This window comes from Pan troglodytes, chromosome 6 (genome assembly GCF_028858775.2).
Source record: "Pan troglodytes isolate AG18354 chromosome 6, NHGRI_mPanTro3-v2.0_pri, whole genome shotgun sequence".
Lineage (NCBI taxonomy): Eukaryota > Metazoa > Chordata > Mammalia > Primates > Hominidae > Pan > Pan troglodytes.
Window position 1 is genome coordinate 122,109,623 of NC_072404.2, and position 1,145,552 is coordinate 123,255,174.

The 1,145,552-nt window shown below is 39.1% G+C and overlaps 10 protein-coding genes, 3 long non-coding RNA genes, 1 other non-coding gene and 4 pseudogenes across 34 annotated transcripts; 14 read left to right on the forward strand and 4 right to left on the reverse strand.

The window, feature by feature from the left end:
• The first annotated feature begins 40,073 nt into the window (after positions 1-40,073).
• Positions 40,074-103,729, forward strand: LOC129135586 (uncharacterized). 3 transcript variants are annotated; one of them, XR_008536555.1, is made up of 5 exons: positions 40,074-40,256; positions 88,338-88,455; positions 95,320-95,468; positions 97,250-97,446; positions 103,326-103,729. It is a non-coding gene; the product is annotated as an uncharacterized LOC129135586 (long non-coding RNA). The 3 variants fall into 3 exon arrangements; XR_008536554.1 differs by having other exon boundaries at positions 103,396-103,729; XR_008536556.1 differs by having other exon boundaries at positions 97,345-97,446; positions 103,323-103,729.
• A 27,490-nt stretch (positions 103,730-131,219) lies between these two features.
• On the forward strand, positions 131,220-174,560 carry PIK3CG (phosphatidylinositol-4,5-bisphosphate 3-kinase catalytic subunit gamma). 4 transcript variants are annotated; one of them, XM_519303.9, is made up of 11 exons: positions 131,220-131,358; positions 133,558-135,564; positions 138,549-138,614; positions 138,725-138,950; positions 140,713-140,816; positions 145,211-145,357; positions 147,801-147,891; positions 148,716-148,846; positions 149,838-149,949; positions 151,818-151,975; positions 170,786-174,560. In XM_519303.9, exons 2-11 carry the CDS (start codon positions 133,570-133,572, stop codon positions 171,062-171,064), a joined length of 3,309 nt encoding a protein of 1,102 aa, XP_519303.2. In that variant the 5' UTR covers positions 131,220-131,358; positions 133,558-133,569; the 3' UTR covers positions 171,065-174,560. The 4 variants fall into 4 exon arrangements, with proteins under 4 accessions (XP_519303.2, XP_001162956.1, XP_001162884.1 ...); XM_001162956.8 differs by having other exon boundaries at positions 131,265-131,434; XM_001162884.8 differs by lacking the exon at positions 131,220-131,358 and adding an exon at positions 131,437-131,784.
• Positions 174,561-310,253: 135,693 nt separating this feature from the next.
• On the forward strand, positions 310,254-430,024 carry PRKAR2B (protein kinase cAMP-dependent type II regulatory subunit beta). Its single transcript, XM_001148361.6, has 11 exons — positions 310,254-310,763; positions 335,753-335,788; positions 387,772-387,824; positions 394,022-394,105; positions 407,879-407,985; positions 413,347-413,500; positions 418,012-418,113; positions 420,266-420,340; positions 424,099-424,164; positions 424,301-424,439; positions 427,968-430,024. Exons 1-11 carry the CDS (start codon positions 310,457-310,459, stop codon positions 428,099-428,101), a joined length of 1,257 nt encoding a protein of 418 aa, XP_001148361.5. The 5' UTR covers positions 310,254-310,456; the 3' UTR covers positions 428,102-430,024.
• A 6,546-nt stretch (positions 430,025-436,570) lies between these two features.
• HBP1 (HMG-box transcription factor 1) lies at positions 436,571-471,023 on the forward strand. Of its 9 annotated transcripts, XM_063813819.1 has the most exons (13): positions 438,268-438,657; positions 441,931-442,065; positions 442,920-443,217; positions 448,381-448,564; positions 450,885-451,113; positions 454,318-454,459; positions 454,866-454,977; positions 455,081-455,193; positions 457,788-457,944; positions 458,669-458,813; positions 464,332-464,649; positions 468,657-468,798; positions 469,910-471,023. In XM_063813819.1, exons 4-13 carry the CDS (start codon positions 448,396-448,398, stop codon positions 469,925-469,927), a joined length of 1,545 nt encoding a protein of 514 aa, XP_063669889.1. In that variant the 5' UTR covers positions 438,268-438,657; positions 441,931-442,065; positions 442,920-443,217; positions 448,381-448,395; the 3' UTR covers positions 469,928-471,023.
• A 14-nt stretch (positions 471,024-471,037) lies between these two features.
• COG5 (component of oligomeric golgi complex 5) lies at positions 471,038-831,787 on the reverse strand. Of its 2 annotated transcripts, XM_519305.8 has the most exons (22): positions 831,601-831,787; positions 825,783-825,922; positions 822,099-822,156; positions 816,091-816,145; positions 815,924-815,993; positions 795,016-795,136; positions 680,801-680,931; positions 640,551-640,716; positions 630,223-630,335; positions 629,948-630,025; positions 592,661-592,742; positions 566,641-566,845; positions 552,114-552,275; positions 549,842-549,941; positions 527,039-527,149; positions 525,501-525,563; positions 517,189-517,292; positions 504,942-505,179; positions 499,099-499,175; positions 479,587-479,713; positions 479,014-479,093; positions 471,038-472,120 (listed from the first exon to the last, which is right to left on the reverse strand). In XM_519305.8, the coding sequence occupies exons 1-22, from the start codon at positions 831,785-831,787 to the stop codon at positions 472,006-472,008; spliced, it is 2,583 nt and encodes an 860-aa protein (XP_519305.4). In that variant the 3' UTR covers positions 471,038-472,005. The 2 variants fall into 2 exon arrangements, with proteins under 2 accessions (XP_519305.4, XP_054543630.2); XM_054687655.2 differs by lacking the exon at positions 525,501-525,563.
• On the forward strand, positions 708,013-717,941 carry LOC112209825 (large ribosomal subunit protein eL43-like; annotated as a pseudogene).
• On the forward strand, positions 737,608-743,881 carry GPR22 (G protein-coupled receptor 22). 2 transcript variants are annotated; one of them, XM_009453960.5, is made up of 3 exons: positions 737,608-737,997; positions 738,927-739,857; positions 741,595-743,881. In XM_009453960.5, the coding sequence occupies exon 3, from the start codon at positions 741,621-741,623 to the stop codon at positions 742,920-742,922; it is 1,302 nt and encodes a 433-aa protein (XP_009452235.1). In that variant the 5' UTR covers positions 737,608-737,997; positions 738,927-739,857; positions 741,595-741,620; the 3' UTR covers positions 742,923-743,881. The 2 variants fall into 2 exon arrangements, with proteins under 2 accessions (XP_009452235.1, XP_009452236.1); XM_009453961.5 differs by having other exon boundaries at positions 737,611-737,997; positions 738,927-739,954.
• Positions 831,788-832,354: 567 nt separating the features above from the next.
• On the forward strand, positions 832,355-888,129 carry BCAP29 (B cell receptor associated protein 29). The gene is given in 13 exon segments (XM_054687659.2): positions 832,355-832,472; positions 834,849-834,985; positions 838,953-839,074; positions 841,505-841,622; positions 842,987-843,109; positions 844,163-844,400; positions 848,569-848,675; positions 851,697-851,797; positions 861,801-861,951; positions 863,714-863,849; positions 868,087-868,195; positions 880,975-881,075; positions 885,978-888,129. Coding segments are annotated over 12 exon segments (1,458 nt in total). The 5' UTR covers positions 832,355-832,472; positions 834,849-834,869; the 3' UTR covers positions 886,014-888,129.
• Positions 871,051-871,194, forward strand: LOC112209957 (small nucleolar RNA U109). Its single transcript, XR_002944933.2, has one exon. It is a non-coding gene; the product is annotated as a small nucleolar RNA U109 (small nucleolar RNA).
• Positions 888,130-896,037: 7,908 nt separating the features above from the next.
• LOC100615780 (WW domain binding protein 1-like) lies at positions 896,038-897,289 on the forward strand. The gene is given in 6 exon segments (XM_063815526.1): positions 896,038-896,494; positions 896,496-896,532; positions 896,535-896,563; positions 896,566-896,630; positions 896,632-896,937; positions 896,939-897,289. Coding segments are annotated over 6 exon segments (1,077 nt in total). The 5' UTR covers positions 896,038-896,119; the 3' UTR covers positions 897,204-897,289.
• A 13,628-nt stretch (positions 897,290-910,917) lies between these two features.
• LOC129144601 (barrier-to-autointegration factor-like) lies at positions 910,918-911,179 on the reverse strand (annotated as a pseudogene).
• Positions 911,180-927,743: 16,564 nt separating this feature from the next.
• Positions 927,744-986,228, forward strand: SLC26A4 (solute carrier family 26 member 4). Its single transcript, XM_009453969.5, has 21 exons — positions 927,744-927,943; positions 929,632-929,798; positions 931,287-931,426; positions 940,120-940,230; positions 942,148-942,332; positions 942,930-943,094; positions 951,727-951,879; positions 951,980-952,062; positions 957,506-957,653; positions 958,577-958,690; positions 962,833-962,910; positions 963,051-963,146; positions 964,366-964,472; positions 966,471-966,540; positions 968,510-968,602; positions 969,556-969,651; positions 970,281-970,511; positions 972,787-972,841; positions 978,516-978,661; positions 981,001-981,084; positions 983,877-986,228. Exons 1-21 carry the CDS (start codon positions 927,926-927,928, stop codon positions 983,898-983,900), a joined length of 2,364 nt encoding a protein of 787 aa, XP_009452244.2. The 5' UTR covers positions 927,744-927,925; the 3' UTR covers positions 983,901-986,228.
• A 17,646-nt stretch (positions 986,229-1,003,874) lies between these two features.
• On the forward strand, positions 1,003,875-1,009,235 carry LOC134810631 (uncharacterized; annotated as a pseudogene).
• Positions 1,009,236-1,013,277: 4,042 nt separating this feature from the next.
• Positions 1,013,278-1,014,593, reverse strand: LOC104007362 (uncharacterized). The gene is made up of 2 exons (XR_681568.5): positions 1,014,464-1,014,593; positions 1,013,278-1,013,930 (listed from the first exon to the last, which is right to left on the reverse strand). It is a non-coding gene; the product is annotated as an uncharacterized LOC104007362 (long non-coding RNA).
• CBLL1 (Cbl proto-oncogene like 1) lies at positions 1,013,933-1,032,204 on the forward strand. 6 transcript variants are annotated; one of them, XM_001148913.7, is made up of 6 exons: positions 1,013,933-1,014,707; positions 1,019,417-1,019,584; positions 1,023,946-1,024,046; positions 1,024,433-1,024,516; positions 1,025,955-1,026,028; positions 1,028,675-1,032,204. In XM_001148913.7, exons 1-6 carry the CDS (start codon positions 1,014,695-1,014,697, stop codon positions 1,029,708-1,029,710), a joined length of 1,476 nt encoding a protein of 491 aa, XP_001148913.4. In that variant the 5' UTR covers positions 1,013,933-1,014,694; the 3' UTR covers positions 1,029,711-1,032,204. The 6 variants fall into 6 exon arrangements, with proteins under 6 accessions (XP_001148913.4, XP_009452249.3, XP_009452250.1 ...); XM_009453974.5 differs by having other exon boundaries at positions 1,014,006-1,014,707; positions 1,023,949-1,024,046; XM_009453975.5 differs by having other exon boundaries at positions 1,014,695-1,015,368.
• Positions 1,032,205-1,036,977: 4,773 nt separating this feature from the next.
• On the reverse strand, positions 1,036,978-1,074,688 carry SLC26A3 (solute carrier family 26 member 3). The gene is made up of 21 exons (XM_016958023.4): positions 1,074,576-1,074,688; positions 1,065,802-1,066,020; positions 1,065,165-1,065,304; positions 1,063,253-1,063,363; positions 1,062,469-1,062,650; positions 1,060,943-1,061,107; positions 1,058,764-1,058,916; positions 1,058,234-1,058,316; positions 1,054,625-1,054,772; positions 1,054,400-1,054,513; positions 1,054,217-1,054,294; positions 1,051,082-1,051,177; positions 1,049,575-1,049,681; positions 1,048,032-1,048,101; positions 1,047,847-1,047,939; positions 1,046,143-1,046,238; positions 1,045,286-1,045,519; positions 1,043,419-1,043,473; positions 1,039,270-1,039,412; positions 1,039,083-1,039,148; positions 1,036,978-1,037,387 (listed from the first exon to the last, which is right to left on the reverse strand). The coding sequence occupies exons 2-21, from the start codon at positions 1,065,930-1,065,932 to the stop codon at positions 1,037,364-1,037,366; spliced, it is 2,289 nt and encodes a 762-aa protein (XP_016813512.2). The 5' UTR covers positions 1,065,933-1,066,020; positions 1,074,576-1,074,688; the 3' UTR covers positions 1,036,978-1,037,363.
• LOC134810555 (uncharacterized) lies at positions 1,066,010-1,092,494 on the forward strand. The gene is made up of 4 exons (XR_010158933.1): positions 1,066,010-1,066,203; positions 1,069,785-1,070,291; positions 1,072,617-1,072,875; positions 1,092,147-1,092,494. It is a non-coding gene; the product is annotated as an uncharacterized LOC134810555 (long non-coding RNA).
• On the forward strand, positions 1,079,393-1,081,109 carry LOC100615872 (phosphatidylinositol N-acetylglucosaminyltransferase subunit C-like; annotated as a pseudogene).
• Positions 1,092,495-1,145,552: the final 53,058 nt, after the last annotated feature.

Genomic DNA, 1,145,552 nt, shown 5'->3' on the forward strand with positions numbered 1-1,145,552 from the left:
GTATTGCTATGTCTCCTTTCAAACCTGTCAATGTTTGCTTTATATATTTAGGTGCACTTATGTTAAGTGCATATACATTTATAATTGTTATATCTTCCTGATGAATTGTCCCTTTTATCATTATATAATGACCTTTTTTGTCACTTGTGATAGTTCTTAAGGTCTATTTTGTGTGATATAAGTATAGCCAGCCTGCTATCTTTTGGTTACATTTGCATGGAATGTCTTTTTCCATCTCTTCACCTTCAGCTTATGTGTGCCTTTGATTCTAAAGTGAGTCCCTTGTAGACAGCACATTGTTAGATCTTGTTGTTTCATCTACTCAGCCACTCTATGTCTTTTGATTAGGAGTTTAATTCATTTATATTTAAAGTAGTTATTTATAAGTAAGGATTTACTACTGTCATTGCTTTCTGTTTTGTATTTCTTTTGTTTCTCTTTCCCTTTTTTCTGTTTACCTTTGTGATTTATTGACTTTTTATAGTGATTTGCATTGATTCCTTTCTCTTTCTTGTGTGTGTATGTCTACTATGGGAATTTTCCTTGTGGTTACCTTGATTGCATGAAACACACTAGTCTATTTTAAACTGATAACTTGTCTTCCATTGTATACAGAAACTCTATATCTCTCACACACACACTTTATATTATTGATGTCACACTTTAAATCTTTTTTTTTTTTTTTTTTGATACATGATCTTGCTCTGTCACCTAGGTTGAACATGGCTCACTGCAGCCTCAACCTCCTGGGCTTAAGTGATCATCTTGCTTCAGCCTCCCAAGTAGCTGGGACTACAGGCCTGTGCCACCACACCCAGCTAATTTTTTTGTTTCTTTTGTAGAGACAAAGTCTTGCCATGTTTCCCAGGCTGGTCTCCAGCTCCTGGGCTCAAGCAATCTTCAGCCTCCCAAAGTGTTAGAATTATAGGTGTGAGCCACTATACCCAGCTTCTATCTTCTTTTAATGTTGTATATCTATCCATAAATTTTCATATTTATAGTTATTTTTTAAACTTTTTTCATTTAACTTTTATACTAGAGCTAAATGTATCCACCAATATTACATTACCACAGTTTTCTGTGTTGGTCAATGTATTTACTTTTACTACTAAGTTTTATACTTTCGTGTGCTTTCATATTGCTGTTTAGTGTCCTTTCATTTCAACTTGAAGAACTCCACTTGGTATTTCTTGTAAGACAGGTCTAGTGGTAATGGAATTTCTCCATTTTTTGTTTGTCTGGAACATTTTTTATTTCTCCTTCATTTCTGAAGGACAGTTTTGACAGGTAATGTATTTTTGGCTAGCAGGGTTTTTTTCCCCCACTCCCCCCACTCAGCCCTTTGAATAGATTATCTCACTCCCTTCTGACCCACAAGGTTTCTGCTGAGAAATCCACTGACATGGGGGCTTCTCGTAAATGATGAGTCACTTTTCTCTTGTTTTTAAATTTTTCTTTGTTCTCAGCTTTTGATAATTTGATTATAATATATCTCTGTATATAGGGTTCATCCAGTTTGGGATTTTTTTAAGCTTCATGAATCTGGCTATTTATCTCCCCAGATCTTGGGAGTTTTCAGCCATTATTTCTTTAAATAGGCTTTCTTTTTTTTTTCACTCTGCTCCTTCTGGAATTCCTGTAATGCATAAACTGTTTCACTTTATAGTGTCCCATAATTCCCTTAGGCTTTATTCACTGTTTTCATTCTTTTTCATTTTGCTCTCCTGGCTGGATAATTTTAAATGACCTGTCTTCTAGTTTCCTGATTATTTTTTTCTGCTTGATCAAGTCCACTATTGAAGCCCCTTAGTGAATTTTTAAGATCAGTTATTATATTCAGCTTCAGAATTTCTGTTTGGTTCTTCATAATTTCTGTTTCTGTTGATATTCTTAGTTTGTTCATGTATCATTTTCCTGATTTCTTTTAGTTGTCTATCTGTGTTCTCTTGCAACTTGCTGTGCTTCTTTAAGACGACTATTTGAATCCTTTGTCAGGCAGTTCATAAATTTACATTTCTTTATGATCAGTTACTGGAGATTACTTTCATTCTATTAATTGTGTTACATTTTCCTGATTCTTCATGTCCTTGTAGCTTTGCACTGGTGTCTGTACACCTGAAGAAACAGTCCCTTTTCACAGTCTTTACAGACTGGCTTTGATTAGGAAAGGCCTTCATCAATCAACTTAGCTAGAGATTCCTAGCTGCTCTAGGCATTCAGCCTTTTTCTTTCAGGAGCCCATATCTCTTGCTCCCTCTGGTGTTTGACTGTGTCTGTTCCATCAGTGATCTGTGTGAGGCAAGATGGAAACTGGCCTCTCAATCAGCACTGTGAAAGGCTTTTTTCACAGTTTCCCTTCTTTCCCTTCTTTCCTAAGGGAGAAGCCTCAGTTATGCACATTATCCCAATCTCTCAGAGCCATGCCAGCAACAGCTGCCCCAGGAATCTGGACTATTTCATTTTCTTCAGTGCTCTTTGTGACGCAGAGCATAAACCAGCCCTTTGGCAACAGCTGCCAAATTATCATTTTTAGGGAAGCAGTGTGGTAACTGCCGAACCATCACCTGAGGGACACCTGACATTCCTGGTGGGTTGGGGGAGAGCCTTCTCCTGCCCTGCTCATGCCTGTCTAGCTACTGTAACGATACCAATCTTTTCAACACTCTGTGTGTGCTAAACTAGCCCCTTGGGGAGCATCTTGAAAGGCTGGGAACCATTGGACATTTTCCCCACTCTCCCCCACTCCCCACAAAGGAGGAGTCACTGAACTGTGCTGATTTGGGCAAGGGGCTGATGTAGATAAAGTGAAATTCATTTTGTTATCTGTTTCAGCACAGCTGCTCTTGGTTTTGTGCCTATCCAAGGGTAGTGCAAGCTGTTAATTAGAATTAGTCTTCTCATAAAGGTATTTTGTTACTTACATCATTATTAAATCTGTGTTTCTGTAGAAGAATGAGGGCTGGGACTTTCTATTCTGCCATCTTGTGGACATCATTCTTCTATGCTGTTATTCTCCAACATTATCATTTTTCATGGCTACATGGTAGCTGTATTTAACTGTTCCCATATTATTCGACATTTGGTTGTTTCCTAGTGTGTTATTATGAATATTCTCATAGACAAATAATTCATAATTGTTTATTAGGAGTACATTTCTATGTGTTCAAAGGACATGAATTTTTAAAGACATTTGATACACATTATCACATTGTCCTCCAAAAAAGCTATACTAATATCTACCCCTATTGGTCCAGTGAGAAAGTTTTATTTCTCTGAATATTTATCAAAACTGGGTATTATCTGGATGACGCTGGAAACCATCATTCTCAGCAAACTATCGCAAGGACGAAAAACCAAACACCACATGTTCTCACTCATAGGTGGGAATTGAACAATGAGAACATATGGACACAGGAAGGGGAACATCACACACCAGGGCCTCTTGTGGGGTGGGGGGAAGGGGGAGGGATAGCATTAGGAGATATACCTAATGCTAAGTGACGAGTTAATGGGTGCAGCACACCAACATGGCACATGTATACACAGGTAACAAACCTGCACATTGTGCACATGTACCCTAAAACTTAAAGTATAATTTAAAAAACTGGGTATTATCATTTAAACGATACTTGCTATAAGCAAAAATTCATACCTTCTAATTGTTTTAATTTGTATTTTTCTGTCATTTAAGGTTGAATTCAATTTGTGAGTGTTTACTGGATATTTGTGTTTATTTGTATGGGTGAATTCCCTCAGGCTCCCCTCAAGTTTTTTTACATTGTTGATTTGTAAGGGCTTTAAAAAATATATTGAATATACTAGGTGTGGTGGCTCATGTCCAACACTTTGGGAGACCAAGGTGGATCACTTGAGCCCAAGAGGTCAAGGCTGCAGGGAGCCAAGATTGTGCCACCGCACTTCAGCCTGGGTGACAGAGTGAGACCCTGTCTCAAAAAAAAAAAAAAAATATATATATATATATATATATAATGTGTGTGTGTGTGTAGAACATATTAATCCTTCTTCTGTATTATGTATTCCAAATGTATGATTCCAGTTTTTCATTTGACTTGATTTTGTTTGTGCAGATTATCTGCTGATCAGAACTGTTTTCATTTTAAATAATCAAATCTCTCAATTTTTAAAAAAATTTTGCCATTAAGCATAGAAATAACTTCTTTACACAGATGATATCTTTTCTGTATTTTTATTGTTCACATTTATATTCTTAATACATGTGGAGTTGTGTGTTCTAAAGCAGAAAACTTTTCTAAATGATAAGCCAATTGTTACAGCATCATTTATTGAAAGTCCGTTCCTGTCTTCATTGATTTAAAATGCTACTTTGTCACAATTGTAAAAATATGGAACCAGCCCAAATGCCCATCAATTAATGAGCAGATAAAGAAAATATGGTGTATAATACATGGAATACTGAAAATATTATATACTCAGCCATAAAAAGGAACAAAATAATGGCATTCGCAGCAACCTGGATGGAATTGGAGACCATTATTCTAAGTGAAGTAACTCAGGAATGGAAAACCAAACATCATACGTTCTCACTCATAAGTGGGAGCTAAGCTGTGAGGATGCAGAGGCATAAGAATGACACAGTGGACTTTCGGGACTTGGGGCAAAGCGGGGAAAGAGGGTGAGGGATAAAAGACTACACACTGGGTGCAGTGTACACTGCTTGGGTGACGGTTGTACCAAAATCTCAGAAATCACTGCTAAAGAACTTATTTGTGTAAAAACATTTTAAAATAAAATAAATGCTATTTCATCATATACTAATTTTTTATGTAGAGTTCAGTGTTTCTACATTTTCTCCATTATGCTATTAATTTATTTACTCTTGTACCAACAGTGTACCATTTTCATTATTTTTGCTCTATAGTATTTACCTGGAGTCAGCCAAACTGTAAAGTTTAATGGCACAGTCTCCAAGACTACCCTCACCTCTGACACTGACTGCAAGTTTGAGGGGTTTGCAAAATGACCCTCAGATTTAATAATTCTGTAGAGTGATTTACAGAACTCACTGGAAGCTATTATATTCACAGTTATAGTTTATTACACAGAAAGAATACAGATTAAAATTAGACAATGGAAGAGAGACACAGGGTAGAGTCTGTGAGTGTTCCAAATGCAAAATTTCCATTGTCCTCACCGTGGAGTCAGGACACATTACCCTCCTGGCATCAATGTGTGACAATATGCATGGAGTATTGCCAACTGGGAAAGATATCCAAACTCAGTGTCTAGAGTTTTTACTGGGTCTTTGTTATGTAGGCATGATTGATTGATTCCCCATGTGGCTGAACTCAGTCTCAAGGTGGACTGATACCAGATGACCAAGGCCTCCACCGTAAATCACATGGTTGATCTTTCCGGCACGGCCAGCCCCACCCTAAAATTAAGAGTGGTCAGTTCGCACCCTAAAAACAAAGACACTTTTGTCATTGACTACCTCCTAGAAGCCAAGGGCGAAGGCCAGACCTCACTTAAGTAGAACCAAATCCTTTACTACATAGTATTATGTAAAATTATGTAAAGCAAGTCCCTTCTATCATTACTCTTCCTTCCTAAAAATGGTGAGCTAGTTTCAGACCCTGCTTCATGGGCGTGTGACCTATGCAGTCTAACAGGGCCCAGGGCTCAAAAGGGCCCCATATGTGGTTTTTAATGCTCTGCTGTCACTGTCTTAAAATTCTTTTATCTATTTATTTTTATTAAATTTTTTCTTTAATTTTTAGAGATAGGGTCTCTCTCTGCCACCTACGCTATAGTGCAATGGCACAATCATAGCTCACTGCAGTCTCAAACTCACAGCTTCAAGCGATCCTCTAGCCTTGGCACCCTAAAATGCTGAGGTTATACATATGAGCCGCTGCACACAGCCTTGAAATTCTTAATACATTTATTTTTCAACTTTGTTTTGTAAGTGAAGTCCAATGGGACAAAGGCGCATGCATGTGAGCTGAAAAGATATTCATATGCGTGTGCCTATCATTCCTTGCTGTCCCATTTGTATTTAACATTCACAATTCCCTATAAGCATAGAATTCTGGTGGGACCATGATGCATAGGAGTTCAGTGAGACTCAAAGCAAGTACAAAGTAGGTGTGTTACAAGAGGTAACCCTTTTCATTCTTCAAATGCAGAAAGAAGGCATTCTAATAATGCAAATAACCAAGTAAGTCTATCGTATCCTTTCTTACTTATGTTATTTCCCTGCATTAGCTAATCACTTATGCTAAAAATGATGACATCGAAGGAAACAGAAAGATAGGGCAACCCATGTACTATGTCCTTTCAGTCCTTCTTTACTCATCAATAAGCTGAGGGTAGAGTGTGTTGGTAGAATGTGCATGAAGCGATATAGAGAGGTGAAATAAAAAGAGTTAAATATGTTTTATATAGCATTTCCACTGCTGTGTAACAGTAAAAAACATGCATGTGCAAGCTACAAAATATAAATTGTGTATTTTCAGTGATGACACATATGAGTAAAGGGCTACTATATTTGCATTTAAAATTGGCATTGCATAATATAAAGATGAACAAGGCTGGGCATAGTGTCTCACGCCTGTAATTCCAACACTGTGGGAAGCTGAGGTGGGTGGATCACTTGAGGTCAGGAGTTTGAGACCAGCCTGGCCAACATGGCAACACCCTGTCTCTACTAAAAATACAAAAGAAAAAAAAAAGCCAGGCAAGGTGGCGGGCACCTGTAATTCCAGTTACTCGGGAGGCTGAGGCACTAGAATCACTTGAACCCAGGAGGCAGAGGTTGCAGTGAGCCGAGATTGTGCCACTGCACTCCAGCCTGGGCTACAGAGTCAGACTCTGTCTCAAATAAAATAAAATAAAATAAAATAAAAATAAAATAGATGAACAGAAAATTTCATACTAGTAATTGAAAATTCCAATTTTCTTTACCTAGAACAACATTAAATAGCAAATTTAAAACATCATGACTAGTTGAGAAAGAGAACATTGAAGAAAAGAAAGGAATGGGTTTTGTATTTTAATAACTGTAACAGCACTTTTTCTCTTCTTTTTGTACCAGGGGCTCCACAATTTCATTTTGCACTGGGCCCTGAAAATTGTGTAGCCAGCCCTGACGAGTCTGTATTGTTTATCCTTTCAGAAAAAGTGAAGCATCATATTGTTATTATCTAGAAAATACCATGCTTGGATTTGAGTAGGGATGGCATTAAATCAGCAGTCACATAGGTATTATCCTAAATGTGTGGAGCCACGGGGTTTAAAACAAAAGGGAATGCCAGAATAATATAGTGCATGCTCCATCTAAAAATATTTAATGTAAAAGTTTTAAGCAGTGATGGTAAAAGCAAACAGACAAAAAAATGAATTGCAGCTCCGTTTGCTTGGATATCACGTCCTCTGCTAATGTCTGTGTCCTTTATCCTTCTGCTAAAACTGATAGATTACTTTGAGGGAGAAGTTGCATCTTTACCACATCATTTTCTGATTCAGGAACATGAATATGTCTCCATGTATTAATTTTATTTATTTATTTATTTATTTATTTATTATTATTATTTTTTATTTATTAAGACAGGGTCTCTCTCTGTAACCCAGGCTAGAGGGCAGTGGCACAAATACAGCTCACTGAAGTCTCGACCTGCTGGGCTCAAGTGATCCTCCTGCCTCAGCCTCCCATGTAGCTGGGACTGCAGGCATGCACAATCATGCCCGGCTAATTTTTTAATTGTGCCTGATGACTGTCTTTTTAAAACCTTCGTAATGTTTTGCAGTGTTCTTCATTTGGGGACATATATATTTCTTGCTACATTTGTTCCCATGTATTGTATTATTTTTTGCTATCGGGGATGACATTTTTTTCTATTACATTTTCTGAGATAAATGATATAGAGGAAAACAACTGAAACTTTTTTCTTAGTTCTAGATGGTTCTTGGTTGATTCTCTTGTATTTTTTCAAGGAGATAAACATAATAATTTTATATTTTTCTCAAGGTTGCACAGTTTATTTCTTTTTCTTGCTTTATAATTGCTAGCCCTCCAAGGAAAATGTTAAATAATAGTGGTGATCATAGGCTCAGAGTAGTATGGTATCGACTTTTAAGATTGAAATTTGTTATTATGTTTTCATGCCTAGTCTGCCAAATTTGTTTTTAATGAGAAATGAATGTTCAATTCTATTAAATTCTATTAAATGCCATTTTAGCATCTATTTTGATGTTCTTGTGGTTTTTCTCCTTTAATCTATTGATGTGTTAAATTACTTAATAAATTTTCCTAATACTTAATACTGAATCATCTCTAAATCATTAGGATAAAACTTATTTGCTTATAGTGCATGGTTCTTTTAACATTTTGCTGCTATTCTCTTTTCCAAATATATAAATATATATAAATATATAAATATATATAAATACATATAAATATATATATAAATATATATAAATATATATATATATTCCAAATATATATATATATATTTATAAGATAATGGTTTGTAGTTTTCATCTTTATGCTGTTCTTCTCAAACTTTTGAATCATTTTCTGGGTAATCTTGTAAAATGAATTGGGAAGATTTCTATATTCTCTCCATGCTCTTAAAGATCTTAAAAATAAAAACAAATTATTTGCTCCTTGAATATTTGAAAGAACTTACCTATAAAACCTCTAGGTATGGGGACTTTTTTTTGATAATTCTTTAAATTTTTTTCCAATGCCTTTTTGGGATCTATTTATTATTTCCACCTGTTTGTAAGTAAATTTTGGAACTTTTTATTTTCTTAGAAAATCCCTCATTTTCCTAAAGTACTTAAATTTATCATCATAGAATTATATCTAATCTTTTTTCTCTCTCTCTCTCTCCTTTTTTTTTTTCTTTAATAGAGACGAGGTCTCACTGTGTCACACAGGCTGGTCTCAAACTCCTGGGCTCAAGCAATCCTCCCATCTCAGCTTCCCAAAGTGCTGGGATTACAGGCATGAGTCCCCACGCCCAGCTCTCCTTTTAAAAATTATCTTTTTTATGAGGATACAATCTGTCAAATTGAGAATTAGAAAATTCAGTGTACATATGACTATGTGTCTTTAACAAAAAATGACCTATGGGAAAAATGAGCAGGATAGTTATTCTAGACTTGAAGACTGAACAGCAAATTAACTAACTGCAGTGTGTAGACCTTGTTTGCACGTGGATTTGAAGAAAACAGTTGTTAAAAGAGTTTGAGAACTTAAGGTAAAGTTGAACACAGACTATTAGATGATACAAAGAAATTACTATTACTTTTGTTCAGTGTAATGGTATTTATTATGGTTAAGGTTCAAATTTTTAAAGTCCTAATTTGTTTGTGATATATACTGAAGTATTTATAAGTAAAATACTATATTGTATGAATTTCTTTAAAATACTCCAAGGGAAAAATAAGTTGGGGAGAGTCAGGAAAAGAGGGAGGGAGAAAGGAGAGAAGATAAATAACAAGAATGGCAATGTGTTGATAATTGTTGAAGTTGACTGATGGGTACATAGGAGTTCATTGTCCTATTTTAAATACTGAAATGTCTAAAACTTTTCCCTCTGTATATATGGGTTGTCCCTTTTACCATTCTGAATGTTATGTGTGTTTTCTTCTAGAGACTTTTGTATTTTATTGTGTTTGTAGCAAGCTTTTAATTTACTAGTCATTCTGCTTTAAAAGTAGTTTAAGATTTTATCTAAAAATAATTTATCTGTATTTTTTAGGTTAAGCTTGTTGTTCTGTTTCCTGCTCCTTGAGTTAAATGTTTAGTTCATTTATTTTCTCTTTCTGGTTACTAATTAGAGCATATAAGGGTATGAGTTTTCCTTTGAGTTCAGTCTCGGTGTATCTCAGTTCTGGTAGGCACCATTCCTATGAGGGGATACTGTGTATATATGGTAGATTGGTACTGAACATTCATTGTACTGTGTTTCTAGTGTGCCTTATTGAACTGCAGAGCCTAGAAAGCTGAAAACTACATTTCCCAGATTCCCTAGCAGACAGGATTTTAAAGGAGATTTAGATTTAGCCAATCAGATGCATTCATGCAAGTTTTTGGAAGGCAAAAAGAAGGCAGAGGCAGAGCTTCTGCGGCTTCTGCTAGCAGGCACAGTTGGAAGTAACTAATTTCTCTCCAGCTAAATTAGCAGAGGTCCTAGTGCACTCTTTAGTTTTGTGGATGTCACGCACAGGCACAAGGTACCAGGTTACTGGAGCAGATCATAGCATAGACTGAGGTTCCAGAGCCCTCAGCAGTAATGACAGTTTCCTGTTTGTTGTGGCATCCTTGCCAGTCCTGCATTTTTCTGTAGCAGTGGCTTTCTGACGTGGAAGACATAGCAGCTGCCATGGTGACACCATTTTGCTGTGTGGTTTTCAGAGTCATTTCCAAAAGCTCACTCTAGCATCTGCTCTTCACAACATTCCTACAAACCATTTAATTCCTTGTCATAATCTTTCTAAATCTGTTCTCTGTAACTGAACCTTAACTAATATAATAAATGAAATTAGCCGTGTGGTTATATTCTACTTATGGTATAGAATTGGTTGCATTTGCTAGACCCAAAATAGCAGTAGCTTAAAAAAGTTAGAACTTTATTTCTCTCTAAAATAAATGCCTGCACGGGTATGGCTAGTCCGCACTACAAAGTTGAGGCCATTTCTATTTTTTTGCCCTGACATCCCTAGGCTATTACTCTTGTCTGCATTGTCCAAAATATCCCACCACTGTGTCTGGTGCGCCAAAGAGAAGGGAAAGAAAGAGAGAGAACGTTCTTCCTTTGAAAGGCATAACTCGAAAGTTGCATGTTACTAAGGATCGCATCCTACTGGCCACACTTGGCTGCTGGGAACAGTGACCCTTTTGGTTCCTCCCTCTTGATATCTTGAAATATTTTATTATATTTGTAAAACTCAAAGAATGGCCTGGCCTAGAAAGGGAAAACATCCCTAATTGTGCCGTATCCCTCCCCTCCCCATTATTTTGTTTTAGGAATTACAACTAGTTACTGAAGGCTGGGTTCACCTGCAGACATGTTTTGATTGGCTGTCGGAGTATTTTTAAAAAGTTTAAATTTCAATGGCTTTAGATAAGCATGTGTCCCCAGACCACCACATTGCACACCACTCCCTATTGTCTTGTGGTCAAGACTGATCCATTAATTTACATTACTTTCCTGACCCCATGGGCATTTGAGTTTGTGAATCAACCTAAATTCTTTTCTCTTTTTCTTTCTTTTTTTTTTTTTTTTTTTTTTTTTAAGAGACAGGATCTCACTTTGTCCAGGCTAGAGTGCAGTGGTGCGATCTCAGCTCACTGCAGCCTCAACTTCCTGGGCTCAAGTGATCCTCCCACCTCAGCCCCTCAAGCGGCTGGGGCTACAGGTTAAATTTTTGTATTTTTTTTGTAGAGATGGGGTTTCTCCATATTGCACAGGCTGGTCTCGAACTCCTGAGCTCAATCGATCCACCCACCTCAGCCTCCCAAAGTGCTAGGATTATAGGCATGAACCACCACACCTGGCCCCTCTAAATTATTGTTTCTTCTGACTATGTAAAACCTTCAGGATTGGAGAGTTTACAATCATTGACTTTAAAGGAAATCAAAGGACTGCCACTGACCAATTCCTTTTCACTTATTTCCCTTATTTTTATCATGGGATATACCACATCAGTTTTTTCCTTTCTTACTGAACTTCTCCTATTTTATCAACTCTAGCTTAGCCTCTTTGTTGATACTATGTCCAAGGAATGTGAACCTGATAAACTAATACTTCTGGATGTGAATTTTAAAATAGTTTATGAACTAATAATTTCTGGCTCTACTTAATTTCAGTCATTTTTGACCTTCTGATACCCAAATTTTTCTTTCTTCTTCACCAGATTATTATTCCGTCTCCTGGAAACCAGTTCTCCTCTCATATTCAAAATCCACATAAGAAGCATAGTTCCTATATGACCCAGCAATTTCACTGTATACCCCAAGAATCATGAGAATATTTGTCCACACAAAAACTTACACACTATACAGATATTTATAGCAATGTTATTCACAATAGCCAAAAGGTGAAAGCAAACCAAATGTCCATCAGCAGATGAATGGATAAACAAAATGTGATATATCCATATTATAGAATATTATCCAGCCACAAAAGGGAATGAAGTAATAATACATGCTCCAATGTGGGTGAATCTTGAAAACATTACGGTAAATGAAAGAAGCCAGTCACAAAGGGCCACATATTGTATGATTCCATTTCTACGAAATGTCCAGGATAGATAAATCTATAGAAACAGAAAGTTTATTTATGCTTGCCTAAGGCTGGTAGAGGGTGTTGTAGGCAGTGGAAAGTTTACAGTTAAAGGATATGGGGTTTCTTTTTGGGGTGACAAAAATATTTTAAAACTGATTGTGGCAATGAATGCATAAGTCTGTGAATATGCTAAAAACTCATTGAATTGTACACTTCAAATGGGTAAATTATATGTGTTAAATAAAATTTGGCTGGATGCAGTGTCTCAGGCCTGTAACCCCAACAACTCAGGAACATGAGGCAGGAGGATCACTTGAGCCTAGGAGTTCAAGATGTTAAATATAAAACTTTAGCCGAATTCAATTTAAAAGCGTTAACTGAACAAAGAACAATTCAATTTGTGAATCAGGCAGCCTCCCGAGTGAGAGTAGGCTCAGAGACTCCAGTGCAGCCACATGGTGGAAGAAGATTTATGGACAGAAAAAGGAAAATGACTTACAGAAAATGAAAGTGAGGAATAGAAACAGCTTGATTGGCTACAGGTTGGCATCTGCCTTATTTGAACACAGTTTGAACAGTTGGCCACCTTTGGCCAAAACTCAGTGATTGGCACAAGAGTAGACTACAGTCTGTTTACAGTTCCATTTAGGTTATAGTTCACAATGACAGAGAAACCTTTAGAGTGAACTTAAAATATGTAAGGAGGCAGCTTTAGGCTAACCTTGATTTAACAATTGTTACAGTGAGCTACGACAGCACCACTGCACTACTGCAATCCAACCTGGGTGATAGAGCAGGATCTCCTCTCAAAAGAAAAAAAAATTATAGGAGGCCATTAGTTTGAACTGAGCCAAAACTAAGTTGTTTCAAGAAATCAAGAGAGGGAGAGAAATAATAGCCAAATCCCCAAACAGACTATTTTTAGCTGGCATGAGAAGGAAGTCCCCTCTGCTTTAACATTTACAAGGAAAGTAGCTTTGAAACAACCAACACACTTTTTGTTCCTGCTTTTGCTTTCCTCCACCCTTTTCTGTCTATAAAGCCAAACTCCTGTACTCAGCTCACTGGAACACTTAATCTATTTCATGGAATAAGCTCTTGCCCAATTCTAGAGTCACAAATAAAAGCCAATGAAGATCTTTAAACTAACTTTGTTGTGATTTTGTCTTTCGACATATGGCACATGAATTACATCTCAATAAAGCTGTTTTTAAAATCCATATATGAACCCTCATATATATAGTTAACTGATATTTGACAAAGATGTCAAGATGATTCAATGGGGAAAGGACAGTCTTTTCAACAAATGGTGCGGGGAAAATTGTATATTCATATCCAAAAGAAAGAAATTGGACCCTTACCTTATATCATATACAAAAAATTAACTCAAAAATGGATCAGAGACCTAAACATAATATCTTAAACTCTAAAATTCTTAGAAGAAAACATAGGAGAAAAGCTCTCTGTCATTGGATTTGGCAATGATTTCTTAGATATGACACCAAAAGCATAGGCAATATAAGTGGAAATAGATGAATTGGACTATATTAAAATGTACAACTTCTGTGCATCAAAGGACACAATCAACGGAGTGAAAAAGCAATCTACAGAATAAGAGAAAATATTTACAAATCATATGTCTGATAAGGGATTAATATCCAGAATATATTTTTAAAACTCTCATAACTCAACAACAACAACAAAACCTTGATTTTAAAATGGGCAAAGGTCTCGAATAGATATTTCTCCAAAGAAGATATGCAAATGGCCAAACATATGAAAATGTACTCAATATCACTAATCATTAGGGAAATGCAAATTAAAGCTACAATGTGATATCATCTCTTACCCATTAGGATGGCTGGTTTTAAAAAACGGAAAATAACAAGTGTTGGTGAGAATGTGGGGAAATTGCAACCCTGTGAATTGTTGGTGGAAATGTAAATTAGTATAGTCATTATGGAAAACAGTACAAAAGTTTCTCAAAAACTTACAAATAGAACTACCATAAGACTCAGCAACCCCTCTGTTGGGTGTATACCCAAGAAAAATGAAATCAGCACCCTGTAGATGTAACTGTGCTGCCATGTTCATTGCAGTACTATTCATAATAGCCAAGAGATGGGAAAAACCTAAATGCCCATTGACAGATGAATGGATAAAAAGAACTGTGGCATAGCTCTATTTACACCACAATTTTTATAATCTATTTACAAAGAAATATGCTCAGTCTTTAAAAAGAAGGCAATAATGTCATTTGCAACAATATAGATGAACCTAGAGGACATTATGCTAAGTGAAATAAGGCAGACATAAAAAGAAAAATACTGCATGATCTCATATGTGGAATCTTAAAAAAAAAATTGAATATGTAGAAACAGAGAGTTACACGGGTTGTTACCAGGGATGGTGAAAGGGAGAAGTGGGTCAAAGGGCACAAACTTGCAGTTATGTAGAATGAATAAGTCTAGAGATCTAATGGACAGCATGAGGACTACAGTTAATAATATTGTATTTGAAATGAAAATGTGCTTAGTCAGTAGAGTTTAGGTGGTCTTACACACACACACACACACATACACACACAAACTTGCACACAAAGTAACTATGGAAGGTGACGGATAGGTTAGTTTGCTTGGCTGCAGTAATCATTTCACCATGTATATGTATATCAAAACATCGTGTTGTACACCTTAAATATATACAATAAAAAAGTGAAAAAAGTCATCTATCAGCACTAATGACATCTCTATACATGTCTGGGCTTCAGATAGAAATAAACCTTGGGATCCCTGAGTAAGTTGTTCTCTGTGTCACTAAAAGACAGCCTTCTGAAAACTTACATAAACTTGCAGCAGCTCTTACCTTCCTTTGGGACTTAGACTTGCCCAGAGGACCTCTGTCAGCACATTTACCACGGCATCTCCAAAGGGTCCATCATAGTGTGGTGTATACAATTAAGAATCATCTCATCATTAATGAGTGTATGAAATTTGCTGTTACTTTTAGATTCTGGTGTATCAACTAATGATTGCATTTTGGCAATCTCAGGCCCATAACTCCCACCGACCCCTCAATTAATAAACTTAATCTTATCTCAAGCCCCCATTTCTGCTGATGGCAAAAATGCGATCTCATCATTTCCAAACAGATTCAATTACTTTAGACATTTCTCAGTTAGTCCAGGGAACTGTGTTTCGTCTTCCCCCTGGAGTTCTGCCCATATAAGGAGGTGAGTGAAGAGAGAAGCGTAAGCACCTGTGGGAAGGGGGCCATCACATCCTATGGTTCTCTGTCCACTCCAGTCTCTGCTGAGATGTGACTTGTCTTCCTGGTCTTCAACTTTTATTTATTTATTTTTTTTTTGAGGCAGAGTCTCACTCTGGTGCCCAGGCTGGAGTACAGTGGTGTGATCTCAACTCACTGCAACCTCTACCTCCCAGGTTCAAGCAATTCTCCAGCATCGGCCTCCCAAGTAGCTGGGATTATAGGCATGTGCCACCGTGCCCAGCTAATTTTTGTATTTTTAGTAGAGACAGGGATTCTCCATGTTGGCCAGGCTGGTCTTGAACTCTTGACATCAAGTGATCTGCCCACCTCAGCCTCCCAAAGTGCTGGGATTACAGGCATGAGCCACAGTGCCTGGCCTTGCCTGGTCTTTAGTCAGTAGCATCTGTTGTGCTGCAGAGGCCAGGTGTCCAACTGTGAACTCCAGTCTGTATCATTCAGGCCACTCCCTGTGATGGCATCCTCTCCTTGTGGCCTCAGAGTCCCTTCTCCATCATCCCTCTTTCTGCTGCTTCTGCAACCCTCCTGGAGGAATGGGGGAAATGTAGGAAGTCTTCCGCCCTTTGGGTCTAAGGGAGACTCAGACTGGCGTGTGTCCTCTTTGTTGACACACGTCGCTCACAGGCTGCTGCACATTGTTGAAGCAGAGGGCTTCTCTGGGAAGCCTGGCCCCATTGGGATATTGACTTAAACCTATCTCAAGTTTCTCTTTGGTCCCCTCCCGTGGCTATGCTGAGTCAGGGATGCAGCACAAGATCCCTTCTTGAAGATGCAGTGACTACTTCTTCCCCTTCCCTTATTGCTGGACTAATGTTAGCTCCTTTTAGGTGGAAACACTGGTTCTTCCTTCATCAAGGAATTTTCCCAGCTTTTTTGTTTATGGCATAAACTTCATGAACTGAGTCCTTACGTTTTTGGATCTGAATAGACTCCCAAAAGGGCAGACCCTTGCTATTGAATTCTTTGACTTTCCAGTCTACTGTCACTGGCATAAATTTCAAGCATCTATTTTAGAAATCAAGAGCCACAAATCTAACTTTTGTTCTCTGTGACTCACCTGTCCAAGAGTCACTAATGCTCAGCTCCAGAGACTAGTTATAATGGTGGAAGGGTCACGTGATGAAAATATATTATCCCTAATTTAAACTAAATATTATCTTCTTCTACCTGCCCCTGTATAAGGGAAGTCTGTAATCACAGGAGCTCTAAGAGGGTGAGAGTCAATGGAGCAGAGTAGCTCTGATGGCCAAGTCAGGGAAGGACAAATGTTGGATTGTCCTTTCAACAACTGATTCCTTTCAAAGAAGTTATTCCCAACTCTAAACATGACATCAGAATCCCCTGAGGGTTTTTCATTAATTTCTTATTTAGACTCAGGGGCGCATGCACAGGTTTGTTACATGGGTATATTGCATGATGCTAAGGCTTGGGCTTCTATTGACCCTGTCACCCAAAGAGAGAACACAGTACCCAAAATGTAATTTTTCAACCCTGACCCCCTCCCTCCCTTCCTGCTTTTGGAGACCTCAGAGTTTATTGTGCCCATCTTTATGGCCATGTGTACCCAATCTTTAGCTCCAACTTATAAGTGAGAATATGTGATATTTGGATTTCTGTTTATGTGTTCATTCACTTAGGATAATGGCCTCTGGCTGCATCCATGTTGCTGCAAAAGACATGATTTTGTTCTTTCTTTTGGCTGTGTTGTATTCCATGGTATATACATACCATATTTTCTTTATCCAATCCACTGCTGATGGACTCATAGGTTGATTCTGTGACTTTGCTACTGTGAATAGTGCTGCAATGAACATATGAGTGCATGTGTCGTTTTGGAAAAACGATTTATTTTCCTTTGGGTGCATACTCAGTAATGAGATCACTGGGTCAAATGGTAATTCAATTTTTAATTCATTGAGAAATCTCCAAACTGTTTTCCCTGTAGGTTTTTGGTTTTTGTTTTGTCGTTGTTGTTTTTTAGAAAGACACACTCCCAAGCCCCACTCTGGACCTGTTCACAGAAGGCATCTAATTTTTTAAAAATTTTCAAATATTCACAGTGATGATTTTGATGTATACCTGCTATTAGAAGCCATGAGCTGAAAACAGCTGTGGCCTGAAGACCCTTCATAAAGAGGTTGTCTAGGGGAGGATCTAGAAGTGTCTAGAATCAGGTATGTAATCCGAAGTTGGGATTCACCTATCTCCACTGCTTGTAGCAGAATGCAGAGCTAACCCCAAGCAGAGGATCAGCAGGCCAAGGGGACACTTAGCAGGAACTGTCAGAGCAAGGGAACAGGTGCCAGCAAAGTCACAAGACCTGAGAGGGTGTAGAGAACTTGGCAGGCAAAAGAACAAAAAGAGCAGAGATAAGGAATCCAGATAAAGGAGCTGATGATTCTATGTTGACCTTCTGTCCCCCAGTGAAGAAAATTCTAATTTTTTTTCCTGCTAAATCAGGAAGCAGTTCCAGCAGATTTTAGTCAACAATTTGCCACCTCTGACAGACGTTGGCATAGGCTGCTGGTGTGCATACCTGGTGTGCTGCTGGAAATAAAAGGGGAATAGAGTTAGGACAAGGAAATGGGAAGATGTGCAGCTAAGCTAGATTTGAGTAGATTGACTGGTGGAAGGAGCCATTTCAGACTACAGGAATTCTGGAGTCAAAAAAACAAAGCAAAAAACGATGCCTTGCTGACAGAACCAAGAACTACACTTCCCACCGTTTAGCTGTCCACCAGAGTCAAAACACTCATTCTGAGTACATGCCTTGATGTCTCCTGGATATGAGTGGTATTGCAAATATTTTTAATTTAAAAAGAAGCCTTCCTACAAAAACATTAAGGTTAGCAGATAGTACATGCTGCACACCGTTCTGATTTTTTAAAAATAAACAAACACAAAGCTACCTTGAACTGTTAGAAGGGCCTGCTCTATGTAAGGCAACTAACTTCCTTCTTTTTTTAAGTAACAGGCCAGTGAGTGAGGGATCTCTCACCCCAACTCTGGCCAACACATATCGATTTATCTTTTATTTTATAAAATGAAATAAACATAACAAAATTTACCATCTTAATTTCTTTAACTGTACAGTTCAGTAGTGTTAAGTGTACACATTGTTATGCAACCAATCTCTAGAACTTTTTCATCATGCAAAACTAAAATTCTATACCCATTTGACAACTCCCTAATCCTTCCTCCCCCAGCCCTCAGCAATTACCTACTTTCTGTCTCTATGAATTTGACTACTTGAGGCTAGGCGCCGTGGCTCATGCCTGTAATCCCAACACTTTGGGAAGCCAAGGCAGGAGGATCACTTGAGGTCAGGAGTTCGAGACCAGCCTGGCCAACATGGCGAAACCATGTCTCTACTAAAAAAAAAAAAAAAAAAAAAAAAATTAGCTGGGTGTGGTGGCACATGCCTATATTCCCAGCTACTTGGGAGGCTGAGGCAAGAAAATTTCTTGAACCCGGGAGGTGGAGGTTGCAGTGAGCCAAGATCATGCCACTGCACTACAGCCTGGGTGACACAGTGAGACTCCGTGTCAAAAAAAATAAAATAAATAAATAAACAAATAAAATGAATTTGACTACTTTAGATACCTCATATAAATGAAATCATACAGTATTTTGGGACTGGTTTATTGCACTTAGCATCATGTCCTCAAGGTTTATCTGTAGTGTAGCATATGTCAGAATTTTCTGCCCTTTTAAGGCTGAATAGTATATAATCCATTGTGTTTTTTTATCCATTCATCTGTGGATGGACATTTGGGTTGCTTCTGCCTTTTGGCTACTTTGAATGGTGCTGCTACGAACATGGGCGTACAAATATCTTGTACCTTCAATTTTTTTGGATAAATATCCAGAAGAGGTATTGCTAGACCAGATGGTTATTGATGAAAAGAGTCAAATTCTGTAAAATATTTGAAGAGATTTATTCTGAGCCAAACATGAGTGACCCTGGCCTATGACGCAGCTCCAGGAGATCTGAGCATGTGTATCCAAGGTGATTGGGCTACAGCTTGGTTTTACACATTTTAAGGAGATATAAGACACCAAGCAATACATGTAAGATGTACATTGGTCTTGTCTGGAAAAGCAGGACAACTCTAAGCAGGTGAGGGGGCTTCCAGGTCATACGTGGATTCAGAGATTTTCTGACTGGCAATTGGTTGAAAGATTTTAGTTATTACCTAAAGACCTGGAATCAATAGAAGGAAGTGTCTGGGTTATTATAAGAGATTGTGGAGAGCAAGGTTCTTATTATGCAGATGAATCCTCCACGTAGCAGGCTTCAGAGAGAATAGATTTAAAATGTTTCTTATAAGACTTAAAAAGGCAAGGTTTCAGAGAAAAGGGAACACTTATACACTGTTGGTGGGAGTGTAAAATAGTTCAGCCATTGTGGAAACCAGCATGGCAATTCCTCAAAGAGCTAAGAGCAGAATTACCACTTTGTGGACCCAGCAATCCCATTACTAGGTATATAACCACAGGAATATAAATCATTGTAGGCCAGGTGTGGTGGCTCATGCCTGTAATCCTAGCACTTTGGGAGGCTGCAGTGGGCAGATCATGAGGTCAGGAGTTCAAGACCAGCCTGGCCGACATAGTAAAACCCCGTCTCTACTAAAATTACAAAAATTAGCCGGGCATGGTGGCATGCACCTGTAGTTCTAGCTACTTGGGAGGCTGAGGCAGGAGACTCACTTGAACCCAGGAGGCAGAGGTGGCAGTGAGCCGAGATTGCACCACTGCACTCCAGCCTAGGCAACAGAGTGAGACTCCATCTCAAAATAAATAAATAAATAAATAAATAACTCTACCATAAAAACACATGCACACGAATGTTCATTGCAGCACTCACTATTCACAATACCAAAGACATGAAATCAACCCAAATGCCCATCAATGATAGACTGGATAAAGAAAATGTGGTACATATACACCATGGAATACTACGCAGCCATAAAAAAGAACACAGTCATGTATTTTGCGGGAACATGGATGGAGCTGGAGGCTATTACCCATAGCAAACTAATGCAGGAATGGAAAACCAAATACCACAAGTTCTCACTTATAAGTTGGAGCTAAATGATGAGAACTTATGAAGACAAAGAAGGAAACAACAGACACTGGGGTCTACTTGATAGGGGAGGGTGGGAGGAGGGAGAGGAGCAGAAAAGATAACTATTGGATATGGGGCTTAATACCTGCGTGATGAAATAATATGTAAAACAAACCCCTGTGACATGTGTTTACCTACGTAACAAACCTTCACATGTGCCCCCAGACCTAATATAAAAGTTAAAAATAAGAAACAAGCAAACAAACAAACAAGACTTTAAAAGGTGCCAGACTCTTAGTTAATTCTCTGCTGGATCAGGGAAAAGACCTGGAAGGGAAGAAGAGAAGGGGATTCTCTAGAGAATGTATATTTTCCACATAAGAGACAGCTTTACAGGGCCATTTCAAAACATGTCAAAGAAACATATCTGGGAGTAAAATACTTCCATTTCTTTCAGGTCCTGCTATCCGTCATGTGATGCTATACCAGAGTAAGGTTGGAATTTGGTGTCTTGTTGCTACAGAGTCTGTTTTGTCAGCCTTAAGCTCTCTGTTTTAATGTTAATGTTGGTCAGTTGTGCCTGAATTCCAAAGGGAGGAGAGCATAATGAGGCATATCTAACCCCCTCTTCCCATTACAGCCTGAGCTAGTTTTTCAGGTTAACTTTGGAATGCCCCTGGCTGAGAGGAGGGGTCCATTCAGTTGGTTGGGGGGGCTTAGAATTTTATTTTTGATTTACATGGTAATTCTATTTTTAATTTTTTGAAGAACCACCATATTGTTTTCCACAGTGGCTGCATCATTTTAAATTCCAACCAACAGTTCACTTGTCCTAATATGTGTGAGGTGATATCTCATTGTGGCTTTGAATTGCATTTCTTTGATAATTTGGGATGTTGAGCATTTTTCATATACCTGTTGTCCATTTTTGTGTCTTCTCTAGGAAAATGTCTATTCAGGTTCTTTGCCCATTTTTTAATCAGGTTGTTTTTTTACTTTTGAGTTGTGTGAGCTCTTGATATTTTTGGATATTAATCCCTTATTATTTGCAATATTTTCTCCCATTCCATAGGTTGCATTTTCATTTTGTTGATTAGTTCCTTTGCTGTGCAGAAGCTTTTTAATTTGATGTAGTTCTTCTTGTTTATTTTTGCTTTTGTTGCCCATGCTTTTGGTGTAATATCTAAAGTATCTTTGCCAAGGACAATATCAAGGAGCTTGTCTCCAATTTCTTTATAGAATTTTTATGATTTCGGGTCTTACATTTAAGTTTTTGATTCATTTTGAGTTGATTTTTGTGCATGGTATAAGATAAATGTCCAGTTTCATTCTTTTGCATGTGGATATCCAGTTTTCTCAACCCCATTTATTAATGAAACTATGTTTTTTCCATGTGTCTTCTTCATGGCCTTGTTGAAAATTCACTGAGCATATATGCTTTTGTTTATGTCTGCTCTGTATTCTGTTCCACTGGTCTTTGTGTCTGTTTTTAAGCCAGTACCATGTTGTTTTGATGACAATTCTGTAATATAATTTGAAATCAGGAAGTGTGATACCTCCCATTTTGTTTTTCTCTCTCCAGCTTTTTCTGGCTATTTGGGGTCTTCTCTGTTTTTATATTGTAAGGCTCTTGTATTGGTTTGAACCCTGAGAGCATGACAATGAACAACACAAGGCGGTGTGGAGCAACACACTGTTTTAATGAGCTCCTGGTTGCAGACGGGCTGAGGCCTAAAATGGCGTCAGCACCAAATGAGGACAGAGCAGGGGTTTTATAGTCTCCTGTAAACAGGAAGTGTCTCAGTCTGATGTAACTGCTATGCGGTACCCCGATGGCCTCTCTCTCAGTCTTCAGGGAGTACCTGTCTTCCAGCCAGCTCTCTTCCTGCTTCTGCTATCTTGCTGATGGACGCTGCTGGAGCAAGTGATCTTGAGCTTTGGGACTGGGCCTGAGAAGGTAGGAGTTATTCGCCACCCACCCCCTCAAGCTTCTAGGTCCTGGGGAAAGTCTTTCATCTATATATTTTGGAGTTGGTTTTTCTATTTCTGTGAAAAATGTCCATAAGACTTTGTTGAATCATGTTGAAGCTGTATATTGCTTTGGGTAGTACGCCCATTGTAACAATATCAATTCTTCCAGTCCACAAACACAGTATACTGGGTTTAACCTCTTTCATCAGTGTTACAGTTTTCAATGTACTGAACTTTTACTTCCTTGGCTAAATTTATTCCTAAGTATTTTATAATTTTTGATGCTATTGTAAATAGGATTGTGTTCTTGATTTCTTTTTTAAACTAATCATTTTCAAATGGTTATTTTCAGACATGATTTATTTAGACATAGAGTAACAGCTATTGTTGAAATTTTTTAAAGCAGATTTTCAAGCATGGATTGTAAAGCCAATTTGGCAGATCTTATATGATCTAGAGCTATGGTTTCCATGCCTCCCCATGGGTAAAATAAAGAAATGGGTAAATAATTCTGAGCATACAGCTCCAGTGCCAGCGCTGCAACTGCTACTTCAAGGAGCCCCTAGTAACACCTGAAAAACCCTGCTACGTATACTTGGTTCATTCATTTTCGCCCTCCTACATGATTATTTCACCCTTCTTCATTCATTGCAAAACTCCATCTCTCTGAAAGCTCACCCAGCTGATGACCCTGCTTTTTAATTCACTGAAAAACTAGAGTAATCAAAAGAAGCTCCACTTCCTCCCATGCACACATCTGCCAAGCCACTGGCTCCATGCCCAAATATTCTGCCCTCCCTCCAGTTACTACAGATGAAGTAATTGTCTGTGTTCTAATAAGCCAACTGCTGCACTAAGTCTTGTCCCCTCTTACCTACTCAATGATATGTTGCCAGGTGAGTTTCTTCTTAAATTTTCCACCCAAGGTGTCTCACTTGCCTCCCAGAGTCCCAGCCCTGCAGTATTGGAACCGCCTTACAAATAGAAGCCGCATCTGACCACTTCTCACCATCTCTACTGCTGCTGACCTGGTTTAAGCCAGGACAACTGCTCCTGGGGCTAGTGAACTACCAGCTGGTCTTGCACATCACTGCCCTCACTGTTGAGTCTTAACACAGTAGAGTTAGTCCGTTTCAATATAAGTCAGATGAGAACAGCTCTTTGCTCCAAATTCTCCCATGACTTCCCCATCATTCAAAGCAAAAGCCAAAGTCCTGGCAACGGCCTCAGGGCCCGACAGATCTGTAGGCCAGCTACTTCTCAGACCAACCCCCACAGTGACACTGGCCACTTTGCTCTTCCTAGAATGTATTAAGTACACCCACAGCAAGACCTTTGCTTTTGCTGCTTCCTCCACCTAAAATGCTCTTCCTCCAGATATCTGTGTGGTTTGGTCCCTTTCTTTACATCTCTGCTCAAATTCAGTCTGTTGTCAGAGAGGCACTCCCTGACCCTTCCTCATAAAAGAACAGTCCCCCTCATCCTGACCTATTCTTCTCCCTGATGTTATCACCACCAGATAAACTTTATTCTCTGTCTCTTTCTGCCCATGGTCCACTAATGTATCCATCCCACCTGCTACACAGTAGTCTACTGCACCTGGTCCTACCTGCCCAATAAATGTTTTAAATTAAGTGCAAATTATTTTCATGCATGCCTATCAATTCATATATACAATATTAATAAATCTTATTTCTTTATTTTTGGATAAAACTGAGTTTTAACATTCCCTTTTCTCCTCACCTCCCCACCACCACCTTATTCTGTTCAGCTTTCTTAAGCCCTGTAACCACCCCTTACACCACCCCCTTTGTCACAGTGGCCCGTGAAGAGCCCATATCACAATTTTCCTGCATGTGCAGAAGTAAAATAAGATGAGAACTGTGGGTTCATGACATAACTCTGTTATTTTCACCATCACATCTCAGAAATGGCTTACTGCCTCTATCAAGAAAATACAGATGTTCTCTAGAACCTATTTTTAAACAGCAAAAACATCTCAACTCCCCCCTCACTGATGACCAATATATTCAAATCTAAATTAAACATTAATGGGAAAATTTTAGTTTTAGGTAAACATATTAATATTTGGTATATGATGTGTGTGCAGATAAAATGTTTCTATTTATGTAAGTGCATACAAATGTTTATCAACCTATCAACCTTACATATATGCTTCCCTTTAAAAAACAATAAAGCTATACAAATGAATACTAACAGTTGTTGACCCAAATACTTTTTAATGTAATCTAGGTGTTGAAAAATGCAAAGCTTTCTTTTAAGGGTGATTCTCATCCTAGGCTAGTGCAACAACTCCCCGGAAGTCAACCAGACACTCTTTTTCCCCTGTGGTTTCTTTATGTAGAAATAATGACGGTCGTAGCTACCCATCTCCTACCTCTGCTTTTCAACTAGATCATTTTATCTCCCACCATTAGGCCCCACTGAAGAAAACTCAGGAGCAATGAGGATACTGACTATGTAGGACAAAGGCACTATGTTCCATGGTGGGGAGGGAATAGTGGTACATGGCCCAGTGGAAGAACAGGCTTTCTCTATTCAGAAAAAAAGAGATGATGCTTATGGTCTTACATGGAAGGGACATCATGTGAGATGTAAAGTCAATGGAAATCAAGAGGTTTCCACAGGGGCGGGAGAAGGGGAGATGCTGGCAATAAATAGACAAGAGGGCAGGGAGAGGAATGTGGCTAATTTCTTTTTCCTGCTTTTATAGTTTTGAAGGGTACAGCCAGCCAGATTTTCCAGCTTAGTCCATTTTCCTTCTAAATAAAAGGCAGCACTGTGGGATAAGCATGACCAGAGCATAGCCAGAGAGCATGGGATGCTTATAGTGATAATAAAAGAGGGGGTGACTGAGTTGTTTACACTGAGCAGACAAACTTTACTGGAATTGAATACAGGTGGGCCTCCTGCATTCGATGCACCTGTTGACTTTAATTTGCTTCATCTGTCTGCTGCTTGCCTCCATACCTCTACTTCCTAAGTGCCTTTACCCCGCCTGTGTTTGCAACAGTGGTGGGAAGAGGTGTCAGCCGTTCTAATTGTTCTGTTAATAAAAACAAAATGAAGGCCCCTCTCTGCAATAGACCCATGACTAACCAGGACGCCAGAGAGTGCAGCTGCCTCTTCAACTCCACTCTCAGCAAGCAGCTACCTCTCCCAAATTCACCTTTTCGGGCCTGCTCTCCATGTGACCAAGGAGAGTGGGCTAGAGAAGAAAATCAAGCCAGGGGATCTGAGTCAGTAAATCCCAACTCACCAAACTCTCGCTCCACAGGATGTGTGTTGGAGCCGGCTCACACAAGCTGGAGAGAAGGCCATTGTGCACATCTCTTCCCCGTTCCACTTGGTGACCCCACGTTGGTCATGTGGCATCTGTTGTGGTGGGAGTATTTAGAAGTCAGCAAATCTCACAAATCAGCATGCTCATTCTTTTCAGGTAGCCCCTTGTTAAACACCAGCACGTCATTGCTTTCAACTCTAATATTTAACTGATGCCTTCAAATGTCTAGCTGCTCTAATGGCTATTTCTGACAGCAGGATCCCAAATATTAGATAATGCAGAAAAGCATAAAGGATGTAAATCTCTACTATAAGTGTACTGCTTAGAGAGAAACACTGCTGATATTTGTGATGTATATCTTTCCAGACATAAATATGTGTGTGTTTCTAACCACATCTTCCTAGTGCAATTATTATTTTAATATTTTTATTTATAAAACAAATAACAGATTTGTTCATGGACACAACTTTCAAACAATATATGTCTGAAGTAAAAAGTGAAAAACCCACCCTCATCCCCTCTCACCTTCCCTCTAAACTCCTACTTCCTGGGGGTAGCTTCTGTCCATAGTTTGTGGCATATTCTTCTAGATCTTCAGATAGCTAGACTCCTTTTTTTTTTTTTTAACTAAAACTAGCATTATATATGCATACTGCCCCACAACTGCTTTCCCACAGAAGGACTGATTGCAAGCTCCATGTTCCCGTACTTCATTAGGCTGACTCCCCTGCAGCTTCATGGTCAGAAAATAGCCAAAGCTGGGAGCTTTGGGCAAAACACACTTTTATTCTAATTGTTCTTTCTTTGATCTCTGTTGTGGACACCAGTATTAACTCAGTTCCGTATATTCATCAGGCCCCAACATCCATCTGAGAAGCCCTCTCCTCTCCAGGCAAACCCGTCATTTTCTTTAGACGAGAATGAAACTGCCTTTGCAAAATTATGTCAGCAAGAGAAATCTGACATAGTTGACTCTGTCTTGCTTCTGAGCCCCAAGCTGTCCCTGGTCATTCCTGGGCATAGGCCATTCTTCCTAACTTCAGGAGGAATTTAGCTTATGGTTTAACTTTGAAACAAAAGTAATACTAGGCTGGATGTGGTGGCTCATGCTTGTAATCCCAGCAATTTGGGAGGTGGAGGTGGGCGGATCACTTGAGCCCAGGAGTTCAAGGCCAGCCTGGGTGATATGGCGAAACCCCGCCTCTATAAAAAATGCAAAAATTGGCCAGGTGTGGTTGCACTCGCCTATAGTCCCAGCTACTCAGGAGGCTGAGGTAGGAGGACAGATTGAGCCCAAGAGGTCAATATATGAATAATATATGAATATGCTGTATATATTATGTATGAAATATATTACATGCAGAATATTATATATTAAACATTACACTCCTATGTCCCCATTAGGTATGGTCATTTTTGCCCAGAAGACTTCTAATATACATTTAATATTCAAAATAATGATAAAATTTATAACAGTTGTATCATTGCTTTCATGAGAATTTATTAATTGAACCTAAATGTACTCAGTACCAAATGATAGCTCATGGGCATAGTTCTCAAACATAATGTTTCTATGGAACAGTACAATCTGCATTTTGACCATTCATTTTATTTTTGTCTCAAAGAACATATTCCAGCAAAAGGTAAGGAATACATATACAAAGTTAGCTTTAGATAGTAAAAGCCTTTTATAAAATGTTGAATCTCATGATGCCATTTTGGGTGTATTGATGTTAGAATACAGTGAACTAGGGGCCAAGAAGGTGGATTCTAAAAGCAGGAGAGCCACAGACATTTCAGACCACGAAGACCAAATACAATAATAGCAAAGAAAATTTCCCAATACCTATAATGACTATTGCATATTTTAAATATAAATACAGAAGAGAGTTTTTCAAATAGCCATTAGAGGCAGTTGCTGTGAATTGCTTAGTCAAGATAATACAAAGTAAAAGACATTTGGTATTTCCTGATTTTTTATTTTGTGAGGGGGATTCTTTAGGCCCAAACTCCCAGAAAGTATTTTAATAATTTAGAAATATATTTTAGAATAAAACTAGATACTATCTCATGCCAGTTAGAATGATGATCATTAAAAAGTCAGGCAACAACAGATGCTGGAGAGGATGTGGAGAAATAGGAATGCTTTTACACTGTTGGTGGGAGTGTAAATTAGTTCAACCATTGTGGAAGTCAGTGTGGTGATTCCTCAAGGATATAGAACTAGAAATACCATTTGACCCAGCAATCCCATTACTGGGTATATACTCAAAGGATTATAATTCATTCTACTATTAAGACACATACACACATATGTTTATTGCGGCACTGTTCACAATAGCAAAGGCTTGGAACCAACCCAAATGCCCATCAGTGATAGACTGGATAAAGAAAATGTGGCACATATACACCATGGAATACTATGCAGCCATAAAAAAGGATGAGTTCATGTCCTTTGCAGGGACATGGATGAAGCTGGAAACCATTATTCTCAGCAAACTATCACAAGGACAGAAAACCAGACACCACATGTTCTCACTCATAAGAGGGAGCTGAACAATGAGAACACATGGACACAGGGTTGGGAATATCACACACCGGGGCCTGTCAGGGGGTGGGGGCTAGGGGTGGGATAGCATTAGGAGAAATAACTAATGTAGATGACGGGTTGATGGGTGCAGCAAACCACCATGGCACGTGTATACCTATGTAACAAACCTGCATGCACTGCACATGTATCCCAGAACTTAAAGTATAATAATAATAATAACAACTGAATTACTATAGATTATCAGGAAATAACTTATAAATGCAAAAATCAAACAAACATTTTTCAGTTGCCATACAACATGGTGGGCCCACTATTTGAATTATTACTAAAAGGAGAATCTACTGACCACAACTCAAGTTACGAAAAGCACGAAAGTTTCATGACTATGTGCCATTAATTATTTAGAACTGGAGTTCTCATTTTTTAAAATTGTCATGTGATCTCCCACATAGCTGCTATAAAATGAATACTCATCTTTACTGAGCTTATAGACAATTGATTAAAGAGAACAAACAAGTAGGTGATACACTGACAAGTATTTTAAACTCTATGTATTTTTATTCTTTACTGCTAAAGTCACTGTCAGGTAAGTATGGGAGTGGAGCAACAATCTGATTCTAATAAAGGTGGCTTTAATTTAACTCACTGCTCTCTGCCCGAAGCAATCAGAGGCCCATGTAACCTTCTCAACCCAACCCCATATCCCTCCCCTCTCCTCCTTGTCGTCTTTGCTCCCCTATCCTCTCTCTCCTTTTTGTGATCTTTGCTCCCAGATGCCAGCTGATTTGTCACAGGAAGGCAAACAGCTCCTGATGTAGGAGGTGGGGTTGAGAGCTAGATTGGAGGGCAATGTTCTGTGTCAGCTGGAGTTGGCAGTCCTCTGCCCAGGCAGGGGAAGGTTTGTGATTGATCCCAATGGACCACTGCGCCACAGGCCTCATCATCTCACTGAAGCTCTGATGGACACACAGTCTTTGGTTGCCCTCAGCCCTGCCAAGGCACAAAATAGCAAACAGGATTTAGGGCCAGGTATTATCTCCTAAGAAGATAGAGAAGATGGCTACCTACAGTCATGATGTTAGAGACAAAAGAAAAGCCCCTATAAATGCCAAGACTGGCCACTCTCCATGTTAATCTGCTTCCAGTCATTAGTCATGACATCCCCAAATAGCAGGGGTTTAAAAACACTTTAATAATAAATGCTGGCCTATGGTCAAAGGGATCAAAGTTCCTTACTTTATTTTTCTGGAAAACAAGAACATATTTTCTTCTGTGATCATAAACCAATCATCGTGGGAAGTATGATTCCTCAGTAGTAAAGAACTATAAAGAGTCTGAGATTATATTCTACTTGGCAAATTAACATATTAGCCTATTACTGTTGCATGAATGCTGACAGAAGGCACCAGACTTCTGGCTCAGAGACAAAGGACTTTATCACCCAGAGCACGGAAAGGAGCATGAGCTACACGTTCATATTTGTTCCCCTTCCCCCGACACACCCACCAAATTCCACAAAGCAACTGCATGGATGCTCCACACACATGGACTTACATCACAGCTAAAGAAAACCCAAGTTTAAGGAACCTCAATCATTTATAATGGGCTGCAAGAAAACCTTCCCAAACTTTGCTCCCAAACAGACATTATCTTTATCATATTGGACAGTAAATAATCTGTCCTCTGCTCCATAGGAAGATGCCATCTTCCAAGGCAGTTCGTAATGCAAAGGTTCTTAAAAAGATAATCAATACAAAAGCAGTTTGTGCCTCTGTTCACAAAATGTGCAGAAATGTAAGGGACCCTTGAAGAATTGTCTCCCAACACAACTCCATCAAGCTGCTATGGTTTGTATGTTGTCCCCTTCAAAACTCATATTGAAAATTCATTGCCATTGCAACACTATTAAGATGTGAGGCCTTTAAGAAGTGATTAGGCCATGAGGGTTCCATCCTCATGAATAGATTAACACCATTATCACAAGAGTAGGTTAGTTATAGTTATTGCAAGAGTTCAGCCCCCTTTGCACACTCACTTGCTCTTCCGCCTTCCACCAGGGGATGATGCAGCATGAAGACCCTCACTAGATGCCAGTGCCATGCTCTTGACTTCTCAATCTCCAGAACTATGAGCCAAATAAATTTACTTTCTTTATAAATTACCCAGCAGAAAACAGACTAAGACACAAGCCCTCAACAAGACCAAAATCTATATTCTCAACATTGGTATCACTATCTCACATTGAATGGTATAAAGAAAGGCAATGTGGGCCGGGTGTGGTAGCTCACACCTTTAATCCCAGCATTTTGGGAGGCTGAGGTGGGAGGATTACTTGAGCACCGGAGTTCAAGATCAGCTTGGGTAACATAGGGAGACATTATCCCTACAAAAAAAATGAAAAAAAAAAAAAATTGCTGGTCATGGTGGTGTGCCTATGGTCCTAGTTACTCAGGAGGCTGAGGTGGGAGGATCACTTGAGCCTGAGAGATCAAGTCTGCACTGAGCTATGATTGCACCACTGCACTCCAGTCTGGGTGACAGAGGAAGACCCTATCTTTAAAAAAAAAAAAAAAAAAGTAAAGCTTCTGCATAATTGTTCCTCTTTGCAGTAGGTGTTATTGGGGTCCTACTCAGGTCCTGTTTATCTGGTAAATGCCTGCATTCCCCAGCTGTGTGAATGTTGGCTGTTGGCAACTCACAGCTGTACCCCTAACCTAAGAATAGCCTTCAGCAGAGCTGTCTTGCCTAGAAATGCCTGTAAGGCGTATGCCTCCCTACCCAACACACACACCCTCCATGGGCAGCACACAGGCAATGACTGACTGATGAAGAAACACAAAAGACCCAAGGAAGGACAATTCTGTGATACCATTCATGCCCCAGAACTCCCGCAGGATCAGGTTGGGGTCAGACTTTAGCGTACACGCATCTTTGCCCAGCTTCCTCCCCTCCCATCCCCTGCTCAGCTTACTCCTCTACTGGCTTCTCCTGAACCCACTCCCTTAATGAGTCACTCCATTTCAGGCTCTCCTACTAGAGAACCTGACCTAAGGCACTTCCCTTGAACATTTCCAGAAATAGAGCTGTCTGCCTCACAAGGCATGCCATTCTGTTTTTGGACAGCTCTGATCATTAGAAAAGTTTTATTATTTTATTAGGATCACACTGCCTCTGTAATCTCCACACATGAGTCTATGTAGAGTAAGTCTAATCCCTTTTCCACATGACAGCCTCTCAGATATTGGGGCAGGGGGGATTCCTTCTTAAATCTACTTTATTTTTAGGCTATGAGAAAAAAGGGGGAGCTTTTTTAAAAAGTTTTTTAAAAACTATACAATAATATTCTAACTCAGAGTAATGTCTGCCTGACGACAAAATTGCATGAAGCAAATAATGAAAAGTCAGCCAGAAGAAAATCTGAAGAAGCTTATTTCAAATCCACTGGGTGCCAGGGGCAGAGAGAGGGGGTGGGGCAAAAAGACGTACCCAGCACAAGAGTGAAGAAGAGATCAAATCTCAGAAAAAGATAAATCAGACATAAACTACTCAAAACTAGACACAATGAAAGACTGCAAGGATCCCACAGAAGAGAAACCTTATAATTCTCCAGAGATGATGTCATAGAAGTAGACCTAAAAAAACTCTAGGACTCAAATGTGTATGTGTCACATGCACACCATATCCATACTTGGAAGATTTTTAGATAAGGATTGGTAAACACTGTCTCAGGATCATTGAGACTTACTGATGAGATGCACACCTGGAATACAACATTAAAAGAGCATGTACACTTTGTTCAAAAGGAAAACGTTTCCTTGAAAGGATAGGATAGGAAAATTGTATGTCAAGAATGTATATATTCCAATGGAAATTTAAAATCTGAGGGTAGAAGTATTTAAAAGGGGATAAACCCAGAAAGAGATGGAAGTAGTATCTTTGAAGGACTGTGATACAGATACCCAGCACATGAAGGAAATTGGGTAAAACAACCCTAGATAGCTCTCATGAGCAGGGCAAAGTCAGAGATAACCAGGTCCATGCATGTTTGTGTCTTTCCACAATGTCAGATTTTTACTGATGCTATTTTAACCACAAAAGCCACAAGCTACATGGAGTTCTCAAGAAGGCAACTCTCTCCTTAGTACTTCTCGTTCACTCCGTAGTCAGAGCACACAGGCTCAAGCCACTCCACAAGTCAGTCAACATTGCAAACCATATATAGTAGTATATTTCATCAACATATAAATGTTAAGATTAAACATTCCACACCAAAGTAATATTTAACATCAAGAGAAAGGGAATAGGAAAAAGGGTTAATGAGGTAGTCCGAGGAAAGTGACGATGAAGACAGAAAGAATCTCCTGGTCTGTGCTCGGCGGTCCAGGAAAGGTCTTGAAAGGAAAAGTCTTTGATGTGGGCAGAGCCTTCAGCAGCAGATGCCAGGTGTTGATCACTAGTGACAGTAAGAGCATGTCAGTTAAGATGGCTGCTTTGAGCTGCTGAAGCCCTGCTCTTTTTACGACCACCAGAGGACTGATAGTGGAAGTGTGTGCTTGTTTATGCCCTTATCTGGTTGGATGCAGTCTTTATTTATTACAAATTTATTAAGCAAACATCGTATCCCTGTTGGCAAAGTGTCCCGTGAAATGTAAGATGGAGTCTTTTTTTTAAGATGGAGTTACTTATGTCAAGGGTGCTCAATACAATAGCCTTTGTTGGGGCTTTATAACTTAAAATGTGCTTTCTCACATTTTCTTCAATCTCAGAGAAGACTTATCAGATGAATAATACATTATCATTATTTTATGGAAGTTATAAGTGATTAATTGACCATGCCCTGTTAAATTAAGTTTAGCCTAAAGCTGCCTCCTTACATATTTTTAAGTTGAGGCTAAAGGTTTCTCTGCACATAGTGAACTGTAACCTAACTGGATGTATCAACAGACTGTAACTTGCTCTTGTACCCATCACTGAGTTTCAGCCAATTGCAGATGGCCAACTGTTTAAACCATGTTCAAATAAGACAAACATCAAGCTGTAACAATCCAGCTGTTCCTATTCCTCACTTCTGTTTCACTTTCGTTTTTCTGTTCATAAATCCTTTTCACGTGAGTCTGTCTGAATCTATTCTGGTTTGGGGATTGCCCAGTTCATGAAACATTCTTTGCTCAATTAAACTCTGTTAAATTTAGTTTGTCCAAAATTTTTCTTTTAGCAGCTGCAGATCGCCCAACTCATCGGTGGTAGGTCTAAGACTCGAGCATGGGTCTTTAAGCCTAAAGTCTATATTCTTGCCACATAGCCATGCTATCTTCTGATACATGTAGCAAAACTGCTACAGAATTGGCCACCTGGAACCAGTTAGTGGTATCCTGCTATTAACCACATGTATTGGTTACCTGATGCTGCCATAACAAATCACCACAAACTAGGTGGCTTAAAACAACAAAAAATTATTATCTCAGTGTTGGCAGCTAGTAGTCTGCAACTAAGGTGCTGGCAGGGTGATGTTTTCCTCTGACGCCTCTAGGGAACCTTCCTTGCCTCTTCCTAGCCTCTGGCAGTTGCTTGCCACCCTTGGTGCTCCCTGGCTTCTAGATGCACCACTCCAGTCTCCACCTACGATCTTCTCCCTGTCTGTGTCCCTGTGTCCCAATGCTCCTCTTTTGATAAGGATCCAGTTATATTGAATTTAGGGCCCATTCTAATCCAGTATGACCTCGTCTTAACTTGATTCCATCTGCAAAGACTGTATTTTCAAATAAGGTCATATTCACAGGCTCCAGGTGGACATAAGCTGGGGAAAGGCACACATACAACCCAGCGCACAGCAGACGGAGAGTTTGTTCTTGGTTTCGGTTACTGACAATTTTCCCTCAGCAGGTAAAGGAATACATTTGGGAAACTTTTATCCTGGATTCCAACAAGAAAGAAGGAGGTGTCAAATGCAGAAACAAGCAAACCTTGGGATAAAATGGCCTTGATGTTTATAATAGTGAAAAAGGTAATGGTCAGACCTTCAGAAAGGAGGCTTCATAAAAAGTAAGGAAAATAATAGTGCCCAAGGGAATACGTTTAGAAGAGGAATGTAGACTCTGAAAACAGGATTACTTGAGCATTACAAAAATGATCCTGTTTAGGAGGAAAGATATGCTGTCTGGAAAGAAAATATAATAGAAATAATCTCAGATAATTGACCATAAACAAGCTTGTGCTGAAAACATAAACAGCAAGAATAGAAAAATAGTCTAGGAGCACACAGTTCTCAGAGAGGAGGTAAAAGGAGGGTTAGATCTGGAGTAGGAAGACTCGAGGTTCCTATGGCTCAGAGGACGGATGGGGTGGACAGACCCAAGCGTGCGATAAAAGAAATGGAAAATTTGTTTAGAGTATTATGAGAATAAAGTCTTAAAATAAAGTAGGGGCGGAGATAAACACTAAAGACAGCAAGAAAGCTGTTTTTCTTTTTAATCTATGTAACCAAGAAAAGATCTGGGAAGAAAAACCTATGCTGTATCTCAGACAATATCACCTTAGGCCAAGCATGGTGGCTGACACCTGTAATCCTAATGCTTTGGGAGGCCAAGGCAGGAGGATCACTTGAGCCCAGGAGGATCTCTTGCCCACCAGCCTGGGCAACAAAGTGAGACTCCATCTCTACAAAACTTTGTAAAAAATTAGCCAGGTGTGGTAGCACACGCCTGTGTTCCCAGCTACTCGGGGCTGAGGTGGGAGGATCACTTGAGCCCAGGAAGTAAGCCCTCACTAGCCATGTTCACTCCACTGCACTCCAGCCTGGGCCACAGAGCAAGACCTTGTCTCAAAAAAAAAAAAAAAATTACAATATAACCTTAACAAATGATAACATAATCAAAGAACCATTCAATTTTCTGCTTCCTTCCATATTCTAAGAGAGATGAACATCAATTTTGAAGCAAACATTATGAAGAGAGAATTAAAACCTACAATAGAAAAAGAGATAGTAAGAGAAATCTTCACTTACTCTGAATGACTTCAAAACTTCTGTTAATACAAATTCTATCCCAAAGCATCAAAACAGTTTGCAGATGAGATCAGAGAACTGCTCCTGAGAATCAAGGAGAATGGAAAAGGTGACTAATGGCTGGAAAATGTTTCTACTTCTAAAAATAGTGAAAGAATGAGATCTGTATGTAAACTGATGAGCCTCATGCAGACGCCAAACAAAATTCTAAAATGGATGATTTGTAGGCAAGATACAGTAAACAAATACTAACCAGTGTGAATTCACTAAGAACAAGTCATGCCAACCAGTCTCACTTCTTTTCTTAGATTTGGTTGCCTGTGTGTCAGGAGGAAGGCATGCACATGGTATGCCTTGGTTTTAGCATAGCATTTGCCAAATATCATGATGCACACCTTTTGTTGTTAAGATGGAGGAATGAGGGCCCAGGTAACAGCAAGATGACTGGTGGTTTGCTTCACAGTTAGGCATTCAATGTCACCCAAAGAATATTGGCCAAAGACTTGACTTCAACCTTAAAAGGCAAACTCCAAGAATTTATGATTTGCTCATTTCTGTTCAATATTTTTGTCAAAAACATGAAAACCACAGAATGCATGTTTATGAATATTTCAATTTAAAAATTAGGGAGACAGAGCTAATACACCAGGAGACAATTCAAAACTATTTCTTCATATAGAAATCAGGCCCAAAACAAAGAAAATATAAATTATTTGGGATAAACATAAGGCCAAAAAAAAAGACAGAGAGAGACTAATAATACCAATAGCTTACATTTATTGAACAGTTACTATGCATTATATAGTCACATGCTATATATACATATGTTTTGAGACTGGATCTTGCTCTGTTGCCCAGGCTGGAGTGCAATGGCACAATCTTAGCTCACTGCAACCTCCCCGTCCCAGGCTCAAGCAGTCCTCCCACCTCAGCCTCCCGATAGCTAAGACTACAGGCACGTCACCATGTTTGGCTAATTTATGTATTTTTTACAAAGATGGGGCTTCATCATGTTGCCCAGGCCTTATATTTTTTAACCTCATAACCACCACATTATCATTAGAATTATTGCTTTTAAAATTTATCAACGAGGAAGCTAAGCCTGAGGGGCTAAGTAATTTCTGCAATTTATAGTTAGTAAGTGGCCAAGACTTAAATCCAGGTGTGCCTAAATTCAGGGCTTATGGTTTTAGCAACTTTACTAGTCTCATCAATGCAGGAATGGAGGTTACTTGGCGTTAACTTATTTTGAGTTTTAATTGCAACACCCAGATAAAAGTGTTAATATTGCACAGTAGCCACTTAATAATGCTATCTTCTTTCTTACTACAACATTGAAAATTTAGGAGAAACTTGATGGTTGAATTCAAATAATTTAAGAATTGATAAAATCTGTGTAACTCAAAACAAAAAAAACCAAGATTACAGTTAAAAATTACACTGTGATTATATATATCATATATATATGATGGAATATAGGCAATGACTTATGTTAAAAGATGGAAGAAACATAGATCAGTGTAGTTAAAGCCCAGTGTAGTTCAACCATATATATATGATATATATATGATGGAATATATATATCATATATACATAATGGAATTATATACATGATATATATCACATATATATGATGGAATATATATATATATATATATATATATCACAGTTTCTTTATCCACTAATTGGTTGATTGGCATTTGGGTTGGTTCCATGATACGTATATCATATATACATGACAGAATATATATATCATATAATATATATATTATATATATATAATATATATGATGGAACACTACTCAGCCATAAAAAGGAATGAATTAATGACATTCACAGCGACCTGGATGAGATTGGAAACAATTATTCTAAGTGATTTAACTCAGGAATGGAAAACCAAACATGGTATGTTCTCACTTATATGCGGGAGCTAAGCTATGAGGACACAAAGACATAAGAATGATACAGTGGACTTTTGGGACTTGGAGGGAAGGGTGGGAGCTGGGTGAGGGATAAAAGACTACAAATAGGGTGTAGTATATAGTGCTCAGGTGATGGGCACACCAAAATCTCACAAATCACCACTGAAGAACTTACTCATGTAACCAAATACCACCTGTACCCCAATAACCTATAGAAAAATAAAATAACAATGAATGACAAAAAAATTACACTGAGATAAATTTTTGTTCAATAACATGAACATTTTTCTATATTGTGGCTTTCCAACCACGGAATAAACTACCTTGCACAGGAATAAGTTCTGTATCAGCATTTCTATGAGTGGGTAGTTGAACTGAGAGGAGAAATCTCTAGGTGATTTCTCAGTCTTCTAAATCTAAGGTTCAATAAAGAAAACAGTTTAAAGGTTAAGTAGTGCAAAAAGGAATTCCTGAGAATCACTGACTCATAACTGCAAGGAAACTTGTAGTCATCAGCAACATAAGTTAAACAAGTTGTGGTCTAAAGCCTAATTCTCCTATTTTAATTCTTTTAGGAAGGTAAGAAACCCTCAGAACACTCCACTTATTCTATTTTATTTATCCTCAGAGTGTTTATTGAAGGTACAGCAGTCATCAACATCCCCATTTTGTTGACTGGAAAATGAAGCAATTCCACAGCCAATGAATGGCAGGGCAAGATGGGAGGTCAGTTCCTGTAGACATCTGGTAATCTTTCCATGACATTACTGTTTTCATCTCAATAGATGATCCCAAGGCTTTTTTTTAAATTAAGTATATTTTTAAAGTAATTTTAATTCTCTCATTCATATATATATACACATATATGTATATATGTACACATATATGTAATTTACCACTTGTGAAACACTTAATCACATGATTTTGATCTACATCCATATGGTTCTATGCAAATTCCTTACCAGCTAGTAATTAAGAACCCTGGTTAAATGTAACACTTGTAAAAGCAGTCCTGGAATTTTGGTGCTGGCCTGGCATGGTATAATAAAGGTGCTTATTCCTGGAATGCAGGGTCAAATTCCAGCCTGGCTCTGCCACTGACAAGTCATGGGACCTTGGGCAAGTCAAGCAACCACTGTGCACGTCAATTTCTTGGTTTCTAACATTTGTGAAGGGCTTGAACTACACTGATCTATGTTTCTTCCATCTTTTAACATAAGTAAGTCATTGCCTATCGAGAACTCATGCCTATCAGTTTACTTGTGATGGTCATTTCGTCTTTCACAGCTCAAGGCATGATTTAGTTTATAATTCCATTGATTTTTAATGTTTTTCAGCCAGTTCATATCAGAAGGAACTTTGCATGCATATTTAGCCTGATTTTAGCAATATTTTTAATCTAATAAACTTAACCAAGCAGTCTTGTTGTTGTTGTTGTCAAAATTTGGGGTAAAATTTCAAAAACAGGAATATAACTTTTTAACTTTTCAACTGTACTCATGCATTTTGGTTTAGCAGTATGCTTTTTTCCCCCATGAATTCAGCAATCTTAAAATATGCTATCGCACAAGATACTCATGGGGGATTTAACACCAAATTTTGTTTTGGAACCTATAGTCACTCACTGTTCCAATCTGAAAAATACATAGATGTATCTCAAGTGTATATATTGGTTACCAGCTGGTAGTTTCTCAAATATCTCCATTTCTTTCAGCTGCTTCACACTCACTACCAAGCAAAAAGGTAGGCTTCCTATGAGCAATGATATGAAATAATGTCATAGGTAAATCAAAATAATCTAGATGAAAATAAAATCAGAGTCACAATCCAATTAGTATTTAATATCTCTGTAATTGAGTGTATGCTAATAATCTTTGAACATTTAGTTTCTTAAAACAGAAAAACCAAATACAGGTACATTCATCTCATTCATTACATTTAATTTTCTACTAACAAGAATGTTCAAGTTTTACAGGGTGAGTATCCCTTATCTGAAATGCTTGGGATGAGAAGTGTTTCCAATTTTGATTTTTTCCCAGTTTTGGAATATTTGCATTATACTTACTGGTTGAGCATCCCTAATTCAAAAATCCAAAATCTGAAATGCTCCAATGAGCATTTCCTTTGAGTACGATGTTGGCACTCAAAAATTTCAAATTTTGGAGCATTTCAGGTTTCAGATTTTTTTATTAAGGATACTCAACTTGTACTATCAAACTGGGAGCTCAAACTAGGACATCATTCCAAAGAAACCTTCCAGAATGTCATGACGTCGTAATTAAGTTAAATGTTTTTGTTACAGAAAGGGGTCTCAATTCAGAACCCAAGAGAGGGTTCTTGGACCTCATGCAAGAAAGAATTCAGGGCAAGTCCATACAGTAAAGTGAAAGCAAGTTTATCAGGAAAGTAAAGGAATAAAGAATGGCTACTCCACAGGCAGAACAGCGGCATGGGCTGCTCGACTGATGATGCTTTTTGTTACTTCCTGATTATATGCTAAACAAGGGGTTGACTATTCATGAGTTTCCAGGAAAGGGGTGGGCAATTCTCGGAACTGAGGGTTCCCGCCTCTGCCCCTGCCGACTTCTTAGACCATATAGGGTAACTTCCTGATGTTGCCATGGCATTTGTAAACTGTATGGCACTGGCGGGAGTGTCTTTAGCATGTTAGCGCATTATATAATTAGCGTATAATGAGCAGTGAGACAACTGGAGGTCACTTTCATCGCCATCTTGGTTTTGGTGGGTTTTGGACAGCTTCTTTACGCATGCTGTTTTATCAGCAAGGTCTTTGTGACTTGTATCTTGTGCCGACCTCCTATCTCATCCTGTGTCTAGGAATGCCTTAACCTCCTGGAATGCAGCTCAGTAAGTCTCAGCCTTATTTTACCCACCCCCTATTCAAGATGGAATTGCTCTGGTTCAAAAGCCTCTGACAGGTAGAAATTCAGATGTTAGAAAATTTTACCTCCTTAAAATAATTTAAAGGACCAATTACTGTATAGCTTATTTATTTGGATATTTTATATGATGTTTTCTAAACATATAGTATTTATCAGTGTTTCCAGTGACAAGGTTTTTTGTGAAGGGATTTAGACCAGTGGGGAGCCCAAGGATATTTATTTTGCTGTCGTTCTTGAGCCACTATAAATATTTCAGTTAAGAGTAGTCATAGGAGAGCAAGCAATTGGAGCTATCTGGATTTGAAAGTACTTCAGCTTTCTTCAGCATCCATGCTATCAGTAGCTGCCTAACCTTGCCTTCTGATATTATGCAAGAATTGGACGCTTCTAGCTAACAAACCTTCACTCATGCTGGCTTTTCCCATCCTTTGATCCCTAACCTTGATGCTGCTTTATGATGCCAAAACACCTCAAAGCTTGAACTTGGATAGCGTCAAAACATAAAGACAGTACTGAATCAGCTCATGAATCCTCAAAATCAAAAGTCCTTCTCCCCTGTCCGCATGTCCAGCATTTGTGACTTAGTGAATCACAGGGTGGGGAAGTGACTCACAGTCAGCACAACAGCACTTTTTTTTTCATTAGTTGTTTCCAAAGAATTGCAAAGTTCTGAATTCAAAGCGTGCTTATAAGTTATCGAGATGGACTTTTTCTCCCCTGCAGCATGCCAGAAACTATACAATCCACCCCCTCTGAAGGAGTTTGTTCATTTAAAAAAAAAAAGGGTAAGCATGTTTTTAAAATTTAGTTGCAGCAGACAGTACAGAAAACAGTTTTTATGGCCACAGCACATGTTGCCTGGGTCTGCTGCTTTTTCTTCTTTCCTATTTTCTCTCATCCCTTTGTTCCACTAAATCCTCCTGCTTCTACCCCCTTTTACCACCACCCCCTCCTCTTCCTCCCTCCTCCACCCTGGATCCCTAGAGAAGGTTGACCTGGGGGCTAGGTAATAATCCCAGAAAGGGCTTGGGATTCCAAATTGCCAGACATCAAGAAGGCCATCCAGGGAAAACCTGGAAGGACACAGAGTGGTCAGTGTAAATGCATCCACGTGCTCCAAGTGGGCAAAGTAATTGGTTAAAATGTGTAAATGTAAATGCTAAAAATCGAATCTCTATAGAGTGGCCAATGCTATAAAAGGATTACCTTCTTCTCAACAATTTTTTCATTCTGTATTTTTCCTGCCAATCTATATATTGTTCATTATTTCACCTTCTCCTTGTTGTTTTCCTGAGCTTTGGGTAAACCTCATCACTTAATGCATGCAATAAATGGGAGTAAGTTCAATTTTTCATCGAGGATAACCATGATTAAAAAAAAAAAGAAGAAATTCACTAATACTACAAACTGTGTTAACCTTGACATGAGAACTTTCAGAGGAGTAGTAGAGGCAAAAGCTTGATTGGAAGGGACTGAAGGGAATGGGAGGAGAAGAATTGAAGGCAGTAAGTATAGACCACCCCAGAAGAATCACTCAGTGAAGAGCAGCAGAGATAGTAGAGCCAGAGGGAGAGTTACAGGTGGATGTGAGGTCAAGAAAGTTTTTAATATAATTAATGTGAGAGAAATAAGAGCATCTTTATATGGTGATAGTAATGATGAGGCCAAGAGGGGAAAAACTGATGACATAGGGGAGGGAGTGTATTAGTCCATTCTCATACTGCTATGAAGAAATACCTGAGACTGGGTAATTTATAAAGAAAAAGAGACTTAATGGACTCACAGTTCCACGTGGCTGGGGAGGCCTCACAATTATGGCAGAAGACAAAGGAGGAACAAACGCACATCTTACATGGCGGCAGGCAAGAGAGCGTGTGCAGGGGAACTGCCCTATATAAAACCGTCAGATCTCGTGAGACTTGTTCACTATCACAAGAACAGCACAGGAAAAACCTGTCTTCATGATTCAGTTACCTCCCACCAGATCCGTCCCACAACACATGGGGATTATGGTAGCTACAATTCAAGATGAGATTTGGGTGGGGACAGGGCCAAACCATATCAGGGAGTATGTTTGCCTTTGCCAAGCAGCATTAAGGGTTTATGTTCATGAATTTAAGATGGGAGTGGAAGGACTGCTGGAGATGGAGCATGTTAGGGGTTAAATTGTATGCCCCCCTCAAAAAAAAATTTAAGTGTTGAAGTCCTAACCTCTGGTACCTCAGAATGTTACCTTACTTATCCTGACTAGTTAAGATGAGGGGGTGTCCTAATCCAGTGTGACTGGTGTCCTTATAAAAATAGGAAATTTGGGTGCAGACAGGCACACAAGGAGAACACCATGTCAACACGAAGGCAGAAGTTGGAGTGATGAGTCTACAAGCCAAGGATTGCCAGCAATTCATCAGACGCCAGGACAGCAGCCTGGGGCAGCCCCCTACATGGTACCAACTCCATCAACACCTTGATCTCAGACTTCCAACCTCCAGAACTGTGTGAGAATTCATTTCTATTCTTTAAGCCACCTAATTTGTGGCACTTTGCTTTGACAGTTCTAGCACACAGGGTGATTGAGGAAGCGTGCTAGGAAGAGAGGAAGCAGGGGTCCTAGAGTGGGCGGCATGCCTTGCAGCCGTGGAGGCCACACAGCTGTGGGAAATGACAGGGTCTGCAATCACGGTGATGAAAGGGGAAGGACCAGATTGTGAGAGGAAAGGTCGGTAGGGAACTGAGAGACCAGGATAATGGAGGGACAACCCATGTGTAAGTTGAACTTGCCCAGAGTTAAGACAGGAAGAGGAATGCAATGGTGAGGCAGGAATACTGAGGAACCAGGGGGAATGACTTCAGGATGACAGATGTCACAAAATGAGAAGTCAGGTGACATAACCTGATGACCTGAGATTCGATGCAGGACACTTTTAGGAAAGACAAAGAGGTAATGATGCAGAAGTGGCAATGAGGAGTGTAAAAGAAACGCACCCCACCTCCAGGCCCCATGGCACAACTGGAGGGAGCAAACCACAGCCACCACGGGACAAGGAGAATAACGACAGAATCAGAAGGCAGTGTTCCCAGAGGACAGCCATGTTTTCATCAGAGTGAGAATGGTGCTGGAAGAGTCAGAGCCAAGGTTGACACTATTGGGTTTTGCTAATAATGGACTGTGAGTTCCAGCAGGGCCCAAAAGGGGCTTCAGGATTGGGCAAGGGTAGATGTCCTCCTCTAGTCCATGACCAATGCTGATCCACACTGGACTAATTACTTCCCTGATTCCAAGCTAGTAGATGGGTAGCAGTAAATGTTCCATCTCCAGCTGTACTCACCTTGTTGAGTTTATTTTCTAACTGTAGCTAATTCTGTCCCAGGACCTGGCTATTACACAGGCTGAAGCAGCAGTTAGCTCCTCTTTTCTTTGGGACCCACAGAAATCACAGCAGCTGTGTTGTTGTGGGGTTTCTTGGCGTTTGTTTTGGTTTGGTTTGTTTTTTTTTGCCAGTAATTTTTTTCCCAGAAAGGCATTCTTTCTCTTCACTGCAGTGGAAGTGAGAGAGGGAGAGAGGGTGCAGAGAGGGCGAGGGCAAGTAATCAGATTCCAAGATGACCATCTCCCCAGAAGGCTTTCACTATTCCTCAACATATGGCATCATTTTAGCATCCTCAGCTCTATTATTTTGAGGGTAACCTCAGCAAACGTGCCCCTCTCATGAGCAAGGTATGTGGTTTGACAAGCAGACTGTGACTTTTGTGATTAGAAAAAAGCATCCTTCCTCCTGGTGAATGCAGGCCATGTCAGGGCACTCAGCTTGACAAGGAGACAGTAGGCTGGATTTTAGATCCTATTCATTTCTTGGGCTAAGTATTCTTACACAGTCAACAACTTGGACAACTGTACATAGCAGATCTAATGGGAGAAAAGTAATTGGGTGTTTTAAGGAATATTTTCATTAAAGTATGTGGAATATGGTATCAAGTAGTGACTGCCATGTAACACTGCCTTTTACACATTCCAATGTGTGTGAAATACAAAAAAAAAGTTTCCGTGTTAATCCCCTTATAAAATAATTGAACAAGTCTTTTTTATGTGCAATTGTTTTTGAAAATATGTTAAAGTTAGCCAGAAAAGTGTTCACATTTTCAGACTATTATCTCATTCTAGGAAAAATTAGGACAACTTGACTCATGCTGGGGAGGCTAGAATCCTGGAGAGAATGAAATTAGAAAAACCCAGATTTTGGGTCCCCCAAGATAGCTCAAGTCTGTCAGTTCTGCAAAACAGAATTATGCCCCACTCCCATTCTCTTACTCCTTACCTGAGATGCAGACAGGGCTTGGAAAGGACATGCCAAGATTTGCTGCCTTGCCACACAAGCTGGGTTTTCCCTCCCTGGGCCCTGCCAGCCTGGAGGTCATATTTCCTTTACCTTTTGTCCATTTTTCCCTCCCTGGGGCCTGGCTTGAAGGACAATTCTTGTTTAGAAGAAATCAAGTCTAAGATGTTACTAATCTGGAAATGTTGATCTGTTCTGCCTCTAACATTTGTGGGGCCCAAAGCAAGAGTACAGACTAAGGTCCCCAAACCATGTGTCTAGTTATTTAGAAGTTATAAATCAAAGCTAACAAACTGCTGAATAAAAGATCCTATCCTCCTATCTGATAAATATACCCTCCAAACAACCCAGAAACCCAAGGTAGGAATGCGGTGGCACAGGGAGTGCCAACTCCTGGCTCACAGCCCATGCTCCCTCTTTTCCCACAGCCAGCCCTCCATGAATGAGGAACTTCCTGGGGCCACTAGTGCATGCTGCAGCTCACACAGTCAACTCCATCCACACCTCCACAAACAGCTGCCCTTTGGCCACTACTCAGGCATAAGGACACACCCAGCAGGGTATGCCCTCTGGAGGTCAGACCAGGGAAGAAGCCCTTGCACAGTCAGGAGCCAGCTCAGCACCTGTGATGCTGAATTTTATGTGGCAACTTGACTGGACGCAGGTGCTCGGATTAAACCTGATTTCTGGGTATGTCTGTGAGGGTATTTCCAGAGGAGATTAGAATTTGAATCCGTGGATTGGCAAAGTTGGTGTCTGCCCCAGTGTGGGTGGTCACCATCTACTCTCCTGAGGGCCTGAAGAGAACAAAAGGCAAAGGAAGGAGGAATTCGCCCTTAACTTGCTTGCCGCCTGCCTGCTTGAGCAGAGACATTTCATCACATCTTCTCTGGCCCTCGACTGAGATTCACACCATTGGCTTCCCTGGTTCTCAGGCATTTTGACTTGGACTGAACTACACCATTGGCTTTCCTGGGCTCCAGCTTGCACATAGCAGATTGTGGGATTTCTCAGCCTCTATTATTACAGGCGCCAGTTCTTCAAAATCAACCTCTCTCTCTCTGTCTCTCTCTCTCTCCCCAGATCACAGTCTGGAAGTCTGCTCACAGTCTCAAGGTTGGCATATCCCCTAGAGCCCCCAGACTCCTCATCCCATGGAGACCAACATGGCCAGGGGAGGGCCAGAGCAGGGCCTTCTAAATCACAGACCCCAGGGCAGGAGCCCCTCCGGTCTGGATCTCAGGATGGTATTTTCAACAATTCCTAAATTTTTATCCTAGGCTCTCCAAATGGGAGTCTAAAGGTCTCAAAACATGGTCCAGAAGAAGTATGTAAAAATGTAAATTCCTAGGCCCCAACCCAGACCTATGAATCAGATGATCTGTATGGGGGTTCCAGGAATCTATATTATTAAACAATCTTCCTAAATGACTTGTATTCATACTAAAGCTTGAGAATTGCTATCAAACAGCTAGAAGTTGGAGTGAAGGGTCCTGCCTTTCCCATGAAATTCATCAACTCTATGCCCTCAAAAGCTGGGCTCTTGGATGAGCTGCTCTCCATTCTAGAGACATTACCAGCTAGGTAGCCTGCTGGTCCTCAGGAAGTTAAGCCCAGACTCTTCAGCACAGAATCAGATAAACACTGATTACATTGTACTCTCCAATTCTGAGAACACCATTACTTAATTCCCGGCAAGTTGCAATGTAATTGAGTAGGTTGTAGTTTTTTGGGTTTGGGGTTTTTTTGTTTTTTAAATATATCAGGCATAGTTAGCCAGCTTCCTAGAAACACCATGATCTCTTGGTGAAAATTCCAGAAACATGCATCACTTCCTAATTAAAGTAGGGAATTTTTAAAAATTATTAAACCACATGCTTTCTAATTCCTGTTGCCCTTTCTTTTCACCCACCATTCAGCAGTCAGCAGACACTTTCTGGGTACAACAGGGTAGGACCATCCAGGCAGAACAAAAGCCATTGATCATGAACTACAGAGGAGAGTTTGGTAAGTGGACACCAGAAACCATGGCCTACAGGGGCCTGGTTTTCTCCCATCTAAATACTAACTAGGCCCAACCCTAGTTGGGCTTAGCTTCCTAGATCAGATGAAATTGGGCACATTTAGGGTTGGGGGTATGGCTCTCTATTGTAAGTAGCAAGAGTTTGAGAGAAGAAAAAAGGGATTTTCTTTTTTTTTTTCTTTTAAATTTTAGAGCATTAACTTTAAACATCAAAATCCAAACCCCAAGGATTCGGAGAATCTTGTACTATAAACCATTTGTATTAGTCAGGGTTCTCCAGAGAAACAGAACCCATAGGAGGTATAGAGATAGAGAAATATGGAATTGGCTCCCATGATTATCGAGGCTGAGAAGTCCCTCAATCTGCTGTCTGTGAGCTGGAGACCTAGGAAAGCTGGTGGTACAAATCAGCCCAAGTGCAAAGGCCCAAGAACTAAGAGCACCATTGTCAGAGAGCAGGAAAAGACAGATGTCCCAGCTCAAAAAGAGAGAGCAAATTCACCTTCCTTCCACCATTTTGTTCCATCCTGTTCCATTCCTCAACGGGTTGGATGATGAGGGAGATCTTTACCCAATCTCAAGTTTTTTGTGCAAATACGGAATACAAATGAAAAATACCTAAAGCACATCATCATTGATTTCCAACTTAGACTAGTTTAACTTCCCTTTTTCTTCTATCCTGTCAGTTCCTTGAGGGATCCTCTCTCCTTGTTCATCTCTGCATCTCTAGTAATTAGCACAGTGCCAGGCACATGGTAATATGGCTAAAACAGTGGATTATTGGTCTCCAACATAATTAAGCCCATCCAAAAGAAAAACCAACCTCATAAATCTGCTTTGCAAAGTTCATAAACAATGGATATGCTATGTCTCAAAGGTGCTGGCCAAGAAAATTTAAGAACTTGGGAATTATGTGTTATTTTGTTTTTTTTTTTTCACCAAGTCTAGTTTTCTGTCACAAGAGCCCATATCAACAACACACCCACGCATGTCCTTCTTTTTATCTACTTTTCTCCATGAAGTTTGTCACCATCAACTGTTAAAACTGTAAAGATTTGATCAGCTAAATAAGCGGTTTTCGAACTAATTCCTCTCGTACTTCCTAAAGGAACTTTGAAAAACTATGTATCCCCTTGCACATTTTCAAGCAGACACCTAAGATTTTTCATCATAAATTTGAATAACTTCAAAATATGTACTTTTTAGCATATTGTAAATATTGATTTTTAAATAAAATATATCACACTTTGTATCTAATGAACTCTAAACACCATAGCAATTTGACACTTACTCTCCCACCCTCAGTCTTAAAAATTCACCAACAACCTCTTTTTTAACAACCGAAAAATTTGTATTATTCCTTTTAAAAATTTTGAAGTTTTCTGGATTGAATTATTTTTACAATGATTTTTAGTATACAACTGACCAAAGCAACATAAATATATAGCATATTTTGATAAATAATTATAAAACATAGCAAGTTATGTGTTATTGGAAAATTAAACTAAATGAATGGATCTTTTTAAATTAGTTTGTGTATCTGTGGCTGTTCCTAACTGTTAAAATGAGACAGAGTCAGCGTCAATTCGACTCTTATTTTTTATTTTTTTAGACGTAAGCCCTGAGAAAACTTGTTCAATTAAATAAGTAATGAGAATGTTAGGCATTTTCTGATAAAAATGTCACTCTGTTATTTGAATGCCTTCTTGATTATAAGTCAAAAAGTACATAGTGATCTATTATCAAAAACTATTGGCCTATCTGTTGACAACTTGGTTAGGTCCTCCTTTAATTTTATTGAAAGCAAAGAATTGGAAACTACCTAATTTACAAAAAGAAGAAGAAGAAGAAGAAATGTGTTACCTAATTATTAGAGCTCACTTTCTAAGTTTCCAGGAAGTATGACCCAAAAAAGCTTGGCCAAGACTTATCACATGGCTGTTGATTATACCATCACCCTTTTACTTACAGGCATCTTGCTTATGGACCTAAAAAAGATGAAACTGGAGTTAGAAACAAAAACAGAAAATTGTAAATTGTGCATTTGGGGACTTTTCTCCTTGACTGTGAACAGAGACCTATATACAATGCCAAATTTCATTTTTTAAGAATGTCTCAAAATGCAGAGTAAAGAAATGACAGAAGGACAGACACTTGGGGATATTCATGTATATACTAATAACTTCTACCCAAATATGACTGAAGACAATACACTTAGCAGAACTGAAATCAATATATTAACATCTGAAAGGGAGAAATTAATCCTAATTCAATCAAGCCAGTTTTCTAAAGTTCAGGTCATTGCATATTAGATTTACATTTTGGAAAAATTTTTTTTTGCTTTTGAACCAATAGATTTCTGCTTTTGACAGTATAGTTTAAATACTTTATGTAAGTTGACAGCAAGAGAAAGAACTTAGTCACGAATAAGTATAGTACAAGATTATGGAAAGCACATTAAGGACCTCTAAGCACATTAGTTAGAGTATAATCTGCAATATATTCCTGTTAAATTACTTAATGCTAATTCTGTGGACTGAATTTCATTCCCCCAAAATTTATATTTTGAAGGCTTAACCCTTAATGTGACTATATTTGGAAATAGTGCCTGTGAAGAGGTGATAAAGGTTAAATGAGGTCACAGGCTGGGGTCCTACTTCAATAGGACTGGTGTCCTTTAAAGAGGACAAGATGCCAGATGCTCTCGTTCATGTGCCCTCTCTCTCTCTCTCGCTGGTTCACTCTCTGTCTCTCTCCTCCTGCCCCCCATGTGAGGATATAAGGAGAAGGCAGCCATCTGCCAGCCAGGAAGAGAGCCCACACCAGAACTTGACCATGCTGACACCCTAATCTTGGATTTCTAGCCTCCAGAGTTATGAGAAAATAAATTTCTGTTATTTAAACCACCTGGTGCATGGTATTTTGTTATGGCAATACAAGCTGACTTATATACCTAATAACTACATGGCAGGAATTAATACATGAATGGGAAAGTTGTTCATGAGTGACAGTGAGCAGGAGACCTGTACCTTCATCAGAAATGAATATAGATTTCATATTTTGCTAACTTTTAGCAAAAATTAATGAAAGTGTTTCTCCTATAAATCTGAGTAAATATTTAAGAAAATACAAAATACTAACTTACCTCTAATATGTGTTTCTTTTGTTAGAAAATGTAGCCTTGATATGTTGGAAGAAACTGTAGTCTTTTCACCTTGAAGTTATGCAAATTACACTCCTGAGACATAGAGTAAAATGCAGCTAAATGAGAGTATTCACAGAGCTTGCTCTCATTACTGAGATGGTGAAATTGCAGAGAAAATGTGGTTCATAGCTCACTGGCATTTCCCAGTACACTTCTTACAAATCTTGAATATTTCAAGATAGACAGAGACCTCCCATGAGTTTGCCACCTGGATGAATAACTTACTGCCATCTTCAATATTTCTTTTTTCTTTTTTCTTTTTTTTTTTTTGAGATGGAGTCTCGCTCTGTCACCCAGGCTGGAGTGCAGTGGCGCGGTCTCAGCTCACTGCAACCTCCATCTCCCAGGTTCACGCCATTCTCCTGCCTCAGCCTCCTGAGCAGCTGGGACTACAGGCACTCGCCACCACACCCAGCTAATTTTTTGTATTTTTAGTAGAGATGGGGTTTCACCGTGTTAGCCAGGATGGTCTCGATCTCCTGACCTCGTGATCCGCCCATCTCGGCCTCCCAAAGTGCTGGGATTACAGGCGTGAGCCACCGCGCCCGGCCAATATTTCTAAGAGATCTTCTCTTTGTTTTTTTCTTTTTTTTTTTTTTTTTTGAGATGGAGTCTTACTCTGTCACCCAGGTTGAAGTACAGTGGTGTGATCTCGGCTCACTGCAACCTCCACCTCCTGGGTTCAAGCGATTCTCCTGCTTCAGCCTCCTGAGTAGCTGGGATTATGGGGTGCCACCACTATGCCCGGCTAATTTTTGTATTTTTAGTAGAGACGGGGTTTCGCCATGTTGGCCAGGCTGATCTCAAGCTCCTGACCTCAAGTGATCTGCCCGCCTTGGCCTGCCAAAGTGCTGGGATTACAGGCGTGAGCCACTGTGCCCAGCCTGCTTTATTCTCAAGTCTCTTTCCTCAGGAACAATGCCTTCTTTGCCAGTAGTGAAGACAGGAGGAAAATGCCATCACTTTTCCTGCCTAATTCCATGATACTCCTGAAGTCCAAACACCCCGACATGGGTGAGCATACCTGCTTAAGGTATGCTTTGCCCCTAAAAGAGATAAGCATAAGACAGAGAAAGATAATATGCCCTGCACCTTTGGTTTATGCTGGTTTGATTAAAGGAAAATACCCATAGTATTTCCTTCAACAGAGTATTTCCTTTGAGAGTCTCTCTCTCTCTCAAATACCCATAGTTTGACTTTCCTCAGCTTGGTGTCCCAGAGGTTTGTATACCCAGGGCAATTAAGGTACCACAGTATAATTTGAGTTGGATGAAAAATATGTCACTTTTTTGTAGGGCAGAAGAAAAGGAGCTAAAAGAAAAGGTGGATAAGGAGAAGCAGCTTGATTCAGGGGCACTTTTGAGCAAATATAGAAATATATAGAGAGAGAGAGAGGGAGAGAGAAAGAATTTGGAAATTGATTCTGAGTCTGCATAGCTCTTGGGATGTCTTCATGTACCCCTAAAGCTATGCAAATCTCAATTTGAATTAAATATTTCTACTATTGCTAATAATTATCATTGCAATGTACTGGGAACCTATTTTAAACCAGGTAGTATATTAAGTTTCTCATATATATATATATATATATATATATATATGGAGAGACAACTTGTGCTCATTTAAATTGTACTTCTCATATGATAGTCATTATTAACCCCATTTTAAAGATGAATAAATTGGGACTCAGAGAAAAGTAATTTGCCCAGGATCCCACGGCTAGTAAATGCCACAGCCAAATTCAACCCTAGCTCCCTTTGATTGGAGAGCCTGTGCTCTGCAGTTCACCCTACGTGGCCTTGTTTCTGTGTTCTCAACTGGCAGCAGCTGAATATCTCTGCCTTCTAGAGAACTAGTACTTAAAACGTAATAAGTCTCTAATGGTGGATTTCAGGATTATGTGGCAGACTTTTGAAAGGTATTTTCATCAAGACACTCTTCCTAGTGCCTCCTGAAATCATGAAAATACATTTTTTCTCTCTTCTTCTGATACACACATCACTCTGTTTCTTAATGAGGTTACAGAGGTGGGGAGAATCAAGTATGAATAGCAAATAAGCATTCAAATTAAGAAAACTTGAAATTATTCCAGGGTCTCTATTTAGTTCACTGTTAGAAATCCTAACTGTGTTTTCATACTTAATTTAAAGACGTTGTGGTCACTAGTTCTTTTTTTTCCTTAAAATATCCCCCAAAGGATTCTTTAATTCTCAATTTTTGACCTAAGCCCATGAACCCAATCCCTTTAGTGATTAACCACACAGTTAAAAATTAAAGGTAATGATGATCATAAATGACCATTAATTCTTTAATTCTCAATTTTTGACCTAAGTCCATGAACCCAATCCCTTTAGTGAATAACCACATAGTTAAAAATTAAAGGTAATGATGACCATAATAGCAAACCATAAAGAATATCCTACTATTCTCTGCAAAAATATAGACAAATTATGGTAATTAAAAAATAGCCCCCTTTCAACCTATTTCACACATATGTACACACACAATTTTCAGTGGAACTGTGAGTAAAGTGAATCTACACTTATATTTCATTATGGAGCTTAAACTAATATTTATCTATTCTTTAAGACAAATTAAAGCTTGTATTTTTGGGTGGATTCAGCTAAATAGTAGTTTGGACAGTAGTCCTTGGTCTGGGGCTCATGTATTTTTCAGACGTAAAGACACCTAAGAAGTTACAAGAGCACAGGGTGAATAAACAAGATCAGTTTCCTAGAGTGCAGATTTAGGAGAGGAGAGAAAGCTTAATGATCTAGACTAGAAAAGCAGTTCCCAAGACAAAAGAGCACCTCTGTTGGAGCCAGCCACGCTGCATTTTGAGACGCAGCTCAAAAAGGTGGAGAGGGGAACGGGAAAATCTAAGGAATTTTGTAAGGTGAGGGAGTCGGACAGAGAAATTAATTATGCTAGTTTTTAAGGGTATATTTGGTCCTCAATGAAATACTAATGTCATATGTTTATGTTTTGCTTAAAGAACTTCTACATAAATGTATTATTCATAACTGCCTGTGGGGTTTGTGGGGAAGGCACTATTTTTGTTAAGTGGCAGAAAAGAAAATGCAGGCACAGAGAGGCTGGGCGAATTGTCCATTGTCCCATAGCTGGTTCCTTGGCAGAGTAATGATCAGACAGACCCCAATCCAAGGGAGTCCCACCTCTTGCTAGCAGTCAGAGGCACTCTTTTTTAATTTGCCAAATTGTTCTAAAACTAAATATACAAGTGCCATATAATCCAATAATTGCACTCTCGAGTACTTATCTCAAAGCTTTGAAAACTTAACGTTCACCAAAGACCTGTATGTGAATGTTCATGATGTCTTTATTCGTAATAAACAAAAGCAACCGAAATATTCTTCGGCAGGTGAATGGTTAAACACGCTGTAGTCTATCCATACACCATACACTGGAATACTTTTCAGCAGTAAAAAGGAACAAACTATTGATAAATGCAGCAACTTGGATAGCTCTTAAGGGAATTATGCTGAGTGAAAAGAGCCAAACTGTTTTTATTTTATTTTATTTTTCTGGAGAAAGGGTCTTGCTCTGGTGCCCAGGCTGGAGTGCAGTGACATGATCAGCCTCAAACTCCTGAGCTCAGGTGATCCTCCCACCTCAGCCTCCCAAAGTGCTAGGATTATAGGAATAAGCCACCACACCTAGCCTAAAAGAGCCAATATTAAAAAGTTATATACTATATGATTTCATTTATATAACATTCTTGAAATGAAAAATTCTAAAGATGGAGAACAGATTACTGATTGTTCATCAGGGTAGGAGTGGATGTAGGATAGCGACACAGCCTTGGTGATGGAACAGTTCTATATTTTGATTATAGTGGTGGTTACATGAACCTATACCTTACAAAAGCTGCACGGAACTATACATACACACATATGCAAGAACACATCAAACAGGTGAAATGTGAATAAGCTCTGTGGATTGGCCTAATGCCAGTTTCCTGGTTTTGGTGTTGTGCTATAGTTAGGCAGGATGTTATCACTGGGGGAAACAGAGTGAACCTATATATATATATATATATATATATATATATACACACACACACACATATATATACACATATATATACACACATATATATATACATATATATATATACATTTTTTTTTTTGAGACGGAGTCTTGCTCTTTTGATCTGTAGTGCAGTGGCACGATCTCGGTTCACGCGAACTCTGCCTCCCAGGTTCAAGCAGTTCTCCTGCCTCAGCCTCCCAAGTAGCTGGGATTACAGGCACCCAGCTAATTTTTGTATTTTTAGTAGAGGCAGGGTTTCACCATGTTAGCCAGGCTGTTCTAGAACTCCTGACCTCGTGATCTAGACATTTTTTATAACTTCCTATGGGTCTATAATTTTTTTCAAAATAAATCATGAAAAAATCGTTTTCTAAGTAATCATAAACCACATTTAATAGTCCATTCTTGAAATTTGTCTGGGATTAACGCAAAGCTAAGGCCAGTTTTCCTGTACCTCCCCATTTCTTCTTACCTGTTGGTTTGTGATACAATTTGGATCTGTATCTGATGTTGCAAAACCAAATCTGATGTTGCATTGTAATTGCCCATGTTGGAGGTGGGGCCTGGTGGCAGGAGACTGGATCATCAGGGTGGATCCCTCATGGCTTAGTGCTGCCCCTGCAATAGTGAGTAGTAGTTTAAAAGTGCGTAGCACCCAGGTCGGGCACAGTGGCTCGCACAAGCAATCCCAGCACTTTGGGAGGCTGAGGCAGGTGGATCATTTGAGCCCAGGAGTTTGAGACCAGCCTGGGCAACACGGCAAACCCCAGCTATATAAAAAATTAGCCTGCCATGGTGGTGCATGCCTGTAGTCCCAGCTACCTGGCAAGCTAAGGTTGGGGGATCACCTGAGCCCAGGGCGGGGAGGAGGAGGGGGTTGTCAAGGCTGCAATGAGCCGTGATCAAGCCACTGCACTGCAGTCTGGGCAACAGTGAGACCCCATCTCAAAAATAATAAATAAATAACTGAAAGTGTTGTTAAGTATGTAGCACCTCTCTTCTTCCTGCTTTGCCATGTGACATGCCTCCTCCCACTTTGCCTTTGGCCATGAGTAAAAGCTCCCTGAGGCTTCCACAGGAGCCAAGCAGATACTGGCGTCATGCTTCCTGTACAGCCTGCAGAACTCGGAGTCAGTTAAATCGCTTTTCTTTATAAATTACCCAGTCTCATGTATTCCCTTATAGCAAGGCCTAATACAGTTTGTCTGATTGTCTTTCATTCTTTATTTGTTAATTCATTGCACACTTATTAAATGTTCATCATACACGCACTGCTGCTCCTGCAGATCACTGGCCTTTATCCTATCCCTTGGCTCCATCTTTCTTCCCACCTTTCTGTGGAAACTGACAGGAGCAACTAATTCAGCCCTGAGGGTCATGAATATCCACAAAGGGAGCATTTAAGTTGATTTTACCAGGATTTTCTTCTCCCTTTCCCAGAAAAGTTGAGTGGAAAATCCCTCTTGATCAAGTCAGCAAATCTCCTGCTAAACAAATTCTTCCCAGTCTTTGAAAGATCCAATCCCCCTATTCTGGTAGGTTTGGCTATTATCCAGGAAACCTAATCTCACTCCTCTAAACCAGCAACAGAAGCCAAGTCTTCCTTTCCTGCATCCTTTTCTTCCAAAGCCAACTGGAAAGAAAAAATAAACCAAAAATTCTATCTAGACCCTAAAATTCTCTATTTTCTGTTCAAAACTCCAACAATGGAGATACAATTGAAACTTCTTAACATCACAGAATTTGTTTTTAGCAGAAATCGATATAAGAGGCCAGCCTCCTCCTCCTCCTAGAGATGAAGGAGAAATAGAGACTCAGAAGGGTATGCAATGTGCCAAGAGCCGGGCAGGACAATGCACTTGTCAGGGCCTGAGTCTTAAGAAGTCAACATTTACCAAGTCCCCACAGCCTGTCTTGTCATCAGGAACTGAAGGAAGCAAATGAGAGAGGAGCCCACCAACTCTCTGTGGTCCAGGTGTAATCAGGAGGCCCCTCCCCATGTTCTCCTCCAGGATGCCTTTGGCAGGAATGAAGAGGGGACTCTGTATGCTCCTGACTGGAGCCCAACCTACCAATCCCCAGCCTTCACACTCCACACCACTATCCTCCTTGAGACCACCAGGATCAACCTCAGCATGCTCCCTAACCTTGTTTATGTCAACACAAGAAGCCCAGGACTCCCAGGTCAGCCCTCAGACCCCACACGGCTCTATGAGAGCAAACAACCACCTCCTCAAACACACACACACGATCCTAATCACCCCTCCTGCACTGCATTTTGTTTTGTTTTTTTTACTTAGCATTTATGATTATTTGATAATTCATAAGCTCTATTTACTTGTTTTTCCATCCTCTCCCAGAATGAAAGGTCTTTGAGAGCAGGAATTTTAGTTTGTTTTGTTCACTGTTCTATCTTCAGTGTTAGCACTTTGTAAGAGCTTAATAAACATTTGTTAAATCAATAAATCTCTAAGACCGTTTTTTGAAGTCTGAAAATGCCAGGATGAAAGGATGTCGGAGAAGTTTAAGAGAAGAGCGATCATTTGTGGCAGCCAGAACACTTGAAAAGGGGAAGGCTTGAATTCTAAAGATTTTCAGAACCGGCATGGATCAAGTGAAAGAACAATTAGCAGTGGGGTGTTCAGAGCAGATACAGGGCCAGACATAAGCAAAATAGCGTTCCTTCTGAAACAGGGAATAGAAATAACTTCATACCTACTATGTGCCAAGCACCGTGTCAACAAGCACTATTCAAGATGGAATTGTTATCCCCATATACAGATGAAGAAACTGAGGCAAAGAGGAGATAAGTAACTGCCCAAGATCCACAGTTAGTAAGGAGGAGAGCCACTTTTCAAACCTAAAGTTTACCCAGATCCAAAATCCACCTCCCTTCCTCTCACTGAGTCTGCCTGGCCCATCCATCCCAGGCATCAGGCCCCCTCCTCTGTGCACCCCATCTGAATTCTTCAGTGCCTCCTTCTCCAAGTTCCAGATGACCCAGAGGATCAATTAGTTCCCATGCAGTGCTAACAAATGCCACAGGCTCAGACCCTGGGTCCTGTCTTCCTCTCTAAATCAACACTTGCCGGAAAAAAGTATGGACCCAACTAGAAAGTACTTTTAATGATTAAGTTATTAAATAAACCCCAAAAAAGTACAGTGAAAGGGATTGGTAAGGGGGATAATTAGAATATAGCCTACTGGTATATCTGGTAAAGTTTTTATGATAATAAATTAAAATATCATAAAGTTTTTATAATAGGATATTGATTAGTCTTTTCTAAACCTCAGCATACTTTTTTTTTTTGGTTTTGAAACAGAGTCTCTGTCACCCAGGCTGGAAAGTAATAGCACGATCTTGGCTCACTGCAACCTCCACCTCCTGGGCTCAAGTGATCCTCCTGCCTCAGCCTCGGCATACTTTCTAACCTTGTTTATGTCACCACAAGAAACCCAAGGCTCCTGGGTCAGCCTTCATCCCCCACACGGCTCTATAAGCAGTAAGCAACCACCTCCCCAAACACACACACGCAATCCTTATCTTCCTTCCTGCCCTTTTGTAAAACTTAGCATTTATGATCATTTGACAAATCATATACTTTATTTACTTGTTTGTCCATCCTTTCCTGGAATAAAAGGACTATTAGAGCTGGAATTTGTTTGGACAGAAAAAAAAAGTGTTTAAATAAAAGCAGAGAGAGAGAGACATGGTTTATAACAAAGTCTCATTAGGATGATGAAACACTTGAATAAATTTTTACTGGGGTCGTGATCCCTGGAAAAACTTTCAAAATAAGAACTCTGACATTCACACTGAATGACTCTTCCTTCCATCACCGAGACACTCTGATCCAGATCAGATGGCCTCACAGTTCCGGCCAACTGGGTGAATCCAGGGTTAAAAATGGCCACCTACTTTTCATGGGGCCCACTCGACAGCTCAGTTGTTTGGAGGTATAGTGCTTGCAGAACCAAGGTCACAGGTAATGAGCGGGATTATTGTTCATCATTAAGCATTAAGTGTTGTCTATGAAATGATGTTGTTTAATGGTGCTATAGGCTTTTAGCAATAGAGTCATCAAGAAATATAAAATCCAGACTTTAGGTTTAGTGGGAGAAGAGGGAAAGGAAAGCTTAAAATTAGGATAGTTGTAAGAAAGATGCTTATTAAAGAAAGATGAATGGAGTTTCTCTGCTTCTAGTCCTAAAAGACACTAGTGTTACAGGTACCTGTTATTTTTCCACCTGCCCAGCAGGTGTCAGTGTAAGACAATGTTCCTAGAACTGACCAAGCTTTTTTAAAAATTGAGAGTTATCAAATTATAAAATACAGAAGATATAATAAAGATGGGTTTGCAAAAATTTTCACATGAGCCTTTAAATGAGGGAAGGAGATGACCAAAAATAAGTTTCCAGAAAGGTAAGATGATCAGAGTTGGACTAGGTGGCCTCAGAAGGCCCCATCTGGCTCTCAGATTTCTTGTCAATTCAGCTGGAATTCCTGGAGCATCTCGGGGCTGCAGCAGGACTCAGCACTGTTGGAAGAGTTCGTTGCTGGTAACTAGCACAGTAACAAATGAACACTCCCAGGGAAAATGGCAGTATTCCACCAGGCATACTCTCTTAAAAAACAGACACCGTCTCTGCTTCTCAGAGGCTTACAATAAGAACATAGAAATCCTGTAATTCATGAAACTATATTATTATAAGGACTAAAAAAGTGAATCAAGGAAAAAGAGATGGTCATCAATGGTTGTATGAATAATTTGCAGAATGCACTGAGTTAGTCAGGGTGAGCTTCCCGGAGGAGCTGGCCATTGAGCTGTGATGAAAGAGAACAGAGCCACAAATCCAGGGTTCCACCCTAGCTCCTGCCTTTCTGTTCTGCATTCAGTTTTTATCCTCCAAATACAAATGTCCTATACACTGATGAAGGGCAAGCAATACAGAAAAAGAAAATAAACACAACTTATTTTTTCAATTCACTATATAAAGTTTCCGTGGGTATTTTAAAGGGAAAATGGTGGCGGGCGGGGGCTCTTATCCATTGTGCATATAACAAGACATACATTATGTCATACAAGTTTAACCAAAATCCTGAGATGTAAGTAGTATTGTTCTCATTTTTGCATAAAGGATCCAAGGCTCCCAGAAGCCATAAACTTGCCCAAGATTATGATATCTAATATTTATGAGGGATTACTCCGCATACACAATAATCCTATGAAGTTACTATTATTCCCATTTATTGGATGAAGACATTAAGGCTTACAAAAAATAAGTGATTGTCTCCCCAAAGCCACAGGCCTCAGGAGCCATTGAGATGAAATTCAAACTCATGTTTGGCAAGGTGGGTTCTCTGGGAACTCAGGTTGTAGGTGTTTGCTAGGAAGTGCCCTTAGGATTAGTATCTATGGAGAGAAGGGGAGGGTGGAAGGATCGGCCAGCACTGGGCCAAAGAGCCAGGCTTTTCTACACCTGTCTCCATCAGTCACTGGATATGGGCCTCACAGGAGGGACTGGCCTTGGGGAAGGCAGCTCTCTGCAACTGAGGTGGACCTGAAGGGTTGGTACCTGACAACTGTCTGCTGACAGCACTCCCAGAGCTAGAAGAAGTCCTTCCTAGGAGGGGCATCTGGCATCACCACGTTCATTATGCCATGCCTGTGTCTTACTTTGTTCCAGTTAATCATGATCTCTGCTACACCATGCTGGGAGAAGGCCAGAAGGGAGGCAGTGGTAGTCTTTGATAGAGTTGGAGGGTGGGGCAGGGCTGGGGGTTGTGGAGTGGTGAGCCCAGACCCCAGACTTCCTGGGGAAATGAATACCAGGCTCTCATCCAAAGAGACATTTCATCAAATAACATCAAGTGGAAATAAACAAAGGGGTTGAGGCTGATTGCACTGGCTCCAAGTACTGTCAGCCATTAGATGCTTGTTGTTCAGTTGATTGACAGCTTCCAGGTGGCCAAGTAAGGAAGGATGCAACAGTTGGCCCAGACCTCGTGCTGCTTAGTAACATCTGATCTCCTCCTGCTGTGTGCCGCTTACTCACCCGGAGGCACCTGAGCTGCTCCATATGCCTGGTGTGCTAAGCGCTGGCCTTTCTGTGCTGTGCAGTCCTGCTCTAAGGTGAGGGTAGCCTTGAGAGGGCTGTTTGCCATTTGGAAATAGAGTCAGCTTGTGGCTCTCTCAAGAAGTGAGAACAGCAAAATTCAAGCCTGAGTGGTAACCAGTTTCTCATACTTCTGCTTGAATTCAGAGAGCAGCTGACTTGACAGAAGGCAAAAAGCCGGCCAGCTTAGCTCACTCAGTGACAAGTGAGCACAGAGCAAAACTAACTTTCCATGGTTCAATTCCTCTCCAATGTCACCCTGCTTACACATGGAAGGGAGGCCTGAGAGGCTGCAGAATGGCCCTGGAGAAGGCAAGAGACACTGTCTGGTTGGCCTGGAGTGCACATCTGTGAGAGACTTTGGGGCAGTTCTCTCTTCTCTATGCTAGAGCCATTGATGCCCTGTGCACTTCATTGCCTTTGACCATCATTCCTTGCTCCTGGAATGCCACCTCCTCTTTGCCACAGTTAATAAAACCAGCTGAAGCCTCCATTCAAACTCTCTTCCATGAAACTCTCCATCCCCATCACCACTCCGGTCAAAAGTACAGCAGTTTTTCTTCATTTGATACCTATCACTTAGCAACAGGGGTTCCAGCATTTTAAATTGTGCGTAAGAATCACCTGAAGTGTTTGATTAAAGGCAGATCTCATGGCTGTGGGCTCTAGCCATTCTGAGTCAGCAGGAATGGAGAGGGCTGGGAGTCTGCGTTTTCATTATGAGTCTTGGCCCTCCTGGTGAACTTGGTTTGAAAAAGGATACTTAGAGAAGTACGGGCATTATGACTGTAAAACATTTCTTCTCTCCAAAAGAAGGGATGATACACTTGCTGTAGAGTCTGTTTCCTCCTCTGAAGTGCATGCAATAGTGTTACAGGACCCCAACACTTACCCAAAGGTAGCCTTTGGGAAGGGGGTTTCCACACTATAGTCCCTTCTGTGGTCAACAGAAAGATGTTAGAGGACTCCAACACCTACCGGGGGTTTCCTCACTAGAGTCCCTTCTGTGGTCACCAAAAAGATGTTACAGGAAAGGCATCCCCATCCAGACCCCAAGTGAGGGTTCTTGGATCTCAGGCAAGAAAGAATTCAGGATGAGCTTGTAGAGTAAAGTGAAAGCAAGTATATTAAGAAAGTAGAGAAGCCAGGAATGGTGGCTCACGTCTGTAATCCCAGCACCTTGGGAGGCTGAGGCGGGCAGATCACGAGATCAGGAGATTGAGACCATCTTGGCTAACACAGTGAAACCCCATCTCTGCTAAAAATACAAAAAATTAGCCGGGTGTGGTGGCATGTGCCTGTAGTTCCAGCTACTCCAGAGGCTGAGGCAGGAGAATCACTTGAACCCAGGAGGCAGAGGTTGCAGTGAGCCGAGATTGCACCACTGCATTCCAGCCTGGGCAACAGAGCAAGACTTTGTCTCAAAAAAATGAAAGTAAAGAAATAAAAGATTGGCTACTCCATAGACAAAGCAGCCCCGAGAGCTGCTGGTTGCCCATTTTTATGGTTATTTCTTGATATGCTAAACAAAGAATGGATTACTCATGCCTCCCCTTTTTAAGCCATATAAAGTAACTTCCTGACATTGCCATGGCATTTGTAAACTGTCACGGCACTGGAGGGAGTGTAGCAGTGAGGACGACCAGAGGTCACTCTTGTCGCCATCTTGGTTTTCGTGGGTTTTGGCCAGCTTCTTTACTGCAACCTGTTTTATCAGCAAGGTCGTTATGACCGGTATCTTGTGCTGACCTTTTATCTCATTCTGTGACTTAGAATGCTTTAGCAGTCTGGGAATGCAGTCCCATAGGTTTCAGCCTCATTTTACCCAGCTCCTATTCAAGATGGAGTTGCTCCAGTTCACATGCCTGACATTTCCCCCCTCCCTTTTATAAGAGCACCCTTAATCTTAAGGGTTGCCGAGGAATGAAGATCCACCTTCTGTAAGTTCTTCAGGCTGAACAGGGGTGACAATATTCCTGCCTAACTATTAGGGTCTCTTGTATTCAGGGTAGAGAGGAGCTCAGTCAGAAAGCATTGGTATATGTGCCATTCATAACTCCAAGTTCTGACAAAAGGTGATATCTGGAAGATTAATAAGTGTTCAGTTTAAGAAAACATTTAGTAAGCTTGTTCTGCATTTTTACATGCAACAGCAATATATTTCACAACAGTAAAGCAAAATAAGTAAAATTGTTCCGAGTAAACTAAATTAGAGGGTTTTCCATGAACTGAGCAGCTGTTGGAACCAAGCTGATACGGAGTTGCTAGATGATTTCAGTACACACCCAGAATTAGAATATTGATTCAGATTTTTACGTTACCCATTCCTCTTGTTTCTTCTGAGCAGCAGTTAGAGATCACTGGTGGTTCACAGGGTTAGCCTAAATTATAGAAACAAACTTAAAAACAACTGATAAGACTAGAATCTAATAAGTGTACCATATTTCTTGAAATGTAATATTTCTGTCTCTAGTTTCCCATTTTTATAAAAGACAAATCATGGTAAGACTGATTTGCTTTATTATAGTTGGCCTGATTATTTGTATAAAGTACAGCAAGAGTAACTATTTTTCACATAAGCTCTTTTTAAATTGGCTTTGATGGGACTGTGTTCCATAGAAGGAATCTTAGATAAGACTTGTTTTAAAGCTGAGCCCTGCCATGGCTTTGCACCCTCAAATACCTATGAGTTGAGTAAATTCCCTTCCTCTTGGGGTCCCAAGATAACTTGGTGCTTCTAGGCCTGTTAGAAAGTGACATTCTTTACTTACCACACGTCTGAAACCTTATACCGGGACTGTTGTAGGCAAGGTGTGAGGCTTTTCCCTAAGGGGCTTTTATTGACTTTACAAGTCAAGTTTGATTCCTTAAAGGAAAGCACACCATTCCAGTCAAAGCCTTGGTAAAATAACCAATTTCTCCAATTGTGTTCTGTTGCAAAAGAAAACAGATTCTTATTGCATTTATGTAAATAACTTATTATCATAAATTAAGAATACTCAGAAATAGTTTCCAAATTCTGGAGAAATCAGGTAACGAGAAACAAATATGCTCCAAATTTTGTTCATAGGAATATACTTTACTCAATTGTTAAACACTGTAAATAGCTTAAAAGAAAAGTATTTCTTGACTCTGAAAAACAAAACAAAGGATCGGCAACATTTTAAGAAAAAAGTTAAAAAGATTACTTCAGTTTTTATTGGTTCAGTTAATTTAGTTAACTCCTGTTTTGCTTGATATTCATAAACATTTCAGCTCTCCATGAAAATCCTGAAAGTTTTTTTCCTCTATTCTAATGTCACAATCACCAAAGTTATTAGAAACGTGCATTCAAGAGCACCTGTCAGAGTTCTATGGTTGATTATAAACCACCTTCTAAAGAGGATTAAAACAAGACAATTGTCTGCAGATGACAAAAAGTCTTAGGACAGCCACTATTTAAGCCACAATTGACTAGGAAATGTCGGTTACCTTTGTGTCACACAATGATTTTATTTAGCAATTGTAATTATTAATAACCTACACTAAGCCATATTACAATTACAGGAGGGTTTTTTTTTTTTTTTTTTTTGAGACGGAGTCTCACTCTGTCGCCCAGGCTGGAGTGCAGTGGTGCAATCTCAGCTCACTGCAAGCTCCGTCTCCTGGGTTCACGCCACTCTCCTGCCTCAGCCTCCCGAGTAGCTGGGACTACAGGCACCTGCCACCACGCCCGGCTTATTTTTGTATTTTTAGTAGAGATGGGGTTTCACCATGGTCTCAACCTCTTGACCTCGTGATCCTCCTGCCTCAGCCTCCCAAAATGCTGGAATTACAGGCATGAGCCACCACGCCCAGCCGGGAGTTTTTAAAAATAATTTTGGAACACATACCAATAGCATATTTATACAAATACAGCCCAAAGAAAGCCAAATGCTATTTTACATTTGATAATGCTTTCTGTATGATTTTAATATACCAAAAAGCCCAATTTCACCTTTGCATTAGTATACTATTAACGTTAAACTCAATTCTTAATAAAACCTTATAGCCGTATCTACCCAATTTTAATGTTTCACTATAAGGTAAGATTTTCATAAACCTTTTATAACCCTTTACAAATTTTTGTTAAAGAGCAGATTATAAGCAGGTTTTTTGCTCTTAAGAAAAACCTGTTGTGCTTTAATTCCAATGCTTGATTTACAGAAAAACTGTATAATACCCCTTTTACTTTAGCCAGTAAGTTTACACACAGAATTTCTTTTATAATTAATTTTTCATAAACATTTCACAACTTGCTTAAACCTTCAGCTTTATCTAACTTAAAACAATCCTTTAATCCTTTAATCTAGGCAAGAAAAATACACATTCCCATGTGTTTTTATAATATTTTACCAAAAACACATTCTACTTTCCTTACATGCCTTGCATGTAGAACTTTTTTTCAGTAGTCTAAGACACATGTTACTCTGTTAACTCTTAGTGACTTTTACTTTTGGTGAAAACCCTGGTTAGTAAGTGATTTTAATTATCTACTAGATGTGAAGGCTAGGACCCAGACAGAAATGTAGATAAGGTCTGACTCTTCCCAGCATTTAACTTCACGTGTCCTAGGACTTACTTAGAATCTAATGCTCCAAAATAAACTGAACAATTTTTCAAAGTCAAAGAAGCAGATTATGACCGTTAAGTATTTAACAAACTTAATATCTGACCTGCATAATTTAGAACAAATGTCTTTTTTACCAATAATCTTTAAAACTATCTTTATTTCCCAAACATTACTAAAGTCACATGAACTAAAATGCATTATACTTTTTTACTTTTCTGACCAAATATTTAACTGAAGCTCTTCTTTTTAAGCCAATCAGTTAAAGCTCTTTCATATGCAGACATCACACAACACATATAAATAGACAGAAGAAGACAAAGAACTCATCTTCTAAGACAGGAATTGAATCCTGAACCCGGACCACCGTTGTGATGGCAGAGACCAAGAGAAAATACTGCCACATGCTTACAAGGTCAAGCTTCCAAGGACATGACTGACCACAGGGAAACCTCATCCACTTTACACACAAACACACACACACACACACATACACACACACACATAGAGGCCAGAAGTCTGACTGGTAAGAAATTCTTACCCTCTTGCCAGCATGCCAGGCTTCTGGGTTCCCTTTCCCTGAGTGGCCCTAGTGATCCAGCTGGCTGCACCACAGCCCTGGGGGCCAAGATGCAACACAAAGGACAAATTATCTCCTTCCATTCTGGCCAGAGTAAAATATATGTGACAAAATGTAGACATTAGCCACTCTGCTAGGCACCCAGTATCAAACTGGCAAGCCTCAAACTTGCCCCCATCATCGTTAATCCAACTTCCAACCAGGAGTTTCAACATGTGGTCTCTGGGCAAGATGGTCACCCTGAGTAATAGAAAAGATAAGAAAGGGAAAGGAGTGAGAGAAAAGGATTGCCTGTGGCAGGGTGGGGAAGGCAAGCTGCTCAGGGAGGCCAGAGAAAGACGTGCCCATTGCAGCAACACTGAATCAAAAGTTCAAGTGGCCACTTTTTGGTCGCAAAGGAATCTTTTCCAGCAGTGCCATCAGCTCTCAAGTTTCCCCTTTTAGGGAGGAAAAATCTCCCCATGTTTCACGATCCTGTACATGCCTAACCTTGTCACCCACAGCCATCAGCAAAGAGTACAAAGCAGATTAATCCAAAGAATAGCAGTTAACATCCCATAGTGCCAAACCCATTCTTAGCCGAGAGGGACTTTACCAAGAGGGACTTTACTGAAAGGGGTCTCTAACTCCCTAAATCTTAGAAGGGACTCTAATTCTCCTAGGTCCGACCTTTAAACCAAGGTTGGTCAAGTGTCCTTGCCTTTTATTGAGAGGAGCCTTTAACCCTCTCTTAGAAGAGACTCTAACTCCCCTAAGTTGGGCCTCTAACCCAATCCCATTCTTTACCTGGGTACCCCGCAACTTACCCAAAGTCATCCAATCAGTGCTGCAGTCTGTTTCCTTTGGGTTGGGGTGGGGGTCTCCTAGGTATTATCCCTTCAGGGTTTGTCAGAAAGATATTACAAGACCACACCACTTACCCAGAGGTAGCCGTTGGGTTAGGGTTTCTGCACTATAGTCCCTTCTGTGGTCACCAGAAAGATGTTACAGGACCCCAACACTTACCAGGGGTTTCCTCACTATAGTCCCTCTGTGGTCGCCAGAAAGATGTTACCAGAAAGGGGTCCTGATCCAGACCCCACGTGAGGTCTCTTGGATCTCACTCAAGAAAGAATTCAGGGCAAGTCCATCGAGTAAAGGGAAAGCAAGTTTATTAGGAATAAAAGAATGGCTACTCCATAGACAGAGCACCCCCGAAGGCTGCTGGTTGCCCATTTTTATGGTTATTTCTTGATGATATGCTAAACAAGGGGTGGATTATTCATGCCTTCTCTTTTTAGACCATATAGGGTAACTTCCTGACATTGCCATCACATTTGTAAACTGTCATGATGCTGGTAGGAGTGTAGCAGTGAAGACAACCGAGGTCACTCTTGTCGTCATCTTGGTTTTGGTGGGTTTTGGCCGGCTTCTTGACTGCAATCTGTTTTATCAGCAAGGTCTTTATGACCTGTATCTTGTGCCGACCTTTTATCTCATTCTGTGACTTAGAATGCCTTAAGAGTCTGGGAACGCAGCCCAGAAGGCTTCAGCCTGATTTTACCCAGCTCCTATTCAAGACGGAGTTGCTCTGGTTCACACGTCTCTGACAATAGGATAGGGACCCTGTGCTACTCATGGCTATACTCCTCACTGTATCTAGCACAGTAATTTGCATACAGTAGGTGTTCAAGTGTTGTTTATTGGTCAGCTGAGAGTCTTTCTGACCTTCTGATTTTTCTTTCCCTCTTCTAGATGATTTGAAGTATGTAGGAAAGCCCACCTCTCACTCCTACTGCACACATCTTCTGGCTATGCACCATCATGTTCCAAAATCTATACTTGCTGCTGTCGTCCTCCCCACCCCATTCTATCTGCTGTCTATGACCCTCTGTAGCACAGCTGTTTAACTAGGAATTTGTGCATGATTTTTAATTCTCTATCTTATATTGTATTTTATTCTAATTTTTAAAATATACATGTTTATTAGGCATATTTTAGGGGAAAAAAACATTAAAAAGAAAACTTACCTGTAGTCTTCATTTCCTCTTTAAAGCACATTTTCACACATCCTGAAGGTGTCCCTCTTTCTGTGGGCTGTGTCAACGACTTTTTCTTTCCAGTGGATCTCTCTTTTCTGAAAAGCCTGGGCTATTACTACAGATTGAGAAGGGGATTTGAGGGAAACAGAAAATCCAAAGGCTGTTTTTTAAGAACAAAACTTGTTCTGCTACTTACCCCAACCTATCAAAAATTAAACAAATATGAAACTAATAGTATAACTTTGACCAAGCACAGTCATAGGGAACAGACATTTGGGCAACAGCATTCTAAGGAACTCAATGTCTTTTTCCTGGCTCTCAGAATCCACTTAGTACAACAAGTGGATAATTAAGAAAATGTAGGGATAATAAACATAATAATGATAATAAAGCAGACACATATTACTTCCTCTATGCTGGGCACTGCTATAAACGGTTACATTCATTGACTTTTTTAGCCTCACAACAGCCCTATGAGGTAGGTATTGCTATTGCTGCCATTTTACAAATGAGGAAAATGAATCACAGAGAAGTTAAGTAACTGGCCCCAGGTCACACAGCTATTATAATAAGTGGTGGAGTTGGGATTTGAACCTAATCAGGCTCCAGAGCCCATCTTCTCAACCACTAACTGCAAATTAACTAGCGTTGTGTGAACAATTATAACATTTTAGTCATGTAAAGACCTTAAGTATCACTGCACTTACGCCTTTGATCAAGGTCTCAAATATTCTGGAGTGTTTTCTTGGAAAATAAACCCACAGCTAAGCCTCAATCAGACATTTGTTTCACTCATAATTACCATGGTCCAGAGCTTTATCTGTCAAAGTGTATATGCAGCCAGACTGAAAAGTGAGGATTTACTTTGAGAAAATACTTCTTTTACTCCTGGAGTTGGTTGTTCTCTCAAATTCATTTAGGCAACAAATTTGTTGAGCAACTACTATGTGCCAGGTACTATTCTGGGTTCTTGGTCCAAAAGATCAGTGAACTGTGTTGTTTAGCCACCATGGGAGAACCCAGCCTCTACTGGATCCATGGTTATGAATGGACAAGAAAGGTAGTGATGAGTTGCATATTGATAGTCAAGAAAAATGCTATGTGACATATGAGCATGGCTCTAAAACTAGCACCCTATATAACTAACTATGGGATATCTAAAGAACAAGAAACCCAAAGGCTATGAGGGTGGAGCAAGCCTTTTTTGTCTTACTGCCAATGAGAGGAGCCACAGATATTACCACTGCTACAGCTCATCATCCATCCAGAGCCTCTGTCTCCTGGCACTCTGAGTTGTGTGAGGTTGGGCCCTGATCCCACCTGCTGATTTGCTTAACCATCTCTTCCTTCTAGCACCACCACTTTCTAGCTTCAATACTCCTACAATAAATATGTTCTGAAATTCACCTAGGTATTAAATCCTGTCACTGAAATAGCTAAATAGTACAATCAGTGAACAAAACGGCAAAGATCTCCGCTCTTGTGGGACTTACGTTCAAACGGGGGAGGTAGGCAATAAATAACACTAAACATGATGTAAAAAGTAAATGATACAGTATGCTGAAAGGTGATTAAGGGCTATTGAGAATAAAGGTAGAGCAGGTAATGGAGATTAAGAGTGCTAAGGTGGAGAAGGGGAAGCGTGCAATTATAAATAGAGTGTCAGGGTAGGGCTCACTGAAAGGGTAGTATTTGAGCAAAAACTTGAAGGAGGCAAGGAACTTACATGTGAGGTATCTGGAGCAGAGCATTCTAGGCAAAGAGAAAAGCTCAGAGGAAAGCCCAAAGGTGAGAACACACCTGCTGAGTGAAGGAAGGAGGCCGAGGCCAGTGGGATTGCAAGAAGGAGAGTGGTGAGACATAAGGAGAGAGACATAATGAGATCATGGTGGGACTCCTCGATCTTGTAAGGACTGGCTCTGGCTCTAAATGAAATGGGAACCATTACAGACTTTTGGACAGAGAAATGAGACCCAATGTTAACAGGATCACTCAGGCTGCTGCATTGAGAATGGATAGCAGGGGATGAAGAAAGAACCAAGGAGCCCAGTAAGATGATGATGTCTTCAACCAGGGCAGTAGTAGAAGTGATCAGATTCTGGCTACATTTTGAAAAGAGTGTGTTTCAGTCACCACAGGTAGTTAAGCTGCAGTAGCAAGAGGCTCCCAGATCTCAACAGCTTACAACACTTCATGTCCAGGGAGGGCTGACTATGACTCTGCTCCTTGTTGATATGGCTCGGGGTCCAGGCTGGTAGAGCAGCCTCCATCTGGAACATCTTAAGCTATTGTGACAGAGGGAGAAAGGAGACATGGAAACTACATGCTAGCTCTTAAAGCACCCACCAGAAATGATGTCTATCAATTCTGCTCACATCTCTTCAGCTACAGCAAGTTGTATGGCCACTCCTATTTTCAACAGAGTGGGGATATTTAATACTCCTGCAGGGAGAGGCACAGCAGGAGGAAAAATTAGATTATTTGGGGAAAAGTAATACTATCTATTATCAGCCATTCAGAGCCAACAGAATTTCCTGATAGATTGAATGTGAGGTATAAGTGAAAAAAAGCATCAAGAAAGACTTGAAAATCTTGGCCTGAGCAACCACAAAAATGGAGCAACCATCAACCCAAATGGTAAAGCTGTCAGTGAAAAAGTTTATAGTGGTAGATCAGGAGTTCACTTTTCGACATGTTCAGGTCAAACTGCCTATCAGACATTCAAGTGGAGACGTCAAGTGGGAAGCTGGATAATATAGGGTGGATTTCAGGTCAGATATCTAGACTGGAGGCATAAATTTGGAAAACATCATCACATGGTTGGCCTTTAGAGCCCTAAGCCAGGTGCGATCACTGAGAGTAAGTGTAGACAGAGAAAGTAGAAGACCAAAGGCTGAGCTGAGCCAAGCCAACAGGAGGAGTTAAGGAAAAAGACAAGGAATTCACCGGGGGAAACTGAGACTGAGAAGGATTCAGCAGTGAAGAAACCCAAGACAGTGTTACGAAGACCAAGTGAAGAAGTCTCATCAAAGGAGCAGCAAGGGAACCAATTATGTCATATCTGCTGGAGACTGAGAACTTTACCATTGGATTTAGCAATGTAGAAGTCATTTGGTGACCTCGAGAAGAGTAGTTTCCATGGGGTGGCACGAGTGAAAGCCTAGATAATACGAGTTTAACAGAGAATAGGGAAGAATTAAAGTCAGAAAGTATAAGCCACATTTTGAGTTTTGCTACAAAAAGAGGCATAGAAATGGGGCTAGCAGAGGAAGTGGGGTCAAAGAATGTTATATTCTTTTTTAAGATTGGATGCAAATAGCATAGAAATAAATGTTAATTAGAATAGGCCCAGTAATGTGTGAAAATTTATACAAGAAAAAGAGGAAAGACTTGCTGGTGTGCTACCCTTAACGAACAGAAGTTGATGGGAGGACCTAATTTTAGACAGGAGCACAGTTAGATAGACCACCCAGGTACAGACAGGAAGGATGCAAATGCCAAGTCATTTGTAGAAGTTGGGAGCAGGTGGGGACCATGTGGAGGCTCTCTTCTTATTGCTTTCCTTTGTTTAGTAAAGTGGGAAACAAGATCATCAGCTGACAGTGAGGATGGGGAAGAGGAGTTGGAGATTTGAGGCAAGGAAAAGGTGTGAGTGAAATGGTCACCAAGGATAAAAATCAGTGGTGGCCTCTGGGGGTGGTGGTGCAGGAATTGGCTGGGAAGTGATTTAAAGGAACTTTCCGGGGTGATGGTAGTGTCCTATATCTTGCTGGGGTATGGGTTACATGATGAATGCATTTGTCAAGTCACCAAACTACACACTTACAATCTGTGCATTTCACTGAGAACAAATTACACCTCAATTCAAATGGAAGGAGAAAGAGGAGGGAGGGGTAAAGGAGGAGGAGGAGTAAAGTCACCCAGGAAAGTGGAAGAGTGAATAGAGAAGTGTGGCATTAAAGGCCCACTTGAGGTTTATGGCCATTAATTCAATTGACATCAGGGTGGTGGTGTGTTAACTCACCTGCCACAATCAACTGCACAGGTGTCAGGCAGAGTTGAATTTATCCAGGGTTTTGCTAGATAGTTACTGTGAATCAAAAGCAGTAGGTAAAGGAGTGTTTGTAATGACTGACTACAGTGACTGTAGTTTTAAAAATAGGGCTTTATTGTGCGTGACTGTGTGTCAGATCCACTAACAGGTAGAAATAGATGTCAAGGCTATCACAGTAGCAACACTTATGCATTTAAAGGAAACATACTTCCTTGTTGACCTGACTTGTAATCAGCATCACTGATGCTTTTAATCACCTCTGATTGCATCTCATTCTGTTAAATGTATTCACGTGCTCTTTGGAGCATTCTTACTCTAAGGAAAAGGAACTCCTTTGGGAGGACAGGCAGAAATACATGATTTATACATGAAATACAGCCACGTTTTTCTGCTACTAACCATGGAGGCCAATGACCCACTTAGCCTTTCTTGGTTTCAGGTAGTAAAACCTGCTATTGCCATCAAAGGACTGCCTCATGGGTGAAGTGATTAATGTCCCAGGAGATACGATTCCTGAAGCACAATCAAGTTCCTCCCTCCTGAATACATCCTTTCTTACCTAAAGTCTTGGCTAATGTCCGAATGACACCAGAATGACAGTCTTAAGGCTTAAGGTTTTAATCATAAATTAAAGTTCAAGTGATCTTGTTATCAATCAATTATACTTTCTACTTGAATTTATCCCATCCTACCTTCTGCACTCCCACCCTCTCCCCACACAATGTTTTGACAGAAGTGTGAGGATTTGAGAAGTTCCCCAGACAAAGAGCTCTGTCTCAGGACCTCATGGTGCTCTTCTGTCTTCCAAGAGTCCCACTCACGGCCCCACTGCTCCTCAACTGAAATCCCAGTAAGTGAGACGCCCACAAGTTACTGATGCTTCTCTGCAGACACAATCATTGACCTTCCCTTTTGCTACCTTGACTCTGCAATCCAGCTTCCCCAAACCACCTACACCAGCCTGTTTGGGACAACTTCTTTACCGAAGGGTCAAGGTAATTTTAAAAGAAAACAAGGAAAAGTTAAGCTAAGTGCTAGATTTGGCTTTCTTCAGAATCCTAAGACAACAAGCACTGGAGATGTTAACTCTTCACAACAGGGTTCCTGCTTGGACTCAGAAGCAACCTGTTTGTAACCTGACTCCAATCTCCTCACACCCACAGCTCACCCTCAAAGAGACCCTTGCTTCTAGTTTTCAGGAGGAAAACCTCCACCACCTTCTGGAAATTTGTGCCTCTCACCCAGGAGGATCCATCCTCAACCTAGAATGCATCTACCCTCCCCCATTAGATCATGTCCCCTTACCTGGGCCTTTCATCAGGGACTTCAGTAAGACCATCAACCACATCTGTTGATGCCGCCGTGCACTTCTGAACAATCAGAGATTGGGAGAGGAGGGGCTGTCCAGGGCAAGCATCTAGCCCTCCAGCCAACCTCCTGCTGAGAACTCACCTGAAAGCTGAGAGCACTCTCCAATTTAGTTAACACCTGTTGATCTAAAGCGGGACCCATTACACCAAGTCCTTCCACACGTTCTTCAGGGGCTAACGTTAATTTTCACAGACAGTTGAAACCCATAATGAGGAAGAAAATATTTACTCAAGTTGTTGAAATTTTTCCTTCCATAGAGTCAGGAAGTCACATTCATGCACAGATGCTGTTTCTTTCTTGTCCTTTCTTTCACATTCTTTTTTTTTCTTTTTTCTTTTTTTTTTGAGACTGAGTCTTGCTCTATCACTCAGGCTCGAGTGCAGTGGGTCGATCTTGGCTCACCACAACCTCCATCCCCTAGGTTCAAGCCATTCTCCTGCCTCAGCCCCTCAAGTATCTGGGATTACAGGCACGTGCCATCACACCCGGCTAGTTTTTGTATTTTTTTTTTTAGTAGAGATGGGGTTTCACCATGTTGGCCAGCTGGTCTTGAACTCCTGACCTCAAGTGATCCACCTGCCTTGGCCTCCCAAGGTGCTGGGATGACAGGCACAAGCCACCATGCCCAGCCTTTTCTTTCACATTCTTGATGGTATCTCCTTTGTGAAAATGAAAAGCTTTGAGACAAGTGAGTGTTGAGGGTTTGTTGTTAGTCTTGTAAACCCAAGAGCATCTTAGACAAGTCTCAATCAATTTAGAAAGTTTATTTTGCTAAGGTTAAGGACATGCCTATGACACAGCCTCAGGAGGTCCTGACAACATATGCCCAAGGTAGTTGGGATACAGCTTGCTTCTTTCTATACATTTTAGGGAGACATAATAATACATCAGTCAATACATGTAAGGTTTACATTGGTTGCAGCTGGAAAGGGTGGGGGTCGTCCAGGTCAGAGGTATTCTGAGTGACAGTTGGTTGAAGGAGTTATCATTAGTAGAAAGGAAGGTCTGGGTTATAATAAGGGATTGTGGAGACCTAGGTTTTATCATGCAAATGAAGCCTCCTAAAGCCAAGTAGCAGGCTTTAGAGAGAATAGACTACACATGTGTCTTATCAGACTTAAGGTCTGTGTTGATGATAATGCTGGAGGGGTATAATGAAGCATGTTCGACCCCCACTTCCTGTCATGGCCTGAACCAGTCTTTCAGGTTAAATGTTAGAGTGCCCTGGCTGGGAGGCAGTCCATTCAGATGGTTGCAGGAGGCCTCGGAATTTTATTTTTGATTTACAGTCTGCTCAGCTCTCATCTCGGGTAAAGCAAGGCATGGTCTAGCTGGGTATTTTCCACACTGATGATGTTTAAGTGCAGGGTGATGTTATTTCCCAGGTATTCTTTCCCTCCCTCCTTATGTGAATCGCCCCTCACACTTAAAGGATAAAGAGAGAGACAAGTGGCCAGGGGAGGGTTCATGGCCTAGCAACATGGAGGAGGCATGAACTCAGGCTGATAACTGTGATGGCACGAAGCATGCGGTAGGGGCGCAGGTAGATGAGGAAACCAGTGGCAAATAGAGCCAAGTCATGAATGAACCAACAACCATGCTACTCCTAGGCCTTTGGCAATATAATTGCCTTCATTGTTCTGAGGCCTAGCTGTCTTAGTCCACTTGGGCCACTACAATAAAATATCATGTACTAGGTGGCTTACAAACAACAGAAATTTATTTCTCACAGTTCTGGAGTCTGGAAGTCCAAGATCAGGGCACCAGCAGATTCAGTGTCTGGTGAGGGCCTGCTTCCTGGTTCATAGATGGCAACTTCTCCCTATGTCCTCATGTGGTAGAAGTCTCAGCTCACTGAGATTTCTTTGATGAGGGCACTTATGCTTCCCAAATGTCCCACCTCCTGATGCCATCACCTTGGGGCTTAGGATTTCAACACATGAATTCCAGGGGAGCAGGGGGACACATTCTGACCATGGTACCAGCTTTGTCAGATTCCTGGCCATGAGCTGCCAGAAGGCTTTCACAGAAATAAAACACTGAAATCTGAGTCTTGCAATAATGTTCTGCTTCTGAATAACATAAAAAATTTAGGGCCAGGCACGGTGGCTCATGCCTATAATCCCAGCACTTTGGGAGGCCAAGGCAGGTGGATCACCAGAGGTCAGGAGTTCAAGACGAGCCTGGCCAACATGGCAAAACCCCGTCTCTACTAAAAATACAAAAATTAGCCAGGCATGGTGGCGGGTGCCTATAATCCCAGCTACTCGGGAGGCTGAAGCAGGAGAATCACTTGAACCCGGGAGGTGGAGGTTGCAGTGAGCTAAGATCGTGCCATTGCACTCCAGCCTGGACAACAAGAGCGAAACTCCATCTCAAAAAAAATAAAAATTTAATAACTATTTGTCAAACATATGTAGAAAAAAGTGACAAATTTCCATAAATATTGATAAGACTGATGAATACAATTGAGAAGCAATCAGCAAGGAACAAATTGGTGACTAAGTATTAGTATTATATACAGTATAGTAAGTTATAGATGAAATAGCATACCCAGTAGTAAAAATATAGTTACCATAAAGCGCAAGTACTTGATACCTAAAATCTATTTCTATGAAAGTTTGTTCACAACTACATTCTATTTTTCTAAATACTAGTTATTAATAATATATTTGCCCACAAAAAATGCTTTTACATATAATTACTTCATTTAAGCTTCACAAAAAGCCCATAAGCAGAGTGTTATTCTCTTCATTTTGATTTATTAGAAAAGGGCTCAAAAAATCCAGTGGCTTTCCTAAGGCTATACAGAAAAACTGAGACAGCCACCTACATCTTCCCTCTTAGGTCAAGTTTCCTAGAAGCAGAGCCTGACATGAGGATTCTCATGCTAGTAATTTATTGAGGGAGCAAACACCTGTATGTGCATAAGGGAAGTAGAATAGGACAGGGGAAGGGGCTGGGCTAAGATATGGGTCAGCTAGAGTTTATCACTAGCCTGATGCCGTGGGGAGCTCTGGAGCATAAGTGCTCCACAAATTTTTCCTGCCTTGAGACAAGAGAGCAAGGCTTTTATATCCCTTTATCAATCATTCATTGCCTCTTGCCCTCCAACCCCACCCCACCCCTGGTGGATGGAAGCTGCATCTCTGGGCAAGGAGCTTACACTCATTGAGTCTACAGCACCTGGAAGATGGGTACCATGGCCAGGTAATGGACTTCTGGGCCAAGCACCACCACTATCTACCACATCTTCTGAATCCAAGTCTACAATTGTTTTCATTATGTAACTTTTAATATTTTAAAAATTACATTTTATAATAATGATGAGCCTGCAATGTTTTCAAAGTCAAAAGATTTATTAAGCACTTACTCTGTAAGGATATAGGAGGATGAAAAAATTATGAAGAAAAAATACAAAATCATGATTCAAGTAATTTTTTCATTCTTTTTGAGACAATCTTTGCATGCAAGTTTCCATTTCAAGAAGTTTTCCTCACTTCCCAGTGAAATGACATTACGTATATATAGATATACGCTATATATACATACACATATATATGTATGTATGCATATATATATATATACACATTGTATGTGTGCGTGTGTGTATGTGTGTAATTCTGAATAGGTTCTTAAAAAACAAAAAGGGAACTGTATCAGTTAGAATTAGATTTGGCTATAGAACCAGCACAAAATGACAGTAGCTTAAACAAGACAGTTTCTTTTTCTCTCACATAAGAGAAATCTAGAAATAAGCATTTCAGAGCAGTTATGGTGATTATCACAGACCCTGGCTCCTTCTAGTTTTTACCTCCACCATTCTTCTTTGTGGTTCAATGTGATTGCTAGAGCTCCAGCTATTGCATTCATGTCTCAGGCAGAAAGATGAAGAAAAAAGAAAGGAGGCCATGTTCTCTCTCTTTAAAGATATTAGTGTGTATTCCCACACATGATTTCTGTTTATGTTTTATTGGTCAGAACTTAGTTACAGGGTCATATCTGACTGCAAATAATTTGGGGAATGTAGGGTTGTTGTTCTTTTGTGGGTTTTTTGTTTGTTTGTTTGTTTGTTTTTGTTTAGCTTGGCAGTCATGTGCCCAGCTGGAATTTGGGGTTCTCTTATTTTTTTTTTTTTTTTTTTTTTTTTGAGACAGAGTCTCGCTCTGTCGCCCAGGCTGGAGTGCAGTGGCGCGATCTCGGCTCACTGCAAGCTCCGCCTCCCGGGTTCACGCCATTCTCCTGCCTCAGCCTCCCGAGTAGCTGGGACTACAGGCGCCCGCTACCACGCCCGGCTAATTTTTTGTATTTTTAGTAGAGACGGGGTTTCACCGTGTTAGCCAGGATGGTCTCGATCTCCTGACCTCGTGATCCGCCGGCCTCGGCCTCCCAAAGTGCTGGGATTACAGGCGTGAGCCACCGCGCCCGGCCGGGGTTCTCTTATTAAAGGAGAGATATTTGGGAGTAGACAACCAGCAGTCTCTGCCACAGACACCATTTTACTCCAGAAACTTTGAGGCTTTTTGGAAAATATGAAAAATCTAGGATCAGATTAAAGGAAAGCCAAGCAGAGCCTTCATTCTATTAAGTTGCCTTCCCCAACAGAGCTCCAGAAAAACCTCTTGCTCAAAAGCTGCAAGATCTGGAAACAAGGTGGGCCATGAGGTAAATACCAATGAAAAAAAGAAAAAAAAAAAAAGGATGATGTACAGTTAAGCAGAGCAGCCAGCCCCATCCTTCCTCCTCCCCAGCCTCAGTGAGGTCTGCCGCTAAATAAAGCAGTTGAGGGTTTGCCACGAGCTCCTCACATGGGTTGCACTTCTGACTAAATTCTGGCTGCCACACCCAGCAGGGAGGGCAGAGAGGCTGAGCAACAGAGTGAAAATCACACACAAGCTCAGCCTCCATGCTCTGTAACTCATTCCTTCCTTCCCAGGGTATGACAGCTCCAACTGGGGTTGGATCTTTGCATCCTTGGATCCTACTGGCAGAGGCTGTTGGGAAAGCAGTTGACAAGGAGCACCAAAAAGACTTCAGAGACTTCAATGCCCTCAGATACCTCACCATCACATTGGTCCCTAAGCTTCGCTACTTAAAGAAGGACTTGTACGTGGAGACCTGAGTTTAGGGGTGCCACATTCCAAATGTTTTCCAGTGATGCTTTAACACCTCTTATAAAATGGTGCCCATCTTTCTATGTCTGGTTGGCCTGTCCCCTTAATATGGCTCTCACTGGGTGGCACCTCACTGTGCTGTCTATATACTAACTACAGACGTGATATAATAATTTAAAGATGATTTTAAAAGCTAATAGTGATATAAATGTACATTTTTCCCATCATGGAATACTGAACACATCAAGCCTGTTCCTGCTATAGGGACCTTTGATCAAGCTATTTCTTCTGCTTGGAAAGCTCTTCCCTCAAGCTTCACAAGGCTGGGTTCCCATCATTCTCCTTTTATCTCAAATGTTGCCTCCTTAGAGGAGTCTTCTTTAACCACCCCAATCTAAATTCATCATCCCCCACTCCAAGTGCCTCTCTGGTGTGCAGCCCTCACCAGACAACTGAACCTGCAGATTCCTTGGTCATGGACTTTCCAGCCTCTAGAACTGTAAGAAAATACATTTCTAGTTTTTACAAATCACCCAGTCTCAAGTATTCTGTTTCAGCAGCACAAAATAAAGTAAGACACTGTTACATATTTCATTGTCCATTAACAGTTGTGGGGTTTTTTTTGTGTGTGTGCATGTGTGTGTGTGTGTGTGTATGTGTGTGTGTGGGTGTTTTCATAGTATGGGCCTGGTGCCGTGGCTCATGCCTATAGTCCCAGCACTTTGGGAGGCCGAGGCAGGTGGATCACTTGAGGCCAGGAGTTTGAGACCGGCCTGGCCAACATGCTGAAACCCTGTCTCTACTAAAAATACAAAAATTAGCCAGGCGTGGTGGTGCACACCTGTAATTCCAGCTATTCAGGAAGCAGAGGCATGAGAATCGCTTGAACTCAGGAGGCAGAGTTTGCAGTGAACCAAGATCACGCCACTGCACTCCAGCCTGAGTGACAGAGTGGGATTGTCTCAAAAAAAATTAAAATAAATAAAATAAAATAGTATGCACTGAAGAGCATTGCCCCACAATTCATCTCAACATTACTAGATTAAATTATTTAAATTATTTGATGAGCTCATGTTTAATTTTAAAATTATAATGAATTATTAGCCTTTTGATAATATTTAATGTTCATTAATGAAATTTCAAACTCCACAACCCATTTTATTAACATAGCATGCATATTTCCTAATAAAACAAAGCTGTGAAGCATTCATTACCTACTAAAAATTACACAGTGGGACCATTATAACTTATGTCTCATCTTCTCTCCTTTCAACTGGAAAAGTCCTGGAACATTTATCACGGGGAATAAGTAAGAAAGGAAGGGAGAAAATGAGTCACCTTCTATTCCTGCTAGCAAATTCTATTTGGCTTCTTCCACCACCACCTCCTGTCCATCCTTCTGGTGCAAAAGACCAGAGAAATTGGGGGACAGTAACAAGATAGTTGAAGGAGGTTACCAGAAGTTGCATCAGATGAAATAATCGGGAGAAAGAATTTGTAAAACGACACTTCCCAGTAAGATTCCCCACAAACGTAAACCCAGTCATTTGGGTCATTTGTGACTTTGATTGGTATATTCAAATTGTGCCAATCATTTGGCACAATTGTGATTGGCAGTCATTTGTGAGTTTCAGCATGAAACAGTGACAAGAATCTCGTCACCTCTGCAACAGAACATCCAATAACTGACCTTGACTGTCATCTCGGCAACACTATGACCTCATTACATACCTTTCTTTAGAAAGTTTACTGTCTCTTTTTAGATTCTCTTGGATTTTCAGTTAAAAACATCAAAGATAGTTTTATGTAATAAGCCAGATGACTGTGTTTTCCTCCTTCTTTTCTATCCATTTTCCCCTAAACAACTTAGATTTTCTCAATATTCTTAATCAGAGTTGAGATGCTTACCAATACACATTACCAGAATTCTTAACATACAAAGCCAATTTTCTTCTTTCTTTGCTTCCCCAAATATTTGACTTCAGAGCATTTAGAAATAAATGCAGAGGGTAGAAAAATGCCTTTTACTTCATGTTTGTTATTCCTATGTCAAGAATACCTATTGTGATAGTTTTATTCAAATAGGAGGCACACTTCCCTTCTATGAGTTCCATGTGAAAGAAGTTCCCAGGGTTAGGAAGAAACAATACACAATGCCAGTACTTCCCAAAGGATAAGAGCCCCATGGAAACCCAAATATATTTTTCATAGAATTTGTTTTTTTAACTTATCCTGACTACCCTATCTAATATAGCACCCCTTCATTCTCTGTTCCCTTGTACTGCTTCCTATTCTTCATAGCATGGATCATCATGCTATTATTATGTTATTCATATATTAGCTTACTTATTATATTAACCATCTCTCCCACTAGCATGAAAGCCCTACTGGCTTATACTCCACCGAATCCCCAGGGCTTTGAACACTGTTCAACATACGGTAGGTGCTCAATATATTGTTTGAATACAGCGGACACCATCAATGCTTCTTCCCGATCCCATCACCTCTTTGTTACCCTTGTATTGTTTCTGCGTATCCCTTTCTGTGCTTTTGGTTCCAATGGCCCCACACATCCAATTCATCTTTGGAGCACTGCTCTGGGGCTCCTGGAGCTGTTTTGCCACCTCGTGCAGGAGATGGAAGTGACAGCATTTATATCTCCCTTGGGCAGCCTGCAGCCAATGACTGCATCGTGGGAGTACAATTTCCTGCTCAGTTTCCTATGAGTCCTCAGCCCAGGTTCTGCTCTGAGGAGCCTGACCCAAAAAAGACATTGAGTGTTTGAATGAGTGCACTATACAATTTCAGACAAACTCAAATTATTCCTTGAAGATGTCACAATAACAAAAAATTTTAACTACATTTCTCTTGATTATATTCAAAACAGTAATGGATAGAGATTTGCCACCTGAATCTATGGTAAAACTAATCACCCAGAGAGCACTGTGGGAAGAGCTTAGCTTCAAAAGTAATTTCAAAAACAATAATTATAAACCACTGGAAAAAAGTAATAACTGAGTCAGTTCCCATTAGCCATCCAGAATTAAACTTCTTTGAATTAAGGCTATGATTTGAAAAAGCCTTGCTCTTTTAACAACCATGGAACTATAACAAAGAAAAATTTAAAATGCATTTGCTTTTAATGCCACCTGCTTCTCATCACTCTCTGCTAATATCTTCATTTCTCAGTCAAAATGCAGGTAAAATAAATTTACTTTGCATTCCTCAGAATATCATTAGCAAAAATGCATGCATACTTGCACATCTAATTTTGATTAAATTGTGCTTCATCTAACAGCCAGGTCTACTTCTTCAAGTGCCCTTTATTTAGCTTGCACTGTCTCCCACAGTCCATTTTCCTCTACTCAAGTGGCAAGATAGGACACAAGGTCAAAGGTCAAATCCCAATCATAACTGTGATGGCTAATTTTAGGTGTAAACTTGACTGAATTGAAGAATACCTAGAGAACTGGTAAAGCATTATCTCTGAGTGTGTCTGTGAGGGTGTTTCCAAAGGAGATTGGCATGTGAGTTGGTAGAGTGAGTGGGAAAGATCCACCCTTAATGTGGCTGGGCACCATCCAATCAGCTGGGTGCCTGGATAGAACACAAAGGCAGAAAAAATTCTCTCTCTCTCTCTCTCTCTCTCTCTTTCTCTCATTCTCACTCCCTGCAAATGGGACACTCTTGTTCTCCTGCCCTTGGACTGCTCTATGTTCTCTGGCTCTTGTTCTGCTGCCCTTGGACTGTTCTATGTTCTCTGGCATTTGAACTCTGGGACTTACACCAGAGCCTTCTGCCTCAGGCTGAGAATTACATCATCAGCTTCCTTGGTTCTGAGGCTTTTGGACTTGGACTGAGCAATGATTTTGTTATCCCAGGGTCTCTAGCTTGTGGGTAGCCCTTGGTAGGACTTCTTAGCCTCCATAATAGCATGAGCTAATTCCCCAAATAAGTCCCTTCTTATATATCTCTATCTCTATATTTACCTCTATCTATCTATCTACCTACCTATCTATGTACGTACATCCTACTTGTTCTCTCTCTCTGGACAATCCTGACTAATACAGATATTGGTACCATGGGAGGTTTTGGAGGAAGAGAATTTTAAGGGTGAGTTTCCTTTATTGGTTTGGGGTTTTCTGGAATTGGCTTTCTGATTTGATTCAACCTAAAAATCCTACAAACTCCACTTCTAGTAGTACAGAGAGCATTGGATAGTCCATGGCACGAACTGTTTATAGAGATACACAAAATATCTACATTTGATACTTTTAATCAACCACTTATAAGACACATGGAACTTGGTAACTCTCTATATCATACTTTCAAACATTTGTGAAAAACCAAGGAATATAATGAGGATGGTTGGCTGCTTCTAATGTCACTGGACACAGTAATGTAAGAAAAACATGAGCTCAGGGATTCAAATTTCTAGCTCCAGCTCCACATAAATAGCCTAAGAGCTTCTAAGTGTGCCCTAAGGTAACATCTTCTTTCCTGTAGCCACAGGCCTGAAATTGCTGAAAATCAAACACAAGCCATTGTCAGGTGACTGGCTGAATTACAACAAAAGTTGAACTCTCAGTCTCATAGTGAGGGCATTGGTTGCACAAGAATGGGATCCTGTAAGTAGAAATTTGTGGGAAGACCCTGATAAAGCTGGGACATTGAGCTCCTAAATTCTGATGAGTCTTGTTTGCCAGCAAAAGTGGCCTCCCTACCCCCACCCCCAGTGGCACCAGCATCTGGTGCCAGTTCACAGTGACATGGCCTTTCCACCTGTGTCTTCAGGGTTTGACTCTGCATAGCCTGAGAAAATGGTAATGGCCTCTGCTGAGGCAATTGCTAAGCAAGACAATGTTGATTCACCCCCCTTCCCCACCCCTCTTTGCTTCTAGACCTATATCTGGACTCAAGTCCCAGCAGGCCCTAAGAGGGACAAAGTGTGACCCATGAGGAGGTGCACCACACTCCAAAAGAACTACTTGAGTTTTCTAATTTATGAGAGCAGATATCCAGGGAATATGTATAGAAATGGATATTAAGGATGTGGGATAATTGTGGAAGGAACATAAAGTTGGATCAGGCCAAAGTTATTAATATAGGCCCACTAAGCAGAGATTGTGCATTGCATGCTGCAGTTAGAGGAGTTAGGAAAGGTGCTAGCAGTTTGGTTGATTGGTTGGCTGTGAAGGAAACCAGAATATTTCACCCCAAAATATACCTTCTTGACAAAAATATCTTTAAGCCAGAGGCAATTGGAAAGCAACAGTTGCAGAAAGAGCTATCTGAGCTGCTCTTTCTTACCTTTGGCAGGCCATAAAATTCCAGGGAAAAGGATACAGGGGGTCTTCTGCCTCCCCTTTCTACCTAAAGACAGAGATATTAATTCTCTCTTGCTTATCAGCTCAGACACTGGTACCGGCAGGGCCAGAGGATTCTGGGAACAAACTTGACTATTGTCTCATAGTTTTCTCACCTTTTGGGAAAAGTTGCTTATTCCTTTGTCTTGTTGTTTCTAAATTTATTGTTCTTTATTAGATATGCTATCTAAGCTGGGACCCTAAGCCACCATCTGAGAGGCACTTTTGAACTGATATTTCCCCTGCATAATGCGCACTGCATGCTTAAATTAAAATGCTTGGTTTCGCCAGGCGCGGTGGCTCACACCTGTAATCCCACCACCTTGGGAGGCCGAGGCGGGTGCATCATTTGAGGTCAGGAGTTCAAGACCAGCCTCCCCAACATGGTAAGACCCCCGTCTCTACCAAAAACAAACAAACAAACAAAAAATAAATAAATATACATATATATATATAAATTAGCCAGGCGTAGTGGCACATACCTGTAATCCCAGCTACTTGAGAGGCTGAGGCAAGAGAATCACTTGAACCCAGGAGACGGACGCTGCAGTGAACTGAGATATCACCACTGCAGTCCAGCCTGGGTGACAGAGGAAGACTCCATCTCAAAAAAAAAACAAAAAAAAACGAAGCCTGAGCGTGGTGACTCACGCCTGTAATCCCAGCACTTTGGAAGGCCGAGGCAGGTGGATCACCTGAGGTCAGGAGTTCAAGACCAGCCTGACCAATATGGTTAAACCCCGTCTCTACTAAAAATACAAAAAGCCAGGTGTGGTGGGAGGGCGCCAGCTACTTGGGAGGCCGAGGCAGGAGAACTGCTTGAACCCGGGAGGTGGAGGTTGCAGTGAGCCGAGATTGCACCACTGCACTCCAGCCTGGGAAACAGAGTGAGACTCCATCTCAAAAAATAAATAAATAAATAAAAATGCTTGTTTTTCTCTTATCCATCTTTTGTGACAAAAGTGTCCCATCTACAAACGTATGAAGGTTGAGAAAAGAAATTATATTTTCTCCTCTTCACCTGAAACTTGGATCAAAAGATGACTCATGAGGCCAAGCTGGAGATCCCCCATCTCCCTTGGGTTAATGTAGAGGAAAGGGTTAAAAGGAGATTGGAATGCTAGAATGGATTTGTCACTTAAAACCTACTAACCCACACTGGGAGGGTCCAGAAGTCATAACTTTCACCAAATACTTTGAGAAATAGATGTGTGGGGGAGCCCCAGCATCCCTGAACAGTGCTATGATTGTGCTTTTCTGTAGGTTGGACCCTACAGTGGGGACCTGGATAGAGCACCCTTGACATAGCTAATTCTATCTTAGAAAAAGGCTTCATTTTATATTTCACAGGGCACTTTGCATACAAGGATAAGATGTTTTGTTTAATAAACAAATAAAAAATAAAGACCACATCCAGTGAGATAAAGACACAAACAAGCACACCCTTCCACTGTCAGTTCTCATCATCAGAAGACTCTATGACTGTAAAAGATCAGGCCTTCAGCAGCTCCAAATGGCTGCCTTAATGACACTGTCTTGCAGTCACTTACAATAAGAACTTGGTGTCTGCAGCCAAAAGCTCTGCCACCTCAAGGACTTGCAAGGCTGACAGACCATCTGGCTCAAACCAGGATTCCTTTTGTCTTCTTAGCCCTCCCTGGACTGGCTTATTAACACTTTCTCCTATACTTTTTCCTCTTGATTTTAAATGTGACTTTGTTATGGAATGTTTAACCTGTAACATTTATATATTGATTAAGTATACTATTATGTATGGTTTGCAATATTGACTGGCTTGTGGAATGTCTTGAGCCTGTGTGCCTGAAGCTCTGACCACTGAGTGAGCAGGAAGTACTAAAGGGGATTGTTTCCTTGGGAACTCCATGCAGCTTCTGGCTTTTGTGATTGGAACAGTATCAACAAAAGCCTGACAGTGTGGAAAGACACAACCACACATGGACCTGGTTATTTCTAACCTTGCACCAATCATGACAGAATTGCAGTCACTCAATTGGAAAACTTAAATGCAATGGGTATAATTGAAACCTGGTGTGGCAGGGGCTAAATGGTGGCACTCATCTATCAAAGGCAAGGTGTGTATAGTTACCATCTTAGACAGCTAAGGCACAGCAACAATCAGAATAGTGTGACTTGTGTAAATCCAGGGTGTTGGCTAGCTAACCATGGTGTTCCTAAAAGTAAAATAGATAGGAAGCCTACTAAGTTCTTACTTGATCTGTATAAACAGAAAACTATCAGGTCAAGTGAACAAAGGTTTAATTTGAAACATAAAAACAGAGAATCATTCCCTCTCAATCAATTCCTAGACTTGAGCCAGTTCACAGACCCCGAAATACTTGAATGAAGGGGAGGCCAGGTTCTGTCCAGGAAGTTCCCTGGCACACTATTGAAAATTTACACTATTAAACTTTCTCCCATCCTTCCCCAAAGGGACCTACAGCCTTTTACCAGCATAACTGTGCACTGGGGAAAAGGAAGTACAGATCTTTCAGGACTACTGAACACTGCCTCTGAATTGACATTGATTCCAGGAGACCCAAAAAGTCACTGCGGCCCACAAGTCACAGCAAGGGCTTATAGAGGTTAGGTTAGCAATGGAGCTTTGGCTCAGGTCTGACTCACAATAGGTCTGGTGGGTCTGTGAACCCATCATGTGGTTATTTCCTCAGTTCCAGAATGTATGATTAGAACAGACGTTCTTGCCAGCTGGCAGAATCCCCATATTCCTTAACCTGTGGAATGAGGGCTATTATGGTGAGAAAGGCCAAATCAAAGCCATTAGAGCTGCCCCTACCTAGGAAAATAGTAAATCAAAATCCACTGATTGCGTCCCTGAAGGGATTGCAGAGATTAGTGCCACCATCAAGGACATGAAAGATGCAGGGGTGGAGATTCCGACTACATCCCCATTCAACTTTTCTATCTGGTCTGTGCAGAAGACAGAAGACAAATGGATCCTGGAGAATGACAGTGAATTATTGTAGTTTTAACCCAGTGATGACTCCAATTGCAGCTGCTATACCAGATGTGGTTTCATTGTTTAAGCAAATTAACACAACTCCTGGTACCTGGTATATAGCTGCTGATGTGGAGAATGGCTTTTTCTCCAACCCTGTCCATAAGGCCCACCAGAAGCAGTTTGCTTTCATCTGGCAAGGTCAGCAATACACCTTTACTGTCCTACCTCAGAATTATATCAACTATCCATCTCTATGTCACAATTTAGTTCACTGGGATCTTGATCACCTTTCCCATCCACAAGATATCATTCTGGCCCATTATATTATGCTGATTGGACCTAGTGAGCATGAAGTAGCAAGCACTCTGGACTTACTGGTGAGGCATTTTGTGTGTCAGAGGGTGGAAAATAAATCCAACCAAACTTCAGGGCCTTCTAGCTCCGTGAAATTTCTATGGGTCCAGCAGTGTGCGGCATGTTGAGATATCCCTTCCAAGGTGATGAATAAGGTGTTCCATCTGGCCCCTCCTACAACCAAGAAAGAGGCACCATACCTAGTAGGCCTCTTTGGATTTTGAAGGCAATGTGTTCCTCCTTTTGGTGTGTTACTCTAGCCCATCTACCAAGTGACCTGGAAAGCTGCTAGTTTTGAATGGGGCCCAGAACAGGATAAGGCAGAGGCAACAGGTCCAGGCTGCTGTGCAAGCTACTCTGTCATTTGGGCCATATGACCCAGCAGATCCAATGGTGCTGGAGGGGTCAGTGGCAGATAAGGATGTTGTTTGAAGCCTTTCATTGGTCCCCATAGATAAATTGCAGCAGAGGCCCTTAGGATTTTGGGAGCAAGGCCTTGCCATCATCCACAAATAATGACCCTTCTTTTGAGAGGCAGTCTTGGCCTGCTACTAGGCCTTAGTAGAAACTGAACATTTGACCATGGGCCACCAAGTAACTATGCAACCTGAGCTGACCATCATTAACTAGGTGTTAACTGACCCACCAAGCCATAACGTTGGGCATACACAGCAGACCTCTATCATCAAATGGAAGTGATATACACATAACTGGGCCCAAGCAGGTTCTGAAGCACAAGTAAGTTACACAAAGTGACCCAAATGCCCCTGGTTCCAACTACACTGCCTCAGCCTGCACCGATGGCCTCATGGGGAGTATCCTATGATCAATTGATAGAGGTCCCAGTTTACAGGTATTTCTGCATAATATGCAGGCACCATCCAAAAGTGGACAGTTTCAGCAATACCATCACTTTGTGGGACATCTTTAGAGGACAGCAGTGAAGAGAAATCTCAGTGTGTAGAACTTTGGACAGTGTACCACGTTGTACACTTTGCTTGGACGGAGAAATGGCCAGATGTGGAATTATATACCAATTCATGAACTGTAACCAATGGTTTGGCCAGATGGTCAGAGAATTGAAAGGAACATAATTGGAAAATTGGTGACAAAGAAATTTGGGGAAGAGATATGTGGATGGACCTGAGTGGGAAAAAGATGTGAAGATGATTATGTCCTTTGTCAATGCTCACCAAAGGGTGATCTCAGCAGAGGAGGACTAATAATCAAGGAGATGGGATGACCCATTCTGTGGATACTAGTCACCCTCTTTCCCCAGCTACCCCTACCATCATCCAATGGACTCAAGAATAAATTGCCAAGGGTGGCAGAGATGGAAGTCATGTATGAGTTCAGCAACATAGACTTCCACTTAGCAAAGCTGACCTGGCTACAGTCACCTCTGAGGGCTCAATCTGCCAGCAGCCAAGACCCACGCTGAGCCCTTGATACAGTATCATTGGCTTCGGTGGATCAGCCAGCTACCTTGTGGCAGGTTGATTACTCCAATCTCTGGAAACACCCTGACATACCCAGAAATAATGCTTTACCACTTCTCCAGGTATTCCTCAATCCAGTCAACATGACACCTAAAATTAATGATGACAAGTCCACCTCTTGTCTGTACTTAATCTACACACCTACACACCTCTCTGTAAACTGAACTTAATCTCCAAGTAAAGACAATAACAAGGTAATAGACCCACCTAACCTGATACAATTATCCTGCATACAATAAAAAACTAATCCCTTACCCAGAAGAGGGGGTAAAGTCCTTGAATGATGTTTACTTGTCTCCTGATACTTCATAACTTAAATACTATGATGTAAAATTAACAATACTTAAATACTGATATAAAGTGAATATATCTTTTTTTTTTCTGAGACAGAGCCTCGCTGTGTTGCCCAGGCCAGAGTGCAATGGCATGATCTCAGCTAACTGCAACCTCCACTTCCTGAGTTCAAGTGATTCTCGTGCCTCAGCCTCCTGAGAAGCTGAGATTACAGGTACGTGCTACCACGCTAATTTTTTGTATTTTTAGTAGAGATGGGGTTCCTTCACTTTGGCCAGGCTGGTCTCCAACTCCTGGCCTCAAGTGATCTGCCCACCTCAGCCTCCCGAAGTGCTGGAATAACAGGCGTGAGCCACTGTGCCGGGTCTCTAAAGTCAATATATCTTATGTTAAATGATTAAGAGAGGAATGAAAACAAAGATATTTGTTTAATACATGTGTGTATACACACACACACACACACACACACAAATGTATTCTGAACAAAATACGGAGAAAATACTGATGACAATTACAGTCCTCATTTCTGTAACTGGTCACACAGTCATAACTGGTATTTATAACTACTTTCTTCCAATATCCATTCTGTATTCTCTTTGCCCTCAGCAAGCACCTCAGCTAGTCACGGTTCTTTACCTGGTGGGGTGAACCTTCATTTCTGAAGGTCCTGGGTCAATTGTAGTCCTGCTTGGATTAGGCTGTTGTAATTTTCCATTGACTTTAATCACAGAGTTTGGTAATACTAAGAGATGCCCTAAGGGATCTTCTGTATTCCAGACATACTCTCCCTTAACCCCAATGTGGAGTACTCATCCAGTTTCCCCTTGGTAGTCTGGATCAATTTCCCCAGCCAACACAGTAACTCCTTTGTTTGCCTGTTGACTCACAGGCATGAGGAGCCCAAAGTGACTGGGTGGCAGTCTTAACTTCCAGTTGAATGGAATCATTGTTGTGTCTCCTGGTGGCGGCACTCTTCTCTGATGCTAAGACTTGTAGGCCAGCAGAGCATAAAGCAGAAACAGGAAACAACATTTTTCTAGTGGGTCAATAGGGATAATGGCAAATGGTGCCACTCCCACTTCCATCATAGAATGGGCAACATTTCGTTCTTACTGGCACTTACTCTGGATATAGATTTGCCTTCCTTGTATGCAATGCTTCTGCCAAAACGACCATCTGTGGACTTACAGAATGTTTATCCATTATCTTGGCATTCCACACAGCATTGCTTCTGACCAAGGAACTCACTTCCCAACCAAAAATGTGCAGCAATGGGCTCATGCTCACGGAGTTCACTGACCTTACCAAGGTCCCCATTGTCCTGAAGCAACTGGCTTGATGAATGGCATTTTGAGTCACAGTTACAGCATCAACTAGGTGATAATACTTTACAGGGCTGGGATGAGGTTCTCCAGAAAGCTATATATCCTTTGAACCAGTGTCCAATATATGGTACTGTTTCTCCCATAGCCAAGATTCACAGTTCCAGGAATCAAGGGGTATAAATGGGAGTGGCACCACTCACACTTATCCTTAGTGACCCAGTAGCAAAATGTTGTTTCCTGTTTCTGTGACTTTATGCTCTGCTGGCCTACAAGTCTTAGCATCAGAGAAGAGCGCTGCCATAGGAGACATAACAATGACTCCATTCAACTGGAAGTTAAGACTGCCACCCACTTTGGGCTTCTCGTGCCTATGAGTCAACGGGCAAACAAGGGAGTTACTGTGGTGGCTGGGGAAATTGATCCAGACTACTAAGGGGAAACTGGATGAGTACTCCACATTGGGGTTTAGGGAGAATATGTCTGGAATATGGAAGATCCCTTAGGGCATCTCTTAGTACTACCAAACCCTGTGATTAAAATCAATGAGAAATTACAGCAACCCAATCCAAGCAGGACTACAATTGACCCAGACCCTTCAGGAATGAAGGTTCACCCCACCAGGTAAAGAACCATGACCAGATGAGGTGTGTGTTGAAGGCAAAGAGAATACAGAATGGATATTGGAAGAAAGTAGTTATAAATACCAGTTATGATCATGTGACCAGTTACAGAAATGAGGACTGTAATTGTCATATTTCTCCCTATTTTGTTAAGAATACATTTGTATTTATATATACATATATTAAACAAGTATCTTTGTTTTCATTCCTCTGAATCATTTAACATAAGATATGTTGACTTTATATCAGTATTTAAGTATTGTTAATAATACATCATAATATTTAAGTTATGGGATATCAGGAGACAAGTAAACATCATTCAAGGACTTTACCTCCTCTTCTGGGTAAGGGTTTAGTGGTGTTTTGTTTTGTTTTGTTTTGTTTTTTGAGACGGAGTTTCACTCTTGCTGCCCAGGCTGGCGTGCAACGGCATGATCTCTGCTCACTGCAACCTCCGCCTCCTGGGTTCAAGCAATTCTACTGTCTCAGCCTCCTGAGTAGCTGGGATTACAGGCATGCGCCACCACATCCGGCTAATTTTGTATTTTTGGTAGAAACAGGGTTTCTCCATGTTGGTCAGGCTGGTCTCCAACTCCCCACCTCAGGTGATCCGCCTGCCTCACCTTCCCAAGGTGCTGGGATTACAAGCATGAGCCACAGGATAATTGTATGAGGTTAGGTAGGACTATTACCTTGTTATTGTCTTTATTTGGAGACTAAGTACAGTTTACAGAGACGTGTGTGGGTGCCAAGTTGACAAGCAGTGGACTTGTGATAGTTAATTTTAGGTGTCAACTTGACTGGATTCAGGAATACCTGGAGAACTGGTAAAGCTTTATTTCTGGGTGTGTCTATGAGGTGTTTCCAGAGGAGATTGGTGTGTAAGTCAGTGGAGTGAGTGGGAAAGATCCACCTTTGATGTGGCCAGGCACCATCCAATCAGCTGGGGACCTGGATAGAACAACAACACAAAAACACCAAAGGAAAGATGATTTTCAATCTCTTTCTCTCCTGGAGCTAGGATATTCTCCTTCTGCCCATAGACTTTAGAACTCCATGTTCTTCAGCCTGTGGATTCCAGGACTTACACCAGTGGCCTCCTGGGTTCTTAGGCCTTTGGGCTTGGGCTGGGAATTACACCACTGGTTTCTGGACTTTTGGACTTGGACTGAGCCATGCTATCACCATTCCATGGTCTCCACCAGCTTGCAGGTGGCCTGCAGTGGGACTTCTCAGCCTCTATAATAGCATGAGCCAATTCCCCCAGTAACTCCCTGTCTTATATCTATAGCTATAGCTATACCATATTGGTTCTGTTGCTCTGGACAACCCTGACTAATAAATACACTGGCAGATATAGAAACAGATAATGACAGCATTTTTGAATACAGGTTAAAATAATTTTCTGAAATCAACTCTAATAAAAAGGACAACCACTTATGAAACATTTCCTGCCATATGGACATATATAGGAAGAAGGCATTTTCCAGTAATGCCTTTATGATTATAATTAACATTTAAAGAAATGAAGAATGACAGCTTTTATAAGCAGTAGCTGGAATTAGCTGTAGTGAGAAACAGTGAAGTCCTCCATTTTTACACTTTCTAGTCTCAAGTGTGTTGTTTCCACAACTTCATCCCTCTCTTATTATTTTAGTAAAATCCTTCCCTGTGTCACCCTCAACACCAAAAAATATATTAATTAAAAGCATTCTCATTAAAAATCTGTCGTGTCTTTTTATCTGCATGCATTTCTCGTTAAGTCCTGTGTGGTCTTATCTATAACAATAAAACTTCATCATCACAGGATGGCTGTCTCTGGTATTAGTTCTGATGAACTGGTTTTAGAGTCTAAGTCTCAAGAGACTTTGTTCACAGAGCAGGTTTTGCTTATGTGGACTTAGGTGGACACTCATGGCCACCATAGTCACTTTTGCTGCCAACGCCCAAGACAATAAAATCTTACTATTCTACTAAATCCCTCAGCTCATCTGTAACTCCACCCTGGCTGTTCCTTTACACTTGAGAGGCCTCAGTTGGACTTCCAGGGTATCATGGATTTGGTCCACAGCTAAACATATATTCTCAACCACTTAGTCCTAAATTTTGTGGCAAAATATCTACGGTGATAAACAAACATTGGGAACTTAATATAGTCACAGAGAGTACATACTCTATTTTATGCAGACAACCATGGACATGTGCAATAAATGATGTTAGTTGTGTGTATGTGAACAGAGTTTAGTGTTATCAAAACTGCAGAAAAGCTAATTCGGCACCTTCAGCGATGTGTCTATTTAACATTCTGCTGCATAGTAATTATGCATAAATGGGAAGCAGTTTTCATAAGTTGTGGTGATTACTTTTACCATGCCAAGTTTTATAGTGTTTTTAGTGTGTGTGGCCGGGGGGAGATTTAATAATGTCTGTAAATAATGTCGATGTCAACAGAGTCCTCTAACATCATATAAATCCAAACAAAGGCACCAGTCCAAAGACTGATCCACCAATTTCTGGGACCCCCTGGGCAGTAGTATTCACCTGCTGGCACTGGAATCAGATTGTGTGTTTTCTTCAGTGTGCCTCTATCCTCTGGATTGATTATCCCCCATGCTACACATACCAATGCTTCCTCATGCTTATATAAAAGAACATTGTACATCAATTAACTTTTTATTGTTCTCCTTTCAAAAAGCTGGGCCCCATGCTTTAAAGGCCCCTAATGTTACCAAAACTAGAAAAGAAATGTGTCAGAGAACACATGGTCACCTTTGTTCCTGGGAACCAGGTGTTCAGAACTGACAGAATATAACAATATAACCCGTGATCCTAAACATCTGTTCTCATGACTAACACCATTCAGGACCCAGCAAAATACTTCTTTGCATGTCTTGCACTATGTATGCCCTATGATCTCAAAATGAAAGTTGACTCCCGCTGAATGACTTGAAGGTTTCTGGGATGTATCTGCTGACTTCTGAGCTGTTGCTTTGACACTTGGGAGATGTGAGAGATGGAAACGTCTAAGTAAAATACAAATGAATTAATTTTTCAAATCTTTCTTCTCAGCTTGAATGCACCCAGATTCTTATGCTAACTAAGTAGCATTTCCCAATAATGTCAAAGCTTCTCTTAGCACTCCAATTCCAGAGGGATTAGTTTGGTTCTAGGGTACTCACAAATTAATATGATATTCACAATAGTTCCATATGACCCCTTAGGAATATATATTTAGCAATATTAACCAATTCATATTACTACAAAATTATATATTTGTAGGTTTGGATATAACATTCATGAAACTGATACCAATTTTCACATTGCTACTTGATTCTGGATGTTGCTTTAAGAGATGGAAGAATCACAACATATGCAATAGTAATTTGTATAATATTGGTATATAATAGTGTGTGGATTTTTGACCCTAAATCCAAAAATGTTTCAAAGGAGTCACTGACTGCAAAGAAATTTTTATAATATGTTAAATAATTTATTTCACTTTTGTTTTTATTCTACATGAGTAATAGAACAGCAGCTCTCAAAGTGTGGTCTAAAAGTTCCTGGGAGTGCCAAAACCCTTTCAGGGGGCCCACAACAACAAATTCTGTTTTCATAATAATACCAAGGTGTTATTTGTATTTTTCACTGTGTTAACATTTGTATAGATGGTAAAAAGTACTGATGGATATAATTGATGGTGCCTTAGCACACATCAAGCCAGTGGCACCAAATTTACTAGTAATCACTGTATTCTTACTACTGCACACCACAATTTTTTAAAAGCTGAATTCTCATAAGAATATTCTTAATGAAGCAAAAAGTACTTCTGCTGCATAACAAAGTATTATCGTTATCTTGAAAAGAAGCATTTTTGTAATTAATATCATACTTCCAAGCAAAAATCAAATCTTAAAAAACCTTGTGTCACTGTGAACTTGATATCTTCCCAATACTTCAAGATTCTTCTGATGAGGTCGATGGTGATAGTAAGAAATGTGATTTTTTTGGGATATTGTATAATAAAATGTGTCAACATTTGGAAAATTGGCATAACTCAGTGGACCCATATTTTCTAAATGACCATTGCATGATGTTACAAAATCATGCATGAATAAAAAAATCCATTCAAAGTGCAAGACAGACCGATCAACTTTAATATAACAGATTATGAAAGTTCATTGATGTAGTTTCAGATTTGATATTGTTACAGTAGGTAGTCAGACATAAACAGCACCAGGGAAAGGCAATCCCCCAATAGATAAAAACACCTGAAACTGGTGATCCGCAGCTTCCCAATAAGATCTCAGGATTTGGGTATATGGGCTCAAGCATGCACATTAATGGGCAAAAGGACAGAGTTCAACTGGTATATAACCTCCCTCTAGGAGCATTTGAATGGTAAGGGGAAAACACCACAAGTGAGCATGTGCACAATTTCAGTAAACACACTGGGCCTGCAGCCCCTCCCAAGTGCTAGCAGAACACTGCACATGCGGACAGCCCACCCCAAGGGAAGAATCAGGGAAAGAAGGGATGCAACACCCACTCACCCCCAACCAAAGCATGCCAAGGTATAAAACCCCAAGTCAAAGGTCGAACTGTGCACTTGAATCTCTCAAGTCACCCGCATGGCCCTCTTCCAATTGTACTTTACTTTCGTTCCTGCTCTAAAACTTTTTACTAAACTTTTTCTCCTACTCTAAAACTGTCAGGCTTCTGAGCCCAAGCTAAGCCATCATAACCCCTGTGACCTGCATGTATACATCCAGATGGTCTGGAGCAACTGGAGAACCACAAAAGAAGTGAAACAGTCAGTTCCTGCCTTAACTGATGACATTCCACCATTGTGATTTTTTCCTGCCCCACCCTAACTAATCAATCGACTTCGTGACATTCCTCCCCTGGACAATGAGTCTCATGATCTCCCCACCCTGCCCCTTGTGACCCCCGCCCCTGCCCATAAGAGATAACCACCTTTAACTGTAATTTTCCACTACCTACCCAAATCCTATAGAACTGCCCCACCCCTATCTCCCTTTGCTGACTCCTTTTTCGGACTCAGCCCGCCTGCACCCAAGTGAATAAAGAGCCTCGCTGCTCACACAAAGCCTGTTTGGTGGTCTCTTCACACAGACGCATGTAACATTTGGTGCCGAAACCCAAGACGGGGGACTCCTTCAGGAGACCAGCCCCCTGTCCTCACCCACAGTCCGGGAGGAGATCCACCTATGACCTCGGGTCCTCAGACCAGCCCAAGGAACATCTCACCAATTTCAAATTGGGTAAGTGGTCTCTTCACTCTCTTCTCCAGCCTCTCTCGCTACCCTTCAATCTCCCTATCCTTCCAATTCCAGTTCTTTTTCCTCTCTAGTAGAGACAAAGGAGACACATTTTATCCATGAACTCAAAAACTCCGATGTCGGTCATGGATTTGGGAAGACAGTCTTCCCTTGGTGTCTGATCATAGCGGGGACGCCTGCCTTGATCATTCACCCACACTCCATTGGTGGCAGGTCAATTGCAGGGACACCTGCTTTGGCTGCTCACCCACATTACAGCCCAGGACTCAGTCAGGGATGCCTACTAGAAGCCTGGCAGCTGCCTACCTCCATTTCTCCATGTCTCTACCTTTCTCTTTAAACTTACCTTCCCCACTATGGGCAAGCTTGTGCCATCCATTCCTCCCTCTTCCCCCTTAGACTGTGTTCTTAAAAACCTAAAACCCCTTCGACTAACACCTGACCTAAAACCTAAACATCTTATATTCTTCTGTAATACCGCTGGGCCCCAATACAAACTTGACAATAGTTCCAAGTGGTCAGAGGATGGCAATTTTTATTTGTCTATCCTACAAGACCTAGATAATTTTTGTCAAAAATTAGGCAAATGGTCTGAGGTGCCTTACGTCCAGGCCTTTTTTACACTTTGCTCTCTCCCTAGTCTCTGCTCCCAATGTGACTTGTCCCAGATTTTCCTTCTTTCTCTCCCTCCACTCCTTCGGTCTCCACCCCAAGCTCAGAGTCCTCTGAATCCTCCTTTTCCACTGACCCTTCTGACCTCTCTCCTCCTCCCCCGGCCGCTCCTCGCCAGGCTGAATCATGTCCCAATTCTTCCACAGCCTCCACTCCCCCACACTATAACCCTTCTATTACCTCCTCTCCTCACACCTGGTCTGGCTTACAGTTTCGTTCCGTGACTAGCTCTCTCCCACCTGCCCAACAATTTCCTCTTAGAGAGGTGGCTGGAGCTGAAGGCATAGTCAGGGTACATGTGCCTTTTTCGGACCTCTTCCAGATCAGTCAGCATTTAGGCTCTTTCACATCAGACCCCACTAAATATATACAGGAATTCCAATATTTAACTCAGTCCTACAATTTAACCTGGAGTGACTTAGATGTCATCCTGACTTCTACCCTCTCCCCAGATGAGTGAGAAAGAGTTTACAACCTAGCCCAATCTCACACTGATGACCGCCGGCATCATAAGCCAGGCCTCCAAGAAGGCACCAGGGCAGTTCCCCAGGAGGGTCCCCAGTGGGGATACCAAACAGGCTCCCAAGATATAGCTAGGCGAGATTACATGGTCTCTTGCCTAGTTGAGGGGCTCAAAAAGGCAGCATACAAAGCTGTTAATTATGAAAAACTTAAAGAAACCACCCAAGGTAAGGACGAGAACCCAGCTCAGTTCATGGCCCGCTTGGCGGCTACCCTTAGACGCGTTACAGTCCTGGACCCAGACATTAGGAAAAAACTCCAAAAACTAGATTCCGGCCTTCAAACCCCACAACAAGATTTAATTAACCTCACCTTCAAGGTGTTTAACAACAGAGAAGAGGCAGCCAAGCGACAACATATTTCAAAGCTGCAACTGCTTGCCTCCACCATAAGAAAAATCCCAGCCGCACCCATGGCACACAAAAACCTCAGAACAACAAAACCGCAACCTCCAGGCACTCCTTCAAAACCTCCTCGTGGACCTTGCTTCAAATGCCAGAAGCCTGGCCACTGGGCCTCGGAATGCCCACAGCCCGGGATTCCTCCTAAGCCTTGTCCTGTCTGTGCAGGACCCCACTGGAAGTCGGACTGTCCAACTTGGATTACAGCTGCTCCTAGACCTACTGGAGCAAAAAGCCAAGGCTCCTGGCTGACTTCTTCCCAGATCTCCTCGGCTTAGTGGCTAAAGACTGACGCTGCCCAATCATCTCGGAAGCCCCCTGGACCATCACGGATGCCGAGCTTCAGATAACTCTTACAGTGGAGGGTAAGTCCATCCCCTGTTTAATAGATACGGGGTCTACCCACTCCACATTACCTTCTTTTCAAGGGCCTGTTTCTCTTGCCCTCATAACTGTTGTGGGTATTGACGGCCAAGCTTCAAAACCCCTTAAAACTCCCCCACTCTGGTGCCAACTTGGACAACATTCTTTTATGCACTCTTTTTTAGTTATCCCCACCTGCCCAATTCCCTTATTAGGCAGAGACATTTTCACCAAATTATCTGCTTCCCTGACTATTCCTGGGCTACAGTCACATCTCATTGCTGCACTTTTACCCAACTCTTTCACATCCTCCCCTGGTATCTCCCCGCCTTAATCCACAAGTATGGGATACCTCTACTCCTACCTTGGTGACCAATCATGCACCCCTTATCATCTCATTAAAACCTAATCACCCTTACCCCACTCAATGCCAATATCTCATTCCACAATAGGCTTTAAAAGGGTTAAAGCCTGTTATCACCCACCTGTTACAACATGGCCTCTTAAAGCCTACAAATTCTCCTTACAACTCCCCTATGCTACCCATCCAGAAACTGGACAAGTCTTACAGGTTGGTTCAGGATCTTCACCTTATTAATCAAATCATCCTTCCTATCCATCCTATAGTGCCAAACCCGTACACCCTCCTATCTTCAATATCCCCTTCCACAACTCACTATTCTGTTATCGACCTCAAAGATGGCTTCTTTACTCTCCCCTTGCATCCCTCCTCTCAGCCTCTTTTTTGCCTTTACTTGGACTGACCCTGACACCCACCAATCCCAACAACTCACCTGGACTGTTCTGCCCCAAGGCTTCAGGGACAGCCCACACTACTTTGGCCAGGGCCTTTCTCATGATCTGCTTTGTTTTCGCCCACCTGCCTCCCACCTTATTCAATATTTTGATGATCTTCTTTGCAGCCCCTCTTACCAATCTTCCCAGTAGGACACTATCCTGCTTCTTCAACATCTCTACTCAAAGGGGTACCGAGTGTACCCCTCCAACGCACAAATTTCTTCCCCTAGCGTTACCTATCTCAGTATAATCCTCCACCAACATACATGTGCACTTCCTGCAGACCGTGTTTAGTTAATCTCCCAGACCCCAATCCCCACCACCAAACAACTCCTTTCCTTCTGAGGCATTGTTGGATATTTCCGACTCCAGATACCAGGCTTTGCTATCCTAACCAAACCACTTTACAAGCTCACAAAAGGTAACTTAACTGATCCCATAGACCCTAAGTCTTTTCCCCACTCTACCTTTCACTCTCTCAAAAAGGCCCTGGAGACAGCTCCCACACAAGAACTCCCGACTCGTCCCATCCTTTTTCCTTACACACAGCTGAAATAAAAGGCTGTGCTGCTGGAGTCCTCACACAGGAGCCAGGCCCACGACCTGTTGCCTTTCTATCAAAACAACTTGACCTCACAGTTCTGGGCTGGCCCTCGTGTCTGTGTGTGGCAGCAGCCGCCACTTTAATACTTCCAGAGCCCTTCAAAATCACAGGCTATGCTCCAATTACCTTTACAGTTCTTACAACCTTCAAGCATTAATATCCTCTTCACACCTTTCACATTTATTGTCTGCCGCTCAACTCCTCCAGCTCTATTAGCTCTATTCACTCTTTGTTGAAACTCCAACAGTAACTATTACCCATGGGCCCAATTTCAACCCAGCTTCTCACATAGCACCCAACACAAGTCCTGAACCACATGACTGTATTTCCCTAACATACATGGCATCTTCCCCCTTTCCTCATATTTCTATTCTTCCAATTCCAAACCCAGACCACACTTGGTTTATCGATGGCAGTTCTTCTAAACCCAATCAATTTTCACCAGCTAAAGCTGGATATGCTGTCATGTCCCACACTTCTATTATCGAAGCTGCTGCACTTCCTCCCTCCACCACTTTCCAACAAGCCGAACTGATTGCTTTAACTCGTAGGCTCTCTCTCGCTAAAGGAATGCACATTAACATTTATACTGACTCCAAATACTCCAAATATGCTTTCCATATCCTCCATAACCATGCTGCCATCTGGGCTGAAAGAGGCTTCCTTACCACACAAGGCTCTTCCATTATCAATGCCTCTCTAATAAAAGCCCTCCTTAAGGCTGCTCTCCTGCCGGCCAAGGCTGGAGTCATTCATTGTAAAGGACACCAGAAACCTACAGATTTTATTGCAAAAGGAAATGCCTATGCTGACAGGACAGCAAAAGAATAGCCAATGCCTCCACACCTGCTAATATTCCAGCCCCCACTCCAGAGGGCCAGTATTTTTCTTTCTCCTCTATCACTCCCACCTACTCTGAAAATCTGCTCTACCAGCCTTTTCCAACTCAGGGCTAGTGGTTCTTAGATCATGGAAAATTCATTCTTCCTGCCTCACAAGCTCAGTCCATTCTTTCTTCCCTTCATGACCACTTCCATGTGGGATACAAGCCTCTGTCTCGCCTCCTGGAGCTCCTCGTCTCCTTCACTTCATGGAAATCCATCCTTAAGACCATCACCTCTCAATGCTATGTCTATCATACCACCAGCCCCCAAGGCTTTCTCAGGCCTCCTCCTTTTCCTACGCATCAGGCTCATGGATTTACTTCAACACAAGATTGGCAGATTGACTCTACTCATATGCTCCATGTCCATAAATTTAAATATCTCCTGGTTTGGATCAACACCTTCACCAGATGGGTCGAGGCCTTTCCCACTAGCTCCAAAAAGTCTACTGCAGTCATCTCTTCCCTTCTAACAGATATAATTCCCCAATTTGGCCTCCCTACTTCTATTCAATTTGACAATGGTCCGGCTTTTATTAGTCATATCACCCAAGCTGTTTCTCAGGCTCTTGGTATTCAGTGGAATCTTCATACCCCTTACCATCCTCAATCTTCAGGAAAGGTAGAATGGACTAATTGTCTTTTAAAAACACACGTCACCAAGCTCAGCCTCCAACTTAAAAAGGACTCGACAGTACTTCTACCAGTTGCCCTTAGAATTAGAGCTTGCCCTCTAGATGCTACAGGGTACAGCCCATTTGAACTTTTTTTTTTTTTTTTTTTTTTTTTAAGAGACGGAGTCTTGCTCTGTCGCCCAGGCTGGAGTGCAGTGGCATGATCTCGGCTCACTGCAAGCTCCGCCTCCCAGGTTCATGCCATTCTCCTGCCTCAGCCTCCCAAGTAGCTGGGACTACAGGTGCCCACCACCATGCCCAGCTAATTTTTTGTATTTTTAGTAGAGACGGGGTTTCACTGTGTTAGCCCATTTGAACTTTTATATGGACACACTTTCTTGCTCGGCCCCAATCTTGTTACAGACACCAGCCCTCTGGGTGACTATCTTCCAGTCCTCCAGGAGGCTAGACAGGAAATTCGCCAGGCTGCTAATCTTCTCTTGCCTACTCCAGATTCCCAGCTATATGAAGACACCCTAGCTGGATGATCGGTTCTTTTAAGAGTCTGTTCCCTTAAACTCTACAGCCTCAATGGACCGGACCCTACCTAGTCATCTATAGCACGCCAACAGCTGTCTGTCTACAGGACCCTCCCTATTGGGTTCACCATTCCAGAATAAAGCTGTGTCCATCGGACAGCCAGCCTGGTCTCTCCTCTTCCTCCTGGAAGTCGCAAGTACTCTCCCCTACTTCCCTTAAACTCACTCGCATTCCTGAAGAACAGTAATAACCCTTATGACCCTAATACATCCCTTCATTCTATTAGGTCTATTCATCCTTACCCTACTTTTTGCAACAGGGCTTTACGCAGTCACCCCCACTACTTGGACTGTGCCCCAAAAACTTGCCATCCCTGCTCTCTTCTGTCTAGTCATACTCCTATTCACCATTCTCAACTACTCATAAATGCCCTGACCCTGTTTACACTGCTGGTTTACACTTTTCCTCCAAACTATCATAGCAGATATCTCCTGGTACTATCCCCAAAATGCCACTCTTAACTCCCTCTTGGAGTGGGTAGATGATCTTTGCTGGCAGGGCACCCTCCAAAACTTCCACCCGGATGAAGTCCTAGTCTTTACTTTTATATTCACTCTTATTCTCGTTCTCATTCTTAAGTCACTCTCTACCTCTCCCCAGCTATCTCCACCACACTATCAATCTCACTCACTCTCTCCTAGCTGTTTCTAATCCCTCATTAGCGAACAATTGCTGGCTTTGCATTTCCCTTTCTTCCTGCGTTTACACGACTCTCCCCACCTTACATACCAACTAGGCAACATCTCCTGTCTCCCTACATCTCCGAACCTCCTTTAACAGCCCTCATCTTTACTCTTCTAAAGAACTTCTTTACTTTCTAGACAGGTCTAGAAAAACCTCCTCAGACATTTCATATCAGCAAGCTGATGCTCTTCTCTGCATCTACTTAAAAACCTTTCTCCTTATGTCAATTCTACTCCTCCCATATTTGGACCCCTCACAACACAAACTGCTACCCCTGTTGCCGCTCCTTTGTGCATCTCCCAGCAAAGACCCACCAGAATTCCCTTAGGTAACCTTTCACCTTCTCTATGCTCCTTCACTCTTCATCTCCAAAGCCCAGCTACACACATTACCAAAACCACTGGGGCTTTTCAGCTCCGCATTACAGATAAGCCCTCTATCAATACTGACAAACTTAAAAACATTAGCAGTTACCATTGCTTAGGAAGACATTTGCCCTGTATTTCATTCCATCCTTGGCTACCTTCCCCTCATTCTTCAGATTCTCCTCCCAGCCCTTCTTGTTTGCTCATACCCAGCCCCACAAATACCAGTGAGAGATTGCTCATAGACACTCAACGTTTCCTCATACACCATGAAAATCAAACCTCCCCCTCTGTGCAGTTACCCCATCAGTCTCCATTACAACCTCTGACGGCTGCTGCCTTAGCTGGATCCCTAGGAGTCTGGGTGCAAGACACCTCTTTTAGTACACCCTCTCACCTTTTCACTTTGCACTTCCAGTTTTGCCTTACACAAGGTCTCTTTTTCCTCTGTGGCTCATCCACCAACATGTGCCTCCTGCTAATTGGACAGGCACATGCACACTAGTTTTCCTTTCCCCCAAAATTCAATTTGCAAATGGGACCGAACAGCTTCCTGTTCCCCTCATGACACCGACACAACAAAAAAGGATTATTCCACTAATTCCCTTGCTTGTTGGTTTAGGACTTTCTGCCTCCACTATTGCTCTCAGAACTGGAATAGCAGGCATTTCAACCTCTGTCACGACCTTCCGTAGCCTCTCTAATGACTTCTCTGCTAGCACTGCAGACATATCACAAACTCTATCAGTCTTTCAGGCCCAGGTTGACTCTTTAGCTGCAGTTGTCCCCCAAAACCACTGGGGCCTCGACTTACTCACTGCTGAAAGAGGACTCTGTATATTTTTAAATGAAGAGTGTTGTTTTTAACCTAAATCAATCTGGCCTGGTATATGACAACATAAAAAAACTCAAGGATAGAGCCCAAAAACTCACCAACCAAGCAAATAATTACATTGAACCCCCTTGGACACTCTCTAATTGGATGTCCTGGGTCCTCCCAATTCTTAGTCCTTTGATAATTGTTTTTCTCCCTCTCTTATTCGGACCTTGTGTCTTCCCTTTAGTTTCTCAATTCATACAAAACCACATCCAAGCCATCACCAATCATTCTATACAACAAATGCTCCTTCTAACAATCCCACAATATCATCCCTTACCCCAAAATCTCTTTCTAGTTTAATCTCTCCCACTCTAGATTCCCATGCCACCCCTAATCCCACTTGAAGCAGCCCTGAGAAACATTGCCCATTATCTCTCCATACCACCCCAAAAATTTTTGCCACCCCAACACTTCACCACTATTTTGTTTTGTTTTTCTTATTAATATAAGAAGACAGGAATGTCAGGCCTGTGAGCCCAAAGTAAGCCATCATAACCCCTGTGACCTGCAGGTATACATCCAGATGACCTGGAGCAACTGAAGAACCACAAAAGAAGTGAAACAGCCAGTTCCTGCCTTAACTGATGACATTCCACCATTGTGATTTTTTCCTGCCCCACCCTAACTAATCAATCGACCTTGTGACATTCCTCCCCTGGACAATGAGTCTCATGATCTCCCCACCCTGCACCTTGTGTCCCCCATCCCTGCCTGTAAGAGATAACAACCTTTAACTGTAATTTTCCACTACCTACCCAAATCCTATAAAACTGCCCCACCCCTATTTCCCTTTGCTGACTCCTTTTTCAGACTCAGCCCGCCTGCACCCAAGTGAATAAACAGCCTCGTTGCTCACATAAAGCCTGTTTGGTGGTCTCTTCACACAGACGCATGTAACTAAAACTTGCCTAGGTCTCTCTTTCACTCTGCCTTATGACCCTTGGTCAAATTCTTTCTTCTGAAGAGGCAAGAATTGAGGTTGCTGCCAACCCATGTGGATTTGCCACTGCTAACAATACTGCAACTAATGTTTAAGGAACTACCATTTGTCAAGTTTTGAATATTCACAATTCTTGAAAAGGCTATTATTGAATTATTGAATGCAGAAATATATATGAAAATCCAGCTAAATTTTATTCCGCCAAATATTAAAGGAATATGAAAAAATGTAAAGCAACACTACTCTTCACATTCATATTTTAACGACATATTTGTACAAAATATTTTAATGTATAATGAATTTATTATTTTAAAAGCAATTCATAAAAGTTTTGAAAATTTCTCAATTTTAATTTCCAATACTGCAAAGATCAATGGATAAAATCCACATAAACCAAAGCTTTTGGGGCTCCTAAACAATATCTCAGAATCCTTTTAAGAGTATAAAGTGATTCTGAGATTTTTTTTAATGAGAACTGCTGCATTAGATTGATATAAAGTAAAAATCTATGTCCAAATTTGTCTAGGAGGTCTTTCAACACATATAAAAATAAGCAACAAAGCATTATATCAGAGTTCATTTGTCACAGTATTTTATTTCTTGGTGGAACATAAACTAATGGTTCATCTTACAATCTATAGATTCTTAGATTCATTCAAAAATGAAACCTATGTCAAGAAAACCTGCGAATAATTGCACCAAAGATGACACATAATCCTGCATGTGCAATTAAGTATTCAATTTAGAAAAGGCTACACTTCATGATTCTTTGTATCATTAGCTTTTCCGACACATTTAAAGTGTGATCTACATTACGAAAACTCTGTTCACCCTCACTTTGGCAAGGAAGCACATTTAAGGAGCAATTATATTCGTAATGTTAGAGGTAGAATGCTGGCTTTCATTTTGGTCATGATTTTTCCCAGTAATGCATGGCTTCACACTTCCATATCTAATTCAAATTGTTTAGTTCAAAATTATCTGAAGATCTTTACTTGGCTGCTTTTTTTTTGATGGCTTTTTTTTTCCATCTTAGTGAGACCACACTTCTGGAAAGAACTACACTCTATTTGATGTTCCACCAAGACATTTAACCAGCGACGTGTTGCACAGTTGACTTCACTGAGGCTCTGAGCCTTTCTTGTCATTAGGACAACCCTGAGGGGACACCCTGCTACTTACTTGTGTTGCAGTCACAGGAACTTACTCAAATGAGAATTTAAATAAGATGGATTTGCAGCTTCATAGTGATTTGTGTCAACTAAAAAAAGGAAGTAGTTTTATAATGAAATGTTTACAATAACACACGTGAAGTTTACAGTTTTATGTACATACTTAGTTTTATCATTAATGCAGAAGTTAAATATATCTAGAAATAATTGGTGAATATTACATATGTACACACACACATATATTATGTATGCGTGTGTATCTATCTATCTAAATGATTGGTAGGCAAGAAGCAGTTAGTAATTAATTTTTTCACACCTGTGGGCAATCTTACCTACTAAGTTACCCTTAATATTTTCACAATTTAGTAGTATATAAACAAGATGCATATATTTAAGAGTTGTCAGGCGTATGGTCAGAAAATTAGCTACTCAGGTCACAAATCACTCAGAATGACTCTGAGATTTCTTGTTATTCGCGATTCCCATGATTTGACATATACTAACTGAAAATACTCAGTTCATCTCACAGCCAGATATACCTCAGTTGTATTAAAGAATGTAAAGAACTACGTTGATTCTGAAACAGTAGTGAAAACTTTCAGCCCTGGTGCCATTGAAAAAAATGTTTTACTCAGATTATTCTCAGTTCTTTACAAACATAATAGTTACAGTTGCTAACTTTTTTTCTGACACACAAGAGAAATATACTCCATCCCATCAGCAATAGTGACTCATTTTTCAGTAATTTTTAACTGAGTCTCTACCTCCCTAGGGAATGCAAATCAGAAGGAAAGGCCCCACGCTGTGCATTTAACCCAAACCTCCCCTGCCTGTGCTGACAGCATAGAAGGCTGATCTTAGGGACTGGAAGAGCCAGGAAAGCCCTTTTAGCCACCTTTTCTCTCCTACCTCATCTCCAGGCCTACAGCTACAAGACAACAGACTGATTTGCTTCACATTAAAATAAAGATCTCTAATGGGTTCAGTGTATGTTATTCAAGTGATAGATATCCTAAAAGGCTTGACTTGACTGCTACACAATCTGCATGTGACAAACTTACACCATAATTTTACACAAATTTGATAAAACAAAATAAAGATTTCTCTGAGAAAGGTAACACATTTGAGGTTTTCTATTATTTATAACCAGTGGAATTGCATTTATCAGCTTCTTTTCCAAGATCGCATGGGGCCTAGGTGTGTGTAAGTGGGTACTCTTGCCCCCTCCGCCTGGATGTATGTGCAGCATTTCATTCTGGGGTCCTGTTGCCTCCCTGGGTACTTCCAGAAGCCTGAACCTAAGCCTTTCTACTTTATTTGCATACCTCCCTCACATTTCTCTCTTTCCACCAGGAGTTGGAATTAGGGAGGGGCAGGAGATTGTATTTTTATCTGGGGTAAAGTCTTTTCTCCCATTACCTTGACCTAGACAGGTTGTTTTTTCCATAGTCAACATCACAATCTATTGATAAAGTTTTGGGAGCAAAATCAAGAATTTCTTACCTTCTATATACCTACCCTAAAGCAGTGAGCACAAAACAAAAATTCATGAAAACGTACCTGTGATATCAAAATTTTGTTATAGCATGACTACCATGAACTCTAGGTCTCCATCTAGCCCCCATTCTCTAGCAGAGACAGGATAATTTTGACACATTCTGGGAGGAATTGGTGAATGACATGGAAGGAAGAGCAGATGAATGGATAGATGGCAGGCAACCCCAGATCAGAGAGCAGGGAGGCAGAGGGGAGAGTTCTACCAACAAACCTGGAAAATGTCTGCCATCACCATTATAGTCCTGGAAGTCCCAGTCAGACACAGAGCTCAGAATGGGCCCTTTTGACATTTGAGCTGTTGTGAACCACTACCACCAGGATAGTCAGACCCATGGAACAGCTGGCCAGCTACTACACAGACTCACCCCACACATTTCATGAACCATGAAATAACCCACCCCACAGTTAAAGTATTATTTTTTTCTAAACTTACTTCTCCCATTTTTTATGGTAGATATTTACTGTAGACATTACTGTGCATGGTTGAATGGAGGGGATGTAAAAAGGAAAATACAGAAATAAAATAAATATGTGTTTTTATCTCAAATGATATCCTACTGGAAGGAAAAGAAAGGAAGGAAATTGGGTAGTACTGGGTCATCTAAGTATAATAGTGACAACCTGGACTGGGGCTTTGGCTATGGGGCACAGTGAAGTGGATCTATTCCAAGAGTTATTTCGGAGTTAGCATCAACAGAACCTGAGGCTGGTTAGATGCAGTTTGTGAGAGGCAGGATGGGCCAAAGGGAATCCCCAGGTTTCTGGCATGGGCATCTGGGCAGATGATGATGTCATTGACTGAAACAGGACATGCATGAAGAAGAGAGGGTTTGAATGAGAAGAATGCTGCATTCAGCTTTGGACCATTGGTTTGAGATGCCTGGGGGGCCTCTCAGTAGACTGCAGGACACTGCTGCAAACCAGAAGAGGAAGCAGCCAGCTATGAGAAGAGTGACAAGCTGTGCAGCCCTTTGTTCTCAGCAGCCAGGGAGGTCTCCTAAAGATGGGCTGAGTGATTGGTGATTAAGTCCATTAGAGGGAAGGCAAACATCTCCTGTAGAGTAGCTGTAGGCCATTAACACACTCTGCTTCACTTTTCACTTGCATTGTCCTGAGACAAATAGCACATCTGGAAAGTGAAATGCCAATTCCACATCCATTATAGTCTGAAAATCAAAATTAGTCTTTTAATAACATGGAGAGCAAAACAAAATGGCATTCAAGGGTATGTAAGTGATTATTCCACACTAAGTGAAGCCAGAAGTCATGGATTTAGTTTTATATTCACAAATCTCACAAGGTGTCTCTTTGTCATTGTTCATTAACCAACTTGGCTCACTCAGTCTGTAATTCTAAACCCCAGGCTAAGTTATGCTTGCATTATCTTATAGGGGAAATCAGAGCAGCGATGCAGATTATTGTTGATTAATAAACTCTTTGGGATATATCTTCTATCACATCATCAACAGCAACTGCCCCTGTGTAGACACATTGTCTGAGAAAAATAATCCCCTTTTTCCTGAAATTGAAACCCAAAGTAACCTGAACAATATTTGATCATGCTTTTATAGGACAGGGGTATCAATATTTCAGTGTTGCATACCAACCTAAGCTAATTTGGTCAATCAACAACTGTCAGATTAGAAGAAAGGTGGTCACCTCTACAAACTTACTACCAGGTGGATGTTACAATAGAAGTTTCAGATCAAATTCTTGCCATGGCTGGGCACAGTGGCTCACACCTGTAATCCCAGCATTTTGGGAGGCATAGATGGGTGGATCCCTTGAGGTCAGAAGTTTGAGACCAGCCTAGCCAAAACGGTGAAACCCCATCTCTACAAAAAATACAAAAAAATTAGCTGGACATGGCTGCATATGCCTGTAGTCCCAGCTACTTGGGAGGCTGAGACAGTAGGATCACTTCGGCCCAGGAGACGGAGGTTGCAGTGAGCCGAGATTATACCACTGCACTCTAGCCTGGGTGACAGAGTGAGATTCTGTTTGAAAAAAAAAAAAAATTGTTGCCATATATATACAAATTGATTAGTACTCAGGAACAAAACCTGGCCACTCTAGGAGAAGTGTCTACTCTCTGTCCTTAGATTTGAGGAAAAAAATATAAGGCAGTTTACAAGAATATGGAAAGGCCAAAGGTTCTTCCAGCACAGGTGTTAACGAAGGGGCATTCCAGGCAAAAGGTACAACACTCACACACACACACACACACACACACACACACAAAAGTCTAAGGAAATAAACAATGGTAGGACGTTCAGAGAACTGTTAATGACTTCAGTGTACTGGACCACACAGTGGATGTTCCAGAGCAGGAAAGAGAGGTCATATGCGACCAAGAAATATGAAGTTTGAAGCATGGAGCCTGAAAGCCAGTTAGGGAACTCAGGAGGCTGGGCGTGGTGGCTCACGCCTGTAATCCCAACACTTTGGGAGGCCAAGGCAGGTGGATCACCTGAGGCCAGGAGTTTGAGACCAGCATGGCCAACATGGTGAAACCCTGTCTGTACTAAAAATACAAAAATTACCTGGATGTGGTGGCGCATGCCTGTAATCCCAGTTGCTCGGAGGGCTGAGGCATGAGAACCGCTCGAACCTGGGAGGCGGAGGTTGCAGTGAGCTGAGATTGTGCCACTGCACTCCAGCCTGGGCGACAGAGTGAGACTCTGCCTCAAAAAAAAAAAAAAAAAAAAAAAAGGAAACTGTCGGGGGAGTGGTGGTGAAGGCTAGAGACAGGGAGAATACAGGAGCATGATTATGTCTAGAAAGTCACAGCATCATTCCCTGCTCGCTTCAGATGTGTTTTCATTTGTTACCTCATCAGAGAGGTCTTCTTAAATCAATTTGTAATTGCCCAAAGGGTTAGCCTTGCCCACTGCCTAGACAGAAATGATTTATCAAGACAAGGAAATTGCAATAGAGAAAGAGTAATTCACGCACAGCTGGCTGTGCAGGAGATTAGAGTTTTTTTATTACTCAAATCAGTGTACCCAAAAACTCAGAGATCCGAGTTTTTAAGGATAATCTGGCAGGTAGGAGCTCGGGAAGTGGGGAGTGCTGATAGGTCGGGTTGGAGATGAAATCACAGGGGGTCGAAGTGAGTTTTTATTGCTGTCTTCTGTTCCTGGATGGGATGCAGACCTGGTTGAGCCAGATTACTGGTCTGGGCAATGTCAGCTGGTGCATCAGAATGAGGATCTTCAAAATATCTCAAGCCCTGATCTTAGGTTTTACAACAGTGATGTTATTCCCAGGAGCAATCTGGGGAGGTTGAGACTCTTGCAGCCAGAGCTTGCATGGCCCCTAAACCGTAATTTCTACTCTTGTAGCTAATTTGTTAGACCTGCAAAGGCAGACCGGTCCTCAGGCAAGAAGGGTTTTGGTTTGGTTTGGTTTGGTGTTTTCGGGGAAAGGGCTATTATCATTTTTGTTTCAAAGTTAAACTACAAACTATATTCCTTCCCAAGGTTAGTTCAGCCTATGCCCAGGAATGAACAAGGACAGCATAGAGGTTAGAACCAAGATGGAGTTGGTTATGTCTGATTTCTTTCACTGTCATAATTTCCTCAGTTATAATTTTTGCTAAGGTGGTTTCAAATTTAACTAAAATGGCAATCCCCTTCCACCACTTTTTGTCCCCTTACTCTGCTTCTTTTCCCTAGCGCTTAATACCAGCTACGATTACAGTGTGTATTTTTTGTTTTGTTTGTTTACTGCCTACCTTCCCCTACTAGATATATATTCCAAGAGCATGGACTTTGTTTTGTTAATTGCCACCACTCAGGTGCCTGGCACACAATAGACTCATTTGTTGAATGAATATAGTTAAATAAGTAGGTAGATTAAAATGTCAAAGAGCAGAGCGGCCACAATTCAGAGACCAACTGGATGTGCGCGGTGGGAAGGGGCAAGCACTGACGATGGTTCTGAGGTCTCTAGCTCAGTTGGCCATGTAGATGTTGATGCCATCAACCAACAGAAGTGGAGCAGGTCTGGTGGGGAATGAATGAAGCACTGGATAGGGCAGAGTGTGAGCTTGGTTTTGGACATACTGGGTTCAGGTTGCCTGTAAAACCTCCCAGAGTTGCTGCTCAGTAGGCAGCTGGGAATGTGGAAATGAAGCTAAGGAGAAAGGAATTGGGCATGTGGAGACCACCTGAGTCTGAGTGACAGGAAAAGCCCTGGGATTTTCCAGGAAGAGGCACAAAGTAAGAAGAGAGCTGTGACTGTACCCGGGGGGAGAAAGCGCCCTTTAAGGGGCTGGCAGAGGAAAAGGAATCAAGGAGACGTTGGGGGAGAGTCAGAGATGTGGGGGGACAGTCAGAGAAGAAGAAACCAGAGAAGAGCTGGTAACTAACGAACCAAGGGAGTATATTTTCAATTGAGAAAATGGCCAGCAATTTCAGATGCAGCAGAAGGCTGTAATGGAAGGACTAGTGAGAAGACTCCAAAGATAATTTCTGGAATATTCCCATGGTGACCCTTACTGTTTAGCATGGGGTACAATTTAGAGAATTGCTATAACTTCTATAAATTGTTTCGTTTTTAAAATTTTTCTGCCAGCCTTAGAGTAAAAAGATTCCTAGATATAGAGACAAAAAAATTCTATTTCTGTAATTGACAGCCACTGTCCCATCTCTGAACAGATAAATCCATGGTAAAGGAGATATTAATCCAAGCATTTTAATAACACCACAATTACAGCTACTTGGGCAAATCATTAGTGTGCTCTCACTAGCTAATGAACTCCTGTCTTGGGTAATTAATGGAAACAATATGAAGTCACTGTTTTGAGTATAATTTACAGATACCAATAGTTTGCTTCAGTCATTAATTGAAGTAAATGAGGCATTTCAAGAGAGTCAACAGTGAGCTCTTGGCTAAAGGTGGTAAAATTTTCTTTGAATTGCAGCCTGTGTCTTTATTCCCTCTTCTTTGTTCTCTCAAATCCACTTGCATCTCAAGAAGATAGTTAATCCACCCAAAATTGCTCTCTCCACATCAGTACCAAACATTTGCCGACTGAGTTCAATGATCTGTTCAACATTTTCATCTGCTGTTTCTGACCTGGTTGATCACCACCCATTTTGACCTTCTCTTGGAAAGCTCTTCTCTTTTGGATTCTCTGACACCAGTGCTATGGTCTGAATGTTTGTGACTGCCTCCCATTCCCCCACACCACCACCAAATTCTTATGTTGAAATCTGAACCCCGAAGGTGATGGTATTAGGAGATGAGGCCTTTGAGAAGTTATTAAGTCATGGGGGCAGAGTCCTCATGAATGGAATTAGGGTCCTTATAAAAGAGACTCCAGGCCAGGCACAGTGGCTCACGCCTGCAATCCCAGCACTTTGGGAAGCCGAGGCTGATGGATCACTTGAGGTCAGGAGTTCGAGACCAGCCTGGCCAACATGGCGAAACCCTATCTCTACTTAAAATACAAAAATTAGCCGGACATGGTGGCACATGCCTATAATCCTAGCTACTCGGGAGGCCAAGGCAGGAGAAGTGCTTGAACCCGGGAGGTGGGGTTGCAGTAAGCTGAGATCGAGCCACTGCACTCCAGCCTAGGCAACAGAGTGAGATTCCATCTCAAAAAAAAAAGAGAGACTCCAGAGAATGTTCTTGTTCCTTCTGCCAGGTGAGGTGAGGAAATAGCAAGAAGACTGCCATCACCAACCTCACCAGACACCAAAGCTGCTGGTGCTTTGATCTTTGTCTTCCTAGCCTCTATAACCATGGGAAATAAATTTCTGTTGTTTAAAGTTACCCAGTTGGCTGGATTCAGTGGCTCAGGCCTGTAATCCCAATAATTTGGGAGGCCAAGGCACGCAGATCCCAGAGTTCAGGAGTTCGAGATCACGCAGAGCCCAGGAGTTCCAGATCAGCTTGGGAAACATGGCAAAATCCCATCTCTACTAAAAAATACAAAAAATTAGCTGGGCTGGTGGCCCATGCCTGTAGTCCCAGCTATTCGGGAGGCTGAGGTGGGAGGATCACCTGAGTCCAGGAGGTCAAGGTTACAGTGAGCTATGATCACTCCACTGCACTATAGCCTGGGTGACAAAGCAAGACCTTGTCTCTAAAAAAAATTACATAAGGCTGGGCACGGTGGCTCATGCTTGTAATCCCAGCACTTTGGGAGGCCGAGGTGGGCAGATCATGAGGTCAGGAGTTCGAGACCAGCCTGGCCAACATAGTGAAACCCCATCTCTACTAAAAATACAAAAAAAATTAGCCGGACATAGTGGCGGGTGCCTGTAATCCCAGCTACTTGGGAGGCTGAGGCAGGATAATCTCTTGAATCCAGGGAGGCGGAGATTGCAATGAGCCAAGATTGCACCACTGCACTCCAGCCTGGGCAACAATGCAAGACTCCATCTCAAAATAAATAAATAAATAAAGATACCCAGTTTATGGTATTTTGTTGTAGTCCTAATGGACTAAGACAGCAAGGTTCTCTTGGTTCCTCTGACTGACTCTCTGTAGTTCTTCTTTATCTCTGTATGGCTAGATTTCCCTTCTTCAACTCCCCATTGTAGCTATCTCCTAAAATTCAGTCTCCGTTTTTCAGTCTTTCTACTACACTCATCCTTGTCTTGTCTACTTCTCTGCTCTCCTAAAGTCTTTTAATTGGTCGCATAGTTATACCTTCTTTAAATGTTGTTGTTGTATAGAACACTAACACATATAGCTATAGACAAGATATTATATACAATGTATTGGTGAGGATGCAGCCCATTCAAGTCAGTGATCGGTTCAGAGGATGCTTTCATATTGGAGTTAAAGAGGGTATTCTTACTTAGGGTATATATAAACAAAGCATTCTGAGAGAGGATAACTGAGGATTATCTAAGGATGAGATTGTGCAGAGTTTAATTCTGATTGAGGACATTTCTAAACTAGTTCAATTAAGAGAGCACTAACTTAAAGGGAAAATTATATTAAAATTGAATAGCTAACCTTCGGGCACACTATGCAAGGTGCTAATTTACATATATTAAAAAGGCAGTTGTATTGGAGCCAATTAAAGCTATTTCTAGAGAATTCATCACAGAGGTTAAAAGTGTATTATTTATTTCACACATTTTCTTTAATAAGAAATTAATTCATTTAATATTACCTATGCTTATTTTGCTACATTTTTTAAATGTATATTTTTATCTACAAGCTTTAAGATTCTAAATTCTTTATATAAATCTTTTAGAATCTAAAATACAGGTAAAAATTATACATTTATAAGATTACCAAATTTTCAGTCATTCCTATCAGACACTAGGTTTATCCTGGCACTTGCTGTCAGCAAATTCTCACAGCCAAAGTAAAACATTGATTTGTTTTAAGGAATGGAGGATGGATAAAAGTGAAGTATAGCTTTTAAAAAAGTGAATTATTTAAAAAAATTATTTTATCCAGTTTCAGGTAATTTTACTATTAAGAAAAGGAAGCCCCCAATGCAATAAGTGATTTTAAAGATGTTGGCCCTTCAAATGGACTCCCTTTCCAGTTTCCCCATTTCTGCCAAAAGTGTCATTGTTTTCCTAGTCCACAGGCTCGACACCTTAGAGATTTCTTTGCCTTGCCCACTCCTTACTTACTGATATTCAGCTTGTGTACAGTTATTACTCATTTTCTTTCTCTATTTTCAGAGCCATTATCTGGTCTAGGACATGGATGCTGCACATGGATAATGGCATGGCTTCTGCACTGATCCTCTGGCTCCCTGTCTCTCACTACTTCAGTTATTTCTCACCAGATAAGAATTTTCTGGGAATGCATGACTACTCCGTTGGAGAGTGCGCAAAGGCTTTCTGTTGACAGTGCTGTGGTTTGAATGCTCCCTCAAAAACTCATGTTAAAATTTAATTGTGACAATAAGAGGTAGGATCTTTAACAAGTGATTAGGTTATGAGGGCTCTGCCTTCATGAATGAATTAATGAATTATTGTGGGATTAGTTATCTCAGGAGTGAGTTCCTTATGAAAGGATGTTTATCCCCCATCCTCTCACTGTCTTTCACACTCACTTGCACTTCTGCCATGGAATGACACAGCACAAAGGTGCTCACACCCTTGGACTTTCCAGCCTCCAGAACCATGAGCCAAATAAACTATCCTGTATAAGTTACCCAGTCTGTAGCATTCTATTACAGCAGCAGAAAATGGACTAAGACAGCTGGTCATACAAAACCAAGCTGAGAAGCTGGGCTTTGGTTTCTTCCATTGTAAAATGGCCATGCTAGTCTTTTTTTTTTTTTTTTTTTTTTTTCTCTTTTTTTTTTTTTTTTTCTTTTTTATTGATCATTCTTGGGTGTTTCTCGCAGAGGGGGATTTGGCAGGGTCACAGGACAGTAGTGGAGGGAAGGTCAGCAGATAAACAAGTGAACAAAGTTCTCTGGTTTTCCTAGGCAGAGGACCCTGCGGCCTTCCGCAGTGTTTGTGTCCCTGGGTACTTGAGATTAGGGAGTGGTGATGACTCTTAAGGAACATGCTGCCTTCAAGCATCTGTTTAACAAAGCACATCTTGCACCGCCCTTAATCCATTCAACCCTGAGTGGATACAGCACATGTTTCAGAGAGCACAGGGTTGGGGGTAAGGTCACAGATCAACAGGATCCCAAGGCAGAAGAATTTTTCTTAGTACAGAACAAAATGAAAAGTCTCCCATGTCTACCTCTTTCTACACAGACACGGCAACCATCCGATTTCTCAATCTTTTCCCCACCTTTCCCCCCTTTCTATTCCACAAAACCGCCATTGTCTTCATGGCCCGTTCTCAATGAGCTGTTGAGTACACCTCCCAGATGGGGTGGTGGCCGGGCAGAGGAGCTCCTCACTTCCCAGTAGGGGCGGCCGGGCAGAAGCGCCCCTCACCTCCCGGACGGGGCGGCTGGCCGGGCGGGGGGCTGACCCCCCACCTCCCTCCCGGACAGGGCGGCTGGCTGGGCAGAGGGGCTCCTCACTTCCCAGTAGGGGCATGCTAGTCTTAAGGGGTAGTTTCAAACACTTGAGCAGCACAAAACATAAAACAGATGAAAAATAGAGCCACTCATATTAAAGTACACAAAGGAACCAACCTACCCACTCCCACCATTGCCCCTTCCTCATCTAAAGGACTTGCAGTTTCAGGGTTGCCAGATCTTCCATTTTTCAAAAGAAGCTAGAATTCTGACTCTTCCTTTTAAAATCTAGAGATTTTTTTAAATGTTGGTAACCGTGATGGTGAATTGCATGTGTCACCTAGACAATGGTGGCAAGTTGTTTAGTCAAACACTGATCTAGATGTTGCTGTGAAGGTATTCTGTAGATGTGGTTAACATCTAAAATTGGCTGACTTTAAGCAAAGGAGATTATCCTCAATAATGTGCAGAGGCCTCATCCAATCAGTTAAAGGCCTTGAGAGCAGAACACTGAGGTTTCCAGAGAAGAGGGAATAAAGAATTTGGACTTAAGGCTGTAACACAAAAATCCTATCTGAATTTCTAGCTGGTTGATTTGCCCCACAGATTTCAAACTTGCCAGCTTTCACAATCACATGAACCAATTCCTTAAAAATAATTCTTTCTCTCTCTCTCTCTAAATACACACACGTGTATGTATGTATTCTCTATGTGTATATATGCATGCTTTCTGTACATATATAAACATACACACACACGTATATACATACATATATAGACACATACATATTCTACTGGTTTTGTTCCTCTGAAGAACCTTCACTGATAAAATAGCCAACTCAAATTTTTGTGAAACTCTGTGTAGGCCAAACAAAACACATACATGGGCCTAGATCCTACCTCAAGCCACCAGTTTATAACCTCAGCACCCCCACAATCCAGCCCATCTCCTCAGGCATTAATGTTTTATCCACATTCCTTTCCCATGTTACCTTCCCAGTCAAATCCATTGCTTGCTAAAAGCATGAGCCAAGAGCCAAACAAACTTCAAGGCTCTTCTCTTTCAGGAAGATTCTATAATAATTTGACACCATGATGATTTCCACACATTACTTTTAGTTTCTTCTACATTTAGCATTCATAGATTCTACGTGATACTTTATACTATGTTTATTTTTTATTTATTTTTATTTGAGACAGGGTCTCACTCTGTTGCCCAGGCTGGAGTACAGTGGCATAACTTTGGCTCACTGCAGCCTCAACCAGCTGGGCTCAAGCAATCCTCCCACCTCACCCTCCTGAATAGCCGGGACCACAGTCACATGCCACCATGCCAGGCTAATTTTTGTGTTCTTTGTAGAGACAGGATTTTGCCATGTTGCCCAGGCTGGTCTCATACTCCTTAGCTCAAGCAATCCACCTGCCTCAGCCTCCCAAAGTGCTGCGATTACAGGTATGAGTCACCACACTCAGCCTTATCCTACATTTATAATCTTTTTAAATTGCTCTCAAAATATTATTGACTTTGTCTCTCAAATAATAACAAACATCTAAACTGTAGAGATCGTCTGCCATCATTCAGCAACTTGTAATGAAAACAAATTGCTCTAGAAATTAGAAGACATGAGTTCCAATCTAAACTCTGCTATGAGTTTAAGGCAGAGTAACCTTGAGGAGGTCACTAAGCATCTCTTGGCTGGAGTTCCCTCATCTATAAACCAAGATGGAGCTACTTAATGGCTAAAATGTACTTATTGGTTACCCTGTGTGAGATTCTGTTCTACAAGCTTTACGTATATCCATTCACTTAATCCTTAGAATTTGATAAGGAGGTACTATTGTATAGAATAAACAAAGGGGCAGAAATGTGAAGTTACTTGTCCAAGGCAGGCTTGCAAGCAATGGAACCAGGATTTGGACCCAGACAGTCTGGTTCCTGAGTCCATGTTCCTAACCATTACATTAAACAGGCTCATAATGCATGCTGCATAATTCCAAGCAGCTCCAAAGTTCAGTAATACCACTTTTAAAATCACCTTCAGTATGCTCTTTATTATAAACATAAGGACCCAATAAATGTTTGCTAAAATAAGTCAACTACTTCATTTCAGGTTTGTTACCATGATGACCTGTCAGGTTGCCTAAGCATAGTGGACTAGATTTGACCGAGACCATTTTCACAGGTCACTAGTTGTATTAGTCCACTTTCATGCTGCTGATAAAGACATACCCAAGACTGGGCAATTTATAAAGAAAAAGAGGTTTCATGGACTCACCGTTCCATGTGGCTGGGAAGACCTCGCAATCATGGTGGCAAGCGAAAGGCGCGTCTTACTTGGCAGAAGACAAAAGGCATGTCTCACACAGTGGCAGACAAGAGAGGATGAAGTGAAAGGGGTTTCCCCTTACAAAACCATCAGATCTCATAAGACTTATTCACTACCACATGAACAGTATGAGGGAAACTGCCCCCATGATTTAATTATCTCCTACGAGGTCCCTCCTACAACATGTGGGAATTATGGGAGCTACAATTCTAGATGAGATTTGGGTGGGGACACAGCCAAACGATATCACCAGTGATGGATTCTAATCTGACGGACTTTCAAGCACTAACTTGGCCATGAAATGCCTGTCTACATTTCATCCTATATTCAGAATTTAAGTTACTGATGGGTCAGCTTTTATCAAACACCATTTGTTTCTTGTAACGTAAGATGAAAAGATGTCCCCAGAATTTGTTTCTATGGCAAGTCCTTTGAAAATGTATTACATGCTACTACTGATCATATAGTTGGTGCCAAAATAGGCAGTTCCAGCTGATGACACAACCCCAGAATATAAGAGGTAGCTTTTGCCAATAGGAGCAGAAGCAGTGACCTTAAAACATGAGAGTTAACCTGGGTATGGCAGATGCTGTCAATAAACCTCTCATATCCCCCTCTCCCCATGTAGAAGTCTTCAGAAAACAGTACCCACAAATACCAAAAGATTCTAACCTTAAGCACCTGTATCTCGCTACCCAGTGGCATGTTCAGCCCAAGCTTAGGAGAGACCAGAAATGCCAAAGAATTAATGTGCACAGGAGCAACCCCCAACCAATGAAGAATAAATAATCAACTTCCTTCTCCATCAACAGGCCAGTTCTGAGGCATGTTTCACCTATTTTCTTAGAGGATACCAGAGGAATTGAGTCCTCATGCCCAGAGTGGTCATCAATATATCTGTTGTTGACTTCCCCCTTCTCTGTCTCACCATCTCATTCTTTCACCAGGCTTCCTCGGATTATTTCCCAAATAAATGACTTGCATTCAAATAATTATCTCAATTTTGGAATCCATCATTTTTAAGAAATTTAAGCTAAGACACTGAACCTTCCATTCCATGTTTGTTCATTCTTATATCTCAGTTTTGGAGCTGAGATCTTCAAATCAATGTGGCATCATACCCCCCATATCAGCCATCTAATAGTGCTTTGAGTTTGCCACTTGGGGGAGCCACCAATTATGCATGACAATGCTTTGCAAGATTGTATAAATATACATTGAACACACAGACACACACACACACACACACACACACACGAAGCAAAATAATTTGGAGCAACATTTCCCAAAATACATTCCAAGGAACAGTAGTTTCCACAGAATTTTCAATAAATTTTACTTGAAAAACCATCCTAATGTCAAATAAATTTTAGAAATGATAAGTTACAGAATAGAGGGATGTTATATACACCATGATTCTGTTGTGCAAAGAAAAAACCACATCTATTTTCTATACCTGATCTCATCTTCTTTCAGGGCCTTCATTCCCACCAACAGGAAAAAATTAAACTTTCCATTTAAAAGTACCTCAGTGTTAGCAATTTTGAAATGGTCTCTTTGGAGGTAAATATTTAGCTAAGTCAAAGTTCAAACTCCTGGCCGGGTGTGGCGGCTCACGCCTGTAATCCCAACACTTTGGGAGCCCCAGGCGGGCAGATCACTTAAGGCCAGAAGTTCAAGACCAGCCTGGCCAACATGGCGAAATCCTGTGTCTACTAAAAATACACACACACACCAAAAAGAGCCAGGCATGGTGGCACACACCTGTAATCCCAGCTACTTGGGAGGCTACGGCACAAGAATCACTTGAACCTGGGAGGCAGAGGTTGCAGTGAGTCGAGATCACACCACTGCACTCCAACCTGGGTGACAGAGTGAGACTCTGTCTCAAAACAAAAACAAAAAGTTGAAACTCCCTATCAGAACTTTTTCTCCCTTCTCAAACAGTGTCACCACCACCATCTCAAGGTGGCTTCTGTGCACAGAGTGAAGTACACACATATCCTCATGGCAGATGGAAGACAAGGAGGGCACTCTGCTCCATGTGCTGTCCTCTGAATGGCCCTCTATGCCCTTTGCTGAGGCAGACCCTCTGCCCAGCAGAATTACGGAGAGAGACTGTTAAGAATACAGATCCCCAACTCCTTTCTCTGGATGTTTTGATTCAGGGAAATTGGAGGGAAACCTAGGAATCTGTGTTTTTAACAAGTTTCCCAGAGGGTTTTGATGTAGCCAGGACATAAACTGGCATTTGTGAACCATTAGTATACCCCACCCTGTTTCCTACCAAGCTTTGAACTTCATTCTGTACTGTGAAATAGACTCATAACCCATTATCTCACATTAAGGTGTATATACACAGTTTAGTATTGTCATCATCTTTATTCATTTTGAGGCATACAGGGGGCAAAGAATATAAGGTATCCACGGTGAATCTTGGCACTGTTAGCAATTTAGCACTGATACTGCAATTTAAATACAGTAATCACAGAATTTTCAAAACAGAACTGAGGAGACAAAAGGAGAAATAGGATCATCTGGTATTAATTGTGGTTATTTCAATACCATGAAGAAGGAGGAGGTTCTAAGAAAAGCCACACAAAATCCCTGTGGGAAAGGAGGAGCAGTTTCATAAAGAAAGATAAAAAGATTTAAATATAATTTACTTTTACTAAAAAACACATCTAAAACCCTGAAAATTATATCTCATTTAAAAGCTGCTGATAAAAGAAATTTGCTAATATTTTTCTATAATTTTGTACCTTAAACATTACATAAATTATTAGTTGTCTCTCTGGTATTTGTATAATAAAGGAGTTTATAATATCACACTTTTGAAGCATTTTTAAATTAAGTATCACATTTAATGAATAAATAGAATTTTTTATATCACTTAAAGTTGATTTCAACTAAATTTCCACCCCCAAGAAATCCTTACATTTCAAATCCTATCAAGTGAAATTTAACCTTATAAAAATCTGATCCAAAATATTATGTCAGCCTATTTTTTCAAGAATAATCTTTTGTATCAATCAGAACATATTAAATTGGACTATGGTTACAAACAATCCCAAGATTTCAACAGCTTGACCCACCAAAGTTGTATTTCTTGCCCACATAAATGTCCAACATGGGTCAGCTGGGGTTTCTACTGACCCCAGTCTCCCAGGAGTCAGGAAGACATGGTTCCATCACAAGTGCTCCCAAGGTCTCCACAGCAGAGGGAAGGAAACATGGCAAATTGTGACAAATTTCTTCTCACATTTCATTGGTCAAAGTAAATCACATCATTACCCCTAATTTCAAAGGGTGGGAGAATATAGTTGTACCTCCTGCCTTCTTGCAGGAGGAGAATTGGAGTACGCATGACCGGCCCTATTGACTACCACACTTACCTTTGGTTTTCATCTCCTTTGGACCTTGGCACCATGTAATAATCCACACTGTTCCCCTGTCTGGGACTCACATTATCAGTCCAACAAATTTATATTATCATATCACCAACAACAAACATTGAATTATTTTAGAACTATCATATTAAAGCAAAGTTTCCTTTCTTTTTCGTAAAAGCAGTATGTCTAGTACATCTAATTTAGGCAGAGTCAGGGTACTACATGTAAGTTTTTTTAGGAAGAGAAGTTGGGTTCAGGCGCAGTGGCTCACGCCTGTAATCCCAACACTTTGGGAGGCCAAGGAGGGTGGATCACCTGAGGTCAGGAGTTCAAGACCAGCCTGGCCAACACGGTGAAACCCTGTCTCTACTAAAAATACAAAAATTAGCCGGGCATGGGGAGGGGTGCCTATAATCCCAGCTACTCAGGAGGTTGAGGCAGGAGAATCTCTTGAACCTGGGAGGAGGTTGCAGTGAGCCGAGATCATGCCATTGCACTCCAGCCTGGATGACAAGAGCTAAACTCCATCTCAAAAAAAAAAAAAAGAGAAGTTGGTAGCCTGGCTGTGGCAGAGATGACTAGTTATTCACCAAAGACCGGCCCTCTGTCTCCACCCCATCCCCACCCCCACCATAGGTAGAGTCACTGCTGAACTGAAACAGGAGCTGTATTTCTCCGACCCCCATTCTCACAATAGTCAATGAAATGTTGATGGAAGCGGCATTTCCCATTGTTAGACCCAGCCCTAAACCTCCTGCACCATCCTCCACTCTCATCTTCTGGCCTGGTATTGATGCCTGAGGCTTTCTTGAAAGCCACGTGTTGAAGAAAGCAGAGCCCCTGTCATCCCAGTCTCCAAATGACTACATCACACAGACCTTCCACCAGTCTCCCTCCCTGCTGACAGTACATATAAACCTATTACAAAAAATAGTTTCATTTTTAAAGTTCACAAAAATAAACTTTTATTATGGTAAACTTTCATAGTGATGGGGTAGAAGAATAAATTGACAAAACACTTCAAAAGTGTGAATTTAAAGTTTCTGGGGGCTGGGCGCGGTGGCTCATGGCTATAATCCCAGCTCTTTGGGAGGCTGAAGCGGGCAGATCACTTGAGGTAAGGAGTTCGAGACCAGCTTGGCTAACATGGTGAAACCTTGTCTCTACTAAAAATACAAAAATTAGCCAGGCGTGGTGGCAGGCACCTGTAGTCCCAGCTACTTGGGAGTCTAAGATCTGAGAATCACTTGAACCTGGGAGGAGGAGGTTGCAGTGAGCCAAGATGGCACCACTGCACTCCAACCTGGGCGACAAAACAAGACTCTGTCTCAAAAAAAAAAAAAAAAAATTTCTGGGGTTAGCCCTGACAATGACAAGTTCTAACAATGTAATCCCGTAGCTACCTATTAATCTTTCTTCATGTTATGTGCACCGTCTGATTAGAACAGAATTTCCTGGCGAGTGAAGGAAGAACTGCATCGTTATAGAACAGTTTGGAAAAGGCAACAGGGTAGGACTGCCAGTTTCTAGTTTTGTAAAACCCTTTACTTGTCACTTCCACTCAACATAGAGACAAGATATAATCATGACATCAATGATTGTCTAATGGTGGAAGGCTATAATTCTAAGTGTCTCATGATAGAATTCATAACACGTGAAATTAGATGTAGGATAGTACTTAAATTTTATCATATTCATAAAGTTCTATTATGTATAGTATTTTCTTGGCAAACATAATGCTATGGGTTTGCCAAACCTATTTTCTTTTCCCTCTAGTCACATAGATAGGCTGTATTTCCCAGCCAATCCCATGGTTAGATGGGTCATGGTGACAGAGTTCTGGCCAATGGAAAATGGGCACAAAAATGTGAGCCATTCTCAGACTGAATGGAGGACTCAAGGCCCAAGGGAAAATCAGAACCACCAACTAGAAGGAGGCAGGTCCAGAATGAATGATTAGAACAGCTCCTCTCCATCCAACCTGCATGGGACTATAGGGTGAAAAAGAAATATGCCACTGAGATTTTGTTACAGCGATCAGCACAGTTAGCATAACATAATGAATATGTTAAGACTATTTCATTTCTCAGAGAACTATGTCAAAGATTAAAACTGGCAGGGGTGGGGGTGGAATGTTAAGTATACTTGAATAAAGCCAGGATTTTAAAAAGAAAGCAGGGGGTCTTTAGAGATGTACTGCATCCCCTCACCTACTCCCACTTCCACCCTGTTCAATTTAGTTCTTCATAATTATTTACCAATGTCTACAAATGAAGGCCATGTTTCTTGCCATGGCCTTCTCAGGAACACCATGGCTTGACCAGAGCCCACCCTCCTTGGGCCTCCTCTCCCATTCAAGGCTACTTAAGTGAATGAATTTCACTCTTCTGAACTTTGGCTGCCTTACACTATTCCCTCTCTGGAATGCTCTTTCCCCTCACCCCTGCCTAGCTGAATTGCGCTGTTCTCCCTGCCACTTCTACTGTGGCCTTTCTGCTGGAAGGCTCAGTTGGAAAGGGCAGCATCCTGCTGTGACTCCTGCAGCCCTTTCCCTGTACAGCCCGGAGGACACTTCTTACATGCCATGCTTTGTGATGATGACAGGTGCCCATCTTCTCTGCCCTGCTAGGTTTCAAGTTCCATGCACACAGAAACTCCATGTGCCATTACATAAGATATTCAATAACAAATGCTTAATGAATGCATGAACACAATGCACTCATGGCACTCATTTATTGCATAAGTCAATGAATAATTGAATGGAATGCCACAACATCAGCTTGAATGGAAGACCCCTTTCCCTCCAAATGAGTCTGAATTACCTGTGGCCCCCAGCTAATATAAAGATGGAGCCACTACGCCAAGGACAGAGCTTGTGAGAGGCAAACCCAACAATTCCAAACTAGGCTCCACTTGAAACTTCAAGGTTCACATGGAAAGGAGTCTGCAAGAATGTAGCAGGAAAAGGAGGGTGGGGTGGGCGAGGAACACTCTTAATTGTTTAAGAAAGTATGGACAGGTACAGTGGCTTATGCCTGTAATCCCAGCACTTTGGGAGGCCAAGGCTGGAGGATTGCTTGAGGCCAGCAGTTCGAGACCAGCCTGGGCAACATAGCGAGACCCATTTCTATGACAAATTTAAAAATTAGCCAGGCATGGTGGTGCACCACCTCTAGTCCCAGCTACTTGGGAGGCTGAGGTGGGAGAACTGCTTGAGCCAGGGAGATGGAGGCTTCAATAAGCCCTGTTTGCATCACTGCACTCTAGCCTGGGAGATACAGTGAGAACCTGTCTCCAAAAAAAAAAAAAAAAAAAGTATGGAAAGTAGCTTAAATCTTTAGGTAAAATTAATTTTTGACATTCACATACAGAAAAGTGATCATTGAGTGCACAAGCTTTGTATGTGCCAAGCTTCATGAACTTCCACAAACTGATCATAAGCTAGGCCGGCACCCCATCAAGAAACTACCAGCAACCCAGAAGCTCCTCCCCTTCAGGTTGTACATACTATTTTAAAAGAAAAGGAGGCAAGAGGGGAGGAGGAGAGAATGAAAAAGGCTGGAGGAATGGAGACTGCCCAGGCATCTATTTGAAAAGAAAATGAGAACCGCTATGGCAGCAGAGGGGCACACCCGGGGGAACTCGAGCCCTCACTGAGACACACCCTGCAAGGCATTTCCCAATCTGCAGAAAATTCTCACTTGAATCAACAGACACACATGATGGGTAATTCCAGAAAATGCAGGCCAAGCTTTGAAGGCAAAAAGATTCCTCCTAGGTATAGAGCAAGGCAGGTAGAGATCCCTTCCTGTCCCGCCCTAGGTCCCTGCAGGAGCTAGTGCCCGTGGCCCGCAAGGTCCTTGTCTACCCATCAGAGAACAAAGCAGTACAGAGGCCACTGGAATAAAGTTGATTTTTGCTTGAAAAGAAGAAGAAGGAGGTGCAGGGCCGTGGCCTCACAGTGACCCGGCTCACCCTCCTGGGGGCCAGAAAAGCACTTGGCTCCCGGCCAGCCCCAACACCCACTTCCCAGCCCAAGCCTGCTTTGCTCCTGTGACCTTTTTCTGAACCTGGAGAGGTGGGGCACCCTCTTGGCTTCCTTCCAGCTGGATGTGACTCCTGCCAGACTCAAAGCTGAGAACCCAGGGCTTTGGAAGGAACAATGTTCCCTAAGAAGGCCTGAGAAGCAGCTCCTATTATAATCTCCCTTCCAGCCTCAGGGCCAGGGATTTGAGAGCAGACTCCAACCAAGCTGGTCTACTCATTCTTCCTCTCTCCTAGGACCCTCTGCTATGCTTTTGAACAGGGAAAAGCCTATGAAGGAAGGAAACAGATTTGGTTCAGAAACTACTCCCTTATTGCAATCAGCTTTGTCTCTGTCAGGATCATGGTGTGTGTGTGAGAGGTGGATGAGACAGTTAGGTAGGTGATTAGATAGGTGCATAGGTAGGTAGATAAAATTCCTTAGCAGCAAGCAGGTAATTCTGAAGGCAGGGACTCAGGGATGGGTCTGGATATCCATTCCATGGGAGGATTTCTTGCTCACAGGACACGGTAACAACGGTCTTTGGTCTTATACTTCAGTCAATATTAGGAATGGAACAACAAAGAAAACTACTAAATTGGACCAAATAAGAGCTATAAAGGAGATGTTTCTAAAGCATTGTGGTTTCTTATAATGTCAAACTAGGTTCCCTCCTAAGTTCCACACCCTACAGACCATTTTCCTCCCAAGTTTCACATTGCAAGGTTTGAAGAGGAGGCAGATTGGAGAGTTTTACGTTACGTGGTTACATGGAAGGGAGGGGCTGTCTGGGTTTTGGTTAGTCTGGGAGGCTTTGCGAATATCACTCAGTACTCCCATTGCTTCCTGTAAATACAAAGGAATCCAATGGCTTCCAAAAAGGGAGACTCTATACAAACTAACCATTCCACCAACATTTATCAAGGCCTGGCTTTGTATGTGGCAAGCACTATATTAAGCTCTGGGGAATACAGCGAGTCAATACAGAGCAGTCACTCAAAGAACCCAGTCTGGTAGAGGAGGCAGCCCAGTCACCAGCTGTCCTCACCCAGGAGAAGTGCTATGATGACTGCCACTTACCACCTGTGGCACCAAGGGCAAGCCACTCAACTTCTTTGTGCCTTGCTTTTAGCACCTGTAAGTGGAGACAATAGTAGTGCCTCTCTCCTTGGAAGGATGTGAGGATTAAATGAATGAATGTACTAAAGTTCTTAGATCAACGTAAGACTCAAAGAAAGTGCCATAAAAGAGTTTGTGAGCCAGGCACAGTGGTTCACGCCTGTAATCTCAACACTTTGGGAGGCCAAGGCAGGCAGATCACTTGAACCCAGGTGTTCCAGATCAGCCAGGGCAACATGGCAATATCTCATCTCTAGTAAATATACAAAAAATTAGCCGGGTATGGAGGCTCACACCTGTAGTTCCAGCTACTTGAGAGGCTGAGATGGGAGGATCACTTGAGCCCGGGAGGTCAAGCCTGCAGTGAGCTGAGATTGCACTACTGTACTCCAGCCTGAGCAACAGAGTGAGACCCTTCCCTAAAAAAGAGCTTCCACTTATTGGTGGTGATATTGTTATTGTGGTGGTTACTATTGGGAGAAAGCTTCCCTAACCCTATGCTTTCCTGACCAGAAAGCCCTCTCAGTGGAGGTTACTCACTGTGAATACCAATGAAGCAGGAGCTGGTCAAATGGCTGAGGGGATGAGAGAAGTGGGAGGGAGAGGAGAGAGAATGAGGGGAGGGGATAGGACATAGGGAGTGGCACACAGAGGCACAGAGGTGTGGTGGAACACAGAAGGTATGACAGCAGAAATTGGTGGAATTCAATCATGGAAGGGAATTGGAAGAGGAGAATCTGGAATAGAGAGTTAAGGATAGTTCATAAGGGATAAATCATAAAAGGTCTAAAGTATTATGCAGGCCAGGTGTGGTGGCTCACACCTGTAATCTCAGCACTTTTGGAGGCTGTGGCAGGTGGATAACTTGAGGTCAGAAATTCAAGACCAGGCTGGCCACTGTGGTGAAACCCAGTCTATACTAAAAATACAAAAATTAGTTGGGCATGGTGGCGCATGCCTATAATCCCAGCTACTCGGGAGGCTGAGGCAGGAGAATCACTTGAACCTGGCAAGTGGAGGTTGCAGTGAGTTGAGATCACACCACCGCACTCCAGCCTGGGAGACAGAGCTAGACTCTGTCTCAAAAATAAAAAACAAAATAAAAATAAAGTATCACACAAAGGATTTTGGATTTTTCAAAACCAATTTATAGAAAAATCTTTTCCAGAAATTTGTGAAGTGCTTACTACTATGTATTGTCAAAGTTTAACTAAACAAGGAAACATAAAAAATGTGCTCAATGGTCAGTTTCTGATACTAAGAATGGAGAACGAAGTGGAAGGTCCCATAGGGACCTAGATCTGGCTGTACGTCCATGGAGTTGTGTTGACTGTGACTGATTTCCCATAGCTTCTTTTCTCAGAACCTGAAGTGGCTCCCCTCCACCCACACGGCATAATAATAGCCTACATTCCTAATGGCATCAAGACTGTGGTACAGTCTCCTACAATCCTCCCTAATCCCATTTGTCTTTACAGTCAGAGCCCTGACATTTGGTTCTGGTGTCCACCACTCTCTAGCCAGCCAGAACTCAGGGGACAAATTCTGATTAGCTTAAACCATTCACATAATTCTATCCCCTTTCCTATTGATTGGCTGAGGTATCAATGCGCCCTTGCCACAATTCTGGCCAGAGACATAAGGGGACCCAGAAGACCTTTGGGAAAGTCTTCCTCTCTCTGAAAAAGAAACACACAAGATGGCATGGACTCTTCTTCCTCTGTGTGTCGTGTTGGTGTTTGATACCTGGAATTCTGTACCTTCTAGAGTCATCTAACATAATATCTTACATAGTACGGTGAGATAAGTTTTTGTTCCATTGAAAACTGAAGATTTATAACAACTTCCTGTGAAATATGTAGGGTGGTTGTTATCATTTGGTAGATTAGGAAGCCAAAAGAAATGAAGGGGCATATATGAGGCCTAAAGAATGTGCAGGAATAAACCTAGGTCTCATGAATGTGTGTGTTTCTACAATACCAGGATGCTTCTCTTAAATCTTACCAAATACAGACCAAAAAATATCAGGCACAGCTTCATAAAGGTTTGCCTTTGTGCTCGGACAACAAAGCAAGGTATGAAGGTGAACTAAACTGTCAGATTAGATTAAAATGCCTTTTTGCATTTTTATCACAATGTATAAACAATCTGAAGCTGAGCTAAAAAAAATATGACAAGACGATCATGTTTTTTCAAGATGAAAGATTCCCTCCAGTCTGAGTGACATAGCTACTCCAATAGTAAATAACCAATAACAGAGTTCCCAGCCAGTATGCCCAAAGCGGTGAGGTCCTTGGGGATGCACCCGTTGTCTCATGCTTTGAGGAGCTTCCTCAGTTCACCCCAGTGTGCCATACACATGTCACCACTATTTACATGTGGCAACACATGAAATACGTATGGGAAGCACACACTTGTCTGGCCATGTCTCTCCCTGTCTCTCACACTGCTATCTTTCTCAGACTCTCCATTTCAGCGAACTGATCTGTTCACTGTCCCACAGATGCCTTCTGGCTTGAGGACTTGCCCCTGTGATTCCTCTTGCCTTGAATCCTGGACCTTCCCCTGCACATTTAAAACAAAAATTTTCAAATCTCACCCAAAGTGAACTCCTCCAGTAAACTGTTGGCTTGCATAATGAAAGTTACATCACACAGTTAAACCGCTTGGACTGCATATGCTAACGCATTGCACATGTTATTCTTTCCTCTGCATGTTCTGTCTCTCCAAGTAGACCATAAATAATCTCTCTGAAGGCTGTTGCAAAGAGCCTTCCTCAAAACAAATAATTTTTAATGTCTATTGATCACTGATACTTCCTACTGTGTTCTTATTTTCTAAACTGTTCTATCTTGTCATTGCTGTGACCACTGATATGATATAGAAGGTCAGAGTCTTTGATTGTGTTTTTTTTTCCCAACCAAAATGATTTCTGTGTCCACAGATTCACAGAAGGGAAAAATATTATTAAAATGGGATATTAATGAGGACTGAAGGTCTTCTAAATATTCTGGGGATATAAAATATTCTTACTTGTAAAGGATGCCTCTACAGGGAGGAAGTATCCACAGAGGAAGGAAATCTTTGCCATTACTTCTTACTGGGAACATTTACTACAGATAGTCAAATTTTAGTGGCTATATTAAGATTTGGGGAAGAGCAGGGTACTTTTAATCTCAAGCCACCAATAAACCTGACGTATTTTCCAGTTTAGTCATACAACAGAAAATCCTTTGCCTAATCAAACTTAGCTGAATAGTTCCTTCAGAAGCAGGCAGGGCCAAGAGGCTGAGTCTCGTGTTTCTGGAATAATGTGGCATGTGTGTGTATGTGCAGTGCCAGATTGGGACTTGGCCCCCTGGAAGTGACTGAGCCAGGAGAGGGAAGGGATCTATTGAATGGTCTGGGGAACAGGGCTGGCCAAGCTCATGGTCCCTCTGAGGTCAGCCCTCCCACCCTCAAACCTCCTCCCACTCCACCCACCCCCAGGAACCCTCCCACACACTCTGGGTAAAACACAGCTTGGCAAGCTCTCACATCATGGTTTGGTGGCTACAGTGTGTTGATCTTCCCTCAGGACCAACCAAGAAAGCCAGCCTTGGCGCTTCTAAAGCTGCCAGCCTCCTAAGGGAGTATTCCTATATAGGAATATACTTTGAGAAGCTGATAAGACCCCTCTAAATATTTGGGAGGCAGCCTTTGAATTAAATTATTTGCCTGCTGATGCCAACTATTAGAGTGCTATTTAAAAGTTAAAACCCAAGAGGCATATGTAAAAGGAAATAAGTCAAATCAATCATTTATCTCAATATCAGAGTAATTCAGAGGAACTCTTAATTACATACCTCCAAGAGACTTGTGAGGTCAACTCCATTCTATCTGCTGCCCTTGAAGCTCAGCTGGAGTCCCTCAACACCCCGACTGGAGGATGAACTCTAGCACAGGGAATTCTGAGATGGAGGGAGGGGGCGCTGGTTCAGGATGCTTGGAGGTTCTAGAAAGAACTGAGGTCACCTGGAAGATACAATGCTACTCTAAAAATGATTCAGGATGGCTTTTCTATGCATTCTCTACTCCCATAGGAATCAGGGGCCACCTCCCAGGATGGAATCTGCCTGATGCTGTAACAGTGTTCAGCTCCCCAATTTCCCCATGATAACAGGCAACCTCCTTCTGTTTTGTCTACAGTCAATTAATCAGTCATTGCTGACAGTAAGGCTCCATCCTCAACACAGAATATTTTCTGAAGCATTAATTTTTGTTTCAATAGTTGATCCTTGTTTGGAATATAATGTGTTACAATGTAGTGGTACTTAGTATTAAAATCAAAATACCTTTTTATTCATCTTTCAATTTTAATACTTTTAGCATTTCAACCATTATTTGAAGGGTTACTTACTGCAGTATGTCACATTTATATACACACATGCACATGCTGCAGTGCTTTCAGTTTGAGCCAGTGATATTTTAGGCCCCAAATGCTCTGAAAAAATAGAGAAAGCTCTCACCAAGCTAAGGAAGTGAGCTCGCAGACCATGGCTTTAAAAATTTTCAGCTTGATAACTTAGTCCTCAAGATGACTAGGTTTCTCTTCCCCCACCCCTCAGTTAGCGTGTGCGAACAAGGATTCTTTTGAATTCCCAGGAGGGGAATGAGTTTAATTTGACTGGTAAAAGTCTTCCTAATAAGATACCTAATACTGTGGCTCTTAGAACTAGCTACAAAGATATTTCATATGTTTATGTCTCATAATGGGTAATTTTGGTTTGGATTTATGTCATTTTGTCTCGGTATCACAATTTTTGAAAAATTAGTTCAAAGAGAAAAAAAAGAAAAGAAAAACCATGGTAAACATTGCTCAGTCTCATACTCCTACCCTCTCTATGCTAAAACAGGAAATGCATTTCTGACACTTTTAAAATGAGCAATCACACGTATAATCAACTTGGTTAAAACTTCCTTCCTGGTAACTGCAACACTTCCTCTGCATCTGGATATGAAGGGAGCCCCAGAAAAGCGGAAGAATTTAGACGCACACTGGGTAGGTTTGAATTTGTTTTGTTTTCAAAAATTAAACAAATGATCCTTCAGCATCATCGCCTCCGCTGCTTTATCAGGTATTGCTTCCTTCTATTTTTTGCTCTTTGTGGGGTCTGACTCGGAATAGTGGCACTTCCTTCTCGGCTAGATTATCTGAAACTGTTGTCGGTTCTTGAGATGATACTACCACCAAATGTCTGTGTTTCATTGTCTAGTCCAACCTGTATTGTGGATATCTACAAGGTTCCGGCAATAGTTTTGCAGGTGCATCACATTTTTGTTTTTGTTTTGGGAGGAAAAGGGAGGGCACGGCAGCCAGGCTTCATATTCCTACAAGTGCATGCTTCAAGATTACTGTACTTACAGTGTTTCCAACATCTTCTCATAAAAGGGGAAAGCTTCATAGCCTCAACCATGAAGGAAACCAGTGAGTATTAGTCAGCCTGTTTTCCTCTGCATCTTATAAGATCGTTTGGTATCACTGAGGCAGAAGTTATTGCTGTGTATTTATATGCTGCCTAAATTTGGACACGTTTTATTTCAAGTTAGTGTCAATATCAATGTATCTTACAGTTCTCTTCTTTGTTAGTTATTCTATAATGTAGCAAAAGACCAAAATGAATGTTTTAAGCCACAAGAGACAGTTCTTTGGGACAGTTGGTTTCACTTACTAAGTATAACTTCATATTTTAAGAGAGGGAATATTGGTTTTAAAAGTTAAGCCAAGATTTGAACATAAGTTTGGATCAAATGAAATTTGTCTTTCTTATCTTTTTATCAAGCTCTCCTTTTTGGTATACATCAAATGCTCCACTATTTCTTAAGGAAATAATGTAGTTTTAAGTCTAACATTAGTTATTTAAGAGAGTAAACGATATTTTCTGAAACATTAATTTTTTGTTTCAATAATTGATTCGTTTAGAATATAATGTATTACAATGTAGTGATACTAAACATTGAAAGCAAAATACCTAATCTTTCAGTGTCAATACCTTTCAAATTTCAATTATTATTTGAAGGATTTCCTATTGCAGTATATCCCATTTATACTTAGGTGCTTTGTGAAGGGTAGGTACTTACTGAATTTTGTGGAAAGAGTGAGTAGGTTAATGAGAATAAATTTGTGAATTTGTGTTACAAAAATGAAAATATTAGAGCAAAAAAGAAGTTAAATGATTGGGGGTCTTAACAGAAGGTCACTGGAGTCCAGAAATCCTGCCTTCCATCCTGTAGCTCCTCCATTATTAAGTAGAGACAGATCAAATGAATTTAAATTAATTAATTAAACAATGTTAAAATTACCTAAATGTTCCTATTGGGAGAGTACAGCCTTGGGTGACTCTTCTAAGATACTGCCCTAATATAGCAGTGACAGCCAGAATGCTGACAAATTCCATGATTCAAAATTTTACATATCTGCAAATGGTTTTGACTGTAACTTTACTAATTCCGATATGTTTTAGCTTTACAAATGAAATGACTTGCTTTCCTAATTAGAAAGAAAAAATGAAACCAAGAGGCAGGAAATTTATTAGGGAGTAGATCCTAGGTCCAGGCAGTTTGAAAACAGGCAACGTGAAGCAAGGCTGGGTGAGATGTCTGGGTTCCAAGAAGTGTGAGACTTAACAAAGAGGAAGTAAGTTAAAGGCCTGTTTTCAGAGTGAGGTTTTTTGGCATCTCGTGTTGCACCTTGTAAATTGGGACTTGATCCTTAACTGTACTATTTTAGTAATCTATATGTTTCAGTATGTTTAAGAACAATGTCCATTCTGAGCCATTATAATGTGTCATGCACTGTGCTGGATGAGTGTTTTACCTACCTCTTTAAAATTTTCAAAGTATACAAAAGTAGAACGACCAATAAGCCCCCATATACCTGTCACCCATATTGAACAAGTATTACTTTATTTAACTCTCCCTCTGGGGCATTCATTACTAACCAGTTTGAGAGATGAGAAACAGGCTCAGAGATTAAACAGCCCAAATCACCCAGAAAGTAAGTGGCTGGGCCAGGACTCTCCGGCCCGACTCCAAAGCCCACGCTCTGAAGGGCTGTAGTGCTTCCAGTTTAAAATACTTGGTCCCTCTGGGTCCCTGTGCACATGTACGCCGCCTATACCTCCTCTTCCCTCATCTCACCAGAAAATATAAGGGGAAAGTGCCTTTCTTGTGACAAATCCCTGTGTCCCTCCGCTCCCAGGTCGCATAGGGCATGGAGCTGGAGAACTATAAACAGCCCGTGGTGCTGAGAGAGGACAACTGCCGAAGGCGCCGGAGGATGAAGCCGCGCAGTGCTGCGGCCAGCCTGTCCTCCATGGAGCTCATCCCCATCGAGTTCGTGCTGCCCACCAGCCAGCGCAAATGCAAGAGCCCCGAAACGGCGCTGCTGCACGTGGCCGGCCACGGCAACGTGGAGCAGATGAAGGCCCAGGTGTGGCTGCGAGCGCTGGAGACCAGCGTGGCGGCGGACTTCTACCACCGGCTGGGGCCGGATCACTTCCTCCTGCTCTATCAGAAGAAGGGGCAGTGGTACGAGATCTACGACAAGTACCAGGTGGTGCAGACTCTGGACTGCCTGCGCTACTGGAAGGCCACGCACCGGAGCCCGGGCCAGATCCACCTGGTGCAGCGGCACCCGCCCTCCGAGGAGTCCCAAGCCTTCCAGCGGCAGCTCACGGCGCTGATTGGCTATGACGTCACTGACGTCAGCAACGTGCACGACGATGAGCTGGAGTTCACGCGCCGTGGCTTGGTGACCCCGCGCATGGCGGAGGTGGCCAGCCGCGACCCCAAGCTCTATGCCATGCACCCGTGGGTGACGTCCAAGCCCCTCCCGGAGTACCTGTGGAAGAAGATTGCCAACAACTGCATCTTCATCGTCATTCACCGCAGCACCACCAGCCAGACCATTAAGGTCTCACCCGACGACACCCCCGGCGCCATCCTGCAGAGCTTCTTCACCAAGATGGCCAAGAAGAAATCTCTGATGGATATTCCCGAAAGCCAAAGCGAACAGGATTTTGTGCTGCGCGTCTGTGGCCGGGATGAGTACCTGGTGGGCGAAACGCCCATCAAAAACTTCCAGTGGGTGAGGCACTGCCTCAAGAACGGAGAAGAGATTCACGTGGTACTGGACACGCCTCCAGACCCGGCCCTAGACGAGGTGAGGAAGGAAGAGTGGCCGCTGGTGGACGACTGCACGGGAGTCACCGGCTACCATGAGCAGCTTACCATCCACGGCAAGGACCACGAGAGTGTGTTCACCGTGTCCCTGTGGGACTGCGACCGCAAGTTCAGGGTTAAGATCAGAGGCATTGATATCCCCGTCCTGCCTCGGAACACCGACCTCACAGTTTTTGTAGAGGCAAACATCCAGCATGGGCAACAAGTCCTTTGCCAAAGGAGAACCAGCCCCAAACCCTTCACAGAGGAGGTGCTGTGGAATGTGTGGCTTGAGTTCAGTATCAAAATCAAAGACTTGCCCAAAGGGGCTCTACTGAACCTCCAGATCTACTGCGGTAAAGCTCCAGCATTGTCCAGCAAGGCCTCTGCAGAGTCCCCCAGTTCTGAGTCCAAGGGCAAAGTTCAGCTTCTCTATTATGTGAACCTGCTGCTGATAGACCACCGTTTCCTCCTGCGCCGTGGAGAATACGTCCTCCACATGTGGCAGATATCTGGGAAGGGAGAAGACCAAGGAAGCTTCAATGCTGACAAACTCACGTCTGCCACTAACCCAGACAAGGAGAACTCAATGTCCATCTCCATTCTTCTGGACAATTACTGCCACCCGATAGCCCTGCCTAAGCATCAGCCCACCCCTGACCCGGAAGGGGACCGGGTTCGAGCAGAAATGCCCAACCAGCTTCGCAAGCAATTGGAGGCGATCATAGCCACTGATCCACTTAACCCTCTCACAGCAGAGGACAAAGAATTGCTCTGGCATTTTAGATACGAAAGCCTTAAGCACCCAAAAGCATATCCTAAGCTATTTAGTTCAGTGAAATGGGGACAGCAAGAAATTGTGGCCAAAACATACAAATTGTTGGCCAGAAGGGAAGTCTGGGATCAAAGTGCTTTGGATGTTGGGTTAACAATGCAACTCCTGGACTGCAACTTCTCAGATGAAAATGTAAGAGCCATTGCAGTTCAGAAACTGGAGAGCTTGGAGGACGATGATGTTCTGCATTACCTTCTACAATTGGTCCAGGTAGGGGATGTTGGTGTTATCAATGGAAGCCTTCTCAAAAGGAATTGATTTGCATATGCACAGGCACTCCATTCAGTTGTCATCAAATGCCCTTTGTTCAGAGCTTCATCATCGGCAAAAGTAGATATGATGAAGCTGCCTCAAAAAGTAGTAAACTGTTCCATGTACATTTTTACTGTCTTGGAGGGTTTGCTGACAAGGGTTTTGCAGACATTAGTACTTCACGTTTTTAGGAGAATTGGCCCTGTGGGAATACTTTGTTCTCATTTATTATTTTAATGATAGATTGCACTTACTGAATGCTTTCTTGTGCCAAGGCTCCAAGTGACTGACATGCTTTCAGTGTATTATCTCATTTAACTCTTCCAATAACTGTGATGGAGGTCAAATTGACATTTGCACTTTTTACATGAGGAAACTGAGGTACAAAGAGGCTAAGTAATGTGCCCAAGGTCACATACTTTGAAAGAGGTAGACCAGAATTCAAACCCAGGAGGTCTGCCTCCAGATCCTGCTCTTTTCACTACCCCAAATCCTTCACAAATCCACCACCATATCCTTCATCAGTCTGGTGTCAGGATTCTGGGGCTAGAGATAAAAGGTCTTATTCTCTGTGTATGTCTGTTACAGTTCACATAATAATATCTCATATCTGGGTAGAGTCTTGAAGGCTCCTCTCTGCAGATAGGTACAGGACTGTATGTATTTCTACTCCGTTTCTCATGATGTTCCCTGGGGTCCTGAGAGGACAAGTGATTTTTCTAAGGTTTAGTTAAGAAGTTAAAGAAAGAAGGGGGAACAGTTCCCCTGCTCACTTTAGCAGTTCTCAACTTATATTGTACTGCTTGACAAGGGAAAGGAAGTAAAGGAACTTGAATAGAAATGCTATTTTAGAGCACAGCCTTCATTCATTAATTCAACAACATGTACTGAGAAGACTGGCATTAAATGAGTACACACACAAATAGATGTTTAATACCAAATTGTGACAAATACTTTAGGGAAAACTATACCGTATTATGAGAAAATAGTCCAGGGGTCCAAGGGACACTTAATTTTGATTAAGAGACCCAGGGACAGTTCTGAGTAAGTGACATTTGACCTGAGATCTTTAGGATTAGCCAGACTAAATTTTACACACTAAACTGTCTAATCACTATCCGTATTTATAGGAAGTTCTGGAGTTTTCTGATAAGCATTTTGGATAGCCTCAACTTAAACTCTCAATCTTCACCTTCCTGTTAGATACTTGAAACATTACATTTGGCTTTGTTTTCATCCATTAAATATATTCAGTAGTTTTTTCACTAGTTGAGATATTTGTATAACACTAAAGAATTTTAGAATAATTAAAGAATCTTCAGTTTTCTAGCTCTCCATAACAGAAACAACATGAAAAAAACTTGGATGAGCTCTGTTGCAAACCCCAAGGCTAACAGGAATTATTTTTCATTGTCATGTTCACAAGTAAACTTCAAAGAGCTGGAAAATGAATAATGTTCTTTTTAGAAATGTGTTAAATGAAAGAGGTCAATACATAATATTAACATTGAATTTGTGGTCTTAAATCTGAAGAAGAATAGTCATTTGTAAAACTACTTGAGACATTTTCAGCTATGGCTAAATGACTCATTCCTGATCAAAATGGTCTCCTAGTTGAGATCTGCACTGTCTTTACAGAAGTGAAACCTGAAGAAGGTCAGAAAGACTCACATCTGGCTTAGAAACTTAAAACATTGCGAAAATGAGTACTGGTGGCTAAAAGACCACATTCTCAGAATTAAGGCCTTTGATGCAGCTACAGTGGCACCTATTTGACCATACTTTTGAAAAGCATTTTCGTAAACACTTGTATAATTGAAACATGATGAAGCCACTAGTGATCATGTCCAAACTGGAAAACCAGAGGAAGAATTATAAATCCTTCCAAGAAGCCTCCAGTTCCTAAAATATAAACTAGAATGTGAATTTCTTCCATTCCTTAGGAAAAAAGGGTACACCATTTCTATTCATAAAGTGTATACTCTGAGATATTTAATATTAAGTCTCTCTTCATGTTTACATATGACATCTATCCTCTAACTTTATATATGCTTTTATAATAATCTGAACAATGTTTGTTAGTGTTGCTGCTTTTAAAATTATGAACTATTTCAAACTTACAGAAAAGCACAGAGAACAATGAAACACCTATGCACTCACAAGATTTAATTGTGTTTTTTACATTTTATCAGTTCTTCCTCGTCAGTAATGGAGCTGTACTAAGTCAATATTCTCTAACATCAGCCAAGTGATATGAAAATTACTAAACACTGAAAACGAAGATCAAATTATACTTAAGAAAACATAAAATCAGGGACTTTTGGACAGAAAGCTCTGTACACACCACAGTGTGGCAGAGGGTAGGGATTGCTCTGTGTGGATTGATCTAGAGCCACTGTTTACTTGTAGTTAAGGACCTGTGAGACAGTTCAGTGACTTGCCAGTGAGATGCCGAAAAGGGAAGCTATAGGGCTTTTAGGATCTTTCCATCTAACAAATATTTTTCTCCTTACGTGTATTATACTATATCTCCACTGTCCATTTTCTTTCTCACATTCCCTCTTACCTTCCACTTTATAGATTGGTTACAGTGTCTCCATCTTCCCCCTCTACCCCTCCAACAAAACCAGTAAGACCTAATTAGAGCAAATTCCCTCACCTCTTCACCTTTGAATTTATCAGTAGCACATGACTGTGAGTCAAAAGTTTCAGCCTCTAATCCCAGTTATGTCATCGGCTGCTCTATGATCTTAAGCAAGTGGTTCAGTCTGGTCCTAAGTGTCCTCTAACAGACAGGATTAAACTTAAGTGACTGTTAAGATTTTCATCTTTCTAGCCGTGAAGACCCAGTAAAGCAGAGCACCAGTTCTTCTCCATTTCCTTTTCCCTGATTCAACGACATAGAGTACAGTCCTACAAATGCCAATGTGTTCTTCCTTTAGGCTGTGAAATTTGAACCATACCATGATAGCGCCCTTGCCAGATTTCTGCTGAAGCGTGGTTTAAGAGTAAGTACTTCCATTTTGATAATAGCGTGAAATTTTAAGTTGCCAAGAATTAACTGGTAGACCTAAAGCATTAGTCATAATAATTTCAACTTTCTTGTACCTGCCCTCAGAACAAAAGAATTGGTCACTTTTTGTTTTGGTTCTTGAGAAGTGAGATAGCCCAGTCCAGACACTATCAGCAGAGGTTCGCTGTGATTCTGGAAGCCTATCTGAGGGGCTGTGGCACAGCCATGCTGCACGACTTTACCCAACAAGTCCAAGTAATCGAGATGTTACAAAAAGTCACCCTTGATATTAAATCGCTCTCTGCTGAAAAGTATGACGTCAGTTCCCAAGGTACGGTGGCTATATTTTCTGTGTTCTCTTTCCAAATGCCTTCATCTCCAAATGCCATTGTTCCTATAATTCTTTTTCTTCCTGGAATCCAAGTTGCATCCTCCTGAAGGCACCAAGAACACATTTTTGAGTTTTCTGTCTGCATGGAGTAAACAAATTTAAAGTTCTCCTTTTACAAGTTCATAATTTTTAACTATAGATTTACATATTCTTAACTGAAAAATTAAGCAGCATTATGCAGATGTAAGATGTAGTTTTTAAGAACAGTTGCATACACAAAGATTAGATATTTCCAAATCTTTACCTTTTTCTTCACATCTCTGAATATGCACATACAGTTTTCAAGTTTACAGTCTTATAAAATGATGAATTTTTGAGAGGCTATTTTAATTTTTTGGCATTTCTTCATCTATATATCTCAGAGTGATATATAGAGATACATTCATTCTTCCCTATCTGGGGTCCTACATCTGTAAATTCAACCAAGCATGGATAGAAAACATTTGGGAAAAAAATTGCATCTGCATTGAACATGTACAGACTTTTTTTCCTGTCATTATTCCCTAAACAGTACAGTGTAACAACTATTTGCACAGCATTTACATTGTATCAGATATTATAGGTATCTAGAGATGATTTACAGTATATGGGAGGAAGTGCATAGGTTATATGCAAATACTATACCATTTTATATCAGGGGCTTGAGCATTCATGGATTATGATATCTGCAGGAGGTCCTGGAACCAATCCTTACAGACAGCAAGAGACGACTCTGTATCTGTGTGTGTGTGTGTGTGCATAAAGATAATAAACACACACACACACACACCACCTTCTCTCTCAAGCCGTTTCCAATATCTTATTCCTACCCTAAGAAAACCTGCCCCTGCCCTAGGAAAATTAATCACTCCTTCTCTGTATTTCTGTAGATTTTGATTGATACTACATTAAATTAAAGTCTTTAACATATCTTCCTGGTCTGGTAAACTGTATCAACCTTGAATCTAGAGAATATCTCTTTTTCATTTTTATATACCTAGACCTAGCACTATGGCTCATTACATAGACACTTCATGTACTCAACCAGTATTTTAAACTCCTGAATATTTAAAATTTCTTTCTCCCTTTGATTCTTACAATGCTTCCTCCTAAAAATGATGATGGTAATAATAATATTTTATTTGCATTTTAAGAAAGGAAAACATTTGTACTGACCCTCATTCTGTCAGTTATCCAGTAATTTTTAATTCACATATTTTGCCTTTAGAATTTTAAGGCTGTCACATCCATCTTCTCTACTTCTCTACAGAACCTAACTTCCTCTTCTGAAAAGAAATTACAGAACCCTAACCAAATTCCATGTATTATTTTCTTAAAATGTCTGTTCCTCAAATCAGATGGTAGTTTAAAGTTTAATGTGCTGGAAAGAAAACTACAGTATTAATTCCTTAGCATCACCCTCAGAGCATACTTCTCTACTTGGATTGTGTTGGTGTCTATGTGTTATCCCACATATATTCACATATTTCTGTCCCCTGTTGTAGTATGTGTACATGGTTATGTTGCTCACCTTAAGCCCAATGTATCTTGCCGCCTCATATGGTTAGTTCCTCAAAGGCAGGGCCCACCCACATTTCTCCTGCTCTACACCAGAACAAATATATAGAATGCTATGAATAAATGTGTTCTCAGGAAATGTAATAGATAATATTGATGATTTCTGGAACTCACATAACTCTTGTGTACTTTTTGACAATTACAGTTATTTCACAACTTAAACAAAAGCTTGAAAACCTGCAGAATTCTCAACTCCCCGAAAGCTTTAGAGTTCCATATGATCCTGGACTGAAAGCAGGAGCGCTGGCAGTAGGTATCACTTGGATGTCTCCATGTGGTCTTTATGTCTTGAAGATGTCTAACGTGCTTGCTGGGGCCCAGTACTTAAAAGCTAATGTTTATGCAGAGACAGGGAAGCTGGAGAGTCTCTGGATGGGTTTCTCATAAGCCCTTGTCTAATCACTGGTTATGAAAGCCTCAATACCAGATAATTTCCCTTCCATATTTTTTAAAATCAGCTTGAGATATTCTTTGTATACAATAAAAATTGCCCATTTAAAATGTAGAATTCAGGGAACAGGCGCGGTAGCTCACGCCTGTAATCCCAGCACTTTGGGAGGCCGAGGCAGGCAGATCACGAGGTCAGGAGTTCAAGACCAGCCTGGCCAACATGGTGAAACCCCATCTCTACTAAAAAATACAAAAGAAAATTAGCCAGGCATGGTGGTGCATTCCTGTAATCCCAGCAACTCGGGAGGCTGAGGCAGGAGAATTGCTTGAACTAGGACCTAGGAGGTGGAGGTTGCAGTCAGCCAAGATCACGCCACTACACTCCAGCCTGGGTGACAGAGCAAGACTCCGTCTCAAAAAAAAAAAAAAAAAAAAGTAGAATTCAGTGAGTTTTGAGAAATGTATACAATTATATAACCACCACCACAATCAAGATCTAGAACATTTCCATAGACATGTTACAGAAAAAGTTCTGTCATGTCCCATTGCAGTTAGTCCTTTTTCTCCTCCCATTCTCTCTGATAATGCAACAGATCTACTTTCTATCATAAAATGCCTTTTCTAGACTTTTATTAAGAGGAATCATATAGTATATAGTTTTATATCTGAATTATTTTACTTTCCATAATGCTTTTAAGATTCATTCATGTTATTGTATGTATCAGTAATTTGTTTCTTTTTATGACTTAGTAGTAGTCCCTTGTATGGATATACCACAGTTTGTTTTCCATTCATTTTTTGAGTAAATGTTTAACAGTGGGGTAGTTGGGTCAGATGGTGTGTGTGTGTAATTTTACAAGATACCATTTTTCCAAAGTGGTTATACCATTTAAATTCCAGCAATGTATACGTTGAGTTCTAGTTGTTTCACATCCTAGCAAGCACTTGTTATCATCAGTCTTTTTAAACTTAGCCATTCAAATGAGTATGAAGTGGTATCTCACTATTGTTTTTATTTGCATTTCCATAATAAGGTTGAGTGTCTTTCTATGTGCTCATTTTCCATTAGAGTACATTCTTCTGAAAATTTTCTATTCAAATATTTCACCAGTTTTTTAGGTGGGTTGCCTTCTTTTTTTTTTTTTGAGTCAGAGTCTCGCTCTGTCGCCCAGGGTGGAGTGCAGAGGCACGATCTCAGCTCACTGCAAGCTCCGCCTCCCAGGTTCATGCCATTCTCCTGCCTCAGCCTCCCAAGTAGCTGGGACTACAGGTGCCCGCCACCACACCCAGCTAATTTTTTTTTTTTTTTGTATTTTTAGTTGAGACGGGGTTTCACCGTGTTAGCCACGATGGTCTCAATCTCCTGACCTCGTGATCCACCTGCCTCGGCCTCCCAAAGTGCTGGGATTACAGGTGTGAGCCACCGCACCTGGACCTTAGTTTTAGTTATGAGAGTTACTTATATAAACTGGATACAAATTCCTTATCAGATATACATTTTACAGATATTTTCTGTTAGTCTGTGGCTTGCCTTTTTATTTTCTTAGAGGTGTCTTTCAAAGCAGAAGCTTTAAATTTTGATTAAGTCAAATTTGCAACTTTTTCTTAAATGGTTTGTGCTTTTAGTGTCTTATCTAAGAAATCTGTCTAGGACTAGCACAGTGTCTCACACCTGTAATTCCAGCACTGTGGGAAGCCAAGGCGGGAGGATCACTTGAGGCAAGGAGTACGAGACCAGACTGGGCAACATGGCGAGACTCCATCTCTACAAAAAATAAAAAAAAATAGCCGGGCATGGTGGCACGTGCCATAGTCCCCACTACTTGGAAGGCTGTGGTGGGAGGATCACTTGAGCTCAGGAGTTTGATACTGCAGTGAGCTGTGTTTGTGCCACTGCATTCCAACCTGGGCTACAGAGTGAGACCCTGTTTCAAAAGAAATGAAAAAGAAATCTATCTAATCCAGTGCCTCAGCCTGGGGTAATCCCTCTGTCTGCCAAGGGACATTTGGCAATGTCTGAAGACATTCTTGATGGTTATAACTGGGAGAATGCTATTGGCATCTAGTGGGTAGAGGCCAGGGATGCTGCTAAATACCCTGCAGGGTACAGGATAGTCCCCCAGAGCAAACACTATCCACCCCAAAATGGCAACAGTGCCAAGGTTAAGAAATTCTGGTTTAACTCAATGTGGCAGATATTTTTTCTTAGAAGGGTTATGGTTTTAATTCTTACATTGAAGTCTGCAATCCAATTTGAGTTAATTTTTGTATACAGTGTGAGGTGAAGGTCAGAGTTCATTTTTTAATATGAATATCCAGATTTTTCAGCACCACGTGTTGAAAAGACTGTTTTGTTTTGTTTTGTTTTGTTTTGTTTTTTCTGGAGAACTACCTTGGCACCTTTGTCAAGTATCGACTGACCGTATATGTGTGGGTCTACACCTAGATTCTCTGTTCTGTTCCACTGATCTAAATGTCTGTCCTTACATCAATACCACACATTCTTGATTATGTTTAAATAACAAAGCACTTCATATACGTGTGCTTATACAGGCAACAGTATACTTCCATTAACCCCCGCATCCTTTGCATTATTTTTATTATGATTTTAACTTCTATATATGTTATAAATGGCACAATAAGTTACTATTTTTGCCCTAAACAGTTAAAAAATAGACTTAACAGACTTAATAGATGAAATAATTTTTAACTATTTACCTACATATTTACCATTTTTGGTACTCTTTATTGCCTTATATTGGTCCACATTTCCTTGAGCTTCTAACATCTTTTCTACTGCAAGTTTGCTGACAATAAATTCTTTCAGCTTTTGTTTATCTGAAACACTTTTTATTCTGCTTTCATTTTTGAAAAATATTTTCCCTGAATATGGAATTCTAGATTGACTGGTTTTTTTCTTGCAGTAACATTTTTTTCTGGCTTGCATATTTTCTGATGATGAGTCTTATCTTTGATTGTGTCTGCATAATACGTCTTTTTCCCCAGGCTGTTTTTAAGATTCTTTTTTATTTCTGGTTTTCAGCAATTTGATTATGATGTACCCTGGTATGGGTTTCCTTTGTGTTTAGGCTGCTGGAGTCTATGGAGCTCCTTGAATTTGTGAGTTTATAGTCTATCAAATTTGGAAATTTTTCAACCAATTTTTTATGTTGCCTCTTTTCTCTCCTCTCTGAGACTTCAGTTACAGTAATTTAGACTGCTGGACTCTGGGCTCAGTCTGGATTTCCTTCCTCTGTGCTGTAGCCTAGAAACAGCCCCCAGGCAGTAATCTGGGGCAATTACAGGGCTCACTTCATTTGTCTTCCTTTTCTTGGGGATCACGGACCTACACTGCCTGTTCAATGTCTGAAAAGAGTTTTATATATTTTGCATAGTTTTCTAGTTGTTTATGGCAGGACGGCAACTCCCGTAGCAGCGAAGCCACATGAAAAGATGAGGAAGTTCTTCCCCTGAATGTTTAATTTTATATACAATTACCAGCAAACTGGCCCTATAGTAAAAGCACACACTATCCACTGTCCATTATTTAAAGATTGGTAGGAATTATGACATATTAATACAGTTTCAAATTGTGTTTGCTTCTTTAAATGACTACATCACAATTTTGATCTGTGGTGAACTCACCTTTGCCTGAAACACCTACCTTTTTTATGTTTAAGTGAGTAACTGCCAAGCCACATTTCCCCTGCCTTGAATTTATTTAGATGTATGAGGTTTAGGGGGAGGGCGTGTTGTACCTAAATGCCAGATTTTCCATTTATTTCTGTTAAATTTCATCTTCTTAGATGTAGCCTATTGCATCTGATTCTGCAATAATAGTTTTTTTGACATTGTGGTAGCATTAGAATTCTTTTTTCAAATTAAATCTCAGAAGGCGGACAAATATAATAGCCAGGTTGCTGTCTATTAAAGAGGATGTGGGAGTGTCAGAGCTCTGTGTGCGTGGGGAGGGTGAGATCTGCCATACCTCTTAGGCACTTCCAAAGACTCTTGTGGTTCTTTGGAGCACAGTTTGAGAGGCACTGGTTTAAGAGTTGTGAATTCGCTCTCACATGGCATTTCCAGATTTGCTCAAAACAACTTCTGTATTTTTACCCAAATATTGAAAATCATTTTCCAACTAGGACTTTGTCCTTGTTGTTTATAGTGATGTTTTGCAAGAGAATTTGTGTCTCCACCATGTATATTCGTTATTCATTGTGTGTGGGGAACATGTGACTGCTTCCTTACAGATTGAAAAATGTAAAGTAATGGCCTCCAAGAAAAAACCACTGTGGCTTGAGTTTAAATGTGCTGATCCTACAGCCCTATCAAATGAAACAATTGGAATTATCTTTAAACATGGTGATGATCTGCGCCAAGACATGCTTATTTTACAGGTATGCTAATTTTAAGATTGTTTTCAATTCTCTGAAAACAATTCTATATTACATCAAAAACATGCTTTCTCCTACTGGCTCTATTCCCACTCTCTTCTTTCAAGTGATGAATTGTGATCAAATATTACATCATAGAGAGTTTTCACTTGGGGAATTTGGCTGCAGACTATTAGATATGCAATCTAATGAGCATTATGGTTCTGTCCAAGTTGCATATCTAACACTCCCAAGTAGCCAGATATACCTCCCTCACCTAATGTCTTTTTTATACACCCCATTCTAAGCCTGATAACATAGAAAATAGCCATATTTATCGCCAGCACTCACTTCATTCCTGCCCATAGACATGTCTGCACATCTCTAGGCACTCTTTTAGATACATCTCCTCTGATGCACATAAACAAATCAGGCAAATGATTTGATGGGAAGGAGAAAGATGAACAAGTAGGTCACCACAGAAATCCTGCAGGTAAGTGACAAGAGTGAAGTACTGTTAGGGCAGAAGGTGAATGGTCAATATATCAGTGCTAATTATTTTCATATTTTCTAACATTTCTAGATAAACTTTAGCTTCACAAGTCTGTAAAGTAATATTCTCCAGATTCTAGTTGGTCAGTGTTGTAGAGGTAATAATTTCTAATACTTAATATGGTTTATTTGAAGTAGACAAATTACATTGATTTCAAGGTAGCCTATTTAAAACTGGTCATGTTTCCAATTATAAGTTTCTGTTTTTACTTATTTCTAATATAGAAACAGGAATACCTTTGCTTTGCCTTTGCTTTGCTTTCAAGAATGATCTATGTTTTGTCCAGGAGGTATTTTAGAAAAGAAAAAGAGAAATCCTTCAAACTTTTTGCAAGTTTATTAAATTTCAAATAAATCTGTAGAATATTTTGAATTGTTTGAAGATGGACACTTTAAAAACACAAAAATTACCCTGTTGGTCCTCTCATTTTGAGTGAAAGTTTGCCTTTGCCCTTTATGTACTTTGTGGTTTTGTTTTTTTAAAATTTTTTAAGATGAGGCCTTGCTTTATCGCCCAGGTTGGAATACAGTGGCACGATCACAGCCCACTGCAGCCTCAAACTCCTAGGCTCAAGCAATCCTCCTGCCTTAGCCTCTGAAGTAACTAGGACTATAGGTGCGCACCACCATACCTGGCAAATTATATTTTTTGTAGAGATGGGGTCTTGCCATGTTACCCACGCTGGCCTCAAACTCCTTGGCTCAATGAATCCTCCCACCTCAGCCTCCCACACAACTTTCACAGTCTTCTCCTTTTCTTTCCCTTCCTCATAAGAAAACCAACAGTGTGGACCTGGAAAATAGCTCTCTGGTCAAAAAAAACCTCTCTGCCCTTCACTCAACAAAAACATAGCCTTTCCTTCTCTGGGCCAGGCACTAGCCCACAATCTCCATTAGACTCTTCATCCTTCTATAGGAATGATCAAGATTGTGAAAGACACCATGACAGTTGCCAAAATTGCTGGGATTCTAGGCATGAGCCAGTTAATCGCCAAAATTGCTGGGATTCTAGGTGTGAGCCATCATGCCCAGCCTACTTTGTTTATTTGTTGGGGCACATAGTTTGGCAGCTAAGGGCAAGTTATTTAAGCTCTTTAAGGCTTTGTTCCTTCACCTGTAGAATGGGAATAATAATCCTATCCACATTATAGGGCAATGCAAGGATCACACATAAAGCAGCAATCAGTATATATTCGCTATCATTATCATCATTGTAGTTACTGCTGCTTTGGTTGTTGCCTTAGAGTGATAAATATGTGTAAGGATGTTAGAGTTTTGTGGTAAAATAGGCACAAGTAAAGCAGAACATTTGAACAGAGAGGTGATGAACCACAGCTAAAACCCACTCCAAAAGAAATGTATTGGCCAAGCATGGTGGCTCACGCCTGTAATCCCAGCACTTTGAGAGGCCAAGGTGGGCGGATCACTTGAGGTCAGGAGTTTGAGACCAGCCTGGCCAACATGGTGAAACCCCATCTCTACTAAAAATACCAAAAAAATTAGCCGGGCATCATGATGCGCGCCTGTAATCCCAGCTACTCAGGAGGCTGAGGCAGGAGAATCACTTGAACCTGGGAGGTGGAGGTGGCAGTGAGCTAAGATCACACCACTGCACTCCAGGCTGGGCGACAGAGCAAGATTCCATCTACAAAACAAAAACAAAAACAAAACAAAACAAGAAATGTATTTATCCTCTTCCCCAAGATACATTTCGGAAAACAAAATTAACAAGCTCACAAAGAAGAGAAACTTTAGAGTACCAGATTGACCAATAAACGTACAGTTGTTACTTATATGTTTTACATTTACTCTTATATTTTGTGTTACTAGATATGATTGCTATTTTTAAGGGAGAAGAAAAATATATTAAGTTAATATATATATAATATAAACATTTCTGTGTTTCGATGCCCAGATTCTACGAATCATGGAGTCTATTTGGGAGACTGAATCTTTGGATCTGTGCCTCCTGCCATATGGCTGCATTTCAACTGGTGACAAAATAGGTATGTAGTTACCTCAGGAGATGAATAGACCACTCAGCTCGTTTGAAAAGATTATAATTCCTTCAGTGTAGACATTTAATAACTGAAAAATCATAATCTTAATCTGTATAAAAAGGAAGAAAACATTTCTATGCTGGTGAATGTGACTCTCAATTTAATGTGGATATATTGAAAATACATGAATGCATGATTCAAATCCCTGTGACTATACATGGAAATGATTTTAGTAAGAACTTGTTCCCTCCTCTTTCCTTCTCCGTCTCTAAACTTTAACTCATTTCATTACACATTAAACTTTTCTCTCACAAAAAACATTTAAAAATAGATGGAAAGATCTGTCACTTATTTTAGTATTCCAGAATTCACATTATCAAAGCTATTACACACTCTACTATCAGGTATTTTTATAGACATTCAGCATTAGTTTCAGTCAAACATATGTTTATTCAAGTTTCTGATCTGAGAACTCTACAAAACCATTTACATTTAACCCTGTAATTTAAAAAAGGAAAAGGCACAGATTGCCATCTGAGGAAGGATATGCTCAGCATATAAATGCTTTTATTTATTACTATTCAAAACCAGCCCTTTCCTCTTGTCATTCTGGGATATTGAAAACATATCCCACACAACTTCCATATCCTCCTTCTTTCCTTTCTATTCCTCATAAGAAAACCAATAGCATAGACCTGGAAAATAGCTCTCTGGTCAAAAAAAAAAAAAAAAAAACCCTCTGCCCTTCACTCAACAAAGACATAGCCTTTCCTCCTCTGGGCCAGGCACTGGCCCCCAATCTCCATCAGACTCTGTGCATCCTTCTGTAGGAATGATCGAGATTGTGAAAGACGCCACGACAATTGCCAAAATTCAGCAAAGCACAGTGGGCAACACGGGAGCATTTAAAGATGAAGTCCTGAATCACTGGCTCAAAGAAAAATCCCCTACTGAAGAAAAGGTGAGCTCATGCTTTTTCCCAGTCTAATGGCTCCTTGCAAGTTGTCATTTATATAGCAGTAGTGGCTTCAAGTTTTCAGAGAATCTGCCAGTGTCTTGCCTCCTGACATATTAGTGAAGTTTTTTACTTGTGAAATAATGGAGGTTTTAAGTACCCTCCCGTGGTGACAGCATATCTGTGTGAAACAGAGGCACTCAGTTCAGGACTCCATGAGCATTTGCTTCTCTTTTGATTATCAGGCATACTTTGCTTAAAATTTGGTTCTGTAAAATAATCTGTTAGCACTTTTTATGGCTATCTATTTTTGTTGTTCAGCCAAGATATTTAGTTACCATGTATAAATTCTTACGTACCTGGGAAATACAACATACACAACAAAGTAATTTATAATTTACTGCTGAACTCTAATCTAAATGGTAAATCATGGATGCTGAAAATGTCACTTCCACCATTCCTTGGAAGTGCATATGCTCAATCCTTCACAAGCTGTGTTTTAGCTGTTTGGCTGTCGTTTAAAGTTCTGCTGCACAGGATTAGCACTTCTCATTTGCATGGTTAGCAGCCTTTTGGGGAGGAAATATAATGAGTAGCACTTATTAATCTGTTATACATGGGGATCTGTGAACCCAAGCATACTCTTAGTGGTCACAAGCAAAACATGTTCACAAATGAAGGAGAAATTACCATGGGTTCTATATAGTTGTTGGCAAGTGATGCATGGAGAGGAAGTGAACCCTTTGATTAAATTACTGTTGCCCTTTGACTCTTGTTTCTTCCTCATGCCATTGTGATTCACTGAATCTTCACCTAAAATATAAGCAGAGCAATGAGAAAGTTGGCAATTCATAGATATAATGCTGATGAAATCAGGCACAACTAACTTGCTCTCTGAAAATGGTTTCCAGAATATTCTCTTTTTAGAAGTCATTTGTAGATTCATGATGCTTTTTGTAGTTAGAAGACAACTAATATTCAAATGCATTTTAATTAGTTTCAGGCAGCAGTGGAGAGATTTGTTTATTCCTGTGCAGGCTACTGTGTGGCAACCTTTGTTCTTGGAATAGGCGACAGACACAATGACAATATTATGATCACCGAGACAGGTGAGTTTATTTAGTGCAGAATAAACTTTTATTGTGGTAAAATATATATAACATAACATTTACTATTTTAACTCTAATTAACTGTAAGTGTTCAGTTCAGTGGCATTACAAATGTTCACCTTGTTGTACAACCATCATCACCATTCATCCCCAGAATTTTTCCATCTTCCCCAGCTGAAACTCTGTACCCATTAAACACTAACTCCCCATGCCCCCCTCCTTTCAGAACGGAGTAGTCTTTAAATGGAGTTTAAGACTGGAGCACATATTTAGAAGTCATTGTGTAGGGACACTGGTGCTTCAGTTACTCTAGAGCAGTGGCCCCCAACCTCTTTGGCACCAAGGACCGGCTTCTTGGAAGACACCTTTTCCACGGAAAGGGGTGGGGGAGCAAGGATGGTTTCAGGATCATTCAAGAGCATTACGTTTATTGCACACTTCTTTTTCAACTCACTTGCCACTATAAAGCCTGCCACCAGATGCAGCTCAATTTTCACTTGCCACTCACTGAGAGGGTTTTGATATGTAAGGAATTGATTTATTATGGTCTCTGTGCAGTGAAACCTCTCTGCTAATGTTAATCTGTATTTACAGCCACTGCCCAGTGCTAGCATCACCACCTCAGCTCCACCTCAGATCATCAGGCATTAGATTCTCATAAGGGGTGCACAGTCTAGATCTTTCTTGTGCACAGTTCACAATAGGGTTTGTGTTCCTATGAGAATCTAATGCCGCAACTGATCTGACAGGAGGTGGAGCTCAGGCAGTAATTCAGGCAATGGGGAGCAGCTGTAAATACAGATGAAGTTGCTCACTTGCCCATCGCTCACCTTCTGCTGTGTGGCCCAGTTCCTAACAGGCCATGGACCTGTCCATAGCCCAGGGGTTGGGGACCTCTGCTCTAGAGAGACCACCTCACTTGAGGACTAAGGTGTGAGTGAAGGAGGAAGAGGCAGGAAATGAGTCTTAAGAAGGCAAAGTTAGAGGGACCGCTGGGAAACTAGGAGAGGGTCATATCCCAGAAGCTGGCGAAGGTGGGAGTGATCACCAGTGACAGATGTTGCAGAGAAAGAACAGAAAGAACTCATAGATATCCTTAAATCTCCCTAACCCACTCCACTTTAGTGGTTCACTGTCCACTCTGACGGTAATCAGTAGTGGCCACCAAAGCATGAGATTTTTCTCTATGAATTTGGGCCATTTTAAGAGTAGAATCTGGAAAAGGCATCAGATGGGGACAGATTGCTTACTTCCTATGAGAATTAAAAGAGATAATATATTTATGGACAATAGAAATGATAAAGGGCTAAACAAATAAGATGATGATTATTGTGGTGGTGATAGTAGTAGTGGTAGAAATTGACCCAAAGGAGACTCAAAATGATTTGCTTCTATCATGCTGCCCAAGTTTCTGAGATCAGATGAGCTTAGATACATTCAGGATGGTATGGCCGTAGATGGCTACTCAAAAGGAAAAGGTGAATAACCCCTGCCCCCAAGCAGAGTGAAACATCAGTCTATCCTGAGTTGCGTAAAGAGCATAAGAGAGTCTTAGGGATAATGATGACATAGTGGCCAGAGAGTTTGATTTATGTTTCTAAGAATAATTTTGAGATGAGAATTTTATAGTGGCATCTGGCTGTCATCTAAAGAACACCAGAAGGATATCAAAAACATACTTGGTTCAAAGAATGTTTTGTGGCTACGACTTTCACACACCTGCTAAGACGAAAAATATCACAAACTGACAAACATTGTAAAAAATGCTTTCAACACAAGATAGCTCATTTTTAGGCAACTCAAAGAAATATTTTAAGGAACAAAGTGCTGTGCCACTGTAATGATGTCAGATACTTTCTTCTCTTAAGGAAACCTATTTCATATTGACTTCGGGCACATTCTTGGGAATTACAAAAGTTTCCTGGGCATTAATAAAGAGAGAGTGCCATTTGTGCTAACCCCTGACTTCCTCTTTGTGATGGGAACTTCTGGAAAGAAGACAAGCCCACACTTCCAGAAATTTCAGGTAAGTCACCTCCTTCATCGCCTGCTGAGAATAGCACCCAAGCAGATGGTTCCTGCAGCACGCTGCAGTCTTCACCTCTCACTCAGCTTGGAGGCCAGTCCAGCCTCTACCCCTACCCTCTTCTGGCATGGCCAACCCTACCTCCTCCCTTTCACTTCCATTCATTCCTTTCCCAGGTGCAAAATGACACTTCTCAGTAATCCTCCCACCTAAAACCAAACAGAAGTAGAAATATTTCATAAGCAGTGGGATGAGCAAATGTGGAACACCAGGATGATGCTGGCACTAAAGAGGGCTTTCAGGAAGGGTGTCTGCTGAGCAGGTTAGCCACTAGATATTTGTCTGTTCAAGACCTTAGCTAGAAGACTCAAATTTTACACATATTTTTCAGAACTCACAAAAGGTTGTGAGCTTCTCTTGGTTTTTGCTACAGGTGAATTCTCGATGTGCCAACTGGGCTTATCTCATTTTTATAAGGCAGAATACCCAATATTTCATTTGAAATCTTGTTGGTTTGACCACAAGTTCTACTAAGACCTCTAGCTTTTCCTGTTTACCTGTAAACAAGTTCCTACATGAGTCTGTCCATCTCCCTGAGAGTGTGTAGATCAGGGGAGTCCAATCTTTTGGCTTCCCTGGGCCACATTGAAAGAATTGTCTTGGGCAACACATAAAATACACTAGATAGCTGATGATCTAAAAAAAAAATCACAAAAAAAGCCTCACAGTGTTTTAAGAAAGTTTACGAATTTGTGTTGGGCCACATTAAAAGCCATCCTGGGCTACATTCGGGTTGGATGAGCTTGGCGTAGATTCTACTGGCTTTCCATTCCTTCCTGGTCTGTATCCAGTTTTGACTATCAAATACTTCAAATACCAAAGAGAATTAAATACTGGCAAAATTAATAACTTAATGAACATAATTCATAACAGTTGTAACTACTACTGTAATATACCTATGTTATAGCAATACAAACACAAAACAAAGACAAAGAATAATTACTTTTATGTACATTTGCCTTGGGTGCCCTTTAAATAGCCACCTCCCTTAGTACATCTTACACATGATTTGCTTTGCATTTCACATCTCAGACTTGCTCTCTTTTCCCTGAGTCTCTTCTTGAGTCCAAGGTTACCCTTGGGAGACGACATGACCCTTGAAGTTCAGTAGAACAGGAAGTAGGATACATTGTTTTGAAACCTGTCTGTTCTTGTTTGTTCTCCTGACTGATTTTCAATTTGGTGATTACAAGACTTACCCTCCCACAGTTCCAGTGGTGTTGTCAGAGAAACTGAGATCTCTGTGGCCAGATGGTCTTGTGATTTTTAGTGTGTGTTTTTCTGCATAAACTCAATTGAGTTTCAGGCTATTTCCAGGGACTTGACACATTTCAGTCCTGTTTTTCTTTAAAGTTAAAAATCACATGTTTTGATAACTTCCTGGAACAGAGAAATGGTTCCAAAAAAAAAGAAAACCCTGGAAGAATTTCACCATTTAAAGGGGGGAAAACACTCATGTCTTCTCTCCTGTCAGCGGGGTTCATCTGTTTGTCTGTTTGCTTCAGACAAACAGAGCAGCAATAAACTGCAACTTAAAGAATCAGACATACGCAAGGAATTTGGCCTCATTGACGACTCTCCTTTTTTTTTTTTTTTTTTTTGAGACGGAGTCTTCCCTGTCACCCAGGCTAGAGTACAGTGGCATGATCTCAGCTCACTGCAGCCTCCACCTCCCAGGTTCAAGCAATTCTCCTGCCTCAGCCTCCAGAGTAGCTGGGACTACATGTCCGCGCCACCATGCCTGGCTAATTTTTGTATTTTTAGTAGAGACAGGGTTTCACCATGTTGGCCAGGATGGTCTCTATCTCGACCTTGTGATCCGCCTGCCTCGGCCTCCCAAAGTGCTAGGATTACAGGCGTGAGCCACTGTGCCCAGCCGACTCTCCTTCTTTTTGTATATATGTTATCTTCCTTTTTGCCAGTAATTTTTCCTAGAATGACTGCACATCTGTCCCGTTGCTGACAACATTCCCATAGACCCCCTGGTGCCCATATCACCCTGTCAGATCCCAGCAGTACTTCTCTTTTTTTGCTGTTGTTGCTATTTTTAAGTTTCAAAATATGCTTTCACAAAAAGGTTTGCAGTATAGGGAGGCGAAGGAGAGGTTTCTTCCCGCTATCGGCATCTTCCACCCAAAGCAACAAACCTTTGCAGTGAGGCTTTGTGCAGTCTGTCCTCTCAGTCTGGAGTATTTCTCCATCCTTAGTGACCAAAGTTTGTTTCTCAAGCCATTAAAACCTTTTTTACTAAAGCAACGTTTAGGCAGTGTGCTCCACTAAAAACACACTTTTGTACATTTGTTGTACTTGTGTGTGTCCGTGTTTTGGAGTACTGTTAAACATACGTGTTAAGCATACATGTTAAGTGCCTGTGAATCTGTGCACGTTGAGCCTTAAGCACACATACAGCATAACATGGTGGTTGAAAGGATGGGCTTTGTAGCGGAGAAACTTGAGTTTGAATGCTGGACCTGCGACTTAATAACCACATATATGATTATTATTCATCCTTTCATAACATCAGTTCCTTCATCTGTAAAGTGGGAATAATAAGACCTACTTCCTGTGCTTTTTCTAGGGATTACTTAAATGAAATATTCAGAATGCTTAGCCCAGTGCCTAGATCATAGCAGAAAATCAATAAATGGTAGCCGCCATTGTTGTAGTCATCACAGTGTGTCTTCAAACTTTGAAAACTTTTAAGTTGAGAAACCATTTTTGAAATGAGATCTCAGGTAATATATAAAACAAAGTAGCATGCTCTGCTTAAAGAGTAAGTGGAGTTCCAACTCCACTTACACCTGTTCTGCTTCCCCTTCCCCAACCCCTCTCTGCTTACCCTCTCCCTGTGTTCCCTCATCCTTCACAACAGGAAAAAAACCTGAACACCACAGCTTTAACATACATATATGCAGAATTTCCAAAGTTTACAGCATGACAAAGATGGACAGCAGAGTTTTTCATCATTTGACTATGACCTTGTGGTAATTTTTTTTTCTTTTACATACTGCTAAGCCTTCCAAAAAGATTTTCTGTTTCTTGGTTTTATGTTTTCTTTTAGAATTGAAGTTCTTCAAGATCAGGGACCACATCTCTAAATTCTCCAAATAGTGTCTCAGAATCTTGTATAATAAAGGCTGCCATTTTTAGGGAAGCTGGGAAATGTTGTATACATTTGCATTTTGAATTAAAGGTGTCCTCATTTCCAGTGAATCGCTTAGTTTGAATTGATAAGGTTAACTAATACATGCTGCGTATTTGAATAACCTGTTAGGAACAATGGAGAAAAATTGACCCACTTTTTTGTTAAGGGTGGGGTGAGCCTGGTCCACAAAGAAAAACATACCTAACTAGTGGCTTGAGCATGGAAGTAAGAGGAACTGAAATAAGCTCTACTGCATCCCACCTCTCTGCTTCCCAAGGGAGCTACTTTAGCCTAGGACCATAGTCACACTTACTTCTAGAATAGGGGAGAGTTCAGGAACAAGCTATAATTAGATAGAGAAACACAAAACCAAGGCCCAGCATTTGAACCCAGGAGTATCTGTTAGCCATTGGAGCAGCATCCTACAAACAGGTGCTAAACAAACACATTTCAATGGTGACGATTTTGATAAATTCTCCACAGAAAAATCTCCCTTATGGGAGGAATAAAAAAGAAAACAGTGTTTTTACTCATTGGTAATTTATTCTAGACCATGTTATTTTAAATTTCACTGAACAGTTATAGAATATATATAATAAACAAATGTATTTATATCATTGGCAAATGAAATTTGGCTTCTAAGTTTTTTAAATGTCAGAATGTGTTTTTTATTGTTCTCGTTGTTTTGTTTTGTTTGAGACGGAGTCTCACTCTGTTGCCCAGGCTGGAATGCAGTGGTGTGATCTCGGCTCACTGCAACCTCCGCCTCCTGGGTTCACACCACTCTCCTGCCTCAGCCTTCCAAGTAGCTGGGACTACAGGCACCTGCCACCACGTCCAGCTAATTTTTCATATTTTTAGTAGAGACGGGGTTTCACCGTGTTAACCAGGATGGTCTCAATCTCCTGACCTCGTGATCCGGCTGCCTCAGCCTCCCAAAGTGCTGGGACTACAGGTGTGAGCCAGCGTGCCCAGCCCCGAATGTGTTGTTTTTTAAAATTTTAAAACTAGTAAATGTTGTTTATTAAAATCAAGAGCCAGCAAAATATTGAAAATACCAAAAGACATAAAAATTCATTATCCTGCTTTCCAAAGATAATACTGTCAACATGTTAAAGTTTCTAGAAGATTGTAAATTAATCAGCATTTGCTTAAAAACTGAACTTAAGAAATAGATATGTTCGTCTCTTCAAATTGAGTAAGGCTGATTAACATCCATGAGATGGTAGTTTGTCATTCTGAATAAAATCTAAATATCCAGGCTTGGCCTGCTAGGCCCTGTGTGAGGCTGTCCCTCCAGCCTCATGCCACACTGTTCCCCTCATCTGCTCCCTCATCACTGTGGCCTTCCTCCACATCTTCCCCCACTACCCACTGCTTTCTTCCCAGAATGCTCTGTGCTGCCCTGTGGTCTCAGCATAAATGTCATTCTGCAGAGCAGTTTTCTAAATCAGGTTCCCTCCTGTTACCCTTTGCCACAGTCCCCTGCCAGGTCCTTCATTGCATGTATCACAAAATACATTTATTTGTACTGGTTTTCTGTTTGTCTTTCCCTATCCCAACTGTGAGCTCTGTGCAGCAGGGCCACATGTGTCCTGTGTCCCTCACAAGGGGCTGAGCCACGGTAAGCACTCAGTAGGTGTTTGCTGAGTGGAGTAGTGGAGGAACAGCACCTTGTAGGGGAGGAGCTGGATCAAACTGGATAACCTCTGGGGTGTCTTCCTTCCATATCATACATTGTATTCTGTGAGTTTCACAATAACTCAGGCCCAGATTGACAGACCATCATCACATGGAAGGTAATAAGCCTTCAGGAGGCAGGTTAACATGCGTACATTGGATGAGGAACTAAATCCAACTGTGAAATCTAATGTTTCATTAAATAATACAAATATGTGAGTGTAATATGGTACATATTCACATTCTTGTAGAGATTTCCTTATTGACATAAATCTTACATATTTCTTTCCAGTCAGAGCTGTACCTTTTGCCAAGCGAACAGGGCATGGAGTATATACACATAGTGTACATTCAATACAGGACAGTGGATAAAGGGCAGGAACAACTCGTTCTTTTATAAACAAGCATTTTGGAGATGCTCTGTGCACACAGTAGGCACCAGGCAAATCTGAAGTCATCAGGGGAGCCAAATAACACATCTACAGACAAATCTATGCAAAGCAGGTCGTTTGAGGACTGTCTTTAAAAGGCACTTGCCCCTAGATGTCACTCTTAAGAAGCATTTTATAGGAGAAAAGTCTGGAGCCCATTCGTTGTGTTATTTTAATCTAGGATGACTGTGGAAATTTTCTTGCCAGTTTTATCAGGCCCACCCTGTTTCCAGTTCCGCAGTCTTATCCCCATGCCAGCGTATACCCAAGCCTCCAACCTGGAGGCTCAGCCACATGCCCAGTCTCTATGCAGGGTCCTGACTCAGGAGGTTTTTAAGAACCTTTATTCAACCAGAGTCCATCTCTTCTGTGGTCTAGCTCTACTCTTGGGTCCCACATTGTTTTAACTGCTTCTGTTTCAGTTTCTCCACCAGAGGTCCCTCTGTTTCTTACCCAGCTGCTAGAACTAGGGCCCTAATCCCTCCTGTCATTTTTCTTGCTGGAGACTCGAGTATTCTCCCAAGCCCAGCCACAGGGACCACAGAGACCTTGTGATCTGACATTCTTCCAAGGGCTGCAGCCATCTCAGCATCATTTCCGGTCACTATTCTCTACCTCCCCTTCCTTTGTGTGATAACCCTCATCCTTGTCTATACTTATAACCTGCTAGGCTGGATTTTCTCAGCCTCCTGCTCTAGCCTGTTGTAGTTACCAGGCCTTATTCACCATATCCAAAATAGGACACTAATTCAACGCACACCGACTAAATACATACTACAGTTTAGGCACCGTGCCAGGCATAAAGAAGGATCAGGTACTGCCTTTGGCAAGGCAAGATATTTTCCCAGTTTGGTCCCTTTCAAATACAGTTGTTCCCTAATTCATCCTGATTTTAAAGTAGTGAATCTTGTCCAATATTGAACTTGGCTTCTGAACATTAAGCATTCATCCATCTTATGTATGCAGATTATCTGTAGTGTATCAGACACTGCATTGGGCATAGGTGAGACAACAGAACATGGCCCCAGAACATGGCAAGAAAGCTACTTACACAACTTTGTGCCAAGAAATACCTTGTGCTAAGAGTGTCCACAGTGGTTTGCAGAGGGAGCAATTAATCCTGCCCTAGAGGATAGAAAAGGGCTATTCAGAGAAGCATGTGTTTTTCTCAGGCCTTAAGGGATGAATTCAGTTTCATTTTTCCAGGCAGATACAGGGAAGGGAGGGAACATCCAGACAGAAAGAACAGCACGAGCAAGTGCATGAAGTTAGAAAAGTACATACAATCAGTATTTGGGAACAAGAAGTATATTTACCTGGTATGGATAGAAAGTGGGTATTTCTGGAAGTGTGTAGTAGAATTTGAGTCAAGAAAGGAAATTTGGGTCCAACTTGAAGCAGTACATAGGCTGGATTAGAGGGGTGGAGGGTAGAGCAAAGCAAAGAAGTCATTTGGAGCTCATTCGATTAATCACAAATAACCATAATTAAGGTCTATTATAGGTCAAGTGGGAGATGACCAGTTCATCTGTCACCCATAATGTACTGAGCTGATAAAGGATTCCGTCTTGGGATCTGCACCCCGACCCACTGACTAGGCCAGGCTCAGCCTCCTCTGTCTCAGTGTGAAGACTTTCAGTACTCACTATCTCTCCATGTTATGCATTGGAAGATATCCTCAAAGAAGGGTCTGATTTCAGCCATTTGTAGGAGTTTGAATATGTTGGTGTGATATCTCCCCCATATGCAGACTTGTGGGGCTTGTCAAACTGTTAGGACTTTATTAAGCTTGTCAAATTTAAATTACTATTCTGGAAAAGATACGAATCCAAAACTGGAAAGATAATAACCTTTTAATTGACATCATTCTCTCAATATTTAGTTTCTTTCAGAACATTTTGTCTAACATAGAATATTGTCAAGGACATTGTTTACCATATTACAAAACATACTCTCTCTATTAAGATCTTCTTGTGAAAATTCTACTGGTCTCAGTTTCTAGAAAAGCTGTGCTTCTCCTAAATAGAGATGTTTTCTTTTAAATTTTCTGAACATTGACTACAGTTAACAGATTATGTCCTTTTAGCTAGAGATATATTTGAAGACTTCCTATAGCAAGTACTGTCATGCATTGCTTAACAGTGGGGATACATACAGAGAAATGCATCATTAGGCAATTTCGTCATTGTGTAAACATCAGAGTGAACTTACACAAACCTAGGTGGTAGTCTTCCACACACGTAGGCTATATGATATAGCCTATTGCTCCCAGGCTCCAAACCTGTACAGCATGTTACTTACTGAATACTGTAGGCAGTTGTGACACAATGTTATGCACTTACACAAGTGCATAACACATCTAAACACATCTGAACGGAAAAGGTACAGTAAAAATATGGAATTATAATCTTATGGAACAACTATGATAGATGCAGTCCATGGTTGACCAAAACATTGTTATGCAGTACATGACTGTATATAGGACTTGTGATGTACAGTTTTAAATTAGCCTCCTTCCCCAACCCATTGTGGATTGTTTCCTTTCCTTTTTTCAGCCAATTCTAACTAATGCTATTTTGACTTTTGTATCGCCAAATAGTCCACCTTAAATCCTTTTTGGAACAAGGCTGAAGGATAAATCACACACACACACACAGACACTCACACACCCCTACATGCATGCTATCAGAATATTGACTACAGTAGAATAGCTTATTGTAGCATTTAGGTTTCTAATGTGCTTCTAGCTAAATATTCGAGAAGATGACAGTACAGCCCTTCCCCTGGTAAACAGAGCTAGTCTGAGAATCACTTTTCAAGTACTTACAGATAAAAATCCTAATTCAAACTCATCAAATGCATGGCCAAGTACCAGACACACTCCTTTTTGGGATTTACCAGAAAGTGTGCTCTCATGCACTGTTAGGTCTAATAATCAGTGACCTTCTCTGTTTTGCCAAAATAATTCCTAAAGACTGGCTAGCCAATGCATTGATTTTTATTAAAAAAACAAAAAACAAAATTCTCTGCCTTTGACTGGAATGATTTTTATCCATTGTCTCCTTCCTCTAGCAGACAGAGGCAACATTACTATTTAGGAAAAGTAAGTGGAGGTTCCACTTCATTTCTAGATGAAAATGGAGGATTTTGATCTTAAGTATTTCATGTGACCTCAGACAGTCTGTAGCAGCCACAGCTCATCAGTGGTTAATAAATTAGCAGATTGTATATAAAAGTAGTTTGTTTTCAGTTTAGTGAACTGATAGTTGGGGCAGTTAGCAAATCAAGTAAAAGTTTGGGCCCTGAAATGATAATGAATTCCTTTGTTCCCAAGACTTCTGAGGGCGGTAGCTTTGTAAAAACAATTCTTTCTGTTAGTACTAGATGCTATAATTAAGGCATTTGAATCAACAATGAAATTGAGAGCAGATGTACTACGTAGGCTCAATCTATTTATTAGCTACTAATGGAGAATGTTCTAGCTAATGGCATTAATAATAATGTAATGTTCCCCACATTTGTAGTCATTAACAAGTGCATTAAACCAAGTCCTCGAAGTCAGATTTTTCCCTTACTCTTCTTCTCTCAATAATACAAATCCTTCAACAGTCAGTTGAGAAGGAGAGAATGAGGATGTTTGAGGTCAAGGAGAGGCAGCCCTGGCAGAAGGGAAAATTACAGCCAGTAACTTCTGTGTTCTGTGTTTTCCCCTGAGCTCCCCAGGCCACATCCTCATAGTCCCTGAAACCATAGGCCACTAGGCCAAGGTAGTGTCAGAACACTCCCACAGACCCTGTGGCTGAGTCCAAAAGGCAGAAATGAAACTTCTGGGACTGAGCGGGCAGGGCAGGTGCTCGGCTGTGCCCCCCAGGGTGAGAGAACCACCTGCAGGAAGCCAGTGTTGCTGTATGCTTCCATCCTGCCCACCTCAGTGGGCCAGCACCATGACAGCCTCCCTTTGACACTGGTTGGAGTGAGGCTTATCCCCGACTCCAACCTACCTCACCCCCTAGGCCTTTACTAAGAGACCTTGTGGGCAGATGGTCTAGAGGGACAGTGAGCCCCTTAGCATTGAACAGTATGTGTATTCAATAATGCAGCTCCTCGTGGTATTGATTAGTAATCATAGCCAACTACTTATGTAGCACTTAAATCTCACCACAACAACATGAAATGGGTATAATTCTTATTATTCTTAATCTGTATTTAAAAGAGGTTAAGTGACTTCTCCAGTGATATATAGTTTACCAGTAATAAAGCCAAAATTAGAATTCATTCAGCTTGATGTGAGTCTGTGTTGTTAACCACCACAGCACACTGCCTTTCAGCAAAGGCTGATTAAAGCTGCACCAAGTCTCTAAGTGTGTACAGCCCGTCAGAATCTCGACACTGTGTTTGACAAGCATGGGACGTGCAGTTAAACTGGGGAAGAAATTTCTTTCTCATAGAAGAGATCCTTGTGTGTGAAAATTAGAACTATCTGAATAAATTAGAATCAACAGAAATTCTTTATGTGAGTGAAATAGCCCTCGAGAAAAGCAGGGCAGTTATTTCCTTTAACGCCTCTCCTTGGGTACAGCAGGGATAGGTGAATTCCTGCATCACTGCTTAACAAGTATTTACTGAGCACCAGTGGATTGGTGTTATAATAACTTGGCCTCAGGTTAATTTCCCTCCTCGAAAATTTTCTATTAAAAAGAGTTTGACCACACAGTGGGCTCACACAGCAGGGGATTTATGTGGACCCCCCAGTGTATGGAAGGACAGAAAATAATTAAAAATCAGAATGTACTCTAATTCAAAACCAAAAGGCATCCCCATCTATGTCCTTGTGAAAATTGTGCAAGTTGGCAAATTAATGAGGCTGTTGCCTGGGGTGAAGTCTGCACTTAGCCTGTATAATTACTAAGAAATGAGAGAGACCTCAGTGGGTCCTACGGATGAGCAAAAGAAAATAATTTCCGGACATAAGTGGAGTCATTAAGAATGCAAGAGCACTAATGCACTGGGGCCACTTCCAGGGGACAAGTGATGGCTGGGCAGCAGCAGCAACAGCCCACACAAGTCTCCCGCTTCTTGGTGAACAGGGAGGAAATGCAGAGGGGATGGTAGGCAAGGGAGAGGACTGACGTTTATTGAGCCTTCACTATGTACCGGCCTCCATGCTGGGCGCTTTATGTATATTGTCTCACTTAGAAAATGCCAGAATATTCCATGGGTTTTGTATTGCTTAGGATGATGTGTACCCTGCCCAGCCTTGACATACAGAATGACACAAGCCTGACCTCAATTATCATTGCAGTTACCCTACCACACACAAATGTCACAGACAATATCAGCTAAAAGCAAAAGAAAACTCACTATTAATATTTTGTCCTATAAATTTATATTCTTTTTTCTATATAAATATTTTGTGTTAATTTACCAAAATGGGATGCATTGTTTTATACCTACCTCTTAAACACTTTTACATGTTTATTAAATATCCTTCTACAGTATCTTTCTAGTAGTTCCAGGACATGCAATTTTAAGTACTTTTTGTGAATCTTTTTTTATCAGTCCCCTATTGTAGGACATTATTAATAGATTGCTTTCAAGTTTCCACAATTTTAAACCATGTTCTAATGAACATCCTTATAGATAAATCACTGCAAAATTATTCAGTATTTTTAAAGATAGATTCCTAGCATGGAAGTTGCTGGGTAAAAGGATATAGATGTTTTTAAAGCCAGGTTTATTGAGGTATGTTTTACATAGAGTAAAAATCACCCTTTCTTTTATTTTTGGCTGGGGGTACATGTGAAGGTTTGTTACATAGGTAAACATATGTCACAGGGGTTTGTTGTACACATCATTTCGTCACCCAGGCATTAAGCCCAGTACCCAATAGTTATCTTTTTTGCTCCTCTCCCTCCTCTCATTCTCTCCCCTCAAGTAGATCCCAGTGTCTGTTGTTTCCTTCCTTGTGTTCATAAGTTCTTATCATTTAGCTCCCACTTATAAGAGAGAACATGCGGTATTTGGATTTCTGTCTCTGCACTAGTTTGCTAAAGATAATAGCCCCCAGCTCCATCCATGTTCCCGCAAAGGACATGATCTCATTCTTTTTTATGGCTGCATAGTATTCCATGGTGTATATGTACCACATTTTCTTTAATCAGCCTATCATTGATGGGCGTTTAGGTTGATTCTGTGTCTTTGCTATTGTGAATAGTGCTGCAGTGAATATTTCTGTACATGCATTTTTATGGTAGAATGATTTCTATTCCTCTGGGTATATACCCAGTAATGGGATTGCTGGATCAAAATGGTAGTCATGCTTTTAGCTCTTTGAAGAATTGCCACATTGCTTTCCACAATGGTTGAACTAATTTACACTACCACCAACAATGTGTAAGTGTTCCTTTTTCTCCACAACCTCACCAGCATCTGTTACTTTTTGACTTTTTAATAATAGCCATTCTGAGTGGTGGGAGATGGTATCTCATTGTGCTTTTGATTTGCATTTCTCTAATGATCAATGATGTTAAGCTTTTTTCATATGCTTATTGGCTGCATGTATGTCTTCTTTTGAGAAGTATCTGTTTGAGTCCTTTGCCCACTTCTTAATGGGATTGTTTTTCTCTTGTAAATTTGTTTAAGTTCTTTATAGATGCTGGATATTAGACCTTTGTCAGATGCATAGTTTGTAAATATTTTCTCCCATTCTGTAGGTTGTCTGTTCACTCTCTTGATAATTTATTTTGCTCTGCAGAAGCTCTTAAGTTTAATTAGATCCCACTTGTCAATTTTTCCTTTTGTTGCAGTTGCTTTTGGTGTCTTTGTCATGAAATCTTTGCCCATTCCTACAACCAGGATGGTATTGCCTAGGTTGTCTTCCAGGGTTTTTATAGTTTTGGATTTTACATGTAAGTCTTTAATCCAGCTTGAGTTGATGTTTGTATATGGTATAAAGAAGGGGTCCAGCTTCAATCTTCTGCATATGGCTAGCCAGTTATCCCAGCACCATTTGTTAAATAGGGAGTCTTTTCCTTGTTGCTTGTTTTTGTCAGCTTTGCCAAAGATTAGACAGTCATAGATGTGTGGCCTTATTTCTGGGCTCTCTGTTCTGCTCCTTTGGTCTCTGTGCCTGTTTTTGTACCATTACCATGCTGTTTTTGTAGCCTTGTAATATAGTTTAAAGTCAGGTAATATGATGCCTCCAGATTTGTTCTTTTTGCTTAGGATTGCCTTGGCTATTTGGGCTCTTTTTTGGTTCTATATGAATTTTAAAATAGTTTTTTCTAGTTCTGTGAAGAATGTCATTTGTAATTTGATAGAAATAGCATTGAATTCCTTTGGGCAGTATAGCCATTTTAATGATATTGACTCTTCCTATCCATGAGCATGGTATGTTTTTCCATTTGTTGGTGTCTTGTCTGATTTCTTAGAGCAGTGTTTTATAATTCTCATTGTAGAGATCTTTCACCTCCCTGGTTGGCTATATTCCTAGGTATTTCATTCTTTTTGTGGCAGTTGTGAATGGGATTGCCTTTCTGATTTGACTCTTGGTTTGGCTGTTGTTGGTGTATAGGAATGCGTGATTTTTTACACTGATTTTGGATCCTACAACTTTGCTGAAGTTGTTTATCAGCTGGAGGAGCTTTTAGGCAGAGACTATGGGGTTTTCTAGATATAAAATCATGTCATCTGCGAACAAAGATAGTTTGACTTCCTTTCTTCCTATTTAGATGTTCTTTATTTCTTCCTCTTGCCTGATTGCTCTGGCCAGGACTTCCAATACTATGTTGAATAGAAGTGGTGAGAGAGGGGTTCCTTGTCTTGCGCCAGTTTTCAAGGGGAATGCTTCCAGCTTTTGCCCATTCAGTATAATGTTGGCTGTGGGTTTGTCATAAATGGCTGTCATTATTTTGAGATATGTTCCTTCAATACCTAGTTTATTGAGAGTTTTTAACATGAAAGGGTGTTGAATTTTATCGAAAGGCTTTTCTGTGTCTATGGAGATAATCATGTGGTTTTTGTCTTTAGTTCTTTGTATGTGAGAATCACATTTATTGATTTGCGTATGTTGAACCAACCTTACATCCTGGGGATGAAACCTACTTGATCATGGTGGATTAGCTTTTTGATGTGCTGCTGGATTTGGTTTGCAAGTATTTGAAGATTTTTGTATTGATGTTCACCAAGGATATTGGCCTGAAGTTTTCTTTTTTGTGTGTCTCTGCCAGGTTTTGGTATCAAGATGATGCTGCTCTCATAGAACGAGTTGGGGAGGAGTCCCTCCTCAATTTCTTAGAATAGCTTATATAGGAAGGGTACCAGCTCTTCTTTGTACATCTGGTAGAATTCAGCTGTGAATTGATCAGGTCCTGGGCTTTTTTTTGGTTGGTAGGCTATTTATTACTGATTCAATTTTGGAGCTCATTATTGGTCTGTTCAGGGAATCAGTTTCTTCCTGGCTCAGTCTTGGGAGGGTGTATGTGTCCAGGAATGTATCCATCTCTTCTAGGTTTTCTAGTTTGTGTGCATATTTGTAGTAGTTTCTGACGGTTGTTTTTATTTCTGTGGGGTCAGTAATAACATTCCCTTCTTCATTTTTAATTGTGTTTATTTGGATTATATATATATTTAGGCTACTTTATATATATATATTAAGGATAGTTAAGTCTTCTTGTTGAATTGAACCCATTACCATTATGTAATGCCATTCTTTGTCTTTTTTGATCTTTGTTAGTTTGAAATCTGTTTTGTCTGAAATTAGGACAAACCCCTGCTTTTTTTCTGTTTTCTATTTGCTTGGTATATTTTCCTCCATCCCTTTATTTTGAGCCTATGAGTGTCATTACGCATGAGATGGGTCTCTTAAAGACAGCATTACCATTGGGTCTTGCTTTTTTATTCAACTTGCCACTTTGTCTTTTAAGTGGGGCATTTGGCCCATTTACATTCAAGGTCAGTATTGATATGTATGGATTTGATCCTGTCATTGTGCTATTAGCCGGTTACTATGTTAGCTTGTTTGTGTGGTTGCTTTACAGTGACACTGGTCTGTGTGTTTAAGTGTGGTTTTGTATTAGCTGATAGCAGTCTTGCCTTTCTATATTTAGTGCTCCTTTCAAGGTCTCTTGTAAGTCAGGTCTGGTGGGAATGAATTCCCTCAACATTTGCTTATCTGAAAAGGATCTTAAGTCTCCTTCACTTAGGAAGCTTAGTTTGGCTGGATATGAAATTCTTGGTTGAAGATTTTTTCTTTAAGAATGTTGAATATAGGCCCCAAATCTCTTCTGGCTTGTAGGGTTTCAGTGGAGAGGTCTGCTGTTAGCCTGATGGGGTTCCCTTGTAGGTTACCTGCCCTTTCTCTCTAGCTACCTTTAACATTCTTTCCTTCATTTTGACCTTGGAAAATCTGATGATTATGTATCTTGGGGATGATCTTCTTGTGTAGAATCTTGCAGTTCTCTGTATTTCCTGAATTTGACTGTCAGCTTCTTTAGCAAGCTTGGGAAAGTTTTCATGGATGATGTCCTGAAATGTGTTTCCAAGTTGTTTGCTTTATCCTCCTCCCTTTCAGGGATGCCAGTGATTCGTAGATTTGGCCTTTTTACATAATCCCATACTTCTCAGTGGTTTTTTTTTTCATTTCTTTTTTTTCTTTTTTCTTTATTTTTGTCTGACTGTCTTATTTCAGAGAACCAGTCTTCAAGTTCTGAGATTCTTTTCTCAGCTTGGCTTATTCTGCTATTAATACTTGTGATTAAATTGTGAAATTCTTATATTGTGTTATTCAGCTCTGTCAGACCCATTAGGTTCATTTTTATACCAGCTATTTCATTCTTCAGTTCCTGCATCACTTTATTGTGATTCTTATTTTCCTTGGATTGGGTTTTGCCATCCTCCTGAATCTGAATGATCTTTGTTCCTGTCCATATTCTGAATTCTGTGTCTGTCATTCCAGCCAGTTCAGCCTGGTTAAGAACTCTTGTTGGAGAACTGGTGTGGTTGTTTGGAGGACATATGACAATTTGGCCATTTGAGTCACGAGAGTTCTTGTGTTGGTCCTTTCTCATCTCTGCATGTGGGTGCTCCTTTAACCAGTTGTAGATTGAGAACAGTCAACAGAATTCTTTTCTGGATGTTTTCACCAGGCCAAGGCTTTGTGCAGGGTCTTTATTTGAAGCTGACTTCTTGTCCCTGGTTTCAGAGGGAGGTATGTTAGTGAGGTATTTTTGGTGTTGAAGCTTTGGGGTATGATCCAGCAGGTGGCACTTAGGCTTATTGGTCGGTTGGTAGACTCTTGCTTGGTTGTGTGGCTCCCCCATGTTAACTCACAGTTGCAGCCATGTTCTCTCTCAATGCTCTGAAAGTGTGGGTTTCTCTCCCCCTTGAGTGCTGTCTGTAGATCATGACTTGGCACTCCTCGGATGCCCACTGCAGCTCTTGTGTAATCTCAGTGTTTATGTTCCTTCCCCAACTTGGAGGCAGCAGAGGAAGGGACTTTGGTATTGGTTGTGGCCAAGGGTCATTTGCTTGTCACCTGGGGACTCCACCCCAGAGAGATGCAGGTCAGCAGTGGCTCAGTGCAAGCAGCCCAGGATGGAGAGTCTGTGCTGTGGGCCCAAGCCAGGGGTTTCCTGTCTTGTGTCAAGCAGTGCGGGGGGTGTGTGGGATGCACGGGAGACACACTGGCCTCCTCTCCTTGGGTCAGCTGCAGCTTGCTGGAGGTGTAAAATCACCCTTTCTAGGTGTACAGTTCTGTGAATTTTGACAAATGCATCAGTCATGTAACCACCATCACAATTAAGTTATATAACATTTATAAGCACTTTAAAGCTTTTGATGCATGTTAATCAAATTACCTGCTGGTAACATTATATGTATTCCTATCTACCATCAGCTTATAAAATGTGAACATTGGGTATTGTCCTTAAAAGACTAAAAAAAAAAGTCCAGTTTTTAGGTAAATTTTCCATCTCATTTTAAGTTACTTTTTTTAATATTAATGAAGTTGCATTTTTTTTGTAGGTTTATCTGTTTTTATGTCTTACAGTGTGATTTTTGTTATGTTTTTGGCCTGTATTTCTGGCCAATTATCTCTTTCTTATTGATTTTTAAGAACTATTAGGGGGCTGGGGTTGAAAGAGTGATCTGTCATGTCGCAAATACATTTTCTTTTGTCATTAAGCCACTTTTAATATTATGTATAGCTTTTTTTCTCTCAAAAGTTTTAAGTTCCTGTAGTCTCACCATCTTTTCCTCATAGAGTCCACCATGGAAGTCATCTTCATAAAGTCCTTTCCCACTCCATGATTATTTAACTGTTTTCCCTTTTTAAATTTAATTCATCTGGAATTTATTTTTGGTATATCACATGGAGTAGAATTTTATTTTCTCCCCCAAATGATGAGCCACTTGTCCTGGTCCCATTTATCAAATAATAGATCTTTTCCCCACCAATTTGAAAAGCCACCTGTATTATATATCATATTTATATACTTAAGTATGTCTCTGAACTTTCCCTTCTGTTCCACAAAATTCCTTGTCTTTTTGGGAGAAGACTACATACTGGTTTGCACTGTTTTTAATAATGTAGTTTTATAAAATGGTTTAATATCTGGTTTGGCAAGCACTACTTTTCATTATTATACTTTTTCAAAATGTTCTCTCAGGCCCTAATTATTTCAGATGAACTTTAAACCATATCTGAGTTTAAACACCCAATAAGAATTTGTATTGAAATTTTATGTTTATAGATTAATCTAAGAATAATTTATATCATTATAAGCAGTCTCGTCACTGAGGGATGTTCAAAAACTGACTCATTGCTCTTCAGAGATTAAAGTTTTATAATTTTTTAAGAGTATAAAAATTATAAATTATAAAAATTATAAAAGCATAGGTTCTACATGTTTTATGTGTTCATCCTAGGAATCATGTTATTGTTGTTACCATTGATTTTAGCATCTGTTTTTGCATTTTACTTTCCAACTTGTGGATCCTATTTACAGCATTCTATTTATTAATTTTTATAAAAACCTAGTTTATTAAAAACAAGTTACAGTAATATTTGATTTTTTAAAGACAATTAGGTCATTTGTAAATAATAAGTTTTCCTTCACTTTTCTGATTTTATTTTATTTATTTATTTATTTATTTATTTATTTAGAGACAGAGTCTCACTCTGTTGCCTACTTTGGAGTGCAGTGGAGTGATCTCAGCTCACTGCAACCTCTACCTCCCAGGTTCAAGCAATTCTCTTGCCTCAGCCTCCTGAGTAACTGGGATTACAGACACATGCCACCACACCCAGCTAATTTTTTTGTATTTTTAGTAGAGACGGGGTTTCATCATGTTGGCCAGGCTGGTCTTGAACTCTTAACCTCAAGTGATCCACCCACCTTGGCCTCCCAAAGTGCTAGGATTACAGGTGTGAGCCACCGCACCAGGCCCACTTTTCTGATTTCATACTTCACTTCTTTTTCTGGTATTTCATTATTTAGAATTATTTTTATAATTTCAAATAATTCTTCACATTGTCATATTTTAATGACATATGAAGTCATCTATTTTTTAAATCAAAAATAGATGTTAATACAGTACCTTATGGTGAATTAATCCCTCAGCTTTAGAATAAATCTTATTTGGCTATGGTGTATTAATCTTTTAACATTATGCTCAATATTTATTATTTGAAATATATATATAATCACTAACTTTAGTTTTCTTTAATATACTATCTTTGTCAAGTTATGGTATTAAGGTTGGATTATTCTCATGTTGTAAAATTGAGACTCTTGCATTTTTCTATGCTTTGGAACAATTTAAATGGCATAACCATACCTATTGCTTAATAAGCAGACTTAGCTCACCTGTATCACCTGCTCCAAAGCTTTTTGGGGGACCATGAGCCATAGCATTTTTTAAAGCCCTCTCTCTCACTCAGTGTTCAGAATTTGTATTAAAATTTCAAAGTTCATTTAACAATTTTGATTATCAGAGTGAAAAGCTAATTCATCTGTTTTCTTAGACTTGAACAGAGTATAAAATAAAGATGAAAACTTAATCTCAAACACATTTCCATCAGTGCTTTGGATTTCATTAGTTCTTGGCAAACATTATTTACACTTACATAAAGTTTATTGATTCCAGTATGATGTTCAAAAGCTGACTCATTGCTCTTCAGAAATTACAGAAATGTCTACCCTCAATCTCTTGGGAAAGAAACTGAATTAAAAAGGTAGAGTAAGAAATAAGCTGAAACTTGTCTGTATTAATTAGTTTTCCTTGAGCACTCCCTGGATATATGCAACTACACGGAAGTATTTAAGAGATTATAAAAACAGTTTCTCATCAAGTTTTTCATCTGAGGCAGGGACCTTGATGGTTTCTCCTCATGGACAGGTAACTCTATGTACATTTCAGTACATCCCTGTAATCTTCAGCCTACTTGTTAGTTACCATAACAACAGTAACAGCATTTTCTTCTTCTTTATCCAGGACATCTGTGTTAAGGCTTATCTAGCCCTTCGTCATCACACAAACCTACTGATCATCCTGTTCTCCATGATGCTGATGACAGGAATGCCCCAGTTAACAAGCAAAGAAGACATTGAATACATCCGGGATGCCCTCACAGTGGGGAAAAATGAGGAGGATGCTAAAAAGTATTTTCTTGATCAGATCGAAGTTTGCAGAGACAAAGGATGGACTGTGCAGTTTAATTGGTTTCTACATCTTGTTCTTGGCATCAAACAAGGAGAGAAACATTCAGCCTAATACTTTAGGCTAGAATCAAAAACAAGTTAGTGTTCTATGGTTTAAATTAGCATAGCAATCATCGAACTTGGATTTCAAATGCAATAGACATTGTGAAAGCTGGCATTTCAGAAGTATAGCTCTTTTCCTACCTGAACTCTTCCCTGGAGAAAAGATGTTGGCATTGCTGATTGTTTGGTTAAGCAATGTCCAGTGCTAGGATTATTTGCAGGTTTGGTTTTTTCTCATTTGTCTGTGGCATTGGAGAATATTCTCGGTTTAAACAGACTGATGACTTCCTTATTGTCCCTGATATTTTGACTATCTTACTATTGAGTGCTTCTGGAAATTCTTTGGAATAATTGATGACATCTATTTTCATCTGGGTTTAGTCTCAGTTTTGGTTATCTTTGTGTTCCTCAAGCTCTTTAAAGAAAAAGATGTAATCATTGTAACCTTTGTCTCATTCCTTAAATGATGCTTCCAAACATCTCCTTAGTGTCTGCAGGTGTTAGTGGTGTGCTAAAAGCAAGGAAAGCGAGTTAGTCTTTTCAGTGTCTTTTGCAATTCAATTCTTTTGTCATGTATAACTGAGACACACAGACACAGCAGGAGAAATCTAAACCGTTGTGCTTTGACCTTCCTCTGCTGGTCTTGTTCCAGGGTTATGAATACGAAAAAATAGAGATGAGACTTTTTGTGTCAACTCTGTCCACAAGAGTGAGTTATCTAGTATGATTAGTATAGCTTTCTCCAGCATGGCAGCAGGAAGTAACTACAGGGCCTCTTTTATGCCTGACATTTCTTCCCTTCCTTTTTCCCTGCCTCCCTTTTTCATCAATTGCGATGCTCCCACAACTCTTTACAGACTTGTGAAATCTTCAAGAACGCCTTTACTCTATAACTCAAAAATTAGTTGAAAAATAATTACTTCTCAAGGATTATTAGAATCTTAGGTACTTATTTGTAAAGATGTTTAGTGACTTTTTTTTCAAGTATCTTATTAAAGGAGGCATTCTAGAAAATATGAATTAGTTTCCAAATGCCTTAATTTTAAACTTTGGCCTGAACAGTTTTTTCTTTTTCTTAATGGAAGAAGATATTTAATATCTTAAAAATATTCCAAGTTAGGAAGAACACTACTTGCCTTATCCATTTCCCATTTAAAGGACTTTTAAACTTTGACACATCCTTCAGATTTCCTGAAAATAATTGAAATATCTTACTTTAAAAATATTTTCATCTCTTAAATATCTCGTTATTTATTGGAGGTATTGTTTAACCTTAGAGAGACCATTAAATTATTTATAAAATATTTTGTAATTACCTGTAGTTAATACATTACATAGAAAAAAACTATGTTAACAGTGTCTCTGTTTAAGTATAATCAGATATAAATATATACTTAATTTTTTAATTTTAAAAATAGATACCTGTTTGACTTTGAGGTAGTCCAGACCTTTTCTTTTTTTTTTTTTTTTTTTTTTTAAATGTGTGCAAAAGCCCAAAGGTTCCTAAGCCTGGCTGCAAAGAAGAATCAACAGGGACACTTTTTAAAAACACTCTTATCAGCCTGGGCAACACAGTGAGACTCCATCTCTTAAAAAAAAAAAATTAGCTGGGTATAGTGGTATGTGCCTGTAGTCCCAGGTACTCAGGAGGCTGAGGCAGGAGGATTGCCTGAGCCCAGGAGGTGGAAACTGCAGAGAGTCATGATCATGTCCTTACACTCCAGCCTGGATAACAGAGCGAGACCCTGTCTCAAAAAAATAAAATAAAAAATAAAAACACCCTTGCCTGCGCTCCATTCCCAGGTTATAATTTAATTACTGTGGGATGAGACCCAGACATCAATATTTTTCTAGATTCTTCAGGTGATTCTAATTCACAGCCAGAGTTGGAAGCCCTGCGTGGCCTTTGAAGGTCTAGATGATTCTTCTTCCTTGCCCTTTGAGCTTTTCCCCATCTCACAGGTATCTAGAAAAAAACTCCTCTTCTTTGGCAACCTGTCCTTTTAAAATCACACTCTACCCACCTGTACAGAGGACCATGCCCTATAATGAAATGTTTATTCCTATCTATAAATGGAGGATAAACATTTTGTGGCACTTCTGGACCAACTATTCCCTACTATTCTTTTGAAGAAAGGCAGGAAGAGTACTTTCTAATTCAGAAGAGGATGTTTTCACTATTCTGATAAACAATAGCCAAGTTCAGACCTTGTACAGATTCTTTTTATTTGAATTGCTGAAATAATTTCTTGATGATGAAAAAAAGATTAGAGAGGAATACATTTATATTTAGCTTATTGGCACATGTGCATACATATTTCCTCTTCAAATGAACCAGTTCTTTCATTTCATTATGCTAATATATATATATCACATATATATGCTAATATATATATATCACACATATATATCACAGTTTTATATATATATATGTGTGTGTGTGTGTATATATATATATATATCACAGTTGGGCTTGATTCTTCCGTATTCCAAAGAGCATAATTTCAGTTCTATAGACTTATAGATAAATAAAAATCATCTTTGTGGGCTTCCTTCCTTTACTGTTCGCAGTGAATTACATGACCAACAACTTCTATACCTTTGAAAATGTTCTAGAACTAGAATCATCCTGCTACTGGGAACTACCCACAGCTCTATCTTCAATGCCAGGTGAAAACACAGATCACAAGTCAGATGAATCAGGCCAAAGCAACTTTTATGTATATCTAGGACTGGCGACATAATTTGCACAGCCCAGTGAAAAGTGAAAATGCAGTCCCATCATTCAAAAATTATTAAGAAATTCGAGATGGCAACAGCAGTTGTCACACCAAGCACAGTGCCCTTCTGAGCATGAGGCTCTGTGTGACTGCATGGGTCCATGAGACCAGCACTGTGTGGGTCTGAATGATGGATTTGGTGTTCAGTTTAGCACACACGGTCTACCACGTCTGCATGAGTGGTAAATATAGTGCCTGGGTCAAAATGTTCCTTCTGTTCAAATCGAAATACCTCATCTCTATGGCTCTATGGCTGTACATTAGGACCTAGAACAGTGGCCCATTGCTCTTAGACTGGAACCATGTCCACTAAAATAAACCTAAGCAGATGTTGTAGACCTAGCCCCACAGGACTGCATTTAGCTGCTTCAGTGACACTTTGATGAAAGTATGGAGAAGTGGAGACATTATAGATAAAATATATCAATTCCCAGAGAAAACTCTTGACTTAAAAACTTAACTGTAGTAAATATATCTTTTTCAGGTGATGAATTATTTTTTTAAAAAAGGTTACATATAGGAATTCTGCAGTATAATTTGGAGGCTATTAGTGCTATATTAATGGAAATTAATTATTTTTTAAGTAAGTCCAAAAAATAATCTAGAAAGTAAGTTTCCAGAGCAAATCTGACCTAGCATTTGGTATGCTAGGCTCTGCTTTTCATGATTTTGAAATAAATCATAATTAGACTTAACAATATGGAGAAAATAAACTTGTATTTTTAAGTGTTCTGTTGGCTGATTTTCTGTTTCATCCAGCTCAATAATTCTGATAAATAAATTTGGTTCTAGTTTGGTGCTTATCTGCATATTCTCAAAGATTCATTTCAGGACAGGTATCTGGGGAACAAAAAACACACACCTTGGCCAGGCATGGTGGCTCATGCCTGTAATCCCAGCACTTTGGGAGGCCAAGATGGGCGGATCACTTGAGCCCAGGAGTTGTAGACCAGCCTAGGAAACAACATGGTGAAATACTGTACAAAAAATCTCTAAAAAAATACAAAAATTAGCCAGGTGTAGTGGCACATGCCTGTAGTCCCGGGTACTCAGGAGGCTGAAGTGGGAGGATTGCTTGAGCCCAGAGGGTCGAGGCTGGAGTGAGGCATGATTACGCCACTACACTCCAGCCTGGGCAACAGAGCAAGAACCTGTCTCAAAAGAAAAAAAATCACTATTGAGGGCCCACCACCTACCAGACACTGCACTAAGTACTGGGGATTCAAATACGGAGCAAGATTGACCTAGTCCCAGTCCTTACCATGTTTGTAATATGTTAGTGATAGCTGATACTTCATAATGGGTGCATGTTTGTTGTGGGTTGAACTTTGTCCCCCAAAAAGATATGTTGAAGTCTCAACCCTGGTGCCTGTGAATGTAACCTTATTTGGAAATAGTTTCCAAATAAGGTTATAACAGATATAATCAAGTTAAGGCAAAGTTATGAGAGTGGCCCCAACCCAAGTAACATCCAAGGTGAGTGCCATGTGATGGAGGCAGAGATGCATCTACAAGCCAGGGAAAAACCTGGGGCTACTAGCAGCTGGAAAAGGCAAGGAAGGATCCGCCCCTAGAAGCCTCCAAGGGCTCATGCCCTGCCAGTGCTTTGATTTTGGACTTCTAGCTTCTGGAAGTAAAAGAATATGTTTCTATTGTTTTAAGCCACCAGTTTGTGGCACTTTGTTATGGATCTCTAGGGAACTAAAATAGTGTCAGTACCCAAAAATTTTGTGGAGGCTTTTATTTTTTAGTAGGGGGATCACAGAGTTTATGTAAGTACATCTCTTTTCTGCTGTTAACAAAAAGATTTAATTGCATGCAAAATATGTTAAGGGCTAATATTCTTAATATATAAAAAGGTCTAATAATTCAATAAGTAAAAGATAAATACCTTATCAGAAAATAATTCACAAGAAAAGAAATATGTGTGGCCAATAAACATATGACAGCAGACCCCAAGTCATGATTGATTAAACAAATGCAAATTAAAGTAAGTTTATTTTCCCTATCAGCTTAGTAAAGACTGGTAAAGTCCAGAGTGAGTACTAATTTTAGAGAAAGGGCACTCTATCAAACTGTCGAAAGCAGTGCAAGTTGGGAAATTCATGCATGGCATTCTGACAAAACATCAAAATCAAGGTATCTATTCTCTGACCCAGCAAGTCCACATTTAAGAATTTATCCTTTAGAAATTATTGCACAAGTATGGGAAGACTTATGGTCAAAAATAAGTTGTCAACATTCTTTATAATAACCAAATTTCAAAATAGCCTAAAAGTCCTTCAGTAGGAGACTGACATTACATTGAAATTACATCCATACAGTGGACTCACAATGAAGCCTTTGAAAAGATAAATTAGATCAAAATGTATTGAGATCTATGTAGATATCTGTGACATACTGAGGAGTGAAAAAGGTGGTTACAGGACTGTATTATGCTCCGATTATATTTGAGTTAAAATGTAGGCTTATATATGCATGAAAAGGCTGGGAGGATGTATTTACACCACACTGTTAATAGTAATTTTTTTTTTTTGAGATGGAGTCTCACTCTGTTGCCAAGGCTGGAGTACAGTGGCACTGTGTAGGCTCACTGGAATCTCCATTTGGGTTCAAGCAATTATCCTGCCTCAGCCTCCCGAGTAGCTGGAATTACAGGTACCCACCACCACGCCTGGTTAGTTTCTATATTTTTAGTAGAGATGGAGTTTCACCACATTGGCCAGGCTAGTCTTGAACCCCTGACCTTGGGTGATCCACCCGCCTCAGCCTCCCAAAGTGCTGGGATTACAGGCGTGAGCCACCATGCCCGGCAAATAGTGATTTTTTCTTTTTTTTACCTCACATTTATTTTTTTCCATTGAGTTTTAGGAAATGACTTTATATTATTTGAATTTCTTTATAAGGGGAAAAAGTTATATCTTTTCATTTTGAAAAACAACACAGTCTGCATAATAATTATATCCTTTAGCTTACATCATGACTCATTTAAAGCTCAGAAAATTTGGTTTCTCAAAGGAAAAAAAATTATGTGAAGTCAATAATTATTAAGTAGTGGCATCAAAGCTATTGTCAGAACTTCTTGGTGTAAAAATGTCCATGTAAAAGTTTCCTGCTTTACCAGCCACACCTGGTTTTGATCTGTTGTACTGCTAAGGCTGGCCTTGATTTCTCCCCTAAAATAGCATTGCTTTTGGAGAAGGGCCTCTAAGGATGTTGTCTATTAATCAGTGAGGGATGCCTTGGCTGGTGCAGCTCTTCTCAGATCTGCAGACCTCATGCAGCCAGTTGGCCATGCGGAGCTCTCTAGCTCACATCTGAGGTCCCCCTTGGAGGTGCAGACAGCCTCATTTTCACTTCTCATGAATGTCAGATTCTTTTCTAAGCATTTGCTCATTAGTATGAGTAAAGCTCATTGCCTGCTGCTTGGGTAAGAATTTTCTCTCTGGGGCTGGACTCTGAGTCTGCATCCATAATGCACTTGGCATCTGTCTTGGGGACCGTAATGGGGCACAGGGATATACCAAGGAACACAGAGTCCATTTGCAGCACCTCAGTGGCGATTCTCTACCTCTCACAGCAGATGGACAGCCATCTGAGAAGTTTTATACTTGGAGAATCAAACTCAGAATCTTTTGATTACACGTAAAAGTTAAAATGGGTCCTTACTACCTGGCAGAGATCCACCCATCATTATCACCACTGTGTGCAAGGTCTGTAGCTACACAGCACCTCCCATCACCAGATGTGTATGGTGGCCAAAGCTATGCTGGTCCCCAGCACCCTCCACTCTGCACCTCTCCTTTGCATCACTAAGCACCCTGTTCTACAAAAACAACAACAACAACAATAACAAAAACAGAAAAAAAAACAGCCCTGTTACTACTGAGGGCTTCCTCCGGTCAAATCCCATGGCCACACATCACTGCCAAATCCCTGACCTCTCCCAGGATCTGCTCTCCCCAATCTATGGTTCAGAGAAGACAGTTCCTCATTTTTGAAGCAACTCCTTGCTCAGGCACTACCTGCTTAAAGTGGCAGGGCACATTCTACAGGCTTTCAGCAGGTAGATGGATTTGATTACTTTAATCTGTGCAGATTTAAAGGAGTATGAGACTCGTGAGATCCTGGAGAAAACTCAGAGTGAGCATGTGTGGCTGTGGACACAAGGTGACCTTAAGCCAGCAATTCGGGGATAATCTATTTTAGAGCCTGAGCAAGACACTGCAAGGGCAGTTAATAGGTAAGATAGAAGTAAAGAGTGGTTTAGGTGGTTTTGGCATTAGATCATTTCAAATTCAAGTACCAATTGTCACTTGAACAAGTTGCCAAGTTTCAGCCCTCTCCTCTGTAAACTAGGGAGGACAGTATAGTACCTGCTTTACAGAATTACTGTGCTGATTAATTGAAATAATGAAAGTGAAGCATTAAGTAGAGTTCTGGCCAAGAGTTACTGCTCAATAAGTGATCACTATCATTTCTATATTCTTTTTAAAGAAGGCTAAAAAATCTCAAGAAATTAAAGCCAAAAGTTCAATGACATCACCCTTGGAGTGTGACTTTTAGGAGTACTTTAAATGATGAAAATCTTAACAATTTTCTAAGTACAGTAACTTCTCAGTAGGACTTCAAAGGGAAAATAATTTCCATTCTCTGTCAACATCAGATACCAAGGAATCTTCTAAATAGCAACCTTCTCTGATGAGTTATTCTAATCAATGCAAATTAGTTCCTGGGTCTGGGCTTAAAGAAAATTAGAGAAGCTAGAATCAATTGACAATGCTACCAACTCCCATTTGCTTTTTGAATCAGCTTTATGGAACATTGCATGAATAACTTTCACCAATTTTAAATGTAGAATTTGATGAGTTTTAATAAATACATAAACCCATGCACCTACCACTATGTTCAAGATAAAGAACAATTCCATCACGCCAGAAAGTTCTCTCATACCTCTTTGCAGCCAATTCTAACCCCTAAGAACCACTGAATTGCTTTCTATCACTATAGTTTTGCATTTTCTAGGATTTTATATAAATGGAATCCTACAATATGTGGTCTTTTGTGCCCGGCTTCTTTCACATAGCATAATGCTTTTGAGATTCATCTATGTTGTCTAAATAAGACATAATTTAGGAAGGCTCAGTTTCTGGACAGATTTGCTGCAGTTCATTCTAGAGCCAAATGCCAAGTTTCATTTTTAATTGTCTGCTGTGTATGATTATCCGTACCAGTGGCTCCTGCTCCATTTTAGGGTATTAAGAGACCTCATTATTATTATATTACCTTGTTCCTATTTATACAAGATATTAATAGTAGGTGATAAGAAGCTTTCATTTCAGAGGCTTTATTTTCTCGGATTTGGTTTGGTTTGGTTTGGTTTGGTTTGAGATAGGGTCTTGCTCCAACCCAGGCTGGAGTGCAATAGTGTGATCATGGCTCACTGCAGTCTTGACTGCCTGGGCTCAAGCAGTCCTCCCACCTCAGCCTCCCAAGTAGTTGGGACAGAAGCATGCACCACCACACTCGGCTAATTTTTTTATGTTTTGTAGAGATGAGGTCTCACTGTGTTGTGCAGGCTGGTCTCAAACTCCTGGGCTCAAGCGATCCTTTCACCTTGGCCTCTCAAAGTGCTGGGATTACAGGCATGAGCCACGATGCCTGGCTCTGCTCTGGTTTAAAATAGTGTAGGAATAGAACACATTCTTCACTACTGCTAAAAAAAAAAAATCCCCTCACGGGGCCAGCAGACAGAAGAGCACAGGAACACTTGAAGTCAGCAGAGAACCTTAAAGAGACCTTGTGGAGCAGTTTCTCAAACTTCACCATGCACATGTATCACCTGGGGTTGCAGACTCTGATTCCACAGGTCTAGGGTGGGCTCTGAGGTTCTGCATTTCCAACAAGCTCCCAGGTGAAGCCAATGCTGGCAGTCCCCAGGCCACACTTTGCATAGCAAGGCTCTGTAGGACATAGAGGCAGATTCAGTGAATGAGGAAAGTCAAATCAACAAGAGGGCTGAAAATATGTACCAATCTGTGCTGCGCAATATACTCAGAGACATGAATTGTCATCGTACATGATGAACTACACACATACATGCATCATCCTCTTTTTTCAAATGGTGCCTCAATTTTCTCAGCCGTAAAAGAGGCCGGATAATACCTAGCTCTGTGGGAGGTAGACCCCTAATATGGTCCTCATGATCTTAGCCTCCTGGTTCTCATGCCTTTGTGTGATTCCCTTCCTTCGAGTATGAACTGGACCTGTCAACTTGCTTCTAACAAATAAAACATGACAAAGGCGGTACAATTTCACTTCCAAGATTAGGTTATAAAAAGCCTGTGACTTTCACCTTGCAGGCATTCTCTAGCTCTCTTTTGAACCTGCTCAGCTTGATGGAGGCCCTTGCCATGTAGTGAGATGCTCTGTGGAAAGGTCTATGTGGCAAGGAACCCAGGGAGGTCTCCAGCCAACAGCTCGTGAGGAATAGAATTCTGCCAGCACCCGCACTGGTGAGTCAGGGTGGGTATCCTTTCAAGTCAAGCCTTGGGAGAGACCCAGAGCTATATCATTCTGCTAAGCCATCCCTGGATTCCTGATCTATGGAAACTATGAGATAATAAATACTGTGGTTTTAGGCCACCAAGTTTGGGGATAATTTATTATGTGGCAATAGATAACTAATACATTTCAGAGTTGTCATGAAGATTAAAGAAGACAAACACATTAATGTGTGGGTAAGAACTTAGCATAGCGCCTAGCACACGGGAGTTACTTGATGGTGTCAGTTAAATCTAAAAACAGCCAAGTCACAAACATCACCAGGACTTGTAAACAGCACCTGCAGCCAGTAAACTAGGGATAATCCATGTGTATAAAGTTTGCTAGTTTCCCCTTGTCAAGAAACTTTCAGACCCAAAAGTCTGACTAATACAAATAAGTAAAAAGAAACAACTAAATGTCCACAGGTGTGTTACATATATGTAGACAAACCCACTTTTAAAATGTAAGATTGGGCCGGGCGTGGTGGCTCACGCCTGTAATCCCAGCACTTTGGGAGGCCAAGGTGGGTGGATCACCTGAGGTCAGGATTTCGAGACCAGCCTAGCCAACATAGTGAAACCCCATCTCTACTAAAAAAAAAAAAAAAAAACACAAAAAATTAGCTGGGCTGGTGGCAGATGCCTGTAATCCCAGCTATTTGGGAGGCTGAGGCAGGAGAATCAATTGAACCTGGAGGCGGAGGTTGCAGTGAGCCAAGATCATGCCATTGCACTCCAGCCTGGGGGACAAGAGTGAGAGTTTATCTCAAAAATAAAAATAAAATAAATAAAATGTAAGATTTTTTTCCCCCTAGATCTTGGAGCAAGATCAAGTACCCCAGCAGGTACTCAGGCAATGATGATGATGATGATGATGATGATGATGATGATGATGATGGTGGTGGTGGAAGGGGAGCTCCCACTCAGCTGTGTTTTGTAAAATGATGATCCCACTTTTTCTTCTCATTTCCCCTCTCCTAACTTCTAGTTTATTCGAAGAAGCAAGTTCAATCGCAAGCATCAAGCCAAATGGAAACTATCAAGAAACATTTAAGGGAAGTCAGTCCCAGGCTTAAAGCTGCTACTCTCTTAACAGCAATAACAGCCATTCGTCCTCAGCTAGAAAGAAAAGGATCAGCATTCAGACAGTTCTTGCAGAAGCCCTCAAAAGGCCTGAATGATTGTTAGCCATGCTTTTGCTTCTGCCTTCATTTATATTTTAGCAAACACTGCCACAGATCACTCAGAGGTAGCTAAAACTGGCTAGAGTGGCTAATAAGATGGTGCTGAGAGCTGGAGTGAAGTCACAGATGAGAGCATTGAAACCAGTGGTTGAAACTGGCTCAGTACCACCAAAACCTCTATGAAAATCACTGTGAAAGCCTCTAAAACCAAATCCACATTCAGCAGACATTTATTCAGCGTCGATTATGCATGTGGCCCTCACCCATACTAGATCATCCTGTGGAAACAAAAATAAGTCAGGCACTGTCTGGTGGAGGGAACAGGCTCATGCACACTTGACTATAATAGAAGAAAATCTGTGATAAATCATGATCTACTGATGCCCACTCTGTTCTAGGCTTGAGCATGGGGGCGGGAATATAAACAAGACCTCTTGACTAGGAACACAAGACGGATTGTGATGTGTTATATTCAAGGTATAAATAAAGAGCTCTTACAAAGGTGGTAAGAGCTTTTCCAACTAAGGGACCAGGAAAGGCTTTCTAGAGAAAGTGACATTTGAGGTAGGTCTTGAGGTATGAGTAGGATCTCAACGTGTGGGTCAGAGCATTCCAAATGGGGTGAGAGTGAGAGCAGCAAGACAAAGACAGCAAGGGGTGAACATGCAAGGTGAGTCAAGAAATACCAGTAGAGCACTATGGCAGGAATGCCAGCTTAATGTTGAAAAGTAGAAGCAAAGGTTACAAGGGCCTTCAAACTGAGGAGAGGAGGCTGGATTTATTCTGCATATAATAGAAAGGCATTAATAACTGTTAAGAACAATAGTGATATGGCCATTCATTAGTAAGAACACTGTAGGTGGCTAGTAACTGAAACCTAATTCAAATTGGCTTAAGCAACAAAGAATGTATTGGTTCATTTAACTGGGAAGTTCAAAGATGCATCTGGCTTCAGGCTCAACTGATGCCAAGGAATAAAATGATGTCATCTCTTGGCTCTACTTTCCTCTTCTTGATTTCTTTCTCAAGGGAGTTCTTGCCAAAGATGTGGCAAAGATGGCAAATCAAATCAGCTTGAGGCTTAATCCTAATAGCTTAGACTCTCTTGGGAGAAGAGATTGCTTCTTCCCCAATAGTTCCATCAAGATCCTGGACTGAGTCTCATGTGATAACTTTGGTCACCCAGTACAAATATGAACACCATGGCCAGGGAAATACATTGCCCATCCTTGGAGACAGAGAGTAGGGTTGGCACCATCCAAGCCTCATTAACTCATTTACAGCGGGAGGGGGGTGGTACTTAAAGGAAAATCTAAGTGCTGTTTTCAAAAGAAGAAATGGTTGCGAATCTGGCAAAAGAAACTGTTCATTAAAAAATAGAAAAAAATTATTCCAGCCGCAATCTGTTGAAGCAAATTGAGAGAGAGGCCGGGCGTGGTGGCTCATGCCTGCAATCCCAGCACTTTGGGAGGCTGAAGTAGGTGGATCACCTGAGGTCAGGAGTTCGAGACCAGCCTGGCCAACATGGTGAAACCCTGTCTCTACTAAAAATACAGAAAATTAGCAGGGCATAGTGGCACGTGCCTATAATCCCAGGTACTGGGGAGGCTGCGGCAGGAGAATCACTTGAACCTGGGAGGTGGAGGTTGCAGTGAGCCAAGATCGCGCCACTGCACTCCAGCCTGGGTGACAGAGCAAGAGTTTGTCTCAAAAAAAAAAAAAAAATTTGAGAGAGAAAGAGTATCCCAGAGGCAGGGAAAACTGCAATAGAGTAGACAAGAGACAAAATGGTGTGAATCAGGACAGGATCGTGGGCATGGCATGGACCAAATAGTTGTTCAGGACTTCACATAGAGTGTCTAGCGATCAAAAGAGAAGTAGATTTCAGAATCGTCTTTGTAATAAATATGATCTGGGGGGGCATATGGTACAAAGTCAAAACTTGATTTCTTCTATATAGCATGCTTCTACCCATGTTAACTAAGTTCAGGTGACCTTAATGGGTTATCATGGTTTACCGGATATCAGAACAAGCACAACCTAAGACAACTTGGGTTGAAGTCAGACAAACACTATATACACAGGTCTACTGAAAGAAAAAAAAAATTATTCTTTCATATTACCTGTGGATTCACTTTTCTCTTCAATTTGCTTTAAAAAGAAATGACTTAAATTTCAACACTAGGATTATAAAATCCATAGCCATATATGTGACATAAGAACTCTATTCTATGTATTACTACCATAGCCCAAAATGGAAGAATGTAGGATTCTCTTTTCATCAAGAAAGTACTAGAAGCAGATGGGATGGGGAGAGAATCTGGGACATGGGGAGTCCTGGGTCCACCCTGGGGCAAGACATGCCAGCCTCCTGGGCTTCCTGATTCTTATCTGGACAAAGAAGAAGTAGAGCTGGACTTTGCCAAAGGTCCCTTTCTTGTCTACCATTTTATGATCCTAAACCCAAAAGTTCCCCAAACCTGGGAGTTTCCTTCACAGGGAAAACTTTGAATCTCCCTGACTCTGTTTCCCTAGCCAACCTGCTCTGTGTCAGTTCTACAAAAAGCCCCATGGTCACTGTCATCAAAAAAATATAATACCACATGGTTGGGAAGCAGCATTCCTGGATAGGTCACCAGCCACCTCCAGTGTGAAGAGCATGGCCACAGTCACACCACCCACCCCTCAGATAGCCAGGGCAGGAGGATGCTGCCCTTGCAGTCCTATAATATAGAACATGGAGCACAGCACAGCTTAGTTCAGAAATGGCAGGCCCAACAACCAGCAAGCCCTGCCCATTTGGAAAGAAATGGGGTAAAGGATGGTTCTAGCAAAGCTCAGTGTTTTTATGAGGGGCCTTTTGGTTGGAAATAATGGAAAATCACTCTCATGAAGAACAAAGATGGGGCACTGGCTCCAAGATGGCCAAATAGGAAGAGCTCCAGTCTGCAGCTCCCAGCGAGATCGACGCAGAAGACAGATGATTTCTGCATTTCCAACTGAGGTACCTGGTTCATCACATTAGGACTGGTTGGACAGTGGGTGCAGCCCATGGACGATGAGCTGAAGCAGGGCAGGGCGTCGCCTCACCTGGGAAGTGCAAGGTGTCAGGGGATTTCCCTTTCCTACCCAAGGGAAGCCGTGACAGACTGTACCTGGAGAAAGGGTACACTCCTGACCAAATACTGCACTTTTCCCACAGTCTTAGCAACCAGCAGACCAGGAGATACCCTCCCATGCCTGGCTCAGCGGGTCCCACACACACTGAGCCTTGCTCACTGATAGTGCAACAGTCTGAGATCAACCTGCAACACTGCAGATTGGCAGAGGGAGGGGCATCCACCATTGCTGAGGCTTGAGTAGCTCACAGTGTAAACAAAGAGGCCAGGAAGCACAAACTGGGCAGAGCCCACCACAGCTCAGTAAGGCCTACTGCCTCTATAGAGTCCACCTCTGAGGGCAGGGCATAGTAGGACAAAAGGCAGCAGACAGCTTCTGCAGACTTAAACGTCCCTGTCTGACAGCTCTGAAGAGAGCAGTGTTCTCTCAGTGTGGCATTCGAGCTCAGAGAATGGACAGACTGCCTCCTCAAGTGGGTCCCAGACCCCCATGTAGCCTGACTGGGAAACACCTCCCAGTAGGGGCCGACAGACACCTCAAACAGATGGGTACCCCTCTGGGACAAAACTTCAAGAGGAAGGATCAGGCAGCAATATTTGCTGTTCTGCAGCCTCCGCTGGTGATATCCAGGCAAACAGGGCCTGGAGTGGACCTCTAGCAAACTCCAACAGACCTGCAGGTGAGGGGTCTGACTGTTAGAAGGACAACTAACAAACAGTAAAGGAATAACATCAACATCAACAAAAAGGACATCCACACCAAAACCCCATCTGTAGGTCACCAATATCAAAGACCAAAGGTAGATAAAACCACAAAGATGGGGAGAAACCAGAGCAGGAAAGCTGAAAATTCCAAAAAACAGAGCACCTCTTCTCCAAAGGATCACAGCTACTTGCCAGCAAGGGAACAAAACTGGACAGAGAATGAGTTTGATGAGTTGACAGAAGTAGGCTTCAGAAGGTGGGTAATAACAAACTTCTCCGAGCTAAAGGAGTGTGTTCTAACCCATCGCAAAGAAGATAAAAATCTTGAAAAAAGGAAAGATGAATGGCTAACTGGAATAAACAGTGTAGAGAAGATCTTAAATGACCTGAAGGAGCTGAAAACCATGGCTAGAGAACTTCGTAATGCACGCACAAGCTTCAATAGCCGATTGAATCAAGTAGAAGAAAAGATATCAGTGACTGAAGATCAAATTAATGAAATAAAGAGAGAAGACAAGATTAGAGAAAAAAGAGTGAAAAGAAACGAACAAAGCCTCCAAGAAATATGGAACTATGTGAAAAGACCAAATATACATTTGATTGGTGTACTGGAAAATGACGGGCAGAATGGAACCAAGTTAGAAAACACTCCTCAGGATATTACCCAGGAGAACTTCCCTAACCTAGCAAGGCAGGCCAACATTCAACTTCAGGAACTACAGAGAACACCACAGATACTCCTTGAGAAGAGCAACCCCAAGACACGTAATTGTCAGATTCACCAAGGTTGAAATGAAGGCAAAAATATTAAGGGCAGCCAGAGAGAAAGGTCGGGTTACCCACAAAGGGAAGCCCATCAGACTAACAGCTGATCTCTCGGCAGAAACCCTACAAGCCAGAAGAGAGTGGAGGCCAACATTCAACATTCTTAAAGAAAAGAACTTTCAACCCATAATCTCATATCCAGCCAAACTAAGCTTCATAAGTGAAGGAGAAATAAAATCCTTTACAGACAAGCAAATGCTGAGAGATTTTGTCACCACCAGGCCTGCCATACAAGAGCTCCTGAAGGAAGCACTAAACATGGAAAGGAACAACCAGTACCAACCACTGCAAAAACATACCAAATGGTAAAGACCATTGATGCTATGAAGAAACTGCATCAATTAATGGGCAAAATCACCAGCTAACATCATAATGACAGGATCAAATTCGCAAATAACAATATAACCCTTAAATGCAAGTGGGCTAAATGCCCCAATTAAAAGACACAGACTGGCAAATTGGATAAAGAGTCAAGACCCATTGATGTGCTGTATTCAGGAGACCCATCTCACATGCAAAAATGCACATAGGCTCAAAATAAAGGGATGGTGGAAGATCTACCAAGCAAATGGAAAGCAAAAAAAAAAAAAAAAAAAAAAAAAAAAGCAGGGGTTGCAATCCTAGTTTCTGATAAAACAGACTTTAAACTAAAAAAGATCAACAGAGACAAAGAAGGCCACTACATAATGGTAAAGGGATCAATTCAACAAGAAGAGCTAACTATCCTAAATATATATGCACCCAATACAGGAGCACCCAGATTCATAAAGCAAGCCCTTGGAGACCTACAAAGAGATTTAGACTCCTACACATTAATAATGGGAGACTTTAACACCCCACTGTCAATGTTAGACAGATCAACGAGACAGAAAGTTACAAGGATATCCAGGAATTGAACTCAGCTCTGCACCAAGTGGACCTAATAGACATCTACAGAACTCTCCACCCCAAATCAACAGAACATACATTCTTCTCAGCACCACATCACACTTATTCGAAAACTGATCACATAATTGGTAGTAAAACACTCCACAGCAAATGTAAAAGAACAGAAATCAAAACAAACTGTCTCTCAGACCACAGTGCAATCAAATTAGAACTCGAGATTAAGAAACTCACTCAAAACTTCACAACTGCATGGAAACTGAACAACCTGCTCCTGAATGACTACTGGGTAAATAACGAAATTAAGGCAGAAATAAAGATGTTCTTTGAAACCAATGAGAACAAAGAAACAACATACCAGAATCTCTGGGACACATTTAAAGCACTGTGTAGAGGGAAATTTATATACTAAATGCCCACAAGAGAAAGCAGGAAAGATCTAAAATTGACACCCTAACATCACAATTAAAAGAACTAGAGAAGCAAGAGCAAACAAGTTCAAAAGCTAGCAGAAGGCAAGAAATAACTAGGATCAGAGCAGAACTGAAGGAGATAGAGATAAAAAATACCCTTCAAAAAATCAATGAATCCAGAAGCTGATTTTTTGAAAAGATCAACAAAATAGACCACTAGCAAGACTAATAAAGAAGAAAAAGAGAAGACGCAATCAAACAGATGCAATAAAAAATGATAAAGGGGATATCGCCACCGATCCCACAGAAATATAAACTACCATCAGAGAATACTATAAACATGTCTACTCAAATAAATTAGAAAATCTAGAGGAAATGGATAAATTCCTGGACACATACACCTGCCCAAGACTAAACCAGGAAGAAGTTTAACCTCTGAATAGACCAATAACAGGTTCTGAAATTGAGGCAATAATTAATAGCCTACCAACCAAAAAAAGTCCAGGACTAGACAGATTCACAGCCCGAATTTTAGCAGAGGCGCAAAGAGGAGCGGGTACCATTCCATCTGAAACTATTTCAATCAATAGAAAAAGAGGGAATCCTCCCTAACTCATTTTATGAGGCTAGCATCATCCTGATACCAAAGCCAGGCAGAGACACAACAAAAAAAGAGAATTTTAGGCCAATATCTCTGGTGAACAGCAATGCGAAAATCCTCAATAAAATACTGGCAAACCGAATCCAGCAGCATCTCAAAAAGCATATCCACCACGATCAAGTCGGCCTCATACCTGGGATGCAAGGCTGGCTCAACATATGCAAATCAATAAGTGTAATCCATCACACAAACATAGCCAACGACAAAAACCACATGATTATCTCAATAAATGCAGAAAAGGCCTTTGACAAAATTCAGTAGCCCTTCATGCTAAAAACTCTCAATAAACTAGATATTGATGGAATGTATCTCAAAACAAGAAGAGCTATTTATGACAAACTCACAGCCAATATCATACTGAATGGGCAAAAATTGGAAGCATTCCCTTTGAAAACTGGCACAAGACAATGATGCCATCTCTCACCACTCCAATTCAACATAGTGTTGGAAGTTCTGGCTACGGCAATCAGGCAAGAGAAATAAATAAACTGTATTCAATTAGGAAAAGAGGAAGTCAAATTGTCTCTGTTTGCAGATGGCATAATTGTATATTTAGAAAACCCCGCTGTCTCAGCCCAAAAATTCCTTAAGCTGATAAGCAACTTCAGCAAAGTCTCAGGATACAAAATCAATGTGCAAAAATCACAAGCATTCCTATACACCAATAATAGACAATCAGAGAGCCAAATCATGAGGGAGCTCCCATTCACAATTGCTTCAAAGATAATAAAATACCTAGGAATCCAACTTACAAGGGATGTGAAGGACCTCTTCAAGGAGAACTACAAACCACTGCTCAAGGAAATAAAAGAGGACACAAACAAATGGAAGAACATTCCATGCTCATGGATAGGAAGAATCGATATCATGAAAATGGCCATACTGCCCAAGATAATTTATAGATTCAATGGTATCCCCATCAAGCTACAACTGACTTTCTTCACAGAACTGGAAAAAACTACTTTAAAGTTCATATAGAACCAAAAAAGAGCCCACATAGCCAAGACAATCCTAAGCAAAGAGAACAAAGCTAGAGGCATCATGCTACCTGATTTCAAACTATACTACAAGGCTACAGTAATGAAAACAGCATGGTACTGGCACCAAAACAGATATATAGACCAATGGAACAGAACAGAGGCCTCAGAAATAACACCACATATCTACAACCATCTGATCTTTGACAAACCTGACAAAAACAAGCAATGGGGAAAGGATTCCCTATTTAATAAATGGTGCTGGGATAACTGGCTAGCCATATGTAGAAAGCTGAAACTGGATCCCTTCTTTACACTGTATACAAAAATTAACTCAAGATGGATTAAAGACTTAAATGTAAGACCTAACACCATAAAAACCCTAGAAGAAAACCTAGGCAGTATCATTCAGGACATAGGCATGGGCAAAGGCTTCATGTCTAAAACACCAAAAGCAATGGCAACAAAAGCCAAAATAGACAAATGCAATCTAAGTAAACTAAAGAGCTTCTGCATAGCAAAAGAAACTATCATCTGAGTGAACATGCAACCTATAGAATGGGAGAGAATCTTTGCAACCTACCCATCTGGCAAAGTGCTAATATCCAGAATCTACAAAGAACTTAAACAAATTTACAAGAAAAAAACAAACAACCCCATCAAAAAGTGGGCAAAGGATATGAACAGACACTTCTCAAAAGAAGACATTTATGCAACCAACAGACATATGAAAAAATGCTCATCATCACTGGTCATCAGAGAAATGCAAATCAAAACCACAATGAAATACCATCTAATGCCAGTTAGAATGGCAATCATTAAAAAGTCAGGAAACAACAGATGGTAGAAAGGATGTGGAGAAATAGGAACGCTTTTACACTGTTGGTGGAAGTGTAAACTAGTTCAACCATTGTGGAAGACAGTGTGGCAATTCCTCAAGGATCTGGAACTAGAAATACCATTTGATCCAGCCATCCCATTACTGGGTATATACCTAAAGGATTATAAATCATGCTACTATAAAGACACATGCACACGTATGTTTATTGTGGCACTGTTCACAATAGCAAAGACTTAGAACCAACCCAAATGTCCATCAATGATAGACTGGATTAAGAAAATGTGGCACATATACACCATGGAATACTATGCAGCCATAAAAAAGGATGAGTTCATGTCCTTTGTAGGGACATGGATGAAGCTGGAAACCATCATTCTAAGCAAACTATCACAAGGACAGAAAACCAAACACCACATGTTCTCACTCATAGGTGGGAGTTGAACAATGAGAACACATGGACATAGGGTGGGGAACATCACACACCAGCAACTGTCACGGGGTGTGGGGCTTGGGGAGGGATAGCATTAGGAGAAATACCTAATGTAAATGACAAGTTGATGGGTGCAGCAAACCAACATGGCACATGTATACCTATGTAACAAACCTGCACGTTGTGCACATGTACCCTAGAACTTAAAGTATAATAAAAAAAAAATAACAGTTGCAAAAAATACCTAGAAAAATCATCAAAAAAAAAAAAGAACAAAGTTGAATTTATTTTGAGGATATCAATCTGTCTCACAAAATCTTGCAACAGAGAGTACACCCAGGCTTCCCAGGCAAAGAAACAGGAACTAGAGAGCCAACTCAAGTTCTTCCAATCTCTCTTTTCTCTCTCTCCCTCCCTCTGCTGTATCTTTCTCTGTGTGGACTCTAATCTCTTTCTCTCTCCCTGCATATCAGCTTTCCTTCTTTGAGTGAGTAGGTGGTTAAGCATGGATGCCTCTCAGCTCTCCTCTGATTTGATTACCTAGTTTAAACTTCCAGAATCTTTTGTTCGACTTCAAATGGCATTGGCTGAGCTTTGGTCAAGAGTCCACATTAGGGCCCATCAGTTATGATCAGGGATGTGGGATCGCATGGTGGAGACATGGCTGCTGGGATCTACCCCTATGACACTGGAAATATGGCAGACCAAGTATAGTTGACCCTTGAATAACATGGGTTTGAATTGCATGGGGCCACTTATATGCAGCTTTTTTTCAACAAAACAGTATTCACAAATGCAAAACCCCATATGCAGAAGGCTGACTCCTCATGTATCCAGGTTCTACAAGGCTGATTTTAGAACTTGAATATGTGCAAATTTTGTTTTATGCAGGGGGTCCTGGAACCAAACTCCTGCAGGTACCAAGGGATGGCTATATCTCAAACTCTTTGGCCATTAATGCAGATATGTAGATATAGAAATATTTTAGCCTAATTTTCTGTAATTTTCTTATTCAAATATTTATTTGCATATTAAAAAATGTACATCAGATGGCTCATGTCAGTAATCCCAATACTTTGGTAGGCAGAGGCAGGTGGATTGCTTGAGCCCAAGAGTTTGAGATCTAACTGGGCAACATAGTAAGACCCTGTCTCTACAAAATATTTCTAATAATTAGCTGATTATGGTGGTGCACAACTGTGGTCCCAGCTACTCAGGAGGCCAAGGTAGGAGGATCACTTACGCCCAGGAGGCTGAGGGTGTAGTGAGCTGTGATCACCACTGTACTCTAGTTTGTGTGACAGAGTGAGGCCTTGTCTAAAACAAAAAATGTACATCAAGATATTCTCTGGGGCTAGGGGCAGTGGCTCATGCCCATTCCTAGCACTTTGGGAGGCCAAGGCAATTGCAACAGAAACAAAAATTGACAAGTAGGACCTATTAAACTAAAGAGCTTCTGCACAGCAAAAGAAACTATCGAGGTGGGCGGATCACCTGAGGTCAGGACCAGCCTGACCAGTCTTGAACGACCAGCCTGGCCAACATGGTGAAACCCCGTCTGTACTAAAAATACAAAAATTAGTCAGGTGTGGTGGTGGGTGCCCGTAATCCCAGCTACTCTGGAGGCTGAGGCAAGAGAATCACTGGAGCCCAGGAGGCAGAGGTTGTAGTGAGCTGAGATCATGCCATTGCACTCCAGCTTGGGTGACAGAGTGAGGCTCCATCTCAAAAAAAAAAAAAAAAAGAAACTATCAACAGAGTAAATACGCAACCTACAGAATGGGAGAAGATATTCACAAACTAGGCATCAGACAAAGATCTAATATCCAGAATCTAGAAGGAATTTAAACACTTTAACAAGCATAAAAAAATAATGTCATTAAAAGTTGGGCAAAAGACATGAACAGACACTCTCCAAAGAAGACATAAGCGACCAACAAACCTGTTCATCATCATCAGAAAAAAAACTGTTCATCATCACTAATCATCAGAGAAATGCAAATCAAAACCACAATGACAATACCATCTCACACCAGTCAGAATGGCTGTTACTAAAGACTCAAAAAACAACAGATGCTGGTGAGGCAGAGAAAAGGAAACACTTATACAGTGTTGGTAAGAATATAAATTAGTTCAGCCACTATGGAAAGCTGTTTGGAGATTTCTCAAAGAACTTAAGCTAGAACTACCATTTGACCCAGCAATCCCATGACTGGGTATATATCCAAAAGAAAACAAATTGTTCTACCAAAAAGACTCATGCACTCGCGTGGTCATCACAGCACTGTTCACAATTGCAAAGATATGGAATCAACCTAGGTACTCAATAACAGTGGATTGGATGAAAAAATATGGTACATATACGCCATGCAGCCATGGAAAAGAATGAAATTGTGTCTTTTGCAGCAACGTGGATACAGGTGGAGGCTATTCTCCTAAGTGAATTACACACAGGTACAGAAAACCGAATACTGCATGTTCTTACTTATAAGTGAGAGCTAAAAATCGGGTGCTTATGGACATAAAGATGGCAACAGTAGAGACTACTAGAGAAGGGAGTTGAGGGAGGGTTGAAAAACTAATTGTTGGGTAGCATGCTCAGTGCCTGGGTGATGGAATAATTTATACCCCAAACCTTTGCAACATGCAATATATTCAGGTAACAAACCTGCACATGTACCCTCTGAATCTAAAATAAACATTGAAAAAAACACATTCTCTGGTATTCACGTTTTCTGCATAGCCTAGGTACATAGGGTCTCCCTGGGAAGACACCACTGCTCAAACTGAACATCACTATCATTCATTAATAGCCATCACAACGACACGAAAGAAAAGCAATTCAACTAACAGAAGTTAAACCTCCTTTCTTTCACCCCTTAAGTGAACTCAGGTCATTAGTTCTCCCCAGTGGAGTATGCAGCTGACATTTAGTGAAGGAAGCATAAAAATGATTTCTGGGTATGTGGGTGTGTTTCATGCAAACGCTTTTCTTCAGCAGCTTCTGACTTCAAATGAGAACTCCAGGCACTAGCAGGCATGTTTAGTGCTTAATAAATTTCAGAAAAGAAGAATAGAAGTTATATGGTTTCCCTGGAAACCTTTTCTAAAGAGCTTGCACGTGCACCTTCTCAAGAAGCAGGTGCTGCAGCTTGAGGACTCTTCCCTGTCCTAGGCTATCCACTAAAGGGTCAAGGCCAGGGTTCCTCAGTTGCAGCTCCAGGAACAGTGGTTGGGCTTATTTCGCTTAAGGTTATTTAATGTCAAGTCTCTCTTTAGCAGCTTGTTCAGTGAGAAAAACATGCTCAGGTAGCTTTTGACATCTTTTGAAGGATTTGCAAGTTCTGGCTTATCAAAGAGAAGCAGAGCAAGTCCTATAGTGTATATCAGAATGGGTGATGAGGATTTCTCCGGGAACAAGAGGAGATTGCTTACTGATTATTAAAAATTATTTGAATCTGAATTCTCAATGCAGTCATGTTCAGACTTCATTGCAGATTAGAATAAAAGTAACCTGGAAAAGGGCAGGTCTCTCAGGGCCTTTTCCAATAGCTGTGACCTTACAGAGTCTTGGGTAAGGTAAGAAAGAGAGAGAGACAGGAGGGAGTGAGGGAGGGAGGAAGAGAGACAAAGAAAAGAGAAGAAAAGAAAGAGGGCTGAGTGTGGCGGCTCACAGCTGTAATCCCAGCACGTTGGGAGGTCGAGGCAGGCAGATCACTTGAGGTCAGGAGTTCGAGACCAGCCCGGCCAACATAGTGAAACCCTGTCTCTACCAAAAAGCACAAAAATTAGCCGGGCTTGGTGGTACATACCTGTAGTCCCAGCTACTCAGGAGACTGAGGTAGGAGAATTGCTTGAACCTGGGAGGGAGGTTGCAGTGAGCCAAGCTTGCACCACTCCACTCCAGCTTGGATGACAGAGCGAGACCCTGTCTGAAACAAAGAAAGAAAAGAAAAGAAAAGAAAAGAAAGAAGAAAAAAAGAGAAGAGAAGAGGAAAGACAAAGAGAGGGAGGGAGGGGCAAAGAACTATCAGGTTTGCAGAATTTCAGAGATTATTGATTCCTTAATTCCCAAAGTGCCAAGGGAGCTAGGTTGAGAATGATTCTTATCTGGCATAAGGGGATATATTATAGACAACCAGGCTTACATAAGCATCTAAGTCCATTTGGGCTGATATAACAAAATACCATAGAGTGTAGCTTATAAACAACAGAAATTTATTTCTTACTGTTGAAAGGCTGGGAAGTCCAAGAACAAGGCACCAGCAGATTCAGTGTCAGGTGAGGGCCTATTTCATAAATGGTAACTTCTTGCTGTGTCCTCACATGGCAGAAGGGACAAGGGGTCTCTCTTGGGCCTCTTTTATAAAGGCATTAATTCCATTCATGCGGGCTGCACTCTCATGGCCTAATTATGTCCCAAGGGCTCCTCCAAAATCATCACATGGGGATTAGGGTTTCAAAATATGAATTTTGGAAAGACAGAAACATATAGATCATAGCATTAAGGACCCCTCCTTCCACTGCAATATTTCAGTCATCTTCCTGTTTCCTCCTCTCTTCCATCTCCTTAACACCCAGGGTTTTTATCAGGAAGAAATCAGCCTGCCTCTGTGATCTTAGCCTCTAATATAAAGATGCTTATCTTGGAAGCTCCATGTTATTTCTTCCTTGGAAACTCTTGATTTTTTTTTTAATTATTATACTTTAAGTTTTAGGGTACATGTGCACAACGTGCAGGTTAGTTACATATGTATACATGTGCCATGTTTGTGTGCTGCACCCATTAACTTGTTATTTAACATTAGGTATATCTCCTAATGCCATCCCTCCCCCCTCCCCCCACCCCACAACAGGCCCCGGGGTGTGATGTTCCCCTTCCTGTGTCCATGTGTTCTCATTGTTCAATTCCCACCTATGAGTGAGAACATGCGGTGTTTGGTTTTTTGTCCTTGCAATAGTTTGCTGAGAAGGATGGTTTCCAGCTTCATCCATGTCCCTACAAAGGACATGAACTCATCCTTTTTTATGGCTGCATAGTACTCCATGGTGTATGTGTGCCACATTTTCTTAATCCAGGGGACTATTCACAATAGCAAAAACTTGGAACCAAGCCAAATGTCCAACAAGGAAACTCTGGATATTTTAAGGCATGAGTCCTATATCTTGGTATCAAGATCTTCTCCCATGCCCAACATCAATATAGCAGATGAAAATCACATGGGACAAGGGAGTATCATTCTAAGATATGGAAGAGACTGCATGTCTCCATTTAATAGATCAGAACAGGCAGTACAACTATAACACTGACAAGTCTTGAATAGGCAACGGAAAGAAATAATAGCCCAAGCAGTGCTTACTCCAGTCTCCCTTACTAATCAAAGCCTCCAAAACAGCATCCCTCTTTCTACTTGAAACCATCCTCAATACTTAGGATGCCAGGAGGTCAAAGCTGAAAGTACCCAATCTACTTTCAGGATAATGTCCCTTCTCTTTCAATATGATTTTCAAACATTTCTATGCCAGACACCATGGAATATTTGGAATTCAAAATAACACACAATTTCTTCAGAGATAGGGTAATTTTATGTCTTCTACCTGTATCTTTTCCTGGCTCACTTTTAGGAAAAATTTAATCATGTTCCCTAATTAGTCTGGATGAACTGTTATTTAGGAAAAACTTTCTCATATAAACTTGGCTTTCTAAATTTTTCTAATACACAAGAGCTCAAGTTCTTCCAATGTTTATCACTGATGAATGATTCTTATCCTTCCTGGCCTTTGCTCTTCTTAGCCCTAAAGTGAAGCCAGCAATCCAAATGAACACAGGATTTGTGTGAGCAAGAACTGCCATCAACTCTCCTGCAAAGATCAGTGAGGGCTTATCATTCTGTTAGTGGCTCTGCCCTCTAAATTCACTGCTCTGTGTCTGCAAATCACAAATTAAAAATGTGTTGGTTCATAACTAAAAGCTGCATTCCCTTTTTCTCGAAATTTCCAGAATGCGCCTAAAATGTTATATTTATGGTAAGGCAATTTTGAATACTTGGAATATTTTGTCTTTACTAAGTACTTTTTTAAAGGTTTTTTGTTCTGTTTTGCTTTTTGTTTGTTTTTGAGACGGAGTCTTGCTCTGTTGCCCAGGCTGGTGTACACTGGTGTTATCTCGGCTCACTGCAAGCTCCGCCTGCCGGGTTCACGCCATTCTCCTGCCTCAGTAGCTGGGACTACGGGCGCCCGGCTAATTTTGTTTTTGTATTTTTAGTAGAGACGGGGTTTCACCTTGTTAGCCAGGGTGGTCTCGATCTTCTGACCTCATGATCCGCCTGCCTCGGCCTCCAAAACTGCTGGGATTACAGGCGTGAGCCACTGTGCCTGGCCAGGTTTTTTTATCTATTTATTTATTTTTGAGACAACTTTTGGCTCTGTCACCCAGGCTGGAGTGCAGTGGCACGACCTTGGCTCACTGCAACCTCTGCCTCTAGGGCTCAAACTATCCTCCCATCTCAGCCTCCTGAGTAGCTGGAACACAGGTGTGTGCTGCCAGACCTGGCTAATTTTTTTGTATTGTTTTGCAGAGATGAGGGTCTCACTCTGTTGCCCAGGGTGGTCTCGAACTCCTGAGCCTGAGGATTACAGGTGTGAGCCACCGTACCCGGCTTACTAAGTATTTGAATTGACTTGAGAATATTTTGAAGTTACACAGGTCTAGATACAGAAACTATGAAATAGAATGAAAGATTTCTGGGTGTGTAATTAATTGGACTAAATAATCAAATGATTAATATTATTATGACAATTAGAATTACTAGAATCTAAATGTATGTAGATTTTTTAAAACCTTTCATTAACAACCCTGAGACAACCACAAAGTAGAGCATAGACACTTGCAGATCTAACAACCAAGAACCCAACTAGTGAAGAGCAAATCTGAAGGTTTATGTTTAGTACTAATAGTACTAATTGATCATTTTTTGTAGGAAATTAACTTTGAATCCAGGCTTTGAGGCTGATGTGAGGGTTGAAGTATTTAGCTAATGGGTGAGTTGACCCATCATATTCATATCTCTACAATTCCTTTTTTTTTTTTTTTGAGACACAGTCTTGCTCTGTCGCCCAGGCTGGAGTGCAGTGGTGTGATCTGGGCTCACTGCAAGCTCCGCCTCCCGGGTTCACGCCATTCTCCTGCCTCAGCCTCCCGAGTAGCTGGGACTATAGGCGCCGGCCACCACGCCTGGCTAATTTTTTGTATTTTTAGTAGAGACGGGGTTTCACCGTGTTAGCCAGGATGGTCTCGATCTCCTGACCTCATGATCCACCCGCTTCAGCCTCCCAAAGTGCTGGGATTACAGGCATGAGCCACCGGACCGGGCCCTCATATCTGTACAGTTCTTTAGAGTGTACATCAGTCCTCATGAAGTAATGTCTTCTAATTGGGTTTTGTAAAGTTAAAAATTACCACCTAAAGAATATCAAACACTAGTGCTTGAGGTGGGGAGTAAAAAGTAAAGAGGACTTAGGTAGTGATGGTTCTCATCCAAAATTATAGACACAGATATAAAATTAAATTTAGCATTGGATCAGATATGCGATATGAACAAGTCCATGGCTATATGCGATATTCCACTATTTAAACCTGAATGTGCCAAGGACCTAGCTCTCCCTTGTATTATAGAGGCAAGGTTTCTTTTAGAGGCTTCTAGTTGTAACTCTCAAATGTTTTCAGATTACTTAATGTGATGATGAATGAGTCAAGTAATATGTAAACTTAGGCTGTGATAAATTGATAGGCTTATTTACACTCTGTGGAAGAGAGACAATAAACAAACCAGATAATTATGGTTGTAATAAGTGTCATTAAAGAAATAGATGATGTGTTACCAAGTAAATACAAGAAGGCAACCATACATAGGTGAGTCAGGAAAGACTTTCTGGGGAATTGATATCTGAGTTGAGACGTGAAAGGAGAGCATTAGAGTGCCAGTAGTTAAATTATTAACTGCTGCTGGTGAAAATTATGTAAATACAGAAACAGATGATGCTATTCACATATTCTGGGGTACTTGAGCATTAAAACCTATCTATGGGATTGCTATGATATATTTAAATGCCTTTGCATTATGTATCTGCTTTTTAATTAGATATTTTCATCCTTAGGACACAACGAAGCTACTGTTTGTGCTATAATATTCTATTTCATTAGCATAATCTATTTAGAACAAGCAGTATTTCTTGCAGCTAGATTTTCTGTTACGAGCTTAATTATTACCTTAGAGCAAAAGTAAATCAAATAACAAAAATCAATTGTATTTCTATAGACTTTGCAATGCATAATCTGAAAATGAAATTTTTTAAAAATGAAATTTAAAAAAATTTTTACTTACAATAACAAAAATAATAAAATACTTAATAATAAATTTAACAAAAAAAGTGCAAAACTTATACTCTGCAAAATACCAAACATTATTGAAATACATTAAAGACCTAAATAAATGAAAAGACATTCATTTACATGGATCAGAGACTCAATAAGATTCTACATAATTTACATTTTAAAAATCCCAGCTGAAGCGGAGCTTGCAGTGAGCCGAGATCGCGCCACTGCACTCCAGTCTGGGTGACAGAGCGAGACTCTGTCTCAAAAAGAAAAAAAAAAAAAATATCCCAGCTGGTTTCATTGCAGAAATTGACACGCTGATCCTAATAAGGAAATGCAAGGGACCCAGAATAACTAAAACATATTCAAAAACAAAAAACAAAGTTGGAGGATTCAAACTTCCCAATTACAAAACTTATTTTAAAAGGTATGGTAATCAAGACCACGTGGTCCTGGCATAAGGACAGACACATAGATGAATGGACTAGAATTGAGAGTCCAGAAATAAATGATCACATTTATTTTATTTTTATTTTATTTTTTTGAGACTGAGTCTTGTTCTGTCTCCCAGGCTGGAGTGCAGTGGCTGCAACTACAGGTGTGCGCCACCACGCCCAGCTAAGTTTTGTACTTTTAGTAGAGACAGGGCTTCACCATGTTGCCAGGCTGGTCGTGAACTCCTGGCCTCAGGTGATCCACCCACCTCAGCCTCCCAAAGTGCTGGGATTACAGGCATGAGCCACCGCACCTGGCCAATGCTCACATTTATGTTTGAGTGATTTTCAACAAGGGTGCAAAGACAATTCCATGAGGAAAGAACAGTCTTTTCAACTAATTGTGCTGGGACAACTGGATATCAACAAGCAAAAAAGTAAAGTTGGACTCTACCTCATACCATATGCAAAAATTAACTCAAAATGAATCCAAGATCTAAATCTAAGCGCTAAAATCATAAAACTTTTAGAAGGAATCTTCGATATAATCTTCATGACATTGGATTAGGCAATGGGTTTTTTGGATATGATACCAAAAGAACAAGCAACAGAAGAAAAAAATAAATTGAATTTCATCAAAATTAAGAACTTTTGTGCTTCTGAGGATACCATCAAGAACATTAAAAAAACAACACACAGGGCCGGGCGTGGTGGCTCACACCTGTAATCCCACCACTTTGGGAGGCCGAGGCGGGCAGATCACGAGGTCAGGAGATCGAGACCATCCTGGCTAACACAGTGAAACCCCATCTCTACTAAAAATAAAAAAATTAGCCGGGTGTGGTGGCAGTTGTCTGTAGTCCCAGCTACTTGGGGGGCTGAGGCAGGAGAATGGCATGAACCCAGGAGACAGAGCTTGCAGTGAGCCAAGATCGCACCTCTGCACTCCAACCTGGGTGACAGAGTGAGACTCTGTCTCAAAATAAATAAATAAATAAAATAAAATAAAACCCACACAGAATGGAAAAAAATATTTTCAAATTATAAATCTGATAAGACACTTACATCTAGGATAAATAAAAAACTCTTATAACTCAATAATAAAAACAGAAATAAAGCCAGGTGCAGCGACTCACACCTGTAATCCCAGCACTTTGGGAGACCAAGGCAGGAGGATTGCTTGAGGCCAGGAGTTCAAGACCAGCCTGGGCAACATAGTGAGACCTCCCCCCCTACTGCTACAAACAATAATTTTTTTTTTAATTAGCCAGGCATGGTGGCACACACCTGTAGTCCCAGCTACTCAGGAGGCTGAGGCGGAGGATTACTTCAGCCCAGGAAGTCAAGGCTGCAGTAAGCCATGATCATGCCACTGCACTCCAGCCTGGGCGACAGAGCAAGACACTGTCTCTAAAATTAAAAAGGAAAGAAAGAAAAATAATTCAATTTTGATGAGGGCAAAGGATTTAAACAGACATTTCTCCATAGAAAGTATTAAATAAGCACATGAAAGTTTGCTCAACAACATTAGCCATAAGGGAAATATAAATCAACCCCACAATGACATACCACTTCATACCTACTGAGATGGCTATAATCAAACAGAGAACAATGAGTGTCGGCAAAGATATAGAGAAATTGGGATCCTCATACACTGCTGGTAGGAATGCAAAATGACACAGCTGCTTTGGGAAACAGTCTGGCAGTTCCTCAAGAGATTAAACATCAAGTTATTATGTGACCCAATTATTCCACTCTTAAATACATACCAAGAGAAATGAAAACCTATCTCCACACAAAAACTGTACAGTAATAGCAGCATTATTCATAATAGACATAAGCTGGAAGCAACCCAAATGTCCAATTGATGAATGGGTAAATAAAATATAATGTAGTCATACAATGAAATATTAATTAATAAAAAGAACTAGGTACTAATACATGCTACACCATGGATGAACCTTGAAAATATATGCTAAGTAAAAGAAGCCAGTCACAGAAGACCATATGTTGTATGACTCAACTTACATTAAATGTCCAGAATTGGTAAATCTATAGAGATAGAAAATATATTAGAGCTTGCCTAGGCCTGGCAGTGGGGATGATTGAAAAGAAATGCGGAGTGACTGTTAATGGTTATGGGGTTTGTTTTAGGGGTGATACAAATGTTCTCAAATTGATTGTGATGGTTACACAACTGTGTGAATATACTAAAACTCTTCACTTTAAATGAAGAGTGGTATATGAATTATATCTTAATAAAACTTTTCTACTGAAAGTAAATCAGAGACAATACCAGGAAATACCAATTCTTGTATCATTGAACCCTAAGATCAGAAGACTCACCAAGAATTTAAGCTGACTTATCTATGTTGCTTTTAGCTACAACCTCTGTGTAATAACACTAAATGAAAATCTGCTCTGTTTGCAGGCCCTTAAGAAAAAGTGAATCCATCAGGTCTTCATTCCAATTCTAACAACTCCCTTAATCAACCCAGTCTTCCCTAAGACCAACCTCCTGTTAGATTTTAACCTAAGATTAATTGCCCCTGAGGAGAAAACATTAATATAGTAATTACTGTTGCCTATTTTTCTGGGTATTTTTCTTTCTATTCTAAAACTAAGACTCTGGTATTAATATGCCTCTTTTTCCCCTGGTCTTATCCTACTGCAAGTATTGATTCAGTCTCACATCTTAATTTAGGACAAAAGTGATGCTATACAAATGAATTAATTTCTCCCTGCTTTCATCTCTCCCTACTGTGATTTCTAAAATGAAATCACCTGATCCTATCAATTGCACGGGCTACTGTGTGGTAACTATGTTCATATAGAAAGAGAAAGGTATTGCTCAATATCAACAGCATCTTTTTCAAAAATGGTATGATAGGCCGGATGGGATGCGGTGGCTCACACCTGTAATCCCAGCACTTTGAGAGGCCAAGGCGGGTGGATGAACTGACGTCAGGAGTTCGAGACCAGCTTGGCCAACATGGTGAAACTCTGTCTCTACTAAAAATACAAACACTAACCAGGTATGGTGATGCACACCTGTAGCCCTAGCTATTCAGGAGGCTGAGACAGGAGAACTGCTTGAACCTGGGAGGTGGAGGTTGCAGTGAGCCAAGATCATGGCACTGCACTCCAGCCTGGATGACAGAGCAGGACTCTATCTCAAAAAAAAAAAAGTATGATATTGATTACTATTTTACAATATTGCCAAACCCAAAAGGTCCTTTTCTTCTGTCCACGGGTGCTTTTATGTGCCTTAAATTGAAGGCATTCACTTCTTTTTGACTGATGCCTTTAGCACTTTGGTACCAGCAGATTTTTAAATAATACAGACTTTTTTTTTTTTTTTTGAGACAGAGTCTCACTCTGTCGCCAGGCTGGAGTGCAGTGGCGTGATCTCGGCTCACTGCAACCTCCGCCTCCTGAGTTCAAGGATTCTCCTGCCCCAGCCTCCCGAGTAGCTGGGACTACAGGAGCCCACCACCACGCCCAACTAATTTTTGTATTTTTAGTAGAGATGGGGTTTCACCATGTTGGCCAGGATGGTCTCAATCTCTTGACCTCATGATCCGCCCACCTTGGCCTCCCAGAGTGCTGGGATTACAGGCATGAGTCACCGCAGCCAGCCTTTAAATACCACAGCTTTCCTACAGTAACCAAAACAGCATGGTACTGGTACCAAAACAGAGATATAGACCAATGGAACAGAACAGAGCCCTCAGAAAGAATACCACACATCTACAACCATCTGATCTTTGACAAACCTGACAAAAACAAGCAATGGGGAAAGGATTCCCTATTTAATAAATGATGCTGGGATAACTGGCTAGCCATATGTAGAAAACTGAAACTAGACCCCTTCCTTACCCCTTATACAAAAATTAATTCAAGATGGATTTAAGACTTAAATGTTAGTCCTAAAACCATAAAAACTCTAGAAGAAAACCTAGCTATTACCATTCAGGACATAGGCGTGGGTAAGGACTTCATGTCTAAAACACCAAAAGCAATGGCAACAAAAGCCAAAATTGACAAATGGAATTTAATTAAGCTAAAGAGCTTCTGCACAGCAAAAGAAACTACCAGGAGAGTGAACAGGCAACCTACAGAATGGGAGAAAATTTTTGCAATCTTTCCATCTGACAAAGGGCTAATACCCAGAATCTACAAAGAACTTAAACAAATTTACAAGAAAAAAATCAAACAACCCCATCAAAAACTGGGCGAAGGATATGAACAGACACTTCTCAAAAGAAGACATTTATGCAGCCAACAGACACATGAAGAAATGCTCATCATCACTGGTCATCAGAGAAATGCAAATCAAAACCACAATGAGATACCATCTCACACCAGTTAGAATGGCGATCATTAAAAAGTCAGGAAACAACAGGTGCTGGAGAGGATGTGGAGAAATAGGAACACTTTTACACTGTTGGTGGGACTGTAAGCTAGTTCAACCATTGTGGAAGACAGTGTGGCGATTCTCAACGATCTGGAACTAGAAATACCATTTGACCCAGCCATCCCATTACTGGGTATATACCCAAAGGATTATAAATCATACTGCTATAAAGACACATGACCACGTATGTTTATTGTGGCACTATTCACAATAGCAAAGACTTGGAACCAACCCAAATGTTCATCAATGATAGACTGGATTAAGAATATGTGCACATATACACCATGAAATACTATGCAGCCATAAAAAAGGATGAGTTCATCATGTCCTTTGTAGGGACACGGATGAAGCTGGAAACCATCATTCTCAGTAAACTATTGCAAGGACAAAAAACCAAACACTGCATGTTCTCACTCATAGGTGAGAATTGAACAATGAGAACACTTGGACACAGGAAGGGGAACATCACACACCGGGGTCTGTCATGGGGTCGGGGGAGTGGGGAGGGATAGCATTAGGATATACACCTAACGTAAATGACGAGTTAATGGGTGCAGCACACCAACATGGCATGTGTGTACATATGTAACAAACCTGCATGTTGTACACATGTACCCTAGAACTTAAAGTATAGTAAATAAATAAATACCACAGCCTTCTAAAAATCTGAAACCAGTCACTGGAGGGTGTGAAGAAAAGGGCTACAAAGATAGCTTTCCCTGGGTAAGAGAAGCTCTCTAGGAAGATAGAAAGAAGAGCAGACTGGAGGAGAAACACTAATATGTGATTTTAAATTTTAGAATTTAAATTTAGATTGGGGTTCTATCAGTTTTTCTCTCTTCTACCCAGCATATTTAGATGGTAGCCTGCTCTCAGGCCGAACTTTTGATTAGATTGTCTCGAAAGCTCTTCTAGGATGTTCTGGCTGAGATATCCCTCTATCTAGAAAAGTTCAATAATGGAAAATGGAATAATTGAATTATTTTAATGCAATAAGAGCTCAGCACACTAAGATAGGCTTTTCCCCACTTATATTTAATTTGCGCTTTTTTCATATTTCCATGCTGACGGGATTCTAGTTTCCTTAAGATGGTGAAATTTGTGTTTTTAAATGAAATTTCATTTGGGCACAATGATTACTGAATATTATATGCAGTACTGTGGGGATTAAGAAGTGATTCAGATACAGCTCCCAAAGATCTTAGTCTAATGAGCGGATAAAGGGCACAAATGACTTTGTTTTTTGGTTTTTTTGTTTGTTTGGTTGATTGGTTGGTTGATTGGGTTGTTTATTTGTTTGTTTGTTTTAGAGTCTCACTCTGTCACCCAGGCTGGAGTGCCATGGTGCAGTGATGCGATCGTGGCTCACTGCAGCCTTGACTTCCTGGGCTCAAGCAATCCTTCCACCTCAGCCTCCCAAGTAGCTGGGACTACAGGCGCACGTCACCAGGCCCAGCTAATTTTTGGTACTTTTGTAGAAATAGGGTTTTGCCATGTTGTCCAGGTTGGTCTTAAACTACTGGGCTCAAGCAACCTGCCCACCTCGGTCTCCCAGAGTGCCGGGATTACAGGTGTGAGCTACCACGCCCAGCTACAAAAAACTTTGCTATATCACAGTCTGTGACAAATATCATCCATTAGCACTGGTATTTAGTTGATGATTTCCCAAAGCTTTTTTTCATTTTTAATATTCCCAGTAGCTCCTAAGAATTTGAACAAAATGCAATTATCAAGCAATCATCCCTATACGAGGTCTTCCACTCACAGTTACAGATCATTTCCTCCTGTTCACTGACCCAGTTAAAACAATATTGAAGCCCTAAATATCTTTTCAATGGAGATTTGTGTCCTCCAAAAGAAAGAACGATGAAAAGCCAGAAAAGCAGAGGAAGCTTGGAAAATAAACCAGAGAGTCTCTTGGAAAATTCTTTAATTCTTTATGATCTTAAAACATCTGGGTGTTTTGGCCGGGCACGGTGGCTCACGCCTGTAATCCCAGACACTTTGGGAGGCCGAGGCAGGTAGATCACGAGGTCAAGAGATCAAGACCATCCTGGCTAACACAGTGAAACCCCGTCTCTACTAAAATTACAAAAAATTAGCTGGGTGTGGTGGTGGGCGCCTGTAGTCCCAGCTACTTGGGAGGCTGAGGCAAGAGAATGGCGTGAACCCGGGAAGTGGAGCTTGCAGTGAGCCTAGATCGCGCCACTACACTCCAGCCTAGACAACAGACTGAGACTCCGTCTCAAAAATAAATAAATAAATAAATAAATCTAGGTGTTTTTAGATTCCCTCAACAGTTGGATTTTTCTTTAAATACCTCTCCCAAAAACACACGTAATACCAACACCTTAAAATCCACCAATGTTATACATAAAGAGTTGAGACACTCACAGATAAATGCAAGATTCCAACTTCCTTTCTGCACCACAGGATTAATGAAGTGTTCTCTTAAGGCAAACAATGAGGTTTCTCTGTGTCAATTACAGAAAAACATTTTCTTGTAGAACACAATTGTATATTATTTTAAATAAATGCCTTAATCCTCTAGCTGTGAATGCCATCTATTTTCAACAACGTCAGATCCATTATATTTTCCCACTTTCCTCTAAAGCTTCAGCTACTTACCCTAACATCATACTCATTTTACTTTTTTTTTTTTTTTTGAGACAGGGTCTCACTGTATTGCCCAGACTGGAGTGCAGTGGCACAATCACAGTTCACTGCAGCCTCAACCTCCTGGGCTCAGGAGATCCTCTCACCTTGGCCTCCCAAGTAGCTAGAACTACAGGTACAAGCCACTACACCCAGCTAATTTTTTTTATTTTTTGTAGAGATAGGTTTCATCATGTTGCCCAGGCTGGTCTCAAACTCCGGAACTCAAGTGATTTGCCCACCTCAGCCTCCCAAAGTGCTGGCATTACAGGCATTGAGCTACTGCATCTGGCCCCCACTTTTTATTAACCCTGAAAGTTTAGTCTTTGATAGGCCAACTAGATATAGCTGACTGATCAGTTTGACTGTGCAGAAAATCTAATGACCCTTTTAAATATTTTTTAGTTAGCAAATAGGGGGAAATATTTGCAACACAAATTAAAGTCTAGGGACTAATTTACATAAAATACAAACAGCAATTAAAAATAGTAAGTGGAAGGTCAGGCGCAGTGGCTCACGCCTGTAATCCCAGCACTTTGGGAGGCTGAGGCAGGTGGATCACAAGGTCAGGAGCTCGAGACCAGCCTAGCCAAGATGGTGAAACCCCTTATCTACTAAAAATACAAAAAATTAGCCAGGCGTGGTGGCAGGTGTCTGTAATCCCAGCTACTCAGGAGGCTGAGGCATGAGAAGCGCTTGAATCTAGGAGGCGGAGGTTGCAGTGAGCCGAGATCATACCACTGCACTCCAGCCTGGGCAACAGAGTGAGCCTCTGTCTAAAAAAAAAAAAAAAAAAGTAAGTGGCCGGGCGTGGTGGCTCACGCCGGTAATCCCAGCAGTTTGGGAGGCTGAGATGGGTGGATCACCTGAGGTCAGGGGTTTGAGACCAGCCTGGCCAACATGGTAAAATGCTGTCTCTACTAAAAATACAAAAAATTAGCTGGGCACGGTGGTGCGTGCACGCCTGTAATCCCAGCTGCTCAGGAGGCTGAGGCAGGAGAATCACGTGAACCCAGGAGGCAGAGGTTACAGTGAGCCGAAATTGCACCACTGCACTCCAGCCTGGGCAACAAAACAAGACTCCGTCTCAAAAAAAAAAATCAGTAAGAAAAGACTTGACCCTTCAATGAGAAAAATGGAAAAAAGACATATAAATGACTAACAAATATGAGAAATATTCTATTTCTTTACTATGAAATAAATGTAAATTTTAAAGAACAATTAAATATCACTTTTCAACTACCAGATTAACTAACACTTAAATCACAATCATCAATGTTGCTGAGGATATGGGATAAACAGTTTGATTTACTGTAGGTGGGAACATAGATTGGTGCAGTGGCAATTTGGTTATATATATATATATATATACAAATCCATATATATGTGTATGTGTGTACACATTTATGTGTGTGTGCATATACTTTTTTTTTTTTTTTAAGATAGAGTCTTGCTCTGTTGCCAGGCTGGAGTGCAGTGGTATGATCTCGGCTCACTGCAACCTCCGCCTCCTGGGTTCAAGCGATTCTCATGCCTCAGCCTCCAGAGTAGCTGGGACTACAAGTGCCCACCACCACACCCAGCTAATTTTTGTATTTTTAGTAGAGATGGGGTTTCACCACGTCGATCAGGATGGTCTCCATCTCCTGACCTCGTGATCCACCTGCCTCGGCCTCCCAAAGTGCTGGGATTACAGGCGTGAGCCACCATGCCTGGCCCACATTTTTTTTTTTTTGAGATAGAGTCTTGCTCTATTGCCCAGGCTGGAGTGCAGTGGCACAATCTCAGCTCACTGCAAGCTCCGCCTCCCGGGTTCACACCATTCTCCTGGCTCAGCCTCCCCAGTAGCCCAGTAGCTGGGACTACAGGCGCCCGCCACCTTGCCCGGCTAATTTTTTGTATTTTTAGTAGAGACGGGGTTTCACCATGTTAGCCAGGATGGTCTCGATCTCCTGACTTCGTGATCCACCTGCCTTGGACTCCCAAAGTGCTGGGATTATAGGCGTGAGCCACCGCACCCGGCCCCTGTCCCACATTTTTTTTTAAGAGACAGGGTAGTATTCTGTCACCCAAGCTACAATGCAGTGATGCAATCATAGCTCATGGCTGCCTCAGACTCATGGGCTCAAGTGATATTCCACCTCACCCAACCAAGTAGCTAGGACTACAGGCATGCACCACCATTCCCAACTAATTTTTTAAAAATTTTCCTGTAGAGATGGGATCTTGCAGTGTTGTTCAGGCTCAGGCTGGTCTAATTTCCTGGCCTCAAGCAATCCTCCTGCCTTGGCCTCCCAAAGTGCTGGGATTACAGGTGTGAGCCATCATCATCGGTCTGATCATGTATTTTCAATTAGGAAGGTACATTCCCTTTTACCTAACAATTTTATTTGTAGATACTTAGTCAAAAATGCATGACTATGTACAAAGTTGTTTTTTGTTGTTGTTTTGTTTTTCTTTTTGGAGATGGAGTCTCGCTCTGTTGCCCAGGCTGGAGTGCAGTGGCACGATCTTGGCTCATTGCAGCCTCCATCTCCCAGGTTCAAGCAATTCTCCTGTCTCAGCCTCTGAGTAGCTGGGATTACAGGCATCTGCCACCACGCCCGGCTAATTTTTGTATTTTTTGTAGAGGCAGGGTTTCATCACGTTGACCAGGCTGGCCTCAAACTGCTGACCTCAGGTGATCCACCCACCTCAGCCTCCCACAGTGCTGGGATTACAGGCGTGAGCCACCACACCCAGCCTGTATAAAGTTGTTAACTGAAACATTGCTCATCAGAACAAAATACTGGAAACAGTCAAAATGCCCCTTAATAAGGCACTAGTTAAATAAAATCCACACCCTAGAATACTATATAGCCATTAATAAGATTAAGATAGATGCATATATTTACATGTATTGACATGGAAAATGTCCAAGATGTATTGTTAGTGGAAAAAAGAAAGTTACAGAAGGGAATGTTTAATATGAACCCATTTATGTATTTATGTATATAAATATGCATACTATGACCCTGTTTGTGTATCTATATGTACTTTATATATATATAAATACATAAATGGGGTCATAGTATGCATATATAGATAACAAATGAGTCTTATTATACACAGCAGAGCATGTGCATATGTGTTGTTTGTATACACTTGAGTAATGTCGGTGGGGGTACCAAACTGCTAACCTGTGGAGAGTGGGATGGGAGGAGAGGTAGTTAGTCTAGAAGGAGGTTGAGAACCTTGATTTTACTGTTGTCTTTAAATTTATGTACTGTTAGAATGTTTTTATGATGAATGTATATTATTTTTATAATTTAAAAAACTCATAAAAATTAATATCTTCTTAAAAATCCTACTATGGCTCCCTGTGGCCAAAAAATAAAGCCCAATCTCCTTAGCTACCAAAGGCTGCCATGATTTGTTTCTGATCTACCCCTCCCTTGCAGCCTCATTTCCTGAATCTCAACTGCCCTGCCCTCCTTCTTTTGCTCCCCTCATCCACTTGGTGGTAATTTGCTTGTTTGCTCTCACATCCACTCCCTGCCCTTCTCCCTTTGCTCTGTACCCTAGAAACTACACTTCCCAAGCTCCCTTTCCCTCTCTCTAGCTTTGGAGTAGCGTTGGCCAGTGGGTGCCGCGGCAGGAGACTGGAAGGCAGGAGTTGGGGAAAGGCCGGAATCCTGCCCCTCTGTCTGCTTCAGGTCAGCATCTTTAACGCTGACCTCCTCCCCTGGCTTGTTCCCAGTTCCCACGGAACATTCTCTTCCTTCATAGACCCCATTCCCTTAAGGAAGGTCTACTGTGATTCCCACTTCCACAAGATGGCCCCAGATCCTGGGCTGTGGTAGCACCACCTTCTTTCCCTCCAGTCCTAGAGGAAGCAGCAGCTCCCTGGTACAGCTGAACTCTGAGCTGCCTCACCGCCTCTGTTTGACTTCTTATCCCTTCCATCACTTACATACCCTATTCTCTGCATTACATTTCCTCTTCTTGAAATACCTGAAGTGCTGTGTGTTTTCGGGTTAAACTGACAAAGATGCACCACTCCCTCTTCCCACAGTGACAAAAAACTTACACAATAAAAGCATACTTTAATACCTCGAGGCTTCTGTTCAAGTCGTTCTCTCAGCTGGGAATATTATTTTTTCCTTTGTCTTTCTGTCAAAACCTTATTTGTTTCTATCTTCTCCAGGAATCTTTCTCTAATTCCCATACATATTCACCCCTAGTCTGCATTCCAACCACTTCTAGGGAGCAAATGGACTACCCCAATGCACTTTGTGTCAAGTGTTGAATAAAATACTCCAAGGACAAGCAACATCTTAAGCCAATCAACTAACATCCCGTTGGCCATACGGGATATCATTTTTTTTCTATTTTGAAAAGCTGACAATAGTCACCTTATCATAAAGCCTTCCCAGACCACCCTGTATCAAGTTTCCCTCCTTCCCCCAACTCCCACTTCACCTCTATCTCTTTCCATCCACATATCCAGCTTTCACATCAAGCATTATAGAAGACAGTAATCAAATCAACGTCCTGGGGTTTACTACAATGTAAGAGCCATATGAGCAGGAATTTGGTCTGTTTGGTTCTCTCTCCTATTCTGAGCAGCTGGAATATTGCCTACATATTGACAGAATAAATGAATGATTGACAACACACTGTGCTTTGGGTCACGGAAGGTGGAGAGCGAGACTGAAATGATAGGTAAGAAGATACCAGTTCCAGCCTCATCATACTTTCTCTCCTCTATCTTACCAAACTCCAACTAGCCTTTCTCAGATTCTTGGACCCACTAAGATCTTGCCCAACCCAAGCTCCTTTTCATCTTTAAAGCCCAGTTTAAATATTTCCCATTTTTTTCTTTCCCCTGTCTGTTTCCCAAATAATGTCCATCAAAATTTGTAGTCATTATTTTATTCTCTCATTAGAATATTCATTTCACTAGGTTTAGGACCAGGTATCCCTATACCTATACCTGACACATAATAAGTGTTTTATTTATTGATTTATTTATTGAGACAGGGCCCTACTCTGTCACCCAGGCTGGAGTGCAGTGGCACAATCCAGGCTCACTGCACCCTCCATCTCCTGGGCTCAAGCAATCTTCCCACCTCAGCCTCCTGGGTGTCTGGGACTACAGGCATGCACTACCCCACCAGACTAATTTTTGTATTTTTTCTAGAGTCAGGGTTTTACCCTGTTGTCCAGGCTGGTCTTGAACTCCTAAGCTCAAGTGATCCACCCGCCTCAGCCTCCCAAAGTGCTGGGATTACAGACGTGAGCCATCATGCCTGGCCTACGTGCTCAAAAAAAAAAAAAAAAAGCTTGAAGGAGTGTTGATGAATGGACCAAGGACAAATTTTGCCTCACAGTTTTGATTAAGATCTACTGGGTTGCCCACCATTTAATTTCTGGAGTCAAACCAGGAAACAACATTTTCTAGTAGAAATACTCAAAGCCTTCCACTTGGCCACAGTTGTATTAGGACTAGAAAGTTTCCCTACCTCTACCCTATTTGCACAAATGAGACCCTACTCATCAAATGCCACTGCATAGAAATAGTTCTATGCTACAGCCAGTTCTATCAATCAATGGCTGAATAGTTGAAATAATGGGGAAAGCATTCTTTGAGGATTTTTAGAAGACGCTCTTGAGCAAAATCTTTCACATGATCTGTATTTTGTGGTGATATTAAAGACCTTCAGGAATTTCAGCTAACTAGTTTCTTATTTTATTTTGGGGACTTGGCATTAGCAGCAATTCAACTCTCAGTCTTTCACAAACCTAAAGATTTAGCTCCCCGAGGGCCTATTCTCCACCATGAGGTATTAGGACAAATGAGAAAAATACTGAATTCCTTGCAGCCTTAGTCTCATATGCTGAATCTTTTTTCATTCTCATACTTATTGTGCCTTTTTAAAATAAAATTATAAGTTAAGATTCCTACCTTTACTAATTCCATCTATTACCAATATAAGCTTCCCCAGAGCTAAATGGCACCATCCTACTCTCTCCTGTTACATGGGCCATGTAACAGTACATTTGCACATACCTGGCACATATTTGATGCTTTAATGAAAGAGGTACTGTAGGGCCGGGTGCAGTGGCTCACGCCTGTAATCCCAGCACTTTGGGAGGCCAAGGCAGGTGGATCACCTGAGGTCAGGAGTTCCAGACCAGCCTGGCCAACCTGGTGAAACCACATCTCTACTAAGAATACAAAAATTAGCTGGGCATGGTGGCAAGGGCCTGTAATCCCAGCTACTCCAGAGGCTGACGCAGGAGAATCACTTGAACCTGGGAGGCAGAAGTTGCAGTGAGCTAAGATCACACCATTGCACTCCAGCTTCGACAACAGAGTGAGAATCCGTCTCAAAAAAAAAAAAAAAAAAGAAAGATAGAAAGAAAGAAAAAAACAGAAAGAGGTACTGTGATTTACCGGTTTTTGTCTTTATGAAGAAAATTGACAAACAATGACATTTTATGATTTTGTAAATAATGCATCCTTTTCTGGGTAATTATTATTGCCAGTACATTATGAAGTCCTTTGTTTTGTTTTATTTTTTAAATGAGTTCACTTTTGCATTTAAGTGCCTCTTAATACCACTTTTTCTCTTCAATTTGGTAATGAATGGCTCCACATTCTTGCTTCAGTTCAGTGAAGGTTCTTTTTTAAAAGCAGGGCCAGCCAGTTTATAGTCATGCATGTCCTGCCTTAGTGTTGAAGTAGATGCGTTTACAGAAACCAACCCCCAGGGGTCAGAATTAACCAACTAGAAGTGGCCTTAGGGGTTTTAGTCATTAGCTCAAGAACCCTCAGCTCTCTTTTTCTGGAGAGTATCCTCTTATCTGTTGTGAGAGAATTGAGATTTTCTCCAAAGAACTTTCTTACATCTCTTTACCTGAAGATATCAGAGTAGGTCTGGATGACAAAAAGAAAAGGCAATGTCAAAAATCATTGTGAGTAGGCTAATGAACCCTTTGTATATTGCACAAAAATGTTCCTGAATTGACAATTTAGATAACTATTTTAAGTCTTTCCTAATCCTTTAGCAAGAAATAATGTTCTTTGCTGGTTTTCCAACTTAGACCAAATAGCTTCTATTTTCACACTGATATAATTCTTCCTCCTTGTCTTGAACCCACTGTATGTATCTTTTTAGAAAAAAGTACATTATGTATATATATATAAATTATAATTCACAAAAACTTTTCAGAAAACTATTTCACAGAAGCACATTTGTATCTGACCTCAGATGTAGAGTATGGCAAAGGCAAAAACTAAGAACTAATGTTTAAAATGTTTACGGTGTTAAAATGTCAGGTTAACACTTAATTCAATACTTTTGGAGGATATTCCTATCAGAGTGGCTTCTTATGTTACAGTCAAAATTACTTTCTTGAGAGAAAACAAATATCCCAAAGTTTCTTGCAGCCCAGTTGTTTTCACTTTTGTCCTGTGGAAAGCCAAAGAAAAGCAAAGGCCACCACTCACGGGTAATGACCAAGCTTGAGCACCAGCATAAACTTAACTGTCATCAGAATTCCAGTAACACCTCCATCATCCTTGAACACAGTTATCATCTATCCCCTTCCCTATTCTGCTCCCAAAATCCAATTTTCCTCCTTCATTCTTATTATCATCTGGATTCCCCATTTGGTGGTAAACAAACTTCTTTATTATTCTCAACCTGTTCAAATAAATTCCCTGCTCTCTACTCTCCTTGCATAGAGGGAAGCTCTGCAGTCCCTGTGACACCACTTTTCTGTAGTCCTCTGGGACTAGGGTAAGAGCTGTTCTGTATTTTCAAGCTCTGTTTGTGTGTATTGCAAGGAAGGTTGCAGAATTCTCCTGTTTCCGCTTCCAAACTATTAATACTTCCTTTAGTCGCTCATTGTCATTCTCATCTCTGACCTCACTACACATTCAACATAAACTCGGCCAATTGGGTCACTTCTTCCACCTGGAGGACTTTAAATCTCCATGCATAAGCCACCTTAGGCTCACAGTACCTTGAGTCTCATGACCACACCTTGAGTTTAATTACTCCCCAGAATTGCTCCATCTTGGAAATCTTAGACTCCATACCACTTCCGCCTCCACCACCACATTCTATTCTTCTAGATCATCACAATACAGCCACCATTCAACCAGACTGCTACCGCCAGTTCTGAATCCCACCCAGGACTGGAGGCAGCAGTTTCCTTTACTCTTTTCCACCCTAGATTCCATGCTTACTTCAATCCCTTGTACTCTACCATCTCCAATTTCTCACTAGGTGGACTCCTTTTCTCCTCCCAGCTCTTCTCTCTCCTGTTTTCGTATTACATACTCTCCCTGAGTGACTTCATCTACTCCCACAGCTTCAGCTGCTACTAATAAGCCGATGCTTTCCAAATTTCCATCTCCAGCCAGATCTTTTTCCTAAATTCTGGAGCCACATAACCGAGTATCTATTGGACATTTCCATAAGCACTTCAAACTCAGCTTGTCAAAACTGAGTTACTCATCCCTCCCCCACAGTGGGAGTGGGAAATGTGATCCTCCTCCAATATCCTTCATCTTAGTGAATGGTGCATCATCTACCAAGTCTCAAATCTAAAAACCAAGAGTCATTCTTGACTCCTGTCTCCCTTGGCCACTTGGCCACATGCATTCTTTCTATCACCAAGTTCAGTCAGTTGTACTTATTCCTAAGTATCTGTGGAATGGACCTATCCCATATGGACTCTATTCATTTCTTCCTTGAATCTTTTATCAGGATTTTTTGTTGCAAACAAAAGAAACTAGTTCTGGAAAATTGGTTATAAGAAAAAAAAATACACAAACACACACATACATATCAGAAAGATACTGGGTAGCTCTCCGAAACTGAAGAAAAACTGACTAACTAGACCTCTCCCTGAGTGACTTCATCCTCAGGGAGGATAGAGGAATCAATGGCTTACAGAGGTAAGAAACCTTCTAAGGTTTACCATTAGCTGATTCAGCTCCAATCATCTTATGTGCTTATGTACCTCCTAGCTAATCTCGTCTTAACCACTCACATACCACCTTGACAATCCAGTCTACACACAGTAGCCAATAAGCTTTCTTTCTTTTTTTTTTTTTTTTTTTGAGACTGAGTCTCGCTCTGTCCCCCAGGCTGGAGTGCAGTGGTGTGATCTCGGCTCACTGCAAGCTCCACCTCCCGGGTTCATGCCATTCTCCTGCCTCAGCTTCCCAAGTAGCTGGGACTACAGGCACCCGCCACCACACCTGGCTAATTTTTTGTATTTTTAGTGGAGACAGAGTTTCACCATGTTAGCCAGGATGGTCTCGATCTCCTGACCTCATGATCTGCCCGCCTGGGCCTCCCAAAGTGTTGGGATTACAAGCGTGAGCCACCGTGCCTAGCCAGCTTTCCTTCTAAAGTAGAAATCTAACGATGTCTCTCTCTTGCTTAAAATCCTTCAATGGCTAATCAGAGTTTTCAGAAGAAAAATCTCCAGCATTCGTGAGTTGGCGTCTTTCAGCCCCATCCCTAACCATTCATCTATCCTCCCTCCACCTCACACCCTATATTTGGGTCCTACTTACTACATTTAGCTCCCTGCATATGCAGAAATCCCTCTTGTTCTGGTGCCTGTATCAATAACAGCAGTCCTGGCAGAAACAGAACTCACCTAAGGTGGTTCAAATGAAGACCCTTGAATGAAAGAACCACTTTCAGAGGTGTGGGAAGAGTTAAGTGAATCAACAAAGGAAGATGGTGTGCCCATAGATTAGCAATGGTAGGAAACCATCACCATGTCAGGAATGAAGAGACAAGGGGAGGAAATAATATCAGAGCCCAGGGAGAGCTGGAGCCATGGGGAGAAAGAGGGTGTCAAGCATTTGAAAGTGTAATTGTTGGGAGATGCAGCTGCTGCCAGAGGATTAGAATGTCCACACATAAACCCAAGGATTCCCATACTATCTCGTATAATCCTCCGTCGTATAATTTTTTGCACATTTTCTGGTTTCCACATAAGCCTGCAAGCTTCCAGAGAACAAAGACTCCTTGCCTTAGCGTACCCGAAGCATACATAATACAGTGTCTGGCATGGAGAGAGTGCTCAACAAATATTTGCTGAATTAATGGACAAATAATTGATCCAATTGTTTTCACATTTTTTCAAAGTGAAATCTGAAATGAATAGGTTTACAGGCAGTCTAACAACAGTGAAGTGAACATTTCAGGCAGGGTTTAGAGAAGCGTTTATTGAGGTAAGAATGTTATCACTGTGTTAGATTCCTTCTGTCTCCAAGATTAGTCTCCCAAAAGAAAGTGTTATTAAATTAAAATGGAAATAACAGTTTCCTGAGTCTGACTTTTCGTGGAAACAATGAGTAAGGACCCTATATTAACACAATGCAGAAGGTGAGATATAGCATCTGTCTTCCCTGCCGCAAGAAATGAAGAATCTGTGAATATCAATGAAATTACCAAAATAGGATAATTGGAGCAAAAAGAGGAAAAGTCAGCTTAACTGAGAGTAAACAGACCTCTCTTGGCCCTATAAGTGGTACGTGGAAGTGACAGTGAGATGTTCCGTAAGAAACAGAAGTAAGATGGCTCTCTGAGAGTAAATATAAATCAGCACTTAATAGATGAGATTGGAGGTATAGAAAGTTACTAGCTCTTAGAACTGGAACATTTGACCGTAATATGTTTAACTTATCTTAAAAAATGTGCAACCTTGGAGCTTGGATAGGATGTGTCAGCAACCAATATCTGATCACCTCTGGAACACAGACAGGGCTGAACTGAGCTTGTGAGACTTCAGGTCTTGAGGACCGGCCAGCCCTTGGGCCAGAGTTAATTCACTAAGATGTATAATATGTTAGAAGTCAAGCTGATATCTCCTAAGCACCCCCAATATCAACTTAGACTCTGTATTTGAACTTGTATACTCTACTCCAAAACAGTAAGTTTTCTTATGCAAAATTCAGAATCATAATTGAAGGGCAATATTGAAGTTAGATGACCCTTGATGAGCCAGCCAACCCCTATGATCCTCCGTTTCCTCCACTGTAAAATGGGGATGATAATTCCCACACTGCCAGCCTCACATCGTTGTCGTCGTTGTTATTGTGACAATCAAATGCCTGAGAACACACTCGGCAAATGTGCAACCATCCCATGATCGGGCCCCTGCCTGTCACTTTAACCCACAAGAGAACTGCACATTAAAATATTGGTCCCTAATTTTTTGTTTATTTTCTTTTTAACAAGAACAAAAAGTTAGTATGATTTTTAGTTGGAATAATTAAATGGGGAAGGGCTCAGAGCAGCAGGAAAATGTCAGGCTGACTTTGCAGGGGAAGTCTCAAGTCAGTTCAGGAAAGAAACTTGGAAAATAACTGAGACAGGGAAAGGAAGAGTAAAACAAATGTGCAGCTTAAAGAAGAAGAGCCAAAAAGCCAAAAAAACTTTGGCTTCTCTTCCAAAGGCAAGAGTCTATCCCAAAAGTAAATGCCCCTTCCAAGAGCAAGAGCGAGAGGTTCTTAAAGGATAGCATCTTCTGTGGCAGTGTGGGTGGTGAGAGGGAACCGTCTATTTGAAGTCCAAGGGAAGACAAATCACTTGCATGGAGTGTGGGTAAAAATGAAACAGACAATGAGAGGAAAAAGGCTAACAGGCTGAACTTGGGCTAAAGTAAATTCCGTCAAATATGATTAAATATACACAATGCATAGAGCAAAAGCAGGAGCTCAAGTTCGCACATTAGCCAAAAACCTGGTCTCTGGCCAGTGGAGCCAAGACACAAACATGCTCACATTGTGAGCTTGCTCAGAGAGCTGGAGGAAGGGATGTCAGATCGGAGGGCCCGGCGACCTGATCTGCCCACCTGCAGAATTGGTAGGACCAAATTCAAGGCACTGGAGAGAGAAACAAAAATGAAAAGTGAGCAAATACCAAACAACTTAAAGTCAGCATGTGTCCAACTCACAGCACTACCACCTACAAGTCCAGACTCTTAGATGATTCATTTCACCTTTGCAAACCCCAGGTTGCTTCCCTATAAAATGGAATTGCTCATGTTGGCTCAACTTCCCTTCCAGATTTCTTGTGAGAATCCAAACAGTTAAAAGGTAAAGTATTTCTTAAAATGGGAAAGAGGCACACGAATAATTGGGAATTTATCTAGGTATTTTCACAAAGCCCATATCCCCTCCTCCTGGAGCAGTTTTGTGGGGTTTGATAAGAGCTTGTCTGGAGACCTCAGCTCTGGTCACATGAGCAACACACCACTTTCTTCCTGCTGAGCTTGAGCCATGGCCCAGCTGTGGCCGTGGTGACAGTGACCAGAATGATGACCAGGGCTGTGCTTTTCTCTCCTTTCTTCCCTTTTCTCAGAGCCCTGCCCAGCAACAGCAAAATACAAATCCTCTAGACTCCTGCACTCTCCACCCACTTCCTCCTGCTCAGATTCCTCATCTCCCTGCTTCCCCATAAATGGCATTTCTCGTGAAAAACGGGCCTGCTGCAGGATCTGCTGCACACTCCACCCGCCTCTACCTTTGAGTACAAGGAGAAGATGCCCCTCCTTCCTCCTGCCAGTATGGGAGAAATGTGCTGGCCTCAGCAAGGATGGTAAGGATGGGAGTAGGGGGAGTGGGGATTTTTCTGTGATGGTGTAGACAAGCACATCAGGTCCTTAGAGAACTTTTGGGGGCCCTCAGGGAGCTCCCTTAGGGGAGCAAAAGCAGCTAGGTTGTTGTGTCCTGTCTGCATTCTCTCTCCACCCACTCAAGTTGCAGCCCCTTGGCATCCCCATTTCACCTAGCCCCATCCTGGGAAGGCTCTCCCTTGTCCCTGGCCTCCCATGGGCTCCAGTGCACTGACCTGTCCTTGCATTGGCCTCAGCTTTCTCTCAGAAAGAGAGTTTCCAGGCTGGGTGCGGTGGCTCACACCTTTAATCCCAGCACTTCGGGAGGACAAGGCAGGCAGATCACTTGAGGTCAGAAGTTCGAGACCAGCCTGGCCAACATGGTGAAACCCTGTCTCTACTCAAAAAAAAAAGACAGCCAGACGCAGTGGCTCATGCCTATAATCCCAGTACTTTGGGAGGCCAAGGCGGGTGAATCACCTGAGGTGGGGAGTTCAAGACCAGCCTGATCAACATGGAGAAACCCTGTCTCCATTAAAAATACAAAAAATTAGCCAAGCGTGGTGGCGCATGCCTGTAATCCCAGCTACCCAGGAGGCTGAGGCAGGAGTATCACTTGAATCTGAGAGGTGGAGGTTGCGGTGAGCTGAGATCACACCATTGCACTCCAGCCTGGACAACAAGAGCGAAACTCCGTCTCAAAAAAAAAAAAAAAAAAAAACAAGACAAAAATTAGCCGGGCATAGTGGCGGGTGCCTGTAATCCCAGCTACTCAGGAGGATGAGGCAGGAAAATTGCTTGAACCTGGGAGGCAGAGGTTGCAGTGAGCAGAGATCACATCACTGCACTCCAGCCAGGGTGACAAAGCGAGACTGTCTAAAAAAAAAGTAAGAGAGTTTCAAGCCCTCACAGGAGCTCAGGATTCCAATGAATTCAGCCATGCAGGGCTCACTTTGTTTTCTATCCTTTTATCCCTTTTGTTGGAAAAAAACATTTCACTCTGTCCTCACCATCCAGTTTGGCAGCATCATATTTTGTAAATATGTTTACAAAGAGATTTACTAATCTACAGGTTTGCTCCTGACCCTTTGTTGTTTGAGACCCCAAACTCCTGGGACAGAGATGGGTTCCAATCTACTGGGGAGATGTCTAAGCACTCAAAAGAAAAGAGGGACTTGAGGCCACTCCATAATAATATAATGAATATTTCTGTTGAACTTCACAATTTACAATGCCCTTTCATGAATACATTGTTTTATTGGAACCTCATAACAATCATTTAGGAAAGTTGTTGAGATTAGAAATATGGAACTCACAGTCCAGGCGCGGTGGCTCATACCTGTAATTCCAGCATTTTGGGAGGCCAAGACAGGTGGATCACTTGAGGTCAGGAGTTCGAGACCAGCTTAGCCAACAAGTGAAACCCTGTCTCTACTAAAAATACAAAAATTAGCCAGGCGTGGTGGCACGCGCCTGTAGTCCCATCTACTTGGGAGGCTGAGAATTGCTTGAACCTAAGAGGTGGAGATTGCAGTGAGCTGAGATCTCACCACTGAACTCCAGTTTGGGTGACAGAGTGAGATTCTGTCTCCAAAAAAAGAAGAAGAAATATGGACCTCACAAATAATCAAATACTAGAGCTGATAGGAGATAGTCCTGAAGCCTTAGCCCACTTTCTATGACTAGTTACCCTGCCCACATTGCCTTGCTGTGGTTTCTGCTGGCTTCCCTCTCATGCCTTCCAACCTAGACAAGTATTAGTACAGACTACTGCTCTGGAGGAACAGACTCAGCCTGCTCTAGAAGTGGCTGCCCATGGCCACAAAGCCAAACAGGCGGTACTGGCAGTGATCAGATCAGTGTAAAGGCAGGGGAATGCCTCTGATGAACTCCTGCTAGATCAGGGATTCCCTCAACTCTGAAAGCAGGCTACTATGGTCCAAAATTCAGATGTGGAGACCCAACCCCCAAGGTAATGGTATTAGGAGTTAGGGCCTTTGGCAAGTGATTAGGTCATGGGATTAATGCCCTTACCAAAAAAAAAAAAAAAGGTTGAAGAGAGCTCCCTTGCCCCGTCTGTCATATGAGGACACAGCAAGAAAGTGCCATCTTGGAAGCAGAATGCAAGCCCTCACCAGACACCGAATCTGCTGGCACCTTGATTTTGGACTTCCTAGCCTCCAGAACTGTAAACAATAAATTTCTGCTGTTTATAGATTGCCCAGTCTAAGATTTTTTGCAACAGCAACATGAATGGACTAAGACACAGGCTTTCTCCAAGATGTGCAGAAGACTGCATCTTGCTGGCTCTTGTACGACAGCCTACAGAACGTTTCCTTGGAGGTGAGTGAGAGGTGACTCCAACTCAGTGCTCCTTAACCTTGTACACATTAGAATCACCTGGACACCTTTCTTTAACTTTTATTTTAAGCTCAGGGGTACACATGCAGGTTTGTTACATAGGTAAACTTGTGTCATGGGGATTTATTGTATAGATTATTTCATCACCCAGATATTAAGCCTAGTACTCATTAGTTATTTTTCCTGATCCTCTCCCTCTTCCCATCTTCCACCCTCCAATATGTCCCATTGTGGGTTGTTCCCCTTTGTGTCCATGTGTTCTCATCATTTAGCTTCCACTTATAAGTGAGAATATACAATATTTGGTTTTCTGTTCCTATATTAGTTCGTTAAGGCTAATGGCCTCCAACTCCATCCAAATCCCTGCAAAGTACATGATCTCATTCTTTTTTATGGCTGCATAGTATTCCATGGTGTATATGCACCACATTTTCTTTATCCAGTCTATTATTGATGGGCTAAATTTAGGTTGATTCCATGTCTTTGCTATTGTGAATAATGCTGCAATGAACATATGTGTTCATGTGTCTTTATAATAGAAAACCTTATATTCTTTTGGGTATATACCCAGTAATGGGATTGCTGGGTTGAATGGTATTTCTGTTTTTAGGTGTTTGAGGAATCACCACACTGTCTTCCACAATGGTTGAACTAATTTACCCTCCCACTAACAGTGTATAAGTGCTCCTTTTTCTCTACAACCTCACCAGCATCTGCTATTTTTCGTCTTTTTATTAATAGTCATTCTGACTGGTGTGAGATGGTATCTCATTGTGGTTTTGATTTGCATTTCTTCAATGATCAGTGATTCTCCAATGATCATTTCTCCAATGATCTCATTGTGGTTTTGATTTGCATTTCTCCAATGATCAGATTATTTTATGATTATCATAAAATAATCTTTTATATGATTGTTGGCCACATGTATGTCTTCTTTTGAAAGTATCTGTTCATGTCCCTTGCCCACTTTTGCAATCACAACTCACTGCAACCTCAACCTCCCAGGCCCAAGTGATCCCCCAACCTCAGCCTCCCAAGTAGCTGAGACCACAGGCAGGTACCTCTATGCCAGCTATTTTTTTTTTTTGTAGAGATAGGGTCTCCCTGTGTTGGCCAGGTATGGTGGCTCATGCCTGTAATCCCAGCTCTTTGAGAGGCCTAGATGAGTGGATCACTTGAACCTAAGAATTCAAGACCATCCTGGGCAACATAGGGAGACCCTGTCTCCACAAAGATTTAAAAAAAAAAAAAAAAAAAAAGCTGGCATAGTGGCACCTGGGAGGCTACTTGGGAGGCTAAGATTGGGGGATCACTGGGGCTCACAAGGTTGAGGCAGCAGTGAGCTGTGTGACAGCACTGCCCTCCAGCCTGGGCAACAGGCGAGACCCTGGGAAGAAAGAAAGAAAGAGAGAAAGACAGAGAGAGAGAGAAAGGGAGGAAGGGAGGGAGGGAGAAAGAGAGAAAGAAGAGAGAGAGAGAGAGGATGAGGAAGGGAAGGAATACTTACTGCCAGGACCCCACCCCAGGGGAATCAGAATCACTGAGAGAAGGGCCTAGGAATCTGCATATTTAAAGGTTCCCCAGGTGATTCTGCTACACAGGGATGACTTAGAACTACTGCTCCAAGGCTGGGAGCGGTGGCTCATGCCTGTAATCCCAGCACTTTGGGAGGCCGAGGTGGGCGGATCACGAGGTCATGAGTTCAAGACCAGCCTGACCAACATGGTGAAACCCCGTCTCTACTAAAAATACAAAAATTAGCCAGGCGTGGTGGCATGTGCCTGTAATCCCAGCTATTCAGGAGGCTGAGGCAGGAGAATCACTTGAACCTGGGAGGCAGAGGTTGCAGTGGGCCAAGAACACGCCACTGCACTCCAGCCTGGGTGACAGAGTGACACTCCATATAAAAAACAAAAGAACTACTGCTCCAGGTGCTCAAACAAGAGAGGCAGACCTGTGATGATAAGAGGGGTGGATCACAGTACAGAGGTACCCCCAAAATCAAACCAGTGTGCTGTTACTTCTTTTCTCCAGTCTTTCCCAAACCATTCCCTTTTTGCCTGAATTTCTGGATCTTTCCAGGGTTCTTCCTAAATGTCCTAAGAAAGGCGTTTTCCTTCTGGTGTTTTCAAGGCCTCACCTTTCTACCCTACCCCACCACCCAGCCAGGATTTTCAGTGCCAAGAAGTCTCCCTCTCTGCAGCTCAGATTAGAGCTACAGAGCCTGCAAGTTGCCTGAGGCTATGTGAAAAACACTCCTCCTATTCTGGAGCATCACTCACTGATGGTGAGTAGTGGCAAGGAGAAGTGGTGACTGGCTAGGCCAGAGAAGTAAGGCAATAAGATGAGGAACTGGCTGTGCTGGGACACAAGCTAAGACTTAACACTTTTGGCTGGAGACCAAGGGGTCTCATCATGTCAGTTATAGTCACTTATCAGCTTTCCTTTCAGGCCTTTATCTAAAAACACTATCCAAGCTTCCCCCAGACACCCACTGCATATTGTTCACCCTGGGGCTCAGCAGGTGAAGCAAGTAGGCACCTTACACAGCATCCCAGCCACAGGCACCCCCAGGAACTCAATCAAAACTCCTGCCACCCCAGAAAGCCCTGCTCCCAGCCGTATCAGAGGAACAAGGAGACTAGAAACATTCTTCCTGAGTGGCTGGAGAGCAAGGTATTTCATGAACTAATGGAGTCCTCTATGAAGCACATACAGTGCAAAGGGGGAGGGTAGATGCTTTTATAAGCTGTTTCATTTGCCCTTACCACAACACGTAAGATAGCAATTAGTATGTCTCCTTTACAGCTCGACAACGGCCCAACAGGGATACATACCCAGGATCTAGAAGGCAATAAAAGTAAAAGCATTTGTATACAGGCATCAAGCTTAGGGGATGGAGGTATAGACTGCTAATGGATGGCAAATCTGTGTGGAAAGTAGGTTGAAGCCTCATCACAGAGGTCTTACAGGAATCCACTGATCCCTGCTGCTAACTAAATCCAGAGGGACCACCCAGTGTGGTGGCTCACATCTGTAATCCCAGCACTTTGGGAGGCCAAGGTGGGAGGATCACTTGAGCCCAGGAGTTTAAGACCAGCCTGGGCAACATAGCGAGAGCTTGTCTGTACAAAAAATAAATAAAATTAGCCAGGCATGGTGGTGTGTGGCTGGAGTCTCAACTACTTGGGAGGCTGGGGCAGGAGGATTGCTTGGGCCTGGGAGGTCGAGGTTGCAATAAGCCATGATCATACCACTGCACTCCATCCTGGGTGACAGAGAGAGACTCTGTCTCAAAAAATAAAAATAAAATAAAATAAGATAAATCCAAGGGGAATGTTATTCAGCCATAACAAAGGAAGGAAGTACTAATACATGCTACAATGTGAATGAACCTTGAAAACATTATGCAAAATGAAAGAAACCAGTCACAAAAGGACACATATTCTATGATTCCATTTATATGAAATGTCCAGAATAGGCAAATTCACAAAAAGTAGATTCATAATTGCTGGGGCTGGGGGCAGGAGCAAATGTGGAGTGATTGCCAATGTATATGAGTTTTTTGGGGGGGTAAATGAAAATGTTCTGGAATTAGATATTAGTGATGGTTGTACAACCTTATGAATATAAAAACCACTGAATTGTATACTTTAAAATGTTGAATTTTATGGTATGTGAATTATATCTTCAAATTTATATATTTGTATATATATGTCCAAAGGTAGGGGTTTCAAAATCCAAAAGCTGCCCAGGGTTCCCCGAGGCTTCTAGGAGAGCCTGAGAATAACAGAATAACTTTTCCAAGGTCTCTCAGTTAAAAAGTGGCAAAGGTGAAATGTAAACCAAAATTTGTCTGACCTTGAATATTCTGGTTTTCTACCATCTAAATGCCCAGTTCTCAGCCCCATAACTCATCAGCTTACACAGCACTCCAGCCACAGGCACTCCCAGGAATTCAGTCAAAACTCCTGCCACCCCGGAAAGCCCTGGGTTGTTAGCTCAGGTTGGTTGCTTCCCTCCTAACCTCTCATTGAAGTCCTCTGCCTTGAGGAGTTGGGGTTGGGATTGAACAAGATAGGACTAGAAGAGGATACCGGCAATTTGGGTCCATGAAGCCTCTTAGGAGGTTGAGGAAGCCAGAGTGGTGCTACAGAGAAGGGTTTCAGAAATCTTGGAGGCAGAGAGAGAAGCAGGTCAGCATCTTTGTATGACTCCAGTACCCGGCAGTGTCCCACCCACAGCCTCCTGAGTCTCAGCTCATAAACCTGCAACACCAGCTCCAGCCTCTAGAGTGGCAGCTGCTGTGAGCACCAGTGCGGTGTGCCTTAGGAGCTGCAGCCCCACTTCATCTCAGAGACCCTCAGGACTGGCTCACGGTGCCTCACATCCCTGGTTAGTCACCCCAGAGATCCAGGTCCCCCAGATACTCATTACCAGAGTCTCATGTCCTACTTTCCGGCCTTTGTACTGGCTGTTCAGTCTGCTTGGACCCCTTTCCCCAGTTACCTGTAAGGCTAAACCCCTCACCTTTAATCTCACTGCTATTATTTGAACATCCCCTCCAAAACTCACGTTGAAATTTAATTGCCATTGTGACGGTATTAAGAGGTAAAACTATTAAAATGTTATTAAGCCATGAGGGCTCCATCCTCATGAGTGGATTAATGGCATTATCATAAGAGTGGGTTCATCATCTCAAGACTGTGCTGTTATAAAGACAAGTTTAGTGCTCCCTGTCTCTCACTGTCACCCTCACTTACCCTTCTGCCTTCCACCATGGGACAACACGGCACAAATATCCTTACCAGATGCCAAGACCATGCTCTTAAACTTCCCAGCTTCCTGAACTGTGAGCCAAATAAATTTTTGTTCATTATATATCATCCAGTCTGTGGTATTCTGCAATAGCAACATAAGATGGACTAAGACACTCCCTTCTGACATGGCCTATGCTGACCACTCTATTTTAAATTACATACACACAAACATATGCACACGTGTGTGCAGATACCTTTACCCCTGGCACTTCCGATTCCTCCTTACCTTAATTTACCTTGTCTTATTTTTTTTGATAGCACTTAACACCTTCCAATATTGGACATAATTTTCTTGCATGTTACTTTTGTTAGTTGTTTTCTATTTTCTCCAGCTAGAACACAATCTCCAGAGTGGAAATCTTTGTTTTGTTTGTTAATGTAGTCCAAGCACCCAGAATAGTACATGACCTATTATAATACTCCATAAACTTGTGGAGTGAAAGAATGAATTAATGAATTAGAATTGTGTTCTGTATACACCTGATCTGCCAGGAACTCAAGGACCCACCCTATATACATATTTCCCTGAGTCCTCTGGGGTGTATGCTCTGAGCCCAGCACCAGCATCATAATCTCAGCCTTTTTCAAAGAACTTTTACCTCCTCATCTCAACCCAAGCCTGGCTCATTGTTAAAAACATCACCTTGCCCACAATCACCTCGCAAAGAGGCAGTCTTTTCTCAGCTTAGGGTCCCACCCATAGCAGCCCCTTCCCTGACCACCCTATCTATTGTAGCACCCCAACTCTCTGATCCACTGTTCTCTTCTTTCAGCCCCTTCCTTCTTTCTTTTTATTAAAACACTTATTACAACATAAAATTGTTTCTTTGTCCATTTTCTTGTTTATGATCATTCTCTCTCTAGAATATGAGTGTCTTGAGGACAGGACCATGTTTATCTGCTTCACTGTGTGTCATTAGCACTTAGCACACAGGATAGGTACTCAATGGACATATGAAGAAGGGATGAAGAGATTAAGAGGTGAGGGGTTGGAGGCATCAAGGAGAGCTGGATTTTTCCTTGTTTATTCCAAACCCTTCTGCTTTATTCAACTGCACAGGAAGAAATGATTCCATTGAGACAAAGAGTCCCCTGATTTCTTTTTAGACAGTAAAAAGAGCTTGACAATAAATGGCTAAATGGTAGATCTGTTTTGTTTTTTTTTTTGTTTTTTTTTTGAGATGGAGTCTCGCTCTGTTGCCCATGATGGAGTGCAGTGGCGCCATCTCGGCTCACTACAACCTCCACCTCCCAGGTTCAAGTGATTCTCCAGCCTCAGCCTTCTGAGTAGCTGGGATTACAGGCACGCACCACCATGCCCGGCTAATTGTGTGTGTGTGTGTGTGTGTGTGTGTGTGTGTGTGTGTGTGTGTGTGTGTGTTTAGTAGAGATGGGTTCTTACCATGTTGGCCAGGCTGGTCTGGAACTCCTGGCCTCAAGTGATCCACCCGCCTCAGCCTCCCAAAGTGCTGGGATTTCAGGCCTGAGTCACTGTACCTGGCCCTAAATGGCAGTTCTTAATATTGAAGAGGCAAGCCATAAGATCTGATAAAGAGATCTGATCATGGAACCTGGGTGTGTAGGAAAGGGGATCTTGGTCGACAGGAAACAGAAATGACTAGCACCAAATTCAACTCTATTGGCATGCTTGCTCCCACTTGCTTGTTTAAGGGATTCACAGGGGCTGATTTGAGCATCCATCCCATGAATACAAGATGGCAACCAGAGAGCTAACTCTTCTAGTCCAAATAAGTGATAGCATTGTCTCCCTGATCTTCCAAATAAATCTAGGAGTATCCCCTGAGCTATCACTCCATCGAATAGCACATCCAGAATAACAAATGTGTACTGGGCCCTGGCTAAGTGCTGGCCCTCCACTAAAGGCACTTTGTATAATTCTCCCCAGCTCTCATTATTCCCATTTTACAGATAAGGAGCCTATTGAGAATGCAGTACCGCATGGATTAGTACTCAGGCAGCCTGGTTCCCAAACTTGCAGGTTTCACCATTACATTTTACTGCTTCTTTTCTCTGTCACTTTCAAGGTAGAGCAACTCCATGTTGTAGTTCATTTGACATAGATAATAACTCAGCACCTCTGCACTCACCCCTAAACTGTGACTTGTTTACAAAGCTGCCCCTGTAGTTATTGATGCAAGGGAGGTTCTAGTTCACAACAATGAGTAGAGGTTAAAAAATAAAATAAAATAAAAATAAAAGCGGTTGCCAACAATTGCCTACATATTGCAATGGAAACCAGTCATTTTGTTCTCATTTTGTGAAAATAGGAAAAGCTACCAAGTTACCAGCAATATAAGCAGTCATGGTCAACAGGTACTTGCTGTGATTTGGAGCTCTTCCTGAGTCACCTGCTGTAAAGAAAGTGAAGTAATTGAGGATGCTTTCCTATAGAAAGTTTTTACATTGCAAATATCTATCAGGGCATCACTTCTCTTTTCCAAAAATAGGACTTTTATTCCAATCTACTTTGTTGTCCTTCAAAGAGAAACTGCATTTGAATAAAAGCTCAAGTACCACCTGCAGCACTTTGGCACACGCACGCTGAAGTTATTTCTGAAATGGGGGACTGTGGGGTTGGGGCAGGAGCAAAGTGTACTTAGGATGCTCTGAATTTAAACTTAAGCCACCAAGTGTGATTCCTGTGTACCTTAAATGCCAACTCTGTGGGAAGGTTTCCTAGATGTACCATAGTCTTTTCCAAGGCCATCCCCAGAGGCAAATGCCTGCAGTAGTCTGTATCTAACAAACACAGTATGTTTAAAAGAGGCATCAGCACAACCTAGACACTAAAAGAGTGGGGAGAGACTTTATCTTAGAACATCTAAAGCCTAGGAGGCTGAAAAATTGAAAGATGAAGGAAGAGAGATTACTACAGTAGGTCTTCTTCAAGGTGTGGGGCTCATAGCTTTTTTAAGCATCAGCAAGAAAAGGAATCAAAGAGATGCCTTCTTCTCCCTCCTACAGCTTTGAAGCTCCAGCCTTCCTAAAGCTGAAGCCCACACTGACCTTTATGAGAAAGGTAGAGCATGGTTTAGTACTTGATCTTTGTTTTGCCCTTGGAAGTAACAGCCCCACCTGCCTGTTTTCTGAAGCTGGCCTTGTCCTGCCATGGGAGTAGTTCCTTGTCTTTTCTATAGATGAGAAAGCAGATGTTAGATACTGCTCTGAGGGAGCCCTGAAAACAAGTTATAATGATCTGAGCCTCAAAAGCAAATCTAACACTCAGGCCGATCCTAAAATGACTTTGCCACCTAACTAAAGCCATATGGCCTGAGTATATTCAAACTAGATTCTTTGCCAGAGAAATTCGTTGAGAGTCAACTGTTCTCTTTAAAATCATAAGCTTCTTTAAAATTATGAAGGGGACAGTGTCCAATTCTCTCCTCTTCCGGATTATTTGGAGAGTATCCAAAATAAGGTGTCCCTGACATATTGTCTTGGGACCATCTGTAACTGAATAAACTATGGTACCTGTTAAAAATTCAGTCCTCCGCCGGGCACGGTGGCTCGTGCGTGTAATCCCAGCACTTTGGGAGGCCAAGGCGGGCGGATCATGAGGTCAGGGGATCGAGACCATCCTGCCTAACACGGTGAAACCCCTTCTCTCCTAAAAATACAAAAAATTAGTCGGGCGTGGTGGCAGGCGCCTATAGTCCTAGCTACTCAGGAGGCTGAGGCAGGAGAATGGCGTGAACCCGGGAGGCAGAGCTTGCAGTGAGCCGAGACCGCGCCACTGAACTCCAGCCTGGGCGACACAGCGAGACTGTCTCAAAAACAAACAAACAAAAAAATCAGTCCTCAGCCCCACCTCAAACCTCTCCCCCATCTCAGACCTACTAAGTCAGATTCTCTGGAGGTGGGGCCTGGGAATTTTTGCAAATTTAGAGGATTCTGAGACATACTAGTGTTTGGGAATTACCGGATATGAGAATTAAACACTACAACTTTCTCAGAAAAATTTGGCCCAGGTGAGATCACAAACATTTTTTTCTAGCACCCTCATGCTATTATGTCAACAAGACACTAGGGAGTTGCAGATCCATTACAGAACAAAAGATCTGAACACAGAATGGTGGGAACCAGTTTCCTTAAATGCTTCTGCCTTGCTGATAGTACTGGCTGCTGCTTAATGATAGTTTGCTATGAACAAAAGGAGCAGAGACTGGATGTGCAGGTGAATCTGCAATTGCCATGGAAACAGCAGCCATTATCACCGGAGAGGATCCCCTCTTAGGCAATCCTGCCATTCCGTTCAAAAACCCCAGCTTCTGCTTACTTTAGATTAGAAATCATGCTTTCTTGAGGCATGCTTCTGAGGGCTTATAAATGTGTATCCAAAAAAGAAGTAAATAGAGAATCATACTGTTTTCTTCTCTTACGTATCTTCCAAAAGCATTCCAGCATAATCCAAACAAGATGGAAATTCTCATCTCTTGGCACAAATCTCATATCATCCCTTGCATGTAGGGGAATAGGAGGGGTTGAGTTTGGGGTTGAAATAATTCATTTGCCTTCTTCCTTCCCCTACTTAATTAGTAGACCTAGTAATAAATGCATCTGCACTAGGATTTTAATTAAGTTAAAATTTTAATACATTGTTTATTTTATACTGAGTTTAGAGGAATTTTTAAAAGTGTGACTGTGATGAAAACAATGCCACACTTATGTTCTAGAAACCTAGATGTTAATATGGAGCATATCATGCACAGTAAACACTGGATCTTACATTATGCATTGAACATTTTATCTTTGCCTAAAATGGAAAAATAACAGCAACTTGAAGCATATGTGCTTATCACATAGGAAATAAAGCTCAGTAGGCTGTGTCCTCACCAAGAGAACTTTCCACGTTCCTGAGCCAGGTTTTCTTCCTTCCAGGCTCAGAAACCCAAGTGCTCTCAAAGTATATGAACCCTCCTCAGGGACAGACTCATATTCACTAAGCCCCCAAAACGGAATACCAGATTATTCATTTATAATGAGAAGTACCTCTCCCAGGAACAGGAACACTCATGGATTGTATAACCAGCCCTTCCTCCTCAGGTTGGTGGACATACAGGGCAGGCCAAATAATATAGTGGTCAAAATGCCATTTTGTTCTTTTACAGTCAGAAAAAGAAAACTATTGTAAGAAATGGAATACTAAAAGCCCTTGTAACAGATCCATTTCCGTAGGCAAAATGACAGAGGAAGTCAGATAATAATCAAAGATTGCCTGGAGAGCAGGAAATCAGAACAAAAAGAGTTCTCCAGATAAATCCAATGCTAATGGCATCAGGCTGAGATGGCCTGAGGCTTCACCTACATGATGGAATTGGTCCCACCAATAGAAGGGGGATTATTTCATCTCCTCTGGACAATGGTTTGGAGGGTCCTGCCAACTGTTCCTTATATTTTCTATTTCTTATGACTCTAATCCCCAAGCTGACCACCATGCTCCTGATTTTCACATTATTTCTTTAGCTTTGCTTAATATTAGTCAGTTCACTGTCTTGCAAGCTGAAGAACATTGTCTTTGTAATGGCTTTGCATATTCCACATTCCGTATTCTATTCTGTACCATTGTGTGGAGTTCATAGTTTAATTCTGTGCCACCTCCTTCATTTTAATTTTTTGAGAGCATCCTTTCTAAAGCTCCAGATAGGTGGGCAACATAGCTGCATACGATGTGGTATTTCTTCTGATTTGCAAGTGACTCCAGCAAGTATTTGAAAAGATAATAATAAATTCCCACTCTGTCTCTTTCTTAGCATGGATTTGGTTCAGACTGAGCTATGCTGAGCCACCTCCGAATGCCATTGCAAGGATGTCAGTAGTTCCTTGGGAGCTGCTCTCCTCCTTATTGCTTGCCTTCTCCAGTTACTGTTCATTCATCACCAGTTACTCATTAGGTGAATGCTTGTATCTTAAACTGAGAGGGCTGGGGTGAAAGAGGAGAGTTCCCTTATGCCCCTCTCAGGATGTGCAACAAGGGTGTGGCTCACTCCTTCAGTAGCCCCGCTGCTCAGACTCCCAGGGGGGCAGGTACAGAGGCAGTAGGGAGCACTTTTGGGCTCCAGCCCCTCAGCAGTGTCTATGGGTGGGGGTCTGCGACTTCCGAAGCCCCAGCGGGTGTGTGTTACAGTGTGCTCTTTCAGCTTAGCCATCTACAGATGGCTTGTGCTAATCAGTTCAATAAACCCTCTGCCTTATCACAAGGGCAGGGGGCCAGTGTGACAGCCTTCTGTATCCCGAGTTCTTACCCAGTGTATCAGAAGAATTAGATCACATGTGGGCTGGAAGGATGAGTGCAAGGTTTTATGGAGTGGTAGAGGTGGCTCTCAGCAAGATGGACAGGGAGCGAGAAGCAGGGGATGGAGTGGGGAGAGTGGTCTTCCCCTGTAGCTGGGCTGCCCAGTGGCTCACTCTTCTCTGACTGCTCCAGGCTGAACTCCCCTAGGCCTCCAGGCTGAACTCCCCTAGGCCTCCAGGCGTCCTTCCTCTTCTCTCTTTCTCTGCCACATTGTTCCGTTGTCACTGGTCTGCTGGTTCCGACATTCAGCCACTTGTGTCTGTGCCCACTAAGGTCTCAGGTTTATATGGGCACAGGATGGGGGGGCATGGTGGGCCAAAGTGGTCTTGGAAAATGCAACATTTGGGCGTGAAAACAGGAGTGCCTGTTCTCACTTAGGTCTGCATGCACAGGCCTGAGGGTGGAGCCCTTCCAGGGATCCCGCCCTTCTCTACCCAGCACTTCCCTGCCTCCCTCCTGTATCAGGGGTGGACCGGAACGGGGCAAAGCAGAGCCTGAGCAAGGGAGTGCGGATGGGGACAGAGATCTCCAGGACCACAGAAAAGAGGCCGTTAGAGAGTTTTTATTTCAATTTGTTTTATTAAAATTTTGTATTTGTTGGACTGAACATCTATTGCATGAATATACCTAATTTTGCACATAATTTATTCATTGTCAGATACATTCTAGCTGTAAAAAGTAAAGTAGAGGTTCCTCTTCAAAGACTTTCCTCCCCATTTCATTGGGAATAAATAGTAACTTCTCTTAGAAGCAAAATGTATTTGAAGACCTGTGCTAACATTCTTAAATATCTGCTAGCCGTGGTAAAGAAATCAATGTACTTTATATTCTTAGCTCCCACAATTTAGCCTAAATATTTGCCCTGGCGCACTTAGACTGGTCCAAGCAAGCATTGGGTCACAGCCTGTTCTTCTTCCTTATTTGAAGGTGTTTTTACCTTTCCCAGCATTCCACAAGTTACTTCCTCCTTCCTTTGTTCTCCTCTGCCTTTGCCTCTTTTAAAAGGTTCTAAGTTGCTAGCCAATCGGGACAAATACAGAATGTGAGGTCCCGTTCCAACCAACGGAAACTGGACACAGCAGTAGGGTGGATGTGTCAGGTTATAAATGACCCTGTCTCCTTTGTTTGGTGTACTCTCGTGGCAAAACTGCTGGTGAGTGTACCCTTTCTGCAGGAAGTAAAAATGGCCTTGCTGAGGAAATTAAATTTATGTTCAAGTGCTATTTCTTTACGGCACTGGGGAACAGGCATTTCAAACATAGCAAAACAGAAGGAAGAACACTTCATATAATCCCTGGAGACTGAATGCCTTCTTTATGTTACTGAGGGAAAGGAGCTTGGGAGTTAAGTTCTTCTGAAAGCTTCATCTTGGAATGAAGCTACCTCCCAGGAATGAAGCTACCTCCCAGAAATGAAGACCAAAAAATAGAAATAAAATAGTAAACAAACAGGGTCACTCATTCTCTAGATTCCAAAAGATATGTGGGAAATGAGGGGCATGAAGGAGTAGGAACCTATTTGAGACGTCCAGACCCAACTCCCCGCTGCCCTTTGACCCCTTCTCTACTTTTAGCATACGAATGAACTTCACTTTGTGAAGCAGAGCTGGCTAGTTCTTGGCTGCCGGGCCTTCCTTAGGGTTTCTGCAAGGAAAATGTGAGCACAGCATTCAGCATTCACCCTGGGAGACAGCAGACTTCTGGAGTGGCCATAGGTTTCTCTGTGGAGTATTTGTGGGCCTTGCAGCAATCTAAATGCACAGGAGAATTCCAGCCTGGGCTTCTGCTAACTCCAGAAAATTGGAGGTCCGACTTGAATGAGGATGACAAAGGAGTCTTAGGGTTTTGCTGAAAAAGTCTAGGGTTGTTCAACATTACTCACTGTCTGTACTGACAGCTGTTTTGGTCCAGTCTGTACAGGAAGGAAACAACCCCAGAGACTACTCATCAGGTTCCACAGTGACAAGGGAAGGAAAATATATCATGTGCCTCAGGATCTAGCCAGAGTTAAAGCCTACGAATTAAGTAGAGGCAACTCAGATGGACAAAAAGACAGTCTACCAATTTTAGGTCAAAATATGAAGATCCTGCAGTCTTCACAATCTAGAAACAAAATGATGCTGAATAGGCTTCAGGATTCGCATAATGGATGATAAAAAAAGTTGAATTGAGGGTCGGGTGCATGGCTCACACCTGTAATCTCAGCACTTTGGGAGGCTGAGGTGGGTGAATCACGAGATCAGGAGATTGAGACCATCCTGGCCAACATGGTAAAACCCCATCTCTACTAAGATACAAAAAATTAGCCGGGCGTGGTGGTGCGCACCTGTAGTCCCAGCCACTCGGGAGGCTGAGGGAGGGGAATCTCTTGAACCCAGGAGGTGGAGGTTGCAGTGAGCCGAGATTGTGCCACTGCACTCCAGCCTGGCGACAGAGCAAGACTCCATCTCAAAAAAAAAAAGTTGAATTGAATACATATTTTCTGAACGATTATTAAACTTCTATGTAGGAGGGAAGGAGAAAGTAGAAAAAGTGGAAAGACTGGGGAATATTTTATCATTTGGATGTACCAGAGTACTTTTAATTCTTTTTTAACAGGACTATAGAACCATTGGAGCTACCAAATCTACATTGACTGATTAATGGAGATACACACACACACACACACACACACACACACACACACATCTCCTGCAAATTTAGAAAATTGACATATAAATATATGCATTCATATTGATAATGTAAATAAAAAATAAACTTATATATATATTTAAGTTGAAGCATATAACAAGGCTAGCCTACTGGCATATACCATAAAACAACATCCAAATAAAGATGGAAGGTGGGCCGGGCGCAGTGGCTCATGCCTGTAATCCTAGCACTTTGGGAGGCTGAGGCAGGTGGATCACCTTAGGTCAGAAGTTTGAGACCAGCCTGGCCAACACGGCAAAACCCTGACTCTACTAAAGATACAAAAATTAGCTGGGCATTGTGGTGCATGCCTGTAATCCCAGCTACTTGGGACGCTGAGGCAGGAAAATCGCTTGAATCTGGGAGGCGGAGGTTGCAGTGAGCCAAGATTGCACCATTGCACTCCAGTCTGGATGACAGAGCAAGACTCCCTCTCAAAAAAAAAAAAAAAAAAAATTGGCAGGTGGAAGTAACTCCGTAATTTGAGTTCAATTGCTTGTAAAATGTCTATCTCAATAGCAGTAGAAGCCCAATATGTAGATAAATCCTTCTTTCTTTAAATAAATCAGTTATAGTGTTGAATTCATCCCTACATCTACATACTCTACTTGTGAAATAGTTCCTATTGCAAGTAAATTCATATTCAAAATTTAGAGAATGGGCCAGGCATGGTGGCTCACACCTGTAATCCTAGCCCTTTGGGAGGCTGAGGAGGGCAGATCACTTGAGGTCAGGAGTTTGAGACCAGTCTGGGCAACATGATGAAACCCTGTCTCTACTAAAAATACAAAAATTAGCCAGGTGTGGTGGTGGGAGCCTGTAATCCCAGCTACTTGGCAGGCTGAGGCAGGAGAATCACTTGAACTCGGAAAGCAGAGGTTGCGGTGAGCTGAGATTTCACCACTGCACTCCAGTCTGGATGACAGAGTGAGACTGTCACAAAAACAAAACAAAACAAAATGTAGAGAATGTTTTCAATTCCATTAAAAGAATACAAATAGTTTGTGGCTCACTAACTTAAAACAAAGCATCAACACTGGAAAAATTCCAAAGGTATCTATTGTATTTTCAAACTTGATCTGTTTGAATCATCCATCCAACTCCACATGAACTAATTGGCAAAACTAAGGTTTCTAGGGTGGACAATGGTGTCCCTGAATAAAGTCCTTTTCATTCATTTGCTTGGAAGGATACCTAGCCTGATAGCCAACCCTTACCTTGCTCACCTGAGAGCAAAGCCTATCATCCCACAGCCCTGCCTGCTTACCCCTTGCAGAATCTCAATCTGAAGAGTTTACAACAAAAGGAAGACAAAAGAAAGCCACATTAGCTACTCAGGCTCTCCTTCTTACATGTGAATAGATAAATTAGGACTGTTCTCTTCCAATGAAGAGAACCAGCAACAAGAGAGAACCAGCAACAAGAGAGACCAAGCTAAATCATCAGAAACACTGAAATAATTTAGGAAACAAAGCAATTGTAATTAAAATACTCAAATGATATTCATAACCAAGGATACGTTTCTATTAAAAAGGAGCAATCAGAAAACAGAAGAAACCATTAGAAATTATTAGTTATTGACATAAAAAAACACACTAGAAGAATGGAAAAGTCAAGGAAATTTCTCAGATGTTAGAACAAAAAGACAAAGAGATATGAAGGCAGGGGGTGAGATATAAGTGAAGGGACAATTTAATGTTTTGTATATTTTGCCACAATATTTAAAAACTAAGAGACAAACCAATTCGGCATTAGTCTAACATTAGACAAATAAAATTTCAAGAAAGGACAGAGATAATGAAGAAGACAAAATTGTCAAAGAAATAATGAAAATATATAAAGCCTCTTGTTCATAAATGTTCAGATTGAAAGGATCTACTAAATGCCCAGTTCACAAATTTAAAAATACCTACTGCTAGACACATTACTATGAAATTTCAGAGCACTAAACATATAGAGACTACCTCAAAATCTTTCAGAAAGTAAAACCAAGTCAGACACAAAAGAACAAGCCATACCGGCATCTGATTTCTCATTGGTTAACAGTGGGTGCTAAAAAAAGTGGACTTCTACTTTCAAAAGTCTAAGGAAAAATAATATTCCACCAGTTGTGGTGGGATTATATCTTGAAACATTAATCATATGTTTCCTGTGTGTTTCTCTCCCTCTTTACACCCCTAGGTGTAAAATAGATTTATAGATTTAAAGCTAAATAGAGGTGGAAAGACTATTTTTTTTCCCACTTGCACCCCTAGGGTCTTTTTATTCTTCTATTCAGTTCTACTCAGATAGGAATAAGTCACCCACTTCGGAAGCAGTAACAGAGACTATAAAATTAAAAGAGTGAGATATTTAGCCAAAGGATATGTCTGCATGCTTGCAGAGTTAGTTTTTCCACTCTAAGGACTACATAGGCTGGGCCAGGTGCCGTGGCTCAGACCTGTAATCCCAGCGCTTTGGGAGGCTGAGGTGGGTGGACCATGAGATCAGAAGATTGAGACCATCCTGGCTAACACAGTGAAACCCCGTCTCTACTAAAAATACAAAAAAATTAGCCAGGCATGGTGGCAGCCGCCTGTAGTCCCAGCTTCTTGGCAGACTGAGGCAGGAGAATGGCATGAACCTGGGAGGCAGAGCTTACGGTGAGCCGAGATGGTGCCACTGTACTCCAGCCTGGGCGACAGAGCAAGCCTCTGTCTCAAAAAAAAAAAAAAAAACTACATAGGCTGGTAGCAGTGGCTCACACCTGTAATCTCAGCACTTTGGGAGGCCGAGGGAGCAGATCACTTGAGGTCAGGAGTTTGAGACCAACTGGGCCAACATAGTGAAACCTCATCTCTACCAAAAATACAAAAATTAGCCAGGTGTGTTGGCATATGCCTGTAATCCCAGCTTCTCGGGAGGCTGAGGTGGGAAAATCACTTGAACCTGGGAGGCAGTTCAAGCCATGATGTTTTCTTTATTCCTGTCTCCAAGTGGTCTTGTTACCGGGGGTCTTTGTTCTTGGAGCTCCCAAGATGGTGGCGAGTGGCTCCCAAGATGGCGGCAAGCCTTTTGTTCTCTGACCTGGGTTTCTTGGCCTCACGGATTCTAAGGAATGGAACCTTGGGCCATGCAGTGAGTGTTATAGCTCTATTAGAAGCCATGGGTCACGGAAGAGAATGGTGGAACCCAGCGACTAGTGTTCAGCTCGATTAGGTCGAACCCCACCACTTAGCTGTGCAGGAACAATGGCAAGCCTTTAGCCCGATCTGGAGCGGCAAAGGGCGCCTGGCTGGATCAGGAGCGCAGCGGACACCTGGCCGGATCCAGAGGGGTGAAAGTCAGCGGCGGGTCTGCAACCGCGGCGATCAGCAGTGGTAGATGGCAAGCAAAAGCTCAGCTTGAACTGGAACAAACATGGACCAGAAGAGTGTGCAGTTGCAAGATTTAATAGAGAGAAAACAGAGCTCCCATGCAACGGGAGGGGACCCAAAGGGGGCTGCCCACTCCCCGCTCGAATGCCTGGGGTTTATATCTCAATCATTGTCCTTCCCCCTATGTTCGCAGGCAATATATAATTTGACTATTTCTTTACCTCCTGCTTTTAGCCTAATTTGTAATTTAGTGAGCTCTCTTTACTACCTGATTGGTCAGGTGTGAGCTGAGTTACAAGCCGCTTGTTTAAAGGTGGGTGTGGTCACCTTCCCCAGCTAGGCTTAGGAATTCTTAGTCGGCCTAGGAAATCCAGCTAGTCCTGTCTCTGTCTCTCTGCCTTTTTCTTCCCTCTGCAATCCAAATTTTATCTAGTGTTTTTTTGTTTTTGTTTTTTGTTTTAGAGAAAGTCTTGCTGTGTCGCCCGGGCTGGAATGCAGTGGCATAATCTTGGCTCACTGCAGTCTGCCTCCTGGGTTCAAGCAGTTCTCATGCCTCAGCTTCCTGAGGAGCTGGGATTACAGGTGTACACCACCACGCCTGGCTAATTTTTTGTACTTTTAGTAGAAACAGGGTTTCACCATGTTGGCCGGGCTGGTCTCAAACTCCTGGCCTCAAGTGATCTGCCTGCCATGGCCTCCCAAAGGGTTGAGATTACAGGCATGAGCCACCCCGCCTGGCCTGAAAAGGTGATATTGATGGAAAAGATGAAATAATCTAACAGATGATATGATGGAAAGGATTTGTTGAAGCCAGGGCTTTAAGAAGAAAACAGAGAGGAGTACATTTAGAAATTTTAAAATAAAACTCGACAAGAAAAAGAAATCTAAATATGTAGCAAGCTCAAATGCATAATTGTTTTAAGACATTTTTTAATTGTAAGAAGAGAAAATTCATTTGACCTTGAGGAAAAGAAATTGTCCTACTGATCCTGAGTGTATCATTTGGACCAGTAAAGAAGTAAAGTGTTTCTAGCATGTAACTTGAGCCAGCATTTGCACAGGCCTAATAACACAAAAGCTGCTTTTTTGGCTTGCAAGGAAGACTAGACTGTGGTAGCACAGCAGAATACAAATAGGTAATCTTGTTCATGCAAAAAGGTAATTGACAAAAAAAAAAGGGGGGGGGCCATGGAAGAAGGAGGAAAGCTAGAAAAAAGAATGGGGGCACCAACATCTTTTTATTAAGCTAAGACTCAATAGAAAGTGCTTAGAGTTGATGGCACAAGAAATAGAGGCATAAATTATTCATACTCACAAAGGTAATCAAGGGAAAAGCTGAAAGAAAAATATGGCACAAGATAGACATCCAGCATTGAAAGGAGTAAAGGAGAATATCAAATATGAGAACAGTTACAACAGAAATCTTTTTTGAATGTTGATTTAGGCAGTTCAGGCTGCTATAACCAGCTACCATAGACTGGGTGCCTTAAACAACAAACATTTATCTCTCAACAGTTTTGGAGGCTGGGAAGTACAAGATCAAGGTGCTCGTAGATCCCATATCTGGTGACATCCTTCTTCTGGATTTGAAGAGGGCCATCTTATCATGGCGAAGGGAAAGAGAGGGGAAGCAAGCTGTCTCATGTCTCTTCTTGTAAGAGCATGAATCCCATCATGAGAGCTCCACCCCCACAACTTAATCACCTCCCAAAGGCCCCATCTCCAAACAGCATCCCACTGGGGATTAGGGTTTCAACATAGGAATTTTGGAAGAATACAAATATTTGGTCCATACCATTGACTGTGGAAAATAGATCTGAGGCTAGACAGAGGTGGGAAGAATTTTTTTTTTTTTTTTTTTGAGACAGAGTCTCACTCTGTTGCCCAGGCTGGAGTGCAGTGGCACGATCTCGGTTCACTGCAAACTCCGCCTGCTGAGTTCAAGCAATTCTCGTGCCTCAAGTAGCTGGGATTACAGGCACGTGCTACCACGTCCAGATAATTTTTTTGTATTTTTAGTAAAGATGGGGTTTCACCATGTTGGCCAGGCTGGTCTCAAACTCCTGACCTCAGGTGATCCGCCCACCTTGGACTCCCAAAGTGCTGGGATTACAGGCATGAGCCATTGCACCCTGCCTATTATTTTTAATTAAAAACTCCTCTATGTTCTTTGATTTGTTTTCTTGAATATATACTTTTTTGACTAAAAAATTGTAAGATGTATTTCAGAAATCATCTCTTCTGTGAAACCTTCTCTGATGTCCCCTCCCCTGCTCCCACCAGCAGCACAGGGCACTTGCTTTTTTTAATTAATTAATTTATTTATTTATTTATTTTGGAGACAGAGTCTCACTCTGTTGCCCAGGCTGGAGTGCAGTGGCACCATCTCTCAACCTCCGCCTCACGGGCTCAAGTGATTCTCCTGCCTCAGCCTCCCGAGTAGCTGGGACTACAGACGCCCACCATGGCGCCCGGCTAATTTTTGTATTTTTAGTATAGACGGGTTTCCACCATGTTGGCCAGGCTGGTCATGAACTCCTGACCTCAGGTGATCCGCCCACCTCGGCCTCCCAAAGTGCTGGGATTACAGGCGTGAGTCACCGTGCCTGGCTGAGCAGGGCACTTTCATTTGTGCCCTAGTTGTACTTATATCAGATGCTATGGACTGAATTTTGTCCCGCTCACCCCATCCCCAGATTCATATGTTGAAGCTCTAATACTCACTTCCATGTGACTGTATTGGAGATAGCCTTCAGGGAGTTGGGGGTGGATTAAGGTTAAATGAGGGCATAAGGGTAGAGCCCTGATCTGTTAGAACTGGTGCCCTTATAAGAAGAGGAAGAGACACCAGAACTGTCTCTCTACCATGTGAGGACACAGTGAGATGGTGGGTGTCTGCCAGCCAGAAAGAGAGCCCTCACCAGAACCTGACAATGTTGGCACCATGATCTCAGACTTCTCAAAACTCTGAGAAAATTAATTTCTACTGTTTAAGAAATACCCAGTCTATGATATTTTCTTATGGTGGCCTGAGCCAACTAATGCACCAGGTTCTACTGCCATGATTTAATGTATCTATCTCCCCTTCTAGATTCTAGACTCCTTGAGAGCAAAGGCCCATATTAATATTAATAGAACTGCCATATAGTGAGGGCCAACTATGTATCAGACACTGCACTAGGCTCTCACAACTATCTTGGGTGACAGAGCGAGACTCCGTCTCAAAAAAAAAAAAATCCTTAAAACTTCTTAATGTCAGAACTATTATCCTCACTTTACAGGTAAGAAACTAAGGCCATAGAAGGAGGCCTTTTTTTCTTACAGGTAAGGAAAAAAAAAGGGCCATGGAAGGAGGAGGAAAGCTTAAAAAAATGGGGGCACCAACATCTTTTTATTAAGCTGAGACTTAATAGGTAATGCTGAAAATTGATGGCACAAGAAACAGAGGCATACATAAGAGGAGAAATTATGTGATTTGTCTAAGTTCATTAAAATCCATTCATACCTGGCTCCACACCACCATACTGCCCTCCTTATCATCTGTATTTTCTTGCCTCCTAGCAATTCACACACAGCGGTTTTCAGAATTTGTTTGTTAATTTTCTGAATAAGTGGAATCCCTATCTCAGCAAGGGAAAAGGATGCTGTTTCTCTTTACAGTAATGAAATTCCTGAACTAACATTTTTGAACACTCTTCACCTCCCACAATAATAAAGTTTTAAATCCCTCTTTTAGACAGGCCCAACCACATAATTTGTGGATCTCAGTGCAAAATGAAATTGCAGGACTTACTGTTCAAAAATTCTTAAGAATTTCAAGATGGCAGCAACAGAGCGTTAAACCAAGCCCAGGACCTTCACAGGCATAGCCTGCATGCCCAAGAAGCCAGCCCTCCCCACCATGACATTTCCTCCATGCAACTCTCAGTCTCTAATCATTACATATGACATTGTTATTTCAGGTGGGATGAGAGACAGTGTGGCTGGGAGTGCATCACACACCTATTTTTCCTTTGTTTCTCTGTTTCCTAGAAATGATCCATTAGCCAGATCAAGAACTAACACTTGAGAGAGAATTCTCAACAGACACACCGAGTTGTGTTCCTAAACAACAAAAGCATTCGTGGAATGTGCAAAGGAGGCTGAGTGCCTATGATCCAAGTTTTGCTCCAGAAAGGGAAAACACATAAAACTCCACATAAATGTATCATAAAATGAGAAGATATCGTGATCATAGGAGATTAAAACACTTGGCCCATTGCCTTGCAATCAAAGTAATCTTTGAATACATTCAAGAGTTAGCACCAACATTGCCAACCCTAGTAGAATTGTTCCATAAGGAATGCTGCATTCTCAGCTAGTGGCTATGAAACTTTAAACCAAGAATTGTAAATCCAGTGCCCTTAGGAGCCAGACAGGTACTGTACATGAGTGAGGTCGGACACGTGGGGACTTGGGCAACTGGAGAGCACATCTGGCTCTCTAGGTGCAGCTCTTCCCCTAGTCCAGTCCGTCTGATTCTTTTTTTTTTTTTTTTTTTTTTTGAGACAGCTTCTCACGCTGTTGCCCAGGCCAGAACACAATGGGATGATCAAGCCATCCCCCCACCCCAGCCTCCGAAGTAGCTGCAACTACAGGCATGAGCCACCATGCCCGACTAAATTTTATTTTTTGTAGAGATAAGCTTTCACTATGTTGCCCAGGCTGGTCTTGAACTCCTGGACTCAAGTGATCCACCCACCTTGGCCTCCCAAAGTGCTGGGGTTACATGCATGAGCCACCACGCCCAGAACCTATTCATAGGAGTGTGGGCCCGTGTGATCGGATCTCCTGAATTTTCAAGAAAATTTTAAAAATGGATATATCTCAAGTTGCAAATGTTAGTAACTCATTTTAATAATGAACCAAATCTGTTCTGGTCAAATAAAAGTTGTCTGGGGGGTTGGTAATGGTCATGTGCCCTTAGTTTAAGCTCTAAGTGACTAAGAAAACCCTCATTTTATCATACAGCTTCCTAAGAAAACTAAGTTTGGAGGCTGGGTGTGGTGGCTCACGCCTGTAATCCCAGCACTTTGAGAGGCTGAGGTGGGTGGATCACAAGGTCAGGAGTTCGAGACCAGCCTGGCCAACATAGTGAAACCCCATCTCTACTACAAATACAAAAATTAGCCAGGTGCAGTGGTACGCACCTGTAGTCCCAGCTACTTGGGAGACTGAGGCAGAAGAATCGCTTGAACCCAGGAGGTGGAGGTTGTGGTAAGCCGAGATCGCACCACTGCCCTCCAGTCTGGGCAACAGAGCAAGACTTTGTCTCAAAAAAAAAAAAAAAAGAAAGAAAGAAAGAAAAGAAAAATATGTTTGGGACAAGAGCCCCATACACAAATTCGTCACAAGAATGCTCGGGTGGCCAGGACATTTGAGTTGGGAAGGACAAAGATTCTAAGGCATTGGTTCTCAAATCCACCACTCCAGGAGACATTTTTGGTTGTCACAAGTGGGAGGAGGATGAAAATGTTAGTGGCATCTCGTGGGGAGAGGCTACGGGTGCTGTTAAACATCCTCAATGCAGACAACAGCCCTCACAACAAATATCATCCAACCATAATGGCAATAGTGCTGAGGTTGAGAAACTCTGCCCTAAGGTAATGATTTGTCTTCAGAATGCAGTCCTCAGGCCACAGATTAATGCAGATCCTTGATACCCAACCCAGCCTACTGAATCATATACTCTGTAGGTAACACTAGATGTGTGCATTTTAGAAGTCTTCCCAGGTGATGTAAATGCATGCTGAAATTTGAGAGCCATTGAACTGAAACATCAGAATCGAAGGAACTCATTTATATCTACAGAACATCCATTGTGTGTTTAGCAAGGATGCATGTTCAATGATAACAGAGAGAACTTTTACTTTTAAGCTGCAAAATACTGCACAGCCAAAGCAATGGTATCAGAATAGTCCGCCCACAGTCACAGCCTGTTCCAAAAAGATAGGGGGAGTTAGAAAGCAGAAAAACTGTCACGTCTTTAGCCTCCGAGTACAGAAAGTCATGTCTTAGACTGCTGATGGCATTTTAAAAAGTTTATCAACATGAAAACCAAAACAGCTACGAAAAATCACAATTTTAAAGGCAACCTATATTCCTCAATGTTGGAAATCCAGGCATTTGTAATTAACATACATAAAATTAAAGAGAATACATTATAGATATCCTTACTACGACCTTTAGTACACCTCGCAGCAATTGGAAATTAGTTTAAGCTATATAAAGTCACCTGTTGTGCCAGTTTATTTTGTTATTTTTCATTAGCACCAAAAATATGTATTTTAAAGGGACCACGGCCTGGAGCCCTCCCTCTTTTGTGGAGTGTATTAGAAGCTTCTTTTCTCCAGAATTGCTGTTACTTTTGTCTTTCCCTTTGCTGTGTGAAGTCACCACCAGAATGGGCAGCCATTACTGACGGAAGTGTGTCCGACCCCTGGAAAGATCTGAATGCATAGTGGGCCATTGTCCCTAGTGGACGTGAATGGAAAACTCACCCCAGAAGCATAAGCTTAGATAAGTGAGATTTTTTTCCCAGAGCCGATGCAATAAGAATTTCCAGGCTGTAAACCCAGACAGGTCTGAGAGATGTAGCTTTCTGGGTAGTAAAATCATAGCCTTGTATGCTAGTGTATGTTTTTTTCTGACTTGGAGCATAAAAGGCATCTTTGCACGGCTAGCAAGGTCATGGAACTCCAGAAAGCCCTCCCTAAAATAAAAGGGAGGCAACGGGGAGCCTTGCCATGCTTCCGTGAACTTATCTTGTTTATATCCTTTTTACTGGTTTTTTTTTTTTTTTTCCACTGCTTTAGGAGAAAGCCAAAGTAAAACCAGTTACGTCTAGGACACATTGTCATGATTGCCTGTGGCCTGGCTCAGAGTGGGGAAAAGTTTGAGAAATATCGCTTAACCTGGCTGCCGGGGTCATAGGGACCTCTCAGAAGCAGCTTTATTCCCACATGTCCACAGGGGAGCTAAAGCAATCAAAGGCCCCAGGACAGAAGCGACAACCCTCAGGGCCTCTCCCTCCCCTCCCCTCCCAGCATCACCCTTACCGTGTCCTTGGTAATCACAAAGGGTCAGCCAGCCCTGTGTTAGTCCTTGGGACTAGCGTATCCCTCATATCTTCCAAGGCTCTCTACCTCCCTCCCTAAAGATAGAGATTTAGAGCTCGTTCTGCCCAGCTATTTCAAATAGAGGAGGCTGATGTGATAAAACTCACTAATGTGTAAAAAACGTTATGTGTTCCTTCCTTCCAGAAAGTATTTACATTTTAGAAGATGTTAAGAGAGGCAATACTCAATCCAAAGCAATTAATCTCTAAAGGTTAATAGGGATTTTTTTTCTTCCAAATGAAGCAGATCTCAAACCCCTCCAATCATCTTGTGTAGTCAGGATGCAAACCATTGAGAGAGGGGAGGGGAGGCTTATCAGACCTTGTAAATGCAGGTCAGCTGCTGAGTGGCCAGTTCATCTTTCAGATCCATCAAGAAATGGAGATGCCCTTGCCCTAATTTCTGTTAGAAAACAGAAAAGTTGGATAGCATTCTACCTGGATCCTGTGGCATAAATTCCATTATCTTCAAAAACAACAATGGCAAATTCCCAAAGAGAGTACACACTGAACTGAAAAAGCACTCCGTCATTTCCCATTGCCTTTGCAGGGGATGAGGGGAAGTAGGAGACATTGTATCTCACACAGCCTCTAGCTGAATCAACTGGCTCTTCAGTAAAGCTGAACTGCTCCTACACAGATATCACAGATATCAGTGGTCTCATTAACTAATTGTACCTCTACTAATAATAACGATGGTTTTAAAGCAGGCTGTTACATAAGGAAGAGGTTTTTTGTTACAATAAATGTCAAGTCACAGGTCTGAGAAATGTGGCAAAGTCTTTTCAAAATCACAAAGAAAAGGGACATCAGTGGGAAAAAGCTGATGTCCCTTCAGAGTGGAACCGTGGCTGAAATGGTTCAGCCTCTCCTGCTCTACCTGGCATTTCCTGCCCTTCAGCTTGCATAGTTCGAGCCAAGATAGGGAAAGGTAAGCTGAACATCCTTAACAGTTGTAGAGGCTCAACAGAGAAGAATCTGGGGTTGCTGGGAGTAGCGTGTCAATGACAAATTTTAGTCTTGAGCCTGATGACTCATAAGAAAATTTAGCCATGTGACATTGTTTGGATCTGTGTCCCCATCCAAATCTCAGGTTGAATTGTAATCCCCAATGTTGGAAGTGGGGCCTGGTGGGAGATGATTGGATAATGGGGGCAGATTTCTCATGAATGGTTTAGCACCATCCCCCTTGGTACTGTCCTCTCTATAGTGAGTGAGTTCTCCTGAGATCTGGTCATTTAAAACTGGGTAGCACCTCCCCCCTAGCACTCTCTCTTGCTCCTGCTTTTGCTGTGTGACACACCTGCTCCCCCTGCGCCTTCTGCCATGATTGTAAGCTTCCTGAGGCCTCCCCAAAAGACAACCAAAGGTTGGCACCATGCTTCCTATAAAGCCTGCAGAACCATGAACCAATTAAATCTCTTTTCTTCCTCAATTACCCAGCCTCAAGTATTTCTTTTGTGGGTGTTGTTGTTGTTGTTGTTGTTGTTTGAGACAGAGTATCGCTCTGTCGCCCAGGCTGGAGTGCAGTGGCGCGACCTTGGCCCACTGCAATCTCTGCCTCCCAGGTTCAAGCGATTCTCCTGCCTGAGCCTCCCGAGTAGCTGGAAATATAGGCGCATGCCACCATGCCTGGCTAATTTTTTGTATTTTTAGTAGAGACAGGGTTTCACCATGTTAGCCAGGATGGTCTCAATCTGCTGACCTCCTGATCTGCCCACCTCGGCCTCCCAAAGTGAGGTATTTCTTTTTTTTTTTTTTTTTTTTGAGACGGAGTCTCGTTCTATTGCCCAGGCTGGAGTGCAGTGGCACGATCTCGGCTCACTGCAAGCTCTGCCTCCCAGGTTCACGCCATTCTCCTGCCTCAGCCTCCTGAGTAGCAGGGACTACAGGTGCCCACCACTACGTCCGGCTAATTTTTTTGTATTTTTAGTAGAGATGGGGTTTCACCGTGTTAGCCAGGATGGTCTCGATCTCCTAACCTCGTGATCCGCCCATCTCGGCCTTCCAAAGTGCTGGGATTACAGGCGTGAGCCACCGCGCCCAAAGTGAGGTATTTCTTTATGCGATGCAAGAACGGACTAGTACACCATGAGATATAGAATGAGTGCCATGTCTGCCATTAGGGAAACAGGTATAGAAAAAGGACTATTTTAGAAATAAAGAGATGTAGAGTTGTGTCCCAGCTCTATCACTAATTTGCCACTCTATGAAAGGTAAGCTGTATGTGAGCAGGGATTTTTTTTTTTTTTTTTTGTCTCTTTTATCACTGCTGTACACCTCGCACCGGAACAATGTGCGGCACATATGAGACACTCAATACATGTTTGCCAAATGAATACGTGAATGATTGTAGTCTTGGACAAGTCAAAAGGCCCGTAGGGACTATTTGTTCATTGATTATTTTCCCACCTGCGTCACAGGATGGCTGCTGTCTTGGAAAGCGTAAACTGCTCATGAGTGGCAGGTGTGAAGAAGAGAGGCTGACGGAGTGAACGGTGATGAGGCACAGGAGGAAAGTTGCAAGGTGTGAGGCGTGGACGGGGAAGTTGGGTAGCAGGTGGGCTGGGCAGAAGGTGAACGATGGTGGAAGCTAACTATCAGCAGAGATATTCAGAAGCTGGAAGAAAAAGGAGGGTTGTAAGCACAACAGCAGCAGCGGCTGGCCAGTGGGAGTTTGTTTAAACAGAGTAGAAAAATTATTTAAGCCTCATTATTTTCTTCTGACTTCGGCCAAGGGGGTAATGAGGGTTAGCTGTCAGCTGCAAATGAAACCACTGAAGAAGAGAGAGTGCAAAGGGAATTTGAAGAATGAAAGCAGACTGGTCAAAAAAAAAAGCAAGCTGATACTGGACTAGCCATTTTGCCTTCCATTTGAAAGAAGAAAAGAGGGACAGATAGCTCAAATAACAGAAGACAATCTTATCCCCAAATTAGACGTCCTGGATTTTCCATGATTATCCTAATTTTGTGTGATTTTATTGTTTTCACTGAAGACATCTTAGCCTGGGTTCTCTCAGAAATAGAGCCTTTGGGCCAGGTGCGATGGTTCACACCTGTAATCCCAGCACTTTCCGAGGCTGAGGCAGGCGGATCACCTGAGGTCAGGAGTTCGAGACCAGCCTGGCCAACATGGTGACACCCCCGTCTCTATTAAAAATACAAAACTTAGTTTGGTGGTGCATGCCTGTAATCCCAGCTACTCGAGAGGCTGAGGCAGGAGAATCGCTTGAACCCAGGAGGCAGAGGTTGCAGTGAGCTGAGATTGTGCCACTGCACTTCAGCCTGTGTGATAGAGTGAGACTCTGTCTCAAAAAAAACAAAAACAAAACCAGGAGCCTTTGGAACTTGTGAGCAAGTCATTATTCAGAAATGTGATTCCAGGAGCAGTAGTACAGGATAGTGGGAGGAAAACAAAGGAGGGCAAAGCGACACAAGGATGTGTAAATGAGCTGGCCTTTGCCAAGGGTGTCTCATGCTCCATCCTGCCTGGACCTCTCGAAGAGCTGATGAAAAACATCTCTGAACTTTTTGTTTGTTTGTTTGTTTTGAGACGGTCTCGCTCTGTTGCTCATACTGTTTAACACCATACTGTTTAATGACTACATCTTTATAGTATATTTTGAAATCAGAAAGTGTGATGCCTCCAGCTTTGTTCTTGCTCAAGATTGCTTTAGCTATTCATGATCTTCTGTGGTTCCATACAAATTTTAGGGTTGTTTTTTCTATTTCTGTGAAAAATTATAAAGGAATTTCGATACAGATATCATTGAATCTGTAGATTGCTTTGAGTAACAAATCACACACACAAAAAAATACAAAAGTTGTTCAGGAATTCTTACTTGTTCACAAGAAAAACATTGGTTATTCACTGGTTACATTGTTGACCTATCAGGTAAGAGTTCTATTTGGGACTCTATTTGAGTAGTGTGGACATTTTAACGATATTGATTCTTTGAATCCATGATCACAGGATATATTTTCATTTATTTGTGTCTTCTATAATTTTATAAATCAACGTTTCATAGTTGTCTGTGTATGATCTTACCCTCTTTCATTAAATTTATGCATAAGTATGTATGTAAGCATATGTATATACCCAGGCTGGAGTGCAATAGCAGGATCTTGGCTGACTGCAACCTCTGCCTCCTGGGTACAAGTGATTCTCATGCCTCAGCCTCCTGAGTAGCTAGAGCATGGAGCACCATTCAGACCTGGCTCCTGTCTGATCTGCCATGTCTTCCCTCTAGGAAATCCAATCTATCACAGAGTTCCCTCAAGGCAATGACTAGTTGCAATCTTTGCAAGGATTTAGTACAAAAGAGTAGTGGGACAAACCAAAGCTAGTGTCTAGACTGTTATTGATATGTAATACTTCCTCCTTTTGCACATTAAAACCACCCATGCAGCTTTTAAAAATCCTGATGCCAGCTGGGTGCGGTGGCTCACGCCTGTAATCCCAGCGCTTTGGGAGGCGGAGGCAGGCGGATCACGAAATCAAGAGATAGAGACCATCCTGGCCAACATGGTGAAACCCCGTCTCTACTAAAAATACAAAAATTAGCCGGGCGTGGTGGCGGGCACCTGTAATCCCAGCTACTTGGGAGGCTGAGGCAGGAGAATCACTTGAACCCGGGAGGCAGAGGTTGCAGTGAGCCGAGATTGCACCGCTGCACTCCAGCCTGGTGACAGAGAGAGACTCCATCCCAAAAAAAAAAATCCTGATGCCTAGGCTATTAACTCAGACAATAAATCAGGGCAGTGATCTAAATTAGAAAATTAACTTTGATAGAATAATACTACCTAATTTACAGGCCTTACTCAAATTTCACCACTTGTCCTCTGTCCCTTTCCTGTCTGGGATCCCATCCTGGGTTATGTGTATTTAGTTGTCCTGTCTCCCTCGTCTCCTTCAGTCTGTAATTGTTGCTCAGTCTTTCTTCATCTTTCATGACCCTGACATTTCTGAAGAGTACTGGTCAGTTATTTTGCAGACTGTTCCTCAATTTGGGTTTATCTGATGATTTCTCATGACTAGATTGAGGTTGTACATTTTTGTCAAGAACATCACAGAAGGGATGTTGTTCACTTCTCAGTGCATCACAGCATGGTTATGTGATACTGATGGGTCTTCGTGGTGATGTTGACCTTGATCACTTCTAGGATTCACCAGTGTAGAGTTACAATTTTCCCTCTTCATAATGAATAAATATCTTGTGGGGAGATTCTTTGAAATTATGCAAATATCCTGTTTCTCACTGGACTTTGTCCACTAATTCTAGCATTCATTAGTGGTTCTTTCTTGCAACAGTTGTTACTATGGTGTTTGCCTAATGTTGAATTTTTATATTATTTATTCCTTCTGCATTTATTAATTGGAAGAGTAATCTAAGGAAGAGCTGTGTGACTTGCCTTTAAACAACAGTGAAAATTTAACAGCCCTCCATAAAGGGCCTGGTTTGAGGCTTGAACTGGAGAATAAGTGAGAAATAGAACTGTTGGCATGAAAATTAACAAAATTAAATAATTGCTGTGGTTTTCATTAGGGATTGATAATTTTACTTGAGATAGGGAGCAGCTGGAGATGAGGCAGCTCTAAACCACCAGAGTGAAATGTGTAGTCAGGGCCAGGTGTGGTGGCTCATGCCTGTAATCCCAGCACTTTAGGAGGCTGAGGCGGGCGGATCACTTGTGGTCAGGAGTTCGAGACCAGCCTGGCCAACATGGAGAAACCCTGTCTCTATTAAAACTACGAAAATTAGCTGGGTGTGGTGGCAGGCACCTGTAATCCCAGCTACTCAGGAGGCTGAGACCAGAGAATCACTTGAGCCCAGGAGGTGGAGACTGCAGCGAACTGAGATCACACCACTGTACTCCAGCCTGGGCGACAGAGCGAGACTCCATCTCAAAGAAAAAAAAGTGTAGTCAGGAAGTGTTTTGGATATGAAACATAGCAGAGAAGTGTCTTCTGTATTAAAAAAAAAAAAAGTTGGCAGGATATAAGGGGGCTGGTATGTAACATTCCTGTCAAAAAGAAACACATTTATGCAAATGACTCAAGATTAAGATCTGAAGAAAATAAAGACATAAGGGAACCAGCTGCAGAACAAAGAGCAAAAACTGAGCTGGCTACATCTGCTCAAAGGAAAACATGGAAGTTGATTCAGGTGATTATAAGGGAGACGGACATTGGAGGGCTGTTGAGGAGAGACTTTGGAAGAAATGAGGAAATAAAGATTGTGGGTCACAGTTGGTCAATACAGCCAAGGAAACCAGGAATATTAGCTAGAGATGGAAAACTCCTGAACCAAGACAAGAAGAGAGACAGGTCCTGCAGAAGAGTCTGGCAGTCCCAATTCAGACCAAGGGCCTCGTCACACAGGGGCCTGGAAAGAAAGGAGTCCAAGGGCAGGAAGGAAAGGGAAAAGAACAAATTTAGTATATAGGGCATATTAGCCATGATTCTTTCAGTTACAATGACAGTAACTCAACTCAAACTACCTTAAGCACAAAAAGAGACACTTCCAACTTCCAAACTGGGAAGTTCTTTGTAAGAACTGGCTGAGGGTTGCCAGCCCCCAAAACTCAGAGTCATAAGGCCTCTGTCTCTCCCTCTCCTCCCCACCCTATCCCACAACCTCTCCATTCTTTCTTTTGTGTATTGGCCTTACTGCTTCCCATCTCAGATGGGCTTCCTCTTTGCAGGCAGGGAAGATGGCTGCCTCTATCACAAAACTTTCATTATCTCAGCTTAGCAGCCCTGGCAGAAAGATTGACTATTTTAAGCCACATCTGCCTGTCACTGCCAAAGAAGAATTCTGATTGGCCCTCCTTGGATTCCAGGCCCACACTTTGAAACAGTCACTGCTGCTAAAGGAAGGAAGAACCACAGGATTGTCCCTGCTTGGGTCAAATGCCCATCTCTATGCCCTGGCAACTGAGTGGGACCAGGAATAATGAAACCATGTAGAATGGTAGTTCCCCAGAGTAAGGAAATGTGTTATTACCAGAACAAGGGAGGGAAGGCATGCTATGCACACCAACAGATGCTCACTATTGAAGACTCCTATGAATAATTTCTGGAAATAATAATAGTCCATTTTTCTTTCTTTCTTTCTTTCTTTTTTTGAGATGGAGTCTCACTCTGTCACCCAGGCTGGAGTGCAGTGGCACGATCTCGGCTCACTGCAAGTTCTACCTCCTGGGTTCAGTGGTCCAGAATAGGGAAGAGTGTACAAGATGTTATTGCACTAGAAATAAGAATAGATAGACCTTCAGCCATGTTTTTCCTTGGATTTACCTCACCTTAAATTAATTGCAATAGGCCAGAAATGGAAGGAAACAAAAACACTAACACTAAACCAGAGCACATAGGTGGCTTGGGTGACATGTGTATCTTTATAATCAACCTGAGAGCATGAGAAGAGGGAATATCTATCCAAAGCTTTTGCAGACATTTACAGTGGTGAAGACAGGCCAAGTATTACCACTCTTCTAGGAAATCAGGTGCTTGAAGACTGCTTCAGAAAGTGCAATTCAGGGCCGGGTGCAGTGGCTCATGCCTGTAATCCCAGCACTTTGGGAGGCCGAGGCAGGCAGATCACCTGAGGTCAGAAGTTCGAGACCAGCCTGGCCAACATGGTGAAACCCTGTCTCTACTAAAAATACAAAAAAATTAGCCAGGCGTGGTGGGGGGTGACTGTAGTCCCAGCTACTGGGGAGGCTGAGGCAGGAGAATTGCTTGAACCCAGGAGGCAGAGGCTGCAGTGAGCTGAGATTGCGCCACTGAACTCTGGCCTGGGTGACAGAGCGAGACTCCATTTCAAAAGAAAAAAAAAAGTACAATTCGGAAGAGTCAGCCCAGGAGACTGTCAGCTGGGCAGCAGTGGCCCCAGGAGGTTCTTCCTCAGCTGTCATTCTCTGGAAACTGCCCTCTGCCTTTACCACCAGTGGCTTAGAACCCCATTACTCTTTGCCCCTAGTAGTATGTTGCAAGATAACTCAGATGTACACGTGCCCTCTATCTCTCCATGCTGTTTCCACAGTTTTGAACTTGCACCCAATTTGCCCTTGCGTGTGTCATCTGTAAATTTCCCTTGGTATTTTCTCTGTCTCCTCTAGCCCCAAGGCCTCTTTGACCTCCTTATGGGCCATTACATTTTCTACAAAGGCCCAGAGGAATGTTTGGGTAGTCACACTACATTCTGCCAAGCATACAGCTCTTCACATTAGCAATTTGCCCTGAGAAAGACCTTTAAACTTTCATTCAGTCCAGTCTTTTACCCTTTTCTTTTCTGAATATAGACATTAGGGCTGAGACTGAGCATAACCTGTCCCTTTTCTCAACCTATTTCATTATAAATGAAGAATGTCCCATTTAATGACATCTAGAGGCATTTCTCACATTCAGCTATGTTCAGCAACCCTCAGAGAAAATTCCATTATATTCTGTTCTAATTCCATATGTTAAAGTGTGTCTGCTATTTATTGAATCAGAGATTTCTGGCAGCATTCCAATATCTTTTCTCCCCCTTTTATAATGATAGAACCTTTTTTTGGTAGACATTTGCATGGAGGTTGGGTATAAAGACTGCATTGTTAGCCAGGTGCAGTGGTGTACACTTGTAGTCCCAGCTACTCAGGAGGCTGAGAAGGGAGGATTGCTTAAGCCCAGGAGTTCAAGCCCAGTCTGAGTAACATAGCAAGATCCCATGTCGAAAAAAAAAAATAATAAAGATTGCATTGTTCAGCCTCCCTTACAGTTAAGTGTGGCCATGTCACTAAGAGCTGGTCAATTGCATGTGATGGGAAGTAAAATGTTTAACTTTTGGGATGTGTCATAATGAAAGGGGCATTCCCATCATGCCTCCATTTTCTTTTTTCCTTTTTTTTTCTTTTTTCTTTTTTTTTTTTTTTTTTGAGACAGAGTCTCACTCTGTCACCAGGCTGGAGTGCAGTGGCATGATCTCGGCTCACTACAACCTCCACCTCCTGGATTCAAGTGATTCTCCTGCCTCAGCCTCCTGAATAGCCGGGATTACAGGCATGTGCCACCATGCCTGACTAATTTTTGTATTTTTAGTAGATATGGGGTTTCACTATGTTGGTCAGGCCGTTCTCAAGCTCCTGACCTCATGATCCGCCCACCTTGGCCTCCCAAAGTGCTGGGATTACAGGCATGAGCCACCGTGCCCGGCCCCATGCCTCCATTTTCTATCCTGCTGCTTGGAACATGGAGATGGATATGATGGTGCACCATATTGGACCATGGAGGTAAGGGCAATATGCTAAGTATTATAGAATAATAAGAAGACACTTGGATTCCTGAGTGATCTCATGAAATAAAACCTCCACACCATCTCTCTTACCATCTACTTCTTACTGTAACATAAGAAAGAATTAAATTTTCATCTTATTTAAAACAGTTATTTGGAGTATCTATTACATGTAGCAGAACCTATATAATAATATATACATTTTTATTTCTGCACCTGAGTTTTATATTTTTTATTAATTATATTATTATTATCCTTGAGACAGAGTCTCACTCTGTTGCCTAAGCTGAAGTGCAGTGGCGATGCTGCGGGATAATGAAGGAATCAGAGAGACCGAGGGGTTGAGGAGCAATTATTTAATTATTTAGGTGCACCGACCTAGTTGGATTAACATCCAAAGGACTGAGCTCTGAACAAAGAGTCAAGCTACCTTTTAAGCATTTCGTGGGGCGGGGGGAGATCTGTGCAGGGGGAAGCATATTACAGAAGCGAGAAACAAAGACAGTTATTCAGTTGAGACATGCATTACATTATTTCTTACTTTTTAAGGCACAACATGTTTTACGACTTCAGATTATCTGTCTAGTGACCTTGCAGCTGCACAGCTAGAGAAACAGTCTTCACAATGCCTGGGAAAGGGAGAGATAAGTCTCATTAGCCACAGAAAAACAGGCAGTTAATTTTAAAGGACTCCAACTCTCTCTTCCTCAGGGGGAATTGGGTTTTCTTACATACAACTGAGTTTTTGCTTACGCATTCTTTAATTTCTTTTAATTTCTGTTTCAGCACCATCTCGGCTCACTGCAACTTCTGCCTCCCGGGTTCAAATGATTCTCGTGCCTCAACCTCCCGAGCAGCTGGGATTACAGGCATGCACCATCATGCTTGGCTAATTTTTGTATTTTTAGTAGAGTCGGGGTTTCACCATGTTGGCCAGGCTGGTCTTGAACTCTTAACCTCAAGTGATCTGCCCACCTTGGCCTCCCAAAGTGTTGGGATTACAGGCGTGAGCCACTACGCCTGACCCTGCATTTTCTCGTAAGGCCAAATCACATCTATTCTTTTGACTCTCTCAAAATAAATCTCCAATCTTTGTTGTCCTTGTGACTTTGCAGTAAACTATCCAGGTACCCTCTATTTTTCTTTTTGGGTGAACCCAACCCCTCAAAATTACAAATTGTGATAAAACAATTAGCTTCCAAACTACATGCTCTACCCCTTTTTCTTTCTTTCCTTCCTTCCTTTTCTTTCCTTCTTTTCTTCCTGTCTGCAACAAATAGTTACCATGCTCCTACTGGATATCAGGCCCTACGCCGGATATTTTCAGAGGATACTAAGGTGCCAATATGTATCAAAATGTATCAATCAGAGTTTTAGTTCCCAGAGGCCTACTCTGGTTTATTTAAAAGAAATAGATCATTGGCCAGGCACAGTGGCTCACCTTGTAATTCCAGCACTTTGGGAGGCCGAGGTGGGCGGATCACGAGGTCAGGAGATGGAGACCATCCTGGCTAACACTGTGAAACCCCGTCTCTACTAAAAATACAAAATATTAGCCAGGCGTGGTGGCGGGCGCCCGTAGTCAGTCCCAGGTACTCGAGAGGCTGAGGCAGGAGAATGGCGTGAACCTGGGAGGCAGAGCTTGCAGTGAGCTGAGATCGCGCCACTGCACTCCAGCCTGGACGACAGAGTGAGACTCCGTTTCAAAAAAAAAAAAAAGAAAAAGAAAAGAAACAGATCATTAAAAGAGCACTGGGTATCAGAATCACCAGAATGATTGGACAATTAAGATCATGGTTATGCAGCCAGGAAAACCATTTAAAATCATACTGCACAACTGGCTTACAGAGGACAACTCTTGACCAGTACCAAACATTGGACACCTGTACCACTAACACCACTGGCCTTCAGCACTTGGGGCAGCCACCAGTATTACCACCTCTACTGCCCCACTGCCAGAGAGCCTTCCTCACCATCTCCATCATTGTCCCCAGCTCCCAGTCCAAGGTCTAGGCAGGCACATCTGGTTGTGGTGTCTACATCATGTGCCCAAGACACAGCTGTAATGGAAGCTAAGAAGGGATGTATCTTGAATTTTCAGCTTGTCAAATATTAGCAACCTGTGCACCACAGTAAAGCACACAGTAAAGATTTCTGTACAAAATAAACAATTCTTGTTTGCAGATATAAGAAGGAAGTTCAGAAGCTGGGCTACAAAAACTGAAACAAACATTCACTATTTCTATCCAGACAGACTTAATGTACTCTCTGCATATCTAATGGACTATTAAATTTTAATGCATCAAGAAGCATGTGTTTTTCAGTTCTGTGCCTTTTTAGGAGGTGAAACTCTAAATAAATAGAGATGTTTGCTTCTTCACTTGTAGAATAATATAATGACTTTTAGGAAAAGCTATTTCTTCTCTTCCCGTCTCTGGACTGGCAAAGATGATCCTCAGTAGGCCAGATGTGGTAGAAATTCGTAGGGAATTTGAAGGGGCGCTTTCTTATGTTTAGGGGAGTTCCGTATTGTGTAGGTCTTCGCGGAAGAGTCTGATCCTTAATTTCAATATCCCTGGAAATTTGGGCCCAGGTGCAAAATCAGCTACTCCTTCCCAAAACTTTAAATCTAGAAAAAAAATGAAGCAAAGAAGCTGCGATGCTCAAGAATTCATCTGTGCCTTGTGAAGCCAACGGGGACATCCAGCATTTACTGACAATAACAGGTGTGTTCCATCTTCTGTTCTGTGGCATAATTTGGGCTCTTATTCTCACCTGAGTCTTGAGCCTGGCTTTCCTGGAAATTCTGTGACTTGTCCAAGTTCCTTTCAATAAATTGCTTTTTTGCTTAAATTATAATTTTTATTGTTTGCAACTAAGAATGCTAACCCACAGATAAGAGCTACCACTGAATTAAACTGTAGATGGTTTTTCATTTACAATCGTTTCACCTTATAATAACATATTCACATACAAACCACTAAAAACTACTGAATGTTTTTCAGCACTGACTATCTATTTATATGGTTTTTCTTCATCGTCATACTCTTAAAGACGAAGACTAGAAGGAAATCTGGGCTCTGTCTAGGCCACTTCCCTCAATGTGGGGAAATTGACACTCAAAGAGGTGATTTCTCATTCCAGCAAATTAATCTCATTTCTAAGGATGATTTCTGGTAACTTCTCCTACTAAATCTAAACCATCCCAAATTGAAGGCCTATCTCTTCTCATGCTGAAAATTTATTTTGGAAATGTTATAAGTTACCTTTCTATTCCACTATGCAAACCACCAAAGGAAATAAGAATACTGAGCCTAAAACCAATTCTATGCAAACATCACTAGTTTTGCTTGTTATTCCGCCCAGGTTTGCCATCTGTTTATCCATTTACTTAATCAAAACCATATTTTCTGAATTTGTTAATGAGCATGTTGATGGGAAGGAAGAAATCAAAAGACTTAAGGAGGCATCTGGTATGAGAGAAGGAAGTAGCTCACACTTCCTTCACAAGCTGGTGCTAAAAATGTTTAAAAATCTCATGAACCAACATTCCTTACAGCCCCTCCCCACGTCCCCAATATCACTAATGCACATGAATGGAGAATACCCATCTGAATCCAAACGCATGCCCTGGTGTGTGGATTCAAACAAAAAATTCCTCCCCCCACCCTCAGCCCCCCACATAGCCTGTGGTTTCACTTATATGACAGTGACTGCTGGGGAGGGATTGCATGCCAAGTGTACTGGAGATTTGTAGGGTATCTGAAGGGCCTCTTTCCTATGTTTATGATATTCCCCATCATATAGGTCTTAGTGGAAGAACCTGATCCTTGATTCACCATCCCTGGAAATTTTGGCTCATGTGTGTAACTCAATCTTGGCCAATCAGATGCTCCTGCCCAAGATTTTAAATCTGGAATGAGCAAAGCAAAAAAGCTGGAATGGTCAAGCAGCATGGGAGAGCACAGCTTATAAGTGCCCCTCAGGACATTCCTATTCATATGTGTTAAAAACACACATGATTTTTGAGTTCACCTAAAATCTCCAGTTCCTTGGCAAATATGTTAGCCACCCTGAATTTTTTTTTGTTCTTTTTTTTTTTTTTTTTTTTTTTGAGTTGGAGTCTCACTCTGTCGCCCAGGCTAGAGTGCAGTGGCACCATCTCAGCTCACTGCAAGCTCTGCCTCCCAGGTTCACACCATTCTCCTGCCTCAGCCTCCCAAGTAGCTGGGACTACAGGCGCCTGCCACCACACCCGGCTAATTTTTTTGTGTGTGTGTGTGTTTTTAATAGAGACAGGGTTTCACCATGTTAGCCAGGGTGGTCTCGATCTCCTGACCTCATGATCTGCCGCCTTGGCCTCCCAAAATGCTGGGATTACAGGCATGAGCCACCATGCCTGGCCAACCTGAAATATTTTTAAGTGGATAAATACATTGAGTTTTCCTCTTTTCCTTCCCTCCTTCCTTCCCTCCTTCCTTCCTTCCCTTCTTCTTCTTTTCTCTTTCTTTCCTTCTAGCTTCCTTCCTTTCTTTCTTTTTTTCTCTCTCTCTCTCTTTCTTTCTTGAGACAGGGTGTTACTCTGCCACCTAGGCTGGAGTGCAGTGGCGTGATCACAGCTCATTGCAGCCTCAACCTCCTGGCCTCAAACGATCCTCTCACCTCAGCCTCCAAGGTAGCTGGGACCACAGACATGCACCACTGTGCTCAGCTAATTTTTTAATTTTTTTTTTTTTTTGGAGATGGGGGTCTCAGTATGTTGCCCAGGATTCCTCTCTTTCTTGAGCTGCTCTAGGATACGTCTTCTCCATAGTTATTTCAGTTTGTTAATGATTTCCTGCTTCCTTCTACTTCCATATCACTGAGATGAAGCTGTCATGACAAAGTTGATACTCATATCCCCAAATGTATACAGCTCTTCTATGTTATTTAGGATTACGTTCAATTGTAAGAAACAGAAAATCCCCAAATAACCGTGGCTTAGACCAAAAGGTAAATTTGTTTCCTTCTCACATTTTTAAATGGAGTCCAGAGGCAGCTGCCCAAGGCGGGTATGGCACCTCCGTGATCGTCAAGACTGGGGCTCCATCTGTATTACTACTCCTCCACCTTAGCATGCTCCCTCATGTTTCAGAATGACTGCTTGAGTGCCAGTGATCACATCTGCATGGCATTCAGCAGAAGAGATAAAGAACTCTTTCTTTAAGGACACTTAAATTTTTTGACATCCTTGAGTCATAGGGACATCTTTAAAAGTTACACAGTACTCCTCCTTACACCTCATTGGACAAGGCATGGTCAAACCTCATCAGTAAAATGGAGACTGTAACACCTACTTCATAGTGTTATTATACAGATTAAATGAGATTTTAAAAAATATATGGCAGATTAAAGTCAGCTACAAGTTCTTGGATGTCCCTCCCATTGAGAGGTGAGGACTGTGTCCGTTCCTCCTTGACTCTGGATGAACTCTGCAACTGCTTTGACTAGTAGACTATGGCAGAAGTGATGCTGTGGTCCCCGCTCAGCACTGCTTCATGCTGGAGGACAACCCAGTCACCCTTTGTTGAGTGACTTTCTGAGGCTTAGTATTACAACACAAGTTTGAATTATTCTTCCTTTCTTGTAATTTCTTAGACTGAGTTAGAAAAATATCCATATTTATACTCGATTTCCACTCTTGGAACACTTGCTTTTGGAAGCCAGCTGCCATCTAAGTATGACTACCCTGAAACCGCCGTGCTGTGAGGAACCCGAGCCATGTAGACACTGCGGCCAAGAAGCACCGAGGTGCCAAACGTGTGAGTGAAGAAACCATCTTGGAACTCCATCATCTAGCAGCTGTCTTAGTGGATACCATGTAGATCCTAGACAAATTGCCCAGCTAAGATCTTTCCAAATTCCTGACCCACCAAATCATGAGCAAAATAAAACAGTTGTTTGAAGTCACTGAGTTTGGGGGCCAGTTTGTTCTGCAGCAATAGGTGACGGAACATTATACGAAGCGTGTGGTGGGCACCCAGCTATGGCGCTGGCCCTGACTCGGGGTTAGCAGGAGCACTCCCATGAATCCTGGGGAGCTCTGCAGCAGGCACATGCCTCCTGTGAAAAACAATGGACATTAATAAGGAAACACATCTATTACACTATCAAAATTTTACATTGTAATTATTTTCATAAGAGTAATTTGATTTAATCGGCTTTTTTATAACACCGTGTATTGGCCGGGCGCGGTGGCTCACACCTGTAATCCCAGCACTTTGGGAGGCCGAGGCGGGCGGATCGCGAGGTCAGGAGATCAAGACCATCCTGGCTAACACGGTGAAACCCCGTCTCTACTAAAAATACAAAAAATTTAGCCGGGTGTGGTGGCGGGCACCTGTAGTCCCAGCTACTCGGGAGGCTGAGGCAGGAGAATGGCGTGAACCCGGGAGGCAGAGCTTGCAGTGAGCCGAGATTGCACCACTGCACTCCAGCCTGGGCGACAGAGCAAGACTCCGTCTCAAAAAAAAAAAAAAAAAACCCCGTGTATTTTACTTTATCCAGTTGAAAACCTCATGCTGAGATTGGGTCTATAGACTTCACTAAACTTCCAAGAAAATTCATAACAAAAGAAAGGAATCAGAAAAAAAAAAAAAGAAATTAGGAATCCCTGCTGGGGATGTCAGAGCCACCAGATGAAAGGAACTTAGATCCCTGGATAATTGCATAAAACAGGGTCCCCTCCCTACAATACTCCCCACCTACTTATAGTGGACTGTGATATGAGTTTATAATATGCTTTTATGCTGTTAAGTCACTGAGATTTTGGAGTTATATTATTTAGCCTACTCTTCCTAGTGCAGTGTGTCTAATTATAGAAGAATACATTTATACCCACCCAAAAAAGCCTACCAAAAAGCCGAATATGAGAACAGAAGTTTAGCTATGTTCATATAAAAAGACAAGAGTGGCTCTGGAAGACAGACTGTAACCTGTCTCATAGACGACCTCAGCCTGGGGCCGTGCTGCTCCAGAGTCCCTCCTGGCCCCAGCTGCACTCTCTCCCCTGATGTAGTCCCTTGGGCTCCTGATCTGTTCCTTACAGCTGACCCTTTGCCTCTTCTAGGCGTCTTCCAGGTTCTCTGAGGGCCACTACTGCTCGGTGTTGAGCCCTCACTGCCTTCAAGCACTGGCATCTGCCCCTCTTTGGCTCTGTTTGGTCTCCTTGGCTTCACCCTGAGCCTCATTCTTGGCCATGGCCAAGCTTTCCTGGTCTGGCTCCCATCCAGCACCCAGTGCCCCCTGCCCAATATCGCCTGATGCTCGAGCATAACCCAGTCACCTTTGGTTGAATGCCCTTCTGAGGGTTAGTACAACGCTAGTTTGAATTATTTTTCCTTTCCCCTAATTTCTTAGAGCAGACTAAGTTAGAAAAATATCCATATGTAGGCTGGGCGCGGTGGCTCACGCCTGTAATCCCAGCACTTTTGGAGGCTGAGGCGGGCGGATCACAAGGTCAGGAGATCGAGACCATCCTGGCTAACACAGTGAAACCCCATCTCTACTAAAAATACAAAAAAAAAAAATTAGCCGGGCGTGGTGGTGGGTGCCTGTAGTTCCAGCTATTCAGGAGGCTGAGGCAGGAGAATGGTGTGAACCCGGGAGGCGGAGCTTGCAATGAGCTGAGATCTCGCGACAGCGCGAGACTACGTCTTAAAAAAAAAAGAAAAGAAAGAAAAATATCCATATGTATACTCTCACCTATGCATGTTATCTATCATATATTACATGAAAGGAAAAAAGACTAATATTTATAGACACTTTAATATGTAAATATTATAAATGTAGTATCATATATAATTGATACTATAAATACAGTAAGTCAGTGTGTTAAACACTTTTTCATTTCATGAAATACCCTTTTGAGGGAGGATTTGTAGTTGCACATTTCCAAAGGAGAGAAAACATGAGACTCTGTAAGATTAAGTTATTGCCTAAGGTCACCTACCTACTGAGAAACAGAGCTGGGACTCTGAAATAGGTTTATCTTACCCAAAGCCCATTCTCTTTTTGCTCTGAAACATTGACTCTGACCACCCTAAACTGTGCTGTGATTATTCAAATAGGCATATAGAGTTCTAGGTGAGCCTGGGAGAAATACAAAATTTGAATGTACAGGATCTGTTCTGAGTTCAGAATGTTTACAATTTCTCTTGACAACTTGAATCATGGAACATACATGTGTTCATCATTTGCCAATGACATTAACTTGAGCAGTGGTCAAAAATAATGATGATGACATTTAATAATGACAAAACTTCTAAACAAAAAATGCAAATACAAACTTTAGAGGGCTAATTCTAGTAAGCTTGGCTGAAAATATTTTCACCTTCATGGTAGGCAACAGGTTAATTGTGACTCAGCAAAACAGCCCTAATATTACATTCTGATGTTGGTGAGTGTTGAATATTGTGTTCTTGTTTTTTAAAAGTATGAATCCAGGAGTTATTTAGCAAAAGCATGACATGACGAAACCATGACATCATCTTTTCATCTTTCCATTCTTTTCAGCCCTGGTCAGGACTTCATCGGATTATGTGGCCAGTTTGGAGCCACTCATTGTAAGTAATATGTGAAGATCTTGGGCATAGTCCAGGGCAAAGCAATAAAAATGATTAGCTTGGGGTGAAGAGCCACAAGAACAAAGCCCAGGGGAGAAGATTTATGGAGAAGCAGAAAAGGTAAGTGATGAGGATGAAAAATCAGGAACTTCAGTCCGGTAGCAGTAGTCACATGCTGTCCAGAGATCATCTGCATCAGCATCACCTGAGATGCATGTGTGAATGTAGATCTGTGAGAAAATCCCACACCTACGAAACCAAATTTCTCTGGGGTGGTGGACAGGTGGAGGCAAGCCACCCAAGGATAATGCACACTGAAGTTGAGAAACTTTGTGCCTCAGCTGCACTTTGAAATCACCTGAAGACCCACCTCAGTGACTCTGATTAATTGGTCTGGGATGACCCCAGGGAATCAGACTTTTAAAAGATCCCCCAAGTGATTCTAATCTTCAGCCGTCGTTGAGATGCTCTGCTCTATGCTATCAGCAAGCAGCTATCCAACTTCCATTGAATATTCGAGAAATGGTTTTATTCTATTTGTGAAACACTTTAATTAGATAATTCCCTAGCATTCATAGTGAGTCACCTTTCCAAGATAAATGTATTTTATTTTTATAACAGTGATTTGTCTGCTCTGGCAATCAGTACCCTGAGTCTCAGAGTCATTGTGAACAAAAGTGTTATTATTTTCTCTAGATTCTGGAGACCACACTGTCCCTTTCAGTCTGGCTTTTCTCACAAGGTGGCTGTGAGGGATGACAAAAATAATTATAGAGTGCTTGTAAACCATGGTGTATGTCAGACCTGACATATGAATGAATGACCTGAGCCCCTTGGTCATAACTAGGTTTTCATCTTCAGCATCTTCATTCCAGGTGCTAAACCTGGTCATTGGGATTGAAGGCTATGACTGCAAGTTTATGTGAGAAACGTTTGGTTAGGCTCAAGAGAACGGATACTTTCCCTGATGGGGAAATGCCCTGGTAGGGCAACTATTCCACAGCACAAGAGGGGAGATTACTGCTGCAGATATTAGTCATTTGTGCTTTAGATTAAATTTAAATCCATTACTGGGGATCCTTGCATTCTGAGCCCTTTCTGATGGTGTAACAATATTAACTGGCCCCTGAAAGTATTCAACTGAGTTTCTGGTAGAAGTTCTTCCATTAAACTCTTGAAACTATACTTAAATAGTTGTCTTCTTTCTCTAGGGATGCATGATCTCGTACATTAGTTTTTTTTTTAATTGTGGTAAAATACACACAGAATTTACTATCTTTACCATTTTTAAGTGTGAAATTCAGTGGTGTTTTGTACATTCACATTGTTTCGCAACCAATCTCCAGGGCTGTTTTCATCTTGCAAAACTGAAACTCTATACCCATTAAACAACTCCCCATTTCTCCTCTCAGCTGCACATTAGCTTTTGAACACCAGAGTTATCAGTTTAATTTACTCTTTAGAAAGTTTCCTAAAACTTATTGGCCTACAAAGTTTTACTCTGGTGTTAGCCACCTTTGCCAATCCAATCTTAAAGTATTTTTTTTTCCCCACAGGTCCACATACCACTGAGTTAAGGCAACATGTATTTCAAAAACAAGTGTACTCTGGTTTACTTTAGTTAAAATGTCCATCCATTGGCCGGGCGTGATGGCTCATGCTTGTAATCTCAGTACTTTGGGAGGCCGAGGCGGGCGGATGACGAAGTCAGAAGATGGAGACCATCCTGGCTAACACGGTGAAACCTGGTCTCTACTAAAAATACAAAAAATTTGCCGGGCGTGGTGGCGGGCGCCTGTAGTCCCAGCTACTCGGGAGCCTGAGGCAGGAGAATGGCGCGAACCCGGGAGGCGGAGCTTGCAGTGAGCCGAGACCGCGCCACTGTACTCCAGCCTGGGTGACAGAGCCAGACTCTGTCCCAAAAAAAAAAAAAAAAAAAAGTCCATCCATTTAAAAAAAAAGAATTAAATGAGAGTACTCTAAACTCAAGAGAATTTCTCTTGGGTAAAAATTTAAAATTTGATAATACCTCATCTAGAGAAATAGTAACTCTCAAATACTGTTAGTGGGAGAGAAAGCTCACTCAACAAATTAGATAATATCTATAAAATTTTAAAATGTTGACGTTTCTTCACAGCTATTCAACGGCTAAGTCTTCACAGATATACTCACAAAAGTTAGAAACAACTTAAATGTTAGTCAATAGAGAACTGATTATATATTTATGGCACACTGTGTAATGAACTATTTTACAGCTGTTAAAAATAATCTGCTATAAAAATCAAGTCTTTAAAAATGATGTAATAGCTTTTTGTATGCTGATATGGGAAGATCTGTAAATATATTATTAAATATATAATATTAAATGAAAAAAATCAATATACAATGGAATAGCATACCCTTTGTGAAAAAAAAAATCTTACACACACACACACACACAAACACACACACACACAGACACACACACACACACACCCCAGCATATATCTTAGGGTATATGCTGGTATCCTGAGACATATTCCCTTTTATGCAAGGATAAACAGCAATTGTTAACAATTTCTCGTTTGGAGAAATAGGTTGGTCGTTAAGCAGAGGCAAGGAGAGGGGAAGGGAGGAACACATCTTTTTTCATTTACACCTCTCAGAACTTACTAATATTTGAATTTTTAAAAATATGTGTTTGTATTACTTTTAATTTTTAAAATGTTGACTGGGCACAGTGGCTCACGCTTGTAATCCCAGCACTTTGGGAGGCCGAAGCAGGCAGATCATGAGGTCAGGAGCTTGAGACCATCCTGGCTAACACGGTGAAATCCCATCTCTACTAAAAATACAAAAATTAGCCAGGCGTGGTGGCGGGTGCCTGTAGTCCCAGCTACTCGGGAGGCTGAGGCAGGAGAATGGCGTGAACCTGGGAGGTGGAGCTTGCAGTGAGCCGAGATGGTGCCACTGCACTCTAGCCTGGGTGACAGGGCGAGACTCTGTCTCAAAAATAAATAAATAAATAAATAAATATAATAAAAATATCAACAGAGTTATCTAGCCAATGGAATTGTGGACCATTTACATTTTACTCTTTATCATTTTCTCTGTATAAAAGGTACATTTTAAAAGAAAATCTCTGTCCATCTGAAAGGCTAAACGAAACATAAAATTTTATTTCATGCCTCACATGTTTGGGCAAATAACTATTCTCATGGCTAGTTTAGGTCACACAGTCTTCTGTGGTCTATGTCTTTACAATGGAAAACCAAGCCAACCAAAGAAACCCGCTTTGTTTTCTTTTTTGACGAGAGAATAAATGACATTTACTAAAAATCCCCTCCGTTTTCTCCCTGGTGTTCTTTTCTACAGTCTTTGTAGGAGCTTTGTAATTTTATTTCCATGTTTGTTTTAAGCTTTAACGAAGGATTCATCATTTTCTATAGATTTTGCTTCGACAGTTTTGCTCAAAGATTTTGTTGTTCCACTGAATAAAATATAACATCTATGAATCCCTCAGGGTCTGAGACACATGAAGGTTCTGTCTTGTAATAAGATTGCCTCTTTTTTTCTTCCAGTCCTGGGAGTTAAGCTTTGCTGCAAGTGAAAATATTCTGCTTTTCTTGGGTTAAAGAGACACAGTCTTAATATTCCATATTCTGACACCCCATGCAGTAGAGCAAGAGGTCTTCCCACCTCTGGGAACAAGCTCAAGCTTTCCATATAAATCATGCTCCAAAAGTTAGGTAAGAAAATATTTCCTTTTTTGTGTTGAATAGAAGGACAAGTGATATTAATTTTCTGGTTATTGTTGTTAACATTATGTTATCTGCTGGTTAGCTCTGTGAATGAACAGATATTAAACGGTTATACAATTCAAAGCTGTGGTATAGTCAACAGATAAGATACACTGCTGTAACAAACCAGTTCTTAATGACTTTTTTAAAACTTGTTTTTGTCTGAGCATGGTGGCTCACACCTATAACCCTAGCATTTTGGGAGGCCGAGGCAGGCAGATTATTTGAGGTCAGGAGTTTGAGACCAGCCTGACCAGCATGGTGAAACCCCGTCTCTACTAAAAATACAAAAAAACCTAGCCAGGCATGGTGGCACATGCCTCTAGTCCCAGCTACTCTGGAAGCTGAGGCAGGAGAATTGCTTGAACCCGGGAGGTGGAGATTGCAGTGAGATGAGATTTGCTGCTGCACTCCAGCCTGGGGGACAGAGAAAGACTCTGTCTAAAAATAAATAAATAAATAAAAGGTTGTCTTTGTTTAAAATGTATTACTTTGAAAAACAATAAGCAAAACCCTAACTTACTTTTAGTTAGCAGCAGGTTAGACTTAGAAAAAAGTTCAGGCTACATCATATAATTTAAAAATGGATGTTCCTAATTGAACTCACCCCTACTATGTCCCAGTATGAAAATGCAGAATGTACTTACTTAGAATTGAGTAATATTCATTGGAAAATAAATTTCTGGCAAATGTACAAACTATGTGTGGTTCCCATAGAATTAAGCAAAAATAGATCTGATTCAAAATAACAATAAAAATCCTCTGGGTCTGACTAATAAAAGATGGCTGGCACAATTTAAATTCCATTGCAAAGGCTAAAGTAAAATTTTGAAACCTGATAGAGGCTGAGCCAGGAGGTTCGCTTGAGGCAAGAAGTTCGAGACCAGCCTGGGCAACTTGGTGAGAACCCCATTTCTAAAAAAACTTTTTACAAAATTAGCTGGGCATGGTGGTGGTCACCTGCAGTCCTAGTTACTCGAGAGGCTGAGGCAGGAGGATTGCTGGACCCCAGGAGTTTGAGGCTGCAGTGAGTTATGATTGCACTACGGTGCTCCAGCCCTGGCAACAAAGCAAGATCTTGTCTCTCAAAGAAAAAAACAAAAAAAAAGAAACCAAAAAATTATGGTAGCAAAGTAGAATCATTTCTCATTCTTTGTAGCTATAGCAGCCTTCTTGGAACTGCCCTGGTGACTATGGCTTTGAATAAGAATTTAGGCTACTGACCACAGTGGAGAAAACAAAGGTTACTTCTTCTTATTCTATATTTTGGGGTTTTAAAAAACAGCAGTGGGCTGGCCAGATAACACAGTTATTAGGCATTGTGCTGATCACAGCAGAATCATACTTTATATACAACTTTTTATTTAATTTGTGCTAATGTTTCTAAAATGCCATCACATTGATCAGAAGTTTTTTTCTTGCTATCAGATCCTAAAATAAGAATAATATAAGAATATATTTTTCTTTAAATTTGTTCACACAGGGATGAAGATGATCCCATTTTAAGGTTTTTAATTTATTTTGTATCCTAAAATACAGCATAGTCCCAAAGTACTTCCACTTTTCTGTAATTTTTACTCTTTTTAATATAAGAATTTGATTTAAAAACCATAGCTAAATGGTTATACAATTTTCATATCTTTATAAGAATTTTTATATAATAAACTCAGTAATCAGGAAAAAAATTATTTATTCAGAATGTGTGTCTTAGAAAATGTAGTCATTTTAGGCCAGGTGCGGTGGCTTACACCTGTAATCCCAGCACTTTGGGAGGCTGAGGCAGGAGGGTGGCTTGAGGTTAGGAGTTCAAGACCAGCCTGGGCAAAATGGTGAAACCCCATCTCTACTGAAAATACAAAAAATTAGCCGGGTGTGGTGTTACATGCGTGTAGTCCCAGCTACTCGAGAGGCTGAGGCACAAGAATCGCTTGAACTCGGGAGGTGGAGGTTGCAGTTAGCCAAGATCACACCACTGCACTCAAGCTTGGGTGACAGAGCTAGACTCTGTCTAAAAAATATATATATATTTATTTAAATATTTATATATATAAATATATTTTATATATATTTTTAATATAAAATATATATATATACACACACATATATATAGTCATTTTAAATATAGTAAAGATTCCAACGTGCCTATTTGTTCTCAGGGAAGAGTCTCCTAAGAGACATTCAAAGAAAATGGTTCTAGTAAAGAAGGCATGAAATGTTAGTAGCTGGTGTGCTCATAAGAATGGTTGGTTGGAGTTATTCTCCACTCCCCAACCCTTTCTAAAAGAGACAGAGAGAGAGCGAGAGAGAGAGAGAAAGCCCTGCTAGCTGCTGGTTCTAGGTCAAGATCCTCGCCTCAGTGGACTTTGAATGGCCACAGAGGTATCACAGAGTCATGGCTGGTGTCAGGGAAATTGTCTCATTAAAAGTATCACAATTCTTTTGACATCACTATAATATGTTTTCAGAATGGCATTGTTGGCTGGGCACGGTGGCTCACGCCTGTAATCCCAGCACTTTGGGAGGCCAAGGGGGGCGGATCACGAGGTCAGGAGATCAAGACCAGCCTGGCTAACACGGTGAAACCCTGTCTCTACTAAAAATACAAAAAATTAGCTGGGCGTGGTGGCACGCGCCTGTAGTCCCAGCTACTTGGGAGGCTGAGGGAAGAGAATGGCTTGAACCCAGGAGGTGGAGGTTGCAGCAAGCCAAGATCATGCCACTGCACTCCAGCCTGGGTAACAGAACGAGACTCTGTCTAAAAAACAAACACACACACACACAAACAAAAAAACAGCATTGTTGGTGAGATGCGATGTGACGGTAGAAAGAACATGGATTTTGATATTAGACAGATCCAAACTCATACTTTGGGTCCACTTTTTTTCCAGCAATATCACCTTGTGCAAGTCATTTTCTCTGTTTAACCCTCTATTTCTGCATCTGTTAAAAAAAAAGTGTATTTGAACCTTTTCAATTCTAAGTTACTAAAAATGTGCCAGTATTTCAAAAAGCCAAAATTCACCTCCAAAAAAGCTTATGTAACGTATTTCAACACCCATAACCAATGCCAAGACATATTGGCAATGTCAACACACAGAGCAATACCTTTACTGATGCTCACTACTATTTATCAGGAAACAGATTAGTGCTTCTATGCATTTGTTTTTATTTGAAGTTTTCCTATGAAACTTGTGATACACTAATATCACCCGCATTATACAGGTGAAGCAGGTGAGACAAAAAGGTTAATAAATGCCTTCCTGAAAGTTCATTATTCAATCAACAGCAACATTGGCAGAGAATTGTCTCCTACTCTCCTCCCCCATTTGAAACAGAACATTTCTGTCTCAAAATGAAGGACTAGTGTACATTTGAGGCCTAACTGAATAGCTGAATAAATAGTAGCTACCATTATTATTGTTACTGTCAATATAATTTCCTTCCCCTTAGAGTTGATTATTTCCTTCTTTCCGTTCCAAAAACATTTTATTCAAATGTCTGTAATGGCATTTATTGTAAATCATATTCCCTCAAAAACAATGTGACTTCTAATTTTTCAACCTGAAGCATCCACAGTGTCAGTTACGGGGTAGGATTATAACATTAGAAAGAACAGGTGTCCTTGATTGTTAGGTTTGTCAGGGAAATAGAGAAACGGTGTGCAGAGATTTTGATACAACGACTCCATGCAATCTGCACACTCCTTTTGGGGGGCTCCCTCTGATGTTAGTTGACAAGCTTCACAAGGATGCAAAGTAAGACAAATTAGTCCATGATATACAATTAGGGGGGACATTACTATGAAGAAAGTCTTGCATTTTCTGAATAAATAATGGAAGGAGGGCAGTTTCATATTTAATGTTGCATTGGTATTCCTTACTGTAATTTATGTAATACAATTTTTCTATTTGCTTTCCTTTTTCTTTGAGATAGAGTCTCGCTCTGTCCCCTAGGTTGGAGTAGAGTGGTGCTATCTCGGGTCACTGCAACCTCTGCCTCCCGGGTTCAAGCGATTATCATGCCTCAGCCTCCCAAGTAGCTGGGACTACAGGCATGCACCACCACACCTGGCTAATTTTTGCATTTTTAGTAGAGACGGGGTTTCGCCATGTTGACCAGGCTGGTCTCGAACTCCTGACCTCAAGTGATCCACCCACCTCCGCCTCACAAAGTGCTGGGATTACAGGCATAAGCCACCGCACCCAGCCCATTTGCTTTCTTTATAGCAATCATCCTGAGGAAAGGCAGAGACCCTCTTTGGCAAGGACCTCTCTCCCAGGTATGATGCCTCCACCCCGTCCAAAGGTAGGCTTCAGCTTGGAAACTGTTGTATAATTGCTGTAAAGTTACATTGGCCCCAAATCTTTTTTTTTTTTTTTTTTTTTTGAGACGGAGTCTCGCTCTGTCGCCCAGGCTGGAGTGCAGTGGCACTATCTCAGCTCACTGCAAGCTCCACCTCCCGGGTTCACGCCATTCTCCTGCCTCAGCCTCCCGAGTAGCTGGGACTGCAGGCGTCTGCCACCACGCCCAGCTAATTTTTTGTATTTTTAGTGGAGATGGGGTTTCACCATCTTGGCCAGGCTGGTCTTGAACTCCTGACCTCGCGGTCCACCCACCTCGACCTCCCAAAGTGCTGGGATTACAGGTGTTAGCCACTGCACCCGCCCCCAGCTGTGATTTCTGAAGTGGCTGTAAGAGAGATGTCTACCGTGTTAGCAGGAACCCTTCAGGTCTACCATGTTATGAGGGAGAGGGACAGCCGGGCGCGGTGGCTCACGCCTGTAATCCCAGCACTTTGGGAGGCTGAGGTGGGTGGATCACGAGGTCAGTAGATCGAGACCATCCTGGCTAACGCGGTGAAACCCCATCTCTACTAAAAATATTTTTTTTAAAAATTAGCTGGGCATGGTGGCGGGCGCCTGCAGTCCCAGCTACTCGGGAGGCTGAGGCAGGAGAATGGCGTGAACCTGGGAGGCGGAGCTTGCAGTGAGCCAAGCCTGGGCGATAGAGTGAGACTCTGCCTCAAAAAATAAATAAATAAAAATAAAAAATAAAAAGGAGAGGGACAATTATGTAGAATGGGCGACGTTTGGCTTGCTGCCCAAATACCTCCCCACTGGGCTAGCTGATGCTTGCAATTCTGTATGCAGTGTTTCATTCCTTAGTTCCCTAATGAAAATACCCCTGAGAAATAAAACACATGGAACCTTTTTCGTTATTTGCTTTTTCTGCTTCTTTGGAGAAACGAGTTGATTAAATTATTTCTTGACAACAGTTTAAAAAAGAGAATAAGGACTATTGAGTAAGGAGAAAACATAAGAGGGAAAAATCAATAGCTAGCTTCTCTTGAGCCATGTGTTGTAGCTAGGTCCCTCAGCCCTGAAAATGTCCTCACCGTGAACAGAAAAGCATTCTATAATGAGTCCTTCAACGGAATTAGTGTGTTAGCTAGATGTGGAGCTAAAAGGTCATTTTCTGCAAGTCCCCCATAACTGAAGGTTAGTAAATGCCTTCCTGAAAGTTCATTACTCAGTCAACTGTCTTTTCCTAAAAATTCTGACAATGAGTCACATCGTAGAGGCTTTGGACAGATATCCCTATGAGATGTCTTAAATTCTTAGTGTGGTCATTCTACCTGAGTAAGAGTGGAAGCTGTTTTTGCCAGAAACGCTGGAGATATGAGACCAGTTCATCTTCCATAATATTGTTCTTAAAAAAGTTTTCTGATAAATCCTTCAGAGCTGCTATTTTTCTCTCCTGCTGGTAGAGCCAGGGCTTTAAGGCCCAGAATCTCAGGCTGGCCTGCTTCCCCTTGTCTTTATCAGCGTGACTGCAGCAGCAGTTACAACAGTGGCAGCTTCGATAGCCTTCCCTATCTCGGTCCCTCTTCCCCTACTTCTAAACTTGGATGTGATCACAGCTTTTACTTTCAGAGACAACTATGGGAACATGACAGCTCAGGGTGTTATTTTACTGTAATGCAAAACTCATTCAGTGATACTTCCAGCAGTAAGGAAAAACAGTATTGCAATAGTTCCATCATAGTTGAAATTTCCATGCAGCCATGTGAGAAAGGCCACAAAAATGAAGGTGATACTTGCTTTAAAAAAAAAATACCTGGCTACTTATACATTGTTGGGAGCCAAAAAAATAAAAATAAAAAGGGAATTCAGTTTGTGTTTGAATCATGGTCCATATGAGATGTTCTGGGTTATAATCTTTGGCTAAAATATTTTTCTCATTTTGCTCAATATCTGTATGTAAACTAAGCTGACATGGTTCACAGAACATCTGGAATCTTTTATCTAGTTCTCAGGCATAATCTAGAACTGGCCTCCATTTTCCATGGGAACCAAGGAATGCTATGAATACTATGCAGCCTGACAGCTTCATACTGTCACGGGAAGCATGGCAGCTCAGGAAGCCCATGCAACTCCAGCTCACATTTCTCAGGGCTCCTTTCAAGTTCCCCTGCCTTGACTCCTATTGAGCTCTCTCCTTGAGTCACCCATCTTATTCTACCTTGGCTCTCTAGAAACACACACTTTCATGTATGACCCAGCTATCTCTAGATACTCTAAAAACTTTTTTTTTTTTTAATTTTAGACAGAGTTTCCCTTTTGTCACCCAGGCTGGAGTGCAATAGTGTAATCTCGGCTCACTGCAAGCTCCGCCTCCCCGGTTCAAGTGATTCTCCTGCCTCAGCCTCCCAAGTAGCTGGGATTACAGGTGTGCACCACTACGCCCGGCTAATTTTTTTGTATTTTTAGTAGCAACGGGGTTTCACCATGTTGGCCAGTCTGGTCTCGAACTCCTGACCTCAGGTAATCCGCCTGGCTTGGCCTCCCAAAGTGCTGGTATTACAGGCCTGAGCCACAGTGCCTGGCCACTCTAAGAGCTTTATAGACATTTTCTTTCTTTTTTTTTTTTTTTTCTGAGATGGAGTTTTGCTTTCCTACCCAGGCTGGAGTGCAGAGGTGGGATCTCAGCTCACTGCAACCTCTGCCTCCTGAGTTCAAGTGATTCTTCTGCCTCAGCCTCCCTAGTAGCTGGGACCACAGGTGTGTGCCACCATGCCTGGCTAATTTTTGTATTTTTAGTAGAGATTGGGTTTCACCATGTTGGTCAGGCTGGTCTCGAACTCCTGACCTCAGGTGATCCACCCACCTCGGCCTCCCAAAGTGCTGGGATTACAAGCGTGAGCCACTGCGCCTGGCCATTTATAGACATTTTCTTATTCAATCTACAGCACCTCTAATAGACCCGTGGGAAACACAGTTCTATTATTACCACAAAGAAAACTAGGTGCACATAGTCTAAAATATTTGCACACAGCAAGCTGATAAAGCCGCTGAGACAAGGAATCAAAGCCTAATCCATTAAAATATAATTACCTTTTTTTTGAGGACTCAAGATTTTTTTTGGTGTGCTGTGGTGAAAGTATGGGTAAATGCGGCTGGGCACGGTGGCTCATGCCGGTAATCTCAACACTTTGGGAGGCCGAGGAGGGTGGATCATGAGGTCAGGAGATCAAGACCATCCTGGCTAACATGGGGAAACCCCGGCTCTACTAAAAATACAAAAAATTAGCCGAGCGTGGTGGCGGGCGTCTGTAGTCCCAGCTACTTGGGAGGCTGAGGCAGGAGAACGGCATGAACCCAGGAGGCGGAGCTTGCAGTGAGCCAAGACTGCGCCACTGCACTCCAGCCTGGGCGACAGAGCGAGACTCCATCTCAAAAAAAAAAAAAAAAAAAAAGTACTGGATAAATGCTACCAAGTGAATGGAAAAAAGGACTTTAACCTTTCTAAGAAAATTCAGCAAGCATTAGATTGTCACAATTAGAATTGGTTGTCTTTTCCAAATTTGGGTGACCTTTTTTAAGTGGAGCAACTGAAATCTAATTAAACACAAAGAAGTTGAGGTTTTACTCAAGAACCAATTTCTAAGTTCAGACATCATTTCAATGCCAAGCTCCTGATTACTATAAACTGAAAAAATAATTAACAGAGGATTTTTAAAATGTTGGATGTGCATGCTAAAGTGTTTGATATATTCTCATCAATTGTATCTTCGGTGATTTTATTAGCTACTTTTAGATATCAAAGAAGTATAAAAACTTGAAAAATAAAGTCATTGATAATGAATGCTGCAATCAATTTTTCCTGGCAGAACAAGTCGTCAGATTATACAGGGAGATAAAAATGTTCAGTACCAGATTGTACTTTTCATTTATGACAAAAGAAGGGGTGCAGATCAACAACTGGCTTTATAGCCAATGTCAACACCAAGAACTCCACAGAGAGGATTAGCATAAGAAGATCTGTGAAGGATCCAGCATGTTCTTTTTCCCTAGACTGATAGAAGCAAATGAAAAACAAAACAAAACAAAAAACCTCCAGGCCTGGTGCATCCCTGTTTGCCACAATACCTCACAATAAGGAGGGTTTAGGCATAAAAATAAAAACAATTCTTTAACTTACATGAAGCATAAAGTGTTTTCAAAGCACTTTCATATCCATTTTCATTTTGTCCTCATCCATTCCTATTGACCATTATCTCCCTTTTCCAAATGCAAACACAACTCAGTCTCTCTGAAATTCAGACTGCAGCTACTCTTCAACACCACGGGATGCATGTTGAGATACAATCCGGATCTGGGGCAGATGGAAGAAAAATACCGTTGGCCCTAAAAAGACAAGAGTCATCAGCATGACGCTTTTTTTTTTTTTTTTTTTTTTTTTGAGACAGAGTCTCACTCTGTCGCCCAGGCTGGAGTGCAGTGGCATGATATTGGCTTACTGCAACCTCCACCTCCCAGGTTGAAGCAATTCTCCTGCCTCAACCTCCCAAGTAGCTGGGATTACAGGCATGCGCCATGATGCCCAGTTAATTTTTGTACTTTTAGTAGAGACAAAGTTGCACCGTGTTGGTCAGGCTGGCCTCAAGTGATCCGCCCACCTCGGCCTCCCAAAGTGCTGGGATTACAGGCGTGAGCACCACACCCAGTCCACCATGAGGCTTTTATAAGGATGGACAGGCTACTGACTTCTGGCTGGGGATTAAAGACAGGATTCTGTGCCATCCTGCCCCCAAATCCCTCCTCTACAGATTGAGTCACTGTATCCGATTAAGCAGAATGTGCACTGTTGTGAAATAGGTCCCATGAAGGATGCAAACATTCCAGTTTTACACCTCAACTCCAAGTGCACACAATCAAAACCACTGTAGAGAATGTTATATGACAATCATCATATCTTATAGTGGATCATTTGCGGTACACAGACTTCATTATGAGGTCTACCATGAGAAAGTTTATATTCTGACTTAAAAATGTCCCATAGTGGGCCGGGCGCGGTGGCTCACGCCTGTAATCTCAGCTCTTTGGGAGGCTGAGGCGGGCGGATCACAAGGTCAGGAGATTGAGACCATCCTGGCTAACACGGTGAAACCCCGTCTCTACTAAAAATACAAAAAATTATCCGGGCGTGGTGGTAGGCACCTGTAGTCCCAGCTACTCGGGAGGCTGAGGCAGGAGAATGGCTTGAACCTGGGAGGCAGAGATTGCAGTGAGCCGAGATCATGCCACTGCACTCCAGCCTGGGCGACAGAGCGAGACTCCATCTCAAACAAACAAACAAACAAACAAAAAGTCCCTTAGTGATTAGTTCCTCCCTGACCTCATTAAGTTAAAACGAGACACATTCAGCATTTTCCAAGAAATGAAGCATGAGTCCATTTTACACAGCAAAGAATGCCAAGATAACTAGGCAGCGGGTTTCAGAGAAATATGCCTCCATTTTGAAATCGAGCCAGAATTCATACCTTATGCTCCTGAAAAAAATTATTTTTACCAAAACTACATGAAGAACTGTCTTGATTTTATTTGGAAAATTCCCAATTTTGTGTTGCAGTGGTTATGTGTGAAACCTAAATGTCTATTGCAAAGAGTAACTTGCTTTATAAACTATGTTGGTAAACCAATATGGTTTGTTGTTTGTTTTTTTGTTTTTTTGTTTTTTGTTTTTGAGACGGATTCTCACTCTGTCACCCAGGCTAGAGTGCACTGGCATTATCTCAGCTCATTGCAACCTCCGCCTCCCAGGTTCAAGTGATTCTCCTGCCTCAGCCTCCCAAGTAGCTGGGACTACAGGTGCCCGCCACCACACCCGGCTAATTTTTGTATTTTTATAGAGACGGGGTTTCACCCTATTGGCCAGACTGGTCTCAAACTCCTGACCTTGAGATCCTCCTGCCTTGGCCTCCCAAAGTGCTGGGATTACAGGTGTGAGCCGCTGTGTTTTTTGTTTTTTGTTTTGAGGCAGGATCTTGCTCTCTTGCCCAGGCTGGAGTGCAGTGGTGCTGTCACAGTTCACTGCAGCCTTAACCTCCTGGGCTCAAGTGATTCTCCTGCCTCAGCCTCTTGAGTAGCTGGGTCCACAATATGCCCGGCTAATTTTATTTTTTAGTTTTTAAAGAGACAACATCTTACCATGTTGCCCAGGCTGGTCTTGTACTCCTGAGCTCCGGTGATCCTCCCTCCTCAGCCTCCCAGAATGTTGGGATTACAGGCATGAGCCACGGTGCCTGGCCACCAATTTGTTTAGTAATCATGTTGGGGGCAGCATCATGTCTCCAACATGCCCCAAAGGAAGTGTTTTCCTATTTTATGTACAGGTGTAGATTTCTGCCTATCACTGTAGCATTTTTCATGTTAAAGTTTCAGAACACTTTGATGTACTATTGTTTGCCCATTTTTTACAAAAAGAGAAACTGAAGCATAAAAAGATCATACAGTAATTAGAGACAGTTTAGAGCAGCAGTTCTCAAAGTGTGGGCAAGTTATCCTTATGAGTTCCTGAGAACTTTCATGGGGTCTGCAGGTCAGTCCTTCTTTTTCCAACCACATATCTATGTGAGGCAAGATTTTCTTCATATGCTTCAACCAAAACAACATGTGGAAACAGTGTTGATGCCGAGCAGATAGGAGAATCCTTAAGGCAGGCATTAAGGAGATTTCAAAAGTGTAAAACAATGCCAGCGTTCTCACTAAATTTATGTTCCCATTGCAAAATATAGTTATCTTTCATAAAATGTTTATTTATGTTAAATGTAGTAAGTTTCTTACTGTTACGTTTTTTTGAGATGGGGTCTCACTGTGTTGACCAGGCTCAAGTACAGTGGTGCGATCATGGCTCACTGCAGACTCAACCTCCTAACCTCAGCAATCTTCCCACCTTGGCCTCCCAAAGTGCTGGGACTACAAGCATCAGTCGCCATGCCTGGCTTGGTTACTTTAAATATTAAACATTTTTAAAATTTCTCACTTTTAATTTCTAATATGGTAAACAGCGATAGATACAACTCACATAAACAAAAGCTCTTTGGGATCCTCAATAAATTTTTAAAGGGATCTTGATACTAAAAAAGTTTGAGATCTGCTGGGTTAGTTAGGGAACAAAATCCCTGTTAAAAGAGAAAGTCAAAAATAACATCAAAAGAGAATGAATTTGGAGTTAAAGAGATCAATATTGTAGTTAAAGGAGGTAAGAATTCAGGAACAACAACAAAAAAATTTTAATAAGATCAAGAAAGAAAACAAAAGGCTGGTCATGGCGGCTCACACCTGTAATTCCAGCACTTTGGGAGGACGAGGCAGGTGGATCACTTGAGCCCGGGAGTTCAAGACCCGCCTGGCCAACATAGCGAAACCCCGTCTCTACTGAAAATACAAAAAATTAGCTGGGCGTGGTGGCACTTGCCTGTAATCCCAGGTACTTGGGAGGCCGAGGCAGGAGAATCGCTTGAACTTGGGAGGTGGAGGTTGCAGTGAGCCAAGATCACGCCACTGCCCTCCAGCCTGGGCAACAAAGCAAGACTCTGTCTCAAATAAAAATAAATAAATAAATAAATAAAAGAAAACAATGTTTTAGGCACAAGATACAAATACAAGGACCAAAGACAATGGAAAAACAAAATTCAATTAAGAGCCCTTTCCTTTTGGGAATTTGTTTTTGAAGAAAACTTTGGGTGTATCTGGCTGATAACAAGAGCCCGGGAAGGAAGAAAGAGAGTGCTGTAAGTAATTGAAGTATTATGGATGGATCATGGGTAGGTCTAAAATATGTCAGCTAAATTAGTATGAGGTCTCACACTGATACATGAATTGATTTTAATTAAAAGCCAATTCAGGACACAAGCTAATGTTTAATAATTGCGAATTGCTTCAATAAATTGTGACATCCTCATGATGCTATATTCAGCCAATTATGTTCTGGAAAAATTTTAATGACCTGGAAAACTGCTCACAAATCAAAAAGCAGGTTATAAAACAATATTTGAAAAAATATAAGTATAGAAAAAGATGAGAAGGCTATAAACCAAAATGTGAATATTGATCATTTCTGGATGATGATAATTATTATATTTTTGTTTTTTTGTATATTTAAAGTTTCTCCAAATAATAGTAACAATAATATTACAACAAATTTGTTTTTGGTAGCACTGCCTAACATTTCCTGTTTTCTTCAGATGGTTGAAAGTTGGAGCCATCTCTTCCTAGGCAAGCCATACCCATTGACTCCTCCCTGGTTTTAATACATAGTCCCAGGAAGCCATTCTCTTCCTTCCCCTTACACAGGTTATGGAAGCATTCTGTATTGCTTTTGAACTCAGCAGCTCCAGGGTGTGCTAACTGATTTTATTCTGTGAATTTAGAATTAGGTGGTTTGGAGCAGAATGATGAACTCTCCTTGAAATAATGAATGTAAATTAATGTGAAAGTATATCCCCAGGATTTCCTGTAAGAATTTTTTATTACCGTGTCAGTTAAGAATTGTTACACATACTTATAATTTATTGCCTCCAGTGGCATGCTAGATACTTTACATGACTGTTACCATGGGAACATCAATGTTCCTATACGGTGTAATTCTATTCCCAGAAGCTGAAATGAAAGTTGGCATTATCTTAATGTTACAGACGTGAACATTTAGGCATTCAGAAGCTAAGTAGCTGGCCCAAATGCAACAACAAATCAGAGGAAGAGGCGCTGGAATTAGTCTGCTGATACCCAAGCCAGGATACTCGTGGCTAGAGCTGCAAGACTCATCAAATCATGTGCAATGTGAGCTTAGTTTGGCACAGACTCCTCTATAATAGGGTGATACCAGGACAGCCTATCACAAGCTCAGGGTGGGCACTGAGAGTCGTGTTACCTGGAAGCAGTTTATAGGAGAAAGAAGAGGGTGCAACTCCTGGGCTCAGAATTACCCTTAGGAGCGAATGTCAACGAGCCAAGCCATTGAGTAAGTTCCTGCTAGCCAGTGATCCTTACTGAAAGGAAAGTCAGGAAATTATATGGGTGCATGAATGAGGGAAAGTCCTGAGAACCATTTAGACAAATAAAAGGAGGACTATTGGCCGGGTGCGGTGGCTTGCGCCTGTAATCCCAGCACTTTGGGAGGCCAAGACGGGTGGATCACCTGAGGTCAGGAGTTCGAGACCCCCTGACCAACATGGAGAAACCTCATCTCTACTAAAAATACAAAAAATTAATCGGGTGTGGTGGCACATGCCTGTAATCCCAGCTACTCAGGAGGCTGAGGCAGGAGAATCACTTGAACCTGGGAGGCACAGGTTGCAGTGAGCTGAGATCGCGCCATTGCCCCCCAGCCTGGGCAACAAGAGGGAAACTCCGTCTCAAAAAAAATAAAAATAAAAAATAAAAGGAGGACTGTTTTATTTTAATAAATATGGCAGAAAGAAGAAACGTAGAGTACATTTAGGAATTTTTAAGTAGTAAAGGCCAAAGGGCACGAGTAATGGCAAATTAACTTCTCTTCTTCTTCCCCCTTAGCATAGCTTTTCTGGGTCATCTTCTAATCCTCCATAGTAGGTACAGGAAAAAAGAAATAGAAAAACCCCAGAAAAGTTATATAGAGGAGGTCCATATTGTTTTCTTTTCCTTTTCTTTATCTTTTTGTGAGTCGGAGTCTCACTCCGTCACCTAGCCTGGAGTGCAGTGGCGTGATCTCGGTTCTCTGCAACCTCTGCCTCCCGGGTTCAAGCGATTCTCGTGCCTCAGCCTCCTGAGTAGCTGGGACTACAGGCGCGCACTGCCACGCCTGGCTAATTTTTTGTATTTTAGTAGAGACAGGGTTTTGCCGTATTTCCCAGGCTGGTCTCAAACGCCTAAGCTTAGGCAATCCACCCACTCAACTTCCCAAAGTGCCAGGATTACTGGCATGAGCCACTGTGCCGGGCCTGGAAGGTCCATATTTTATGTGGCGGTTGTAGTCAAGGAAAACAAGTTATAGTCAAGTGACTTACAAAAGAAATTATTTTCTTACAAAATTGATATAAAAAGTCTACCCTCCCACTATCAGTCACTTTTTATTCTTCAATACTGTTTAACAATCATAGTCAATAATAATAATGTTTTACATAAATAACAAATTATTAATAAAAAATATTCTAATAGGCATAAGATTAAACCATTTACTCCAGTCTTGATGAATGACACAGGTCACTCTAAACCAGGAGTCCGCAAGTATTTTCTGTAAAGGGCCAATAGTAAATATTTTAGACTTTGCAGGCTACATAGGACCTCCTTAAAATGTAAAATCATCCTTAGCTCAGCTGTACAACAACATAAGTTTCTACTCCCCACCCTAAACTACGGCACCAAGGATAAGGGCCAAAAAGGGCAGGAGGGTAGCAGGGTAGCATGCAGGAATCGTTCGTATTCTTCTGGTTCTTCCCACACACTTGGATTGTCTTGTTCACACTGTATCTCCAGCCCCGAGAACACTGTATGGCATAGATTAGGCTTGAATATACAATTGCAGATTTAGTGAATGATAGCTGGATTCACATGGCTGAAAAGAGGTCACAATTTACTGAAAGTCTGTGGGTCCTCCCCTCTTCATCATTGTCAGGTAAAAGTGCAAAATAATTTGGTGTTGATTCTTTTCTACGATGAGTCCTTGTGTTGAGAATCCAGAGTCACTGGCCTTTGCTGTCTCCTGGCCAAAGAGAGTCATATCAATAAAGAAATGACTAAGTATTAACGACTTATAGCATAATGTGTTCTGCGTGTATGAGCATCTAAATGTAAAACAGTATTTAAAGGGAGTTAACATCTTAGTAGAGTCCTTTTTAATGTGCAAATCATTATGGATAGAGGAACCTATGTATTTCCTGGTGGAGTAGAAGGAAACTAACAGCTGCTGAGGAAGCTTTGTGCTAATGCATTCAGTACATTATTTAATATAATCCACATATGTCATTATGAAGTAGAGGATATTCATTTTATGGATAGAAAACTGACGCTCAAGGAGGCTGAATCATTTGCTCAAGTTCCAAAAATTAGTAAGTAACAAATCAGGATTTAAATCCAAGGCTATCTGTTTGGGCTCTTCATATATACCTGACTGTGGTCCAGGTTGTATTTCTAGCTCTGTCAACAATTTGCCTTGTGACCTTTGAGATGATCACTTCACCACATTCATCAAACTTAAATATCAATAGCTACCTACCTCTCAGGGAGTTGAAAGATTTAATGAATGTTACAAAATATAGCACATCGTACTACCTTGTACAGCAAATAAGTATTTGCTGAATTTGAATTTTATTGTATATCTGAATTGGCTGACACCTATGAGAAAGGAGAGAGGAGTATGTGGAGGAGACGCCTGATTTATCACCCCCAAGTGACTACAAGAGAGAGAAAAAAAAAGTATGAAAGGCAATTAAATGATTGTGTAGTTGGGGATGTAAATATGGCCAAAATAGGATGCAAAGCAGGATTTAGAAAGTAGAAGTTGGGTTTCTGGGAGAACTAACATGAGTGTTGTGTCAATGATTTCCAAAAATTTTTGTTTTTGCTTTTGTTAGCAACAGAGAGATCCTTTCTTCAGAAGCCTTGTTTTGAAGCCCAGTATGGAAAATAAATTCAGAACTATTCTTAGCCCAGCTTTCTTATTTCCATCGTGGCTCCAAAGGAACTTTTATGGAGCCCCTCAGGCCAGCTCAGGGCATGGCTTAAAACTTCTTACTCTTATATCTGCCTCGTCCCATAACGCCCAATCAAATATAGTGTTTACATTTTATGAAGGTGGATGTTGTGTTTCTCTTCATAACAGGGATCTACTTTGTAGAATTCTTTCCTGTTGATGGCTTTCACGTTCAGAGGTTGAGGTGACTTTAGGCATGGTTTGATCCGTGCTTTAATTTACAGGGTCAGGAGTATTTATTTTTCCATTTCTTAATACTGCATCCTCTGTGAGAGCTCCATTCATTGTCAAGCAGGCTCTTTCCACATGTGGCAGAGATGGCCACCAGCAGCTTCAGGTTTACATCATCCTTGGTACCTGCAATTTCAAGAGTGACTTGCTTGATAGCACAAGTTCCTTAAAGGATTTGGTTGGTTCATCATCAGTCATGTGGCCATCCTGATGCAATCACTATGGCTGAAGTAATTACCATTGGCTAGGCCTGGTTATGTGTCCACCTCCAGAGCAGGGGTTAAGGCCAGTTCCACCAGAACGCATGGATTGAGAATGATAAGTGTGAAGGGTAATGCCCCAAAGTGATACTGATCACACAAAAATGTATGTCTACTCTAGCAGTCAGAGACATGAAGTAGTAAGTAAGCCCAAGATAGGAAGATTTGAAGACCAGGTTGACTGAAGTGATGGAACAAGTAAAGGTAGAAGAATTCAGCAACAAAAGAAAAAAGTGTGGACTTGTGTTTCTACAAGGAGAAGGAAAAGACTTACTCAGTCCCTGAAGGAAAGAATAGATTATGAAGCCTTCTGAAGGACTATTTGTCATCAAGATAAGATGAAAAGCAGTCAACAAGTGCTTGCATGAGGATATTGTGTGGGAACCCAGATTATAAAGTCACTGGGGAAGACTTCAAGAGACATATTTGCAGTGATTCCATTGCCAAGGGTGAAAGAGCAAAAAGAGCATGGCTTAAGCATTAGGAATAGAGTGATTGCTTATTTATTTTGGACAAAGTTTCTAGAGAGAAAATTTAGAGCTATTGGCTGGACACAAATAGCACTAAGCCAACCAAAAATAAAGACCACTTCCATGGTAGTAAGCATAGTGGTTAGATGCTCTAAGTCAGGAATCAAATAGATCTAGGTTTAAATACTGACTCCTTTACTCATTGGTGATATGATCTTGACAAGTTATTTATTTCCCTGTATCTTGACTTTCTTTCTTTCTTTCTTTCTTTCTTTCTTTTTTTTTTTTTTTTTTTTTTGATAGAGTCTTGCTCTGTCACCCAGGCTGGAGTGCAGTGGCACAATTTCGGCTCACTGCAACCTCCACCTCCCAGGTTCAAGGGATTCTCCTGCCTCAGCCCCCTGAGTAGCTGGGATTACAGGGGTGCACCACCACGCCCGGCTAATTTTTGTATTTTTAGTAGAAACGGGGTTTCACTATGTTGGTCAGGCTGGTCTTGAACTCCTGACCTCATGATCCGCCCACCTTGGGCTCCCAAAGTTGACTTTCTTATCTGGAAAATGGAGATAATCTAGTTTCCAGCTCATGGGGTTTTGCGATTTAGGATTGATAGAGATAACATCTGCAAAGGACTTTGTACAGTGCCTGGCACATAATAAGTGCTACATTGTTGGTGATTATATTATTTAGAGACCAAATGATTGCTATATAGAATGCAGATATTGTATCAATGATGATATCAAAACACATAACCTATATCAACTGAGTGAGAAACCGCATTTTTTTTCTCTTCTTTTCTTTTCTTTTTTTGTTTTTTGAGACGAAGTCTCACTCTGTCACCAGGCTGGAGTGCAGTGGCGCGGTCTTGGCTCACTGCAACCTCTACCTCCCGGGTTCAAGTGATTCTCCTGCCTCAGCCTCCCAAGTAGCTGGGACTACAGGCGCCCGCCACTACACCCGGCTAATTTTTGTATTTTTAGTAGAGACGGGGTTTCGCCATGTTGGCCAGGATGGTCTTGATCTCTTAACCTTGTGATCCGCCTGCCTCGGCCTCCCAAAGTGCCGGGATTACAGTCATGAGCTACCGTGCCCAGCCAAGAAACTGCATTTCTTCAGAGAAAAAAGTTGGAAATTAGATAAGGGAGAGTAGACCATTGCAGAGAGGTGACCAGAATAGCTGAATTTTTAAACTTGAAGTAGAGATAAGTCATTGCAGCACAGTTTTTTATTCATTCATTCATTCAACAATGTCTTTGTGAAGGGCCATTAAGTGTCATGCACTGTGTGCAAGGTGCTAGAGATGAAGAAGATAAAACTGCTACCATTAAAGAGTTCATAGTCAAGAAGAGGAGAGAGAAGAAAATTCGTAGCAGAACAGCGCGCTGAGAACTCTCCAGAGATTTGTTCAGAGTGTGTGAAGGGAGCAGGCAGTCAAGTCTACCTGGATATTCCATGGTTCAGGAGGGCATCTGATTATGATCTGCTTCCTACTTGTGGGTTGAAGGCATAGAGAGTAGTAGCTTAGTAAGGCAAAAATCTTAGAAGGTCACACCTAGAAACTGGCAAATGTTAATCATGGCTGAAGCTGACAGGAAAGAACTCCTGTCTTTCTATTATTCTCCCCACTTTTATTTATCTTTGAAAATTTGCACTATAAAACCTTTCTTTAGTAGTATATCAAATTAATTTATCAGATCCAGGAAAGAGCAGTGAGGCATAAAACCACTGGCAGCAGCCGTAACCAGGAACATACAGGCTCTTCGACAAAAGGGAAGAATCAGGCCTCACTTGAAATGGATGGAGGAGCAAGTCGAAGCAAAGAAGGGGGAAGGGCCTGGGAAACACAATTCAAGGCAGTGAGAGCAAGGGGGAAAGGAATAGAAATGGAAAGAAAATCCAGAGCAAAAAAAGGGGAAAGGAATAGAAATGGAAAGAAAATCAAGAGCAAAAAAAGGGGAAACGAATAAAACCCAGAAATTCTGAGCACCTAGTTACTAAAAAAAAAGGCAGAAAGAATGGAATAAAAAGAGAAAATGTGATCAAAGCAGGCCTAGCTAAGAGCATTATGGGGAAGCGAAATGAAAAAGGCTAAGGCACAAGCGAAGACTATTGTCAGAGATGAAAACGGATTAGGACTTAGCTCCAAATGAGGAATGGTGAAAGATAAAGCAGAAGGATGCTCTATGAGGGAGCCAAGTTCAAGGGAAAATAAAAGCTCCAAATAAGCCATGTAGCAGGATGTTAATTTAAGGTGCTGGAGTTTAAATAAAATTTGCAGAATGATTGTTTCCTATCGGGGGGTAAAAAAATGCAGAATGAAGTTGGGTAACTTTTGGGAAGATCTGCAAACATACCTTGACAAGTTCATTTGTTCTTTTATTCATCCACTTCAACAAATAGTTATTAACATGGTCTTTGTCCTCACAGAGCTTAGGGCCTAGCAATGGAAACAGACAACAAGCAATTATAATAAACCGTGACAGGCCGGGTGTGGTGGCGCATGCCTGTAGTCCCAGCTACTCAGGAGGCTGAGGCAGGAGAATCGCTTGAACCTGCGGGGGCAGAGGTTGCAGTGAGCTGAGATTGCACCACTGCACTCCAGCCTGGCAGACAGAGCGAGACTCTGTCTAAACAAACAAACAAACAAACAAACAAACAAACAAAAACCGTGACAGGTGCCAAGACAGGGTAAGTGCAGGGGCTGGGAAGCACATGGCGGGCACTAACAGGCTGACTTGGATTCCATGCTGGTTGTTCCCTCAATCCAGAGGCTGCCTCTGGGGCTTTGCAGGAGCAGAAATCTGATCTGTTCCCCCATCCATGTATACCTCTTAGGGATGGACACACCTTAGCCAAGCTCACAATGGCACAACCACCAGAAGACCAATCTGTTGATTTATACTGAAAAAAACAATTCTGAAAGACTTGGCTATTTGGATTCTCTGATCAGCATATTCTTACATAACAGACAAATCTAAGCGGGAGCCAGGTTGCCATCAATGGCTTGTTCAAAGAGAACGGATCATAAGAACGGGGGTGAGCTACATGATCTTAATGCAGTGTCACCAAGCAGTGATAGCCCAGTGCACTAATCTGCACTGTACAACCATTATCTGCCTCACAGAAGATATCTGTGTTCATGGCTCAAGGCACTGTCCCTCTGGGCACTGAGAGAGGGACTATCACAGTCCCTCTTTCTCAATATCCATTTTATAGACCCCCCCTACTTACATTTACATATTCATTTTCCAGACAGAGTACAATATAATTAACTAAATATAATTTCTCTTAGGTATAATTACAATTCGTCAATCTTGTCCCCCTAAGGTGGCACATAGATAGATCCTCCAGATTACCTTTGAGTACTCACAACCTATTGGGCCCTCCCTATGTAAGTCTGATTTTATTTATCATGTTTTAATTATTTCCATGTTTATATTCAGAGTGTAATTTTAACCTTGTTTTGGAGGTGTGCTGCCTATTTTCCATGTACTAGATCTATTCCCTAGGCAGCCAAAGTTGAGTTTGGCCAATGAATGGGATGTCAGAGGTGAAAGGAAAGGAGGAAAATGTCAAGATATTTAATCCCTCAGTTCCCTCCTTATGTGATCACTACAAACAGGTTACATATCCAGACCAAAGATTACAGCTTTTGTCATTAGGGCCCTCTTTGTTTCTGAGCTTCAGTAATAGTTGTCTTCCTTTTCCAGTTTGGGCCTCAGAGTGGTAATATTTCCTTGGTGTTACAGCCTGAAGATATTGCAGTGTCCCTTGTTGGTCTCCCTGAACCCTGTCCATATCATTGTAAATAATGTCTTTATTAAACTCTTCTCAGTATCTACTTCGCTTTTGCCATCTCTTTCCTGTTGGGACCTTGATATAGGTAGAATATTGATTTTAGACTCATATATCACCAATGGGAGGTAAAGCCAAATAAGACTGGAGCAGAGTATGTGACTAATTGGATTATATAGTGATTGAGACCCAAAGAACTAGAAATTTCATTTCGGGGGCTCTGAAACAGCAAATTTTAAGTAACACTTCCCTGCAAAATAAATATAGGAAGTAAAATAGTATTTTGGATTTAAAAGGAATCTTAAAAGAGTGTCTAGATCTTAACAATGAATACAATTGAGGCAGATAAGGTGAAGTGGTTCACCCAAAATCACAAAGTTCCTTAACTACAGGACTGAGGGTAAATTTGGCCTTCTGGTTCCTAATTCTCTGCTACTGTGTTTCCTCTGGGGACATTATCTTTATTTCTAGAAGAAGAAAGCAATATTGGTGTTGTCTTACCCCAGTTTTTTTTTCATCAAACAAGAATTCCCATAAAGGGAGGGAAAAGAAGGTAGGTGTGGTGATTTTTTAATGTGTAAACCATTTCTTTAATAATTATTTCTCCAGGTGGGGCGTGGTGGCTCATGCCAGTAATCCCAGCACTTTGGGAGGCTGAGGTGGGCAGATCATGAGGTCAGGAGATCGAGACCATCCTGGCTAACACAGTGAAACCCCGTCTCTACTAAAAAATACAAATAATTAGCCAGGCATGGTGGCAGGCGCCTGTAGTCCCAGTTACTGGGGAGGCTGAGGCTGGAGTCCCAGCTACTGGGGAGACTTGAACCCGGGAGGTGGAGCTTGCAGTGAGCTGACATTGCGCCACCGCACTCCAGCCTGGGTGACAGTGCGAGACTCCATCTCAAAAAAAAAAATTTTTTTTATTTCTCCAGAGGTGGAGCTGGATTCCTCTCCTTTTGAATATAGGCTGGATTTAATAACTTGCTTCTAATGAACAGTATATGATAGAAAAGATGTTGTGTCACTTCCTAAATTAGGGGATAAAAGGAAATAAGATTTTCTCCTTGCTCTCTCTCTTTCTCTCAAACACTTGCTCTGGGGAAAGCCAGCAGTCATGTTGTGAGAACACAAAAGTAAAACTTCAAGCAATGCTGTGGAGAGGAACTACAGACTGCTACCCACAGCCTTTTGAGTGAGCCATCTTGGAAGCAGATCTTCCAGCCCCAGTCCAGCTTTCAGATGAACACAGCCAAGGAAAACAGTTTGACTTTGATTCAGAGCCAGAACAACCTCTCTTATATGCTCCTGAATTCCTAACCCACAGAGACTGTGAGATAATAAATGTTTGTTGTTTTAAATAGCTAAGTTTGAGGGTAATCTGTTATGGAGCAAAAGTTCATTAAGATGGCAAGGAAGGGAAAGAAAGACAGAAAAAAAAAACAAAGAGAAAAAGTCATCAGAAAAAAAAATACTGCTTGTAGAACATTCTTGCACACCACTGCCAAAAACTGTTAAGAGAATAACTAGATAACACAAAAGGCTGATGAGTTGAGGAACTGCCAAACCAACACATTTGGAGCACAGAATGTCAAGGTTTTTGTAAGAATCCAAGAAAAAATGTTTTACAATTTAAACACTTGCAAAATGTCACTCTGGTCAGATTATGGTCTATAGAAGCCCAATACTCTATTTATGAAGATGGAAAAAATTTTGTGAGAGAACATGGTTACTCTTTATGCCACTGAGCTTTGAAATCAAGAGCCTTCACCATTCCTAATTTCAACACACACACACACACGCACACACACACACACACACACACACAATTTATAGACTTCAGAAAAAAAAAATGCTGAGTCCTCTATCATCTTTTTTTATACTAAAACTGCCTCAAGCTCCAAGAGTTGATTCTTCCATCTAGAATTCTTGTGACAGTCTTTGCAGGACGTTCAGGGAGCCTAGAGGCTAAAGGAAGCTCTTCTGGTTCAGTGTTAATATTTGGGGTGGAGATGGCTATCAGAGACCAGTAAATCTCCATAAAATAACCAAAGTTACAGTCACCAACCACCATAACAAAAGTTTTCATTTCAATGAAGAGTAGCTGTTCACTTTGTCAAACAATTATTCCTATGGTTTGAGCCTTCATGAAACACACACACACACACACACACACACACACACACACACGCATACACATAGTCCTGCTTGCCAAGTATAGATGTCTCCCTATGAACCCCTCTTTTTGTGGCCTCATATTATATTTAATACAGGATGAGGGGGTCCTCTGAAGTTTCTGCTGAAAGGCCCCTGGTTGTTCATGCTGATATTTGGTAGCTATCATTCATTCTAAATGTAGACTTTAAAAAAAAAATGCTCTTTGATTCCTTTTCCATTCAGCTTTCATCTTCTCACTCTCAATGAACAAACATTAAAAGAGAAAAGTAAAACTAAAGAAGTGTGAATATCATACAAAGTAAGGAATTTTGTGAAAAATGTAGTGTGAAAGATAATAGTGAGAGTAGCTGTTCCTTGTGCTTGCAATCAGAAGAGTCGTTGAGGAAAATGCCTTAGAGTATGCGAAATTGGTGAGGCATGTCAGATCATGAGACAGAGATGGCAATGTGGGGGAAGGCAGGCTGGGGAGGGGGCCGTCTCTGTGTAACACCAAGGGGGCAGCCAAAAGAAGGGGAATGTATCAGAGAGGAAAAAAATCGCTGAAATTAAAGAAGAAATGGGCAAACACATTCATGAAAGGTGAAAAATGGCACTGACTCAAGTAAAAGCTTTATTCAGAGATATACTAAAAGATGTAAATCAGATAAAGGAGAAAATGTTTATTTATTTACATAAATAAATATCAGTTAAAAAAAAAAAAGATGAGGCTAGTGTGGTAACTCACACCTGTAATCCCAGCACTTTGGGAGGCCAAAGCAGGAGGATCACTTGAGCTCAGGAGCTTGAGACCAGCCTGGGCAACAAAGTTAAACTCCAAATCTACAAAAAATAAAAAAATTAGCTGAGTGTGGTGGCGCATGCCTGTAGTCCTACCTACTCAGGAGGCTAAGGTGGGAGAATCGCTTGAGCCCAGGAGTTGGAGGTTGCAGCGAGCTATGATCGTGCCATTGCACTCCAGTCTGGGCTAGAGAGAGACACTGTCTCTAAAACAAACAAAAAAAACAAAAGATGAGTCAGCAATTTCTGTGAGTGACCCCAAGACTTCTACAGAATGATGAATGTCCACACCATCCAGCTCTGCAAGACAGCCTCTTATGATTATGCAAGTAATCTTAAAGCAGGATGAAATAAGATTCCTTCTAATGCTCTGGGATTGTACTGTTTTTATTTTCCTAATGGGAGACTGGATTTTAAGTGGCAGAGGCAAACAGCTGAGAGTTAGAAAGCATAATAAAGTTCATGAGGAAAAAGAGAGTTCCTGGAACAGATTGGCTTACCACTGCATTTGCAAATAATTCCCCTACTGTTAAAATAAGCCTTTGGCAGATACATTCAGTTTGATTTTGGGAAAAGGGAAATAATAAAATCCATGACACTGGTGCTTTTTGCTATCTCATTTAAGGAAACTAACAAAAGAATAGTAGAAATTAGAGGCACTCAACATTTTACAATTCAGACTAAAATTTTTTTCATCATTTAACTGCAAAGACTAATGGTAGCCAGCAACAGGATAATACCTCGGGCCTAAATAATGTTACAAGAAGATGACAGACTAGAATTTCCAGTATTTTGAAGCCAATAACAGAATAACTTAAAAGAGCTTGAACTAGTGCTTTTGTCTCAGGAGACAGTAGTCAATACAATCAGGCATAAATCATTTAAAAACAGAGCCAGCATATGGGTTGCCTTCTAACTGTGTGAAATATACAAAAATGCTAGGCAAAATGTGATTAGCATTCCGATACATTACGGATAGAGCTTGAAATAAGGCACGAATATTCATGCAATCCTCAGCGATATGAATAATAATAGAAACTGAAAATACACTGCATGAGAAAAATGCTAATGAAACATTAATAAGCAAAAATTTCTGTGCATAATCAGTGAAACTGAAGGGTTATTACAGCTTAGGAATCTATTGTTTATGGAAAAGTGAAGGTATATAAATAAAAAGGGGACATAATTAAAAATGGTAGAGGCAGTCTATTTTGTTATCTAAGCATCAGGAGAAAAATATAAAGTATGATTCCAAATTTATTTTTAAAAAATAACAGTTGTTGTCTCTGAATATTGGGACTATGCAAAATTTCTTGTTTTTCAAATAATTCTATGATCAACCTTATTATTATTTTAAATATTATTTTTAAAAATTGGACTTTGGGTTTAAGGCCAGTACTGTATATAACTAGAGGAAAGAGCACATGTAAGTTGTAGCCTACAAAAATAATATTATTATAAGGATGACAGGAACAGATGGATTCTGTTTTCATTTTGGTGACAAATACGTAGGTCTAGATTCAGTATAAACAACTCTAGAGTGATGGAGGCAGGAAAGAGGAAAAAAATTTTTAAAGAATAAGAAAAGAAAAATTAATTTCATTAAAATCTTCATTATCCGATTTTCTGAAAAGATAAAAATGGTACAAAACAAAAACTGTAAGGGATATTAAAGAGAATATTGAACAAAGTTGACTTCCTGCAGAGTTTAAAATTATGGGTATGTACATTGTATTGAATGTGAGGTATTTCTATTGAGACATAAATAGACTCATAGATCTCTAGACCTAAAAGGAGTTTTAGAGATTATCTGGTATCCAATTCCTTCATTTTACAGAAAAAAACTGAGACCCAGAGAGTCCCAAACCTTGTAAGAGAGAGTTTGAGATTTGAACACAAGACTTCAGTGCTCCTTCTCTCTGATTTCATTGTAATTTACGCTGTATGTGAGCATCACAGTCAACTACATACCACAACTTCCCCAAAGGAGAAGGAACATTCATTAGGGCTGGAACAAGACATAATAAATGCAATATTTTAGGCCAGGCTCAGTGGCTCACACCTATAATCCCAGCACTTTTGGAGGCCAAGGCGGGTAGATCACCTGAGGTCAGGAGTTTGACATAAGCCTGGCCAACATGGTGAAACCCCGTCCCTACTAAAAATACAAAAATTAGCCGGGCATGGTTGTGGGCACCTGTAGTCCCAGCTACTTGGGAGGCTGAGGCACGAGAATTGTTTGAACCCAGGAGGTTGAGGTTACAGTGAGTGGAGATCACGCCACTCCACTACAGCCTGGGCAACAGAGCAAGACTTCGTCTCAAAAAAAAAAAGCAGTATTTTAAAATGTTATGTTCAATCTGTCTAAAAACTGAAAAGTGTTGGGTAACTAAAGGGGAAGGAAGGAAAGAGGTCAGTTAATTTTCAGGTTGAATGGAGGAAATGGGAGGGGTAGGGTGGTTATAGGGGCTGTCAATGAACCCAAACACAACTTGGAAGGCATGAGTAAAAGAGATTAGCCAATTGAGACTGATCTTGACTCAAGGGAGGGAAAAGATAGAATGGGATAGCTCTCTGTAGAAAATTTCCTATAGTGATAGTGAATGAAAATAATGAAACTTTAGGTATTTAGGTCTAAGTTTGTAGAAAGACTACAGACTCAGAAGTGATTTTTTTTTTTTTTTTTAAGGAAAGCCAAATAACAAAGATTTCTGGAAGTTATGAATAGAGAACAGAGGATTAATAGAGTTCCGTTCAGGAACTGTTACTCAAAGAGATAGCAAGAAGTAAGCTGGGTGTGGTGGTACACGCCTATAACCCCAGCTACTCAGGAGGCCAATGAGGGAGGATCGCTGGAGCTCAGGAGTTTGAGACCAGCCTGAGCAACACAGCAAGAGTCTGTCTCTGAAAAAAAAAAAAAGAAGTAGAAAGTGGAAAGAGGGTAGATGCGGCAGGGCACAGTGGCTCACGCCTGTAATCCCAGCACTTTCGGAAGCCGAAGTGGGAAGATCATGAGGTCAGGAGATCGAGACCATCCTGGCTAACATGGTGAAACCCCATCTCTACTAAAAATACAAAAAATTAGCCAGGCGTGGTGGCGGACGCCTGTAGTCCTAGCTACTCTGGAGGCTGAGGCAGGAGAATGGCATGAACCCAGGAGGCGGAGCTTGCAGTGAGCCGAGATCGCACCACTGCACTCCAACCTGGGTGACAGAGCGAGACTCCGTCTCAAAGAAAAAGAAAAGAGGGTAGGAGACAGGAGTGACAGAGAATGTAACACAAGAACACAGAAATAATTGGATTTTTAAGGAATTATTTGACACAAAATAGTGCAACCAGATTTTAGGAAGAAACTCTCTCTAAGGAGTAAAAATAAAAGCTCACAACAAAAAATACATAAAGAGTAGGTTGAAGATATTCATATTTAGATTCCTGTTATATTAACAATAAGTGCAAGCTATAAAAATGAGTAGAAGAAGCCTATCAATAAATAATGAAAAGAGAAGAGATTGGCTTTTGATAAATACATTGTTAATGTTTCAAGTTTTTTCTTTTATCACCCAGAAAAATTTGTTTTAAACATATTTATGAAGTTTTATGAACACAGCATTGGCAGCTTAAAAGTAAAACAAAAAAAAAAAAAAAAAAGAAGATTGTCAAGTATATTTTTCATGACTAATGCTGACCTGTCTGTCCCACTTCTGCTAGAATCAGAGGCTCCTGCAATTATGCAATAAAGCCAGCTGGGAGGATCAGACAGGGCCCTGCACACTGTGGGGAGATAGATGTGTTTTAGGGGAGGCAACCCTATGGAAAATGGCCACATCTTGCCAACTGCTGTCTCGGGGGCTTTGGCTCTAAACCAAGGATCTGCATAATGGTATCAGCTGCTCTCCCTGTCGCAGCCCTGCTGATAACATTCTCAGGCTCTATTTAATAGCAAACGATGATGCGTTTCTGCCCAATACAAGCAAATCGGTAAAAAGGACGCATGTCCACTCACCTCTGAATTAAGTATCCCAGTTTATAGTCTCTCAGACCATCTTATATTTCTCATAATTATGTAATTTGTTTTCTATTTTTGTTCAATGTCAGTTTCTCCAACCAGGATATAAGGACAGGAACAGTTTGCCTCTATCTTAATTGTCCTTTGGTGTAACCATAACTTCTAGCATGGTGCCTTGCACAGAGTAAGTGCTATAAATAATGTCGAGTTCATGGATGAACTCTCTTTCAGAGAGTCACTGCAGCTATTAAAGGATATGTTCCTTAATCTATGTCAAACAGGTAACTTTCTACAGTTTTAAATCCTGGAGAATGGTTGCATTTCAAATATCTTCCAAGGCTTGTTCTTATTCATTTGCTTACTGCAAGTCTCAGCGTTAATGTTTTTGATTCATTGGGATGTGCTCCAAAAATAGAACATCTAATCTAAATACATAAATTGGCCCAGGACTGCATCCTGGACATATTATTATTATTGTTGATGATAAACTCAGGTTTCAACTCTCTTCCCAATAGCTTTCCATCCTCCCTGGATTATTTCGTGCCAAAAAAGGCATGCTTTATAGAGCTCTTAGTTCGTTAAGTGGCAGGTTCTATTTAAATACATAGATAAGCGTTGTCAGGCTGGGCTGCTAAGAGTGAATTACTACTGGAAAGTAACATTGCAGTAAAAACAATACTGTTGGAAGCTTTCTATATTTCTTCCATCCTTCCTCGTTTCTTGGAAAACTTGAGAAGGGCCTCGTTTAAAGAAATTCCAAAGAAGAATAATTTAAAAACTAGCAATAGCTAGAAATGTCATTATAACATTAACTTTATCATATATGCAAGCATATGCAAGCAGTAGGTATATTTGGTATTATAACTATTGCATGATCTTACTTTAACATAGCCCCTGAGAAATTCTGGGGAATTGCTCAAATCTTCCCTCAGTGCTTGTTTATATTTTAAAGAGTTTATGTGACTTTTTTCTTTTTCTTTTTTTTTTTCTGAGACAGAGTCTCTCTCTGTCACCCAGGCTGGAGTGCAGTGGCGCAATCTTGGCTCACTGCAACCTCTGCCTCCTGGGTTCAAGTGATTCTCCTGCCTCAGCCTCCCGAGTAGCTGGGACTACAGGTGTGTGCCACCACACCTGGCTAACTTTTGTATTTTTAGTTGAGACGGGGTTTTGCCATGTTGGCCAGGCTTGTCTTGAACTCCTGGCCTCAAGCCGTCTATCCACCCTCAGCCTCCCAAAGTGTTGGGATTACAGGAATGAGCCACAGTGAAGGCCTGTGAGGTGTTTTATTTATTTATTTATTTTTATTTTTTAGCTTATGTCCAATCTTTTAAGACAACACCCTTATTCTATTAGGATCCATGAGGAGTAACACATTTCTTGGGAAAATGAAATTTTTCATAGTTTTGAAGTACCAGTGGTGCCTACAAGAAATGATTTAACAAAATTTAACCTTAGGTGTCCTCACTGAGTTAGGATGATTTCTTTCTTAATTTTCCCTGTGGCAGGGTAATGTCTTAGAAAAGAATGAGGTCTCTAAGCTGCTCTACAAACAGATCATTCTAGTTGATATGGTTTATATATATTCTGCTGACTCTGTTTCTGCTAGTAAATGGTTGGAAAACCTTGGTTTTGTCATTTTTAACCTCCATCTGGCCTCGCTTCTCTCAACTACAAATTGAAGGAAATGAACAAGATCAATGGTTTAGAATATTTAGCAACAAAACTCTTTCTTCAAATGAAATATTTTGTCAAAGCCTGAAGTATGGAATAGAATATGGCTCCAATTAATGTAGCTTGAAAATCACTAATCTAAATACTATGTTATGTCATTTGATTATGAAACATTATCATTTCCATTAATTGATTCATATCATATCCACTGAGTATTAATAAACACTGAAATGAATTCATATAATATTCAGTGAGTATTTATTAATACTCACTGAATGCCTGCTAGGTACGCCTAAGGACCGCTAAGGATCCTGCTCTATCATGTGTGCAAGCCAGGTATCTTCCAATACATTATTTCCAAAGGGAGACCAAATGCCCAAAGAAACAAAAAGTTACAAGTACAAAAGAATGTACAACATAGACAGCAATTACTTCTGGCCAAGGGGTGAAATAAGTCTTCATGAGGGGGTGGCACTTGAGCAGGAGGTAGGATTTTTGACTGGGGAGGATGGGTATGGATTTCCAAGTGGGGCAAACATAGTAAGTGAAGGTACGGAGACAGGAAATTGAAAGGTATGTTCAGAGAAAGGCAAGTGTTCCCGTTTGGTTATAGTATAAATGGTAAGATGGAGACTTTGAGCTAAAGCTGGGAAATTAGGTTGGAATCAGATTATGGAAGTCCTCAGATTTCATGATAATGAGGTTTGCTTTTATTCTCCAGGAAATACAAAGCCACTGGAAATTTTTTGTTTTATTTTTAGCAGAAAATGACATAAACAGAAATGTACCCAGAAAAGATTTCTTAAGTAATAACGTGTAACTAGAAATGGGAAAGACTGGAGACAGGATGGTTAATTGAGAGACAACAGTCCTGATGAGAAGTGATGAAGACCCAGCCTAGGATGGTGCTATGGACTGAATTGTGTCCCTTGCTCCAAATTCATATGTTGAAGTCCTAACCCCCAATGTGACCGCATTTGGAAACAGAGCTTTTAGGAGATAATTAAGGTTAGATTAGGTCATAAGGGTGGACCTTGTAGGACTGGGGGCCTGATAAGAAGAGGAAGAGACAACAGAGCCCTCTCTCCATGCACACACACCAAGAAAAGGCCATGTGAACACACAGTGAGAAGGTGGCCATCTACAAGCCAGGAAGAGAGCCATTACCAGACCTCAGCCTGATCTTGGACCTCCATTCAAATAAATTTCTGTTGTTTAAGCCACTCAGTCTATGGTGCTTTGTTATGGCAGCCAGAGCAAACTAAGACAGACAGTGACATTAGAAATGGCAGGAAGAAGACAAATGTCAGCAAGGTACCACAGAAGTAGAATTGACAGGACTTGACAACCAATCTGCTTTGGGACATGAGAGATGTTGGGGCTCAGAAAACAATGCCGTAAAATGAAGGCTTCCGAAGCAAAAGTGTTCTCTGGCATCTCCTGTCCTGTCTCTCAGTCCCATTGTCTCCCAAGGCCAGCCATAGAAATTAGAATCCCTCTTCTCCAAGGTAGGTCATAGAAACCAGAACCCCTTTTCCCCCAAGATAGGCATAAAATCTAAAAATATTACTCTAACTTTCACTCTGCCTTTCTGTGTAAAAGCTTGCTATAAAGAAAATTATCTGACCTTATTTGACTGTAGGTCATAAGACCCCCATTCCACAGAGGGTCCTGCCCTCTACCCAGAAGGAAAGAATGCACACTCAGGGACCAGGAAGAATCTAGACAGACAGGCCTTGCTGAGGTTCCCCGTTCTGTCTATTCGCATCAGATCCTAATCTTTTTGTCCAGTCATATTTCTATATGGCTGTCCATACTTTGTTGAATTGAACCTAAGCATAAAAATGGGCAATTTCTCCTGTATCTGTGGGTCTTCCTTCTGAAAGCTTCCATGTATACATGTTAAGTAAATTTGTATGCCATTTCTGCTATTAATCTGCCTTTTGTGAGCTGAGTTGTTTTCAGTGAACTTTCAGAGGGCCAAGGGGAACTTTCTCCTTTGGCCCTTGCAGAGGCAAAAGTCAACTGTGGCTCTGAGAGTCTAAGCCGGAGACTAGAAGGTGTTATGACACCACTTACAGAGATAGAGAATGATAACGGGGAAGAACAATTCTGAGAGCACAGAGCTAGATTTTGTTTGTTTGTTTGTTTTGTGTTTTTTTTTTTTTTTTTTTGAGATGGTGTCTCACTCTGTCGCCCAGGCTGGAGCGCAGTAGTGCGATCTTGGCTCACTGCAAGAGAGCTAGGTTTTTTTTCCTGACAAGTTTGGTTATTGAATTTGAGGTGTTGGCAATGTACCCATATGCAGAGTCTTCCAGGAGGTAAATGAAATTGTGACTTGGTGGTTAAGAGGGAAGATTGAATGAAAAATTTCATTTATTTTGGAGTCATCTGTAGAGGGATAACACCAAAGACTTCTCATTGATGAATAAAAACATTAATTAATGCACAATATGCTGCAGATAGAAAAAGATCTATACATCCACTACAAATCATACCCCTCTCTATGTCTGCTAGGTAGGCCTAGCTTGTGTGTGATTTTACAAGTTCTAGAACTCGTACAGTAAAAGAATTGGAAAATGTAGAATGTCTACCTTTAAAATGGTAAATAAAATGTACTTTAAACACCTGAAAGTATTCCCTTGTGCTTTGATACATGTGCAATCTGTTTCTGTTGGCAAGAGAAAGACTAAACAGAATTTAGCAGACCATACAGTTCAACAAACAAAAGATACTATGACCCTGAAGCAGGGTAAATGGTAAACTGTTCTTCAAATAAAGCACACATTTGCTCTAGGAGGACTGAAAGCAAAAATAGAACAGTCTATGCCATAGGGATGCTGATTAGCAAAAGAATTCTACACCTGGGAATCTTGCTTCTTCAATTTCACAAGTGACAATGGAGTAACTAAGTTGGAGAGAGAAAATGAGGATCAAGGGAAAAAAAATCACAGAAATAGAACAAAACAATATAAAACAAAGACAATAAATAGAGTATTTAGAGAACATCCTGAAGACTTTTCCCTGTAAAAAGTGGCTCTTTGTCTTAAGAGCCTCTGATTTCTAAAACTCACAAAACTTGAAGATGCAGGTTTGGAATTTCCCACTAAATGTTTAACCCACTAAATAGCAACTGGAAAATCTCAGCTATGTGGACCCTTATGCCCAGAAATAAAGGAAAGAGTTGTAAGAAATGCTGAGGCACCTGTAACCTAGTACCTGCTGTAGAAATCCATACTCCTCAACTTAATCAAAGTGATGTGTGTATATCATTCCCATTTCTCAAAGGCACCTTCACTTATGTAAGTGATTTCTCTTGCTATTTAATGACATATTTCTAAATAATACCTATGTTTTTATTTCTTGATTCATTTAGAATTTCCATTGACTTCCTGTTATGAAATATCAGAATTAGTGCCCCCACAGCATATACACAGATACACACACACAGAAAAGTACACACAGTCACACAGACATATGCAATCTTCCCCTTCTCTTTTCTGCTCCTAAATCATACCACACTTCTTTGGTTGTATTGATACTTGTTTTCATTGTTGTGACTACATAAATATTGCTTATTGCTAAGGCACATAGTGTTCTATGACTGTATTTCCATTTTTTTCAACTTCTGTTTTCCCTGAAGTAGACTGCACTGTTTTCAATTGCCTTGTTTTCTTTTTTTGTTTTTTTTTTTTGAGACGGAGTCTCACTCTGTCATCCAGGCTGGAGTGCAGTGGCGCCATCTCCAACTTAGTTACTCCATTGTCACTTGTGAAACTGAAGAAGCAAGATTCCCAGGTGTAGAATTCTTTTGCTAATCAGCATCCCGATGGCATAGACTGTTCTAATTAGACAGAGTATCGTTCTGTTACCCAGGTTAGAGTGCAGTGGCGTGATCTTGGCTCACTGCAACCTCCGCCTCCCGGGTCCAAGCCATTCTCCCGCCTCAGCCTCCAGAGTAGCTGGGATTACAGGCACCTGCCACCATGCCCAGCTAATTTTTTGTATTTTTAGTAGAGACGGGGTTTCACCATGTTAGCCAGGATGGTCTCGATCTCCGGACCTCGTGATTCCCACCCTCGGCCTCCTAAAGTGCTGGAATTACAGGCGTGAGCCACCATGCCCAGCCCTCAATCGCCTAGTTTTCTCTGAACTATAATTTATTTATTCCTCAAAGTCTCTGCCAGAGGTGTAGTTTTTCTCAATATAATCAAACACATGAGATAATTTATGAGTTTCTTTCCTTTTTCTTGGGGACTTCCTTCTCTATGTCTTTGATTTCATCTTCTAGTTGGACCTGGATGATCTCTAGACCTGCTGAACCACAGCTATCCCAGGTCCTTCATCACTATCCTGAGAATTATCAGTATATAAATAGAATTTAAAGCCACTGGACTTGATGAGATCACCCAGGGAGTGAGTGCAGAGAAAGATGTCTGGAGTGCTTCAACACTGAGAGGTCAGGAAGATGAGTCATATTCAGTAAAGAAGATGACAAGATGTGGCCAGGAGACAAGAGGAGAGCTAAGAAAAGGTGGAATCATGAAAGCTAAGTGAAGAAAGTATTTCACATGGGCTTTTTCAACATGGCTGCTTACTTCATCAAACCAGCAAGGAGAATCTCTCCCTTCTTAAAAGGGCTTTCCCCTGATTAAGTCAGGACCTGGATAATCTGTCTTTTAATTAACTAAAAGAAAAAAAAAAACTGCTTTGGTACTGCAATTCATTTAATTCATCTGCAAAATCCCTTCAACTTTGTTGTTTTTTTTATTGGCTAGAACAAAGTTACAGTATCACTCATGCTCAAGAGAGGAGATTGTGGCCAGGCACAGTGCCTCACACCTGTAATCCCAGCACTTTGGGAGGCCAAGGTGGGTGCATCGCTTGAGGCCAGGAGTTTGAGAACAGCCTGGCCAACATGGTGAAACCCCATCTCTAATAAAATACAAAAATTAACTGGGTGTGTTGGTGGGCACACGTAATCCCAACTACTAGGGAGGCTGAGGTAGGAGAATTGCTTGAACCCAGGAGGCGGAGGTTGCAGTGAACTGAAATCGCGCCACTGCACTCCAGCCTGGGCAACGAAGCAAGACTCAGTCTCAAAAAAAAAAAAGAAAGAAAGGGGATTGCACAGGACCTGAATAGCAGGGAGAAAGCAGTCACCCAAGAGTTTGTTTGCCACAGAATGGCTCAATTGAAGAGAAACACTGATGACACAGAAGAGAGAGGTGACAACTGCAGGAGCAATTTCCTTGAGTAGGTCAGAGGGAATGAATGGAGTACAGGTAGACAGAACATTAACAGACAGGAAGTGAAGTATGTGGGAACAGGTTTGGGTAGGCTACTTGATGTCATGGTGGGAGCATGTCTCAGTTCCCTTCTGCTTACTGGAGCCTGTATATTCTTGTTTCTCAGTTTATCTCCTCGTTTTGGTAAAACTTAGATTCTTGACAAAGGGAAATGGGAATTTATATTATGTAAAACTGACATGTCTGACAGTATCTTCAGTCTACCGTTATTTTGCTGAATATAGAATTTTGGGTTGAAAATAGTTTTCCCTCAGCATTTTGAGGATATTAGTTCTATTGTCTTCCAGCTACCAGTGCCATGTTGAGGAGTCTGATGATGTTCTGATTCCTGAGCTTTCAGATGTGATTTGTTCTAGTTTTGTCTCTTTTTGTCTTGTTTTGTTTTTCCTCTCTCTGAAAGCTTCTATACCCTTCTATTTATGTTAGTGTTCCGAAATTTCAGCATTCTGGACTTAGTGAGGATATTTTTATTTATTGTCCCATAAGCCTGTCCATGGGCCCCTCCAATCTGGAAATTCATATCATTCAATTCTAGGAAAAGTTACTGTATGATTTCTTTAATAATTTTCTCCATTTCTCATTGTCTTCTTTCTTGAACTATTTTTTCAATGTTAAAAATTAAATCCTTTAATTTTCTTATTTTTCTCTGCTATTTTCTAGATTTTTTATTTTGTTCTACTTTCTGGTAATTTCTTCAGCTTTATCTTGGACCCTTTTATAGATTATATATCTACTGTCATAGTTTTAATTTCTAAAAGTTCTTTCTTATTTCTTTAAAATATAGCACAGTGGCTCTAGAGCCAGACTGGGTTCCATCCCAGTACCATTTGCTAGCTATGGGATCTTGGGCAAATTACTTAACCTCTCTGTGCCTTGATTTATCCATCTGTAGTGTAATAATATATCTCTTAGAGTTCTTGTAAAAATTAAATGAGTCAATAGATATAAAGTATCTAGAACAGTATCTAATAAATGTTAGGAATTATTGTTATCATTATTGTATGTTAGAGAAAAATGCCTTTTTGACTTTTTGACTTTTTCTTCCGTTCACACTTCAGTTTTTACTTCTTTGATTTTATGTATTTAATTCATTTATCTTGATTCTAGTCTTTCATATGAATAAGTTTTCTTGGAAGTCAGGATTCTTGCACAATTTCATACTTGTAAAGTATGTGGAGGGGTGGTGGTTACTGACCAGTGGACTTCACAATGGAGTGAAAACACGGAGACCTGAGTTTTTCAATGGGGACCCTCCAATGTCAGCAACTGTAGGTCTTGTCTCTTGGGCTGGTCAGTTCCTTAAAAAGGAATTCTCTAATTTCCTGCCTAAGAGGGTATACATCTGTCTGTCCAAAATTTGGGGAGTCCAGAAGGGAAGGAGGCCACCGATAAGTAGCTCACTAATCAGGATCAATCTTCCTCTTTTTAGTATAGAATCTCATCCCCATAGTAAGCTGTGTAAACTTCTCTAGAAAATAAATTCCTCCACTTCCCCCTGGGAATGAAGAAGAGCAATTACTTGCCTACATAAGATAGAGAAGGGGCTGGAGGGTGGACAGTGTTATCAGCTCTTTCTACAGTCATTTAACCAATCCTCACCCCTTACCAGCCCTCCAGAGACACCCAGTGTCTTCAGACTCTGTGCTCTGTAATACAGATGTGATCTTGCTTCTTGTTGGCTTGCTCTCACCGACCCTTCACCCAGGCTTAGGTTCCAGCATTCTTCAGTTTGCTGTTAGTTCCAAAATTCTAGTAGACAACTCTCATCTGTTCTTGTCTCTTTTCCTATTCTTTTTTTTAATTAAAGAATTAATTTTTTAAAAATTTGTGATAAAGTACACATAACATGAAGTTTACTATCTTTATCATTTTAAGTGTACAGTTTAGCAGTGTTATATATATTCACATTGTTGTGCAACCAGTTCCAGAACTTTTTCATCTTGCAAAACCAAAGCTCTTTACCCATTAAACAGCTTCCCATTCTCCCCTCCCCAGTCAGCCACTGGCAACCACCATTCTACTTTCTCTTTCTATAAATTTTGACTTTTCTAGATACTTCATATAAGTGGAATCATGCAGTATTTGTCTTTTTGTGACTGACATTTCACTTAGCATAATGTCTTCTAGCATGTGTCAGAAATTCCTTCCTTTTAAGGCTGAATAATAAAAAAAAATTAAAATTATTTTAAATTTGTATTGTGGTTCTCCTGTTCTTTTTGTTGTTTGAGTTTTCCTGTGTTCCTTTAGCCATTATTTTAGTGGAGTAGAGATAAACTTCTGTGTCCAACGTGGTCCTTAATAGAAAACCCATATTCTATTTATGAAATATGTTTAAGGACATATTCTCTGTTGCTTTTTAAGAATCTCTTTAACTTTGCAAGATTCCTTAAAGGAGAATAATGAGGATACATTTCGTCCTGATTTAGCCAAAGAAAAACTTATGTGTTGATATTAAGCAAAAAAAGTTGCTTCAAGCAGCTTCCTATTCAGCATGAACATAAGCTCTTCCTTAGTGAATCTAGCATAGTGGATCTCAAAGTGTGGTCCTGAGACCTACAGCCTAAGTATCACCTGAGTATTTGATAGACGTGCAAATTCTCGGGCCCTACCTCAGACTTACTGAATCTGAAACTCTGGGGGTGGGGCCCAGCAACTGTGTTTTAAGTAGCCCTCCAGGTGATTCAGATGCTTGGTAAAATTTGAGAATCACTAGTTTTCTAGCGGCAACCCTTTTGCAAAGTTGCACATAGAGATTAAACATTTTACTTACTTTTAGTCCAAATGTCTGTAAGATTTTCAGGCTATGAGGTGACCATCTTTTAGCAGGCATGTTGTGAAGTATCTGTACCACCTCTATAACATTGGGACTGTTCCCAGTATTCGGGACTTTCCTCTGCTGAAGAGGCAGGCCTTATCATGTATTTATACTACCTGACCACTTCCTTATCTGGCACCCTACTGGCCACACTTACTAGACCAGTCAAGGCCAGGCAATCTACTAGATGGTCAAGACCAACTAACCTGATTCTCTCTTGAGAATATGAATCAGAGACACCAAAACTGTAGTCAGTGTTGAAATGCTAAAGGTACGTAAAACTGAGGCTGATGATCACAGTCAGCCTTGGGCAAGAACAGGCCCTGTATCCTCTCAATTGCCTCCTTTTTTTTCCTTGAGTGGGTATATACTTCTTGCACTCCAGAGACTTGATCAGGAAACACCTTAACTATTGACAGGAAATGCTGCATGAATGATTGGTCATAGTTATTATTCTGTACTGCTTGCCCAAGCCATTGACTTTGTTTTTTTGGCAGTTACATATAAGCAAGTTGATGGGTCTGTTTAATTTCCTGGTGTGAAAACAAATTTGATAGCACTCTTTTCATTTCAATGCTGAGCTCTCAGAGTTCATTTGCCATTGCTTCCAGTCTGATTCTCTGAGAAACTGGTGCAAATTGCTTTGCAAATCCACAACCAAAGAATCAGTATCAGTGATGCTCTTTTAAGGAACATGAGATACATAGTTCCCATAAGCCACTGTTCAAAAGGCTCAAAATGAAATATTCTGAAAATGAAAGCAAAAGAAATCATAAAATATTACCAAAAAGGTTATGTGGTAGTGAATAAAAGCCAGAATATGATTTGAGAAGTGCACATTTGTTCTGAGAACAATGCTAATGTAATGGGAATATCAGGACCAAGCTTTACTTTTTCAGGTCATGGTTATTGATTTAAGAACTGATGCAAATGAAAAATTACCAAAGAGCTGTTTGCAAAGATGTTTCAAGTCCAATAAATCTTGTTTTAGTATTATACTATTGTAAATCTCTCAGGATGAAAGAGACTATATAGGTCATCTAATCCAATTACGCATTTCATGCTTGAAATCATTTCTATATTCTTAAAGAAATGAGAACCACACAACATTGGCATTGTGGTTGATGACAGAGAGCTGTCTACCATGCTTCATATAATAAATCTACAAGAAGAAATAAATGAATTTGGAAACACAAAATGGCATTAACAAGATATGGCTCTTAATAATGTTTGGAAAAGTAGTGCTTTTTTTAATTTTGTCATTCCTAGGGAAAAGGTATTAGACATTGTGGCAGAGATTGATAATTATCTCCAGACTTTTTTTTTTTTTTTTTTTTTGAGACAAGGTCTTACTCTATCACCCAGGCCGGAGTACAGTGGCACAACCACAGCTCACTGCAGCCTTGACCTCCCTGGGCTCAGGCGCTTATCCCACCTCAGCCTCCCGAACAGTTAGGACCACATGTATACCACCAAGCCTGGCCAATTTTTGTATTTTTTTATAGAGATGGAGTCTCCCTATGTTGCCCAGGCTGGTCTCGAACCCCTGGGCTCAAGCGATCCACCCTCTTTGGCCCTCCAAAGTGTTGGGATTACAGGAGTGAGCCACTGTGCCCGTCCAGACTTGGTTCTTTTTAATTCCCAAATGTTTACTTGGCACGTGACTGCTCAAAATAAATATTACATTTCCAAACTTTCCTAATAGCCATTGGTTTCAGTTGCTATTGCTGTGTAACAGATTATCTCAAAACCTAGAGGCCTACAACAACCTTTTTATTATGCTCACAGATTCTGTGGAACAAGGCTTCAGCCAGGGCATCCAGTACAGGGCTGGCTTCTTCTATCATGCTGACTTGACTTTTACAATGCTCTATTGGTCAAAGAAATCACAAGCACATTCAGATTCAAGGGGAGGGGAAATAAGACTTCAATTCATTAGTGAGTAGTGGCCACGCCACACTGTAGGAGATGTTGTTGTAGCCGTCTTTGGAAAATGCAATTTGCCACACCAAAGGTGTGGCCATGTTGACTAAGTTCTAGCCAAGAGGATAGAAGAGGAATTGCGTTTAACTTCCTAGAAGGAAGGGAGGGGAGGGGAGCTTCCCTTCTCTTTTTCACTTTCCTCTTAGCTAAAATATGACTGGCCCTGGAGCAGCCATTTTGGACCACAGACAGGATCATAGAGCAATGAGCTGGAGGGAGCCTGGGTCCCTGATGATCATGGAGTACCACACTGTGTCCGGAATTGGTGGGTTCTTGGTCTCACTGACTTCAAGAATGAAGCCGCAGACCCTCGCGGTGAGTGTTACGGTTCTTAAAAGTGGCGTGTCCAGAGTTTGTTCCTTCTGATGTTCAGTTGTGTTAGGAGTTTCTTCCTTCTGGTGGGTTCGTGGTCTCACTGGCTCAGGAGTGAAGCTGCGGACCTTCGCGGTGAGTGTTACAGCTCTTAAGGCGGCGCATCTGGAGTTCCTCCCAGTGGGCTCGTGGTCTCGCTGGCTTCAGGAGTGAAGCTGCAGACCTTCATGGTGAGTGTTACAGCTCATAAAGGCAGTGTGGACGCAAAGAGTGAGCAGTAGCAAGATTTATTGCAAAGAGCAAAAGAACAAAGCTTCCACACTGTGGAAGGGGACCCGAGCTGGTTGCCACCACTGGCTCAGGCAGCCTCCTTTTATTCTCTTATCTGGCCCCACACACATCCTGCTGATTGGTAGAGCCCAGTGGTCTGTTTTGACAGGGCACTGATTGGTGTGTTTACAATCCCTGAGCTAGACACAAAGGTTCTCCACGTCCCACCAGATTAGCTAGATACAGAGGGTCCACACAAAGGATCTCCACGTCCCCACCAGAATAGCTAGATACAGAGTGGCGATTAGTGCATTCACAAACCCTGAGCTAGACACAGGGTGCTGATTGGTGTGTTTACAAACCTTGAGCTAGATACAGAGTGCCGATTGGTGTATTTACAATCCCTTAGCTAGACACAAAGGTTCTCCACGTCCCCACCAGACTCAGGAGCCCAGCTGGCTTCACCCAGTGGATCCCCCACTGGGGCTGCAGGTGGAGCTGCCTGCCAGTCCCGCGCTGTGTGCCTGCGCTCCTCAGCCCTTGCGTGGTCGATGGGACTGGGCGCCGTGAAGCAGGGGGCGGCGGTCGTCGGGGAGGCTCGGGCCGCACAGGAGCCCACGGAGTTGGGGGCAGGCTCAGGCATGGCGGGCTGCAGGTCCCGAGCCCTGCCCCGCGGGAAGGCAGCTAAGGCCCGCGAGAAATTGAGCACAGCAGCTGCTAGCCCAGGTGCTAAGCCCCTGACTGCCCGGGGCCGGTGGGTCCGGCCGGCCGCTCCGAGTGCGGGCTCCGCCGAGCCCACGCCCACCCGGAACTCGCGCTGGCCCGCAAGCACCACGCGCAGCCCCAGTTCCCGTCCGCGCCTCTCCCTCCACACCTCCCCGCAAGCTGAGGGAGCTGGCTCAGGCCTTGGCCAGCCCAGAAAGGGGCTCCCACAGTGCAGCGGCGGGCTGAAGGGCTCCTCAAGCGCTGCCAAAGTGGGAGCCCAGGTAGAGGAGGCACCAAGAGCGGGTGAGGGCTGTGAGGACTGCCAGCACGCTATCACCTCTCAATACCAACTCTGAACTGCCCACATTTAGATTCCAGAGAAATAAATCTTAAGCTATTGTATTTCGCATTTTCTGCCACATGTGAGCAGTGTTTATCATAATTAATACAAATATTATCACAAATTCAGGTGATACACATGCATCTTAGATTACCAGATCCGTAAAAATAATAATGCTTACACGGTAGAGAGTAGTACTAACATTGTGCTCCAACCGGTGACATGTGAGGCTCACCATATTTTATAAAAGTTTAATTCTTTTTTTTTTTTTTTTTTTTTTTTTTGAGACGAAGTCTCACTCTTGTCCCCCAGCCTGGAGTGCAATGGCACTGCACGATCTCGGTTGACTGCAACCTCCGCCTCCTGGATTCAAGCGATTCTTCTGCCTAAGCCTCCTGAGTAGCTGGGATTACAGGTGCCTGCCACCATGCCCGCTAATTTTTGTATTTTTAGTAGAGATGGGGTTTCACCATGTTGGCCAGGCTGGTCTTGAACTCCTGACCTCAGGTGATCCGCCCACCTCGGCCTCCCAAAGTGTTGGGATTACAGGCATGAGCCACTGCGCCCGGCCAAAAGTTTAATTCTTAAAATGCTCGACACAATTAGAAGCACTTAACTACTGTATATTTAAAGCAATGTAACATTATTACTATAAAGTTGTTAAGAAATGAAAATAGAGAAATACATTGGCTCATGGAGTCAATACAGGATGCATCATTAACAAAGGGTTAACATCAAGATCCATTTTTACAAGAGGGACTAGTTCGTTACATCTCTGATTTCTAGACTTGGAGTTTCCCCAGTCATGTGTTTACTCTTCCGTGGGTGGGAAGATAAATCAGAATAACCAAGTGAGCTTGCTCTTGAAATATTTTATTTACAATGATATGATAATTGTAGAAAATGAAGTATGCGTACTTAAATAGCATTTAATTGACAAAAGACAATTTTCTCTACTTCAAAATTGTAAACATTTGCAAAGTAAGCCTCATTTCAAAGTCAAAGCCTTCTACTTTAAAAGCACACATTAGTAATTCTATTTTTCTTTATACTGAAGTATTTCAATTTTTGGAGATACAAGTCAAAAATCATTCAAAGCATAAAGGCAAGTTTCAAAATAATAAGCGCCTCATCCTGCACTATTCTATTTAAAAGAGATCAACTAACTTTGATAGGTGCCTCTCAATAAATGGTGCCTTTGTCTCAATAAATAGTAAATGCGTGGAGTGCACAACGGAATAGCATCAGTAAGACGAAACATAATAAACAGGATGGATCGGGAAAGGCTGGATAAAATGTGGGGAAGAAAAAGAAAGACGTCACAAAGATGGGGTAGCATTTCTTTGTCCAAAAGAGAACCAGTACCACCATAAGACTTTAAACAAAGGACATTAGCAACACTTATCATGCAACTAGATTCTAGAAGGAAAATAAAATGCCACTACTAAGGTGGAGGCTGAAGTTTCAAGACAAATCTCCTGGCACCACCTCTGCGGGGGTTCACCATGGCGAATGACGCCTGGGAAGCGGGGCGAGTGGCCAGCCCACTCCTGGACGCGCGGACAGGTGGACACGAAGGCGGCCTCGCTGGGCCTCCCTCCGCCTCACCCGGCCCGGGCGCGCAGCCCTGCGGTGGTCTGACAGGCGGGTGCGCGGCGCCAGCCAACGGAGGTTGCCATGGTTTCCGGGGGTCACGTGGGCGCGCTCTCCTGCGCCCCCTCCCGCGCACCGCGGCGGGGCGGGGGCGGGGCGCCCGGGCGGGGGAGAGGCGCGGCCGCGGCTGGAGCGGGAGGAGCAGGAGATGCTGCCAGCCCTCCCGGGGTCGCGCTCGCTCAGCCGCCGCCACCACACGGAGCAGACGCGCGCCGGGAGCCGCGGGCCGGGCCAGCCGGGCCGCCGGGGCCCAGTGCGCCGCGCTCGCAGCCGGTAGCGCGCCAGCGCCGTAGGCGCTCGCTCGGCAGCCGCGGGGCCCTAGGCCGTGCCGGGGAGGGGGCGAGGGCGGCGCCCAGGCGCCTGCCGCCCCGGAGGCAGGATGAGCATCGAGATCCCGGCGGGACTGACGGAGCTGCTGCAGGGCTTCACGGTGGAGGTGCTGAGGCACCAGCCCGCGGACCTGCTGGAGTTCGCGCTGCAGCACTTCACCCGCCTGCAGCAGGAGAACGAGCGCAAAGGCACCGCGCGCTTCGGCCATGAGGGCAGGACCTGGGGGGACCTGGGCGCCGCTGCCGGGGGCGGCACCCCCAGCAAGGGGGTCAACTTCGCCGAGGAGCCCATGCACTCCGACTCCGAGGACGGGGAGGAGGAGGAGGCGGCGCCCGCGGACGCAGGGGCGTTCAATGGTGAGGACCAGACCCCCCCCTTCGCGACCCCGGATCCCCTCGCTGCCCCCCACCGCTCCCCGCTGTGCTCTCGGATCTTGCCGCTTTGCGCACCCACCTCTCCCCGCATTCTCCACCTTTCCCTACCTTCCCATCTCGCCCACCCCCTCAGCATCCATTTCTGTCTCTCCCACTCGCCCACCTTCCTACTCCGCTCTCTGTCATACCCTCTTCCCTTCCTCTAGAGGTGGGAGAGCTGGGATGTTACGCTTCCCTCTTACCCTTTGCCCCCTCTGCCTGGGCCGGTTGGGGTGGGCATCTGCTAGAAAGACAACTTTCGCTGTGGTTGGAGGTATTTCGCTTAGAGGATACCATTGTGCATAAAGAAACTGGCCCGCTTGGCGTCTTCTTTCAGCCCTGGTATTTATTAATGGAATGTCGAAAGAGAAAAGGAGAACCGTGTTTAATATGATTGGCTTTACTGTTGTTAGGACGGTAGATTCACTAAAAGAAGCATGAAATTGGACTCACTGGGGCAGAAAATTTATGGCCAGTAGCTCTGACATTCTTGGAAATAAGAGTTATCTATTATTTTCCAATTTACCAATACCGTGTTGTGTTATTTTTGGACACGTAACAAAGGATTCTATTTAGTCTGAAACCCACGGGGGTCTTTGGAACGAGGAAATGGGTTAATGGTTTGCTTTTTATATAAAAGACATATTGAATGATTTGGTGCTTTATTTTTTTAAAAGTGTATGAGAAAAACACCTTAGGAAGTTCTGAAAGCTTGTTGGTTGTCTTTAGAATGAAAAGCCAGTGAGTAATTGTAAGGATTGTGCCAGACAGTAGAGCTAGAAAGAATGAATGGGAAAGAAAAAGGAATTTTCTCAAATAGCTGCTCCTGGCAAGTCCCACCCCTTCTGCTTACAACCCTCTTTCCCTAACACACCCAGACACACACCCTCATTTACAGCCCCCTGTATTACACAACATGCCCAAATCTCATTTTTATGGCAACCCAAGCTAAAATACCATGGAGTGCAGTGTGCAAGTGTTTTCTCTTTGTGGTGTAAGGCAAACATGCATGCAGCATTGCACCAGCTTTTATTTATTTACACTGCTTGTGGTTTGTGTGTCCGCAGTGTATTTCATAAAATGAAAACATTTAAAAGTGTCATTTCATTTCCTTGTGTATGCTCCTAGGAAGATGTTTCTTTTCTTTGCAGGATTACATGTTGAAATGGATTATAAAATTAGTGTAGTTTTAGTTTGTCCAAAACAATCCCAGAAACCCTGGAAATTAGTGCTCTGTGAAGATAAAAGTGAAGCTTGTTACTTACAATTTTAATTTTGGACTTCTAAATGTTTCCCCAAGAGGATAAACATAGTCTTAATAATTCTTTTTGCACAAGAATCGAATCAAAAGCTTTTCCTACCAGAAACGAGAAAGAGAAAAGAATGCATGTTTTAAATAGGTAAGAAGCAGCAGCCAGTAACGGATGACAGAAAGGGCAGAGATATCTAATACTTCTTTTATGCTCCTGACATGTTCGTGCACACACACAAAGGGGAAAAAAAGGACTCTTTTCCCAGGTTGGAGAAAACTAGGAACTAAGGGGCTTGGTAAAGACCATATATATATATATTCTGTATGATATGTTGTTAATACAATCAGAATATTTTGTTTGTATAATGCATTTGTTGAAGTACTTTGCATTGATGATTGCATTTTCTCCTTATAACAATATATTGCGCACAGAAAAGATTCCATTTTCATTTTGTAGTGAAGAAATAAGCCGTTAACTTCTGAACAGCAGGGGTCATTTTATATGGCTTTATATTCTCCAAGGCACCTTTGCTGTAAAAATTGCTCAGTGTGACTTAAACAAGTTAAACTTGTTAAACAATTGCACTATTTACTCCCTAGCCTCACCCCCAAGGACTTTAAAACTTTTTGACTGCAACCAAATACAATTTGATCATTATCCAGGAGGCACATACATCTGTATAACAGAAACTTTGGCAATAGTACAGGTACTTCCTTCTGTCAGATGCAGTGCTTTTTGATGTTTCCTATTTGAATCAGTTATTTCTCCCTATTTTAAATTGTATTGAGACCTCCAGTTGAAAAACATTTAATTATAGGCTACAAAGTGATTGGCAAGGTTTCTTGTAAAGGGCCGGATAGTAAATGTTTTAGACTTAGGGCAACATGTGGTCTTGATCACTTCTTCTTCATTTTTTCTTTTAAAACACATACACCTTCTGAGGGTTGGGGTTGTACAAAATTAGCTGCAGATCAAGGCCATAGCTTGCTGACCCCTGGTTAGAAGAAAAAAAAAAAGTCAAAATAGTACCATTGGGGGAAAAAACAGGAGTGATCCTAAAAAGTATGAGCCTATCAGTTTGACATCTATGTCCAGAAATGTGTCTCATTAGAAAAGAACCCCAGATACTGGGCAATTCTGGCATAGTAAAGAATAAGGATTGGAAAACAAGTCTTAATTTACTATGACACAGCACAAGACCTGCTGGGTCAGTAATTCTGAAATTTTCATAGCTATCTCAAGGAAGTTTGATTCAGAAATGACCATTACCCTGTACCATTTTTGGAGAGCTTTTTTAAATAGGTTGAGATGGGACATGATATCCTTTTCTTCCCCCTCAGTAGACATCCCACCCAGGTCATTCTGATATCAATAGTTCCATGACTGTACTTTGGAAAACATTAACAGATAGTGATAATACTATATTCTTCTTAACATTTAAAACATAATTGCCATTAGTTGACAATTGCTGTGTGCTGTCTAAATGCTTTAATTTTTTTGTCTCAGCTTTATGAGAACGATAAGGCCATCACTTGCCCAGTGTTTCACGTGAGCTGCAAAATCAAGATTGGGATACAGGTGGACCTGGCTTCATCCCTGTGCTCTTGACTGCCCGATTCTATCTCCAGATGGGGCTGGGGCTAGCATAACCTGAGTATCCCTTATATGTCAAGCTCTATTTGGGACCCTTAATGTGTTTTATTGTTAAAGTTCTGAAAAATTAACTTGTCCAAGGTCACACATAAAACGAGTAAGTAGGGAAGCCTGATTTCTTACTCTTATGTATCTAACCTTGAAGCCCAGGATGATCAGGGAGTTCTTAAATGGAATTTGTTCTGTGGGCTGACTCACAAGTCAGGTTTTCCTGTTTTTTTTTTTTTTTAGTAATGCTGATGGATTTGCATTGTTGGTTCATATCCTCTCTTGTGAATGTCTTTAACGTAAGTGATGGTATTTATGAGAGGTTGGAGTTAAAAGGCAAGTTTTTGACCATGCAACTTGTGCCCATTGACAAACGTAGGACAAACGTAGGGATCAAGCATGTGACCTTGACCTTATAATGTGGTTTAATCAAATAAGCCAGGCACCTGCAGTTAGCTGGAAAAAATGTTGTCTGGCCAGGGGTCGGTGATTTTTGAGGGTCAGGTGGTGTGGCTGTAGGTGGCGCTAGAGCAAACAGTCAGATGGGTGAAGGTCATCTTCTTTCCTACCTTTCCAAAGGATCCCTTCCTCTTCTAATAGCTTTCTTTTCCCTCTCCTATTCTCTTCCAGTCTTATAAATTCTAATTGTTACTTTCCATTTGCTATCAATTCTGGTTGAAAGAGCAAGCTTTAGATGTTAGAATGATAGTGGCTTATGGTGACCCTTTCTAGGGAAACTCTCAAAGGCCAGAAAGAAGCCATAATGGAAACCTCTTGGCATCTACTGTGTCTCCCTCTTCCCCGTCCTAGAGAAAGCAAATACAGTCTGACGTGTCATGTCTGAAAGGGTAGCGTCCCTAGGCCTTGAATTTCTTAGAAGGTTTACGGTAGGCTATAGCATTGCATCAGTACTAGTTTGGAGTAAAATCTGTGGTAATTCATGATTTTATATAGGCATCATCAAGAGATCTTGTGTTGCCCAATAATTTCTTCAGTGGAATTGCTGAAACAAAAAATGAAGTAAATACCATTCAGATTATTCTGATAAATGGACAAGTGGTCAGAAACAAAATTAACTACACATGGGCACATGCAGAGCAGTCAACCTGGGAGAAAAAATAACTACCGTGATAGAAAATAAAGAGCTGATTTTCTGAGTTATAGAAGAAAAAGATCTAGAGTTCAAAGTAGATACACATACCAAAAATATAGACTCATACCCCATAAGACAAGCATATCAAAAGTAATAAATAGAAATTTACCATGTAATAACTGTGGCTTAATCCTCTTAACTCTGTCCCATGTCCAGTCTTGTTGGAATCTTACCTACCTTTTGGTTTTTACAGTTCAAAGGGAATTTGGAGAATTTACAAAACATCCTTAAGGTCAAGCAAAATATTGTAAAGTTTATATCATTGATATAAAATCTTACAGAGTTATATACTTTTTTTTTGCAGAATAGCAATTTCATTGTGTTTTATGGAAATGAATCCAGTATTGCACTTCTTGGCGAGATGAAGCAGGGAATGAGCTTATGTGGCAGTTTTACTTAGGATTTAATGTTATACAGTAATAAAATCCATATCTTTTCAGCTCATAATTTGTAGCTAAGAGCTCCAGGATTTTGTAATTAATGAGACTTTATAGTTTTTGGCTATTAGAGATTTACATGGTGGTTTTAAATCCTCCTGAAATGGATTAAATCATTCATGACAATGGCTAAAATATTGAAGCCATTATTTTAGTTATGAGCATAAAACAATAGTGTCAGAAAAGATAATAAAACTTATTTTGAGTTAGAGATAGTGATTGTGATTTTCAAAGCAGAAGTTAAGAATATTATTCATTTTACTAGTAATAGTAAGTGGATTGCTTTAGGGGTTGAAATTGGGAAACCAAAAAACTTCTTCTCTTACCATCTATTACTTTGGGCTTTGGAAGAAGGGTGGTAGAGGGAGAAAGATAATGAAGTCAGAAGGGAAAGGGGGAGGGAGAGAGCAAGAGAGAAGTAAAACCAGTTGTGAAGGCTTGCTTGAGTAACTTATACTTTGAAGACATACAATGGAAACACCTAAACAGAAATTGAAGCATTAGTACTTTAATTTTTCTATCAAAAACCAAACCATTTAGCTATTATTTTAGATAAGACAGTTACCAGCTTTTTTTTTTTTTTTTTTTTTGTGGATGCACATAAATTGATGTGCTGTGTCTGGGTAGAACAGGAGTGAATATTGAATGGTTATTTTATTGTTGCAAATCTCATTCCATGGATTCCAGTAAATTTCCAGCCGTCAAGATTTTGTTAACAGCTATGTTGAAAAACAATTGTGTTTCTTTTTCAGTTGTGCAAATACAAACAGGGGACCTATGAATCCATCAATTTGGGGTTTATTTTTGACCCATTAAGAAAATCGTTTGTCAGTAGTAGTAGTAATAAAGTCCTACAGTGGAGGTTGGGGAATGATGGAATATTTTAAGGTGAGAGATTCAGTGAAGAAGACTGAAGTGACTAACTGCAGGGTCTACTTTAGAAGTGTGGAGAATCACAGAAAGTGCTGCGATCTGGGATGGCCTATTAGAAACAATGTGTGAAACTTGGAAGGTAGGATAGTTCTTATTTTAAGAAAAAAGAAATGATTCGTCTTACATTTACTCTCTTTAGACTTCATTTTTTTCTGTTTTTGTTTGTTTTTTGATAGAGATGGGTCTTCCTTTCTTGCCCAGGCTGGTCTTGAACTCCTGGCTTCAAGCAGTCCTTTTGCCTCAGCTTCCGAAAGTGTTGGAATTAGAGGCGTGAGCCACTGCTCCCTGCCTAGACTTAAGACACCATCCTTTTGTCAGAGATGGCCTCATAGATAGTATGTATGATCGATTTTGTTAATAGATGGGGCAGGTGAGAGACAGAGAAGTTCCTTATCCAAATTTGGTAGGTTTTGGCCTTATAAATTTGAGTTTGTTCATACAACTGTTGCCAACATTTTGTGCGCTATTTATATTAACTTACATCATATGAATTTTTTCTGTCTTCCATCAAGTTGATTGATAAGGTTTAAAAGGATGGGCTAAAGGAAAGTACTTTTGTCTTCAGAATTTCCAGGTTTTTTTGTTCTTTGATTCTTTTTCAATGAAGTGAAATCTAATATTAGACTATATTTTCCTATCACTTGCTTAAGAAGAGACAATGGAAAAGAAACAACAATGCAGTGATTTTTCTGAATTGGATGAATTCTTACTGTGTTCTTGATCCTGTTCTTGTCCTTCCTGTCTTATCTATATCATCTAGTTGTGGTTGGGACAGTCACAAAATCCTACTCTAAAAACCTCAGTATGATGCTTATCATTATTTTATGAGAGCGAATTTTGTGCTTCACAAATTCAAAATGACTCAGACGGTTTCATTATGTAATTTTATGGAAAGAATTTGAGCTAAAATTTTCAGGTCATGGCTTACATGACAACAAAACAATCAAATAAGAAAATCAGAACTATAAACAGTTGGTGTAACATTTATAAATGTTTCAGCAATAGGCTCTGCCATGTGTAGCTTAATATGTTTGGAAACTAAAAAAAAAGGCCTTTCCAGTTGCTGCTGTTTAAAAATGTTTCTTAATTAAAAAAAAGACAAAAGGTCAAAATGTAAACACATGTTCCACATAAAAGTGAAGCCAAGAAGATATACTGTATACAGTTATTCCTGTATCTGTTTGACTAAGGATGACATTGTTTAATTTACATTAGCTGTTCCAAGACAAAATAGTCCATGGGAGTGATGTTGAGGGGAATTTGGGGGGTAAAAAGAGAAGGAAAAAAGCCGTTTGTTCCATTTGTTCTAGTATATTTCAGTTACACCCAAAAAGCATCTTTTTCAAAGGTCATGTTGAATTAAAACATGATTCCGCTGTTTCGTTCTCATTATTATAGAAAACTAATGTCTTTTAAATGGTGTCCTTTTAGGCCGGGCACGGTGGCTCATGTCTATAATTCCCAGCACTCTGGGAGGCCGACGCAGGCGGATCACCTGAGGTCAGGAATAGGACACCAGCCTGGCCAACATGGTGAAACCCCATCTCTACTAAAAATACAAAAATTAGCTGGGCGTGGTGGCGGGCGCCTTAATCCCAGCTGCTTGGGAGGCTGAAGCAGGAGAATCGCTTGAACCCTGGAGACGGAGGTTGCAGTGAGCCGAGATTGCGCCACTGCACTCCAGCTTGGGCGACAGAGGTATACTCTGTCTCAAAAAAATAAATAAATGGTGTCCTTTTTATTTAATACTAGTTATTATTAACATTTTTGACTACTGATGTATCAGATGTGGAACAGTGCTTTACACATTGTCATCTGAACAGATGCTTTACACATATGTGATTTAGTCTTCCCCAGAGTAATTGGTGGAATCAAGGTTTGAACCTGGTGATCTGACTTCAGGGTCTTCCTCTTCAACCACGGTTTATACACTTCATTTCAGTAATTCTTTTAGCAGTAACGTGGTTGAAAATAAGCACATATCAAAAAATAAGCTACCTACTTTTCCCTCTAAAAGTTTGCAGGCTAGCCCTGCATTGATCTCTCCCTTTTACAATTTGCATTCTCTGTCTATTCAACCCAAATTAGCATTTCATGTACCTTAGAAACTCAGTACATTTGTTTATTTTATTTTATTTTGTTTTTGACAGAGTCTTGCTCTGTTACCCAGGCTGGAGTGCAGTGGTGCCATCTTGGCTCACTGCAGCCTCTGCCTCTGGGTTCAAGTGATTCTCCTGCCTCAGCTTCCTGAGTAGCTGGGATTACAGGTGTGTGCCACCATGTCTGCCTAATTTTTGTATTTTTGGTAGAGACAAGGTTTTTCCATGTTGGCAAGGCTGGTCTGGAACTCCTGGCCTCAAGTGATCCCACCTGCCTCAGCCTCCCAAAGTACTGGGATTATAGGCAAGAGCCACCACACCCAGCCTACATTTATTTATTTTAGAAATAATCACCTCATGTACTGAGCTGCTTAATTCTCTAAATTTATTTTATTATATACCTTTATTAGCAAAATATATTTGAGTGTACACCCCAATATATGTTGATAAATTTTATACATGTGACAATATATTGACTTATATGTATGATAAAGCTTCCTACAATATAAATTTTGAAAGGAGGAAGTAAAAAGCAATTCTAAGCAAGTTGTAATTTTCTCCTACATCCCAACATATAGCCTTATACACTGTTTTGGCATACATGAACCCCATTTTGGAGACTACAGCTCTAAACAATACCACTTAAATTGATACTCTAGTAATATATAACGTAGCCATGATCAATTTTGGTTCCCTGATTCAAGCTTCTAGATTATAAAGAGAGTGTGTGTGTGTATGTGTGTGTGTGTGTGTGTGTGTGTGTGTCTTTTTTAAAAGACAGTCACTCGGTAAGTTAATTGACTCAACAGAAGTTGGCAGAATACAGAGGAAAATTCTATCTTATAAAAAGGAAGTAAAACTACGTTACCTGAAGGGGAAAATCCAGGCTTTTTCTTTTAAAACCTGTTTTCCTGTATATACCTTGAATTCCAATTGTATAGTGGTAATGTTTTTGGTGCAACATTTGTGGATGGGACAAAGAGAATCATATTATAGTCTTCTGGTTAGGAATCAGTAAATTATGGAAATACCGGTCAGAATTAGAAGAAAGTCTAAAGTTTAAAATAGTTGAAAAGAAATGCAATTTCGTAGAGTATTTCAGGTTATTTTGTTAGGAGAGAGATCGTTCACTATTTGCTTTCTTGTAACTTTTGAAAAATGTTTAGCATGTGCTTGGATTACCTATTAAATAAGTGTAAAAATACATGAAAGAAAGGCAATTCTTTTGTAAATATCCATTAAGTAGTAAATAAAACACAGTAGGCCGTGTGTGGTGGCTCACAGCCTGTAATCCCAGCACTTTGGGAGGCCGAGGCGGGCGGATCATGAGGTCAGGAAATCGAGACCATCCTGACTAACTTGGTGAAACCCCGTCTCTACTAAAAATACACACAAAAAAATTAGCCTGGCGTGGTGGCAATTGCCTGTAGTCCCAGCTACTCGGGAGGCTGAGGCAGGAGAATGGCGTGAACCCGAGAGGCAGAGCTTGCAGTGAGCTGAGATCGCAGCACTGCTTGACAGAGTGAGACTCCATCTCAAAACAAAACAAAACAACACAAAACAACAAAACAAACAAAAACCACAGTATATAGCGGCACATGACATGATTCTAAATTGATATAGCCAAATATTCTTGTGTTAAGTCATTCTCTTGGTCCTGAATTCTCACTCCCCTCTCCCTGTCTTTCTGCTAAATCTCACTCTTTTCCCAAAGGTTTAGTTTATATTTTACCCTACCAAATATTTTTGCAAGTTTCCCTCCTTGACGTTAATACTATCAATATGGTAGGATGAATATGGCCTCCATCAGTCAACTTTGCAGATGTCAAGGGTCCTCAGTCTAGGTAGGCAAGAATGTGCAGGAATATACCCTCTCTTTCTAAGTCTTTCCTGTATGTGTTGTGCTTTGCTCACAGTAGGTGTGCAAATGTTTTTTAAAATATTGAACACTGTCTAATGGTAAATGTGTATGAATGTAAAATGATTGAAAACTTCTTAGGCATGTAAATATTTTAAATAGACTTTTTTTATTATACTTTAAGTTTTAGGGTACATGTACACAACGTGCAGGTTTGTTACATATGTATACATGTGCCATGTTGGTGTGCTACACCCATTAACTCTTCATTTAACATTAGGTATATCTCCTAATGCCATCCCTCCTCCCTCCCCCAACCCCACAACAGGCCCCAGTGTGTGATGTTCCCCTTCCTGTGTCCATGTGTTCTCATTGTTCATTTCCCACCTATGAGTGAGAACATGCGGTGTTTGGTTTTTTGTTCTTGTGATAGTTTGCTGAGAATGATGGTTTCCAGCTTCATCCATGTCCCTGCAAAGGACATGAACTCATCCTTTTTTATGGCTGCATAGTATTCCATGGTGTATATGTGCCACATTTTCTTAATCCAGTCTATCATTGTTGGACATTTGGGTTGGTTCCAAGTCTTTGCTATTGTGAATAATGCCGCAATAAATACATGTGTGCATGTGTCTTTATAGCAGTGTGTTTTATAATCCTTTAGGTATATACCCAGTAATGGGATGGCTGGGTCAAATGGTATTTCTAGTTCTAGATCCCTGAGGAATCTCCACACTGACTTCCACAATGGTTGAACTAGCTTACAGTCCCACCAACAGTGTAAAAGTGTTCCTATTTCTCCACATCCTCTCCAGCACCTGTTGTTTCCTGACTTTTTAATGATCGCCATTCTAACTGGTGTGAGATAGTATCTCATTGTGGTTTTGATTTGCATTTCTCTGATGGCCAGTGATGATGAGCATTTTTTCATGTGTCTTTTGGCTGCATAAATGTCTTCTTTCGAGAAGTGTCTGTTTATATCCTTTGCCCACTTTTTGATGGGGTTGGTTGATTTTTTCTTGTAAATTTGTTTGAGTTCATTGTAGATTCTGGATATTAGCCCTTTGTCAGATGAGTAGATTGCAAAAATTTTCTCCCATTCTGTAGGTTGCCTGTTCACTCTGATGGTAGTTTCTTTTGCTGTGCAGAAGCTCTTTAGTTTAATTACATCTCATTTGTCAATTTTGGCTTTTGTTGCCACTGCTTTTGGTGTTTTAGACATGAAGTCCTTGCCCATGCGTATGTCCTGAATGGTATTGCCTAGGTTTTCTTCTAGGGTTTTTATGGTTTTAGGTCTAACATTTAAGTCTTTAATCCATCTTGAATTAATTTTTGTATAAGGTGTAAGGAAGGGATCCAGTTTCAGCTTCCTACATATGGCTAGCCAGTTTTTCCAGCACCATTTATTAAATAGGGAATCCTTTCCCCATTGCTTGTTTTTGTCAGGTTTGTCAAAGATCAGATAGTTGTAGATATGCGGCATTGTTTCTGAGGGCTCTGTTCTGTTCCATTGGTCTTTATCTCTGTTTTGGTACCAGTACCATGCTGTTTTGGTTACCGTAGCCTTGTAGTATAGTTTGAAGTCAGGTAGCATGATGCCTCCAGCTTTGTTCTTTTGGCTTAGGATTGACTTGGCAATTTGGGCACTTTTTTGGTTCCATATGAACTTTAAAGTAGTTTTTTCCAATTCTGTGAAGAAGGTCATTGGTAGCTTGATGGGGATGGCATTGAATCTATAAATTACCTTGGGCAGTATGACCATTTTCACGATATTGATTCTTCCTATCCATGAGCATGGAATGTTCTTCCATTTGTTTGTATCCTCTTTTATTTCATTGAGCAGTGGTTTGTAGTTCTCCTTGAAGAGGTCCTTCACATCCCTTGTAAGTTGATTCCTAGGTATTTTATTCTCTTTGAAGCAATTATGAATGGGAGTTCACTCATGATTTGGCTCTGTGTTTGTCTGTTATTGGTGTAAGAATGCTTGTGATTTTTGCACACTGATTTTGTATCCTGAGACTTTGCTGAAGTTGCCTGTCAGCTTAAGGACATTTTGGGCTGAGACGATGTTAAATAGACTTTTAATAATAGTCTCCTAGTAATGTTTTACATTACTGTATTTTAAGATGTTTCATAAAATATAAAAGCTTTAGCCTATCTTCAGTTCGGTCTCATAGATTTGGACTTCGTTGTATTAAAAATACAACGTGAGGCTTGGGCCTGACATTTGAACACTACAAAATGCACAGAACGCACGTGCACAGGCTTCTTTTGCCTGTAGGATTTCATATTGTAATTGAGGTGACATTCTGGCCCCCCACAAACCACTAATGCTGTATGTCATTGCATCTGCTTATGTGAACTCTGTGCTTAATCTAAAACTGATCTATTGCCCTGAACCTGCTTTGTCCATTTCCATCTTTTTGCGTTTCCTCGTCATTCCTGCCACTCTGCAAGGCAAGCTGCCTTCCTCCCTCTGTTGCTTGAATTCTGCTGACCCCTCAAGACCCACTTGCTGTTTGGACTCCTCCAGTTTTTCCTCTAGCTCCAGCACAGACCTGTCTCTTTAAGAATGAAATGGACATATCCACCCGCTTACCAAATACCTTTGCTTGCATGTTCTTCAGCCACCTCCATACAATTTTATCCTAAACTGAATGTGTTCTCTCGTTCCTCAGTTCTTCTCTCCTGTACTGTGATGTCATTCTTTTTTTTTTCCCACTCCACTAATTTTCATAAACGTGGTCACTAGAGCTCCTTTTCCTTTGCCTCATACTTTTTAAACCTGGCAATTTGCTTTTATGGAAAAAAGCAAAAATAAACCAGATTGCTTTTAGTTGCCAAAAACTTAAGAGTAATTATGTGAAACATCTGAAATAGTGGAAGCTTTTTTAAGAGTGTGATTTCATTTTGGTATAGACTCTAGATTTGAAGCCTGACTCTGCCATTTATAACTTTTGGGACCTTGAATAAGTTACGTATTTTATGATGAGTGCCTCATTTTCCTCATCTATGAAATGGGAATAAAGATAGTACCTATCTCAGAGGGATGTTTTGAGAATTAAATGAATTAACAGTACCTGGCATACACTAAGCATTAATGTGTGTTAAAAAAACACACAACAAAACCAAAAGGAAACAAACAAATACAAGTTTTAGAATTCAGTGAGAACACGACAGTTTTAAAAAAATGAAATTTGATTAGAAATATAAGCTAGAGATTGCTCTCAAGCCAGTATAGTAATAGTACTTTAAAAAAGTTATTAATGAAAAATATGAAAGTAAAGTCTTTAAATCTTTTAGTTAAGTGTTTCAAATTTTTTAAAACTTGCAGTTCTTTAAATCTTGTGTCCTCCTTTAATTCCATTTGAAATTTGAGGTAAATAGTCCGACTTGGAAAAAAAAGTAAAAAAAAAAAAAGATGGGATAAAGCTTTGCTTTGTTTTCATACCATCCTTTCCCCTGAGAAACAGTGTTTAACTGATAGAGTAAATAGATGTGTGTGTACACAGTCTCCAAGTTTATGGTCTTAAATTTAAGGTTTAGCAGGTAATTTTTGAACAACTTAGGAACCTGTAGGTAGAAGTATTGAAAATTGTTACTTTATTTAAATGAGGCAGATGCTTGTAGAAAAACATAACTGTGTGCCTGAAATACAAATTAATTGGCAAACAATTAGTTGGCATTAAATTGACAGCTTGTTGCCCTTTCCTCATGTCATAATATTTATAAAAGTAAGCTCATGGTGGGACAAATTAATACATCTCCAAGTCTTACATTAGTATGTGTTTTTATTCTGAAAACTTATAATTCTGTACTTATTCAACTACAAATTGCTAATAATTTATTTTTAGAAGAAAATAAAGACAATCTTTTGAGATCTTTGTTTTTACATGAAGTTTGTTCATACGTCTTTGATTTTTTTATTTGACTGTTAACAGCAGTTTACCAGCCAAGCAATATTAGGACTTTTGATGCATAATAATTCCTCGAAATACCTTTCTTGTAATTCCTTAAATGGAATCCAAAAGGTATTTTAGTGTTTGAATTTTAACAAAAACCCGTTTGTAAAAAGAATATTTTATGAAAAATATTTTAGGAGCACATTTTACATTAAAGTACATTTGGAACTAATTTGGTTGGGCTGATAGTATCGGAGCATAGTGAGAGATTTTTATCTGCCAAAACTGAGTAGAGCAGAATTTTTTTTCTCTTTTACTTGTTGTGACGTATTTTCAATATACAGAAAGACACAGATAAATGAGGAACACTCATATAAGCAGTCCTCTAGCTCTGACAGATTTTAACATTTTGGCATCCTTCAAGGTTTTTTATTTTTTTTTCTGGCCACGCACAGTGGCTTACGCCTGTAATCCCAGCCCTTGGGGGAGACCAAGACGGGCAGATCACCTGAGGTCAGGAGTTTGAGACCACCCTGGCCAACATCATGAAACCCCATCTCTACTAAAAATACAAAAATTAGCCGGATGTAATGGCACATGCCTGTAATCCCAGCTTCTTGGGAGGCTGAGGCAGGAGAATCGCTTGAACCCAGGAGGCCAAGGTTGCGGTGAACTCCAGCGTGGGTGACAGAGTAAGACTCTGTCTCAAAAAAAGAAAAAAAGTTGTTATTTTTTTTTTCTTTTAAAATATACCACATGTGCAGTAGGAGGAGGCCCCTCGTGTACTCTCTCCTGTCCCATTCCATCAACTTCTCTCTCCAGAGATAACCACCACCATGATGCATTTAGTGTTTGTGTTTCTGTTATGTGGTTTTGTAGTATTACTACATAGGCATTAGGTTAGAAATTTGTATAAATTTTGCACTTATAAAAGTTTCTTTTATGTAAATTATTATCCATCAACTTGTTTTTGAGAAGGGCATTTGAGATGTTACATTGATTCATGTAGTTCTAGTTCTCTAGTTCATTTATTTTAACCTTCTATGTAGTATACCCTTGTATAAATATACACTTTATCCATTCTTTGGTAAATATTTTGGTTGTTCCCAATTTGTTGTTATAGTGCTGTAGTGAATGTGTGTGTGTGTGTGTGTGTGTGTATGTATGTGTGTTAGGCAAATGTAGTTTTTAAAGATAGTTTTCAGTGTGTGGTCTGGATACCTCTGGGGGACCATTTCCCTCTCTTCCCAGACCTTGCAAGAGTCCATAGGATGAAAATTATAATAATACTTCTAAGATTTTCTTTGCCTTTTTTTCTCTCATGCTCTCAGCATGATAGCTTACGGTGGAGTTTTCCAGAGGGTACATGATGTATGATATTGCGACAGATTGAATGCAGGAGCAAATACGAGAACCCAGCCATCTTCTATCATACCAGATTTGCAAAAATGTAAAACAAAGTCATTCTAAATTTTACTAAGCTTTGTTTGTTTTGGAAAATATAGTTTTTTTTAATCAAAATATGTTATTAGTAACGTGTAAGTTCTTTTAAATTCATATTTTAAATATTTATCAGTTTTAATTTATAATACAATAAATATCAATGGATATAACCATATACGCAAATAATTTTTGAGAGTATATAGAGATTTTGAGATCGAAAAGTTTGTGGACTGCTGCTATAGGGTATGTACCTAAGTGTGGAAAGGTTGATTGTAGGGGTGCAAGCTTTGACTTCACCTCACATTGTCATATCTGCTTTATAAAGGCGTTGCACCAGTTTGTACTCTCATCAGCAGTATGAGTCCCTGATTTTCACATTGAAGCGAACATTCAATATTGTCAGATTTCAACAAGCTTTGACAGTAGGATGGATGTCAGATAGCATCTTACTGTGAATTGAATTTGTTTTCCTCTTATTGCTAGTGACATTGAACATCTTTTCCTGTTCATTGACTGTATTTGTAGTTTATTTTCTTTGAAAATTTTTTGCCATTTTTCCCATCTGGCTGATTGTGTTTTTCTTACTGATTTGTAGAAGGATTTCTCTCCTTCCCTCCCGCCCTCCCTTCCTCTCTTCCTTCCTTCCTTTAATGTTCTGGCTACCAACCCTATGTTGGCAATAGTCATTGAAAAAAATCTCCCAATCTTAGGTTTGTCTTTTCATTTTGTTTACAATAACTTTGAACATAATTTTTAATTTTAATGTAGGCTAATGTTAATCATTCCTTTTGCTTGTGATTTTTTTTGCCTTGTTTAAGGATTTCATCACTAACCCAAATTAAAAAGGTAATCTCTTTATTTTCCTGTAAAAATTTGTAAGTCTTCAGTTTCATCTTTAAGGCTTTAATCTATAATTTATTCTTATATATGGTATGAATTAGGGAATCTCATTTCATTATTTTAGTATGCATCATGTATTGACTCATTTTTTCCCCCACTGATTTTTAAATGTTAAGTTTCCATTTATTTGTGAATGTACAAATTTCCACATACATGTGAATGTACTTCAAGCTTCTGTTCTGTTCTATTGGGTTTGCTGTCCTTTCCTCAATGCCTCTTTCCCTTAATTAATGTGACTTTAAAATGGTCTTGATATATGGTATGGTAACTCTCACTTTTTTTTTTGCTTTAAAATGATTTAATCATTTGTAGGCTTTTATTAGTCCATAAAACTTTTAGGATATGCTTCTTCAGTTTTGTAGAAAATCTTTATTGGTAGTTTTATTGGAATTGCTTGAATTTATAAACAAAGTTGGAGATGACAGATATTTTAATGATACTGAGTCTTCCTATCCATGAACATGATATATCTCCCTTTATTCAGTCTTCCTTTCATATTCTTCAATAATGTTTTATAATTTTCTCCATAAGGATTTTGCTATCTTTTCTTAGGTTTATTCCTATGTAACTTATCACAACTGGGATTTTAAAAATTATACATTTTAATTTGCTGTTGCTGAGAATATATAACAGGAACTGGTAAAGTTCAATAATAAGAAGACCCTAATCAAACTGAGCAAAGACTTGAACACGTCAATAAAGAAGACCTAAGAATGGCTGGGTGCGGTGGCTCATGCCTGTAATCCCAGCACTTTGGGAGGCCTAGGCAGGCAGATCACTTGAGGTCAGCAGTTTGAGACCAGCCTGGCCAACATGATGAAACCCTGTCTCCACTAAAAATACAGAAATTAGTGGTGGCACATGCCTTTAATCCCAGCTACTTGGGAGGCTGAGGTAGGAGAATCGGTTGAACCGGGATGGCGAAGGTTGCAGTGAACCAAGACTGTGCCACTGCACTCCAACCTGGGCGACAGAGTGAGACTCTGTCTCGGAAAAAAAAGAAGACATAAGAATGGCCAATAAGCACGTGGAATAGTGCTCAATATTTTTAGTTATCAGGATAGTGAAAATTAAAACCACTGTAAGACACCATTAAACACACACATCATTAAACACACACAAGAATGGGTAAAATAAGACATACCTTATGTTGGCTGGAACTCGTATATGGTCCTGGAGGGCATAAAGTGATATAAACACTTAGGAAAACTGTGGGTATATTATAAAGTTAAGCATTCACCCACCTATGACCAAGCAATCCCACTCCTAGGTATTTAAGAGAAATAAAAGTAACATTTACAAAATGGTTGTAAACATATGCTTTTATTCAACCAAAGTTATTGTAAACAAAATGAAAAGACAAGCACAAGACTGGAAGTTTTTTCAATGAATATTACCAACAAAGGGTTGAATATTTAGAAGAATATTAAACAATATTTATAAAAGCTTTATTCAAAATAGCTCAAACTGGAAACTGAAATGTCCATCAACAGGAGAATGGAGATATATATAAGGGAATACTACTCATCAATAAAAAAGAACAGTAGGAATTAATCTTATGTTTGCATGAAGTTCAAAGACAGGCAAAGCTAAACTACAGTGGTAGAAATCCTAACAAGTAATTGCCTATGAGATAGTGGGAATTGACTGTAAGGGGGTTCAAGGAAACTTTCCAAGGTGTTGAAAATGTTTTATATCTTGATTGGAGTGTTGGTTGTGGATGTATATGTTTATCAAAACTCATTGAATTGTACATTTTATTGTATGTCAGTTTCACATCTTTTTTTAAAAAAAAAAATTGGAAATGTGGACACTCTTGAAATCTTTTTTTCCCACATTTTATTGAGAAATGCCATTGCCTTCTGCTCTGATTATCTTGTGAAATCTTTCATTATTCTTGTTAGAGACTAAAACCAGGTTACATTTTCATAATTGTGGGGCATAAATGGTACTGCTTTTAATAATACTACTTGAAAAAAAGCCAAAGACTAGTCAAGCTCTAGTGTTAAAAGTCTATTTTATGTTTTTAGCCAGTACTATATATTTTAATTTATGGGTTTCAGAAACTTAATACTTGTATACATAACATTTGCTGTTTTTTTTTGAAACCATGTCTCACTCTGTCACCAAGACTGGAGTGCGGTGGTACGATCTGAGCTCACTGCAACTTCTGCCTCCCAGGTTTGAGCGATTCTCATGCCTCACCCTCGCAAGTATCTGGGACTACAGGTGTGCACCACCATGCCTGGCTAATTTTTGTATTTTTAATAGAGACAGGTTTTACCATGTTGGCCAGGCTGAACTCCTGGCCTCATGTGATCTGCCCACCTGGGCCTCCCAAAGTGCCAGGATTACAGGCATGAGCCTCCATGCCTGGCCAAATGATCTTTAGGTGCCACCCCTATTATATTATTTTTCATTAGCACTATTGCTTTAGCATTTTTGAACCTAATGTATATTGTAGCCAGCAGTGTTCTAAGCCTTGGGGATACAGTAATGAAGCAGACAGACAAGGAAAGACCCTGCCCTCATGGAGCTTATAATGTAGCGAAGGAGGAGACAGACAATAAACATAAAACAGGTCTCTTTTGCCAGCTCTGGAGAAAAGGAAACAGGATGATACCATGGAAAGGAACAAGAGGGGCAACTTTAAACTGGGTGTTCAGGGAAAAGCTTCCTGAGAGGGAGTTATTTGAGCTGAGACTGGAATGGCAGGAATATCTTCATTCTGGGAGTTGTATGAGGAAGGCTTTGAATATGGGTATTTTCTATAACCGTACTCTTATTAGTAGGCCAACCTTAATCACATCCCTGATTATTCTCTCAGTTGCTCTTCATTTCAAAGTCTCCCTCCTGTCTTTTCCCGTTTGTTTCTCCCCAATTACCCTTCTCTGGAGCTGTTTTGTTGTGACTTTATAGACATGTAGCAATTTGAACTCTTTGCAGCTTCCAGCTTTTCCGGTGTTCTTAGCCTAGTTTGGATTGTTTACTCTTACAAGCAGAACATTGGTCTCCATAAATCTGCTCTTTACATGAATCTGACCATACAGACTTAAAAGAGACAGTTTTGTGTATGGAGAAGCAGAAAGTGAATTTACATCGTCTTGACAGTGGCGTTTCCCACTCCTTTCTACTTAACTCTGAGCCCACATTTAAAATCCTGAAAGTATTTGGGAATGTTTTTCTTGACATTGTTACTGCCTCAACTCTGTGTAGTTTTATAAAAACTTAGTCATTTTAGGATTCTTCTAGCTGAAACTGTATTTTTCTCTCTTTTTCTAAGAGGGCATTGTTGGTAAAATCCTCATGAATTAAGAAGTGGAGACTCATGTTCATTCACAAGCAAAAATATGTTTTTTTCTAATTTAATCATTCTATTACTTTCATATTCTAAAATGTCAGTTATATTTTGAGGAATTCGGTTAGTAAATATAAAGAAAGTCTTTGAAGTTGGCACTTTGTAAAAGCAGAAGGAGCATCGATATTTCGTCTTACTCTGCCCCACCTCCAGCCGTAATCCACGTGTCTGAGTGGGTTGGACACCTGATCTCTGTGCTTCTTTGCTGTATAATCAAAAAGGAAGAAGAAAAGTGGTCTCCCAAGTGCTGGCTTCTCAAACAGCTCCCGTTATGTCTCATAAGAAGTGCCTTGAGGTACATGGTTCATAATCTGTGTCTCCTTGAGACCAAGACCATGAAGCCTTGGAGGGTACCCGCCAACTATTATTCTGTCCTTGTACCTTTGAGCCCCTTCACAGGCTGAATCTCAACAAATTCCTAGGCACTGTGTATCTAGAAATACATAGTATTTAAAGGGCTTACAAGACAGTGATGAGTAAAGTATCTCTGAGTATTAATAATTGTGGTCAAGGTTCAGTACCTTTTAACAAAAATATAGAAAATAAGTGGTCCTTTTCAATACCAGAAATTATGTATGTATTAAAAGTTTGCAAGTTGTGTGTGTTAGGTTAATCAGAAAAATTTTCAAGTTTTGTTGTTTATTTGCCTGTTTGCTGTTGACCTTTTAAAAAAGTTAATTATTCCTTGGTTCAAGGGTGAGCCTTACTTCACTTTAATTTTTGAAGCACAGGCATAAGAGAAATTCATTTATTCTGCACTAAATATTTACTCTGTCAAAAATAATTATGTTACATGGTTTCAATTTACACAGTTTCTAGAATATTTTATTTAGACAGTTAACAGATTCAGAAAGTGTTTGTTGCTAGAAAAGGTGATTAATGGGAGGATAAGGATGCTAAAATTATTCAGCTGAATCCAAGATTATTGTGTATATTTCACTTAGGGTATATGAACACTTTTCTGCAAAAGGCTAATTTAACACAGCTCCAGTGTAGATAGGGTAGTTTGTTTTTTATTTTTGTTTGCTCGGGGTGTGTGTGTGTGTGTGTGTGTGTGTGTGTGTGTGTGTGTTTATGACTGCAGATCACAGCTCAGGGCTCTTGTTTCTTTAACTTGGAGTTTCCCTCCCAGGAGTATGCTCAGAGATGCAAACTGTGTGTACTGCTATCAACCTTTTAGTTTCATAGATTATCTTAGGTTTTTTAGTCTTCTACTGGATTTTTCTTTCACCTGCAGTATTTCTAAATTAGGTAGCTACTTGCAGGGTGTAAGTCTTTGAAGCCATTGTATTTGAAAATACAACTAGACTTAATAAGCTCTTCAAGGGCAGGGACTCTCTTACAATTCCAGTGCCCAGCATCCACACTCAATACAGCAACAAAATTAATGGGGAGAGGGAGACTTGCTCTGTTTCCTTGCAGAGTTTATTGATGCATTCTGCAGGTATTTACTCAGCACCTTTATCTGCCAGGCACTGTGATAGGCATTGGGCATGAAGAGGTGAGCAGATAAGCAGTTCCTGCTGGCCTGGTGCAGAACTCCGTCCAGCAGGTATGGGAGGCTGTTTTCACTGCTGAGATAGAGAGACTTCTTCGGTTTATCCAGAGTAATGGAGGATTTTTCTTGTAAGGACACGGAAGGATTAAAGAAGACTTGAATCAGTTACACTTCTGGGTCTCTTGGGAGCGTAGGAACTAAACTAATCTAGTGGAATATAGTTTGGCAACAGAAGACATCTCTGGTTATACAAGCACGAAGATATTCATAGGAACATAGGACTCAGTGTTCCACTGCAGTAGTGTTGGGGAGAAAGTCAAACCTTATATAAATATTTTTGTCTTTTTTCCTTGGGGATTCACTGAGATCTTAGGTTATATTCTCTTAAAAATGCTAGGATTTTACTCTGTTCTTAAATCATATTGTTTGTTTCTCCAGGCATACAATATGTTTCCTATTTTTTCGTTCTATCCTAGTCTCTAGTTTTCTCTCTATGTGGGGTGTGTGTGTGTGTGTGTATTCACCAAATATCCACAGAATAAGAAAATCTAAAGGTAAAAACAAAAAGTCTGAGAAAATTTAATTTGACTTGTCACATTTTAAGATGCCTTCATCTGTTAACATTTTTTGGGAATTTGTATTGCTGTGTATTTTTTATATTTAAAAAGTGGTAATATTAGTTTACAGTAAATAAGCGTCAGTCTCTTACATTTGAATAGGAATTTATAGTTGACAGGTACATCCAAAGATGTTTAGGTTTTTTCTGTTTTTGAGATGGAGTACCGCTCTTTGCCCAGGCTGGAGTGCAGTGGCAGGATCTCCACTCACTGCAACCTCTGACTTCTGGGTTCAAGCAATTCTCTTGCCTCAGCCTTCCGAGTAGCTGGGATTACAGGTGCTCACCACCATGCCCGGCTAATTTTTTTTTTTAATTTTTAGTATAGAGATGGGGTTTCTCTATGTTGGCCCGGCTGGTCTTGAACTCCTGACTTCAGGTGATCTGCCTACCTCGGCCTCCCTAAGTGCTGGGATTACAGGCGTGGGCCACCATGCCTGGCCAGGTTTTTTCTTCAGAAAAACCCCCTGAAAGAAGCAGGGCAGATTTTACTCTCCATATATCACAAGTTGAAAATTTAAGTCAAGGTTACATGGTTCATCTATGCCATCAGAAGGCAATGTGGCCAGTATTAGAGCCCAAGGCTCCTGTCTGCCACTTGGGTGGTCTGTCCATGCCCCATGCTTCACCCCCTCCCTGCCAGTGATGTGGAAGGTCGGGATGTTGGCAGTGCCCATCGTCACCTTCCTGCTCCCCTTCCCTGACTTAATTCCTGAGAGAGAGGACCAGGCATAGCTTGGCCAGATGCACATTTCTTTATTTCCAGCAAGGCCTCCACCCTGAATCCCAGCCTTCTTCTCTATTTTGGTAATTAGACTAAAAAGCTTAGAAAAATGATGAAGGTGACCGTTAACTTGCTGAAAGTTTGTACAGGAAACATTTGTGTTTCATCCCTGCAAGTGGAAATGGAGGGATATGGGTATGAGAGATTGGATTTTTGGTGATTGTTCTCAAAACCCAGTATTTACCTTAATTACTGCATACCACTTGCTTGGTGCACCCATCTTCTTAACTGTCCAATCCTATGCCCCATTTACTGTCGGAAAATGAAAATCATAGACTTATAACCTGTCTACTCACGATTTAGAAATTGATAGAATGTCTAGCAAAAATATCAAGGAGAAATAAAATAATTTATAGCAAGTAAAATGTATTTCAGTAGGTATGTGTTTCAGCATGTACTCAAGAAGACAGTGTAGTTAGATTGTCCCACCTAGATGTAGAGGCTCTATGAATATAAAAGCTGCAAACGGAGTCTGATCAAAAAGCATTGTACTAGGAATCCAAATACCATAAGGAGCATTGTAGTAGTCGCATGGTTTTCTGAAATGATGAACATCTATTAGTAAAATTCCAAACAAAGCAAGAAACAAAACCCAAATTTGATGTTGTCACTGTGTTGTAGAAAATTTGATGTATATTAAAACTGCATAAATGAATCAAGTGTATATAAAGAGCTGTATTAGGATTTAGGCCCAGATGGTTATAAATGGACTTTTTTTTGCCATTGTGAATGCCCAGTGGGATGTTTTAAAAGTTATGCAGGACAAAAGTTGAAGGTTGCAGGACAGTTCTTTGTTGTGCAGGATTGTTGTGGAGTTTGCCTGACAAAAGCCAAGGAAGGGTGTCCTCTGAATTACTGTGACAATCAAAATTGCCCCCACAAAGTTAGAAAACATCTTCTAGATAGCGATGCCACCTTTGTGGAAAACCTTTACCTTAAACACTTCAGAAAGACACAGAAACCTAAGGATCCCAGGAAAACAAAGACTTCCCGACCTTTTAAACCAGGAGCTCATAGTCCTGTGGCTTCATCATCTAAAGAGGCTGGAGGGGGCAGGGGGGCAGAGAATGTCTACTATATTTTTGCCCCAAGGCTGAGAGAAGTTTTTAACCTTCATCTTGCCTATATCTGCTTGCACTCTCCGTTCTGCATTCCTGTGGTTGCATTTTTTTGCATTTTGTTTCCATTCACTGTCCTTGTAGCTTGCTGGGGTGGCACTCTTTAGACTAACTTTAATAGTTGCAAAAAAGGGGTTTGAAAACTGATGGGCCTTTGTGTGTATGTGTAGTAAAATATATATAACACAATTTATCTGATGCAAGTTTTTAATAAGTAATTTGTGACTGTGCAAGTATATGACTAAAGTATTGTGGTATATAAATAGTAAATATTGTATGTCATTCAGTCACTTTGGAGGATATAATTTTGTTATAAATGATAATATCTTGATAATTGGGTTTATGAATTATTTCACAAAGTTAATCTTTAATCATAATGAAGACCATGAAGGAAGATAATATTCACCTCTTATTGTATGATTTCAGGAATCTGTATTTTCACTTTCTGTTCTCTCTGAGGCAGCGTTTTGATGCAAGATACTCGTAAATTCAGATTCTCCAGCTGTGATGAAGAGTGACTGTGTGATCTAAAACAAATTAATAAATTTCTCTGAGACTTACTGTAAAATGTACTCATCAGTTGTTTGAAGATGCTGATTTTTTTTTTGTTTGAGACTGAGTTTTATTGTGTCACCCAGGCTGGAGTGCAGTGGCGTGATCTTGGCTCACTGCAACCTCTGCCTCCTGGGTTCAAGCGATTCTCCTGCCCCAGCCTCCCAAGTAGCTGGGATTAGAGGCACCTGTCACCATGCCCAGCTAATTTTTGTAGTTTTTAGTAAAAATGGGGTTTCCTCATGTTGGCCAGGCTGGTCTCAAACTCCTCACCTCAGGTGATCTGCCCACCTTGGCCTCCCAAAGTGTTGGGATTACAGGCGTGAGCCACCGTGCCTGGCCGAAGGTGCTGATATTTGATAGCATGATTGTAAGGATTAATGCACTACACATCTGACATAGTTTTATTATAGTACTTGTTCCTGTGCATACATATTTTTCATGCAGTGCAATCATACTGCTGATAAAAATTTTGTCTTCTCTTTTTACTTGACCTAGTGTTTCCATAGTGTAAACAAATTTCATAATTACTCTTCTAAAAGTATTGAAGTAGACTCATGACATTCTGTTACCAAAATACTGCATAGTACATTGTGTCCTTTCTTTATATAACATGAGCCAGAAATGTACCTGCTTCTCTTGAGAAAGACATGTTTTTAAAAACCTCAGTTCTTGAGATAACGATGTCATCAAAACCAAGAAGATACAGAGCTGAGTTGAGTCGGAGGAGTGGGCAGATGGTAGGCTTGCCAGCTGAGTGGTGCGCACACCAGGATGAGATTGCAGCTTTCAGTGGACAGATTTGCGTGTTATGGACATTTGGATTGCACAAAAACTGTCAGAACTATAAATCTGAGACTTTCAAGGATATACTATCCTTCAGCTAAAGATGATTTCAACATACATGAGCAATTTCTGTTCTGTTTTCTAATTTTATCATTTAAGAAATGATGCTGCTGAATAGATTTATTCATACATTGCTCTTTCCTTCACTAGTAGTACTTCTTTAGGTTAAATCTCTAGTAGATTTACCCTATTAAGTGACACAAGTCTTTTATAGTACTTGATGTAATTGCCAAATTGTTGTTTAAAGGTATTGTATTGCTTTATATGGTTCCCAGTTAAGCAGTTTTAGCTGTCTGTAACTAGGGATTTTTCTTTTAATTTAAAGTGCTAATTTAATAGGTAAAATATTGATTTCAATTTATATTTATTTGATTATTAATGAATTTCAGCATTTAATTTTCGTATATTCATGGTATTTCCTCTTATTTATTCATCTTTTTCTTTAGTTAAATTATAAGATGGTTTACCAATTTGAGCCTTTTCAGGGTTTTGGGAAAATTAGACTTTTAATCTAATCATATTATTCTGCTTTTTCTTTTAGCTCCAGTAATAAACCGATTCACAAGGCGTGCCTCAGGTAAGTCTGATTATATTATGGATTTTGTTTATTAATGGTGACATTTAAAAAATGATAATATTGGACAAGAAGGTACAAAGAATAATTGCTGTATAGTAAACCTTTATTTGTCAGTTATTTCTCCCAGAAAACACAACTATCTGATATAATCACTATCTAGGAAGCAATTGAAAATGCCCTACCTTGGAAGCAATTTCAAATGCAATTGAAAATGTGAGTGGCTACACTGAAAGTCACACTGTGTACTAAACTGGTGGGCCTTTTTAAATGGAGACTCTCAGCCCAGGGTGTTATTCTTGCTCTTGATAGAATTACTATCTGTATGGTTGTCTGATTTACCAGCCATAATCTAGAAACAGTGATTTAGCAGATGGGTAAAGGACACCTTAGAAACAGTGATAAGTGAGTGAGTGTTTTTTTGTTTGTTTGTTTGTTTTCATAAGAGGGTTTTTAATAAGGGACAGGAGAACTCTTAAAATGCAGGTATAAGAACTTGTCATTATGGGACCATTTCGAATAGGAGCAAATTGCTTTATATTTGTTTGTGCCCCTGAGGCTATTGCTGGTTTAAATATACTACAGTACCCTAATGTAGTCAGCATGATAGGCCTTAGCCATTAACAAGGGCATACATTAACTTCAATATACTGTGTACTATTTAAACTGCTGGGGAAGTATGAGACAGAATTAAGAGCATTTCTGTCCAAAATGGCTTAAGTTAAATGAGTTTGGGCATTGAGATAAACTATTATTTAGAAAATTCACCATATGGCTTATCTTCTCTGTGTAAGAGGACAAATGAAGTGAGGGTAATATTTGATTTGAGAAAATTACTCTTTAAGTATACCTGGAAATTTTTTGTTAAACCCAAGATAAACATTTCACACAGATCATCTTTGGAGTTGATATAATACAAATGGGTCATTTATTTCACAAAATTACCTTATTTCCACCTGTGCTGTAATATTAAAGACATTTTAATGTTGAATTTTATTTTTGATTTGTCAGCAGTTACTGGTATAATTTACTCTTGTTATGTAGTGACCAGGTCTATAAGGATAATATGCTATATTGGAATAACATCTACTTTATCATTCTGAGCTTTTTGTAATCTCAAGGCGTGTTTATTTTAAATGGTGAAAACAAGTGTAGATTGTAATGCCTTTTGTGGAATGAGACATTATGTTTATGTCAGTAAGGCGTCAAATTTTATCCCAAAGAACTATCAAGTGTGATCATATTCTAGTGTAGTAGTCCTTTATGAGCAGTGGTGGGAATAGGGGAGGAAGAAGAGAGCATCAGTATTGTGATGCCTTGTCTTCATGAGGTGAAATTCTTTCAATAGAAACACAGTTAAGAGTCATAGAATAAATAATCACCATTTCTACCTCAAACCGTATGACATGTGACATTTATTTCTGGGCACGTTCTATTAGTATTTGTTGTACATTATACGTATCATTGGCTGGGCGAGGTGGCTCACGCCTGTAATCCCAGCACTTTGGGAGGCTGAGGCGGGCAGATCACGAGGTCAGGAGATCAAGGCCATCCTGGCTAACATGGTGAAACCCCGTCTCTACTAAAAATACAAAAACAAAATTAGCTGGATGTGGTGGCGGGCACCTGTAGTCCCAGCTACTCGGGAGGCTGAGGCAGGAGAATGGCGTGAACCCGGGAGGCGGAGCTTGCAGTGGGCCAAGATCGCACCACTGCACTCCAGCCTGGGTGACAGGGCGAGACCGCATCTCAAAAAAAAATAAAAAATAAAAAATAAATATATATATATATATTTTAATTGATAGATCAGGGGCTCCAGGGTATAGGTTAGTTTTGAAATGCCATTATTTTATACCCCACCCCCATGTGTGTCCAGTACATTTTAGCAAGACTTGGCCAGAATTGTAGAGATGATGTAATGCCACAAAGAAATACACATTAAAATCAAATGTTGCATTTATTCCCAGAATGACAGGTAATAAGAAATGTCAGTGAAAACAACAGGAAACAGTTTGGTATAAATAAGATGATACCAAGTTCAGGAGTCACGCTGTATACAGCAGTAAGCCTTAAAAGGAGTAAAATTGTTATCCCAATAATATAATATGCTGGAAACCATCAGGAGAATGAATCTTGACATTAATTATAAGAAAGAAAAGAGAACTAGTTTATGGAGTACCACTGATGGATCAGGCACTGTGCTAAGCATTTTATATACATTTTTAGTCTTTCAGGCAAGGCAAATACAATTATTTAATACTTTGAATAAAAAATGGTATAAGAAAAAAGGGAAGAGGATTTATTTAATCATCTACTTCTCTGTATTTTATTTGGGACTTTCTTAATTCTTATAAAAGTTTGTCTAAAATGTTTTTGGCAAAGAATATAGAAACAGTCTTAAGACATCCTGAGGAGGAAATGCTACAGTTTTTTTGTTAATTTAATTTAGTGCTAACATGAAGTTTAGTAGTAGAGATGTACTTTAACTTTTTTAAAAAGTAACATTTCCTGAAAATAAAAAAGAAATGATAATTTTCTCAAAATGCAGTCAATTGTATTTGATAATTAAAAAGATTTCTTATGATACCTTTTCTGATTGAGTTTTCAGAGATACTTTTTCTTTTCATAACCCATAAAACTTTAATGTAAGAATGGTAATTTAGGGGAAGAAAGTAAGTCAGGTAAAATCAACTGGAAGTCTGTACAACGTAAGAGTTTGTTTTTTATTCATCTGTTTTTAAATTAAAGTTACAACAGTAAATGCTATATGTATATATTACAACAATAAATACAAAATGTGTAGTGCTAGGTGTTCTATCATTGTTGATTGAAAAGAAGAAATTACTATGAATTATAATTAATAACTCATTAACTGACTTTCCTAAATCTTTTGAGTTTTTGGCTTTTGATATTCATACTGCATCTATCAAACATAAATATTTCAAACCTGAATAATTTAAACAAAACATTTCCCCTTTGGATACCTTTTTCTTTTGTCATGAAGGTGAGAGGAATATTTATGCTTAACAAATACATTCTTTAGGATTATTTTTACACTTTTAAGAACACTATTTGTGCTATAGTCTCGTCTTCTTCATGTGTTCAGTGCTGCCCCACAAACGTGTCAGTTTTTATTTTTGTAAGGGAAAGGAATCAGTTTCACTCAGTATTTTCAAACAGAATTCCTAGCATCTTAAGAGTTTATAGAGGCTTCAGGGTTGTATAAGCCAGCATCCTACTTGGTACAGGAGTGGAAGGCATGTAGAAAGCATGACTAACGAAGAGAAGCGTATATGGGCACCAGAAGAATAGGACCCAACTTTACTGATTAGATTGGATGAGTTCCACAAAACATGATGAAAAACTGTCAGATGTCTTCTGAAATCCAGATATATCTCTGATAGCATCCTGACAGCACCCCATAACCTTATTTTTAAACAGTACCTCATGGTCCCATTTTTAAACAAAAGAAAAAGAAATACTGCTTTTGGTCTCTTAAAATGCTCTTCAGCTCTTAATAATCCCTTCTTATCAGTACATCCTTAAGACAGAGAGGCCTGGTGTGGTGGCTCACACCTGTAATCCCAGCACTTTGGGAGGCCGTGGTGGGCGGATCACTAGAGGTCAGGAGTTCGAGACCAGCCTGGCCAACTTGGTGAAATCCCTTCTCTACCAAAAAATACAAAAATTAGTCAGGCATGGTGGCGCGTGCCTATAGTCCCAGTTACTCGGGAGGCTGAGGCAGGAGATTCACTTGAACCCTGGAGGTGGAGGTTACAGTGGGCTGAGATTGTGCCACTCACTCCAACCTGGGCAACAGAGTGAGACCCTGTCTCAAAAAATAAAATAAAATAAAATAAAGTAACAGAGAAATCATTATCCATAATCCATTTTATTTTATTTGTATTTGAGATGGAGCCTTGCTCTGTTGCCCAGGCTGGAGTGCAGTGGCACGATCTTGGCTCACTGCAACCTCCGCCCTCCCAAGTTCAAGCAATTCTCTCAAGTAGCTGGGACTACAGGTGTACGCCACCATGCCCGGCTAATTTTTGTATTTTTAGTAGAGACGAGGTTTCACCATGTTGGCCAGGCTGGTCTCCAACTCCTGACCTCAGGTGATCTGCCCGCCTTGGCCTCCCAAAGTGCTGGGATTATAGGTGTGAGCCACTGCGCCCGGCCACATAATCCATTTTACAATATGGGCTTTTTGTTTTTTGGAAGATTATTCTTTTTGGTGGAAAATGGAAATAATATATCATTTGTTGTTGTGAGTATTAAAAATTAGTGGTGGTGGCTGGGCGCTGTGGTACACACTTGTAATTTTGCCACTTTGGGAGGCTGAGGTGAGCAGATCACCTGAGATTGGGAGTTCCACACCAGCCTGGCCAACATGGTGAAACGCTGTCTCTACTAAAAATACAAAAATTAGCTGGGTTTGGTGGCGGGCGCCTGTAATCCAGCTACTTGGGAAGCTGAGGCAGGAGAATCGCTTGAACCTGGGAGACGGAGGTTGCAGTGAGCTGAGATTGCGCCACTGTACTCCAGCCTGAGCGACAGAGGGGGAGACTGCGTTTAAAATAAATAAATAAATAAATAAATAAATATTTAGTGGTGGTAGTAGTAGTAGCAGCTCAGTAAATATTTTAAGAGTAAAGCTTTAATCAAGAAATAATCCCGTTGCTTCACTGTTCACCTAATAAGTAGAAAAGATCCTAGGATTTGAAGTTGTACTGACTAGAGTTTTCCCATTTTCTCTGTGAATTTGCATGTAAGTTGTTTACTTCTTTGAGTTTAATTTTATTTATTTTCTTTCAGCTTGGGATCTTAATAGCTATATTCAAGCTTGTGAGGGTTAAATTGGATGATTTTTATTATTTTTAATTTTTTTTTTTTTTTTGAGATGGAGTCTCGCTCTGTCACCAGGCCGGAGTGCAATGACATGATCTTGGCTCACTGCAACCTCTGCCTCTTGGGTTCAAGTGATTCTTCTGCCTCAGCCTCCTGAGTAGCTGGGACTACAGCTGCACACCACCATGCCTGGCTAATTTTTTGTATTTTAATAGAGACAGGGTTTCACCATGTTGGCCAGGATGGTCTCGATCTCCTGACCTCGTGATCCGCCCACCTTGGCCTCCCAAAATGCTGGGATTATAGGTGTAAGCCACCACACCTGGCAATTTTTTTTTTTTTTTTAAGACAGGATTTCACTCTGTCACCCAGGCTGTAGTGCAGTGGCAGGATCTTGGCTCACTGCAGCCTCCACTTTCCAGGTTGAAGTGATCCTTCCACCTCATCCTCCCTAGTAACTGGGAGAACAGGTGTGCACCACAATGTCTAGCTAATTTTTGTATGTTTTATAGAGACAGGGTTTCACCATGTTGCCCAGGCTCATCTTGAACTCTCAAGCTCTAGGGATCCACCTGCCTCAGCCTCCCAAAGTGCTGTGATTATAGGTGTTGGATGAGTTTAATGAAGCCCCCAGCAGAGAGTCTAGGCCTTTCAAAACGTTCACTCTCAGCCTTCTTCTTATGAACGTGGTTTAAAACAAAGCCATAAACCCCTCAGCTTTTTGCCTTAGCCTGTCAGAATAAAGCCTTAGAGAGTCATAATACTGTTTGATAGTAATCCTTTAATATGGGCATCTTTTTATTGTTTATACATTATAGGTTTTCTAAAAAATTGTAATGGTTTTCCTCTGTGGTTTTGTCTCTGAGTTGGGGAGGGGCTAGAAATGTCCAGTTAATCTTGAGACAGTGCCTTGCATCATGAAGTTGGAACTCTGAATTTTTTTTTTAATCCTAAGATACTGTTTTGAAAAAGTTACCCTTCTAGAACAGTTTAAAGAGTTCAGTGAGCGCCTTTATCTAGGCTCCCCAGATGTTGATATTTTGCCACATTTGCATGCTCTCTCCTCTCCATCTTTACACAGACACACACTCTTTTTTATTGAAACTTTTAGGAATCTTAAATACTTCAGCCTGTATCTCCTAAGAAAAAGGGCATTCTTCTAGGTAATATAACACTGAAGGAATTTAACATCGATACGATACTATTATCTCATACAGAGTTTAGAGTCAGATTTCCTCCATTGTCCTATCATGTTTTTTTTCTCTCTCTCTTTTAAATTCAAGCTAATTCAAGGATTTTTTATTGCATTTAATTGTCATGACTCAGTTTTTCTTGCCTTTCATAAATTGACTCCCTGAAGTTTTTGAAATTTGCTTTTTCAGAGTTTTGAAGGTTATTCCTAACCGTAAGACAGTTCCCTATACCGCCTGTTATGCATTCATAGATGGCATTAGCACAGCTGCTGTTTGTTCAGTATGCCCCACCGACGTCCATGAAATCTTTGCATTGACATTTACTATTGCTTTCAAGGACTACTTGAAAGCAATTACTTGTTCTAATAAGTAATTATTTCTTATAATAGAAGGATTTTCTTTTCTCATGTAGTTAACCACTCTTTAATTTTTTGCCATAGTATGAACATAGAATTTTGTGGTATATTTTTAACAGAACTAAAATTTTATAATTTTCTATAAACTATGATGTAGAATAATTCACAGGTGAAATTAATCTTTAAATTTCAATCTCACACACCTTCTGTGTAAAATGTGATATTACAAATCTCAGTGAAATCACCCTGAACAGAAATGATTATTCCCCAAGAAATTAGTGAAATAGCAGAAGTTCAGATCTTGTCTTGAATCTGATTCAAGGAACATATGCTTCCTTGATTCACGGAACATATGCTTCCTTTTGTTTTGTTTGGGAAATATCTTGTAGCCTTGGTGTTCATTGTTTCTACTTTAAGGTTATTTGACGATAACAGCTTTTAACCCCCAAATTATTTTTTTCCAGAGGTCATTTCTATATTGTCAAACCAATTTGCTGGTATAATTATAGTTACATTCATATTTTGTTTTTTGAAATTAGCTTCATTTTTGATAAGCCTGTTAATCACCAATACTTGGGAATGCATATTGGGAGAATACTACTTTAATTAATATACTAGTTTATTCAGCAAACATTTACCGAGTCCCTCTTGTGTGTCAGGTACAGTGCTGGGGATGCCATGAATAATAAGATACAGTTCTTACGAAGTGCGCAGTCTAGCAGGGAAGCTGATGATGACTCATAGTGTAGTAAATGCCGTAATATCCTCAAAGTGAAAAGGAGAAAACATACAGTTTTTCCAGGGCCTGCCTCACAGGAAGGGTACTATTTGTGCTGTCTTTAAGGTTTATAACATAGGTTTTACAAGGACTATAAGGAGAGAGACTATTCTAGGTATTTCTATTCAGTATTACTGTAAAAAGTCCATTTTCACCATATGTTGCTATGCAGTTTGCCTCTGCCATCAAGCACCTATGGCATGGAGTGAGCAGATGCCCACTGGCTATGGATAGCAGGGACTTAAGGCCAGGAGTTATTTCATCCTTTAATTTACCATTACTTCAAAATGTTAACATCTGCCTTACCAGGAGAGGCTGTATAGGCTCTGGAATCAGACCAGGGTTAGAGTACTAGCTCTGTTACTCACCTATCTACGTATTAAAAGTGTCTCTGTGTGTGTGTATCCTTAGTTACCTTTCTAAGGCTTAGTTTCTCTGGGTATAAAATGGGGATAATACCTAACTCACCAGATGATTGTTGTAATGAAACAGTAGATAACCCATGAAGAACAGATTCTTGAGGCCGGGCATGGTGGCTCACGCCTGTGTTCCCAGCACTTTGGGAGGCCAAGGCAGGTGGATCACCTGAGGTCAGGAGTTCAAGACCAGCCTGGCCAACATGACAAAACCCTGTCTCTGCTAAAAATATAAAAATTAGCTGGGCGTTGTGGCATGTGCCTGTAGTCTCAGCTACTTGGGAGGCCGAGGCGGAGGAATCGCTTGAACCAGGGACGCAAAGTTGCGGTGAGCCAAGATTGCGCCACTGTACACTCCAAGCCTGGATGACAGAGTGATACTCCATCAAAAAAAAAAAAAAAGAAAAAAGAAAAGAAAAGAAATGGCTTCAGGACTGCAAAGCTTGACATGAAGAGTTAGTCAGAAGGATGACACCCAGGGTGAGGCTGAAATCAAGGGTCAGAAAGAGAATTTGAGGCAACAGGATGAAACGAGAGGTGTCAGTCTTGAGCAAGGGAGGTGGGAAGACAGGATGGAAGGTGGGACTGGGACCTAAGGAGGTTCTCTGAGATGCCAGGGCACAGGCCTGGGGGCTTTTGTCCAGGCTTGTTCCTTGGGTGGGATGGAAGCCATTCAGGGGGCCTCCAAGTCACTTCATGCACCTGTTATCTCTCAGTGCCCACACTAGTATTATAATAAAATGGGTTCTTCCCTGTGATTCATTATGAATAATCCAAGTGAACAGAGCAAGTACTGCCCCTGGCTCATTTCCAGCCACTTGCCCCTCCTGCTCTACACTCTAGCAGTGCTTGTTTACTGATACTTAAGCAACCTTGGGAATTGGAACCCAGTGGAATCTGTGGCATTGTTGAGTCTCTGGTTCTTTTTTGTTAGGCCCTGGAATGCTGATAAGCTACCTCAAGGCTAATGAGAAATTAGATTATCTCTTGAACTTAATTGCATTTTCCCAGAGTTCTCTTAGAGCCCCCCAGGGAAAGGAGAAAGGAAGATAGTGAAAGCAGCTGTTCAGGTTGGGGCATGATGGGAAGGGAGGATCTTTCTGCGCCTATAGTGTCCTCAGACTCTTCACACTGGTGGTTTTGCCAGTAGATGTGGAAGGGCTTGGAAGATAACATGGGAATTATGTAACCCACCAAACCCCGTGTGCCTTAATTACAGGAACACTGCCACTGTTGGGGAGAGGGGTCGGGGAGTTAGATCTATAAAATAGTATAAAATAGGTATGAGTAGATAGAATAGACATTTAGATGTAGTGCAACCATTCTTTAATTACAAGCGGAGTTTAGGTCACTACTTCACCAACTCTGTGTGAAGGATCAGTTTTTCGTTTTTGTTTTCCCAGTGCACTGCAGACCAGCACTTTTGAGAAATACAAATTTGCCACAGCAATATCAAATTGCTATAATTGTATCTAAACACTGTTTTACTCTCTGTACTTATCTTGTTGCAGATTGCCGTGGCTTAGGTGATACAACCATGGTGTGTGCTACATGAGATAAGAAAGTTCTCACAAAAAGCTTTTATAAAGGAAGATTGCACATTTATCTAAAAGAAGCGATTATTAAAAAAAACAAACAAACATACCTTATTTTGCTAACTTGGCATTTTGTCAGGACAGCCTGCATGAATGAATGGTGCCCTTGAGTTGTCGAATGGTGGTGTGTGGCAGCCCTGCTTCAGGGCCGTGGCGTGCCTGCGTTCTGCCTCCATGTATGCCTGCTCATATTCAGAGCATGCCATGGGCTCTCTTATCTAGGCCTTGCTATAGCTCACCACATTCCCTGCCATCAGCTTCCTTCCTCTCTCCCTCCCTCCCTTCCTTCCTTCCGATACCGTTACTATTACACGTCGTTTGATGTTGTAGTTGCTTGTTCACATGTCTTTTTCCCTATGCTTAACAGTGAGGTTCATAATTAATGGACTGAGAAACAAGGACACTCTGGATGAGGTCAAAGAAAAAATAGAATGTGAAGTAAAGAAATGAGAATGCAAGGAGGATGGGAAGATTTCGCCAGGCATGTGTGTAGAGCGGTGTGAGATTCCTGAGGTAGTGTGTGCTGGGGTAAGGACCAGTGTGAATATAGTTACAGGGTGAGCCTGCTAAAGGGCAGGCTGAGTGACATTTTATTGGAATTAAGGAAGCCAAAATAAGTTGAGGATGGACTCTCAAATGGGTTTTCAACTTGGACATTGACTGCCTACGATGGTGGCACATTGGAGTGAAATGAAAACTGTGAGCCAGGTACCAGTCAGGAAGGGGCATCTGTATGCTGTGGCTCTCAGAGGAGCACAGAGGTTTCAGTGGGAGCACCATAGAGTGGTCCAGATGCCAGTGTGGGGAGCCACAGCGTGCCCTCACTATCTTTCAGATCCCACTGTGTGCAGGAAGTGGTACCGTCTAAGAGAAGGAGTGTTCTTGGAGAAGAATCAAGTTTCAACCAAGGCAGAGAAAAGTCAGTAATGTTTTATAAAAGAATGTGAGGGTGTGGGGAATGTGTTGGGAAGGAGGGTAGTAATGGACAGAAGGAAGCCACAGAGCAGCAATTCATTTGAGGAAATATTTGCAAGCAATTACCATTGCCAGGGACTACACTAGGCACAGCAGTAAACACATTATGCCCTTGAAGTACTTGCAGTCTAGGGAAGCTTAAGGCATGGGGAGATGAAATTAGGGAAAAGATGATGGTCTGGAGGGTCTTACATCTTGTGGATGACCAAGGGTGACAGAGCAAAGAGGACATAGTTGGATTGATAGTTTTTAGATTATAATTTATTCACTGTAAATACTTGTTTAACTAAACTTTCCTTAAGGCTAACTCTGTTAGCTTCCCAATGAGAGCACTGTAACCTTCTGATACTTATCTTAGGTACAGAAGGCAATATGATGTAGAAGTAAAGAGGCTGGATTTGGAGCTGTTTTTAAATTTAACAGTCGAATATTCAATGAGGGCCTACAATGTGTTGGGCACTGGGCTGGACCCAGGGCAGGCAGATACAGTTTAGGATCTTAGGTACATCATTTGTTAGTTGTGTGACCTTGGGCAACTTACTTAAATGACCTTCTGTAAAACCAGATTGTGGTTATTCTGGAAGAGAATGCAGGCAAAGCTTTTAGCATAGTGTCTGACACATTTTGAGTGCAAAGTAAACTTTTATATATTATTAGACTGGATTTTTCAAATTTTAACCTGATAAAAACACCACAATTTTAGTGTCTCTTCTTTCCTCTTGTAACTTATCCCACCTAATATTAATTGGCCAAAGTGCATAATTTTGTGTATGTATTACAACTAACTCCCCTACCCCAAATTTGGGTTAACTTAACATTGTATTGTTATTTGTGGGGGAGAGCAAAGATTGCTCTGAAATGTAACATCCTTTAGCTTTTTAGATGAAAACAGAAAAGCAACCTCAGTCTCTCATCATAAACTGTATTTGTAGACTGTAGTTTTGAAAGCAAATCGATCCACCTTTTAAAAATCTAAACTGGTATTTTGAACAGGTGTGTGCAAATGCAGTCCCTCCCACCCCCACCCCATCAGCATCTTGAACCAGCTACTTCTTTGGAGCTGACTACTAGAGAATGTTACAATCATTGGGTTGTAAGTCTCATCTCTGAGAGCCCAGCAATATATTATATACTAGGTAATCATTGGATAATGTTTTCTGATATTTTAAAAGTTAATATTGCAACTAAAAACCAAAATACGTATTCAGGTCTTGTCTTCCCTTTACCAGTAAGAATCAGGGTCTTCCCCTTCCCTGCCCCTCCCCGAATTAGTTTTTCTACTTTTTCATGAGTTACTAAAACCAGAGAACACTGATTTTAATGTTGTTTTACAGAAGACAGTACCATAAAATTGACAACAAATTAAAATATACATTAATGGTACAGTATATTGTTTTCAGAATAGTGGAAAGAAGGGGCCTTTCACTTGAAAGACGGAACAGCTTAAATGATAGTGTTGTTAGACGTGTTTCAAGGAATTACAAAATGTTGTGTTTATTGACCATCAGAAAAGGTACAGCTGACCTTTTCCTTAGATATTTTAAAACAGAATTCCAAGTTATAGCTCCCCTTTAAAAACAGGTATGGATACTTTAATATATGCATTGCCTAACAGAGTATATAGGCTACAAATACAGCAAATACACATAGCTTTTATTCAATTTTTGAACAGCAGCTTACCAGATGTGCTGAGTTTTAGCAGGTTGCTGAGTGGTAATCTGCAGTAGAAATGGAAAACAGGTTTGCCTTAACTACTCTTGTGGCTTTCTAAAAATAAATTGCTACTTTCAAGTTACCTATTTGGTATTTTCACTTTATTTAGATTTTGTGGATCTCAAAATTTTCTTTTTATAATGTTGATACATTACCACTTACAATTTACCTCTGAATTCTGTACCATAAAAATAATGTATTTTATTTTCATGTTACTTCAAAAATGATATTGCTTCTTACTTGCTTATATTTATCGTTCCCCCCATTTGTGTCCTTAGAAACATTTGTTTTAATTGCTCTGCTTTTCTTAAGTACATTTATATGAAGAGAGCTATTTAATGTATTTTAAATACATTTCTTAGAATTGAAAGCTCTTCTTAGAATAATGAAAAAATTTGTAATTCAGAATTATATTTTATTGACTAAAAAATAAGCATTCATGTTATATTACATAGACAATTAATTATAAGTTAAGTGAAGTTAAAATTTTCCTTTAGTTAAATTATTTTTATTTTTATTTTTATTTTTTTGAGATGGAGTCTCGCTCTGTCGCCCAGGCTGGAGTGCAGCGGTGCAGTTGGCTCACTGCAACCTCTGCCTCCCAGGCTCGAGTGATCCTCCCTCTGCAGCCTCTTGAGTAGTTGGGACCACAGATGCGTGCCACCAAGCTCAGCTAATTTTTTTTATATTTTTGGTAGAGACAGAGTTTGACCATGTTGTCGAAGTTGGTCTTGAACTCTTGAGCTCAAAGAATCCAGTGCCCACCTTGGTCTCCCAAAGTGTTGGGATTACAGCTGTGAGCCACCGTGCCTGGCATAATGATTGCTTTAGAAGGGATCTTGGTGTTAGACTGTATAGTTGGTGAGACTGAAGTGTCTTAGATGGAGGTTGTATCTGCAGGAGAGTCACAATGTGTGTCTCATCTATAACAGAGATTCTGAGGCAGAGGTCATTATAAGTTTTGAAGGTAACCTGTGAGTCTCAAAATGTTTTTTATGAATTTATAATTCCGAGGCTGGGTATGGTGGCTCACGCTTGTAATCCCAGCAATTTGGGAGGCTGAGGTGAGACGATCCCTTGAGGGGATTGTGCTACTACACTCCAGCCTGGGCAACAGAGCGAGACTGTCTCAAAAAAAAAAAAAAAAATAGAGTTTATAATTCCCAAAGCCTTCCCTCCCCTCTGAGGGAATTTTATCAAGGAATACATTTCTCTAATAAGGGAAGTAGCTCAAATTTTTGAATAAAGATTATTTTGATTATGAGTCTTAGTAGTCTAATTTGCAAAAGTAGATGATCGTGATGATGACAACAATACTAATTAAAATTTATGCACGGTCGACTGTGTGTCGAGTGCTGTTTCTCAACTTTGCTTTCCCTGAGATGACCTATGAGAATCACTAGTGCAATATTTGAAGGGAGTTTTCTTATTATCTCCATTTTACAGGTACGGAAACTGAGGCACAGTTTACTTTTTATTTTTAATATTATTAATTTATTCCTTAGTACTGAGTCAAGCCTAGTTTTTTCTTGTTGTTGTTGTTGTTTTGAGACAGAATCTTGCTCTGTCACCCAGGCTGGAGTGCAGTGGCATGATCTCGGCTCACTGCAACCTCTGCCTCCTGGGTTCAAGCGACTGTCCTGCCTCAGCGTCCCAAGTAGCTGGGATTACAGGCACCCACAACCATGCCTGGTTAATTTTTGTATATTTAGTGGAAATGGAGTTTCACCATATTGGCCAGGCTGGTCTCAAACTCCTGACCTTGTGATCCACCTTCCTCAGCCTCCCAAAGTGCTGGGATTACAGGCGTGAGCCACTGCGTCTGGCCAAACCTAGTTTTTAGCTATTTTATTAACTGGAATTATAGACTAGTAGGACCGTCACAGTCTTGATTACTTTAAGACCAGATCATGCATGTGTTTTTGACTATTCTGCAGGAAGTGAAATCAAACCACTTCTACCTATTTTCTCCTGTTACAGTTTTTATCCTGAGTCTGGAAGTTATGTTAAATATTTTTTTGCACTAAATTCCAATAAAGCAGAGAAAAGACAATTGTTAGGTAATTTGTAGTACCAGCATTGTTTTTCTATGCATACTGTTATAGGTGAAGCATTTAAATTATTGTGCTTTTTTGGTAACAAGTTTTTTACATTTTAAAGTTGTTCTTTATATTTTAATCAATTCATCATTCAAAGTTCTGTGCCCCAAATTATAAAATAGTTCACATTTTAATGCTTCTAGCAGTCAATCTGAGTGATTCAGATTAGTTTTGATCTAAATTTAAATGTTATGTTATTATCTTTTCAGCTAGAAATCTGAAAATATCTTGTTGCCAACCGTATTAGTGGATATATATCTAGAAATATGTAAAGCATAGTATTCATTTATACAAATAGGAAACTTATACATTTTTAGGAGTGATTTGCTTACAGTTTAGTTTGGTTTATTATTGCTCTTTGTTTCTCCCTGGATCAGGGAGAAAACCCTTAATACTGGGAAAATCAATTTAATTCCTATTATAATGACTACCATCTATATACTTTTTTTTTTTTTGAGATGGAGTCTCGCTCTGTCACCCACACTGGAGTGCAGTGGCACGATCACGGCTCACTGCAAGCTCCACCTCCCGGGTTCACGCCATTCTCCTGCCTCAACCTCCCCAGTAGCTGGGACTACAGGTGCCTGCCACCATGCCTGGCTAATTTTTTTTTTGTATTTTGTTAGTAGAGACAGGGTTTCACCGTGTTAGGCAGGACGGTCTCGATCTCCTGACCTGGTGATCCACCCGCCTCGGCCTCCCAAAGTGCTGGGATTACAGGTGTGAGCCACCACACCCGGCCTATATACTTTTGAAGTATCTGCAAATCAAACAGAAGATTAATAGTACAGGTATATACGTAAGGGAGATGCTAACAACTGAGGAAGTCATGTTTGCTTGGTTTGTAGAATTGTGATTATTAAATATCATATTCCTTTGTAATTATGGATCCTATGAAAAATAAAAGATCTACTTGTCTCTGTTTGTATAACTTGGAATGGATGAGACCTGCCCTCTCAGCCATCTATAAGCAATAATGTTAGACGCTCTATGATGATTTGGAAGAAGATGAGGAGAGGGAGGAATATACAAGGGAGGTGGGCATGGATGAAGAGTGGAAGGTGATGATTGTACCAATTTTCTGTGTTTTAATTTGAAATCATCTCCAACTTCCATATATTCAGCAAGAGTAAGTCAAAATACTTTTTTGGCCTTTTTAATGATGAGGTCATGTTTCTCACTGTAAGGTTCAATTATCAAAATTTTTCCAAAATGTAATATTTATGAATCAATCTTTTTTTATAGTTGTGATTAGTATATGCATATATGTTACATCATTAAAAAACTTTTATTATAAAATTGATAAATGCTATGGTAAAAAAGTGAAGTAGTACAGAAGAGTATAAAATGAAAACAAAGGGTTGTATCTCTACAGTGTTCCCAGTCCCAGTCCTAAAAAATAGCCATACCTAATAGTTTGTTGTGTATTTCCTTGGGTGTTTTTATGCACATACATATTTAGTTGAAATTAAACTTATATCCAATTTTTTGAACATTGTCTTTTTCACTTAATAGTGTATTGTGTTCTGTTTTCCATGACCTTACCTCTAAAGCTACCTCTTGCTTTTTAATGACTTAAAGCCACCTCTTGCTTCTTAATACTTCTTAATGGTGTCCCATTATATGTGTGTATTGAAATGTATATAACAAGGGTATTTAGTTTTTAGGTACAAATACCTGCATAGTTTTGCAGGTACATCTACAGGATATATTTTTTAGAAGTGGAATTGCTTAATCAAAGCAGCATGAAATTTGAGCATGTGAAATTTGTATAGGCATTGTCAAATTGCCCTCTAAAACAGTATGCTGATTCATATTCCAATCTTAGGTTCAACACAGTGTAAAACACTTGATATTACAGAATTTTGAAATGTCTGTTAATTTGCTAGCTCAGTTATATTTCAGTTGGCATTTCCTTATTTATGAGTGAAGCATAGCTCCTTTTAATTATTGTTGACCGTTTATATTTTCTTGTGTGAATTTCCTGTTAAATTTTTTTTTCTCTGATTTGTAAGTGTACAGATCTGAGGTTCAATGGCTTTGAGTTCAGATTTGGGCTTTACTACTAACTAGTTGTTTGACCTTGAGAGGGTTATTTAGTCTGAACTTCAGTTCATTATCCATAAAATGTGGTAGTAAGACTGCCCAGCTCATAAGGTATGGTTAATTAATGAGATAATGAATAGAAAATACTTAACCGATTTCTTAAAGTATAGTGAGAATATATGCTTGCTAGTAGCATTACTAATATTAGTGGGGTTTTTTTAAAATTAAAAGTAGAAATTTTCAGAAATGTCTTTTTTTTTTGAGACAAACTCTCTGTTGCCGAGGCTGGAGTGCAGTGGCATGATCTCAGCTCACCCCTAGGCTCAAGTGATGCTCCCACCTCAGCCTCCCACAAGCTGGGACTACAGGTGTGCGCCACCATGCCTGGGTCATTTTTGCATTTTTTTGTAGATATGGGGCTTTGCCACATTGGCCAGGCTGGTCTTGAACTCCTGGGGCTCAAGTGATCTGCCAAGCTTGGCCTCCCAGAGTGCTGGGATTAGGCATGCGCCCCCTCACCGGACGAAAATGTCTTTATAGTATCCATATGATAATTTGGTTTACTTTGTAAACATAATAATGATATGGTAAGTTTCAATAGATTATCTAATATCGAACTATCCTTATATTCCTGGAATGAACTCTGCTTGGTCATAGCATATTGATTATTAATTATGTTCTTAAAATATAACTAACGTATAACAACTATTGTTTAACACAAATTAAAACACTTTTAAGATTATGTATACTTCATGGCTTTAAAATAATTACAGAATAGTTTTATAAAATTGCAGTGAAACTTTTTCACACATAGGAAAATGTTATATGTTCTATTATGTGCCTTTTAAGAACGTATGCCCCTCTGAAATAGTATATTATTTTGACAGTCTAAGTCCTCTTACTTAAGATTGATTTTAGATTGAGAATGTAGCAGAAAAGTGAAATAAATACATAGAGAACATTTATGTAATTCACATTTAATGTTTTTTTTTCCTAAAAGCATTTTCATCTATCAAATATGGACTTTTTTCTTATTTCCTCCTTTTAAACTTGAAAAGTACTATATTAAGGGCATTAGAAACGTGGTGCTGCATAACATAAAGATATTTCATTTTGAAAAAGAACTTGGGTTCCATTTTGCATACAAACTTTAATATAAATAGAACCTGGAATTCCAGTAAGAACCACTTTAAATAATCATAATAGCTACCATTTATTTAGAGCTTACTGTGAGCCAGTAGCTTTTCTAAGTGCTGTACATGTATTAAATCATTTTATTATTTAAGTGCAGCTCTATATGACGGGCACTGTTACTGTTCTAATGTTACCAGTAAGGAAACTGATCCAGAGAGGTTAAGTCCTTTCCCAAGCTTACACAGTGACTGATGGGCAGAGACTGGATTCAAATTCAGGCATTCTCTCTGTAATCCCAGTACTTTGGGAGGCTGAGGCAGGCAGATTGCATGAGCTCAGGAGTTCGAGAGCAGCCTGGGCAACCTGGTGAAACCCTGTCTCTTTTCCTTACTTTCTATTTCTATTGCCACCACTCCAGTTATCATACACTTAGATTACTTATCTCTCTTGAATTAGTCTTCCTCTTCTTTTCTCACTCACCTAGTACATCTCTGCCCTAACATCCCACATATGATAAAGTTTATACATTTTAATTTAATTTATACATTTTAACTCAGGGTCCTCAGGAACCTACAGTCTCAGTTACTCTGTTAACCCCATTTTGTATTACACCAGCCACAAATGCTCTCATATAACCAAGCTGTGGCTGCCTACTGTATACTAAACATTCATTGATTTACAGTATGTCATGTAATTCTCTCATCAGCTTTTAGATACTACTATTATTTCTGTTTTAAAGAAACGAAAACTGAGGCACAGAGAAATTAACTGGTAGAAGGAACCCACAGCTTATCAGGAGAGCAGTCAGAGTTTGAATCCAGTGAGCCACTCGTTGGAGGTGGGTTCTTCAGCATGGTCTTTCATAGGGGCGGAAACCTCGTTCAGGTATCCTATGCAGTTATCTTGAATCAGAATCTGTGGGGTGATTTATTTATCTAGTGAGTGATGCCTAGCACCTATTTACATGGTCAGAGAATGCCTCTCTCAGGAGCTGACATTTCAGCCAAGGCCTGGGAAGTACAGGGTGGAGGGTGAGGGGAAAGGAGAGCATTCCAGGGAAAGGAGATGTTGTGTGCAAAGGTCTGGAGCTTATTCCCTCATTTGTCAGCAGTGTGAATGTTTATCTTTTTGACATCATTCTTACGTCTTTTGGCAGCTTAAGCCAAATATATCAATCTATTTTTTGAGATTTACTCCTCATGTGATTCTCATACAGTTGGCTTTTATTTTATTTTATATTTTATTTTATTTTATTTCGAGACACTCTTGCTCTGTTTCCCAGGCTGGAGTGCAGTGGTGTGATCTTGGCTCATTGCAGTCTCCTCTTCTCGGGTTCAGATGATCCTCCTGCCTCAGCCTCTTGAGGAGTTGGGGCTACAGGCGTGTGTTACCACGCCCAGCTAATTTTTGTAATTTTGGTAGACCCGTGGTTTTGCCATGTTGGCCAGGCTGGTCTTGAACTCCTGGCCTCAAGTGATCCACCTGAGTTGGACTCCCAAAGTGCTGGGATTACAGGCATGAGCCACTGCACCCAGCCGGAGGTAGGTTTTAATAATCATATTTTGGGAGGCCGAGGTGGGTAGATCGCCTAAGGTCAGGAGTGCGAGACTAGCCTGGGCAACATGGTAAAACCCCGTCTCTACTAAAAATAGAAAAATTACCTGGGCACGGTGGCCTGTGCCTGTAATCTCTGCTACTCAGTAGGCTGAGGCAGGAGAATTGCTTGAACCTGGGAGGTGGAGGTTTCAGTGAGCCAAGATTTGCCACTGCACTCCAGCCTGGGAAATAGAGCGAGACTCCATCTCAAAAACAAACAAAAAAATAGTCACATTTTACACATGAGAAAAATTGAGATTCATAATACTTAGCAATGTGTAAAGGTCATATAATAAGCGGCCGGAAAAAAATGGCCGAGATGGGATTATGCTTCAGGCTCTCTGAATTCTGCGCTCTTTCCTCATACTGTTGATCAGTCATTCTACATGTAACCATGGATAATAATTTATACTCCTCCCATAACAGATGGATTTATCTTCCTAACCAGGTTCTACATTAGTAGAGTTTAGGGACCCTGTTTAGTACTTGTCTCCCTCATAAACACCAACTACTGCGTTATATATAAATGGTCAGTAAATAAAAGTTGTTTCCATGTATCAGTTTTGCTAAAGCCAGAGGCATTTCAGACCATTTTTCCTATGGTAAAATAAAATTTTGATAGTTAAAAAGTTATTTGCAGGGTACATGCATCATTTTTCTAAAAACAATAAAGCTATTTATAAAGAAATACCAGGCAGTGGTTCTGAAATACATGGAACATAAAAACTAAATTAAAGATCTAAGGCCAACCTTACTTGTTTTGCAGATTTATTCATTTGCTCAGCACAATTTGTTGGAAGAGAATAACTTCAGTTTTGCAGACTATCATTTACATTCTCTACTAGCACAGATAAGCAGATAAAACAGTCATGGACACTCCTTTCAGAACCACACATGATCCCTGAGTTATGTATCACCCATTTTGTGGTTATGATTCTATTGACTAGTCACTAACATTTGAATCTGTCATCTTGCAAATACTACTTTCTTATCAATGACTACCCTATGGTTTTATTCTTAGTTACTTTTGGTAACTGGTTGGATTGTCTTGTTTTCCTTGTCATGATCTTTTTAAACACGTATTCTTAACATCTGAATTCTCTTTGGTTGCAAGTGACTGCAATGTGCAAACACCTTGAATTCAATCAAGTGAAAAGGGGGTTTATTGAGATGGCAGGGGTGTGGTTCACAGAATCACCAAGTCACAGCAAGGGTAGGGGTGCAGTTGGATTTCAGAAGCAACTGGAACCTGGTTTTGAGCCCTGTTAGGAATCTCTCCATCTCTTGCCTCTGATTCTCTCTTGCGGCCAGCTACTTGCTCCATATGGTGAGGACCATCGCCACTGCAGTTCCACATTTTACAGCTGCAGCAAGAAAGAGGTGGACCTGACATCCCCTCTCATTCAAGGCTTCCCCAAAATCCCAGGAAAGCATTCTAATTAGCCCAGCTATCCTGGATTGACCTGGAAATTGTCTCATTTGCCCATATGGGGTCTGCTATGGCACAGGGCTCAGAAACCCTGACCTCACCTGGAGCTAATTTTGACTGACCCATGTCAGCTTATGAGAACTGTATCTGCCAGCTGATTTTTAGTTTAGACTGGCTGCCCTGAAGAAGCCCTCTGTCTTTCTTTGCCAAAGGCAGTGTCTCTGTTGGCTCGCTGAGCTTCCTTTCCAGCCTAAGGGGACATCTGCAGTTTACTCAGCATGTTTGCAAATCTGAGAAAACTGACAATCCCTGAGCTTCTTGTGTGAGGGAAGCTCAAGTCACCTGTTTCACCACCTGCTGTGCAACTGCAGGTGACCCGTTTGGATGTGTCTTTTTCTGTTGAGAAACATTACTGTTTATAACAGAATAATACTTAACATAGAATGACAGGAAATAACAATACTAAACAAATGTTTCTCTTTAAAAGAATGGGACCATTATCTTGCATATCAGTTCTTCTAGCTACTAAAGGAAAAGGTCCCAAAAAAGAAATAATACTTTACATTTACACCACAGGTTTTTCAAAGAGATAAAGTGGGAGGCTAAAGGTCACTGTCATCTTTCATCTTATGAACTGTTTTTTGATGTTATTTTCTTCAGAACATTAAGAGCAGCCAACCACCTGGTTCCCTCATTATGCAAAATTATTGCATTTTAAGATCAGATTGGATATTATTTCCAGAACTGTAAGCATTTCTAATTTGTAAGAGCACTGGTTTTTTTTGGTGCAAAAAGGATCGTTTTTGGAATGATTATACTGTAATAACTGTAGAAGAGATAGTTTTATATGTGGTTCGTTGTGCTGTCACTTTAGTTAAATTCAAAGGCATTTATAATTATTCACCCTTTGCAAGACATTCATATGTGCATTCTATGAGACTGCTGAAGGTAAGTAAGGTATAGCTTGTGCCCGAGTCCTAGAGGAGCTAAATGGGTATGATGACTCTCCTCCCAGAGGAGGGTGCATCATGACAAATGTCACCTACCCTGATTCTACTAAACCTATGCCACAGAGAGCACAAGCACAAAGGAGCTGCATGCACATTCCACTCAGTGAGTCTGTGCCCTGCAGTAGGTGGACAGTGAGAGCCTGTGAATGTCAATCTGCCATTCCTGCAGGCTCACTTGGTTCCTGCATGCCTCCCAGAGCATGAACATTTCTAGGGCTTAAAGATATCCATTTTGCATATAACATGGCGTCTAAATACAAGTCAGCAGTAACTTCTAGTGCTTACAAGGAAAAGGCAATCAGTTTTAATGGTGGAAATGCCACTATTTTGGACTTCTTGTAGGGCTATGTGACAGTCTCCAGCAGTGGCTTCCTATGGGATTTTCAAGAATAACCTGGACGATAGAAGATTTTTGCCTCATATGTTGTTTAGAATTTATCCCCCATGTAAGATGCGAATCTACTGAAACAGAAACATAAATAAGGTGCATTCTGTGTTTCTATGTAGAAGAGAGTATTTAATCCTAACTCATGTATTTATTTTGGGGAAAAGTGTGAGGGAGGATGTGGCATTTGAGCAGAGATTTGAGGGAAGAGAAGGATTTTTATAGGTGGGAATGGGTAGTGGAAGGAATAAATTTCCAATTCAGCAAACCATGTAAGTTAATATGATGTTCAGGGAATAGTGAATAGTCTAATAAGGTTTGGAATATGTGGGCTTTATTATAGGAAGAAGAGGCCCTAAATATAGGTTTGGATCAGATTGTGGGGGAGGGTAGCCTTGAAAGCCACTGTCACTGTAAGAATTTGGATTTTATTCTGTATGTGATGGGGAACCATTAAGAGTGTGTGTGTGTGTCTGTGTGTGTGTGTGTGTGTGTGTGTGTGTGTGTGTGTGTGTGTCACAGAATGAAATTAGCAGATGTATCATTACCAGAAATGGTCAGGATAGAATCCTGAAGTTTCAAAATAGATCTTTATAGTCCTACCTCTTCCTTTCATGGTGGTCATTATCCAGGAAGCAGCTGAAAGGAGATGATGTCTTTCAGGGGATAGTGGTGTTTAAGGATTAAACACTCTTATTGAAGTGTGTGTGGACTAAGAGGAAATGAGGGACATAGACTATCAGCCCATTGTGCTGCTATTGCCTATATATTATATATGTTATAAACCTAACAATTCAGTGTTAGAGTTGTTGCTTTATGAAATGTGATGTCTTAAGGAAATTAAGAGAAGAGCAAAAATTTATGTTTAGTCTTTTCTGTTTACTCACATACTTATTTAAAATTAAAAAAAATTTGTCTATGTATTTTTATTACAATTTTAAACATAACATAAAATTCACGATTTTTACCATTCTTAGGTGTATGGTTCTGTGGTATTAAGTACATTCACATTGCTGTGCACCCATTATCACCATCCGTCCACAGAACTGTTTAATCTTCACAAACTGAAACTCCGTACCTGTTAAATACTTAACTCCTCATTCCCTTCTGTTCCCAGCCCTGGCAGCCAACATTCTTTCTGTCTCTTTGAATTTCAGTACTCTAGGTACCTCATAGACGAGGACTCATGCAATATTTATCCTTTGGTGACTGGCTTCTTTCACTTTGTGTAATGTTTTCAAGGTTCATTCATGTTGTAGCGTGGGTCAGAATTTCCTTCCTTTTTAAGATGATATAATTTTCTATTATATGTAAATATCACATTTGTTTATTCATTCATCTGTTGATGGACACTTGGGTTGCTTCTACCTTTGGCTATTGTGAATAATGCTGATGTGAATATGGATGTACAGATATCTGTTTGTGTCTCTGCTTTCAGTTCTTTTAGGTATATACCCAGAAGTGAACTCGTTGAATCATGTGATGATTCTGTTTATTTTTTTGAGGAACTGCTGTGCTGTTTTCCATGGTGCTGCACCATTTTACATTCCCACTAACAGTGCATAAGGGTTCCAGTTTCTCCACATCTTTACCAATACTTGTTATTTTGGTTTTTTGATAATAGCCAACCTAATGGGTATGAAGTATCTTACTGTGATTTTTACTTGTCTTTTTCTAATGACTTTGTGATATTGGAGAAATGTCTACTTAAGTCCAGTGCCCACTTTCGTTTCTTTTTTTTTTTATTATACTTTAAGTTCTAGGGTACATGTGCACAACGTGCAGATTTGTTACATATGTATACATGTGCCATGTTGGTGTGCTGCACCCGTTAACTCATCATTTACATTAGGTATATCTCCTAATGCTATCTCTCCCCCCTCCCCCCACCCCATGACAGGCCCCAGTGTGTGATGTTTCGCACTCTGTGTCCAAGTGTTCTCATTGTTCAATTCCCACCTATGAGTGAGAACATGCGGTGTTTGGTTTTCTGTCCTTGCGATAGTTTGCTCAGAATGATGGATTCCAGCTTCATCCATGTCCCTACAAAGGGCATGAACTCATCCTTTTTTATGGCTGCATAGTATTCCATGGTATATATGTGCCACATTTCCTTAATCCAGTCTATTACTGATGGACATTTGGGTTGGTTCCAAGTCTTTGCTATTGTGAATAGTGCCGCAGTAAACATACGTGTGCATGTGTCTTTATAGCAGCATGATTTATAATCCTTTGGGTATATACCCAGTAATGGGATGGCTGGGTCAAATGGTATTTCTGGTTATAGATCCTTGAGGAATCGCCACACTGTCTTCCACAACGGTTGAACTAGTTTACAGTCCCACCAACAGTGTAAAAGTGTTCCTATTTCTCCACATTCTCTCCAGCACCTGTTGTTTCCTGACTTTTTAATGATCGCCATTCTAACTGGTGTGAGATGGTATCTCATTGTGGTTTTGATTTGCATTTCTCTGATGGCCAGTGATGATGAGCATTTTTTCATGTGTCTTTTGGCTGCATAAATGTCTTCTTTTGAGAAGTGTCTGTTCATATCCTTTGCCTTTTTGATGGGGTTTTTTGATTTTTTTCTTGTAAATGTGTTTAAATTCTTTGTAGATTCTGGATATTAGCCCTTTGTCAGATGGGTAAGTTGTAAAAATTTTCTCCCATTCTGTAGGTTGCCTGTTCACTCTGATGGTAGTTTCTTTTGCTGTGCAGAAGCTCTTTAGTTTACTTAGGTCGCACTTGTTTGTTTTGGCTTTTGTTGCCATTGCTTTTGGTGTTTTAGTCATGAAATCTTTGCCCATGCCTATGTCCTGAATGGTATTGGCTAGGTTTTCTTCTAGGTTTTTTATGGTTTTAGGTCTAACATGTAAGTCTTTAATCCATCTTGAATTAAGTTTTGTATAAGGTGTAACGAAGGGATCCACTTTCAGCTTTCTGCATATGGCTAACCAGTTTCCCCAGCACCCTTTATTAAATAGGGAATCCTTTCCCCATTTCTTGTTTTTCTCAGGTTTGTCAAAGATCAGATGGTTGTAGATGTGTGGTATTATTTCTGAGGGCTCTGTTCTGTTCCATTGATCTATATCTGTTTTGGTACCAGTACCATGCTGTTTTGGTTACTGTGGCCTTGTAGGATAGTTTGAAGTCAGGTAGCATGATGCCTCCAGCTTTGTTCTTTTGACTTAGGATTGTCTTGGCAATATGGGCTCTTTTTTGGCTCCACATGAACTTTAAAGTAGTTTTTTCCAATTCTGTGAAGGAAGTCATTGGTAGCTTGATTGGGATGGCGTTGAGTCTGTGAATTACCTTGGGCAGTATGGCCATTTTCATGATATTGATTCTTCCTATCCATGAGCATGGAATGTTCTTCCATTTGTTTGTGTCCTCTTTTATTTCGTTGAGCAGTGGTTTGTAGTTCTCCTTGAAGAAGTCCTTCACATCCCTTGTAAGTTGGATTCCTAGGTATTTTATTCTCCTTGAAGCAATTGTGAATGGGAGTTCACTCATGATTTGGCTCTCTGTATGTTATTGGTGTATAAGAATGCTTGTGATTTTTGCACATTGATTTTGTATCCTGAGACTTTGCTGAAGTTGCTTATCAGCTTAAGGAGATTTTGGCCTGAGACGATGTGGTTTTCTAAATATACAATCATGTCATCTGCAAACAGGGACAATTTGACTTCCTCTTTTCCTAATTGAATACCCTTTATTTCTTTCTCCTGCCTGATTGCCCTGGCCAGAACTTCCAACACTGTATTGAACAGGAGTGGTGAGAGAGGGGGCATCCCTGTCTTGTGCCAGTTTTCAAAGGGAATGCTTCCAGTTTTTGCCCATTCAGTATGATATTGACTGTGGGTTTGTCCTAGATAGCTCTTATTATTTTGAGATATGTCCCATCAGTACCTAGTTTATTGAGAGTTTTTAGCACGAAGGGCTGTTAAATTTTGTTGAAGGCTTTTTCTGCATCTATTGAGATAATCATGTGGTTTTTGTATTTGGTTCTGTTTATATGATGGATTACGTTTATTGATTTGCGTATGTTGAACCAGCCTTGCATCCCAGGGATGAAGCCCACTTGATCATGGTGGATAAGCTTTTTGATGTGCTGCTGGATTCAGTTTGCCAGTATTTAATTGAGGATTTTTGCATCGATGTTCATCAGAGATATTGGTCTAAAATTCCCTTTTTTTGTTGTGTCTCTGCCAGGCTTTGGTATGAGGATGATGCTGGCCTCATAAAATGAGTTAGGGAGGATTCCCTCTTTTTCTATTGATTGGAATAGTTTCAGAAAAAATGGTACCAGCTCCTCTTTGTACCTCTGGTAGAATCTGGCTGTGAATCCGTCTGGTCCTGGACTCTTTTTGGTTAGTAGGCTATTAATTATTGCCTCAATTTCAGAGCCTGTTATTGGTCTATTCAGGGATTCGACTTTTTCCTCGTTTAGTCTTGGGAGGGTGTATGTGTCCAGGAATTTATCCATTTCTTCTAGGTTTTTTAGTTGATTTGCATAGAGGTGTTTATAGTATTCTCTGATGGTAGTTTGTATTTCTGTGGGATCGGTGGTGATATCCCCTTTATCATTTTTTATTGCATCTATTTGATTCTTCTCTCTTTTATTCTTTGTTAGTCGTGCTAGCGGTCTATCAATTTTGTTGATCTTTTCAAAAAACTAGCTCCTGGATTCATTGATTTTTTTTTTGAAGGGTTTTTTTGTGTCTTTATCTCCTTCAGTTCTGCTCTGATCTTCGTTATTTCTTGCATTCTGCTAGCTTTTGAATGTGTTTGGTCTTGCTTCTCTAGTTCTTTTAATTGTGATGTTAGGGTGTCAATTTTAGATCTTTCCTGCTTTCTCTTGTGGGCATGTAGTGCTATAAATTTTCCTCTACACACTGCTTTAAATGTGTCCCAGAGATTCTGGTATGTTGTTTCTTTGTTCTCATTGGTTTCAAAGAACATCTTTATTTCTGCCTCCATTTCATTATGTGTACCCAGTAGTCATTCAGGAGCAGGTTGTTCGGTTTCCATGTAGTTGAGTGGTTTTGAGTGAGTTTCTTAATCCTGAATTCTAGTTTGATTGCACTGTGGTCTGAGAGACAGTTTGTTAGAATTTCAGTTCTTTTACACTTGCTGAGGGGTGCTTTACTTCCAGCTATGGTCAGTTTTGCATTAAGTGTGATGTGGTGCTGAGAAGAATGTATATTCTGTTGATTTGGGGTGGAGAGTTCTGTAGATGTCTACTAGGTCTGCTTGGTGCAGAGCTGAGTTCAATTCCTGGATATCTTTGTTAACTTTCTGTCTCATTGATCTGTCTAATGTTGACAGTGGGGTGTTAAAGTCTCCCATTATTATTGTGTGGGAGTCTAAGTCTCTTTGTAGGTCACTAAGGACTTGCTTTATGAATCTGGGTGCTCCTGTATTGGGTGCATATACATTTAGGATAGTTAGCTCTTGTTGAATTGATCCCTTTACCATTATGTAATGGCCTTCTTTGTCTCTTTTGATCTTTGTTGGTTTAAAGTCTGTTTTATCAGACACTAGGCTTGCAACCCCGGCTTCTTTTTGTTTTCCATTTGCTTGGTAGATCTTCCTCCATCCCTTTATTATGAAGCTATGTGTATCTCTGCATGTGAGATGGGTCTCCTGAATACAGCACACTGATGAATCTTGACTCTTTATCCACTTTGCCAGTCTGTGTCTTTTAATTGGAGCATTTAGCCCATTTACATTTAAGGTTAATATTGTTATGTGTAAATTTGATCCTGTCATTATGATGTTAGCTGGTTATTTTGCTCATTAGTTGATGTTAGTTCCTTCCTAGTGTGGATGGTCTTTACAATTTGGCATATTTTTGCAGTGGCTGGTACCATTTGTTCCTTTCCATGTTTAGTGCTTCCTTCAGGAGCTCTTGTGAGGCAGACCTGGTGGTGACAAAATCTCTCAGCATTTGTTTGTCTGTAAAGGATTTTATTTCTCCTCCACTTATGAAGCTTATTTTGGCTGGATATGAAATTCTGGGTTGAAAATTCTTTTCTTTAAGAATGTTGAATATTGGCCCCCATTCTCTTCTGGCTTGTAGAGTTTCTGCCGAGAGATCCGCTGTTAGTCTGATGGGCTTCCCTTTGTGGGTAACCCGACCTTTCTCTCTGGCTGCCCTTAACATTTTTTCCTTCATTTCAACTTTGGTGAATCTGACAATTATGTGTCTTGGAGTTGCTTTTCTCGAGGAGTATCTTTGTGGCATTCTCTGTATTTCCTGAATTTGAGTGTTAGCCTGCCTTGCTAGGTTGAGGAAGTTCTCCTGGATAATATCCTGAAGAGTGTTTTGCAACTTGGTTCCATTCTCCCTGTCACTTTCAGGTACAACAATCAGTCGCAGATTTGGTCTTTCACATAGTCCCATATTTCTTGGGGGCTTTGTTCATTTCTTTTTACTCTTTTTTCTCTAAACTTGTCTTCTCGCTTCATTTCATTCATTTGATCTTCAATCACTGATACCCTTTCTTCCACTTGATCAAATTGGCTACTGAATCTTGTGCATGCATCACGTAGTTCTCGTGCCATGGTTTTCAGCTCCATCAGGTCATTTAAGGTCTTCTCTGCACTCTTTATTCTAGTTAGCCATTTGTCTAATCTTTTTTCAAGGTTTTTAGCTTCTTTGCATTGGGTTCGAACATCCTCCTTTAGCTTGGAGAAGTTTGTTATTACTGATCGTCTGAAGCCGCCTTTTCTCAACTCGTCAAAGTCATTCTCTTTCCTGCTTTGTTCTGTTGCTGGCAAGGAGCTGTGTTCTTTTGGAGGAGAAGAGGCACTCTGATTTTTAGAATCGTTAGCTTTTCTGCTCTGGTTTCTCCCCATCTTTGTGGTTTATCTACCTTTGGTCTTTGATGATGGTGACGTACAGATGGGGTTTTGGTGTGGATGTCCTTTCTGTTTGTTAGTTTTCCTTCTAACAGTCAGGACCCTCAGCTGCATGTCTGTTGTAGTTTGCTGGAGGTCCACTCCAGACCCTGTTTTCCTGGGTATCACCAGTGGAGGCTGCAGAACAGCAAATATTGCAGAACGGCAAATGTTGCTGCCTGATCCTTTCTCTGGAAGCTTCGTCTCATAGGGGCACCCAGCTGTATGAGGTGTCAGTTGGCCCCTACTGGGAGGTGTCTCCCAGTTAGGCTACTCGGGGTTCAGGGACCCACTTGAGGAGGCAGTCTGTCCATTCTCAGATCTCAAACTCTGTGCCCAGAGAACCACTACTCTCTTCAAAGCTGTCAGACAGGGACATTTAAGTCTGCAGAAGTTTTTGCTGCCTTTTGTTCTGCTAAGCCCTGCTGCCAGAGGTGGAGTCTACAGAGGCAGGCAGGCCTCCTTGAGCTGCGGTGGGCTCCACCCACTTTGAGCTTCCAGGCTGCTTTGTTTACCTACTCAAGCCTCAGTAATGATGGATGCCCCTTCCCCAGCCTCACTGCCGCCTTGCAGTTTGATCTCAGACTGCTGTGCTAGCAGTGATTGAGGCTCTGTGGGTGTTGGACCCTCCGAACCATGTGCGGGATATAATCTCCTGGTGTGCCGTTTGCTAAGACTGTTGGAAAAGCGCAGTATTAGGGTGGGAGTGTCCCGATTTTCCAATACTGTCTGTCATGGCTTCCCTTGGCTAGGAATGGGAATTCCCTGACCCCTTGTGCTTCACAGTTGAGGCGATGCCCCACCCTGTGCCGTGGGCCACACCCACTGTCCGACAAGCCCAAGTGAGATGAACCCAGTACCTCAGTTGGAAATGCAGAAATCACCTGTCTTCTGCGTTGCTCACCCTGGGAGCTGTAGACTGGAGCTGTTCCTATTCGGCCATCTTGCATGAGAAATCTTTTTTTTTTTTTTTTTTTGAGACAGAGTCTCACTCTGTTGCCCAGGCTGGAGTGCAGTGGCGCGATCTCAGCTCACTCCAACCTCCACCTCCTGGGTTCATGCCATTCTCAGCCTCCTGAGTAGCTGGGACTACAGGCGCCCGCCACCATGCCTGGCTAATTTTTTGTATTTTTAGTAGAGATGGGGTTTCACCATGTTAGCCAGGATGGTCTTGATCTCCTGACCTTGTGATCCGCCCGCCTTGGCCTCCGTAAATGTTGGGATTACAGGCGTGAGCCACCGTGCCCGGCCAGTCCTGTGCCCACTTTTAAATTGGGTTGCTTGTTTTTGTTGTTGTTGTTGTTGAGTTGTAGGAGTTCTTTATATAGTCTAGATATTAATCCCTTGTCAGATACATGGTTTATAAATATTTTATATCATTCTGTGGGTCACATATTTACCTTTTCTGGTGCTCTTTATTTCTTCCTGTAGATTTGAGTTACTATCTAGTATCATTTCCTTTTAGCCTGAAAGAGTTCCTTTAATTCCTTGTTAGGTGCATTTGCTAGCTGCAAATACTCCTAGTCAGTGTTATCTATCTGGACATGAGTTCATTTCACTGTCCTCTTTAAAAAATAGTTTTGCTAGTTAGAGAATTCTTGGGCAATAGTTTTTTCTGTTGGCACTTTGAATTTTCTATCGGGGCATGAGTTTATTTATTTCACTGTCCTTGTTAAAAGATAGTTTGGCTAGATAGAGAATTCTTGGGCAATAGTTTTTTCTATTAGCACTTGGAATATACCATCTCACTACCTTCTGACTTCCATTGTTTCTGATGAGCAGTTAGTAATTGTTTTATTGTTCCCCTGTATGAAATAAATCATTTTTCTCTTACTGCTTTGACAATTTTCTCTGGTTTTGAGTTTAACAGTTTGATTAAAATGTGTGTGGTATGGATTTCATTGTGTTTATTCTATGCTGAGGTTCATTGAACTTCTAGAATCTACATAAATGTTTTTGTAAAATTTGGAAAGTTGGCCATTTTATTGTAACATTTTTCTTTGCTTCTCTCTCTGTTTCCATTTTTTATGGAACTTCTATTATACTTAAGCTAGTATACTTGATGTCTCACAGATATCTACGACTGTCCATTTTTATTCATTCTTTTTTTCCGTTTTTCAAATTGAATAATTTACCTTAATCTGTCATCAGGTTCCTGATTCTTTCTTTTGCCACTTCAAGTCTCTTGAGCCCACCTAATGAGTTTTTCATCTCAGTTATTGTGGTTTTTAACTCCAGAACTTGCTTTTTTTTTTTTTTTTAGAATTTCTCTCTTTATTGAGATTCTTTATTGAGTCATTGTTGTTACTCTTTGATTGATTAAACCTGATTTCCTTTAGCTCTGTGAACATATTTATAATAGCTGCCTTGAAATTGAAATCTTTGCTAAGTCTAACAACTGGCCCAATTGTAGATCATATCTGTTGACTGCTTTTTTCTGGAATATATATCACACTTCCTGTTTCTCTGCATATCTTACAAGTTTGCTGAGGACTGGACATTTTAGATTATATATTGTAGCAGTTCTGGATTCTGATTTCCTCTCTCTCCAGGTTGTTGCTTTTTTTTTTTTTTTTTTTTTTGTAGCTTGTCTACTAAATCTGTATGCTCTGTCTTTGCCATGGTATGTGGCTGCTAATGTTTCTGCTTTTTGTTTGTTTGTTTTTATTTTTAACCCTGGCCTCTCAAGATTAGCCCCTGTGTCTTCGTGATGCAGTGACCAGTGGTTGGTCAGATTGTAAGGGCAATGGGACTTGTGTGAGTTTTGGGGCACATCCAAATTTTAGGCAGTTTTCAAGTATACTAGCTTTTACTTTCTGCCAAGCTAACTCATACCTCCTCTAAGTGCGCTGTAGCCACCTCGACAGCCTAGAGATATGTAGAGGCCTAGGGCACTGCCCAGTTTCTCCTACCCACACTGCCTTCCAGGCAGCCATGGATGCTTGGAGAATTTATCAAGTGCCTCCATGTCTGCCTCATTTTCTGTTAAATTTCTGGTTAGTTCACTGCATCCAGGACCAAGCGTCAGGCTATCTAAGCTTCTACCCTTCCTGCTTGTTTGTTGGTTTTTTGGTTTTGTTTTGTTTTTGCTTTTCTTGTATTCTCTCAATCAAGTTAGCCTCTTCCTGCAAAGCTGGTAGAACCACCATGCTGACCAACCTGGTGGGTGAGGGATTGCAGCCCTAGGCAGGAATGCCATGGGCTACCACTGTCCTAACTCAAAATCAGTAGCTATTTTTATGAATAAATTCTTAATTTGTTGTATGCCTTTGGTTGATTTCCAGAGCCCTGATCTTTTTTTTTTTTTTTTTTTTTTTACAGTTTTGTTTAGTTTCCTTATTGCCTTTTGAGATGAGGACTGACCATGCTCCTCATTCTGCTGTATTGTGCTTCTAAAGATAGTTTTCAAGTAACCAAGGTGAGACAGGAGATCAACAAGACTCACCAGTCTGCTGATCAGAACACGATATAGTAAAAAAAAAAAAACAAAAAAAAAACACAAAAAAACAAAACAAAACAGGTCGACGCAGTGGCTCACGCCTGTTATCCCCGCACTTTGGGAGGCTGAGGCAGGTGGATCACAAGGTCAGGAGTTCAAGACCAGTCTGGCCAAGATGTTGAAACCCTGTCTCTACTAAAAATACAAAAAATTAGCCGGGCATGGTGGCACGCGCCTGTAATCCCAGCTACTCTGGAGGCTGAGGCAGAGAATTGCTTAAACCTGGAGGGGCAGAGGTTGCAGTGAGCCGAGATTGCACCACTGCACTCCAGCCTGGGTGACAGAGCGAGACTCCGTCTCAAAAAGAAAAAAAAAAACAGCTAGAACTAGGAATTATAATATATTTGCATAAGACACTCCAACCAGCACCAAGACAGTTTACAAATGATGCCATGGCAATGATCTGGAAGTTACCTTATATGGTTCTGGGAACTCCCCACCCCTTTTCTAGAAAGTTTGTGAATAATTTAGCATATAATTAAGAGTGGGTATAAATACAGCTATCCTTGCAGGTTGCTTTGGGCCACTCTGCCTATGGGATGGCCCTGCTCTGTCTATGGAGCAGCCATTTGGCTATACGCTGTTGCTCTAATAAATTTGGTTTCTTTCACTGTCAGCTTGCTCTTGAATTGTTTCTTGAGCAAAGCCAAGAGCCCTTCCAGAGTTTCTTGAGCAAAGCCAAGAACCCCCCAATTTTGGGGTTCACCAGCATTATTAGGTTTTCCTCATTTTCATCAAGAATATATTTATAATCAGGAAGAAAAGATTTGTTTGTTTGTTTGTTTGAGACAGAGCCTCGCTCTGTCACCCAGGCTGGAATGCAGTGGCACCATCTCAGCTCATTGCAACCTCTGCCTCCGGGGTTCAGGTGATTCTCCGGCCTCAGCCTCCTGAGTAGCTGGGATTACAGGCGCCTGCCACCATGCCTAGCTAATTTTTGTATTTTTAGTGGAGATGGGGTTTCACCATGTTGCCCAGGTGGGTCTTGAACTTCTGACCTCAGGTGATCTGCCCGCCTCAGCCTCCCAAAGTGTTGGGATTACAGGTGTGAGCCACCATGCTCAGCTGAAAGAAATATTTTTTCAAAATATATTACTGCACAGCTCCCTTAAACATTCATATCTCCAAAAAAGAGATAATTATAAAATTCTCTGAAATGTTCATATCTCAAACATAAGAAGGGATTAAAACAAAAATGTTTTCTTGCTAATAATCAGTCTTTTAAATGTATCTAATCGCTTTTCAAAATTACTTTTAAATTTTAGTACTTTCTAAAAATATGCAACTTCTGTAATTATCAGAATCAAGGCACTAAAATTTCTTGGGAAATAGGAAAAAATTTCATTAACAATGTTATAGTAAAACTGAGAACTTTATTTCTAATAAAAATTAAAACATTCACTTAAAAAGGAATATTGAGCCAATGTCTACCTCACTCTTGTAATAATATAGTTTCCTCTATACCTTTGATGTAGGCAAACCCCAGGGTTCTACCAGTTTTGCTGCAAGAGGAAACTGATTTGATTGAGAGAACACAAGAAAAGCACACACATACACACAAATACAGCCCCTGCCCAGCAGCACCATTGGTTACAGTGACCTGGGTGACGGACATGCAGGAAGTCTAGAAGCTCAGATAGCCTGAGGCTGGGTCCTGGCTGCCGCAAACAGACCAGGAAACTAACCAGAAATTTAACAGGAAATGAGACAGTCACAGAGGCACTTGATAAACTCTACAAGCCTCCATGACGTGTAATTGTTATGACATGTAATTGTCCCAAGGTAGACTTACTGGCTTTTTCTATCGGTAGAGTGGTGGTGGCCATAGGTTGCAAGCATCCTGGCCTCCCAGCTGCCACCTGGTCTAGCTGTTTAAAGAAGTAAGCCAGTGGTCTAGGATTCTTCCTGAATCTTTCAGTTAGAACACCCAAAGCTATTCCTTGTTTTTCAGCCACATAAAGATTGCTGGATCAATCCATTAGGAATGCCTGTTAGCAGGTTCTGTCTCAATTTAAAGGCTCCTGATTATTCCCTTTTAGAGCTTCATAGAGTGGTTTTGCTATGAGCCCAAACCTGGGAATCCAAATCTGGCAGAATCCAGCCATTCTCCCCACAATGTTTTTTTCTTTTTTTTTTTTTTTTCTTCTCTTTTTTTGAGACGTAGTCTCGCACTGTCGGTCCAGGCTGGAGTGCAGTGGCACGATCTCGGCTCACTGCAACCTCCGCCTCCCGGGCTCAAGCAGTTCTCCTGCTTCAGCCTCCCAAGTAGCTAGGACTACAGGTGCATGCCACCACGCCCAGCAAATTTTTTTTTTGTATTTTAGTAGAGATGGGGTTTCACTGTGTTGTCCAGGCTGGCCCCGAACTCCTGAGCTCAGGCAGTTCACCTGCCTCTGCCTCCCGAAGTGCTGGGATTACAGGCATGAGCCACTATGCCTGCCCTCCCCACCTCAAAAAAATTCCTAATTGTTTCTTAGTTTCACGGGTCTGGAGTGCCACAATGAATTCTTTTCATTCCTGGGCTAAGTCCTTGTCCCAAGGGTGAGAATGTATCCCATGTATTTAACTTTTTGAACAGAAATTTGGGCCTCGTTGGGGGGGTATACTCAATACCCTCATTTCCCCACAAAATTAAGGACCTGTATTGTATTTTTTTCAGAGTCCTCCCTAGTAAGGCTGAAAATTAATATGGTCATTCACATGTTGTAGGAGGGATCCATTTATTAAGCTGTAGTTACCTTATTTCTTTTGCCAATGCATTTTCAAAGAAATGAGGATTATCCCTAAAACCTTGAGGGAGGACAGTCCAGGTAAACTGAAATGTAGCAAGAGTGTCTGCATTAGTCCATTCAAAAGCAAAAGTATACTGGAAATATAGTGGGAGTCTGGGTGCAAATGTGTGCTAAAGAAAGTACCCCTTAAGTCTAATACCATGAATCAGTTAGCATTTTCAGGGGTCAATATTGTGTAAGAATTAGGAGCTATTGGAGCTATTAGGAGCTAGTAGGAGTTGTATAAGGACTGGGAGTACTGCTTCATTAACTGCCCTCAGATCCTAAATTAATCTCTGTTCCCCATTTGATTTACTTATGGGCAAAATAGGGATGTTACATGGGTACTGACAGGGCCAGTTAGTATTTTAAAGTCTATACTTTAAAAGCTTTACTGTCATGGGTTGTGTGCCCCATTGTGTTTCTGGTCTCAAAAATTATTGTTTTTTTCCGTGGTAACCAACATTGAGTTTTAAACAAAACTGAACTGGGGTTACATTAGCAGCTCTACCGGGAACTTCCATGTCTGAAACAGAGGACTACTTGAGAAGTGATATGCAGTGGAAGAGAGGTCTTTTCTTTACCTGTATGAAGGCAAGCATTTAGAGCTAGAAGTAGTATTCCTGCCTGGCCTATTGCATTTTTATGAGGCTCTCCTAATTGAACTGTGGCCTGTAAGTGGGAACATAAGTCTCTTCCCAGTAAAGGAATAGGACACTTAGGCATAAGCAAGAACCTGTGGAAAAATGTGTGGTCCCGCATGGTACAACCAAAGGAGTATGTGAATCTCCTAATTTTTGGCTGGTTGTCAATCCCAGTTATGGTACAAGACTGGAAAGACAGTATCCCTGAGAAATGGGTCAGCACTGAGAAGGCTGCTCCCTTGTCTAGTAAGAACTCAGTATCCTTGCCTGCTACATCAAGGGCTATCTGAGGCTCCTCTGTGGAGATGGTAAGGTGTCATTGGGAGCTGTGGGGAACCTTGGGGCCTATCAGTCCTCTATTCTCTTGGCCATTATGGGTTTGGGTGGCCTTTGGAGCCTGGGGTAGTCCCTTTTCCAGTGGCCCTCTTAGTGACAGTAGGCACACTGATTCTGGTTACAGGACCAGCAAGTCAGGGGCTCTTGTCTGGGCATTCCAGACACTGATCTTGCAACACTTCCTCGAGATGGATAACCCTGAGGCAGAAGAGTGCTTAAGGCAGTTGTGAACGATTGTACTTTTTGGCTATTTCTTTTGTTTTTTTTTCTGCCTGCTTTGCCTGTCCCTATTTTTGTAAACTCCAAAGGCCATGTTTAAGAGTTAGCTCATGGCGGGTTGAGGTCCTATTTCTGCCTATTGTAGCTTCCTCCCAATGTCAGGAGCAGATTGAGTGATAAAATGCATACCAGGGATAGCCACCCTTTCGGGGAATCTGGGTCTACATTAGTGTATTTCCTGAGTGCCTCAACCAAACAGCCCTGGAACAGAGAGGGATTTTATTCTTCTCCTGAGTTACTTCTCTAACCTTGTCATAATTTACTAGCCTAACCACACACTTTTCCATACCTTTTGTTAAACAAGTTGCCACGTGATTTCTGCATTTAAGGTCTTGGGAACCCCTCTGGTAATCCCACTGAAGGTCTGGATCTGGAACTGCATCGCACCCCACAAGAAAAATGGCATGGTCTTGGTTATGAGTGGCCACTCCATCTACATATTCATGGACAGTACCCAGAATCATTTGTTTATCCTCTACCATACATCAGATGGACAATAATATTTGCAACTCATGTCAAGTTAAGTCGAAAGACTTGGCCAACTTAATGAACTCCTCTATAAACTTCTTTGGATCCTCCAAAAACTGACCAAATTTCTCCTTTGCATAAGGCCAAATCGCACATAGAAAAAGGTACATGTTTGTGGACTCTCCCTCCATCTCCATCAGCTACCTCCTGCAAGGGATGCAGGTTTGATTTTGGGGGGTGATGTGAGGTCCCACTCCTGGCACTGGTTGGATTCACTTCCTTGGGCAGTCGGGGGTATAGGCTGAGGCTAGCTGTAAAAGTCAGAGGGGTGTTTGGTGACTTTGGGGGTAGAATCTTACACTGGAGAACTGGCAGGACCCCCCTCAGAATCAAGGGACCGAGGGGGCTCCCAGGGGAGAGAGTGTGGCCCTTCTAGGTGGAGTGGCTAGAAGGAGATAATCTAGGATATCTGGTGTGGCTTCTTGGTGCCTGGAAGTAACATGAGCTAGACACATCCTACAGTTGTCCCTTAAGTCAAGATCCTGATAAAATGCCATAAAAGCCTGCACATAAGGGGCCTCTCCTCATTTTTCCTCCTTTTTACAGAATAAGTCCAATTGTAAAATAGTATCATAATGTAAAGAACCATTTTTAGGTTGGGTGTGGTGGCTCATGCCTGTAATCCCATCATTTTGGGAGGCTGAGGTGGGTGGATCACCTGAGGTCAGGAGTTCGAGACCAGCCTGGCCAACATGGTGAAACCCCGTCTCTACTAAACATACAAAAATTAGCCAGGCATGGTGGTGGGCACCTGTAATCCCAGCTACTCGGGAGGCTGAGGCAGGAGAATCACTTGAACCTGGGAGGCGGAGGTTGTAGTGAGCCGACATGGCGCCATTGTGCTCCAGCCTGGGCGACAGAGTGAGACTCTATCTGAAAAAAAAAAAAAGCCATTTTTAGGCCAAATTTCTTGGTTTCCCAATTTGTATTGGACCCAAGTGGTGTTGCTAAACTAAAGAAAATTAGTTTCTTTTTAAGCGATTTAATTTGACTTTGCTTCAGTTGCCTAAAAAGCACCCTAGCAATGAGTCCTCTGGGATGCTTGCCGTTGTCCCCCTAACAGGGATCTCTGCTAGACAGTAGTACAAATGCCATCAATTCCTGAGAGCCTAAGTACAGTTAGGGTGTGAAGAAAGTGAATTATGAGGTATGAATGGGTAGTGAAGTGATCACTGCATCCACCAGCAAGCAGAATATGACAAAAGAGGTGTTTTTTTTAAGACAGAGTCTTGCTCTGTCACCAGGCTGGAGTGCAGTGGTGCGATCTTGGCTCACTGTAGCCTCTGCCTCCTGGGTTCAAGCAATTCTCCGGCCTCAGCCTCCTGAGTAGCTGGGACTATAGGTGCGCGCCACCATGCCCAGCTAATTTTTGTATTCTTAGTAGAGACGGGGTTTTACCACGTTGGCCAGGATGGTCTCCATCTCTTGACCTCGGGATCTGCCTGCCTTGGCCTCCCAAAGTGTTGGGATTACAGGCGTGAGATGCTGTGCCTGGCCAAGAGATGTTTTAATAAGCAAAGTATAGAAGGATAGGTAAAATAGGGTGACAGGATTCTCATAGTCTGAATTCCAAAAAAAGCACAGAAAGAGGAGGCTGAAAATGATCAGTATGACAAAAGACCAATAACCCTAACAGGGTGCCAAATGCTGAAAAACCTGGAACATGAAATGCCAAAAAACCCAGAGCATCCAGGAGTTGGCCCATCATGAACCCCAAAGGCACGAGACCTAACACAGTTGGGGCCACTGGACAACGTGACTCTGGCATCCCAAAGTTAGCACAACAGAGGACTTCTGAAAATTACCAAAAGAGGATTCAAAACAGACTAGGAAAGTGTCCCGACTTACATAGAATAGAAACAGTTGCTCAGATAGCCAAAGCAAAGACAACAGATGTGAAAGAAAACAAAATAAGCATTAGAGTAAAACAGCCATTTATTAGAGACTAAAGAGACAAAAAGATTTGAGAGAAAGCGTGACAAGGACATGGCAGGCGTGCTCCTGTCTGGGATACCCAAATGATAGGGGATAATGAACTACCAAGCCAGAGGCCTTGTTCCCTCTTCTTGGTTCACCCAAAAAGATCAATGTCAAGGGGGAACAGAGGGGAGACTCACCTGTCCTTCGAAGCCATATGGTGTTGGTTGGTCTTAAATTGGCATCTGGGTGAAGGTTTCCCTCAGCTTCGCTTAGATTATTAGTCACCAGGAATGATGATTGGCTCTAAAAAGAGCCTTTGGCTCCTGTACAGCTCTACAGCCTTATAGAGTTAGAGCTCCATAGTGTTATAGCTCCAGAGCCCCAATTTTTACTGAGCCCCTTTGTCATGTTCATCTTGTTCAGTGTTGTTTATTCCTTCATGGTTGCCAGGCTGATACAGGTGAACCCCAGAATTGGGGCTCACCCTGGGAGAGTTCTTGGCTTTGCTCAGGAAACAATTCAAGAAAAGCAAGTTCTTACAGCAACAGTGTCCAGCCAAATGACTGCTCCATAGACAGAGCAGAGCTATCCCAGAGCAGAGTGGGCAGAGTGGCTCATAGCAGCCCTTGTGGATTGCTGGCTAGCTATATTTATACCCACTTTTAATTACATGCTAAATAAGGGGTGAGTTATTCATGAACTTTCTAGAAAAGGGGTGAGGAGTTCCCAGAACCATGTAAGGTAACCTCCAGGTCATTGCTGTGGCATCATTTGTAAACTGTTGTGGTGCTGGTGGGAATGTCTTATGCAAATGAACTATAATTCCTAGTCCTAGCTGGTTTGGGCTGGTCTCTTTACTACATCCTAGTTTTTGTTTTTGTTTTCATTTTGTTTTTTTAAGAGACAGGTTTTCACTTTGTTGCCCAGGCTGGTGTGCAGTGACATGATCTTGGCTCACTGCAGCCTTGACCTCCTGGGCTCAAGCAGTCTTCCCACCTCAGGCTCCCAAGTAGCTGGGACTGCAGGCAGGCACCACCACACTCAGCTAATTTTTTTTTTTTTTTTAAGAGATGAGGTCTCACTATGTTGCCTAGACTGGTCTCAAACACCTGGACTCAAACAATCCTTCCACCTCAGCCTCCTAAATTGTGGAACTACAGACATGAGCTACTGTGCTTGGCCTACATTCTGTTTTGATCAGCAGTGTCATGAAAACAAGCCCTGTTAATCTCCTATCTTACTAGCAAGGTGAAGAAATAGAAAAATAAGAATATCATAATCATACTACCGAGGAATAGCTACCATACAAACTTTGGTGTCTATCCTACCAGAATTTTTTCATGGATATTTTCTGTAGGTTCAAACTATGCATCTATATTGAAACTCTCTTAAAAAAATAGTAAAAGTTGGTGAACAATTTCCAATGTCATTAGATACTCCTGTAAAACATAATTTTTAGGAGGGGCAGAGCAGGATGACTGAATAGAAGCCTCAACCAGTTGTTCCTCCCCCACCCCACGGAAGGACATTAATTGAACAACTATCCAAAAGAAACACCTTCATAAGAACCAAAATCAGGTGAGCACTCACAGTACCTGTTTTAACTCCATAGAACTGAAATGGCCACTGAGGAGGGTAGGAGACAGTCTTGGGTTACCAGCACCACCCCTCCACCATCCTCCAGCAGTGGCCGCATGGTGCAGAGAGATAATCCATGTACTTGGGAGACAGAGAGAGTGTAGCAGTTGTGAGACATTATATCGCACTCAGTAATGCCCTGTCACAGCAAGAAGCAAAAGCAAACTAACTCAGCTGATGCCTGCCCACAGAAGGAATATTTAAACCAGCCCTAGCTAGAGGAGAATTGCCCATCCCAACAGTTGGAAAGTTCCGGCAAGCCTCACCACCTTGGGCTAAAGTGCTCTGGGGCCGTAAATAAACTTGAAAAACAGTCTAGGCCACAAAGACTTGAACTCCTAGGCAAATCCTAGTGCTGATGTGGGCTCAGAGCCATTGGACTGGAGAGGCACGCGAGTTACTGAGACACTGGGATGGCTAAGGGAATGCCGGCATCACCCTTTCCACAACCCCAGGCTTCATAGCTTGCAGCTCCAATTGAGACCCTTTTCTTCTGCTTGAAGAGAGGAGAGGGAAAAGTAAAGAGGACTTTGTCTTGCATCTTTGATACCAGCTCAGCCACAGTAGGATAGGGTGGTACCCGTTAGAGCCACGAGGCCCTCTTCCCAGGCCCTCATTCCTGGACGATACTTCTAGACATACCCAGGGCCAGAAGGGAACCTACTGCCTTGAAGGGAAGGACCCAGTACTGGCAGGCCCCATCACCTGCAGACTAAAGAGCTTTGGGCCCTGAATAACCAGCAGCAATACTCAGGTAGTACACTGTGGACCTTGGGTGAGTCTTTGAGACTTGCTGGCTTCAGGTGAGACTTTACACATTACCAGCTGTGGTGGCTACAGGGAGAGACTTCCTTTTGCTTGCGAAAAGCAGAGGGAAAAATAAAGGGGACTGGATCTTGCACCTTAGGTACTAGCTCAGCCACAGAGGGGTAGAGGACTAAGTGGGCTTTTGGGGTCCCCAATTCTAGGACTTGACTCATTGATGACGTTTCTGGACTTGCCCTAGGCCAGAGGGGAGCCCACTGCCCAAAGGGAGCGTCCCAGGCTAGGCACCCTTCATCATAAGCGACTGAAGAGTCCTCCCTAAGGGAACATCAGCAGTAGCCTGGCAGTACACCCCATAGGTCTATAGTGGTGGTGGCCACAGGGTGAGGTTCCTCTGCTTAAGGAAAGGGGAGAGAAGAGTGGGAAGGACTGTCTCAGTGCCAGCTCAGCCACAGTACAGTAGAACACCAAGTAGACTTCTAAGATTTTTGACTGTAGTCCCTGGCTTGCTGATGGCACCTCTGGATCTGCCTGGGGCTTGGGAGCTCGCCACCATGAAGGGAAGGACACAAGCCTGGCTGACTTCACTTCCTGCTGATTGTAGAGCCCCAGGGCCTTGAGTGAACATAGGCCATAGCCAGGTGGTAGTCACAGCAGGCCTTGGGTGAGATCCCAGTGCCAGCTTCTGGTCTGACCAAGTGCAGTCCCAGTGGTGGTGGTCACATCTCCAGGCAGCTCAAAACACAGAGAGAGTCTCTGTGTTTGTTTGGGAGAAAATAGGGGAAGAGAACAAGAGGCTCTGCCTGGTAATCCAGATAGTTCTTCCAGATCTTATCTAAAACATAATTTTTAAATGACTGCATAGATATCAGTAGTATATATGAATATTTATTTTAATTTCTTTTTGTTGGGAATTTAGGTATCTCTTTTTAAACTGTCATTTATTCAGATCAAATTACTTGATGAGCACTTACAGAATTGGGCATGAAGAATTTCAAGACTTTTAATAATATTTCTAAACTGACCCTTCTGTTCCCACTTCCACCCCCAATTTAGAATTTCACCAGTAGTATGTAAAAAAGTCTATTCTAAACTCTGCATCCTGGCCAGGTGAGGTGGCTCATGCCAGTAATCGTAGCATGTTCGGAGGTCAAGGCAGGAGGATTGCTTGAGCCGAGGAATTCATGACCAGCCTAAGCAATATAGCAAGAGCTTCCTCTACCAAAAAAAAAAAAAAAAAGCCAGGAACAGTGGTGTGCTCCTGTAGTCCTAGCTACTTGGGAGGCTAAGGCAGGAGGACAGCCTGAGCCCAGTCTGTTTGAGGCTGCAGTGAGCTATGATTGCACCATTGCACTCCACCCTGGGTGACAGAGCAAGACTGTGTCTCTAAAAAAAAAAAAAAAAAAAAAAAAAAGAACCAAAAACCAAACTAGGCATCCTCTCTAATTAATACTGACTTTTATCAAGAAACAAGTAAGTTTGCTAATTTAATAGACTTAAAATGCTTAATTATTAGTTTATATTTCTTGTCTGTTATTGTCTTTATATGACATCATTTTTCTTTTTAATTTAAAGGTTCATTTAAATTTATCATTTATCATCTCACAAATCTTGATTTAAGTCTTGATCTGAAGAAATGAAAGTTAAAAAAGAAGAAATCTAAATTTCCAACAAAAAAACACAAATTAAAATAAATATCCATATATTATTACTGATTCCTATGCAGCCACTTAAAAATTGTTTTACAGGAGTACCTAATAATATAGGAAAATGTTTACCAAATCTTATTTTTATTTTTTTAAAGCAGACTTTATAAGACAAATGTGTAGTTTGAACTCACAGAAAATAACGCGTGAAAAAAAGGCTGATGCGTTCCCCTTTACAAAATGGAAATGGAACTTTTCAAGAAGAAATGCTTATTACATTTTTTACATGGATTTATTTCTTTTGCCTTTAATTAATGAAAAAACCAGTCTGAATTGTATTGTTTTGTAAATATGTGTTCTATATTTTGAATCTTTGGATATTGATTTGCATTGCTGTATCACAATTTGCTTATATTTCATAGCATCAATAATTTTTTTAGACTTCTGATAATCAGTAGAGAGGCTTGATTGAAATATGTTCCCCTAAAGCCCATATTTGATAGTTTTATTACTAAATTTAGAAGCCAGTAATTAAACTATTTTCTTATAATTATGGCTATATTTTAGTTCAAATTGCTCATCCTAAAGCCATCAGGTCAAATGATACTTGTTCTGAAAATATATTAATAAATTGGGAAGGATTCTGTAATATTTCTGTTCCTATAATTCTCTGATACGTGTATGCTAGACAGCATTCATCTCAAAAACAGTAAATAAAACTACTCAGAAGCTTTAAGTAACTTTAGCTTTACTATATCTGAAAGACAAAATTGTATTCTGGTAAATGTAGCTATATCATTCATTATCAGTTAGTATTTATATTTAGATGAATGTGATTCAAGGTCTCAGGCCAAAATAAATGCCAAGAGATGATCATATTATCTAAACAATTAGAGCATTGGCACAAATTCTTGGGAAGCTGTTGACTTTTTAACCAAAGTGTTAGGATTCTGTTTTTATGTCACCTTGGCATTTTAATTTCTTAAAATTCATAATATTCATCAACTGCAATGCTTAGAAATCCTTACCAGACCATTTTCAGCAAAGTACAAATATAGTTTCTATTACAGTTCTGTCCTCTAGTACAAGTTGATCCACTTACTCTCTGCTGCTTGATAGTTCTAGAGAACAGCATTGAGGAATTCTGATGATTAGTCGCAAACAACATTGACTTCAAAAAATGGATAGTTTCCCAAACATATTATCCTCCGAATTATTCTTCTCGCTCTTTTTATTATATCTGTTTATCTTATTCTTAGTCATTTGTGAGGTTTTATTTTTTGTCTTAAAGAAAATTTACTTTAAATAGAGAATTTGTAAAATGCCATGGATTACATGCACCTGTCTTTTCTTGGGTTAGTCTTGTATCTTTATCTAAGGAACACTGGGAGCTAGAGGGGACCACTGTTCCATTGTGAAAGAGTGAAGGTTTGTGTGGTGTTTCCTCTATTCTCAGAATCCCACGGGCTACTCATGATGTGTGAACAGTAGAATTAAGTAGAATATTTGAGCCTATCCTGTTCTGGACTCATCCTCTTAGAAACGTTCTTTGTTGATAGGATTCCTTTTATAAACCGATTGAATGCCGTGTCCTCTTAATTGTGCCATGCTATAAATAAGTCAGTTATTAAAAGAAATGGTTGATGTTTTATAGACCGAATGCATACTTGTAGAGCATGTTGTAGAAAGATACTTTATTGAGGTTAGTTCCAGTGATTGAGTACACATACTTAAGTTTTTAACTCTTTGGAACCCAAGAGTAGAATAAAAAATTATTTACAAAACGTATGTGGGTTCTGACATAGGGTATTGTTTTTCCTTTGGAGGCATTTTTGAAGAAAAAAAAATTACACATTACAAAAACCAGATTAAAGAGTTTGGCATGTACAGTTGTGTGTGTGTGTGTGTGTGTGTGTGTGTGTGTGTGTGTGTGTGTGTTTTGAGACTAAGTCTTGCTCTGTTGCCCAAGCTGGAGTGCAGTGGCACCATCTCGGCTCACTGCAACCTCCGCTTCCTGGGTTCAAGTGATTCTCGTGCCTTAGCCTCCTAAGTAGCTGGGATTACAGGCACGCACCACCATGCCCGGTTAATTTTTTTTTTTTTTTTTTTTTTCTTGGAGAGGGCATTTCGCCATATTGGCCGGGCTGGTCTTGAACTCCTGACTTTAGGTGATACACCTGCCTTGGCCTCCTAAAGTGCTGGGATTACAGATGTGAGCCACCATGCCTGGCCAGCATGTACAGTTTTAATAAGAGGAAAATACCAAATGAAGAGCAAATTTTAATTTGTTTGAAGCTCTCAATTGCTGCTTATTTATGTATTTCAGCAATACCCTTCCCAGTAGTGTCCTGAACTTGACGTTTACTTGTGGGGTGTGAATGTTAATTAATTATACAGTCCCTTAAAGAGTAGTGGTATACATGTAAAGGAAAATCTTTTTAGAAACATAAAAACATAAAAAGGAATTAGTAAATTTGGAGTTTTATTCTAAATACTGCTGTTAAAGGGCTACAAAAAATAATGGGCTTATAATGAATCATGGCAATTTAGTCAAATATTTAAAATATCTAAAATGTTTATGAGACAGCAGAATATTTTATAGTAGAAGTAATAGGAAAAAAATTTTACAGAAATTTTTTAGGAATAGTAATTACATGTCTGGGATGGTTTAGAACCTACCTAAATAAAGGTAAAAAATACAGTTTTATAGAGAACTAGAAAGTGGTTTGTGAATGGCTAGTTCCTAAAGCTCCATTGATAACCTTGGGGAGAGGCAGAACATCCTAGATTAAATAGAAATTGTGTTTCTGTTATTTCATCAAGACAGGGTTATACAGTTAAGTATCTTGGCTAAAATCTTTATAGTAAAATTTTGCTGACATGAACATCGCTGGTCTGGGAATTAAATATTCACTTAAGTACTATTTCATGAACAGTGCCAAAATTTCTGCCAGAAAGGTAAAAGATATATTTATATTGCGTTTTTTATAGCTGAAATGTAGCCTGTAACCGAGTGGATTATAGTAACTTTTAATATTTTGATGCAGGAAGTAGGAAAATATTAAAAATTGAAAGGTGGTTTTAAGGAAATTGTAATGGTTCTGTTCAGAGTTTATGAGACAGCCTTATTCTGTAGACTTTTAAATTATGAACTTCCCACCTATTTTTATGTAAATGGTGATGTCAATTTCAGCCTTTCCTCCATTTGCCTTAAGCCAGAGAAAGAGAGAGGGAGAGAGAGAATAAGAGAGAGAGAAACACCTTGTGTTGGGGCCATCAAATGGTTTTTTTGATAGTCATCAGTGGTATTCACAAAATTCTGGTTTTCTTGCCTTCTGAGGTTGTAGTAACACTTGCACTTCCCCATCTTGCTGAAGTTAGGACTGACCATATAACTTGTCTAATGCAATGTGATATATATTCCTTATTGGCAGAAGAGACATCTGTCACTTCTAGGCAGAAGCTTTAGGGACTGGTGGCCTTCCAAATTGCAGAGGCTCCATTAGCCTGCAGCCTTCAGTAAGGAAGTGGAACCAAGTACTCACTCTCCTGAGGTGGACATATTATGTGACCAAGAAATACACTCATGTTATTTTGAGTCACTGAGGTTATGGCAGTGTTTGTAACTGTTGTGTAAGCCAGTCTAATCTGACATATGCAGTATGCAGTTTCTTTATGCCTAAGGTTAAGGAAGAAGATAATAACGTTTCTCACCGACTAAAGTGACCATTTATTTCTTCGGTCATTTTTGTTAACATTTACTGTGTGCCAGTCACTGTTCTAGGTGCTAGGAAAATAGAGGGAACAAAACAAAGCAATCTCTTCTTCCCACTCTTTGTTAATTCTTTAGGGAACCTCCTTTGCTGTGAAGCCTTTCCCTGCCCTCTGAGCTACTGGTTGCTCCTTTCTCGTCTGTGTTCCTCCAGCACTTTGTAGATATCGTCATTGTGGCACTGATGTTATCATGATCATTCTATTTCTGTCTTGATTTCTAGACTGTTTCTATAAATGTTTTAAATATAGTACATATATAATATTGAAAGTAATATAAAATGTGTAGGCAAAACAAGTTACACATTATATAAAATGTATAACAAAAGAATATGTATACATACACATAGATGCTTTGCATTATCCCTTTATCCCCTTTATGTCATCCCCCACATTTCAAAAAAATATTTTTTGAATGAATAAATAAGGCTTCCTGTGGGTCTTTTAGGCAAATGTGATTTGGGAACAAAATGTGAACTTCTATATTTTGGGCATGTTCTTCCAATGCCTTTGCTCTGTGAATTCAAATTTAAGAGCATTACTAATGGATGAGAACAGGTCTATACCAAATTACCTGGGCAGAAATGTGAATGAACAGGGGCGGGGGAAGCCTATTAACTTGTCATTGTGCCTCTTCCCTTTACTTAGCTATATATATACATACATATATATATATATGTATGTGTGTGTGTATATATATGTGTGTATATATATGTGTATATGTATGTGTATATATATATGTGTGTGTATATATATGTGTGTATATATATAATTGTTATACCCTTTTACCAGTGTTTCTCAATCTTTTTTCCATTATCATCCCCTACCCCCAGTCTTTTTGGACTGTTTCCCCCTAAATGCCCCCAATGAGATTTTACTGCCACAGAAATACCATCTGTTTATGTATTGAACGTATATCTGTGCTTTATAAAAAAATACAGTAAGTCTTTTTGCCCCCTAAGAACGAGTTTTCTTGGTTGATGCATGCCTTCAACTAATATTTGAAAAAGCTAATTTTTTTTCCTTTGTAGGAGGGCGTTTCCCCTTCAATAAGCTAAGTTTAACTCTACTGAGTCACAACTCTGTTATTTAATACACCTGTGCTTTTGTAACAGCTTTATTTTAAGCTAATTATTATTTAAATAAGTATGCTAAAATCTTAGTTTATTGAGAACATTGGCAAATTAACTTTTATATATTTTATGGAAGTCAGTTTTTCTAGATTGAAGGCCTCTAAACCACGCATTCTGTGCAAACTATATTTGCCTTTTATTCCTTCAGCATATACTTACTGAGCGTCTAGAGTGTGCAAGACTCTGCCAGAGCTGAGGACCCAGTGAATCGTGGAGTTCAGTCTGCTTCCTTTAACTCCTTGCTAGCCAGGATGCGAATATGGGTCATGTATACTTGTCTAGTGCAGAGTCGTTTTGACCATACTGATTTTTAAAACATCAACAACAAAATGTTGTGGGCTTTTAGTGAAAAATCCTGGAAGTTGAATAATCCCTCATCTATCATTCTTTATGTATAGCACATGAAAAGGTTGAGGGCCAAGTCCCACAATATGCGAAGTCAGTATAGTTGGTATTTTCCTGTTCTGTCCTGCAAGTTGTGACCATTGTCTGGCTACACCAGTGCACATTACTCTATCTGCAATGTGGGAATCTGCTTAAATTCTTGGGCCATTCTGTATAACCAGTGTAGTATATACATATATGCACAACAAAACAGGGAAACCTCAATATAAGATTCACTTAAAGAATAAGATTCTGGTTCTCACCACTGTTTAATTGCCAAACAAAAAGGATGAAGTATATAGTTTCAAGCTAAATTTCAGATTGCGTAGGAGGCATGGGGCAAATATGTTTCAGAAAGAACACAAGGGAGTACAGGTTATCTGGAGGCTTTGGTTTGAGTGCCCATCCAGAGATAGAGCCATTCATTCATTTATTTGTTACAGAAATATTTACTGACCTCCTAATCTTTGTGCCAGGAATTTTGGTGAGTAAGACAAAAGACTCTCATTTTCACTCATCCTCTCTGTCCCCATTTCTTGGACAAATTGTGTAGGACATTTTAACATTGAGCAAGTTTTCATTCATTCATTCATTCATTCATTCAATGTGTGTTTGAGTGTGTATAATACAAGTACATTATTGTGAGATATTTAAAAAAGACATCTCTGCCCTCAAGGACCTTGCAAGCTTGTTTGTTCATCAACCAGTCATGTATTTAAAAAAAAAAAAAAAAGCATTGAGCTAGTAGGCAATGTGCCAAGTCAGTGCTAGGGAAATACAGAGATGAACAAGAGCACACAGTCGGTCCCTGGAGGGCTGCGTCTCAGCCTGGAGAGGCAAACAGCTTGTAACATCTTTGGAAGCATGCAGTGTGGTAAATGACAATAATGAGCTCGTCCCACTGTATTGCGAGAGTGCAAAGGATGAGCACAGAAGTGGAGTTTCCAGAATTAGTTCTGTGTGGGTGAAAGGTCAAGATGTGACTCTCCATCTGACTTTTTAGTTGAGGCTGGAGAGAAGGGTTGACTTGGAAAGGAGATTGGAGGGAGTTCAATCAGAAGAAACAGTTTAAGTGTTGATAGGGAGCTTTATAAGGCACGATGACAGCTTTACAGAACTGCAAATACTTTATTTTGATTTGGCTGCAGAAGGTGGGGGTAGATGAATTCTAATGTAGTGAAACAATTGCAACAGGAATGCCAAGAACTAAGTCCTTGTAGTATTGGCACAATGTATAGTTCAGTGAAACAGCCCAGAAACAGACAAACACACTATGTGATAAAGTGGGTATCACAAATCAACAGGGTGTTAAGTAATAATATTGAGACAATTGATAAACTCTTTGGAAAAATAGTAGATTCTTACTCCAGATGATTTTTAATTAGGACTTAGGGGCTAGGCACTTAGAAATTTGAGAATTAGGATTGCTTTCTGTGAATTAAAATTTAAGATCAACAGTAATGGATCAGAGGGTGGGGGTGTGTGTATGTGTAAAACAAGTTAATCTTAACCAAATATCTTGCCTACTGCCTACTGCCTACTGCACCACCTCGTTGAATGTGTCAATCCTGTGAACATGGCCAGCTTCATGGGCCCTGCACTCACGAGGGCCGTGCATTTGGTTTAATGCTCTGCTCTTGTTGTCCTTTGGAAAGTCTTAATTTTTGAAGATGGGGCCCATATATGGTGGTTTTTGTTTTGTTTTGTTTTGTTTTTGCACTGGGCCATACAAATTATGTAGCATTCCTGCCTATGAAGTTGGCCATCTCTGGGGACAGAAAGTTAGAGAGCCAAGCTTTAGAAGTAGATATCCTTGTGTTCTCTGGAGAGTTGCAGCCAACCCAGTTAAAGTGTCCCAGACACATTGGCAGGGCCATCCCTATTGAGTGCCTCAGGCTGTCCAGCCTGATTCCCTGAAACATTCAATTTATTTAACAAAGTTTCCTACTTCCCATTTCCTGCTCACCAAGCAATCTTTCAATAGTGACTTGGCTGCTGCTTTGGTTTTCCAGCAGAGAGAGATCTAGCTAGTTGTGCTGGTCCCATCCTTCATTCAGGAAGGTAGTTACTAAATTGGCAATCTGGTTTCATATGTCAGTGAGGTTCTTTAATGTGAGCCTGCTTCTGCATGACTGGTCCATTTCTGTTACGTTTCTGAGACTGAAGGCTGAAGTCCAGGAATTACGCGGGTAAATTCACCAAAGCAGTCATGTGTAGAATAGTGGTTAAGAGCAAGAGCTTTGGAGTCAAGACACACAATCCTGGATAAAATGTGGGTCCTGTCACTTACTGGGATGTATGATCTTGGCTTTCCTGTGCCCTAGTCTTTCATCTGTCAAGTGATGACATTAACACCTACCTTAAGGTTGTTGTGAGGTTGAATGAGATGATGTACTTTAGATCAGGGTTTCTCAGCCTTGGTACTGTTGACATTTTGGGCCAGGTAATTCTTTCTGTTCAGGGCGGGGTGTTCGGTGCATCATAGAATGCTTCCAGCATCCCTGGCCTGTACCCAGTAGATGCTAGTGGCATCCCTCTAACCCCCTGTAGTTGTGACAATTAAAATGTCACAGAGGTGGAATCACCTCTGGTTAGTACTTGGTTAAGAGTCACTGGTTAAGAGTCTCTTGGTTAAGAGTCACTGGTTCAGGTGTTTAGAGTGGTGCCTGGGGGAAAGAAAATGTTTTATGATATAATAATAATAATGGGAATAGTGGTACCAAAGATGATACTACTTTTGATGCCACCCTGAGGGACCTAGGAAGACATTCGTCAGCCTTTCATTTATTCTTTGTCCTTAAATTTTTATATCTATGCCAGAATAAACTCCATGTAGATTAAATAGTACATGTAAAAAGCTCTACCTTTAAACAACTGAATGAAAAAGAAGTAAATCTTCAGATTTGCAAATAAGGAAAGGGTTTTCAAGGTCAAAAGCAGTGATACTTCTGTGATGTTTAATGTTGGGTTTAAAACACATTGGGGAATTTTCTTTCCTCATAGATATCATGCCATTAAAAATAAATATGCATAATCTATAAAAACTTTGTAGTTACAATTGAAAAGCAAATTGGATAAAATGATTGTGAGTAATATGACAGATAAAGTGGTATGAAAAAACTAATTTAAGTCAAAAAGAAAACCAAATATTTCCTATAGATAAGGACAAAGGAGGAAATACAACCATCCTATAAACATTTGCTATGGCTTAAAATCTTTGTCAATTTAAATAAATAATTTAAAAAATTTTTAAATATTATTAAATTCGAACTATTTAATAATTTTTTAAAAAATTTTTAAATTATTTATTTAAATTGACAAAGATTTTAAGCAATAGCATCCAATTCTGTTGTACAGTTAGGGGAGTCTTATTACATATTTTTTGTCGGACAATCGATAGGTACAATCCTTCTAGAAAGAAACATGGTGATAAATGTGCCCTAAAAATGGTCATACAATTTAGCCCCCGCAAATAACTTTGGGAATAATGCTTACAGCATAATCTGAAATGTAGACATGAAGGTGTTTACTGCCAAGTTGTTTTAATATAAGCCAGCTAAATGTTCAGTATTAGAGAAGTAGTTATTTACGGCATATGATAATCTGCAATCCTTAAATGATAATCTTTACCCAGTGTTTCTAATGACATGCAAAATTCTTATAGTGTTAAATGAAAAAAGTAGGTTTTTAAGTTGCATATGCAATGTAAACTCAACCCAGAAAAAAGACTGGAAGGAAATACCCAAAATGTTAATATTTGTCCCTGAAGTACGCAAAATGTTAATATTTGTTCCATAATATTTAGATTATGGATAATTTATGAAAGTTAGTCTCAACTATATGATTAAATTCATCATTTCATGGCAGACAGCCTTTTCTTTTGTTTCTGTTCCTTTAGGTAATGTTTAGATATCATGCCTTGGAAATGAAAATGAAAAGGTTTAAGCTATGTTTCTCTAAATAGGAGAAATAAAAAAGAAAGTGTCAATGCCCTAAAATACAGCTTTATTTTTAAGTAGATTATAAATTGCAATATGAAACCAATTTTGGGGGGTAGACTGCTTCTCCTGGTTGAGGTGAATTAATGGTTTTTTATACCGTGGTCCTCTTTTTGTTCATTAAGTGTTAACGATGTACTCATTGTAGTATGGTTTTTGATGAAACAATCTTTAAGATGTTCATTTTTGTTTTTATAGTATGTGCAGAAGCTTATAATCCTGATGAAGAAGAAGATGATGCAGAGTCCAGGGTATGTAATTTACTGATTGAATGAATTTTAAATTGATGCCCTTGTCATATATAAGGAAAATAATCATAGAAAAGATTTAACAGGCATGTAGGTTAACAGGAGACATAATGGAATTATTTTGACTGTTTCTTTTCCTAGTCTCATCTCCAATAGCCTACTCCTGCTGTGAGTCTTGCAGAATTATTTTTATCCAGAGAGTATTTCTCTTTACAAAATATATCCTGGTGATGAAAAGTGTTTTCAGCTGTCTTTCTCATAGTGCTAATATTATTTTTCTTAGACAGTGTTTCTAGTAAACAAAAATACTGGGAAAGACCTTCTACGCCTATTAATTTATAACAACGGAAAGTTACTCTGAAACAAACAAATCACGGTAAAATCACATCCAGTGTGTCAGTACAGCAGTTAGGATTATTTTTTAAATCTGTGAGTCTTCATAGTTTGCTCAGCAGCTGACTTCTTGCAGGCCCTAATGTTTTTGTAAGAATTTGTCCACTGTGATTTCAGCAGTTTTTAAGCTATGTCTTTCAGCTCAGTTCTACTATTTATTTAGTAAAAAGTAAACTAAAAGATGACTATGCCTGGAAATGGAAAGTAGTAATTTCTGCGTCACCCTCCCCCCCTTTTTTTGAGTACATGTGTTGCAAAAGTGCCTCTTGTTTCTTTGGCCTTAAACAGTATAAACAAAAACTTATTTTTGTAGCTCTGAAAAGTACATAAGTAAGATTGAGGTTTCATGTGGAGAAGCAACTGCTACGTCCCTAAGTCATTACATCATTAAGCTCCTTGAAACTTATGTAAAATCCAGTGGTATCAGGAGGCTTACAACGTGGAAGATCTTGAAATCCCATTTTATTCCTGGACCCATGGGGATTCCCACTACCAGGGTTGTGGAAGCTCATTTCTCACTATTAGAACTTCAGTTCTTTTCATGAAGTTTATAAATCCTAGCCTGGAAATGATGTTGTTTTAGGATTAAGGTATTTTTACTAATCTGTGATGTGCTGTTACCCCTCTGTATAGTCTGAAAAACTGGACCTTGCCTACCGTATACTTTATGTATCTAGCAGAAACAATACCGGGTGGCAATGAAGACAACATGCTTCTTTATATTTGTGTATAAATGAGTATGATAAAATTTAGTAATTGAGATCAGAGCAATCGAGATGAGCTGGTTTAAATTAATAAAAACCTAAATTAATGAACATTTGCAATACAGTTTAAAAACAATATGCAGTATCTCATTGATTCAAAAGCTGTTAGGCCTTGAATTTTAGCTGCCATTTAATTGATGAGGTAAATAAAGTGTTTTGGCAGGTTCACTCCAGCTAATTTCTAATAGTTTTGTTGGGGAGGCTATACCAGTTAAGATTCATTTGACTGTGTAAAACCTCACCCTATGGAGACAAATGTGAAAAAGAAAACACTGGGGAGAGATTATCAGACAAATGCTTGGAGATCATATTGAACTGCAGAAAGCGTTCAAAGGCCAAGCTGTAGGCCTGGCAGGCAGGAGCCAGCCCGCCTCTGGTGTCCATCAAGAGCAAGAGTGTAAGACTTAGCGTAGTGTCTTTGAAACGGGTTCAGCTACCCATCTCTATTACTATGTCTCTCAGTTCAAAATTCCAATTTCCCAAGAGTTTCTGATGGACCCAGCTTTGGCCCAGGGTAGGGCCAGGGTCAAAAAGTCCAACCTACTTGGGAACCACTTCTGTAAATAAGGGCAGTTACTAGAGGAGGAGGAATCTTTGTGGGGTGTGTATTTACCCTAAGATCTGTCCCCTGTAACACCTTTTAAAGTTATATTTAATAGTTTTTTTGTTAATGTATTATATGTTTGATTATAGCAAAGTACTTTTAGGTTATCAATTAGGTTGAGTATTCTCTCCTCTAAATGTGTTACTAAAAACTATACTTATTTTAGTCTCAACAACTATGAAGCAAACCACACCACATGCTTGGGAATGATTATTACAGATTTCAAAATTATTTAGATCTAGAAGGATATTGGGAAATATCTATGAGGAAAATGTATACTATATTGTGATAAAATTACATTTCATTTGGACATTTTGTATTACTTCTGAGACTCACCAAATCATTAAGTCTGTAGTATAAACAGAAATTTATCGTCTGATATGAATTCAAAGAAAATGTAAATACTTAAGACTCATTTTGGAAAATAACAGATTTTAGTTGGAATGCCTTTAATAAATGAAAATGTAAGGGTTATCTAGATCTAGCATGTAGAAACTGGTAGAGAAGAGCTAATAAGGGTAGAGTATTTCTTATGTTTCTCCACAAAAATTTTTTGGAGTTCCACCTGTATATCTGGCCTGGTGCTAGGTGTAAAGTGGTGAGCAAATGGACAAGTCTCTGCCCTCTTGGAGCTTACAGTCTAGTGGCAGAAGCAGACAAGTGAATAAATTAATGAAAAGTTAAAAAACATGAAGTGCTAAAGAAACAGTGAAACAGTGTAGGAATCAAAACACAGCCCCCAAGCCTCTGGGTCAAGTGATTCTCATGCCTCAGCCTCCCGAGTAGCTGGGACTACAGGCATGCACCACCACATACTTGGCTAATTTCTGTATTTTTAGTAGAGATGGGGTTTCGCCCTGTTGGCCAGGCTGGTCTTGAACTCCTGGCCTCAAGTGATCCACTCACCTTGGCCTCCCAAACTGTTAGGATTACTGGCGTGAGCCACTGTGCCCGACCGATATACAGTGTTCTTTAAAGAAAATGTCTAAGTTAAAACCTTACTTGTTAACTGGTTTTCTAATTTTTTTTTTTTTTTTAATGGAAAGGCAGCAGAAATTTAGAGCAGAAGTTGGCAAACTTTTTTTGGTAAAGTTTTTTTTTTTTAACTGAAAAATGCACTATTTTCAGAGAGTAAATATTTTAGGCTTTGGGGAGTCATGGGGTCTCCTTTGCAACTACTCAGTTCTGCTATAGTAGCTTGAAAGCAGCTGTAGGTAATACATCAATGAAAGGCATGTCTGTTGGGTTACATTAAAACTTTATGACGCTTGAATTTGAATTTAATATAGATTTTATGTGTCAGGAAATATTATCATTTGTTTGATTTTTTTCCCCCAGTCATTAAAAAATGTAAAATTATTCTTAGCCTAGAAGCCATACATACAAAAACAGCTTTGCCTGCAGGTGTAGTTTGCTGATCCCTGGTTTAGAATATAGACTCTGTAGCTGGCCTGGCTGGCATGAATTCTGGCTCTGCACCTTGTGGACTGGATGACATTGGACAAGTGATTTGGGCAAGTTGATTTCCTTAACTCTAAATTTCTTAACCTGCTTCATGGGATCTGTCACTAGGATAAAATGAGTTAATATTAGTAAAGCCCTTAGAATAGTACCTGGCATGTATTTATGCTATGTTTGTTTAACAAATAAAATTTTTATCTGAAATCAGGAATGAATTTTAATGAAAACCAAAGTGGCCTCTAGTACACTAAAATCACACTTTGGGTGTATTGCTGAGGCCTCAGTGATCCAGAGAGAGATCCCTTAGGTGGGATCATGCTAAGCCCCAGAGGAAAAATGTAGGAGAGCATCTTCAGAGCAGGTGGCTGCAGTACAGAGGAGCTGGAGTGTCAGAGACCACACCCGCTTTCTGGCTGTTTACTTTCCCCATTGAAGAGGGATTTTACCGACGAGGTTAATTACAGAGAGTGGACTCTGAGTGCTGAGGAGTAATGGCAGGGTGAGGGAAATGGGAAACAGGAGGAGAGCAGTAGACCATAGTGATGGAGGTGGGGCTGAGAAAAAAATACTACTTAGAAATGGTGATTGGGCTGGGTGCAGCGGCTCATGCCTGTAATCTTAGCAGTTTGGGAGGCCAAGGCGGGTGGATCATGAGGTCAGGAGTTTGAGACCAGCCTGGCCAAGATGGTGAAACCCTGTCTCTAATAAAAATACAAAAATTAGCTGGGCACAGTGGCAGGCACTTGTAATTCCAGCTACTCAGGAGGCTGAGGCAGGAGAGTCGCTTGAACCCAGGAGGCAAAGGTTGTAGGGAACTGAGTGCACCACCACTGCACTTTAGCCTGGGTGACAGAGCAAGACTGTGTCTTAAAAAAAAAAAAAAAAGAGGCCAGGCGCGCTGGCTCACGCCTGTAATCCCAGTACTTTGGGAGGCTGAACTGGGCAAATCACGAGGTCAGGACATCAAGACCATCCTGGCTAACACGGTGAAAACCCGTCTCTACTAAAAATACAAAATACAAAAAAAAAACAACAACAACAAAAAAACAAAGCCAGGCGTGGTGGCAGGCACCTGTAGTCCCAGCTACTCAGGAGGCTGAGGCAGGAGAATGGCGTGAACCCGGGAGGCGGAGATTGCAGTGAGCTGAGATCGCACCACTACACTCCAGCCTGGGCAACAGAGTGAGAATCTGTCTCAAAAAAAAAAAAAAAAAGTCGTCATTGGTAAGAGAGGTAGCAGGAAGAAGAGAGAAGAGGAAAAAAGCTGGATTTCTGTGTGAAGGCTTATAGGAATTGAATGGGTTGGAGAGAAAGACATAAAGTTGACCAGAGCGAAGCAGGTGCACGATACTGATGCCTGATGCACTCTCCCGCCTTTCCTTTCTGAGAACAGCTTCTCCGCAGGCAGACATCTCGGTTGCTTTGGTTTGAAGTTCTAGATGGATTTTGTGAAGTGAGAAATGACTTTCTGTTTTGTTTTAGTGTGTTAGCCTTCCTTATTTGAAGTAGGAGGAAGTGAAGTTTGGTTGGTGTGGTTTGGTTAATACCTGAATTTTAAAGGTTTCTTGTGCAGCAGTGAATGAGAAGTCCCCGGGATCTACTTTGTCTGTGTTTGTGTGTCGTCTTAGAATCTAGTTTGAGATGAATATTGGGCAGATAGTAAACAAAGGTTTACATCTACCTTACCCTTAGAGGGGAAAGTGCAGTGACCTTTTCTCTTACTAGCTAGTAGTTCTTTCATGTAGTCTTTACATAATGCAAATAAATGGTATACATGTCAATAGTTTACATATAAATAGTTTATCAATACTATAAGTTTCCCCAGTTCTTTTCAGGCTTATAATTTTCATTAATTTTTAGCCATCTGATGTGGTTTGAAATGCTGATTTAAATTTCCCATTGTGAGTTTTGATGTTTGTGGCTATAAACTCCACTGCTGCCTGATTCTGTGAGCTCTGATGCTCTGATGGTAGGGCAGGCTGCCTGAAGAGGCAAGGTACCTGCCCATCAGCTCTCGTGGTCACTCTTTGAGTGAGCATTGGAATAGGAAAGGGTGGTGTGTAGGTCTTCAGGAAAACCAACTCCGTGTCTGCTGCTTTTAGGACTACCCCTTGCCCCTCTAACTCATTTTATAGTTACAAACTGTTCATGTTCACAAAAGAGTGGACCTTTTGATCCAAGTCAGTTGAGCCTCCTGCTAGTGAAAAGGGACTCGAGAGATAGCAAGCCACACTTACACACACGGCATTCTGCCACTCTTCACACTCTAGAATACAAGTTTAGTGAGAATATAGCACAGTAGTTTCCTTGAGTTCCTTCTGAAATCAGTGCACCAGCCAGCCTCCTTGGACTCTTTTTCCCTGGAACACATATTCTCTTGGAGTGGCAGTGCATGATTGCTTGCTCCCTTCTAAAAATCACTTGCTCGCTGTGGGGCAGGTACATACCACATGTGTAAAAATATATTCGGCATCTAATGCCATATACATTTAAACATTTTACTTCTTTCCAGGGACCTTATCAAGACTGAAAAGAAAGAACTACATCCTGAAGGAGTATTAAACTCAGTAGAAACAGAATGACAGCAGTCCAAATTTTCAGTGTAGCTGCTGGCACCTGTTGTCCTTTTGTACGGGTCCCCACTGGCTGGGAGCTTTGGAATCTTCCTAGCCAGTCACAGTTGTGTGCATAATGAACTTGCTAACCTAGGGGAAAATATGCTTTTGAAAAACATTTCAGTGCTATATTGATGAATGGATACCAACCTCCCCACAACAAGGTGAATTATGTTCCCCTACTTGGTAGGCTTATAAGTTACCAGTCACCAAAAGTGAATCTCAGCACCAACCTGAAGCAGACTTGAGCGCTAACAGTTCTTCTTTCTAATGTTGGTTCTGATTTTTGTTAGTTTTTAAAATCTCTTTGAGTGAGATGGTATTGGCTAATGTCTTTGTTTTTTAAATCTGATGTCCTTTTAGATTATACATCCAAAAACTGATGATCAAAGAAATAGGTTGCAAGAGGCTTGCAAAGACATCCTGCTGTTTAAGAATCTGGATCCGGTAAGATAAATCTTAATAATAGAAATGGCTTTGTTTTTTCCCCCAGTGACAGTGTCAAGAACTGTACAGGGTCTTGAGTTTTGCCCTCTTTGTAAGCTGACATCACCCTGGGGTAATGGTAAAGGCCCCCTTGCAGATGCTTGAATGCACAGTAGGTTGAACTGCAGGAGAGGAATATTGAGTTTGGGGGAATATACTGCTGTTGGAGCAAGAAGTAAAGAAGCCTGAGGTGTTTGTCCTGTGGAAGATATTCTCTCATCTCTCAAGATGTTATCTCAGGGCTACAAAAACAGCCCTGAGAAATGGCACAGGTAAAAAGATGGTAGGAACTTGCCCTCTTCGTACCCATCAGGAATATGCAGGGATGCTCAGGGCCCATGGAGGATTGTTTCTCTTTACAGCCAGTGGTAGTAATTATATTTGAATGTGTATAAACTCATTATCTGTGTATTATACAGATTAAAAGTAATATTTCACTCGGCTTTAAGGTGAGGTTTTTTTTTTTTTTTTTTTTTTTGGTCCTTTATAAGGATTTGGAAATCTCTAATTTTTGGGTTCGGTATTTCTAGAATACCCACTCTTGGTATGAGTGCACGTACTGTTCAGACTTTGTCTTGCACTGTGATGTACATATTCTGCTTCCTTCATCTCAGATTATGCTTAGTCATTGCTGTATAGTTATTTAGGAGTGAACCTCTGCTGCCATATTCCAAATGTGAAAATAGAGTCAACTTTTGTAACTTACCTCGACTTTTTTATTTGGTCAAACTCAACATCTTCAAGTTTTTGGTGATGCCCTAGAGGAGAAGCATTAAATCAATACCTGCTCTTTTTAAAATGAGGTCTTCTTAAAAAGGACGTTTTTATAAAGATTCACGTACTGCATCATACCAGTTATATACTGCGTCATATTTACAGTCTGAAATATTTTAAAAATCTCTTTTGTTTCTAGTGTAATTTATGTTTATATTACGTCTTCCAGAACACAGTACATTGTGTGACTTTGGAGATTTATGTTAAGCCCACACATTACGAGTTTGTATGTCCATCTCTGAGTCTCCATTACTGGCTTTGATAGGCCTAAATTTGACCAGACCCAGGATCCGTCAGTCACTTCATCTGTCCATTGTCTGAGGGCAGGAACTGTGTCTTTTGTATCTTTGCATCACTCTGTAAGTAGCAGATGGCTCACGGCTCTGTACACGCACTAGGCTCTCAAAAGAAAACAAGGGACTGAGACAAGAATGCTTTAAGTTATCCTTTTGTTACAGGAAAGAGGTTCCTCATCCAGACCTCAAGAGAGGGTTCTTGGATCTCGCACAAAAATGAATTCAGGGTGAGTCTGTAAAGTGAAAACAAGTTTATTAAGAAAGTGAAGGAGGCATTACCATTCAGGACATAGGCGTGGGCAAGGACTTCATGTCCAAAACACCAAAAGCAATGGCAACAAAAGCCAAAATTGACAAATGGGATCTAATTAAACTAAAGAGCTTCTGCACAGCAAAAGAAACTACCATCAGAGTGAACAGGCAACCTACAACATGGGAGAAAATTTTCGCAACCTACTCATCTGACAAAGGGCTAATATCCAGAATCTACAATGAACTCAAACAAATTTACAAGAAAAAAACAAACAACCCCATCAAAAAGTGGGCGAAGGACATGAACAGACACTTCTCAAAAGAAGACATTTATACAGCCAAAAAATACATGAAAAAATGCTCATCATCACTGGCCATCAGAGAAATGCAAATCAAAACCACTATGAGATATCATCTCACACCAGTTAGAATGGCAATCATTAAAAAGTCAGGAAACAACAGGTGCTGGAGAGGATGTGGAGAAATAGGAACACTCTTACACTGTTGGTGGGACTGTAAACTAGTTCAACCATTGTGGAAGTCAGTGTGGCGATTCCTCAGGGATCTAGAACTAGAAATACCATTTGACCCAGCCATCCCATTACTGGGTATATACCCAAATGACTATAAATCATGCTGCTATAAAGACACATGCACACGTATGTTTATTGCGGCATTATTCACAATAGCAAAGACTTGGAACCAACCCAAATGTCCAACAATGATAGACTGGATTAAGAAAATGTGGCACATATACACTATGGAATACTATGCAGCCATAAAAAATGATGAGTTCATGTCCTTTTTAGGGACATGGATGAAATTGGAAACCATCATTCTCAGTAAACTATCGCAAGAACAAAAAACCAAACACCGCATATTCTCACTCATAGGTGGGAATTGAACAATGAGATCACATGGACACAGGAAGGGGAATATCACACTCTGGGGACTGTGGTGGGGTGGGGGGAGCGGGGAGGGATAGCATTGGGAGATATACCTAATGCTAGATGACGAGTTAGTGGGTGCAGCGCACCAGCATGGCACATGTATACATATGTAACTAACCTGCACAATGTGCACATGTACCCTAAAACTTAAAGTATAATAAAAAATAAATAAATAAAAATAAAAAAAATAAAAATAAAAAAAAGTTCCCCACAAAAAAAAAAAGAAAAAAAGAGTAGTTCTACCATAGCTGGAAAACCAAAAAAAAAAAAAAAAAAAAAAGAAAGTGAAGGAATAAAACAATGGCTACTCCATAGACAGAGCAGCCCCGAGAGCTGCTGGTTGCCCATTTTTATGGTTATTTTTTGATGATATGCTAAACAAGGGGTGGATTATTCATGCCTCCCCTTTTTAGATCATATAGGGTAACTTCCTGACATTGCCATGGCATTTGTAAACTGTCATGGTTCTGGTGGGAGTGTGGCAGTGAGGATGACCAGAGGTCACTCTTGTTACCATCTCGGCTTTGGTGGGTTTTGGCCGGCTTCTTGACTGCAACCTGTTTTATCAGCAAGATCTTTATGACCTGTATCTTGTGCTGACCTTCAGTCTCATCCTGTGACTTAGAATGCCTTAACCATCTGGGAATGCAGCCCAGTAGGTTTCAGCCTCATTTTACCCAGCTCCTATTCAAGATGGAGTTGCTCTGGTTGATGCACCTCTGACACTTTTATAGTTATCTAAGTATACATATTTAATCCTAAATAATAGTTTTGGATAGATTTGTAATAAAATGATGGTGTTTAAGTAATATCTAATTCAAGTCTTGTTAAAAGTTATGCCAGGCCGGGCGTGGTGGCTCATGCCTGTAATCCCAGCACTTTGGGAGGCCGAGGTGGGTGGATCACGAGGTTAGGAGATCGAGCCCATCCCGGCTAACATGGTGAAACACTGTCTCTACTAAAAAAATACAAAAAAATTAGCCGGGCGTGGTGGCGGGCGCCTGTAGTCCCAGCTACTAGGGAGGCTGAGGCAGGAGAATGGCATGAACCCCGGAGGTGGAGGAGTTTGCAGTGACCTGAGATCACACCACTGTACTCCAGCCTGGGCAACAGAGCGAGACTCTGTCTCAAAAAAAATAAAAATAAAAAAAAGTTATGCCAAACCCTTGAACATAGTTACAGTCTCATGGTATGAATTCAGTAGTTCAGAGTGGCCCTGATATATCCTTGTCCATTCCAGTTTGTTTGCTCAGTTCATTCAATCCACGTTTGCCGAGTACCACCACTTACCAGCAGTGGGAGTTAGTGCTGAGGAAGCAAAGACCTGGTTCAGTACCCTGAGTTGATATCAAAGCTAGCCTATGGATCCCATGTTCTCTAAGGCAAGGACCAATGTAGTATTTAACTCTTTTGCTCCGGAGGCACACAGAAGGCAGTGGTAAAATTAATCCTTAGTTTTACACTTAGAGGTAGGCTTTATTCAAGAATTCTGTATTTTTTGACTAGAACTTTACATGGGAGAATTTCAGAGGTCACCAAAAACAGTGCTCTCAAGCTTTAATATGCTGATGTATCATCAGGGGATCTTGTTAAAATGCAGATTTGGATTCTCATGGTCTGGAATGGAGCCTGAAAAGTCTGCATTTCTCACAAGCTCCCAGGTAATGTTGATGTTCTTGGCCCACAACATACTTTGAATACCAAAGACTAGAGCTAGATGTGAAAATGTTCAAGTTCAGTATTTGGTTACTGTTACATGTGTTATGTTTGCATGCTTTCCTATTCAATGAACCAGTATTTTAATGCTTCAGCAGGGACTAAGTCGTGAAATTCTGGTGTCTGTAGGGTTAAGTGACACACAGGCATAAATCATTGCTAATTATGCTTTCCTGGGATGTTGTCTGTTCTGTTCTGTCTTCTAAATTAATTGATCTTCCTTGCCATTTCAACTTTAGCTCTTTAAAAGCATTGTGAAAATTTTGGTTGCATTTAAAATTATTAATATTTAAGAAAGCTTTTGCTAATACAGTCTGGCAAGGAGCATCTTTGCTTAGTGTGATTATTTTGTAAACATAAGAGTTCTTTTAGACTTTTTTCCACTGCTTTGCTGAAGGTCAATATGTATTTTAAAAACCAACACATAGAGGGAAGAAACATCCAGTTTCTGAATTGTCATGATCGAATGTTTTATAGAGAAGAAGCAAATGTATATACATAGTAGTTTTCAGAAGACCTTTTTTTTGAATTTGAGCTCAGACCACCTTGAATGACTCCCTTACTATTTAAATCCTTCCAGAGATGATATAGGATATAAGTAAGTAAAATTTATTTTTCTCAGCAAATTACCACCTGGAATAAGACATTTAGCCCAAAACATGGCAGATCAGAGGTTTTAGTTTAAGCTCATATTGTAAAGTAGCTTTCTAGTTTTTTATGATACACATTATTTACAATAACCCAAATGTGTTTTAATTGAATTACATATTCAGCTCATATAATCTGCTTATCATGCAGCTCCTTTCATTTTAATTTCTTGACTACTATGTTTCAAGACCTGTTTAAAGTGTTGGAGGCCACAAAGATATTTAGAGATGGTTGTTGTCCTTTTGGAATTTATAATTTAATGAGAGTACAAACACATCTGCAAAGCATGTTGGGAAAACATGATATATTGCTGTAATATGGGCAGGGCATGGTGAGAAGATGTCTGTCTCTTAGCTTACCCTAACAATTCAGAAAGCTGGAAAGGTCACTGAGCTGTGCCCTCTGAAAATGAGGAGGGAATCACCAGGTGAGGAAAAGTACTGAATGTTATCACTAGAGCCTAAAGTGGCAACCGTCCAGTGATGGATGGCCTCCATCTAGTGATGGGAGTGATGGAGCTAAGATGTGGATGCTGTATCAGGAAGGCCCATTCTTTCTCGAATGCTATGCTGTGGCACTGGACTGCCTTGTAGGCAGTGGGCACAGCTGAAGAGTTTTAGTCAGAGAATGTAACTATCAGATTTATCTAAGGTCACTTTGGTGGTAATGTCGAAGATGGAGTTAAAGAGGGGAGAAAAACAGGGGAAGCAGACAAGAACAAAAGAGTGAAGCCCAGTAAGAAAACGAGGTCATGATCTAGGGAAGAGAAATGGGCCTGAACTCCAGGGAAGGGGGAAAGGGACAGACAGAAAAGAATGGTTTCACAAAAAAGGGTTAACAGAACTTGGTACTTGGTGATTGATTTAGTTGGGGACTGAAGGAAAGAATCTAGGATGGCTCCCAGTGTCTAGCTGGAGTGACTGCGAAGTTGCCACCTTTTCCTGAAATGGGAAAACTTGAAGGAGGAAGGGGAAACTAATTAGTGATTAGCAAGAAGAATGATCTTGGCTTTGTGTCTACTATTTCATTTGAATTTCCCGAAGTCATTATTTAGCTTGAAAATCTTACACTTCCTAGACTTCAGAAAATTTTTCCTTAGAGAGCTGTATATTCATATGTTGAGCACAGCATTTATAATTATTAATCTCTTTGAAGATATTCTTTTCATGAATATTTTAATGCTCCACTCAGTAGGCCATTTTCCTCCTGAAATATTTCTAATTTGAGGCTAACTGAAATAATTTTCTTAGGCTATATGATAGGCTCTTTCATTAATGAAGAGTAAATTGTTATTTCTTAAGTGAGTCAGAGCCCTTTACTGAGCTCAGTCTTGAATTGGCATTCTGTAGGAGAATTAGATGTGGATTTCCTACGGTAGTTGTCAGTTATCATGATAAGCCTCTGCATATTAAATATTTCCTAAGTTCTTTTCACTCTGTGCATAATTATGGGGAAATTACATTTTGATTGACTAGAACAGACACCTGTCTGTATTTTATCAGGAATTGCCTTTTCATATATCCGTGTATGAATTCTTCAGTTTTATAATGTTTTCAAATGCAGCTAATTCCAACATCACAAAATAGTTACTATAGCAATTTATTTCATCTTTTTTCCCCATTTGACATTTAGAGTCAGAACTAATCAATAAAGCTGATGTTCACCCTCTACCTGCCTTAAAAAAGTCAATATATAAATAGCAAGCAAAACAATATATTAGTAAATCATTTAATCAACCTTTAGAATTTTGATAGGTGACCATATGTTGCCTGAGTTGATGAACTCATTTGGGTAGAATGGTCCCTGTGGGGCCAATTAGCACTACATCACGAAAGGGCTGTTTCACTGCTACCTTGGCTTCATCTTCAACCTTGGCTGCTGTTCCAAAAAAAGATGCCAGAGCTCACACAGGGACCCAAGGAGGGGACGAAAACTGCTTCCTGCAAACCCATCACCATCATTCTTCCAAAAGTTTTTCTTAGCCTATATGAAGATGTAAAATTATGTTCTCAGTTTAATTAGAGTTTTTTTAGTTAATTAAAAAATATAAATCAGTATACATGTAAAATTGACAAACATTCAAAAAGAACAAAAGAGTAGTCAGTGAAAGGAAATCTCCTTTTCACCTTTGCCTCTCAGAAACCCAGTTTCTCAGGAACTATGTTCTTTTAGTACTATCTTGTATATTTTTCCAGGGTCATGCAATGCACATACAAATATATTCTTTTTCAAATTTTGGTGGCAGCAGAATAGACACACTGTTATGCCCTGTTTTTTGTTTTGTTTTGTTTTGTTTATTTGAGAGTCTCGCTCTGTTGCCCAGGTTGGAGTGTAGTGGCACGATCATGGCTCACTGCAACCTCCGCCTCCTGGGTTCAAGTGATTCTTGTACCTCAGCCTTCCGAGTAGCTGGGACTACAGGTGTGCACCACCATGGCCAGCTAATTTTTGTATTTTTAGTAGACATGGAGTTTGACTGTGTTGGCCAGGCTGGTCTGGAATTCTTGGCCTCAAGTGATCTGCCTGCCTCAGCCTCCCAAAGTGCTGGGATTATAGGTGTGAGCTACTGTGCCTGGCCTGCCTTGTTCTTTTCAAATTTAACAATATATTAGTATTTATAGAGGTTCCATATTCTTTTTAAAAAATATTTTCATCAGTATTGTTTATACAAGTTTAAACTATTAGCTTTTATGTATTATAAAGCTAAATCATGATAACACATTAATGTTTTGCTGTTGCCACTATGTTATAATTGTACATATAACAGCAGATTCCAAGTAATCAAAACAATATTTAAAAAGAAGAACAAAGTTGCAGGATTCACATTTCCTAATTTTACAACTTACTGAAAAGCTATGGTAATCAAAACAATATACTGGGCTCGGGTAGACATATAGAACAATTGAATAGAATTGAGAATCTAGAAATAAACCTATGTACTTATGGCCAATTGATTTTCCCACAAGAGTGTTAAGACCATTCAATAGAAAAAGAATAGTTTCTTCAACAAATAGTGCTGAATCACTGGATATCCACACACAAAACAACAAAGCTAGACTCCTTTGCATATACAAGAATTAATTCAGAAGGGATCAAAAGCCAAAGATATAAGAGCTTAAACCATAAAACTCTTGGAAGAAAACATAGGAGTAAGTCTTTATGGTCTTAGATTTAGCATTGGACTCTTAGACACCAAAAACATAAGCAGAAAAGAAAAAAGATAAATAGGACTTCACACAGATGTAACATTTTTGTACATCAAAGGACATTATTTTAAAAAGTGAAGACAGTCTGCAGAAGATAAAATTATTTGCCAATCATATATCTGATAAAGATCTAGTATCCAAAATATATAAATAACACAACTCAACAATAAAAAGACAAAAATTCCAATTTAGAAATGGGCAAAGTGCTTGAATATACAAATGACTGGCAATCAAAAAATTTTCAACGTGGTTAGTCGTTAGAGAAATACAAATCAAAACTACAATGAAATACCACTTCATCCCCACCGGGGTAGTTACAATTTTAAAAAAGGAAAATAAAGTGATTAATTTTATGTTATGTGAATTTCACCTCAACAAATTTGTAGTTCCGTCTCACCACTCCTTTTCAACATAGTGCTGAAAGTCCTGGCTAATGCAATAAGACAAGAAAGTGTAGTAAAATGTATTGAGAAGGAAGAAATATACCTGTCTTTGTTCACAGATGACATGATTATCTAAGTAGAAAATGGGAAGGGCTTCCAGAGCTAGTAAGTGATTATAACAAGGTTGCAGGATACAAGGTTAATATACAAAAGTTAATCACTTTCCTTTATATCAGCAGTGAACAAGTGGAATTTGAAATTAAAAATACAATACCATTTATATTAACATCCCCCCAAAATGAAATATTTAGATGTAAATCTAACAAAAATATGTATAAGATCAATGTGAGGAAAACTATCAAATTATGAAGGAAATCGGGGAAGAATTTAATAAATGAAGAGATTTCCATGTTCATGGATAGGAAGACCCACTATTGTCAAGATGTCAGTTTTTCCCAAGTTGATCTGTAGATTCAATGCAGTCCCAACAAACTGATCCTAAAGTTTGGAGAGGCAAAAGACCTAGGAGAGCTAACACAATATTGAAGGAAAAGAACAAAGTTAAAGTACTAATACTAACTGACTTCAAGACTTAGTATAAAGTGACAGTAATCAAGACAGTATAGTATTGGCAAAAGAATGTACAAATTAATCAGTGGAACAGAACAGAGAACCCAGTAACAGCCCCACTTAAATGCAGTTAACTGATCTTTGACAGAAGAGAAAAGGCAACACAATGAAGTAAAGATGGTCTTTTCAACAAATGGTGCTGGAAAAACTAGATATCTGAAAAATGAATCTAGAAATGGACATTTTATTTTTCACAAAAATTAACTCAAAATAGATCACAGATATAAATGTAAAACACAAAACTGTAAAATTCCTAGGCGATAACATGGGAGAAAATCTAGATGACCTTGGATTTGGTGATGATAACTTTTTAGATGTAACACCAAAGGCACATCCATGAAAGAATTGATAAGCTGGACTTCATTAAAATTAAAAATTTCTTTGCTGCAAAAGACACTGTGAGCAGAATGAAAAGACAGGCTCAGACTGGGAGGAAATATTTGCAAAAGACACAGCTGATAAAGGACTGTTATCCAAAATATACAAAGAACCCAACAGTAGTAAACCATCAGATTAAAAAATTGGACCAAAGATGTTAACAGACACCTCACTGAAGAAGATATACAAATGGCACACAAGCATATGAAAAGATGCTCCACATCACATGTCATCAGGGAAATGCAACTTAAAACAACGAGATAGTACTACACATCTATTAGAATGGCCAAAATTTGGAACACTGACAACACCAAATGCTGGTGAACATAGGTGGTTCAACAACTCATTGCTGATGAGAATGCAAAATGCAAAATGGTACAGCCACTTTAGAAGATTGTTTAGTGGTGTCTCTTACAACTAAACATACTCTTACCATCCTCTCCAGTAGTCATGCTCCTTGGTATTTACCCAAAGGAGTTGAAAACTTAGGTCCACACAGAAACCTGTACACAGATATTTGTAGCAGCTTTATTCAAAATTGCCAAAACTTGGAAGCAACCAAGATGTTGTTCAGTATGTGAATGGATAAATAAACTGTGGTACATCTAGACAGTGGACAAAATGAGTGATCTAGTTATGAAAAGACATGGAAGACATGGAAGAACCTTAAATGCATAATACTAAGTGAAAGAAGCCAATGTGGAAAGGCTATGTGCTGCATGATTCCAACTATTTAACGTTCTGGAAAAGGCAAAATTATTTGCAAGGCAGCCCTTGTCACCGCTAGACAGCTCTCATTCCTAGGCAGGTCTTTATATTCTGCCAAAACCTCCATGAAACTTCCACCCAACAGTCCCAGTTATGGCCTCTAGAACTACTGATGTCATGGTTTGAACAGAAGATAACTGGTGTATTCTCATATAGGTCTTTTCTGTCACCTAAATGCCTTGTTTCCTGAAATTCCCTCATTGCAGGTTTTCACATTTCTTGATTACCCTTCTTTGAGTGTTCTCTCGCTGCCAGTGACTCCTTTGAAAGACAGATGTCTGAAAATCCCTACATGCCTACAACAGCAGAGCTTTTTGGTGAATGGATATATGACAGCTTATTTATCCAGTGCCCTGTTGATAAACTATTAGTTTGTTTCCAGTCTTCTGCTATTGTGATGCAAAGAAAAATGGTGATGCATTTTATAAATATCTATATAATAACTTCCTAGAAAAGGAACAGTGAGGTGGAAGATTATGCATATCTGAAATTTTATTAAATTTTGACAAATGGCTTTTTTAGAGTTTGTTCCATTTTACCTTCTCACCGGAAGTCTGTGTGAGAATGCCTCTTTTCCCACACGGTTTCCAACACAGTGTGATATTCTAACATTTGTATCTTTTTGAATCTGGCGAGTGAAAAGTGGCATCTCATTTCGATTTTAATTTGGATTTCTCTTCATTTTCAGAGAAGTTGAGTAACTTTTCATGTTTTTAAGAATCCCCCTTTCTCTTTTCTGGAAGCTTTGCAGATCTTTTATCTTTAGTGTTCTAAAAATACATTATTTCATCCTAGTGTGGGGATTTATGGTCATTGATTGTGCTGGGCACTTGAGTGTGCTCTTTTGGTCTGAAAACCTGTGTTTTCAGACCAAAATTTTCTTTGGGTCTAGAAAATTCATCCTGTATTGTTTATATTTCCTCCTTTTTGTTTTCTCTTTTACTGTCTGTGGCACTCCTTTCTTTTCATCTCTTTATTGACTTTTTTGGAGGTGTTTGGTTTTAATTTTTTTAACTCTTTTATTTACCTTTAAAAAAATTGTAATGGTGGATACATGTCTTTATACATTTGTCAAACCCATAGAATGTACAACACCAATAGCAAACCCTAATATAAACTATGGACTTTGAATGATAATGATGTCAGTATAGATTCAGCAGTTGTAACAAATGTGCCACTCCGGTGGAGGATGTTTATCTTGGGGGAGTCTGTGTCATGTGTTGGGGTAGAGGATATGTGGAGTATGTCTGTACTTTCTGATTAATGTTCTATGAGCTTAAAACTGCTCTAAAAAATTCTATTTTATTTTTTATTTTTGAGACAGAGTCTCATTCTGTTGCCCAGGCTGGAGTGCAGTGTAACAGTCATGGCTCACTGCAGCCTCAACCTCCCAGGCTCAAGCAATCCTCCAATCTTGGCCTCTCCTGAGTAGCTGAGACTACTCATTTTTTTGAGACAGAGTCTCACTCTGTTGCCAGGCTGGAGTGCAGTGGTGTGATCATGGCTCACTGCAGCCTCAACCTCCCAGGCTCAAGCAATCCTCCAATCTCAGCCTTTCCTGAGTAGCTGAGACTACTCATTTTTTTTGAGACAGAGTCTCACTCTGTTGCCCAGGCTGGAGCGCAGTGGTGCGATCATGGCTCACTGAAGCCTCAACCTCCCAGGCTCAAGCAGTCCTCCGACCTCGGCCCCCTCAGTAGCTGAGACGACAAGTGTGCACCACCATGCCCAGCTTATTTTTTTTGGTAGAGACGGGGTTTTGCCATGTTGCCCAGGCTGGTCTCAAACTCCTGGGCTGAAGCAATCTGCCTGCCTTGGCCTCCCAAAGTGCTGGGATTACAGCCATGAGCCACTGAACCCTGCCAAAAAAAATCTATTTTAAAGAAAAAAAAAATGACAATCACATTTTTAATTTCCAAGCTACCCATTTTTCTCTGATTTGCTCTTTTCCTAACATCCTATTTTTTTTTGGTCTCATGGATATAATATCATCTTAAATGTCTCTGCAAAAGCTCTCTACAGTTCCTGAAATATCTATCTCATGTGTTGTCATTTTGCTGTTTATCTTAGTCTTGTAGGCTACCAGGGGAGCAACATAAAGCTGATTTAGAGCTCTGAGTAAGTAGGGCAGGCCTGTCAACCAGTGCACTGTTTAGCTTGAGCTGACAGGGAGCCAGCTGTTACATTGGGGAACCCCTAAGTCCTACCAAATGAAGGTTTTTGTTCTAGGGCACCAGTGTTCACAGTATCTGTTCTAGTTCTAATTTGTTTAGTTTCTCTCTAATCTTTTGTCTGGGAGGAGTTGAGGGTCCACATTTGGCTGCTAGGCATTCTGTATTAGGGTAGAGGGATTTTGAAGGAAGGTGTCAACTAATCTCTGCAGGACTTTAAATCAGTCCGCTTGTCTTTAGCTTTGTGTCTCAGTCCCATGCTGGCAGAACCAGATGTTACCCACTTTGGACCCTCTTGGTGCTCTGCAAGGCATGTTGGCCCCTCCACACTGCAGTCTCACCTGTGCGACTTGGGGCAGCTCTCTCTGCCACTTGTTACTTACCTTCGCCCTGAAACTCTCTCATCCATCAGTTGTCCCTTCCTGTACTCTATACTATTGTAGATTCATATCTTCATATGCCTTGTAACATTTTCATGCGGTCTCAAAAGGGAGAGAATCACATGTGATCTGTTATCCTCTTTATTCAGAATATCTTGTTTCTTCAACCTGTGTTTTCCACTTGCATCTTTTTTCCCCTTTGAATCTATCTTCAACTCTTTAGTTTATGTATAATAGTAATTGATTTTGGCATGGGCAGTTAGCATTATACCTTTTGTATGCCCATAAGGAGTGACCTGACCAAGGGCTCAGAGCTAATAAGTAGCAGAACAAATAACCCTCTAAATCTTTAGACTTTTCCATTGGATTGTATTATTTCCTCATATCCATTTATTCTGTCTTTTCAGAGTTCTTTGAATTATTCCTGTATTTGTTCTGATTAAAGATTTCTTTCACCTCCTAGTTTATTCTCATCAGTTTGAAGTTTATCCTTGAGCCTTGTCAATCACACTTTGACAGAATAAAAATTTTACGTAGTTTAATTAGTTGTTGAATAGTATTTTTGATGTTTCTGACAGATCTGCCCTAGTGAGCTCAGTGGATGCAGCTTGAAGCCAACCTTAATGACAGTGAATAGTGACAGAATATTTGCCACAGTCATTTTTGTTTTACTTTGTTGTTTTTCTTTTTTGTTCTGTTTTGATTTTGGTGCTAAACCAAAAAGAAGATTGGAATCAGGATCTAAATTCACCAAGTATTTAGGTTATCTGTACACAAATTTTAGTGATGACTAATATAAGGAAGTTTTTAAAAAAGGGGATCTTTAAAAGAAATTTGAAATAATTTCTTACTAACCTGATCCTTTTTAGTTGCTAAGATTATATTTCACAAGGTATATGGTGGTTTGGTGGTTAAATTTTCATTTTAAAGTGGTGATAGTTGCAAATATTCTAAAATAGACTAATTATAATTACTTTCATTCAAATACTGAATGTGAGAGTATATAATCATCTTATTTGTATGTGGTAAGAAAGACTACTATGTATTTTTCTGACAACATTTAGTGGTAGTTATGATTATTTCCATTTCTTTGGACTTGTTCACAGAAATATAACTGTGGTTACTTAAGAAAACATGTTCTAGATAAACATAAAGATTATATCCCATCTTTTTTAAAAATAGGAGCAGATGTCTCAAGTATTAGATGCCATGTTTGAAAAATTGGTCAAAGATGGGGAGCATGTAATTGATCAAGGTGACGATGGTGACAACTTTTATGTAATTGATAGGTAAGTTTTGCCCAACCTTACTATTGAAATTTAAAGAACCTTTTGTGTAAAATCTCAACCATTATTACGGCAACTGACAGGTTAATATAGGATAGTTGTTATTGCCACTACTCTTATTACTACATAATAGGCACTGTAAACCTGTTGTGAGTACATGCAGTGAAACCACAGTGGATCATGAAAAGAGACATAGTTTATAGAGGAACTAATGACTTTTGATTAGTCTAATCTGTAAATGTCAGTCATTTAACGTGAGCATCTTCATTTGCTGAATTCTAATTGAGAGATATTGTGTAGTAGTATTAGTATGTACTAGATGCCTATTACAGTGAGAACAGCAGTATAATATAGCATCTGAGATATTAATTCACAGTAGACCTCAATTGGTATTTCTTAAAAGGTTCTTTTTTTATAAACTGTGTAAAACATGCTCATGGTTTAAAAAATTCAAAATTGGCGGAGTGTGGTGGCTCAGGCCTGCAATCTCAGCACTGTGGGAAGCCGAGGCCAGTGGATCACTTGAGGTCAGGAGTTCAAGACCAGCCTGACCAACATGGTGAAACCCCGTCTCTACTAAATACAAAAAAAATTAGCCAGGTGTGGTGGTGCACACCTGTAATCCCAGCTACTTGGGAGGCTGAGACAGGAGAATTGCTTGAACCCGGCAGGTGGAGGTTGCAGTGAGCCGATACTGCACCATTTGCACTACAACCTGGGCAACAAGAGTGAAACTCTGTCTCAAATAATAATAACAATAAATAAATAAAAATAGGAAATGCAAATATTTCACAGGGGCATAAGGTGAAAAGTCTTTCTTCCTACTGCTTTAACATCATCCAGTCCACATAAGTAAGTAGTTTGTGCATCCTTCCAAGAATTGTATATTATTATATTTGTCTTTAAAAAACTCTATAATTATTTAAAGAAGTCTTGCATTTATGTTGAAAATCTGTTTTCAGGAAATTTAAGTTGTGCTTTACCTCATCATAGAACAATATGCCTTATGCAACAGATGAATCCTGAAATCTAACAGCAGAGCAGCCTGAGCTGAGTCCTTATTTCTTCACTTTTGTAAAACAATGATAAGTGTTCATGAGACAGTTGGCATCCCTGACCCCTCCCCTTGTGTGTGGAACGCAGGTCCTCTCCCAGCCTGACTTACTGGGTTACGTTTGCTCTCTGGGCTGGGTTGTGTTCACCTCAGAGGTCTTGGTGAAAATGACCTCTTTGGTCTCCTGAAGCCTCATTTCGTTATTTTGGCTCTGTGGGTGGTATCTTTCATGCGTCAGTCGCGCATGCTGTTTAAATCAAGAGTTGTCACTGATTCTCCCATTCCCTCATCCCTAATTCCTGGTGACCTGTGGCTGAAGCACTAGCCAGGATTTTAGAATAGAATAAACCAGTTATCTATATGTGAATCAAAGTAATGATTTTTGTATCATTAATAGCTATCATCAGTGAAACACCTCAGAAATGCACCTAAGTGTGTTTAATTGTAGAGGTGTATGAGAAGCCCTAACCCTCTATGATCTTAATCATTTAGTGGGGATTTTTGACTTTCAAAACTGCCTTACATTTGTATATAGTCTATTCCCTTTTCAGTTAGATCCTAGTCACCCATTTGGTAGATGAAAACATGCAGGCCCACAGAAGTGACAGCACTTGGTTCAGATCACCCAAATGACTGGCGTAGAGCCAACTCCACAGCCAGGTCTCCTGCCCTGTTCATGTTCTTTCTGGAGGTTCTTGCCTGCCGGAGGCCTTGCATTATCAGAGAAGAAGTCTGTGTGAAAAAAACAGCCCAAGGCTTTTTGTTTGTTTTTTTTTTTAAACAGTCTTGCTCTGTTGCCCAGGCTGGAGTGCAGTGGTGCGATCTCGACCCACTGCAACCTCTGCCTCCCAGTTTCAAGCGATTCTCCTGCCTCAGCCTGTGGAGTAGCTGGGACTACAGGTACCCGCCACCACACCCAGCTAATTTTTGTATTTTCAGTAGAGACAAGGTATCACCATGTTGGTCGGGCTGGTCTCGAACTCCTGCCTTCAGGTAATCCGCCTGCCTTGGCTTCCCAAAGTGGTGGGATTACAGGTGTAAGTCAGTGTGCCTGGCCTAGCCTGCGGTATTTTAACAGACTTTAGACTGATGTGATTTCAACTGGACTGATAGCTCATTTTACTTCTCCTCAGCACATTTGGCTTTGTTTTACCCTATTCAAAGTAACCGAGTATAAAGAACAGTTTCAGCGCAAAAGTATAAATAGTGTAAATCGAAGAGTTTAATCTGTACAGCATTGCTAGTCTGAAAATCTGAAATTCTCCAAACTCCAAAGCATTTTGAGCATCAACATGATGGCACAAGTGGAAATTCCACACCTGACCTCATGTGATGGTTTACAGTCAAACTGCAGGCACACAACAGCTTATTCAGCATCCCCGAAGGGGTTAGTGTATGAGGTACAGTAACTTTAATCAGAATATAGCATTGTAGGTGGAGACTGCAAGCCTGCCATTGTTTGTGGTTGCTCTTGTTTGGCAGCTGGTGCAGGTATTCTGGGGATGCTACTATGCTGCTTAGTTGCCCCAAACACATTAGTTTTTACTGTGTTAATGGTATGTCTTATTTTTTACTGTTAAGTACTTATGTGTGAATACAAGTAAAAAATGATGGCTTATTGGTAGCATATAAATTCAGAGTCAGGAATGATGGTAATGCTGAACAACCACAGATTGTCCACATGGGTGGTTGAGATAATGACACATTTGCTTTCCGGTGGTTCAATGTACACAAATTTGGTTTCATGTACAAAATTACTTAAAATATTAAATAAAATTATATTCAGGCTGTGTGTATAAGGTATATATGAAACATAAACTAATTTTGTATTTAGACTTGGGTCTCATTCCCAAGATACCTCATTCTATATGTGCAAATATTCTAAAATCTGAAAATATCTAAAATCTTTAACACTTCTGGTCCCAAGAATTTTGGATGAGGGAAACTCAACCTGTACTTGAAAAATGATTATCCATGGGACAAATTCTAGTAGTTTCCCTTGAAACAGTCATTCTATCCGTGAATTACATTGAAAACCAATTCTTTTCTTATTTATTTATTTATTTATTTTTGAGGTGGAGTCTTGCTCTTGTTGCCCAGGCTGGAGTGCAGTGGCGCGATCTCAGCTCACTGCACCCTCTGTCCTCCTGGGTTCAGGTGATTCTTCTGCCTCAACCTCCCGAGTAGCTGGGATTACAGGTGACTGCCACCATGCCCGGCTAATTTTTTTGTATTTTTAGTAGAGACGGGGTTTCACCATGTTGGCCAGGCTGGTCTCAAACTCCTGACCTTGTGATCTGCCCACCTCGGCCTCCTAAAGTTCTGGGATTACAGGCGTGAGCCACTGTGCCTGGCCATGAAAGCCAATTATTTTCTTCCTTATTAGTAATATCTACTGTCTATCATGTTTCTGCTGTTATTGCTTCTTTATTATTAATAATCCTTTTCTTTCTTTTTTGGAGGGGCAGGGAGAGTGTCTCACTTTCTTGCCTAGGCTCGAGTGCAGTGGTGCAGTCACAGCTCACTGCAGCCTTGAACTCCTGGGCCCAAGCGATCCTCTTGCCTCAGCCTTCCAAGTAGCTAGGAGTACAGGCATGTGCCACCATACTTGACTAATTTTTTGGTTTTTTGTAGAGACAGAGTCTTGCTATGTTGCCCAGGCTGGTCTTGAACTCCTGGATTCAAATCCTCCCACCTTGGCCTCCCAAAGCATTGGAATTACAGGCATGAGGTACCAGGCCTGGCCCATAATGATTTTCTAATGTTAAAAGCCACTTTTTTTTTTTTTTTTTTTTTTTTTTTTTTTTTTTTTTTTTTTAGCAGCACATCCCCACTCCTTGTCTGTGTTAGGGTTTAGTCAACAGAATAAAGCCAAAGAATTTTTTCTATCTGCCCTCACAGGTGCAAGCCTTGAAAGCATGTTCTCTGATAAAATACAGTATGTGGAAAGTCAGTCATCCACACAAAGAATGCAGTTTACGTGAATATAGGGTCTGGGTAATATGAAGTGCAGTGACATGCAAACTGAACCTTATTTGCCTAGAAAAAGAACCCCAGTTAAAAGATAAGCACCAAAAAACTATAAAAAGACCAGAGTTAGATATCTAGTCTGAATTTCTACTTTTTAACTTTAGAGTGGGGGTTGATCTAAAGTAAAGGGCCAGAGAGTAAATATTTTTGGCTTTGCAGGCCAATATGTTCTCTGTTGTAACTACTCAACTCTGCAGTTGTAGCATAAAACCAGCCATAGATAACACATAAACAAACAAGAGTGTTTATATTGCAGTGAAACTTTATTTACAAAAGCAGATAGCCAGTTTGTGGGCTATAGTTTGCCAATGTCTGCTATAGATTATAAAGGACCCTAGTAAGTTTTGTAGAGTAGTGGCTAACCAAATTGCTATAGCTAGATTCTTTTTAAAAAGTTATTTTCTTCTGATCACAAAAGTAATAATATGTTCATGTTACAAACAGAAACTCTTAAATTAGATAGCGAATATGCCTAGAATCCCTCACTATTCTTATGCTCTTAGATAACTACAGTCAGTGATTTGATAAATGTTTCTTCAGATGATTTTCTTTCTTTTTTTAAGGTTAATTTTTTATAGAGATGGGATCTTGCTATGTTGCCCAGGCTGGTCTTGAACTCCTAGGCTCAAGTGATCCTCTTACCTTGGACTTCCAAATTGCTGGAATTACAGGTGTAAGTAAGCCACCACACCCAGCCTCTTCAGATGATTTTTTTTTTTTTTTTTTTTTGAGTTGGAGTTTTGCTCTTGTCACCCAGGCTGGAGTGCAGTGGCACAATCTCGGCTCACTGCAACCTCCATCTCCCAGGTTCAAGTGATTCTCCTGCCTCAGCCTCCCGAGTAGCTGAGATTATGGGATCCCGCCATCACACCTGGCTAATATTTTGTATTTTTAATAGAGACAGGGTTTCACCATGTTGGCCAGGCTGGTCTCAAACTCCTAACCTCAGGTGATCCACCCGCCTCAGCCTCCCAAAGTGCTGTGATTACAGGTGTGAGACCCGGCCTCTCCAGATGGTTTTTTATGCATATACTATTTGGTTGTAGTCTTTAGTTATAGTTTTATCATTCCTTATTCCAAATTTTTATTGTTTAGTCCCATTTTTCCCAGCAGGCACATGGTCTGGAACAGATGGCACAGATTGATTCCCCTTTATTGTCATCGGAGGGGATAACAGGCTGGAAATAAGATTTTTATTTCACAGGGCTCTTTTCTGAAATAATGTTTTATTTTAATGAGATTTTATTTGAATTAACCTCCAATCTACATATGTCCAACAGAGGCACATTTGATATTTATGTGAAATGTGATGGTGTTGGAAGATGTGTTGGTAACTATGATAATCGTGGGAGTTTCGGCGAACTGGCCTTAATGTACAATACACCCAGAGCAGCTACAATCACTGCTACCTCTCCTGGTGCTCTGTGGGGTTTGGTGAGTAAAATACTTATTTGACCTGAATGTTATGATTTGTAGCAATTGCTATGACAGTGTTACAAATTGCCGCATGTAGTATTTTAATTTAAAGATCATCAGTCATCAGGTAATTTATTAAGCAGCCACTGAATGCTGAACTGTAGGGCACTAAGACTGCACTAAGTCAGATCCTGATGTCATTGCCCCCACTCCTCCAGTCCAGTCAGGAGCTTGGGACCTGGTGGCCCAGGAAAGACACTCAGATTCAGAATGCTCCTGTCTTACCCACTCTTAGAAAATAACCAGCCATACAAACACAGCCTTAAGTACTTTTTCTCAGATAGCTTTCTGAGGTAAGTATTATAATCTGATAAAGTGGTGGCTCCCAGAGTGTGGTCCCCTGAACACTGGCAGCTGTATCACTTGGGAACTTTTTAGAAATGCCCATTCTGGGGCCCCACCCACTGATTCTGACCTACTGCATCAGAAATTCGGAGTTTGAGAAACCAGTATAAAAGGATGCTCTTGGTGCTATAAATTGATTGGTAACTACTCTGCATTTAAAAGCAGTTGTGTAGGGAAAAAATGCTTGGTGGCTGTGCTCATGTGCCCCACATCAGAATTACCTGGAGTATTTTTTTAAAATCCTCTTACCTAGCCAGGCGCGGTGGCTCAAGCCTGTAATCCCAGCACTTTGGGAGGGCGAGGCGGGCGGATCACGAGGTCAGGAGATCGAGACCACGGTGAAACCCCGTCTCTACTAAAAATACAAAAAATTAGCTGGGCACGGTCGTGGGTGCCTGTAGTCCCAGCTACTCAGGAGGCTGAGGCAGGAGAATGGCATGAACCCGGGAGGCGGAGCTTGCAGTGAAGCTGAGATTGCGCCACTGCACTCCAGCCTGGGCGACAGAGCGAGACTCTGTCTCAAAAAAAATCCTCTTACCTAGACCTCACCACGGGCAAATTGATCAGAATCTTCAGCACTGGGACCTGAGCATTAGTACTTTTAAATACATTTCTTAATGTGGTATTCCCGCAAGACTTAAAAGCTGGTTTAAAGATATATTCGGGCAATATTTTCACATATGATGGGATGCAAATTATTAGGCCCTACTAAAGCTCCTTCTGGAGGATTGTATTTAAGGTAGTGATTCTCAAACTTTAATATGCTTACAAATCACCTGGGAATCCAGTTAAAATGCAGATTCTGATTCAGTGGTTCTGGGGTGAGGCCCATGATTTTTGCATTTCTCATCAGCTCCCAGGAGATGGCAGTACTGCCTGATGTCAGGCCAAACTTTAAACAGCATCGATTTAGGGAAATGTTTACAGTATATGTATTTTCTTTTAAAATTGTTGAAAATAGCCCACCCACTAGTTTTGACATGCATTTATTGGGTTATTTCTCTCAAATCCTTTTGTGGAAAGAGAAGAGGTTGAAGTAAATATGAAGTCTGTTAACAGTCTCATTTCCAAGGACTACTGTATATAGCATTATGGAAGTCACACATTATTTAGTCACAGTTCAGCATTTGACTCTGAAGTCAATTCAGCTGATAAAAAATATCTCTTGATCAAAGAGACAAGACATTTTACATTTCTTTTAATTGGAACCAGTTATTATATACTTATTTAAAAATGTGATGAGTCACTTTTTTAAGGTTTAGAGGAAAAGCTGAATTGTCTCAGGGAAAAGGAAAGAACTGTCAGTGATTTGAATACCCAAAGCCAGCAAAGAAAAAACTTCAAACCAGGACAGTCCTTCACCCACAGAAGTCTTTGTCTGCCTGTCATTAAAGTGGTGGGATAAATCTAGCATCTGCCATGACCTGTTTTATTCAGGAAGGTTTACTTTTCAAATGTAGTCATTCCAATGGGGTTGCCATTCAGATTCAGATTGTCAGATTGTCACACAGTGAGGAAACTGCCTCCTTGCACATCTTCAGAATAAGATCAACTGTTTTATAGGTTGGCCTCTTTGAATACTGATAGTTTTTAGCTCTTGTAGAAACTTTAATGGGGTATAAAAGACCCAGAATTTCCTAGTGCACGTACTACTTAAGTTCCTAAGATAGGATTAAGCATTTTCAGAGCTTTTTAGTAGTCTATACATGTTATTAAATTTTATAAAAATGGGCAGTTTGTGATAATCCTCCTGACATATAATAGCTTTCTAAAAAAGTTAGAATAATTAACATAATTACTTAGTATTTCAAGCCTACTTTTTAAGGGTGACTTGACTAATTATAATAACTCCTTCTCAGGGAGAGTCGAGTAGAAAATAAATTTTTCTTTTAAGGTCAACAGACTGGAGGTCTGCCTTATAAATACAGGTGTGTAAAGATAAGCAAAAAAAGCCCAAGAGAAAAGTCCATTGCAGAATAGTCTCACTCTGTAAATAATATTTGGTCACTATTAGCCTTAGGGCTAACATGATCTACGTGACTATACTGATGATTTGGAAAGGTGATTTTTGAAATGGCTTCAGGATGAAAGTATTTGAAATTCTGGACTTTATATGTCACAGTGGGTGTGAAGAAGTAGGTTACTAATGGAAAATTCTTTCTGAGAGATATAACTGATTATGATTAGTTTCTAAATCATTAAGCTATTTTGAGTCTTCTCTGTTTTGCAATAAACGCTGTCCATACAATGGTGTTATACCTGATTTCCAAACCTGATTACATATCAGAATCACTTTGGGAGCATTTATGAATTATTGAGCCCTACATGCAGAGATCTTGAGTCATTAAGGTCTGGTGTCTCAGAAATCTTTTTTAATACTATAGCTTATTCTGATGCAGAGCCAGGCTTGGAAATAATTTCAATATTTGTGCTAATTATCTTGTAAAATTTTCTTTTAAAAAAAGTATTAGGAGTAAAACAAGTCCAAATTACAGCCAATACCAAATTGGGAAACAAGATGTTTAATTTCCTAGTGTCTTAGTCCTTTTGGGCTGCTATGACAGACGGTTATAGAATGGGTGACTTAAGCAACATACATTTATTTCTCATGGTCTGGACACTGAGAAGTCCAAGATCAAGGCACCAGAAGATTCGGTGTCTGGTGAGGGCTTGTTTTCCTGTTTAACAGACAGCGTCTTCTACTTGTGTTCTCACATGGTGGAAGGGGCAAGGGAGCTCATTGTGATCTCTTTTATAAGGACATTAATCCCATTCATGAGGGCTCCAGCCTCATGACCTAACCATCTTCCAAAGGTTCCACCACCTAATACTATCCTGGGTGATTAGGATTTCAACAGAGGGATTTTAGAGTGATAGAAACATTCAGTTGCAGTCCATCACACCTAGAGACTTTCATCTATACTGGCATTTTTCTCCATTGCACTAGTTCATTTAAATTCAGCCTTATTATGTTGGCATAAGAAAGAATGAATAAGACCTAGTATTTGGTAGCACAATAGGGTGACCATAGTCAATAATAAAATTGTATATTTTAAAATAAATGTAATTGGATTTTTTGTAACTCAAAGGATAGATGCTTGAGGGGGCAGATACCCCATTCTCTATGATGTGCATATTTCATGTTGCATGCCTGTATCAGAACATCTCATGTACCCCATAAATATACACCTACTATGTACCCACAAAAATTAAAAATAAAAGTAAAAAAAATTAAAATATTGGCATAGTAATTTATTAAATAATATATCCCAATTTTTACTTTATTAAAATGGTATAATTGTTTATTAATGAATGCCAAGCTAACATAATTATTGAGGCTTTTATTAAAGAATTAAAATATTTTATGAGAAATTATTTAAAATAAAATTTTTAGGAAAATTATGTTTTGAGCTGTATCCTTAAAATTTTTACTAGTTCTTCAACCGAGTTCTGTATCTTTGAGGGCATGATAGTATAAACAGGAACATTTTAGACTGTGAACATGGTAAACACTGGAATTAGATCTTACTCAAAAACATAGTTGTAGTTTCTCTGTGCCTTCACATTAAATAAAAAATTTTTTTATGAGTACATATTATGTGTATATATTTACAGGGTACATAAGCTATTTCGATAACAGCATACAATATATAATGATCACATCAGGGTAAATGGAGTAGCCATCACTTTAAGCATTTATAATTTCTTTGGGCATCCCTGCACATTTTTGACAAGAAAATTTTGACATAATGTGGATATGAAAAAGAACGTAGAGTACATAACAGAGTAAAAGAACAGAGTGCTAGTATACATTTTTAAAAATGCTGTGACAGCGCCTCCTTGTGGGCAGAGCCCAACATATTGGTCAGATTTCTGTTATGTATAAAAAGTCAACAGATGCTTCTTTTAAAAAAAAAAAAAAAATGAAAACAGTATTTTATGTGGTTCTGTATTATATTTTGTGCTTGACGAAATAAAAATATGAAATGAGTTGCATTAAAAGTATAATGATGTTAATCTTTTATTTCAGAATCTTCAATCATTGTTTCTTGTAGGGAATAAAATAAAACTATTTGTATAGCTTTACCCCCATAAAATTTACCCTTTAACTGTTCTGCCTGTAGGACAGGGTAACCTTCAGGAGAATAATTGTGAAAAACAATGCCAAAAAGAGAAAAATGTATGAAAGCTTTATTGAGTCACTGCCATTCCTTAAATCTTTGGAGGTAAGTATATGTTTATGCTTTTATTTTATTTTGCTTTAAAAGTTTCTGTTTTGCTAGGAATATTTAGTTCTATAGAAAAATTTCTTTGAATAAAAAAAATCTATCCATGTTTTTATTTGAAAAGATTAAATGGTAGTGCTAATTTTTAGAACTCACTGTTTCTTCTGCTATCTATAATTTCATTTGTTTTGTTATTTGAAAGTAATACATTCCTACCCAGCATCTATAGCAAATTTATATGTGGTCTTTATCTGATAGCAGACTTAATATAATCACATAGATGTAGACAAGAGCCACTAGTTGTAACTTTACAGTGAGGCGTTCTCTAGATATAGAATGTCCTCTCTGGCCTCTTCCTCTCAGTCGTCTTTGCTGTTTATTCCTCTTTTCTTCTCCTCTTAAAACTGGCATTCCAGGCCTCTGTCCTTGGCCTCTTCTCTTTTCAGGATACACTTATTCACTTGGTGAACATGTCGAATCCCATGGCCTTAAATACAGATGTCCCTTGACTTACTATGGGGTTACCTTACGAATAAACCCATTGTGAGTTGAAAATATCATAAATAGAAAATGTATTTAATACACCTAAACTATGGAACATTCGAGCTCAGCCTAGCCTACCTGAAACATGCTTAGGACACTCACATCAGCCTACAGCTGGGAACAGTCACCTGGCAGCACAGTGCACTGGAGAGCATGGGTTGTTCACCTCATTGTGGTGAGGCTGGCTGGGCGTTGTGGCTCTCTGCCTGGCGTTGTACTGCATATCGCTAGCCTGGGAGAAGATCGAAACTCAAAATTAGAAGTATAGTTTCTATCGCTTTCAAACAACTGTAAGGTTGAAAAATCATTAATCAAGCCATTGTAAGTCAGGGACCACCTGTACTGTCCATATATTGATGCTTCTTAAAATTGATATTACTGGGCAAGGCCCCTCCCTTGAAGGTCAGACTTACTTATCCAACTGCAAATGTAAGATTTCCTCTCAGATGTCTAATAGACATCTCAAACCTAGTATGTCCCAAATCTACTCCTTTTCTCTTTCCCCGCAGATGGCAACATATCCTTCCAGTGTCTCAGGCCAGAAACCTTCGAGTTAGCACTGACTCATATGAACCACCATCACCTCTTGCCTGGCTAATTGCAGAGTAATCTTTTAAAATCCCTGGTTGTGGCACTGCTCTATTTAAGCTCCTCCTCACATGGCCTCTAAGGCTCTGCACAGTCTGTCCCATTCCCCCACCCATTTTCCCCAACCTCATTTCCTACTGCTCCACACTCATCATCTCTCTGTTGACACATCAGCTTCTTGCCACTCCTCAAACACACCTGTCCCACACCCACTTTGGGGTCTTCGTACTTGCCGTCTGTCTGGAATGTCTTCCTACACAGCTGCAGGGCTCCTTCATTTCTCAGCCCAGAGGTCTTCTCAATGAGACCAGCTCTTAGGTTTTTATCTTTGAAGGTAGAGACTTATGAGAGAGAGTAGGTTGTTGTTACCCTAAAAATTCAGCTTCATTTTCCATACTTCATCATTAAATTAAATGCTTTTCTATTTCACTGTCGTATTTGAAGTATTTTGAGAGTAATTAAAGACAGGCATATATATGTACCCACAACATCTTATAAAATGGCAAGTGTCAAAACAGCAGTGCTTCTCCTTTTGAATGTCTCTGTTGGATTATCAGCTTACACCTGGTAAAAATTTTGTCCACATCACACAGTGCGTGGTAGACAGCTGATCTTTTCCAGCAGCATATTTCTTTAAATAAAAGTAGGTCAGGGATTGGAAATCTGGTGCCTTCAGAGCTAGGCAGGTAACACAGAGAAGAAAACCAAGCCAGGAAGGGACTTTGGCAGATTGGAGAACATGTATTTCATTAAAGAAACAGCTGCTATCCCACCATAGTTTTATTGTTGCCATGTGGAAATATGGGCTATGTGATGCTGATTTTTCAAGAGAAGCTGGAGATTCAATTTTTATGAAAAATTATTCTAAAATGCTGGCTGGTAATTAATACAACAAACACATATACAACCTACACACTGCTCGATTTATTTGGCCTATAGGCTACCAGTTTTTTACTCCCGAACTAGATAAGCTTACCCAGTTAATTTGTTTCTATTTAATTTTGTTTTTCTTTCTTTGTAGTTTTCTGAACGCCTGAAAGTAGTAGATGTGATAGGCACCAAAGTATACAACGATGGAGAACAAATCATTGCTCAGGTATGATATTTTGAAATGTAATTCAGTTTAGGGTTATATTCCAAAAGGTTCATGTAGTGGTAGATCTTGATAAACTTTTCATGTTTCTAAAATTAGTATGCAGTGATGGGTTAAATAAATATTACTTCTACCAAATGACCTGTTAAAAATGGTTTCATTTATAGTCATTACTCTATTGAATATTTTTGTTTATGTAATTAACTCCTAATGAATGTGTATTAAACCATCAAATGGTTTTCTGCATCATTGTAGTCATTTATAAGAGGAAAAAACAGGTGAATGTTCCATGGCATTAATGAGGACCCAGAAAGTACACTGGAAAATTCTATAGAGTTTTGCATGATCAGTTCATGATGAAAATTCCTGAGGCTGCTCCTTGATAAAATTCACCAAGAAAGGAACACACTGCAACATATACTGTTTTGGCTTCCAAGACTACATGTGGGTCAACATGTTATTTAATCCCTAATACTTTTCTAAGATCCCAACTGGAACCAATAATATTAGATACCTGGGTTGGAGTAGGGCTACCAAAAGTAGAATTTGTGAAGACTGTTGAAGTTCACAGGTAAAGCATGCAGATGATAGTACCTTGTTTCCTAGTTATATTTTTGAAGCACTAAGCAAATGATTAAAATGGATTTTTAATAGATTCTGTAATTTTTGTATCACAGCCTTATACTGTTTTGTGCTCTTTATCTGAAATGCAGTCTTTTCCTTTATATGGGAAACAAGATTCAAGGTCTTTGAGACTGAGAAAAAGAATTGTTTTAGAAGACAAATACATAAGTAAATCTTTCGATCAACACCCCTCTCCCATTGCTGAGTGTGTGTGTGTGTGTGTGTGTGTGTGTGTGTGTGTGTGTGTGTATGTGTGTGTTAGAGCAGTCAGGGATTGGGAAGAAATGGAGTCAAGCAAGATTAAAGTTCTACTATATAAACTAGTAAATAACAAAGCAAAGAGCATGTTTTAAATGATTTTTTAAGGTTTTATTTTGAAATAATTATAGATTCACAGGAAGTTGCAAAAATAGTTTTGAGAGGTCCCGTGTACTCTTCACCCAGTTTCTCCTAATGCGTTTTGCATCACTGTTAATAACAATATCAAAACTAGGAAAATGACATTGGCATAATTCACAGACCATATTCAGTTTTCACCAGTTTTACATACACTTAGAGCGTGCTTTAAAAATAGTTAAAAATTACTCAGCAGTTAATAGACCTATTACGATTCAGAACACTCGAAAACTTAATATGAAGCTTTTATGAAAACCTGATACAAGAATAAGGGAAAGGAGATATGCTATACTTAGGGTTTATTGAGGATATTCTTACATATTTGTTGTCTTTTAAGCATTTATAAATATACATATACGCCCTATATTCTAAAAATCTAAATTCAACATTTATTTTTGTGATAGAATCAGATGCTAAACTTCTTGAATTTGTATTAAGGAGTTTTGAAATATTTTAAGTTTCTCCAGAATCACTTTGAGAGGCTTAGAGAAGTCAGTGTCTGTATTATTATCTTCCATATTGTATTGTTTAATTCAGACTGCATCATTGGAGATCAAGGCAGAGTTCATTAAGAAACAAAAGCAAGAAAGAACAGGTATATGGGTAGAGCAACACTTTTCTTTTAGAAGTCCTTCCAAAGCCTTGAAATGGAATGTCAGTAGGCTAGCATGTCAGAGTTTGGTCCTCAGTTGACTGTAGTGAAAATGTCAAGGCCCACATCTGCTGCTTCCGGCTCCATCTGGATGCTTTCTGCTCTTTGCAAGTTGATGGCTTATCTTGGGTCACCACACCAATGCTTGCGATGTTAGGATGACGCAGGGTGCACGTCTCGGCACTTCCTCAGGAGCACAGGATCCGCAGACATGTTTCTGCCAACTAAGGGGACGCTGCTGGCATACACAGCAGTGTTGCCATTTCCAACTATGTATGCTGTTATCTAGGCTGAAATTTGGGTGAAATTCTTACCCCAGTGTTGCCACATTTTCTTGGTTTTTTAGCAGAAATACAGTGGTAGAGAATATATTATTTCAAGGCCAGGCACAGTGGCTCACGCCTGTAATCCCAGCACTTTGGGAGGCTGAGGCAGGTAGATCACTTCAAGGTCAGGAGTTCGAGACCAGCCTGGCCAACATGGTGAAACCCCATCTCTAATAAAAATACAAAAAAATAAATAAATACGGGTTCTAGATCCCTGAGGAATTGCTACACTGTCCTCCAAAATGGTTGAACCAATCTACATTCCCACCAACAGTGCAAAAGCATTCCTATTTCTCCACAGCCTTACCAGCATCTATCGTTGCTTGACTTTTTAATAATTGCCATTCTGACTGGCGTGAGATGGTTTCTCATTATGGTTTTGATTTGCATTTCTCTAATGATCAGTAATGATCTTTTTTTCTTTTTTTTTTTTTTGGCTGCATAAATATCTTCTTTTGAGAAGTGTCCGTTCATATCCTTTGCCCACTTTTTGATGGCAGAAATACCATTTGACCCAGAAAACCCATTACTGGGTATATACCCAAAGGAATATAAATCATTCTGCTATAAAGACACATGCACACATATGTTTATTGCAGCACTATTTACAATAACAAAGACATGGAACCAACCCAAATGCCCATCAGTGATAGACTGGATAAAGAAAACGTGGTACATATATACCATGGAGTACTATGCAGCCATAAAAAAGAATGAGATAATGTCCTTTGCAGGACATGGATGAAGCTGGAAGCCATCATTCTCAGCAGACTAACACAGGAGTAGAAAACTAAACACCGAATGTTCTCACTCATAAGTGGGAGTTGAACAGTAAGAACACATGGACACAGGGAGGGGAACATCACACACCGGGGCCTGTCAGGGGGTGGGGAGTGAAGGTAGGGAGAGTATTAGGACAGATACCTAATGCATGCGGGGCTTAAAACCAGACAGGTTGATAGGTATAGCAAACCTCCATGGCACATGTATACCTGTGTAACAAACCTGCATGTTCTCCACATGTATCCCTGATTTAAAGTAAAATTTTAAAAAAAGGAAAAAAAAATTAGCTGGGTGTGGTAGCACATGCCTGTAATCCCAGCTACTTGGGAGGGTGAGGTGGGAGAGTCGCCTGAATCCAGGAGGTGGAGGCTGCAGTGAGCTGAGATTGCACCACTGCACTCCAGCCTGGGTGACAGAGCGAGACTCCATCTTGGGGGGGAAAAAGAAAGTATTATTTCAAATAATTTTACAAATGAAATCATTACTACATAATTGTCCATCAAAACCTCCTGATTTAGGGCCGGGCGTGGTGGCTCACGCCTGTAATCCCAGCACTTTGGGAGGCCGAAGCAGGCAGATCTCGAGGTCAGGAGATCAAGACCATCCTGGCTAACACGTTGAAACCCCGTCTCTACTAAAAATACAAATAAATTAGCCGGGTGTGGTGGCAGACGCCTGTAGTCCCAGCCACCCAGGAGGCTGAGGCAGGAGAATGGTGTGAACCCGGGAGGTGGAGCTTGCAGTGAGCCGAGATCGCGCCACTGCATTCCAGTCTGGGCAACAGAGTGAGACTCCGTCTCAAAAAAAAAAAAAAAACCTCTTGATTTAGAAACCGAGACAGCTTGTTCCCTTAGGACTTCACTTTTCAGGTGAATATGTGTACTTTGGGGTTGGATCAATTTTAGGGATATGAAAGGTAACAAGATTGTTGTCAATTAATTTGCATTTTCACCGTCTGTTTTTGTTATTGATTCCAATAGGGAGATTCGGCTGATTCTTTTTTCATTGTAGAATCTGGAGAAGTGAAAATTACTATGAAAAGAAAGGTAAGCATTCTAAGTCCTCAGAACCCACATACTGTTAGCAAGGAACACAACAGATCTACTTTTTGATGTTTAGACTGAGGTTAATTTTATTTTTCATAAGCTGAGGAAAAGCTCATCTTTTTAATTGCCTTGTCAGGGTAAATCAGAAGTGGAAGAGAATGGTGCAGTAGAAATCGCTCGATGCTCGCGGGGACAGTACTTTGGAGAGCTTGCCCTGGTAACTAACAAACCTCGAGCAGCTTCTGCCCACGCCATTGGGACTGTCAAATGTTTAGGTAGGGATTGCAACAGTGGGCGTGCTTCTGCTGGTTGAACTTATGTCTGCATTTTATGTATTCATGTTGAGTGAATCATTTTATTGGGTTCACAGGTTTTGTGGTCCCCACAAAAGGTAACAAGATTAGGACTCACTGCCTTATAAAATCAATTTGTGGAAGCCATTTTTTCTTCGAAATTTTTACATCCAGATACATTTTGCTCTTTTGTGTATATATGAAATAACATCCCATATTAGTCATTAAAATAAGAGTTCCAAGTACCACGTTTTATATGGAATCTCTCAAATAAGCAACATGTGCTATGTTCCTCAAAAGAGAAGGCTAAAGTACTATTTTTATAAAGTCCGTTATTAAGATCTGCGGGGAATGCTGAGATGTTGTGAGAATCCTTACTCATTACAGTATTGGGACACAAAGGTTCAGGTTTGTCAAAGCACAGTCAAATGTTCTTTGCTGTTCAGTTGTTATTACTATTTTACCAGAGTAGCTTGGCAGAAATGTCATCTTCAGGTGCAGACATCTGTATATATCTGAGATTATATATCTGAGAAATCACTTACTTTGATAAGAAAATACAGTTTAGAAGGTGGCAATATGGAGGGTATTTTAAGAAAATTGATCTCACAGTTATTACCCTCTCTGTGCTTTTCATCCATAATTCAATAGCATAAACTTAATGTTTTTAAGATTTGCAAGGATCCTTAGAATTAACTTCTTAGAGAAGTCATTCTTTAAAAGGGTTTAAATAAGTATAATATTAATCAAGTGTTAAATTTGGATGGAAGAGAAGACGATTAGAAACTGGCAGGTAATTTCCCTAAGTAGGGCTATTAGAAAGAGTAAAGGTGAGTGAGTGAAAGTCTATTAGAGTAAAGGTGAGTGAGTGAAAGTCTATTAGAAAGAGTAAAGGTGAGTGAGTGAAAGTCTATTAGAGTAAAGGTGAGTGAGTGAAAGTCTATTAGAGTAAAGGTGAGTGAGTGAAAGTCTATTAGAAAGAGTAAAGGTGAGTGAGTGAAAGTCTATTAGAAAGAGTAAAGGTGAGTGAGTGAAAGTCTATTAGAAAGAGTAAAGGTGAGTGAGTGAAAGTCTATTAGAAAGAGTAAAGGTGAGTGAGTGAAAGTCTATTAGAAAGAGTAAAGGTGAGTGAGTGAAAGTCTATTAGAGTAAAGGTGAGTGAGTGAAAGTCTATTAGAGTAAAGGTGAGTGAGTGAAAGTCTATTAGAGTAAAGGTGAGTGAGTGAAAGTCTATTAGAGTAAAGGTGAGTGAGTGAAAGTCTATTAGAAAGAGTAAAGGTGAGTGAGTGGAAGTCTATTAGAAAGAGTAAAGGTGAGTGAGTGAAAGTCTATTAGAAAGAGTAAAGGTGAGTGAGTGAAAGTCTATTAGAGTAAAGGTGAGTGAGTGAAAGTCTATTAGAAAGAGTAAAGGTGAGTGAGTGAAAGTCTATTAGAGTAAAGGTGAGTGAGTGAAAGTCTATTAGAAAGAGTAAAGGTGAGTGAGTGAAAGTCTATTAGAAAGAGTAAAGGTGAGTGAGTGAAAGTCTATTAGAAAGAGTAAAGGTGAGTGAGTGAAAGTCTATTAGAGTAAAGGTGAGTGAGTGAAAGTCTATTAGAGTAAAGGTGAGTGAGTGAAAGTCTATTAGAAAGAGTAAAGGTGAGTGAGTGAAAGTCTATTAGGAAGAGTAAAGGTGAGTGAGTGAAAGTCTATTAGAAAGAGTAAAGGTGAGTCAGTGAAAGTCTATTAGAAAGAGTAAAGGTGAGTGAGTGAAAGTCTATTAGAGTAAAGGTGAGTGAGTGAAAGTCTATTAGAGTAAAGGTGAGTGAGTGAAAGTCTATTAGAGTAAAGGTGAGTGAGTGAAAGTCTATTAGAAAGAGTAAAGGTGAGTGAGTGAAAGTCTATTAGAAAGAGTAAAGGTGAGTGAGTGAAAGTCTATTAGAGTAAAGGTGAGTGAGTGAAAGTCTATTAGAGTAAAGGTGAGTGAGTGAAAGTCTATTAGAAAGAGTAAAGGTGAGTGAGTGAAAGTCTATTAGAGTAAAGGTGAGTGAGTGAAAGTCTATTAGAAAGAGTAAAGGTGAGTGAGTGAAAGTCTATTAGAAAGAGTAAAGGTGAGTGAGTGAAAGTCTATTAGAAAGAGTAAAGGTGAGTGAGTGAAAGTCTATTAGAGTAAAGGTGAGTGAGTGAAAGTCTATTAGAGTAAAGGTGAGTGAGTGAAAGTCTATTAGAGTAAAGGTGAGTGAGTGAAAGTCTATTAGAGTAAAGGTGAGTGAGTGAAAGTCTATTAGAGTAAAGGTGAGTGAGTCAAAGTATTAGAGTAAAGGTGAGTGAGTGAAAGTCTATTAGAAAGAGTAAAGGTGAGTGAGTGAAAGTCTGTTAATTTTTTTTCAATAATAGATTATTATACTCACATGAAAGAAAACCTGAGAAATACAGAAAATGTAGAAAAAACATACCACCGCCACTCAGTGATTTCTGCTATTATAATTCCTTCTTGTCCTTTTTATTTGTGTGGGCTTCCAGTTGTTAAACAGTTTTCCAAACAACTTTTAAAGTTCATTATAGCTTAGGAATGTTCTTATTTTATTACACCAAATTTTAAAATTCTTTTAGGTAAATATATACACGATAAATTAATCATTCCTTAGTGGTAAATACTTTGAAGGTTTTGGCTCCAACTTTTTTGTGGGGAGCAATTTTTTGTGCACAGAAGACTTTTCTGTATTATAGGAGTTTTCCTTAGAAATGGTTTTCAGGAGTGGGTTTTTAAAAAATTAACTTTTGACACATATTGCCAGATTACTTGTATTTATACGCTACTAGCAGTGCCATAATGCCCATTCACCCTATTCTTGTAAACATTGCCTTTTTTATCTTTTTATCTTTAATTTAAAAGGCAAAGAAGATCTATTTTAATTTGTACTTTTATGTATAGAGTATGATCATATTTTCTATTTATATATTATAAATCCAGTTTTAAAATCCAGGAGACAGGCAAGCAAAGTGATTTCTAGCATGTACTTATAGAAGTAAACAAAAGCATTATGTCAGCTGCCATTTTTGGATTGCATAGACATAGTATGGCAGCAAAACTTACAAAAGGTTAGCACTTGGCCTTCACAACATGGCATTTTAAACCCTGAGAAGGGAACACAGGATAGAAAACACTCTTGTGCCACCCTTGAGGAGTTCACATTGCTAAGGTGGAGACAGCACATTTATTTTTTAAAATTCTAAGGTCTTTCCATGATAGTCCCTCATTCTTTTCTCAGCTTGGACCAGGAACCTCCCACCAACTTAGCATTGCTCATCATATTGCCGAGGGACTGCAGAGTGTGGTCCAAGAGTGTGGCCCTGGCTGCTTCCTTTTTCAAGTGGAACATTTTTATCATTATGCTTTTTCTTGTATTTTATAGTATTTACCTAAAATATCATTGCATTATTGATATATATGGAGTCGGTATCGTAAATGACTTAGAAATTCTGCAGATTTGCAAAGAATGTTATTTTAAAAAAATCTTCTCTTTTCTCAGCAATGGATGTGCAAGCATTTGAAAGGCTTCTGGGACCTTGCATGGAAATTATGAAAAGGAACATCGCTACCTATGAAGAACAGTTAGTTGCCCTGTTTGGAACAAACATGGATATTGTTGAACCCACTGCATGAAGCAAAAGTATGGAGCAAGACCTGTAGTGACAAAATTACACAGTAGTGGTTAGTCCACTGAGAATGTGTTTGTGTAGATGCCAAGCATTTTCTGTGATTTCAGGTTTTTTCCTTTTTTTACATTTACAACGTATCAATAAACAGTAGTGATTTAATAGTCAATAGGCTTTAACATCACTTTCTAAAGAGTAGTTCATAAAAAAATCAACATACTGATAAAATGACTTTGTACTCCACAAAATTATGACTGAAAGGTTTATTAAAATGATTGTAATATATAGAAAGTATCTGTGTTTAAGAAGATAATTAAAGGATGTTATCATAGGCTATATGTGTTTTACTTATTCAGACTGATAATCATATTAGTGACTATCCCCATGTAAGAGGGCACTTGGCAGTTAAACATGCTACACAGCATGGCATCACTTTTTTTTATAACTCATTAAACACAGTAAAATTTTAATCATTTTTGTTTTAAAGTTTTCTAGCTTGATAAGTTATGTGCTGGCCTTGGCCTATTGGTGAAATGGTATAAAATATCATATGCAGTTTTAAAACTTTTTATATTTTTGCAATAAAGTACATTTTGACTTTGTTGGCATAATGTCAGTAACATACATATTCCAGTGGTTTTATGGACAGGCAATTTAGTCATTACGATAATAAGGAAAACAGTGTTTTAGATGAGAGATCATTAATGCATTTTTCCCTCATCAAGCATATCTCTGCTTTTTTTTATTTTGCAATTCTCTGTATTCTATGTCTTTAAAAATTTGATCTTGACATTTAATGTCACAAAGTTTTGTTTTTTTAAAAAGTGATTTAAACTTAAGATCCGACATGTTTTGTATTCTTTAAGATTTTACACCTAAAAAATCTCTCCTATCCCAAAAATAATGTGGGATCCTTATCAGCATGCCCACAGTTTATTTCTTTGTTCTTCACTAGGCCTGCGTAATACAGTCCTATGTAGACATCTGTTCCCTTGGGTTTCCGTTCTTCCTTAGGATGGTTGCCAACCCACAATCTCATTGATCAGCAGCCAATATGGGTTTGTTTGGTTTTTTTAATTCTTAAAAACATCCTCTAGAGGAATAGAAACAAATTTTTATGAGTATAACCCTATATAAAGACAAAATGAATTTCTGACCTTACCATATATACCGTTAGGCCTTGCCATTGCTTTAATGTAGACTCATAGTTGAAATTAGTGCAGAAAGAACTCAGATGTACTAGATTTTCATTGTTCATTGATATGCTCAGTATGCTGCCACATAAGATGAATTTAATTATATTCAACCAAAGCAATATACTCTTACATGATTTCTAGGCCCCATGACCCAGTGTCTAGAGACATTAATTCTAACCAGTTGTTTGCTTTTAAATGAGTGATTTCATTTTGGGAAACAGGTTTCAAATGAATATATATATACATGGGTAAAATTACTCTGTGCTAGTGTAGTCTTACTAGAGAATGTTTATGGTCCCACTTGTATATGAAAATGTGGTTAGAATGTTAATTGGATAATGTATATATAAGAAGTTAAAGTATGTAAAGTATAACTTCAGCCACATTTTTAGAACACTGTTTAACATTTTTGCAAAACCTTCTTGTAGGAAAAGAGAGCTCTCTACATGAAGATGACTTGTTTTATATTTCAGATTTTATTTTAAAAGCCATGTCTGTTAAACAAGAAAAAACACAAAAGAACTCCAGATTCCTGGTTCATCATTCTGTATTCTTACTCACTTTTTCAAGTTATCTATTTTGTTGCATAAACTAATTGTTAACTATTCATGGAACAGCAAACGCCTGTTTAATAAAGAACTTTGACCAAGGCTATAAATGCCACGTACATTATTTTCAGTATTGTTGGTTATATTTAAATTTTCCTTACAATAAAGCACACTTTTATAATAAAATACATGAATTATTGTTTTTCATACTTTTTTTGCTTGTTTCTTTAAGGTTTTCTGACGTGCATAATGCATAATTCATTGAAAAGCATGATAGCAATGTGGCATGTGGAAGCTAACCCCCAGGGCATAACATAGTAAGAAAGTATGGTTCTGTATGGCAATAGGTTTTTAAAATTATTAGCTATTCATCATGTGTGGGAGAAATAATTGTGGTGTGTTGCAGATTTATTTGGCCATTTAGAATAACCAAATAAATCTGGCTAACTAGGAATTTATGTGTAAAATTATCTGATTAAAACAGCTCAAGTTTGACTTGTGGATGTCATTATTTAATTATTAATCAACACTCCTTACTATGTGAGAATTCTCTGTTGACCATTCATTCAAGGACAGAGCCTCTCGTGTATCATGTGTGGCTAAGGAAAGGGGTGAGGACTTTTTCCCCAAGAGTGACGGTGCTTTCCCTTATTTTAAATAAAGGTGTGTGTGTGTGTGTGTGTGTGTGTGTGTGTGTGTGTATGTGTGTGTGTGTTGTTTTCTACATATCCATATGTACTAGGGCTTAGTGCAGATATTTTAACATACACGTTACCTGTGACACAACTTAGGTGAATGTATATGTGTTACCATTAGGATTAGTATTATAAACTCTGGCTAAATGCCATTTAAAATGCTTTAAAAGGCCGGCACCATGGCTCATGCCTGTAATCCCAGGACTTTGGGAGGCTGAGGCAGGAGGATCACGAGGTCAAGAGATCGAGACCATCCTGGCCAATATAGTGAAACCCCGTCTCTATTAAAAATACAAAAATTAGCTGGGCGTGGTGGCATGTGCCTGTAGTCCCAGCTACTCAGGAGGCTGACGCAGGAGAATCGCTTGAACCCAGGAGGCAGAAGTTGGAGTGAGCCGAGATTGCGCCACTGCACTCCAGCCTGGTGACAGAGCGAGACTCCGTCTATAAAACCCAACAAGCTTAAAAAGTCTTCAAGTGAAACGGCATGAAGCAAGAGACTTCGGATTTTATTGAAACGTAAAATTTAAAAACGCTGTGTTCTTTCCCTTTCCAAAGCATCTTTACAGATACTGATAGAATTTTTCCTTTCTCAAAAAACGTTATAAAGGATGAGATGACCTTTGCCATTCTTAAGGAAAATTAATACTGTGTAGGCCTAGAGAGGTGAGTCATACATCTGGATTAAGGCAGAGCTTTGTTAAATTGCTGGACGGGATTCTTAAAAAAAAAAAAATTACTACCTAAGAGAAATATAGTTTTTAAGGAATGCTGGCTTCTAAAATTTAGTGTTTGGTATAGCCTGATGCCAAGTATCAGAAAGAATTTTGACAAAAAAGGAAGAATTGGAATGAGTTGAGACAACCTTACCTGTTCTAGAATACTTTTAAAGGCAGCAAAACTGGTTGAATAGACTACAGAGTTGTTCATCTTCACAGGTATAAAAACCCTTTAAAAGTGTAATGAATTATGGAAATATAAGCAGTAAAGTATACCAGTTATTTGCAGAAGACTCGTGTCAATAACTATGAGACCTTAAATCAGTTCAATTTGTATACCTAAGGACAATCAGTGACTTCACTAAAGTCATTTACTTTGTGAGTCAATGGCAGAACTTATGGAAAATTGAGATCTATTGATTCCTCATCCAATTCATGGCCTCATATATTTTCCCAAATAATGAGCCTGGCATATAAATTGGTATATAGTTTCCAATGCAGAGAATAAGATTATTTTGAGAGGAAAACTTTTGATGTGACCAACAGATCTGGGTCTTTCTTTACCTTTTTATGCTTCAAATTTATAAATCTAAAATTGCCTAGAAAATCCTGAAGAAGTATGTATCACATATATAGGAAAATGTGGTGATACATGATAGGGAAGTAATGTCTACACCACAAAAATGAATGCTACCTACCAAGGAGGTGGTTTTCACAGATTTTGATGTAACCATAGCCTGAGTCTCATCATTTTTCCAAATATAAAAAATGCTGCTACAAAATGTATATACATTAAATCATGTTTTATCAGCACCAATTATAACTGATTCATTATAGCATATACATTTTTTACTGTCACTGGAAAACAGAAAATGACCTTTTTTTCAGGCACAAGGGAAAGTTTTCTGTAGCTTTTGACTGTAACAACCCAGACATGAAACCTTAAATATTTTCTATTTAACTTGAAAAGAAAGGTTACAAAGTAGACCTTCGAATGAGTTTATGAACAGGAAATATGACCAGTTAAAATCTCAGATAAAGTTGCTATTGATGACTGGTTTTCCATCTTGGTCCTAATCAGAAACCTTCCTAGATCTTGCTGAGGAACAAGAGAATAAACTCTGCATCCCTGAAACTTCATCACCTCTCTTAGGCCAAGGGCTGACATTTAATACAAGTGTACTTCCTTTACATAATGACTATATTCTTGAAGTATATACAAATGACATTTTTTAAAAGCCAAGCAATATTTTAAGAAAGGTGCACATTATAAAGACATCTTTGGTAAATCTATTTTCTCATAATTGCACTTTAAAGCTGAACTTAATTAAATATCCTCAACATCTTTATTACTTATATTCTGTATAACTTGAAGGAGTTGAAGTGTTAATTAGGTTGGTGCAAGAGTAATTGTGGTTTTTGCCATTTTTTAAATGGTAAAAATGGTAAAAATCACAATTACTTTTGCAGCAACCCAATACTTGGTTTGCCTTTGAGTGACTCACACTGTGAGGGAAACAAAAATGAATAATAGTGCTTATCATACAAACATAGCTGAAAGATGAGACATGTTCTCAAATAATAACAATGACTGCATAGAGGAAGTGACAGTTAAAGTGCATGCAAGTTATTTAACAAAGTCAAATATTCAGACCAGCATCCTATATATAGTGCTACACTACGCTGTATATGAGAAAATTCATGCTGCTTGTCTCCCCTTTTTATTCATTTGTTCCACAGGTAGGTATTTTTTTAATAGCTTATTATGGACCAGACAAAAAAAAGCGCATGAGATGGTGACTGATAAGGAGAGAATGTAAATGTGGAGGGGGGACAAATGTAAGCAACAATATTCAGTTTAGCACAGTGTGATAAAAGCGATGTGTGTACTATTCCTACTTTTTTTTTTTTTTTTTTAAGACAGAGTCTGGCTCTGTCACCCAGGCTGGAGTGCAATGGTGTGATCTCGGCTCACTGAAACCTCTGCCTCCTGGGTTCAAACGTTTCTCCTGCCTCAGCCTCCCGAGTAGCTGGGAATACAGGTGTGCGCCACCGCACCCAGCTAATTTTTGTATTTTTAGTAGAGATGGGGTTTCACCATTTCGGCCAGGATGGTTTTGATCTCTTGACCTTGTGATCTGCCCACCTCAGCCTCCCAAAGTTCTGGGATTACAGGCGTGAGCCACCGTGCCCCGCCCTATTCCTACAATTTTAATTGCTCTTTATCCGACTTAATTGCACTTAAAATGAGGTACTTTTTGCTAGCAACTAAACATAGAGAAGGTCCTAGGATACCAAATAGACGGGAGTAGAAAATACTATGTGAGAGTTTGTGTTAAATAGTTCAGATAACAGTAATGATCTCTAGAAAACTTGCAGGACATGAGAATAGTCATTTGAGCTTGATTTTAAACATCGAGAGTGAGATGAAATAGAATTGTTGCCTTCTCTAAATACATTTTCATTTATACCAAATTAGACTTGACAAAAACTTTTTGGGAAAAATTGGGATAAAAAAATGAGTACTCCTCTCTATGTCCTGAGGATACCCAGGTTTATTTCTCCAGACTTGGACTTCCTAAATGCCAGATGAATATATTCAGCTGCCCAAGGACCTCTGGACTCAAATTTCTTGCCTGCACAGCATGCTCATCACCCGAGGTTGAACCTATCCTTTCCCTTCCTCCCAGTCCCCAAATCTGCTATCCTCTCCAGCATTCCCTCAGTCAATAACATCAACATAATCACCCTTCCCCAACATACTGCAATTACCCAAGCCGGAGACACAATCATTTTGATTCTTCCGTTTTACGTTGATTTTTCTTCCTAATGTGGTTATAGTGTTAAGACATTAGCTTATCAGCCACTGAAGAAAGGTCTTGCTTTCTGGTCATCGGAGCAAAATCTAAACTTCAGTTGCATCAAGAACTACAGGAACAGGAGACAGATGACTCAGTTCTAAAATGGCCATCATTAGCTCCTATGGATTTCATTACAACTTGACTGAATTACCTGAGTACTTTGAACTAATTAGAAAATTAACTCATTTGAAAGGATAGTAAGGTATATGGAAGGATATTTGTTGGAGTTTAAACATGCAAGATGCTGTCTGAAAACTTTGAGAAGTACTTAGACCATACATGTGTTCAATTTCTCCATTTAGTACTTGTTCATGTGATTTCATTTGTTTACCTTTTGACAATTCAAAGTGATTATTTTCAATATCAGGCAATGCATGTACTTGAACTTCTCTTTAGTTCAGCAAAGCAGTCATTGGTGTGTCAAATATGGTGGAATCAGGGAAACACATTATTTCACTCCTAAATAGGATTTATCGGTTTTTTGTTTTTCTTCTGTTCGTTTTTTACTATCTCTAACAAATTAGAACTTGATATTTAAGATAACAGAGGTAACTTTACAAACCGCTGGAAAGACATTTTGATTTGACAATTTCTTGACATTTTTTTGCATACATTTTATGTGTGTATATGTGTGTATAGATATGGTGACTGTACCAATCAAGAAGAGGTGTTATTTAAAGTAACTGATTTTTTAACTTCAATTTTATCATGGAAACATCTGAAGGATAGTTAAAAACTGTAGTTATATCTGTTTTAGTCTGAGAGTATAATTAGCACATGTAAAAATTTCGAAGGAGATCTTACTAGTTTTGTACTTTGATCTTTGTTCTGGCTTATAAGTTGGCTAGTTTTATTGGTCACTCAATTAATGATGATGTCTCTGTTAAATACACATAAGCTACTAATGTGGTCATTTAGCCCCCCACGGAAGTCAGAAGATTGGACTAATTGTCCACTTAAAGGTGTAGCGAATTCTGATACTAGTATTTAATCAGTTGTGACTAAACTATCTAAATTTAACTCATATTAAAGACTTGGATAAAAATGAGAAAAAGTGTGCAAAAAATGTTTTCTATCTTTATTCTCAATAATTGGCACAGTGGTCAAAAAATGGAACTAAACGTTTCTGAATGAATGGAAAAGGCTTTACGGAGCTATTAAAGGATACATTATTATTTGTAACATATTGTACAATATCTGGATCTAAAGTTGAATTTTTTTTCCCATTTCCGGTGTCCCCCGATAAAAAAAATCACCACTAAGGCATTTGGTAAAAACTTTAAAATAGTTTAACTTTTAAAAACAAGGTTTAGCTGAAAGCAGATCTCACAGTTTGTGTACTGGAGAGGGGTAAAGCAGTATGTCAATCTCTTGCCAGGTCTTTTTTTTTTTTTTTTTAAGAGAAAAGTTTTTTAGTTTTCTAGGAGGAGTTAGTTAGACATAAATATCTCAAAACAATTTTAAATAATTAGGTGAACTTCACAGATTTTTCTTTTTTGTCAAGAAATTACATGTTGGAGTAGAGTTTATATTTTCTATTCTAGTACACGATGACCCTCCATTGTAAAAAAAAAGAAAGAAAGAAAAGCATACACAAAGTAGCAGAGACATTCATTTCTTTGAGTCACTAATAATTTCTGAAAGATGATAAATTCAAATCCTGTCCTTTTTCCTCAGGGAAAAAATTAAGCATTCTGTTGGCTCTCCTCTGAATTATTTTAATAAAAAATAGAATGCTTTATTACTATTTGTGAACATAGAAAGTAAGTATTTGATTACACGGGAGGACTACTTTATAATTTCACTTCACGGATTCAAATGGGGAATTCTCAAGAATTTTAAACTCGATTTCAACATATGGGGGCTTATTTTGGATTTCTCGATTTGTTACGCGGCTTTCAGGTATATTTAAAAATCCAAGAAATGCAGGAGGTTTTAAAGAAATAACTAGCTGTGTGATTTCTGGCTCTGTCCAAAGGTTTGCTTTTACAGATTTCTTACTAATGTAGGTTTTCCTCATCTTAATTCTAAGCATATATTTGGTGATCTAAAGTTATAAAATCTAAAGCACAATTTAAATGATTAAACACTAAAGGTTCAAAGGGGGGGAAAAGCTTAATCATGCCTTTGTAATGTGAATGGTAAAGACACCAATTATTGACTAGATGCAGCCGACTGTGAATGGACAGCCATGTTTAAAGAGAAGTTAACTATAAAGCAGGGAAGCGTCTCTGGTGAGTCAGAGAATTCGTAACTTGAGGAACTCCTAGTGGAAATGAAATGGAAAGACAGTTTCTTTCATCAGTGAGAAAACGTCTAGAAGGAAAAGAGGGTTAATAAAACTCACCAGAGAAACTTACTGATGATTCACAAATTAAATCAGTTTACGTCATACATTACACCCTTTGTATTACGTTAACCAACGAGCATACTAATCAGTATGGAAAATGCCGCTTTAACTTGCCTCAATTTCGTAATCGCCCGCCCCCGCCCCGCTTTGTAAATTCTCTAGACTCCAGCTTCTCGCTTGCTCACAGTCCATCCCCCAGCCTCACTCTTCCTGGCACTTAGGTGGCGGCTCAACAAACTTAGGTGAACTGAACAGAGCTGACAAGGCAATCTCAAGTTGCTGTCCTGGGAGTGGTGAGGCAAGGCACAAGAGAAAGGACTTCTAGTTCTTCCCACTGCCAGTGCAGCCCCCAGCATCACTTTCGGCCCCTTCGTGCCGGGGGCCGTGATTTGTGGGTGACCAAGTCCCTCGCTAGCCTGCAGTACTTCCGCTGGTGCAGTCATCTCCTTCCCCTCGCACTAAAACAATACCCTGGCCTCCTGCCAAACTCTTGAGCAGAGAGCAACTCTGGCTGTTTATGGCCCGGATTGGGTGCTGCAAGAGGCTTGGGCCGCTCTAAGTGTTAGCAGAGGCCCGGAGGAAAAGAAGAGGCCCAAGCTTTAAAACACTCCCTTCCTCCGCCCCCTCCCTTTTGTCCCAGACACCAAAACAAACGAGCTGATACACGTGTCCCTATGACTCTTGTTTACTATCAAGACTGCGCTGTGCGAGCGCCTCTGGGATATGTAGTCCAGCTCTTCCCCGGCCAGCAGTCTCCCACAGCCAAGGACCAAGGCTTGAGACTACGAACCCACAATCCATTTCGGGGACAAAGTTTGGCTCGGGTCCCCGGACTCTCGGCAATAGTCCAATCCGAAGCACTTACTCTTGTGATTGACATGCCATCTTCTCCAGTAAACACAACACAAAAGTCAATACATGCCCGCCCCCCGAGACGGACCACGGTACCACCCAATGGGAAAGGGGAAGAACCGAATGGCAGTTCTGCAGTCCAATAAGAGGGCGAAAGAGCTGGGCGGGGCTCAACCCCAATGGGGTTGAGGGGAGGGGGAAGACGAAGCTTGAAAGACTTGGTAATGGCGACGGGTTTGGTAAGTAGGAAAGTTTCGGTTGAGGACTAAGAGCTGCCGCGGGAGCAGTAACCCGCGCGGGGGAGGCCGACGTCGGTCGGAGAGGGGGTACGAGAGCTGCTGGTGGTGTTGTCGTGGCCGGAGCGGCCCGCGCCTGGGCTGCCGGCACTTCGCGGCAGGTTTGTTGTCTTTCAGTTCGGGAAGAGGTGGGGGTGGGGAAGGGAGGGGCAGGAGCGCGGGGGATTGGGCAGACGGGAGGGCTCGGGTCCTCGTTCCTTCTCCTCGGAGGGTTGCCCTTGGGGTGGGGGCAGTTAACCGTTCGATTGGTGCCCGCGGCGAGCCCACCGGAGCAGCGTCTCCCGCGAGCTCACCTGGGCTTCGCGGCGGCGGCGCTAGGGGGTCTCGGGCGGGGGCCGGGAGGAGGCAGGGGGAGGGCGAAGTTCCGGGCCAGGTCGCGCGGTGGGTGGCCGGGCCGGGTGTGGAGATGGGGCGGGCCAGGGCGGGGGAAGGGGCCGACGCGGCGCCGGGGCTGCCCAGGAAAGTTTGACTTCAACTCCCCGTTTGTGGGCGGAGGGTCGGAGCTTGGCCAGGGGTGGGGGGCTGGCCGGAGGTGGGGGACCCCAGTGAGGCGCCGCCTCCTTCTGGACTGAGGGGGCTTCTGGCTGAGCTGAGGAGCTCGCGGAGCCGCTGGGCCCCGGGGCTCATTGTTACGCAGTTCGAATGAATGGGCTCCCAGGCGCCTGCGCGCTGGGGCTGAGCCGAGGGGAAAAACAAGCCCGGAGTCCGGGCTGCGGTCACATGATGGGGGGAAGGGAGGGGAACGCGATGAATGGCGAAAGAGGGTGGGGGATGGACTTGGCGTGAACCGGGAGGCACCGCTCTGTGTGACCCAAGGAGGAGGCTTGGCAGGCGATTCCAGTCTCCGCCTTTCAACCTATGCTGCCACCGCAGGCCGATTGAAACAAAACAAAACAAGCCAGGCGAAGTGGACAGCAAGGTTTTTGTAGCTTTAAATGCTGCGTGCTGTCTAGGGTGTTTCACTCTCCGCTGTGCACTCTACACTCGAGTTCATTCTTAGGGAGTTTTCAGCTACAGTCGTTTTTAGAAGGAGCACTGACAGCCAGGTAATACTCAAGTTTTCTGTTTGTTTTGTTTTTGGCTCATGGTGCCACTGGTGCCAGGACGAGAGGAGGCTTAGAAAAGGAGTTATACATACTGGGAAGCGATGGAGTCCTACTAACAGCTCGGATGGAGGCTTTAGCTTTATTAATACTTCCCCCTGAATAGCCGTAACCACTCCTAATAGTGGTTTTGATTTAAAGGTACTTTTTGAGAATTAGAATAATTTTAACATTGGAAATACTTTTCTGGTCATTTAACAGTGATCTAAATCTGCAATGTATGTCTTGTACTTTTGGGTTTTTTTGCTATTTTCCTTTATCTTGCAAATGAGTGTGGTAGAGTCGGTCATCTGTTCAGTTGCCTTGGTTAAACTCAGTTCTTGCAAGGTAGACAGTAGTTGACAAAATTTCAAGGAAATTTGAATTATATTGAGAATTAAATCCACTCCCTAAAGTTTTTGGGTTATGTTATACTTTTGAGGAGCCGTTTAACCACTTTAAAGCAAAATATTGTTTGTGCTTACTCGACTGATAAATTATAGAATGAAGTTTTGATTTCACTTTCTAGTTTCGTCTTAGTTTTGTAAACCTACTTATCTTTTCTGTCTCGAAAACCCTTCCTCTTTCTTAACTTCTCAAACTCCTAACTACATACCCTAGTTAAAAGGGTACCTTCTCCCAGGATTGCCCACCTACATGTCTCCGCTATCCTGTGTGCTTCACAGGGCATACCTCTCAGACTTCAAACATGATACTGTCACTGTAAGAGTTGTTTTCTTCACTATATACATATGTAATATATAAAATATATAACATATACATGTATATATAAAATATATAAATATACATGTATATATATAATATATAAATATACATGTGTATATATATATATATTTTTTTTTTTTTTTTTTTTTTGAGAGGGAGTCTCGCTCTGTCGCCAGGCTGGAGTGCAGGGGTGCGATCTCGGCTCACTGCAACCTCCACCTTCTGGGTTCAAGCGATTCTCTTGCCTCAGCCTCCCGAGTAGCTGGGACTACAGGTGCGCGCCACCACTCTCAACTAATTTTTTTGTATTTTAATAGAAACGGGGTTTCACCATTTTGAGCAGGATGGTCTCAATCTCCTGACCTCGTGATCTGCCCGCCTCGGCCTCCCAAAATGCTGGGATTACAGGTGTGAGCCACCGTGCCCGGCCTACTATATTTTAACTTCTTTGGATTCTTTCCTCACTAATCGAAGTGGCCAGTGAAGAAGGCATATGGCACGATGGCATGGACTTACTAAACTGCTCTGTGCTGAGGTTCTTCAGGGTGAATTGCAAGCTGGTGTTTTGTATATGTGTTTGAAATAAAAATACTGGTACTCCCCTCTCCACCCCACGCATACATTATCCATTAGAAGTTACTACTGTCCCGGCACGGTGTCTCACGCCTGTCCCAGCGCTTTGAGAGGCTGAGGCGGGTGGATCACCTGAGGTCAGGGGTTCAAGACCAGCCTCGCCAACGTGGTGAAATTGTCTATTAAAAGTACAACAGTTAGCTGGGCATGGTGGCGCACACCTGTAGTCCCAGCTGCTTGGGAGGCTGAGGCAAGGGAATCGCTTGAACCCGGGAGGCAGAGATTGCAGTGAGACAAGATCAGGCCACTGTACTCCAGCCTGGGCATCAGAACGAGACTTCCTCTCAAAAAAAAAAAAAAAAAGTCAATGCCAGGAATTTTATGTCTGTTAAGTATGAAAATGAGTATTTACTTAGAATGGAAAAATAAATCACAATGAATTAAAAAAAATTAAAGCTGCCAGATACCTGCTTATCACAAAATTCAGGGAAAAATGGCATACTCTAATATTCTTATTAATTGCCTGTATCAGTAACATTCACATTTTTCATATACTTATCAGCATTTACTTTGGTGCTTCATAATTTCTACTATCATTTTCTATAGAGAAACTAGAAACATAATTTTCTCCATAATTGTGGTTGAGTTTTTAAAAGTTATTGATCATAGCTTTAAAAAAAAGCTTTTCCCACAAGTTTTTATAGATAATGTAAAAATGTTTAGGAGTTTATCTTATACTTTTGAGGAGCCATTTAACCACTTTAAAGCAAAATATTGTTTGTGCTTACTCGACTGATAAATTATAGAATGAAGTTTTGATTTCACTTTCTAGTTTCATCTTAGTTTTGTAAACTCAATGAACCACATTATGGAGAAAATTATGTTTCTAGTTTCTCCATAGAAAATGATAATAGAAATTATGAAGCACCAAAGTTTAGGAAAACAAGTTTCATAAGAATTTTTAGATGATGTCGTTTTAATATGTGACTTATCTTATATGACTCATCTTAAATACTTATTTGAATTGACAGTACTCCTAAAACAGTTTGTGGATGACTGCTTCTGCTATTAATGGGTTTTCTATTGTCTTGATCAATATAGTATTTCATGTTGAATGAGCATGAAATTACTAAGAACTTGTATAGATGTGGATTGGGCAGTGTCTGTGGGATGTAATATCTTTTATACCTACAACAATTCTGATAGGTAGATAGGTACTAGTCCCATTTTTTTTTTACTTATTTTTAAAAATTTTTTAGAGATGGGATCTTGCTATGTTGCCCTGGTTGGTCTTGAACTCCTGGCTCAAGCGATCTTCCTGTCTTGGCCTCCCAAAGTGCTGGCATTGCAGGCCTGAGTGACTGGGCCTGGCCACTAGTCTTATTTGCAAATTAAAAAAACAGGTCCAAATAAGAAAACAGGCCTAGAGATTTAATTGTTCAGGGCCATGAAAGTGGTAAGTGACCAAAATGAATCCACTAAGGGTTTTTGTTGTTGTTTTGTCTTTTCTTGTAGCCCTGTGGCAAACTAGAGTTGTAGACAAATACCTGTGAAATCTTTTGAAGTTTTGTTGAAAATACTCTAAAAGAACAGCATTACGGCCTCAGAGATGCTTTTGGTATAGGAAGTTGCATTTAATATACTTTGTTATGGAGGCTTGTTTTAGCGTGTAATTATGTAATCCATTTAAAATACCTCAGTTTCAGAGATAGAAATTAATTGCAAATTACCTTTTCTTCACCTACTCTTTGAAAACAATTTGAGCCTGTAGTCTGGACTGGTTATGGAAATCCTTCAGGATTAGGGGAGAGCATATAGAAGACCCTGCTGTGGATTCCATAATGATGATGGAAAAGTAAGGATTCAGGGAATAATAGGCACTTGAAAGCAGGAAGTAACCCATGCTGGCTTATACCTTTTGTCTTTTTTCCCTCTCAGCTCTCGCCTTCAAAAAGAAAATGATCCCATTTAGTCATCATAGTCCTGTTTTCCTCATCCATAATAATACTTTACTCACAGAGTTGTTCTGAGTTTAAAATAAAATTAGATGAAGTACATGGAAGTGCTGTGTAGGTAAGCATTTTGTAAAACTCAGTTTCCTTCTTCATTCATTGAGACTTAGGTTTTTCTAGTTCTCTCTTTCTCTCCTGTCTTAAGATTTTCTGGATATTTGCTTCTGGAAGTTTGCATACCAAAAGCAATGGGGCCTTCTAAGAAAGTAAAATTTGTGACACTGAACATGACATTTCAGAGTACAACTTCTGGAAAATAGTTACTGAGAATCACTGATCTAGTGAAGAGATGACATGTGCAGAGTTAACTAAAATACAAGGCAAGCTGTGTTGAATCTGATACCAAAGCAGTATACAAAAGCATGAATGAACAATAGGGTTAGCTCTACCAGGAGATATTTGAAAGAGGAGCTTGTTTATCAAAATGAGTATGTAATTGGTATAATATATGTAGGGGAGTAAGAAATGTAAGGGCTTCCCTGGTATTCCTTTATTGTATTGGAGACCTTGCTTTCTTTCTTCAGAATAGTTGAGAATAGAAGAGACAGAAAACTTCCATTTGTATATAGTTTTGAATTTTGTTTTCATGTATTGAACTCTCAGAATAGCCCTGTGAGGTAAGTAGAGGGACCGACCGTGAGTCTGAGATTGAGTGAGTGACCTGTCCCCGGTTACACAGCTAGTCAGAGTGAAACTGAAGTCTGTTGTCTTGAAGTGTAGCTTCTCTTACTGTATGGTAGCTTTACAGTAGCGGAACTTCAGTTTTCTCAGGACCAAACTTCTGATAGCCTTGAGCAATGAGAGGTGTGAACATATAGAACTTATATTCAGTAAATATTTATTTGGTTCTTTTGGTTATTTATAGGTAGCTCTGTTTTGAAATTAAAATAATGTCTTTTTCCAACTTCATTTAAGGAGTTTTGGGATGGTGGTTGATAACTAAGACAAAGTGCTGAAGAAATGATAGAAGTTGCAAAGAGACGTTAGTGTACTATACTTGGTGAATGTTGGAAACTGCAGGACCTGCTGTAGGGAAGAAAAAAGTTCTAGCTGGAAAGAATGAGGAAACCAAAGAGCTCTGCAGAGGGAGGGGGAAGACAAGACAGACTGCAGCTGTGCTTCTGTGGACCCCAAGAACAGCACTGTTCATACACAGAGGATAGCTCTGAAGAGAGATACCTGTGTAGTGCAGCTTCTAAATTTCATAATAAAGGTAAAAATGGGAAATGTTTTCAGTTCAGATAAGGTTGACTGTGCAGCTCACATCTGTATGTGAAGCATAGTACGGATATTCATAAGGATTTTTAGTTATCAAAATAGGTTAAATTATATTCTGTATACTTAAGATGCCAGAAATACTTCTATGGAAAGAGTTAAAATCTCCTATCTAAACTGTTAATATTAGCTGTTTAAAGAACTCACATAGTATGACTAGTTTCTCTCTTAAGAGTTACTAAATAAGGAATCTGCACTGAGAACCATTGCAAAGGAAGCTGGAGACGGGTGGCTTTCATAGAGACTGGGAATGTGAGTGCTCTCTTTAAAAAAAAAAATACCCTCCTTAAAATATTATAGGTGTTCCTGCATACTCATACAGTATTTCAGTATGATTTTGTCCATAGACTCAAAGAGACTGTTTTAAAGTATAGTTCTGATCATGTCAGACCTCTTTAAAAAAAAAAAATCATCAGTGGTTCTTCATTGTCTGATAATTGCTAATCATAACACTAGCCACTGTACATTGAAAGTTTGCTTTGTGTTAGGCGCTATTCTGAGCATTTTACATGATCTCACTGAGTTTTTGTAGCAGCCTGTGAGGTAGGTACTTTTATTTCCATTTTATAAACAAGGCATGAAGATTTTAAGTAAATTATTTAGGGTACATAGCTAGCAAGTGGCAAATCTGGTATTTAAACTCAGGCAGCCTGATTTCAGAGCCCCTATTCTTGTTTCTAAATAAATAAATAGTTTTCCTAAACTACAATTGAAGACTCTGATCCTAGACTATAGTAGTAGTAGTATAGACATATAGTAGTAGTAGTAGTATAGCCTCAGTGTTCATGATCACATCACACACAAGGCCATCCTACTTTGTGGTAAAACTAGATTCTATAATCTGATCTCACTAGGACTTTGCCAGCTATATGAGTTTACTCATGTGAGTTTCTCTCATTGGGAGACCTCCCTCTCTTCTTTTTTTTTTTTTTTTTTTTTTTTTTTGAGACGGAGTCTTGCTCTGTCGCCCAGGCTGGAATGCAGTGGCGCAATCCCAGCTCACTGTAAGCTCTGCCTCCCAGGTTCACGCCATTCTCCTGCCTCAGCCTCCCGAGTAGCTGGGACTACAGGCGCCCGCCACCATGCCCGGCTAATTTTTTGTGTTTTTAGTAGAGACAGAGTTTCACCATGTTAGCCAGGATGGTCTCTATCCCCAGACCTCGTGATCTGCCCGCTTCAGCCTCCCAAAGTGCTGGGATTACAGGCGTGAGCCACCGCACCCGGCTTTTTTTCTTTTTTCATTTTTTTTTTTTCGGAAATGGAGTCTCGCTCTGTTGCCCAAGCTGTAGTGCAGTGGTGCGATCTCGGCTCACTGCAACCTCTGTCTCCCGGGTTCAAGCGATTCTCCTGCCTCAGGTTGCTGAGTAGGTTGGATTACAGGCACGTGCCACCATACCTGGCTAATTCTTGTATTTTTAGTAGAGACTGGGTTTCACCATGTTGGTCAGGCTGGTCTGGAACTCCTGACCTCGTGATCCGCCCTCCTCGGCTTCCCAAAGTGCTGGGATTACAGGCGTGAACCACTGATCTAGCCCCTTGTTTTCTTTTAACCCATTCATAGCCAAGTCCTGCTCTGTAGAACTATGGTCATTTGCTTATATCTTTCCACTAAAGTCAGACTCATGATGAATTGTTCATTAGTGAGATCCAGCATTGCAACTAATACAATGCCCTGTACATAGTATTTATTAAATAAATGATTTTTTTAATAAGTAGGAATTTAGCAACCATTTTTAGCCCAGTGTATCTCAGTATTCTGCACCTGGAAACAAAAACTAGTGCACAAAGCCATACCCCACACCAAACAGATCAGATCCTCTGGGGATGGGGCCTGGACAACATTTTTTTAAGCATATGTATGATTTCGTGTGCCACAGAGTAGAGTTGAGAATCACTGATGAAATTAAATTTGCTCCATTTTTTTTTTTTTTTTTTTTCAGGGAGAGAGTGGAGGCTCAAAATCGTGATTTCATACTTGAGAAATAGATTTGTGTTACACATTTTCTCTAGTCGCTAGTTCTGTGGGGGAAATTGTTATATCCCAGCATATTTGCTGTAACTATATGCTAAGACTGATTGTGATCAGTACATTGTACTAAACTGGAGAAGCGTTAATTTCTTCCAAATTTCATCTTTTAGGGGCCTGAAGTAATGGCATGATACATGATTTTTATGGAGATGTGCTGGATGACTTGTCATAATATCTCCTAGGGAGGAGACTGTTGAAACTGAATAGCTATCTGGTTTCCACCTGTTAACTATGTATTTTCAGTAACTGTTCTATTTAGGACATTACAGACCCAAAGTATGTTTAATATTGTCCTATGTCTGGGGATAAAAAAATTTCAAAAGACGTCATTTTACACTTTTTTCACTATTTCATTTCATCTTCACAACTACTATCAGAGGAGAGTAGGGGCAGGTATCATTAGCTCTATTTTACAGATGAAGAGAAACTCAGTCACTTAGGTCATATATTTGGTAAGTGATCAAGCTGGAATCAAAACCCGTTTCCTTACATCTAACCCAGTGCCCTTTTTGCTACACCATAATAGTAGCAAATTGTATAGTCAGTATTGAGCAAGGCTCTAAAGCAGTGCCCAGGCTAAGGGTTATTTTTGAGGGATATAGGCAGATAGCATCCAAAACAGAATATTAGACATACAGTAAGGCAATATGCATGCAGTTGGGCTATGTGTCAAGAACCCTGTATCTAGCAATCTAAAATAATCAGATGTAAGCAAATACTTTAAAAAAATAAGAATATAAATTCAGTGTTTAGAAGAGTGAAGAAACTGGGAATAGCATATTCAGTAGTAGAGGGGATAAGTGAATTTCGGTACATCCTTCTGATGTATATTTAACCATTTAGAGCTTTGAAAAAATAACATAGGAAAATGCTTATGAACTTATATTAGGCCAAAAGGTATCAAACTATAATATGAAATATGAAGAAAAACATGATTGAGTATATGTGTACATGAAGAAGAAATTGGATTGTAATACATCAAAATGTTAAAAGTATCTAAGTCTGGTTGGTGGGGTTAGAAGTAATCATATTCCTTTTTTTCCAAAAAATTTTTTTTTCCCATTTTTTTTGCACAGTGATTATATTTTCTAGTCAGGAATACATTTCAAAACCAAAAAGATCATGAAAAAGTCTTCGTAGAAAGAAATTTATCAGTGTCATCGGTGTTTATTGGTAATTAACATCATGACTTAGAAAGCTTATAAATACTAAGTGATTAACATTTTTTCAGTGCAGTTTTGATCAGCCTGCACTGGGGTGCTTGACTTTCAGTGACTTTTAACAGCAATATATTTTATTGCTTTATTTTGAGGAAAAATATGTTGTTGCAAAAGTCAGGATTTTTTTGTGTATTTCATATTCACTCATTAGAACTTTTTCTTTAAGAGGGGGGGTCTTGCTACATTGCCCAGGCTGGATTCCAACGCATAGGCTGAAGTTGTCGTCCCCCTTCAGTCTACCCTAAGTAGCTGGAACTATAGGCATGAGCTACTGCATCAGGCTAGAACTTTTTTAAAAAATGGAATTTAGACTAGAGCCTGAGAAATCAGAAAAATCTTACCATTGTTGCTTATGTTAAATAAAGAACAAATTCGATCATTGTCCAAAGGGTGAAATAAAAGAGACAACCACATTTTCCTTTCATAATAATATTTAGTTGTTGGATTTTGCTGAGAAATTATTTAAATATATTAACCCATATTCTCTTCCTTGTGATAATTTTGTAGGCTTGCAGGTAGATGTACTAGTTGTTTAAATTTCCCATGATGATTATTCATCTTTCTATACATAATATCCTATTCAGAATGACAGGTATCTTTTATTATGGCTAGGTCCCAAATTTTCATTAAGAAAACCTAAGAACATTTTTATTTTTATGAGAATTGTAATATATGACCATTTTAAGAAACTCTTAAATGTTATTTAGAAAATGTACTTTTTTTGGCCAGGTGCGGTGGCTCATGCCTGTAATCCCAGCACTTTGGGAGGCCGAGGCGGGTGGATCACCTGAGATCAGGAGTTTGAGACCAGCCTGGCCAACATGGTGAAACCCTGTCTTTACTAAAAATACAAAAAATTAGCTGGGTGTGGTGGCACGCGCCTGTAATCCCAGCTACTAGGGAGGGTTAGGCAGGAGAATCGCTTGAACCCAGGAGGCAGAGGTTGCAGTGAGCCGAGATTGTGCCACTGCACTCCAGCCTGGGTGACAGAGCGAGACTCCGTCTCAAAAAAAAGAAAATGTATTTTTTTTAAGTGTGCTGAAGTAGTTCACTTTCAGAATGAAGAAACAAAATAAAAAACACAGTAAACAGAGACATTAAAATAGAATCTTTAAAAAAGGACAAAATAGAATATTCTTCCAGTTTTTTTTAACTTTTATTAAGGAAAGTTTTTAAATTTCCTTTTGAATTTGAAGGTACAAGTGAAAAAAAGAGTCCTATTAGTCTCAGTTTTTGCATCTGAAAGGACGGTTACTAGGTTAAATAAAAGTATATACAATGCCATTTTTCCTCAGCAGAAAAGACTTTTTTTTATAATTCAAGATATTAATCTTTTGGGATTGAGATGTGATTTAGTGCTGAGTATTCAGTTGTAGGCCAAGATGTTAAGGAGTCATCCGGGTCTAAAGGATTTGAGGGAGCTATAAATGGCAGTGTATGATTAAGTTAAAATCTAACACTGTGGCCGGGCGTGGTGGCTCACGCCTGTAATCCCAGCACTCTGGGAGGCCCAGGTGGGCGGATATCTTGAGGTCAGGAGTTCAAGACCAGCCTGGCCAACCTGACCAAACCCCATCTCTACTAAAAATACAAAAATTAGCTGGGCGTGGTGGCATGTGCCTGTAATCCCCCCTACTTAGGTGGCTGAGGCGGGAGAATCGCTTGAACCCAGGAGGTGGAGTTTGTAGTGAGCCGAGATCACGCCACTGCACTGCAGTCTGGGTGACAGAGTGTGACTATGTCTCAAAAAAAAAACAAAACAACATTGTCATGTCTCTGATTTATTTTAGGTTTGTGTACTGCCCAAATTGCATGGCTTGACATCATTTCTTAATGTCGTTTTTATTTTAAGTCAGAGCACCATAACATGGTGTGGGAAGTGAAGACAAATCAGATGCCTAATGCAGTACAGAAACTCCTGTTGGTGATGGACAAGAGAGCCTCAGGAATGAATGACTCATTGGAGTTGCTGCAGTGTAATGAGAATTTGCCATCTTCACCTGGATATAACTCCTGTGATGAACACATGGAGCTTGGTAAGCAAAATTAAAAGTTATATAGAAATCTCACTAAGATTCAGATAAATTTTTCTACTTAGCCCGCTTCTCCACCAACCTTGACTGGCTAGAAAGGGATATGAAGTATTTGTATATTAGGAATTTTCAGCATTCTTTTATTGCTTTTAAAATACTACTTAAAACCAACATGAGTTGGGCTATTTATGGTTATCGTAGACACTCATTTACAGATTGTTAAATTAAACTACTTTACTTTGTGTGTAAAGATTGGACCCCACTCGTGGCTTTTCGAAAGATGCTACTTTTGAAATATACTTGAGAGAGCTCAGTAAAATATGCTTAGCCACTCTTCGTGGCAGATTTGCTGGTATGATGTGGAAATTACAGTGGACCCTTGAAACTTGAGGATCTGACATTTATGGTTGTTACTATTGCTAAACTACTCCTGGAGATATGTGACCTTTAGAAATGTGTAAGTTTGTTGAGGTGTGTTTTTGAATTGTATTGCTTCGAGGCTGGTGTTCAGGAGTATGGAGCTAATGAGTCACCTTGGCTTGCTGCCCAGCTTTTCAGCTTGGCTTTGCCCCCATTTAATATATGGGGGTTTCCTTCATGTTTATAAAAACCTGGGGAGAAGATACAGCTGTCTTAATTTTACAAATGATGAAATGGAGGAGATTATGTACTATGGTAATGTTTGGAAATTTAGAGATCTTAAGCTCTTGGGACACATAACCTGCTTGAATGCCAAGGATTTTCTGGACCCTAGTATTTATTGAGTACTGGTTACTTTTGAGCAAGGAGTGCCATTTTAATCAGGTAGTTGATCTTCCTCAGTTTTTGGTTTAAGGAGGAACTCAGAAACTTAGGGCCGAGGGGAGTATAAATAACATGCCCCTTCCACCTATGACTTCGTTTAAAAAGTAATTTCCTGAACTTCAGAAACAGAAATGAACCCTTTGCAGTAAATAAATGTTGGTCAAAGGCAGTGAGGGAAAGGAAATAGCTATATCAGCATGAAAATTGTAGGGTACAATTATTTTAAATTAGTGTGATGTTCTAGAACTCCTGGCTCCTTCATGACTCCATGAAAGAAGTCAGTTTTTACGAATGGATATCCCGAGTCAGTACTTCTAATTAAAACATTTCAGTTTGGCTTGGCATGATGGTTCACGCTAGTAATCGCAGCATTTTGGGAGGACAAGGTGGGAGGAGTTCAAGACCAGCCTGGTCAACGTAGTGAGATATCATCTCTACAAAAATTTTCTTTAAAAATTAGCTGGGCATGGTGGGTACATGCCTGTAGTCCTAGCTACTTGAGAGGCAGAGGCGTGAGGATCATTTGAGCCCAGGGGTCCAAGGCTGCAGTGAGCTATAATTGTACCACTGCACTCCAGCCTGGGCAACAGAGTAAGACCCTATCTCAAAAAAAACAATTTTTTTTTTTTTTTTTTAAGATAGGACATTTCGGTTTTAGTAGACTATTCTGGAATATTTGCCTGAATAGGAGTTATACATACTTTTATAGTGACATTTAGGAGACTAGAAATTTTCTTGACTTGTATATTTAAGGGACCCAATAGGTTTGTGGAGTTTGTAGGTATGTGTTTCATGGAGAGTTTTTTTTTTTAAGCCTTCAAGATGCTTTTTCTTCCCTACTACATACACACATACATACAGACATATATATGATTTTTTAAAAGAATATATATATAATTTTTTTTAAGAATTCAGTATTTTGGAATTCATGTTCCTTATAGTGCTTGGTGTGTGCATGAGTGGTACTTGGGTAATATTTCCAGTCATCTTATGGGGAGCTGAAAGGGTATCATGAATTGCCTTTTAGGAATGCACTTATAGGAAAAAATAACCGATAAATAACCAGTAAATATTAACAAGTTCAGAATTTATTAGTAAAAAGAAATACTTTAACACAGAGTTGTGTAAGTAGTAGCTAAATATTTATGTGATCTATATTATCATTATGGAAATTATTGTTTTCATTATAGTCTGTATAACAGGTTATTAAAGTATGTGAGTAATAAGTCCATATTGCACACATAAAATGCCTTTTTCTTCATTAACTTGTTAATGTAAAAATATCTCAGTGGCATATGGATCACTCCTAGGTGAGGTACAAAACACTAGGGGGAATAAGAAGCAGAAAACACAAACCAAACCATGTTTTTCCAGTCTGTGAACAGAATGTTAAATTTATGATTTTCCTCTCTCAAAATTAATTAGCTAAAATTGAGGACTTCTCTTTTAACTGCAGTTATAATATTGTTCCTTGTATTAGTAATTTCCTTTTTATGATTTTGAGTGTGCTTATTTGCAGATGACCTTCCTGAACTTCAGGCAGTTCAAAGTGATCCTACCCAATCTGGCATGTACCAGCTGAGTTCAGATGTTTCACATCAAGAATACCCAAGATCATCTTGGAACCAAAATACCTCAGACATACCAGAAACTACTTACCGTGAAAATGAGGTGGACTGGCTAACAGAATTGGCAAATATCGCGACCAGTCCACAAAGTCCACTGATGCAGTGCTCATTTTACAATAGGTAGGAGCATTTATTATATTTTTATTGAAACATTCTATCATTACACAAAGGTTTTATTTAAAAATTTTTCTAGTTTAAAAGTAGTAATACTTTAAATTATTAGAATTTAAGTCATTAGAATTAAGCTCCTTATCTAATGATCAAAGACTTATTTCACTCACTACCATGATTTCATATTTTGAGAATTAGAAAAAGGTGATAAAGAGAACCATAGATTAAAAAAATTTGTAAATGTTTAAAATAAATTAGACCATGAAATACTTTTACTATACATTTCTACATGTAGAAATGAAAATTGTATTTCTCTAAGGAAGCAGAGTTGTAATCAAGATTATATTTTAAACTTTTATCAACCTTTAGTTGGGTTCCTTTTGGTCTAGGTTTATTTCTTCCATAGTTTATGTGGCCTTACATTATTTGCCTGTTTGCTAATTCTAAAATTTGCTAATATTAAAATCTTAAACTTACAAAAGTGGGTTCCCATTGGTAAAAATCACTGTTTCATATATCCAGACAGAGTTTAAGAAAATGAGTGGTTGTGCTATGAAATTATGGAAGCTTCCAGCTAATATGCCTAGGGAGACCTAAGTGGAAAACACTTCATTATTTATCCCTAAAAAGAAATGGATAAATATGACAGTTTATAAGGGAGAGAAATGCCCATATTTGCCCACCTGTGAGTGGAAAATGATAGACCAGAGTTTTATACTAGGTAATGTAGGAATAACTGTAAATTTTGTTAGTGCTCTTGAGTGTAATGCATTGCTAAAGAATAAACTTATTAGGTGTGAAATCTCACTTTTCTTGTAACCCATTAAGTTGTGTTGCTTTTCTTACATTTAGCAGGATATTGATCTTGACTAGAGCAAATTGAATTTAATTAACTTCAGTTTAATTCCGTGTTCGTTTCCACAGGAAAGAAAACTTCCTTTCAGGGTTGTTATTTCCTTTATAGTCCTAGTTTTCATTGTAATCTTAATAGTCAAAAAGCTAAAAATTCTTTTATTTATTTTTTTAAACAAACCTGATTTAACTATTGGATTTTTTTTTCTTTCTCTAGAGATAATACTTTTTTTTCACTTTTTACAGCAGAGTCATAGGATTAATAATAACAGTTTATGGAAAGTGAGTAAACCCTTCAGAAGAAAATCAGTGTAAATAAAAACATAAGACATAAGGAAAGGAGTATCTCCCTGAGGACGTATTATTCTGTCCAGCATTTTGAGTAATGCTCTGCTGTCTGGCCTACCTCCTAACACTGTCTGCTCATGCAGCTTATTGTTGGGTGTTAAACTGTGTTACTGAGCTTTGATATCTGAAGTCTTTATAGTTAAGGAGTTGAGGACAGGTAAAAATTTATATTACCCCTGAATAGAGAGAGAGATGAAGAAATCAATGCTGTTAGTGTTTGGACGTGTTTAGCATGTTAATTTTCACAGAGTATTTAGGCCATATACATTTTAGAATATCACATTGTTCCCTTCATTTTTATTTATTTTTACTTTTTGTTACTTCTGTTTTAAATGGTTAAACAGAAGAACTGATAAAACTCACTTTTTAAAATTAGGGAGTCAGGAATGAACAAAAGGAATATTTAGCAGTTTGGCCATTCTCTGATACTTCATATATATCTAAATGTGTAATAACAGGATGGGCAGTTTTTGGGCAAAAGATGAAACATGCAGCATATAATTTGAAATCAGAAATTGGAGAGTATGCTACAATGCATGGAAATCTGAGGGCCTTTTGATTTAAGGAGTGGTGTGTACATGAAAGTATAGATCCTTATGTAAAAGTAATTTCTGGAAAGGTAAAATGAAAAATGTTAATGAGGATAAGGTAGAAATTGAAGGGCTAATACAAATTCTCAGGGAATAAGGGAAAAATTGGAAAGATGTCCTTTCTCTCTTTTTTGTTTTTGTTTTTTTGAGACGGAGTCTTGCTCTGTCGCCCAGGCTGGAGTGCAGTGGTGCAATCTCGGCTCACTGCAAGCTCCGCCTTCCGGGTTCACGCCATTCTCCTGCCTCAGCCTCCCGAGTAGCTGGGACTGCAGGCACCCACCACCATGCCTGGCTGGTTTTTTGTATTTTAAGTAGAGATGGGGTTTCACTGTGTTAGCCAGGATGGTCTCCATCTCCTGACCTCGTGATCCACTTGCCTTGGCTTCCCAAAGTGCTGGGTGGGATTACAGGCATGAGCCACCGCACCCGGCCCTTCCTCTCCTTTTTAAAAAGAGTGTTAGTACAGACATGCATAAACTTTTTCTGTTAAGGACCAGATCTGTATTTGGCATCTCAGACAAATTATCCTGATTTGGGACCTTACCTTCAGATGGTTTTCCCTCCTCCACCTGGCTGTCTTCCTCTCTGCTTCCTTTCCAGACTGCTGAGTCCATACACATCATTCATCATCCTCTATAGGCTTGTTTCTTTCTGTTATCCCACCCATGAATTTCTGGTCTGTTTGTGAGGGAAAGATCTGGGTATGCTCCTGGGAGCTCCATATACTCTAAAGGGAGCATTGTCTGGTAAAAGAGACTTTTGAGGGGAAGAAAAGAGGGCAAGGGATAAAGTTGTTTTTTTAAGGTGATCTTTGAGGAGAAAAAATAACTAGACCTTATATGTAGTTGCTTTTCAGCAAGTTTGTATTAGAAAACAAGAAATAGTGTCCAGTTACAAGGAGGGCGGATAGGCTGCTCTCTGCTATAAAAAGTGTAAGCATTTTTGCTTAAGGTAGTTCTTGTATCTGCCCAGTGATATGTGGTTGGTAGATAAAAGAGTTCAGAGTTGGTTACACTAAGCTTAAATGCTGTCTTCATACTGAGACTTACTGAGTACATCAAAGTAGAAGAAAGAAATGGATAGGACGTCCTGCATTAGAGGGGGTATTATCATTCACAAACGAAATATACACATGTATATGTATTGATAGAAAAATGAATGGGATAAATAAATGAAACCATAGTCGTAGTTTAAAATATATTGTCAAATCTGAAAAAACCGATGTCTAAAATGTGTGAGGAGGGTTTGGATAAGGAGTTAAGGAATATAATTATAAAATGAAATCTTGCTGTCTTTACTAGTGTTTACCATAAATGTGTTCAATGTAATAACATTGGCGTTTTAAATATGAAGTTCTTTCATTAATAGGAAAGATCTACTTTAAGGACCTATGCTTATGGTTGAAACTGTTGCTTTATTTTAGATCATCTCCTGTACACATCATAGCCACTAGCAAAAGTTTACATTCCTATGCACGCCCTCCACCAGTGTCCTCTTCTTCGAAGAGTGAACCAGCCTTCCCTCATCACCATTGGAAGGAGGAAACACCAGTAAGACATGAAAGGGTAAGTTTATTTATGAGGTTAAACTTTTACAAAGTTTGTACAACAGTTGAAATACATTAACATTCCTCATAGGAAGTAGTCTCACTGTTCTGTTAGTGATCTGGATTTGATTTTATATACAGCTCTGCTATGTGTTAGGAAAGCTTATTATTAATGGGAATGTGCATATAACTAAAGCTTCCAAAAACTTTGTTTTGTGTGTGTCTTTTTTTTTTTTTTTTTTTTTTTAGCAAATTCTCCCACAGCCTGACAACCTTCAGTTTTTGAAGGCATTATATTTTCCCTAAGGTTAGAATTACTAAGTTATCCACCTATAAGCATGGGCCTAAAGACGTGGGATGAAAACAGATATTAAAAGGTATATTTTAAAAACAAATAAAAAAGTTGATAATATTTTTCTCCATAGGCAAATAGTGAGTCAGAATCTGGCATTTTCTGCATGTCCTCCCTGTCAGATGATGATGATTTGGGATGGTGCAATTCCTGGCCTTCAACTGTCTGGCACTGTTTTTTGAAAGGTAAAACAAACAAACAAACAAACAAAAAAAACCTTGAATTTTCCACAGCTTACTTGTCTAGTACAGTCACGTGTCTAATACTTGCTTTCTACCTAAACCTTAGGCACACGACTGTGCTTTCATAAGGGAAGCAATAAGGAATGGCAAGATGTTGAAGATTTTGCTAGAGCTGAAGGCTGTGATAATGAGGAAGATCTTCAAATGGGCATTCACAAGGTTGATTTAAAATTCTTAAAAATTTTTTCAAAATCTTTCCAAATGAAACAAGATTTATTGTTAATCTACAGAAATATCCTCCATTCACTTTCATATTTAAATGACATCGTACATTTTAGGTAGAGCATTTTTATGACCACTCATTGCTTAGTGTGATGGGGAGGAGCAATGATTTTAGGTTTGCCTTTCTAACATGCTTTCTTGGATGGGAAATAGTATATTTCTTGGTGCTTCTTCGTGTTTTATACACTTTACAATGGGGAAAACTGGTATTAAAAATACGTAATGAGGTCGGGCGCAGTGGCTCATGCCTGTAATCCCAGCACTTTGGGAGGCTGAGACGGGTGGATCACGAGGTCAGGAGATTGCGACCATCCTGGCTAACATGGTGAAACCCCACCTCTACTAAAAATACAAAAAAATTAGCTGGGCGTGGTGGTGGGCGCCTGTAGTCCCAACTACTTGGGAGGCTGAGGCAGGAGAATGGTGTGAACCCAGGAGGCAGAGCTTGCAGTGAGCCAAGATTGCGCCACTGCACTCTAGCCTGGCAACACAGTGAGACTCTGTCTCAAAAAAAAAATATATATGTAATGAATAAACTAACCAAAGCCTTGCCTTAGTCTACAAAGTGATTAATTCCCCTGTAGATTATTGACAGCCAATTATATTAAGTTACTTTATATAAGTTGTTTCATATTAAGTTACTAAAACTAGCATTTTCTAAGTTGATGAGCAAAAGCAGTAGCGAGCAATATTAGGATAAAGTTGACACCTTTCATTTTGAAATTTTTAATTTCTCCATCTCTCCTGTAGGCAAGAAAATGGGCATGTGAAGTGTGCTTGTACAAATTCTTGTTTTGATCCTGCTATGTCTCACTATTAAGTCTTTTGAGAAAAATTGTCCTGTCTTGGCTGCCTTCAGTTTCCTCCCCTTGCTTTACTCTTCACTTTAGTGAAGTTCACAATAGTCTAACTTTGGCCTCTACTACTCTACAAAAATTGTCTCAAAGGTTACTATCTTTATTCTGATTTCTAGGAAGAGAGACGTCGTTTGTTCTGTTTGACATCTGTACAACATTTGACACATTGGGTTAGTTCCTGACATTGTCTTCCCTTGATTTGTGTAGCATGGCAGCATCCTGATTCTCAGTCTTTTAGGCCTGGTACTTGACTGCCCGCAGTGCTGAATATTAGACAAGATTCTGCCCCCTTCACTTTCTTCACCAGTTCCTCTCTCCTGATAATGTCAGCAGCACCTCCATCATGTCCTGTGGAATGCACTCTGGACTTGGAGTCAGGAAACCTGGGCTCTCTTTATAGCTTCTCCAGCAATTATCTGTGTTACTGATCTTAGGCAGATTGTTAACCCCTCTGAGTATTGGCTTCCTGATCTGAAAAATGGGATTGGATTAGTTTTAAGGCCTCCTGCAGCCCTGAGAATGGGAAGATTTTGTAATTTCGTTATTTGCCAATCTATGTCTATAGCCTTCACCTGCACATTTCCAGCTGCATGTTAGACATCTCTGCATGAATATCAGTCAGTTCTTTGAACTAAGCTTAGTGTGACCAAAACTGCCCTTACCTTTTTCTTCCTCTTCTTGGCTTACTTTCCTCCTATTCTTTTAAAGTTGTTATTATCATCCTTCTTGATTACCAGATTCAAAACCATGAAGTTGTCTTTTACTGTTCTATTTCTTCCCTTTATTTATATTCATTTGATTCTAATTCTGTAAAGATTTTTAAGTCATCCTCTCTTATTCATTACCTTGTTCATGCGTTAGCGTAATTATGATTGGATACTATAGCAAGCTTTTGGCGTGTTTGTCTCCTTTGTTTTTCTGTGAATGTAAGGGTAAGGATCATGTTTGTTAGTGTTTGTATTTTCAGATCCTACCATGTGGCATGTGTTAAATGCTCAATATTCATTGAATTTAAATTTTTCTGGTTCTATTACTATCGCACTTGTCAATTCAGGTCTATAATAGGTGTCTCTCATTATATCCTCAGGTAATTGAATATGAGATCTTTTCTTCTGTAGAGTCTTTTCTTATTTACCATCATCTTAAAAATTGACAGTCATGCTGATAAAAACACTTTGATTGATTTCCCAATACCTTCTAAGCAAAAATTGTCAGTACTTTGCCTGTCTTTAAGAGGCCTTTACTAACTGGCCTCTCCTTATTAGCTTTATTTGCCCCAAATCTGAACTCACCTTGTATTTTTAGCAAATACTCAGCACTCCCCAAAGTTATTGTTAATTACAAATTTCTTGGTGCAAGGCATCTTTCTAAATTGCATTCTTCTTTTAAATCTCAGTTCCAGTTGGAATTGAAAATCCTCCTTAATCTCTTTTGGTATTAATAACTCTTTATTAAACTGCATCACCATTATTTATACTTGAGTGTAAGTGCTTATTCCAGTCTAGTTATTTATATATGTGTCTTTCTTCACTACCGGGTTTGAAAGCTCTTTAATGGCAGGGATCCTGTCTTGGTTATTTTTACCTTTTCCACAAAGTCTTACATGTAATGGGAACTTCACAGTGTTTTGAATTGAACATTTCCAATTCATTCACGCTATGCATATATTTTCAGGGCTATGGTTCTGATGGTCTAAAGTTGTTATCACATGAAGAAAGTGTATCATTTGGCGAGTCTGTACTGAAGTTGACTTTTGATCCTGGTACAGTAGAAGATGGTTTACTTACCGTAGAGTGTAAGCTGGACCACCCTTTCTATGTTAAAAATAAAGGTAGGGCTTGAATTGCATTTGTAGTAACTTTTTTTAAACAAAGCTTCTTAAATCTGTAATTATGTCTGTAGCTTTGATGATTAAGAAAAAATTTGAGGGGAAAACGTCTTTCAAACTAAATAAAAAACTACCACAGGGAATGCTTATAATAATACCTAATGGTGCGTAAGTATCTTAGCAGTCAGGTGGAACTTTATTTCCTGTATGAGAAATTTTTAGATTCATGTAGCATAGTATAATAAGCTTTCTATTATCTTGGTATAGTTTGGGGAATGTAGTGATCTAGTAATCACATTTTCATTAAGAGTTACCAAATATGATATAAACCTGAGTCACTCTTCAGAGCCTTATTACAGTAACACCATGTTAAAGATGATTTTATAATTCAGAGACTATTTTATGGTCTCAGTCATTTATCACTTATTGTCATTGTAGACTGTTGGAAGTGCTCATTGTCATTGTAGACGGATGGAAGTGCTGATTGATAGAGGAGCTCTATATATAATAAAATGCTGAACAATAAGCTAGTTTTGGAGGGCTTTTACATTGCTGAAAGGAAATACTTACGTAGTACTTTATTGTAAAGATACATGACTTGTGTTAGAGAATCTCTTGAGACTTAGCAATAACTTTTTATTTTTAAGATATAGAAATGATATGTCTGTTCTAAAGTAGGGTGCTTTCTGTGAGTCCTCATCCTTTATGCAACATTGTTTAACTTTAGGTTGGTCATCATTTTATCCAAGCTTGACTGTGGTACAGCATGGCATTCCATGTTGTGAAGTTCATATTGGCGATGTATGTCTACCTCCTGGACACCCCGATGCCATTAATTTTGATGATTCAGGTGTTTTTGATACATTTAAAAGGTAATATTGGATTAATTCTTTGTTTTATTTTCCTCTTAAAGTTTGCCCTTCATTTCCCTAATGATGGTAACGTCAGATATTTAGGAAGTTCAGTCTTTAAAGATTTGAGAATTATAAAAGAATTATTAAGAGGAAAGTATGAAATGAAAACATATTAGGTAATTAAAGTATAATAGTTACCAGAGAGTTTTGCGTGTAGTTGTCATATAGGAAAATTGAGTTTATAAAACATTTAGGATTAGATTAGGAAGAATATCACATGTTACATGACCAAGAGTTTAATGGTTCAGCTTTGATAGTTACATTTAAAAAGTTGTGATATCTGGCCAGTTGTTCTTAAACAGCTTATAAATCTCTTGTGTTTTTTGTAGTTAACTGTATTTTTCTTGATATAATAGTTAACTGTATCTTTGTTTCATACTCATTTTGACCAAGGGCATTAGTTGCATGGTTTAACAAATAGTAGAAAATAGCCCAAACTTGACATCTAGAAAGGCTTAGAGAGGGAAGTGGTTATTCCTGAGATCACGTTGCTAGTAAGTGGCAGAATAGGACAAGAACCCATGTGTCCTGACTCCAGAAGGTTGGCCAGCTATCTTCATTTATATGGGACTTTCCTGGTTTTTGCACTGAAAGTCCAGCTTTCAGGAAACCCCTCAGTCCTAGACAAACTGGAACAATTGGTCACCTTGCTCCTAGAAGGAACCCAGAGAAAGTCTGTGTGTAGGTATCTGGGATTTAAAGACCCATTCTTTCTTTAAGATAATTATCAAATCCATAGGCATGTACTGGCACTAAGTAGAGAATTCTCAAGAGTCCCTGCTGGCCTGTAGATTTTATTTCATTCAGTTTAATTAGTATGTTTTATATATCATGAGGATGAGTGAAACTATTATTAAAAAAGCAAATTGCATAGGGCCTGACACAAGCCACATGCTCGATAAATGTCTACAAGCTTATGCTCTTAATGCTGTTTGATTACATCCCTCATATACACTCTTTTTTGAAAAACTAGAAAAATGAGTCAAAATTTTAAGGACTGATGCTTAGGATATATAGATTAATGATAACTCCTATGTTTTGGTGAGACTGTAACCTGATAGAAAAATTTTGGAAGATAATTTGGCTTTATCTTGTAAAGGTGAGTATTAGCAGTTTCATTCCTCTTTTATATATATCCTAGAGAAGTAAATTCTTGTAGTCATGCTCAAGGAGATGGTGCAAGTAAGTTTGTAGCTGTATTACTCATGATAGCAAAAATGTGGAAACAATATCAATACTTATTAACTGGAGAGTGAATCCATGAAGTGTGATATAATCATATAGTGGAATTAGTGGAAAATGAATGAACCTTAGCTACAAACTTTAAAACATGGATCAATTTTTAAAACAATGTTAAGTAAAAATAAGTCTTGGAAATATACAGTATGAGTCTATTTTATGGAATCATGTTCCTTAGAAATAAATAAAATAACCCTTATATATGGTTTGTAATACACATTATATAATTATGTCAGGGGTCCCTAAAGACTAGCCCCCAGGTTTGATGATTTGCTCAGAGAATTCACAAGACCCTGCACATAGTTGTGCTCATGGCTATGACTTATTATGGCAAAAAAATACTAATACAAAGCAAAATTGGGAAAGGGAAAAGATGTGGGGTGAAGTCTGAGGGAAGCCAGGCTTCCAGGGATCCTCTCCCAGTGGAATTAAGGGCATGTTTTATTCCCCAGCAGTGGGCTGTGACAACATATATGAAATGTCGTCTCCCAGGGAAGCTTGTTAGGCGCACTTGGCACCTAGGGTTTTTATTGAGAGCAGTCATGTAGGTTTCTTCTGCTTGGCACATAACAAAATCCAAACTTCCAAAAGGAAAGCAGGCATTCAGAGTAAACTGTGTTGTTTGTATATCCAGTCTAGGCACAGTAAACTACTCTTCTCAGTTGTGGGAATGATGGGACCCCTCAAAATCCAAGTTCTAGAAATTAGTCAAGGGTCAACCTTGTAAGTAGACTTTTGAAAGGATAGCAGTCATTTCTGCATAATGAAACACTGTATCTTATATATTAAGAAAGATATTAATAAAACTAATGCTACTGTAGTATTTATATGTTGTATTTATGAGTAATATTTTCATAATAAAATTATTGAAAAAGAATGATTAACATTCAGGAGAGTGGTTATTTCTGGGGTGGCAAATATGGAACTTAGTGATACTGGAAATATTATTCTTAATTTGGATTGCGGGTTCACTCATTTATTTGTATGCTTCATAACTTACAAATATATGTAAAGTTTACATATTATTACATAGCACCAAGCTTTTTTAAAGTAAAAGGGAAAACTTGCCTGCCTAATTCCTGTTTTTCTGAGATAGCAAATTCTTACCATTTGATCTCACTGAATAATAATCACTCCCAAGATGATGTTAGTCATTGGTCTCATTTTACTGTTGAGTGACTTCAATATAACAGCAGGAGCACCCACCCTGCAAAGGAGTGGAAATGGGTGGTATCATCATGGAGAAACCAGGAAAAAATTGAGAAGCTGAAAGTGACTTTATTTTCATTGTGGATTAGACTGGTTAAGGGAGATGATGCCTGGCCTAGGGGGAGGGCAAGAAGAGAAACAGGTAAGAAGAGGAAAAAGTCCAAGTTGGACTGCTCCAAGCAAATTCTCGGGTCATGGTTTACAGAGGACATGTGAGTAGTTTCTAGCTCGGGAAGAATCAGAAGTCAGCAATCAGTTGATGAGCTCTCATACATAATTCAAGGTTCTGTTGTAAGTAGCCCATTCTGAAACATTGAGAATTGAGGCCAACCTTCTAGGCCTCAGGCGGGTTTAAAACAGTCAGTTTTGACTTTTTGAAGTTGACATTTCTGTTCAGGTAATATGATTTAACAAACTTATTGAGTGCCTACTATATATATAATGTTAATTTATTTAATATTAATTACCCTATTTGTAGATTATATCCTCATTTTACAGAGAGAAGTAAAGTTGAGAGAGGTTAAGGAACATGCCCAAAACAAAGGCAGTTAGTATCAGAATTAGGATTCAAGCCCATATCTTGTAAAGATTCCAAATTTTGAGTTCTCTAGCTACTCACCTAAGATACTTCTACAATAATAGATACTCCTAATGGCAAAATACACTGTGCCAGCCTCTGCCCTGTGTCTTATGTTTATTGTTCTTTTTGGCACCACTGCATAGCATAGATTTATTTTACAGATAAGTAAACTGAGGCTACAGGGTTTATTTAACTTGCCCAAGGTCGTATTACTAGCTGGAATTTGAACTCAGTTAAAATTTTCCATTATTATGTTATTCAGAATTGATTAAAAAATGAGTTAAGAACGGCCATACCTCTTTGCTTCCAATCTAGAGAAGGAAATGGATTAGTAAATGTATACAGTAGATGTACATGCTGATTGAGAGGCAATGTAGCCTGATAGGAACATGAGCTCGATCTGGACTGCCTGGATTCAAATCCTGGCTCTGCAATTGATTTGCTGTGGAAGCTTGAGTAAATTAATATTTCTGTGGCTCCATTAAAAAAATCTGTAGAATGGGGATAATATTGGAAGGATTAAATAAGTTAATATATGTGACATGGTTAATAGGCACTACATTATTGTGGAGTTTGCCATTAAGACTAATGATTAGACAGTGAAGTGGGAATGGGCATTCTAAGCTTAAGGAATGGCAGGTACACAAAGTAGAGCTGTGAAAGGCACATTTGGGTACAGGTGCTTTAGTGAAGAGAATGAATGCTTACCTAAGGTAGTATAGCAAAAGATGAAGCTGTTTTTAAAGATACTCTATGTCATTACTGCTGCAGTAATGTTAGTCATTGAATTTTGTGACTGAATATTTAAAACTGATTTAAGTTGTATCCATAATGGAAGTAGATGATAAGTTATATTTGTGCCACTAGATGGTGGAGTTTTCAAATTTTAGTAATTAGCTTACCCAGTATCTTTTAGTATTTTAAATTGTAATCATTTTCCATCAGTAGAGATGGGTAATTTTGTGTCAGTGCTGAAGTTTGCTATTTTTCTAAATTATGTATGGGAGGGGCTGAAGATATCTTACAAAAACTGCAAACCTAGAAAGCAGACATTGTTTTCCTGACATAATACTGATTGCTAAGCATTCATGAGGTAATTTTGGAGTCATAGTTTAAGTACATTTATTTCATGCAATACTTTCAGAAAAAAGACATTGTGTGCTTGATAAGTGGTAGAAGTCATTTACTGTGTGTAGTCAGTGGCATGGACCGCCCTCATTCCTTTGGCTGTTTCCATCTATCTTTAGAATTTTGTAATCTCATGTTTTACCTTTAGGTAGATGGTATTCCTGTAGCTAATATTAACCTATTTTGATGTATTACCGGAATTTCTGTTTCAGGGAAGGAAGTAGGAGCTAGGTTCAGATTAGAAGCTGAATAAAAGGTTTCCTGCCAAGAAGATAGAAAAGTACTATAGGCAGAAAGAGAGTTAATGCTGGAACAAAAGAGAATTCTTTAGCCTATTTCCATGTCTATGTAAACTGAACATACAGAACAAAATGTGGCCTTTCCTGACAAAGGCAGGTTTTTACAATGAACTTTATGTTATTAGGCTATGTTATAGGTCATGGATGGCCTTTCGGGAGACTGATGTATGTATGGCTCTCTCTACCTAAACAAATGACCCAGATCACTGGGCATTTTAAGTTCCTTTATTTGTTTTTTATTTTTTTTGAGACGGAGTCTCACTCTGTTGCCCAGTTGGAGTGCAGTGCTGTGATCTGCCTCCCGGGTTCAAGCGATTCTCCTGCCTCAGTCACCCGAATAGCTGGGATTACAGGCATGTGCTGCCACGCCTAGCTGATTTTTGTATTTTTGGTAGAGATGGGGTTTCACCATGTTGCCCAGGCTGGTCTTAAACTCCTGACCTCAGGTGATCCACCCACCTCGGCCTCCCAAACTGTTGGGATTATAGGCGTGAGCCACCAGGCCTGTCCTTAAGTTCCTTTAGCCACATTTAACAGCTTTTCACTGCCTTTCCCAACCATTTGTTTTCTGTAGTAGTCCTTAGGCCTGGTATGTTGCCTGCCACTCCATTTTAATTTTCTAGGTCTGGGTGCCTATAGGCCAAGAAACCATATTGTCACATTTGTCCAGAAATGAATTTAAAGTAAGAATAAGTGGGTTGTGTAGGATTTGGAGGAGTTACTTGGTATGAATAAAGTATGCTGATTATAACATTCCTTTGGGGGGTTCAAAGTCTTTTTTAAGCTTTTGTATTATCTGCAGAGGTTTTTTAAAAAAATTAATTTCAGTTAGCACATATACAGATTTCATTTTATAAGCAATTATCAGTGGCAAAAGTTGTTAGTGTTGGTAACATGATATAGGGGGAAATGCACTGAAATTTCCAATCAGATGTTAAGTTTTCTTTTTTTTTTAACCTGCTTTTTAGAAATCAGAGAATTCAAAATTGAATTAAAATCTTATTTTTTTTTAATTTTATAGCTATGACTTCACACCTATGGATTCTTCTGCAGTTTATGTGTTAAGTAGTATGGCTCGCCAGCGTCGTGCATCTTTGTCTTGTGGAGGACCTGGTGGTCAAGACTTTGCAAGATCTGGATTCAGTAAAAACTGTGGCTCACCTGGATCATCACAGCTCTCTTCCAATTCTTTGTATGCTAAAGCTGTCAAAAACCACAGCTCAGGGACTGTGAGTGCCACTTCTCCTAATAAGTGCAAAAGACCAATGAATGCCTTCATGCTTTTTGCCAAAAAATACAGAGTTGAATATACTCAGATGTATCCAGGGAAAGATAACAGGTAAAAATAGTGATAATTCTGATTACAATAAATGAGTAACACTTCAATACGGTTCATGGTAACTGGAATAGTTAAGTAAACTTATTCTTTAATAGCTTTTATTCAACTCTTAGGTTGACTTTTTTGTTTGTTTTTGAGATGGAGTCTCGCTGTGTCAGCCAAGCTGGAGTCCAGTGGTACGATCTCAGCTCACTGCAACCTCCGCCTTCCAGGTTCAAGTGATTATCCTGCCTCAGCCTCCCAAGTAGCTGAGACTACAGGCACCCACCACCATACCTGGCTAATTTTTTGTATTTTTAGTAGAGACAGGGTTTCACCATGTTGGCCAGGCTGATCTCGAACTCCTGACCTCGTGATCCACCCACCTTGGCCTCCTAAAGTGCCGTGATTACAGGCGTGAGCCACTGTGCCCGGCCAGGTTGACTTTAAAGTAAAAAGTTTAAGTGGAATTTTTAGGGTTATATGTAATTATTTTATAATACATAGACAATTAGGTTACCTACCTTAGTAGTAAGGATCTACCTTTTATTATTTGTGCCATAGCCCAGGCTGCAGTACAGCGGCGCAACTCACTGTAGCCTGTGTCTCCCAGGCTCAATCCTCCCACCTCAGCTTCCTGAATGGCTGGGATTACAGGCACACGCCACCATACCCAGTTAATTTTTGTATTTTTTGTAGAGATAGGGTTGTGCCATGTTGCCCAGGCTGGTCTCAAACTCCTGGGTTCAAGCCATCTGCCTGCCTCCCAAAGTGCAAGATCTACCTTTTAAAATCATGTTATTTATCTGTTGGAGGACACAGTTCTAACAATTAACAATTCTATCTTTATGGAACAGCTTTTCACCTGAGTCAACTATGGATTGTACGGGGAACTGGCAATTTGTAGCAAGTTGCCAGAGTTGTCAAAACGGTGAACTTAAGAGCTGTCCTCAGTAGAAGCTGGGAATAAAAATCAACTCAAGTCCTTCCTACTCTGTTGCCTGTACCCTTACTCATCTCCGAGTCCTCTACTACTGAATCCCTCTCAAATCAGTCAAGTTCTCCATATATTAATAACGCTGTCTTCTTCCAGTCTTTGTACCCTGAGGATCAAAACTACCTTATCTTGATATCATGAGAAAAGTCATTACTGTGTTACCACAGTAATGAATAGCTTTGTCCTAGTTCCTTTAGACACATAAGTGTGTAATTAGTGAGTCAAGAATTCTAAGAGTCTTTTTTTGTTTGTTTGTTTTGAGGCGGAGTCTCACTGTCATCCAGGCTGGAGTGTAGTGGCAGGATCTTGGCTCACTGCAACTTCTGCCTTGTGGGTTCAAGCGATTCTCCTGCCTCAGCCACCCGAGTAGCTGGGATTACGGGCATGCGCCACTACACCCAGCTAATTTTTTGCATATTTAGTAGACATGGGGTTTCACTATGTTGGCCAGGCTGGTCTCAAACTCCTGAGCTCAAGTGATCCGCTCACCTTGGCCTCCCAAAATGCTGGGATTACAGGCATGAGCCACGGGCCCAGCGCTAAGAGGCTTTTTAATACTATTGAAATGTTTTAACTCTTGGATCTGTCAGTCATTTGTGTGACTTTTGGCAATTAATCTTTAAGTTGTAATCCATTTCTTCAGTAAAAAGAGTGGGTTTAAGTGTGTTTTTTTAAAAAAGTTAGTTTGGAAGTCTACTTCTTTGTGACTGACTTTTAGGCTTTAAAGACATTTTAAGAGTAATTTGTACCTTTCCCCTTGCTCAATTTGTTTTTCCTGAGAAAATGACTGGCCTTAGATTTAGTGACAGGTACATGCTGCATTTCTCTTTTTGTACATTTCTGGTATTTAATTATTAAACATATCCTTTGACATCTAGAAACAGGATTCACGTCCCTGTAAGTCTCTTCCCCGCCAGTAGTTGAGAATGTCAGCTGGGATGCATTCTGTATTTATTTCCAATTCTGGGGAACTGGACTATCCTGATTATAAGGGGTGTAAATCTCATTTTATCTTTAGATGTTTTGTTTTCTGATCTTTTTATAGGATCTCTAAATCAGGTTATACCCTTTATTGCTCAAAAATCTTTTTTTTTTTTTATGAGATGGAATCTTGCTCTGTCACGCAGGCTGTAGTGCCAGTGGTGTGATCTCGGCTCATTGCAACTGCTGCCTCCCAGGTTCAAGTGATTCTCCTGCCTCAGCCTCCTGAGCAGCTTGAACTATAGGCATGCACCACCACACCTGGCTAATTTTTTGTAGTTTTAGTAGAGATGGGGTTTCACCTTGTTGGCTAGGCTGGTCTCGAACTCCTGACCTCAGGTGATCTGCCCACCTCTGCCTCCCAAAGTGCTGGGATTACATATGTGAGCCACCGTGCCCAGCCAAATCTGGTATTTTCTTTGCATTTTAGCATTGCTCCCATGTGATATACTGGTAATCATCTAACATTGAGGGCCATCAGTTATCACCTATCTCTAAACTGAATGGGATAAATCATAATTTTGAAATTGGATTCTTCACTGTCTCTAATAAAGCTGCCTTAATTCAGTGAATAAAGAAATTCTCATTTGGAGGCAAATTCTGAGGGAATGGAGACTAGAATAGGTCAGAGACATGTAGCTCATTTTAAGTTGCTATAAATGTCCATCTGGATGTAACATTCACTGCAGAAATAATCTTTAGATGTGTATATTTTACGTTTGTTAGGGAACACAGAGTATAGTCTACAGCATTGTGTACATTTCATTACCTGTCATCTTTTAGCTTAAAATAATGTTTCGCAAGTGCCACCCCCTTCAAAAACATCTCATGTTCTTTCCTACTGTGGATGACTGAGATGGTGTGAATATTTATTGATTTGTTTAAATGTGTCAACCATTATATGGTACCTTTAACCCAAGACTAAAAGTTTTTTTTTTAATGGGTTCTGCAAATGGAATATAAAAATTGGTTATCATTTTATTATTTATTTTTGAGACAGAGTCTCATTCTGTTCCCCAGGCTGGAGTGCAGTGGCGGGATATCGGCTCACTGCAACCTCTGCCTCCCGGGTTCAAGCGATTCTAGTGCCTCAGCCTCCCCAGTAGCTGTGATTACAGGCGTGTGCCATCACACCTGGCAAATAGTAGAGATGGGGTGACGGGGTTTCATCATGTCGGCCAGGCTGGTCTTGAACTCGTGGCCTCAAGTGATCTGCCCGCCTTGGCCTCCAAAAGTGCTGGGATTACAGGCATGAGTCACAACGTCCAGCCCAAAAATTGGTTTATAATTAAGGAAAATGCAGCACAATGTTTAACTGCATTAAGTTATTGGATAAAAAGACAAATACACTTGTAGGAGAGCTTCTGTGGTTTACTGTTCGAAGGCACAAATGCCTGTTGCTTTGGCTTCCATATCAGTCAGTATAAAAATCACTTGATGTGCTTTGTGCAAAATTTCCAGGACCTTATGTTTTATATGGGTGTCATGAAGTGAATGGCTGAAAGCTCTTCATAGAAGGAAGGTGGTTTACATCTGTGTGCCCTAGGTGAGACTGTTTTAGTAGGTTTCATAGCAGAGTAACAAACAGGAGAAAACAGCTTCTAATATTTGTCATGATGTAGTCTTATCAGTTTAACTTCTTAGCATTTTGAGTTTATCCAGTTTTCTCAAGTAATAAAAAATACTGTCTAAAGGTTTATTTGGTTTTCTCTTAAGAGAGAAATAGTAAGATATGCATAGTTAATTCTACACTTTCACTATGATTGAATGAAAAAAGACCTTTATCAAAACTATTTGATAGGTTACGGGCACAAATAGATTAGCTTTTAGTACAAGTTGAATACTTCATGCTGCTGATACGGAACAATGGATTATTTGATTCGGGATTTTACTGGAAATGAGCATTATGGCCTTGACCTTTTCCCATCTCTATGATAGACAAGATTTTCATCTTTTTTAACTTCACATTTTTCTCCTGAAGTAGCAGCACTTGACATGAGATTTATGAAAAATGTGTGCTTTCAGCATTGTGTAAATATTTATTTTACAGAGCCATAAGTGTGATCCTTGGTGACAGGTGGAAGAAAATGAAGAATGAAGAGAGAAGAATGTACACATTAGAAGCAAAGGCTTTGGCTGAAGAACAGAAACGTTTAAATCCTGACTGTTGGAAGAGGAAAAGAACCAATTCAGTATGTTTCAATAAATAGTGTTTAAAATTATCTTGCCTTATCCGTGCAGGTGTACTGGCATGTTGGAGCAGTTGTTACAACCTTTAAGAGGTTGTGTTGATGCTGTCTCTAGCATTTTTATACTTCAAAACCTAATAATGTTATCACATCATCATATAAAGACTGCCTTTCCTCAAGTGTCATTTACTCTCTTAGCATGGCAAGTCGAAATCTCAGGCAAACTTCAAAAGAATGTTTGTTCTAAACATTGAGTTGGAAAAATAATTTTGGAATGCAGTGTTTCTAGTTGGGTTGAAAGATAAGCATTATTAATCCATTAATATCACAGTAGAAAATTTCTCTAATAATTTTTGGATTGTCTCAACAGCTTTTTTTCCTTAATTGGTGAGGGACCAATAAGGCTGGAGGTGTGGGGGTATGTTAGCTGTCATTCATGGGGACTTGTGCCATTGGCACAGAATTTCTAGATTGAAAAATTTCAAGGAGGAGAAGAAATAGGCCCAGGAATGGTGGCAAACAAGTCTGTATGATAAGCTATCTTGGATAGACTTGTTTCTTATAACTTTTCCATTACTAAACTAGCATCTTTTAGGTTCAGCGTTTTTAGATTAATTGCAAAAAAATTACATGTGATATAGTGGGGTCAATTTGAAGTATCATTAAAAATGAAGGGAAGATATCAATATTTTTATAGTAGGAGGGCTGGCCAAAGATGTTTTAAATTCATTGTGTACATGTGCCTGTTTCTTAGTAAAATGCAGGTCACATCTGTTTAAATTTTTCACAATTTCTTTAAAAATAGTGGTCAGTCAGTAGTCAGATGAGAGGGTGGCTGAACTGAGTTTTGGCAGTTCTTGGTTAATTTAGAATTTCATGTGTTCGGACTTTTCCTGTATCCCTTTTCTGTTCATCCTAGTCAATGTCTTATCATTGCATACATTTTCTGGATGCTTGAGCCATCAGATATCAGCTAGCTTTTTAAAATCACCTTTAAGAAAGCAGTATTTTCTAATAGTAAATTTATAAACATCTTATACATCTTAGCTTTCATATATAGGATTACTATGCATTGATTTGTAAACATTCACTGAGTTTAATTTTATTTCCACAGGGCTCACAACAACATTAAACCAGGATGCTTATGTTCTTAAGTCTATATTTGCATATACATTGACTCTTGATGGAAAGACTTAAGAAGATCAAGGTCTCACCATTTGTCCTCAATTCGTGTGACCATAAGATACTGATAGCATTGAGTCTTGAAATGATTTAATAATATGAGTGAGGATTTGCTTTCTCCATTAGAGCATTAAGCTAAAACTATCAACATTTTAAACCAAATTGCCTTATTTTTCTTCCAAACTTCATATATGTCTATCAGGTAATAATAGGCTTGAAAATTGATATCCTGTGGTGCTAAAGTACAGTAGAAAGAGAGGAGAAGTGTATACATGTTTTATTTTAAATTGTACGAAAGGGGAATTTAAAAAATATGTAACTGCTGTTTATACATTGGCTCCTTACTGCTTATTAATCTGTATTGTACACATGATGGAATGAAGCAGAAGCTGGGAGTCGGCCTTTCCTCGAGTAACCACCACATGGCTCAGCATCTGTGCCAAACATAGGCGCTCCTAGTCTGGTCAGTGCCAAGAGGCTACCAGAACATGTGGCAGGTGGCTGGTGTTGGTGTCCCAGCCTAAGAGCCACCTGCTGCAGTTACCATGGCATGCTGAGTTGATGCACCAGGTGGCAGCAGCCATCCGTTATTATTTCCAATGGAGACCTAGCCCAGGCCAAGGTAAAGTTAAGTTAGTTAATAGCATTGGGATATAGTCACTGTAATGGTGCTATTAACAAACAGTCAACACCATTGTATTTTTTAACTTCGTGTTCTGTATCTCCTCAGCCATGTATCTTAAATATATTTTGTCATCATAATCTTTATGGTGGGGGCAGACTTTGCACTTATTGCAGTGCAACACTTGCACTTTAATTTTCCTCCAACTGTCTAAAATTAGAGCAAATACATTGGCAATACAGCTGCTTTTGCTCTGAGCTACAATCATGGCTTTTCATGTTACTTACCAAGTGGTGTTTCTGGTTAGGAATCACAGCTGTAAAATTGATTTCAGTTCATCACACTTCTTCATGATGTTGCCCCTAAATTTTGCACACTATATTCTTGTATATTATTTCAAATAAATGGAAAAAAGAGTTGCTTATCTCTGACGTCTACTGATTGATTAATCTTGGCTGAATTTTATTTATGAGTTCTCAGAATAACAGGTTCAGGAGATGGAAAACATAAGGCAAATTCCTAACACTGCTAATTAGGAGGCTGCTGATGATGGGATTTTAAAAATTAAAAACAAAAATGTTAATAGTGAAACAAGAGCCATCAGAAAATAAGGACTTAGATTATCTACTATTTATAGAGAATTGCTATACAATAAAAATTTTTATTTTTCACGTGGCATTTTTGTTACACGGTTAAACAGCCCAAAGGTCTGCTTTTAATAACATGACAAAGTGTAACAAAAGCCTTGCTTTATTTAAAAATCCAGTATGACATACTTAAACAAGGCCATTTAACCTTGTATCTTAGCTTGGGATGTGCCAGTGGTTCCTCAACTTTGTTGTCTATTGGAATCATTTTTGGGGATTTTTTTTTTTTTTTAATACTGGTGTCAGGCTCCCACTCCTAGACATGTTAATTAATATGGAGTGCAAGTTGGGCATCAGGATTTTTAAAAAATCCCCTGGTGATACGAATGTGCAGCCAAATTTGGAAACCACTGAGCTACATGCTTATTTAGTGAAGAAGGCAGGGTTGGGGGAAGCAGGGTACATGTTATATTATAACTTGATCATATCCCTTTAAAAGAAGTGGGGACTTTGGGTTTATGTACCCATAGGAGGACTTGGTTATGGATGGGAAAGACATTTTAGCCTTGTACAAAAATCTGAAAGAGGAAAACATCTTTCTGGAAAAATCAGGTCCATGGAATTGAAAGGTGGTGATAACTCAACATTTTTTATGCTAAAGTATAAGTGCTAAAGAGGTGAATAAACGTCGATAGGAAATACCGAACAATCAATTACATTCTTAAAATAGTAGATAGTAGCAGTCTTTTGGAGTATGTGTTTAACTGCCAACTATGAATGGGTTAGCACAAAGTGGAGATGAACAAAGATTTCATGTCATTACTGAAGAGCAGACATAGCCTTTTGAAGCAGCTGAACCATTATGGGATAAACTGGTGCAAATTCTTTGCCTTCTCTACTTCTCACTGATTGAACGTAAGCTTCCAGGGCTCCCCTGAAAACCAAAATGAAAACAATGTCAAAATATTAGATAAATCACATAAAACAGTTAAGGGGATACCAATATATAAAAATTATTAATAAGCTCATTTCTGGAACTGTTAATGCTCGGTTTCACAAGCCAAGTGACCAACAGCCTTCACTCATTTACTGGTAGTGTTACTATGGTTACTACGTTTAGTGTGAAAAACTATAACCATGTTTTCAGTCTGCATTGTTCTTAGTGGTCTAGTCATATACTCGGAGTCCTCTGGCTGTGTAAATATGTTCTAATTTCCCTTTTCCCTGCTTCCCTACTGAAGACACCGGCAACGGAATGGGCATTTGTGCCTACTCCCAGAGCTCACGAGGGGCATCCTGCGCCTCTGAAAGGCACGCTCAAGAGTACAAGGGGATGGGGCCCTTTGGCACATTCGGTAACACCAGTAGATGCATTATATTCCTGTTATTTGATGAACTATGAACAACCAACAACTAGAATAAGTGCTCTTGGGCTGTAATGGCAAAATACATGATCGGGAAGCTGTCTGAATTTAATCAAGGGGATGTACCATTCCATTGTTTATGATTATGATCTCATGGATTAGGCTGGGGGTTAGCAAACTGCCTGCAGGCTGAATCTAGCCTGATGCTTGTTCATTTATATATTGTCTGTGGCTGCTTTCACACAATGGCAGAGTTGAATAGTTGAGGCAGAGACCATGTGGCCTGCAAAGTCTGAAATATATCTGGCCCTTCTTTTACAGAAAAAGTTCATCAGTCCCTGAACCAGATCGTCTGTTTAAGTGGAGCTAAAAAGAATGGCTACGAGATTAATTTTTAATTATTGGTCTATTTAAGTACCAGGTACACAAATACATTTTTGTCATATTTTCTTCAAAATTTCAGTTTGAGATTGGAGCATTTGTATAAAGATGTAAGTTAATACCATTACTCAGCTCCCATACGATAGCACTTAAGTGGTTTTTTTGCTCTCAAATACTGAAAATACTAATCTAATTGGGTTCGTTCAAGATTTTTCATTGAATTGTGGGGAAAACACTTCCCCAGAGTCTGGCTATCACTGATCAGTTTGTAGTGCCCTTCATCCCACAAGCCACTGTCATACGTGAAGGGATTTCAAATCTCTTAAGTTCCAGCCCTCGACCTCCCCCTCCTGATCTCTGCTGCTTCCTGTCCTCTGGACAGTTTTATCTGACTTGCTTCCAGGTAGCCTCAAACTCATTTGTCAAAAAATTGGGGCAGCGTTCTGCCCGCCTTCCCTTATTTCAACAAAGGGCACCATCAACTTAAGGTCTCTTAGTTCTTTTCCCCTCCTACACCGAAACAATTACCAAATCCTATTAATTTGCTACACACATTTCCACATCCAGTCCCTCCTCTCCCCTTCGCTTCACTTTGAACCCTTGCTATCTTGTGCCCTAATGATTGCTGTAGCCTCTTAAGGTGGTGAGCATCCTACTGCTGTTTCTCCCCTGTTCTGGTCAGTCTTCCACATTATAGCAAGAGATTTCCCCTGAAGTATTACAGCACTTGCCGTGCCCTGTTCTTTATAGGAAATCTGGAAAGGTCTGACTTCTGTATCAACAGCCTTGACTTAGCAGGATCCAGCATTGTGGAATCCCTGAAGGCTGGTTCCATGCTCTGGTCAGTGCCTAGACTCAACCCAACTGAATACCAGCTTCATCATCAAGCTGCTCCCAGCCCTTTCTGTGCTACTGCTGGGTTTTAGATAGCGTGATGTGGCCTAAAAAGACCCTCAAATCATTAGTTTCCATTTTTGTGTTACCAAGTAATGTGCACAGCATATTTGCCCCATTTGTATGGCCCAACCTGGCTGCCCACCTAGGGAAAGATCAAGGGTGTTTGTTCATACATTACTATGAAATTAAGCTGTCTCTGCCTAACAAAGTAGGGGGTGCCAAAGGGCCTGTTTATCTTTGGCCATACTGAATGTTTCAGTTAAAAGAGCCACATTCTCTTAGCCCTTTGCACATTATCTTCCTTATCCTTAGAATACCCTTCCTTGCTTACTTTCTTGCGCAGCTCTTTATCTCTTAGGACTCGGCTTCAATGCTCCCTTTTAAGGAAAGCCTTTCTTAACTCCAGGCAGCAGGAAAGAATGGAAACCATCTTGGAGTCACACAGGTTTGTGAAACGATCTCACCTCTGTATCAACAGCCTTGACTTAGTAGGATCCGGCATTTTGGAATCCCTGAAGGCTGGCTCCATGCTCTGGTCAGGGCAGGAGTACTTTAAATCAGGTATGCAGGGGGATGGGCAAGCCCTTACTGAAGAAGTGTAGCTGTTTATTTATTTATTTATTTTTTTGAGACGGAGTCTTGCTCTGTCGCCCAGGGGGGAGTGCAGTGCCGCAATCTTGGCTCACTGCAAGCTCCGCCTCCTGGGTTCACGCCATTCTCCTGCCTCAGCCTCCCGAGTAGCTGGGACTACAGGCGCCCGCCATTGCACCCGGCTAATTTTTTTGTATTTTTAGTAGAGACGGGGTTTCACCGTGTTGGCCAGGATGGTCTCGATCTCTTGACCTCGTGATCCGCCCACCTCGGCTTCCCAAAGTGCTGGGATTACAGGCGTGAGCCAGAAGAAGTGTAGCTGTTTTAAATAACATGTAAGTTCATACCATTACTCAGCTCACATACCCAGTTTCAAGTCCCAGCTAACATACCACTCTCAACTGGCATGCAAGATGGAATTTGGTGCTCTTAGAGAACAATGTTTTGTGAGATGCCTTAGTTAAACCAGAGCTGACCCTGAATGGAGATATTTTTCTATGAAAAAAACTTGCTTCTTTTGGTAATATGCTTCTAGTTGGTATGCCATCCTGGGAAATTGTCTCCACTCCCCAAATGTAGTCCCTACAGAATCATATACAGTAAAGAAATCCCCAAGGGCTCATCTGTCTTTAAGACACCAAGGTGTATGTATCAGCGTATAAGAAGTGTTTAAATTCACAGGAACTACAATCATTTCATAGTGAATGGATTAGATATATTTGATGGACAAAAATCAACTTAGTTTCGTTGGCATTTAAAAGGATAAGACATCACGTAAGTTACACAACATGTAGAAGAAAGATCAGAAATGAGTTTGGTTAGATTTTTGGGTAGTCATCAAAAACACCATCAGAAGTATGGGGCAAAAAAGATTAAGCTGCCCTCCCACATGAAATTAGAGCAAGATTTTCGAGTACTTATTAAATTACTTCATTTGCTTAAGCAAAACATTAGCTTTCTTGGAAGTCAGGCCAAGTGTTATGTAACAGTCTTAACTCTGGTTTGTAACCAAAATAAGTAGATTATTGAGGTTATCCTTATTGAGAAAAAAACAAAACACGATTAGTAGAGGAATGGTTTGTGGTAACATGGCAACACTGCTCAACATGACAAAAACTAGCCAAGTGGAAGTTTTCATGGAAAACAACATTGATTTCTGTCAGGCATTTAAATATTCAATGTGATTAGTAAGTACTGAAATGCATAAATGACTTAAAGATACACTACATGCCTCAATAAGCAGTTAAGCCCAGGCTTTTCCCTGGTTCCATCCTCCCTCTTCGTCCTATTTCAGACACTCCGTTCACAGAACTGATAGGTAGCTAGTGACATGGTACCAGGAGGAGAAACATTTCCCTCCATCAATGGAGATCTTGGGAGTTCTGCAGAAATACAGAGGAGCTGAGGGAATGGCTTCCAGATTGTGGACCCTGGACCATGGCAAGAGGGCAAGGGATCCAAGGATGCACATGGCACCAAGCATTCTCTGATGGTGTAGATAAAAGTACCACTAGGCTAATAAGGTCTGTGAACATTTTTGACATCATAAAAGTGTACTCCTACTCAAAGAGGGCCATAAGAAGAAGAGTTGCTCTCCACGGCAAATATCCAGAGTAAATGGATTTGAGGCCAACCCCACCGCTGTTACAGAGCTTGAGAAATCTTTCCATCAAAGACTCTATTGAAAACACATTCAACACTTACCCACAGGCACGAGCCAGGCGGCTGCCTCTGCATCTGAGGGAGCACACGTGTCTGGAGAACCTGCCTGATGCAGGCTGAACACATACAACTGCCCCCATTTACACCACTTGGTCCCATGAGTAAGTTATTACTCTGATTTTCAAATGAACTTGACTAGTATTCATTTAAGCTCCAGAAAGCATCTGGTGTCAGAAGAAAACAGGAAGGCAGGATGGTTCACTATTTCCCATTTATTCAGCAGCAGTAGTTACACTATCCTCAATTTGCCCTATTTTATGACAACCTAACATATTATGCTGGGAGGAACAGAATGAGTATACAACAAGGTTTGCCCCAGAAGCTAAAACAAATTTACTGACATTTAAAGAGCAATACTCACCCTCGGTTTGTCTACAGGGGAAAGAAATTCATCCAGTGATGCTTCAGTATGCAAGAACAAAATTGTTTTGCAATAATACATAAGAAAGAACATTCTCTAGGACAAAAGTCCCCTCCTTGCCAAGAGCCTGGGGTGCAGCAGGAGTACAGTATTTTTTTGAATCCCTGAAGGACAGCTCAATTTTTTGCTAAGGGCATGAAGGTTCTGGAATCAGCCATGTGTGGAGGGATGGATATGCCTTTTTAAAAAAGCATGACAGTATTTCTGAGCATGATTTTCAGTTGCTAAATATAGCCTTAGCAACAGCACTGCTGATGAAATCACTCAGGAGACATTTTTAAAGAGAAGCAAAAGAAAACAGATTTGTGATGTACACACAGCAGGACAACTGTTTTGGATGAACTCATTCCAACTTGTTAAGACGACAAAAATGACCAACTTGTTAAGATGAGAAAAATGAACGTGTTCAATTAACTGAATCCTCTTTTTAAGATTACTGAGTGTGTTGCAGCTGAGTGAATCTTTGGGACTCGGGAAAAATAATCCACACAGACACTGCAAATCCCTGTGTTAGCCCAGGCCCAAACTCCTCACCCAAATCCAAAGCCTTTCCCGAAGGCAGATTTTACCAGGAACATTCACCGGGGCTGGTAACCTCTCCCATTTCTGTGTCAGATGTTCATAGCTGAGTAACAGATAAGCAAGGAAAAAGAGCAGGGTCCGAGCTAATCTTTATCCACACATATGCCCAGAGGGCCAGTGGCTCATGTGGGATGTGGGTACCAAGCTTGAGGGCTCAGGGTCACTTCTGGAAACAAAGCTGACAGGCTGATGTTTCTTACTGACCTGTCATAGCTTCCTCAGCAGTCTTTCATCCTAACTGAAATATGACCCACTATGGCAGGGGTTCACGCCCTTGGCTGCACCCTGGACCTTCTTGGGGAGCTATAGAGAAATCCTGATAGCAGGCCTACCCCAGAGATTCTGAGGTAGGCAAGGGTGAGAGACCTGGGCACTAGGAATTTTCCAAGCTATGTAAATGATTCTTGTGTGCACATGTGGTTTAGAACCACCTCATCATGTCAGCCCCACTCTGGCTTTAGGGAACTCAACTCATCACCTGACACGGAGGCTAACAAAGGATCACTGGGTGCAGTGGGCCCAGACCAACAGAATTGGGATCCCCTGGGAGAGTTGAGAATGACTTCAAGAGCTATTTTAGAGACACAACAGAGTGGGTTTGAGGAATAAGGATGACAGAGGAGTTGAATGATGATGTAAAGGTTTTCCGGCTTGGCTAGTTAGGTGATTGTGACCTCCCAACCAAGACAGGGAGTATAAGAGAATGAGAAGGTTTGAGAGAAAAGATTAGAATTATTTTGACCATTCTGGGGTTGAGATTTCTGTGGGTGGTGACATATGATAGCAAGTTTACTGGGCCAAGGCCCCATCCAGAGGCAGTCACAGACCTGAGGGCTCTTAAGTATAGAAGGGGCACTAGAGGCATGGGTCTGGACAAGCTCACCTGGGAACCAAGGCAGAGGCAGGATGAGAAGAAGAAAATATGGGAAATGATAGCATTTAAGGAATGGCTAGAAGAAGATAATTCAGCAAATGACACACAAAAAAAATGGCCAGAGAAGTTAGAACAGAAACAGATGGCTGTGGTGTAATGCAAGCTCTGAGAGGACAGGGCCATATCTCGGCTTACTTCGTATCCTCGGTTCCTGGCCCAGGGCCTACCATGCTGATAAAATGTGAGCTCAGCATCAATAAAAATGTGCTGAGTCCCAGTTTATGAGTTTACAGAAGGAAATAGCGGTCAACTGTAGCTAAAGCTACAGAGTGGTAAGGTAAGAATGGGAATGTTTGGTGGCTGAGAGGTCTCTGGTGATGGTGAGAGCAGTTGCAGGGAAGAGTGTTGCTTAGTAAGCCATGTATGACAGTTAAAGCACCCCACCCTGGGCATGGTTGGGGTACATGGGGGTGTGTGCACGTGTGGGCAAGAGCACATGCATATGTATGTGAATGCATTCATGGGGCACTACTGGAGGGCCATGGTATCCAAGTGGCTGCTGGGTTGTTCTTGTTTCCTCCTCAGAACTGTTTCGCACTTGGGTATTTTTAAAAATTCACTCACATCTGTGTTCCACCAATTCAGTAACTGCAGCACATAAAAATGAAGTAAAAGATGGGGAGCTAGGGCAAAACTTTTCATAGCAAATGATGATTTTCAAAGGTACAAATGCATGGTCCTTAGGGTTGCATGGGACACAGGATTGCACATCAGGGATATGAAGGTTTGGAATGAAAGAAAGCAAAAGATGTTGTGGCCAACATTTCCAACTGCTGGTTGCTCCAGCACCCGTGCCTAGGCAGTGAGGTGGCCCGCCACTGGAAGGTGCAGTCACATGTCCATGCCCCCAGGCACTGCTCCTTCATCCTCTCTTGCATCCCCACCCTCCTTGGGCTTCCAGACCAGATGGGTGCCCCCAGAGCACCTGGCTTTACCTGATGAGGAGGAGCCTGTCCTTTTCAGATGGATGGTCATCCAGCCACTGAGAGAAGCGTGTGTGGGACCACTCTGCCCTCTGCAGGGTTGAAACACAATTAGAGAGAGTGCATACGCATTCTTTAGTAAATGGCAGCAAGTGCTGGTTCGAAAAGCACTCTCAAGTATTCCCAAGGTGAAACTGCCCCAAAACCTGTCCAAGGGAAGTGTGAAGGGGGCATAGGCCTTGGTGCACCTTCCTGACTACCAAGGAGCCTTCTAGATTTGCCAATTGATGGTGGGTCAGCAAAGAAAATGGGGCTGCCATCAAAAATTCTTTATGAACACAAATTACTTGTGTCATTATTAAAGGTAAATTCTGGATGCATCAGGTAATTTTTTGCACTGCTGAGAAAGAAGACACTGAGCAGTGGGAGTTTTCCTTTTCTAATATCTATTCACTGTCAAAGATAGACATCAGCAACTAAACAAAGCAGCAGAGGGCCAGGAATCATTCAGTGAGTAGGGGCTCAGGATTCACACAGGTAATGGGAAGAGTCACAAAAGGGTTCTGGCTTGACTTTATTTATTACCTGGAAAGGAGATTTCAGTTCAGCGGGTGCTCTCGTGAACAAAAACTGAATAATGATGCTGAACGGAATCACATCCCCCAATGCAGGACTATTGGCTACATGTTCACTTGCCTGGAAGAGCAGAGGCCTAGACGGGAAAAACAGAAGTTATTTCACACTGTTCAATACTGAAATAGGTGATTTGGTGGGAGAATCATTCTCCTTGTAGAATAGCATTTTTCCTAGACTGGCTACTGAAGGAACCCTCCACTGCTTAACCACTCTATTCAGCCTTGAGACGCCCGCAAGCCTCCACCCCCACCTGCCCACGTGCTCACAGGCTGATCTACCCTTCAGCTCCCATTTGACCCCCGGTTCATTGGTCTATGAGTCTGACATCCACCGGACTCAGCAAATGCTCCTTATAAAGTTCATCTAATTACAAGGCTAAAAGCAAATAAAGAACAAAAGTAAAGCCTTCAAGTAGTTGTTATTAACAGATTCTTATCTTCATCAATCCTTTCAGCTTTTATTTAAAATAGAATCCTTCTTTGGACCATAATCAAATGTGGTATACTCAAACATTTTCTACACAACTTTTCAAAAAGGCAAATATGTCTTTGTATATACAAAGTTATTACTTTGCTGAACACTCCATCAAAAATTTATGCTAGCTCCCTTATACTATATTACATGTATGGGTTTCATTGTCCACATTTTACAGAAGGAGCATGCAGGCAAATCCATTCCACTACAAATTATATACCACCTGGTGCAAAAGGCTGGCAAGAATTATTTGAACTGTTATTGGCTTTGAGCTCTTATGGATGAGAGCTGATTAGAAGCGGAGCTGTGGACATTGAATCCCAAGTAGTAAGATGGCAGCAACATCTCTTGACAGATCAGATAATGATTCTGAACCATGTAAAACAGCACTGTATCCTGGGGTCTTTCTTCACCCCAACTTAATTACTCTAATTATGAATGAAGGCCTGTACAAAATAGAGAAGTGAACTTCTTCCCTACACTAATGATAAGGTCAAGAGTCAAGAATGTTCTCAATAGATAGCTGGTTCTCATTAGATACAGAATTATTATTAGTAAAGATGGCTTTATATTAACTATTCTACAAGTAAAAATCTATCTCTATCAAATAACATTATGTTGTAATTTATTTTCCTTAGCTACTGGGGAAGCATTTCAGTCATTTATGTTGTCTATCACCAGAAAGCCATAAAGCTCCAAACCAGACATTCCATGAGAAGACAACTAAGGTCTTATGGCCACACTGAAAATGTGATGCACCTGCCTTGAAAATCTGCAAGGTCCAAATAATTTCACAGTGTTCAATGCTGCAGAGCTTTAGGTGATAATTCAAGTATCTAAACAAATATGAAAACTTTGCTGAGAATATTTCAGATTTGTTTGTAGGCATCTCTGTAAAGTCCTCTGTGTGGATGACATTGTCTTCATCTAGGTAAAAGCTCCTAGTTTTAACATAATTCTCATTATCAACAGTATAGCACCTACAGTGTGTCAGGCACCGTTTAAAGCTTTATAGAGGGTGAAGTCAGCAAGATGGTAGAAGAAGAACTTCCCGGCTTCACTGCCTACCCACAGAAAATCCAACTAACAATTATCCACAGACAAGAACATCTTTGTGAAGACACTAAAACTTGGGAATGAGAACGAAAACACCTACATGGAACACAGAACCATATAAAAACTGCATTAGAAGAGTAAGAGGCATGGTTTCACCTTGACCATATCACTCCTCCCACTCCTCCAAGTCAGCACAGAGCCACAGGGGGGATTCTCCTAAGCCCCCATTTTCTACAGAGGAAAAGAGAACTGAAAGTAGAGATCTAGCTTCCCTAGCATTCTGAGTTGCTTTGAAGGAAGCCCATGACTGTCTTGCCTCAAAGGGAATAATGGAGTAACTGCAGGGCAAGATCCCCTGGTGTCAAACAAATCAAGAAGGTGGAGTTTGCAGTGACTGGTGTGCAGATCTGGGTGGTAGCTCTGTGTTGCTGCCAGCAGCGGCACCTGATCAGAGAGATCAGCTAATGATCTACCCTACCTACAAAGCTGAGTCGGCTGCTCCCAGAAGCTGAACAAGAAGTTCAACCTGGCTTGAGTCCCTAGAAAACTAGCCTCTATGCCCAGCCTCAGAGCCCACCCCAAGGCCCTACCCAGGAAAAGAGATGCCCACCACAGTGCATTTTTTGAAGAGAACAGTGGCTAGACTTGCCCAAACCCTGAAATCCAAACAGCAGCGCCAAACAGTGGCTCCACCCAGTGTCAGAGCCCATCCCATGGTCCAGCCCAGGCAAGGACTATGGAGCATAACCTCTGGACTTGTCTAGAACAGTGATCCATCTAAACCTAGAGCCCAGCCTGCCGACCTGCCCAACTGCGTAACCCAAATAGCAATACTCCCCAACAGGGAAATACACTTTGTGACCCTGCCAGATATTAGAAGCAATCACAGTTCCCAGCCAGCAGCTCCGCCTGATTGCAGAGGCCAGCCAGTAGTCTTGCTGGAAGGTGAAGCTCAGCCAGCAGCCGCATCCAAACTCAGAGCAAAGGCAGAGACCCAGCCAACTAGAGAAACTGACAGCAAGCTCTGCCTCCCTGGGGTTGATATCAGCTGGCTCATCCAGAATCACAGGCTAAAGTAAATAATGAAGTTAAATCTATGCTAAAGAACACCTCTAAAGGATGGAAGAGGTGGCTGTCTCCTCAAATGCACAGACATCAATACAAGGACATGAAGATTATGAAGAATTAGCGGAATAGTGACACCACCAAAAGAAATTAATAAAGCTCTAATAATGGACCCTAAAGAGATGGTCATCAATGGAATGACCAACAAAAATTACACAACAATCCTCTTAAGGAAGTTCAGGAAACTACAAGAATATAAAAATAAAAAGTTAAATGAAATCTGGAACACAATATATGAACAAAATGAGAAATCTGACAGAAAAACAGAAACTATAACAAAAACCAAATAGAAATCCTGGAAATGGAGACAACAACAACTGAACTGAAAAATTAAATAGCAAGTTTTAACTGTAGACTTGTACTAAAAATTCAACCCAAAGAGGAGTTCACCAAGACACATAATAAACTGTCAAAAATAAAAGACAAAAAAATTGAGAACAGCAAGAAATAAGAAACTTGTTACATACAAAGAACTTGCAATATGGCTACTAGAGGATTCTCAGCAAAAACCCTGCAGGGCAGCATAAAATGAGATGATATATTTAAAGTGCTGCCAACCAAAAAAGCTATCCTTCAGAAATGAGAAAGAAATAAAAACTTTCCCAAGCAAAAGCTAATGGAGTTCATCAGCAGTAGGCCTGCCTATTGAAATTGCTAAATGGAGTTCTCTAAGCTGATATAAAAGGCTGCTAATTAATAAAATATACAAAAACACAAAAATCAATGCTATAAATAATATAGAGTCATACTCAGAAAAACCTAGAAGTGTAATAGTGGTCTGTAAAATAATTTTATCTCTAATACAAGGTTAAAAACTATTAAAATTATAGCTCAAGGCCAGGCACAGTGACTCATGCCTATAATCCCAGTACTTTCGAAGGCTGAGGTGGGTGGATCACTTGGGGCCAGAAGTTCCAGACCAGCCTGGTCAACATGGCAAAACCCTGTCTTTACCAAAAGTACAAAAATTAGCCAGGCATGGTGGTGTCCACCTGTGGTCCCAGCTACTTAGGAGGCTGAATCACGAGAATCGCTTGAACTGGGAGGTGGTGGTTGTAGTGAGCCAAGATGGCACCAATGCACCCCAGCCTGGGTGATAGAGCGAGACTCTGTCTCAAAAAAAAAAAAAAAGAAAAAAGAAAACAAAAGTATAGCCCAAATTAGGGATACAAATTACAAAATGATGTATATTTTGACATCAAAATATTAAAATGTGTAGGGAAGGGGAATAAAAATGTAGAGTTGTTGTATGTTATCAAAATTCAGTGTTATCAGCTTGAAATACCCTGTTATGAGTATATGGTTTTTGGAAGCCTCATGGTAAGTACAAAACAACAATCTAGAGTAGAGGCACAAAACATACATAGAAAGAATTCAAAGCATACCACTACAGAAAACAATCAGACCACAAAGGAGGACAGCAAGAGAGGAACAAGGAAACAAAGCATCCACACAACAATCAGAGAACAAACTACAAACTAGTATTATTGAGTCCTTACCTATCAATAATTATTTTAAGAGCAATAAAATCTCCATTTGTAAAAGAAAAAATGGCTGAATGTATAAAAAATAAGACCCAGCTGGCTGGGTGTGGTGGCTCACGCCTGTAATCCCAGCACTTTGGGAGGCCGTGGTGGGTGGATCACAAGGTCAGGAGATCGAGACCATCCTGTGAATGGTGAAACCCCATCTCTATTAAAAATACAAAAAATTAGCTGGGTGTGGTGGCGGGCACCTGTAGTCCCAGCTACTCGGGAGGCTGAGGCAGGAGGATGGCGTGAACCAGGAGGCAGAGTTTGCAGTGAGCCAAGATTGTACCACAGAGCACTTACAGCCTGGGCGACAGAGTGAGACTCCGTCTCAAAAAAACAAACAAACAAACAAACAAACAAACCCAGCTATGTGCTGCCTACAGAAGAGTCAACTCACTTCTTTTTTTTTTTTTTTTTTTTTTTTTTGAGACGGAGTCTCACTTTGTAGCCCAGGCTGGAATGCCTCGGCTCACTGCAAGCTCTGTCTCCTGGGTTCACGCCATTCCCCTGCCTCAGCCTACGGAGTAGCTGGGACTAGAGGCGCCTGCCACCACGCCTGGCTAATTTTTTATATTTTTAGTAGAGATGGGGTTTCACCGTGTTAGCCAGGATGGTCTCGATCTCCTGACCTTGTGATCCACCCACCTCGGCCTCCCAAAGTGCTGGGATTACAGGCATGAGCCACTGCGCCTGGCCCGAGACTCAACTCATTTCTAAGGACACAAAGAATAAAAGTGAAAGTATGAAGAAAGATATTCCACGCAAATGGAAACTGAGAGAGGCAGGACTAGCTATCCCTTTATCAGACAAAATAGACTTAAGCTCAAAACAATAAAAAAAGGCAAAGAAAGTCATCATGATAAAGGTGTCAATTCATCAAGAGGATATAACAACTGTAAATATATCTGTACCCAACATCAGAGCACCTAAATATGTAAAGCAAATATTAAATAATTTAGACAGAAATAACTTACAATGCAGTAATTGTAGGGGACTTCAATAACTCACTTTCAACAACGGCAGATCATCCAGATAGAAAGTTAATAAGGAAACAATGAACTTGAACTACATTTTAGACCAAATGGACCCAACAGACATATACAGCATATTCTATCCAACAGCAAGGGAATAGACGTCTTCTCAAGTGCACACGTATCTTGCTTCAGGATATGTCATATGTTAGGTCGCAAACCAAGTTTGAACAAATTTAGGAGAAATGAAATCATATCAAGTATCTTTTCTAATCAGAATGGTATGAAACTAGACATCAATAATAGGAAAAATCTTTGAAATGCCACAAATATGTGGAAATTAAACAACATGCCCCTCAACAACCAATGGGTCAAAGGAGAAAACAAAAGAGAAATCAAAAAACATCTTGGAACAAATGAAAATGGAAATGCAATATACCAAAACGTATGGGATACAGCAAAAGCAGTTCTAAGAAGGAAATTTATAGCAACAAATACTTAAATAAAAATAAACATCTCAAATAAAGAACCTAATGGTACACCTCAAGAAACTACAAGAGAAGAACAAATTTAAGCCCAAAGTTAGCAGAAGGAAAACAATTCAAAGATCAGAGCAGAAATAAATACAGACTACAAAACCAGGGGGAAAAAATCAACAAAACAAAGAGTTTTTTGAAAAGTTAAACAAGACTGACAAACCCTTAACTAGACTAAAAAAGAAAAAGAGAAGACTTAAATCAAATTGGAAATGAAAGAGAAGATATTACAACTGGTACCACTGAAATACAAAGGATAATGAGCGATTACTATGACAAATTATATGGCCACAAATCCAGTAAACTAGAAAAAAATGGATAAAATTCCTAGACACATATAATCTACTAACACTGAATCAAGAAGAAATAGAAAACAGAAGAAACAGAGAATCTGAGCAGACCAATAATGAGTAAAGAGATTGGATCCATAATAAAAAGTCTCCAATCAAAGAAAAGCCCAGGACCTGATGGCTCCACAGGTGAATTCTATAAAAGGTTTAAAGAAGAGCTAATACCAATCCTTCTCAAACTTGTCCAAAAAAATCAAAAAGGAAGGAATACTTCCAAGCTAGTTTTAGGAGGCCCTGATACTAAAGCCACAAAATGACATAGAAGAAACTTACAGGGCAATATCCTTGATGAACATAGATATGAAGATACAAAATCCTCAACAAAATACTAACAAATCCAATTCTACGGCACATTAAGAGGATTATTCACAATGATCAAATGAGATTTCTCCCTGGGAGAAATGCAAGGATGTGTCAACATATATACATCAATAAATGTGATGCATCGTATCAGCAGAACAAAAGACAAAAACCATAGGATCATTTTATTAGATGCGGAAAAAGCATTTGACAAAATTCAACACCCTTTTATAATAAAAACTCTCAACAAATTAACGGCCACATACGATAAGCCTACAGCTAACATTATACTCAATGGTGAAAAGTTGAAAGCTTTTCCTCTAAGATCAGGAACAAGACAAAGATGTCCACTGTCAGCAAGCACTTTTATTCATAATCCTACTGGAGGTCTTTGTCAGAGCAATTAGGCAAGAGAAAGAAAGAAAAGGCACTCAAATAGAAAAGAAAGACATGAAATATTACCTGCTTGCATATGACATTATCTTACATATCCAAAACCAAAAAGATACCACCAAAAGACAGAACTAATAAAGGAATAAGGTCCCAGGATACAAAATTAAGACAAATGTAATCAATAACAATGAACGATCTGAAAAGGAAATCAAGAAAATACCTACATATAATAGCTACAAGAATGTAAAATACTTAGGAATAAATGTACTTAGGAATAAATTTAACCATGGAAGTGAAAGATTTGTACACTAAAAACCGTAAAACATTGATGAAATAAATTGACAAAAAAATAAATGGAAAGCTATTCTGTGTTCACGGACTTGAAGAATTAATATTGTTAAAATGTCCATACTATCCAAACCAATCTTCAGATTCAATGCAATCCCTACGAAAATTCCAATGTCTTTTTCCCCAGAAATAGAAAACATAATCCTAAAATTCATATGGAACCATAAAAATCCCTGATTAGCTAAGGCAATCATAAGTAAAAATAACAAAGCTGGAGGTATCACTACCTAATTTTAAACTATATTACAGAGCTATATAGTAATTAGAATAGCATGGTACTGGCATATAAATAGAAACACTAAGAAACAGAACAGAACATAGAGCCCATAAATGAACCCACACATTTACAGTCAATTGATTTTCAACAAAGGTGCCAAGAAAACACAATGGGAAAAGGACAGCCTCTCCAATAAAGGGTGTTGGGACAACTGGATATCCATCTAAAGAAGAATAATTTGGACCCTTAGGTCATACCATATAAAAAATCAATTCAAAAACGGATAAAAGTCAAGGTGTGGTCTTGAAAGGACTTGAAACTGTAAAAAAACTAGAAGAAAGAAAACATAGGGGGAAACTTCCATGACACTGGTCTGGGAGGTAACTTTTTGGATTTGATCCCAAAAGCTGAGACAATAAAAGAAAAAATAGACAAATGGGATTACATTAAAGTAAAAAGCTTCTGCACAGCAAAAGAAATAATGAGAATAAAAAGACAACTAATAGATTAGAAGAAAGCCATACATCTGATAAGAAGCTAACATTCAAAATCTATAAGGAACACAAAAATGGCAAGAAAACTACCCAATTTAAAAATGTGCAAAAAACCTGAATAGATGTTTCTCAAAAAAAGTCATATAAATGACCAACAGATATATGAAAAAATGCTCAACATCACTAATCATAAGGAAAATGCAAATTAAAACCACAATGAGATATCACCTCATGCCTGTCAGAATGACTATTATTTTAAAAAATGGAAGATTGTGATGAGAGTGTGGGGGAAAAGGGAACCCTTGTACACTGTTGGTGGGAATGTAAATTAATACAACCATTTTAGAAAACTGTATGGCAGTTCCTCAAAAAACTAAAAATAGAATTACAATATGACTTAGCAATCCCACTTGAGTACATATCCTAAAGACTTGAAATTGGCATGTTGAACAGATAGCGCACTTCCATGCTCACTGCAGCATTATTTACGATAGCCAAGTTATGGAATCAATCTAAGTGTCTATCAATGGATGAGTAGATAAAGAAAATATGACATATATACAAAATAGAGTACTATTCAGCCTTCAAAAAGAAGCAAATCCTGTCATTCGACAACACGGATGAGCCTGGAGGACATTACGTTAAGTTAAATAAACCAGACACAGAAACACAAATACCACATGGTCTCACTTATTTGTGGGATCTTAAACAATAGAACTCATAGAGGCAGAGAACAGAATGGTAGTTACCAGAGGCTAAGGGGGGAGGAAATGGGGAGGTTTTAGTTAAAGGGTACAAAGTTACAGTTAGGAGGAAGATGGTTTTTGAAATCTATTGCACAACATGATGACTATAGTTGGTAGGAATGCATAGTACATTTCAAAATTGCTAATAGAATAAATTTCAAATGTTCTTATCATTAAAAATGCTAAGTGTTTGAGGTGATGTTTTAGTTTGAATTAATCATCCCACACGGTACACATATAATATCACTTTGTACCCCATAAGTGTATACAATAAACAAATATATGTTAACTCATTTATTCTTCTAAAAATCCTATGAGTTAGGTACTATTACATCCCCATTTTACAGATGGGTAAACAGAGGCATAGAGAAATCCAGTAAAAGCTAGAAGTGGCAAAGCAAGGATTCAAACCCAGACAGCCTGGCTCTTAATTCTGCAATGCAGCCTCTTTTAGAATATCAACTGTAGCAACTACTCATCCTATTTCTAGAACAGCTATGCTGATTCACAGAATCAGTATATACAGAAACAAAGACCTCTAGAGAAAGTACAATTTTGAACTGTCAACAACTTGTACAGAAAAACCTATCTGAGAAAACTAATGTGTACAGGATCATCATTTGAAGGTCACACAATCATCACTTCTCTGGGTACTCCAAATTCTATCTTTGGGTCAAAATGGACCTCTAGTCACTTAGCTACTTGAAGCATATAATCACAGTCTCTTTCGGAATTATTTTCACATGGTGTGACCTTAAGTTCCTCTGGGGTAATGGGTGGTGTTGTCTTAAAGGCCTCTGGAAACTGACTCTGGGTTGGAATGATGACGAGGCTATGCCTCAGCTCTGCTCTCCATAGACTGGTCACTATTTGTCCCCAACAGAAAAAGCTAAAATATCTTGCAGCCCTATGGTCCCTGGATGCTGAGCAGCTGACATTCCCAGACAGCTCCCTAAACTCCAAATCCAGCCCATGATTCTAACCTGCTCATTGTGACGAGGCTGCTCTCATGTTTGAGCTATTGCAGGGAAAAAGTGTAATAAGAAGTCCCTCCACTGGGTCACAAGTTCATATTGTAGGTCCGGTGTGCCCAGGCCCTGAAAGGGGACTTTGAGGGATGCAAAGGATAGCGGGACTCATGCCTTCACTTCTTTTTTTTTTTTTTTTGAGGCAGAGTCTAGCTTTGTCGCCCAGGCTGGAATGCAGTGGTGCAATCTTGGCTCACTGCAACCTCTGCCTCCCAGGTTCAAGCGATTCTCCTGCCTCAGCTTCCCAAGTAGCTGATGACAGGCGCCTGCCATCACACCCAGCTAATTTTTGTATTTTTAGTAGAGACGGGGTTTCACGATGTTGGTCAGGCTGGTTCAAATTCCTGACCTCAAGTGATCTGTGTGCCTTGGCCTCCCAAAGTGCTGGGATTACAGGCATGAGCCACTGCACCTGGCTTCATGCCCTCACTTCTGTCCTGCTGTCCCTGGTTGTCGTGTTCAGCAGTACATTGGTCCTGTGAGTTTTCCCTTTCTCCATTAGAGCCCATTCTTTGCTCATGCCATGTGATAGAGTAGGGTTCATCTTGAACCCTAGTTTACGATGTGAGAAGACCCCAGGGGTGGGGGTGGGGTTCAGTCCTATATGACAGTCCTTGATTGTTAACGAACAGCAGCCATATGGAATCCTATACTACCTCTACAACAGGAAGGTGATCAAGAATTTTGGTCCTCCCATCTCTTAGTACTTCCTGTATGAAGCTCTCTGTATAAAAGTCCTTATAAGTACTTTAGAATTAAGTGCCAAGAAATGCTTAACTTTCTTGGCCAGGTGTGGTGGCTCACACCTGTAATCCCAGCACTTTGGGAGGCCGAGGCAGGCAGATCATGAGGTCAGGAGATTGAGACCATCCTGGCTAACATGGTGAAACCCCATCTTTACTAAAAATACAAAAAATTAGCCGGGCATGGTGGTGGGCGCCTGTAGTCCCAGCCACTCGGGAGGCTGAGGCAAGAGAATGGCGTGAACCTGGGAGGCAGAGCTTGCAGTGAGCCGGGATCGTGCCACTGCATTCCAGCCTGGGTGACAGAGTGAGAATCCGTCTCAAAAAAAAAAAAAAAAAAAAAGAGATGCTTAACTTTCTCTTAGGAATTGATACATTTTCTTCCTTCTGATAATGAGAATCAGATAGCTGATTCTGTTTCTCTCTTATCTTTGGCTTCATGAAGTTTAAAGCCAAGTTTGAAACTTATCTATAGCAATTTAAGTTAGTTTTATGGTTTGAATATTGACATTTTTCTTTTTTTCTTCCAATATATTCTTGACGCAAACTGTAAATGATACAAGGAAGGAAAGAAGGGCAGGAGGGGAAGGACAAGGACGGAGACAGACAAGGAGAGGGAAACAACCTGAACAGTACATGCGCATAACAGCATGTCTAGCAGCCCAGCCCACACAGAGGTTTCTGGCTGAGATGCCTGTCTAAGCCAGGCCTGGTAAGAACCAGCTCATTTTAAAATGGAATCTTCTGGGTAATCACCTGTCCCCCCCCCTTTTTTTTTTTGAGATGGAGTCTCGCTCTGTCGCCCAGGCTGGAGTGCAATGGCATTATCTCGGCTCACTGCAACCTCTGCCTCCTGGGTTCAAGTGATTCTCCTGCCTCAGCCTTCTGAGGTGGCTTACAGGATTACAGGGGTGCATGGCACTGTGCCCAGCTAATTTTTGTATTTTTAGTAGAGACAGGATTTCACTATGCTGGCCAGGCTGGTCTCAAACTCCTAACCTCGTGATCCGCCCACCTCAGCCTTCCAAAGTGCTGGGATTACAGGCGTGAGCCACCACGCCCAGCCTCACCTGTCCCTTTTAACAGGACTGTCAAAAAATCTATGAAAAGCAAAACTAGATTTGACTCTGTATTGTGCATCACTGTCATAATTACCTGTAAACATCAAACACAGACATTTTGTTTTGGGTGCTTGTTTTAAGAGGCTGAAAGAACATAGCTTGAGCACTCCCTTCTCCCTGATTCCAGGTGGAATTTTAAACACTAGCAAGTTAAAAAATAAATAACCATCTAAAGTGCTTTATGAAACAAAAAGAAATAAGGTGTTATAAAATGCAGATACACCAAATGCCACAATATCATTCTTAGAGCATAATATTCTAAATATAGCAGCACTTTCAAGGGTGAACTTTACAGGCAGAAGGTAGTGTCAATTTGTCAACTATTAGGTCTCATTAAAAAAAAACTGCATTTCTACTCAGCAAGATTCACATTTAAACGATTCATAGCTATGCAGCTGTCAGTCTTCTGACAGCTTGTTAAGGCCAATCATGAAGTAAGGCAAAAATCCTGCTGCTCCTGTGTCCACACCTAACATCAGTGGTATCCTGAGACAGATATAGGCATCATTCTCTTCCATGCCACTTGCCATCACCCCATCTTGACCTCCTCTTGCTGAAGGGCCTGGGAAGGCAGTAAGACCACTAAGTATGCGTACTGAGGTCTGGAAGCAGCACAGAAATGAAAGAGTGGGAGAAGGAACATGATTCCCTTTGGGGGGCAGGGCACAGGTGGCCATGCTCTCTGCACAGGACACAATGAGGGCCTCTGAGAGAGAAGAGAAAGTGTTGGAGGCCTGCAGAAGGTGAGCATTTCTATGGAGATTCTTTAGGGAGGCCTAGTTTGTGGCACGAGGGGCCATGTGGGTCCCAGGAGAGAATGAAGCAGGAGGCTGATTTGGGTTCAAAGTAGAGAGGTTAGAAATGTCCCTGTCTCAGTCTAGATTGTCTATACCAGCAGACCAGGTAGGAAAGGAGGCAGGGATTTGGGCAGACATTCTCTAAGAATAAAAGCATACATTTGGCTGAGTGTTCCTTGTGTACTGTCTGGGAGCCTGAATGCAACAGAAGTCAGTGAGATGAGGCATTTCAGCAGCAGGAGGTGGCCACTAAAGTGGGGAGTTTAGATTCTCTTTAAAATTTTCTGATTTTCCTGGATGATACACGTAAGCATTCAAATCCTGTTCCAGGACCATTCAGATAGAAAACAAACAGAAACTTCTGGAATAAGATGTGGGGTATGGTGGTTACAAGCACAGGCTTTGGAATCAGGCAGCCTGGGTCTAAAATGTGGCTCCCAGATTCTCCCACTTTGCTGCTGTGGGTTTTAATTGCCTCATGGGGATCATACCTAACTTTTAACTGCTGTGAGGGCTAAATGAGAAAGTATCAGTAAAACACTCAGCACAGGCTTGGTATAAAATAAATAACCAAATAATAGTTGTCAGAAATTATAAAAATGATGATAAACTAAATATTCAACTCTTCATGTTTACCTGGGTGTGCTTAGCACTGCCAAAGTTGTAGCAAAGAGCAACAAAACAACTAAGTCCAAGATGGTGGTTGCCTTCTGGCTGTAACACTGAAATCTGAAACTTAGAATTAAGAATCCAGAAACCTCAGAGAAACCGTTATTTCAAGGGATGGGTTAAGGGCTCCAGATCCACAAGCGGAAAGAAAAGACAGAATGCATCTGGAGGGTCTTAGTGTTAAAGGTGCTAAAAATGGAAGCTGCAGAGACGGCCTTCTTTCAGTTCTATAAACATTCAGGCACAGAGGTTTGGAATTTCAATCAACAGAGGATCATAAATACAAACTGTAGACCTAGAAAACCCTCATCACTCCTATAATTAAAAACAATTGACAGGAACACTACATTCTAGTTATTGACAGTTTTCTTCTTCCACTGCTCCTCATGCTAAAAGATCCATCAGAACACAGCCCCTATCTCCTGACAGCTTTCACTGCCCTTTCATTAAGCCTAGCTGGAAATGAGCTTCCAGCCGAGAAGACTGTGGACATCATCAGGGACAAGCTGTCCCTTCAGGAGCAAAGGTGGTGAGGCCTGCCTGAAGGCAGGGTCTGTGCCCCTGAGCTGGTGAAGAGCATTTGCTCCCTTTTCTGCCCTTTGCCTCACAAAGATCTATACTGACAATGTCAAGGGTCACAGCTTTGTGGCCTCTGGCCAGGAGGAGCTGAGGTAACAACCTCACAAACACTACTTAGGGAATAATGCCATGCTGCAGAGAGGTGGACAAAGACGGGGTCTCTATAGCTCTGACACGTGTGTCTTGTGTAGAAATACAAATCACCCAGGGGCAAATCACTAATGTCAAAAGCTTTCAGAGGCAGCATTCTCTACTGAGTATGAAAAGATTCCCGCTGCCTGAGAAACTATAATGTAGACAGTAAAATGTAAATATATGCAAGAAGCTTGCTGGCTTACATAAATAGTCCACTAATATCACCATCAAGAAGAAAGTGCCCCGTGGCAGATGGCTGCATGATGGGGGAAGGGAGCACCTACTAAGGCCTGTGTGTGTGTATGTATGAGGGCATGTGCATGTGTGTACATGCTGGGTGTGGTCTGGACTCAAACTCCAGCTGGCACTGTCATCTTCCATTATGAAGGGACCCCTGAACTGAGCCCGTTGCCCTCCCCTGCAGCCACTGCCCCTAATTGGAACTGAGGCCCTCTGTGGCTATTGCAACCTACTGGCTTTTGGCTGTTTGGCTGCCTGTTTTTCTTGTCAACTCACGCCTGCTCTTTATTGGGTAATGTTTTAGTAGATTTTTTTTATTACTTTTTAGCTCCATGGTTATTTTTAAATGGGAAAAACAATGCAAGAGAGATTTAAAAATAGTATTTGACTTTTCTGACTATAAAAATAAAATAAGGCAGAAAATTAAAAAAAAAAATAAAAACCCTAAAAAAAAACCCCAAGTGACAATCTTAGTCAAAGATATTTTCATGTTTTTCCTTTTTGTCTTTTATTCTCCATTCAAACAAATACTTTTATTCATTTATTTTATATTTTGGGACAGGGTCTCACTCTGTCACCCAGGCTGGAGTGCAGTGACCCAATCACAGCTCACTGCAGCCTTGACCTCCCTGAGCTCAGGTCCTCCCACCTTAGCCTACTGAGTGGCTGGGACCACAGATGTGCACCACCATGCCTGGCTAATTTTTCTGTCTTTTGTAAAGACAGAGTTTTGCCATGTTGCTGAGGCTAGTAGATGCTATTATTTTAAAAATAGTAGAGGTCAGCTGGGCATGGTGGCTCTTGCCTGTAATCCCAACACTTTGGGAGGCCGAGGCAGGCAGATCACCTGAGGTCAGGAGTTTGAGACCAGCCTGGCCAACGTGGTGAAACCCCGTCTCTACTAAAAATACAAAAATTTGCCGGGCATGGTGGCAGGGGCCTGTAATCCCAGCTATTCAGGAGGCTGATGCAGGAGAATCGCTTGAATCTGGGAAGCGGAGGTTGCAGTGAACCAAGATCATGCCATTGCACTCCAACCTGGGGGACAAAAGCGAGACATCATCACACACACACACACACACACACACAAATAGTAGAGGTCATACCATATACTGCTTAGTCACCTGTTTTACCTAGTGATGCACTAGGGAGTATTTTTCATTTTACCAGATATTAACTAATAATATTACTGTTAATGTCTGCATATATTTGATCCTATGAATTTAGCATATTTTATTCAGGCAATCTCCTACTGACTACCATTCAACTGGTTTTGGTTTGATTGAGAGTCTTTGGTGAGGAGACCCATGAACAAGTGCCAAGGTCTAACTTGGATGATGCCTATTCTTTGTCACAGCCCACAGCACAGATGGAAGAAGTGCACATATTAATAAGAGTAAGCTTTTCACTGCAACTGCTCAGGACTCATTTTGAAGAAGAGACAGATCTCTAACAAGATTTTGCAGGTAGGTAAAACAGAGGGCCTATAATTAGGTTATTAGAATAAAGATGGCTCTGTACTGATTTACTCCTCTCTAGGAAGGAATTTGGTAGGACCCGCCACATGGGTAAGCTTTCTCAAGTCAATTCTCTTCACATGACAACTGCAAAGAAGCTGGCAGGGCCAGGGCTTTCCCAACAATGGTGCAGGGCAGAGGCCGCAGCACCTGCTCACATCTCTCTTCTTCTCATCCGATAGGACTGAAAACATTCTTTGTAGACCAGGGCTGGATTTGAACCCCTTAATATATTATACTTCTGTTTTATTTCTTGATCCAGTTAATCCTAACCCTACGCTTTTTATAAAATAGTTGTATCAGTCCCATCAAACAACTGAGAAAGCACTAGGATTAATTCAGTAGATTTTTGTAGATTCAATATAAATATAGAAATATACTGGTATTATAGAAAAATACCTCTGTTGGAATTTTTCAATTAACTCAAGCTATGAAGGATACTCCATAGGCAAGAGACAATTATTCTTATGTGCCTGAGGCCTTGGGAGCTAAGATGTCATCTGCAGGAGGAACCTCAGAGATACCAGAATCCCAAGAGAAAAGGGTATAAATCTTCACAGTTTGTGGAAAGGAAAAAACTTGGCTCCCCGTCACTAGAGCAACTAAAGTTCAAGAGTTAAGGGCCTCGTGAGAAATCTGAGAAATGGCTGGATGCAGGCCATGAGTGGGTCATTAAACTAATTTAGTGGGTTAAAATAATCAAATGAAATAGAAATGTTAGAGGTTATCACATGAAGTAAGGGTAATTACTATTTCATGAACCATACATATGGGTGTCCATGTATATGTATATAGATTTGAGTGTGTTCATGTGTTTGCATACAAGTATATGCCAAATATCAATAGAAAGTATCTTTTACTGTGGGTCATGGTCAAAAGTTTGAAAACTGTTACGCCATAAGAAGCTAGATATAAAAAAAAAGTAGAACTATTAAAATTATACATTGATCAAGCGATTCTTGATTCTATAAATAGGTATTAGAAGGTGTCACCCAAACTTTAAATGTTCCTTTAGAGATTCTTTCTCTCATGTGAGAATTGGAAAGGGTTGGCAGAAAATTCCCATCTTAAATGGCTTAAAATAGATGTCTTAAGTGAAACTTATCCTCAGACCTTGTATCTCCATACTGTGACACAACTTTAAGAGTGCTTACATGAAGGTCATCCTGCCTCAGCAAACAGGAAACTTAGCACTATTTTTTTGGGGGCGGGGTGTGGGTGGTGGGTGGTAAAGGGTCTCAGTCTGTCACCAAGGCTGCAGTGCAGTGGCACAATCTCGACTCACTGTAACCTCCAGCTCCCGGGTTAAAGCGATTCTCCCACCTCAGCCTTCCGAGTAGCTGGGACTACAGATGTGTGCTGCCATGCCTGGCTAATTTTTGTACTTTTTGGTAGAGATGGGGTTTCACCATGTTGGCCAGGCTGAATTAGCATTATTTTATACATGCACGTGCAATAATGCAATAAACAACTAAACATGGGACTGGGGCTATAAAAAATAATAGCCTAGGCCAGGTGTGGTGGCTTATACCTGCCATACTTGTAATCCCAGCAGTCTGGGGGGCTGAGGCGGGCAGATAGCTTGAGCTAAGAAATTCAAGACCAGGCTGGGCAACATGGTGAAACTCCGTTTCTACAAAAAAATATAAAAATTAGCTGGGCATGGTGGCGCACACCTGTAGTCCCAGTTACTCAGGAGGCTGAGGTGGGAGGATCACTTGGGCATGGAAGGTGGAGGTTGCAGTAAGCTGAGATAGAGATCGCACCACTGCACTCTAACCTGGGTGACAGAGTGACACCCGGTCTCAAAAAAAAAAAAAAAAGCCAAATCTTCCTATAGCAATGCTAAATCACAGCTTTTCTCATACCTTTTTCAATAACTAGATGGTTAATATCCTCCAGTATGTTAACTGACTCAGCCAGCCAGGGCAACATTTTATTACCCAGCTAGGATTGCTGTGTTACCATCTTACTCAAGAGTAAATGACTGTACAGGGGTTTTAGTAAAGTGACTTTTATGGTACAAACAGATGACCAATGGATTGGCAACCTCAGGACCTCATCATCCTTCAACTCGCCCACGTTTGGTAGTGCAGAACTCTATAGCTTCAACAAAATACTTAAACAGTTTTAAAAAGATTTGAGCTGATCCAAAGAAGGTATCTGAAAGCATTTGTGATCTCACTTTAAGTTTTCCTAAAACTCATCTCTGTACAGATGGGCAGTGATCTTTCATTTGAGAAAAAATAAAATCCAGACTCTTGTGTTGCCATTAAAAAAAAAAAAAAAAAAGGCCTGTGCTAATTACAAACAGGCGAGGTAAAATATACGGATTCCCTCTCAATCAACAATATTGGATTCTTATATTTCTTATATTCCACCAGAAGTTTCTACTACCAAAGCTTGATGACAGAAGAGAGCAAAGCGATCATTTAAAGGACATACTGCTTATTGATCCTCTAGTTTTCAGTACTGAGTTGGTTTTTAGAAAGCTGCATACCTGTACTCTGTTATCTTATCCTTATTGAGAAATCTTCAACCATTATGCACTTGGATATTATGGACAGTTTATATAAAGGCCTCCCATCTGGTATGCTGTGGTCACAAAATATTATGTTGATCCCCTCAGCCCTTAGGGTTGGCCACCTTTTTAAATGAAAATATCTTCTTCGGCTAGGCGCAGTGGCTCATGCCTGTAATCTCAGCACTTTGGGAGGCCGAGGCAGGCAGATCACGAGGAGAGGAGATCGAGACCATCCTGGCCAACATGGTGAAACACCGTCTATACTAAAAATACAAAAATTAGCTGAGTGTGGTGGCGTGTTCCTGTAATCCCAGCTACTCAGGAGGCAGAGACAGGAGAATCGCTTGAACCCGGGAGGTGGAGGTTGCAGTGAGCCAAGATCGTGCCACTGCACTCCAGCCTGGTGACAGAGCAAGACTCCATCTCAAAAAACAAAAGAAAATATCTTCTTCTGTTTGTGCTATGATGTAAAAAACTTATAAAGTTCTGGTTTACTAAATAAACAGCCATATGAATAACATCTCCTTATCTTCTAAAAATCGGCTAGTAAAGACCCCAGTCATCACTCAATGTTATTCAACGTTCCTTAAAATCTGAGCTGAAAAAAATCTAAGTGTTCAGCACTGACAAGGACTTTTCTCTCTATTATACTGGTATTCTGTTAGATCATGAATATGAATCAACTCTTGTGTTTCTTTGTAAAGTGATTTCTCCGCTCAGTACTAAATTTTTTGCTCAACTGCATTAGGCTAAGTTACCTATTACATTTATAGTCATTCTCTGCACTTCATCATTGAACTAGATTCTTCTGTTTTTTTTTTTTTTTTGAGACAGAGTCTCACTCTGTCGCCAGGCTGGGGTGCACTGGCGTGATCTCGGCTCACTGCAACCTCTGACTCCCTGGTTCAAGCGATTCTCCTGCCTCAGCCTCCCCAGTAGCTGGAACTACAGGTGTGCACCACCATGCCCAGCTAATTTTTGTATTTTTAGTGGAGACAGAGTTTCACCATGTTGGCCAGGATGGTCTTGATCTCCTGACCTCAGATGATCCACCTGCCTCGGCCTCCCAAAGTGCTGGGATTATAGGCATGAGCCACCGTGCTCAGCCATGAACTTGATTCTTTTAATACTTCATTCAATAGTTTTATCATATCCATATCTTGGAATGTAACTTATGACCTGTTAGAAGCAGACTGGGTTAAAAATGATAAATTAACAAATCAACATTTCAGAAAAACTTGTCTATATAATTATGAATTGCCTAGTATTACATTTCTATAAGAATCGGAAGCTAAAAATAAAAATTCTCCCCAAGAAAAGCATAATTTACCAGCTTAATCTTGTGAACTGTGACTAAGAAAATACACATACCCTCTAATTTATTAGTCATTACATAAATATCTATATGGGTTTCTGATTTGAATACTTTCTAAGATGAATCATGAAATTGCCATTGTTGTAGATCAAAAATGGTTGAATATTGGCAATTTTATGAAGTTCAACCTGCACAGAAAGGATTTATTTGCCTGGAGGATATGAATGTATGAACAAAGAATTCAGTCTTACCTGAACGATCTCAGCATCCGATAGGACTTTCCTAAATCAGATACTCGTCTACAGAATGGACCCACAGCCAACTCCATCTGAAATATTAAAATATACTCCATTGTTGTAATGTCAGAATCATTAGGGGAATTTGGGAAAGACCCGGATCACAGAAAGTTGTAGCTTGCAGTAAACTTAATTTTATCTGGACTGTAAGGCAAGTTGTGATGGCCAACTAAATTTATTAAAAGGTAAGCACTTACATAATTTTTGCATTTATTTACTAAGAGGGCCCAAGATGAGACAATTCCTTCATGAAAATAAAAAAAAAACATTTTTTGTTATATAAAAGGAAAAAGTTTATATCATTTATCCATTGAAAAATAAGGAAAAGGAAAATTTTCAAGACTGCATGCCTATACTTCAGGCATTACAAGTCTTTTTACATTCAATATAAATGATGACAATTTTTATCAGTCAGTGTGGCTCAAGTAATTAAAAGGACTAACTCTGGAGCTTTTAGTAGCACATCTATATCAGCATTCCAAATGCTGATACTAGTTACTAGTTTGTGACCCTGGATAAGTTACTTCACCTCTTTAAGTCTCAGGTCTCTCATCTGTAAAATGGAGATAACAATACCTACTTAATAGAATAATGCAAATTAAAAGATAATCCCACAAAGCTTTATGTGCATAGCATATAAGTGCTGTTAATTGTCAGCAATTATTATCAGTGTTTAAAAATTTTTCTCTTTTCAATTATTAATAAATTAATATGCTACCTAACTCAAGAATTTAGCAAATCTTGGTTTCACTTCTCTTTATTTTCCTCCTTTGACTGGAAATTCTACTTGTCATTAATTAGGTTACCTGTTCTTTTCTACCAAGTGCATATGCAAACTTTTTGCATATGTGCTACTCAGGTGATAGACTGCTTCTCCACTCTTGCTATAAATAGCGCCCTGGTAAAGAATGGTTTAGAAAATGGTTGAGAATAGGCTGCTCCCTGATAGTACAGCACCTTTCTTCAAGAAGCACATATGATTTAAGGCTTCTGTCCTGCTGGCCACCCTTACAAAAAATTGCTTAAAATCTCCTTGCCATGGGTACACTATAGAGACCCAATCGATCACTCATTTGAGAAACATTTTGACCGCCTTAGTGCTAGGTACCAAGCTAGATATGAGGATAAGATGATTAGATGATTAGACTATCTTGCCTTCACTAAATTCTCAAATTTAATGAAGAAGGGGATATTTATTTATTAAAACAATATGATTATCAACAAAATCAAAAGTATTTGTGTATATGTCCACATAAAAACATATATAAACATACATACATACACACATAATGATTCTTATTAAGCAAAATGATAAGTGCTATGTCAAACTTATGACCTCAGTGTCGAGAGAGTTGGAGAAGCTTCCTTGGGATGGTCTTGAGGATGAACAGTAACCAGGTTAATTTCTCTCTTAACATATTAAAGACATGGATTGCATACTGCATGTCCTAGAAGGAAACCTTATATGGCTGGGAAACTATAAATGAAGAATCATAAAGAAATATAAAGATAAAAATGTAAGGAAGAAAAAGGATTCTTGCCAACAATGCAAAACAGAACAGCTGTGAGCCAGTGTGCCCAACTCAAAAGATAGTAGGTGATAGGCTGTTCTTTGGAACCTGTTTCATTTATTCACTGGGTAGGAATTTCTGTTTTCTTTCCATATGTGTCACTTACTTTACACTGAGCACAAAGGAAAAATGTGATTATCATTGTATCTTTGATATAATTCCATTCAAATACCTCTCTCTATATAATGGTTTTTTACATACTGAAATTATATATTTTTCACGAAGTGTTTTTGTCAATTTCTCAACTACTCTAGTGGAATCACTGTCTTCAAAGACAACCTTTGCCTTAGCACTTGAGCAGGACCAAATGTTAAAACAAATAAATGGCTAGGAAAAAGTTACGATATGAGAAAATATGACCTCGAATGGCTGGAAAATGTATGATTATGCAAAAGATTTCTATGCCGCAGGACAATTTCAAAATGTTTAATGTTTAAAATAAAATTTTTTTATCCATAAAGGACCTCTAGGATATTGTAAATCATTTTCTTCTTCCAGAATTCCATTAAACAATAAAGGCCATGTTTTAAAGGGCAAGAGTGTTGTGGTAAGAGGAGGTGACTCTGCCATTAGCAGTGGATACAAAAGTGGCATGTGCAACTGCTTCTCTCCAGCCCCCGTTTGGAGAGAATGAGCGGTCAGCTGCAGGCACGGTGAACTAATTACATAGCTGTTCCTTCCCTACCACAGACATTTGGTTAACCACAGGACTTCTTTGGATACTCCTAGGGTACTCCTGCCCTGACATTGTTCAGGAGAAGAAAAGGCAATAGGAATTAGAACAAAAATTAGAATTTTGATTGTCTTGTTTTCTTTTCTAAATTAATATTTTTAGGCACAAAGTGAAATAGATATAAATGTATGCTTAAAGGGCACCAGAAGACCTATAAATAGAAATTGCTAGAAGTACCACTAAATAATTTAATACCAACTTCAATAGCCACTCTTTCCTTCAGCTAAGAAAATAAACTGAGGGGTGGAGGGGGAGTATGTGCTTCAGAGGACACTGTGGGCAAGATCCCAAAGAGATTCAGAATCAGCAGAACCCCAGTGTCGTGGACAGGCTTAGTGATTTCAGAACTGCTGTGTGATCAGTGTAGGCACTGAGACCATGTGGTCACAGTGGGGAATTAATTACCTGTAGGAAACCACCTCGTGCCCATGACCTGGATTCCTAAGGGGGCTGGATGTCAGGTACTTCCCTCACCATGATCCCTCCAGATGGCACCCTGCAACTACTTTCTCTTTCCTGCACTGGTGCCAGTGAGGAGAAGTTAGGATTCTTAAAGAAATCCTGAAAATACGTCATTATCTGTCTTTGCAATTGGACTTTACGGCAAATAACTAGTATTCCCAAACCTGGTCTATAGGTCCCTTCTTGAGCTCTTTTTGTTCTTTATGCTAGAATGGCAGGCACTTTTATCACAAGAACAGTTTTTAAACCCATGGAGTATTTGTGTATTTTTGATTTCAGTGACCTCAATGGCTTTGTTTAATTTTGAATATGAATTGATAGAACTTTCAATAATAAGGCAGTTGAAAAGCCCTCTAGTCCCCAGTTGATGCCTGTCATGAATATAAATGTTAGAGTAATGCTATTTAAATGTTTTGACTGACCCCCGAAAAACACTTTCAACCAAATGTGATGCTAAAAGCTGAGGTACAACACATAATTGCAATTGTGGCAAGAAACCAAACCAAATGAAATAAAACCTTGAAATTTTAATTTTAATTTAAAAAGTGGGTGGGGGAGACCATGACATAACAGTAGAACAATATTTGCCAAAGATAATGATCACAGATATGATTAATTATGATAGTGCCTCTGCCTGTCTTTTCTGTACCCATGATCCACAGGACTGGAGCCATCCCCAAGGTGAGTGTCAGGATGTTTTGAAACTGGGACACACTGTACAGGGGTGAACAAAGGAATCTGCTTTTCGATACCACACTGCCTGCTGCAACCAAATGTCACTGCAGGGCTTAACAGTGAGTAAATGCTGTGTGTGTAAATGCTTCTTCTATGTTTAAAAAACAGGAAACAAGAGGCTTTTGAGCATAAGTTAGTAATAATGACTGATGAGTTTAATTTACCTTAAGGGAAGGGACCCAGAAAAGTTTGGCTTATTAGACAACATGTCTTAAGAAAAAAGGATGCCAAATAACATTTTGAATAATGCAGTTTTTTGAAAGGTGGAAGCTCACCCCTGCCTCTGGATGCTATGCATTTTGAGCAGGTGTTAGCGGCAGTAGCAAGGGTTAAAGGACAGTACTTTCCATCTTTCAGGACCCATAAGGGAACATATTAAAATAAAAAACAAAAACAAGCCTCTCTCCTACAGCACTCTCGTTTTGGCCATCTCCTGCTCGGCTGCCACTCTAATTGGACTTGAAGTGCTGCCTCCAGGAAAGTGACTCAAGAACCAGCTGGAGCAGAATGCAAATAAGCTGGTAGGGGAGAGAGCCCAGGGAAAGAAGATGAAACAAAAAGAAAAACAAAATTAAGGAGGAAAGGGGAAGAGGAGAACAGAGACCATCTGAGTATAGTTCACACTTTTTTTTTTTTAAACAAATAAGAGGAGGTTCTAGTACATCATCAGGTTTTTAATAAGCAATCTGGAACCCCAGTAAGGGACAAATAAGACACTATTTACAAATAACTTTCTTTAAGCCAAGTGTACCTGTAAAACAAAGTTAAATGTACGGGTGCCTAAGAATGAAGTTCATAAAATGTAAAAGGTAAAAAGAGCCATATTAATGGTAACATTTAATCTCTGTTTTTATGCTGTGGCTACTACAAGCATATTTTCCAAATGAAGGCTCATTTCTATGGTCTAATGGTCCCAGGAATATTATTTGGAGATGAAAATGACTAACTGCTGCATCAGTCAATTTGCAATGAAACAGGCTCTTGAAAGTTTAGGTTTGTGTTACCTGTTCCTTTTTTGAAAGTGTATCAAGTCTGAGGGAGCACCTGACAACCACTGACTTGATACAAGCAGTCTGTCCAGGTCCTTTCCTCCATGTAGAAATAATGAAGCAAGACACACTCCCGGATACACACAAGAATAAATATTGACATTAACATTTATCTTTATAAGTGGGGAGGATCTGGCAAATTGCTATGAAGAATTCATTTCAGTAACTATTTGGACTAGTAAAGCTAACAGCTTTGAAAGGCTTAAAAATGATTTTACCCAGCCAGGTGTGGTGGCTCACGCCTGTAATCCCAACACTTTGGGAGGCCAAGGCGGGTGGATCACAAGGTCAGGAGTTTGAGACCAGCTTGGCCAATATGGTTAAACCCTGTCTGTACTAAAAATACAAAAATTATCCGGGCGTGGTGGTACGTGCCTGTAGTTCCAGCTACTCGGGAGGCTGAGGCAGAGGAATCACTTGAACTCAGGAGGCGGAGGTTGCAGTGAGCTGAGACTGTGCCACTGCACTCCAACCTGGGCGACAGAGCAAGACTCTGTCTCAAAAAAAAAAAAGATTTTACCCTTGGTATGCTATACAAAAATAACAATCATCTTTGTTTCTGAATCTTTTAATGAAAACATGTTTGGGGTTTTTCTTCATTGCCTACTGAAAGGCTTTAAAAAATCTGTCTAAAGGACAAAGAAAACACTTTCTATAAGAGCTGATAATGTTTTGCTATTTTAATGTCATTCTATCTCTCACACACATCAGATAGCCTGAAATGATTTCAAGGCTAGCCACAGAGAAGAACTGTACTCTACCTGATAGAGAGAGAACAAATAATCAGACTCTATGTCTACCTGGCCCACTGTGCATTTAAAGGAATAGGAACACTGCCTTGGAATGGTGACATGGCAACAAGTGGTCTCTTTTCACTGTTTGAAATATGATTTCATTGCCTACATTATTGGTCAGCAAGGTTTGACCTATTGGGACAGTAAAATAGTGAGAAAATCCCATGTGAAATAAAAATGGGAAGTGCTGCTTTCCTGTGGAATGAGCTATTTCACCTTAACCTTGAAATACCAAAGAGAGGGATAATTATTTTGTTAAATACAAAGAAAAATATATCTGGTATAAAAGTATCTTTAAACTCTCCCTTTTTTTTTTTAACTATTTATGCTTAAGTGGGCTTACTTTTCTTTGTGCTGCAACTCTTTAAAAACACTGATGAAAACACATTCTTTCATTTAATAGATGATATTGAGGCCAAAACATTTTTTCTTTTGTAGTAATTCATCAATGTACCTGTGCAAAATCAGCAGCAAGTCGCATTTTCCCACCTTCACCAAGAGGTCTTATGAGACTGGCATGGCGGATAAAAAGTTCAACAGCTCTTTGGGCAATAGCCTCAGTGTTGTCAAAGACAAAATCCAAGCATTCAAAGTGTTTAAAATAGTCACTCATAACTCTGGCAATGAAACCTTGTAGCTCCTTCATGTACAGAGAACAAGGAACATCAGGTTTTCCTGAGCTGGATAATGACCTGTAAAAGAAAAAGCAGCCCTTTTCAGCACCGCTGCACTAAATCACACTCTTTGATTTTGTACCCCTCTCCCCACCAATGCTGCTATTTCAATCCTTTGTAATGTTTTCCCTTAATGGTATAAAAGACATTAATTACTTTTTGATAAGCGTTAGCAGAAAACAATGTTTAAAAATTACATTTCAAAAAGTGGTTTAGATGCCAGGAGGATTACTGAAGGAATTTTAGAATCCATTTACCTAAAGATTATTAAGAATGAAATAGACAACCATCTGTCTTGGATGAATCATACAAGTGCTACTCTCTGGCCTCTCGAGGTCCCTCCCAGCCTCTCAACTCTCCATCCACTCACATGTTTTGCCTGCTAACTGAATGCATCAATAATGGATCCTGAAATAGCATTTTATACTTTGCAATGGCAGAAAATGCTGCTTTCCCTATACAAATTCTTGGCAAAGATCTCTCTGCTCTTGTGCTATTTAATCAGATCAGTCCAACAGAATTCTGACTGTGGAAATGGTTATGTAACAGTACACATGGCATGCAATTTTTTCCTCTAGATGATGAGGTTTGGAAAGGCTTTAATTTGGATCAACAAATGATACCAGCTGATGCTCCATGAAATACTATTTATAATTTATAAATGTTTATAATTGCTCTTTAAAGAATATATTAAAAGAATGTGAAATATTTATAGGAAAGAGATATACCAAAACTAGCTAACACCTGATATTTTCTAATAAATGAGATCACTGGCTACATCATGCTGAATCTTTTTCAAAAAGCAAGTTAAGTGTTTCCATATTCTGAGAATGACGTAGAGAAATTGGTGATGGTCTATAGAAGAACAACAGATATGACTAAAATGCTTAGAGCAAGAGAATGAGTTGAACTTAATTATCTTCAAATACAGCAGTGGTTACTATAAATAGGATGCTAACCAGAGGTCCGTCACTTTCAGAAGCAGACAGAGATAGAAGAAGTAGGCCTATGTTCCAGCAGGAAGGGATTTCATACAGGTATAAGACTGTGCCAACAACAGCAAGGCTGCTGAAGGGTGTATGGTGGAACATTTTTGTTTGCAGTATCATCACATGATGGAGTGGCGCTTGGGTACAGGGGAGCCTTAGTAAATGACGGCCATCTTCATGTGGGGTTTGGTTTTCCCGGATTCAGACAACTGCATAGCCTAGCTTTACTCTAGGTTTGTCACTCCACAAGGCCAGGCTGCAAAAACAAACAAATAAAAGAAGCCTCCCTATCCAAAAATGGTGCCAATCTATTTCTTTTTTTTAATGTTTATTTTTGATGAATTATAATAATATATAATAAGGGGATACACAGTAATGTTATATGTATACAGTGTGGAATGACTGAATCAAGGTAATCATACTCACCACCTTAAATACTTATCATTTATTCCTCCTAACTGCAACTTTGTACCCTTTGACCAACATCTCTCTATTCCCTCCACCCCATAGCTGCTAACTGCCATTCTACTCTCTGTTTCTATGCATTCGGTTGTTTTAGACAACAGATATGTGAGGTCATGTGATATATGTCTTTCGGTGTCTGGCTTACTTCACTTAGCATAATGTTCTGTAGGTTCATCTATTTGTTGCAATTAACAGAATTCCTGTCTTTCTGAAGGCTGGATGGTATTCCATTGTGTATGTATACCACATTTTCTTTATCCACTTATCAATCTAAATGTTGGTGGACATTTAGATTGATTCCATAACTTGGCCATTGTAAGTAATGCTGCAATGAACATGGAAGTGCGTATATCTTTTTTACATACTGATTTCAAGTTCTTAGGTTATGTATCCAGAAGTGGGACTGCTGGATCATGTGGTAGTTCTGTTTTTAGTTTTTTGAGAAACGTCCTTACAGTTTTCCATAATGGCTGCCTAATTTACATTCCAACCACAGTATACAAGGGTTCCCTTTTCTGTACATCGTCTTTCACACTCGGTATCTTTCATCTTTTTGATAAGTCAATTCTGACAGGTGTGAGGTGCAATCTCATTGTGGTTTTAATTTGCATTCCCCTGATGATTAGTGATGTTGAATGTTTTTTCACATATCTGTTGGCCATTTGTATGTCTTCTTTTGAGAAATGTCTGTTCAGGTCCTTTGCCTATGTTTAAATCAGGTTGTTTTCTTGTTATTGATTTGAGTTCCTTATATATTTTGGACGTTAATCCCCGTATCAGATGTATGGCTTGTAAGTATTTTCCCCAATCCATAGGTTGTCACTCCACTTGTTTTCTTTGCTGTTCAGAAGCTTTTTAGATAAATGTAATCACATTTGTCTATTTTTGCTTTGTAGTCTGAGCTCTTGGGATCAAATCCAAAAAATTATTGCTCAGATTTTCCTGTTTTCTTAAATTTGTTTTAGTTTCAGGTGTTACATTTAAGTTCTTAATCTATTTTCATTTGATTTTCACATATGGTATGAGATAAGGGTCCAATTTCATTCTTCTGCATCTGGATATCCATTTTTACTAATACATATTTATTATTGAAGGAACTGTCCTTATTCCATTGAGTGTTCCTGGCACCTCTGTCGAAAATCAATTGACTGTAAATGTGTGAGCTCATTTCTGGGCTCTCTGTTCTGTTTCATTGGTCAATGCCAGCGCACCATGCCATTTTAATCATCATGTAGCTCTGTAATATAGTTTAAAATTAGGTAGTGTGATACCTCTAGCTTTATTTTTGCTCAAGATTGCCTTGGCTATTCAGAGATTTTGGTAGTTCCATATGAATTTTAGGATTATTTTTTTCTATTTCTGTGAAAAATGACATTGGAATTTTGGTAGAGATTGCATTAAATCTGAAGGCTGGTTTGGGTAGTATGGACCTTTTAACAATATTCTTTCAATTCATGAACACAGAATATGTTCCCATTTATTTGTGTTTTTGTTGATTTCTTTCATTGATGTTTTATAGTTTTCAGTGTATAGATATTTTACTTGTTTAAACAAAATGCATTTTGTTTCCATTTTCATTTGTCCCAAGATATTTTTGATTTCTCCTTTGATCCACTGGTTGTTCAGGAGCATGTTGTTTAAGTTCCACATATTTGTGAAATTTCGAAGATTTCTCCTATTATTGATGTCTAGTTTCATACCATTGTCATTAGAAAAGATACTTGATTTCAGCTCTCTTTAATTTGTCCAGACTTGGTTTGTGGCCAAATATATATAAATAGAAGAATTAAACATACGCATAACCAAGAAGTGAATGTTAATCTTCATGCCACTAACCTTTTGTGTGAGTGCTCTCCCTTCCACAAAGGGGCTCATCTATCACTTTAATAATGTAGAGTTCTGCTTTCACTGCCTTCCCTTCCCTACTCAAAACTGTAATCAGATATGAGTCACTTTACATTGACTGCAACAATTTTAATCAATGTTCTATGTCAATCAGATATTTACATTTTAATTTTTGTCTAATTTGGAAAGAAACACGTCAGTCTTTTAAAATAAATTTCAAATACCAAGAAACCATGTTGATGATTACTCTTTACTTATTTATTTATTTATTTGAGACAGGATCTCACTCTGTCACTCAGGCTGGATGGAGTGCAGTGGCTCGATCTTGGCTCACTGCAACCTCTGCCTCCAGGGTTCAAGCGATTCTCCTGACTCAGCCTCCCCAGTAGCTTGGATTATAGCTGCCTGCCACCACCCCGGGCTAATTTTTGTATTTTTAGTAGAGACAGGGTTTCACCATGTTGGCCAGGCTGGTCTCAAACTCCTGACCTCAAGTGATCTGCCTGCCTCGGCCTCCGAAAGTGCTGGGATTACAGGCGTGAGCCACCATGCCCAGCCCATGATTACTCTTTAAATAGCAGGGGAGTCTGTAACCCTACCACATGTAAGTTAGACTTGAAGGTAAACTTTATTCCTTTTACTTAGGAATAGGTGTGGAGGGCTTGAAGGGTCAGGTTTTCACTATTGTTTTTCTAATTGTTATCCCTGGGGGCTGGCCCTAAAATAAAGGCAATTTCTGTTTCTTGACTAATCCAACTCCACCTCATATTTCACATAAGCCATATATATATGAAATGACATGCCATTACAGAATTACTAATCACAAGATTCTACAAAGTAGGAAAATTACTGCCATGGGGGCAATACTTTAAATAAAAGCAGCAGTGCTCCATATGCCTGTACTGCTATACATGAATAACTTTCACTGGAATCTCAACTGACTGCTGTATACATGAATCTCAAATGACTGTTGTATACACTGAGCTGAAATGGAGTCACCAAAGCAACTGGGAAAAAAAATAAGGACAATGTTAGGCACCTTAAAATAATGCTTCATACTCATGGCAACCTATCAGTTGAAGAAACAGTTTGGCTCACTAGTATTTAAGCAAATTAGTAAAAACACATCTATTTGGGAACTAACTTTCAGCTGTTAATGTCTAATGTGTTATCTATAGGCACTAGTTGCAGCTCACTAATTAAATTAAAAGTATGTGACCACTGTTATTATAGAATAAGCCTTCAAAAATCAGCTTGTTTTGGCTCCCTTCTGAGAGGCATTCATGATTGATCTAACTGGGACACTTCAGATCACTTTTGAACAAAAACCATTTCCTCTCAAATATTGGTAATCAGCAGTTATATAATCCTATGTTATATTGAGTTCCAAATATAGTTTTTTTTTTGGGTAGAATTCGCTTTACCCTTCTGTGCTTCATATATATATCTATATCCATCTATCTATCTATCTATATTTATTTTTTATTTATTATTATTTTTTTTGATACAGAGTCTCACTCTATCGCCCAGGCTGGAGTGCAAGTGGCACGATCTGGGCTCACTGCAAGCTCTGCCTCCGGGGTTCACGCCTTCTCCCGCCTCAGCCTCCCGAGTAGCTGGGACTACAGGCGCCCGCCACCACGCCTGGCTAATTTTTTTATATTTTTAGTAGAGACGGGGTTTCACCGTGTTAGCCAGGATGGTCTCGATCTCCTGACCTCGTGATCTGCCAACCTCGGCCTCCCAAAGTGCTGGGATTACAGGCGTGAGCCACCGCGCCTGGCCTTTTTTTTGTTGTTGTTGAGACAGAGTCTCACTCTGTCGCCCAGGCTGGAGTGCAGTGGCGTGATCTGGGCTCACTGCAAGCTTCGCCTCCTGGGTTCATGCCTTCTCCCGCCTCAGCCTCCCGAGTAGCTGGGACTACAGGCGCCCGCCACCACGCCCGGCTAATTTTTTTTTTTTTTGTATTTTTGGTAGAGACGGGGTTTCACCGTGTTAGCCAGGATGGTCTCGATCTCCTGACCTCGTGATCCGCCCGTCTCGGCCTCCCAAAGTGCTGGGATTACAGGCGTGAGCCACCGTGCCCAGCCTGTGCTTCATATATTTTTTAAAATAGAGACTGATCTTTCCTTTTTTTGAAACAGGGTCTTACTTTGTCATCTATCCTGGAGTGCAATGGCATGATTACGGCTCACTGCAGCCTCAATTCCTTCAGGCTGAAACCATCCCCTTGCCTTAGCTCCCCAAATAGCTGGAACTACCGATGCACACCACCACACCCAGCTAATTTTTGTATTTTTTATAGAGACAGGGTTTCACCATGTTGCCTAGGCTGGTCCCGAATTCCTGAGCTCAAGCAGTCTGCCCGCCTCAGCCTCTCAAAGTGCTGGAATTACAGGCATAAGCCACTGTGCCCAGCCTAGATTGATCTTTTGACATTTCCCACATTTCCCATGTGGGAGAGGTCAATATGGCCAATTAGAAGCAGCTAGTGTGCAGGGCTCTCATGGAGAGGAACAGACCCCTTCAGCTGAAACATCCAGGTACTCAGGGACTAATCAAGGAAACAACCTGACCGACAGAGAATGAAGAAAAGCAAAACAGGACAACGCCTCACCCGGGAGCAACACAGAGCCAGGGGAACCCCCACTGCCCAGAAAAGTGCTTTCACTGGTGGTAACTCCAAGCACTGGAAAATCCGAGTCTACTAGGGACTGGAATGGGCCCCAAGCATACTGCAGCAGCCCTATGGCAAAGTGGCCAGACTGTTACATGGGTACCTGTTCCCATATCTCTTCACCGGGCAGGCCTGGGCCTCCAGCCATCCCCAGCCAGAGCTATCAAGCCAGTAGCAACTCAGCAACTCCAAGAGCAGAGCCTCCAGTGGCAGCTGAGAGCCTCTTTGCCACTGCCCCTGCAATGGAACTGCCCTTGTCACCCTTGGATTAATGAAGGAGCAAAGACCCTAAGTACCTTATCCACACCTCCAACAAGCTGCAGTCAACCCAAGGAGAGGAAACCAGTCTGTCTCCCACAGGTCCCCCTGCCTCTTACCCCACTGCTTGTCACCAGGAGAACCCCTGGCTTGGGCCCACAGCATAGACACTCCTTGCTAGGCCCACAGCTTAGACCCTCCCCCACTGGGCTGACTCTAGTGAGTGAGTGCTAACATGCATCTGTCTGGGGTGGAGCCCCCAGGAGACAAGCAAACGACCCTTGGCCACAGCCACTACTAAGATCCCTTCCTCTGCTGCCTCCGATTTGGGGAAGGAACAGTGAGATCACCCTAGAAACCCATCTCATATGTAATGACACTCACAGGCTCAAAATAAAGGGATGGAGGAAAATATACCAAGCAAATGAAAAACAGAAAAAAGCAGAGGTTGCAGTCCTAATTTCAGACAAAACAAATTTCAAACCAGCAAACATCAAAAAAGACAAATAAGGACACTACATAATGGTAAGGGTTCAATTCAACAAGAAGATTTAACAATCTTATATATATATGGACCCAACACAGGAACACCCAGATTCCTAAAGCAAATTCTTAGAGACCTTCAAAGAAGTCTCGGCCTGGGGCGGTGGCTCACGCCTGTAGTCCCAGCACCTTGGGAGGCCGAGACGGGTGGATCACAAGGTCAGGAGATCGAGACCCTCCTGGCTAACACGGTGAAACCCCATCTCTACTAAACATACAAAAAATTAGCCGGGTGCGGTGGCGGGTGCCTGTAGTCCCAGCTACTCAGGAGGCTGAGGCAGGAGAATGGTGTGAACCCAGGAGGTAGACTTGCAGTGAGCCGAGATCACGCCACTGCACTCCAGCCTAGGGGACAGAGCGAGACTCCGTCTCAAAAAAAAAAAAAAAAAATCTCAAAGACCTTCAAAGACTCCCACACAATAACGGTGGGAGACTTCAGCACTCCACTGACAGTATTAGATAGATCATCAAGGCAGAAAATTAACAAAGACATTCAGGACCTAAATGCAACATTGGACCAAATGCAACTGATAGACCTTTACAGAACTCTCCATCCCAAAACAACAGAATACACATTCTTCTCATCACCACATGTCACATACACTAATATTGACCTCATAATTGGACATAAAACAATCCTCAACAAATGTAAAAGAACATCAATCATACCAAACACACTCTCAGACCACAATACAATAAAAACAGAAGTCAAGACTATGAAAATTGCTCAAAACCATGCAATTACATGGAAATTAAACAACTTGCTCCTGAATGACTTTTGGGTAAATACATGAAATTAAGGCAGAAGTCAAGAAGTTCTTTGGGCTGGACGTGGTGGCTCATGCCTGTAATCCCAGCACTTAGGGAGGCTGAGGCAGCTGGATCCCTTGAGGTTAGGAGTTGGAGACCAGCCTGGCCAACATAGCAAAACCCTGTCTCTACTAAAAAAAATACAAAGATTAGCTGGGGTAGGGGTGGTGCGGGCCTGTAATCCCAGCTACTCAGGAGGCTGAGGCAGGAGAATCGCTTGAACCGAGGAGGTGGAGGCAGCAGTGAGCCAAGATCACGCCACTGCACTCCAGCCTGGGCAACACAGCAAGACTCCATCTCAAAAAAACAAAAAGTTCTTTGAAAATAACAAGAACAATGATACAACATATCACAATCTCTGGGACACAGCTAAGGCAGTGTTAAGAGGAAAATTCATAGCACTAAATGCTGACATCAAAAAGCCAAAAAATCTCAAATTAACAACCTAACTTTACAACTTAAAGCATTAGAAAAGCATGAACAAATCAACAAAGTTAGCAGAAGATGAGATGTAACAGAAATCAGAGCTGAACTGAGGAAAACAGAGACATGAAAACCATTCAGAAGATCAATGAATCCAGGAGTAGGCTTTTTGAAAAAAATTAATAAAATAGGCCATTAGCTAGACTAATAAAGAAGAGAGAATATCAAATAAACACAATTAGACATGAGGAAGAAAATGTTACTACTGACCCCATAGGAAAAAAAAAATCAGAAACCTCTAAACCCAAAAAGTAGAAAACCTAGAAGAGATGGGCACATTCCTGGACACATACACCCTCCCAAGACCCAGCCAGGAGGAAACTGATTCCCTGAACAGACTAATAATGAGTTCCGAGATTGAATCAGTAATGAATTGCTGACTAACTAAAAAAAGTCTGAGGCCTGATGGATTCACAGCCGAATTTTACCATATGTAAAAAGAAGAGCTAGTACCATTCCTACAGAAACTATTCCAAAAAATGGAGGAAGAGGGGCTCCTCCCCAACCCTCATTCTATGAGGCCAGCATCATCTTGATACCAAAACTTGGCAGAGACACAGCAAAAAAAGAAAACTTCAGGCCAATCGAGTAGGCTTCATCCCCGGGACACGAGATTGGTTCAACATATGCAAATCAGTAAATGTGATTAATCACATCAACAGAGCTAAAGGCAAAAACCACATGATTATCTCAATAGACCCAGAAAAGGCTTCTGATAAAATTTAACACTTCTTCATGTTAAAAATTCTCAATAAATTAGGTATCAAAGGAACATACCTCAAAATAATAAGCGCCATCCATGACAAATCCACAGCCAACATTACACTGAATGGGCCAAAGCTGGAAGCAATCCCCTTGAAAACCAGCACAAGACAAGGATGCTCTCTCTCACCACTTCTATTCAACACAGTATTGGAGGTCCTAGCCAGAGCAACCAGGGAAGAGGAAGAAATAAAGAGCATCTAAATAGGAAGAGAAGAAGTTAAGGTACCTCTGTTTGCAGACGACATGATTCTATATCTAGAAAACCCCATAGTCTTGGCCCAAAAGCTCCTTCAGCTGATAAACAACTTCAGCAAAGTTGCAGGATACAAAATCAATGCACAAAAATCACTAGCATTCCTATACATCACCAACAGCCAAACTGAAAGCCAAATCAGAAAGGCAATCCCATTCATAATTGTCAAAAAAGAATAAAACATCTAGGAATACAGGTAACCAGGGAGGTAAAAGATCTCTACAATGAGAACTACAAAACACTGCTCAAAGAAATCAGAGAAGACACAAACAAATGGAAGAACATCCCATGCTCATGGATAGGAAGAATCAGTATGATTACAATGGCTATACTGCCCAAAGCAATCTTCAGATTCAATGCTATTCCTATCAAACTACCAATGATATTCTTCACAGAATGAAAAACAAACTATTTTAAAATTCAGATGGGACCAAAAAAGAGCCTGAATAGCCAAGGCAATCCTAAGCTAAAAGAACAAAGCTGGAGACATCACGTTACCTGACTTCAAACTAAACTACAAGGCTACCATAACCAAAACAGAATGGTACTGGTACAAAAACAGGCACATAGACCAATGGAACAGAATAGAAAGCCCAGAAATAAGGTCGCACATCTGATCTTCAACAATGCTGACAAAAGCAAGCAGTGGGGAAAAGATTTCCTATTCAAGAAATGGTGCTGGGCTAACTGGCTAGTCATACACAGAAGATTGAAACTGGACCCCTTCCTTACACCATACACAAAAATCAACTCAAGATGGATTAAATACTTACATGCAAAACCCAAAACTATAAAAACCCTGGAAGACAACCTAGGCAATACTATCCTGAACAAAGGAATAGGCAAAGATTTCATGACAAAGACACCAGAAGCAATCACAATAAAAGGCAAAATTGCCAAGCGGGATCTAATTAAACCTAAGAGCTTCTGCACAGCAAAAGAAATTATCAACAGAGTAAACAGACAATCTACAAAAAGGGAGAAAATATTTGCAAACTATGCATCTGACAAAGGTCTAAGATCCAGAATCCATAAGGAACTTAAACAAATTCACAAGGGAAAAACAAACAACCCCATTAAAAGGTGGGCAAAAGACATGAACAGACACTTCTCAAAAGAAGACGAAGACATACATGCAGCCAGCAATCACATGAAAAAATGCTCAACACCACTGATCATTAGAGAAATGCAAATCAAAACCGCAATGAGATACCATCTCACACCAGTCAGAATGGCTATCATTAAAAAGACAAAAAAATAAGATGCTGGTGAGGTTGCAGAGAAAAGGGAACACTTATACGCTGTGGTGGGACTGTAAATTAGTTCAACCATTGTGGAAGGCAGTATGGTGATTCCTCAAAGGGCTAAAAGCAGAACTACCATTTGACCCAGCAATCCCATTACTGGCTATATATCCAGAGGAATATAAATCATTCTACCATAAAAACATATGCATGTGCATGTTCATCGCACATGCACAATAGCAAAGACATGCAATCAACCTAAATGCCCATCAATGACATAGTGGATAAAGAAATTGTGGTACATATACACCATGGAATACTATGCAGCCATAAAAATAACAAGATCATGTCTTTTGTGGGAACATGGATGGAGCTGGACGCTATTATCCTCAGCAACCTATTGCAGGAACAGAAAACCAAATACTATGTGTTCTCACTTATAAGTGGGATCTAAATAATGAGAACTTATGAACACAAACAAGGAAACAACAGACACTGGGGTCTACTTGACAGGGGAGGGTGGGAAGAGGGAGAGGAGCAGAAATGATAACTACAGGGTACTGGGCCTAATACCTGGGTGATGAAATAATATGTACAACGAATCTCCATGACACGTGTTTACCTATGTAACAACCCTTCACATGTGCCCCCAAACCTAATATAAAAGTTACGAAAAAATTTAAAAACTTTGTAAATGAAATAATAAGTTGAAAAAGTAGAGGACAGTGAAATAATCAATATTTTCCTATAAATAGCTAAATTCATAGATGGAAATTTCATAAAACAGATATTCTTTAAAACAACAAGAATGTAAAGAGAAACAGGACTGCTCAAAAATAATAACTATGAACTTGGGAATATAAAATACATATCTACATATTAATATTTGAGTATTTAGCTTTAATGTGGTTAAGTTTTTTAAAAATCACAGCAAGCATTTGCAAATAACTATTCTAAATGCTCCAAAGTTTTCTAATACACTGAATCAAAACCATTTTACTCTATTTTAAAAGATTTCTGTAAATATTGGATTAGGAACTATGATTATTATTCTCAGGATACCTATGACATGGATGAGCAAGACACATATGAAACAGGTTTGGAATAACACCATAGTGTTTGTGGCTAGGTGTGATGTGATCAGATTAGATTGTCACATAACCTCCGAGGAAGAAAAATCAATCTTGGAGGAGGTTGGGCTGCAGCTTGCCCAGAGCCAAAGCAGGATTTGGACTAGCACAGTGGCAGAGGCAGGGCATTTTACACAAGGAATACCATGCCTATGCCAAGGGGTAACAAAGGGGCTGAAGTAGAGGGTATTTGTGAGAAGTAAGGAAAAAGACAAGCTTGGGAAGGGGAGACGGTACAAACTACCAAAAGTCCTGAAGTACCAGGCTAAGTCCCACAGACTCATTTTATGTTTCAATAAGAGAGAAATGTATGTACATGTAATGTGATACTGTTCCTAAAGAAAAAGTTTTTAAAAAGAGGAGAGAAGTGATGAAAATGAGAACTGAAAAATTTTAATCTGTGAATGGCGCTCACAATGGGTAATGAAGAGGGCTGAAAACTAATGCCATCACAAAAGGAACAAGGCCCTGGATGGCAGGTGGGCAGCTTAGGGAGTAAGCATAGAGGTGGGAATACAAAATAAAGGCAGTAAAAGTTAGTAAAAATTTGGTTAGAAGTAATTACCCAGAAAAGTCTTCTTGATGCATGGTGATGATTATGGCCTCTATAGCATCTCCCACAGAAGTGAGTAAGGGTTGCACAGCATTTTCCATAAGAGCATGAATAGCCTAAAAAAAAAAAAGAAAGAAAGAAAAAGAAGAGGCAAGATTAAAGAAAAACAACCCAAAGAAATTTGAGATGTGAGAAACACCGTGACTAACAGTTTTCATATTATATCAAATGCAGACTAAGTTAACAGAAGTCTGCTCCTCTCCCTAACCACTGTCGGTAATGATTTTTAAAGCTTAAAATATGTGGAACATGGCACTAACAAATTTCAACACCCCCACTCTTATTTTTTCCAAAAGGTTCAGTGGTTAAATAAGCCCATGAAAAAGGGAAGGCATATGCAAGAAGACAGTAGTTCCACTAATGAGGTAAAGGTCAAATGAACACATTTAAGTTTCACAAAAGAGTTAGGCAGGACCAAAAGTAATTATTTAAGAATTGGAACAACATCATATGCTTTTAACCAGAGTGAATATAATAAACAGACATTGATTCTTTTTTTTTAACTATTAGGTTCAAGGGTACATGTGCAGATTTATTATATAGGAGTTTGTCATGGGGATTTGTAGTATAGATTATTTCATCACCCAGGCACTAAGCCTAGTACCCAATAGTTATTTTTTTCTGCTCTTTCCCCTGCTCCCACCTTCTACCCGCAAGTAGGCTCCAGAACAATGTTTCTAATAGGGCACAACAGTTGGGCATTTCATGAATTAGGTTTCAGTTGAGAGTTCTACAGCAGTGATTCTCAACTGTGGGCAGTTTTGTTCCCCAGGAAACATTTGGTATTGCTTAAAGACATTTTTCATTGTCACAGTTGGGGATGGGGGTACAAGTGTGTTACTAGCATCTAGTAGGTAGAGGACAAAGATGCTGCTAAACATCTTACGGAATACAGAACAGCCCCTATAACAAAGAATTACCCAGCTCAAAATGTTGATAGTGCCATGGTTGGGAAACTGTTCAACAGGGAGGTATAAATCATCATTTACTTGATGTAAAACCTAGGTCTTAGTTATGGGCTTTTAGTGTGAAAATAATGACTGAGGCTCAAAACACGTAAAATCAAAAATGTAAATATATTATACACACTTCAAAGATAATATAATGAAGATAGATAGTTTTGGCTCATACAAATGATCAAAATCAATGAGCAAAGGTAAAATATAGGACCTTTAATCATTAAATTCCTAATCTATAACCCTTAATCTCTGGTAAAAATAAATATACAACGTACAGGATTGTGTGTGTGTGTGTGTGTGTGTGTATACATATAGTTTGCCCTCCATACAGGAGCTCAGAGTCTAGTGAGAATAGTTAAAACGTTATGCATGTTGAGTAACCCAAAATCCAAAATCTGAAAATGTCCAGTGAGCACCTTCCTTTGAGCGTCATGTTGACACTCAAAAAGTTTCGGATTCCCAAGCATAGGAGTTTGGGAAAGCTGAGGCACTTGGGAAACCACAAGACATTCAGCATATATGGAGTATAAGTGCCTGGAAGAGACAGAGGCAGCAAGAGGTGTACTTTGTATAGGTTACTAAGAAGTTAGGAATTTATCCTAAAGGTACCAGGAAACCAATGATGGGTTTTAAGCAATAGACAAAATGTGGTTAATGATTTGGATTTAGGAAAAACCATGTTGGAGAGTAAACTGGATAAATTAGACTACAAAAAGGAGTACAACTATAAGGCCACAGCAGTGGTACAGAGCTGCTGGAGAGTGAGAGAGGGAGCTTGAAAAGGAGAGAGCCAGAGAAGACCGCCTAATTTTATGTTTAAACTCGGCACGAGTCTTCAGCTAACTATCAATAATGCATGTGCAGAGCAAACTAAATGTGGCTTGCAACTGAGGCTCAAAGAAGTGAACTGATTGAGGTGTGGCCAACTGAAGGTATGACAGTACACAGTTTGAGTATAACCAAGCTAATTGCCTGTAAAGCAAAATCACCAACATGCTTATAAAAAAAGGTAAAAAAAAAAAAAAAATCCTGTTTCTACACAACATAACATTCACAGTGTTCAGGATTTATTCAAAATTACTACACATATAAAATGCTAGGAAATTTTATCAATTCTCAAGGGAAAAGACAATCAAGAGATGCTTAACCCTGAGATGAACCAGACTCTAGAATTATCAGGCAAGAACCTCAATGAGGCAAGGAAAAATATGCACACAATAAATAAAATAATAGGAAATCTCAGTAGAGTGAATGAAAATGTAAAAAAAAAGTTATATTTAAACTTAAAAATTATAGTAGCTGAAATTGTAAAATTGACGGGATAGGCTTAGTAGAAGAATTATAGGTAGAGATGATCGAGGAAAGAGTCAATGAACCTGAAGACAGAATTAACAGAAATCTCTCTGGAGAAGAGAAAAAATACTAAAAAATAATTAAACCTAAGAAAAAACTGCAAAATGTCTAATATACTGGTAACTGGAGTCCTGTAAGAAAAGAAAATAATGGGGCAGAGAGAGAATGAGGCAGCAAAACTACTCGGGGGGGAAAAAGGCCTCACGCTTCTCAAAATAATGAAAAGCATGAATTTACAGATTCAGGAAAATCAGCAGATCCCAAACAGGATAATTTTGATGAGAACTATGCCTAGGCACATCATAAACTGTTGAAAACCAAAGATAAACAGAAAATCTTGAAACTAGCCAAAAAAAAAAAAAAAAAAAAAAAGATTACATACAAGGGAACTAATTTTAATAAGTAATGTCTTCTTATCAGAAAGCATGGAGGCCAGAAAACAGTGGAACATATTTTAAGTGCTAAGAGAAAAACATCTTTCAAACCCATATTTCTATTTTCTGTATAAATATCCTTCAAAGATGAAAGTGAAATACATTTCTGGCAAAAGAAAATTAGGAGTGTTCTTTGCCATCACACTCACATGATAAAATTTAATTTAAGCTCATCAGATTTTAAATGATGATTTAAAATAATCATTAAAAATCATCATTTGGCTGCTCTGCCTATGAAGTATCCATTCTTTAGTTTCTTTTCTTAATAAACTTGCTTTTACTTAAAAAAAGGTAAAACCATCAACATTTAATTCTGTTATCAGAATTAAATTAGAAATCAGTAACAAGATATATGCAGAACCCAAAAGTAATTAGAAATTTTAAAAACACATTTCTAAATAATCCATGACTCAGATAAGAAATCACAAAGGAAATTAGAAAAATATTTCAAACTGAATGAAGATACAAGTATAACACAGAAAAATTGCAGTGCTTAGTGGGAAATTTACAACGTTAAATGTTTATTTGTGGGGAAAATGGTCTAAAATCAATGATGTAAAGTCTCAAATAAATCTTAAAAAATAGCAAAGAAAACTCACAAATCCAAAGATAAACAGAAAGTATTGAAACTAGCAAAAAGTAGAAAATAAAGAAAGATAAAAGCAGAAATAATTGAAACACAAAACAGAGAAAACTAGTAAAGTTAAAAGTTGTTTCACTGAAAAAATTAACACAGTTGCTAAACTCCTAGCTAGATTGATCGAGAAAAAAACAGGAAGAGAACACAAATCAACAACATCAAAAATGAAAAAGAGGTTATTCTTATAGGTCCTAAAGACATCAAAAAGATAGTTAAGTGAGCTCAGCACAGTGGTTTATCCCTGTAGTCCCAGCCACTTCAAAGGCTCAAGCAGAAGGATCCCTTGAGCCCAGGAGTTCAAGGCTGTAGCACGCCATAATCGTGCCAGTGAATAGCCACTGCACTCCAGCCTGGGCAGCACAGTGGAACCCTGTCTTTAAACAAACCAACCACAAAAGGATAGTAAGTATTACACAGATTATTCTGACAAATTAGATAACTAAGATGAGTAGACAAATACCTTCAACGTCACAAAGTATCAAAGCTCATTCAAGAAGAATAGATAACACAAATAGCCCTTTCTCTATTAAATGAATTAATGTGTAGTTATAAGCCTTTCTACAGAGAAAACTACAGACCCAGATGGCTTCACTGGTGAATTCTACTACACACTTGAGGAAAAAAAACAAAAACAAAAACAAATTCTACACAAACTCTTCTAGGAAACAGAAGAGGAGGAAACACTTTCAAACTCATTTAGTGAAGCCAGTATTAACTTGCTACCAAAACCAAATAAAGACATAGAAAATTTTATGACAATATTCCTTATGAATATAGATGTAAGTAAGCATCCTTAACAAAAATTAAGTAAATCAGTATCCAGGAATACATAAAAGGATACATTAAGTATCCAGGAATACATAAAAAGGGTAATACATCATGACTAAGGTTGGTTTGATATTTGAAAACAAATTACTATAATACACTTCATTAGCAGAATAAAAGAGTAGAGCCATATGATTATTTCAATAGACGCAGAAAAAGCTATTTAATGAAACTCAACACCATTTATAATAAAAAATAGAAAACTAAGAATAGAAGGGAACTTGTTTAGTCTGACAAAGGCCTTCTATCAAAAACCTACAGCTAACATTATTATATCATTAACCTATAGCTAATACTATACTTACAATAGTAAAATACTGAATGCTTTACCCCCAGGTCAGAAACAAGTAAATGAGGTCCATTCTTACCAGTTCTATTCAACACTGTACTGCAGATCCTGGACAGTGAAACAAGGCATGGAAAAATAGGCATAAAGATCAGAAAGTAAGAAATAAAAATCCCTATTTGCATAAGATATGGTGGTTTACATAGAAAACTTTATTGCTGGGTGAGGTTTCCCACTTAGGAAAAATATGAAATAGGAAGAGAAGAGAGCATCTTGGGGAATGCCTTCATTTCAAGGATGGGTAGAAACTAACAACTAACAAGGAAACTGAGAAAGGAGATTAGATTATATTTCCTATGCTCTTTACAAAGCAGGGAAATATGTTATACATTTTAAAAAGATTTACCTAAAATAGTTAAAATTACAAAAATATTGGAGCCTCAGCAATCTGGAATATTCCTTTATATAGAACATCAAACCCACACAAAAAGGGAGAAAGAAGCATTGCCATATATAAATTTGGCAATGTAATCACTATCTGCACAAGACAAATCTCAGTAAAAAATGGATCAGAATTACTGGACCAAGGGGTTTAAATGGTACTTATATAGCTATGGTGGTTATAATGAAATAACTCTAAATGTATACTCAATATTAATTATGTCATTCATAACATATTAGACAATGTTTAGAATATGTGATGATGGAGACTCTGCATCTGCTCTCCACCCAACCCCTGCTCTGCTCGCTCTCCAACTTCACTCCTGCTCCTTTACTCTCACTCACTCTGCTCCAGCCACTCTGGCCTCCTGGCTGTTCTGTGACTATTACAAGCCTGTCCAATTCAGGTCTCTATTCCTGGAACACTTGCCCCAGATGGCTGCTTGGCTCACTCCTTCACTTCCTTCAGATTTTTGCCAAAATGTCTCTTGATTGGAGAGGCCTATATAAAATAGCACTTTCCTTCCATCCCCATTCTCTATCCTTTACTGTGCTCTATTTTTCATCATAGCGCTTATCACCACTGGGCTCCTCACTACAATAAAAGCTCTACATGGGAAAGGACTTTATTTGTGACTTTCACTGTGTATCACTAATACCTGGCATATGACAGACAATAAATATTTTTGAATAAATGAAAAAAAAGAATAGGTAATGATGAACCTCAAGCCTAAAATAACATTTAATTTTGGATAAAATCTCAAGGTAGAGAAGAAAGGACTGTTATATGTCTATATCTATATTTTTCAGTAAGTTAAAAAGTATGTTTAATATCTTCTCTATGAAATAAAATCAAGCAGATTTCTGGGTTGGGCTGCAGGCATTTATACATCGTAACTCTCTACCTTGAATTCAAAGTGACTTATTAAATTTCCAACAATTTTATGAAATTCAACATTCCTTTTTATTCTAAGTCAGGTTTTTTTTTTTACTTTTTACTTAATAAGTCATAACAGTTTTTTATAAGACTTAAATAGCAAAGTTAAAACTTTCACTGAGTGTATTAACATGAGCAATGAAGTCTCTAACTGATGAGGCCACTGCAGGAGGGCCTTGTACTTATTGCTAGTCTTCTGTTATCGAGTTCGAAAAGGCAAAATTGGTATGCCTTAGCAAAGTACAGACCCAGCTACACACAGCACTGCTCCTGGCAAGCAAACCTCAGAGTCACGGCTGCAGCCCAAGATTAGGGCAATTTTCCCTGCACTGACTCCAGCTAATATATTAAAAGAATAATCTTTGTTGTCTGTTAAAAATAAAGATTCAGAGAAACTACCCTATACTGAAATACAGTCTATGAGTAATTTCTATTTTTAACTCTCCAAGTGATTTTTATCATCAAAGTGAAGGCACTCTGTCTTAATCCAGAGAATGGACCTTCTGAAACTGTGGGTTGTGTCTGACCATTAGAGGTCAAAAAAATCAATTCAGTGGGTCAGTATCGTAATGTTTTAAAAAGTAATAGACTAGCATAGAAAACATTAGAATGCGTACACAAAATAAGGATAAGTATTACTTTGTGAAACTTCTGTATCAACTATGTGTATAGAAGTACACTTTATGCAATTACATATGTATGTATATATTTATAAATGCTTATTACGTATGAGGGCACAAAGTAAAATGTACTTATTTTGGGTAGTTATCAAAAAAATGTTTGATAGTTACTGCTAGAAGAAAAAAATGTGGAATTATAGAAGAGTATCCATTCCCTGTCTGGAACCAAGAATGTTAAGACTTTAAGATTTGTCATATTGACCTGATTTTATGATCATTGATACATATGCCAACCTTACTAAAAACAATTATTTTATTATGGAAAAATATTTTAAAGCACATTAGGGGAAAAAGGGATATAGAGAAAACATACAAGTATACTTCTAATACACTGGGGGAAAATAGACTGTCTCCTTCTCTTACCCTCAATGAATCAAATCCATTCATATATGAATTTAGTGTCCTTATATTTTGGTGCCTGTTAAATCCTCATTCCCTGTAAATTCTAAAGCATTTGACTTTAGAAGCTCCCTTCCCCTTTAGGATTTGTGACACTGTATTCTCCTAATTTTCTTCCTTCTTCTGATTGTTCTTTCCTTGTTTCCTCTTTTCTCTAAATATGTGTTTCTCCATAGGATTTACTTGTAGGCTTTCATCTCAATTTTAAAACTCTCCCTTAGAGATGTAAATCCAATCTAATAGTTGAAATTTATTACTCTTGTGTAGGTTTATTGTACCATTTTATAGATGCAGAAACTAAGGCAAGAGAGAGCTTATTTACTTGTTTGAGGTCATATAGCTGGTTAAATAGCTGAGATAGGATTCATATACAGGTAGTTTGGCTCCAAAGTCTACGCTTTATGGCCTTAGTTACTTACTCGCCAAGTACTAAATAAATATTTAGCAAATAAAGGAAAGATGGTGGCAAGGTGTAGTAGACATAACTCTTTAGAGTTAATGAGGTCTGCATTTACCAGCGATATGACCTTGAGCAAGATATTATTTCTAAGATACATAAAGTGGGAATACAAATACGTAACTTGAAGGGTTGTAGTAATATTTCAAAATGTGCCTCTCTAGTACTCTTGATAATATGCTTGTTTTTAAAAGAGATACTGTCAACTACATATGGCTCTGAATCTCATACCATTATTGTTTATGCAATTTCCTAAATAATAGAAAGGGGGTATAGTTATGTTTGTATAGAAAAAATGAGAATATGTTCTGGTTTTATGCCTCAGTTTAAAGTAGGGTTTCTCAACCTTGGCATTACTGACATTTTGGACTGGGAAATTCTGTTATGAGAGAGGGGTGGGCATTGTCCTATGCATTGCAAGATGTTCAGCAAAATCCTTGGCCTCTACTCACTAGATGCCAGTAGCATCTCTACCATGTCATGACAATCCAGAATGTCTCCAGATGCTGTCAAATGTCACCTGGGGACAAAATGATTCTGCTGGAGAACCACTGCTCTACTGGAATAATACTGGGTTGTACTGCCATTAGATAAATACATGTAAGACTTTTGCTTCTATGTACACAACTGTCATAAGTAGAACACAATCTGTAGACACCAAAAGGGTCTATTTTTAAATTCTAGAAAACATAAACACACTTGTTATCTATTCTCTTTAGGATAATTATCAACATGCTACTTTTGTATATATAGAGGATTCTGAATTATTATAAAATGTGACACTGCCCACTCAGCAAAACAAATAATCCTAAAACCACTTTGATCTATAGAGTCAAAGATTAAATTCTTTTACCTTTAGAGCTGAAATTATAGTTTGCTCAGCTGCCAGTGGGAATGAGCTCTGACTGGAAACAACCTAGAACAAGGTTTTGATCCAGTTATAGTTTTGCTTAAGTCTATTTCTGTAAATACTAATTTTGATCATAGCATAATAAAGCTGTTTCCACAAAGTATATATACAATATTATCATTGCTTTACAGTAATATCTTATACATGATTTTAAAAATCAGTATTTATTAAGATAGGTTGAAAAATAATTTTGTGTATAAAGCAAACACATACTTCAAATAACATTAATAAATACTAAGAGCTAGGTTTCCTTTATTCATGTTACATAGGTTTTAATTATAAAGTTTTAACTTGAAAAGGTCAGAATAAAGCCATATTTACTCATTTCTTTCACTCATGTCTTTAGGCTGACTCTGATTTCCAACAAGTCTTTAAAATAAAAATGTCAGCATTTCAATTTTTACAAATCAATACAAACATCATGAAAATTTTGAAAATATCAATAAAGACATTTAAAGCAGGCTAGATAGAACACAATCTTTCCTTGCTTGTGGTGCTTTGGAATAATGATTAAAGAAAATGGAAAATACATCATTTAGTGTTTTTTAATAATTTTTACCCTTCTGAGATTTACCTGTTAATAACTCTTTAACATGTATTTTGTTTAGTGTGTAAAATACATGTTTTTAGAAACCGCTAATTGATAAAAGGACTTGTTAAAATCTTTAAATAAGTGAGTAATAGTCACTTAGAATTATTCTAAAACACAATCTAGTATATTAAAGCTCATACTATAAGTCAAGTTTTCAAGAACATCATTTAACCATTAGCTTTCTTCAGGTCTCCTAAATTATTATCTTCCTATTTATAAAATATTTCAAAAATGACCTATAGAGAATAATTAAGCACAAGCTACTCCAGAGTCACAGATGGACTTGAAAGTGTTGCTTTTTTAGTAATTAACAATACAGTTCACCTTAGACATAATATATGAAGACAAACAAGGTTCAGCCATTTCTTTCAAATTTCTAGTAGAAAAATAGCAAAATGAGTACATGTTATCTATGTGTAAGCAGTCATCAGTGATTATATCATAAAAATTCAGTTTTGAATACAGCTCCTCCCTGACTTTTTAATGCAAAGATATTAATAGAACATTTTTGACATGTTGGAGGGCTTCAGCATTCTTATTCTGTCATTAGCTTTGCTATAATTTACTACCATCCACAGTGTATCAAATTACGTTTCAATAAGTATGAAATATGTATGATTTGTCCTCCAGTAATTTGCTCAATAAACTTAATTAACTTGAGGAGCTATAGTTCATGTGTTTTAAACTGAATGTACAAACAAAAAGTCATACAAACAATGAAGGCCAGAATCAAAGACTGTTTAAAAGAGTTAACTCCTTAGTTTATTTTATAATCATCACATTTTCATTGTATTCTTTTCCAAAGTACTAAATAACAATTTGTAAACTGTCCAAATTTGAGGCAAGAAGAATTTAAAATTAAGTAAAAAAAACTTAATAAAATAGTTACCTTTGTTACTGATTGGTGCAACTTATACAGTGAATTCACTACTGCCACATTTCTTCTCTGTCCTTCAGTAAGAGGCCCAATCACCTGACTTGCATCTCCTTGTGTGGAGAGCTGTAAGAATTCAATATCAAAAGAATGTGTCAGAATGATAATTCTCTCTCTCTCTCTCTGTCACACACACACACACACACACACACACACACACATATTCTTTAACCGGGGAGAAGTTCATGCCCCTCTGACAAAGAGAATGTTAACTGGAAATATTCAGGTCAAGTTAAAGCTTTGGACTTGAGGTAAAACCGGCAATCTGTGTAGAGAAAACACCATGGATATGGAAGCACAATTGGTCTTGCACGGGAAGAACAGCTCCATTTATACTTCACAGCTGATGGACTCTTGAGGCAGGTGTGACCCAAATGCCCCATGTGTGCTATTATTTTGATATAATAACATAGTAATCCTAAGGAATACCTTCCGGCAACTGCCAATTGGGCTCTTTCTATTCAAATGCTCAGAAATAAGCCCACAAAAAAAGGGAGGAGGAAAGGAGAGAAGAGAGAGACGGGAGGGAGGGGGAAAGGGGATGGCTAGACAGAGAAATAAATAAAAATAAACCTAAATCCCATGTATATTTGACAGGCATCCTAATACACTAATGAAATGAATTGTGCAAAGAGGGTATTACTATGATTTTTTATAGATTAAAAAAAAGCCCAAAATTATACTGTGTATAGATGATCAGTAGAAGTGGTATTAAAAACTTTCTACACTTGACCTTTAATTTACTTCTAAATTCATGAGTTTTAGGGAAATGGACATGGAATGCTTTATTGAGTTAATCTCTTAACTGTCATGGTTCAAATTTAAGAAAAAAAATATCAACCATTCTCATATTGATCAGATTTTAATCCAATCCTTTATAATAATTATTATTTAAAGATAAATTAAACTTGATCAGGACATAGAAAGTATAACCAGGTTAAACAACTCCAATTTATTTTGACTTTCCTCATGGACATAGATAATCACAATTGCAATCAAGCTGTGTTCTAAGGTGGTGGCCTGAAAATATATTTATTTTCCTGTAGAACTACCTTAAAAAGATAATGCTTAAGCACTTAGAAGAGCCCATAAAATCCAACTTAATCAATAATGTGGTGAACTAATACTAACAGAAGCTCTGACCTCCCAAGAGAAAGCAAATGATGGGCTCTGTGCCAAGGTGAGGAGGTGGAGAGGCTCCTGCATAAGGCACTCTGGAAGTGTAAGTGGCCATGGTGAGTGGCATCAGTGGGTATGGCAGACTCGGGGCAGGGGGGGTCAAATGCTAAACATACATCTGACTATAATGGGCATTTAAAAGTTACAAGCTCTAGCTGTACAATTTTAAAAATCCAATCTCTCTTACTTCTCTTGAGATTCTCTCCAATCAATTTTGAAGAACAAAGAAATGGGAAAGGGGAAGAATTTCTATGTTATTTTATTTCAATTTGTTTTGTGTGTTCAGTATTTAATGAGGAGATATGCTTGCTGCTAGAAAAGGGTGGAGATCCTTTATTATTGAGGACTGATCATATTTTGGGGGTTTCAAAGTATAGACAGGTCCAAGTCACACCCACTAGGATGCTATAATGAGGAAGACAGGTAATAACAAATGCTGGCTAGGATGTAGAAAAACTGAACCCTCATACATTGCTGGTGGGAATGTAAAATTGGAGGAGCTGCTTGGAAACAATCTGGTCTTTCCTCAAAGGTAGATACAGAGTGACCATGTGACACAGCAGTTCAACTCCTAGTGATATATATATATATATATATATATATATATATATATATATATGAGAAATAAAAACATATGTTTACACAAAAATCTGTACACAAATATTCATAGCAGCATTTGTTCATAATAATAAGAAAATAGACACAATGCAAATGTCAACCAACTGACAAATAAAATGTAGAATATCCATGCAATGGAACATTACTTAGCAACACAAAGAAAGAAAGTTCTGATACATACTACAACATAGGTGAATTCTGAAAACATTATTCTATGTGAAAAAACCAACCACAAAAGCCACATATTAAATGGTTACATTTATATGAAATATCCAGATCAGGCAAATCTACATGGGCAAAAGTCGATTGGAAATTGCAGTGGGGCAGTGGGGTATATGAGGAGTGAGTGCTAACTGGTATGAAGTTGCTTATTAGGGTGATGAAATGTTTTAAAATTGACTGTGAATATACTAAAAACCACTGACTTGTACACTTTAATGGGTGAGTTATATGACATGTGAATTATATCTTAATAAAACTGTTTTTTAAGAAAGTATAGAAAAAATCCCAGGATTCCAAGGTTATCAACTGATGCTCTGTGAACCTTGTGAAAATGAAGGTTAAGAGAAGATGACTTAAGTTCAAAAGACCTACAAAGCTACATAAAAAAATTTATAGTTTTGGGTACAAAATATTATTGATATAAAAGAACTAAAAATGAAACATCATCATGCCAAAAACAAAGAACAAAATAAAAATATCAAAGTGAAAAAATGTAAGTCTCCAAAAGACTGGAGATGTAATCTGCTGCTTATCCTGATTTTACCGCCCAGAATATAATCAGTCCAAGTCCAATACTTAGCTAAGTGGATGACCTTGTGTTTCTCTCCAACACCACTCTTGTCATAGTTTTTGTTTGTTTGTTTGTTTGTTTTTTTTAGGAAATATAGTCTCCCCTCAGTATACAAGGAGGATTGGTTCCAGGACCGTAACACCCACCCGTCACCTAAATCCACGCATATTCAAGTCCCACGGTGGGCCCTGAGGAACCCGCGTACAGGAAAAGTTGGCTCTCTATATATGCAGGTTTTATATCCTGTGAATAGGGCATTTTTGATCTGCCTTTGGTTGAAAAATATCTGTGTATAAGTGGACCTATGCAACTGTAATCTCAAATTTACAGAAAGTTACAAAAATAAAAACAGTACAAGGAATACTGTATGTTCTCTATCTGGATTTACTGATGTTACATTTTATCCTGTTTGCTTTATCATTTGTATTCTCTCTCTCTCTCTCACATACAGGAACGTGCATAATTTGTTTTCTGAATTATACATACATTATGGCCCTTTACCCCTAAATATTTCAATGTGTGTATTTCCTAATAAGGATATTTTCTTACAAAACCACAGTTGTTATCAACTTCACAGATTTACATTGATGAAATATTTTTATCTGGAATCAGCCATGTTTCCAAAGAGTTCTGTTTCCTTTTAGTGGAAAATGGAATTAGAGACAAAGATCTGGGCACTAGGTTTGCTCATTGCTGTTGACCCTGCAATACTTCTTGATTAAATCAATATTCAAATAGATGATCCTTCAGATACAACGGGCTCTCGATTCCTTGTCCTCTTCTCCTTCAACAATCTTACTGTTCACTCCAACTCATTTATCTTCTTCCATGGTCACACTCTATAATCTTGCCATTATAATGACTGAACTCTCTCTCAAATCTGAGTTCAAGTATGCTACTCTCAGGCTGCCATTTCAAATCTTTCCCTTTGATTTTACTTATTTTTAATTTTAATTTCTGTAAGTACACAGTAGGTAGATATATTTATGCTTCTCTTTGATTTTTTTTTTTTTTTTAAAGATAGGCTCTCTGTCACCCAAACTGGAGGACAGTGGCATGTTCTTGGCTCACTGCAACCTTCACCTACTGGGTTCAAGTGATTCTTGTGCCTCAGCCTCCTGGGTAGCTGGGATTACAGTCATGCGTCACCATGCCTGGCTAATTTTTGTATTTTTAGTAGAGATGGGGTTTTGCCATGTTAGCTAGGCTGGTCTTGAACTCCTGGCCTCAAGTGATCCACCTACCTCAGACTCCCAACATGCTGGGATTACAGGCATGAGCCACCGCACTGGCCGTCCCTTTGATTCTAATTCCAATAATTCAGTAACCCCTTGAGACCTCCCAAATGTACCACCTTCTCATGCTATCTCACAGGAGTCCCTGATACCCATTTCTTTATTTCCTTCCTTTCTGGATTAGATTACGTGATTCATTAAAATCAATTTCAGCAGTGAGTGATATCTTTTCAGCAGTGAGTGGTATCTTGAGAGGAAATGGGATCCAGTGCAACTGTGGAGATACTGGCTTTAAACTGGGGCCTGGAGAGTTCATTAGTTTTCAGAGAGCAAGCGGGGCAGGGTATTAAGAATACATATATTCATGGTCACTTAGGAAAATTCTAGTCCTGGGTGAAACCAAGTCAATGCCTGAGTGTGAGAAGCTGAATGTGCTTCTCACTGGTTGGACTTTAAATCTGTGATCACTAAACCAAGGTGGGTTCTTGGCGTTGCCTGTCAATACTGTTAAATATCCCATTCATGCTCCTAAGCCCCTAGGAGATTGTTCCTCACCTTCTCCTCATTTCTCTAATCTCCGACACCTCCTTCCCTCCTCCTTTTTCTCAGTTGATGACTTTGCTGTATATTTCCCTGAAAAAATAGAAGCAATCAGAAAACTCCTGTTCCCAGAATGTCTGCCGTCCCTACTACTTGCTAGCTGAGTGACTTGTAGCTTCAATTTCTTAATCTGTAACACGGAACTAATAATACAGTTTATACCAAAGTATGCTATGTAAACTGTAAAATGCCTTAAAAATGGTAATACCACATATTTCTATCTCCAGACAATTCTATGTCTTATTCATATTTTCTTTTCACTTTTCCTTTGCTTGGTTCCTTCCCCCAACCTCTAGTCTATCTCAGTACTGGCTAGGGGCCAAAGGAACAGATTAGCATTTAGGAATGAGAACAAAATGCTAGTGAAGCTGCCTGGAGTTACAGAGTAGGTTTTGCTCCATTTGGGTTGTGGTAACAAAGTATCTTGTATAAAGTAGGCACCTCAACTACTTCATAATCCTCCACCCATCTTCAGCCACTTTAACCTTTACTATCTCAAGCCATTTCCTGTAAGCTCCTTAAAATTGGCATCACTAATTCATGTACATGTTCAGCAAGGCGTCTCAAAGTAGAAGATGCTTATTACATATGGTTGTTTTTTCAAAGCCTATCTTATTTGAGATGAATAAAATTGTACCAAGGTGCAAAAATACAGCTTTGGCTGTAAAGCACTGAGAATGAGGGAACTAGAAAAGTGGGAGCAATAAGAGATTCAACATTGTAAAATAGGAGAAATGTACATACTGGTTAATCATGTTACACTATTCCAGTACAATCTGGAAAGATGTTAGAAACAAGAAGAGTTGCATTTGAGTTTATTTTTAAAACACACACACAAATACACACACACACGTGCACACACACACAAGGAATGAGAGGGAATCCAAATGCTAAACAAATCCTTAAATAAAAATTAAAATAATTCTTATGTGCAAATGACAAGATACACTATTTTTTAAAATTTAATTATCTGAACAAAATATTCTTCAGAAATTCTAATTCTGTACATCTGCTCATTAGGAACAGCATGTGAATTCAATGTGTGAGAAACAACTGATGAGACTAGATAATTGAAACAATAAACTACATAGTTATAATAACATGAAGAATGTTTTTATATAACTGTTAATCTGCAGATGAAATGACCAAAATCTCCCTAATCATCATGCCTGAGGACTAAAAGTAAAAGAAATAAAACTGACAATTCAAGGGATGAGTTGGATGACAACTTTAAGTTTCTATTAAGAAAATCTAAGAATTATTTGTGGGGAGTTATAAAGTTGATGGCTCCGAAAAATGTCTAAAAAGAACAAAATAATATACTATAGATTACTTATAAATTACAAAAGGGTAAGTAAGTTACTTTCCAGATACTATGGAAACACTTCTAGTGGTCTATTTATGCCCACTCCCATGCATATAGAAGACATCAATAATCAATTGTGGCCCTGTTATGGTCTCTCAACATTGCACTCCAGGCAGTGACTACAAATCTCTAAGACTTGACCCAGGGCATAAAATCTATTAGCAATTCCTGATCTACATCACATCAGTTTTTTAGATATACAGTTCAATGATCCTCTAGTCACGAGATACTAAGGAGCAATATATTCCAAGAGCCTCAAAATTGCCATACCCTTATATATGTAAGAAAATATCCTAAGAAATATATTGTAAAAAAATTCCAGACAATGGAGCGGGCCACGGTGGCTCATACCTGTAATCCTAGCCCTTTGGAGACTGAGGCAGGAGGATCGCTTGAGCCCAGGAGTTTGAGACCAGCCTGGGTAACATGGCAAAACCCCATCTCTACAAAAAATACAAAAATTAGCCAGGTGTGGTGGTACGCGCCTGTAGGTCCCAGCTACTTGCGAGGCTAAGGTGTGAGGATGGTGTGAGCCCAGGAGGTGGAGATTGCAGTGAGTAAAGATCACACCACTGCACTCCAGCCCGAGTGACAGATCCAGATCCTGTCTCAAAACAACAACAAAAACCAAAAACGAACCCCAGAAAATGTATCATAAGAAAATAATACAGAAAAGTTTATACACAAAGATTATATTTATAAAACTGAGAAATCATAAAACCCTACATGTCTAAGAATAAGGGAATGGTTGGGTCTATTAGGCAATTCACATGATGGAACAAACAATGAAAGTAGCTAAAGTTATACTGTTAACTGTAAAAAAAGAAAGCAGATATGTCTATGTAGCAGTTTGCTTTCACAAAAAGACTGGAAAAAAAAAAGCAAAAATGTAAAGAAATAGTATGAAACATTACATAAAGAGGAAGATCAGTAAAATACTAGTAAAAGGCACTGTGGAATTCCATGAAGTATCTAAAAGGTTTACTTGTAGAATATACTTAGAAATTGTTATACAATATAATTTCATAAATTATAAACATTAAAAGGATACAATCTCTATCTCTGAAAGATTTAAGATAATACGACAAGATAAACTGCTTTGGTTATTGTTTACTTGACCAAAGGAAGGATTTGGGGAAAGATAATCTCATCAAGGTACTTTTTAATCTACTGATCTGTGACACACACAAAAATAATTAATTTTTATTTTATTCTTTGAGACAGGGTCTCCCTCTGTCACGCAGGCTGAAGTGCAGTGGCATGATCATGATTCACTGCAGCCTCGACCTCCTGATCAAGTGATCCTCCCATCTCAGCTTCCCGAGTAGCTGGGACCACAGGCATATACCACCATGGCCAGCTAATTTTTTAATTTTCTGTAGAGACAGGGTCCACTTTTTGCCCTCACTGGTCTCAAACTCTTGGGCTCAAGAAGTCACCTTTGGGATCTTCCAAAGATTACAGGTGTGAGCCACTGCACTCAGCCTTAATTTTTATTCATGTTTATTTTTCAAATGCTTTTATCATAGATTACCTGGTTCAGATTAAGGAATGTAAGAGTTATGATTAAATATCACTTAGTTTATTATAACATGTCAATTATCCTATAAAAATGTAAAATTATATGTTTAAATATGTATATGCTCACAATTAAATTATCAAAGATCCTTCAGGCTAAATATAGTTTGTATAGGCTGGGCATGGTGGCTCACGCCTGTAATCCCAGCACTTTAGGAGGCCGAAGTGGGAGGATCGCTTGAGCTCAGGAGTTTGAGACCAACCTGAGCAACATAGTGAGACCCTGTCTCTACAAAAAATGAAAAAATTAGCTGGGCATAGTGGTTCTTGCCTATGGTCCCAGGTCCTCAGGAGGCTGAGGCAGGATTTTTTGACCCCAGGAGGTCAAGGCTGCAGTGAGCTGTGACTGTATCACTGCACTCCAGCCTGGGTGACAGACTCTGTCTCCAAATAATAATAATAACAACAATAATAATAATACACACACACGTGTGTGTGACAGAGTTTGTAATACATTAGAAATTATACTTTATGTGGAATCCAGGGTTAGGGTATGTTTTTGAAAATGTATAATAAAGGACAAATCTGTAGGTTTACACAGCAATTTGTCACTTTCCCAGCACATCAATCTAACTAAATTTTGATAATAAATGAAACTAATTTTCTTGAGTGCTAAAACTATCAGAAAATATTTTCAAGAAAATATTCTCACAGCGTATGCCATACTTTTCTGGTTTCATAAATAAGATACACAGAACATGTACCTGAAGAAGGCAAATTCTACTTAGGTTAACCATTGTAAATGTTCACAAGTGTTTGAGCAGTGTTTTTATGCTATTACATCTCTTCTCTGCTTTTAGTGACTTCATCCAAGCTTAGCAGGGTATATATAGCTGCATTCCCCTTCATTCATTAAACAAACTTAGATTACTACCTCTTTTGATATTTGGTGTTTCCTATGCTTCTTTAAATTTTGGTGATTTTACGAGTCCTTCCTAGGTTGTAAACTTTCTTGTTTAATAACTCGTAGGAATACGAGTTATTCCTAGGGTGTAAACTTTCTCTTTTTTGATCTTTTTTTGATACTCTTCTCTCATCTTGGTCTAACTTGCTTTGAAGTGGGAAACCAGAGGACTAACCATGTTAAAGCCGGGAGACTTTCCTATGAGTTATGTGTGTGTGCTTTAGTATATGGACAGTGGAACATCAATTCTAGCAGTTCAGAGAATGATTTCATTGCCTTCTTGCTTCTTAGTTATCTCCCGGACTGTTAAATTTATCAAATATTTGGCAACTTAATTTTAAAAAGAGGTTTTTTACTAGCTATTTACAAAATAAAGACAGGTATAATTGAACCACAGAACAGACTCAATGGTAATGTTGTATCTTAACATCAGGCTAAATCTTCACACAAATCTGTTATTAAAGAGATGACAGCTTGAGATGGGATCCAATTTGAACAGTTAATATATAACCAAAAAGTAAGAAACAAAATCATGTCTTGTTTATGCATGAGAGATGAGCACGAACACCACACAGGAATAAAATACAGCTTTGTAACTCAAAACTCTGTTGCTCAAATACCACCAATTCCTACCACACAAAGCCCCTTTCTCAACCTAACTTTCTCATTAACCTTCTCTAGATTACCCAAGCTCCTGTCAAAATCTCCACCTGGCAATACAGGGGATAAGAAACGCAAACACAATTTGCTAAGAATGAATCATCTAATCAAATCTATTATCCTCTCTAAGAGCTTTTATTTTTCCTGAAAGGGTCTTAAGCTTTTGAACAGCAGACAGAATTTCTACCTACCCATGACCTAAACACTGGCCTTGTTAATTAAATTTAGAGTCATAAGTCTGCATATTTTTAATTATTTGAAAAAGAAAGAACTGTTCACTTTCAGGTATGCTGAGCTTTTCCCACTTTCCAATAATGAATACTGTAAGTAATTTATTAACAACTTAAACAATCCTTCATATCTACATGAAATGTACAGAATAAGGCTTCTTTGATTTATAGTAATTTGATTATAGTACAAACTAAACTTCAAACTACAGAATTTCAAAAAAGAAAGACAGTTTATTACTTTGAGGGATACAGAATAACTAAAATCCCAGCTTCCTAGTATTAAGGCCTAATTAATCAATACAATTTTAAAAAAATAACTGGGGTAAGGGCCGGGCATGGTGGCTTACACCTGTAATCCCAGCACTTTGGGAGGTTGAGGTGGGAGGATCGCTTGAGGCCAGGAGTTCGAGACCAGCCTGAACAACATAGTGAGATCCCCACCTCTATTTTTAAAAAATAATTTAAAAAATGTAATTAAATCTATAATCTTACATGCATTATTACTTTTCGTAGTAAGAAATTCTTTTTGTTGTTTTTTTGAGACGGAGTTTCGCTCTTGTTGCCCAGGCTGAAGTGCAATGGCACAATCTCGGCTCGCCGCAACCTCTGCCTCCCAGGTTCAAGCGATTCTCCTGCCTCAGCCTCCTTAGTAGCTGAGATTACAGGCATGCACCACCACGCCTGGCTAATTTTGTAGTTTTAGCACAGACGGGGTTTCTCCATCTTGGTCAGGCTGGTCTCAAACTCCCGAACTCAGGTGATCCGCCTGCCTCGGCCTCCCAAAGTGCAGGGATTACAGGCGTGAGCCACTGCACTTGGCCTAAGAAATTCTTTATATACAGTCCAACAATAATATTCAGTTCAGCTAAAGTCCTAATAATAAAAAAGTGTATTACTGAACTCCAAGTTAATTAGGTTCTTTCTGTATATTGGTTTTAATATTAATGTTTATAATGTAAAACCAGGAAAAAAGGTTCATTACCTGATCGAAAGCAGGAATTCAGTTTGCAAAACATGGCACTATATTCGTCATTCTATGATTGTGTTTGCCATAAATGGCTATAAGTGTTTGAGAAAGCATCTCAAGAGAAGTAGTTTTAAAGGATATAATTCCAATGTGGCTTGACTGACCCTCTTCCCCACCACAGTCTCTCATTTTGATAGTGGATTTGTCCATTTCTCTCTATAATTCTATCCACTTGTGCTTTATTAGTCTGAGGCTGTCTTGTAAGGTATATCATAATTCTTTACCTTCCTGTAAATTGTTCCTTTTCTCAATATGTGACCTTCACAATCCCTAATAATGCTTTTTGACTTAAAGTCTATTCTGTCTAATGTTAATATCATTGTGTCAGCATTCTTCTGATTAGTATTTGCCTGAAATATTTTTTCTCCATTCCTTTACTTTCATCCTTTATCTGTCCTTATATTTTAGGTATGTCACACGAAGCTGAATTCAGCCATTGATTCTATGCAAACTGAAAAATGTCAGTGGCCAGTTTAGTATATTTATATTTATTGTGATCAGTGATGTATATGTTGGAATTATTTTACTACCTTATTATAAACTTTCCCTTATTTGTCATGATTCAATTTTTGCTTCTTTTGTTTCTGTATATTTTTCAGCCTTTTACTCAACTGATAGTTTCCTTTTTTACCCTTTTCCATTAACTTAATTCTAAGTTATATATTCTATTTCTATTCTTTCAGTAGTCATAATTAAATTGTTAATATTATATTCAATTTAGGCCTGGCGCGGTGGCTCACGCCTGTAATCCCAGAACTTTGGGAGGCCGAGGTGGGGGGATCACGAGGTCACAAGATTGAGACCATCCTGGCTAACTCGGTGATACCCCGTCTCTACTAAAAATACAAAAAATTAGCCGGGTGTGGTGGCGGACGCCTGTAGTCCCAGCTACTCGGGAGGCTGAGGCAGGAGAATGGCATGAACCTGGGAGGTGGAGCTTGCAGTGAGCCGAGATCGTGCCACTGCACTCCAGCCTGGGCGACAGAGCAAGACTCTGTCTCAAAAAAAAATATATATATATATTCAATTTAAGTGAATATATCTATGGCTTTACAATCCTTCTGAACAATGACATGCATTTTAAAACGCTTTAAAATCCATCACTCTTTCCTCATTTTATACCTTAATGTGGACTTGTATTTTAGTTCCATCTTACTTCTATGTTCCATATTAGTCACTATTATTTCTTATTTTATGCAATTAAAGATTAGATTTACCTATATGTTTATCAATGTTTTGTGCTTATTATTACTTATTATTACTTCCTGCATTCTAATCCTTCCTTTTTGCATTAGATTTCCTCCTTCTGCATTCAACCATTAAATAGCTTCCCTCTCATTCTGAGTGAAGGCCACAGCCCTTACTATGGCCTGCTAGAGCTGGCAGGATCTAGGATTAAGGTTACATAGTTTCAAGGATGTCAGACTGGGTCACGAGGAATTCTGGAAAAGCAAGAGCATTTAATCAGTTTTAAGTCTGTCAGTATTCAAGAGTCCACGCTTATAAGCAAGAGGATCTCGGGTTGAAGGTATCACTTTATGGCAGTATAACCAAAGTCCAGAACACACAATGCTTCAGTAATTGCCAGGCTGCTACTGCCTTTTTAGGCACTTGGACTTGCCTCTTCAGTCCCATTCATTGTGATCACTCCCTCTGAATACTAATCAAATTATTCCTTCTTGTAAAATCTTGCATATGGTAAAAATTGAAACAGAACTGAAAGGCATAAAATTTTTCAAAAAGTTCTCTCTCCGGTTCTTAGCAAAGATAGTACTCACACGTGCTTTTTTTTTTTTTCTGAGACAGGACATCCTTCTATTACTCTGGCTGGAGTGCAGTGGCCATGATCTTGGTTTGCTACAGCCTCCACCTTCTGGGATCAAGTGATCCTTCCTGCCTCAGCTTCCCAAGTATCTGGGACATCAGATATGTGCCACCCACCACATCCTGCTAATTTTGGTATTTTCAGTAGAGATGGGGTTTCGCATGTTGCCCAAGCTGGTCTTGAACTCCATGGCTCAAGCGATCCACCTGCCTTGGCCTCTCACAGTGCTGGGATTACAGGTGTGAGCCATGTCACCCAGCCTCACATATGTTTTGAATTACCAAAAGTGAACATAAAAAATCTAGACCCAAGAAAAGAAAGATGTTATACACACACACACACACACACACACACACACACACACACCCCTTTACTCCTTCATTTTCTCCAAACTTCCAAAATATATACTACATTTAGTTTCGGTAATGTTATTTTAGGCAGTTGATGTTTAAACTGGAGAAAAGTGGCTGTTTGGTAAAATTAATTGTTTACTGTGAATTTGAATATACTGTGACTGTATATGTGTGGGACTGTTTCTCTTTCAATGTTCCATTTTTCTATACTTGTGCTAATATTTTATACTTCATTATCCTAACTAGAACTTTTTTTTTTTTTTTTTTTTTTGTAGAGATGGGATCTCACTCAATTACCCAGGCTGGTCTCTAACTCCTGATCTCAAGTGATTCTCCCTCCTTAGCCTCCCAAAGTTTGCTGGGATTTACAGGCGTGAGACACCACACCTGGCCTTTACTATAACTTTATAAGTCTTCTTATGTAGTAGAGCAAATCGCTCTGCATTGTTCCTCTTCTTAAAAAAGTGTCTTGATTGCCAGGTGTGGTAACTCATGCCTGAAATCTCAGCTACTGGGGAGGCTGAGGCAGAAGGATCCCTTGAGCTCACGAGTTCCAGGCTGCAGTGAGCAAGGATCACGACATTGCATCTAGCCTGGGCAACACAGCAAGACTCCAAATTCTGGAATTTGATATTTTCTGCTGCCACTGTAAATAGCCTTTTATAAAGTAAATTCTATTTTCTGTTTGTAGCTGGTAGATAGAAATAGTTGGTTTTCAGTGATACCTTGTATACAATGATTTTACTAAAAATCATAATTCTAGAATATGCTTTTGGCTTTAATCATGTTCATTGGTTTTTTGTGTTTAATTTGATTGTTTTCTGCCTCATCTTTATTATTTCCTTCTTACTATTTATTATGGGTTTAATTTGCCCTTTTTTTCCCTCTTTTTAGTTTCTTAAGGTAAAAGATTAGATCCTTGATTGAGATCTTTTTTCCTCCCCAATAAAAGTATTCAATGATTTGAATTTTGCTGAGTTAAGCTGCATCCTACAAATGCCAATAGATTTGTTCTATTTTCATTTTTATTTAGTTTGAAATTTTTTAAAAAATATCCCTCTTTGGCCTATAGATCATTTAAATGTTTGCTGTTTAACTTTGAAATACCTGGGGGATTTTCCAGGTATCTATCAGTTATTTGGGGAGGAAGAATCACAGGCCTCTTTAAAATCTATTAGAGCATTTTCCCAGAAAAATTCTGTGAAAGGAAAATAAATGTTGGGGCCCCCAAATCACTAAGCTAAAGGGAAGAGTCAAGCTGGGAACTGCTTATGACAAACCTGCCTCCCATTCTATTCAGAGTCACCCCTCTGCTCACTGAGATAAATGTATATCTGATTGTCTCCTTTGGAGAGGCTATTCAGAAACTCAAAAGAATGCAACGATTTATTTCTTATCTACCTGTGATCTGGAAGCCCCCTCCCTGCTTTGAGTTGTCCCACCTTTCCGGATGGAACCACTGTTCATCTTACATATGTTGATTGATGTCTCATGACTCCCTAAAATGTATAAAATCAAACTGTGCTCTGACCACCTTGGGCACGTGTCATCAGGACCTCCTGAGGCTTTGTCTCTCCAAGTCCTCAACCTTGGCAAAATAAACTTTCTAAATTAACTGAGACCTGTCTCAGATATACGGGGTTCACAATTTCAAAAATATTTTGAGAAATATTTTTGTTTTCATAAAACTTGCAAATGGAACTAAGTTTTATATGTTTTATAATTTCCTAGGATCTACAGATCCCCTAAACCCATTCCCATTGCTAGATTATCAATTCCTGCCCTAAGGTATTGAATATGCTAAGACTTTCTAAGAGATAGAGAAAGAGAAAGAGGATTTTTCTTAATTCCCATTACAGCGAGAATCTTTCCATGTCACCATTTTTGCTTTTAGATATGTCTCAGAAAGTACTCTAAACTGGCACAACCTAATACTAGTGAGTTGAGTAAAAGCTGCTCAAAAGTGTGCTACATGTCTGATACAGCAAAGGATAATCAAAGACAATCCATAGCTTCTAAGATTCAAACAAGCTTGCTTATACTCAAATGCAGAGTTTTAGTTTGCGTCCTAATTTTTAAAAGGAAGTCTTCTCCCTCATTCTGGGTTTGTGCCTAATACGTGTGTTGGGGGAGGGGTAGTTACAGTTGCCCCATTAATCATGCCTCCCTTCATACCATTACTACATGTCTCCAATTCAGAACCCTATCTACTGCTGGTAGCTGGTGTCACACTGGGATACTGCAGATGTAGTTCCTGAGCATGTTTTGGCCTTAGTTCCATTTGCAAGGCAATCTTGCTGTTTGTCACACTAGGATGATACCTATAGCGGCCCTGGGCAGTAAATGCAGGTTTTCTTTCGATCTTATTATGAGTACAGGTATACCTTTAATGTGATATGTATTTGTATGTGGGTGTACGCTAGGAAGGAGGGTGCTCTGAGTAAACCACAGCCTAACCTTGATTAAATGTTGACAATTTTATCTCCCAGAAATATAATTTCAAATAGTGTAATTTTTAAGCACACATGAAGGAATTAAATTATAGTCCATACCTTGGAACAGGGTAAGATTAAAAGCTGTACTTGATCACTAATATGCTTCAACAGATATACAAGCTCTATAGTGTTAGGACTTCCAATCCCAGTAAAAAACTGACTATGTAATTGACCAATCCTCTCAATGAGAACATCTGGAAAAACTAAATAACAAATTTCAAAAATCTTCCTGATGGTACTGAAGTGATAACATGGTAAGTAAAAAGTTATTCAATTGCTCAATTGAATTCAAGATTCGATTGCTCAATTTCTTTTCAAACTTCTAATACTAATATTTTCTAGGGTGGGTGTGGAGGATTCCATTTACTCAGAGACTAAAAAAACTTCATACTCTGGAATGAAGAAAAAAAATTTTTAAATGAGAAAGATAAAAAAATAGAAAAGGGAAAATGTTTGAATATTATATGCCTGTGGTAATGAAAAGAGGTTTAGGACAATAAAGATTAGAAAATGTGATAAGAGGTCAACATATATAATTTAAAAGCCATATAGGAAAAAGTCTTTTGATTTTTATAGTAATATTAGCATTAACCGAAATCATTAAGTAAATTACCATAGCAATGAATTTCTCTCTTCTTTGGCAATGAAGGTGGTGTCAAATGACATAAAATTTAACACAAACACACCATTAGGATTCAAGTAGGGAGCGTACATCTTTGGGAATAAAAATAAAAGCTCAGCCAGGTGTGGTGGAGTTGCCTGTAGTCCCAGCTACTTGAGAGGCTGAGGCAGGAGGATTGCTTGAGCCTAGGAGTTTGGTGCTTTAGAGAACATTGGTCACACCTGTGAATACGCCCTGCATAACAGTCTGGCAACATAGCGATACCCTGTCTCTAAATATTAAAAATTAAAATTAAAAAAGTTCATGAGCTCTCTTTTTTCATTGTTGCATACTCTCAATTTGGCTTTATGATAGATGACATAATTCATCCCACTCTTCACCTCCTTTGTATCTACATTCTTTGCTATTTAATTTTGCACTGTGGAGGGGTTGTTTTGGTGAGACTTACGGGAATATTTTCTCTCCTGCGCCCCGTCTTCACCATGAGATCAGGCCCAGGATAGGCTGCTGCAGGATTAGAACTATGTATAATAGAGCAGAGTTTTAATATGGTTAAGGCCAGCCTAGAACAGCAGCCAGCCAGTCTTGTGAGTAAACCCAGCCAACCTCAGAAAAGACACCTAGCTAGCACTCCATATGACCCGAGAAGCATGAGCAATAAATGCTTACTGCGTGTCACCCACGCCAACAGCGGTTGTTGGTTACACAGCATTCTTATGACAACATATAACTAATACAGACTTTGACCTGCTTTAACTAACAATTTCAAATTTTTTACCTTCTCTTGAAAATATTGTCATTGCTCTCTGTTTTCAATATGATCTACTGACTCTTAGTCCTGACAGTTCATCTAGTATTGACTTGCCACAGCCCCCAGAAAATCAAGCTCTTACAAGTCTGAGAAGCAAGTCAGAAAGCTATCTTTTTTTCTTCTGTTTCTGTAGACACAAGGTCTCACTATGTTGCCCCAGCTAGTCTTGGACTACTGGGCTCAAAGCAATCCTCCTGTCTCGAACTCTCAAAGTGCTAGGATTATAGGTATAGCCAGTGTGTCAAGCCAGAAAGCTGTCTTGAAGAAAGGATGAAGTAATCCTAAAATAGTCCAACGTAAGAAGAGAGGTAACAAAAAGTGCCAGGCTATCTAAAGGATCAAGAGGGCCAGGTGCAGTGGCTCACTTTGGGAGGCCGAGGTGGGAGATTGCTTGAGGCCAAGAGTTCAAGACCAACCTGGCCAACATAGTGAGACCCCCATCTCTTAAAAAAAAAAAAAGGATCAAGAGGCTAGCTAGGTAACCTAAAGGGATTGGTGTGTTTGTATCACAGAGAAAGTGCATTTGGTCAAAAAGACACTACTGATTTGTTTCATCTGTTTGCACATAATATAAAAACTCTTCCAAGTGATTTCATATTGCCTTTGATCTTTTATTCTTTTGCATATTAACAACATAAGCTATTACCATATAATAATATATGGGGTGATAATCCATGTAGATGGCATTAAAATCTCCATTAAATAATACTTTTATTTATTTAATTATTTTGAGATGGAGTCTTGGTCTGTCGCCCAGGCTTGAGTGCAGTGGTGCAAGCTAAGCTCACTGCAACCTCCGCCTCCTGGGTTCATGCGATTCTCCTGGCGCGCCACCACGCCTGACTAATTTTTGTACTTTTAGTAGAGATGAGGTTTCACCATTTTGGTCAGGCTGGTCTTGAACTTCTGACCTGAGGTGATCTGCCCACCTCAGCCTCCCAAAGTGCTGGGATTATAGGCATGAGCCACCATACCTGGCCAATACTTTTAAAACTTAAAAAAAAAAAAATTGAACTAATATTTGAGCTCATATGTCTCTATACCATTTAAATATCACACATGTATGTTTTTTTCCATCATAGGAATGTCAAATCTCCAACTTATAAAATTATATAAAGAATAAAGTGTGTATTTACAAAGCCTTAAAATAAAACCTTATTGTCTAGAACTATTGACCTCATACATAGCTACTGATATGCATTGAAGTTGAGACCTCCCCTTAAATGTCATTCCTATTATTGTTTCAAATGGTCTGCAACCTGATTAAATGCCAATCTCCTTTCTCACAGTTCATAACATTTGCCATTTACACTAAGATTCTAGATGCCATTCCCTGGAACCATCAAATAATGGTTACTGTTGGAAAATACCCTTCAGTTTTTAAAAGGGATACTTATTAATATATTTGCCTCCAAAGTTGATATCAAAAAAGTTTACAAGCCTGTAAATTTTAAAGGTGCCACAACAGTTCCCTTATGTACTAATATTTTAGTTTCCTTTTAACACACAGAGGATAAGAAAAACACTAATTCAAACTTTCCACTGTGGCTAGGTACAGTGGCTCACACCTGTAATCCCAGTACTTCAGAAGGCCAAGGCTATGGATCATTTGAGCCCAGGAGTTCGAGACCAGCCTGAGTAATGTGGCGAGACCCTCCATCGCTACAAAAAATAAGAAAATTAGCTAGGCATGCTGGCATGCCCAGAGGCTGAAGCGGGAGGATACCTTGAGCCTGGGAGGCAGAGGTTGCAATGAGCCATGATCATGCCACTGTACTTCAGGCTGGGCAACAGAGTGAGACCATCTCAAAAACAAACAAAAAACCCCAAACTTTCCACTGTAAGGTCTAGTGACCTTTTCTTCTAAAGGTCACATTTCAGACTATACAAACAAATCCCCAATATATCACCATTAAATAATTTGTTCAGTTTAATCATAAAATATTATGATATTACACCTATAGGTATGTGTGTATTTGAAACATAAAATTCTTAGTAAATTAATTATAACCTCACAATTGCTGTCAAGACAAATAAGAATTTTTAAATGAAAATCTAAAAAACCTTGATCTCATTTTTACAAAAGAGCATCTAGAAAGCTGATATTCACATGACCCATACTAAGTTAAACACATATTGCAGGAACTAAATCCTATTGCTTAGAACTCAGATGTGAAGCCTCAATGCTAAATCCCTATTATTTCAAAATTAAACTATGAAATAATCTAACTATACATTAAGAGCACAGAAGTAAAATAAACTATTCTACACATAAATAAAATATATTATGCACGTATTAACATAGTAAATGTAGATCTTGATATATTGTAAAATGAATGAGCAATTCACAAAACAATATGTATAACACAATGCAACTTTTCTTCAATAAAAAAGATGTTATGTTTATATACAAGCTACAGATCAGAAATAAAGTATTAAAGGTTGGTGCAGAGGTGAACATGGGAGAGAATACAGCCGTGGGTTCTTAGTTTCTGTTTCTGGTTAGGCCAGTAAAGCCCCTTACTCATTATACGTTTCTGCTTAGCACTAGAGATAGAAACTAAAAACCATGGCTTCAGGCTGCTAAAAGCCTAAAAAACACAAGAGAACAACAACAGTGAAAAATAAGGCGAGTTGGACAAGCTTGTTTTACAGTCTGGTCTGGATTTGAATGCTAGTGCCAACACCTGCTCCCAGGCATTCTAATTTTAGTAGTCTATATTACTCATGCTATTAACTGTTCTCAGCTTCAATTTCTACATTTTGTAGTGGTGGACAGTAATACTTTCATTTCATAGGATTGTTGTGAAATAAATGAAATAATATATATAAATGGCTTGGCACAATTCCTGATTCACTATAAAGGTTAATGATGGTAGTTATTTTTGTGGCCCAACCTCACTCTTAAAAATAAATTCTCTGGTATCGCTTTGGATTCAGAAGGACTGAAGGATTTATCCTTACAGAGATTTAGGTTTGTATAACACACACCTTTGGTGATTAGTAACAGAAAAGCCTTAGGGAAAAAAATACGTAATCATAAAAATAATTTCAGATGTATTGTTATAAGTATATAACGCACTCTACATGTAATTTAATGTTAATAATCTACTATACCCCAGAATATTAAAAATCAGCTTGAAAAAACCTTTTATAAGCCTTTCTCCTGATATGAATAAAATCTATAACTAAGTATACTAAAACGTTTCAGTAGCCAAGAAACTTCTATAACCAATCTTTAGGGAAATACATTTCAGATTATGAAAAGCTGTTCAATGTACATTTCAGGTTGTATTTGCAAGTCACTCTTTCTGAAAACATGCTTATCTTTAAAATTCTAGCTTTCCTTTATCTCACTGCTCGAGCATTCTATTAATGATCTGATTTCCCTTCCTTCCTTCCCTTCCTTCCCTTCTTCCTTCGTTTCTGTTCTTTTCTTTTTTATTATACTTTAAGTTCTGAGATACATGTGCAGAACGTGCAGATTTGTTACATAGGTATACACGTGCCATGGTGGTTTGCTGCACCCATCAACCTCTCATCTACATTAGGTATTTCTCCTAATGCTGTCCCTCCCCTACCTCCCACCTGCCAACAGGCCCCGGTATGTGATGTTCCCCTCTCTGTGTCCACGTGTTCTCATTGGTCAACTCCCACTTATGGGTGAGAATATGCAGTGTTTGGTTTTCTGTTCCTGTGTTTGTTTGCTGAGAATGATGGTTTTCAGCTTCATCCATGTCCCTGCAAAGGACATGAACTCATCTTTTTTTATGGCTGCAGAAATAACATCACACATCTACAACCATCTGATCTTTCACAAACCTGACAAAAACAAGCAATGGGGAAAGGATTCCCTATTTAATAAATGGTGTTGGGAAAACTGGCTAACCATATGCAGAAAACTGAAACTAGACCCCTTCCTTACCCCTTATACAAAAATTAACTCAAGATGGATTAAAGACTTAAATGTAAGACCTAAAACCATAAAAACCCTAGAAGAAAACCTAGGCAATACCATTCAGGACACAGGCATGGGCAAAGACTTCATGACTAAAACACCAAAAGCAATGGCAACAAAAGCCAAAATTGACAAATGGGATCTAATTAAACTAAAGAGCTTCTGCATAGCCAAAGAAACTATCATCGGAGTGCACAGGCAACCTACAGAATGGGAGAAATGTTTTGCAATCTATCCATCTGACAAAGGGATAATATCCAGAACCTACAAAGAACTTAAACAAACTTACAAGAGAAAAACAAACAACCCCATCAAAAAGTGGGCAAAGGGTCTGAACAGACACTTCTCAAAAGAAGACATATATGTGGCCAACAAACATATGAAAAAAAGCTAATCATCACTGGTCATTAGAGAAATGCAGATCAAAACCACAATGAGATACCATCACATGCCAGTCAGAATGGCGATCATTAAAAAGTCAGGAAACAACAGATTCTGTCATTTCTTAATCTTGTGGACTGGAAGCTTAAATTTTTCATCTTTGAAAAGAATCTCCTACTCATTGATTTAGTTTTCATACCAAATCTCAAGTCAATACTTCCATTTATAGGCAGAGTAGTTATCCAATTCAAAAATCTGTTTCAAGTCTTTCTTCCACTAAAGACTTACAATTTGGCTATCTTCCTCTAAATGTTTTCAGTCAAATTATTCTAAAAAAAATAGGAATATTTGTAAAGATTAAAGAACAAAACAGGTATAATTTTAGCACATTGAGGGGTAGAAGAGTGTTATTAAATGCCAAGAAACAAACATTAACAGCAAGTTGTTACTTAAGACATTAGTCAATAATATATTTTTAAAAATAAGGCATATGATGCTTTTTATAATCTTATTTAATGCTTAAGCTTCCCTTATACACTAAAATGAAAGGTGAAAAATAAAACTATTTTTAATAAAAAAAGATATAATCCAATTAAAAACCAAAAAATGTCAATGATTTTCTGTTAGCCTTCAACACTGCAGGTACATTAGATAGGCCTAAGTAATTTACAGCCACTGACAATTTGATCAACAGTATCAACTCAGTGAAATGTTTGCAGATATTTTGATTTCGTCTAAGCCTTTTGCCATTACTATGTTAACTGAAGTACATATTACCATTACCACTGTCCCTCCCTACTCTCAATGCAAGGTATTTTCTATATACATGCTGGATCTTTCTTACGGTGTTATCTTCAGATCTTAGCATTGTCAGTAATTACACTATACTCTACTAGATATAACACTGAATTTTATTTATAGCAATAACCATGTTTTTGAAGCAGTGAACATTATAATAAAGATTTAAACAAAGATTGAGAGAAAAATTAGTAATCTAAATTCATAGTAATTTCCTACAAAGAGCTTCCATATCTCTGTATGGTTAGTTTTCAATAAAGTTCTTAAAAAGATGCTTCTAAGATGATTTTGTCAAGACTACAAGATCGATTGAATGAAAATAGTACCATATTTGCAAACAAAATCTGGCCATCCATGGGAACTAAAAGAAGGAAGCCTCGTAACATGACTGTTACCTCCAAGGATCATTTTATGTAAATCCTTCAGTATGTCATCAACTTACCCTAAAAATTATCACAGAACAAACTGAAACAACTTGGATATAGATAAAAGTAGATTATTTTGTTTATTATGGTATTTCAACCGGGAATGGTTAGAGAGGATAAACTGAAAATGTAGTTAGCTAACATTCTAAAGATAGTGGAGACAATCAGATTTTGACACACTGTCTAAAATTAGTATATCAATAATGGTAAAAAAAAATATATTGAAGTCTCATTTTGTTTGGATTTCAATTAGCATACATATATACTAGTGAAATATGTGTGCTTAACTTTCAAACATTAATGTATAGAATTAAGATTATGATTCAATTATGTACTTATTATTTTAAACGCATGCATATAGCTATTTCAAATAGAATAATTTTAGGGTTAAATTCCCAGGTTCTAGGGTTGGAATCTTTAAAAAGTAAATAAACATTTTTCTACTAAAATTTTACGTACTTTACTTCCTCCAACAGTTTTCTAACAGTTCAAGTCAATTTCATACTAGGTGACCATGCATGAATGATATATGGAGTTAGTGGTCACACAAAAGGGAAAATTTGATTGATCATGCATAATTATAATTTATGTAAATTACTAAAATATTTAAATATTTAAAAATATATAATTAGCCCATTAATTGGCACATGCGTTAAAAAAGGAAACCTTATAAAACTTGCTTGTCTTCTGAAAGTGTATTGACAATGTGTAGGAGGGCCATTTTTTTGTTAACAGAAATTTTTTTTCTGGTTTAAATTCATCAGGAAGTTACAAACTTTCACTACAGTAAAAATGGAAGTAAGTAAATAGTCAATTCAATATTTATGATTAGTCAAGTATTATATAGCTAGTAATTTTAAATAAAATCATTAAAGTTTACAGATAAAGGAAACCACTTACAAGCTGCTCTGATTTTACACTGTACAACTGGATGGTCTTTGCCACATTTTTTGACACAGCTAATGTGAGGTTTGTATCAACAGCAGCAACATTTAGTTCACTGGAGAAAATAAAAACAGTTTTTAAATATTAGCAACATCATTCATCAACAAAGTAAAGAGCAAGATAAAAACTCAAACCCAATAAGCAATGTGGTTATTCTTTTTATAGATTTCACTGCTTCCAAGAACTGGTTGCATTGTTTCATTTTACCCCCTAAATTCAGCACTTGGAAAAAGTACCTGGAGATGGCTTCCTTAATGACCAGTTTCTCATTAACAAAAGCATGTCATATGTGGGTTCAGCCTGTGATTAAAGGAGTAAATTGTGTACAGATTTTTAAAGTAGCACTCTCGCTAATACTGATAAAGTGCAAGCAGAGGCATTGCATATCACAGACATCTGCAAGGAAATGACAGCTCTTGAATGGAAATGATGACCTTAAAGGGACACAGGCTAAAAATATAAATTACACATGATATATAAAGATACTCAGCTTCTGTAGAAATTATGCCAATTCATGCTAGTTTCAATAGAGTAGCTTTTTAAATAATATAAAAGCATAACAGGACTATAATTACAAATTTTTAAAATTCGGATTCTTAAAGTATATTTTTGTCATGCTTCAACTTTAACATTGGATTAATTGGGGTATTTGATCTGACTGCCAAAAAAAAAAAAAAAAGTATTTTACGAAGACCATGGAAAGAACACTAGAAATTAAAAATAATATAGAAAACCATATACAGATAGACAGCAAGAAAATTATTGTCCCTAAAGTAGTAGAGTAAATCTTACCAGATTCTCTTTTTAAAGAAGTTGAAAGTTTGAAACAATACTAGAGCATACTATGTGTAACAAAAATGCACTTTCATATAGTATTGAGACATAATTTTGTTAATGTTCACTTTTAAATTTTATTAAACACTAGCATAAGCATGATTCTTCCAGCTGTAGATTATATTTGATTATAGCATTGCCAAGTTGCACAGAGGAATGGGAGAGATTCCTCTTTAACATTTACATAAACAGGTCAAAGAGATCAAGTTACTAAGACCTATAGTCAGAAGGAAAGTCAAGGCAATTGTGGAGAGATTTAGGACCAAGATGCTGGGCAATCTAGACAATTTGTAGGTACGTTTGCAGCAAAAGATATGCTTATGTATATTATTATACATGTGGCTTTTTATTTTTATTTTTTGAGACAGGGTTTCGCTCTGTCAGCCAGGCTGGAGTGCAGTGGCGTGATCTCGGCTCACTGCAGCCTTCGCCTCCCGGATTCAAGCGATTCTGATGCCTCAGCCTCCCGAGTAGCTGGGGTTACAAGCGTGCACCACCAGGCCCAGCTAATTTTTGTATTTTTAGTAGAGATGGGGTTTCACCAGGATGGTCTGGAACTCCTGATCTCAGGTGATCCACCCACCTCCGCCTCCCAAAGTGCTGGGATTACAGGTGTGAGCCACCATGCCTGGCCACCTGTGGCTTTTTAGTCTTACTCTTCCACGCCTCAGAATCACCATCTTCAAATCTTTAAAAGAATTTAGACCTCAGTCTCATACTATTTTTTATTCCTTAAAACGTCCATCTCAAATGTACAGATCTACTATTATGACAACTTGTTAGTCATGACAGAAACTGAGATAATTTCAACTGCAAATTGGTCTGGATAACTTTTAAATAAGTGTCTAAAGCCAACAGTATATAATTACATTGTCTGCAGGCATTCAGGTGGCACCTCTGCTAGGATATCTTCCCTTTTTAGTCTTAAAAGCTGTCACATTCACTTAAAAAGCTTAAAATAGCGAACACAAGCTAATCAAAGTTATATTCCTATTTCTGCCATGAAGCACTTTCTGGAGTTTAGGATAAAAAAAGGTTAACCTGTATGTTTTAGTTTCTCAATTTATAAAATCGTTTATTATATTTGATTTCTTGTGTAACATAAGAAATTTACTATGATACAAAGAGCTAGGTTTACTTTGCATCCTTGGCAAGATATAGAATAATTATAATAGACTGTTTTTAGACTATATTTAAGGTATTTAAATTATTTTATTAATTTGAATCTCAAGTACTTACTATGTGTGCACTCATTTACTATAAAATTCTTAATTTAATTGTGGGCCTAATTACTTGAATAATTTGAAAATAAATTAAAAAGGTACTGCTATCATATATCACTAACAAATATGGCAGTCATCTTATGGCAAGCCACTATATAAAAAATACATACCTTGCTATAGTTTTAATAATACCATCAAGTTCATCAGAGGAAGGAGGATTACGACCACCCGGGGGAAAAACCAAGTTGATAGGATCGAAGAGTCGAGACAAGGATTTTGATAGATAAGCAGCCTCATAGGGTTGTAGTGAGTCTTTCAAAGCCTTTTCTGGACTGTGGAAACAAAATTTTTTAAAAACTAACTTAAATTGCACAGAGCTAAATGCTATTGTATCAGGCTGTAAATACCTTTTTAAAAAATGCACCTCCCATAAAAATGTAACTCTATATTAAGAAAAAGAAAATAATTTGTTTCACAATGTACATATTTACCAATATATTTCATAATTAAACATTCAGGACCATAGTAACCTTTTTTTTTTTTTTTTTTGAGACGCAGTCTCACTCTGTTGTCCCGGCTGGAGTGCAATGGCGCAATCTTGGCCCACTGCAACCTCTACCTCCTGGGTTCAAGCGATTCTCCTGCCTCAGCCTCCCAAGTAGCTGGGATTACAGCTGCCCGCCACCATGCCCAGCTAATTGTTGTATTTTTAGTAGAGACAGGGTTTTGCCATGTTGGCCAGGATGGTCTCAAACTCCTGACTCCAGTGATCCACCCGCTTCGGCCTCACAAAGTGCTGGGATTACACGTGTGAGCAACCGTGCCCGGCCTATATTAACATTTTAATCTCTACGTAAGTCCCCACTATAAATGCACAATAATATGCACCAATACCTACTGTATTATCTGTTTCCTTAAACTAAAAGAATAACAGTAAAATCCTATTAATGCTAATGGGGGCTATGCCTTTACTTGCAAATCATACCTATAGAGTTATCGAAGCACATGAAGAAAGACCAGCCTGCAGAGACCTGCTCCATTAGCTTGGCCCTTTCCATCCATAGCTGCCTCCCCAGTAAAGCTCACTGACTGAGAGGGAAGTGTACAGACTTAGGTTTTTATGTTTTCCATTTTTGTGTTACTAACAAGAGTGAGACAAAATAAAAAGTATTTATGGAAGTCCTAAAATCACGTAAATACTCCCAAGTGGAGTTCTATGCTACTTTGTTTTATAATATTCTTCACAACATCAAATGTAACCTGAGAAACATTTCTTTCCTGCTTGCACTTCCCATATCTTTAATAATTCATGCTGATTTTCATTTAGCAGTCAAACTATTTGATCTTACACTTTTCTTTCGACAATTACTATCAAATGTCTATAACCATTATTTTCATGTTTCCTTACTCCTATAATTAATTGTCTTCTCACATCATCCCTGTTTACAATCCTTCCACCAGCTTTTGCATTGTCTTTTTTCTTTTATAAACAACAAATTTTCCTTCATCTAAAAAGTTAACCTTTAAAACATCTAACCTGCTCCTTCATGTATATGAAACTTGGCTTTCTCTTTTTTCACCCTTCTGGTCCACTGATATGACCTAGAGGTCAGAATGCTCTTGGCTCCAACATCATAATTCCATAGTTATCTCTTAATGTTTTCTCATTCAGTAAGTATTTCACTCAACACATATTTACTGAGAATACTATGCACCAGGCACTTTGTAAAGTGCTGGGAAGATAGAGATTAAGAGTGCTTTACAGTCTTGTGAAGAAATTGGCAGGTAAAATGCTAATTATAATAATTTCTGTAATAGATGAAGATACCAAGACCATGATGGAAGCATGAAAGAACTTAGTATCTAAATGTGTCTGAAGCAATCCTCTGTTGAAGTCCGAGCCATCTATTTAAATGTCACTATTTTTACTCATGACATCTACTGACCTCAGAAGCCTCTTCCCACTTCTGCAGAAATTTTGGCACTGAATTATAAGAACTAACACTTTCCCGTTCTCCAAATCTACCGTTAAAGATCCTTGGTAACTACAATGTCAAACATCTTTTCTAAAATATGTCCTATATTAAAAGTCTACATTTATAATAACCTTTTTTGGCTTTACTAGGGGGCTTCCAAATTTGAGTCATCACTTTGAACTGCTCCACCTCTAAGATCTTCAAGCTTAAAGGAAACTGTCTACATGCCCCACCTTCTATCTCTACTTTTCCTTCCACAAATATTAAGTCACTACAATATTTGCCAAGTATTTCCTAGGTGCAGAAATATAGTAGAGAACTTGCTTTAAAAAAAAAATTCCCGGCCGGACCTGGTGGCATGGTGGCATGTGCCTATAATCCCAGCTACTCAGGAGACTGAGAGAGGAGAATTGCTTGAACCCAGGAGGAAAGGGTGCAGTGAGCCAAGATCATGCCACTGCACTCCAGCCTGGGCGACACAGCAAGACTCTGTCAAGAAAAAAAAAAAAAAAATTCCCTGTCTTCTTAAAGCTTACACAGTAACAGGAGAGATACACACAAAAATAAAAATTTAAAATAAGTTAAATATGGAATATGATAATGATAAGTGCTAAGAGAAAAATAAAGCAAGGAAGATAGAGAATAATGTTTAAGTCTTTTTTCCTTTTTCATCCGATTTTAGATAGGATGAGGCAAAGGAAGGCTTACTGAGGGGCCCTGAAGGAAAAGAGTGAGCTAATTGTGTAGATTTTCAGGGAAATTGCTTTCCATGAGGAAAGAACATCAAGTACAAAGGCCCTGAGGAGAGACCATACCTGACTGTGTTGGCCAGAGGTGCAGATCAAGTAACAGGAGGGTAGTACAAGATAATATCAGAGAAAACAGATGGACGTCATGTTGGGCTTTGCATATCTATAAGGGTGGTATATTTTACTCTAAAGAACTTGTTCTTTGACCTTATTGTAATTTATGCTACATGACCCCTTCTTGCTTCCAGCCTCCATCAGCCCACCATGTCTATAGTCAACCTTTTTCCATAGCCATCATTTCAAGGTGCTCTCATTAGCACCCTGATTTTTCCAATTCACCTTCCTTTCAAAGTTCTAAGAAAATGTTATTGAGATGTTCTCTGTATCTGCTGCTAAGCTGGCCAAGTACTTCAGAGAAAAAATGATTTCTACTGGACATTTATACAAACTTCTTTAAAATCAAGAGACCTGAAGGTCAAAGTAATAACCTAAAATTCTACTTGTGCAACTCTTCAATCTTTATAGATGACTTTTGTCTTGGTTTTACCCTAAGAGAAAACCACTGGCTGTGACCTTTCTCAACGTGGCACTTCTCTTGTTTTTCCCCCTCTTACAACTTCATCTATTCTCTGTGACTTTCTTATTATTTCAATGAAAGAGGTAACCTCACTCCTTTTTTTAAAATAAAAAATTCCCAAAATAATTTAATCTATCTCTTCTTATCCCATTCTCTTCTTACACAGATCTGATCGCTATACATGTATCACAGCATCACTCTGTACTCCATAAATATGTATAAATATTATGTGTCAGTTAAAAAAATAAAGGAAAAAGATATGTCAGCATAAAAAATATAAAGACATATCTCTAAGTAAAAAGGTTTTATTGGGGAATAACATACGAGAAGCAGGATTGCTATCTTGGACCTACAGACAGAACAGGGTGGCCTCTGGTATGCTTGGAAAACAAAAGAAAGGCTGGAGTTTATTGGGGGAAAAGGAGGTTATGCAAGTTGTTTTCAAAGACAGTTTACTGGCACTGGCAGCATCTTATATAAGAGCTGGTGAGTTCTGATTGGTGAGTGTCAGTAAATTGCAAAGTAGGACTTGCAATTTTAGTGTTATGGTTAGGCCCTTGCAGTTTGGATTGGGCTTGTGAGATAGTGTGTCAGGCAAATGTTCTTGTTTAAGTGGCTAGCTGTCCCTGTGTGACTTGTGTAGTAAGCTGCAGTTGAGAAAAATTTCTTGTGATAGTTCTTGTTATCAGGCAAATCATGTGTGACAGCTCTCCCTTCATAACCGTCCCCCAGCTCTATTTTGCCAGGCTTTGACACAAGTGACTCCATGTCGAATCTGACAACTTTCATATATATAATTTACATAGCATACCACCACTTGAATTCAATCACTGAAAGTATACAATTTGATGAATTTTGTATATTCAGAGATCTGTGCTATCATCACCATAGTCAATTTTAGAACATTTTATCACCTCAAAAAGAAATCTTGTATCTTTAACTACAACACTCCACCTTCCTCACTCCATCCCCAGGCCCAATCGATCACTAATCTACTTTGTGTTTCTATAGATTTTGCTATTCTGGATTTGCATATGAATGGGATAATATACTGTGTGTATCTGTGTATGTGTGTGTTTTACTGTCTTCTTTCACTTAGTATAATGTTTTCAAGGTTCATCCATGTTGCAGCGTGTACAGTACTTCATTTCTTTTTATGGCTAATATTGTATATATTTTAATTGTAATATTTCATTGTATGAATATAGCACATTTTGTTTACCCATTTGTCTGTTGACAGACATTTGGTTGTTTCCATCTTTTGGCTATCAGGAATAATGCTGCTACAAACATTTGCATACAAATGTCTACGTGAACATATGTTTTTATTTCCCTTGGGTATACATCTGGAGCGAAACTGCTGGGTCATATGGTAACTATGTTTAATAGTTTGAAGAGGCCGCACATAGTGGCTCATGCCTGTAATCCCAACACTTTGGGAGGCTGAGGCAGGAGGATCCCTTGAGCCCAGGAGTTCAAGACCAGCCTGTGCAACAAAGTAAAACCTCGCCGCTACAAAAAATAAAATAATTAGTCAGGCATGGTGGTGCACGCCTGTAAATCCCAGCTACTCAAAGGCTGAGGTGGAGGACTGCTTGAGCCGGAGAGTTAGAGCATGCAGTGAGCTGTGATTGCACCACTGCACTCTAGCCTGGGCTACAGAACGAGACCCAGTTTCAAGAAAAAAAGTTTGAAGAACTGCCAAACCCTTTTCCAAGGCCCTGTACCAGTTTAGATTTCCACCAGCAACATATGAGGATAGTAATTTCTCAACATCCTTGCCAACACTTGCTACTATTTGTCTTTTTGTTTATAGACATCCTAGGGGGCGTGACATAGTAGCTCATTGTGGTTCTGATTTGTATTTTCCTGATCATCTTTTTCATGTGCTTATTGGTCATCTATGTTTTCTGGAGATGTCTGCTCAGATCCCTTGTCCACTTTTTAGTTGAGTAATTTGTCTTTTTATTGTTGAATTGAAAAGAGTTCTTTATATATTCTGAAACAAGTCAATTGCCAGATCTATGAGTCAGAAATATTTTCACCCATTCCTACTGGTAATCCTTTGAAGCAGCAAAGTTTCTAATTTTCAGAAAGTCCAAAATATCATTTAAATATAATTTTGTCTTTTGTTGATTGTGATTTTGGTGTCATGTCTAAGAATTATTTACCAAATCCTAATGCATGAAGATTTGCCCCTATGTTTTCTAACAGAGATATATATATATATATATATATTTTAAAATTTATCTATATTTTTAATTTTTACATTGATTGATTGATTGAGATGGGGTTTCCCTATCTTGTCCAGGCTGGACTCAAACTCCTGGACTCAAGTGATTTTCTCACCTCAGCTTCCCAAAGTGCTGGGAATTACAGGCATGAGACATGAGACACTGTGCCCAGCCTTGTTTTATATTTTTAATCTAATATTTAAATCTTTGATCCATTTTGAGTTAATTTTTGTATATGATGTGAAGGGCACCACTTCATTATTTTGCATGTCACTATCAGCTGTCCCAACACCATTTGTCTAAAAGATAATTCTTTCTCGATCGAAAGAATGGTCTTTACACTTTTTGAAGACAACTCACCATAGATTTACAGGTTTCCTTCTATACTCTCAGTTTTATGTCTATCCTTGTGCCAGGCAGTACTATACCATAGGGATTAAAATTGATTTGTAGTGACTTGTGAGCCCTCCTACACTCTTTTTCTTCTTCTTCTTCAATATTGTTTTAACTATTCTGGGTCCCTTGAAATTCCTTATGAATTTTAGAAGCACTTGTTACTTTCTACAAAGAACTCAGCTGAGATTCTGATAGTGATAGCTACTGTACTGAATCGATATATATCAATTTGGGGGGCATTACCATCTTAACAAGGTCAAGTCTTGCAATTCATGAAGATGAGATGCTTTTCTACTTATTTAGATATTTCTTTGAACAATATTTTACAGTTTTATGAGTATAAATTTACACTCCTTTTGTTAAAGTTATTCCTAAATATTTTATCTTTGTGGTGTTGTTATACATATTACATCTGTTTATGTTAATAAACCCAACAATGAATTGTTATAATTACTATTTTACTATCTGTCATCATTTCCTAGAAAATTTCAGCTTTGTTCCTACCTACCTCCTGTGCCAAACTTGCTATGCCAAAGATAAAAGTTAAGCTTGGAAATTGAGTTATGCAAAAAAAATGCCTTTCCTTTGTTCCCAAACAGCTGCAAGATGGAAGGCCACATCTCTCTCCAGGTGGCCTCCCTCACCCTGATCCTGTAAATTAACAGCTTATCTTCACATATAGGTACAATGACAATATTAGAAATAATTCTACTGCCCACTATGAGACAAATGCAGATTTGATGAACATGAAACAAATGCATAACTGACTGTTCCTGTACCCTCTTCTTTCACATGTAACATGTGGATTCAGTGAGTGCTAATCAAAGCCTCACAAGAATGTGACCACTTATCTCACTACCTACCCTCCCCACTTTTTTTCTTTTCCCCTTCCCTTCCTGCCCACTCTTTCCCCTTTAAATCTTGAAGTCCTCAAAACCCTCTTTGGAAAAAATCCAGGTCTCAGATCCTTCAGTGACTAGAGTCTCTTCTTCCCAGGCACATCCTTAACCTGTGCAAAATAAACCTCTAAATTAATAGAGACCTGTCTCAGACACTTTTTGTTTTATACAGTCGATACATATTACTTTATATAATTGCTTTTTAGGTCAGTTAAGAGAAGAAGAAAATGTGTGTTTATATTGTCTTTTATAATTTCATAATTACCTTTACTTTGTGGGGATTCGAATTATCTGGGGTCACTCGCTTTCAGCCTGAAGAACTTTCTTTAGTATTTCTTGTAAGCTGGAATGCTAGCAACAAATTCTCTTTTTTAAATCAAGGAAAGTATTTTGCCTTCATTTCTGAAAGGACAGCTTTACTGGACATGGGATTCTTGGCTCATTTTTTTCCTTTGAGCAATCTGAGCCCACCATCTTTTGGCATCCTTTGTTTCTGCTGAGAAGTCAGCTGTTAATGTTATTGGGACTCCCTTGTAAGTGAAGTATAGTTGTATTTGGGAAGGGGGCATGGGGAGTGGGTAAAGACAGGGTCTCACTATGTTGCCCAGGCTAGTCTTGAACTCCTGGCCTCAAGCGATCCTCCTGCCTTGGCCTCCTAAAGTGCTATGATTACAGGCGTCAGCCACCGCACCCAGCCGATTGTATAGTTTTTCCCTTGCTGTTTTCAGGGTTTTGTCCCTGACTTTTGACATTTTTACCATGATGTATCTGTTTGTGGGTCTTTTTGCATCAATCTTACTTGGAGTTTGTTGAGCTTCCTGGATGGATAGGCTATTGTATTTCAAAAAATTGGGAAGGTTTCATTCACTATTTCTTCAAGTTTTTTTCTCCATTACATCTCTCCTCTCCTTGTGGTATTCCTATAACATAGATGTTGGTATTCTTAATGGTATCCCCACATTTATTTGAGGCTCTGTTTATTTTCTTCATTCTTTTCTTTCTGTTTTTTGACTTGTGTAATCTCTATCACCCTAGCTTCAAGTTGGTGAATTCTTTTCTCTGCCAGGTCAAAGCTATTCACAGAACTAAAGGAAGGCATGAGCCACCACAACCAGCCAAAACTGGGCATTTTAGATACATTGTTGCAACTCTGGGTACTGGTCCCCGCAGCTCTAAGGCTTGTTATTGTTGTTTGCTTTTTATCTGTTTAGTGATTGGCTGGATTATTTTAATGAAGTCTATCTCTCTCCCACAGTCTTAAATCTCTGATGTTCCTCAGCTAGACACAGCTTTGGGTATGCTAATAGTCACCTTGAGATGGCAGTGCTAATGGCAGGATTATCTTCCTCATTTTTTTTCTGACCACACCCAGATACTAAACTCCATTAACTGACTGCTCTACATTTTCAACAATGCCTTGAGGCAAAAACTCCTCTACAAAGGAATCTACAAATGAGCTAACTGTAGCTCCTTTGATAGAACCTTTCTGAGGTCATGTTTGATATCTGTTCTGATTCCAGGAGGGGCTCCTCCCAGCTGTCTTATTCTCCGGATCTCTCCTTGGAGCTAGCTTACCTTCAGCTATCTTCACTAGAACTACAAGTCTCCTCCCATTGCCTTTCACCACACTGCCAGGGTTTTTTTGAGAATACCCTTAGGTTTAAACTTCTCCAGGTTCAGTTGCAAATGAAGTCACTTACTTGGGGAAGAGAATAGAGGCTGTTTTTCTCTTTTTTCCTTTTCCTTTCCCCTTTCCTCCTCTCCTTTCTTTGCCTTTCTTTTTCTATTTCCTTCTTTTAGAAAGGGTGTTGCTCTGTCACCTAAGCTGGAGTATAGTGGTGTGATCCCCACTCACTGCTGCCTTGACTTCCCAGGCCCAAGTGATCCTCCCACCTCAGCCTCCCAAGTAGCTGGGACTACAGGTGTGGACTACCAAGCCCAGTTAACTTTTTTATTTTTTGTAGAGACGGGGTCTGTTTTGCTCAGGCTGGTCTCAAACTCCTGGGCTCAAGCCATCTGCCTGCCTTGGTCTCCCAAACTGCTGACCGACTGCCATGTCTGACCCAGGACCTGTTTTATTGCCTGCCTCTACCCAAGTAAAAATCTTTATGCCAGGGCTCTGGACCTGAGGGTGGAGAAAATGGCAAGCTTCTTTCTGACTGACACCTTGTAGAAGACCAGGTCTCACTAATGTAGGCCTCCATAACAACTTTTAGAACTGACTGAGTGGTTAAGCTAAATATTAAAAGCTGAAAGAGCCCATGTCCTTATACAAAGGTTGAGATATAACAAAAGCCTACCAAGAGTTTTGCTTAGGCCTTTCCTGGGCCTTAAAGCATGACAAGATAACAAAGGAATTCTTAACAGGATCCGTTTAGGATTTAAAAAGTTTTACTGAGGATCTGAAGAAACTCTCCAGGCCTCCACAAACAAGTTTATAGGTAGTCTAAAGAACTCCCCAAACCTCCATGATTTAGTAGGAGAGAAGATAAGAGTAATCACCCCAGCACCTGGGGCCCATTTAGATGAAGTAATTTACTGAGGCTCCAGAGGAAGGTCTTCAAGACTCAGAACTTATAGATTAAAATAAGTTAATCACTTATGTCTTCAGATAAATGCACACTTACATGTAGACATACAGCTTAGAAGGTATATAAGCTCTGGAAAACTTTGTAATTTTGAGTTGGTGTGGCAATATTTTCTGGGCCTTATCCCTGCAACTGGTTACAGAAATAAAAAACTCTTCTTCTCTCCAGTTCTGCATCTTGTTATTGGGCAGCGAGAAATAGCAGCCCAACCCTCAGTTTGGTCTGGGAACAACCTCATTCTAGGAAGTGAGCACTTGGTGGAAGGCAATTGCATGAGGTCCTTTCAGTTTATATTTCCCAGCAAAGAATCACTATTTCAAAAGCCCAGGCAAAGGTAATTAGGGCCCCAGTACTTTGAGCCTGCCATACTCAAGGACCCATTCATTGCGTGGGAATTGGGCACAATATGGGAGCTCCCTACTCCTGACCTCGCTTACCTGAAAGTTAGCCTCAGCAGTTTTCTGCTGAGGTCATTATTAGAAATGTGGAGGCCCTGCTCTTCCCAGGAAGAGAGCCTTCCAGCTGAGAGCTAGGAGGGAGCCCTGTGTTCTTGGCTACTGCAGTCTAGAGAACGATCTCCACTTCACTAAGCTGAGGCGGGTAAGATGGGAACAATCTTGACTCAAATACCACAGGCTCCAGTTTTTCTGACCACATTTTCCTAGACTTTCTTGAATAGATGTTTCTTCATTTTGCTGTTTGCTCTTAGGACCATTTCTGGACTCCAACTTAAATGAACTCATTCTTTGGGGCTCCACACTGCTTTTAGTTGTCCTCCTATCTCACCACTTTTTCTGTCTTTGTTTCCTTTGTAGGCTGCCATTCCACTGTCTAATCTATAAATGCTGGTACCTTTCTTGGGCCAAGGCTCTCTTTTCTCTCCATATATACCCCTTCCCTATGTAATCTCTTCCAATTCCACGATTTAAAAAAATGTACATGATGATGGCAGGGTGCGGTGACTCAGGCCTGTAATCCCACACTTTGGGAGGCTGAGGTGGATGGATCACCTGAGGTCAGGAGTTCGAGACTAGCCTGGCCAAAATGGCGAAACTCTGTCTCTACTAAAAATACAAAAATTATCTGGGCATGGTGGTGTGTGCCCATAATCCCAGCTGCTCAGGAGGCTGAGGTGGGAGAATCGCTTGAACCCAGGAGACAAAAGTTGCAGTGAGCAGATATCACACCACTGCACTCCAGCCTGGGTGACAGAGCAAAGACTCCATCTAAAAAAATAAAAATAAAAATAAGTGCATGATGACTTCCAAATACATATTTCTAGCCCTGACTCATATTTAATTACCTTTTCAACAACTCTATTTGCATTTTCAATTCACCAGTTTCAAAAGAAAAATATTAATTAAATACAATGCTTTGAAAAAATTTTTCCTATCTTAACCAGTCAGTCTTCCATTAACTAGTCATATCCTTGATTCCCCTGTCCTCTCAAATCCATGGCTTGCCCTCTACATATCCTGTTTCAAAAATACATCTTGAATCAATCTAACCAAATTACCACCTCATCTGCTCATCCTAGTTCAAGTCATTATCATCTCTTATCTGGATAAACAAAATAGCTTCCATCTTCCACTTCTCCAACTCTGTGCTGGCCCCCTCTAAGTTGTCTACATAGCAGTCAGAGTGCTAATTTTAAAATGTTTATCAGTTCACATCATTCCTCTGAATCAATGGTTTCTCACTTTATTAAGATAAACTCCAAGCCCTTTACCATTGCCTGTAAAGCTCTACCTGATCTCACATTTCCTTTCCTCTCTGATCCAATCTTAAACACTTCCCTTCTTCATTCACTATGTTCCAGCTGCACTGGCTTCTTTCTGTTCTTCAAACCTCCTCATCTTAATTTTCTTTCTTTCTTTCTTTTTTTTTTTTTTCGAGACAGAATCTTGCTCTGTTGCCTGGACTGGAGTGCAGTGGCGCGATCTCAGCTCACTGCAATCTCCACCTCCTGGGTTCATGCAGTTTTCCTGCCTCAGCCTTCTGAGTAGCTGGGATTATAGGCATGTGCCACCATGCCTGGCTAATTTGTGTGTGTGTATGTGTGTGTGTGTGTATATATATATATACACACACACACACATATATATATACACACATACACATATATATACACATATATACACACACATATATACACATCTATATATACACATATATATACACATATATATATACACACATATACACACACACACACACACACACATATATATATATATATATTTTTTTTTTGTAGAGTCAGGATTTCACCATGTTGGCCAGGCTAGTCTCGAACTCCTGACCTCAAGTGATCCACCCTCCTCAGCCTCCCAAAGTGCTTGGATTATAGGCGTGAGCCACCGCACCGCACCCAGTCTTAATTTTCCTAAGGTCTCTAAATTTGTTCTTCTGCCTGCAAAAACCTTACTCTAAATTTCTCATGGTTGATTCTTCCACACTATTTAGATCTCAGGTCAAATGTTACCTCCTCATAGAAGCTTTCTCTGACATCCTATATAGTAAGCAACTCTACAGCATTGTTTTATTTGCTTCATAGCAATTATCAATACTGAAAATTTGACAAAAGTAATGAATCATGAAAAATGATATCCTGGCTATTCATGTTTTGATTCTGTTCTGATTCCTCTAGGGCCTGATTCCATTCATTTTCTCTTTTCTTTCTTACATCTCCCATCTCTTTTTCTCTCCACTGGCTACTTCCATCTATGAAAACTCAACTCTTCCTTGTTTGTGTCCTTGAACCCTCAAGATGTTTTGACATCTTCGAATATGGCCTCCTATATCTCGTTTTCCTCACCAACCACATTACTGAATTCATCTCCAAAAAGTGACAATAATATCCTATTAGTGAAAACACAGTAGCTTTTTTTGCTCTAATTTGTTTTACCTCCATTGAATTTACTGTTTTATTTTATTTATTTTTTGAGACTGAGTCTTGCTTTGTCACCCAGACTGGAGTGCAGTGGCACGATCTCGGCTCATTGCAACATCCGCCTCCCAGGTTCAAGCCATTCTCTTGCTCAGCCTCCCAAGTAGCTGGGATTACAGGCATGTACCACCACGCCTACCTAATTTTTTGTTTTTTCTGTAGAGATGGTGTTTCACTGTTTTGGCCAGACTGGTCTCGAACTCCTGACCTCAGGTGATCTGCCCACGTTGGCCTTCCAAAGTTCACGGTCTTTCTTCTTTCTTTTCCTTCCCTTCCCTTCCCCTTCCTTCCCTTCCTTCCTTCCTCACACAGTGACCTACCTTCCTTCCTTCCTTCCTTCTTTCCCTCCCTCCCTCCCCTCTCTCTCCCTCTTTTCTTTTCTTTTCTTTCTCTTTCTTTTTCTTTCTTTCACACAAGGAACATATATTCATTTTACATAAAAGCAGAAAATACAAAATTAGGATTCCACCTCCTGGAAATAACTGTTACTGTTTGCTTTGTATATTTCTAGACCTTTTTTAGTACATGCACATAGATTTAAAATAAAACTAAGGCAGAAATAGAATACTATATTTGCTATTTTATATATACTTTTTAAAAATATGATATATCATTAAATCTTTGCAGATCAACAGACATAGGTTCTGTTCTCTTTTGCCCTCTCTATTAGGACTTACTGAATCTGCCTATTATAAAAGAGTTATTGAGAAGATAATCTGGTCTCATTCTATGATTCTAACCTATCATGGCCATTTATTTTGCCAGTCAAAACTACTCTTTTTTTTTTTTTTTTTTTTTTAAAGAGAGACAGGATCTCACTATGCTGCCCAGGCTGGCCTCTAACTCCTAGGCTCCAGAGACCTTCCCCAGTAGCTGGGATTACAAGCATGTGTCACACTGCCCAGCATGAGTCAGAACTTCCATATACTGTATTCTGCTAGTCAGAGCTTCTAACTATACTGGACACAAATTCAACTATATGTATTTAGGAATAAAATTAAAAGAGAAACAAACAACTGTTTAAACAGCACCCATGAGTCTATCCAACATTTTTCTTACAAGATAGGTGATAAGAAACTGCTACTGCTTTAGCCAGCCTTGACACAATAAATATGATTCTAGTGTTTAAAGAAAGGTGTGAAAGCCAATCACTTGATCTGATGCTCAAATTGAAAGTTTAAAATACTCTTTCAATTTTGGAGGAAAAGCTGGGCGGGCTAAACTTGCTGAGATGGTATACTGGTTTCCAATATGGCTCCTAAATATGGCTATACTACTATACTTCATGGGTGACCTAAGAGATTTTCAGGGGTAATTTTAACTATACAGTTGGACCTCCATTTCTGCAAATTCTACATCCAAGGATTAAACCAACCATGGATTGAAAACCTATTTAGGCCTACAATGGTCGTGGCTGTAATGAAACATTTATTCACATTTTTTCTTATCATTCTCTAAGCAATATAGTATAATAACTCTATGCATAGCATTTACATTGTATTAGGTATTATAGGTAACCTAGAGATGATGTGCATAGGTTATATGCAAATATTATGTCATTTTACCTAAAAAACTTGAGCTTCCCAATGGGTCCTGGAACCAATCCCCTACAAATACCCAAGGGATGAGTACATTCTGCCTTTTTTTTTTTTTTTTTGAGACGGAGTCTCATTTTGTCACCCAGGCTGGAGTGCAGTGACGTGATCTCAGCTCACTGCTGCCTCCGTCTCCTGGGTTCAAGCGATTCTCCTGCCTCAGTCTCCCGAGTAGATGGGATTACAGGCGAGCGCCACCATGCCCAGCTAATTTTTGTATTTTTAGTAGAGACGGGGTTTTACCATGTTGATCAGGCTGGTCTCGAACTCCTGACCTAGTGATCCACCTGCTTTTTCTTAACACATTGACTGAGAACCTATCCCAGCATAAGATTTATCTCCCCTGTAGTTTCTGAACACCCAAGTTCCTTTTATGTCACATGTATGCAAGTGGTCCATCAATAAATGATACTGTCTGAGGTAATTACAGGTATATTATAACATCGATTAAAATACAATGACCACAGCATGATCATCTTCTAGCTTCTCATCATCCTACTTAGTGTTACACTTTAAAATTGACTCCAGCAGGAGCCAGAAGTGTTCAACTAAGGGTGAAAAATTGACTTCTTCAGTTAAAAGTCTTGCAAAGTCTTTTAAGGTATACAAATAAACTACAAATATTTAGAGACTTGGTATATACTTAATTTATAATTTAAAATAAAAATAAAAGATAAAATTTAAAATAAAAATAAAATTAAGATGCCAACTAACAGGTCAAATTAAACAAACATACTCATAATCTGGCTTTTTTGGTATGAATATATCTTGTGCATCATCTTCCATGTGTTGTAGGTCAACATAGAGGTCTGTAGTTCCACTTGCATTAAAATTCCCTTGGATATGCTGACTGTATTGTTGAAGACGCTTCCATAAGTCATTATAAAGACGTAATAATTTAGGGTATTCTCCTTCAAATGCCTGCTTCAAAAACATAGAAGCTGCCAAGCAAAACAAGAATATGAATTAGAAAAATAATAAAATGTAGTAAATGTTTCTTTTGCATATGAAGATATGTTCCAAATAACCCATACTATAGGGCAAACCAAAGATGTGTTCTAATGAGGCCTTTTATAATAATGCTAATAATAATAATTTTCCACTCTGACTATTCACTGCATTTGATGTGCAGGTCATATTTTGAAACCTAATCTATATTAAAAAAAAAAAAAATAGAAAAGCCCACAATTGTAGTTGAAGATTTCAATTCCCTTTTTCAAGAATCAAGAAAATAAGTACACAGAAAATCGGGACAGAAAACTGGACAGCGCTAACACCCAACTGACTTAATAATTTACATTCACACAATACTTCATGCAAAACAGCAAACACACATTCTTTTCAAGTGCACATGGAGTATTTACCAAGATCAACAATATTTGGTTCCATTACACCGGTCTCAATACATTGAAAAGGCTTCAAGCCATACAAAGCTTGTTCTCTAACCAAAATAGTTTTAGATTAGAAATCAGTAACAAAAAGATACCTGAAAAGAATCCTCAAATATTTGGAACTACAAAATGCTTCTAAATAACCCATGGATCAAAAAAGAAATCAAAAGGGAAATGAGAAGTATTCTGAACTGAACGAAAATTATAACGCAACATATCAAAATTTGTGGGATGTCACCAAAGGAGTACTTGGGGGAAATTTATGCAAATATTTACATTTGAAAAGAAGAAAAGTTTCAAATCAATGACCTAAACTTCCATTTTAAGAATATGGAAAAAGAAGGGCAAATAAAAACCAAAGTAAACAGAAGAAATAAAATAATAAAGCTCTGAGAACAGATATCAATGAACCAGAAAATGAAAACAAGAAATATTGAAACCAAAAACTGGTTCTTTGAAAAGATAAGTAAAATTGCCAAACTTCTAGCCAGATGGATTAGGAAAAAACAGTAGAAACAAATTACCCATATTAAGAATAACAGAGATGATCTCATTACATATTACAAAATATTCTGCAGATACTGAAAGGGTAATAAAGGAATTATGAACAACTTTATCTGAATAAATTTGAAAACTTTCATGAAATACACAATTTCCTTGAAAGAAACAAACTAACAAAGCTCACTCAAGAAGCAATAGATAGACTGAATAGCACTATACCTGTTGATTCTTTTAGTTAAAAATCTTTCCACAAAGAAAAACTTCAGGCTTAGATGACTTTAGTGGTGAATTTTATCAAGCAATTTAAGAAAGAAATAAAAGCAATTCTATACCAATTCCCAATTCATTCTGAGGCCAGCACTGCCCTGATATAAAAACCAGATACTAAAGAAAAATAAAAACTACAAAACAATATTCCTTATCAAGATAGGTGCAAGAATTATAACCAAAATGTCATCAAATCTAGTCAAACAATATATAAAAAGTATAATACATCATGACCAAGGAGATCTATGTCAGAAATTCATAGTTGGCATATATATATATATATCTGGAATTATCTGGAATATATATATATATATATGGAATTACATATATATATGGAATTACATATATATATATATATATATATATATATATGTAATTCCATATATATATATAGTCCCACTATATTGCCCAGGCTGTTCTTTAACTCCTAGGCTCAAGCAATCTTCCTGTCTTGGCCTCCCAAAGTGTTGGGATTACAGACATGAGCCAACATACCTGGTCAGCTTAATGTTTGAAAATCAATCAATGTGATTCATATTTTAACAAACTTAAAAGAAAAAGCGTATGCTCCTTTCAATAGAGGAAGAAAAAGCATTTGAAAAAAATCTAACATTCACTCCTACTAAGAACTCTCAGTCAACTAGGAACAGAAAGGAACACACCCTTAATCTAATAAAAGGCATCTATGAAAAACTACAGCTAATATAATACTTAAGAGAATAAGTAATACTTTTGCTCAAAAATCAGCAACAAGACAACAATGTTAGCTTTCCCCACTTCTAATATCCTAGAGGTTCTGGCCAGTGTAATGAGGCCTAAGTAAATAAGTAAATAAATAAGACATTCAGACTGGAAAGGCACACAGTCTTTTTAGAAAGATAATATACAAGCATCTATATGGAAAATCTGATGGAATATGAGAAAAGCTACTAGAGTTAACATAATAACTGAATTTAGCAAAGTTGCAGGATATGATTAATGTGCAAAACTCAGTCATATGTCTGTATACTAGCAATGAACAATCAGAAGTTGAAATTTTAAAAGAATACAATTTAGAATAGCACTAAAAATATGAAATACATAGATATATCTGACAAAATGGGAAATAGCTGCACACTGAAAACTACAAAAACAATGCTGAGATGAAGAAGACCTATATAAATGGAAAGAGAGAATATTCATAGTTCCAAGATATTGTTAAATGTAAATTATCCCTAAATTAATCTATATATTAAATGTAATCTAATTTAAAATCAATGCAGGATTTCTTTTAGTAGAAATTGAAAAAATGATCCAAAAATCATATGAAAATGTAAAGAACCCAGAATAGTCAGGGCAACAAAAACAACAATGTTGGAATACTAATACAACCTGATTTCAAGACATATAAAACTATAATAATTAATACACTAGTACTGGGGTAAAGACAGGCACATAGATTAATGGTGCAGAATAGAGAGTACAAAAATAGACCCACACATATCTGAGAGACTGAATTTTGACAAAGGTGCAAACACAATTTAGTAGACACAGGGTAGAGTTCAACAAATGATACTGTACAATTGAATAGCTATATGCAAAAATATCCTCTTTAACCCACACTCTGTACCTTATACAAAAATTAACTCAAAAAAGATTAAATTTTCTAAAAGAAAACATCTGAGGGAACTTTTCCGTCCTTGAGTTAGACATGATATGAAACCAAGAGTATGGTCTGCAAAAGAAATTGATAAACTGGACAACATCTAAATTAAAAGTGTCTGCTCTTCAAAAAAATACGGCTAAGAAAATGAAAATACACGCCCCAGAAAGGGAAAATCAATTTCACATATATCTGATGAAGCACTTTTATCTAAAACACATAAAGAACTCTCAAGTCTCCATAACAAGAAAATAGCCTAACTTCAAAAATGGGAACTTTATCAAAGAAGGTATATGAATGGCAAACAAACACATGAAAAAAATACTCAACCTCTTTAGTCAATAGGGAAATGCAAATTAAAACCACAATGAGATACAACTACATAACTGTTCAAATGACTAAAATTAAAAAGAGTGACCACACCACAGCCGAACACAGTGGCTTGTGTAGTGAATAGTACTTTGGGAGGCTGAGGTGGGTGGATCACCTGAGGTCGGGAGTTTGAGACTAGCCTGGCCAACATGGTGAAACTCCATCTCTACTAAAAATACAAAAATTAGCCAGGTGTGGTGGTGCACACCTGTAATTCCAGCTATTTGGGAAGCTGAGGCATGAAAATTGCTTGAATCCAGGAGGTGGAGGTTGCAGTAAGCCAAGATCGTGCCACTGCACTCCAGCCTGGGCAACATAGTGAGACTCTGCCTCAAAAAAAAAAATGACCATATCAAATATTGGCAGGGATAAACAAACTAGAACTCTTGTATAGCTTGTGGAGATAAAAAATTGTATACTCATTTTACAAAAGAATTTAGCATTTCATTAAAATGTTAACTATATACCTAACATATTGTTAAATAATTCTGCTTTTAGATATTTATCCAATAAAAATAACAGTATATATCTATATAAGGAATTGTACCTGAACATTCACAGTATCTTTATTTGTAGTAGCAAAAACTGGAAACAATCCAATGTCCATCAACAGGCCAATGCATAAGCAAACTAATATATCCATGCAATGGAATACTATGCAACAACAAAAACATACTACAATATAGCTGAATCTCAATAAAATCATGCTGCATGAAAGAAGCCAAACAAATAAGAGTATATAATATATGCTAAATCATTCAATTTGTACAAAATTCTGGGAGCTACAAACTACCACATAGTAACAAAAAGCAGATCAGTGTTTGCCTGGGAATGGGGGAGGGAGATAGTGGAGACAGTAATTACAAAGCTGTACAAGGAAACTTTTGGCAGTGATGAATATGTTCACTGATTGATTATTGTGATGACTTCAGGGGTGTACTCATATGTCAAAACATATCAAATTGTATAGTTTCAAGATGTGTTGTTTATTGTATGCCAGCTATACCTCAGTAAAGCTATTTAAGAGAAATTATCTCAGAGAAAACTTCTTTGGCCTCCCTCTTCCCTGATAAAGCAGCAATGCACCATGGGCCTCAAGTAACACTATATGTTCTTTCACGGCATGCCAATAATGCAAGGCCCTGGGTTTGCTCTTGTATTTGGCAAGAAATCTTGAGAGATATGGTAACATCATCCTGCAGACAGACAGCAGACTCATTTACTATTCACTACAAAAGTAGTAGTTTCTTCAAGCTCAAAGTTCCTTACCTGCCATGGAATCTCTGTACATGCACCATCCACATGGGCCCATGTCATATCACCCTATAATATTTGGAGGCATGTGAAACTAAAAAACAATATGCTAATGCTCATGATTCTTGCTGTGTTGTAATAAAGTTCTAAACATATTTGATTGAAGTATGTTTCTCCTACTTGGCTGTTAACTCCATGAAGGCAAGGACAATGCTTTTTTTCTTCAAAGCACGTTTGGTACCTAGCACAGTGCCTGTAATAGCAGAAGTAAATATTTCTTAAATAACAGAATGAAGTTTTTGGTTTTTTTTCTTTTTTTTCTTAGAGACGAGGACTCACTTTGTTGCCCAGGCTGGTCTCAAATGATCCTCCCACCTCGGCCACCAAAGTGTTGAGATTACAGGTGTGAGCTATCATGCCCAGTTGAATATGTTTTTTTTTTTTTTAGGGGACAGTATCATTTTCACAAAAATCTTATCTATACAGAACAAATTACTACTGAGGGTTTAAGCCAAACTTTGTCTATATTATCTCAGCAAATGTGATTGATTAATTAACTGTAAGTTACTTAAGTCAATTATATTTAAAGCTTACAAACAAGTATTATATATTTAAATCTTGATGCTAAGTTTGTTTGTTTGTTTGTTTTTTGTTTTTAGAGACAAGGTCTCAGTCTGTCACCCACGCTGGAGTACAGTGGCACAGTCACGGCTCACTGTAGCCTTGACCTCATGGGCTTAAGCAATCCTACCTCAGCCTCCCAAGTAGCTGGGACCATAGATATGCACCACTACACCCAGGTAATTTTATTTACTTTTTAATTTTTGTAGAGATGGGGTCTCCCTATGTTGCTCAAACTCCTAGGCTGGTCTCAAACTCCTAGGCTCAAGGAATCCTCCCACCTCAGTCTCCCAAAGCACTGGGATTACAGGAATGAGCCACCACACCCAGCCAAAGGTAAATTCTACTGTAATTTATTTGATATGTAGTTATAAAGTGTTCATATTACCTATACAATTTTAATTATTTGATGAAAATTTATAGTACACCTACTGTACATTCTGATAATCAAATAATTTATACAAGGAATATTACAGGTTAATTCCCAGTTACCTGGGAATGTATTATTCAGATTATTGCCTTGTGCAAACTTGTTTTTTTTTAATTAATCACTAGTGATTACAACACAGGCACAAATGTGGAAATTAAACTCACATTAAACAACCTAATTACTATTAAAACAATATTTTATAATTTAGAAGATAATTCTATGTATTGTACTCCTACCAGGTAATAATAGGTCTGGGGAAAAACCTCTGATTAAGAAAGTCTGCCTTTGATTTTATTCCCCTATCTTTGTCTTCTTGAATTCACTGCAAAAAAAACCCCCACAGCTTCCAAAATGTGTAGGGACAGACCCATCCGAAACCTTGAGCTAATTCACATGAAGATTAAAGGACATAAATAGTCTATGTGCTCAATTTCTCTCTTCCCATCTTCTCTATTCCAGTACCTTCTTTTACTTTCTTCCCTAGCCCTGAACACTGTAAGAAGTTACTAATTTGTATTGACTGTCCTTCCCCTTTAAAATGTGAGTTAAATGAAAGCAGGGTTATTATTTGACTTATTTTCCTCTGTGTTTCTTTTACCTAGATTTAACACTTAGCATTCAATTACTGAATGAACAAATGAATTGAAAGTAGAATGAAAAGGGGGTCTAGGTTTGGAGTTATGTCATTTCCCCCTTGGAGTTATATCAGCCTTATCTTAATCTTCTTACTACCCCTACATCCCTGGTTTAAGGCTTCACAGGACAGCTCTAATGTATTCTTTATCCCAGAGTTGGAGCAATCTTAGGTCTTGTCTTAGTCTTGACTAGCTGTGCCTAAACCTCAGCCTGTATGACGCTGCTTCTCCTGCATCTCCCTATAAAAGGACCAAAGACCTCCTGTCTAGGAAACTGGCTGCGGTCTGGCCAAGAAAAGGCAGTACTCCTTAAAACTCTGCCAACCTTCAGATGCCCAAATACTGGGCAGTGCCAAATATACCTGGAAGGATTTAAGCATTCATCCATTCAACAAATATCTGCTGACCACTTACTACATGCCAAATACTGTTGTAAAAGCTGGATATGCAAGGGTAAACAAAATAAGCAAGTTCCTTTCCATATAGAGATTATACTCGAGTGAAGAAGGACAATAAACAAGTCATTATGTAACATAATGTCAGGAAGTGCTAAATGTCTTGAAGAAAAATAAAGCAAGGTTAGAGAAGAGACAGATAGGATGTGCTATTTTATGTACTTACCTGGGAGGACCTCTCTGAATGAAGCAAGGATATGCTCCATCTGGATATTCAGGGAAAGAGCAATTCAGATAGAAGAAACAGCAAATGCAAAGGACATGGAATAGATTATCCTAGTAGAGGCTGCTGGTCATATTTTAAGAGAACTGCCTGTTGTTTGGAGGATTTGGCCTGAAACAGTCAGCCTTCATAGCTTAATTAAGTGCCGCCTTTGTGAGCAGGTTGCTACCCATTTCTTGCTCATTCCTTTTCCTAACTGGCCCAGTTCTCAATCAACTGCCAGGCCTTCACCTATATCACCCAGATTATGAAAGCAAAGGAAGCCAGTAATCTATTGCCTTTAGGATGTCTTGAATATTTTGTTTCATAAATGTACTAGTTATCTATTGTCATGTAACAACTTGCCATAAACATTAACTGCTTATTTTAAAAACATACATATATTATATCATAATTTCTTTGGGTTGGGAATCCTGGCATGGCTTAGTTTGGTCCTCTGCTTCAGGACCTCTCACAAGGCTGTCATCAAGGTATCAACCATGGGTGGAGTCTCATCTGAAGAGTCAACTGGGGAAGGATCTGCTTCCAAGCTCTTGTGGTTGTTAGCAGGATTCAGTTCCTTGTGAGCTGAGAGCCTCAGTTTCTAGCTTGCTGTTAGCTGGAAGCTGACCTTGGCTCTTGCCAAGTGGAATGGTATGACAGCTGCTTGTATCGTCAAAATGTGCAAGCAAAGAAGGCAATAGAGAGACAGCCTGAGAGCAAAATGGAGGTTAAAACCGTATGCAACCTAATCACAGGAGGGATACGCACTTTGTATGTACAAGTTAGAAGCAAGTTCTGCCTATATTTAAGAAGAAAAGATTACAAAAGTGTACCAATACCAGTAGACAGATGTCACTGAAGGCAATCTTAGAATCTTTCTGCCACAATAAAATATATCATATTTCATTCACATTAATGGGAATTATATAAAAGTCAAATACTAAAGGCCATACAGCAAACTTGCAAACACCTACTTTTCAAATACTTATATACTGTAAAGTATATTAATCCTTCCTAATACAAAACAATGACAAAACAAAATCAGTTTTACATAAAAAATATAATTGTCTAGAGTATTATTGGAAAAAAATGCCCAAATACACTAAAAATAGTTCAGACATAAAAAAAGAGTACCAGAACAAAACACAGCTAAGTCATTTGCCCCAAGTTAATGTTTTTCATCATTCTTTCTGCTTTAGCCACTGAAGTGGGTAATAATTTTTAGAAGCAAATAAACATTTATATGAACTAAAGCTAATTGTAAATAAATGTAATTTTCTTTAATTATAGTTCAGAAAAACTCAAGCCAGAATAGAAATAAAACAGACCTTTGTAAAACTCAGAGAAATCTCATTTAAGATTAACAGATATTAAAATGCAAGTTTTATATACAAAATATTAGGATGGAATGAATGAAAATATCTGTCTATAGCCCTAAGAGATTTCTCACATTTTGGTTTTCTATTGTTTCTCCTCCTCATAATGGCAGCAACACAAAGTTATGGAATCCAGTACCAACTAGGTATGCATTCTGTACTGCAATCCTTTATTTTTTAACAGGGATATAAAGCATACACAATCTCTTCCAAACTTCTAACTCTGTAAGCCTCAATCCACTGGTGATAGGAAAATGGCCATCTTTCCTATCTCACAGAAAAACAAAGGCTTCTAGGAAAGAAACTCTTCAATTTTCTACCTTCTTCCCGTTTATTTCTAGTCTTCAACTTTGACAGGAACACACGTCCAAGACCTATTTCTCAATTTCTGTTCTCTGTTTCATCCCAACTCATCTCCTCCAAGATTATTTGTTTCTTTTGTATTTTTAGCACCTCACTTTCTACTGGCTTCCTCTTAGGATCAACAAAAGATGCCTGAACACGCTCTCTCATGACATAAAAAAGTACAAACAAGATGCCAACACACTCCGCCTTAACTCTATAAACTATTCATTTGCAGCCACTGTCCTGTTGCTCCTTGTAATAACAGTCTGCACACATTTGCTTGCCTCTTCCAGACTGCAGCCAGACTTTCAACTGCCACAACACCACTGAAATTATTCTGGTGAAAATCACGCTATCATTGCAATTGCCAACAACAGTGGGCGTTTTTCTGATCTCTCATTTGATTTCTGTTGATCACTCTCTCCTTTGAAAAATACTGTCCATGACCCCATTCTTTCCTGTATTTTCTACTTCTCTAAATTTTTCTTCTTATTCTTCTGTGCTGACTTCCTTCCTCTGCCTTAAGTGCTTTCCTTAAAATTCTGAAAACACTGTTTTTATAGGTTTCAAACATATAATGTAGAGAGAATAGTATAATGAACCTCTGTGTATCCATCACTTAGTTTCAGCATTTGTCAACTCTTGTTTTTATCTATATCCTGGCCAATGCCCCTCCATCACTACCAGTTATTTTGGAGCCAATAGCACTCTATCATTTCACTCATAATCACAAGTATATCTAATAGTAGGAACTATTTTCTTTATATAGCCACAGGAGGTCATTATTCTAAGTGAAGTAACTCAGGAATGGAAAATCAAATATTGTATGTTCTCACTTATAAGTGGGAGCTAAGCTATATGAATGCAAAGACATAAGAATGATATAATGGACTTTAGGGACATGATAGGGGAGAAGGGTGGGAGTGGGGTGAGGAATAGAAGACTACATATTGGGTACAGTGTACACTGCTTGGGTGATGGGTGTACAAAAATCTCTGAAATCACCACTAAAACACTTATCCATGTAACCAAAAACCACCTGAACCCTACGAATTACTGAAATAAAAATAAAAATTACACAAAAATACATAGCCACAGTTCTCTTATACTTTACAAAATTAACAATCAGTGGTGACATCTGCCTGAGTTAGGAATTTTTTAATGCTTTGTTTGATTTAGGATCCATAAATAGTTCACCTATTATAACTAGTTGATATATCATCAACCTAATCTGTAGTTCTCTCATTTTATTCTTTTTCATTATTTGTCTAAGAAACTGGGACATTTGTCCTACAGAGTTTCCCATAGCCTAGATTTTGCAGATTCCATCCTCTGATCCTGTATTTCCTGTAAATCATCAGTTGAATCTAAAATAGTGTTTTTCACCTTGACTGCATCTTGAAATAACTGAGGAGCTTTTAAAATTCCTTATGTTTGGGTCTTACTCTTAGAGACTCTAATGTAATTACAGCCCAGGCTTTGGGATTTTTAAACACTGTCCAAGTGATTCTAAAGAGCAACCAAGTTGAAAACCACTGATATAGGTAAGAATTTGATCAGATTCCAGGTTTTATCATTTCTAACAGGACTACTGCATATGTAGTGACTGAATTTTTTGAAGTGTTTGCCTTTTTAAATAAAATTAGCAGCCACTAATAATCATCCTTAGGTCTGCTAATTCATTGAAGACTGCAAAATGAAGAGATTCCAACATTCATTCTGCATTTATTAGAGGCAATACTTAAATAAATAGAAATTTATCTCATGAATTATTTGGTTTCTCTGAGGTATCATTTGTTTAGGAAAGGCAGAAAAACATGTTTGATCGTGTTCCTTTTATTTACCAGTTTTCAAAGTTCCATACCATCATTAATGGTAACCAACCATTACCAATAAAAAAAGTATTTCTTTATTTGTATCACTATGAATACATGGTGGATTTAGACAATCCCTTGCAATTGTTATCTTTATTGTATACTAAAATTATTCCATCTTTGGTAGATGGTCTATTCCAAGTGTTTTCTGAGCCCTTTCAATACAACCCCACAGTAGTCTCTGATATCTCCTTGGCTTTCTAATGTAAAGGGTTACAGAATTATTCTATACATTTCCTGCCCCAGATCTGGAATCAGCCATTTCCTCATGGAATTATGGTTTTTTAAAATGGGAAATCATGTGGAAAGACCACAACATAAGTGATAAAGGGGTTCAGTACTACTGAATGACAATTATTTCTAGGGCTTTTCGGTGGTCAGAGCTATGAAATATATATAAATCAAATATTTTTTAAAGAAAAAAATACATCATCAGTTCACTTTGATCTCATTCACTCTGCATCTTCATTCTCTCATGCTGAAAATGCTATCATATCAATTTGATTATTCATTTACTTTATCCCACACTACACACACAACAGTCTGAAAATAACAAGTCTCCTTTAGCATGTAAGTCCATTTTTAAAAATAAAGATTATTTTGATTTTTACAGTTTGTTTTCTCTTCAGAGTTCCTTCAAATTAATAAAGACTTTAAATATTTAACACTTTAGGGATCCATCTCAACAGAATGTCTGTTATTTACTGAGCACTGTGTTCTCTGATAGGACTATAGCATGGAACAGAGGTAGGCAGAAGCTTTTTGCAGAGCCCAGTGGGAGACACAGATAAGCTAGTAGGTGTAGTAGTAATGCTACCATCAATATCTTGATTACTGAAAAGAGTTCATGGGTTGTGGGGGCAGTTTTTGTTGTCCTTTAAGGGTATCCCAGTAGGAATACAAGAAACAAATTACTGAGTTTAAAAGTAAAGGCATCAAATAAGCAGAAAGTCAAATGAAAGAGTTGGCTTTGTGTGGCTGTGTCACACATCTACATTCACTTATTTAATTTTACTTTGTAATTTTAGGAATTTTTTCATTTTCATTTTGTTTTATAAATGTGTAAAATACTTATATGGCTTCAAACTTAAATCTACACAAAAAGTATATTCGTATATTCACAGAAGTCTAGCTTTTATCCCTGTTCCTGCCAATGTATTCTTCATACCCAACCCCTTCTCTCCCAAGGACTGGCAACCATTTTTCTGGATTTTATAGTTTATCCTTCAGTTTTTTAAAAATATAAGGAAAATGTATATTTATGTCACCTCTTTCTTAGGTAAACAAAAGTGTACTATACACATATTTAGCCATTGATTTTTAACTTAACAATCTTGACCTCTCCAAAGTAGTATGTAAAGATATTCCTCATTCCTTTTTTTCCCCTCATTTCTTTTTATAGCTGCATGTGCCACTCTCCCAAACTATAGTTAATATCATGTGATTAACTTCCCCAGTGATACCAGTTAGACTTGGGATGTTTCCCCAGACAATCCAACACGAACAAAGAAAAAGCTCGTTGTAGAAGCATATTAATATACCGATCACACAGTGCTACTTCATAAAGCCACAACCATGGCTCACCAGAAGTGGAATAAAAAGCTCATAAACTTTATAAAGATGTTTCACAGAATTTAAGCTGCCCACTTTGTGGGCAAATTAGAGAAGCAATGGCTTGCATTTTTAAAAAATACATCAGTATTATTCTGCTAGTTCTATAAAAACAATGTAAACACAAGTGTTCTGTACAACTTGGGGAATTCACAAAATGCTAAAATAAAAATTAGTGCTGCAGTCGCTAATGGCAGATGCTACGGACACCCTTGAAGGGAGAAGAAACGATAAAGAACATGTGTGGAATACAACCCAAAAGGCTGGACAAATTTCTAAACCAGTTAGAGGACAATTCTTAAAAACTAAAAACTGAAAACTGCTGAAAGACAAAAAACAAAAATGAAGCAGCTTCAAACTATGCAGAAAAGCTAGTCATTAGGGAGCAGGTGCTAACACTAAGACATCCCAAAAGAAGAGGCAAGGGCGTGCACCCAGTACACACACCCAGGACTGAGACAGCTGGATAACAAAGGCCTGTCAGCAATGGAAAGTTGTGGTATTTCCCTCAGTTTATCTTCAACAAAGATGCTCTATATTTCATTAATCTCGACTGGCATCAATAAAAGTTCTCAGCACATATGTAAAAAAAAAAAAATCCATTCCATTCTATGGAATTCTATGGATTCAACATTCCGTTCTGTGGATTCAACATAGTTTGTTTAACTAATGTCACAGTAATGAACATTTGGGTTGTGTGCAATTTTTGGTATTCCAAAGAATCATGCAACAAATAGCCCGGTGAATGTCTGTTTAAATTTTTGCCAGTGCATCTATGCGATAGATCCTTAAAAGTAGAATTTCGGGGTAAATGAGTAGCTGCTTATATAATTTTGTTGAGAACTCACAAATGCCCCTCCATAAGGTTTGTATGCTAATTAACAATGTGTGAGACTGACTTTTCCTCACGGGCTTGCCAATAGAGTATGTTATCAAACTTTCTGATTTTTTGCTGATTTGATAGATGAGAAATAATGTCTCTCTGTACGTTCTGCATTTCTCTATTTATAAGTGATATCGAGCGTATTTACATTTTTTTCCCTATAGAGTTTTTGGCTTTTTAATTCCCATTTTAGAAGCTTTTTATATAATAGAGATACTAATGCCTTACCTTTAGTGTTAATTAAAAATTTTTTTTCTATTTTGTCATTTTTCCTTTTTTTTTGCTCAAGGTTTTTTTCCACGCAAAAATTTTTTTAACATAATCAAATCATCAAGGTTTTCATCATTGCTTCTGGATGTTGAATCAGAAAATCTTCCCCCGATTCCTAGCTTATTCTAGGCTTGAATGGTTTCATATTTCATATGTAATTGTTTGATCCACTTGGAATTTACCCTGACATACAGAGTAAACTGGGGATTTTTTTTTTCTGTGAACCCATCCTAGCTTCCCATCCTATAATAATCACCACTAATGCTCCTGCAACCATCTTTTCATGTCCCTGTTTATCATGTATAGATATTGTTGTTTGTTTTCTAAAAGTATTTCATATTTGGGTCTCCTTTAGCTTATAAGTCCGTTTTTAAAAATAAAGATTATTTTGATTTTTACAGTTCGTTTTCTCTTCAGAGTTCCTTCAAATTAATAAAGACTTTAAATATTTAACACTTTAGGGATCCATCTCAACAGAACGTTATTTACTGAGCATTGTGTTCTCTGACAGGACTATAGCATGGAAAGAGGTAGGCAGAAGCTTTTTGCAGAGCCCAGTGGGAGACTCAGATAAGCTAGTAGATGAGCCATTATAATGCAGTGGGCTAAGTGCTGAAATCGGGTACATTAAGAATTTTGTGGGAACTGACAGAAGAGGTCCTGCTCATGTTTGGGTGGGCATGGGGAAAGAGGCGTCAAGGAACACTTCATTTCTACCCTGGGACTGAAAAGACAAGTATGAGTTACAGAGATGATGGGGAGGATATAGACATGTGTTTCAGGTATTTGTAAATGCTGAGCAGAAAGAGGGTGATTCATTCAAGAATTCAGGCTTAAGTATGAGATAAAGACATAGAAAGAAAATTAATGAGTGCTGAGGAAATAGGAAGGGACCAGAAGAGTCATATTTGAATTGCATTTTGAGAGTAATGGAAGAAGAGTGGAGGCAGACCAGTTCACTTCTTGTAACAATTAAAGAAGGCTTATCTATTTAAAAAAATTCATGCTTGGCAGAAGCAGAGGACCTCGGCAGAAGAAGGGAAAAACTAACAAAGCTTTTAGGGGTTCACAGGACAGGAGTGAAAAATTAGAAACTTAAGGAATCTCAAACTGGATTTCCCATGAGACATTGGCTGAGTTCTGCGATTGTGAGGGAAGCCAGGGAATTAGGTGTAAATCTTCAAAAAGTGGAGTAGAAGTTTCTTCCCATTTGTGAGGCTTAGGAAACAAAAGACCAGTTGTGGGGAAAGGACATGCCACAAACACAAGCAAGGTCTTATCCTGAAGACATTCACTAGGTCTAAAGTTTCATGAGGTGGGAAGTCTGTGAACCTTTGGACAGCAAAGCTAGATCAACCTCAGTATTTCAGGACAAAGACTCTCCAACTTCTCAATTAAAAGCTTGGGAGAAGCATGTCAAAGTAAAATAGGAGAATGAAAGGCAAACTGAGTGTTTATTAAAACTGCACCTGCCCCACACCAACCCAATCCTAGAGTGAACTGAAATAATCAGCCTCTATATACACAACTGGAATGCCAGAGGAAGACAATACCGAATATTAACAAGCATGTGGAAAAACTAGAACTCTCATATACTGCCAAGGAGAGTTTAAATGAGTACCACCACGTTGGAAAACTCTCTGACAGTACCTAATAAGCTGAGAAAACAACTAATATGTATTTTCTTATAGTTTTGGAGGTCAGAAGTCTGAGATTGGTCTCACTGAGCCAAAATCAATGTGTCAGCAGTATAGTCATGTTCTTTCTGGAGGTTCTAGGGGGAATTCTGTCCCTGTCTTTTCCACTTGCCTGCATTCCTTGGTTTGTGGCCCCCCTTCAAGCAATTATATTACTCCTACCTCTGTTTCCATTATCACATCTCCTCCTCTGAGTCCTGCTTTCCTCTTACTCTTAAAAGGACTATATGATTACACTGGGTCCACTCAGATGATCAGAGATTATCTTGATAATCTCTCTACCTTAAAATCCTTAACTCACATCCGCAAAATCCCTCTTGCTATGAAGGTAACATAATCACAGATTCTGGAGATTAAGCCATGGAACTCTTTGGAAGGACTATTATTCTGCCTATCAATTTTCATTTTTGAGTTAATTTCCCAAAATTGCACAGAATTGTCATGGTACCATTATTTAAAGTAGCACAAAATGGGAAATCACCCAAATGCTCATCAATAATATGAGAGATAAACATATTATGGTATATTCACAGGATGGAATATTTTACCATTTTGAGAATGACTTACAAGTACATGCAGCAATATGGGGGACTTTTAGAAACATTTTGAGCAAGAGAAGTCACACAGGAGACACGAGCACAAACTAGATGATTTTATCTGTATAAAAGAAAAATAACAATTTTAAAAAATTCCATTAGAAATTAGTGGAAAAAATTCCATTAGAAATCTCTTGTTGAGAGGGGCTGGTAGAAACTAGAAGGGGACATGAAGGGAACATCTGGACTACAGATAATACTGTTTCTTATTCTCGATGCTGTACTTGATCTTAGTTATACAGATGTTTTAAAATTTGAAAAACTCATCTAGGTGTGAAATTATGATATGCACACTTTTTCTTAATGAGTATTATAGCTTAATAAATACTTTTTTAAAAGATTAATGGAAGTCTGGCTGGGCACAGTGGCTCACGCCTGTAATCCCAGCACTTTGGGAGGCCGAGGCGGGCAGATCACGAGGTCAGGAGATAAGAGACCATCCTGGGTAACATGGTGAAACCCCATCTCTACTACAAAAAAAAAAAAAAAAAAAAGCCAGGCATGGTGGGCGTGCCTGTAATCCCAGCTACTTGGGAGGCTGAGGCAGGAGAATTGCTTGAACCCAGGAGGCAGAGGTTGCAGTGAGCCAAGATCGTGCCACTGCACTCCAGCCTGGGCAACAGAGTAAGACTCTGTCTCAAATAAAACAAAACAAAACAAAGATTATTGGAAGTCAGTGCAGGATTTTAATCAGAAAATGACATGATCAAATTTGTTCTGCCAAATAGAACATCAAAGCACTTACTTGATAGCTAGATTTACTTTCTTCCAAGGTATATAAACTTTTAGTACTTTCCTAAAAGATCCCTCTTATCTCAAGCCCTTAACACAAATTGCAAGTTTTCTTTTTGTGTTACAGTGTTAGGATGGTACTTTATAGGCTCATTAGAACTATGTAACAAAATACTTCCATTGCAAGGATCAAAATTCTAAAAAGTACTTTAAATGAGTATATTAGGTTTATCTGCCTAAGTATATACATATTAAGGTAGACATTAATTTTCAAGAAATATTCACAATATGATCTCAACTTGCATACTATTCTAACCTTTTTTTTTTTTTTAAAGAACATACATTCTCATGTAGTTTATCTCCCTAATTCTTGGAAAGATTTGACTCTTTATCACTATATGTTTTAAAAAGGTAAAGATAATGAGCTTTAGTATACAGTATTTCAAGCCTTAAAACTTTTAAAATCTGGTAACACATATATCTCAATGTATCTCTTATTCATTCTTGGTTTGGGAAGCCAAGCATTACAGATATATAACCATGTTAGCACTCTAACTTGTATGAATGACTTCTTTGAGTGGCTTAAGAGTTTTCAGAGACTAATACTGCACAAGGGGTTTTAGACATGTAAAAAGAGATGTACTTGCTAGATTTTTCAAGCATACTTCCAAAAAGAAGTAAATTTATTGTCAAGCTCTTGGATTATACCTTCTAATAGAACTTTTTTTTTTTTAACTAAGCATGAACATGTATAATCAGAAAGAACATATTCCTAACTAGGAACATTTTCCTTTAGATATACTTTGCCAAAACATTACTTACTTAGACAATCTGTTACATTGTGTGTAATCCTCAACTCTGCAGATGGTTGCACTTCCTTAATATTGCCTGTCTATAATTCTAAGAAGTACTACAGTACATTTCAGGGACTGTATGTGCTATAAAAATTGAAGGTACTTTATAAACAACTTACTTTGGAGTTCTCCCAAAGGAAGTTATTAAAGTAATTATGGTATTAGAAGTAGCAGGCTATTCCTAAGGTGAAATATTAATGGGATTTTCTGTCTACATATTGTATGTTTCCTGTCATTAGCTTCTTTCACTATACAAGACAGATAGGTCCCATAAGATAAGAACTGAAAACATACGCTGGCAATTAAAAAGTAGGTCATTGCTTCCCTTAATGAGAACAATTTCAATAGAATGATGGAAGACAGCCAGATTACACCTAGTTGAGAAATCAACAGAATGAAAATGAACACCAAAAAATGCAAACTACTCTTTGGAGAAATTTACATAAAAAGAGAGAGAGTAAACAGCAACTAAAGAGGAACTTTCTAGTTTTGTTTTATTTTTTATTACATGGGAGCAACTTGAATAGGTTTATAGCTGAGGAAAAGAAATTAAAAGAGAAGGAGAAATCCAACACAGAAAAAGGAGAAATATAAATGATGATGCTAGGAGAGAGAAATAAACAGAGTAGGTGTGGGCACCAGGTAAATGGGTGACCTTGAAGAAGAAGTTATCTTCCGAGGCTCAAAGGGAGGAAATAAGGCTCTTATTTGGAAGAAAGGTACAGGAAAAAATTTCTTAATGACATTAATTGTCCTAATGACCCAGGAGATAAAGGAAGAGATGTGGAGAATACTGAAGGTTTGTAACGGTTAAGAAAAGAAAAGCAGGCAGGGTGTGGTGGCTCACGCCTGTAATCCCGGCACTTTGGGAGGCCAGGGCAGGCGGATCACGAGGTCTGGAGATTGAGACCATTCTGGCTAACACAGTGAAACTCAGTCTCTACTAAAAATAGAAAAAAAAAAAAAAAAAATTAGCCAGGCGTGGTGGTGGGCGCCTATAGTCCCAGCTACTCGGGAGGCTGAGGCAGGAGAATGGCGTGAACCCAGGAGGCGGAGCTTGCAGTGAATGGAGATCGCACCACTGCACTCCAGCCGGGGGGGGCACAGTGAGACTCCGTCTCAGGAAAAAAAAAAAAAAGAAAAGCAGATAATCACTGACAAGTAAATGACAGTATCACTAAATAAACGTACACATACACTCCCATATAATATTCTGAAATATACTTTTAATCATTATTTAAATTTGAATCATTAAATATTTTAATCACTATTTAAATCATCATGACCATAAGCAAAAGTTTCTCATTGAAATTTTAATGAGGAACTTTTGCTTATGGTCACAATGATATGATAGGGACCAGATTTACCACCCTATCTGAAACAACAAAAAATACACAATATATGAAAGATGGCTTTCAAGACATTTAACACGCAACATAGGATGGTGATTCCTCAGAGTCAGGAAACAAATGAGATGAACCCTATGAGTGCCCCAGCTCATTACCTTAAAGGACTTTCCAGGCCATGGCACGGAAAGAGGGAAAATACCCTTCCTTCTATCCCCTCCCTTCCAGAACAGCCAAACAGAAACAACTAGAGTTCACAAAATAGAATACCGGAGAGAACAGAGGCGCATAGACAGAGAATTCCAGAGATGTGCAAAGGGTTCCCTTTGAGTATTCAGCAAAGCACTGATCAGCATTAAACTTCCAGAGTTTGGGGGAAAACTATGAAAAAGGTTTAGAGGGAACATCCTGTTACATTCACATAAGATTGAGAATAGTCCCTATTCTCTAAAGCCAGGCTGGAAAACCTCATAATTCACAGGGTAATAATTTGAGGGTATTAAGAAGAATGTTGCCTCATAACTGGGAAATAAATAGCAGATTATTACTGCTTTGAATTCGCTAATAAATCTTAAAGCAATATTCAAAAGGATCAAACTGTCTTTAAGTAATCTGATAGTATCAGTATTAGAGATGACAAAATTAATCAGCCCCAAACAAGGTTAAGTTCATGTTTAATATCCAATAAAAATTATTAGACATGCAAATAAGTAGAACAATATCAGGTCTGATGGAAAGAAAATTCAACCAAACAAAAACCCAGAATTAACATAGATGTTAGAATGAGCGGACAAGGGCATTTCCATCCCGGTCTTATTCTGTGGAGTTCAACTTACTTATTGTTTCTGTGATTTCCTTAGTTTACCTTCTACGATTTTACTAAAAATGTACTAAAACAATAAATAATAAACAATATCGGAAGATATAATGGTTAAAGGCTTGAAATTTTTCAAGTATGCTAATGGCTTTTTTCTTTCTTTCTTTCTTTTTTTTTTTTGATACAGAGGTTCGCTCTGTTGCCAGGCTGGAGTGCAGTGGGGCCATCTCGGCTCACTGCAACCTCCACCTTCCAGGTTCAAGTGATTCCCCTGCCTCAGCCTCCGGAGCAGCTGGGACTACAGACGCGTGCCACCACACCCAGCTAATTTTTTGTATTTTAGAAGAGACAGGGTTTCACCATGTTGGCCAGGATGGTCTCAATCTCCTGACCTTATGATCTGCCCACCTTGGCCTCCCAAAGTGCTGGGATTACAGGCATGAGCCATAGCGCCTGGCCGCCAATGGCTTTTTTCTTTGTAGATTCCTGTCATATTGAGAGACGAAATATTCAAAGTACAAATTAAATGTACTCATTTAAAGAAAGAAAATAAAATGATAGCCACCCCAAGGTTTTAAAAAACTTTTTAGAGTGATAAAGCACATTTTAAATTAATATGTGACAACAGATGCATTGCAACTACAGCCATAAATAATTTTTTTGTTTTTGATTTTTTGGCTTAAACAGCAAAAATTTATTTCTCACAGTTCTGGAGGCTACATACAAGTCTAAGATCAAGGTTCTGGTAGGGCTGAGTTTCTCTTCCTGACTTGCTGATGGCCTCCCTCTTGCTAAGGGCTCTCATGACCTTTCCTTGTGCCTGTGTACACAGAGAGTGAGTAAGCTCTCTCGCGTCACTTCTTATAAGGACAGTAATCCTATAAGATCAGGGCCCACCCTTGTGACCTCATTTAACCTTAATTGCTTCCATAAATGCCCTATCTCCAAATACAGTTACACTGGGGGTTAGGGCTTCAGTGTATGAATTGGAAGAGGTGGCACATAAACATTTAGTCCATAACAAAAATGTTTTACATATTTTCAACAACTATTTTTTTCCAACTTTTTTCTTTTTCCCTTCCTCTCTTGGCTCTGAAACTCCAATTACACATATGTTAGATTGCTTGATGTGTCCCATGGGTCCTAAGACTCTAATAATTTTTTAAGTTTGTTTTTAAATCTTGGTCCTTCATTCTGAATTATGTCTATGGCTATATCTTCTAGTTCACTGATTTTGTTTTTTTTTTTTTCTTCTCAGGGTTAAATCTGCATTTAATTTCAGATACTATATTTTTCATATGTGGAGGTTCCATTTGATTCTTCTTGATACTGTCCATTTATCTCATTATGTTTATGTTATTTTTAAAATATTTGAGCACATTTATAACATTTATAAGAAGTGTTTTAAAATTCCTAGTCTGCTTATACTACTGATACTTCAGCTTCTCTGTTTCTACTGGTTATGGTCTCATTTTCCTGCTTCTTCTCATGTCCACTCATTTTAATTGGATGCTGAATATGTGATACTATATTGTTAAGTGACAGATTTTGTTGTAATCCTTTAAAGAGTTCTGGAATCAGTAAGAATGGCAGACTATATATTGATTCCCATTTTTTTGTGTGTGCAGCTGTCTGGAAATTGCCAGGTAGAAAGCTGGGGTGATTTTAGTGTTCAATTTGTTTTGGTTTATCTGAGATCACAGTTCTATATTGCCTGTTGCCCAATGTCTGAAAACAGGTGTTTCACAAATTTTACTCACTGTTCTAGTTTATAATGGGAGAACATCTAAAGTAGCAGTTACCTTTCCATGTAGGGAAGTAAAAGTCCATTAAATGACCTTTTTTCTTTCTTTTCAAAATTTAAGTGATTTAGGATCCAACACAACTAATCTCTAATTTATTATGCTGAGTGACTGAGTGATAAGAAACTGGTTTTCTCCAGTTTCAAAAAACATCACCTGCTGGGTGTGGTAGTGCTCTTGTAGGCCCAGCTACTCAGAAGGCCATGGCAGCAGGGTCACTGGAGGCCAGGAGTTCAAGGCTGTAGCGTGCAATGACTGTGCCTGTGAATAGTCACTGCACTTCAGCCTGGGAAACACAGTGAGACTCCATTTCAAAAAACAAAACAACAACGACAAAAAAAACTGAAAAGTATAATTCTTTAGAAAAGAGTGAACACTCTGATGTTGTAGAGTGTGACATGTTGGAAAAGAGCCATGCAGGCAAGCTTAGGGCTAGACAAATGAGAGATAAGGAGAATGAGGTGGCAAGATGGCATAGACAAGATAAAAAATTGTGTCAACACTGAAAAATTGGTGACTCTGTGAAGTTTTGTGATATAAATAGTAGAAGACAGATGTTGATTTTACCTACCTTATGCTGGAATAATTACTAATACTATTTTAAATATTTTTAAAGTGTGTAACTAAAGGTTAGACTATGTGAGCGATGGCTTAATAGCAACAACAGGGATTTATATCTGTTTACATAAAACTTTGCAATGACAATTTTCCTTTTAGAATATCTTTTCTATGCAAAATGCCATAGATCATTCAAACATCCATGGAAAACTGGCAATGCTCCTGGTTCCCCTCTTAGTGTGAATGGTAGGAAATATAATCTTGTTTTGTTTGATTGAATTTTTATCTAAACATCAGCAACACTAAGAGATCTCAAGATTCAGTAATCAGCACAAGGAAACCCCAACCAGCCTAAGTCATGATGCACATCAAGGGTGTCTTTCTGGTTGTCCAAGTCTAAAACTGGTTGCAACTGCAGGTTAGGTTGGTCAGTAAAAGAAGATCTATTTCATTGTCTAGTATCTTAAAGGATAAGTATGGAAAGAGAGATCAGAGGGAGGTATAATTAAAGGTATAAATATAGGTCCCCTCTGTCACACTGTAAAATGAGACCCTCTCCATAATTACAGGACTCTCTGAGAGAAAGGAGATGATAATGCTTAAGAAAAACTTCACACTGATGTTTTTGGAAGCTCAGTGAACAGAAAACCATGATTGGTTAAGTACAGACATCCTTTCCTTCCCAGTAAACTGAGTCCAAACAAAGTTAAAACAGGACTTCTTCTACACCCCCACCTCCCAGTAATGATTACCATCAGAAGGCACCTCTTTACCCAACTTAGACATCAGGGTTTCAAAGGGCTTCCATAAGTGAGTTTTACATTTGCTTTCTTTTATTCCAAAAACTGAGACTTTCATATTTGTAAGAAATCACCAATAACTACTAGAATAAGTAAGATTGGCAAAGTCAGAGGACACAAAGTCAAAATACAAGTATCAATTGTATTTCTCTATTTTAAAAATCAACAATTATAAAGTAAAATGAAAAAATAACATATAGAATAGCATCAAAATATATAAAACAGTGATAAATTTAAGAAAAGATTTGTTAGAACTGCATGCTAAAAACTATAAAGCATTTATAAGAAAAAATGTAAAAGTCCTAAATAAATAGAATAATACAGGATGTGGATCAGAAGACTCAATATTAAACTGTGAATTCATCACATATTGATCTGTAGATTCAATGCAATCCTCATCAAAATCCCAGGAGTCAATTATTGGAGGAACAAAATTCTGAAACACATATGGAAATGCAAAAGACCTATGGTAACTAAAATTACTTTGATAAAGAAGAACAAAATAGGAGGACTTTGACTACTGTGACGAAAACCCTGTTGTACTGATGTAAACATAGACATTCAGAAAAATGGAACCAAACAGAGTCCAGAAATAGTCTTACTTATAGATAACCAAATGATTTTCAACAAAAGTTTCCAAGAAGTCAATAGGCAGAGAACAATTTTTTGGAGCCATATGTTCTAAAAGAAATGAATGTTGAGATAACTCATAACACACACGAAAATTAACTCAAACCTAGTAAAACTTCTAAAATAAAATGTAAGAGGAAATGCTTCTGACTTTGGATTAGGCAATAATTTTTAGGTCAAAAAAAGTACAAATCATTTAAAACTTTGATAAATTGAATTTGATCAGGATTTAAAACTTTTGTCCTTTGGAAGGCACTGTTAAGAAAACAAAAAGCCAAGCCACATTCTAGGGGAAAATATCTTCAAAACATGCAACTAAGGAAGTACTCTGAACCCAGAATATGCAAAGATTCCTTGGGACTCAGTAAGAGAACAAGAAATACAATAAAAACAGAGGACAATCCTTTAGACAAACACAAAACCAAAAAAGTTATACAGATGGCATCTAAGCCTGTGAAAATGTGGTCAACATCTGCTATGGTCTGAATGGTTTTATCTCCCCAAATTCATATGTTGAAACCTACTCACCAAATGTGATGGGGTTAGGAAGTGGATTCTCTCAGAGGTGATGAGGTCAGGGGGAGAAAATCCTCATGAATGAGATTAGTGCACTTACAAAAGAGGCTCAGATAGCTTCCCTATCCTTTTCTAACACGTGAGGACACAGTCAGAAGGCACAGTCTATGAACCAGGAAGCAGGCCCTCACCAAATACTAAATCTTCCAGTACCTTGATGTTGGACTTGCCATTTCTCCAGAACTGTGAGAAATAAATTTCTGTTGTGTATAAGTTGCCCAGTCTGTGGTATTTTGTTGTAGCAGCCCAAATGAACTAAGAAAGCATCATTAGTCTAGTGGAAGCTAAAACCCCAATAAAAAAAACTAGTACACACCCACTGGAATGACTAAAATTAAAATAACTGACAATATCATGGATTGGCAAAAATGTGGAGCAACTGGAACTATCACACATTGTTGATGGAAATGCAAAATGGTATATCCATTTTGGATTATAGCACTGCAGTTTCTGTAAAGTTAAACAACATTTACCAAATAATTGAGCAATTCCACCCTTACATATTTGCACAAGAGAAGGAACACATATGTCCACAAAAGAGATATATGTATGTAAATAACTGTAACTTTATTCATAATAATCCAACTTGTTTCCCAACTGCAGAATGGATAAAAAATTGTGGTATATATCTACACAATGGAATACAATTCAACAATTTAAAAGGAAATGGACTACCGATATATGCAACAACATGGAAGAATCTTAATTATGCTGATGATCAAATAATGTATACTATATGATTCTAGTTGTTGCCAGGACCCAGGGAGTGAAGGTAGCAGATAAACTGCACAAGTACATAAAGAAAATTTGGGGATGATGGAAATGTTCTATATCTTAATTGTAATGATGGTTATATGAATGTAAACATTTGTCAAACATTATAGAATTTTATGTTTAAAATTGGTGACTTTTACTGCATATAAATTATATCTCAATAAAGCTCAGCAAAAACAAAAACCAAGGAAATATACGATATTTATTCCCTCCCAAAATGAGCAGTGTGATTCACAAGTAAACGGAACAGGCCGGGCGCAGTGGCTCATGCCTGTAATCCCAGCACTTTGGGAAGCCAAGGCGGGCCGATCATTTGAGGTCAGGAGTTCGAGACCAGCCTGACCAACATGGTGAAACCCCGTCTTTACTAAAAATACAAAAAAATTAGCCAGGTGTGGTGGTACATTCCTGTAGTCCCAGCTACTAGGGAGGCTGAGGCAGGAGAATTGCTTGAACCCAGAAGGCAGAGGTAGCAGTGAGCCGAGATCACGCGACTGCACTCCAGCCTGGGTGACAGAGCAAGACTCCGTCTGGAAAAAAACAAAACAAAAGAAAACGAAACACTACAACTAAATGGAGTAAATGGATCCTAATATCCCATTAGCTTAAGTTCTGTTTAGCTACAAATGAATGAAGACCTCTTTGTGGTTACTGTCTTACTACATACTTCATTATAAATAAGTAGAGAGACAAGCAGACTAGTTTATTTAACTCTGGTCAGTGTAGGGAGGGCAGTGGCTAAATAATATTTAGCATACAGTAAGTCCTTCTAGTAAATGCTTGTGAATAAAAATTTAAATAGAAATGAACTCTTAACACTTTTTAAAGGCCTAGGTACATTATATGCTCTTACCTAAAGTATTTAGACAAACACACGCGTAAGATATTAGCTGGTTTGCATATTTCATTGTATAGATCTACCAGTCCATTATTTCATGATATAAAGAAATTAAGAAAAAGTTTTGTGGAACATATTTGAATGACCAACTTTTAATTCACGATGTAGATATTTCACCTGTTTATTCATTAAATCTTCATTTTTAACAATAAAAAATTTGCAAAGTCTCTGTATTTTTATATCTTTTAGTTATAAACTAATTCTAAAAGCATGAACTAAATTTTTCAACATTAACTGCTTTACACACTCTATGTAGGAAAAATTCAGACAGAGTTCTTCTGATGTCTGAATAATAAGATATTGACTTATTTTTCTGGAGAATTTTATTCTAAATATTAATTACAAAAATGTGTAAAAATTTTGTTTACTGAATATATGTCTAGGAGATTCCAGATTAAACATCTAGACAAAATGACAATTAGCCAGGAATTTTAAAATAGCAATAAAAATGTTTTGTAAACCAATACAGCAAAGCTTCTTGACATCAAATGATAAAATAACTTAAAACTTTGAAATTCATTTTCAAAATAAGTAGTAAACTTACAGTTTGTTGCCATATGAAATTGAGAAGAAAGTGCCTGAGTAACTGAATTCCAAAATGTGTAGAAAATTTCAGGTTGTCCATCCTGTGAACAACAAACAAAAATTTTTTAAAAATAAAAAAATGCATTTATTTTAAGAAATCATAATGGGTAACATGTAACCTTGAAAAGTTATTTAAAATTTAAATAAAAATTTTAGACATCTAACCATCAAACAATAGAATTATTAATTAAATGGAAATATAAAGATAATTCAAATTATGTCTTATGTTCAAGTAGTCAGTCATTCTTCTTCTCTGCCACATAATAGCTGGTGTAACCTTGGGCATGTTGCTTAGCCATTCAGGGCCTTTGTTCTTCATATGAAAAATGGTGATAACATTGCAGGATAATTATGAGGATTAAACAAATTAATATAAGTCTTGGGACAATGCCTGAAATACAATAAACTCAATGAATGTTAGCTATTATTATTACATAAATTATTACTCTCATCATCATTTTTTTAAATACGGAGGGCAATTTGTGTGACTATAACAAAATGATAGACAAAAGCCTGCTTACATCATGCTTGTTAGGACAACTAACAAGAAATAATTCACTATTACAAAAGAGAATGGCTGAAGCCTAGATATAGTTTCAAAAAAACTCAAAGGAATTGCTACTACTCAGTTTAGCATGATACTTTCAACTTTGAATATATGTTTTAAAAAGTAAGCACTATAAAGAAAAGACAAATATTAATTAAAGTATCATTTGTTAAAGAAAGACAAAGAACTTTAACACTGTTAAAATAGAATCACACTCTTAGAAATTTTGCCAAATACTTTAAGATACATCCACATGTGTGGTATACAATATAATACTGCCAATATTCTACTATTTTTGCAGCCAGAAATGCCAACTTCATATGGTTCAAAGTAATATTTTAAGACTGGGCACAGGGGCTCACAACTGTAATCCCAGCACTTTGGGAGGCCAAGGCGGATGGATTACCAGAGGTCAGGAGTTTGAGACCAGCCTTCCCAACATGGTGAAACCCCGCCTCTACTAAAAATACAAAAATTAGCCAGGTGTGGTGGCGCATGCCTGTAATCCCAGCTACTAGGGAGACTGAGGCAGGAGAATCGCTTAAACCCAGGAGGCCGAGGTTGCAGTGAGCCAAGATTGCGCCACTGCACTTCAGCCTTGGCAACAGACCAAAACTCAGTCTCAAGAAGCAAACAAACAAACAAACAAACAAAAAAGTAAGAGTAAAAATAAAATAAAATATCTCTAATGTTAAAATATTGCTACAGTCCCAAAAATAAAATTATAATTTTGGACAAGTGAACAAAATGACCAATGAAAAATACTGATTTGTGACTTTTATACCTGTGTACACTTCCATTTTCATTATTAATTGTTCCTTTTTAAAATAAGTCTTATGGTTGTAAATTTACTCAAGAACTGTTAATCATAAACAAGGCAAATCAAATCATTGTTGATTTCTTATGCAACGATCAGAAAATACATTCAGATTCCTAAGATTTTAGGTATTATGTCTTGCGTATCTTAGTTTAAAGTAGATGCTTTTCATCATGTTAAGGAAGTATAATATACCACATTAACAGAATGAAGGACTAAAACCACATGGTCGTCTCAATTAATGCAGAAAAAGCATTCAACAAAATTTAACACCATCTGATGATAAAAACACTCAACAAACTAGGACTCGAAGGAAATTACATCAACATAATAAGGGCCACATAAGAAAAATCTGCAGCTAACATCCTACTCCATGGTGTAAAACAGAAAGCTTTCCCTCTAAGATCAGGAACAAGGCCAGGATGCCCACTCTTACCACTTCTATACAATATAGTACTAGGAGTCCTGCCAGAAGGACCAAGGAAGAAAAAGAAATAAAAAGCATCCAAATTGGAATGGAAGAAGTAAAATTATATCTGTTTCTAGATGATATGATCTTGTTATGTAGATAATCCTAGACTCCTCAAAAAGGCCTGTTAAAATAATAACTGAATTCAGCCAAGTTGTAGCCTACAAAATCAACACATAAAAATTAGTGTGTTTCTACAAACTAACAATGAAATAGACAGAAAAAAATGAAGAAAACTACCCTACTTTTATAACAGTATCCAAAAGAATACTTAAGAATAAACTTATTCAAGAAGGTAAAAAACTTGTATACTGAAAACTATACGATATGGTTGAAAGAAATTAAAGAAGATACAAGTAAATGGAAAGCATACTGTGTTATGGGTTGGAAGACCTAATAATGTTAAAATGTCCATACTCCCCAAATGATCCGCAGATTCTCAAAATCTCAATGGCATTTTTGCAGAAATAAAAAAATACTAAAATTAATAGAGAATCTCCAGGGATCCCAAATATCTTTCTTGAGGGAAAAAACAAACAAACAAAGCTAGAGGCCTCAGACTTCCTGACTTCAAGACATATTACAGAGCCAGGTGCAGTGGAACACACCTGTAGTCTCAGCTACTTGGAGGATGAGGTGGGAGAATTGCTCGAGCCTAGGTGTTTGCAGCCAGCCTGGGCAACAAAGGGAGATCCTATCTCTAAAAACCCAAATAAAACCCATCCAAATGGAAGAAACCATATTACCAAGCTTCAGGAATCAAAACAGTATGGTACCAGCATAAAGACAGACATACGGACCAATGGAGTAGAGAGACAAAAAAATAAACGATCAAGTATACAGTCATACAATCTTGAACAAGGGTGCCAAGGCTACACAATAGGAAAAGGACAGTCTCTTCAATAAATGCTGCTGGGAAAACTGGATATATGCATGCAAAAGAATAAAGTTGAAACTTTACCTCATACCATGTATAAAAACTAACTCAAAATGGATTAAGGACCTAAACCTAAGACCTGAAATTATAACTCCTAGAAAAAAAACATAGGAGAAAAGCTCTGTGACACTGGATTTGGCAATAATTCTTGTATAGGACACCATGAACACAGGCAACAAAAGCAGAGATAGACAAACTGGAGTATACCTAACTTGAAATTTTCTGTGCAGGAAAGGAAACAATCAATAGAGTAAAAAGGCAACCTACAGAATGGGGGAAAACATTTGCTAACCATGTATCTAATAAGGAGTTAATATTCAGAATATATAAATGGCTCTGACAATTCAACAATTAAAAAAACAAATACCATGATTAAAAAACAGGCAAAGGACTTGAGTAGACACTTCTCCAAAGCAAATAAATAAATGGCTGGCCAACAAGCACATGAAAAGATGCTCAATATCACTAATCATCATGGAAATGCAAATCAAAACCATACTGAGATGTCATCTCACATCCATTAGGATGGCTACTATAAAAAACTGGTAAATAACAAGTCTCAGCGAGGATGTGGAGAAACTGGAAATTTTGTGCATTGTTGGTAGAAATGTAAAATAGTGTAGCCACTATGGAAAACATTAGGGAGGTTGCTCAAAATTACCATATGATCCAGCAATTCCACTTCTGGGTATATAAGTAAAAGAGCTGAAAGCAGGATCTTGAAGATTTATTTGAATACTCATGTTCACTGCAGCATTATTCATAAAAGCCAAGAGATGGTAACAACCCAAATGTCTATCAAAGAATGAATGGATAAAGAAAATGTAGTATATTCATTCAGTCATGCATTTCTGAATGATAGGAATGTGCCTGAGAAATGCCTCATTAGGCAATTCTGTCATTGTGCAAAAATCACAGAATGTACTTACACAAACCTAGAAGGGATAGCCTACTACACAAGTAGGCTTTATGTGATAGCCTATCACTCCTGGGCTACAAACTTGTACATGTCATTGTAATGAATACTGTAGGTAATCGTAACACAATAGTACATTTGTGTATCTAAACATCAAAAAGACACAGCAAATATACAGTACTACAGTCTTATGAGGCCACAGTTGTATGTGCAGCCTGTCATTGACTGAAATGTCATTATGTGGTATATGACTGTACTTACAATAGAACACTCTTCAGTCTTAAAAAAGAAAGAAATCCTATCATATGCTACAATATGAATGAACCTTGAAGATGTTACACTAAGTGAAACAAGCCAGTCACAAAAAGATAAATGCTGCAAGATTCTACTTATATGAAGTAGCTAAAATAGTCAAACTCTTAGAAGCAGAAAGAATAATGGTAATTGCCAAGAGATGGGGGACAGGGAAAATGAATTAGTTACTTCCCTTATTTAAAAAAGTTATTCTAATACACATTTTAGTACAATTATCATAGCCTGAGATTCTTTCCCCCATAAAACTCTTAAGAAATTTCACTAGTTAAAACAATAGTAAAAATATTTTTAAGGAAACTTTTTGGAAACAGAAAACAATTTATTTTATTTTTATTATTTTATTATGTTTTTATTATTATTATTTTAAGATGGAGTCTCGCTCTGTCGCCCAGGCTGGAGTGCAGTGGTGTGATCTTGGCTCATTGCAACCTCCGCCTCCCGGGCTCAAGCGATTCTCCTGCCTCAGCTTCCTGAGTACCTGGGACTACAGGCACACGCCATCACTGAAACGCCAGCTTTTTCTAGGTCTGAGCCTGCAGGCCTTTGGACTGGGACTACATCATTGGCTTTCCAGCTTGCCAACTACAGATCTACAGACTTGTGTCCATAATCCCATTGGCCAATTCCTTATTTTCTATATACAAATATATAACATTTCCTGTTGCTTTTGTTTCTCTGAAGAACCCTGATACCCTAATACAATTGTTGAATAAATCAATCAATCCATCCCAAGGACTTGTCTAAATTAACAGCTAGAGGCAGCTACTAAAGAGATGTACTAAGAAGGACACATAGCTGTTGGAACAAGAAAGGATGTGAAAAGTCCTTGGGAGACATAAAGAGAGATAAAGTAGATTCAGAGGGAATGGGAAAATATAGAAGATAATAATAAAAAAGTGGATTTGGGGGTAAGATAGTATGTTAAAGCAATGATTTTCTATATCTATATACCCATCTATTTATACAGATATGTATATGCTGTGTATGTATGAAGTATCCCTATATATACACATATATAATAGTATATGTACATATACTATACTATATAATAGTAAATCTATATCTCCTACCAAAATATAAAAAGATAGAATGTTAATTTTAATTATCAAAGGATAGTCAGAAATGTTATTGCCATGTGCAGTGGCTCATACCTGTAATTCCAACACTTTGGGAGGCCAAGGTGGGAGGATGGCTTGAGGCCAGGAGTTCAAGACCATCCTCGGCAACAGAAAGACCCCCCCGTTTCTACACAAAAATTTAAAAAATTAGCTGAGTGTGGGAGCATGTGCCTGTGGTCTCAGCTACTTTGGAGGCTGAGGCAGGAGACTGCTTTAGCTCAGGAGTTCAAGGCTGCAGTGAGCCAGGATCACATCATTGCAATCCAGCCTGGATGACAGAATAAGACCCTGTCTTTAAGAAAACAAAAACAAAATTTTATTGTCAAAACTACATCACATAAATATAATTTCCTGCATAAAGAAAATATGAAGCTATATAAAAATCACTGTGCTTGTTTCAAGTCAAGTCAGCCTGTTACATATTTGCTTCTAAACATTTTGAAACAAAATTAATTGAACTACATTTTGAATAATTCAAGTAGATTTGAACTGGAAGGATATTTGACAATGATCTATTTATAACTGACTCCCAGTATGTCTTACATTAAGTTAAATGGAATCATGTTATCAGATCAATTCAGGGAAACATTTGTAATTTAAAGTATCTTTCTGACCTTGTTCCTTGGTTATAAATACAAACAGTATAATTCTAACTTTAAGAAACAATGAAATTTGGACTTTTGGCTGAGACCACGTAAGCTGATAATAAAACTAAACAGACACATATTATTACATATAAATAGAACAAAAGTAAAATATACAAAAATGTCAGAACTTTTTAAAGATAAATCTATTATTTAGAATTATGGCTTGGCCTTTGCTTTAGCCATTGATTTCAACATAATTAAATGTATACAGAGAAACTTAGAATAATTAATACTTAAACAAAACAGCTTTCAAAGCATATATTCTTTAGTTTTTCTCTTTATAACACCAAATTGACCATGGATTTCCTGGCTCAAATATATTTGACAGCTTCTTACTGCACATTGAATAAGGTCCAAACTTTCATGCTAACCTTATTGTGCTGAGTATAGTGAAAAGAGTATGGGTTTTGAAGTCAAATAACCTTGACTTAAATCCAAGGTCTACCACTTGTGCTGTGACTTTAGAAAGGTGACTTCATCTTTCTGAGCTTTTGATTTCCTCATGTAAATAGCAGAAATAATATTTTCATGGGATTTATTTTGTTATGAAGAATCAGGATCTCTTGAGCTAGATCCCCCCCCTTTTTTTTTTTTTTTTTTTTTTTTTTTTTTGAGACAGAGTCTCACCCTGTTGCCCAGGCTGGAGTGCAGTGGTGCGATCTCAGCTCACTGCAACCTCCACCTTCCGGGTTCAAGCGATTCTCCTGTCTAGGCCTCCTGAGTAGTTGGGACTACAGGTGCGTGCCACCACACCCAGCTAATAGTACACAGAGATGTGAAAAAGTGTTTTCTAACCTCTGAATAAAAAGTGAGCATTCAGGAAAGAGGGAGGACATAAGAATGGAAAGTAAGACAAGGATCAGATCAAGGTATGTCTACATTCATCATAGATATAATAGTGAACCGCTTGAGAGTTTTAATAAGATAATACCATGATCAAGCTGTGCTATAAGAAAATCATTCTGGGCTGGGCACGGTGGCTCACGCCTGTAATCCCAGCACTTTGGGAGGCCGAGATCACGAGGTCAGGAGATCGGGACCATCCTGGCTACCACTATGAAACACCATCTCTACTAAAAATACAAAAAAATTAGCCAGGCGTGGTGGCGGGTGCCTATAGTCCCAGCTACTCGGGAGGCTGAGGCAGGAGAATGGCGTGAACCCGGGAGGCGGAGCTTGCAGTGAGCCGAGATCACAGCACTGCACTCCAGACTGGGCAACAGAGCAAGACCCCATCTCAAAAAAAAAAAAAAAGAAAAAGAAAATCACTCTGATAATAATGTGGAAGATGAATAGTGTGCGGGGTATTATCAAGTCTACAGGCAAAAAGATCAGTTAGGAATTTACTGAAAAAATCTAGGCAAAAGGGACCTTTCTATGGCCATAGTAGTAGAGTAAGAGTGGGCAGCAGGAAAACTGATACAACTTGATGGGCCAGAAGATGTATTTATTAATAACTAGGACTAAATATATTTATGAAGAACTAGGAGGATGAAGATTATGCAACCAAAATAGAATTTAAGAAGGAGCAGCAGGTGGGCAAAGAAAGATGTGCTCTTTTAAACTTATGCTTCTGGAACCTGTGGGGCATCCAAGTGGAGATGACCCTGCTTGCCTCTTTTTTTTTTTTCTTTTTTTTTTTTTTTTTGAGATGGAGTCCCACTCTGTTACCCAGGTTGGAGTACAGTGGCACGATCTCGGCTCACTGCAGCCTCCGCCTCCAGGGTCCAAATGATAAATGATTCCCGTGCCTCAGCCTCCTGAGTAGCTGGGATTACAGGCACCTGCTACCACGCCCAGATAATTTTTGTATTTTTAGTAGAGATGCGGTTTCGCCATGTTGGCCAGGATGGTCTCGAACTCCTGACCTCATGTGATAGCCCGCCTTGGCCTCTGAAAGTACTGGGATTACAGGCATGAGCCACCACACCTGGCCACTGACTGCTTTTCAGCAAGATCTATGCTAAAAAAATAGATTTAAGTGTTATCAGCATTTAGAGGTGGTAGAAACTATTAGCCTGTGCGAGCTTTTCCATATATTGCATGTGGCATGGGAAGAAAATAATGTTGAGGGTGGGCCACAGGGAATAAATCAATTAAAAGTTGGTGGAAGAAATGATTCAGAGTGGAGAGAGAGGAGTGGGTGGAGATGATTATAAAATAAAGATTGAGCATAAGTTAATAATCACTGAAACTGGATGGCAGGTACATAGGTATTCACTGTCCTATACTTGGGTTCTATAGTTTGGTATATGTTTGAAATTTTATAAATATTTTAAAAGGAAGGGGATGAAGAGGAGGAGGCATCAATAAAGGAATTCTGAAGAGTGGGAATACCTGAGGGAGGAGAGATTTAAGAAGAAGTGGTCAATCACCTCAGAGGAGTGAAGTAAACATGGTCTGAGAAGTGGGCAGAAGGATTTGGCAGCTGGGTCACTAAGGTGCACTGACCAACAAGGTTTCAGTAGAGTGAAACCTTGACATCAAGGGTGTGGGGCAAAAGAGAAGCAGGGAAGTAGAGATACCAGGTAGCTTACTGAAACCTGAGTGTGAAGGAAAAAAGTGTTTAGAAGAAAATAAAGGACTCAGGTTTTTGCTGTTTTAAAAAAATATTTAGATGGTAAAACACTGAAAAGAAGGAAGGAGGAAAGAAGTTGATACCGGAGAAAACCAAGACGGGATGATGTGGAATCAAAAAACAAAAGTGAAAACTAAGCCTGAAAAAGAAGCAGACACCTTTGAGGCAAAAGGGGGAGGTGAGGATAAGCAATACAATTTTTTTTGGTCCTTGATAAATTGTTTCTAAGTCAGTGTGCTTACTGAGAGGAGGTCAGAGAGAAGCAGAGGGAGCTAAATTAAGATCAAAGGAAGTACAGTGTAAAAAACTTAGCAAAAGGTCTATGCCAGAGATCTCTGCGGATAAATCATGTTGTGAATAAGGAAGCCTGCCGATTTGATCAAAGAAACCAAGTATATATTAATTTTAAATTAGTTCTTAATCATTTTCTGGATTCAAAGCAGAGGGATCCTGGCAAAGCAAATAAAATAAGGCAAATAAAAATTTCTCTTTGTTGAAAAATAGCCTTCGGGGGGAAACATTTTGCTGTCTCATTACAAAGAAGAAAGCTATGGAAATTAAATAGGAACTTCAAGATGAACACCACAGAGCAAAGTAAGAAACCCTATACATGTACAACCCTATACACACACTACAGAGCAAAATAAGAAACCCAAAGAATTTCCAATAAAATCAAAATATTAGCTTTTACATGTACATTGTTCAGAGAGAAAAAAATATTTATAATGCAATCAACTTTTTGTTTTATAAAATAAGAGCTTAGATTAATGAGGCAGTCAAAGATAGTGAAAAGTAGTCAGATTTTAAATACATTTTGAAGGTAGAACAGATAGCATTTATTAAAATAAATACAGATAAACACAAAGACTTTTTACAAAATAGTAACAGGCGTTGTCTCTGGATGAAAGGATTAAATATGATGTTTCCATTATTCTTTTAAATTTTTTGGAGGAGCAATAGAGATAATCTAAATGTTAATGCTAACTAGAACAGTAAATTCTGGATGTAAAAATTTCAATACTAACATACATAGAGTAAAAAGTAAAAGTTCCTCTTTAAACTCAAATGCCTAATGCCTAATCTCATACTTACCTAGAGATCACTGTCAAATAATGGTGTTAAAGGTTGATTAATAAGGTTTAGTTTCTCCCTAATAAGAGAAACTAAGAAAGAAAAATGAGAACTATTTTCTCTCTCTTGGGGTCAATACTGCCCCCAGTTAAGAATGCATGGTTTACTAGTATTTTGAAAATTCCTGCAATCCCAGTACTAGGTATATATCCAAAGGAAAGGAAATCAGTATGTCAAAGAGGTATCTTCATTCTCATGTTTACTGCAGCACTGGTCAAGCTATGGAATCAACCTAAGTATCTACAGAGAAACGGATTAAGAAAATGTGGTATATCCACACTATAGAATACTATTCAGCCATAAAAAGAATGAAATCCTGTCATTCAAGGTAACATGAATGAGGCTGGAGGACATTATGTTAAGTAAGATAAGCCAGGAACAAAAAGATAAATGCTGCATGTTTCCACTCATAAGCAGAAGCTAAAGAAGTTGATCTTACAGAAGTGTTCCAAGCTTGAAGATTATAAAAAAAACTTCCAAAATTTGAGAAAGCTATGAATATCCAGTTACAGGAAGGTTGAAAAAAATCAAACAGATTACAACCAAATAAAACTACCCCAAGGCATATCATAATTAAAATCTCAAAGGCCAAGGACAAAGAGAAGATCCTAAAAGCAGCAAAAGAAACCAGTACTATATAAAGGAGCGCTACAATTGGTCTGGCAACAGACTTCTCAATGGTAACCACACAGGCCAGGAGAGAGTGGGATAACATTTTCAAAGTGAAAAAAAAAAATGCTATCCAAAATACTGTATTCAACAAAGCTATGCTTCAAAAAGGAAGAAGACAGAAGTTGAAAGGATTCACCACCATCAGACCTGTCTTACAAGAGATACTAAATGGAGTTCTTAAAATTCTGAAAGAAAAAAAAAAAACCAGTAATATGCAAATAAACAAAAACATCTGAAGATATAAAACCCACCGTTAAAATTAAGTACGCAAACAAAACCAGAATACTCTAATACTGTAACTGTGCTGTGTGATCCACTCATAACTCTAGCATGACACATCTATGAAAAACAATAATAGCTATAGCAATCTGTTAGATATATCATATTGATATTTAAAGATTGACATGTTTTATATTTATAGGCAACACAAAAATATGTAAATTGATTCACAGGTGTTTTCTCAGTGAAAAAAAGGAAATTGACCAAACAAAAAGTCAGAATGTAGGAGAATGGAGTTAAAATGTAAAGTTTTTAAAGTTTTATCTTTCTTTGTATCTTTTGTCATCTAAGTTGTCATCTCTTTAAAATAACTTATGTTCAAGACCAGCCTGGCCAACATGGTGAAACCCTGCCTCTACTAAAAATACAAAAAATAGCTGGGTGCAGTGGTGTGCACCTGTAATCCCAGCTACTCAGGAGGCTGAGGCAGGAGAATCACTTGAACCCGGGAAGTGGAGGTTGCGGTGAGCTGACATCGCACAACTGCACTCCAGCCTGGGCTACAGAGCAAGACTTCATCTCAAAAAGTAATAAAATAAAACAAAACAACTTATGTTTTTTGTAAGCCTCATAATAATGATTCAAAAGTCTCTAAAACATTTACTAAAAATAAAAAGCAACAAATTAAAACATACTATCAGACAAAAATTACTTAAGCGCTAACAAAATACAGTAAGAAAGGGAAAAAGGAAGAGGAATTACAAAACCAGAAACAAACAACAAAATGGCAGTAGTGAGTTCTTACTTATTAGTAATAACAGTGAATGTAAATGGATTCAATTGTACAATTATAATAAAAGGCACAGAGTAGCTGAATGGATCAAGAAACAAGACTCAACTATACACTGCCTGCAAGAAACCTACTTCACCTACAAAGACACACATGAACTGAATGTAAAGGGATGCAAAAAGATATTCTATGCAACTGGAAACCAAAAAGAGCAGGAAAAACTATACTTATATCAGATAAAAGAGACTACAAGCCAAAGACTATAAAAAGGACAAAGATCACTACATAATGAGAAAGGGGTCAATTTGGCAAGAAGATATATAACAATTATAAATATGTATGCACCCAATATTGAAACATCCAAGTATATAAAGAAAACATTAACATATCTAAAAGGAGAGATAGATAGCAACACAATAATAGTAGAGAACTTCAAAACCCCACTCTCAGTAATGGCCAGATCATCCAAAAGAAAGAAATAAAATATATCAAAAAGATATCTGTACTCCCTTGTTTAATGAAGCACTATTCACAATAGCCAAAGTATGAAATCAACCTAATTGTCCATCAAGGGATAAATAAATAAAATGTGGCATATATACCCAGTAGAATATTATTCAGTTATAAAAAAGAGTGAAATCCTTTCATTTGCAGCAACATGGCTGGAACTGTATGAAAAGTGAAATACACCAAGCACAGAAACAGAAATATTGCATATTCTTACACTATGTGTGAGCTAGAAATGTGGATCTCATGAAGACAGTGAGTAGACTGGTGGTTACCAGATGCTGGAAAAAAATCGAGGAGAGAGAGACACAAAGAGGGGCTGATTGATGACTACAAATATACAGTTAGATAGAAGAAATAAGACCCAGAGTTCGATAGATCAGCAGGGTGATGACAGTTAACAATAATCTATTGTACATTTCAAAATGGCTGGAAGAGAATAATTCAAATTCATAAATAAAATATATACTTAAGGTGATGGATATCCCAATTACCTTGATTTGATCTTTACACATGATATGAATGTAACAAATTAACACATATACCTGAAAATATGTATATCTATTACAAAATAAAAAATTTTTAAATCAATTTATGAGTTCACAACATTCCTCAATTAAAGTCACTGACAGGGTTTTTGAATTGTAATTTTAAACAAAATGATGTACAGCAGGTTCTCAAATAACCCAGGCTACCGCTACTACCACAGCAGTCACTCACTTGCATATGCCACCTGTGGGCCTGGGGAATGACCCAGCCAGCTCATTGCAGCCACAGCCAAGACCAGTGCAGACCGCCTGGGAGCCAGAAGGACAAATATCCAGAACATAGAAAGAACTCAGTCAATTCAACAGTAAGAAACAAATAATCCCATTAAAAAGTGGGCAAAGGACTGGAATAGACATTTCTCAAGAGAAGACATACAAATGGACAAGAGGTACATTAAAAAATTGTCAACATCACTAATCATCAGGGAAATGCAAATCAAAACCACAACGAGATATGACCTTACCCCAGTTAGAATGACTACTATTAAAAAAACAAAAAATAACACATACTGGTGAGGATGCGGGGAAAAGGGAACACTTACGCATTGTTGGTGGAAAGGTAAATTAGTGTAGCCACTATGGAAAATAGTACAGAGATTTCTCAAAAAACTAAAAAGAGAACTATCATATACTTCAGCAATCCCATTACTGGGTATTTATCTAAAGAAAAGGATATAGTGTATCAAAGGGGTTTATATTTATTGTACCACTATTCGCAAAAGCGAAGATATGAAATCAACCTAAGCGTCCATTGAAGGATGAATGGATAAAGAAAACATGACATATATACACAATGGAATACTACTTGGCCACAAAAAGAGAATGAAATCTGGACATCTGCAGCAATGCTGATGGAACTGCAAGTCATTAAGTGAAACAGGCCAAGCACAGAAAGACAAAAGATTGCACATTTTTACTCATATATGGCATATATGGGAGCTTAAAATTTTGATCTCATGGAGGGAGAGAGAAGAAGGATAGATATCAAAGAGGCTGGGAAGGGGTGTGTGTTTTGGGTGGGGGAGAAAGTGGGGGTTGGTAAATGGCTAAAAACATACAGTTAGAAGAAATAAGTTCTAATGTTCAATAGCAGAGTAAGGTGGCTATAGTTAACAACAATGTATTTTTTTATTACAAAATAGCTCGAAGACAAGACTTGAGATGTTCCCACATGGAAATAGGTACCTGAGGAGATGAATACCCTAAATACCCTAACTTGATCATTACATTCTATGCATGAAAGAAAATATCATAAGTACCCCATGAATATGTACAGAAATTATGTATCAATTTTTAAAAACAGGATCAAAACCAGTGTCCTCAGAATTGAGAGGTATTCCACTTCAGCATTAAAGCTGCATAATGTTACCATAATGCGCTGAACAATGGGCTGCCATCAACAAACACCCACGTTTTTGTCCACAACTACATTTTTCTTCAATAAAAGGAAATCAATTTTTGTGTTGAAGAAATCTCAATGGCATTTTTAGTAGAAATAAGAAAAAAAAAATCCTAAAATTCATATGAAGTCTCAAGGACCTCAAATATCTTTTTTGAGAAGGAAAACAAAACTAGTGGTCTCGTACATTCTGACTTCAAAATATATTACAAAGCTTCCATAATCAAAACAGTATGGTACCGGTATGAAACAAGACATATAGGCCAATGACATAGAATAGATAGCCCAGAAATAAATCCTCAAGTACATGGCCATATGATCTTTGACAAGTACACCAAGGCTACAAAATGGGGAAAGAATAGCCTCTTCAATAAATACTACTGGGAAAACTAGATATACATACACATGCAAAGGAAAGAAGCTGAATTCTTACCTTATACCATACATAAAAATTAACTTAAAAGATTAGACTTAAATATAAGACCTAAAGCTATAGCTCCTAGACCAAAATAAGGAAAAGCTCCATGACACTGGATTTGGCAATTACTTATATATGATACCAAAAGCAAAAATAAACAAATTACACTACATCAAACTTGAAGATTTCTATGCAGTAGAGGAAACAACAGAGAGTAAAAGCAACCTACAGAATGGGATAAAATATTTGCTAGCCATATAATGGACAATAAGTTAATATCTAGAATATATAGTAACAGCCAAAAATAACGTGATTTAAAATAGACAAAAGACTTCAATAGATTTTTCTCCAAAGATGATATTAAAATGGCTAACAAGCATAAGAATAGATACTCAACAAGAGATCCTTAAGGGAGTTCTAACCATGGAAATGAAAGAATGATACCTGTTACTACAAAAACACACACACTTTACATGGCCAACACATCCTACAAATCAACCACACAATAGAAACTACAAAGCAACCAGCTAACAACTTCATAATAAGCTCAAAACCTCAGCTATCAATATAAACCTTGAATGTAAATACCCTAAATGCTCCAGGTAAAAGACACAGAATTGCAAATTGGGTAAAACAAACAAGATTCATCTATCTGCTATCTTCAAGAGACCAATCTCACATGCAGTAACACCTATCAGCTCAAAGTAAAGGGTTGGAGAAAGATCACACAAATGGAAAATAAAAAAGAGCAGAGGTCACTGTTCTTAGGTCAGATAAAACAGACTTTAATCCAACAACAGTAAAAAATGATAAAGAAAGGCATTATATGGTGATAAAGTGCTCAATTCAACAAAAAGACTTAACTATACTAAATATACATCCACCCAACATTGGGGCACATGGATTCATAAAACAAGTTCTCAGAGACCTGCAAAACATATATAGACAGCCACAAAATTATAGTGGGGGGCTTCAATACCCCACTGAGAGCATTCCATAGATCATGGAGGTAGAAAACTAACAAAGAAATTCTGGACTTAAGTTCAACACTTAACTAACTGGACCTAATAGATATCTACAGGATACTCCACCCATCAACTACAGTATATATGTTCCCATCTGCACCCAGAACAAACTCCAAGATTCATCACATGCTATGCCATAAAGCAAGTCTCAATAAATTAAAAATAAATTGAAATACCCATCATAATCTTGGACCACAGTGGAATAAAATAGAAATTGATACCAAGAAGATCTCCCAAAACTCACACAATTACATGGAAATTAAACAACATGTCTCTGAATGACTTTTGGGCAAGCAGTGAAATTGTCAGAAATAAAAAAATTCTTTGAAAAAAATGAAAAGAGATAACATACCAAAATCTCTGTGATGCAGCAAAAGCAGTGTTAAGAGGAAAGTTTTAAGTGCCAAATACCTACCTCAAAAAGTCAGAAAGATCTCTCATTAATCATTTAACATCACACATAGAGGAGCTAGAAAAACCAAGAACAAAGAAACTAACTAACCCTAAAGCTAGCAGAAGAAAAGAAATAACTAAAATCAGAGTGGAACTGAACAAAATTGAGGCCCAAAAATCCAGACAAAGAATTAATAAAACCAAAAATTGGTTCTCTGAAAGAGTAATAAACAAGGCTGATAGACCACTAGCTAGATTAACAAAGAAAAAAAAGAAGATCCAAATGAGCACAATCAGAAATGACAAAGGCATCATTACAACCGATCCCACAGAGATACAAAAGCTCCTCAGAGACTATTAGGAACATCTCTATGCATACAAACTAGAAAATCTAGAGGAAATGAATAAATTCTTGGAAACACACAATCTCCCAAGATCAAATCAGGAAGAAACTGGAACCCTGAACAGACCAATATCAAGTTTTGTAACTGAATCAGTAATAAAATCTACCAAGCAAAAAACAGCCCTGGGCCAAACTGATTCACAGCAGAATTCTACCAGACATAAAAAAGGGCTGGCACCAATACTACTGAAACTATTCTCCCCCAATCCCCCTAAAAAAAATTGAGGGACTCCTCCCTAACTCATAATATGATGCCAGCATCACCCTGATATCAAAATGTGGCAAAGGCAAAATGACAAAAGAAAACCACCAGACAACATTGCTGATAAACATAGATGTAAAAATTCCCAACAAAATACTAGCAAATGGAATCCAACAGCACATCAAAAAGTTAATTCACCACGATCGAGTTGGCTTCATTCCTGGGATGCAAGGTTGTTTCAACATATGTAAATCAATAAAGGTGATTAAACATATGAACAGAATTAAAAACAAAAACCATATGATCATCTCAATAGATGCAGACAAAAGCTTTCAATGAAATCTAATATCCTTCATAAAAATCTTCAAGAAACTGGGTATCAAAGGAACATACCTCAAAACAATAAGAGCCATCTATGACAAACCTTCAGCCAACATCATACTGAATGGAAAAATTCTGGAAGCATTCCCCTTGAGAACAGGAACAAGACAAGGATGCCCACTCTCACAACTCCTATTCAATATAGTAGTTGAAGTGCTAGCCAGAACAATCAGGTAAGAGAAAGAAAAAATAGCATCCAATTTGGAAAACAGGATGTCAAAATTATGCCTTCTCTGACAATATAATCCTGTAACTAAAAATCCTAAAGATTACACCATAAGGTCCAGGAACTGACAAGTGATTATAGCAAAGTTTCAGGAAACAAAACCAATGTATAAAAATCAGTAGCATTTCTATACGACAATAATGTCCAAGCTGAGAGCCAAATGAAGAATGTAATCCCATTTACAATAGCCACACAGAAAAATGAAATACCTAGGAATACATCTAACCATGAAAGTGAAAGATCTCCATAAGATCTACAAAATGCTGCTGAAAGAAATCATAGATGACACAAACAAATGGAAAAACTTTCCATGCTCATGGACTGAAAGAATCAATATCATTTAAATGATCATACTGCCCAAAGTAATCTACAGACTCAACACTATTCCTATCAAACTACCAATTTCATTTTTCACAAAATTAGAAAAAGTATTCTAAAATTCATATGGAACCAAAAAAAAAAGAGCCTGAATAGCTAAAGCATCCTAAGCAAAAAGAACAAAGCTGAAGACATTACATTATTCAACATCAAACTATAGTACAAGGCTATGGTAAGCAAAACAGCATGGTACTGGTACAAAGACAGACCAATGGAACAGAATGGAGAGCTCAGATATAAAGCCTCACACCTACAGCCATCTGACAAAAATAAAATACAAAAGTCTACAAAAATAAGCAATGGAGAAACGACTTCTTATTCAATAAATGGTCCTGGGATAACTGGTTAGCCATAGGCAGAAGAATAAAACTGGATCCCTACCTTTTATTATATGCAAAATTTAACTAAGGTGGATTGAAGATTTAAATGTAGGACCACAAACTATAAAAATTCTAAAAGAAAACCTAGGATATACCATTCTGGACATTCGCCTTGGGAAAAAATTTACGACAAAGTCTTCAAAAGCAATTGCAACAAAAACATTGACAAAGTGAGGCCTAATTAGGCTTAAGAGCTGCTTTGCAAAAGAAGCTATCAAAAGAGTAAACCAACAACCCACACTATAGAAGGAAATATTCACAAACTATGCATCCAACAAAGGTCTAATATCCAGAATCTGTAAGGAACTTAAACAATTCAACAGTCAAAAAACAAATAATCTCATTAAAAAGTGGACAAAAGACATGAACAGGTACTTCTCAAAAGAAGACATACAAGGAGCCAACAAACATATGAAAAAATACTCAACATTCGATCATTAGAGAAATGCAAATCAAAACCACAATGAGATAACAGTCAGAATAGCTATTATAAAAGAGTCAAAACAAACAAACAAACCAAAAAAAAAAAAAAACACACCACAGGCTGGGTGCGGTGGCTCACACCTATAATCCCAGCACTTTGGGAGGCTGAGGCAGGCGGATCACCTGAGGTCAGGAGTTTGAGACAAGCATGGCCAACCTGGTGAAACCCTGTCTCTACTAAAAGTACAAAAATTAGCTGGGCATGGTGGTGGGCACCTGTGATCTCAGCTACTTGGGAAGCTGAGGCAGGAGACTTGCTTGAACCTGGGAAGTACAGATTGCAGTAAGCCAAGATCACGCCACTGCATTCCAGCCTGGGAAACAGAGCGAGACTCTGTCTCAAAAACAAAAAACCAAACAAAAAAAACCCCAAAAAACCCACAGATGCTGACAAGGGTGCAGAGAAAAGGGAATGTTTATACGCTGCTTCTGGCAATGTAAATTAGTTCAGCCATTATGGAGAGCAATTTGAAGATTTCTCAAAGAACTTAAAACAGAACTACTATTCAACCCAGCAATCCCATTATTAGGTATATATTCAAAATAAAATAAATCATTCTACCAAAAAGGCACATGCACTTGTATGTTCATCATAGTGCTATTCGCAATAGCAAAGACAGAGAATCAACCTAGGTGTCCATCAATAGTAGATTAGATAACAAAAATGTGGCATGTAAACACCATGGAATACTACACAGCCAAACAAAGAATGAAACAATGTCTTTTTACAGCAACATGGATACAGCTGAAGGCCATTATCTTAAGCAAATTAATACAGGAACAGAAAACCAATTACCACATGTCCTCAGTTATAAGTGAGAGCTAAATATTAGGTACTCATGGACATGAAGATGGCAACAAGAGACACTTGGGTCTACTAGAGGAGGCAAGGAGGGAGGGGGCAAAGGTTGAAAAACCGTTGGGTTCTATGCTCCCTACCTGGGGATGGGATCATTTATACCCCAAATCCCAGCATCATGCAACATGCCATGTAACAAACATGAATTTAAAATCTAAGTAAAAGTTTAAATTAAAGTAACAAAAATTAAAAAGAAATAATAAGGCCAGGCATAGTGGTTCATGCCTGCAATCCCAGTACTTTGGGATGCTAAGGCTGGCAGATTGCTTGAGCTCAGGTGTTTGAGACCAGCCTGGGCAACATGGCAAAACCCTATCTCTATAAAAAATACAAAAATTAGTCAGGTGTGGTGGCTTATGCCTGCAGTCCCAGCTACTTGGGAAGCCGAGGCTAGAGGATCAGTTAAGCCTGGGAGGCAGAGATTGCAGCGAGCTGACATCGCACCACTGCACTCCCACGTAGAAGACAGAGGGAGACCCTGTCTCAAAACAAAAAACAAAAAAACCCAAAAACACATAATAAAACTTGAAAGTCAAAATTATTTCTTAATCATGGGCTGTAGAATGGATGTTATGTTAGCATGCATGAAAACAACATTAGTCTCCTTATACATCTCAATCAGAGTTCTTAGGTGAGTAGGTATATTATCAATGATGAGTAATAGTTTGAAAGGATTTTTTTTTTTTTCTGAGCAGGTCTTAACAGTAGGCTTAAAATGTTCAGCATACCACACTATAAACAGATGTGCTATCCTCTATGCTTTACTGTTCAATTTATAGAGCACAAGCAGAATAGATTTAGCATCATTCTTAAAGGCCCTAGGATTTGTGGAATGGTAAATTAGCACTGGTTTCCACTTAATGTTACCAGGGGCATTAGACCTAAAAAGAGAATCAGCCTATCCTTTGAAGCTTTGAAGCCAGGTATTGACTTCCGCTCTCTAACTATGAAAGTCCTAGTTGGCATCTTCTTCTAAGGCTACTTCATCTACATTGAAAATCTGTGATTTCAGTGTAGCTACCTTCATCGATGATTTTAGCTAGATCTTCTCAATAACTTGCCATAGTTTCTACATTAGCACTTGCTGCTTCACATTGTACTTTTATGTTACAGGAGTAGCTTTTTTCCCTTAAACCTCATGAACTAATCTCTGCTAGCTTCCAACAAGAAAATGTGCAGCTTCGTCACCTACCTCAGCCTTCACAGAATTTAAGAATTAGGATATTGCTCTTGATTAGGCTTTAGCTTAAAGGAAGGTTGTGGCTGGCTTGATCTTCTATTCAGACCACTCAAACTTTTGTCATATCAGCAATAAGATTGTTTTACTTTATTTATTTATTTATTTTGGACGGAGTTTCACTCTTGTTGTCCAGGCTGGAGTGCAATGGTGCAATCTGGGCTCACCACAACCTCCACCTCCCAGGTTCAAGAAATTCTCCTGCCTCAGCCTCCTGAGTAGCTGGGATTACAGGCATGCGCCACCACACCTGGTTAATTTTGTATTTTTCGTAGAGATGGGGTTTCTCCACGTTGGTCAGGCTGGTCTTGAACTCCCAACCTCAGGTGATTCACCCACCTCGGCCTCCCAAAGTGCCGGGATTACAGGCGTGACCCACCGCGCCTGGCCGACTGTTTTACTTTCTTATCGTTCATGTATTCACTGGAATAGCTCTTTTAATTTTTTCAAGAACTTTTCCTTTGCATTTACAACTTGGCTAACTAGTATAAGAAACCTAGTGTTCAGCATTTCTCAGCTTTCAACATGTCTTCTCCACAAAGCTTACTCATTTCTAGCTTTTGATTTAAAATGAGAGGCATGTGACAGTTCCTGTCACTTGAACACTTAGAGGTCACTGTAGGGTTATTAATTGGCCTAACTTCAATATTGTTGTGTCTCAGGAAACAGGGAAGCCTGAGGAGAGTGACAGGGTTGGGAGAATAGCCAGTTGGTGGAGCAGTCAGAACACACACACTTACTGATTCAGTCTGCCATCTTATATGGGGGCGTTCATGGTGCCCCAAAACAATACAATAGTAACATCAAAGATCACTGATCACCTTAACCGATAAAATAACAAAAAAATTTGAAATATTGCGACAATATTACCAAAAGTGACATGGAGACACAAATGAGCATATGTTGGAAAATGGCACCAATAGGCTTGCTTGATGCAGAATTGTCACTGACCTTAAATTTGTAAACAAATAAAAATAAAAATGCAGTATCTGTGTAGCACAATAGAGGTGAAGCACAACAAAACAAGGTATGCCTATACTGTATTATTCAATTTATATAAGGTATCTAAAGTAGTCGGGCACTTAGAAAGTAGAGCAGTGTTTGCCAGGGGAAAGTAAGGGGTAGGGAAATGGGAGGTGGTGTTCAATGGATACAGAATTTCAGTTTTGTAAGATGAAAAAGATCTAGAGATCTGTTGCACAACCGAGAGCATCAGAGAACATATAGGTAATACTATTTTTGTACTGTACACTTAGACTTAAGTTGATAAGTTTTAAGTAATGTAATTCTTAAACTAATTCTTTTATCACAATTAAAAAATAAAAACAAGAAATCACATGAATTAGGTTGGAGTGAAACTATTTATATGCCCACCTAAGAGTATGTCAAATTTATATTGGATTACTAAAAATAAACAAACAAACCATATTTCATTTCAGCATATTTTGCTATTTGAGCAAGCAGCCTAATCTGGTATTACTTTGCTTTGTATCAGATAATCAGAATATACATTATATACAATTTTGTACAGCTTAAGTATAATACTCATGCATTAATTATATAACAGAACCAATAATATCTTTCACTTTTACTTAAAAAAAGTAGTTTTAGTATCGGCAAATTCCTTATGTAAACTAATTGATGCTGTATAGAATTTTGAGGAAGTGAAAAATTCATAACTGATTGCGAGAAAAGCCTATTACTCTGACAGAATCTTTCATTTTCTACAGTTTCTAAATACATTTTTACACATAAAGAACAAACATATTATGGAAACATTTCTTTAGGCCTTCCCATTATAAGTTTTCTTTCTTCAGATAATTTAATATTTTATCATTTAAAACTAATGAAGGATATTTTCTGTTAATATTTCCATGGAATATTAAAATAAGTCTTGTGAAGGGTTCCTTGAGGGAAACAACTGTGACTGGAAAGGAAACAAGGGGGGAAAGCAGCTTTTGGAAGGCAAGGACTAGGTCACTTTGTTCAACTTTGTGTCCCACTGCCTAGGCAAAACTTGTTCAAGAAAATTTTGTAAAACATTCACTTCATTATTAGATATTACTTTTCTCTATGGGTCATATGGTGATTTTTTTTAAAGTCTAAGCATTCCCTAGGAAATAAAGAGAAAAACCAAACGAGAAAATAATTGGAGCCAACTTTAAAGACAATGAACTGTTCACACTTTCATCTAACTTCTACCCATATGTGTCTGCTCACTGCAGGTTTTCTAATACCACATAAACAGGAGGATATTTTTTTTCTTTTTTTTTATTATTACACTTTAAGTTCTAGGGTACATGTGCATGATCTGCAGGTTTGTTACATATGTATACATGTGCCATGTTGGTGTGCTGCACCCATTAACTTGTCATTTACATTAGGTATATCTCCTAATGCTATCCCTCCCCACTCCCCCTTCCCCACAACATGCCCCGGTGTGTGATGCTCCCCATCAACAGGAGGATATTAACCCATTTGTGTGAAAAGGTAAAACCATTTAAATATTCAGCAAGTTTCTAACTTTAAGATTGAGAAAGTGTTCACCATTTCAATTTTGATGAAAAATGATTGGTATATCATAATGTACTAGAATATTCTAGAAATTTTCACATATATTATACACCCAAGCAATGATTGCATCAAAGAGAGAGAGACAAACAGAAAGTGATTCTGATTATAAATAAGTTGATTCACTCAAACAACTAAAGAGTTTGGGGAGAACTTTCCTCCATCCCACCTGACATTCTTTCAAATGTTGTTAAAAAGAGGTATTACGTATGATCCTAATCAGGAAAAAACTGTTATACTTTGGGTTGTGTTCGTGTCCAGGACTTTATAACTCAAGTATGTGATATACAGGATTAAAAGTTTATAGGTAAATAATTACCACTGGGGAGGGGGATGAGAGAGAGAGAATGAATCAGTATAAAAGTTAGAAACAAAGCAAGAAGATATCACCCTTAAATAGAATTATAGGCATTCATAGATTATTTTGATTTTACATGTAGCTTTCTATAGATTTTGATAGGTCTGCAATTTGTTCAAATGTGAAGATAAACAATAGAAATGAATTGCTCTCAAATATATGAACTCTGTAACAATAATACATTATATAGTTTTGAATAGCTAGAAGGAGGATAGTGAATGTTCCCAACACAAAGAAATGATAAATGTTTGAGATGGATATGTGAATTACCCTGATTTGATCACTACACATTATATGTATCACATCACTATGTACTCTATAAATAGTACAATTGTTATGTGTTCGTTCAAAACATTTTAAAACTTAAAAAAATTTTAACATGTATTTGAATTCTATTATTTCTTATTCTTCTTTTACTATGCTGGGTCAGTCCTCCAGTACAATGCAGAAAATAAGCAAGGATAAAGGGCATCGAAGGCCAGGCGCAGTGGCTCATGCCTGCAATCCCAGGACTTTGGGAGGCTGAGGCAGGTGGATCACGAGGTCAGGAGATCGAGACCATCCTGGCCAACATGGTGAAACCCCCGTCTCTACTAAAATACAAAAAAATAGCTAGGGGTGGTGGCACACACCTGTAGTCCCAGCTACTCAGGAGGCTGAGGCAGGAGAATCGCTTGAACCTGGGAGGCGGAAGTTGCAGTGACCCGAGATTGCACCACTGAACTCCAGCCTGGGTGACAGAGTGAGACTCCGTCTCAAAAAAAAAAAAAAAAAAAGAATTTTGTCAAATACTCTTTCTACATCTATTTTGATAGTTATGTCATCTGTATATACTGCTGCACTTCTGTGGTAATATTGAAAATTTTTCAATATATATTCCTGAGCATAACTGGACTGTAATTTTCCTTTCTTGTAACCCTAAACTGGTCTTGTTACAGAGGTCATACTAGTTTCACAGAAAGAGTTGGGCAAGGGGTCTTCTCTAGAAAAACTTCATAATCTGTTCCTTGAAAGTTTGGTAGAATTTTCTTGAAAAACCATATGGGCCTACTAGTTTCTTGATCTGTAGACTTTCAACTACTGATTGAATTTCTTTAAAGGCTACAGGACTGTGGATGGCTTCTAATTCTACTTGAGCAGTTTTGGAAAGTTGTATTTTTCTAGACATCTGTCCATTTCTACTTGTATTTAAAAATTAGCATAAAGTTTTTCTTATTGTCCTCTTATTTTCTAATTTCTAATTTGATATAATTTTGAATTTACAGAAAATATGCAGGAATAGCCCCCCAAAAACCCACTCATTATTTGCATACTTATAGTTACCACTTGTTAACACGAGCCACATTTACTTTACCATCCTCATTTTATGTGTCTCTGAACCATCTGAAAGTAAGTTGCACACATCATGGCTCTGTACCACTAAATAATTAAGTGATCTCCTAGGAATAAAGACATTTTCCTATGTAACCATAGTACAGTTATCAATATTAGAATTTTTCTTTTTTTTTTTAAAGAGATAGGGTCTCACTTTGTTGCCCAAGCTGGAGTGCTGTGATGCCATTATAGCCCACTGCAGACTCGAACTCCTGGGCTCAAGTGATCCTCCCACTTCAGCCTGCTGAGTAGCTGGGATTACACACATGTACCAACATGCCTGGCTCTGGAGTTTTTAACATTGATCAATTCCTGAACAATGGATTGCACATTGTTAATATATAAAAGTACAACTTTTGCATATTATACTGAATTGTACATATTTTTAAACATATATCTTAACTGTACATTACCAATTTACAGAAGTACAACTGACTTTTATATATTGACTTAGCCCTAATAGCTTTTGTAGGTTCCAATGGAGTTTCCATATAGTCAATCATGTAATCTATAAATGTAATTTTCTTCTCTTCTAAACTGGAATCCTTTTATTTTTCTTGCCTATTCCACTAGCTAGAACAATGTTAAACAGAAGTAGTGAAAACAAAAACAAATCCTTTCCCTATTTTAGGGGAGAAGCATTAGGGTTCCACCATTAAATATGATTTTTTTTTTGAGGCGGAGTCTTGCTCTGTCGCCCAGGCTGGAGTGCAGTGGTGCGATCTCTGCTCACTGCAACCTCCGCTTCCCAGGTTCAAGTGATTCTCTCCTGCCTGGGCCTCCAGAGTAGCTGGGACTACAGGCACGTGCCATCATGCTTGGCTTTTTTTTTTTGAGACGGAGTCTCGCTCTGTCGCCCAGGCTGGAGTGCGGTGGTCCGATCTCGGCTCACTGCAAGCTCCGCCTCCCGGGTTCACGCCATTCTCCTGCCTCAGCCTCCCAAGTAGCTGGTACTGCAGGCGCCGGCCACCACGCCCGGCTAATTTTTTGTATTTTCAGTAGACACGGGGGTTTCACTGTGTTAGACAGGATGGTCTCGATCTCCTGACCTGGTGATCTGCCCGCCTCAGCCTCCCAAAGTGCTGGGATTACAGGCGTGAGCCACAGCGCCCGGCCTTTTTTGTATTTTTAGTGGAGACAGGGTTTCACCATGTTGGCCAGGCTGTTCGCAAACTCCTGAACTCAACTGACCCAACCCGCCTCGGACTCACAAAGTGCTGGGATTACAGGCATGAACCACTGCACCCAGTCTGATTTTACCAGTTCGTTTTTCTTAGATGCCTTTCATTAGGTTGAGAAAGCTTCCCTCTATATTTCTAGTTTGCCTAGAATTTTTTATCAGACATAGATGTTGGATTCTGTCAAATGCTGTTCCTGCATGTATTGAGAGGATCATACAGATTTTCTTTTAGAGTTTCCTGGCTTTCTTCTTCCAGTAAGGCTTATATTAAAACCTCATTGGATCCTCCATAATTTTTAAATTTCTCTTTCATATTCTTCATAACCTAGTCTTTATAAGGCATTCTGGATAATTTCACTGATTCTATCTGCCAGACCTCTAATTTGCTCTTTAGCTTTTTGTAATCTTGTGTTTACTGTATCTGCTCTTTTATTTCGACAACTTGATTTTTATTTCTAAATGTTCTACTGGTTCATTTTCAGATCTACCTAGTAATTTTTAAGTCACTTGTTTCTCAATTTTTTATTCCATATTTTAAAGTATTTCATTTACAGATACCTTAGATTCTTTATCAGATAATTCTATCTGAAATCCATAGCATCCTTGAGAAGTTCTTCAAGAGTCTAAAAGCCATTTTGCATTGTTTTTATTTTTTCTGCTCTCATTCACAGACTCTAGTTTATGAGATTGGCAATTTTTTACTGTGAGCTTATATTTGTCTAAACTTAATATAAGAATTCTGGTGGCTAAAACTAAAAATGTGTTCCTCTACAGAGGAACTGCATTTGTTTCTTACGGGAGTGACACGTTGTTACCAATTAAGGATCATGTTAGCCACTACCCTGGGTCTTGGTGTAATGCAAGACTCTCAAGTTTCTTCTTCCATCTTGCTACATCCCCAAAGCACAGAGTATTGATCCCATCACTGATGTGGGTATTTAACCTCAAGACAACCCCATCTTGTGCGTTCACCTATCACTCACAAATCCTCACTACAGGTTCAACTATTTTATCTTTACATGTATCTATATACGCATGGATGCCCCTCAAAGATTCTCTTATTTTTTGCAAGCTTAATAGTACATTAAAAATCATCTTTTTCTAATTTATGTAGAATTTGTATGTACTGTAGTGACACAGCCTTTAAGAACATCTGGTCCCTATACAAGTAAAACAAGAAATCCTCTAACCTTTACAGATAAGAGTACTTACTAATAATAAGAGCCCTCAGAAATAATGCCACATATCTACAACTATCTGATCTTTGACAAACCTGACAAAAAGAAGCAATGGGGAAAGGATTCCCTGTTTAATAAATGGTGCTGGGAAAACTGGCTAGCCATATGTAGAAAGCTGAAACTGGATCCCTTCCTTACACCTTATACAAAAATTAATTCAAGATGGATTAAAGACTTACATGTTAGACCTAAAACCATAAAAACCCTGGAAGAAAACCCAGGCAATACCATTCAGGACATAGGCATGGGCAAGGATTTCATGTCTAAAACACCAAAAGCGATGGCAACAAAAGCCAAAATTGACAAATGGGATCTAATTAAACTGAAGAGCTTCTGCACAGCAAAAGAAACTACCATCAGAGTGAACAGGCAACCTACAGAATGGGAGAAAATTTTTGCAACCTACTCATCTGACAAAGGGCTAATATCCAGAATCTACAATAAACTCAAACAAATTTACAAGAAAAAAAACAACCCCATCAAAAAGTGGGCAAAGGATATGAACAGACACTTCTCAAAAGAAGACATTTATGCAGCCAAAAGACACATGAAAAAATGCTCATCATCACTGGTCATCAGAGAAATGCAAATCAAAACCACAATAAGATACCATCTCACACCAGTTAGAATGGCGATCATTAAAAAGTCAGGAAACAACAGGTGCTGGAGAGGATGTGGAGAAATAGGAACACTTTTACACTGTTGGTGGGACTGTAAACTAGTTCAACCGTTGTGGAAGTCAGTGTGGCGATTCCTCAGGGATCTAGAACTAGAAATACCATTTGACCCAGCCATCCCATTACTAGGTATATACCCAAAGGATTATAAATCATGCTGCTATAAAGACACATGCACACATGTTTATTGCGGCACTATTCACAATAGCAAAGACTTGGAACCAACCCAAATGTCCAACAATGATAGACTGGATTAAGAAAATGTGGCACATATATACCATGGAATACTATGCAGCCATAAAAAATGATGAGTTCATGTCCTTTGTAGGGACATGGATGAAGCTGGAAACCATCATTCTCAGCAAACTATCTCAAGGACAAAAAACCAAACACCGCATGTTCTCACTCATAGGTGGGAATTGAACAAGGAGAACACATGGACACAGGAAGGGGAACATCACACTGTTGTGGGGTGGGGGAGGGGGGAGGGATAGCATTAGGAGATATACCTAATGCTAATTGACAAGTTAATGGGTGCAGCACACCAACATGGCACATGTATACAATGTATACATATGGAACAAACCTGCACGTTGTGCACATGTACCCTAAAACTTAAAGTATAATAATAATAAAATTGAAAAAAAAAATGGTCCTTTGCAAGGTAATTGTAAAAAAAAAAAAAACAAAAAAAAACAGAAATCTACCTGGTTTATGCCTATTCAGTATTTTAATCAAATTGAGATTCCATAGATAAATAAGTTGAACATTTATCTCATAATATTGAAAAGATTTCAAATTTGGATGTCCTAAATTTCAAAAGATTTCAAATTTGGATATCCTAAATTTTTGAGTTACAGTCTTTAATGCTATTTTCAAATCATTTGATATGTCTAAAAGGGTAAAAGAAAACACATTATTTTTCATAGTTACGATTCTCATTAGTACAGCAACTGAAAATGCTGAATGCTCTCCAAATTTAGTTTAATGCATCCTATACACATGATTACAAGATTCTGTTTAATGATAAAAATTTCTGGCTTAGAAAATGAAAGTATCATATCTATAATCCCCCACACAGCTAAGCTGGCTTAATCCTGCAAATAAGAATCTACAGCCTGTTTTCCAATGTGTAGATCCTTAATAATTTGTCAATAATTTGCTACACTCACTTTCAAGCAAAGTATTATATAGTACTGGTGATTAGACAGTGATAATAAAACTCTTAACTGGTTTTAAAGATACCAACATTGAATTTCTTAATGTCTAATAATCAACCTAAAATTCTAATTTAAAAATGAAATACTGCATCCATTCATATAAACCATAGAAAACAGAATATAGTAAGAGAAAAAGAATATTCAATGTTAAAATGCCAAAATAATATGGATAGGTATAAATATATCTTTTCAAATTATCATATAAACTGAAAATAACAGGATAATTTTATAAGCTAGCCAGGGCATTTATTAATGCAGAAGCAGAATTAGTTATCTCAATTAAAAAATAGCTTTCAAAAGGCTCTACATTTAAACTAAAATACCGCTTAGGTTATGAGCTGAGAGGAATGAAATAATAATAAACTAAAATGTCCCTAAGATTGTTACACCAGATATAATTGGTCAAGTTTTATTTTATATTCAGACCATTTATGCCCTCTTTATATTCTGATATATCCTTTATACCATTATAGCCATCAACTGTAAAAACTTCTGAACTAGTAAAGCGTTACAGAATCCCACTATCATGTGGGATTTTTTTTTCCCTTGAACATTCCTAAGATTACACTTTGAACACTAATCTACACAGTTGTCTCTGTCATCTGAAATCAAAATCTTAGCAAAAACCAAGGCATATTTGGAGGATTACATTGAAAACTAAGTTTTAAAGTAAACCCAAATGTTTATTTTTTGTCTGCTAAAAAAAGTATATACTTTAGAATTAATAATTCTCACAAGACTCTGCAGAACACAACTAAGAAATATCATTTTCAAATTGTTATAGCAACAAAATTACCACGTTAGGTCATAACTCACTTTAGTAAAGTGAGACATATGAATTTGATACATTCAGAGGAAATCCTTGACATTGGTTTATTTAAGGAAGCATGATCAATAATTTAAATTTCTGATACTCTACATCAATTAATGTACAAGCATATCATGTTATTAGAACTACTGAGTAAAACTGACTTTCTCACATGGCAAGATTCTTTACTAGCTAGCATTTGTTCAGTTTATGAACCCTATATAAAAGTTCCAGCATTAAAAAAAGACTGAATTAGGGCTGGGTGTGGTGGCTCATGCCTATAATCCCAGCACTTTGGGAAGCCAAGGCAGGCGGATCATGAGGTCAGGAGTTCGAGACCAGTCCTACCCATATGGTGAAACCCCATCTCTACTAAAAATACAAAAATTAGCCAGCATGGTGGTGGGTGCATGTAATCCCAGCTATTCAGGAAGCTGAGGCAGGAGAATCGCTTGAACCTAGGAGGTGGAGGTTGCAGTGAGCCGAGACCACGCCATTGCACTCTAGGCTGGGCGACAAGAGTGAGACTCCGTCTCAACAACAAAAAAAAAAAAAAAAAAAAAAAGCGAAACTGAATTAATAATTATGATAGCAAATTGTCAAGTCAGTCTCTGAAATAAGTGTAAATTATTTCACTTTCCCTCATAATATCTCAGTTCTGTGGGCACTATTATTATCCTCATCTGATATTTGAGATAACATGACCTACCCAAGGTTGCACAATCAGTGGTAGCAAATCATACCTGTCTGATAGCAGGTCAAAATTCTTAATTACTACATTGTCCTGCCCTTGACACTACTTGAATAACTGTTACAAAAGAAGCCCTTTAAGATTTGGCTTTCCAAATGCTAAAAGCTATACTTACTCTTATGTAAATTATTTTAGACCACTTTTAACATATTTTAGGGATCTGGGCAGACTGACTATAAAATATAACACATAAAGATTATTAAATAATGAGCGTAGCAGGACAGTTTGTTTTTTTCTACAGATGAAGTCCTAGAACATTAACTAATGAAAAATTTTTTCACAAACACAGGTTTAAAAAATCTACAGGAAAACATAAAGTTAAAAAATGAGTTACCATGACACACCTATTAGAATAGCCGATCTCCAAAACACTGACAAATCCAAATATTGGCAAGGATGGGGAACAAAAGTAACTCTCTTTCTTTGCTAATGGGAATACAAAATGATACAGCAACTTTCAAAAACAGTTTGGCAGTTTCTTACTAAGCTACATATAGTCTAACAATACAGTCAGCAAGCGCAACTCTTATGTATTTACCCAAAAGAGATGAAAATGCAAAAGGCTGAGCAAGAGGTGAAAACCACACAATAATGTCTACAGTAGCTTTATTCATAACTGGCAAAAACTGGAAGCAACCAAAATATCTTTCAATAAATGAATGAATAAACAAACTGAGGTATAGCTAGGTAATGGAAAATTGTTCAGTGATTAGAAGAAAACTACCAAACCAAAATAAGCCATTGAAGGAACCTTAAACGCATATTGCTAAGTGGAAGAAGGCATTCAGAAAAGGCAACTTACTGTATAATTCCAATTACATGACATTTTGAAAAAGGCAAAAACTATGAAGACAGTAAAAAGATCAGTGGTTACAGAGGTTCAGAAGGGAATTCAAGTAGGAATGAATAGGTAGAAAGGAATTTTTAGGGAAGTGAAACTAGTAAAACCATTCTGTGTGATACTGGAATGGTGGATCCATGACATACATTTGCATAAAGCATTGTGCACAGTGGTATATTTGTTACAACTGATGAACCACTATTGTTACATTATCAACTGAAGTCCACAGTTTACACATTAGAGTTTGCTCTTAGCACGGTATAGTCCCATGGTTCTTGCATAATGCATAACATTGTACTTTCTGCTCAATATTTTGTAAACCTAAAGCTGCCCTAAAATAAAAATTAATTTTAAAACAACTCTAGATATTGAACTACAATAAAAGGACAATAATTATAAAAATTATTTAACAAAGGAAAATGTAAAATAAAGGCTTTTTTGGGTAGAAATAAAACAAGCTGGTAAGAAGAAATGAAATACAGAAATTTCATCATAGCTTACAGTGAATTACACAAGCATTGAAACCAAATGGTTTGAAAACAAAGAAATCTGGAAAATATATTCTTAATTTTCCTACTTGATATGGAATTAATAATGTAACTGTTTATAATCCATTTTCTAAACCAAAGAAAACATATCTATTAAATTAGCTTTCAGTGAATTTCAAGTACAGACTACTGCTTGTACAAATTTCAGCCAAGTGTGGTGGTGCAAACCTGTAGTCACAGCTATTTGGGAGGCTGAGGCAGGAAGATCACTTCAGCCCAGGAGTTTGAAACCAGCCTGGGCAATACAGTGAGACCCTGACTCATAATAAATAAAACAAAATAATAAAATAAGTAATTAAAAATTTTACTTTCTCAAAGGCAGCTTTTGAATAAAAAAAAGAAAAAAAATTCAGTACATTTTTTTTAAGTCTGTTATAGACAGATTCCAGTGTAGAAAAGATACTTGCTAGTAATGATTGCCCTAGGGGAAAAAAGTATTAATTTCTGAACAAATATTATAGGAAGCATATGATGTAATTCTAATATTATTTCATCCTGAACTAGTTATACTGTTTTACTTCATTTTTAAAATAAATAAAATTTTATTCACAGGTATAAAAGGCTAAGCCACTAAATTAGAAAGAATTTTCAATATCAGGATATATCCTTCTTAAATATCTTAAAACTGCAAAAACTTGTAGAGTAAGAAGAACATTCTATTCATAACCTTTTCCTTGAAAAGAGGTTAGAAAAAGAGATCTTGGTGCATATATCACTCTTCAGTGACTCAAGAGATATATCGTTGTCTACTCAAGTTTGAAATTTCCTGAAGAATATAAGCGTTATTATTTAGGGCCCCCAAATCATTCTAAAAATCCTGAACTTTTTATAAAGGTTCTATTGCCAATGATAATTATCTTAACTAGAAACATAATGTTCTTACTTGGTAGTTACATCCTTAGCAAAAATATTTGTTTACAGCTTTATAATAAAGATTTGAAGAAAAAGACCATTCAAAGAAATTGTGCTAAATATTGAGGACCTTATGTGCTGTCTTTTGAGGTTTTTTTTACTTTTCTCTTGCTCTGGAATTCCCAAGTATGGAGAGGGAAACGTCATTTTGGACTTTTCACAAAAGACTGATCTTTTCTATAGATAGGTACACTGAATTCCAAGAGACTAAATTTTTTCATAAATATTGCCCTCAAAAAAATTTCAACTAAACTGGTAATTTACATTAAAATTTATATATAAATAGGTATGTGTGTGTGGCATAGGAATATATTCTTAAATAGCGTGAGAATAGTGTCTGAAACAGCAATCTTTAATGGTTTTATTTTAATGAGAAGTTTTTTAAGTACATGAAATAGGTGAATAAAAAGCATATATCCCTATACCTAACAATCCTTTTTAATCAGTAATGATTCATATGCATTTTCTTTCTCTCTTTCTCTCCTTCTCTCTCTTTCTTCCTGAAAGGGTCTCACTTTGTTACTCAGGCTAGAGTACAGTGGTGCAATCTTAACTGACTATAACCTTGAACTCCTAGGCTCAAGCAATCCTCCTGCTTCAGACTCCTGAATATCTGGAACTACAGGTGTACACTACCATTCCTGGCTAATTGTTTTAGTTTTTGTAGAGATGTGGTCTCCCTATGTTGCCCAGGCTGGTTTTAAACTCACGGCATCAAAAGATTCTCTCACCTCAGTCTCCCAAATTATTGGGATTACAGGTATCAGCCACTGTGCCTGGACTCATACGCATTTAAAATCTGGCCTGCACAAGTTGCCAGTGTTCATTCACCTTAATAATTTATTGTTATCAAGAATTTATATGTGTTTTTATGTAGAAACTCTACCCAATGTAATATTACAAAAATAAGCCTCCTAAATAGCAGTATTATTTACTTTTGATATTTTCCTTAGATTCTCCTGAGTACAGTTGTTTCATTATAACTGTTCTTATGTTGTTTGTAGAATATTAAATTGTTCAAAAGGAATAACAATATGCAAAGTATTTGATAATAAAAGCTCAAAATGAGGCCACTGCACATAAAGACTAAATAGATTCATTTGTGTAGAAAGACAGCCAAAATCACAACAAATGAACGAAAACACTGCAAGTATAGTTGTTTGTCTGTAAATATGAAGGCCCAATATTAATTATCCCATCTAGTAATAAATGCAAAACATGAGTGACTATACACCTTGACAAAAGCATCTCATTGTTTCTTTCACACAATTGAAAGCCAAGTAGAAAGCAGGGTAAAGTTACTGATATAAATATATGTGCACAAAAGAGTTAACATAACAGGTCTGAGTAGCTATTGTCAGGAAATCCTGATTGCAACGTTGGTATTTGGCTAGCATCTAGGAACTCAGATTTTGAGAAGGACCCCATAATTCTCTGTTAAGAGTTGTTCACTGTACCTAAATTGTCTGTGACAAACAATATGGTTTATACTGAACACCTGCTTTTCTACTGGGAGTCTAGAATTTGGTATTTCTTTAGGCATTAACTAACCCCTGATAAAACTCTGGACTCATAAGCTCAAGTTGAGTTTTCCCAGTAGACAGCACTTTTTGCATGCTGTCATAACTTGCTACTGGAATAATCAAGGAGGTCAAGTCTAACTACAGTGGGAGAGGACTCTTTGGAAGCTTGCATCTGGTCTCCTCTAGACCTTGCCCCATGCATCTTTTTTTCCTTTTGCTGATTTTGCTGCGCATCCTTTCATTGTCACAAATCACAGCCATGAGTACCACTATATGCTGGCGATGGCAGGGGCGACCTGTCTGGAGCAGCCACTGCCATGAGGCTGGCTGCAGTGGAGAGCTGGCAGGAGTCCCACCCACTTCTGAGTTGGAGGGGTGGGACCCTGCCCTCATGGCTATAGCTGCAGCTGCCCAGCCACGGCTGTGGACCCAGGCATCCCTGTGTTCTTGGTGACCTGGGAAGCCCCCTACCTCCACAGGCTTGAAAGTGCCTGCTCCCACTGCCTGGCCTCTCTCAACTCCCAGCACCTACTTTGATTTCACAGCACAACTGAGGCCGAGCCCAGGTGCTGTCACATCTCAGCCAGGTGTGTGCACACTCAGGGCAGCACACCAGCCCTCTGCCACCTTGGCCCACTCCAGACTTTGGACACCAACAAGCATGGGAGGAAGGCCGAGGGAGTGTTGAGGGCAAATCAGTGAGGGCCTGCAGATGCCCCTTGGCATGAACAGCCTGAGTGCTGTGGATGACAGGTTGATGGTGGCAGGAGGCAGAAAGGCTCCTGGGCAGAAATGGGCGAGTCCATGGTGAGGACCGACATTTAAGCCAGGGATCTGAAGCCTGGGGGCTGGACTGCCAGTTCTGTGGACTGGAGTGAGAAGTTATGGTGCTTTTTCCAGGCCTGCCCATCGCCAACCATGGACAAATCAGCACACCCTTCCTCCCTTCTGAAGCCCATAAAAACCCCTGACTCAGCCAGACGACAGGACTATCTGCCTGTGGATAGGAGCTACCCACTCTGGGTCTCCTCTGTACTGAGGGCTGCACAAACAACGGGATGACCTGCCAGCAGATACAAGCTAAGCACTCTGGGTCTCCTCTCTGCTGAGGGCCACACAGATGTCAGGATGACCAGCTTGCAGATGGGACCTACCCACTCCAGGTCTCCTCTCTACTGAAGACTGTACATACATCAAGATGACCTGCCTGCAGAAGGGACCTACCCACTCTGGGTCTCCTCTCCACTGAGGGCTGCACAGGTGGCAAGATGACCTACCAGCAGATACAAGCTAACCACTCTAGGTCTCCTCTATGCTGAGGGCTGCATGGATGTCGGGATGACCAGCCTGTGGATGGGACCTACCCACTTCAGATCTCCTCTACACTGAGGGCTGCACAGACATCAGGATGGTCTGCCTGTGGAACGGAGCTAAATACTGCAGGTCACCTCTCCACTAAGAGCTGGACACTTGTGAGGACGATCTGCTTGCAGAAAGGAGCTACCCACTTCGGGTCTGCCACTCAGTGAAGCTCCTCTCTGCCTTGCTCACCTTCCAGTTGTCCACATACCTCATTCTTCTTGGATGTGGGACAATAACTCAGGACCCACCAAATGGCTGGACTAAAAAAGCTGTAACACAAACAGGGCTGAAACATGCCTCCACTGCTCACCACATTCTGGGCAACAAGAAGGAGAGAAGAGCTGTGGCCCTTTGGGAAGCCCACACCTAGATGCACCCCGAGCCAGGGTTGTGACACCTTCTTTGGGATTCTGCAGTTCCTGGTGTCTCTTGAGTTTCCAGGTGTCACTACATTCCTCTCATCTAGATGTGGGCTACATTCCCCTCATCTAGATGCCTGCAGCATAAGCTGTGTGTAGTACATCTGATCCAGCTGCAGTCTCACATGGAGCTAGCACCTGTGCTGACTCCTGGAGCTGCCTGCCCTGCCACAGCAGCCAGTGTGCCTGGCTGTGCACAGTGGCTGGACCCCAAGCTTCTCACTCACATACCACTCACTGCTCTGTCCCTGGCTCGTGTTTGTCAGTTGTGGGGTCTGGGCTGGTAGTGTGAGCCAAGTGCAACCTGCTAGGCCAAGTGGGCGGAACGAGCCCAGCGGGCATGAGCGATATTCAGGCAGAAGGCACCACTGGTCACAGGAGTTTCTGGCTGGCGAAGTGACACCCTAAGGATCCTGTGACACTGGGTCCTATCGATCCTCCTAATAAATCATCAAACTTGAGGGATAGTCCTGGAGGCTTTCCACACAGTATACAAAATATTTAATATTGTGGACTTACAAAGGAAATTACCTATACCATAACACTGGAAACTCAGGAAACTTTTTTCTTTGGGCTACTGGAGGTTAGGATTTAACAATCGGTAGAATCATTATCCTATGAATCATTATCAAAAACACATCAATATAATGAATAAAATGTAGAATCAGGGATTCCTATGCATGGAAAGAATTCTTACGGCCCATGAGGCTAGTAGATTGGTGGAAGACAGAAAGATCTCAGAATATGGAAAATGAATATAGCAAAGTACTTTATGGGAAAAATCAATGACCTTCAGTAAGCACATTATAATGACTTCTATTTAAATGTCGTATTTATCAAAAGTTTTCACCTTATTCTCTAGTGGAAGTTTTAAAGCACTTATAAGCTGTCATTTATATGACAGAAAATGAGAAATTAGTATATACATTACAGAAATTAATCTATAAATAATACTATTGCTGGCAGCTACTCCATAAACAAACATGATTACATTTATTTTAGTTTATTTATTTATTTTTGAGATAGAGTTTCACTCTGTCGCTGAGGCTGGAGTGCAGTGGCGCGACCTCAGCTCACTGCAACCTCTGCCTCCTGGTTTGAAGCAATTCTCCTGCCTCAGCCTCCCGAGTAGCTGGGACTACAGGCATATGCCACCACGCCCGGCTAATTTTTGTATTTTTATTAGAGACAGAATTTCACCATATTGGTCAGGCTGGTCTTGAACTCCTCACCTCATGATCCACCCACCTTGGCCTCCCAAAGTGCTGGGATTACAGGCGTGACTCACCGCGCCCAGCCCCATGATTACATTTATATTGCAAGGAACATTATTATAGTTGTCAAGAAATACACTTCTCTATTGCCATCTGATATGTAGCCACTCTATAAGGTAGTAACACAAATGATGCTGACTCATATATTCCTGTTTTGTACAAGAAAGATGTAAAAATATTTTCATTTAAACATACCTTAACTATTTCTTCAATGAAACAAATGTGAGAAACAGGATCTCTCTTCTTGGCCAATACTTTTTGTAGATGTTGTACCTTAAATGAAACAAATGTAAAGCTTAGGCAATAGAAAAAGCAAGAAAAGGGAAATGGCAACCTTTACGTACATTATCATCAGCTAGTGGAGGTATTTTGAATGCTCATTGATTAAAAAACCTGCCCAAGGTCACACAATTTGGAATAACCAGGAGTTAATCCATATTAATGTTTTTTCCACTCCTTCAAATATTTACCTGTCCACAAACAGCATAAATATGATCCATAAGTTTCTCCATATTGGTCCAGAGTGAGGCACGCAAAGCTGCAGTATTTCCTGGGGTTGGCATGGTAGATCGTCCAGGTCCCCCTGGTTATGAGTGAGAAAGAACAATGAAAAATAAAGTTTTCCAAAGGCAAATATATATATATATATATGTTATTATGAAAACCATACGCAAGCTAAAAAATGAGAAGTTCCTTCTTTAGGAAATAATTTATTGAGTAAGAATCTTAACCTTTTATGCTTAAGAAAGAAAGGGAAGCGACACATACCCAGGAAGGATAAAATGGAAATTGATGAAAATGGTTTCCTACAAAAGGTGTGAGAATGGTGGGAAATGAAACAGGTGAAAGGTACAGGGATGGAGGTGAGTCTTCCTCTGTTTCCTACCACTCTCATGCCCCTTGTAGGAAACCATCTTCACTAATTTCCCATTTATCCTGTGTATGCACATGTGTGTGTATGTGTATTGTATCCCCTTTCTTAAAAAAAAAAAAAAACCCCTAAAACTGAACATAAACACATACCGAAACACATAAAACTAACTGTATATCAAATTGACAATATAACCACACAGGAGGAAAACAATTTTAATTCACGGAATTTTTACTTACAGAACGCTGACTTTAGTGAGACACATTTATGCACAAAAAAATTACAAAGAAATACTGAACTTTATTAAATAGATTTTTGCTGGATGTAGTATTGAAGTAGTAATCCTGAAACTAGTTTAGGTATATTTTGGAATGGAGCAAAATAAGGTTCTCAGTGTTAACAGAATAAAGACACAAATACGTAACGGGAATCAGAGGTATTTCCCAACTCTATCCACTGGAAAGTCAGAGAGACAATGGTTCCTCAATAGTAATAAGTATATGTAGTGTCCAAATTTTGATTTCTAAGACCATTCTCCAATAAAAACAAAGCAGGATTCAGTGGAAAAAAGAGTGATTTCATATTTGGAGCAGTGAAAATACAAGGTGAATGTGGTAGATATTGTGCCAGTGAGCAATAAAGTATTTGAAGACAAATGAAATTTTTCAAAAGGATACATCAAGTTGACTGGAGGGGGCTTCCACAACACAAATTTCAGAGAATTTGGCCATCCAAAATAATACTGATGGTAATGAATTATAAAACAATGATTAAAAAATAATTCATGAGTACACAGTGAAACTCAAATGTTTAAAAAGGATGGAAATGCTCTTTACAAAAGAGTATCAGCTAATATATGCAGAAAGAATGACAGAATTAGAAAAAAAAAATCACCATTTTACAACTACTAGTTGCAAAGTTAATTAAGAGAAAGAGTATCGATGGATACCAAAACACTAAGTGAAATGTTATTGGCCAGGCATGGTGGCTCATGCATGTAATCCCAGAACTTTGAGAGGCCAAGGTGGACGGATCACCTGAAGTCAGGATTCGAGACCAGCTTGACCAACATGGAGAAACCCCATCTCTGCTAAAAATACAGAATTAGCCGGGCATGGTGTTGCATGCCTGTAATTCTAGCTACTCGGGAGGCTGAGGCAGGAGAATTGCTTGAACCCAGGAGGCGGAGGTTACAATGAGCCGAGATCGTACCATTGCACTCCAGCCTGGGCAACAAGAGCAAAACTCCATCTCAAAAAAAAAAAAAAAGTTATTGAGAACAAGATATTCATCACATAGTCTCAAAGTATGCACCTATAAATTACTAATTACAAAGATAAGGGCATAGTATTAAAAGGAGCACTCTGGCATATGCCAATTTAATGAAGTGATCTAATTTAGCATCAGCAATAATGAAACAAACTGAAATAATTTTGTTTTCCTGATATGATGTAATAGGAAGTACACAACATCATCTTACCAATAGTATGTTTACCCTGAAGCTAATCATGAAGAAAATATCACATGAATCCAGACAAATTCAGATTATGAGGCTCTCCAAAAAATGTTAATGCCATTAACAACAACAACAAAAAAGCCAGTGGTGCTGTTTTTTATTAAAGAGACAAGACAGCCAACAGAAAAGCATGATCCCTGATTGGTTTCATTGGTTTCAGTCAGGGGAAATCAACTTACATAAACATTTTGGGGAACAATAAAATTTTGAGTATGAACTGCACCTTAAATAATATTAATGTATCAATACGAAATTTCTAGAGAGTGAGACTAAGAATTTTCTTGTATATAACACACACAGGAATCTATAAGTAAAGGTTTGAAATGTTTCAATAAAAAAATAGAAATTTTAATCCCAAATTGAAAGGCATACATTTCACTCCAAACTGACGTTTAATACCAGGCAGTAGAAGAACTCATCATTGGTTAGTCATTCTATATCCCTGCTTTTAAGGAGGACAAGATCAAGAAAACCAGAGGGACTGTGTGTGTCAACTACCTCACTGTAGTTTTTCAACAATTCAGAAAAGAATTACATGTACCTTTAGCAAACAGATGCAGTTATTTCTTTAATCTGATAATAGTAGCAAGCAATAAAATAATCTATGAGAAAGATGTTGGCTTAAAAAATATAGATAATATCTGTTTGAAATCCGCATCTAATGAATCTTTAGAATATTTGCAGTGCTATGCAAAGACTATTAAGGGAAGGTATACAGGAAATGGATAATACTGTAACAATCTGCAGCTGTCTCATATGTTATATAAAGAATGAACTCATAACAGTGAGAAAAGGGTATGTAGTGCCTTTATGAATACTAAAAAAATAGGTCAAATTCCTGGAATATGTATGACTTGGTTTTATTATAATTATGAAACCCTTTAACCTATTATTCTTTTAAATACAAGCAGAAATACAAGACATTGCCATTACCAGTTAGCTTTAATAGACTCAAGAAACAAAATAGTCTCTTAAGTTTTATGTAAGTGATAAAATAAACTAAGAGTTCTTCATAGATATAATACTTGAAAAATGGTTTCTAGTTAGTGATGGTGGAATAAAATCATTTTCTTACTCTCTTCTCTTGAATGCCAATGAAAAGAAAATCAAACAAAAGATAGAAAATGTCAATTTCAAAGACACAAACAATCAAACAAAACTTCAAACTTGAGATTATGAAGCATGCATGCCAGTTGCTGTAGATAAGTCAAAATGAAGAAGGAACCAGAGAGATGACACCTTAGATCATTAGGAAGAAGTAAATTGCTCTTAAAACCAATTGTAAGAATTTGCACAAGCTATCTAAGGATTCTTTGATTACAGCTGAGATCTACAGATTAGGACAGGCCAGGGAATGTTCAACATTGCAAAATGACAAAAAAAAAAAAAAGAAAAGCTGAAGGAAAATCATAAGGAATTGATATTTATGTTGTTTAAGAATTAGCCCCTGAGTGTGGGGCAGACTACTGGAGGTAAAGTGAGATGAAGAAAAAAAAAATACTGAGAATGCTAGGATTCAACACTGAAATGGCTTAAATAGCTTTACTGGTAGCCATACTAAGCTTCTGAATGATACAAATTTTGAGAACAGATGTGCTCCCAAGGTAAAAAGTAACAAACTGGTCAATGGTTATTGTAGACAACAAACCTAAATTAAATTGCAGACTGCTTCGGGTATCTCCCTTCAGCCATGCCTACACTATTCTTCAATGAATAGCTAGCACTTTTCAATGATGAATAATCATCAGAAACAAAGCAACAACAGACTTAACATAGACACTGGGGAGGGTGGCAGGAAGGAGGAAGAAAGGAATATAAGCTAAAAGCAATGATAAACATATATCACCAAAGAAACAATAGAAAGGGATACTCAGTTTTCCACTGTCTCAAATTACTGGAATACTCACTGGAAAAATATTATAGAAATAAGGACCATATTAGAAAAAACAAAAGTTATAATAAACGAGAGTGAAAACATAGTAACACATGTGAAATAGGCAAGAGGAAATAATACAAAATGAAGTAAAATGCAAAGATACTGGAAGCAAAGTGAAAAAACTCCAAGCAAATATTAAGAGAATCAGACTTCCACATCCATGACACCCTCTCTCCCACAGCATGCCCAGCACCAAGTGCAAGAAGATACTAGACATGGAAAACAGAGAATATCTGATATATGCATAAAGTTCTTGAAAAGAACAAATGGAACAGAAAAACATTCAATATACAATGGAAGAAAACTTTTCTATAAAAGGGAACATACTTTAACACACATACACACACAAAAACTGACACACAGCGTTCAACTGAGACATATCCTAAAGAAGTCACTAAACTTCAAAGATAAAGGAAAAACCATTTGGACAGTCAAGAAAAAGCAAGTCAGCTAGTGTGGGATAAAAATCTGATTAGTCTCATAATTCTCTAATACAACACTAAAACCCAGCAGTTGGTAAAGTAATGTCTGATGGTAGATGGGACCCTCCATTTTCCTTTCATATGAAGGGCCTTCAGCTAAAGTAACTTTCTTGTCTTCTTTCCCTACCTCTTATCCAATTCTCCCCATGTGAAGAGGAGTGAGTGATGAGTGAATGTGAATAAGAAACTGAGCCTAATTGGCTCAGTCTCTTCCTTTCTCTGTTGTTGAAGCTTTGCATATATAAAAGGTGCATTCTGACCAACATTCTACCAGTGGTAAGTATAGTGGGAAAGGCTGAATTGGGAAATAAGTTTAATTTTGAGGTGATATATTAAAAAATCCATTTGGTCATAAATCTAAGCTATGCCTTTCGGTGTATTTTTTTTAACAGTAATAAAACTAACATTACAATTGTCACCTTTTTTGTCTCCTACATTTGTGTCTCATTTTCCAATTCAGTGGGGGAAGAAAAACGTTATTTATTTGGACACATACAGCTACAAAATTCTAAGGGAAAGAAAGTGTAAATAAAAATTTATACCTGGCCAAATCATTTAAGCATAAAAGCAAAACACACCACCAACTACACAAGGACTCAGAAAGCACAGTACCCATAAAACATTTTGAAAAATCAACTAGATTATGATATCCAGCCAAGGGAGAGATGAATATAGAAATGGAGAGGTCTGGTACAACCTCTATGGAAAATAGTACAGAGATTTCTCAAAGACCTAAAGTACATCTACCATTCGATCCAGCAGTCCCACTACTGAGTATCTACCTAGTAGTCATATATCAAAAAGACACCTACATATGTATGTATATCACAATGTAACTCACAATTGCAAAGACAGGTAACCAATCTAAGTGTTCATAAAACAATGAGTGGGTAAAGAAACTGTTGTGTGTGTGTACATATATATATATATATATATATATATATATATATGTACACACACACACACACACACACACACACACCATGGAACACTACTCAGCCATAAAAAAGAATGAAATAATATCTTTTGCAGCAACTTGGATGGAACAAGTGGCCATTATTCTAAGTGAAGTAACTGAGGAGCGGAAACTTGAATACCATATGTTCTCACTTATAAGTGGGAGCTAAGCTATGAGTACAAAAAGACAGAGTGGTATAATGGACATTGGAGACTCAGAATGGGAGAGTAGGAGGGATGTGAGGGCTAAAAAACAGCATATTAGTACAATGTACATGACTCGGGTGACCATCCACTAAAATCTTAGACTTCACCACTATACAATTCATCCATGCAACCAAAACCCACTTGTACCCCTAAAGCTACTGAAAAAAAGAGAAAAGAAATGCAGAGGTCATATTAAAAGAACCAGAGATTAAAATAATTTAAAAATAGAATAAAATGTAAAAAACATTAATCATTCAAAAATAACATAACTAACAACAGGCAAATGAGGATGGGGGGCGGGTAGGGAAAAGTATAAGTATGCCTATTTCCCACATTTAGTAGTAAAGACTCAACAGACTTAGTAACAAATGACTTCAATTTCTTATTTTTTTTTAATCTTTCATTCACTACTTTTAAATTTAGAGGTATCAATTAGGATCTAGTATTTCTTATGAAGAAGCATTAATTGGAAATTCATTAAGTCCTTGATGTCACATAAATTTCTAATTATTCTGTTGAATGAAAGTAAAATACTTTTTATTTTAAAAAGTGTACTTCTAAAACTGGTGGGGCTAAACTATGGTGCTTAAGTTCACACATATGAATGATAAAACTATAAAAAGAAAAACACAGGAAGTTATCAATATAAAAGTGAGGATGATAATGGTTACATATGAGAGAGAGAGGGGCTGGTTGTGATTGGTATGGAGTACATAAACAGGTTTCTGGATCGCTGGTTTAGCCTAGGAAGTGTTCACCTTATAATAATTCATTAAGCTACATGTTTATGTTTTTCTTTAAGTTTTATAATAAAAAGGTATTTTTAAAAAGCATGTATCTTAAAATTCCATTTATGCCTCTCCATTTACCCTTCTATAACATATAATGCACAGATAAATGTATGGACTACTTTTCACTGTATAGTAACAACTACAGTATCTATCTGGGTGATGAAATTTGGATATTCTGTGTTGTCTACTTTGCTTCATCATCATCTTTCTTCATTGTTTGACTTTCTCAACATTTATGTTTTATTGTTAAATATTTCAGGCATACAAAAAAGCATATAGAATAATGTTATGAACACTAACCACCAAGCTTTAAGAAATACAACACTAAATAAAGTGAAGTTTCCTTGTACTCTCCTTTGCTGGTCTCATTTCCCTTGCTCTCTCAACAGATGTAATGGTATCGGGTTTTGTAGTTTGTTTTTAAGAGACAGAGTCTTGTTATGTTGCTGAGGCTGGATTCGAACTCCTAGGCTCAAGTGATCCTTCCGCCTCAGCATCCCAAGTAGCTGGGATTAGAGGCATGTGTCACCATGCCCAGCACTGGTATCTTAAATTTGTTGATCATTATTCCAATGTGCGTATTTACACTGTTAGTACATATGTGCACATGCAAAAACAATTTAATATAGTCTGTCATATTCTTAGGCTTTAAATTGGTATCAGGCTGTATGTATGTATCTGTAACTTTTTCATGTGCTGTTTTTGACCATTATCTATACTGGGAAATTTGTTAATTTAAATGCTGTGTATTAATCCCCTTAATAAACTAGTTTATCCATTGCTTGTACTTTTTCACTATTTGTAAACAATGAGGTAACAAAAATTCTTTTTTTTTTTTTTTTTTTGAGATGGAGTCTTGCTCTGTTGCCCAGGCTTGAGTGCAATGGCACTATTTCGGCTCACTGCAACCTCTCCCTCCCAGGTTCAAGCGATTCTCCTGCCTCAGCCTCCTGAGTAGCTGGGATTACAGGCATGTGCCACCACGCCCGGCTAATTTTTCTGTATTTTTAGTAGAGAGGGGGTTTTACCATGTTGGCCAGGCTGGTCTCAAACTCTTGACCTCAAGTGATCTGCCCACCTCAGTCTCCCAAAGTGCTGGGATTACAGGCATGAGCCAACACGCCGGCCAGGTAACAAAAATTCTTACATATACATGCCAGATTTTCCTTGCAGTATATTCTTAGAAAGTATAACATCATAAGGTGAACACATTTTCCACCTTAGAGATAAAACTGATAAAATTGAGTAAAGTGAATTTTATTCTCCTTGCATAGTTTACAAGAGTTTCTGCTCTTGTCCAGAACTTAGTTCTGTCTTAGATTTTGCCAATCTGATGATTAACTTGTATTTCCTTAATAACTAGTTCATCCTCCAAAAAGAGGCTGAATATCTTCTCACATGTTTATTGAATGTGTTCTTCTGTGACCTGCCTATTCATATTCTTTATCCATTTTTTTCTCTTGGGTTGTTTACCTTTTTCTTATTGAGTTACAGGCTGTTTACTTTTTATACTTAAAATTGTATTATTTATATTTATATATGTGTGTGTGCGTATAATTTTTTTTCTCTTCTTAGGAAGTCTCAGATTGAAAATGAGATCATGCACCATCACACTCATGAATGCGACTGTCAATCTCCTGTGTAGTGGTTGTGTTAGATACTCAACAGCTGTGAGCCATTCACTCTCAGAAACACACACTGACAGAATCCTATTATTTTTAAAATTTTGAAATAATCTTACGCTTATAAAAAAATTGTAAGTATTGTAAAAAAAAATTTTCCCTGAACCACTTGGAAGTTACTGACCTCATGCCCATCATTCTTGAATATTTTAATGTGTATTTCCAACAAACAAGGACATTCTCCTACATAACTTCAATATAAACAAGATCAGGAAACTAACATTAATACTGTCTATAAAACATTTTAAAATATAAAATAATTGGCCGGGCGCGGTGGCTCACGCCTGTAATCTCAGCACTTTGGGAGGCCGAGGTGGGCGGATCACCTGAGGTCAGGAGTTCGAGACCAGCCTGGCCAACATGATGAAACCCCGTCTCTACTAAAAATATAAAAATTAGCTGGGCATGGTGGTGGGCTTCTGTAATCCCAGCTATTCAGGAAGCTGAGACAGGCGAATTGCTTAAACCCAGGCACCAGAGGTTGCAGTGAGCTAAGATCGTGCAATTGCATTCTAGCTTGGGTGACCAGAAACTCCAGCTAAAAAAAAAAAATTATATATATATATATATATATATATATATATAAAATAATTGTGATTATGCTTTTAAAGAAAATAATAAAGAACTGATGCTTAAGGTTTCTGTGTTAAATCATGGTATCCACTTGTCAACACATGGTAATAAGGCAGCTTTTTTTAATTCTCTCAACAAAAGAGGCATACATTAGGATTGACAGCACATGAATAACTGCTTTCATTTTTTTCCCCATTCTTGACGACACAAGGGGGAATGAGATTAAACTGCTCCTGGAAATTTAAACATTATATCAAACTTTCTGAGAATAATTGCTGGGAAAAGCCAAGAGTAAAATCTCCTTTGGCAAGTTCTTTTCAAAGATCTCTTTCTGGAATAGTTTCAATACAAACCTATTCTGAGGCTAGGCCTAACCTTTAAAAATCTCTTTAAGACCTAAGATTCTTTTATCTCTTTTTATCCAGTACAACTTAAAAGTTATATATATTCAGTATTACGTAAGGTCACATTTATATAGCAAATATAAAAATAATAGGCCAGGCATGGTGGCTCATGCCTGTAATCCCAACACTTTGGGAGGCCAAGGAAGGAGGATTGCTTGAGGCCAGGAGTTCAAGACCAACTGGGGCAACATAGCAAAACTCCATCTATATTTTTTTAAATAAAAAATTAACAATCTAAAAAAAATTAAAAATTAATAAATAGCCACTTTTTTTTACTATTAGCTATGGATCAGGAACTGTTATTAATTCAATATGAGTTATTCCATCAACCCTGTGATGGATCAGAGTGCCTTCAACAGAAAAATGGGAGGAGAAAAACCAGAAACATTAACTATAGATAACATTTTGGGAAATTTTCCTGAAGACTGAAGAAATAACATGCAGGTAGTAGAGCTGAAGAAAGAAATTAAGATATATTTATTTAATTGGTTTTAAGCAAAAGGAGATACAATAACACAACTATATGTGAAGGGAAAGAGATGCAAAGAAAGAAACATTGTCAACCTGGTAGAAAGAAGGCATCTGCTAAAGCAATACCTTGTAGTGATGGGATCTAATACAACTGCAGAGTGCTTGGTCTTTGCTGGGAGAAAGCATAGTTCATCCTTACCAACAGGAAGGAAGAATGAATATAAGGGGAGAAACAGAGAGATGGAGTGGCAGCAAGTAAGTAAGGATGGACATAATCTGTGGTCTTTTCTATCTTCTTTTACGGAGAACTGTGTGTATATGTAAATATCACCAGGTATGTCTTGGTAGGAAAAGGTTTACAGACTCCTAATGAAAGGCTACTCCTCTCTACCTTGAATTTACCATCCTTTAATAGTTTTCTTTAGACTTTACTATAGTTGTAATGTTGCCAAGGATTTTATCAGTTTCTATCTCCACAGTCAGTCATTATTTTTCCTGGGTACCAGAATTATCATAAAGAAAAGTCCAGAAAGCTAAAGTAGAGACGGCATTCCTTAAAAAATATTTTCTGTCTTTAAGAAGTACATGGGAGGATAAGGATTTTAGAAGAAAAATATGTTCCTTGCCTTTTTATTTTTTATTTTTTGCATCTGTTTCCTCTCAACCAAATGACGCTACAGTTTATGGATCTTTATCTAGAAGTTCTGAATATACCAGTTGGCCAGTTCAACTCACTGATTAGACAAAAAAGATATAAATAAATTCTGAAACATAATTTCTTCTCTCATTTTCTGTCTACTAAAAAATGAGTCATTAGATTGCTTTGAAACATGAGTGTTTCACATACTATTCAAAAGACTTCTCAGTTATAAATAAATAAAGAAGCTAAATATAAACCACATCCATACCTCTCACAGCTGACTGGGAAGGCTGAGTCAAAACTTTTATGTCTAATGCACTGTTGATATTTTCTTCTAAAGTAGCACAATATCCATCCACAACACTGGTAATAGTATCCTTCAAAGTTCCAAGATTATAGAAAACCTGAAGAGCTGTTCCGACTTGAGTTGGATTCTTAAAAAAAGGTGGGGTGGGGTGGAAACAGATATAAATAGGAAAACAAACAAAATCAACATAAATATACAACTTTAAGCAGGACTTCAGCAGTCCTATCATATTTAAATACTACCATATTTTAAAATTATCAAAGACAAGAAAAAACACATTTTGAAGTGAAGATTATTTTTAAACATTATTTATTTCATAAAAGACGAAGTTAAATACTATGTATATTATTTTCCCCCTTACCATTTTTGTCCTCCTTTAAAAAATAACAAGAAGTTTGAAAGTCTGTTGTATAATATTCGAGCTTATTTAAAATCTACCACCAATCCCTATAAAAAGAACCATATTAGAAATAACATTTGTTATTTCTACATTTGTTTAGACAATAAATGAATTCTGTGGAGTTGACTGAGAGCTGAACCATGCAGACTTATTCATTATATTTCACTGACCCATTAATTCATTCTAACTACAAATATTTATACAGTGCCTACAGTATCTGTCATAGCTCTGAGTGCTGGAAAAACAGTAGTGAAACAAAACCAATTAAGTTCCTGTCTTCATGGAACTTATATTTATTGAGAAATGTACAAAACATAAATAAAACAGAATAACGGGTAGTAACAAGTGCTATAAAAACGTGAAGTAGGGAATAAGAATAGAGTATGATGGGAATTATTATACAGAGATTAGTCAGAGAATGCACCTCTGAGGTAATATTTAAACAAAGACTTGAATATACTGAGGGAGTCAAAGGAAGATATGGGAAAATACAGATCGGGGCAGTGGTATTAGCAAAAGTGCTGAAATAGCAATGTGCTTAGTATGCTAGGGAAAGAGCAAGAAGGCCATGATGGAGCAGAGTGAAGCAGAGAGGCAGAAGATGAGGGAGGTATTGAAATATCATCAATGAGTGGATTATGTCCAGAGTGATATAAATGGGTTGTTGGATTTGTGGCTAAGTTAACGAACAAATTATCAAGCTAGAAGTTGAGACACTGACATATATTTTCAGGCCCAAATAACTCAAAATCCTCTCACGCATTAGTAAGTGTCTGTTATCAGAGACACATGGTTAAAATGTTAAATTATTTCATTAACCTATTTTCTATACTAAATTTATTTTAGAAGGTTACCTCTGAAATCTATTGGTGTTATTTTAATAATAGTACATGCTGCAGACATACACATAAACTCACACACAGAGGCAAAGTAGACTCAGCTTAAAGAAAATAACAGGAAACATGGCTGGCGAATAACAATACTCATTTGAGTTTTTTCTTTTTAATTAAACAATAAAAAGAACCAAATGGATATTATTTCAAATTAAAATGTTCTAATAAAAAAGCTTAATTTAATATGGTCATAATAGAACTTAATTCTATGTTGTAAATTCTATATTAATGTATGCCAACAAGGAAAATAAGCTATTTTATAAAAAATTATTAACTGAAAACAAGGGGTATAGCATTTGCTTTTACTTTCTCCCAAGACTGTTTTATCTTTAAACTTTTTAGTAGAGACCAAAAATCAAAATGAGGCAGCTGTAAAGAAATTTCCCATGTCATTATTTAAGTGTATGTATAATCCAAGAAAGCACTACTGGAGCAATATCAAAGAATACTTTCACCTCATAAAACTGGAATACAGATATACTTTAAAACTATATTTATTGCCTTTACTATTATCAGAGGATCTGAAAAGCATAGCTTCTCCACACACAGTACAGTTTCAGTGTTATCAGCTGAATGTACGCTGTAAGATTTATGCATACAACAACTAAAAAACACTTAAATTTTTCACTTAAAACACCTAGCTAAAATAAACCACTCTTCAAAATTCTCCGCTCCAAAAATTACTAACTTCCAACTTCTCAAAACATGTTTGAAAAGGTTACTTCTGAAATCTATTGGCATTATTTTAACGTAATGGTGTATTATATTACAAATATAGCTCATCATTAAAGAAGTATATATTACAGCACTATTTATAATACAATTTACAATATTTATAATTCTAGAAGTAATTTTAAACTTGTCAATTAACATGTTCACTTTTTCAATTAATGGCATTCATATTTATAGCTTAACACATAGATTATGCCAGTAAAAAAACTGCAAAATAATTACCTGAAATAAAATTCTTTAAGTAACATACATACAGAGGAATATGCTAATTATGTAAGCACAGCTTTATTATCACAAAGTGAACACACCTAGTTAACTATCACCTAGATCATGAAGCTAAGTATTATCAGCACCTTTGAATCTTGTGTAGCTCCCCAAACTGCACCTTTCCAAATATTATCACTATCATTACTTCTAACACCAAAAATTTATTCTGTTTTTGAATTTCACATAAATGGAATTATACAGTATGTATTATCTTGTGGCTTGTCCCTTTTACTCAACATATTTTTTTGTGAAATTCGTCCATGTTGTTGGATGCAGCAGTAGTTGATTCATTTCTTACTGCTGTGCAGTATTCCACTGTAGTAATTTGCTTTAGTTTATCCATCCTACTGTTGATAAATAATAGGCTTACTTCTACCTTTAGGTATTTTAATTTATGCTGCCATGAACATTCTGTACACCTCTATTAGTGAACATATATACATATGCATTTCTGCAGGCAAAAGTAGAATTGCTAAATCATATTAGTACACTTAGAGTTTGCAGATACTGCCAATTTTACAAAGCCATTGCAGCAATTTACACTCCCACCAGCGATATATGAAAATTGTGGATGCCCCACAAATTTGCCAAAAATTCAAATGATCATTCCTTTAATTCTGGCTATTATTTTGAGTGAGTACTATGATTTTAATTTGTAGTTCTATGATGACTAAAAAACTGAATACTTCTTACATGGTAATTACCCATTTGGATATCTTCTTTTGTGAAGAACTTATTCATATTTTTGCCCATTTTTTTTAACTAGTTGTTTTTTGTCATTTACATATAAAGTTGTTTATATATTTTGGATACAACCACTTTGATAATTATATGTACTGCAAATATGTTCTCCCACTCTTAATCAAGTATTTTAAGGAAAAGAAATTCCTAATTTGAATGTAGCCCATTTTATTAATCTTACTCTCTACGGTTTAGTACTTTTGGTATTGTTTGAAAAGTGTTCCCCACCCCACATTCATAAAGATATCTTTCATTCATAAAGTTATCCTCCTGAAACTCTATTGGTTTATCTTTCATGCTCAGAAATACAATTCGCCTGGAATTAATTTCTATACAATGTGAAATAGGAGTCAAGATTAGTGTTTTTCTACATGAATACCCAATTGATCAAAAAAAGAGCAAATAAAAATCACCCGCACTCCCAAAAAGCCACCTTTGCAATAAACCAAATTTCTAAATATGTGTGTGAGTTTCTGGACTTTCAAATCTCTACCATTTCTCTATCCTTACAATTCACCTATCTAAATTACAAGGGGTATAGCATTTGCTTTTACTTTCTCCCAAGACTGTTTTATCTTTAAACTTTTTAGTAGAGACCAAAAATCAAAATGAGGCAGCTGTAAAGAAATTTCCCATGTCATTATTTAAGTGTATGTATAATCCAAGAAAGCACTTGGATTACTGTAGCTTTAAATACCAGATTTGGCAATCCTCTGCCTCTGTTCTTCAATTTGATATAGGCTCTTCTTGATATATGACACTTCCATATAAATTTCAAAATTGGCTTGACAAATGTCCTTTTTTAAAAAAAGTTTTCAGGTATTGTTTGAGATTGCATTAACTCTATAGATAAAATTAGAAATAATGGATATCTTTGTAATATTGAGTTCTCAAATCCATGAATATGGTATCTCTTTTCATTTACTCAGGTCTTTAATTTCTCTTAATGTTTTATAGATAGTTTTCTGTGAAAAAGTCTTATATATCTTTAGTTTAAATTATTTCTATTATTTTTTGATATAAATTATATGTTTTTAAATTTTTGTAAACAATCAGTAAATTGTTTTGACTTTTCTAACTATATAACCATGGTATTTCTGAATAATTTTTATTTCTCCCTTCCCATTCTCCTCTATTTCATTGCTTTTCTTATTACTTTGGCTAGGATCTTCAGTATTGCACTGAGTAGAAGAAATAAGAGTGGTATTTTTGCATCATCCCTAATATCAAATGGAAAGCCTTAAATATTTCACCATCGAGATTTTTAGAAATGCCCTTTATCAGATTAAACATACTGGCTTGCTAAGAGTATTTTTAATCATGAATTGATTTTGAATGTTATTAAGTATGTATTGAGATAATAATTTTCCTCCTTTACTTGAGAAATTATGTTATATTTCTGGAATAAAGCCATCTTGGTCATAATACATTATCAGTTTTACATCTCTGTGGCTACATTTACTAACACTTTGCTTATTATTTTTGTACAGATTTTAAAGGATGACAACTAGTAATTTTACTTCCTTACAATATTCTCATTTTCATATTGACATTAACCTGGCCTCATAAAATGAGCAGGTACATATGTTTGGTCCCTCTTTCTCAATTCTTGGATACAGTTTACATAACACTGGTTTATTTATTCCTTAAATGTTTGGAAGAATTGCCCCAGTGAAGCTGATTGGCCTTGGAGTTTTCTCCAAGGAAAGGTTTTTTTAATAATAAATTCAATTTTGTTAATAGATATAGAACTAGATAGATTTTATAATTTTCCTAGTGTTATTTTTGATATGTTGTTTTCCAGAAATTTGTCAATTTCATCTAAATTTTCAAATCAATTGGTATAAACTCATACTTAATATTGTCTTAATTTTTTTAGTTTTTGTTGGGTCTGTTATTAGATCACCTTTTTCATTCTTGATAGTGGTAATTTGTGCCTCTTTTTTCCCTTCTCCTCATCAGTCTTGTTGGTATTTATCAATTTAATTTGTTAATCTTGTTAAGTAACTAAATTTTGGCTTCTATTGGATTTTGTATTCCATTACTAGCTTTTTGTTATTCTTATTTCACAGACTTTGGAGCCAGACCTAGATCAGCATCCAAACTCTACCACTTAGCAGTCAAAACCTAAAGGCAAATTATCTAACCTCTTTAAGGCTTAGTTTCCTCATGTGCATAACAGCAAAAATAAGAGCATCAACCTAACGGGTAAATAAAATAATCTTTACTCTCTAGATTCCTCCTTTCTGGGCAGGGCATCTCTGAAAGAAAGGCAGAAGCCCCAGTCAGGGGCTTATAGGTAAAACTCCCATCTCCCTGGGACAGAGCACCTGGGGGAAGGGGTGGCTGTGGGCGCAACTACAGCAGACTCAAATGTTCCTGCCTGCTGGCTCTGAAGCGAGCTCTGCTAAGGGACAGACGACCTCCTCAAGTGGGTTCCTGACCACAGTGCCTCCTGCCTGGGAGACACCTCCCAGCAGGGGTCGACAGACATCTCATACAGGAGAACTCCAGTTGGCACCTGGCAGGTGCCCCTCTGGGACGAAGCTTTCAGAGGAAGGAACAGGCAGCAATCTTTGCTGTTCTGCAACCTCTGCTGGTGATACCCAGGCAAACAGGGTCTGGAGTGGACCTCCAGCAAACTCCAGCAGACCTGCAGCAGAGGGGTCTGACCGTCAGAAGGAAAACTAACAAACAGAAAGGAATAGCGTCAACATCAACAAAAAGGAAGTCCAAAGAGAAACCCCATCTGAAGGTCACCAACAGCAAAGACCAAAGGTAGATAAAACCACAAAGATGAGGAAAAACCAGCGCAAAAAGGTTGAAAATTACAAAAACCAGAATGCCTCTTCTCTTCCAGAAAATCACAACTCCTCGCCAGCAACGAAACAAAACTGGATGGAGAATGAGTTTGATGAAATGACAGAAGTAGGCTTCAGAAGGTGGGTAATAACAAACTCCTCCGAGCTAAAGGAGCATGTTCTAACCCAATGCAAGGAAGCTAAGAACCTTGAAAAAAGGTTAGAAAAATCGCTAACTAGAATAATCAATTTAGAGAAGAACATAAATGAACCTGATTGAGCTGAAAAACACAGCACGAGAACTTCATGAAGCATACACAAGTATCACCAGCCGAAACGATCAAGCGGAAGAAAAGATATAAAAGATTGAAGATCAGCTCAATGAAATAAAGCAAGAAGACAAGATTAGAGGAAAGAGTGAAAAGAAATGAACAAAGCCTCCAAGAAATAGGGCACTAGGAGAAAAGACCAAATCTACGTTTGATTGGTGTACCTAAAAGTGACAGGGAAAATGGAACCAAGTGGGAAAACACACTTCAGGATATTATCCAGGAGAACTTCCCCAACCTAGCAAGACAGGCCAATATTCAAATTCAGGAAATACAGAGAACACCACAAAGATACTCCTCAAGAGGAGCACCCAAGTCACATAGTTGTCAGATTCACCAAAGTTGAAATGAAGGAAAAAATATTAAGGGCAGCCAGAGAGAAAGGTCGGGTTACCCACAAAGGGAAGCCCATCAGACTAACGGCAGATCTCTCTGCAGAAACCCTAAAAGCCAGAAGAGAGTGGGGCCAATATTCAACATTCTTAAAGAAAAGAATTTTCAACCCAGAATTTCATATCCAGCCAAACTAAGCTTCATAAGCGAAGGAGAAAGAAAATCCTTTACAGACAAGCAAATGCTGAGAGATTTTGTCACCACCAGGCCTGCCTTACAAGAGCTCTTGAAGGAAGCACTAAATATGGAAAGGAAAAACCAGTACCAGCTACTGCAAAAACATACCAAATTGTGAAGACCACGGACACTATGGAGAAACTGCATCAATTAACAGGTAAAATAACCAGCTAGCATCATGATGACAGGATCAAATTCACACAAAACAATATTAACTTTAAAAGTAAATGGGCTAAATGCCCCAATTAAAAGACACGGACTGGTAAATTGGATAAAGAGTCAAGACCCATTGGTGGGCTATATTCAGGAGACCCATCTCACGTGCAATGACACACACAGGCTCAAAATAAAGGGATGTAGGAATATTTACCAAGCAAATGGAAAGCAAAAAAAAAAAAAAAGCGGGGGTTGCAATCCTAGTTTCTGATAAAACAGACTTTAAACCAACAAAGATAAAAAAAGACAAAGAAGCGCATTACATAATGGTAAAGGGATTAATGCAACAAGATGAGCTAACTATCCTAAGTATATATGCACCCAGTACAGGAGCACCCAGATTCATAAAGCAAGTTCTTAGAGACCTATAAAGAGACTTAGACTCCCACACAATAATAGTGGGAGACTTTAATGCCCCACTGTCAATATGAGATCAACGAGACAGAAAATTTATAAGGATATCAGGACTTGAACTCTGCTCTGGACCAAGCGGACCTAATAGGCATCTACAGAACTCTACACCCCAAACCAACAGAATATGCATTCTTCTTAGCACTACATCGCATTTATTCTAAAATTGACCACATAATTGGAAGTAAAACACTGCTCAGCAAATGCAAAAGAACGGAAATCCTAACAGTCTCTCAGACCACAGCGCAATCAAATTAGAACTCAGGATTGAGAAATTCACTCAAATTTCTCACACAGACACAACGTACCAGACACAACGTACCAGAAACTCTGGGACACAGCTAAAGCAGTGTTTAGAGGGAAATTTCTCATAGGAGAAAGAGAGAAAGATCTAAAATCGACACCTTAACATCACAATTAAAAGAACTAGAGAAGCAAGAGCAAACAAATTCAAAAGCTAGCAGAAGACAAGAAATAACTAACATCAGAGCAGAACTGAAGGAGATACAGACACGAAAAACCCTTAAAAAAAATCAATGAATACAGGAGCTGGTTTTGTTGAAAAGATTAACAAAATAGACCACTAGCCAGACTAATAAAGAAGAAAAGAAAGAAGAATCAATTAGACACAATAAAAAATGATAAAGGGGAGATCACCACTGATCCCACAGAAATATAAACTACCATCAGAGAATACTATAAACACCTCTACACAAATAAACTAGAAAACCTAGAAGAAATGGATAAATTCCTGGACACATACACCCTCCCAAGACTAAACCAGGAAAAAGTCAAATCCCTGAATAGACCAATAACAAGTTCTGAAATTGAGGCAGTAATTAATAGCCTACCAACCAAAGCCCAGGACCAGACAAATTCACAGCCGAATTCTACGAGAGGTTCAAAGAGGAGCTGGTACCATTACTTCTGAAACTATTCCAAACAATAGGAAAACAGGGATTCCTCCCTAACTCATTTTATGAGGCCAGCATCATCCTGATACCAAAACCTGGCAGAGACACAACAAAAAAAGAAAATTTCAGGCCAATATCCCTGATGAACATCGATGTGAAAATCCTCAATAAAATACTGGCAAACCAAAACCAGTAGCACATGAAAAAGCTTATCCACCCTGATCAAGTTGGCTTCCACATACGTAAATCAATAAATGTAATCCATCACATAAATAGAACCCAAATTCCCACATAAATTGTGGGAATTAATCCTGCAGAAGAGGTTCTCTGTGTGAACATATTAATTAAATTCAAAAGGTTTATAAAAGGTTTTTGCTTCTTTAAAATTTCTGAGTCATTTTGACAAAATAAAATCGTTTATGTTAATCTGGAATTCTATTTCATAAAATCAAGTGCTTTAAAAATATTAAAAAGGCTTCCCAAAATCAAACTTCAGTTTCAGAATTGTCTTTCCTGACACCTGGTTTTTCAGATAGTGCAGAGGGTCCCTGAAATGTCTAGAAAAGAGAGGTAAACAGAATTATTTGACATGTTTAGCTACATGGGATTGCCAAAATGATGTTCAGTCTTCTTTAGGTTATATTTTTGTAAATATTGCTAACATATGTTCCAAATTGTATGGAATTTCTAAAATTTTAATGTCTAAGTATATGCTACTAATCATAATTAAGGTTAAGTTATTGGAAACCATAGAGATAACCAAACTTCGTCAACTGTGTTTGAACTGTACCCTGGACATTTTGCAATTCACAGACAATTGTTGTCTTGTTTTTATCCTTTTCAAAAGATGGTTTATAATCTACAGAACTTTGGCAGGTGCTCTCAAATACAGGCTTCTCATAACTTTGGAGATTGCGACATTGGAATAAAGGAAAATGTATAAGACTCACGAAGAGCTAAAATGTTCAAAAATATCAAGCAAAACAATAATTAACCAATTATCGACTGAACTCAGAAAGCTGAAGCAAACTTTTTGACTTTTGGTTGGAATATTGCTGACCTTTGTTTTGTTTTTCAGAGTCAAGGAAACTTATTTTATACATTTATGGCCTTTAATAATTGGGTAAGGTATACCCCCCGTGATCAAGACTGGAGCATGTTTGTTTCTGTCTAGTTCCTCTAAAATTTGGAAACTAACTGTGAGTATTCTTATGGCAATATAGTTGTTTGCATCAGTGCAACAAGAATCCATTTTTCTTTTGCAACATGACACAACTGAAAAAACTGGTAATTTACCAAGGCTTTGACTGGAAGGGTATGCTTCTCTTTAAGGGGTCAGTCGTGACTTGCAGAGTCCATAAAAGTCCAGTGGGGAAACTGGCCTCAAACCCTCATCTACTCAGTCCCTGTACAGGGTTCCTGACCTGTGGTCAGTAAAGAATGTCCCTTTCTAACAGGTCCAGGAGCTCCAAGTTTATCTTGGGACCTTAAGAGGAGAGGCTCACCCAAATCACAGGTATTTGAGGATACAAACCCATGGTTGGGCTCGGCTTTAAAAGGTCTTATCTGAGATTCCTTGTGGAACAGAATTCCATCAAAGCCACTCCAAAAGGCCTATGCAGAAATAATTATTCTTGCTGCACTTTATGCAAATAACCAGGCCAAGTATAAAACTAAAGTCTGTTTTTCTTTTTTTCTTTCTTTTTTTGAGATGGAGTTTCACTCTTGTTACCTAGGCTGGAGTGCAATGGCACAATCTCAACTCACTGCAATCTCTGCCTCCCGGGTTAAAGCGATTCTCCTCTGCCTCAGCCTTCCCAGTAGCTGGGAATACAGGTGCTCACCACCACGCCCAGCTAATTTTTTGCATTTTTAGTAAAGACGGGGTTTCACCATGTTGGCCAGGCTTGTCTTGAACTCCTGACCTCAAGTGATCCACCCGCCTCAGCCTCCCAAAGTGCTGAGATTACAGGCATGAGCCACCGCACCCAGCCTAAAGTCTATTTTTCAAAGAACTCAGTCCTGTGATGATTTTTTAACAAACATGAGGACTGGAGACAGAGAAGTTATGTTTCAAAACTCATCATATATTTGTCATTAAATTCTAAATTCACTAGTTGTTTTTAAGTTTTCGCCTACATTTTAGACTAACCTTACTTATTCCTGTAAATCAAACAGCAGTCTCCAGCTGCAACTCAGAAAGAACAAGAGGGATGGGTAATGTAAAAATCTGGATCAATTTTCTATTTCTGAGCTAAAATCCTGCAAATCCTGCCAGGTGATGGGAATAAATAGGATGTGCATCACTCAGAGGTTTCCTTTTGGGAAAGTAAGACCAAGGGAGCTAACCAAAGCCAAGCACCACACACCCAAATCCTGGCAAGCATGACTATAGCTACCAGTTATCTGGGTGTGTCACAAGACATCATTTTCTCTCACTTGTTGGAGGAGGACTCAATTACACAGTTTCACCTTAGCATTCAGCTTAATGATAAGGAGTCCATGCAACCCCTCCGAGACACTTTTTTTTTTTTTTTTTTTTTTTTTGAGACGGAGTCTCGCTCTGTCGCCCAGGCTGGAGTGCAGTGGCGCGATCTCGGCTCACTGCAAGCTCCGCCTCCCGGGTTCACGCCATTCTCCTGCCTCAGCCTCCCGAGTAGCTGGGACTACAGGCGCCCGCTACCACGCCCGGCTAATTTTTTGTATTTTTAGTAGAGACGGGGTTTCACCGTGTTAGCCAGGATGGTCTCGATCTCCTGACCTCGTGATCCGCCCGCCTCGGCCTCCCAAAGTGCTGGGATTACAGGCGTGAGCCACCACGCCCGGCCTCCGAGACACATTTTTGTCCCAGGCTCAATTCCAAGCTTTGGGTCAAAGCCCTAGGAAAGAAAACTGGACCTGAGGGATCCAGAGGCAGATGACAACAGAAGTTAAAAGGCACAGTGCAGGTGAGCGTGGCTCATTCCTGACAAGCCAACCCCAACCTTCCTGTTTCATGGATAAAGGCCAGGTTAATATCCATGGCATAAATGAGGTCTAGGGAACTCCAAGATTACTAACAGTAGGTGCTAGAGAGACATAGGTAAGAGTGGATAATTCCTATTCTCTAGGCCCCCCTACCTCAAGGGTGCAAGCTGCTTTTGCGGTACCTGCCAAGGTTGCTGGAACTTGGGGGTGCAAGGACAGAAGAGGGAAAGAGGACACTCTTCCCTCTCTCCCTCACGTACCCCAGGTATCTGGTAGGAAGAGAAGGGAACCAGGGCTGCCTGTTCCTCTCTTTCTAAATGGGCAGCCATTCATCTTCAGTCTGTACCCCTTTCTAATGCATTCTGAACCCCCGGGAAGCCATTAAAAGATGCCTTAACTTTTTTCTTTCTTCTCATCCGTCCTCTCTTCACTGATAGGTAACTGTGCCTCTGTACTAGGGGACACTCCCTTCAGATGCATCCTCCAAACTGGAAAGAATTTCTCAAACTCGCTGGCTTAGGGTTAAGCTCAGGGGAAGAGATCCCAGAAGCCCAACATACCACCAAAAGGATAAAGTTTTTTTTGCCAGTCAGGCTTTTGGCCTCCCTCTCCCTGTGCAAACTGGTAGAAGGCCTCGGAATTTCTGAGCTGTCCTTACCCCTCCCCTTGTTTCATTTTGATACATGTCTTCTAATAAGATGGTTTGTCTGTTCTTGCCTTCAAGCCATCAGACTCCAAATGGTCACACAACCAGAGCCTCTGATGATGGCTCCTTCTGCTGGGAACCCTTAGATTGGCCTCTAGGAAGCTCTGACTGCCATTTCCCCCAAAATAGCGCCCCCTGTCAGCAAGAAGCAGTTAAGATCAGTCTTCATCTTTACCCTTCATCTAATGGCAGTTAGATGTACTTCTTTAGAGGGGGGAATGAAACAGCCAGGTGGGAGGGGGTCCCTGGAGAAACTCCAACCTGCCTGCCCACTGAGGTGGAGCCTCGGGAAGTTCACCGCCTTTGCAGCAGGGAGAAGCCTGGCCCTTCCTCTTCCTGTGTGGAACCTGGGATTTGAACTGCCGGGCAGGAAGCACTGTACCAGGGACTCTGGCTTTGCGAGAGGCCCTGTTTTCCCCCTTTTCCCCCAGTAAAACTGTGCTTCACTCACCCTTCAAACCGTCTGCAAGCCTAAATTTTTGTGGCCATGGGACGAACAAGGACCCCATCGTTAGCTGAACTAAGGAAAAGTCCTGCAACAATGTCATGACAAGGGGTTGGGAGGGCTGGTCTCATGGGATCAGTACCCTAAGAAGAAGAGATACTAGAAAGCTTGCTCACTCTGTCTGCCATGGCAGGACACAGCAAGAACGTGGCTGTCTGTAAGCAAGAAGCAGAGCCCTCACCAGAAACTGAATCCTGCTGGATCTTTGTCTTAGACTTTCCAATCTCTAGAACTGTGAGGAAATAAACTTCTGCTGTTTAAACCATCCAGTCTATGGTATTCTGTTATGGTAGTCAGAGCTAATATACATCTTTATATGCTTAACAGATGAATTAAATTGTAGAAGGCACAGTGAGTTGAACAATGTCCTTCCAAAAATCATGTCCAACCAAACCTCAGAATGTGACCTTATTTGAAGACAGCATCTTTGCACATGTAATTAGTTGAGATAAAGTCATACTGAATTATAGTGGGCCTTAAAGCCAATGACTGATGTCCTTTTAAAAGAAAAGCACAGAGACACACAGCGAAAAAGGCCATGTGACAACAGAGGCAGAGACTGGAATGATACAATTACAAAGCAAGGAATACCCAGGATTGAGATTGATGGGAACCACCAGAACCTCACAAGAGGCTAAGAATTCTTCAAGAGTTCAAGGTGTTCTGCCAACACCTTGATTTGACTTCCAGCTTCCAGAACTGTGAGAAAATACGTTTCTATTGTTTTAAGCCACCCCAGTTGTGGCAATTTTTTCTTCTTAAATTCTTTTTTACCCTTGTGTTAATTTTTAATGACAGCCCCAGGAAACCAATACATAAGGGTAACAGAAAACAATACATATGTTTGCAAACCAAGTGTCCATTGATGGATGAATGGATAAACAAAATATAGCATATATACACAATTAAATATTATTCAGCCTTTAAAAGGCAAGGAATTCTGATGTACATTACAACACAGATAAACCTTGAGGACATTTTGCTAAGTGAAATAAGCCAGTCAAAAAAAGACAAATAATGTATGATTCCACTTAACATGAGGTACCTGTAGTGGTCAGATTCATAAAGACACAAAGTAAAATGGAGGTTTCCAGAGGTTAGGAGAAGAGGGCAATGGGGAGTTATTTAATGAGTATAGAGTTATCAACAACAGTGCAGAAAGATTCCAATTTCTCAACATCCTTGCCAACGCTTGTTATTTTCTTTTTTTTTTTTTTTTTTGATGGACATCTTAATGGGTGGAGGTAATATCCCATTGTGGTTTTAATTTGCATTTCCCTTACGATTAATGACAGTAAGCATCTTTTCACATGATTGCTGGCCATCTGTATATCTTCTTTGGAGAAATATCTATTTAAGTCTTTTGCCCAGCTTTAAACCAGGTTTTGTGTGTGTGTGTGTGTGGTTGAGTTCTGTTAGGGTTGAGTCAGGATGGTGGGAAAAACTGTAAAATAAACCTTCTTGGAAGTCCAGAAGGTTTTTGCAAAAGCCTCAGGATAGAGTTACAGTTGAAGGTAGTCTAATCCTCTTTGAGCTATAGCAAGGGTAATTAACATAGGAATATAGAGGAGTCTATCTAAATAGCTTCTTTAAAGACTAAACTTAGACCATCCGCAGGTATATGATTGCTCTCTACTGGGCGGGGGTGGGGGTGGTTGTCAAGGAGTCGGGGCCGGGGTTGCAACTGTTTATGGCACTCTCCTGAGAGTCTGTAAGCGGCCTGGACCCTCAGCTGGACTGACAAGCATAACATCTGTGTCAGTGTACGTTATTTATCTGTCGTTGGGTCAGGGTCTGCCAGACAGACCCCCGCAGCTGGTGCCCCGTGTGAGGAACGCTGCGGAGGAAGCATGACGGACCGCCGAAAACAAGTGAAAAGGACCACGCGGTCAGTGAGTAATCAGTAAGTCATTGGTGCCCACTCGGGATCTCCAAGTTTGGGGGGGGTTGTTCAGGCTGAGGGTTCATGATGGGACCACAGTTATCAGCTCAACAGAAACAGTATATAAAAGTATTTAAACAGCTGCTTGAAGCTAGTGGAACCTCGGTTTCGCAGGCACAATTAAGGGACCTGATGCAAACTGTTGTAACCCAAAGCCCAAGGTTCCTGGAAAAAGGCATGCTAGACATAAAGCTCTGGGAACAAGTAGGGAGAAATCTGAAACAACATTATGCACAAGGGCAACAGGTCCCAGCACCATCTTTAATGCTGTGGGCTTTAATTAAGGCAGCCCTGGCTTCGTTATACAACAGAGAGCCTAAAAAGGGGAAGGAGGAGGAAAGTCACCTGCCTTACCGCCTCCTTTTCCCCTCAGCCCCACTATCACCGGGCCAAAATAACAAAGAGGAAATGGAGGTTTTGCCTGAACTCCCTCCTCCAATAAATAGGTAAAAAGACAAGAGATAACGCTGCAGCTACAAGACCCTGTCTTAAGCAAGTGGCATTAGAAGGGGAGTTCTTAGCTTGCCCAGTAATGCAAGATTGACAAGGCAATCGAGTATTTCTTTTAACACTTATAAAAAGATAAAGCATTAGAGGCCAGAGCCCCATGGTCAAGCAGATGGTAAATTAAAAGAAAGGCTCTGCGGCGGGTAAGCTCACAAACTCAGAGCCAGCAAATGCTCCTGGGAACTCAGCCTGGATAGCGGAGGCAGCAACAGGAAGCCAGGCCAGGCACGCCAGAGCTGGCCTGCTGGGGAGGGGCAGGAGGTGCAAACGGGAAGGTCCACCCAGCCAGCAGCAGAAAAGCAGCAGCGCCTAAGCAAGTGCAAAGTGGCTGCCACCCTGGGGCCCACCTGCTCAGCTCTCCAGCTCCGCAGGTAGCCCAGGGCAAAATTTCGTGTGTTCCTTGTATACAAGCAACATCTCAGATTATAATTTGCTGCTAAAATTTAAGTAAAATTTAAGAATTTGATAGACCTATTTCTGATGATGGCCACTGTTATCTCTCTTACCCCTAATGTGACTCTCTCCAAATCCAATTTAAGTAAACAGTAACCTCTGAAGGGAAATTAACAAAGAGCCCATGAGTTAGTTAAGGAGCAGTTAAAAACCGGATGATAAACATGGAAAAGCAGCAGTCTGGTGGAGACCATATAATTCAATCACTCGATCTGGGTTTACTAGCACTCAGAGAGCTGAGATCGGGGCTCTGATACTGGCCTTGGAAACTTTTTCCACTCAGCCCATAAATATCGTGAGTGACTCAGCTTACTCTGTTTATTTATTGCAGAACCTTGAAACAGCCTTAATTAGGTACATTCTTGAGCCCACCCTGTGTGCTCTTTTTCTTCGACTTCAGCAATTGCTAGATCAACATACACAACCTATTTTTATCACACACATTCCAGCCCATGGCTCTCTGCCTGGCCCATTGGCTTATGGTAATAATCAAGCAGACCTTCAGGTTATGACATCACTGCTTGACCAAGCCACCCAATCACATCAATTTTTCCACCAAAATTGGAGAAACTTATCTAAACAATTTCAACTTACCCAGAAACTGGCTAAACAAATTATCCTACAATGCCCAGATTGCCAGCTCACAGGCAATCTCCACGCGTGTTAACCCTAGAGAATTAGAACCTAATCAGTTATGGCAAACAGACGTTCCACACACCCCTGAATTTGGAAAACTTAGATATGTACATATATCCATTGATACCAATTCTCACTTAATTAGTGCCCATGCTTTGCCTAGAGAATCAACCCGGTATGTCATTAAACATCTTTTAACTTTTGCGTTTATGGGGTGGCCCAAAAAATTAAAACTGATAATGGTCCAGCTTATGCCAGCTCACAATTTCAACAATTTGTCACTCATGGAACATCGAACATTCCACAGGCATCCCATATAACTCCCAAGAACATGCCATAGTAAAATGTGCCCACTCCACCCTTAAAAATATGCTCAGAAAACAGAAAAGGGAGAGTATGGGTAAAGACCCTGCAACACTATTGGCACAAGCCTTATTTACCCTTAAGTTTTTAAATTTAGATGACAAATTTCAATCAGCTGTAGAAAAGCACTTTGCTGAAACCTCTCAAGGTATAAAACCTGCAGTTTCATGGAAAGATGTGAACAGTAATGTATGGTGTGGTCCAAGTGAATTACTAATGTGGGGAAGAGGACATGCTTGTGTTCACACCCCCTTAGGTCCTCTTTGTGTTCCAGCATGGCGCATCAAACCACACCATGGCGTGCCTAGGACCCAACCTGGTACCAGAGATGAGGGAACTGACCCTACAGGACCCGCAGCCCTGGACAATGCGGCTTCCACAGACGACACAAGCCTCAAATGTCACCTGATGCTGAAGAGGATAACTCAGAAGGCTGAACGAATTCTACTCCAGACACAGACACCATTTACTCCAAATAATTTGTTCCTAGCTATGCCTTCTGTTGTACATTGCAACTCACATAGGGTATTGATCCTTTATATGCTCTCACTTTGTCTGCAACCTGTACCTGCTACACTCTATTGGGCTCATATCTTAGATCCGCCTTTCTTTCGCCCTGTCACCTGGGCAGACACCCGCTTCCCAGCCTATAATAACGTGACTGCTTGGCTAGGAGGGATAGATTTACCCCCAGTGGGGTCCCTCAATAATGGCACACATTGGACTAAGGTGCCAGATAACACTACATATAACTCCACTATTCTCCCACTGTATGTAAATTATAAAGGTTTTAACCCTTACTGTGTATCTCTGCCCAAACACAATTATGGCTAAATCATGGCAAAGAAAATGCCTTAACAGCCTTAGCTGCAGGTGGCCTCAAACCAGGTAATACAATCAATGCCGCTTTCCCAAACATTCCTTCCTGTGCTAAAGGACAAAGCCGGGAAAGTAATGGATTTCACTTTAGCTGGGAGGTCTGTCACAGGGGACAAGCCCGTGGCCTCCAGTGAGGCAACTATAACATCTTAGACTGGAGCCCCCACGGCCATTTGCAGGGCAGCCTTACTAATGTCCTCACCTGTCATGACTCAATCAGCATTTCATTGCCACGTCCCATTCCCCTATGATTTGGGCCGATGGGGGGATGGGATATCCCAGACCCCAAGTAAAGTCCATGCCACCCCCAAGACACTTTATGACACCTGGGACATCTTGGCACCTCCCTTAACACCTGGCATGCGACATATCATAATTCCAGTAATGACTATACTATAACCTTTATTCACAATCACACTCATCAGTGCCTAATTTGCACTATCCATCCATATGTTTTCCTTAAGGGAACCAATATTTCTATTTCACCCCAATACTCCACGTTTGTGACCCGGGTGCAAGAACAGGCTTGGTTCAACTCATGTATCACTAATTACAATATATTACAATATATCTGTTCTAAATATTACTAGTGCCATGGTATTAAGGAGACAATCTGAGGCATTCCTACCAGTCAATTTGACACGTGATTGGCAAGATTCCTCTGCCCTTGCCACCTTAGAATGTGCCTGTCAGATACAAAAGATTCAGAGTTACGCTTATGGCCTTTATGGTCTCAGCCATAATCATCCCGGCAACTGCTCGCCTTGCTGTGGCATCTATTACTGAATCAGTACAAACAGCTGCTTTTGTAGGTAATCTGGCCAAAAATGTGTCTAATGAACCTCTCTTACAGCAAGGTATAGATAAAAAAAATTCTTGCACGTCTGCAAGCCCTCGAGGCTGCTTTGGAATATGTGGGGGAGCCACAAGATGCACTAACATTCTGATAGCAATTAAACTGAAACTAGTAGCATAAACATAATCTGTGTCACTTCTCTACCATGGAATTAATCAATCCACAGTTGGGATGAGGTGAAACAACACCTCTGGGGAACCTTTCATGACAATTTAACAGCAGACGTAAAGCAACTTAAAACTAAAATTTTAGAATCCGTTCACACTATAGATCTACACAGCCAACAAACAGCCATATGGAAGGGTATGCAAGATCATCTCCTGGTTAGACCCCCGCTCCTGGGGGTCACTCTTTGACTGGAAAAGAATGTTGCTAATTATACTCATGATTGTCTTATCTAGGATGCAAAGCCAGAATAAGAGCAACGATCGCCACACCTGACAAATCTGTTCCTGCATATATCTGCGCTCTCCAATCAATAAGGCTTGATACAGAAAAGGGGGAGATGTAGGGTTTCAGTCAGGATGGTGGGAAAAATTGTCAAATAAACCTTCTTGGAAGGCCAGAAGGTTTTTGCAAAAGCCTCAGGATAAAGTTATGGCTGAAGGCACCCTAATCCTCTTTGAGCTATAGCAAGGTAATTAACATAGGAATGTAAAGGGGTCTATCTAAAAAGCTTGTTTACTCATGTGGTCCTAAGACTAACCTTTGACCATCCATGGATGCATGATTGCTCTCTACTTGGTGGGGGGAGGGGGGAGGGTCGGCAACGGTGATTACCTTCCCGTGATGTTTACTTGAAACTTTTGTCATTTAATGTGTGCTGAATAAATGCCCGGAAGGCCAGCGAGTACAGCCCCAGTTGCAACTGTTTATGGCACTCTCCTGGGAGTCTGTAAGCTGCCTGGACGCTCAGCAGACTGAAAAGCATAATATCTGTGTCAGTGTACATTATTTATCTGTCGTTGGGTCAGGGTCTGCGGGAGGGACCCCTGCAGAGTTCTAAGCGTCCTTTGTGTATTTTAGATATTAACCTCTTATCAGATAAATGGTTTGCAAATATTTCAGCCTGTTCTATTGGTTGCCTTTTCACTCTATTGAATATTTCCTTTGCTGTGCAAACGTTTACAAGTTTGATGTAGTCCCATTTGTCTATTTTTGCTTTTGTTACCTGTGCTTTTGGTGTCATATCTAAGAAATCACTGCCAAATCCAATGTCATGACACTTCCCGCTATGTTTTCTTCTAAAAGTTGTATAGTTTCAAGTCTTACCTTTAGGTCTTTAATCCATTTTGAGTTAATATTTGTATATGGTGCAAGTTAAGGGAATAATTTCATTCCTTTGCATGTGGGAGGAATCTGCATTTTTTCAAGGCAGCATCCCAAGTGACATATACACACCAAAGTTTGAGAACCACTATTTACATCATCCCTGAAAGCCAAATTAATAAACCCTATTGGTCAGGCGCGTGTGGCTCAAGCCTGTAATCGTAGCACTTTGGGAGGCCAAGGAGGGCAGATCACAAGGTCAGGAGTTCGAGACCACCCTGGCCAACATGGTGAAACCCCGTCTCTACCAAAAAATACAAAAATTAGCTGGGCATGGTGGCGGCCACCTGTAGTCCCAGCTACTTGGGAGGCTGAGGCAGGAGAAATGCTTGAACCTGGGAGGTGGAGGTTGCAGTGAGCTGAGATCGCGCCACTGCACTCCAGCCTGGGCAGCACAGCGAGACTCAGTCCCTGCCCCTAAAAAAACATTATTTTCCTCAGCAATACCACGTTGATCACTTTCCTCCAGAGGTTTACCTGGTTCTCTAATGCCCAGGTGTTCCTTGCACAGAGTATAAAAGGGTATGATCCTTATTCCAAGGACAGAAAACCCAATTTACTAATGATGAAAATTATGGTCTTATAACAATAGTTTCTCTGCTGCAATCATCTAGTGAGCTCCTATTATGAACCAGGCATTATTTTAGGTGTTTTACATATATGATGTCTACTTTTCCCCAAAAAAATGTTCAACATAGTTGCTATCATTTCCTAAAGACAGGGAAACTGAAGTATAGAGAAGTTAAGAGACAAGGAATAGACGGCAGAGTAGGGCTTCAAGTCTGATTTTAAAGTTGATGTTTTTTCCAAATAACAATGCTTATTTGCAAATAACCATTAATACCAATTAAAGAAAGGCCTATTTTTTAGAAAAATTGGTAAAATAAAGCTTAAAAGGAAGTAGAATGACCAATGAATTTTCTGTTTCACTAAGAATATTAAAAAACAACTCACTATCTACTATCACTAATTCATGAGGGAAAGAATAGTGAAATACCAAAAAAAAAAAAAAGGATAAAAATCAGAATTAGAGCTGTTTTTAAGTAGCATTAACACTGCTTTATGAAAAAGTCACTACCATGTCCTTTTTTTAATTGTAGAGGGGACTGATGAAACCTTGGCATGATTGCCACCAATCTGCAGGTCACTGTTTGGAAACCATTACTTATGTTATTTTTCTGTACAAATACACACGTTAGCTCAAACCTTCTAAAAGGCGCCTGCATACCACATGTATTCCTCAACTTTAAAGTCTCCATAAAAACTGTCCATGGAAAAAATTCTTATTTCTTAGTATTCCAGGTCACTGTGTTCTCTGGGGAGCTTGATGGTTTTAAGCAAGCAGAGAACAGTTAATCAACTTCTTGCCTCGCATACCAGACTCCCCATACTCCGCTATAAATTACAATTTTATTACAGTTTAGGTCAATAAAATCATAAATTGTCCCTAATGAAGTCCTCTTTCTCACTGCATAAGAAACCTTGACAAATACAATGTGAGTACTTCAATTCACTGCTCATCTTGGAACTGCCTGCTTTGTATACCTATTTTTTCAATGTTCCAGGATCAGCTCTAGGAATTCTACTGTTTCCTTACATCCCCTACCAAACTCCCTCTTTACAAAACCACTCCCATTCTTGGTACTCTGTGCCCCTAGGTGGTCTGCATTCACTGCAATACCCCATCACGATCTGTAGAAAACAGTATACTCCAAGAAGACACTTTCTCCCCGTGATCAATAACACCTTATGAGTAAATATCGCTTCCAGCTATTAAAAAGGCCTTTACACCTACTGATTTTATTTTGTCATCACAAGATAGGCATGATAAGTAGCATAATGCTAACTTTATAGTTAAGGAAACTAAGCTACCAAGGGGGTGGGCCCACAGCTGCTTGGTGGCAGGCCAGGCTCAGGTCTTGGGTCTTTCACTCTCATTCTGTACTCCCTCCAACAGGTCATCCTGTCAACCCATGACTTTACACGATCTCCAGATGTACCCATTTTGCAGGTGAGATATGTTCTCTGGCAATTGTAAAAGATCTCAAACAGACCAAAACCATTTTTAAAATACTACGCTAGAAAAAGATAAATTATACTGCAAAAGTTGCGCTATCTTCTAGACAATGTCTTCTCTTTGGATAATCAATATTCTAAGAATAACTTTTCTATGAATTGTCACTGTAAGTTTCAACAAATCAATCTTCTATGAAATTTCCTAACCTCATAGATTATAATATAAAATTTGATAAAAGACCATGTAACAGGGTAGAAAAGATATTTATTTATTTATTTTTTTGAGATGGAGTCTCGCTCTGTTGCCCAGGCTGGAGTGCAGTGGCACAATCTCAGCTCACTGCAAGCTCCACCTCCCGGGTTCACGCCATTCTCCTGCCTCAGCCTCCCACGTAGCTGGGACTACAGGCACCCGCCACCACGCCCAGCTAATTTTTTTTGTATTTTTAGTAGAGACAGGGTTTCACTGTGTTAGCCAGCATGGTGTCGATCTCCTGACCTTGTGATCCGCCTGCCTCGGCCTCCCAAAATGCTGCGATTACAGGCGTGAGCCACCATGCCTGGCCAGAAAAGATATTTTTTAAGTGAAAAAGATACTTAAAAAAAAAAAAGACTTCCTCATCCTCAAAAGCATTTCAGAATATGGCACAATCGTTTTCTTTACAAAACCAAAATATTTCCCCTGCTTTAGAAATAAATATGATGTGATTTTTTTCTTTCTTTCTCAACCTCTCTGTAGCATTACATGGGAGGAAAATAAAATTCCACAAAAATAGACAAGAAGCATAATTGTTTAAGATACCCAAGCTTGCCAAAACAGGAACACTGTAACCAAAGCAACTGCTGGCATAGCTAATGGAACAGAGATGTAGCAAGACTGCTATAAAGATTGTTTCATGAAATAGCAAGCAATATTTTAGTTTACAAAGCCATAGGCTAATATGAGATAACCTTTGTGAGCATAAATACAGCATTAAATCAAGTGTGACAGGATTTTTAAAACTTTATATAATTGAAATTAGAAATAAAAAGTGACGGAATTTGATGAGAAATAAAATGCAAAAAATGACATAAATATGCAAGTCCAGGGGCCCACAGTGGATAATACCATTAACATTGAAACTCTGAAAGGAAATCCTTGTATCATGAAGACTAACAATCACATTTTACTTTTTCCTCTAATAAAATATTCTTTAGAAGTTAAATTCTTTTTTAAGTGTTTCGTCTATAAAAGAAGGGCAACAAATTGAGGGAAGGAAAAGGACAAATACAGAATACAAATTTAGCTCATGTTGCTCTGCTGTTATAGTCATGAAATTCTGCAAAGTGACTCAGTTCACAAAACTCTGACTTGTGATAAAGACTTAGTTGAGTCCAACTGATTTTAACTGGAAAACCACACAGAGATTTAAAAATTTTACTTCCAAAATAATTTATTAGCATGGATGTTTCAAAACTAAAATATTTCTTCAAAGTTTAATAAGTACACCATTTCACACTCAAAATGAAAAATAAGAAACCCCAGAATCACATTAAAAAGACGGGGAAAGGGTGGGGTGGAAAGAAAAGTGGGGAGAAAGAGAGGGAGAATGAAGATAGGGAGGGAGAAGTAAAGGGTGGTGGGAAGTAGAAAGAAAGAAATGATCAACACATTCCCAACTCACTGTGTTTTCCCAAAGACAGAGGTTATAGTCAGAAAGATGCAAAGTCAACTCAAGCAAAAATTCAAAGTAGCTATCTTTCACTGTATACACAATCCTAACTGCTAAAAAGCGATACAGCTTTTTTAAATAGTGTGTAAAAGGTACAAATCAAATCGTCTTTACCATGAAGCAGAGCTTTTTTTTTTTTTTTTTTTTTTTGAGAAGGAATTTTACTCTTGTTGCCCAGGCTGGAGTACAGTGGCAAGACCTCGGCTTACTGCAACCTCCGCCTCCTGGGTTCAAGCAATTCTCCTGCCTCAGCCTCCCAAGTAGCTGGGATTACAGGCATGTGCCACCAGGCCTGGCTAATCTTTGTATTTTTAGTAGAGATAGGGTTTTTCTATGTTGATCAGGCTGGTCTCAAACTCCCAACCTCAGGTGATCCACCCACCTTGGCCTCCCAAAGTGCTGGGATTACAGGCGTGAGCCACTGCGCCCAGCCAAAGCAGATAATTCTTTAAACCACTCCCCCTGGGTAGAATATGTATTTAATAAAATTAGGCCGATTTTCAGGTAAATTTAAGACAATAAAAAGAACAGTACCTTAATCATGTACAATCATTGAGAAATTATAAAATCCTAATATTTATGAAGAACACTTAATAAATCCATAACACCATACATGTGACAACTATATAACAGGACAAAATATTTAAGGCAGCTTATAATATCTGTGTGCATATGCTCTATTATGTTACACACACGTAACACTTTTTCTGGAGATAACACATGTCTAGAAGACTGAAAACTTAATGGAGCTCCATGGGAGATTACAAGAATTAAAGGAAAAGAGAATCATATTAAATACCATAATTTAAAAGCAAGAATTATATTAGCTACCTTGGTTGTGATTCAGAGCTTAGCAGTAGCTTTGCTGATTCAGTAACATGCAACCCATTAATGCTTGATGTGTACTTCTCAGCTAACCTAATATAATTATTTCAGAACCTGTTAACAATCAACAGTCAACAGTACATAATACAAATAAAATTAAGATACTAAAAAGGAAATTTAATAGTACAATATGATCTCATACACCAGAAATCAACTTTATTCTAGCCTTTATTTTGAAGAGAGGCAGAAAAAGAAAAAGGATTATATAGAAAGGCCAGGGGGGTGAGGAGTGGGGGGTGGGAAATGAGAGAAAAATGACAAGAGGTAGAATGAAGATGAACATGGATTAGAAGAGGAAAGTTCTACAGAAAGTGATACACCGAGTGCCTAAAAAAATGAGGAAGAGAGTATAAAAATGATCAATATGGAGAAGAAGAGCTATTTTAATTTCTCAATTTTTAACAAAATATCTGAAGAAGACATTCTAACAAGTCATAGTTTGGCATTAAAGTTTTTAAATAATGTCAATACACAGAATAACATATTCCAAGTCATATTAGATAATAGTAATTAATATTAAAAGGAAACTATTGAAAATGTTTATTTAACAATAAAATGAATTTTATAGGAAAATGGAATAATGACAAATTAATGTGGCAAGCCATAAAAACATAGCTTATTTTTAAATATAATAAAATGTAAAGTCATTCTGTGCTTTACCAAAGATATTTATGGCAAGCATTATGTATTAGCTATTGCCCAAAACTCCTTTCTTCTTTTTTCTTGATAAAAACCTAATTTTCTCAGGCAATGGCTGATAAGTAGCCTGAGCCAATGTTGACAATTCTGTTCCTCTTTGCCAGACACTTGTTTTCACAGTCTTCTTGATAGCTAGGCTGGGCATGTGACTCAAATCTGGCCAGTGAGACATAAGGACATGTTGGCTTAGGCAATTTGGGGAAGGATATTATAACAACACCTTTTGACTCACAACTGGCTCTGCCCCACCTCTGTACCTTGAACACAGACATAATGGCTACCGGCATGACAGCTATCTTGTGACCATGATGGGACAAGCAAAAGCACACTAAGGATGATGGAATGGAAAAAAGAAAGGCCTGAATCCTTGTTGAATAGTTGAAACAATGTTAGCACCACCTACACCCAGTCAAATCTGTTGGTTTAAGCCACTATTAATCTAGCTTGCTGTTAACAGTTCATACAGCCTCATCCAGCACCAAATTGATTGAAAGACAATATATAAAAAAATACATGGGCCCATAACAATAATTTTTAACAGATGAAAAACAAAAGAATAAAATCACATCTCATCTGCTACCTTTGGTGATGACTACTGTATCAACTCATTACTCTATAAAGTGGTAATGACAGTGAAATTTCTAAGTATTTATATATCATTTTCAAAAGAAACTGCAATTCAGGGTAACCAAATATGCACAGTTGATGAGTTAAAGTTCTTTACAAAATAATCGCAGCTAGTAAACACAAGGAATAACAAAAATAGAAAATCACACTTTCATAATCCCTAAGTAATTTAAGAAAAAGATTTAGGCAGAAATCGTTAATAGATATTAAAACCATTATGGGAAAGACTGACAGGAAATTAAATAACCTCAAAACGCAAAGGTATCCACAAATTACAATGAAGGATTAAATGAAAGAAAAAAAAAGGTCTTTTTCAACAAAAGGTGCTCAAAAAACTGACTTTCTCTATGGAAAAAAATTAATTTTGCACTGTACATAAAAATTAAAATGTAAAATTCTAAAACCTCTAAAAGAAAACATGAGACAAAAACTTTGTAACCTTAGGTAGGCAAAAATTTCTTTCATAATATACAAAAGAAAACATGGATAAACTAGACTTTATCAAAACAAAAAATTTTGCTTTTCAAAAAGACAATATCAAGGGAGGAAAAGACAGCATTATTCATAATAAACAAAAGCAGTCTACCAACTTATCAAGACACAAGCAAAATGTATATATCCATAGAACTGAATATTATTCATCAATGAAAAACAATGGACTATTTATACATACAACCAGGAGTTCCCAACGCCCCTGGGCTGCTGACCAGTAAGAGTCGGTGGCCTGTTAGGAACTGGGCCACACAGCAGGAGGTGAGCGGCAGGGGAGTGAGCATTATAACCTGAGCTCTGCCTCCTGTCAGATCAGCAGCAGCCTTCGATTCTCATAGGAGTGCGAACCCTATTGCTAACTGCACACGCGAGGGACATAGGTTGTGTGCTCCTTATGAGAATCTAATGCTGATGATCTGAGGCGAACAGTTCATCCCAAAACCACCACCTCTGCCCCCATATGTGTGGAAAAACTGTCTTCCATGAAACCAGTCCCTGGTGTCAAAAAGGCTGGGGATCACTGCATACAACAAAATGGATCATTCTAAATAAAACATTGTGCTAAGTGAAGAAGCTAGATACACAAGATTACCTGTCATATGACTGTATTTATATAAAATTTTCAGAAAAAAACTAAGAAGACAGAAATTATAATCTACCAAATTAGTAATTGCCTGGGTTTGGGGGTAGGAGGAGGAACTGACTACAAACAAGCATGAAGGAACTTTTGTATGATGATGGCAATATTCTGGTTATGAGATGGTTGCACATCTGTATAAATTTACTAAAACTTGGCTGGGCAAGGTGGCTCACACCTGTAATCCCAGCACTTTGGGAGGCCGAGGCAGGGAGATCACCTGAGGTCAGGAGTTTAAGACCAACCCTGCCAACATAGTAAAACCACGTCTCTACTAAAAATATAAAAATTAGCTAGGTGTGGTGGCATGTGCCTGTAGCCCCAGCTACTCGGGAGTCTGAGGCAGGAAAATTGCTTGATTCCAGGAGATGGAGGTTGCAGTGAGTCGAGATCGTGCCACTGCATTCCAACCTGGGTGACAGAGCGAGACTCTGTCTGAAAAAAAAAATTAAAATAAATAAATAAGTTTACTAAAACTCATCAAACTATATACTAAAAGTGCATGATAACAGAAAAAAAGGAAAGACACAGAAGAAAATATTTATGATATGGTTTGGCAGTGACCCCACCCAAATCTCATCTTGAATTGTAATCCTCATACTCCCCATGTGTAGAGGGAGGAACCTGGTGGGAGGTGATTGGATCATGGGGGTGGTTTTCCCACTTGCTGTTCTCATGATAGTGAGTGAGTTTTCACCAGACTTGATGGTTTTATAATGGGCTCTTTCCCCTTAGCTCCACACACACTCCTCTCTCTTGCCTGCCACCATGTAAGACATGCCTCATCCCCTTCTGCCATGATTATACGTTTCCTGAGGCCTCCCCAGTTCTGCGGAAATATGAGTCAATTAAACCTCTTTTCTTTATAAATTACCCAGTCGTGGGTATGTCTTTATAGCAGTGTGAAAACCGACTAATTCAATTTACAATGCAAAATTTGATAAAAGACTTACATCCAGAATGTAATAAAAATTCTTACAACTCAGTAATGAGAAGACAACAAACCCTTCAAAAATTGAACAAAAACCTTCACTATTAAGCAGTTAAAAAGTTTGTCACATCAGTAGTTATTAAGAAAATGCACATAAAAAGTACGAGAACCTCCTACGCACCCACTAAAATGGCTAAAATTAAAAAGACTGCTAACATCAAATGTTGGCAACAATCTGGAGGAACCAGAACCCTAAACTACGGATGTGGAAATGTAAACTAATAGAACCACTTCAGAAAACTGGTATTCTCTTTAAAAAGTAAACATAATAGTCTTTGCAAAAATCTAACCTTTTTTTTTTTTTTGCCTTAGGTATTAACCTAACAGAAATGAAAATATAAGCTGAAACTAAGACTTGTACTTGAGTGTTAATGCAGCTTTATTTACAATAGTCTTAAAGTAGAAATAACCTAAATGCTCATCAATAGGTGAACGTATAAAGATACTTCCATAAGTAATGACATAATAAAAGAGGAACAAATTATCAATGCACATAACACGCATGAATCTCAAAATAATTATGTTGAATGTATAAAGCCAGATAAGAGGAAGAGCACACTGTATAACTCTAATTATGTAAAACCATGGAAATGCAAATTAATCTATAAAGACAAAAAGTTGCTGCCTGTAATTTTTCTGAATTACAAAATAAAATTCTAGTATTTACTACTATAATAACACTCCAGCACAAGAGTGTTTAAATTAAGTAAAATCATATAGATTTATACAAGTACAAACACAGTTTTGAGAAATTTTTGAGAAGCAGAAAGCAATTACACATAGACTACAGTGACTACCAAATTTTAATCAAAGAGCAGTAACAGAATTCTATATGAAATACAATAAATTTAGTCCATTATTGAAAAATTATTCACATGAATAACTGAAATGAAATGCATTCAGTGAACTGGAAAACTATGGGAAGTAATAACACCAAAATACCCTAAGTCTAAAAGCAGACAGTTAATTAGATGTAAGTCCACACTGCAAGATGGCAATAAAATAAAATAATAAAGTAGCCAATGTTATTGTGGATTGTTCACAAGAAGAGAATTTGTCAAAGAATATGAAAATAACATGACTGCATATAGAAACTAGAATAAAAGTCATACTTTACATTTGGTGTAAAACAAAAGCATACAGAAATGCCGTATGGTAATTGACACATCGTAAAAGAGGAAAGGGTAGACAGAGAGAAAAAGAGCAGGAGAAAAGAAAAGATGAAAGTATCTGCCAAGAAAATCAATTATTTAAAGCAGGGATCAGCATATTTTTTCTTTAAAGTGCAATACAGCAAATAGTTTAGGCTTTGCACACTACGTATGCTGTTTGTTTTTGCTTTTTTCCAACCATTTAAAAATATAAAAATAATTCTTAGCACTGCGGCAACATAAAAAACAGGCCACGGGCTGTAGTTTACCAACCCATGATTTTGGGTGTTATGTAAGAGTTCAAATTAATTTCCATTCAAATTTAAGGATAAAATAAAAAGGACATGTCACACAACTAACATTAAGCTTTAGAGGAAAAAAATTTAAATGATTAGTTTTAAAATATCCTTTTAAATTATAAAAGCTATGACGGTACATATTATGTAACTATTATTAATAACGATATACAATGTTATCTCTAAAAACAAATTGCCGAAGAGTAACTTTTAAAATTATTATTTATACATGTCATAAAGTTTATTTAATTGAATACCAATGTACTCCACATCAGGTCTCCATTAAATCTAATGAAAGCTATAGTGATGGGAACAAACAGACAAATATTTGGGGAAACAACAGCAAATTATCATTTGAAGGTCATAAAGGAAATACGCGAGCTCTTACTACATTCATTCTTTCAAGTTGTTTACTGTGTGCCAAGGAACAAGTTTTGAACAAGAGGGGAAAAATTACTGAAACTCTAGTTAGTGGTAAAAACAATACTGGGACCAAATATACAAAGGAGTTTACACAGGCCCAAATGATGGGCTCTGTTGTATAATCCATGAGACAAGTCAGAAAAACAGCTAAATATATAAAAGCTGTACCTTTTAAAGCTAGGCAAATGGTGTTTGTTGGGTCATAAGGGAAGGAAAACATCCCAAAACAATTGCTTGCTGCCTGCAGAACTACTATCGCAAACTACAAAAGGAATCACTGTGTTCAACTTTAGGAGGACCTTCTTTTTGAAGCTTAAGATAATGCTTAACTTCCATAGAGCTCACTGAACACAATGCATTTGAACTAGTATCCTTGCTGTACCAGAAATAATTCAGAATTTTTAACTGCAAAAGTGAAAAGAGCTCATAATATCAAAATTTCTTACTGTATACTATATAGATATTTATCTACTTAACTTCAATTCTACATTATTTTCTTAGAGTAGCTAGGTCTAGGTCTAGGTTCTCTAGAGCTGGCTTCTCTAAGGTTGTCATGGTACTTTTGGCTGACAGTTGATAAGCACCAGGACCCTAGGCTTGACCAAGAAGGTCTTCTGCTTTAGGGAAAAGGCAAGTTCATGAATACTTAGTTACTATCACTAGCAACAATTACCACAGGGTCGAGATTATAGCCAGGTACTAAGCTCTGAAAGAAGTGAACACAGAAATCCTCTTTCCTGATGACCTCTAAAGACAAGTAAACACATTATCTTCCTCCACCTTGAACCTCCAGAAAGTCTCATACTTGTTTACTGGGAAAGCTTCTAATTCACAAGGTAAAGTCATCTTCCTAATTAAAATGTCATCATTTTACTGTGGGGGACTGGTATCTATGGTGATGCAGGAACTGATCCAGATCACAATTTCTACCACCTATTTTTGAAAGCTAGTTAAAGCCTGAGGTAATGGAGTCTGTTGTAATCCTGAAAAAATAAATAAACAAATAATGTCCTCTCCCTTTCTTTGTGTGACTTCTGTCAGTGAAAGATTGTATGGTGAGTAGAAAAGAAAGAAATGGGAACCAGGAAGAGCTGCAGGTGGATGGCATATCTAGTTGCATGCTGTGACAGACTGCCTATAGAGTTGAAAAATGTTTTTTCTAATATGATCATATTCTATGCATCCCCAGAAGATGTGCTCTACATCACCAGTCCTTCCAAATTTTTCCAAAGAAAATGGTAGTGATATCACTATAAATCTTTCCGATACAGAAGTAATAAGACTTTTGTAAGGTCAGAAGTTTATTTACGTATTTTTTGTGTAGAAAGAAACAGTAGCTCCTCCATATCTAAACAGTCATTTAGTTTATAAATCTGAAAATAGACATTTTGCAATATGATAGTATTTTATAATACTACAAAGCTATTTAAAACATACAAATAAATACAAAACACTTAGGCAATTAACTAGGAAAAAACAGTAGTGATGAAAGAGGTTATTTGCATTTACTAAAACAATTTTGGTTTGGAAAGGAATGCTAAAAAAAGAAATTACACTAACTTTCTTCTAATAAATAGTTGCTTCAGATAACAAAGGAATAGCTATTATATTAGTCTGTTCTGGCTGCTGTAACAAAATACCATAGACTGGGCTTATAAACAAGAGAAATTTATTTTTTGCAGTTCTGGAGACCGGGAAGTTCAAGTTCAAGGTGCCAGCAGTTTGGGTATCTGATAAGGACTCATGTTCCTAGTTCACAGAAAGACACCCTTTTTTTTTTTTTAATTATACTTTAAGTTCTGGGATACATGTGTAGAATGTGCTGGTTTGTTATATAGGTATACACGTGCCATGGTGGTTTGCCGCACCCATCAACCCATCACCTACATTACCTATTTCTCCTAATGGTATCCCTCCCCTAGCCCCCTAACCCCGACAGGCCCCGGTGTGTGATGTTCCCTTCCCTGACAACGGACACCTTTTTAATATGATCCCACATGGCAAAAGGATAAGCAGCTCTCTCAGGCTCTGAGTAAAATGAGGGGTAGAAGGAGAGGGGAAGGTAGATAGTAAGTGCAAAAAGTCTTTTATAAGGGCACTAATCCCATTCAAGAGAGTCCCACCTTCATGACCTGTTTACCTCCCAAAGGCCGACCTCCAAATAACATAATTTTGGCGGTTAGGATTTCAACATAAGGAGAATTTAAGGAGGATGCATGGGGAACATAGCAGCCATAAAAATGAAGTGACAATTTATCTGCAAATTACAGTTAGGTGACTGTATTATTATTATTATTATTACTATTTTTATGATTTTAGTGAGGGCAGAATTCAATGAATAGAAACATCACCCATTTCTTTAACATGATTCAACAGAAAGTAACAATTTAGTTTTTAACAAAAGATCTCATTGAATTATCAGTCAATAACCAAAAATCTAAAAATCACTGAAGACAATGAAGATGGAGAATTTTTAGTGTTATTAAATACTACTAATTTCACAACTGGTAAAGATAGCACTAAAGACTCATGCTATTTTAACTTTTACAATGAACTGATATTGAAAATGATGGGCATCAACTACATACTCAATAAGAGAGGATCATCAACACTTTTGAGGAATCAAATTAATGTCAGAAATTAATTATTAAATGTAACTGATAATATGATGTAATTTTTCAAAAGTTCCTTGTTTACTGAACATCTATTCAGGCTAAGAGCCTATAAACTAAGTGCGTAATCATTCATGAATGCAATAGTACTTCAAAGTTAAAATACTGTAATTCTTTTAGTCTATATTTATAATAAACATTATACATTTATTTTAATCTCTGATACATGCGAGAATATAATTTGAGGATAAAATACATATAAGCTGTAGCATCTGTTCTAACAGGGAGCGTGAAGCATATTCCAGGCATAAAAAGAGTACCAAGGCCCTAAAGAAGAAAGGAAAATGGGATGTGAACGACTAATAGAAAGCTTGTGAGACTGAAAAGCAGAGAACATATGAGGAGAGTAGCAGAAAATGTGCACGTTTAAATGTTGATGAGAAGGAGACAGTATAAGGGAAATGAGGGATGGAAATGTCAACAAGATAAGGTTCTAAGAAAATAAAAAATAGGATCTAGAGCAGAGGTGGTGTGAGAGGACTCTCAGTGAAGCAGGAATTAAGGACATCTGCTCAGAGTAAAATGGGGGTATGGCAAGAGAAGATGGTTGATGGAAAGTAAAGAGAGAGTAAAACAGTAATTTCAGAAGATGAAAAAAAAAAAAACAGTTGGCCAGAAAACAAAAATTCTGAGGAATGCTGAAGGACCAGTTTAGATTAATCATCAAATGGAGACTTCCTAAAAAAAATTTTATGCTATAAAAATTCCCTTTTCAATACAAATTGCTTCACAAATTGTCAAATAATTTTCAATATAATTATTTAATAAAGTTAGAATAAACTGCTTGGTCTTACTAAAGAAGGGAGGAAGCAGGAGCTCCAGATCATGATTCTATTACTTGCCAGCTATGTAATCTTCAGTTAATTTCCTAACCTTTCCATCTCTTTGTTTCCTTAACCATACAGAAAATGGATAATTATATCTTCTTCACAGATCTGTTACTGCAATTGAGATAACAAATGTAAAGTGACTAACACAGAGCCTGACAAAGAACAGAGACTGAACAATGGTTCGTTTCACTCTTAATTCCTAAATTGCCTGCTGACAGAGCTGGATGACACCTCTGTCTTGTTGCTCTCTGAGAAGAAAAGGCACTAGCTCCCAAACACAGGCTCTTTCTACTACGACAGCCTGCTTCCCAAGAAGCTTTATCTCAGTGACGTGATTATTAAGAGTTTAATCCCCTCAGCTCCACAAAACCTGAAACTTGACTTTGTGAGAAAGCTAGGTCTGAGGAAGACAGACACACACAATTAAACTCAGAAAGATGTTACAAACACAAATATCAAGTTATACATAAGAAATACAGTAAATTTCATGAACTGAACCAGAATGTTAATATTGGCAGATAATACATTTTCTCCCTTTAGGAAAATTATACAGCAAGCTGCAATAGTCTGAATGTTTGTGTCTTTCCTCCTCAATTCATACGATGAAATCCTAACTGCCAAGGTGATAGTATTAGAAGGTGTGGCCTTTGGGAGGTGACTACATCATGAGGGCAGGGCACCCATGAATGGGATTCATGCCCTTATAAAAGAAGCTTGAGGGTGCCTTTGCTCCTTCTACCACATGAGGACACATCAAGAGGGCATCATTTGTGAATCAGAATGTTGGCCCTCAGTAGATACCCAATCTGCTGGCACCTCCAGCCTTCAGACTTCCCCAGCCTCCAGAACTGTGAAAAATAAATTTCTGTTTATAAGCCACCCAGTTTATGGTGTTTTGTTACAGCAACCCAAATGGACTAACAGAGGAGCCAAATTGTACTCAGAAGGTTACTTTATACATCTAAATAAGACAAATGAATTGGATAATATTAAGGGATAATGTCAATAAACTATGATAATATGATACATATGGCCTTACAGGGAGAAAATACTCCCCCTCCACTGAGCAGAACCTATCCTCCTATGAACCATGCTGAGACATACAACAAAATTATAGTTCCCTGACTCCTATTTTTCTAAGATCTATGCAGATCATTCTACACCTACCCGTGCAGACACACATTACTTTCATACTTTTGTCTTTTTAATCTGATTTATTAGAAATAGGCCACTGCTTAAATAACAACAGTCATCTACTTTGATAAATCTTTTGAATAAATTTATATAGTCTAAACAGATAACAAAACTATCAATATTTAAGGAACACTAACTTCCTAAAAGTTTGTCAGTCTCTTAATTTTTAATATGAATTTAAAAACCAAAGAAAAGTCAAACTTGACAACTGGTAAAAATGTGCACAAGATAATAAAATATCTAATATATATTTATTTAGAAATAACTAGGCTAGAAAATACTTTCTTACTTTAAATATAAGAGAATTAAATCAAAAAAACAAAAAGCCTTTAAAAGTAACCATTCCTTTTTGACATGTTAAATTTATCCAACCCTATTGAAGATAACATTTTGGTTTCAAAAACGTTGGTACTGTTTCCTTTCTAGAATTACTTGGTTTGAGTCCCATGACTCTAAAATATAATAAAATTTTAAGAACTGCATAAAGATATATACAAATGTATACATCAAAAACATGTCATAGATGCAAAATTTTAGGTAGTATATATACATAAGGTTTCCCATTAGATTAATACAAAAGGCTTATGACATTGCACTCCCTGAAATATAAATTGCCATCTTTCTCACAACTAAACAAACTATGCTAATATCAATTTTCTGTAGAAATATTCATCTTTATTCAAGGTTGACTTGGAATTCCTTAAGTATTTCTTTGAGAAGTAATTATCAAAGAATTTGATAATTTGAGCAATCATCCTTCAAAAGAAACATTAGGGCCAGGCACTGTGGCTCACGCCTGTAATCCCAGCACTTTGGGAGACAGAGGCGGGTGGATCATCTGAGGTCAGGAGTTTGAGACCAGTCTGGCCAACATGGCGAAACCCCGTCTCTACTAAAAATACAAAAATGAGCTGGATGTGGTGGCACGTGCCTGTAATCCCAGCTACTCGGGGGGCTGAGGCGGGAGAATCACTTGAACCCAGGAGTCGGAGGTTTCAGTGAGCCGAGATTGTGCCGCTGCACTCCAACCTGGGCAACAAGCGCAAAACTCCATCTCAAAAAAGGAAAAAGAAAAATAAACATTAAGACCTTCATCTAGTGTTTTATCCAATTATTTAATATTTAACAAATACTTATTGAGCAATTCAAAGAATGGGAAAACAGAGATAAAAGATATAGTACTAGGTCTTAATGAACGTCAATCCAGTGAGTACATCAAAACATATATATATTATAACAAGTGTGATAAATAAAATGCTCAAATATAATAAATAACATTATTAAGCATCTTCTTTTTTTTTTTTTTTTCAAAGGTGCTATTATAACCCTAAATAGAGGTTCTAAAACCACCCACAAGAATCAGGAAAGGCTATTTGGGGAAGTTAAGGAGGACAAAGTTGGGTAAAGAATGAATACAAAACAAACGGCCAGGTAAATTCGACCAGTAACTGTGTTCAAAGAATATTTAACATTAAATGCAAACCACAGAGGCTGAACAAACCTGTTATGTTCAGGGAAACAAGGGACAGCCATAAGTGTCATTTGGGGATGTAGCAAGATGGCAAAAAGCAAATGGGGGTACAGTTTGAGATTTATAAAGAGCAAAGTTGTTGAAGAATTTTAAGTAGCAAACGGACATGACTAGATATGCCTTATATTAAGATCACTGTGGAAGCAGTATGAGTATTAAATGGAAATCAGACACTAATAGAAGACTAATACAGTAATCAGGATGAGAAAGCTAAGGTATGAAACAAGAATACAGAAACAATCAGAGTAGAACAGGAGTCAACAAACTATGCTCCTGGGACAAATCTGGTTTATTGCTTGTTTTTGCTAATAAAGTGTTAATGGAACACAACCACATTCATTCATTTACATATTGTCTATGACTGTTTTCCTGCCTCAACAGCAGAGTTCAGTAGTTATAACTGAAACTAAATGGCCTATAAAATCTAAACTATTTACTATCTGTCTCTTCGCAAAAAGTGTGCTGGTCCTTAGATGAGCTGATTTCCAAGTTTTCCAGTTGAATAGTGGTGCTCCACAGCAGCTAACAAACACAGGAGAAGATATATTTGACAACTCTGTGTTTTAATATTCTGAGTTACAGAGTCTTTATGATGGTCTCATGGAATAATGTGGATGATACTAAGAATGAGCTTGCTCAATATACATTCTGGCTTCCTTTTAGTATGTGTTTGCTGTAAAAGGGTCCAGATATAACTAATGTTCCGTTAACTATAAGAACTTGTTTGACATTTAGATGGCAGAGGCTGTACTTTTCCTACTTCTGTTGTTTTCCCTGCCAAGCTTGGTCATAGAGTGTTTGGATTTCTTCTATCAGCTCTAATGGGGCCTGGTGTATAGTCCCTAGCATTATGAGTGCCAAAAGGCAGAACAGGGGACATCTATTTTGCTGATCCAGATCTTGTCAGAGGAAATATGGCTCTGAAGCTATCAAATGCAATGAAGGTTATATAAAACACCAGTGGGCAGTTTCCTGACATGGAGGTAGCAATATCTGCCCAACTTGCCCAATTCTCCACAGTTCAGTAGTTCTGAGAGGCTCAGATTATGGTCTTTTTCTTGAGCCCTCCCAACCATATCCTATAATAAACCCCTATCTACTAAAACTTGCTAAAGTAAGTTCTGTTCTCTATAAACAAACTTTAACCAATACAAGCATCCTGCAGGCAGGGCAGGAAGCTATAAAGATTTGGTGTTTACAAAAAGAGATCTTGGAAGCAGATTGAGATTTTAAAGTTATCAGCAAATGGGAATATACGAGATCATCAAGGAAAAGCATTTAGAATAAAAAGTGGTCACACAGAGAGAGCACAAAGATTAAGGAAGTAAGCAGAAATTGTTACAATTATGAAGAAACCAAAAAGCAATGTCAAGGAAAAAAAAAAAAAAAACAGGAGAGATTGAGATAAAGAAACGAAGAGAAGAAAGGTTGTCAAGAAGTTGAAATGGTTACCAATATCAAAAATTTGAGAAAAGAAAAAAAAAGTCCTTTGGGAAACTGGGAGGTCACCCAGTAGTCACCCAGTAGATTACTGAAAGTAATCTACTTTCAGTAGATTCATTGAAGAAGTCATGTTAGAACCCACAATAGTGTAGACTGGGGACTATATGAGAAGTCAAGAAAAGGAGACAGTAAGAGCAGCTTATTCTTCCAAATAGTTTGACTATGAAGTAAACAGACTAGGAAATAGTTACATAATAAGATATAACTAAGTAAACAGTTAACATTGAAGAATCCTTTTTCCTTTCAAGTGAGAGAAATTTTAGTATCTTTGTTTGCTGCTAATAAAAAGGAAAAGGTTGAAGATTCAGATAAGCCAAAAAGCAAAGTAAAGAAGCAGGGCAGAAAGGATGGTGTGGAATTAGCCTTAAATAGGAAGGTTAGAGATCTGATGGAGTTGTGTCCTTAAGAATGAACTTCGCATGAAGTCAAAAACATGCATGCCTTGTGACCTTGATTTTCCTTGTAAGGAGTGTGACAAGATCATCTCATGACAATGAGAGAGAAGAGACTGGAGGTTTACAGTGAATAAAGAAAATCTGAAACAACCATCTGTGAAATGGAAGAGGGAACTGGACGTAATAAAAAAGTAATTGAAGCCCAGCTGCATCTAAGAATCATAAATTTTAGTTACAACAGTCTTACAGTTGTCTGTTTTGTTTTGTTTTGTTTTTGTTTTTTAAGAGCAATGAAAAGACTAGGCATAGAAGTAAAATAGGGATAAATGTTGCATGGTCCACAGATGGCATTTTGCTGTGCAGGAGTAGTAGAAAGGCAAGGGTGAAATAATTTGAGGGTATCATCAAGGGGAATACTTCTTGGTACCAGATCTACTGAATCAGAAATTCTGGGTGTTGGGCTCAGCTGTCTGTGTTTTAACCAGTCCTCCCATCAATTCTGATGCATGGTGAAGTTTGAGAATCATTAGTGAGGTGAATAGTTGAAGAGACACATCTTTGATCAATTTAATATAAAAAAATAAGTAGAGCCAGAGAAGGGGACAGACATGAGGTTGACAGAGTAGAAAACCATCGAGTAGTAAAGACATTTATGCTGTAGATGAGTTAACAGACTGATGGGTTAGTTTTGTTTTGTTTTTGAGACGGAGTTTTGCTCGTTGCCCAGGCTGGAGTGTGATGGCAAGATCTCGGCTCACCGCAACCTCCGGCTCCTGGGTTTAAGCAATTCTCCTGCCTCAGCCTCCCGAGTCGCTGGGATTACAGGAGTGCACCACAATGTCTGGCTAATTTTGTATTTTTAGTAGAGAGGGGGTTTCTCCATGTTGGTTAGGCTGGTCTCGAACTCCCAACCTTAGGTGATCTGCCCGCCTTGGCCTCCCAAAGTGCTGGGATTACAGGTGTGAGCCACCGTGCCCGGCCAACAGATTGATGTTTTAGGTTAATAAAAGAATTATGAGTTATAACAGGAACAAGGGAGTGGGAGGGCAGAAAAAACAGGAATCTACAGTCAAAGGAAGAGACACTGGAGACTTAGACCAAATGATACTAATGACAATATTCAACGTTGATAAGGAGGGAAAGATTCTGAAATAGGATGGAAGGGAAGGGCACTAGACTCAAGTTTGGGCTAGTAGATGTCAAACGACTGTGAGCCCAACGTATGAGAATAACCATCTCCATAGGTATTCGTAACATCCAGGATGTGGGATTTGGAATGGAGAGAAAACAGTACTGCTGAAGTCCTAGAGATGGGAGACACAGAAGGATTAGGAGATGAAAACAACCATATGAGGAAGAGGACAATATGTTATAGAAAATAAATTCCCTGCATAAAATCCCAAAGAAGGCATAATTCATACAGGATGGAGGGCTACAGAGTCAAATCCAGCGGCCACTTCTTAGGAAGGTAACTGCCCTTTCTTGTTTTGAAATTCAGGGCAAAATGTTTGATTAATAGAGTTATCTTTCCTTCTCTTCTGAAGATCTAAAGAAAGGTATCTTCTCTTATTTAATGTAGAGAAATACTCTTTTTTTTTTAAACGGTGTAACAGTTTCATCCTTACAGGTAGACCTAGAGTTAAAACATAATTGACCAAACAACTAAAAGTAATCTCTAATGTTAGAAGTTAGAATAATAATTATCTTTGGGGAAGCCAGAAGAGAGTAAAAATTGTGAGAGAGGGTAAAGAAACTCTAGGAGTACTGATAATGTCCTATTTCTATCCTGGGTTTTGATTTCACAGGTATGTTCACACTGTGGTATTCATTCTATATGAAAGTTTATGATTTGTCCACTTTTCATTTTGTATATGATATTCAATTTTAAAAGAAAAAGTACCTGATTCAGTTATATTTTAAAAATTACAACTATTTAGGAATCAGAAGCCAAATAAGTACCTTCTTGATTTAGAGGCTTAAGAACAGCACATTAATAATATTGTTTCTGTCCAACATAAATGCACAAAATGAAATTCCTGATTTAGAGGATATGAAAAAACTCTATTAATAATTATATTGGAGCCCAATACAAATGGAGAAAATATCTGGGTATAATACAAGGGTAGATCTAAGATCTAATTCTAAGTTGTTGAATCTAATACATCAATACCTTTGAATTTCTTCCAATTCAGAAAATTAAGCATCAGGAAAATGATACCTTAGGAGAAATGTCAAGTCAAAAATTTTTTAAATTATGGCATAATGATTAAGAGTGCAAAGTTCTGGGACTAGAGTGATTAAAATTTGAATCCAAACTAAATAATTTACTAGCTATGTGATTTTCAACAACTTATTTAAGCTCTGTTTCTTCAACTGCAAAATAAAATTAACAATAATACCAATCTTACTGGGTTGTTGAAGGGCTTAAATGAGCAATCGTGCTTTAGACAAAGCAGGCATGGTCAGCTAGTTATCTATCTATATATGCACATCATAAAAAATACATTTCATGTTATATACATTATACATTAGAAACATTAGGTCTATTTTTAAATTAAATATATTAAACATATATTAAAATTTCCCTTAACGATGACCCATTCTTTGATTTAAATTGTAGACATACTTTCTCAGTGATATATTACTATAAGACACATATTACTTTTTTGAACTCAAAGTCAAATGTTCACCTGTATTATGACACATTTTTTACATTAAAAAACAGTCTTATTTTTATTACCTGAGTCTCCAAACCCTGCTCTAGTAGGCGCTTAGCTTGATTTTCCACTTCAAGTCGGGCTCTTGCAATAAAAAGTAGATCATTTTCTATCACTTCTATTCCAGAAAGATCTATTCCTTGAGAAAGATAATCTGTTTAAAACAAAAACATACATATTCAAATATTTCAATACTGAATAAATATCAAGGTATCAAAATATGTATAACTTCTCAAAAAAAAACAAAAAACGCTATTAAACAGGGTTGCCATTCAAAATCCGTATTTTAAAAAATACAGTTTCCCAAATATTTCCTATTTAATAAGTAATTTATGCTGGAGTTAAATGCTCCAAATAAGACAGATTTGGTAAGGCAAGAATAGAAATGATGATTATTACAAGTTTAAGGAAATGTCAAGAGATCACATTTAAAAGTGTCAAATTTAGTATTTTAAAGTAAATAAATATTCTCACATTTTCAGAAAATTCTCAAGATGCAAGTATAGTTTTTTTGCTGCTGCTGCTGTTGTTTTTTTTTTTAAGAGATGGGGGAAGTCTCAATACACTGCTCAGGCTGGAGTGTAGTGGCTTGTCACACATGTGATTATAGTTCACTATAGTCTCGAACTACTGGGCTCAAGCAGTCCTCCCACCTCAGCCTCCCAAGTAGCTGGTACTACCAGTACCTGGCATCACATCCAACTATTTTCTTTTTTTTTAAGAGACAGGGTCTCACTATGTTGTTCAAGCTGGTCTCAAACTCCTGGCCTCAAGTGATCCTCCCATCTTGACCTCTTGAGTAGCTGGGCCCCAGTATTTTTAAAAGCAAAAAAGTGGCCTTCATCATATTATATAACCACCACCAGCTTCCACCTCCCCAGTTATCCAAACCATATTTACAATCACTCACCTTAAGAAGTAACCAAACAACATGCTAGATTTGCAGTACAAAGGGCTCTAAGAGCTGGGAGGGAGAAAGGTCTATATTATTTTAGTTACTAATTATTCCACAAACCTGCTTTTCAGTAAGAGACATGTAGCAACAGAGGGAAAAAAACACAACAAAAAAAAAAAACAGGAAAAAAATGTAGTAACAAACCCCAGCGTCTGCCCTTCACCACAGAAGAATAGAGGGATTATGATACTAAATTTCCCCTCCCATTTATCTGATGCATACAATCACTATCAGCGTTACAAGTCTTTATATATCTGCTCTTTGTCAAGCACATCTAGAGACTGGAGCCAAGAACAAAATGATGATGATGATGATTCTAATAACAATGACTAACATTTTTGAAGATATAGCATGTATAATACATTAAGCTAGACGCAAAGTGTGTATTACTTTAATGCATCTGTTACTTGTAATTTTCTAAACAATCTTGCTAGAAATCTCATCATACCTAGATGGAGATACTAAAATCCGAAGAATCTAAGTAATCTGAACAAATTCACTTGGCTAGTAACCGGTAAAACAGAATTTAAATCCTAGTCTTTCTGACCACAGTCTTTTCAGTAGATAATCCCAGGCCTCAAAAGAATAGAGCTTATATTCGAAGAGATAGTATTCCTCTGATATTCTTCCAATTTGCACATTGAAAGGGTAAAGATGTAAAAATCATAACAGATATAACTGTTCAAAAAATTTGCCCAGGTTAGAACAATGAAAGTATTAAATAACTAGTTTAACTTTTAAAAATATGTAAACGTTTAAAAATATATATAATGCCAAATTTTGAAATATGGCAGCATTACTCACATCTTGACAATTAAACCTTAATCAATGTGGAGTGCACAGCCAGAATTAACTTCCTAGCCACTTAATACAAATATCTCTTGGATCCCTTCATATACCACAATGATGTAGCAGGAAATGAAACTAATCTATTTGAATTTAATGTATTTATCATCTCCTTAGGAGAAAACTATGAGACTAGTGCTTTTAGTGGAAAAGAAATGATATTAATCATCTCTTGGTTTACTTAACATGAGAAAAATTTAATCTACTAGATTAGATAAAAGGGAATTCAAGCACATCAGTCATTTTACTAGGCTTTCAATATTCTAGTCAATAGTACACATGGCTACCGGAATAAATGTTCTGGTTTATTCTAGTTTATTATAGTTGCCCTTCCATTCATGAACCTCTGGCTTCACATTGACTAACATGTTCTCCTATTTTGCAATAGAAAATGTCTTTATTGATTCCAAAATCCTCACTGTCCCTTTTTTTTTTTTTTTCCCGAGGCTCAGTCTTGCTCTGTTGCCAGGCTGGAGTACAGTGGTGCGATCTCGGCTCACTGCAACCTCCGCCCGCTGGGTTCAAAGTGATTCCCCTGCCTCAGCCTCCCGGGTAGCTGGGACTACAAGTGCACGCCACGACGCCTGGCTAATTTTTTGTATTTTAGTAGAGACGGGGTTTCACCATTTTGGCCAGGATGGTCTTGATCTCCTGACCTTGTGATCCACCCGCCTCGGCCTCCCAAAATGCTGGGATTACAGGCGTGAGCCACCGTGCCCGGCCCACTGTCCCTTCTTTCACTAGCCTCCTCCTTTGTGTAAATGAAAACAAAAAAAGGAAAGTACAACTACAGTTTGCTAAAGAATTCAGCTATGCACTTATGTTTCACAATAATGTTAGCACTAAATTATTTATTTAGAAGAAAACTAGATGAATGAGGAATGCACGTATGAAATTGGGTTGGTGCTGGAAGTTGAAAGGAATGAGGAGGGTAAATCTTCATGCACCATGATGAGGAGTCAAAGAAGTTAAAAATTAAAAAGTGGAAATATAAGCAGATTATTTACAGATATGGAGGCAAATACTAAAATAATTAGCTGAAAAAGACTGAGAAGTTTGCCTCTGAGAAAGAGTAAATGAGGCCAGGAAGAAGGCAGAGCACTGCCATTTTTTAAAAACAAACCTTGTAGAGCTATTTGAGTTTATTACACATGTATAACTTCCATAATAAATAAAACTAAATTCTAAAAAGTAAATAGAAGTCAAGAAAAATAATACCAAAAATTAAAATAAGGTGGCTAGTCTACTAGAAAAAAAAATCACATCCTCTAAATCAATGATTCTGCTTCTGGGAATAAATAATAATTTTAAAAAAGAAGAAAAAGGTGAATATATTTGAGCACAAACGCATTTATTACAGTGTTAATTGCAACAGTAACATACATACATAGGGATATATGTACGTGTGCATGAATGTATATATGTATATGTATATAAATACATGTATGTATATATGTATGTGTGTATATATATACACACATACACGTATGTACATGTGTGTATATATACACGCATACACGTATGTATATGTGTGTGTATACACACATACACGTATGTATATATGTGTGTATATATACACACATACACGTATGTATGTGTGTGTATATATACACACATACATGTATGTATATATGTGTGTATATATAAATAGCAACATTGTAAGTTAGTAAAAACCAGTTTGGAAAACAATATGGGACTATCTGATAAGGTTTCATATGTGTATGCCCCATGACTAAAATATTCCATTCTTAGGCACATACCCCAGAAATGTTTTCATATATGTGTATCAGAAGACATGTACAAGAATGTTCATAGTAGCACTGTTAAAAACAAAGCTGAAAATACAAATAACCATCAATAAAAGAAAAAAATTTTGTAATATATTCATTCCAAGTACTACTACAGAAGAGTGAAAATAGACAAATGACAGGTATGTACATATGGTATAAATACCAATAACAATGAATCTCAATAACATAATGTTAAGGAACAACTTTTAGAAAACACACACAGCAACAGGTAATTCATACTGAGAAACATAAGACTAAATTATATATTATTTGGGATACATAGAAACATTAACAACATTTGGAAAAATTAGCAGAGATAGCAGATACAACGTTATTCTAATACACTAATTCTTAAATTTAGTGGGCAGTATTATAACTTATATATGCTAAAAATGTGTTTTTGCATTTTTATATTTTCCCATTAAAAACTACGTATGAACCAATGGCACAGAGTATAGCATTTTTAGACAAGGACTTCACAACAGTTACTATAACTGTATTTCATATGTTCCCCCATCAAAAAAGACGGACCATGTCAAATAGACATGGATAATAAAGTAAGACAAATCAGTTAAAATGTATAATGTCTGTATGAGATTAACAGCAGATGGGACATTATAGGAAAAGCAGAATATATTACCTCAGGGAGAAGAGTTTAATGCAAAGATTATTAACTGGTAACTGGATAAAAGCTTTTAAGATAATGCCGTTTTCATTAAAGATATTTTAGAAGTCAGAGAAATATTAAAAAGAGGGGAAATTATATAACCCCATAACACAGAGGCAACCACTGGCCAGTGGAGCATTGGAATTTGCACAGCAATATCTCAGAAATTTATGAATCTCCAAATCCTCAAGTAACAGAAAAACAGCATATATCCTCCTCCTGGATATTTATGTGAGAAAGTGCAGAGAAAGGAAAAACTGAGGTACAGGGTCTGGGCAGCTGGCGACAGTCACCAACAAAAGTGGCTCCCTCCTACACACCAACTTTATAAAGAGCACCATACAAATATATGTCTCAGAAGCAACCTTCAGATGTTTCTAAAATACTTAAAACCTTGATTGAGCTTAAAAGTAAATGTCTACTATATTCTTTTTAAATCTATCCTTTTAAATTTTTACCCATGAGTTGTTTTGCTCTTATTATTTGTAATTATACTTATTTACAATGTCTTCTTTATTAACTTAATATTAGATACATTTACCTACCCTAAGACGGTCCTTATAAAAATATCAATTTTTGACAGCTCCCAATATTTCATCAAATTAATGACCAAAATTTACTTAACCTTCAGTTTAAGATGGAATATTTGTTATCATAAATGACTACTTTAAACATCTTTATAAAGATTTTCAATATCCAGAATTATTTTCTTGGGAGAGAATCAAAGACAGAATTATTGGATCAAAGTAACACGTTAGCTTCTTGATACAAATTATCAAACTACTTTTCAAAATGGCTATACTACTTTATATGCTTTTTCCAACAATCTATGGGAGTAATTTAACCACAGATAGCACTGGATATTACTACTGTTTTTGAATATTATATATGCTTCTATAAGAAATATGTTCTTATTGATAGTCTAATCTAAGTTATGAAGCTGAATACTGTTTATTAACTATATTTCCTCTTGAGAATTTCTAAATAATTTTTGCTCCCTTTTTGTCTTAAATCCCTTTGTATTAATTATATAATAATATTCACTGTTTGCCTATCATATTTGCTATTTTCCCATTATTTTGTATTTTCCCAGTCTATTGATTTTTAAGTTATTTGTTTACATATTATTTCTTGAGGCCATTCTCAGAACACAATCATAAAATTATCTAAAAAGCTCCACACACTTGATTCTTCATCACATCCCTGCCTAAGAAATTCAGACTAAAATCTTTTACAAAAGCAAATATCAAAATATAAAACTGTGGTTTATAGAGGGTTATCTAGAAGACTGATGAACAGTAATCTGGAGAGGAAAGATGCCTTTTTTTGATCCGTTCAACAAACTTTGTATCTTTGAAATTAAAATAAATTGTATTGCAAAGATTAAGGCTTATCACAACAACCACATTTGAACTCTTTCTGAAGCATCAATCTTCTTGGGGGCAATCATATCAGATACTCTACAAAGAACACAGCTACTAGAGAATACTGAGATAAATAACAAATTTAAATTAAGACAAAACAAAACAAACAACCATTAAATAACACCAAACAACATGAATGTTTAAGGGTTATAATATTGACAGAACTAATTTATCCAATCACAAATGAGATTTGGGCTTTCCACATACTGAATAGTGTTCCAGAAGCCAAGGAGAATAATGTTCCAGAAGTCACTTAAATCTAAGATAGTCCAGTTTTTTAAAAATTGCTTTAAAGATACATCCACACACAGACACATAAACACACACAGAGTCATGGCTTGCTTTTTTTTTTTTTTAAGTTTCATTAAAGAAACCTTAGAGAACACAGATGTTAGTGGAAAATGTCATCCAAAACTCCAAGGACAACTACATATACATTTGATTTTCAGTTCATTATTCTGGATGCAAATAGTGTTTTATTTTTATTTATTTGTATTTTAGTTTAGTTTTGTTTTGTCTGAAATAGAGTCTTGCTCTGTCACCCCAGGCTGGAGTACAGTGGCACAATCACAGCTCACTGCAACCTCCGCCTCTGGGGTTCAAGTGATTCTGCTGCCTCAGCCTCCCAAGTAGCTGGGATTACAGGGGCATGCCACCATGTCCGGCTAATTTTTGTATTTTTAGTAGTAGAGACAGGGTTTCACCATGTTGGCCTCAAGAAATAAAATGTAAACAAAAACTTAAAAATCAACAGCCTGGGAAAATACTCATAGCAAATATGATAGGCAAACAGTGAATATTATTATATAATTAGTAATTTGTTTTCCTCCTTTTCCTCTTCGTTGGTATTACTAGGAGATTACAAATTTTATTGATGTTTTCAAAGAGTCAACTTTTGGTTTGATTGATTTTTCTCTATTTTCCTGTTTTCAATTTCATTGATTTCATCTTCTTTATTAGTTCTGTTCTAATTTTGGATTTATTTTACCTTTTTTCTAGTTTCTTGAGGCAGGAGTTCGTATTATTGATTTGAGACCTTTTTCTAATAACAAAGTTTTTCTTCTAAAAACACACTTAATGTTATTAAATTCCTTCTTAACTGCTGCATTGGTTGCATCTCACAGATTTTGATTTTGTATTTTCATTTTCACTCAATTCAAAATCAAAGAGAAATTTCTCAGAGATCCTTTGTGATCCCTTGATTATTTAAAAATGTACTAATTTTCAAAGGTTTAGAAAATTTCCTAATTTGATTCCATTATGATCAAAGAACAATTTTTTTTTTTTTTTTTTTTTGAGACGGAGTCTCCTGTCTCCCAGGCTGGAGTGCAGTGGCGCAATCTCAGCTCACTGCAACCTCCCCATCCCCCGCCCCCATCCCCCGCTTCCTGCTTCACCTACCACCACGTGTGGCTAATTTTTGTATTTTTATAGAGATGGGGTTTCACCATGTTGGCCAGTCTGGTCTTGAACTCCTGACCTCAAGTGATCAGCTTGCCTCGGCCTCCCAAAGTGCTGGGATTACAGGCATGAGCCACTGTGCCCAGCCAAAGAACATACTTTGTATTATTTCAATTCTTTTACATTTATAAGGTTTGTTTTGTGACCCAGAACATGGTCTATATTGGATAATGTTCCATGTGTAGTTGAGCAGAATTTGTATTGTTTTTGCTTGGTGGAGTGCTCTGTAGATGTCAATTAGATCCTTAGTTTATGGTAGTGGTCATTGTTTATATATCCCTGCTGATTTTACCTAGGGCATCTAAGGAGAGATATTGACAGTTATTTCTAGCTAGGTACTGATTGGAAGGTAGGCATTCAATAAAGTACCTGAAATATCTTTCTGTTGACGATGGAGGGATGAGGTTTTGTTTAAATTCATGTTTTTAAAGTATAATGTCATATCAACAGTATCACAGTTAGAAAGTCAGGAAAAAAGGAAAAATGGTGCCCAGAAGAACAGATGGACAATGTATTTTCTTTCCATTGGCTCTGAGCAATTTTTTGTGGTAGCCAAAGCAGACACAGAGTGAGACTTAGGAAAGGAAAACTAATTCTCATTTTTAATAGTAAGGTATTTTCCTTCCCCCTTTTGTGAGAGACACAAAAAAGAAGACTTTTGATTCTAAATTTCCATGAAGCTTTGAAGAACAAGAAAGATGAACGTGTCCTGAGAAGTGCCTTAGACTTGAAATATAAAGATTCAGCTAAAGGAGTTTACTTAAGCCTGAGGCTATTCTATGCATAGTTTATGTGATGGTATCAATTAAGAACTAGTCAGAAAAATACAAATTTTAGGATGGGCACGGTGGCTCACGCCTGTAATCCCAGCACTTTGGGATGCCGAGGCGGGTGGATCACGACGTCAGGAGATCGAGACCATCCTGGCTAACATGGTGAAACCCCATATCTATTAAAAATACAGAAAAATTAGCCAGGCGTGGTTGCACACGCCTGTAGTCCCAGCTACTCAGGAGGCTGACGCAGGAGAATCACTTGAACCTGGAAGGCGGAGGTTGCAGTGAGCCGAGATCGCACCACTGCACTCCAGCCTGAGCGACAGAGCAAGACTCCGTCTCAAAACAAACAAACAAATTTTAACCTGTGTTTGTTTTCTGTAATACCTGAACTCCTTAAGATTATCTCTACATGTTCTTCCGGGTCCTTCTTCTCCCTATCCCGATCAAAAGAATAATACCCTATTATGAAAATAATAACTAATAACTTGCATGTAGTTGTTTACGGTCTACAAAACGTGCTTCATGCATATTGCCTTACTTGCTCCATACAACCCTACTTGGTTAGCAACACAGGTTTTTTAATCTTCACTGTTGGAGTCTCAGAAAAGTTTAGTGATTTTTCTTGGGTCATAGAATTGAGCATAATTAAAGCACAGGTGTTCTCATTTCTAGTTCTGTATTCTTTCTATCATGTAATATTTGGCCTCTGAAAAGATGTACCTGTTTTCTCTAAAATTTTTGTAAGAAATAACTTTTAATTGAAATATATTTTTACATATTTTAAAGATGTGTCAGTGAATATTTACTATTTCATTTTATGTAAAGATTAATTTCAAAGATTATTAAAAAGGTTTAATAGGTTTTCAAATATAGACTTATGGTTATTCTGTTACATGAACGTGTTATTTAATAGGCTTTGGTTATCTTCCCATTTAAAACTATAAACTCTTGGCCAGGCAAAGTGGCTCACGCCTGTAATCCCAGCACTTTGGGAGGCCGAGGCGGGTGGATCACCTTAGGTCAGGAGTTCGAGACTAGCCTGGCCAAAATGGTGAAACCCTGTCTCTACAAAAAATACAAAAATTAGCTGGGCATGGTGGTAGATGCCTGTAATCCCAGCTACTCAGGAGGCTGAGACAGGAGAATCGCTTGAACCTGGGAGGCGGAGGTTGCAGTGAGCCATGATTGTGCCACTGCACTCCAGCCTGGGCGACAAGAGTGAAACTCCGTCTCAAAAAAAAAAAAAAAAAAACTATAAATTCTTTATGTGTTTTTGATGATGATGCCTTTCTCTATTTCATTTGATAAATATACCTCCTCCATTCTCTTTTTCTTTTTCTTTTATTTTTACTATTAGAAAAAAATAGATAATTGGTGGTAAAATATTTTTTGTAATTCATTCATTCTTTAAAGGTTAAGAAATTATTTTTAGTTGGAATAAGCATTGTATTCGTTAAATTTTTTTAAATTATTGGTTTTATATATTGTGAGCTTTTATTTATAATTTTTCTATTTGTCTAATTATATTTAGGCTATCACATATTAAAATCTTAAAATTTTAAGCCCACATTATTATGTTCTCTGTTCTCTATAAGCCATTTGCGTTTCTGTGCAAATACCACGACTTTAAAATTTTTGCCTTATAATTTTATTTTACTGTGTTTTCAATTATATTACACCTTATTAGCAACACTCTGCAACTGTATGTGAAAAATTGTCTTGAAAATATTTTTCTTCAAAGACATGTTTCATCATCAGATCTCTACTTAAATATGATTAAAGTATTCCAAATACAGGCAGGCAGATCACCTGAGTTCAGGAGTTCAAGACCAACCTGGCCAACATGGTGAAACCCTGTCTCTACTAAAAATACAAAAATTAGCTGGACATGGTGGCATGCTCCTGTAATCCCAGCTACTTGGGAGGCTGAGGCAGCAGAATCGCTTGAACCCCGGAGGCGGAGGTTGCAGTGAGCTGTGATTGTGCCACTGTACTCCAGCCTGGGGTGACAGAGCAAGACTCTATTTCAGACAAAACAAAACTAAACTAAAATACAAATAAATAAAAATAAAACACTATTTGCATCCAGAATAATGAACTGAAAATCAAATGTATATGTAGTTGTCCTTGGAGTTTTGGATGACATTTTCCACTAACATCTGTGTTCTCTAAGGTTTCTTTAATGAAACTTAAAAAAAAAAAAGCAAGCCATGACTCTGTGTGTGTTTATGTGTCTGTGTGTGGATGTATCTTTAAAGCAATTTTTAAAAAACTGGACTATCTTAGATTTAAGTGACTTCTGGAACATTATTCTCCTTGGCTTCTGGAACACTATTCAGTATGTGGAAAGCCCAAATCTCATTTGTGATTGGATAAATTAGTTCTGTCAATATTATAACCCTTAAACATTCATGTTGTTTGGTGTTATTTAATGGTTGTTTGTTTTGTTTTGTCTTAATTTAAATTTGTTATTTATCTCAGTATTCTCTAGTAGCTGTGTTCTTTGTAGAGTATCTGATATGATTGCAGCCAAGAAGATTGATGCTTCAGAAAGAGTTCAAATGTGGTTGTTGTGATAAGCCTTAATCTTTGCAATACAATTTATTTTAATTTCAAAGATACAAAGTTTGTTGAACGGATCAAAAAAAGGCATCTTTCCTCTCCAGATTACTGTTCATCAGTCTTCTAGATAACCCTCTATAAACCACAGTTTTATATTTTGATATTTGCTTTTGTAAAAGATTTTAGTCTGAATTTCTTAATCAGGCAGGGATGTGATGAAGAATTAAGTGTATCAGTAACAGGAATTAAAAAGAAGATATAACTATGGACCTCACAGGCATATCATCGTGGAAAACTATGAATAACTGAACAACTTAGCAAAATGACCAGAGCTCATACAAGATTATCTGAGTTGATCTAGAACATTAAGGGAACTGAATTTGTAGTTTAAAACATTCTGAATAAGAAATCAACAGGCCCAGATGTTTTCATTATCACTGAAAAAAGAAATCAATTCTATACAATGAGAGAGGGAACATTTCCCAAAAGTAGGGAAAAAAAGAATGCTACAGAACATTATCCCTCAAGAGATATACACAAAAGTCTTCAAAACACTAGCAAATGTGATTACCTTAATACAAAAACCAAAGACATTACAAAAAAAAAAACCTACAAAATAATCTCCCTCAAGAGCAGAGATGCAAAAATATCAAGAAAATATTAGCAAACAGAATCTTGCAACATATGAAAAGAATAATATGCCATGACCATGAGGAATTTCTTCTGGGAATGCAAGGAAGATACACACTGATAATTTAGAGATGTTTACTATGAACCCTTTAACAACAAACTAAGATTCTATAGCTAATAAGTCAACAAATGAGGTAAAATTTAAAAATAATGAAAAGAATGCAGAAAAACAATGAACAGATGACACAGATTGCAAAATATTTCTAGAAAACGCAAAGTAGAATGTAGGTTAGTGAGACTGAGCGCAGTGGCTCACACCCATAATCCTGACACTTCTGGAGGCTGAGGCTGGCAGACTGCCCGAGCTCACGAGTTTGAGACCGGCCTGGGCAACATCATGAAACCCCGTCTCTACTTGAATACAAAAAATTAGCAGGGCGTGGTGGTGCGTGCCTGTAGTACCAGCTACTCGGGAGGCTGAGGCACGAGAATCACTTGAACCCAGGAGACAGAGGTTGCAGTGAGCTGAGGTCATGCCACTGCACTCCAGCCTGGGCAACAGAGCGAGAGTCTGTCTCCAAATAAAAAATAAATAAATAAAAAATGTAGGTTGGTGGTTCCCTGGGGCCTGGAGGGGTTTTCAGAGAAGGGTGGAAGGGAGGTTTCACATGGAAACTTTTGGGAGTGATAAATATGTTTATTATCTTGATTATGTTGATGCTTTCTCAGGCCTATAAATATATAAAAATGTATAAAGTTATATACTTTAAACAAGTGCAGGTTATTGACACCAATTATACCTCAACAAAACTTTTTTTTTTTTTTTGAAAAAAAGAAAAACTGCAAAAGAAATATATCAAACAGAGCTATGGGGTTTATTCAACCCCTGAAAAAAGCATTTTCCCTCTTCACTATGCTTACGAAAGACATCAAGAAGGATTTTCTATTTCAAACAGCCATTAAATGCCTATATGCTTAGCACTGTATAAAGACAGAAACAGATATTAATTCTACATTTACATTATACCTTTTTTGACAGACTAGAAAACAGAATTATAAACCAGGCTGTCCCCTATCCAAAATCCTGAATGATACCCTTATATACATTAAAGTGTTTTGTTCCCAAAGAGCTAAACTTGATCACATAATTCTTAATTATGGATGCTAGAGGGTCTGCTTCACTCAGGTCCAAGCACTCCAAAAAATTAAAAGCTTAGTGGACACTGAATTTGCAATATATTAATAGGTGTTATAACTTAAGGGAATCCTAGGGTAAACACAAAATTAAGTAGGTACTTTACCACAATACTCCTCAAAACCATTACTGTGCACAATGAACATCCAAAAGAAGAATATAATATATAACATTTCCCACATCTATTTATCCACAGGATACCATCCATTCCCCACTTTTTTCCCTTCAGATTTTTCAAAAGATCCAGTAAGACTAAAACCCATGGAACACACTTAGAAAAACACAGTGACTACTTCATACTGGTTTAGACGCAATACTAAAAGAAACAAAATCCATATAAATCCACTGATAGAAGCCCTTTGTTTACTCCTTTAAAAATCAGGTCAATAAAGGGTCTTATTAATATAGTATAAAGCACTTACAAGCAATAATACAGGGGTGAGACTCTGTCTCCAAAAAAAAAAAAAAAAAGATGAGGAAGATACACATCTATTTATATCCTACTCTCCTATGAAGAGTCTCCATCATATAAACATTAATGACCACAGAATCTTCATATACATGATACCATAACAACTTCTAGTCAGATTAATTTTTATTCTATTTCTGAATTTTACTAAAAAAAAAAAACACAAGAAATATTATATAGGTATTATGAGAGTCACATATCCACAGTCAGAAGAGTCCATACTATGAAGAAATAACATGAACATTATTAATGGTAATTACTAAGGTCTGCAAATTTTAAGGGCTTTAAGTTAACTCAGAATATCTACTCTCTAATCTACACATTACAGATGCAATACGCTGATGTAAAAGGTTAGAAGAACTACCTGGGGTGATAATACAATAAGTCATCAGAAATAACAATAATAATAAACATTCATATAATGCTTACTATGTGTTATGGGTTGAACTGTGTCTCCCTAAAATTCATATGTTGAAGTCCTAATTCCCAGTACCTCAAAATGTGAGCTTATTTAAACATAGGGCTGTTGCCACTAATTCAATATGACTAGTGTCCTTATATTATAAAAAGAGGAAACTTGGACAATACCCACACATGGAGAATGCTATGTGAAGACAAGGGCAGAGACGGGGGTAAAGTTTCCATAAGCCAAAGAACTCCCAAGACTGCCAGCAAACCAAAGCTAGGCAAGAGGCATGGAACAGCTTCTCCCTTATGGACCACACAAGGAAGCAAACTTACTGACATCTTGATTTTGGACTTCTAGCCTCCAGAATTGTAAGACAACACATTTCTGTTATTTAAGCCACCCAGTTTGTGGTACTTTGTTATAGCAGTTCGAGCACTACAGACCCTATGTCTCCAGACACTGTTATAAGAACCTGTATATTACTCATTTAATACAACAACTCATTTAATACATTTATCTGCTCCACTTTACAGATGATCAAACTGAGGCACACAGCAGTTAATTAACTTGCCCAAGTTCATAATTACTAAGGCAGGATTTGGAAAGTGACGCAAATGGTGTTTGTCTTAGTTCAGGCTGCTATAACAAGGTACCATAAACTGGGTGGCTTATAAACAACTGAAACTTACTTCTCACAATTCTGGAAGCTGGAAGTTCAAGATCAGGGTGCCAACGTGGTCAGCTTCTGGTAAGGGCTCTCTTCTGGGCTGTAGGCTTGTATCCTCATATGGCAGAAGAGGGCAAGAGGGCTCTCTGGGATCCCTTTTTCAAAGACACTAATAGCATTCATAAGGGCTCCATCATGATGATCTAATAACTTCTCAAAAGCCCTTCCTCCTAATATCACCACATTAGGAGGTAAGAATTTCAAAATATGAATTTGGGGGAGACATAAACATTCTGTCCATTGCAGTGTTGTTGCTAGAATGGCCCCATAGTGTAGCTGTGTGTTTCAACTGTCTGGGGCATTCAGATCAAAGTTTGATTCTCTAGACCTGTAAAACTTTGTTCTCTTTATACATTCTAAAATCTTATAATAAATCCTTTCTACTTAAATTGGGTATAGTAGATTCAGTTGATCTCAACTAGGAACCCTAACTTCAGTAAGGAACTGGAGTTCTGGAGAAAGATGAAGTACTTAAAGAAACTGACAGTGGTTGCAGCCCCAGAAAAATATCCGAGTAATCTCTGACTACTATTCGATAATACGGGTTTCGAGGTTTGCACGACAGCAGTGAAGGGCCAATCTGACAAACCTGGCCACAAAAATCAATTCCTCTGGTCTTGTTCATCTATATGATCATAAACACTTTATTGACCTCTCTCCAAAAGTAAGGCTATATAGATAGACCACACTGGAGTCCAGCTGAAGAGTGGAGGTCATGAGGTAAGGAAAATAATGGAGGGTTCCAAACTACCACGGACTTCAAGAGAGGTGACCAGAGATCAGCAACTGAGATTTGGCTTTTCCTATACATCAAAATTTACATGGCCCAAACTTGATAATTTCTTCTCTTATTCACTGTTCTTCACTAAACTCCCTTCATGTTAACTCCCTGTGAAAACAATGCACACACAAATTATTTCACAACTTGAGAATTAAATACATTTTAGGACAAAAATATATACTCTTCTGTTATGGACTGAATTGTATTATGCAAAAAAAGATGTACTGAAGTCTTAACCCTCAGTATCTGTAAATGTGACTTTACTTGGAAGCAGGGTTTTCCCAGGTGTAATACAGTTGACACTGGATTTTTCTCGGTGACTTTTGCCAGCTGGACCTCCTCCAGCTGGTGACGCCTCCACCAAAGCCTCGCTCAGCCCCAGGCCTGCCACAGGAGACATCCTACCCACTCAGCCCACTGGGCTGTGCCTTGCTTGTGCACCAGCTCAGCCTGTGGCTGGGCTGGGATTGCCCCAGCCCACCCATGTTACAGCTCATACACACATTCAGCAGTTCCCAAGTTCTTGTCCTGCATCCAAGAAGAATAGACATTACACTGACCATCAAGGGTTGAGAAGGGCAGAGAAGAGTGTTATTAAGCAACAGGACAGCTCTCAGCAGAGAGGGGATGTGAGGGTGGTCCCCCACTCAAAGGCGGGTGTCTCTCCTTCAGTGTGGCTGGGTCCGAAGCTTTTATGGGCTCAGAATGGGAAGTGCGTGCTGACTGGTTTGTGAGTATGCAAAAAAGACTACAACAAAGGCACCACTCAAAGGTGGGCTCGACAGTATAAAAAACCAATTAGGAAAGGGTAGGTACATGTAAAACAGGTGAAAGGTGGGGATCAATCAGAGGAAAGTACGCCAAACAGGAAGAGAGGTTCTCAATCTGGTATGTGGATTTATCTAAGACTTGTAGGTTGGCCTTCACACTTTAAATTGTCTTTCATTTGAAGGTGGGGTTTCATCAGGGACCTGTCCCTGTCTGCTTAGGATTTGTCTGCCTCCTGCTACTATCCTAGTTAAAATAAAGTTAAACTGGATTAGGGTGGCCCCTAATCCAATGACTGGTGCCCCTAAAAGACACCTTTTAAGGAACATTTGGACCCAGCTACAGAGAAGAGAATGCCATGTAAAGCCACAGAGACCTAGGAGAAAGCCATGTGAAGATAGAGGCAGAGATTGGAATGAACCATTTATAAGTCAAGCAACAACAAGAATGACCACAATCACCAAAAGCTACAGGAGGCAAAGAAGGATTCCTCCCCTAGAGCCTTCAAGAGAGTATGGCTCTGTTAACACCTTTACTTCAAACTTCTAGCCTCCAGAACTATGTAAGAATAATTCTGTTGTTTTAAGGCACTCAGTTTGAGTAATGTGCTGCAGTAGCCCTAGGAAACTAAAACATCTTCTCTGTTATATTCATTTTTTTCTATCTTCAATCAACCCCCAATTTAGGCCTGAAGCTATAGACCAAAAGAGTTAACTGAGAATTGAAGTCAATGAAGGTTCCACATGCAGAGCAGCTGCAGGATGAGCTGTTTAATCTTCTACACAACACTCACTGGCGTATTACCAGCAAGTTCTCATATTTTCTTAGCTTAAGAGCTCTTGAGCTACTAAACACAATTTTCATAATGAATGAATATGCTTATAAAGAGGAGTTAGGAAGGTAGAACAAAAACTATATTGGCTTGAAGCACAGGCATCAGATATTTTGCTAAATAAAATGGAGGTCACCATGTCAATTCCACCATGAACATTTCTTGTCTGCTGTTTAAAAAAAGCCAAGAATGAGTGTGTGACAAACCTATTATACAATGAAAGATACTAAGTAACAGAATATTACTAAGAGTACCACTTAAAATTTTATCTAAAATATTTTAGCTGTCCCTTACTATAGGGAATCTTTATGGAACAACCATATTTTACTTAATCCTTCAAAGGAACTAAATAAAATATCATCTTGGAAGAGTAGCATATTATGGATCTGACAGCTCAGAGGGAGTAGAATGTTACCATATGTCTTTTTAATTTTAGTCATTCTTGGGGGTGTAAAGTGGTATATCATTGTGGTTTGATTTGCATTTTCCTAATGACTAAGGATACTGACCACCTTTTCATGTGCTCATTGGCCATTTGCACATCTTCTCTGGAGAAATGCCTATATTCAATTCTTTGCCCAGTTTTTTTTTTTTTTTTTAAGAGATGGGGTCTTGCTATGTTGCCAAGGCTGATCTCCAACTCCTGGAGCTCAAGCAATCCTACTGTTTCAACCTCCAGAGTAGCAGGGACTACAGGACTGTGTCTGGCTTTTGCTCATTTTTTAGTTGGTGATATGGTTTGGCTGTGTCCCTACCCAAATCTTATCTTGAACTGTAGCTCCCAAAATTCCCACATGTTGTCAGAGGCACCTGGTGGGAGGTAATCGAATTACGGGGATGGGTCTTTCCTGTGAGAATGAATAAGACTCATGAGATCTGATGGTTTTATGAAGGAGAGTTTCCCTGCACAAGTTCTCTTCTCTCATCTGCTGCCATGTGAGACGTGCCTTTCACCTTCCACCATGATTATGAGGCCTCCCTAGCCCCATGGAACTGTCAGTCCATTAAACCTCTTTCTTTTGTAAATTGCTCACTCTTGGGTATGTCTTTATCAGTAGCATGAAAACGGACTAATACAGTTGGGTTGTCTTTTTTGAGTTGTAAGGGTCCTTTATATATTTTGTATGCAAGTACCCTGTGTCAGATACATGATTTAAAAACATCTTTTCTGATTCTGTGGATTGTCTTTTCACTTTCTTGATAATGTCCTTTAATGTTCAAAAGTTTTAAATTTTGATGAAGTGTAATTTATCTCATTTCCTTTTGTCACTTGTGCTTTTGGTGTTTTATCTCAGAAACCAAGGTCACAATAATTTACTCATGTTTTCTTCTAAGAGATTGTATGGTTTTAGATCTTTAGGTATATGATACATTTTTAGTTCCTTTTTTGCATGGTATGAGGAAGTGATACATATTCATTCTTTTGCATGTAGACACTAGTTGTCCCAGGACAATTTTTTGAAAAGACTATTCATTACCAATTACATTGTCTTCACATTCTTGTTAAAAATTAATTAACTATAAATGTCAGAGTTTATTTCTGGACTCTCAATTCTATTTCACTGATCTACATATCTATCTTTATGCCATTACCAGACTGTATGAATTATTGTAGCTCTGTACTAAGTTTTAAAATCAGTATGTGTAAGTCCTCCAGCTGTGTTCTTTCTCAAGTTGATTTTGGCTATTCTTTTTAGAATTTGTTTTAGCTATTCTGGGTTGCTTGCATTCCAGTATGAATTTTAGGATCATTTTACAATATCTGCAGCAAACACCAATTTGGATTCTGATAAGGACTGCACTCAATCTATAAAACAATTTGGGAAGTGCTGCCATCTGTGCTAGGCAGATTAATGTACTCTAAGGATATCCAACAACCTAATCCTCAGAATTTGTGAAATGCTACCTTACATGCTAAAAGGAACAGTGCAGATATGCCATGGGTCTTGAGATGGGGAGGTTATCCTGGACAGGCCCTAATAAAATCACAAGTGATTTTATAAAATAGAGGCAGTGAGAGATTTGATTACAGAAGAAGGCACTGTGAGAATGGAAGCAGGAGGAGAAAAGGTGATACGATGCAGGGCCATTAACCAAGGGAAGTGGACAACCTCCAAAAACCAAAAAAACAAACAAACAAAAAAAAACAAAACCAAAAACAAACAAACAGAAAACTAACTTACAGTGTTCCGAAGGAACCAGCTCTGCTGACATTTTTATTTTAGTCCCTTAAAACTCATTTCACACTTCTAATCTCCAGATTTGTAAAAAAATAAATCTGTATTGTTTTAAGCCATCAAATTTGTGGTAATTTGTTACAGCATCCCTAATGAACTAATACACCCAATACATCCTAAGTGTGTCTGCACATAACAACAGAGTTTGATATAAATGTAGCAAAAATAAAAAAGAATGAAATTTGAAAATCTACAATTATGTCAAATAGTTTTATATCCTTTTATAAATAATTGATAAAACAGGCAGACAAAAAATTAGTAAAGATATCTATAGAGGGAGATAACACAAACATGGCAAAGGTTTTACAACTGGCAAATCTAGGTTATGGGTAAGGGGTGTTTATTTTACTATTCTTTCAACTTTTCTCTAATTTAAAACTTTTTAAAATAAAAAGATGGGGAAAAATCACTGAAGTATAGAGAATATATGAAAGATAATCTATTTTTTATTTGGGGCATCATCAAACTCTATCATCTTACTATTAGATTTTATTATTTACTAGAAAAATCCTATTTGCCACATTGATTTTCTTTTTAATTTTTTTAGACAGGGTCTCGTTCTGTCACCCAGGCTGGATTGCAATGGCACAAACATAGCTCACTGTGGTCTCAACTTCCCAAGCTCAAGCTTCAGGATACTGAGGCTCAACTTCCTCTCACCTCAGCCTCCAATGTAGCTGGGACCACAGGCATGCACCACCACACCTAGCTAATTTTTTAATTTTTTGTAGAGACAATGTCTCACTTTGTTGCCTAGGCTGGTCTAGAACTCCTGAGTTCAAACAATCTGCCTGCCCTCAGCCTCCCAAAGTGCTAAGATTAAAGGTACGAACCTGCCCAATCAACAATGACTTTTAAATAAAGGTCAGACTGCAAATACAGAGCCTAAAGAACTGCTATTTTAAACAGGAAGTGTGTGTGTGTGTTTGTGTGTGTGTGTGTGAACATTTTATTGTAAAAATATCATGAAAGAAGAGAGAATGATCCTTTGTACCCATTACTGAGTTTCAACAATTACCATCATTTTGCCATTCTTATTTTGACCATATCCTATCTCATGTGTTTGAATGCTTTGGCATAAGCATTAAATCTTAAGTACAAAAAGAATAATCAAAAAGAGTATGTCAAGTGAAAAGACCATAATGTTCTATAAAAATAACTGCTCTGTAGTAAACTAAAGTTGAAAAAGTAAACACAGAGAGGTCAGACAAAACATTGCTGGGTTAAAATAAAATTCAAACTGACAAAATATGCCAGGCTGCAAAATATTTTGGCAATTCAAGAGTAATTGATATACAAAAGAGAGGGAGTGGAAGTTAACAGGATAGTACCACCTAATCCTCTGAGGACATGAACTTAGGATACTGAAATAAGAACATGACATAAGTACAGACCAGAGGAAAATACAATAATGCTTAAAAACTCAAATGCAATCGTTTCAGTGTAAGAATATCACTTAACCAAAAATTACCATTAATATCAAACTGGCCTTATAAGAAAAGCTGCCTCTACATGAAAATAAAGTCTTTTCTACTCAAAAAATTCTAACTAGGAAGAAAAATGGGGATTTCTGAAGTCATATTCTATTTATAGTACATATATTCTACCATGTACTATAAAAAGTCCAGGGATGCATCCATTTTCGCAAAAAAAATTCTACAAAAAATTTTCTATTTTTTTCTATTCATCATAGTACTGGAAGTCCTAGCCAGAACAATTAGGCAAGAAAAGAAATAAAAGGCATCCAAATTGGAAAGGAAGAAGTAAAATTATCTCTGTTCACAGATGACATAATCTTAGATATAGCAAACCTTATAGATTCCACACCAAAAAAAAAAAAACTGTAAAAATAAACGAATTTAGCGAAGTTGTAGGATACAAAATCAACACACAACAATCAGTTGCATTTCAGTACACTAACAGTGAACAATCCAAAGAGGAAATTAAGAAAATAATCCCATTTACAATTTTAGCATCAAAAAGAGTAAGACACTTAAGAATAAACTTAGAGAAAATAAAGAGGCAAAAGACATGTATTCTGAACACTACAAAGTATGGCTGAAAGAAATTAAAGACAACACAAATAAATGGAAGATATCCCATGATTTTGAATTGAAAGGCTTAATATTGTTAAGATGTCAATACTACTCAAATTGATCTACAGATTTAATGCAATCCCTATTGAAATCCCAACAGCATTTTGTGTGTGCATGCAGAAACAGAAAAAGGCATCCTAAAATTCATATGGAATCTCAAGGGACCCCAAACAGCCAAAACAAAAGATGGAAGTTTCACACCTGCTGGCTTCAAAACATATTACAAAGCTACAATAATAAAAATTGTCTGGTACTGGCATAAAGACAGACATACAGATCAGTGGAATAGAGAGCCCAGATATAAACCTTTACGTGTAAGGTCATATGATTTTTGACAATGGTGCCAACACAATTCAACAGGAAAAGGACAGTGTTTTCAACAAATGGTGGTGGGAAAACTGGATATCCATATGCCAAACAATAAAATGGTACCATTACCTTAGCTATACGCATAATTTAACTCAAAATGGATCAAAGACCTAAACATAAGAGCTAAAGCTATAAAACTCTTAGAAGAAGCATAAAGGAAAAATTTCATGGCATTGAATCTGGCAATTTCTCACATATTGACACCAAATCACAGGCAAAAAAAGTTAAAAATAAACTGGACTACATCAAAACGTAAAACTTCCATGTAAATACCACAATTCACAGAGTGAAAAGGCAACCTACAGAATGGGAGAAAATATTTGCAAATAATATTTCTAATAAAGGGTTAGAATATATAAAGAAATCCTACAATTAAGAAACAAAAAAGCAAATAACCTGATTTTTAAATGGGCAAAGAATATAAATAGACATTTCTCTAAAGATGAGAGACAGGTGGCCAACAAGCACATGAAAAGATGTTCAACATCACTAATCATTGGACAAATGCAAATCAAAATCACAATGAAATATCACCTCACACCAGTTAGAATGGCCACTATTAAAAAAATACACAAAACAGAAAATAACAACTGTTGGCAAGGATGTAGAAAAATTGGAACCTTTGTGCATTGTGTCTAGAAATGCAAAATGGTGCAGCTGTTATGGAAAACCATATAGACCTTCCTGGAAAAAACTTAAAATTAGAATCACCATATGATACAATAATCCCATTTTGGGGCATACACCCCAAAAAATGGAAAACAAGATCTTAAAGGAATATCTGCATATCCATGTTCACTGCAGCTATTATTCAAAATAGCCAAGAGGTAAAAGCAACCCAAAAGTCCACTGGCAGAGATAAATGCATAAAGAAAATGTGGTATATACACTGGGTACAGTGTGTACACTGCTTGGGCGATGAGTGCACCAAAATCTCAGAAATCACCACTGAAGAACTTATTTGTGTAAGCAAACATCACCTGCTCCCAAAAACCTATTGAAATAAAAAATAAATTAAGAGATAAAATTTTAAAAAAAGATAAAAAGAAAAAGAAAATGTGGCATTATAAACCCAATAGGATATTAGCCTTAAAAATGAACAAAATTGGCTGGGTGCGGTGGCTCACGCCTGTAATCCCAGCACTTTGGGAGGCCAAGGTGGGCGGATCACTAGGTCAGGAGATCAAGACCATCCTGGCTAACACAGTGAAACCCTGTCTCTACTAAAAATACAAAAAATTAGTTGGATGTGGTGGCAAATGCCTGTAGTCCCAGCTACTTGGTGGGCTGAGGGAGGAGAATCACTTGAACTTGGGAGGCGGAGGTTGCAGTGAGCTGAGATCATGCCACTGCACTCCAACCTGGACGACAGAGGGAGACTCCGTCTTTAAAAAAAAAAAAAAAGAACAAAATCCTGTCACATATTGCAACACAGATTATGAGGACATTATGCAAAATGAAATAAGTCAGTCACAAATAGACAAACACTGTCTGATTCTACTTTTATGGGTTATCTAAAGTAGTCAAACTCATAGAAACAGAAAGTAGAATGGTGGTTGCCAGCAGGTGGGGGAGAGGAAAATTAAGAGCTGTTAAATAGGTATAGAATTTCCATTTTACAAGGGGAAAAAATTCTGGGAATCTGTTCTACAACAATATAAACATAGTACTAAACTGTGCAGTTAAAAATGACTAAGATGGGAAATTACATGGTATTTGTTTTTTCCACAATTAAAAAAGAAAAACAGAAGATAACAATTGTTGAGGAGTATATAGAAAAACTGAAATCTGGCCAGGCGCGGTGGCTCACACCTGTAATCCCAGCACTTTGGGAGGCCAAGGTAGGTGGATCACTTGAGGTCAGGAATTTGAGACCAGCCTGACCAACATGGTGAAACCTCGTTTCTACTAAAAATACAAAAATTAGCTGGGTGTGGTGGCAGGCACCTGCAATCCTAGCTATTCGGGAGGCTGAGGCACGAGAATTGCTTGAACCCAGGAGGCAAGGGTTGCAGTGAGCCAAGATCGTGCCACTGTACTCCAGCCTGGGCGACAGACACTTTGTCCCAGAAAAAAAAAGAAAAAAGAAAAACTGAAATCCTCATATATCACTGGCAGACATGTAAAATGATGCAGTTTCTGTGGAAAATGGTATGGTTGTTTCTCAAAAGACTAAACATAGAATTACCATATGGTCCACCAATTCTACTTCTATATATACCAAAAGATATTTAACAGGGATTTGAATAGGTATTTGTAAGCCCATATTCATAGCAGCAATATTCACAATAGCCATGAGGTGGAAGCAATTCAAATGTACATTGATGAATGAAGGATAAAGAAAATGTGGTATATATACACAATGGAATACTATTCTGCCATAAAAAAGAATGAAATCACATCATTTGTGGCAACATGGATGAACTTGGAGGATATGATATTAAGTGAAATATGCACAGAAAGAGAAATACCACATGTTCTCACTCATATGTGGGAGCTAATTAAGTGGATCTCATAGAGGTAGAGAATAGACTGGTGATAACCAGACAGAAGTTGGGAAGGATGGGGAGAGGGAAGGATGAAGACAGGTTGGTTATTCACAGTAGCCAAGACACTGAAGCAACTTGAATGTCCATGGACAGATGAATAAGCAAAATGTGGTATATACATACAGCGAATTATTCAGCCTTTAAAAGGAAGGAAAATTTGACGCATGCTATACAACATAGATGAAACTTGAAGACATTATGCTAAATGAAATAAGCTAGTCAACAAACAAACAAATATATAATCCCTCTGATGTGAGGTACCTGGAGTAGTTAAAATCATAGACACAATAAGAATGGTGGTTGCCAGGGGCTGAGGGTGGGGGAGAATGGGCAGTTAGTATTTAATGACTACAGAGTTTCAGGTTGGTACAGATAAAAAAGTTCTGGAGACAGGTGGTGGTTATGGTTGCACAACTATGTGAATGTACTGAATGCCATAAAACTACATACTTAAAATTGGTTAAAATAGCAAATTTTGTTATGCATATTTTATGACAAAAAAAGTTCTATTTTATGTGTAGCATTCATTTTAAACTTTTATTGTAAATAAAAATTCATGAAATGTTAATTTTTGCTTTCAACTGATGGAAAGAAAACTAAAATTGAATTAAAAGGGGAATAAAGGAATATAATAAAAATTCTAAAGCAATAGAGAATTAAAGCAGAGTTGGATCATGAGTGCTCAGCAAATGTCATCAAGACGCAGTGTGCCTTGTTTAAATAAAAAGTGTAGTATTTAATAATAATTGCAAATAGTATGATGTATTTATAAAGCAAATATAACCCTGATTCGTCTTTTCAAAGAAGTCAATGTCCATTTACAGTAATACTTGAATTAAGTAAGACATTTCAATGACACTATTTGTGGTCAAACAGCATGTATTGACCAAGTCAAAAATCAGAGATCTAATTTCAACTTCACCATTTACCGGCCATGCAAACCTAGACAAGGAATTTAATGAGCCTCAGTTTATTCATTCATTAAATTGGGATCTCCTCTCTGAATTAGTATGAGTTTCAAATGAGATATTTACCAAATCATTTAAAAACCATGAATTTTTACATCAGTGTAAGGCATTATAACACATTGTCACATGATTTCTTTCTGACTACATCACCAAGTGCCCTTTCCTCTGCCTACTCTACTCCAAAAATGGTGAATAGCTAGCCCCAGTGCATTCTGCTTGGTATTAATCTATTATGTTAGTAGATAGCATAGCCCTTTGGCATCATTTTAAAACAACAAGCCAAAACCTGAGGTTTAGGCATCTTAGGTTAAGAACCATAGTAACTTCTTTCTTGTTTCTGCTAAAAATATAGAATACTGGTGCCTGGAAGAAAGTGAATATGTCTTGCCTTTTACTGGACGACTATTATCGAATAGCCACTGTGTGACAGGTGCTCTTTCAGATACTTAAAGTCCTTCCACTGGACAACTATTATTGAATAGCTACTCTGTGACAGTTGCTCTCTTAGATACTTCAGAAAGGAAGTATATGATTTTAATATACATTTCACATGTCTATTTTTAATTTATATATATTTAGATGCACATATTAATGTACATCTTAATATGCATTTTTAAACCATAATCAAATCAGACATTCCTCATAGAAACTGAAATTCTTGCTTTCCTACAACAGTATATACTAAGTATTTTTTCATTACAGTACCTGCAAATTTCTAAACCAATATCCACTTTCCCCTTGATCATAACTAACCAAACTATAATTTTGTTCATGGTAATAAGGTGCCCAGCTAAATAAATCTCCTTTTCTAGCAAAATATGTCCATGAGAAACAGTTAACATGCAAGAAATGGCCAATTAGATATATGTTCCAATCTGTCAAAGACTTATGGGAAAGTTTTACTTTCTCAGGTAGTCAATACCTCTTCCTTCTTTTCCTACTTGGAAACTAGATTCAATGCCTGAAGATAAAGCAATCTTACTGAGGCCCTATGGATGAAAATAAGCATAGTGGACCAGAAAAAGAGAAGAAACTTAGTTTCTATCATCCCAAAATATGACTCTTTGACATAAATATTTTTGAGCTAAAGGCAATTAAGAAGCAGCAAATGGACTAAGGGCTCTTTCTATCCTCCACTCTTTTCTACCAAGACAGGATATAAATTCTCCTTTACTGGAGACAAGTCTTACCAGCTCAGAGGCAGCACCAGAGAAATCTGCAAACAAATCTTACTCCATTAGTTTATTCCCATAAATTTACCTTCCCACGGTTTCCCGCCTCTGGAAGCCTAAAACTGCTTTTCTTTGTCTTGTCACTTCTCTAAAATGTATTGTTCTTTGTCAAAAACGTTATATAAGCCAGAGTTTTAAGCCACTGCTTTATCTTTCGTTGAGGTTTCTCCTGAGTGATGTGCACTGCACACATTAGCAAACTTGCTTGTTTTTCTCTTCTTACTCTGTCTTTTGTTATAGGACTCTCTCCCAACTACAAACTTAGGAGGACTGAGAAGTTATATTTCCTACCCTACAATACCCCTGGACTATCACATGAGAAAGATGCATCTGTTACTGTTAAGCTACTGTATGGGAGACTTTATACTGTTTACAACCAAACAATGGTACTTACAAAGAAGTAATTATAAACTAGAGGCGATTTAAGTGCTTGAAAAGACCATGAGAAGGAATATAATTTAGATCAGAGAGAAACAGGCTTTATGAAGAAAATAAATTCATACCTTCTTGTTCTAACAGAAACTTGGCTCTCCTTCTACAGTCTTTCAAGTAGGCAATGTTTTCTCCTTTATCCCTTCTACCACATGGTCTGGAGGTTAGGTTGTTGTCCACTTTGCTTCCTACTGATATTTCCAGGCTCTTCTCCCTCCACCCTCTTCAAAACTCCAGCTTTGAATCTCATATCATCAAACTATGCCATTCATCACCACTTCCTGACCTCTTCTCTTCTAATGATCCTGTGTTCAACCCAATTTCTGCTACCCAATCCCACGATCATTACCGTAAGGCCAACCTCTCCACTATGTACACTAGGTTCTATGCCCTCCTGCCTCATCAAGGACATTCTTCCAGGAATGCTCCCCTCACTCTCTTACATCATCAATTTTTCCCTTCTCTACGGAATCATTCCCATCAGATATAACTATGATGCAATTCCTACAGCTTATAAAAGAAAAAAAAAAATCTTTGAAATTTACATCCTTTTCCAGTTACTACTAGTTTCTCTGCTGCACTTTACAGGAAAATTCCTCAGGTAAGTTGTCAGTATTCTATTTGGATTTGCTCTCCCCATTTTCTCGAGCCCATTATAAATAGGCTTTTGTTCCTACCACCACCAAACCTGCTCTTTTCTAAATACATTACTTTTCTGCTGCTACTTTAATGTATCTTTTACTTAGAAAATTACACTTATAACTTTATATGTAGTATATAGGAAAATAATTTATATAAATTGATCTTATTTCCATAAATTTGGCTAAATTTTATTAATTATATTTCTTAAATATATTTAACATAACCATATTAACTACATATGTAATAATTATGTAAAATATAATTAATAGATTATAACCTAATGTAATAGATCCTTTTGAGTTTTCTAAGTAGACTATCATGTCATCTGCAAATAAAGACAATTTTGTACTTTAGCAGGGTCTGAGAGACTGGGCAAAAGGAAGTAGAAGTTTTGTGCCAAAATGACATTTCAAAAATGGGATACATTAGAAAACAGGAGGTGCTGAAGGAGAAGGAGAGAAGGAGTCTAAGTTTGGTAAGGTGAACTTGCAAAGGGGAGAGGCAGGCCTATGATTCTGCTGAGAAGGAGCTGAGCCTCTTGGATCATTGTAATCGACACACTGTCTACCCTGAATTTATATCCTTGGCCCCAACATCCTCCATGAATTTCTTGACTAATATATCATTGGGTAGTGGAAAGGTAGGCCAAATTTAATACTTCCAAAATGAACTGTTATTTCTCCCATAAAATGGCTCCTCACTCAGTATTCTCCACATCAGTAAAGGGTACTGTGTATGAATCTACTTGTCTAACTGTCCCTAAAACATTCTTTTAATCTTCTTGAGAGCAGAAATTTGGCTGTTGTATCGCTAGTGCTTAGAGTAATATCTAGGACATAGGAGAACTTCAATATGTATTTGTTTGAATGAATTAATTACCATAAGATTATTCTGGTCTTAATTCTCAACACCTCAGCAGAAATCAGTAAAATAACTACAACTTTCAGCAGCTATAGGATAGTTCAGTTTTGGTTGTTTTTCTTGGTTAAAAAAAAAAAGCTGAGAGGGATGTTGTAATATAATAAAAAATAAATATTTCATCTTTGTCCCAAATATTGTATCAGGTTCCTGGCACAGCCCCTAAAATCCTTGGAATCTCTGGACTAATAAGACGGTCTTTTGCATGCTAATAGAATGATGGTGGCCACTAGACAGCTTCAGGATGAAGGCTGGTCACCAGAAAGATCAATGCATGATTAGAGGATTGGAATTTTCAATCCCACCCCACACCAACTTCTGGGGAGGGAAAAGAGGCTGAAAACTGAGTCGATCACCAATGGCTAATGATTTAATCAATCATGGTTATGTAATGGAACCTCCATAAAAACCCCTAACCACAGGGTTCAGAGAAATTCTGAGTTGATGAATACATCAAGGTGCTGAGAGGTCAACCCATGGGAGAGGGAAGTGAAGTTTTGTGCCCCTTCCCCCGTACTATGCTCTATATATCTTTTCTATTTGGCTGTTCCTGAGTTGTATACTTTATTTTAAAACAACAACAACAAACAGTAATATTAAGTTAAGCACTTTTCTGAGCTCTGTGAGTTGTTCTAAAGAATTACAAATCCCAGGCCGGGCGTGGTGGCTCATGCCTGTAATCCCAGCACTTTGGGAGGCTGAGGTGGGTGGATCATGAGGTCAGGAGATCGAGACCATCCTGTCTAACACAGTGAAACCCCGTTTCTACTAAAAATACAAAAAAAATTAGCTGGGCATGGTGGCGGGAGCCTGGAATCCCAGCTACTCGGGAGGCTGAGGCAGGAGAATGGCTTGAACCCAGGGGGGCAAAGGTTGCAGTGAGCCGAGATCGCACCACTGCACTCCAACCTGGGCAACAGAGTGAGACTCCGTCTCAAAAAAAAAAAAAAAAAAAAAAAGAATTACCAATCCTGAGGAGGGAGTTGTGGGAAACCCCTTAATCTACAGCAGGTAGATGAGAAATACTACTGATAACCTGGGACTTATAACTGCCATCTGCAGTGGGAACAATCTTAGGGGACTGAGTCCTTAACTTGTCTCCATTCTTTGTTTTTGTCGTTTATGCCTTTTTAGCCCTTCACTGTCATTTTAGTGAACATAAAGGAGAGAGCAGAAATAAAGGTGTGCATTCAATCCAATGTTTGACCTGTAATCCGGAGCTTACATTTTAGTCAAACTAGAAGATTATTCCCCTGACTCCAAGTGTATGCACCTTCCCAATCTCCAAATAGCCCAATAAAATCTTATCTTTCAAAACTCAGTTCAAGTGCCAGCTCCACATAACATATTTTCTAACCTTCCAAATTGTAAATAACTTATCCATCTTCTGAATTTTCACAGCACATTACTTGTATCTCTTCTGGCATTTACTTAGACCATATGTGCTAAATTTTAATGACTAATGCTCAAAAATCTCCTCCACTGCTCAAAGTTATTCACTTCACTAAAAGAGTTTAAATTCTATCAATCAGGGATTTATTTAATAAGTCACATTTTAAAATAGAAATATTCTTCAAAATAATAAACCTATTGGTATGCATTAGTTTAGCAATGCTCTTTTCCTTCTAGCCCAAACTATGATCCATGAACTGAGCAAATATGTTATCTAAAAGGTAAGGAAAGAAATCTTACACAATTTCAAGAACCAAGCATCTGGTGATGTGGTTTGGCTCTGTGGCCCCACCCAAATCTCATATTGAATTGTCATCTTCAATGTTGGAGGAGGGGCCTGGTGGGAGGTGGCTGGATCATGGTGGCAGACATCCCCCCCTGTTCTTGTGATAGTCAGTGAGTTCTCAAGAGATTTGGCTGTTTAAAAGTGTGCAGCACTTTTCCCTTGGCCTTGCTCTCTTCCTTTTGCCAGCCATGTAAGACATGCTTGCTTCCCCTTTGCCTTCCGCCATGATTATAAGTCTCCTGAGGCTTCCCTAGAAGCAGAAGAATGTACAGCCTGCAGAACCAGGAGCTAATTAAATCTCCTTATCAATTACCCATTCTCAGGGAGTTCTTTATATTAATAGTAATGTGAGAACAGACTAATACATCTGGCCTTGACAAAAGAGAAAGCTTGATATGGCTGTATGTGTCAGGAGTAACCCACAGGTTTTTTTTTTTTTTTTAAATACCTATGCACTAAAGGTAAACATCAGCCCAACAGTATGTCAACCATGTTCCCTCCCTACTTTCACATATATGCCTCTGGCTACATGTTACCTTCTGGAAATACAGTCTCATCTGAGGTTTAAATCAATTTCACCTAAAAAAAAAAAAAAGTCTATAAGAGAAACTTGTAGCATGTAATCTGTCACCAAGAGAGATAATTTAGGGTTGCAGACTCTTTGGGTAGATGGCAGACCCAATAATACGCTATAATAGATGTGTTTCAGAGAATACAAATACAAGATTTTAAAAGCTGGAAAAAGAAACACCAGAAAGAAAGAACAGAATTTAGAGATACAGTCTGGAATCTACTGTAATAAAATAGCTGACCTAGCAGTATAACTCTCCAGTTCCTTAATTTATACATCCTAATCTCTTTCCAAGCTTGAGAGGAGTCTATAATAATGTTTAAAAGATGCAACATCAAGGGTTTTCCCTTGCTGCAGGTCCATGAAAATAGGATGTTATATCTCTCAAATTGTATTACCTTTAAACTAAAATAAAATTACTTCAGAAAAGACAATTCACAGAAAAAGAGAAAATATTTGCAGAACCCAAATGTCTGTCAGCTGATGAAAAGAAAAACAAAAGGTGGTATATCCATACATGGTATATTATCTGGCAATTACAAAGAATGAAGTACTGACACATGCTACAATGTGAAAGAACCCTGAAAATATATACTAAGTGAAAGAGCCAGGCATAAAAGATCATATATTATATTATCCCATTTACATGAAATATCCACAATAGTCAAACCTGTGAAACAGAATATTGGTTCTAGAATATTAGTTGCCTAGGACTGCATGGTTTGGGGAGGAAAGGAGAGTGACTGTTAATAGGTATGAAGTGGTTTCAGGGAATAATAAAAATCTACTAAAATTAGTTTATGGCTACAATTGCACAACTCTCTGGATATACTAAAAGCCATTGAATTGCACAAGTTATAATGGGTGAATTACATGATATGTTAATTATATCTTAATAAAGCTGTCAAAAAATACCTCTATGTCCCTCTCAGTTCTATAAGTCTCTATATTCTGTATTATCCTCTAGTCTAGCTAATACTACCACAATTCTCCTATCCTCAGTAAACTGGCTGGTTGCAGGATAGAGCAGCAAATTAATCATATAATTTATTTTTACAATAGAGTCTAAATTATTCAGTATTATTTTTACAGAGTTTAAATTATTCAAGTCCATCTTATCATCGCTCAGAGCAATAATTAAAAGTAAAAAGTTAGCCATGAAAAGTTGCACAGGCCAAATGGTTCAGGATTTTATAAGCTGAAAGATACCTGCAGTTTTCTTACACTGTTTTCGCCACTCCAACCCTGCTTTTCAGAATTATACCTGTTCTTTCACCCCCTACTTTATTTAATGAAACTTGTTCTAATTCTTCAAACAATATGGTTTATTTTGAACCTTCATAGCACATTGTTAATATCTCTTTTTGAATACTGATCATATTAAAGTTATTTTTATACTTCTCTTAGTTTTACATATCCCAAATCATCAAATACTATATCATAAACTCTAAAGAGCAAGGACTATGCCTCTCCTGCAATAAAAGAATAGCGATTTTCACATAAGAAACACATCAAAATTGAATTGAAGTTGAGTAACACAACTCTTTTGGATGACCAAAAATACAATTTAAAAAAGCATCAGTCTTAAAGAGTACTTCTTTTTGGATTGTGACACACATACCCTCATAATTTCTTATAACTGAAACTAATAAGCAGAAATGTAGGGCAAGTGTAGTGGCTCATGCCTGTAATCCTAGCACTTTGGGAGGCCAAGGCGGGGGAACTGTTTGAACCCAGGAGTTTGAGACCACCCTGGGCAACATAGCAAAACCCTGTCTCTACAAAAAATACCAGTGGTGACGGGCACTGGTAGTCCCAGCAACTTGGAAAGCTGAGATAGGAGAATCTCAGGGGCTTCCAGGGGCCCAGGAGTTCCTGAGCCCAGGAGCTCGAAGCTGCAGTGAGCCGTGATTAGGCCACTGCACTCCAGCCTGGGCAACACAGCAAGACCCTGTCTCAAAAAAAAATGTTGTAGAAATGTAGCTAATAAATATTAGTGGAGTTACAAAAACACACTCTTCCTAGGTCTTTGTTAAATTTTTACTTAAAACCATACACATTTCTAAAGGTTTAAGTAAGAGAGAATAGTATAATTCCTCAAGATACAATATCCTCAACTAAAATATTCCTGAAAAGATTCTTCAACTAAACTATCTTGCATACCGCCCATAAAATACTTAAGATTATTAAACTTTTCTATACTTATGATGAGCATACACAAACTGAAAGCAATTCTTCAACACATAAGAGACTACTATTTACAAACAGGTTTACTGTTAATCCATTTTGGACTTATATAATGAAAGATGAATTGGAAAATTGCCTTAATCTATCAGAAACTAGCTAGCAAGTACTTATGCCTTCATTTATTCCACTATCTTACAAACTGTTCTATTTCATTCTTTAGTGTAAATAGAATCTTCTTGGTATCACAATATAAAATTAAATAAAAAATATTGTGATGACTAAAAGAATGGTATACGATGAAAAGCATTTAAGTAGTTGAATAGTGATACTGCCCCATCAACCATTCACTCATGCACTCATCCATTCTTTTAACAAATATTTATTGAGTAATCATGCACTAGGCACTATGCTACAAGACACACCAACAAACAAAAGAGACACTTATACCTACAGACTTAAGTCCTAAAATTGTCAAAAATACATAAATACAGGGCCACTGTGTAGGGATACACAGACTGCCCACTGCACAACTTGACAAGTGCCACTCATAAAGACCTCATTGAGAATAGTGCCCCTTGCAATAAAGGCACCACTCAGCAGCTCTAGGAACAATCCATGTCATTACAGAGGGAGCAGCCATATTCACATGATATGACAAACTTGACCAGTTCAAGAATAATCTGAGACAAGGTAAATCAGTGATAGTCTTCTATATTCAATCATTCCTTTAACTTATCAAAAATATCTCAAGATCCTTAATCTTCAAATCGCATATTCAAAAATAGTAAGTCCTGAGACCTTTAAGAAACACCTTATTTGCTTAAACTAGCTAAGTTGACACATAAAACTAATTTCAACTATTTCAATTTTGAATGAATAACTGGAGTTTTAGAGAGGCTAAATAACTTGCTTAAAATTACACTGCAGACCTGGGATTATATATGGCTAATTAGGTAATACGGAACTGACAGTTTGTCATCTTAGGCACACATACTTACGGTAACCAGCCTTCAACATGATCCCCCAATGATCCCTGCGTCCTGGTAATCACATTCCTCTGTAATGTAATTCATTATTATCCCAGGGTTGGTCCACGTGAACAACAGAACACAGCAAACATAACGATACATCATATTAGAGATTTGACTATAAAAAACATTATGGCTTCTATACTGTGTACCCACATGCTCTCACTGTCTCTCTCTCTCTCTCCCCACTCACACTGGGAAGTCAGCTGCCACATCATGCACAGCCCTGGAAAGAGGCCCTCATGGTGAGGAATGGAGGCCTACCAACAACCATGTGAGTCAGCTTGAAAGTACATCCTTCCACCACAGTCACACCCTGGCTGACAACTTCACTACGACCTCATGAGAGGTCCTAAGCCAGAATCACCCAGCTAAGCCACTTCTGGATTCCCACCCCTTTGCATTAGTTAACTATTGCTGCCATGACAAATTACAACAAAATTAGTGGCTCTACACAATACAATTTACTATCTCAGTTCTGTAGGTTAGAAGTCCAGTGGGCTCAATTGGCTTTTTCTGCTCTGGGTGTTGCAAACCTGAAATCAAGGTATTGGCTGTCTGTGTTACTTAATGGAGGCTCTGGGAAAGAACTGCTTCCAGATTCAGCCAGGTTTTTGACAAGGTTCAGTTCCCTGTAGTTGCAGCACTGACTTTCTGGTTTCCTTGCTGCCTGTCAGCTGGGGGATATTCTCAGCTTCTAGAGGCCACCCACATTCCTTGGCTCATAGCTCCCTACTTCCATCTCACGCTTTGAATCTCTCTGAACACCCTTCTGCCTCACCTCTCTGACTCATCTCTTCCAACATCAGCTGGGAAAAGTTCTCCACTTTTAAGGTCTCATGTATTACTTAGCCCATATCTAGGTCCATAATTGTAACCATATTTTCAAAGTCTCTTTCACCACATAATGTAACATATTTGGGGGTTTTGGGAAATAGGACATGGACATCTTTAGGGGGCTATTATTCTTCAGAAATGATGTAATTTCATAAATGTTTGTTGTTTTAAACTTTCACTTTGTCACACGATAATATACATACGAAGAGGAAAAGTGTCCTGAAGTTATTAACCAGGATATAGTTATATATAAGGTGTTCAGTATATCACATATTTACATACAAACACACATACTTGACAAGGTATTATATTAGAGGCTATAGGCATTATAGCATTTTTCATACAGTATCTCATAATACTCTGTCAATAACCATATATTATCTATAAGATGAAACTCCAGGTCATTGGTAGTTTAGATTAAATCCCAGTTATTTCAAATTCAAGCTACATTATGACATCTATTTCTCTTTTTCTTTTAAAATCTAAAGTTCCAGGTTACAGCATTTCATAAATCAGGCTTTTATTCGGATTATAAAGTCTTCAAAAATAACTTTCCACAAATTAATTTTATTCTTACTGACAGTCGGGCACAGTGGCTCACACCTGTAATCCCAGCACTTTGGGAGGCTGAGGTGGGTGGATCACCTGAGTTCAGGAGTTCGAGACCAGCCTGGCCAATATGGTGAAACCCCATCTCTACTAAAAATACAAAAATTAGTTGGGCGTGGTGGCACACGCTTGTAATCCCAGCTACATGGGAGGCTGAGGCAGGAGAATCATTTGAACTCGGGAGGTGGAGGTTGCAGTGAGCCAAGATCATGCCACTGTACTCCAGCCTGGATGACAGAGTAAGACTCTGTCTCAAAAATAATAATAATATTCTTACTGACACCCTCCTCCCCCAAAACATGGAATGTTATATTGCTGAACAGCTGAAATTACTTCTTCATTGAAAGAGGCATATGAAAAATGAGTTCACACTAATGTTCACCTTGATCTCAATACTTGTGTGATTACCATATTCCTGAAGTTGTCTTGCGGAGGTCACCAACCATGTTTTTTCTTTCTTTCTTTTTTTTGGCTAAATTCTAAGGCTACTCTTCAACTCTCATCTACAATGTTGATATTTCATCCTTAAAGCACCATGCTTTCTTAGTTTCCATCATTTCATACCATCCCACCTCTCTAGCTAATGCCTGTTAGTCTTTTGGTCTTCTCTTCCTATGCTCACCCCTTACATGTTAGAATTCCTCAGGATATCTGTCCTATTTCCCCCCTTTTGTGGCAACTCTCAGATCTGTGTCTTCTGCCCTTTTCTTTCTCCAGGACTTCAAATCCACATATACAGTTTCCTATTAGCTCTCTACACTTGGATGTCTAATAAGCACCTCAAATTCAACATGTCCCAGAGTACAGTTGATTCTTGAATAGGTTTGAAATGTGCAGGTCCACATATACACAGATTTTTTTCCCAATAAATACATTGGAAATTTTTTTGGAGATCTGATGCAACAATTTGAAAAAACTTGCAGATGAACCACACAGCCTAGAAATATCAAAAAAATTAAGAAAAATATATGTCATGAATATATAAAATATATGTGGATACCAGTCTATTTTATCACTACCATAAAATATACACAATTATAAAAATTAAAATTTATCAAAACTCATGAAAACACCTGCAGACCATACATGGCACCATTCACAGTTGAGAAAAATGTAAACAAACATAAAGATGTGGTATTAAATCACAACTGCACAAAATTAACTGTAGTACGAAAATCAAACACCACATGTTCTCACTCATAAGTGGGAGTTGAACAATAAGAACACATGGACACAGGGAGGGGAACATCACACACAGGGGCCTGTCAGAGGGTGGGGGGCAAGGCAAGGGAGAGAATTAGGACAAATACCTAATGCACACGGGACTTAAAACCTAGATGATGGGTTGATAGATGCAGCAAACCACCATGGCACATGTATACCGTGCACGTTCTCCACATGTATCCAAACCTGCACATTCTGCACATGTATCCAAGAACTTAAAGTAAAAGAAAACAGAAAAATTAACTGTAGTACATACTGTACTACTGTAACAATTTGGTAGCCACATCCTTTTGCTATTGCTCTGATCTCAAGTGTTACAATTATCCCCTTAAATGTTAAGTGATGCTATCATCTTCACTTGAGCAGTCTGTCTCTCTCCAGTATTGTGTTATCACAACAGAAAGTGATCTCTTGCAGTTCTCACTTATTTTTCATAGTTTTTAATGCAATACCATAAACCTTGAAAAACTTCATAGGACTCATATGAAGTGCCCTTAGTGATGTTGTTGGAAGTGTTTCCAAGAAGCAGAGAAAAGACAGGACATTACAAGAAAAAGCTGAATTGCTTGATATGTGCTGAATTTTGAGACCTGCAGCTATGGTTGCCCACCATCTCAAGATAAATGAATCCGGCATAAGGACCACTGTAAAAAAAGAAAAGAAAAATTGTGAAGCCATTGCTGCAGCTACAGCAGCACTTTTTGCAAAATATCTTTTTATCTCATATTGAAAATGTAGCTTTTATGTGGGTGCATGATTGCTATAAAAAAGGCACAGCTATATGATTCAAGAAATAGTGAGGTCATATGACAACTTAAAGCAAAAAGAAGGTAAAGGATCTAAAGCTGGAGAATTTAATCCCAGCAAAGGATGGTTTAATAAGTTTAGAAAGGGGTGTGGCTTTAAAAATATCAAGATAGTCCTCTCTGGGCTTGTGTCTAGTTCACAGCTACATAGCTAAAACTCACCAAGTAGGTTGAAATCACTGGTAAATATGGGATTGCTATGGTGCCTCCCTCTGGAAAACACTGAAGAAAACTGAAATCAGCCATCCTGCCAAGTACACCTGCTCCTTCTGTGGCTAAACCAAGATGAAGAAACAAGCAGTAGGGATCTTACACTGTGGTTCCTACATGAAAACAGTAGCTGATGGTGCCTGGATCTACAATGCCACTTCCACCAACATGGCAAAGATGGCCATCAGAAGACTGAAGAAATTGAAAGGCCAGTAGAAGCTCTATCATTTGAGACAACACTAGCCTAGAATAAAGGTTTAATTTATGTAACAAGAACAAAAAAATCAAGGTAACAGGAGAAGCAGCTTCTGCTGCTCAAGAGGAAGCAGATGAGTTCCCAGGTGCTATTAAGAAAATCATTGAGGAGAAAGGATATATGCCTGAACAGGTTTTTAATGTGGACAAAAGTACCCTAATCTGGAAAAACATGTCATAAAGGTCATTTATTAGTAAGGAAGAAAAGCAAGCACCAGGATTTAAGGCAGTAAGAGATGGGCTAGCTCCATTGTATTGTGCAAATGCAGTTGGGCTTATGATCAGGAGGATTGTCCTTATCTATTAAAGCTACTAACCCCAAGATTTGAAGGAAAAAGATAAACACTACTGCCAGTCTTTTGGTTGTTCAACAAGAAGGCCTGGACAACGAGAACACCTTTTCTTAATTGCTTCCACTGTTGGTTTGTCCCTGAAGTCAGTACCTTGCCTTAAAGTTATTTTGATATCAGACAATGCCCTGGCCACCCAGAACCCCATGAGGTTCAACATCCAGGGCATCAAAGTAGACTACTTGCCCCAACCACAACAACTCTAATTCAACATCTAGATCTGGTGTGATAAGGACCTTTAAGGCTCATTACATATGGTACTCTGTGGAAAGGGCTGTCAATGCTATAGAAGAGAACTCCAATAGAGAGAACATAATTTAAGTCTGGAAGGATTACACCACTGAACATGCCATTGCTGTTACAGAAAAAGCCATGAAAACCATCAGGCCTGAATCAATAAATTACTGCTGGAGAAAACTGGATCCAGATGTTGTGCATGACTTCACAGGATTTACAGCAGAGCCAATCAAAGAAACCATGAAAGAGATCATAGATATGAGAAAAAGGTGGCAGTGGTGAAGGGTTTCAGGAGTGTTTCCAAACCAGTGCCAGAAGATAAGGAAGAAGATGTAGAAGAAGCAGTGCCAGAAAACAAATTGACATTAGACAATCTAGCAGAATGGTTCCAATTATTCAAGACTACTTTTGACTTCTTTTATAACATGGACCCTTCCATATTACAGGTGCTGAAACTAAAGTAAATGATGAAAGGATTGGTACCATACAGAAACATTTTTAGAGAAATGAAAAAGCAAAAAAGTCAGACAGAAATTGCCATGTATTTCTGTCAAGTTACACTGAGTGTGCCTGCCTTTCCTGCCTACTCTTCTACCTCCTCCATCTCTTCTGCCTCTGCGACCCTAAGACAAAACCGACCCTTCTTCTTCCTCCTACTCCTCAGCCGACTCAACATGAAGACGATGTGAATGAAAATCTTTGATGATCCACTTCCAATTAATGAACATTAAATATACTTTCTCTTTCTTATCATTTTCTTAATAACATTTTCTTTTCTCTAGCTTATTTTACTGTAAGAATGCAGTATATAATACAAATAATATACAAAATATGTGTTAATCAACTATTTATGTTATTGGTAAGGCTTCCAGTCAACAATTGGCTATTAGCAGTTAAGTTTCTGGGGAGTCAAAAGTTATACATGGATTTTTGACTGCATGGGGAGTCAGCAACCCTAGCCCCCACATTGTTCAAGGATTAATTATGTACATATAATTATCCCTCACAGAACCATTCCTCCTACGAATGGTTCAGTGAGTAGACCTACTATCCATTTAATTTTGCAAGTCAGCCCTACTTCTTTAACCACACCTCACTGCTCCTATATCTCCTTAAAACAGATCCCATTACTTTGTTCCATCCTTAATTCTTATCACCATGAACTCTTGCCTGGCATACTGGACTTCCCTATCTCTAATTATGCTCCCAATATTCCAATCCATTTGACATTATTGTCAGAGTGATCTTTCTAAAATACAAGTCGGATTACATTACTCCCTTGGAGTCATCAATGCTCTCCTGTAAAAGTTGAAATTCCCTAATATGGCTTGGATGGCCATATAATATTTGGCCCTATCTCTCAACGCTTCCCTGTCTGATATGGTTTGGCTGCATCCCCACCCAAATCTCACCTTGAATTGTAACTCCCACAATTCCCACCTGTCATGAAAGGAACCCGGTGGGAGGTAATTGAATCGGGCCAGCGGGTCTTTCCCATGCTGTTCTCTTGATAGTGAATAAGTCTCACAAGATCTGATGGTTTTGAAAATGGGAGTTTCTGATGGTTTTAAAAATGGGAGTTTCCTTGCACAAGCACTCTCTTTGGCCCCTATCATCCATGTGAGACATGACTTTCTCTTCCTTGCCTTTCCCCATGATTGTGAGGCCTCCCCAGCCATGTGGAACTGTAAGTTCATTAAACCGTTTTTTCTTCCCAGTCTCGGGTATGTCTTTATCAACAGTGTGAAAACGGACTAATACACTGTCCTTCTTTTCTTGTATTCCCCATCTTTAATTTCTTCTAGGAAAGGCTGTCTCTTTGTATGATACACTTTCACCAATCTGAACAAGCACCCATCCCCTTGATCTGGCAAATACTTGAGTATTCTTCATATCTAGTTTATCCACTTCCTCTGGAGAGCCTTCCATGATCATTTCCCTGCAGACTAGTGTCTGTCTTATGTAATTGCATAGCACCTTATACTTAATCTTTAGTACTGCACTTACTGTATACTATCATAGTGTATTCATCTGCATCTTTTACTAAACTACAAATGCATTGTCATTGTTCCCTTAGCACCTTATACCGTTTTGGACACACAGAATGTAATGAATATTTGTTAAATGTTTAACCAAGCAATCAGACCTTCCTATGGTGATTTTCAAAATAATCTGAACAATAGTCACATGTCTACAAAATAAAAGTGAGTAAGCATTACAACTGAAAGTACAGGAGTTAAATCTCTCATATTAATATAGTACATTCAATAGATATAAACAATAGGAATTTCAAGATTTTCCCAGTTTTTAAATGTGAGTTTTGAGAGTTGCTGCATATGGTATTAATAATGAGAATCTGAGGAATATATAGATAACTAACAATGATGAAATTGGGTAAGTAAGCAAAGCTAAGCTCATACATTAGCTAAATGACTCTCTTCCTGAACATCAGCAAAACCAAATGTATTTTATACTCTTGTCTCAGCAAATAAACAAGTTACTATAAATTAAGAATCTTCTATAACGAGGAAGAACAGTCAAAATCTAAATGCAAAATCACCTAATGTTTTCACAGAGCAATTTCCCCCAGATTACATCAGTCAAATAACACTTTTACTGGTCTCCTTTCTAAAGCTAGTAAAACAATGGTATTTTTAACTTATCTGAAATATCTTCATTACATCACATGTTCAAAAAGAGAGCACAATATGGCACAGATTTTGATTCTACTAGTATAAGAGTTCATTTGTGATTCAAAAGATTCAAATACTTAACACAGCTATTATAATACCAATAAACTGTCTTTATTCTAGGCTAAATGTTTCCAAATCCAAGTGCAATGTCAAACATGAATTTAAAAATATTAAATTATTGTATTACTGATCCTTCAGATGATTCATACCACATTTCTTCAATTTTGAATAATTCTGAGTTATGCTTGTATATGTGAAATATCCAAATCAAAACAAATAAGAAATTTACTCAGATAAAAAATTCATTAATGATACTATTTTAAGTTCATCAAAAGGGAAATATTCAACAGTAAAAGACTATTTCAAAACTAATTCAATATGACAAAAGCAAGCAATTAAAATTTAAGACACAAGCAGTTGCCTAGTGTATATAATTGAAAAATAATAAATTATGCTTAATAAAATATCTAAACACAGCATCCAATATGATGAAACCACTTAAAAGAACAACATGAATACAATCCTTGAAATCTTAAATGATTTTAAATTTGAATTTAACTCTGAGAAAATAATATGAAATCTGAAAAGTAAAATCTACAGATGGAAGTCTAGTACTGTGTGTTTTACCTCTGGGAGTTGCAGGCTGCACCATGATTCTATTCTTACATTACAAATCTGTTGTGTGGGGAACGGGGGAGGAATAACTGTATTACAGGGAAAAAAGAATAGAACAAATTGTTGTAAGAACATGTAGTTTTTTAATGTCTTTATTCTTTACAAGTAATCTTATTCTTTAAAGTATTTTTTATATAAATGGACTCATCTATATTTAAAACACCTAATGCCCTTTGTGTTTCTTAGTATAAGGATGATCCTGAAGAAGCCACTGCTACTTAACTCACATTATAGTTTTTTAAACCCATAGTATCATAAGAAAAATGAAAAAGAGATTCTTTTGTATTTTTTCTTCCCCAACATAAACCATAACACCAATGCAAACCACTATCAAGGAGAGGAAAGGAGAGCTGCTGGTTAGGACAGCAGCTGTGTTGAAGCTCAGAAAAGACATGCGTTGGCAGATTTGTGAGGTGATGCCTGCAACACAATGTGCCTAGATCTAGTCTGATTCCTAAAATTAAAAAAAAAAAAATCTGTACTTGATATTTTGCCTTTTAGAGAGTATTTCCTTCCCCATCGCAGAAGATTTTTGCTTGAGATGTTCTAATATGTCTTAATATGTTGTCACTGGAGGAAAAAAAGCTATTAATTTATGAAATAAAGAAAATGTTGCCAAGATTGACTCAGAAATGAGTATGTAAAACACCTTATACCTAAGTACTTTATTACAGTTTAAAGACCATTATTTTTTCCATTTGCAATTTAAACTCAACTAAAAGTACATAATAAGATAAGCTGTCGTGGTGGATGGCATGAATACAAAATTTAAAGCAGCAGGAATAAAGTGAGAACAGAGCATGTTAACAGAGTATAGCTGGAAGAGTCAGGGAAGATAATACATAGGAGTGCAAACTAGAACAACGTGTGAATGAATATGGAAGGGGAATCCACAAAGTGGGTTTAGGCTTAAACGAAAGGACATGCATCTATCTTCCCTCAACACAAGAATGAAAGATAGACAAATAATTGAAGGTCTAGATACGCTTTTAGATGAGATGCACAGGAAGCAAAAAGTTGATAAAATTTATTTGTTTTTGCAAGTAAGTAAGAAGTAAGGTCTCCTGGTAAAAATGAAAGGGGAAGGTTATGGGAACAAAGTGGTGGTGGTCTCAGCCCTCAAGCTGAAAATGTTTTTACATTTTTAAAAGGTCGAAAAAGAAAACAAAGAATATGTGACACAGACTATATACAGCCCACAAAGCCTAAAATATTTATTATCTGGCCTTTTGTAGAAAAAGTTTGCTAACTGATGGTATATATAATAACACCTGTGAGAGAGAGAGACAGAGAAATGACTAGAGATCATAGGGCATAAATTTGTATAGTTTATGATTTTTTTCTCCAGCACATCTTTTCCTCCAACAAAAAAAAATTATGGAAGCATTTATGAAAGAAAACTGTCCAGAGCAGATCTGTTGTTTGTTTGTTTTTGAGACAGAGTCTCACTCCATCACCTAGGCTGGAGTGCACTGGTGCTATCTCTGCTCACTGCAACCTCTGCCTCCCGCGTTCAAGCGATTCTTGTGCCTCAGCCTCCCAAGCAGCTGGGACTACAGACACACACCACCACACCTGGCCAATTTTTTTTTTATTTTTTAGTAGAGACAGGGTTTCCCCATGTTGGCCAGGCTGGTCTCGAACTCCTGACCTCAAGTGATCTGCCTGCCTCGGCCTCCCAAAGTGCTGAGATTACAGGCATGAGCCACTGTGCCTGGCCCAGAGCAGATATTTTAAACATCAAGAATCAGATTTGCATGATTCAGAATATTGCTAACCTATTGGTTCTAACATAAGAAACAAGGAGTAAAAAGTAAAACCACCACCAAAGATTTTCAATAACTTTAAGACATAACTTTAAGATACCAGTAAAAGAAATGCCTCAAGGTAGTTCATAATTGCTAAAAGAAGTGCCATGACAATTAAGTTGTAAAAACAGATTTAAAACTTCTACTTCCAACCTAACAGAATAATTGGTATAGGATTTACCCTAGCAACTAGAAAATGGGGCAGAATTTATGAAACTACTCTTTTCAGATATTAGACAGCAGGCAATGCAGGACTGTGATCCCTAAAATATAGCTTTCAGCTAAATATACTTTAGCTTCCGGCTAAATATACTTTCCCCTATAATGTAAGGGGAAAACCTCAGTAAACACAACGAACTCAATTAGTTGAAGGGACAAATTTGAGTTAAGGAAGGGCTGAGAAAGCTGGAATTCTCAGGTCAGAATAACAGAAAAAAGGTAAGCTAAGCAGAGAAACAGTACCAGAAAATTCTATATAGGGACTCTTGAATCTTCAAAGAAATACTAAGTTATAAATGTACACAGTGAGACTCAAAAAGGCCAGGCAAAGAACCACTACCAGAAAATCTGCAAAACTGATCAACTCTCAAACTCACAGGATACTGCAAAATATTCTAGCTTGGAATGCTAAAAAGGGAGATACCATTAAATAACAGGAGCATTCAATATGGCTCTATGAAGGAGTATGCCTTAACAGTAGGGCTAAACTAGCCTTAGAATAAATGTTCCTCTAAAGCTGCCCTAATACAGCTTAAAAACAAGCGTGAAAGGATCAAGTTGATCCACAAGTAACTTAATTGCCTGATAGAACAAAGTACAACATTCATGAATGGATAACAAAATCCATTCATAGTATTCCAACAACATGACCAGCACCCAATAACAAATTATTAGAAATACTAGAATGCAAAAAAGATGACAAAATTACATGACAAAGATATTAAAATATCTATTAAAAGTATATTCACAGATTTAAAGAAACACATGAATACAATAGAGAGAAATTGTAACTATAGAAATTAATCAAATAAAACTTTCCAGAGCTGAAAAACACAATATTTGAACTGAAAAGTTCCTTAGAGGGGCTTAACAACAAATCAGACACTATAAAAGATTAAAAAGAGTGATGAAACAGGAACCAGAGCAACCAAAACTACCCAAACAAATTAAAGCTATGAGCTAAAAAAAAAAAAAAAAGCATCAATGACATGGGGAAAAATACCAAGTCTAAAATATGAGTTTTTGTTTGTTTCTTTGTTTTTTTGAGACAGAGTCTCACTCTGTCGCCCAGGCTGGAGTGCAAGTGGCACAATCTCAGCTCACTGCAAGCGCCGCCTCCCAGGTTCATGCCATTCTCCTGCCTCAGCCTCCCAAGTAGCTGGGAGTACAGGCGCCCGCCACCATGCCCGGCTAATTTTTTGTATTTTTTAGTAGAGACAGGGTTTCACCATGTTAGCCAGGATGGTCTCGATCTCCTGAAGTCGTGATCCCCCCCGCCTCAGCCTCCCAAAGTGCTGGGATTACAGGCGTGAGCCACTGCGCCCGGCCTAAAATAGGAGTTTTTGAAGTCTAAGAAAGAGAATAATGTTCTAAGGAAAAAAAGTATTTGAAGAAACAATGAAATAATTTTTTCAAATTTGATGAAAAAACAAAAACAACAAATAACAATAGCAGCAACAACCACAACAAAAACACTGATCCATGAATATCAGTGAACCCCAAGCAAGGAAGGAGAGTACACACAAAAAATTACACCAAGGTACATCACAATGAAAATTATAAAAACAATGAAATAATGAGGAACTCTTAAAAGAAGCTAGAGGAAAGAAGATACATCACAGAACTGAGGAACAAAGATAAGAATGATCACAGACTTCTCATCAGAAACCAAGCATGCCATAAAACAACAAAACATTTTTTGAATGATGGAAGAATAAAGTGTCTGTATAGAGCTATTATTGAGTGAAAGTCAAAAATGAAGACAAAAAGAACATATTTTGACAAGAAAAACAGAAAGAATTTGTTGCAAACAACCCTGCACTACAAAAGCTGTCACAGTAAGTTCTTTAGGCTGATGGAAAATATACCAGAAGGTATCCCTGATGTACAAAAAGAAATGAACAATGCCATTGCAAATATGCGGATAAACATAAACTTTTTAAAAAACTGAAAGATAACTGGCTATTTAAAACAAAAATAGTGACACTGTACTATGAAGTAAAAAACAGCAGAAAAGATGGAAGGGGCCAATAGAAATTATACTGTATTAATAGTAAGGTTCTAACATTATACATGATGTGCTATTACTTCAAACTAGACTGTGTAAGTTAAGCATGTATATCAAAAAACCTAAAACAACCATTAAAACAAGAAAACTAAAAAATATAGCTAAGCCAGGTGCAGTGGCTCACATGTGTAATCCCAACACATTGGGAGGCCAACACAGAAGGATCACATGAGGCCAGGAGTTGAAGACCCCAGCCTTAGGCAACATAGCAAGATTCCACCTCTACAAAAATACACAAAAATTAGCCAGGTGTGGTGGTAAGTGCTTGTAGTCTCAGCTACTCAGGAGGCTGAGGCAGGAAGATCACTTGAGCCCAGGAAGTCAAAGTTGCAGTGAGCCAAGATCATTCCACTGCATTCCAGCCTAGGCAACAGAGTGAGAATTCATGTACTTCATGTACATTATATGTATATATAACAAATATATGTACATATATTATATATATTATATGTACATATATACACACACATTTATATTATTATATATATACAGCCAATAAGTCAGCAGAGAAGGTAAAATGGAAATGTAAAAATTACTGAATCCAAAAAAGGGTAGGAAACAGAAAAAATGAACAAGGAATACACGGAACAAACAGAACAAATGAGAGGCAGAAGATGTAACCCTAACCATATGAAAATTAGATTAAATGCAAATACTCTGCACTCTAATTAAAAGACAAAAATCAAATTGGATTTAAAAAGCAAGAACAAACCATTACTATCAACAGAAAATACACCTCAAAAATAAACAAGTTAAGTTAAAAGTGAAGGTTAAAAAATAATCTATATATATGATGCAAACTATATAGAATGAACCTGGAATAGCTTTACTGACAGGAGAAACGGATTATCATTGAGCACAAAGACATGTATTTCATAGCAATCCTAAATGTGCATGCACCCGATAAAAACACATGAAACAAAAACCAGATGAAGTCAAAAAACTAAAACTGACAAATCTGCAATTATAGGCAAGGATTTCACAACTCTTTTTTTCAGTAAAAAAAAAAATTATCTTTATTTTAAATGTTAATAGAACAGGGCCAGGTGTGGTGGCTCACGACTGTAATTCCAGCACTTTGAGAGGCCAGGGCAGGAGGATCCTTGAGCCCAGCAGTTTAAGACCAGGCTGGGCAACATAAGGACACCCCATATCTACTGGGAAAAATAAAAAAAGCCAGGTACGGTGGTACACACCTGTGGTCCCAGCTACCTGGGAGGCTGAGGAAGGAGGATTGCCTGAGTCCAGGAGGTTGAGGCTGCAGTGAGCTGTGATAGCACCACTGTACTCCTGCCTGGGTGATGCAGCAAGATTCTGGCTCAGGGAAAAAAAAAAAGTTAATAGAACAGTAAAAACAGTATCGGTAAGGCTAGAGAAGATTTTACAATACTATCATTAACTTGACCTGTTTGACATTTATAGAACACTACTCCTAACAATGAGAGAAAGCACATTATTTTCAAGAGTACACAGCACAATCACCAAGATAGATTATATACTGAGCCATTAAACTAACCTAAACAAATTTAAAAAAACAGAAATCATACAAATCATGTTCTCTGACCATAATGAAATTAAATTAGAAACCAATAACAAAAAACTTTGAAAAATCACCAAGTATTTAAAAACTAGAAAAATACACTTGGCCGAGCACGGTGGCTCATGCCTGTAATCCCAACACTTTTGGAGGCTGAGGTTGGAGGACTGCTTGAGTCCAGGAGTTCAAGACCAGCCCAGGCAACACGGTGAGACCCTGTCTCTACAAAAAATACAAAAATTAGCTGGGCCTGGTGGCACATGTCTGTAGTGCCACCTACTTGGAAGGGTGAGGTGAGAGAATCTCTTGAGCCCAGGAGGTCGAGGCTACAGTGAGCAGTAATCGTACCACCCTGGGTGAGAGAGCAAAACTCTGCCTCAAAAAGAAAAAAAAAACAACATACTTTGAAATAACCCAAGTAACAGCAAAGAGATACTTCAGGAAAATTAGAAAGCATACTGAACTAAGCGATATAAAATAAAACATCCAAAGTTGTGGAATGTTGGTAAAACAATACTGAACCATGTATAAAAAAAAATTTAAATTGATGAAACTTTTACCAAAGTAGAGAAGAAAGGAAATACTAAAGAGTAGAAATCAATAAAACAGAAAAAGAACATAACAACATTGTTCATTAAGAACAAAGAAATCAAAAGCTAATTATTTCTGAAGATTGAGAAAATTGGTAAACTTGTAGGCAAACTCAAAAAGAAAAAAAGATGATACAAATTGTCAAATATCAGTAATGAAAGGGAAGATATCTGCACAGATCCTACAGATAATTAAAATACAATGAGGAAATATTAAAAACAAGTTGATGTTAATAAATTTAGCAACTTTTAAATGTAAACTGATTATTCAAAAGATATATATCAAAACACAGAAGAAACAGAAAATATGAATCTATTATCTATTAAATAATTTGAATTTATAATTTAAAACTTTGAACAACATAAAACTTCTTGGCTCAAATGTCTTCTCTAGTGAATTTTATTAAACATTTAAGAAAGGACTAACTCTGATCTTACAAAAACATTTTCAAAATTAGAGAAAAAGAACATCTTTCAACTCACTGGAGTCCAGCATTGTCCTGATTCCAAAACCAGATCAAAATATTAAAATAAAAGAAAATGACAGACCAATAGGCCTTATGACTACATAGGCAAAAGATTTTTTAAAAATAATTGTTGATACAACCATGCAATATCTGAAAAGGTAGTACTATCAAAATAGGTTTATGTCAAAAATGCAAGGTTGGCTTAACATTAAAAAAACAAATCCATGTAATTTATCATGTTACTAGATTAAATGAGAAAAACCATATGAACCCTCATTAAATGGAAAAAATCTTAAATAATGTAATATGCATTCCTGATAAAAATTCTCAACAAAGAAGGAAACTTTATCAACCTGAAAAATGATATCCATAAAAACCGTATACCTAGCATCAAACCTAATAATGAAAGATTGAATACTTTCCCCCTGAAGACATGGAAAAAAGCAGTTATGTCTGCTCTCACCATTTCTACTTAATATTACTTGTGGTCTTGGCTACGGCAATAAGGCAAGACCAAAACAGATTTAAGATTGAAAAGGATGACATAAACCTTTGTTTATTCAAATATAATTCTGTAAGAAGGAAATTGTAAGGAATCAAGAAAAGAATAAATAAATGAGTTTGGCAAAATCATATGGTTTAAGTTCAATATTCAAAATTCAACAGTATTTCTTTATATAAACAAAATCAAAATTTTAAAATATTGTTTGTAATAGTATCAAAAATGTTATGAGTCTAGCACTATCCAACTTGACAAAATATGTGTGAGACCTCTACACTGAAAATTACAAAATATTACCAAGAGAAATTAAAGCAACCTAAATAAGTGGAGAAATATACCATGTTTAAAGATCTGAGGACTCAATACAAAGGTGTGAATGTTCCCTAACAGATAGACAGGTTCATTGTGATATCAATTAAAATCCCAGCTTCCATATGAGATGCACGAAGCTGGATAGAACATAGCTCACACTGTAACTACAAAAAAGAACAAGGGAAAAACAAATGATCTACAAATAGAAACTTCTTGAACTCATCAGAGTGCTGCAGTTACTGGGAAACCAACCAATCCAAATTCTAATGAAAGGTAGGACACATGGGATGTGAGCACTTGAGTACCTGGGGAAGACAATACTAGACATCAGTAAGAATAATTCAGTCAAAACCGTTAATGAATTGCTAAAGGCTAAGTGTGTGTTCACAAGAAAATATAGAAGCCAGAGGATCTACAGACACAAAGGGAATTCATACCCATTCATGGACTTTTGCAAAGATCTCACCAGATGTTCACAGGCATACACAAAAAGACTGAGTGTATGGTGAAAGGCCTGAGAAAGCATTTCTCATGGTGCAGGCTTGAGGGAAGCATGAAGCCACTGAGGGAAAGCATGAAGTCCAGGCTGGATCCTTTCTACCATCTTTAATATGGGGGGTAAGGGGTCAGAGGGGAGCCTTAAACCCCAGAGGGAAGGGCAACAACCCCAATACGCTTTGAGCACTGTTGAAAACACATTAGAACTAGGAGAAGAAAAATGCCTAAAAAAAAAAAAAAAAATCTTTAGCCATGAAGGAGGAAAAGGAATTCATCCTACAAGCGGAAGCAGGGGTGGGACACTGATTGAAGTCCCTATTCCCAAAAACCAGGACACAATGATTGCCCAGACTATTATAGTGGATTTATTACCATATCTGATACAATAACGAATCCAGGTAGAAATGATGGCAATCTGGGAGGTACAGGTTTGAGTAAGCCAGACTGTCTGACTGGCAACTATAATTTGTTTCCAAAGAAAAGTTGTTTTAAATCTGTTAGTCTTCTAACAGCAGACCTGAAGGTTAGGCTATTGGCAACAGGCCAGGAGCCAGTAAAAATATAAAAAGGTTAATCAAGGGGCATATTGGTCAAAGCTATAAGAATGGAGTGATGGAACACACTCTCACTTTTCTGTAGCTGGCACTGACCCTGAACAACTGCATCAGCTTTTAATTGGGCTGAACTGTAAGTGAAACAGGCCCAGGTATTTACAAGAAATTCCTTAAATCCAGGGCAGTAATGAGTCAATTGCTTTGCTTCAGGTGGCAAAGTGAGAAATAAGCTTTTCCCCAAAAGGGGTAGGTTCTACTTCACAGAAAGCCAAAATGATACTAAGGCCAGGTCAGCTGCATCCCTTTTCAAAGCTGTATCTGCCTTTTCAAAAGAGATGCACTTGGTAGCTGGGTCAGGCAGGTGGCACTGCTGTACTGGGAAATGGTTGAGTTCTCCAGCAGTCATGGAGCCTTTAACCAAAGTTGTGATTTTCTTTTCTTCCCTCCTGGGATGATACATTATTTTTGCTGAATCACCCAGGGAGGGGAAAGGGGACAGGGGAACACCTCTCTACATGCAGCAGCCCATGAATAGGAGAATCTCCTCTAAATCTATAAGTATTCATAGTGTAAGAACATAAAATTATCAATACTAATTATACATTTAGCAGAGGAACCCAAAACAATAGTACACTGAATAGGCCCAGAGGCTCCATCTACATTTTAGCTTTTTAAAATTTGAGTGTTTTACCCCCTGTAGGAACACAGACCAAGGAATTTAACATATGCACAAAAGGGACTACAGCCATAGCTGCCAGGAGACTACATTATTTCCTAACCAGGAGCATGGGGAAGACAAGGTAGCGGGGAAAATCTATTCTGCAGAGGACTGTGGTAGTGGGAAGGCTTTTCTTCTGCTTTGGTTTCTCACTCCAGGGTGACGCTGTGCTCCTGGAAGTGCTTGGGCCTAGGGGTCTCTAATTTGCCCCTGTGCATGCTGCTAGAACTCCACCCTGCAGTCCTCAGTGCCTTCAGCCTACCTTGACACCTACTGTGCTTTTTTCCCACAGGACCACGTAGGATGGCGAATTGAGCATCTCTATTCAACAGAGCTAAAAAAAAAGTCTGAATTTCTCTCCCTCCCTGAGGTTCCCTACCATATTTGGCTTTTATCTTAAGCAGCTGAGGTTAGAATAGAGGGGGTAGAGAAAAATGGGAGTCCACAAAGTAAAAGAGCAGCTATGTACCAGTCAGCAAGACTGCATTTACATTCAATTTCAAGTGGCTGCCCACTCAGACTCCACAAACGAACTTATAATATACTTAGTCTACCCAAAGCTCCACATCCTCATTGCTGACATCTTTTATGTTAGCTCTCAGAAGCCCTTCATTCAGCAGCTACAGCCATACTGCCTTTTGCCTTAGGGCCCTGAGGCTTGCTGTTTTGTTGATATAATAATAATTTTTCCTCCTCCAGCCTAGAGAGTGAGCAATAACCAAGGCACTATTTGAGAAGCTTCATTCATTTCCACCCCTCACTGCTTAGCCTCAAAAAATTCATTAACAGGCAGGTCGTTAGGAGACTCTTACTCTGTACTACTACCCCACCACTTAAACAAGAGCATTCGCTACTGGTCTCATATCCTCTAAACCAGCCCACAAGAGCTTTTTTTCTCTTACAGGAAACCATATCTCTGTCAACATCATATGCTTGTAGCCAAAAATGTCAAAAATTGTTTAGGGTCTGGGATTCTACCCTATTTATAAGCTGTGAAGCTAGCCTGTTACTGTTTCATGGATGCCAACATAAGATGTAAGATGCCTGGGTCCAAACCAAAGAACTGTATTACCCATGATGCAGCAAGCAGTATGAGCATGATATCAGTGAAAATTCACCTTGCCCTCCAAGTCCCTGGCAAAGGGACTGTGGATGCTCTGTATACTGCGGGTTTTTTCACAGCTGAAGAGCACTGAGCTTGGGAAAGTTGCCATTTTTATAACAAAGAAAAGCAAGTCTGCTTGTATTCTATTTGTCTAGGGTGTCATTACTTCATTCCTCAAGGTTGCTAGCTACAACCCCTTCCTGAGAAATGGATGGAGTAAAGGGTAGTTCTGTTAGGGCTTTGCATTCTCAGCATATCCGGCAAGAATGTTCAGGGATATTCAGGGCTTATGGGGATTGTTTCTCCCAACACACTCCCATTCAACCTAATACCAGAGGTCCTAGGCAGTACAAGAAGGCAAGAATATAAGTAAGTCTCACATGTTTCAGGAAAAAGTAAACTATCTCTATTTGCAGACAATTGTCTATATAGAAAATACCATGGAATTCACACAAAAAACTCCCAAGACTAATATATGAATTTAGTAAAGTTGCAGGATATGAGTTCAATATGATCCTAATTACATATACTAACAATAAACAACTGGATTTTTTTTAAAAAATTAGGTGCTACTTCAACAGTACTAAAGAAATAATTAAATACAAATCTAACAAAATATGTGCAGGATCTATAGGCCAAGAACTACAAAATATTGACGAAATAAATGTAAAATGCCCTAAAAATAGTAGAGATACTATGTTCATAAGTTAGAAGACTCAATACTGTTAAGATGTCATTTCTTTCCAAACTGATCTACAGATTCTCTGCAATACCAATCAAAATAACAGCAGGACTTTTTATAGATATTGCACCCCTAAACAGAGATCAGAAGGTAGCAGTAACTGAAGAAACACTGCTGAATATACCTGGCAGAAAGACACCAGTGATTACAGTCTTTAAGAATTATTAATTAAACTCTTAAAATGCATTCATTTTCCCAAATGGATGACTCAAGTAGTATAGTGGATGTTACTGAGTTTATAGTAGAACTACAGCCTATAGTGAAACTCTGCCATTCTCAGGCTCTTTATATAAAGAATGGCAGCCTTCTTACAAAAATGTTATGTATCTAACTAGTATCAATAACAGAGCACTAGATTGTAGACAGTCAGCTATGTCCCCCAGCACAGCATAAGAGTCATAACAGCACAAAACAGGGGACTTGACACAGCTTTGTTAAATATGTAATCTAGTTGATCAATGGACTTGGCCTCAGGACACAAAATTAATTTGATTCTGCATAACTTAAGAGTAAGAGAATTATGCAAAGAAAAAAAGGAAGCAAGAGAAAAGAGAAATCAATGGGGTGATGGAGCACAAACATGGCTATTTGTGTAGTTCCTTGATGAAAATATAAGAGAAAAACATCAATAAAATCCATAATATTTAGGAAGGCAAAGAGGGATAGTAAGCAGTCAAAACAGTAAACCAGAAAACTGGACATGAAGGTAATAATTTGGACAAAGCCCCAAAGTAGACATGCCAACAGTTGTGCAACAGAGGGAGGATAAATTGTAATAATAGTCACAGGATCCAAAGTGTAGGTATGGATGGAAAAATGGCAAGAAATGCCATGTATTCACTTTTATAATGTATGTGATACTGGCAAATGACTTACAAACACAGTGTGAAAAATAAAAATGAAAAAAACGTAAATGCCCAATTTAGGTGAAGTAGGGAAGGATGGGAAAGAATGGCTTTGGATTTTCTATCTGTTAAGTGTATGCAATTCTGATGCATGTGCTTTATCAAATATAATCAGTATTCAGTTATTCTCATATAGAAAATGAATCACCAATGTTGTTGATTCTCTATGACTTCTGCTACTCCCCACTTGATGGAAGTTCAGCAGATGGTCCATTTCTATTTTTCTGATAAAATATTTGTTGTGAAAGAAATGTAAAGTTGAGAAGCCAAATAAAATCTCTGAATTGGCATTAAAGCAAAATAAACCTTTTTTCTATGGGCTCCAGTATCAGAGAGAGTTCAAGGTTTACTACGCTAAGTATCCACTGAAAAAGGACCCTTGTCGCAATACAGCTTAAAACTGATTTTCAGCAATTAAAAATTGTTTGTACATAGATACCTTAAAATTGTTTCAAAGTACTTTCAGTTATGGTGAATTCCAATATTTCACAAAGCTGAGTTTTTATTTACAAACTCAGAGAATCTTCAAAACTGTGGCATCAGAACTAGCCACAAGCTGGGTAAGAATGATTTGATATGAATAGTACAATGTAAATATACAATAAATTACTCTGTCATAGTCACGGTTGTCCAAATTTAAGAAAACAAATACATAAAATTAGTTAGAGACTTCCCATAGGAGGAATTAAAACAGATATGCAATTAAAATATTTATAACTAAAAAGAAAAGCACGACTTTTAAAAAAGGATTTTAATTGAGCTGTATTTTGGGGTTAGAATCATATCTAGTGCTTAGTTATTATTAGGAAGTCAAACTGCTCTCCTAGGTTAGTATATAAACGTTATATTAATTGCACAAAATATATTAAATGCACAAGTGTGAGTGTTACTACGGGAACAAGGATCTTCATAAATTGATAATCTGAAATTATTATTATTTTTTTTTGAGACCTAGTCTCACCTTGTTGCCCAGGCTGGAGGGGTAGCGATGCAATCGCAGCTCACTGCAATCTCTGCCACCCAGGTTCAAGCGATTCTCATTCCTCAACCTCGCGAGGAGCTGGACTAGAGGCTTGTGCCACCATGCCTAATTTTTGTATTTTTTGTAGAGACAGGGTTTCACCATGTTGGCCAGACTGGTCTCAAACTCCTGACCTCAAGTGATCCACCCGCCTCAGCCTCCCAAAGTGCTGGGATTACAGGTGAGAGCCACTGCACCCGGCCTGTAATTAATTTTTTTCATGAAAATAATATAATCTGATTCTCAATCAGTAGTTGAGATATTTGCATATTTGTTAAAAACAGGGAAAGTTGGAATTACCTTGTTAAGATTTCAGCATACCTTGTTAATCACCAATTTGTGGTTTTTAAAAAGGAAATAAAATTATACTAAGCACTGTACACAATAAAAAAAGTTTGTGATATCTTATTTATCCTTGGAGACAAGTTACTCATACAGAAAATAAAGAGCACTGTCTGTGCTCGAGCTACCATTATGGCTCAGAAACCCCAGATTTTGTTTTTTTGAAATAATCTGAATATAACTTGAAAACACTGTCTCACAAAGAGTTAAACAAAGCACAAAAATATACTTCAACAAAAGGAATCAAAGTTGACCCAAAGGATGTTTGACTTGCCAAAAGTTATATAGGTAATAAATAGCAACTAAATCTAGATTATCCAATTCTAAGTCCCAAGACCTTCATAATTTTCCAAAGAGAGAAGGCCAACCGCCTAGTACAGCGTGGTTTGCAGTTTTAACATTGACTCTGCTGCTAACTTACCTTGACACTTTCAAGTCAGTAAATTTCTCTGTACCTTTGTTTCTTCTACTTCATGGGGATATTCTGATGATAAACATAAGCAAATACTTGAACTCTGGCAGAAAAGCACTCTGCTGTGTTAATAATCTTCTCATCCCCATCACATATTTCCACTGACATGCTTTCTCTGGTCTTAGTTTTAAGCTTAAATGAATGTGTGTGCTGTGGTGTGTGTGTGTGTGTGTGTGTGTGTGTGTGTGTTCAGTGTGTGTAAGTTTTCTTTATAAATGGCTGGCATTCTAGCAAGATCCTTTTCCCCAACTTTGAAAATGCATGAATAGCAGCACAACATTTTCATTTTTAGAATTACCAAAGCCTTGCCACCCAAAGCTGTGCAGAAGATTTTAGAAATTCACAACAAAATTTTCCACCATATTACTCTCAACTTCTATAGAAATGCAACTCACAACTCATATTGGTCAGCTATTCCCGTATAAAGATTCAACACTACCAGTGGAAGATTATAAAAATGCATACTGCTTTTCAAATAATAAGAGAATAGTTCCAATTGCAAATAAAAACCAGTATACATTTTGAAAAATGAAGGTCACTAAATATTCCTAAAATAATGGAAACAGGTGATAATTAACATTCTAACAGTTTAGCCACATGTAATGTCTTCTATTTTGTCAACAGAGTCCAGCTGTTTTATCTACTTAAGTCTAAAAGAAATTTATCCTCATCATTAAAAACAGGAACTTATTTATAGGTAACTAAAATTAATAGAAATTTAATTTTAAATATTTTAATTTTATTTTTAATATTAAATTTAAATTTAATTAAATTTAAATTTAATTAAATTTTTAAAAATTAATTTAAATATTTAAATATTTAATTTTACATATTCAGTACTTGTACCATTATTTTCATTTTGAAAATGTATCTATCTTATAATGATTTGGCTTTATAACTTATAAAGACATGAAACTTACTTTATCCTTTAAAATAATATTTTACTAACAATATTAGCGTGTAGCTACATATCATATTTAAGAAACAGCAATCTACTAAGAAATGTGCCCAGGTCAAAAATAGAATAAGCCAATTGAAATAAAATATTATAGCAAATGATCAGTATACATCTATCAAATAAAAGGGTTATGAAAGGTGAAGACCAAGTAGTAATCTCCAAAAGTAATACAATGATTACTGATTGAAGTTTTATACCCGAGACTAAGCTACTATAATGAAATGTTTAAAAAATATTTTAGGGTATTATCACCTTAGGTCAATCTAATTACTATTTTGAATGAATGAATGAATGAAATGAATGAATACCCAAATGAATGAATACTGAAGTCATGACAATGTTTAACACCTTGAGATGCTCACAACAATTTGGAATACCCAGAGAAGATGACTTGAATACAAACAAACTATTTAAAATTCAATGTGGCTCACAGTAAAGATGCAGTGGGTTTCTATTTGTAGAACAAAGAATCTCAATCAAAAACCTATATATGACTAAAATATTCTCAAATGCAATTATCAAGGCTTTAGAAAGCATATATACTTTTTACTATGTAATTCTTTCCTGTTCCCCCACCTCCCTGCGTTTTTTTTAATGTTTGGCATAAGTGACCAACAAACCAGAATAGAATACACATTTTTAAAATACTAATTTACACATATTCTATTTAAGAACAACATACAACCACTCATAAATTTAGCCTTTTTAAAAGTGTCCTTTATATAAAACAGTGGGGAGCGGGGGAAATCCCTGCTATACATATGAAGCACAGTTTAAGCCCAATACAACTGACCAATCAAAATTAGTGAATACACTGCATCTCTCTGCAGTGGAGAGAAGCGACAAGGTAGGCTGTCATTCTGCAAAAGCTGCCCGGAACAGGCTTTCCTCTGAAAAGCAGTGCCGTTCCTTTTTAGAAAGACTGAATCTAAATGTTGTCTCTGGAGACGAGAAGCCTTCAGTATGTTAAATTACTTTCATTATGTATTTTCAGATGCTTATTGATTCCACAGTAGGAAGAGTGAGAGACTGCAGCAGCCTCTAAGCAGCACTACATGTTCCATACATTAGCAGTACTGCTGAAACAATGGCACACTACAGACACATATTTTCATTAAGGTCATTTTCGAAGAGATGTTTATGACCCTCTTCCCCCAGTCCTCTACTAACAAGTGAACAAAATGAATCAATCCAAACTGGAAATGCTTCAACTACATCAAGAATTTATCAAATCTTTAGCAGAGGTAAGATTTGTTCCTATTATAGTATACAGCTGCTTTTGAACCGGCATAGTTGGGGTAAAAATTACTTTGAAAAATTTCAGCCTAAATTTTAAGAGTTTGTTTAATTCTACTTATTGTTAGACATGTATTTTAAGATCTATTTCTTTTAAGACATGCTACATTTTAAATGTAATTTTTTAGGATGCATTGTTAAATACAAATATTCTTTGTAAATTCATTATGAAGACAGCTTTTGAGTCACTTCAGATATACTAAATATTCTTAATGTAATCAGTACAGTTTTTCTCCAGTGTTTCAAAAATGCTTATGTTTCTTAAAAGAACTAGGTTTACTATTTTGCTGTTACTTATTACTTAATTTTATGTTAAGTTTATTATTTGGCATGTTCATTGAAAATTAATTTGCAGTTACAATTTTTATTACCTTTTGTATTTCAACCACATGAACAATTCATCAATGGAAATTTATAGTATCTTATGAAATCTGTTTTAATGAGTTAAAATTCAAACCATGTGCTAATAATTAGGCAAGTTACAATATTTTTAGAGCAAAAAATGTTGTTAAATTTATTACAAAGAAGAAGAAACAGTATGTTTAGTGTATGCTAATTGTTCATCATCTCTGAAAATACAGGTTAGCTTCTAAAATGAGAGCAGAAATTAGTTTTAGAAAATATAGCTTTTCTCTCACAATTGTATTTGAAATGTGAACTCTATTGTTAAATAGCATAATATATACAATCTTTATTAGGAAAAAAGACTTATTTAAAGAAACTTAATTTTATGCATATAGCTGTGGCTCTAATAATAACAGTTTGGTTATTTTGATAACAAATACTGGATAGTTTTTAAACAAAACTAAAGTAACTTGCAATTAATTACAAATTATTAAAAACCCTATTTCTTAACCAATTTTCTTCTTTTCACAAGGGCCGATAGCAGCTAATTCAGTATTTACAACTGACAATATGAAGAATGCAATTGACTGAGCATCTCCCTAGCTGTCTGAACTACGAACTGCAAGATGTTCTTGTAACACGACTTTAAGACATTAAGGAGTTAAAACCAGGGAATAGGTCTACATTACTGATGGAATATAAAAAATCAACTGTATCCTAAGAAGATGCTACATAAAATAACCACAAAAAGAAAAACAATATAACTGTAAAAGCCTGAAAAGAATTTTTAAAAGGGGAAGTTTATACTTTCATATACCAGAATTGTGGAAGTTACTGATTCTGGAAGACATAATGAAACATTAATTTCCAAAAAGAAAAGAAAATACTTTATCAGCACACAAAAGGAAGATTTAGGAAGTGTTTTCAGCACTAAATATTCAGATATTCATATCAATTGGTATGACTAATGGATTTTTCTATCTGACTTTTATGACCAATTATGTATCCTCTTCTAATGAAAACAAACAAAATTAAACAGCAGATGGTTTTTATCAAAAGGACATGGCCTGGATTTATAATATAAAGCAAGTTATGTGATCAAGAAATCATTTCAAAATAGTGAGCACTGCTATTAAAAACAGATTTACAATGGTAACAAAAGGATGTCTAAATATATTTTAGAAGCTACAAACGTTATGTTTCCTTTTTTGTTTTCACATATTCTGGAAAATAAAGAAATATTATCATGTACTCCATCAAAGGGAAACATAATTCCTATCATCTGAGGAAATTCCTCTTGGCCGTGACTTTTTAAAGCAAAACAAATACAAATATTATGTACTGTTCTTTAGAAATCCATCAGCCAACTAAATCTCATAATGCATGCAGTTGAAGTATTGGAGAGAAAACGAAAGAATTCCTACAAGACATGAAATAAAACACAGCTACTTCACTGTTGTCAGGTAAAAATTCATGTCAAAATCTGTCAATGATATCATGTATCAATTTGCCAAAAACTGTCATAGTGAACCAAAAGGCCCATAAGGCAACAGCAAACAGGTAGGTCAGAAGATGCATGCACCCCACCACACTGTTTAACATTTACGAAAGAACAGAATCTTGCTCTAGAGAAAATGTATTTTTCTTAATCATCATTTAACTTGACATTTCTGCTTTATTTAATTATAAATCTAACTGATGTGACAAAGACCTGATGTTTAATCTGTCAGTTCAGAAAATTTGGCATACTTAAAATTTTCCATTTTTATAGGATTTCAATGTTAGCTAAGACCTTAACTTACTTGAATAAATATACCTCTAGTAATACTTCATACTAATTCAAAAGAAATAATGTTACCATTTGTGTTTCTGCAATATTATTCCCAAAAAAAGTGCATAAATAAAACTGTATTCTAAAACTTGTCAAATATAACATCAAGTGAAAGTTAACATGAATTTTGAAAATTATTAGCTTTTATAATTTATGTTGAATATGATTTTGCAGTTGAAATGCTGTATTTGAAATGTGAAATATAGTTGGTTGTATGAGTTCATATTTTAAAATGAATATACTGATTAACTGACATTTTAGCCCAGAACATTAGACATTATTTTTTACAAATTATTCTAAACCCCTATATATTAAAATATAGATTTGCATGAATTAGCAAAAGCGTTTGTATTTTTTTTAATTTTTCTTCAAAATTAGACAATGGGTGATATATACAAAAGGCTTCACAGGTAATGTGTAACTTTAAAAGCTTCCTCAAAAAACGGGCTTCACATACTCCTTTTCCCTAAAATTTCATCTTTTACTTTAAAAACTCAGTTTAAACAATGTCAACTGATATATTCCTTTAAACTACTTCAAAAATGGCTATTTCTTAATGTGATATTAAATTTCAATTTTCTGTTTCCACAAGATACAAGAGGGTGTGGTCACAAAATAAATCATTTCATAGGAGTGATTAATGCTCTTTTACCAAGCTTTGTAGCTTTTTATTTTAGCATAATGTCCCACTTCTTCTAATTTTTAAGTTTGCCAATTGCAAAGTTCAGTGAGCATTGTAACTGTGATATGTAAAATATTAATCACTGGCCTATTTCTGTGGGAAATAACTCCAAATATCACCAAGCACATTGTTGACTTCTGAATATGAATTCAATCAACATGGATAAAGCATCTTAAACTAGTGCTCTGTACCATTTGTCATTTTAAATGAACATTTGTCCTGTTCATTTGAAATCTCACAGGAATAATTACACCTACACTCATTATGCTAGAGCATATTAAAATAGCATTCATTTGGTACCTACTCACAACATTTAAATGAAATTTTAAGACACTGGGCTGAAATTAATTTTGTATGCTAGGAAGTTTTATCATACAAAAATACACTTTATCTCAAATAATAAGCTTGAAATACTCAAATGAGAAAAGCCCTTTAGCATATTAAGTAACTTTGCACTACAGAGGAACAATTTCCATAGTTATTTCTTCAAAAGGAAAACACAATTTTCTTTTATATCAAAACAATGCAAACTTGATGGTTCTTAATTCTACATTTTCTATTAATAGTTTACAAACTTAAAAATTAAACTAAGTACACAATTGAAAGATTTTTTTTTCTTACAAAGAACACGTTATACGTCATTTAAATTGCCAAATATCAAATAGTTTATTCTATTTCACTTTCTAGGGAAAAAAACCAACTGCTCCAAAAGAATGTGTTTTTCTCCCATTCTGGAAATCAACATGCAGTCTGAATCTAACATTACAGTGCGAGATGACATTGATGACATCAACACCAATATGTACCAACCACTATCATATCCGTTAAGCTTTCAAGTGTCTCTCACCGGATTTCTTATGTTAGAAATTGTGTTGGGACTTGGCAGCAACCTCACTGTATTGGTACTTTACTGCATGAAATCCAACTTAATCAACTCTGTCAGTAACATTATTACAATGAATCTTCATGTACTTGATGTAATAATTTGTGTGGGATGTATTCCTCTAACTATAGTTATCCTTCTGCTTTCACTGGAGAGTAACACTGCTCTCATTTGCTGTTTCCATGAGGCTTGTGTATCTTTTGCAAGTGTCTCAACAGCAATCAACGTCTTTGCTATCACTTTGGACAGATATGACATCTCTGTAAAACCTGCAAACCGAATTCTGACAATGGGCAGAGCTGTAATGTTAATGATATCCATTTGGATTTTTTCTTTTTTCTCTTTCCTGATTCCTTTTATTGAGGTAAATTTTTTCAGTCTTCAAAGTGGAAATACCTGGGAAAACAAGACACTTTTATGTGTCAGTACAAATGAATACTACACTGAACTGGGAATGTATTATCACCTGTTAGTACAGATCCCAATATTCTTTTTCACTGTTGTAGTAATGTTAATCACATACACCAAAATACTTCAGGCTCTTAATATTCGAATAGGCACAAGATTTTCAACAGGGCAGAAGAAGAAAGCAAGAAAGAAAAAGACAATTTCTCTAACCACACAACATGAGGCTACAGACATGTCACAAAGCAGTGGTGGGAGAAATGTAGTCTTTGGTGTAAGAACTTCAGTTTCTGTAATAATTGCCCTCCGGCGAGCTGTGAAACGACACCGTGAACGACGAGAAAGACAAAAGAGAGTCTTCAGGATGTCTTTATTGATTATTTCTACATTTCTTCTCTGCTGGACACCAATTTCTGTTTTAAATACCACCATTTTATGTTTAGGCCCAAGTGACCTTTTAGTAAAATTAAGATTGTGTTTTTTAGTCATGGCTTATGGAACAACTATATTTCACCCTCTATTATATGCATTCACTAGACAAAAATTTCAAAAGGTCTTGAAAAGTAAAATGAAAAAGCGAGTTGTTTCTATAGTAGAAGCTGATCCCCTGCCTAATAATGCTGTAATACACAACTCTTGGATAGATCCTAAAAGAAACAAAAAAATTACCTTTGAAGATAGTGAAATAAGAGAAAAATGTTTAGTGCCTCAGGTTGTCACAGACTAGAGAAAAGTCTAAGTTTCACCAAATCCACATTCAAATGAGTTTTAAATTTAAATTGTAAAAACTGATATTACTGCCAAATATAAGAAAAATATTTTAAGTATTGGTTATGTTGTAAATTTTCAATGTGAATGTCAATTAGATAGGTCATATATATTCAATTTCTTCATTACTTAATGTATTTGTTGCATGGCAGTTTGTTAAAGTACTATCATGTGTATATTTTGTCAATATTATGTCCAACAGAAAATATTCATGTAAGTCATATTTTTTAAGGAATAAATACATAGCCTTAAAACAGTGTATAACTTTAAAATGTAACTGACATAGGTATCCTTGCTTTATTTTTTAAGTTAAAATGCATTGTTTCTAAGCCACAAACTACAGATATATTTAGATTACAACTGGAGTAGCATTTTAATCTAAAAACCAAAATTATGGGCTCAAAACAATCCAGTATTTTCCATACCACTATGCTATGTTTCCTGGTATAGTGTATTTGCTATATTTGATGCATCAAAAATAATTAAGTACGTATGAAGCTTTATTCTTTTAAATGTAAAAAATCATAGAATTTATCAAAATTTTAAAATTAATGAACCAAAAAAACCTCTGTATACACACCAAAATAGAGAAACTTTAAAATTCATGTTTACTAGGAAAAAAAAGATTGATTTTCTAAGTTCAAGGACAGTATGCCTATAATATACAAATGAAATGAAACTAAAGGGAAGGAAGAATACTAAAACACCAGCCTCTTTCTTCCTTCCTCACTTTGCTTAAGTCTAAGCCAAATGCTCTGGATTAATATAGTGCGATGATTTAAAAAAAAAAAAAAAAAAACAGTACATCAAAATAAGCTGACTTCCTAACTTTATTCAACTCAGCTCTTTTGTATAATAGAAAGTTAACTACCCAAATCTGAATACCAGGAATGAAAAAAAAAAAAGACTTTAAATCATTATAGAAAAGTCTAACAAAGCCTCTAATTTTAGATACATACAACTTTAGGGTAATACACTTTATACAATGTTCCCACCAAATCATAGCTCCCAAGTAATTCAAAATGTAGTTGTTTTATTTCCACACTGAAATCACTAAGGTAACAATAAGTCTTGTCACTTTTCTACCATACCATCACTTAATTTAACTTTAGGCATTTTTCTCTCCCACCCTCAATTCATGTGGGAACATCATGAAATTACTAACCCTAACTACAGATTACAAGAATTGGGAACCTCATATCAAACAAATATTTTCCAATTGTTATAATGTAATAATCTATCAATAAGTGTCAATATCACTATCAGAAATTTAGCAATAAGTTATTTAAAATAGGAAAATACTGCATTGTAATTGGTCAGCTGAGCAACTTTTATTCTATTTTCTGAAACTGTATCCACTAAACCAAGTAGCAATTCATTTTTAAAGAAAATATTAAATGTCTAAAAATTCAATAATATATCACTTTTATATAAATAAATGAGATTTATCCAGTCTAGTTTACTGAATACCCTAATCCTTGGAGAAATGAATACCATGCAGTAGCTTGAACTCACTAAGGTTACATGACAAATTAAATAGTAATTTACATCTGATAATAATGTTAACATAATGTCAAATCTTGGCAAAAGCCCAATTTCCTTCTGTCTTATTTTCTACTGTTTTTTGGAATTTAAAAAAATGCTTCAATTTGACAAAATGTAGCATAAGCAAGTAAGATATTTTCTGAAACCCCAAAGAGAAATTAACACTTCAGGCACAAAAGGATTAAGAAAATTTTCGTTTAGTAAATACATTTGGCACAGACCAGCTCCTAGTCTTCTTTTATTTTTTACCCCAGGAAATAAAACAAGCTTATTAATATCTTCATTTAAGAATTTAAAAAATGAATTTTATAATTGGACTCCCAAGCATAAATTAAAATTTTAATATCTAGTTTTATAATCTTAATAAAAATTAGACTATTTTTAGAACCTTCATATTAAGAAAAACTCCCTTGTGTTTTAAATATTTTTACTCTTCAGGTTTATAACTATGCCAAAGAACTCAGTATAAAAAGAGATTTCTAATATATTTGTCTAAACTGCTTTCATGCCTTCTTGTCCTCTGTAATAAGAAATTAAATAAGAAATAAATGGTAAATATTACATTGCCCTTTAAACTGCTATCATTTCTATACTTGACACTGAAGCAGACATTTAACAAGCATTTTTGACCATCTGTAATGATCTTTCAGGTATACAAAAGTGCATCAACTGATTTACGACAAAGAAAACTCATACCTATCAGAAAACTTCTAACAGCTTTTTAATGTGCTAAGTAGTATATAATATGTAAACCAAAATAATATTTATGTGTTAAAAATTTAGCTTCAAGAACAAGTCACAACTATGTTTCCAACTACTGACCTCAGCTTAAATGTGAGAATGAGAAGCTTAGACAACTTTTTGTATTAAACATCTGTTCTATGAAAAGATGAAATATTTCTATTTTCTTTACGTTGGTCTTCATTACAATGTGTGAATTTTTCACCTTATTTCAAATAATTTTGCTCAAAAAAGCATTAAGGCTAATTCTTCCTGTTAGAATGAAAAAATTAAAAATGCAAAAGCAATAGAGGCAACAATAAACTCAATATGGGATCTTTCTTAAAACTAAATTTTTCTATCCATATATCATAAATCATAGGCATAGATATCAATTTCTACATAGTTAATTGGGTCAGTTCTTCCAAAGGATAAGAAGCCCTTAGTAGCCCTTAGTAGGGCTTATTCTGCATAGTATTTTAAATACCAACCAAAGATGAGCTCAACAAGATGTGGTACATTTTATTTGCTTTGTTTTGTGTGTTAATTTAAGGGAGTTGTTACTCTACCAACTACTACTGAACAAATGTTCAAACTTATTGTGAAGGTAGAATTATTTATAATTATATGTCTTTTAAAAGGGCCATTCATGATAATTCTGTACTTCTGACCCAAGTCAATTTTTAGTTGTATGTTCTATTCTTTCATCCTTTAACTAAAATAACAGTAGTCTCCCCTTATCCGTGGTTTTACCTGCTGCAGTTTCAGTTACCCATGGTCAGTTAGCATGGTCAACTCTGTGGTCCAAAAATATTAAATGGAAAATTCCAGAAATAAACAATTTATAAGTTTTAAATTGTTATATTTAAACTTATTTATAAATTTATGTATAATTGTACTACTTTATTATTAGTTGTTGTTATAGCCTACTGTGCCTAATATATGAATTAAACTTTATCATAGTTATGTATGTATAGGAAAAAAACATAGTACATGATATACTATATATAGGGTTCAATACTATCCATAGTTTCAGACATCCTCTGGTGGTCTTGGGATGTATCCCTGAAGATAAGGGGGGACGAATGTGTAGCAAAATCTCAGTTCCTTGGGCATTAAAAACCAGATTCCTCATTGAACTGAAATTAGACTTAAGGGTTAAAAAATCTAAAATCATTAGAAAACAGGACCTTAGTAGGGCTTATTCCACATAGTATTTCAAGGCTACTTCCCAAAGTCAATAAAACTTTTAATTTTATTGCATTTCATGATTACACAATTAAGTAAGCTTTGTGATTCAATTAGCATTTAAAATCTTACAGAAAAGAGGCATTTTGGCAGATACTCTGAATTATATGAAAGAGTCATTACCCTCAAGAGCTTAAAATCTAGAGTCAAGGTATTAAAAAGTATGGCATTACCTAAAATCAGAGGTAGATGTGGTAAATACTATAAAAGAAGAATAAAGTTCTTAATAGACTTTAGAAGAAAGGGATCATGTTGAATTTAAGAACAGTAAAAAGAAAAACATTGCTGAATAAAGCTGCTGCAGCATATTCTGGAAGAGCAAATTGTTCTTTGGAAGAAAGGTAATACAGTAGCGAGAAGTTATCTAGAAAGTTAAATTTGGGTCATAAGACAGAAAGCCTTCTATCTTATGCTAGAAGAGGTATCTGAGCAGGGGAATTACAAGGTGAAAAAATGAGCTTCAAAAAAACAAATAAAGCAGCAATACATAGAATTGATGAGACACAGAAGATAGGAAGCTGCTGCCATCACCTTCATAGCTAGTGAAAGGCCTGGCAAAAAGTGATGGCACTAGCTTGACAAGGGAGTGTACAGATGTGACAGGCAACGTGAAGGCAGAGTCAATATTTACTAACTAGCTAGGAAAGAAAACTGGCATAAGAGACTGAAGAATTAAAAATGATGACCATAAGGAAGACCATAAGAAACAGATTACCCGCAATACTCAAATAACTATTTAATTATGCTTTGCATAAATTACATTGATAACACAGGCAAAAACAAAAAGAATATCTGGCAAGGCAGAAAACTCAATGAAGGAAAATAACATTAAATAATGTTCTAGTTATTAGAAGCTATTCGGAATGAAAATTTCTAATTGACATTTTAAATTATCTACTTTATATATTTTTCAATTGGTTCATTCCATTTTTCCATTAAACACATATTTTCTAACAACTATTTTAACTATAAAAAATACACAGTGAGAAAATACCAATGTATATGAAGTGAAACACACAAATGTCATCCTTTGCTTTTTTCCCTGAATAATTTATTATGGGCATCCATCCAACTCTTTATAAACATATCGTCCTCATTCTTTGTTAATGGCTACATAAAAACAGTTTTTAATTAAAATGTTTTAAAATTGCAACATTTCTAAAGGACAATAGTAATGAAAGGGCAAATAAAGCTTTTTCTGTCCATTTAAGTGGCTTCAAACTGTATTTCAAAATCATGTTAGAAAATTCACATTTTCAGTTTCAATTAAAAATTAAAATTTTTAATTGCCAAGTTACCTTTGGCAACTGAGAAGGTTATATTTCAGAATGAAGGCAAGAAGCAATGGGAAAACCATAAAATAATGTATTTCTTTTATCCTTTTCACTAAATAAGATGAGAAATAAGAAAACTAAAGTGAACTTTGACCAACTATTTTCTTTGTATCTCAGATGAGCACTTGTATGTACTCATGAATGTAAGCCCCCACTCAGGGACTGCAGTGAACTCTAAGAAAGTTAAAAGTTAAAAATGAGTTGACCAATAATAAATGTTAGAAATTTTAAAAGTTCAGATCATATCGTAAAAGAGAAAGTAAGGAAATAAAAGAACCCAGATGAGGCTGGAAAAAGACCTAAAATATTCAAAGATGCTAAGCTCTTAGAGAAATACGAATAGAATACAGAATTGTAGGTTAGAGCTCACAAAAGAAAACTAATTTGAAGATTGACTTTTTTCTAAAAAGCATTCGAAAAAGCAAAAGACACCCCCATTGACAGGCTGCACATACTAGAAATATAACAACAAACAATGCATCATAACAAGCAGAATAAATATTAAATATTACAATTTACAGATATTTAGAACAAAATGGCATTGAAATGTGGAAACAAATGGAAAAGTGGGCTTATCACTAATACAAAAGCCATAACTTTTAAGAAATACTCATTTTTTTAGGACAAAAAGAGCCAAGTGAACGTAATCACAATAATATTTCTTCCCTTGCTCATATTAAAACAACATGTGAAAATAATCCCAAGTGTCTCTCCCATTCTATTCATACATTTTCTACAGGCCTCCATAAGCTGTATCCATGGCTTTCAAATATGACAGCTTTGTACTTGCACCAGCAAGTGGTAAAATGTGCTGTCATTCCTGTCACTGACACCAATATCAACTCCCTGCCACTATCAAACCCTGAAGCATCAAGTAAGATAAGGGAGGTGAGCTAAGTCTGTCTGGGATTGAGGTCATTTTCATCACCCTGCTTCCATGAGAGCAATATGTCATATTTTTCTCAGAGGTATTAAGCAAGGCAGACTACCAAAGCACATCAACCAATTTCTCAGGATGAAGAGAGAAAGTGGCTAGCGAGGATGACAAGGTTATGGGGAAACTGCTTTTCCCTCAGACAGCTGTGGACACATAATACTCATAAGATTTGAAAAATTAAATTTTAAATTTAATATAAAATTTTAAAATATTAATGCTAACAAATGAGAGCACTGGCCATATTAAACGTAGACTGTAGGAGTGAGAAATACATATGGGACTGTAGTGAGGTAATAATTATATATCAACATATTTATACTTCAATCAGCCAGTAATATTATACACAATCCCATATGTCATATACTATAAACTGAGTACACTGGTTGGGTATACTGCATATTGATTGGGTAAAGAAGAATCAAAGATATATATTTCATCCAAAATATTGCTAATGCCTTAGGACAGGTTGAAATATAAAATATCAAATTTACATACTCTGTACTTTAAAAGTCTCACTCTCAATTCTCAAAAAGCTTTGTCTTTTCTTTTGCTGTTAAATTTTTTCCAACTATCACTTCTTACAAACAACAAAATGCTAGCAAACTGTAGCTACCTACTTTATAAAAACTGTCTTAAATGCACACAATACAATAACAGTTGGTAATACTAATGTACTTTCGCACTACTTTTATAATACCTTTATACTGCTTTTATAATGCCTCCCAAAAAAGTACCTGATACATACCGACTGGTAAGTAAATATTAGTGGAATTGAAAACAAATTTTTAACCTCAGACCCTATTGTTGTATCTTGTTTAGAAGGTTGTTTCTCAAAATGTAGTCCACCTCTATCAGAGATTCTGTGGTACTTTTTAAAATGCCACTTCCTGGGCCCCATCTCTGACTCTCTGACTTACTGAGTCAGAATCTCTGAGGTTGCAGTCCTGAAAAAAAAATCTTTTTTTTTTGCGGGGGGGGGACAGGGACTCGCTCTCTCACCCAGGTTGGGGTGCAGTGGTACAATCATGGCTCACTGCAGCCTCGAACTCTGAGGCTCAAGCGATTCTCTCACCTCAGCCTCCTGAGTAGCCCGGACTACAGGCAGGCAACACCATGCCCAGCTAATTAAAAAAAATTTTTTTGTAGAGACAGGGTCTCATTATGTTGCCCAGGCTGGTCTCAAACTCCTGGTCTCAAGCAATCCTCCCGCCTTGGCCTCCCAAAGTTCTGGGATTACAGATGTGAGCCACCAAGCCCAACCAATATATATTTTAATAAGTACTCTCAGGTGATTTGTGTGCTGACGTTTAAGAATTACTACTTTAGATATCAGAAGACAGACTATGTATCAAGGTGATATTCACGTAATAAATGAAAAGGCACAGAAGCAGCTCTTAATTCAGACTGTACTGCCTTCTTGAAAAAAACTCCTCCATTTACTTCATTTTAACTGATTAAATTTTAGTTGGATTATATATACTATAATCCAGTACTACATTAGATTTCTAAGAAATATAATGTTGTTTCTTTAAACAAGGTTATCTAGACAAAAGCTTCCTTTAAGAACCATATACTCTCAGAAGATAAAATGCTATCGAACACAAAACATTCACCATAAACTGTTATGTACTTCACTCAACCATACTACTCAATTAATTATAAAATTGCATGGCTACTATTTTTCATAAAATTCTTACTCAAACCAGAAGTACTATTCTTGCACATTTTTGTTCATTTCACTATAAAACTTCCACTAAAACATAACTGACATAAAAGAATTACTTCTAAAATAAACTTGCAGTGAAAATACTTACAAATTGTATTTTGTATGTTTTGAACAAATGCCATTCAGGTTAGGTAGAGGTTTGAATCAAACATTTTTCTTTTGCTGTTATTATTTACTTTGTACCATTAATGCAATTTAGTAAACAGTAACCTAATCTTGATAATTTTATGACATCCTTTAAATTCCTATTCTGTATTATAATAGTTTAGGTAACACTGATACTTGATAAATGCCGCAAATGGTATTACGGAAACACTACTCTAGGAACATTTCTTATTAACCCTTTCACTAAGAACTTTTTCCAACCACATCGATATTATCTTTTGTTATTACTTTTGGTTTTTAGTATTTTCATTGATTTAATCATGAAACTAACCTATCACAACTTATTGAAAATGAGCATTATTGAAAATCAGCTGCTAGTGAATACAACTTAAAGACACAAAGACAAGGCTGGGCATGGTGGCACATGCCTGTAATCTCAGCACTTTGGGAGGCTGAGGTGGGTGGATCACCTGAGGTTGGGAGTTCGAGACCAGCCTGACCAACATGGAGAAACCTGTCTCTACTAAAAATACAAAATTAGCCGGGTGTGGTGGTGCATGCCTGTAATCCCAGCTACTTGGGAAGCTGAGGCAGGAGAATCGCTTGAACCTGGGAGGCAAAGGTTGTGGTGAGCCAAGATCGCACCATTGCACTCCAGCCTGGGAGGCAACAAGAGCAAAACTGCATCTAAAAAAAAAAAAAGATACAAAGACCATAACTCAATAATTCAGGTGACTGAATATGGCCATGTTATAGAAAAATATTTGCCAAATAATATATTCCAGATAAACAGTGTAAAGCCACTAACAAAGATTCACAAATTCAGTAAGATCCTCCAAAGAGTATGTAACCCAAAACTAAAATAAAAATCATCATCAGTGTTAGGAAGAAAGCAGGGAAGCAAAACTGGTAAATGTTAGATATAATTTTATTTATATATATCCTCCCTTATCCTAAAGATAATATAAAATAACTTTAGCATTTTATTTTTCTTTTTTGAGACAAGGTCTCACTAGGTTGCCCAGGCTGGCCTCGTACTCCTGGGTTCAAGCAATCCTCCCTGCTCAGCCTCTCGAGTGGCTGGGGTGACAGGCGTGCACCATCGCTACCAGCAAGATGACTTTAAGAATTTTAGACACAACTGAACTAAATGAAAAAATAATAAAATCAGAGCAAACAGCATGAAAAGAATGAAACAATACTTGTATCATTAAGTCCTGTATTCTTACAAGAGGTGAGCCACAAATTGCTCCTTATGATTTCTTTTTAATTTTTATTTTAGGCTCTTTCTTTGAATTCTACATACTTTCTACTAGGTCATTTAAACAGGGAAAAGGAGCTGATTACATGTCTCAGCATTGGTAAGATTAAAAACTCCCTAGATGCTCAGTAGAAGTACAAACTATTGGTACTAAGACCAGAGAGCAGTGACTCTCATGGGCCTTCCCATGTCTCTTATGGGTCTTCTCAATGTTTTCCACAACTATATATTCCACAACTATATACACTTAATGATACCTTAAGTCTCACATGGTTGTTTCTTATATCCCTCAATGTATAACACTGGCCACAACAACCTTATAGAAAAGGCAACAAGAAGTCTCACATAGCTAATGATTATAGTTTTCCTCAATGTACAATAATAACATCAAACTAAAGTGAAATTAAGTAAAAAGAATTAGATGGGAATGGTTGTCTAGGTATAAAACCCTCTGCAACTCTGGTTTAATCCAGGGATAGATTCTAGAATGTTAAAACAGTGGATTTGAATCATTTCGTAACACACCTAAGAGGTCAATCAGACTGTGTAGAAAGGGGAGGGTAGTACCTCCAACTGAAAAGAAGACAAGTGTCTTAAAAACAAAAATGGCCTCTAGGTTTTCTAGTACAGTTACCTTCTCCTTCCCTTACCCCACAACCTTCAGAGATTCACTAATTAAGAGAAATGGAGCATGGACTGATAACCTTCAGAAATACCTTCCATAAATATTCTCTCTCAACAAAATTATGGAAAATAATTGACAGAGAAATGGTTAAGTGCAGAACAAAAACTTGAATAGCCACCAGAGCTGAAGCGAAGACTAAAATCTCGAGAATGCCACTCTGTTTTGTGCAGAGGTTGCTGTTACCAAATTCTGAAATAAGCTAAAGAACTGAACTTTCATTAACTAATTTTAAGAAAAGTCTACTTTGCCTGAAATTTCTGATCCTCAAAACTGATGATTTGATTCAAAGATACAGTTAGAACATACAATAAGAGCTAACTGTGTTCTGAACTACATGATAAAAGACACTACACAAATGTTTTATCACCATTGTCAAATACAAGAAATAAGACCCTTTTAAATACATTATTCTTCTATGGGTACTATTTATATTAACACATATGCTTACCAATTTTACAATGTAACTAGCTTCTCAAACTACATAAATGTTTCTAAAAACTTAGTGAATAACATGTCACAGAATCTAGTGACACAAATACACCAGACTAAATTGCCTGACAACAGTAATCATAAATCCCAGTTACTATAGTATACAAGTCTTTTATCTTGTAAGCACTGAAAAAAATTATAAAAGCACTTTTAAAGGGTCCATTATGATAGCACTTAGCCCTCACTCAATGCCAAATTTGAACATTTCATAAAACATTGGGGTTGTACTTGCTTACAGAAGCAGAGGAGATAAGATAAATATGCCAACATCAATGTCACAAAGCAAAATATCATAAGAATATAAGTAAAGAGCAATTGGGCTCAAAGGAAAAGGAGGCACATGTACCTGGAAAAGCTGTAGAAAACAAATGGCACTGGAAATGAACTCCGAATGAGGGATGAGACTGGCTGATGGCAACAGGGCAAGGACAGCATATTAGGCAGAGGCACAAACTTGGGCAATTATACAGAAGCAAGAAAAGCAAGTCTCCAGGAAACAATTCACTTTGACACTAGTATACTCCACACTCTATGAATGTAGAAACAGACAGAGATAAAGCTGAAAAATAGGTTATATTCATGTTTGCCAGGCCAAAAAAAAATTATAATTTAATCCCAAAGCCTAGAGAAAGTCTTTCTAGACTTACCAGTATGGAAGCGTATGGTGAAAAACATACATTTTCACTTTCTATTTCCATCATCATAGTTTACGCCCTCAATATCCTAGACCACTGTGAGGTGAAGAAATCAAGTCAGAGGCTAGCAATCTCTCACAATTTCCATTTCCATTTACCTAAAATACAATTCTGCTCATTTTCAACCCCTGATCACAAATCTTCAACCAGATACATCACCGAGACTTAAAATACAACATAATATATAACAGAAAATAATTCAAATCCAGATATTGCAGCAATGTCTTCATATTTTTCAAATGTAGAATTAAGATGCCTTACAAATTACTCAAAGACACAGTCTTGGAAAAAAAATGCCAGTGGAAAATGTGTATGTCCAATTATATTTTCCTATTAAAAACTATAAAAAAGAAAACACTAAAAAAATCTAGCTGTAAATAGTAATAAGTGAATAATAACTAAAATGCAACAAAAACCATAATCCCAAGATTTAAAAAAGGAAAACAGACAAACAACTGAACTGCAATAGAAAGTCCATACAAGACTCAAGCAAATGTAAGAATTATTATGAAAAATAAGATACTTCAAATCTGTGGTGAAGTGATGGATTATTCATTAAGTAGTGTTGGAAAAGTAACTAAACAATGGAAAAACAGGGTTTAATGCTTAACCATTCCCAAAGTCAGTGAGTTGTACAACTCCAGGAGGCACAGTTCACATTATAGTCTATGTGACAGTAAATGGTACTGCCTAGAGTTGTGAGATGTGGTTGCTATGTGCCTAAGTTATACCAAAAAAATAGCAGATAGGTAAAAGTAAAATCATAAAAATATCCAAGAATATGGAGGTGAATATTTTTGTAATATTGTGGTGAGGAACCAAATAAATCCATTATTAAGTAAAAGATTAACAAGTATAATTATAAAACTTCTAAAATTAAACCTAAAACATCAAAGAATAAACTGGGAAACACATTTACAACCTATGTAGTAAAGCAAATTTACCTCTACTGTATAAAAAATAGTTACAAACCAACATGGCAAAAGGAAAATAGGCAAAGAATACAAACAGGTAACTCATCAATGAAAAAGAATGACAAACACACAGCTGTTCAACCACATACAGCAAAAACAAATCCAAATTAGAATAAATTTTAAAACTAATATACCAATGTTCACATGTGCTTGGCAAACAATTTTTAATTTTTTTTTAAGAGATGGGGGTCTCACTATGTTGCCCAGGCTGATCTCCAACTCCTGGCCTCAAGCAATCCTCTCACCTGGGCCTCCCAAAGTATCAGGATTAAGGTGTGAGGCACCGTGCCTGGCTAGCAAATAATTTTTAAATGCTTATGACTAATAATTTTGATAAACCTATGAGTATTTTTCACGTTACTACACAAAATATATTTTGTTTTGAAATATTAAGCAAAAACCTCAAACATGACCTTTGACCAAGAAATTCAACTTCTAAAATGTATCATAAGGAAAAAAACTGAACAACTGTGCGAAGATGTATGTTTAAGGATGATCAAAACAGTGTCTATACCAGTAAAAAAAAAAAGTATGACTAAAATAATTAACAATAGATTATTACATAAAGTATTGGATAGTTTTTAAATATTATCCAGCCACTAAAATTATGACATAGATTTATGTTTATTAACATGGCATTATGTCCATAATGTAATCTTAGGTACAAAATAGTATGTATAATAAACACAGTAATGCATAAGCAAACAGTTGAGAGATTAGTTTCTGAAAATGCTGATAATGAATCTCAAGGTTATATCTGTAGTTTTTAATTTTCAGCAATCAACATATGCCTCAATTTTCTAGTTTTCACAATGAACATATATTGTTAATATAACTTTACAAATTAAAAATATTTATAAGAAACATTGTTTATTAAACCATTGAAAGCATTATGACAGTAGTATTTCATTTTAAAAATATACAAAATTGAGCTGATTATTCCAAGCCCATTTATTTAAAAAAATTTTAAAATATAGCACATGGCAGGCCTTCATAAAAATTCCTTCCTCTGTTACATTTTGGGTCCATACTGATAATAACCAAACATAAGTGTAAAATTATATTATTAAATAAAAAATATATATGAAAAATTGAGCCTGTGAAAATCAAATAAATTGGTCTTCTGGATACAATATTTAGAAAAAGACATTTTCTCACAAAGTACTGTCTAGATTGAGACTAAGTTGTTGACTAAGACATCCAGGTCTTGTTTCTCTTGTGTTTTGCTTTCTGTTATCTTTTATTTATGAGCATACTATACAAAATGCTCATTCCCTTGTAATATTTTGAAGAAAGTGAAAAAGATGAAAACATATAATAATTATCAATTATTTGGTTTAAACCAAAAGAATAATAGGCTGGGTGTGGTAGCTCATGCCTGTAATCCCAGCGCTTTGGGAGGCCAAGGAAGGTGGATCACTTGAGGCCAGGAATTCAAGACCAGCCTGGGCAACATAGTAAAACCCCATCCCTCCACAAAAAAATACAAAAATTAGTTGGGCATGGTAGTGCACGCCTGTAGTACCAGCTACTCAAGAGCCTAAGGTGAGAGGATCACCTAAGCCCAGGAGGCAGAGGTTGCAGTGAGCCAAGATTGCACCGCTGCACTCCAACCTGGGCAACAGAGTAAGACCCTGCCTCAAAATATTAATAAAAAAATTTTTTTTAAAAATAACAGCATTTTTCTCATTTCTTCCTCCTGCATTCAAAACTATGTATTTCCCCAAAGTTATAATGTCACATATATGAAACCTGCCATTTTCCATTTTTAGAGACCTGAGCAACCAAACATTGTGATTTTTCCAACCTTTGGAATGTTCCTTGAATAAGTTTTTCTCTATTTTCTTGTATCTGTAATTAGGCCAGGCTATGAAAACTATAGAGGTGAAAATTCATTAAGTTGTACATTTACAGTGTATGTACTTTTTTCATACTTCACTAAAATGTTAAAACTGCAGGGACCCTTTAAATGATGCCTGGTTAATGTCCTTAAATGTTCTCTAAAATACATTTAAGTAAACAGAAGCAAAATATAAACTCTTCACTAAAATGTATTCTTATTTTCTTGGAATATTAAAAATGAACACATTTAAATCTCAAACCAATCTCATATCTCAGCCGAGATAAATGATGGTTGAAAAGAAAATGCAGGCCACATCAATGGAAGAGGTGCCATCTATCACATTAAATTTAAAAAAGAAAGCTGTATAGTTCACTCAGCTTCTGGTGACAAACAATATTGTTATAACCCTACCCAAATTTTACTAAAGTTCTAAGTTCACATATACTTTTGTCTTACAGAAGTCTGATCCCCATTACCACCTCTACCAGAGTACAAGTTGAAAAAATAAAAGTGAAAGTCCAAGAAAACAAGTTCACCCATTGTTAAAAAAGAAAAAAATCTATGTTTAGTGAGGAAGAAAACTCACATTGTAACCTCAAATACTTACTTCAGAATGCACGTTAAGTATGTAACATAATAACTACTTATAAAGGAATGACCCTCAAAGAAAGCCTCCCAGTCATATCAAAAACTTTAAGGGCATATGTATTCAACAACTAACTTGCAACACAGCAAATAATTGCCCAAGAGATTTTTTTTTTAAAAAGAAAAAGAAATCCAAGACTTCTTCCTACTAGCTGTGTGATCCGGGAACGCTACTTAATCTTATTCTGATTCTCTTTGCCCATCTGCAAAATGACAGCATCTACCTCACAGAGTTGGGAAGCTTCAATGAGATAAGCACAAACAACGTTCAGCATAATACCTGCCATACAGCAATCAATGGAAACTTTTATATTATTCTGAAATTTTATTTAAAAAACAACTAACAAATGCATTTTCAATTCAATTATATGATGTAGTTATTTTTTAAAGGAATAAATTATTTTTAAAAGGAATGATTATGATTTCTTACCTCAACAGAAATTTCAGAGACTTGATTTTCACTTTTCTTAAATGTTTCTACTCTCTTCCAGTATCGTCCCTCATCCCGCTCCTCCTCCAAGATAGGGTCTTGTTATATTGCCCAGGATAACCTCAAACCCTTGAGCTCAAGAGATCCTCCCACCTTAGCCTCCCAAGTAGCTGGGATTACAGGCACATGCCACGGTGTCTTGCCAGTGTCGATCTTTAATGCAGAAATCTTTACAGTAATACTTCAATATCTTGTTCCCAGAAAAATATGCATGAGAAATGTGTGTACAAAAATACCATCTTTTTTTTTCCAAGAAAAGCATTACATGATGTAATGGGGGATGGGGAATAGTATTTTTGAGCACACAGAAGTAGAACACATGATCACAGATTATGATGTATGCTCCAAGTGATCCAAGTGTGTGACATCAAAATATCACACAAATTTGTTGTTTAGTTATATTTCTAAAGAAAGAAAACAGGAGGAAAGCAATATTTTGAGGACCTACTATATACTGGGCAGGGTCAAAGGAAATCTACTCTGGCTTGTTATATCTTCCTAACAGTCCTCTGAAACCTGAGTGAGAAGTTAACTTCTGGTAATTCACAGTTAGAAACAGGGATGGAAATGGGATTTAAACCAAGATCTAAATGGTTTCAAAGCCTATTCTTTCTTGTCTCTCAATCACAAATTACACAGCAGAAATGATTACAATAGTTTATGGCATCACTTTATGATATTATGAAGCCTCTAAAGTATTAGTAAAGTATTACTTTGATGGAAAAAAGTTTATGAATACGGTGTTGTTCTCATTATTATCTTAAAATACCTAGCCTCCATGTGCCCATTCAACAAGATTTATTCAAAGTCATTTACCCTCAGTAGAAGTCTTCCTAACTAATCCTTGCAGTTTTTATTGTTGTTGCTACCATTTAACTCACTTTAAAATATCAATTTCATACTTAGTTTTAGGTAGAAAGTCTCTAAATCAATCGATTAGGTGGCTATTCTTCAGTATCTTCAAACTTCATCAAAAACAACAGCATACAAACAAAATACCTTCTCTCTATCCTCTACCTTCTGTCCTGCAATTATCACAACTTGGCATTAATGGAAAAGACCAAGCAGAGATTACTTTGCTTCTTTATCTTCCAAAGAAGAGATCAATATCCTGGGTACTCTTCCATCCCTGAAGAGTAACTAGATCAAGCTGGAGGATGTGGGTTATCATACAGCACATCCCAATAAAACACCATTTTATCCTACTCACTCTCTTACTCCACATAGACTGCTGATACATATGTTAACCATTCATGCGCTCCACTTTGTCCCAAGATGCAATTCTTCCTCAAGTCTTTTCCCAGGTGAAGGCTCGTACCCTACAGCTGCCAATGAATGTTCTATTACTTCTCCCAGGAAAAAATATGGCTTTCATTTTCAAAGCCCTTTTAGCAAAGGAACTTTTTCTTTTCCAAATAAAATAGTTTACAAAACTCAAATTTATAAACAAGATAAAAGCAAACTACCCTCAACAAAGCAAAATTTGGGGACCAGAGTAAAACAGCTCAACATTCCTTTCATCCAAATCACAAGGATTCTTCACAACACAATGTGAAACAAACATGATTTTGAAGAAGCAGCCTCAATAGAAAATTCCATGAGAAATTTCCTGCTCACTGTACTAAAATCTTGAATAAATATATTCTTCTGTGAGAAATTAAATAACTATGACTAAGAAATAGACTCACCCTGCACCTGTAGCCAGATCTGTGATAATATCCCGTAAGTATCCCAAAGACTAAGAATGAACTTCATTAATCTGCATAATTCCAAAACAGACACATAAACAGATGGACACATATAAAAGATATTTTATAAGCAATATCCCATTACAGCTGTTTATTTTTAAATCATCAGTTAATATTTTGTATCTGTGTATAAAAAAATATCTAGTTTCTGGCAATAAAAGGTCTTACAATTCTGGCACTTTTCTGTCAGAAGAGCCAAAACATAGTAAACAAAAAACTAAAAACAACAATGGGTAGTGTGTGTGTGTGTGTGTGTGTGTGCGTGTGTAGTTTATTTTGCTTTGTTTTAACTCTAATGTCTTTCTAGAGAAGAGCTTCAAAAATCATTCTTCTTCCTCCAAAACAAACAGTACTCTTTCCATGTAACTGACATGGTACAAATGCTGCATGTATTAGTTTCTTATTGCTACCGTAACAAATTACCACAAACCTAGAGGCTTAAAAAGCACAAATTTGTTACCTTATAGCTCTGAAGGTAAAGTCCAAAACAGGTCACAATAGGCTAAAACCAAGATGTTTCCATGGCTGTATTCCCTTCTGGAGGCCCTTAGGGGAGAATCTGTTTCCCTGGTCATTTAGGTTGCTGGCAGAATGGAAGTCCTTATGGTTGTGGAACTGAGGACCTCACTTCCTTGCAGGCTATCAGCTGAGGACAGTTCCCAGCTTCTAGAAGACATCTACATACCTTGGCTTATGATCTACTTCTTTCATCTTCAAAGCCAACAATGGCAAATCAAGTACTTCTCATGCTTCAAATCTTTCCTGTCTCTTCATCCATCACCTACCCACTCTTCTGCTTTCATCTTCCAATCCAGAATAATCTCCCCATCTCAAAGCCTATAATTTAAACGTACCTGCCAAGACCCTTTTGCAATGTAAGGTAACATATTCATAGGTTCCAAGGATTAAAACAGGACTCTCTGGGGGACCATTATTCTGCCTATTGTGCCATACTTGTTGAGCTGCACTGATGTGAAGTCAGAAAAAACACCACAGAACATGTCATGATCTGCTGTGGTCTGCATGTGTCCCCCAAAATTCATATGCTGGAAGTTTAATCCCCAATGTAATAGTGTTGGGAGGTGGGGCCTTTTGGGAGATGTTTAGCTCATATAGGCTCCACCTTATGTACACATACAGCAATGCTGCTATAAAAAGGGTTTGCAGGAGTGGGTTCTCTCACTTCTGCTCTTATCCCACAAAGGAACACAGAGTTCATCTCTCTTACCCTTCTACCTTCCACCACGTAAGGATGCAGCACGAAGGCCCACATTGAATGGCAACAACTTGTTCTTGGACTTTCCTGCCTCCAGAACTGTGAGATACTACATTTCTGTTCTTTATAAACTATATAATCTGTAGTATTCTTTACAGCAGTACAAAACAGAGTAAGATACTATCCTTTAGCCTCAAAAGTTGTTAGGATCAAAAGCATTAGAGTTCAAAATACTGAGCAATTGTATCATTAAATATTACCACTATGAGTAAATCCATCAATTAGAATAGCTATTATCACTAAGCCCTTACTTCTCTTGAAATCAAAGAATATCTAAATATGTGAACATAACTTAAGGCTGAATAAATTAAATTTCTCATTGTAAAACAGAATTTATTTATAATTTTAGACTCCTCTCTCTTTGCTTAACTGCCTGTGTCCCACAAATCTGAATCCCTAAATAATGTTACCACAAGGCTAAAGTCACATTGGAAGACACAGGCTTAGATGATATCTTCTAGAAAGCACAACACTGTTCTTGTCATAGAAACAAGACCGAACTTAAACCAGTGACAAGACCCATGAGTTCAACACATGCAACATCTAGAATCTCTTAGAATCCCCATATTAAATATATTCAAAGACTATGAAAAAGGTGTTGCTACTTCGAATTAGTTTTGGCAAAAAGAAAGAACAACTTCTATTGGCACAGATCTTCTGCTGTTCTTCTAAAATAAGGGAAAGATGTGCCTTAGAAAATAAATTGTTAAATAGCTAGAAAAATAATAACATGAAACTAATTTGAGTATTAAAAATTTCCACAAGACATGTCATCTTTTCAAAACAAAGTAATTTAATAGCAATAGACCCCAAAAACCAAAGTAAAGATACTTGACAACATTCTTATATCCGTTTGTTCTTTGGGAGTACAGAAATTTTATATACATAAAATTTAAGTTTATATTTAATATTACCTCCAATTTCAAACTAAAAATAATGCATAAGCTCTCAACCTACATAGATTGTTATCAAAGTGATTTAAATTTACAATGCATATCCAATTTTACAGTCTTTGAGTGCCTATGAGAAACAGGCAAATACAAATTAGTTTCATCTAGCTTCCACTAATGGCAGAGTGAACTGGTCAGGCATAGTTTCCAGCAGATAAGCTCTAAACCTATATAAAGCATTTCTAAAAACACACCATAGTCATGTGCCACATAATGATGCTTTAATTAGTAACAGTGGTCCCATAAGATTATAATGGAGCTGAGAATTTCCTATTGCCTACGATGTCACAGCCACAGTGACCTTAGCATAATATGTCACCTTCTCTATGTTTAGATATATTTAAGTAGACAAGTACCACTGTGTTACAACTGCCTACAATATTCAATACAGCAACATCAATAGGATATACCATATAGCCTAGGTGTGTAGTAGGCTACATCATCTAGGTTTGTGTAAATACACTCTATGATGTTTACACAAAGATGAATCACCTAAAGACACATTTCTCAGAACATATCCCCATCATTAAACGATGAATAACTGCATTTGAAGGGGACAGAAATAACCAAAGAAAGATTTACTTTTAATTATAGAAATTGCAATGAGTAAGAATTGCAAGTCTGGTCATTTTTGTCTAATGGCACTCACTACCACAACTCCCATTCCAAGTCCCATAGATACAGACTTACATTCTGTAGATGGCTGAGAACAGGAATCAGGGCAGGCAGAGTAGTTATTTCACATAAAGCTGGGGACGAGGGGTCAGTGGGTGGAATCCTGAGAGCCACAGGAGCAAGACCAAATCCCCGCCTTATCATTAACATACATATGCGTGGCAGAGATCCAATGGGGATTTGGAGAAAAAAGCAATCGAAAGTCAGAGAGGAATCTACCCTTACAAGATCTGTAAAATGAGTGAGTCTGCTGCTTTTTCAGACTGATAGCATTCCCTAAACAGTGCACAGCTATAATGGCAGAAAGCTGGGGCCTTACTAACTTGCGGTGTCAGAGGACTGAGCTCATGGCTGGCACGGCAACTGAAAGGTAGGGAAGAAACACACAAAGGAAAAAGAGGTAAGGGCCATAATTTTAGTACCAACTTTGCCAGAATCCTTGGCGATAGCTAACTACACAGGCACAGGGAAAACCATAAGGTACTACACTCCCAAAGTGGCAGCTGTAAGATTAAAGAACTGAGCAAAACCAGCAACTACACAATGCAGGGAAAATAATGTACAGTTTAAGACCAGACAAGTTAAATTTGTTCTACAGGCTAGAACAAAAATAACATGAGCAATCCTCAGAGAACATAACAGAATCTACAATCAATAAAATGTACTATCCATAATGTCTAGTTTTCAACCAAAATTTATTTCACATGCAAATAAATGAGATAACATGATCCATATGCATGAAAAGGAAAAAAAAAGTCAATAGAAATTGATTCAGAGAGGGCTAATATGTGAGACTTAGCAAAGACTTCAAAGCAGCTACTATTTCACCTGAAGTAATTCAACACTAAGTAGACTGTGGTAATTAAAGATGCATGTTGCAATCTCCAGTGAATTTCTAAGAATTACAGTGTAATTCTTAGAAAAATAGTACAAGCACATAGCTAAAAAGTGCACAAACAAAATAAAATAGAAGACACAAAAGTATTTGATTAACATAAAAGAAAGCAGAAAATTCCAAGAAAGGAAATCTCAGACTAGATGACTTCACAGGTGAGTTTGGCCAAATACTTTATTTCATTTATTTTTTATTTATTTTTATTCATTTTTTAATTCTTTTTTTTTTTTTTTAAGAGACAAGCTCTCGCTATTTTGCTCAGGCTGGTCTTGAACTCCTGAGCTCAAATGATCCTCCCACCTTAGTCTCCTGAGTACCTGAGATTACAGTCACATGCCACCATACCCAGTTGGACCGAACATTTAAAGAGTAAATATCAATACTTCTACAACTCTTCCCAAAAATTAAAGAGAACGGAATGCTTCCTAACTCAGTCTATGAGGGCCAGCATTTGCCTGACACCAAAGTCAAAGACACTACAAGAAAACAACAGCCCAATATCCTGTATAAATACAGATGAAAAAAATCCTCAACAATATACTAGCAAACCAAATTCAGCTGTGTATTAAAAGGATCATACATCATGAACAACTAGGATCTATCTCTGGAATACAAGAGTAGTTCAACATACAAAAATCAGTCAACTGACTGGGCACAGTGGTTCATGCCTGTAATCCCAGCACTTTGGGAGGCTAAGGCAGGTAGATCACTTGAGGTCAGCAGTTGGAGACCAGCCCAGCCAACATGGAGAAACCCCCATTTCTACTAAAAACACAAAAATTAGCTGGGTGTGATGGCATGCGCCTATAATCCCAGCTACTTGGGAGGCTGAGGCATGAGAACCGCTTGAACCCAGAAGGCGGAGGTTACAGTGAACCGAGATCGTGTAACTGAATTCCAGCCTGGGCGACGGTGAGACTCTGTCTCGAAAAAAAAAAAAACAAAAAACAAAAAACAAAAAAAAAACAATCAATATAATATACCACATTAATAGGATGAAGGGAAAAAAACACATGACCATTTCAATTGATGCAGAAAGAGCACCCCAACTCAACACCATTTCATGATAAAAACATTTAATAAACAGAAATAAAAGAAAAACTTCCTTAACACAATAAAGGTCATATATGAAGAACACACAGCTAACAAAATACTCAGTTGTGAAAGACCGAAAGCTTTTTCCCTAAGATCAAAAACAAAACAAGGCCAGACACAGTGGCTCACACTTATAATCCCAGCACTTCTGGAAGCAAACATAGGAGAATCACTTGAGCCCAGGAGTTCGAGACCAGCCTGGACAACATAGCGAGACTCCATCTCTACCAAATAAAAATTAAAAATTAGCCAGGCATGGTGGCATGCCTGTGTCCCAGCCACTCAAGTGGCTGAGGCAAGAGACTCACTTGAGCCCAGGAGTTTGAGGTTACAATGAGATATGTCTGCGCCACTGCCACTGCACTCCAGCTTGAATGGCAAAGCAAGGCCCTGTCTCTACAAAACAAACAAACGAACAAACAAGTATTAGCCTGCACCTGCTCCACCAAAACTTCTATAGTGTTGGAAATCCTAGCCAGAGCAATTAAGTAAGAAAAAGAAATAAAAGGCATTCAAATCAAAAGGAAAGTAGTAAAACTGTCCTTGTTTGCAGATAACACGATCTAATATTTACAGAAATGCATAAAGACCCCACCAAAAAACTATTAACATAAAAAATTCAGTAAAGTTGCAGAATACAAAATCAACACACAAAAATCAGTGTCATTCCTATGTACCAACAACAATCTATATGAAAAAGATATTAAGAAAACAATCTCATTTACAATTGCATCCAAATAATAAAATACTAGGAACAGACTTAAGTAAGAAAGTGAAAGACCTGTATATTCAAAACTACAAATAAAAGAAACTAAAGAACTAAAGAAGACAAACAAATGGAAATACTTCTAATGTTCATAGATTAGACAACTGAATACTGTTAAAATTTCCCTACTATTCAAAGTGGTCTACAGATTCAATGCAATCCCTATCTAAATTCCAATGTCATTTTTTAGAGAAATAGAAAAAAAAATCTAAAATTCATATGGAACCACAGAAGACCCTGAATAGTCAAAAGAACTCTGAGAAACAAATAACATAGCTGGTATCATCATACTTCTTTATATATACATACACAAAGCTATAATAATTAAATAGTATGGTACTGGCAAAAAGAAAGACAAACTGATGCAATAGAGTAGAGAGCCCAGAAATAAATTCATGCATATATGATAAACCAATGTGTAACAAGGTTGCCATGAATACACAAGGAGGTAATGACAGTCTCTTCAACAAATACAAGGAAAACCAGATATACAAATGCAAGGGAATGAAATTGGACCCTTAGTCTTACACCATACACAAAAATCAACTCAGAATGGCTTAACGATTTAGCCGTTAGACCTGAAACTGTAAAACTCCTAGAACGACACGTGAGGAAACACTCTGTACCATTGGTCTTGGCAATGATTTCACAGATGTGACCAAAAACACAGACAACAAATGCAAAAACAGACAAGTGCGACTACATGAAACTAAAGAGGTTCTGCACAGCAAAGGAAACAAGACAGTGAAAATGCAACCTATGAAATGCGAGAAAATATTCACAAACCATGTATCTGATAAAGGGTTAATTTCCAAAACGTATAAGGGACTTTACAACTCAATAGCAAAAATAAAAACCCAATTAAAAATGAGCTAAGGACTTGAATAGACATTTCTCCAAGGAATACATACAAATAGCCAACAAGTATATAAAAATATCATTAATATCACCAGTCATCAGAGTAATGCAAATCCAAACCACAGTGAGATACCACCTCACATCCGTTAGAATGGTTATTATAAAAACAAACAAACAAACAAAAACAACAAAAAACAGACACGTGCTGGTGAGGTTGCGGAGAAATTGGAATCGTTTTACACTGTTAGTGGGCATGCAAAATTGTACAACCCCTATAGAAAATAGTATGGTGATTCCTCAAAGAAATTAAAAATAGAATTACTATACGATCCAGCAGTCCCACTTCTGGGTTTTTATCCAAAATAACTGAAATAGGATCTTGAGGAGGTATCTGCACTCTCATGTTCACAGCAGCACTATTTACAACAGCCAAAATACAGAAATAACCTAAATGTCCACCAGCTGATGACTGAATTTTTTAAATGTGATATATATACATAGAACAGAATATTATTCCGACTTAAACAAGAAAGAAATCCTGAAATATGCAACAATGTGGATGAATCTTATGGATATTATGCTTAGTAAAATAAGCCAGTCACAGAAAGACAAATACTGCATGATTCCATTGACATAAGGTATCTAAAATAGACAAATGCATGGAAGCGAATAATGGAATTGTGGCTGCCAGGGGCTGGGGGAGAGGAAGAAATGAGGAGTTGTTAATCAATGGGCATAAAATTTTAGTAAAGCAAGATAAGTAAGTTCTAGAGATCTGCTGTTCAATACCATGCCTATAGATAACAATACCATATTATACATTTAAAAATCTGTTAAGAGGGTAGATCTCATATTAAGCGTACTTACCATTCTAAAATTTAAAAAAGAAAAACACCACACTAACGTAAGGTATTCCTATTAACCTATCCAGAAAAGTTTAAAAAACAAAGGGAAGAGGAATAAATTTTTTTTTTTTGAGATGGAGTCTCGCTCTGTTGTCCAGGCTGGAGTGCAGTGGCACAATCTTGGCTCACTACAACCTCTGCCTCCCAGGTTCAAGCCATTCTCCTGCTTCAGCCTCCTGAGAAGCTAGGATTAAAGGAGCGCGTCACCATGCCCAGCTAATTTTTTGTATTTTCAGTAGAGGTGGGGTTTCACCATGTTGGCCCAACTGGTCTCAAACTCCTGACCTCAAGAGATGAGGCTGCCTCAGACCTCCCTAAGTGCTAGGAGGTGTCAGCCACCATGCCTAGCCTGAAATTTTTAAAATGAGATGACAGAATGGAATGTTAAAGACGGAACTGGAGTCTGTTAATTCAGTGCAAATAGGCGAATAGTGTATCTCAATTTCAAAGTTTAGAAGTAGGGATAGTATCTAACCTCCAGCTCTAATTCCTCCTTTGCATCTACATTTTTTTTTTGCAAAGAAAACCTTTCTAAAACATCCCCCAGCTCACTTCTCCTCAAGTCTCCTGAGCCCAGATGAGTCGCATGTCCACGTTTAAACCATTACGTAAAGGAATGAAACTATCATGATCTATCATGATTTAAGCACTGGAGCAATTAAGTAGTCCCTTCCTTGAGCCCAAAGATATTATTAGGAAGAAGAGCACTCAACCAAACTGAGACCCTGTAAAAAAGAAAGAATGGAAACAAAGGAAGTGGGAAGTCAATCAGTAATGTATGCTACACTGAATATAGATCCACGTGCCATGGAAACCAATTTAAGATGTAAGAGTTGGCATCCTGTCTTGAAAAATAAGATTCTATCCAATTGTTCTTTCCTGGAACATATGAAGGGGGTTTTCAGGAACTTTTGCTGACAAATTCTGCATTCTCCTCAAGAAGCGACTCTGGATAAACTTGAGAAGTGAACAACTGAACTTCCAGAGACCTAGACCATGCAATTTAGATACGGATTTTTTTTTCAAAGCAGATGTTACTAATCTCTGTAATTGCTACAGAAACAACTTCATAAATCTCTGTGTACTACCTCATTCTGAGGATCATGCCTTCTTGATGTGCCCACGAAAATAAATTCACCATAAGATATATTAGGCACTTTTTAGTTACATAATATAAACTGATTGGGTTTTAGAGAATGGTTTACCAGATATAATAATTTCAGGGTTTTTTCCAACAGTGAAATAACTTTAGTTTTAATATAATTAATAAGGAAATAATATAGATTATCACCACTGGCAACAGGATATATTCCTAGTTGTAATAATAAAACCATGTCATCAGCATGTATCTTCCTTTGGGATATGATATTAAAAGATTCATCAAATCACATTTCTGATTCATCAAAAGAGATTTCAAATCTCTAACATAGAAGTTAAAAACAAATGAATAAAACTGCAAGCTATTTTACTGAATATGTTTCTGAGAAGATCATGCCTCCCTGCCCTGTTGTTTATACAATATGAAAGTGTAAAATTCTACAGGTACACCTATAATCATAAATTTACATTCAACCATTCTAACAGCCTTTAGCAATCTTAATTTGCCATATTTACCAAAACAAAGACTGATAAAAACTGTTTCATATTGTTATTGGCTTTTCTATATATAAAGGAATAAATTATCTTGGCAATGAAAAGTAGAACAACCCACCTAACTTTCCTGTACAATATTATACTTAGAGACCCAAAGCTGTAATTCATCAAGAAGAAAGCTAGCATAATTTTAAAGGAACAGTCAACAATAGAATAAGCCTGTAGTTCTGAGGCACTTTGTTTAGATTAAGACACATTTTTTTCAAATTAATATTATTAGTAATATATACTAGAAGGGAAAAGAACTTGAGAACTATTGGCATAAGCACCCAAATGAAAAAGAAAATCCCTTAGAACCAAGAAATAAAAAACTTTGATACATTACTAGTTGGAAGTACCTTAAGCTAAATAAATTGTTCTCAAACTTTATAAGTCTTCCAGCAAGGGGTGATAGTAAGGTAAAATACAGAGCTTCCATGAACATTATTAAACAACCATATGAAACAGAACACATATCTAGAAATGCTTGCAACTTTAAAATGTATGAAAAACAACATACTAATGTTTACAGTAAAAGAGCTCCTTGTTTTTGTCTAGATGTTACCCTGAATTTTTTACACTATATGATAAAAGAACAAATAGAATCATAAATGAGTTATGAGTATTACCTGTTAAATATAAATTTTAGCAACATTAACTTCAATTAGTTTTAAAAAAGGTTTGTGTGCTTGTGTGTATAATTTCTATATGCTTATCTCTACCACATACAAACACATATCTAAGCATAAGCCTTTCTGGCCATTTGGATTTGAGCACAACATCACCCCCATCTGGTGGTGGCTGAACCCAGTCACATATGTAAGCAATTTAGAGACCATTTAAATCAAATGTACAAACAGAAAATCTTTATAATCTGTCATTACACTGTAGATATACACATATACATTACATTAACTATGAAGAAGTTGTCACACACAAAAAATTTCAATGCATTTAAGAAACAAGTCACTTCAGACTCACAATAAAGGGAAAACTAGAAACAGTTTCATGGTATTTTTTTCTTTTGATTTTTACTTCAATAGCTTTTGGAGTACAAGTGGTTGTGATTACATAAATAAATTATTTAGTGATGAATTCTGAGATTTTAGTACACCTATCACGCAAGTAGTGTACTTTGTACCTAATATGCAGTTTTTTATCCCACACTCTCAATACCCTTCCTCTTCTGAATCTCCAAAGTCCATTTTATCACTCTGTAAGTCTTTGCGTATTCTTAGATTAGCTCCCACTTATAATGAGAACATTTGATGTTTAGTTCTCCATTCCTGAGTTATCTCACTTAGAATAATGGCCTCCAGCTTAATCCGTGTTGCTGCAAAACACATTACTTTATTCCTTTTTATGGCTGAGTAGTATTACATGGTGTGTATATACATATACATCACGTTGTCTTTATTCACTCATTGGTCAATGGGCATTTAGGTGGGTTCCATATCTTTGAAATTGTGAATTGGTCTGCAATAAAGATATGTGTGCATGTGTCTTTTTCATATAATGACTTCTTTTCCTTTGGATAGATACCCAGTAGTGGGATTGCTGGATTGAATGGTAGATCTACTTTTAGTTCTTTAAGGAATCTCCATACTGTTTTCCATAGAGGTTGTATTAATTTACATTCCCACCAGTAGTGTATAAGCATTACCACATCCACACCAACATCTATTGTATTTTGACTTTCTAATAATGGCCATTCTAGACGGAATAAGCTGATAATCTCACTGTGGTTTTAATTTGCATTTCTCTAATGATTAGGGATGTTGAACATTTTTTCATATGTTTCTCGGCCATTTGCATATCTTCTTTTGAGAAATGTCTATTCATGTCATTTGCCCACTTTTTGGTGGGATTATTTATTTTTCTTGCTGATTTGAGTTCCTTGTAGCTTCTGAATACTAGTTCTTTGTCACATGCACAGTTTACAACTATTTTCTCCCATTCTGTGGGTTGTCTGTTTATTTTGACAATTATTTCTTTTGCTGTAGAGACGCTATTTAACCAGGTCCCATTTATTTATTTTTGTTGCACTTGCTTTTGGGATTTCAGTCATGAATACTTTGTCTAGGCCAATGTCTAGAAGAGTTTTTCCTAGGTTTTCTCCTACGGTTTGTATGGCTTTGGGTCTTAGATTGAAGTCTTTGATCCATCTTGGGTTGATTTTTATATAAAGTGAGAGGGATACAGTTTCATTCTTCTACATGTGGCTAGCCAGTTTTCTCAGCAGCATTTATTTAATAGGGTGTTCTTTCCCCAATTTATGTTTTTGTATGCTTTGTTGAAGATCACTTGGTTCTAAGTATTTGGCTTTATTTCTGAGTTCTCTATTCTGTTTCATTGGGTCTATGTGCCTACTTTTATACCAGAACCATGCTGTTCTGGTAACTGTATACAGCCTTGTAGTATAACTAAGAGTCCAGTAATATGATACCTCCAGATGTATTCTTTTTGCTTAGGATTGCTTTGGTTATTTGGGCTCTTTTTGGTTCCATATGAATTTTAGGATTTTTTTTCCCATTCGGTGAAAAATAATGTTGGTATTTTGATGGGGAATTGCACTGAATATGTAGACTGCTTTGGGCAGTATGGTTATTTTCACAATATTGATTCTTCCAATCTATGAACACAAGATGTGTTTCCATTTGTTTGTGTCATCCATGTTTTCTTTCAGCAGTTTTGTAGTTCACCTTGTAGAGATCTTTCACCTCCTTGGTTAAGTATATCCTAGTATTTTATCTTTTTTGCAGATGCAAAAGGGGCTAAGTTCTTGATTTGATTCTCAGCTTGGTGGTTGTTGGTGTGTAGCGGTGCTACTGATTTGTGTACATTGACTTTGTAACCTGAGACTTTACTTGTTTATCAAATCTAGGAGTCTTCTGGAGCAGTCTTTATTTAGGGTTTTTTATGTATACAATCACATCATCAGTGAACAGTGATAGTTTGACTTTCTTTTCCAATTTGGACGCCCTTTACTTCCTTCTCTTCCCTGATTGCTCTGACTAGGACTAGGACTTCCAGTACTATGTTGAATAGAAGTGATCAAAGTGGGCATCCTTGTCTTGTTCCAGTTCTCAGGGGGAAGGCTTTCAACTTTTCCCCATTCAGTATGATGTCGGCTGTGGGTTTGTCATATATGGCTTTTATTAATTTGAAGGAAATCCCTTCTATGCCTAGTTTGTTGAGGGTTTTTTATCATAAAAGGATGCTGGATTTTACCGGATGCTTTTTCTGCATCTATTGAGATGATCATATAGTTTTTATTTATAATTCTGTTTATGTGATATATCACATTTATTGATTTGCATATGTTAAATCATCCCTGCATCCCTGGAATAAAACCCCTCGATCACCATGCATTATCTTTTTGATGTGATGTTGGATTTGGTTAGTTAGTATTTTGTTGAAAATTTTTGCATCAATGTTCATCAGGGATATTGCTCTGTAGTTTTCTTTTTTTGTTATGTCCTCTCTGAGTTTTGGTATCAGGGTAATACCAGAATGATTCAGAGAGAATTCCCTCTTTCTCAATCTTTTGGAATAGTTGCAGTAAGATTGATACCAGTTCATCTTTGAATATCTGGTAGAATTCAGCTGTGAATCTATCTAGCCCTGGGCTTTTTCTTTGTTGGCAATTTTTTTTATTACTGATTTAATCTTGCTGCTTGTTATTGGTCTGCTCAGGGTTTCTATTTCTTCCGGATTTAATCTAGGAGGGTTGTATGTTTCCAGGAATTTATCCATTTCCTCGAGGTTTTCTAGTTGATATGCATAGGGGTGTTAATAGTAGTCTCAAATGATCTATTGCGTTCTGTGGCATTGGTTGTAATGTCTCCAGTTTCATTTCTAACTGAGCTTATTTGAATCTTCTTTTTTTTCTTGGTTCATCTAGCTAATGGTCTATCCATTTTGTTTATCTCTCAAAGAGAGAATTCAGTTCTTGGTGCTTTCAGGGGTGGAAACTCTGAGTTCCTTGGTTATTAAGAGTCTTTGTATGATAGCTTTCTCTGCTGCTGGTTGTAGTAGCAATATGTTGGTCATGTGAGCAAGTTCACTGTCTCCCATAGGGTTGAAATGGTAGAGGTCTCTTGACGCTTAATCTCATTCCCCTGTGATGTGCACTTTTATATTTATTTTTTCCCCAGTATTTTATTTACTGGATTGAATATTTTAGGCTTCAGGCCAATACAGGAGGTGTCCACAGGTAAAAACCAGCTTTGGCTAAAGCAGGTGGGTAAATGCAGTACCCAATGGTGGGGAAAGGTCCCAGCCTTGACAGAGGTGGCCGAGGAAGCTCTCAGTGAAACACACTGAGGTCTTACCTGAGGGAGGGACTGGAGCCACCTTAGCTCCCTTGTCAGGCTGGCAGAAAATTCATCTGCAGGAATGTTGATGTTTCAAGTGGAGAGGAATTGTGCCTCTGCCTCTCATGCAATCCTGCACTTGGAAAGTGCTCCTCCTGTGGGGATGCAGTCACCCTGAAGTGTTTCAGAGAGGTTGTCTATAGGTATACCCATGCCAAGCTCCCATGGGAAAAGCCCCACCTGTGTCTGCAGTGGTGAATGAGGGGGAAAAGAAGTCATCTTCTCCAAGGCTATTCACAAGCACCAGGACTGCCTGACTGTTGGGGCAGAGCTGCAGACTTTCCTTGCTAAGCCCAGCACGGCAACTGTATCTCTCCTGAAAGAAACTTCCCACCAGTGGAAAGATCTGGGACTCAAGGCCTCCCGCCTGGGTTCTTTTGTGCCATGGGTGGTCCCTTGATGTGGTACACTCTCCCTTCCCCTAGAAACAGGTGTCCCTAAGGGTAAGAATACTGTGAATGCTGTTGTTCCTCTGGGTCTAGATGCCCAGTGTGGCTGCCATACTCTAGGCTGCTGCTTGGAATGCCTGCAAGGAATCCAGAGATATGGCCTGTCCTCAAGTCTCCCAGCAGTGGGTACCAGCACCAGCTCTGATGGGGGTGGCAGGAAAGTGACACAGACTGTGAGATTCCTTGGTTATGGACAGTCTTAATGTGTTGGCTTTCTGAAATGATGGTTGTAGTAGTAATGAAAAGGTTATGTGGACAGACTCAGGACCTCCTGGTTGGCCAGGGTAGTAGAGGCAATGGTGACAGGTAAGGTCATGCACAAGTTTTCTCCTTCCTGGGTGCAGTATTATTCTACCTGGAGATGATGTAATGGACTGTGTTAGTTGGCCTCCAGCCAGGAAATGATGTGTGCAAAAGAGCACCAGCTGCAGTAGTTAACAGTGGTATTTGTGTTGGTCTTATGTTACCAAGGGGCGGTGCTTTGGTTTCTCAGGAATGGGCAGGGCCATAAAGCTCCCGAAAGTTTCTGTCCTTTGTGTTAAACTACCAGGGTGGCTGGAGGGGTAAAGCCAGGTGGGGGCTGGGGTCAGGCAGGTCCCTGCTCTGACTCTCCACAAGTGGGGCAAGCAGCAGCCCCTGGGCAGGAGTTTGAGGGAGGTTTCTCTGGCACTGGGGTAATGTTCCAGAGAGCTGTATTAACTGCCTCTGCTGCACAGAGAATTTTATGTAGGGAGTGGGAAGTAACAGGTGATAGTAAACCCCACCCAGCTCACCCAGCTCACCCAGCTCCCCGCATACTTGGCAAGGCAGATCTCATACCCACAGTTTCCCAGTAGCAGCATCCAGCTAAGTTCTAGACCTTCTACTCAAAACTGCCCCAAGCCATATGCCTTCCCTGCGGGAAAACAGGAACCACAGGTTTCAGGTCACGCCCCTCCCAGTTGGCTCACACAGCTGGGGCACCCAGCTCCCTAGCTTGTGGCTACAGGACACTTGCCACTCACCCTCTGGTTCTGGCCTAGGAAATTCTTCCTCATTCGAGGTTATCATGAAATTCAGTTGGGAGGTTCTTTCAACCTGTGACGCTTCCTGAGTTAGCTGGCGGACTTCCATGAGATACACTGTGAGGCAGAATAATGAATGGCTCCCCTTGGTCTACTCTGCAGACTGGGAAAGCACGCAAGGCTGCTCCCACTGCCGTTCCTACTTTTATATATGTCACCACTCCCTAAATCAGTTCCAGTGTTGAGTAGGATAAAGGTCTTCCCCTGTGGGTTGGATTGTCAGGTTCCCCTGTAGGGGTGTGTATCCTGGAGGCAGTCTCTTCCACTCTCACCCTCTGGGGACTTACAGTTTTTCACCTGGCTCACAGTGTAGGCTGTAGCCTGCAGCTTCTTTCAAAGCTCATGGTTTATTTTCAACCTTTCCTATCAATGAACAATTTTAATAGGCTTGAAATAAAACTTCCTTTTTTCTTTTTTTTTTTTTTGAGATGGAGTCCTCACTATCGCCCAGGCTGGAGTGCAGTGGTGCAATCTCCGCTCACTGCAAGCTCTGCCTTCCGGGTTCACACCATTCTCCTGCCTCAGCCTCCCGAGTAGCTGGGACTACAGGCGCCCACCACCATGACCAGCTAATTTTTTGTATTTTTTTTTTTTTAGTAGACACAGGGTTTCACCATATTAGCCAGGATGGTCTTGATCTCCAGACCTCATGATCCACCCACCTCAGCCTCCTGAAGTGCTGGATTACAGGCATGAACCACCACACCCGGCCGAAATAAAACTTTCTAAAATCTTCACCAACTGCAACATATTATAGACATCTCAAAAAACATTAATTACTTCAGTAATTAATGGGTCCCTATTGTATGGCAAGGTTATATAAATCATACTTTCATCTATACATAAGTGAGAAACGTTTGCCTATAAGTATTGTTTTATCAGATTAAGAAATATCATAGCTACAATAAGAACATCAGTGGATGAAACAAGTTTAAACTACCCCTCTCTTCCACAATAAATGTATCATAATGCTTCTATGACATATTTGGTTTTAAGAATATTCTCTCATGGGGTGGGTGGAGCTAAGATGGCTGAACAGGAACAGCTCTGGTCTACAGCTCCCAGCGTGAGCGACGCAGAAGACGGGTGATTTCTGCATTTCCATCTGAGGTATCGCGTTCATCTCACTAGAGAGTGACAGACAGTGGGTGCAAGACAGTGGGTGCAACGCACCGTGCACGAGCCGAAGCACGGCGAGGCATTGCCTCACTCGGGAAGCGCAAGGGGTCAGGGAGTTCCCTTTCCTAGTCAAAGAAAGGGGTGACAGAAGGCACCTGGAAAATCGGGTAACTCCCACCCTAATACTGCACTTTTCCAACGGGCTTAAAAAAACGGCACACCAGGGGATTATATCCCGCACCTGGCTCGGAGGGTCCTATGCCGACGGAGTCTCACCGATTGCTAGCACAGCAGTCTGAGATCAAACTGCAAGGCAGCAGCGAGGCTGGGGGAGGGGCGCCTGCCATTGCCCAGGCTTGATTAGGTAAACAAAGCAGCCCTGAAGCTCCAACTGGGTGGAGCTCACCACAGCTCAAGGAGGCCTGCCTGCCTCTGTAGGCTCCACCTCTGGGGGCAGGGCACAGACAAACAAAAAGACAGCAGTAACCTCTGCAGACTTAAATGTGCCTGTCTGACAGCTTTGAAGAGAGTAGTGGTTCTTCCACTACGCAGCTGGAGATCTGAGAATGGGCAGACTGCCTCCTCAAGTGGGTCCTTGACCCCCGAGCAGCCTAACTGGGAGGCACCCCCAAGTAGGGGCACACTGACACCTCACACGGCCGGGTACTCCTCTGAGACAAAACTTCCAGAGGAACGATCAGGCAGCAGCATTTGCGGTTCACCAACATCCACTGTTCTACAGCCACTGCTGTTCTGCAGCCACTGCTGCTGATACCCAGGCAAACAGGGTCTGGAGTGGACCTCTAGCAAACTCCAACAGACCTGTAGCTGAGGGTCCTGTCTGTTAAAAGGAAAACTACCAAACAGAAAGGACATCCACACCAAAAATCCTTCTGTACATCACCAACATCAAAGACCAAAAGTAGATAAAGCCACAAAGATGGGAAAAAAACAAAGCAGAAACACTGGAAACCCTAAAAATCAGAGCGCCTCTCCTCCTCCAAAGGAACGCAGCTCCTCACCAGCAATGGAACAAAGCTGGAAGGAGAATGACTTTGACGTGTTGAGAGAAGAAGGCTCCAGAAGATCAAACTACTCCGAGCTAAAGGAGAAAGTTCGAACCAATGGCAAAGAAGTTAAAAACCTTGAAAAAAAAGTAGACGAATGGATAACTAGAATAACCAATGCAGAGAAGTCCTTAAAGGACCCGAGGTAGCTGAAAGCCAAGGCTCGAGAACTACGTGAAGAATGCAGAAGCCTCAGGAGCCGATGCGATCAACTGGAAGAAAGGGTATCAGTGATGGAAGACGAAATGAATGAAATGAAGCGAGAAGGGAAGTTTAGAGAAAAAAAGAATAAAAAGAAATGAACAAAGCCTCCAAGAAATATGGGACTATGTGAAAAGACCAAGTCTACGTCTGATTGGTGTACCTGAAAGTGATGGGGAGAATGGAACCAAGTTGGAAAACACTCTGCAGGATATTATCCAGGAGAACTTCCCCAATCTAGCAAGGCAGGCCAACATTCAGATTCAGGAAATACAGAGAATGCCACAAAGATGCTCCTCGAGAAGAGCAACTCCAACACACATAATTGTCAGATTCACCAAAGTTGAAATGAAGGAAAAAATGTTAACGGCAGCCAGAGAGAAAGGTCAGGTTGCCCACAAAGGGAAGCCCATAAGACTAACAGCGGATCTCTCGGCACAAACTCTACAAGCCAGAAGAGAGTGGGGGCCAATATTCAACATTCTTAAAGAAAAGAATTTTCAACTCAGAATTTTCATATCCAGCCAAACTAAGCTTCATAAGTGAAGGAGAAATAAAATCCTTTACAGACAAGCAAATGCTGAGAGATTTTGTCACCACCAGGCCTTCCCTAAAAGAGCTCCTGAAAGAAGCACTAAACATGGAAAGGAACAACCGGTACCAGCCACTGCAAAAACATGACAAAATGTAAAGACCATCAAGGCTAGGAAGAAACTGCATCAACCAACGAGCAAAATAACCAGCTAACATCATAATGACAAGACCAAATACACACATAACAATATTAACCTTAAATGTAAATGGGCTAAATGCTCCAATTAAAAGACACAGACTGGCAAATTGGATAAAGAGTCAAGACCCATCAGTGTGCTGTATTCAGGAAACCCATCTCACGTGCAGAGACACACATAGGCTCAAAATAAAGGGATGGAGGAAGATCTACCAAGCAAATGGAACACAAAAAAAAGGCAGGGGTTGCAATCCTAGTCTCTGATAAAACAGACTTTAAACCAACAAAGATCAAAAGAGACAAAGAAGGCCATTACATAATGGTAAAGGGATCAATTCAACAAGAAGAGCTAACTAGCCTAAATATATATGCACCTAATACAGGACAACCCAGATTCATAAAGCAAGTCCTTAGTGACCTACAAAGAGACTTAGACTCCCACACAATAATAATGGGAGACTTTAACACCCCACTGTCAACATTAGACAGATCAACGAGACAGAAAGTTAACAAGGATACCCAGGAATTGAAATCAGCTCTGCACCAAGCGGACCTAATAGACATCTACAGAACTCTCCACCCCAAATCAACAGAATATACATTCTTTTCAGCACCACACCACACCTATTCCAAAATTGACCACATAGCTGGAAGTAAAGCACTCCTCAGCAAATGTAAACAGAAATTATAACAAACTGTCTCTCAGACCACAGTGTAATCAAACTAGAACTCAGGATTAAGAAACTCACCCAAAACTGCTCAACTACATGGAAACTGAACAACCTGCTCCAGAATGACTACTGGGTCCATAACGAAATGAAGACAGAAATAAAGATGTTCTTTGAAACCAACGGAAACAATGACACAACATACCAGTATCTCTGGCACACATTCAAAGCAGTGTGTAGAGGGAAATTTATAGCACTAAATGCCCACAAGAGAAAGCAGGAAAGATCCAAAATTGACACCCTAATGTCACAATTAAAAGAACTAGAAAAGCAAGAGCAAACACATTCAAAAGCTAGCAGAAGGCAAGAAATAACTAAAATCAGAGCAGAACTGAAGGAAATAGAGACACAAAATACCGTTCAAAAAATTAATGAATCCAGGAGCTGGTTTTTTGAAAAGATCAACAAAACTGATAGACTGCTAGCAAGACTAATACAGAAGAAAAGAGAGAAGAATCAAATAGATGCAATAAAAAATGATAAAGGGGATATCACCACCGATCCCACAGAAATACAAACTACCATCACAGAATACTACAAACACCTCTACGCAAATAAACTAGAAAATCTAGAAGAAATGCATAAATTCCTCGACACATAGACCATCCCAAGACTAAAACAGGAAGAAGTTGAATCTCTGAATAGACCAATAACAGACTCTGAAATTGTGGCAATAATCAATAGCTTACCAACCAAAAAAAAGTCCAGGACCAGATGGATTCACAGCCAAATTCTACCAGACGTACAAGGAGGAGCTGGTACCATTCCTTCTGAAACTATTCCAATCAATAGAAAAAGAGGGAATCCTCCCTAACTCATTTTATGAGGCCAGCATCATCCTGATACCAAAGCCTGGCAGAGACACAACAAAAAAAGAGAGTTTTAGACCAATGTCCTTGATGAACGTTGATGCAAAAATCCTCAATACAATACTGGCAAACCGAATCCAGCAGCACATCAAAAAGCTTATCCACCATGATCAAGTGGGCTTCATCCCTGGGATGCAAGGCTGGTTTAATATATGAAAATCAATAAATGTAATCCGGCATATAAACAGAACCAAAGACAAAAACCACACAATTATCTCAATAGATGCAGAAAAGGCCTTTGACAAAATTCAACAACCCTTCATGCTAAAAACTCTCAATAAATTAGGTATTGATGGGACATATCTCAAAATAATAAGAGCTATCTATGACACACCCACAGCCAATATCATACAGAATGGGCAAAAACTGGAAGCATTCCCTTTGAAAACTGGCACAAGACAGGGATGCCTTCTCTCACCACTCCTATTCAACATAGTGTTGGAAGTTCTGGCCAGGGCAATTAGGCAGGAGAAGGAAATAAAGGGTATTCAATTAGGAAAAGAGGAAGTCAAATTGTCCCTGTTTGCAGATGACATGATTGTATATCTAGAAAACCCCACTGTCTCAGCCCAAAATCACCTTAAGCTGATAAGTAACTTCAGCAAAGTCTCAGGATACAAAATCAATGTACAAAAATCACAAGCATCCTTATACACCAATAACAGACAAACAGAGAGCCAAATCATGAGTGAACTCCCATTCACAATTGCTTCAAAGAGAATAAAATACCTAGGAATCTAACTTACAAGGGATGTGAAGGACCTATTCAAGGAGAACTACAAGCCACTGCTCAATGAAATAAAAGAGGACACAAACACATGGAAGAACATTCCATGCTCATGGGTAGGAAGAATCAATATCGTGAAAATGACCATACTGCCCAAGGTAATTTATAGATTCAATGCCATCCCCATCAAGCTACCAATGACTTTCTTCACAGAATTGGAAAAAACTACTTTAAACTTCATATGGAACCAAAAAAGAGCCCACATTGCCAAGTCAATCCTAAGCCAAAAGAACAAAGCTGGAGGCATCATGCTACCTGACTTCAAACTATACTACAAGGCTACAGTAACCAAAGCAGCATGGTACTGGTACCAAAACAGAGGTATAGACCAATGGAACAGAACAGAGCCCTCAGAAATAATGCCACATATCTACAACTATCTGATCTTTGACAAACCTGACAAAAACAAGCAATGGGGAAAGGATTCCCTATTTAATAAATGGTGCTGGGAAAACTGGCTAGCCATATGTAGAAAGGTGAAACTGGATCCCTTCCTTACACCTTATACAAAAATTAATTCAAGATGGATTAAAGACTTATATGTTAGACCTAAAACCATAAAAACCCTAGAAGAAAACCTAGGCAATACCATTCAGGACATAGGCATGGGCAAGGACTTCATGTCTAAAACACCAAAAGCAATGTTCAACAAAAGACAAAATTGACAAATGGGATCTAATTAAACTAAAGAGCTTCTGCACAGCAAAAGAAACTACCATCAGAGTGAACAGGCAACCTACAACATGGGAGAAAATTTCTGTAACCTACTCATCTGACAAAGGGCTAATATCCAGAATCTACAATGAACTCAAACAAATTTACAAGAAAAAAACAAACAACCCCATCAAAAAGTGGGCGAAGGATATGAACAGACACTTCTCAAAAGAAGACATTTATGCAGCCAAAAGACACATGAAAAAATGCTCATCATCACTGGCCATCAGAGAAATGCAAATCAAAACCACAATGAGATACCATCTCACACCAGTTAGAATGGCAATCATTAAAAAGTCAGGAAACAACAGGTGCTGGAGAGGATGTGGAGAAATAGGAACACTTTGACACTGTTGGTGGGACTGTAAACTAGTTCAACCATTGTGCAAGTCAGTATGGCGATTCCTCAGGGATCTACAACTAGAAATACCATTTGACCCAGCCATCCCATTACTGGGTATATACCCAAAGGATTATAAATCACACTGCTGTAAAGACACATGCACACGTATGTTTATTGTGGCACTATTCACAATAGCAAAGACTTGGAACCAACCCAAATGTCCAACAACGATAGACTGGATTAAGAAAATGTGGCACATATACACCATGGAATACTATGCAGCCATAAAAAATGAAGAGTTCATGTCCTTTGTAGGGACATGGATGAAGCTGGAAACCATCATTCTCAGCAAACTATTGCAAGGACAAAAAACCAAACACCGTATCTTCTCACTGATAGGTGGGAATTGAACAATGAGAACACATGGACACAGGAAGGGGAACATCACACTCCGGGGACTGTTGTGGGGTGGGGGGAGGGGGGAGGGAAAGCATTAGGAGATATACCTAATGCTAAATGACGAGTTAATGGGTGCAGCACACCAACATGGCACATGTATACATATGTAACAAACCTGCACATTGTGCACATGTACCCTAAAACTTAAAGTATAATAATAATAAAATAAAATAAAATAAAAGAATATTGTCTCATGACACGTGGTGTTAATATATTGCAGCTAGGCAATAAAAATGTAAAACTCAGAAAATAGACCATAAGCGATTAAAATTAGTAGAGGAAATATTTTCTATCATATCAAATTGCTTGATTATACTTTTAAAAAATGATTCTTCAATAATGCAATAAAGCTTTAAAATAGAATATTAAGTTACTAACAACAGTCAACCCACAATCCTAACATAAAATACATTTTCTATATAAACATGGCCTATTTTACACACACACACACACACACACACACACACATTTTATATTTTGGATTATGAGGTTATAGCTCAACCAGAAGTCATTTTCTCATTTTCACTTAATTATAATATACATTTAAATCTATTTTGTATAAAGTATTCTTAGAAAGTACAATAATAATGTGATTTTTTTTTTAAAGGACACTGGGAGACCTACCAATAGCAGAAATCCCTTTTATGAAGCAATTAAATGCTGCCACAGAGTTTAAGAAAAGAGTATAGCATTGGTGGTTTACCAGCTCAGGCTTTAGAATCAGATTTTTACAGATACACCAGATGGGTGTCCTTAGGACCCACTGGAATATACATTCTACAAAGGGTAGGGGGTTTCTGTTTTGTTCAGTGTCTTGTGTTTTCAGTGTCTGGAATAGCACATAGCACACATAGTAGATATTCAATAAACAATGGCTGAATAAGTAAATGAATTTTTCCAAGTTTTATGATAAAAGAATGACCAAAGTTTTTTTTATTGTTACTTCATGCAAAGTGCAGATGAGCCAAAATAGGAAGACTAGGCAGAGACTGGTTTACCCCATGGATATTATCATCATCATCATCAATATATTGTTGTTGTCATTATCAGTTTTATGCTCAGTTTATAGATAAGGACAGATCTTACACTTCTCAAACACAGAAACTGCATTTTACTCACTCTGTAGGAGATTCTAACAAGCTACAGGGCTCATGTATATTGAAACCTAATTGTTTGATAAATAAATTAAACGAATTATAAATCATGATTTTCATAAACAGACTAAAGAGTATTCATGAAGGTATGGTCTGGTTACCTTATGGAAAATTTTTCCTCCTTTAATCTCTATTTGTAGGATAAGTCAAAAATAGATTAGATAATACTAAATAGCTACCTAGAATTAATGTTATCATGAGACTCAATATGGGGGATATAGATATATTATTGATGAAAACTAAAAATCTTGCTAGATAAATAAGCAGACTTCATAAAACGAAGAGATTGATTCAGCAAAGAATATTAAAAAAAGAGACAAAGTTTATCACGGTAACCTATACATTTGAACCATAAATATACTAACAATTCTGTTTTCACAAGTGGGATTAGTAGAGAATCGTTCTAACATTCGAGAGACTAAATGCATTAATATACAGAATTGGGAAAATTTCAGAAGGATGAGTTGTCATTATGGTGTGTAAGAGATACAGTCATCCTCACCCTCCTGTGAATCCCATATTCCATTTCCCCTCAAAAGCAGAGTATCCATCGATGGGAGGTGGAGAGGAGAATGATGAATCCTTCCTGCCTCAATTGAGGACTTTAATGTAAAAGCTGGGCTGTCAAAGAAACTCCCTACAAATCATCCTTCTTTTACTCTTGTTGCTAGTCTCTTTTTCATTATCTTTTGATTTACTGTTAGTCAAATTAATGCCCTCTTTAGAACAAGTCAGGCAATAAAATATCTATAAACAATTATTACATCAATTCTCAGTATAGCAAAATAAAGTTTCTAAGCCAGAAAGAGTAAGAAAGAGAACAGATCCTGGATTATGACAAATTTACCCAGGTAAATACTGTCTCTTGGCAGCCATGAATGTAGTAAGTACATTACCTTACTCATGCTTAAATAACATCACCACTTTGTAGTAATGCCTATCTAAATTTTCATCTAGTCCCAAGACTCTTCTTAAAGAAAAATCATGAATCTATGTGATATAACTTAATCATTCAATCTACACTTTGTAGTTTTATTTTTTAAACTATTACATAATAACCTGCATTAAAAAGTACAATAAATATGTCTGCACTAAAATAATTCTGCTTATTCTCTGACAATAAGATAATAGTATACTTTTCATTTTCATTTCCCTAATGCCTAACGATGTTGAGCATGTTTACAGATGCGTATCTGTCATCATCTTGGGTGAAGTGTCTGTTCAACTCTTTTGCCTATTTTTTAAGTGGGTTTTTGGAGTTCCTATTAAGTTTTGAGTCTTTTGATATGTCTGGATGCAAGTCCTCTATCAAATATACTTTGCAAATATTTTCTCCTTGTCCACGGTTTGTCTTTTTATTCTCGTAACAGTATCATTTGAAGAGCTTCTTAAATTTTGATGAAATCTAATTTATCAACTTTATTCTCTTGTGAATTGTGCTTTGGGTAATATCTAAGAATCACTGTCTAATTCAAAGTCACAGAAATCTTCTATGTTTCTGGGAGAGACCTCCCAACAGGAGTTGACAGACACCTCACACAGGAGAGCTCCAGCTGGCATCAGGCCAGTGACCCTCTGGGACGAAGCTTCCAGAGGAAGGAGCAGGCAGCAATCTTTTCTGTTCTGCAGCCTCCACTGGTGATACCCAGGTGAACAGGGTCTGCAGTGGACCCCCAGCAAACTGCAGCAGACCTGCAGAAGAGGGGTCCGTTGGAAGAAAAACTAACAAACAGAAAGCAACAACAACAACAAAAAGACCCCCACACAAAAACCCCATCCAAAGGTCATCAGCCTCAAAGATCAAAGGTAGATAAATCCACAAAGATGAGGAAAAACCAGTGAAAAAATGCTGAAAATTCCAATAACCAGAATGCCTCTTCTCCTCCAAATGATCGCAACAACTCTCCAGCAAGGGCGCAGAACTGGACGGAGGATGAGATGAACTAATTGACAGAAGTAGGCTTCAGAAGGTGGGTAATTACAAACTCTGCTGAGCTAAAGAAGCATGTTCTAACCCAATGCAAAGAAGCTAAGAACCTTGATAAAAGGTTACAGGAGCTGCTAACTAGAATAACCAGTTTAGAGGGGAACATTAATGACCTGATGCAGCTGAAAAACTTAGTGAAGCATACACAAGTATCAACAGCCGAATAGATCAAGTGGAAGAAAGGATAGCAGAGTCTGAAGATCACCTTGCTGAAATAAGGCATACAGACAAGATTAGAGAAAAAAGAATGAAAAAAAAATGAACAAAATCTCGGAGAAATATGGAACTATGTAAAAATAAAGAACCTATGATTGATTGGAGTACCTGAAAGAGATGGGGTGAATGGAATCAAGTTGGAAAAGACTCTTCAGGATATTATCCAGGAGAACTTCCCCAGCCTAGCAAGACAGGCCAACATTCAAATTCAGGAAATACAGAGAACACCACTAAGATATTCCATGAGAAGATAAACCCCAAGACATATAATCATCAGATTCTTCACGGTTGAATTGAAGGAAAAAATGTTAAGAGCAGCCAGAGAAAAAGGTCAGGTCACCTAGAAAAGGGAAGCCCATCAGACTAACAGCGGATCTCTCAGCAGAAACTCTACAAGCCAGAAGAGAGTGGGGGCCAACATTCAACATTCCTTTTTTTTGTTGTTTGAGATGGAGTCTCACTCTGTCGCCCAGGCTGCAGTGCAGTGGCGCAATCTCGGCTCACCACAACCTCCGCCTCCCAGGTTCAAGTGATTCTCCTGCCTCAGCCTCCTGAGTAGCTGGGATTACAGGTGTGCACCATCACACCTGGCTAATTTTTCTATTTTCAGTAGAGAAGGGGTTTCACTATGTTGGTCAGGCTGGTCTCGAACTCCTGACCTCGAGATCTGCCCGCCTCGGCGTCCCAAAGTGCTGGGATTACAGGCATGAGTCACTGCGCCTGGCCTCAGCATTCTTAAAGAGAAGAATTTTCGGCCTGGCGCGGTGGCTCACGCCTGTAATCCCAGCACTTTGGGAGGCCGAGGCGGGCGGATCACGAGGTCAGGAGATCGAGACCATCCTGGCTAACACGGTGAAACCCCGTCTCTACTAAAAATACAAAAAATTAGCCGGGCATGGTAGCAGGCGCCTGTAGTCCCAGCTACTCGGGAGGCTGAGGCAGGAGAATGGCGTGAACCCGGGAGGCGGAGCTTGCAGTGAGCCGAGATCGTGCCACTGTACTCCAGCCTGGGCGACAGAGCGAGACTCCGTCTCAAAAAAAAAAAAAAAAAAAAGAGAAGAATTTTCAACCCAGAATTTCATATCCAGCCAAACTAAGCTTCATGAACAAAGCAGAAATAAGAAAGGAAATCCTTTCTAGACAAGCAAATGCTAAGGGATTTCATCACCACCAGGCCTGCTTTGCAAGAGCTACTGAAGGAAGCACTAAATATGGAAAGGAAAAACCAGTACCAGCCACTGCAAAAGCATGCCAAAATGAAAACACCAATGACACTATGAAGAAACTGCATCAACTAGTGTGCAAAATAACAAGTTAGCATCATGATGACAGGATCAAATTCACACATAACAATTTTAACCTTAAATGTAAATGGGCTAAATGTCCCAATTAAAAAGGTACAGACTGGCAAACTGAATAAAGAGTCAAGATCCACTGATGAGCTATATTCAGGAGACCCATCTCACGTGCAAAGATATACATAGGCTCAAAATAAGAGGATAGATGAAAATTTACCAAGCAAATGGGAAACAAAAAAAAGCAGGGGTTACAATCCTAGTCTCTGATAAAAGAGACTTTAAACCAACAAAGATCAAAAAAGACAAAGAAGGGCATTATATAATCGTAAATGGATCAATTCAACAAGAAAAGCTAACTATCCTAAATATATATACTAATATATATCCTAAATATATATATAGAGAGAGGAGCACCAAGATTCATAAAACAAGTTCTTAGAGACCTACAAAGAGACTCAGACTCCCACACAGTAATAGTGGGAGACTTTAACACCCCACTGCCAACATTAGACAGATCAACGGGACAGAAAATTAACGAGGATATTCACGACTTGAACTCACTCTGGATCAAGTGGACCTAACAGACATCTACAGAACTCTCCATTCTAAATCAACAGAATATACATTCTTCTCAGTGCCACAAGGCAGTTATTCTAAAATCAACCACATAATTGGAAATAAACACTTGTCAGCAAATGCAAAAGAATGGAAATCATAACAAACAGTCCACAATGCAATCAAATTAGAACTCGGGATTAAGAAACTCACTCAAAACCAAATAACTACATGGAAATTGAACAACCGCTCCTAAATGACTCCTGGGTAAATAACAAAATTAAAGGAAGAAATCAAGAAGTTCTTTGAAACCAATTAGAACAAAGAGACAACATACCAGAATCTCTGGGACACATTTAAAGCAGTGTTTAGAGGGAAATTTATAGCACTAAATGCCCACAGGAGAAAGCGGGAAAGATCTAAAATCGACACCTTAACATCACAATTAAAAGAACTAGAGAAGCAAAAGCAAACAAACCCAAAAGCTAGCAGAAGACAAGAAATGACTAAGATCAGAGCAGAACTGAAGGAGACACAGACACAAAAAATCCTTCAAAAAATTAATGAATCCAGGAGCTGGTTTTTTGAAAAAATTAACAAAATAGAGCATTAGCTAGACTAATAAAGAAGAAAAGAGAGAAGAATCAAGTAGACACAATAAAAAATGATAAAGGGGATAACACCACTGACCCCAAAGAAATACAAACTACCACCAAGAGAATACTATAAAAACCTCTACGCAAATAAACTAGAAAATCTAGAAGAAATGGAAAAATACTTGGACACATACACACTCCCAAGACTAAGCCAGGAAGAAGTCAAATCTCTGAATAGACTAATAACAAGTCCCAAAATTGAGGCACTAATTAATAGCCTACCAGCCAAAAAAGCCCAGGACCAGACGGATTCACAGCCGAATTCTACCAGAGGTACAAAGAGGAGCTGGTACCACTCCTTCAGATGCTATTCCAAACAACTGAAAAGGAGGGACTCCTCCCTAACTCATTTTATGAGGTCAGCATCATCCTGATAACCAAAACCTGGCAGAGACACAACAAAAAAAGAAAACTTCAGGCCAATATCCCTGATGAACATCGATGTGAAAATCCTCAATAAAATACTGGCAAACCGAATCCAGCAGCACAGTAAAAAACTTATCCACCATGATCAACTCGGCTTCATCCACAGGATGCAAGGCTGGTTCAACATATGCAAATCAATAAACATAATCCATCACATAAACAGAACCAATGACAAAAAAAACATAAGATTACCTCAACAGACACAGAAAAGGGCTCTGATAAAATTCAACATACCTTCATGTTAAAAACTCTCAATAAACTAGGTATTGATGGAACATATCTCAAAATAATGAGAGCTATTTATGACAAACCCATAGCCAATATCATACTAAATGGGCAAAAGCTGGAAGCATTCCCTTTGAAAACAGGCACAAGACAAGGATGCCCTCTCTCACCTCTCCTATTCAACATAGCATTGGAAGTTCTGGCCAGGGCAAGCAGGCAACAGAAGGAAATAAAGCGTATTCAAATAGGAAGAGAGGAAGTCAAATTGTCTGTTTCCAGATGACATAACTGTATATTTAGAAAACCCCATCGTCTCAGCCCAAAAACTCCTTAAATTGATAAGCAACTTCAGTGAAGTCTCAGGATACAAAATCAATGTGCAAAAATCACAAGCATTCCTATACACCAACAACAGACAAGCAGAGAGCCCAATCATGAATGAACTCCCACTCACAACTGCTACAAAGAGAATAAAATATCTAGGAACACAGCTACTAAGGGAAGTGAAGGACCTCTTCAAGGAGAACTACAAACCACAGCTCAAGGCAATAAGAGAAGACACAAACTAATAAGAAAACATTCCATGCTCATGGATAGGAAGAATCAATACTGTGAAAATGGCCATACTATCCAAAGTAATTTATAGATTCAATGCTATTCCTATCAAACTACCATTAACATTCTTCACAGAGTTAGAAAAAACTACTTTAAATTTCATATGGAACCAAAAAAGAGCTCATATAGCCAAGACAATCCTAAGCAAAAGGAACAAAACTGGAGGCATCAGGAGATCTGACTTCAAACTATACTACAAGGCTACAGTAACCAAAACAGCATGGTCCTGGCACCAAAAGAGATATGTAACTAATGAAACAGAACAGAGACCTCAGAAATAACACTACACCAGCTGTACAACCAGCTGATCTTCAACAAATTGGACAAAAACAAGCAATGGGGAAAAGATTCCCTATTTAATAAATGGTGCTGGGAAAACTGGCTAGCCGTATGCAGAAAACTGAAACTGGACTCCTTCCTTATACCTTATTCAAAAATTAACTCAAGATAGATTAAAGACTTAAATGTAAAACCCAAAACTATAAAAATGCTAGATGAAAACACAGACAAGACCATTCAGGGCATGGGCAAAGATTTCATGATGAAAACGCCAAAAGCAAATGCAACAAAAACAAAAATTGATAAATGGTATCTAATTAAACTAAAGAGCTTCTGCACAGCAAAAGAAACTATCATCAGACCGAACAGGCAACCTACAGGATGGAAGAAAGATTTTGCAATCTACCCATCTGACAAATGTCTAATATCCAGCATCTACAAGGAACTTACACAAATTTACAAGGAAACAAACAAAAAATCACAAAGTGGGCAAAGGATATGAATAGACTCTTCTCAAAAGACGACACTTATGCAGCCAACAAACATTTTAAAAAGCTTAACATCACTGATCATTACAGAAATGCAAATCAAAACCATAATGAGATACCATCTCACGCCAATGGCAATTACTAAAAAGTCAAGAAACAATAGATGCTGACGAGGCTGTGGAGAAATAGGAATGCTTTTACACTGTTGGTGGGAATGTAAATTAGTTCAACAGTTGTGGAAGAAAGTGTGGCGATTCCTCAAGTATCTAGAACCAGAAATACCATTTGACCCAGCAATCCCAATACTGGGATATACCCAAAGGAATATAAATCATTCTACTGTAAAGACACATGCACATGTATGTTTACTGCAGCACTATTTACAATAGCAAAGACATGAAACCAACGCAAATGTCCATCAACGATAGATTGGATAAAGAAAATGTGCTACACACACTATGCAGCCATAAAAAAAAATGAAATCATGTCCTTGGCAGGGACATGGATGAAGCTGGAAGCCTTCATCCTCAGCAAACTAGCATAGGAATAGAAAACCAAACACTGCACGTTCTCACTCGTAAATGGGAGTTGAACAATGAGAACACTTGGACACAGGGAGGGGAACAACACACACCAAGGACTGTCAGGGGGCAGGGGAGAGAGAGCATTAGGATAAATAACTAATGCATGTGAGGCTTAAAACCTAGGCCAGGCGCAGTGGCTCACGCCTGTAATCCCAGCACTTTGGGAGGCCGAGGCGGGCAGATCACCTGAAGTCAGGAGTTCAAGATCAGCCTGACCAACATGGAGAAGCCCTGTCTCTACTAAAAATACAAAATTAGCCAGGCGTGGTGGTGAATGCCTGTAATCCCGGCTACTGAGCAGGCTGAGGCAAGAGAGTCGCTTGATCCCAGGAGGCGGAGGTTGCGGTGAGCGGAGATGGCGCCACTGCACTCCAGCCTGTGCAACGAGAGTGAAACTCCGTCTCAAAAAACAACAACAACAACAAAACCTAGATGACAGGTTGATAGGTGCAGCAAACCACCATGGCGCATGTATAACTATGTAACAAACCTGCATTTTCTGCACATGTATCCCGGAACTTAAAGTAAAATTAAAAATTTAAGAAAAGAAGAAAAGAAAAAAATAAAAATAAAAATAAAAAAATCTTCTGAGTCTCCTACTTTAAGTTCTGTAGTTTTAGATTTTACATTTAGGACACGAATTCATTCTGAGTTAATATTTTTATGTGAAATGAAGTATGGATACAAGTTCACTGTTTTGCATATTGAGATCCAATTGTTCCTGCACCATCTGTTGAAAAGACTATTTTTTCTCTACTAAATGTGTCAAAAATCAGTTGTTCATATATATGTGGGTCTATTTCTGAGATCTCTGTTCCATTGATCTTTATGTCTTGATTACTTTAAGGAGTCTTTGTAATAAGTCTTCAAATCAGGTAGGGTTATTCCCCCAACTCTGTTTTCTCTTAAAAGTTATTCTAGCTATTCGAGATCCTCTGAATTTCTATATGAATTTTAAAATCAGCTTATCAATTTCTAAAAGCCCCCCTGGAATTTAAACTGAAATTCTGTTGAATTCACAGATAAAGTTGGGAAGAACATACATCTTAATAAACAATATTAAGTCTTCCAACTGATGAACAACATTGACTGATTGATTGATTTAGGTCTTCTTTGTTCTCAACAATATTTTGTAGTTTTCAGTGTACAGGTTTTACACATCTTTTGTTAGACTTATCCTTAAGTCTGTCATATTTTTATGCTGTTATAAGTGGTACTTTTGAATTTCAATTTCCAATTGCTTGTTGCTAGGAGTATACAGAAATACAATTAATTTTTTGTATACTTATCTAGTATATTGAAACCTTACTCAACTCTTTTATTAACTACAGCTTTTTTTGAAAACTCAAAACAAGATACCACGACATACCTATTAGAATGACTAAAATTAAGACAGTGTAACATGTGTTGGCATGGTTGTAGGGGGAAGTAGAACTTTCAAATACTACTGGTAAGAATGTAAACATTGGCTGGGCGCGGTGGTTCACGCCTGTAATCCCAGCACTTTGGGAGGCCGAGAAGGGTGGATCACCTGAGGTCAGAAGTTCAAGACCAGCCTGGTCAACATGGTGAAACCCCGTCTCTACTAAATATACAAAAATTAGCCGGGCATGGTGGCGGGCGCCTGTAATTCCAGCTACTCAGGAGGCTGAGGCAGGAGAATTGCTTAAACCCGGGAGGCGGAGGTTGCAGTGAGCCGAGATTGCGCCATTGTGCTCTAGCCTGGGCAACAACAGCAAAACTTTGTCTCAAAAAGAAAAAAAAAAAAGAATGTAAACATTACAACAACTTTGAAAAATAATCTTGGCAATTTTTTAAAAAGCTAAACATATACCTACCATATGATCTAGACATTCCAATCCTAGGTATTTATCCAAGAGAAATGAAAGGATATGTTCCTACAAAGACTTGTACATGAATGTTCATAGCAGCTTAATTTGTAATATTAAAAAAATTAGGAACAACCCAACTGTCCATCAGCATGTAAATGGATAAACCAACTATGATGTATCAATGGAATACTAGTCCATAATAAAAAGGCAAAGGTATTAATACACACAACACTGACGAATTTCAAATTTACGGAACATAAAACTCTCCCTTTCAAAGTGTACAATGCAGTGGTTTTTAGTACACTGACAAGGTGGCACAAAAGTCACGACTATCTAATTCCAGAACATTTTCATCACCCTAAAAACAAATCTGTATCCACTAGTAGTCACTCCACATCCCAGTCTCATAGAATATACTTAACTTCCAGACAACAATGTATTTCATCTGGGTGTCCCAAATCAAGCCTCAAACCTTTCAAGTTTGAAACATTGCTTTTAAGTTAATTTCAAGGGTCTATGAAACACTGTTACTCTTCATTATTTTATTCTTTCTAATGCTTTCTAATGAAAAACAAAACCACACTGATAAAGACACTGACAATTTTAGAGAAGTTCCAATCACAGAAGTGTCATTTAGTGTACATGTGTATAACTGTAATAGTGACTGCAAAATTATTACTTTTACTCAAATATTAATTCCAAATGTAGCAACTTATTTTTCCTTGGCTTCTCCTTATTATAAATGCCAGGACTGGTCAAGACTGAACTACAGTGGTGAATAAAAAAGACATGATGTCTTTGCAAATATTAAGTCACACATCATCTGCAAAGCTTTTAAAAATTAGATTAACACAATCCACTTTGAGATCATTCCACCATGAACTATATTTTCTCAAAAACTTTTTAACAATCTTTATAAAAACTTTAGGTAAAGCCAACAGCACATTGGAAGGATAATGGTTTTACACTGCATTATACTAACTCAGAACATTATGATCAATACTTGTGCCTGTTTTTTTGTGGGGTTTTTTTGTTTGTTTGTTTGTTTTGACAGAGTCTCGCTCTGTCACCAGGCTGGAGTGCAGTTGCAGGATCTCGGCTCACTGCAACCTCCGCCTCCTGGGTTCAAGTGATTCTCCTACCTCAGCCTCCTGAGTAGCTGGAATTACAGGCACACACCACCACGCCCAGCTAATTTTTGTATTTTTAGTAGAGACGGGGTTTCACCATGTTGGCCAGGATGGTCTCGATCTCTTGACCTCATGATCCACCCGCCTCAGCCTCCCAAAGTGCTGGGATTACAGGCGTGAGCCACCGTGCCCGGCTGTGCCTGTTTTTGTTTTTTTTTTTTCGAAGACATGACCACTTGTATTACAGAATCTGTCAACTATAGAAGAAATTATAATCATAATCCAATCAAAATTTAGCACTTTTTTAATATTGAAGGAGTGTCAGTGATGACAAACATCCATAATAAGCCTTGGAATAATATGCATCTATGTTTAATGATTCCATAATCCTACAAACTATTGTTGGTGCACAGATATTAAATGTGATAGAGCAAAACAGTGGCTGATACTTGGATTTTTACCCTTCTATGTTTAGATAATACTGTGAAAACAACACACAAGCATTACTCACTGTTTAAAGTTAACTTTTTTTTTTTTTAAAGAGTCAAGATCTTGCTCTGTCACCCAGGGTGGAGAACAGTGGTGCAATAACAGCTCACTGCAGCCTCTAACTTGTGGGCTCGAGTGATCCTCCCATCTCAGTTTCCCAAGTAGTTGAGACAGCAGGCACATGCTATGATGCTCAACTTTTATTTTGTTTTAATTTTCTTTACTTCTCAATTTTTACTTTTTAGAGCCAAGAGGAGATCTGTTCTGTTCACCCAGGCTGGTCTCAAACTCCTGGCCTCAAGCAATTCTGCCTGCCTCCACCTCCCAAATAACTGGGCCTCCAGGTACCAGCCACCACACCCAGCTTAAAAGTTCAACTTTTTATATGACATTTTCCAAGCCTACTAAATCACAAGTTAGAGATATTCCCAATGATTTTCCTAAGCAAAACCTATATTTCAGCAGTATACAATTGCAATGCTGTTGAAGCATTATTTGTGAAGGATTTCCTTGATTAACAAAAAATATGGAATAAGCATTACAGCATAGCATGACTATATAATCAAAAAATCAAAGACAGGAAAATTCAGAAAGAACATGTAATGTACATTTCTCTGATACTATTTTGGCATAACTGCTTTCAAAGCACAATAGCAAGAATAAGCAGACTCTTGATATCTGAAATGGATATAATTAAAGACTTCTGAGCCTACAAAGTACAAATGCCACTACATATATCCACTTCAGAAAAATAAGTGGGTACCCAGTGAAAAGAAGAAAACCACCAAGCCACATTAAAAGTGTTGGGCAGTTCTATGTGCACTCACTAGCTATTCAAAATTTTGCCTGAAAAATTATGAACTACTGCATCATGGACTTTGCAGCTGGTTAATAGTCAAAACCATGAACATTAAACTCTTGACTGTCAAGGTCCTGCAATAAATGTCTGAGAAAAGAATGAACAAAGAAATAAATTTTTAAAATCTTCTAGGCATAGTATCAGCATGGGATTTGTCATGTTAAAAACAGCATTTCTCTAGAATATTTCCTAGAGAAAAGAAAACTTCACATAAAGACCTGTACACCTATTCATAATCACCAAAAACTGGAAACAACACAAATGTCCTTCAATCAGTGAATCAATAAACAAACTGCAGGCTACTCATACAATGGTATTCAATCAAGCACAAAGTAACAAACTATTAGTACACCCCAAAACTTGAATAAATCTCAAAGGTATTATTTTGAGTACAAGAAGACAGCCTCAAAAGGTCACCTACTTTGTAATTCCATTTATGTGTCATTCTCAAAAAGACAAAACTACAATGATGGAGAAAAGATCAGTGGCTGTCAGGACTAGCAGAAGCGGGTAGGCATCATCGTGAAGGGATAATGAGGGAAGCTGGGGGAGTGATGGAATTGTTCTGTATCATGACTGTAATAGTGCTTACATAAATCTGTATATGTATTAAAATTCACAGACCTGTATATGAAAAAGGACAATTTTACTATATAATTAAAATAAATAGCATTTCAGTGAAATCAACTACTTGTACTTACTCATTCTGAGAAGTGTTACAATATTGTATACAGCCAATTATTTAAAAATTTGTTTAATAGTACTTGCTAATGGTGATAACAAAAGTCAACCAATCAAGTGACTTAAAAATATTTAAATCTCTACTAACTTTTTATTAAAAAAAAAAAAAACTTACCAAGTTCATTGAGACTCTGAGCAGCTTTTGTTATCTCTCTACTTCCCCCTTGCAGTTGTCCTTGGAGTCTCTTACTGAGATTCAAGATACGAATAATCCTCCGAAGCAAATCACAGGCAACCTGTGCAAACATCACAATGTTAAGTTAGTTGATCCATGAAGTTTTATTACTATTAATAAATAGTAATAACAAGCACAGTGGGTTGATAGGTGCAGCAAACCACCATGGCACATGTTTACCTATGTAACAAACCTGCACATGTATCCCGGAACTTAAATTAAAAAAAAAAAAAACAGTGGCTCACATTGTGCTTAATATGTGAATCTACCCATTCTTTCCAGATGCTAAAGATTCACTCATGCTTTTTTTGTTTCCCACCAACCACAAACCTAAATAATAGCAAGTCTTAAAAAGCATCAAATGTCCTAGGGAACACACGGAAGTACTATATTTACATTTTACAATAAACTCCAATTCATCCCAAGTGGAGAGAACTTGGAATTGAGGCACTGTGAGACCCAAGGATTCTTTCAGTCCTAAACCAGCTTTCTTCTCTAGGCCAGTGGTTCTCAGTCTTGATTACAAATTCAAGTGGGTAGACTGAAAATGTTCCAATGCCCAGGCCACAGCCCTGACCAATTAAAACAGCATTTCTATGGGTTAGAACCAAGCATGAGTTATGTTTTCATGTTTTTAATATTCCCAGGTGGTACCAATGTGCAGCCAAAATTGACAATCACTATGCTAGGTTGCTCAGCTTCCTACTACTGCCTCCTGTTATTTTCAGTCCCAGCTTCTCTTTCCTATATCCTGCAGGAGTAGTCTTAAAACTTCTCTCAATTTCATTATTTTCCTAATCTTTTTTTTTTTTTTTTTTTTGAGAACAGGGTCTCGCTCAGTTGCCCAAACTGGAGTGCAGTGGCATGATCACACCTCACTGCAACCTCTACCTCCTGGGCTCAAGCGATCCTTCTGCCTCAGGCTCCCAACAAGCTGGGACTACAGGCGTGTGCCACCATGCCTGGCTAATTGTATTTTTTGTGGAGATGAGGTTTTGCCATGTTGCCCAGGCTGCTCTCAAACTACTGGGCTCAGGTGAACCTCCCACCTCAGACTCCCAAAGTGCTAGGATTACAGGTGTGAGCCACCATGCGTGGTGATTTTTAATCACTAATAAATTATAAAAGAGAAAGCACATAAACAACAAAACTATTTCACACACTTCCTATTCCTTTTCCCAGATCTAATACTAGGTCTTTAGCTATCAAAAGGCTGAGATAAGAAATAAAGGTTCATGTATTTTAGGACACTTTATTACAGAAGCTGGATTCACAGCAGTTGCATGAGGGAGAGTGTGGTAGAGGGTGACATACTGAATAACCAACATGTAGTGATCTTCAGCCTCAGTAGTGATTACAAAGGAAAGAGAGACATTCCATACTGCTGCATCACAACCATTTTTGAATGGCCCCAAGGCTAACTGAAAAGCAAGGACATCTCCCCTGTTTAAGGAGAAAAATCCTACATGGTGGCAATAAGAATTAAAAGCTCTGAGAAGCCAGGGTCCCTGAACCTCCAGGTATAAACATTCTTTTATGGGTGAAATAAATACATACACCAGAGCCACACACAGCCACACCCATGCACTCACAAGCAATACACCGTATGTATGCATACACCATACTCAAACATAAAACAAACATATATTTACAAACACATGTAAGTCAAAGCCAATCAAGTATTAAACATGTTTACCTGACTGCTTTTCAGAGAAACTAATCTGAAATACTAAAATTAAAAAAAAAAAAAAAAAAAAAAGGAATGCCAAAGGAGAATTTTTCCCATGGAAATTGACAATTGGGGCATCTTTATCTTTTAATTAAATATTATCCGTTTTCTGAATAGATAATACAAGCACATGATTCAAAATTCAAGAAATAAAAAGAAATAACATTGAAAAGTCACCCTCGTATCTCTGTCCCAAGTATGCATTTAACAAAAACAATCACTGTTATTGTTGCAGGTAGTTAGACAGTCAAGAGTGGGGCAGGAGAGGGCTATTGCCCCACCCACTAGGAACGTCGGTTGATGATTTGGAAGTTATCACATTGCCTCTCTAAAACTGATAAATTGGCAGTCAGTGCCAGGGAGAGGACATTTCCTGATGGTCCACGCCTGGTGCATTAAAGTGTTAATTGAATGCAAATGCCAGGGAGAAGCAACTTCCAGGGCATGTGCTTTAAGACACAAAATGGTGGAGTATGACCTTCCGGGGGCACTCCACCTGAAAAAGGAAGAAAGCCTCAGGTGAGCATGCATAGAAATTCCTAAACACACTGCCTGTGCTCACCTCTTAAGGGTAAGGAGGGCACTGGACATGTGGGCAGCCCACCCTAAGGGAAGAATCTTGGGAAAGGAGCCAGGCTATAAAGTCCTCGGATCAAGGTTAAACACTGCACCTGACCTCAGTGCCCACGTGGGACTCTTCCAAGCATACTTTCCTTTCTTTCTTTCCTGTTCTAAAGCCTTTTTAAATAAACTTCCATTCCTGCTCTGAAATGTACCTTGGTCTCTTTTTCTGCCTTATGCCCCTCAGTCGAATTCTTTCTTCTGAGGAGGCAAGAATTGAGGTTGCTGCAGACCTGTACGGATTCGACACCAGTAACTTGGATATCTTGCACTGGAAACATTATCAGCACCTTCCCTGTTAGAACTGACATTTTTAGATAAACAATTTGGAACGTAAAATCTCATTCCTCTGAGATTTTAAATACATCGTTAAGAAGAAATTAAGCTCTTACTCTAAGATTGTCATCCAGAATTCCCTAATCCTACCCAACAAAGGGTATGCTCTCAAAACATGCAATCTTTATTTCTACTGTTTTTATTTTTAGCAACCATACTTAATCTGTCACCAAGTCTTACCAACTATCCTACTGCATAAAACAAAAGTTGTTATTTTACCTCTATTCCTACAAGCATCACCCTAATCCACATCTTTATCACCATTACCTTTACATAGTGGTTTCTCGGCTAGCTTTCAAGTCTCTCATTGAAATCCACCCAGCCAGATTTATCTTCTTAAAAATGCAGTTTTTGGGCGAGACGCAGTGGCTCATGCCTGTAATCCCATCACTTTGGGAGGCCAAGGCGGGCGGATCACCTTAGGTCGAGAGTTCGAGACCAGCCTGACCAACATGGAGAAACCCCATTTCTACTAAAAATACAAAATTAGCTGGGTGTGGTGGCATATGCCTGTAATCCCAACTACTTGGGAGGCTGAGGCAGAAGAATCGCTTGAACCCGGGAGGCGGAGGTTGCAATGAGCCGAGATTGTGATATTGCACTCCAGCCTGGGCAACAAGAGCGAAACTCCATCTCAAAAAAAAAAAAAAAAACACAGTTTTCAGCACTCCAACCCCCTTTTTAGTAAACTTTAATGGCTCTCTACTTACAGATTATGTTGAATCTTCTGGGAATACCATTTAATAAAATCCTTAGTTAATAAGTCTAAGCTATTATAAGTTGATCTATAAGGCATCAGTTCTCACCATTTCCCAATATAGCTGCCTCCCCTCCAATCAATTTCCTTTCCCTCCCTGTTTTTTTATTTTAGACTTTTACTATTAAATAACACAAGCATGGAAAACCACACTCAGAGATACACAGCTAAAGGAACTTAGAAGCAACACACAGATCAGGAGACAGGATCATGTGAGCCACCACAGAAGCCCTCATTTACTCCCTCCCAATGCCATTACCCTTCATGCCAACCAAGAGAAACCACTACTCTTTTACATTAATCACTTCCTTACTTTTATTTTTTTTATTACTGAAGTACAAATACCTAAGTGCTATGGTTTAATTTTTCTTGTTTTTAATCTGTTCCCTCACCTTCTCTTTTTTTCATTGCAATTTGTTGAATATATTGGATCATTTGTCCTAAAGTTTCCCACAGACTGGGTTTTGTTGACTGTATTCCCTTGATGCAGTTTAACAAGTTCCTCTATCTTCTATATTACCTGTAAATTAGTAGTTGGATGTGGGCAGCTTCATCAGATTTAAGTTTAGTATTTTTGGCAAGATTAAACATTAGAGGGTGGTATATTTTAAGAGATGTATGATTTTCTCTCTTTTTGTGTTGAGTATCAGCCACTGATATTCAAAGTCAAAATCCACTGAAACATAAGTGACTGCAAAATAGTAATAATCCAATTCTGTCATTTTGTCTTTATTTACAAGCATATGAAATTTCTCTATAAAAATAAACTTTACCTCATTGACTATTTGTTTACCTAGGAGTATTGTTCATACTGAAAACTAAAAATAAATACTTAATCTTTCCCTTATTAGTTTTCAAAATGAAGGAATAATTTCCTAATATTCACCAATAATGAAAAATTAGTCGGTGGGGGCGGGGGGGAGGTGGGTGTTCTGGGGTTTTGCTTTTTTTTTTTTTTTTTGATATCTTTATGAAATGGATTTAAACATAATAAGGGATGCCCAACCCATCATGGCTCTTATCCTTATTGATGCTCAAAGTGTTCCATTTCGGCCAGCAGAAGCCTCTGAGAGTGATTAACTGTACCACTTTGCCTGAGACTGAGAAGTTTCCCAAGTTTTAGGACTTTCAGTAGTAAAACTAAAATAGCTGGTCACCCAAAGCCTATTCAAGTCAGTTCCTGAGTTCCTTTGTCATGAACCGAGCAGTCGTTGATAGCCTCCTTGGTATCTGGTATAAAAATGTTCCAGAATCATTTTATACATTTCATGCCCAAGACCTGGAATCAAAGATTTCTCAAAGAAGCCCTGGTTTCTTTTAGTAGAAAACAGCATTACTTTTTTTTCTTTTTGAGACAGTTTCGCTTTTGTCGCCCAGGCTAGAGTACAATGGCACAACCTTGGCTTACTGCAACCTCCCCCTCCAGGGTTCAAGCGATTCTCCTGCCTCAGCCTCCTGAGTAGCTGGGATTACATGTGCCCACCACCATGCCTGACTAATTTTTGTATTTTTAATAGAGATGGGGTTTCACCATGTTGGCCAGGCTGATCTCGAACTCCTGACCTCATGTGATCCACCTGCCTTGGCCTCCCAAAGTGCTGGGATTATAGGAATGGGCCACTGCGCCCAGGCAGAAAACAGCATTTCAAGACCACATTCACAGAACTAGGTTTGTTCATTTCTGGGACTTTTCCATAGACATAGCAAGGAAATGCCAGCATTAAAATATCACATAAATATTCATTTGATTTATGCCACAATACACATAAAACATTCTCAGATTAACATACATATACATATGCACAAATATATATATACACACAAATATAAGGTATATACTATTTTTAAATAACATTAAAGTATCTCAAGTTCATACTGATACTTCTAATTAAAAATCAGAAGTAGCGGATTTAGCCTTCTTACATCTATATAAATATAAACAGTATATAATTTCTTCCACATTAAGATTCCTAGCTCTCAAGGACACAGGAGATAACAAAATTAGAATAATGTATAATTATTCATTTGCTCTGCTGCACAATACACAGAAAATACCTGAGCAACAAAACAAACACTACAGTCAAAAGTATGATGGCAGAAAATAGTTTTTAAAATTTTTTGCATATGCTCTTCCCACTGTTTTTTACAGCTGAATTATATTTCTTTGCCAAAACATATAGTTATTACACACTATTCTTTATAACTTTCATTTAATACTAGTTCTCATGCTTAACACTAGTCTCACGGTGATTTTTTTTCTAGTCAGTCTTTGCTGTTCTGCAGCCTCCACTGGTGATACTCAAGGACACAGGGTCTGGAGTGGACCCGCAGCAAACTCCAGCAGACCTGCAGCAGAGGGGCCTGACTGTTAGAAGAAAAACTAATAAACTGAAATCAACAGCATCAACACCAACATCATGCAAAAACTCCATCCAAAGGTCACCAACAGCAAAGACCAAAAGGTAGATAAATCCACGAAGATGAGGAAAAACCAGCACAAAAAGGCTGAAAATGCCAAAAACCAGAATACCTCTTCTCCTCCAAAGGATCACAACGCCTCACCAGCAAGGGAACAAAAGTGGATGGGGAATCAGTTTGACAAATTGACAGAAGGAGACTTCAGAAGGTGGGTAATAACAAACTCCTCCAAGCTACAGGAGCATGTTCTAACCCAATGCAAGGAAGCTAACAGCTTTGAAAAAAAGGTTAGAGGAATTGCTAACTAGAATAACCAGTTTAAAGAACGTAAATGACCTGATTGAGCTGAAAAACAGCAGGAGAACTTCGTGAAGCATACATAAGTATCAATAGCCAAATAGATCAATTGGAAGAAAGGATATCAGAGACTGACGATCAACTTAATGAAATAAAGCATGAAGAAAAGATCAGAGAAAAAAGAATGAAAGAGAACAAACAAAGCCTCCAAGAAATACAGGACTATGTGAAAAGACCAAACCTACATTTGATTGCTGTACCCGAAAGTGATGGGGAGAACGGAACCAAGTTGGAAAACACACTTCAAGATATTATCCAGGAGAACTTCCCCAACATAGCAAGACAGGCCAACATTCAAATTCAGGAAATACAGAGAAGACCACTAAGATACTCCTCAAGAAGAACAACCCCAAGACACATAATCATCAGATTCACCAAGGTTGAAATGAAAGAAAAAATGTTAAGAGCAGCCCAAGAGAAAGGTCAGGTTACCCACAAAGGGAAGCCCATCAGACTAACAGCAGATCTCTCTGTAGAAACCCTACAAGCCAGAAGAGAGTAGCAGCCAATACTTAACATTCTTAAAGAAAAGAATTTTCAACCCAGAATTTCATATCCAGCCAAACTAAGCATCATAAGCAAAGTAGAAATAAAATCCTTTACAGACAAGCAGATGATGAGAGATTTTATCACCACCAGGCTTGCCTTACAAGAGCTCCTGAAGGAAGCACTAAATATCAAAAGGAAAAACTGGTACCAGCCACTGCAAAAACAAACCAAAAGTTAAAGACCATCAACACTATGAAGAATCTGCATCAACTAATGAGCAAAATAACAAGTTAGCATCATAATGACAGGATAAAATTCACACATAACAATATTAATCCTAAATTTAAATGGGTTAAATGCTCCAATTAAAAGGCACAGACTGGCAAATTGGATAGAGTTAAGACCCATTCATGTGATGAATTCAGGAGACCCATCTCATGTGTAAAGACACATATAGGCTGAAAATAAAGGGATGGGTGAATATTTACCAAGCAAATGGAAAGCAAAAAAAAAAAAAAAAGTGGGGGTTGCAATCCTAGTCTCTGATTGTTTAGACTTTAAACCAACAAAGATCAAAAAAGACAAAGAAGCCCATTACATAATGGTAAAGGGATCAATGCAACAAGAAGAGCTAACTATCCTAAATATATATGCACCCAATACAGGACCACCCAGATTCATAACCAAGTTCTTAGAGATCTACAAAGAGATTTAGACTCCCAGACAGTAACAGTGGGAGACATTAACACCCCAATGTCAATATTAGTCAGATCAACGAAACAGAAAATTAACAAGGATATTCAGGACTTGAACTCAGCTCTGGCCCAAGCAGACCTAATAGACATCTACAGAACTCTCCACCCCAAATCAAGAGAATATACATTCTTCTCAGTACCACACAGCACTTATTCTAAAATTGACCACATAATTGGAAGTAAAACACCCCTCAGGAAATGTAAAAGAATGGAAATCATAACCAACAGTCTCTCAGACCACAGTGCAACCAAACTAAAACTCAGGATTAAGAAATTCTCTCAAAACCGCACAACTATATAGAAACTGAACAACCTGATCCTGAATGACTACTGGGCAAATAACAAAATTAAGGCAGAAATAAATCAGTTCTTTGAAACCAATGAGAACAAAGACACAACATACCAGAATCTCTGGGACACAGCTAAAGCAGTGTTTAGAGGGAAATTTATAGCACTAAATGCCCACAGGAGAAAGTGGGAAAGATCTAAAATTGACACCCTAACATCACAATTAAAAGAACTAGAGAAGCAAGAGCAAACAAATTCAAAATCTAGCAGAAGACAAGAAATAACTAAGAGCAGAACTGAAGGAGATAGAGACATGAAAAACCCTTCAAAAAAAATCAATGAATCCAGGAGCTAGTTTTTTGAAAAGACTAACAAAATAAACCACTAGCCAGACTAACACAGAAGAAAAGAGAAGAATCAAATAGACACAATCAAAAATGATAAAGGGGATATCACCACTGATCCCACAGAAATACAAACTACCATCAAAGAATACCATGAACACCTCTATGCAAATAAACCAGAAAATCTAGAAGAAATGGATACATTCCTGGACATATACACCCTCCCAAGACTAAACCAGATAGAAGTTGAATCCCCGAATAGACCAATAACAAGTTCTGAAATTGAAGCACTAATAGCCTACTAACCAAAAATAGCCCAGGACCAGACAGATCAACAGCTGAATTCTACTAGAGGTGTTACAAAGAGGAGCTGGTACCATTCCTTCTAAAACTATTCCAAACAATAGAAAAAGAGAGACTCCTCCCTAACTCATTTTATGAGGTCAGCATCACCCTGATACCAAAATCTGGCAGAGACACAACAAAAAAAATTTCAGGCCAATATCCCTGATGAACATCGATGTGAAAATCCTCAATAAAATACTGGCAAACTGAATCCAGCAGCACATTAAAAAGCTTATCCACCATGATCAACTCGGCTTAATCCCTGGGATGCAAGGCTGGTTCAACATATGCAAATCAATAAACATAATCCATCACATAAACAGAACCAATGACAAAAACCACATGATTATCTCAACAGATGCAGAAAAGGCCACAAAATTCAACAGCCCTTCATGCTAAAAACACTCAATAAACTAGGTATTGATGGAACATATCTCAAAATAATGAGAGCTATTTATGACAAACCCATAGCATTCCCTTTGAAAACTGGCACAAGTCAAGGATGCCCTTTCTCACCACTCCTATTCAACATATTATTGGAAGTTCTGGCCAGGGCAATCAGGCAAGAGAAAGAAATAAAGGGTATTCAAATAGGAAGAGAGGAAATCAAATTATTTCTGTTTGCAGATGACATGATTGTATATATAGAAAACTCCATCGTCTCAGCCCAAAAACTCCTTAAGCTGATAAGCAACTTCAGTGAAGTCTCAGGATACAAAATCAATGTGCAAAAATCACAAGCATTCCTATACACCAATAATAGAGAGCCAAATCATGAGCAATCTCCCATTCACAATTTCTACAAAGAGAATAAAATATCTAGGAATACAACTTACAAGAGATGTGAAGGACCTCTTCAAGGAGAACTACAAACCACTGCTCAAGAAAATAAGATAGGACATGAACAAATGGAAAAACATTCCATGCTCATGGATAGGAAGAATCAATATCGTGAAAATGGCCATTCTGCCCAAAATAATTTATAGATTCAATACTATTCCCATCAAGCTACCATTGACATTCTTCACAGAATTAGAAAAAACTACTTTAAATTTCATATGGAACCAAAAAAGAGCCCATATAGCCAAGGCAATCCTAAGCAAAAAGAACAAAGCTAGAGGCATCACACTGCCTGACTTCAAACTATACTGCAAGGCTACAGTAACCAAAACAGCATGGTACTGGTACCAAAACAGATACATAGACCAATGGAATAGAAATACAGATCAATGGAACAGGCCTCAGAAATAACACTACATATCTACAACCATCTGATCTTCGACAAACCAGACAAAAACAAGCAATGGGGAAAGGATTCCCTATTTAATAAATGGTGCTGGGAAAACTGGCTAGCTGTATGCAGAAAACTGAAACTGGAGCCCTTCCTTATACACTTTACACTGTTGGTGGGAGTGTAAATTAGTTCAGCCATTGTGAGGCTATTTCTCAAGAATCTAGAACAAGAAATACCATTTGACCAGCAATCCCATTACTGGGTATATACCCAAAGGATTATAAATCATTCTATACCCAAAGGATTATAAATCATTCTACTATAAAGATACACACACACGTATGTTTACTGCAACACTGTTCACAATGGCAAAGACTTGGAACCAACCCAGATGTCCATCAACGTTAGACTGGATAAAGAAAATGTGGCACATATACACCACGGAATACTATGCAGCCATAAAAAAGAATGAGCTCATGTCCTTTGCAGGGACAAAGATGAAGCTGGAAACCATCATTCTCAGCAAACTAACACAGGAAGAGAAAACCAAACACTGCATATTCTCACTCATCAGTGGGAGCTGAACAATGAGAATACATGGACACAGGGAGGGGAATATCACACACCAGGGCCTGTCAGAGGGTGGGGCCAAGGGGGAGGGATAGCATTAGGAGAAATATCTAATGTAGATAATGGGTTGATGGGTGCAGCAAACCACCATGGCACATGTATACCTATGTAACAAACCTGCACATTCTGCAAATGTATCCCAGAACTTAAAGTATAATTTAAAAAAAAAAGAAAGAAAAAAAAAAGAGCAAAGGATTATTTGAATAGACATGTCTCCAAGGAAGATACATAAATGGCCAAAAGGCACCACAGAAGATGCTCAATATCATTAGCCATTAGGAAAATGCAAATCAAAATGACAATGAGATACTACTTCATACCCAATAATGATACAGGAGATAGAAATTATTTAGGCAGATAATAAGGGCAACAGAGTCCTTGGCAGAATTTCCCTTTTAACAAAAAGCAGCTCCCAAATCATTTCTTTTCTGACAAAGAGCAGCCTGAAAAATCGAGCTGCAGACATAGATAAGCAAGCTGGAAATTGAACAGGTGAATGCCAGCAGCTGTGTCAATAGAAAAGGGCTACCTGGAAGCCAGGTATGTTCAACATGGAGGCTCCATCTTTGCTTTTCTTTGTCACCACATGTACAGTAAAGAAGCAGGCAACACAGCGCCAGCCAGCCAGAGAACTCATCTGCATAATAAAAGATTAGGGCAGGGCGGCCAGCTTTTTCACATGCTATGCAAGTGGCACACCTAGCCCTAACTAGTTTTTTGCACCTTAGGCAAATAGCACACCTGGTCTGACCAATCTTTCATGCCCTATGTAAATTAGACACTGCCTCCTCAAGCTCATCTATAAAACTCAACTGCATTTCACCATAAAAGCAGCAACCCAGTTCTCCAGGACCCCTCTCTGCAGCAGAGAGAGCTCTTCTCTTTCTTTCACCTATTAAACTTCCACTCTGAACATCACTATTTGTGTGTCTGCGTCCTAGTTTTGTGTGGCTGTAAGACAACAAAACTCGGCCATTTACTCAAGACAACAATGCCACTTCAATAAGATGGCAGTATTAAAAAAAAGTACAGAAATTAGAATCTTCATACATTGTTGGTAATAATGGAAAACAGTCCAGTTGCCTTGGAAATAGTTTGGCATTCCTCAAAATGTTAAACATAGAGTTAGCATATGACCTACCATAATATGCTCTCAGGTATATACCCAAGAATTGAAAAAAAAAAAGCACACACAAATATTATTTATGCAACGTTTGTTCTTAGCAGTCTACTCAAAAATAGTTAAAAAGTAGAAACAACCCAAATATTCATCAACTGATGAAAGGATAAACAAATTGAATGGATAAACAAAATGTGATATATTCATAAAATGATATATTATTTGACCATATAAGTAAAGAAGTACCTAAGTCCTCATTAAACATCATCAACTGGTTCTTTTGACTTTAAGTGAAAACAATGGACCAGGCAGCTCACTCCTGTAATCCCAGCACTTTGGGAGGCTGAGGAAGATGGATCACTTGAGTCCAGAAGTTTGAGACAAGCCTGGGCAACATAGTGAGAGACACTGTCTAAAAAAAATTAAAATTTAAAAAAAAATTAGCTGGGCATGGTGGTGCGTGCCTGTTGTCTCAGCTACTCAAGAGGCTGCACTCCAGCCTGGATGACAGAGCAAGACACTGTCTCAAAAAACAACAACAACAAAGCAACGTATAATAAAACCCAGTTTTTTCCTCCTCAGTGTTATAATGAAATGACATGTTATTCAAGGACCTGCTGTATGTTCTTTTACTTAAAGTTGCAGTTTCCAAGAACCTATCAATGACATTAAATAAGAACTTACTGTACTGACATATGCTACAATATGGATGAACCTTGAAAACATTACATTAAGAAGGCAAATACTACATAATGAATGATCAATTTCCATGAAATGTCCTGAATAGGGAAATCCAAAAAGGAAGACTGCAGATTAGTGCAGATTAGTTGAGAGCTTGGCGTAGAGAAGTGGATAGAGGGAGTAACTGCTAATGGGCATAGAGTTTCTTTTTTGGGTAATGAAAATATTCTGGCATTAGATAATATTATAGTATAATTAGATATTGTATTCACAACATGCAATCTTGTGAATATAGTAAAAACCCCTAAACTGTACATGTTAAAGTGATTATTTTATGGTACGTAACTTATAACTCAATTTTTAATAATGAGTGTGACTTCTAACAATGATGGAATAGGGTCAGACTTACTTTTCCATTTTAAACAACTAGAAAATTGAACAAAATACACGAAATAATTTTAGAACAACAGGAATGAATAATTGGACAATAATTGGATAACAGAAAACACAGGTCTGTGATCTTTGAGAGAAACAAGAAAATGAGCTTAACAATTGTCTCAGATTACCACTGGGAGACAATTTTCAGGCCACAGCAAAGGGAAGGGAAGGGAAACAGAGCATGACAGTCTCTCTGAAGTTGGGAAGTAGAGATTACATTTCAAGAAAGCCAAAAAAGCTAGTGTTTATGGGCAGAGAATTGGAGAAAAAGAAGCTGCAAAAACAGAGGTTGTGCAGCTAAGCAGAAAAATAGCTTCCAGTCTTCTGAGTACCAATCTGTGCATGTGTGAGAGGAAGCACAGGAAAAGAAACACTGAAACAACAGTAGAAAGACCTAATAGTAAACAGGGCTAAACTAGCCCTAGGCTAAAGGCTGTTCTGGACCTGTACTAACAAAGATTTAAAACTAAATCTCAAAAAGATTAATGGTGGCTCATGCCTGCAATCCCAGCATTTTGGGAGGCCAGGTAGGAGTATCACTTGAGGCCAGGAGTTTGAAATCAGCCTAGGCAACATGGTGAGACTCCCATCTCTACAATAAAAAAAAAAAAAAAAATTAGCTGGGCATGGTAGTGTGTGCCTTTAGTCCCAGCTACTTGGGAGGCTGGGGCAGGAGGATTGCTTGAGCCCAGCACTTGGAGGTTACAGTGGGTCAAGACTGCCCCACTATACTCCAGCCCAAGTGACAGGGCAAGGCCCTGTCTCAAAAAATAAATAAATAAATAAAAATTAAAATTAAATTAAAAAAAAAAGATCAAACTGATTCCAAGTAACTTAAGTGTGAACCAGAAAAAAGTCCAACATTATTTAAAAGAAATTTTAAATAATCTAGGAACCCTAAACATAAAATACACATTTCTAATATCCAATAAAAAATTACCAGGTATGTAAAGAAGCAAAACACATAAAACTCATAACAAGAAACAAGAAGAAAAGTCAATCAACAAAAACAAACCTAGAAATAATAAAGAATTAAATGTTAAAATATATTTTATAGGCTGGGCACGGTGGCTCATGCCTATAATCCCAGCACTTTGGGAGGCTGAGGCAGGCGGATCACCTGAGGTCAAGAGTTCGAGACCAGCCTGGCCAACATGGTAAAACCCCATCTCTACTCAAAATACAAAAATTAGCCAGGTGTTGTGGCACATGCCTGTAATCCCAGCTACTCAGGAGGCTTAGGCAGGAGAATCACTTGAACCCAGGAGGCGGAGGTTGCAGTGAGCCAAGATCCTGCCACTGCACCCCAGCCTGGGCAACAGAGCGGGACTCTGTCTTGAAAAAAAAAAAAAAAAATTTATAAACATGTATATGTTCAAGAAGGTAAATGAAAACATAAATGTCAGCCGGACACAGTGGCTCATACTTGTAATTCCAGCACTTTGGGAGGCCAATACAGGTGGAATGCTTGACCTCAGGAGTTCGAGACCAACCTGAGCAGCAGGACAGAACCCGGTCTCTACAAAAAATACAAAAATTGGCTGGGTGTGGTGGTGCATGCCCATAGTCTCAGCTACTCAGGAGGCTGAGATGGGAGGATAGCTTGGGCCTGGGAGGAAGAGATTGCAGTGGGTTGAGATCGTGCCACTGCACTCCAGCCTGGGCAACACAGTGAGACCCTGTCTCAAAAAAAAAAAAAAAAAAAAATATATATATATATATATATATATATGTATTTATGCGTGTATGTATTTATATAAATGAAATTGAAATATAAATGTCATAACAGAAAGAGAAGATATAAAAAGACACAAATATAAACTAGAGATGAAAACTATAGGCGGGGGATGGTGGCTCACACCTGTAATCCCAGCACTTTGGGAGGCTGAGGCGGGCGGATCACGAGGTCAGGAGTTCGAGACCAGCCTGGCCAATATGTTGAAATCCCGTCTCTACTAAAAATACAAAAATTAGCTGGGCATGGTGGCAGGCACCTGTACTCCCAGCTACTCAGGAGGCTGAGGCAGAAGAATTGCTTGAACCCAGGAGGCGCGGTTGCAGTGAGCCGAGATCGTGCCACTGCACTCCAGCCTGGGCAACAGAGTGAGACTCCATCTCAAAAAAGAAAAAAAAAAAAAAAAACTATAAAAACACACAGGATGGGATTAACAGCAGATTAGATACTTAATTAAAAAGATTAGTAAATTTACAAGCAATTTCAGGTAGATTATAGATCTAAACATATGAGGCAAAACAATACGTGTTTTTGAAGACAATATACAATATCTTCATAGCTTCAGGGTAGAGAAAGTTATCTTGTGAGAATTTTTCATAAAAGAGAACTAACCATAAAAGAAAAATTAGATAAATTTAACTTCTCTCCAACAACAGACAAGAGCGAGAAGGAGAAAAAAATGGGTAGGCAGAGGAATATCTGAAACACACGTAATAGATGACTTACAAGAGGTTCAATCTCCTTAGTAATTAGCTCCTAGAAAAACAAAACCACAACAAGATATCACCACACACCTAAAATATTAGCAAAAACTAACAAGTTTGACAACACTAAGTGTTGATAAGGATACAAACTAAAAGGAACTCTCATATACTGATAGCATATGTGGTATAACCATTTGGTAAAATAGTTTGGCACTATCTAATAAAGTTGAAAATCAGAAACCCTATAACCCAGAAATCTCACTCCCAGGATATAACTTACACAAAGGGGTATTAGCATGAGCCAACATATATTTGTAAAAAAGTTTTCACAGCCATATTACTCATAATGCTCCCAATCTGGAAACAATCCAAATTCCATAAGCGGAATATTCATATAATGACATATTCTACAGCAATAAAAATGAAACAAAACAAGCAAGGCCAGGCATGGTGGCTCACGCCTGTAATCCCAGCACTTTGGGAGGCCGAGGCAGGTGGATCACTTGAGGTCAGGAGTTCGAGACCAGCTTGGCCAACATGGTGAACTCTGTCTCTACTAAAAACACAACAACAAAAAAATAGCCAAATGTGGTGGCGGGTGCCTGTAATCCCAGCTACTTGGGAAGCTAAGGCAGGAGAATCCTTGAACCTGGGAGGCGGAGGCTGCAGTGAGCCAAGATCGCTCCATTGCACTCCAGCCTAGGCAACAGAGCACAACTCTATCTCAAAAAAAAAAAAGGGGAAAAGCAATATAGATGAATTCAGAAAAGGATAATACTTTCCAAAAAACAGGGTATTAAAGCATAATTTTTAGTTAAAAAAAATCAATGTGATATGTTTATGAGTGACATTCGTAAGACGGCAGAGGAAGACTTTCCAGGACTCCAGCTTGCAGACACATTAATTTGAACCACTATCCATACACAAAAACATCTTCACAAAAGTTAAAGAAACCAGGTAAGACATTACAGCATGTGAATACAGCACAGAAATAAAAAGAGGCACATTGAAGAGAGTAGGAAGGACAGTGTCACATTACCTGCGTCCCCCAACACCAGCCAGCTAGCAAGGAGACAGATGCTCGTTGAGGAGAGAAAAGAGAAGGAATTGAGCACTGGACTTTGCCTCAGCCCCAACACTAGGCCTGCCCCATTAAAACTGTGTTGGGCAGGCTGCCCCCGCCCGACTCCAGGCCAGTACTTCCAGACTACATCTCCTGGCCCACTCCACTACCAGGCTGGTCCCAGTGACCCCAGGCTCCAGACCAGCCCTCGGCTTCAGGCTAATCCCAACTCAGGCTCCAGGCCCAACCCAGCACCAGGCAACCCTGCATAGCCCAAGATGTTAGGCTAGCCCTAGTGCCAGGTTAGCACTCAGACTTCCAGCACCAGGCCAGCCCCTGAAGCCTCATGCTGCAGACCAGCCCAAGTGGCCCCAAACACCAGGTCTGCCCCAGCATCAGGCTGGCACCTGTGGCCTCAGACACCAGGCCAGCACACAAGGACACAGGCTCCAAGCCTGCCCTACGGGTCCACATTCCAAGTCAGCCCCTGTGGCCCCACACTCCAACAGACACAAAGTCCAGGCTCCTCTGGCAGAGCCAGGGTCCAGGTCCATCCCAGCAGAACCTGGCCTCCTCTGGCAAACCCAGGGTCCAGGCTCATCACAGCAGAACCCAGTGCCAGGCCTGCCCCCAAGACCTGATGACTCACACCTGCCTCAGTGGCCCAGTCTCCAGGCAAGCCCTTGCAGACCCAGCTTCCAGGCCAGCACTCACTCACCCAGCCTCTAGGAAGACCCTCATGGCTCCAGGCACAAAGCAAGCACCCACAGACTGCAGCCTTCAGCGGACCCAGAGTCCAGGCTTATTTCAGCAGACCAAGGCTCCAGGACCACCCTTGCAAACCCAAGCTCCAGGCTAACCCTGGTAAACCCAAGACCAGGCCTGACTCACAGACTCCAGGCCCACCCCCATGGTCCCAGGTGCCAGTGAAAGCCAGGCATTGTGGACTCAGGCTCCAGGCCCATCCCCAAGGTCCCAGGTGCCAGCAACTGGTTGGCTCCTGCAGATTCAAGCTAAAGGCCGGTCCAAGTGCCAGGTCAGCTCCCAAGGGACCAGGCTTCAGACCAGCTCTTGTGAACTAGGGCCCTAATAGTCAACGCGTCCACTCCACAAGGGGCCAGCTTGGCACTGTGAACCCTGGATCTAAGTCTGCTCCAGCAAACTCATGACCCACATTTGCCCCAGTAAATATAGTCTGCAGACCAAACCTCATGGACCCAAGCACCAGACCTGTGCACCTGCTAACCTAGGTACCACAACAGCCTGCCTGAAGACACCAGCAGTAAGCCTGCCCACAGACCACACCAGAAAGCCTGCCTAGGATCTCTGGTCAGGCTAATTGGTGAAGAACTTTGCCAGCCAAAGCCAGTCTGCAAAGAGTGGAGTAAGTTCCTACTTCTTCAAATGTGCAGGCACCAATACAAGGCAACAAGAATCACAATCAGGGAAACATAACACCACCAAAGGAACAAACATTAAAGATATTGAGGTTTATGAGCTGCCTAACAAGTAATTCAAAATAATCATCTTTTAAAAACTCCATGAACTACAAGACAATACAACTAGACAAGTACACAAAATCAGGAAAACAATAAACAAACAAAATGAGAAGTTCAACAAAGAAACAGAAACCACAAGAATGAACCAAACTGAAATTCTGGAACTAAAGAACACAATGACTGAACTAAAAAAATTCCAAAGAGAGCTTCAACAGTAGACTCAATCACATAAAAGAATCAGTGTGCTTGAAAAGGGGTTATTTGAAATGATCCAGTCAGAGGAACAAAAAGAAAAAGAGTAAAGAAAGCCTTTGAGAATTACGGGATGCCATCAAGCAAACCAATTTATATATTATGGGTGTCCCAGAAGGAGCAGAGAGAGAAGAAAGTTTATTTTAAAAAATAATAACAAAAATTCCCCAAATCTGTGGAATGTAAAAAATATCCAGGTATAGGAAACTCAAAGATCTCCAATCCGGTTCAATGTAAACAAGACTACCCCAAGATATATTACAATCAAATTGTCAGAAATCAAAAACAGAGAGGATCTTGAAAGCAACAAGAGAAAAGAAGCATATCACATACAAAGGAATCCCAAGATGGCTATGAACAGATTTCTCAGTAGAAATCTTGTAAGCCAGGAGAGACAGGGATGATCTATTCAAAGTGCTGAAAGAAAATAGGCTGGGTGCAGTGGCTCACACTTGTGAGCACTAGCACGTGGGGAGGCCAAGGCAGGCAGATCACCCGAGGTCAGGAGTTCGAGACCAGTCTGTCCAAGAAGGCGAAATGCCATCTCTACCAAAAATACAAAAATTAGCCAGGCGTGGTGGCGGGCACCTGTAATCCCAGCTACTCGGGAGTCTCAGGCAGAAGAATGGCTTGAACCTGGGAGGTGGAGGTTGCAGTGAGCAGAGATCAGGCCACTGCACTCCACCCTGGGTGAGAGAGTGAGACTCCATCTCAAAAAAAAAAAAAAAAAAGAAAAGAAAAGAAAAGAAAGAAAAAAACCAACAAATCAATTTTGAAACAACAGACTTTAACTACACTCTAAAACAAATAAACTGAACAGACAAATACAGAACACTCCGTCCAATAGCAGCAGAATACACATTCTTCTCAAATGCACATGGAACTTTTTTCAGGATAGATCATATGTTAGACTAGAAAATAAGGCTTAACAAACTTAAGAAGACTGAGATCATATCAAATATCTTTTCCAACCACAATGGTATTAAACTAGAAATCAATAAAGGATGGATTTCAAAAAATTCACCAAAAATTTCTCAAAAAAAATAAACAACATGCTTATGAGCAACCAATGGATCAAAAAAGAAATTAAAAGAGAAGTTTTAAAATGTCTTGAGACAAATGACACAACATACCGAAAGTTATGGGATGCAGCAAAAGCAGTTCTAAGACAAAAGTTTACAGCAATAAATGTCTACATCAAAAAAGATTTCAAATAAATAACCTAGTATTAAACCTCAAGAACTAGAAAAAGAACAAACAAAGCCCAAAGTTAGTAGAAGGAAGAAAATAATAAAGATCAGGGCAGAAATAAATTAAATACAGACTAGGAAAACAATAAAGATTAATAAAACCAAGAGTTGTGTTTTGGTTTTTTGTTTTTTTTTTGTTTTTTGAGACAATGTCTCGCTCTTTTGTCCAGGCTCCAGTACAATGGTGCAATCTTGGCTCACTGCAACTTCCACCTCCCAGGCTCAAGCAATTCTTCTGCCTCAGCCTCCCGAGTATCTGGGACTAAAGGCGTGTCACCATGCCTTGCTATAAGAGTTGGTGTTTTGAATAGATAAATAAAATCAATAAAACTTTAGCTAGACTAAGAAAAAAAAGAAATCTCAAAACCAGAAATGAAAAAAGAAACATTACAACTGATATTACAAAAATATAAAGAATTATAAGAAACTACTATGAACAAATATATGCCAACAAACTGGATAACTTAGAAGAAACTGATACATTTCTAGACATATACAACTTACAAAAATTGAATCATAAAGAAACAAAATCTTAACAGGTCAATAGTGAGTACAGAGATTAAATCAGTAATAAAAAGTCTCCTAACAAAGAAAAGCCCAGGACTTGATGGCTTTACTGTTGAATTCTACCAAACATTTAAAGAAAAACTAATACCAATCCTTCTAAAACTCTCCCCAAAAAAATCAAAGATGGAAAAATATTTCCAAACTCATTTTATTAGGCCAATATTACCCTTCTGTCAATGACAAAGACACTATAGGAAAAGAAAATTACAGGTCAATATTCCTGATCAACACAGATGCAAAATCCTCAACAAAATACTAGCCAATCGAATTCAGTAGCACATTAGAAGAATCATTCACCATGATCAAGTGAGATTTATCTCTGGGGTGCAGGGATGGTTCAACATGTGCAAATCAATAAATGATATACCACACTAACAGAATGAAAGACAAAAATCATATGATCATTTTGATAGATGCAGAAAAGGCACTTGGTAAAATTCAACAACACATCATGTTAAAAACTCAAAAAAAACTCTATAGAAGGAATGTACCTCAACACAATAGAGGCCATATACGACCAGCCCACAACTAACATCATAATCAACAGTGAAAAGTTGAAAGCTTTTCCTCTAAGATCAGGAACAAAACAAGGATGCACACTCTCACCACTACTATTCATCAACATAGCCACTGGAAGTCCTGGCCAGAGCCATTAGGCAAGTGAGAAATAAAAGGCATCCAAATCTGAAGGGAAGTAAAATTATCCCTGTCTGCAGACAGCATGATCCTTTAGACAGAAAACTAGATAAAGGACCCTAAAGACTCCACCAAAAGAGTGCTAGAATAAATGCATACAGTAAAGTCAGAGGATACAAAATTAACATACAAAAATCAGTAGCATTTCTATACACTAACAATGAACTATCCAAAGAAATAATCAGAAAAACAATCCCATTTCCCATTTACAATAGCTACAAAAAAAAAAGTTAGAAATAAATTTAACCAAGGAGGTGAAGCATCTATACACTGAAAGCTATAAAACATTGATGAAAGAAATTGAAGAAGATATAAGTAAGTTAATAAACAATTATATACTGCAATGACAGTGAAAAGAATTCGCTTTAGATTTGTATTTTTTGAGCTAGACATCTTAACGCTTTTTAGTATTTTTTTCTCCTTTTCTCTTACCTTCTGTTCCCATTCTCTTACTTCTTCCAAACTCATACTCTTAAATTTTGTCCACTTATGAAAACAAAATGAATAATAAAGTATAAAGAAATAAAAGTAAGAAACTACCTGAAGTCTTGCTAGTTGTGCAGTCCGGGCAACTATCTTATTGTATGGTTCAACAATTTTTGCTTTTATCCTACAGGAAAAGAGAGGAGTGAGAATAAAATCATTTTCAAAATATCAATGGATAAAAACATTCCCATTCCATTTATTTATAAAATTAAGAACAGTACCTATCAACAGCTCCCTGTAAAGCCCCAATTCTCGTCTGCATCATCTGAAGAACACCTAGGAAAACATAAGTTTACATTGGCTTTACAAATTTACAGGGCATCCAACTGGGTAAAAAGTTAAATTAAAAGAAAATACATGCATATATAATTTTAACTTTTTTTGTCACCATCCTAATCCAAGCAACCAGTATCTTTTACCCACACTGCTGTAAAAGCCTGTAACTGGTCTCCCCCTCCAATCTTTGCCTCACAAAAGAAGCCTGACAGGGAATAGGAACTGACTGCTTAATGGATATGGGGTTTCCATCTGGGGTGATGGAAAAGTTATGGACCTAGATACTGAGGATGGTTGCACAACACTGTAAATGTACTTAATGCCACTGAATTGTATGTTTTAAAATGCTAAAAACAATAAATTTTATGTTATGTATATTTTAACACATTACCAAAAAAGTATGACTGATCCTCCATGATATCCCCTTTGCCCCATCACTCCTATATTAAAACTATAGTCCACAGCTTAGTCTACAACTCTCTAGGTTTACAACATGAGGAAATTTTCACAAAATTGGAAAAATATTTTCAGGAAGATCAAGCATAAATTTTATTATTTAGGCTTTCAATTAGTACAGATATTTAATTATTTTGAATGCCATTCTTTAAAATTCAGTTTCTATATCCAACTGGCATAGTTGTTTTGAAAGCATAGTATTCTATTAATATCTAAATTTAAGTATAGACATGTTGTCATATTTTAAATGAAATAATATTGGAACAAATAAACATTCCTATCAGCATACAAGTATACAATAACAGAGTTCAGTTCAATAGAATCCTCTCTGAACCAAAGATTCCCACTTTTCTGCTGGTTTTGTGGTGTATTCACCATACACTGCCAAGAATACACTGCCATTACTTATAACCATTTTCTTACATCATATCCTCTCCACAACCCAGTCTCAATGGGTTTCCACCAATACTCCACCAAAACAGATGTTACCAAGGTCACCAGAAATCTACGAGTTGCCAAATTCTATTGTTGGTTCTGTCTTAACCTTGTTCCAGCTCTCAGAAATTCACAGCAGTTGACTACTCCCTTTCTAAAATATTTTTTGTCTAGGCTTTCTTTTCTTGAGACAGAGTCTCGCTCTGTCGCCCAGGCTGGAGTGCAGTGGCTTGATCCCCTCTCACTGCATGCTCCGCCTCCCGGGTTCACGCCATTCTCCAGCCTCAGCCTCCCGAGTGGCTGGGATTACAGGGGCCCACCACCATGCCCAGCTAATTTTTTTTTTTTTTTGTATTTTTAGTAGAGATGGGGTTTCACCATGTTAGCCAGGATGGTCTCGACCTCCTGACCTCGTGATCCACCCACCTTGGCCTCCGAAAGTGCTGGGATTACAGGCGTGAGCCACCGCGCCCGGCCTTGTCTAGGCTTTCAAATCATCACACTTCCTGGGTCTCCTATTATCTCATTAGTTGTTCCCACTTCTCCTCTGTCAGACCTCTACATGTGCTGGAGTACCCCAAGACGTGATCCTCAGCCATCTGCTCTTCTCCATCTACAATCTTTCAGGAATTTCATTCAGTCCCAAAGTTTTAAATAGTATCTGTTCAATAAAATACTGATTTTATACACACACACACACATACAGACGTATACACATACATCTATGTAAAAAGATTTTCTTTATATATCTGCCTATGTTCTCATTCCCTATCTCTCTGTCCTCTTTCTCTCTCTTCCCCTGTACTGTTACATCAAATGTAAGATACCCAAGACAGTTTATGCCCTACCCCCCAACCCATCAAAAATCACACTTCTCTCCAGGCTATGTCATCTCCATTACTCATACCATCATCTATCCAATTTTTGAGACTAAAATCCTAGGAATAACTCACGGTGACTTTTTTCCATCAGCTCTTTCATATGCCATCAACAAACCCTACCAGCTTTGCCTACATTTTACTCCATCTGCCACCACTCTAATCCAATGCACCATCAACTTCAACTATTCTAATAGCTTCCAAACCAGTGTCCCTGATTCCACCATTGCCTTTTTCTACAGAGCTATCAGAGTAAACTATTCCGAGTATTAATCTCATCATACAATAACCTGATTAAACTCTTCCAATGGTTTACCATTGCATTTAGAATTAAATCCAAATTCCTTCCCAAAAACCTTATCTATGATCCTCTCCCTCCTTCACTAAACATCAGCTATTCTGGGCTACTTTCTGCCCCTCAAACATGCCAAATGAATTCCTGCTTTCCCATTTATTGTTCAGTCTTCTCCTCAAATCTTCACATGATGGCTCCTCCTCATCATTAGATCTTGGCTCAAACGTCATCTTCTCAAAAAGGCCTTCCCTCTCCTTCATCCATCCCCATCACCTGTTTTATTTTCTCTATAGAATTTACAAATAAAATTTTTCTTTCTGTTTTCTGAGATACAGTCTCACTCTATTGCCCAGGCTGGAGTGCAGTGGCATGATCTCGGCTCACCGCAACCTCTGCCTCCCAGGTTCAAGCAATTCTCATGCCTCAGCATTCCAAGTAGCTGGGATTACAAGCATGATCCACCATGCCCAGCCCTGTTTTCTACCTGTACTTTTTTTTTTTTTTATCTACCTCCAGGACCAGAACATAGTTCCAAAAGGACAGTGACTTTGTCTATCATTCACAAGTGCCTAGTACTTAACAAGTTATTAATTACTATTTGATTGCCTGAATGAACAAATAAATGAATGAGGCTACCTTTGTTTTTTGTTTGTTTGTTTTGAGATGGAGTCTCGCTCTGTCGCCCAGGCTGGAGTGTAGTGGCACGATCTCGGCTCACTGCAAGCTCCACCTCCGGGGTTCACGCCATTCTCCTGCCTCAGCCTCCCAAGTAGCTGGGACTACAGGCACCCACCACCACGCCTGGCTAATTTTTTGTATTTTTAGTAGAGACAGGGTTTCACCATGTTAGCCAGGATGGGAGGCTACCTCTTTTTGACAAAAAGAAGCTTAATAAATATTCCTCAAAATTCCATGAAAACAAAAACTCTATTGCTATAGCTTTCTGAAACCTAGCAAATTCTCAAAAGTAATATTTGGAAGAATATTTTTAAAAAGAACATTTTTAAATAAAATAGGCTTAAACATACCTCCAAACTACTTACATGCTAAAAAAATTTTACATATTTAGGAGAATAAAGCAGATGAAGTAGAAGCTAGAATAATATTCAATTTTTCTAATATGTATACACACCACACTTACTTTTCAGCATCTCAAAATAACATCTAGACACATCATGCTAAAATGAATGCTAACCAATTCACATTTAAAGTTTTTTATTTTATTTATTTTTTGAGACAGGGTCTAGGGTCTTGCTCTGTCACCCAGGCTGGAGGGCAGGGACACAATCACAGCTCACTGCAGCCTCAACCTCCTTGGCTCAAGCGATCCTCCTACATCAGCCTCCCAAGTAGCTGGGACTAGAAACATGCACCACCACGCCAAGCTAATGTTTTATTTTTTATAGAGATAGAGTCTCATTATGTTGCCCAGGCTGGTCTTGAACTCTGGGATCAAGTGAACCTCCCACCTTGGCCTCCCAGAGTGCTGGGATTATAGGTGTGAGCCACTGCACACTGGCCTACACTTCAATCTTTTATGTTCAAATAATCTAGTGAATATTCTGAGATAATCATAGGAAAAAAGTAGCCAGCCTTTGTACTCTACACACTCACACAAGAGATAATCATTCTAATTCAGTCTAGCAGTGTATTTCAAATATTTTAATCTTTGAACATCATTCTGGGAAAAACAAGCACATTATAGAACTAAAACACATATTTAAAAACCACAATGAGAAATATTTCTGTTGCGGTGATTCATCTAGACCTATACACACTCAATGTACTACCATGCCATCCTTATTAATAAAAAACTAGCATGTTTTCAAGATTGCCATTAAAATATTACTTGCTCTCAAAAATGCATAAAAATATTATGACATTGAAAAACATAATTAAAACTAGTGAGCTTCTGCACAGCCAAAGAAACTATCAATAGAATAAACAGACAACCTACAGAACGGGTGAAAATGTTTGCAAACTATGCACCTGACAAAGGTCTAATATCCAGAATTTATAAGAAACTTAATTCAACAAGCAAAAACACAACTCCATTAAAAAGTGGGCAAAAGACATAAAGAGACATTTCTCAAAAGAAGGCATACATGCAGGCAACACACATGAAAAAAAAATGCTCAACATCACCAATCATCAGAGAAATGCAAATCAAAACCACAATGAGATACCATCTCACACCATTCAGAATGACTATTATTAAAAAGTCAAAAAACAACAGATGCTGGTGAGGCTGCTGAGAAAAGGGAATGCTTATATGCTTTTGGTGGGAAGGTACAGCCACTGTGGAAAGCAGTTTGGCGATTTCTCAAATAACTCAGAACTACCATTTGACCCAGCAATCCTGTTACTGGATATATATTCAAAAGAAAATAAATTGTTCCACCATAAAGACACATGCACTTGTATGTTCATCACAGCACTGTTCACAATAACAAAGACACAGAATCAACCTAGGTGCCCAACAACAGTGAATTAAAGAAACATGGTACATATATACCATGGATACTACACAGCCATAAAAAAAGAATGAAACTATGTCCTATATAGCAATATGGATAGAACTGAAGGTGATTATCCTAAGCAAATTAAGGCAGGAAGAGAAAAATCAAATACTGCACAGTCTCACTTATAAGTGGGAGCTAAACATTGGGTACTCATAGACCTGAAAATGACAACAATAGACAATAGGGACTACTAGAGGAGGGAGTACCTAACTGTTGGGTCCTATGCACACTACCTGGGTGACAGGATCATTTGTACCCCAAACCTCAGCATTATGTAATATTCTCAGGTACAAACCTACACATATACCATCCCGGATCTAAAATAAAAGTTGAAATGACTAATAATAACAATTAATTTCCAGTACTAAGTCAATCGGTACTTAGAGCTTCCTAATCTTCCTAAGAACCTAGTCAGATATGTATCCCAGATTTCAAATAACAAACTATTATTTCCAAAAATACTAAGTTCTTCATCAGGGTATCTTAGAAATATTGTACATGCTGAGAATAAGTTAGTATCTTTGAGTACATGAGAAATACTGGGGGAAGCATTAAAGAATACTGCATCACAGAAAACAATATCCTCTCTCCTTAAGAATTTGATCAACATCGAGAAAAACCCCTTACCTTTCTTCTGATGTACAATGATTAATAATAGTAATCACAAGTAATAATGTAAAACACAATAGTAACATTTCATATTTATGAGATGTAGTTTAATTTAATCAAGAGGGAATGAAAAATTCATAAAAGATTTAGTCAAACAAAAATAAGTAGATTTGTAAAAATAAAAATCCAATTATTACTTGACTATATTTTCATTAAAAAGAGTTGCAAAAAAGGCTCCAAGAAAGGCAAAAATAAGAAAAAAATTCATGCCTTCTTCCACTACTAGTCACTCTGGTATTGTTGATGTTTTTATTTTTTTAATTAACTAACACTTACAGGTGCACTAAATATGTGCAGGCATTGTTCTAAGTATCTTGCTAATTCATTTAATCCTCAGAATAATGCTATGTTAGTACACATTATACTCCTGTTTTACAAATAAGAAAACTGAGGCAGAGAAGGGTTAACTAACTTGCTCAAAGTCAAACACCTAGTAAGCAGTAAAACAAGGATTTGAACCCAGATCATTTAGCTCAGGGGCCAGCAAAGTTTCACTAAAGTTTTACTGAAACATAGCCACACGTATTTGTTTTCATATTATCTGCCTACTTTCACTCTACAATGGCAGAGTTTAGTAGTTGCAACAGAGACTGTATGGCTGGCAAAGTCTAAAATACTTGCCATCCAAAGTAGCTTGCCAAAGCTTGCCAATCCCTGGTCTAGCTCTACATAATCTCTAGCAGTTATTAGAAATATACCTTCCAACGACTCAATCCCAGTTGCTTGTGCCAGTAAATCTTCATGTCTTGCAACAACCTGAAAATCAAAAATAAATGATTAGCTTTTGCTCTGTTAGGTATTTTTCCTTGTAACCACAATGTAGAATGGACAGTCTCTCTTGGTGTAGAAACGAGGCAAATACAAATACAAAAGAAAAAAACACAGGTTTTTAAGGTGTGTCTGAGATGAGCTGTAAGCGGGAACACACATACATTTAGTTCAACACAGAGCAAGAGGAGTTACAGCCTTTTCTTAGCCCTGTCTTAGTCTGTTTGGACTGCAAACACAAAATACCTTAGACTGAGTAATTTACAAACAAGAAATTTATTGCTCACAGTTCTGGGGTTTGGGAAGTCCAGCATCAAGGCATTGGCAAATTCAGCATCTGGTGAGAACCCATTCCTTACAGATGGTACCTTGTATCTATCTTCAAATGGTGGAAGGGGCAAACAGTCTTCCTCGGGCCTCTCCAATATGATATGATAGTATTAAGAGCCCTGCACTAAACCCTAATAAGAGCCCCGAGCTCTTAATACTATCATATTGGAGATTAAGTTTCAACATATGAATGTTAGGGGAACACAAACACTCAGACAAGCCCCTTGCTATCTTAAAGAGATGTACAAGTGGAGTTGTGCCAAAAAATGTAAAAAACAGCTCATTATTGCCACACCATTATTATGTTTTCCCCTTAAAGAACATTTTCAAACATCAGGTTCTCTTTGTTCTTGAATTTGATTCAGCACCACCAAGGCTACATCCTACTCTGGAAAGATACAGCACTCAGTGCTCACCTATACCTGAACATCTCTCTGCTTCCAGTTTCCCAGTGTCACATACCCACAGCAAATCCTTTTCCCTATAGATGTTTGATACTTTTATGAAAATTAGGGCACTGCAGATGGCCAGAACAAAAAAACCAAGGTTACTAAAGGCGACATGCAAGACATTCCTAGAAACATCACAAAATCATGCAAATCTTTAGAATAATGCAGGAATCCTTATTATTGTGTGCCTTTTATTCCAATGAATACTTAGTTTCATGTCTAGTCTGCTGACTGAAGTTCTTAATCACCAAAGACTGGAACCCCTAAATCCTCCACTTTGTCTTGTTTCAGATATCACTGTCATTCTGTCAAGTTTCTTTCTATCATATCTACTCAAAGTATTACTCTTGGTCATCTCGGTCTTTTATTCGTAAGGTTGCCAGAAGATGTCTGAATTTTTCCCAGCCTACTGATACGGTCATCAATATGTCCATCTTAACAAGACGAACTTTTTAAAAATTATCTATTCTCCTTTATCACTAGTAATACTTTGGTAAGGTTAAAAAGCCTAAAACTATAGTTTCATAGACTCCCTTGCAACCAATTAAATGATTTTTCCAAGAGTTGTGGAAGACAAGAGAGAGGAAAGCTAGGCTGGGCACGGTGGCTCACACCTGTAATCCCAGCACTTTGGGAGACCGAGGTGGGTGGATCATTTGAGGTCAGGAGTTTGAGACCAGCCTGGCCAACATGGTGAAATCCTGTCTCTACTAAAAATACAAAAAAATTAGCTACGTGTGGTGGTGCACACCTGTAATCTCAGCTACTCAGGAGGCTGAGGCACAAGAATCATTTGAACCTGGGAGGCAGAGGTTGCAGTGAGCAAGATCGTGCCACTTATACTCCAGCCTGGGTGACAGAGCAAGACTCTGTCTCAAAAAAAAAAAAAAAAAAAAGGGAGAGAGGAAAGCTTACTGTTTCAGCTAGTAATAAAGGTCCTGAGACCTGAGAATTTAGAGACAGTTAAGAGAACCACATTGATCACTCCAGGATTTAGTCATCAGATATCTAGAGGCAGAATTTTAGCACTAGCATGGAAGGTAAGAACAGGTACTTCCAGGCCTCTGTATTGCATCTGTGGTGGTTCCTTCAACTCCGTCCACTAGCTATTCACCCAACAATTTTATAAGCATCCAAACTCTCTGTATGAAGTGTCTTTCTTAGAGTGATTTCTAGTTCCTGCACTAAACCCTAATAGTAAATGTTTTACAATTTTAGTCATCTCACTGATATAGACTACTGGGACTCGGAGACTTCCTCTACCTCACATCCTAGGCCACTACAACTTCTCCCCTCTAAGTGATGGTAAATACATTTTAAGTTCTTATTGATTCCTGCAGAGTAGATGCTGCATACAAGGAATAAGGAAAATACCAAGCATAAAAGGACTAAAAGAATTCCAGGTGGTTCTTGCAAAAAGCCACCCCGAGAACTCTAGACAAAACTAAATACATTATCCCTGCTCTCATAAACAACTTACACTATTCTATTTAAAACAGGCCTCGCTTGCCTGCCATTATTTCTGTCTGTGTCTGCCACTGGTCTGTGGGTCCTTGGAGAGCCAAGAAATGTATTCTATTTATTTGGCTATCCCCACAGTCTAACCCAAAGCTTGACAATTAAGCGTGTTTTCTTTCTTTTTTTTTGAGACGGAGTCTTGCTCTTGTTGCCCAGGCTTGAGTGCAATGGCACGATCTCGGCTCCCTGCAAGCTCCAACTCCCAGGTTCAAGTGATTCTCCTGCCTCAGCCTCCCGAGTAGCTGGGATTACAGGCGCCCACCACCATGCCCAGCTAATTTTTGTATTTTTAGTAGAGATGGGGTTTTGCCATGTTGGCCAGGCTGGTCTGGAACTCCTGACCTCATGACCTGCCCGCCTCAGCCTCCCAAAGTGCTGGCTGGGGTTACAGGAATAAGCCACTGTGCCCGGCCTAAACGTGTTTTCTAAATATCTGTCAATAAAGATTGAAATCAAATGATACATAATCAGAATTTTAGAGTTAAAATAACCTTAGAAGGCATCCCAGTCCTATCTAAGCCACTCAAAGAAACTAAGACACAAAAAAGATCAAGTGGATATGTCTCAGGTTATACCAAATCTATGTTTCCTGGTAAACAATCTATGTTTCATACATATCTTCATTCATTTAAATATGTATGAAATACCTACTCAATCAAAGGCAACACTAGAAATTATGCCATAAAATCGCCCTATAAAATTTACAGAATTTTAGTAGAGGAAGGAATCTTCAAAGTTATCTACTACAGTCTCCTCTTCCTCTTGCTTATTCCAACCCATCTGATAGATTAAAAAACAAAAAAGCAAGACTCAAAGACATTAAGTGATATTAAAGTCAGTTAACAGCATAGCTGAAATTAGGACCCGTCGCCTAACATCTCATATTGTATCCTACTCACAATAACATTTATCAACTTTCTGTAATTTCAGCAAATGCTACACTTTGTGCTAATAAAGTATGAATTGCGAATGTAACATCCCAATTTTTCTTATTCATATTGTTTTACTTCCAAAATTCCATTTTCTATTATCTTTATCGAACACATCCTATTTTTTGCCCACTATATTCATTGCACATCAGTTAAGGTGGTGAACAGGAAGTATGAATGAAAGGCTTTGGTGAGGTGGTATATTAGTTTTTCCACAAACAAAAAGTGGTTTACAGAAAATTTCAAAAATTTACTTTGAAAAATAAGTCACACTGGTAAGTATGTACTTCTTCATGTAAATATGCATTTGTATTTAATAAGATTACAAAAATGCTAAATTATCACTTTAGGCTGAATAATCCATAGGGACCCTGAAGATCAGAATTACCTGTAAGTGTAGTTCTTTGTCCAACTGACTGATTCCTTGGGCAAGTTTTGCTAGTTGTTCAGCAATTACAGCTTGATGAATAGATTGAGAAGTATAAGTCTTTACATCAAAGTCTTCGTTTAAAAAGTCACTATAACACTCTGGATTGGGGAAAAAATAAGGAAAAGTCCTTAATTACCCTGTACTAAACCAGTTATTAAACAACAGAACAATTATAATCATAATTAACATATTTTGATCCCATACTCTGAACCACTCCACTATACTGCTTAATGCTTACTTTTATCATGACCCTAAAGGAAGTATAACATTGAGAAAGAGATTAAAAACTTAACGACTGGCCAGGCACACTGGCTCATGCCTGTAATCCCAGCACTTTGGGAGGCCAAGGTGGGTGGATCACCTGAGGTCAGGTGTTCAAGACCAGCCTGGCCAACATGGTGAAACCTCAAACCCCATCTCTACAAAAATACAAAAATTAGCTGGGCATCATGGCGGGTGCCTGTAATCCCAGCTACTCGGGAGGCTGAAGCGGAAGAATAGCTTGAACCCGGGAGGCACAGGTTGCAGTGAGCCGAGATCGTGCCATTGCAATCCAGCCTGGGTGACAGAGCAAGACTTCATCTCTGGCCAGGCGCGGTGGCTCACACCTGTCATCCCAGCACTTTGGGAGGCCGAGGCAGGTGGATCACGAGGTCAGGAGATCAAGACCATCCTGGCTAGCACAGTGAAAACCCGTCTCTACTAAAAATATAAAAAAAAATTAGCCGGGCGTGGTGGTGGGCGCCTGTAGTCCCAGCTACTCGGGAGGCTGAGGCAGGAGAATGGCGTGAACCCGGGAGGCGGAGCTTGCAGTGAGCTGAGATTGCGCCATTGCACTCCAGCCTGGGCAACAGAGCAAGACTCTGTCCCAAAAAAAAAAAAAAAAGACTTCATCTCAAAAAAAAACAAAACATAACTACTAGCTATAACTATTAATCCAAGAAAACACGATCATTGTCAGTGAAAAGACAACAGGAAAATTGACTATATATATATATATGTAATATTTATGGCCTCAGATATCTCTAGATCAATACACAAATACTGTTATAGCAAAGTGAATCTGGAATTTTAGTAACAATAGGAAATATAAATTTATAGGTGTTACTGAAATTTAGGATTTATGGGTGAAATATGTTAATGGAAAGAAAAGCTGTTTAAAATAGGCCCCTAATAGACAGAAAACAGAAGTAATACCAGATGTTAAAAAGATACCCCTCAATATAGAAATCCACAAATATGTGGATGAAAGAAAAATTAAGAGAATTGAAAGCTAAAAATAGATACCCAGAAGGGAGCTCATGGTAACCATGTACCAAATCTCCTAATGATACAGTAGATACAAGTAAAGCTGCCTTGAGAGAGATTATGAAACAAACAAAATAGAGTACTTTTAAGAAAACCTAAATTGTCTACATCTGCTATAATGTATGCTCCAAGAGGGGAAGAAGGTCTTTGTTTTGTTTGCTAACTCTTCTCCAGTGTCTGAACAATACCAGACACATGGCAGGTTTCATGAATTAACTAATCTATACATCAGCTGATGTATCATTAGTATCATTCTGGTAACAACCAACAACAAAAAGTAAAGGCTCATACTCTTGATTATTCTTAAAATGTAGTGGAATGAAAGAAGGAAACTGCTACTTTGGCTGCTTTTAAGTCTGAGAACCACATTTCCTTCTAATTTGCCAAGTGCTTCTCAGAATTAAGAGTCCTGTCAGCCACACAAATGAAAAAAGCCATTCCAAGCAAAGGGAAGGTTTAGCAGTGGCAAATGCCATGGCATATTTTGAGAAATAAGGGGAATACTGATTTCAGTGTGTCTAGATCATAGCACATGTATATTGGACAGAAATGGTAAAGAATGACAGATGTGGTTCCAAAGGTTGGAGCGCAGTTTGAAAAGAGGTTTGTAAGACATTTGAAATGTTTAACCATATCTCATTTAACGCAAGAAATTGCACTACCAGCTTTATGTTACAGAACAATAATCCTGGCAGCTGTATAGAGGATGATGGAAAAAGGATTAGTCACACAGCAATGTGCTGAAGTTGCCTCTTATTGGCTCTTGAGCACCGACTGTTACATTTTCAGGAATTCTGTGAGCCAGTTGACCTTTCACACAGATATCTTAAAATCTACGATGGTGAGAGTATTTACACCATGGTAATCAGCAAACACTACAAAAATCAGGGCTTTTTCTATTTTCCCACAAAGCCAATTAACCAATACACCCAAGAAATAGAACCACAGAGGCCAGTAAAGTACCATGTTAACAGCCTAAGACATAATGAAGGCCCGACTAAGACCTGAATAAGTGGCACTAAGAATGTCAAAGTGACAAATTTGACAAATATTCACACTGCACAGGATGTAGGACTTAGTGACAAGCTGAAAATGGGTGATTAGGTAGAACAAACAAGGATTCCCAAATTTCTGGATTAAGCAACTGATACAGGAAATTTAGTTTTGCACTAACTTAGACCACTAGACACCGAATATACCAAGATGAACATAAACTTCTGCCTCCAAGGAATTCATAATTTACAAGGGGAACAAGCACACATTTACCTAACAACATAGGAAACACAGATAACAGAAACTACCAGAGGAAAAGATTAGGAGAGAAGAACAGAAAAAGTGAATTCATTTCATTTTTTCATATGTAAAACTTGTACTATTTGTTCATATGTAGGTTTTCATGTGTATTATAGAACTAGCACTGCTTGTTTACTATCAAAATATAAATGTCCATACAGGTTATGGAATGGCATATCATAAAAAAATTAAGATAGAAATGTCCAGTAGGCAGTTAAAAATATAGTTTTATAATTCAGAAGACAGGTAAGGAGCATACTGAAACCACAGACAAGACCAGATGATTTAGGAAAAAAAAGTTTTAGAATGCACAAAAAGGCAGGAAAATGAGGAAGACAGGAAAGTGGGGGGTGGACAGAGAAAATGAAAGCAATCAAAGAGACTAAAGAGTGCTCAGGGAGAAAGAGAAACAAAAAAGAATGGCAAAAGCCAAAAGAAGGGATAAAGAAAGTAAGTATTAGTATTGTCATAGAGCTTACAAAGATCAAACACAACGGGATGTGGCATTTGAGGGCTGACAGCCTTTAAAGAGATGAATTATATAATGCTTCTCTTTTATAGTTTCCTCATTCCCATAGGAGGCATATCAGAAACACCTCACCAATTTTCATACTATGCATCTGTGCTCACCAAGCCTATCAATCCGATACTCTGTCATTGGCCAAATCCCCGATATAGTGAATCAAAGTTTCTGCTGGAAATGCTTAATTCCTCAGGAATGTTGGGGGTGGAGGGGCAACAGAGACCGCTTAATTCAGAACAAACTGAACTGACAAGTATCTACAGGAACCTGGAAAAGAGCACCTAGAGAATTAAGAATTTTTAAAAAGCACGGCACCCATAAACCACATGAGGAAAGTATTTCAAGAAAGGAATCAAATGTTATTACAAGTTAAAGGACCAAAAAAGTGTCCATTTGTCGTATGTGCAAGAAAGTCATTGAAAACCTTGCAAAGTTACTTCAATGGCATAGATTGAGGGTGACTGAGTCCCTAGGAAACAGGAAAAAAAAAATCCAGAGCAAAGTAGGAGGCACTATCCTTAGAACGGAGCAGAGACTTGGCCGAGCGTGGTGGCTCACACCTGTAATCCCAGCACTCTGGGAGGCCAAGGCAGGCAGATCACGAGGTCAGGAGATCGAGACCATCCTGGCTAACACGGTGAAACCCCGTCTCTACTAAAAATACAAAAAATTAGGTAGGCATGGTGATGGGCGCTTGTAGTCCCAGCTTCTCAGGAGGCTGAGCCAGGAGAATGGCGTGAACCCCGGAGGCAGAGCTTGCAGTGGGCCGAGATTGCGCCACTGCACTCCAGCCTGGGCGACAGCGCGAGACTCCGTCTCAAAAAAAAACAAAAAAAGAAAGAAAGAAAGGAGCAGAGGCTCCACTTCCGTTGCAATTGAAAAGGCAAGGGAAAAAAGGTGCAACAGATGGTTATACGTTGAGGTTAAATTCATAGGTTTGATGGGCAAGAAATGGAGAAAGTTCACATCTGATGGATCCTCTTTTTCTCCCCAGGGAAGCTTAAAGTCATTTGTTGAGCTTGAAGCGAAAGGTTTGAAAAGGGTAAAGAAGATTTAAACAATCACTGTGGAGAATGGCAGAGAACCAAGGAGGAAAATACAGAAGGCAGAACTGAAGAGTATTTACCGTCCAAGAACTGATTACAATTCCTGAAATACATCCTACTGAAACATATATCCAGTGTTCCACTGTTCACCTGGGGAAGTCCTGTCTACAGTTTAAAATGTCTCCACCTAGAAAGCCTTTTCTGACATTTCCTAACCAGTTTCCAACCCCCAGTTATCATTCTCCTCTGTATTAATGCTCTACTTTATATGCAATCCTACTGCTATCTTACATCACTATATTACAGCACCTACCTTTATAGCTCTACAAGATTATTTCCTCTACTAGATGGTGAACTACTTGAGGGCAAGAATTGCACATGTATCAGGAGCAATTGCAAATATATCAGGGTCTCTGCCTTGTATCTAAAGTTTAAATTCAGTTTAGCCAAGTTTTAGACAGAGACCCGGACCTAGAGTTTCCAACATGAAACAGTTCAGAAAACATCATTGCTTTTGACAAAAGTACATAAATTATCATGAAAAGGCATGTAATTCAGGACGACAATAAAATATTTAACAGTCAGAGAAAATAAACAATAATTTGGAACTTTATTTCATTTATTACCCACTTTGGTCTTCAAATGTGTGCATGTGCTTCTAACTGCGATGATCAATTTAAAAAACATTCTGCACCTACTGTATGCAAGATACTGCTATTCACACTGTGGGATATTAAAAAAAGTTTGCAATACAGAAGAGATTAAAACAAGTATACAAATGATTTTAGTACAAGGTAGAATGCGATAGCCACTAGAGAAAAAATTAAGAACAGGTGAGAAGGGCTTTATTTTTATGCTTATAAATGTGAACTTTATTCTGAAGGATAAGAGATTCGGGACATGGTAACTGGATTGACACAACTGAATATGCTTTTCAAGTATATTATATCTAACTTTTCTTATTTTGGGCAACTTCTCTCCAAACTGACTAGCAATAAAATCTGACTGCTAGATTCTGTACAAATGGTTAATCCCAACCTGAACGAATGTCTCAAACCCTCCCCCACGTGTCACTGTAGATAACTGCCTCATAAAGGAGGGGAAAAAAAACCAGCCTGCAAGAGGGGTCACCTGTACAGTCCATTTGTTAAAGGAGTAGGCGTTTCCAGTTCTACTTTAAAACAAGGCCCTATTTCATTATGCGTCTGCCGTCTGTTCTAGAGCTTACACTTTTGAAGAGCTCGAACGCTACACCCCTTCGTCAAGAACTGCGGCAGCAGCCGTTGGCTGCCAACGCGGTCCACAGGGTTTGGGCTCCCGAAACTTCAGGGAAGCTGGAGGCATGGGCGGGGGAGGGGGGGGTCGAGTTGAAATGAGGAGCACACAGAAACCAAGTGTCCCCAAGACTCCAGAAAAGAGGGAGCCAGTCCCAGAGTAAATAGGTTGGCTAGAACAGTACCCAAGCCAGGGAGCCGGGCGGAGGGGAGTGGTCACGTCCAGACTGGAAAACTTTCTGCAAAGCAACGGGTTGGGTCCACCTCGCTGTCCAGGTGCGGAGCAGCGAAGACCCCCAACCCCACGACCTGGTCAGACCCCGTCTCCTTACCGTCCTGCAGAAGTTCCCGGACTGTCGCTGCAGCCGCTCCAGAGCCTCGAGCTCCGAGGCCAGCTACAGCGACGCTGCCGCCGCCACCTTCCATGTTGGCAGGTGCCGGGTTGATGTCGTCAGCAGCAGAACGGCTCCGCCCAGGTGGTGACGCAGAATCCCGGCGCCGCCCGCCCACCCAGCCCATGGCTCCAGGCCCACCTGGCGAACTGACTCTCAGCCCGCGCCTGGGCTAAGCCTGGCTAGGAGCCGCGCAGGTACTCGAGCAGTGGGCGCCCAGGGTCCGAGTGCTCTGCGCCCAGCGCACCGAGGGAGCCAACGTCGGGCCGGCGCTTTCAGCTGTCTCTCGCAGCAGCTCAGGGCCGCGCCCCCTGGGCTGGCGTCGTGCCCTGGCCAAGGAGAAGGTGGGCACCGGAACGTGGCCGCAGCGCTTATCTGTGAAGCAAGTATTAAACCTCAGAACGGGGGCCGCGCGGCGTAAGGCAGGAGAGCAGAGCGGAGGTTTCAGGGAGCTTCGTTTGCCCTCCACACTCACAAGCGTCACGCGTTAGTTGCTACACAGCTTTATCTGTTCCACGCCTTGATTGGCACTCCTGGGGTAATAAAAGCCCGCAGGAAATGCTTGGGAAGAAAAGTTGCTGGGGATGAACAGTGAAGAGAATTAGGGAGAGTCGATGAAGAAGGAAGTCTGAACCATAAAAGGACCAATAAAACTCACTGTTTCTACCCTCCTTCCTTCCCATGAGACCTTTGACCTTTTGCCTTTTTCTACTTCTTCCTCAGTTTCAGTCACGTGCCAGACTTTTTCTTAATTACAAACTGATAGATGGTCCACATCTCAACTAACAGTATTGACGCTGTAAGAGCATCAGGTTGGTTCCCATTGTATCTTCTTTACTAATACGTTCGCATTTTTGACCTAGATTTCTTTCTTCTAAGATAAATACTGATAAATTAACAGGGTCAGGCAACCACAAGTATGCAAGACAATCTTAAGCTTCTTCGCAAAACGAAGCTGGAAGATAACTTTTTCATTTTGTACAGTAGGTATGTATCCAGGAAACCAATTTTATCCAGTTCCAGAGCTACGTGGTTTTCTACATTCTGTTTCAAAAAGGTGCTATTACTTATCCTGTGCTTATCGCTGTTCTAAGTATTTTATAACTCTAAATGCATTTCATACTCATAACACCTCAGGTAAGCAAGTCTTATGCTACACTGCATTATGCTCTCTTTGTCTCAGAGGATTTTCCCTAGTATGTAAGATCTTAGTCATGATGGGAATAGGGGTGATTCATTCATTACTTGTGAATTAGGAATTGTTTTTCCTTCCTTGGCTTTATTCCCCCCAGTGGAAGATTTTAGAAGAGTGAGTAATATTCATTCATACAGCGAAAGTTTTGACCCCCCTACTCTGCATGCTCTCATGAGTTTACAAACATAAGACTCAATCCATATTCTAAAAGGAGTTAATAGGTAAGGTAGGAACCCATTTAAACAAACAATTGTACCAGGTGCTTTGGAATCTTTGGATTTACTTATTCCGGTAATTCCAAGCTTAGCTGCACGTTGAAAGCACCTGAAGAGCTTTAATAAAAACACTGATGCCTGCATCCTGAGCCCAGACGTTTGGATTTAATTGGTCTAGGGTATGGCTTGGGCATGCTAATTCTTAAAAGCTCCTCGGGTCAATGTAGTGTACAACTAAGGTAGAAAGCTACTGATTGTTTTGTTTTGTTGAGTTGGGGTCTAGCTCTGTCACCCAGGCTGGAATGCAGTGGCAGGATCGTGGCTCACTGCAGCCTTAACCTCCTGGGCTCAAGGGATCCTCCTGCCCAAGCTTCTGGAGTAGCTGGGACCACAGTCGCTTGCTACCACGCCCAGCTGATTTTTATAATTTTTTTAGAGATGGGGGTCTCACTATATTGCCCAAGCTGGTCTCAAACTCCTGGCCTTAAGCAAGCCTCCCACCTTGGCCTCCCAAAATGCTGAGTTTACAGGTGTGAGCCCAGTCCCCTGAAAGCTACTGATTTATTATTTCAGCAAATAAATATTGAGGCCTTCTGTATGCCATTTACTATGACTGCAGGAGTGGATAAAAATGAAGTAATTCTTGCTAAAATCACTAATGACCTTGTTGCCGTTGCGCTTTATTTTTGCCTTACTTTTCTCTGATGTTTAAGATACCTATCCCCTCCTTCCTTCATAATGGTCTCTCTCTTGTTTTCTGAGTATCACTCTTTAGGTTTATTCCTCCCAGCTCCAAAGTTCATCTTCAGTCTCTTTTGCTCTCCCCTTTTCCTCTGTTACTTAAATATTGGTGCTTCCAGCGGTTTCTTGCAAGATCCTGACATCCTTAAGTACCTTGGCTATTTTTAATTTCAACTCCTTGCTTAAAGGTTAAAGACTCTAAAGTTTGAGCAATTAGACCATTCTAAAGTTGGCCCATATCTGATTCTTTTTTTTGTTGTTGTTATTTTCTGCTTCATTTTTCCTTCATACATACCTGTTTCTAAGTTACTAAGGCCAAGGACTGGAATATGAAAAGTAGCCAACACTGTGAAATGGTAGGATTTTAAGTATAGCAAATGTAAAACATTTACAAACTCCATAATTTCATCACTCGTACCTGTACCTCTTGGGGTATAAAAGTGATTTACAATGCAATTGTAGAATTATAATTGAAATTTTCACTAGATAATATCACATTAAAATTTTAAAAAATAATTAACGTTTATCTTCTGATTCACAGACAGAACAGGATTCAAGAATTACTATAAAAGCACCAGCATATCTTTTGAAACACTGACTACTTAAGAGTTGCTCTATTAATGCCATTTAACTTTCCTGAATAAAACAAGGTATTTCCAAATGCCAGTCGAGTATCATATATAAAATAATTCAAACCAAATTTCTTGGCTTACCAATCCCAACAAAGTAACATGTAAAAAATTTTTAAATAACATGAAAACTTACAACATGGTAAACTAGGGAAAAAAAAAATCTCGTTTTCTGCATCTTGTGTTTCCACAACTATCTTGGGTAGTTTTCCACATCTATTTATCTTACAAATAGAGGCAGCATTCTATAGTATCATATTGGATACTGTGAAAATAAGCTATTAATAAAAAAATTTCTGAGCCCACAAGCCTGATAAAAAATATATGTTGTTGGCAGTTGAAATTGTTAGAATGGAATTAATATAGTGAAAACATATTTTCTCTATACAAGCTTATTGTCTTTTTCAGATTTGAAACATATCTGTGTTAATGAAGAGTGACTGCATGCAAACGACAATATGTCAGGAAAGAAAAAAAGATCCCATAGAAATGTTTCATTCTGGACAGCTGGTAAAAGTCTGTGCCCCAATGGTTCGATATTCAAAGTAAGTGTTGCAAAATGATTAATGAACTAAGATGAAATTTCCCTTTTATGCTCTGACTTTTTAAAAGTACTGTAAGACCACCCACCGTATGGGAACTTCAAACTCTTAGCTTTGGAATCATGATTTAGAATTGAGTCATGATGCTACTACTTGCCTAGTATATATGTGATCCTGAGTAAACAATTAACTTCTCTGAGCTGCACTTTTTATATCTATAAAAATGGTGGTGGTTGTAACTCCTACCTATAAGTATATAATGGATATTAAATAGATATAAGTATTGATGTATAGATTTTTATGTGAACTTAAGTCTTGGGACAAATAGGAGTGCAATTATGGGTCCTAAGGTAGTTGTGTGTTCAGTTTTCGAAGAAATATTTCTTCGTATCTTTTGCTCATCTTCTAATTGGATTGTTTGCTCTTTTACTATTGAGTTTTTTTAGAAGTTTGTTATAAAATATACGTAACATAAAATTTACCTTTCGATCATTTTTAAGTATACAGTTCAGCAGTGTTAATTACATTCACATTGTTGTGCATCTGATCTCTAAAACTCTTTTCATCATAGAAGATGGAAATTCTATCACATTAAACTGTGACTCCCCATTCCACTGTTCCCCACAGCAGCCCCTGGCAACCATTATTCTACTTTCACCCTCTATGAACTTCACTACTCTAGGTACCTCATATAAGTCTTATACGTATTTGTTCAGAACTGGATTTATTTTGCTAATATTTTATGCAGCATAACATCCTCAAGGTTCATTCATGTTGTAGCATATATCAGACTGTTGTTCCTTTTTAAGGCTGAATAATATTCCATTTTATGTATATTTTGTTTATCCATTCATCTGTTGATATCCATTCATATATTGATAGAACACAAGATAACTTCCACCTTTTGGCTACTGCAAATAATACTGTCATGAACTATGGGTGTACAAATACCCATATACAAATACCCATGGTTTGTAACAGGTCTCTGAGACCCTGCTTTCAATTCTTTTTGACTATGTACCCAGATGTAGAATTGCTGGATCATACGGTGATTCTATGTTTAATTTTTTGAGCAACTACTGTACTGCTTTCCATAGCAGCTGCACCATGTTACCTTACCACCAGCAGTGAACAAGAGTTTTAATTTCTCCACATCCTCATCAACACTTGTTATGTTCTGGGAGTTTTTATTTTATTATTATAATCATCCTAATGGGTGTGAAGTGGTATCTCATTGCAGTTTTAATTTGCATTTCCCTAATGATTAATGATGCTGAACATCTTTTTGTGTGTTTATTGGCCATTTGTATGTTGTCTTTGTAGAAGTATCTATTCAAGTGCTTTTGTCCATTTGTTTGTTTTCTTGTTTTCTATTATACTCTAGATATATATTCTGCTTTGTCAGATGTGTGATTTGCACGTATTTTCTCCCTGTATATGGCTTGTCTTTCATGCTCCTAACAGGATCTTTTGCAGAACAAAAGTTTCATTTTAATGAAGTCTAACATCAATTTTTCCTTTTGTAAATTGTGCTTTCAATGTCAAGTATAAGAAACCTTTATGTAGCCCCAGATCCTGAATATTTTCTCCTAAGTTTTTTTCCCTAAAAGTTTTATAGGTTTATGTTTTGCATTTAAGTCCATGATCAATTTTGCATTAACTTTTATGTAAGTGTGAGGCTTAGGTTAGGTTGCCTATGGATGTCCAATTACTCCAGCATCATTTTTGAAAGGCTATCAGCCAGGCACAGTGGCTCACGCCATCAAATCCTAATCCCAGCACTTTGGGAGGCCAAGGTGGGCAGATCATTTGAGGTCAGTAGTTTGAGACCAGCCTGGCCAACATGGTGAAACCCTGTCTCTACTAAAAATACAAAAATTAGTCAGCGTGGTGGCGCATGCCAATAGTCCCAGCTGCTGGGAGGCTGAGGCAGGAAAATCGCTTGAACCTGGGAGGTGAAGGTTGCAGTGAGCCAAGATCGCACCACTGCACTCCAGCCTGGGCAACAAGAGTAAAACTCTGTCTCAAAAATAATAATAAAAAAAGAAAGGCTATCTCTCCGCTAATTCTTTGCTGCTTTGTGAGAAATCAGCATTTTCTGTTTTGTTCCATTGATCTTGTATCTTTTTCCCCACCAATACCACACAGTTTTACTATATAGCTCTATAATATGTCTTGAAATCAGGTAGACTGGTTCTTCCCAATTTATTTACTTATTCAAAATTGTTTTAGCTATTCTAGTTCCCTTGCTTTACAAATAAATTTTAGAATGACCTTGTCTATCTCTGCAAAAAACCCTCCTGGAATTTTCATAAGAACTGTGTGAAACCTATACCTCAACTTGGGAAGAACTGAACTTTCTTACTAGGTTGAGTCTCCCAATCCATGAACACAGTATATCTTTCCATTGATTGAGATTTTCTTTGATTTCTATCATCAGTATTGTGTAGTTTTCAGCATACAAGTTCTGCACATGTTTTGTAAGACACCCAGGTTTGTTTTGAGCATGTTTGTAAATAGAATTTTTAATTTTTGGTGTTCACATGTTTATTGCTAGCACATAGAAATAGATTTTTGTATGTTGATCTTATATCCTGAAAACTTGCTAAACTCACTTGTTGGTTCTAGTTTTTTTGTAAATTCCTTCAGAGTCTATATGAACAACCATGTCATCTGCAAATAAGGACAGTTGGATTTCTTCCTTTTGATCATATGCCTTTTGTTTCTTTATCATGCCTTATTGCACTGACTAGAAGTTTCAGCGCTGTGTTGAATAAGGGTGATAAGAGCAGACTTCCTTACCTTGTTCCTAAGGCAGAAGTGTTCTGTAGGAATTTTGTGGATACACTTTATCAAACTGAGGAAGGTTCCCTCTACTTCTGGTTTTCCGAGAGTTAGCTTTTTTTTTTTTTAACTATGTATGAGTGTATTTTGTCAAATGCCTTTTCTGCATCTATATGATCATGTGATTTTTATTATTTAGCCTGTTAATATGATGGATTACATTAATTGATTTTGACTATTGCACCTTCTGTTTTAACCGGCTTTTTCTGACAACACTCCAGCAGGGAATGATGTAGGGGAGTGGTGCCACCTCATTGCTATCTGATAGAAGTCCAAGTTCTCCACTTGGCCTCCTTCGACATCTGGTGGGTGAGGAGCTCCTCATTACTGCAGGGCAGGGATGAGAGTTCCAGTTCCCCATGGTGAGGGTAGCCTCATATGTGCTGGGCAATAATGAAAGTCCTGGCTCTCCACTATGCCTCCTCTGATACCACACCAAGCAGGGAGGGAGAAGAGTGCTTCATTACTGCTGGCAGGCATGGAAGTCCAGGCTCCTCTTGTGGCCTCCACTGATACCACTGGGCTGGGAGTGACCTCAGTGGCCACCAGAGATGAAAGTTTCAGATCCTAACCTGGCCTTGGTATCAATAGAATGTTGGAGCACCTTGTTACAGCCTTTGGAGGGTAGAAGTCTAGGATTCCCACTTGGCCTTTGCTAATGGAGATAAAGCCATAGCTTTTTCTACAGTATGGCTGGAGTAGAACTGTCTAAAAGTTTTCTGTCTTACTAGGTCAGTCTGAACGTTTTCCTGGTCCTTTGGTTAGAGAAGGCTTTTGTTGGGGCTGGTTTTGTCTGCATCCATTGTTGTTTCCAGGTGGCCAGCTTCTTCAAGTCTAGGATATTTGAGACAAAAATAAAACCCAGAGAACTCACCACCCTGTCACTCCTCAGGTCCTGAGGTCACTAGCCTATCTGGACATCTTTTCTTCACCTTTCAAAATTTTCTTGTGTTTGTTTTATATATAATATCCAAGGTTTTTAGTAATACTTAACAGGAATAATAGGGAAAAGTAAATCTCCTCCATCTCCCCATAGGTAGAACTTTCTCTGATAAATATTTAACAATGCGCTAAAATATGTTTGTGGTGTTTCTAAATGCATAATTAAAGTTTTATATGCTCACAGGTTGGCTTTTAGGACACTAGTAAGAAAATATAGTTGTGATCTGTGTTACACACCAATGATTGTTGCCGCTGATTTTGTCAAATCTATAAAAGCCAGAGACAGTGAATTTACCACAAATCAAGGTATGTGAAACCGAGTGTACTGACTTTGTAAAACTTTTTAAATTTGTTTACAAACTCAACTATCTTATCAGAAACAACACAATTTAGAGATTTTATGTGAAGAAGCTTTAGTTCTTTAGTGTTTTTAATAAGTATTTTTTACATGTTATTACTGAATGCCTTGCAAACTATCAGTGTATATACCAAAGTGTAAGGTCACTTTGAAACCCTCTCCTCTCACTAGGGCTACTAGAGTAGATTCCTGTCACACTGCCTCTAGTCTTGTACCATTCCAAACTATCCTCCAAGGAGACCAAAGTGACCTATTGAACATGTAAATTTTTCTCTCATTGTTCTCAAAGTGTGATCCCCAGACCAGCAGCATCAGTATTATCTGGAAACTTGTTAGAAATGGAGATTTACAGGTGTACTAAATCAGAAATTCCGCATATGTGGTCCAGCAATCTGTGTTTTAAAAGCTCTCCAGGTAATTCTGAGCTTGTTAAAGGTTGAGAACTACTGGCTTAAAGACTAAAATTTCAGCACCTAAAGATAATACACAGTTTTTCATAATCTGACCTCTGAATACATCTTCTGTAGCCTTATCTTCCTTCAATTTCTCCCCACACCCCACTGACTTTATCCTTCAAAATTCCTAAGTTATTTTAAGTCCTTGAACATACCCTGTCTTCTCACACCAGACCCCCTCTCTCTCTTGCAAACTGTAGTTTATGTTTCGTCATTCAGCTCTCAATATTTGTAGCCATGAATCTTTTTTTTTTTTTTTTGATCATCCTCTACTCATGTCCTCCCTGCTAAGCACAGGCTCTTACGTTGCACTTAATTCTACTGCATTATGATTTCCTCTTTATATGCCTGTTTCTCCCATTAGGTTCGGCCTCCTTGAGGGCTGTAGCTTTAGAAATAGCTTGATTTGTATCCTCAGCATCTAGTACAGTGTTGGAAATATATTAGACCAATAAATGGTTGTTAAATTGAAATTCTGTAACTCTCTTGAGTTACAAAAGGGAAAGCACCTTACATCTCCATAAAGAATAAAGCAAATTCTCCTAAACCATGATAATCCTGTAAATCAGTAGATTGCCATAGGAATCTTGAATCAGTGCAACTAGGATGATGCCCACAAATCTGCATTTTCATAAACACCCAGTGAATCTCATACAAGTATTCCTCAAAAGAAATGTTGAAATACATCTAAACAGAGTTTATAACACTGACCCAAGGATACGAAAAATATGTTCTTTAAAACCTAGGAAGCTTTAATACATTCGGCTGTATTAAAATTAAAACTTTGGGCCAGAGGCGGTGGCTCATGCCTGTAATCTTAGTGCTTTGGGAGGCCAAGGTGGGTGGATCACCTGAGGTCAGGAGTTCGAGACCAGCCTGACCAACATGGTGAAACCCTATCTCTACTAAAAATGCAAAAATTGGCTGGCCATGGTGGCAGGTGCCTGTAATCCTAGCTACTTGGGAGACTGAGCCGGAGAATCACTTGAACCTGGGACGCAGAGGTTGCAGTGAGCTGAGATTGTGCCACTGCACTCCAGCCTGGGTGACAGACTGTGTCTCAAAAAAAAAAAAAAAAATTAAACCTTTATATGTAAGAGCACAAATATACTCAAAGACAAAAAACTGAGGAGAATATTTATAACACATGATAGATAGCAATACTAATTTCTTTGTTTTATTAAAAAAATTACAAATAAAAAGAACTAATGGAAAAATTATATACAGAAAAATGCAAAGAATATGAAGAGAGCTCACAAATTAGAATATTCAAATGTTGGGTATACACTGTATGATAAGTTGTGAGGAAACAAGAACTTTTATCCATATTGGTATATGTCTATATTGGTAAACTCTTGGAAGATAATTCTGTAATATCTATCACAGTGTTGTATGTTAAATGCCTATTAACAATTCTCCTAAGAATTTACCCTTTGAATATACTCAGAGCATGTGAAACAGTCTAAAAATACACTATATGGTCCATCTGTACAGCGGAATATCCCACTATAAAGAAGAAAATAGGTCTGAGTACATCTCCCAGATACATGAGGAAAGAAAGGAACAGTAGGCACAGTGGTATATATAGATTGTTCACACTTGTTTAAATTTTACAGGTATACAAAAAAATTGTTCTGGAATGCAGTAAACTAATTCTCACCTTTGGGAAGAGGGTCTATTTTGTCAAAAGTATTAGAATTGTTTTCATTTATCAAATTTTGTACTGTTTGAATTTTTTACCGTGTAAATTGCTTTTAATTTTAAATATTTTAAATTGTTTAATGTTATATTATTTGGACAGATGCTTCTTAGGCTAAAAAATCGTTATTGCTATTTTATCCTGTACAAACATTAAAGTTTGGTGTGTGTGTGCATGAGGTTTTTTTCCTGTGAATTTTAATGTTGAGCTATTCATTTTGTCAGGTGATTGCCCATTGATTGTTCAGTTTGCTGCTAACGATGCAAGACTTTTATCTGATGCTGCTCGTATAGTCTGTCCTTATGCGAATGGAATAGACATTAACTGTGGTTGCCCTCAGAGGTAAAGCTCAAAGAAGTTGGAAGAATTTTCCAAAAGAGTAGAAAAAAAACTGTGTGAACATGGTAAAATATCTTTCTAGTTTTCCAAAAATTAAAAAGAAAATAGAGTTATAGTCCCAGGGCTCAAAACAAGAAGGAAGAAAATATAGGGAAATGTAATTTAGAAACATAAATTCAAAGGTCTTTTCTGATGACTGAAATGATATATAGACCTTTGACAGGTGTTTTGTCTCCCCTCACCAATAGAATTTTTATGTGGCTGTGCCTTGAATCTCATCCCTAAGTAGTTATATGAGAATCTAATGTTTACGGCAATCCCTAAAATGTATTTTTACTGTCATGTCAGATATACTTGCTCTGAAAACAGATTGTTTGACTTAGGAAATCACCACATATTTCCTCCTAATTAATTCCCCTTATAAAAATACCTTATTATAATCACTTTTTCTTTCTATACCACAGTTACTTGTTTGGGTTTAAATAACTGGGTGTTGATAGGGCGTACTTAATTTGACAATAATATTTCTTTTTTTTTTTTTTTTTTGAGACAGAGTTTCCCAGGTTGGAGTGCAGTGGTGTGGTCTCGGCTCACCACAACTACCGCCTCCCAGGTTCAAGCGATTCTCCTGCCTCAGCCTCCTGAGTAGCTGGGATTACAGCCATGCGCCACCACGCCAGGCTAATTTTGTATTTTTAGTAGAGACGGGGTTTCTCTATGTTGGTCAGGCTGGTTGCAAACTCCCAACCTCAGGTGATCCGCCCGCCTCGGCCTCCCAAAGTGCTGGGATTACAGGCCTGAGCCACCGCGCCCAGCCTGACAATAATAGTTCTACTTTACTGGCACTGTAGTAGGTTATCAGTAATTCAAAATGTGTCCAAAGAATAAAAGCAAAGTTGTTAAGTATAGCGTAATCGAAATCAGATTAGACTTATTTGTATACTCATTAGGAGGGTTAAATTAGCTGTTTAGTGGTATTGGAATGCTGTAAACCAAAAATATCTTTCTACTATTGAGACTAATAAAACCTCTTGTTATGCACAATAAACATCAAATTTGGAATTTTTAAAATCTGAAGTCATTGCAATTACTTCAAATATTTAAACCTGTTTTGGTTGAATGACTTTTAACTTAATATTCTCACTTGCCAATGAAAACCATTTCTCCTGAGTACTTTTTGATCTGGGAACATGTTTTCCTAATCTCATATTGATCCACTTAGAAATGTTGAATCTATGAATTTTTTATATCTGCTTCTCTTCCAGATCACTAGAGAAATGGATGCACTTACATTTCAGTGCTTTCAGAATTTTGTCTTCTCTTCCAGTTATTTATAATTCACTTGTTCATGTGTTTGCTTTACAAAGGTGGGCAATGGCAGAAGGTTATGGGGCTTGCTTAATAAACAAGCCAGAGCTTGTTCAAGACATGGTGAAACAAGTAAGAAATCAAGTGGAAACCCCTGGATTTTCAGTTTCTATTAAAATAAGGTAAAGACAATATTTCAATCTATTGATAGGATAATCCATTACTTAGGAAATGAAAGATTATTGCTTTTGTCTGATGCTGTTGGGAGTATCTATCCTAAATAAATTGGTAGCTGGTGTATGGAAATGTTGAAAATAAGACATTTAGTAAAAGAATATATACCATAATTTTCATTTATAGTCCTGAAAAACTTCCTCTTTGTACTTTTAACAAAAGTTAAAGCCTCCCTTTAAGTTTCACCAAACTTTCAACTTTAGCTATGTAGTATTTAATGTTAAGAAACATTACTGGTGCCAAGTGTAGAAAATAGGAAAAATATTTGCACTAAAATTTCACAATGAAAAGAAAATAAACCAGGAATCAGTTTTTCCGTGACAGGTTGAAAACATATTTCTTTTTTTGAGACAGTCTCACTCTGTTGCCCAGGCTGGAATGCAGTGGCACGATCTTGGCTCACTGCAACCCCTGCCTCCCAGGTTCAAGCATTTCTCATGCCTCAGCCTCTCAAGTAGTTGGGATTACAGGTGTGTGTCACCACACCTCGCTAATTTTTGTATTTTTTAGTAGAAACGAGGTTTCGCCACGTTGGCCAGGCCAGTCCTGAGCTCCTGGCCTCAAGTGATCCACCTGCCTCAGCCTCTCAATGTGCTGGGATTACAGGAGTGAGCCACGGTGCCCAGCCTGAAAACATATTTCAAGATAAAGTATTATGTTCTCCCACTGGGGGATGGGGGCATGCACAGCAAATATTAAGGTTTAAATTCATCTGTGACAGTACTTTCATGGCTCTTTCATTTATCAAAGCCAAAACATAGAAGCACTAGGTCTAAGATAAAACTTGTTTTTTGTCCTTTGTTGTCAATAGTGAAATAGCTAAATTTGAGGTCTTGTGTAGGAACTGATCCCTGAAGAAAACCTTGCTGATAATGACATAGAGTAATAATATGATATAGCAAAGCTAACTAATTTAGTAGATGAAATATCATTTTAGTCAGTTAATATTAGCATTAAGATTCGTGTGCTGTGAACAGATAAATGTAATTTTGAAATTGTAGGATCCATGATGACCTTAAAAGAACTGTAGATCTTTGTCAAAAGGCTGAAGCAACAGGAGTTTCCTGGATTACAGTCCATGGAAGAACTGCTGAAGAAAGACATCAGCCAGTGCACTATGATTCCATTAAAATAATTAAGGAAAATATGTCTATACCTGTAATTGCTAATGGAGACATCAGAAGCTTAAAGGAAGCAGAAAATGTGTGGCGGATTACTGGGACAGATGGTAAGAAATAAGTACTTGGGTTCTTTTAATTGGGGGGGAAGAAATGAGAGTGGGGAAGTAATGTTAATTTGATTTTCATTTGTTTTGTTTAACATTAAGCCATATTTTCCCATTGTACTGTTTTAAGCTAAGCGATTTATTAAAATGATGTTAAGTTTTCTACCTAGAAAAACATGGATTATCTTAACTGGGATAAATTAATTCAGTTACTTTTCTGACACCATCATATCTAGTGACCAGTGAAGAATTTTCCAGATAGCCTACTAGTAAAATAAAGCACCTAGAAATAAGAGTAAGTGAACTTGAGAATGATAAGAGCTAAAGGAATCCCAGAACTGCTATGCAGTTTCATTATTCCCTTAAATTATTGGCATGCCAAGCCCTATAATTGCTAGATGGGAGAATATAGATAAACTGAACTTTAAGCAGCCCAATTTATGACAATCCAGATTTACCCTAAAGAAAAACTAAAGACTAATGGTTTAATATAGAAATCTTTAAAAAATAAAGATTTCTGTACGTACATTTAAACTTTCCTGGTTTACAAAAGGTACCAAAATTAATTCTTTTGTAATCGGATTAAACATATTAATGTAATAAAGACATTACAAAACCTTGTGATAATACTTTTTAAAAATATATTGTTTGCTTCATTGAGCTTGAACTAATAACTAGGGGTTCTTAATGTATGGACACATATGGTGTGCTTTAATTTGTAGGTGTGATGGTTGCAAGAGGACTCTTAGCAAACCCGGCCATGTTTGCTGGATATGAGGAAACCCCACTGAAATGCATCTGGGACTGGGTTGACATTGCTCTTGAACTCGGGACTCCTTACATGTGTTTCCATCAACATTTAATGTACATGATGGAAAAGATAACTTCAAGGCAGGAAAAAAGGGTATTTAATGCTCTGTCAAGCACATCAGCAATCATAGATTACCTTACAGACCATTATGGCATTTGACTAGACTTCCCAAATAATTTTAATATATACTTTTAGACCCACAGTGAAACCACAGAAGGTCATATTTTGTACCTTAAACCAGTAGCTCTCAAATTTTAGTATAAAAACAATCCCTGGGAGCGTTTTTTAAAAATCAGTTGTAGACACCACCCTCAGAGATTCTGATTAGGTAGATCTGGAGTAGACCCAGAAATACACAGTTTAAAGAAAACTCCCAGTGGTTCAAACATCCTGATCATCCTAGGCAAACATTGACAAATACTGCTCTGAATCCTGTTCTATAGATATTGGGGGGATGGGTAGAGTGGGAATTTTTTCCTAAAGTAATCATGTTTTTAACATTTTAAAATAAAATTTAATACTAAGAAATTATGGCTTATAGTATCTATAAATTAACAAGAAGTATGCAGGTGCAAAAAAGTGGTGGAACAAATAACAACATCCATCCAAAATGAAAAAGAACAGGAAATTCTGAATAGAATTGCACTCAGAACTTATATTAAAAATTCCATTTGGTTAATGACATTAAATTTGGTACATTTCAAAACTTCTAGATCCTCCAAAGATTGAAAGCTTAATAATCTCCTACCTAAAAAGATAAAATTAACTGCAATCTACCATATCTTAAGTATAGAAAATTTGGTGTCCAACCTGGAGATGATTATATATTTGAAATATTTCCTAGAGAATAGTAACCAGGTTTTGTTTTTAACTTTAAAACCTAATTTTCATACTCTGTGTTTAATATTACTTTTATGCCTCTCAGCCGTTGATTGTAACTTTAAAGTCCCATGGTTTTGGAGTGTTATTAATAGATTTTGTTATCGGTGGGCATGCACTGCAAGAATTAAGTGTCTCAGACTGAAATAAAACCGTTCATAATTAAAGTATTATTTTGTTTTGCCAACATGAAAACTGTTATAAGGAAACAATTACGTAAAACTGTTTAATTCACGTTTGGGAATATTGAATGAATCCATTTTAACATAAGCACTGTGGTGCCATCTTTTTTCTCAGTACATTCTGTTTTCACTTTTCAGTTAATGCATTTTTTTTTAAAGATAACTCGCTGTTTCATTTTCTATGAATACTGTACAAAATAGGGAGGTATGGTCAGAACTCTGAATTGAATTACCCTAGTGTTGTGAGCACAGCATCATCACTAGAGTAATGTGCTCGGTGTTTGGAAGGAACCAGCGTGGATGGGCAAGAAGTTCTAACACTTTTGATTAAAAGTAACTTCCTGGCCGGGCGCGGTGGCTCACGCCTGTGATCCCAGCACTTTGGGAGGCCAAGGCGGGCAGATCATGAGGTCAGGAGATCAAGACCATCCTGGATAACACGGTGAAACCCCGTCTCTACTAAAAATACAAAAATTAGCTGGGCGTGGTGGCGGGCGCCTATAGTCCCAGCTACTCAGGAGGCTGAGGCAGGAGAATGGTGTGAACCTGGGAGGTGGAGCTTGCAGTGAGCTGAGATTGCGCCACTGCACTCCTGCCTGGGCAACAGAGCAAGACTCTGTCTCAAAAAAAAAGTAACTTCCTGGCTAGGCGCGGTGGCTCACACCTGTAATCCCAACAGTTTGGGAGGCCAAGGCAGGCAGATCACTTGAGTCCAGGAGTTCGAGACCAGCCTGGCCAACATGGTGAAACCCTGTCTCTGCTAAAAATACAACAATTAGCTAGGCATGGTGGCAGGCGCCTGTAATCCCAGCCACTCTGGAGACTGGGGCCAGATAATCACTTGAACCTCGGAGGCAGAGGCTACAGTGAGCCGAGATCGCACCACCACAATCCAGCCTGGGCGACACTGGGAGACTCCATCTCAAAAAAAAAAAAAATCTTTCTTATGGTTAATTTATGTTCAAAGTCTATTTTTCTATTTTTTCTGTTACATGTGATCTAGAATATTAGTGATAAATTAAGAAAAAGCACCAACTTAAATGTGTTTTTGAATGTTTTATATTCTATAATTATCAATTTTCAACATTTATTTACTATTCCCCAAATAATTGTCACCAGGATAGTACTTTTATTAAATTCCTGATACGTTGTCAATATTGAAAAAACTCAACAACTTAAATGTACACGCACAGTTTGAAAAGCTGGAAAATAGTGAAAGAATATCCCCATACCCACCTTTCGTACCAGTCCCCAAACATCACGGTAAAGTTTACTGTCTCTTCCCAGCCCATGGACGGGAACGGGAACGCCTACGGAATATGTTGTGACATACAGTTGATCCTAGGTTCTCCAGAACAAAATGCTGCACGACCACCTCATCCTGGCCCTTTATTAAATATAGCTTAATTCTGGACACAAACAGTTCCCACCATGAAGAGAGAGTAGGTGACCGGAAAGGAGTGCGTCTTAAGCGCGTTCGCTGAATTTGCACCACCCAATCCAGCCCCGCCGCCCGGCGCCGCTCCTTAGACCTGGACCCCGGCACCCTCCCGCCGGGGCCGCACTTAGCAGTGGAAAGTCTGTCCTCCTGAAGAAGTTGCGCTCCGACCTCCAAGCATGAGGTCAAAAGTCTAACTCATTCTCTGACCTGCCGCCAATTAGAAAACAATTGTTGCCAATAAACGTGGTCGCGCCGCCTGTGACCTCAGCCGGGACGGACCCGCGGGCGGGAGCCTGCGGGGCGGGAGGCGGGGTGGGGCCCTGGCTCCCCTCCCCCGCCCAGCCGCGGCGTCTGACGTCCCGCGCGTCGGCGGCGGCGGAGCAGCGCGGGGAGCCAGGCGGGCTGCCGGCGGGTAAGGGCGGCTGCGACCCGGGGACCCGTGGGGCGTAGGCCGCGGAGGGAGAGCGCCGCTGCCTGGTCTGGAGAACCCCGCGGAGCTGGCCTGGCCCGACCCGGCCCGGCCCGGTCCGCGGCGCGGTGGTCGAGGTCCCGCGGCGCCTTCTGGGAGCGGGAGGGCCGGGAAGCCGGGCGTTGGTGGAGGGAGGCGTTGGGCTTCTGTCGCCGCGAAGCTGGCGGAAAAGGCAGTGGCCAGCGGGCCGCCTCGCCAGTTCCCACGACTCCCAGGGAGGTGGCGACACCCGCTTCCCGGGCCACCCTTTTCCCCTTCCTGACCGGGGTCCGTGCCTGCCTTCCCAGGTGGGGGAAGGTGGGACACTGTCCATCCCCTGGACAAAAACGCTGCGCCTTGGGGCCTTGAACCCGGTTTTGTTTGAAAGGAAGCAAGATAAAATAAGTGTTTCTCCATTTAGGTGTGAAGAAAAAAAATGACACTCCAATGGGCTGCAGTGGCAACCTTTCTTTATGCCGAAATAGGACTCATTTTAATCTTCTGCCTACCTTTTATTCCTCCTCAGAGGTAGGAAACCTTCAAATCGTTAACTGTGATAAATATTGGATCGCTCCTAATGTAAAATGGAAAAAGTTTTCTGAACATTAAAAAGTTTCGAAAGTCTTTGAGAATAAACTCACCTAACGAATTAGGTAGTATATAATGACAATATTAAAATAACATTTTATATAAAACTCTGTTACGTGTACAAGTGAAATAACTTTTTCTTCCCTTCTAAAAGAAAAGGCGCCTATACTTTTGATTCTGTTGATTACAGATATAATAAAGCAACGATTATACTTTCAACACCTGCCCTGCCTTGTCTCAGGTTTTACCTTTGTTTTATTGCCCTGAATTGGAGCCATGAACTAAATAAATGTAAGTGGATAAATCATGTTTACAGTACAGCATGGATGTAAAAGTGTTTCACTGAGGCACTGGAACAGCAATTTAGAAACCAAAGCCAATAAATTATTCTTAGTTTTCGCCTTTGTAACCGTTAAATAGTTTCATTAATGTTTAATGACAATTTTACTACTTTTGATTTCACATAAAATTAACGAATGTATATTAAAAGTGCTGAATGTGAAAAGTATCACAACCATGTATTAGCATTAGTTCTTTAGTGACGGAACTTCTAAGGTCTTGAAGAACCAAGTACAGTGTTTCAAGCCAAGCAGTGGCTCATTTTACCCTTGCAGTAACCTACTTTTTAGTCGTTTAGTTTTAGATCCAGAAATTTGATAGTATGAATGGGGAAATACACAAGTAATAAAAATGTTGCAAGACATTTGTTCATACTCCTGGCATAAAAGAAAGTATTTCATAAGTGAGATCCTAGAAATAACCCACTAAAGTGTATTAAAATCCCAGGACTGGGAGAAACTTCTTAAAGTTTCACCTTAGCTCAGGGTCCAGATAGTCTTTCACAACTCCTAACTTGCTCCTTACCTCCCTGGATTTCTGCTCTCTTCTGTCCTTCTCTATCAGCTAAGCTAAGCTCAGTAAGTTGTTTCTTACTAAAGAAAAAAAACTGAATTATACTGTAGGGTCTTTGATCTTATTTGATCCATTCCACCCATGTTCTATATATCACGTACTGAGACCCAGGAGGGCAAGTAGCCTACGGTTACCTAGCTGGTAAGTGACAGATTCTAGAAAAAAATCTGGCTCTTAGTCCAGTGTTCTTTCTACTCCATCATGCTGCCTCTCATCCTGTAGGTTTTGTTTCAAACTCAGTAACACCCTGTTTTGCTTTTTGGTAATATTTGCAATGATAGAATCCTATATACTCAAGAGAAAGAAAGATTTTGTATATAAACATCTAATTTATAGATAAGGCTTAAGGGTTTGCAAAGAAGGAAAAATTGTCAGTTGATCTTTACTCCATCAGAGTGATCTGTAACTTATGGATCAATATTTTTCTTCCTGCCAAATAAAAATTTTACCCATCCTGATCAAGTAGCTATTAGATAGATGTGTGTATATTTGCATATGATATATAAATGTATTCTCATGTACAAATATAAAGAAAATACGGTATGTATGCACGCAGATCATTTACAATATGTCCTATGTGTGTATCCACATCTTTTTATCTTTTATATTTGTATCACCATAATCTTTAAAGAAAATATTTCATCATTTAGTCTCTATTATTTTCTTACATAACCCAGTGGTTAAAGGCACATGCTCAGAAATCAGGTCACCTATAACTGCATGTTACTAACCTTGGGCATGCTCTTGATCCTCTCTGATCTGTTTCCCCATCTGTAAAATGGAGATAGTACTGGTGTCTACCCCTTATGGTAGTTGTTGTAATTAAATGAGATAAAACATGTAAAAGTACTTAGAACCATAATATAGTGAGAACGCAATAGGTATTAGCTATGATAAGGTGCTCAACTGCTAGTTGTTCCCTATGAGAGATCTCTTACGTTCCCTTTTACACCACACCAAACCTTGAAGAAATAAGTAAATTTACATTTGGACCTAGATCAAGGTATTACCACTTATGTTCTCTTAAAAATATAAAATTTTATATTGCATAATTTAAATATTGGCTATATAAAATGCTTGGACTTGGAAGCAGAGACAAAATGAACCGATTCATCTGTATGAATCTCCCTCACCCCACCAATTTCAAGTAGTTACTTAAAAGTTGTCCTAATCTTAAATCTTAAATGTGTCCTAATCTTAAAGTGAAACTGTTTTTTTCAAGTTGTAAGTGCTTGAAGCTATTTAAGTGCTTACTACATTTTTCTGCCTCCTTTTGACTAAAGTGTTACTCATTCAAATTGCCCTTGTACAAAGTTTGTTACCTTTCCTATTGCGTGATGGATTATTTTGCCACTTTGCCATTTATAACCCATGCTTTCTTACCACTGTCTTTGTTTATACTGTTCAATCCACCTAGACTATTTCCCCATCTCATTTCCTCTATGTTCACATCTTTATCTGTAGTAATTACATGGTTTTATATATATATATATAGTGTGTGGGTGAAAATTATCAAGCTACGTATTTAAGATTTTTTCAATTTATGTATATAATACCTGGGTAGTTTTTATAATTCCCTCATGGTTAAAGTAGAGAAACTTTTACTTGGAGTTAAAAGTGTACTATATAAAAATCAGTATGCAGAGTTAGACCCCACTCCTGAAATGTTGCCAATTGTTGGAACAATATATCTTTATTTCTAAGTCATTTCTCTGACCATGAAAAAGATACAGAGTAGTAGCTTCTATCAACAATAGAATATTTTACTACTGCAAGAATTCCTTTTTAAGGTTTTGCTCATGTATGGTTTACTTTTAGAATATTTAAGCCACCAGAGGATAATCAAATATCAGGTTATTATTAAATTTGAAAGAGTTGTTTTTTAATTCATGAGATATTCTGTCATGTCAGAATTAATAAATTTTAAAATTAAATTTCTGTAATTTTCACTTGCTACACAATTACTAAAATGTTACTTCAGTATTTAAAAAGTATTTCAAAACTTTATTTTAGTTATTTTATACCTAATATAATTGTATTGCTTTACAGATGGCAGAAGATTTTTTCATTTAATGTCTGGGGTAAAATTGCAACTTTTTGGAACAAGGCTTTCCTTACCATTATCATCCTATTGATTGTTCTATTTCTAGGTAAGTACTAGATCCCTTCTTTGAATAAATATAACTCTATTTTTTTAAATGAATTTCTTTTTAATTAATAGAGTTGATGTTACAATTGGTGTACAGTTGACTTTATATAGTATATCGATAGTACATAGAGTGAATACTGATATATTGATACACAGTTGATAGATAACTACCATTCTGTATGTTCAAGCTTAAGTTTCAACAGGGCACAATGATTCTTAACCCCTTCTAGGTTATTTTAAGATTTAAATGCTGTATATTAATGCATACCTTGCTGTTCAGAGTTACCAGACTTTATTTTTCATGGTGTTGTCTCTCCTTTGTTACTGTGATGTCCTAGGCACCCAGGAGCTTAGCTGTTAGAAAGGCAAATAAAAGAATAGAATCATTAGGCTCTCCAAAGGAGTCTTAGATGCAGGGTGTGCATTTGGACTGGATTAAAAAATAAACATGGCCGGGCGCGATGGCTCATGCCTGTAATCCTAGCACTTTGGGAGGCCAAGGCGGGAGGATTGCCTGAGTCCAGGAGTTTGAGACTAGCCTGGGCAACATAGCAAAACCTTATCTTTACAAAAATGTAAAAATTAGCCAGGTGTGGTGATGTGCACCCATAGTCCCAGCTACTCGGGAGGCTGAGAGACTAGAGGATTGCCTGAGCCCAGAAGTTCAAGTTTGCAGTGAACTACTGCACTCCAGCCTGAGCAACAGAGCAAGATCCTTCCTTAAAAAAACAAACAAACAAACAAAACTGCAACATAGATTTGGGGACTACCGCAAAAATTTGAATATGGAGTGATTGTATAATATTAGGGAATTTTTGTTAACTTTGGTTGTGATAACAGCATTGTTACATAGCAGGGTCAGCAACCTATATAGCCTGTGGGCCAAATACCTATTTTTGTAAATAAAGTTTTATTGGGAAATGACCATGCCCATTTGTTTACATAATATCCGTACTCGTTTTTCAGCATGTTTTAAATTTTCATGGTAACAGTATTTTAAAAATTAAAAGTAGACCTTTAGGTTCTTGTCAAACCAGAAGTTCCATGAGTCTTAATAATCACCATGTTTTTCCAGTTGTTACTGAGCTCAGAGAAATTGAGTGACTTGTCTAAGATTACCTAGCTACTTCTTGAAATGCCCCTTCTTGCACAGAGTATGTTTTCCCTCAGAATTCCCTCAGAGTTGTTGTGTTGTTGGTTATATAGGATTTAGAGAGGCGAACTTGGGACCCTAACCGCCATCTTTGACACTGTTTTGTCAGAAAATGTCTTCCATGTTCCAAACCACCAATCTCTCAAATAGAATCCTCTTTATAAAACTAAGAACATCTGGTATGAGAAGGGATGGTATTGTCAAAAACAGAAAGGTGTGAATGATTTGTGCCTCTTTTCAAGATGTAAATATTTGTCTCATGGTACATTATTAATGTTATGGATTGAATCTCTAGCCATATAACTAGTTATGAGAAGTCAGTAAAGAACAATAAGGAAAACCGGTTCCAGTTCTGCCACCAGCTAACTAAAGGACCTTTGAAATGGCTTTTATTTCCTGGGTTTGATTTATTCATCTTGTGAAATAAAGGAGAGATGGAAAGAATCTCTGCAGCTCCTGATTTTATGATCTTCTAACTCTAAAATTATCACAAAAATTTCTATTGAAAACTGTCACTTATCATGTAAGGGAGGGGAGTTGTAGTATAAGTTCTTTTGGTTACATTAGAAACAAACTTGGCCGGGCGCGGTGGCTCACCTCTGTAATCTCAGCACTTCGAAAGACCAAGGCAGGTGGATCAACCTAAGGTCAGGAATTCCAGACCAGCTTGGCCAACGTGGTGAAACCCTGTCTCTACCAAAAATACAAAAATTAGCCGGGCATGGGGGCGCGTGCCTGTAATCCCAGCTACTCAGGAAACTGAGGCAGGAGAATTGTTTGAACCCGAGAGGCAGAGGTTGCAGTGAGCCGAGATCGCGCCATTGCACTGCAGCCTGGGTGACAAGAGTGAAACTCTGTCTCAAAAAAAAAGAAACCAACTTGAACTCGCTTGACCAAAAAAGGAAAAATTTGTAATAAAATACGGGGCTGTTGCAGAGTAGCCCAAGAAAGGAAGGAAGCCAAATTCCAGGGAGGGATTAGTACCTTGAACTGAAATGTCCTTTTCTTGGCCATACATTTTTCCTATATATACTTCATTCTTTTTTATTATGGACTCTGATATTCTGTCTATCTCCAAGGCAGTAAATGGGTACCACGCAGCTGCCAGGTGTGGTACCCATTCCAGACATATGCAAGGGTTAATTCATCATCTCTGAATCCCAATTCCACATCAAAGGAAAAAAAATTGGACCAGCTAGCACCAGGTATCTACTCCTCATCTCCTGTAACCAGGAAGGTCACAAGGGAGAATCATGACTGCTGGCTGAAGCCTGCATCTTTGGGTAAACAGGGCAATTAATTCCCAGAGAACAAGGACATCATGGATAGTTAAGGCAACCAGATAGGTGCTTATCCTCTAGGTCTCCATCCAAAATGGAGTAATGACACCTACTTTCGTGTTTTAAGATTTAAACGCAGTAACATATGTAAAGTGCAGAGTCTGATGTTTGAGTCCACTACAATGATGTAAATAATGCAAAACCAGTGGATTACTCATGCTTAATTTATATTTTACTTGGAAATTTATTTCCTTTTTCTTGGTTATCTCTCTAAATAAGGTAACTTTTTTATACATTTTCTTTTTATATGTATTCTTTTTTTTTTTTTTTTTTGTGACGGGGTCTCACTCTGTCACCAAGGCTGAAATGCAGTGGTGCAATCTCGGCTCACTGCAACCTCCACTTTCCAGGCTCAAGTAATTCTCCAGCTGCAGCCTCCCAAGTAGCTGGGACTACAGGCGAGAGCCACCAACCCCTGGCTAATTTTTGTTTTTTTAATAGAGACAGGGTTTTGTCATGTTGCCCAGGCTGGTCCCAAACTCCTGAGCTCAAAGCGATCCACCCACTTCGGCTTCCCAAAGTGCTGGGATTACAGGCGTGAGCCACTGCACCCAGCCAAAATAAGGTAGCTATTAAGAAGTATTTGTATTCTTAGAGCCAACACTAACTGAGTGTGTGCATACAAGTGTGTGTGCATGTGTGTGTATTTTAGGTGCTGGTAAGAGACGGAATGGAAGTGGGAATTTCAAGAGTATGTTTAGTGTTAGCAGAAATGCATCCCAGGAATTTGAAAGTTTCCATAACTGATCTAAAATTGGATCATCTTCAGATGGTTTATAGAAAATTGACTATATGTCACATCCTTCCCTTATTGTTGACTCCATTCCATTTTTCAGACATAGTTACCTTTTTAGTATACAGGTGATGTATTCTACAGGTATGTTTACATGACCATTGACATTAATAAACCTTTTTAATATTATTGGTTAATCTTCAGCTTTTCTGCATAATGGATTCAGGAGTATTATTCCCATTTAATTACCAAGGAAGATGAATCACGAAGCATAATGATCCTTCATAGTACTCACTATTTGCCTATTCAAAATAAGTCGTAAATATATATTATCTTTGTTGGTTTTTTGGTAGTGGTTGGCATGCTCTTACTATATTATTGAGGCAATCTGAGAAATGACAAAGGGGAAATAGCCATTAAGATACAGGAAATTTTCTAAAGATCATTTAAGAGACTACTTTATATAACTATGCAAATAAATTGGAAAACCTAGATAAAATGTATAATTTTGTAGAAAAATATGATTTACCAATGAACACCAGTAGATATAGAAAATTTAAGCAGACTAATTTATATAGAAAAATTATAGAAAGTTATCAAAAAGGACCCCTATTTGAAAAAAAAAAGCAAAAAACCAGATAGTTTTATAAGAAACCCTACTGCTTTCAGAAAACAGATATTACTACTGCTTCTTAAACTGTTCTAGAATTTAAACTTCAAATTGTACAGAGCTAGAAAAAAGCAAGCTGTAGAATTGAAAATAAGTCAGAACAAATGAACTGAATAGTACATCAGATTGCAATATATAACACAGAGAAAAATAATTACTCTTGAACATAGTACTCTTAACTTTTTACCTCGCTGGTAAGGTACATTTTAAGAACCAAGAGGATTACAATGAAATCTGAAACTTTATAATAGTTTTATTGTTGGTAATTTAAAATATGTTTTATGTATAGTGCAGCATCAAGCAAATTAGTATGTTCATGGTATTAGAAACTAAGACTTTCAGGAATAGATATGGCATACAAATATAAAGTCAAAAATTAAGGATTTTTTAAGTTTTAGAGTGATTTATTTGGGTTTTATTTTGGAGTATGGAAATGTGGAACTAGATAGAGGTGGTAGTTGCACAGCATTGTGAATATACTAAGCACGACTGAATTGTTCACTTTAAAGTGTTTACTTTTATGTTATATGAATTTTGCCTCAATAAATTAAAACAATTTTGTTAAAGACATAGGAGTCTGGCTTTGGTCATAGCAAAACGGGTTGTATTAGACTATTTCTCCTGTGTTAAAAACTATGAACCCTCGATAAAATATGAAAAAAGGTATTTGAAGGCCTTGTAGAGCAACCAAAAGCAGGCAGAAACTAAAGAGACGTCAACCCTTAAAAGAAGGGAATCATACTGGGTGTGATCACATTTATATAGCCTTTCTTCCAACCGCTTTCCAGTCATGTGGCATAGACAACTATATAGAACTCAAAGCAAAAAGACAGTCTTAACTGACTTAAGGGGTCAGAGGTCAGATAGATTCAAAAATAAGAAGGATGTCTAAGAAAGGAGAGAACCCAAAAAGGGAACCCCAAAATCCACATGTAAACTCCCCTTAAATTCTTGGTTGACTCTTCAACCATGGATGTGTAGGAAAGATTCCAAGGAGATCAATGAAAAGGAACAGCCAGCAAAAAGCAGCAAGGCTGAGAAGAAATTTTGGCTGCTGGCCACAAAGGAGAGACAGAGTTTGGAGTATGAGCCTCATCACGTTAGAGGGGCTTGGTAAAGACCTTGAACCTTTCCACTAAAATCACAGAAGGGCTACTCCTTAGGAATAGAGACTATATCCCAGGAATTAGAAATTTACTATAACTAAGGCCTAAAGCAAAACAGACTTACCCTAAAAAAGTATAAAAATCAAGCCTCTCCAAACAGCTGTAAACTGTACATCAGCAGTCCCCACCCTTTTTGGCACCAGGGACCAGCTTCATGGAAGACAGTTTTTCCATATGCAGGAGCAGGGGATGGTTTTGGGATGATTCAAGCACATTAAATTTATATGCACTTCATTTCTATTATTATTACATTGTAATATATAATGAAATAATTATGCAACTCACCATAATGTAGAATCACTGGGAGCCCTGAGCTTGTTTCCTACAACTGGACATTCTCATCTGGGGATGATGGGAGATGGTGGCAGATCATCAGGCATTAGATTCTCATAAGAAGCGTGCAACCTAGATCCCTTGCACGCGCAGTTCACAAAAGGGCTTCCACTCCTATGAGAATCTAATGCCACCACTGATCTGATAGCTTGGGCAGTAATGTGAGCGATAAGGAGTGGCTGTAAATACAGATGAAGCTTTGCTCACTGGCCTGCCAATCACCTCCTGCTGTGCAGCCCAATTCCTGACAGGCCGTGGAGCAGTACAGGTGCATGGTTCCGGGGGTTGGGGACCCCTGCTGTACATAATCTTTGCAAGGGCACATGAATATACTAAACTCTCTTCACCAAGATACACTGTATTCTGGGCCATAAAACAAGTCTCAATAAATACAAAGGATTGAAGTCCTACCAAGGATTGGAATCATATAGAGTATGGGGGTTTTGTTTTTGTTGTTTTATAGAGACTTTCGCTTTGTTGCCCAGGCTGGTCTCAAACTCCTGGCCTCAAGTGATCCTTCCTGTTCCCAAAATGCTGGGATTACAGATGAGAGCTACTGTGCCCAGCCCCTACAGAGTATGAAAATAGAAATCAGTAACAGAAATCTGGAAAACCTATACATGTTTGAAAATTAAACAAGACTTGTTAGTAATCCTTGGGTCAAAGAACTCACAAAGGAAATTAGAAAATATTTTAACTGAACAGTAATGAAAATACAATATATTAAAGTTTTAAGATGCCATTAAAGCACTGCTTAAAGGAAAAATTATAGGTTTGAATGTTTATTTTTAAAAAAGATTTAAAATCGGTGATTTTAGTTTCCACCTTAATAATATCTACCCATTATATTGAATATTGACAGTGAAAAAAATAATATTCACTCAGTTTTTTTTTTAAAGATTTAGAAGGAAGATTTCTCATTCTGATGAAGATCTACAAAAAACCTCAAGCTAGCATCATACTTAAATATCAAAGTCTTCCCCCATAAGATTGGAAACAAGGCAAGGATATTTACACTCTGTTTATTCATTTGAGTAATAGATGTCCTAGCCAGGGTAATAATAAGTCATGAAAGAAATGAAAGGCTTAAAGATTGCAAAGAAAGAAGTAAAATATCCTTATTTGCAGATGACATGATTATTTATAGAAAATCCTGGCCTGGCACAGTGGCTCACTCCTGTAATCCCACCACTTTGGGAGGCTGAGTTGAGCAGTTTGCTCAAGCTCAGGAGTTGCAGACCATCCTGGGCAACATGGCTAAACCCCATCTCTACCAGAAAGTACAAAAATTAGCCAGGCATGGTGGCTCACGCTTGTAGTCCCAGCTACTCAAAAGGCTGAGGTGGGAGAGTTGCTTGAGCCCAAGAGGTCAAGGCTGCAGTGAGACGTGATCACATCACTACACTCCAGCCTGGGTGACAAAGCGAGACCCTGTCTCAAGAAAAAAAAAAAGAAAAGAAAAGAAAAGAAAGAAAGAAAGAATCCTAAAGTATCTACAAGAAAGTTATTATGTCAAAGAAATTAATATAGTGGGGTCACAAAATACAGGTGGGTCAGTATACAAAAATTCAGTATATCAGTAATTGTATTTCTATACTATAAGCAGTAAACAATAGGCAAATGACATTTTTAAAAATCCATTTTCTAAGTACACCAAGAAGCCTAAAAACCTTAGAAATAAACTTTATAAAAGAGGCACAACAGCTCTATACAGAAAACTATAAAAACATTGCTGAAAGAAATTAAGATCAAAATAAATGGGGATTTTTCATCAGTTGGAATACTCAATATTATTAAAATGTTTGTTCTTCCAAAATTCTACGGACATAACACAGTCCCAGTCAGAAACCCAACAGGCATTTTTGTAGCAGTTGATCAGTTGCTTCTAAAATTTATGCAGACATGCAAAGAACTCATAAAACAGTCAAAAAATCTTTACAAATAACAAAATTGGGAGACTCACACTACCAGATTTCAACAGTAAAAGGGAAAATAAAAACAGGTTAGTGGACTTTATCTAATCAGCTGAAAGCCTTAATAGAACAAAGATTGACCTCCTCTAAGCAAAAAGGAATTTTGCCCGCAGGTTGCCTTTGGACTCAAGATGTATTTCTTCCCTGGATCTCCAGACTGCCAGTCTACCCTCCAGATTTTAAACTTAACAAGCCTCTACGAGCATATGAGCCAGTTCCTTAAAATAAATCTTGAGCTCTCTCTCTCTCTTTCTCTCTCTGTCTGCCCCCTGTACCACTCTTCGCCATACACACACACACGCACACACACACACACACACACACACCCTATTGGTTCTTTTTCCCTGGAGATCCCTTACTAATACACCATCTTAACTAAGTAATCAAATTTAGCATCAAAAAGTATGAGACAAACTAACATTACACAGCATAAACTATGAGGGATTCTTGCCAAAAGTATTAAACCTTATCCAATCAAGTATTTGTTTTATTTTATTTTTACTTTCTGAGGCCTGGCAGAAGCAATCAAGTCTGACTTCTGGTTTTCTAAAAATACAGGAGTTAGAGAAAGAAATTGGACTACACTCAGACAAATTCAGAATGTGAGAACTTTCTTTGTGCTTATTTATTTATTTTTTAATATTTAAAAAAAGAGACAGGGTCTTGCCATTTTGCCCATGCTGGTCTCCATCTCCCGGCCTCATGCTATCCTTCTGCCTCTGCCTCCCAAAGTGCTGGGATTACAGGTGTTAGCCACCACACCCAGCCAGAATGTGACAACTTTCTAGAAAACAATTGGCCTGGCACCTTTTTAAAAAAGTATTATATGTCAAGAGACTACAGAAACATAACTATATGTAATGAGTATCCATTATAAAATTCTCAGTTTGAAAAAAATTCTATGAAAGACATTTGGGAGACAAATAAAGCAAATAACCCAATTTAAAAATGGGTAAAGGATCTGAATAGATATTTTTCCAAAGATGATATACAAATGATCAACAAGCACATGAAAAGATGTTCAACAGCATTAGCTATCAGAGAAATGCAAATCAAAACCACAAAGAAATGCCACTTTACACCCACTAGGATGACTATAATCAAAAACATAATAACAAGTGTTGCTGAGGATATGGAGAAATTGGAACCAACATACACTGCTTGTGGGAATGTAAAGTAGTACAGCTGCTTTGGAATACAGTTTGGCAGTTCCTCAAAAATTAAACATAGAGTTACCATATGGCCCAGCAGTTCATCTCTTAGGTATGTACCAAGAGAAGTGAAAGCACATGTCGATATAAAACTTGCACATGAATGTTCGTAGCAGCATTATTCGTAATAGCCAGAAGGTGGAAACAGCTCAATGCCATCAACCAATGAATAGATAAACCAAATGTTACCACATTCATACAATGGAATATTATTCAGCCATAAAAGTAATGAAGTACTGACACATACTACAGTGCAGATGAACTTTGAAAGCATTATGCTAAGTGAAGGAAGCCAGACACAAAAGAACAGATAGTATATGATTCAGTTTATATGAAATGTCTAGAACAGGTAGTTCTGTAGAGACAGAAAGCAGATTGCTGGTCACCAGGGGCTGAGGGATGTGTATAGATTTTCTTTGTGGGGTGACCAAAATGTTCTGAAATTAGATAGTGGTAATGGTTATACAACTTTGTGAATATACTAAAAACTACTGAATTATACATTTTAAAGAGGTAAATTTTTATGGTATGTGAATTATATCTCAATAAAGCTGCTAAAAATAAAATAGTAGTCAAAAAGGCCCCAGTTTTCTAACTGGAGTCTCCTTGTGTGGCAATAACTCTTACCCAAGACTTCTGTTGGTCGCATGAAAGGGGAGCATTCAAACTTGTTCATATACTTCCACTGGCTTTTGAGACCTTATAAGGCAGATGCCTTCCCTAGTACATACAAGAATCCAGGAACTAAGAATGTACTCAATGTAGACCCTTATAAGCTGATATCTATTTTCCACTGGAAAGAAGTGGTTCCCCTGCATCTGAGACTTCCCAGAACTGAAAGCATCAAAGGAGCAGCTGTCTGAACCTTTCCAGTAGCAGCTGCTATGCACTAGTCGGAGGAGTGTATGCCACCACAGATCAAATCCCATGTTAACAAACTTATGCCAGTGGAAATTTCAGTATAACCAAATATTTTGAAAATCTCAATCATTTAAAGTAATAATATGTAATAAAATGCTAGTGTACTAAGAGAAATGGGATAGTCTCTTGGAATTGATTGTAATGGGATATGACATCTGTCATTGTCAATAGGCTGAATTTTAGTCATCTTAGAGACAGAAAATGTAAAGGATAATAGTTTGCAGTGTAGTTAGAGACGAGAAACAATAAAATGATGGTAAGTACTAGATGAATAATTTAAAAAATGCTATAGTAATTCAAAATTTGCTACTAGTGTCCATTTATAGAGCACCTACTTTGAGCATGAAAAGTTCCCGGGTACTGTAGACGGAATGACATAAAGGTCGCCTCTGCCTAAAGTCCATTATTTAAAAGTTTAGTCAGTTTTTCTAAAACTGCTTTCCATTTTTAACAAGTTTATATTCGTAAAAGCCAAAAGTACTGTTTTCTTTTGTTCTGTAATAGATGCTGTGAGAGAAGTAAGGAAATATTCCTCAGTTCATACCATTGAGAAGAGCTCCACCAGCAGACCTGATGCCTATGAACACACACAGATGAAACTTTTTAGGTCTCAAAGAAATCTTTACATTTCTGGATTTTCACTATTTTTTTGGCTGTAAGTAAAAAATAATAATAGAAGCACAATTTAAAAACATGACTTATGCTTCCCTTTCTCATTTTGTCCACCTTTACTGTAGATTTTTTTTTTTTTTTAAGAGAGACAACCTTCCGCTCTGTTGCCCAGGCTGCAGTGCAGTGGTGCCTTCATAGCTCACTGTAACTTCAAACTCCTGGGTTCAAGTGATCCTGCCTCTTCAACCTCTCATTTCTAGGACTACAGGCGGCACACCACCATGTAGGGCTAATTTTTAAATTTTTTGTAGAGATGGGGTCTCACTATGTTGCCCAGACTGGTCTCAAACTCCTGGCCTCAAGTGATCCTCCCACCTCAGCCTCCCAAAGTACGGAGATTACAGGCACAAGTCACTGTACCCAGCCTACTGTAGTTTTGTTTGTTTGTTTGTTTTTTAAGATGGAGTCTTGCTTTCTCGCCCAGACTGGAGTGCAGTGGCGCAATCTCGGCTCACTGCAAGCTCCACCTCCTGGGTTCACGCCATTCTCCTGCCTCAGCCTCCTGAGTAGCTGGGAGTACAGGCGCCTGCCACTGTGCCCTGCTAATTTTTTTGTATTTTCAGTAGAGACAGGGTTTCACTGTGTTAGCCAGGATGGTCTCGATCTCCTGACCTCATGATCCTCCCGCCTCGGCCTCCCAAAGTGCTGGGATTACAGATGTGAGCCACCGCGCCCGGCCTGTAGATTTTTTTATAACATCTTTGTAAAAGAATAAAGATGATATACCCAAGTAACAAACAGTATTTAACAGCTTGTAGGTTTGCCCAGTCCATAAGGCCCTGAATGATTAGGCTCCTGCCTCTCTTTGGAGCCTTGTCTCATACGTGTCTCTGACATGTACAATACATTCCACCCTTACAGACCTTCACCATTTATTCATTCATTCCATCTTGCAACAGATATTGATTGAGTTCTGTGGTGTACCTAACTCTTTCCCATTTTAGAGTCTTTACACAAGCTATTCCTTTTGCCAGAACACTCTTTTCTTTCCTCATTTCCTGGCTAACTCTTACTCATCCATTAGCCTCTTTCTCAAAGCCTTCTGTGGCCATCACTACCCACAAAGTAGGTAGGTCTTCTCTTACAAGTGCTCAAAGAATGTATATATACTTCATTTTCTAGTGTCATTCATGGTTGTAATTAAATACTGTTTTAACTTTTGCTTCCACAACTAGGAGCTAAACCCCCCGAGGGCATGGACTTTGCTGTTTTCCGCTGTGTCTGCAGTGCCTAGCAGAGTGTCTTAACACTTAGCATTTCCTGAGTAAAGGAATGTCTGCTGAATGAATAATTGAAGATAGTCATCACTATTTCTTCTAACAATGGCAGTTACCCATAAACAGATGTGAATGAGCTGTTCTTCGGCTTGTTTGACCTTACACAATGTTCCTTAAATAGCAGAATTTGAACTGGGCCAAAAAAAATAATTCTCCTACTGGCCCTGTCACACTGTCTGAAATTTTCCTGTTTCTATTCCTCCAAGCTAAAGCCTTCTACAGGAAAACAAATAAGTACCACTGAACCTGTATTCTAAATGCTGGTCTTCTAACAAAGATTCCAAAGGAATGAGACACGGGCCTGTTTTTACTAAGAGACTTGAATTAAAAAAAGAATAATGGGTTCTGCCTAAACATTATCTGCCACCACCACACCTATATCTAATGGGGAGTAATTTGGCAATGACTGTTTTAAAATAAGTTTCTGGTGATTGGCCAGTAATACATTATTCTGGTTTTTTTTCTTAGAGTGTTGAGACGTCTGGTTACGCTTATTACTCAACTGGCAAAAGAACTGTCAAACAAAGGTGTACTTAAAACTCAAGCAGAAAATACTAACAAGGCTGCCAAAAAATTTATGGAAGAAAATGAAAAACTAAAAAGGGTATTTAATTTTCTTTGTAAAAATTAAATGTTGTTGGTGTTCCCGAGGAGTAATGCATTTGTTTTCAGCATCAAAAAGAGCATTTTTATATTTTATAAGCAGAAAATGACCATAATTAACAGTATTTTATGTAATGATTATTTCAAGAATAGTTTTACTGTTCTGTAGAAATGCTTGTTCCCACTAATATTTTTACTATTATTTAGATTTGCTTTTTCTCCATAGTGGATTTATACCATTGGACCTATTTTCTGTGATTTAAGGAGAAAATAGTATTCTGGGAATATGAATTTTAATTCCTTCATTACCGTTAGGTTTATTTTATAATCTAAAGCAAGTCTTTATAACTGTTTCTATTTCTTTTTCAGTTAAAGTATTTTTAAGCCTAGATTTTAGTTTTCTTTTAAATGATTGGTTTATAGAAAGCAGAGAAACGTCATTGATGCCAGATTGATAATTGCATATAATATTTGAAATCTTTAATGTTATTCCTTTATTTTCTATCTTTTGATCTCATTTCACAGTGGCAAAAATAAAAACACAGTCATTAAAGCTTTGATTAATAGTGATAACTAAACTCAAAAGCACGCAGCCTTGTATTTATAGAACAACTGATCATGTACATATCTTAATTTAAAATTATACACATCATTTTAGAGTAATGATTTGTAACCATCAGAACACTGCTTTTTTTCCTCTTCAGTTGTTTTCCTCTTATTCTTTAGCTCTAAGAAAATGGAAAGTGTTATTTTTCTCATACATACCATACTTAATACACTTAAATTAGTCTTGCCCTTTTAAAAAAAGCACCTTCCTCAAAATACTTTTGCAACTTTTCTCTTGGAATTGTTTTCAGAACCAGTTACCCATGCAAGGAAACTTATGTCATGATTACCAATTCCTTGACCCTGCGTGATTTATTCTTTCTGTTTGTTTGTTTTCCTCTCCTTTGTTTCCATACTGTTCTGATTTGCTGCTTCCTGCATAGCTGTGACCCAATCAGAGGAGGCACAGATATGCTGGGCTAAAGCCAGTACATAGTGGGGAGAAAGTCTTTGAGCAGCACATAAAAGCAGCTGTCAGTGCCCAGAGTATAACTAATTGACCAATAAAGTGACCAACAAAGGCCATAAGTGAGAATATAAAAGATGACGTCTGTTTCAAGGTACTCATGTAGGTTTTGAAAAATAAGCTAAGGAAAGATAAGCTTGTGAAAACACCCCCTTTGTTTTGTCCTTCCTTCCTTTCTTTCCTTTTCCTTCCTTTCCTCCCTTTCCTCTCCTTCCCTCCCTTCCTCCCCAGACTGATCTCAAACTTTTGGCCTCAAGCAATCTTCCCACCTTGGCCTCCAGAAGTGCTGGGATTATAGGCAAGAGTCACCGCACCCAGCCATACCTCTTCATTCTCTATCAGAGACACATTATCCAGTGGAAACTGCATTACCCTGAGATCCGAGAGACTTAGGTGCTAGTTCCAACATGTGACCTAGCACAAATCACCTATGTTAATGGGCCTCAAAGTTCCTTAGCTATAAATAATAGTTAACATTGTGCCAGGTATTGCTTCATATGCTTCACAACAAGGTTTTTAACTGTTAATTTTCACAAAAGTCCCTTGAGTTTGGTATTGTTATTATCTGCATTTTATAGATGAGGAAATGGAGGCATAGAAAGGTTAAGTGACTTGTACAAGATCATTCAACTGATATGTGACAGAACTAAAATTTGAACCTAAGCAGCCTGACTCTAGAATCCACATTCATAACCACATTATTTTGTGCCCTCAACTCCTATGTTATCCGATAGAACAATTTCCACGTGGTACCTATGACCCCTTTCTGTTCTGATATTCAGTTAGAGAAATGAAATAATTATGAAAGACCAATTAACTTTTAATTTTACTACTTCAGTGTGATAGAGCTTTACTTTGCCCTGATTTTTTTTTCCAGCCACGTAACTTAACCAAGGTGGGATAATTTGGATGAGACAGTGAACGCTTGCGTTGTTGTAGCTGGTAATCATTAAATTTCAGATTTCAGTGTTCTTGGTCTTTCTCCAGCGTCAAGTTACACATCATAAATTTAGGCAAGTTTACAGGTGCAGTAGTGAAAGCTTATTTACAAGACTAACACAAATCCACCTTTTCCAAGTCAATGGCATGAAAATTCAAGCAGTCAGCGAAAACGTTCCTGCAACTCAATGATTCTCTTCTAATTTGGGTAATCACTGGAGATTTTATGAACTGAATTCAGTGAAGTAATAGCTGGAGTTGTTTTCAACTTGAAGTAGGCAACACATTAAAAGAGATTTGGAGAAATTTTTTTCTTGTGCTGCTCTTTACAAAAAAGAAAAACTTTTAATCTGAGAAGATATGAGGCTCCTTTAGTTTCAGAATGTATTTCAATCCTCCCTTCTCCAAAAAACAGTCCTTGGGATTATATAATATATGCATTAGAGCTTTAATTCCTTCTCTGAGCTGCCTAATCTCTATATAGCACAGTAGTACTGTATTTGGTCTTGTGCTACAGTTTTTATGCTCGTTTCATCCTTTCTACTAGATTGAAGTTACTCAAAAGTAGAGACCATGTTTCTCTTATATTTTTATCTCTTACAGCACCTTGCATTGTAAGAATATTTGCATGTAGTCATTGCTCAGTAGAACTTTGTGTTTTGATGAATATATTGGCTTACATTAGAAAATGAATCACCCTGCAGTAGAAATTCCTCTCTTATGTTAGTCTGTTTAAAATTCTCCTGTGTTCCTTTTTTACCTGACTATAGAACCTGTCAGTATCAAGTTGCTGCCACTGGCCAGGTGCAGTGGCTGATGCCTGTCATCTTAGCACTTTGGGAGGCTGAGGTGAGAGGATTGCTTGAGGCCAGGAATTCAAGACCAGCCTGGGCAATACAGTATACACACACACACACACACACACACGCACACGTGTATAAATATATAAATTTATAGATCTATAAATTTATATATATAATTTGTATATATAAAAATATATTTATAAATATATAAATATATTAAAATTTTATATGTATATAAATATATAAATATATTTTAAAATTATATATAAATATATATTTATATATATTTATATATAAATATATATTTATATATATTTATATATAAATATATATAAATAAACATATATATGCACACATATATATATATATATATAATTTTTTGTAAAATTAGCCTGCCATGGTGGCACACGCCTATAGTCTCAGCTACTCAAGAGGCTGAGATGGGAGGATCACTTAAGCCCAGGAGGTCAAGGCTGAAGAGACTATGGGTTGCACCACTGTACTCCAGCCTGGGTGACAGAGTGAGACCCTGTTTCTTAAAAAAAAAAAAAAAAAAAAAAAAAAAAAAAAAGTTGCTGCCTGCCTCTTTATTTAATCTATTGACCCACAACAGTATACATATTATGTTTTTCAAACATTTACTTTGTCTTTCTAGGTAATTTAAATGCTTTATCATTTCTTTAAGTCAGCTTCTTAGTTCTGATGATAATTATAGTTTCTGTTCACAATACAGATTATTAAATTTTTACTCCATGATAATTTTATTTTGATCAGTTGTTTTACTATATGGATCTTAATTTTTCTTGCCTAGAAAAGATAAGCTACAAACACTAACATTTTTAAAGCCAGAATCAATTTTAAAATATAAAGAGCATTATAAAGGATTAATGGAATAACAGTAATTTGGAAACTATTCAATGAAAATTAGAACTTTCCAGCTGTAGAAATGGTCCTGTCATTTCCCACTTACCCATCTCCACTCTGACATATTCTTCTCTTACAAATTTGTCTGTATAAAAATAGGCTGAGTAGATAGCTCTACAATCAGAACATAATGGTTTTCTAATTAATATCATCCTCAGAACTGTTTTTTTCCCTTAGATTTACATTTCTCATTAATTGAGGAAGAAAGACTGACGTTATTTACCTAAATACTTTTGAGAACATTATTTTAATCACAACAACTAGAAATTCTTATGTTCATTTTAGAGATTTTGCCATAATAGTAAATCTTCTTTGTGTGTTTCCCAAATATTAAGTTTCTGTTAGCAAAAGTACATTGTAGAAAACTATAAAATTCTGAAAAGGACAAAGAATAAATTATAAACAGGTAATTTTAGATAGGTTACTCAGCTTATTTTCTGTAAGAATGTCTGGCTATTGCAATCTAAGCTTATTTCTTCCTGTATCTCCTTTTGCAATAGATTTTGAAAAGCCATGGTAAAGATGAAGAATGTGTTTTGGAAGCAGAAAATAAAAAACTAGTAGAAGACCAGGAGAAACTGAAAACTGAATTAAGGAAGACTTCAGATGGTAACTTTGTGTACATGTGAAAAAGTAAAACGACTAGCATGATATTTTATGCTGTACACTTCACTGTTTTTCCTAAAACAAAACTAATGCCTAAATGTTCTTCTAAGATACCGAGAATGACCTATTTATGAATTCTTGTTCAAATATGAAGATAAAACATTGTGTCAGCCAAGAGAAACATGCTCTGTTATACAGAAAAACATGTAGGTGTTTCAGATCTGTGTTGTAAATACAGATGTTCTTGCCTTAGCAAAAGAGCTGTGTTCCTAAAAAGTTGTTTATAAATGTGTTTTTATAAAAAGAATCACATTTTTCCATCATCGTATATTCCTCCTCTCAGAGAAGCAATTGTAGGGTAACAGTTTTCTTACAAGAAAATATATTGTTTATTTCAAGCACTAATATATTCTACCTGTTAGACATAAGGAAAGCGTTCCTTGAAAGAGATGGGTAGGCACAGAGTAGGCAACAATATCTGGGATGTCAGCTAAGAATTTGAGTGCCTCCTTCCCACATAACATTGCAGTGTAGGCTTGAAGTGGAGCATCCCAACTCCATTTTCCTGAAGGCAGCAATTTCTTCTACATTAAAAAAAAACAGTTTTGCTAGTGTTTTTTTCTTAGTCAAAGAACAAATTATTTTTGTTGCATCTGCACAGCACAGAAAAGTAGATAACCCAAATTCAGGGTCATCCAAGAAAACTCAGTGTAAGTTTGTGGCTTGATGATTTGCAACATTTCTGCATACAACAGATAGTTTTTTATGTTGGCCAGACACTGAGAAACCTCACTTTCAGTTGGTGTTAAGGGACGTTGTTTGGATAGGGTTTACTTCAATCAGGATGTATTTGAATTTGAGATGAAAAACATAAAAATAAAAGCTAATTCTGTGAATAGAACAGAAATCCGCTGGAGAATATTTATGTGATACAAAATTCTTTAGTCACTTTCCTCCTTATTATTTCAAGTGAAAAAAAGAAGACAGTTCAGAAGCAATAAGTTAAAAAATAAATTACCCTTATAGACAAAGTGGTATATTATGTAGTTGGCATAGTATAGCCCAAAATTCAAGAATCTTCTAGTTGGTACTGTTGCCTTTTCTGTAATTCCAAAAGATTTCGAACATGATCAAGAAATGTTATTGTTTATATGAAAATGAATTTAATAGTTACCTACCGTTTACAACAGACATTTCAGAAGAGAAACTAGTGTTCTTTTTTAACCCTGCATAAAATATTGCTACTAATTCTTTTGAAGAATGAAACCATCTATTTCCAAAACACAAAAATATTCTTTCAAAATCCTGCTTTCTTTTTTCTGTATCCACCAAGAATCTCTTTTCTTATGTTGTAAGCAGGGTGGCACAAAAATAAAAGATAGACAGGAGTGTATGTGTGCTACACTTCTCTTAACCCTGCGCAATTTAGTTTCTCCTTTCACCTTTCAAAAATTCCAGCTCTGAGATATTTTGAGTTTTAACTCTTTAAATCTAGCATAAAACTTAACTTAGTATTACATGAGCATTTCTTTAAAAGACAAAATCAGATTTTAGAGAAAATGAACTCTTTGACAATGTAAGCATTGTGTTTACAATCTGATAACAACTGATACCAGCTTCTGTGTTTGAAGTATAGACTGCAGAGCTACTTTCAAAGTGAATTAGTGTTCAGGTAAAGGCAGATTTTACCTGTTTGAGTGTGTCCTGTTTGGTTCCAGCAAGATGTATAATATTTTATGAACACGTTTTATTTACCCTAAGTTTTTTTAAAAAATAACATTTGTAATGACCTTGAGAAGATCAGAGTTCCATTTCTAAAGAAGGTGTTTCCTTGGTCATGTTCTGTTGACCTAAACCAGTTAAATTCAGTAAGGTAAGAACTAAGAAAATATATCAATTAATAGTGCATGATTTGGATGAATTCAGTGGTACAATGCTTTGTGCACAGTACCACTCAAAAATATTCACTGATTTCTAAATATTGAGGGTGTTAAGGTGACAAGGCTTAAGAAAGATTTAGAAAGAGATCTTACATTTGAAAATTGAGTAAAAAGCAATGTTTTTTTTTTAGAGGAAAATAGGGTGTTTTCCATATGAATTTTCTTATCCTTTGTGTTACTTAAATCTAAGTGAAACATTTTCTCCCAAGTGTATTATTGGAAACAAAACGTAAATACAAATGTTTATTTAAGCTAGTTAGCCCCAAATTTAAAAAGTGGCATTCTGAAGGCAGCTACTAAGAACACTCTATCAGTAGTGGCAAACACCTTCAGTTTTTAACCTCCAACTCCTATTTTGACCAAAGTTTGTAAACTATTACCGGTGCTTCCGTGCAGTAATATCACCCTAGCACAGACATTGTATTTAGTGGAAAAACCTTCTGATGTCCAAGGAGATTGACTTTAAAGGTCTCTTCCAGGAAAACTACTTATTTTCATAAATGAATACCTTCCTTTATTCTTTTTTTTTTTTTTTTTTTTTTTTGAGATGGAGTCTCACTCTGTCACCCAGGCTGGAGTGCAGTGGTGGGATCTGGCTCACTGCAAGCTCTGCCTCCCAGGTTCACGCCATTCTCCAGCCTCAGCCTCCCAAGTAGCTGGGACTACAGGCACCTGCCACCACGCCTGGCTAATTTTTTTGTATTTTTAGTAGAGATGGGGTTTCACCATGTTAGCCAGGATGGTCTCAATCTCCTGACCTTGTGATCTGCCCGCGTCGGCCTCCCAAAGTGCTGGGATTACAGGTGTGAGCTACTGCGCCCGGTCTCCTTTATTCTTATAACTAGAAATATGTAGCATTCAGTCATTGTATGCATCCAAGCAATGATAAAAGTAAATATCGTTTAAAAAGTGATTGAGCTGCATGTGGAAATGTCTGTTCTTCATTCTTTTAGGAGCAGGAATACATATAGATATAAAAAATATCCCATATTTTAAAAGGAATTCTTAGGGCTGCCAATCTTGTAGTAAAGGTTGAATTAGCAGTATATGTCTCCTACATAAAGGAAAAGAGAAAACAGTAATTGGGGGAAGTTTCTTGACCATGCCTTTCTTCTGTTTGTTCCTGCTTTCCTTTGTTCCTTCTTTGTTTCATCAGCAATTTTTTTTTTTTTTTTTTGAGACAGAGTCTCACTGTCACCCAGGTGGGAGTGCAGTGGTGCAGTCATGGCTTACTGCAACCTCGAACTCCTGGACTCATGAGATCCTCCCGCCTCAGCCTCCTGAGTAGCTGGGACTACACGTGTGCACCACCATGCCCGCCTAATTTTTTTAATTTTTTGTAAAGACAGGGTCTCGTTTTGCTACTTAGTCTGGTCTTGAACTTCTGGCTTCAAACCCTTCCTTCTCAGCCTCCAAAAACGCTGGGATTACAGGCATGAACTGCTGTGCCTGGGCCTCAGCAATTTTTAAAAGAACTTTTCAAGTAATTCAGTCGTTGTAAAGTCATTTAATGTGGAGCATAATTAACACTTTCCTTAAAAAGTGTGCCTCTTGAGGATAAAGCATACTTTAAATAAATTTCTTAAAGCATATACTAACAATGAGAAACTGAGTGTAAAGACCTATTATGGGTACCTAAGTATTAGCAGCACGCAATAGAGATACTAGATTTGGACCAGGAAACAGAACCCTTAGTCCCCTACTTAAAATAATGATAATTCAACTCTCTTCCTGGATAAATGCTTTCATATCACCTTGACTTACGTTGAACAAAACTAAAATTACCTTTTGCAGACCAACTTTGATACCCTTGAAGATGTTAAGTTTTTTTTACTTTTTATTGCCAGTTAACATAGGGACCAGATAGTGAAAAATAGCTGAAGTGTTTTTCCAGAGAAATTGGAGATCAAGACAAGATAGAAACTACAGGGGAATTGCTGATCTGTATACCCAAAACCCTAAATACCTGCCTCTTCAGTGTTAAGAATAAGACATAAGCTTTGTATACAAGTTTAAAACCATATGATTTCCAGTTTCTTACAAATGAACCATATATTCATCTAAAAATAAATTCTAAAAGTTTACCCTAAGCATGTTTTACAGTTGTAAATTTTTGTGGACGTGAACTTAGTTATCTTTTACCTACAGTTATATCAAAGCCCACAGCTTATTTTAAAATTATTAATGCTTAAAAACCGTTTGCTGTTTTTGGTCATTTTTGTTGTTGTTGTTGTTGTTGTTGTTTGCTTTGTTGCCTTTTAATGCACTTTTGTGATTTAAATAAGAAAAAAACATATTATTTGTTTTCATGTCTGGAAGTTTCTGTTTCTTTGACACCTTTGTCCCTTCTTGTATCAACTGAAAAAAAAAAACTGCATTAAGAAAGAATAGTATAGTTTATTTGATGGTTGTGCCAGTAGGCAATATATAATTAATAGTATTTTAATTATTTAAAGCAAATAAAACTCATGACCAATCCTTTTAGTTAGGTAAATAAAGGATTTATTAGTATTTATTAGTTCATCTCTGTGTTATCTTCACATATTGATGTTATTGTCAAAACAGAAAAAAGGGTTTGCTTGCTATCGGAGTACTTTTCTTGGACTAATATATAATGGTGATGTTGCATCCTGTTTGGTTCCCTGTTACGTTCCCATTTAGTTGTGATGTTTCCCTTTCTTGTGAGCTTCTTATCTGTTGTCAAGGCCTATACTCATAAACTATGTGTCTTTCAGTAACCAGGAGGAATAGCTATAGGGAAGATATTAAGACAGAAATTCAAAGATACCTTATATATTACTCACAGTACTAGCAAACATAACGATGTCTACCCTGAGGAAAAGCTTTTATAATCTCTACAGAGGGACATTAAAGCAAGAGAAAACAGTTTCTTCTCAGAAGAGCTTGTAGTCCAGATGGTAAACCAAACATATGTACATAAAGGGATTCATTTCCTCCCCAGTGTGAAACATGGGCTAGTCTACCAAAAACATGAGTGGAGAGTGCTAAATGCATACTGAATCAAGGAATGTTCCAGGTGTTAAAGATGTAATCAAGCACAATTCTCTAAATGTGTTGATGGACATAGAATGGCAGAAAAATGAGTGAAATGATACTACTGTTCTGAGTGAGAAGAGCAAAGCAAAAAGCAGAGTGGTCTGTTAGAAGTCGATGTGTCACACTAGGTGCAGTGAATGATAATGCTGTATGGTTGAGGGGTCCATTGATGTAGCCCCTAAAAGATCGAAGGAGATAATTACTTTGAATGCCTTGGTGTTCTTTTCTACTGTCTTATTCCATACCTAGATATGCATGTTTACTACAATCCTTCATGGTAAATACTTTTCTAATGATATCAGCTTATGGCAGGTTCATGTTTATGGCCAAGTGAGGTACAAAAATTAAACTGTACAACTCTAGTTTTAAAACACTTTCAATTAGGAAAAAACACTAAACTATTAATAGTGGTTTTCCTTAGCATGTACAACAAATGACTTTTTCCTAGAGTTTAAATTATTTTCTACAATGAATTTCTTTTGCTTAATGAAAAAGATAGCTTTTTATTGTAAAAAGAATTTAAAAATAAAAATAAAAAACCTCTTCCAAATACCCAGGTAATCTAGGGCAGTAGTTTTTTGGCTTGAATTATCTAATTAATTGGCTGTATTCCAACTTTACTTTGTTGGTAGACCCTAAATATTAGAAGCTGTTCATATAGCTTTTGCTAAGTTATATGAATTACATTGCAAAATCTGAGGATACACTGGGTAATCTTGGTGAAGTCATTGACTCTTTTTAGGCATAGTTTTCTCTTTTGTAAAATGAGAGACTGAACTAGTTAAACTTTAATGTCTATTATATAGCTCCAAATAATGTAATTAAGCAAAACTGACTATCAAGAACTATTTTCATTGTTGGCTTTTTGAACCTTCAAATTATATTTATTTTTCATGAGAAAAATCTTTTCACAGTAACTTCCCTTTCTCCAAACTTAATAAGTTCAGCAGGTGATTAAGCCACATTCTTCACTTTTGAAGAATGTTTCATGCAATCTTAGGATCTTTAGGACAGGATCTGGCAGGTTTTATGCATCTGTTAGCTCACAACACAAGTGTGCTATGTAAAATGGGAACACAAGTGTGCTATGTGAAATGGGGCCACAAGTCTTAAATGTAGGGCATTGGGAGAAGAGAGGATATGCCAGTAAACAGAACCAATTCTCATTAGTGTTAGAGCGTGGCTGTTTGTTTAGAACATTTATTAGAACCATTGATATGTAATAATAAAACTTTGCAGAAGGAATGATTTAAGAAATTAGCATGTTCTTTTCATTATAATTATGTTAGGGAAATAAAAAATGGGACTAGATCTCTAGAGGTCTTCCCAGCTCTGGGAGCCTTTGTTATAAAAGGGAGTATTTATCTGGAGCACCTTTTACTTTTTTTTATTTTATCAAAGTTTTACATATACATATTTTTAAAGCAAAATAGTAACACAAGGCTTATAATGAAAAAGAGCAGTCTCCTGAGGCCCTGTCCCCAGAAGCAACTACATTCAACTCCTTTAGAAATGTCCTCTGAGGCCGGGCGCAGTGGCTCATGCCCGTAATCCCAGCACTTTGGGAGGCCGAGGCCCGTGGATCATTTGAGCTCAGGAGTTTGAGGCCAGCCTGGCCAAATATGGTGAAACACTGTCTCTACTAAAAATATAAAAATTAACCGGATGGTAGTGGCACGTGCCTGTAATCCCCACTACCCGGGAGGCTGAGGCAGAAGAATCGCTTGAGCCTGGGAGGCACAGGTTGCAGTGATCCAAGATTGTGCCACTGCACTCCAGTCTGGGCAACAGAGTAAGACCCTGTCTCAAAAAAAAATGTTCTCTGATATGTGCCTCCAGGTTTCTAAATGCAGTGTTTAGGTAGTTTTTTCTTGATCTTTCAGTATGGGATATTATCTTTGACTTTGTTATAGGGAAGACGAGGACTTAGATCTCTTTATCTCACCCAATTTCCCTCCTGGCTTCTCATACTTCCCATCCCCCTCCATCCTTTCAATTTAAATATATCATAACTTTCACTATATCATATTATTACAACTATATATTCATCATCATTATGAGGATTTCCTTTGCCTCTTTCCTGTATTGATACCCTCTTTCCTGAATTCCATGTTTTCTTTCTTTTTCTTTCTCTTTTTTTTTCCGAGACAGATTCTCCCTTTGTAGTGCAGGCTGGAGTGCAGTGGCGCAATCTTGGCTCACTGCAACCTCCGCCCCCCGGGTCCCGGTTCCAGCAATTCTGCTTCAGCCTCCCGAGCAGCTGGGATTACAGGCACACACCACCATGCCCAGCTAATTTTTGTATTTTTAGTAGAGACGGGGTTTCACCATGTTGGCCAGGCTGGTCTTGAACTCCTGACCTGGTGGTCCGCCTGCCTCGGCCTCCCAAAGTGCTGGAATTGCAGGTGTGAGCCACTGTGCCCGGCCTGGATTCCATGTTTTCTACTTTTGTATAGGTTTTGAAAGTCACAGAGGTGCCAGCTTTCATCACATTGTGTCAAGAGTACATATTATTAACATAACTTATCAGTTTTGATGTTGACCTTGATCACCTGGCTAAAATAGTGCTTGTCTAGTTTCTGAACTGTAAAGTTCCTCTTTTCCCTCCTTTTTCCATACCGTAATCTTTGTGAATCGCTGTTCACAGCCCACACTTCAGAAATGGGGATCAGTGTGCAAATGAGTGGATTAAAAAAAGAAAAAAAATAAGAAAGGGAAGTTACGCTCAACCTCCTTGAAAGCAGAGTATCTGTGTAAATTGTTTGGAATTCTACACAGATTTGTCTGTTCTCTACCATTTGTTTGTCAGTATGGACTCATAGGTATTTATTTTATAATTTGGGTTATAATTTAATACTACTTTAGTTTATTGTTCAGGTTGTCCAGTGGGAGCTCTTTCATTTGGCTCCTGTGTCCCTTTGACACATTTCCATTTTGGATGTTTGTTTGTTTGTTTGTTTGTTTGTTTCATTTTTGGAGCACTTCCTTACTTTCTGGCATTACAAGATACTCCAGGCTTATCTTGAACATTTCCTGCTCCATTCTTAGAATCAATGTTTAGGGATTTTTTTTAATTGGGCTGGATTCTTTGGTACTATTTATTTATATTTTATTTTTGATTCTGGAGTAGTATGAGATATTTGTAACATGAGTATATTTTCTTCAAAATATTTCAAGAATGGTCTCTTTGCTTTGTTTTGGCTATCCTGAGTATTTTGGTTTTTGATTGAAGGTGTTTTTATCAAGATTACTATCAGGTGACTAAAGTAACACTTTGTATTGTTCACCTGACATTTATCATTTCCAAGTGAACTGTTTACACACAAGTGAATTTTTCAAATGCTTAAAGCTTACACTTTTCATTTATTCATTCTTTCATTCCTTCAAGGAGCATATTTTAAGCACTTACCAATACTAGGCAATATGCTAGGTACTCAGACAGACAGATAAGACACAGCTCTGTTTCTTGAGTAGTCCATAGTCTAGTAAGGGCATAGTTGCCCTTCAGTTCAATACGTGCTGTGGTGAAACTTGAGTTGTAGTAGAAGCCAACACTGGAGATCGACACTTTCTTGACATTTTAAAGGATGACATTAATTAGCCAGATGAAGTAGGAGGAGATGGACAAGGTGTTATAACAAAAATGAGCAGCATGTAACCAAAGGAGTATGGCACTTTTGAGGTACTACAAGGAGCTCAAGGCAACTGGAGTGTAAAATAAGATGGAACCAGTGGAGAGAGTTGAGCAGTAGGCCTAGAAGCCATCCTGAAGGGCCTCATATGCCATGTTTGTACGTTAACATTTTCAGGGCACTCTTAGAGGGGTTTTAGGCACAAGAGCAATCACTTTGACAGCATTATAGACAATGGATTAAAGTAGACGGGCAACTACATGAGAAATCCACTTAATAATCTAATCTGGAAATGAGGACAGTGGTCACAGAGCTGGAGTGGAAGGTATGGATTGGAGAGCTATAAAGGAACTTAATAGCTATCAACAAACTTTATCAATAGATGGGTGTGAGGTTAAAAGAGATTAAGTGTTGATTGAAGTGAAGAATAAAATGTAAATCTTTACCTACACAGACCTGACAATATAGGCATGTACAAAAGAATGATAATATAATTAAACCACAATTTATGTCCTTACTGAACAGAAGTTTGTGTGTCTACTTTCCAAGTATCTTGGAAGCATTACTGTAGATTAACAATCCAATAAGTGATCATTGGCAAAGGAGTAGTACATGTGAGGATTAAATACTGAATAACTCCAGTGTATCACACTCTTGAATTCTCAAAAAGAGAACCAAATAAATTGGAAAGAAACCAACACTAGACATATGGAAATTTTTCAAATAAAATATGTTTTCCTCTGGCTCAATCCTTGCAGCTATTGTACAACAGCCCAACTTTAGCTGTCATGCCAATGCCTCTAAAAACTTCCATTTCCTGGCAGAGCTTTACTGGCAGTGTTTCTATCTCTGGTCGAAATCACAGTGATACAATACATTTACACGGTACATTAGTCTCACCAGCTCCTCCCACTTTTGCAAATAGTTCCGTAAGTGAACGTTTGACACTTGGAAAGACAACAAATATTTTTGCTTACTATGTGTCACTGTAACATTAGTTGAATTCATTTTCTATATTAATAAATGATGCATGTGCCTTTAAAAATATCTAATGGACCATAACCTAGGACATAACAGTCTCTTATTGAATCTAGCCAGTATTCTTAGCAAATATCTCAGTATTTCCATAAAGCCACTGGCAAGTGATAGCAGCCCGTTTTTGCAGTTAAGAAAATTGCAGTAGCAACTTAGATGTATCATCTAAAGCCTCCTTGTCCAATAATATTTTTCTTATATATGCTGTTTCCAAAATAATATGCCTCAAAATAAAATAAGCATATTCACATGTCAGATAACAAGTTTATATAGTCCCTTGGTTACAGATGCAGTTGCAAAAGGAGGTGGAAGGCATCCAAAACACAATAATTTTTATAAAATGAGATAAAGGACTGGGAAACAGTCCAAGATGTGTCTAGACAATAATAGCCTCCCCTAATTGGAGTGATAGTATTCATTAGATTTATTAATATCCACTGAAATACAAAATGAAATAAGAAACACAGTTTATACCTTGGCTTAATAAGTGGCAGAAAAACAGTATTTGTCTGCATTTGTTCCGTTAATAACTTTATACCGGTAGTAACCAGAAGAAACTCCTAGATAGGCTGTACAAGTGGTTTTCTAGCTTCTTTTAAAAAGGAACTACTGGGTTGATATCTAAGATATACTAAATTTATTAAATAACTTCTTAATGTCAGAAATTCAAGTATAAATCGTTTTTAACATTAAGACCAACTCCTGTTCATTACAAGCACCTGACCAACTGTCTTAATAGAAAGTACTCTAGACTCAGTAGCTTATAAACAACAGAAATTTATTTCTCACGGTTCTGGTGGCTAAGAAGTCTGAGATCAAGGCCCCAATAAATTAGGCCTCTGATGAGGGCCTGTTTCGTGATTCATAGATGGTACCATCTTGCTATGTTCTCACATAATGGAAAGGGAAAGGCAGCTCTCTGGGGCCTCTTTTTATTAGTGCACGAATCCCATTAATGAGGACCCCACCCTTATGACCTAATCACTCCCCAGCCACGCCTCCCAATACGATCACATTGGTAATTAGGTTTCAACATATGAATTTTGTGGAGAGACAAGCATTCGGACCATAACAACAACATTCTTAAAACTACCATTGTAGGCCAGGGGCAGTGGCTCACAACTGTAATCCCAGCACTTTGGGAGCCTGAGGTGAGAGAATTGCTTGAGCCCAGGAGTTCAAGACCTGCCTGGGCAACATAGTGAGACCTCATCTCTACAAAAAATTTAAAAATTGGCTGGGGTGGTAGAGCAAGATGTTGTCTCAAAAAAAAATAAACACCATTGCAGGCTAGTCAGCCACTATTAGGTTGTGGAATCTACTGTGTATTTTAAGTACCAGAAATCCAGGGTCTTAAACTTTTTTGCTGAGCTCTGAAGATACCACCACCATGCATCATATTTTCAAGTAGCCTCTAGGAAATGCCTTGTAGAACCCAAATTGAAAACTAACGTATAACTCTTTATGTTGTGAAGGTGGTCCTAATGAAATCTAACCATCCCCAAAAGTGTCTTCCATACCTGACTCATACCTTTAGCAAGTGACATCACATTAAATTTGTCAAAATCAGTCTTTAATACCTTATTTAGAATTATGCAGCTATATAAGGAACATGGAGGAAATTATAGAGCTGTGCTGCCCAATATGGCTAGCCACTAGCTCACATGTGGCTGTTTAAATTTAATTGAACTTAAATTGAAAATATAGGTCCTCACTTAAACTAGCCACATTTAAAGTTCACAATAGCCACATCTAAGTAGTGGCTACCGTATTGACAACGCAGATGTAGAACTATGTAGAACATTTGACAATACTGTCTAGAAAGTACTGATACAAAAAGCACTTTAGTTGATAATGGCTTATATATTTATATAAAAATGCCTATATGATGACTTCTCAAGAGAAAAGATTGTTTATAACTGGAACCTATAATTTTATTTCATTGTGCCAGAAAAGTAGCTTTTAAATTTATAAGTTCTACTTTTTTCCCTTAAACTCCTACCCTAAAATACTTCCAAATGTAGAACTTCTGAAGGCTACATATGATACAGAGCTACTTCAGGATTCCCAGAGTTTGGAAAAATGATTTCTGAAAGCACTATATGAGATAAAAGTTTCAAGTATGACAACTCTAATTTTTCTACCCCATTTTGTACAGCTCTTCTACATATTTTGCTCATTAGCACCTTCTTCACAATGTATTGTTTTATATATATATTTATTTATTTATTTATTTTACTTCTATCTAAGGCTATGAATCTGCTGACATATGACTTGTAGCTCCTTGGTAGGTAAAGGTCAATATATAGTAATTCTTGTGTGCCATTATCTTGAGGAGCAGGATGTTTGCATAGACTAAATTGTCTTCCTATATATTGCTGCTTTAGTTACAAAGGTTAAAATTGTAAGTATAAAATGGAAAAACCAGTGAAGGACAGAGGAACTTTGGATGTAATGGGCCTCTGGATGCCCTGAGAAGCATTTAATATCACTTATATTCATATGTAAGTGGATGCATGACCTGAATTTATTCATGAGGAAACATCAGACAAAAACAAAGTGAAAGAACATTCTATCTAAAAAGTGGCCTGTATTCTTTAAAATGTCAGTATCATGAAAGATGGGAAGAGGGCTGTGATAATGGTGGGGAATCATTCCAGATTAAAAGAAATTAAAGAGATATGATAACTAAATGCAATATGTGATCTTGCACTGTATCCTGGACTAGCAGTGGAGAAAATGCTAAAAGGACATGATTAAGACAGTTCCAAAAATTGGCATATGGATGATAAATTTGATTTAAAGTATTGTATTCATATTAAGTTTCCTAAATTTGGTGACTATACTATGGTTATGTTAGATAATATTTTGTTTCTGGGAAATACATTCACAGAAATGTATTGAAGAGTAGAGGGGCACGATGCCTGCACCTTATTCTCAAATGAGTCAAGAAAATAATAGTGTGTGTGAAGAGAGAGAATATGATAACAAATGTAGCACAATGTTAACAGTGGATTTGAGTAAAGACTATACAGGAGTTCTCTATTTAAGTCTTGTAACTTTTCTATAAATTTGAAATTATTCTGAAATAAAAATAAAACTATTCGATATTTTCTAGCCCTTTCTAAGGCACAAAATGGTGTGATGGAAATGAAGATGCAGTCAGAGAGACTTTCGAAAGAATATGATCAACTCCTGAAAGAACACTCTGAACTTCAGGTGGGTGTGACATGCACTTTATGCACCTAAATGTTTTGAAATAGTAATTACCTAAGTAAATTATTTGGGTTATTTGTCCTTAACTAATCAAGATGATGTACTTAATCCTGGCTTTGTTAAACGATTTAAAGAAGCGAGATTTTTACCTAGAGGGTAAAGATTAGGACATTGCAGGAAAATACAAGATAATTTTAAGGAATTGCTGACTTGCATACTTACAGCATTCCAGTTTTGGTGAATTTTTAAGCAAAAGAATTAAGCCACAAAAATGGCAGCATTGGAAAACAGACTGGTTCTAGAAAAGATGAGTTTTGCTCTTTGGGATGTTTGCCATATTCATGCCAAAATGAGGCCAGAATTTCAAGTTCCACATCACACTACTCTTGTCTCAGTGTTTTAGATATATTAGGACAAGACTTTAGCATTCAAATTTATCATTTACCTCCAAATGTTGATTTGAAAGATGGAAATGGGAAAAAAATGTTTCATTGTTAAAGCCACAAAGTCAGATCTGGGCCATAGGTTTTCTTTCTCTTTCTCTCTAATTCAGTAAAAGAAATGGTCATCCCTGTTAGGCTTGTCTTTCCTCCCTCCCTTCTGTTGCCAGCCAGTAACCTGAATTGATTTCCCAGACACACTTTGATCAATTGGGGAAGAGACCATTCCAGAGACAGCCCTGGCCTTCCCTCCCAGTTTCTCCCAAGACAGACTGGTTGGGCTTGTCTTCAAAATTTGGCAGCCTTTGTGGCTTTCAGTCAGGGCTTTTTACAAATAATAGCTTTTTATTTCACTGTACACATTTCCCTGCATCTTAATGGTCATGGTATCTCCAAGGCTCAGCACTGTTCCTGGCACAAGGCAAGCAGACACTATACTCATAGACTTTGTAGTCGGACCTACTTGGAATACCTACCTATACCTGGCTGCATGCTAGGTTTTTTATCTTAGGCAGGTTATAGCATCCCTTTGGGGCTCACTTCTTTCATCTATAAAAATTGAAACAATAATGATGCCTGGCTCACTGGATTGTTAAGAGAACTAAATAAAATGTGTAGGTTTTTTAGCACTATGCCTAGCTGACAGTAAACACTCAAGAAATGATAGGTATTATCATCATCATCTGTATTACTTCCTCTGTAGGAGTTTTGCTGAAAGAATGACTTATTCTCAACCAACCACTTTGGCCTTGGTTTAAAGCCAGTAATTAAGTAATCCAAAGCACATATTTGTAATCTGATATTCCCAGTTGGTTTGCATGTTTGGTTTAACTAGCCTACTTTGACAATAGCAAAAGACAAGGTAGCCAGAGAAGGGTGAATACCCTGTATGCTCCAATCCCAGGACACTGAGGGCTCAGTTCACATGGCCTGGAGCAGATAGGTAGATTGTCAGCAAGACCACCCCTTCCTCATCTCGAAAATAGAGACCCTAAAATTGCTGACCTCACTGGGGCATGATAATTATTCGTGGTATCTTTCAAGGTCCACCTTGGAAAGTGAAGAAGTCACTTCAGAGACCTCTTGCCTAGAAATACAACATTTTCCCCCTATTTGTGAGATTAGGGTTTTACTCAACCAGGTTGAGTATCGACATTAGTGGACTTTGCCATAATGTCAGACATGCTTAGATCTTTGAATGGAGAAAGGAAATCCAGAAGTATGCCTTCAGTTTCTTATGGCCAGTGTCCATTGTTGAATGTCTCCATTGTTGAATGTCTCCATTGTTGAATGTCTCCATTGTGGTAACAGCCATTGGTTCTCTTAATTCTGAAGAATATATATAACAGTGAGATTTCCTCAACCCATTTCCTCCCCACAGAAAAGCCACAGTCAGCCTGAAGCTGCTGCATTCTTGGTAAAGGAAGTAGAAAGCTTTTAAGAGTGATTCCTGGCTGAGCGTGGTGGCTCACACCTTTCTTTAATCCCAGCACTTTGGAAGGCTGAGGCGGGCGGATCACGGGGATCAAGACCATCCTGGCTAACAAGGTGAAACCCTGTCTCTACTAAAAATACAAAAAATTAGCCAGGCATGGTGGCAAGTGCCTGTAATCCCAGCTACTCGGGAGGCTGAGGCAGGAGAATCACTTGAACCTGGGAGGCAGAGGTTGCAGTGAGCCGAGATCGCGCTTTTGCACTCCAGCCTGGGTGACAGAGCGAGACTCCATCTCAGATAAAAAAAAAGTGATTCCTTCCCAAGAAAATAGTTGTTATAATAGTTGTTATACCTGTTTCTGTGGAAAAGACCCCATCCCAGATTATGCCAGACACCATGCCGAGAGTAGGGCCTTGTTTGATAGCACTTTAGGACTTGATCTAATTTCTGCTTGTATCCAGTTTTTGAAATATTTAATAGATGTCATTTGTTGAGAGTATGCTCTGGACTAAGCACTTGGCTAAGGGCTTTGTATATGTTGTTTTGTTTACTCTCCATGACAGCTCAATAATTGAAAGTATTTTAATATCCCTATTTTGTGAATGAGGAAACTGAGACCCAGAGATGTTATATAATTTATCGAAAGTAACTAGAAAGTGATAGCATTCAAAGTCAGAGAATCTTTCTCCAGAACCTCCGTCATTAACCACTATGTTCTTTGGCCTTTGCTGATCATTGGATTGTGTTCTTGGATCCATTCTCCTCTCACCACTGCTTTACTCTGTATCTCTGGGAGGCCCGTTTCCAAGGCTCCCTTGCTGTCTGACTCAGTCTGGGCAGGTTTAGCCAGTGGCAGGCACTAGAAGACTGAAGGCAGGAGGAAGGGGAAAGCCAGGGATTTCTTCTACTCTTTCTGCTGTAGAGGCCTTCTCCTTTATGACTCCAGTTCCTTCCCTCTAGGTCCCACTGGGCAGCTTCTACATACTGGCCTTCGCACCTGGGCTCCATAACCCTCATCCCTCCAGCCCAAGAAGTGGTGGTGGCTTTTCTGCTATTGATAATCCCAGAGGTGCCTTACCACCCTGTTTGGTGTGTGTACTTTTTCATCACCTGTAAAACCAATTTCCCATAATATCTCTGTTGGAAGGAAAACAAAATATCAGCTCCATAGTTTACCACTTCTGTAACCCACAGGTGACTCATTTGACATCTATGCTCCTCAGGTACTTTACTACTTAAATAAAGGTTGTAATACCTTATGAAAATTAAACCAGATCCTGTATAAGAAAGCACTTTATATATTTATAATCAAAAATGCTATTTATTATGTCCTGACTGGTTACATTTTTTTCCTTCACCTACCCATCCCCCACCGTTGTCCAATATGAGACCCTGTATAAGATTCTCAGATTTAGATATCATTAAGAGCCCCATTTTGTTTGTTTGTTTGTTTGTTTTTTGAGACAGTGTCTCACTCTGTCACCAAGACTGGAGTTCAGTGGCACAATCTCAGCTCGCTGCAACCTCCACCTCCCCAATTCAATCGATTCTTGTGCCTCAGCCTTCTGAGTCACTGGGACTACAAGCACATGCCACCATGCGCAGCTAAGTTGGGTATTTTTAGTAGAGACAGGGTTTCACCATGTTGGCCAGGCTGGTCTCGAACTCCTGACCTCAAGCGATCCGCCCACCTGGGCCTTCCAAAGTGCTGGGATTATAGGCTCGAGCCATCGTGCCCAGCCGAGAACCCTTTTCTTTAACTCTTGTGCTTTAATGTTCGTCTGAGCCCTGCTTGAGAAGCAAAAGATAGTTACAGATCCTCTATGGTAAAAAGCTCTATCAAATTGTCCTCATGAATTTACTTCTGTTGTCAAACTAATCTTAGATATTGAATTATATGCTAAGGTTCTTTGGAACTAGCTTCCTGAATTTTACATAGTTGACATACTTTCATTGGAAGAATCATAAAACGAAAGATCATTAAAATATTAAGGAAACAAAGGTTAAAGAGGGAAACGCTGATTTCTTTACTGTAAATAGATCCCAATTTGCATCTTTTAAATCCTTTTGGATTTCCCCATCTGGTCCCCTCCCTGTTATAGGCACTAAATAAATATTAGAAAACAGTCCCTTCAAAACATGTAGTCCTTTCCTTATTTGCCCTGCCTCTCTTCTAAAAAAAAAGAAAAACAGAACTAACTAGAGATTATTGGCAGCACAAACCCATCAGCACCTGCCAGTTTTTAAATTTCATTTTGGAAAATCAGCCATCATTTAAGGGACTTGTCCATAATAGCTTCATTAAAGCTTTGTTTTTTATCAAAAGGGGGCCACATATGTAAACATGTGAAAGTAATTTACCTCCTCTACTCTTGTCTTCTTATTTGATTGCAAAAGTTAATGTTATTAAAGTTGCTATGGAAGCATTAATGTTCAGCCTGAACAAGAGCTTGACGAACTTCTTTATACAAGCAATAACACTCTGCAACCCCATTTTATGAGATATTTTTCATGATGTAGACATTTACTTTCTTAGCACAAGTGATCTCTTAAGATTAATTTCTATTCCATTTTCCTTCAGTTTTAAATGATGTAATATAGTAATCTTTATAACATGATCAGCCAAGTATAATTTGAGAAGTCAGTTCTGTTGGCAAATATCTGAAGGACAAAACCAAAGCCACCCTAGCTGAGGTTTTTGTCCCTTCCTTCTTTCATTTACCAAAAACCTTAATTGGGTTAACAGTAGGGGAATTTTAGAAATCATGTTTTCCTAGTGTAACCTGTGAAACAAAAGCAAAATAGATTAAGGCAAGGGGAAAAATGAACTTACCAAGAGTGTTTTTTTTCCTAAGTAAAAACTACAAATTTTATAGTTTTTAAAATTTTAGACTTTCTCAATCTTTTTTTCACATTTAATTATTCTCATAAGTATACATAGAAGAGAGAATGTTTTTTAAAAGTCCTTGTCATGTCTATGAATCTGTTTCTCTTTGCTGTACTACATAAATCATATTTTTTTCCTTACAGGATCGTTTAGAAAGAGGCAACAAGAAAAGACTGTGAACTTTATAAAAGACACTTGCAATATACTGTATCAAAATGATAATTTTGTTATGTTAGCCTCTAGAAAATTTAAGTTCAGAAAAATGCACTATGACCGGTTCGTAATTTTTTTAATGCCACACATAGGTTGTATTATAATGGCATTATCAAAATATTTGATGATGTTTCAGATATATTGCAAAGTCTGTATTCCAGCTCTTAAGAAAAATATAAGCATGTTAAATACCATATTTACATATTGATAATGTCATTGGTATATGGTGGCTGTTTACCAACAAAAGGAAAAAATTCATTAACCGGTTGCTTCCAAAATTAGAAGTTTTAAGTTGCATGAAACCATTAATAGCCTTGAAAGCTTTGATAAGTTTTCAGTAATAATAACCTATTTAATCAGATGATTATGTGTTTGAAAATAGTGTTCAATATCAGCAAATTTGTACACAGGGAATGTAAATAAGGATAACTGATCAGAGTTATCCACTGTATTTATAAGGAAGAGTCAGAAAAAAACAATGACCTTAGTTTTTTTTAAGCCTGATGATACTATGGTTTACTCTAATAAGATAGCTATATTGATAATTACATTTTTGTTACTGTGCCCTTGCACATTTTGGTCTTTTTGTTGATATTTTTATTAATAACACATAATTAGTTACCACTCTACTGTTTCAAGTTAATCTAGTAATAGAGCTTACATATATTTGTATAACTGCTATACCACTGAACTGAATTTATTTTACAACAGTGTAGAATTCTTGAAAAGTTAACGTAGAAAATATCCAAAAAGCAGTATTTCTAGAAAGTATCCAAAAAGCAGTATTTCTTTCCCTTGGTTGTGAGAGTAACTAATTATATAAATATTACCTCAAAAATACATACACTGGTATCACACAGTCTTTCTACAATGTTTCTGTATTCTGAAAGCTAAATATTAAGTACTATTTTTCCATTCAAATATTCATTTAGAATTTCCTTTAGAAGATGGCAGTGATTATAATATTAATATGATTTCATTTGTTCCAGTGTTTAGACATGAAATCATCTTCCTTGTCTCATGAAAACCTAAATATAAAAAAAAGGAAAATACTGGAGTTTTTATTTCTCTTGTCTTTGTTTCATCCTCTGTTTATTATAATTCTAGCACCAACTTCACACCTAGCTAATTTTTTTCATCATAAAGTAGATGAAATGAGCAAGTACCTAAAAATTTTATTTCAGATAAAAGTCAGGAGTTACTGCTAAAAAACAGACATGTAGGAGACATTCAACAGGAGTAAGAAATGAGAGTTAGACCATATGGGCTGACAACACCATAAATAACAAGAAAAGGGAGTGCTGAAATAGGAGAGAACAGAGCAAATGTTAGCTCAAAGTATAGACTTAGAAATATCAAAGTAAGAGCTATCTGGATAAATATATAGATATTGAGTGTTTGGAATCCTAGCCTACTATGTGAAAATTAAGTCTAATGTCAGAATAACTTACAGAAAAATAGAAAATGCACAGCTTTAAAATGGGCAGAGTTAAAATCTAATCCCAGCTTTATCACTTATTTAGCCATGCTAGCCTAGGCCTCTATTTCCTTGTCTCCAAAATGAGAATAATAAAATTTAGGTCAGGATTACTATATAAACTAAGATAATACAGTGATTCTCAAAGTTGTTCAGACTGTATAGTAAGGAGAAAGTCTGGTTGCACTTTGAAGAGCTTGAAGATTTGAAAGATTCCCAAAAAAGCATTTTAAAGTTTACATTTAAGGGACCTTGGACCTCAACCCTCTCAAGTTTACAAGTCTGAAACTTTAGACATCAAAAGTTTGAGCAGTTTTTCCAAGGCAACATTGATAGTTAGATTCAGGGCCAGGCTGTAAGTCTAGAATTTAGATATCCTGATCCCCCAGATACCGCTCTTCTGGTTATACACAGACCAGCTATAATTTGCTAAACATAAAATATTGCAGTGTATTAGCCAGCTGTGGCTCCAGAGTCTGTGCCCTTTACCACCGTGCCCAACTGTTTCATATGCTGTGTTTGGTAGTTTGTCCTAGTACTCTCCTTAATAATGGTGGTGTTTAGCAAATTGTATTACATAAATAAATATTTATTTCATGGATTGAGTTATGTTGCATATTAAATTACTTTCCTTCCCATTGTCAATAATGACTTCTTTATGTGTTAGGCTGTATTATAAATTCAAACACAGGAATGTTATTCTTGCCTTTTTCCATCAGAATTACCTAAAGTTTTATTAGACTTTCCCCCTTCTTGCAAATCTGCCTGGAGGTTCTGGTCTTTAGGAAGTAGCACTTAGCAAGTTCTGGATAAGCACTCCAGAATTTGGGATGAGTTATCCTTGTTGTTTGTCCAGCTCTATCTTGGACCCCAGTGCTGCTAATTAGATTCATGCCTTGTTCTTTAGGGCATAAGTTCCCCTCTTGGCTATTTTTCCTAGTATGCTGAGAAGTAGGATTCCCTTTTAGTGACAAAGTCCTGCCCTGGAACCCCAATCAAGAGCCTAAAGTTTAACTACTCTCTGAGATATTAGCCTGATGCCAGCAGCCTGCCTGGATCTCTAAATATTACCCATTCTGGGAGTTGTTAGTGGTCTCTGCTTTCCTGCAGTGTCAGTCCTGCTTCCTCATTGGGCCTGCTAGCCACAGCTACTTGGATGTACCCGAACCTGTTGCCTTGCCCTACCTCTGTGGGCTGGTTCAGTTCTGCATTCCCATTCCAGTGTCCACTGCCTTCTCACTATCCCTCCCATCTGTGCGCCACCACCAGCTTATCCCCAGCCCTGCTAACATGACAGACTATTGTGCATTTGAGTGCCCACTATACAATGTGTGAATATAACCGTGCTTTTAAGCATTGACTTTAATGTCTGGGATGATCCGTCTAGAGTCCATGGAACCCTCCTGTGTTTTTTCATCCTTTTCTTAGTAATCTTGGAAATCCACTTATGAAATTCTTTTTCTAACATTTCTTTGCTGAACGGCATTTTTAAAATTACTTTCGCAGTGTTTCTTTCCAGTTTGATCTCTACACAAACACAACTTTATTACTTGCACCAGAAATGATTTCAAACACTTTAGGAACTGTGGTAGGCTTAATTATGACTTCCCAAAAGATATCCCTATACCAATCCCTGGAACCTGGAAATGTTCTCTTCTATAGCGAAAGATGTGATTAAGTTAGTCTTGAGATGGAGAGGTTATTCTGGGTAATCTGGGAGTGCCCTAAATGCAGCTACATCTATGCTTATATAGAAGCAAAGGGAGATATTACCACACAGCAGAGGAGAAAGCACAGTGACCACAGAGGCAGAGATTGGAGTGATGGAGCCGCAGCAAAGGAATGCTGACAGCCACCAGAAGCTGGAGGAGGCACAGAACAGATTCTTCCCCAGAGCCTCTTCCAGCAGGAGCATGGCCCTGCAGATACCAATAAAACTGATATTGGACTTCCTGGCCTCCAGAACTATGGGAATAAATTTATTGTTTCAAGCTATCAAGTTTGTGATTATTTGTTACTGCTGCCATAGTAAATTAATACAGGAGCATGCAGGACAGATCTGTAATGGCCTGAACTGAATTTCAAGGGGTGTGGAAAACAATTACTCTTTAACACCACTCCGTCTTCCCTATTAGCCATTTGGATAAGTCAAAGATAGCCTTAGCCATCTCCTATCTTAGTTACTTTTCTCCTTCAATTGTATTTTGCCATTGTCATTGCCATTGCCCCTGCCTAACTGCAAGCCATCATCATCTCTCACATGGACTATGACGACCTCCTCATCTCCTTGTATCTTCTCTAATGCTTCTCTCATATACATGCTCTCAGCAGCCACCTGGTTTAAAACAAAAACAAAAAGAACACTAATCATGTCATTCCCTGCTTGTCTTCCCATTCTTTCCAACTGTCATTCCCTGCTTGTCTTCCAATTCTTTCCAACTGCAGTTAAGATCAAACCACCAAGACCTCACCAGGCTCCCATCTACTCTTCGCCTCAACTCAGTCCACCTGCTCTGCCAATCACACCTGTTTCTTTTTGTTGTTCTTTCCCTAGGATATAGATCCTGGCATACCTGGCATTCTGATTCTTCTTGGAACAAGCCAAATTCTTTCCCCTGTCAGTATGTTTGCATGTGTAGTACATGTTGCATCCCAGGCCTGTCTGCCTTCTTACCCTATTTTATTTTCATCATAGCACTTACTACCATCTGAAATGATCTCATTTATGGTTTGTCTCCTCAGTGATTAACACAGTTCCTGCACACAGTAAATCAGTAGTTCTCAACAGGAAGTGGAGAGGTCATCCTGAGGGGAACATTTAGCAATACCTAGAGACATTTCTGGTTGTCATAACCAGGGGAATGCTAGTGGATAGAAGTCAGGGAGGCTGTTAAACCCATTCCGCAATGCACAGGACCTGAACAAAGAATGATCTCTCACTCAGAATGTCAGTGTTGCCAAGGTGGAGACATCCTGCAGTAGATGCTTGTGGCAGAGGGTACCGGTTGTCCCCCAGTATCCATTCTTTCATTCACCTGTGTTAATACATGCTCCAGTTTTGTATTTTTTTATAAACAGCTGTCAAGCATAAAGATAACATTTTCCATCTCCTTGTATGTAAGTGGAAATAGGACTGTCATGTGGGGCCAGTTTCTTTTTTTTCTTCCTCTGTCCTGCTGCTTGAAACATATATGCTGCTATCTTAGATCATGAGGTCGAGGCCATGCAAAGTGGAGCAACAAGGAGCTGTGTCCCTGACGCCATAAGCACCACACCTGTCCTGAATTGCTGTGAATGACACCAGCTAACTACAATGCATTGTCTCAACATCCTAGACATAATAAAAAGCCATAAATATGTTTGTCCTATGCAGCACAAAACCTTTGTATCTTTGCCTTTTATGTTGGGATCTTAATTAAAAATTACATCCTCTACTGTCTCTGCATGCTCAACTTTTTATATTTGACTTAACCATTATTAATCAGCATCGTGCATCGCACCCCCACAATAGCTGTGCATTTCACATTATAAAAGTTTACAAATCTCTTCTGCCTCTTTGTATTTAGTATGGTGTACACCACAACAAGAACAAACACCTCAAGAACATTCAGGCACATTATATATACAAAGATAGCACATAAGAGCTTAATGTGTAAACAAGGTGTGTAAACAAGTTAGGAAAAAGTTTCCAACTTTTTCTTGGCGATCACCTCTTTTCCTAAATTTGAGCAAAGAATGTGTTTGAAGTGTTGGCTTTGCCCCCTAAACTAGGTGTCTTCCTGGTTAGCCAGGCTTCTCTGAAGTCTGTTTCCTTCAGAAATCGTTGTTCTCCCTGAAGCACCACCCATGGTAAAGAATTTCAGTCTCTCCCAAGGGCTGTCAATTTCCCGGAGCACAAAAGACCCTTAGAGGACCACTTCTCAGCCAAGGGCTTCCTGGAATAATCCTCCATAGAGGTTTACTTGCTGAAACTTTCTTTTTTTAAGTTTGTTGGTTTTTTTTCCTCTTGAAACAAAATCGATACATGGTAAATGTAGAAATGAAAGAAAAAATAGCTGTTTGTCTAATTTATATATATATATATACACACACAAATATTTACAAAAATAAGATCACACCTATTTTTATGCATACTGTTTTGTGACCTGCTTTCGTTCCCCCTATATCAATATTCTCCTGCAACAGAATTCTACAAACAACTTCTCATAGGTCATATACACATCACCTGGGGGGTTCGGTTTGTTTAAAGCACAGGGACTCATATGCCCTGTTTACCACTACCACCGGTGAGAATTCCTGCCCCAGGTAACAGTGTTAGTAATGAGACTGCCATAACCATCCAGTATGTGAGAGCAGAAAAGGTGGATGAGACCCATCGTCCTATGACAAGGCATTTACCTTATCCCCTGTTGGTGACATTTCATGAGAATCTTTATTGGCAGAAAATGCTCTGGAATCAATAGAACATAGTGGTTACATGCGTAGATTACCTGTGTTCAAATCTCATCTGCTTTATTTATTACCCATTCTGCATCTCAGTTTCTTCATCTTTAAGGTGATTTAGACTCTAAAGTCTTGCTGGTGGGACTAAACGAGTTGATACATGTTAAGAACGTTTAACAGTTTCTCATGGTAAACTATTCTGAACAATATACAAAGACTGATGCCCAGTCATAAATTTCCCCATCTAAAAACAATAATCTAATGGAATTTTAAAATGTCTTAAAAATAAAAAGTGTACTGGAGATGGATGGTGGTGATGGTTACACAACAATATGAATGTAGTTAATACCACTGAACGATACATTTTAAAGTGGTTGGTTAGTACAACGTCTTTGGTATTAACTACTAGTATTAACCACTTTTAAGTGTATAGTTAGATGGTATTAACTACATTCATATTGTAGCATTAACCATATTAACCACTTGTAAGTGCATTTTACATCATTGAAAACATTGGGAAACAAAAGGTGGACCCCCTAGTTTTCTGGAATGAAAATGCACAGTGTTGAAACTGGTAGATAGTTAAGGATGGCTTTTTTTTTTTTTTTTTTTTTTTTTTGAGACAGAGTTTTGCTCTTGTTGCCCAGGCTGGAGTACAATGGCACGATCTCACCTCACTGCAACCTCCATCTCCCAGGTTCAAGTGATTCTCCTGCCTCAGCCTCCCAAGTAGCTGGGATTACAGGCACCCGCCACCACGCCTGGCTAATTTTTGTATTTTTAGTAGACACCAAGTTTTGCTATGTTGGCCAGGCTGGTCTTGAACTCCTGACCTCAGGTGACCCACCCGCCTTGGCCTCCCAAAGTGCTGGGATTACAGGCGTGAGCCACCGTGTCTGGCCTGAGGATGCCTATTCTTAACTGTGATCAGTCATTCCCCTGCCACCCCTCTTCTTCCACCTCAGAGAAAGCACAGAGCCCCATTTGCTCAGGTATGCAACTAATGTTTGCTTATCTGGATTGAATTCAGTTCAATTCTAGTGTGTCAGATTCTTTTCAGGTGACTCTTCCCATTCCCCATCTTCAGAGTGTGTCCTGTTTTCTTAAGATTATGATAGGATCAGATGCAATTTTGACCAACATTCTTAAAATACATCCAGACATGGATGTATTTCACTTCAAATCCCATTGGCAGATTTGATATTATGAAAGGGCCTGGGTCTGAGGTGTTTTGTTAGTCACTTGAACCTTAAGTGCAACTTTTTTTTCCTTTCTCAATGATTAAAATAATTACATATATATGTATATATGCACATATATTATGATGTTTTTACATCATTTTTTTTTTTTTGAAATGGGGTCTCGTTCTGTTGCCTAGACTGGAATGCAGTGGTACCATCACAGCTCATTGCAGCCTTGGCCTCCCAGGCTCAAGTGATCCTCCCACATCAGCCTCCTGAGTAGCTGAGACTACAGGCATGCGACACCAAGCCTCTTTAAATTTTCTCATTTTTTGTAGAGATGGGGGGGGTTCTCACTTTGTTGCCCAGGCTAGCCTCGAACTCCTGGGCTCAAGTGATCCTCCCACCTCAGCCTCCCAAAGTGCTGGAGTTACAGTGTGAGCCACCAGGCCTGGCATATGTCTATTTAAAAAAGAAAAATGCAGCTAGGCGCAGTGGCTCATGCCTGTAATCCCAGCACTTTGGGAGGCCAAGGCAGGTGGATCACTTAAGCTTAGGAGTTCGAAACCAGCCTGGGCAACATGGTGAAGCCCCATTTCCACCAAAAATTAGCCAGATGCGGTGGTGCATGCCTGTAGTCCCAGCTACTCAGGAGGCTGAGGTGGGAGGATTGCTTGAGCTTGGGAGGCAGAGGCTGCAGTGAGCCATGATTGCACCACTGCACTCCAGCCTGGGTAAAGGGGTGAGACCCCCATCTCAATAAAAAAATTAAATAAATAATTAAAAAAGAAAAAGGCAAGGGCAGAGTGGATCTCAATATTTGGGGCCTAGAGCAGATACAACTTGGGGAGTTCTCTGTAAGAAAAACAATACAAAATTACCAAAACAAAATTAGGTATGAATTTATTCAGAATAGGAACAGAAATTGCAACAAATAACTGGAGGTTTGGAGATTCAGATACCTTTCTCCTAAGATCTCTTGGGACAATTCACCAGGGATGCTTCACGGCTGCAACCTAGCTTCTCCTTTCTACCTAGGACACTCTACAACTCCAGTATTCTTGATACCTGTGTACCAAAAGCCCTGAAGCTTCACTATCATTATTTCCATATAAATCTTCCTCTAGATAAGGAATGGGAGGGCAGAGTTAATATAATCAATCTGTTGAAAACCTCAAAAATTTTTTGGAGTTCTTTTTTTTAATTTTTTTTTTTTTTTAGTTTTTAATTTTTGGTGGGTACATAGTGGGTATAGATATTTATGGGGATACATGTGATGTTTTGAAACAGGCATGCAATGTGTAATAATCATACCATGTAAAATAGGATATCCATTCCCTCAAGCATTTATCCTTTGTACAAATAATTCAATTATACTCTTAGTTATTTTAGAATATACAATTAAATTATTTTTACTATAGTCACCTTGTTGTGCTATCAAATACTAGGTTCTATTCATTATTCCTATTTTTTTGTACTCATTAATCTTCTCCACCTCCCCTCTACCAACCCCTACTACCCTTCCCAGCCTCTAGTAACCATCCTTCTACTCTCTTTCCCTATGTGCTTGTTTTGGTTTTTACATCTCACAAATAAGCGAGAACATGTAACGTTTGTTTTTCTGTGCCTGGCTTATTTTCACTTAACATAATGACCTCCAGTTTCATCCATGTTGTTGCAAATGGCAGGATCTAATTCTTTTTTATGGCTACGTAGTACTCCATTATATATATGTACCACATTTTCTTTATCCATTCATCTGCCAATGGACACTTAGGTTGCTTCCAAATCTTGGCTATTGTGAACAATGCTGCAACAAACATGGGAGTGTAGATACCTCTTTGATACACTGATTTCCCTTTTGGGGGGTTATATACCCAGCAGTATGATTGCTGGATCATATGGTAGCTCTATTTTTAGTTTTTTGAGGAACCTCTAAACTGTTCTCCATAGTGGTTGTACTAATTTGCATTCCCTCCAACAGTGTCCAAAGGGTTTGCTTTTCTCTACACCTTCTCCAGAGTTATTGCCTGTCTTTTGGATATGAGTCATTTTAATTGGGGTGAGATGATATCTCATTGTAGCTTTGATTTGCATTTCTCTTATGATCAATGATGTTGAACACCTTTTCATACGCCTGTTTGCCATTTGTATGTCTTCTTTTGAGATATGTCAATTCAAATCTTTTTCCTATATTATAATTGGATTATTAGATTTTTTCCTATAGAGTTGTTTGGACACCTTATATATACTATTAATCACTTGTCAAGTGGATAGTTTGCAAATACTTTCTCCCATTCTGTGGGTTGTCTCTTCACTTATTGATTGTTTCTTTTGCTGTGCAGAAGCTTTTTAACTTGACGTAATCTCATTTGTCCATTTTTTCTTTGGTAGCCTATGCTTTTGGGGTACTACTCAAGAAATCTTTGCCCAGTCCAATGTCCTGGAGAATTTCTCCAATTTTTTCTTGTAGTAGTTACATAGTTTGAAGCCTTAGATTTAAGTCTTTAATCCATTTTTATTTCATTTTTGTATATGGCAAGAGATAGGGACCTAGTTTCATTCTTCTGCATATGGTACCCAGTTCTCCCAGCACCATTTATTGAAGAGACTGCCCATTCTCCAATGTATGTTCTTGGAACGTTTGTAGAAAATGAATTCACTGTAGGTGCGTGGATTTGTTTCTGGGTTCTCAGATTTTAAAGTAATATGAATCATACTTTTTCTTTAATTTATAGTGAGTGTATTCATTTCGTATTGGTGCTTTCACATATTACCACAAACTTAGTGATTTGAAACAACACAAATTTATTATCTTACAATTCTAGCAGTCAGAAGTCCAAAATCAGTCTTACTGTGCTAAAGTCAAATTATCGGCAGAAAAAAGCAGGAACGAGGAAGAAGAGGGTAGAGGAGGAGAGGGAGGAGGGAGGTGGCAGTGCTGTGGCAGAGGGACAGGAGCAGGAGGGGGATGGAGAGGAGAAGGTTCCTAGGTGGCACGGTGCTCCTGCTCCTCCCGGCGCTGCCCAGCCCCCTGTCAGCGAGGGCTGAACCCCCACAGGATAAGGAAGCCTGAGTGCATACCAATAATCAAAGCTACATCTGTGACAGAGGACACTGCTGCAGACAGTCTCAGTGCTGCAACTACTGCTAGGAACTCTGGTAGCTCTGGCTGGTGTGGACCATCATCATCATCCTTAGCTGCTGCTACATTGGCCACCACCGCCAAGCCAAGCACCGCCTTCAGGCCCAGCATCGGCAACATGAAATCAACCTGATCCCCTGCCGAGAAGCCTTCAATCACTCAGTGCTGCCTTTTTACTTCAGGTTTTTGCTAAACTACTTAACTACCTCCTTATGAGGAAGTGGTGAACCAGCCTCCAACTCTCCCCCAGCATACAGTGCCTTCCAGCTATGCAGCAGCAGCAGCTCCTGCCTCCACAGTGAGGCCTGGCAGATGGCAGTCCCCCGGCGCCAATCCCACCAGGGGATCCAAGGGAATCCCTTGTCTGAGCCCAGCAGAAGTATCACAAGACCCCCAAGCATCGCTGATCCTGAGCCCTCTGACCTACCAGGTGACCGAGTAGCCACCAAAGCCCTGGGGATGCAGCCCAGTGGCTCTGTAGCCGGCCTGGGAGAGCTGGACCCAGGGGCCTTCCTGGACAAGGATGCAGAATGTAAGGAGGAGCTGCTGAAAGATGACAGTTCTGAACATGGCAGCGCACCGCTCAACAGCAAAGAGAAGATGCTCAGGAGACATCGCTGCTTCACTGGTGACTCGGGCATTGAAGTGCGTATGCCAGGGCCACCATGATCATAGCCTTAAAGAGTTCAACATGCTCATCGCTGATGCACTGGATGGGCCCCTGGACTTCTGCGACAGCTGCCATGTGCAGCCTCCTGGTGATGAGGAGGAAGGCCTCTTCCAGCCCTCCGAGGAGCAGGCTTGACAGCCTGGGCACCTGCACCTGCCACAGCTACATGCATGCCTGCTGCTAAACACCATCAACGAGCAGTACTCTCCCAACTCCCAGAGCAGCAGCTCCCACAGCTAGATCAGGCTCTGCCAGCACCCAAGAACTTGGCAAAGCAACCAGGGTAGGGGAGAACCACGAGAGAAGCATTAAATGACTTTCAGAGAAAGTGGTACAGCCACTTGATTCCTTTTTTTTTTTTTTCTTTCTCCTCTCCTGCATTTTCCTCCATCTTCAGGTACAGTTTGGGGTGTGGATGCCTCTCGCCCTACAAAGGCACAATGTTGTGGAGGGCTGAGAAGTTGGTTCTGTTTCTCATTCCTCATACCCCATCCCTATCCCCTTTATTCTCCCTTTAAAGTCCTATCTCACCTACCTGTTTGGTTCAGAGAGATGTGTTTTAAAGGCCCCCAAGGAAGGAGGCTGGGACTGTGCCCTGAGATGATTCTTGGTGACGAAGTGGATTTGTGCTCTGAGTTTAAGAGAACGTCACTGTGTCTCAGTCCCAGAGAGGCAACCCATCTTAGCCCTGGGTGAAGAAGGAAGCCTGCAGAGGCCCAGGCTTTGTCGCCTGTGGCTCCCAGTGTCTGCAGAGCCAGCATTGAGCTAATCCTGTGGGAGGATTAGAGCTGATGGGCAGTTGTATGATAGGTTGGTAGGGGGCTTGTGATCTGTGAAATTCCAGGTGATGGATGCATCCAGTGTGCATCACTAAGAGGCCCTTTCCCAGTGGCCTCTGGCTGGCTGCAGGCTGGTTCCAGTGTGAAAGATTATACTGCCTTTTCTTTTTTTTATTTTCCTTTTGAAAACAGACAACAAAAGACAACTGAAAATAACTTCACCAGTGAGCAGGCAAGAATTCTCTTCTGAAAAATGACGTTTGTAGTTCTTTCCCAAGTTGGCCTTCAAAGAGCCTGGCTGCAGTTGAGCCAGAAGGAGATGTCTTGTGTGAAGGCTAAAGTGGAGGCTGTCTCTGAAACCTCCGTGAGCAGGTGGCCCTAAGCTCTGGTGGTGGATAGATGTGCAGCTTTCTGCATCTCTGCCCCTTGGTCTGTGCCCACAGGTGGCCGGCGTCAGCCTCCATCCCGAGCACATGCTCCGCGGGTCTTTATGTCTCACTGTTCTTCACACATAGGAGGAAAGAGATAGGAGACTGAGGAAGGGATGGACCCTGAGAAAGGGCCCCTCCAGCCTGGCTCTCACACAGTATTTTGTCTTTGATTCTGAATAAATTTTTTTTGTGGTTTGTCTTTTGGTTTTTTTGTGGGGATGGATGGCTGGTCGTTGTCTGTTTTAAACTGACCACTTGGAAGAAACACCTTGGTTATCTGTGGTTTTCATGTTCTGTCCCTGCCCCTGTCCCCACTCCTTTTGAGTGGGGCAACTCATTTTTTGTGTAAAGAGTCTCTCAGATAGGAGGTGAACACAGCCATCTGGAAGACCCGCAGGATCCTTGTGCCTGTTGCTTAGCTTCGGATCACCAGCTGAGCTGTGATAGGAATAATCTGAATGGAGGCGGCAAACAGCTGAAATGAACATTCCTCGTGCAGCCCTGTTCACATGAAGAGTCTGATTTCCCCCCACCCTTGAACAATGATGATATTCAGACAAGGCATTGACGTTGTGGTAAGAATATATATATATAGAAAAAAATACATGTCCCCAAACAGACAAATCCAAGGCTGTGAGGTAAATTAGTGCATTTGGATTCCACAAAACCAAAATCCATGTTGAACAGAGTGAAGTCCGTACACTGTAACTTTTTGGGTGAACCCTTTGTGCCTGACCATTGTGTGTGAGCCCGAGCCCTGTTTCCCTAGGAAGATACTTTGAGTGACAGCCATTCTCCTCATGCAAACTACATGTCTGGAGCACAAATGGCCCTCTCTAAGTAACTGATGTTACGCATTTACTGTTTATGGGGCAAATGTCTGACTATGTACTCAGGTGTATTCCACAGCATTGTGGGCTGACTGCAGGCCCTTGTGTTTGCCAGAGATAACTGTGCTCAACATAGAAGTTTTACTCTACTCACCACTGCAACTTGCACACTGCTCCGGGGACACATGGGAGCCTGTGTTCTGTTCCCTGTAAATGGAAATGTGCTCTGAGCCTGTCTGCCTCCCTCGGCTGTGCCTGGTCCTCTGTACCAGCCCCTAGGGGTGTCCACAACCACCTGGGACAGAAGAAGGTGGAATTTCAGACAGAAGCTTGATTGAGTCTTCAAAGACAGTCTTGGACTAGCTGTGGCCCAGACCTCGGCCCTGCCCAGAATTGCCAGGAGGAGGCTTTGAGGGCACTGGGGGTACTGCAGGGCCTGCCTCCCTCTGCCGAGTCCAGTGGGCACAAGCAAGCTGGCATGTGGCCAAAGGTGACTGGATTGTGTCATAGCCCTCAGACACCTTTCTTTCCACCTTTTTAAAGAATCCCAAATAACTCACTGAAGTGTCTCAAAGGCAAACAAGTTCTACCAAAATGAATCCTTTTTCAGTGAACAGATCAAATGGATGAATTCTGACTCTCTCAAGTTTCCCCAGTTAGAGTGGGGAAGTGGTGGAGTGCTAACTGTGTGATTCATTGCAGTGTCCTACCCTAAAGGCACAAGAAGATGGAAATGCAACCTGTGGAGCTGGGCTTGATTCTCAAGTCGCAGTCTGGCCCTCGCTACAGGAGGCTACCCCACTCAGGGAGAGATTTAATAAGGAATTGGTTCCGGGGCCGGGAGATGTGATTGAGACTGGTTTTCCAGCTGAATGAGATGGAAGGGGTTAGTGGAGGGTTTGATGCTACAGCCAGTTGAGAGATTTGCAAACGCAAACACATTCCTGTGTGAGGCACATTATCCTTTGTCAGTTATTGTGAATATGTGTATTTTAAGCAGTAAGGTGCTACTGGTCAGACTTTTCTAGGCAGTCTTGGTGATGCATTTCCTGTGCTGAGATTGTTCGGAAGAGTGACTATAACCACTGTGAGGAGCCCAAATAAAAATTGATCCCCCCTCTGCCCCCAAAAAAAGCTGTTAGCAGAGCTGGTTCCCTTCAGGAGCTTCTAGGGGAGAATCTGTGTCCTTTCCTGCTCCAGTGTCTAGAGGCTAACCGCATTCTTTGGCTCATGTTCCCCTTCCATCTTCAAAGCCAGGAAGAGATGGTCAAGTCTTTCTGACATCATATAACTTTGACAATAACTCTTCTGTCTCCCTCGTCCACAATTAAGGATCCTTGTGACTACATTAGGCCAAGCAGATGACCCAGGATAATCTCCCTATTTTAAAGTCAGCTGATTAGCTACCTTAATTCCATCTGCTACTTTGATTCCCCTTTGACATGTAATTTGACCTACAGATTCTGGGGATTAGAATGTGAACATCCTTGGGAGACCATTGTTCTGTCTATCTCAGTGGGTAAGTTATTTGAATGCTAAATGCTTTTGAAAATGCTTTCTGCAATCAGAGTCCCATAACTGTTCTTGATTCTTGATTTGGAGAGTTTTTATTTTTAATTGGACTGTCTGTGAGGGAAGCAGAGGCATAGTTCTAAATTTAAGAATTGAAATGGAGCAAGTAGCCCCAGTTCAGCATGCCCAGAGTCTGCTGCCTTTGGTTTTTCCAAAAGAAGGCAGCTGCAAAAAAATCTCTAAACACTATAAAATATACCATAAAAAAAGCAGAATTGCAAAAAGATGGCTAATTGAACACACACTTTCACTCTCTCCTAAACTGCACTGAAACTATGGTATGGTAAAGGGTTTTTTGTTTTGTTTTGTTTTGTTTTTGTTTTTGTTTCTTAAGCATAAACCTATAAGGATACAGTGAACATGAGAAGAAATAGCACCAACTTTTTGAAAGCTACAAAACAGATAACAGGTGGTATGGACTTGGTAAAACTGACGAAAATTTGAACTCTTTTTCCTCCTTGGTTCCAAGAACCAAGTCAATTTAAACCACCAAATAATCAAGGCTCAGGCATTGAAGGCACAACTACTCCTAGAAAAGAGGGGCAGGGCTGTGATGGATGAAAGAAGGTTGGTTGAAAGCTGTTGGAGAAGCAGTTATATCCCTAGATGCCCCTCTCTTCCTCCAAATGCTGGGTGATTTCCTTCCCTCACCCCAGCAGAAGACAGTCTTCCTCTTTGAAGAGGGTAAAACAGAGGGTGTGTTTTAACAAACAAAAAACAGGAGGGTTAAGTAAATGATGTATGCCTACTAAATGCAAAACTTCCTCCTCATCTCAGAATGATGGCAGCAGTTATTTACTTCCAGGCAGAACACCAAATAAGTCTTTTGTAGGTGGGAATCTATCAGACCCAAGAAGAAAGATCCAAATACACTCACATGGATGTTGACATCAGGGCTTCCCCAACCAAAGGCCCAGGCAGCTCACCCTACAGGATATCTCACCATGATCAAGCCTCACCTACTTACTCAGTTTCCAGGCAGCTCTTGAAGCCTCCACTTTTAAATATGAGCAGGTAATCAAGCATGAGAGATTCGAGAAACACCTGAACAGGAAAAAAATATATATAGTGAAAACAGAAAGCGTGCGGGAAGAACAACAAAACTCTCAATGTCTTCAGAAACGTCATGAATTTTTATTACAATGCACTCATGAAATCAGAATTGAAAAGTATAAAAAAAAATTTCAGGTTGCTCACACCTATAATCCCAGAATTTTGGGAGACTGAGGCAGGAGGATCGTCTGAGTCCATGAGTTTGAGACCAGCCTGGGCAACAGAGTGAGCCCCCATCTCTACAAAAAAAAAGAACAATAATAAATTAGCAAGATGTAGTGGCACATGCCTGTGGTCCCAGCTACCCAGGAGGCTGAGGCACGTGAGCCCAGAAGGTCGAGACCACAGTAAGCCAAGATCACACCACTATACTACATCCCAGGCAACAGAGCAAGACCTTGTCTCATAATAAAAATGGAAAAAAAAAATCAGAAAGTAAAAAAGAGCCCTCAGGAAAAAATAGGTCTCACTAAATCCTCAGCCCAATGCCCAAAAATAAACTGTCTTATTTTGTTTGTGCTGCTATAACAACATTCCTGAGACTGGGTAATTTATAAAGAACAGAAATTTATTTTCTCTTAGTACTAGAGGCTGAGGCATCCAAGACCAAGGCACTGGCAGGTTTGGTATCTGGTGAGGGCTGCAAAAAAGGACAGACTTCCTCCATCAAGCCCCTTTTTCAGTGTACCTAATCTCATTCACAAGGGGAGGAGCCCTCATCACCTAAGCATCTCTTAAGGGCCCCATCTCTTAACACCATCACCTTGGCCATTAAGTTTCAACACCTGAATGTTGGAGGGGAGGGGACATATTCAAACCATAGCATAAAACCCATACTGATGAATAACGCACAAAGAGAAAATTCTACACATTTCCAGAAAACACAACACGCAAAGGTTGAGGCATCTGAACAAGTTCAGATTTCCCAAAAGGAACTCTGGAAGATAGAAGACAGTAAAACAATGTGATATGGTTTGGCTGTGTCCCCACCCAAATCTAATCTTGAATTGTAGCTCCCATAATTCCCACGTGTTGTGGGAGGAACCTGATGGGAGATAATAGAATCATGGGGGCTGTCCCCCCCATACTGTTCTCATGGTAGTGAATAAGTCTCACGAGATCTGATGGTTTTATAAGGCGTTTCCCCTTTCATGTGGCTCTCATTCTCTCTTGCCTGCTGTCATGTAATACATGCTTTTCGCCTTCTGCCATGATTGTGAGGCCTCCCCAGCCAAGTGGAACTGTGAGTCCATTAAACCTTTTTTTCTTTGTAAATTATCCAGTCTCAGGTTATGTCTTTATGAGCAATGTGAGAACAGACTAACACACAATGCTTTCAAAATTATCTCCAACCTAGTATTCTATGGGCCAGTCAAGTTGCAAATCAAGTATGAGTGAAGAATCATACTTCAGGTTTGCAAGTTCTCAAAAGCTTTACCTCCCACATACCCTTTCTTGGGAAGCTAGTGGATAGAGGATGTACTCCACCAAAAGGATGGGAAAATATTTGAGAAAGGAGATCTACACAGAGAGAGGCAGAGGTCTACAGGATGTTGGTAAAGGGAGATTGTTAGCTGTGAAACAGCTCAGACAATTTTGGGTGGGGTTTTTTTCTAGAACATGAAGTTGATCAGATACCTGATGTGAATCAACATACTGAAAGACGTAGGGATAAGCTGGAGAATTGGGGTTGAATAGTGATAGATATTACTGGTCTCAGAAAAGAAAGCAAGTAACGCAAGATGAAAAAACAAACAAGAAACAAGACAAAACTCAAAAGAACAACCCCTCACCCCAAAAAATGTCTAGCAAATAAAAACTAATAGTGGTTTACCACACACCTTCATTCTTTTTTTTTTTTTTTTTACCTTTTTTTTTAAGCAATAGAGACAATGTGTCACTGTGTTGCCAGGGCTGGTCTTGAACTTCTGAGCTCAAGTGATCTTACCTCCTCAACCTCCAATTGTGCTGGGATTACAGGCATGAGGCACCACACCCAGCCCCTCCATTTTGAATAGAAAACATTATAATAATCCAAATACCATTAATACCATAATTTGATCTGACCAAAATTATGACCCTGTATTAAGGAGGATGGAGAAATAGCGAGTGTGCAGAGGTTTGGTAGTGGTGGGCACACAAGAAAGAGAGCCAAATCCTCATCGCAAAAAGTGAGAAAAAATAAACAGAAATGCAGGAGTATTAATTACAGTTATAGAGAGACCTGTCAAAGAATCAGCTAAAGCATTTGAGAGTGGTTGCCTTTGGGAAAAGAAGACTGGGAGAAGGGGCTGAGGACTGTGGTTTCTCTTACTCATCCTTTATAGAACTAGTTGATTTCTTAAAATATAAGACTGACAAATTTTTTAAAACAATTTTAAGTAATATGACTCAATTAAGTACCTTATCTTACTTTTCTAGAAACACTGAACAGATTAATGAGATGTTTATAATACATTCTGAGTTCTTTGGAAAGAAAAAAAAAGGCTTATTTTGACCTCTTTCTTTTTATTTATTTATTTATTTATTTTTGCCCCATTGCAACCAGTGTGCACAGGCTTCTTTATTTATTTATTTTTTTGAGATGGAGTCTTGCTCCGTCACCCAGGCTGGAGTGCAGTGGTGCAATCTTGGCTCATTGCAACCTCTGGCTCCACGGTTCAAGTGCTTCTCTTGCCTCAGCCTCCTGAGTAGCTGGGATTACAGGCACACAGCACCATGCCTGGCTAATTTTTGTAATTTTAGTAGAGATGGGGTTTCACCATGTTGGCCAGGCTGGTCTCGAACTCCTGACCTCAAGTGGTCCTCCTGCCTCCGCCTCCCAAAGTGCTGAGATTACAGGCAGGAGCCACTGCCCTGGCCCACAGGCTTCTTTATATAGGTCATCAGCCTGTATTCACATTTCCATCCATTTCTAATGTAATTACATTAACATTACTTTAGCATATGACTTTGCCTTTTCCAGAACTCTAATTAAGATTTTAAATAAGATGTATGCCACTGGGAATCTCTCATTCATGCTTGTTAAACACCTTTCCTGTTTGATTATAATTTCACTTGCTAATTATTTCTGACTTTGGTTTTCCAAACTTTTCCTTTTTATGACTTAAACACAGTTTGAACTGGTGCAGCAAATCACTTACAGTCCAGGTGTAAGATAGATTGGCAAACTAAATAGAAAAGAAGACAGTCATTGGGTAGAAAACAGTGACCAAGTTTACCTCAATCTGTTTATTAAAAGAACTCATAGGCCGGGCACGGTGGCTCACATCTGTAATCCCAGCACTTTGGGAGGCCGAGGCGGCGGATCACAAGGTCAGGAGATCGAGACCATCCTGGTTAACACGGTGAAACCCTGTCTCTACTAAAAATACAAAAAAATTAGCCAGGTGTGGTGGTAGACGCCTGTAGTCCCAGCTACTTGGGAGGCTGAGGCAGGAGAATGGCGTAAACCCAGGAGGCAGAGTTTGCAGTGAGCTGAGATCCAGCCAGTGCACCCCAGCCTGGGTGACTGAGCGACACTCCGTCTCAAAAAAAAAAAAAAAAAAAGAACTCATACTGCTGAGCATGGTTGCATATTCCTGTAATCCCAGCTACACAAGAGGCTGAGGTAGAAGGATCACTTGAATCCAGGAGATTAGCCTGGGCAACATAGCAAGACCCCATCTCAAAAATATAAATATGTAAAAATAAATAAAAGGACTTGTACTTTTTAATAAGCACTCACCATGTGCTAGGTTCTGATTGCTTTATCTACTTCTATGCCATAAACTTTTTTCAAATTTACTTTGCATATTTTTAGATGCCTGCTATACACCGATCCTTGTGATAAGAGCAGCCAGGGTTCCTTGAGTACTCACCATGTGCTAGAGTCTAATTGCATTATGAACTGTTTGTCATTTAAATATTGCAGCAAGCCCATGAAGCAAGTAGTAATATTACCCCCAATTTTCAGATAAGAAAAATGAGGCATAGAGAATGTGAAAATAAATAAAATTTAAAAGCTCTTGGAACCCCAGAGAACACATTAAGTCTTGAGAGATGTGACTGTGATCTCAGCCATGGAGCATGGAGTTGTAACTTCTGCTCCTTAGATTATAGATTAACTCTCTTCTTCAGTGTTCTTCTTCTGTAAATTATGAGGAGAGACAAGAGACCAGACCTCCTTCTAATCACTGATCTTTGTGATAGATTAACTGCCTTATTTTTTGTACCTGTATTAGTCTGTTTTCACCCATTATAAAGAATTGCCCAAGACTGGGTAATTTATAAAGAAAAGAGGTTTAATTGACTCACAGTTCCACATGGCTGGGGAGGCCTCAGGAAACTTATAATCATGGTAGAAGAGAAGCAGGCACATCCTACATGGTGGCAGACGAGAGAGAGAGAGAGTGTATGAAAGGGAAAGAACCCCTTATAAAACCATCAGATCTCATGAGAACTCACTCACTATCACAAGAACATCATGGGGGAAACTGCCCCCATGATCCAATCACTTCCCACTAGTTTCCTCCCTTGATACATGGGGATTATGGGGATTATAATTCACTATGAGATTTGGGTGGGGACACAGAACCAAACCCTATCAGTACCTAACTCAGTTAAGGTAGCACTAATTACCTCCCAAATTTTATATCTTCAGTGTGGAATGTTAAATAGACCTTTCCTGAAAAGAAAAATATTACCTTGTCTAATTGGATTACTGTAACTACACATTCAGCCATATACAGAAAAATATTGAAATTCTGTTAAGCTTTCTAAACCTTATCTATATTAAGTGACCTCAAACTTCTACACTTCAAAGTGCTGACTTCCATTCTTTGGAATCTGTGTCTCCCAGGCCATCTTCAAACTTTGTACTTGAATAAACTCTCTTCAAAATTCAAAATAAACTCTCTTTAAATCAAACTAGATTCTGACGCTTATTTCAAGTTGACATTTTGGCAACCATGAAAGGACCTAAAGCAAGCCTCTGTTGATTCCCCACTGCATTGCCCACAGTTAGGATCCTGGTACCAGCATGAACAGTTTTCATTCACCTGGCTTCACTGGAGCCAGCAGAGGATCTCCGGTGAAGACCCTCTCAGGTTTTGAATCTCCCTGATTTGGGTTGAGAATCAGACTTTACTCAAGTGACCCAATTCCACACTTGACGGAGCTGGAATTGAAGCTCTACTTTAAGGTAAGAGTTTTTGTCTGTTCTCTAGATATTCTTCTGTTCACAGATTTGTGGTTTTCACTTTTCTCTAAGGTTAAGTGTTATTTGTAACTGCTCATTAACATTTGTACAGCTTTTTCTCTCATTTGAATTTTGGTCAGGGAAAGAAAGTTTCTCTGAAAAGAGGAAGTGAATGTGGCTTAAGCAAAATTTGCATAAAAGAAAAAAACCTGGCTAAACTCTGAAGCTTGGTTCATTTGACATATCTAAAGTTGTTTTGTTTTTGAGTGACCAAAAAGAAAAGCTTTCTATAAGGATGGCCAGATGCGGTGGCTCATGCCTGTAAACCCAGCTCTTTTGGAGCCCTAGGCAGGCAGATCACTTGAGGCCAGGCATTCAAGAACAGCCTGGTCAACATGATGAAACTCTGTCTTTACCAAAAAATACAAAATATTAGCCGGGTGTGGTGACATGTGCCTGTAATCCAGCTACTCAAGAGGCTGAGGCAGGAGAATCACTTGAATTTGGGAAACAGAGGTTGCAGTGAGCCAAGATCATACCATTGCACTGCAGCCTGGGTGACAAAGTGAGACTCCACCAAAAAAAAAAAAAAAAAGAAAGAAAGAAAGAAAGAAAGAAGGAAGGAAGGAAAAAAAAAGAAAAGAAAGAAAGAAAGAAAAAGAAAGAAAGAGAGAAAAGCTTTCTATGAGGATGAAGATAAATACCAAAGATAAGGGACACTGTTTCTCCTGGCCAAAAGGCATCTTAGGCTAATAAGGTCTTGCAGGAGTGTCTGAACTCATTACTCATAACATGCAATAGTACTGTAGGGAGTTCTCAAAGAAGAACACACAGGAAATCTTGCTTAACCTGGTGGGCACATATGAAAGGCTGATCTTCTAGTGCCTTAGGTGCCCAGGATTCCTGGCTTTCACCAAGACAGGTAAGAAGAGAGAAGTGATTCACTGGTGTCATCTCAAGGAATAATCCCCATTAAGCAACATACCAGATCAAAAACATCTTTCCCATTTCATCTTTGATCACTTAAAAAGAGAATCCAAATTATGGGCAATCATCCATCTAAAACTGAGTCTTCCTTTTTAAGGAGAGATCCACCTTTAGAAATTCCAGCTGGATTCCTGTATAATATTGTGGTGCAACCTCCAGTCAATATCTAGAAAAATTGTCTTTCTTAACCCATGAAGACCCCAAACAACAATGACCAAAGTGGGCTATCTTTGAAATACCTAAATTAGCTTATTTATGTGCACAATTAGAAAAAGCTATTTCTAAAATTAAACAAAATAATTGGGAGAGTTACTTCTAACAGTACTTAGAAGCATCTGAAAAGCGCTCTGACAAAGTTCTTCCTCTACAGGAAGAAAATTAAAAGCCCTCTAAAACCATTTCTAAATTTAAAAAAAAAAAAAAACTGCCAAATCTTTTACTCCTCCTTCTGCTTCCCCAACTCATTATTCCCCATCTCTTCCTCATCTGAACGACACTGCCCAGCCTTTCCTTCTTTTCCTCCCCTTCCCCTTCTTCCCACTCCTGTTGTTTTAGCTACATTTTGTGAATGGCTGGTATCTGGTAGAGGAGAACCTGCCTTAACTTATCAACTATGATCAAAGGTAGACATGAAAGGCATAATTAAGGAATTTCCTCATCCCCACCAAGACCCCATTGGTTTTGTCAGGAAATTTGAACTAAATATTCAAGTTTACAACCCTGATTTTTCCCATTTGTATTAAGTAGTTCACATGTTAGTATCAGAAAGTAAAGCTAAAGATTGGAAGAGCTAAGGCAAATTGGAGGAACCACTTGAAGGACTTTCATACATTTTCAGAAGACCACAAATGTGACCATGAGGTTTCAAAGGCTTTGCTCAAGCCACCCCTTCATTTGACCTTCCAAAGAATGGTCGACTGGAATAAAATACAACAATGTCAACAAAATTCAGATGAGTCAGAAATGACATATTTTGAGAGATTCGAAAAAATATTTAAACCATATTCAGGATTATCCAAGGAGAGTTAGGCTAATCATCAAAATGATACTCTCCTCAATTTCAATTTCATAAGTGGGTTACTTAGATGAAGAATTAGGACTAACAGTAAAAGGACAACACCATAGTTGGACAATTGCTCACATTCATGATTTGGTCAATTTTGCTGATCAATTATGTCATGCCTTAACTAAAGAAGAGAAAAAGAAGCCAAACAAAAGAATAAGGCTAATAAGATTATGAATTTATAACTAAAACAATTATCTACCCAGTCCGAACCTCCAAAACATACCCCAAAAACCTCAGAATGAATTTAACCCTCTGCTTTGTCATTATTGCAAAAACACCCTGGTCACCTTAAGAAAGATTGCTGAAAACTAAAATGGAGGCAACAACAACAGGCAAAGGAAAAAAAGAAAAGGGGGGTGCTCCAAGGAACTTAAAGAGAACTTGCCTTTCCTCCATATTTATATTTTGGGAGAAATAGAAAGTATCTGAAATGGAGAACAAACATAAGCTCTTATTGACACTGAGCTGCATTATCTGTAGTAAATCCCACCTTATTACAAGGTCCCATTCCTTAAAGTAAACCATTTAAATGGTGGGTGTCACTGATATTCCTGTATTGGCACATAAATCTTAGCCTATAGCTTTTCAAGTAGGTCCTTTACAAGAGACTCGTATTTTTCTCTTCGTTCTCTAAGCCACTATCCATTTGATAGGAAGAAATTTCTTAGAACTATATAATACCCATATTTCTTTTTCCCAAAAGGGTAAAATATTTTTAGAATTAGAAGACAAAGTTGAATTACTAGACACTATGAATTTTTCAGAATCTGATCCTTTTAAATTCACAAGCTGCAATTTATATTGCCATAGAGGACACCGAATTATTGATTGATAAACGAATACAAAAATTGTTAAAGGCAATACCTGATTAGTTGTGGTCAGTCTTTCATTGATACTGGAAAAATTATCTTGACTTCCCCAATCAAAATTTAAATAAACTCATCAAAACCTCTTCCAAACCTTAAACAGTATTCTTTAAAGCCAAAGGCTTTAGAAGGAATACAACCTATAGTTCTAGACTATATAAAAAGAGGTCTGATTATTCCCTGTAGAAGCCTGTGTAACACTCCAACCCTTCCTGTAAAAAAACCAGATGACAGAGGATGGAGGTTTGTACAGGATCTGAGAGCAATTAACAACATAGTTATTCCTTGCCATCTGCTAGTGTCAAACAGTCATATGTTGTTGACTACCATCCCCGCTGAAGGTGAGTTTTTCACTGTGATAGATTTATGCAGTGCATGTTTTAGTATTCCTGTGGAGAAAGACAGTCGAGTTCTCTTTGCCTTCACTTGGGAGAACAGACAGTACAATGGACAGTCATGCCTCAGGGATACACTGAGAGCTCAACTTACTTTTCACATATATTTGTGATATCTGAGATCTCCCAGAAATTGACTTCCTTAAGAAATCCAATCCCACCTCAGTATGGAATGTAACATCCTAGGAATGAGACTTCCTAGTGACGGGGGATGAAACTCCTGAACATAAAAGGAGTCAAAACTATTGAGATCATCTGCAGTGCTTTCTTCGAAAGATCTTGATGAAAAGGGGGAAATGTGAAGATAAATAAAAGTTAAAATGCTGTTCAAACCCCATGAAACACTTCAAGCTTTGAGTGAGATGTGACTGTGGTCTGTGCCATGTAGCTTGTGGCTGTACCTTCTGATTTTTATTTTTTTATAGCCACTGACTTTATTGATCTAAAAATCTTCACAGAGACAATGACTGTTCTGTGAAAAAAAAAAGGAACCAAATGGTGTGAAACACTAGAAGTGAGGGTAGGGGTGAGGGACGGGGCCAGAAATCCATCAGGAAAGTTGGCAAGTATCACCAGGTAGAGGAAAAGGAAGGGAGGTGCATGAAAGAGTTAGAATTGCAAAAAAGTTGAAACGGTTAGGGGAGAAAACTCCCAAAACACCCCTAGAGTCCACTAGACACAAGCACAACAACAGCAATCATTTCCTTTGTAGAGGACAGAGGAGGAGTCCCCTACTTGGCTGCAAACTCTGGAGACGCAATGCTGGGGCTGGGCATTGAGGGCTTCCCAGAAAGCATCACAAGAAGGCTTCACACCACTCTTGAAGGCATCCAAAGCAGTCCTGGGGCTGCTTGGCTTTGGTGCTACATGTGTCCTTCAGCCATACCTGGGCAAGATCTTCCTCTTTCTTTAGCACCAGCCAAGGACAACACAGGCCTTGTCAAAGCCCCTTTGCTCCAGCTTCTTGCCCAGCACTTCACCAATACTGGCCAGGCTCCCCACTGCTTTTCCCCCATAGGCTCTGCCGTGAAGCCTCAGTGCTTTCGGGAGGTTGTCATCTTAATCAAGCTTAATCAGCAGCTCCAGTTCCCATAACGGTACCTTCTACAACAGGCCTCTCCGGCCAATATGCTTTTTACACTATGGATTAACTTTGTTCCTCATTGTTTGTGTTCTGTAAATGACTAGGAGAGACCAGAGACCAGACCCTCTCTCCTTCCAATCACTAATCTTTGTTATAGATTATCGTCCTCTTTTATTGTCCTGTACTTAATTCAGGCCAGATGGTGCAAAAGATTCCATGACTGTTACATCTTCAGTGTAGAATGTAAAATTACCTTTCCTGAAAAGAAAAAGACTGCCGTAACCAATAAGATAAAGCCTTATATAGAAAGGGTTGAAATTCTGTGAAGCTCCCCAAACTTATCTAAGTGAATGAGCCCAAACTTCTACACTTTCAAACACTGACTTTCATTTTTTGGAATCTGTGCTTCCCAAGCGGCCATCCTCAACTTTGTGCTTGAATAAACTCTCTTTAAACTAGATACTAACCCTTTTGATTATTTGAGGTTGACAAGAGACTGAGTATGCTTCCTAAATTCCTTAGGGAGTGACTAAGCTGGGAATCAAACTCCAGCCCATATTCTGAATCAGTGCTCTATATCACCTCCCACTGGATGGCAATGGGCACCATGGAGGAGACCACAAAAAGAAGGAGAAAAGGGAAAGGATTTAACTTTATTGAGCACATTACTATGGCCCAGAAAGTTCTATCATGGTATTTCATTATTATGACAATGTAATGAATGACTATTACTTACTAATACTTGTAAGAAAGGTTAGAAAACTTGCCCAAGGTCACAGATAAGGATTAGCCCTCAAGAAACTTATTTCTGCTGGGAATTAACATAAACCCAGAAGGAACTGGCATAACTACAAGATAATGTCAAATCTGTAGTAGAAATAAAAATATAGTAAAATCTCTGAGGAAAGAGTGTTCAGTCCAGGTGAGGTGCTGGTGATACATCCTGGAGAAAAAGGAGGTTGTGATGTAAGGCTTGATGTATAGATTTGGATAAACAGAGAGGAGGAATAAACAGCATTGTTCCTGACTTTTATTCTTTTCTATACTTGTAATTTTTTTTGTAAGCACTTTATTGTTTACAAGATATGGGCTTTAGGGTTGACAAAAGGTCATTTCCTGATTTACATCATTTTATAGGAACTTCTAAGCAGGGACAGATGCCTAAACTTAGAAAACCATAAGATATGTAAGAGAAAGACCAAATAGGGGAAATCAAGAGCAAAGAGGTTATTCTCTTAAGGTTACAGTAAGGGGGCAAGAAGTAGAAGTTGGGAATGAAAAGAAAGAAAAGCTTAGAAAAGAAAAGTGAAACGTAAGGAAGAAAAGTGAAACTCTCATAAGGAAGTCTATTTTGAAACATGGCTTGGGTTCAAAACTTTCATGGCCCAGGCCACTGACCTGTATGGTCTTAGAGAACCTTTCATAATTAAGATGATGCACTCTGTGTGTGTGTGTGCACATGCGCATGCACGCACGCTCATTTTTAAAGAATTTTAGAGATATAGAAGAGAAGAAAGGTTTTCTCAGCCAAGACATTTGCCAGCCTTCTCAGATCAGTAACACGTTGTCTCAATCCAGGGAAGTATTGCTACTGCTTAGCATTTGGGATGAAGCCAACTGCGATGTTCAGCAAATATGAGTTTCATCCTCTTGAAAATAATTGCTTTTACATCTTGTGACATCTTTCATGGACTCTGCAATGAAAATAAATTATAATTTCTTTGGGTGGGAGAAACTAAATTAGAAAGAAAAATGATTAGAAACAGAAGGCAGCTTGACGCTTGTGATGCCAGATTTGTTCAACATGTGATTCGAAAGCTGTGGATAAGTTTTTCTGGCCATTCTCCCAATTAACAACCTTTAGCTTACTTAAAAGCCAAAATCCGTGACTCAAAAGAGTGTGCTAGGAAGAAATTTTTGACAGATAAAATTAACTATTCCTGGCAACATCAAATAGCATATACATATACTCATGTACCTTTTTTTTGGAATGAAGCTCAAAATATACCAAGATCTAACTTAAACTGCTCCCAGGGCTCCAGACCTCAATTATAATAGTTAACATTTATCAAGTACTTACTATGTGCCAGGCATTGCAACTATTTTTTACACCAACATTATGAGATAGGTAGTATTCTCACATAATCTTATTTTAAAGATGATAAAATTGAGTCAAGGGAAGCTAAATAACTTGCTCAAGGTCACTCAGATAGAAAATGGTAGAGCTAGGACTGAAACTGAGAAAACGTGTCTCCACTATATTCTTTAAAAAGTCCTTACTAGCTGAGGGTGGTGGCTTATGCCTGTAATGCCAGCACTTTGGGAGGCTGAGGTGGGAAGATTGCTTGATTCCAAGAGTTCAAGACCAGCTTGGGCAACGTAACGAGACCTCATCTCTAACAAAAATTTAAAAGTTAACCGGGCACAGTGGCATGTGCCTGTAGTCCCAGCAATTCAGGAGGCTGAGGCAGGAGGATGGCTTGAGCTTAGGAGGGCGAGGCTCCAGTGAGCTAGGATCACACCATTGTACTCTAGCCCGGGCAACAGAGCAAGACCCTGTCTCTGTAAAAACAAACTCCTTACCTTCAGGAAGTTTATAGTCTAATACTGGATTCAGACAAGTACTCTTCAGTGTGGTAAGTACACACATAGTTAAGAGTGTTAAGGTTATATGTAGGAAGGTAATCTAACCTTGCCTTTGGTTATTAGGGAAGTAACTATCAAAGGGAACGCTAAACTAAGAAGTGAGGGATGGAGAAAGGGGGAAAGAGTTCCAGGCAGAGGAAGAAGCAAGTCACCAGGTCCAGAGATAAAAGAGAGCTCAGTGCCATGGGTGCATAGAAAGGCAGGGCATTAGCAATGCCCTGTCAAAGGCAATGGAGAGCCTTTGAAAGATTTTAAACTAAGGAGGAACCTGACCTGATTTGCATTTCTTAGACTTTTGGAGGCTGCTTTGGAGAATAATTTGTGAGTAGAACAAGAGAAGAGGCAAAGAGACCTATTAGGATGCTATTGCTTTGGGGTAATCCTAAACTGACCCCAGGCAGCAGTGGTGGAAAGGGACAGAAGCAGACAGAACTGGAGAGCTATTCAAAATGTGGACTTGACCATAGATGACATGAAAGAACAGAAAAGAAGGAATCGAAGTGGCTGCTACATTTCTGGCTTGGGCAATGGGATGGATGGGATTGGGATGCCATTCACCAAGATGGGAAAGCCAAGAGAAGGAGTAAGTTAAAAAATGGGGTTGGAAGAAGGAACTAATTCATTTTTTTTTAATTTTATTATTATTATACTTTAAGTTTTAGGGTACATGTGCACAATGTGCAGGTTTGTTACATATGTATACATGTGCCATGTTGGTGTGCTGCACCCATTAACTCGTCATTTAGCATTAGATATATCTCCTAATGCTATCCCTCCCCCTCCCCCAACCCCACAACCGTCCCCAGAGTGTGATGTTCCCCTTCCTGTGTCCATGTGTTCTCATCGTTCAGTTCCCACCTATGAGGGAGAACATGCGGTGTTTGGTTTTTTGTCCTTGCTATAGTTTGCTGAGAATGATGGTTTCCAGCTTCATCCATGTCCCTACAAAGGACATGAGCTCATCATTTTTTATGGCTGCATAGTATTCCATGGTGTATATGTGCCACATTTTCTTAATCCAGTCTATCATTGTTGGACATTTGGGTTGGTTCCAAGTCTTTGCTATAGTGAATAGTGCCGCAATAAACATACGTGTGCATGTGTCTTTATAGCAGCGTGATTTATAATCCTTTGGGTATATACCCAGTAATGGGATGGCTGGGTCAAATGGTATTTCTAGTTCTAGATCCCTGAGGAATCGCCACACTGACTACCACAATGGTTGAACTAGTTTACAGTCCCACCAACAGTGTAAGTGTTGCTATTTCTCCACATCCTCTCCAGCACCTGTTGTTTCCTGACTTTTTAATGATCACCATTCTAACTGGTGTGAGATAGTATCTCATTGTGGTTTTGATTTGCATTTCTCTGATGGCCAGTGATGATGAGCATTTTTTCATGTGTTTTTTGGCTGCATAAATGTCTCTTTTGAGAAGTGTCTGTTCATATCCTTTGCCCACTTTTTGATGGGGTTGTTTGCTTTTTTCTTGTAAATTTGAGTTCATTGTAGATTCTGGATATTAGCCCTTTGTCAGATGAGTAGGTTGAAAAAATTTTCTCCCATTCTGTAGGTTGCCTGTTCACTCTGATGGTAGTTTCTTTTGCTGTGCAGAAGCTCTTTAGTTTAATTAGGTCCCATTTGTCAATTTTGCCTTTTGTTGTCATTGCTTTTGGTGTTTTAGACATGAAGTCCTTGCCCATGCCTATGTCCTGAATGGTATTGCCTAGGTTTTCTTCTAGGGTTTTTATGGTTTTAGGTCTAACATATAAGTCTTTAATCCATCTTGAATTAATTTTTGTATAAGGTGTAAGGAAGGGATCCAGTTTCAGCTTTCTACATATGGCTAGCCAGTTTTCCCAGCACCATTTATTAAATAGGGAATCCTTTCCCCATTGCTTGTTTTTGTCAGGTTTGTCAAAGATCAGATGGTTGTAGATATGCGGCATTATTTCTGAGGGCTCTGTTCTGTTCCATTGGTCTATATCTCTGTTTTGGTACCAGTACCATGCTGCTTTGGTTACTGTAGCCTTGTAGTATAGTTTGAAGTCAGGTAGCATGATGCCTCCAGCTTTGTTCTTTTGGCTTAGGATCGACTTGGCAATGCGGGCTCTTTTTTGGTTCCATATGAAGTTTAAAGTAGTTTTTTCCAATTCTGTGAAGAAAGTCATTGGTAGCTTGATTGGGATGGCGTTGAGTCTGTGAATTACCTCGGGCAGTATGGCCATTTTCATGATATTGATTCTTCCTACCCATGAGCATGGAATGTTCTTCCATGTGTTTGTATCCTCTTTTATTTCATTGAGCAGTGGTTTGTAGTTCTCCTTGAAGAGGTCCTTCACATCCCTTGTAAGTTGGATTCCTAGGTATTTTATTCTCTTTGAAGCAATTGTGAATGGGAGTTCACTCATGATTTAGCTCTCTGTTTGTCTGTTATTGGTGTATAAGAATGCTTGTGATTTTTGCACATTGGTTTTGTATCCTGAGACTTTGCTGAAGTTGCTTATCAGCTTAAGGAGATTTTGGGCTGAGACGATGAGGTTTTCTAGATATATAATCATGTCATCTGTAAACAGGGACAATTTGACTTCCTCTTTTCCTAATTGGATGCCCTTTATTTCCTTCTCCTGCCTGATTGCCCTGGCTAGAACTTCCAACACTATGTTGAATAGGAGTGGTGAGAGAGGGCATCCCTGTCTTGTGCCAGTTTTCAAAGGGAATGCTTCCAGTTTTTGTCCATTCAGTATGATATTGGCTGTGGGTCTGTCATAGATAGCTCTTATTATTTTGAGATACAACCCATCAACACCTAATATATTGAGAGTTTTTAGCATGAAGCGTTGTTGAATTTTGTCAAAGGCCTTTTCTGCATCTATTGAGATAATCATGTGGTTTTTGTCTTTGGTTCTGTTTATATGCTGGATTACATTTATTGATTTTCGTATGTTGAACCAGCGTTGCATCCCAGGGATGAAGCCTACTTGATCATGGTGGATAAGCTTTTTGATGTACTGCTGGATTCGGTTTGCCAGTATTGTATTGAGGATTTTTGCATCAATGTTCATTAAGGATATTGGTCTAAAATTCTCTTTTTTTGTTGTGTCTCTGCCAGGCTTTGGTATCAGGATGATGCTGGCCTCATAAAATGAGTTAGGGAGGATTCCCTCTTTTTCTATTGATTGGAATAGTTTCAGAAGGAATGGTACCAGCTCCTCCTTGTACCTCTGGTAGAATTTGGCCGTGAATCCATCTGGTCCTGGACTCTTTTTGGTTGGTAAGCTATTAATTATTGCCTCAATTTCAGAGCCTGTTATTGGTCTATTCAGGGATTCAACTTCTTCATGGTTTAGTCTTGGGATGCTGTATGTGTTGAGGAATTTATCCATTTCTTCTAGATTTTCTAGTTTATTTGCGTAGAGTTGTTTATAGTATTCTCTGATGGTAGTTTGTATTTCTGTGGGATTGGTGGTGATATCCCCTTTATCATTTTTTATTGCATCTATTTGATTCTTCTCTCTTTTCTTCTTTATTAGTCTTGCTAGTGGTCTATCAGTTTTGTTGATCTTTTCAAAAAACCAGCTCCTGGATTCATTGATTTTTTGAAGGGTTTTTTGTGTCTCTATTTCCTTCAGTTCTGCTCTGATCTTAGTTATTTCTTGCCTTCTGCTAGCTTTTGAATGTGTTTGCTCTTGCTTCTCTAGTTCTTTTAATTGTGATGTTAGGGTGTCAATTTTAGATCTTTCCTGCTTTCTCTTGTGGGCATTTAGTGCTATAAATTTCCCTCTACACACGGCTTTGAATGTATCCCAGAGATTCTGGTGTGTTGTGTCTTTGTTCTCATTGGTTTCAGAGAACATCTTTATTTCTGCCTTCATTTTGTTATGGACCCAGTAGTCATTCTGGAGCAGGTTGTTCAGTTTCCATATAGTTGAGCAGTTTTGAGTGAGTTTCTTAATCGTGAGTTCTAGTTTGATTACACCGTGGTCTGAGAGACAGTTTGTTATAATTTCTGTTTTTTCACATTTGCTGAGGAGTGCTTTACTTCCAACTATGTGGTCAATTTTGGAATAGGTGTGGTGTGCTGCTGAAAAGAATGTGTATTCTGTTGATTTGGGGTGGAGAGTTCTGTAGATGTCTATTAGGTCCGCTTGGTGCAGAGCTGAGTTCAATTCCTGGATATCCTTTTTAACTTTCTGTCTTGTTGATCTGTCTAATATTGACAGTTGGGTGTTAAAGTCTCCCATTATTATTGTGTGGGAGTCTAAGTCTCTTTGTAGGTCACTAAGGACTTGCTTTATGAATCTGGGTGCTCCTGTATTGGGTGCATATATATTTAGGATAGTTAGCTCTTCTTGTTGAATTGATCCCTTTACCATTATGTAATGGCGTTCTTTGTCTCTTTTGATCTTTGTTGGTTTAAAGACTGTTTCATCAGAGACTAGGATTGCAACCCCTGCCTTTTTTTGTTTTCCATTTACTTGGTAGATCTTCCTCCATCCCTTTAATTTGAGCCTATGTATGTCTCTGCACGTGTGATGGGTTTCCTGAATACAGCACACTGATGGGTCTTGACCATCCAATTTGCCCATCTGTGTCTTTTAATTGGAGCATTTAGCCCATTTACATTTAAGGTTAATATTGTTATGTGTGAATTTGATCCTGTCATTATGATGTTAGCTTGTTATTTTGCTCGTTAGTTGATGCAGTTTCTTCCTAGCCTTGATGGTCTTTACAATTTGGCATGTTTTTGCAGTGGCTGGTACCAGTTGTTCCTTTCCATGTTTAGTGCTTCCTTCAGGAGCTCTTTTAGGGCAGGCCTGGTGGTGACAAAATCTCTCAGCATTTGCTTGTCTGTAAAGGATTTTATTTTTCCTTCACTTATGAAGCTTAGTTTGGCTGGATATGAAAATTCTGGGTTGAAAATTCTTTTCTTTAGGAATGTTGAATATTGGCCCCCACTCTCTTCTGGCTTGTAGAGTTTCTGCCGAGATCAGCTGTTAGTCCAGTGGGCTTCCCTTTGTGGGTAACCCGACCTTTCTCTCTGGCTGCCCTTAACATTTTTTCCTTCATTTCAACTTTGGTGAATCTGACAATTATGTGTCTTGGAGTTGCTCTTCTTGAGGAGTATCTTTGTGGCGTTCTCTGTATTTCCTGCATTTGAATGTTGGCCTGCCTTGCTAGATTGGGGAAGTTCTCCTGGATAATATCCTGCAGAATGTTTTCCAACTTGTTCCATTCTCCCCGTCAATTTCAGGTACACCAATCAGACATAGATTTGGTCTTTTCACATAGTCCCCTATTTCTTGGAGGCTTTGTCCATTTCTTTTTATTCTTTTTTCTCTAAATTTCTCTTCTCGCTTCATTTCATTCATTTCGTCTTCCATCACTGATACCCTTTCTTCCAGTTGGTCTCATCAGCTACTGAGGCTTGATCATTCATCATGTAGTTCTCGTCCCGTGGTTTTCAGCTCCATCAGGTCCTTTAAGGACTTCTCTGCATTGGTTATTCTAGTTAGCCATTCGTCTAATTTTTTTTCAAGGTTTTTAACTTCTTTGCCATTGGTTCGAACTTCCTCCTTTAGCTCGGAGTAGTTTGATCTTCTGAAGCCTTCTTCTCTCAACGCATCAAAGTCATTCTCCTTCCAGTTTTGTTCCATTGCTGGTGAGGAGCTGCGTTCCTTTGGAGGAGGAGAGGCGCTCTGATTTTTAGAGTTTCCAGTTTTTCTGCTCTGTTTTTTCCCCATCTTTGTGGTTGTATCTACCTTTGGTCTTTGATGATGGTGACGTATAGATGGATTTTTGGTGTGGATGTCCTTTCTGTTTGTCAATTTTCCTTCTAACAGTCAGGACCCTCAGCTGCAGGTCTGTTGGAGTTTGCTGGAGGTCCACTCCAGACCCTGTTTGCCTGGGTATCAGCAGCAGTGGCTGCAGAACAGCGGATATTGGTGAACCGTAAATGCTGCGGCCTGATCGTTCCTCTGGAAGTTTTGTCTCAGAGGAGTACCCGGCTGTGTGAGGTGTCATTCTGCCCCTACTGGGGGGTGCCTCCCATTTGGGCTACTCGGGGGTCAGGGACCCACTTAAGGAGGCAGTCTGCCCGTTCTCAGATCTCAAGCTGCATGCTGGGAGAACCACTACTCTCTTCAAAGGTGTTAGAGAGGGACATTTAATTCTCCAGAGGTTACTGCTGTCTTTTTGTTTGTCTGTGCCCTTCCCCCGGAGGTGGAGCCTACAGAGGTAGGCAGGCCTCCTTGAGCTGTGGTGGGCTCCATCCAGTTCGAGCTTCCCAGCCGCTTTGTTTACCTAATCAAACAACTAACTTGGCAATGGCTGGCGCCCCTCCCCCAGCCTCGCTACTGCCTTGCAGTTTGATCTCGGACTGCTGTGCTAGCAATGAGCAAGACTCCATGGGCGTAGGATCCTCCAAGCCAGGTGTGGGATATAATCTCCTGGTGTGCCGTTTTAAGCCCGTTGGAAAAGTGCAGTATTAGGGTGGGAGTGACCCGATTTTCCAGGTGCCGTCTGTCACCACTTTCTTTGACTAGAAAAGGGAATTCCCTGACCCCTTGCACTTCCCAGGTGAGGCGATGCCTCACCCTGCTTCGGCTCACGCACGGTGCACTGCACCCACTGTCCTGCACCCACTGTCCGGCACTCCCCAGTGAGATGAACCCAGTACCTCAGTTGGAAATGCAGAAATCACCCATCTTCTGCGTCACTCATGCTGGGACCTGTAGACTGGAGCTGTTCCTATTCGGCCATCTTCGAACTAATTCATTTTTTACCATGTTGAGGTGTCATGCAACATACGAAAGCATGTGGTGATTATTCTTTGTTTTTCTTTTTTTTTTTGAGACAGGATCTCACTCTGTCACCCAGGCTAGAGTGCAGTGGTGTGATCACAGCTCACTGCAGCCTCAAACTCCCAGGCTCAAGTGATCCTCCCACCATAGCCTCTCAAGTAGCTGGGACTACAGATGTACCCCGCCATGTCTGGCTTATTTATTTATTTATTTATTTATTTATTTACTTAGGGATGAGGTCTCACTGTGTTGCCCAGGCTGGTCTTAAACTCCTGGGCTTAAGTAGTCCTCCTTCTGAGCCTCCCAAAATGCTAGGATTATAGGCATGAGTCACTGGGCCTGGCCTCATTCTTTATTTAATAAAAGAATAACTCATGTGAGTTATCTTAATCATCTAATTCTCCTAACATATTTAAAGAAGTTTGATTCACAAAATTTTTTACAGGGGCCAAGCGCGGTAGCTCACGCCTGTAAACCCCAGCACTTTGGAAGGCCAAGGCAGAAGGGTCACTTGAGACCAGGAATTCAAGACTATCCTAGGCAACATAGTGAGACCCCATCTCTACAAAAAATTAAAAACTAGCCAGGTATGGTGGTGCATGCCTGTAATCCAAGCTATTTGGAAGGCTGAGGTGGAAGGATCACTTGAGCCCAGGAGATGGAGTCTGCAATGAGCTATCATCACACCACTGCACTCCAGCCTGGGTGACAGAGTGTGACCCTGTCTCTAAAACAAACAAACAAACAATACCAGTAGACCATTTGTTTTGCATCTAGTAATCCACAACTATCAAGACATACGTATATATAATTTATCTTATCACTAGGGCATTTCAAACATAATATAATTTCTTTTAAAATGATTGACAAAGTAACAAATTGACCTATTAAAACATCACCTCAAATAGTACAAAATACTATAAAATAAAAATATCTCTTAATTAGTATGAACTTATGTTTAATTTAATAGAAATATAGATGATTAGATATAGAAATATTATTGATGTGTATATATGCCTTGGTTAATATACACACATATTTCTTTGCTCTGTCAGCTGAAAGGGCCTAGAGCAACAGTTCCCCTGCAGCAGGGAACACTCTGTCACCCAGATCTTGGTTGCTGATACCATTCACCGATAAAAGGAACAAGTGTTCCTTTGAGAAATGGCTGATTTTACACAGGAAATACACAAGATCAGCCTGGAGCATCTTACAGTGCCAAAAAGTAAGAAAATGCTCCAAAACCAAAAGACAAAACCACCCTACATTGGTGGGGCTATGTCAAAGGGCACAGAAGCCAACTGAAAGAGCTCCTAATGGCCAAGCCTGGAACAATTTGATTTCTTAAAAAGTACTGTTGGTTTATAATGCAACATATAAAATAAATATTCATGATTTTATGACATGAAGAAATAATTGAATAAATGAATAAATGGAGGAGAAGAGACAAATCTCTCTTGCAGAAGAATTCCAAATAATTTATTTAGGTATTCTACCCTCAAGGATGTGGAATTCAACCCCCCACTCCTCAAGCATAGGCTGCATATAGTGACTTCCTTCCGAAGATTGCAGAATGGGCTGGGCAAGGTGGCTCACGCCTGCAATCCCAGCACTTTGGGAGGCTGAGGTGGGAGGATCGCTTGAGCCTGGGAGATCGAGACTGCAATGAGCCATGAAGGTGCCACTGCACTCACCCTGGGCAACAGAATGAGATCATGTCTTAAAAAAAAAAAAAAAAAAGAATAAGAGAGATTATAGAAGAATGGAAAAGGGGAGAGGTAAAGGGAGTTGCTTTACAGTGGTAAAACCTAATAAACACTACCTCTCAGGTGATCAAGGTTAATATCAACAATAAGTCATGTTGACTATGTACCCTTGATAATTTATGATGAAAATGGCACTTCGTATGGTTTTTCTCCCATAAAACACTACGGTAGTAATGAGAAAGACCAGGCAAATTCCAAAAGAGGAACATCCTGTAAAATACTTGGCCAATACTTCTCAAACTGTCAAGTTTATGAAAAGCAAGAGAAGCCTGAGAACCTATCACAGCCAAGTGGAGCCTAAGGAAACAGGACAACCCAATGTAATGTGGTAACCTGGATGAGATCTTGGAACAAAGTGGCTCATGCCTGTAATCCCAGCTACTCGGGAGGCTGAGGCAGAAGAATCACTTGAACCTGGAGGCGGACGTTGCAGTGAGCCAAGATTGTACCACTGAGGCAGGAGAATCACTTGAACCCAGGAGGCGGACATTGCAGTGAGCCGAGATTGCACCACTGTACTCCAGCCTGTGCAACTTTGTCTCAGAAAAAAAAAAAAAAAAAGAGGGACAAGTTTCAAATGTTCAGATTTTTTTCCCCTTTACAAGTGTCATTAAAAGATACAGGTACAAAAGAAATTTTATTGAGAGAAGTATCTGCAAGAAGTTCAAAATATTTTAGAGGTGTTTTTTTCCTCACCCCCTGAGTTCAAAGATTCTCAGCATTTTACAGAAGAGGCCCCTCCTCTCCTCCTATAAATGACCTCTAAATGTTGGACCGTCTGAGGGCTTGGTGCTGGTCTTTTATCTGCTTCTCTCCTCACCCTAAATGCCTGGTTTCAGTTGCCACATATATACTGAGGACGTCCAGTTTGCTGTGCCCGGGTCTGACTTATGTGGATTTCAGTCTTGCCGGCCTTCTTTTTGTTTCTCAAGTGCATCAAGTTCTTTCCTAACTCAGAGTTTTTGCATTTGCTGTTTCCTCTTCCAGGAAGGCTGTCTCTTTCTCATCCTTTAGTCTCTCTTCAAATGTCATTTCCTCTGAAAGAGAAAGGCCTTCCCTGAACACCCCCTCTAAGGTGGTCCTCCTCCTCCCCTTGCTGTGTGTTGCTCCATCAATAATTCCACAAGACATCTTTCTCTTTCTCCCATAGCATTTCATCACAACAGAATGTTATCTGATTTATTTTTTTGCTGATAATCACTGTCCCCCATTAGAATATAAGTACTTTGAAGGCAGGAACTTTGACAAACTTGTTCACTGCTGTATCCCCGACACTTAGATGGTGTTTGATACAAGTTAAGGGTTCACTAAATACTCATGGTGTAAGTAAATAAATGTATGAATCAATGAATGAATAATTAAACGAATGAATGGAATACTTAAACATCCAACTCGTGGTAACACAGCACATCAGTGTTTACTTGAAACAATCCTCAAGCTTCCCTTTTCTCCTTCCATTAACAAACCACAGATTTCATGAGATAAGATATGCAAGGATAACTTTAAAAGTGCAATACACTTAAATAATAAGAAATTTGGAAGGGTCCTGAAATTATTCTTTGCTTAGAAAACTATGCCATTATTGGCTCGACATAGTGGCACAGGCCTGTAATGCCAGCTACTTCAGGGACTGAGGTGAGACCCCCATCTCTAAAAAAAAGAAAGAAAACATCCAGGCCAAGTGCTGTTGGCTCCTGCCTGTAATGTCATTTTATAATCAGCATTTTGGAAGGCTGAGGTGGTAGGATTATTTGAGCCCAGGAGTTTGAGACCAGCCTGAGCAAGATGGCAAAACCCTGTCTCTACAAAAAATACAAAAATTAGCCGGGTGTGGTGGCACATGCCTATAGTCTCAACTACTTGGGAGGCTGAAGTGGAGAATGGCTTGAGCTTTGGAGGTGAAGGTTGCAGTGAGCTGAGATAGTGTCACTGCACTTCAACCTGGGTGACAGAGCCAGACCCTGTTTAAAACAAACACACACACACACACAGACACACACACAGAAAACCCCTCAAAACCCAAAACTATGCCATCATTTCATTCTAGCAATTTACTAAACCACATATCAAGTTTGCATTCATATTAAAGAAGAGGCAGATGGGCTCTGCCTGAGAAATTTATTGAGTTATAGTTTTATTGACACTGTAAGTTGTTTAAAATGGAATGGATTGCCACATAATATTTACAAATAATTTCATTTTTTGATGTTTTAAGGGTTGGATTCTCTTCTTTTAAAACTAGTTTTTTTTTCTACCCAAATATTTCTCAAAATTCCATTGTTAAGCAATCAATTGATCAATAATTTAACAAGTCTGGTACCTATTATATTGTCATAATTTGTCAAGGTATTGTGTAGGGAAATAAAGAGACTAGCATTATAATTTTACTTTAATAAAAATGTATACCTATGTCTGCATAGAAAGAATAAATAAAAAAGAAATAAGCAAAACAGTGATTATCTGGATAATGAGATAAAATGTGATTACTATATTATACATTAATGTAGTTTCCAAATTATTTACTATAGGCACATCTTATTTTTGTAACACCATAAAAGACATATACTATTTATGTCCCTAGGGAGCATATCTTATAACTGGAGAAGAAAATAAAGTAGCATACAGTAAACAAATAGAAAACAATTGAGTGCAAGATAAAAATAACAACAAAAAACCAAGAAAACAATTGAGTGCAAAACTGTATGATTACTGAGAATAAGCCCAATAAGTTGCTCAGAGAAGAAGAGATCAGAAATATAGAAAGAAAGTTCAGTTCAGTTCTCTTTTTGTATAAGTATGACAAAAATTTAGCATTTGCTATCTTGAGAAAATTAACACGCATAATGAAATAAAAGCTCAGGATTAGGCCTGGCTCAAGTGATCCTCCCGCCTCAGCTTCTCAAAGTGTTGGGATTACACTGTGAGCCACAGCGCCCAGCCAACATGTTTGCATTCTTTTGCAATTCTTCTGATTTGAGAACATTTTAAATTGTAAAAAAAAAAAAAAAAAAAAAAAAATTTATACCACAATATTCGCTCTCAGACAAAAATAATGTAGCAAGATTGACTGCTCTTAAGTTAAATAAATGAAGGATTCAATTAAATCATTCTTGTAGCACACGTAGTCACTCAAAAGCATAGATACTCTGTCAGGTGTGGTGGTGTGCACCTATAGTCCCAGCTATTCTGGAGACTGGGAGTTCAAGTCCAGCCTGGGCAAAATAGCAAGATCCCATCTCTAAAAAAGAAAAAAAGGCATAGATACACTATAAATTTATGTAAATATCTATATTTTATTAATTATGGAATTCTATTATAAAACTCATAATTATTTTATGAATCACAAAATATGCTATCAATTAAACTATAATATATAGTAGATCATCAATTATAACATGAACCCTGATAAAATGTGAAAAATCTGTATTTTATAATCAGTGAAATAAGATACACATTTTGTGACCATTTGATTAGTGTCTACTGCACCCATAAATATGAGGCCAGGGTATAAGCTTTTGTTCATCATTGTACCCACAGCCAGCACAAATAATTTCCTAATAAATCCTTGAATGAATGAATGAATGAACAGGTGAATGCGTAATCAAACAAGGGAGTTTGTCTTACACTGCAAATGCCTAAATGATAAATAAGAAAATGCCTTTTAAAAAAGTATTAACTGCTAAATAAGTACTGTAAAGTATCAATAATATTGTCTGATATTTATTTTTAAGTGATACATCTATTTCTTTGGAAAGAAGTCCTGAATATTTTAAAAGTCTGATAAATAAGAACCACCCAGCTCTGTGTGAAACAGGAGAAGGTTGCCTTATAAAGCCCAAGTGAGTAATCTAAGGTGTTTAATATCACAATTAAATAGGGTGGAGAGAGCAAGCTGTTATTTCCTCCTACTCTTCTGTTTTTAAAAAGCCAAATTCAAATGGTCTGCCTTTTACCTATGAGAAAAGCAGTTCTACACCCTTATAGAATCCTATAACAGAGATACCATTTTGTTCTGCCCCAGCTATTTCTGCTATAGAAAAGCATTGAACAGAAAAAAGCAATTATCTTCATCCAGATACATGCAGGACTTATTATATTGTGATTATTGAACCAAACTCTTATATAGAGAGATGCATTTCAAATAAGAATTCTATTAGCCAAGCTAAGTTACTCTTTTGCCTCCTGTTGTTATTCAAGTCTTTTCTCTTCTGTCCTTCTGCCAGCCTTACCCCACTCCTTAATCCTCTGAACCAGCAAACCATTGCCAAGTTCTGATGCAAAGTGGTTTATAGGCCTGACTGGACCAGACTAAAAGTGTTCAAAATAGCAAGCAACAAGGAGCAGAAATCCATATTAGAATGGGATATGGACTATATTTATATTGGTACAGAATGCCTTCAATAAAGAGTTGTGAGTTGTGTAGGTGAGTTGCCATGGAGCTACAAATATGAGTTGATATTCTGAAATCCTAGACAGCCATCTCCAAGGTTAAGAAAAATCCTTATGCACTCACTTGCAAAGATATCCACAGCATGCTCTTAATGGAGAAAAACAAAGCCTTAGATCAAATATGTAAATTAATTTTTAGTTTTTTGAAAAGGTGTGTTTGGGCTATAGATAAATCTGTTCAAAAAACATGACAGAAGATAATAATGGTTGAAAGGAGACACAGTGCTTGCCCTCAAGAAGTTTTTGTCTAGTGAGGGAGAGAGGACTTGTATGTAAATAAAATTGTGTTACTAAGGTAGATAGTGAGAAGTAACTTAAGAGAGGATCAGATAAGGTATTAAGAGAATACAGAAAAGGGTCTGGGTTAATTCTGAACAGCATCAAAGAATGTTCTTGCAAGAGATAGTGTTTTCACCAGATCTTGAAGGTATGGATGAGGGTATACAGAGTGAGTATATTCAGATTCTACTTTAAAACAAATACTTTCCTCTGTTGTAGTGGAGTTGAGCTATACATCCAACAATAATGAAAAAATACACGCATATATACATATATGGAGAGAGATACATATTTTAGTACATGTAGCAATTTATTAATAAATGTACAGTTTAAGTCGCATGCAAAACCTTGGAGTGATAGCAAACTTCATTGTAGGATGTTTAGCAGCATCCCTGGTCTCTACTCACTAGATCCCAATAGCATCTCCCTAGGTGTGACAACCAAAAATGTCTCCAGGCATTGACCTCTGGAGGCAAAAAAAAGCCCTTTATTAAGAACCAGTGGTATACATAAGTGAAACATACACAAGACATTCCTCCCCTCTTCTCTGTATGTGAATAAAAATTGCAAAGTTCATGACCTGGATTTTCCTTTTAGGTTTCTTCTTTAGTGGTTCTTAACTTCATTGGGTGAAGTAAGCCTTTGAAGATCTGTTGAAAGCTGTTGACTCATTCACTTCTCAGGAAAACGCACATGCTGACTACCATTTCAGAGAATTTGCATCAGGGTTCTCTGGGGAGGAGTTCTGAGTTCTGTTTCCAGGAGCTCGTAGAATTGTCATGGTCTGCATATGCAAGGTAGGTGGATTACGGAAGGTTGATATACAGAGGTCTGTATTTTGGAGCCTCTTCTGTATTTACTTCAGAACACTAACAATCAGGCGAGAATGTTCTGGTTTATCAAACCCTTCCTTCTGCCTTTCATCTTAACCATGCATTAGTTTTAACAAAGTTCATCCCAACAGAAGACAAAACACTGATGAGGTAGGATAGCTCCGGCTCCTCCTCCCTCTCTTATAGTCTTGATTTCCATGTAGTCCAGTTTATTCCTTCCCTGATTGTCCAGGAGAATGAGAAAAAGAAAAAACAGAGTCTAGTGGGTAAGAAAGGGCCACCTGGACGGCTTGATTTGGATTGTGAAATAAAACACACACATATGCACACGTAGAATAAGTGGCTAAAATCTGAGTAAATCGTGAACTCTCTGTATCCTCCACCCATTGAATGCTCCTAAAAGACTTTCTAGAAATTCAAGGACTTATTAATATAGAAACCTGGCCATTGTTCCTCTTCTCCTCCCCATGTGGTATGAGAGCACCTGTGGCAGGCTCCCAGAGACCGCGGACCTCTTCCTCTAGGCGGGCTCTGCTCTTCTTTAAGGAGTCCCACAGGGCCTGGCCCGCCCCTGACCTCGCAGCCCTTGAGATTAGTAACGGGATGAGTGAGGATCCGGGTGGCCCCTGCGTGGCAGCCAGTAAGAGTCTCAGCCTTCCCGGTTCGGGAAAGGGAAAGAATGCAGGAGGGGTAGGATTTCTTTCCTGATAGGATCGGTTGGGAAAGACCGCAGTCTGTGTGTGTCTTTCCCTTCGACCAAGGTGTCTGTTGCTCCGTAAATAAAACGTCCCACTGCCTTCTGAGAGCGCTATAAAGGCAGCGGAAGGGTAGTCCGCGGGGCATTCCGGGCGGGGCGCGAGCAGAGACAGGTGAGTTCGCCCTGAAGATGCCCACACCGCCCGGCCCGGGCTCCACTCCCGGGGAGGCCTCGAGGGTTGCGGATGGGACTCTTGAGTGGGCACGGATCAGGTGGGCAGGGGGCAGTACAGCTTTCTTTCTGAGACGCCGAGAGCGAACAGGCTGCTCGGAAAACAGGACGAGGGGAGAGACTTGCTCAATAAGCTGAAAGTTCTGCCCCCGAGAGGGCTGCGACAGCTGCTGGAATGTGCCTGCAGCGTCCGCCTCTTGGGGACCCGCGGAGCGCGCCCTGACGGTTCCACGCCTGGCCCGGGGGCCTGCACCTCTCCTCCAGTGCGCACCTGGAGCTGCGTCCCGGGTCAGGTGCGGGGAGGGAGGGAATCTCAGTGTCCCCTTCCAGCCTTGCAAGCGCCTTTGGCCCCTGCCCCAGCCCCTCGGTTTGGGGGAGATTTCAGGACGCGGACAGCGCCCTGGCTGCGGGCCATAGGGGACTGGGTGGAACTCGGGAAGCCCCCAGAGCAGGGGCTTACTCTCTTCAAGTTTGGGGAACCCCGGGCAGCGGGTGCAGGCCACGAGACCCGAAGGTTCTCAGGTGCCCCCCTGCAGGCTGGCCGTGCGCGCCGTGGGGCGCTTGTCGCGAGCGCCGAGGGCTGCAGGACGCGGACCAGACTCGAGGTGCAGGGGGGCCTGGCTGCAGCTAACAGGTGATCCCGTTCTTTCTGTTCCTCGCTCTTCACCTCCGATCGTCCTCGCTTACCGCGTCTCCTCCCTCCTCGCTGTCCTCTGGCTCGCAGGTCATGGCAGCGCCAGGCGGCAGGTCGGAGCCGCCGCAGCTCCCCGAGTACAGCTGCAGCTACGTGGTGTCGCGGCCGGTCTACAGCGAGCTCGCTTTCCAGCAACAGCACGAGCGGCGCCTGCAGGAGCGCAAGACGCTGCGGGAGAGCCTGGCCAAGTGCTGCAGGTAGCGGCCGCGCGGGCCCGCGTAGGGAGAAGCGGAGCGGGGCGTCCACGGCTTGGGGAGGGGAGGGCGTCCCCAGCGGGCGAGAGTGGGGTGCGGGCGGCGGAGCCCCTGGGCGCCAGCTGCTTCTCCCAGAGGCCCGACTTTCGTCTCCGGTCCTCCACGCCGCCCTTCTGGTCGGAGGGTGGCTCCATCAGTCTCGGGCCCGGAATGAACTTACCTGGGAAACTCGCCTTTGGGGAGAGTGGATTCTAGGAGCCCCATCTCTCTTTTTCCTCTCTGAAGGAAACTTGGAGTGCCTCTTGGGGTACAGTGGGTCCCTGTTGCCTTCTTGGGAGCTTGTTTAAATGAAATGAATAGGGAAACCCAGCTCTTGACCAGGAGGAGTCCTTGAAACACTCAAGCTAAGTAGGCGGGCTACCATTCAGTTAGAGACCAGGATGCAAGCTAGAACCCAGGGAAGCGCGGGGTGTGCCAAGTACTTCATCAGCAGGCTGTGGGACCCCTGGGGAAAGCCACCCTCAGTCTCTAAACCCAAACATGCCGTAACTAGATGTCACAAACATAAAGAAATTAGAGTTTCTAAAACCTTTCATTATAGAACATTTCAAATACATGCATAAGTAGACGTAGTAGTATAATGAACTCCCCACCCCCACCGTTTTTAACCCATCACTCGGCCTCAACTGTGATCAAATCCAAGTTACTCTTGTTTCTTGTATCTACACCTACTTTCTCCCTCCAGTATTATTTTTAAGCAAATCTCATATAGCATACTGTCTTTATGTATTTTACTGAATATCTTTAAAGACTCTTAAAAAATATAACCACATTTCATGATCACACCTTAATATCTAAAAATAACTTCTTAATATCAAAAATTGAGTCATTATTAAAATGTCCAATCGTCCCATAAATGCCTTAATTAAAAAACAATTTATTCAAATCAGGAGTTATACCACCTACTTTTGATATTTTTCTTTTATCTATAGGTCATTGAATTTAAAAACTACCAAGTAGCAAGGTATAAGGTATACATTCCTCATGCTAAGATTTTTGTAAAAACTAGCTCCAGGCTTGTATTGCCAAAATATACTCAGTGTGTTTATCTTCTTTAAAGAAAATGATAATAATAAGGCGCCTGGATTAGGAGTCTGAAAATTAATCTCCATTTAGAGACTCCACATCCATCAGTCTCTGGCTGGACCAGAAAATAGGTTTTTGTGTAGGAATATTTTCTCAGAGGATTAAAAATGTGAGCGAGGGGTGGGACACTTAATCCTGTGTTCTCTAGAAGAGTGCATTTAAAAGGATAGATACAGTTCTTGGCAAAAGCATGGTAAGCACTTCAGGGTTATTATTTTCAGGAAATTCTTATTCTTTTTCCAAATAGTTATAAACATCAGCAGAATCCAGTTCATAACTTTGTGATTTGCAAATTGGTTGTGACTGAGATTGGATTGAAAACCCAGTTTTCTTGCTTTTTGACAGTTGTTCAAGAAAGAGAGCCTTTGGTGTGCTAAAGAGTCTCGTGCCCATCTTGGAGTGGCTCCCCAAATACCGAGTCAAGGAATGGCTGCTTAGTGACGTCATTTCGGGAGTTAGTACTGGGCTAGTGGCCACGCTGCAAGGTAAGATGTTGGCGGATTGAGAGTTCTGGTCTCCAGCAGGAGTTTAACACTTCTCCCCAGCTACCATAGGTCTGTGACAGATGTTTGCTTACCCTTCAAGGCCTGTATCTTTCCTGTAGAGCCCCTTAGTGGAGAGAGTCACCTCTTTTCTCCCCTTCCTTAGAGTTCTCTTCCTGGGAAACTGCTGCCCCACTAGGTGCAGAGGTCCAATTTAGAGGCATATACTAGGCAGTGGCTTCCCAATTTTTTAAAATTTTATTTTATTTGAGACGGGGGCTCGCTCTGTCACCTAGGCTGGAGTGCAGTGGCGCAATCTTGGCTCACTGCAAGCTCCGTCTCCCGGGTTCACGCCATTCTCCCGCCTCAGCCTCCCCAGTAGCTGGGACTACAGGCGCCCGCCACTACGCCCGGCTAATTTTTTGTATTTTTAGTAGAGACAGGGTTTCACCGGGTTAGCCAGGATGGTATCGATCTCCTGACCTCGTGATCCGCCTGCCTTGGCCTCCCAAAATGCTGGGATTACAGGCGTGAGCCACTGCGCCCAGCCAGCTTCTCTATTTTCATTGACCACAATTCAATAAGAAATGTGTAAAGAGTTTCAAGTCAAGATTTAAAAAAAAAAAAAGAAATGTGTTACATCCTGATATATACATATATATCTAAAGTTCCTGTGAAATATTTATTATAACAATGTGCTAATCTTTCACTTTGTTCTATTATGCTTAGGTTTTTTAAATGATGATTGCAGCACATTAAATTATTTTATATCCACACGTGGATCTTTTTTGTTGGTTTGTTTTGCTTTGCTTTTTAGAGATAGAGTCTTGCTCTGTCACCCAGGCTGGTGTGCAGTGGCACGATCTTGGCTCAATGCAACCTCTCTGCTTCTCGGGTTCAAGTGATTCTTGTGCCTCAGCCTTCTGAGTGCTGGGGCTACAGGCATGTGCCACCATGTCCAGCTAATTACTGTATTTTTAGTAGAGATGGGGTTTCGCCATGTTGGCCAGGGTGGTCTGGAACTCCTAACCTCAAGTGATCCGCCCTCCTTGGTATCCCAAAGTACTGTGATTACAGGAATGAGCCACCATGCCCAGCCTCCCACACATGGATCTTGAGGTGTAGTTTGAAACTGGCTTAAGGAAAAGTGAAGGGAGCTTCCTAGCCTGGACTCCACATGAATGTTTTGCCTGCCCCTCATCCCTTTTTAAAAAAATTCATCCTCTTATTTTAATGTGTGGGAAAATGTGCCAACATAGGCGGTTATTTGTTCTTTTATAAACTGAGTTCATACCATAATATTCCCATAAGCATCTTAGAAATCTGTTGTATAGTTGGTGCCTAGCAGCATGGCATTCTCCTCTGTCCCCTATCCCCACCATCTCATTTCTGCCCCACCCCCAACACCCTGACCAATTTCCCAAAGACCCTGAATCATGAAAACAGAAATTTCGTTATTTATTATAATTTGTGAAACACCTAATATGTTCCAGGCACTAGGTATGCTGACACGAATAAGATGCATCCTCTGCTTCCAAGGAACTCATAGTCCAATGGAGAAAGAGAAAACAATTCAATGTGATAAGGGCTGTGGCAGGGGAGTGCAAATTACTTGCTAAGGGAGTGCAAATGAGGTTCACTCAAAGCGGTCTTAGGGGATCTTGAATAGCTTCCTGGAAGTTGAATGTCAAAGCTGAGTTTCCCTGATGGCTAAGTCTGAGTTTGCCAAGTGATGGGAAGTAGGGTGGGGTGGGGATGGCTTGAAAATAGACTATTTCAGAAGCTAGTAATGAATGTTGAGCAATATTGTGAGCTAAAATTTGGCTATGGAGCTTTCAAGATTGCTCAGATCAGGCCAGGTAGATGCCCGCAGAGAAGGAGGGTGGCCTATGAACCCAGGGTGGAGTCTCAGCCTGATCAAGCATGTTCTTAATCACAAAGGTGGACGGGAGAGAGACTAGGATGGGCTGCGTGGTTCCTAAGTTAAACAATGCCAAGTATTCTACACTGTGCTCTAAGGGCTGTGACATGGTGACACCCTGTGACTCCTGGGGGACAGGAACCATGCCTAATTCATGTTTGTTCAGCAGGTGCCTAGCACAGAGACAGGCACATAATAGATGGTATATTTAGTGAAAAAGATTGAATTGCATTCCTGATAATGAATCTTCTTTATATAAAAAATGGTGGTTCATGCTCCATGTCTCCCCAGTTTTCATAGACAAGTATCTTATAAGAATTCATTTTGTTTATAAGCACGAGACACTATGCTAAGTAAGAATGTTGCCAGCTATCTCATTTAATCCTCATAACAATCCTGCTAGGTAGGTCTATTATTATTTCATTTTCAGTAGGTGAAAAAATCTATTAAATCTTGCCCAGGGTCACGTGGCTGGTAAGTGGTACAGCTGGGATTTTAATCCGGTGTCTATTGTGTAGTTCCTTACTTTATGGGTAAGATGCTTTTCTAGAAACATTATCTCTATAAAGTTTTCTGTGTAAGGTGAATTTCTGGGAGGTTAATCTGGCTCAGTTACACATTCATTTATCATTCATTCACTTAATAAATATTTATAAACTAATTCTGTAGGCCAGGTATCCAGCCATGTGCACTCAGTGGTTCATTAACAGGCACAGGTGCTGACTTCATGGAGCTTTGTAAAATTATTTTGAGGGGTAGGGATGAGAATTAAATAAGTAGATAAATAGAAAAATAATTATAGATTGCAATATCTATTGTGGTGGATTAAATATACTGCAATAGGGATTAATTTGAAAGGTGGGTCTTTATTTTTATATTTTTTTGAGACAGGGTCTTGCTCTGTTGCGCAGGCTGGAGTGCAGTGGTGAGATCACAGCTCACCACAGCCTTGGCCTCCTGGGCCCAGGTGATCCTCCCATCTCAGCCTCGCCAGTAGCTGGAACTACAGGCATGTGCCACCATGCTTGGCTAATTTTTGTATTTTTTGTAGAGACAAGGTTTCACCATGTTGCCCAGGCTGGTCTGGAACTCCTAGGCTCAAGTTATCTGCCTGCCTCGGCCTCCCAAAGTGCTGGGATTAGAGGTGTGAGCCATTGTGCCCAGCCAGGAAGGGAGGTCTATTTTAGATATAATGGTCAAGGAAGACCTTACTGAGAAGGTGAAATTTAGTAAAAGACAAGAGAATGAGAAGGAGACAGCCATGTGATAAGCAGAAAAAAAGAGTGTACCAGGTAAAGGTGCAAAGGCCCTGAGGCCAGAAAACTTAGTATTTTCCAGGGAGGAAGAGGAAGAATTGTAGTGTGGGTGAGTGCAGTGGGGGAGGGTGAGTAAACCATGAAATAAATTGAGGCAGGACTGGGATTAGGATGAGGTAAGGGAGGCACTCACTCTCAGGATGCCTCTTTAAATACTGTACCCTAGGCACCTCATTTGCCTCACCCTATTCCTGGCCCTGTGGGGATATTGCTGTGAATTAAAGGGAGAATGGGTGTGTCAGCTTGAACCAGATGATGCAGGCTATGAAGAGAGCTGCAAGATAGGAATATATTGTGCAGCAAGAATCACTGACACATAATGATGAGTGTGGATGAAAATCACTGATGCCTCCAAGGTTGTTGGCTTGAGCAACCAGATAGAACATTACATCATTTATCTAAATGGCAAAGACAGGCTGAGGAGCAGGTTTGGGATAGGAAATCAAGTTTCCTTTTGGATATGCTAAGTCTGAGACACAGGGGTGAGACATCTAAGTGGAGATGCCACATAGAGAAGTGGGAGCTACTGCAAGTGTGAAGGTTAGAGGGGAGGTCTAGGCTAGACATAAAAATCAGGAAAGCATCACTGAAGAGGTGATATTTACAAGAGTGGGAATGCCTGTGATTACCTAGGAAGAAAGGGCAGGTGTCGACGAAAAGAGAGCCAGAGTACTTAGAAGTTAGGAAGGCAAGGAGAGGGGCAGCCAAGAACCTGAGAAAGCCTGGTGCAGGAAGTTGAAGACAAAGAACAACCAAAGGAATGTGGGATCAGAAGCCAAGAGAGAAGGTTAAAAAAAAAAAAAAACACATAGAGGGGCTGAGAGTGTTGAATTTGCCTGAGGGGTGGGGTATGATGAAGGATTACAGACTGCTTTTAAGAAGTTTTGCCATGAATCAGAGGGAGATAAGAGATGAAGACAGAGTGAAGGGAGAATTTGTTTTTCTTAATATGGGAGATACTAGAACGTATTTGTGAACCGATAGGAATGACCTAGTAGAAAGAAAGAGATCTGTGGTGCAAGAAGTACAAGAGAAATAACTAGAAGCAAAGTAGTAAAAAGGGGCAAACGTGGAGGGGTTTGAGAACGGAACTAGGAGAATTACTCCTTAAAGGCAGGAGGGATATTTCTTCCATTTTCAAAGGAAGATAGCCCAAATGGTGTAGATGCAGACAGGTTTGAAATTTTGATGAAAAGTAACTTGGGAGCATCTCATGGATTCTGTGTTTTCGATTAAATGCAGAATATGTCTCTTAACTTTGAGTCTGGTGGAGAAGGGTTTGGGCAGATTGAGGTAAGTAGGGGAGGTTTGAATAGTTGTCTCAAGGAGAGGAAAGGCACACCCCCTGAGGAAATGTAACTGGGTCCCCAGGCAGTGTTGAGTGCCCATCTAGCACTTGTGGTCACACATTTTACATGAAATTGGTTAGCCCAGATGTAGATGCCTTCAGTCCAGTTTATCTAGCTGCTCAAAGGCTCTCATGGATAAGGTGGATGTTTGAGGTCAGCCAAATTGGGGTTTTGCCAGACAAGAAAAGGAAGGAAAGAGAGAGTGAAAAAAGGGAGTTAAGAATATTTGCAAAATTCCATGGAATCTGTGTGGGCAAGGGTGGAAGTGAAGACAGGAAGGTGTGGAGGATAGGGAGAAAGTGGATCGGTTAATTGATTAGAAGCCTCGTGAGCACAAATAAATGTTGCAATAAGGATTCTGCAGTAGATGAGCTGGAAGGCTTGGAGGCTGTAGCTGGAGAGAGGCTCAAAATTCAGATTTTGGAGGTGGTGGTGTGGTTTCCATTGATGACAATGTCCATGCCGTAACCACTGGCTGAGCAGCTGAGTAGTAGAACAACTCCAAGAAGACCAGCTCAGGTTACTGGGAAGCCAGGAAGTTGCTAAGGATGATGGGATCTTTGTGATTTTTGTTATTAAAACAAATTCCCATCAGACAGCAAAAGATCGATGCAACCCTTGTAGTGCTATTTTTATTCACAACTTTAAGGAGTCTGCTGTCTGCTTTCTCCTTTTGACTTTTATTTATTTGTTTGTTTAAACAACAGAAATTTATTTCTGCAACATGAAGATGCCTGTAGATTCAGTTTCTGGTGACAGCCCGTCTCCTTGCTGCGTCCTCACATGGTGGAAGGCTTTACCTTTAGAAGAAATTTAAATTTAATATAAATTTCAACTGTTTATTAGCACCTGCTTTGCCAGTATTTGTCACCATGCTATAAATCATGACTACCAACAGAGAAATTCTATCATTTAAATCAATGGCTCAGATTTCTTCAAATTTTTTTTCTTTTTTGAGACTGTCTCTCACCCAGGCTGGAGTGTAGTGGTATGACCTTGGCTCACTGCAACCACTGCCTCCTGGGTTCAAACTATCCTTGTGCCTCAGCCTCCTGAATAGCTGAAATTACAGGCATGTACCAACACCCCCAGCTAATTTGTGTATTTTTAGTAGAGACGAGATTTCACCATGTTGGCCGGGCTGGTCTTGAACTCCTGGCCTCAGTGATCTTCCCACCTCAGCCTCCCAAAATGCTAGGATTACAGTCATGAGCCATCACACCTAGCCCCAGATTTCTTTACAAATTGTGTAATTTTAAAACTGTTGTACCAAGTTTCTTTATAATAAAGATGATTCCAGTATATTTGAGTAGTAGTGGTCCCTAAATGGGACACTCTATATGAAAACTGAAAAGCTCCCCTTTTCCAGGCATATTAAGAACTGCAGAGCCCAGTTTGGGGAAATGGAAGTTTGAGAAGGACTTGAAAAATGTCCATATGAAATAGACAAGTTGTGCTTTCATCCCCTGCTCCTTCTTTTCTTATCTTCCTTCTGTGGAGTCACCTTCCTATTTTATTCCATGCTGTTGGGACTACTGACTATTGCAATTCCTGTTTGTAATTTATATATTAAAACAATTGTACTAATAGATATATTTTTCTAGAATACAAACTCCACAAGGGCAGAGACTTTGTTTTAACAGTGCCTGACACATGGTAGGTGCATAATCAACTGTTGTTGAATGAATGAATGCTTATTGTAGAAAACTAGAAAATACATATAAGGAACATGAAAAAATACCTCCACCACAAACTAGAAGTCTCCTCTGATCCTACCATACAGATAACCCATTGATATTTCAGTAAATATCTTACTAGGCACATAAATATTTATCTATATAAAAGTATAATGAAATGTCTGGAAATAATAAGCACCAAATTCAGGATAATTGTTGCCTTCTGAGGGTAGAGGAAGGAAAGAGGATGTGATTGAGGAAGAGTATACTGAGAGTTTCCGCTGCATTGGCAGTAATTTATTTCTTAAGCTAGATGATGGATACATGAAAGTTTATTATATTATTCATTGTGTATTGTGTTTCTTGTATATGTAAATTACTTCATATTTTATTCAAAATACCTCCAGATTTTTTTTTTTTTTTTGAGATGGAGTCTTGCTCTGTTGCCCAGGCTGGAATGCAGTGGTGCAATCTCGGCTCACTGAAACCTCCGCCTCCTGGGTTCAAGCAGTTCTCTGCCTCAGCCTCCTGAGTAGCTGGGATTACAGGTGCCCACCCCCATGCCTGGCTAGTTTTTGTATTTTTAGTAGATACGGGGTTTCACCATCTTGGCCAGGGTGGTCTTGAGCTCCTGACCTCCTGATCCACCCACTTCGGCCTCCCAAAGTGCTGGGATTACAGGTGTGACTCACCGCGCCCGGTCCCTCCGGCTTTTTATAATGCCTACACTCCCACAGGCTGGAGTGGGAGTGTATTTTTTACAAAAGAGGAAGCATACATACCTATCAGTTTTGAATCTTGATTTTACTCACTTTTTTCCCTCTTACTTCACATCTCTCCACGTTACTGAATGTACTTCTGAGCATCACATCAATTTCATTTCATAGAATTACGAAGTATGAAGTATAACTTAGTTAACCACTTCCCTGCTTGGGGACGTTCATCTGATAAGTAATATTGAGTGTGTGGGGGCCAGCATATTCAGGCTGTTGCCATTTTTAATAAACTACTATAAATGTAATTCCTTATTAATGACTCAAGAGTGAAAAGGCTTGATTTTCTCTCATTGTGAGTGAGTGAAGGGTGAGGAGGTAAAACGGAGTAAGATATGCTGGCTACCTAAGTATTTAACCAAGGAAAAGAATGTCATCATCCTCTTCTAACCCTCATGTAAACTAGAATGTTGATTTCTCTATAGCCAGGCATTAATGGGTCTGGGGGCTGCTGCCATTGCCTAGTGGAGGAGTTGGTCAACTTCATCAGGGTAGAGTTGTCTTGTCTGCTGCTGAGTATAATTATCATATTTTTTCTTTGGGTCTAACTTTTCTTCCCCACCAAAAAAGGAGAAAGGGCAGTGTAACAATGACTGTGTCCCTCAGAATGCAGAGAAATATTGAGCTCAGACACAACTGCCTCTGTGCAAAACTGGTCTGAGCCTTTGGAGTGAATTGACCAAAACTTTTTTTTTCTTTTTTAGACATAAGGTCTTGCTCTGTTGCCCAGGCTGGAGTGCAGTGGCACGATCATAGCTTGCTGTAACCTCAAACTCCTGGGCTCAAACAATCCTCCTGCCTCAGCCTCCTTAATAACTAGGACTACAGGCGTGAACCAATATGCTGGGCTCATTCATTTTATTGTAGAGATGGAGCCTTGCTATGTTTTCCAGGCTGGTCTCAAACTCCTGGGCTCAACTGATACTCCTGCCTATGGCTTCCCAAAGCACTGGGATTATAGGTGTAGGACACCAGGCCTGACCAAGTTTTTTAATCAACATTTGACTTGATTGTTTTTTCCCACTGATCTGATTGGTGGAAGACTGAATTACTGATCAACTGAGTCCATTCATTTGAGCAGGTGATGTTTGTAGATGCAATCATTGTTCCAGGTGATTTGGATCCTGTTCTGCATCCTAGCATAGCCAGTCTGTATGCAAGATAAGGAGACCAACTCAGGACAGGCTGATCTGTCGAAACTATAAATTGAGAGTATCTGTGTAAAGGCCCTTCTTTCTGCAGTAGAAAGATAGATGCTCCTCTACTTATCATGAGTTACATCCTAATAACCCATTGCAAGTTGAACATATTTTAAGTCAAAAATGCACTTAATACACCTAACCTATGGAACATCATCGCTTAGGTTATCCTACCTGAAATGTGCTCAGAACACTTATAATAACCTACAGTTGGGCAAAATAATCTAATGCAAGCCTATTTTATAATAAAGTATTGAATATCTCATGTAGTTTACTGAATAATATACTGAAAGTGAAAAACAGAATGGTTGTATGGTTACTTAAAGTATGGTTTCTACTGAATGCATATTGCTTTTGCACCATCATAAAGGCAAAGTCATAAGTGGAACCATTGTAAGTTGAGGACTTTCTGCATACTGTAACTTTGGTTTGTGAATGTAATCACTTTGCATGTGCTTTCAGGGATGGCATATGCCCTACTAGCTGCAGTTCCTGTCGGATATGGTCTCTACTCTGCTTTTTTCCCTATCCTGACATACTTTATCTTTGGAACATCAAGACATATCTCAGTTGGTAATTATAAGCATATTTTACAATTATATTTGCTCATGTTTAAAGTGTTTTGGCTATATTAAGTGCATTATACCGCTATTATGTTGGTGCAAAAGTAATTGCGGTTTTCACAATTAAAAGTATAATTGTGAAAACCGCAATTACTTTTGCACCAACCTAATATATCTGTGTTAATGTTCTCAGGGAAATGGGATTTCAGTGTTTTGCCTGCTTTTTCTATTCACTGATGTTAGGTAACTTTTTTAATGAAGTGGAAAAATCAAAAAACTGAAAATGACAGCCTACCTTAACATTTTAGCATGTTTTGGTTTTTAAAAACGTGATCAATTTGACTCCATTTTTGGAGTGATAATGACAGGGAAAAAATGACACAAGGTCTTTGAACCTACCATTTTACTGGATCAACTTAGAAATTACTAAGTATGTTCATCAAATACATGTTCATGATTTAATTAAAGAGCATACTTATTTTAAATCACTAATATTAGAAGACTGGCAAAATCTTACCAAAACAATTTAGAAGCTAAGCTTGGCTTTCTTTCTTGGTATGGCTTATAATAAGTTTTCCTGCTATTCCTAAAATTTGAATTCTCGTTTGTTAGAATGTCCTAGTAAATGAGTGTTTTAATGCTATTTTGTGACTTTGACATTTATACTAGAGAAAATTTTGCTCCTACATCCATCTGCTGGCTAGACATGTCTACCTTGATGATCCTCTTGAAATAAATGCAACCATCTACTTTATCCCCAACCCATGTTTTTGTCCTTAGTTGTATTTCCTTAGAAGGAGATCAGAAAGAGGTTTTGATTGAAAGAACTTCCACACCTTGGAGAATCAATCAGTGTTGAGTGCTTGACTAGATATGAGGAACATGGAAGCTGATTTTTCTCTTTGGTATTCTATACATTGAGATATTCCAGGTGACTGGGGTTGGGTTTTGAGACCTCAAAACCATAAAGCCTTCCATGATGAGAGGGTAGAATCATCATCATCATCATGGATAAAAATAACAGTAGTGAACGGAGCAGTTGCTGAAAAAAAAAATTTTTTTAAATGTAAAATCTTACAGATTGACATTTGATATGAAAAAATGTTTTGTCTTACAAAAAGAGAAAGAAACTTCATACTCCCTTTGCTGTTTTTTTAATCCTAACTTCGACCCTGTGATATTGATCAAGGTACTCAGATCCACAGAGATCAGGACATTTGACACTCTAGGAAATTAATGAGATTATATGAAATAAAAGTTGAGCAGAACAAGTAAACACTCAATGTATGTGCTACCTTTGCCAGAAAACCTTTCCTGACAACTCTCATCCCTGTCCCCACCACCCATACACATGAGGATCACACACAGACAGGTTAGACGACCTTTTGATATACTCACGAAGCATCCTGAATGTTGTATTCTAATAATCTACCTACGTGTCTCTCTCGCCTATTTCTAGGTCATGAATGCCTCGAGATATCTGCGTTTTTAGCTTCTTTTTGTTGTTGTTGAGACAGAATCTGGCTCTGTCACCTAGGCTGGAGTGCGGTGGCATGATCTCAGCTCACTGCAGCCTCCACCTCCCCAGCTCAAGCAATCCCCCCACCTCAGCCTCCCAAGTAACTGGGACCATAGGCACGCACCACCACAACCAGCTAATTTTTGTCTTATTTTGGTAGAGATGGGGTTTTACTATGTTGCTTAGACTGGTCTGGAACTCCTGGGCTCAAGCGATCTTCCCACCTCAGTCTCCCAAAGTGCTGCGGTTACAGATGTGAGCCACTGGGTCCGGCTCAGCTTCTTTCGTGAACAAACAATATTTTCCTAGTCACAGCTAAATCTTTTATACATTTTTTAAATCCTATGCAGACACATTGAACATTTGTGATTAATAACTGATTAATTGTTAAAGACTTTTTTTCCCCAGGACCTTTTCCAGTGGTGAGTTTAATGGTGGGATCTGTTGTTCTGAGCATGGCACCCGACGAACACTTTCTCGTATCCAGCAGCAATGGAACTGTATTAAATACTACTATGATAGACACTGCAGCTAGAGATACAGCTAGAGTCCTGATTGCCAGTGCCCTGACTCTGCTGGTTGGAATTATACAGGTAATGAACTTACAAGTAAAATATAGATGGGTGTAATTTTTATTTGAAATTAACTTTAAAGCATATAGACTTAAAGATTCTTCTAAAAACAAAACAAAGTAATTTCCTGGAACCCAAAATTATTTTCTAAATTACGTTGTTTTAGGTCAGATGCTAAAATAGTAAGCAAGACCCCACTTATTAAGGCTCACTTACCATCAAAGTCAGAGACAGAAAAAAAGCGCAGAAGAACATGTGTGATTCAATTGAGGATGAGAGAAGGGAAATATACGGGAATCCATAAAGGAGAAAAAGCGTTCTGGTGAGCGGAGACACAGGACCGAAAGCCACAGAAATAAGCTATGGATTTTTGCTTTTCTGAGTACATGTATAGAAATACTTCAAGGTTTTTATTACACTTAGTTTTCAAATTTTAGAGTGGTGGAGGGAGGGGAGTGATAGGGTATTAAGAAATTCATATTTTTTTCTACCAGTATTTTTGTGCTATAGGCAGGCTACTAGTGTTTTCATTGGTATTAAGCTTGATTTAGTATTTCCAGAGAGTAGGTTTCTATCTCAGGCAAACGTTTAATTTTTCTTTCCTTTTCCTTATCGTAGTTGATATTTGGTGGCTTGCAGATTGGATTCATAGTGAGGTACTTGGCAGATCCTTTGGTTGGTGGCTTCACAACAGCTGCTGCCTTCCAAGTGCTGGTCTCACAGCTAAAGATTGTCCTCAATGTTTCAACCAAAAACTACAATGGAGTTCTCTCTATTATCTATGTAAGTGTTGCTTCTTGCTCCAGGGATGGGTCACTGTTCATTCCAGAAACAATTGTATTCATTCTCTGAGTCTGGGCCAGGCATGGTGGCTCACACCTGTAATCCCAGCACTTTGGAAGGCTGAGGTGGGCAGATTGCTTGAGCCCAGGAGTTTGAGACCGGCCTTGGCAATATGGTGAGACCTCATCTCTTAAAAAAAAAAAAAGAAAGAAAGAAAGAAAGAAAAGAAAAGGAAAAGAAAGAAAAAATCCAAAAATCCGAAAATTTGCCGGGTGTGGTGGTGCACACTTGTAGTCTCAGCTACTTGAGAGGCTGAGGTGGGAAGATCTCCTGAGCCCTGGAGGTTGAGGCTGCAGTGAGCTGTGATCGCCCCACTGCACTCCACCCTGGGTGACAGAGCAAGAACCTGTTTCAAGCAAAAACAAAACCAAAACAAAACAAAACTTGAGTCTGGAGCGCCCACATTTCTTTTTTTTTTTTTTTTTTTTTTTTTTTGAGACAGAGTCTTACTCTGTCACCCAGGCTGGAGTGCAGTGGCATGATATTGGCTCACCACAACCTCCACCTCCCGGGTTCAAGCGATTCTCTTGCCTCAGCCTCCTGAGTAGCTGGGATTACAGGCGCCCGCCACCACACCCAGCTGATTTTTGTATATTTAGTAGAGACAGGGTTTCACCATTTGGGCCAGGCTGGTCTTGAACTCCTGACCTTGTGATCCACCCACCTCGGCCTCCCAAAGTGCTGGGATTACAGGCGTGAGCCACCACGCCCGGCCTTGGAGCACCCACATTTCTCTATGCATACTTTGGGAGCCATTGAAAACATTTGGTTGCTTCTGTCAGAAATACTATTGTACTTAAAAACATTAATGAAAACAAAGTGGTCTAATGAAGTAAAGGCTGCTCTGGAATGTAACAGACTTGATTTCTAGCCTCAGCTTTGTCTCTAACAGGTAAGTGACCCTGGATACATCATGTAGGGTGCTAATTGAAAGCTCAGTTTTAGAACTGGATGGACCTTGATTCAAATTCTGGCTCTGCTGTCTACTAGCCATGTGAGCCAATCACCATGCCTCAGTTTCCTTCTCTGCAAAATTGGGTTAGTAATAGTATATGCCTCACTGGATTGTTTAATAAGAATAGATAAGCACTTGGCCCAGGGGCTGGTACATAACAAGTACTCTAAATAAAGGAGTTATTTTGAAATGATTATTTCAAGGCATCTTTTCTTTTTTATTGGTGAAATGAAATGATTGGAGATGTATCTCTAAAAGCTTTTTCTAACCATGAGAGTCTGTAAAATGCATAATGTAAATGTCTCAACAATTATAGATGAAAAGGAACATTAGATTCAGAGATGATTCACCATGCAAAAGAAATGCAAAAGCAGGATGTAGATCACACTAATTAGATTTGAAAAAGGTTTCGGATCTAAAAATGTGTTCTATATAAAGCATGTTATTGGTGCTTGAAAAATGGTGATAATAGTAACATGATGTCATCCTAGCTTGGGGGGAATGATATCATACAAAAATAATGTGTCAACATTAAGAATGGAGTTTGAGTCTTTAAAGACCCACCTATTAGCTTCTAAAACAATGTAAGGCCATGTACACATATCTAAGAATTGGTGAGTATGTCAATAATTGCTCAATTTTATAACGGTGCCATAATCCCATACTATTACACTCCATCCATTCAACAAATATTACCAAGTGCTTACTACAGGCCAGGTACTACGCTAAGCAGTGAGAATAGACAGAGGAGGCAGAATAACATAGTGAATAAGATCATGAGGCCAGGTGTGGTGGCTCATGCCTGTAATCCCAGCAGTTTGGGAGGCTGACACAGGTGGATCACTTGAGCCCATGAGTTCAATATCAGCTTGGGCAACATGACAAAACCTTGTCCCTACTAATAATACAAAAATAATTAGACATGCATGGTGGCACGCACCTGTAGTCCCAGCTACTTGGGAGGCTGAGGTGAGAGGATCACCTGAGCTCAGGAAGTTGAGGCTGCAGTGAGCCAAGATCATGCCACTGCCTTCCAGCCTGGGTGATGGGAGTGAGACCCTGTCTCAAACAACAATAACAGCAACAACAAACAAAAAACCAAAAACAAACAAAAAAGATCATGGACTTTGAACTTCAACAGACTTGAGTTGGCGTCTTGGTTCTCCACCCACTACCCATGATGTTTATACTCAAATTCCCTAAGCCTCAGTGTCCTCAATTGTAAAATGGGAGTAGTAATAGTAGCTACCTCTTAGAGCAGTGAGGATTGAAAAAGAAAATACATGTAAGGCACTTAGCACAATATCTGGCACATAGTAAGAATTGAGTTTATTATTATTATTATCACAGATGAATAGACCTCATGAAGCTCGCCGTTCATTTCCTCGGGACCCAGCCTATTAGGAAACATTAGCAAAAGTTTTTGATTCAGCATTATATGGGTCATTCTTGATATGTTTTTTCCTGTCAAATCCTCAGTTTTCTATTAAAAAAGAATTTTTTTTTTTGAGACAGGGTCTTGCCCCATTGCCTGGGCTGGAATACAGTAGCACAGTCATAGCTCACTGTGACCTCCATCTCCCTGTGTCAAGCGATTCTTCCCCCTCAGCCTCATGAGTAGCTGGAACTACAGGTGTGCACCACCACACCTGGCTAATTTTCTTTTTCTTTGTTGAATTTTAGTAGAGGCAATGTCTTGCTATGTTGCCCAGGTTAGTCTCGAACTCCTGAGTTCAAGTGATCCTCTCACCTTGGCCTCCCAAAGTTCTGGGATTAAAGGAGTGAGCCACCATGTCCAGCCCATATTTTAAAATTAAAATTAAAAATTTTAAGATTTTATTTTGGTAGAGACAGGGGTTTTGCAATGTCACCCAGGCTGGTCTTGAACCCCTGGCCTCAAGCAGTCATCTTACCGCATGCCTCCTAATGTGTTGGGATTATAGGTGTGGGCCACTGCACCTGGCCAATCCTTAGTTCTTTTTGAGACCTCTGACTGCCTTATTTTGACAGGCTCTGTAACTTTTGCAGCCCCTGGCACATCTTGCTTTTACTTACTTTTACATTTTCTCCATCAAATCTTCACTCATTTATTCCTTCATTCTCATTCATTCAGTTTATCTATTCAATAAACATATATTGAATACTTACCACGTGCCAGGCACTGTTCACTCCCTATACAAACCCAGTGACTCATTAACCTACCAAGACATCTCTTACTGAGTATTCTTACCTCACTGGGCAAACATTGCTAGGCCTTCATCTACACAGATCACAGGAGGTCCAAACTAATTGTTGACCTGGGTCCATGGCCATTTCAGGACCCCTGCAGAACAGGAGAAATAGTTCTTCTGGTCTCATAGGATTATGTTTAAGAAGAAACTTTCTGCAAATGATTTCACTTTGACAGGGACAAAAGTGAGCAGGAAACACTAGACCAAGGTCAAAAATAGTTTTTAAACCAAGTGCAGTCATTATGTAACTTATTTCCTGTTGAATATTTTTCTTGAAATCTCAGTTTAGCATACAGCATAGAATTTTGCAAGAAACTCCTCACAGGCCACCCAACTTGGAGAAGGTATTTCAGTCATCCCTATATGGTGGTGAATATAAGTTTGCTCTTCTGAAAAAAAAAAAAAAATCAGCAGGTCTGAAAACGATTACATAGGGTTAAATGAGCCGCTTAGTCTCTGAACAGAGAATTTTGCTTATGACATTACCATTGCAATTATACATGAAAGAATCCTTCAATAAATGCAGAGTAGTAGAGGATTCTCCCAGGAAAGACTGTAAGATTGTTGTAAAATACTTTACCTGGAGTGTTAACTTATCTTTGTTCTAAGGTTGCACTTTGGTTTGTCCTGCCCTCTCCCCCAAAGAGGTGCTGACAACTAGAAATAACAAATGCAAAGAAATAGGGGAGAAAATATTAGAAGAAAAAGAAATCAGTTAATTTACAAATGTCAGAGATACTGGATGTAGGAGGCAGAAGGGAGAATGACAGGGTATTGGCAGCAGTTTAGAATTAGTCAATACCCTTGATGCTACCATGCAGCTACTCAGTTATCTAAGTAAATCCCAGTCCACTTAGGGGTTGATTTCCCACCATTCAATTTGAATGGTTTGCCTCAGTAGACAAGGGTGAGAGCTTTGAAAGCCACCACTAAGCTTGATTAGATTTGTTACTTTGTACCTATTTCAGTATGTAAAATTTATACATTGTATTAAAGTAACACTTTAAGGATTGATCTATACATGTATACACAAAAGATATGGAAGGAAATGCCTGACAGCAAAAGGTGGTCGTGAAGCATTTGTGATATTCATAGAGATAAAATAAACAAAAATAAATTCAGTTCCAATAGTAAATTGATCAACTTTCTCATACACATTATTGGGCATAATTTTTTCTTATGGTTTCATAAACACAGGTAATCCTGGGCAAGAACAAAGAAATTATCTAAATGAAATTGTCCTAAAATTTTCCAAACACAGCAGGAAATATAGTAAAACATTATCTATTACCAAAAAGTTCATTATCATAATTTGAATTATTTGGAATACTAAGCTAAAATACAGAATCATATGTGTATCCATACTATTAACATATTTTATGGTATTTTAACAGTAAACTAAATTAGAAGTACTGTTCAGTGTTTTTGTAGAGTCTAATTTCTATGTCGTTAAATATAATCTTATATTATTATATAATCTTATCTTATATTATTATATAATATAATCTTATATTATATAATCTTATCTTATATAATCTTATTATATACTCTTATATAATATAATCTTATATTATTATATACTCTTATATAATATAATCTTATATTATGTCATAATATAATCTTATATTATGTCATAATATAAGATTATATTATGTCATAATATAATCTTATATTATGTCATAATATAATCTTATATTATGACATAATATAATCTTATATTATGACATAATATAATCTTATATTATGACATAATATAATCTTATATTATGTCATAACATAATCTTATATTATGTCATAACATAATCTTATATTATGACATAACATAATCTTATATTATGACATAACATAATCTTATATTATGACATAACATAATCTTATATTATGACATAACATAATCTTATATTATGACATAACATAATCTTATATTATGACATAATATAATCTTATATTATGACATAATATAATCTTATCTTACATAATATAATCTTATCTTACATAATATAATCTTATCTTATTACATAATATAATCTTATCTAATTACATAATATAATCTTATTACATAATATAATCTTATCTTATTGCATAATATAATCTTCTTATTGCATAATATAATCTTATCTTATTGCATAATATAATCTTATCTTATTGCATAATATAATCTTATCTTATTGCATAATATAATCTTATCTTATTGCATAATATAATCTTATTGCATAATATAATCTTATCTTATTGCATAATATAATCTTATTATAGAATAAAATCTTATCTTATTATATAATCTTATCTTATTATACAATATAATCTTATCTTATTATATAATCTTATCTTATTATATAATAGAATCTTATCTTATTATATAATCTTATTATATAATATAATCTTATCTTATTATATAGTCTTATTATATAATATAATCTTATCTTATTATATAATATAATCTTATCTTATTATATAATCTTATCTTATTATATAATCTTATCTTATTATATAATATAATCTTATTATATAATCTTATCTTATTATATAATATAATCTTATTATATAATCTTATCTTATTATATAATATAATCTTATCTTATTATATAATCTTATCTTATTATATAATCTTATCTTATTATATGTTATATTATTATATAATCTTATATGATTATATAATCTTATATGATTGTATAAGTATAATCTTTTCTTATATTATTATATAACATTATTATACAATAATAATGTAAACTGACTATTGCAGTTTACATGGTGAGTTTTATTTCTGCACAGATTAAACTTTCTATCATAGAGCTCTTCTTAAAAGATTCTGAATGACTACTCAATATGTAGGCAACTTATTTACACACTCAGATACCTTGCATGATGCAATTGTGTAATATAAACTGATTTTGGTTTTTGAACCTCATGTTACATTTCTAATCCACCAGACATACTTTTTATTCAAAGGTCTAATTGATTCTCATAGATTAAACTGGAATCCTGTAGTGATTATTTTTGTAAGGTAAAAATGTTTGTGTGATTGGGATAATGATTCCAAATGTTTTGTTTTTCAAGTTTTAATTTTTGCATCTTGAGTTGAAAAGTACACCTTTAATGAATAGACAACTCATCAAAATGTTATACCTAGCTCCTGAATTAATCAGGGTCATTCATCAGAAAACTGATTATGTAAAGGACCAAACAGCAATGATAACCTTCAAGCCTCTGGGATAGGTAGGGCTGTTTGCTCCTGTGTTAAATGCCCTAAGTTCTTGTTATCGTGTCTGCTGGTGGTAGTTATCCCATTTTCTTTTTCACTCTGCTGTCCCTGGCATCATCTTGTTTCTGTCAGTGTACCTGCCTTTAGCAATTTTCAGTGACTCTGAAAACCAGACAAAGTGAATTTGTTAGTACTGGATTTCAAGAAAGAGCAAAAGTACCCTCTGAGTGAAAGTTCAAGAGTCTTCCTACAAGTTAAATGCCTGAACTCTAGTCCCAGTGTTTGGTAGGAGGTATTTTGCTTGCATAATAACTTCTCCCCCATTCCCTTACTCTTCTTGAATGTGTTCCAGAGAGTTGAGGTTGCTGGCAAAGTGACTCCTAGATTACTTAAGGTTCATTAAGTACTTAAAGTTCATTAAGCTCATACATAATTGTCACCAGATTATCATTATAATTATTTTAAGAGTAGTTTATCTGTGAAAATAAGTAAAATACATGTTATAAATGTTATAAACTATAAGATGCTCCATTCTTTTATCTTCCTATAAAATATGTCTATAAAAAAGCTCATTTAAAGAAAAGTTACCTTCACTGTGAGATTGTCTCAAAGAAATGTCTCAAAGATACCTTCTTAAATCCTGCCTTCTACAGGACTGAAGTTAATATAACAAAGATATTAGTGTTCTTCCTTGGGATTCTTCCTTGCTAATTTCCTTGAAAACACCCTTGATTCCCAGAAGTCTCCTATTTACAAAACAAAACTAGTTTTTCTTGAATTGATTCATCTGTCTACTTAAAGATTTTTTTTGGCCAGTTGTGGTAGCTCATGCCTGTAACCCCAACACTTTGAGAGGTTGGGCAGGAGGATTTCTTGAGGCCAGGAGTTCGAGACCAGTCTGGGCAACAAAGTGAGTCACCGTCCCCTGCCCCCACCTCCTCCCGCCCCAATCTCTACAAAAAATAAAATAGCCTATTTATTGTACTCTCTACAATAAATAAAATAAATATAGATGCCCGCCTGTAGCCCCAGCTACTCTGGAGGGTGATGTGGAAGGATTGCTTGAGCTCAGGAGTTCGAGGCCACTGTACTCCAGCCTGGGCAAGAGAGCTAAAAAAAAAAAAAAAAAAAAAGTTTTTTTTATGTTATCTTAGTTCAAGTTTGAGAAATAAAATTAAGTACCAAATTTATTTCCAAAAATGTATGCTTGTCAGGAGATATACCTAATGTTAAATGACGAGTTAATGGGTGCAGCACACCAACGTGGCACACGTATACATATGTAACAAACCTGCACGTTGTGCACATGTACCCTAAAACTTAAAGTATAATTTAAAAACAAAAAACAGAAAAAAACTACAGATTCAATTCAGCTTTAGGAATTAAAAAAAAAGATTTGATATAATTATATCATTATAAAATCAAATTTTTTAAATAAAACATGAAATTGTTTTAATTTTTAAAAAAAGTATGCTTGGCCTATATGTCAATTCAATAGCTTTTCTTTGCCAGAAAGAATGAAGTCAGTCTACCTGTATCCACATATGAAGTATTTTAGGATTTTTTGTTATTTTTTGTTATTATCTATATCATTCAGGTTTAGGAAAGAACTTTACCTAAAATACTGGCTAATTGTGCCCCTAAAAAAAGAAAGCTAGAAAGAAAGAACACACACACACACACACAAAAACAACCAACTGATCAACTGGGAATTTCAGGTTTATCAGCCTTCAGTCTCAATGCTGTATCACTGTAGTAAAAATCAGGCTACTCGATAGCACCTAGAAACCCATTTTAAGATATAAACTTGTAAAGCATTTCTGTAAGTAAAAGGCAGTATGTTTATAATGACATGTTTTCTTTTAAGACATCTTTATTATCAAAAAAATACAGAGAAGCAAAAATAAGAATGTAGAAATCACCCAGTTTTTCCTTTCCAAGTAAACAATCATAAAAAACTTGGTGTATATATATATTGCAGCAATTGTATGTATGTAATGGTCTCTGTATCAACCAACACATTTTTATCATTTTACTGAAACTTTTGAGTGTTGTTTGATGCTGATATCATGGTTTTTCATGTGGGAAGATTCATATGAGAATTGATTGTGTGTGTGTGTGCGTGTGTGTGTGCTCATGTGCGTGTAACAGCAGGAAGTATATAAAATTATTTTCTTTTTATAGACGCTGGTTGAGATTTTTCAAAATATTGGTGATACCAATCTTGCTGATTTCACTGCTGGATTGCTCACCATTGTCGTCTGCATGGCAGTTAAGGAATTAAATGATCGGTTTAGACACAAAATCCCAGTCCCTATTCCTATAGAAGTAATTGTGGTAAGTAGAATATGTAGTTAGAAAGTTCAGCATTATTTGGTTGACAAGCAAGGAATTATTAAAACCAATGGAGTTTTTAACATCTTTTGTTTTATTTCAGACGATAATTGCTACTGCCATTTCATATGGAGCCAACCTGGAAAAAAATTACAATGCTGGCATTGTTAAATCCATCCCAAGGGGGTGAGTGTGGTGTTCCTCCTAGTACTAATACATTAAGTCAGTAAGTCAGTCTTTTTTATTTAAGTGAAACCTTTTATTACAAGCTTCATTTCACTGATGCTCCTTCAATAGTCCTATTTGTGTGTGATCTTGAAGAAACAACCATAAGACAAACAGTATGTGTGTAGATAAACGTCAAGCCATTTGTTTAAAAGCAGCCCGTATATGCTCTTTTTTCTTCATTTTCTTAAAACATGGCAGAACATGTACGGTTAACACCAGAGTCCTGATTTAAACTTATACATAACATTATAATATAATATAAATAGAATCATTTCTCAGTAACATCTATTGCACTGTGAACAATCTGCTTAAGGAATCAGGGACGTCTGGCCTAAATTCTCTATCATTTAGTTTAATCAATTTTGGATAATAATTATATCCTCGTACCCATAAGTAAAATGCATTATCTTCAAGGGAAGTTTTAGAAACATTTGGTAGTTTGGTGAATTAGAAGAGTAAAAGATCAAGGTCCTTCATTCATCTCTGTCACCTTCCAGTTTTGTGACCTGAGGAGATTCTCCTATATAAGACAAGGATAATGAAAACAGCTGAAGCCTCAACTCAAGCTTATTATGAAACACCAGTGAGATCTCTCATGAAATGAAGAGTAGTCAAGACACCCTACACCATAATTTTCTCATATGGGGTTACAAAGGAGGCCTAGATGTTTATTATATTTGTAACATACACTCATAACATTTAAGACTAGACTTGCTGTTAATCAAGAGTACTAGTTTTCCCTAAGACTAGAAGAGTTTGGTACCGGTGTTTCTACCAGGAAAGGGAGTGGAGGGGAGGGAAGGGCACGGAGCCACTGTTTGGTACCAGTGTTTGTTTTCCATGCTCTTAATAGAAACTTCCTCAGGCAAGCTTATTCCCAGAGCTTATTCTACAGGGAACTGCTGTATTCCCATTTGATGAATTTTATAATTTCTTCTAATATCTGTTCCAAACTATTTGAAAAAGCACAGCTGGCTACATGGGACTTAATTTACATGCTATCCATTATAGTGTTTCTCAAACTTACCCTTTTGTAAGAATCACATGGGATCCTTTTTCACACAGATTCCTGGTTCCCACCCCAAACCTATTGAATCAGGCTTTCCAGAGGTGGGGCTCAGGAATTAATATTTTTCAAAAGTGCCTCAAGTGATTCTTGCCCTCAAGGAAACTGGAGAAACTCTTTAAGAGAGGATCAACAAATCTAATCTAACAATTACATAATTTCATTAGTTAGAAACAATTACAGAAAAAGATACTTTACAGATCTCTTTTGTCAGGCTTCCTAGGATGTATCAAGTTATAGGTGGTCCACAGAGCAGGCCCTGTCCCATCCATCCGTGTTCCATTAGTTGGTTTGGGGAACTCATTTCTTCTGCCCTAAATTATCCCTCCAGGTCCTCTGCAGAGCTTTCCTGTGCTCTCCTCCTGAGAACAGATTTCTAGCCTCTCGCCCTTGAGTTTAATGAAGCTGAATCTTTGACAGACCACCTGGTCAGCTTGGTCAGCTAATTTAACCTGCCTGGCCGCAGGGACTTTAAGCTACTCTATGAGGGCAGTGACCCCATTGGTGTTGTTCAGCTCTGTCCCAGAGCACAGAGCTCATCTCACAGTAAGCTCTCAGAAAACACTTGTTGAAGGAATAAAATACCCAAGCCTATGTCATTATAAACAAGCCACAACAAAGGCCTTGGTTATCTGATCTCACTTGGTAGCACAGAAGCAATTCTGATGATATTAACAAACCTGAAAAAGAAAGGGAGTGGAGAGATTGGAAAAAAGCAAGCAGAGTTTTAAAGTGGCCCTGAGGTAAGCACAGTGAAAGGAAGAGGGACAGAGAGATTGTGATATGCCCCCTTTTGATCTCCTCCCTGCTTCAATCCTCCATTAAGCCTGCTGCTCGTAGTTCCCTTTATCCTATTGAGGGTCCATAAGTTAGGATCACTCCTAACCTAGGACCATACGTTAGGACCATAAGTTAGTCCCCAATAACAATGCCCCATTGGACAGCCAAAAACAGTGGCTCCATGCCCTTCCCTCTACTCCCTTTCCTGGTAGAAACATACAACTTTTCCTTGTCCAGTCAACATCTAAGCGCCCCACTAGGATTCACTCATTCTCTCATCCTGGGTGCTTTCTTAACCAGCAGACACTATGAGGGCCAGTCGTGTGCCTCTCTTCTCATGCAACTGGTCCTTATCTGCAACTCATAATCTGCCCAGTTCCTCACTCATCCTGCCCAGGCTTCTCTTTTACCTCTTCTGTTATAGTGGTGTGTGTGTGTCTGTGTGTATGTGTGTGTGTGTGTGCACGCACGTGTATGTGTAAACCCATAACAAGATTGACAGCTCTGTCCTCTAAATTTTAATCCCTATTCACTCTCTTGCCTCCTGTCCTTGCCAGTTCCAGAGGTCCCCTTGTTGTCACGTTTGTTACTCTCTTTTTTCTTTTCTTTTCTTTAACAGAGTCTCACTCTGTCACCCAGCCTGGAATGCAGTGGCATGATCTCTGTGGTGTGTGTGTGTGTGTGTGTGTGTGTGTGTGTGTGTATAAACCCATAACAAGATTGACGGCTCTGTCCTCTAAATTTTAATCCCTATTCACTGTCTTGCCTCCTGTCTTCGTCAGTTCCAGAGGTCCTCTTGTCATGTTTGTTACTCTTTCTTTCATTCTCTTTCTTTCTTCCCTTCCTTCCCTCCCTTCCCTCCCTTCCCTCCCTTTCCTACCTTCCCTCCCTTTCCTCCTCTTCCTTCCTTCCTTCCTCTCTCTCTCTTTTTTCTTTCTTTCTTTTTTCTTTCTTTCTTTTCTTCTTTCTTTCTTTTTCTTTTCCTTTCTTTCCTTTTCTGAAACAGAACCTCACTCTGTCACCCAGCATGGAATGCAGTGGCATGATCTCGGCTCACTGCAACCTCTGCCTCCCAGGTTCAAGCAATTCTCCTGCCTCAGCCTTCTGAGTAGCTGGGACAACAGGCACACACTGCCATGCCTGGCTAATTTTTAGTAGAGACGGGGTTTCACCATGTTGGCCAGGCTGGCCTCAAACTCCTGACCTCAGGTGATCTGCCTGCCTCAGCCACCCAAAGTGCTGGGATTACAGGCACTGTTATAGACCCCTTTTGTCAGGTTTCCTAGGATGTATCAAGTTATAGGTGGCCTGCAGAACATGCCCTGTCCCATCAATCTGGGTTCCATTCATTGGTTTGGGGAACTCAGGCCTACTGTTGTTTTTAAAGTATGTGCTTTGCAGTTGTACTTGAAAGTGTGGCACAGGGGCAAAGCCAACAAAACCACAGGGGTTTTTTCCTGGCTGCTTTCTGAGGGCTACTCTTCTCCTCTAGCTGGAGTGGTGGTGCATTTGCCAAGTGTTCAGACCCAGTCTGAAGTACTCTGGTATTCTGTTTGGTATTCTGCTTATGACGCTGGCCTGTCGTTTGTGGAATTTTGGGCCCTTCAGGGTTCACTTCTCCCGGTCTTCATCTTTTCAGATAAGTGTGTGTTCACATGCTCACTCCCTTGGGTTCTTCATAGTGTTGTCTTATGATCAGGCCTGACATGCTTGGCTGGGGCCAAACAGGCCCACTGAGCAAAAAATTTGGAGAGTTATATCCACAGAAGGAGGGCAAGGGCAAGGGCAAGGGCAAGGAAAAAAGGCTTACTTATAGGTCATTAGAAGATATCCAGACGGGACTTCAATTGGTTTGGGGCAAATAATTGGCACACTTAGGGTTCAGCAAGACAGCAGACATGAGTGGCAGGAGTATGACAGACTTAGGTTCTCCCAATATATACCAAGAACCTACTATATGTGTAGATACTAATTACTTACTTACACAAGTGATTCCTCATTGAATCATATGAGAAGAATATATAGTCCCCATTTGACAGCTGAGGAAACTGGGATGTGGTGGGTTTAAATAACATGCCTAAAGTCATTTGAGAGTGATTCTGGTCCTTTGACTTAAGTCTTTGCACTTTACGCTTTGCAAACCTGGATAATCAAGGATCAGGTCATATTTGGAGAACTAGGCAGCCAGGCAGGCAAATTGCATTAGGCTGCTATCAAAACTAAGCTGTATGTGAAACTGGAAAGTTATCCTGACAAGTCCGAGTGACCTGAAGTAGGGTTGACTGGGTCTCAGGAGCAAGTCAGGAGACTGTTTTGAGAAGTGTGGTCCCAAGTCACATCCCAACTAGCAGGTGATGTCATGCTGAGTCGCCCAACTGTTGGATCAGGGTTTCCAACATCCTGTCTGTCTACAGATGGGGTTCATTCCACAGTCTCATTGTGGGGTAGGATGGGATATAAGGAGAAAAGGAGTCTGAAAGTTAACCTCACTGGTAGGGAGAGTAAGGCTACAAGGGCAGAGAACCAGACAGACCTTGTTAGGTAGGAAATCGTCTAATATCTAACATTTAGACCTGGACCCACTAACTGACCTCAAGCAAATCACTTCACGTTTCCAGGTCTAAGTTCCTTTATCAACAAGACAAGACAAGAGCGGTGGATTCAACAATACCTAGGATGCTTTCTCTATGGTTTTCTCTAAGAACCTTATTTCTATTTTATTTTTACCACTGTTCTCTAATTATAGGGGAAAATGTAGTTTCCTTATTAAAGAAACTTTAGGCATAAGTGATGTAGGTTGGGGAGACCTTTCATGGCTGGGGGCCTCTGGAATTATACCATATGGATAGTCATCAAGATATGGGTCCATCTCCCAAATTTTCATATTTGAGAGAACCTCATGGTATAATGTGTAGGTTAACTTTTTTATATGGTTTGTAGGGTAGCTCTGGTTTTGTCAAACAGTAGTCATTGGACCCCACAATCATTGAGATATTTTAGTCACTATGGAGCATTGTGATAATTATATTAATTTAATCTTTTTTGCCTTAAGAAGATTTTAAATGTCCTGGCTCTCAAAAAAGGATTTTCCACTGAGCTCTTTTAGCATCATACGTTCTTTGTCTCTTTAACAGAGCTGATACCTCTTCAAACACAGTAAATCTCATATTATGGCTAGAATCTCTTTTAAATTCAAAGAACTTTAAGATGGAATTGTGGAAGGAGAAACACTAACATGTGAAATGGCATGGATGGGGCTGTATGATATTAAAGAATCAGTAACAGCAGATTTATTCATGTGAGAGATAGAGAAGAGTCAGCATGGGTAGGCTCAAAAATAGAGGACAAAGAAATCAGCCAGTAAGATAACACCAACTTCTGATTAAACATTATAAAAGCTGCTACTATCATGTATGTATTTCGTGTGCTTTTTGTTCTTTTGGATCAAGTACTTTCATGTCTAATATGTGACTGAGCAGATATAGCATTTGATGAGATGGGGAAAAAGAATGGTGGTCAAATCTTCACAGCATTTTTCACTTAAAAACTCACTAGGTTTTTGCCTCCTGAACTTCCACCTGTGAGCTTGTTCTCGGAGATGCTGGCTGCATCATTTTCCATCGCTGTGGTGGCTTATGCTATTGCAGTGTCAGTAGGAAAAGTATATGCCACCAAGTATGATTACACCATCGATGGGAACCAGGTATGGGTGCCCTTTTGCTGAACTGGTTTTATAGGGCTGGAAACAGGAAAAAAACATAAATGGAAAAGATTTTGGTGTCAGCTAAAGAAGGGGTTGGATTCTTTCACCAGACCTTATTGGGTTGGTTTTCCTCTTGTGTTTGCTAATTAGAAATTATTTTGGAATAGACACACTGCATCACTTTGCTTTTTTAAGAAATAAGTTGAAATAACACTAATTTTAAAAGAGCTAATTCAGTCAGGTCATAAATAACATTCAAAGTGAACATATTAGGTCAGAAAGAGAATTCTTCATGTAACCCAGTACCTCTTGGCAATTATTTTTAATGGCAGTTATAATGTGACAAAACAGTGCAACAAACATTAATAATAGTTGTGACCACTTTAAATCGAGGTGGTTCACTGTGCAGTTAATATATGCAGGCAATTTTTGTAGGCATGTGATACATTGCCAGGTAAGCTGATTTCACACTGCTTGCAAATTTGCAAGTTCTGTATCTATATGTTTCTGAAAATACAGTATAGCAATAACAGTAGTTAAATGGTTAGTAATCAAGCAGAATAACAGCACTGCTAGTCGTAATATGCTTCATAGCGAATATTCAACCACAGAAAAACACTTTATGTGAGAGCTGCAGACATTCCATTCACTAGGCAGTGAAAAAGCTTAGCAAATGATCAGGTGCTATTTCTTGTCAACTTTAAAAATTATCGTGAGCAATGAGACCTCTCTCAGATGGTATGGAGTCCAAACTCCTGATGTCGTACAAGGACCCCAAGTACCTATCACGGTAAAAATTAAACTGGACCACCACGCAGAGTAGGCATGGGAGTTTTCATTCTTAATGTACTTCCTGAAATACTCAGCGAAGGTCTTGCAAAGATTCAATTTGTAGGATCGTTGTCATCCAGTCTCTTCCTTAGGAATTCATTGCCTTTGGGATCAGCAACATCTTCTCAGGATTCTTCTCTTGTTTTGTGGCCACCACTGCTCTGTCCCGCACGGCCGTCCAGGAGAGCACTGGAGGAAAGACACAGGTAGGAACAACAGCCTTATGATATCCATCTCAGAGAACAAGTCGAGGAATGGCAAGAGAGGAAGGCTCGCACCAAGCTTAGCAGGACAATTTGCCTTTCAGACTTGTACTTCCTAATCTGATTCACCTCAGGCCTATTCCTCTTGTTCCACTCCCTCACCTGAAATCTCTTAAAAAACAACATGTATGGTTTTCTGATACAGTGATTCTCAAATCTATTTGTCAGTGCTTACCTGTCATGTAGCTACACTTACCTGCTGTGGTCAATAACAACTGACAAGGAATCAGTAATGAAGGATGCTGATTTTTGTTAATTTGTTACCTGGGGAGACAGATGGCCTGGTAAAAGCGCTTCCTGGCTTTAGGAGGTATTCTATTTTCAGGAAAGTGAAAAGCTCTATTCACATTTCCTATAGAAGGATGAGGAACTTCCTCCAGGGGCGTTTGGTCCCACAGAACAACAGTTTGCTAGCCAAGAATATTTTTGTTGTAACATTTTTGGCATTTCTTCTTGAGTAAGATTTATGTTGTTGAAGTTCTGCATGTGGGTTTAATCTTATCTTTTAAATGTGGTTTGCAGTTGTTGCCTTTACAAGGTGGCCAAAAAGCCAGCATCCTAGTTAATCTCTGGATAATCCCTCCTTCAATGTTCAGAAAGCTCAGGAGCCATACTCAAAGGCCACTCTTTCCAGCAGGACACAGTCAAAGAGACCACACCAAGCAGATGGGCACAAGGGACAGACTCAGGAATTTTGCTTCTGTCTCTTATGCCTTGAGGTCCTTATCTTCCCAACACAGAAAGAACTATTATTTAGGAGTAAGAAGTACATTGAGATTCCAAAGAACAACAAACCCAAACTACATAGTGCAATACACACACACACACACACACACATGCACGCACACATGCACAGTCTTCACAGTCTTCAAATGGGTTTTACTAAGGCGGGGACACTTAAAAAATAAATATAAGTTGGGCACAGTGGCTCATGCTTGTAATCCCAGCACTTTGGGAGGCTGAGGTGGGCGGATCAATTGAGGTCAGGAGTTCGAGACTAACCTGGCCAACATGGTGAAACCCCTTCTCTACTAAAAATGCAAAAATTAGCCAGGTATGGTGGTGGATGCCTGTAATCCCAGCTACTTGGGAGGCTGAGGCAGGAGAATCACTTGAACCTGGGAGGTGGAGGTTGCAGTGAGCCAAGATCATGCCATTGCACTCCAGCCTGGGTGACAAGAGCTAGACTCTGTGTCAAATATATATATATACACACACACACACACACACAAATATATATATATATATTCTGATATATATATATATGAGAATAACTGAAAAAACTAATGACTCCAACAGTGACTTGCCCAGGGAGAGCTTTAATTGTCCCCAATATGCATGTGATGCTCCTTTCCTATTTATAATGGATCTTGTGACAGACTTGGAAGAATTGGCCTCTTCCAGTTTTTTGGCTGCTTTTCAACAAAAAATTTTATTTTCGGAATTTTTCTTAATTTTTTATTTTTTTTGCAAATATTTCCAGCTCTGAGGGAGCAGGTAAAATAATACAGCTCATATCCAGAGGCGTAGCCAGAGATCTGTGGTCAAGGGGAAGAGGTCAGAGCCAATTTCCAAAGCTGTGCACATTTCAGGCTGCAGCTGTCAGCAGCAGGAACTTCTGCTGCTTTCATTTGAGACGGAGCACTGACAAGCTCTCCAGAGCACATGGTCTTCAGCGGGTGCAGGCAAATCTCAAACTGCTGATGTCCATTCTCCTGATGTTACCTCCAGGCTCAAATGAGGCATGGGCTGGCTGTCCCAGTAAGTATGCCCATGTAAAGTGACCTCCTTGGCAGAGGGTTTGGGGGATAATGGTGTTCTGGTAAGCTAATACCCCCTGCCACATACTGACATGTATTATATTTAGGAATGAAGGATGCCAGGATTTCAGCATTAAAGAATGAAACGAGTAAAGAAATGGCTTCATGTTTAATTATTGAAATGTATACTAAATTCTGGGGTTAAAAGTCTAAGTGCCTGAACTGAAATCCAGGGACTGATGGACAAATAAACTGGCAGGGCTTCTCTTGTGTGGCTTCTCGTGTTTTCTCTTATGTTGGAACTTCAGTTTCAGCATCTACAAAATGGAAATGATAATTGCATCCATTTCATAGGGATATTGTGAGGATTAGGCAAGAAAATGTAAAGTCTTAGCACATACTTGTAAATGCTCATTGTTTCACTCCTTTAGGCAAGAATAGCATCTTAGCATCTATGATACATATATTGTGCCTGGCACATAAGAAGCACCTGGCATATATTTGCTGAATGAATGAATGGAAGAATGAGTATTGGTGGACACGAACTGTTTTTAGCACATCTACAGATTGTAGAAGAATTAAACATTGGAGCCTTTTCTTTCCCTCACCCCCATCTGACTTCCACTGACTCACAGAAAAGTAATTCTGATTACAAACCACTCTTTAGCTCTGATTACCCCCTCCCTTAACAGAATAATTTTTTAGTAACTGAATCCGGTTGTAGATATAAAGTCTACAGAGTTTCTCACAAACAAGCCTTATCAAGTAAGTGCAAATAATTGATCACTCACCGATTTTAATATAGTGGCCAAAATGAGCCTTGGCCTCCCATAATTGGAGACTCATTATGACATATAATTGGCAAGTAGGTGGCCACTCTGCTGCCATGAGTTTGGCAGCTGACTGTGGTCCTTGTCCCCAAATCTCCATATCTTTCTCCAGTTCACAGAGCTCCCCATCCACAGTGAGATGCAAGTGGCTCGGTAAATACCGGTTGAGTAATTGCATGCAAGGAAGGAAGGGAGGGATAAGGGAAGGAAGGAAAGAAGAAAATGGAAGGAAGGACAAGGGAGAGGAAGGGAAGGGATATGAAGGAAAGCGAAGAGAAGGGAGGGAAGTAGGATATCAGCTTCTCTGCTTAGTCAGGAGAAGGGAAAGAGCACCAGGGTACTGGGAATCTAGGATGGGGATAGGAAGAGCATAGAAAAGCCAGCCAGACATACAAAGCACGCTTTTTAGTACCTCATACACATCATATTGCCTCAGGCTGACCCAACTATAATCTAAATATAAATGATCAATTTGCCAGGTAGAGCAAGTGCTTTCTACTTTTCTGTTTATATTTGCTGTGTCTGTCTCCCGTAACTCAGACCTCTTGCACTAGACAGCACTTGTGCTCAACAAAATCTTCCCAGTTGTTTCCTCTCTGATTGCTTTGCTTGTAGTTCCCTGTCTCCTTTTCTTCTTTGTTTCAGAGCTTCTAATCTTCATCTTGGCTCTGCCCCAGCTGTCTCAACAGAGAATTCATTGGTCATCTAATCAAACGAGAGAGTAGTCCCCACCCCCTCAGCCTCTCTCCTAACTAGTATGGATCTTAGGAGAGCTATTTTTGCCAGCGAAGGTAAAGTTTCTGAAGCTTCCTTTTACCCCTGCTATTGCCCTGTCACTCCATAGCCACTGTTTCAGGCTGCCTTGGGGCAAAGCTCTGAGCCTGCCTCCGTGGAACTGTCAGAGGAGGCAGGAGACACAATCCCACCTCTCAATGTGCAAATGTGGCATTTCGAATTTGCAATAGGATGAGTAAATTTATTTTCTCTGAGACTTTAATGAGACCATGTGCTACAAGTACGAAGTGTTATCAGAGTTGCTATTATAGCTGCAGCTTCAATAATGCAGAAGAATCAGCTATGTGCCATAAGAATTTATTTCCCAAGAATATGACAATGATCTCTGTTGTTGGGAAAGGGGGGATTGGTCCATGTTTCCTGCCATGGTAAATAACCAGAAGGTTGGCCTGAATGGACGCCGAAACCGCAGGTGTGTACTATCACCAATAAAATCCCTGTCAAACTGGCTTTAATTTCACAGGATCAGTCTCCATATTTTCTTTAACTTCTCTGCCATAGCATATATAGATGCCATTTTTGTTCAGTTTTGTGGCTTGAGCAAATAACTATCACTTTTCTCGACAGTATTGAGCAGAAGGGGGAGGCAGGGAAGTATGAAGTGTGTCTGTGAACAGGCTGTCTCATACACACATCCAGTGAGCTGGAAGACACAAGGGAGAAGGACGAATCCTTTTCATAGGAGGTGTGTGTCTTCCAGGTTGCTGGCATCATCTCTGCTGCGATTGTGATGATCGCCATTCTTGCCCTGGGGAAGCTTCTGGAACCCTTGCAGAAGGTATAACCCTGCTTCTCTGCATACCGATTGCATAATTTCCCTTCACTACTCTGCTACCAGATAAATAACAGGAGATTTAACAATCATCACATGGAAAACCATTCCCTGAATAACACAGCCTTCTCTGTCTCTCTTGGCAGTCGGTCTTGGCAGCTGTCGTAATTGCCAACCTGAAAGGGATGTTTATGCAGGTGTGTGACATTCCTCGTCTGTGGAGACAAAATAAGATTGATGCTGTAAGTCACCTACCACCCATATTTATCTGAAATAAGATTTGGTTCTTATATGCTTCCTGCCATGTCACTATATTCCCCCCATCCCCTAAGTCTCACTTGTGCTTTGGGAACTCCAGAGGAGAAATTAGAATTGTGGGGGTAAATCAAAGCCATGAAGTCTTCCATGTGAACTGCATTTTGTGAAGATTCTGTATCTCTGGGAAGGTCAATTTCCAGCAAGAATCCCATATGAGGCTCATTCATACACCTTTGGCCTTCTAAACGCAAAAAGCAAAAATATGTTTAAACACCCTAGTTTAGAAGGACAAACAACATACAAAACAATGCAAAAACAAAATACAAAATGTAAAAACCCATGCTGACTTTAACTCTGACTAACATAACCTTCGCAACTATTCTGAGAAACTAAAAATCAGAAGCTAAATCCTTCAGAGTTCCTCTCTAAATTAAACCGTAAAAAGAATGAGAAGACTTCCTACATATTGATATGGAAAATTTTCCAAGACAAATCGTTAAGTGAAAAAGAGACCAGAATAGAAATGCTGGGGAAAAGCACAGACACAGGCAGAAATAAAAGCGGATACAAGGAGGGAGGGAAGTTGGGAATGGGTGGAGAAGGGGGAGGGTTGTGAGCAAGAGTTTTCCCCTTTTTAATGATAATTCCCTTATGAACCATGCAAATATATTAGCTATTCAAAAATTTAGAAATCAATAAAATGGGACAGTTGGTCTTAATTGAGAAGCCCAGTTTCTACAGCTACTTAAATATAAAATGAATGAAGTCACAATATTTTTAAAAAGCTGTGGTTTGGCCAGGCACAGTGGCTTAGGCCTGTAATCCCAGCACTTTGGGAGGCAGGAGGATCACTTGAGCTCAGGAATTTGAGACCAGCCTGTGTAACACAGTGAGACCTTGTCTCTACTACAAATAAAAAATTAAAAATTAGCCGGGTTTGGTGGCATGTACCTGTGGGTAGTCCCAGCTACTTGGGAGGCTGAGGCAGGAGGATCACTTGAGTCCAGAAGATGGAGGCTGCAGTGAGCTATCATGGTGCCACTGCACTCTAGCCTGGGCAACAGAGTGTGACCCTGTCTCAAAAGAAAAAAAAAAAAACTGTAATTTGTTTGTGGATCATTGATCTTATTTTTATAGGTAGTTATCACATGATGGTACCTGATACATTAATATAATTCTTTTCATTTCTATTTTTTTCCCTAGGTTATCTGGGTGTTTACGTGTATAGTGTCCATCATTCTGGGGCTGGATCTCGGTTTACTAGCTGGCCTTATATTTGGACTATTGACTGTGGTCCTGAGAGTTCAGTTGTGAGTAACGTAAAACCCAGATTTCCTATAAACAGAACAACACACTCTGAGCTTCCTTATACCATTTTGATAAATATAGTGAAGCCACTTTCTTTCGTTATAGTTACTGTATATTGAGTGCTTCTATGCATTAAGCAGTGTTTCACAGACATACTTAATCTTCAAAAATAGCCTATGAATAGGTTTGATTAGTCTCATTCTACAGGTGAGAAAAGAGAAATTCAGAAAGGCTAAGAAGCATCCCTAAGATCACACAGCTAGTACGTGGCAGAGCTAAGATTTGAACCTATGTACCTACTCATGTCCTCTACTGCTGTGCTCTCCTTTTAGTTGTGGTAAGACTAAAAAGTACATAGTTTAGTCAAAGGCTGAAGTTGCTTTGTAGTTTCTTCTTTAAATGAGATGAGGAATGTAAGGCGCTCGGCCCCAGGCTTGGGACAAGACAGCTGTTATATATTATAGTTCATTTTCTTTTTTAAAGCTAGTAACCAAAAGTTACATAACCCAGAACAGGAGGACTTTAAAATAGCTGATGACAGCCAAAATTCATTCAAATCTGTCATATAACCAATAAGGCATATAACCAATAAACCACACAATTATGTGAAGGAAACTATTAGCTCATATGCAGAGTGAAGGCAGCAAAGACATGATTTAAATAATGGAAAACAGCCTGTGAGGGAAGGTGAGGAGCCTGAAGGTGGTTTTTTGGTTGGTTTTGTTTTGATTCTAGAGAGGCCTTAGTTAAGTGCCCTCCTAGGCCTAGAGGGGAACAGAGTCTTTCTCTCCCTCCTCAATGTGTCCATCGTCTTTCCAGACTTCTGGCCCCTGCTCTGCCTGTGCTTGGGCTGTGAAAGAAGAAGACACCTGGAAAAACATCAAGATAGATGTCTTCAGCTTAGCATCAGCTCACCTCTCCTGTCCCACCAGCCAGTTCTCCTTCCTGCCCTCCTTCCCTACCTTGGCATATTGGTGCCTACCCAAAAGGCTTGTGTTTTCTACCTCAGCATCCTAAATGATTGCCCAAGGGCCTGAGAAGGTTTGCAGGCTCCCAAAGTTCTCAATTTGCTTCTAGGACACGTCTCAGAAACGCTCCTTAGAAGATGCTGTCTCTCATGCTGTATATGCCTCAGTGTCTATTTTTTCTTGTGTGGATGTGGTTGGAAAAGAAGGGTTTTACAGAGAGAGATTAGCTTATAAACTTTTAAGTTAAAAATCAGCACAACCCTGTAAGCCAAGGAATAACTGGTGGCACATTTTAGCTGCTAGTTTGGTATCTAGGCTTTTAGCCAACAAAAAGCAGTATCCTCCACAGTATTTAATTTCCAGTAATTATCATGCTGATCCAGAGAGCACAATGCTGAAAGTACACTAAACAGATACTCTTTCTTCAGGAATTGTATTTAGCATGTCTCTAGTCACACATGAAGAATCACGGAATTTATCTGATTGCATCAGGAACAAGAAATCAATAGTCTGGTTGACAGGAAGGACTTATTTCTGGTCCTCCAGTCTCCTATTTCTATAAAAAATGACTAAGTCACAAAGAAGTGCCAGGCACTGGAAGACCCAGGGGTTAAAGACAGAGGCTCTGCTGCCCTTTACCTCCAGGCCTTTTCTCACTTCTCTTAAGAAGTTTAGTTAACAATAAAAATCAGGATAATACTGATGACCTTTCAGGGTTATGGCAGGGCTTAAATAAGATTTCACATGCATGAAAGTTCTATGCTTATCCTATAACGTGTTGTGCACGTGCAAGTATGATGCTCATTATTTCTCTCAGCCATCAGAAGAGAGGCACAGTTCTCCCCTCCCCTGCCGATTCCACACAAACACCAGCTGTTCATTTCAGAGTTAGCTACAGGAAAATGTCATCTGCAATAAAGACAGAGTCCAAAACAGCAGAATGATGGGCTCTTTAGTAGCTGTTGTTTTTAACTTTTTATTCCAAAATACGGCTGTTCCAAAAAATCTTGACCTTGATATTTTTTCTTCTAGTCCTTCTTGGAATGGCCTTGGAAGCATCCCTAGCACAGATATCTACAAAAGTACCAAGAATTACAAAAACGTAAGTACCTTTGTGAGACATTTGCTGGACTTGGGTTTACTAGCCTGAAGTTTCAGCAGCTCCATTTTACGTACAAGGTAGCCAAAGGGAGAAATGCCTATTGGGAAAGTCTGTTAGTCCACAGGGAGTGTCATGAAAACTTTTGATCCAGTGCACCTTCTGACACCCATGGCTTATATGAATTTTGTCTATGCTAGCTGAATGTCTTTTTTTTTTTTCTTTTTAGATGGAGTCTCACTCTTCACCCAGGCTGGAGTGCAGAGGCAGGATCTCAGCTCACTGCAACCTCTGCCTCCTGGGTTCAAGTGATTCTCTTGTCTCAGCCTCCCGAGTGGCTGGGATTACAGGCAGGTGCCACCACGCCTGGCTAATTTTTGTATTTTTAGTAGAGATGGGGTTGCACCATGTTGCCCAGGCTGGTCTCAAACTCCTGAGCTCAAGTGATTTGCCCGTCTTGGCCTCCCAAAGAGTTGGGATTACAGGCGTGAGCCACCGCACCTGGCCAGCTGAGTGTCATTTTAATATAAAACTGTTGTAAGAGGAATTTTAAAATAATAGGCAATTTCTAGATGTTCATCCAAAATTTTATTTATCTGGTATATAATTCTTATCTTCTGTAATATTTTCTTTATTCAGTTCTAACAAGAGATTATCAAGTTCTCTATGACCAAGACCTTATTATTTGACACTTTGCTTTATCCTTGGAATTAGAAGAAATAAAATATGACACAGGAAATGAAAAACAAAGAAATTAAACATCCCATTGATGGACTTGTGTCACCTGCAAATAAAATTGCTTAGTGGTGACTAGGGGAAACAAAGATAAAAAAGCAGAGAAAGTAAATTAAGAAAATACAAATTTAGCAAATAATAATAATAATAATGTCAACCCTAGGAAGTTGTAGTCTAATTTTACCTTAACATTAAAAAAAGTTGGACCTTGAAACTGGGATTTCAGTAGCTGCTACTTAATTTATTTCCGTGATCTTTCTGTTATGTTGAGCCAAGTGCCATTAAGAGCTAAAATGATTTAGAGATTTTTTTGGCTTTGGGGAGGGAGCTCTAAGCTGAGTTAGGGAATTCTGACTTCTAGGCTCCATCTTGGTGAGACTTTGCCCAAGTCATTCAGCCTCTCAGGACCTCAGTTTTCTCATTTGAAGCAGCTAGACTAAAATTGCTGATTCCTGAAGACTAGAAAAGTCTATGATTCTGTGATTCCTGGGTTCTATTTTGGGTGTGGCCATTGTATGTCAGGGTGAGAACAGATGATATCATAGACCTCAGTTCTGCAAATCCCATTGATTTTGCTTTTTTTCTTTGCTACTTTTAAAGAATGTTAGCAAAATCAGGAGGGTCAGTGGTATGAACTTCAGGCAAATCATGGCACTGTTCTAAGCCTCAGTTTCTTTTCTGGAAATCAGAGGGTTGAATAAATTGCTTTCTAAGGCCCTTTCTAACTTTGACCTTCTATGAGACTGTAGAGGTCCAAGAGTTTTTGTAACCTGTTGCCTCCCTATTCAAGAAAAGTTGTAGAGGCCGGGCACGGTGGTTCACACCTGTAATCCCAGCACTTTGGGAGGCTGAGGCGGGTGAATCACTTGAGGTCAGGAGTTTGAGACCAACCTGGCCAATGTGGCGAAACTCTGTCTCTACTAAAAATGGAAAAATTAGCTGGGTGTGGTGGCAGCACCTGTAATCCCAACTACTTGGGAGGCTGAGGCAGGAGAATCCCTTGAACCCAGGAGGTGGAGGTTGCAGTGAGCCGACATTGTGCCACTGTACTCTAGCCTGCGCAACAGAGTGAAACTCCATCTCAAAAAAAAAAAAAAAGAAAAGAAAGAAAAGTTGAGTGCTGCTACCCAGCTCCTCTGAGCAACTGTGACTTGACTTCTTGCTAAGTAGCCAGAAATGTAATTAAATACTTGAGGCTTGAAATTATTTAACCCCAGACAATTTCTTTTAATGCCAGATTGAAGAACCTCAAGGAGTGAAGATTCTTAGATTTTCCAGTCCTATTTTCTATGGCAATGTCGATGGTTTTAAAAAATGTATCAAGTCCACAGTAAGTATTTTATCCCTAGAAATTTGTTTTCTAACCTCTTTTGAGACTTCATTCATTCTACAAGTATTTACTGGGCTCCAATCAGGAATAGGCCCTAGACCCTCTTCCCTTTGTGTAGGGCAATGAGAATTAAAATATAACATCCTTGCCTTCAAATAATTTACAGTCTATTTGGGGATTAAAAAAACACATATGTTAAAACCCAGGTAGCAATAACTATGCCAGACAAAAACATTAGAGATGTTTCTAGGCAGAATTTGAGTAAGTTTCAAATAAGTAGTATAGACAGTTGAGAGTTCATAGAAGGAAGAGATCCAGGTTAGTTGGACTAACAGGCTTTGTGCGGCAGTTGGCTGAAGGAAAAAAGTCATGTCAAGTGTTTGAGAACTATGTGAGCTGAGAGACAGTGGAAACATGTATTGGAGGTAGGGTTGCCCAGTTGCAGCAAAAAGTAAAATATACTAGTGGAATAAATAAGTAGAAAATTCTGGTACTGAATGCCATGCCATGCTTTGAACTTGGAGTTTGCCTCTAAATCAGTGTTTTTCTAAGTGAGTTCCAGGGCAAACTGATTCAGAGGAATGTTCACAGATTTTGCAATAACAAAAGGGCTCTGTGATACCAAGGGAATTTGGAAAACCCAGACTTAAACTAAAGAGGGTATTCTGGGGGGTGTGTGTGTGTGTGTGTCTTTGTGTGTGTGTGTGTGTTTCTGTTTTGTCTTTTACTGTCTTGGAGCCTTTGATATGCTACTGTCTTCTCAGAGCTTCTGGGTAGGAGCAGGGTAGCCTGGGAGTAGAGAGAGATCTACTCCATCAGACCTTACAATTTCTTTTTTGGCAGGATAGCTCAAGGAATTATACCCTTTGAGAAACAGCCTTTCCAGATAACAGTTGCCATTAATAAGCTTTAGGTGCCAGGCATTTTAAGTAATTTGACATTTATTTCCAAAGGTTGGATTTGATGCCATTAGAGTATATAATAAGAGGCTGAAAGCGCTGAGGAAAATACAGAAACTAATAAAAAGTGGACAATTAAGAGCAACAAAGGTGAGATGACATCTTTCTTTTCCCCCTTAAATTATTTCCTTTCCCTGATGAGAGCAGTTAGAGGGTCTAAAATTAAATCTACCCTCTTTAGTATCCAGATGTGAATGAACAAATGACATATACATATCAAAGAACAACTGAGCTATTCTTATAGGCAAGAGGGAGTGGAAGGGAATGAAATAAAATCAGCAGCGCTGCCTGGAAACACAGGATGTGATTTTTTTCCCCACCATGAACAGTGTCTGCATTATTTTCTATACTTTATTTTTACTGAAAGGAACAAAATAAGTGCAAATTCAATGCCAGAAAACTACCCACCATAGAAGGCAGTCTAAGTCCATAAACTTTTGGAGCTATTAACTTTTACTCAGACTCTCTGGCCAGTGTATTTCTTGGCAAAGTTCCACAATCTTCCAGAAAACAAAAGTTTCCTGGCTCCTCTGTTCTCCCAGTTTTCTTCCTAGACAACATCAAAGTTTGGGCTGAGGTGAAACCCATCCTTAAAAATTCATCTCCTTGATGTCTTGCTTACCAAGGAACAGTGTGTAGGTCTTTTGGATAATTTGATATGAATGGTTGAAAGATTTCAAATCTTTGACAATTAAGTTGACAGTGTTTTCTTCGTTTAGAATGGCATCATAAGTGATGCTGGTTCAACAAATAATGCTTTTGAGCCTGATGAGGATATTGAAGATCCGGAGGAACTTGATATCCCAACCAAGGAAATAGAGATTCAAGTGGATTGGAACTCTGAGCTTCCAGTCAAAGTGAACGTTCCCAAAGTGCCAATCCATAGCCTTGTGCTTGACTGTGGAGCTATATCTTTCCTGGACGTTGTTGGAGTGAGGTCACTGCGGGTGGTAAGGTTCTGGTTTTCTGAATTATACATTTGGAGCTTTAGCAATAGTAAAATGATGTGGGTTGTCCAGTATTGCAACAGGGCAAATACATGGGCTTTGTAATTTTTCTAGGTGAATGCTTTTGTAAAAAAGTGTAATATTTTAAAGCATAGGCTCTGGAGCCAGACTACCTGGGGGAGATACTGGCTTCACCACTTACTAGCAGTACGACCCTGGGCAAGTTGCTTAATCTGTCTATATCTCAGTTTCTTCATCTGTAATATGGAGGTAATGATGGTATCTACCTTCACAGGTTGTTACAAGGATTAAATAAGCTAATAGATATAAGGTGTTTAGAAGAGTGTCTGGTTCAGGCTGGGTATGGTGGCTCACGCCTGTAATCCCAGCACTTCGGGAGGCTGAGGCAGGTGGATCATGAGGTCAGGAGTTCAAGACCAGCCTGGCCAATATGGTGAAACCCCGTCTCTACCAAAAATACAAAAATTAGCTGGGCATGGTGGCGCACACCTGTAGTCCCAGCTCCTAGGAGGCTGTGGCAGGAGAATCGCTTGAACCCGGGAGGTGGAGGTTGCAGCTGAGATTGTGCCACTGTACTCCAGCCTGGGTGACAGAGTGAGACTTCATCTCAAAAAAAAAAAAAAAAAAAAGAATATCTGGTTCAAAGATACTCCCCAGCAAATTAATTCACATTTATTATGTTTTATCTTTCTGAGAATGTATAACACGTGGTATATGAAAACAAAAAAATGGGCAGAAGTTTATTAAGTATTACATTTCTATTTGTTATGTTAACAGCAACAGGATAAGGAATACCAGGTGTATGTTAGGACTGGAAAAGCCAGGCATTATTAAGCGGTTAGAGTAGGAAGCAGGTCAGACATCTGGAAAGTCAAAGCAAGAGTTGAGGAGTATGCAGGATAGAAACATTAATGATATCAGAAACCAGTTATGCAAGCTGAAGTTCATTAATTCTGTCAACAAATAGATGTGAAATGCCTAATGTGTACTAAGCACTCTGCCAGGCACAAGAGACTAGTGATGAAGTAGACACAGTTTCTACCTACGTGGGACTTAGCAATCTGGAGGAGAGGGCAAACATTAAGTCATCTTATAAATAACAACTGTAGTAAGTGCTCCAAAGAAGATGAATAGGACATCACCTGAAGCATCAAGTTTAGTGAAGCTTCAGGTAGGTATCAAAAGGGTCAGGCAGAAAAGTAAGCAGGTCAAGACACCAACAATCAGATGTAATAATATAAAGCTGACTCCTAACTGAGGTTCCACTTAGCTAAGGCTTCTTTGCTACCTCTATAAGGGGAGGAAATGATTCCAGGATGTGGGTACTAGGTAGGTAGGGTAGAGAAGTGATTGTGCTTGGCAAAAGAGTATGAGAATATGCTGACAGGTTCTGTTCTAGTTCTCTTAGCAGATTTTGTTATTAGCTCATTTGAAAACACTCTTGTTCTTTGTTGTACATTTCACTCTAAGCATTGGCTGAGATCCATTGTAGACTATATTGGCCAGAGAGTTCAATGAATTACTTTTGGGGACAGTCTTAACATATTTAATGCCAGAATACTTCCCACACAATGAATATTTACTTTCAAATATTATAATGACAGTTATGATAGCTAAAGAAGACTCCAAACTTTATACTTGAACAGAGGTCTTGATTTGTTTTCCTCCATAATTCTCAAATTCTCTTTTATTATTGACCATGGGTCTTGTGTCTTGACTTTTTAAAATTAAATGTTTATTTTGACATAATTATAAATTCACATGTAGTTGTAAGGAATAATATTTAGATCCTATATACCCCTTACCCAGTTTCTCCCAATGAGTAACATCTTGTAAAACTGTAGCATAAAATCACAGTAGGACACTGACATTCAAAATAGAGGCCTTGACTTTTAGGTCAATAGTAACATTTTGAACCCGATGAGCATAGCCACACCCATATCTCTTCTCCAATCAGCAGGGCCTATATTAAGAAGCCTCCTGTACTCTTTTCTTTCCACAAATGCTTATTTAGCACCTCCACGCTTTCAAGTGCTGTGCTATTGAGCGCTGGATGTTGCCATCTCTTGAGATATAATCCTAATTATACCATTACTGTAGGTTGAAAACCTCCATGGTTTTGCAATAATAACCTTTCCTTAAAGTCCTGATTAACCGTGAAAGTAATAATGTTTCTCCTGAGCAAGTAACTGAATGCTACTGAATTATGGGCAGATAAGGTTATTAATTGTTACAAACTCTCCTTTTTTATTTTTAGATTGTCAAAGAATTCCAAAGAATTGATGTGAATGTGTATTTTGCATCACTTCAAGGTAAATACATATATCTACATATCTACCTGTAAGACTTTCCCATAAGCCCTTTCTCCTACCTGGGACTGTGGTCACATTATGTCTGAAGGCCTTTTTTTTTTTTTCTTTTAAAGATCTCAATTGTCATTATTTGCAGTTCTAGAATCTGGCACTGCTTCATTCCATAAAACAGAATAAGTGTTCCAAGGAACTAAGCGGGAGTTCGGTATTATAGACAGAAAAGGCCAAAGACAGCAAAAGCAAGCAACAAAGAGTATATTAGTGCATTCAAAGTTACTTTCTTGTAAGTCAGAGACAGTGAGACAGAACAATAGGAAAATAATGGATTAGTTAACATGAGGTCATGTCAGGATACTTTTTTGTATAAGGATTATTGCAGAGGAAGCTTTATTATTATGCCAACTGGAAATTTAAACTGTCCTGTTTTAGGAAATTTGCTATTACCTCTCTCTCCTGATTTCTTCAAGTATCAGATAACAATTTAGTTTAGGTTTGATAACTTGAAACTTTAGCATGAGTGACTCCATTTTGATTTTTAGTCTTGTCTGTTGTGGTCTAGTGCAGGAGCTTAGTCTAAAACAATGGCCTTTTATTTTTATTTTTTATTTTACTATGTGCCTGTGCCTTGCATGACCCCAGGATGGGCACAGCTGCTTGGCCCTTGAGCCACCGAAGGCTGCTCTACTCCTTCGTTCTGGCTACTAAAAGCTGCAAAGCTCTGGGAGGGCAAAGCTCAAGAGGACTAAAACAATGGCCTTTACCATTTTTATTTGATGATTTTCCCCGTTTTGATCAGGCTCTCACCTAGGTAAGAGTGAACAAAATGTAGGAGATCAGCGCTACTCTGTTACCATCATTTTGGGTTTCTGGTCTCAGGAGGTCATGTGTAGCTTATGGTGCCCTCCTCATTATCATGTATTTCTCTGAGTTTTTGTTGTTTCAGAGAGAGACCATTCGATGTCTGACAGGTGGCTTTTTGGAAACATTTAAAACTTTGAGAGGGTATAATGTACCAGGAAGACTGCTATTATGACTATCAGGAAGATAATACCAAGGGTTTATAGTATGCTCCTTAGCCAGGATTCCCATGAACCAAACCAACTAAAATTGAATAGCCTGACAAGGAGACTACCTGTTTTAACCAAGAAGTCTTCTCTGTAGTACCTGATGTATTTATATATGTGCAACAAGAAGTGTCACCCAACTGCACAGATGCTTCCTTGTTGAGTTAGCAGGTAATCTAGCATTCCATGACTGATTTAAATTAAAGCAGAAAGTGTAAGTTACCCAAAGAAGCTACTCATTGTGAAGTTTTAACTACAGCACTATCCTGCCAAGTGAAAGAGGTAGGCACAAGTAAGGGAAAATTAAAAGGGATAAGAATCTTCTGATAGGGAGTCTTGTTCTGACAGTCTTGGAGCTGTCTACAGCATGAAGTTGACAACTTCTTGTTTTGGTTTGTAGTTTTATTGTCTCTAGTTGTGGCATCCAGCATTCTGGCGAACTCTCTATGTGGCCCACAGTTTAAGCATGAGATTCATCTCTTGAAATTTACACTGAGTTGCTCAGCTTCAGCTTACAGAGCTTCAGGAACTGAGTAGTTCTTGGTCTTCATTGGAGTGTTGTAGCCAGATATTAGTGAAAGCTAAAAGAATTAAGAATCCAGCTCAGTCTACAGGTAGATAATAAAAACTCATAAATATTGAACAGGGCTACAGTCTAAGAACAGTTTTACTATGCTTTTCTTTTGAACCATATGTTTTTCTTTCTATAGTCACCTCCATTTCTATCAAAGATGATCATGGTAGACCAATTTGTTTACAAAATAAGTTTAGTCTCAAACTTGGCCTGATTGATTATTTACACAGTACAGCAAGAATAACTACATAGGTGACTCCTTTCAAATTTGCTTTGCCAAGCCAGGCGAGGTGTTGCTTGCCTGTGATCCCAGCTACTTGGGAGGCTGAGGTGAGAGGATTGCTTGAGCCCAGGAATTCAAGGCTGCAGTGCGCTATGATTGTGCCTGTGAATAGCCACTGCACTATAGCCTGGACAACACAGTGAGACCATGTCTCCAAAAAATAATTGCTTTGCTAAAAATTTTGACAAGGAATCTCAGATTGGACTTTTTAAAACGTCTTGATGCTATGAAGTCAAACCAAGGCAGACATTAGGCTTTGCCTGATGTATCTAATATCTTGAAGTTACTGGGCCTCCCAGGAAGGAACGACTTTTTATTCACTCATTGTAAGGCTAGCAGCCCTTGAAGCCAGGAATTCTGTGCACATTTTCAAATATGATATTCTATTCAAAGCCTTGATAATATAACCAATGTTTTCCAATTGTATTCTATTTAAAAGAACAGATTCTTATTGAACTTTCATGTAAATAATCATATTGCCATAAAAATAAGAATACTCACGAAGAGTTTCCAAATTCTGGAAGGATCAGGTAGAGAGGAAAAGCAAATGTTTCAATATTTGTTTATGAAAGTATGCTTAACAAGGCTGGGTGCGGTGGCTCACATCTGTAATCCCAGCACTTTGGGAAGCCAAGGCGGACAATTGCTTTGAGCTCAGAGTTTGAGACCAGCCTGGCAACATGGCAAAACGCCGTTACTACAAAAAATACAAAAAATTAGCTGGGCATGGAGGCTGAGGCTGAGAATCACTTGATCTGGGGAAGTGGAGGTAGCAGTGAGCCCAGATGGTGCCACTGCACTCCAACCTGGGTGACAGAGTGAGACCCTGTCTCAAAAAATAAAAAAAAGTATGCTTAACCAAGTGGCTGTAAACTGCAGATAGCTTTAAAGAAAAATTTTCTTTAGATCTGGAAAACAAATATTAAAAGAACCAGCAATGTTTCAAATAAAAAAGCCATAAAACCTGTAATTCTTCTCCATCAGTTCATTCAGTCTCGTGTAATTAATTCTTGCTCTGTTTGATCTTGGCTGGCAGTTTAATTCCATCGAATGGTATGAATTCAAAGTTATTAGAAACCTGTATTTGTCAGAGTTCTTTTCATTCTTCCCATATAACTCTTTGAAGTCACAGCACTTTAGAATTATAATGGCTTACAAAGAGCTTTCAGAAAAAGTATCAGAACAAAACAATTAACTGTGGACAACAAGACTTAAAGTGGCTATATTTAAAGATCTGATGTGAGTTACCCAATTGACAAGGATATTTGGATATTTCTGTGGCACGCAACAATTTAAAATAACCAAAATTATGACTGGTAGCATTTATACCAAGACCTATCACATTTCTAGGAATGTTATATAATTTTGGAACATATTAATAACATATCTATAAAAATATAGCACAAAGAAAGTTAAACATCATTTCTTATTTTAACAGTGCTTCCCATATAATTTAACCTATCAGATAAGGCCATTTGGTTTAACATCTCTCTTTTACAGATTCTTTAAGAAATTCCAGGGTCCTCTGGAACATCCCAAAGTTAGTTCAAGGTCAAAAAGACTTAATTTTGATTTTTGAGAAGTTTGTCAAATACCAAAGGTTTAAAACATTTGATCAAAATAGGATCATAGGTCATTATGAAATAAAACCAAAGTGAAAAAAGAGTTCAAAGGCAAAAAGCACAAGAAGAGTTATATTGATGAAACATGAAATCTCTGTTTTCTAGGCCAGTTACCTGGAAGAGAAAATCCTCTCACAATTTTCTATTAAGAGTAAACCAATCCTCTGAGAAAACTCTATTGTTCCAACACATAGGCCCACACTTTAGCCTTCCATCAGTGTACTTTAATATTAATGCTCAATTTTTAGAAAAACTTATAAATAATTCCCTTCTACTTTTAGCCAACTCAATCACATAAAATTTTTCATGATATTTATCTTCTACAAACCTTCTACAACTTGCTTAAACCTTCATTTTGTCCTATACTTCCTTTTTTAAAATTGGCATTGTACCTTAGGACAAAGATTTACTTTTCTTTTCTCCTTATCATTTTGACCATATAAGGTTATCTCCTATACAAAAGAAAAAATTACTCTCTTTTCAATTTTCTTTATCTCTTCATACTTGTAAATTTCTTCCCACATCTTTCCTACCTAGTGGTTCCTTCCTGCCTTGTTTTGATTTCCTTCATAAGTCCATATTTAGAAACAACCTTTAAATAACCTCTGATTGCCAAGCTAGAGTTAAGATTTAAATAAATAAATAGGCTGGTCATGGCGGCTCACATCTGTAATCCCAGCACTTTGGGAGGCAAAGGTCAGAGGATCACTTCAGGCCAGGAGTTTGAGACCAGCCTGAGCAACACGGTGAGACCCCGTCTCTATTATTTTTTTTTTAAAAACAAAAAGCATAAAAACTCTGAGAACATTTTGAACCCAGAAAGATATTACTTCCAATTTGTGCCACAGAGCTGGTAATGTATGGAAATGTGTATCTTGACAGTGGGTGGGGGTGGGGTGGATATTGACAATGGGGGGATATTGTTATGAGGAGGGCAAAGCTGGAGATTACTTAGATTCCTTAGAACAGGAGGACTCTCAAGGGTGTGAGTCTCTGTGTGTTTCTTTATGAATGTATGTGTGTAGGAAAGTGCTAAGGCTTAGGTTGAATTCTTTAGCAGCAGAGCCCAAGATGGGGATTCTTGCACAAGCGATTTATTGAGAGTACACCTGAGGAAATTTATGAAGCAGTGAGGGGAGCAGGATAGGGAAGGGGAAGAAGCTGATCAAAGACATGGTTTCTGAAGCCCAGCGTAGATCCCTGATTTCACAGGGAGCACCACCACAGGAAGAGTACCAGAAGGTTATGCCTCCTTGAGGCAAGGGGACCTGCTTTCTCCCCCAGTAATGAGTCAGTCAGTGGCTGCAGGCCAGCCATGTGTGGGGATGAAACCTCCCAGTTCTCTTTATTTACTTATTTATTTGAGACAGGGTCTTGCTCTGTCACCCAGGCTGGAGTGCAGTGGTGCAACTGTGGCTCACTGCAGCCTCAAACTCCTGGGCTCAAGTGATCCTCCCATCTCAACCTCCTGAGTAGCTGAGACTATAGGTGCACACAACCACACCTGGCTAATTTTTGTATTTTTTTGTAGAGATGGGGTTTCACCATATTGCCCAGAACTCCTGGGTTCAAAGTGATCTGCCCTCCTCGGCCTCTCAAAGTGCTGGAATTACAGACCCAGTCCTCTTTAGATGACACAGCTCCCAACGGGCAAGGGAAAGTCTCCAGAGAAGGGCACAGCTGTGAAACATTAGCAGCCTGGCCCACAGCAGCAGGAGGATGGACACACTGGCTTGGCCAAAGGGACGTGATCGTCCACAGGGTTGACTATGACCAGTTATGGGATAACCATTCTATATGCTACTGGAAAAGAAACTGTCATTTCAAATCTGGGTCACATTTTGGATAAGAGAAAAATAAATAAATAAAAGGAGGAGCTACAAAAACTTAGTATAGGTTGATGCTTTAAAATTTCTTTTCTTAGCTGGGCATGGTAGGGTGTGCCTGTAGTCCTAGCTAATTGGGAGTGTGAGGTGGGGGGATCACTTGAGCTTGGGACGTGGAGGTTGCAGTGAGCAATGATGCCACTGCACTCCAGCCTGGGCAATAGAATGAGACTCTGTCTCAAAATCAAACAAACAAAAATTTCTTTTCCTAGGAACTAACAAAACATTGTGTCTTTCTTTTGAAGATTATGTGATAGAAAAGCTGGAGCAATGCGGGTTCTTTGACGACAACATTAGAAAGGACACATTCTTTTTGACGGTCCATGATGCTATACTCTATCTACAGAACCAGGTGAAATCTCAAAAGGGTCAAGATTCCATTTTAGAAACGGTAAATATTCAACCTTTCTACAGATGTATCATTTCTAAACTATCATGATTTCTATAAATGGCAAACATTACACAAGTCTAGTCTAGCTGTTGAATTTTAAGCTATGTATATAACTTCTTGGAGCCTCAGTTTTTTTCATCAGTAAGATGGAAGTAAAAACATTAACCTTGCTAGGTAGATATGAAGACTAAATAAGATAGTTTATAGGAAATTACCTGGTAGTACCCAGTACTGAATAGTTCTACAATGTGTAGGTTTATTAATAAAAGTGGGCATTAGCTATAATGCCTTTTAAGAGTATTGAATCTTGGATCTTTTGTGATCTGGGATTTGTGTACATAAATTCCACTTAAATTCTCAGCAATCTGGAAAACCTTGAATTATAAATGTCTTTAAACAGGATCCACCAGGCCATAAGTGATCTTTGAAAAAGAAATTTAAAAATCAAGCCACAAATAAGCCCAGGGTTAATTTTTCCCTACAAAATAGAATAGGCCCTGATGGGAGGCCTCATGGCACAACAGTAGCGCATCTGGCTCCAGAATAGGTCCTGATTTCCCATGGGTATTATTTTGTTAATTTTTCTGTCAAATACCCAGAAGAGGTGAGCATTCTGGTCTGGTTCATTGGGCTTGGCCTAATGGTGATCCTGGTGGTACAAGAATCTCATTTCTCATAGTGAATTTAGGAAACTAAAGCAAATACCTATCAAGATATAATAACAGTAATGATTCCAGTGACATCGTGGATATTTTAAATTGCTTCCCATTTTGCTAAAAATAGAACAAGTAGATCCTTATTGTAGATTGGCAGTTGATTGAAGAAAACTAACTTAGGAAATGATATTATATTATTCTTTTTAGGCACTGGTAGTGGAGAGATTGTTCTATTTAATGTTCCTTGGTAAAATACTAGTCCTAACTACCAAGCTGTGGATCTTAAATATAAAAAAGGAAAAAAAAAAAGAGTAAAGCTACAAATCTAAAGAAAAAAAAAACTGTTTATCATTGAAAATTCATAAACCTTTTTCTATCCAACTTAAAATTCTCTAACCCATAGGTGATAAGAAAGTTGGATCATATGAAGTATCCTTTAAGAGACCCACATTAAAAGTAAAACAGAACCAAGGTATCAAGTTCTTTCCCAACATGAAAACAGTTATTTTATTTGTTTATACCCATGCTTACTAAGATTTTAGGCTATGAATGTCATAAAAACCACTCACCAAGAGTGTATCTACTAGGTTAGACTCAGTCTTGTTTGCAATCAGAGAGGTATTGTGAGTGGCTGGGATGGATTTTTTTGGACCTTAAACAAATAGACTAAGCATAATGGAATGCTTGTATTACATACTTACTGGTCCACTAAAAGTGGGTTGGACATTCCTGGTGGCCTGTGAGATCAAGAGGCTTATATTTCTGTGTCTTCTCAGAGTCTAGCACAAAGCTTTCTATGTGATAAGTAGGTGAATGATGATAAACTCCTTCAAGAGGGAGTCCCTCTGTATCAAAGATATTGTGACTGCAATGACACAACCTTCTTCCTATCCCTTTATTTTACCATCACAGGACTATCTCAGGACACAACTTGTAGTTAGACTTATCCTCTACCTTTCCCATTATGTCATACCATTTGCACAGGGACTTAACCCTCTAATTCGTTCTCATACTAGCTAAGAGAATTGGGCTATTTGAGTTGAAAAGTAGCTAAGTAGCATTTCAAAATGTTATTTTAGCCTGGATATATATTTGGAGTTGCTTTGAAAATGTCCTTTTCCATGCAAAACACAAAGCCAAAATTGTCGTTGGTTTCCTCTGTGTAGAAGATTAAATTACATGCCACCTCTAAAAAGTAGAGCTTTTCTGAATAACCAACTTGGTCCATAGACATTGGTTTCCATCTCCAATAGAATTAATTTCCACCCAATTCCATTTGTGGCTGTTTTTTGTCATCAGTGACAAGTGCTTCACTGTGCATTCATTGCACACTCAACGCTGTGTTAAGTGCTCTTAGCTTAGCCATTGAGAGATGCACTATTGACTGCTGAATCATTTAGGCAGAGGGGGTGACTTGTTAAGAGGCATACACTCAAGAGGTTGGGGAAGAGAGCTGAAAAGGAGTTTAGACAATGGAGAACTATACCAGTTCACCTTTCAATGTGCAAAACAATGATATACAAAAAATTTTAGTTGGGAAATATAAAAGAACAATACAGCTGAAGAGGATTCTGAAGTATGTAAAGATAGATGAGAAGCACCAGGAAAGCTTCAAATCATTTTCAGTGGAGCATCAGGTGGGTTGATGCTATTCTATTTCTACCCTGTGTTCTCTTTTTCAAGATCACTCTCATTCAGGATTGTAAAGATACCCTTGAATTAATAGAAACAGAGCTGACGGAAGAAGAACTTGATGTCCAGGACGAGGTATGATCATTTTCTTCTGAAGAAAATATTTGAATTACATTTTGAATAATTAGAGTAATACAAATAGTGAATATATCTGATTAAGAACTGTCAGGGAACATAATTCCCCCAAATGCAGAAAAGATGGCTTCATAGCAGGGAAAAAGAGAAAATAAGAATTCTCCCTTGAAGACATTAAGTACTTGGGGATCTTTTGTCCCAGGCATTTGGGGATGATCAGCAACTGGCAAGAGCCAACACACTGCTCCTGATTTGATACCTACACCTCTGCATACTGCTCTTCTAGAGATGTAAGGCCATGGGGTAGGAAAAAAATGAATAGAGGAAACTTCTAAGCTAGGAACTTTATAAGCCTCAGGAATAGTATGTGAGGAACAGAAACCCTATGACCTTCCTTCATATGACTGATAAAGGCTTTAAAAACACACTCTCCCCACCCTAGACTGATTCTGTGTATTTCAGATGCTCTTGTGACATCAGACTATTCCTAGGAAACTTGTCTGAACTTGTAGCATCTGAGTAAATTTTGCAGCTTCGCCACTGGATAAGAGGTGAACACTGAAGGAAGATCACAGGATTGTAAAAAGTTGAAAGATTTCTTAGAATCAAGTAGTCTAACATTCTAGCCCATGCAGAAATCCTTCCTACACCATCCTTGATGAATGTTCATTCAGCTTTTATGTGAACATTTCCAGACATTGGCCACTAGCGCCTTCTCAAGGGAGTTTGTTACATGGTTGGAAGTCTCTAAATGTTACTTGTGCTTACAGAACTCAATTTGGCCTTTCTGTAGTAACCACCTAGTGAACTGAGATCTGCCTTCCTTAGCAACACAGACCTTCCCACTGAACAGCCCTTCAAATATTTGAGAATAGTTCTCAGGTCTCCAGCAGACTCTCTTCCAGTTGAGACTCTTCTAGTTCCTTCTATTCCTTACAAACAAGCAGTCAATGCTTCTCTGGTCACGATGGGGACACAAAACCCTAAATGCGGCCAGGCCAGCATGGAGATTATTCAACCATGACCTACCTTGATCTCATCAAGATATTCCTATTACTACAGCTTAAAAATGTGTTTCCTTTCATAATAGCAACATCAGAATTTTAGCTTCTATTGAGCATGGGCCAACTAAAGACTGGGGCATTTTCATACAAGCTATGGTCTAGTAGAGTTCCCTACTTATATTTATTTAATTGAGTTTTGACCCTAATACAGAACTACACCTATTTCTGCTGGATTTCATCTTGTTGGTTCTTGTTTACTGACATAGTTTTGTATTATTATTATTATTATTATTATTTGTGACTGAGTCTTACTCTGTCACCTGGACTGGAGTGCAGTGGTACAATCTCAGCTCACTGCAACCCCTCCCTTCCGGGTTCAAGAGATTCTCACGTGTGCCTCAGCTTCCCAAGTAGTTGGGATTACAGGCGCTCGCCACCACGCCCAGATAATTTTTTTTTTTTGTATTCTTAGTAGAGACAGGGTTTTGCCATGTTGTCCAGGCTGGTCTTGAACTCCTGACCTCAAGTAATCCACCTGCCTTGCCCTCCCAGATTGCTGGGATTACAGGCATGAGCCACCACATTGGCCAGTTTTGTGTTTTGAATCTATCATCCAGGATATTGTCTACCCCAGTACCCGTTACCTGGTGTCATAATCAAATCTGATAAGCCTGCCTTCTCTGCCTTTTTCTAGGTCTTGAAAAAATGTTGCAAAGAAAACATTCAACCCCCTATAGTGAAATCAGGCAGTAAGGATGACAGGCAGAGATTTCTGTGGAGGAAATACATTGCTAGAGTGAAAATCACAGTACCTGCATCTTGGCCCACCAGCTTAGTGAGCCCAGGAAAGTCATTATCGACCTGAGAAGTCCTTTTAGCTCTAGTAGTTTATGACTCTATGGATATAGGGTGCCTTAGTTTGAGTAAAAACTCATATGTCAACATTAAAACTTAAGACTGCTATATTATAGGATATTTATTGGTTGCCACATAAAATAATCATTCAGGGAGGGTTTCTATAGATGGTAAAACAATATAGCACAATAGTTTCAAGGGCACGGACTTTAGAACAAGACAGACCGGGGTGCTAGTCCTCATTCTGCTACTTACTGGCTGTGCACCCCAGGGCAAATTACTTATCCTGTCTTCATATTAGTATCTTCATGTAAAGTAGTAATAATACCACAGAGTTGTGAAAATTAAAGGATAAATGTAAAGTAACAAGAGCAGTGCCTTGTACATAGTAAGTGCTCAATAAATAGTAATCATTGCTCTTAAATAAATCCAATTAAAGTGTGATGAATACAGGCCAGGCTCAGTGACTCAAGCCTGTAATCCCAGCACTTTGGGAGGCTGAGGCAGGGGGATCACTTGAGGTCAGGAGTTTGAGACCAGCCTGACTAACATGGTAACCCCCCGACCATCTCTACTGAAAAAAAAAAAAAAAAATTAGCTGGGTGTGGTGGCAGGCACCTGTAATCCCAGCTACTCGGGAGGCTGAGGCAGGAGAATTGCTTGAACCTGGGAGGCAGAGGTTGCAGTGAGCTGACATCGTGCCACAGCACTCCAGCCTGGGCAACAGTGAGTGAGATTCAGTCTCCAAAAAAAAAAAAAAAAGTATAATGAATACGAAATGAAGTTTTTACCCTATTTCTATTGTGATGATATACACCTAAGATGAGTAGCAGTAAGCAATCAATACTATAAAAACATATTTATAAAAAAGATAATGCAGATTTAAGGAGAATTCAGTTGTATCAACACTTTGTTTTCCCCTTGCTTCCACAGGCTATGCGTACACTTGCATCCTGAAAGTGGGCTCGGGAGGTCTCTATGAGCAAGGAATACAAGACAAAACTTCCTCACTGCATTGACTATTTCTTCAGACTCAAAACACTCATTCTTTTTTCTATTAAGCCATTGAAAGAGAAGCACTAAGACTGCTTCTAGGCTTTATTTATAAAATAAACACCTTATCCCTAACATGTGCAAAATGGCGAGAATTATTCAGACGATTTGGCAGCGTCCAGGATAAGCTGGTGTTATAATACGCTGCTGATCCACATCACAGATTTGCTAATAATGTTCACGTGGGCCCTGGCATATCTCTGTTCAGTTAGAGTGAGTGCTGACCCAACAGCCTCTGTGGTCAAGCGAGTCACGAATGATTAATCATAAAGAAAAATCAGTTTTTGACTGACCTGGATATCCATGAGCTGCACTGATCACCATGTAAGGTCACATTTAGTAAATGCTGAAATAAAATGATTAATGCATTTATCAATAAAAGCCTTTGAAAATAACTTTGGATAATAAGTTGGAGTTTTAAAAATGCAAATTTGCTTAGTATCTAATAATGAAGTGTTATTACATATAGCCGGAATTGAGGATCTCTTTGATCCTGGAAATGGTTTACCTAAAAGCTACAGAACCAGGCCAATATATTTTGAAATATTGATGCAGACAAATGAAATAATAAAGAGATTTTCATGGTTTATAAAAATCTTTTTTTGATATGATAATAATCATGATCACAACTGAGATAACAAATGACAGATTATTTTGTTTAAAAATGCAGTTTTAATTATCTTAGTCTATAGAAATGATCATTGCATGGAGGCATATATAGGTATGATCTGTGTAAAATCTGACATAACAGTGCTATTCTGAGTGAAAATTTTTTTGATGTGCTTACATAACCATGGTGATTAAAATGAGTTTATATTTTTTCTCAAAAATTTTAGCAGTGTGTAAAGTAAGTAATCTTTAACTGAACTCTGACCACTTAAAAAAAAATCTAAAAATTGAACTACCTATAGTAGTCTGTGTTTAAAGTGAATTTTTAAAGACAAAGCATTCTAAATGAACTCAATATAAAAACATTCATTTGGAATGTACATACTGAAAAATACAGTTTTTTTTGACCAAAAGTTTTTGTATCTTTTCTTTTTATTTATTTTTTTCCTAAGTGCCAACAATTTTCTAGATATTTTATACAACACAGGCTTTGATCTTGGGGACTTTTCCCATATATTTCACACTGGAGTGAATGAAGTTGTACTTCATTTCTAGAGAAAAGTTATACCCAGGTCCCCAATTGAGAATGTCTTGCTTGATTGAAAACTACATCATCCCTTGGTATACTCCAGGGATTGGTTCCAGGACCCCTGCATTTACCAAAATTTGTGCACACTCAAGTCCTGCAGTCACCCCTGCCTAAAGATAGAATGGCTTCTCTGTTTTTCTTGTGAAATACAACCAGAAACACTGTGTCTATTTCTGAAAGAATAGGATTAATGATCATACAAATGGGTTAATCCTGAATTCTGGTTGTAAATCTGGTTACAGCATAACTAGGATTATAATGCTGCCTCATTTTCACAGCACTACTTGCTTATATTGACAACAAATCATCTCGCTAAAGAGTGAATGTAGGCCAGGCGCGGTGGCTCACGCCTGTAATCCCAGCACTTTGGGAGGCCGAGGCGGGTGGATCACGAGGTCAGGTGATCGAGACCATCCTGGCTAACATGGTAAAACCCCGTCTCTACTAAAAATAGAAAAAAAGAAATTAGCCGAGCGTGGTGGCTGGCGGGCGCCTGTAGTCCCAGCTATTTGGGAGGCTAAGGCAGGAGAATGGCGTGAACCCGGGAGGCGGAGCTTGCAGTGAGCCGAGGTCGTGCCACTGCACTCCAGCCTGGGCGACAGAGCAAGACTCCGTCTCAAAAAAAAAAAAAAAAAAAAAAAAAAGACTGAATGTAATAGTCTTGCAGAAAATGAATGAATACCTTTGTTCAATAAAGGAAATATGCACTGCTCACTTTTTTGAAGGAAATGCCAAAGTTACGTTTTACAACAAGGCTAGAGTTTGTAAATTCTGGGTTCATTTGTGATGACATAAGTCAGCAGACTGTGGGAATACTGTCTCTTCTATGTATTTTGTGAATAGTAAGCATAATTTTAGTTTTGTATTATCAATGAAAATTTCACTTGAAATTAAAGCTGCCTTTTGTTATATTTTTAACCTATAGGATAAGATTCCAGTATTGTATATGAGTTTTAACAAATTAAAAAATCAAATCATGTACATTTGAAAATATTTGCACACATTTAAAAATAAATGTAAAGTTGTCTTTTAAACTACTCGGATGTGTCCTTTCTGAACAAAACTATTAAATATAATAAAGAATGTGCCAGGAGCGGTGGTGCATGCCCTTGTAGTCTCAGCTACTTGGAAGCCTGAGGTGGAAGGGTCCCTTGAGCCCAGGAGTTAGAGTCTCAGCCTGGGCAACACAGCAAGACCCTGTTTCTATAAATAAATAAATAAAATATAATAAAAATACTTCATTCTAAGTTTGTCATTGCTCTTATCAGTCATCATTATGAGGCATTCTTTATAGCACCACTTCTGTTTGTAATTCCTTTTTGTAGATTTATCAGTGCAATAAACAACATTACTCACAAATATCACAGTTAAACCTTGTGATTCTTATCCAAATATTTCCAGTTTATTTTGTGCAATGGTTATTATTATTTTAAGCAAACTTTTCATTCTGGCACAACATATGTAAAAAAGGATACAAATCACAGTGTACTGCTTGAAGAATTTTCACAAAACAAGCACACAAGGGTGGCCTGTGCCCAGATCAAGCAGCAGAATGCCACCGGCACCACATAAACTCTTCATGCTCCCTCTTAGTTGGTTGCCCTAAAGGGCAATTACTGTCCTGACTTTTAAAATCTGTTTTTTTTGAATTGCATAGAAATGGAATCAAAGATTATTTCTTTTTTCCCCCTTTCTTTTGTGTCTGTCCTCTTTCACTCAACATTATAATCAAGAGATTCATCCATCTTATTCAATATAGCAATCATTCATTCACTCTCCCTGCTGTATAGTATTCATTCCATTGTAGAATTTACCACCACTTATGTATTCATCCTACTGTTTGTGGATATTTGTGTCGTTTCCAGTTTTGGACTCTCATGAATAGTGCTACTATGAACATTCTGGTGAGGCATCCTTGCACATTCCAGAAATATTTGGTGGGGTGGGGTTCCTCTATCTGGGGCTCAGATCTGTGAGGTGAGAATCAATGAAATTAGGGTTATTTTCCATTTGCATCAGGTTAGGTATCTGAAGAAAGTTTGGTTTCAGTTAGAGTAGCATTTGTCATGCAAACAATTTAACAGTGTAACAAAAACCACACAAACTTTAGTTAAATCACATGAAGTTCAGTTCTGTAAGAAAATCACATAATGACAAATACCTAGAAAAAGAATGGAAGAGAGAAAAAGTAGAAACAATGAGGGGAGAAGGAAAGGAAGGTCAGAGGGGAAAGTAAGGGAGAAAAAGGTAAGAGAACCACAGAGAAAAAGAATGACAATTAGGGAAGGAAGAGAAATAAGAAAGGGAAAATTAACGGAAGAAAGAAAAGAGGAAGGTAAAATAAAAGGTGGAAGGAAGAGAAAGACTAAGAAGAAGAAAGGAATGGTGGGGTAGAGGATTTCATAATGGGAAAATAAAATCCAAATAGAGGATTGATTTCAATATAATCATATCCTTCAAGAACTCAGAGAAGTGAGCAACACTCCCTCCCCCATATGCCACACCATCTCCTGAATTCTTGGTCCCCCTTACCCAGCTCTTTTCATTAATATCAGCTTCTAGTATGCTCTGTAATTCACTTATTACTGTTTCTCTTCCTGCCGCCTCGCTTATACTAGAACATAAGCTCCACCAAGGCAGGGTTCTTTATTTTGTTCCTGGACCTATCCCAAGTATTCAGAAGAGTAAAGAGTGTCAGACACACGGTAGAGGTGCAATAAATACTCTCAGATGAATGCATTAAGCTAAAGTCAGTGATGCTGAGTAAGGTTAACATAATTTGAGAATGGCAGTCATTAAGTACATAAGACATTCAGAGTTTCCTGAGCTTGCAGGCCTATTCCAAAGACTTACTGTGACAGCTCACCTGCTTGCCTGTCTGCCTTACCTATTGGTCTCCAGAAAATGGCCTGGGAATTCACTTGTATGTTAACAGAGCTTCAGGGAATTAAAGGCCCTTTAATGTCTATATCCATTTTGAATATGCCAACCAAGTCAGCCCACTTCATCCTTTTCTTCAGGAACATTTTTGGGCGTGAACATTGAGGTGCTGTTTTTGCATAAGGTCTTCTAGTTTCAAGGTGATTCCCAAAGCATTGTTTTAGATCAAGTGCTCCAATACTCTGAGTCCCCTTCCAGCTCCTTTAAAACTTTTTATTTTGAAATAATTATAAATTCACAGGAATTTGCAAAGAAATATATGGCAAGATTCCCATGCACCCCTCACCCAGGCTCCCACAATGTTAACATCTTGCCTAGCTACAGTACAATTTAAAAAAACAACAGGAAATTGGCATTGGTATAAACCATAGACCTTATTCACATTTCACCAGTTATACATGGACGTGTGTGTGTGTGTGTGTGTGTGTGTTGGGGCACTCTATGCAATTTTATCCCATGTATAGCTTTGTGTAAACACCACCACAATCAAGAAGCTTAACTATGCCATCAGCACAAGACTCCTTCTTGGGACCCTTTTAAAAATGCACTCCAAGTGCAGATATACCTCTTCTTCTGACACCATTCCCAGACTTATGGCTGAACAAAGACATTCTGAATTAGAGGAATAGCTCTGATATTAGACTTCCTATAGTCAGGGTAAGTTGAACACTGAATATTCTGTTGTAGAATTCATTTGCAATGACTTCTGGTGAGCCTCCAATGAGGACATACTCTTTCTCTGCAATTTCATTTTTGCCCACAGCCACCTCAGCCATGGAGGAGCTCTAGGTGATACTGGGGAGCATGTAAAGGTCACCTTTTAGATGTTAAAGAATTTTACAAGTCCCTGGCCAGCCAGTACTGCAAGCTGGGAGAGACTCTTCACAAGAAAGATCAGGTATGATTCTTGTCAAGGCATTAGCAAACTAGTGGCACTGCCTAACACTTGAGGACGGTTCTTATTTCCGCATGTTGACCAAAGTAGTGAAGCCTACTCTCTCCAGTTGCATTCACTTCCTAGCTCATCGATTTGTAGTAAACCAGCACAGCAGGATCATTTAACCCATTCCTTTAAGCCTATGCCATATACAAAAGAAGGAGGTCTGGACATCTTTCTATTCCCTGACCTGGAAGTATTCGGTTGAGTAAGAGAGGGCTAGACCTTTAGAACACACACATGAGCCCATGACCTGTCTCCAGTAAGTTCCCAGTTAAGTGAGTAAGGGAAGAAGGTGGTAAGAAATGAGGCTGGAAGGTGGCCTGGGGCCAGCTAACGAGAAGCCTTATATACTACATAAAGGAGCCTGGGTTTTATCCTCCAGTGTGGTAAGAGATAAAGACAAATGGCTGGGTTACATTACCTCACTAATCCAATCAGGTGATCTAGGTATCTAGAAATAAATTCAGAAGGTGAAATTAAAGTGGAGATGAATGAGGCTTTTGTTTTTTGTTTCCAAAGGGAGTAAGAGATGAAAGCAGACATACTAGCTTTTGTGATTTAGAAATAAAAGGCTTGTTCCATGGATGTGATTTTTATTTTCATAGCCTATCCTTTAAAGATAATTTTAGTATTCTATTATTTATAATTACATGAAGCACTACTTTTATGGTAGAAAAAGAAATATGTGCTATTTAAAAACATATAGGTAGAAGTAGATATTGATTTGAGATTGTGGAGTTAACATTTCCTTATAAACATGTTACTGTTTCTGTGTGAGAGTCATTGTTTCTTCTGATTTTACTTGCTTGTAATAAAGAAACTTTTGGTCCCTAAAACAAAGCAAGGAGTGACTGCTCAATATTTCTGTTTAAACCCATTATTAAATGTTTACAACAAAATACAAGCTGTGGCAAATGAGCATTCTGTGCTTACTGCCACCTTCTCCCAAAGAATTAAAGGGCTTGAAAGTGTGGGAGTGATGCTCTGCTCTTCTTTCTCCCCAGCCCTTCTTCTGCATAATAAGTGGCTGGCCTAACCAGAGGCAGAGCCAGCCACATGGTGTAAGGAGGCATGGGATAAAAACCTACACTCAGGGGAGAAACAATATGGAGGCCAAATTTGCCTGCTTAAATAGTTGAGGCTAGTTTCTCTTTTTAGTTTCATCTTCCTCTGCCCATCTGCATTCCTACCCCAAAGTATTAGATTTTCCATTAGTTCCTCATTCATTCATTCATCAAATGTTTAATGTGCACCTACTTTGTAATAGACACAGAACTAGGGGCTGGGTATCCAGGGAATGGTTAAAAAAAAAAAGACAGTTTCTATTCTCACGGAACTTATTGTCTAAGGTGGGAGACGATCAGTAAAGAAGTAAACATACCAATAAATATATAATGACTACTTACATAGCCATAGCCATTATAATGAGGTAGAGACTGAAGGCGACAAATGGAGGGCAATAATAGAGAATGATAAGAATAGCACACTCTCTAAAGAGGTAACATTTAAGGAAGGAATTGGGATGTACAGATCTGGGGAAAAAGTTTTCAGGCAGAGGGAACAGTATAGGTAAACACTCTGAGTCAGGAAAGAACTCAGTGGGGAGGGGGGTTGTCTCACAAGTGAAAGATCAGCAGGACTGGAGGGTGGTAAGAGAGAGAAAAGGCAAGGAGGTCATCAAACCAGGATGCTAAACAATCAAAAGTTTGTAATGGGAAAGCACTGAAAGGCTTCAGACTCAGAAAATATGGTCAGATTTGTATTTTTAAAAGATTATTCTGGCCAGGTGCAGTGGTTCACACCTGTAGTCCCAGCACTTTGGAAGGCTGAGGCAGGCGGATCACCTGAGGCCAGGAGTTCGAGACAGCCTGGCCAACATAGTGAGACGCTGTTTCTACTAAAAATGCAAAAATTAGCAGGGCCTGGTGGCACACGCCTGTAAACCCAGCTACTTGGGAGGCTGAGGCAGGAGAATCGCTTGAACCCAGGAGGCGGAGGTGGCAGTGAGCTGAGATTGTGCCGCTGCACTCCAGAGCGAGACTCCATCTCAAAAAAAAAAAGATTATTCTGAGAGAAGTGTAGACTGTTTGTTTCTATGTGCAGAGCATATCTCAAAGGATACAAAAGGAACTGGTCATTTTGGTTGCCTACAGGAAGGAACTGGGTACCTGGGGGGTACCAGAATTTTTACTGTAGACCCTTTATTAACTTCTGATTTTGTACCACAAGAAGGTATTGTATTATATATATATATATAAAATATTCCAAGACCGGAAGTAGGAACAGGAAGAAGGCCATTGCAGATGTTCAGGATCTATTTGAGACAAACTTAGGAAAACTTAGTGATCAGACTGTGAGGGGAGGAAGAAGGAAGAATTGAGATAATCCCTGTTTTTGAATTCTGGATTGAGTAACTAAGTGGATGGTGCTGATAATTACTGAAATATGGGAGACTTGAAGAGGGTCAGTTCACAAGCATTGGCAGCTCCATAATTTCTGTTTAGGGAGGCTTATGGGTGGCCAGCTAGTTGGAAGTGGGGGCTAAAATAGATGTATTTAAAATATGTGTTTGCATAGCATTTATATTAGTCAGGATAGGTTTAATTATACTACAGTAACCTAACACATTCATACCTCAGAACTAAAAAGAGCAAAAACTTTAGTGACTTATACAAGAAAAGTTTGGGGTGGTTTTTTCTTGCTGAATGTTTGCTGTGGGTCAAGGCAATTTTTTTTTCCATGTGATGACTTAGCATTCTAGGCTGCTTTGATCTTAGACATCTATTATCTCAACACAGGATCACCTTTCTTGAAGGCAAGGAAGAACAAAAGAAAACAATAAAAGCAAGAATTGTGAACCTGCTTCAAATATTTCCACCCAGAAGCAACATGTAACTTTCACTCACATTTCGGTGGCCAAAGTAAAAAAAGTGGGCAAATATAATACTTCCAAATGTCTAAGAAGGGAAGGAGAACTAAAAATATTGGTGACCACTGATACTATGTTCTTTTTTGAGAAAGGATCTCCCTCTGTTGCCCAGGCTGGAGTGCAGTAGCACAATTACAGCTCACTGCAGCCTTGACATCTCGGGCTCAAGTGAACCTACCACTCAGCTTCCTGAGTAGCTGGGACCACAGACTTGCCACACTATGCCGGGCTAATTTTTGTATTATTTGTTTTATAGAGAGAGGGTCTTGCTATACTGCCCAGGCTGGTCTCAAACTCCTGGTGCTCAAGGGATCCTCCCACACACATACATACTTAGAGAGTAGAACTAGTAATGAAAGAAGAATTGAAAATGTACAAGAGGGAATAGATAACTGATGGTGTGTGGACAAAAGACAAGAGGGGATCTAACTTGTATAGGATGAATACTCCCCTTTCCCTGGGATGAAAGGAATTTAGGATGGGATGGGAGTGGGGGGTCAGGAAGTTGAAGGAATTGTTCTGCCACAGGCCTCTCTTTTATTTCTTTCTAAGACAGAAAGGCCAGGACAGATCGACTTCCCAAAATGCTCTTTTCAACTTCTTCTACCCAATTTAATTATGTTCCAATTTGCTTACATCTCCTCTTCACTTTTACCCTTTTATGCTTTTTTTCTGTCAACTTCTCCCCATCTGGGATCCATCTCCAGCCCCTAGGTCTTCAGCTGATTTAGAGTATTACCATGGCCAGTCTTCCGGGATCACCTTGCCCTTTGATACCCAAATGACAAAACAGTCCATCCTATGTAGGAATTCCAGGCTTTTATTCAATTTCTCTATGAATGAGTGCATTCACATTTTTAAAAGCTTGTCACCTTAATTCTATAACTCAGTTTCAACTGGTATGATAATACATCTCAAAGATGGACACAGCCTTACTTCCCTTAAACATAACTAGGATATGTTTAATAAGATTTTGCTTGAAGGCTTAGGGATAACAGAAAGGAGTCAAGACAGAAAAGTTGAAAAGTATTATAACTCAAATGTCCAGCCCATTTTGTTCTTGCTTTACTAAGAGTTTCTCAGATATCAGAAAAACATCCAATTACAAAAGGATTGCGGATATTTACTTGTCATGTAGAAAAACTGCCTAAAAACCTTATTTGAACTCTTGCTCTTCCAACCAAGTTCTTGTCCCTGTGTCAGCTGTCTACTCCCCTCCCTACTGCCCACAAAGAGTTTCCTTCCACAGAATGTTAGGTACAAAATCTCTGACCTTCAACAGGGTTCTTCTCCAAATCACACCCTGCTACAACATAAGTAGGAGGAATATATTTCTGCAAAACAAAAGCTCCAGTTGTTAGCCAAACCTGACCCTAATTACACTCCTGAGATGGTGAGGTGTAGTATCGTACCATCATACCCAGCTACAGAATACGAGAGTTTCTCAAAGTTCGTCTGCTGATCCCTGCATCAGAATCTCCTGGGGCCTCGGAATCACAAATCAAAACATGTTTGCTTGTAAGACATCCATTAGGTAATTATTTGGGAGGAAATATCTAGTTTTGGGGCCACAATATATTTATATATCTCTCTCTATATATTGCATTATTGCCATTGCAATAATGCAAAATATTTTACATCTCTTCATGACTTCCAAACTTTTGGTGAAACGTATGTGGAAGACTTTATTTACCTGCGGCTGGTGCCACCTAGTGGACACCATCTCCTAAAACGGTTTCTGTCTAGGATTTTTATCTACCTGTCAAATTTGAGGATGATGAAGACAAAGACGAAGATGACTCACAGTCATTAAGTGCTTATTATTTGTTAGGCATTGTGAAAGTTGTGATGCTAGTTATTTAAATTCTTTGGCTAATTTATTTTTTATTTACTTACTTATTATTATTTTTAGGGTCAGGATCTTGCTCTGTTGCCCAGGCAAGAGTGCAGAGGCACAATCACAGTTCACTGCAGCCTCAAACTCCTGGGCTCCAGCAATTGTCCCACCACAGCATCCCAAAGCATTGGGATTACAGGTGTGAGCCACCACACCTGGCCTCACTGGCTAATGTAATTGCCACAAAAACACTACAGGTGGGAACAGGTATCCTCATTTTACAGATAATGGAAATTGAGAAAAAGAAAGGTTAAGTGAATTGCCTAAGGTAGGCCACTCGGGAAGTAAACTGCTGAGTTAAATTCCAGAGCCCAAATCCTTTAACTGCTATTCTAAAACACTGAGTCAATTCTACAATTAAAGAAATCAGTACAATTTCTTTTGATAAGTGAATGTTGATGGTGTGGTTTAACACCCTAGAGATAGCTGAAAAAGATTTAAATGTTAACAGGGTCCAAGGAAGCAGGTAGATTGTTCCCTGGGGCATTAATAAAGGGCCAAATAAATGTCCTGAATTGGACACTGGGCAGAAAAGATTCATTCTGAATTCCTTTAGGTTAAGGAGAACTAGGCTATCATTTGTATTGCCTCTTATTGCAGGAGATAAGCAAACAGTAACAATAAATAGAATAGCTAAAGTTAGGTGAAGACTGACACTCTCCTCCCCATACAGCAAATTAGATAGAGAGCTCACACTCTGTTCCAACAATCTGGAGTGTTTATTCCTAACAAAGAAAGAGTATATTATTCTCTAGCCTCTCAGTGAGAGATTCACTGCAATTAAGTACCAATCTTTTCTCTTTCTAGTATATTTTATTTTCATGGTACTGTAAAGGATTTTCTGTGCAACTCAGGGAAATTAGGTCATTCCCAGGTACATTAGTCAGCTTGGGCTGCCATAACAAAATGCCATAGACTGGGTGGTGTAAACAGCAGAAATTTATTTTCTCATAGTTCTGGAGGCTGGAAGTCAGATCAGGGTGCTGTCATGACTGGGTTTTGGTGAGACCTCCCTCCTTGGCTTGCAGACAGCAGCCTTCTTGCAGTGTGGCTCACAAGACCTTTCCTCGGGGCAGGCACATGCAAGCTCTCTGGTGTTTCTTCCTATAAGGAAACTAATCCCATCATGAGGGCCCAATCTTCATGACCTCATCTAATGCTAATTACCTCCCAAAGGCCCCATACCCAAATACCATCACTGAGGGTTACAGCATCCACATGAAATTGGGGGAGGATACACTCCATAATATTCTGCCCCCGGTCCCCCAAAATTCATGTCTTTACTGCATGCAAAATACATTCATTTCATCCCAACAATCCCCAAAAGTCTTATTCCAGGATCAATTCTGAAACCTAAAGTAAAAAGTCTCATTTAAATATCTAAACCAGGTACAGATAAGATTCATCCTGAGGCAAAATTTCTCTCCAGCTATGAACTTGTGAAACCAGACAAGTTACGTGCTTCCAAAATAAAATGGTGAGACAGGCATAGAATACACATCCCCGTTCAAAAATAAAGAAATAGGAGAGAAGGAAGGAGTGATGGGTCCCAAGCAAGTCCAAAACTTAGCAAGGCAAATTCTGTTATATCTTAAGCCTGGAGGAAATTCCTCTTTGGCTCAAATCTCGGTCTTCCAGACTCATTGAGGTAGTAGCATCACCCCCACTGCTAATGTGCGGCCACAAACATGAAGCTTTGCTGGGCAGAGACCTTCGAAACCAAGGTGGAGGCAGTCTTGCCCTACGCCATCCCCCTGGGCCCATGCACTCCTAGCCTGTGGTAGGAGTGGCAGTCCTGATGATCTCTCAATTGCCTTTGGGGTCCTTTTTTCCTTTTCCTGAAGAGTAGCTCACTTTCACAGCTGAATAGCTCTATGGTCCTGTCCTGTAAAATCCAAGAAGTCAGTCATACCTCCCACTCCCTTCCCCTCCCCTCCCCTCCCCTCTCCTCTCCTTTCCTTGACAGGATCTCCTCTCTTCTCCCCTCCCCTCCCCTCTCCTCTCCTTTCCTTGACAGGATCTCCTCTCTTCTCCCCTCCCCTCCCCTGTCCTCTCCTTTCCTTGACAGGATCTCCTCTCTTCTCTCCTCTCCTCTCCTCTCCATTCCTCTACTTCCCTCTCCTTCCCTCTCCTCTCCCTCCCCTCCCCTCCCCTCTCCCTCCCCTCCCCTCCTCTCCCCTCTCTTTTCCTTTCCTTTACAGGATCTCCTCTCCTCTCCTTCCCTCTCCTCTCCTCCCCTCCCCTCCTCTCCCCTCCCCTCCCCTTTCCTTTCCTTGACAGGATCTCCTCCCCTTCCCTCCCCTCCCCTCCCCTCTCCTCTCCTTTCCTTTCCTTCACAGGGTCTCCTCTCCTCTCCTCTTCTCTCCTCCCGTCTCCTCCTCTCCCCTCCCCTCCACTCCCCTCCCCTTGTCTCCCCACTCCTCTCCTCTCCTTTCCTTTCCTTGACAGGATCTCCTCTCCTCTCCTCTCCTCTCCTCTCCTCTCCACTCCTCTCCTCTCCTCTCCTCTCTTCTCCTCTCCAACCTCCTCTCCTCTCCTCCTCCCCTTCCCTTCCCCTCCCCTCCCCTCCCCTTTCCTTGACAAGATCTGGCTCTGTTGCCCAGGCTGCAGTGAAGTGGCATGATCATGGCTCACTGCAGCCTCAACTTCCTAGGCACAAGCAATACTCCTGCCTCAGCTCCCCCAAGTAGCTGGGACTACAGGTGCATGCCACCATGCCTGGCAATTTTTTTTTGGTATTTTTTGTAGAGACAGGGTTTCACCGTGTTGCCCACACTGGTCTCAAACTCCTGAGCTCAAGTGATCCGCCTGCCTCAGCCTCTCAAAGTGCTAGGATACAGGTGTGAGCCACTGCACCGGGCCCTCTCTTTCTTTGTCCCCTTTAGTTCAAACAGGTGGTGTCTCTGCTGGTATAATCCCATCTCTATGCCTGCTTTCTGTTGAAATGGCTGATTGTGTTCATGAACTGCACTCATGATCTTTTTATCAAATGGATGTTCATCCACACCCTTAGTATTCTTTTCAGGACAAGCTTTCTCATTTTTTGCAATATGGATAGGCTGATAATTTTTCCAAATCTTCAAGCTCTGGTTCCCTTTTGCTTAATTCCTTCTTCAATTCATCTCTTTCATTTCACATTTTGCTATAAGCAGTCAGGAGGAACCAAGCTACTTCTCGGACACTTTGCTTAGTAAAATATCCAATTCAGCCTCACAAGTTCTACCTTCCACAAAATACTAGAACACAGTCCAGCTAAATTCTTTGCTACTTTATATCAAAGATCACCTTTCCTCCAATTAATATATTCTTCCAATGACTTGTTCTTCATTTCTGTCTGAGACCTCCCCAGAATTGCCCTTAATGGTCATATTTCTAGTATGCATCTCAAAGCTCTCCCAGTCTCTCATTATGCAGTTTCAAGCTGCTTCCACATATTTAGGTATTTGTTACACAGCACCCTGTTTCTTGGTACCAAAATCTGTATGAATCAGCTTGGGCTGCCATAACAAAATACCATAGACTGGGTGATGTAAACAAAAGAAACTTACTTTCTCACAGTTCTGAAGGCTGGAAGTCTGAGATGAGGGTGCCAGCATGGCTGGGTTCTGGTGAGACTTCTCTTGCTGGCTTGCAGACAGCTACCTTCTCACTGTGTGTTCACATAGCCTTTCCTAAGCACATGTGTGTGGAGAGAAACGGAGAGAGGAAAGCTCTTCAGTGTCTCTTCTTATAAAGGCACTGAACCCACCATGAAGCCCCACCCTCATGAACATGTAATCCTAATTATCATCCAAAGCTCCATCCCCAAACACCATAAACACTGGGGGTTAGGGCTTTAACAGGTGGAGTTGGGAGGATACAAATATTCAATTTATAGCACCAGGTATCCTTTATTTTAATTTGTTTTGTTTCCATTTATTTTTGTTACAAATGAATCTGTCTAGAGTTTTTTTCCCCAACTTTTAATTATACAGTATTTTCAACACCACAGATGTTGAAAGCATACAATACTACACGCCCCCCACCAAGATTCACCAGTTGTTAACATTTTGCCATCCTTGCCTTATCTATATGCCTATCTACCTATATATATTTTGAAAGTAACTTGCACATCATGATATGCTACCTCCTACCGAGTCAGCATTCATCTCCTAACCAAAATACCATTAATATACTCAAGAATAATTATCTTATATCATCTTCTAGCCCATCTATATTAAAATTTCTCCAAATTTTTATAGCTATTTTCCCCTGAATTTGGATCCAATCAATTTCATTGCATTTGAAAAAGTGCTGTCATCTTCTATGATAACAATGCTTTTTTCTGGAATACCTCCTGAAGGACCTGCCTGAGGCTGTCTTACAGTTAATATTTTTAAAAAACAAGTAGTAGTATACTCTAAAATAATGATAATGATTAAATGTCTTTACTTTTATTAATTCAAAAAAGTCCTCCTACCCTTTTCTCCCCTCGTGACCTTGACTTTTTGAAGAGACAAAGGTGTGATAATGGCATTGTCGCTATGTTATATTTTAGAGATTCATACTGAAATACTTACCAATGAAATGGGGGGAGAGCTGTTACAAAAATACAATGCATAATTAATTTGCCTCAGATTTAATTTAAACTTCTTACCTAAGTGGAATCAACTTCTTACCTAAGCTTATCAATTGCACAAGTAAACATACAGGATTGACTTACGTGGTGATAATACTGGAAAACACTGTATGTTTATGATTCTAGAATTCTACCTCAGTTTGGCATAGTTTTAAACTTAAGTTCATTAGTGATTTAGCTCATCAAAATATGTGGGTGAAAAATATTAAAACTCCAACTAAAAACCCCTCAAATAAGACTAGAATAAAATTCTAAGAATCACCCTAAATCATTCTACTCAGGAATAACTTTTGCTATGGTCTGAATGCTTTTATCTCCCTAAAATTTATATGTTGAAATCTCACCCCCAATGTGATGGTCTTAGGAGGTGGGACTGTTGAGAGGTGGCTAGGTCATGAGGGTAGCACCCTCATGAATGGGATTAGTGCCCTCAAAAAGAGGCTCCAGCGAGTGCAGTGGCTCATGCCTGTAATCCCAGGACTTTGGGAGGCTGAGGCAGGCAGATCACGAGGTCAGGAGATCGAGACCATCCTGGCTAACACAGTGAAACCATGTCTCTACTAAAAATACAAAAAATTAGCCGGGAGTATTGGCGGGCATCTGTAGTCCCAGCTACTCAGGAGGCTGAGGCAGGAGAATGGCGCGAACCCAGGAGGCAGAGCTTGCAGTGAGCCGAGATCGCCCCACTGCACTCCAGCCTGGACTACAAAGCAAGACTCTGTCTCAAAAAAAAAAAAAAAAAAAAGAGGCTCCAGTGAGCCGCCTTCCATGTGAGGACACAACTAGAAAACCATCTATGAGCCAGGAAAAGGGCCCTCACCAGAAACTGAATCTGCCAACACCTTGATCTTAGACTGCTCAGCCCTGAGAATTGTGGGAAACGCATTTTTGTTGTTATAAGCCGCCCAGTCTATGATATTTTGTTATAGCAGCCTGAATGGACTAAGACAACTATCACTGACAGGTGAAGAGCACACCCAACTATCTCTCTCTATATCTATATGTGTAGCCAGGTAACAAAACTTCTAAAGTACTACAGTACTGTATATTCAATCCAAGGCCTACATGCCTGTTCCTTGCCCTGCCTCTGCTCTACCAGTACTGCAAGGAGTTTCATCTCTGCAGTCTCCATTTCCTAGGCTCCTGTGTGTCAGCTGACATCTGTCTGGAATCAGTCAATGAGGGACTCGTGGAAACTGGAGGCTGTGAGAAAAGGAGAAGCCAGGGTATAGTCTTCATGTGAGCTGTGCTTTCTCTTTTTTTTTTTTTTTTGAGACGGAGTCTTGCTCTGTCGCCCAGGCTGGAATGCAGTGGCGCGATCTCGGCTCACTGCAAGCTCCGCCTCCCGGGTTCACGCCATTCTCCTGCCTCAGCCTCCCGAGCAGCCGGGACTACAGGTGCCCGCCACCACGCCCGGCTAATTTTTTTTTTGTATTTTTTTTGTAGAGACGGGGTTTCACCGTGTTAGCCAGGATGGTCTCGATCTCCTGACCTCGTGATCCGCCCGCCTCGGCCTCCCAAAGTGTTGGGAGTACAGGCGTGAGTCGGAGCTGTGCTTTCTTTGGGCCCCTGTGGTTCAGTTGAACACTGCTTTCTTGCTTTGTCCTTTCAGTCTAAAAACGGAGTGGCTTCTGGCTCTTACTAATCACCACATTAACTTACTATCATGTTTTGGTTTTTTTGTTGTCATTGTTGTTTGTTTGTTTGTTTTTTAGACAGGGTCTTGCTGTGTTGCCCAGGCTGGTCTCAAACTCCTGGGCACAAGCGATCCTCCCATCTCAGCCTCCCAGGTAGCAGGGATTACAGGCAAGTGCTACCACGCCTGCTACTATCATGTTTGATTTAGCTCTTCCATTACCTGAATAACTAATTCCGCATATTAAATTCCTTCATTTAAAATACTTGAAGCAGTTTCTAGTTAGACCCTGACTGCTCTACAATAGATCCTCTTTAATTTAAAAGTTCTAATTTTAATTAATTTTATTTAAATTTGATACAACAAAAAGACATGAAGTAAAAAAAAAAAAAAAAAATTCAGGCTGGGCGTGGTGGGTCACATCTATAATCCCTAGCACTTTGGGAGGCTGAGGCGGGCAGATCACTTGCCGTCAAGAGTTTGAGACCAGCCTGGCCAACATGGCAAAACCCCGTCTCTACTAAAAACACACACACACACAAATAGCCAGGCATGGTGGCACATGCCTGTAGTCCCAGCTACTCAGGAGACTGAGGCAGTAGAATCGCTTGAACCTGGGAGACAGAGGTTGTAGTGAGCCAAGATCGCGCCACTGCACTTCAGCCTGGGCAACAGAGCAACTCCGTCTCAAAAAAATTTTTTTTTTCTTTAACATGGGAAGTATTTTTTCCAAAGGCTCTTTCTAGGTTAAGAAATTATGAAAATCTCCAAGAGGCTGAATATTTTTTATTCTTGATATTATTCTTAATAGTCATGCATCACTTAATGATGGAGATATGTTCTGAGAAATGTGTTAGGTGACTTCATCATTGTGCAAACTTCGTACAGTGAACTTACAGAAACCTAGATGGTACAGCCTACCACACGCCTAGGTTATATGGTATAGTCTATTGCTCCAAAGCTACAACCCTGTACAGAATGTTACTGTACAGAATACTGTAGGCAACTATAACACAATGGTATCTGTGTATCTAAACACAGAAAAGGTACAGTAGAAATATGGCGTAAAAGATAAAAAATGGTACACTTGTATAGGGCACTTACCATATATGGAGTGAGTCAGTAAGAGAATGTGAAAGCCTAGGACATCACTGTATGCTACTTTATAGACACTGTACACTTATGCTAACTTAAAGTTATAAAAAATTTATTTCATCAATAATTAAGTTGACTGTAATTTTTTAACTTTATAAACTGTTTAATTTTTAACTCTTTGACTCTTTTGGTAATAACACAGCTTAAAAACACAAACTGTACAGCTGTTTGTGTTTTTGTTGTACAGGATATTTTTTCTTTATATCCTTGTTCTGTAAGTTTTTTTCTATTAAAAAATATTTTCCACTTTTAAAACCTTTTGTTAAAAACGAAGACAAAGATACACATTAGCACAGGCCTACTCAGGTTCAGGATCATCGGTATCACTGTCTCCCACCTTCACATCTTGTCCCACTGGAAGGTCATCAGGGATAATAACAAGCTTGGAGCTGTCATCTCCTGTGATAACAATGTCTTTTTCTGGATACCTCCTGAAGGACCTGCCTGAGGCTGTCTTACAGCTGACATTTTAAAAAAACAAGTAGTAGTATTCTCTAAAATAATAATAAAAAGGCCAGGCATGGTGGCTCATGCCTGTAACCTCAGCACTTTGGGAGGCCGAGGCTGGCAGATCACGAGGTCAGGAGTTTGAGACCAGCCTGGCCAATATGGTGAAACCCCATCTCTACTAAAAATCCAAAAATTATCTGGGCATGGTGGTGTGTGCCTGTAGTCCCAGATACTCGGGAGGCTGAGGCAGAAGAATTACTTGAACCCAGGAGGCGGGGGTTGCAGTGAGCCGAGATCGCACCACTGCACTCCAGCCTGGGCGACAGAGCAAGACTCCATCTCAAAAATAATAATAATAATAATGATAAAAGGTACAGTAATACATAAACTAGTATAATAATTTGTCATCAAGTATTATGTATTGTATATAATTTTATGTGCTACACTTTTATATGACTGGTAGCACCAGTTTGTTTATGCCAGCATCACCGCAACGTGTGAGTAATGAGTCACACTATGATGTTAGGTTGGCTATGATGTCACTAGGTGCTAAGGATTTTTCAACTTCATTATAATTTTATGGGGCTACCTTTGCATGTGCAGTTGACCAAAACATCATTATGCAGCATATAACTGTATTTTAAACTGCTTTTCAATTTTAAACAGTAAAAGTAGACACTTTGTGAAAAATTAGTACCTACTAGGTTTGTCTCCTCTCTCCAAAACAATTTTTCAGTTACATGGTATTTATTTTATCCAGATTTGAAATATTTGCCTTTTATTCTCTAATCATAATTTCCATAGTTGTTTAGTATTAGTAAAGTTACATATTTAAACCAGCTATACTTTACTAAAATGTAAGTTTCATGCAGGCATGATGAGTTATTTGCTTTGTTCAATGATGTATCTGAAGTGTCTAGAAGAATGTCTGGCACGTAGTAGGCACTAATAAATACTTGTTGTTCAATAAATTATTTTCCCAATTTTTTACTTCCTGAGTTTAAAATTTTCTCTAGTTGTATTTGATTGTTGCATATGGGTGTATAAATAAACATACACATATACACAGATGTTTACCCCATCCCAAGAAAAACTCAGGCATGTTGTGTTGCTTGAGTTCCTTCATGTTTGAAAATGACTGTCTTTTGCCTGTATGCTTGTGATAATTAATACTGAGTGTCAACTTGATTGGATTGAAGGATGTACAATATTAATCCTGGTTGTGTCTGTGAGGGTATTGCCAAAAGAGATTAACATTTGAGTCAGTGGGCTGGGGAAGGCAGACCCACCATTAATTTGGATGGGCACCATCTAATCAGCTGCCAGCACGTATAAAGCAGGCAGAAAAACAAGAAAATGTTAGACTGGCCTAGCCTCCCAGCCCACATCTTTCTCCCCTGCTGGATGCCTTCTGCCCTCGAACATCGGACTCCAAGCTCTTCAGTTTTGGAACTCGGACTGGCTCTCCTTGCTCCTCAGCCCGCAGATGGCCTATTGTGTGACCTTGTGATAGTGTGAGTTAATACTGAATAAACTCATATATATATGTGTGTGTGTGTGTGTGTGTATATATATATATATATATATATATATATATATATATATATGAGATTTTGGTACCAGGAGTGTGGTTCAGAGGAACAGAATATTAAGGATGGAGTAGTTAGGTTGGTTTGGGGGTTTCTGGAGGTATCTGCTTAATATGATTAGACCCAAAAATGCTAAGGACTCTACTTCTAATAGTATGGAGAACACTGATAGTCCTTGGTGTGAACTGTTTAGAGAGTTATGCGAAATAAATGCATTTGACACTCCTGATTCATTGCTCGTGGGAGGCAAGGAGTTTAGTGACTCTATACATAATACCTTTGACCATATGTGGAGAACCAAGGAACTTAATGAAGCTGGTTGGTTGGTTGCTCCTAAGTTCACTGGACAAAATGATGAAAGAAAATAATGAACTCAGGGATTCTGTCTCCCAGTTTCAGAAAAAGACACTGAGCCTCAAATCTGCTGAGATTGCCCTGAGTGAGAGTCTTATCTCCTGTAGAGAAAGCTGAAATTGTGAGAAAACAGACGCCAGCTCTTATCACATGAGTGGCTGATCTGCAATGAATGGTGAATGTGCAGCCTTGCCAGGTGTCTACTCTTAAAGTGAAGGCATTGATTGGAAAAGAATGGGACCCTGAAACTTGGAATGGGGATGTGTGGGAGGACCCTGATGAAGCTGGGGACACTGAGCTTGTAAGATCTGATGAGTATTTTTTTGCCAGAAGGAACAGCTTCCCCATCCCCAGTAGTGGGAACATCCCCTCCCTGACCCATGCTGCCATCAGTCTTTCCACCTTTGTCTGAGGAGACACCTGTGATGCCTGAGGCAACAGTGATGGCATCCCCTCAGGCAGTTGCCAGGCAAGATAATGTTGATTCTCCTCAGGAGACACCTCCAACACCTCTCTTTGCTTCTAGACCTATAACTAGACTAAAGTCCTGACGGGTGCCTAGAGGTGAGGTTGAGTGTGACCCATAAGGAGGTGCACTACACTCAAAAAGAACTGCTTGAGTTTTCTGATTTATGTAAACAGAAATCTGGAGAACCGGCATGGGAATGAATATTAAGGGTGTGGGATAATGGTGGAAGGAACATAGAATTGGATCAGGCTGAATTTATTGATTGGGCCCACTAAGTAGGGACACCATTTAATGTTGCAGCTCAGGGAGTTAAAAAGGTTCTAATAGTTTATTTTCTTGGTTAGCTAAAACATGGATTAAAAGATGGCCCACTGTGAGCAAGCTAGAAATGCCTGATCTCTCTTGGTTTAATGTAGAGGAAGGGATTCAAAGGCTTAGGGAGACTGGGATGGTGGAGTGGATTAGTCACTTATGGCCTACTCATCTCACCTGAGAGGGTCCAGAAGATATATCCTTGACCAATGCCTTGCAAAATGTATTTGGGAGGGCAGCACCTGCATCTTTGAAGAGCCCTGTAATTGCTCTTTTCTGTATGTCAGAGCTAACAGTGGGAACCACAGTCTCTCAACTACAAAATTTAAATACAATGGGAATAACTGGATCCCAAGGTGGCAGGGGCAAAGTAGCAGCACTCAACTGTAAAAGGCAAGGTGGGCGTAACTACTGTAATGGAAAGCAGAGGCAAAGTGGCAATCGGAATAGTCTGATTCATGTAGAGCTCTGGCATTGGCTAATTATCACAGTGTTCCTAGAAGTGAAATTGATAGGAAGCCTACTGCATTCCTACTTAATTTATATAAGCAGAAAACTTCTAAGTCAAATGGATAAAATACTAATTTAAATTATAAAAACAGAGAATCATGCCCCCTCAATCAATTTCCAGACATGAGCCAGTTTACAGACCCAGAACCCCTTGAATGAAGGGGAGGCTGGGTCCCCTTGATGAAGGACCCCACTACATTACTGACAGTATCTTTCTCCCATCCTTCCCCAAGGAGACTTCTGGCCTTTTACCAAGGTAACTGTATCTTGGGGAAAGGGAAATGATCAGACACTTCAGGGACTACTGGACACCGGCTCTGAGCTGACGTTGATTCCAGGGGACCGAAAACGTCATTGTTGTCCTCCAGTTAAAGTAGGGGATTATGGAGGTCAGGTAATTAGTGGAGTTTTAGCTCAGGTCCAACTTACAGTGGGTCCAGTGGGTCCCCAAACTCATCTTATGATTATTTCCCCAGTGCCAGAATGCATAATTGGCATAGACATACTTAGCAGCTGGCAGAACCCCCATACTGGCTCCCTGACTGGTAGGGTGAGGGCTATTATGGTGGGAAAGGCTAAATGGAAGCCATTAGAGCTGCCTCTATCTAGAAAAATAGTAAATAAGAAACAATATCGCATCCCTGGAGGGATTGCTGAGATTAGTGCCACCATCAAGGACTTGAAAGATGCAGGGGTGGTAATTCCCACCATATCCCTGTTCAACTCTCCCATTTGGCCTGTGCAGAAGAAAGATGGATCTTGGAGAATGGCAGTGGATTACCATAAGCTTAATCCAGTGGTAACTCCAATTGGAGCTGCTGTACCAGGTTTCATTGCTTGAGCAAATTAACACATCTCCTTGTACCTGGTATGCAGCCATTGACTTGGTAAATGCCTTTTTTTCTATGCCTGTCCATAAGGCTCACCAGAAGCAATTTGCCTTCAGCTGGCAAGGCCAGCAATATACCTTTACTGTCCTACCTCAGGGATATATCAACTCTCCAGTTTTGTGTCATAATCTTATTCAGAGAGACCTTGATCACTTTTCGCTTCCACAAGATATCATGCTGGTCCATTACATTAATGACATTATGCTGATTGAATCCAGTGAGTGAGAAGTAGCAAACACACTGGACTTACTGGTGAGATATTTGCATGCCAGAGGACCAGAAATAAATTCGACTACAATTCAGGAATCTTCTACCTCAGTAAAATTTCTAGGGGTCCAGTGGTGTGGGGCCTATCAAGATATTCCTTCTAAGGTGAAGGATAAGTTGCTGCATTTGGCCCCTCCTACAACCAAGAAAGAGGCACAATGCCTAGTGGGCCTATTTGGATTTTGGGGGCAACACATTTCTCATTTGGGTGTGTTACTCCAGCCCATTTATTGAGTGACCCAAAAGGCTGCCAGTTTTCAGTAGGGTCCAGAACAGGAGAAGGCTCTGCAACAGGTCCAGGTTGCTGTGCAAGCTGCTCTGCCACTTGAGCCATATGACCCAGCAGATCCAATGGGTGCTTGAGGTGTCAGTAGCTGATAGGGATGCAGTTTGGGGCCCTTGGCAGGCCCTCATAGGTGAATAACAGCAGAGGCCTCTAGGATTTTTGAGCAAGGCCCTGCCATCTTCTGCAGATAACTACTCTCCTTTTGAGAGACAGATCTTGGCCTGTTACTAGGCTTTGGTGGAAACTGAATGTTTGACTAAGGGTCATCAGGTCATCATGCAACCTGAACTGCCTATCATGAACTGGGTGCTTTCTGACCCATCTAGCTATAAAGTGGGTCCTGCACAGCAGCATGCCATCATCAAGTGGAAGTGGTATATACGTGATTAGGCTTGAGCAGGTCCTAAAGGCACAAGCAAGTTAAATGAGAAAGTGCCTCAAATGCCCATGGTCTCCAATCCTGCCACCCTGCCTTCTCTCCTCCAGCTTGCACCGATGGCCTCATGGGGAATTCCCTATGATCAGTTGACAGAGGAAGAGAAGACTAGGGCCTGGTTCACAGATGGTTCTGCATGGTATGCAGGAACCACCCAAAAGTGGACAGCTGCAGCACTACAGCCCCTTTCTAAGACATCCCCGAAGGACACTGGTGAAGGGAAATCTTCCTGGAGGGCAGAACTTTGAGCAGTGCACCCGGTTGTGCACTTTGCATGGAAGGAGAAATGGCCAGATGTGTGATTATATACTGCTGAGACCAGCTTGGTCAGGGAGACCCCAACCCAGTGGCGCTAGAGGAATTAAAGACACACACACAGAAATATAGAGGTGTAAAGTGGGAAATCAGGGGTCTCACAGCCGTCAGAGCTGGGAGCCTCGAGCAGAGATTTACCCATGTATTTATTAACAGCAAGCCAGTCATTAGGATTGTTTCTATAGATATTTGATTAATTAAAAGTATCCCTTATGGGAAACGAAGGGATGAGCCAAAATAAAGGGGTGGGTTTGGCTAGTTATCTGCAGCAGGAACATGCCCTTAAGGCACAGATCACTCATGCTATTGTTTGTGGTTTAAGAACACCTTTAAGCGGTTTTCTGCCCTGGGTGGGCCAGGTGTTCTTTGCCCTCATTCTGGTAAACCCACAACCTTCCAGCATGGGCGTTATGGCCATCATGAACATGTCACAGTGCTGCAGAGATTTTGTTTATGGCCAGTTTTGGGGCCAGTTTATGGCCAGATTTTGGGGGGCTTGTTCCCAACAATATACTGATTCATGGGCTGTAGCCAATGGTTTGGCTGGATGGTCAGGGACTTGAAAGAAGCGTGATTGGAAAATTGGTGACAAAGAAATCTGGGGAAGAGGTATGTGGATGGACCTCTCTGAGGGGTAAAAAACAGTGAAGATATTTGTAACCCATGTGAGTGCTCACCAGTGGGTAACCTCAGCATAGGAGAATTTTAATAATCAAGCGGATAAGATGACCCACTTGTTCTGTAGACACCCCTCAGCCTCTTTCCCCAGCCACCCCTGCCATCGCCCAATGGGCCCATGAACAAAGTGGCCATGGTGGCAGGGATGGAGGTTATGCATGGACTCAGCAACATAGACTTCCACTCACCAAGGCTAACCTAGCTACGGCCACTGCTGAGTGCCCAATTTGCCAGCAGCAGAGACCAACACTGAGCCCTCGATATGGCACCATTCCTCGGGGTGATCAGCCAGTTACCTGGTGGCAGTTTGATTATATTGGACCTCTTAAATCATAGAAAGAGCAGAGGTTTGTCCTCACTGGAACAGACACTTACTCTGGATATGGGTTTGCCTATCCTGCATGCAATGCTTCTGCCAAGATGACCATCCATGGACTCATGGCATGCCTTATCCACTGTCACGTTATTCCACACAGCATTGCCTCTGACCAAGAGACTCCCTTTACAGCTAAAGAAGTGTGGCAGTGGGCTCATGCTCATGGAATTCACTCTTCTTACCATGTTCCCCAATTACCCTGAAGCACCATTCTATCAATAGAACGGTGGAATGGCCTTTTGAAGTCACAATGCCAACTAGGTGACAGTACTTTGCAGGGCTGGGGCAAAGTCCTCCAGAAAGCCATGGATGCTCTGAAGCAGCGTCCAATATATGGTACTGTTTCTCCCATAGCCAGGATTCACAGGTCCAGGAATCAAAGGGTGGAAATGGAAGTGGCACCACTCACCATCACACCTAGCGATCCACTAGTAAAATTTTTGCTTCCTGTTCCTGCAACATTACGTTCTGCTGGCTTAGAGGTCTTAGTTCCAGAGGGAGGAACACTGCCACCAGGAGACACAATGATTCCATTAAACTGGAAGTTAAGATTGCTACCTGGACACTTTGGGCTCCTATTACCTTTAAGTCAACAGGCTAAGAAGGGAGTTACAGTGTTGGCTGGGGTGAATGACCTGGACTATCAAGACAAAATCAGTCTACTACTCCACAACAGAGGCAGGGAAGAGTACACATGGAATACAGGAGATCCATTAGGGTGTCTCTTAGTATTACCATGCCCTGTGATTAAGATTAACAGGAAACTACAACAGCGCAATCCAGGCGGGACTACAAATGGCCTAGACACTTCAGGAATGAAGGTTTGGGTCACTCCACCAGGAAAAAACCATGACCTGCTGAGGTGCCTGCTGAAGCCAAATGGAATACAGAACGGACAGTAGAAGAGGGTAGTCATCAATATCAGCTACGACCACATGACCAGCTGCAGACACAAGGACTGTAATTGTCTTGAGTATTTCTTCCTTCTTTTGTTAAAAACATGTTTGTGCATATATACACTTGTACTAAGAAAATATCTCCATTTTATTTCCTTTTTCTGTTACCATGTGACATAAGATTTATTGACTTCACATCAGCATTTAAATATTGTTAACTTTATGTAATAGTATTTGGGTAGGGGATTGGTGCGTTTCCGTTTGTACAAAGGATGGTTTTATTATGTTAGATGTAATTATGACCTTATTATTGTCTTTATTTGAAGATGATGTGTGATCTCAGGAGATGTGTATGGGTTCAAGCTGACAAGTAGTAGACTTATGATGGTTAGTGCTGAGGGTCAACTTGATTGAAGGATGCAAAATATTGATCCTGGGTGTGTCTGTGAGGGTGTTGCCAAAGGAGATTAACATTTGAGTCAGTGGGCTGGGAAAGGCAGACCCACACTTAATCTGGGTGGGCACCATCTGATCAGCTGTCAGGGTGGTTAGAATATATAAAGCAGGCAGAAAAATGTGAAAAGACAAGACTGGCCTAGCCTCCCAGCCTACATCTTTCTCCCGTGCTGGATGCTTCCTACCCTCAAACATCGGATTCCAAGTTCTTCAGTTTTGAGGCTTGGACAGGCTCTCCTTCCTCCTCAGCTTACAGATGGCCTATTGTGAGACCTTGTGATTGTGTGAGTTAATAATTAAAGTCCCCTTTAATAATAATAGGATATTTAATAATTTAATAATAATAGGATCTATCTATCCTATCAGTTCTGTCCCTCTAGAGAACCCTGACCAATACAAAAAGCTCTTCAAAACATCATGGGAGCTATAAAGCAGTGGTTTTCAAACTTGAATTATAACCAATTAGTGCACTTTGACATTATTTTAGTGTATTATAACCAACATTTTTTTTAAAGGGACAGAATAAAAATAGCAGAGAGAACTGCATATAGAAAGGGTAAGTATAGTTTCATGACACTTACATATATGCTTAGATGTTGTGAGTTTATGTACTGGACTATGATGTAGAATGTATTTCTGACAGAAACATTTATTTAACAGTAACAGGATCTACTTACAAACCAAGTGGACCAGGTGTTTTAGTCTGTTTGTACTGCTGTAACAAAATACCTGAGACTGCGTAATTTATAAACAATAAACATTTATTTCTTACAGTTCTGGAGGCTGGGAAGTCCATGATCAAGGTGTCAGCAGATTTAGTGTCTTGTGAGGGCTCTCTGCTTCCGAGATGAGCACCCTGTTGCTTATATACTGGAAGGGATGAACGCTCTGTCCTCACATGGCTCACAGGCAGCTCTCTGAAGACTCTAACGGCAATACCATTCATGACAGCAAAGCCCTCACAGCTAAATCACTTCCCAAAAGGCCCCACCTCTTAATATCACCACCTTGGGGTTTAAGTTCCAACATATGAATTTTGGAGGAATACCTTCATTCAAACCATAGCACCAAGGAAGGCTGAAAGCCTTTTTCAACTGGCATGGAGTGGCAGCTGAGGTTAGGGTCAGGGGCCCTTGAACAAAAGCCTTCTTAAGTTTAGGAAACAGTATACAGACTAATTGTTTACTACAGAGCAGTTTAATACCTTAAGCATTCTTTTAGGAGTGAACTGGAGGCAATTATATTAGCAAAGAAGCTGTAGGGAGGGACAGGTCTATCCAGCTCAAAGGATATCCACTACAAAATTGTCCTTCTCAGAAAGAAGGAAGGCTGCAGGACCTCTCTAGATCAAAAGGTTCCTTTTCAAATGAGTACATATATTGCCAGGCCTCAACGAGAATGTAATCTCCTTCGAGACAGGAACGGGACAATGCTTTCAATCAGCAACATTCTGTTTTTACAGTCTATTTCCCTCTTATTCTCTGAATCTGCCTCTTGCCCAGTTTTTGACGGTGTTTGAAAAGCTGGCTGCCATAGCTTGATAAGGCATATATCTAACCAGGATATTTTACTGCCTTTTCCATTTCTGCTTATCAAACGTATTAACATATACTGGACACTACCTGGATCCGTTTTTTTTTTTTACTAACAATTCATTCATACTTCATGGCATTTTGGCTATCATAGGTATCTCTGGCTTCCTGGTCAATTGTTCTTGGTCTAGGTGTAATAGTATTACACTTTAATTCTGACTGATTGTTCATCAACTGATTCATCTCCCCACCCCAAGTTAAGATCTGCTCATTGTTTTTGAATATATTTTGCTGGATTATATTGTTTCTATGAATATATTATGCTGGGTTTTGTTAACTGCTCTATTTCTTTACTGTTACTCTGAAATCTTACTTTTTCAAGGTGCTCCATAATAACTTATTTTTTCAGAACTCCCAAACATGGATCAAGAGTACAAATAAAGCTCTTCACTGTCCTCTATAGAAACCATACAATTCTCACATCTGTGCCCTTGCTTTTCTCTGTGTGATATGCCTTTTATCGCTCTCCTCCTCTCCAAATTTTATCCATTCACATAAGGCTCAGCTTAAATCCCTCCATAAAGCCAACCTAACTACTCTCAGTCCCACTACTTTATCTAAATGTAGGTAGCACTGAATTTCCTCTCAACACTTAGAACTAAATTATATAGATCTTCACATATTTCTAAAAATGATATCCTGTAGGATCCTTGAAGTAGGGGCCATTATTTATACAGCTTTTGCCTTATGCAGTCCTAGGCAGGCACTCAGTGGGATACAGTTGAAAGAGTGTTAGGAGATGAAGGTTTTTGTCCTTACTTGGTACTGAGGAGTCCGTAACAGGCTATTGGGGAAAACAAGCTCTCTGATACCCCTCTTACTTTTCTCATAGCATAAACAGTAACTATGTAAATGGGAGGCTATCAAAACATCTTGGAGACCACTACCTTATAATTCATAGGTAGTAGATGGTCTTGCCAGTAAGATAAAAAGGTGCTCCTCAGTGCTTCAGACTGCCCATTACAATAAGTTTTCACTTTTATAAACCTTAGGTCAGCACCTAAACTATATATAACTTATATATAAGCAATATAAACCTTATGCTCTATAAATAAATATTAATGGCAACTCTTGATAAAGAAATTGTGACTGGTTACAGCACGCTGGTCCCTGAAAAGAGATACTAGAGGGCAGTAATAAAACATAGGTAAAGAAATTAATTTATCACACTGCTACTGCATTGGTAATTCAAGGCAACCACAATTAAGGGGGTAAATACAGACCACAGATGCTAAAGCAATGCCTGAAAGTAAGAGATGTCAAATCAAATCAAACAAATGTTTAACATTTTATCAGATCTAAAATAAGTACATCTTCTCTCAGTAAATTTTCTTGATGCACCATAAAATGCCAACAAAACTTCTAACTTACAGGTTAAATTATATGATATACAATTTGAAAGCTCTTTTTAATCTAATTATTTAAATATTAGCATCAGCAGACATTAATAATACCATTCTGAACCTGGATTTCCATGAATCTGAAGGTTAACCGTTAGCTGATAGGCTAAGTATGATAGAACAAAAAAATCAAAGTCAGTGGTGGTGATGAGCATCTGCAGTGCCAGCTACTCCGGAGGCTGAGGCATAAGGACCCCTTGAGCCCGGGAGTCCAAGGATGCAGTGAGCTATGATTGTGCCATTGTACTCCAGTTTGGGCTGCCCCATCTCTAAAAAAAAATTTTTTTAATATGAAAAAGAAGTACTTTCTAAGTGAAAACTTTTTTTAAAAAAAAAACCCAAATTGGTGAAAAATGCCTGACTATATCAACACTGTATTTAGAAAAATAGGGAGGTATGGGAAAAAGGTTAGGCAAGCCCCAATGCCCAAAACAATAATCCCAGAAACTGAAAGCATCTTGAAAACCACCTAGCAATACAGGACTTTACATTTAAAAAAAGCAGGGGTAATTTTGATTCACAAATGTCCTTAGTTGTGAATGTACCTAAAAACTTGTTTATAAAGCTGCATATATAGAGCGGAAAAATCTTTTACAAGATCTCAGGAAAATAATCACCAAATAACATGGTGCACTTAAATCGCACTGATCATCACAGCATGATTCACAGATAATACCGTACAACTACAAAGATACAACACATTGCTACACATACTTTATTTGCAATTCAGTACCATGAAAACATTTCTCTAAGAGGTCAATGTAATAATCTTTTATTGATATAGGAACTCTGGCACTGAAAGCTTGAATAACCCAAGGTAATGATGTCGTCACCAACGGAGGACAAGAATAGAACCCAAATCCCTTGACTCCCAAGCTTGTGTTTTCCATTAATTGTGCTCCTTTCTATTCATCCAAGAGCATCAAGTGTAAAAGGCTGGAGAAAGGAGTGGACACAAATGAGCCAAGTCCGCAAGGTGGAGACTGCACTGAAGGTCCTAGGAATCGCCCCTTGGCACTTTCCTTTTGTGTTGGCTGAGGAAGATGAAAGCAGCAACAACCACAAACTCCTGGGACCAAGAACTGGAACTAGGTACTGCTTGTTGTGGTAACTCTCTTCCTCATTTTAGGCCTTTCCTTTTTAACCTCTCCTTCCGGCCAAGCCTTCGCGCTCTCTTCCCCTCCCTCGGTTTCTATCCGCTCCCGTTAGCTCCACTCCGCACATTCCTGCAAGGTGTCCCCGTTAAGAGGAGGCCGCTGCGCCGCACTGGCTCTCCACCCTCCATCCGGCCCTGGCGCCCAGTCGTCAGGTGTTCGAGAGGTTCGTAGCGTCACAAGCGCTCTCCCTAGAAAGTGAGTGGCAGTCAAGCATTATAAACGTGTTTCAACTGTAAAGAGACTTAAGAGATGGGAACCGGGGCATATACCAAGTTAGCTCTGCGTGGGTCTAGGTAGCTCGTCACGACAAAGCAAAATTTAGACAATAAGCGTTGAGACTTTCCTTCTAGCTGCGAGTTTCACAGCTCCGCCATCCCCTGAGCAACCTCCCACTGGAGGGCGCCTTCCGGAGCGCCCGTGTTTACACTCTTGCTACACCAGGCGGAGGAAACAAGCGCTCGCTGACCCCGGGGGATTCCAAACCGTTACTCCGCCCGCCGGGGTGGGGCCAGCGCAACGGCCGAGCCTGCGCAGCCAGCCGGCTACGGGGGCCCCGCGCACTACAAGTCCCAGAAGGCAGCTCTCCGCGGGGGCGGGCAGTCGCCTTATATGCTTCTGGCTCATTTTTACCACTGCTCTCCCCTTCCCCGGTCCCCCTGGTGTCCTTTCCACAGTTAAAGTCTACTTTCTCTTGAAGCACATGAGGAGAAGCCTTAGCAACCTCGATACCGAAGTTCTTCGCGCGCTCGCTCTTTCTGCCTCCGCCCGAACTATGCCTGAGTCCCTCACAGGAGTTGGGTAGTAGAGGCGAGAGAAGGAAGTCTTTGCAGGCCAAAATTGGGACAACCTGCTTGGACTTCCGCCTCCCGGCCTCCGGAAGGCAGTGCGCAAGCGCTCGCTGCGACTCCGGCGCGGTTGACTTCCGCTCCCACTGTGCTCTGCGAGCCGAATCATGGATCACACTGGTAAGGAGGCGGAGGCAGTGGGGGTCCCAGTTCCATGCCCCCTTGGCCGGCCTGGGGCTGGTCGCCCAGCAGGCAAAAGGGATTACGCTCGCCCCACAACACTAGGGTGTGGCAGTGAGAAGAAATCTCACAGATGCCTTCCTGTGCCCGGCAGGGGCCTGCGGTTTCCTGGCCTACCGTCTGGTGTGGTACCTACCTCCTCCGTGCCGGCAACAACCGCTCCTACTCTGGTTCTGCTGAGCTCCGAGCCCGGACCAGTGGGCGATGTAGGCCTTTGGGAAGGGAGAGCCCCGGCTCTGTTTTATTTAGCCCAGCTGCTCTGGCCTACGTTATGGAGACTGGCGGGTAGATTGCGGTCTCCGAGTCGCGGAATCCTCTTTACGCTGGGAGTGGACGGGCGAGAATGGGTTGGAGACTTCCTGCTGTCTCAGTCAGCTTTGGGCGGGTGCTGCAGTGGTCACCTCCTGTCGTCTCTCCGATCCTTTATGGACTAGAGGGGTGAAAGAAGGGAGTCTGATAGAGTTTTTGGAATCAAACTCGGAGCAGTTTTTCTACCTAAACCAAAAGCATGCCCCGCGCTTCAGCTGAGGTCCTTACTGATCATTTGAGGGTATTTACAAAGAAGAGTTTAAAATCAAGGCATTCTCATACTTTTCTCCAAGTAAGAGTGGCTCCACCCTTTGTTATGTATTTTCTGGCTTTTGCTTCTTTGTGGTTCTTGGTTATTGAATGAGTGCTTCTTGGAGTTATGTGCCCCATACATTTATAGCGACCGTATCACAAATAGAGAAAAAAAGGCTTTTTCTTGAGTATTGAGTTGTCCTCACTCATCAGATGTCTACTTGGTTATATAATTAGGTGTGTATGTTTATTTATGTAGGTGTGTATGTTTATTTATGCAAGATACATGCAGATATCTATAGGTCGGGAGATGGAAGATGGAATGGTAAACGAGACGGACCAGGTCCGTGATAGAACTTCTGTTTTATGGAGGAACACAGACAATACGTTCTTTTTTTAAAAATTTATTATTTTTTTAATGTTTGCGGATTATTTTGAAGAAAATAAACGAGTGCTGTGGAGAGATTGATAGGACGAAATTTCAGAGAGGGTTGTTAGGAATGGTCTTTGTGGAAGCTAAGATCTGATGGATGAGAAGAACCCAGCCCTGGGAAAAAAGCAAGAGGAAGAGCATTTCCAGCAAGTGCGAAGGCACTGAGGTAGGAAGATACAGTGAAGTCAGCTGCAGCCTCCTAATAGCCAGAGGATAGGAGTCCTGAAGTGAGATTGGAAAGGAGGGCAGCAGGCACATCATTCAGGTCATTGAAAGCCGTGGTAAACGTTTGAATTTTAATTTAAGTGAATATGAAGCCATTGAACAGAAGTGGAGGAGGAACACAGTCTCTTAAAAAATATAATAGGCTGTTCTATGAAGAATGGTGTAAGAGAGGGAGGTAAGAATGATGGAAAATAGCTGATTGCAGTAGACGGGAAGGGAAGGTTGGTTTGGTGAAAATGAAGGAGAATGGGCAGCTTCAGTAAATACTCTGGTGGTGTTTGAAGGAATGTGAAAGAAAAGAGAAATGCCTAGGCTTTTGGTTTGAGCAACTAGGTAGGGTCCATTATTGAGTTGAGGAAAACTTGGGGCAGAAAACAATCTTTTTTTGTAGAGGTGAGACGGGAATTTGGGAACAAGTGTTTGGTCTTGGACTGCTAGTGTGAGATAACTACTGAGACACAGGAGAGATGCCAAGTGGAGATGAGAGGAAAGATCTGCACTGAAAATACGTATTTGGAAGTTAGTACCTTTATTTATAGCTGGTATTTTAAAGCATGAGGACAGATGAGACCACTTAAGAAGGGTGTGTTCAGAGGAGAAGCCGGCCTAGAACGAGGCTCTAAAGAATTCCAGTGTTTGGGAATTTATAGAGTTGAAACTGGGATTTTGATGTTAGAATAGCAAACATTCAACTTTAGGAAAGTAATTCTTATTTGAGCCCACTACTGGAATTATGAGTCAAGTTCCTGCCATAGTTTAGAGGCTATTATGTTAGGAAATCATAATAGGGGTGAGTGTAAAGAGTGTTTATTATCTTAATTCTTGAAGTTTAGAGATTGCCTAAGGAAGTAAAACTCATCTTAACATGAAAATACTCACGAATGAGCTGACCACTTAAAAAATTAGTTCCCTCTCAGATGTCCCTTCTGCTTAACACTAGCTTCTTACCTATTTTATTTTTTTTAAATCAATCAATCTCTTTGATGTTTAGTATCAGAAGACAGTATCAAATACTGTGCACTGATTGTAAAATAAAATTATAAACCTTGTAGAAGATTCTGGTTTTCATGAAATTCGTAAACATGAATTTGATAATTGTTTAAATCACAAAGGCTTTGACAAATGAGGAAATGCCACTTAGCTAGATAATTGAAGAATCATGACAGGATAGGCATCTCAAAAGAATAATTGTAATATTAAAGGATTAAGAGGTCCTTGGGGAAACAGATGAAACCCTTGAACATTATGCAAAAATGACCCATTTTATGATCATACCGAAACATTCAAATGTGAAAATGAAGGTGTTCTAATAGAATCTTGCCAGAAAAATTACTCCAAGGGGCTCCCCATTAACACTGGATTTATTCTTTGGTCATTCTAAGAATTAGCACTTCTGTAACTGTATCCCAGATTTTGTAAAAGATCCCAGATTTTGTAAAATATTTGTTGGTTCATTTTATTCAAGATAAAAAATCCCCAATCTTTTTTAAACTATATGATATGGAAGTGTTGTGCCTTTTTAAAGTGAATTTATCTGAAGTGGCCAGTAGTCCTTAGTCACTTTCTATGTAATATCTAAGAAATTTTTGTTGTTAAGGACTTTATAATTTGTTACTGTATTCAAAAGGAAATAGTGCTTTATGCTCTGATTCTTAATTTAAAAACAACAAAAAGCAAAAAAGTCCCAAAGAAACCCAGAATGTTATCATTATTAAATGCTGTACCTCATGAACTTGAATCTGTGAAGCAGAGTGGGAAGGGCCAGCCAGCTCTTGAAAGTGGTAGACTATGCAAGCAACAGTAGAGACCTCAAGTGTTCAGGATGGTGTGAAAAGGACTTGTAATGAAGTGTTGGTATTTTCATTATTCACAAAGGTAAAACGATTAAACCATTTTGATATTTGAATATTTAATATTTGAGGGACAGCATTGAACTGATTATATGTCTACAACGACTTGCTTTTTAGTTCATTGGAATGTCAGGAATACTTTTTGAGCAAGGAAAAAAGTCATTCATATTTCTTTTGGCCAATGCATTGCTTGTAAGTACTTTTACATACATAAGCAACTACAATGAAAACAGATCAAATACATTAATCAGCTTGTGAGTCTATTTAATGAAGTGTTGAAAGCTGATCAAGTTGGGTTAACCCTAACTCAAGATTCTAGCTAACCATGTAATTCCACCCCTCTTTGTTTTAGGATTAGCTGTTATAAGAGTAGTAAGTAGATTAAAATAATCGTTATGGACCCATTTTTAATTTTGTTTGATATTTTGTTCAGAAAAAGTGCAAATGAATGTGAACTTAGTGTGTGTCTGTAATCCTAGTAGCCTTGGAGGCCATTGGTACTAGCTTACTACTTCCAAATTTGGCTTTGCTGAATTTAATGTGGATGGTTTGGCTATCAGTCTTGACTGTAATATTTCCTGCAGGGGCAGTTATACAACCTTGTTCAATAACTTGTCATGTTTAAAACACTACAAATTAAAAAATACGTTATTTGTATTTCCTATTTTAAGCATTTTCCTTCTTGTCTTTAGTAGGTCAAGTTAAATATTTTCTGTATTATATATTTTCATCTACTTGAAAAAAGGTAACTCTTAAGCTTTAGATGGAGTCAGTTCTATGAAATAATACTCCTGTTACTCATGGGACAAGAATTAATTTATTCTATAGACAATAACAAGCAAAGACTCCAGGGACTAGAAAGTGACACTTGTTTAGACCTAGTTGTAGTATAGGAACTTTGCATCCTCTTAAATTATAATTTTCCATTACAGTGCCGACTAAGAACTCAGTCACATGTTATAGCACAAATACATTATTGCATGTTTTTACTACTAAATGGTATAATGATTTTTACTATATTTCTGAATGATTTTTAGAATAATTATTTTGCGCTTAAGGAATAATCACATTTCTTAACTTCATTTTCAAATGCATTATTTAATTTTGCCTTCATCAGTATTAGTAAGTTCAGTTTACTAAATTTATTTTCTGCTTTGCATGCTTGATGATCAGACATGGAGACAGGGATGGTTTTCGTTCTTTTTCTCCTTCTTACTCTTTTTCTTTTAAAAAATTCTCTTGTAGTTCAAGACAATGGTTCTTGGGTTCATTAATGGTTTCATGTTTCTGTAAACTTCTCTGGAATTATATGAAAAATTTTATTCACTTTTCTAGGGAGAGGTCCTATAACTTTTATCAATTTCTTAAAGGATTCCGTATCTCAAAAGGGGTTAAAAAGCATTGCCTTAAGTGTTGATCCAAAATAAATAAAATTAGCAGTTAAACTTAATGTAATATTGAAAATCAGAACCCAGATCTTTAACCTTGATAATGTTAGGTATGTTGTTTTAATACCTGTGGCAGAATAATCTTTAAAAAGAAAAACTAAAAGAAATTACAACTTTTTTTTCCTAACACAGACAATGAGTTACAAGGCACTAATAGTTCTGGATCCTTGGGTGGTCTTGATGTTCGCAGACGAATTCCTATAAAGCTCATCTCCAAACAAGCAAACAAAGCGAAACCTGCACCGCGAACTCAAAGAACTATAAACAGGATGCCTGCAAAGGCTCCACCTGGTGATGAAGGTAATTTGTTTAACTAATAGGTCCAACACTCTTTCTGTTTTATCTGATTGCCTCGGACAGTCTGTGTGATCTTATAGCTACCTCTTTTTGTCTTACATATTCTATTCATTCTTCAACCTTGTTTGACTTCTCATTGTAGCACATTGTATTTTTATTTTCCTTTATAAATATTTTTTGATTTGGTTCCTTTTGTTGTTGAAAGCAATACTGCCCATTGTTCAATAATCTCAACAGTATCGCAGAAAGCATAACATTAAAAGTAAAATCCTTCTATCCAAAGATAATCCCTGTTGACTTTTTTATACAAAAGTATTAATTTTTTATGTGTAGTTGCCATTTTTTCATGTAATATGCATTTGAGATTTTTTTCTTATCAGTACATACAGATGTACCTCATTAAAAAAATAGGTTTGGGTATTTATAGATATACCATAATTTATTTAACAGTTTTTCCAGTTTTTTCTGTTACAAAAAACGTTGCACCAAATATTCTTGGACATACAGTTTAGTATGTATACTTTGTAGAATTTGTACTTTGCACAGATTTGGCCTTTTTTTTTTTTTTAAGAGCAATTTGACAGTACTTGTCAAACTCTAAAATCCACAGTATCTGTCAAGTTTTAAAATATCCAAATTTGTAGTTTTAAAGTCTTTGGAATTAAAAAAATAATAATAAAAAGGTATGTTAGTTTTTACTCCCATACACCAATACTGAGTACTAGAAACCTTTTAAAATTTTTGTTTTGATGTAAATTTATTTTAATTATGAAAGAGTGTATATTTTTTCATAGTATTGATCATTCTTGTTTAGATCCTTTCTTCTGAGTTCTTTGTAAATTAATAGGGTTTTTGTTATATGTTATGTATGTGCGTGTGTGTATATATATATTTTTGTTTGTTTGTTTGTTTTTGTTTTTTTGAGACTGAGTCTTACTCTGTTGCCTGGGCTGGAATGCAGTGGTGGGATCATGGCTCGATATTCCAGGCTCAAGTGATCTTTCCACCTCAGTCTCCTGTGAGGAGCTGGGACTACAGGTGCACCCCACCTGCCTGGCTAATTTTTTATATTTAATTTTTGTAGTCATGGGGTCTTGCTATGTTGCCCAGGCTGGTTTTGAACTCCTGGACTCAACAGTCCTCTTGCCTTAGCCTCCCAAGGTGCTGGGATTACAGGCGTGAGCCACTGTGCCTGGCCTATATTGTATATATTCATTTGTCTTTTGAATTTTGTATACAAAATATTTATTGCAGAGAATCTTTTTTTTTTTGAGACAGAGTCTTGCGCTGTCACCCAGGCTGGAGTGCAGTGGCGGGATCTCGGCTCACTGCAAGCTCTGCCTCCCAGGTTCATGCCATTCTCCTGCCTCAGCCTCCGGAGTAGCTGGGACTACAGGTGCCCACCACCACGCCCAGCTAATTTTTGTATTTTTAGTGGAGACGGGGTTTCACTGTGTTAGCCAGGATGGTCTCGATCTCCTGACCTCATGATCCGCCCGCGTCGGCCTCCCAAAGTGCTGGGATTACAGTTATTGCAGAGAATCTTGAAGATTCTATATAGTCAGATATCCAGTCTTTGCTTTTATGACTGCTGGGTTTTGTGACATTATTTGAAAGGCCTTCCCCTATTTCACCAGTATAAAAGAGTTTTTCCATCTTACCCTTGATTACAGGTTAGCAAACTATGTCTGTGGGCCAAATGTAGCCCTGTTTTTATAAACAATTTTATTGGAACACAGCTATGCTCATTCATTTAAGTATTATCTATGGGGGCTTTCACACTATAATGGTAGAGTTGAGTAATTGTGATTGAGACCATATGGTCCACAAAGCGTAAATATTCACTATTTAGCATTTCACAGAAAAAGTTCACTGATACTGCTTTAGAACATTTATGGTTATTAAGGGGAAAAAAGGTGGGATCTGGCTTTTTTTTTTTTCCCTCGAAACATTGTCCCAACTCTTTTCCTTGCTGAATAGGGATTTTACTGTTATCTTATATATGTTAAAGCAGCAGTCCCTAATCTTTTTGGCACCAGGACTGTTTTCGTGGAAGACAGTTTTTCCACAGATGGAGAGTGATGGCAGGGTGCGGGGAGTGGTTTCGGGATGCAACTGTTGCATTAGTTAGATTCTCGTAAGGAGCACCAACCTAGATCCCTCTCTTGCACGGTTCACAATAGGTTTTGCGTTCCTATGAGAATCTAATGAGGCTGCTGATCTGACGGGAGGCGGAGGCAGAGGTCAAGTGGTAATGCTCCCTAGCCCTTCCCTCACCTCCTGCTGTGTGGCCGCATTCCTAACAGGCCAAGGGTACTGGTCCAAGGCCTGGGAGTTGGGGGACCCCTGTATTAAAAGTATTTTTTTGTATTTCTAGACTTTCTGTTCTATTCCAGCAATTTGTCTGTATTTATTTTGTAGAATCAAACTGCTTTAGTTACAACATACATTATGGTTTCTTTTATCGTAGGGTTCCTCTGCCATCTAAACAAGTATATTTCAAGTCAAAATGTTAGAAATCGTGTTAGTAATAACCTAGGGCTGCTGTTGCACTACCTCTAATTTAGGGTCACTCCTGCTTTGGCTTTGTTTAAAAAAATAGTTTTTTAAAACAACACGTTAGTGTACAAATACATTCTTTAATAGTTCAAACAATGCAGAAAAGCCAAAATCCTTTTCTCTCCTTTCCCTCTTGGATTTTGGAGTAAAATAAGTTTGTTTTTGATTGTTGTTTTCCTAGGCATCAATCAAAATATATATAGTTTAATGATGGGAGTACAGGTGGAACTACTCTGAAAAATGATAATGTGCTCCTAATTTCCTTGGCTGTTATCTCAATAATTTTCTGGTTTGAAAAATTGAGTTTCTGCCAGGTGTGGTGGCTCACGCCTGTTTTCCCAGCACTTTGGGAGGCTGAGACGGGCGGGTCATGAGGTCAGGAGATTGAGACCATCCTGGCTAACACAGTGAAACCTCGTCTCTACTAAAAATACAAAAAATTAGCTGGGTGTGGTGGCGGGCGCCTGTAGTCCCAGCTACTCGGGAGGCCGAGGCAGGAGAATGGCGTGAACCTGGGAGGTGGAGCTTGCAGTGAGCGGAGATTGCACCACTGCACTCCAACCTGGGGGACAGAGTGAGACTCTGTCTCAAAAAAAAAAAAAAAAAAAAAAGAAAAATTGAGTTCCCTTATTTTGAATTTTAGATCACACCAGCTTTTCTAAGGTGTAAATGGGTGATATAGGAGCCTAGGAACACTCAGGTGTAACTTATAAGAGCATCCTGACTTTGGATTATACATTCGTATTGGCAGTAATTAAATAGCAGTACACTGAAGTGTCTATCAGCTTCAAAAACTTCTTGCATCATTGTTTGTGTGTTAATGTGAATGTGTCTCTCTGTGTGTGTGTGTCTGTGTCTGTGTATAGGTGCTGTAATTTAGTCATGTGGGTAAAGTTAAAACTTGTGTGCTTGGCTACTCTGTTTACCAGTTCTAGGGCCAAAAGAGTCGTGAGAAGCCTGGCTCCTTGGAGGGATATATTTGTCTGCTCAGCTTTACTTTAGGTAATTGGATTCTACCTAGAATTCCCATCAGACTGTTGATTGGTTTTCTGTTCTTTTGTAGGAGATGAGAAGATTGCCATCAACTTTTTAATTAGGCCAGAGAAATTGAGCCCCTTTCATCTTCATATATCTTAAGTTTATTGATATTGATAAATGCATTGTAGGAAAGGATACATGAGAATACGATATGGCTCCTGTTGTTTGGGTAATTAATCAGGGAGTGGTTTTAATTGACAGGATGAAATATGAATATGTTAAAGTGTCTAAATCACTCATTTTAGGGCTAAAGAAGAGGATAAGTTGTTTGCTAATAAAATCCATAGAATGCTTTATGTTTTCATTATGCTATTGGCAATAAAATCAGTCTCTTAGCATACCATTTTTGTAGCTAGACTAGAATAAATGGTGATCAATATCTTAAAAATTTGTGCAACAAGCATGATCATCAGTAATCAGTAAAGTTTTACATTAGAAATAGTTTCATGAATTGATAAGAGCATTTGAATGGGAGTCAAGAGATCTGAGGTCTGTTCCTGGCTTTGCCACTTATCTTCTATATGTTGAGTTATTATGAGTCTCCATACAGTAATATTCTCAATAATGAAGTAAAAGAGTTGGACTAGATCACCAAGATCACTTCTAACTGATGTTTTAAAGTAATCTTGATTGTCTTATTCTTAGAAAAGCTTTGAAAGGCATCAGATGAGCTTTTTAGTGAAAAGGTCTATTTTGCCATGTATATGTGCTTCCAAAATGAAATTTGAGATTTGGAAAGTTAATGGGCAATACTTTTTTTTTCTCAGAAGGATTTGATTATAATGAAGAAGAACGGTATGACTGTAAAGGGGGTGAGCTGTTTGCAAATCAGCGAAGATTTCCTGGACACCTTTTTTGGGACTTTCAGGTATAATTAAAAGTGAAAAATTGTATTATAACAATAAAATATTTTAAGTATTAAATACTTAAAATGTTTTATTGGAGTAATGCACAATACATTAAGAATGTTATGAACTTATTATAACTATGATTTTCAGCACATACAAATCATTTGTTAATACTCTATTTTCAAGAATAATTTGAAGTAATTTTCAGTAAAATCAATAACTGTTAACACTAAGAAGAAAAACTAATGGTATCACAGCTAATGGTGGGGAATAAATGGAGATTATACCAAGAGGCTTCTATTTCTAATTGTTTTAATAACTTTTATAAAATATTGACCGATTCATTGTGTAGATACAATCTTTAGAATTGTGTAAGAAGGTAATTTTAATTATATCATTTCATCAGATAAACATCTTAGGTGAAAAGGATGATACACCAGTTCATTTCTGTGACAAGTGTGGATTGCCTATTAAAATCTATGGGAGAATGGTAAGTATAATTAAATATTGTTTTTGTAAGTAAGCATTTGCATAGAGGTGGGGTTCTGAAATTTAGATAGGTTTATCATTGTTTAATGACTAAGTTTGCGAAATTTTAAATAAGTATGAAATAACTAAGGGAAGTATTGGAATACTATGAATTTAATATGATTATCTTGACAAATTGTTGAATTCTTATAAAATATTAAATAAAACTGAAAATTACAATAATTTCTGAAAACTAATTTCTTTGGAGTGTTTGATACCAGTGAATTTACAGTTATTCTAGTTTATTAAGGAAATTTTTGTTTCTTAATAAATAGAACAAAACTGCTTATTTTTGAAGGCCACAATTTTTTACATAAAACTACATTAATAATATTTATAATTTCTCTTTTTTTCCTGAGACTCAGAGAGGCTTAATAGTAATTATTATTTCTGAAAATTGAATTATAATCATTTAAAAAATTTTACAATCCTAACTGTAATTTTATAGTAATTTTCACATTTCTTCCCTCCAAAAAAGATAGTTTTGCATTTGCCTTTAGAAAAAAAAATTGAATTCAATAACATACCTGTGATGGTAGATGGCGTGGATTATGCACTGTTGCTTTGCTGAACATCATAGTAAAGAAATAGTAACAGGCTGTGAATTTAAAAATGTGGTTCTAACATCATTTAATGTATCCTTCTGATTGATTTTTAGATTTTTATTAGTTAATTAACTTAAAACTACCAGAGGAAGATGCTGCTTACGTTAAATATAGGACATACTTGTTATTTTACTGCATTGGAATAGTTTCAGGAGAAACAAGATTTAAAAAAAAAAACCCACATAATTAAAAGTATTCTTCAGGAGTTTTTGACCTGCAGGGGGCTGGGTGTGGTGGCTCACACCTATAATCCCAGGGCTTTGGGAGGCTGAGGTGGGAGGATTGCCAGAGGCCAGGAGTTTGGGACCAGCCTGGACAATTTAGTGAGACCCTGTCTGTACAATAAAATAAAATAATTAGCCTGGTGTGGTGGCACACACCTGTGTTCCTCGCTATTCTGGAGGCTGAGGTGGGAACATCAGCCAGGAGTTTGAGGTTACAGTGAGCTGTGATCACACCACTGGACTCCAGCCTGGGCAACAGAGCAAGATCTGTTTCTTAAAAAAAAGGAAAAAAACGTGTGGGGACCATGGGTGAAATTTATAGGGTTTACACCTCCAGAAAGTATAAGCAAATGCATGTGTGTACATTTATTGGGAAAAGAGCCATAGTTTTTGTCATGTTCTCAAAAGGCTTTGTGATTGAAAAAGGTTATTATAATTAGTACTTAATAAATGTTCATTTTAACAGGTATTCTCAAGTGTCTTCTAAGCCTTATGTATAGGTTACTATATATATATTTTAAAAATATTATAAGTTCTAATATGCTTAACTGTAATATGTCTTTGTTTACAGATTCCATGCAAGCATGTTTTTTGCTATGACTGTGCTATTTTACATGAAAAAAAGGGAGATAAGATGTGTCCAGGGTAAGATAAGATTATCATTACCTTTTTTAAATAATAAAGTTTTAGTGCAATGATTTATAAGTTGGATTAAAGGTTAGGGAGTGATGTAAATCAGGCAGGAGATGAAACATACAGACATGGCTAATCTTTTTCTGTGAGCCCAGCTTGCGTTAGGTTTCTCTTTAATATAGGGCAAGGTAGCCACTATCAGTCAACTCAAATTGGTCAAAATGAAATCTGTTTGCCATTATAGAAGTATTATTATAAACAAAAAAGTTACTTTTTTAAATGGGACATTAAAGAAGTATTAAGATATATTGAGAGCAAAGACTCCAGAATTAGAATTCCTGGGTTCGAATCCTTGTTCTGCTATTTATTAGCTGTTTTACTGTCATAGGCTATTCTTTATTGATAAAATGAGACTGATAATAGTACCTACCTCCTTGAGGTATTTTTAGGATTAAATGAGGTTTTATATATATATAACATATGTACACAGATACATATATATAGTAGCTGGCATATAGTAAGCACTGTATATATAAGCTCTTGTTACTTTCAAATCTGATTATTGTATTTGGAGTATATCTTAGAACACCATCATTACATAGTCTCAAACAAGTTATAAAAAGCTAGGTCCATTTTGGGATGGTCTTGAAGAAAACAGAATAAGAATTTTTATATCAGTTCAGAATCCTTGATAAGGAAGGCTTAAGAAAGAATGAAAGATACTTGCTTGGAGTAGCCATAGGCTTCTTAGATCACTTATAACCTGTGCTTAAAGCTACACCAAGATTTGTGGTATTGATTGATAACAAAGCTGTGGACACTTGTCAGCAATGATTCCCTTTTATGGTGTAGGAAAATTTGACGTCACCAGGAGAGAGAGGGGTGATTTATTAACAGCTCAGTGACAACTAATTCTCTTGGTATGTTTTTATTAGCATTTTAAAGTAACAGATTATAACATTTGTTCTATGAATTTAAAAAATATTTTGTTTATTGAATTATAATTCAGAAGAATTAAGACATTAGAAATACATATCACTTGTTTTTTGGGTGTTTTCTCTCAGGCCTAATTTTTCGGCATGGTATACATTCATTTTAAGTTACATAGTAAATTTAATTGCTTCATCGGGATAAAGGATTTCAGATGTGATAAAACATTATTTAGAGGACTTTTAAAGGTTTCCTCTTTTGTATAAGTATTAAAAGGAAATTAAAAGGTACTTATTGTTTAAAGAAATTACTTCCCAAGGTACTAAATGTAACTAATGTACTGAATATTCTAATGTACTAACCTTACTAATGGACTTAAATGTAACAAAGTACTAAATGTCACACCTCACTTATGTGGTCCTTAGTAGCAATTTTAGGACAGAAGCCTATCTGGATTAACAGACCCAGATCAGGAAGTGAAGAAATGGCAGTCAGAGTTAAACAGTATATATTACTGTTCTTAAGCACCACCCAAGAGAAAGTGCTTCACATCTTGTTAAGGTGGAGATAGTTCGGAGTTTACAGTGAACTAGAAGCAAAAAGTGTGCCAGATGGCCACTAAAGGGAAGCATAATAACATCAGTAAGGAGTGCCAGCCTTATAGTAAGGATGGAAAGATAGACACAACTCAAAATCAAGAGTATAGAGCCATTTAGTATAGTGTCAAATGACCTGACACACATATTCAATGATAATTGCTTATATATGTATACACACATATATTTATATATAGTGCTTAATTGGGGATTAAATACTGTCACTTTCATTGTTTCATTTGATATTAATATTCTTTTAGGTAATATGAAATAGATATAAAAACATTGTGAAGTAGGTAGATACTTTAACCTCATTGTATAAATGAAGAAACAAACTCAAAAATGGTTCAGTGACTTCAAATTACTGAGCCAATACCAGATCCCAAGATCTTCAGATTCCTATTTCAGTCCTCTTTCCCCACTGTGTCAAGAAAGCTGTAATGGCAATTATGGATTAAATATGGTAAATGAAAAAAGTTATAATTTTGACCCTGAGTTTTTAAGAAAATGTTAAGTTAAATTTAGTGCTCACAAATTAGAAAGTTAGCAAAGTGTAAATTTGTCTGACAGTTCAGAAAAAACCCTTCTTTAAAGGACTTTTAGTAGTCAAGGCTTGGATTGAAATAGTTTGTTTAATGTTAAGAACCCTAATGATGAGGCTGATGTTACTTGTTGTAGTCCTTGCAGTGTCTTCTACTGTTTTCCACTTAGTATTATTTGCTCAACAAACAGTTATCACTCAATAATACCATACAAGTTTGAATTCCATGATTGTAAGTAATCTACCCGTTGGTTTTTTTCTTGCTGGGTTTTTTGGCAAATGGATGCAGAAGGTACAATTGTTTGAGAAAACTGGATAAATTCTAGGCCTTGGAAAGAATGAGGTCTCTTCTTGAAACATACCGTTTGATATTAGGAGTTGTGAAGTTGACAGAAATGCCTATCTTAATGGCTAACAGACAACAAAGTAGGGAAGATTAAAGGTTTGCGTAGAATAACTGTAACTTCTAATTGTGGACTTTTGCTATGTTTTATGTAACAGTCAAATTTTAAAAACAGGCATATTTTTGAAAATTACATAATTTTTTGTATTCTCTTTTAGTAAATCACATTTTTTTCCCTTCTAATTTAGCTGTAGTGATCCTGTGCAGCGAATTGAGCAGTGTACACGAGGTTCTCTCTTCATGTGTAGCATTGTTCAAGGGTGCAAGAGAACATATTTGTCTCAGAGAGACTTACAGGCTCATATCAACCATCGCCATATGAGAGCTGGAAAACCTGTTACCCGTGCTTCACTTGAAAATGTTCATCCTCCTATTGCCCCACCACCAACTGAAATCCCTGAGCGTTTTATAATGCCACCAGACAAGCACCATATGAGCCATATTCCACCAAAGCAGCACATCATGATGCCACCACCTCCTTTGCAACATGTGCCACATGAGCACTATAATCAGCCACACGAGGATATTCGTGCTCCTCCAGCAGAATTGTCCATGGCTCCACCTCCACCTCGATCGGTCAGTCAGGAAACCTTTCGTATTTCAACAAGAAAACACAGCAATTTAATAACCGTCCCTATTCAGGATGACTCAAATTCAGGTGCTAGAGAACCACCACCTCCTGCCCCAGCACCTGCTCACCATCATCCTGAATATCAGGGTCAACCAGTGGTATCGCACCCTCATCATATTATGCCTCCACAGCAACATTATGCACCACCCCCACCTCCTCCACCACCAATAAGCCATCCAATGCCACATCCTCCCCAGGCTGCAGGTACTCCTCACTTGGTATATAGCCAAGCTCCACCTCCACCAATGACCTCTGCTCCACCACCAATAACCCCTCCCCCTGGACATATTATTGCCCAGATGCCACCTTATATGAATCATCCTCCTCCAGGACCTCCCCCACCTCAACATGGTGGTCCACCTGTAACTGCACCCCCTCCTCACCATTATAATCCTAACTCATTACCCCAGTTCACTGAAGATCAAGGAACTCTGAGCCCTCCATTTACACAACCAGGGGGAATGAGTCCTGGTATATGGCCTGCACCAAGAGGGCCACCACCTCCTCCACGATTGCAGGGTCCGCCTTCTCAAACCCCACTTCCTGGACCACATCATCCAGATCAGACGAGATATAGACCGTATTACCAATGATAATAGTATTTTGAACGGAAGATATGAGGGGGAAAAAAACTTATGTATAGTCAATCTTTTAATTAAGCTTTGACTGTTTTGGGAAGGAAGAGTACCTCTTACCGAGGTAGTATAAAACACATAGGGTCTTGTTTCTTAAAATGGTTTTAAATCTTGACCTTAAGATTGATTTCAAGTACCATACTGTAGTACAGATAAGTGGCTCAGTTGAGCACAGCTATATTTTAACATCTCTTTGTTCCCCTAGTTTAGTAAATTGACCCAGAGGTGACCATTTGTAAAAAAATTGGAAAAAATTTTTCATTGTTTTACTTCAAAAGTTTTGTTTTGTTAAACCCAACGTTTAGTTTTTCTTGTGATACATTTTGTTAACCTGTGTAAAAGGATTAAATTTCAATATGGTTGTAAAAATGCTATTTTTATGTGAATTTAAGTGCAGCCACATACTGTTTTTTAAACCATATGTTTTACCACTAATTTCCCAAAGTTATAATAAAATCCTAAAAGTAAAAATCTACTAGAATTTGCTGTAAGGCAGACTGTTAAATGATAGAGAATTATTTCACATTTTAGGCACTGAAATGTTGAGGTTTCGAGGTATAGTAAGTATACAATGCACTTCACTTGGATGCCTTTTCATTGTTAGGCAGCCTCAGGAGCACCAAAATACATTGGAATTCTAGTACTAAGATATATTTGTTGGTAATGTTAAAAGACATTACTAATTATTTGGAAAGAGATGGCCAAAATAATCAACTCTACAGGCTTCAAGCTGGTGGGGGAATGCTGTTACTCATTAATGCTTTTTTACTGAATGGTCGGAATCACATATGCACCACACATACTGATCTTAAGTAACATTATTTTATAGAACTGTTTAAATGGGTTTAAATGGTGTTCTTTAGATGAAATGTGTTCCGTTTTGTTCATTGTCTTAAACTGAATAGGGCTGAATAGGCTTTATGTAATTCTTCATTTCATGGTAGAGTTTGATGCTGTGTTTAAGTGGGTTCTTGTTTATAGGATTTTCAACTACAGTTTGAATGCCATGGAGGAATTTGCATAATATATTAATGAAGGACATATTCTTGTAATCACAAATTTGCATTTGCTCAGGTTTCATTGCTGTGTGATAGGATTTTTCCTCTAACTTGAAATTTAGAAACTTTTATTTCCTATTCCTTTTGTCGGTAAAGCAGTCTGAATTTGGAACATTTTAGCATGGAGTCAACAGTGAAGACTACCAGATAATTTTGTATTGGAGAAGAGGAAATAACAGCTAAATTGTGGATTTCAGTGCTTTACATGGTGCCTTTCGAGTCAGCTTTTACATTATAGGGGCTTGTTATAGTTTAGCTAAGATGACCACTCAACAGTTTATACAGAACTCGTATGTATAAATCAACATTCTTAGGATATTATTTATATCCTTTGAATAAATCCCTGTGAAGTTTTTCCTCCCCACTAAAATGGTGCATAATAAAACATGAAATATGTAGTATGCAGATATCATTTATTAGATAGTTTGTAGTGTATACATTTAGAACATACTTCTTTTGACAAAGGGTGATCTGATTGCTAATTTACCATTTTATTCTGTCAGGTACAGGTGAAACAAATTCTCATCTTGAATGATCAGATGCAAAATCATTTCCGAACCCTAGAGCAGAAGTTAGAAATAACAAAATGGCCGTTTCAACCTTGACTGGCCAAAAATAACTAATAAACTTCTTTGTTTTAAGTCAGGCAAGTGATTTTCTACATTTAGCAGTTTGAAAGTCCAGTGTTAATGCAATATTTCTAGTGAGAAATGCTTGTTATTAAAAGCATGGGAGTGATAGTGTGAAATGGTGGTGAGTGCTTCTATCATATTACTGTAGGTACTTGGACTGGTGCAAACTTGATTCCTTTTCATCCCCCTGTTTAGGAGCTATTAAAATATTACTGTTAAAAATCCAAACCATTCTTTGTTCCATGTAATAAGAAAATAGCCAAAATCACTTTAGAGCTTCTCAACTATTTATGAAGAGCTATCCTGCTTTTATTAAAAGTCACTAGAGTTGAATGTGGTAAGAAACCACTTAGCCTATGTATTGGACGAGAAAATCAGTATCATGATAAAATTTTGAATTAAGAGAACCCTTGTAGAGTTTTAAAAAAATGATTTATTTTCAATTAGGTTTAAGAAATCTATGTTATGCAGGGAGGCATATCAGATGAATGTTGTAGCAGACAAAAGTTTTAAATCGTGTTAGACTTGAATTCATCAATTGTTTGAATGAGGGTGGGTGGGTAGAAGGATAACAAAATTACTGTTAGTGTTTCTTTCCTTACGGAAAAAGATGTGAATCCCAGCCTTATTTCAGGGAAGCCTTTGAAGCTATGATGGACATAAGTCTAAATTAAATGTATGTATGTTTCATTATATTGCTCTTAAGACTACTGAGGTGGCAGTTTAATTCTTAAAAACAATAAAATGGAAGCATAAATACTATTTTGCCTAGATGAATTTTTATGTTTTGGCACATCTGGGAGAATGCAGAATTTTCCATGTTTATATTGATACAACTTTCTACAGTAAAAGTAAGTTCACTTCTAAAAGATTAAAACCATCAAGTTGAATGTCATATTTCTTCATTGGCATGTTTATTCAGAGTATAATACAGTATTTGGGGAAATATCTGTTGCAAAGACTGTAAGAAACTGTATTCATTTTGCCTTGTAAAAACTACTTGCTCAAAATTATCATGTAGATACTAATTAGATACCACTGAAATGTAAATGGAAGAGATATTTGAACATATCTTTTAAAGTCAATAAGAGGCTGTATGAAGTATACGGAACTGCCGAAGGCTTTGTTCTGACTAATATATTGGAAGAGTATCTTTTGTAATCTTTTTGGGAAAACTCTACAGTTACGTCTTTCATTTTTTGAAAATGCCCCGTATTATGAGTACATGAAAAAAGTGCATGAGTACTCAAAGATATTTCTTCATTAGATTAGCCGTCAAATTAGTATGTTGATGTTAAGCACATATAAACATACTATATTCTGACTGAAGTGGACTTACTCTTCATGCTAATATAAACATACTATATTCTGATTGAAGTGGACTTACTACTCTTCACTGGTTTGTAATTTGCTAAATTATGGCCTAGAAACCAATCAGTTTGCTTAATACAGTATATGTGTAATCAAAGCAGTATCAGATATACTAGGCTTAACGAGAAGTGGAGATAAGCCAGGTAAAATACTTGGCAGTGATGCTAATAAAACCTAATTTGGATTTTTAAACATCTTGTTTTGATTCATGTCCCTTCAGTTTTCCATCATTGAGGGAAAAAGTTTTAAGGCAGAATTCTTAACACTTTAGTGCTTAATTTTCCCACATCCACATCTTTAAAAATTTTGTATTTTTTGGCACTGTAGAAGCACAGGATTGAAACGAACAATAATAAGTCATGGGTTTAGTTCTCCAAATTGGGTAGGACTTCTTTAAAAAAAATCTATTCACTTAAAAATGTTAAAACTTTTTTTTTTTGGTAAAAGGATTATTCTGACTGTGTGATAAGACAAAGGAGGCTAAGATGGAAGCAGAGGGACCAGTTAGTAGGGTGTTTTAATAATTTACACAAGAGATGATGGTGGTAACATTACAGGTATCAAGAAGTGGGAAGTGGGTGACTTGTGGAAGGACATACATAAAGATACATATATATGAATTATTGATTTATAAAGTTAAATACCTATTATATATGTTAGATGTGGGTGTATGATAATGAACAAAATAGATGGTCTCTGCCCTTTAGGAGCTTACATTCTAACTTAGGAATTGTTCTTGATAGTCGTCTTTAAATTTTCTTCAAAAATTTTCCTTATATTCAAAGTATTGTGGCCAGGACATAAATCTTAATGTTTAAAAATACATTACCAAAATACATACAAAACCATGAGAGAAAATGTATTTAATTCTGAACATTACTATTTCCTAGCAGCTTTTCTGGATATAATTGTACAATGCTAAATTAGTGAGTTTGGAACAAATCTGTGGAATGCACTTATAATTATTCCTGAGTTTAGTCCTATCTTGTAATCAGTTTTTATTTAGGTTTTAATTTCTTTTGAGAAGTGATGCTTTCTAATATTTAAAAGCCTGGGTTGTATAGAGTTAGACTGTCCAGACAGATTTCTGGCTTTACCACCTGTGACTATCTAATTTAGACTAGTTACTTGCTCTTTGAGTCTTCATTTACTTTGCTTTTTTAAAAAATGGGGGAAATCATAGTACTGACATTATTGGGGCTCTTTTGACAGTTAAATGACTATATTTTAAAAAGAGAGTCAGTAGGATTTCCTGGTGGATTTTTTGGCTTGATCAGCTTAAGAAAAATGGAGTTGTCATTAACTGAGGTAGAAAAAATGCTGGTAGAGCAGATTAGGGGAAGATCAGCAGATCAGCCTTGACATGTTGAAATCCAGAGGAAGATGCTAGAAACATGAATTAAATATCCCTCTTTTATATTCTTGTTCATGCAGTGTAGGGTCAGCCATTTAAAAAATTTCATTTACATTTCTAAGTGGTAAGTTCCTGTGTTTAGACAAAAATATGTATCAAGTGCTTAAATAACTTATAAAATAATTTTAAAGATAAACTGCTCAACATGTATTACTTTCACACTTTATGAATTTCTGTAATGTATTTGTCTCTTCACAAGTTGTTCTGTCTCCCAGTTGCATCCTCTCCCCTCCAATCTTGTTCTGGTTTATATAAGTTTATTTTTATCTTCCAACATGGTCTCTTGACTTCTTCCTAAATTAGGGATCTGATTTTGGTACTAGGAAATTTCCAATATGTGCTCTGAGGCAGGCAAGTAGAGGCTCAGCCCCATGTATTCCCATTACTAGAAGCATACCCAACCTTAGTGGCCTACAAGAAAAAAAACATTTAAGGATAAGGATAAGTAAACCTCTAAGGTGTTAAGGTTGAATGTACTGTGATGTGGGCACAAGAATTGGAGTGCTTGTGCTTGTTTCTTGAGTTTTTTGTTTTTGTTTGGTTTGGTTTGGTTTGGTTGGCAAGAAGAGTGCGGAGGGCACCTTTGCTTGGGAAGATGGAGACCTCAGCGACAATCCTATATATAAGGCATTTGCCTCAACTTCAAGCCAAATGATTGAGTAAATAGGCTCCTGTTTTCAATTTCGACTTCCTACTCTCTTTAGAGGAGAAGTTCTTAACCCAAGATTTGTGAGGCATTTTATATGTAAATTGTGTGTGTGTGTGTGTGTATGTATTTTTTCCCCCAAAGTCCATAGGGTGTATGAGACTCTATAAGGAGTCCATGACTCAAAAAGTTAAACACTATTATAAAGAGTGCTGTGGCCGGGCACAATGGCTCACACCTGTAATCCCAGCACTTTGGGAGTCCGAGGCAGGAGGATTGCTTGAGGTCCGGAGTTTGAGACAGCATGGGCAACATAGATCGTGTCTCTACAAAAAAATGGGAAGATTAAAGAGTGCTGATATTCTACTTTTAAGATTGGCTGTGTAAATAACCTTTATCTTACCTTTGTGTATGTAGTTTTAAGTCCAATAGACAAACCCTCTCAAAGACACTACCAGAGAGTGGAAAGGTACTTTTTTTTTTTTTTTTTTTCCCCGTGTCTACCTCCCTCTACACAGACATGGCAACCATCCGATCTCTCAATCCCTTCCCCGCCTTTCCCCCACTTCTATTCCACAAAACCGCCATTGTCATCATGGAACATTCCCAGTGAGCTGCCGGGTACACCTCCCAGACGGGGCGGTGGCCGGGCAGAGGGGCTCCTCACTTCCCAGTAGGGGCGGCCGGGCAGAGGCGCCCCTCATCTCCCGGACCGGGCGGCTGGCCGGGCGGGGAGCTGACCTCCCCACCTCCCTCCCAGACGGGGCGGCTGGCCAGGCAGAGGGGCTCCTCACTTCCCAGTAGGGGCGGCCGGGCAGAGGCGCCCCTCACCTCCCGGACGGGGCGGCTGGCCGGGCGGGGGGCTGACCCCCCCACCTCCTTCCCGGATGGGGTGGCTGGCCGGGCGGGGGGCTGACCCCCCCACCTCCCTCCCGGATGGGGTGGCTGGCCGGGCGGGGGGCTGACCCCCCCACCTCCTTCCTGGACCGGGCGGCTGGCCGGGCAGAGGGGCTCCTCACTTCCCAGTAGGGGCAGCCGGGCAGAGGCGCCCCTCACCTCCCGGATGGGGCGGCTGGCCGGGCAGGGGGGCTGACCCCCCCACCTCCCTCCCAGACGGGGCGGCTGGCCGGGCAGAGGGGCTCCTCAGTTCCCAGTAGGGGCGGCCGGGCAGAGGCGCCCCTCACCTCCTGGACGGGGCAGCTGGCCGGGCGGGGGGCTGACCCCCCCACCTCCCTCCCGGACGGGGCGGCTGGCCGGGCAGAGGGGCTCCTCAGTTCCCAGTAGGGGCGGCCGGGCAGAGGCGCCCCTCACCTCCTGGACGGGGCAGCTGGCCGGGCGGGGGGCTGACCCCCCCACCTCCCTCCCGGTCGGGGCGGTTGGCCTGGCTGGGGGCTGACGCCCCCACCTCCCTCCCGGACGGGGCGGCTGGCCGGGCAGAGGGTCTCCTCACTTCCCAGTAGGGGCGTGGAAAGGTACTTTGACAACAATGTTGAGAGGTAAGATCTAAAACAGTTGGGGCAGCTTTTCCCATTGACAAAGTTGTTTGATGTTTAATGAAGGGCGTTGAATATTTTTCTGTTGGTGCTGATGTTTAATTTCTAACTATTACATAAATACAAATTTGCACCAAGAGCCATGCCAGTGGAAAAAGAGAAGCAGGTGTGCTGAATCTCCTCCAGATAAATTGAGCTCTAGAGCTGTTATTCTGCCCTGTGAGTTACAAATAATAACCAGCAGTGAAAAAAGAAGAGAGTCATACTACTTCCTGCCATCTGTTTTTCTTCTTCCCACTGAGACCCGGAAGAATTGGCTACCCATCTTTTCTTTTCACCTTCCTTGCTTTCTCATTTTTTACCTTGTATAGTTTTCATACTAAATCTATATAGGTACAGATATTACATTAGAAGGATTGTGTTTAAAATCTGGATAGGAGGTTGGATGCTTTAAAAAACTGGTAATCATAAAATCTGAGCAAAGAAGCCTGATTACAGGGGTTCTGTTAGAAGATTCTCATGTAGCAGGTTTCCAGCCAGACCACTATATAACAGGACCCACAGCAAGCATGTTTCAGAAAGCTAACAAATTTAACAAAACAAGACACATCCACTGTACAACTGATTTTTTAATGGAAATGTATTAATATGACCTGTATAAATTATGAGATTCAAAACAGTGGCGCCACTATACTGCTAAACCTATGCATGAAGGTAGTGACTAGGATGGAAATCTGTCAGTGCTACAAAAATATGTATGAACAAAATAATTTTCACCCTTTGATAAAGCTACAAGATATAAAATTTAGAATACTTATATAATTTCATACTAGATGTGTGAAAAATATGCCATGCTAGAACCATCTTGTTCCAAAGTTTGAAACATATTCTGTCAAAAATACTCTTCATACAATGTATGAACTTATCAATAACTTTCTGGGTATAAAGTTGTTTTTATGTCATAGTCAGATGAAGATCCTTCTGAATTATATGTTGATTAGAATTTTGTTTCAACTGGCACCTGGAAGAAGACAGAAAGTTCTTGTTTTAAAATACTCGTCAAGGTCTGTTACAATAATCACATCTTAGGAGCTAGAATTTACCAGAGTTAGCAGGTTTTTTTTTGTCTTGAATTTTAATGATCAAGTACGTTCCATCACTGCTTGTTTAACATAAATCTATGTGATACCACATTGTAATTCAAAGGCCTAACTTAAAGTAATGGTACAGTGTGTTGTAGCAATATCTTTCTTCACATTTATTCCAAAGGACTATGTGTGTTGGCCTGGTATATTCAGCTGTTACCCCAGTCACCACTGGTGGCCTATCCACAGCTGGTGATTTACCTTCCTTGAGACCAAAGAGCTGGTGTTAAATATTTCTTTTTTTTAATACGGGGAAGCCAAGTTCCACCACTGTGCTAGCTACATTTGTTAGACAATTGGTTCTAGTGTTTGGGTCAGACATGAGGTAAATGCTGTTCCTACCCTTTATCCTCCAATACTTGGTGACAATTCTGAATACAATTACTGAGGAGAGGGTTTCTGGTGTGAGACTTTTCTTATAAGGTACTCAGGCAAGGTGCCAGTTTTATTGGGTTTCTCTGGAATCTAGTCCTGGGAGACAGAATCATGGTGCTTATGTACATTCGCCTCTTACCTCAGGTCTATCCAATTTTCTAGAATGGCCTTTTCATCTGACCTTTGCTACTTGATACCACTCTTAATAATGTTCCAGATTTATCTTATGCTCTACATTTCTTTTTCATTTTGACTAGAAATTCCTTTTTTGAGACCTTTCAACTAAGAGAAATACCACCAGCTGCCTGCCATGCTTGAAGACAATCATTAAATTCTTTCTCTGGTCCCTCAATCCGTTAAGTCTTTCACTAGAGGATAGAGATGGTGTACTAGAACAGAAGACAGGTCTTGTCATCAGAAAGATCTTAGTGCAGTCCTGTTGGGGTCACTTGGTATGTGACCTCAAGCAGATTAGTTAAGCTCTCTGAGCCTGTTTCCTTTTTTTTTTTCATTTGGAAAATGAAGATATCTTCTTTGTATATTGTTATAAGGATTGAGATAATGAATGTAATACACCTGCCATCTACCTGGCCTACAGCAGAAACCCATTTTAATTTGTGATTCTACTTTTCCCAAACTAGAAACATTGCTTTAAAGGACTGAATGTTCTAGAAATGAACATCTACAATAAAATGGGACTCTCCAGTTAAATGCTGAATTGGCAACTCACTCTAGTAAGGAAGGATAGAAACTTGTTTCATTGCTTGACTGGGCACTGTGCTAGGGACTTCTCAAGCATCTGGCTATTGGGAGGTGTGTATTAGCTTATCATTTTCATTGCTAATTCACCTGTAAATGGAAAGAGCAATACCTTCCCTGCTACGTGGATTATTACAGGGCCAGAATAAGAGCATTGTTGTAAGTGGTTTGAAAAACAAAAGAAGATGTGCTCAATATTGCATTAATGGAGATCTATTATCACTATTTTTTCATCCTGTTTTTGTACGGGTCTGAGTTTCTTTTCCTGAAAACTCCCTGTGAGATTGGTTAGCATTGCTTCAGTTTTCTAGGGATGAGGCACAGAGGCTCAAGCAAGTGCTGGACTTTCTGCCACATGCAGGAAGTGGCCTCACTACTTTGAAGGGTTTTTTTTGCTGTGATGTCTAGGTGAAGATAAACCTGTTGAAGAATCTTACCTCATATACCCGATTACGTAATCCTCCATTTGTATTTATGGTAAAATCAATTTTTCCATCTTTTTCCTGAGAAAAAGAGAATGGAAATATGGATTAGGGGCTAATTTTTTTTAATGTTGAAAAAGAGAAATTTAAGGAGTGCAGATGGCTGCTTATGCAATTGTGAAAGTCACCAAAGAGCTGATACCTGACTGGGATTAAACTTTGAAGTACTGTAATCTTTCTTCATCAAAATATGCAAAACAGCATCATGGATTGTTAAGAAAAATATTGAGTTTTTCACTTCACCATCAAAAAATTCATACCGGTTAAGTTTCTCAATGAAGTCATCTGAAGAGAAAAAAACAGTAACTTTTAGGAAGAAACAATTGTTTGGCTACCGGTTTCCCCTTGAGGCTAGTAATTTCACCTTCCATTTGCAAATGTGCGTTTCATTGACATTTGGTTAAGTGTGTGTGGGTTGCAGTGGTATAATACCGGTCTATCTTTAGTACAATGTCTTTTGGAACTAACAAATACCTTTCTAATAAAAAAAATTTAATGCCCTAATGTAAAAAGGAGGAAGGCAAAGGAGCAAATGAAAAACGGTAGTTCCTAGAAGAAAATTCATTTAGGCAGGAGCCTAGTGAATTGATCTCCCTGCTTAATGATTAGAGTATCAAGTGTGGCTTCTTATTAAAGTTTGGGATTCTGCCAAAATGGAACATATGTTTATGGACCAGTGATATGCTGTGGTTCTTTATTGTAGCCCATTTTCCCAAAGCTGCTGGGTTTTATGAGAAAACATCTTCCTTACCACTTACCTCTCTAATCATCTTTGAGAAATCCCATTTTTGTAGGCACTAAACAGCATTCATTTACATAGATGACTCAACCAACTATTACCTTATGTCTGCCATGTGCAAAACTCTGGCTGAGTAATAAGAAAGATCAAAAGATAAATTAGACCTGAATCTTGCCCTCAAGGAAGATAGAACATTTATATATTCCTGTAGTACTGACAGAAAACGTGTGGTATAATAATGAGGGAAAGGAGCAATCTAGTTTTTTTCCTTTATTGTTTTCTTAGTTTTAAAATAATTCCCAGCACATAGTATGTCTTCATATTTTTTGTTGAATATATAAGAGAGATATAGATCATGTACTATGAAAATTCTGAGAAATTTTCCTCTTGGTGGGTATCTGGGAAAACTTGAGCAGATACCGTCTAAACGTGCCTAGGATTTGGAGAAAAGTGGAGGAAGAGAAGGTACACAGTTATGAAGATGGATTCTTCTGTTTACAGGAAGCTTTCAGTGACAGAGGGAGAGGGAGCATGGAGGGCACTGTGGCCACCAGGATCTGGGATGGAGTGGGTGGCATGCAATGGGAAGGAAGGTGATAATCTTTGATAAAGACGGAAAAGAATGCCAGGCAGCAGAGACAGCAGGAACAGATACTTTCCAAAATATCTGGGATGATGAGGAAAGGGTAAAATTGTTAGTAAATTAAAGGTTTCTGGGATCAAGGGGATATTTTTAATTATAAGGAAGCCTTGACAATGGTTGAACTAATTTTCACTCCCACCAACAGTGTATAAGCACAGTGTGGCGATTCCTCACAGGGCTGAAGACAAAAATACCATTTGACACAGCAATTCCATTACTGGGTATATACCCAAAGGAATATAAATCATTCTTTTATAAAGACGCATGCATGCATACATTGATTGCTGCACTATTCACAATAGCAAAGACATGGACTCAAATGCCCATCAATGATAGACTGGATAAAGAAAATGTGGTACATATATACCATGGAATACTATATAAAAACATATAAAAAATTAAAAAAAAAATCCTTTGCAGGTACATGGAGTTGGAGGCCATTATCCTTAGCAAAGTAATGCAGGAACAGAAAACCAAATATCTCATATTCTCACTTATAAGTGGGAGCTAAATGATGAGAACGTATGGACACATGGAGGGGAACAACCCACACTGGGGCCTATCGGAGGGTGAAGGGTGGGAGGAGGGAAAGGATCAGGAAAAGTAACTAATGGGTGCTAGGCTTAATATCTGGGTGACAAAATAATCTATACAATAAACCCCTATGACACGAGTTTACCTATGTAACAAACCTGCATGTGTACCCCTGAACTTAAAAGTTTTTTTAAAAAGTCTTGAAACTAGAATATGTCTGTATATTTTAGGGACAGGATCCAGTAGAAACGGAGAGATTAAGGATGCCAATTTTATACTTTTCGAAGGACATGTGTACCACTTGTCTCCTCTCCCTAAAAAGCTCCCCCTAAGTACTGTCAAGGTTGACTGCCTCACTTCGTTCTAGTCTGTACTCAAAATGTCATATTGCTGGACATCCCTGATCACCAGTTTTTCTTTCTGCCTCCCTCCCTCCCTTCCTTCCTTTTTTCTCTTTCTTTCTTTCTCTTTTCTTTTCTTTCTTTTTCTTTCTCTCTTTTTTCTCTTTCTTTCTTATTTCGTCTTTTTTCTTTCTTTCTTCTTTTTCTTTCTTTCTTTCTTTTCTTTCTGTCTTTCTTTTTTTTTTTTGATTTGAGACAGGGTCTTGCTCTGTCACCCAGGCTAGTGTGCAGTGGCACGATCACAGCTTACCGCAGCCTCGACCTCCCAGGCTCAAGCGATCCTTCCATCTCAACCTCCTGAGTAGCTGGGACTACAGGCACATGCCACCACACCCAGCTAACATTTTTTTTTTTTTTAGAGACGAGGTTTCACCATGTTGCCCAGGCTAGTCTCAAACTCTGGGGCTTAAGTGATCTGCCTGCCTCAGCTTTCTGGAGTGCTAAGATTACAGGCATGAGCCACCGCTCCCAGCCTCTGTTTCTTAACTCTGCTTTTTTCTTAGCACTTATCACTACCTGAAATATGCTTTTGTTTGTTTATTATGTGGCTTTCCTATGAGACTATAAGCTTCATGAGGACAGAGGCTTGTCAGATTCACTGCTGTATTCCCAGCACCCAGAACTGTGCCTGATAAATAGTAGGTATTCAATAAGTCTTTACTGAATGCCCATCATGTCCTAGGATCTAGGGAAGAGACAGGAAGAAGGTAAGCAGGAACAATACCTGCCCTGGAAGAGATATAGTCTAGTAGGGACAGAAACTGAACTGCAAAATTATGTGATACGTGCGTACTCTGTAGATACAAACAGTCTGAAGACCCAGTGCTCTGGCTGGGGAAGCAAGGATGTTTTCAGTTATTGTCGGAAAAATTCCTGAAGAAGCCTTCTTTCAGAAAATGGGATGGGAGAGCATTATAGGGATGGACAAGGATATTAGTTAGAAAGTCCTTCTAGAAGGCCTAGTTGAGAAGTGAGAAGGGTCTAGATTAAAGTTCTGGAAATGGAGAGGAAGAGACTGATTTAAGAGGAAATATTTATAGGACCTGGTAACTCATTGACTAGAGGGAAGGAGAGGAGAAATTGGTGATGGTTTCAGGGTTTCTATCTGGAAAACTAGGTAAGCAGTGATGCAGTGATTGTGATAGGAAAGAAGTATTTTTGGGAGGGGGAATCATATACGTAGTTCTAAAAATGTGTATCTGAGGTGCCTGGGGATGTCCACAGTCGAGTCCATTGGTCTGCAGCTTAGAAGAAAGGCCTGGGCTGGAGGTATAGTTTGGGGATTCATTAACAAGTAGATGCACATGAAATCATAAACATGTAGGAAATTGACTAGAAAGAGTCTGTGGAATTAGAACTATGGTATAGAGTGTACGGTTGAAGCTTGGGGGAGACTGAAAGTGGGAGAAGAACCAATGTCAGACCCTGAGGAGATGTTTGAGAGGTAGGAGGTGAATCAGAACTGTCCTGCCAGAGTCAGGGAGGGAGAGAGTTTCAAAGACAAATGCTAGAGAGAGTGCCAGATGCTCAAGTAAGCTGCTGCAGAGGGACCTGAGATGAAGGCCGTTAATCCTAACAATCTGGACATCGCTGATAACCTTGGCAAGGATGGTCTCATCAGCAGGTGAAGCTCAACCAAATTGTTATGGGCTGGATTGTGCAAGAGAAGGGAGGAAGAGAGACAGAAAACAAGGCTACCTTTTCAGGAAGTTTAGAGTGAAAAATAGTTAACATGTTCCTCCTTTGTTGCCTATGAAATCAGGATTCAAATTGTAGAATGTATTTAATTACGTATCAACATAACTAAAATACAAAGATGCTGTTTCCATAGGGATTTTTATTGGGTTGGCTGCATATTAGATTTTCATCATGACTATATAAAATACTCATTCTTTGGAGAGGCTGTCTAGATTGAGAGTTGGCAGTGAGCCTGAAGTGATTGTCAGAACATAAAACAAAAATAAAGCCACTTACCATCAGTTCCAACGATATACACATCTACCTTGATCCTGATAAATTCTTGCAAAATCTGTTAAAAAGAAAAGTATATCTTCCTTAGGGAACAGTTTCACTTGTCAGAAATATAAAGAAAACAATCAGAATTATACCTTACGGGTGATATATTGCTTTTAGAAGCTTTAACATTTTGAAAAGAGATAATAGTGTCAGAAGATACTAAAGTTAAAAACAAGGCTCTGTGACAGAAATAAACCCAAATAAAGGAGCCCTTCTCCTCAGTAAGAAGTTAAAAATGATCATTCTTGAAGGAAGTATTATGGGAAAATGTTCTGTCTCAAACTCATAAGAACAACTCTGATTTAATTTTAAAATAGTGTCTTCTTTGGGATGATCTCAACTAGAGCTTTCTTGCTACATAAAAGTTTTAAAAAAGAACCTATGGACCATGAGTTGCTAATGATTTTTGTCCACAATGAATGGATGTATCTAGCACCAATGAATCTTTATACATTTTTCTGGTCTCTAGGCTAAGAACAAATACCAGTAGTGATATGAGGAAGATCATGTAAAGTAAGAAAAGTAGCTTATATTGTTTGATCAGGTTAGATGATCATTAATGTCATTGCCATCATCAGTAAACACTTTCAGAACCTCTTCTAGGCACTTAACTAAGAATTAGAGCCCCTGTCCTTTGTGTTATACTGCTAGAACCAAAAAATAAATGTGTGTGTGTATGTGTGAGTGAAAATGCAGAAACAAAAGCTAAAGTAATCAAAAGCTAAAATAAACAAAAACCAAAACCAAAAAAGAAAACGCAAGTAGACTTGAGAGTTACATGATGTTAACATTTAAAAAAAATTCTTCCATTTTCTAATTTTGTATCCAGTTCACCCATGCCTAATAGGTCTTATCTTAGGTCAGCTCTCACTTGGGCAGATTTTTGTGAAAACCCAAGAAAAAGAGAGAAAGATGTAGAATTTCTTAAATTTTCTTTTTATATGTTTCTGCATTTCTGTTAGAAACTAATTTATTTTAGAAATGTGATTAATCTGTGGAAAGAAAACAGACTGCAATCTGATTGTTTCAGTCGTGTTTTGAAATCACATGTGACATTTATTCTTTCATATATCTATTTGGGTTTTAGCCAAGTGAAATTTCATCAGCTTATAATGGATGAGGATGAAACAAAAGGATCCACTCTTACATTTTTTCCCAGGACCTTTCCAGATCTTCTCTGATTTCAGAATAATTTAGATACAATGCCCACAAAGATTTGAGAACACCACAGAATTGAAATTTGAAAGGAACGTGAGCATAGTTGTCCACCAGCAGATTCAGCATACATTAGAACTGTAGATTTGATTCCCTTCAATATAGTACCCAGTCTCATGGAAAATGCCCTTTCAAGAGTCCACTGAACACCACCTTTCCCTCCATGGAATACTCTAAGATTATCATTTGCTTCTAATTAAATGTATGTTACCTAAAGGAGCATCCTTCCACAAATACAGTTTTTTTTGTTGCTGTTTTTGAGACAGAGTCTCACTGTATTGCTGGAGTGCAGTGGTGCAATTTCGGCTCACTGCAATTGCCACCTCCCAGGTTCAAGCCATTCTCCTGCCTCACCCTCCCGAGTAGCTGGGATTACAGGTGCACGCCACCACACCCAGCTGATTTTTGTATTTTTAGTAGAGACGGGGCTTCGCCATGTTGGCCAGGCTGGTCTCGAAGTCCTGACCTCAGGTGATCCACCCACCTCGGCCTCCCAAAGTGCTGGGATTACAGGCATGAGCCACTGTGCCCAGCCCACAAATACAATTTTTTTTTGTTTTTTTACCTTTAGTCATTGATTGGTTGTTTCCATTAAAAACAAAGAAATTACCGATTTAAGGCCCCTCATTGAAGAAACATCAAGAAAGGACACTGCTGAAAAGTCGAGAATGAGGCTGTGGAGGCTGATTTTGGGGACCTCAATGTTGAGAGGAAGATCATCATTCCAGTCAATCTGGAAAGGCAGGTCTGTGGTATTGATTGGCTGGTCCAGTACTTCTATCTGATTGTTGTCCAGCTCTTCATCGGAATCTTTTATGGTGTCAACAGTACATATAAATCCTTTCTGCAGGAGAGGATAACAAGTATGAAAACTGTGACCAAGAAAAACATTGTGTATGTCAGAGATAGCCAGTGAGTTTCAGAAGCACTGATTCTGAGTTGAGCCAAACGATGGGATTGGACTAGGTGTGGTGGCTCATGCCTGTCATCCCAGCACTTTAGGAAACTGAGGTGGGAGGATCACTTGAGCCCAGGAGTTTGAGACCAGCCAGGGCAACATGGTAAGACTCCATCTCTGCAAAAATAAAACAGTTAGCCAGGCATGGTGGCACATGTGCTTGTAGTTTCAGCTACTTGGGAGGCTGAGGTGGGAGGGTCGCTTGAGTCTGGGAGGTCAAGGCTGCAATGAGCTGTGATCGCACCACTGCGCTCCAGCCTAGACCACAGAGCGAGACACTGTCTCAAACAACAACAAGATTGTAGACAATTGTGTTTGGTACTTTTCCCAGGAGAATAAAAATTTTAGGGAGACCCTCAGAAGGATGTCATTTTAAAATATAACACTCATTGACACATGAAATCCCTTGTTTATCTGGCATTTCATTTAAAGGAATGGAACTAACACCTTGAATCATCCTTTACTAAGCTTTTAGCTATAATGCATAGAAATGTGGTCAAGGAACTTACTGGTGTCACTTGTAGCAAGCCTTGCTTCTGCAGTTTTCGGATTTTCCTCAAAGCTTTGTTGCGCTTGCGTAGAATTCGAAGTGGACTAAAGCCAACCTGAGAAACCCATTGCTGTGTTACAAGAGTACTGAATATTCTGTTATTTATATAGCATAATTCTAACAACTTTAACTGGAGTGATTTGAGGGATTGGGACAGATAATAAAAATATTTGTGACAAAATTTAAAAGTGGTTTAAACAACATCAGCCAGAACATTGGGTCAGACCCATGGTCTGCTCCACCTGTATGCAGTTATCAACAGTCAAAAGCTTTTGTATAACACAGTCCAGGATTCATCCATAAATTATCCATGAATGGACATAAACTCTATTTGAATCTGTTTGTGTTTGGAACCTACACAACTCTTAGGGAATTTTATTTTACTTATTTTCTATTTATTGAGTACGAGTTGCACCTACATAAGTATTCTGCTTGTATGTAATTTTTATCTTATTAAAATTTATAATTGTATGTTATTTATTATTGTACAATTTTATTTTATAATTTTAGTATTATATTTGAGGCTAATCTTTGTTTTTTTCAACACTAATGAATTCTTATTGCTGTAATATTTAGTTACAGATAAGTAAGAGAGGAGGATCAAATTATGTAATAAAAAATCCTTGGCCAGGCGTGGTGGCTGAAGCCTCTAATCCTAGCACTTTGGGAGGCTGAGGTGGGAGGATTCCGTGAGGCCACGAGTTCAAGGCCAGCCTGGGCAACAAAGCAAGCCCTCATCTCTACAAAAGATTTAAAACTTAGCACTTAGTGGGGTGTAGTGGCACATGCCTGGAGTCTCATCTACTTGGGGGGCTGAGGTAGGGGGATTGCTCAAACCCAGGAGTTTGAGGTTTCAGTGAGCTGTGATCATGCCAGCCTGGGTGACAAAGCGAGACCTTGTCTCAAAAAAAAAAAAAAATCCTTGACAAAAAATATAGTTAGATGGAAGTTTACTAGAGTAATCGAAAAGGGCAGTACAGAAAACCAAATATACAATATAATCTCATTTTGCAAACAACAACAAAAAACTCAGTAGAAAAATATCAGATGCATATCAAACTAATAATAATAGTTAAGGTTTAAGGCAGAGGCTGTATGCAAGGTACAGAGTAGACCAAAGGCATGTTTCAAGAGGGAGGACTGAGCTTTTTTTCTTAACTGTCAAGACTGCTTCCTTATCGTCATCTCTCCAGTTTGCCAGGGACACTCAGTATTTATAGTTATTCAGTATTAACTATTCATTTACAACTGTTATACTGAATCTCTTTGAGGATGCGGTCAAATATTAAATGCTCCTTCATTGTTTCTGAAGTTGATGCCCAAAGAAAATCTGTAGGATGACACCTACTAAAAGCTAGCAGCCCAAAACTTGGTAAATTTCTTTTATTCTACATCAGAATTTGAGAAAAGGATTCTTCTATATTAGATGTCATCTGAAGAGGCTTATTTCCCAACCTATTAACAAACTCCCCATAAGGTAGTTTCATCTGCTCTGGGACGTGGGACAAAAAATACTGACACAACCCCACCTCAACATATGTGACACAACCCCACCTCAACATATGTGACACAACCCAGCCTCAACAATGACCTTACAGAACAATGACATTCCCAGAATTCAGTAAGATTACAAGGAAAAAAATTAAATAACCCCAAACCTTACAGCATCGATAAGTTTCTGCCTAAAGAAACCAATGTTTGCAAAGTAGATAGGAGATGGACATCTGAAAATTTTCACTCCTTCTGGCTCATACATCTGTAAGGCAGAGAAGCATTGTTAGGTGTTGCCCATTAGATCCATAGTTAATATCATTTAGCAAGTCAAAGAAAAAAATGAATCTCCCTTACATCATAATAATCTTTTTTATTCTTATAGATGTTGGTTCTTCCAATATTAGCCAGCGTGCTGCATTTTGGACTGTAGGGAGAAAAACACCAAGTAAATCATTCATGTATGTTTGTTAAGCCTATAAGGCTAACACTGATTTTTTTCCAGCATACCAAAGCAGGCTCACTTTTCAAAATGTAAAAGGTTGGGGAATCATCATGCCATCAGAGACTCTGGAAGGTGAACACCTTGTTTTACTTATCTTTGTGTCCTCTCACAGCACCTAAAAAGTGCCTCCCATTTGTCATGTTACAGTTTACAAAGCACTCCATATGCTTTTGCCATTTTGATTGTGAATATCACAGTTATTCCATGAGGTAAGGTGGATATGATTACCCAGTTGTATGGATGAGAACATGGAAAAGTAAAATGACTTGCTTATGACCATTCAGTTTGTCTCTATGTTTGATGGGTTCCCAGTAAAAAATGGAATGAAATATAAATAAATGAAAGAGTTCGGGAGTATTTCAATATGGATGTATTCCATCAGTCAGGGATTGACTTTGTGATAACAATTTCTGTTCTAGAACTTCTTAGTTCCTAAGGAAGCATCTTTTTCTGTCACACCATGTAATTCAAAATAGGCTGAGCAACCACATGGTAGTGATGTTACATGGCAGAGATTTTAAAAAATCAAGGCTGGTCGCCATGGCTCATGACTGTAATCCCAGCACTTTGGCAGGCTAAGTCGGGCGGATCACCCAAAGTCAGGAATTCACCAACCAGCCTGGCCAACACGGTGAAACCCTGTCTCTAGTAAAAATACAAAAATTAGCCAGTGGCAGGCACCTATAGTCCCAGCTACTTGGGAGGCTGAGGTAGAAGAATTGCTTGAACCCAGGAGGCAGAGGTTGCAGTGAGCCGAGATTACACCATTGCACTCCGGCCTGGGCGACAAGAGCGAAAGTCTGTCTCAAAAAACAATAAATAAATAAATAAATAAATAAAAATTAAAAAGATGCTTGGACTGAATGATTATTAAAAATCAAGAATTCCAAATGGCTTTTGTGGAATTTTAAGGTAAGAGGGGCCTTTGAGAAGTTCTCTAATCCAGCTCCATATTTTAAAGGTACGAGGGCAATCTAACAACCTATGAAGAGGAAATCCATCCACTAGATGGAAAGAATCTCACAATCTCAGTAACACATTTCCATGTTTAACAAGTACAAGGCAAAGACATTAAACCTGCTTGGAATAGAATTACTTCTGGTTTATAGCTGGGCGAATAGACTCAGAGATTTATATGATTTATTTGAACTGGAGTCAAAGCCAGAAGCAGACCAACAGCAAGTCTCCTCCCTGGGCTGATGTTCTAAAGCTGTGCCATGCTATTGCCCTTCAGGCCTTGAGATGAGCAACTGGAGGGAGGATAAACTGCCCCATCCTGATAGAAATGCACACCTATCAACCAACTACTGTTCTCTTAGCCAGTGACATTTTTTTTCCTCTTCTGATTTGGGCAGGTCCAAGCCTGCCAGGATGCAGAGCACTTTGAGCACTCACAATTGGGTCCTGAACACGATGGTTAGCAGTTGAAATGCCACACTAGCTGCCAGGCCTAACCCGAGTCCCAGGACAATGGTGAAGATGAAGGTCATGATCCAAATTAACTGTGAAAAGAAAGCAACACATACACTACAATTTACTTTGATTAAAGTACAATGTTGAGACGGGGTCTTTTAAAAAAACTTTTTTTTTTTTTTTTTTTTTTTTTTTTTTGTAGAGACAGTGAGACCTTGTCCCTATAAAAAAAAATTTAAAAATTTGCCAGAGGTGGTGGAAGTTGAAAGTTGTCATCTTGGGCCAGGGAGCAAAGTGCACAGAAGACACTTTTCCCAAGAGGTCATTTCTGCTGGCTCAGGTTCTGGGCCACAAAAACACACACAAATATAAGAGGATTCAAAGAAAGTGTACTTATTTCTAATCCCATCTCCAACTCATTTAGGAAATGGAATTATCTGTCACAGTGATAATTATAATTGCAAAAACGGCAATTACTTTTGCACCAACCTAATAGAACCAGCTGCTGTTCATTAAAATCAGCAAATTAGACTGGGCGTGAAGCCTCACACCTGTAATGTCAGCACTTTGGGAGGCTGAGGTGGGAGGATCACTTGAGGCCAGGAGTTCAAGACTAGCCTGGGCAACATAGTGAGAATCTGCTTCTACAAAAAATAAAAAAAAATAGCTGAGGATGGTGGTGTGCAGCTGTAGTCATAGCTACTCAGGAGGCTGGGGCAGAGGGATTGCCTGAGCCCAGGAGTTTGAGGTTATAGTGAGCTAGGATGGCACCATTGCACTCCAGCCTGGGTGACAGAGGGAGATCCTATCTCTTAAAAAAAAAATCAGCAAATTAACTGGTAGAGCTTATACTAATGTTTTACTCTTGGTCTGTTGATTTAATTAGTGGTTGCTATCTTTATAAGAATTTTAGCATGCCAAAAGGGTGTTAAAACACCCCACAAAAGTAAACCAAGTGTAGTTTACTAGTTATGATCTTTAAATACCTAAGGGTATGTTAACAGGCATTTTTACACCACAGACTTTGACCCTGTTAAAATAGCAAAGCATGTGAGAGCAAGGGGGAACCTTTCCAAATGAGAGTATTTCCAAAAGCAATGTTCAGAAATTAAGTTCTTCACAGATTCGTGGAAACAAAAACATTATGTAATGAAGAACAGAAGCCATGCGTACCCTAAATTCAGAGAGTTTCTGTGGTACTTGGGATTACTGCAAGAACTTTTAGAATAGGCCTAAGGAAGTTCTAGACTAGTGTTTCATGGGGCCCATTCTTTTAAATTAATAGTAGCCATTTAAAAAATTAAAGTCCCAGAAAATGACCATTAGAATATGCAATTTAAAAATAGCAAATAAAACAAACTAAGGTTTTTTTGAACGGATATATAGAAACAAAATTTCACTTAGTTTACAATATAAACATGCATTTCACATTAGCATTAAAATGCTATTGTGATTTATCTCTCTTTCAAATACTATTGCCTCTACTTACACAATCATATTTGTCCTTTCGCCACAATCTGCCTATTTCAGCAAACTGCATCAGCATTCCCTTTAAGTTTCCCAGTGCTAAAGCTGCCAGGACGGACTGTGAAAAACACAAACATCAGATGTACTTTAAGTTAATGAAATAAACCATAGGGAAGCAAAGGTGAAGGCTATAGATAAGTGTGTGCTTTAAAGGGCCTCAAAGCAAATCAAAGCATTACACCCTTTTCTGGTGTGCGATGCCATGCACGACACACCAGAACTGGGACTCTGACCTGTTCCTATGAATGACTTTGTCCCCACAACAGTGACAAGGCCTAGGCTGCTCTTGTGATTATGAGATAGATGATCTGATGGCGTTTAGTAGCCTGCACCTTGGGACAGAGAAAGGCAGACCTTCAGACCTATGACAGACAAACATTTGGAATAAATTCCTCCCAAGCAGAGACAGTCTAATGTGTGTTTGTTTATTGGAGTCAAGGAGATGGGGGTTGCTCTTTGTTAAAAAAAAAAAAAAAGCTTGGGGAGCTTGAGGTCCTGGAATGAGATGACTTGAGGTGGGCTTTCTGGGACAGCATGAAACATATCTATCTAGTTCCTGCTATATCCCCAGAACCTACTATGTTAAATGCATACAGGAGGGGCTTTAAAATTAGTCAGTGAATGAGTGGCTGAGCCAATGAATGAATATTTCCCAGGCCAGTACTAGTCCCTACAGCCACGCTTCAGGCTTCCAATTCTTCCACAGCCAGAATGTGATCTTTTATCTTGCAGGAATTGTGATAGTTAAGGTGAAAAATGCTGAATAGCTAAGTATATTCTCTTCGTTCTTTGGATTTTATCGTAATTGTAGGAACATGCCCCTCACCGTCCTGTTCCCCCTGCCAATTTATTTTATTCTGAATGGAGTATGGAATTTGTATACTGCTATACCATGAAAACACAGTGTACAAAGAAAAGGCAAACACAGTTTTTATTTGTATATCTTGAGGACAGTTGAACTGATCTGCCTATTTCTAATTTTCACAGGTAATCCTTATAATATAATATCTAAGCAATTAATTTTACTAACTGTGAGAATAGAGGTCACAGTTTAGAAGAAATATGGTCTTAAGTGACTTTTTAAAAATTTGGCACACAAGTTAATGCCAGTTAAAAAATGGTGAAAATTGAATAAGGTCTGTAATCTACTTAACATACTATACTAATGTATAGTACTGATATTGTACTACAGCTATGTAAGATGTCACCATTGTGGTAGCTAGGCGAAGAAGTCAGAGGACTGTACAACGGGCCTCTCCATTTTGCAGGACTTTTAATTCTCTAAGTATAAAATATGTCAAGAGACACCTGTGCGAAGAGACTTTTTTTTTTCGTTGGGCATTATTTCCCACCTAGTCAGTATTCTACGGAAAAACAATTTGAAATAATTTACGATGACATACATATACAACAGATTACTTTTAAAGTAAAGATTACAGAGCATTAAGAAATCATAGAAAGGAAAGGGGGATAATTTCCGCAGTAATCTGGTATCCATACTGCATTTGATATAAAGGATTAAATGAAGAGAAAATGCTTAGAGCTCTGCTGACATGCAGTGAGCACTCAATAAATACCTATTATGAGCTTTTATTATGGGTTATTTTGCCTTCATATGATAAAAAGAAGCAAATAGTTATTTGGGTGTTTGAAACAAAGACATTCCTGACCACAATGGCCTAAAAAGAACATATCACAGGACCCTTTGTAAAAGGGGCTTTGATTAAATCTTGGACAAGATTTGGTAATTATTTCTTTAGTGTCTCCAAATTGATGTGGGCTAGGTAGAACTCAAATTTACACCCGGGGAGAAGCATGAGAGGGTGGAGTTCTCTTTGTAGGGGTGAGTGTGTGTGCGTTTATTTTTATTGAGATAATATTCTTCTATTTCTTTAGTGGTGACTTTTTCATTCCTTTTATGCCACTTATTTTGAAATCAGAAGTATAGCCTATGGAGAATGCATATTTTTGGCAAATTGTTCTCTGCCCTGCTTGAAGATGGATTTGGCCATTGAGCTTTTTGAGATGACCACACTGGGAGTCCAGAAACCTGGGACCAAAGTCACCGTTCGGCTACCAACCAACAAGGAAAAAAGGCCTAGGTAACAGCCAATAGACATTTGTGGGCTGTATCATATCTCTATGTCTTTTATAGCCAGGAGTGTAATACAATGTAGAATAATAATATTATTAACAATAATGACTATCATTTATCAAGTATTTATCATATGCCAAACCCTCAGCTAAGTAGTTCACATACATGATCTTATTTATTTTTATAGTCACTCTGTGTAGTGGGTATTATTTCCCTTTCTATTTTACAAATGTGGCGCTTGAGGCTCAGCAAGGTTAAGTAATTTGCCCAAAACCACACAGATAATAAGTAGCAGAGCCAGGATTAGAAGGAGGTCAACAGGGCTCCATGTACCACCTCAAAATTATATTAAAACCACAAGGAACAATGTATTTACTGTCATCTTGTTTCCTAGAGAGCCTTTGCTTTCCAGGGTCTGATGGTATGTTTTATATCTGAGTGCTGCAGCAGTTTACAAAGTATTAAACTAAACCCTCAAGCTTATAGGCAGAGGAGCATGAGAGTAGGGCTGGGAGGTCTGTGCTGGCTGTTCACTCCCATCCCACAATCCAACAGTGTTGGTCTTGGAGTTAAACCAAAGTTCTAGAAGCTTCAGGGTGTGTTCCTAAGAACGAGTTGTGTGGCTGGTAGCGCCATTCTCTGAATTAGATAGAGGGCCTGATTACCTACCTTAACCTTTAAGAAAACCTCTACTCAGTCCATGCATGTTGAAAGTGTGGTGCCAGGGTGCCCTCCTATTTCAACGTTAATTCTCTCTGGGGCTATGCACATGCAAAGTGTAGAGGAGATAAGGCAGGTTGGGCATCTGTGTTCCTAACATTCAGAACATGTTGCCAGGGGAAAAGAAATATTTTTGGCTCATACAGAGTATTGGCTAAGAAGAGTACTTGAGAGTTTGTCATTACCTCATTTCCCCTAGTTTAGTTTGTGCTTTCAGAATTTAAGAACCGGGGTCCTTGATTTACCACTAAAAGTAGAGATGCTATCCAAAGACAGTGTTACCTTTTGTAGAGGCGCCAGGAGAAATCCAATGGCTAGAAGGACAATCAGCACGATGATGGCACCAATAAGCCCAGCAATCTGTGAGGATAAAAAAATGATCATCACCAACTCAACTTTTCCCCTGGCTTGAATTTCCTAGTTACTAACGCTAGGACAGTGCTTGCAGCAAAGATCTTGACATACCTGTGTTTTGCCTCCTGTGCTCTCCTGAACTGCTGATCTGGAGAGGGCAGTACTCCCAGCAAATCCTCTGAATACTCCACAGACTATGTTACCCAATCCCAAGGCTATTAACTCCTGACAGGAAGACAAGAAGGAACCTTTTTCAGAAGTGGCACCATTGATATTATGTGTACAAAATATTATTTAAAGTTGCCCAGTGAGACCCAGTGTAGTTTGTTTACTTACCTGATTGCCATCAAGTGGATAATCGTATTTGAGGGAATAGACGCTGGCAACTGAAAAGGCCACTGCAAATGCAACCATTGCGATGCCGAAGCAATCTCCTATGGTGTTTTGGAAAGCCTGCACGTCAGGTGTAATAGGGGGCTGAAATCTAAAATTGAAATTAAGCAAGTCTGAATGTCACCAACCAATTTATAAACTGATATAACCATTGGGCAAATCAATGAATGAATGCAATCTAGGCTGAGTTGTGTCTCACTTTGGAGTATGATTAACGAGAATTTAGCTCCACTAACAATTTTGCAATCTGCTTTCTTAATGCTGAAAAGCAACACTGCCTGAATTTGGTAAAAGACTGCAAATTCAATCCAAGGATAGTGGTAAATCAGATATGATTTTGCCAGTAAAACCACACTATAATGTGCGTGTGTATTCTTAATAAGCTTCCTGCAAAATGTCTTCTATTCCACTTGTATTGTTACACTGGGCTGCAAAGCATCACTCAAAATGCTCCCAATAGTTATCCATACATGAAGTCCTTTGAGCAAACACAATTGTGAGTCAAGGAAAGCAAAAAAGTCTTCTTTCCATTGATAATAATAACCTTTCATGGAAAACTCCTGGCAAAGAGATGGGCCTTGGACTCTGCCCTGCACTTCACAGAAATGCTAGAGGCAACCATGACCCTAATGGAGAGTGGGTTTCTCTTTAAGGTGATATATGTCAGAGAAACCTTCAACTCACAGGGCGTACTTCTGCGCTTAAGCCTCATGAACGTAGACCAGTTCAATTATATTTACTAATTGTATCATAAAAGGTGCATGTATCTTAAACTCAACATCAATTTACTAAAATGTTCCACTCCTATAAGCATATATTTCTGACATCAGACTTATTGGAAGTGGGTTAATTAGGTCCAATCAACTCTTTCTGAATTGCTGTTCCACATTTTGTGAATATCTATGGTAATACATTTTTATCTCTAATTTTGAAGAAGTACTATTTTACCATAATTTTGAAGAAGTACTATTATATCTGATGCCATTATAAATCCAAAAGTTAGCTTGGAATGTTTTTGTTTTTTAATAACCAGGATCTTATTATTCTTTTGTTCTGGTCTCTGAACACCATAGACAGAATGATGTGATGAAGATTTACAGTCTAAAGACTTGGGTTCATTTCCTGGCTCTGCCACTTGCCCTTCCCGAGTCACAATTTCCTTATTTGTAGAGCGAGGATAATAACACTTGTTCTCTGTTTTTTTGAGATGGGGTCTCCTCTTTCCCAGGCTGGAGTGCATAGCTCACTGCAACCTCCACTGTCCAGGCTCAAGAGATCTCCCCGCCTCAGCCTCCCAAGTAGCTGGGACTACAGGTGCGTGCCACCACGCCCAGCTAATTTTAGTATTTTTAGTAGAGACAGGGTTTTGCCATCTTGGCCAGGATGGTCTCGAACTCCTGACCACAAGTGATTCACCCGCCTCGACCTCCCAACGTGCTGGGATTACAGAAGTGAGCCATGGCGCCCGTCCTTGTTCTCTTTTCTTCACAGCTTAGTGGGAGGGTCAAATAATAAATGCAAATACTATTTACACACTGTAAAACACAAAGTGCCTGTTAGCTATTATTATAGGATCCCTCTGGAATCTGAATATACTCCTTGTGTTTCCTTTACTGTTTCAATGAGCACTTTTCTTCAGCCAAATTATTTGTATTTAGTGTATGAAACTTTGCAAAATAACTTCTAAGGTGACATACTCATGAACAGTAGGTTAGCAATAATTAATAATCACTACCTTCCAGTTATAGTCTATTTGCAATCAACAAAAACTTAAAATACCTACTCAATCATCACCCAGAAAAAAAATGGAGCATAAAAAGCTCAAGTGCTTGCTACCTAATTTAGGTGTTAAACTAGTTAACAATAGTAGTGTAATTTGAACATTTATTGTAAGTCAGGCACTTAAGCATGTTACATGTATTAACTCACTCAACTCTTAAAAGAATCCTACTTGATAGCTATTATTTTTAGCCTCATTTTTACAGCCAAGAACATTGAGGCACAGAGTTTTTGGTAATGTGCTCAAGCTCAAAAAGTGAGTCAGAATCAAATCTCAGGTACTCTGCCTCTAGAACACTGGAGCTTACCTACTAGGTTACACTGCTACTCTATTGAATGTAATGGTTACTCGTTGCCACATCCTACACACTGTGGAGAGAGATACACTGACGTTGAAAATACATTCACTAAATAAGACTGTTGTTGAGGTATTTAAGGTGTAACTCAGTGATCTTAAGTTTATCTTTTATTTTCCAAGCCCTTCTGACAAGATCCTGTTTGGTTTTGCAAGTATTCATTTTTTCTATTTGGTTTATGTCTCCCAAGACATTTAAGTAAAGTGAAATCACTTCAAAGTGGCAGAATAGAAGGAAACCCTAGAAACAGTCGTTCAGTTTCAGCCTAATTTCCACTTTAAAACTTTAAAAATTAAAAGTGATGCTTGAGATTCGTGAAATGTAACACACGAAGATCTGGTAATAAAAAAATTTTTTTTCTTTAAAAAAATAAAAAGTACATATATTTGCCTTTAAAAGAATTTGGCTGTTTTAAAGTAAAAAAGTACATATAAATGTTGATTTCTCGAATTCTCAAATATTTGTTAAGCATAGAGAGGGAGGGAAGTCTTTTAACAAAACAAAACAAAACAGGAAAACACCTTTTCCTTGGTAAGGTGGAAGAAACTGATGCTGTGGTTAGAAAAAACAACACAAAATGATCTTCCTTCTCAATCCACTGAATGTAATGAAATACATTTTAAAATTCTTGTACAAACTGGACTTCTCATCGTTTTGTAGTGGGAAAAGTTGCTCTGCCCTTGTTTTGAATCTGATCGGGAGAAAGGACAGAGTGTGCCTATCTGGACTGCTCACGTGGAGTGCCTGTGTTCCTTCAGTGTCTTCTTTGAACTTTCAGAACTTGGCTCCAGTAACTTCAAACAAAGCATTACATATTGTTTATAGTAATTTATGGACAAGGAAATCTGGTTTCACTCGATGTTTCTTTAAGAGGAGAAGCAGTTTACTTTGCCTATTTTTCTTTATGGTATTATTTATATATTTTTAAAAAAACAAGAGATGGGGGTCTTGCTGTGTGGCCCAGACTGGTCTTGAACTCCCGGGCTCAAGTGATCCTCCCACCTTGGCCTCTCAAATTGCTGGGATTTCAGGCATGAGCCACCGCGTCTGGCCTTACTTTGCTTATTTTTAGACTTTCACTACTTTGCTAACTTTTACTTTCCTGTGAGTTTCTACTGGTCTGTGTCCCTGCTTGTCTTGTTTGTGAGTTCTTCCACAAGGAGAAGCCTTCTGATATTAAGAACTGCATTCACTGTGGGGAGGCAAAAAAAAAAAAAAAGAGCTGCACACCCTGCCTTTCTTTGTAGCACCTTCCTAAAAGGAAAGCAGTGAGCCTTCCTTAGGGATGCAGGGTGCAGGGAGGATTCTGATGAGGGTTACCTGCAGGCTGACCTGCAGTTCGGATTGTACCTCTCCTGTCACTACTGCTAACTCTCTGCTTAGTGCATGGTGATGCCATCATCGAAGACACACTTACCCAGGATTCATGTCCCCAACCACAGCCACTTTAAACCTGTTTTTAAAGTCACAGCCATAGGATACACCTGCTGCGATCACGGTCTGCAAAGTTGCAAATGGCCCAAGTTAGAAATGTGAGATGCAAGTAAGAGTCTTGCTTTGAAGAAAAATAAATTGCCAAAACCCACTTCTGTACCTGTTAAGTAAGAACTCCAGCCCAGGCTTTGTTACTTTTTAAGAAATTCGGAGGCAATTCTAACATGCCACCAGGATTGAGAACCACAGCTAAATTCAAACGGCTCTAACACGACATTTTGTCAAGGGTCTTGCTCTCTGCACTATCCTTGTCTCACATGGAAAAAATTAACTCAAAATCATAAGAGGAAGTTATTAAATTCTGAATGAAAATAAAACCATGCTAAACATTATGCCCGAAAACTGCAGAGATGGCCTCTGCCCCACTAAAACTTCCTGAGCTACAAATGGTGAAGGACTTACAACATATAAACAGTAGAGTAGCTATGACAGAGTCTGAAAATGATCAATTACCATAATGAATTCGATTGGAATAGGCACTGGAAGTTTGTCTTTGAAGCGCTGATTTATTTCTTTAACAATGGATACAACCAAAAGGACAATCAGAGCTGTCACCAGGTCTGCAATATTAGTCTTCTCTATTTGTGAGAATACAGACACTAGTACCTACAATTATAAAAACAAAAACCACCAAAGCCCTATATTAATGCACAATTTGGATACAACGCATCTCCAAACAAATAAAAATAAACATGGAAGCAAAAAGACTGATAGAGACTGATAGTGATTTCCTGTATTGCCCCGGTTTAATTGTGAATGTGAAATTGTAGAGAGTAGCGACGGAGATATGAGAAGAGTAAGTTAGCATAGTGTAGGTGGCACACTAGTTTAAGAATGCTTCTGGCATTTTTGCTGGGAATCTCTTTGGCTAGTGTCAAATTTTGTTGGATACTTTTCACATTTTTACCACTGGTCTTCTGCCCTTATTAGGTCTCTTTGGTCATCATTTTTTATTTCACAGCCATCACTACTCTGTCCAGGGAATAACTTCTGATCTTTGATAGTTTTGCTTAGTATGCGCAATTCCTGGCCCTTTTTGGGGGTTTACACCCCCTCATATTTCTTAGCTGACTCTCTATGTCACTTTTGGAAAATAGTTTTCTGGCTAACTGTGCACTATGCATGTGCACATACTTCTTGAAGCTAGTTGGGTTCCATATCCACGTACCCCAAAAAGCTCAAGCAGGCCAAAACTGGATCCCAAATTGCTTCTAGAACACTCCACTTTTGGAATACCTCTGGATGGAAGAGAGTGTTGGTTCCAATTTGGAGCAAGTTCTGTCTCAACTCCCAAAAACTTTTGGGAGTCGTTAAAAATCAAACACATCTACCATCGAGCTAATGTTAACAACAAAAATTAAGTAACACTTCTCCTATATTTGACTCAAGTATTTTCAAAAAAATAATCTATGTTATTAAAAGCTTTACCATTTTGTCCCAAGTTTTAAAACTAAGAACACTATCTGTTCTACTTTGCATCCTCTGGAGGAGGGGAGAACTGCTGCCCTATCTACATAGTGGTAAATGTTCTTTTGTTTTCTAAACAGGATGCAAAAAGGACCCAAGAACTTCAATTCTAAAAGAATGAGACATGCTTTTCAAGAAACAGGAAAACATCATAACTCAATTAACAAATTTCTTTCAAAATAAGATTTTAAGAAACAGTTTAAAACTTGGGACAAAATGGTAAAGCTTTTAAAACATAGACTTTTTTTTCTTTTTTCCTTTTGGAAAATACTTGAGTCAAATCTAAGAGAAGTGTTACTTAATTTTGTTGTTAACATTAGCTGTATAGTAGATGTGGTTGATTTTCAGTATTGTTCCCTTGCTACTTTTTCTTTTCTTTCCTTTCCTTTTTTCTTTTCTTTTCTTTTCTTTTTCTTTCTTTCTTTTTTTTTTTTTTTTTGAGACTATGTCTCGCTCTGTTGCCCAGGCTGGAGTGCAGTGGTGCAATCACAGCTCACTGCTGCCTCTAACTCTCTGGCTCAAGAGATCCTCTGCCTCAGCCTTCCAAAAAGCTGGGACTGCAGACATGCACCACCATGCCCGGCTAATTATTTTATTTTTTGTAAAGGTGAGGTTTCACTTTGTTGCCCAGGCTGGTCTTGAACTCCTGGGTTCAAGTGTCAAGTGATCCTCCTGCCTCAGGCTCCCAAAGTGCTGGGATTGCAGGTATGAGCCACCATGCCTGGCTTTACTTTCTTTTTCTTTTCTTTTCTTTTCTTTTTTTTTTTTTTTGAGACAAGAGTCTCACTGTGTTGCCCAGGCTGGAGTGCAGTGGTGTGATCTCGACTCACTGCAAGATCCGCCTCCTGGGTTCACACCATTCTCCTGCCTCAGCCTCCGGAGTAGCTGGGACTACAGGTGCCTGCCACCATGCCCGGCTATTTTTTTTTTTTTTTTAATTTTTAGTAGAGACGGGGTTTCACTGTGTTAGCCAGGATGGTCTCGATCTCCTGACCTCGTGATCCACCCGCCTCGGCCTCCCAAAGTGCTGCTTTCTTTTTTAATATGAATAAATTTTACAACCTGTAGGTAAACCCCATGGCAAAGGCATTAAAGGAAAGTTCTCTAAAAACACAGTAGTGAGTTTCATGTATTTCAGTATTTTTTAGGTGAAAGAAATACTTACTTTGAAAATTGAAAGTGGATCATTGTGTGACGGGACTGTCAACTGAAAAATGAATTTGAGTTGGGAAACCAAAACATGAACAGCAGCAGCAGTAGTGAAGCCACTGATGAGGGACTCAGACAGGTATATAACTACAAATCCAATCCGCAGAATCCCAAAAGCCAACTGGAAAGAGAACAAAAGCCTTTGTCAGCATAGATTAGGAGTATACCTCAGCAAACTCAAGGATCCGCAACTGAAATAATATTACACAAAACGTAAAGGCTCAACCTGTATGTACATGCCTTGAAGAAGCAAATGTCCCTGCCTCCTGGGACACCTCCCACCCAGGGCTCCTCTCTCTCCTTCCCTTCCACCGCATCATCCAGGTGGAACGTTACATGGTATTCACATAGGATATAAGTCTAGTTTGCCCCCAAGAAGTAACAGGCTTATTTGCACTTAATTTATTTTTAAGTGTGCTGTCTTTGGAAGACTCATAGGCCTTTTCTAGTAGAATCTTACCTAGCATCAGCCCTCATAAATTTGCTGATGTAATTTTAAGTTATACTTTCTAGCTGCTGGAGCATGCATGAGCGAGTGTCTATCCTATTTCCTCAAAGTTGCTCAACTTGCTTAAGAAATACATAACTGCATATTGGACATCAGAAGTGCTTGATTCTAGCTGGGGGAAAAGGATGGTTAATTCCCCCCTAAAGCATCATTGTTTTGCAATCAAGTGAATTGGATGGATTCTCCTTCCCTTGGATACTTGACCTGTCTTTCTGCTCACGTCTCCAGAACGCAGCCAGAGCTGTGGCTGCCCAAAGCCCAGTTGGGTTCCATTTCTATACTAAGTTCAGAAATGTATTAGAAATAACTAACCAAATTGTCAATAAGACACATGCTTATGTCCTTGTAGAAACTGACTTTTTCTTTCTTTAAGAAATGGTCTTAACCAATAATATCATTATCCATAAACTTAGGCAACATCTCAAAAAGTCCATGACATTTTCACTATTCAGCAGGAGTGTCAGCATATGGCTTGGGAGTGAGACTTTAGGCTCCACCATAATCCTCGTCAGTTTTCCCCAAAATTGACATGAACAGTTCAAAGCCCCCATCCCTTCCAACTAGATTATAGTTGCTGAAGAATTAAAGAAAAAAATTCCAAAGCCACCAGTATGATGATTTCTTGTATACAGTTATGTTTCTTGACTCTATCAATTCCCAGATATGCTGTTTCTTGACTCTATCAATTCCCAGATATATGTTGAAGCATTTCGCTTGTCACTGTTTGTGCCTCTCCATTCCCCTTCTTCCTTCTGTCTAGACCCACATTCATTCGTTTTTGTACTGTTGACCCACTCCTCTCCCTCTGGTTGTGGTGAGTGACCCTTCTTACAGTATTTCCTATGGGCCATGAGGGAGAGACACAAACCAAAGGGAAGATGGGAAGGAGTGGCAGGGGGGAGGAAAAATAGAGAGATGTGTAACAGTCAAGATGAACAGATTGAGGTGGGCAAGTTACATGAGAAGGTGCTCACCTGGATGATTCCAGAAAGCACTGTGACCGATGCCGCCACCGTCACCCTCTTGTCATCCAGTAATGAAGAATTATTTGAGTTGTTAGACAATCCCAAAGTAGTTGCATTGCGATCTGGGACTGCTTTTGAAACTGCTCCTGAAACTGCTAGTCCCACCATCATACTCAGAATCGGAAACGGACCTAATTAACAGTGGGTGAATCGTGGTCAGTATATGCCTCTCTAAAGCATATTGTCTTTCAACCACAGAATAAGAGCATATAAAATGACTGGCGAGGCTGGGCGTGGTGGCTCACGCCTGTAATCCCAGCACTTTGGGAGGCCGAGGCGGGTGGATCACCTGAGGTCGGGAGTTTGAGACCAGCCTGACCAACATGGAGAAGCCTCGTCTCTATCAACAATACAAAAATTAGTCAGGCGTGATGGCGCATGCCTGTAATCCCAGCTACTTGGGAGGCTGAGGCAGGAGAATCGCTTGAACCTGGGAGGCAGAGGTTGCAGTGAGCTGAGATCGTGCCACTGCACTCCAACCTGGGCCACAAGAGCAAAACTCTGTCTCAAAAAATAAAAATAAATAAATAAATAAATAAATAAATAAACAAATAAATAAAATGGCTGCCATCTGTGACCCTGCCCTCCAACTCAAACCCTGGTCCTAATTCTCACAGGAGACCATGACTCTTCTCCTGCATTATGTGAAATTTGGAATTGATACAAGCTATGGCTAATAAAATTCATAAAGAAAAAACAATGTGAGCATTAATCAGCTCAGTAACTGACTTACCCACGGATATGTGTTTGGAAGTGCCCAAGAAAAGGTAGATTATGGCTGGGAAAAACGATGCATACAACCCATAGACTGGGGGAATGTCGACCAGCAGAGCAAATGCTAAACCTGTAAACACACAAGCAGCAGAGCCCTTACTCTGTGCAAGAGGAATCAAAGACATTCTCATTTGGTTCTTATGGTATTTAGAATTGGATCCTAAAAATAAGTTACCTCATTAATTCAAAATGTATTAAAGATGTAAATGTAAGAACTAAAACTATAAAACTTTTAGAAGAAAGCATAGGTATAAATCTTTGTGACCTGGATTTGTCAATGGTTTCTTAGAAATGACACCTATGGCATAAGCCAGCAGTCCCCAACCTTTTTGGCACCAGAGACTGGTTTTGTGGAAGGTAATTTTTCCACTGACTGGGGAAGGGGAGATGGTTTTGGGACGACTCAAGTGTATTACATTTTTTGTGCACTTTATTTCTATTATTATTACATTGTAATATATAATGAAATAATTATACAATTCACCATAATGTAGAATCAGTGGGAGCCCTGAGCTTGTTTTCCTGCAACTAGATGGTTCCCTCTGGGGGTGATGGGAGACCGTGACAGATCATTAGGCATTAGATTATCATAAGGAGCACGCAACCTAGATCCCTTGCGTGCACAGTTCACGATAGGGTTTGCACTCCTATGAGAATATAATGTTGTCGCTGATCTAACAGGAGGTGGAGCTCAGGAGGTAAAGAGAGCAATGAGGAGTGGCTGTAAATACAGATGAGGCTTCATTTGCTCACCTGCCACTCACCTCCTGCTGTGTGGCCCAGTTCTTAACAGGCCACGGACCTGTACTGGTCTGTGGCCCAGGGATTGGGGACCCCTGGCATAAGCACCCAATGAAAAAGACAGATACACTGGACTTAATCACAATTTAAAAATGCGTACTTCAAAGGATACTATCAAGAAAGTTAACCAATAATTCACAGAATAAAAAAGTTTTCTGCAAATTGTATATCTGACAAGGGTCTGGTATCCAGAATATAGAAACAACACTTGCAACTCCACAACAAAAAGACAAATAACCCAATTTAAAAATGGATAAAAACTTTGAATAGACATGTTTCAAAAGATATACAAATGGCCAATAAACACCTGGAAAAAATATTCAATATTGTTAGTCATTAGAGAAATGCAAATGAAAACCACAATGAGATACCACTTCACACTCACCGGGATAGCTAAAAGAAAAAAGATGGACAATAACAAGTGTTGATGATATGGAGAAATTTGAACCCTCATACACTGCTAGTGGAAATGTAAAATGGTGTAGCTACTTTAGAAAATAAGTTAGCAGTTCCACAAATGATTAAATATAGAGTTACCATATGATCCCGCAATTACAATCCTAGTGATATACCCAAGAAAATTGAAGCATGTTCACACAAATATTTGTACACAAATATTCAAAATAGCATTACTCATAACTCATAATAGCCCCCAAGTGGAAACAACTCAAATGTTCATCAACCGATGAGCGGATAAAAAAATTGTGATATGTCCATACAACAGAATACTTATTTGTCTATAAAATGGAATGAAGTACCAATACATGCTACAATATGGATCAACCTTGAAAACATTACAGTGAGTGAAAGAAACCAGACACAAAGTGCCATGTATTGTATTATTTCATTTGCATGAAATATCCAGAAGAGGCAAATCCACAGAGAAAGGGTAGTGGGGGATGTGAAGTTAATGGGTAAGGGATTTTTAGGGGTTGGTGGTGGTGAAAATGTTCCAGAATTAGATAGTGGTGACAGATGCACAACCTAGTGAATATACGAAAAGTCCCTGAGCTGTACACATTCAGAGGAAGAATTTTATGGTATATAAATTATACTTAAAAAAATTTTACCTTGTAGTACGGCCACAATCCCTGTGCTGATACCAGAAACAATATCACTGAGCAACCATTCTTTAAGCCGGTATGCTGGCAACCAAGATGCTATGGGGAACAAAGAGAGGACAATTCTCTTGGCCTTTTGTGGGGAACAGCTGAAAACATGGAAAGCCACAGGTCAGTCAATTAACATCAAATTTTAAGTTTAGTACCTGTCGGTGGGAAATTGGTAAAGTTGGTAATATGCTAAAGATTAAACTAGTAATTTCACTCCCAGTCACATTCTTTACCCATAATCAGCTGCCCTCTGGTCACCAACAAAGGATTTTTTAAAATGCTTGCTTTTCTTTAACCATAATAGACCTATTTGTCATCCTCAGCTCAAATCATGCAATATTTCAAATGAGAATTTTCCTCTGTCCCCATCTGTTAGTTGTCTGATTTGGAAAGACCGTGTTGATAAGCCGAGATGGGGTTCATTTTAGACACTACCTTTCCAACTCTGTCAGGGAGTAGGAGGTTTGGAAACTAAAGAGGAAAGGACTGTAGGCTGTGGACTAGAGCCAGAAAGGAGAGTTGGAAAGTTAGAAAATTGAGGGGAAAGTGCTTCAAAAATGTATTCCTAATGCCAATACTTTAAAAAATATCTTACCTACAACACACTTTGAGATGATCCAGAAATGTCTTATGATGTCTTTCTGTCTTTTTATGATTTTCCTCAAAAGCATTTGTAGAATACACTGGCCTGGCCACAATATACTGATTCCCAAAGGGTTCAATCATTTTGATTTTTCTGTTGGCTGTGGCAAGTTGAAGACCTTTGCAACTATGTGGTGAACACTTCTTCTTGCCTTTAGCAGGTTAAAAATGCCTGAAACCAAACAGAGCTTGCTTCTTAAATAACTCAGAGATAATGTGATGCAATTTACAGATGAGTGAGCTCCGAACTGAATGTTACCACCTTTTAAGATCAAAAAAGGCAGGATTAAGGGACCTAGATTGCGTTTTGCGACAGCGATGTTTTATTCCAGTGAGCTGGACGTGGCTCTTTTAGGTAAGTAAACAAGAGCTTTATTTTTTAATTTGCCAAAAAGTAACAAAATTGACTCAGTTTATGAATCAATTAGTCAATTTTTTACTTACAAGGCAAGATATTCTCATCAACTTTTTTTCCCAGAAATATTTCCAAAGTTAAGGCATTTAAGTGTTGGGACAGGTTAGATTTAAAGTTTTTTTATTGCCCCAACTCCAGTCCAGACTGTTCCAATTTACCCAACAGAATTTTAAAATTTGATTCTTTTACCTTGTAAAATTAAAAAATTGTGAAATTCAAAGGTATTGCCTATTTCAGTTATTTCCTTATTGTTTCTGGGAGTTAGAGTTTTACAATTTATAGTTAAGGAAACTATGAAACAAACTAAATATTATTTGTTTACTTCATTTTTGAGTAATAAGGTCTTTTTAAAGGAATGATCCTGGGCAAGTTCCTTAACCTCTCTGAGCTTTGCCTGTATAATGGGGATAAAGATATTCAAGTTTCAGGTGATTGTGAAGATTAAATAAGGTTTCCAAAGCATCTGGTTTACATCCAACACACTATAGGCATTTACTAAATAGTAGTTATTATTTTGATTATTAGCATTTTCTACACAAAATGTTTAAGTTTTTAATTCTTATCTCAATCCTGTTTCTATTATGCTTAAAAGATCAATTTGACAAAATGTTTAAATGCACATTACCAAGTTAGCCTTCACAATTCTTTGAGGCAGTTACACTTATTATTTTATTATTATTATTTTATTCTTACAAATGATAAAATAATCACACACACTCCAAACCCACACTAAATTGGAAATACTTTTTCTTGGGACATACAGCTTGTTAACATGGCAGAAATGGTACCTGCATTTTCAGACTTCTTTGCTCTCTTTTCTATGTCATGCAGCTTCTCTACTGTTCAATATGAACATAATCGAAGAACATTCCAACTAACTGCTAGCATTTTTTCCCTCTAATCTTGTTCTGTATTACTACTTATAATGCCCAAGTTTTGTTCCTCAACTTCAATCACAGTGATTAATTGAATTATCTCACACTAGATAGTATCTTGTTACACCGTGCCCTCATATACCTTATGGGATTTTCAGCATGTTTGCAGAGCTCAAGTTATAACCAGGAATCAGATGCTGGCCTCTACTGCTGGCCCCACTTGACCTCTCTTTGATCACTCATTTTTCTCTCCCATCCCATTTTCTAGTTTCCTCTAAAGTCCTCTGTACTCACTTTTGACCACAATATACTGCTTCTGCCCCACATCTCTGGCTTGATCTCCAGAATGTGAGCTCCTCTGAGCTCAGTTATGACTCCCTTATTATTATTATTATTATTATTATTATTATTAGAGACAGGATCTCACTGTCGCTTGGGGTAGAGTGCAGTGGTGCAATCATAGCTCACTATGGCCTCTTAACTCCTAGGCTCAAGCGGTCCTCCTGTCTCCTGAGTAGCTGGGACTACAGGTGTGGCCCACCATGCCCTGCTAATTTTTAAAATATTTCAGTAGAGGCAGGGATCTTTCAAATGTTGCCCAGGCTGGCCTCAAACTCCTAGGCTTAAGCAATCCTTCAACCTCAGCCTCCCAAGTTGCTGAAAGGTGCACCACCAGGGCCTCGGTTATGACATTTAGATCCTCCTTTGCTATTCTTTCTGGGCCTCTCCTCCCCTGCCACTCCCAAGTGCTTGTTTTCTCTTTTGTTTCCATTCCCTCTTCTATCTCTCCACCCACACTTCAGGGGTCAAATCCCACTAACTAGACAGTACTTCCCATTGTCAGAAGAACTTGCTCACAAAGTGGAGGTGACTTGTGCATTGCTGTGCAGAGCATGGATTTTTGTCTTTTTTTGGCTGATTACCAACAACATGGTTGGGGCAATAATAATTAAGATCTAATCCATGGTCAATCACTTCTGACATCTTGGATTTCTCACAAAGGGTATCTGGAATATCTTATAAGAACAGCTTTAATCCTTTGAAGGAACCAACCTAGCCAACCTTAGGATGAAGAAGACTTCAGCACTGTGTATTTGTACTTCTGTCAGATGCTGCTATGGCCAGGAAAAAAAAAAAAGATTCTGCTCTTTGCTTGCTTTACTCATGCTTTCCTCAAGGAGTTCACAGAAATTTATTAGTTGTCTTCCCTAAAAAAGATCTTGAAGGTACTTTTATTCTTCTGGCTGTTGTATTTTTTTTTATTTTAATTTTTTTTGCCGATGACAGTGATGGGAGAAATATAACTTCATTTCTAATCAGTTTCCTTCTCTGAGGATGGCTATGGCTGTCTCTTTAGTGGGCTTTCTTATACCTCCAGCTGAATCAAGAGCCTGAACTCTGGCTGTCCTGCCAGTAAAAGCCTCCTCCTCATACCCAAGCACTGCCTGCAAGGGGACTGCTCAGGGTAGGAATCAGGGGAGCTTAAGAAATCTTTCCGGCCAGGCGCGGTGGCTTACGCCTGTAATCCCAGCACTTTGGGAGGCTGAAGCAGGAGGATCACTTGAGGTCAGGGGTTCAAGACCAACCTGGCCAACACAGTGAAAACTTGTCTCTACTAAAAATACAAAAATTAGCCAGGCGTGGTGGCGGGCACCTGTAATCTGAGTTACTCGGGAGGCTGAGACAGGAGAATTGCTTGAACCCGGGAGGCAGAGGTTGCAGTGAGCTGAGATCATGCCCCTGCACTCCAGCCTGGGTGACAGAGCAAGACTCCGTCTCAAAAAATAAAGAAAAGAAAAGAAAAGAAAAGAAATCTTTCCAGACTTTAGAGAGAAATCTTGAGGGCCACATTCCAGCCTTTCTGTTTTCCCCTTGCACCCATCCCCGTTTCCAAAAGCTATGCCTCCATGTGTAACATACAATGTGGGCCTCTGAATCAACTACCCCAATGGTGCCTCTGCTGAAGAGACGTTCCAGATAGTCATTAATGACATTCTCCATGTCATCATTTCTGAGATTCTTGAGCAGGACCTTTTTTTTTTTTTTTTTGAGACGGAGTCTTGCTCTGTCGCCCAGGCTGGAGTGTAGTGGCGAGATCTCGGCTCATCTTTAATTAGGAATTAAAAAGAGATTGTTTAAACTCTTTTTTCACCTGAACAAGTTACATTTTTGCCAGAAATTCTTGGAAAACACTTTTTTCTGGTTCCTGGAATCACAATTCCAATTTCAAATATTACGCCCATATTAATGTAAAAGCCTTTTCATGTTCTATCTTCATGGATCTCTGAGTTCCTTAGGGTGTCAGTGGATTTGGGGATTGAAATTCATTCACAGAGTCCCTTCCTCTTACTAATTATAGAATCCCAAGCCTTGTTTGTATATATTTCCACTTTTATTTGCTTCCCTATGACGTGCTTTTTATTATTTTTTTGGCCTTTATGATATATATATTACATACATAGACACACACATGAAGACATTCATATACCTACATATCTTGGTGCTGTGGCTTAGTCATACACATTGTTGTTCTCTGCTTTTTTTTTTTTCCTTTTTGAGCAGAAATTTAATCCTGGGATTAATTTCTGAAGTTCAGTTTCTCAGTTTAACTATTCCCATGTATTAATAACTTTTTGATATTTCTAGGGATTTTCATGTACATACCTCTCCACCACTTCAAGTTCCACCCATTTCCAACCTGCAGACTGGCCTCCAGTTACGAGAACCTCCACTCTGCCTGCCCCGCTCTGCTGAGAAGTGTCTTTTGGCCCTGACCTTCCCACTCAGTGTTTATCTATTCTGTGAAAGACTTTTAGTCTTTCAGAGGTCTGCCCTTTTTGCTGGGAAACAACTAATTTGAACCAAGATGCTGATGAGCGGTGTTAGGATTTGTCTTTAATTAGCGGTCATTTGAAACCAGCAGACAAGCAAGGGTGCAGAACACTTCCCAGCCCCTCCGCAGTCACATTAGATGCCTCCACTCTTGGACAAGGCAGCTCCTAGCAGCATCACCCCTTCATAGCTGTTCAAGCTGAGGAAGGCCTTCGATAGAGACATCACTGAAAATGCCATACTGTGCCTGAAATCTGCTGAAAACACAACTCACCTCATGGATCTCAAAATATCTCTGAGCCAGTCAGTGCAAAACCAGAGGTAAGCCAGCCCTATTTCATGAATTAGTCCTTGGACAATGGGAAATACAGCAGCGTCCTGATAACTGTACTTGGGGGAGTGGGTGAGAGATGGGGGAACAAGCAGAATAATTGCTCCAGTGAGCACCTTCAGAGGGATCTCCATTGGCAGCCAGAGGAATCAGAAATCAAGCGCACAAAAAGCTCCACATTCTGGTTAGTGTGAGGCTGGATAGAAGCAGGGAGATGATGGCATCAGAATGGGAGAGGGCTGGAGTGGTGAATGGAGCGGAGGGGTCTCAGCACTGAGGTTGATTAAGAGAGCTCAGAAGGGGTCAGAGGCTGAGGTGGGCAATAATTGTTACTACTATTTTTCATCAATTCTATTACTACATTGCCCAAGATGCTGAAGAAGGAAGTCAAACCTAAATTAATTGGGAGGTACAACAGAAAAGAGTGAGACTTTGGCAACTAAGCACACCAGGTTTCAAATCCTTGCCTTGCCATATCTTAACTATGTTTGCTATAAGCCAGTGATTCAAGCCATCAATTTTCTTTTCTTTTCTTTTCTTTTTTTGAGACAGAGTCTTGCTCTGTCACCCAGGGTGGAGGCTGGAGTGCAGTGGCGCGATTTCATTTCACTGCAAACTCCACCTCCTGGGTTCAAGTGATTCTCTTGCTTCAGCCTCCCGAGTAGCTGGGACTACAGGCACCTGTTACCATGCCCAGCTAAGTTTTTGTATTTTTAGTAGAGATGGAGTTTCGCCATGTTGGCCAGGCTGGTCTCGAACTCCTGGCCTCAAGTGGTCTGCCTGCCTTGGCCTCCCAAAATGCTGGGATTACAGGCATGAGCACCCGGCCCAAGGCTTCAATTTCCTAATAGCAAAAGGAGGAGACCATTATTTTCCTTCTAGGGCTGTTCTTAAAACTGAAAGCAGGGTATACAAAGGGAGGCTTCTTAGCCTTAAGTTCATAGGTAGCAGTCTCAGAAGTGAGTTAAATATTGACTGTTTAGACGGAACTTACAACTGGTCCACAAAAGTCAGCTGGAACCTGTTGGAAAATGTTAGTGCTGCCAACTTTTCTATGACTTTATGTTTACTCTGAGCTTATCTTTAGAAGTAGCAGTTTTCCATTTTTATCCCAGTTTGTTTTAACATAGTTTTAAAATAATCTATCTATCCGAGCTTCCTAGAATGGCATACAAGGTCCTTCATGTTTTGGCTCTGGTCTATCTCACAAGCTTCTTCACTCCTCCTTCACAATTGCAGCAGGTTCCTAACACACTATGATATTTAACAGTTCCGTATCTCTGTACACATGATTTCCTTTGTGTTCTTCTTCTCCAATACCTGGTAGATTCCAATTCATTCTTAAAAATACTCAGCACAGCTGGGTGCAGTGGCTCATGCCTGTAATTTTGGCACATTGGGAGACTGAAGTGGGAAGATTGCTTGAGGCCAGGAGTTCAAGACCAGCCTGGCCAATATAAAGAAACCCTGTCTTTAAAAACAAACAAACAAACAAACAAACAAAACACAACTCAGCTGACCATTGATTCATTTCTTCATTCCTTCAACAAACATGTATCAGCCTATTATTTGTCAGGAACTCAGTTCCTAACACAGTTGTAGAAGATAAGAAAATGATGTAAAGCCTTCATGGAATCCCTAGGTAGAGTTGATCATTTCCTTCTTGTAAGTACCTTGTATATATGTCTATTCCATGTCATACATTATTTGTTTCTGTTTCTGTTCCCTTTAAGACTGAGTTTCCCAAGGGCAAGGCCCAAATCTTAACCATTTTTCCCTCTTTTGTTAGGTCCTATGACATAGTAAGTATACAAGAAAGTTTGTTGAAATAAACTGAACTATGAGCAAAAGATATATAAATGATGTAGACCTAAACTCCAAAGTTTACATACACAGGAGAAGTGCCCAAAATAATTGGTGCAGATAATAAATTGGAAGAAGGGATGTAAATGTGGGTTGGAGTTAGGAAGGTTTTGTGAAGGAACTGTGAGTCTTGGGTTAGACTTTAAAGAACAGATAGGTTTGGCAGGGGTGATGACAAAGCAGTGGGCAATAAGCAAATCATGTCAAAGGTTATTGAGAGTTCCAAACACTGAAACAGAAGGCTTTGTTGGCCCATAGGCTAAACCATTAGAGAAATGATGGGATGCACCATAGCAAGGGGTTTGACACCCAGTAGGCTCACAGCAGGCGAAAGAGAATCCCTGGCCATTTCTGTAAGGCTTTGAGATTTTCTGAGCACTTTCACTTTTCTTCCTTGAGTATTACTGTGGATGGAGGCAGACAAGATAGGCTGTATTGTCGCTAATTTACAGATGAAGAAATGGAGATGAGAGAAGATAAATGACTTTCTCAACTTCCCAGAGCCAGCATGAGAAGCCACATCTTGTGAATAACTGACTCTCTCCACTACATCTTCTTCTCTGCTACGTATTCAATGTCAGGGGTCTCAGCCCCTACCCCCAAGAGAGACAAGGTAAAAGAACAAGGTGAGGCACCATCAGGGTCCTTGCTTTTGAGCATGAAAGCCTCACACTCCTACACTCAATATCCACAACACAAAACATGAGCCTGGTGGCCTGGGGACAAATCTCCTTGAGGTGACTTGCTTTATTCTTCCCCTTGCTTCTCAACAAAGTGACACAGAGGCTAGAGGAGCCTCTTCTTTTCTCTTTGGAGAATCAAAGACCTTTATTGTAGAGAAGCACTAGACTGTGTTATTACATATTTATTCTTGTAATTGAAAAATATTCATTCTCATTTTCTGAATGATTTTGTTTCTTAGTCGAATATGAGCTGTTTAGGAGGTATTAAACATTTGTTCATTTCTTTATATACTTACTTATTCCCTTATCCAGAGGGAGAAGGCAAAGTATGTATTGTGTTACCCCATTTTTCTTGTTTCTGAAATCAAATTAGTTGCTTCCTAAATTTTCATTAGGAATAATCCTTGGCCGGATGGGGTGGCACACGCCTGTAATCCCAGCACTTTGGGAGACTGAGGTGGGAGGATCACCTGAGGTCAGGAGTTCGAGACCAGCCTGGCCAACATGGCGAAACCCCGTCTCTACTAAAAATACAAAAAAAAAAAAAAAAAAAAAATGCCAGGCACAGTGGAGCATGCCTGTAGTATCAGCTACTTGGGAGGCTGAGGCAGGATAATCACTTGAACCTGGGAGGCAGAGGTTGCAGTGAGCAGAGATTGTGCCACTGCACTCCAGCCTGGGCGACAGAGTGAGAATCCGTCTCAGAAAAAAAAAAAAAAAAAAAAGGACTGATCTTTATGCAGTCAAATTTCATGACACAGTTTTTCCAAATGACTAACTTACTTCAGAAAAGAGAATTATTTAGTCCAATAATTTGATAAATTGTTCCTCACTTGCATATATAAAGAAAGTTGTATAATCTTTTGCTGACATTTTAAAGAATAAAATAGATTTTATCTTGATAGAGTTAGTAATGTATGGGATAAGTACCCATACATTACTAATATATTATATTATATTATACTACTTGTGGCATAGGGCATTCTGCTACTTTCCAGTGACCATTTTCTCCCCATCTCTCTTCTCTTTCCAGTCTCTATCCTTCTTACTCTCATTGCCTTTTCTTCTCTCCCTGTTTCCCTTAGTCTTGGACTTTCTAGGATGTCTAGCAGATAAATCTCTCACTTCTAGACCGTATGTCCCCTGCCCCCTCCCTTTTTTTTTAAGAGACAAGGTCTTGCCATGTTGCCTAGGCTGACCTCAAACTCTTGGGCTAAGCTACCCTCCTGCTTTAGCCTCTTGAGTAGCTAGGACTATAGATACATATCCCTATGCCTGGCTGGGACCAGATGGCCTTTCTGAATCCTTTCTAGTAGGTGATTCTCTCTCCTGGAGAAACTCTTTCCTTAAAGTTTGCTTTTTTTTTTTTTTTTTGCCAACCCTCAGAGCAGACAATCTATCTATAAAGTCAGATTTGAGTGGAGAATTAAAGGAATTATCTGAATAATTAAAACAAGAACACTAATATATTTGAAAAGGCTATTTAAGACTTAATGATGCCTACAACCATTTACTTGTTAAATTAAAGTCTACTTAAATATTTATTCCACATTGCTAGCGCTCCAGACATACATGCATATCTTATTAGTGGATTCATTCAAAATATTCACACACATGGAATAAACTCAAGAACATAATAACTCCTAAATAGGCTTTGATTAGAAAAAATACCATTTTCAAGGAACAGAAAACCAGTTTGAATATAACAATCATAAATTTGGTTCCTACCTGACACATACTCTGTGAGGAGCTTCTGCAACAGTGGTACATTTTCAAGATAAAGTTCTAAGTTCTAGTTCTAAGAGGCAGTGTCCATCCACTCAGGTCTACAGGCTCTGTGTGCATCCATATGCATAGGGATGTCTATATATAGGCTATGTAAGACAGTGGACAAATTACCTTTCTGTCAGCTTTAATAATTAACTTTCATTAACTTTTACAACAATGAAAAGACTGCAATGTGGTCTTGACCTTTGAGACTTTGATCAGCAGAAGTGATGATGAAAATTGCTTCCTCAAGTTCCTTGTGAGATTAAACCACCAATGGGTGGTTTAATGCACTTGTGTGTATGTAATTTCATTGGTTTGCAGAGATTGCACAGCAGATGCTCACGTGTACTTAAAAAAAAAAAGAATCTTCTCAAGGGTTATCTCCTTGACATTTTACCAACCTGTTTAGATGAGAGTTTAGTGGTGGTGTTTTTTGGCTGGATGACTCCATGGAATCTGTCATGGGCTGCAGAAGTGTGGTGTATAGGTTAACTCCTGGTATGATAAAGGCCCTCATTAGGAACACTCACCCAACTCCCAGCCACAGGCCACATCTGCATTCCAATTTCTGCCCCCACCACAGCTCTTCCTAAGAGCAATAAACCCTGTGTTGCTAAACACAATGAATACTTTCAACTCTCATCTTACTTAAAAGCATTTGGCATTGCTGACTACTCTTTCATGAACTCCTCTTTTTATTTTAAAAATTATTTAACTAATTAGTTAATTTTAGAGATGGGGTATTGCTGTGTTGCCCGGGCTGGTCTCAAACTCCTGGCCTGAAGTGATCCTCCTGCTTTAACCTCCTGAGTAGCTGGGATTACAGGCCTCAGCCATCATGCCGGGCTAAAATCTTCTCTTCTTGAAATGCTAAAAAAAATTTTTTAACACACTTGTTTTTCACCTCATCCTTTTTGCCAATTTCTCCTCTAACTCTTTCTTTGGCGTTTCCTAAGATTCTGTTCTGAATTTCCTTCTCCTCTCTTGCTACCCTCTTACCCTAAATAAGAGTCCCATGGCTCCCAGCAACATTCAGATTTCTAACCCCAGCTCTCTAGGTCCCCATATTTAACTGCCTATTCCACATCTTTGCTTGGATGCCTCATAGGCATCTCAAACACGACACATATTGAGATTAAGACCTCTTGATCTTTCCTCCCAAATCTGCTCCATCTCTAGTCTTCCCCATTTCAGTAAAGAATATTCCCCTTTACTCATGTCAGAGACCTGGGAACCATCTCTGACACTTCTTCTTGCAGACCTTCTCCCCACCCGCAGCCAATCCATCCTTAAACCCTATTGAGCATGCCTCCAAAATACATCCCAAAGCTATCACTTTTCTTCATCTTCACTCTTACCTTTTGCTGCACTTCTTGCTTCCTCTCGCAGCCCTCCCCATCTCTTTACCACTCATTAATCAGAATGATCTTTTCACACTAGTCCTCTTTGTGGGGCTGATGATTACACAGAGGAAAACAGGCCTCCAAAGTCTTTGCATGATCTCCCCCTGCACAACTCTCCAACTTCATCTGACTCTGCTCTTACTTTTGTTTTCTCCACTCCCACCATGGTGGCCTCCTGTAGTCCCAAATTTGCCCACTCTTTGCAGACATCATTTTCTCTGCTTAAATGCACTTCTCTCTCTCTCTCGGTTTGGCTGTTACTTAGCTTCAACATCACTTTCTCAAGGAGAACCACTTTGACTTCCTAATCTCAATTAGCCCCTCTTGTGGCATTCTCTCAGAGTATTTTTTTAAGTCCCTTGGTTAATTTGCATGTACTTTTTAAAACATAGCATCATAATTTAAAAATACACAATTATTTACTTGGCTAATGTTTGGCTTTCTCATTAGAATGAAAGCCCCACACAGGCAGGGACTTTGGCGAATTCACTGCTGTATGCCCAGTACCTAGAATGAATCTACCACAGAACAATGACTCAATAAATAGTGGTTCAATGACAGTTCAATCAACGAATTATGTTTGATATAAGACAATTCCAAAAGAATGTGGACAGGTCACTAGCGTTTGTTAGAAATTAATTTAACCTGTGTTTTTAAATCTGGCTCACACCTGTGCTAACTGCGTAACTGAATGAGTTGTGGTGCCACTTATCATTCTTTTATCAATATTAGCTAACTTTAATTAGTGTTTAGTATGGGCTGTAACTTTGCAATGTGTTTTATTGGGTTTATCCCATTTAATCCTCATAACAACCATAGATAGCTTAGTATTTTTATTCCTATTTTACAAATGAATAGATTGAGTTTTCATTTGTGGTGAAATCTCAATTTTTAATTTTTATTGGCTTTTATTGAAGCCAGCTAGAATCCAGAAAGCCTAACTTTGTCATGTCTTTACTGTATAATACTGCTTTTTATAATTTTAACAGATGTACAGAATATTTATTCAGAACCACTATACACTGATTAAATTTTGTATTTAGATGTGGTTGATGGAAGAACTGGAAAATATTGCACTTAAAGGTAGAGGCTCAGAATTATTGATCAGCATAAAAATGATTTATTTTAGAACAAATAAGAGAGTATTGCAAGATTGATGGATACAAGCTGAACAAAGGCAAATTATTACACTATATATATTACATAGTGTATAGCCTTCCTATATACTAATAATAACCATGTAGTAAATGTAATAAAAAGAAAGATATCATTGGTAATAGCAACAAAAGCTACAAAGATTAGTAGAAATAAATCCTTTTTGTTTTTTATTTTTAAGAGACAAGGTCTGGTTCTGTCACTAAGGCTGGAGTATAGTGGCTCAATCATAGCTTTCCGAAACCTTGAACTCCTGGGCTCAAGTGATCCTCCTGCCTCAGCCTCCCAAGTAGCTTAGACTACAGGCACATGCCACCACACCTGGCTAATTTTATTTATTTATTTGTTTTGAGATGGAGTCTCACTCTGTCGCCCAGGCTGGGGTGCAGTGGCGCGATCTCAGCCCACTGCAACCTCTGCCTCCCGGGTTCAAGCGATTCTTCTGCCTCAGCCTCCTGAGTAGCTGGGATTACAGGTGTGCACCACCACGCCTGGCTAATTTTTGTATTTTTAGTAGAAACGGGAGTTTCACCATGTTGGTCAGGCTGGTCTTAAACTCTTGATCTTGTGATCTGCCCCCCTCAGCCTCCCAAAGTGCTGGGATTACAGCAGTAAATTTTTTAATTTTAATTTTATTTTGTAGAGATGGGTTTTTTCTATGTTTTCTAGGCTGGTCTCCAACTCCTGGCCTCAAGCTATCCTGCTACCTCGACCTCCCAAAGTGCTGGGATTACAGGCGCAAGCCACTGTGCCTAGCTGGAGTAAATCTTATCTAAAGATATATAATGATGAACTTTATAGAGATAATTACAAAACATTATTAAAGGACAAAAACAAAACCTAAGAAAAATATAGCCAGGTGCGGTGGCTCACGCCTGTAATCCCAGCATGTTGGGAGGCCGAGGCGGGCAGATCACAAGGTCAGGAGATCGAGACCATCCTGGCTAACACGGTGAAACCCAGTCTCTACTAAAAAATACAAAAAATTAGCTGGGCGTGGTGGTGGCAGGCGCCTGTAGTCCCAGCTACGCAGGAGGCTGAGGCAGGAGAATGGTGTGAACCCGGGAGGCGGAGCTTGCAGTGAGCCGAGATCGCACCACTCCACTCCAGCCTGGGCGACAGAGCGAGACTCCGTCTCAAAAAAAAAAAAAAAAAAAAAAAAAAAAAGGAAAAAAGAAAAATATGAAGCCATAAATCTTCATGAGTGTGAAAGTTCAATATCATATAGATGTTTTCTTCAAATTAATCTATTACATAAATGCTATTACAATGAAAAAGCTTTTCTTTTTTTTTTTTTTTTTCATAGAACTGTACAAACTTGGCCTAAAACTTGTATGGAAGCACAAAGGGCCAAGAAAAGTCAAGACAATTTTTGAAATTGATGCATAATAATTGTACATATTTATGGGATATATGTGATATTTTGATGTATGCATACAATGTGTAATGATCAAATCAGGGTAATAATGATATCTATCACCTCAAACATTTATCATTTCTCTGTTTTGGGAACATTCCAAATTTTCTCTTCCAGCTATTTTGAACTATACAATAATGTATTGTTAACTACAGCCACCCTACTGTGTTATGAAACACTAGAACTTATCCCGTCCATCTAACTGCATGTTTGTACCCATTAATCAACAGCTCTCCATCCCCGCTCCCTGCTACTTTTCCCAGCCTGTGGGTAGCCATCTTTCTACTTTCTCTCTCTATGAGATCCACTTTTTTGGCTCCCACATACTAGTGAGAACATGCAACATTTGTTGACAACTTTGAAGAAGAAAAAATGGGGAAACATTTTGCAGATATAAAGACTTATTATCAAGCTATAGTAATTATGGCAGTTACATGTTTGTGCTGTGGGAAATAAACATACCAATGGAACAGGACAGAAGGCCTAGAAACATGTATTGAAACTTGATATATAATAGAGGTTACGTGGCATTAGAGAAAAGATGGACTATTCAATAAATGGTGCTGAGACAACTGGCTATCCATGTGGAACAAATAAAATTTAGATCTCTATTTCACAGCAATCACACACACATTTTTTCAATTGACCAAAGGCCTAAATAGAAAAGGTAAAATTTTAAACTTTTAGAAGAAAAAGTATGCTGTTATAACCTTGGAATAAAAGTATTTCTTAACAAGTCACGTAAATGTGCATATCATAAAGGAAACGACTGACAAATCCATCTTTATTAAAATTAAATCATGGAAGACACCACAACAAAAGTGAAGACAAGCTCTAGACTGAACAAGGTATTTGCCCAGTTAAGTCTTAGAAAAGATTAATATCCAGAAGATATCAAGAACTCCTACAAATCAATAAACAAAAGGCAAAATTCACAGAAAACTTGAAGTGCCAATTAACATATGAAAATATGTTCAAGTTCACTAGTAATCAGGGAAAAGTAAGGACAACCATATACATTTCAGATCCATCATTAGCAGGGCTGTAACTAGCTTCAGTGGAGCATGAAGATTATGCAATTTGTGGATGTCGTTTTAAGAAAAAGATTACAAAATTTCACATATAAAATTAACTACAGGGCCTTTGAAGGGGCCCATGCAAATGAAAGGTCCTGAAGCCTAAACCTCATTTGCTTTATGGTAAATCTGCTTTTGTCTATCAGATGGTAAAAATGAAATGCCTGAAAATACCAAGTGTCACAGAGGCTGTGGAGCAATAGGAACACCTATACTATCGTTGTGAGTTGTAAATTGGGGCAGTCATTTCCGATAGCAGCGTGTGACTGTCTTGTCAAATTGAAGATATATATCTTCTAAGACCTGGCAATTCCACTAGTATGTATCCTTAACAAACATTGACTCATGTTAATGAATATTTCTAGCATATATAAATATGCAATATTTATAATAGCAAAAAAAAAATAAATATCCTTAATCCACTAGATAGTCTGGTTGATAGTCTACTGACCTTATAAATAGCCTAATATCTTTTATCTGCTATCTACTCTTCATTAATAGGACAGTAGACAGTGCATAAAGAAATCATGCCAACCTGTAACTAACACTAAGGAGGGCAAGTGGCAGAAGCCCTTAGGTGAGTGACAGCCCTTCCCTGATAATTATGTGGACCTGAAAGAGCTGTGCTCAGAAATACCAATATTGGACTGGGGTATTTGAGTTGAGTGTGGTGATCCATCAGCTGCGTGGTGTCTATGTTTTTGTGGTTATCTGATGTTACATGGACAAAGGGTTTCTGGTCTCCCACTGGCCTTCTGGGACTGGCCTGGCTTCTTCACTGACTGCATATGTTTTATTTGATCTTGATTAGAGGTGAAGGGTGGAAGTAGAGTGGGCATGTCTGGTGGGCTGACTTGAAGAGCCTGTAGTCTTCATTACTTTCATTTATGGCTGTTTGCTAGTGTCGAAGACCCTGACATTCTGTCAGCACTGACACCATCTGTGCTGTGTTAGTCTTCACGCTGTTAGGCCACCTCATCTGCTTTCACTGTGGCACCAATGCTGCCGTTGTAGCCATCACATTGTCCTTGAACACGGCCATCGTTGCTTCTGTCTGCCTGTCCTCATGCCTTCCCTGGTCCCTGTATGCCTTCATCATGGTGACATTTGCCATCCAGATTTTTGCCCCATGGCCCATGTTACAGGAGAAACTGAAGGCATGTGCTCTCCCCAGCTGTGTGGGTGTCACACTGCTCTTTGAGTTTTCAGCCTTGAGAGGCCTGCGGTCCTATAGTGCGTGGAGTCATCCTCTTCGTCCTTCTCTAGTTTCCATCTCATGTCTCTGTCCTTTCTACCTCATTCACCTGCAGCTTTTTAAAGAAACCAGTCATGGGCCTTAGGATGAAGTTGAAATCAAATTCTTGTCCAGGTGCCTCAGCTAAGTTAGGTACCTCCATTACATTATGAAGGCAAGTTGATGGACTAGCATCTTACCTCGTGTAAAAGTTAAAGGCAAAGTTCTATTTTGGAAGCAGCATGCCAATGTGGGTGAGAGAACAGGGATCAAAGGAAAAAATTAACCAAAGGCTTGGGTGCTTATCTTTTCTGTTATTTTGTGGGATGAGAAAGCTTTTTGGGTCCCTTTTGAATTATTGTGTCTTATTTATTATTTGCTGTAACAAATGAAGTGATGTGGTTTCTATTAAAAAATAACAGTACAGGCCAGGCGTGGTGGCTCACACCTGTAATCCCAGCACTTTGGGAAGCCAAGGCGGGTGGATTGCTTGGGCACAGGTGTTTGAGATCAGTCCAGTTTGAGACCCCTATCTCTACAAAAAATTTTAAAAATTAGCTGGGCATGTTGGCACACGCCTGTCATCCCAGCCACTCAGGAGGCTGAGGTGGGAGGATGGTTTGAGCCCAGGAGATGGAGGTTGCAATACATTAAAACAAAAACAAAAACAAAACAAAGGTTGAATTCATAAAAACAGAGAATAAAGTGGTGGTTTACAGAGTCTGGGAGTATAAACTGTCAGTTATAAGATGAATGAATTGTTGTGATCTGTTGTATAGCACAGTGACTGCAGTTAATTATACTGTATTGTATACTTGAAATTTGCTGAGACAGTAGCTCTTAAGTGTTCTCACCATATATGTACACAGAAAAGGTAACTGTGAGGTGATAGAGGTGTTCATTAGCTTCATTGTGGTAGTCATTTCATAATGTGTACACATATCAAATCATTGTAGCCATACACTTATCAAAAAAAAGAAAGAAATGAGGAGTTTCTATTTTTGTTCCAATAAATGAAAAAATAAAAACATGCAAAAATGCTCGATTCATAGATATATAGCAAATGTATAAAAATAAGCAATGAAATGATAGATAAGAAATTAAGGATAGTGGTTACCTCCATGGAGAGAGGGAAGTTTACTGGCAGGACTATGAAAGGGGCTTCAACTGTATCTGTAATATTTTATTTCTTTTTGTTACTCCAGATTTAAACAAACTTTTGAGATATATATTAATTTCCTAGGGTTGCCATAACAAAGTATCACAAACTGGGTGACTTCAAACAATAGACATTTATTCTATAGTTTCAGAGACTAGAACTCCAAAATCAAGGTGTCAGCAAGGCCACACCCCCAGCAGACACTGAGTGGAATCCCTGATTGGCTCTTTCTAGTTCCTGGTGATCACTTCTTAGCATTCCTCATCTTGCAGCTGTGTCACTTGAGTCTCTGCCCCTGTCACTGCATGGCATTCTCACGGTATATCTTTGTCTTTCCCCTTCTTGTAAGGACATTAGTCATTTTGGGTTGAGGGCCTATCCCACTCGCTAGTATAACCTCATCTTTACTAATTAGATCTGCAATGACCCTATTTCCAAATAAAGGCTTTCTGAGGTACTGGGGATTAGAACTTCATCATATCTTTTTGGGGAACACAGTTCAATCCATAACAAGATATAATTTACATGCAGTGATATATATATAGATCTTGAATGTACCTTTTGATGAGTTTTGACAAATGCGTATACCTATGTGTGTTAGTTCTCTATTGATCCTGTAACAAATTATCACAAATGTAATAACTTAAAACATCACAAATTTATTATCTTACACTTCCGTAGGTCAGAAGACTGATATGAATCTCACTGGACTAAAATCAAGGTGTTGACAGGGCTGTGTTCCTTTCTGGGGGCTCTGAAGGAGAATCTATTTCCTGGTCTCTTCTAATTTCTAGAGACCACCCACATTCCTTGGCTCATGACCCCTTCCTGCATCTTCAGCACCAGCAATATTGTATCTTTTTGCCCTTTTTGTCTGATACCATTCTCTCTGCCCACAGCCAGGGAAAGGTCTGTACTTTAAGGGCTCATATGGTTAGATTAGACCCACCCAGATAATCTCCCCATCTTAAAGTCCTTAATTAATTAATTAATTTATTTATTTTTGAGACAGTCTCGCTCTGTCGCCCAGGCTGGAGTGCAGTGGCATGATCTCGGCTCACTGCAACTTCCACTTCCTGGGTTCAAGCAATTCTTCTGCCTCAGCCTCCCGAGTAGCTAGGACTATAGGCATGCACCACCATGCCTGACTAATTTTTGTATTTTTAGTAGAAACGGGGTTTCACCATATTGGCCAGGCTGGTCTCGAACTCCTGACCTCGTGATCTGCCTGCCTCAGCCTCCCAAAGTGCTGGGATTACAGGCATGAGCCACTGCGCCCGGCAAAGTCCTTAACCTTTATCACATCTGCAAAGTCCTTTTTGCCATAAAAGGTAGCATATTCTCAGGTTTGGAGTATTAGGATGTGGGCATCTTTGGGAGCCATTATTCTGCCTACCACATCGTGTAACACTCACCCTCCCGAAGTGGAGAATGTTCCTCTCTCTGAAAATTCCTTCGTGCTTCTCAGTTCATCACAGCCAACTGCCAGAGGCAACTTCTGTTCTGATTTCTATCATCTTTCATTAGTTTGGCCTGTTCTAGAACTTCATACAAATGGGACGTGCAGTACGTTCTCTTTTGTGCCTGGCTGCTATCTCACAGCACAGTGTTTTTGAGGTGCATCTATATTGTTATGTGTATTGGTTGCCCATTCTTTTTATTGTTGAATAGTATTCCATTAGTATGAATATGACGAACTCTGTTTATACAATGTCTTGTTAATGAAGTTTGGATTGTTTCCAATTTGGAGCTATTACAAACTTTCTTATAAAAGTCTTTTGTGAACATATTTTTATTTCTCTTGGGTCCTGGGAGGATTGCTGAGTCATGGCATAGAAATATGTTTAACTTTATATGAAACTGCTAAATAATTTTTGAAAAGTGGTTTTACCGATTAAAATTCCTACACTCAACATATGAGAGTTCCAGATGCTCCTATCCTTGCCACCATTTAGCTCTATCAGTCTTTTCAGTTTTAGCCGTTATGATGGGTGTTCATTTTATTTCTTTAAAAAAAAAAAAAAAGCAAAAACTTTTCCTCAAACACCAAAATAAGGAATATCCTTTAAAAGTTTAGCCCAGGTTTCATGGAGTTAAAGCTTTGATAGTATATGTTACTAAACTATATTTAAAGCCATTGTATGATTATAACTTAGAAGCACACTTAATAATTTAATATTTAAGGCTTAATACAACAAATGTATTGACTTACCTGTATATCCTAGAAAACAGTTCTTTTTTTAGCTTGTCGCACTTTATCCCTTGACATTATACCTTGCATTAAATACTCTTGGTTTCTCACCATTCTCCCACTTCTTGGAGATGGACTGTGTTTATTTATATATCTTCCTGTCCCATGTGCCTAGCATAGTGCTGGGCACATAGCCAGTGCTCAATAAGGTTGTTGAGTCAATAAACAAATAAGCAAGCATATTAATTTAAAGCATAAATATGATAGACTAGAATCACCAATCTTTCTTTTAAAAGATTTCAAATTTATACTGAAATCTTAATGTGACCCCATTTACAAATTTGGATTGAGGTAAAAAAATCCTGTTTTATTCTGTTCTTCCATTTATGGTGGAAGGAAGTGTACTTAATTTTTTCCTTTTCTTTTTTTTTTTTGAGACTGAGTCTTGTTCTGTCACTCAGGCTGGAGTGCAGTGGTGTCATCTCAGCTCACTGCAACCTCTGCCTGCATGGTTCAAGCGATTCTACTGCCTCAGCATCTCTGAGTAGCTAGGATTACAGGCATGTGCCACCATGCCTGGATAATTTTTTGTATTTTCAGTAGAGACAGGGTTTCACCATGTTGGCCAGGCTGGTCCCGAACTCCTGACCTCAGATGATCCTCCTGCCTTCGCCTCTCAAAGTACTGGAATTACAGGTGTAAGCCACTGCTCCTGGGCTAATTTTTGTATTTTTAGTAGAGATGGGGTATTGCCGTGTTGGCCAGGCTGGTCTTGAACTCCTGACCTCAGGTAGTCTGCCTGCCTGGGCTCCCAAAGTGCTGGGATTATAGGCGTGAGCCACCATGCCCAGCCTGGACGTGTACTCAATTTAAGAAGAAAATTAGCACTTGTTTAAAAAAGGGGATTTTGGAGGTCCTTCCATGTTCTCCCAAGCCATCAAGTTTTCCACCCACGGGGTTGTTCCAGATGTGACAGCACATTACTCATATCACTTTTGAGAGAGGTATTTTTATATTTAGTAGTGTGGTATCACCCTACTCTATAGCCTGAAAGGCATGGCCTCTTGGCTGTGCTGAATTTTACTAGAAGAATCTCTGGATAAAATTTTCCTGACTCAAACTCATCTAAAGGTAACAGAAGTGCCTGTCTGGGCACCCCCAGGGATACGTGGTTAGAATTCAGGGTATCTATTAAAGCTCTACAAAAGACATGTGTGTGCATGTTTGTGTGTCAGAGGGTGGGGTGGGTATGCAAATGTGAATTTTTCAGGGGAAAGTGTCCATAGTTTTCATCAGACTTGCATATGTGAAGAAATATGAAGAGTTATAGAGTAAAGTTAAGAGACTTAATATTGTGGCTAGCCTGACTGGCCAATTATGACAATTTGTGTGTAACAATTAGTGGACTACATTTAAATAATGAGCTTGGTTTTCCTTCTCCTGAGTTGACCAGTCAGTGTTTGACTGCAGGTGCATCCCCAAACATCATTGACAAAATGGGCAGAAATTACACTGGGAGGCAAATCTCTTGGTCATGGAGGGAACAAAACTTCACCTCCCCTAGACTTACTATTATGCCTTGACTTCAAATCATACTGATTTTTTTTAATAGACTCCAGGCTTCATTTTCAAGGATCCAGTGTGTCCATTCAGAGCATCTCTTTCTGTTTCCCTGTTAAGTTGGAAATGAGACAGTTATTCTTTGTTTGTTTGTTTGTTTTTGTTTTGAGACAGAGCCCCGCTCTGTCGCCCAGGCTGGAGTGCAATGGAGCCATCTCGGCTCACTGCAACCTCCAACTCCCGGGTTCAAGTGATTCTCTTGCCTCAGCCTCCCGAGTAGCTGGGATTACAGGTGACTGCCATCACGCCCAGCTAATTTTTTTGTATTTTTAGTAGAAATGAGGTTTCACCATGTTGGCCAGGCTGGCCTCGAACTCCTGACCTCAGGTGATCCACCTGCCTCGGCCTCCCAAAGTGCTGGAATTACAGGCATGAGCCACTGCACCCGGCCAAGACAGTTATTATTATATACTTCATAAAGATTGACCCCAAAAGGAGTCTAACGCAGCAAATATATAATTCCTAAATTTAATATGAATTTCTACTAATCCCTCTCAGTGTCAAGATGAGTCCAGAGCCAGCCACTATGGTGTGTGCCTGTAGCCCCAACTGTTTGGAAGGCTGAGGTGGGAGGATCACTTGAGCGCAGAGGGTTTGAGGATGTAGTGCGCTATAATTGCACCTTTGAATAGCCACTGCAGTCCAGCCTGGGCATCACAGCAAGATCCTATCTCTTAAAAAGCTAAAACAGCAGCAGCAACACCACCACCACCACCACAAAGATGAGTCCAGGGACATCAGATGAAAACTCATATTTTAGAATAGAGAGCAAAAAGTAAAATCAGTGAGTAATCACCAGTCAGAAACAAATTATATTTTCTGATGTCTTTTATCTTGGTCAAACTTGAGTCTTGAGAGTACAAAAGGAAGACAAGAAATAATCCTGTAGAATACAATTATAAGGCATTCTTCTTCCATTGGAAGAGCTTGGATTGGAGAGGCATAGTGGAGTTGAAGTCATCTTCAGATATATATGGAGGGTGTGGGTGGTTGAGGAAGGGAGTGGGAGGCGATGCTAAGACACTGGCAGGAAGTACACTTTGCACAGTCTTGACATTAGTCACCTAGGGTTCATGATTCTCATTCCAAGAATAAGTCATGATTTCTTTATTGCTTCTTATTTCAGTTCATTTTATTATGTGTAGCAGTATGAATAGACTTCTTATAGCAATATTGGAATAAAGATTAAATTTTATATGTTTAAATGTAACACGATAACCTTTTATCCTCAACCTTTCGGGCCTCCCTTGCATTGCTAGAGTCTTCATTTTAAAGGTGCAACTGCTAGTAAAACAATGGGTGTGCAGGGTACATTGGGATGGGATGGTGAGAATGGTCATTTCAAAACTACCCTCCATTTTATTGCCAGCATTATTTAACGTTCTGGAAATGGGCCAACTTCGTCTCTGGAAAAATTTAAAGAGCTAGCTGGGTTTCTCATCTGTCATGTTATGGTGGAATTTTCTAATAAATAGCAAAGGTTTCAACCATAGATGTGGCTCACATGAGTTCCACCATATGGATAATAAAACTGAATAAACCTGTTTTCATTTATCTGACAAAGCAAATAACTTCTTTTTTGGTTATTTTCCTAGTTCTTGATGCAACATGTGACACGTCTCACTTCCTGGACTCTCCTCTTTTGCCTTCTGTAATCTTAAGTTTCTCCGAATTTTCCTAGGCCTTATAGTTTCCTTATAGCTGATTCATCTTCTTCTTTCTGTCATCACTTCTCATTCCCAGAGCTTAGTTTTGTTCCTCTGCTCTTTTCACTGTACACTTACTCTTTTAGAACACTTTAGTTTTTCATGGGCATGATTCCAAAATCAACATCTATACTCCTCCTTGTTCATTCAAATGTAGATCCTATACTTCTAACTACCTACAAGAATGCTCTTTGTAAGTGACCTTGCAGCTCCTCAAACTCAAAAAACATTTCATGCAGCAACTTAAAACAATATAGTCACATTATTCATGTGTCAGTTTGGCAAGATGAATTAGTTTGAAAATACACATTCTGGCTGGGTGCTGTGGCTCACGCCTGTAATCCCAGCAGTTTGGGAGGCCAAGGCGGGCAGAAGACCTGAGGTCAGGAGTTCAAGATCAGCCTGGCCAACATGGCGAAACTCCGTCTGTACTAAAAATACAAAAATTAGCTGAGTGTGATGGCAGGCGCCTGTAATCCTCGCTACTTGGGAGGCTAAGGCAAGAGAATCACTTGAACCTATGAGGCAGAGGTTGCAGCAAGCCAAGATCACAACACTGCACTCCAGCCTGGGTGACAGAGTGAGACTCCATTTCCAAAAGAATAAATAAAATAAAAGTAATAAAATAAAATAAAATAATAAAAGTGTGGAGAGTAAGGCCCCCCTGTGTTCTGTAGGTATGGCTATTTGTTAGTATGTTTATTTGGTAATATTTATTAACATTTAAAAGACATTTATTATAATTTAAAAGAAATTATTTGACCTAACTCTTCCATTTATTTTATTTAATTAATTAATTTATTTTTTTGAGATGGGGTTTCACTCTCGTTACCCAGGCTGAAGTACAGCGGCGCAATCTCGGCTCACCACAACCTCCGCCTCCCGGGTTCAAGCAATTCTCTTGCCTCAGCCTCCCAAGTAGCTGGGACTACAGGCGCCTGCCACCACACCTGGCTAATTTTTTGTATTTTTAGTAGAGACAAGGTTTCATTATTTTGGCCAGGCTGCTAGTCTAGAACTCCTGACCTCGGGGATCTGCCCACCTCGTCCTCCCAAAGTGCTGGAATTACAGGCGTGAGCCACCGCACCCGGCCAGCTCTGCCATTAATATGAATTTCTCTCAGAAATACATGTTCATAGGCCAGGCATGGTGGCTCATACCTCTAATCCCAGCACTTTGGGAGGCTGAGGTGGGCAGATCATGAGATCAGGAGTTTGAGACCAGTCTGGCCAACATAGTGAAACCCTGTCTCTTCTGAAAATACAAAAAATTAGCCGGGTGTGGTGGTGTGTGACTGTAATCCCAGCTATTTGGGAGGCTGAGGCAGGAGAATTCCTTGAACCTGGGAGGCGGAGGTTGCAGTGAACCGAGATCACACCATTGTACTCCAGCCCAGGGGACAGTGGGAGCGAGACTTCGTCTCAAAAAAAAAAAAAAAAAAAAAAAAAGAAATACATGTTCATAAATATGTTTTAAAATTGCATACAATACTACCCAAATAAATTGACAGATTCAGTGCAATCTTGATCAAAATATCAATGACATTCTTCACAGAAATAGAAAAAAAAACTTAAAATTTGTATAGAACCCAAAAAGATCCCAAAGAGCCAAAGAAATCCTGAGGAAAAAAAAGAACAAAGCTGAAGGCGTCACACTACTAGACTTCAAAATATGCTACAAACCTATAATAACCAAAACAGCAGGGTACTGGCATAAAAACAGACACATAGTCCAATGGAACAGAATAGACAACCTATAAGTGAATTCATACGCCAACTGATTTTTGATAAAGGCACCAAGAACACTCATTGGAGGAAAGGACAGTCTCTTCAATAAATGGTGCTGGGAAAACTGGATATTCATATATGCAGAAGGATGAAACTAGGCCCTCATCTCTCATCATATACAAAAATCAACTAAAAAGGATCAAATACCTAAATGTAAGAGCAGAAGCCATTAAAATACTAGGAGAAAATACAGGGGAGATGCCTGAGGATATTGGTTTGGGAAAAGATTTTATGAATAAGACCTCAAAAGCACAGGCAACAGAAGCAAAAATAAACAAATGGGATTATATAAAATGAAAAAGCTTCTGCATAGCAAAGGAAATAATCAACAGAGTAAAAAGACAGCCTACAGAATGAGAGAAAATATTTGCAAACTGTTCATCCAACATGGGATTGATATCCAAATATACAAGGAGCTCAAACATCTGAACAGCAAAAAACCCAAGCAATCTGATTTTTAAATGGTCAAATGTTCTGAATGGGCATTTCTCAAAAGAAGACATATAAATGGCCAACAAATATAGGAAAAAAATGCTCAACATCACTAATCATCAGAATCAAAACCACAATGATCCACTTAGGATGGCCATTATCAAAAAGACAAAAAATAAATCCTGGTGAGGTTGCAGAGAAATGAGAACACATACATTGTTGGTGGGAATGTAAATTAGTACAGCCACTATGGAGAACAGTATGGAGGTTCTGGAAAAAACTACAAACAGAACTACCTAACGATCCAGCAATCCCACTACTAGGCATTTATTTAAAGGAAAGGAAACCAGTATATCAAAGAGCCATCTGCACCCCCAAGTTTATTGCAACACTATTCACAACAGCCAAGATATGAGATCAACATAGGTGGCCCAAAACAGATGAACGAACCATAAAGAGCCATAAGGAAAATGTTTACATACATAGTCGAATATTATTCAGCCATAAAAAGAAATCCTGTCATTTGCAGCAACATAGATGGAACTGGAGGTCATTATGTTAAGTGAAATAAGGAGGAACAGAAAGGTAAACACTGCATGTTCTCATTCACATGTAGAAGTTAAAAAAAAGTTGATCTCATAGAAGTAAAAAGTAGAACAGGAGATACTAGAGGCTGTGAAAGATAGAAGGAAGACGGGTATAGGGAGAGACTTGCTAAAGGATACAAAATTACAGCTAGATAGAATAAATAAGTTCTTGTGTTCTATGCCACTGTAGAATGACTATAGTTAATAATAATATAGTTTCAAACAACTAGAAGGAGGATATTGAATGTTCCCAACACAAAGAAATGATAAATGTTCAAGATGATAGATATGTTAATTACCCTGATCTGATCATTTTACATTATTATTATGTAACCCACCAATATGTAAAATTGTTATATGTCAGTTAAAAATGAAGCTGGGCACAGCGGCACACACATGAAGTCCCAGTACTCAGGAAGCTGAGAAGGGAGGATTGCTTGAACCCAGGAGTTTGAGGCTGTAGGGCACTATAATTGTGCCTGAATAGCCACTACACTACAACCTGGCAACATAAGGAGAGACCAACTCAAAAATAAAAATTAAAATTAAAAAAAGAAAAAGAAAAATTTCATACAAGAATTTGCATTGCAGCAATGTTTTGTAGTTGTAAGTAATAACAGTGGCAAAAACAACACCATAAACAATCCTACTAAATACAGCCAAAATACTTATCAATACAGAATTGGTTACGTTTAACTGAGTACAGAATTGGTTAAGGATAAGTGAGTACAGTGAAAAACTATGCAGCTTTTAAAAAGAATGAGGCACACCTGGAAAGCTCTAGCTTAAAAATATACTATTAATGGCAACGTAAATAAGAGTTGGTAGTGTATGATCATTATTTGTGTGAAAGAAACTTTTAAGGAAGAATACACAAGAGGCAGTGAATAGTCACTAAGATTTGAGAGTGGGAATGAGAAAAGGAAGAAGATTTTTACTTTTCAATGTAAATCATATTGTATTGCTGAATTTTAAAAAATACTTATAGTTTTATTGTTAACATTAGAAAAAAACCACTCCTTTCTTTCCTACAAATTTATCTCCTGGTTTCCCCAATTTCATTCGCATTACTCTTTTAACACCATGGCTTAGGAGTTTGAAATCAGCCTTGATTCCTCTTTCATTTTTGACTGTCTTGTGGAGTCACCAAATCCCCTTCCTCCTCCACAGTGTCTCTTAGCTTCATCTTTCCATCTCCATTAAGGTTGCCTCTGCCCTGATTCTGAACTTATTTGCAGTGAGAATGTGGGTAAGCCACCTAATCACCCTTTAATTTGTTCATATGTAAAATAAGAATAATAACTTCTACATAGTGAAGACGGGTTATTTTAGGATTAAATTATGTAAGAAAACCAAAATTATGGCATAGAGTGTGTGCTCAATAAATACCATTTTCTACTTTCTCTCTAGGGTTTTTTCCTATTGCTACTATATCTTCTAATTCATACTACATGCTGCTATCAAGTTTAATTTTCTGAAATACTGTTTTCATCATTGAATTCCTTTGCTAAGTCCCTTTTGTGCTATGACCCTACTCCGGAATCACAGTTTGACAAAACTGGCATCATGACAGCTGGTGAGCTGGTGAGGCTCTTGGAGAATTTCTTCTGAAGGAGAAGAGATGGTTGTTGCTGTTACCATGGATCTGGACTGGCAGAGTTAGGGGCTACCCCTGGAACAAGTTTTCCCACAGTCAAACCCCTTAACTTCCATCCTTGAGACCCTTTTGTAAACTCTCCTTGCTGTAATTTGAGTAAGCAGTAAGGAGATCCCCAGAGCCAACCAAAGCTTGGGTAAAAGGAGATACTACCTGGCTCTGCCAGGTATTCAATATAGAAGTCCTCAGACTCTCTCCTCTCTGCTCATAGACCACCCTCAGTTTCTCCCAATTGAAGTGTGTAAGAATGAACTGGGGCCTACCTTGCCTCCATTGGCCTTGAACCTTCAGGGTCCCGGTTTCTTCTGCATGTAGATCATTTCCTAGGAACTGCTCTGCCTCCTGAGCCCCAGATACAGCATTTCTTGGGATGATCAACGTTCATACAGATCAGCACTGCTCCTGCCACCAAAATTCTCCATAGGCGCCCTTAAATAAATACAATTCTTACACTTGGTTGTGCAACTGAATTGGTCTTTGATTTATATACACATTAAAAAGTGTATTACTGTGTGGCATATAATTTAGAATTGATTAAATGTGATAGTATGGTCATTAAAACAATATATGGCATCAGACATTTGGTTACAAACATAACCCTGTTATTGCAGCATTGCTCCTATGCGAAAATCACAATATTTTCATTTATTATACCTCTTTGACTAATGCGACCCATTGTAAGTTTAAGTATTTCTTGTCCTAGTGTTACTGTTTATAATCATTGAAAGTCTGTTGAATTCATTAAGAAGAGATTGATTATGCAAATATTGCCAACTTTAATGTATTATTTGTCGGGTAATCAAAATTTTAAAAACAGAGAGAGGCCAGGTGCAGTGGCTCATGCCTGTAATCCCAGCACTTAGGGAGGCTGAGGCGGACGATCATGAGGTCAGGAGTTCGAGACCAGCCTGGCCAATGTGGTGAAACCCTCTCTCTACTAAAACATACAAAAATTAGCCAGGCGTGGTGGCATGCGCCTGTAGTCCCAGCTACTCAGGAGGCTGAGGCAGGAGAATTGCTTGAACCTGGGAGGCGGAAGTTGCAGTGAGCTGAGATCGCACCACTGCACTCCGGCCTGGGCGAGAGAGTGAGACTCCGTCTCAAACAAAACAAAACAAACAAACAAACAAAAACAAAAAACAGAGAGGGACGAACACATACATTATGGGCAGTAGGGTATGAAAAGGAAGGAAAAATGACTCCCTTTATTGAAAAGAGAGAAGTTTTTCTTGACCATATTAATTAATACTAATTAATAATTGACTTTTATGTACTTGCAGTCAGTACTACATTGCCCTGTTTTAAAAAATAGAAAACAGTATTCCCAATGGCTTTTCTCTTTTGTTCTGTAACATTAAAAATATTTCACTTTGACACCCTGCTGATCCAATCTAATCCAGCAAGGAAAGGCAGGCAAAGTCAGAGGACAGACCATTGTGAATTTTATATCCCTTTCTAGACACACAACTGTAAGCTCAAAAATTCATTCTCTTATACATTTTACTTGAATTAGTGATCAACTCCAAATTTCATGTTCCACCTCTTTGCATATTTATAGAGCCCTTAAAAGTCTTCAAAACAGGTTCAGTCCTATTGGCTTGTCCTTTCATTTTCCAACACTACGTTGTCACATACAAAAGTCTGACTATACAGTGCGTCTTCCAGAGCATATTATTAAGATGCTAAGTGATACCAGGCTCAGCAGTGAAGGCTAAGACCACTTTGATAACCCTTTCCTAATGGCAAATATTCCTTTTTGTCTTTCCTGTTGGTTTGAAAAAATTCATTTCCTTATATTCAAGTTTTTAGACACTTTTTCTCTGAGTCTGTAAGAGGAAAATTTTTGACAGCAGAAAATATGAATTGAACATTCTCACATCTATTGTGAGTTTGGGGGTAACAACTCAAGATCTCTGGTTTATATAAAAGAAATAAGCATCTCTTTTCATGCAATTTTCTTAGCAAGTTTGTTGTGATTGGTCTTTTATCATCCATTCATTCAACATCGATTGATGACCTAAAGTGTGCCTTTACCTCAACATTTTCTTAAATCCTATGATAATTTGGTGTTTTGTTTTATTTTACAGCTTTGGGAATAAAACATTGTTTTAAAATTCAAAATAAATTATGTAAATGATAACCCTTATTTATGTTCTTTTTTTGGTAAAACCTAAAGGATTATTGATAGATGATTTCTCTCAATAAAAATTTATAAATACCCCTCAGAGGGCCTTGGAATGACCTTCCTTTCACTTTTCCTGCTGACGAGACTTCAGATGTGGTGGTGCTATTTGAGGTCATATGCACACACGTAACCACTCTAAGAGGATATAGAACAAGATGGAAGAAGCCAGAGTCTGTGAATCATGAAGACCCCATATTAGCCCCAATAAGATATTCTTAGTTTTGTGTTGAATGATACTACCTTCGATTGTAGCCTTGCAACTTATACAATAAAGAAGTTAGACTCATTAATCCACAGTGTTCAAGACTTCTCAAAAAAATTATGGTTGAATTTTTAGCTAATGAGGAATGTGAATCAATATTAAAACTACATAGTGACGATTTTTTCCCCCAAATGTTCTGGGTGGTTCCATCTTTAAATAATTTATGCTATTTTTCCTGTACTGCATATAAACTGGTAAGACCCTGTAAGATGTTTTGAATGGAAAAATACTATACAGTTACTGAAGCAGATAGCTTCAGTTGCAAATAACTGAAACTGCAAATCAAATAGGTTGTTTTTTTTTTTTTTTGAGACGAAGTTTCCCTCTTGTTGCCCAGGCTGGAGTGCAATGGCATGATCTTGGCTCATCACAGCCTCCGCCTCTTGGATTCAAGCGATTCTCCTGCCTCAGCCTCCTGAGTAGCTGGGGTTACAGGCATGCGCCCCCACACCTGGCTAATTTAGTAGAGACTGGGTTTCTCCATATTGGTCAGGCTGGTCTCGACCTCCTGACCTCAGGTGATCCACCCACCTCGGCCTCCCAAAGTGTGGGGATACAGGTGTGAGCCACCACGCCCAGCTCAAATAGGTTTTAAAACAAAGAAAGTGTTAAGTCTCAGGCAACTGAAAAGTTCAGAGGTAGGCCTCAGGGAAGGCTTGGTCTGGCTTCATTTCTTTGAGAAATGTCTTGGCTCTGCTATTCTCAGTAATCTCCATTACTAGGTTAGATTTTCCTCATGAGAACCAAGGTAGGGACTTCTATTGCTTCTGATAGAATTTTTAGCTAGATCCATGATTGCCCGGTTAAAGGCTACCTTTCCAAGTCCCATTGCAGTTGGGTGTGAACACATGCCCAGGTGTGTCTAACAGGAGATGTGCAGAAATAAAGTATGTAGTTTCTGAGTCTTTCCCTAAAGAAAAAGAGTGTGCCCTCTTTTCACCATTTTCCTCCTTCTCATTGGATAGAATTTAACCATGGGTAATGCGTCACCTTGAATCATACAGATGAAGGTGATACCTTTAAGGCAAAACCATCCAAATCCTACAGATTAAGGCAGAGCAAGAGGAAAGGTTCCTGGGTCCCTGACACTGTAGAACTGCCATGACAGCCATTCTACAGTTTATACCTTAACAGTAATGTGCGAAAGAAATATGCATTTTGTTTAAACCACAATTATTTTGGGTGTCTGTAGAGTAGCCAGCCTGGACCCTGGGGGTCTCTGAAACGTTTTTAGTGTTACCTGAGGTCAAGACTATGTTTACAATAGTACTGTGATCAGCTGAATAATGCTGGCCTGCAAAGATGTCCATGTTCTAATTCAGGGGACCAGTGGATGGATATGTAACTTTACTTGGCAAAAGGGAATTTGCAAATGTGTTTAAGTTAAGGATCTTGAAATGAGGAGATATCCTTGGATTATCTGGGTGGGCCCAGTGTAATCACAGTGTCTTTATAAGAGAGAAGCAGGAGCATAGAGTCGAAGAAGAAGCTGTGATGACATTACGTTGCTGACTTTGAACATGGAGGATGGGGCCACAAGTTAAGGAATGTGGGCAGCTTCTAGAAGCTGGCAAAGGCAAGGAAATGGATTCTCCCCTAGAGCCCCCTGAAGGAACCCTTCATGCTGACACCTTGATTTTAGCCCAGTGAGACTGATTTTGGACTTCTGACCTCAGAAGTGTAAGATAATAAATTTGTATTGTTTTAAGCCACTAAATTTGTGTGAATTTGTTACAGCAACAATAGGAAGCTAATGCAGATATTTGAATGCTATTTGTCTTTTTCTCTCTCATTTTCTCCCAAGCATAAAGGGGAGTATTCCAGGGGCTAGATGATATATTCTAACAACACAATGAGTGCATCAGATATTAGAATCTAGCTGTCTTTTATTACACTAGATATTAAAAGGATTTACAAAAATATGAAACAATGCCACCCTTCTCACTAATTTTTGGGGGAGAGACCATTCAGCTGCAGACACCAGCAAAATACCTGGGGACTGGTCCAGTTACCCTTAGCAGTCATCAGTCCAGAATAAAACATTTGAAGGGGGGGATAGGGCTGGGAATGTCATTGTTTTTTCATTTAAAACTATGTTGTTTATATTAACCTGTAAGGGGTTTATTATTGTTATTTATTTTTTAGAAACAGATTCCCATTCTGTTGCCTATGCCGGAGTGCAGTGGTGCAATCACAGCTGCAGCCTCAAACTCCTGGACTCAAACGATCCTCCTACCTTAGCCTCTGGGGTAGCTAGGACTACAGACATGCATCACTATGTCCAATTAATTTATATTTTTTTTTGTAGAGATGAGATCTCACTATGTTGCCCAGGCTGGTCTCAGACTCCTGGCCTCATGGGATCCTCCCACCTTGGCCTCCCCAGAATGCTGGAATTATAGGCATAAGCCACCATACCTGGCCTAATATTGTGTTAAATGAAGTAATAGTTTCAAAGTTCTCAGTGTTAATTTAAATAAAGTAGATATTTATAACTATAACACACATAAATAAAAGTTCTTCGTGGTCCTCAATAATTTTTTTTTTGAGACAGAGTCTCATTCTGTCACCCAGGCTGGAGTACAGTGGCACAATCTCAGCTCACTGCAACCTCTGCCTCCCAGGTTCAAGCTATTCTCCTGCCTCAGCCTCCTCAGTAGCTGGGACTACAGGCGCACACCACCAGGCCTAGCTAACTTTTGTTATTTTAGGTAGAGGCAGGGTCTTGCCATGTTGGCCAGGCTGGTCTCGAACTACTGACCTCAAGTGATCCACCCTCCTTGACCTCCCAAAATGCTGAGATTACAGGTATGAGCCACTGCACCCAGCTTCTGTCCTCAATAATTTTTAAGGGTATAAAATGATCCTCAGACCAGAAAATTTGAGAATTGCTAATACAGCCTAAACAATATAGTGGCAAAATTGGCTACAGTAATTTTAGAGAACAAATTCACTCACCAAATCCTACAAAAGAGAGAGTTTTCTCCCAAAATGTCAAATAGAAGTAACAGCTTTCACTCTGGTTGAACCAATTTAGGATCTGTGCCCACTCTTTGTACCAATCATTGTGACAAGGGGCTAGATTACTCAGATGAGTAATCACACCTGGAGCTGGGGGTGGCTCAGTCCCACTTACAATACGTAGCTGCTACCTGGTGGGAGAAGAATTATATGAATGCCAGGGAGTTGGCCATGTTCATTACAGTTACTAGGAAAATAATAATAATGATGACAGCAAGGATATAGCACTTATTGTCAGGCTCTATTCTAAGCTCAATTTTCACAACCACCCAGTGAGAAAAGCAGTATTATTATTTATTGTAGCATGTGATGTACTTCTGCCACCACTTTGAATATATGCTTGAGGAACATCAAAATGTTTAACCTCCCTATGGTTTTGACTGCAGCCTTACCATTAGCATATGCTAGTAGTAGAATGCAGTGGTTAGAGCACAGGCTCTGGGTTCAGACAAATTTACTGACACTGTCCAGATTTTGGCTGAAGACTTTTGCTGAGAAAATGAAGTGGTTCTATAACTGCATAATATCCTTTATAATCTCCCATGGTATTTGTTAGTGAGGAAAAATTGGATTTTAATTTAATAGTCTAATTTAAGTCAGTAGTTAAGTTGTCTCTTTAGACTTAAATTTCCATTTCTTTGGAGGCAGTGCTCACTCTGTCAGATTTCTGGCCCCTCTGGTCCCGATGGTGCTAAGTGTTTTGGGGGACAGGTGGGGAGGGGAGTGATATGAACATCTGTGGTGGAGGATGGTGAAGTCCTAAGAGTGACATCCTGAGCTGGTGACCACTAAAGGTGTCTGAACCAGTCCCCAGGTATTTTGCTGGTGTCTGCAGCTGAGGAAGGGGAATGGTCTTTTCTGTTGGCTTGGTTAGGTTGTCCTTCTCTTCCCTAACACCTCAACCCTGCCTTGGACTTCGCTGGGCCTGAGGGCACCTTGGACATGAATACTTTTGGCAAATTTTCCAGACCCTATACTCACGTCCATGTCATGCTCCCCCAACCTCAAATATCCCATGTGGAAACTGATATCCCCTAGTGCAACTAAAATGAGGCCCCTCCCCTGCCTAACCATGCTGCGTTCTGAATTTACTTCAACATGGCTGCCTCCATGTTGGCACAAGACAGTTCATGTGGGTGATTCCTTCCCAGAGTCCTTAGCAGAAAGGGGAACAGAAGCCCCTTTAATTTAGACTTCCTCTCACCTTATCTGTAACTCCTCTTCTCTCAGGGGTATTGGCACAGAGAGGGAAGATTGGAACACATATCTCACCCTGCCAATCTAACTCTGCTCTTCTCTTCACAGACCACTGAGAGAGGAGAGAGGGGGCTTTTTCATGTTATCTAGATCTCTCCTCTACGAAAGTCTCTGATCAAGTCTTCCATGTATGCTTCTTGATATGGTAGAGGAGGAGATAAGAAAATTTAGAAAAATCCTTTTCTTTATTGACAAAGCCTGGTGATTTCAAGTCTATTGTCCTGCTAAGGCATTAAAAATCTCAGTTTGGATGTCAAAAGCTGAATATTAACTCTCTCTTTCTTTTTCTTTCTTGTTTTCTTTTCCACTGTAACAATCCTAAACTCACACCCTCACCTGCTCCCCAGCTCATCCAAGTCCCTCAGTAAGCCCCAGGCGCTGTAGGGAGAAGGTTGTATACCTATGACAGAAAAGTATACAACATGAAAATACATATGTGGAAGAAAAGGGCACATTCATACATTTTATAAGGTTTTCCTGTGACATGTACAAACTAGCTTAGAATCCTGGCTTTGTTACCTATTAGTTGTATGCCCCTGGGCAGGTTAACATCTCTAAGCTTTCTTTAGCTTCTTTGCATGTAACACAAAGAAAACAAAAAAGTATCTACCTTATAGATTTGTGGTGAGGGTAATATAAATGTATATAGATTACTTAGCAGAGTTCTTGGTTCTTGGTCAGTGTTCCATAAATGTTATTTATTATATTATTAACACATACGTTTTATCACATGCCTGCCAATATCAGTTACATATGCACCGGATATAACACTTGCAATGTGAAAATACATGCTAATGATTCTATATGTATTGTTCTTGAATTAGCAATTTAGTCTATGCTTGGGATTAAGTTGAACTAAGTTTGTATTGTGAGAAAATGTTACTCAATGACTTGTTAAATCACTTTATCAGCATTTTGCTTCCTACCAGTGCCTTCCAGTTTTTATAAACTATGCAAAATAAGATTTCAGAATGTGCTCTCCGTCTCTGGATTTACTTATTCTGGATATTTCATGTAATTGGAAACGTACAATATATGATTTTTTTGGTCTGGCTTCTTTCACTTAGAATGATGTTTTCAAGATTTATCCATTCTTCTGTTGATGGACAGTTGGGTGTTTCCACCTTTTGGCTACTGTAAATAGTGCTGCTATAAATATTTCTGCACCAGTATTTGTTTGAATATGTGTTTTCATTTCTTTGGGGTCTATACCTAGGAGTGGACATACTGGGTTATATGGTAATTCTGTGTTTAACTTTTTCAGGAACTGCCAAATTATTTTGTATAGTAGCTGGACCATTTCACATTGTATAGTAGCTGGACAATTTTACAATGCACAAGGATTCTAATTCCTCCATATCCTTATCAGCACTTGTTATTTTCCATTTTTTTATTACAGCCATCCTAGTGGGTATGAAGTGGTATGTCACTGTGGTTTTGATTTGCCTTTCCCTAATGACTAATGATGTTGTTCATCTTTTCTTTTCATATGCTTTTTGGCCATTTGTATATCCTCTTTGGAGAAATATCTATTCAAGTCATTTACCCTTTTTTTTTTTTAACAGAGTTGCCTTTTCTTATTGAATTATAAGAGTTCTTTATATATTTTGTATACTAAGTCCTTACCAGACAAGCTTTCTTCCATTATGGGGGTTCCCTTTTAACTTTATTAATAGTATTCTTTGATATGCAGAAGTTTTTAATTTTGATTAAGTCCAACTTATCCAATTTTTTTGCTGTTTATGCCTTCTATTTTTAAGAATCCATTGCCAAATCCAAGGTTATAAAGATTTATCCTTATGTTTTCTCCCAAGAGTTTTATGGTTTTATCTCTTCAATTTCAGATATTTGATACATTTTCAGTAAATTTTTGTATATGGTGTAAGGTAGGGGTCCAACTTCATTGTCCTGCCTGTGGATATCTAGTTGTCCCAGCACCATTTGTTGAAAAGACTATTCTTTCCCCATTGGATGGTCTTGATACTCTTGTCAAAAATCAAATAAATATTGGTATCCACTCCATTGACTTTTGCACTTTCTCTACCCAGACCAGACCAGATGGACATGTGAACTTAATCTTTTTTTTTAAAGGCATTTCTGATTTAGCATGTGGAATCTATCCATTCTACTTCCCAAATATATCTCATGTGTGCACTTTTCCCCATATTAACTGCTACCACTCCAGTCCAAGTCTCCATCAACTCTTATCTGGACTCCTGTATTGACCTTCCACGAGGTCTCCCCTTTCCTCTCTTTACCATTCCAATTACTACTCAAATGAGCAGCCAGAGACATAATGTAAAATTAAAATCTCATAATATCATGTCACTCACTGGTCTTAAATCCTGAATGTTTCCAGAATAAAATTCAAAATCTGTAATGATCCCAAGCCTGCATGATTTGCCCTGACAGTACTTCCTCATTTCTCGTTTAGAAAAATTATACTCCAGCCTCTCCAGACTTCTTTCTGTTTCTTGGACTCACAAAGCTCTTTATTGCCTTAAAGGCTGGACTAATGATCTCTGCCTGGAATGTGTACTTCTCTCCACTCTTCACTTAGCAATAATGCATGCTTTAGCTCTGCGCTTACAAAGTCACTTCCATGAAGAGGCTTTTGCTGACTTCCACACCTTTATTCTCTCTCATTGATCTTTGCACTTTTATTTCCTAACCGTTATTATATCATGTACTTATATATTTATTTGTGTGTGCTCCTTTTAAATGTCCGGTTTCCCCACTAGAATGTAGGCTCCCTGAAGGCAGAGCCATGTGTGTTTTGTGTTGTTACTGTATGTTCTATGCCTAGGGCAGTAACTGGTACATTTAAAAATGATCAATAAATGACTGTTGAACAAATACATAGTCAATACCTGCAAAATAAGAGTGTTTAGTTTATTTATTTTCCAACTCTTCATTAAACATTTGTTGAATCCCTATTAGTCCTAAATGCTGGGAATAAAAATATGAGCAAAACCCTGTCCCTGCCATTTAGGAGGTCCCAGTTTATTGGGACAGTGCAGTGGACTGAATAGTGGCCAAAATATCAGACCCTAATCCTCCCTAGAACCTGTAAATGTTACAATATTTGGAAAATGGGTCTTTGCAGATATGATTGCAGATCTTGAGATGGAGAGATTATCCCTAATTATCCAGGTGGGCCATAAATGCCAATCCTTATAAGAAGGAGGTGGAAGGAGATTTTACACACACACACACACGAGAGAGAGAGAGAGAGAGAAAGAGAGAGAAGGTCATGTGAAGATGGAGATGGAGATTAGACTGATGCAGCCACAAGTCAAGGAATGCCAGCAGCCCAAGTCAAGGAATGCCAGCAGACACCAAAGGCTGAAAGAGACAAGGAACTGTTTCTACCCTAGAATCTCTGGAGGGAGTACCGCCCAGTTGATACCTTGATTTTAACACACTAATACTGATTTGAGACTTCTGGCCTCCAGGAGTGGAAGAGAATAAGTTCCTGTTCTTTTAAGTCACCCAGACTCCAGTAATTTATTACAGCAGCCATAGGAATAGAATGCAGACAGTGATGCAAGTAAATAAATCCCTGCAGAACAACATTAAATATGGAGGTAAGAATCAAGGTGGTGGATGGTTGCAGAGGAAGGAACTGTCTGGTAGGTGTCTGGGAGGGGTCCCAGAGGCAGAGACACTGAGCTGGTTTTCAAAAGGTAAGCCATCATTTTCCAGGCAGCGTTGGGATCAGTGCACAAGGAGGTGATTCCTGGCAGGCACCACAGCATGTGAAAGTCATGGGGACACATAGAGCATGGCCTCTTCAGAGAAACGGAATATCTGGGTTCAGTTGGAGAGTCAGGAAGATAGAAAAAGTATTAGGCTGTTTTCACATTGCTATAGAGAAATACCCGAGACTGGGTAATTTATTAAAAAAAAAAAGAAATAAAGAGGTTAAATTGGCTCATGGTTCTGCAGGCTGTACAGGAAGCATGATGCCGGCATCTGCTTGGCTTCTGTGGAGGCCTCAAGAAACTTACAATCATGGCAGAAGGCAAAGTGGAGAAGGCATCTGACATGGCAGGAGTGGAAGCAAGACAGAGAGTGACAGGGGAACTGCAGCACACTTTTAAACAACCAGATCTTGGGAGAATTCTGTCACAAGAACAGAACCAAGAGGATGGTGCTAAGCCATTCATGAAGGATCCACCCACATGATCCAATTACCTCCCACCAGGCTCCACCTCCAACACTAGGGTTTACAACTGGACCTGAAATTTGGGTGGAGACACAGATCCAAACCATATCCAAGAAGAATGGTGGGAAATAAGTAGGGAGAGAATTAAGTTGTGACTGCACTCTGAAGGGCCTTGTATGCCATGGCAATATGCTTAACCTTTCTTCTGTAAGTAACAGGAAACTGATGGAAATAAAGGGATGACTGATTTGTGGAAAGTGAAGCTCTGCAGCAATATAAATAGTGGACTAAAGTGAGGTGAGCGCATCTCAGTTCTGCTAGGAGTTAGATCTAAAGATAAATAAGACATAGTTCTTGCCTTTAAGTAGCTTAGAGACTGTGAAGGAAAACAAATAAGGAAGCAAACACATATTCTATCCCAGATACTCCTTATAAGCCTGCAGCAATCATTTTGTAAGAGATGAGGGACTAAGGCAGTCATAGTAGGGATAGAGAAATGAAGGTATTTGGAAGTCATCTCAGTGGTATAAACTAATAGAACTTGGAGACCTACTGAATATGGGGTGTAGGAGAAGGATAACGCAAGGATGAATCAAAGACTTTAGCTTATGAGGCTGAAAAATACCATTAACAGAATTGCATGGGGGAAAGGTCGAGGAACTCTGGTTGAATTTAAGATGGCTGAGGGATAGCCAAGTGGAAGCTTCAGAAAGATTGTTGGAAACATCAGTTGAGAGTCTAGTCATCAGCAAGAGAAAAGGGAATGAGTAGGCAGACATGTAAAAGAAAAAGATCTGGGTCAGAGTCCCGGACAGCACTAGAACTTGAATACAAAATGTATAGACGGTATCATATACCAAAAGAATTGTACACATGAATGAATGTTCAGGAGTTGTTGAGGCATTGATGACTTTTTGTTGTTTTTGGAGACATGTTCTTGCTCTGTCACCCAGGCTGGAGTGAAGTGGTGTAATCATGGCTCACTGCAGCCTCAAACTCCTGGGCTCAAGTGATCCTCCCACCTCAGTCTCCAGAGTTCCTGGTAATATGGGCGTGCACCACCATGCCCGGCTAATTTTTTTTTTTTTTGTACAGATGGGTTCTCGCTGTGTTGCTCAGGCTGGTCTCAACTCATGGCCTCAAGCAATCCTCCCATCTCGACCTCCCAAAGCACTGGGATTACAGGCATGAGCCACCATGCCCAACAACATTGATGGCTTAATCCCTTTATTTGAAAAAATGTGTGGTCTCTTATAAACCCATATTGTCCCCAGGCCAATAAACTGGGAAGTTTATTGGCAGCCTATACTTTTGTGCCTGCTGGCCTCTCTAGGACCCAGCTAAGGGTAAGGTTATGTAATTTGGTGAACCTGAACACTCACGTCAATAACCAAACCCTTGATCAAATTATTAAACAATTAATCCAGTGAGCACTTAATGATCCGGTCTAATTGGTCAATGGGCTGACCATAATGAAAATCGAAATGCTCCTTTGTCACAACAATTGGACCAATTCATCATGTCAATGTTCGTTGAGATAAGCATTCACTGTTTCAGTTATTAACAGGCTTCTGGCAAGATTGGCAGTTACTCTGAGGCTAAATGAGTCTGCTTAAATTAACGAGTGCCAGAACTCATTAACATTTTCAGCCCTCATTGCCTATTCTGGGTGTCACTGGCAGACTTGAGACATGCGCAAGGGAGGGAAAAAGAAGGACGTGAAACAAGGAAAAGAAAGAAGATAGGAGAAAAGGAAGAGAAATGGAGACAGGAAAGAATGAAGGGGAGAATTAAGGAGAGAAGCGAAAACAGAGAATCAGAAAAGGAAAAGATTTATCTGAATTTGTTCCTAAAGGGTAGGATGAAATAGTTCAGCCACCGCAAGAGGAAGGCAGTAGTGAAGTGCAGTGGGAAGCAAGACTATTTTTTTTTTTTTGAGGCAGCATCTACCCCTGTTGCCTAGGCTGGACTGCAGTGGCATGATCACAGCTCACTGTAGCCTTGACCTCCCCAGCTCAAGCAGTCTTCCTGCCTCATCCTCCTGAGTAGATGGGACCACACACAGGTGCGCACCACCACTCCCAGCTAATTTTTAAAATTTTTTTGTAGAGACAATATCTGCCTATGTTGCCTAGGCTGGTCTCAAACTCCTGGGCTCAATCAATCCTCCTGCCTTGGTCTCTCAAAGTGCTGGGATTATAGATGTGAGCTACTGCACCTGGTTGAAAGCAAGAATTTTGATGTCAGACAAAGCAAGGCTCTGAGCCTTGGCTCTGTGCACTCTAGTTGTGTGACCTTGGACCAGATAACCTCTCTGAGTTTCATTTTCCTCCTCCTGAGAGGTAGTATGGTGCAGAGGTAGAGGTCAGTGTTTATGGAGCTGGGCTTAAATCTTGATTCTGCAATATACCAGCTGCATGATCTTGGGCAAATTATTCTTAACCTCTCTCTGACTCAGTTTCTTCATGTATTAAAGAGGGGATAATAGAATCTACTTTATGCAGTTGTGACTCTTAAATGAATTAATACTTGTAAATCACATAGCACATTGTGCTTGATGATGTTAGCTATCAACTATAAAATTGAAACAATTAGATTGTAAAATATTTGTGAAAGCTCCTAGCACAGTGCCTGGCCTATGGAAGGTGCCCATAAATTGTGAATCCCCTTCCCTTTTCTCAATTTCTCACATGCCCCAGATGGAGCTGATGGTAGAAGAATGACTGTTCTTTAACTCTTCTTTCCTCATCAAGTACATCTGAGCCCACTCGGACCAGGCTATTCTGACCCCCATCTGTGTTTCAGTCTCACTTAGCTCTGGGCCAAACAGAGCACAAGCGAGAGAAGGGTTATATAATAGGTTGCTTTTTTCCAAAGCAATCTTAGGAGTAATTACAAATGGTCTGATAAGTTCATAGTTAACTTTGCAGCAGCTTCAAAAGCTCAAGACTTTTTGGACAGTAAACTTGGTATAGCAGGGAATGTTGAATAAAACAGTAACCCAGACGAGAGATCTAAGAAGACAGAAATTAAAGTCATTACTGGTAAAACTCAGTAACTAGAAAACCACTGCAATGTTCATCCCTTTGTGTGTGATTTGAGAGCAGAATGTGGAGTAAAAGAGTGAAGCAAATATTTGTGACCCTTTTCTTACTAATGGAAGTATACACCTTTACAGCACGCACACACGCACAAACACACTTCCTTTTCACAAAATTCATTAGCTATGTGAAACCAAACTGTATGATTTTTTTACAAAAAGTCATTCTTTCCATATTTAGCGCAATCTTTTCATCCAAAACCTGGGCAGGTATAATAAATCCTAAAGAGACACATCCATGAATGAGTATGGAGAAGTGTGCATGGCGATTTTACTCCCACAATGAGGGGAGCACAGAAACCACTCTCTCCACTTCCCCCGGCCTCCAGATCACATCTAGTCTCCAGTGATTTCCATTTACTTTCTTTTCCAAAAAAAGTGATTGACACATAATAATTGTACATACTTATGGGATACAGCGCAATAGTTCCATATATGTATACAATGTGTAATGATCAAATCAGGGTAATTAGCATATCCACCGCTTCTCACCTTTATAATTTTTTTGTACTGGGAATATACAAAATTGTCTCTTCTATCTATTTGAAAATATAGAATAAATTATTAACGATAATCACTCTATAATGCTAAAGAACACTAGAACTTATTTCTCCAGTTTAGCTATAATTTTACCCTGATCAGAGGACTATAAGAAACCATGGTACCTGACAGTTACCCTGTGTGCCAGCAAATATAGACAATACTAAATGGTTTAAAGGAGTATCTGGAGTCAAACTACCTGAGTAGGATCCCCACCTCCACCACTTATTAGGGGTATAAATTGTCCAAATTTCATACCTTCTTCTTGTCTATTTTCCCCCATCTCTAAAACAGAGATTTTCCCTATCTCTGGTACCTACCTCATACCCTGCTGTGGAGACTAGAGAGAGGAGTAAACTCAATAAATGGTTAGCCCAGGCTCTGCCTCATGATAAGCAGTCAAAAAACAGTTGCTATTCTTTTCAATAGCTCAGGAGGAAGCCCAAATACCAGGTGGACCGTGGAGAAAATCTTTTGCCCGTTGGCAACAGATGAACTATTCTCCCAATGTGCGGGAGATATTGAGTTAGTCATAAACGCAGCAATGTGTTAATCATGTTGACGTTATCAGGATACGGCTATCTTTTTAAGTGTTTGCTGTGTGCTGGGTTATCTGTCATGAACTGCTGTCAAGGTCACATGTCAGTTGGCTTGGAATTACTGATAAAAGTTATTATTAAGTATCTGCTTCTTCCACATACTATGTGGAAGCCTGAGCAGCCTAAGGGATGTGAGGCAACCTGACAAATATTTTCTGGAGAGAAACTTCAGGGAGAAGGATTGTTAACACTTGCCAAGCTCAAATTAGCGTGTGGGCAACGGTGGAGCCGTTATGCAGTCGCTCCTACATTTCTGCCACCCAGATGGTCTCTGAAGGATTTAGCTAGGGGAGCATCTCCTCTTTCTTAAATTTGGCCTCTGCTTCTCACCTGGTGATATACTTCAGGAAGGTCAGCTAGAAGGGGAATAAGGATTTTCATGTATTCAGGGCTGACCTCAGCAGGGCCCACCAACTTTTACATGACACGGCATTTAGAGATAAGATATAGTTAGTGGGGGGAGAAAAGAAAAGATCCTTGTTGGGAGTGTGGAAAGAGCCTGCAGGTGCAGAAAGGGAGAAATTCAGGTGATAGGTAGTGGCACCGGGGCAGATCACTAGTTCCCTGGAGCCAACAGGGTTTTTTTGTTTGTTTGTTTGTTTGTTTTGTCTAAACAGGTTTAAATTGGTTTTAACTGGAATTGAAGTGATGCTTCAACTTTATACATCAAAAATGCCTCTTGTGCATTTCTCATCACTCTGTACTCCTTCTTTGTCCTCATCAAATTAATAAGTCAACGTGGGAAATTCATTTGCAGGGAAAAGATCAACGTTGCCTAAAAAAAACCAGGGTGGGGCAGAGCTTGGTGTCTTGCCATACTCTCCATCCCCTAAAGGTGCTGGGGGAACATCAGTTGGCTTGGGAGGAACTTTGGGGAGTCTGCCTACATCCTTGCCTGATCCCACCTCTCCCTGTCCAGCCAGGACTCTACCCCTCTGCCCCATGTCCAGGGCTTCAGTCTCACCAGCCCCTACTCCCATCCTAGAGCCTTCATAAGAAGACTCTAAGTCTGAAGCTTAACACCCGTTCCCTTCACCTAGATGACTCTATCTACTCTTCCCCTGAGGCCTTGTCTCATTCTCCCTCCCCAACTTTAAATGAGCTCCTCCTGCATTTATTTTTCACTGCCCCATGCTTTTCCCCTTCTCAGCACTTAGCATACTTTAGGTTTGTTTGTTTGTTTTCTTTCTTTATTGCCAGACTTCTGCACTGAAAGTTCCTGGAGGGCAGGTACCATGTCTGTCTTAGTCACTCTTTTATCTTCAGGTGCATGGAAGACTTCAATTAATTTTTGTTGAAAGAATGAAAGAACTTGGGTTTTGAGACTCTGTGTATCAAGATTACACTTTGTTGGTACCAGTCAGAAAGTCTGGATAAAAATTTTTTTTAATTCTTTTCTCCAATAAGCAAAGTCTTAGAGGCCCAGAGAGGAGATAATACATTTTTTCCCCGAAACCTTTCTCTCAGGGGAAGTCTTAGAAGACTTTGGCCCTAACTATTCTGTGAAAGATTAATAAAGGACAAAGATGCACATCACAGACCCACATCAGATATGTTCCTTATGAAGCACAGACTGAACTGGCCAAGAATGCAATAAGCCCAGCCCCAAACCCAAACACCACACACAGTCTATGAGTGTTTTTTTTTTTTTTTAGAGAGGCAGGGTCTTGCTATGTTGCCCAGGCTGGAGTACAGTGGCTATTCACAGGCTCCATCACAGCACACTACAGCCTTGAACTCCTGGGCTCAAATGACCCTCCTGCCTCAGCCTCCCAAGTAACTGGGACTACAGGTATGTGCCACTGTGCCTAGCTGATTCTATGAGATTTTAACAGACATGCGGTTTGACAATGCATACTGAGTTTAACTGCACCCACCACCACCACCACACCACACTCCTCCCAGTATAAATCAACTGCCAACCTAGATATAAACATGAGGGAAGGAGAAAAATAGCCAAAAAGAAAGGGGAATCTGATATAACACAAAGGACAGGAATGCAGACGCTACTAGGTAAATTTTAACCTAAGTATTTTCAGATGTGTAAGGACAGTAGTAGTATTCCTTGGGATTGGAGACAAGATGGCTATCCATCTAGGAACAAGCTTGTGTGGCTGCATGCAGCCCAGGATGGCTTTGAATGCAGCCCAGCACAAATTCTTAAACTTTCTGAAAACATTATGAAATTTTTTTGCCATTTTTTTTTTAGCTCACCGGCTATCATCAGTGTTAGTGTATTTTATGTGTGGCCCAAGACCATTCTTCTTCTTCTAATGTGGCCCAGGGAAGCCAAAAGATTGCACATCCCTGATCTACAGACAACATTGAGGGTTTGTTGAGGAGCGGGGAAGGGGTTCCTCTCCTAGGTGCCTTGTGTTTTGCTAGTTTGTAGCAAGGCAATGATGGAAGTGGCACATCAGAGAACATGCACATGTAGCTGACGTAAGGTAACTGGCTGGAGCCACCAGTTCACCAAGTACCAGGTACATAGCAGGTGCTCAAGACATTTCCTGAATTGTAAAATCCAATAAATAATTCTCCAGAGCCTGTAGCTATTTTTTCCTGGATCAGTCTGAAGTCCTATTCAGTGTATGTCAAAAGGAACATCACCCCCTAAAAAATGAACTGCCACCTCCATACTCTGCTTCATACTTTGGCTGAAATTCTTACCTTCATAGTTTGTCTGAAATTGTTCTTTCAGAATAAGTCCAAGAGCTCCCTAAAATCTCCATTAATTTTGTTTAACTCATGTACATTAGTCCATTAATACCAATTAGCTCCGGTGAGTTGATAAGACTTCTGCAACAGAGTAGGACCCAGAGGGTAGGGTAAGCAGTGAGTAATAGAGAAGCGGGGAAAGACTTCTCATTTCACCCACACTTCAGCCTGATAAGGGAGGGAAGGCAAATACTGCCTCCATTTTACAGTTGAGGCAATTGAGGCTCAGAGAGTTAAGTGACTGGGCTGACACCACAGAGATATAGAGTCCTGAAGCCCAGGACAGTGGTATTTCCATCATGTTGCCTCCACCTGATACTTGCTTGGTTTGTGCTGAGAATTTCAGAGAAATACTTAGTGATTGTCCGTAGCTCAAGAGCACCCAAGAAATGTTAGTTCCCCCTGAAACCCTTGCAGCTCCTGAGCTCTGAATGGCCACCTGCTAACAAGAGCTAACTGAGAAACAAATGAATATTGTCCAGGCGGGATCGGACACAGGATATGATGATTGCCATTAATTTTGTATTAAGTGATTGATATAATAAATTGCATTAATCTGTTAAATATTCATCCGGCACATATTTAGCAATCTCCTACTGTGTGCCAGGCACTGTTCTAGGCCCTAGAGATATAATAGTAAATAAAAGAGTTTAAAAAACCATCTTTGATCTCCTTAAGTTTATATTCCAGTGAAAGCAGACATCAGGTAAACAAAACAAAAAAGTTACATTTACTAATGGCAGATGGAGATAAGCGCTATGGATATAAGTGAAGCAGGAAAGAGGAATGCAGAGTATGGGGAGGGGAGGATGATGGATGTGATTTTATATTGCACGATCAGTGATGGGTCTTTAATATGGTGATCTTTGAACCAAGTCTGGTGGGAAGTGAAGGAGTAAGCCACGAGGAGATGTGGGAAGAGTGTTCCAGGCAGAGAAAACAGGAGATACAAAGACTGCACTCCAAAAAAATTAATGACGGCTGGGCGCGATGGCTCACACCTGTAATCCCACACTTTGGGAGGCCGAGGCAGGCGGATCACAAGGTCAGGAGATCGAGACCATCCTGGCTAACAATTAGCTAGGCGTGGTGGCAGTCGCCTGTAGTCCCAGCTATTCGGGAGGCTGAGGCAGGAGAATGGCGGGAACCCGGGAGGCAGAGCTTGCAGTGAGCCAAGATCGAGCCACTGGACTCCAGCCTGGGTGACAGAGGTAGACTCCATCTCAAAAAAAAAATCACAAGCATTCTTATACACCAATAACAGACAAACAGAGAGCCAAATCATGAGTGAACTCCCATTCACAATTGCTTCAAAGAGAATAAAATACCTAGGAATCCAACTTACAAGGGATGTGAAGGACCTCTTCAAGGAAAACTACAAGCCACTGCTCAGTGAAATAAAAGAGGACACAAACAAATGGAAGAACATTCCGTGCTCATGGATAGAAAGAATCAATATCGTGAAAATGGCCATACTGCCCAAGGTAATTTATAGATTCAATGCCATCCCCATCAAGCTACCAATGACTTTCTTTACAGAATTGGAAAAAACTACTTTAAAGTTCATATGGAACCAAAAAAGAGCCCACATTGCCAAGTCAATCCTAAGGCAAAAGAACAAAGCTGAAAGCATCATGCTACCTTACTTCAAACTATACTACAAGTCTACAGTAACCAAAACAGCATGGTAATGGTACCAAAACAGAGATATAGACCAATGGAACAGAATAGAGCCCTCAGAAATAATACCACACTTCTACAACCATCTGATCTTTGACAAACCTGACAAAAACAAGCAATGGGGAAAGGATTCCCTATTTAATAAATGGTGTTGGGAAAACTGGCTAGCCATATGTAGAAACTGAAACTGGGTCCCTTCCTTACACCTTATACAAAAATTAATTCAAGATGGATTAAAGACTTACATGTTAGACCTAAAACCATAAAAACCCTAGAAGAAAACCTAGGCAATACCATTCAGGACATAGGCATGGGCAAGGAATTCATGTCTAAAACATCAAAAGCAATGGCAACAAAAGCCAAAATTGACAAATGGGATCTAATTAAACTAAACAGCTTCTGCACAGCAAAAGAAACTACCATCGGAGTGAACAGGCAACCTACAGAATGGGAGAAAATTTTTGCAATCTACTCATCTGACAAAGGGCTAATATCCAGAATCTACAATGAACTCAAACAAATTTACAAGAAAAAAACAACCCCATCAAAAAGTGGGTGAAGGATATGAACAGACACTTCTCAAAAGAAGACATTTATGCAGCCAACAGACACATGAAAAAATGCTCATCATCACTGGCCATCAGAGAAATGCAAATCAAAACCACAATGAGATACCATTCTCACACCAGTTAGAATGGCAATCATTAAAAAGTCAGGAAACAACAGGTGCTGGAGAGGATGTGGAGAAATAGGAACACTTTTACACTGTTGGTGGGACTGTAAACTAGTTCAACCATTGTGGAAAGCAGTGTGGCAATTCCTCAAGGATCTAGAACTAGAAATACCATTTGACCCAGCCATCCCATTACTGGGTATATACCCAAAGGATTATAAATCATGCTGCTATAAAGAGACATGCACACGTATGTTTTTTGTGGCACTATTCACAATAGCAAAGACTTGGAACCAACCCAAATGTCCATCAATGATAGACTGGATTAAGAAAATGTGGCACATATATACCATGGAATGCTATGCAGCCATAAAAAAGGATGCATTCATGTCCTTTGTAGGGACATGGATGAAGCTGGAAACCAGCATTCTCAGCAAACTATTGGAAGGACAGAAAACCAAACACCGCATGTTCTCACTCATAGGTGGGAATTGAACAATGAGAACACTTGGACACAGAAAGGGGAACATCACACACTGGGGCCTGTTGTGGGGTGGGGGGAGTGGGGAGGGACAGCATTAGGAGATATACCTAATGTAAATGATGAGTTAATGGGTGCAGCACACCAACATGGCGCATGTATACATATGTAACAAACCTGCACGTTGTGCACATGTACCCTAGAACTTAAAGTACAATAAAAGAAAAAAGAAAAAAAATTAGTGACATATGTTTAAGAGAATCCTGAGTAAGAAATGTTCAGTTTGGTGGTTCCTATGGATGTAGTTTTTGATGACGAGGGAAAAAAATACTTAGTTAACAGATAAGACTACAATTTAAACATTTGGCCTATAATTACCAGAGAAGAAATCAATATTTGAGTCTTGGACTATGATTTAAATAGGAAATTATCTTTTTAAATCACATTCATTAGGAAAAGCTTTAACTTATTAATTAATAATTTACTGACAGAGAAGTGTTGCATAATGTATTGATCAAACCAATTCTTTCATATTTTAGAGGTGTTTGCATTCATCCTGCAGTATTACATAGGGCAAAGGTATTGTGAACATACACAGATCTTGTGATATAATTGTTTATGTCTCAGTGTATGATGGACACGATTTGGTTCCATCCAAACCCCATGGAACTCACCCCAGCAGTCTTCCAACTTGGAGGAGAAATGCATCTGTGAATATTATTTCGCACATCTTAGGTTTCAGTGCAGCTCAGCAAGGTGCAGACACCACTGTGTCTTAATGGCTGGGGGATAGCGACTGCAGGTTTTAAAGATAACCTCAATGCTTGGTCAACTTAGGCTGCTGTAGATTTGGTCTGCTTGCTCTAGACAAGGCCTCCAGTCTCCTTGGTTTAACAAACATTTACTGAGCACCTACTCTGTCTAGCAACTGTGCTGAGTGTTAGGGATACAACCAGAGACAAGGCAAAAATGGTGCTTGCTTTTACAGGGCTTCCATCTCCAGGAAAATATAGTCAATAAACAAGTCTATCAATGAACACACGAGAAAAAGCTGAAGACCATGATCAGTGAAGCACACAAACGGGGCATGGTGATAGAGAAAAACAGTGGGCACGCAATCTAGCTTGGGCAAATGAGGTAGCACCCCTTTCAGGAGGTGATTTCAGCAGAGACCCGCAGGTACAAGGACACCACCCAAGCGAGGAGCCAGAAAGAGCAGCCGCAGCAGGTGGGGAGCGCATGCGCAGAGGGGCGGTGGTGGGACACGCGACTGCGTTTGGGATTGAGCGAGGCCACCTAAGCAGATTGCGGTGAGTGAGCGTGGAATGACGTCACTGACCTCCAATCAACTGTTACATGAAAATACCAAAAGCGGCAGTGTTCCTTTAGTCATGTGGATCACGCGGATCCAAAATGTTTTTACAAGAGCTAAGAATGGGGTTTGCCTTTATCTTATGAAGATCATAAGATACTTATGATCACAGACTGCTTAGGGATGTAATTTACACACAATAAAATTGAGGTATTTTATTGTACAGTTGTATGAGTTTTGACAGTCATATACAGTGTTGTAGTTACCACAACAATTGAGATACAGAATGTTTGCCTCCCCCAGAAAAATTCCATTTTGTAGTTGCAAACTCTGTCCTCTGCCCCCAACTTCTGGCAACCACTGATCTGTTTTCTGTTCCTAGAGCTTTTGCCTTTTCCAAGAATCTCATATAAATGAAATCATATATTATAGAGTGCTTTTTGAGTCTAACTTCTTTCACTTAGAGATTTATCTATGCCCTGTGTGTATCAGTAATTTGGGAATTTTAATTTGCTGACTAATTAATATTTCAGTGTATGGATGTGTCGTATCAGCCTCCTGTTGAAGGGCATTGGGTTGTTTTTATTTTTTGGCAATGATGAGTAAAGTCAGTATCAGTATTTGTATTGTGTGTGTGTGTGTGCATATATTTTTGTTTTTCGAGGCTAAATATTTAGGAGTGGGATTGCTGGGTCATATGGTAACATATATTTAACTTTATTTAAAAAGTGCGAAACTGTTTTCCAAAATGGCTGTATCAATTTGCATTCCCACCATTAACGTATAAAGTTCAGGTTAGCACTGGAACAAATCCAGTTAGCACAAATCTGTTTTGTTTGGTTTGTTTTAAAGGTAATTAAGATTTCCTTTCTTTTCTGTATCTCTTATTTATTAAATTAGCAACATTCACTTCTCTCTTTCTTTCTTTTCTTCTCTTTTTTTTCTTTTTTGAGGTGGAATCTTGCTCTGTTGCCCAGGCTGGAGTGCAGTGGTGTGATCTCGGCTCACTGCAACCTCCGCCTCCCTGGTTCAAGGGATTCTCCTGCCTCAGTCTCCCTTGTAGATGAGATTACAGGCTCCTGCCACCACGCCTGGCTAATTTTTGTATTTTTAGTAGAGAAGGGGTTTCACCATGTTGGCCAGGCTGGTCTCGAACTCCTGACCTCAAGTGATCCGCCAGCTTCGGCCTCCCAAAGCGCTGGGATTACAGGCTTGAACCACTGTGCCTGGCCTGCAACTTTCACTTCTGGATTGGCAGAAGCAAGGGACCTTCAGCTGGTACCATCTGCTTTCAGTTTATGATCCCATTTTAATTTCTTCTACTGTTATTCACACAATATGTTACATTCTTTACCCGTTTCCTGACAGCATAGACTCCAGTCCAGAAGTGAATATTGCATTGAATTCTATGCTGTCTGGAGATGGGTAGAGAATGCAACATATTGTGTGAATAACAGTAGAAGAAATGGAAACGCGATCACAAACTGAAAGCAGATAGTAGGAGCCGAAGGTCCCCTGCTTCTGGCTCAGCCACCCCTGAGTCCTGGCCTGGTTTGCAGTAGGCATAGGGTGCCAGCCTGGCAGATGGTACTTTGGGCTGCTCCAGCCACAGGGTTCAGGGTCAGACTAAGACAGATGAGTAGCGCAGCCCAGGAGACTGGAATTTGATGGCCCAGGCCCTGCATAAGTACCTGTCATTGGAGAGCAGATCTTGGTAGCTTGAGGACTCAGCTATGCTGTTTGGGAGTCTCTAGTGTGACAATTGTGTGGCTTTAAATATACATCTTGAATGCCTGTGCACTGAAATGTCCTATGCTGGGGAACTAATTCCTAAACTGTGTATCTGGAGTTGCCATCCAGTTTGAGGTGCCCTACTGATCACATGAACTGGATTATTGCTCAACCTACCCTTCACTTTATGCTACATCAATTAGCCTCCCTAGGAGGGTGGAATTTAATGGATACAATAGACATCAAATTACCATGACATGTCTAAGGGACTAAGTGATGTAGTGGTATCTGGGTCATATTATCTGAATCACAAATAAGGAAATATGATTTTAAAAATGATTTTGAGGGACTCTGTATATTTTATTACAATGTTTATTCACTTACCATTTTGAGGAAACATTTGAATTTCTAGGACATTGTAGCGACTTTTTGAAAACAAAGAGACAATATTTTAAATTAGCAAGACAGTTCTGGAAAAATCTAAGGTGTATGCTTGTGCTACAGGACAGATCTAGAGCCACTTGTCCTGCTACCTTTATGGCAATGGTAGGGCTAGAGGAAATACACAAAGCTCTGGGGTAAACTGGATTAACCAAACTTATGGTCATTGTTAACTGTATAGGCTTTGGAGTCACAGGAACTTGGATCCCAGTCTTGGTTCTGCCCATCTCTACTAGTCGTGTTGGGTAATTTTCTTTACTTTTAAAGGCTCAGTTTCTTCATGGAAGTTAATGTGGGGATATAATGTGACAAGAGTTGTAGTACTCAGTACAGTGCATGGTAAAAGCAAGAGCTCAGTTAATGATAGCTATGATAATGATTTTTTTCCTTCTGTAGCTATTACACCCTCTAGTAATTCTGTGAGTTTTGACAGTCATACACAGCGGTGTAGTTACCACCACAATCAAGATACAGAATGGTTCTATCACCTGGAAAAATTCCATTTTGTAGTTGCAAACTTTCTCCTTCACCCCTAGCTTCTGGCAACCACTGATCTGTTTTCTGTCCCTAGAGCTTTTGTCTTTTCCAAGAATCCGTAGATATAGGGAGAAGGGGATATGAAATTTAAAACTAGCTGATTTAGATGACAAGGATGCGGAGGATTTCTTTTTTTGGACCACTAAAATCTTTTATATTTTCCACTTGTTCCTCCAATTTGACAGATAAAGATATTTGGAATGCCATTATTGAAATTGCTAGCTTTATTAATTTTCTTTCTGAAGTGTGAATTACCACAACTAGTGGTTTAAAACAACACAGATATATTATCTTACAACTTTGTATGTAAGAAGTTTGACATAGTTCTCATTAGGCTAAAATCAAGGTGCTGACATGGCTATGTTCCTCTCTGAAGGCTCTAGGGAACAATCTGCTTCCTTCCCCTTTCCAATTTCTAGAAGTTGCCCACATTTCTTGATTTGTGGCCTTTTCCTTCATCTTCAAGGCCAACCATGGCAGATCACATCCTTCTCATATTGCTTCTCTCTGACCTACTTTTTTCTGTTTTCTAATTTTAAGAACTCATGTAATTAAATTGGGCTAGCCTAGGTAATCCAAGATAATCTCCTCGTCTCAAGGACCTTAACCCTAATCACCTCGGAAAGTCTGTTTGCAATATACCGTTATATGTATACAGATACATTATCCACACCTATGTATTAATCCAAAAATGAGAATGACACCCAAGTAACCATAAAAACTGACATTTTTTTAATTCAACAACTCTTATTAGAGAAATCTCAAATAAGAGTGATTTTATTATGTTTTCCATTTAAATAACTCAATCATTGAAACACTTAAATAGCCACTTTAAATTATGCTTGAAAGACAAACTGACCACTCCAAACTACATTAAGATAAAAAATTCGTTGTCTTGGAGTTCAAGACCACCCTGGGCAACATGGCGAGACCCCATCTCTACAAAAAAATACAAAGTTTAGCGAGGCATGGTGGTGTGCACCTGTAGTCCCATCTACTTGTGGGGCAGGGGTGGGAGGATGGCTTGAACCTGGGAGATAGAGGCTGCGGTGAGCTGAGATTGTACCACTGTACTCCAGCCTGGGCAAGCAGAGTGAGACCTGTCTCAAACAAACAAACACACACACACAGAAACCTACTCATTCACATGTACAACTTCTGCACACATCTCTCACTGTACACATACTTGTGCTATTTTTCAAAACTGTGAAAAGAAGAGTGGGCTGTTTCCATGGTGTTGCACTTGAGAAGTCTTGCTCAACTGCAGCTGGAGAGCATAATCCTCCAGTTGATAGAACTGGAGAAGGCTCTCCCTCTCCCTCTCCCTCCCCCTCCCCCTCTCCCCTCTCCCCTCTCCCCTCCTCTTTCCACGGTCTCCCTCTGGTGCCGAGCCGAAGCTGGACTGTACTGCCGCCATCTCTGCTCGCTGCAGCCTCCCTGCCTGATTCTCCTGCCTCGACCTGCCGAGTGCCTACTATTGCAGGCGCGTGCCGCCACGCCTGACTGGTTTTCGTGGTTTTTTGGTGGAGACGGGGTTTCGCTGTGTTGGCCGGGCTGGTCTCCAGCTCCTAACCGGGAGTGATCTGCCAACCTCGGCCTCTCGAGGTGCGGGGATTGCAGATGGAGTCTCGTTCACTCAGTGCTCAATGTTGCCCAGGCTGGAGTGCAGTGGCGTGATCTCGGCTGGCTACAACCTCCACCTCCCAGCCGCCTGCCTTGGCCTCCCAAAGTGCCGAGATTGCAGCCTCTGCCCGGCCGCCACCCCGTCTGGGAGGTGAGGGGCGTCTCTGCCTGGCCACCCATCGTCTGGGATGTGGGGAGCCCCTCTGCCTGGCTGCCCGGTCTGGGAAGTGAGGAGCACCTCTTCCCGGCCGCCATCCCGTTTAGGAAGTGAGAAGCGTCTCTGCCCGGCAGCCCATCGTCTGAGATGTGGGGAGCGCCTCTGCCCCGCCGCCCCATCTGGGATGTGAGGAGCGCCTCTGCCCGCCCGTGACCCCGTCTGGGAGGTGAGGAGCGTCTCTGCCCGGCCGTCCCGTCTGAGAAGTGAGGAGCCCCTCCGCCCGGCAGCCGCCCCGTCTGGGAGGTGAGGAGCGTCTCCGCCCGGCAGCCGCCCTGTCCGGGAGGGAGGTGGGGGTTCAGCCCCCGCCCGGCCAGCCGCCCCGTCCCGGAGGTGGGGGGCGCCTCTGCCCAGCCGCCCCTTCTGGGAAGTGAGGAGCTCCTCTGCCCGGCCGCCACCCCGTCTGGGAGGTGTACCCAACAGCTCATTGAGAACGGGCCATGATGACAATGGCGGTTTTGTCGAATAGAAAAGGGGGAAATGTGGGGAAAAGATAGAGAAATCAGATTGTTGCTGTGTCTGTGTAGAAAGAAGTAGACATAGGAGACTCCATTCTGTTCTGTACTAAGAAAAATTCTTCTGCCTTGGGATGCTGTTGATCTATGACCTTACCCCCAACCCGGTGCTCTCTGAGACATGTGCTGTGTCCACTGAGGGTTAAATGGATTAAGGGCGGTGCAAGATGTGCTTTGTTAAACAGATGCTTGAAGGCAGCATGCTCGTTAAGAGTCATCACCACTCCCTAATCTCAAGTACCCAGGGACACAAACACTGCGGAAGGCCCCAGGGTCCTCTGCCTAGGAAAACCAGAGACCTTTTTTCACTTGTTTTTCTGCTGACCTTCCCTCCACTATTGTCCTATGACCCTGCCAAATCCCCCTCTGCGAGAAACACCCAAGAATGATCAATAAAAAAAAAAAAAAAAGAACTAGAGAAGGCTCAGTTGGAGTTGTTGAGGAGGTATAAACAACACTTTTAAATTTAATTTAATTTAATTTTATTTTATTTTATTATTTTTTGAGACAGGGTCTTGCTCTGTCACCCAGGCTGGAGAGCAGTGGTGTGATCTCAGCTCACTACAGCCTTGACTTCCTGGAATCAAGCCATCCTTCCACCTCAGCCTCCCAAGCAGTCGAGACTACAGGCACACACCACCATGTCCAGTTAATTTTTTAATTTTCTGTAGAGATCGGGGTTTTGCCATGTTGCCCAGACTGGTCTTGAACTCCTGGACTCAAGGGATCTACTTGCCTCAGCCTCCCAAAGTGCTGGGATCACAGGTGTGAGCCACCGCACCTGGCCTACTTTTATTTTTGAATATTAGACTTCTTTTCTCTCTTCGGCTACTTTATCAAAACTTCAAAGGAGTTCCCACTTCTTTTGATAGTCACAGCAACCTGATTCATGGAGAAAACAAAAAAGATTAACGGAGATGAAGTGGTAGTTATGGGAAGGGGCACATGTGAATAAACTTATTGAGTAACCCCACTTCTTAGGACAAAATCATCCAAAACGCATATTCTTTTCCTTATGTACCATTCTTTAGTATGCTAATAAATACATACATAAATAAATAAATGTGTTGTCAACTACTTTCTCTAATCTGCATCTTGAATAGTTTTTCCAAGACTGATACATTTGAACTCATATCTTTCCCAATACTCCATGTGTCACAGAACCTGTATTTGTATCATGGCTGGCCAGAGGGGATTTGTAGTCTACAGCTGAAGAATGGAGTAAAGATTACAGGTAAATTAAACGAGGTCAAGTAAAGCCCCTATGTTAGAAAAAGGCATACTGTAATAAATATAAGTTATTTTGCAGCTGCGGTGGCTCACGCCTGTAATCCTAGCACTTTGGGAGGCCAAGACAGGCAGATTGCCTGAGCTCAGGAGTTCGAAACCAGCCTGGGCAACATGGTGAAACCCCGTCTCTACTAAAAATACAAAAAAATTAGCCAGGCATGGCAGCGTGTGCCTGTAGTCCCAGCTACTTGGGAGGCTGAGGCCGGAGAATTGCTTGAACCCTGGAGGCGGAGGTTGCAGTGAGCCGACATCATGCCACTGCACTCCAGCCTGGGTGACAGAGCAAGACTCCATCTCCAAAAATATATATATATATATATATATATATATGTGTGTGTGTGTGTGTTTGTGTGTGTATATACATATATATGTATGTGTATATATATGTTATTTTGCACTCCTGTTGCCCACCATTTATCACCCATGGCAGATCAGATCTGGCCTTACATAGGGTGCTTGGGGATTGTGGTCATTGGATTAACAGCTGCTGGCAGTAGATAGATGCAACTTCCTTCCATTAACATCTGAAGGGCTAGACCTGGGCTCACTTGACACAAACATTTCCCAGTAACATAGAGGTTTTTGGATCACCCCAGGTCTTCCACAGCCAGCACCCAGATCTTGGGTGCATCCGTGGGCAGTGGAGCCCCGTGCTTGGAAATGTACTGCTCTGGGGGATGTGAGCATGTCAGCATCGAAGACATCATTGCTGTGAGAGCAGAAACTGGAATGGAGACCAGTTCAGATGGCTCCTGGTTTTTCCTACTTGTATTTTTCCTTCCTGGGCCTATCACATCCAGAAGTGAGCCTTACTCCAGCTGATGAAATGTAACTATGAAGGAAAACTTGCCATTTCATCATTCCACTCTGGAATCTTTCCATGAGGCCCCATGGACTGGGATGTTTGACTTTTTCACCTTTCAAATCACTTCCCCCACTCTAAAACCCCAACCTCTCCAGTATGGGTAGGGCAGTATGGTGGGTGTGGACCAAATGAACTTTAACATGGGTGAGGTCCATGTCTAGAAGCTTAGTATTACTCACTTAAATGATGTTAAACTGGAATTAGGGCTGGGAAAATTGAAAGGTGAGGATGAGGAGGAGAGAGTATAAGGATGCATCTTTATACTCAAGAAAACAGAGGCATAGTCGTGAGTTTTTGCACTGGACGTCAATAAGGTCGGTTTATAGAGAGCATTCACTGATGCTCTAAGTGCCAGTCATTCAATAACTATTTATTGGGTACTGACTTAGGATCAGACTGTTCTATGTACTAGGGAATAAAACAGATGGAACTTTCAAGTTTACATTCTAGTGAGGGGCGCCGATGAAGCATAAATAAGTTATGAACAGAGTAAGGTGATTCAGACTGGAGAAAGAGAAACTCAAGCTGACATCTGCCTGTTAAGAAGGAGCCATTTATGTGAAGTGCTGGTAAATAGTATTCCAGGAAGACAGAAGAGCAAGCGAAGGCCCTGGACTAATAGAAAGCCAGGTGGTCTTCAGCAACAGGAAAGGGCCAGTGAACTGGAAACTTTTGCACCTGAGACTCTGTTTTGTTTTGTTTTTAAATTGTGGTAAAATATACATAAGATTTACCATTTTAGGCTGGGTGTGGTGGCTTATGCCGGTAATCCCAGCACTTTGGGAGGCTGAGTCAGGCAGATCATCTGAGGTCAGGAGTTGGAGACCAGCCTGGCCAACATGGTGAAACCCCATTTCTACTAAAAATACAAAAAAAAAAAAAACCCCAAAAAATTAGCCAGGCGTGGTGGTGGGTGTCTGTAATCTCAGCTACTTGGGAGGCTAAGGCACAAAAATTGCTTGAACCTGGGAGGCGGAGGTTGCAGTGAGCCAAGATCATGTCACTGCACTCCAGCCTGGGTGACAGAGCAAGACTGTCTCAAACAAAACAAGAACAATAACAACAACAACAACAGCAACAACAAAAAGATTTACCATTTTAATCATTGTTAAGTATATATTGATTATACATTTTCAGTGGCATTAAATACATTCACATCATTGTGAATCACTATCTGTCTCCAGAACTTTTCCATCATCCTAAACAAAAACCACCCATTAAGTGGTAACTCCCCAGTCTTCCCTCTCCCCAGCTCCTGGCAACCACTATTCTACTTTCTGTCTCTGTGAATTTGACTACTCAAGGTAGGTGGAATCATACAAATTTGTCCTTCTGTGTCTTGCTTATTTTATTTAGCCTAATGTTTTCAAGGTTCAACCATGTTGTAGCATGTGTCAGAATTGGATTCCTTTTTAAGGCTGAATAATGTTCCATTGTATGTTTATTCCACATTTAATTTATCCATTAATGGACATCTGGGTTGTTCTTACCTTTTGGTTTTGTGAATAATGCTGCTGTGAACATTAGTGTTGAGACTCAGGTTTACATTGTTAGACTCAGTAGTCTCATTTAACTCTTGCAATGAATGTATGGAATTGAAACACAGGTGAATCATGTTTTAAAAAAACAAAGTGGGGCCGGGAATGGTGGTTCACGCCTATAATCCCAGCACTTTGTGGGGTCGAGGCAGAAGGATTGCTTGAGGTCAGGACCAGTCTGGACAACATATTGAGACCCTGTCTCTACCAAAGTAGATAAATAAGTGACTTGAGTGTATGTTCCCCATCACTAAGATTTATAGTTTACATAGTTCTTTGACTTATTTTGTTAGTTACTTAGTATCTCTAAGCATTTCTATATATTGACTGGGTATAATTATAAAGAATATTCATTAAGTCTAGGGATTGCATTTTGAAATCATTGTAGTTATTTTCTTTCTTCAAGTGTTCAAGGTAAAGCATATAATTAAAAAATAAACATTTAAAAAATTGCCTAATGTGGAGAAGTGCCAGGAATGTCTTGGTCTCTAAACTGACCCAGAGCACATCACTCAAGCTCAGCCAGAATACTCCAGTGTAAGAGGGTAAGAGTATGGCTCTTACTGTAAGGAAACCGAAAAAAAAAAAAAAAAAGAAACGTGAGTTATATTCATGTGACTGTGCTTGTATCTACAAAACTGTGACTGAGTTGAGAAAATACGCTGTTGGCCATGTTTTCCCCAAAATCATTGCACTGTGTTTTGACAGTGGGGCTGAAATTTTCATAAGCCCCACTCTACCCCACACCCAGGATGATGAGGAGCAGAGATGCCCATTTCACCATTCATGTATGGGTGGTTTTCCAAGGCACTCCTCAAGAAGTACATTTAAGTCTACATCTGATATTTATCTAATGAATAATGTGGTTTACATAAGGAACCAAGTGATTTACTCCCTAGCTCCCCCAAAATGCTTTTTCTTTTCTTTTTTTCTTTCTTTTTTTTTTTTTTTTTTTTTTTTTTTTTTGAGACAGAGTCTCACTCTATTACCCAGGCTGGAGTGCAGTGGCAGGTCTCGGATCACTGCAACCTCCTGCTCCTGGACTCAAGCAATCGTTCCATCTCAGCTTCCTGAGTAGCTGGGATTACAGATGCATGCCATTACGCCCGGCTAACTTTTGTATTTTTTGTAGAGACGGGGTTTTGCCATCTTGCTGGTCTTGGACTCCTGAGCTCAAGTGATCCACCCACCTCGGCCTCCCAAAGTGCTGGGATTACAGGCATGAGCCACTGCGCCCAGCCTAAAAAATACTTTTTGAAATCTCAGCTAGATTCATTGGCTAACAAGGTAATTCTGTCAGAGCTGAAGCTATTAAGGCAGGGAAGATTCTACTCACTTTTTAAATCCTAGTTTAAATTTTTAAAAAATCCTTTAAAATTCATAAGTTCTAAATCTGCATAGAAACATGTACAGATATAGCTATCCAAAGCATTCTCACTTTAAACTTTTGTGAGACCTCACAAAGAAATTATAGAGTTTTCTAGACTCAAAATCACGAAACGTCTGGCATCCTTTGCTGTCAAGAACTGTACAAGAATCACCCTCACTTATTGAGATGCTGTTATCTGTTCCAACCAAGGAATTCCAGACGTTAACAAACGCAGCGAAGGACTTGGGAAGCAGAGGCAGCTGGGGTGGGGCTCACTGAGAAGATGTCTTAGGGTTTGGCGGTGTTCCTAGCCTTGCACTCATCAACCATGTACCCCCGAACATCACCTCTTCCTGAACTAGGGGACCAGAGATCATTTTACAGAGATTGCTGTAATGGTTCATTCTGTGGGCAGGTGTGATTGGGCAGGTAGGGGAGAGATGGTGAATTGGAAGGACATGTTGAACTGAGTCTGAATTAGTTTCTTTCTTTTGCCCCCGATGAAGATGGAAATGGGTTTCCTCTTTGCCTTTTCACACAAGTGCTGCAGACAACGTCTGTGATTGCACCAACTCCTGGTGCCTCACCCAGAGCATCGCCTCCCCAGATGTTATTCATCCTTGTGTTTTCTCCTGGCCTGAAAGGAGACAGCTTTGACTCTCCAGGAGATGAGAAACTAGTTTTCTACTAAATTCCCATTCTAGCCTACAAATTCCTATCAGAACAACAGCCCCCCACTAACTGGATTGTTGTTACGCCTCCACTTTACTCTGTGACACCTGCAGACATCTCTATATTGTACTTTTTCCCAATGAATTAAGATCACAAGAGGATATCTGCTTTTCACAGTTTGCCTCTGTGTCTTAGTGCAGTGTACATACTATTGTGAAAATATAGATGTAGCTGAGTGTTTGTGTTGGCTCTAAACAAATCAGTTCTTGCAATCCTGGCCAGTTTCCACCTGTGTCTACATATCCCTCAAATATAAGAACAATGCATAGCCCAAAATCAGCCTGTGTGATAGATGCAATCTGGGGAAGGTGAAGTTAACTTATGACACAAAAAGGCAGAATGGAAAGCCATGGTTGGCAAGATGATGACAAAAGCTAAATAAATGTCCTTGACCTAGAACTACAGACAAGATGTTCTCTGGGAAGACTTGTGAGTGCACATCTCAAATTTCAAAACTCTGATCTTCCTTGCCAACCCCTACCCCACCTCTATTCCCCTCCAAAGCCCTAAATATAAATCACTATGTCTTCTTTCACAAAATAAAGACCAAACTCCTCGTCAGGCACAGAATATACAAGGCTTTTCTTTGGTCTAGACTCTCTACCTTTCCAGCTTCCTCTTCGGTTATCTCCCTCTCATACTCCATGCTCCAGTCAAAGTGAGTTATTGTCCTCATCCTGCATTATGCTGTGTCTTACCCCCAACACCCCCAGGTCATGTTCCCTCTCCACTAGACCCTTTCCTCCCTGCTTCACCTGGTGGAGAGTCTTTGGCACGTGTTGACTCATGTCCTCTGAATCCTCTCCAAATGTGTGAGGACATTCCTCACTTGTGAGCCTTGTTGGGAGACAGTGCTTGTCTTCCTTTACAGAAGTTGAAAAGACCCAGCACTCAATCTGCCGCTACCTTGGCAGCTGAGATGTGGGGAGGTAGCCTTGGCTTGGTCCATCAGCTGCACCTATTAGCAATATTGAATCTGGAAGTAATGATACAAACAAGCAGGGCAAGGAAGACTCCCTTTGGCCGTGGTGGTTGGCAGGAGTGAGGGGGCAGCAGCATGTGATTTCCAGCAGCCAGTCTGTGATGCCACACCACCAATGGCATCCTCACCTCACTGGCACCACTTTCCCAAATCGTGTTCTCCAAGTTTCCTAGAAATTGGATGATCATCTGATAGTCTCTCTATACATTCTCTGCTTAAAATGGCCAGTCTGTTTCTGTCACTTGCAATGAAGACTCTGACTGGCTGGGCACAGTGGCTCATGCCTGTAATCCCAGCACCTTTGGAAGGCCAAGGTGGAAGGATCCCTTGAGGCCAGGAATTCAAGATCAGCCTGGACAACATAGCAGACCCCATCTCTACCAAAAAACAGCTGGGCATGATGGTGCATGCCTGTAGTCAAAGCTACTAGGGAGGCTGAGGCAGGAGGATCACTTGAGCCCAGGAGTTTGAGGCTGCAGAACAAGACCCTGTTTCTTAACAAAAAGAAAGGCTTTGATATACCTGGCCAGTTTCTATTTGTCTTTTGAGACTCCTCTCAGTGACTATTTTCTTGGAAAGCAGTGCTCATCCCTGCCCCACTCCTAGCCAGCATTTCTCCTGTAGACTCCCATAAAAGACTGGTCCATTCTGGCTCAGCGTTTATGCTGACATTAATAGCATTAGTCATATTATTAATGCTGACATTAATCACAGCATTTATTAACACTGTGTCAGGACCTGCCACTAACTCACTTGTCTCCCTTCTGGGCTGTAAGTTCTTGAGGACACAGACTAGGTTTTGCCCCTCTCTATCCCTAGAGCCCAGAACAGTATGTTAACATGGCATGCAGTAGTAATAGCGTTACAGCAACAGTACTAATACCAGTAATAACAATAACTTTTATTGAGCACCTATTATGTGCCAAGGTGCAAAAAAAATGCTTATTTGGTAAATAATGTACACTGAAAATTGCTCACCGAATATTTTTGAATACTTTCATATTCACAGAGTATTTTTGTATTTTGAATACAGGCAACCCTGAGGAAAAATTGGTACATCCCACTTCACCAATTAATTCCCTTTTCATTTTCTCTCTCTTTTCTCCTTCTGGATATGTCTCTTGTGTTCCACTCTTGCCCTCAAATAGATGTTATTTAATACCTAGAAAGATGAATAGCAGTGGCTACAGTGTTAGTTGCTAGTGACTGTGCTTGCCTTTCAGAAGAAGCTTCTTATAGTGTGAAAAGTTTTCAGAAGGAATGAGGTCTTTATTGTGGAATGCCTTACAGTAGGCCATACTTGTTTTTATAGCTTGGGTGCAGGAGCTGGAAATAGAGGGAAAATGCCTATGTACAAGTGTGCGAAGGAGAGGGAGAAGCTGCTCTCACCCCGCTCCTGACTTCTTGTCTGCTCTCTTCTCAGCAAAGTCCTCTTCTGGGGTCTTCCTAGGCCTCACAAAGCTGCTCCCCAGGCCTTGGCCAACCACCTTCCCTGGAGCAGGCTCTCGGTGAGAAAACCTCATGGAGAGAAGAGGCCAGGAGTCCATGGCCACTCCTGTTTACTTTCCGATTCCCATCCTGCATGTTCCTGCCTCCTGCCTGAGTGAACACAGATTGACATGCCCTCTGTGAATGGCTGCAGACCCTTGTTCCAGTTCAGCTCTGTCCAGCACCTGTCATATGTATTACCTGAAAGAAAAACCTGAGATCAGCAGAAGATCCTCAGAGCAGACAAAAATTTTTCTTAAAAACAACAAGACAAGTGAAAAACAGGACAAGGGTGGGGACAGGACAACAGCAGGCTGCACCCAGAGAGTGCACCCAGGTCATCGGCTGTTCTTCATTTCTGACTTCCTGCTGGCTGTCCTGTGAGGTTGAGGTTATGTGGTTAGAGAAAGCCGGTTACTTGTTTCAAAACAAACAAAGTCCTCAAATCCTTTGAACAGCTAAAGGAATAGAGCACTCCTTGAATATGTATTCTTTCATATCCTCTGAACAGATCTTTATTTACAAGGAAGGCTGGTCTTGGCTGGAAAAATGGTAGTCAGATGTAGATCAAAATGATAATCTCAGAACACAGCACCAAGTGTCTTTTGCATGGGCCATGGGACTTAATGTCTTGATAGAACAGAGGATGTCAAGGAGAAAAAACTGAAGGCCACAAGAAAATGTGAATTTTTAAATAGTTTACTCTGGTTGAAGGTTTGCCATATTCCTGACTCAACTTTATAATGTTTCCCATTTCTAAGCCAAATGGCTCAGAAGTGTGGCTGGGGTGTGACCTTGACCAGGTACAACCATGGCAATGAGTCTCTATTCTTTTTACTTTGGAATCCAATCAACACATTAAAGCTCTTTGAATGTGGGTGTCATATGAGTCAGTGCATGTGTGCTGACTGCCTGCTGTCCTCATAACACAAAGTGGAGTGGGGGCTATGGAGGCTACTGGATTATTTCCGTCAGTGTATACAGCAAAACTAAATTAATCCCCAAGTTTAGGCTTTTTGACCTCAAGTATCAAGACTAGTTTACTTGCATTGTGCAAATTAGTCACCAACCTACTTTGTATTATAGAGAGTTTTAAACTTTTGTGTATTTCTCCAGATTTGCATCAATGAGATTTTTGAAGTCAGCTTTTAAAATAAATACTAAAATGTAACTGCTTTTGGGATTCTTTTTCTTTATCCACCACACCACGAAAGTAGTAAGTTCCAACACTTCTCACCATTTGCAGTGCCACAATCTGGTTCAAGTCACCATCAGCTCCCCCTTCAACACTGAGGAAGCCTCCAGGCCCATCTCCTGCCTCCGGTCTTATCCCACTCTCCTCCCTGTCAAGCACAGTCCATACAACACGCAGCAGGCAGAGGTATCTTTACCAGGTGTAAATCAGGTTACATAACCCTCTGGTTTAAAACTCTCCAAGGCTTCCTCTTACAACTAGAACAAAACTTACCCTCCAGCCTTGGCCTACCAAACCCGCCTGATCGGGCTCCTTCCTGGCTCTCCCAAGTGACCCACAACTTGCTTCCTGGTCCTCTCAGCACTCCAGTCCCTTCGGCTTTCTACCTCTTGAACGAATGCACCAAGCTCAGCCCTGCTCTGGGCCTTTGCACTTGTTCTTCCTTCTGCTGCATGCCTCTTGCCTAGATCTTTGCACGGCTGTCCCCCTCTCATTATCTGGGTCTCAATTCACATCCACTCAACAAACCACTCTAGATAAATCAGCACTCTCTGCCCACTTCTTTTTTTTGTTGAGATGGAGTCTTGCTTGCCACCCAGGCTGGAGTGCGGTGGTGCAATCTCGGCTCACTGCAACCTCTGCCTCCCAGGTTCAAGTGATTCTCCTGCCTCAGGCTCTGGAGTAGCTGGGACTACAGGCGCCCGCCACCACACCCAGCTAATTTTTTGTGTTTTCAGTAGAGACGGGGTTTCACCGTGTTGGCCAGGATGGTCCGGATCTCCTGACCTCGTGATCTGCCCACCTCGGCCTCCCAAAGTGCTGGGATTACAGGCGTGACCCACTGCACCCGGCCTCTCTGCCCATTTCTACCACTCTCTCATTATCCTATTAGAGCCACGTCTGGCACTTAGCAGGACTTAAAATTAAATTATTTTAAAGCCCTGTTTATGTGTTTTTTGCTTGTTTTCCCCCAACCCACAAACCAGCCCAATATGAGAACATGAGCTCATTGAAGGCAGGAACTCAGATCCTTGCGGTCCCTGCTGTTCCCACTCCTGTCCCCCCATACCTGGAGCAGTACCCAGCCTAATACATATTTATTGACTATCTGATAACTTAACAAATTTAACATTCAGTAAAATTTACCCGATAAATGAACGAATGATCAGGGAACCACATGCATGACTCTCAACTACATAGTGTAAAATTCCACCTACATGGCATTCTGGAAAAGACAAAACCATAGGGATAAAAAATAGATCAGTAGTTACCAGAAACTGGGGTTTGGGATGTTAGGGGCTGACTATAAAGGGACATAAGGGAACTTTTTTGGATGATGGAACCCTTCTATATTTTGTTTCTGATGGCAGTTTCGTGTTAAAAATCATAGAATTCATTGGCTAAATAGGATAAATTGTGTGTACGCAAGTTATACCTCAACAAACTGGATTTTATTTAATTGCCTGACAGATCTTTCACTTACCCTGGAATAAGCACCGAATGGTTTGTAGAAACGCTCTCATATTGGCCCTTTGTGAACAATCTCCATGTACACATATTCTGAGTGCAGAAACCCTGGGAGCAGCATGGTGGAGTAGAAAAGTATGAGCTGGGCATTAGACGGGCTGGGGTTTGAGTTTTGGCTTTGTTGCTTGTGTACTTCAGTTAGGATTTCTTAGTTGCAAGCAGCCCAAAACAGCTCTGGCCAGCCTCACCATGCCTTGACTATGATAAAAGCCATAAAGAGGAATGGCACAGCTCCTTGATGCTTGTTGGCAGCAGGTACCTGGAATTATGCTCCCACCAAGACTGCATGCATGGGAGGGATGGGATTCCCCCAAAGAAAACCAGGGTGCTCTTAGGATGCTAGGCAGCCCAAACCAACAAACATCTAATGTATTGTGTGACCTTACATAACCTCTCTGAATCTCAATTTCCTCATATTTAATACCTACCTCTTAGAGTTTTAAGAATTTAACAAGATAACTATGTAGAAGGCCTAGAACGTAATGTTGCTTTATAAATGTTATTTCTCTTTTCTTCTTCCTTTTGGTCTACATGTCTGAAACGTCTACCTCTAAGCACTCCTAAATTCAGTTAAAAGCTTAGTAATTTATCTACCTCTCCAAGCTAGAAGTCAGGAGTGAGTGTCAGTCTATTTTCTCATTGTTTTCACCTCCTAAATAAAGCATATACATCTCTCCTGGACTATTACATAAGTTTTACAACTGATCCACCTGCCTCTCCTCTCTGACTCTCTCTGCCGCTCTCCCTGAGGCAGTATAATATAATGACAAAGTGCATGGACCCTGGAGCCAAACCAACTGCCTCTAAATCTTGGCTTTGCTCCTTAACTACCGTACAACCTCAATCAAGTTGCACAATCTCAGTGTGCCTGTTTCGTCATGTGTAAACTGGGGATAATATTCCTACCTCAAAGAGTTGTTCGGGGATCAAGTGATTTACTATACGTAGGCACTTAGAACAGTGCTTCGGTAATGGCAAGCGCTATCCATGCGTTTGTTCAGTAAATCCACCTTTTTACTGCTTCCAGAATGACCTTGCTAAAATGTAAATGTGAACCTTCCTCATAGAGAAGCCATGTCCTCCTGTCTAACCCCTTTTACTTTTTCCATCAGCCTTCTCCAACTACCTGCCTCAAGTTGGCACTGGGTCCTTATCTGTGCACTTTGTGCTAAACCCTTTTATTGCACCCGGCTCACCGTGTTGTGACTATTTCTATCAGTTTTCTTCACTATCTGTGAATTCTTGGAAACATAGATACATGTCTGATATATCTATGTATGGCCAGCGCCTATCTATCCAAAGGAGGTGTTTAGTAAATGATTGCTGATTGAATAAAATGAGCAAAATGGTTGATACTGTCCACTGAGCAAAAGACAAGCTATTGATTTCAAATATAGTTTTACTTAAAATTGGAGGGCTGGTATTTCTGTGACTACTCCTTTTACTAACTCGTCATAAAAATCCAAAGCCATAATACTAAAGGTTACCATTGTGGTGACATAAAAATAGAATCTAAAGTACTAGCACAGGTGTGGCACTGTCTGGCTAGCTCCATGCAGAGGGATGGAGCATATGGAATTGAGCCAAGAGGATGATTCTCGTGGACCTTGAAATTTGATTATGATTTCAATCGGATTTTATTTGGCACTGAAGAGCAGAGAGTTCCAGGCTGTATTGCTTAGCAGGCCCTGAAATGTAGAAATTCTGTTATTAATTGAAAATAGACTCATCTGGTTTAAATTCCAGGCATGCCAGTGGGTAAAGTTTTTACCTTGTTGTGAAATATAGAGACCTGAATTCTTGCCTAGATCTGGAGTCTTCTCACATCGTACAGAGGGCACAACAGGAAGCCAGAGGCAAGGCTGGTGTTTTATAAAGAGGATCTCTGGAATTGGCTCAAATGTCTGAGCAAGTTCTCAGCTGGAGGCCCAGAGTTCAGCATCACCGAGCGTGGGAGAGATGGCGCTGGCCAAGACCACTGAGGGCCATGAAAGTACTTTGATAAGGGAGGAGGGGGTAATGTTTGCTTTGGGGAATAACTGCGTCCTGTAGACCCGAAAGAAGTTGGTTGTCTAATGCAGCTCCAGACAGTTTGAATTTATTAATATTGCATCGCCTGCAGAGTCTGAAAAAATATCAATATCCAGGTGCCAGCTCAGACAATTTGACTCAAAAAATCTCTGCGGGTTGGGCCCAGGCATCGATATTTTTTTAGAAACCTCTTTAGGTGATTTTAATGTGCATACGGGACTGAGAACCTTTGGTGAGGAGGGAAGGAAGAAGGCCCTTTCCTATTTGTTGTGGCAGGGGTGTATCTATCCAGTTCATCAAAAAGCTCTGTCAGGTACTTAGACTAACATAAGAGAGGAGAACTCTGGAACCCCCTACCTCCATTTTATATATTAGGATTGAAATTCAATCTGTCCAGAGTTCATTATTGCTACTCTGATACTAGCAGGGCTGTGGTAAAACTCACCAGACGTAGCAATTTTCTGGGATCAATATCAGGATCACGCACCTCAGCTCACAGAAAGTTCCTGCTGATAAAATCAAAAATTGATAACAGATCAATACATACTGGAGGGGAAAAAAGTCTAAAATTACTCATATTTTCTCTAATGAAACAGAGGATAGCATAAATTAAAAACAGAATAACCTTTATTCAAGATGTTCAATGCATGCAAGAAACCTGCAATTTAATAATAGAGTTTTAAAGGGATAGCCAACACTCCAATAACGTGTTTACAATAATTACCATACACTCCAATAGTCTATATAATATACATAACATATGTATATAATCTGAAGTTAAGGTACAAAGTTGTCATTTTGGAAATGATTTGTTGAACAGAAGAGCAGTTGGGTTTAGAGAGAAGACCAGCATCTGATGTTCATAGACCTCTCATAAGCCCTGAATCCACGATTTAGAGTTTACCTTGAAGGTGTTTCTTCCTTTATGAAATGTGGTTACTCAGCTGGGCACGGTGGCTCACACTTGTAATCCCAGCACTTTGGGAGGCTGAGGTGGGTGGATCACCTGAGGTCAGGAGTTCGAGACCAGCCTGACCAACATGATGAAACCCCGTCTCTACTAAAAAAAAAAAAAAAAAATTGGCCAGGCATGGTGGTGGGCGCCCCTTGTACCTGTGAGGCGGAGGTTGCAATGAGCCGAGATCGTGCCATTGCCTGGGCAACAAGAGCAAAACTCCGTCTCAAAATAAATAAAATAAAATGTGGTTACTACTACTACTAATATATTCATCACTAGGTTGTAATGAGATGATGTATGTGGAAGTGCTTTGGAAACGAAAAAGTACTATGCTAATGTTAATTATTATTTTAATTCATCATGAGGGAATAACACTAGCTTCCCTCTGTTAATTACTCTAGCTTCCTAAGAATTGAAGTCTATAATCCATAAGGGGATACATAAAGGGATATTTATTAACTTAATAAATTAACTAGTATTTTTTTTTGAAAATAAGTAACACATGGCTGATGGCAAAGAAAGTTAAATAACATGAGAGAATATTTATTAAAATGTAGATTTCCCTTCCAGTCTCCATCTTCTCCCTTGAGAAACAATCATTAACAGGTCATGAGTATACTGAAATTTTCTATACATATATATAAATACAACTTTTACGTTATAGGAATAGGAACACAATCTACTACACTTCTTCACCTTGCTGTTTTCATTTAGTAGCATGGTTTGGTGGCCATCAGATTAGCAGAGTCTTCCCAGAGTGCTTTAATAACATAGCACCAAATAGTGCCTAGGATGGACAAGACCAATGCAAGCGTCTTCCCAGCAGTAAGTGGTGGTGGTGCCCTCTGCTTTCTTCTCTCCCCTCCATCTTTCTAGTTCAGTCTCCATTACCATCAGTCTAGATTCTTGCCATAGTCTCATAATTGGTCTCCTATATTTTATTTTAATTCAGCAATATCTATGGAATATTTACTGTGTGCCAGGGATGGTGCTAGGCTCTGGGGTTGGAAGTGTTGATCACAAGATAGATTTGCCACCCACACAAAGTTTGCAGTCTCCTGGGGTGGAGGTGGGGGTGGGGTGCAGAGAAGTAAGCAGGTATTCCTTCATTCATCCATTCAACACATATTTAATGAGTGCTTTCTAAATGCCAGGTCCCATGCTAGGAGTTAGAGACAAAAAGATAAACAAAATAGTCAAGGTCCTCAACTTCCTGGGGCTTACAATTTAGTGAGCAAGACAAAGATAAAATGAGAAACCCATAAATAAAATAATTACAGATGGTCACAGATGCTACAAAGGAAACATGTTGCTGAGATAGGATGTAATGGGTCATCACACTTTTAAAAGGGTAGTCAGGAAAGTCTCCTGAGAAAGTGCCATTTAAGCCAACACTGAAGATGAGAAGGAGCCAGCCATTGGAATAGTGGCAGGAAAAATAGTTCCAAGCACAGGGCTCAGCCTGTGTAAAGGTCCTGGACTGGAATGAGCTAGGCATGCTGAGAAAATGAAAAGTTGGGGAGTAAGCAATAGTCAGGCTTGAATTAAGTTTGGGGAGTTGGTGGTAACATAATTCAGGATCATGGTAAATAGTTTGACATTGACTTTATTCTAAGCAGAGTGAGAAGCCGGGGAAGGATTTTGGTGCAGAGAAATAACCTGCTCTAATTTGTGTTTGAAGAAATCACTTTTGGTGCTGGTCTGTGAATGAAGTGGACAGGGGCATAGAATTGAATGAAAGCAGAGAGAGCATTTAGGAAGCTTTTACAGTACAACCGGTAAGAGGTGAGGTGGTATAGCTTGAAGTGGGGCTGGCAAAGGAGAGAAGTGGGTGAATTTGAGATACATTTGGAGCTAGGTTTACCAGTGCTTTCTGAAGGATTGAAAGTAGAGAGGAAATGAGGGATCAAGAATGTCTTCTGCGTGTTGGGCTCAAGCAATCTTGAAAGGCTCGTATTGTCATTTTCTGAGATAAGTGAGATTTGCAGGAGGAGCCGGAGGGCCAAGGTGAAGATGAGAGTGTATAAGTTATATCTGAGACATTTTTGGGACACTTTGTTGGAGTTGAAGTACAAATATTTTGTAGTTAAGTATATTTTGTAGTTAAATATATTTTGAAGGGATGATGGTAGATACCCTGAGAATTGCTTAGCCTTTGTTTTTTTAATGTGTTTACGTAGAGACGTCCAACAGGCAATGAAGGATCTGAGCTGGGAGCTTGGGAGAGAGGGCAGAGTGACAGATAATGCCAGGCACATGAAGAATTCAACAGAAGGGCATGAGGAGTTTCCTTGGTCGGCTATACGTCTGCATAGCTCATGCTGACCATAACCAACCATCAGCCTCCTCTTTTCCTCCCTGTATCACAGTGCGCAGCCCATGTTGACATGTCTTCTAAATCTCTTCAAAAGTCTTAACTGTCAATGTTAAAGTTGAATATGGTATTAATAAGAATCCTGTCATTTAGAAAATGCCTTCGAGTTACTTAGCAGGATGGTGACACACAAAGTTTCAGAGTGAAATACAGAGCTTTCCTGAAATATGGTATATTTGCCAATGTAAAGTTTCCTTATGCTGATCCCCCAATTCACGGTAGCAATGCTACCAATATGCTCATCTGAAATGATAGGATAAGTTCTTTTTTTTTTTTTTTTGAGACGGAGTCTTGCTCTGTCACCCAGGCTGGAGTGTGCAGTGGTGTGATCTCGGCACACTGCAACCTCTGCCTTCAGGGTTCAAGCAATCCTCCCACCTCTGCTTCCTTAGTAGCTACGATTACAGGCATGCACCACCATGCCTTGGTAATTTTTTTTTTTATTTTTAGTAGAGATGGGGTTTCACCATGTTGGCCAGGCTGGTCTCAAACTCTTGACCTCAAGTGATCCTCCCACCTCAGCCTCCCAAAGTGCTGGGATTACAGGTGTGAGCCACTGCACCCGGCCTAGGGTAAGTTCTTTAACTGACTCTGTAATTCACTGGCTATAAGATCTCATAAGCAAGTCACTTTATGTTTCTGAGGCTCAATTTCCTCAATTGTGAAATAAATAGAGCAGATTAAACAACATATAAAGGGTCTTACCGCCTATAATGTTCCATGATTCAATTATTCCACCCATTTACCATGAGCCCCAAACACTCACACTGAATCATTGTTTACATCCTTTTCCAAGACAGAGCAACAGGAAAAAGAGAGTTCAGATTTCCACTGAAGACCAGGCAGTAAACAGGCAGAGGTCTAAGACACCAGCGGCCACAAATACCACTTTCGGGGTCACTCATCACCAGTCCCACTTTGTAAAAAAGCAGATTACCCAAACATCTTAGGGCAGCTGTGGCTGCCAAAGAAGTGAGACAAAATGGAAGGGGAGGGCTTAAAGTTCTTTTGTGTGATTTTGTTTGAAATCTGTTTTATGGGATTTGCTCTAAAGGCTTTTCTGTGATCATAGTGAATCCCACTCACAGTGCTGAGAATACCTGTGTCTTCAGAATCAACGAATTCAGCAAAGACATGGGCTATAACTCATTTGTCAACTTATTTAGTGAAGACATGGGACAAAGGTACACATTTATTGATTATGAAAAGAGTTTTACCATAATAATGAAACCCAGCCAAGGTGAATCTACTGTGTGTCACTGCAAATATTTTGTGGTCATATTTGAGATGCTTTGAGGATATTTCATTGGAGTTGTTAAATAGGTAGTTAAATATATAATTTCAAGACTGAATTTTACCCTAAACCATAATACTTTTAGTACTTTGTAAACAGGATTAACCTAAATAATTACTAAAGAATGCTGTAGGATATTTTCTTCTACTTGATGAACATTTCTACTCATCCACAGCTTACTTTGTTTTAGGCTAAATCTAACATGGTTTAAATTCTTTACTTATTGGTCTAATTTCTTCACCTTCATTATATAATAAAGTTTTTTATTTATTTGAATATCCATAATACAAACTCAAACAACTGTCAACTTAAGAATATGACTAGAAGAATTTTAGGCAAGAATTATATTTATGGGCTAGGGAAGAAGCAGTGGGATGAATAGGCAAAGCACAGAGGATTTGTAGGGCAATGAAAATAATTTGTATGATACTATCATGATGGATACATGTCATTCCACCATTTTTTTTAAGACAGGTTATTGCCCTGTCACCTAGGTTGGAGTGCAGTGGTACGATCTTGGCTCACTGCAGCCTCGACCTCCCAGCCTCAAGCAATTCTCCCACCTCAGCCTCCTGAATAGCTGGGACGACAGGCATGTGCCACCATACACAGCTAATTTTTGTATTCTTTTTTTTTTTTTTTTTTGAGACGAAGTTTCACTCTTGTTGCCCAGGCTGGAGTGCAGTGGCGCCATCTCAGCTCACTGCAACCTCTGCCTCCCGGGTTCAAGTGATTCTCCTGCCTCAGCCTCCTAGTAGCTGGAATTAAGGCATGTGCCACCATGCCTGGCGAATTTTTTGTATTTTTAGTAGAGACAGGGTTTTACCGTGTTGGCCAGGCTGGTCTCGAACTCCTGATCTCAGGTGAGCCACCCACCTCAGCCTCCCAAAGTGCTGGGATTGCAGGCATGAGCCACCAACCCGGCGTCGTTATACTTTTGTTCAAGCTCATAGAATGCACAACTCCAATAGTGAACCCTAATGTAAACTATTGACTCAGGGTGATAATAATATCAATGTAGGTTCACCAATTGTAAAACATGTACCACTCTGGTGGGGGATGTTGATAATGGGAGAGGCTGTGCATGCGTGGGGGCACGGGATATATAATGCCAGGCACATATGGAAAATCTCTGTAACTTCATCTCAATTTTGCTGCAAACCTGAAACTCCTCTAAAAAATAAAGTATTAAAAAATATTCAAAATATTTAACAACCAGTACAATATGGTGCTGACCAATCAGAATGATCATTGAGCTTAAACAAGAGATGCTCCTGCACCACTGTGTATGGGCCAAATAGCGGCCTGACTTCAGTATGGTATTAAATTAATACATTTTGATTTCTGTTTTAAGATAGCTACTTCAAACTTGAAAATTTACAGAGACCAAGCAAGTGATGTAAACAAGGAAAGGAAGCTAGGGGTCAGCAAAATACAGATTATTGAGATTGGGTCAGATGTTAAAGCTCAGCAACTGTTAGTACCTAATGAGCCCCAGCTGATTGTTGCTATTGGCAATGTAGATGGAAAATGATTTTTCAGAACAATTTCCAATTTGAATTTTTGGCAAAACAACTGTATGGGCTGGGGCTTACCCAAAGAATACCTGTTTGCTCACCTGTATTCTAAGCCAAGCCCATTTCCAAGCTTTTGCTGGACAAAGTACAGAAATTTCTAATTTGTTTTGAATACTCTTTGCCAAGATTGACTCAGAAAAAGTCAATAAATTCAGAACTCTTGCTTCTTTTGAAAACGTAATTACATTTCTATAATAAGCGCTTGTTTATTTAAGTGTGCAATAAGCGAATGGCTTTTTTGGATGAATGTTTATCAATCCTATTTTAAGGAAATGATCTCTCCAGTAAACATAAACCTGCATTATACTATACCTTATATAATTTTTAATCTTTGGCCTTTTCCTGACTCTCAACTTTTGTTCTCTTTCTGCAGAATTTGAATTTTTTCCTAATTAAATAAAAGGCAAATGTAGATGTAAAGGGGTAGAAGTCATCCTGAATGTCACCTGCATGCATTTCCTTCTGCATTCCAGCTGGAACCATTCCCAATTAATTGGATTTAATTTTTTTTTTTCCGCAAAAGTAGAAGAGGAAGAAATGGAGAAGGGAGGAAAGATTTAATTTTTTTTTTTCCGCGAAAGTAGAAGAGGAAGAAATGGAGAAGGGAGGAAAGTGGAAGGAAGCAGTGAAATTAGGGGAGATATAAAAGCTAAAAAGGTATTTCTGGAAAAACCAGAGATGCAAGATATTTAGCTCTTATCTCTCATTGTCTATTTATTCAATAAATATTTATCAAGTATCTACTCTTTGACAGGTACTATTCTAGACTGTGGAAGTAGAACAGACCAGGTCCCTGCTTTCTTAAAGCTTCCATTCTAGTGAAGCTGATAAAGTAAAGGAGAAATAAAAATAAATAAGCAAGAGCCTGGCACGGTGGTGCCCAAGTGTAGTCCCAGCTGCTTGGGAGGCTGAGGTGGGAGGATTGCTTGGGCCGGGGAGGTCAAGGCTACAGTAAGCTGTGATTGTACCACTGCACTCCAGCCTGGGTGATAGAGTGAGATCCTGTCTCTAAAAAAAAAAAGCTTCCTAGTTTTACATTTGCCTTTCAATGTTGTTTATGACATTTATCCCATACAGAAATTTCAAAGGTTTATGTATTTGATCTATTCCTGTATGATTTTAGTTGTTTAGTCTTATAAGGCATAAGAATACTTTTACATGTGTACACCTATATTTTTTCTAATACTTTTTATATTATGTTATCCAAATCTTTGCTTCAAATAGTACCTTTTTTTTTTTTTTTTAAAGAGACAGGGTCTTGCTCTGTCACTGAGACTGGAGTGCAATGGTGTAATCGAAGTTCACTGCAGCCTCAAACTCCTGGGCTCAAGCGATCCTTCCACTTCAACCTCCAAGTAGCTAGGAATATTGTCATGCCACCACTATGCTTGGCTATTTTGTTTTTAAGTTTTTGTAGAGATTAGGTCACGTTATGTTGACCAGGGTGGTCTCTGACTCTTGGCCTCAAGCAATCTGTCCACACTGGCCTCCCACAGTGCAAAGATTATATGTGTGAGCCACTGTGCCAGGCCCCAAATGGTATTTTTTTTTATAGGAGCACTTTGATAAATAACCTTTCAAATATCTTTTGATGCATAAATATATACTTATAAATATATGTTTATAATTTTATACTATATATAGTATGCATTATTTTCTGTAACTTGATTTTTTCGTTTAGTGATACCATAAACATATTTTCATGTACATAAATAGAAATGTATTCCTCATCTTAATGTTTCCATAAAATTGTATCTTTATTCCCTAATTTACTTATTAATTGATGGACACTTAGTTTATCTTCCCAATTTTCCTATTTTATTACAATGAATATCCTTATTTATAAATCATTTCACACCTGCAAAAATAACTTGTTAGTATAAATAACTGGAAATTCAATTGCTAGATAATTTACATGATGATAAATATGTTGAAAAACTCTTCTCCAGAAAGATTATATCAATTTAACCACACCAACAGTGTGAGAAAACAGAGTAGTGCCATTTTTCAAAGATTTTGTCAGCCTTTTAAATATTTGATAATCTTATACATGAAAAAAAGTCAAAATTGTTTTATTTGCATTTTTGTGATTATTAGTGAACTAAAATATTTCTTCATATGTAGGTTCACTGACTCAAACAGGGATGGCCATGAAATTAGACAAGTGTCCTAAACTGGAGAGACACTAGAAGAGTAGAGCCAGGGAACAAAAGCTGGTATTCACAGAGAGCCAAAACTCAAGATCCGGGGGCTGTTGACAAGTAATGGGTCAACTGAGAACAGGGTAAGCTTCAAGAAGACACAACAAGTGATAACTGGATGGGTTAGAGACTATATGTGACAAATTAAAGCAGTGAGTTAAGGTACAGTAAATATTTGAAAACTCAGGGAGGAATGGAAACAAGGGTAATTATTCCAGCCACAGGGCTGGAGTTCAGAAGCAACAGTGCCTCCAATAAGGCTTGTGAAGAACAGATGATCAGCTGAGTGCAGTGGCTCAAACCTGTAATCCCAGCACTTTGGGAGGCCGAGGTGGGTGGATCACTTGAGCTCATGAATTTGGCTCAGCTTAGGCAACATAGGGAGGCCCCTGTCTCTACAAAAAACACAACAATTAGTTCTACAAAACAACAGATGTGGTGGCACATACCTGTGGTCCCAGCTGCTCAGGAAGCTGAGGCGGGAGGATCACATGAGCCTAGGAGTTCAAGGCTGCAGCAAGCTATGATTGCACTACTGCACTCCAGCCTGGGTGACAAAATAAGACCCTGTCTCAAAAAACAAAACAAAAAACAGATTATCAACACAGAGACAGAAAATGCGGGAGGACAGTAGGATGCAATGGACATTGTGCTATACCACCCAGATACCCCTTCAAAATTAACATACTAATTCCTCCAGCTGCCAGGGCTGCCAGCCCTCTCCAGAAATTGCCCTAGACTGAAGAGGGCTGCCATGCCCAAGGTCATTGCCTATATCCAATGACTGGTCACTGTGGAGGTTTAAGAAACTTGCAAAGTAATTTAATAAGGTAACTAATAAAGATAATAGAAAGGGAAAGGAAAAAGCCAGCCCAGACAGAAGTAATTCTGTGTCCAAAGACACATGTAATGAAGCAGCATGGTGTTCAAAAAATAAAAATGTAAATTGATTTTGCCAGAATATGGCAGTTTAAAGATGGCCACAATTCTTTCTCGTTCTTCCCATCCAGACTTGGGATACTGACTCTGGGCTGGTCATGTAACTTGACTTATTAGTAGAATGTAATGGAAGTGATCTTGTGAAATTTCCAAGGCTAGGAAATTTAGTTATCACCTTTGTAGAAGCCAGTTGCCATGTAAAGTACTTGGGTCAGACTATTGACCAATGAAAGACTGTGTGGAGAGAAAGGCCATGGGCAGAAGCACCAAGAAGACAACAGAATTGTCAATAACCAAGCCCCAGACATATGAATGAGGCCATCTTAGACATTTCAGCCTCAGCTAAGCTTCCAGATGAATGAAGCTATGCACATAACTGCACACCTATGTGAATAACCACACGGCACACATGAGCCACCTAGCTGAGTCCAGTCAACCCCAGACTCATGAGATATAATCATTGTTGTTGCAAGCCAGTGTGTTTTGGGACAGCCTGCTGTGTAGCAATAGAAAACTGGTGCTCAGAAGGCAGAGTGGGAAATGCATTGATGGACAAGGGCAAAGATAAGTAGATGCAATTTCCTCAGGATCCTTACAGGTTGTGCTAAGGATCTTGAGATTTGTGCCTTCTTCTAATCTTTAAACATGCTGAGACATTTTCCACCTTGGGGTCTTTGCATTTTTGGTCCTTCTGCCTGGAATCTTCTTTCCCCAGCTCCACCAGGTTTCCCTCATTCATTCCTTCTAGCACTCTGGTGATTGGAACCCAAGCAAAAAACAAAAAAGCTCTTATTCCCAGCATTCTGAAGAAAACCACTAAAAAATATGGTAAGATTCTTCCCCCAGGCCATACACAGAAGTAGCCATCTACTACCTCTGCCATCTACTACCTCCCCTACACTAGTTGCCCTCTAAATAAGGAGAGGCCTGGGGAAGGGGATGTGATTTGTGGTGGAGTAGGAGTTGAGAGTTCTTGAGCTTTCATCCACCGGGAAGTGTCTTCCCCACCCCACCCCCATGCAATGTGCCGTGGGTCACTGAGGGAATCACTCACAAAGACCGGAGGTCCTACAAGAAGGGGAGACTGGCTTCTTGATCCCAGGCTGGATACTAGCTGTGCAGCCAAATGTGCGGCTGTGGGTGGAAAGTTAGCTGAGCATATTTAGGAGAGATTGATGAGTGTCCCCGAGGGTGAGGGATTTTCTATATCCATGAAGACTGCTGTCAAGTTCTTGTCTGGAGATCTGCAGAGAGTGAGGGTTTCTTGGAATAGCCCTTTGAATAAAGAAAAATGAAAGAAAAGGTAAGGGGGCATCCTCAGGCCAGTTCCAGTGGCCCTAGGACAGCAAAGAGATGAACTGGCATGTATAAAAAAACATACCCCGTACCTCCATCATACCTGCTCCTGCTCCTGTACTCCATTGTGGGTGAAAGGCATCACCAGAAACCAAGTATCCTAAGTCAGGAAACTGAAGGTCATTTTTGTCTTTCTCTTTCTCTCTCTCTCTCTCTTTTTTGAGACAGGGTCTTATTCTGTCACCCAGGCTGGAGTGCAGTGGTATGATCATAGCTCACTACAGCCTCGGCCTCCTGGGCTCTGTCAATCCTCCCATTTCAGCCTCCTGAGTAGCTGAGATCACAGGCATCCATCACTACACCCAGCTAATTTTTTGAAAAATTATTTTGTAGAGATGGGTATAGTGGGGTGCGGGGGGTGGCCTCCCTATGTTGCCCAGACTGGTCTTGAATGCCTGGGCTCAAGTCATCCTCCTGCCTTGGCCTCCAAGAGTGCTGGGATTACAGGCATGAGCCACTGTGCCCAGCCATCTTTATCTTTCTCTTTTTTATCCCCTACATCTAGTAAACCACTAGCCTTTTAACTGTGTATTCTTTACTGCCTCTTCAATTTCATTTCTTCCCTCCACCTCTATGAACGTAGTTCAGGAATGTATCACTTGTTGCTTGGGTTACTTCAAGAAGTCTCTTTTCTAAGATAAGGAAAGCCTAGACTTTAATGCTACACTTTTGAGAGGGTGATAAGAAGACATTCCTTGTTTCTTTTTTACCCCAAACCAGGGAAAACTAGGCAATGAGGATATTACAGATCTCCCCAAACCAACAAACAGAAAATCTGCTTCCTTTGAACCAATACTCCTTTGAGCAGACCCTGACTTAGCTATCTCTTTTTTTTTTTTTTTTTTTTTGGAGACAGAGTCTCACTCTGTTGCCCAGGCTGGAGTGCAATGGTGCAATCTCAGCTCACTGCAAGCTCCGCCTCCTGGGTTCAAGGGATTCTCCTGCCTCAGCCTCCTGAATAGCTGGGACTACAGGCACGCACTACCACACCTGGCTAATTTTTGTATTTTTAGTAGAGATGGGGATTCACCATGTTGGTCAGGCTGGTCTTCAACTCCTGACCTTGTGATCCACACACCTGGGCCTCCCAAAGTGCTGGGATTACAGGCATGAGCCACCATGCCCGGCCTATCTTTCCTTTTACCACCAAACATCATGTTTACATTTTCTGCCTATATTTCCGTATCACTCTGCTTTCAATCCCTTAAATTATGGCTTCTTTTTAACTGAAATTTGTTCACAAAGTTCATTCACTAATGCCAATGTACTGATTTAGGCATTTTTCTGTTACAGGCAATAGAAATTCTAACCAAAATTAGATTAAGCAAAAAGGAGAAGGTATCAGCTCATATAACTGGGGAGTCCAGAAACAGAAATAAGGACAGGCACAACATCATCCAGGACTCCGTATCACTGTGATGCCATTTCTCTCCTTGATTACCTCTAATTCCTTAGAGTTTGCTCCATCATAGGACCATGCATGGAGGCAAGGCAGTTGCAATGGCTTCAGTTTCTATATCCACTCAGATGGACATCTCAAAGGAACAAGGGTGTGTTTCATTCTTTCTCATTCTGTCCTAAGTCCCTAAACCGATTCCTGTGGCCATGGGAATGTGTTGCTCTGATTGGCCAGGCTTGAGTCACATCTCTACAGGGCAGACATGTCCAATAGAAATATAAGGGGAGCCATAAATGTGAGGCACAGATATAAGCCACGTATGTAATCTTACATTTTCTGGTAGCCACACTTTAAAAAGTGGAAAAAAAAGGTGAAATTAAATATAATGATACATTCTATTTAACCTAGTATATCCAAAATGTTATTCTTTCAGCATGTAATCAACATAAATGATGATTAAAATGTTTTATATCATTTCTTGTACCAAGTCATCAGAACCCATCATTTTAACAAGGCTTCCAACTGATGATGTGTTGGGGGGTGGAGGGCCTATGAGACATACTTTGAGAAACACTAACCTACACTTTTATTTTTTCTGTGTTCCCAAAATTACCTTTAGAGTGCTCAGAGTACCGAGACATCTGCTGAAATATGCTGGAGCAATCCAGAGTGAAGCAGGGTTGTTACTGGATAGAGCAAGATAGGATCAGAGACGTTTAATATTGCTGCCATGTTGCCGCCATCTATTGGTTGTGTCACATATTACAGCTTCATAACCGAAAAAATGAAGCTGGTCATTTGTGGGCCCCTTTATATTTCTGGCAAGACACCTCCTCAACTGCATCTTGAAATGACTTTTCTTTAGAATTCTTATTTATTACAGAATACAGAAAAATCTTAATAGTTGTGCATTATGGATTATCAGGCCTACGTCTAACAGAATGTTGTTGTTGTCAGCTACAGAACAGATAGATTTCCTTTAAATATAACCCTATTATTCTGTCAGCAATCCACTGTAAGTGACCTTGGTTTCTGTTTCTGCAGATTTTCTTCACCTTCTGAAGGCATTGACCAGAGAAAATTTCTTAACATCTCTGAGCCTTAGTTCCTTCAGCTATAAAATATAGGATAATAATGCTACCTTCTTCATAGCGTTATTGTGAAGATTAAATTGCATAGTGTTTATAAATTATTTGGCACAGTGCCTGATGTGTATAAAGAACGCTGTCAATGTTATTGTTAAGAATAACAAGTCTTAATGGAAATTTGAACAGTGACTGGAAATTTGATAACATTATGGAATTAAATTTTATTTTGTTTTTTTTAAATCCTTATATT

Coding starts and splice junctions, on each gene's coding strand:
- HBP1 (XM_009453863.4), top strand. CDS start 437,495: ATGGGGTTGAGGGGAGGGGGAAGACGAAGCTTGAAAGACTTGGTAATG. Junction 458,814..464,331: donor GTTTTTGATACATTTAAAAG/GTAATATTGGAT, acceptor TTAATTTTATAG/CTATGACTTCACACCTATGG. Junction 464,650..468,656: donor TATCCAGGGAAAGATAACAG/GTAAAAATAGTG, acceptor TTTATTTTACAG/AGCCATAAGTGTGATCCTTG.
- COG5 (XM_519305.8), bottom strand. CDS start 831,787: ATGGGCTGGGTGGGCGGGCGGCGCCGGGATTCTGCGTCACCACCTGGG. Junction 816,146..822,098: donor TGGGATTGAGTCGTTGGAAG/GTATATTTCTAA, acceptor ATGTTTTCCTAG/GTGTTCTTCAGATGATGCAG. Junction 472,121..479,013: donor GACAGGCTCCTCCTCATCAG/GTAAAGCCAGGT, acceptor TTTGGTTTTCAG/GGGAGCCCTGGAAGCTTACG.
- CBLL1 (XM_001148913.7), top strand. Junction 1,024,517..1,025,954: donor TTAAAATCTATGGGAGAATG/GTAAGTATAATT, acceptor CTTTGTTTACAG/ATTCCATGCAAGCATGTTTT. Junction 1,026,029..1,028,674: donor GGAGATAAGATGTGTCCAGG/GTAAGATAAGAT, acceptor CTTCTAATTTAG/CTGTAGTGATCCTGTGCAGC.
- PIK3CG (XM_519303.9), top strand. CDS start 133,570: ATGGAGCTGGAGAACTATAAACAGCCCGTGGTGCTGAGAGAGGACAAC. Junction 138,615..138,724: donor TGCTGAAGCGTGGTTTAAGA/GTAAGTACTTCC, acceptor ACCTGCCCTCAG/AACAAAAGAATTGGTCACTT. Junction 140,817..145,210: donor TGAAAGCAGGAGCGCTGGCA/GTAGGTATCACT, acceptor GCTTCCTTACAG/ATTGAAAAATGTAAAGTAAT.
- SLC26A3 (XM_016958023.4), bottom strand. CDS start 1,065,932: ATGATTGAACCCTTTGGGAATCAGTATATTGTGGCCAGGCCAGTGTAT. Junction 1,054,773..1,058,233: donor GTTGGGGACATGAATCCTGG/GTAAGTGTGTCT, acceptor TTTCAATTTTAG/ATTTCAGCCCCCTATTACAC. Junction 1,049,682..1,051,081: donor GAAAGGACAAATATGATTGT/GTAAGTAGAGGC, acceptor TTCTTTTCACAG/TTAATTTGGATCATGACCTT.
- SLC26A4 (XM_009453969.5), top strand. Junction 940,231..942,147: donor ATCAAGACATATCTCAGTTG/GTAATTATAAGC, acceptor TTTTTTCCCCAG/GACCTTTTCCAGTGGTGAGT. Junction 943,095..951,726: donor GAGTTCTCTCTATTATCTAT/GTAAGTGTTGCT, acceptor TTCTTTTTATAG/ACGCTGGTTGAGATTTTTCA.
- PRKAR2B (XM_001148361.6), top strand. CDS start 310,457: ATGAGCATCGAGATCCCGGCGGGACTGACGGAGCTGCTGCAGGGCTTC. Junction 387,825..394,021: donor AAGATGATGCAGAGTCCAGG/GTATGTAATTTA, acceptor ATGTCCTTTTAG/ATTATACATCCAAAAACTGA. Junction 420,341..424,098: donor GAGAACAAATCATTGCTCAG/GTATGATATTTT, acceptor TGATTCCAATAG/GGAGATTCGGCTGATTCTTT.
- GPR22 (XM_009453960.5), top strand. CDS start 741,621: ATGTGTTTTTCTCCCATTCTGGAAATCAACATGCAGTCTGAATCTAAC.